The 962500-nt window shown below is 38.8% G+C and overlaps 15 protein-coding genes and 1 pseudogene across 22 annotated transcripts; 4 read left to right on the top strand and 12 right to left on the bottom strand.

The window, feature by feature from the left end:
• Positions 1–31: 31 nt before the first annotated feature.
• On the bottom strand, positions 32–834 carry LOC118534000 (small ribosomal subunit protein eS4, X isoform-like; annotated as a pseudogene).
• A 47649-nt stretch (positions 835–48483) lies between these two features.
• EIF4E (eukaryotic translation initiation factor 4E) lies at positions 48484–91289 on the bottom strand. Its single transcript, XM_036106580.2, has 7 exons — positions 91149–91289; positions 66234–66340; positions 56782–56877; positions 54004–54067; positions 53187–53300; positions 51736–51875; positions 48484–49588 (listed from the first exon to the last, which is right to left on the bottom strand). Exons 1-7 carry the CDS (start codon positions 91164–91166, stop codon positions 49474–49476), a joined length of 654 nt encoding a protein of 217 aa, XP_035962473.1. The 5' UTR covers positions 91167–91289; the 3' UTR covers positions 48484–49473.
• A 52905-nt stretch (positions 91290–144194) lies between these two features.
• METAP1 (methionyl aminopeptidase 1) lies at positions 144195–215622 on the top strand. Its single transcript, XM_036106578.2, has 12 exons — positions 144195–144434; positions 179428–179479; positions 185089–185201; positions 186585–186645; positions 190954–191045; positions 192282–192365; positions 195073–195211; positions 196764–196895; positions 200488–200631; positions 204675–204740; positions 209249–211448; positions 215284–215622. Exons 1-11 carry the CDS (start codon positions 144321–144323, stop codon positions 209410–209412), a joined length of 1161 nt encoding a protein of 386 aa, XP_035962471.1. The 5' UTR covers positions 144195–144320; the 3' UTR covers positions 209413–211448; positions 215284–215622.
• A 3855-nt stretch (positions 215623–219477) lies between these two features.
• Positions 219478–234346, bottom strand: ADH5 (alcohol dehydrogenase 5 (class III), chi polypeptide). Its single transcript, XM_036106579.2, has 9 exons — positions 234245–234346; positions 230719–230820; positions 228812–228953; positions 228200–228287; positions 224223–224442; positions 223811–224071; positions 222812–222947; positions 219950–220088; positions 219478–219813 (listed from the first exon to the last, which is right to left on the bottom strand). Exons 1-9 carry the CDS (start codon positions 234254–234256, stop codon positions 219789–219791), a joined length of 1125 nt encoding a protein of 374 aa, XP_035962472.1. The 5' UTR covers positions 234257–234346; the 3' UTR covers positions 219478–219788.
• Positions 234347–234476: 130 nt separating this feature from the next.
• C3H4orf17 (chromosome 3 C4orf17 homolog) lies at positions 234477–569206 on the top strand. The gene is given in 17 exon segments (XM_078068238.1): positions 234477–234884; positions 241559–241625; positions 343562–343776; positions 369218–369352; positions 377116–377218; positions 383530–383601; positions 463224–463269; positions 481055–481347; positions 486841–486956; positions 545503–545722; positions 552413–552622; positions 555229–555293; positions 560193–560336; positions 564956–565037; positions 566414–566600; positions 567463–567506; positions 569004–569206. Coding segments are annotated over 8 exon segments (1062 nt in total). The 5' UTR covers positions 234477–234884; positions 241559–241625; positions 343562–343776; positions 369218–369352; positions 377116–377218; positions 383530–383601; positions 463224–463269; positions 481055–481347; positions 486841–486956; positions 545503–545595.
• On the bottom strand, positions 250845–268232 carry ADH4 (alcohol dehydrogenase 4 (class II), pi polypeptide). The gene is made up of 9 exons (XM_078068994.1): positions 268134–268232; positions 267281–267382; positions 266086–266227; positions 264344–264431; positions 262193–262424; positions 258267–258527; positions 253924–254059; positions 253317–253455; positions 250845–251284 (listed from the first exon to the last, which is right to left on the bottom strand). Exons 1-9 carry the CDS (start codon positions 268149–268151, stop codon positions 251260–251262), a joined length of 1143 nt encoding a protein of 380 aa, XP_077925120.1. The 5' UTR covers positions 268152–268232; the 3' UTR covers positions 250845–251259.
• On the bottom strand, positions 296040–319456 carry ADH6 (alcohol dehydrogenase 6 (class V)). Its single transcript, XM_036102678.2, is given in 12 exon segments — positions 296040–296064; positions 296725–296863; positions 309346–309441; positions 309444–309477; positions 310711–310971; positions 312092–312308; positions 312410–312470; positions 312473–312496; positions 316190–316333; positions 317769–317868; positions 319005–319097; positions 319346–319456. Coding segments are annotated over 12 exon segments (1305 nt in total).
• LOC144381365 (alcohol dehydrogenase 1-like) lies at positions 359915–377954 on the bottom strand. The gene is made up of 9 exons (XM_078068995.1): positions 377937–377954; positions 375136–375237; positions 371961–372099; positions 369410–369497; positions 369046–369265; positions 368579–368839; positions 367285–367420; positions 366261–366399; positions 359915–359939 (listed from the first exon to the last, which is right to left on the bottom strand). Exons 1-9 carry the CDS (start codon positions 377952–377954, stop codon positions 359915–359917), a joined length of 1128 nt encoding a protein of 375 aa, XP_077925121.1.
• Positions 416957–437925, bottom strand: LOC118542481 (alcohol dehydrogenase E chain). The gene is made up of 9 exons (XM_036102701.2): positions 437065–437925; positions 427855–427956; positions 427226–427364; positions 425845–425932; positions 425529–425748; positions 423294–423554; positions 421332–421467; positions 420341–420479; positions 416957–417163 (listed from the first exon to the last, which is right to left on the bottom strand). The coding sequence occupies exons 1-9, from the start codon at positions 437080–437082 to the stop codon at positions 417139–417141; spliced, it is 1128 nt and encodes a 375-aa protein (XP_035958594.2). The 5' UTR covers positions 437083–437925; the 3' UTR covers positions 416957–417138.
• Positions 552502–651073, top strand: MTTP (microsomal triglyceride transfer protein). Of its 4 annotated transcripts, none has more exons than XM_078068991.1 (20): positions 595916–596046; positions 596530–596595; positions 607557–607714; positions 613003–613190; positions 614487–614630; positions 620337–620444; positions 621643–621759; positions 622183–622322; positions 624113–624263; positions 626385–626542; positions 630146–630314; positions 631130–631237; positions 634556–634768; positions 636512–636723; positions 638949–639046; positions 639174–639295; positions 640679–640906; positions 645375–645499; positions 647936–648106; positions 649820–651073. In XM_078068991.1, exons 3-20 carry the CDS (start codon positions 607654–607656, stop codon positions 649989–649991), a joined length of 2685 nt encoding a protein of 894 aa, XP_077925117.1. In that variant the 5' UTR covers positions 595916–596046; positions 596530–596595; positions 607557–607653; the 3' UTR covers positions 649992–651073. The 4 variants fall into 4 exon arrangements, with proteins under 4 accessions (XP_077925118.1, XP_077925117.1, XP_077925119.1 ...); XM_036102688.2 differs by lacking the exon at positions 595916–596046 and adding an exon at positions 596104–596266; XM_078068992.1 differs by lacking the exons at positions 595916–596046; positions 596530–596595 and adding an exon at positions 552502–552622.
• On the bottom strand, positions 578958–595882 carry TRMT10A (tRNA methyltransferase 10A). 3 transcript variants are annotated; one of them, XM_036102693.2, is made up of 8 exons: positions 595747–595882; positions 589877–590093; positions 588874–589036; positions 587861–587932; positions 586758–586832; positions 584062–584211; positions 581850–581955; positions 578958–580645 (listed from the first exon to the last, which is right to left on the bottom strand). In XM_036102693.2, the coding sequence occupies exons 2-8, from the start codon at positions 590059–590061 to the stop codon at positions 580377–580379; spliced, it is 1020 nt and encodes a 339-aa protein (XP_035958586.2). In that variant the 5' UTR covers positions 590062–590093; positions 595747–595882; the 3' UTR covers positions 578958–580376. The 3 variants fall into 3 exon arrangements, with proteins under 3 accessions (XP_035958586.2, XP_035958585.2, XP_035958589.1); XM_036102692.2 differs by lacking the exon at positions 595747–595882 and adding an exon at positions 595389–595530; XM_036102696.2 differs by lacking the exons at positions 581850–581955; positions 595747–595882 and adding an exon at positions 595389–595530.
• A 13174-nt stretch (positions 651074–664247) lies between the features above and the next one.
• On the bottom strand, positions 664248–683459 carry C3H4orf54 (chromosome 3 C4orf54 homolog). Of its 2 annotated transcripts, none has more exons than XR_013446415.1 (2): positions 683197–683459; positions 664248–668976 (listed from the first exon to the last, which is right to left on the bottom strand). XR_013446415.1 is itself a non-coding variant. In XM_036102687.2 (2 exons), the coding sequence occupies exon 1, from the start codon at positions 682323–682325 to the stop codon at positions 676911–676913; it is 5415 nt and encodes a 1804-aa protein (XP_035958580.1). In that variant the 5' UTR covers positions 682326–682982; the 3' UTR covers positions 664248–668976; positions 676874–676910. The 2 variants fall into 2 exon arrangements, 1 of the variants encoding a protein (XP_035958580.1); XM_036102687.2 differs by lacking the exon at positions 683197–683459 and adding an exon at positions 676874–682982.
• Positions 683460–786361: 102902 nt separating this feature from the next.
• On the top strand, positions 786362–835198 carry DAPP1 (dual adaptor of phosphotyrosine and 3-phosphoinositides 1). Its single transcript, XM_036102681.2, has 9 exons — positions 786362–786620; positions 806575–806697; positions 810297–810430; positions 822069–822199; positions 827119–827166; positions 828432–828494; positions 829702–829787; positions 832161–832248; positions 833513–835198. Exons 1-9 carry the CDS (start codon positions 786520–786522, stop codon positions 833579–833581), a joined length of 843 nt encoding a protein of 280 aa, XP_035958574.1. The 5' UTR covers positions 786362–786519; the 3' UTR covers positions 833582–835198.
• A 5605-nt stretch (positions 835199–840803) lies between these two features.
• Positions 840804–855516, bottom strand: LAMTOR3 (late endosomal/lysosomal adaptor, MAPK and MTOR activator 3). Its single transcript, XM_036102685.2, has 7 exons — positions 855354–855516; positions 854992–855037; positions 852108–852142; positions 847285–847343; positions 844910–845043; positions 843764–843827; positions 840804–841382 (listed from the first exon to the last, which is right to left on the bottom strand). The coding sequence occupies exons 2-7, from the start codon at positions 854998–855000 to the stop codon at positions 841309–841311; spliced, it is 375 nt and encodes a 124-aa protein (XP_035958578.1). The 5' UTR covers positions 855001–855037; positions 855354–855516; the 3' UTR covers positions 840804–841308.
• A 4985-nt stretch (positions 855517–860501) lies between these two features.
• On the bottom strand, positions 860502–910443 carry DNAJB14 (DnaJ heat shock protein family (Hsp40) member B14). 2 transcript variants are annotated; one of them, XM_078068997.1, is made up of 9 exons: positions 910005–910443; positions 893751–893922; positions 886500–886645; positions 874176–874361; positions 871791–871885; positions 870914–871023; positions 869894–870066; positions 865272–865441; positions 860502–864475 (listed from the first exon to the last, which is right to left on the bottom strand). In XM_078068997.1, the coding sequence occupies exons 1-8, from the start codon at positions 910135–910137 to the stop codon at positions 865317–865319; spliced, it is 1140 nt and encodes a 379-aa protein (XP_077925123.1). In that variant the 5' UTR covers positions 910138–910443; the 3' UTR covers positions 860502–864475; positions 865272–865316. The 2 variants fall into 2 exon arrangements, with proteins under 2 accessions (XP_077925123.1, XP_035958572.1); XM_036102679.2 differs by having other exon boundaries at positions 860502–865441.
• A 1312-nt stretch (positions 910444–911755) lies between these two features.
• H2AZ1 (H2A.Z variant histone 1) lies at positions 911756–914017 on the bottom strand. Its single transcript, XM_036102684.2, has 5 exons — positions 913859–914017; positions 913348–913425; positions 912951–913064; positions 912471–912600; positions 911756–912196 (listed from the first exon to the last, which is right to left on the bottom strand). Exons 1-5 carry the CDS (start codon positions 913859–913861, stop codon positions 912135–912137), a joined length of 387 nt encoding a protein of 128 aa, XP_035958577.1. The 5' UTR covers positions 913862–914017; the 3' UTR covers positions 911756–912134.
• Positions 914018–962500: the final 48483 nt, after the last annotated feature.

Consider the following 962500-nt stretch of genomic DNA (forward strand, 5'->3'; position numbering starts at 1 on the left):
AGACCTCCAATCATGTCACCTAGAGACCATTTTACCCACTGCTCTGTTTGGCCACCAGTCTCTTGTCTCTCTCTTCAGCAGTGATGAGGCAGATACCCTTTCCACAGGGAAGAGAAATCCATGGTTAACAAACTATTGCCTTTGCCAATAACAAAAATGTTGGAGAGCCAGGTGGCAAAGCATTGGCGTCTTTCACGTGAACTACATCCAAAGAACCAGGATGTCTCTCTCTGTTGGTGATCACACCAATTCTTCCAGGTTAGTACCTCCAGTTACCATACACAGATTACCAGTATCATACTTGATGAAATCAGCAATCTTCCAGTCTCCAAATCAATCTGAATGGTGTCATTCACTTTGATGAGGCGATCAGGATAGTGGATGGTGCGAACATCATGGGTCGCCAGATGAGGATTTCTTTTGTCCCCACAAAGATCTTTCTCACTTTGCCCAACTTACACTTGGCCTCCTCAGGTGTGATCCGATGAACAGCAAAGCAGCCCTTGGTATCATAGATCAGATGGAAATTCTTCCCAGTCTTGTCAATGCTGATGACATCCATCAGACCAGCAGGGTAGGTTACATCAGTTCAGACCATGCCATCAATCTTAATAAAACACTGCATACAGATCTTCTTTACTTCATCTCCTGTTAGGGCATACTTAAGTCTGTTCCTTAGGAAAATATTGAGAAGGAGACATTCTCTCTGCTTATGGGACCAGTGGGTGGATGAGGGACAAACACACCAGTGAGTTTATCCAGCGTCCAATGCTTTGGAGCTGCTACATGCTTCAGATGCTTCTTGGGACCACGAGCCATGGCTGCGCTAGGCACAAAAAGCCAATGATGCATATACTTTTTTTTTAACCTGGTTTTCATTTTTAGGAGGAAAAGCAGCCTTCAACATCATCAAAATTTGGGCTCTTTTTGCCATAGTGACTAATGTATTTTATAACTACCTCATTAGTATAAAGGTATGTGGGAAAGTTTCTTCCTACACATTCATAGAGGAAGAAAATTTATGCTCATCTGCTTGTACAGACCTGAATCAAGAATCTAGAATCAAGAATCAAGAAAGGCTACTCTCAGGACCAGATCTTAAGGGAGCTAGAGAAGAGACCTAAGATGTGAAGATGTTTTCACCTAAAAGTTTTCAGCTGGTTTTATTTAGGACAGTCTAATCCATTTACTACAGAAAAGAAACATCAGAGTTCAGCTGTGGCAGACATAACCACAAGCTACTCATTCTGTTTCAGAACATGATGCTGTTTCTCCTGCCAGAGACAGAAATGATACTCATATCTTGGATCCAACTTCTAATCATGTGGCCATGAGCAGGAAAACTAAAGTCAGTCTTGATGGGGCTGAGGAATGTCTTTGCCCTCGTGGCTTCCTGGTTTCTCAGGAATATCAGCTGGGCAAGGATATGAATCTCCAGCAAGAAAATCAAGGGGATAGTGAACTGAGCCAGCCAATAATCATAATCATGATTAATTAAATATCTATTTTGTACCAGGTGCTGTTCTGGATACCAGGAGACAGGATGACAAAACATGACTCCTTCTCCTCAGTCTAGTGGGAGCAACGGGTGAGAGAGCTACCTGGAAAGAGTTGACAAACACAAAGGAGTGCATGACTATCTGTGAGGGTCAAGAAGGTTTCACAGAAGAGGTGACTTTTGACCTTCACCTTGGAAGATGCTTTAGAGCTCAGCAGGAGGAGTAACAAGAATCAAAGGATTCCAGAAACTTGCAGTTTATTTTTTATTTACTCTTTTTAGTATTGATTATTGAAGTACTGAATATTCACTTAGAAAATATGCAATGTGCCAAAAAATTATAAAGAAGTAAAAAAAAAACGACTCCAAAACGTGACCCGTAACTCTGATAGCTGGAGGCAACCCTGTAGCAATAATTACTTTGCCATAATGCCTTCTTTCCTTTTTTTAATTTTAATATAAAATTGTGTTTACACTATATTTATAACTCTGTATATTGCTCATTCCCAAAACATATTCTATCACTAAAAACTTGTTAAACCAGTATTTGATAGCTTCTTAAAATCTTACTAGCTTTATCATAATATATGTAAGCATTAATCTATTGTGGATTTTTGTGCTCCCAATTTTCACTCATATAAAGGATGTCTTTGTGTGTAAATTTTGTCATATTTTAGAAGTAGAAATCCTGATTAAAGTATATGAACATTATTAATGCTCTTGATAACTAGCCATATTGTTTTCTAGAAAGTTTACAATAATGTAAATTATCACTAGCAAAGTATAAAATGCCTTTCTTACCAAAGTCCTGTCAACATTGCATAGAATTTTTTTAAATGAATTTCAATAGATTCAGTAAAGTGTACTAATCTCAAATATATAGCTCAATAGAATAGCATAATTTTAAAATATTTGATAATTTAATAGAAAAATTATATTTCTTTTATTTCTAGTAAAATTGAATGTTTTATTATGCTTATTAGACTCTTGAATTTGCTCTTTTGTGAACTGATGGTTCATGCTATTTATCTATTGAGGTCTGAGTGATTTTGAAAAATTTGAATGTTCTATTTATATTTGCTGTTGATATTTTTCTCAGCTTGCTGTTTTTTTCCCATTTTCTCTGTAAGGTTTTTTGACAATCAAAGCTTTTATTGTTTCTATTGTTTGTGTGGTCAACTTTTTCAATCTTTTCCTTTGTGGTTTCTTTCAAGTAGAATTCAAAATATTTTTTAGATTTCTTTGAGACTTTTTCTTTGACTCATGGATTATTTAGAAGTGTATTGTTTAAAATCCAGATATTTGGGGGATTATCCAGCTATCTTTATGTTATTTATTTCTAGTTTAATTTCATTATTATCTGGGCATATTATTTGTATGATTTCTGTACTTCTAAATTTATTAAGGTGTGTTTTATAACTGCAAATGTGGTCTATCTTGGTGAATAATCCATTTAAGATTGAGAAGAATGTGCATTCTGCTGATGTTGGATGAAGTATTCTATACATGTCAGTTAGATCCAGCTGACTGATAGCTCTGCTTAGGTTATCTGTATCCTTACTAATTTACGGCTTACTTGATATATCAGTTACTAACTGAGGGGCGATGGCCTCTCCAACTGTAATAGTGGATTTGTCTATTGCTCTTTTTAGTCTATCAGTCTTTTTTTTTTTTCTGTTAAAGTTTTATTTAGTTGTTAGAGAGAGGAGAGAGAGAGAGAAAGAGAGAGGCAGGCAGAGGGAGAAGCAGGCTCCCCACCGAGCAAGGAGCCCAATGGGGACTCGATCCCAGGGATCATGACCTGAGCTGAGGGCAGATGTTTAACCCACTGAGTCACCCAGGCATCCCTCACTTCTATCAGTATTGACTCCTGTGTTTTAATGCTCATTGTTAGGTGCATATATGTTTAGAGTTGTTATGTCCTCTTGGAGAATTAAATCCTTTATCATATATATAATGCCCCATTTTATTCCCGATAACCTTCCTTGCTCATAAATTGGTTTTGCCTGAAATGAATGTAGATATACTCCAGCTTTCTTTGATTAATGTTAGCATGGTATGTCTTTCTCCATCCTTTACTTGTAATCTATCTGAGTGTTTACATATAAAATAGATTTCTTACAGTTAGGTCTTATTTTTTTAATCCACACTGACAGTCTCTGCCTTTAATTGGTGCATTTAGACCATTCACATTCAGACTTTCAAAGTAAAAACCAGTAGGGTTCCTGGAGATAAAGACCACCAAAATGTGGGGACTCCCCCAGACTGTGGTCCCAGGATTTTCCCACTCATATTAGTCCACAACTCAGGCTCTGGAAATTCATTCAAAATTACCATTTAAATCTTAAAAGTCTGTTAAGTGTCTGACTTCGGCTCAGGTCAAGATCTCAGGGTCCTGGGATTGAGCCCCGTGTTGGACTCCCTGCTCAGTGGGGAGCCTGCTTCTCCCTCTGCCTCTGCCCCTCCCCCTGCTTGTGTGCTCTCTCTCTCTCCCTCTCAAATAAATAAAATCTTAAAAAAAAAAAGATACAATATACCAACTTTAAGAAAAACACAATTTAAAAATGGGCAAAGATCTGAAAAAGACATTTAGCCAAAAGAGATCTCCAAATGATGAATAAGCACATGAAAAGATATCCAATACCATTTGTCTATAGGGAAATGCAAATTAAACCACGGTGAGATACTACATCACACCCACTAGGATGACTATCAAAAAGATAGACAATAACTAGTGCTGAAAAGGAGGCAAAGGAAATGGAACCCTCATACATTGCTGGTAGAAATTAAAATCCTACAGCATATTTGTAAAACAGTTTGGCAGCTCCTCAAAAAGTTAAACATAGAGCAACCATATGACCCAGCAATTCTACTCTTAGTTATATAGCCAAGAGAATTTAAACCGTATGTTCATATAAAAACTAGTATGTGAATGTTCATAGCAGTATTACTCATAGTAGCTGAAAAGTGGAAAAACCCAAATATCCATCAATTGATGAATGGGTAAACAAAATGTTGTATATCAGTATAGTGGAATATTAGTCAGCTATAAAAAGTAAGGAAGTATTTTTTGTAAATTCCAGTGTGGTCAACATAGCGTGTTATATTAGTTTCAGGTGTACAATACAGTGATTCAACAGTTCCATATATTACTAGTGCTTATCATGATAAGTGTACTCTTAATCCCCATCACCTATTTCACCCACCCACCCCCACCTCCCCTCTGGAAACCATCAGTTTGTTCTCTATAGGTTTGAGTCTATACTTTGGCTTGCCTCTTTTTTTTCTTTCTTTTTTTTTTTCTTAAATTCCACATATGAGTGAAATCATGTGGTATTTGTCTTTATCTGACTTATTTCACTTAGCATTATACCATCTGGGTCCATCCATGTTGTTGCAAATGACAAAATTTCATTCTTTTCTATGCTGAATAATATTCAATTTTATACATATGCCATTTTCTTCACTGATCTATGGATGGACACTTGGGCTGCTTCCATAATTTGGCTATTGTAAATAATGCTGCAATAAATATAGGAGTGTATACATCATTTTGAATCAGTGTTTTGTGTTGACCAGTAGTGGAATTACTGGATTATATGGTAATTCTATTTTAATTTTTTGAGGAACCTCCGTACTGTTTTCCCACAGTGGCTGTACCAGTTTGCATTCCCACCAACAGTGCACGAGGGTTCCTTTTCTCCCCCACATCCTTGCCAACACTTGTTGTTTCTTGTGGTTTTGATTTTAGCCATTCTAATAAGTATGAGGTGAAATCTCATTGCGGTTTTGATTTGCATTTAAAAGAATGAAATATTAATATATGCTAATACATGAATGAATCTTGAAAACACTCTGCTAAGTGAAAGAAGCCAGACACAAAAGGCTATCTACCATATGATTCTATTTCTATGAAATGTCCAGAATAGACAAATCCATAGAGACAGAAAGCAGATTAGTGGTTTCCAGAGGCTGGGGGAGTGGGAAATGGGGAATGACAACTAGTGAATACAGAGCTTTTTTGGGGGGCTGATGACATGTTCTGGAATTCAACAGTGGCAAAATTGGGTGAATATACTAAAATATACTAAAATCTAAAGAGTTATACTTTTAAAAATCAACAAATTAAGAAAGATAAGATTCAAGCTGTACTATGGACTGTCCTCACCATTTTCCTCCAAAGAAAGGAGGATGACACATGATACGTATGCTCTTTATAGAGAAACTAAGGCACCAAGTGGACAGCCAAGCTGCCATCATCTTGATCAGAAATTATTGGGCACCAGCTTTAGGTAGGACATGTATGAACCATGTCCTTACAGAAGGTAATGCAGGAAAGAACATTCTCTCCCTTCATCACGTGGGGGTTCCAGGATTAACACAGAGGTCATTTCTATTAAAATAAACCACTAACAGAAGCTCAGTTGACTTTGACCACTTATTTAGAAAACTGCAGGCTTATTGTGATTTCTTGTATCAGAATTGGCTCTTAATGCAGCTGAAAACATTAGATCTACTCTGTGCTCACCATTTGTATAGCTACACAGAGTAGCCCCCATTTCCATGGGCAAATGGAATAAAATTCCAGAAGTCAGACTTGAGCAACAAACACCTACCACAAGTGATGCTTTTTGTTTGTTTGTCCAGGTCAAAGAACCAATGCTTCAGCATGAGGTTTTTTTTTTAAACTGGGAAGGGAAGAGAGGCTACCTCATTTCCCATTCCTGAGGAAAACAATGTTAGAAAAGAAGAGCAAAAGTATGGCTTGAATCTTATTTTTCTTATTTTATTGATTTTTAAGTGTACAACTCAATAGATGTTATGTATTCACAAAGTTGTGCCCCTAATTCCAGAAATTTTCATTGCCCACAAAAGAAACCCTATACCCCCTAACAGTCATTAAAGCACTGAAGAAAATGCACATGGTGTCAGCATGAAGATTCCCTCACAGCACAGTGAGAGACTGTAATATGTCTGACCTGCATTCACAGGTGCTGGAGGGGAGAGAGCCCCACCTGAGCCCCTCCTGAGGGAACAGCCATGTGTAAGTTGTATCAGTGACTCAAAATCAAATCAAGTGCTTGTCTAATTTGCTTTCTCTGTATTTCTTTTTTCTTCTCTCCTGCTCTCTTCCAATCTCTACAATTTCTCCTCCTTTGCCATGATCATCTCTCCCACCATACTCTCTCTCTTTCCTCTCTTTTTCATGCTCAGAAATACCGAGACCTCACTGACTCTTCTCCCCATTTCCATCCCCTTCTCTAGGCTCTTCTTCCTCTGCTCATCTCTCAAAATGTTGATGTTTTATGTTCGTGTGTGAGTGTAAAAAGAAAGGCAGAAGAAAGTGTTAGTCTACATGACTCCCTGGTTGGCCAAGAACAACAGAAGCTACAAATGTCCCTTAAATATTGGTCCTCTCCTCTCAAAATAAAGCGGAGGTGCTTCGGGTGAATGAGGAAATTCAGGTAAGGAGTTACTGAACTATTCAGTATCAGAAAAGGAAAATCTCCTTTGTCTCTTTTATGGTTCAAGGCAGAGTTATTCCCTGTGACTAGAGATTAGTTATTCTATATTTCCCATAACTAAGCTGATTTTTAAGCAGGGGGATGATCTTTTTAAAAAAAGATTCATAGATTGAATCTCTGATTAAAACATAATCTCTGATAAAAACATTTAAAAAACATGAAGAAAAACCAACAAATGAATGTACTATATATGCTCACTTTCAAAAAGAAAAGTCACCTATGCTTTTCCAAAGGTGACAACGTGAACTTGGGCACAGAACATTGCACGTGACCGCGAACCTCTCCTGCTCCGTGTCCTCTCCGTGCCGCCAGCGAGCCAGGCCCTCGAAGGTATGAGTGCCCTGGGCTGCTGAGGACACCACCACACACCTGCCCCTTCAACTGTGGTCAGCATCACAGGCGAAGTGCTTGTGAGGGTTCTCTTCACTCAAAGGTATACTGCGGCGAAAAAAGAGACTAGATTCAGAGGGAAGATTAGAAATGACCAAAGCTGCAAAAACAAGACAGGAGGGCCTTTGAGCTCAGCAGAAACGTGGACCAGTAGTCCGTGAGCTCTCTGGGAGGGAAGGGCTCAGCTTCTAACACTGTGTAACTGTTCAGCTTTAAAATGCCACAAAAATTTAAAACACCCTGTATCTCCAGCATATTCATGTATCTTGTAAGGTTAACAACAACAACAAAAATTTAATTTCAATCCCCATGTCTATCCAGTTTCCTCACCTAAGCTACTTCTGGTAGAAAATCTGGAAGCACTCATCACAAATGCCTTTATAATACCACACTGTCACAATTTTAAAAATAAAGATGAGTGGGGACAATAGACCCCACCCCCAGGGGCAGATGCTCATAGCAAATCCCAGTAGCCCTGAGCCTGTTTCTCCAACTATGATTATTTATTTTAAAAGATTTATTTATTGGGGCGCCTGGATGACTCAGTTGTTAAGCATCTGCCTTCAGCTCAGGTCATGATCCCAGGGTCTTGGGATCGAGCCCCAAATGAGGCTCCCTGCTCAGCAGGAAGCCTGCTTCTCCCTCTCCCACTCCCCCCTGCTTGTGTTCCCTCTCTCGCTGTGTCTCTCTCTGTCAAATAAATAAATAAAATCTTAATAAATAAATAAATAAATAAAAGACTTATTTATTTATTTTAAGGGAGGGGTAGGGGTAGAAAGAAAGGGAGAGAGAAAGCCAAGCAGAATCCGTGCTGAGCATGGAGCCCAATTCGAGACTCAATCTCATGACCCTGAGATCATGACCTGAGCTGAAACCAAGAGTTGGATGCTCAACTGACTGGGCCACCCAGGAGCCCCTCCCAACTATGCTTTAGAAGAACTGGACTGGAGGGACACCTGGGTGGCTCAGTTGGTTAAGCGTCTGCCTTTGGCTCAGGTCATGATCCCAGGGTCCTGGGATTGAGCCCCACATCAGGCTCCCTGCTCAGCAGGAAGCCTGCTTCTCCCTCTGCCTGCCGCTCCCCCTGCTTGTGCTCTCTCTCTCTCTCTCTTCCTCTCTCTGACAAATAAATAAATAAAATCTTTAAAAGAACTGGACTGGAGCATTTCTTTTCCTTTTTTTTTTTTGGAGATTTTACTTATTTATTTGAGACAGAGAGGGAGAGAGAGAACACAATGGGATCCTATACATATATAAGGAAAAATGAGGATCTTCTCTATGTACTATAACAAATGCTTTCCTAGCATTTGTTGTCTATTTAGCACACTACCACTAGTTTTTTTTTAAAGAACAGGAGGGGAGAATTTACATGTGTCTATATCTCTGGAAGAATATGTTGCAGCTGATGGGAAACAAAGAATGGCAACTGGAATTAAAATATTAATTATTATTGATAAAGCTCATATCGAGAACACAACTTAGGTATGTGTCAACAGTAGGCTTTCCAATACTGAATCCAGAAGAAAGCAGTTTTGCCCACCTGAACTGGCCCCCTACAATCTTCCCCATGTGGGAGCCAACCCTGTGCATTTTCCAAGATGGAGTTGTAGAGTAAAAAGTCTGTTGCTGGATTCATCTTTGCTCCCAAAAGGAAGAAGAAGGAAAGGACCGAGCTCCACACACCATTTTTTCTCCCAACTCATTAGTCATGTAACTCACTCCATTCTGAGGGAATGAGAAAGGGATAGGGCCAAGGCCTAGAGACTTAGGGAAAAAAACCTCTTCATGTAAACCCTGTGGGTAAGAAAGAAGTGTTCTTCCCATTTGGGCCCTAACAGGGGAGACAAGAAATGGATAACTCTGGAGGCTTCTAGAAACATGTGCTAGATGATGGCAGGACATGAATTGAAGGAGACCATGAACGGGGTTCCCTACTGCATTTTAAAATTTTAAACTATGGGATTATATTCCCCATTCAAATGTAAATAAAAATAAGGAAAAGTATCTCCATGTGATTCTGTGTAGGTAATTGAGAGCTGCAAAGAAAGGATAGAAGAAACAAGACCAAATTTATGCATCATTTGCTTCACAACTGGTGAAGGGAATGGAATTTTACCTAATTTGATATAGTTAGAAAATTTTTCTCCATAATAGGCTACACAGAAAGGATGACCTCTACAGCCATGTTTTTGGACCTTGTGCATGAAATGAATTGTTGGCCCATCAAGGGTTCACATACAGGGTTCAAGAGGGCAGCTGCAGACTTGTGTGAGGAATCATGGGTCTAGAGAGGGATGCAATATGATGAGGAAACACCTTCCCACCGCCTGAGCCGAAATCAAGAGTGACCAAATAGCCTCGTGAATGCTCTGGGTGAAGAGCTTGTGTTGATCAGTATTACAATGTTAAAGAATGTTTTTTCCCTGCTCTGAGGGGCACTTCTCCTCACCTTATGGGCTGGGATTGGTCCCATGCAGCTGTGTCAGCCCATGCAAACACAAATGGACTTGTGCTGGTCCCCATCATGTGTCCCTTGAGATTGACCTCTTCTTGGTTTCTTGGACACTGACCATATGGTGAAATGGAGATACAGTTCAGTAGCTCTCACCTTGACTCTGCTATTTGGGACCAGAGAGGTATAGATTTTAAAACTACTCCTATATGCTTAAAAAAATATACATTGAGTTTGTTTATTTTTCTGTTACTTTTTATACCCTTTTCTACTTATGTTCCCACATTTCTGATAGACTCCAAAGTGTCAAACCAGACATATTTTTAAAACAGTTACTATAAATAGGTCATGAGAGGCAACCAAGGAAAATGTCACCAACTCTCAGTGGCACTGAAAGTAATGTTTCAAAGAATAATTGACTCAAAATGCTTCCTTGCTGGGCAGGCAAAGGCCGAGGCAACAGTGAAAGAAGCTTAATGTTCCAAATTCAAAAAGGGCATTTAGGACAACCGTCGAACCCTGCCCTGCCTCCTGTCCTCCAACTCCCTCCCATGGAGAAATCAGGCATCTGAATTGCTTTGCTGTATTTGAAGCAGTGTCATGTAATTTTGCTTCTGAGTTTTCCAGTTAGGATAAAGGAAGCAGGGGACTAAACCGTGTGTCAGTGAAGGGGGAAAAAGGAGAAGGAAAGCGGTGGTAAGAGACAGTGTGAAAGCAATAGAGAGAGCTGTTAAGACAAACACACAAAGCCCACTTCCTCTCTCCAACACTGCAGGATGGAAGTGGCTTCTGAAATAGCAACAGCTAAGCACGGACTTGGGCGCATCGTGTACTGACCAGGACCTCGGCCCCTCCAGCAGTTGCTGTTCCCTGGACCAAAGGAATTTTGTAGTAAGGTCTTCCCTTCTCATTGTGATATTACAACCGTTCTAAATTTGTGGTGTTAAAATGTTCTCTCTCTCTCTCTCTTTTTTTTTTTTTACCTTTTGGAGATAGTAGATGCTGGTTGCTTTTTTTGTCTTTTGAGGGTTTTTGCTAGTTTCTTTTAGATTTCCAATTTGGAAATACATGATTTGGGGTTTTCTAAACTTGCCCGACTCTACAACTCTTTTATTGAAAAGCACTTTAATAAAAACTTTTTTCTATTAACTATTTTTTTTCTATTTTTCTATTAACAATGTTTGCTAATTGCTTTTATCTTGCCCCACTTGGCAAAATTAAAAAGTTGGGAAGCTCCCCTGGCCAATTTTAGAAATATGTATCTTACTGACCTATGAAATCCAATAACGTGGGGAACATTTGTCTAAAAATGTCTGCCAAAAGGGTACCACCAGAAGTCAAAGCCGATGTCAATAAAATGTGTTCAAAACAGGTATCACTGTCAACTATACTTCAATTAAAAAAAAAAAATTTAAATGACTACAGTTTCCATGATACAAAGAGAAAAAAAAAAACAGATATCTCAAAAATAACAGTGGAGCAGCTTAGCAGGTATAAAAATAATCCTTTTAAACTGCAAATAATATGCAAACATGTCACTCCTCGAAAAATTAGACAGGAATAGTTCATGAAAAGTCTATTTGAGGGGCACCTGGGTGGCTCAGTCGGTTAAACAACCAACTCTTGATTTCGGCTCAGGTCATGATCTCAGGGTCGTGAGATCCAGCCCCACATGGGGCTCCGTGCTGGGCATGGAGCCTGCTTAAGATTCTCTCTCTCTCTCTTTCAAAAAAAAAAAGAAAGAAAGAAAAGAAAAGCCTATTTGTTATTTAGAAGTCTATTTGCTATTTTTTTAGGCTGAAAATTAATTTTTTTTTATTTTTTCAAGTTTTTATTTAAATTCCAGTTAGTTGGGGACACCTGGATGGCTCAGTCGGTTGGGCATCCAACCCTTGATTTCGGCTCAGGTCATGTTCTCAGGGTCATGAGATGGAGCCCCACTTCAGGCTCCATGCTGTGTGTGGAGCCTGCTTAAGATTCTCTCTCTCTTCTTCTGCCCCTCCCCTTCCCACTCGTGCTCACTCTCTCCTTCTCTCTCAATCTGTCTCTCAAAAAAATAAAAAAATTCCAGTTAATTAACATACAATATAATATTAGTTTCAGGTGTAGAATTTAGTGATTCCTCACTTACATACAAACCCAATGCTCATCACAAGTGCCCTCCTTAATACCCATCACCCATTTAACCCATCCCCTCCTGCCCACCTCCCCTCCAGTAACACTCAGTTTGTTCTCTATTCTTAAGAGTCTGTTTTCTGGTTGCCTCTTTTTTTCCCCCTATGTTCATCTGTTCTGTTTTTTAAATTCCACATATGAGCGAAATCTTATGGTATTTGTCTTTCTCTGACTGACTTATTTCGCTTTGCATAATACATTCTAGCTCCATCTGCATCATTGCAAATGGCAAGATTTCACTCTTTTTTATGGCTGAGAAAAGTCTATTTGTTATTAAAGACTGCTGGCTTCATAAATCTTTTTCTTGCTTTAATACTTGTAATAATCACCTATTAAAAAGCCAAAATAGCAATTTTCTTTTATTTCAACAATTTCAGTAAAAAGTAAGCAAAATATTAATACAGTTTAAAACTTTTCTTTCCTACAGTAAAAAAAAAAAAAAAAAAAAAAAAACCCAAACCTATTTTACCCACAAGTGTGAATAATGTCAGTAATGACATACATCTCGATACTTTGCTTCTAATGTATCTTAGGCTTCAAGTCTTCACTACTAACTGTAAAGCCAATTACCTGCATCTCTTGCTCCCTGGACAAATTTCTAAGAGAACAGACCTAAAGTCTAAGACCAAGATCTGAGTGTAGTCCCTAAAGGGCTAGAACAATGGTCTGGATATCATTATAGAACCAGGGTATTGGACGGTAATTCAGAAATTTCTTGGTTCACCATTTCTCAATGGTGTTTCTATTACATGCTTTTCAATATAAGAGTTGTATAGTCAGGCAAGTTTAAAGATCCTAAATAATGTATCTCCCCCTTGGAAATTTACAACATACATCGGCACACTGAAGGTTCTGTGAAGTCCTGCACTAAAGAAACCTCCTTAATTTGGCTTAATCCGATTTTCCCAAACTTTCTTTAGCACTTAGCATTCATGAATGAAACACACTTTGGGAAACAGTGATCTAATACAACCTATTTTATTGGTTGAAAAACTAGGACCAGAAAAAGGTTAAGAGACTTGTTCAAGATTACCCAAGTAGGCAGTAGCATTCAGTCCCAGAACCCAGACCTCCTGCATCCAATACAGGGCACTTTCTATGATGACATGCTGCCTTTCTTCTACCTCATAAAAACTTTGGAAATTGTTATGGAAAGTCTGTTATGAAAATGAAACCAAGAAAACCCAAGTCGATACAAAGTATGTTCTTATTAATTTCCATGCCTTTCCAATTGATGTTATCAGAACATTTTTTAAAAGCTTGGAGGTGTATAAATAAGGAAGAAGGGAGGCTTGTAATTGATTGACAGTGTGGGGAAGTTGCCTTTTCCTCAGGCTACTGTTATTCAGATTATGTTTATAGGTATGAAAAGTTGAAAAAAAGATGTTAGCTTCTAAGTAACAAACTTACACACTCTGTATCTAAGGTTCAAATGAGAATGGGTTGGACTGCAGTGAACTGGATACTATGTGTCAGAGATTATTTCGGGCATGTGTCTGACAACTGATCCTTAAAATGCAAAATAAACACTAAACAATGGAAGCTCTCACGAAACATGTTCATGCTTACTTAGTAAACCCTAATACCATGAAATGGAATTTTAACATTTAGAAGCTTCTAAACCTTAATTTATTAAACCTTAATTAAAAAAATACTTTTTAAAATGTTTTAAAAATAATTGTCATGTAGCATTAGTGTCCCATATTAGGATAGAATTAGTCACACACTTGCTATCAGTTTGGAATATTGTGAAATGGTTAATAATAGAGTAGCCAAATGACTTCCATTGGTCCCTTGAAAAAGGCTTTAGTGACCCATTTTGTACCAGTGGGTTAAGAAAAAGAAAAACATACTTCCAATTTGATGGTTCTTTTTATTGTATAGAAACCACTTTTGAGAGATACTAAAGAAAGCTTTATAAAAGTTTATGGGATGCCTGGGTGGCTCAGTGGGTTAAGCGTCTGCCTTCGGCTCAGGTCATGATCCCGAGGTCCTGGGATCAAGCTCCACATTGGGCTCCTTGCTCAGCGGGGAGCTTGCCTCTCCCTCTGCCTGCCGCTCTCCCTGCTTGAGCTCTCTCTCTCTCTCTGACAAGTAAATAAATAAAATCTTTTAAAAACAAGTTTAAAAAAAAGAAAGCTTTATAAAAGTTTTTAAGATACACATCTCAAATAATCCCACATAAAAATCTTGTGATGGCAAGAGAATAGAATTTCAGAATAGTCTTCATATAATTCATATTATTATTGATAGAGGTGGTTAGTGACACTTTGTTAAAAAAAAATGTGCAATTTAATATTTGTAACTTATAGACCTCCCCTCTTTTTCCATTCTTTAACTCTTTTTCTTTGTGAGAACAATTTTTTCCCACTCAGACTATTTTTGGATTACAGAGAAAGAATCATGTGTGGTTAATATTTCTCCACAGCTTCATAGTACCTCTCTGCTGACTTGTACATATGCCACCTTCACATCCTGTCCTCGATCCTCTGAAGTTCAGTTGCAGGCAGAATCCTAATGGCCTCTGTGCTCTCTGTCCCATAATGTTTCTCCCATGATTATACTGGTTACATGGCAAAAGGATTTTTTAGATGCAATTAAGTGATCAGTGACCTTAAGAGAGACTATCTGGTTGGACCTAACCTATAAAAAGCATAGAGTTTTCTCTTGCTGGTAGTAGCAGAGCAAGTCAGAGTGATTCCAAGTATGAGGGAGATTTGACATGCCATTTTTGCCTTTGAAGATGAAGTGGGCCGTATGGTGAGGAATATGAACAGCCACTGGGAGCTGAGAGCTACTCCCAACTGACAGCCTGCAAGGAAGTGGGAACCACCATCCTACAACCACAAGGAACTGAATGCTGACAACAACCTGAAGGAGCTTGGAAATGGGTTCTTCCCCCAGGCAAGGTATTTTTTTTTCTTTAAGTCAAGAATATATGTTAAAATTTGTAAAATTCCTATATGCATCTAGAGATACTCTTATTACTTCTTCCCCTTTATCTATTAATCTGTACTTGTATTCCTGGTATAAATCCAATGAGGGTATAAACTATGAGGGTATAAACTATTACTGCATTAATGTGCTACTGGATTCTAACTGTCAATATTCTCTTTAAGGTCTATGCACTGAGGTATGGAATTACCCTGTAGCCTTGTTTTGTGATGCTAGTTTTGTCAGGTATATTAACTGATATTAATATGCCCATTCCAACCTGCTTATGCTTATTGTTTGTATGGTATATCTCCTTCTAGCCATTTGTTTTCAACCTATCTGTGTCTTTATTTTATTTTATTTTATTTTATTTTATTTTAGGAATTGTAAAATCACTTTAAGTCTGTTCTCTCTGCATTACAAGCCATAGTGTGGGCAGTGGAATGTGCTGCGTCCCCATCACAATACTGAGTCTGTGACTGCAGGTTACCAAAATATACATCTGTGTCACCTTTATAAAAAACCATGTTTGCTGCTCCTCGTTTTACAACAGGTATAAAAAAATTATAAATATTTACACCCTTGTTCCACCCCAACACGGAAACTCGAGGGTCCAGGCCCAAGGGAGAGGCTGGCCAGCACAGGGTCTGCTGCAGTGGGAGGCTGTGAGCTGCAGGGTCCAGCCGGCACCCCCAATCCGTTTAATCAAGTGTGTGATTCGCCCCAGCCCCAGCCCCAGGGACCCCGACCTGGGGCAAGACCCCGAGGGCACCATCCCTGTCCTCCTTGAGCTCCGAGCTCCATGTCCACCGTAAGCTGTGTGTTATGCTTTGGTGCAGCTGCAGACACCTGAGCCTAGCAACATTTCCAGTTGACCAAATATTCTAATCTTTTTTCATTTATATGCAAAAGACATAGTTTTAAGTAACTTTTTATATAGCAAGATAAAAATGGTATGAGTGTAATCTCCATTTCCTCCTTGTGGTATGACTTTGCATACTGTACTTTTCTATTTTATTCCTTGTAATGAAGTCGCAGGGCAGGATCTAGTTTCCAGGGCTGGCCGGCTGGCAGCCGGCGCAGCGGAGCCTGGTCCTTCCCGAAGACACCTCCAGATGCCTTACTCACACCTAACCTGTCCACTCTCTGGGGGGGCAAGCGCTCTTAAACCTTTCAGGGTTTCCGCTCTCCTGCAGATTTTGGACCAAAGTTCTGTTTGTTTTTTTGTCTGCCTCTAACTCTGGGGCCCCAGAAAGTGGGACAGCGGCCCCCGAGTCTTAACCGTCTCCCGCACATCGTCCTGCACTCACGGGGCCAAGGGGCTCCCCTGTGAGCAGACTCCGTGCTGGCCAGCCCCTCCCTCTGTGTCTTTATATTTCAAGTTAATCTCTTGGGACGCCTGGGTGGCTCAGTCGATTAAGCGATTAAGCGTCTGCCTTGGGCTCAGGTCATGATCTTCGGGTCCTGGGGTCAAGTCCGGCATCAGGCTCCTTGCTCAAACAAATAAATAAATAAAATCTTTTTAAAAAAAGAAGAAAAAAGAAATCCTTCCTTATTGTCAGAGGCCATGAAGATACTGTCTTCTAAAAGCTTCATTGTTTGGCCTTTCATTTAGGTCTTTATGCCATCTGGAATTATTTTTGTGTGTACATTTTAGTAATGGCCTAAATTTCTCTTCTTCCACAGCAATATCCAGTTTTTCCCTGCACATTTGAAAGACTATCTTTTCCCTGCAGTATCACCTTTGTCATGAATAAAGTGTTCATATATGCATGAGTCTATTCTGGGTTTTCTATTCTATTCTACTAGTTTATTTTCTGCTCCTTGTGCCAAAATACCATATTTTTAAATCCCTAATACTTAAAAATGTCTTGATACTTGGTAGAACAAGTGTTCTCAACAAATTCTTCTTTCCAAGTGTCTCATCTATTCTTAGCCTTTTATTTTCATATCAATTTAAATCACTTTGTCAACTTACACACACAATTTCTTTTACCATTTTGGCTAAGATTTCACTGAATTTATAGATCCATAAGCCAATTCAGATAAATTAACAGCATTACAGTATTGTATCTTCCATTTAATGAATATAATATATCTCTTCACTTATTCAGGTTTGTTAAAATTTCTCTCAGGAGTGTTTTGAGGTTTCTGCATAAAGGCCTTCCACATTTTTTTCATAAGATCTGTTTCATTAGATATTTTCAATGCTACTGCTAATATTTTAAATTTGATTTTCTAACTGCTTGTTAATGATATATGAAAATATAATATGACCTTTATAAACTGCTTATGAACCCAGGAACTTTACCAAACTCTAAGTTCATAATATTAATATCTGTGAATAATGACATTTTTTTTCTACTCCTATGCATTTCTATTTCCACACTTACTGCTCTTTCTAGGCCCTCCAATACAATGTTGAATAGAAGTGGACACCTTTTTCTTTCTCCCATTTGCAAAGGAAAATCTTTTCACTTCTTCTAGTTAAACATAAAACCTATTGTAAATTTTGATAGATTTTGACAGCTTAAAAAGGCAACTCCCCGCTATTCCTAATTTACTAGCAGTATTTTTCAAATCATGGATGTTGAATTTAATCAAATTCTTTTTCCGCATCTTTTGTGACAATCTTATGATTTTTCTCCTTCAATCTACTAAATAGTGAGTTATGTTGATAAATTTTCTGATGTTAAACCAACCTTGAAATCTTCACATAAATCCAATTTGTTGAAGATACATTCTTTTTTACATTTTGCTGAATTTATTTTGAAATTATTTTGTTTAACATATTTGTAACCTTACACTATATGTTGTTTTTGTTGTTGTTGTTTGTTGTTGTTGTTTAGAGGGGGGGTGGGGAGGGGTAAAGGGAGAGGGAGAGAGAGAGAATCTCAAGCAGGCTCCACACCCAGCACAAAGCCCAATTCGGGGCTCAGTCTCACAATGCTGAGATCATGACCCTGAACTGAAATCAAGAGTCAGACCCTTAACCGACTGAGCCACCCAGGTGCCCCCTTACACTATATGTTAACTAACTGGAATTTAAATAAAAACTTTAAAAAGAAGGGGGGAAAAAGGATATTTGCATCCATGTTCATAATTGAAACTGACTTTAATTTTCTTTTCTCATCTTGTCCTTGTTGGATTTTTCTAAATTTTGAATTTTTTAAAAACATTTTATTTATTTATTTATTTGACAGATAAAGATATAGCAAGAGAGGGAACACAAGCAGGGGGAGTGGACGAGGGAGAAGCAGGCTTCCCGCTGAGCAGGGAGCCCGATGTGGGGCTTGATCCCAGGACCCTGGGACCATGAGCTGAGCCAAAGGCAGATGCTTAACAACTGAGCCACTCAGGTGTCCCAAATTTTGAATTTTTTCAAGATTTTGCTAGACTTATAAAATAAGTTGGAAAGTTTTTCCTCATTTTCTATTTTCTGGAAGAGTTTACAAGATTTGGATTGTTTCTACCTAAATGTTTAGCAAAATATATATTTTATAACATCTGGGCCTGGATACTTTTTGTGTGATATTTTTTAGAATTTATTTATTAATTTGAGAGAGAAAGAGAGCAATAGAGAGAGCACGAGTGGGGGGGGAGAGAAAGAGAGAGGGAGAAGCAGACTCACCACTGAGCAGGGAGCCCAACACGGGGCTTGATCCCAGGACCCTAGAATCATGACCTGAGCTGAAGGCAGATGCTTAACTGACTGAGCCACCCAGGTGCCCCTGTGATAGGTTTTTAATGATGAATTCAGTTCTCTAACAGCAATATAACTCTTCAGGTTTCCCTTTTCTTCCATAAGTTTATGAAGTTGCATTTTTATTGGAATTTGTCTATGTCAATCAGATTTTCAATTTTACTGGTATAAAGCTGTCAAAAATATCCACTTACCTTTTTCAGTGTCTGTAAGATCTAAAATGACATCTTCTTTTACATTCCCAATCTTGATTATTTGTGTTTTCTTTTTCAATCAGACTGAGCAAATTAATCAATTTTACTAATATTTATAAAGAACCAATTTTAGCTTTGTCAATCTTGTGTATGTTTGTTTTCTGTTTCATTAATTTCTGCTCTTATATATAGCGCTTCTTTTTACTTCTTTTCTAACTTCTTAAGATTACTTTTTTTTTTTTTAAAGATTTTATTTATTTATTTGAGAGAGAGAGAATGAGAGACAGAGAGCATGAGAGGGAGGAGGGTCAGAGGGAGAAGCAGACTCCCTGCCGAGCAGGGAGCCCGATGCGGGACTCGATCCTGGGACTCCAGGATCATGACCTGAGCCGAAGGCAGTCGCTTAACCAACTGAGCCACCCAGGCGCCCTTAAGATTATTACTTTTATTAGCTTATTACTTTTCAGCCTTTTTCTTTTCTAATATAGTGTTCCCTCTCAGTAGTGTTTTAGCTATATCCCGTAAGTTTAAAAATATAGTATTTCCACAATCAATTTTAAGAACTTTCTAACTTGCATTATGATTTCTTCTTTAGCCCATGAGTTATTTAAAAATATATATCTTGGACCAAAGCTGGGAAGGTAGAGGAGCAAGAGGATCCTAAACTTACCTCATCCCATGGACACACCTAGATAATAGCCACATCAGTGCCCCCAACCTAGAAAACAACCCAAAGAATGGCAGAACAGACTTTCCACAGTCAATAGTAGAGAGGAAGCTACATTGAAAGGGTAGAGGGCTGGAGATGCAGTCAAGAACTGGATTAACCACAAACAGGAAGGACACTGCAAGCATGGAAGAGAGGAGCAGACCCCACACCAGGAATACCAGGCATGGAAGACCTGCATGGGAAGATGAATCCCCATAACATTTGGCTTTGAAAACCACTGGGACTCAACTTTGTATTTACAGTCAGGAAGGCTTAACTCCACGTACTTTAAGAATCAGTGGGCTTAGCTCTAAGAGAGCTGGAGGGTGATAGGAAACTGAGTCCCAGCCCTTAAAGAGCCAACATAACAAATAACCCCACTGAGAGACAGCATAGAAGCAGCAATTTGAAAAGCACCTAGGGTAAACATGAAGATTTATTTGTTAATCTCAGACCATGCACTGGAGGGGCAGGGATCTTTAGGAGACTTCTCTAAGAACAAAAGAGCTGGCAGGTGACACTTCTCTCCCCCTGCCCAAATTAGACAGCCAGACAATTGCAGGAACCTGCACAAATACCCTCCACTTATCTGGATAACACTACACACCCTACCCCTATGTTCTCCTGCAGATCCACCCCATCCAACCCACCCCATCAGCAGGAGTCCCTTCAAAGTGATGCAGGCCCCAAGGGGAAGGGAAGATAACACACACACTTGTTTGACTGCAGCCTTAGCAGTGGACAGGGGGCAGACATCTGGTCTGACTGCCTGCTTGCCCACCAACAAAAGTCTCTCAGGGGACAAAGCAGGGAGAGAACTCTGCAGGTCCAACAGATGGGCTGGGGGCAGGTATCTGGTGTGACTCTGGGCCCCATCCAACTATAAGCCCATGGTGTCCCCAGACTAGCCCCTTAGCAGCTCAGAGAACAAACTCTGTCCAGTATGCCCACCACATGCAAAGTGGGCCATTGCAGCCAACTGGACTGAAAGTAATGCTGCTCAGCCACAACAGTAGGGCACATGCAACCCCCATGGAAGACACCCCTGAAGTGCCTGGTTCTGGTGAACAGGGAACATCACAGGACCTCTTCTTCATAAGGCCACTACTTTCAAGATCAGGAGATGTAACTGATTTTCCTAATACATAGAAACACAGGGAGTTACACAAAATGAGGAGACAGAGGAATATGTCCAAAATGAAAGAACAGGACAAAATCACAGCAAAAGAGCTCAATGAAATGGAGATAAGCAGAATGCCTGATGGAGAAATCAGAGTAATGGTCATAAGGATATTTACTGGAATTGAGAAAAGAGTGGAGGATCTCAGTAGGACCTTTAACAAAGAGATAGAAAATATAAAAAAAGAACCAATCAGAGAAGAAGAACTCAATAACTAAAATTAAAAATATACTAAAGGGAATCAATAACAGAGGAGAGAGAAGAACAGATCGGTGACCTGGGAGAGAGTAATGGAAAGCAACCAAGTTGAACAGCAGGAAAAAAAAAAAAAAGGAATAAAAAATGAAAATAGGTTAAGGAAACTCAGCAACATCATCAAGTGTAATAACATTCACATTGTAGGGATCCCAAAAGAAGAAGAGAGAAAAAAGAGGGTAGAAAATTTATTTGAAGAAATAGTAGTTGAAAAGTTCCCAAATCTGGGGAGAAAAACAGACATCCAAATCCAAGAGGCACAGAAAGCCCCCAACAAAATCAACCCAAGGAGGTCCACGCCAAGACAAATAATAACTAAAATGACAAGATGTAGTGATAAATGCAGCTAGATAAAATATAAGTTACATACAAGGGAAATCCCATAAGGATATTTGCTGATTTGTCCACAGAAGGCCAGAAGGGAGTGGCATGATATATTCAAAGTGCTAAAAGGAGAAAACCTGCAACCAAGAATACTCTAGTGGGCAAGGTTATCATTCCAAATAGAAGGAGAGATAAAGAGTTTCCCAGACAAAAAATGGGTAAAGGAGCTCATCACCAGTAAACCAGCCTTACCAGAAATGTTAAATGGAATTCTTTGAGTGGAAAGAAAAGGCCATAATTAGGAGTAAGAAAATTATGAAAGAAAAAAGTGTCACAGGTAAATGCAAACATAATAAAAGCAGTAAATTAATCACTTATAAAACCAGCATGGAGGTTAAAAAACAAAAGCAGTAAAATTAATTATATTTATAAAAATCAGTCGGGGGTGGGGGTGGGGGTTGCTTGGGTGGCTTAGTAGGTTAAGTGACAGATTCTTGATTTCGGCTCAGGTTGTGACCTCAGGGTTGTGAGATCAAGCCCCATGTCAGGCTCCACATTCAGGGGGGAGTCTGCTTGAGATTCTCTCTCTCTCTGCCCTTCCCCTCCCTCTATCTCAAATAAATAAATAAATCTTTTAAAAAATCAGACAAGGGATTCAAAAATAAAAGGATGTAAAGTATGACATCATATACATAAAACATAGAGGGGTAAAGATTTAGTGCTTTTAGATGGGTTCAAACTTGAAAACCATCAATTTAATATAGACTGCTATGTGCATAAGATGTTATATGTGAACTTAATGGTAATCACAAATCAAAAACCTACAATAGATATGCAAAAAATAAAGAGAAAGGAATCCAAGCATATCACTAAAGAAAGCCATCAAACCACAAAGAAAGAGAACAAAAGAAGAAAGAAACAGAGAATTACAAAAACCATAAAACAAGTTACAAATTGGTAATAAGTACATACCTATCAATAATTACTTTCAATATAAATGGACTAAATGCTCAAACCAAAAGACGTAGGGTGACTAAATGGATAAAAAAGCAAGACTCATTTATATGCTGCCTATAAGAGATTTCAAACCTAAAGAGATGTGCAGACTGAAAGCGAAGGGATGGAAAAACATTTATCATGCAAATGGAGTGAAAAGAAAGCTGGGGTAGCAATACCTATAGCAGACAAAAACACACTTTAAGACAAATACTGTCAACTAAGAAACTGGAAGAAAACTGAGAGTTTGTATTCTAAGAACAGGAACAAGACAAGGATGTCCATGCTTACTTACCACTTTTATTCAACATAGTACTAGAAGTCTTAGCTGTAGCAATCAGACAAGAAAAAGACATAAAAGTCATCCAAATTGGTAAGGAAGAAGTAAAACTTTCACTATTTGCAGATGACACGATGCTATATACAGGAAACCCCAAAGACTCTACCAAAAAAAAAAAAAAAAAACTATTAGAACTGTTAAATTAATTCAGTAAAATTGCAGGATACAAAATAAATTACAGAAATCTGTTGCATTTCTATACACTAATAACAAAGTAGCAGAAAGAGAAATTAAGAAAACAATCTCATTAAGAATTGTACCAAAAAGAATAAAATACCTAGGAATAAATTTAACCAAGGAGATGAAAGACCTATACTCTGAAAACTATAAAACATCGATAAAAGAAATTGAAGATGACACATAGAAATGGAAAGACATTCCATGTTCATGGATTAGAAGAACCAATATTGTTAAAATGTCCTTATTACCCATAACAGTCTATAGGTTTAATGCAATCCCTATCAAAATACCAACAACATTTTTCACAGAACTAGAACAAATAATCCTATGGATTTATATGGAACCACAAAAGATCTCAAATAGCCAAAGCAATCTTGAAAAAGAAGAACACAGCTGGAGGTATCATAATTTTGGATTTCAAGATATACCACAAAGCTGTAGTAATCAAAACAGTCAGTATGGTACTGACACAAAAATAGACACATAGATCAATGGAAGAGAATAGAGAGCCCAGAAATAAACCCATGCTTACATGATTAAGTAGTCTACAACAAAGAAGGCAAGAATATCCAATGGTAAAAGACACTCTCTTCAACAAATGTGCTGGGAAAACTGAGAGTGGGGAGGCCTATCTCCATCCTCTTCCACATGGTAAATGCTACAATTATGTGTCAGGAGAGAATGGTTTCCCACAGAAGAGAGAGAGAATTTGTCAGCCTTTTCTCTCATCTCCATGGGGGAGGTGCTGTTGACCCCCTAGTTCACATTACCACCATTTCCTCCTTCAGTTCTTGATTTTATTCTGTGATAAACTGGATGTGGTTTATCTAACATTTAAATCCTACCTCTCCGCACCCGCCCCCCCATGCCACATTCACTCAACAAGGCACATGCTGGTTGCTCTCTTTATTTTGCAAGTACCATAGCAGAATTAAATGGTGATCTGATGATCTGATCTTTCAATGAGAGAAAAATGTAATCATCTAGATCAGGGTTTCTTAACCTCTGCAGTATGACGTTTGAGGCTGGATAATTCTTTGATTTGGTTGAATGTTGTCTGGTGCATCGTAGGGTGTTGAGCAACATTCTTGGCCTTTACTCACTGGAAGTCAGTAGGACCTTCCTCTTCCTACCACCTCCTGCCCCAGTTGTGACCACCCCCCAAAAAAGTCTCCAGACATTGTATAAAAGTTGCCCCCAGTTGTGAACCACTAGTGAAAATGTAAAATTCCTCAATATATTACTAATATATCCTGGTAGTGTCAGTGATAAAACATAGGATAAAGCTGAGGACTTATTACCTATATATCTTTATCCTGTGCTTTTTAAATAGATATCATTATGAACATTTTGGATCTAGTATAATGCAATAACTTCACCCTTATTTTAAAAACTGGTACCTTTCTGTACGTGATTGGACTGTAGAGAATGAAGGAATGAGAATAGATGGACTATGGAAATTTAAAATACTGTTGGTGAGATTTGCCACCTGAAACTTTTCAAAATATTTACCTTAAGCATCATATATTTTTTCTATCAACTGATTGCTGATAGCCTAAAATTGGTCTTACTACACCATACACAAAAATAAACACACTTTGAGCTGAAGACCAAAATGTGAGACCTAAAACTATAAAACTAAAAGAAAACATAGGCAGCAATCTCTTGGACATCAGCCTTCGCAAAGTATTTATGGATATATCTCCCCAGGCAGGGGAAACAAAAGGAAAAATAAACTATTGGGACTAAGCCAAAATAAAAAGCTTTTGCACACCAAAGGAAACTATCAACAAAATAGAAAGGCAACTTACTGAATGAGAGAAGATATTTGCAAGTGATACGCCTGATAAGGGGTTAATACCTAAAATATATAAAGAATTTATACAACTCAACACCAAAAAAAAAAAAAAAAAATCCGATTAAAAAAATGGGCAGAGGGGTGCTGGGTGGTATTACTAGGAAGGGGCATGAGGAAAACTTCTGGAGCGGTAGAATGTTCTACAAATTTATATGGATGGTGGGTTCATGGATTCAATAGAGAGGACAAGTAACTCTTTTGAGTTTTGCTGCAAAGCAGAGAATTAGGCCAGTAGCTGGCAGAGAAAGCGTAAGTTTCCTAGAGAATAGACAACATATTTATATACTGATAGGAATAATTAAGTAGTGAGACAACGATGATGACAGAGAGAGGGAATGATGGAGCAACGTCCCTGAGCAGGATGGCAGGGCATGAAACGTTCTGCCTATGTGGAAGAGAGGGAGGTTCTATAGTAGCAGATGAGCTAAAATACATGTAATTGTGTAGGTGGGTAGATACAGTGGTAGGAGCCTAAAAAGTTCTTTTCTGATTGTTTCCATTTTCTCAGGGAATTAGGAAGCAAAACCATCGCAGGATAGAGAAAGCGACTTGGAAGTGTGAGAAAAGGGAAGTGTGAAATAATCAGGAGAGTAGCACAGTGAATGGACCGGGTTGCTATGACCACAAATGAGGTAGCATTGAGACCCACTTAAGGTTAGGGTGATGAGTTAAGTTAGTCTGGTTGGGTTTTTCTCCCGTTACCTGAGAGGTGGAGGGTTTTATTTAGCCAGCTTTGCAGTTTTAGAGTGTTAGTGCGGATTTTGTGAGAGAGATCATATATACCTGAGCATCTTATTTTTACCAGTTGGGGCATCATTAGCTCTAGCCTTTTTCCATGGGCAAAACTAGGAAATACTTAAATATTTCTATATGACTTAATATTAATATTTATAATCCATATTTACTATTATAAAGGTATTTCTGAACTTCAGGTTTTACATTTGTATCTCTTTTTCTCTGGAGTGAAAATCTTGGGGCCTGATAATTCGAACAACAATATTACTATCAGCAATAAAATTATCTAGTTTAGTTTTAAGATTTCTTTGCAGTTCTTGGGGCATCTGGGTGGCTCAGTCAGTTAAGCCTCCAACTCTCGATTTTGGCTCATGTTGTGATCTCAGGGTTGTGAGATCAAGCCCTGTGTTTGGCTCTATGCTGGGTGTGAAGCCTGCTTAAGATTCTCTCTCTCCCTCTCCTTCTGCCCCTCCCACTTCCAAAAAAAAGACTCCTTTGCAGTTCTTTTTGTTCTTAGAATACATCCCATTAAGGATGTATAGATGGAGTATTATATTCAACGTTCACTTGGAATAATTATTTTCTCTGTATGGATCCTACCAATATAAAAATAAAAATACGCAATGAATCATGGAACACTACATCAAAAACTAATGATGTAATGTATGGTGATTAACATAACATAATAAAAAAATGAAAAAAATAAAATAAAAATAGGCTTTTTAATTGCTGGAGTTAAATTTGAAGATTTACTTATTTGAGAGAGAGAGTGCACACAAGTGTGAGCGTAGGGAGGGGCAGAGGGGGAGAGAGAGGTGAGAATCTCAAGAAGACTCCCTGCTAAGTGCAGAGCCCAACAAGGGGCTCAATCCCACAACCCTGAGATCAGGACCTGAGCCGAAATCAAGAGTCGGATGCTCAACTGACTGGGCCACCCAGGTGCCCCTTGTTGGAGTTAAATTTGGGTGTTTACATTTTACACTCCATCTAATATTTTTTCAAGTTTATAAAACACACTGGTAAAAGAATATCAAAGTCATATAAAAGTCATGCTTCCATCCTTCTCCTCTCCCCATGCCCTCTTCATCCCTTACAGGTAATCATTTTTTTATTCTGTAAAGGAAAGAATTAAACTTTTGTCCTGCCTTTGGGGAAGAACTAGAATTTATCTCCTGTTGATGAGGGAAATTTCTTCTTTATAGAAAAATGTCAGCTGATAAACATAGAAGGAATTATTTAATTAGAAAACCTTTCTGCAAATCTTAATGAAATAATTAATTCCGACAGGATGTTAAAACCATTGGGTAAAAGGTTGTTGAAGATGATGATATTGGCACAGGACCAAAGTATCTCCTCACAGATAACTTGCTTACTGCAAAGGAGAAACATATCTTGTAACTGAGAGCTCTAGTGTTATCATCTTAGCCAAGTGATCAAACTTGACATTAGGTGCTCACTGATAGGATGTGATATGAAATACACAGCATTACCAGGAAGCATTCTTGCCAAAACGTTTAACATTATTCTAGCCAAACCTCTAGGCTACCTTCCAGTTAATGGGAATATCAAAGATAAAAGAACAAGTTAAACAATCAGACAAATCCAGACTATGGGCCATCCTACAAGATCTGATTTCTTCTAATAGGCAACAAAGGTCAAGGGGGAAAAGTGGCAGAGACTTGGTTAGGTAAAAAGAGACTAAATGAAACTAGATTTTAAAAAGACAGAATGACACAAATAGCCAAGTATTTACATCAGGTGCACAAAGTACAACACTTCATGATAGTAAGCAGTTCATTATTACTCTTACATTTGTGTATAGTTGTAGAGGTAACATGTGTGAAATGTGTTACTGGTTTTCTTTATATTGGCAACAAGATGGACATTGAGCATTAGAATTGCAAAGAGTTTTATTAATATAAACCATTTAATGACATTTCATTAAATTTCAAAAAAATTAAGTTTTTAATTTTTATTTAAAATTGAGACATTATATTTGTATTTTGCCTTTTAGTTTTTATAAATAATTCTGAATATTTTAAGACAACTTTTTGAAAACAAAAATATTTTTTAGTATTTAATTTTCATTTTTGATGAACTATATTTAAATACTATATACTTGGAATACATTTTTTATACTTTTATTACTGCCAACAGAAACTATAAGAGAATTCTTATTATAAGAATGTAATTAATGATTTTGCTAGAACAAAGGCAAGACAAATGAGAAAGCCCTTCAGAATAGATCTGAAAAAGACAAGAAAGGAAAAAAACAATGGAAAAATAGCCAAATATATAGAGAATAGATTCAAAATAAACAGTGTTCCTGAAGGAGACTGAACAAAAGAAACAGAAGCATTAATCAAAGACATAGGTCTTTATCACTCACACAAACATTACTATTGAAAACCCAGACACGTGCAATAATTAAATTCAGTCATCTTTGACATTTTGTTTTTCATCATATAAAAACCATAGTGTTACACATCTTTTTCAATTTTATTGTAATGAAAATTTATTTGCCAAGGTGAGAGAACAGAATATATTAAGTTTGTTAGCTTGATTCAAACATTTTAAATATTTAGATATATTGTATGCGGACCTCCATTTGAACTTTTGCCTGAGGCCCAGTGAACATTAGGGGTTGACCTGACTGCAATTTTAAATGCCAAGAATAATTAAGCAATATCTATAAAGTTTTAAAAAAGAAAACCCTGCAACCCTAAAATGTTAAACCATTTATACCCCTTCAAGCTTCCTTTAAATGTAAAAAGAAATAAAAAGATCATTTCAGATAGACAAAGTCTGAGAAAATACACCATCCACGAATCCTTCTTGCACAAGTTATGTAAAGATGTCTACCAAATGACCCAGAATTAAAAGCTCAACACTGGAAGATTTCTGGGACAACGGCGGTGTGAACGCACTCCTACTGCTTAGCTTTCTCAACTCCAGCCCAAATACCAACTACTTCCCCTGAGAATGCCGACAGCATGTATAAGCTAAACTTCAAGTGGGCCCAGATCTCTTCCAACACAGTGAACTCAGGACCTCCCCTTCCAGGGCAGATGAAACAACAGGATCCTGTAGAAAGAGCAGGAGTCCTGGGATGAAGGTTAAACGTCACTGATATGTGATCATACTAGATCTCATGACTTAGTCCTTTTCACATCTCTGGCCCTGGAGGATAAGTGAGGGGAACTGATAAACTCACTGAATCCTTCCTGCCTCCAAATCTGAGGAGTCAAGGGAGCAGACCACTCTCAGGAGGGGATAAACAACCTTCTGGTGGGAGTACCAGCTAGAGTACCTGCTGGAGTACGAGCAGGTTGCAAGACAGAAAATGCCAGTGTCTCTCAGAACTAGAGGAGACACTGGAGGTACACCAGCAGCAGGACTCGAGCCCTGAGAAAGGGTGGATGGAGCTCTGTGGAGCCAAAGACAAACAGCACAGCCCCTAACCTAGCTGCCAGAGTGCGAAAGAGCACGCAAAACACCCAGAACTGAGATTACCTCCTGAAGGGCAAAGTCACCTTAAATGTACAAAATCAGTGTGTTTAAGGAAATCTGATTACAAATCACAAACCATGGATTAAAAAATTTTTAATTCAGTAGATAAAACAGGGAGTGTACTATTTAGACCTTCAATTAATTAAAGGTCAAGTAAGGAGGCCTATCTCAAAACAGTCAGCAGGCTTGCAAAAGAATGTGACTTGAGAGGAAAGATGACAACTGACCTGGACAGATCCAAAGGCATCTCTCATAAAAAATCATGGGGGCGCCAGGAAAAGTTAACAAAATACAGATGGAGAAAAGATAAGAATAAAACAAATTAATAAAAGAAAACGTAAGTCTGCAGATTGAAGAGGTCAGGAGCCCAGTTGGGATTGTTTGAGAAAATAGACATACCTGATTAGTTTTATATAACTATTTCAAAGATAAAATCATACAGCCTTCTAGACTGAAAGAAAAAAAGAGAAAAAGAATAATTTCCCTTCTCCCTGCTCACTCTTCCCAAAAAAGATCAGTACTGGATTTTGTCTTTTTACCTCTAACAGTTCAAGGTAAAATCCGTTCAGCTTCTTTCTAAATCAAGTTTGAGTTCTTTCTTGAGTATTTTGCTAAGATGGTGTAGGTGGCTGGTACAGTCTCTGAATATTTCCCTATCTGGGAATATTGTCTTCACTCAGCAAGTGAAGGATATCGTGGCTAGGTAACAGAGACTTATATAATATGTAGTGTGCCAGGCACTGTTCTAAGCACTTTAGAAGTATTAACTCCTTTAATCCTCATAACCCCATGAGTTAGATGCTGTTATAATCCCTAGTTTACAGATGAGGAATAAAAGTACAGAGAGATTGAAAAATTTGCCCAAAGCCACAAGCTGATAAGTGGCAAAACCTTTTCTTTCTGCTAATATCAGCCAGTGCTCAATATAATATTAAAAGCCATAGCAGAATAAAGAGGCATTATATAGAAAGTAGCAATTCATGCAGAATAAAATGGTCATAAATCTATAAGCACTAACAGCATTCATAGATAGGTTTGACTTCAAAAAAATTTAATTTGGGGATGAGAAAACATAACTCAGGTCATTAAATGATATACTGGTACAAGTATGTATAATGTGAAACAACTCTTAGAAAACAATAGTAAAGAGCAACTTGACAGAAACATGGACTAAGGATATAAATATGCAGAAGAGTAAAAAGAGGCAGGAGAGTAAATCCAAATACACATATGAAAATATTTTCAGAACATTACCATACAGAGAAAATGAAGTACCAATGACATTATCACTTTACATTCATCAGATTATCAAGAATTAAGAGCCTCAGCACCTTACCAAATTTCTTACTATGGCTGACAAGGCCTTTTGTAATCTAGCCCTAGACCACCCCTTCTGAAGTAATTTCTTTCTTTTCTTCCCCTATTATTCCACCCCAGCTAAATTGTCCAGCTAGTGATCTTCAAATAAAAAACACTGTCCTGTCTGCCTGAAATATTCCCTCCTTAGATATTATCATGGCTTTCTCCTTCACTTAAATCATGTCTTTGCCCAAACACCACCTGCTCAGAAATTTGTCCTCATCTCCCTAAGAGAAAATCCCCTTCCCATAATGCTCTGCCTGCTTATCCTACCTTATTTCCCTTTATAGCACTTAGCAGTTATCTACTATAATGATTGTTTTATTGTATGTGTACAATATTTATTTTATTAGATTGCATTCATTGTTTATTGCCTGTCTTCCTCAATAGACTGTAAACTCCATGATGGCAGAACATTTTCATTCTAGTGCCTGGAATAGTGCCAGACACATGGCTGAAATAATAAGTATTTGTTGACTGAATGAACAAACATACAATGAGCAAACACCTACCACTAATAAAAGTACTAATAAAATGAAACTCTTCTACACTTGTAGAGGATATGTGAATTTATCCTCTTTGTGAATTTGCGTATGACAATATTCCCTTTAACACAGCAATGGATCACCATCCTCATAATCTAAATAAAGCTCCAAAATATAAGTACACACCCATACGAAAGATGTCTATAATAGCAATACTTGTAGAAGAAAAAGCTAGCAACATGAATGAATGTTCACCAATAAGGATATGGTTGAATAAAATGTGGTACGTATACAGCACAGATTATCCAGGCTTTAAAATAACTGAAATTAGGGGCACCTGGGTGGCTCAGTCGTTTAAGCATCCAACTCTTGATTTTGGCTCAGGTCATGATCTCAGGGTCATGAGATCAAGCCCCACATGGAGCCCCACATGGGGCTCCATACTGGGTGTGGAGCCTTGTTTAAGATTCTCTCTCCCCCTGCCCCTCCCCCCACAGCACACACACACTCTCTCTCTCAAAAAAAAAAAAAAAAATTAACTGAAATTAGACCTACGCCTATCAACTTAGGAGTATTTGTACTATACAGTAAGCAAGAAAAGGAAGATTCAGATAAATGCATATAAACCTCCACTTTATACCTGGGTGCATTTATAAGCACAGTGATATGTGAGCTAATAGATTTGTAATAATGGGTATATGGGGTTTGGGTATGGTAAGAAAAAAAAAGAAGTCACTTTCAAGAAATGTCTACACCAAAATAAACACAATATATGGCACCATTGTGTACTATTGCACCGACAACTATAGGCTGTCTAACAGTCATTCCCTACCATTCTTTTTTTTTTTTTTTTTTTAAGATTTTATTTATTTATTTGACACAGAGAGAGAGAGCAAGAGAGGGAACACAAGCAGGGGCAGTGGGAGAAGGAGAAGCAGGCTTCCTGCTGAGCAGGGAGCCCGATGCAGGGCTCAATCCCAGGACCCTGGGATCATGACCTGAGCCGAAGGCAGATGCTTAACGACTGAGCCACCCAGGCGACCCCTACCATTCTTTCTTGCTATCAAAGTCTACCTGTCAATATAGAAGCAGAACATGCCAGAAGCACTCTTTCCCAGCCTCACTTGCAGCTGAGGGATAACTGTGTAACCTGACCAATGGAAAGTAAACACTTGGTAGGGTCTCCAAGAAAGATCTCTTTTTTCCTTAAAAAGAGAGACACAAGGAAAAGTAGCTTATTTCCTTGCTTCCTGCTTTTGAACATAGTTATCTGAGTAAGTTATGGCTGGAACTGTGAGAGCCATCTTGTGACTAAGAAAGGAAAGCCAAGAAAATCAAGAGAAGCCAATCCAAAGCCCTAACTTTGCTAAGCTGCTGTGAACGCTGTTTAACTGTCGACCAGTAGCCTTATTATATGTTAGGTATTTAATTAATAAACCTCTGCTGTTGATATTGCTTTTCGTCAAATATTTGGTCAATTATAGCTCAACATCTAAACTAGCTCTAGGTTTATCTGGAAATTATGAATGCATGAAAATTTGACCACCAAAATATTAACGGTAGTCCTCATACTTTTATAAATTATTTGAATTTTTGATGAGCAAATACCATTTATATAGTCAGACCAAAATAATAAAGCTGATTTCATTATTTTAAAAAATGATGACTTCAGGGTCTGGTAGTAAATAAAAAATAGAGAAAACTTTTAATGCTGTAAATGTGTTCATACTGAGAATTGTAAGAATTGAAGTATTTTCTTAAATAAAAAGGGGCTAAAAATATTACATCACGGAATGGTTAGTACTAACAAAGAACAGAAGTTAAAGAATGCTTTGAAAACTTAAAGTATCCACTACAAGAATCAAAAATAAAATACACATTTTAGGAAGACAAAAGCAAAGAAAATAGTTCAAACCAAGACACTGAAAAAAGTAGCAATCAAGCATTTAAGAAAAACTAAAAAGATGATTATCATCAAACACATTAATTATAAGAATAAATTAATCTTCTGTATTAAAGACAGATGGGGGCACCTGGCTGGCTCTGTCAGTACAGCATGCAACTGTTTATCTTGGGGTTGTAAGTTCGAGCCCCATGTTGTGTATAAAGATTACTTAAAAAAAAAAAAAAATGAAAAAAGACAGATGATATCAGAAAGGGTTAAAAATAACCAAAATCTGGTTTCCAATTGAAAATAATAGACTGAGGATAAATTTACCTCCCTTCCTTCCCATAATCATAATGAAATAACAATGAAGAAGAATAAGGACTTCTTATGCAAAATAGCTAGAAACCAGCATCTTTCCCTTTCTCTTCTTGGAAATTGTACAAAAACAAGAATATAGGGAGGAAGGAAACCCTGTGGCCTCTCCCGATGAAACACAGGAAAAGGATAATCCGCAGACACCTAAACATAGGTAAGTACTGCCAAAAGCGCCCGAGACTGCACAGAAGTGAACACAGACAGCCCAGTGGTGGCAGATCTGAGAGCACCAGAAAAAATACACTTGCACCCTAAAATGCCTGGCCTTCTTTACAACAACCAGCACAAGAACTAAAGTGAGGGCTATCGCAGACAAAGGGGAGTGGAAAGCTTAGACAGTATCAAAAAGGCCCAGCAACAGAAAATGTGAGAAATACCAGTAAATTACAGTTAAATTTTGCAATTCACTAAATAACTTTTTTAAATGGGCACAAAGATACTATCAGAAGTAAAATAGCGGTGTCTGGGTGGCTCAGTCGGTTAAGTGTCTGCCTTTAGCTCAGGTCATGATCCCAGGGTCCTGGAATTGAGAAGCTGCCAAGCTCCGCATCAGGCTCCCCACTCAGTGGGGAACTGCTTCTCCCTCTCCCTCTGCCCCACCCCCATGCTCTCGCTCTCAGATAAATAAAAATCTTTAAAAAAAAGAAAGGGCGCCTGGGTGGCTCAGATGGTTGAGCATCAGCCTTCAGCTCAGGTCATGATCCCAGGGTTCTGGGATCGAGTCCCGCATCGGGCTCCCTGCTTAGTGAGGAGCCTGCTTCTCCCTGTCCCGCTCCTCCTGCTTGTGCGCGTGCGCTTTCTCTCTGTCAAATAAATAAATTCTTAAAATAAAAAATAAAAAATAAAAAAAAGCAAAAAACAACAAAACTGACCAACAGATGAATACTCCTCCAGAGAATATGAAAAATTATTATAAAATAAGAACAAAATGTATTCTAGGCTATTCTGGTAGCAACTGAAATCCAATGAACTTAAGTAAAAGGTAAGGGGATTTATTTGCACACTGATGCAGAAATTATTGAACAAAAAATAGAAAGAGCAGGGAAATATATGGGCTCAGGAACAACTGGAACCAGGAATGCAAACCACCAGTTCCCACACTATCCTTTTTTTTTTTTATTTTTTTTATTTATTTGAGAGACAGAGAAAGAGTACAAGAGCGGGTAGGTCAGAGGGAGAAGCAGATTCCCTGCTGAACAGGGAGACCGATGCGGGACTCGATCCCGGGAGTCCAGGATCATGACCTGAGCCTAAGGCGGTCGCTTAACCAACTGAGCCACCAGGCGCCCACCCACACTATCCTTATTGATTCTAGGGCATGCATGCATGTACACAAACACACACACATACACACACACACATTTTGGGAAAGGAGTATAAATGTGGCCAAAGTAGAGAAGTTTTATAAGAACAGAGCAGGAATTTTCAGTCCTGGCTGCACAGCTGATTACCTGTTGACTACCTGAGGGGCTGTTAAAAGTACCAGAAAAATTATAAATAAAAGAACAATTTTTGAAAACACACAAACTCTGCCCTTAAAATCTATTCAATATCACTCAAAGTAAGAAAACATTAAAACTATACCAAAATACCATTTCTCCATTTTCCACTGGCAAATATTCAAATATTAGCAACATGCTCAGTTGGTGAAGTCATGGGAAAACAGGCACTTTCATATACTGCAGGTGCCAATGTACACTGATGCAAACTTTAAGGGACCAACAAAAACTACATCACTTATCTTTTAATCAAACAATCCTGTTTCTAGGGGTTTAACCTGAAGATATGTGAAAATTTAGCAAAAGAATATTCACTGCAGCATTGTTTGTAATTGCATATATTGGAACACACACAGTCATACATAGGAGAGTGGTTGAATAAACTATGGGACAGACAATGGAGTACTCTGTAGCTATAAATAAGATCTCTATGAATTGATATGAAACAATTTCCAGGATACACTGTCAGGTGAAATAAACAAAGTACAAAAGTATTTGTAGTATATCACCCTTTGTGTAAGAAATAAGAGGAAGTAAAATATGTATGTATCTACTCCTTTGTGCAAAAATAAATAAAGGAAAGATAACGCTGAGACTCATGAATTTAGTTACCCAAAGGAGGTGGGTTGAAATGGGGTAGAAAGGACACAAGGAATGAGGGGGAAGAAGAGGTTATTTTTCTGAGTATAGCTTCATAAACCATTCTGTCTTTTGGAATCATGTTAATGTTTTACACGTTCAAGGAAGATGAAAGGAACGAAGGGAAAGGGGCAAGAGGAGGAAGAAAAAAAGGAGGGAAAGGAAAAGAAAGGGAAGGGACAAGACAGAAACAAGAAGTGATGGGGCAATGGAACCTAAAATGGAATACAAACAGAAACCAATGAACAAAATGGCATTTCAAATGGTAACAGCCACACTGAAGGAAGGGACGGGTAGGAGGGAGAACTGAAGTTTTGAACACAGTATTTGAACTAAATGCCCTACATCAAAAGATCAAATGAACTCTGAACATTTCTTGAATTCTTCGATTTTTTTTGTAAAGACAAAGGCTAGCAATTATGAAACTATTTTCTATTCCAGGATTGAACAAATAAGTAAATATATTGGGGATGATGTCCTGTTTTCTCACTGCACATAGAAAAGAATTACACATGAAAAGAGAAAATACAAAGACCCCTGTGTGATGTTGAGTTGGAATTAGAGATATCAGTGTAAACTCATGGATTTAAGGATATAAAGGATTATAGAAAGACATGTATGTAAATACATACATACTCCTATTTCCTAGCTCTGTCTACTGTGAGAACTTTTAAGCAATGACACCTTGGTAGCAATGAGTATACTAACTGTCCAGATCTCGGTTATAAATTCCAGTCTCCGCTAAAGGAATCAGGGCTCCATAGAGAAATCACCAATTTCAGAGCTACTGAAGTAGAGAAAGTACACGAGTCAAGAAAAGTCTGGAACATTCTTTTGTACCCAAAAGTAAATTCCACTCAAAGAATAATATGAACATGGGGCGCCTGGGTGGCTCAGTCGGTTAAGCGTCTGCCTTCGGCTCAGGTCATGGTCCCAGGGTCCTGGGATCGAGCCCCGCATCGGGCTCCCTGCTCAGCGGGAAGCCTGCTTCTCCCTCTCCCACTCCCCCTGCTTGTGTTCCCTCTCTTGCTGTGTCTCTGTCAAATAAATAAAATTAAAAAAAATTAAAAAAAAAGAATAATATGAACATGTCAAAAAGACAAAGAGCCAGGCTGAAGGAGTTCCCACTTCAATGTGAACATCAAATATGAACATCAAAATAATGATGATAAAGGCTTATCAATTAATAGAAAGCATGAGTCTGCACTTAAATAAGAGAAAGCTCTAACAATAGGAAACCAACTAATAAATATAGAAGGACGATGAAATAGAAAAATCACCATTTGTCAATCATCATAACTGAAGATAATACCATCACCAGGTACTAAAACTTTGTGGGCAAAATTTGTGAAGGAACAGGAAGTTCCACAAGATAACTTATTAACTACAAAGGGAAAATTAGTAAAATTCTCCATTATACCCACAGAAATTATCCTATTCAAGTGATCAAAATTAACATCACCAGTAATGGAACAAATTGGCATCATGTGTTCCTGGTAGGATGCCCTGAGAAAAACACGTAACTTCTGTTGTATACTTGCCGAAAGTTCATAACCTCATTCTAATCATGAGGAAATATTATTCAAACCCAAACTGAGAAATATACTACAGAATAGCTGGCATTTCTTCAAAGATGTTATTATTGTCATTAAGCCAAAGGAGGGCTGAGGACCTATTCCAGATTAAAGGAGACTAAAGGGATAGGATACCTGAATGCAACATATAAACTGGTTTTCAATTGCTATCAAGGAAATTATTGGGACAGATGATAATATCTGAGTAAGATCTATGGATTATACCATTGTATCAGTGCTAATTTCCTGATTTTGATCATTGTATTATGCTTAGGTAAGAAAACGTCCTGGCTTTTAGGAAATATGCAATAAATATCTTAAGAAACACACTGAAGTATTTAGGGCAAAGGAGGATATCAGCTATTCTCAAGAGGTTCAGAAAAAAAAATTTAGAATAAAGTAAATGTGGTAAAATGCTAACATTGATGAATCTGGGTGAAGGCATACAGAAATTCTTTGTATTATCACAATTTTTCTATAACTTTGAAATTATGTCAAAATTAAAAGTTAAAAAATATTTTCTGGAGTTCACACATAGATAACTAATTATTGTTCTGGAATAAACTACCTATTCAAGATCCTAACCTACACTAAAGCCGCAGGGACTTCAGGAAGTAGGGAGTAGAGGAGGGGTGTTCAGGGTAAGTAACATCAATGATTACCTACTGCAATGGAGAAACATTAGCCATTTCTCTGTATGATAAAGCATACAATTAACAGTGAAATGTCATCTGTTAGCATCAAAGAACTTTGCATTGAATTGCTAAGGCAAAAACTTTCACAAATACAAAGGGAAAATGAACACATCTACAAATCTATTAGAATAAGATTTATTAGGTGAGAGATTTTTGTTCTGCTTTGTTGTTAGTATAAACTACCCTGGCATGTAATAACCATTTAATAAGCATATTTTCATTTACATTATGTAAATTTACAGATTATAATCATCATGGTGTGGGGGTGGGGTGGGAACCATGTCTTCTTTTGTTCATCATTGTCTATTCAAGACTTAGCAATGTCTAACATATAATAGGTCCTCAATATTTATTGAATGGCTAAATACTGAGCCTGTTTATTAATACTTGTGGGAGATTGAGTACTAAGAAATATCTTTAATAGATCAGAATTCCAGTGGGATAAAGTGCATATTCCCTGTACCTTCTTTTTAATTTTTAACTTAGTAAGTTGATACCACACTTGGATGATGAATATAGGCTCTTCTGTTATACAAAGTTAAGTATTCAGGTTATTGCAGATGATCCAGGTTTACTACCATGAACTATGACCTTAAATAGGCAAGTAGTGTGCAATATAATTATTGTTCCCCCCAAAAAAACATTCCACAGAGTACCTATCTAAAACCAGCATTATTGGGGCACCTGAGTGGCTCAGCTGGTTAAGCATCCGACACTTTGACTTCAGCTCAGTCATGATCTCAGGGTTGTGAGATCAAGCCCTACTTCAGGCTCTTGCTGGGGGTAGAGACTGCTTGGGATTCTCTCTCCCTCTGCCCTTGCCCCTCACTCCAACCCACTTGCACTCTCTCTCAAGAAAAAATAAAATAACGGGCGCCTGGGTGGCTCAGTTGGTTAAGCGACTGCCTTCGGCTCAGGTCATGGTTCCAGGGTCCTGGGATGGAGCCCCGCATTGGGCTCCCTGCTTGGCAGGAGGCCTGCTTCTCCCTCTCCCACTCCCCCTGCTTGTGTTCCCTTTCTCACTCTATCAATTAAATAAAAATAAATAAATAAATAAATAAATAAATAAATAAAGTAAAATAAAATAAAACCAGCATTATCAGTTCTTACAATGTTGTGACTATTTTAACTGATTAAGACTAGTATTGAGGAGGGCACGTTCTGCATGGAGCACTGGGTGTTATGCACAAACAATGAATCATGGAACACTATATCTAAAACTAATGATGTAATGTATGGGGATTAACATAACAATAAAAAAATTAAAAAAAAAAAAAAGACTTAACAGTGCCCACTCATTTACCTAGGAATATATTTTGTATTTATGTTAGAGTCTAATTAAAAGTTAAAAGAACTCAAACAACTTAATAGCAAAAAAAACCCCAAACAATCCTATTTAAAAAATGGGCAGAGTCTAAATACATATTTTTCCAAAGAAGACATACAGATGGCCAACAGACACATCAAAGATGTTCGACATCATTAATTATCAGGGAAATGCAAAACAAAATCACAATGAGATATCATCTCCCATCAGTCAGAATGCCTAGAATCAAAAAGACAAATAACAAGTGTTGACAAGGATGTAGAGAAAAGGGGTCCCTTGTGGGAATACAAGTTGGTGAGCCACTATGGAAAACAGTATGGAGGTTCCTCAATAAATTAAAAATAGAACTACCACATGATCCACCTATTCCACTTCTGGGTATTTATCCAAACAAAAACACTAATTCAAAAAGATGTATGCACCCCATTATGTTCATTGCAGCATTATTTACAATAGCCAAGACACGAAAACAACCTAAGAGTCCATCAATGGATGAATGAATCAAAATGTGGTATACACACATAATGGAATACTACTGAGGCATTAAAAAAAAAATCTATTTGAGACATGGATGGACCTTAAACATATGCTAAGAAGCCAGAGAAAGACAAATAACATATGATTTCACTTGTATGTGGAATCTAAAAGACAAACTTACACACAAAATTCATAGATATAGAGAACAGACTGATCACTATCAGAGGGGATGAGGATTGGGGGGTGAGTGAAATGAGTGAAGTCAATTGTATGGTGACGGATGGTAACTAGACTTATGGTGGTGATCACCTTGTACTGTATACAAATATTGAATTATGTCATACACTTCAAACTAGTATTATATACTAATTTTACTTCAATTTTAAAAAAGTTAAACTAGGGGCACCTGGCTGGCTCAGTCAGAAGAGCATGCAAGTCTTGATCTCAGGGTTTAAGTTCCAGCCCCAAGATGGGTGTAGAGATTACTTAAATAAATAAAACTTAAAAAAAAAAAAAGTTAAACTAACCGAGTATAAACAAGTAACAAAGGCTTTATAAATACTTTTCCATTGCCGATGTGGCCAAATGGTATAAACTGTTTTATAATTTTAGGGTAGTGCAGTCAGTTAAGCATTGGACTCTTGATTTCAGCTCAGATTATGATCTCAGGGTCATGAGATTGAGCCCTGGGTAGGGCTCTGTGCTTAGCACGGAGTCTACTTGGGACTCTCCCTCTCTCAGATAAATAAATCTTAAAACAAAACAAACCTGCTTTATAATTTTAATAGGTTCACATTACCAGGGATATTTCCTATGGTATTTTTTCAAACTGCAGATGTGACTAACTAGATGAAGATCAAGACCAGCATTAAAAAAACAAAAAACAAAACAAAAACAGATTAGCATAGAAAAATCTCAGAATGGGTCCCTTATGGTAAAGTTGAGTACAGCTTAGTGAAACTTTTGTTTTGGGATATACATATACATATAAATTGAGCCACAATATAAAATGTATTCCTTATTGTAGGTTGTTTTATGCTTCAGAACTCCTTCAGTACAATCTAGATCCATCTCTGCAGATTTGGTGACATTCCATTCAGGTACATGTCTTTATCAAGTTCAACTTTCACAAAAAGAATGGCAATCTTATTCCAAACACTGCTCCTAAAGCATATGATCACAAACATAACTAGTTCTTCAGATAAATGTCAAAAAGTAAAACTCACTGGTATTTGAAACCTATTAAAAGATCACTTGAGAAAGTTATCTGCCACAGCTCCTGAACAGAACTTTTTGCAATGAAAGAAAAATGTACCCTTTTGGACAGTGCAGATATAGAGCATTATGCCTTAAAGTATGGTCCATGGATCACAATAACCACCTGAATCACTTGGAAACTTACTAGAAATGCAGAATTATAGGTTTGATTCCAAGTATAATGAACAGAATGACCAACTGATTCACGTGCAGAATGAAAACAATCTAAAGGACTGTTGTCGACGGGCACAGTACCACTGAGCAGTAACATCAGTGGAAATTTATGGGATACTTTGCTTGTAGCAGTTACAGGCGGAGCGCACAAAACAGATCTACATACCTAAGGACTAGGATCTTGAACAACATTCAAACATCCTGCCAGACATTCACATAACCTTTTAAAAAATCTATTTGTAATAGATTTTGAATTGAAATTTTGAATTTAACTATATTACATAATGTCATCTAACCAATTTTTGCACAATCTTAACATACTTTGAATTTTCTAGAAATACCATATGTAAATTGAAAAAAGATAGTTTCAGTCCAGAACTTTGCTAAGTATTATTCACCATTTCAGAGTAATGTAATAGCTTACATTTAGGATTGTCACATTCCTACTGATACTAGGTAGAAGTTCAATTATCAGACATCATTATGTAGTTATACTTGAGCTAAAATAATTTTACTAAAAACTACTTCCCTCTAATTTTTTTTCTCTTGTTATTCTATTATTCTATTATTCTCTAGTTAGGGTATTTGTTAATTTTTCTTTAAAATGTGGATAAGCAAGTTATGTCACCCATGAATTTCACACTTCAGGGTAAGAAGTGCAATGATACATTTCCTTTTACATATGGGGTGCTATGTCTGACAGATTTATGCACATTACCATCCCCCTAGATTAGGAGCCCTTAATTTGGTGATACAAGGACATTCAGGCTAATTAATCCATGGAGTGGCTTCAGGAGGTCAACAGAATTCCCAAATACTATATACAATCTGATATATATGCATAGCCACCCTGGAGGGGATAACACATAACTTTGTCCCATCAAAACCTGTTAGACTGGGGCGCCTGAGTGGCTCAGTCGGTTAAGCGGCTGCCTTCAGCTCAGGTCATGATCCCAGGGTCCTGGGATCGAGCCCGCATCGGGCTCCCTGCTCGGTGGAGAGCCTGCTTCTCCCTCTCCCTCTGTCTACCGCTCTGCCTACTTGTGCTCTCTCCCTCTGTTAAATAAATAAATAAAAATCTTTAAAAAAAAACAAAAAACTGTTAGATTAAGAACCATTACACTGTACCCTGATGCTCTATATACTGGGCTGGATTATAAACTTGGATCTCAAAAAGTAGTTGAGCCCCATACCCAGTTACATTTATGGAACTACAGTTTGCATCACCTCATTAGCTTACATTGACAAACATTTTTAAAAACCCCATAAAAGAATTACTATAGAGTATCAGTCACTGCATCATGTACACTACAGGTGTTCTAGCACAGTCGTTTTTGATGAAGACCCACGGAAGATGACTAACAGCCATTACACATTCACAACACATCGGGCACTGCACTATACTCTGTACACACAACCTCAATTAAGTCTCACAACTGCCCTCGGATGTATCACTCGTTTCACAGATGAGAAAATTGACTTAGAGAGCTCAGTGAATTTGACTAAGTTTATATATCTAATAGACAGCAGAACTAGAATCTGAACTCAGTCTGTCAGACTCCAAAGCATGTGTGTATGTGCTTTTCTGGAGCAGGTAGCTGTTTTTTCCTTTGATCTTTCTATGGAATATTGACTGGATCCTGTCTTCCTTTGGCATAGCCTGTTAGGTTACTTACGGCAGAAACTGTGGCGACAAATGGCAGTTGCCCAAGCACAATATTAGCATCTCTGAATTACTTGTTTCTCCCTTTTATTTGGCTGCTAGATTGACTTCATGGAATGAATGCATTTTTCACGCTAACCTTACTTCTGGCTTAATCTTTTCTCACATTTACCCCCTTTCTTCATTCTTCTACTCCCTGTAATAAAACAAGGAACAAATAAATGCATACCACATGCTGCTTTAGATAATACAGTAAATATATTAGTAAGAGTCCTACAGAGTACAAGCTTTCCTGGATAATTCAAAAACCACCTTGCAATCATTTTTATAATTAAAACACCAACTATCACTTTGATAACAAGTACATAAGCTCCAGTATTTTCCAGTTTGCAAAAACACTGGTTACTTTGCTTTCAAAAGAGGAGTAAAAGAAGTCTTAACATGCAGATAAAACAAGCATTTGAGGACATGGGCAAAAATGAGGGAGTTCAATTGGGGATGTCTTTTAACATAAAAACCCAGACACTAAAAGGGACAATTAGGAGAAACTGCGGTGGACTCAGAGACACTGTGTTAAGTGGAAGGTGAAAGGAAATAAATAACAATGCACATCATACTTAACTGACTGTATTAATAATAAAGCCATCAAGTGGGGATGGGGTTAGGAGTTTGCTAGAAGTGAAAAGGAAATGGGAAGAGAAGATATTTGGCTTTTGCCAGTAACACCATTGCTACAAAACATTTAGAGTAAGGATCAGACTTAAAAAAAGAAAAGAAAAAAATTTCCACTAAGGGTCAGATAGTAGGTATCTTAGTCTTTGTAGGCCAGTCTCTATCACAACCAGCCAACTCTGCCGCTGTAGCAAAAACAGCCACAGACATATATAAACAAATGGATGTGGCTGTTTTAATAAAACTTTATTTACAAAATGGAATGCAGACCAAATGCAGCCTGTGAGTTGGTAGTTTGCTAACCCCTGACATAAGAGATCCAATAGTCAGGGAGAAACAAATCTGAAGCACAAGACGAACGTCATGGATAAGGACAAATATTTGGAAGTCACTGTCATAAATAAAATGACAGAATGGATAACCTAAGAATAGCAGAAATGGAAAATATAAATATTTAAAGACAGAAACTTTATGAAGAACAGCACTTTCTGAAAAGCATGAGGAGGAGGTAAATAATTAGTGATTTCCTGAAAGTAGAAAAAGCATGTGAAATGAAAACTCATGATTCCCTTAAATGTCATTCTGGCTCAATTAACAAATCCCTTATGTTTGAGGAAGTGCAGGACACTGCAATTATTTAACCATGGTCATTATCTGGAAGACAGAGTCAGAACACAGAAAAGGCCCCAAATGTGTATGTAATACACTTAAGGCCCTGACATAAGACAACACAATGCAGGGTCAAGTTGGAACAAAATCTTGCACCTCACATTATTTTATAGAGTATCCTATACAAACTCCACAGGCATTTCACAGAAACTATTTACACAAAATTGAGTCAAAGGTTGAAAACAAAAATAAAGCAAAAAATTAATACCCTTAAAAACAAAACCAAATGCCAAGGGAAATGGTTTTGACAATATATAGATGTATTTGGGAAAAGCTCTCATTTCAAAAATTATGAAGTTCATTACACTGCTTAAAAATAAAACAGGGTCCATTATCAACGTATTTGATTCAAGCTTTTTCAATGTTTACAGGCCTAAAATATAATAGGTCTTATTGCTTGTCTTTGGGAAAACATACAATCTAGCAAAGAAACTATTTATGACTTGTATTTATAACAATGTTGGCTCATGAGAAAGTAAAGCAATTAAAAACCAATCAAAAAAATATCACAAGGCCCAAAACTGCAAAATTTGCAAAGGAGCACTATAGAACAGTTACAGAACTGATGATGATTCATGTATGTGGATTAGAACAGTCTGGATGGGGAAGGGGTAGAGAATAAGTGCCACTGCTAAAGAACAGAAAACAATTTCCTTTACCCAAACCCAAAAAACTCCAGTATACAAAGGTAAGACTACAATTTACACAGGGGACTATAAAGGCAAAAATGACTAGGAAAGCAGGCCGGCAGTCCTCCAACAGAGCACACATTCATACAATGGATCACTAGACCATGAACAAAAATAATGTTCTATGTGTGCAATGACAGCTAAAAATGTCCAAAATTACTAAATGAGAAAACGCCAGCAAAATGATTTGTGTCCAAAGTTACACACACATGCACACACATATATCTGGTGTGTGCACAGAATATTCAGACATTTACAACAGATGTGAGTGGTACCCTGAAAAAGAAGAGTGGGACTGAACAAGAAAGGAAATTTTTACCTTCTACCTTTCTGTAGTGAAAATAAAATAAGCATGCATTATGTTTGATCAAACATTAAAGGAAAAAACATTATCAGTATTTTGGGAAGGTAGCTATAGGACTGCTGTCTGTAAAACCACACCAATGTAGACACAATCACATTTAAAATGCTTCACCATACTCAGTATGTTAAATGGAAGTTGTAATTTTTAAAAAGTACAATCACATAACCAAAAAAGAACTACCAAATTTCTCTTGGACAATCTTACAGACTTCAGTAATATAGAGTAAAAATTACATCTTGCAAAAGCTGTAATTCGCATGTGAGGGTTTAGTCCAGTCTTCCTATATAGTGTGATCTGTTCATTCAATGTTAAACAGCCTCATTTTATATGTACCTTCAGATTAATTCCTAGTAATAGAGACGCAAGGAGTTCTATTTCAATAACAAAAACTGTAGAACTTTATGGATTTTTAAGACGTCTGCTTTTAAAAGTTTACAGCAGGAGCTTTTTATTCTATTCACTCTATTTTCTGCTGTATGCCCATTACCTAGAACGTAATAAAAAGAAGTATTCAATACATATTTTTTGGGGGGTATGAAAGGTAGGAACAGAACCTCTGTGAAAAACTATGAGGCATTACAAGTTCTGAATTAAAAGAAAATGGGACAAGATTAAAAGGTGAAAATTGGGGGCACCTAGGTGGCTCAGTCGTTAAGCATCTGCCTCCGGCTCAGGTCATGATCCCGGGGTCCTGGGATCGAGCCCCACATAGGGCTCCCTGCTCGGCGGGAAGCCTGCTTCTCCCTCTCCCACTCCCCCTGCTTGTGTTCCCTCTCTCGCTCTGTCAAATAAATAAAATTAAAAAATAAAGTGAAAATTTGTTCCTCTGAATTAAAAAAAACCATAGTACCACATGTGACCACATGACTGCAATTTCATTTCTGGCTTCTAGCAATGGAATACTAACAGCAACATTAAAGTCTAAACTACTCAAAGTACTAGGAAGGCTGCCTGATGTCTACTTTGGAATTCATAGTAAGCAGGATACCACACAGTATTAAAGATGTTACAGTTTAGGACTGAAATTTTGACATCAAGTCCAATAGTTGTGAGGAGATGAGGCATAGAGAAATAACAAACCTAGTTGTTTCAGGGAAGGATGGGCAAAGGAGCTGGTCTTGGCTCCTGAGGAAAACTACCTAAGAGTAGTGTTTCTCAAATTATATGTGAAGGACCAGTTTTAACCCTTAAATTGCACTCTGTCAAAAACATACTTTTGTAAAATGTTTTCAAAAATTACTAGAAAAATTACTGATCATATACTTTAATGCGACAGTAATATCAAACTGCTATAGAATGTAGACATTCTCAATTTCTACACTGGTCCACAGAGATAACAATGACCTAGCATTTTGTTTTCTAATGTCAATCTGACCTAAAATCTTGCATTCGTCTAGAGTCTGACTCTGAGTGAGAAAATTTAGTTGTTCCCCACACCCCCACTAAATAATGAAGACAACCCCTAACAATTAGAGATAAAAAGTAGCATAGAGACTTGACATTAACTCATTTTAATTTTAAAATATAAAACACTGCATTATCATACTACCTTAGAAAATTAAAATTATCCTTTTAAATGCAAGCTACAGAATTTAAGAATGTCGACTCCTATCAACTTGAAAATTTTGCTTTATTTTACCATTTATTTTAGAAGATAACAGGATATAGACACTTAAAAGTTGTATATGAAAATATCTGCTTGACTTATATTTATGTAACTCATGTATCTGTAAACTCCTGTTATCTTTGTTTCCATGTTCTCAAAACTCCCCCAAATGATTAATTTAGTTGATTGCTAACAGGATGAGCCTAGGGGGCCTATTTTAAGTTCCATTACCAAAGGAAGTAAAATGAAAATAAAATGCCTGGCCTATAAAATGACTACAATCTGATGTGATTTACTATAGCCTGTAAGATAGGCTCTACACTATTGAGAGAGTATAATGTGATTTATAGGGTCTCTGGAACCAAATCCATTTTGCAACTTACAAGCTGTAAAGTGACTTACATCCTCACTGCTTCTGTTTCATCTATAAAATGGGGATAATAGCACCTACATCAAAGGATAATTGTGCAAGTTAAAGTGCATGTAAAGTGCCTGGAACACTGCCTGCCACATAATAAGTACTATGTAAGTATTGTAATTATTTAATTCTTACACAGTATGTCTCAAATCCTTCTCTATAACTGGATTAACAATTAAATTGGTTAAATATGTCACGTCCCTATAATTAATTACAATTCTTCTATTAAAAGATTTTAATTCTCTATTATGAAAATATATTTATTTATAATCTCCTATTGGACAGGGAGAAAAAAAGTAAGATAGAAAATCATGTACAGTCTAATCTTATATTTAGAAAAGATGCTAATGAAGTTATGAAAAGTTGCAAGTCACTGTAATACTTATGTGGCATCTGCCAAAAGTGACTCAGTAATTTATCATTCTCTCCACCCACTGGGAAAAGACTTAAAATAAAACTGATTATGATTCTAAAATGGTAATAATAAGGATAATCAAATGCATATTATAAATCAGGTTTTTAAAAAAATTTAGAAATGTGTGCATTTAATTAATTATTCCTCCCTCCACTCCTGAAAGCCGATGCTTCTTAAAATGGACTACATCTTAGAATTAAGGAAATAGAGCACTGATTTCTAATAGATATATTACTCCAATCCCACCCATTGCCAACACACCACCACCACCACCACCACTTCCAAGCAGCTCTTGTAGTGCTCACAACTACACATATCAACAGACAATAAATCACCTTATCCAACCACCCAAGCTTAAAAAGCAGGTATCAGGTACAGTCTATTGAGATTATCAACACAAAAGATTCAGTATTTCTAGAATACTGAACAAGAGGTGTTTGTGGTATTGAGAGTACTCAGATGATAGCCTGTGGCACCCTTTAAACGGTTTTAAAATTCTTCAATGAAATCAATACTATTAATTTCATGTTTACTTTATATAGGATTTTTGTCAAACTTATCAGTCTTTAAATTAATTCATAATCACCATTTAAAGACAAATTTTCCTCTTATCTAATGATTTTCATTCTATCTATAAGTCCAGCTTACCCTTTTGTCTATAATAGCCATATTTCATTTTCTCTCATCTGAAACACACAATTATTATGTACAAAGTTTTTCACATGTGCTTTCAAATGCCTACAAAGAGTAGATCAAGTTTTCAAATTTACATAAAACCATACTATACCAATTTACCAATATAAATATGTCTTCATACCTATTTATTCCATTCTATTTAGACAGTAACACTAACAAATTCTTAATGAATATGCCCCCACCACCTGAACTCTTTCCCTATGCTATCATGTTGACACTTACAAAAGAACATCTCAATTCAGCAACCAAGTTTTACAACTACCATTCCTACCAATCAAATGGTAACGCACCAAGATAACAACTCTCTGGAGTTTTACCACATTAAGAGTACATTATTTACCTAAGACCGAAGGACTGTGCCTTCCTGTATAAAAAACAAAGATAGCCACATCAATTTAATTCCATATATATGGTGCTACCTATTCAATTTATTAAAATTTGTAATAAACATAATAATCAAACTAGTGCTCCAAACTTATGCTGTTCATGTGGAAGACACTACAAGAAGACACAATAGAGACTGCCTGGCAATAAGAGGTACAAATTCCTTCTATAGAGATGGAGAAATAAAAGGACAAATCTAGTTGTCTAAAAGACAATTCACTGTACACATTTTATTTACAGTTTTGTACACTGTCTTATTAATATGAATGGGACCGCTTTTCTACTTGAGCCATTTTTTAACCAAAGCAAAATAACCTAAGTAATACAAAGTGTTAAAATACAGCATAAAGATACAAAAACAGACATACTAATTCTAATTAGGAATGTAATTATGATGTTACATTTTTTATAATCCACAATTATGTTTAGGAAATCACACAAACATAGATCACTGATTTGAATGAAATGCATAAATTTGTAGCAAAGCTTTGTAGTTACAAAAAAACAAAAATATTACCAAAGAATGCACAAAATTAATGTTTATTCCACCTTTGTGTCATATTCCTGGATCCTTCACCAATGTTACATGAGGAAAAAAACAAAAGCAAAACAAATGAAAAACTGAAATCAGAATCACTAATGTTATCAAGTAGGGAAACAAATAAATTAAAATCTAGCAGCCATCAGCAAGAGTACAGCAAAGACAATGCTGTAAAAGGAAACAAAGAAAATTGCTAGAAAACTGTATGCTTCATACTCTTCCAAACCAGCAAAATATGCTCCTGCATACAATGGAACATAAACAGAATTTTTTTCCTGTAAGGTATAGAAATGCAAGTTCTTTTTTGAATATTGTGGATGGGTAAGATGTGTTTGTAATGGTAATTCTACTAAGCTATTACAGAGTGGGCCAGGAACACATTTATGGATTCTGGGGATGATGTGTACTGTAATTCTTTGATTGGGATAGTGGACACTCTAGCCAAAATTAAAAAAAAAAAAAAAAAAAAAAACCATGAACACAGAAGTACAAGACAAAGGCGAATGAGACTTCTCTTATATCTTAGCAACATTTAGATGGAAATCAAATTTAAATGCAGTCCACTCTGCTTTTGAAGAGGCTTTGGTTCAGCTCCCAAATCTCGATTGCTTGACGCAGTCTCCTATGAGAATACTCAGAAGGTGTCTTCTTAAACAACAAACCTATTTTTAGTGGTGGAGCCGCTCTTAGTAGCTGTGTCTGCATGGGACTGATAACCAATCACTATCTTTGGAGGAAGTCCTAACCTTTCCTTGTATACCCTCCTAGAAGAAGAAAAAGAAAAACAGTAGCCATTAATTTTTATTCACACACACCAAATTTGATATTACTTTACATTAAAAACAAAGTCCAGAGAGTGAAACAGGAAATTGTACACCCTTTTCCTTTTAGCAAAATTTACTCTTCATTTTTCACAACAATCTCAGTTAATCACTTAACCAATATTTAGACTCTACTATGCTTTCAGGTACTGTGTAATTACTAATAAATCAATAATAAGCAAAGCATGGACAGTCCCTGGGTGTTTAGAGTATTTGATTATTTATAAACAAATAATCACAAATACATATACTGGAGCTGTATCACATGCATTAACTCATTTATACAAAATTAATTGTCTACATGTCTACTTTAATTTTCTGATACAAAATGCTACAATTATATTTTACATATAAATCATAATAAATATTGTCTATTACTGCAAATTATTTACTGTAATTATTACTTTATATTTTCAGAGTAATTTAGAACATACATGATTTCTGCTTTATATACTAGCTCTGCAACCTAATTTTCAAATAACATTTGACTCTATTTTAAGAACAAACTATGATGACTGCCAAAGTGGGTAAGTACAGGGGCTGTGATATTGTATAACAAGGATGACCTAATCTTGTCTGTGAAATCAGAGAAATCTCCCCTTTAAAAGTCATGAGGTTAAAAGTAAAATGCTGAGAGAAAGAAGCACATCTGAAGGCTGGGGAACAAAATAAGGCTGTGTGGCTACAGCTCATAAGGAAAAGGAGTATGAGCAAAAAGGATGACAAAGTAAAATTGGGGACAGATCATAGCATCACAGGTAAAGTAGGAATCCAGACATTTATTCTCAAGAAAAAATAGCAACACTTCAAAAATAAACACCAAAATAAAGAGATATACATTTATACATATTGGAGCTAAATTCTCCAATATGATACCAGGACAGTTTTATCCATACTCCACCTTCCAGAAGATTCTACTACCTTCCTTCAAATAGTTTCTAAAAATAATTTTATGATAACTAAAACAACTATTATCAGATTTATATTATGATACAATGTATTCCCTTCCATTATACTTAACCATTAAAAATGCCAGAAAGCCAGAGCACTGAGCCATGTAACTTGGAAGGGTTAAAAAAAAAAAGAAAGAAACCCTCCCTTGAAAAACTGAAGTCAAATATTTCACAAAGATTTCAATCATTTTTAATACTGACACAAATACAAGATTTTCAGAGGAAAGAAATTCACACTTATTTTTAAACTGTTTTCAAATATGAAATCCCCACAACTAATAAGTTTTGATGCTGACAGAAAGATTAGAATACGACCACAAATCAACAGTCAACTTTTCTTTTAGAGAAAACCTCTGTAGCATGAAACCTGGAGAATCTCCATACCTTTTAGTCCAGAAAGGACTAAAGGGGAATTCATAATGTTTGAAAAAAATCACAAAGGGCAAACCAAACATTTTGTTACCGATAAGCAATACTTAATTTTAACACAAAATTTAAAGTCAAATTTTACTAATTTAAATGTAATAAAAAGAAAATCCCAGTTAACAATGACCAATGTATGGGGTGGGAGGGGGGCGGGAATGATAGGCAATTTTTGCAAGGAGTAATATTCACACACACAAAAATTTAAAAACATACACATGTGGGTTTTAAAAATATGTACAGAACTAAGACACATGTCACTGAAAATTTTATGTACAGTGTACACACATGTGCACAGAATACATATATACTATTTGCCAACACTCATTGAATTACTAAGAGTATTATAATATTAATGTTATGATTTTAAAGTAGAAAAAAGACCATATTGTCATATGATAAATGAATAAAATGCTACATGCCAAAATAGAGTGCTCTGGTGATTATATACTCCATTGTGAGGAAAAAGAAATTTTTTTTTTTTTTTTTTTTAAGGAAAAAGAAATTTTACAGAAATTAAAAAAAAAAAAGAAAATGAAAACCAACAGAACAGTTAAGGATTATAAGTTTTCATGAAAACATTACAAGGAAAATAATGATCTACAAATCCAAGTATTTTTAAAGCTATAAATAACAGTACTTCTGCTTTTAGTTATCTTAATATTTTATTTTATCTTAATATTTTAAAGGAAGTATACAAACAGCAAAACTTACCCTATATGTGTAACAGCCTCTCTGTTTTCACATTCAGTAGTCCATATTGCTATCTTATCACCTTTAGTTCTAACATTAACAACAGCTCCACATACATCATCACTGTAGTCATCAAAAGATTCTCCAATAAGGCACAGCAGCTTTAAAAAAAAAAAAAATCAATCCCAAATTACATGAAATAAATTATACACTGCTTATCGAACTACAAATGTCTCTTATATTTGTATATATACAAAACTGAAACAGTTTTTAAATCAAAAGTTGACTTTTTGAATGTCTAAATTATATTTATGTATATAGTTCTTTGTCCTGACTTTTTAAAAATTCATTTGTTTCTTTGCTATCAAGAACATTAACAGTTGTTTTAGCTTTTTTAGCAAATGGGGCAATTGATGTCAGGGCAAATATAAAAGGCAAATCATCTTAATATTCATCTGTTCTGCTGCTGCTTCTACTTGCCAGCAAACAAATATTAATGGAATAACTGAATAGTTGCTCATGCTGCCTCTTGTTCTTGCTGTTTTTCATGAACACAATTTTTCTTTATTGTGGCAAATACACATAAATTTTACCCATTTTGACCATTAAAAAAATTATTTTTGAGTATAGACAACACATGCCATTAAATCACTTTAACCATTTTTAAGGGTATGGTTCAGTGGCATTAAGTATATTGACAACATTGTATAACTATCACAACCATCCATCTCCAGAACTTTTGTCATCTTACAAAACTGAAATAACTTTTTAAAGTGGAATTCTAAAATGTATTTACTGATAACCTCCCCCAAAGCAAAATTAAGTCTCTTCGTTTAAAAACAAAAAAACAAAAAAAAACAAAAAAACCCCAAACAACATTCATTCAAATACTAACTGCTTAACTTAGTAAGTGCTAACTATAAATGAGACACTGTGACAAGTGCTAAGAATCCAAAAGAGACTATTATCCCTACTTCTGATAGCTTGGGGTTTAGAACTTCTCACTAGAGAAAATGACAGTTACCTCATATTTAATATAGGTTTTATAAAGCCAAAAGTTCCAGGTTATATCACAATACATAAGGTAAATAATATCAAGCTACAATTTCATTGTTTGCTTCACTGATCTAAAAAATTTAGTATACAAAGTAACACTCTAAGAGGGCTGTAAAAACTTACATCACACAAAACGCGAGGTCCTGTAATTTTTAAGTTAATGAAATGACCGGGATGAGCTCTCTCATGGAAGATGAGAGTCAACTGCCAATCACTTTTTATCTGATTTGTACTATGGTATGGGGTTTCACTGTACCAGTATGTAAAATATAGGGTATTCACATGATAGAACAAAATTGCTGGCTTAGATTTTATAGGGTGGGCATCCTTATCTCTTGAATTAAGTAACCGATGTAGAATGTAATCCAAATTAAGTTTTAGTATTCCAAAACTGCTTTATAATTTTAAAACCTTACTGTCTCTAGCCAAAAGCGATCCAGGTCACTTCGTCTCTGCTGCTTGTTCAATGTAATTAGCCATCGTCCTCCTCGTTTGTTTTTCTCATCTTCCCACATAGGCTCAATACCATCCTACAAGGTTAGTAGATAATAATATTAGACAAAATTGTTACTTTAATTGGGGAGATCACTAGAAAGAGGAAGCAACAACTCTATCAACTTCTTATTTTATTCTCCATAAAGCTGTTATTGATGTAGTGGGGAAAAAAGCAGGCAGGACTTAAAGCCAGAGGCATGGGACTGCAGAATTAGAGTCCTGACAGATATTTATTAGCTATCAAACCTTGGGTTTCCTTTAATTTGAGGTTCTTAAACACTGAGAAACGGATACCCTTGAGAAGCTACATACATTTTGATATCTAGAAAATATATGCAAAAATTATGCAATTTTAGAGTTAATGAATGCCCCACCCCCTACCACTTGACAAACCGATTTATAAATATACATATCCCAAAGACCAATGCATCCCAGGTTAAGAATTCCTGACACACTCTAGACCTCAGTCTACTCAAATGTATAAGAGAGACTGGACTGGATGATCAAAGCTCTCTTCAAAAATCAATCACAGTGTGTGCCCATAGAGTAAGACTCTCAATTTCAATTATTTATACCAATAGGGTAAAATTTGTTTATGCTAAAGCCCAGTAAAACTAATTTAATTATTCTCCAAACCTCAGAGCATTAACTATTCCTAAGTTTCTGACAAGATTTCTTAATGTGTAACTGAACGGTCCAGTCTTATAATAAATATATGAAATCACCAGTTAAGCATACCTTAAAAAGTGAGTAGTCACAGCCCGGCATTAAATTACTAGACAACTGGATGTGGTTGTACAGACTAGGTAAAAGAAAAGGACAATTATAAACATAGAATATGTAATGCAGAGTTTAGGTACTTACATATATATTTAGAGAATATGATAAAAATAAAAAGATAAAAGTTCATGTTTACTTGTTTGTCTACTGAGTCAATTTCTGTAAGAGACCAAACAGGTATCTTAATAATGGTCAGTTCAAGAATCAGCATTTGATAGGATTTTTAAGAAAGTATTTTTAATGATTTTATTCTGACAAAAGTATATTTTGATATATTAGTTAACTCAGTGCATACATATGTATATATAAGAAACTGATAATAGGAGGTATGAGGCGGCTTTAAGTACATGAAAGAATTCATGAGGCTAATGAGCAGTTTTAAACACACAAAAAAACAAATCAAGGGAAAGTCAGGACTGCATGACTAAAAGACAACACTAATATCCTTGAAGGCATCCTAGAACAGACCAATGGGTCTCAAATACTGCAGTCATTACTAGTCAGTCAGCATAGCAATCATTTGGAAAGCCTTGGAAAAAACAAACCAGCAAGCAAACAAAAACCACCCCAGGCCCTACTCCTTGTGATTTCAATCCCTTTATAGATAGGGTGGAACCCTGGAATCTGTATTTCTAAACTTTCCCCCAAATATCAATGTAACAGAATAACACTTGGGATGACTTAGATATTCACTAGCCTGAAGGTAGAAGGCTAAATCATTTGATCTCCTAAAGTTTCTTCTTGCAAAATTATTATAAAATTGGCAACAGAGTAAGAATGCTTTGCCTGTCTCCAATATTAGTTGCAGAAACAGATCTTTACTACATCTGTAGACCATAGCCAATGCTATTATCCTTAGTCAGATTCTCTTGATGCTATTTTAACCCAGTCTAGAAATATTTCAAGTAGAGTTTTAAGAAAGATTCTGGAATCCTCTGGATCACATTCCACAGGATGACATACAAATCCAATTTAGGGGAAGGTAGCCTAAGGCTGAATAAGATCTGTAGAGTTACTCAATGGTCACTCTTTCCAAACTACATTATCACTGGCAGCTTCCACTAGGCAACAAAAGAGGCCTGGATAGTAACAGTAACTATAGAATTAGCACTACCACTTTATGAAATTCACGGACAGGGTGGAAATGCTTTCTTCAATTGCATTCAAGGTAGAAATAACCAATGCTTCTTTATGCTGTCTCCTTTCTCCTTCATGATGCTCTAAGGTCTATTAAGCTTATAGTAATGAGAATTTGTAATGACACATTTAAACAGAATCAGAGCACTACAGACAAGACTGGATAAATCCCAAAGGGCTCAAAAGCTGTTTACTACTAAATCTGCCAGGAAAAAAGAAATTAAGAAATGCTTAGGTATTTAGAGAAAGCTACAGAATTCCTGCATATGTCTAAGTGTAAAAGTCCACTATGCAACGACATTGCTTACACATAACTAAAGTATGGGGCCATGTTCTGATTAGAGGCCCACTTAGAAACCCAATTATGTAAACTGGTGAAAAGCCAAACAAACCAGATAAATGCAGATCTGGTTCAGTGGGGGAAATGGTTCAAGACTCTTGCTCTTCCTCCTCCATAGGAGACTGGAGACTTTTTGGTTTAGAGGACTCAAACAAATACAAAGAAGAAAATCACTTGATGTTTTGATGAAGGGCAAAACAGAGCAACACTAGTCTAACTAGACAAATAAGCCTATGAATTACTGGGGATTTAAATACAGTTACATTACTTTAAAAAAAGATAATGATTTCAGTATAAAGTGACCACTCTTAAAGTGCACAGCTTAAAATTTAAGAGTTTTCTCTAATTATTCTATGCTTTTTTGTTTTCCATGATTCAAATGCATACTAAATGCCTATTACGGACAAAGCACTGCAAAGATACAGAAGAATACTGTTTCTGCCCTGGAAGAAGTATACATATATGAATCTTCTGACAATCTGTTCTTTTGTGTGGGCAAAATAAACTCAGGGGTTATGTTAATACATAAGAGTTGCATCACTGATTCAACATATATAGGATCCAAAAATATACTAGATGTACAAATTAGAATTTTTAGGTAACTGCTAATTAATTTACACCTCTTAAAAATGTTTTAACAAGTTTTATCTTTGAAATGAAAATTATTTTTCAAATAAATTACATATTAACTTTTTTTTTGAGAATCACTACTACAAAACGTCTTGAAAACAGTTTTGACCCCCAAATCTTAACTTTTTGCTAAATCTGAAACAAAATCTCAAAGAGTATCTTTAAGTTGATCAACTACCATCACAGATACTTGGACAAACCTTTCAGCCTTTGAAAAATCTCAGAATCCCTATCACAGGAAATCCCAGGTGTTACACCAAAAAGAATTTGCACAAATGGGAACCTAACAAAGCTCTGGAGTATTAGGCAAATGTATCTAGGCAACCAAGAAAAGGGATAGATTCCAACAAATTGTCAAAAGTTCTAGAAGCAAGAAAGGACTCTCAAGGGAAGGATCTCTTAGGACAAGGAATATAGAATATACACAGGGCTAAAGGATGACAAGACTGAAGCTTTCTAAATGATGAGATATAATCAATTCAAACAGTTGTGAGGAGACGGACAAACAAAAAGGTAGGTCTATAGATGCACATTTATTAGTTGTTCACCTTAGCCTTCATTTTGTGAATGTGACTCAAAATGAAAAATTACACAATTAATAAAACAAACATCCTAAAATGGTTACTTACGCCCAAAAGTCTTCAACAGTATCAAACTTAGAGATCAGCCGAAGGTTTGCTTGCCAAGTTTTGCTTTTATCATTTTTAAAAAACCAGAGTGCCCATCTAAAAGTAAAAAGTCAGTGTCAAACATGGTAGTTTTTAATTTACATTCCTAGCAGCATTCTTCACAATAGCCAAAGGGAGGAAGCAGCCCACCTCCTCACTGACAGATGAATAGATAAATAAAATGTGGTTTAAACATACAGTGGAATATGTGTCAGACTTAAAAAAGAAAGTCTGAGGATGAACCTTAAGGACATTATGTTAAGTGAAATAAGCCAATCAAAAAAGACAGTATGAATCTACTTGTATGAAGTATCTAAAGTAATCAAATTCATAGAGACAGAAAGTAAAATGGCAGGGGCTAGAAGGAAAGGGAATGGACAACTGTTTAATGGATACAGAGTTTCAGTTTTGCAAGATGAAAAGAGTTCTGGAGACTGGTTGCACAACAGTATGGATGTACTTAACACTACTGAACCGTACTTAAAAAATGGCTAAGATGGTGAATTTTATGTTATGGTGTATTTTACCACAATTAAAAATTTATTTTATTTTAAAAATAATTTTAAATGGTAGGTACTATTACAGTGGAAAATAATGAGTAGTTTTCGCTCTTTTATTTAGAAAGTATGTATTTTGTACCTATTTCCTAACAGATTCTCTGCTATACTTTAGAGAGCCATTGAGGCTCATCCCCCAGAGTAATTCACAGATGTAGTAGACAATTACAGTGTGGTAAGTGCTATGATAGAGATAATCAAGCAGTTACTTAAGAAAAACAGCAGAAGCACTTAACCAGAAAAGAAAGCAGGGAGCAAGAAAGCTGAATTTTCAGAGAAATGAAAAGGTATTAGCCAAGAGTGGAAAATGAGAGACTCCTAAAAAAGGGGGAACAACTATGAAATGCAATTCTCTGTTTACTCAAGCACACAAATGGGAAAATAACAAAATAAAGAGATTCACTGGGGAATGCTATCACAGATATGTTCTGAAAAAAAAAAAAGAAAGAAATTATGTATACTAGTTTCTACACATCTATATATAACTGTTAAAAAAAAGTTTTATTCTAATACCTGGAAGATAAACTCATGTCACATCAAAGCTACACTTAAATATCCCAAGATAACATCTTTATTACAATTCTATTATCTGAATTACGATACCAAAGGTAACTCAAAAGGGAAATTTCATTTTCTCATTTAAAATAATGTTGTCTGAAGACAGGTTTCCAAACACATATATACATTTCATAACTCCATGATTAATGCTTGGATAATCTGACATAAAAATAAGATGCATTTCAACATCCACTTGATAATGTGAATTTGCCAAGCCACTATCAAGGACAAAAAAGAAAAAAGCAAAGGCATAGAAATTATTAAACACACATGTAATAAGGTCAAGTACTATACTCTGGTTTTCCAAAATTAATTAAACCTTTCCTCAAAAAGTTAAAAATAGAACTACCATATCATCCAGCAATTCCACTTCTGGGTATTTATCTGAAGAAAATGAAAACACTAACTCAAATACATATATATGCACCACCCTCATGTTCATGCAGCATTATTTACAATAGCCAAGATGTGGAAACAACCTCAGTGCCCATCAATGAATGAATGGATAAAGAAAATGTTGTATGTACACAATGGAATATTATTCACCCACAAAAAAAAGAGGAAGAAATCTGTCATTTGAGACATTGGATGGACCTTGAGGGCATATGCTAACTGACAAAGACAGACAAATACCATATGTTCTCATTTATATGGGGAATCTTAAAACAAAAAACAAACTAAAAAACCAAGGTCATAAACACAGAAAACAGAGTGGTGGCTGCCAGAGGTAGGGGCTGGGTGAAAAGGGGTGAAGAGGGTCAAAAGGTACAAACTTCCAGTTATAAAATAAATAAGTCATTAACTATATACAACATGGTGACTACAGTTAATAACAATGTATTATATATATGAAAGTTGCTAAGAGAGTAAATCTTAAAAGTTCTCATTACAAGGAAAAAAAAACTTTATAACTACATATGGTGACAGATATTAAGTACACTTACTATAGTGATCATTTCACAATATACACAAATACTGAGTCATGATTTACACCTGAAACTAACGTTATATGTCAATTATACCTCCCAATTAAAAATGATAATAAAATTGTTTTTCTTTTTATTTTTTACTGCATCCAGCTACTGAACATATAAAAATTTATCCTAAGAAAATAATTAGATGATTAGGCAAAAATTTTGTACAGGAATGTTCTTAATGTTGGAAAATTTGGAAACATCTTATGTGCTTTCAACAAGGGATCATTTAAATCCAGTTATCAAAATGTGGTTTGCAAATGCTTAGGGGACTCCAGGACCCTTTCAGGAGCTCTGATAAGAACTATTTTCATAATAATCCTAAGACATTATTTTATTTTTCACTGTGTTGACATTTGTACTAATGGTGCAAAAGCAATGGTGGGATAAATCTCCTGGTGTCTTAGCAAGTTCCATACAATGGGACCAAATTGTACTAGCAGTCATTGTACCCTTTACCTTCACCACCTCTCACAGTAACAACATCAGTTGCAGTTAAGAATGCCACTGATGAAGCAATAATTATTGGTTTCATTAAATTTCAATCTATGTACATCTTTTTCATATTCTGCAAAAAATCAAAAACAACAAAGAAAACATTTCTGCATACCAAAGTACAATCAATGCTTAACGAATTGAACTGTGACATGAACTAGCCACTTTTTTCATAGAACTCCATTTTAACCATGACTGATAGATAAACCAGGTTATTGCTTGAAAATAAGGAGAGTAAGCCTGATGCTTGTAATGTGAGCTTTCAGGAGAAAATCAGAATTTTGGAAAGCCTGCATGTGCCACTGAGACAAACTTACTAAAACTTAAAGACATTTCTGATGAGTTTAGTAGTGATATTCATGAATGTTACGGTTTTCATACTGTATCATTAATGAGAAGTATCAATATCCAGAAGATCTGCATAACTCACTGAACCAGTGTTTTCCAAATGACCACTGGTGTGGCAAAATCATGCATGGGTAAAAGATCCATGCCAAATGCAAGACAGGCCAATAGATATTAATGTAACAGAGAAGGAAAGGTTCTTGGATATGGTTGCAGATTCTACATTGCAGCTGACCTATAAAAAACCTATTACCAAAGGAGAGTATCTATAATTAACTTACAAGGCTATTAAAAAATCCTCCTTTTCCAACCATGTACTTGTATGAGGTCATATATTCTTATACTTCCTATGAAACAACTTATCTCCTTCACAGACTGAATGCAAAAGCAGCTATGAAATACATACCACTAACTTCTGTTAAGTCAGGCACTTAAAGAGATTTATAAAAATGCAAAAATGCTATTCTTCCCACTATATTTTTGAATATTTTTTCATAAAAAATATTTATGTTAACATGCAATGGATTTTCTAAAGGAATATATAATTTTACATTTTCTCAGGTTTATATACTAAATGGAAATAGATAAAAATCTACATAACCAAAGCTCTGTGGGGTCCTCAATAAAAAGGTCATGAGACCAAAAATTTGAGAACTGCTGACTTAAATAAAATATACACCAATAAAATAGACCACTATGCAGTTATTAAATAGAATAATTATGTGGATAAAGTTATTCCTAAGATGGACATGAAACCCAGAAGCCATGGAGAAAAGGTGGTACTGGACTACATAAAAATCAAAAACCTGGAAATAAAAAAAAAAATCAAAATCCTGTAGAAAAAAAACCATGTAATTCCACAGACAAAGTTAAAAGACAAATGATTTGGCTAATTCACTTTCAACCTAATGTCATACATGGATAAGTTAGCATCCTTAATTACAATGCTTGGAAATAAAGTTTTTTTTTTTAAAGATTTATTTATTTTAGAAAGATGGGGGCGAAGATCTCAAGCAGACTCCCCACTGAGCACAGACCCAAGGCAGGGCTTGCTCTCACAACCCTGAGATCATGACCCGAGTCAAAATCAGAAGAGGGACACTTAACCAACTGAGCCACCCAGGCACCCTGGAAATAAAAGAATACCTGCCCCCCACCCCTAGACAAAATAACTGAGCGGACTGTCCACAGATAAAAACAAAAATGTTCAATATATATAAAACAGCTTTGCAACATCAATAAAAGAAATACAAATTTAGGGACGCCTGGGTGGCTCAGTTAAGTGCCTGCCTTCGGCTCAGGTCATGATCCCAGGGTCCTGGAATCAAGTCCCACATCAGGTTCCCTGCTCAGCAGGTAGCCTGCTTCTCCCTTCCCCTGCTTGTGCGCTCGCTCACTGTCTCTCTCTCTCGGACAAATAAATAAATAAAATCTTTTAAAAACAAAGCAAATTTAAAATGAGAAGACATTTTTTTTTTTTTAATAAATCAGACTAGGACCAACCAACTGGCAAAAATGTAGAAACCAGGAACTCTCAAACTGCTAAGAGCCTAAGCTGATAAAGGAGGATAATTTAGCAATTAAGGTTGTTAAAGCATAGTCTTTCACCTAAGAAATCTGAAATTTTGGGCCTCCTGGGTGGCTCAGTTAGTTAAGTATCTGCCTTTGGCTTGGGTCATGATCTCAGGGTCCTGGGATCAAGCCCTACATCAGGCTCCCTGCTCAGGGGGGAACCTGCTTCTCCCTCTCCCTCTGCTCCTCCCCATCACTCTCTCTCTCTCAAATAAATAAATAAAATCTTTCTAAAAATGTGAAATTTTATCTTATAAATATATTCACACAAGTGCACAAAAACATACAGGAATGCATACAACACTGTAAAAAGGAAACAAAAAAGTCTATATACCCATTAATACAAGCCTGACAAAATACATGACTATTCATTTAATACAAAGCACCAGTTTAAAACAACGAGGCAAATCTGAACAAACAAAAATGTCAACAGTATTATCACCTGTATTTAAAAAAAAGATAGATATGCACATTGAAAAGCTATGGAATACTACAAACCAAATTTAACACTGACTACTCCAGGGAGCGAAGAAAAGTAAAATGGAGAAGAGAATATGTGAGGAAAACAGAAGTTTTACTTTATATACTTGTACCCTGATGATTTATTCTTTCTTATAATTATTATATATTTTTTAACAATGCATAATTATACATATTTACAAAAAGTAAATAATGAGGAAACTACCAAGATCTGAACATAAAACATCTTAGAATATTTTTCTAAATGATATTATTATTGAAGTAGAATTCACAGAGAAATTGAAATTCTCAGAGACTTCATTTCAGTTTATCTACTAATGACATTTTCCAAGCTCTTCTCAAATTTTATTCAAGCTGTGAGGGATATATGCCTTGATTACTTCTCCCAACAATCAATAACAACAATACCAAAAATTGGGTTCACAGACAAAAGGCACACAGTTAGCTTTTTGTAAGATAACACTAAAAATGTGGGAAAAAAAAAAATAGGGGCACCTGGGTGGCTCAGTTGGTTGAGCTTCCAACTTTTAGTGGGGAGTATGCTTGAGATTCTCTCCCTCTGCCCCTTCCCCTGCTGTGCATGCATGCACAGTCTCTCTCTAAAATCAATAAATCTTAAAAAAAAAAAAAAAAGATTAAAAAATACCTTAAGGGTTTTGGTGCTATTCTTATGTTGAATTATATGAAATTGCCACTGATCAATCGTTCAACTTTGGTACAATGCTTTCCTGAGGAAGGATTTTACCCTTTATGGACTATTTGACCTTTGATGGCTCACTCATTAGCTGACAATCCCCACTGTGTAGAGAATTAATTTCTTCCTCACTACAGGATATGCTGAACCACAGTTCTCTTATGAAAAAACTACATAAAAAATGTTTGGACTTTTATTTCAGTAAGTCTACCATGAAGAAATTATAAAAAATATTCAGGCCATAAAGGGAAAATGTATTTTTTGGGTAAGTGAAACTATAGGTATACCTCAGAGATACTGCAGATGCAGTTCTAAACCACCATACTAAAAGCAAGTTTACAAAAAAGTAAGTCAGACTATTGAAGTTTTTGGTTTCCCAATACACATAAAAGTTATGTTTATACTATACTGTACTTTAGTAAGGGTGCAACATCGTTGTCTAAAAAACTAATATATGTACCTTAATTTAAAAATACATTATTGCTAAAAACCATCATCTAAGCTTTTAGTGAGTCATAATCCTTTTGCTGGTGGAAGGTCCTGTTTTGATGATGCTGGCTGCTAACTGATCAGGGGGTGGTTACTGAAGGATGGGATAGCTGTGGTAAGACAGACAACAGTGAAGTTTGCCACATTAATTGACTCTTCCTTTCACAAACGACTTATCTGCAGCACGTCATGCTGTTTGGATATTTTATCTGCAAAACTTCTTTCAAAATTGGAGTCAATCCTCTCAAACTCTGCTGCTGCTTTATCAACTAAGTTTATGTAATATTCTAAATCCTTTGTTGTTATTTCAACAATCTTCACAGCATCTTCATTTCAAGAAACCATTTTCTTTGCTCATCCACAACAAGCAACTCCTTATCCAATCAACTTTTATGATGAGTTGCAGCAATTCAGTCATATGTTCAGGCTCCACTTCTCATTCTAGTTCTTAGCTATTTTTACCACATCTGCAGTTACTTCCTCCACCAAAGTCTTGAAGCCCTCAAAACCATCCAGGAGGGCTGGAATCAACTTCTTCCAAACACCTATTCATGTTGATACTTTGACCTCTACCCATGGAATCACAAATGTTCTTACTGGCGTCTTAGAATGGTGAATCCTTTCCAGAAGGTTTTCAGTGTACTTTGTCCAGATCAATCAGAGGAATCCCTACCGATGGCAGCTATAGTCTAACAAAATGTATTCTTAAATAGTAAGACTTCAAAGTCAAAATTACTTCTTTATTCAGATGTTGTATAAACTGCAAAATAGATGTATTAGCAGGCATGAAAACAACATGTACCTTGTACATCAGAACTCTTGGGTGACCAAGCACATTGTTCAATGAGCAGTAGTATTTTAAAAGGAATTTTTTGTTCTGAGCAGGTTTGAACAGTGGGCTTAAAATATTCAGTAAACCATTTTGTAAACAAAAGTGCTGTCATTCAGACTTTACTCTTCCATTTATAAAGCATAGGAGAGTAGATTTAGCATAATTCTTTAGGACCCTAGGATTTTCAGGACAGTAAATAAGCATTGGCTTCAACCTAAAGTCACCGGCTATATTAGACCCTAACAGGAGTCAGCCTGTCCTTGGAAGCTAGGCACTGACTTCTCCTCTCTAGCTGTGGAAGTCCATCCAGATGGCATCTTCTTCCACTAGAAGGCTGTTTCATTTACACTGAAAACCTACTGTTTAGTGTAGACAGCTTCATAATATTCTTAGCTAAATCTTCTGGATAACTTGCAGCAGCTTCTACATCAGCACTTGCTGCCTCACCTTGCACTTTGATGTTACAGAGACAGTTTCTTTCCTTAAACCTCATGAACCAAACCATGTTAGCTTTAAACTTTTCTTCTGAAGCTTCCTCACCTCTCTCAGCCTTCATAGAATTGAAGAGAATTAGGTCCTTGCTCTGGATTAGGTTTTAGCTTAAGGGAACGTTGTGGTTGATCTCCTCTCCAGACCACTTAAACTTTCTCCCTATCAGCAATAAGGCTGTTTTCACTTTCTCATTATTCATGTGCTCACTGGAGTAGCACTTTTAATTTCCTTCAAGAACTTTTCCTTTGCCTTCACAAGTTGTCTATTTAGTGCAAGAGGCTTATTTTTTGGCCCATCTCGGCTTTCAACATGCCTTCCTCACTAAGCTTAATCATTTCTAGCTTTTGATTTAAAGTGAGATGTGTATGACTCTTCCTTTCACTTGAATACTTACAGGCCACTATAGGGTTATTAATTGGCCTAATTTCAATATTGTTGTGTCTCAGGGGAGAGGGAGAGAGATGGGGAACAACCAGTGAATAAAGCAATTAGAACAAAACACAGTATTTATTAAGTATGTCATCTTACACGGGCACAGTTCATGGTGCCCCAAAATAATTGTAATAGTTACATCAAAGATCACTGATTGCAGATTACCATAACAAACATAATGAAAAAGTTTTCAGATATTGCAAGAATTGCCAAAATGTGACAAAGAGACACAAAATTAGCAAATGCTGTTGGAAAAAATGGCACCAAAAGACTTGCTCAAAGCAGGGTCACCACAAACCTCCAATTTGTAAAAAATGAAGTATCTGCAAAATGCAATGAAACAAGGGATGCCTGTGAAACTTACACAGGCTTATGGTTTTTTAAAGTAGATAGGGTAAAAAAGTCTTGGGGTAGGGGAATGAAAGGAATTGAAATGCTTAAATATCCTCAAATAATTCTAATTTACTTTCTTCTAGAGTCTTAAAATATTTCTGCATTGCCTTTTTCTTCTATCAGCTCTCAGAGCATTAATGTTAATTTTCATCATATAAACCATAAAAACACAAATATACTGGGAAGGTGTGGGGTGGAATTGGGAAAACTATATAATGAGCTACTACTCACCTACTACACTTAACTATGAAACTTAACTCATCTTTTTTTTTTTTTAAAGTAGGCTCCACCCCAACATGGAGCTTGAACTCACGACCCCTGAGATCAAGAGTTGCACGCTCTACCAACTGAGGCAGCTAGGTGTCTTGAAACTTAATTCATCTTAACCTCTCCTCTTTCCTCTCATAACTTGTCTTAAAAAGAAACCAACCAAGCTCCAGACTCCATATCCCCCAGCCTTTTCTCCTTCACAGCACAACTTCAATTTGCTTATTCTTGCTCTATAATACATTTATATTCACTATACAAACTACTCCAATCTTTTTCCATCATCTACATTCTACTAAACTTTCTCCTACATTAGCAAGGAGTTTATCATTCAATCCAATGGCCATTTTGAGCCTTTTTCAATTGTTTAATCCAATGGATATTTGACCTTTTTGTGGAACATATGCTATTGACCACCTGGCCTTAAACCATTTTCTTTGTTTCCCTGACCACCACTCTATCGTAGTTTATACAGTTTATGTCTAAACCCTTCATAGGCATTATCCCTCCAAAAAAATCCCTTATAAGCTGGTATCCCAAGCCTCTCTGTCTTGAGTCAAGTTCACTTTAAAGAGAATTCATTTACGATTATAGTTTCACTTCCACCAATTACTGATGAATTTCAAACCCAATGTCTCAACCGGTTCTCTTTTCTGAGCTCAAGATTTACACATAAAACTGCTTGCTAGAAACAGGTTATCCAAGTGAAAATGGAATCTTCAACCTGATATAACTAAAACTAGTCTCGCCTTATTGTTCCCCCCCAAACCTGTCCTATTTTACTATTTACCTCAATGCCTGAGTCAGAAGAACCTATGTATCAGAAGGCTTACCTGTTCTGTAAAGGATGTTTAATATAGTGTTCTGGGTTAGCAACCTCCTGATTAGATTCTGTTTTCTCTTCTTCTGTAGGCGGGGGATTAGGAGTAGGGGTGGTTTCCTAATGGAAAATAATAAAACATTATTTTAAATTTCTTAACATAACTATGATAGCAATACTCTAAATCAAATACTGCCACTATTCTTTTTTTAAGAAGAATTATAAAAGCATTTCATAAAACAGACCAAAGACGAAGCGCTAAGAAAAGCACCAGATTCTCCATTCTAGCATCTCTTCACTAAGAGCAAAAGGCTTCTCAATAAAAATACAGTCCATATACAGTTATCTGTGACACATTCTGGTATCAGAAAGATTGTTAGACACCATGCAACAAAGCTAAGAAAATCAGCTGTCTTTCCTAACATACCATTAAAGTACCATGTACAGTTTGGAGGGTGGGGGAAATATGACTAAAGTTTGGAGAGAATAATAACTATATTACAATGACAAAAGAGAGCTTTATAAACTGATCAAGCCAATACTACACAGGTCCTTCCCTCTTGTCACACTATTATATGGTAACTTAGAAGTTCAGCAACTTCTGTCATTTTCAAATGGCCCCAGGCAAAAAAGCTCAATGCTGGCTTGAACTTAAATCTTCTTCTAGGTTAGACATAATTAATATTGTCATCTAAAAATGTCAGGAAAAGGGGCACCTGGGTGGCTCAGTCAGTTAAGCGTCTGCCTTTGGCTCAGGTCATGATCCCAGGGTCCTGGGATGGAGCCCTGCATCAGGCTCCCTGCTCAGTAGAGAGCCTGCTTCTCCCTCTGCCTGCCAGTACCCCTGCTTGTGCTCTTTCCCTGTCAAATAAATAAATAAAATCTTAAAAAAAAAAAAATCCTTTAAAAATGTCAGGAAAAAACAGAGCTTGGGGATAATCTGTGTTCTCCACATTGCTCCATGTAGCTCTTCACCCAATTATAAACTATTTCAACAAAACTGAATGCTAAGGCAAGGCACCAGAAGCTAAAACAAAAGCTGATTTTTTTCAAAAAGGGCACCACAAGTCTGGGGATAAATTGAACCAGCAAAACAACAGAGATGTATGCTCACATTAACAGGATTATGCAAATCAGAGATGTAGGATCTAAAGGTATCCTAGTGGATAGGTAGTATTCATTTTACAAAATACATTTTTCTTAATAACATGACATGTCTAGGAACTAATTTCTACTAGCCTATGAAGTCACTCATAACAGAGGCTATGTCTTGATTTTGCTCACAACTGTAATGCCAATGAGCAAAGTGCTATACTCAATAGGAACTTATTGTCTTGATTTCTTAAGTAATAAATGTAAATGTTTACAAAGCAATTAAGACTCTAAAATTTACAGAGTAGTCAATGCCCTAAATTCACCATTTTTTACCAGCATTTTTTGATCAATTTACATCATCATATAGATAATTACAAAATGCCATTCCTTACCCCACTAGATTAAAATTAATGATAGTTTTCAGACAGAGGCAATCTCAATGGATCAAGAAAATAGGGAACAGTTAGGGACTAAGTGGGCCTAGGGAGACAGGGTACTAGAGAAAAGTGGGCTACAGAGGAGTAAGCCTCAAAAATCTATGTAAAAGTCCCTCAGAGGTCCTTGGCTAGTTGCTAAGCTGTGATGTTCAGAGTACAGCTCTGGGTAGTCTAGCAGAGAACAGCTGAGCCAAGGCTTCAGAGGCTGTATACCATTAGGAAGACTGGGTTCAGACCCAGCTCAGAGTGGGTGGGTGAAAATCCTCAGCTTTCAGATGAAATCCTAGAAAGGCCATGCCCTAGGAATCAGGTGAAATACGTCTAACAAATCCTAAAACCAATCTTCTGACAGGATCAATGTAATCTACCTATAAATTAAGTGCCTCCAAGAACCAAACTCTACATTCTTCAGAAGAGAACATAAGTCTGTCTTTATGAATGTTATTTACTATATCCTACCAAACAATCAAACATTACTAGACATGCAAAGAAATTTTTTTTTTAAGATTTTATTTATTTATGGGGTGCCTGGGTGGCTCAGTTAAGTATCTGCCTTTGGCTCAGGTCACGATCCCAGGGTCCTAGAATCGAGTCCCACATCGGGCTCCTTGCTCAGCAGGGAGCCTGCTTCTCCCTCTCCCTCTGCCTGCCGCTCCCCTTGCTTGTGCTCTCTCTCACTCTGTCAAATAAATAAAAAATCTTAAGATTTTATTTATTCAGAGAGAGCAAGAATGAGAGACTACAAGCAGGGGTTGGGGGGGAAGTAGAGGGAAAGGGAGAAGCAGGCTCCTCGCTAAGCAAGGAGCCCGATGCTGGGCTCAATTCCAGGACCCTGAGATCATGATCCGAGCTGAAGGCGGATGCTTAACCGACTAAGCCATTCAGGCACCCCGGCAAAGAATTTTTTTTAAAGTCACTAATGATCAAGAGATTCACCTGTCCACAGAAAGACATCCAGACATGACCCAGATAATGGAGTTAATAACTATGATTACTATGGTAAAACAGCAGACAAAGACATAATAACCAAGATTACTATAGTAAAATAGAGAAGATAGGGGAAAGGATGAAAAAAAAAATGGGGAGTGTTTGAAAAGAAAACTGAAATCTATTTTTAAAAAGAACCAAATAGACATAATTATGGAACTGCCAAATACAATGTCTGAAATTAAGAGTTCACTGAATGGGGGCACCACGGTGGCACAGTCGGTTAAGCGTCCAACTCTGATTCAGCTCAGGTCATGATCTCATGGTCATGAAATCAAGCCCCACGTGGAGCTCCACACTCAGTGTGGAGTGATGCCTGAGATTCTCTCTCCCTCTGCCCCTCCCCCTGCTTGTTCTCTCTCCCTCTCAAATAAATAAATAAAGCTTAAAGAGTTCACCGAATGATTAACAACAAATTCAACTCTGCAGAGTGTGAGATTGGTGAACTCAAACATAGGTCAACAGCAGATATTCAAATAAATAGAGAGAGAAAAATAGATGGTAAGAAACATTATGGAAGACAGTTAAAAAGTTCAAGGACAAGATGAGAGAATGGGACAGAAGCATACACAATGACCAAAATTTACCAAATCTCATCAGAAACTCAAGTCACAGATTCAAAAAGCTCAAGGAACTCCAAGCAGTAAAATACAAACAAAACTATACCTGGGCATATCAGCTTCGAACTACTGAAAACTTAAAGAAGTCACATTAAAAGCAGTTAGGAAAGGGGACACACACACACACACCATTCACAAGAATAATAAGATTAACAGCTAACTCCCCAACAGAAACTCTGGAAGCCATTAAGACAACAGAATGACATCTCCACACTGAAAGAAAAATGGTCAACCTAGAATTCAGTGCCTAGGAAAAATATCCTTCAGAACTGGATAAATACACAGATGCACAAAAACAGACACAACCCCTTCTCCCCCAACACATACACACAGGTCCAAAACAAAAAGGAACAAACACCAAAGGAAAAGTCTTCAGACTAGAGGGGAAAAAAAAGAGCGCAGGTAGGAACATGAAAATGCAAAAAAGAATGAAAAGCACTGGAAAATGTAAATAGGTGGATCAATTTGTCAAAGACTATGAACAGTTTAAAAGAACAATAATAATGATGTCTTACAGAGTTTAAAATAATAATGATGGTTCTAGCAAAGGATTAGGTATATATAAATTTGTAAGGCTAGGTGTATAGCACATTCTTCCTCCAGAAGTTAAGTACTATAAATTCTCTTATTTATCTAAATTAAAAGACAAGTAAAATTTACTCATAAGTTCCAAATCCTCAATACAAACCATACTTTCACAACATTTATTTAAACAGTTTATGTCAGCAGCGCATAAAAACAATGAATTAATTATAGTATGAATAATTATACATTTCACGAGATCCAAAATATCACCTGCTAACTAACTCAGTATTTTACTTTCTTTTCGATTACTCAACTCTTTTCACAATTAGGGGAATGATGACTTAGATGGTATCAAAAATCTCTGGATACATAGGAACTAAAAGCAGGTAGTAACTCAGTAAAAAGTACATTAAGTTCCTAGAATTTAAAAGTTTCTTTTGAATTAAAAGTCCTACCTTAACTAATGTTTTAGTCTTTACATTAAGAATTTATAATTTTGAATTTTTCTTATAACTAAAATTAAAATAACTACAACTTTAAATAAATGTGTGTGGGGCGCCTGGGTGGCTCAGTTGGTTAAGTGACTGCCTTCGGCTCAGGTCATGATCCTGGAGTCCCTGGATCGAGTCCCGCATGGGGCTCCCTGCTCGGCAGGGAGTCTGCTTCTCCCTCTGACCCTCCCCCCTCTCATGTACTCGCTCTCTCTCATTCTCTCTCTCTCAAATAAATAAATAAAATCTTAAAAAATAAATAAATAAATAAATAAATAAATAAATAAATAAATAAATAAATGTGTGTGGATGTATAAAAATGTAAAACCTTTCAGCCTTCACTTTTAATATTATACAAATATGCTAGATGTTAAGACAAATACTCTAAAACACTCCGAAAAAAATATTAAACAATCATCTTTCAGTATTTAAAACTTTTTTTTACGATTTTATTTATTTGACAGAGACAGAGCAAAAGAGCACAAGCAGGGAAGGCAGCAGAGGGAGAGGGAGAAGCATGCTCCCGGCTGAGCAAGGAGCCTGACTTGGAGCTCAATCCCAGGACCCTGGGATCATGACCTGAGCCAAAGGCAGATGCTTAACCAACTGAGCCACCCAGGCACCCTCCCCGCTTTTTAAAAAGATTTTACAAAACTTTTTTTTTTAAATATAAGCATAGACTGACATTTATTTAGCCTTTTAAGTTACCATCTGCAGTTTTAATAGTCTCATGTTCAAATTTTTTTTAAAGATTTTATTTATTTAGAGAGGGAGCTTACATGCCTGCGTGGAGGGGAGGGGCAGAGGGACAGAGAGCCTTAAACAGGGCTCACTCTCATGATCCTAAGATCACGACCTGAGCCAAAACCAAGAGTCAGACAATCAACCGACTGCGCCACCCAGGTGCCCCTCATGTTCAAATTTTTACCTTAAGAATTTCTCAAACTCTTTTAATAAAGAAACAATGGTTTTAATAGCCATTTCCAAGATAGAATATAAAATACTCAAATACTCTACGAAAATATTCATTAACACGGCACAAACCAAATCTAATAAAAGTTAGAAATCACTTCATGATGGAATTTACTTATGAAAACATTAATATTAAAAACCACATATAAAAGGGCACATTAAAAAAGGAAAAGTCATATTTTCTTATTTAGGCCATATTTTGTTATGATCATCTACTTGTCTCACCAATTCATTCTTAATCAGGAGAAATTTAAACCAAAATCTAAACCAAAAATTTATTAATCATTCACCTTTTAAGTTGCTTGCAACTATATTGTAAATTATTGCAAACAAATAAAAAAAACTTGTTTGAGACTGTTGAGACATGCCTCTCTGTTAATTTCTTTCAACTTATTTAGTTATAAAACCCCTCAACTTTGATTCAAATAATCAAAATGCTTTTTTTAAAAAACTTAGATAAAACAAAAGAAAAAATATTATCAAAATATTTAAGACTTCCAGGCTAATTCTGTAAGGGTAGTCCTCTATGGGGAAAGTCCAATTCCTACACAAACGTTTGAATCTATAGCAACATACACAATGAGAAACGATGTCCAGAATGATGGCCATACTATATTAAATTCTTTGATCAAAAAATGATTTAAAAAAATGATTTATAATTATGAGCATATGCCAAATCAGAAGAAATATAATTTATTTTTTAAAGAACTGGGACAAAACTGATTTCAGTTCACTCATCAGTTAAGCATAAACCTCATATAACAAATCTCCATATTATCCATTTTTTGTTCTAATTTACTAAGTACTTCTAATATAAACTGAATTTGAAAATAAAATTATCTTGGAATTTTATCTCCTCTTAAAATTATTTGGAAAGCTATCTAAGACTTAAGATTACCATGAAATAGGTATAGGAAGGCTATGTGTTATTTGTTAACACCAACTTCACAAAATTCTCCCTGAAAACTCCACAGCAGGTACTTTCACGGTATCTTTAACAACTGATTCAGTTATTTATTTTTAGTAAGATCATCAAAGTAGCAAGTAAAGCAAACAAGATTATTGTATGATCTGTATAAGAACTAAAAAATGTATTTTATAACGTCATTTTATGGTTGCTTTATATATAGAGCAGACAATAAGTTTTAAATTTACATTCAATTTAAAAACAAAATTCTTTACTGCAAAGTTCCACAACATCCCTCTACCTACCCTCTAAGCTCCTCTGTAAACAAATTTCATTGAGAATTACAACTTAAATATCCATATTTGCCAGTGTTTCTAAATTTATTTATTTATTTATTTATTTTTAAGATTTTATTTATTTATTTGACAGAGAGAGACACAGCGAGAGAGGGAACACAAGCAGGGGGAGTGGGAGAGGGAGAAGCAGGCTTCCCGCGGAGCAGGGAGCCCAATGTGGGGCTCGATCCCAGGACTCTGGGATCATGACCTGAGCCGAAGGCAGATGCTTAACGACTGAGCCACCCAGGCGCCCCACCAGTGTTTCTAAATTTAAAAATTATGCAAATAAAACACAAAAGGCTAGTTTAACAGATTATTATACTCTCAAAGTAATCAAATACACTTTTTTCTTTCCAAGTTTTTATTTAAATTCTAGTTAACATACAGTGGAATATTAGTTTCAGGTGTAGAATTTAGTGATTTAACACTCACATACAACACCTGGTGCTCATCACAAGTGCACTCCTTAATCCCTATCACCTATTTAACCCATCCTCCTACCCACCTCCCCTCCAGTAATCCTCAGTTTGTTGTCTATAGTTAACAGTCTATTTCTTGGTTTGCCTTTTATTTAACTCCTGTGTTCATTTGTTTTATTTTGTTTTTAAAGATCTTATTTATTTTTTGACAGAGAGACAGCGAGAGAGGGAACACAAGCAGGCGGAGTGGGGGAGGGAGAAGCAGGCTTCCCGCTGAGCAAGGAGCCCTATGTGGGGCTAGATCCCAGGACTCTGGGATCATGACCTGAGCAGAAGGCAGATGCTTAACAACTGAGCCACCCAGGCACCCGTTTTGTTTCTTAAATTCCCCATATGAGTGAAATCATATGGCATTTGTCTTTCTCTGACTTAGCTTATTTTGTTCCACATATGAGTGAAATCATATAGTATTTGTCCTTCTCTGACTTATTTAGCTTAGCATAATACTCTTTAGCTCCATCCATGTTGTTGCAAATGGCAAGATTTCATTCTTTTTGATGGCTGAGTAATATTTCTGTGTGTGTGTGTGTTTGTGTGTGTGTATACCACATCTTCTTTACCCATTTATCAGTTGACAGACACTTGGGCTCTTTCCATAATTTGGCTATTACTGATAATGCTGCTATAAACATCAGGGTGCATGTATCCCTTTGAATTAGTATTTTTGTATCCTTTGGGTAAATACCTAGTAGTGCAATTGCTGGATCATAGGGCAGTTCTATTTTTAACTTTCTGAGGAACCTCCATACTGTTCTCCAGAGTGGCTGCACCAGCTTGCATTCCCACCAACAGTGCAAGAGGGTTCCCCTTTCTCTGCATCCATACCAACACCTGTTGTTTCCTGTGTTAATTTTAGTCTAAGTGAATTATCAAATACATTTTTTAACCTAAAACACAAACTACACTTGAAAAACTCTTGTATAACCTATTTCAGGTGGGTAGAATGGAGAGTACAAAGCAATGAGATGGTACCAGTTTAACTAGAAGATGGTAAGGAATCAATGAGACTGAAAGAGAGGGCTCATGAAACCAAAGACAGACTAGAACGGTGGGCTGAAGGGAGACTGAAAGGCCTCAAAGGTCAAGCTAAAAGTATACCTTTCATTTTGTGAGCAATGGAAGCCATTCATCGAGAGATCAAATTGATTAAATACTGATGACAAGTAAGGGAATAGAAAAGACAACGAGTTTAAGTGCAAAATATTAAACATAGTTTTGGATTTGCTGAGTTTGAGATTCAAATAAAAATGTAGTCTTATAATTTAGTGGTCCCGTAGCTCAGTAACTGTCATAACAAGAGAAGAAAGTTGGGAAAAAAAAAAAAGTAGAGCAAGGGTGGGGCAAGTTTAACAATCAGCTGCAAAGAATCTCAGGCAGCATTTGAACGTTGCTACATCTCAGAATGCAATAACATTCTGCAAAAACCAGCACATGTATCAAACACAATATTAACTTTGTTGGACAATCCTAGTATTATAAAGCTAAATACTTCCCAGATACAGTATCATTTCTCTAATCTGACTAAAGTTTAGATTCTTACTTCTAGCCATGTTCAAATCTACAGTGCTTCAACTCCAAAACCGTGGTATGCTTTTCCACGGTTGTGAACACCCAAGATTTTTCATTAACTCTCAACTCAAACACACTTACAAACTATCTCTTCTAGAAATAACATTAAACCTTCCCCTCAGGACACTCAATTAGTGTCCTCCATTACTTCACTCAACAAATATTACTACTAAGAACTTCCAGGGCCCCCTCCCCCAACACACATATAGCTTTAGGACATCACCTAAACCTTAATTTGAAGTAAGCAAAAAGCACTAGTTCCCCTGGCACTAATACGGGTTTAAAGCAGTAACACAAAATGCAGTCCACAGATTTCTGCTGGTTATAGCCTACAACCACGGTAGGTATAGAATGGAAAGTAAGGACTTAGAAAACTTTACAACAATCTGACAGTATTTTTGCACCTGTCAAAACTAGTAATAGCAAATGCAGGCTTACATTTTTGTGGGTTTTTTTTCATTTTTATTTCTCCTATTTTTATGATTTACAAAAACATTACATGAGAAATTGTTTAAAAAGAAAATAAAAGGGGTGCCTGGCTGATTCAGTTGGTCTAGCATGTGACTCTTCATCTTGGGGCTGTAAGTTCGAGTCCCAAATTGGATGTAGAGATTACTTAAAAAAAAAATAAAGTCTTTAAAAACAAGTAAGTAAATAAACAACCCACTTCCACCAGAATATGGGAGACACTGGTTTAGATCACATACTCTGGAGCCAGACTACCCAGGTTAGAATCCCAGCTCTGCCATTCACAGTTGTATAATTTCAGCCAAGTTTAACAGAGCACCGAATAATGGATAATAATATCCAATTTTCAATAGCACTTCCTTATATATACCCCCTTCCTTGCTTCACTGTTTTTTCAGGTGAGTTAGAAAAGACCATTTGTGGCCTTAAGAGAAATGTAAATGCTATTATGGCAAAGATAGTTGCAATTATCTCTACAAGTTACTCACCCCCCAACATTTCAGTAAACTGAAGGCACTACACACATTAAATAAAAATATGAAATAATGAGAAGAGTAAGCAAATAAGAACAGAAAAGAATGGTGCTTTATGACTTTTCAAATGGTAACACCCACCCTCACACTTCATCCAAACTATGAGTTTTTACTAGATAGGTAACATTTACCAAGCAGTTACTATCAAATAATATGCTACATATTTTTATATACATTATTTCAATATTTATATAATCTCAATATATTCAATCTTCACAATACTGTGAAACTCTCTGGTCTTTAAATTTAAGGGCTGGAAGTTAACGTGGCCTAGCTGTATTCCACATTTGAATCCAGAACTATCACTATCAGGATTCACAGCTAGGGATACAGTATGTCCTGGTTTTACCTGTTTTATTGTTCCAGTGTATCGGTAGAATCTTCATTCACCCCCAAAAGTGCCCAGAATTGGATAATAAATTATATAACGTTACCGAGGTACTCCTTCCAGGCCTCACAACCCTACAGTGTGTACTATGCCTTGTGCCACAGCCTCAGACTCAATACCTTCACTATCTTGCAAATGTATGCCACTGCCAATAAACTAGAAAAAAAGGCCATGAATGGTACACCTCACTCCCAACACACACACAAAATCCCACTATGAAAAAAAGCAAGCAAATGCCAATGATCAATTATAGTGAGTTTATATTATGTAAGACAGCCTACTAAATGCCTATATGGCCAAATACCTCAGAAATACAGGGAAGTATAAATAAAATCCTCTCTTTATGGATACAAATAACTGGAAAGAGAATTCTATCATTTCATACAAGTAAGATACGTAAACAGACCTCAAGATATATTACTCTTCCCTTTAGTCTCCAAACATTCAGTTCCCAGGTCTCTTTTTAGCAAACAATGCATTTCCCCCAGCACCCTCCATACGTAAATTAGTGTAATTAATTAACTAGTACATAAGAACAAGTAGTCTTACCACTTGCCTTGTAAGGAATAAAAAAAATTGGTGTAAACACTGAAAATTACCACAAATAATTAAATCAATTGTTTTGGTTGTTAAAGTAGTATCAGCTAATCTGGCATCACTCATCACAAAAGTGGGAGGCTGTGGATTTTGCAGGTCTTCTTCCTTGTCTGTAATAAAGAATCAAAATAGTGACCTTCATGCTCTAAACTAAAACACTGAAGTAGAAAAATAACATATGCAGATTTAGCAAAATACAACCCTTTTCTTAAAACACTGCTAAAATGGAGACATTTTTTTCATGTTTTTCATTCCTTTGCATTAGTGACCATTGATTATGGTCACTAATCAATATACCCTGTATGTCAATTCTGATTCAAAAGACAGTAACTTTTTAATATTCTTTTCAAATGATGTAAAATGGCATCTATACAACAAAAAAATACTGGAAGCTGAGGTACAGAAAGGAAGAGCTGTGATTTGTACAAATTGTGTCTTATCTATAAGTACTGCAAAATTTAATAGCTGTTCGATCTATTTAAGGAACAATAACCTAATTACCTGACTAAAATTAATGACTAGCAACCACTACACTTTTCAGTGAACACAGGTGATTAAGTTTGCTGCTCTATAGCTAAAAATGGTTATTTCTGGATAGACAGCAAGATAGACTTAACCACATTTTACTAATATTAAAAAAAAAAAAATCCCTACAGGCCACACTTGAATTTTTGACCTTTTGGAATACAATTTTTAAAACTTGGATGCGTGTATCTTTAACTCTTTACTAGAAAGATCTGTAGGCATCTTGTTTCATTCGAAATCTGTCAACCAAATTACTCTCCACATCTTACATAGCTCAGAGGATCCCAAATTCAGAAAGGAAAATGTGATGATAGACATAAGAAATAAACATGTGTGATCTAGAATGATAACAAGGCTAATGATAAAATTTAAATATCAATGCTACTTAAACCAAAGATTACCAAAATACTCATATTTTATAACAACTAAGGAAATTTATAGAAGTTAAACATTATATACAAAATTAAAAAGTGCTCCAAATAACATTAAAGTGATGTTAGGACAAGCATTTTCACTGCACAAAATTACACTGGTTTCAGTAGCAAAGCAATTTCAATTATTCTTTAAAGCTTCATAATTAGAATTTGAAAGGCAAATATTTTGCCTACTGATTCTTTTTAAGTTTATTCCTTTTAAAATTATAACTAAAATTTAATGACACTGATTGAAATCTTTACAGTCCCAGTTAAACAAGTAAGCAGCTGCTTTTTTTTTACAGCTGAATTTTCTAAATTCTACATGTTTTTTCAAAGTTCTACAACGTTAAAAGTTAAAGATTAAAATTGTGATATAAACTATAGTTTCTTTAAAAGTAATCTCCACACCCAATGTGGGGCTCAAACTCATGACTCCGAGATCAAGAGTTGTATGCTCTACCAACTGAGCCAGCCAGGCACCCCAAAACAATAATTTTAATAAGAAAATTAGAGTTGTCCTTTCATATTTCAAATATTTAAATTATCTTCCGAAAGAAATCAACCTATTTTTTTTTAATATTTTTATTTATTTATTTGAGAGAGAGAATGAGAGATAGAGAGCATGAGAGGGGGGAGGGTCAGAGGGAGAAGCAGACTCCCTGCCGAGCAGGGAGCCCGATGTGGGACTCGATCCCGGGACTCCAGGATCATGACCTGAGCTGAAGGCAGTCGCTTAACCAACTGAGCCACCCAGGCATCCCAACCTATATCTCTTTAAAAAATTAGAAAACTAGGGACAGTCACAGTTTCAAATGTCCCCAGGTTTATAGAGTAGATTATATCCCTCCACTTACTGAGCTTAAGTTAATGAAATACAAGCTTCCAAATATAAAAAGAGCTATGTTCTTTAACTCAGTAATTGTACTTCTAAGAGATTTCTTAAAAAAAAAGTACCAGGACACTAACAGTTTTGTGTATTTTATGTTAGTAAATAAAAAGTACAGTCAACATGTATCAAAAGATACAACCAAAAAATAAAATATATTATGGCATTCACAATATAGGCACTAAATGTGATGCTTAGAAAATTATTTTAAAATGCTAATGTAAATGTGGGAAAAGGCAGATTACAGAACTGTACAAACAAGGAGCACTTTACTTTTCTGGTGGAGGGGAGGCACTTTTTAAGAAGTCCTAAATAAACTATGGTACATCCACACAATGCAATATTGTTCTGCACAAAAAGAAATGAGCTATCAAACCGTGAAAAGACATGGAGGAATGATAAATGTATATCACCAAGTGAAAGAAGTCAATCTGAAAAAACCACATGCTGTACAATTCCAACTATATGACATTCTGGAAAAGGCAGTAAACATGGGGGTAGTAAAAAGATTAGTGGTTGCCGGGGTTAGAAAGGAGGGATAAATAAGCAGAAAACAGAAGATTTTAGGCAGTGAAACTCCTTCTGTATGATACTACAATGTGGTAAATACATGTCATTATTTATTTGTCCAAACCCAAAGACTGTACAACACCAAGAGTGAACCCTAATGTAAACTAGAGACTTGAGATGACGATGAAGTGTCAGTGTAGGTTCATTTGGTATAACAAATGTTCCACTCTGGTATGGGATGTTGACAGTGGGGGGGTGAGGGGGGGCGCGGCGCACCTGTTCATACAGGAACAGGAAGTATACCAGAACCCTCTCTATCTTTCTCTCAATTTTGTAATGAATCTAAAACTGCTCTAAAAAATACTCTTATAAAAGCAGAAGAGGGGGCGCCCGGGTGGCTGAGTCGTTGGGTGTCTGCCTTCGGCTCGGGTCATGGTCCCAGGGTCCTGGGATCGAGCCCCACATCGGGCTCCCTGCTCAGCGGGAAGCCTGCTTCTCCCTCTCCCACTCCCCCTGCTTGTGTTCCCTCTCTCACTGTGTCTCTCTCTGTCAAATAAATAACTAAAATCCGTAAAAATAAATAAATAAATAAAATAATAAAAGCAAAAGAGACGTCTAGGTGGCGCAGTCGGTTAAGCCTCCAACTCTTGGTTTCAGCTCACGTCAGGATCTCAGGGTCCTGAGATGGAGCCCCACATCGGGCTCTGGGCTCAGTGTGGAGTCTGCTTGAAATTCTCTCTCTCCCTCTGCCCTTCCCGTTCATATGCCCACTCTCTCTCTCCCTCCCTCCCTCATATGTAAATAAATAAATGGAGAAGAGGTATGTATAAATAAGTAAGTAAATAAATAAATGGAAAAGAGGTATGTATAAATGAATGAATGAATGAAAAAGAAAAGAGGTACAAAGAAGAGATGAGGTAAGAATAAAAGAGTCCACAAACAAGTAAACCAAAATATTACCAAGGAAAACCTAGTTGTTCGGATTATAGATGACTTTTATTTTCTTCACACAGATCTAATGTTCCAAATTTATTACAACAAAATTATACTGAAACCAAATATACACTTGAGTCTACTGGACTGAGCAGTCTGTTTCAGTGATCTGTCAGTCCCATTTACACCAATACCACACTTTTAAAAATTAACTGTTCAATATTTTTTTTCTCATTGTAAGGCAAATTCTCCATTCCCCTTTTCTTCTTCAAAAATTAACTGCCAATTCTCATTTATTTATTCTTTCAAATAAACTTTACAATCATTTTATAAAACAGGAGCTTGCAAACTTTTTCTATAAGGGGTCAGAGAGTAAATATTTTAGGCTGGTGATCTGTCACTTATTCTCTGCTTTATTTTACAACCCTTTGAAATACAAAACACATTCTTAGCTAGCAGGCCACACAAGAACAGGCCTAAGGCCAGTTTGTGGACCTCAGCATATAGTTCCCCATCCCACTGCAAAGATTTTGGCATTTTGATTCAATACATACTGAATTAATTCAGGAAAAATTAACATCTTCCCAATATCAAATCTTTCCCAAAAGCAAATTATGACTTTGTTTACTAAAGCCCTTCATTGTATTCCTCAGTAGAATTGTAGAGCTTTCATTTATGAATCCTGCAAATTACTTACTAGGTTTGTAATTTCTGGGCACTTGAAGGCTCTGGTACCTGGGTACAGGAAAGCAGCAAATTACTTGCTAGGTTTATTATTCCCGGCACTTTTTGCCTAGTTACAGAAAAACTGTAATACTGTATTCTATGATCAGAATGCAACAATGTTACTTTTTAAATATCATGCTAAGTGTTACTTCTTTACTTTTTTTGCTATTCAGTAATTCAGTAACTTTAAGCTCAAAGGAGAGCCGGGTTAAGCACTCAGAAGTGTCTAGCACATGACAGTACAGTACTCAAATGTTTGAATAAATGAATGATTTTAATTTTGTTCCTTCTCAAAATCCCACTAAAACGGTAATAGAGATTTTTTTCTAAGTCCACAACTATGGGAACAGCAAAGAAAAAAAGAAAAGAGCTGAAACACAGATGGACAAATGGTCACTAATCAATATACACAGCTAGATCCTAAAAGTCTCAAAAACTGGCAGAACCTTTAGAACTGAGAGTGAAAGAAGGAGGTAAATTAAAGAGAATATGGTGACAGCTATTGAAAAATAACTAGATCCCTCAATTTCCTCCCTCTACCTTCACAGGAATGCTGCCATGAGTTCAAAAATAAAAAAGAAAATAAGCAACTTGGAGGGAAGAGGCAGGGAAAAGAAAATGCCCTCAAAAATATGTAGCTATATATATATATCCTCAAAAGGTTAAAATGTGGGGTGCCTGGGTGGCTCAGTTGTTAAGCGTCTGCCTTCGGCTCAGGTCATGATTCCAGGATCTTGGGATTGAGCCGAGCCCCGCATCAGGCTCCCTGCTCCGCGGGAAGCCTGCTTCTCCCTCTCCCACTCCCCCTGCTTGTGTTCCCTCTCTTGCTGTGTCTCTCTCTGTCAAATAAATAAATAAAATCTTAAAAAAAAAGGGGGGGTTAAAATGTTGCATCACAATTATAGGAAGTTATAAAGTGAACACAGGGAAGAGAAGAGAAGTGTCCTGGAAATTAAAATTATGACAGAAAGGCTTGAAAATAAAATTTCCCAGAAAATAAAAGACAGAAAATGAAAGCAAGATTTAAACTTAAAAAAAACAAAACAAAACAAAAATCAGAGACCCATGCTAGGAGATCCAGTATCTCAATAACTGTTTCAAAGAGGGGAAAATCACAAATAAATCTATAAAGTGATGAATAGGAGTTGCCACGTTAAAAAAATGCAATGAGTACCTAGCCCAGTGGAGCATGTCATTGTGAAATGGGGACAAAAAAAATTTCTCGGTTGAAGTAGAACTGGTCACACAAAGAAAAGAAGAGAAAAGAAAAGAAAAAAGAAAAGTAGTCATTAGACTATCTGACTGAACAGCCACAACAGAAGATGACCTGAGATAATGACTTTAAAATTCTGAAGAAAAGAATTCTACACCCAGCCAAACTACAGATATGACATTCTTTAATAGGCAAGGTCTCAAAAATCTTTAACTCTCATGTATCTTTTCTCAAAATATTACTGGAGATGTGATCTACTGAAATGAAACAAGAAACCAAGTAAGACAACAAGGGACACCAAGAAGTCAGATGAGAGGGAATCACGAACATAGTCAAAGACAAGTGTGTACCAGATATAGAGAGCAACATCCAGATTGGACCAATGTGATTCTTCATCTGATGGCTATAATGATCAAGATGCTTATTATTCTACCCTTAAAACAAAACAAAACAAAACACTGATTGCCATGGTTTGTCTGGCCCAGACTTTTATCTTTACTTAACTCAGCTTAACCCTGTGTTAACAAAGCTCCTTTTCTCTCCTTTGTGCCCTTCCCCCTGAAACAGCTACAAATTTCACACCAACTGAGTTCAGCTTTAACCTACACTTAAAACAACACACAAAGACACAAAGCATCTTACTACCACAAACCACTCTCCTAACTAAAAGTTCTTTGCCTGGCCCACAGCATAACCTGCCAGATAACAACTGTGGAGTCCTATGTTTCCCAGAACATGTTCATGATCTTGCCCACTGGTTTCCCCAAGTGGGGCTTTAGTAGAGATTCGAGGAAGATGAAGCCATCATAAAGACACGATGATGTCTTAGGTGATGAGTACAAAGGTCATCAATTTATTACTCTAAAACTTATGCACATGTGTATCTTTTACGTTTTTTACATATAAATTTTTCACAATTAGAAAGAGGTGTAGTTCTAAAAAAAATTATAGCCTGATAGCCAACTATAGTCACAAAGCGTTTTATCTAACCAGTAGTTTCTAAATTTTCAATTTACTGGCAAAACATTTACCTTTCAACTATACTACCTCATGTATGGAATATGAGAAGGCTATTCACCATAAACTGAATTAGCAAATGGTTGGAATAACCCAAATGTATAGAAATACAATATAGAAATAACTATGTTTAAGACCAAACCGTGCAATACATACCAACAACAAAAAAAAAGTGAAAGGTTTATGTGCTAATATGCAATGCTCTAAAACACCTATTATTAAGTGAAAAACATAATGTGCCAGATTAATGTATACAGTTGACTAACATTTTTTAAAAAAAGAATATACATCCTTGTTGCCTATATATATAAATCTCTATGGAAAGATAGAAGTGACAATACTGGTTGTCTCTAGAAGTGATCTACCTGAATGGGATCAGCCTGAGATACAGACTTCACTATATAGTCTTTTGTACAAAATCAGATTTTCAAACAACATAAAGTACTGCCTACTCACAAATTTTTTTTAAACAGCACAAAAAAGGCTATAGGACAATTCTAATTATCCATACAAGAGCAAATAACTGCCTTTGAAATGCATATGTTTACACCAGGTAGGTCTAGATTCTACAGCTACACTGTCCAATTTGGTAGCCACTAGCAACATATGAAATTAAATTTCAATTAATTAAAATGACATTTAAATTAAAGTTAAATGAAGTTTAAAATTCACTTCCTTGGTTCAATCAGTCACAATTCAAGTGCTCAAAAGCCATGTGGGGCTAGTGGCTACTGTACTGAACAGCACAAATGTAGAACATTTCCACCATCACAGAAAGTTCTCTTGTACAGCCCTTATCTAAAAGAATCCTCAAACTGGTTAACAGTATGGATGCATTGGAAAAGGGAACTAGATGGCTGCAAAAGATAGATAGGAAATAGGTTTTTCACAATAAAAAGACAGGACTGGGGCGCCTATGTGGCTTAGTCAGTTGAGCATCCAACTCCTGGTTTCTTGGTTTCAGCTCAGGTCGTGATCTCATGGTCATGGCACTCAGCAGGTAGTCTGCTTGAGATTCTCTCTCCCTCTGCCCCTCTTGCTCATGGGCTCGCTAGCGTGCACTCTCTCTCCCCACAAAATAAATAGATAAATCTTAAAAAAAAAAAAAAAAAAAGACAGGACTGAGACTGTGCCAGGCAGCATCCTTAAGGCAGCATCCTTAATGCTGCATGTTAACTCAGGTAATCCTTACTGTACTTCAATGTAATTAGCTTCTTTTGTAATCCTAAGTATTTTACTTAATGCATTTAAAAACATTATTCTGACAATGGGGCCACAGACTTCACCGCTAAAGGGATCTATTTGAATTTTGGACCATGAGCATGTATTACTAATTCAAGAAAAAAGTAATTAAAAAAAAAATAATAAAAGCTAAATGGTAATTATTTATAAACCAAAATCCAAAAGAGATTTTACAATCCTGAACATTATTAAAAAATACAGCGTACAAGTTCAAATGAATGAATAAGAAAAAAAAAAGAGAAAAACCTGTATTGCTCCACGCCACAGCCTATAAGTCATTTGGTATATCTTTTCAAAGACAGGAATTTTTTTTAAATGTTTATTTGAGAGAGAGTAGAGAGAGAGAGGGCGTGTGCATGCGCGGGGGAAGGGGCAGAGGGAGCAAGAGAAGCAGACCTCCCACTGAGCATGGAGCCTGACCCTGGGCTCAAGCCCAGGACCCTGAGATCACGACCTGAGCCCAAATCAAGAGTCTGCCGCTTAACCAACTGAGCCACCCAGGTGCCCCTTCAAAGACAGGGCTTTATATTTAATTTATTTGTGCATAATGATGATCTATCCAGCAATTTTATGCTTAAGGTAGGAGTTCTACTGAAGATAAGGAGTTAGACTTCTTAGTCTTGAATTTCAGTTTCTTTTTTTGAACAGAATAGTAACAGAGCTTGGGGCCAGGGCCTGGGTTTGAGTTCTAAGCTTGGCAGGAAAAAAAATTACTTGAAATATGAATTTCCCACCTATTATTTATCTCAAAATATTAAGAGAATTAGGGGGGAAAAACTACAAGAAAAATATGTGTTTCATCTTTCCATTAAAATATTACATTTTCTTTCCTTAGTTAATACTTGGAAGTTATCAGACTTTGTAACTGCATAAGCTGTTGCCCTAAGATGACTATGTAAAACCCCATAAAAATTCTTCATAAGAACACTAACATGGGACGCCTGGGTGGGTCAGTCAGTTAAGTGTCCGACTCTTGATTGCAGCTCAGGTCAAGATCTCAGGGTCCTGGGATCAATCCCGCATCAGGCCCCATGCTTAGCACAGAGTCTGCTTGAGATTCTCTCTCCCTCGCCCTCTGCCCCTGCCCCAACTTGCGCTATCTCCCTCTAAATAAATAAAATCTTAAAAGAAAATCCACACTGACATTAGTTCACATAAATATAAAAATCTTATTGACTGTCACTATAATAAACAGAGCACAGATTATAATTTCTGTACAGCATTTTATAGTAACAAGTTTAAAACATATATCTAAAAACATGCAAGTATATGTTTTAGCTCTAACAATTACTGCAAAGCCTTGAGTTGCAGAGAAATGGTCTTACTACTATCTTCCTCAAACAATTGAGCTTTTAAGACTAAGCAACATTAGGGGTGCCTGGGTGCCTCAGTTGGTTAAGCGACTGACTCCTGATTTAGTCTCAGGTCGTGATCTCATGAGATCAAGCCCGGTCTGGCTCCGTGCTCAGTGGGGAGTCGGCTTGAGATTCTCTCTCCCTCTCCTCCCACCCATCCCCCACATGCACTCATGCACCCGAAAAAAAAGAAAAACAAGACTAGCAATATTATACTGAAACTTTTTCAAAACAACTGCTTAACTCTTAGACCTTTCACCAAAATTACTAACAGTACAAAGGTAGTTATGAATAAATTCCATAATCACAAATTTTTAAAAACTTACTGCACTGTTTTTACTCGGAAAATATTTTAATTGGCAAATCATTTGATTTGACAAGGTCCAAAAATCAAATGAGAAGGGGGAGAAGGGAAGTGACCATTTGCTTTCTTCAGAAATCTATCCAAAATGTTCTGGACCAGTTTCTAAAATATAACCTTATGTGTAACAACGTGTTTAGTCCTTGAATTTAGACACCACAGTGCTATTTTCTTACTGTACTTTGGTTATCAGTTATCAAACACTGTAGTAGAAAAGAGCCTAAAATGTCCACACATTTTCTTTTAGAGCTGCAGTAAAATACCTAGTAAGTTTATCAAATTAATCTCCCCAAATCCCATAAGGAAAACACATTACATGGCTACTGGAAAGACGGTGTCATGGTTAAGAACACATCCTCTGGAATTTGGCTGCTTTAGTTTGAACTCCACCCCACCATTTACTAGCTGTGTGATCTTGAGCAAGTTAGTCACACGGTTACTTAATCTCTTTGTGCCTTGGTTTCCTCATCTGAATGAAGGATAATAATACCTACCTCATAGGGCTGCTGTAGGATTAAATGAATTAATATATGTACTTAATGTGGTGCCTGACATACGTACATGCTATATGTTAATTAGTAAGAAATAAAGATCTGCCTACATTAAAAATCACTGTTACAAATAGGTTGTGATTAAAGGTCATTTGTTTTAAAGATTTATTTATTTGACAGAGAAATGGAGCCAGAGAGCACGGGGGGGAGGATGGCAAAGGGAGGAGGAGGACCGGGCAGGGGGCCCCAGGCAGGGCTCGATCCCAGGACCCCGGGACCATGACCTGAGCTGAAGATAGACGCTTAACCACCTGAGCCACCCAGGCGCCCCTTAAAGGTCATTTTCAGGGCAGTTGCTTAGAACTCTAAATCCATATCCCTGGAAATTCAATGCTGGTTAGATTTGTCCTAATGCCACTGAAACTTACTGAATAATGTGACAATATATTACAGCCTCCCATTGTTTCTATGGAATGATGTATCAAAAGTTCCAACTGGAGGGAAAAAAACACTTACTTTCTGACCACATACTTGAAAGTCAAAAGTGATCCTTTCTTTTTTCTCCAGACACAAACAGGAACTTTTGAAGGAACACTAGTGATTTTTATGATAGGGATAGGAGTGGGAAGAGTATCTGAGGATTGTAGAGCATAAGCTTTGCATTTCTTGCCAATGACTAAGGATTGATAATCAAAAAGCAGCTATGTGAATTTCTTATCAAAGAGAGGAAAAGATGAGTACACATGAGTATGCATGAATACACCTGCATGCAACACACTCATGGACTATTAACTTGGTATACCTAGTTTTTCATAACGGACAAACTGTCATCTCTGAATACTGAATTTGAAAATCAAAATCACTGTAAGATATCTTATTCCCATTTTCTCAGCTAGACTTAGAAATTTCAGCCAGGGTGACACAGATATTAAAATTAGACTATACCCCATGCTCTTTTCCACTTCTCTAAGAAGTCTCTATAACATAGATGAAAAAATTCATAGGTACCAGAAGAGCAAGAAAATTTCCAGTAGTAGCAGAGAAGGAAAAGTAATTACCATTGCTAAAATAACCATTTCACAAGTTCCTTGTTACAACCAGGTACTCTACATTTTTAACCTTATATAAATTAAACAACGTATTTTAAGTATTGCCTAGAATTTGCTGTCCAAATTGGATTAAGCTTACCTAATTCATTTAATACTATATTCTCTGCAACTTCAGTGTATAAACTAGGACTGCTTTCTAAATTGGATTTCTGAGGGGCGCCTGGGTGGCTCACTCGTTAAGCGTCTGCCTTTGGCTCAGGTCATGATCCCAGAGTCCTGGGATGGAGCCCCACATCCGGCTCCCTGCTCAGCAGGAAGCCTGCTTCTCCCTCTCTCACTTCCCCTGCTTGTGTTCTCTCTCTTGCTATGTCTCTGGCAAATAAATAAATAAAATCTTAAAATAAATAAATAAATTGGATTTCTGAGTTAAATGATTATGCATAGTATTAATTCAGAGTATAAAATGAAATGAAATTTGAAAATATAAACACCAGAACTAAATTTATTTGGTTTATCAATGAACTCTGATACATGTACTGGGTTCTTTCATTAAGGCAAAAACATAATATTAATCTGCAAGGTCTGCTTGTCAATCAACAGTCTTTGATTAACCAAAAAAACTGAATTATATACAACATATTTGTCCATATATACGTAAGCCTTATTCACTTTTAATAAGCTCTTTGCAGTACAAAACATGTTTCTAAAGGGTAAAAATGGAAACATTAGATCAACTGACTGTCCAAGTTGATTCCAGTTAGCAATTAATGTAGCTTTAAAAATCCAAGAAATACAATGTAAAAACAAATAAAACTGTATACCTTCAGTTTAAACAAACAAAAAAACAAAAAACCTCTTACCTTAAAAAGAACTACAAGTCAAAAAACAGCCCAATAATGAAGAATGCAGAATGAAGATAAAGTTACAAAGAAATGTTTTGCCACTGGAAGCAAGATGGCCTGGGGAAACTGCCTCCCCATCTTCACTACTAATATTAAGTCTAATTTTGATCTAGCCACAAAGGATAATTTTGACCTAGCCACAGTTCAAATGCCAAGAGAATAACAGAAAAGCATTGTTTATCCCAATGTTCAAAATTTGCCATATTACCTATAAAGAGGTAAAATGCTTCCTTTAATTTTCCCTATCAAGCTTCTCAACAAATTTAGTATTTGTAAGCCACATCTTAATGTAACTGATCTCTTACACACACTTGAAAAAATCAAATAATATCGAACTGAAAATGACTGATATTTTATGTAATTTCCATAGATAAAAATTCCCCAAATACCTATGAAAGGTGGGACAATCAGGAAAAGCCATGATTCTTTAAGTGCTTATGATTATGCCCTACAGAAGAGCAATAAGGAAACTCACAAGCTAGCTGAAATAGCAATGAACAAATATAATGGTTTCTGTAGGCTTCAGTAGGAATATCTCAACTACAATCAATACTAATCAGCTGCTGTTTAAAAAATTAAAAAAAAAAACAAAAAAAACCTCCCAGTATTTAAAATCGTCAAAGAATTCTAAAGACTAACCTGTGAAAAGGGTGCACTGAAAGTGCAAAAATTTGCCATTCTCACTAAAAATGAACACGTCAATGTATTTTACATACATCCTCAAACTACTACTGGCCTTCCACTTTCACACACTTTTAGGTTTTTAGGTTCCCTACTACCCAAATTTAAATGCTGTATCCAAGTTTCCCTGCGTCAGCACTGGAATGAACACTATACTGTATCACCCACCACATCACTGGGAATTAAGCTCCTTAAGAGTTTACATTGAACAAGGTACAGAATCACATTTTGTATAACTTTGTATCCGAAAGAACATTTGATATAACCTCCTAAACATAACAGAGGCTATAAATATTTACTGACTCAAAATAGTCCTTCAACACTTTGTAGTTCTGTTCTGTGCGGTTGAAAGAAAACTGCATAGCTTTACAAAATCCAAAGGACCTAAATGTTACTGAAACTTCACAGAATACATCATTATTTCGCAGCTTAGAGGTTTTAGCCTTGCCCCTATTACCCGCTGTAATGCTTTTTAATGATACTGGTACAGTAGGGAGGAGAGCAGATCCAGTAAAAAGTTGACATGGGAACTTGTTAAAAGGGAGTATTTTTATATTCATCCTTTACCTTTTTATTTATGTAACATTAATGTTCTAAAGTCAGTTAACTGTATCAGCAAATTAAGAGACAGTTTTGCAGAACATAAATGAAAACTGATACCAATAAAAAACAAGTAACCAAAGAGAAGAGCTGCCTTAAATTCCGGCAAGGTAGGATAGTTCACACCAATGTAATGAAAAATAAGTCTTTTTGTAGTCTACAAACCGTCCATGACTAATTTTTGAGCTAGCTATAAAAGTCTCTAAAAAGTTAAAACAAATTGGTTAAGTCATTATCAAAATCACAAACTATCATTAAAGATAACACAAAAATATCTGGCAACCAAGGTTTAGAATTGGTTCCAAGGTCTTCAGTTGTTAAAATACTCCATTATGCCTCTAAAACAGTTTCACTTAGATGTGACATTCCTAAAACAGCAACACAGGCCTGTAAGTTTCAGTGAGCCAGTGCCGGCAAAACCAAACTATGACAAAGATATCCTCTCCTTTGGGCGGTAACTACCAAATTACTGTTCTGGGATCGGCTTGCTTCAACTAAGTTTAAGATGGTGCCTAAACTGAAAAGAAAGAGGCAGAACGCGTAAAGGAAAAATAAATAGAAAACTAATTTTAAAAGTTAAGTTCCTATTTCCAGTAAACTGTGTCTTAGAAATCTTTCAGACGATAAACGCGCCGAAGAACAGATGGATCAAGACCCATCCGCATTCTCTTGAGACGTGCGCACTGCGCGGAAAAGGATGAATGAATGGAAGACAGGCGCGTGTGAAATGCAGCAGGTCCGGCCGGCAACCAGACCAGCAGCAGCGATCAGTAGGCCTCGCTCCTCCCCCTTCCCTCCTCCATGACAGCCCAATATCAAGCATGGAGGGGAGAGGACAATGTGATCCCCCTTTCTCACCACCACCACCCGTCATCCTACTCTGAGAGCTCTACCGCGCAACACGAGGTTCTCCTCCCCACCCCAAACCTTTCTCGCCTCCCCTGCCGCCAACCCCGGCAACTCTCGGGCGCGCTGGAGAAACATGCGCTTGCCCCTCTCGGCTCCCCTCGGCGAGGTCGAAGCTTCTCCTCGCGTGCCGCGGCACCACTCTCGCCCAACCCACCCTCCGGCAACGCGCGCCCACCGGCTCCCTGGCCCACCCGTCTAAGGAAGACCCGCGCGCGCCTCGCACACGAACCCCTAGGCTGGAGCTCGGGAGGGAAGTAGGGACGGAAAAGCTACCCCGGGGCTCCCTCCTCCAACTCATTCCAGGCCGGCTCGCCGCCCACCCTCCCTGCGGATCCCGGCGCCCCCTCGGAGCCAGTCCTGCGCCCTTCTATCCCGAAGACACAAACCCCACACACCAAGTCCAGGGCCCCGATCACCCTCCACCCTAGCAGACCACCTCGCGGATACGCAGAAGGCGCCGTGCCGCCCCTCCCCCACCCCCTTCCCCCAGCTCTCGGGCCCCCACCAAAACGTGTGCGCTACACGCCGCCGCGGCCAGCCTCCGGGGCGCCCCCAATTGCCCGCAGAGAGGTCAGGCCCAAGAAGAGGGGGAGGGGGCAGCAAGGGGTAGCGTGCGCGCCGGGAACGCCGTCCCGCGGGGTCCTCCAGTCCGAAGGGAGACGGAGCGCGGGGACCGGTGGGGGTGGGGGCCAAAGGCAATACTCACCGGTTCCACAGTCGCCATCTTAGATCGATCTGATCGCACAACCGCTCCTGAAGGGGGGGTGAGAGGAAAAAAAAGAGATTCAAACCGGATTGGCCGGCTACTGTCCACGTGACGGACGTGTCCGTTTGGCCCCGGCGGCGCCTGCGCAAGACTGCGGCTGCGTGGGTAACAAAAGGCTTCTGGGAAGTGGAGTCTCTCTCGCTCACTGTCCCTCTCCCTCTCTCTTTTTTTAAGGGCAAAGAAGTTAAAAAAAAAAAAAAGGACTGGTCGCGTGGTTGGTGGGTAGGGTGCGCAGTTCTCGGCGGCGGACCCTAGCGTGCCGGACGATGGTTTTTCAGTCCCGTGGTCTTCCGCCTGGTTAGCTGCTGTCGCGTTTACTGCCAGGCATGCCTGCTGCGCCCTTTGTTGCCCTGTCCTCCCATCTTCCCCGGAAAGTTGGGAACTGCAGGCTCAGCACGCACAATGAGGCTTCATTTGCTTAGTTGAGGTCCTAGGACAAGTTGTCTGTTTATTTAAATTTTGTTTGACTTCCCACCATTTTCTCTTGCTTTCAGAAAGAGGCGGCGATGGAGAGTCCTTGTTTAAAGCAATCAACCCTCCCCCGTCCCCCGGCTCTGCTAACGCTGGTGGTCACTCATTGCCATCACTGCGAAAGGGGGTGGCGGAACCGCCTGCAGTACCCACTTGCCACAGGTTGGGGGAGGGGGAGTGCACCCGACAGCTTTTCCTGTCCCAAATCCTGAGATTAAGACCTCAGGGCTAAATCTTGAGTAGAAGTAAAAATTATTTGAAAGTTCTGTCCTCTCGGTTCCCCTACTCTGCTTAACGAGAACGGAAATAGCCTAAGTCCAGGTGCCAGCCAGGGAAGCCACTCCGGGCCCCGCTGACTAAGCCCTGGACTGATCGTCAGAAGTTAGGTCGGTCAACTATGACTCTTGACGTTGACTCATTCTCCTTAGGCGAGTGACTTAATCATTCAGTGCCTCAGCTTTTTCATTTATGAACCACAGATGATAATACACTTACCTCACAAGGGTGTGCTGTGGTAATGATTGTAACCAGCTTTGAAAATGCATCGGACTCTATAAGTGCTTAATAATAAGGCACCTTGTGCCTCCCTAAGGATAAGCTGCTTCCCCTGATGTTTTTTTAAACAATGTTTAAAATTTTTTTTTCTGTTTACTTTGCTACATTATCATGTATACCAAGGAATTTAAATTTTAAAGTTTCAAGGTGACTTTTTTCTTTATTACTGTAGCTACCTTCAACAGAGGCTTTATGTCAGGAATATATTGTAATATTCACAACAATCACTGGCAGTTAGAAATTTATCCCCACACTAGCATCCTACATTTCCTTTTCCTCTGAGATACTCTGCTGTTTTCCTTAAGACCGTGTTATTCTGCAGAGTTTGGTCGTTAATAAAACAAATGGAGATAAACCTAACAGACCACTACTATAAAGTTCTAATGAGGAAGACATATCATTACTATTTTCCATACTTCTTAAGAATGTTAACACTAGAAACATCAGTATAAGCAGGCTGTCTGTGCCTGCCTGCTTTAGTGTTGCTGATGTCCAGAGCTGTGTCATACCTATTATTGAGTACATAATGGTTGCTTGAGTTGACTAACACATAATTGAGGCTGCATATACAAAACCATTGCCTTTGCATATGTTTTGGTTTCCCTGGATGTCAAAGGTGATTAATGAAAGCTTTTTTTCCAGTCAGCTTAGCTCTAATAGGCTTAAAGTAGATGGAATTGTGAATAAATATATAAATGAATTTCTACTTACAGAAACTACTGTTACTTAAACTATCCAAAGTAATTACAGTTGATCTCAGTGATATCTTCTGTAGTACCTGGTTATCTTCTTTGAGGAGATAGCATAGATGTATTTTCATTGTGCTGCTAGATAGTAGCAAAGAATTAAGGAAATTTCCATCCCCATATGAGACTGAAAGCCAGTGATATTCTTAAAACTTTTTTTAATTATAGCTTCCATTTTATTAACTTTTCTCGATGAAAAAGCTCCCCACTTTTGTCCGTCATCCCAGTACTTCTATAAGACTTATATATGCTCCTATTCTTTGTAGCTTAATGTATCTCCATTTTGTATATACTTTGTTGGATGTGTTTATGGCACATTCATGTGTCTTTGCCTAATATCACCATTAGATTCTACCATGTCATAGATTTGGTGATTAGATTTTTATCTATGTGTTTATGTGATTGTATTGTTTTTGTCAGTCTGAATCATGCAGAGTAGAAATGTTATACTTTATTTTTCTACTAATATACAAAAAAATTACATTTGTTATATTACTACCATATTCATGCTTATACTTAAGGAAAAGAAAGGGCAATAAAGAGATATATGAAATGGGATATGGTATTGAAATACTATTCTACTTCATCATGTTAGTTAATACATAACTAATGGCCCAGCATCGTATCATGGTAACTGTTACTTAAAAACCTGGGATGATTGGTTACCATTTAGCACGTATAAATAGTCATGATCTTTTCCCTACGTAATATATTCCTCAAGCTGCTATATTACTAGCCTTTATAGATTTAACTCATGGTAAAAGATTTTAAATAATTCGATAGAATACATCAGTTTTTATCATTTATTTACCTCTTTGTCATTGGAACTTTATTTAGGTTTTCTAGATAACCAGAGTCATTGTTTTGCTGGGCATTGTTCAACTATGGTTCAAACTGATCACATCTGTTACAATCAATCCCTCAAAAATATTATTGCTGTACCCTCTGGGATTTTTTTTTTTAAGGCCTTGGAATTTTATTTTTTTTAAAGATTTTATTTATTTATTTATTTGACAGAGAGAGAGAGAGAGAGAGCACAAGCGGTGGGGGGGGAGCGGCAGGCAGAGGGAGAAGGAGAAGCAGACTCCCCGCCAAGCAGGGAGCCTGATGTGGGGCTCGATCCCAGGACCCTGGGATCATGACCTGAGCCGAAGGCAGACGCTTAATGACTGAGCCACCCAGGCACCCCGGGCCTTGGAATTTTAGACAATCTGTTCTTATTAGATGCCTTTCTTAGTCTTCCTTAATCTCTGATCAGCATTAAGCAACCATTTTTCTTAAAATGAATAGATCTTCAGACAGAAGATATGAAATTACATAATAAAGTAAATGGTCCTTAATATTACAGTGTTGGCTATTAACTTCAGATATAATCTAAAGCAACCTCTAATTAACATTAACATTGAGGTTTGGTTTTTGGGTTTTTTTTTAATTTTATTTACTCTCTTTTTAAACTTGATCATACCTTAAGCTCTATTTTTTTGTTAGTGTCACTTTCTACAGTGATGTTCCTTAAAGAAACACTTAAGGTGATGGCTTCAGACAGGATAAGTAATCTTTTAAGTCATAATTGCTTAGTTTAATATTTAAGAACGAGCTGTGATTTCAAATTATCTGATATGTAATCCCAATCCTACCACTTACTATATGACCGTATGCAGATTATTTAATCTCTCTGTGTCTCATTTTTAAAATTTTTTTTAAGTAGGCTCCACACCCAACATAATTATTTAATCATAATTATCATGATGTGATATTGTAGTAACATAAGTTTCTTATTTCTACTTTTTAGTTTAGTCTAATATGCTTAAGAATTTTTTTATGCAGGGGCGCCTGGGTGGCTCAGTTGTTTAGTGTCTGCCTTTGGCTCAGGTCACGATCCCAGGGTCCTGGGATTGAGCCCCGCATTGGGCGCCCTGCTCCTCGGGAAGCCTGGTTCTCCCTCTTCCACTCCCTGTGCTTGTGTTCGTCTCTCGCTGTGTCTCTCTCTGTCAAATAAATAAATAAAATCTTAAAAAAAAAAAGAATTATTTTATGCAGAGAACCAACCCCAGCCCATTATCTTTAAGGATACTCTAAGCTTTCAAAGTCAAGTAACATTTATTGATTTCCTATAACTTACCAAGTATTTTTATATCGATTACTTTGTTTGACCTTTACAACAATTATGTGAACTAAGCATTATCATCCCCACTTTATAGATAAAGAACAAATGCATTAAAGTTAGGGGACATATGCAAATCCATACAGCCAATGGTGAGCTGGAATTCAAACCCAATTCTCTTGACTCAAGATTCTTTCCTCCATACCATAGCAACTTTCCTCTGATAGGTTCTTCCAAACACCTGTTCTTTTTCAAAGGACTTCTAATACTAAGTTCATTTACAGAACTGACAAACCAGTCAAAAAGTACTAAGTCAGTAATGGGAAATGTGTAATCACTGGCAGATATTTAAAGCACATGGAAAGCCCATGCACTTCCTTCCTGGACTGTAAAATCTGCTTGGCATCCTAAGTCATAGAAATATAAATAGTTCAGTACCCATATAAAGCAGTGTGACTAAGAACCAAAAGGATGCAGCTAACAAACACCATAACAAGCACTCATTCATCTAATGAATGAGACAGTCACATAGTTCCTTCCCTCGTTTCACTCAGGTCTCTGTTCTAATGCCATCCCTGAGGGAAGACTTCCTTGACCACCCTACCTAAGTTAGCATGCTCATTACTCTTTATTGCCTTACTTTGCTTTATTTTTCTTCAGACCACTTCATTACCCTAGCTCTACACCCAAGAGTATATTAAACATTGTTTAATTAATTATAGGTTGTCTCCACTGTTAAAATATTAGCTTCTTGGTGATTTGTAGGTAGATTGCTAACAAATATTTGGGAAAATTCAAATATAATTTTAAAAACTACATAAAATTTCTAGTCTGAAAACTAATAATGTAATAGAAAAATTATTATATGCCAAGCACCATGTTATGCAGTTTACTTGCCATGGTAATAACCTAATTTTATCTTCAAAACAACATTCTGAGATAGATAAGGAAACTGAGGTTAAATAACTTTCCCAAAAACACAGTTTGGTTTTTAGGGCTCTTAACACTATATAATATTGACTGGATTGTGATTGGACTGCCTAGTAAGTGAGATCATTGTCTGAAATAATGAGAAAGAAATAATCTGCAAAGAATACATGAAAAATTCATATAAGTAGTATATTGGGCAGCTCCCAAAATGATTTACCTTAATTTACCTTTAAAACTGAAATTAAGAAAAATGTAAACATATGAGATGAGATCAATAGTATTCAGAAATAACCTGCAAGATTGTAAACACCCAAAATTCAGAGATTTAAGTGGAACTCCCAGGGAGGCATGACTGAATTGCCACATATGTGAATAAATGCCTACATTGAATTTCTCTAAAGACAGAAATGTATTAAGGGGTGGCAGATGGCCTGCTTGCTATCTATAAAGGAGAAATCTAGAATGACAATATTTGATGATCTGTCTCTAGCATTGTTTTGCTGAGAAGGTGCTCTGGTGCAAAAATATAGATCTCAGGTCCATTGTTCCTCATAGGAGATGGTTTCTTGAGGATACTAAGCATACAACTGATTCACCTTGCTTTGATTCCAGGTTCACAATCATACGGTAAACATATCTTCCCATGTTGATTTGTGCAAGTGTCGAGCTGATATGGAAACACTAATATCCAGGTCCATAATAGTTACATCGCTCAGAGTCCATTTAAAAAAAATTTTTTTTAAGTAAGCTCTGTATCCAACATGGGGCTTGAACTCATGACCTCAAGATCAAGAATCACATACTCTACCAACTGAGCCAGGCAGGCACCCCAGAGTCTGCCCCCCTCTTTTTTTTAAAACAGTACAAAGTTTTATAATTACGGTCTCTGAGCTTGGAAAACAGCTACCCCTGCAGACTGGATTTTCTCTGTGTCCTCAGATTGTAATGATTCTGTGAAGAAATGTCAATCTGTAGGAATTGTCTGGATGGCTAATCAGCCTTCTTTAGTACTTGCCACGTGCCTTTTTTTTTTTTTTAAGATTTTATTTATTCATTTGAGACAGAGAGATACAGAGAGAGAGAGAGCATGAGCAGGGGAGAGGCAGAGGGAGAGGGAGAAGCAGGCTCTCAGCCAAGCCAGGAGCCAGACGTGGGGCTCGATCCCAGGATCCTGGGATCATGACCTGAGCCAAAGACAGACGCTTAACCATCTGAGCCACCCAGGCACTCCTTGCCATGCGCCTCTCTATTCCAACTGCATCTTTAGAGACCTGTGAATTAGGAACTTTTGACTTGCCTGCCTCTAAACTCCTTAATTTCAGAGTTTGAGAGATACCAGTCCTCAATCAGGAAGTTGCTTAAAAACAGGAGATGTACTAAAAATTCTGATATGACCCTATGTTTTTCAAGTAGCTAGTGGAAAACCATGATTATTGTTTTATTAATATAAATTATAAAATAATGTTAATAATACTCAAAGAGAGCCATTTGCATCGTGAGAAAAATGAGAAATCGCTATTAAAGGCACGCTATCTGGGGAGATCTTTTGCCAGCTCTACAGATGCATTTAGTACAAATTCACCAACAGCATCAGAGCTCTGAAACGGAAAGTCAGTAAACAAGGGTCTATGCTTTATCATGTCAGTACCTGAGGTTATCAGGTTTTAAGAAGAGGGAAAGGGTTTGATCCAGATATGGGTATTAGCAGACTGGATATATTTAGCGTGTAAAAACTGACTTCTGGGAAATGACAAAATACCATTTTCAGCTGACCTCTGAAGCTGTTAGTTTAATTGCCAGGCAATTTATGGAACTGGCACCTTAAAAAAATAATCCACCTTGTTTAAAATTCTTCCTTACAGCCCTATATGCATCCTCCCACCCAACCCTGCTAAGTCGAGAGAATTTATTCAGATGAAAGTTAAATGTGGTAACTATTTCATGTTACAATAAAGTAAGATGGCAAGGTGAGTAAACACAATCTTATCATTTTATTAGAGCTAAATTTTTACGTTCTGAAAGGGATTTTTGGAAATATATAGGAAAATATCAGCAGCCTTTGTTAAAATTGAAAAGCCAAGGGGAAAATATTTGTGTTTTGTTAATTACAAAAAATTGGCTAAATGTAATATCTGAAAGGCAGAGCAATCAACAGTACTTGACTGAAAATATTTGAGTGAAAGTTTTAAATATTTTAGCTTATTACTTTTGTTAATTTTTGTTCTGAAAAGCAATGTTACACTGTATGTCAACCATACCACAATAAAGCTGTTTGTTTTTTAAGCTGAAAAGAGAATGTTTAATATAGGAAATTCATGCTATTTCCTAAACCTGCCTAGAGGGTAAAGGTATTTAAAGTACTGACAGGGGCGCCTGGGTGGCTCAGTCCTTAAGCGTCTGCCTTCGGCTCAGGTCATGATCTCAGGGTGCTGGGATCGAGCCCCACATCGGGCTCCCTGCTCGGCAGGAAGCCTGCTTCTCCCTCTCCCACTCCCCCTGCTTGTGTTCCCTCTCTCGCTGTGCCTCCCTCTGTCAAATAAATAAATAAAATCTTTAAAAATAAATAAATAAATAAATAAATAAATAAATAAATAAATAAATAAAATAAAGTACTGACAAAGAGGGGCGCCTGGTGGCTCAGTTGGTTAAGCATCTGATTCTTGGTTTCGGCTCAGGTCATGATCTCAGGGTCCTGGGATCGAGTCCCTCATCGGGCTCCCTGCTCAGCAGGGAGTCTGCTTGTCCCTCTCCCTCTGCTCCTCCCCCACTCGCCTCTCTCTCGATCTCTCTCAAATAAGCACATAAATAAAATCTTAAAAAAAAAAAAATAAAGTACTAATTAAGAAACTTGGAATTATGTTGCTAGTTTGGGAAATTAAGTCAGATATATAATAGAAGATAATATTACTTAGAAGTCTTGTGCTTAGCCCATTAAAAAAAATCACACCCACACCCAAAGGTGAATTTGTTTGCTTTTTAACTTATAGCTGGACTTTAGTAGATTTCATTTTGGGGTTGGAACAACAGCTTAAATCAGTTTGAATCTACAAACTTTTGCTTTTCAAAATGATTAAGGAACCTTGGAGCAGAATTAGAACTTTAAAAATTATTTTATTATTCATGTTATTTTTTATTGTTCTTCCCCTTGGTGATTTTTTAAATGCATTTAATCTTATGTTGGTTTCATTTTAAACACAATATAACAAGCAATATTAAAGAAAAAATTTTTTATTATTTTTTTAAGATTTTATTTATTCATGAGAGACAGAGGGAGAGAGGCAGAGGCAGAGGGAGAAGCAGGCTGCCCTCAGAGCAGGGAGCCCGATGCGGGAGTCGATCCCAGGACCCCGGGATCACAACAAAAAAATTTTTTTAAAGATGTTTTTATTTGAGAGAGAGAGAGAGAGCGAGTGGGAGTGGGGGGCAGAGGGAGAAGGAGAATCTCAAGCAGACTCCCTATTGAGTGTGGAGCCCAAGACAGGGCTCAACCCTGGACTTGAACTGGATCCCACAACCCTGAGATCACAACCTGAGCCAAAACCAAGAGTTGGACGGTGACTCAACTGACTGAGTCACCCAGGAACTCCAAGAAAAAAAAATTTTTTTAAGAAAATCTCTTCTACTCCAGTATATCCAACATGCCAACATTTTATACTTTTACAATTGTAGGGCACATGCAATTTTAAACTTGGCATTGTTTCACATGATATTTTATTGAAAATATTGCATATTGAACATTGGTTACAGACTGGATAACATTTTTAAGCATTTTATTTTGAAATATTATCAAACTTACAGAATTGTTTTAACAGTAAACTCTCACAAATGTTTCTAAATTCACTAATCATTAAAATGTTGCCTTGTCTCTCAATCTTTCTCTCATTATTTCTAAGTCATTCAAGAGCAAGTTGCAGACATAATGACCTCTAAATAGTTCAGCATATTCCTAAGTATAAAGACGTTTTCTTATAGAGCCATACAATTAATGAAATCAGGAAATGTAATATTAAGTCATTACTTTTATCTAAAATATATAATCAATATTTGAATTTTGCCAATTGTTCCAATAATTACTTTTATAGAATTGGTTTTTTTTTTTTTTCCAGTCCAGGATCATGCATTGCATTAGTTCTCATGTCCCTTTAGTTTTCTTTAATTTGGAAAAATTTCTCAGTTTTTCTTTGTCCTTTGAGATATTGACACTGAGGAATAAAGGACAGTTGTTTTGAAGACTATCCCTTACTTTGGTTTATCTGATTGTTTCCTTACCACGGTTTGACACTCAGTGCTGATAAGGTTACTGTGATCTTATTATGTTGATACAACATTTTTGGATTGTGCATCTTTGGCAGAAATGCTACATAAGTAATATCGTGTCCCCCCTAGTGCATCACAACATTGGTAAATTAGTGGCTTCAGAATATCCCACTGAGTAGGTATATTACAATTCTCTTACCCAATTCCCCAGTTATATATTCAGGTTATTTCCACTTTCTCCTATTATGAATAAGGCTCCAATACATACATTCATGAAAAAATTTTTTTTCATATTTTAGCTGATTCCTTCAGGATGAATTTTCAACAATGGAATTAAACAATTTATAAGGTATAAACAAAATGTTCACTCTTTATATATATTGGAATTCACACGGCTCTCTAAAAGTGTTATATTGACGTAACAGGTCACACAAACTCATCAGCATTGAGTGTTAAAAAAGAATTAAGAGAATATATTGGGGCACCTGGGTAGCTCAGTTGGTTAAGTGTCTGCCTTCGGCTCAGGTCATGATCCCAGGGTCCTGGCATCGAGTCCCGCGCATCGGGCTCCCTGCTCAGCAGGAAGCCTGGTTCTCCCTCTCCCGCTCCCCCTGTTTGTGTTCCCTCTCTTGCCGTGTCTCTCTCTGTCAAAAAAAAAAAAAAATCTTAAAAAAAAGTATATAAAAGCCAATGGGGCCTGTCCCTCAGAATTATGGAAATAGTTAATAGGACATGAAGTCTCTAGGTGCAAAATAGATGGGCAGCCAACAAGAAAGCTATTTGATTTGTACTATCAAAAAATTATGATGGATGGTAAGAAGGCCAAAGGCAGTCATATCAATAAAACATCATAATTTTTAAAATTCAATTATGATTAACATACAGTATTATATTAGTTTCAGGTGTACAATATAATGATTCAATAATTCCATACATTTCTCTGTGCTCATCAAGATAAATGTACTTATCACAATCTTTTGCCCAATTCCTGGACCTGAGCCAGTTTTCAGACCCATATTCCACTGACTGAAGAAGCTGGGTGCCCCAAAGAAAGGAATCATGGCCAGTAATAGGGAAATGATTTTCCCAGTCCTCTCTCAAATGGATCTAAGGCCATTTATTTGGGTAATTGCACACCTTGGAGAGGGGAATACCTAAATATTTCTAATATCATTGAACTCAGGTCTAACTTTATATTGATACCCAAAGGCCTGAAAAATCATCCTGGCTCCCACTCTTAGAATGAGGGCATATGGAATTCAAGTAATAAATGGAATCCCCATTAGTGCCTAGTACACAGTCAAGCCACTGTATCAAGAAACCCACTGGGTAGTTATTTTACCATTCCCCGAATGTGTAGCTGGAATAGTCATACTTTGTAGTATACCTTGGCCCTTGGGAGAAAAGGTTACATACTGGTAAAGGCCAAGTGAAAACCTCTGAAACTCTTCCTCCTCGCCCACTGACTCCAGTTAAGGTAATAAGCCAGAAGCAGTATATTTCTGGGGACAATGGTAGTACCACTCCTAAAACTCAAAAAGATGCAGGGATGGTAGTCCCCATTATATCTTGATTTAATCCACAAGTCTTACCCATTTAAAAACTAGATGGATCCCAAAATATGACATTAGATCTTTGAAACTCAAATAAGTGGAAGCTCAAATTGCTGCTACTCTACCAGACATAGTATCTTTGCTATAGCAGATTAACATGGCCTCAGTACATCGTATATGTCCATTAGTTCGGTGAATTTTTTTTTTCCATCCTTATCCAAAATGTGAATTAAAAAGACTGCATTTACATAGACAGGACATATACATTTATAATTTTGCCCTCAGGCTATGTTATAATATGGTATATACGATACACTTCTGTCATAATATAGTTCCATGAGGTTCTCAATGTCTGGACATCCTGCAGAACATCACATTTACTTGCTGTATCAGTGACATCATTCTAATCAAACTGGATGAGCATAAGGCTAGCACATTGGAGACTTTGGTAGGACATATATGCATCAGAATGTAGAAGATAAACACTACTAAGATTCAAGAACCTGACATGTCAATACAATTTTTAGGGATCCAATGGTCAGGGGCATGCCAGGATATCCCATCCAAACTAAAGGACTAATTGCATCTCACACCACCTCCAGCGAAAAAAGAAGCATAACATCAGGATATATGCTTCTTCAGGTTCTGGAGGCAGCATATTCTCCTTCTGGGATAAATAAAGTCATAAAGGCTGCTAGCTTTGAATGGAGCCCAGACGAAAAAGGGCTCTAGAGTAGGACCAGATTAAAGTGCAAATAGCTCTGCCCTTTGAACCATATGAACCAGAAGACCTATGATGTTAGAGGTGTCAATGGTGGTGAAAGATGCCATGTGGAATTTTTGGCAAGCCACGGAAGGATAATCACAATGTAAGCCTCTGGGGTTCCAGGGCAAGGCCATGGCAACTGCAGCAGAGAATTTTACTTCTTTTGAAAAATTATTTTCTGGCATGCTGTTAGACCCTGATAGAAGGGAAATACTTGGCCATGGGACATCAAGTGCCCATACGGTTGCAACTACCCATGATGAGCTGGGTTCTGTCAGACCTATTCCACTAAGTCACAAGGCTAGGCAGCCTGCCAACGATTCATTACGAGATGAAAGTTGTACACCTGGAATCTAGCATAAGCAGGACCAGAGGGCACAAGCAGGTTGTAGCAGCACATCTCCTTCACCTTACACTGTGGCCATATGGAGAATTACTCAAGATCACCTGATGGAGGAGGAAAGGTCAAGTTTGAATCATGGCTGGGTCCACTCAATAAGTGGGTGCAAGCTGAAAATAGAAGTTCACTGCAGCTCCACATGGGTGTGGCCTTAAAAAACACTGGTGAGTGCCAAAGACAATGAGATACCTAGGAATAAACCTAACCAAAGAGGTGAAAGACCTGTACTCTGAAAAATACAAAATGCTGATGAGAGAAATCAGAAGATGACACAAAGAAATGGAAAGACATTTCATGCTCATGGATTGGAAGAACAATGTCTATCCTATCCAAAGCATTTTATACATTTAATGCAATTCCTATAAAAATACCAACATCAGGAGTGCCCAGCTGGCTCAGTTGGAAGAGCGTGTGACTCTTGATCTCGGGTCATGAGTTCGAGCCCCATGTTGGGTGTAGAGATTCCTTAAATAAATAAAAAACTTTATAAAAAATACCAACAGCATTTTTCACAGAATTAGAACAAAAAATCCTAAATTCTATATGGAACTATGAAGACCCCGAATAGCCAAAGCAATCTTGAAAAAAGGAAGCAAAGCTGGAGGCATCATAATTCTGGACTTCAAGTTATATTACAAAACTGTAGTAATCAAAACAGTATGTTATTGGTACAAAAAAAAAAAAAGAAATATAGACTGATAGAACAGAATAGAAAATCCAGAAACAAACCCACAATTATATGGTCAATTAATCTTCAACAAAGCAGGAAAAAATGTCCATTGGGAAAAAGACAGTCTCTTCAACAATGGTGTTGGGTTTTCCCAACTGGACAGCAAAATGCAAAAGAATGAAACTGTACCAAACACAAAATAAATTCAAAATGGATTAAAGATCTAAATGTGAGACCTGAAATTATAAAAATCCTAGAAGAGAGCACAGACAGTAATTTCTCTGTCATTAGCTGTAGCAACTTTTTTCTAGATATGTTTCCTGAAGCAAGGGAAACAAAAGCAAAGATGAACTATTGGGACTGCATCAAAATAAAATCTTCTGTACAGCAAAGGAAACAATCAACAAAACTAAAGGGCAACCTATGGAATGGGAGAAGATATTTGCAAATAACAAGTTTGATAAAGGATTAGTATCTAAAATATATAAAGAACTGATGCAGTTCAACACCCAAAAAGCAAATAATTCAATTAATTCAGAAGACATGAACAGACATTTCTTTAGAGAAGACATACAGATGGCCAACAGACACATGAAAAGATGCTCATCATCACTTATCATCAGGTAAATGCATATTAAAACTACAGTGAGATATCACTTCACACCTGTCAGAATGGCTAAAATCAAAAACACAGGAAACAACAGGTGTTGGTGAGGATGCGGAGAAAAAGGAGACTCTTGCACTGTTGGTGGGAATGCAAACTGGTGCAGCAACTGTGGAAGATAGTATGGGTGTCCCTCAAAAAGTTAAAAGTAGAACTATCTTATGATCCAGCAATCACACTACTGGGGTTATTTGCCTAAAGAATATAAAAACACTGGGGTGTCTAGTTGGCTCAGTTGATACAGCATATGAGTCTTGGTCTCAGGGTCATGAGTTCAAGTCCCATGTTGGATGTGGAGCCTACTTAAGAAAAAAAAGGGAAAAAAAGAATACAAAAATATTAATTCAAAGGGATACATGCACCCCTATGTTTATAGCAGCATTATTTACAATAGCTATGATATGGAAGCAGCCCAAGTGTTCATCAATAGATGAATGGATAAAGAAGATGTGGCATATATATATATACACATACATACATTTATATATATATATATATTTTTATATATGGAATATTATTCAGCCAAAAAAAAAGAATGAAATCTTGTCATTTGTAATGACATGGATGGAGCTAGAGCATATAATGCTGAGTGAAATAAATCAATCAAAGCCAAACCACTGGATTTCACTCATATGTGGAACTTAAGGAACAAAACAAACAGGTAAAGGGAAAAAAAAAGAGTGAGAGAAACAAACCAAGAAACAGACTCTTAACTATGGAGAACAAACTGATGGTTACCAGAGGGGAGGGGGTGGGGGGATAGGTGAAATACCTGATGGGGATTAAGGAGTATACTTGACATGATGAGCACCAGGTGATTAAAATAAAAACTTAAAAAAAAAAATCACTGGTTAGTGAAATTCCTCCAAATGAGTACACTGTGCACTGGGTCCTCACTTTGTATGGAAAGATAAGCGGCCTAGGGTTAGAATGTATAAAAATTCATGTCAGTGGTGAATGGCTCGGCCAGCTAGATAGGGGCCTGAAAGAAGAACTATTAGAAGATTAGAGCCAAGTAGATCTGGGGTAGAACATGTGGATAAACATATGTGAATACAAGTATAAGGATCCGTGTGTCACATGTTCATGTCCACCAAAGAGCATCTACCATGGAAGAGACTCTAAACAACCAAGAAAACAAAATGACTTGACCACTCTACATTAGCCAGCCTCTGTCATCAGCCACCTCAGTGCTTGCACAATGGGTGCATGGACAGAATACCCACGGGGACGGTGAATGGAGGCCACACAAGGCCCCCAAAAGACGAACTCACTCACCAAGGCTAATGTAGCTATGGCCGCTGGCAAGCTCCAACTTGGCAGACAAAAGGAGGACCCATCCTTCCGTCAGAAGTCATTGACCCTGCTGATCAGGATGAGGTAGAACTGCTATTAAGCAGTGGGGGCAGGGAGGATACACTTGGTGCCCAGGAGATCCACTTGGGGGCCTCCTGGTACTTCCTTGCCTAATTTTAAAGGCAAATGGACACAGAAGGGCATGGCACCCTGGGAATCTGACTCTTAGGGTAAGCACCTGGGCCAAACCACGGGGCAAACGACTAAGACCAGCACGGATGCTCTCTGAAGCTGAGGAGAAACGTGAGGGGATCATGGAGGAGGGAGATAATGAGGCTTAGCCCCAGCCCTGACATCAGCTGCTGTGGTGGTGTCTGCTCATCTTCCACTTCCAAATTCCCCTTGGAAAACAGGTCCACTGAGATCTGGGAGGAGGTGTTCCAGAATTTATGTGAAGAAGCGGGTTTGGACACCCGAAACGAATGTAACATCGTGTGTCAACTGTACTTCAATTAAAAAAAAAATTACTTAAAAAAACAGGAGTAGGTGTGAGCAGCACAGGGGATAAACTACTGTTAACGCAATGGTGACCCACCAAGACTTGCCTTTAATGAGTGACTTGTTGGCCTAGGCTCTGTGTCAGAGTGTACTGCCCGGAGTGTAGAACCAGCAACAACCAATAGACATAATACTATAAAATTCTGAGCAGGTGAAATTTGATATCTAGGTGTAGAAGAACACTTATGTTTAGTACTTTTTAAATGAAATATTTTTAAAAATATGTACCAATAATTGAATAGGCCTAGAAAAATTCATGATTGAGTCATAATTTATGAATAAATTGGAAAATATATAATGGCATAATTTGTCATAAAACCCTCAGTACATCTATTAAGCTGAATATGTAAATCAGAGTGAAAAGTATTAAATTGTCACGTGACACATCTGGCAACTTAAGTTGTGATATCCAGATTTTTTTCTAAATTGCTATATAAAGAATTCATATGTCCTGACCCAAAGGATTATTATTGCTTTTTAGGGTAATACAGTTTGAGAATGTGGCTGAGTATTATTATACTTAGATGGGTGGCTTACTCACTTCTATATTTGGAAATGCTAAAATCCTGAAACTATACTTTATGTTATTTATAATGTTCCTGCTTATTTATTTATTTATTTATTTATTGGATTGAGAACAGGTAAAAATTCAGCATTTAGACACACTGACCTCATAGTCTCCAATCCCCACAATTAAATTCTAGCTCGGGCTGCTAGGACAAGACCTTCCCACTAAGTGACCTTATGTGACTATATTAGGGTTTTCCAGAGAAACATAACAAAACAGAACAATATCCTGCTATAGGACATTTATATATCTCCTATATACATGACTTATAAGAATTGGCTTATGCAGTTATGGAGGCTAAGAAGACTCACAATCTGTTGTCTGCAGGCTGGAGAACCAGGAAAGCCAGTGGTATGATTCAGTGTGAGTCTGAAGGCCCAAGAACCAGGAGAGCCAATTGTGTAAGCCCTAGTGCAAGTGCAAAGGCTGGAGAACCAGGAACACTGATGTCCAAGGGCAGGAGAAGATAGACGTCCCAGCTCAGGTAGAGAAAAAATTCACCCTTCCCCCACCTTTTTATTCTGGATTGGATGATGCCCACCCACATTGGTGCGGGCAGTATTATTCAGTCTACCATTCAAATGCTAATGTCTTCCAGAAACACCCTCACAGATACCCTCAGAAAAAAATGATTTGCCAGCTATCTGGACATCTCTTAGCCCAGTCAAGTTGACTCATAAAATTAACAAGCACAGTGACACTGGAATAGCTAAAAATACTATCTGGGACTCACCAGCTTAAAGTAGAATTGGACTCTTAATAACCAGCCTCCTCCAATGTTGACCAGATGTTTTATTTTTAAAATAAAATGTTGCAGGGGCGCCTGGGTGGCTCAGTTGGTTAAGCAGCTGACTCTTGATTTTGGCTCAGATCATGATTTCAGGATCATGAGATCAAGCTTGGCGCTGAGCGTGGAGACTGCCTAAGATTCACTCTGCCCCTCCCCTACCCCCCAACCCCACCCTGTTTGCAGGCACGCCCCCCATGCTTTCTCTCTCAGAAAATATTTTTTAAATAAATAAATAAATAAAAATAAATGAAGTGTTGCAGGGGCACCTGGCCGGTTCATTCAGTAGAGGGTGTGACTCTTGATCTTGGGTTTGAGCCCCATGTTGGGCATAGAGATTACTTAATAATAATAATAAAAAATTAGACTGTTGCAGATATTGTTGCAACAACCCCTTTTGTATTCCTCCTACATCACACTTCCTTCAACCCTCCCCAGTAGTCCTAGGGCAACCTTCCTCAAGATTGAACCTCTAAAAATACTTTTATATATTGTTGGTCATATATAACTTATAAGGGTTAGTAATCTTTCCTGATTTAAAATGCTTACTGTTTGTCAGCCTCAAGAAAATTTTCAAGAAATTAATATTAAGGTACTTTGTCAGAACTTGTCAAATGGAATTCCTAGTTTGAATGCTAGTAATTAATATGACATTTAATTCATCAAGAGATTGTGAATAGAATTGATGAAAAATGTGCTTTAAACTATGAAAATTATGGTTGTATAAGATGAGGGAGTATGTTTGTGTGACTTTTACATCAGTCTTGGTGATTTCTTTTTTTTTTTAAGATTTTGTTGTTTTTTTTTTTGTTTGTTTTTTTTAAAAGATTTTATTTATTTTTATTTATTTGACACAGAGACAGAGATAGTGAGAGAGAGAGCATGAGCAGGGGGAGCGGCAGGCAGGCAGAGGGAGAGGGAGAAGCAGGTTCTCTGCTGAGCAAGGAGCCCAATGTGGGGCTCGATCCCAGGACCTTGGGATCATGGCCTGAGCCGAAGGCAGCCGCTTAACCGACTGAGCCACCCAGGCGCCCAAGATTTTGTTTTTAAACAATCTCTACACCCAACATGGGGCTTGAACTCACAACCCCAAGATCAAGAGTGACACACACATTCCACTGACTGAGCCAGCCACATACCCCAGTCTTAGTGACTTCTAACTCAAAGACCATGATTTGATCCTGATTGTATGTTTGCTCACTGCTGTTTTCTTTTCTTTTTAAGATTTTATCTATTTATTTGAGAGAGGGACAGAAATAGTGACAGGGAGCATAAGCCTGGGAGGAAAGGGAGAAGCAGGCTCCCCACTGAGCAGGAAGCCTGATACAGGGCCCAATCCTAGGACCCTGGGATTATGACCTGACTCGAAGGCAGACGCTTAACTGACTGAGCCACCCAGGTGCTCCTCACTACATGTTTTCATCCATGCACTGGTAACAAGGAAAAAGTACCGATAGTCTGATCCAGTTGATTCTACATGAGTGCTCCTTGAAGAAATAGCATCTTATATTTACAACTTTTGAGGATCCTATCAGTGAAAATAAAGTTCAGAATATCCTGTGTAACCTTAATGACATATCTCGAAATGTTTTGTTCTGTTGAAACAAAGTGATGCTTCAGAGATGGTAAGAACAAAATGGGAGTGTCCTTAAAATAAACAGAATATGTTATTTGGGGACCTAGCATAAGCAAAAAGAGGGAGATTACTCAAAATCTCTTTTAAATGGAAGAAGTTAGAGAAGAAAAGAATGAAACTAAGTCTCAGGAACAGGGAATTTGAATGACCTCAAAACCTCCTCTGTCTGTAATTTGCGCTCTTCATGTCTGCTTCATTCTCTTTCACTGCAAACTGTCTCCAAATTGTAGGAAAACATGGCTGCCAAAAACTCTGAACTTCACTGTCATACTATAGGCCTTGCCACCATAATGGTATTGACTCCCATGGTCTTGTGCTAAACTAATCGCAGGGAAGGAAGAGTTCTAAGTCATGGGCCCACATCTAGACCACAAACGATGAAGTCCAGCAAGGGTGGGTTGTTATGATTGGCCTGACTTAGGTTATATACTCCTCTTGGACCAGTCAACTCTGCCCGGGAAAGGGGTAGCATTTGTAATAATGTAGTAACTATCGTGTGAGTCAGAGAGTTGAAGGAGAAGGAAGAGTAGTTTATAGAAAGGTGAAAGGAGTGATGGGATCTCAAGAAAGGAGTGTAAATTTAGCATAGAAAAAAAAAAAAAAACAAGACAAAACCTTCATTAAAATCATACACAGGGGCGCCTGGGTGGCTCAGTCGATTAAGTGTCTACCTTTGGCTCAGGTCATGATCCTGGGCTCTCTCACTCTGAAATAAATAAAAATCTTAAAAAAAAAAAATGGATGGATAATTAACTAGATCAACCAACCTAGATATTATAAGATAAATAAGCTCTAATAGAATAAAAACTGAGCATATTTTGAAAAAACAATAAGATGAAAACATCCAGAGGAATACATATCAATGTATTAGCAATGGTTATTTCTGGGGAATGTGTGGGGGGAAGGGTCGTGCAGATACTTGCATGTTTGACACACCTATAGTGTTTGAAATTTTTATGATCATATGTACTTTTGTAGTGTACCAAAGCTTATGAAGAAATAGCAAACAAAGATAGAAGACCCAAGATTCCTTAAAAGTCTGTTAAGCAACAGTAATAGAGGAATATTATATACTGGGAAACTAAGAGAGGTGTCATGTGTGATGAAAAACACACCAGAACCTATAAAATATAACAGTCATCAATTCTGTGGATTTGAAATGAAGAGCGAGAACAGTTCTCCTGCTCTCTGGGAGAAGAATATCTGCAAAAGAAATAACAGACAAGCTGATGAAATGGGTATGATACTTACATGAGGTCGCAAAGTACGTTCAAGTCTAGATAGATAAAAAAGAAAAATAAGTAATTAGAGGAATCTGAGGCAAGAGAAAGTTAGTTAGGGATAGTTCAAAGATTTCTAAGGCCTAGGTTGTGGAGATAAACCCATAACCAATACTTCCCAAATGAGGTAGAGAGTAAATTTAGTTGGTTCAAGAAGCTAAAAGCATAGTATGACACAAAGTGATGAGTATGCTTCCCCAGTGAGAATGGAACTCAGAAGTGTAATGCATGGTCTGTTTAGGTAGAACTTGTCATTTGTTTTAACAAATTTAAAAATTGCCAGGCACTACTCTCAGCAGAGACAGAATTTCAGTTTAGAGCAGATTATTTTTGGTGGGGGGGTATAGAATCACCCGAGTGGCTGCTTTTGGTTATATAAATGTAAGAACACAGGCACCCCATACCCTTTATTTTGTCTTGACAAAGGCTGCCCTTCCACATGCTTCTTGATATGCAAATTTTCATAGAAAACAAGGAGCCTCCTGGGTGGAAAGGAACCAAGACCCTGACCTCTTCTCTTCTGATATTCCAATATATTACAATCTATTTAGTGGATTGAGATGGTGCCCTCTGGCAGTAAAGGACACCAAAGGCACCAGGAATTAGCCCTGAAGAAAGGGGGCATCTGGCGACAGGGACAAATCCCTATGTCGCATAGCATATGGCTCACAAGCTTTTCTCTTTTCTTTTAATTTTATTTATTTATTTATTTGACAGAGAGAGAGCAAGCGCACAAGCAGGGGGAGTGGCAGGCAGAAGGAGAGGGAGAAGCAGACTGAGCAGGGAGCCCTACGGGGGGCTGGATCCCAGGACCCCAGGATCATGACCCGAGCCGAAGGCAGATGCTCAACCGACTGAGCCACCCACGTGCCCCACTCTTCTCCTTTCTACCTCACAACTTGTCTTGGAGAGTGTGTTCTTAAATGTGTTAAAATGCTATAGCTTTGGGGGCGCAAACCTACAATGACCGGTGCCCCATGTTGACCAGCGAAGTATTATTGTATTAGTAGACAGAATCATAACCCCAAACTAGAGCTGTTGGTGAACTGGTATGCTTCTTCAATTCTTTTTTCTGTAGCTAAGCAGTTTAGGATTAGAACAGGTCTTCTTGGACTGAATAAGTTTCCAGGCTTTTTTAGTAATTCAGGGGGTAATGCCAAAACAGAGCACACTCCTCCAATAATGAGTAGAAAATAACAAATTCAAGAAAGATGTTCTAGGTATAAATTTAGAGAAGCACAATTGGGTTGTGATTTTAACCAAGAAACTGAAATGAAGTGGTTGCAATATATTCTGCCTGAACAACTGTGCTTTAACAAGGGAGAGGGAGTTAGTGGTAGTCTCCCTGTCATATTTAAAAGGAAAGTTGAGAAAGATAATTTGGGCTGTTCCACCTGCATATTCAGAGCCTTGGAACACAAATATGGTAGCTGACCTGTGAGCCAGGAATCTCTTCCTATTCTAGACTAACGAAGTTGGTGACACTTGTTGTTATTAAGTAGGTTATAAAACTTAAAGGTAGCCCTATAAAATTAATCCTAAAAATTACTTCCAGATGAATGCTAATGAAAATAAGTGAATCTCTTTTCTACCTAACCAAACATGATTCTTTTCCTGAATTCTTTGTCCTGGTTAATGATAAAAATCACCTTCTAGCCACTCTTTTTTCTTCAAATCTTGTCATCAGCCCTCCAGTGACTCTTTCTCTCATCCTCCATATCTAAATAATCATCAGGAATAAACAATTCTTTTAACATTCCCAAACATCCCCTCATCTCTTCATTCTCACTTACCTTAGTGTAGTGGACATCTTTAGATCCATAGCTCAGCTTCTCCTTCCTCTGGTAACAGTGATTCTCTTTTTCTGATGACCTACTCCTCTCCCACTCTAACCCTGTGGTCCTACTGGGGTCCCTCTCAGACATCTTCTTACTCTAGCCACAAGTAGAGGCACAGGACCCAGGGGAGGAAATTAAAAGGGGAGACAAACTTGAGAGGATGTACTTCAGAAATTTAACCTTCTGCAAGTCAAGGTTATTGTAGTTGTCTTGGTAGATAACTCCCCAGCAGTGGTCTCTCCCCAGATGGTTAGCCTAAGGCAGTAAGTCCCCATACTATTGACATTTGGGGTCAGATAAATCTTGGTTGTGGGGGCTGTTCGGTGCATTGCAGGATGTTTAGCAGTATTCTTGGTTTCTACTCATCAGATGCCAGTAGCACCCTTTCCTGAAGTTGTGACCAAAAAGCCTCCAGATATTGCCAAATGCCCCCTGGAAGGCAAAATCACTTTAGGTTGAGAACTGGTTTAAGCTATTTATGGTGATTCTCTTACTTTTTCCTGTGGTAGATTTAGGACTGAGTTGAGATCCCCAACCTGGCCAATGTGTTATTAAGGAATTGTCCACTAGAGGGCTTCTAGGAAGAGGTCCTCACTCCTAGGAAAGTGAACCTGAAAAGAGACGTTCTTGCCAGAAGTTGTGTCTGCGTGTAAGTACTTAAACTGCCGCAGCTATCTGGTAATCATAGAATAAGCCCTAGGATGAAGCCAATATGGAGGGAGAAATGGAGAAATGTAGAGAAATGCAAGAAATGGGCATCCTTAAGTACTGAGCTGATGATTTCCTTGCACGTTCATGCAATGTAATAATACATACCCATTAAAATAATAAGATGTGTTTCTAGTTATTGACATAGAAAAATATCTATACTATATTATTGACTAAAACAGTACATTATATAAAGGCATGTATAATATAATACTTTTTTTTTAATTGAAGATGATTGGGAAGGATGTTTACCAAAATGTTAACAGTGGTTTTAGCTGGGTAGTAGGTCTCTGGTCAATTTTACATTCTTTATGCTGTTCTGGAATACTTAAGTGTGTTATAACCAGCTTGTATCGCTTTTAAAATCAGAAAATAAATGTTATTTTCATGTCAAAAGCAAAAACCAATAATGGTAAAGTCACCTTTTTTTTTTTTAAGATTTTATTTATTTATTTGACAGAGAGAGAGCCCAAGCAGGGGGAGTGGCAGGCAGGGGGAGAGGGAGAAATAGGCTCCTAGCTGAGCAAGGAGCCAGACATGGAGCTCGGTCCCAGGACTCTGGGATCATGACCTGAGCCGAAGGCAGACGCTTAACCGACTGGGCCACCCAGGTGCCCCAATGGCAAAGTCACTTTAAAAGAATGGCTTCTAGACCAACTTGACTGGACTGTAAAAGATAGAAAGCATTAACACATCAAAAGAAAGAAAGTGTGAATGTGTCAGCCCCCGAAGGACTGGTCTACTATGGAAGCACTGAATGAGAAGAGAAATTTAGGCAGTACTCATCCAAGTACTATCCAAGAGAGGGAGAATCATGGCCAGTGGAGAGGCTTTACTGACAAGACCATTCTTATTGTGTTGATGAGTTATTTCAGGCACCCTCAGCCTAATGCGTTAAATTATAACAAAAGAGAGAGAAAAACCAAACCTATCATGTTAGGAATGAAAGAGTATTAAAAACCAAAAATTCAGAAAAGATTTTTAAAACTTACATGAACATGTTATATACAACTCTGTTGCAAAAAAAAGTTTTTTAAAGAATTTAGTTAAGGGGGTACCTGGGTGGCTTAGTCGGTTAAGCGTCTGACTTAGGCTCAGCCAAGAAGAGTCATGGCTAAATACACTAGTAAAAACACAAAAAATTGAGAAGATGGTCAAAGTGTTAGCTCTCCCCAAAACAAACGGCCTAAATGGTTTAATTGATAAATTATATCACATTTCAGAGAGCGGATACCATACATTCTATTTAATATTTTGGAGCAAATATAAAAAGATGGGAAACTTCTCAATTAATTTTAAGAGGCTAACATGATTCAGACATCAAAACCAGACAAAGAACGAAACTTAAAATTAAATCTATAGAAACAATCACTTAAAAATAGAGAAAAAAGGAGGGTGGGAGGTGATTGAAATGGGCCAACGGGGTAAAAATACAAACTTTCAGTTATAAAACAAATAAGTCCGGGGATGTAATGTACAACCTGGATACTATAGTTAATAATACTGTATTGCATATTTGGAAGTTGCAAAGGGAGTGTATCTTTAAAGTTCTCATAACAAGAAAAAATGTTTAACTATGTACAGTGATGGATGTTGGCTAGACTTACTGTGGTGATCATTTTTCAATATATACAATTATTGAATCATTATGTTGTATACTTGAAACTAATATAACATTATATATCTATTATACCTTAATAAAATTTAAAAAAAGAGGAAAAAGAATTCCAAATAAAATATTAGACAAATATGCCCATTATGTCTTAAAATGAATCATGGCAAAGTAAGATTTATTCCAGCAATGCAAAATAATGTATTTATTTAAAAGCCTATTATATGTATGCATGTATTATGTATAAAATTGATGGCCTTAAGCCCTTATAGGAAAAAGTTCACAAACTCATCGAGATAAATACTGAAAATATGTTTAATAAAAATTCAGCGGCCATTTCAGATTCAAACTAGAATTGTAATCTACTTCTTTATTATCATAATAATTACTTATCTGAAACAAATAGCCAGTTAGTCATTCTTAACAGTGAAATCTTACAGGCATTCATCTGAAGCCACTCGTGGATATTTTCATTCTTTTTGAAATCTTTACCAAGATAATTGTTGTTAAGGCTTTCTCTACGTATTCACTTAAGCAAAATTTCTGAACATAGCTGAGAAACTTCAATACCTACAAGCCTAGGCAGATGGCATAAATGCATGACACAGACCGGGTATAATAAAGTATTTTTTTGCTGCAAAAAAGAATGCTATCTTCTTTTTTCAAGAAATGTATGACACATGGGTATAAGGACGGTTTCCTGTCCTCTGAACTTTACTATGAGAAACACAGCAATGCAAGTATAATGATAAATGTCAACTGACGACAGCATTAATGTGGGGAAATTCTGTAGAGTGATGATAGCCGTGTGTGTGCTTGCTTGCAGGGAAGCAGAAAAACACACACACAAGGAGAGCTTCAGGTGTGACTCTATCAGTCTGACTCTTACATGTAATTGTGAACAATTAACAAATCAGAGGTGGGCCTCAGGGATGTGATGTGGGTATTATAAGTCTTCTGTTTACACTGTCTATCTATGAAACAGAAGAAATTGTTCCACAGGATAAGAATTCCCCAAAAGATAGTGTTGAAATCTTTTATTGAGACCACATTCATATGGTGACCAGATCCCTGGTGTGTCTTCTGGTAATATTTGGCTTTGGTTTTCCTTAGTCCCTCTGTAATTTGGGATCTCTGACCTCTGCTTGTTGTCTTGCCCCTCAGTACTATCTCCTGCCACCAGGATTTCCCTCAAGCCTCAAAATTTTCTAATTCATGTTCACATCGCCTGGATAGCTTTTTCTCTTCAGTACACGTAACATTTTCTATCTTGAACATGTCTTAATGTTTAGTTTTCAGCGTATGTAAAACAAATTAGTGTAGTTCAAAATTTTTAACTTTTAAAAAAAGATTTTATTTATTTATTTGAGATAGAGCGAGAGCGAGCAAGGGAGAAAGAGAGAGAGAGAGAGAGAGAGCACAAGCTGGGGGGGAGGGGCAAAAGGAGAGGGAGAAGCAGACTTCCCACTGAGCAGGGGGCCTGAGCTGGGGCTCAATCCCAGGACCCTGAGATCATGACCTGAGCCGAAGGCAGCCGCTTAACCGACTGAGCCACTCAGGTGTCCCAACTTTTTTTTTTTTACTTAAAATGAAGAGTATTTGTATACAAGTTAGAGGAATAATAGTAGAAATTACTTCTGCTTTATCATGTGTCAAGCAATGTTCTAAGGACTTTACATGTGAAATCTCATCTAACCGCCCCCCCCCCCACCAACCCTATGAGATAGGTACTGTTATTATCCTTATTTTCAGACGAGGAAATTGAGGCACGGAGATGTAAAGTATATCATACAGGCTCACGCTGCTAACAGGTGCGGCAGCAGACTGTGAACCCACGCTGTGTGGCTCTGGAATGTGGCTCTCTCCCAGCCACTTTGCCGTGTTGCTGTGAGACCACAGACCAAAAAAATGAAGGGAAATAGTCCTTCTTTTACACACGCCAATGCTTCTCATTTATCATACTATTTGGAATGCATACTATGAAAAAAAAGTGGTCTTCTGGGAATGGTACAAATGTTAAAAAGCAAACAAACAAATAACCAGCAAGTGCTACAGAAACCCAAGAAATATATAAACTCAGTAGGAAATAAAACAGATTAACCAATTACATTAGTGATTTATTATAATCAGATTTGCAGTTAACTTTATTTTTATTTTATTTTTTTAGAGAGAGAGAGGGAGGCAGAGGGAGACAGAGAATCTTAAGCAGCCTTCACGTCCAGTGCATGAGCCTGACTCTGGGCTCAATCTCACAACCCTGAGATCATGACCTGAGCCCAAGTCAAGAGTCAGCCGATTAACCGACTGAGCCACCCAGGCGCCCCTTGCAGTTAACTTTAATCCAGTTCATGACAAATTGTTCTTTTTTTTTTTAAGATTTTTTAAAATTTGGGGTACCTTGGTGGCTCAGCTGGTTAAGTGTCTGCCTTCAGCTCAGGTTATGATCCCAGGGTCCTGGGATTGAGCCCCTATGGGGCTCCCTGCTCCGCGAGGAGTCTGCTTCTCCCTCTCCCTCTGCCTGCCACTCCCCCGCTTGTGCTCTCTCTCTGTCAAAGAAATAGATAAAATCTTTTTAAAAATTAAAAAAAAAAGGTTTTTAAAAATTTTTATTTATTTATTGAAGAGAAAGAGAGTGCTCACACAGGGGGGAGGGGCAGAGGGAGAAGCAGATTCCCTGCTGAGCAGGGAGCCCGATTCAGGACTCATCCCAGGAGATCATGACCTGACCTGAAGGCAGAGGCTTAACTGACGGAGCCACCCAGGCACCCAACAAATTGTTCTTGAATCCCTAATAAATGCTTTCGACATTTCTCAACAAAACTAACTGAAAACTTCATTTTATTTTCTCTATTTAATTCTGTTTAATTTGGATAAAAATGTTGCTTTAAGCAAATCTAATTTAGTTACTCTCCTTGAATTATCATGATAGATTCAGTCTTCATTTGTTCTTCAGTCCTATGAGTTACTGACAGCTTTCTAAATTATTCTAAGATTCTGGAGTGCAATGATTTATTATTTGTGCAATAATTTCTGCAAAGCTGCTGAAACCTGGCAAGTCTATAACTAATTACATATATTAGATGAAGCATTTGGCTCTGACATGAAGTGGGTTTTGTTTTTCTCATCTCTACAGTATGTTCTGTTACTGTGTTATCACTTCCCTATCTATAGGAATGCCTTGTTTCTGTTTTAGTGGTGTAGAGAGCATATGTATTTGCGCACATTACTTGAAGTTCTCCTAATTAATCTGGAAGATAGAACTGGGAAAGAACAATATACCCAATAGTACTGAAGTATAGAGCGGAGTCCCCATTTGAAACTAGGATAAGTTTCAGGTATGAGCAGGGATGTCTGGCAAACTGGTAGGATGGGCTCCCCCAGAATCATTAGTACGAAGACAAAGTTGTCTCTTGGGAGAAATCACCTTGAAGAAAGACCAGGTCAGAACCAATGGACTTGAGTCTGTCAGAGAGCCTTATTAGGAAGAGAACGGTGCTTCTGTGGGCCTCCTGGTGGCTGTTATTGAGCTCATTCTCATTTACAAGGGGGTATCTAGGGCGTAGGGAGAGAGAGGGCTCTACGTAAAAGTTGAAAGTGTGTTTCACTGAAGGCCCTAAGACACTGACACTACTGGTTTGGATTGTCCCTCTCGGAACTGAGAGGGGAGAAGCATATTCCTTCAGTGCCGTTATGGTAGTGCTTGGTGACAGACACTGGTGGGCTGAAACGCCATGCCTGTTGGAGCCGCGCAGAAGCTGGGAGGCCCCACAAACACAGCAGTGTCTGCAGGGAACTTGGTACCTGCAGTGCCCATCCAGGGATCTGGAGGCCTCCCTCAACCTCAGTGGAACCCAGTAGAAGTTGCCACGCACAGCTCCGGCTAGGGAAACAATGCTGGCGGAAAAGTTCCAGGTTCCTGTGAGCAAATGTGGTACCTGGTGGGTGGTTGCTGAATCAGGGTGTGTTGGTGAGCATATGTGGGACACCCACTGAAGATGCCTAAAACACCTCAAGACAGTGAGATTTCAAAAAAGGACTGAAGTCCTGCATTATGCAGGTGATGACATAAGCCAGTGACTACTGGGTTATTCCTCTTAACATGACCTTATTTGTACCTACAAGTTAGTGGAAGCTGGACAAATGGATATATAAAATACTCTAGAGGTCAGAAGTCATCATCAGAACTATTGAGGATATCTGAAGGGAACTTGTGTCATAATAATTTAGAGACAAATAGAACGTGTAATCTGATTTTGTAGCCGTAGTCTACCTTGTTGTATAAAGTCTTATTTAAGACTAAATAACCCAGACTTTGGAAAATGTACCAGTTTGGACTCTGGTCATTGCCTCACAGAGGTCATGGAACCAAACCGTGTCTGCATGGGGCAGGATGAGGTTTTATCCCCAAAGGGAAAGGATATGTTTATATTCTGAAAGCAATATTTCCTTTATTTACTCTACCTTTGATAGTAACACTGAGCAAGCTAAGCCTTAGGATATCTGTCTGCCAATAGCCCCTCCTAAGAGGTCCTTGCCTTTAATACTTTTCTAGAGTTTTACTTCTACATAGAATTCTCGTCTTGTATAAAATCACCCTGTCATCTTAACCACAATTGATGTGAACAAAGGCAGTTAGTTATCTGATCCAAGGAAAGCCAATAACCCATTCAGTTAATAGCATACGAGTGGATCTTTCATAGAAACTCAGTTGGGAATAACTGTAGTTAGGCTGATGAGTATCATCTTTCCTTGAGAGGTGTTCAAATGGTAACACAGGCAAAAACTGAAAGACAAAGATTGAGAAAAGGTAATTAGTAGAAGCCTATAAGCAGGAGAAGCCAAGAATGAGGAGAAGCTGAAATTAGCGGATGCCATTATTTTGAGAGAAAGAAGATGGTCAGTTTATTGGTGGCATCTGGAGAAGGACAGTCAGACACAGAGTGATTGAGTCATTGTTATGGTTGCGCATACAACAAAGGTCACTGGAAGGTTAATGAGTCACTAGAACTGCTGAACATCATGACAGACCTTGCAGTTCCCAAGCTATATTCTGTCTCCTTGAGTCCTGGTAACTTGAATATGTCTCTATTTCTGTAACCTCCTAGACCCTAGCTACCTCCTACACTACTACAATGAATTTTGTCAGTTTAAAAAAAAAAATACTGATTTGAATAGTGAACTTCTTTACATGGTATACCTCATAAAGTTAATAATATGAGAATGACAATCTGAAATCAGAATTTAAGAATACTGGATTAGTAAATATCCTCACTTGAAGGGTCTATAATTGTTATGTGTATTGAGCATAAAATTTGAGCCCAAGCTTCTAGGTATCTAAGGCAAGAATTAAAAAAATTAAGAACAAAAATATTTTGAAACATTTAACTTTTATCTCTTTATTTTTCCCTTTCCCTTTCTCTGGGTAGGTGGGCCAGATCTGTGCTTTTTTCACCAAGAAGAAGTATGTACTAAGGATGGATATTGAAGTTGCCAGGAAAACTTTCTGGCTCTTATTTCAAAAAGCTAAGTCTCAGTAGAGGAGAGAAGTTGCAGGTAGAGACAAAATTGCTTGAAGAAAGCTGAAGTAAAAAAACTTCCCTCACTTTAGTACAGAAAGATTCTATATGCTCAATGGGGTCCAGAAGACTTGGGTTTTGGATGCAGGAACCTGGATCATGCTCTTGGGCAGTATTGTTAGGGAGGGAGCAAGATGGACCTCAGAAAGGGATGGCTCAGGGTAATATGAGACCCCAAGCTTGGAATTCTTGGTAAAAATATCCATGCTGCAAACCTGGTGCAGAAGCAGCTAAGAGCTGCTGGACCTGAACAGGACAATGCAGACAGAGCATGGTCTGGGCTGTGAACAGATGACTAACAACCAATGGCTTTTCTTCCACCTGACTGATGCCCTGGCACTGCAGAAGACTCCAGAACTATGAACAGCCCCGGGTAGGTTGGAGTCAGCTCCAAGAATGAACAAGATCAAATTTCCACAGACCTGGTGGAATGATGGTGGTGGGGTTCAGCATCAGGAAGTACCTTGATAGAAAACATTTTTGCACCTCTGGATCTGTGAACTGAGATTCACAAGGCACTATACTTGTATCATTGGAAAAGAGAAAAGTACCAAGATCACTTCTTAGTTTCAAACGAATCATAGTGGCTATGACGACAGGCTCTTTCAAATCACAAGCTGAAATGACATGCTAGGGAAGCTTAAGTGATAGGGCTTTAAAGTAAGGCAGACAAATAACTGTCTTGCAGTCAGGCCCCCCACCCCCACTGGAATGAATCTGGAAGGTCATTTGGGATATTAGCAGTTCATGCCATTGTGTTGTCATGTCACCATGGATCCCTACCGCAGTCCTATACCATTCTGGTGACTCAGCTACTCTTTGTAGCTGCTATTCCTGCTATTCCATTCTCTCCATTGTCTTTCTTAGCTTTTGCCATTCCTGGTTTCTGACTACTCTTGGGTTTTATTGTCTCATGGCTTCTGATTATCGCCTTTTCTCTGGGTGTTTGTTTGGTTGTTCTTTTCATTTTCTGAATTCTGCCCCCATAATAAACTGCTGACCTACTCGGTGTGTTACACACTCAGCCTTTGTGAAAGAGGATACTGGTCCATTCATTCAGTTATACAGCCACCTCTGGTCAACGGAGCACTCACACCTGTATCATCTCTGCTGCCGCCAGCGCTATGTGTTCTTGAACCCTTCTGAGCCTACCTCAACGAGGAGAGTTTTAGGGACGGACTCTTTGAAAATAATAATAGTAATATCTCACACTTACGGAGTGCTGACTGTGGGCTGGACGTTGTTCCAAGTGCTTTACAGTTAGTCTGTTCTAACCTCTGAATAAAATTCCCATTTGACAGATAAGGAAGCTAATATGGTGAGAGGCGAGCAGTATTTCCAAGGTCACATGGCCGGTAAGCAGCAGAGCTAGGATTCTACCCAGGCAGTCTGGCTTTTACCCACTACATTTCCGATCTGACTGAATTTAAAGAAGCCTACGCTGGAGCTACTGCACGCAGCAGAGGGGCTAGCTGACGACTAACGCCTCAAATTCTGGGCTCATAGTGGAGAGTTATAATTGGGAAGCAGCTGCCCGGCCAAGGATTATGTTTTCTGGTCCCCCCCTTTTTTTTAAATAAAATTAGTTTATTTATTTTAAGTAGGCCCCACGCCCAGCTTGGGGCTTGAACTCACGACCCTGAGATTAAGAGCCACATGCTCCACTGACTGAACCAACCAGGCACCCCTGTTTTCTAGTTCCTTTGAATCTAATCAAGAGCCTATGACTGGTTCTTGCCAATGTGAACATAAGTGATGTGTTTCACATTCATGTCAGAGAGGTTAGTGTCTGGTGTGCTTTCCTCATGCTCTATTCCCCTTCCATGGAAACCTTGGAATCCACCTATTTAAGATGGTAGTTCCATAAGATGGAAAGTGCCTGGTTCTCTGACTGACCACTTGGAGAAGAATTGCCTAGGAGAGCTGTCCGATCAGCAACATCTACAAAACTTTGCAAGTGGGAGAAATAAACTTTCATGGACTGAGATTTGGGGGTTGTTATGGCAGTTAGCCTAATTTGACACAACATGTAAGCATGAATTTCTTGACTAAAATTTGTAAATTTGTCTATAAATGCATGGTTGAGATGTTCTAACCATATAAATGTTTTAGACGTTGATGTTATATGACCTAAATAAACAGTTTTAACAAAGGCTCTGGGAAGAAAAGGTTAACTCTTTACTGATCTTTACTAAAGATTAATACCTTCTAGCACTAATTCACTCTTCTCTTCTGCATGTGTGGCTATATATGCAAATATTGTTGTATGCTGGGGCATCTTTCTCTGGACCTCCTAGAATTATCATGTGCATAATCATGGTCATCCATTGGGAAATACTGTGAGCTGCTTCCACATTTCCTGAATCTAGATTCTGATAGATCTGATTGAGATTATATTTCTCAATATTATGGGCTGAACTGTTTCCCCCAAAATTCATATATTGAAGTCCTAACCCCCTGGTACTTCAGAATGTGACTGTGCTTGGAGATAGGGTCTTTAAAGAGGAAATTAAGGTAAAATGAGATTCTGTGGATGGGCCCTAATGTAACAAGACTGGTGTCCTTATAAGAGATGAGGACACAGACAACACAGACCAAGGGGTGACTGTGAGGATTCAACAAGAAGGTGGTCATCTGCAAGCCAAGGAGAGAGTGGTCTCAGAAGAAACCAAACCTGACAACATCTTGATCTTGGACTTCTAATCTCCAGAACTGTGAGAAAATAAACTCTGTGAGTGATATTTTGTTATGGCAGCCCTAGCAAACTAGTACTTTCCAAAAGGCTCTTTGCTCCTCAGAATTAAGATTCTGCTTCTTTTAATCTCCTAAATCATCACAGGTATAATCTTGCACAGTGTGGGTAGGATTTTTATGTGTGAGTCAATCTCTAAATATTGTGAACACAAAGCTTTTTTAAATTTTACCAATTCCATGGCCAAGAGCACTTTTCTAGCATCCTACAAAATCCCTGTGTGTTAGAAGTTGTTCCTTTATTTTCTGAATTCAGACAGATAATCCGACTCTTCAATTAAGTCAGGAATATCCCACCAAGCTGATAGCAGTTCAATCTTTTAATATCACTAAGAGAAAAATTCTTTCAATAATCTCACAAATTCATTAAGCATTTTTTTTCCTAAGTGAAAAAGAAGATAGAGATCTGATTATGGTAAATATTTTTCTTCAATATTCAAAACTATGAGGAGCACAACATGGTTTTGCTGGGGACCTCTATTTTTGTTTATTTTAAGGAAGCCTTAGAAGAGCAGTTTCACTAATATCAGACTTTTCAAAGAGCCCTCTAAAAGCGTTTTATGGTTGGGGCGCCTGGGTGGCTCAGTCGGTTGAGCATCCAATGCTTGATTTTGGCTCAGGTCATGGTCTCAGGGTGTGAGACTGAGTCTCTCATCAGTCTCTGTACTCAGTGGGGAGTCTGTTTCTTTCTCTCTCTCTCTCTCCCTCTGCTCCTCCCCTTGCTTATGCTCTCACGCTCTCAAATAAATAGATGAAATCTTAAAAAAAAGTTTTTGGTTATGTCCTATTCAGTTTTTATAAATTATAGAACCAAGTATTTATAGATAATACCAATGTTTTAAACATGATAAAATGACGTAAGGATTTGGAATCCTATGCTGTTTATCATTGTAAAAAATAACAGAATACATGGCGAAAACAATGATAAAAATATAAACTTACTTAGGAATCCTTAGAGATGCATTACTAATATTCTTGTTGTAAAGACTATTATTTTTTTAAGTTTATTTTTTTAGTAATCTCTACACCCAATGTGGGGCTTGAACTCATGACCCCCAAATCAAGAGTTGCATGCTCTTCCAACTGAACCAGACAGGCACCCCTGTAAAGCCTATTATTGAAAAAAAACTTGCTTAAATGTGCCAAGTGTTTGGGAAGAAATATGGTTTAACTGTAAGACAAGGAAAGAGCACTGTTGCATTATTCAATTACATTATTCATTTTCATGCTGATGAGATTGGACTAAAGCAAAGTAGATAGCTTATGCAATCCCAGGTTGCACATTGACACTTTGAATTATCAGGAGACACTTGATTAAGCACCATCACACTGTCACACTGGCCATTCTCACACAGCAGCTGTACTCACAGCTGGATGAAGTGGCATTCTCACAAAGGCATTCTGACCTTGGTAGCATGTCTGACCTCTCCTTTGAGCCTCCTCTGCTAGCTTCTGTAGATCTCACCTCTCGCACTGCTCTTGGACATGCCCAGAATGGAGCTGAAATGGAGTCCTGCCATAAATCAAGGTCCATGAATGGATACTATAAATTTCCTGATTTATACGCTACGTGGTGTGTGTTCCTTTGAGGGACATAAAGCTTTGCAAATAGAGTAACTAGAAGGCATGATAGAGAAGGACCATTTTGCTTCCTAAGAAAACAGTAGAAATCAGTAAGCTTGTTTCTCGTGAGTATACCACCAAGCAGTGCCAAAGGGCAGCTGTAGAGGGCCTTGGAAGAAGCTTGGCTCAGCTATCAGAGAAGCTGATAAATTTATCAAACAGGGTGCCTGGGTGGCTTAGTTGTTAAGCGTTTGCCTTCAGCTCAGGTCATGATCCCAGGGTCCTGGGATCGAGCCCCGCATCAGGCTCCCTGCTCAGCAGGAAGCCAGCTTCTCCCTCTCCCACTCCCCCTGCTTGTGTTCCCTCTCTCGCTCTGTCTCTCTCTCTGTCAAATAAATAAATAAAATCTTTTAAAAAAATTTATCAATCAAACAGATGCTTGTCTTTCATTTCCAACCTGGTTTGGTGGAGTGTAGTTGTCTTTCCTGTCATCTACTTGGAAGGTATGACAAACCATTCTGGTAATTTGAGCCCAAAGTGAAAGATGTAAAAGAATTGTACTTCCCCTTGCTTCTTTCCTGGGCTTCTGTCTTTGCTAAAAAGGTTGCCATGAACGTAAGTTATTTCCTTGTATATAAATTTTAGATGGGTAATCCAATCTCTACCTTTTAGATCCCGCTAGCCTGTAGATGACATGTTACTTCCACAGTTCAGATAATAAATAAAGTTCAGAATCTGCAATGTGACTTTGGTGTTAATACATATGTCACATATTCCACAATTTATGGATATTTGTCTATTTCTAATCACTCAAAGATTTCACTTTTTAAAAATTTATCACAAGCACTCCAGACAGAACACGAGAATGGTGCTGACTATACACTACATCTCCAAATCCACTTCTTTAAAAAAAAAAAAAATCACTTTTAGTTCAACTTGTATGGGTAATCAATCTTAGACCAGTCTTATAATACTTTGAAGAATATGTCAGCAGAAATAAATTCAAGCAACTCTTCAGTATCTCTTGCTGCCCCAAAGGGTTAGCAGATGATGCCACTTGACATATTAATTTGTTAAACAGTATTGAGGGAAACTAGACTGGAACGTGGAACACATATTTCAAATTAAACTTTGTAGTGCTTGGTTGATATTTATCTGAGGCATTGCATTTTCGAGTTGTATTAGCACAGAATTTGAGTCAATTAATTCTGAGGCTGACTTGTACCTGAAACATGCGTTTTCCATGAAAAGTAGTGAAGATGATCCCAGGAGTTTGCTAGGCTTTTAAGTTCAGTACTCTTTCTTAGACACTATTTTTTAGAAATGCAGGTTGAAAAATTCCCATCTTAAAACTTTTTTTTTTAAGATTTTATTTATTTATTTGACAGAGAGAGACACAGCGAGAGAGGGAACACAAGCGGGGGGAGTGGGAGAGGGAGAAGCAGGATTCCGGCAGAGCAGGGAGCCCGATGTGGGGCTTCATCCCAGAACCCTGGGATCATGACCTGAGCTGAAGGCAGACGTTTAATGACTGAGCCACCCAGGCACCCCGAAAAATTCCCATCTTTATAACTGGACTGAAATCCAGAACTTGTAATTAATTAAAAAGAAATCAGAAAGTTTGGAAAAATAGTGTGGCTATCATATTTATTATAAATAGCATATTGTGTAAGTTAAAGAAATAATATTTCTTCTTTTTAAAATAGCTTTCCCCCTTCGCTTTAAGAACATATTCATTGACAAACCATGAGAAACTCTGGACTCCGGGAAACAAACTGGGGGTTTCAGAGGGGAGGGGGGTGGGAGGATGGGGTAACCAGGTGATGGTATTAAGGAGGGCACGTGATGTGATGAGCACTGGGTGTTATATGCAACTGATGAATCGTTGAACACTACATAAAAAACTAATGATGTACTATATGCTGGCTAATTGAACATAATAATAAAAATAAATAAATAAAAAATAAAATCAAATTTCAGAGACACTAAAAAAAAGAACATATTCATTAAGAATACTGGAAAGTACAGAAATGCATAGAAAAAAAACCCTATTTGTCATTGTTCCACCATGCAAAGATAGGTATTATCTACATTTGAGTACGTTTCCTCTGTGCTTTTTTATGCTTCTGTTTTGAGTTTCTCTTTGTATACAATTATTTTTTTATTCTGCTCTTTTTAGTTAATAGTAATAATACCATTTATCTTTGTTAACACATATCTTTGCAAACAATTTAAAGGGTCATACAATTTTCTATTAAATGTGGGGTCTGTAAATTATTTATCTAGTCCTAGGTCATTAGATATTTAGGTTGATGTAAGTTTTAACTTTCATAAAATATACTACTGTGAACATCTTTGTGCATGGAACAAACTCTTAATTTTGAATTTCAGATTATTTTTGTAGGTTTTATTCTCAGAAGGGAAATCATATTTAAAGACCTTAAGAAAAAGGACGCTACCATAAGAAACTTATGAGAATGCTGTTCAATGGCATTATTGTGCCAGTTATCATTCTATTTTTAAAAAATGATTTTATTTATTTATTTGAGAGAGAGAGAGAGCAAGAGAGCATGAGTGGGGCGGGGGGGGGGGCAGAGGGAGCAGCAATGACCAGTATTATATATATGACTTCCTGTAAAACATGGCACCATGACCATATATATTTATTTTCTCTTTTACTCAAAGCTTCATTAAAGAGGCGGTTAAAAAAAAAATTATTCTAACTCAGAAGATTAAAAAAAATGAGAATGAAAATGAAAATATGAAACCTGGGGGCTCCTGGGTGGCTCAGTCTGTTAAGCGTTTGACTCTTGATTTCAGCTCAGGTCATGATCTCAGGGTTGTGAGTTTGAGCTCCATGTGAGGCTCTGTGCTCAGTGGGGAGTCTGCTTGGTATTCTCTCTCTCTTCCTCCTCCTCTCCCTCTGCCCTTCCCCCTCTAAAAAAATATGAAATCTGGAGCACAGGAAGCAGTTACTCCAGGAGCTGACCAGAATAGAGGGAAAAATATGCAGACTCTTTCCTGGGGGTTGAGGCTGTCAGATATACATAACTTCTTGGCAGGAGATAAGAGAATTATTTTCTTGAATAGCCTAAGATCAGGAGAAAAGACCACCAAATAACATTTTGGGCTCCTAACACAAGGGCTGACTTGTTGTCTGAAGTATTCAGACAGAAACTTAGAGAAGAGAAAGGGCAGAAAATGTAAAAAAGAATGTTAAGAGTCACATTAGACACAGAAAAGAAATTGAATATATGTGTAATTGGAATTTACTTTTAACATATGTGTAATGAGAGATACTAAGAATTTTCAAAATCCACCAAGAGCCAGTAAGCCACAGAGCCAGTAAGCAATAGACTACAAGCAAGATAAATACAAAGAAAATCATGTCTGGGCACATCATAGAAAAACTACTGAAAATCAAAGGAAAAGAGGGAAATCTTTAACGTATTGCGGGGCGGGGGGGTTGGCTATCAGTTTCAAAGGAACAACAACAACAAGGTTAACGCTGGCTTTTAAACAAAAGCCCTAAAGACCAAGAGCTATTAGAATGATAACTTTAGGGGCACCTGGGTGACTCAGTCAGTTTGGCTCTGCTTTCAGCTCAGGTCATGGTCCTGGGGTCCTGGGATCAAGCCCCGCGTTGGGCTCCCTGCTCAGTGGGGAGTCTGCTTCTCTCTCTCCCTCTGCCCTTTCCCACCACATTCATGCTCTCTCTCTCTCTCAAATAAACAAATAAAATTTTAAAAAAAGAATGATAACTTTGAAGTCCTTTTCAGGAGAAGCTCCATGTATCAGTCTTTACATATTTTTCCTTTTTTGTTTCATAGTAACTTTTAAAAATGAGATATAATTCATATATCATAAAATCCACCTTTTCCAAGTATACAGTTGAGTGGTTTTTAGTATATTTACAAGGTTGAACAACCATGGCCAGTATCCAATTTTTGTCATGCAAAAAGAAACCCTCAGTCACTCTCCATTCTCTTTTTGCCCTCATCCCTGGAAACCACTAATTTAATTTCTGTTTCTATGGATTTGCCTATTTTGGACATTTCATATAAATGGAATCATACAATATGTAGCCTTTTGTGTTTGGCTTCTTTCACTTAACATAATGTTTTTGAGATTTCCCCATGTTGTACCACGTGTTAGTCTGCCATTCCTTTTATGGCTGAATAATATTGTTACATGGATATAACACATTTTAAAAAATATTGTTACATGGTTATAACAACATCATCAGTTGATGGACATTTTTTGGAAAATAAATGTATGGATTTACTCCTGGACTCTCAATTCTATTCCATTGATTTATATGTCTGCCTATCAGCCAGTACCACACAGTTGTGTATTTTTTGTGAAAGCAGTTATTTATTTATTTGATTCTTGTCAGAACAAGATACATTCAAGAATACAAAGTCTATGTTGTCTGTTGTATCCTGAGAATCTAGAATAGTGTGTAGGATATGGTAGGTAGCAATAAAACAGGCTAATTCTATTGTATTTCTAGAGTAAAAATTATTATTGGAGATACAATTTACCATATCCATTATCTAACAAACACCTGGATATTGTAGATAAGCACAAGAATATGCTTTGTGTGGTTCATAGATGAAATGTGCATTTGTGTGATCCCATTGTGCTTTGTTACTCTGGGCACATATACACATAAAAACATACACAAATACGTACATTGTTAATATTAATTGTAAAAAAACACTTTCTAGTAGAATTAAAATATGTACATGCAAAAATTAAAGCATATGAATCAGGGTCAAAGTACCACCTCAAAGTAGGTCAGACAATTTTCATAATACCTACAGGCAACTTTTTTAAAAAAAGTTGTAGGCAGAGTTTATTATACAATGCATTAGAAAAATTAATAGCGTACATAAAATATTATTTTTTTAAAGATTTAGAGAGAGAGAGCGAGAGAGAGTGAGCTTGCAAGCGGGGGAGGGGAAGGGAGAGAGGGAGACAAGCAGACTCCTCACTGAGCCCAGAGCCAGACATGAGGCTCGATCCCAGGACCCTGAGATCATGACCTGAGCTGAAACCAAGAGTCAGAGGCTCAACCAACTGAGCCACCCAGGTGCCCCCATAAAATATTATTTTATAAATACTTTGCATAGGATGAAGCTACTTTTCTTGAAACAATCTTAAACTTAGAGAAAAGTTGTAAGTACAATACAAAAATTATTGTTTCTTTAATATTTGAGAGAAAATTGCCTACCTGATGTCCCATCACCTCCCAATAGTTGAGAGTGTATTCTCTACAATGAGGACATTCTTCTCTGTAATCACACTACCATGAAGATCAGAAAATTAAAAAAAAAAAAAAGAAAGAAAATTACCATTGACACATTACTACCATCTGATCAGCAGACCACATTCAAGTTTTACCAGAAGTTCAAATAATGTCCTTTATAGCAAAAGGATCCATTTCAGAATCATGAGTTGTTTTTGATTGTCATGTCTCTTTAGTTTCTTTTGTCCAAAACAGTTTCTTAGTCTTTCCTTTATTTTCATAACTTTAACTTTGGATCATATTAAGGCAGTTGTCTATATAATGTTCCTCAATTTCGGTTTGTCTGATGTCTCTTCATGATTAGATGCAGGTTATGCATCTTTAGAAGAGACATACATTGTCATTGCATCCTATCAGGTAGAACACTATTTCGATTTGTCCCTTTGCTGGTGATGTTTGCTTTGATTACTTGATTAAGGAGGCATCTGCTGGGCTTCAACTCTGAAGTCACTTTTCCTCCTTTATAATTAATAAGAATTTGTGGGGAAATATTTAAAATCATGTAAAGAGGGGTGCCTGGGTGGCTTAGTTGGTTAGGCGTCTGCCTTCAGTTTGGGTCGTGGTCCCAGGGTCCTGGGTTCGAGGCCCATGTCAGGCTCCCTGCTCGGCCAGGAGTCTGCTTCTCCCTCTGCCCTTCCCCCACATCATGCGTGCATTTGCGTGTTCTCTCTCTCAAATAAATAAATAAAATCTTTAAAAAAATAAAATAAAATAAAATCATGTATTCTATTCTTTATCAAACTAGCAATTTATTCATTTATCATTTATAGCAGTCAATGACTTATGAGTAATTATTTCTTATTTTATTTAATGGGCTATAATCTATTACCCTTATTATCATTATTTTTGTTCCTTTTAGCTGATACTTAGAAGCCAAGATCTGGCACTAGGTATGATCTTTGCTATTGGGATGATGCTGGTCTCAGCCTCCCTCAGTGGCTAGAGCTAGGGAATGTGTCTTTATTTACATGCACACATATACTTACAATTAAATGTATATTTGTGTCTATATCCATCTCTGTATATTGAAAACCATAGCTCACACCGATTCCTCCAATTTCATTCACCCTCACAGGGTTTCTTTCAGTGTTCCACCTTTCCATATTTGCAATTACCTTCTTTGACAGAGGGAGAACTGGCTTCGATTATTCTTAACATATTTATTTGTTGGATCCAGCATATACAACCAATCCCCATTGTTGCTCTTGTCCTCCTGTGAACGCATTTTCTTCTTATCATACCTGGGCTCCAATACCCCACATCAGTCTTCTCCTTCACTGGTATGATTTCCTCACCCAACTCAGGCTGGGACACCCCACACCTGCCCCCTTTCCCTGTGGATCTCCTCCTCACGGCAGCTAGGCTCTGACTCCCCATGTTGGCCCACCCCTCTGGAGGGACACCCACCTTACCTCCATTAGGCTCTGACTTTTCATGCTCATGTGCCCTTCTGTGCAGGCACCCTCCCCAACATACTCAAGGGTTGACTCCCTTTGCCAGCCTGTCCCTCTGTGGGCATGTCCTTCTCATCCTGCTCTGGTCATGACACCCCAGGTGGGACCATCGCAGAGATGTCATCATCATTGTGCTGGGGCTCTGACATCCTACCCAAGGCTATCTCCCTTGGGGGGACATCTTCTTTACACCTACTGTCAGAGCTTAAGCAGGATGAAAAGGGAATCTCCAAAGAAAAGGTGCCCAGTGTGGGTGTCAGCCTGAGTGGGGTGCGTGCAGTGTCAGGCTCTGATACTTAGCATCAAGCTGCCCCTCATATGGACTCCCTCCACACACCTGTTTAGGTTCTGACACTCTATTCTGAGCTGCACTGACCACCCACCCCCCACCCCACCGCATGGACTCCTTCCTCACCTCTTTAAGCTCTGACACCCTGTGTCATTTGTTTTTCCCCTCACCTTCCCATGGATACTTTTCTCACACCTCCTGGTGCTAAGTACTGAGAATCTCTGGAAAAAAAGAACTAAGTAGAAGGACTTGCTCCTTCAGATATCAGTACTTATTATAAAGTTATATTAATTAAGGCAGTACAGTATAGAGCCAAGGGATAGCCAAATAGACCAATATCATTTAATAGCATTAAGACACGAATACACTCACATATGGACCCTTGATTTAAGAAAAAGATGGCAAGCAGAGCTGAGGGAAAAGGGTGGATTTCAAAAAATGAAGCTTTTGTGTCCTGTTTAAGAAATTGCTGCCTTCCACAATGTCATGGAGATATTTTCTAATGTTATTATCTAGAATCTGTATTGTTCTATCTTTCACATTTATATCTTTAATCCCCAGAAACTAAATTTTTCTGTGGCTATCCAGAAAAAAAAAAAAAAGAAAGAAAAAAATGTGAGTCCAACAAAGAAGTCTCAAGGAAGTTAGACTTCTTGCATGGTGGTTAGGTACCAACAGGGAGTATTCCAAGAGGAGTTAAAGTTGAAGCTGCAGCTGTCTTAAGGTCTGACCTCAGAAACTTTAGCATTCACTTGATCCAAGGGTGTTCATTTCTGAGGAAGATTGAGGTGGGGATGATGCAAATCCTGAAGTAGAGCCCTTGTTGCTTCAGAATGGAATAGAAAAGGATTAGTTTCTTGGCCAGCAGATTAAAATGACAAGCCTTCCATGTGAGATTTTGGAAGCAAGATTTCAGGAGAAGGAGCTTCTGGCTCTGTTTCCTAAGGAAGGTCAATATTGCCATGATTTTTTTTTTTTTTTTAAGATTTTATCTATTTATTTGACAGAGAGAGACATAGCGAGAGAGGGAACACAAGCAGGGGGAGTGGGAGAAGGAGAAGCAGGCCTCCTGCAGAGCAGGGAGCCCGATGCAGTGCTCGATCCCAGGACCCTGGGATCATGACCCGAGTCGAAGGCAGACGCTCAACTGAGCCACCCAGGTGCCCCTGCCATGATGTTATTAGAGAATGGGTCTAATAAAGGTGCAGCAGCAGCATTTGCTAACCAATCTCCCCAGACTCCACCTCTGGGAAACGAGACTGTTGAGAAACTACTAGGTTCTCAATGGACCTTAACAGCACATAGTGAAAAAGCTGTAGTCACTTTAGCTGACACAAGTTCAATATTAAGGTTTTTAAAAAGCTAAAAAAAAAAAAAAAGTGGATATTAGGTGCATTCATATGTGTATATTTCATTCATTTATTTATTCTACAAATATCTATTAAATGCCATAGCAAAGACTGGATAGATGCTGACCAAACTCATTTTCTCCTATTTTAAGGCTACAGTGACTACATTTTCTAGCATTACTTGGAATATGACGTGGCCAGTGACTGACTTCTGGCCAGTGGAATGGGCTAGAGTGAAGTGTACCACTCCCAGGGTTGGCCTGTTAAATCTCATGCACAAGAACCTCACGTGTCAGCCTATCCTCAAGTGATGATTCCAAGAATCTATGAAGTGGTGGAGATAAAAGATGGGTCTGGAATCTCTGATGACTAAGAGGGCAGGGCTTCCCTGCTTCCCTGGCTGACCTATGGCTGACTCTGACATGAGAGAGACACAAACTTTTTTCTTAAGCCACCGAGTTTTGGGATTGTTATAGTAGTTAGCTTTCCCTGATTAATACTAATGCAATGCCTATTCTGTACCAGCCCTCATTCTGGACACAATAGCAAACGAACAAGAGAGACAAGGTTTCTGCTTTTACAGGCCATGTTATAGACAATAAACAGTAATATTTTACATTCATATGCTTTATAGCTTAAAAAGTATTTTCATTGGCACCAACTCATTTGATTTTCGTAATATTTTACAGATGAAGAAACAAAGCTCAAAGATTTTCCATGCCTTGCACAAGACAAAGTTAGAAACTAGATACATGGAGCTCAGTTTTCTGCCTCCCAACCGATTATTTATAACATGTTTTCCCAATATAAGGATATGACAGAGCAAAGAAAGAGTTTTCAGAAAAATACATTATTCAATCTTATTTTAAAAATGACGTATTATGGAGAAGTGTGAGAATCTTTATGGCTGTACTCATTGTAAGAGCACAATGTGGAAAACAAAGTAAATGTCTATCAGCAGGAGAATGCATAGATTTTGGTATATTCAGAGCATCGAATAATGTATCATAGGGAATATAAACAACCTAGAGCGGTAAGTGCCCACAAAGATGAATCTCACAATCATAATGAAGAATGAAGGTAAGATGAAGACTACAAACAGTATAATGCCACTATAAAATTTGAAGATATTCATGGGAACAATGAACACCAACTTTAGGATAATGACTCCCCTGCAGGAGAGAGGGATGCCATAGGGGAGGGATACACTGAGCACTTCAACTGTATTGGCCATATTCCATTTCTGAAGATGAGTGGTAGGTACAATGTTGTTCTGGATTATCTTCCATTTGCCCCTGTGGATCCATGTTCCACCCTTCTCAATCCAGCCCTCTGCCCTGAGAGGCTAACTTACAGGGTCCACTGTAGATCAATGAGCTCCTTATCCTTTTTAGCTTTTAGAGGATTAGAAGGAGGGAAGAGAATGAGGTCTTAGATTCCTGACTTTAGGGTGGCTTTGGGTTGGCTAGGTCTCTTAGGCAAAGCTCACAGCTCCTGTAGAGGCCCTTTCCTCCCAACTTACTCTAAGTTTTGGTATTCACCCAGTCTCCTTACTCCTTCAAGCCTAGGAATAGAAATGTTGCCCCATTGTTATCTTTGTTCATTGCACTATTTCTGTTGTTTTTCCAAGACACTGACTTGCCTTGGTACATAATGCCTTTAAGAAATCCTTCACTCTTCCCAAATTATCCAGCTTGAGAGTATCATTTACTTCTTGCTAGGATCTAAATGATAACCTAGGTATTCTCTCTTTCTGTCTCTAAACACACACACACACACACACACACACACACACACACACACACACACAATCTTTTTTTTTTTTTGTATATTTGAGATAATTCATGTTTACAAAAACTTAAGGAAAAACATTTATTGAGCACTTATTATATGTCAAGCATTGTGATAGGGTTAAGGATTGGGAATAGAGAGAAAAATAAGATATAAACCTTCATGTCACAAGAAAGTCACAGTAGGAGAGAGAGGTGAAAAATTACAGGCCATGAAGTATAGTGGTTAAGAGCAAGAGATTTATAGTCAGACTTTCAGACTGGAGCCCAAGTCCAGGCTAAGTCACCTACTAGCTATGTGATCTTGGGCTAGTACCTTCCTCACAGGGTCATTGTGAAGATTAAAAGTGAACCCATTAGCATTTATACTTATTATATGCTAAGCATAGATAGATGCTGTGATCTATTTGTGCTTAGCATTAATTAAGTCTTCAATAAATACTACTTAAAATTATTGTTAATTGCAATGACAGCACTTGTGTCTGGTTTAGAGGTAGCACAGAGAAGGTATTGATTAGCTAGAGCTGAGGTCACCAAAGTTTAATGGGTGAAGTAATGTCTGAGCTGGATCTTGAAGGAATAGTAATTTCACCAAGAGATCAAATAGGGAAAGGCAGTTGAGGCAGAGGAAACAGCATGTATATGAACATGGAAAATGAAATAGCATTGTGTGTTTAGAGAAACATGAGTTGTTTGTTATTGCTGGAGGGTCGAGACCAAGGAACGAGGAATAGTGAGAGATGAGGCCAATGAGTTAAGCAAGGGCTTAACACACACAGAACCTGGTTTGGACTTGATCCTGCAGGTCGTGAGCATCTAGAAAGAACTTTCAAAACCTTCTTTTATATTGAAATAATTTCAAACTTAGAGAAAAGTTACAAGAATTGTAAAAAGAATGCTGGTATACCCAGGTTCCCTATTTGTTAAAATTCTACTACAAATGTCTTATCATTCACTTTCTCTGTCTCTCAGAATATATACAAGTATATATATATATATGTATATGAACTACATATTCAATATATAATATGTACATCCAATATATATGAGTATTCATATATATTCTGAACCAATACTGTAACCATGATATAACTGTCAAAATCAGGGAATTCTTAAGGATACAATACTATATTTATATTTCCTTTATGGCAAAACCATTTTTTCTTTTCATCCAGAATCCAACCCAGTTGTCATAACTTTTTAGTCTCTTTTGATCTGGAAGAGTTTCTCAAATCTTTCTGTCTTCGGGATATTGACATTTTGAAGAGTGCAGATCATTTATATTGTATATTGTTTTCCGTTTGGGTTTGACTGATGTTTCCTCATGATTAGAATCAATTATGCATTTCTGCCAAGAATACCACAGAAAATAGATTGTGTTCTCAGTGTTTCATATCAGAAGGTGCACAAAGTCAATTTGTCTCATTACTGATGCTTTTAACTTTGATAACACAGTTAAGAGAGTTATCTGCAAGGTTTCTCACTGGTTTTTGCCTTTTTATTATTTTAAAGATTTATTTATTTATTTGAGAGAGAGAGCGCACACGTGTGCACGTGTGCATGAGTGGGGGGAGAGCCAAAGGGAGAGGGAGAGGGAGAGAGAGAATCTCAAGCAGACCCCCCACTGAGCTCAGAGCCTAATGTGGGGCTCCATCTCATGACCCTGAGATCATGACCTGAGTCAAAATCAAGTCAGAAGCTCAACTGATTGAGCCACCCAGGTGCCCCTATTTTGCCTTGTTAAATGATAAATATTCTGTAGGGAGTTACACTGAGACTATGAAAATATCCTGTTCCTTAAGAACCTTTCACTCAGTGAAAGTGTCCATTTTTTTTTTTTTTTTAGCATCCTTTGATGATTCTGGCCTGGATAAATTACTGCTATAATGATTGCCAAATAATGATTTTCTAACTCTGTCATTCTTTCCATTATTTATTTTTTCTAGTTTTTTAAATTTTATTTAACTAATTTATTTTTTTTAAAGATTTTATTTATTTATTTATTTGAGAGAGTGAGCAAGAGAGAGAGAGAGCATGAGTGGGGGTAAAGGGCAGAGGGAAAGGGAGAAGCAGACTCTCCTGCTGAGCAGAGAGCCTGATGTGGGACTCTGACCCTGGGATCATGGCCTGAGCCAAAGGCAGACAATTAACCAACTGAGCCACCCAGGTGCCCCTTTATTTTATTTTTTTATTTGAAGTATAGTTGACACACAATGTTACATTAGTTTCATGCTATTTTTTTTTCTAATCTTTTTTTTTTTTTTTAAGATTTTATTTATTTATTTGAAGAGAGAGACACAGCGAGAGAGGGAACACAAGCAGGGGGAGTGGCAGAGGGAGAAGCAGGCTTCCCGCCAAGCAGGCAGCCTGATGCGGGGCTCGATCCCAGGACCCTGGGATCATGACCTGAGCTGAAGGCAGACGCTTAACGACTGAGCCACCCAGGCGCCCCAGTTTCATGCTATTTTAATACCTTTGACTATATTCCCTATGCTGTACCTTTCATCCCCATGACTTACTCATTCTATAACTGGAAGCCTGTACTTCCCATTCCTTCACCCATTTTGCCCACCCCCTTGCTGATCTCCCCTCCGGCAGCCATCAGTTTGTTCTCTCTATTCCTGCTTTTTGTTTGTTTGTTCATTGTTGTGTTTTCTGTGTTTCCACATATAAGTGATCATACAGTATTTGTCTTTCTCTGACTTATTTCACTTACCATAATATCTTTCAGGTCCATTTATGTTGTTACAAATGGCACAATCTCATTCTTTTTCATGGCTGAGTTATATTCCATTGTATATACATATACCACCTCTTCTTTATCCATTCATCTATCAGTGGACACTTGGGTTGCTTCCATATTTTGGCTATTGTTAAGTAATGCTGCAATAAACATAGGGGTGCATATATCTTCTCCAATTAGTGTTTTTGTTTTCTTTGGGTAAATACCCAGTAGTGGAATTACTGGTGTGTGTGGTATTTCTATTTTTATCTTGAGGAAACTCCATATAGTTTTCCACAGTGGGCTGTGCCAGTTTGCAGTCCCACCAACAGTGTATGAGGGTTCCTTTTTCTCCATATCCATGCCAACACCTGTTATTTCTTATCTTTTTTATTTTAGCCATTCTGACAGGTGTTAGGTGATATCTCATTGTCGTTTTGATTTGCATTCCCCTGATTAGTGATGTTGAGCTTCTCTTCATGTGTCTGTTGGCCATCTGTATGTCTCTTTGGAAAAACATCTATTCAGATTCTCTGCCCATTTAAAAAAATTTTTTTTTAAAGATTTTATTTATTTATTTGAGAGAGAACATGAGAGAGAGAGAGAGAGAGAGAGAGCATGAGGATGAGCAGGCAGAGGGGGAAGGAGAAGCAGGCTCCCCACTGAGCAGGGAGCCCGATCCAGGGCTCTAGCTCAGGACCCTGAGATCATGATCTGAGCCAAAGGCAGCTGCTCAACCAACTGAGCCACTCAGCGCCCCCTGCCCATATTTTTAATTGGATTTTTTTTTTTTTTTTGGTGTTAAGTTGTATAAATTCTTTATATATTTTAGGTATTAACCCCTTGTCAGGTGTATCACTTGCAAGTATCTTCTCTCATTCAGTAAGTTGCCTTTCTATTTTGTCGATAGTTTCCTTTGGTGTGCAAAAGCTTTTTATTCTGGCTTAGTCCCAATAGTTTATTTTTGCTTTTGTTTCCCCTGCTTGCAGAGATATATCCATAAATACTCTGCGAAGGCTGATGTCCAAGAGATTGCTGCTTATGTTTTCTTTTAGTTTTATAGTTTCGGGTCTCACATTTTGGTCTTTAGTTCATATTGTGTTTTTTTTTGTGTGTATGGTGTAAGAAAGTGGTCCAGTTTCATTTTATTGCATGTGGCTGTCCAGTTTTTCCAACACCATTTGTCGAAGAGACTGTTTTGTATCCACTGTAAAATTCTTGCCTCCTTTGTCATAGATTAATTAACCACTTACATATGGGTTTATTTCTGGACTTTCTATCCTGTTCCCAATGATCTACGTGTCTATTTTTGTGCCAGTACCATATACCTGTTTGATTACTATCACTTTGTTGTGTATCTTGAAATCTGGGATTGTGATACCTCCAGTTCTTTCTCAAAATTGCATTGACTATTCAAGGTCTTTTGTGGTTCTATACAAATTTTAGGATTATTTGTTTTAGTTCTGTGAAAAATGCTACTGGTATTTTGATAGGGATTGCATTGAATTTATAGATTGCTTTGGGTAGTATGAACATTTTAGTGAGTTAATTCTTCCAATCCATGAGCATGGAATATCTTTCAATTTGTTTGTGTTGTCTTCAATTTCTTTCACCAGTGTCTTACAGTTTTCAGAGTATAGGTCTTTAACTTCCTTGGTTAAGTTTATTCCTAGGTATTTTATTCTTTTTGGTGAAATTGTTAATGAGATTGTTTTCTTAATTTCTCTTTCTGCTACTTTGTTATTAGTGTATAAAAATGCAACAGATTTCTGTAACTAATTTTGTATCCTGCAATTTTACTGAATTGATTTATCAGTTCTAATAGTTTTTTGGTAGAGTCTTTGGGGTTTCCTGTATATAGCATCATGTCATCTGCAAATAGTGAAAGTTTTACTTCTTCCTTACCAATTTGGATGCCTTTTATGTCTTTTTCTTGTCTGATTGCTACAGCTAGGACTTCTAGTACTATGTTGAATAAAAGTGGTGAGCACGGACATCCTTGTCTTGTTCCTGATCTTAGAATAAAAGCTCTCAGTTTCCTTCCAGTTTCTTAGATGACAATCTATTGTAAAGAAGTGCTTACTTTTGTCCCTCATTTGCTTATCTATTTATGTATTTTTATCAGTATGGACTCATGGAATACTATTTTTCTTCAGTGGGTTATCATCTGATACTATCATTATTTATTCTGGTGTTCAAATTGTATTCAGTTTGGTTAGTGGGAGATGCTTCAAATTGGCTACTGTGTCCTTTTTATAGTCTCCATAATTTTTGTGCTCTACCTCATGTTCTGGTACAATGAGACTTTCCAGACTTGTACTTTCCCTGCTCTGGTCCGGGAATGAGCCAGCTCTCCTAGGAGATCTGATTCCTTTTAGGGGAGAATAGTATTTAGAAACCAAGATCTGAAAATTAAGTGTGCTCATTGCCTATTAGTCCCGTTAGTGGTCAGAACTTCATATATATACATACACACATGTCCATATTATCTATTAATCAAAACCTTGAGTTTACATCAGTATTTCTAATTCCAGTACAACACCACATGATTCATCCTAGCCTTTATCCTTTTCCTATTTGTAACTCCCTCCTCAGACAGTGATAAACTTGGCTCTCATTATCCTTAATTTAGTTACTTATTTGCTATTTTCCCTTTTAGGTACCAAGCCTCTAATCTCCTTGACTGTGTCCTTAGCTTTGGCCTTGGTGGTTTACAGATCTCCTTAGTCCTGACTGTTTCCTTGCCACCAACTCTGCAGGTTCTGGCCACCTTTTCACCCTGGCTCCAGCTCTCCAAGCCCCATATTAGTGAAGGATTTTAAGTAGGGGAAAGGCATGATCAGATTTATCTCTGAAAACAATCAGCTTGATGGCAGGGTAGATTCAATGGATTAAAGGCAGTTAAGAAGCTATTGTAATAGTCTAAGCAAAGGCCTAAAATGGCCTAAATTAAATCTGCAGCCATAAGAATAGAGAGCACACATTAAAAAATATATTTAGATGATAAAATCTACAGGACTGAGCAATTCATTTGATGTGGGGGTATGAGGAAGAGAAGGGGCCTAATTTTTAACTTGAGAGAAAAGAGTAGGCAGAGGATGTCACTATGCAAGACCGGGAAGTCAGGAGAAAAAGCAGATTTAAAGGGCAAAAGTGGGTAAATACAAGATAATTGTTTCTTTTTGGCCATGCTGGATTTGAAATGGACACTGGAAATATAGTAGCTAGTTGGACAGATGGCTTTGGGCACGTGCTTAGACACAATCTCAGAAGTGCTTCTCTCTGTGCAGAAGTCCCAGGAAACAAGTGCCTTCCAAGGCCAAAGGACTCTTTATCAATGCCAAATTCTCAGAGATTCTGAAGTCTACTCTTTCTCCTAGAAGTGGGTTGGCTGAACTTTGCCCACAGGAATTAAAACAAAAACAGGATGTCCAATGGGGACTTGGAGTTAAAATCTCAGAAGGATGAGAAGAATAAAACAGGGACTGACTGACATAATTTTGTAAAAATCTCCTATTTTGTCACTTTTTTATGCTTAAACAAAAGGGATCTGCACGATTATCTTAAGAATACCCAGAAAGGTGGTCTTAGGAAGTTTATCTCACCCAACAGCTGGTTTTGGGGGCGGGGGGAACCAAGGAAGGAGGAGCTAATGGCAAGGCTAACTAAGTATCACTTAAGGTGTTCCTAAGCACTTCACAAAATCTATCCAATGTAATTATCATAAAACCCTATGGGTAGGTACTCTAGCCGGTATTTTTCAGATATGGAAAATGAGGTTAAACAAGTTGCTCATGTTAACATGACTAAGGAAGGAGAGTTGGAGGCAGAGGTTTCAACCCAGGTCTGCCTATCTTAATGAAACATCTGTGCTCTTAATTGCCCCACAGCATTGCATTCCCAAAGGTGCAAGGACACGGCAGCCTCCAGAGCAGACAGCCAGCAAAAGCAGGAGAGTTTCCAGTCTCTCCTTGCCTGAGAAAAACCCCGAGGACCTTCTGGACTAGAATTTTCAATAATTCCTGTTCCTCTATTTGATTAGCTTAATCTGAACACAACCCATCAGGAGACAACAAACTGGAATTCCTCCAGATTCGATGGAGAAAGATCGCAAGGGGTCTAAACATACCACAAGATATAAGGGGATGTCGTAAGACTGACAACCCATAAGACATGATGGTCTCAAACACATAAAGAGCTGTCATGTAGAAAAGGAATAGAACTTAGTGTTTTTCCTAAATCTAAGATTAATCCATGGCATAATATTATGTGAAAATGTAGAATAAAAAATTTTATCAATAACTGCAAATATGTAAACACTGAATATGCATGTGGATAAGGACTGAAGGTAACAAGGACAAACGAAGCATGATGCGTTTAGGTGATGGTATTGTGGCCAATTTGTCTTGGCTTTTTTTTTTTTTTTTTAAGTATTGTTCTGCAAAAAAGAAAATTTGACAAATAAAAGCAAACACAGGAAAACATACAAATGCTGATAATCAGAGAAAAATGTTCAGCCTCATTATAATATAAAATAAAAAAACAAGATACAATTTTCCATTTATCAAAATGACAAGCATGAAAAATAAATAATAACTAGCACTAGTAAAGTCTCAGGAAATAATATGTCAGAATAGTTCTGACCAGATTGAAAATTTGTATACACTTAAAAAAAAATATTTTATTTATTTATTTGAGAGAGAGAGAGAAAGAGAGCACACAAGCAGGGGGAGCTGCAGAGGCAGAAGCAGGCTCCCTACTGAGCAGGAAGCCCGATGCGGGGCTCTATCCCAGGACCCTGGGATCATGACCTGAGCTGAAGACAGACACCTAACCGACTGAGCCACCCAGGTGCCTCTTATATACACTTTCTAAAGGAAAATCTGACAAATTATATTATAAAAAATAAATAGTGACAACCCTTTGATGTAGTAATTCTACTTTTAAGAACATACCTTCCAGGCACCTGGGTGGCTCAGTCAGTTAAGCATCCCACTCTTGGTTTCAGCTTGGGCCTTGGTCTGGGGTTGTGAGTTTGAGCCCCATGTTGGGCTCCATGCTGGGTGTGGAGCCTACTTTAAGAAAAAAAAAGAATATAGCCTAAGTAAATAAGGATTTACACAAAGTTCTAGCTAAAAGGGTATTCACTGAAGCCTTGCTTATAATATATAATAATTAAAAATAACTTAAATGCCTATTATTAGTAAACTTGTTTCAGTAAACTGTCCATACAATAGAATATTGTGCAGATGTTAAAATTATGTGGTAAATTTTATTTATTATAATTAAGTCAATAATTTAATGATTTAATTATAATTAAATCAATAATAATATATTAAATTATACTATATTTAATGACAATAAAGAAGCTCACAATGTAATAACTGAAGAAAGCAAGTAACTAAAGATTCTGCATACTATGGTCCAGTTTTCATTAAAAAATATTTTATATATACATGTGTATATATATACATATACACATATGTATATATATATACATATGCATCTATACACATATATATTTAGTGGTTGATTTCTTTTTGCTCAGGTCTAACTTTTTAAAGTGTATTTGGGGGCACCTGGGTGGCTCAGTCTGTTAAGTGTCTGTCTTCCACTCAGGTCATGATCCCAGGGTCCTGGGATTGAGCCCCACATCCAGCTCCCTGCTCAGCAGGGAGCCTGCTTCTCCCTCTCCCTCTGTGCCCACCTCCCCACTCTCTCCTTCTCTCAAATAAATAAAATCTTTTAAAAAATCTATTTGATTTTATTATATTATTTGTATTTACACAGCAAAACTTATTAAAAATAAACGTACCATGAGTTTTTCTCCTCTATTAAAAATGTTAAGTTTTAAAAAATATGGGTTAGATAACACGAAGTTCACAACACTTAGTTGATGATCAATAAGTATTAGTTCCTCTCCCTTCCCTAGTGACAGGAGGTATTCAAGCACAAGTTAGAAAATGGCAGATCTGGGAGGTAGTTGAAGAGATTTGGGCAACCAGTTGCATCAGATGACCTCTAAAGCTCCTTTCAACCCTGATGATTCAAGATTAATACAATTCTTCCCTACTCACCTTTTAAATAATCGACTGGAATAGTACAAAATTGTTTTATCGAATATCTAGTAGTTGTAGTGTTACTATTACTAGCCTTGCACATTGTGAATGGGGGGGTTGTGTGAAAAAAAAATCAGGCACGAGGGAAGGCTGATTCAAATCTCAGCCCATCTCCTCCTGACAGCTCTCTGGCTCCCCTTTTTGTGAATGACTGAATGGTGGTCCTTAGGCCTCAGAGCAGACACTATCCGTGAGAAACAGAACTTTAAAAAGGGAATTACTTTCCTTTTCCTAGGAGCTGCCGGGTGACCAACGCAGAGCAGCAGCGCGCCCTTTCCAGCCTCCTGCGAGTGTGAGGGACACTCAAGACCCTGCGATCCAGTAAGGCACGACCAGGGCGCTGTCTCTCCAGGTACAGAAAGCGCAAGACATGAGGGCCCCTCCCTGCCGGCCGCACCTGGCCTTCTCCGCCCGCCGCCAGGAGGTCGTGCTCGCCCGGGACAGACGTGAGAGTGCGCGGAGCTAGTGGAGGTCTCCGCCAGGCTCCCTCGAAGCCCCCACGTGCGCGCCTGGCGCCAGGAGGCGGGGGCCGCGGGCAGGGGCGGGGCGAACGCCGCGGGGCGGGGCGCCAGCTGCGCGCGCGGGGCGGGGGCGGGGCGCGCAGCGTGGTCTGGGCCGGCCCGGCGCTCCTCCTGCTTCCGCGCCCAGGCCCCGCGGGCCGAGCTCCTCCCCCGGCTCGGCCTCTGTCCCCTCCTCTGCCCTCCCTCCCTCCTCCTCCTCCTCCTCCACCACCTCCTCCTCCTCCTCCTCCTCTTCCTCGGTGAGGCGCTCCTCCAGCAGCCAGGCAGCATGGCGGCCGTGGAGACGCGGGTGTGCGAGACGGACGGCTGCAGCAGCGAGGCCAAGCTCCAGTGTCCCACCTGCATCAAGCTGGGCATCCAGGGCTCGTACTTCTGCTCCCAGGTAGACGCCTGCTCCCCCGCGGCGCTGCCGCTGCCAGCGGACTTCCTCCCCTCTCCGCTTGCCCTCGCGGCCGGTCGGGACACGCTCCTCCTCTTCCACTCCCGGGCCGGCCGCGCTTCCTCCTCCCCCTAGCCGCAGCGCCGTCGCCCCCTCCCGCCTCGGGGGATCCTGGGCCCCTCGGACGCGGGCGCGTCTTCCAGCGGCCATGTGGGCTGGGGGCGGAAGCGGACTTGTCCCGGGTGGCCCGGCGGTCCTAGGGCGCCGCGTTTAGGGGCGGGTTCCCGCCGCGCATCCTCTGCCCTTGCTGGGGCTGCCAGGTGTGCGGGCTACTGGAGACAGCTGGGGACGGCCCGGGGAGGGGGCAGCCTCAGCCGTGCGTGTCCGCACAGCCGCAGCTCCCGGCAGGACTCTGGTCGTGGTCGCGGGGGGTTGCGGGGCTGGGTAGTCAGTCACTCTGGTCCCGGCGGGATTGGGGGTCGGAAGAGACCCGCTGGGTTTTTGAGGAGTGGGTTGCCCGGGGTCGCAGAGAGGGGGAATGCTAGCTGCAGCCTCACCTCTCTCCTTGTGTTTTACTACCGCGCTTTGACACTTAAGCAACTTTGGGCTTGGGGATGGGTAGGGATCTGTAATTCATTCTTTTGCTTTGGCATCCAAAATTATTAATTTAGAGAACCGTAAGTTAGCGCTATGAGTCACCGTCTTCATTTACAGAATTTCCCACTGAGTGAAAAAGTCAGTTCCATTAAGGGCCATGCTTTAAGGCCGGGGTGTATTTTAGTAAGTTTTGTGCAGTGGAACAAAACCAGCACTGAATGGAGTCCTGACTGAAACGGGTGCTCGTGTTTTATGTTTACTGAAAAGTACTAGTGTTCCGGTTGCATTTGGACGCTCCGAGTGTTGGCAGGGCAGCAGTGGTAGGGCTCTTAGTTACAGTCCAGGTTTGTTGAAGAGAGAGACACATGAAAGTTCAGGTATTAAATTAGTAGCGTCCTGTGGGGAGAAGAGCATGAACAAAGAATCTGAAGGCCTGGTCAGGGCCCTGCCTTTGCCAAGTACTGTGCAATCTTGAACTAGCCAAAAGTTACCTAACCTTTCTGAGCTCCAGTCCTACCACTGTGCAGAGGGGAAGATGATACTCTTACATATTTCACAAGGTTGTTCTGGAGCTCAAATTATCCAATGAATGTGGAATGCTGGTAAAACGTGAAGCATTTTTTTTAAAAGGCTGTCAGTACAATGCAACACTGCCATACGAAAAATATAAATGAATGGAATGAAAACAAATACATAAGAATAGTATATATAAGTAATATGAATATTTTAAATATAAAGTATGTAAACATAAAGACGTATGTAAAATACAAATAAATCCTTCAGGTCACAGCACTTGTACATAAGGCAGTATAAGAGATCCTAGCTATTTGTATAGGTCTTGTTTTTAGATAGGATATGATCCTTGACCTTGTTAGTATCATTTGGAAAAAGTTGCACATGAGAAGTGTTGCTCTTTCTAAAAATAGCATTGGGACTACTCAGCATGCTAAACCTGGTATGAGTCTTTTTGTTTCTTTGAAGTAATTTTCAAATTTTAATTTGTTGAAGCCTGTGTGGGACCTGGATTTAAAACGAAAAACCCAATAATTTGCTTTTGGAAATTGTGTACCATGAGTGGAATAATGTGGTTTACGTTGAGTTTAAAATTAGGTTGCATTTTGTAATGCTAAATGAGTTAATACGTACAGACACTTACCTGTGGAGATTTTGAAAAGCTACTGTGAAACCATATTCATCAGGCATAGGTGATATTCTCTTCTTAGGCATGGTATTATTCAGTAGAAAGAACATTGTCTCCTTAGGATTTGTGGAAAAATGCCAACACATTCGTGAAAACATGACACTAGGGCTTCTCCTCGCCACTGCTCTGATCATCTTCACTAGGAGTGGTCTGTCTTCTGTCTGCCTGCTTCTCTGGTCCCCAGCCTGGCTCTCTGGCCAGCTTGTGTGGGAACAGTCTGAGAACAAAACTATAAGAGGCCATAACAGAGGTAAGCCTTCCTCAGTTACTTCCTCACAACACCTTCTTGATTTCCTTTAGAATATTTTATACTATCTGTAATTATCTCATTTATTTTCTTATTTGTTTTTAAATCAGAAGGTGAGGTTCATGAATAAGCTATCTTGTTCACTGCCCTCTCATTTCTCAACACAATGCTATGCATGCAGTAGGTGGGCACTGAATGTTTGAATCAGTGATAAATGTATCACAAGGCTGGATAGAGGTATGCGCTGCATTTGAATCATGACTCCATCATTTACTAGCTGTGTGATTTTGGGCAAATAACTTGACTTCTCTGTTTTATGTTACATCCTTTTAAAATGGGGCCATTGATAGTACAGGGTTTTGGTGAATACTAAATACTAAGTGTATGTAAAACACTTTGCACGTTAGTAAAACTAATCAATGTTAGGTCTTTTTTTTTAAGTTTTTTTTTAACATTTAAAAAAAATATTTGAGAGAGAGTGCACATGCTAGTGGGGGGGGTGTTGAAGGAGAGGGAGAGAATCTCAAGCAGACTCCCCACTAAGTGGGGAGCCCGTCGCCTGGCCCAGTCTCAGGACCCTGAAATCACCACCAGAGCCAAAATAAAGAGTTGGATGCCCAACCGACTGAGCCACCCAGGCGCCTCTCAGTGTTAGGTCTTTTTAGTATTATGCTGTGTTTTATGCTTAAGGTAGAAAATATTTTTATCTAAGATGCTTAATTTATTTTTTAAGCTTTTTTTTTTTTTTAGTAATCTCTGCATCTAATGTGGGGCTCAAACTCACAACCCTGAGATCAAGAGTTGCATGCTCTTCTAACTAAGCCAGCCAGGTGCCTCTAAGATGTTTAATTTTAAGTAAAGTTTTGGTTCTTTATATGAGTAAAATCCCTTTTACTTGAAAATTGAAGTTTTCTGATGTTTGATGGTATTTCCTTATAGAAGTGTCCATTCTTATTTAATAGTTTACTAGTTTTAATAGTAGTATAGTAGTTTACACCTAGTTCCTAGGAGTCTGTAAGAGTATTTTGAGGATGGAGGCTGTGCTTTACATATTTTCATTTTCTCTACCTTGTACACTGTAGGCACTCAGTTTCTTAACTTAAGAGGTAAAAGGCCTGAGAAGGAAAGCAAAGAGCATTCAAGCCCTTAGTAAATAGCCCAGGGCAGGTGCTATCTTGTTTGTAGTTAAAGGATCAGCTGAGAAGGACCTGAGTGATTTGTAACCATTTATAAAATATAAGAACTTAAAAGAGTATAGTATGAATGGAAGGAGACTGGGTTTATAGTCTGACCTGGGGTTAAATCTTTGCTACCAGGTCCTTGGCCAAGTTCTCTCTTAAATTTGTAGTAATAAAGTATAGCAGAATCTCAAAAAAAAAAAAATTTGTAGTAGAGGGCTAATGGTGTATCCTCTTCATGGAGTTGAGGGGACGGTGGATAAGAGAGCATGCAAAATACTTAGCACAGTGTTCAGTGGTTTTATTATGCATGTGGTCTCATGTCTAATACTATTACACTTAGTTATAAGAAAGGTTTTTTTTTTTAAGATTTTATTTATTTATTTGTCAGAGAGAGCGCACAAGAGAGCACGCACACCCAAGCAGGGGGAACGGCAGGCAGAGGGAGAAGCAGGTTCCCCGTGGAGCAAGGAGTCTGATGCCGTACTCCATCCCAGGACCCTGGGATCATGACCTGAGCTGAAGGCAGATGCTTAACCGACTGAGCCACCTAGGTGTCCCAGTTATAAGGAAGGTTTAACAATGTTTAGGGAGAAGTATCATTTGTTGATGAAAATTTTGTTTTTGTTTTTATTACAAAAACAATTTTTGTTTGTCCATAGTAGCTATTGAAAAATAAAATTATAAAAGATGTTACTTACAGTAGCACCCAAGGAAATCATTCCAATTTTAGTATATGTGCTGCCGAAGCGAGCACGCACCCAAGGGAATCAAACAACTAGGAAAAATCTAATAAAAGCAAAGAAAGATCTCTACACTAAAAAATACATATCATTGCTGAGAGAAATTAAAGAAAAGCTAGAAATGGATGTATATGTAGGTATACCTATATATGTATATGCACACACACATATATACACCTATTTTATTGTGCTTGCTTTATTGTGCTTTACACATGCTGTGTTTTTTACAGATTGAAGGTTTGTGACAATCCTGTGTCAAGCAAGCCTCATTTTTCTAATAGCATTTGCTTACTTTGTATCTCTGTTACATTTTAGTAATTCTCACAGTATTTAGAACTTTTTCATCATTTTTTTAAGTTTTTTAGTTTGAGTATAGTTGATACACAATGTTACATTAGTTTCAGGTGTACAACAGAGTGATTCACGATCTCTCTACCTTAGGCTATGCTCACCCCAAGTGTAGCTACCATCTGTCACTATACAACACTATTACAATATCATTGACTATATGTCCTATGCTGTGCCTTTTATTCCTGTGACTTACTCATTCCAAAACTGGAAGCCTGTATCTCCCACTCCCCTTCACCCATTTTGCCTATCCCCCCCACACCCATTCTTGCTTCCATCTGTTTATGAAAATTTTGAACAAATTCTTGCAGTAGATTGTTTCAAAGAAGCAGTGGCAAGGTAAGGTGATGAATTGGGTCTCCAGGAAGAAAGTGAGTAGCTGGGCATCTTGGGGGTTGCAGCTGGAAACTGAGGAAGGAATTGCTCTTCCAACATACAGCATCTTTGAAATGTGACCGTGTCCTCTGAAACTCTTTGTCCTTCCATAACAAAGTTCCTGATAATGCAGGGTGTTTCTGGAACTCATCTTCATCACTGATGGAGATATTACCATATTATACTTTGTATTTATAGGGATTATCTTTAAATTCCTTGCATTATCTCACACCATCCCTAGGTACTGCTATAAGTTAGGTGATTGGGTACAACTGTCATAGCTTCTTAGAAAGCTCATTGATCTTATGAAAGACTATTGTTGGTTTGAGGACATTGTGGTGGTCAGCGGAGATACCCTTTTATTGACATGCTTAAATTATTATAAACAGGTATGCCGGGGTTTTGGCATGAGTTATATTTATATTCCAGAAGAACTTGTAAAAAGCAAGCATCGTTTGGTTGGTAGGTAATCAAAAGGTGAACAAGTCTTTAACTCTTTTTTTTTGAGATGGAAGTAAGTGTGATCTTACATTGTTCATACAGTTTGTAGATAGTTTTAGTAATTTTTTTGGGGGGGGTGAATCTTTTTCAGGTTTGGCACACAAAATTTTTTATTTTTTTAAAGATTTTATTTATTTGTCAGAGAGAGCACAAGCAGGGGGAGTGGCAGGGAGAGGGAGAAGCAGGCTCCCCACTGAGCAAGGAGCCTGATGTGGGACTTGATCTAAGGACCCTGGAATCATGACCTGAGCTGAAGGCAGATGCTTAACGACTGAGCCACCCAGGCGTCCCAGCATACAAATTTTTAGTTTCGTCTTGGTAAATTTGGTAGGGGTGACATAACAGACACATAAGCACATAGCTAAGCACATACTTAGCTCTAGATGTTAGAAGAGAGAAGCAATAGTGTGGTAACTCCTGTACTAATGAGGAATTGTCCCTGATATTAATAGCAAACCCATTTAGTAGATGTAATATAGGCAGGCGTACTCTATAGAGCAACCACCATGAATCTCTGCATAGTAAAGTTTAATGTAATGGAGTATAAATATAATTATTACCCTTTCTGCTTGATCCCAAACCTCTCCTGATCTCACTGTTTTAACATGAGGCATTTGCTTACTCATGCTTGGGCAAGTAGTACTCCTAGCTCAACAATTGTGTCTTTTTATTTCGATTTCTTTGATTGGTATCAGCCTTGTGTCTAGCTTTGAATAAAGAGCAATTCAACATACTCTGTAAGCTAGGTCTTCTTTTCTCATTGTGTTTGGCAGCTGTAGTTGAACCTGGTAGAAGAACCCTGTGGAACTTCCCTCGAATTATACATTGCAAATAAGTTCTCTTCTTACAGCACTGTTCACAGTGGCTAAGTTGTGGAAACAACCAGAATGTCCATGGATGGGTGAATGGATAAACAAAATGTGGTATATATACACACAGTGGAATACAACACAGCCTCAAAAAAGAAGGAAATTCTGCAATATGCCACATTATGCTGCCTGGAATAAGCCGGTTACAGAAAGACACTGCATGATTCTACTTACATGAGGTATCTAAAATAGGCAAATTCATAGAATCGAAGAATATAATGGTGGCTGCCACGGCCTGCGAGGGGGGAGAAATGGGGAGCTACTAATCAACAGGCTTAAAGTTTGAGTCCCACAAGATGAATAGGCTCTAGGCATCCACTATTCAACATTGTACCTACAACAAGGGAAATTATATTTGATACTTACATTTGTTAAGAGGGTAGATCTCATAGTAAAATGTTCTTACATTAAAAACAAGTTCTCTCCTGTTTTTGTCTCCAGTGACTTCTCTGTTTTATTGCAAGGTTCAGTAGGGACTTCTTCCTGATACATTAGAGCTGTGCCATGTCTGTCGGAAAGCATTCCTAAAAACCCTGTCCCCTGGGGTCTGCTACTGTGGCATTTATTTGGGTCATAGGCTCAGGCCTCTAGTGGTTAGGGTATAAAAGATAAATGAAATTGTGACATTAACAATTTCCTTACCATCATAAAGTAAGAGGCAACAGAGACTTCTCCATATTATGAACCTCTATTTAATGATTCTACCTTGATAAAAGGTGCAAAAGGGCAACCTTTTGTATCAGATTCTGAAGGCTACTTTGTCTTATTCATCAAGCTTGAGCTTAAATCATTCAGTAAAATAGGTAACTGTAAGTGCCATTAGATATGGCATGGCTTTTGTTTTTTTCCTCAAATGGGGCATGGCTTTTTAGGTGGGGGGATTTATTTTATTCCTCATTATTTTGCAAATTAGTACTACTGATAGGTTTGACTATTTGAATACTGACAACTTTGCATTGTTCACTACTAAATAAATGCAGAGAAATGTAAGTGCAGTTATTATGTGAATAATTTAGTATTGTTTTTGACCTTAAAGTCAGTTATTATCTTTTTTTTACTCAGTTATTAGATTTTGAGTAATAGTAAATCATTAACGGAATCTAAAAAAAATTAGATTTTGAATAATAGTAAATCATTAATAGAATCTAAAAAAAAATGATACAGTAAATGCCTATATACTTAGCACCTAAGTTCTTAAAAAGAACATTAGTAGTAAAACCAGCAGGCTTCAATGTGTTCCTCACACAAGAGGAACTACTTATCCTGAATTTTGTGTTTATCATTCATTTGCTTTTCCATATGTTTGATTCCTTAGATAGTGCATTGTTTACTTTTGATGTTTTTGAAATTTTTATAAATGAAATCACTGCTAGTATTCTTATGCAACTTGCTTTCTTTAACATTATGTTCTTGAGATTCATTCATGTGTGTAGCTCTAGTTCGTTCATTTTCGTTGCTCTGTGGTATTCCAGTGAATGCATATATCATAGTTTATTCATTTCTTTGTTAATGGAAATTTGGGTTGTTCCAGGTTTTTGTTTTTGTAAACAGTGCTGCTTTATTTTTTTATTATTATTTTTTATTTTTTATTTTTTTAAAGATTTTATTTATTTATTTGAGAGAGAGAGAATGAGAGAGAGCACATCCGAGGGGCGAGGGTCAGAGGGAGAAGCAGACTCCCTGCCGAGCAGGGAGCCCGATGCAGGACTCGATCCCGGGACTCCAGGATCATGACCTGAGCCGAAGGCAGTGGCTTAACCAACTGAGCCACCCAGGCGCCCCAACAGTGCTGCTTTAAATATTCTTATACCTAACTCCTGATGCCTATGTGCAAAAGTTTCTCCTGGGTGTGTATATACCCGTCAGAAAAATTCTTGAGTCAGGATATGTATGTGTTAAGCTTTATTTTGATGGTGCCAAATTGTTTTCCAATGTGATTGTACTTATACTCCTATCATCAAAAGCTTTATATTGTTCCATATCCTAGCTAGGACTTGAAATTAACAGACATTTTGGTTTTTATCAAACTGGTCTTTTGTGTTACTTATGAATAACAACATCCATTGAGCTATTTGTATATTTGTAAACCTGTAATAATTTAAGTGTCCTCAAGGGACTTAAGGTTACTTGTACAGACAGGAAGTACTTTAAAAAAAGATAAGTGAAAAAAAATAAAAAAAGATAAGTGATCGAATCAGGATGTTGTGCACCTGAAACTAATATTATATGTGAAGTATGCTTTAATTAAGAAAAAGATAAATTACAAGGAGATGCTAAGTGAAAGTTAGAGACAAGGAATTATTTTTCCCCTTATTTTACAACTTTATTAAATTTCCCTAGCTTTTTATTGTGAAAAATTTCAAACATGGAAAAGTTTAAAGAATATTCATAACTAATTGCAGTATATTCATCACGTAAATTAATATTTTGCCCTGTTTGCTTTATTTGTGTCTGCTTGTGTGTGTATTGCATTTGTGTATTTGTTGAAACATTTGAGAGTAAGTCACAGACAACGTGACACCACCACCCGTTAAATATTCAGCATGCCTCTTTTAATGACAAGGACACTCTTCTTTCTTAATTACAATGCCATGATTACATTTAAGAAAATTGACAAGAATTCCCTAACATCATCTAACAGTCAATCCTATTCAGATTTCTCAGTTATCCCCTAGGCATCTTTAATAGTTGTATTTTTTGCTTTTTGTTGTTTTTTGGAATTAAGATCTTATCAGAGCTCACAAATAGCATTTGGTTGTCATGTCTCTCAGTCTCTTTTAATTTAGAAGAGTCCTCTCATCTTTATTTCCTGATGCTGACTTCTTAAAGAGACTAATCAGTTGTCTTGCAGAACGTCATATATTCTTGATTATCTCATTATTTCCTCATAGTGTCTTTAAGTTCTTTTATCCCCTGTATTTTCCTTCAATCAGATATTAGGTCCAAAGGCATAACTAGGATCTGTCAAGATTCACTTGAAAAGACTCATAGGTGATGCTGTGTACCTTGTAGTGTATCACATTAGGGGACACAGAATGCCTGGTTGTCCCACTCCTAAATTTGATCATTTGGTTAAAGAGGTTGCTGCCAGATCACCATTGTAAACATATATTTTTCACTTTGCAATGACTGTGTAATCTCTGGGGGATACTCTGGCACGGTGAGAATATGCTTTTCTTCAGTGATCTTTCTCCAAGTGGTTTTAGTATCCGTGATGATCCTTGCCTGATGAGGCAAGGGGTTGCAATAGGGGTTGCAAATAGTGATTCCCCTTCTAACCCCATTCTGTCGTTTACTGGCTGATTTTTCTTTTTCCCTCTAAGGAAGTTCTTCCTCATCAACTGGTTAATAAACTATGTTCTACCTAAAAATGGTAATATTCCTACTCAACAGACATGTAGTGGTAATATATTGGTCACGTCCAGTGATCACAAATGTTTGTTTAGTTTCCTCATTTTTCAGTATAGGGACCTTTGGATTTTTTTCCCCTTCATTCCCCTGCCCCAAGAGAGAAAGAGAGTGTGGGAGCGCAGTGGGGAGGGACAGAGGGAGAGGGAGAGAGAATCCCAACCAGAATTCCACGGCCAGCAGGGAGCCAGAAGTGGGGCTCCATCTCATGACTCTGAGATCACAACCCCAGCCAAAATCAAGTCAGGTATTTAACTGACCGAGCCACCCAGGTGCCCCTTCCTTCATTAAACATTAAAATAAGTTACAATCCTTACTCTTTTTGATGTTCAGATTGTCTCAGTTTCAGTCAGTGATACCACTTTCAGGGTGGCTTCTATATCCTTTTGACCCTCCTGCATTAGTCTCTGATTGCATCCTGGCCTTCTGGCGCAAGACAAATCAGATTTACCTTGTAATTTCCCTATCCAGATCTGGAATCAGTCCTATCTCTAAGGAGCTTTTGTTTCTGGTAGGAAAGTCTTTAGAAATCTAGATTTCGGTGCTAAGTATATTTCATGCCCCTGGAGTGTCCTTGCCTGTAGGAGAAGGAGTAGTAACATCTTCAAGGAACTTTGCTGATGGCTCTATGAGGGACACAAATAAAACCTCTATAGGGCAGTTTTTTAGCATATTAAATAGGTGAAAAATGGTATAGGTAAGGACAGGAAGGCCTCCTGAAGGAGGTGAGTTAAGAACTGGGTTTTGATAAATTACAAAAATAAAAGTGAAAAGGTAAATCAGAAGGTGTGCATTAGAGTATAGGAGAGGATATTTCAGGGGAAGGATAGCTTATGGAAGTAGAGAAGAAAGCAGAAAAAGTGTGTTATAGCAAATAGAGTAGCTTTACTGTAGTGGAGAGTCTGAGTCCAGAGATACAAGTAAATAAAGTCATTGTTAGTAGGGATAGAGACCTTGCTGTTACATTAAGTATACTTTTTGAAATGTCAATATCACCTTTTGCTTTTCATTATAAAAAGCAGTACATAATCTTTTCATAAATTTAATAGAAGCGTATGAAGTGAAAACTCCATCACGATCAGAGAGAATCTATAAGAGAATGTTAATAGTTTGGTTTATTATCTTTCCAGACTTTTCTATATGTACTGCATAGAGGTTAAGAGCATGGATAGTGTCTCAAGAGGGCCTGCATTTAAAACCTGGCTTTGGGGGTTGCCTGGGTGGCCCACTTGGTTAAGTAGCCAACTCTGGATTTTGGCTCAGGTCATGATCCCAGGATCCTGGGATCAAGTCCCACAGTGGGCTCTGCGCTCAGTGGGAAGTCTGCTTGAGGATTCTCTCTCTCCCTCATTCTCTGTCTGCCGTCCCCCACCCTGCCCCTGCACTTGTGCATGTGTTCTGTCTCTCAAATAAATCTTTAGGGGCACCTGGGTGGCTCAGACAGTTAAGCATTTGCCTTCTGTTCAGGTCATGATCTCAGGGTCCTGGGATTGAGCCCCACATTGGGCTCCCTGCTCAGTGGGGAGTCTGCTCCCTCTCCCTCTGCTCCTCCCAACCTCCCGTTTGTGCTCTCTCTCTCTCTCAAATAAATAAATAAATAAATAAATCTTAAAAAAAAAAAAACAAACCACACCAAAACAAAAAAACCCTGGCTTTATGTTTTTTGACATGCTCAGTAACCTGTTTCTCAGTTTTCTTATCTGTAAAATGGGATGGTAATAGCATTACTGACCTTTTAGAGTTGTTGTATGATTAACAGCATTAATACATAGTAAGTGGGTAAATCAGAGCTTGGCATATAGTATGCACTCAAATGTTAGCTGTTTTTATTTTTTCAAAACAAAAATGGGGTCATTGCTCTTATATACAGCTATACAGTTTTAAACTTAACTTTTTGTTTTAAGTGTGTCTTTTTTATTGTGGTAAAAGAACATATAAACTTTAGCACTGTAACCATTTTTAAGTGTACAGTTTCAGTATTAAGTATATTTACATTGTTGTGGAACAGATCTCCTGAAATTTTTCATTTTGTAGAACTGAAACCCATTAAACAAGAATTCTCCTTTGCTCCCTTCTCCCAGCCTGATAACCACCATTCTACTTTCTGTATCTATGAGTTTGACTATTTTAGATACCTCATACTTGTGGAATCATATAGTATTTGTCCTTTTGTGGCTGGCTGGCTTTCCTTCCTCCCTTCCTTCCTTCCATTTATTTGACAGAGAGAGAGCACAAGGGGGGGGGGGCGGAAGAGAGAGAAGCAGGCTCCCCGCTGAGCAGGGGATCATGACCTGAGCCCAAGGCAGTCATTCAACTGACTGAGCCACCCAGGGGGCGGGGGTGGGGGGAGCAGCAGGGAGAGGGAGAAGCAGGCTCCTTGCTGAGCAGAGAGCCCAACTCTGGGCTTGATCCCAGGACCCTGGGATCATGACCTGAGCCAAAGGCTTAACTGACTGAGCCACCCAGGCACCCCTGCAACTGGCTTATTTCACTTAACATAATGTCCTCAAGGTTCATCCACGGTGTAGCATGTGACAGGATTTCTTACCATTTTAAGGCTGTAGAGTATTCCACTGTCTGTATCTATGGTACATAGGTTGCCTTTTCACGTCAGTTGTGTCCTTTGATGAACAAAAGTCTTAATGTTTGGGGCACCTGGGTGGCTCAGTTAAGTGTCTCCCTTTGGTTTAGGTCATGATCCCGGGGTCCTGGGATCGAGCCCGGAGTTGGGCTCTGCTCAGCGGGGAGCCTGCTTCTCCCTCTCCCTCTGCCCTTCCCCCTGCTCATACTCTGTCTCTCTCTCAAATAAATAAAAATCCTAAAAAAAAAAAGTCTTAAAGTTTGATGTAGTCTCACTTTATTTTTTACTTTTGTTACCTGTTCTTTTTAGTGTCACATCCAAGAAATCATTTTATCTAATGTCATGAAGTTTTTCCCCTATGTTTTATGGTTTTGGGGCTTATGTTTAGGTCTTTAACCCATTCTGAATTTATTTTTATACATGGTATAAGATAAAGGTCTAACTTCAGTCTTTTGCTTGTGGATATCTAGTTTTCCTAACAGCATTTATTGAAGGGACTGTCCTTTCCTTATTGAGTGGTCTTGGCACTCTACTAAGGTCATTTGACTATATATATGAGGGTTTATTTCTAGACTCCATTCTATTCCAGTAGTCTCTATGTTTATCTTTATGGCAGTACCATACTGTTTTGATTATTGTAGCTTTGTAGTATGTTTGAGATCAAAAAGTGTCAGTCTTCTAAGTTTGTTCTTTTTTTTTTTTTTTTAAAGATTTTATTTATTTATTTGACAGAGAGAGACATAGCGAGAGAGGGAACACAAGCAGGGGGAGTGGGAGAGGGAGAAGCAGGCTTCCCGCGGAGCAGGGAGCCCGATGCGGGGCTCGATCCCAGGACTCTGGGATCATGATCTGAGCCGAAGGCAGACACTTAACGACTGAGCCACCCAGGTGCCCCAGGTTTGTTCTTTTTAAAATAATTGTTTTGGCTGTTTGGGGACCCTTTAGATTCCGTATGAATTTTAGGATGATTTTTTGAATTTCTGCAAAATAAGTCTTTGGGATTTTGATAGTGATTGTGTTGAATCTGTAGTTTGCTTTGGGTAGTACTGACATTTTAACAATGTTAAGTTTTTCAGTCCATAAACATGGGACTGCTTTCCATGTGTAGCTGCTTTTAATTTATTTTAGCAACGTTTTGTAGTTTTTGGGGTATAAGTCCCTCACCTTCTTTATTAGATTTATTTCTAAGTATTCTTTTTGATGCTGTTGTAAATGAAATTGTTTTCTTAATTTCCTTTTCAGATTGCTCATTGTTAGTGTATAGAAACACAATTGTTGCATGTTGATTTTGTATCCTTCAACTTTACTGATTTTGTTTATTAGTTCTAATGGTTTTTCACTTTAGAATCTTTAAGAAGTTTTCTACATGCAAGATCATGTCATTTGTGAACCAAGATATTTTGCTTTTCCTTTCTAGTTGGATGTCTTTTATTTTTCTTGCTTAATTGCTCCAGCTAAGAATTCCAATACTGTGTCGAATAAAAGTGGTGAGAGTGGGCCTCCTTGTATTGTTCCTGGTCTTAGAGGAAAAGTTTTCACTCTCTCACCATTGACTGATGTTAGCTTTCAGCTTTTATTATGTTGAGGTAGTTTCTTCTGTTCCTAACAAGTGTTTTTATCATGAAAGAGTCTTGACTCTTGTCAAATGCTTTTCCTGCATCGATTGAGAAGACTGTGATTTTTGTCCTTCATTCTGTTAATGTAGTGGTGATTTTTAAATGCTAATCAGATGATTTTTTTGTATGTTGAACCATCCTTGAATTCCAGGAACCCATGTCATCATGGTGTATAATTTTTTAAATGTGTTGTTGAATTTGTTGTGCTAGTATTTTGTTGAGGATTTTTGCATCAGTACTTATCAGGGATGTTGGTCTGTAGTTTTGTTGTGGTGTCTTTTGTCTGGCTTTGGTATCAGGGTAGCCCTGGCTTCATAGAATGAATGCACTGGGAATTTACCCTCTCCTTTGTGAATTGAGGCTTCTCTCTTTTTTCTTAATTTAGCTAAGGGTTCATCAATTTTGTTGATCTTTTAAAAAAATTAAACTCTTAGTTGGGTTGATTTCCCCCCCTGCCCCCCCGTCATTGTTTTTCTGTATTATTAATCTCTTGTAATCTTTATCATTTCCTTTTTTCTGTTAGCTTTAGATTTAGTTTGTTCTTTTAGTTCTCTGAGGTGTGAAGTTAGTGTTATTAATTTGAGATCTTTTTTCCTTTTCAATTTTTTATTATTTTTAATTTATTTAATGTTTTTTAAAGATTTATTTTATCATTTTTGAAGGGGAGGAGGGGAAGAGGGAGAGGGAGAGAGAGAATCTCAAGCAGATTCTGCACTGAGCACAGAGCCCAATGGAGGGCTCAATCTCCTGACCCTGAGATCGTGGCCCCAGCCAAAACCAAGAGTCTGTTGCTTAACTGACTAAGCCACCCAGATGCCCCCTTTCTTCCTTTTTAATATATGAATTTATAGCTATAAACTTCATTTTAACTGCATCCCATAATCTTTTTTTGTTTTTTAAAGATTTACTTATTTATTTTAAAGAGAGAGCACAAGTGCGACGGGCAGAGGGAGAGGGGAGAGAATCTAAAGCAGACTCTGAGCTGAGCGTGGAGCCTGACATGAGGCTCAATCTCACCACCCTGAGATCCCAGTCTGAACTGAAACCAAGAGACGGTCCAGGTAGGGAGACCACTGGGAAGCTGTTTTGGTAGTTTGACAGGTCAGTAGAGCCTAAAATAGGGTGGGAGGTGTTGGGATTAACTAGATAAGAAGAATAAAATAGGAAATGACTTGTTCTAGCAGCAAAATGGAAACACAAATCTCTTAACCCTGTTGGTACTTTTTTGCTCTCCAGTGATTCACAATCCTGGAAATAAATAAGAATCACCTTCATAACCTGTCCTCAGAGATTCTGATTAAATTTGAGGTAGGACACAGCATGAATATTTTTAAAGAAAAGCTTTCCAGAGGATTCTAATATGTAGCTGGGACTAAGAACCACACTATCTCCTATCAGCTCCTAAACCTGGCAGACCTTTCTGTTGGCGCTAAACAAAAAATATGTTCTCTTGGGGTGAAAACTCAAGATTTACAACTAGTTATAATAGGGAATCAATAGACAATGCTTTGGTGCTATTAAACAGGTGGAGAATAAAGCAGTGAGACAAAGTGCTCTCACACAAGTACCAAATAAACACATGTGACCTCTTAGGTTTGGGGGTGGGATGAGGTTTGGTGTGGACACTATATGGAGAAGGTAGCATTTGAAATAGACCTGAAGGGGGAGATAAAGCTTTTGAGAACTGAGATGTAAAGGGGAATGTCAGCAGCAGATAGACCAGGTTGTGGCAAGGAAGGGAAAGTGTGTTTGGGGAACTCTAAGTCTAATTTAGTTAGGTCATTAGTGCATTTTGCTGAGATGAGGAGGGAAAGATTGCCCAGTTAAGCATTCAGAGGTCTGAATGGGTAGTCAGTCACTGGTGCTTTGGGGTGGTCCTGGTCTGGTAATGAATGGGAGAAGAAAAAGAGGGAGATTGTGATTTAGGGAAGGAACAGTGTTCAGCCATCAAAAGTTATTCTTGACGCCCTCAGTGATTTTGAAGGTCATGACCAGGTTGCTTCATGGCCTCAGCAAGTAAGAGGAAGGTGGGTGTCCTTATACAGGTGAGAGGTGTTTATTATACTTTAGTTCCTTCATTTACTTGAACCCTCATATATCTTGAAATACAAGTCTTTAGCTAATTATGCTGTTCCATGAGATAGCTCCCCTGTTTATTTAATGAGAATAATCCTATTAGTCAGTCCCCTCTTAAAAAGTTGGGATTTGATGTGTTTCATGAACCAAATATAAAGCACTCTGAAATCCTCTGAGGAAAGTAGAAGGCTAGTTGGATAGCTACTTTTCAATAAATGTGTGAAATTTCAAAATGTTAGTCAATGATAGCTACATTGAAAATACAGTAGGGAGAAAAATTAAGTGGAACAGAGTTGATCCCCAGTGCATTGTAAGCTTCTTTAGAATACCAAGTAGTCTGAAATATGTAAAGTGTGTTGTGTTTTTCCAGGAGTATGTTCATAATCTTGTTCAAAGTGTTCTTTACCGAAGTAAAATCAAGCATGATTATTTTTAAATCTTGGTAATTACTAGATAGCTTATGACTTTTCAGAATAGATATGAAAAAATAATTTTATATGAATACTTAAGAGGTATTTAAATTTGGTCTTTATATATTATTTTGGGTTGTTTTACTCTGCCCACCATGAAGTGAGGATGGAGTAGAAGGGTTTTGAAATACAGTTCCTTTAAAAGATTTATACTGCTTTTAGTTTGTCCGGAGTTTACCTGAGAATCGAATCAACAGTAGAGATCACAATGGAATAGATGAAGTGAATTGTAGAGGCAGTAATTGCTAAAGGGTTTAGAAGTGCCAGTTCCCACAGAGGGACGGATTGTATTTAAAGTCAGTTATTATTATCTTCTGTACTCTTGAAGAAAGGTGAGGTTTGGATGGAGGAGAGGAGGGCATCTTGTTACTTAAACTTAATTGCTTTGAAAGATAGCTATAGAGTTGGGCACAAGTGGGAATGGTATCAGCTCCCTGCTCCTGTCTCAGAGCCGCTCTTTTTTTCTGTTTTAAATACTGAAGACTGCTCTAGATTTCTTTTTAACAAGAGTTCCTTGATCAAGAGGGGTAAAGGGAAAAACGTTTGGAACTTAACTCCGACACGCTCCAGATGGCAAGCATTTGCGATTAGAAGCAAGAAGTCTTTGTTGACTTAAAATTCAGGAAGATTTGATGATTGGGTTCTGGATGTTGTCCTGTCTTGTAAATAACATGACCTTCTGAGTATCATCTCGGAACGATCAAATAATGATGAATGTGTAGACATATTCTCAGTAAGAGGGTAAGTCACTGAATACAACAGGTGTTAGGATGGAGGTAAGATCGATGTGAAAGAAAGGGGCAGTCAGTCTGATTATTGTTCTTGATGCCAGTCTGTCAAGCCTAGTTCACCAGAAGGGTGATGTCCCTCAGGGAAGAAGCTTGAAAAGGTGGGCTATGTGTTTTGCCGCTTGGGATATTCAGTTGTGGGGTGGAGAGTAACTTGTTCAGTCACACTGTTAGCAGAAAGTATAAATATGTTGTCCTAATTCTGTATTAATTGGTGTAATGTCTTAACTCAGAATAAGAAAGCAACTTGTCTTATAGATGGATTCTTCATGGAGCTAGAAAATGGCATTCAACTTAAAATACTGAATGTAGGAGATGAGACTTAGTCTATATGCACCGTGCATTACAGGGAATATGGTTTTGATTCTTGAAAAGACATGATTATAGTCAAATATTCTATTCCTCATACCATGTAATTTATTTCAACATTTTTTTCCAGTTTTACTGAGAAATAATTGACTTAACTTTAAGTTTAAGGCATATCAAGTTTAATGATTTGATATATGTATATATTGCAACGTGATTACCACAGTAAGTTTAGCTAATATCCATTACCTCGCTAGTTACAAATTTTTTTTCCTTGTGATGAAAACTTTTGGATTTATGCTCTTAGCAGCTTTCAAATACACAATAGAGTATTGTCAACTCTAGTCATCATGTTGTACATTACATTCTCAGAACTTATCTTTATTTCAACATTTTAAACAGATTATTTTGGCATTTAATTCCATCTCTAAATAACATGATTGCTGTGTCCTGATGATTTGTCTCAGGCCTCCTCTCTAAGCTTCCTGGAATGTAAGAAGAGGATTTGGTTGTTTTACCCCTTGCCTGCCGTATGCTTATCTTCTGATTTATAAGTGGTTTTGACAATAGACATACAGCCTGCTTGCCACCTAATAGTCGTGTGACCTTGGGCAAGTCATTTATCATCTGTGTGTTTCAGTTTTCTCATCTCTGAAGTGAATATATGAATAGTACCTACCTCATAGGGTTGTTAGGAGTTAACATCTGTAAAGTAATTAGAATAGTGACACATAATAGGCATTACATGTGTTACCTGTTATTATTATATTGTGATTACTTTTTCTTTCACATACAGATCCTTTACTTAGCTCTCTGTGTACTTATTTTTTTTAATTTTATTATGTTGTTTAATCACCATACATTGCATCGTTAGTTTTTGATGTAGTGTTCCATGATTCATTGTTTGCGTATAACACCCAGTGCTCCATTCAATACATGCCCTCCTTAATACCCATCACCAGGCTAACCCATCCTCCCACCCCCTCCCCTGTAGAACCCTCAGTCTGTGTACTTATTTTTAATTTACCCCAACCTTTCCTTTGGTTTCGTAAATCTCTTTTTAGTATATTTAAACATACTTGGTATTCTGTCAGTTGTTTTCATGTTTCTGTAAGAAGTCTCTTTTAGGTCTTCTGACTTTTTCAACCTGGATTAGTAGGTTGTATAGTTTTTTTGGGGGGGGGTGGGTCGGTGGGATCTATTTCACATCATTCTGGGGTTTGCTTTTACTTTCTCTTGTGTAGTATTCCCTGATTGCTGCATCCTGCTAAATATTTGTGGAAGATTTTTTTGAAAAACAACATTTTGAGAAAAGTTTCTTTTCTAAGGTTATAAAGCATTTGTTTCTAATTTAAAACCACATATGGGTGACAGTTTTTTAATGCCCTTTAGTTAGAAGTAATTTTGATATTACTTGATAGTTATAGAAATCAGTAATGGTGAAAGCTATTGAATAGCAATTTTACATGGAATACCACTGTAGTTTGGACTCAAGTACTTTCAAATGCAGTAAACTGTCACTCAGGAATGCTTTTTATATGTTGAACACTCACTTAACAATAATTGATTTTGGCAACTCTTAATCCTTCTATTTGATGAAAGTTTTACAGTAGAAACAACCAAGTCTTAATAGTTACAAAACCACAATATGACAGTAGAGTTGCTGGTTACAGTATTTCTGGAACTTACAAAACAGGCCTGTATCTTCTTTAAAGGACATTTTCCTGAACTTCCTAATGTTACTCTGTTCCTTTGTTTTCCTTGTGTCTAGTAGGTCTTCTAGAGTAAGCAGGCAGTTTTTTCGTTTTTTGTCCTTTTTATTTGAAAACGAAGAAGAAAGCACTTGCTTATAGCCTAACAGGAGGGATTAAGAAACCATATCGTATAACATTCTGGCTGTATTTGCTCATTTTTATTATTTAGAGGTAGCATTTTACCAACATGAAGGATTAATAATCTAGTGGAGTGACTTATTAGCATTTAGTAACTTTTCACTTAGTACAACTTAAAAGTTCTTGAGTTCATTCTGTTCATGTGATGTCCTTTCTGGGAGCTGCTGATGCATCAGGATGGTTAACTTCTATTCACTGTCGTTTAGATGCTGAGTATTTTTCTGTGTATATGTTTTAATTCCACGAAAATCACTGAAATGTTTTATTACCATATCCCTTTTTGTTGTTGTTAAAAAAAAGGTAATATGTGTTAGTTGCAGGGAATTTAAAGTGAGGGTGCCATCTCCCAAATTTATCTCTTATTCCTTAGGAGTAATCACTGTTAACAGGTTGCTGTGTATCCCAAGAAGTTCTCAAGGTACATAATACATCTCTTAATGAGCATCTTTATTCAACAGAATTCAGTAAGAAACATTCTGTTTTCCTGTCTGTGCTTGATAACATGGGTTACTATAGTTTCTAATAAAGAAATATTTTTGGTAAGAGAATTAGCATACTTATAATAATATAAGCTCCGTGGATGAAAACATTTAACATTGTAAAATGTTTGTTAATTGGTAATGTGATTCTGCTTGGGACCAGTCTCATATTTTTCTCTTTGATTTTGTCCTTTTGCCAAGTCTTAGTATATGCTGAGAAATTCCTCATATTTTTCTTATTTATATTTTTAAAAATCTTAAGCTAAAATTTTTTATTTAGCCTTTTCTCTGAAATCTGTCCTCCTTTACCTTGATCTCATCTGCTTCTTCCTCTCTGTCCTCCATGCTGCTAGATTGTTTTTGTTTCTCTTTACATTTACTGATTTATTATACAGAATACAACTCAGGGACAGCCAAATGGAAAAGATGCACAGGGCACGGTATTGTGGGGGGTGGGGGGGGAGGCAGTGGTGCAGACCTATATCTTATCCCCTTTTACCTCCTTAACCAAGCTGTCGCTTCCTCCGAGCCCTGCCCTGTGAGCCTTGTAGCTGTTTAAGAGAGTGGACTTTGGAACCAGAAAGCCCTATATTTATATTCCAGCTCTGCCACTCAATAGCTCTTTGAACTGGCTCAAATTATTTAAACCTTTCCTACAAACTAAAGTAGGAAAGGTTTAAATAACTTCCCGTCTGTAAAATGGGAATATTAATATTCAGTTCCTAGGATTAGTGTGATGTCTAAATGAGATAATGCATCTAAGGTGCCCAACCCAAAAAAAGGCTCTCAACAAATGGTGGTTCCCATTAATAAACGTCGAATGGAGGCTCACTGGGCTTTTATCTATAATGGAAGGTGATGTCCTGCTAACCCAGCTTGATGGGAACCTTCCTCTATAGATATTTGCCACCTGGTCCTTTTTTATTCATTAAGAAGATGGCAGAACTATTTATATTTTTGAGACAAATTATCTGTTGGCCAGTAATAATAAGGGTTGGCAGTAATAGTGAAATGGCAGGTAGACAGGAAAGGGAAGAAAGGGCAGCAAGGAAACCCTGAATTAAAATATCCAGTAGTACCTAGTGAGAGATATAAAATGCCTACAACTTTGCAAAACAAATATTATCAAATTGTATTGCATAATATAAAAAAGAATAACCCACCATAGTCAGCTAGATTATTTCAGGGATGTAGAAATCATGAAATAATAGGAAAAGCTATTAATATAATACATCAAACCATTACATCAAATACAAAAAAAAATTGCTTCTGTAGATGCTTAAGATGCATTTGATGAGATTCGCCATCAGTCCCTAATAAATTATTTTTAGAGTAGAAATAGGAAAAATTATTTCCTTAACATAAGAAAAAGTGTAAGATTCCTCCAATTCTATTCTTCTTTTTCAAAATTGAGCAGTTCTAGTTTTTTGCCTTTTTATATAAATTTTAGAATCATACTTTTTTATATCTTAAAAAAAAATCCCCATTGGAATTGCTTAAAACTTATAAATGAATTTGGAGAGAATTGACATCTTTCTGAAGTTTAGTTTTCCACTCCATTCACTCAAGATGTCTATTTATTTAGACCTTATTTGATTGATCATTGTTTCTTAGTTTTCAGCATATAGCTGCTGTATATGTTGTTAATTTATACTCTTTATTTAGTTTGGGGAGGAGTGACTGTAAATGGTATTGCTTTTGTGTCAAGTTCCAATTATGTATTGCCAGTATAGAGAAATACAGTGGGCTTTTGTGTGTTGACCTCGTATTTGTGACTCTGCTAACCTGATATTTTAGTTCTGGGAGTTTTTTCCTTTGTATTTTTATATAGATACTTATGTCATCTTTGAATGGGGACAGTTTTATTTCTTTTTTTCCTGTCTGTATGTCTTTTATATTTATTTTTCTTGCCTTGTTGAATTCTAAGACTTCCAGTGTGATGTTGAATTAGGAATGTTGGGGGTGGACATCCTTGTTTGGTTCCTGATCTTAGGGAGAAAGTGTTGTGTCTTTCACAATTAAATATGACATCTGTAGACTTCTGGTAGATGATTTTTTTTTTTTAAAGATTTTTCATTTATTTATTTGGGAGAAAGAGAGCAGAGAGAGCAAGAACACGAGTGGGAGGGGGAGAGACAGAGGCAGAGGGAGAAGCAGACTCCCTGCTGAGCAGAGAGCCCGATGCGATGTGGGGCTCAGTCCCAGGACCCTGGTATCATGACCTGAGCCGAAGGCAGACACTTAACCCACTGAGCCACCCAGGCGCCCCTGGTAGATGATCTTTATCAAGTTGAAGAAATGCTCTTCTAATTTATTGGGAGTTTTTATTATGAATGGATGTTAATTTTTGTTTCCAACTGTATTGTGGATTTTTCTCTTCTTTCACTTTTGTCACTTTTTGCTTCATGTATTTTGAAGCTCTGTTGTTAGACATGTACAATTTAGACTGTGAAATATCATCTTAGTTTTGTTATTTTTTTTATCATTATGTAATTTCCCTCTTTACTCTCAGTAATTCGTTATTCTCACATTGGTCCCTGAGGCTCTGTTCATTAAAAATAAATCTTTTCCATGTTCAAATGGGATAATTTCTTTTGATCTTTTAGTTCACTGGATCTTTCCTCTGTCATCTCCATTATGCTCTTGGGTTCACCCAGTTTTTTTTTATTTTGGGTACTGTATTTTTCAGTTTTAAAATTTCTGTGTGGTTTTTCTTTATTTCTGTTTTTCATTGCAAAGATTTTCTCATTTTCCACTAGTATTAAGAATGTCCTCGCTTGTTGGAGCATTTTAATAATACCTGCTTCTAAGTCTTTGTCAGTTAAAGGCAACATTCATGTCATCTTAGTATTGGTGTCTGTTGACTCACTTCCCTTGTGAGTTGAAATTTTTATGGTTCTTTATATGTCAAATTTTAGATTGTATCCTAGAGATTTTGAATATTATGAGATCCTGAGTCTTGTTTAAATCCTATGGAGAGGGGCACCTGGGTGGCTCAGTTGGTTAAGCATTTGCTTTCGGCTCAGGTCATGATCATCACTAGGGTCCTGGGATTGAGCTCTGCATAGGGCTCCCTGCTCAGTGGGGGAGTTTCTGTCTCCCTCTGCCCCTCTCCCGCTTGTGCTTTGCGCATGTGGTCTCTCTCTCAAAGAAATAAATTAAAAAAAAATCTTAAAAAAGAAAATCCTATGGAGAATGTTGATATTTTTGTTTTAGCAGGCTCCTAATCTGGGTTAGATTCAGGCTGCAAGTTCTAACCTGCTTTCTGACCCAGTGCTTGCTCTGAGACCTGGATGATGGATTTTGGATTAGTTCTGTTCTCACAAGCATCTGTGTATTGTGTTATGAACAACTCTACGGGGTCCCTTTCTGGAGCTCCTTCCTGGTATTTTCTGGTTTCTCGGGAATTCTCTTTTTCGGTTCTCTGGCCAGAAAGCTGTGGTTTAGATACCTGCTTTGCTGCACACTTCATGACTGTGCCTGTGTCTGGGGCCAAATGGCAGGAGGGCAGAGAGCAGAAAGTGGGGTTTTGGTCCCACCTTCTGTGGACTACAGCTTCACTGATCAGAGAAGGAAAATGCCTCTTCCTCAGAATTTTGGCTCCTACAGGCTCATATTGTAAGTGGCCACCTCGGGATCTCTTGGGGTCTGGAGTGTGAGAGGGTAGAATAGAGAGGAGAAAGTGGTATCTGTGCTCTTGAGCACTGGGAATTCCCTCTTCTGTTGCTTGAGCCAGAAGTAGAGCATTTCTCCGGGAGCACTATGTGTTTGTGCCAGGTGGTCACTTCTCTGGTGCCCCTGAAGATGTGCGGGGTCGGGTGGGACGGTGAACTCATCACCACCTCAGTGGAACGTCAGAGTTTGGTCTTCCCTAATCTGCCTGCTACTGTTTGCTTTCCAGAGTCCTCAAATAACTGCTCCATGCATTCTGTTCAGGTTTTATAGTGGGACTAAATCTGTGATTTTTGTCTCCTTTGCAGTATGGCTACTGGTGTCACTGATCAATGTTCTATTTTTTTATTTTTTATTTTATTTTTTTTTTAATTTTATTTTATTTATTTGACAGAGAGAGACACAGCGAGAGAAGGAACACAAGCAGGGGGGAGTGAGAGAGGGAGAAGCAGGCTTCCCACTGAGCAGGGAGCCCGATGCAGGGCTCGATCCCAGGACCCCAGGATCATGACCTGAGCCGAAGGCAGACGCTTAATGACTGAGCCACCCAGGCGCCCCTATGTTTTATTTTTTATATATATTTTAAAAAAGGCCTGGCTTTCTAAGGGTTGCCATTGTGTCTGCATAGCTTAGTATTCTGCCGGAGATTGGTCCCTGGTTGTACTCGGACACCGTGAGCCAGGAGGCTTTGTTCTCTCTGATGGTCTGTGTGGTGGGAGCAGATTCGGACTTTAGGTTACATGCCCTTCCCTACTGTGCAGCTTCTGTGGGCAGTAACGATGCTAGTTAGATACAAAGCTCACAGTAATGACTAGCTGCCTCATTGCCATCAGTTTTCATAAGCTGAGACTTTGGGCCAGGGTTGACACATGTTAAAGATAGATATTTAGGTGCATCATCTTTTCAAGTTTAAAATTTAAATTGCTTCAAAAAATAATAAAATTGATGATAGTTAGAATTGAGCGCTTACTGGCCACACATTTTACACAGTTGTTTTCCGCACATAACAGTTGAGGAAAGCAGAACTTGAGAGATACTAAGTGTCGTACAGCTAATAAGTGACCAAGCTAGGATACAAGTCTGTCTGACTTCAGAGTCAATGATTTTTAGCCACTAGCCATTTTTGAAAAGGAATGTTTTAGAAAACCTTGTGGGTTTTGAGTTGTCCCTACTTATAAACCCTTTAGGAATTATGAAGTATCCTTAGTAATACATAGACAATATGTTTTTTTAAAGTATTTTTTTGTTTTGTTTTTTAATATTAAAAAATTAGGTGAATATGCTAAATTTTTGGTAACATTTTAAATGCTTCTTCAAAGAAATGGTTTCTTCCCCCTCCCTTTCTTGTTTAAATTGGTATGTATCCCCTGCCCCACACTTAAATTGGTATGTAAACTTCTGTGTTCTCTAAATGAATCAGTTGGGATAGATTTTTTTAACTTCAGGAAATGTGTGTCAGCTTCTGTGAGGGTAAAAAAAGATGCTGGGTGATGCAGAAGTGTTTTGTTCACATAACCTATTTAGAAGAGTTTTATAAATAGGTTGTATCAGAGTACCAACTATATAAAGGCAGATCTTTTTTTTTTTTTTTAAAGTAAGCTCTATGCCCAACGTGGGGCTTGAACTCATGACCCTGAGATCAAGAGTTGCATGCTCTACTGACTGAGCTAGATAGGTACCCGCTAAAGGCAGATCTTATTTTGCAGTTTTGATATGCATGAATTTAGCTACCATAGTTTAGTTAAGCGAAACCAGTCTCCCAGCAACATGGAGTAATTACATGAAGTACGTACTGCACGGCTAGCTCTTCAGTTCTAGGATCACTGTGTAAATCACAGGTGTGCACCTTGATCAGTGACCAATCACTCCCTTCTTTCAAAACCTGTCAGTGATTGGCCACTGTGAATCTCTCACTCGTTTCTCATCCAGACAGCAAAGTCTATAGTTGTGTTGCTTCTTGTTTTACAATGATGACTTCTGTGATATTTTACAAAAATGGATAATTGAAAGAAGGAGTTGGCCAACGAAGATGAAAGTGCAGCAAAGAAATGGTAAATGATAATGCTGGAAGCAAAATCTAAATCCAATATAAAGGGGGTTGTAGAAGAAATAGCTGACCACGGGAATGTTGACATTGCTCACCATTCTAGAAACTCTAGACGTGCAGTCAGAGCAACTCTGTGAGGCCAACTTGTTGGCATAAATGAGGAAAATGGTTGTGATGAAAAGAATGGCAGTGTCGCAGGGGAAATGATACCAACAAAAACTTTAATGGAACTCTCAGAGGTGTTGAAAGTGCAAAGGATAAAATTTGGAAGCTGTTCCATACCTAGAAAGGAGTAGGACAGTTTACCAAGCATAAAAAAGATGCTCACTTCGTTTCATGAGTTATATAATGGGAAGAAGGCAAATGTTCAAACTGGTCGTGGTAAGTTTTTAAATAAAGAAATAAGATACTCTAATTCTCAGTGGCACAGTGTACTAAACAAATGTTGAGTTTTACTTTCTCCCCCAGTTCTCTGTGTATTTATAACTGACAGTGAAGGAGTTTTTAATGTTTTATCAAAAATTTTAAAGGTCATGGAACAATTGTAATTTCCCCTGTTGATTACGAAGATTGCTTTGTACAGTTACAGCTCGCATGATCATTTTTATGACTCTGCACTACTGTACAAAGCAAGGACTGCCTGTATTAAAAACCAGTTCTTGGGGCCCCTGGGTGGCTCACTTGGTTTAGTGTCTGGCTCTTGGTTTTGGTTCGGGTCATGATCCCGGGGTCCTGGGATCAAGCCCCACATGGGGCTCGGTGCTCAGCGTGGAGTCTGCTTATCTTATCCCTCTCTTTCTCTCTTTCTCTTGAATAAATAAAATCTAAAAAACAAACAAACAAAAAAAACAACCCAGCTCTTCAAGACCATTATTTAGATTATTATTTAGAAAAAGGAGTTTTAATTTTGGGTTTGTAGATGAAGATCAGGGATGCCATGAGCTCAAGTCTTTATCAGGTTTGTTCCTTGGTTTAAAACTCTTTAATGGCTTTCTGTTGTACTAGAGTAGACAGAATTCTTAACCTAATCTTACCCCTGCCTATTCATTCATTCATTCATTCATTCATTTTACTCTGGATATGGAGGCTTAATGACATGAATACTTCATAAATGAAATACAGACTTTAGAGGATAATTTTATCCTGTTATTCTTGAGGCTTTAGCAATCTTTAGAGCAGCAAAATGGGCGCTGTCTCTTTGAAGGGAAATGGAAACATCCAAGACACAATGAGAGAGAATGAAGGTGAAGCCCCTGGGATTTTTCTCTTATTATGAAAGTGATCGGTACCCACCCCAAGCCATCCCCAAATATTTTTCTGCCTTCAAGTCCCTGCCTATATCTTTAGTTCTTGTCCTCTACCTCTTTTCATAGCACTATGTAATTTTTCTTTTTAGCCCTTATGACTTAAACTATGTAATCGTGTAATTAGCCATGTAATATTTGTCTAGAACAGGTATATATTGTTCACTGCTGAATGCCCAGCACCTTGCAAGTGCTTTGGTCATAATGTGCACTCTGTATGAATGAAAGAATTAGTAGAATTGTGTGCACAAGTTTATATGTGCATGGATGTTTTTTTTCTGTGGCAGGGAATGATTGCTTTCCCAAGCGTTTCAAAGGATTTAGTGATCTAAAAAAAAGTCAAGTATCACACTAAAGTAATTGATATAATGAAATGGATACTCAACCTAGATGGTATCATTAAACACTGAAAATGTTTACTTTTCCATTTTTTTAAAGTTTATATTTAAATTCTAGTTAGTTAACATATAGTATAATTTTCAATTTTAAACTATATTTGAATATCTGGTCATATAAGATGTATATGGCAATGAGCAAGCATTTTAAATTATTACATTGTAGCACATAAAATTCATTTTAAAAATGTTATCTAATAGCATTTTAAAAATCTGTCATTTTTTATGTAACATATATGACCACACAGTAGAGGTGCTGTTGAGTGGGAGACTACTTGATTTCATCTTCTGTAAAATTGTAAATTTCTTCTAGCTTTAAAATTTTATTTTCTTTTTAAAATTACTTACTGATTTTTTTTAGATGCTAATTCATATTTTAAACTTCTTTAAAGGTTTTTTTTAGTAGTGGATATATAAATATATAATATATGTTTTAAAATATTTTATATTGAGGGGTGCCTGGGTGGCTCAGTCAGTTAAGCATTTGACTTTGGCTCAGGTCATGATCTGAGGGTCCTGGGTTCAAGTACCGCTTCGGCTCCCCACTGAGTGGAGAGCCTACTTGTCCCTCTGCCCCTCCCCCCACTCATGCTGTCTCTCTCCCTCTCTCCCTCTCTCTATCCTGTCTCTCAAATAAAATCTTTAAAAAATATATTTTATATAGAATCTTAACTCACAATAAAGTAATTTAAATGTTTCTTGATTGGGTTTATGTTTACTGTCTCAACATCATGGAGGCAAAATGTCCATAATTAAAATAAATTTTTGTAACTTTTTAGTTGGTTATTCAAATTATTTTACATACCTAGTCAAATGTTTCTTTTTTTTTTTTTTTTAAGATTTTATTTGTTTATTCGTCAGAAAGAGAGCACGCACAAGCAGGGGGAACGGCAGGGAGAGGGAGAAGCAGGCTCCCCACTGAGCAGGGAGCCCAATGCGGGACTCGATCCCAGAACCCTGGGATCATGACCTGAGCTGAAGGCAGACGCTTAAGTGACTGAGCCACCCAGGTGTCCCCTAGTCAAATGTTTCTAACTTACAAATCCCCTCACCCCTTTCCTATTTCCCATTTTCTTTTCTTTTCCTTTTTTTTTTTTTTCTGAAGTAATTTCTACAGCCAGCATGGGGCTCAAACTCATGACCCCAAGATCAAGAATTACATGCCCTGCCAACTGAGCCAGCCAGGTGTCCCTATTTCCCATTCTTTTAACAGTTTCCTTTGGTCATTTATTGATTCATTCCCAAACTCTTCCACAGTTGCATAGAATTCCTCTCAATACTTTTAAATACATTTGGTATTTAGTCAGTTTTACCTGGGAACACTGACCACCTCCAACCAGAACTTCTTGCTTTCTGGGCTTGCTTCAGAGCAGTCATCCTTACATCCCTCTTCAAGCATCATCCTTTACTTCTCTTTTGTCTGTGTCGCATCTTCCTCTCTCTTGGTTAATTCTCATGTTTTATGTAGTATCTCCTCCAGTAGCTTCCTGAGAAAGATTGCACGGGGGGTAAATTTTTGAGATTCTGAAAATATCTTGCTATACCCTGACACTTGATTTTCAGTTTGGCTGGGTTTGGAATTCTAGTTTGGAAATTGTTTTCTCAGAATTTTTATATTATTGCTCCATTTTCTTTTAGCTTCCAGTGTTGTTGAAAAGTCTGTTGCCATGGGATTCATGATCTTTTACATATTTTTGCCCTCCCCCCTTTCCCTGGAAGCTTATTGGATCTTCTCTTACCCCAGTATTATGAAATTCTGTATTGTATGCCTTGGGTGAGTTGAGTATTATCCTTTGGAGGTCTTTTCAGTCTGGAAACTCCTGTCTTTCAGTTATGGAAAACTTTAATTTATTTCTTTGATCTCCCCTCTCCCTTTTCTTCCTGAAACTTTTATTATTCAGATATTAGACTTGTTGGTTTCTTTTTTTTTTCCTAAGATGTTTTTTTTTTTTTTTTAATAAGTAATCTCTGCACCCAATGTGGGGCTCGAACTTAGAACCCTGAGATCAAGACTGAGCCAGCCAGGTGCCCCAGACTTCACGGGTTTCAAATCCTTTTTTTCAATAATACCATTTCTTTATTTTCAACTTTTTGTCGTTTTGCCCTATTTCGGGGGGAAGATTAACTTTGAGATAATCATTTCTACTGTTACAAGTTCTTGTAATCTCTTCCATAGTTACTTAAAAGATGGAATCCTAGGCCAGTGGAGCTGACGAGTATCTAAAAGTCATCTTTTAATAACCCTGCTCTGTCCAGAAGTCTCTTCTCTATTGTTCTTGGTAGATTTTCTTCTCTTTTTTTGATGGTCTTCTGCCTTTTTATATCCTAATTTTAGTGATGGCAGGAAAAGGAATAGCCAGGTTGAGGGTACAAACTGTGCTGGTGCTTACCTAATGAGTGGGGTGCCTTTGGATTTTGGAGAAGAGGGTGTATGTGACAGGGCAAAAATCTGTCCTTAATTTTTTTCAGGGAAGACTATTTATCGCAGTGCTGCAATATTGGCTGTATCAGTACCTAGGAGACGTGTAAGCCACTTGAGCCATACATCATTCTCATTGGGCAGACGCTCAGTTGATTTATTCTAAGCTGTGCTACTGAAAATGAATTGAAAATTGTACCAAGCATACTTAGTATGCAGATGGTTTGCCTGGTATTAAGGAAACATTGGAGTCAAGGCCTTGAACTGAAGAACAGCACTGGTACACCAAGCATGCAGCCCTGGTGGGATTTTGCCTCTGGGCCTGGCTGACTCTTACTGGAGTTCTAGGACCCACCCTGACTGCCTCTCTCCACTCCCTTCTTGCCCATCCCGGAACTTTTCCTTGCTGACAGCCCTACTGCCGTGAACATCTCTGCTATCATGTAGGCTGGAAGGAGGAAGAACAAGTGAAACTCCAGTCTGCCTTATCACTTCTGCTGGTCTTATCCATGATGATGAGTAGTTTGGAAAGGGGAGGAAGAGAAGAGGTTGAAATTGCTGACTGAAGTTAAGTTTCTTAAAATAAGTCATATGCCTTTGCTGATCCCACTTAAAAACTACTGTGCGTCATTGGGAGTTGACCCCATGAATAAGTACACATAAGCAGAAAAAACTTCAAGAAGACTGTAATGAGTCCTTCACCCTCAGTGCCCTAATTGGATTCATTCTTTCGGTGTGTGCCCTGGTGTCTTGTTGTGTCCTGCGTTAGCTTTCTGTGGCTGCCGTAAGCAGTTACCACAAACAGAGTGGCACAAAACAACAGCCGTGCATTCTGCCACAGCTGCGGACGTCGGAAGTCCCAAATCCGTTTCACGGAGCCTAAATCAAGGCGGTGACAGGGCGGTGCTCCCTCCAGAGGCTCTACCACATGCCTCCAATCTCTACCCTCTGGCCGCATTACCTCCATTTCTGCGTGAGCCTCCCTCTGCCTCCCTGTTACAAGGACACTCATGATGATGGCATTTAGGGCCTTCCAGAATAATCTCCCTATCACAAGACCCTTAATTGAATGACAGATGCAGAAATACCCTTTTTCAAAATAAGGCGACATTTACAGGTTCCAGGGATTAGAACCTGGTATCTTTGGGTGACCATTATTCAACCTGCTGTAGTTGTTATAGCCACCTTCATCCCCCACCCCCACCTCCACCCCCTGCCTTTTAGTCTGTTACTAAACAGGTGAGTGATTGTTCTTCGAGTTTTTGTTTTTCTCATAATCCAATGCAATTTCTAACCAATACGTCTTCCAAAACTAAAGGTGTGGAGTTTTTTAATGATGAGGAGTCTGGAGGTGGATATTTTGAGACTGGACCAGCAGCTCCACGAAGTTGTCAGGGACCCAGGCTCCTTTGGGTGCACTCATTGCTTTGTGGTCACAAGACTGCTGTTTCATCTCAGCCAGCATCTGTGGGTTTGAAGCAGGGAAAGGGCAAAGAGGAGAAAATGGGTGCCTGTTTCCTAAGAAGCTTTCCAGAGGCCCCACCTGACAACTGGGCTCAGATGTTGGCCAGACTAGGTCACGAGGCCACTTGTATCATCGAGGAGGCTGGGAATGTTTTTCGCAAGGTCCATTACAACTCTGCTATCGCAGGGTTCTGTAGGTGTCAGGGAGAGGGGAGAATGGCTGTGGAGTAGGCGGCTTGCAGTTGGTCCTAGAAGGTGATGGAAACAGTTTACATTTCCATCTACAACCAGAAGAAGGCTTTGTGTATATGATCACATTAATTTTCATTCATTCTCTAACGTACACTGAGAAAATCTGTTCGATGCCAGGCATAGTGATAAGCCCTGGGATGTCAGGGACTCCCATATTTTGATACTTGCTATGTGCTAGACACTTTGTTAACTACTTTCCTGTGAGTTATATACATGATCTCCTTTAATCTGCTATATTATCTTTGCCTGGAGATATCAGCCCCACTTTATAGGTGAGGCAATTGAGGATCCATGAAAATGGTTAGTAGTTATCATTTCCTAGATTTAAAATAAAATTGTATTTATTTTTTCAGATTTATTTATTTATTTTGAGAGCAAGAGAGTGAGCACAAGTGGGGGGATAGGCAGAGAGAGAGGGAGAGAGAGAATCTTTAAAAAAATTTTTTATTGTTATGTTAATCACCATACATTACATCATTAGTTTTAGGTGTAGTGTTCCATGATTCATTGTTTGCGTATAACACGCAGTGCTCCATGCAGTACGTGCCCTCTTTAATACCCATCACCGGGCTAACCCATCCCCCCACACCCTCCCCTCTAGAACCCTCAGTTTGTTTTTCAGAGTCCATCATCTCTCATGGTTCATCTCCCCCTCTGATTCCCCCCCTTCATTCTTCCCCTCCTGCTATCTTCTTCTTTTTTTTTTTTTTTTAACATATATTGTATTATTTGTTTCAGAGGTACAGATCTGTGATTCACCAGTCTCGCACAATTCATAGTGCTCACCATAGCACTTACCCTCCCCAATGTCTATCACACAGCCACCCCATCCCTCCCACCCCCCCCACTCCAGCAATCCTCAGTTTGTTTCCTGAGATTAAGAATTCCTCATATCAGTGAGGTCATATGATACATGTCTTTCTCTGATTGACTTATTTCGCTCAGCATAACACCCTCCAGTTCCATCCACGTCGTTGCAAATGGCAAGATTTCATTCCTTTTGATGGCTGCATCATATTCCATTGTATACATATACCACATCTTCTTTATCCATTCATCTGTCGATGGACATCTTGGCTCTTTCCACAGTTTGGCTATTGTGGACATTGCTGCTATAAACATCGGGGTGCACGTACACCTTCGGATCACTACATTTGTATCTTTGGGGTAAATACCCAGTAGTGCAATTGCTGGATCATATGGTAGCTCTATTTTCAACTTTTTGAGGAACCTCCATACTGTTTTCCAGAGTGGCTGCACCAGCTTGCATTCCCACCAACAGTGTAGGAGGGTTCCCCTTGGGAGAGAGAGAATCTTAAGCAGGCTCCACGCCCAGTGTGGAGTCTGATGCGAGGCTCAGTCCCATGACCCTGAGATCATGACCTGAGCGGCAATCAAGAGTTGGATGCTTAACTGACTGAGCCACCCAGGCACCCTTTAAAGATAAAATTTTAGAGCTTATAATGGTAGAGCTTCATTGCACACATGTTTTCTAGTTCTGAGTTTGGTGCTAAATTGATGCTTTGAATTGAGTACAAACTCTCCACACACACCTACACCTACCCATCCACACACTAAAGCAGTGAGAAAACATGACCTTCGTCAGGTAATCCTGGATTTGAGTTCTCATTCTGCCAGGTGTGATTCTGTTATGTGACAGACAAATTATTTAGCTGTCTGTGCTTCATTTTTGTCATGTGTAAAATGGGGATGATGCCATCTGCCTTGCAGGGTTTTTGTGAGGATGAAATGAGATACAGATGTATAGTGCACATATTCAGTACATGGTAACTTATTTATTATGGTTGTCTTCAAATTATAGTTTAACACTGACTTTACCCTTCTTTTCTTAGGCTGAATAGGTATAGTACTGAAGAAATCACTTATTCCCGTTTCAGTTCTTGGGACTTTTCAATTAATTACAATACCTCTTATGGCAGAATCATAGATAAATATTTGTGGTTGTGTGTGTGTGTGTGTGTTTTTTTTTAAACCAGTTTTCTATAACTCCAGGGTGGAGAAGAACTGATCTTTTTGCCAGTTTTGAGTGGTTTTTGCAATTTGACAGCAGATAGGAATAACGATTTTCCCTCCTGTATTAGTTTTCTATAGCTGCCATACCAAATTACCACAAACTTGGTAGCTTAAGAAAACACAAATTTATTTTCTCACAGTTCACTAGGTCAGAAGTCTGACATAGGTCTCAGGGCTGAAGTCAGGTGTTGGCAGGTTGGCATCCTTTCTGGAGGCTTTGGGAACTATTACTTGCCCATTGTAGTTTCTAGAGACTAGTGTCTTGGCTCGCAGCCCCTTCCTCCATTTTCAGTCCCAGTAATGTAACTTCTCTTCTATCCTGCCTCCATCATTCTGTCTTTCTCTGATGACTCCTGCCTCTCTCTTCCACTTTTTAAGGATCCTGTGATTATATCTGGCTCAACTGGATGAAACAGATAATCTCCCCATCTTAAGGTCGGCTGATTAGCAACTTTAATTCCCCTTTACCTTAGTTGTGACCCAGCACATTCACAGGTTCCGAGGATTAGGACATGGCCATCCCTGGGGGTGCCATTATTCTCCCAACCACATCACCCATCCTCCCCAAAAGACTGAGCTGAGTTTTAGCTTCACAATTGAAAAAGTGTTGAATGTTGTGGATACCTTTTTAAATATTTGAAGTCTTGAGGTTTAACATTGCAGTAGGTGATGGGTGTGCCCTGGGTTTTCTTAACCTAACTGTTGGCAGGGGGAAGTCGTGAAGATTCTGGCCCTGGGGGAGGGGAAACTAAGCCCTCAGAGCCCTTGGACAAACCTTGGGGGAGAGTAGCTTTACCATCACTGGTGTAATGTGGTTTGATGACTCCATAGTCCTAGGGGTGCTTTCTATTTTTTTCTTAGCTTTTTTTCTTATCCATTACTTACTCTTTTATATTTGCAAAGTCAAAACATTTGTAGGAGTTTGTGAATTTTATTAGTATTGATAATGATTTGTTTGAATAATTTTAAGTTCTTTGAAGGAAATACCATAAAAATGAAAGCATAAATAAGATCTATGTCTGGTTGAATTCATTTTTTGAATTTATTACTTGCGTTCATTATTTGAATTCAGTTTATTACTTGAGTTCATTTTCCCGATATAGTACTTCCTACTGGCATCTGAAATATGTCACGTGAACTTTTTTCCCTAAGTGAAAAGTTGAGTCTTTCTGGTCATTGATCCATTTTGATCAATCAGCAAGTACTCACTGAAACGCCACTGTGTGCTAGCTCTTGTGGTTGGCTGTGGGGATGTGGGGGTAAACTTGACAGCCCCTTCCCTCACGGAGCTTACCGTGTAGGGCTGTCAGCATGGAGAAAACAAAGAGGGAATAACTAACCAGGAATCAAACTACTATAAATAATGGAAAAATCTGCAAAATTTTCCTTGTTTTTTTTTTCCCCTAGTGTATGATTGATTAATTGGGTCATGGTTCTTTTCAAATACTTCAAAATAATTTGGTGACATAAAATTGAAATATGACGACTATTTATAATATAGGCTAATGTTTCTTACTTATTTGAAGTACTCTCAAGTTTAGGTTGCTTTTTGAAGTGAATTTTTGAGTAGGTATCATCATTTCTTAAGCCTTCCCAAATACTGAATGTAGTGAAGTCACAGATTTTGACTTGTGCAAACAAAGTTTCCAGTGTCTTATTTCTTACATACAGTATTCTTTAAAATGTCTCTGATGAAGGAAGGCCTGACACTAATTTTCATGTTTGCTCTTTTAGGAATGTTTTAAAGGAAGTTGGGCAACTCACAAGTTACTGCATAAGAAAGCAAGTAAGTAAAATCACATATCTGTGTACCATTTGTCTTAGAAATGGCTTTTATGCAGAAGACTAGAAGTCTTCCAGTTCTGAAAATGTGTATTTGAATTTCTGAAAGTGTAATCCCAAGAGCTAGAATTAGCACGTTTTAAAATTTTTTACTCTTTGTGGTTTGTAATCATGGAAATAAAATGTGGCTGAGCAGTTTCTTTGTTAATCTTGTATGTGACATAAAAACATGAGATGATTGTTGGCATAGATGGGTCTTTCTTGAGTAGTAACTGAGAATGTCCTAATTTCCTGGCACCCACTTTCCTTTGCTAGAAGTGTTCTCGTGTTGTTGGCGGGGGCACGTGAGCTGTCTGGCTTCCTCTCTTGTTTTTGTTTCGTTTTCAAAATTTTATTACTTTGTTTTTTTGGTGTTTTAATATTACTATTATTATTTTTATTTTATTTTATTTTGTTATGTTATGTTAATCACCATGCATTACATCATTAGTTTTTGATGTAGTGTTCCATGATTCATTGTTTGCGGTGTTTTAATATTATTATTTGCAGCTGGATGTTTTAAAGTTACTTTCTGAGACACCACAAAGTGAAACTCTTAGCTATTGCTCTCAGCCACATGGATCTATCACCAATTCACATGACTTTTCCTGCTTTGGCCACTCACTCATCCTGTAAATTCATTTCATTAGTAGGCTGCCTTAAGGACTTAAGACAATTCGTTGCAGTTACCTGAAAACTGACAAGGGCTTTCTGGTCTTAAAACATGGCCATTCTGATGGATGAAGGCTTGGCAGACAGCTCATGGTTCTTGGTAAAAAGTTTCTGTTTCAACCTACTGATCTTTGTTTTTTTATTCATCTAATTGTATATTTTTTAGGAATTTGCTGGTTTAATAAACATAGATTATTTCATATATATCTGTCTTAAAATCTCATTGAGGTCAGTTTAACCACCATTTGAAGGAAAGGGAAATAAAAATGTAAAAAGACAATTTCTGTGGTTCTATAAAGTGAACTCTACGTTGAATGGAAATGCTAGGTTATTGTGGGAGGAAATGTGGTTAGAGATGAGGAAGAAGGATCTCAAATAAATAAGAGTTAAACAGAGCATAAATAACAGGATTTGTTACTTCAGATCAAAGTATAGAGGTTGGCTTAAATAAAGCTATTTAACTTTATTCAGTCATACATTAAGTACTGTATTTCTAAGGTGTTAGATATTTTTAGAGCTCTCTGAGCCAGTTATTAACATTTTATATCCAGGAAGTTAAAGCATAGGTAAGTGAAGGGTTGAGATGAAATAGTATGTTAGTAAAACAGCTTAGAATGGGTCTCTACCCCTGGCGTTTGCTAACTCATTGAAGTGTGTGTGTTTTGTTTTGTTTTTTTTATAAGATTTTATTTATTTGAGAGAGAGAGAATGAGAATGAGTGGGGGGAAGGGGCAGAGGGAGAGGGAGAAGCAGGCTCTCCGCTGAGCAGGGAGCCCGACGTGGGGCTGGATCCTAGGACGCTGGGATCATGACTTTAGCCGAAGGCAGATGCTTAACTGACTGAGCCACCCAGGCGCCCCAAGTATGCGTGTTTCTTTAATACTGCATTCCTATGGGAAATTAAGGGCCATTACGACCTACACTCCAAGAGAATTAAACAAGCTGACGTCCCCTAAGTAAAAAGATCATAATTATTACTGCCTTAGACTGAAACTATTTGCATTTTACTCATTGCTCTTAGTGTTTACTATGGTGCCATCTTTTAGATGGTGCCCTCTTGGATCTTTGGGGATGGTTCTCTTAGTGGGTGAGAGCATTGTTCTTGGTCCCTTTGGGCTGTTTTGGATAGAGACAGCCCTCAGCTGGCCAGCCCTGTATCTTTCAGATCCTATTAAATTGACCCTGACTACACCCATTGGGGAGGACCGTCCTAGAGGAGGGAATGGTGTTGGGAAGGTTGGTATCCAGGGGAAAAAAATGTTGGGCTGGCAAGGAACCAGGGCATATTAGAGGATCGCATTTTATTCCAAGAAGCAATAGTGAGATAACATACAGTATGCAGTTCATTTCATGAAGATGACATACCCTGCCTTTTTCTTTTTCTTTTTTTTTTTAAGACCTTATTTATTTGAGAGAGACAGATACAGCAAGAGAGAGCAGGAACGGGGAGGAGAGGGAGAAGCAGGCTCCCCACTGAGTTGGGAGCCTGACGCAGGGCTTGATCCCAGGACCCTGGGATCATGACCTGAGCAGAAGGCAGACACTTAACCGACTGAGCCACCCAGGCGCCCTGTTTTTCTTTCTTTCTTTCTTTCTTTTTTTTTTTTAACTGTAATGTGGACTGATCTCTAATTAAGGAGCCTGATTTATATTTATATTGGTACAGGATATTGATCTGTCATTTGCTTTTAATATTTTTGCCTAGTTTTGGCATGAGAGTAATCCTGGACTCATGAAATGGGAGATGTTCCCTTCTCTTTTCTTTTCTAGAAGAGATTGTGTAGAATTGGTATTATTTCTTCTGTAAATATTTGGTATAATTTACCAGTGAAGCCATCTGGACCTAGAGTTGTTTTGATTGCAGAAGCTAATCAGGCCTTAGGAAAATTTCAAGTGTGAGTTAAAGAAATGACTCAAGGGCAGAATTTACTTTTCATGTATCCTAGTGAAGAAGACCGGTTAGATTGCAAAGCCCTTAGACGCACATCGTGTTGACGCTCGCTCGGTGCATATTTCGAACATGTATCTTCTGTCAGAATGCACACAGTAGCATTGGCTTTTAGTCTGATCTGTAAAAGTTGTCAGTAATAATATAGTATGTTTTAGATTGTCACTTTTTTTAGTTTACCACTGATAAAATCCCTGTGTTTCTTTGTCACCTTTGCCTATAGTTAAAAGGTAGGAGGAGCACTTTATAAGTATTTTTTGAATAGCCAAAAGTATGATATGAAAACTCTATTTAAAAAAAACAACAACAAAACTTTAAATAATCCTTTTTATTCTACTTCTCTACCCCTCCAAACCTAGTATGCTTGATTTTTGGATAGCAGGGAGAAGGTGTTATGTAATCATTCAGAACTGGCTCCACCAAGCTTTGGGAGCATGGGTTACATTAAGCCTCACCTCCAAAATGCTGAAATTATAGGTTTGTTATGAGGATTAAATAAATCCACATAAAGTGCTTAGCATATGTACAATGCCTAGTAAGTGCTCAACAATTGTTTAATAATCATCTCTGGAAGAACTGAGTCAGGATTGTGAGCAGAAAATCCTGTCCCAGGCAAAGCTTAGACGTGTGCAGTTCTTCTGTGTCAGCTGACCAGGAGGAGGCAGCCTGCACAGGACCTTTTTCAGAGTGAGGCCTGGGTGTGCTGTGCTTTGGGTCACACCATGTGCATACCAGATACCCTTTGCCACGCCCTGCAGCGTACCTGGCTGGGCCTTTGGCATTGTCAGGTTTGAAAGACAACTACAGATAATTGTTTACACTGTCCTGTGCTCTCAGTCTTTTGACAAAGACCAATTAGTGAATAATTTTGTTCTAATCCCCAGTACAGTTCATGCTTACTAGTAGGTATCTGTTAATGTGTCTAGCATTTGCGGGTTAGATCAAATTGATCCTGAAATGTAAACTAACTTACTTTTGAAGTGTAAATTTCCCTAAGTAAATTATACCTAGAGATTAGAAATTGCCATAATTCAGTCTTAACTGATTTAGGTAGCTTTGAGTTATTTGTTGGAGGTCTGCTTTTAATTCTCTTTTGAAAATAGATTGTGGAAAGGCCCGAACGCAGATCAGCAGGAAGCTTTGAAAGATTGTACATCTTTCCTTCTCCCTCCACACTCCCCGGGAGTGTGTCAGACCAAAAAGCCTACATCTTGATTGCTATTCTGTCCTAGGTTTCAGGTGAAAATTATTCTGGAAGTTCATATTTCAGACAAAGCACTGATGCACTTGATAGCCGAAGCAGGCGTCCATTGGCCTGCATTTTGAACTGTTTCCTGTAACGTTTGATCCTGGGGGTAATGAATGGAGTCCAATTTTGTCCTGGGATGCGAAACAGTTTTCCTATTGACATTCATGTTCACGGTGGCTTTCTTGAACTCCAGAGGGGAGAAAGATCTAAAATTCAGGAGCATGATAGAGCGTTTCTTTTCCTTTGCTATTCTTATTCTTATTTTCTAGTCTTACTCTTTTCTCTTCTTTACTTTGTATGTAATATTATAATTGCATTCTCTTCCAAAGCAATGTGACTGGACTGGCTGTATTTTTGCAGTCTTGTCAGTTGTGTTTCAACCACCTTTCAATCCCAGGTTGACGAAGGGCTCTGTGGAAAGGGTACTGTACTGGGAACCAGCGTTCCTACACGTCTCTGCTCTTGTGAGCCATACTGCCTCAGCTTCCTCCTCTGTAAAATGAGGAGTCAGTAGTGTAGATTGTCTTTTTGTTTTTGTTAACTTTAGTCACCATGCTGCACTTGACGTGCCTAGGACTTACTGCTCTTATAACTGGAAGTTTATACTTCACTCATTTCACCATTCCTCTCCAGCTTAACATTATGTGAGTCTTTCTGTTCCCCCCCATTTTGGATGTTTAGATTGTTTAAAGGGGGGGAATTTTATTTCCCTTGCAGACCTCAGAAATTTTTATTTGAAGTCTGACTTTTATTTTTTTGTTTTTTAATTTTTTTTAAGTCTGACTTTTAAAAGCTATGATAGCTTACCAGTAAACAGGAGAAGATCAGTGTGCATTGGGAGGTGTACAGGTTGATTTGGTGTAGGAGGGATTTGAATTCTTGCTGTGTAAAAGTCTTAGGTTACTTTTATTTTACTTGGTGGATAAGAGGTGCAGTCAGGGTGCTGACATCAGACACCATTGAGGGTCTATCCATGTGCAAAGAATTCTTAGGTGCATTAACATTATGTATTAATAACTAACCTGGTAAGAGTGAGTGTGTGTGTGATACTTAATTTTTCTACTGAGTTTTCGGTAATTTTCTATTGATTGTTCCCTCCTCTTACCTTTGACTTTCCTACTTCCTTTTGTTACTCCCTTTCTGAAGAAAGGCATAGGATGACTATAAAATTTTCAGAGCATTCTGAAGTACTTGTCTGAAAGCTATTTGCCAGCTAAGTGGGAAATTTTTGTTTTTTACTTTAAATTTGCTGTGGAATTATTTAGAATCTGTTCTTTCAGTAAGAGCACAGAATCCATTTATAACATCTGCTCTCAGTTGGGAAGTTTTGCTTAGGCTTAGATTTTATATTTCAAAAAATGGGCATCCTATAAATTGACATTGTAGAGAGAATACATTTAGCATTTTCTTGGAAAAGGAGTTCTGTGAGCTATTCCTATTTGATATTGTGTAAAATCTTAGAATATGTTTAGCTTGGGTCTTTTCTCCCAAGACACTTAAATCTTTGAGGAATCATAGGGTGGTGAACATAGCAAGAAAGTAGAAGCTTTGGTGATTTAGGTTAGGGTGGAAGTTTGCTAGATTTTTATGCCTGGGCTCTGTGGCTTGGTTTCCAAACAAGTGATAGTTAAAGTATTCTGGTGCTCAGTAGCTTGACAACTGAAGTATTTCTTTCTGTTTTTTTTCTTGTCTGCCCACCTCCTAGAAGATGAAAAGGCCAAGCGAGAAGTGTCTTCCTGGACTGTAGAAGGTGATATTAACACTGATCCGTGGGCAGGCTATCGATATACTGGTAAACTCAGACCACATTATCCACTGGTGAGTAAATAAGGTAATACAGATTTTACATTTTTTTTTTTTTTTTTTTTAAGATTTTATTTATTAGAGAGAGGGGCAAAGGATAAGCCGGGGGAGGGGCAGGATGAGAGGGAGAAGCAGACTCCCCACTGAGCGGGGAGCCCACTGTCGCTGTCTGGCTCCATCCCAGGACCCTGAGATCATGAACCGAGCCAAAGTCAGACACTTAACTGACTGAGCCACCCAGGCGCCCACAAAATTTTACATTCTTTCAAACCAATTTTCAGAATTTTCAGTTTCCTAAAAATGATACATGTGTTTTGTATTCCAATTATTAATCATATAATCAGGATTAAATTTGCATTCTAGCTCTTTAGCTTTTATGATATATTACTTGGAATTTAGGATAATTGAGAATCATGGGCAAAGCAGAAAGAATTTTAGGTGAAAGGATTAAAAATGCTCTAATCTTAAAGAAGAATGAGATAGAATAGGTATTTTCTGGCCAGCACAGTGATAGTGTATATTACTTTTTCCTAGTTTTTTTAAGCAGGATATATTTCCACCTTAATTTAGATATGGCTTTTCTGCCACACCCAGCCCTTCCTATGTTCTTGGCAGGTGGACCTCAGGAATCTTCTTTTTTTTTTTTTTTTTTTTTTAAGATTTTATTTGACAGAGAGAAAGACAGAGAGGGAACACAAGCAGGGGGAGTGGGAGAGGGAGAAGCAGGCTTCCCGCTGAGCAGGGAGCCCGATGCGGGGCTCGATCCCAGGACCCTGGGACCATGACCTGAGCCGAAGGCAGACGCTTAACGACTGAGCCACCCAGGCACCCCGGCAGGTGGACCTCAGGAATCTTAACACAGGAATTGACTTAAGCTGACATCTGTTTGCTATCCTTAAATATTTAAAAACTCTTTACTGATGGTTTTCTTTTTATCAAAGGAGTATATCTTTAAATTTTAAAATTTGGAAAAATATAAAAAACATGAAAAAGTCTCTTTAATTCTACCTCCAGAGATAATGACCAGGAGCATATTAATGTATATTTACTTCGAGACATTATTTTATTACTGTTTTTGGTTTGCTGGTTTGTTTGGAGCAACATGGGCACCTTGCTGTCTGTGTCATCTTAAATCCTAACTTGTCCACTCTCCTTCTTTCGTAAGTATCCTCAGAAAGGGAGTGGCATTAGCCACTAGGAAAGGAAAGCTTAGTCTTCATGAAAGAGATACGATATTTAAGATGTCATTTAAAACTTGTTTTCCATTTATATGATATGAATGAACTTTTATCTTTAGTGTTTTTTCCCCTACATTTTTTTTCTTTGTTAGTAAATTTTAATAATGAAAGTTACTTTCAGATTTGAATTGGTTTTAACTAACCTCTTTGATGTTTTTAGATGCCAACAAGGCCAGTGCCAAGTTATATTCAAAGACCAGATTATGCTGATCACCCTTTAGGTAAATTCTGTGCTGATTCTCCCATTTTTCAATTTGTGGGCTTGGTGACTACTGCAAAGGAAAGGAGTTTTTTTTTTTTTGTAGAAAATTTTCAGTGCTGGATTTCCAATAAATGTAAACATGTTTTTCCGAGACACAGTAGAACATTTGTAAGAATCAAAAATTCTTTCCTCCCTTTAGAAATCTACCCAATTATGAAAACGTTGTTTATGTAGCTGCTAACGGCTACATTTAACATAATGTATTTTGTGTTGTTCTGTCAAATTCTAGATTAAAAATTGTTTTGATTTTAACATGTCCTCCTACCTTAATTATGTAGTATCTATTTAGATTAAAAAAACAGCGTGGGGAGGCCTTGATTGAACGCCTAACTAAAGACTCTGGGCTGTAGCAGTAATAGAAATAATAGGATGATTATGATTCTGTAACTGGTACTTATTTTTTCATGACTATGTGTCAGGCAATGTGCTAAGTTCTTTACATGCGTTCCTTTCTCCATTTAGTATTTTGACCACCCCTGAGTTGGGTTCCGTGGTCTTCTCCATTTTATAGATACTGATAGTGAGACACCCAGAGAAGATAGGTAATTTGCAGCACAGGTTAGTGGAGCAGTCTGATCTTAGGGCCTGCATACATAGCTTCAGTTGGACTATGTGAGATTACTGATTTTGCATGTCTAAAATGTTGAGTATCAGCGTTTTTCTGTGGTTTAATCTAAGCTGAGCTACCTTTGCTTTGTTCTCTAAGAGGTGGGGAGGTGTATTAACTTCTTATGAATATAATTTTTTTTTTTTAAAGATTTATTGATTTAGAGATACAAAGAGAGAGTGTGCATGGGCAGTGAGAGGGGCAGAGGCAGAGGGAGAGGGAGAGGAAGAGAGAATCCACAAGCAGACTCCCCGGCTGAACACAGAGCCCATCACGGGACTCAGTCTCAGGACCCTGACATTATGACCTGAGGCGAAATCAAGAGTTGGCCGCTTAATGAACTGAGCCACCCAGGCGCCCCGTGAATATAATTTTAAAATTTAGTTAAACTCTACAATTTTAGATGAATTGAAGGACAGGACAGTCTGAATGACAGAATATTGTTAAGGATGTATAATTTCATTTCTCTATACTTAATATTCTTGAGTATAGTTTTAATTTGTTTTAAAAAAATACATAGACAAGGTAAATTCTAATAGGATAAAATGTTACACAGTGAAAAGTAAGTCCTACTCCCCAGAGGTAACCACTGTTAACAGTTTCTTGGGGCACTTTCTAGAGATATTTTATGTGTGCACACACAAAAATACCCCACCCCAATTCCACACAAAAGGAACAAACTGTATATACCTTTTCACCTTGTTATATTCTCTTAATATTTCTTGGAAACATTCTATATAAACCCTCTGCTTTCTTTTTAATGACTGAGGTGTATTGCATTGTGTTGGATGCATCAGTTTGTTAAACCAGGCCTCTACTGATGTATGGCTAGTTTATTTCCAGGTTTTTACTTCTTACAATTTGACTGCAGTAACTCTTCTTATATTTACTTCTTTGTGAACGTGTGAGAGTATTTCTGTAGGTTAATTGCGTGAAGTAAATAGGTAGATCAAAGGATGCATGCATTTTTTATTTTGAGAGGTACTACAAATTTCCGAGATTTTGCCATTTGTTACTCTCATTAAAAACATATGGGGGTTTCTTTTCCTATATCTTCCCCAGTATAGAATGTTGCCAAGTTTTATGATTTGTGCTAATTGTTACTGTAATTTATATTTTTAAATTGTAAGGTTGAGCATCTTTTTATATGTTAAAGGTCATTTTTATTTTTTTTCCCTCTTGATCTGTCTGTTCATATCCTTAGCCTCCCCCACAGTTAGATTTGTAGTTTTTTCTATACTGAGTTATAAGCGCTCTTTCTATATTAAGAAAAATAATCCCTTGATATATGTGCTATAAATATTTTTTCCCGACTGAACATTTACATTTTTGTTTTTACAGCATTACATTTATGACAAACTTTCAACATTTTTCTGTAATAAAATTTATCAGTGTTTTCTTTTAAGGTGTCTGTGGCTTTATGACCTAGAAAGACCTTTTTGGTTCAGATATTATAAAAAATATTTTCTCCTCTTTTCTTCCACTGTTTTCATGGTTTCACTCTTTTTGTGTATGATAAGATTTTTGATGCTTTTATCATTTATTATTAGGTGTTAAATAGGGATGCAACTTAATTTTTCTCTCATATCTGGTTATCATATCACTAGTGTTTAGACAAATCAGTTGTCTTTTAATTGATTTTAAAATGCAATCTATGTCCTTACAGTAAATTCTCACACGTCTGGGTCTGTTTTTGGTTTCTCATCTGTTTCATTAACCCATTTGTCTAATCATGTGCCATTGCCAAACTGTTTTATTTATTTATTTGACAGAGAGATAGAGAGAGAACACAAGTAGGCAGAGAAGCAGGCAGAGGGAGAGGGAGAAGCAGGCTCCCCGCAGAGCAGGGAGCCCGATGCGGGACTCGATCCCAGGACCCTGGGATCATGACCTGAGCCGAAGGCAGCCGCTTAACCGACTGAGCCACCCAGGCGCCCCCATTGCCAAACTGTTTTAATTATTATTGCTATATAATGTTTTAATACTTGGTAAGCCTTGTTCCCCCACCTTTCCTCTTTTTCAGAATTTTCCTAGCATTCTTGCATGTTTGTTTTTCCATGTGAAATTTATTTTATTTTATTTTATTACTTTTTCCATGCAAAATTTAGAATCTTTCTGAAAGGTTCCCAAAAATATCCTGTTGCCATTTTTTATTGGGATAGCATTAAATTTATAGACTAATATTGGAAGAATTCACACCTTTACAATATTGAGTATTCCTACCCAAGGAGAGGGTGCTTTTCTCTTTTGTCTCCTTTTATGTCTTTTAGTGGTGTTTTCAATTTTTCTTCATTAGGTTTTCTTTTTGTTGTTAAGTTTATTCCTGGATACTTTTTTAGTTACTCTTATGAATAGCATCTTCTGTATTTTCTAGCAGTGGTTTGTATATGGGAAAGTTAATTGACTCTGATGTATTTATCTGATATTCTGCCACCTTGCTGCACTCTTATTTCTAGTCATTTATCAGGTATTCCCTTGTTCTAGGGACACATAATCATATCTCTAAAATGATGAGGGTTTTGTTCTTTTCTTTCTAGTTTTATACATCTTATTCTTTCTCTTGTTTAATTACAGTTGTTAGTACTGTCAGAACATTGTTAAATAATACTCCTGACAAGTGGACATTCCATGATGATGGTTCTTAACTTGAGATTTGTATTTGTCATGTTAAGGTGGTAGCTGGCCATGTTATCAGAATTATCTTTGAAGATGATCATTTATCTTTCCTCTCTTAATCTGCAGCTCTGATGAATTATATTAATAGATTTGTTAATATTGAACTATTCTTGCCTTTCCAGTATGAATCTCATTTAAGTCATGCTGTATTTTATGTTTTTTGGATTCTGTTTGATAATACTTTATTTGGGATTTTTATATCATTTATAAAAAAGCTTAGTTTATGGTTTATTATATTCTTTTTTGTCAAATTTTGTAATAATTATACTGACTATGACACTTTTCAAATGTATGAATAACTTGAATTAAGCTAATTTTATTAGTGAAGATTCTTAGGGCGGTATTTTTCAAACTTTTTTGACTATGACCTAGAACGAGAAATGGATTTTATAACATGATCTGTGTGTGTGTGTGTGTGTGTGTGTGTGTGTAAATTAACAAACATTCCACAACAGCACTTAGTCCTATTCTATATGATTTAGTCTTAATATTTTCTGTTCCATGTATTTACTTTAAAAAAATGTTAGTCACGGTCCACTAAAGGGTCACAGTTTGAAAAACACCGACTTAGGTTCTTGTTTAAAAAAATCAGTGAGTATAATGATTCATCAGTCGTTGGTGTATAATTGCTTCATTAGTTGATGATCGTTACAGCAATTTGTAAATTGTATGGTACTGTTTAAGTGTGAATCATTTACTGACCTTATCAGCATATTGCCTGTCGTGTAATAAGTACTCCATACTGACTGATTTCTAATAGATCTGGGAGTTTGTTCTTTAGAATTCTTTCTTCAGTTTGTTTAGCAAATTTCCTTTTCATATTGAAAATATTTTTTAAAAATATCTGACCTGGACCCTCCAAAATGATGAGATACTATTGTGTGAAATAATGAGGCTTGACGATTATTGTGTCATTAGGAAGACAATTAGGCTAATAAATACTACATCTTTCCATTCATTTTGGCTTTTCTTACTGATTTTCAGGAATGTCTGAATCTGAACAGGCTCTTAAAGGTACTTCTCAAATTAAATTACTCTCATCTGAAGATATAGAAGGAATGCGACTTGTATGTAGGGTAAGAGTTACTTTTTTCCCCATGGAGTAAGCTACATTTAAGTGGACATGAAGTAGTTAGACATGAAGTCAATGATTTGTTGATTTATAAAGGTAGCAAATGTTACATTATAAGACTTTGGCTAGCCATACTTACTTTTCATTAAAGTATTGTTAGCATATAATTTTATGCAACTGTTGTTTTCTACATCGAAGCTTGGATAGCCTATTTGAGAAATAGTATGGCAGGTAATCTAGTTTAGTTGGCAGTCAATTTTTTGACCCGTTGTATTTTTTTGTTGTTGTTTTAAAGAACCAGGTATATTCATGATATTTTGTCATTTTACTTTCACGAGTCATCATAACATAGGGCAAAGTTTAAGGCTTTATATAACTTTAAGTTAAAGCCTCTGTTAAAGCCATGAAATACAGTAACCCACCCTTATCCGTGGTTTTGCTTTCCATGGTTTCAGTTACCCGTGGTCAACCACGGTCTGGAAGCAGGTGATCTTTTTTCTGATGTATTGTCAGAAGGTCATTAGTAGCCTAATGCTACATCACAATGCCTGTCTCATTCACTTCATTTTATCTCATCATGGAGGCATTTTATCATCTCACATCATTCCCCAGAAGGGTGAGTACAGTATAGTAAGCTATTTTGAGAGAGAGAGAGATCACATTCATATAACTTTTATTAGAGTATATTGTTATATACTTTCTCTATATAATAATTGTTCTGTTATTGTTGTTAATCTCTCACTGTCCTTTACTTATAAATTAAATTTTATCATAGGTTTATATATATAGGAAAAACATAGTGTATGTTGGTTTCAGTACTGTCTGGTTTCAGGCATCCAGAGGGTCTTGGAACAGATCCCCTATAGATAATGGGAGACTACTGTAACTAGGAAGTATAAAAATGTGAGAAGACTTAACTTCCATCAACTGATTATTGTTCAGATTCCTAGGATATGCATTTTCACATAGAAATCAGTCATGCTTACTTATTAAGCTAGTTAGCCCAATTTTATTTATATATTTATACACACATCTATTTATTGATGGACATTAGAAATGCAAATGGTTTTAAAATGAAAATTCACAAATATAATACCATATAATATTTAGATTAAAATCTCTGTAATAATTAGAGATTTGTAAAACAAATCTCTCACAAAATCTAAGATAGTACAAAGGGTACAGATTTCTGTTTCTGTTCCATTTCTTCTTGAATGTATTAAATGTTTCTTTTTTACAGCTTGCTAGAGAAGTGTTGGACATTGCTGCTGGCATGATTAAACCAGGTGTAACTACTGAAGAAATAGATCATGCTGTACACTTAGTAAGAACTTTACTTTTGAAAATGTTTTTCGCATTATTAGATGTTTCAGGCTTCTAAAAATTAAGTAAACTTAAGTTCTGATTGTCTAAAATAATGTCTAAATTAGCATAGCTAATTTGAAAGCAGATTTTTACTTTATTTCAATACAGAAAATATTCAAGTCTTTATTCCCATTTTTAAGTATCTGTGATACTGAGGTCTGAGGTGGCTTGATATATCTTGTTTCTGAAACCTCACATTTTATAATGTTTTAGTTTAGTTTTTATAAAATGGTAATTTTATGAATATGTAGTGCTTTATTTTTTAATACTAGTGCTTTAAATAAATCATGCCACTACATACATTAAATATTTTAAAATAAAGAAGAATACAACTTCTGAAGCTATATTAGTAGAAAAATGTTCCCTTTTATATCTACAATAACAAAGCAGTAACTAGGTGATTGTTTGTGGTAAATATGATATAGGGATTTTTTTTTTTTTAAAGATTTTATTTTATTTATTTGACAGAGTGAGAAGCAGGGGGAGTGGGAGAGGGAGAAGCAGGCTTCCCGCCGAGCAGGGAGCCCGATGTGGGGCTCGATCCCAGGACCCCGGGACTATGACCTGAGCTGAAGGCAGATGCTCAAAGACTGAGCCACCCAGGCGCCCCAGTATAGGGATATTTTTTATAAAGATTGCCTATCCATCATGGAGAGACCTTAGCACATGAGTAGTAATGAATGCACACATTATATGAATAGATTATTCACAAGAGAAGAGCAATAATTAGTTAATATGTCACATGGAAAACTAATTAAACCTGCTATGGTAATCAAACAAATGCAAATCATGAAGACCTACTGAATTAGTTCAGTATTTTAAAGATGTTTATTTCTACTGCCTTTATGGAGAAGATGAAGCTGGAACTCCTTTACATGGTGGTGCTACTATAAATTGGGACAACCTTTTTGAAAGGAAATTGACGATGTGTCTTGAGCCATAAAAATGTTCATAAAATTATTTGTTTATTGAGAGAGAGAAAGTGCACACCTGTGTGTGTGAATGGGGGAGGGACCGATGGAGAGGGAGAGAGAGAATCCCAAGCAGCTCCTCGCCCAGCACGGAGCCCAGCAGTGGGGCTCGATCTCACTGAGATGCTGAGATCACGACGTGAGTTGAAATCAAGAGTCAGTTGTTTAACCGACTGAGCCACCCAGGCGCCCCAGCTTGTAAAATTTATTTAAAAATATTTATAAAATCTGATTTTGGGGGATTGTTCCATATATTATAAAATATATGCAGTAATAGCATTTTGTGCACTTGCTATATAGCCCAGGTGCTCTTTTTCTTTTATAGTTTTTTTTTTTAATAGAGAGCGTGCGCAGAAGCCAGGGGGCAGAGGGAGAGGGAGAAGCAGACTCTTCACTGAGCAGGGAGCCCGATGCGGGGCGTGATCCCAGGATCCTGAGATCATGACCTGAGCTGAAGGCAGACGCCCAACCAACTGAGCCACCCAGGTGCTCCCGGGTGCTCTTTTACATGCTGCTTTTACTAACTCTAATCTCTGCAACAGCTCCATGAAATAGATACCACTGTTGTCTGCCTTGTACAGGAAAGGAAACTGAGGCAGGGGTTAATTAACTTGTCCAATGTTAGACACAACTTGTAAGTGATGGAGTTGGCATTTTTAAAAGTTAAGACAGTTTGCTGTGTAAACTACTATTTATACTGGCTGTGAGAAGTATAGAAGTATATCATTAAATAAGGGAAAAGTGACAGGCATGTAGTTATTGGTTCTAACATTTTTTGTAATTGAGGAAACTTAATTTAAATTTCCAATAATAGTGGAATTGCCAGTAAAATTATGGTGTATTTCACAAATCATATTAATGTGCAACTATTTAAAAATTATTAGTCTGCAGACTGTGTGGCAGTATGGAAAGAGAAATCATGTATGCTATGACTCCCACTGTGTAAAAACATCCAAGTAAAATAAGACTTAAGGAGAACCAGACCATTTTCTTAGAGGTTCCTTTGTTGTTCCATATGAAGTAGTGATTAAAATGTATCTGGAAGTACTTTATCATCTCTTAATTATGTTGGTATTCCTTTTTTGGTCATAGGGATATAGGCTTCTTAGATATAGTTACATTAAAAGTACATTAATATTTACTTTAAATATTATCTTTTCATTTTAAATAATATATTTTTAATAAAAAGTAGTTAATTCTAAACTAGAATCTTCATATACATAACATTTGTGTGTATTTGTAAATATTTGTAATATGTGAATTTACTTTTCTTTTGCAATTATTAGTAAACTGGTTTGCATACAATCTGACTGGTGTATATTAAGATAATATTTACTACTATTTCTAAAATAAAATATTAAGTTCATTAGTGTCTGTGCAACAAATATTTTCACATTTTTCAAATTTTAAAATCTGATTAATTGGGGTGCCTGGATGGCTCAGTCCGTTGAGCATCTGACTGTTGATTTCCGCTCAGGTCATGATCTCAGGGTCGTGAGATCAAGCCCTGCGTTGGGCTCTGTGCTTGTGGAGTCTGCTTGAGATTCTCTTCCTCTCCCTCTGATCCTTCCCCCACTCAGCACACTCTCTCTTCTCTCTCTCTAAATAAATAAATACAATTAAAAAATGTGGTTAATTGCATACTGATTTTTTCTTTTGCACATTCCAAATTATTTTCTCTGTATTTTATTATAGGCATGTATTGCAAGAAATTGTTATCCTTCTCCCCTGAATTATTATAATTTCCCAAAGTCTTGTTGTACTTCAGTGAATGAAGTGATCTGCCATGGGATTCCAGACAGACGGCCCTTGCAAGAAGGTGATATTGTTAATGGTAAGAAATAAGTGTGACTTTTGTCCCCATCAGTGAAGCAACAACAAGGTTTTGGGCATCTGATAGTGACTTGCGTTTTGTTCACTTGGTTCCTATCTTTAACTTATCCTTTTTTTGTATTTAAAATTTAAAAGAAATCTTAAATCTATGGAAACATTTTTTATGATTTTAAGATACTGCTTTTAAGATACTTCTAGTATATGTTTGGTACAGCATGAATTTCTTTAATGCCAATTATCATATGTGATTGATAAATAGGTGCAAGATGTCAGTGAAATGTGGAAGTAATGTTAATTCAAGTGGGATTTTCCCCCCCTTTTCCTTTTCGTCCACTGATGATTTTGAAGAGCTCAGGGCAGGCTTTCTTACAGATGAGAAGTTTTTAGTAATATCTGAGGAGAAGTTTTTAGTAATATCTGAAGTATTTAGTAATATCTGAATATGTGAAGACCCTAAGAAAAAAGCTAAAATCCTACAGAAGTGCCTTCTTTGATATAAGAAGTTCAGAAAGTGGCTTTAAGGACCACTGTGTTAAGCTGTCTTGCAAGTGCAGAGGAAGGAGCTGCCAAGATTTCCCTCTGATTAAAAGAAATATCGACAAAGAAGGCATCCCTGGATGGTATTTTTAATATTGATGAACTCGGTCTCTTTAGTCATCAGATACCTTCAAAGGCTTACATATCAGATGGGGAAGCATGAGCCCAAGTGGTAAAGGCTGCTGGGAGTGCACTGCCCACAGTGCTGGCTGGGAGGGATAGTGGACACAACGGGCGCTTCTTGTTCCGGGTAGAACAGTCAGGGTGTCTGTTTATGAAGTGCCATAGGTGTTGAGTGGTCTGCCCAACCCTGTTTTTCATACAAACCCTGTTATTTTTATTACATGCATAATGCGTGTGGTTTTTCAGGAATGTATGTGTCATGCTAGTCAACACACTATATTGTGATATTGTAGGTTGGTTGAAAATTCATGGTTTAAAAATCCTAATTTAATGTATACATTCAGTGTATTGTATAGTAGTAGTCTGTCCTCTTAAATATGGGGACAACGGGAGGGATGAATATTCACAAATAAGGGGAAGGCAGATGAGTTTTTGAGAAACAAATGTAGAATAGTGTAAGTTTTTCTATTTACGGATGTGCTAGGAGGAGGAAAAAACTCGTCGAAGATGGTAAGTGAAAGCAGTGTTTTCTGTTTAATGTCAAAATGTAGCGTGGTCGTCTGTTTAATGCTATTAATATGGCTTATTGATCCTGCATGAATGTGTCCTCAGTACATGTCTTCTGCCACACGTGATCTGATTACTACTGTATGGATAAAAGCCCACCATCTGGCTTGGGCTGCTCGACCACGCGCTCTTCTCCACAGTGCCTTTAGTTGCATTACAGGCAAGGAGTGTCTTCCAGGAAGTCACTTGATACCCCTTCGTGTCTACTTTGAGAATGCAGAAATTGTCTTGCTCATGAAACTGCTTGACACTGTCATGTTGGAGAAGTGACTTCTATTTTGAAATAAAAACAGATGTGGTCTTTATACTTGTACATTGTTTTGCAGTGGACATCACTCTTTATCGCAATGGTTATCACGGGGACTTGAATGAGACGTTTTTTGTTGGAGAGGTGGATGAGGGAGCGCGGAAACTGGTGCAGACCACGTACGAGTGCCTGATGCAAGCCATCGATGCAGGTCAGTGTCCGTGCTGCGCACCCGCCGCAGCGGCTGTGCGTTCGGGGGCCTCACCCGGCTCTTGATTGCATTCCTTGTCCCACCGGCTCTGCCTCTTCCCTAACCTGACTTAGCTTGGGATTGTAGCAGGAATGGATTGACGGGTGATTTGGGCATCCCTTGATGAGGTGGACCAGATGATTGCTTATCATCCTTTACCTCTTCTGTGATCGATCTGCCTTTTCTTTGGCTGATAAATGAGGAGGAATGTGTATTATATGTATAGCATATGATAAATGTATAGGAATGTATAGTTCTTGAGTGCAGCTTTTTTTCTACTTGTTAATTCTTTCATAAGTATTATGTTCTCATTATAAAAAAACAAGATGCTAGATTATAAGAAAAATGAATGATCTTCCTTTATACTTAGCTCTTTTCCTTTTTATATCTTTTTTCTTTTTCTACTTTTAACATTTAGGCTTTTTCTACTTTTATTTTTTTATTTTTTTTAAAGATTTTATTATTTATTTATTTGACAGAGACACAGTGAGAGAGGGAACACAAGCAGGGGGAGTGGGAGAGGGAGAAGCAGGCTTCCCGAGCAGGGAGCCCGATGCGGGACTCAATCCCAGGACTCTGGGATCATGACCTGAGCCGAAGACAGACGCTTAACGACTGAGCCACCCAGGCGCCCCATAGGCTTTTTCTACTTTTAACACTTAGTTTTTTTCTCCCCTGTGTATTAACAGACAGACAGACACACCACATATACCTATATGTATGTGTTTACTTAGGTTAAATGGCGTTATAGTATTGGTAGTATTATGTAATTTAATACTTTCTCAGTAGAATCTTTATGATTTTTCCAAATGAGCATATGTATCTGCATGCATAGATCTACTCCCTTCTTTTAATGGCTCTATATTATATTCCACAGTATAAAAATTTCTACAATTATTCCCCTACTGGAATTTGGTGTTTTCCAAATGTCTTGCTTATTGTAGTGAATAACAACCTTTTTTGTGTGTGTGTGTGAATAATACCTTTGAGTAGAGAGATATTTCTGTTGGAGTTTACTCAGGCTGTCTTTGTCCCTACAAACAGCTCATACAGATATTTTTTTTGTTGATACTGTCTTAGGAGGAGAGAGAAGGAATGGTTTGTTGCGAATGCTAGCAGACTGTTACTAAAAGGACAGTTTGAGTGCAAACAACATTTTCAGTTGAAACCCACAACATTTTAGCTCTATTGTTTAGTATATTATTTGTACCTGCCGCCCTCTTCCTGCGCAATAAACCTGATATATCATCAACAAAGTATTGGACATGACCAGGTTCTTTGGCAAACACATAGTTATCTCTAATGACATAGATATGTTATTTTTATTGTCTTGAATCTATTTTAACATGCATGGGAGATGATGAAATTTTTACTAATAAAGTTGGAGGAATGAAAAATGAAAACGTGATATTCTCATGTATCAGTGTATGAGAGAGTTCTTTTTACTTATTCATTGTGGATTATTTAAAAACTAATATTCTTTAGTGTTTAATTTCTCATTTGGGGAAGTCATAGTTTAACTTTTAGGGTTTCTGCCAGATAATGTCTTCAATGTTTATGTCCTTTTTGCTTTTCTGTGAGTTGATTGAAATAACCAGATAGCGAAAGTGTTGTTGTACAAAGACACAGGAATAGAACTTGCCAAGAAACTATCAGAAACCAGTCTTCATAACAGTAGCCAGGAAGGAACAAAAGTTGCTTAATCTCTGGAAAGTGCTATTAATACCTTTGTGTGTATCATTCTTGCCCCTTATTTTCTATTAACTTGGCGACTCAGTGTGGTGCAGCACAGTAGAGAGCTTCACTGTTGTTGAAATTCTCCTTCTAGAATAGGGCTTCTCAGCGTCTACATTATTGGCATTTTGAGTCTGGGAATTCTTTGTTGTGGAGCCTGTCCTGTGCATTGTAGGATGCTTATCTATGTTCCTGGTCATTACCCGCTAGATGCCGGTTGCACTCCTACCAGAAACGTCTCCAGATTTTAATGAGGTGCATCCTTGGTATGAGAACTGCCTCGGGTATGAGAATTAGGGAGGAATCTCCTCCTTTCTACTCTCTCATTATTTTTGAATAGGGATTTTCTTTGTTGTATACTGTGCAGACTGGGTTAAAATTTTGCTTTCCTCCCCCACGACTGGGGCTGATGGGAAGTCTGAGATGGGAATGCAAGCAAATCATTATGAAAGTCAGCACGGTTCCTCAAAATTATTAACATCCCACCCCCCAAAAAAGTCAAGCTGGAACATGTAGTTAAGAGCAAGTATATATTAATTGAAATGATTCCTGGAGCTATTTCCCCAGAGATTTGCTTGGCTGGAGGAGATATGTTGTACCTGAACCTCAGGTTGGAAATCAGGTAGGCAGAGTAGGAGACTGTAGGGAGTCTGAGGACCCCAGAACCATGGCTAGGTTCCCCAGGAGTCTGGCAGGGCCCAGCTCCTGGGGTCTCAGTGCGAGGAGAGCCATACCAACCAACAATGAGAACCACTTCGTTTGTTTTAGTTTTTATTGAAACAGTGGTAAAAGTCATAAAAATTAAGCAGGGCAGGAATATATAGTAAGAAGTATCTTTTTTTTTTTTTTTTTAATTAAATTTATTAGAGACCGTGCACACAAGTAAGGGGATGGGGCAGAGGCAGAAGGAGAAGCAGACTCGCCGCTGAGCAGGGAACCCAATGTGGGGCTCGATCCCAGAACCCTGAGACCATGACCTGAGCCAGAGGCAGAAGCTTAACAGACTGAGCCACCCAGGCGCTCAAGAAGTATCTTTCTATACCCTATCTCCAGGACTGTGTTCAGAGGCAACTCTGAATAATTTTAGGAACACTTTTATGGGGATAAAGAAGCCCAGGGGAAATAATTCTTTGAGAAGTTGATCAGATTGAAACCAAGGACAAGTCAAGTTACTTTCTGGACATTCCTTTTTCTCCCGGTGCTCTCTCCTCTCCTCACCTCTTCTGCTCACTTTAAAACACTAGCACACTTGGGGCCCCTGGGTGGCTCAGTCCGTTAAGCGTCCAGCTCTTGATTTCAGCTCAGGTCATGATCTCAGGGTAAATGGGATCGAGCCCCGCATCGGGCTCTGCACTGGGTGTGGAGCCTGCTTTAAGATTCTCTGTCTCCCTTTGTCCTCCTCTCCCCCTCTCCCCCCGCCCGGTGCATGCTCACTCTCTGTCTTTCCCAAAAAAAAGAGTAGCACACTTGACATTAGAGAAGGAGAGGAAGAGATGCATGTTTTCCATTCTTTTGTTTGTTCAGAAAACAAAAGGTGCGTCTCCCCAACCCCTTCGTACTGCACACGTGTCCTTTTCTACACCGAAGGACAGAATACAGGTGCTACTGGTTTGAATCTCAACTTGGCCATTTACTGGCGGTACAGCATCTCTGTCCCTTGGTTTCCTCATCTGAAAGTTTTGTACATATCTCTTTACATGGCAGCATATAATGGAGGCATGTAAAGCATTTAGAAAGGTTCCTGGCACTTAGATAGTAATTGCTCAGTAAATGTTAGTTATTATTACTCTTTGTCATGACTCTTCTTTTTTCCTTTCAGTGAAACCTGGTGTTCGATACAGAGAATTGGGAAACATTATTCAGAAGCATGCCCAAGCGAATGGGTTTTCAGTTGTTCGAAGCTATTGTGGGCATGGAATCCACAAGCTTTTTCATACAGCCCCCAACGTACCCCATTATGCCAGTAAGTACTATCCAAAGATTTGGTTTTTGCTAGCCATTTAGTCAACTAATATTTATTCAAACATTTAACAGGACCTACTATTTTGTACTTACTAATCTATAAGCTCTTATGAATGGACCGTCAAAATGTATATTTGCTAATACACAACACACATTCATATTTTGCTCACGTAACAGTCCAAAACGTGTGTTTGGTGACTGTTGGGGCTGGTGGTAGGGCAGTTACTCTGCGACCCAGGTCCTGTCATCTTCAACCTATACCTTTCAAGGTCACTTTGGGTTACTCTTCTAACCTGTAGATACTGGAGAGGATGGGAAGAAGCATGAAGGGGTATGTTTGGGAGGTTTTAATGAACCAGCCTGGAATTGGCATAAATCACTTACATTTACTTTTCATTGGCAGGAGTGCAGTCACATGGCTACACTAACTGCGGAGGAGGTTGGGAAATACAATCTAGCTGAGTACTCAGAAGAAAAGTAAACGAATTTTGGTGAACAGCTAATAGCCTCTGCCACGGGTCTAGCTATCACTATTCTGATTCCTTAAGTGAAATTGGTTTGGTTTGGTTTGATTTTGTAGTGTATGTCAGATACTGTACTATTTGTTGGTATAAATACAGGGGAATAGAGTACCTTTCCTCAAGTTGAGTGGTGTTTGATAGAATAACGAAGGAAGTGTGGGACAATTAATGTTTTCCAGATACCTTTTCTGTTGGAGAGCTAGGTCGTGCAGGAATAAGTCTGCTATTTAGTGCTAAAAAGGAAAGCTGTCCACACTAAGTGACCTAAGAAGGAATTTAACATGTATGTATGAGTTATTGCTATGTAGACACTTACACATAGCTTCTTGTGCTTCAGTTTTCCCATCTTGAACAGTAGTAGGGGATGGCACCTCTCCAAGAAGTGGTACTAGGAGTGAGAGAGAACACATGGAGGGCACTTAATGTTAACTTTTAGAATGATCGTGATGATGATGATATACATTATTTCATTTGATCTCACCACTCTGAATAATTTCTTAGCCTTATTTATTTATTTGTTTGTTTATTTATTTATTAAGTTGCACTGGCTGTGGAGCCTACTGCGGGCTTGAACTCACCACCCTGAGATCAAGACCTGAGCTGAGATCAAGAGTCAGATGCTTAAGAGCCACCCAGGTGCCCCTTTAGCCCTATTTTAAAGAGCAGATTGTGAAGAAAGAAAGAGAAAAAAAGATAGATAGATAGATAGATAGATAGATAGATAGATAGATAGATAGATTCTGTGCTTAGGGAAGTACTTTATTTAGTCAGGTTCACACAGACTAGTAAATAAATTCTAGGGCTAGGATTGGTACCTGGGTTCTGTCTTTCTAAAGGCAGTCTTTATTTCTGTACTTTGTGCTGCCTAGTGAGGACTGGAGCAGTTGGGTGCAGGTCCAGTGGGAGAAATATGGAATGGTTGAAATTTTGGTTTGGTGGAGAAGATGAGGAAGAACATTCCAGGTAGAAGATATCATGAGTAAATGCTTCAAGTTGAGACTGAATAGAGACATGATAAGCTTGGGCTGAGTATTTTGTGTTAAAAACTAGCAGTAGGCAGTTACAGGACCAAGGATATTTGACTTCATTTGTAGGGATTTGCAGAAACATTTTTGAGCAGAAGAATGACAAGGTGAAGTTGCTATTTCGATAAGACAGGTTTGGCAGTGGTGTCTAGAACGGATTGCAGGTGTGAGGGAGTCAGGCTAGCCAGCCCAATGCACAGTTGCTGCAATTGAGGTGTGAGCTGGAAAATCCTAGGTGTCAGTAATTGTGAAGAAAAGGGAAATGAGTGAGAAGCCTCTCAGTGGGAGAAGCTGGAGAAGTAGTTTAGAGCACAGCATTTGATCTATATCAACAAACATTTATTAGCAGACCACAAAGTTCTTATTTAAGCTGTGAATTGTGCTTGAAATAAAAATTAGGAACAGAAAATAAGTTACTAACTCAGTTCCTTCCTGGTAGGCCCTGTAACCACCCAATGTGCATTCCATTAACAGATTGGAAGTAGCTAGTCCCGTTACAGTGATAAACGTGTATGTTTGTGTATGTGTGTGTAAAAAGAGTGTGTGCAGGGGAGGGGGTGAAAAAAGTCCCTTTACTTACTGAATTGACAACTCAGGTTTAGATGTGGGTTATAAAAAGAGAGACTGAAGAAGATAGAATTTATGGGAGAAGGGGATATGGGTCCATGATGATAGTGTCCATAAAACATAAAACCATTTCATTAGGAATAAAAAATGATTTCTGGAAAAGGAAGCGAGGGCCAGGTATATACTTGTTTCATAAATTTGAGACATTTATGAAAAGTCCAGTGTAAATTGGGTTTATGTAAATTAAAATACGTTGTGATCACTTTAGGGAAGTGTGAAAGGAAACTGCTGAGTCTATGTACAGAGACCTTTTGAAATGTAAATGATCCCAGCTTTGGCTTGTCAACCCATATTCCTAACCCACTAAAGGTGGAACTAGGAAACTGTGTAACTTCCCTCCACCCCTTCTATGTAAGAGAAGTCCTTGTTAGCTTAGAGTGATTGCCTTTTATTTCAGTCAACATGGTTGGGAAGTGATGATAATACCCTATATTTAGAATGTATTTTACAATAATTCTTTGAGGTAGATGATAGAGCAGGTACAAATTTTTTAAAAAGTACTTAGCATGGTATCTGCAGTTGTGTAGTCAATCAGATAAGGTATATTTGCTGAGTGAGGTATGTTGACAAACTGAAACCATGAGTCAGGTTGAGTGGGAGTTGTAACTTTTCTAGAATAATGAGTACTTTGTATCAGCACTGTCCGCTTGTAATGTATTATGAGGCACATATGTAATTTAAAAATTTCTTGTGGTCATATTAAAAAAGTAAAAAGAAAGAGGTGAACTAATTTTAATGGTATATTTTATTTAATGCATTGCATTCACAATGGCAGCATTTCAACATTTAGTCAATGTAAAAATGATCAAGGTGTATTACATACTTTGTCTTTGAGTTTGACTCATTTTTTACACTCGGAGCCGATACCGCTCTGACTGGCTCTTTGCGAGTGCTCAGTGGCTCGGTGCGGCCAGTGCTGCGGTACTGGGACAGCTCGGCTTCACAGTCCTTTAGCCTTTTTTTTTTTTTTTTTTTAAGATTTTATTTATTTATTCATGAGAGACAGAGAGAGAGAGAAGCAGAGGGAGAAGCAGGCTCCCCGCAGAACAGGGAGCCTGATGTGGGACTCGATCCCAGGACCCTGGGATCATGACCTGAGCCGAAGGCAGACGCCTAACGACTGAGCCACCCAGGCGCCCCCTTTATCCTTTTTCTTTCTGTGACACCACACTGACACTCTTGACATTAAGAAATATATATATCCCCAGGGAATATGACCAATTCTTTATATGTAGTAAGTTGCAGGTCATTGGGAAAGAAAGTTCATGGGATTAGCAATAGAAAGTCAAAATTGTGTTTCGCCTTTCAGATTTTATGACAGTTTACAAACTTCAGATTTTAGAATCTGCAGGGAGTGTATTTTGGCAATACTGAAGATAGTGGAGAGCAGCACGATAGCTGTTCACAAGGAAAGATGTGCAGGTAGAAACGTGTGGGTGAGGTGAGACCATACCCAGGAAGAATGGTGTTTAGTAGATGCAACCTCTGGACACGTGTCCTTCTTTACCGAAGTCACCATTGTGAAGAGCAGCCTGAGAGCCGGTCTCTTTGCCATCTGGTGGTCAGGCAGAGCAAATGCACTCACTCATTTACTGATGTTCACATCCGTTCTTGTGTTTTAATTTGAACTTTAACCTGGTTCTCCATTTTTGTCTGAGATTGTCTCCAAAGGTCCATCCCTCTTTTTACCTTTTGGGCTTTTTTGGAGGATGGCGGGTCTAGATACTTGAATTCATAGTTGTGTTTTTCATGATGGTCCTGAAAAATACTCTCATATTCATGAACAATGTGTACTCTTACCAGTGAGCTGTTCAACAGTACACTCTTGATTTTTTGCTGTGTTTTGAGAATTTTATTTTCTTTAATTTCAGAAAATAAAGCAGTTGGAGTGATGAAGGCGGGCCATGTATTTACAATTGAGCCAATGATTTGTGAAGGTGAGAAAAAGGGATGCTGTCCTGTTCTTTAATTGAATTTTTATTTACTTTTGGCTACTTATGATCAGGTTAGTAGTCTGCTCTGTTTATTTTCTTTTTGGTTCATTTCCACTTCCTGTTCCAACTCAAACTCGATTCAGTATCATATAGAGAACTGAGAATCGTATGGGTTGGCAAGAAAGCAATACTTTCTACCTGGTAATTCTGCTGTCAGTAGATGCTCCAGGACTTGAATCCCAGTCCCTTTCCATAAAAGATGCTGTCAAAGGGGGCATTGTTAACAGTCCCGAGCCTCTATCCTGTGTAGCTTGCTTGGCAAGGGCCTGGGAGGGGAAAGAAGATGTAGAGCCACTCACTTTGAGGCAGACATCGGTATATGATTTAATTCTCCACAACTTGGGAGGTGTTGGTGCTGTCCCCATTATATAGAAGAGCAGCCTTATCCTTGAAGAAGTAACTGGACTAAAGTCACTGAGCTAGTTACATAGTGACAGAGTTTGTCAGACTCTAACCTCAGGAGCTGTTCTGCCTCTTCAGGTCGTGTGCTCAGGTTGTCTTGTGAAAGCACAGCCAGACACATTTAGTGCTGGCAGATTTGTGCCCTCACTGTCACTGGTCCCTGTGGCAGGCTTGTGGCAGTGATGAAGACCCGGAGTCATGATTGGGACTTCTCACCCAGATGCTAACGTGTTCTCTTCACCTTTCTTCTCAGCCAGTTCTCTGTTGGGATTAGGGGATGCAGCAAGGCGATGGTAGTGGGGCTGGTGTGTCCTGGGGCCTCACTGAAGGATACCTCCTTTCTGGATCCTTCCAGTCTTTTTTATAATCTGATCTTGGGAGTGACCTCCCATTACTTCTGCCAGATTGCAGTCACTAAATCCAGCCCACAGGCTGCTTTATAACGTGATCCTTTGCTGCCTTTTCTGTAAAATGGAAATGATAGTCTTGAACCTGCCACCTCCCCAGGGCTGCTCTAAGAATCGAGATGATTTATAGTAGCACAGAATACCTTGTGTACTTTATTTTATTTTATTTTTTTAAAGATTTTATTTATTTATTTGACAGAGAGAGAGATAGCTAGAGCAGGAACACAAGCAGGGGGAGTGGGAGAGGGAAAGGCAGGCTTCCTGCCGAGCAGGGAGCCCGATGTGGGACTCGATCCCAGGACCCCGGGATCATGACCTGAGCCGAAGGCAGACGCTTAACGACTGAGCCACCCAGGCGCCCTACCTTGTGTACTTTAGAGGGCTGGACAAGTGTAAGGTATTGTTTTTGTCATACTCCTGGATAAGAATAAAGTTCTGATCATGTGGAACCAATTGCAAGGGCAGTGAATATATTAGCAGAGAAAGGCCAGAAGCTGAGCGGAAAGTGTTTTGATCATATACCTATTTTCATTAATTGGTACCTGGTTGGTGAGACATAATGTGGTATTTCCAGGTATAAGCAAATAACTTTCCAAGGAGCCTGGTCAGATAATCATCAAATTATAATGCATATACTTCAGTGTAGCTCAGCGAGGTTAAATCCTACCTCTGGAGTGGAAAGTTTCAAATCCAAAGAGGAATTTGAATTTTCTCAGAATAATATCCAGGTATGTTTGACTTGACATTAGTAAAGAACCTGTTTTAAGCAGATCACAATAAAGTCAGAGAAGTATTATATCTTAAAATCCAGTTGTGAAATGTTACTCATTACATCGAAAAATATCCAGTCACTCGTCTTTAGATGTTTGACAAAGCATGAGTTAACGTTCTTCAAGCTACCTCACATTTTTCTTTTTAGGCTGGGATTTAGTATTGCAAAAGTAGGTTACTTCACTGCAGAGTTTATGTTCTGGGATTTTTCTGAGTCAGTGAAACCTAATCTTTGATAAAGATTACTTAGAATGTAAAACTAATGATGTAATGTATGGGGATTAACATAACAATAAAAAAAATAAAAAAAAAAATAAAATGTTCAAACTGGAAAAATAAATAAATAAATGAGTGGATAAACAAAAATGCAAAAAAAAAAAAAGATTACTTAGAATGAAGAATGTATTGATTTTTTTGACATCTAATTTGGAGACAAGAAAGTAAGTCTCTAAACACGGTTTTATAGCAGTATCCAGAATTGTAGAACTTTCTCATTTTGCTTCCCTCTCCCCTCCCCCACTCTCCTCCCTCTGTCCCTCTTTCTCTCTCTCTCTCTCTCTCTCTCTCTGCTTCTTTCATTGTCCTAGGGCTGTTTTCACTGTCCCTTTGTTAAATTTCTCTAGTCTCAGCCCCTCCCTAACCTATTTTGCTTATTGTAATTTTTTAACTTCCCTCACCAATCCGTTTCTTTCTCTTAGCCCCTTCTGGTTACAGGCGTGTGTGGTCCACAGAAATTGCACAGTATAATCTGTTCTTACCATTTGTGTGCCTGACATTTAAAAATAATATCAGGAATTAAATGCTGTAATAAAAGTGTAAAAAGATTATTTCCTTCACAATACACATTGGTTGTAGTTTAGTCAGATGCCAAAGTTATACCAGGAAAGAGCTAAATTCATTAATTCAGTTCTTAACTCATAGTTCTGTAATGAGTATTATCAATATGTTTTCTAAAATGAAACCCAGTGCTTTTATTTTGGAAATACCATCTTGATTTGATGTTTGGGAGGTATAAAAAATGTGAAAATATAACACATCCGAGGAAATTTAAAATACCATCATTACTTCGTTGGACTAAAGACCAAAATGAAGTTGGAAAGACTAAAACAGTTGAAGTATAAATAGGAATCTTTTATTGTTACTATTATCGTCATTAATTTTACTGAAGTGTAATTGACATACAATGTTGTATTAGTTTCAGGTGTCCAGTAAACATACTGACTGGACAGGACTGTACCAGTGCTCATCATGATAAGTATAGTCACCATCTGTCAACATACAGCATTACAGTATTATTGATTACATTCCCCAGGCTGTACTTCTTTCATCTCTGTGATTTACTTATTTTATAACTGGAAGTTTGTACCTCTTAATTCTCATTATCTATTTCACACACACACACACACACACACACACACACACACACACACAGCCCGCCATGTACCTCCCCTCTGGTAACCACCAGTTTGTTCTCTGTATTTAAGAGTCTGTTTGATTATTCATTTGTTTTGTTTTTTTAGGTTCCACATATAAGTGAAATCATAGGGTTTTTTTCTTTCTCTGTCTGATTTATTTCACCTACCATAATACCCTCTAGGTCTATCCATGTTGTGGCGTATGGCATGATCTCATTCTTTTTTATGGCTATGTAGCATTCCATTGTGTCTGTGTACCATACCCTCTCATCCATTCATCTATCAGTGGACACTTGGATGGCTTCCATATCTTGGCTGCATGCTGCAATAAATGTAGGGAGGTATATATCTTTTTGAATTAGTGTTTTTGTTTCTTTGGGTAGATACCTAATAGTGGAATTACTCTATTGTGTGGTAATTCTAATTATAATTTTTTGAGGAACCTCCACACTGTTTTTCACAGAGGCTGTGCCAGTTTGTATTCCTACCAACAGTCCATAAGGGTTCCCCTTTCTCTATTTCCTCATCAACACGTGTTGTCTTTTTGATTTTAGCCATTCTGACAGGTGTGAGGTGATATCTCATTGTGGTTTTGATTTGCATTTCCCTAATTATTAGTGATGTTGAGCATCTTTCCATGTGTTTGTTGGCTATTTGTATGTCTTCTTTGGAAAAATAGCTATTCATGTCTTCTGCCCAATTTTAATTGTGTGTGTGGGGGGGTTTGGTGTTGAGGTGTATAAATTCTTTATGTATTTTGGATATCAACCCCTTATTGGATATATCATTTGCAAATATCTTCTCCCATTCATTAGGCTACTTTTCTGTTTTGTTGATGGTGTCTTATGCTGTGCGAAAGCTTTTTATTTTGGTGTAGCCCCAATAGTTTATTTATTTTTTCAAGATTTATCTATTTATTTGAGAAGAGGGGTAGGGGGAGGAGCTGAGGGAGAAAGAAAATCTCAAGCAGACTCCACGCTCAGCGTGGAACCCAAGGCAGGGCCCAGTCGCACCACCCGAGATCGTGACCTGAGCCAAAACCAAGAGTCAGACGCTTATCCGGCTGAGCCACCCAGGGACCCCTAATACTTTATTTTTGCTTTTGTTTCCCTTGCCTGAGGAGACAGATTCATAAATACGTTGATGAGGCTGATGTCCAAGAGATTACTGCCTATGTTTTCTTTAAGGAGTTCCATCGTTTTAGGGCTTGTTTTACATTCAAGTCTTTAATTCATTTTGAGTTTATTTTTGTGTGTGGTGTTAAGAACATGGTCCAGTTTCATTCTTTTGCATGTATCTGTCCACCGTTTGTAAATAGGAGTGTTCATAGTGAATTTTCTAATTGTTTCTGTGATATCCAAGGATATAGGAGTACATGCAAATAGACTTACCTAGAGAGTTTGTTTAGAAAACTGAGCGATAGAATTAAGAAACTGTTCTTGTTTGTTTGTTTAAGGCGGATGGCAGGATGAAACCTGGCCAGATGGTTGGACCGCGGTGACGAGAGACGGAAAGCGGTCTGCTCAGTTCGAGCACACCCTGCTGGTCACGGACACTGGCTGTGAAATCCTGACGCGGCGACTCGACAGCACACGGCCTCACTTCATGTCCCAATTTTAATTTCTCCTGAGATGGCACATCTCGATAATACCTTCTGGCTGTACTATGCATTTTATAGAGAGTACAGAATGGAAGAGGAAATTTTTATTACTTGTTTTGTTTTGACTATAGATAAGGAAGGACTACAGCATTGGATGTGTGTCCTCCAGAACTTGTCCCGGGTCTGAAAAAGCTGAGAAGAATAAAGGAGACATTCTCAACTCTTTTCATTGTTCCCCTCTCCCTCCAGAAATCTCTGCACCCCTGTTTTCTCACTTGGCCTTTGAGCACTTTTTACTTAAACCTGCTTCTAGTTGCTTTTATCACTGCCACAACTGGGCCAGCAAGAGCCGGCTGCTCTCCAGGTGAATGTGGAAGATGAGAATCCTTGAAACTTTAGCAACATACGTTGTTCCAGATTTTTTTTATTATATATGTATGGAAATATATATGTATACATTTTAAATTCCATGTATGTAATTACCGAACACTAAATGACCTGGGTTTGTGTTGATTCTGCTCTGACAGGGTTATATGCTATCCTAAATGGACCCATAGTTTGCAGTGATTTATTTCGCAGTTGGGAATTGGCCTCCCTCCTTCCCCATGCTGATTATTTACCCTTGTAATTGTGTGTAAGGAAGCACTCGGTCAGTGAGACTTTCTCTCCAATGTGGACTCTGTCAGTGAATGGATGTGGCAACAGTCACTTTGGAAAAGGGTTGTCAGGTTTTTAAAAATCTAGTTTATGGCAAAAATAGCCATGCTTCATATGGTAACTGGCTGTCGCAGAACATGAGAATTTTGTAATACGTTGCTATTTCAGACCTCTGTTTGGTCGAAATGGGAGGGAGAAAGCTCCCTTTCTTCCCCTCTGTTGTATTTCAAGGGCACACCTTGGAGATATTCAGAGAAGGACGAAGGTTGCACTGTGGAGGTTGATGGGAAGAGACAGTTCTGAAATCTCTTTAGCAGCGAGCAGAGTAAGTCTGGTGGGCTGTTAGCTTCCGACATTTAGTAAACCTGGTAGTGATGAAAAAGGAACTTCTTTCGAGACTGGACTGTTCCCTTGCGGTAGAGATGCAGCTGTCCATGGTGTGTTGAAAACACACTTTACCTTTACGTAGTTGGGAACCTCATTAGAAATGACCTCAGCTGCCCAGTACCTGTGTTCCTTTCAGTAGTTGAATCCAGATGGGAGTGTATCCAGTGAACACGTATCAGGTCGAAGTTACTGTCATTGGAGTGTACTTGATTACTGGGTATCTGGTAACTTTCTTGTAACATAATTTGATACCACTGACATGTTAATACGAGAACATCTTTCCCAGAGTGCCTCAGACCTTTACTGCTTTAAAAGAATTATGATAATGTTTTCATTACTTTTATTATTTTAATGATTTAGTGAAGTGACTGAATCTGGTATAGACTTTTGGGGGTATGTGTGTGAAGTTTTTTATCAAACTGTAATATTTGTGAATGGAATGCCTTGCAATATGAATGTTAATATAATGTGTAAAGGGAGATTAAAAGTTTGAATGATTATCCTGCGTGTAGTCATTAACTTGGCTGCATTTGTTTGGGATTTCAGAGGGCAGTGGTGGGGAATAGGGTGGCTGACTTCATCATCTCAAATAAACTCATGACCATTGGAGTAAAAAGAGTTGTTTTGAGTTTAATAACTCCGTAAAAATTCCAGTACTGTTTGGTTCAGCAGCGTCCATCAGCAGCATTTGAGAGGCAGCCGTGTTTGTGAGAGCTAATTTTAAGATAGAATGCTGAATATTTAGGAGAGCATTTAATGTACTGATCGTGGAATTAACAGTGAGGGCTTCTTTGATATCTATCATTAGAAAATAAGCTCAAGGGGAAAAAAAGTCTTGATGGGGTAGTTTTTTTGTAAAAAGATAAACCACATTGGTGATGATGCTTTTTTCGGTTTGGGGGATTTCAAAACAATATGGGCTCTAGTCTAATTGTAAATATCTAATTTCAGATGTTTATTAGATTTAGATGAAAACATCAAGTTGTATCATTCTGCCAACTTTTCAAAATAAGTGAGTATATTAAGTTTTCATTTTTTGTATTAACTTTTAAAATAATACATATATTTTTTCCTGCTACTCCATCCCCCTTGGGATTATAATTTAGAAGCATGGAAACATGTTTGCCTTTTATCTTCGTTTTATGTCTTTTGCTGATCAAATGGATTAAGGTGCATTAGAACCCACTCACTGACACTTCTATTTATTTTTTTTCACTGACACTTTTATATCACTTGCCACAGGTCAAAATTAATAGGAGGAGGGTTAGGAATTTGCCATCTTAGCTTGATTCCTTTGTTCTGTGACCACTTCTGGGTCTTCTTTCTGTTTGGTGAAAATTGAAGGCCTAGTGCTTCACTTGGCAAAGGCCCCCCAAATCACCCTCATGGTATCTGTTAGCTGTTTCTTCTTAAAAAGTTATTTTTATTTCCAACTTTTTATTTCGAAAATTTTCAGATTTACAGAAAAGTCCAAATATAGTACAACGAAATAATCCTAAATCCTTTTCCTTTTTTTTTTTTTTTTTAAAGATTTTATTTATTTATTTGACAGAGACAGAGCAAGAGAGGAACACAAGCAGGGGCAGTGGGAGAGGGAGAAGCAGGCTTCCCGCTGAGCAGGGAGCCCAATGTGGGACTCGATCCCAGGACCCCGGGATCATGACCTGAGCCGAAGGCAGATGCTTAATGACTGAGCCACCCAGGCGCCCCCGTAAATCCTTTTCCTGTGTTCAGCGCCTGCTGTTTTGCTGCATCTCTCTCTTGAGGCACTTTCCTTTTGAAAGCGGTGGCGCCACACTTCACTCATTACTATTGAACCCTGTCTGTTACACCATAAGCACCTTTCCTACCTGATCGTGATACAATTACCGCACCCAAGGAATTTAACACTGATACAGAATTATCTAACATATAGTACACATCCGTGAATCTCCATTTGTCCCAAATGTTCTAGGACCCAAACTCATAGCATTTGGTTATCCTGTATCTGTAGTCTTTATTCTAGAACAAGCCTACCTTTTTTAAAATTTTTATTATTTATTTTGAGAGAGAACTCGTGCACGCATGGGGGCGGAGAGGGGCAGAGGGAGAGAAACTCAAGCTCCATGCTGAGCGCAGAGTCTGACTCGGGGCTCCATCGCAGGACCCTGAGATCATGACCTGAGCCGAAATCAAGAGTCGGATGCTTAACCGACTGAGCCACCCAGGCGCCCCAAAAAAGCCTACCTTTTTTGATGTTTTATGAAATTGACACTGAAGAAGCAAGCCAGTTAGCTTGTATAATTCTGTATTTCTCTGTTTCTCATGAGTAGGTTCAGGATAAGTATTTTGGCAGAAGAGTCCATTGATGGTATGCGGTGTGTCTCACTCATGGTGTCACATCACATCAGGAGACAGTGTTATTGTCACATTGCCAATATAAGTTTGGTCACTTGCCTTGTCAGATCTTTCCATTTTAAGAATATCTTTTCTTAAGCAAATAATCTGGGAGGAGATACCTGGAAACGATTTTGGTATCCTGTTCACTCCATGGTTTTGACATTCATCGATAATCCTTGCCAGGGTCCATTATTTTATGACATTCAAGTTGACTTCAAGTTGAGATTTTCTAAGTTTAGCATTTCATCTACATTTATTAGCTGGCACTCTTTTACAAAGAAGCATTTTTTTCCCCATTCTACCCACTGTTTTTGAGTATCCACGTGAGCCCCTCAATTCTTAAAAATTCTACTTAATTACCGTACTTTTTCCAAATTTGGCCAGCAGAAGCACCTTTCAGGGTGCCTGGGTGGGTCAGATGGTTAAGCGACTGCCTTCGGCTCAGGTCATGATCCTGGAGTCCCGGGATCAAGTCCCACATCGGGCTCCCTGCTCAGCAGGGAGTCTGCTTCTCCCTCTGACCCTCCTCCCTCTCATGCTCTCTGTCTCTCATTCTCTCTCTCACAAATAAATAAAATCTTAAAAAAAAAAAAAAAATTTAGAAGCACCTTTCAGCTCATTCATGTGTCATTTTGACCTGTGCCTATCGGTCTTTGTGCACTTTCTTGCTTTTTGCCATAAGCAAGATGTAGGTTTATCATCTAGTTTTCCTGTCCCACAGTGGCACAGGCTGTTTCTCCAAGGAGCCCTAGTTTCTTTTCCTGGGGAATGGTATTTGGAAATCAACATCTGGGTACTACTGGGTGTCATGGTTTCCAGTCACCTTCAGGGAGCAGAGCCAGGAAGCGCATTTTTTATAAATCCTGAGTTCATTCTGATACTTTCAAATCTAACACTAATCTTCCTCACCTTTTCCTGGTTCATATTTGTATCTGCTTTAAACCATGGTGAGAACTTTGGTTTTGAATAACGTTAATATTTATTTATTTGCTTGATTCTACAAGACATGTAAAATTTAGAATTACTATATCAAAATCACTACCAACAGTGAACGTAAGTGCAAAATTTGTGATTTTTATTTTTGGAACACAACTCACTGTGGGAGTCCAGAGTATTGGTTTAAAAATTACATGAAGTAATTTTGTTCCTACTGTATTTGAAATTTCATAAACTGTGAGCTACTTTTTAACAATGGATACAGTGAATGTTGGGGGCAAAACATACAGTAGGAGTGGGGAGGATATTTTAGTGGTCTGGGAGTTAGAAATACGGAATTGTTGGAGAGAGTGTGATAAGATTCCATCTACATTTGGTGTTTGACTTCTACCAAGCTCTGTAGCTACAAGAGGAGCAAATTACACCACTGTGTAATGTGGATGTGTGGCCCATTTTCCAGTAGAGAAGAGCATCTGGACTTTAATGCCTTAGGAACAAATTGTTTCACAACGTAGGCTACATTATGCTAATATCCTAAAGGCTTTTAATGTGTTGTTTCATCTTAAAAATGAACATGCAAGGAAAGTTTAGCTTAGCAGCCCAGGCTCCGTGCATGGGAATTCCCTGGCTCTCCCGTGTTTGAACTCTAAGGAGCAAGCAGCCTTTGGTGGCAGCCTTCCTCTTTACCTCTTCTTCCTTTCGGTGCTAAGTATGAAAAAGAATAGTGGTTTGTATTTGGTGATTTTGAGAAAAAGGAAGCAGGAATAAGGTGGCCTTGGCTACTTGTTACCATCTGCTTTTTATTTTGGGGACTGTGGATGAGCAAAAACAAAACTGTCAGTCCACGGCGATTCTGTGGTTATGTTAAAAAATGTGTTAACACTGGTATATCTTATTCAAATGTGCCAAAAAGTCAGTAAGTGGAACATTTGAGGAAGGGCATCCTGGAAAATTATCAGTAAAACGTTTGTTACAGCTCAAAGTATTTTAATAATTTTTTTATGGATGCTTAATCTTTTTACCATTGTAAAGCTTTTAGGAGAGTAATTGCTTACATCTCCTGGGTGCTTAGCCCTTTTACTGTTACCCCAGCCACCTCATCCCACTCCCAAGAACAAACATGCTAACACTTTCCAAAACCTGTAGGTACATCTGTACTTTGGTGTCACCGAGAAGGGCACAACCCCAGGGCTCTGATTTCTCTAATTTTTTACTTGGTTGCATGACTAGGACAAATCACCATACTTCTGTGTGGAGACCTCCTATTTGTGGAATGATATCATAACTTAGGAACTTTTATTCTATGGATAATGTGACTATAAAACAAATTTGCATTATTTCAGTAGTTGGGTCAGGAGACAACAGAAAACTCAGGCTAGAATTTTTAAAACTTCATTAGTAAATCTGAGCCCTGAGTGATTCTGAGGAAACGAAATAGCCAAGGATAAGAACTTTTAGTATGAAGATGTGTATTAGAGAAAGAGCAGTAGATATTTTAAAGCACATTTTCACTGTTTATCTTGCTTCTATAGCCTCGTTCTGGTAGTCACGAACATCTGAGTCCATTTTAAACTGGAGGTGGTTCTATGGTGGATTAGCACTCCTTTCTTGAAAAGAACATGTGCAGAATTTCTCTCATCACAAGGAATTCTGGTATGATGTCCACTTTGATAAAAACCAGTCTGCTTGAAAGGCATCCCACCTGCTTTGTGCCCATAAAGAAAAATTCCACCAAAGGAACTTGTATAATGGAGGACTTTGTATATCCCTGTTCACTTTGTAATTGTTTCCTTAAAGACACAATTCCCTTAGTTCTATGCATTTATTATCTAAATATCTCTTGAAATACAATAAAATGTTTTCCAAATGTTTGTGGTGTACTTTTTCTAAAGGGTATTTGCTGACAAAGAATCTGATCGTGCATATTAACTGAAACAAAATTGGCTGAATCCAGAGTTGGTTTTTTTTCCTGGGTCACAAAGTGACTCTAGGCCCAAAGAACTGTCAGTTACTTTAGGACTTTGATCACCAGCTTAATTGGCAGATTGGTAGCCAAGCAGAAAATGTTCTGAAGCATTCTGTGCATGGAAAATATGTTCCCTCTATCCCCAAATCAACAAACGTTTTGAGAATTACCAGCTATGTATAATTTTGCACTCAAATGGGATAAATGGAAATAGCATTATGTATGTTTTTTGGAGCATTTTTTGTTTGGTTTAAGTTGTACACACATGAGCTGGTTCCCTGTGACAGAGTTTTGGATATAATACAGTTTTCCCCTGCCTCCATCCCCCACAACCTTATCATTCTATATGTTCATACTTTATAGGTTGGTTCTGTGCATGTAAGAAAGAACTTGTTCCAAGTCAGACAGAGTCCGTATATGGACAATCGTACTCCGGTGAACATCAGTAGGGTTAAACAGAATAGCACAACACGCTGAAAATGGATATGCAAGCAAGATTTGAAAATGTTAGCTAGGAATAGGGAAAATTTTCAGTAAAAAGGATGCTTAAAGTTAGTTTTTTTTTGTTTTTGTTTTATTTTGAGAGAAACAGTGTGAGCATGAGTGGGGGGAGGGGCAGAGGGAGAGAATCTCAAGCAGACTCCCCTCTGAACACAGAGCCCGATGCAGGGCCAGTCCCATGACCCATAAGATCACAACTTGAGCCGAAACCAAGAGTTGGACATTTAACCGACTGAGCACCCAGGAGCTGCTAAAGTTAGTTCTTAATACTATAAAATTTTAGGTACTTAAAAGTACATTTTACTAGCTTTCATGAAATACACAGTGGGTGGGCCATTTCTGTTAAAATTATGTATCTGTCCAAGAAAGCAGTTTAAGATACTTAAAAAAAATTCCCAGCAATACTTCTAAAGTGGTAGACTCCTAATTTCGGACAAGATTTGCTGACATGCACGTAGTGAATGGATTTTAGCCGTGTTTTATCTATACCTTCTTCCAAAACCTATTTTGTCTAGCATTATACATAACATCCTAGATGCCATCTAAGAGGGTGTATTAAAAGGATCTTGAAAAGGCTTTATAGTCCCATGATCCAAGAATCTTTATAATAAGGATCTTACAAACTTGACTGCTTCTACTAGTTCTCTGAAAAGAGACAATTGTGCTTTCAGCCAGGAAATGCTCATACTTGTTAAACCGAATTAGCTGGCTCAAGAGTATGTACTTAACTGTGACAGAAATGAAAAGTAAACTCCCTAATTGGCCAGCTACAAGAAATGGAGTTAATTATTTTATATTTTAAAATAGCTTTACTTTCTCACATTGGTGAACATAAAAATGCCATCTCATTTGTGTATACCTCATTATATGAGAAGAAAAGTAATGGGGATAAAATTTAAAGAATTACTAGCTCTCCATTATTATCCTACATGTCCATTTTCTTAGTGCAATTGCTCAAGGTAATAATATACTTTGTTCCTGGAAGGCTAGGCTAAATCAAACCTGATTAAAAGCCTATTTCTTATAGCTTCGGTACAAGCTAGTTTTAATTTCTTCTTCCAGTTTTCTCAGGGCAATAATTTGGGGCCATTTGGGCCCCTGGTGCAACTCCAGCCCTCTAGGTAAAATGAAAAACTAGGTTGCACTGCCTGGCCCTACACTAAAGATCCAAAAAGGAGGTCCTGACCACAATTGCCACTTTTCTACTTTTCAGTCAACTAAATAGTGCTCAGGAACACCTTTTTATAGGAGCAATTAAGCCACATCGATCAAAAGTATTAAAATAGGGGCACCTGGGTGGCTCAGTCGTTCAGCATCTGCCTTCAGCTCGGGTCATGATCCCAGGGTCCTGGGATGGAGCCCCACATCGGGCTCCCTGCTCTGCGGGAAGCCTGCTTCTCTCTCTCCCACTCCCCCTGCTTGTGTTCCCTCTCTCACTGTGTCTCTGTCAAATAAATAAATAAAATCTTTAAAAAAAGCACATGGCTTCAGTCCAACCAAGAGATCTATGTGCATGGCATATGCAATGTGCTGATCAGTCTGCAGTATGCTTTGTGTAATTTTAAAGGATACGTGTAAGTGGTATTAACATGCATTGAAAATTCTGGGAAGATATATAAACTTAACAGCAGTCAACTATTTTTATTGTGGGAGGGGAGTGTTGCTCTTCTTTCTTATGTAATTTTCTCTCAGATATGTTGTTTTATGTTTTTTTTTCAATGTCAATGGATTACCTGGATGGGAAGACTGAATCATTTTTGCTTCTTTATACTGCTCAGAATAAAAATGTAAACGTTTCTTAAGAGCACCACAAAAAGACTGATTTGACTATATTAAAAATAAGATACATTAAAATAAGATATAAAACTGATGAAGGATTGACATCTATAGTAACTCCTCTAAAAAGTACTCGGAAAAAGATAACTAATCCAATAGAAAAAGGAGCAAAGGATGTGAATGGATACTTCACAAAAAAGGAAATACAAATGTACAATAGTACTTCAGTAACTGAGGGGAATGCCAGCTAAAGTAACGAAGTATCATTTCACGCCCATCTCACTTGCAAAAGTTTTCAACCATTTTGAGGAACAATCCGGCAATTTCTAGTCAAGATGTGCTTATCCTATTGACTCTTGTACAATGAAAGGGTTAGGGCCGCTGACCCTCCAGGTATTTGAAAATCCACGTATTACTTCTGACTCCCCAGAAACTTTACTAACCGCTTACTTTTGACTGGAAGCCTTAAGAGAACAGTTGATTAACACATTTTTTATATATGTATTACAAACAGTATTCTTACAACAAAGTAAGCTAGAGAAAAAATGTTAAGAGAAAATACATTTACAACCATCATGTAAAAAATCCATGTGTAAGTGGATCTGTGCAGTTCAAACCCATGTTGTTCAAGGATCAGCTATATATCCTAACTAACACCATGAACAAGATGTACAATGTTTCACCAGGGTTAGCAAGACAGAAACAGCTCTGGAAGCTGCTTTATGCCATCATTTGGACAGCAGATGTTATTTCATATAACTGAATACTGTTGCACAGTATTAAAATTAGTGTATGAGAGCATCACATGCATTCATCACACAATAATGAGTAAAAAATGAAAGCTGCAGAATGAGACAGTATCAGGTTTTCAATACCAAAGACTAGAGGGTTAAGGGATATGTATAGTAAAAGTGTAACAATATGCATGAGAGTGAAAAACACCAAATTCTGGGTGGTGAGGAAAAGGATGTGGACAGATAATTCATAAAAAACCTCTGGAGAGGAAAGGCAATGTGTCCAGAAGTGGTAAATGTTAAGATTTGAAAAGTGCCTGGGAACTCTGAAATTCAGTGTGTATTTTTTTACATACTTGAAAGAGTTCATAGAAGCTGCCACCAACACACATACACCTTTTTATGCCCAGAAGTAGTTTTGTCAATGAAGTTTAGTGCCCAGTGTGGGCCAGATGCCATACTGGGAATTGGGAGCGTGAGTCTGAACACGGCATGGTATCTGTTCTCAAGAATGTAATCTCACAGGGGCTGAGACTTGGCTTCTGATTAACTTTGCCCCTGACGGTGAGGATATCTGTTTTTAGTAAATGGGCCAGCAACTCCTAAAGCAAAAATTACTGAGGATGGAAGAAGGCAAGGTTCAGATACTCACCACTGCCCCGTTTTCTCTAGCTTTCCTGTAAAGAATGAAAATTATGGGGACAGGAACCATGAGAATGAAGTCAGCATAAAACAGAGATGACAATGTCTACATATACACAGAAATTACTTTTATTATGTTAGGATATTCCTTAATGAGTTGGCAATTATACATGTGAAGGAGAGTTCAGAAAACAGATTTATGACTGTATTAGCCTTGTCCTTGATTAGAGATTTATGAATTATACAAAAAATATTATTGCCTAGAGTAGGTTACTCTAGAAGTAGTAGTAGAGAAGGTCTAGAAGGTCTAGAATGTCTAAGAGCTGTGAACTTGGAAGATCTTCTCCCTGCTTGTCTGGCTGTTCCAGCTGGACCACAAGACTTCGGTACAAGGATGAACAGGTTTTCTCTGCTGAATTTAAAGCTTTACAACAGTTCGAATGCTGTAAGAGAAGGAAGCAATAAACAGGTTTTAACGGATGTCTTTTAAGACCACTAAAACTATCTTTTTTTACCCTTCCTACATAAATCCTAAATCATTACTACATTTTATAATATATAGCCAAAGAGGAAGCTTACCTCTTGCCTGAATGCATCAGTTCAAAGGCTTTGTTAATTTGGTCAAAAGACAGATTATGAGTCACAAATTCATCAACCTTTATCTTTTTGGACATATATTCAGACACCAACTTCGGGACACTTTCCACACTCTTCCATCCTAAAAGAAATCATACATCTATTAATTCTCCCAAAAATCTTTACAGTATGCTTATTACTTAGTGGGTGACAGACATTTAAGAGAATTTTATCATGAATTAAAAAGGAATGAAGAACTTCAAAATCAACAGAGAGGAGGAAGAATTTAATGTATGTCTTTAGTTAAGAAAACAGTAAATGCCTTCTGAGTGTTTTCCTTTTTCTGTATTAAGATTTACTAAAATCTCATTAAGTTTTTAGCAAATTGAGACAAAATTTTAAACTACCTAGCACAGAACTCTGGAAGTCTTACACCAAACTTATTTAGGTCTGTAACAGATTTCTGTAATCATGAAATTCAAGGAAGAATAAAACTGATGTGATACATGACTTTATTCCTTTGGTTTTAAATTTAACAATGAAATTAGGGATAGCATCTCACCCTAGAAAACTGTGAAACTGAAAACAACAGTGGGAAATTTTTAGCTACTTAAGATTTTATTTTATTTTATTTTTAACGATTTTATTTATTTATTTGACAGAGAGAGACAAAGTGAGAGCAGAACACAAGCAGGGGGAGTGGGAGAAGGAGAAGCAGGCTTCCTGCTGAGCAGGGAGCCCGATGTGGGACTCGATCCCAAGACCCTGGGACCATGATCTGAGCTGAAGGCAGACACTTAACAACTGAGCCACCCAGGCGCCCTAGCTACTTAAGATTTTAAACAAAATCAGGTCCTTCAGTCTTTCACTTATATTGAAGGACATAGTAAATCGACAAAGAAGCCTTTCCACCTTTTAAACTAAGGACACTTTGTAGCTCATTTCAAACCTCTTTTGAGCCTTTTCCAAACCTCCCTCCTTATATCTTCTACCAATTATTCTTCCCCTAAAAACTGTGGGGCTTTTTCTTTTTTTCTTTTTTTTTTTTTTAAGATTTTATTTATTTATTTGACAGAAAGAGACAGCGAGAGACGGAACACAAGCGGGGGAGTGGGAGAGGGAGAAGCAGGCTTCCCGCTGAGCAGGGAGCCCAATATGGGGCTTGATCCCAGGACCCTGGGATCATGACGTGAGCCGAAGGCAGACGCTTAACGGATGAGCCACCCAGGCGTCCCTTTTCCTTTTTTTTAAAAAAATTATATTTATAGAATATTGACTGATTGTAGGTTCCATGCCCAACATGGGCCTTGAACACATGACCCCAAGATCAAGTCACATGCTCTACCCACTGAGCCAGCCAGGCACCCTTTCTTTCTCCTTTAAATCTCCTGGTAACCGAGACAAGTACAGCCACCACTATTCTCTAGACCCAAACTTCTATTTCCATCTGTGGGTCATATTTTAACACCACCAATTGGGCCCTAATGCTCCAGCTTATTTCCCAACCAGCATGAGCTAGGAGGATGAGGCTCCAATGAGAGGTTAGGATCAAACCCCTTGGCTCATCTCCCAGGCTTAGAATGCCCTTTCCAATATAGTTAAGGACCTGGGAGGATGTGTGACCTTAAAAGTCTATTCTAAGATACTCAAGTGAAGCATACATCTAGCTGGAAAGGCAAGTTTAGTCAGCTTTACATTTCTTTTTTAATAGAAATTCTTTTTTTTTTTTTTAATTTTATTATTTATTTAAGGGAGAGCGAGCTCGCCTGAGTCAGGAGAGGGGCAGAGGGAGAGAGAAAGAGAATCTGCAAGCTGACTGAGCTGAGCCCGACGCAGGGCTTTATCTCACAACCCTGAGATCATGACCTGACCCGACACCAAGAGTCAGACACTTAACAGACTGCACCACCACGGCGCCCCTTGACATTTTCTTATGGTGAATTCTATAGTACAAAGACAGAAAACTTGGGCTAAACCCCTCATACTTTCCTGATCTTTTCCTCTGGCCTTCAAAAAAGTGGACACAATATGAGGATGGGGATCTTAAGAGACACTTTGTTAAATACAGATTAAAAACTCATGCAATGTGATTTTTCCCCCCTAAAAGGATAGCGAGAATATAAATATATATATACATATAGGAGTGTGTGTGTGTATGTATATATATCTATAGATATATATATTTAAAAACCTATGAAAACACGAGATTTCATTAATTCATAATTGTTGGGATATAAAAGCATGATTTGTGCTTCCCAGCTGAGCAAGCACGGCAAAGATGGAAATGCTTTTTCAGCATTCTACCAGTAGTTAGGCAACCCCAGCCGACCATGTACTTTTTAGGATCACAAAAGGGAAAAATGATCAGTCTGGCAGCTCTTCAATTCTGTTACCAGGTTTGGTCTAATACGGTATTTTCCGTTTAAGACTTTGTACTGGTTACTGCTGAGGTCAGTAGTATGTAGACAGAGGTACAATCACATGCAGCGATAACCACGCTCGGGAACACTGAGGAGAAATGCTGATAATCTAAGTCCACAACACAGCAGTGGGGCTGACACTGTTGTCTGCGTACCCTCGAGCCAACTTCTCACTCCTGCCCTACCCCCAACTATTTCCTCATCAACAGGATACTGATTTTTGTGTGTGTAAAAAGGGATCTCGTGCTTCAGAGGAAGCTGAGCATCTCCCCAGCCCCAGGGGTGAATACTGATTGAATAGGAAACCTTCTTATTAAAATAACTATGCAACAACTTACGATGAGAAGGTAGTCCATGAAAATTCTTGTTAAAACAAATCAGTCTGGGATGAAAATTCTGCCAATGGAAATAACAAAAGAGAAAATGTGCTCACGCACTGAATTACCTCCAAAGGCAGTGCCTTTCCACGTGCGGCCTGTTACCAGCTGAAATGGGCGAGTGGCGATTTCTTCACCTGAGGCAGCGACCCCGACTATGACGCTGACGCCCCAGCCTTTGTGGCAGGCCTCCAGCGCGGCTCTCTGCAGACAGGGGCAGGACCAAATCACACAAGTCAGTGCATTCTGCTGAGAATATCAGCAAAGTAGCTTTGGGAGGAAAGAATGGCGGTACAGAGCTTCTAAAAAAATCACACAAAGTGATCACACTATTTGGTAAATGTAATTTCATTCAACAGTTTTTTCAAAAAAAATTATTAACCTGGCTGAATATTAACACAAAATGAAAGAATTTAAAAGCTTTTATTTGCTGTCTAGCTTTTTTTTTTAAGATTTTATTTATTTATTTGACATAGAGACAGAGCACAAACGGGGGGGGGGAGCAGCAGGCAGACGGAGAGGGAGAAGCAGGCTCCCCATGGAGCATGGAGCCCGACATCAGGGCTTGATCCCAGGACCCCGGGATCATGACCTGAGCCGACGGCAGATGCTTAACTGACTGAGCCACCCAGGTGCCTCTTGCTGTCTAGTTTTTAAAATAAATCCTAGTTCAAAATTCTGAAGACTTTAATAAAGGAAGCAGGTGGAGAACAGTAACACTCCTGCTGAGCATCTACTCTGTGTCAAGGTGGTGTCATTACTGTGCCTGCATTTTACAGAAGAGGAAACTGAGCTTTAGAGAAGTTGTTGCTCGAGGTTAGTGAAGTGGATGTACAGCTAACCCCTGAACAACACACAGGGGTTGGGACGCCCACCCCCCGCGCAGTCGAAAATTCACATATAACTGTTGATTCCCCCAAAATTTAACCAACAGCCTACTGTTGACTGGGAGCCTTACCAATGATATAAACAGTCAATTAATATATATTTTGTGTATGTATTACATGCTCTATTCTTACAATAAAGCTAGAGGGCAAAAAAAAAGGAATGAAGCAAAACATACTTACCATGACTTTCACGTTACCAGTACACTCGAAGGAATAGTCCACTCCCCCGTCAGTCATTTCAATGAGCACTTCCTGGATGGGTTTACTGAAGTCCTGGGGGTTAATACATTCAGAGGCTCCAAACTCCTTGGCCCTTGCAAATTTATCTTTATTGATGTCCACACCAATGATCCGGGATGCACCAGCCACCTTACAGCCCATGATAGCCGCCAGTCCAACTCCTCCTAGGCCAAAGATGGCACAAATAGAGCCAGGCTCCACCTAACAGGAAAGACAGTCTATTAGGTACTCGTTGCACAAGTGTCAAGGAAATCACTAGGTTTTTTACTCACCGGGCCAAGTTCACTATTCTAGCAAAGCTCTGTTGTATCCAATCAGAAGGCAGAAGCTAAAATCCAGGCCCATCTCTTACCTTGGCTGTGTTCACAGCAGCACCATAACCAGTTGAAATGCCACAACCCAGAAGGCAGACTTTATCCAAAGGTGCTAAAGGATCAATTTTAGCAACAGAGATATCAGCCACAACTGTGTATTCAGAAAATGTGCTGGTTCCCATGTAATGGAAAATTGTCTTTCCTTTGCAAGTAAATCTGCTAGTACCATCTGGCATTAATCCTTTTCCCTGAGTAACTCTAAAGAAAATAAAAAAGGAAAAAGGCAGGGTAAAATCAGGTTTCCCAAAATACACAGGAAAAAGAAATCAATTTTAAATATGACAGACAGAAAAGTGTACTAAGACCCAAAGTCTAATTTCTTTTTTTTTTTTTTAAAGATTTATTTTAGGGGGTGCCTGGGTGGCTCAATTGGTTAACGACTGCCTTCAGCTCAGGTCATGATCCCAGAGTCCCAGATCGTGTCCCACATCGGGCTCCCTGCTCAGTGGGGAGTCTACTTCACCCTCTCACCCCCGCCACTCTCATGCTCTCTCTCTCTCAAATAAAATCTTAAAAAAAAAAAAGATTTTAGAGAGAGAGACAGCACGTGCACGTGCCAGAGAGACCATGTGCACACATGAGCAGGAGGGGCAGAGGGAGAGGGAGAACTCAAGCAGACTCCGTGCTTAGCACGGAGCCCAATGTGGGGCTCATCTCACGACCCTGAGATCATGACCTGAGCTGAAAACAAGAGGTGGACACTCTACCAACTGCGTCACCCCAGGCGACCCCCAAAGTCTAATTTCTAATGTATTTATTAATAATTTAGCACCTTTCGGCAATGCCTTATTAGGGAAACTTAAGAAAGACTTATATTCTTATATATCTTTTCCAACATTCAATATCCTTCTGGATCTTACTGTTGGGTATTGAAATAAATTTAACAGATACAACTTATGGATCAGATGAAATAATTTTAAAAATCCGTCATAAAACTGTGAGCAAATATAACTTCTGAAAGCATAGAGCCAAAACCAGAATCTACACAAGCAGAGATTATGAGCAATTATGCAGATCAGGTGATGAAAATAGATAGCCACACTGGCTAATTTAGATCTTTCTGGAGGCTTTTTTCAAAATAGTCCTCAAGGATTCAAGTTTTCTTTCTCTTTGTTTTTTGCCTATGTAGTTGGTAACACTAATGAAGGATGAAGAAAAAAACCTCACAAAGGCAACCAGTATGATAAATGGTATCAAAAATTATTTTTGACATTCTAAATAGATAGGTAACGTAATGTCCTGCTTAGGAGTACAGGCCCTAAAATCAAACACAGTTGGGTTCAAATCCAGTGTGATCTTGGGCCAGTAAATTAACCTTTGTGCCTTAGTTTCCTCACTATAAAATGGAAAGACACAATAATATCTTCCTTATAGACTACTATAAAAATCAAATGTTATATAAGGCATTAACATTGTGCCTGGCACAGGGTGCTTAATATTTGTTATTTTTAGTAAAAACAACGCACTATAATTTGATGTACATTCTTAGGCTAATCTTTTGGAATACACAGAATAAACAAATACACAGATGAAAAGAAAATGGATTGCCTCTAGACTCAAGAGTAAATACATTTCCTTTGAGAGAAAAACATGACCAGAAACAAAAAACTATGTGACAAAGCTCTACCACAAATAACTTAAATCTTTAAGAGAGCAACTTAAGTTTGTTTAGCCTTCCTTAATGTACGAAATCACTTGTCCCAGAGGACTTTCTTGAACAAAAGGTGACATGGGATACATTTTATGCTTTGAAAGGACTTGTCCCTCTAAAACGCTACAGACAGCCACAAAAAGCCCATTACCATTATTATACTTGATAGGTCCCAAGCTTTTAAACAGTGTTTGAAATTACCTTTCAAAACAAAATTTATTTTGGTTCTAGCTTTGCCAAAACTAACTGGACTTATGTTATAAAGTAAATGGAATCTTGTTTCCCAAAAATATAAACTAATTTTGTCAATGGCACTAGAAAACAAATGTAAGAACACATGGATTTTCCATATGTGACTCAATCTTCTAGGTCATGGACCCAATTCCAATGTGGGTGTGGGGGTGTGTTCCCTCACACACAACACGGAACAATTCTTGGACACCAGCAGGGTGTCTGAGAATTCAACCCAATTCTAACACCAGCAACCTGGAGATAGCCATCAGGTTCCACAGGTTAAGGGCTCAGTCCTACAAGACTGCCTCCTACCCTCCACTTCAGAAGCCAGCTGCAAGCTCCAGGCTGTTAATCAGTGCCTTTTTTTTTTTTAAAGATTTTATTTGACAGAGAAAGAGAGTGCGTGCATGTGTGCATACAACTTGGGGGAGGGGTGGAGGGCGAGGCAGAGAATCTCAAGCAGACTTGGCGCTGAGTGCAGATCCTGCCACAGGGCTCGACCTGAGCTGAAACCAAGGGTAGGAAGCTCAACTGACTGAGCCACCCAGGTGCCCCATGTTACCTATGCTTCTGACCCAGAGGCTACAGATCGGAGGTTCCAAAGACTTCCTCCTTAGGTTCTTTTAATTCCCCAGAGCAGCTCATAGAACTCATGGAAACACTTACGTTATTAAAGGATATGATAAAGAATATGAATCAACAGCCAGATGAAGAGAAGCATAGGAGGTATGGGGAAAAGCTGAGGAGCTTCCACATGCTCTACAGGTATGTCACTCTCCCCAATCTCCATGTGTTCAACAGCCCCAAAGCTCTCTGAACTCAGTCCTTTTGGGGTTTTATGGAAGCTTAATTATAGTTATGACTGACTGTCATTGGCCACTGGCTGATTCAACCTCAAGAGCCCCTTTTCCCTTACCAAAGGCCAGGCCATCCACAGGTTTCCTAACGGTTTTCCAAAAGTCACCTTCACTAATATAACAAAGACACCTTTATAGCCCACGTAAAGGAAATTCCAAGGGTTTTAGCAGCTATGAGCCAGAAACCATGGCAGAACACCAAATACATATGAGAAATATAAATTTGGTCATCTAAATGAAATCACAATATTACACTTAGCAATTCCAATCCTAGGAAAATACCCAAGAGAAAGTAGTGCATATATTCACTAAAAGATATGCACAAGAATGTTCACGGCGGAATGAATCACAACAGCCCCAAACATTTAAGGAGCAACTTAAATGTCCATCAACAGGGGAATGGATAAATAGAGATAAAGGAATGAAATGTGGCAGAGCAACAAAAAGAACTGATGCACAGAGCAACGTGGATACATCTCATAGACATTATGAATGAAAGAAACCAGACAAAAGAGCACATAGTATGTGATTCTATTTATATGAAGTCCTGTAGCGAAAGAAATCAGAACAGTGGTTCCCTTTGAGGGAGGCAGGTACTGACGTGGAAGGGATACGAATGACTCTGTAGGGTGCTGGAAAGGTTCTCTATCTAACCATTAGGTGAGTATATACATAACAATTCGTGGAGCGTACACTTAAGATTTCTAGACTAAGTACTTTACTACATCTGTTCTACCTCGATAAGAGTAAAAAAAGGGGAATACAAGGAGATCTTAAATTGCCTGTAGTAAAGTAAGTGCTGCTACCTTACTACAGTAAAATAACCACCTTTTCTGTGTCAAGGGGTTATGTTATCTCTTGTTATCTTCCTAGGAACCTTCTGAGTTTTATTACTTGGATTTCATAGACAATAAAATGGCTCATAAAAATGATTTCATTTGATTTCATAAGCATGTCCCTCCTTAATTTCTATTTTGGCAAATTTAGCCCAGTGTTATGTAAGGAGAATGGGTTCAGAAAATTCTGTTTTATCTGATAGTTATGATATTGGGTAAATCACTTAATTTGAGTCTTAATTTTCTCATCTATGAAAATGGGGATACCAGTGATAATGAGGCTGCCATAAAGCTGAAATGAAATAATTCATGTAGAATATTCTGGATAGACTGCCCCATAATTACTATTTTAAGAATAAAATAACAAAGATACTAACCTTATCTTCTGGCAAAGGTTTGTTTTAGGGTTTAGACAAAATTTGCATTCTCCACACTGTGGGATGTAAAGTGGGACGACAGTATCACCTGGGAGACAAATGCAAAGACATTATCCTGAATAGGGAGCATCTGTTTCTAAATGGATACATCAGCCCCTGCAAACTTCCACTCCTGTCAACTCATGTGGCTTTGCAAAGTTAACAACTTCAACTTAGAACTTTACCTACATAACATGATTCAGACACTGACTATACAATAAATACAAGTTTTCAAAATTTTGATTGAAATGAACTCTTAAAATTGTAACTGGAAAACAAGGTCATGGGCTTCAAAATACTGACTCACTGATGAATCTTTAAAAATTCTTGTTTAATTGGTCAAAACTGGCTTTGGAAATAAATACTTTCAGATGAACAGTAGTCTGCAAAATCCAAAAGGAAAAAACCTCTCAAATATTTGTGCTTCCCAGATAAGGAATAAAATCGTTCTTGACAAATGACTCAGGTGATAACTTGTTCACGAAGAGACAATGTATCACTTAATGGAAATGTAATTTCCTTGCAGAAATAAGTTGAAATTATGAAATTAAGTGGTTCAAATATCCTCCTTACCTGCCTTCAGCTTAGTAACTCCTTCGCCAACACTTTCCACAATTCCAGCACCTTCATGTCCCAGGATCACTGGAAAACTCCCTTCAGGATCAGCCCCACTCAGGGTATAGGCATCGGTGTGGCAAACTGCGGTAGCAATAATCTAGCAGGATATTAAAGGGCGTGTGTGTTTGCATGCAATTCAGAGTGAGATACAGGTCAAAGGCAAGGCATTTTTAATACCCTATTTCATTGATTCTAAGATACGTTTCTTTGATATTTTAACCTCTTTACAATCAACACATGCTTACAATCTGTGGCATCTTAACAATTAGAATTGACAGCATTTTTTAGTGATCCATAAAAGTAATGGTGTGTTTATATGCAAAGGAAATGGTACATCTATCTCCTTTCCAGTGCAGGCTAGCAAGAGCAAGTAAACACGGTGATTTTATGGGCACTGTGCCTCCAGGTGTGGAGAGGAACCACTAAAAGCACAGAAAAGAAATCCTGGAGGGGTGGCTGGGTGGCTCAGTTGGTTAAGTGTCTGCCTTCGGCTCAGGTCATGATCCCAGGGTCTTGGGATCGAGCCCTGCATTGGGCTCCAGCCCTGCATTGGGCTCCCTGCTCAGCGGGGAGTCTGCTTCTCTCTCTCCCTCTGCCACTCCTTCTGCTTGTGCGCTCTCTCAAATAAATAAAATCTTAAAAAAAAAAAATGAAATCATGGAGTGTTTATATTTATGCTTGTTTCTCACCTATATACCTGCTATTTGTTAGTAGTTTCCCATACAGCTCATCTTAGTACATCCCAGGACACATTTTCTTTTTCAGTGGCAAAATCACAATCAGGTTAATTTCTGAACTTAAGAGAAAAATGTATTAACTGTATAAGATTTCAGATTCCTGGGTCCAGGTTGAAAAGGATTTTGAAAAGTTATTTGGTTGTGGGTTCCTCCACTTGTTATTTGATTCCTGGGAGCATGAGTGTTTGGAGGTGGGATGGGGAAAGTATACTCTAATTCACAGCAAAAAAAGCTTACCTTTTCTAGAATGTTAGTTTTATTCAATGGTCACTACTTTAAAGTATTACTTTTACATCAAAACAAGAGAGAATGCTAAAAATACCCAGGGGGCTGCCTTGTGCAATATCCCTCTCTCCACAGGTAACTTCCTTTCTCTGCCACAGCAGAGGTTGAGCAGGACTAGACTGATGGCTCCCCTGAATCAAGGCCTTGCCTGCAAGTTTCAGTACATTTTAAAGCTCTCTAAGCAAGTGGACTTCACTTGCTTGTTGCTCCAGTCAAATCAGGAGCCTCTTTCCAAATCTTATTTGAAACTGCCTCTAATGAGTCTGAAGACCAATTCTACTTTTGTTTCTAATGTGTCATCATTTGTTTTAAGTCATGGGATCAGGAGAAAAGAGAGCATCTTACAAATTCATCTTAAACACAGGCTATGGAAGATAAATTGCAATAATCCAGTGATCCGTGGGGAAGGCTGCTGAGCTCAACATCAAAGCTAAAAAGACGGAGAGAAGTGCTGCAAAAGTGAAGGGGGTAAAATAAGAGAAGGATGGGGGCGCCTGGGTGGCTCAGTCGTTAAGCATCTGCCTTCGGCTCAGGTCATGATCCCAGGGTCCTGGGATCGAGCCCCACATCGGGCTCCCTGCTCCGCAGGAAGCCTGCTTCTCCCTCTCCCACTCCCCCTGCTTGTGTTCCCTCTCTCGCTGTGTCTCTCTCTGTCAAATAAATAAATAAAATCTTAAAAAAAAAAAAAAAAAATAAGAGAAGGATGTTGTGATTCTAAGGTTGGATGACTTTCAATACCTTCTCCTTGGCACTGGCCTTTGGGATTTATCCTCAGAGGGTTCATCTACCCAGAGACCTAATTGTAAGTCTTCTCTTCCAGTGCCTTCGATGTGTCATTACCTTAATTCGAACTTCATGAGACTTTGGGGGTGCCACCTCCACCTCCTCTATAGAGAGAGGCTTTCCTGCCTCCCAGGCAACTGCAGCCTTGCACTTGATAACCTGAAATGGGGACAAAAGAGAGCAAGTTGTTTATCCTCCTGCACTAATAATGAATTCCTTATTAATTTAGATCCTGACGAATGCTAATCTTAGAAAGTAGATCACACAATCACAAAAAACTCTACATCCCGAAGTGATATGGAGAACTGTTTTGCATGTTTTTAGATTTCATATAAATAATGTTCACTAAAAAAATTTAATTGAGATGACCATATGGTCAGATATAAAAGCCTCTTCTGGTTAAGAAGTCTTATTAATCAAGTATTTAATGACCTTCTACAATGCATAAGCAGGAGCATATCAAGAATACAGATTCCAGGAACGCCTGGGTGGCTCAGTCGTTAAGCGTCTGCCTTCGGCTCAGGTCATGATCCCAGGGTCCTGGGATCGAGCCCCGCATTGGGCTCCCTGCTTGGCAGGGAGCCTGCTTCTCCCTCTCCCACTCCCCCTGCTTGTGTTCCCTCTCTCGCTGTGTCTGTCAAATAAATAAATAAAATCTTTAAAAAAAAAAAGAATACAGATTCCAGGGGCACCTGGGTGGTTCAGTGGATTAAGTGTCTGCCTTCGGCATGGGTCATCATCTCAGGGTCCTGGGATTGAGCCCCACGTTGGGCTCCCTGCTCAGCAGGGAGTCTGCTTGTCCCTCTCCCTTTGCCCCTCATCCCCGCTCATGCTCTCTCTCCCTCGCTCTGCTAATAAATAAATAAAATCTTAAAAAAAAAAAATACAGGTTCCAAGACAATCGGATTCAGTAAGGTCTGGCACAGGATCCAAGGAATCTGAATGCTTAACATATACCCTAGAGTATTTCTAAATTAGGCACAGTAAGAGATTAACAATAATAAAATAGAAAAATTATATTATAATAAGTTATGTGAATATGGTCTCTCTCTCAAAATATCTTATTGTACTGCATGCAGTCATCCTTCTAGTGATGATGTGAGATGATGACGTGGAGTGACACAGGCATTGTGATGTAGCGTTAGGCTACTACTGACTTTCTGATAATGGGTAGAAGGAAGATCACCTGCTTCCGGACTGTAGTGGACCTTGGGTAACTGAAACAGCAGATAAGGTGGGGGGGGAGGGGATTACTGTATAATGAATTAAATTTTTATCCAATTTCAATGTGGCAACTAGAAAAAAAATTACATATGGGACTTGTATTATATTTCTATAGCATAGCATTGCCTTAGAAATTCTAGTCAGTACACTCCTCCTTTACCAGAGAATCAGGTGTAATGAGGAGAGTTAAAAATTTTTTTTTAATTGAAGCATAGTTAACACTGAATATTATATTAGCTTCAGGGGTACAACATGGTGATTTGACGTTTATATACATAAGGAAATGATCACCATGGGTAGGTCTAGTTATCATCTGTCACCATACAAAGTTATTACAATATTTTATTGACTTTATTCCCAATGCTATACATTTCCATGACTTCTTTATTTTTATAAGTGGTAGTTTGAACCTCTTATATCCTTCACCTATTTTGCCGCACCCTCCCGCCCCGCCCCCACAGGGAAGTTTTGATTAGTTCACGTAATGCTTATAAAATGTGTTGACAGAATAAAAGTTGCAAACTGCTGGGTTTATAGGAGACAAACTTGAAAGTCAACAATTCCAATAACTGTAAGTTAAAGGGAGAGGCATAAAGTGCTCCTGCACTAAGTGGAGAAAATGCACAAAATGGAGAAAGAGAGTTAACTTTGGTTGGTGGGTTTGAAAAAACTTCACTTTTAACTAGGATAACAAAGGATGAGAAAGAGTTACAAATAGTGATAAAACACCTACAATTACAAAAAGCTATTGAGAAGTAAATGAAAATGAACAAAGTCCCTAATACAGTCCTTGGCATTGTGTAGCTTTGCAAAAACAAATCAATATTAGCAGAACAGAGTGGAGGAAAAGGGGAGTTGAACTATATACAGAGATGAGTGGCTTGTGTAAACTGGTGAGGCTGGAAATTATTGCTTTTAAAATTAAAGTGTAGGGGCGCCTGGGTGGCTCAGTCGTTAAGCGTCTGCCTTCAGCTCGGGTCGTGATCTCAGGGTCCTGGGATCGAGCCCCACATCGGGCTCCTTGCTTGGTGGGAAGCCTGCCTCTCCCTCTCCCACTCTCCCTGCTTGTGTTCCTTCTCTCGCTGTGTCTCCCTCTGTCAAATGGATAAATAAAATCTTTAAAAAAATAAAATTAAATTAAATTAAAGTGTAGATATTAAATCTGATGGTGAAAAAATTCAGACATTGCATTACAATCTGTTTTCAATGAAATGTACCATAAATCTCAAAACAAAGTCCCAAAGGTCAAATTCAGAATAGCCATGGATCCTAGAGAACTTAAGCAACATGAATAAATAATTCATCTATAATCTAAGCTTTTATGCCCCTTCCCCTCATTTCAGGAATGTTTGAAAGATTAACCTTTTCTTTCAGTGACAATTCTAAGCAAAACAAAGCTCTGCCCTAGATCCACAGGCAATGGTCCTACTTCAACACTTGAACTATCACAGGATTATAATTTTTCACCTTCTCTGAATAAAGGCACTTGGTAATAAGGAAAACTTGCCAATTTGTTAAGTCTAAAAGATCGTCTAGAGTTCACCATTTCTTCTCAACCTCAACATTTAAGGTCCTAAATCTTTCTAGAAAATTTCTAAAGTTTGCAAAACATTAAAACACCAAATAACTTTAAACTGATTATTCATATATTTCTGCCTTTCTTTCTTGTCTAATGTATATTTCAGGAACCTGAATAGTTCCTCGCACAGGGACAGACCTGGACAGGAATCCTGGCTATCTTAAAGTGACCACTAAGCACGCCAAACCTCTAAGCCTCAATTTTGGGTCTGAAAAATGGAGACAATACCTCATAGAAGTGTCACGGGAGGATTAAAAGGATATAAACTTCTGGTGCCTTAAATGCTCAAAAATGTTACTACTGAAAGGGACCCACGGGTCTTCCCAAATACATTCTTTGGTGTCCCCATAACTGTTCAATTATGAATTACAATCATGAAACACAGCAACCTTAAGGGTTAGGAGCGCGGGTTCTGCTACCCGCCAAGTATGACCCCAGGCAAGTTAGTTATTTTAGCATACGCAAAGCACTAGCGCTCCTAAACCACTTCTAGCAGGAAACCGACCCCCCGCCCCCCACTTTCCGGTTCTCCCCGCCCCCACCTCGCTCCGCTGCCCCAGAAGCAGCAAAACCTTTTCAAGTAAAGAGCCGAAACAAAGATTCTTTCCCTTCCTTCCCGCAGAGCAGCTCGCCCAAGGCACCGTTTCAAATCCGGCAGCTCATGCCTGTCTACAGGCCGAGCCCCGCGTGCCCCGCGCAGTTAGCGGCCCAGTTCCATCCTACGCTTTCCCTCTGTTCCCTCCTTCTTTGGAGTAGGTCGCGCAGCACCGCCAGGCCTACCTGCGCCGCCATGGTCTCGGACTCGGTCAGCGAACTGCGAACGTCTGGGGTGGAACCCACCGTACTGGGCCCGGGGGCGGGGAGTGCGCCTGGGGCGGGGAGTGCGCCTGGCGCAAGGGGCGTGGCATGGGCGGGGAGTGCTGCTGGCGTGGTCCCGCCTCCGCCTGCACCGGGGGCGGAGCGTGAGCGCGGGGTTTGCTAGGCGGGCTTTGGGCGCGAAGGGCGGGGCCTGAGCTTGGCGCGGCCGGCGCTCTACCGCGCGCCCGGGTGTTTTCGGCTCTGAAGTCGGAGGGGTTTCGGCTAGGCCATCAAGCTAGATGTGAAACGTCTGTGTCCGGAAGGGGTTTTCCCCTTGTAACTTTAGCCCAGGCAGCGTAGATAAGGCTTATGAAGGAGAGCTATGGAAGGTGAGGAACCAGGAATTTAACTGGAAGCACGTGAGAAACAGGACTGCACCATTTTGTACTCTTTCTACAGATTTCGTGTGCGCTGCGTCTTGAAATCGCAACATGAGTAAGATCTAGCCCTTCAAATGACTCTGCAATGAGGGGGAAACTGAGCTGTGAGAAGAGTGGTAAAGGGGACACAAGGAGTACCATTCGGGAAACTTCCCCGGCTCTATTCCCGCTGTTCTTGAAGGGTGAGTAGGAGTTTTGGCGTTCGGTAGAACACGGGGAGAGAACTTCGCGAGGAGCGGCACGAGTGAGTGCCAAGCCTCCGGAACGTGGGCGTGTTTGATGTGCTGTGGTTTAGGAGTGGCCATTGTGGAGAAAGAGGGATGATGGAGTATTTGCTAGTTTACTCTTAAACTCTGATTGTTGTGAACGCTGAATTTTATTAAAAAAGCTCTACCAGACCACTCTCTTCCTCTGCTTCACGGTCTTTTTCATGGCTCTTTTTGCTCAGTATGTATCTTAAGTGCTGATGTTCTAAAAAAATTCTGTCCAACGGCTTTCCCTTCATTCCACTCTCTCATTTATTTTTTATTGTATATATATTTAAAGATTTTTATTTATTTGAGAGAGAAAGAGTGAGAGAGAGAGAGATTACGAGCAGGGGGGAAGGGTCAGGGAGAAGCAGACTCCCTGCTGAGTAGGGAGCCTGAAATGGGACTCAATCGCAGGAACGTGGGATCATGACCCGATTGGAAGGCAGACGCTTAACCGACTGAGCCACCCAGGCGCCCTCCACTCTCTCATTTACACTAAGGCTTTTAACTTCTTTTTATATAGGGACGGCTTCTAGATTATGACTAAGGATGGCTGTGGTGAACTCTAGGCTTGGGCATACAACTGACTACAAGACATCTATGTGTCTCCATTAGGATATCTCTCAGTTATCTCAAAGTCAACTTGTTCAAAACTCACCTTGTAATCTTTTCTCCTTAATCTTCGTCTGTGTGGGGCACCACCATCTATCTATCTATCTATGTATCTATCTATTTTTCTTTCTTTCTTGACTTTATTTATTTATTTTTGGAAGAGAGAAGGAGAGAGAAAGAAAGAGCACAACCAGGGGGAGGGGCAGAGGGAGAAGCAGACTGGCCAATGCCTGACTGGATCCCAGGACTCTGGGATCATGACCTGAGCCAAAGGCACCCCCCACCTTCTTTCCCCAAGTCAGAAACCTGGAAGTCGCAACTTCTCCCTAACCCTCAGCGCCTGCATTCAATGTCACCAAACCCTAAATACCTCTCATATCTTGTGCTTCTTCTCTACCCCTATCCATCCCTCTTCCCCCTTCCTCCCCCTCCCCCTGCCACTGCTGCTGCCTTAGTTTGGGCTGTCATGTCTTACAGGGTTTCTGAAAAAGCCTCCCATCTGATGTCTTTGTTGTCAGGTCCCTGAATCTAATGCACTTCTAACTAATGCCCCCTTAGTGAACTTTCTGAAACATAAATCATTCATGCTATTTTCTTTCACCTTTAATAGTTTTTGAATAAGTGGATTAGAAGGAAATAAATGTCATTCTACTATTTAAAAGTCTTCAAAGGCTGAGAAAGGTATAAAATCCAAACTCTAGCTGGGCCAGTCAGGTTCTGCATAACATGATTCCTCCTTATCTCTACATCCTTATTTTCTGCTATTCCACCACGCAAGTCTCATTCCAATCTTATGGAACATTTGCATTTTCTTAAAGAACTGTTCTCTTTCTTGATTCCAGGCCTTTGTATATAATAGAACTTTTGCTTGGAATGCAGTCAGCAATTTTCTAGTGAAAGAAAGCTTTTAGCAAAGAGTTAATGTTCTTTTCCCTATTGTAGATATATTGTTTATCTTCTGGGAAGAAGCATTTGCATTTTAGTGATACCTTCCTAGTTTGCTAGTTTTCGGTCTCATGTAAGGAGATTGATTGAAAGTTGTCAGTCCATCCTAACAACAAGTAAAAAGCTGAACAAACTGAGAAATCACAAACTCTTCTTAGATCTGTCAGAGAATTGAGATCATGGGGTAAACCAATGACCCTAGAATTGGAGAGTTAGACAAATAATAGAGAATCACAACTTATTGGAGCAAAAACCCACTTCTGGGGAAGCCAGTATTGGTATTGGAAAATGTGAAGTGTAATTGATGAATTGCTGGAGGCTTAGTGTGGATAAGTCTGAGCATTAACTCCAGAGAGATCTAGTCATGGGTGGGGGGAGGGGGGTCCTCACACTTTTGTGACTTCAGGGGGTGTTCGGGGCTTGGCTTGTAAATGGGCTATCAGAATTGGAATAGGGTCTTGGGCAAGCTGCTCAGTGGGAAGGAAGTGAAGTAAGTTTTGTTTTGGCTCCTTACTTGAACCTGATGGAAATGAAAAGACAACAAAATTTGTGGCATGTAGTGAAAGCGGTGCTTATAGGAAAATTTATAGCTTTGAATGTATATATTGGAAAAGAAGAAAGATAAAAATTAATTTCCTAACCTTCTCTATTAGGAAAGTAGTAAAAGAAGAACCTATTAAGTCCAAAGTAAGCAGAAGAAAAGAAATAATAAAATTTAGAGTAGAAATCAATGAAATTGGAAACTGAAATCAGTTGAGAAACTCAGCAAAACCAAGAGCAGGGTCTTTGAATAGATTAATGAAATTGATAAGCCTCTAGCCAGGCTAATTATGAAAAAAGAGAGGAGCACAAATTACATCAGAAATGAAAAAGGGACATCACTACAGATATCATGGACATCCAGAGGATAATAAAGTAATACTGTGAACAACTGTATGCACACAAAATTGATAACCTAGATCAAATGGACAATTCTTTGAAAGACACAATCTGTTTAAAACTCACACAAGAAAAAATAGGTTATTTGAATAGGCTTATATCTATTAAAGAAATTGAATTGGTAATTAATAACATTTCAAAACAGAGAGCACCAAGCTCAGATGGGTTCACTGGTGAATTCTACCAACTGTTTAAGGGAAAAATTATGCAATTATCTACAATCTTTTTCAACAGATAGAAGCAAAGGAAGATAGATATTTACTAATTAATTCTGTGAGGCCAGCATTACCCTAATACCAAATTTAGACAAAGTCATTACAAGAAAAGAAAACTACAGACCAGTATCTCATAAACCTAGTACAAAAATTATCAACAAAATAATATCAGATTGGATCCAACAGCTTATAAGAAGAGATATGGCATGACCAAGTGGGATTTATTTGAGGTATGCAAAGCTGGTTCAACATTGGAAAATCAGTTAACATAATCTGTCATATCAACAGGCTAAAGAAGAAAAATCATGGTCATATCAATAGATGCAGAAAAAAGGATCTGATAAAATCCAACACCCACTCATGATAAAAAAAACTCAGGCAACGGAATAGAAGAGAACTTCCTCAGCTTGATAAAGAACATCTACAACACAACTACAAGTAACAATGTAATTAATGAAGAGAAACTAAAAGTTATCTTGCTAAGATCGGGCACAAGGCAAGGACGTCCTCTCTCATCACTCCTTTTCAGTATCACACTGGAAGTCCTAGCTAATGCAGTAAGACAAGAAAATAAAATAAAATGTATAGTGATTGACAAGGAAGAAATAAAACTATCTTTGTTCACAATTGACATAATTGCCTATGTAGAAAATATGAAAGAATCCACATTAAGCTCCTAGAACTGATGAGTGATTATAGCAAGTTTGTAGCGTACAAAGTAATATGCAAAAGTTAATTACTTTCCTATATACCAGCGATGAACAAATGGAATTTGAAATTAAAAACACAATACCATTTATATTTGCTTGTGAAAAAATGAAATACTTAGGTACAAGCCTAACAAAATATGTACACAATCAATATGGGGAAAACTGCAAAACTCTGTTGAAAGTGATCAAATAAGAACTAAATAAATGAAGAGATATCCCACATTCATGGAAAGAAAGACTTGATATTGTCAATATGTCCATTCTTTCCTACTTGATCTATAGATTCAACACAATCCCAGTCAAAATTCCAGCAAATTATTTTGTAGCTATCAATAGACTGACTTTAAAGTTTATATGGAGAGGCAAAAGAGCCAGAATAAGTCAACACAGTATAGAAGGAGAAGAGCAAAGTTGGAGGACTGACACTATCCAACTTCAACACTTACTATAAAGCTATAATAATTGAGACAGTGGGGTATCAGCAAAAAGTAGACAAATAGATCAATAGAATAGAGTCCACAAATAGACCCACGTGAATATAGTGAATGATCTTTGACAATATAGCAAAGAAAATATGAGATATACAATACAGAAAATACAGTCTCTTAAAAAATGGTGCCAGAACAACTAGATATACACTGCAAAAAAATGAATCTAGATACAGACCTTCATCCTTCTTAGAAATTAACTCAAAATAGATCGTAGACCTGAAAGTAAATGCAAAACTATAAAACTCTTAGAAGATAACATAGGAGAAAATCTAGATCACCTTAGGTATGGCAATGATTTTTAAATATAATACCAAAGGTATGATCCATAAAAGGAATAATTGATAAGCTGGAGTTCATTGAAATAAACTTATGCTCCAAAAGTGTCAAGAGAATGGGAAAAGCCACAGACTGGGAGAAAATACTTGCAAGGCATGTTTGATAAAGGATGGTCTTCCAAAATATACAAAGAACTCTTAAAGCTCACCAATAAAAAAACTAATAACCCAACTTAAAAATGGACAAAAGATTTGAACAAATTCCTTATCAAAGAAGATGTATGTATGGCGAGCAAGTATGAAAAGATATTCAACATCGTATGTCATTAGGGAATTGCAAATTAAGACAATGAGATACTACTACACAACTGGCCAAAATCCAAAACAGAACACCAAATGCAATAGGAACTGTCATTCACTGTGGGTGGGGATGCAAAATGGTATGGCCACTTTGGAAGACAGTTTGACAGTTTCTTATAAAACTGAACATATTCTTACCATACTATCCAGCAATCATGTTCCTTGATATTTATCCAAATGAGTTGAAACCTTATGTTTGCACAAATTTTATAGCAGCTTTATTCATAATTGCTAAAACTTAGAAGCAACTGAATATTCTTTAGTAGGTAAATGGATGAATCATCTAGATAGTATGATATTGTCAAGTGCTGAAGAAGAATGAGCTATCAAGCTCTGAAAAGACTTGGAGGAATCTTTAATGCATATTACTAAATGAAAGAAGCCAATCTGAAAAGGCTACGTACTATATAATTCCAACAATATAACTTTCTGAAACAGACAAAGCTATGGAGAAAGTTAAAAAAAAAAAAATCAGTGGTTGCTGGGGTTGGGGGAGGTGGGGATGAATAGGTGAAATAGAGAAGATTTTTAAGGCAATGAAATTATTCTGTATGATACTATAATGTTAGATACATCATTATACATTTGTCAACACCCATAGAATGTATAACACCAAAAGTGAACCCTAACGTAGAGTCTGGACTTCGGGTGATAATGATGTGTCAGTGTTCATCAATTGTAGCAAACGTACCAGTATTGTGGGACATGTTGATAGTGGGGCAGGTCGTTTCTAATTGTGGATGCAGCAGGTATGTGGGAACTCTGTTCAGTTTTGCTGTGAACCCTAAAACTTCTAAAAGTAAAGTATATTAAAATATAGACAGGAGTTACAAGTAGGTGTGGAAGTCAAATCTACTTTGTATGAGAAGGAAAAATTGATTCAGGGTGAAATCAGAGGCCCTCAGTTTCATTAGGGAATTTGCTAGGGTGGACTAGATTAAAAATAACCTGACCAGGTAGGAGATACAGATGATGTTTTCCAAATAACAGAGCACAAAATGGGGATAGCAAGCAAAAGATAGAAGTAATGGGGAGCATCAACCTGTAGGCATCATTTAGTTAAATTCTTGATCTGTCTACCTTGTGCTCTCTTTCATCTAGCAGAAGAGAGTAAACAATGAGTTATACTGCTAACTTGTACTTAATTCTGATTTTCAAGAAAAAAGTTCATCTTATTTTGAACTGAAGAACTCATTAGGTGAAAATGACCCATCATTTTAGACTTTATAACAAGTAAGTAAGTGTACATAGTCAAACAGATTTCAAAAAATGGAAGCATATTTCATAGAGCTCGCAAGAAAAATAAGTACTGAACAAATTGAAAGAAGAGTTCACGAAGCCATAAATATTTTCTGCATTTTAAGGGGAACTGTTTTTCCCCCCAGTTCTAGTTGACATTGTTGTGTACATACTCCATTTGAGAGGCAGAGACAGCCTGTGCTATAGACCCCATGAATTGGAACAGGAAACTGTCTGAATTGAAGGAAGCCTCAGATGAGTTGACATGAGGGAACCAGAAGTGGCTGGTACTAATTCTGATAAATCGAAGGTTCCAAAGTTACCCAACAAACCCTTTCTCTTGGGAAACACATATACATGTAGCGTACAGAGAAGATGGGTATCTAGTTTGCAGCTACAGATCTGAATTATGTTGTGCAGGTTTTCCTTTTTTTTTTTCTTTTAAGATTTTCTTATTTATTCATTTGAGAGAGAGACAGAGAGAGACAGAGAGAGCACAAGCAGGGGGAAAGGCAGAGAGAGAGGGAGAAGCAAACTTCCCACTGAGCTGGGAGCCTGACATGGGGCTTGATCCCAGGACCTGGAGATCATGATCTGAGCCGTAGGCAGACACTCAACCATCTGAGCCACCCAGGTGCCCTGTTGTGCAATTTTTCTTGTTACTTTTCAAGACCAACACATATCACAGAATCAGGAGGTCAGAGACTTCTTAGGTGGCTCTGTGATCCCAAAGAAGTAAATTTTCTTTATATGTTTTGTAGGTACTCATATATTAGAAATTATTCCTTATTGTAAATAATCTGAGTTTATCTTTTCCAGACAGGAACTCTGGAGACTCTGGAACTCTGGAGATTCTGGAAAACCTGACAGGCTGGAGAAGTATAAGGTATAATTTCATGATTACGTGTAATAGGAAATTAAAATGGCACTTTTCATATTGTCTCAGTTTTGACTAAGAACTCTAAGGCTAAACAATATAGGTACCAAAATTACCCCCACATTGGAAGACAAGGTACTAGCATGTCCTACTTTATGTAGGACATGCTAAGACACGGACAGTTTCTTCTGCCAGCATTAGCTCATCTCTTGTTTCTGAGCTCTGTAAGGGCCGGCAAAGACTTCATGAGGAAGGGCAGAAATAACTGGGAGGGAGGATTTCTTTGGAGAGAGTTGTCAGTGTGCTGTATATTCTGGTGAGGGTGATGGAAGCACTTCCTTCTCATCTGAAGCCAAGAGAAGAAAACCACTCAAAAAGCTTGAAATGTGTTCTCTGGAACCTGAACGACTCAAAGTCTGGCATCTGAAATTAAAAAATGTCAGGCTAGAGGCTGGCTAGAGCAGTCTGTTTGGTGGCGGAACGAAGTAGAGCAGAGTTTAGTGGAGCCAGACACACAGGTGTGTTTTCCCATGGACCAAATGTGGAGCCTGCAAAGGGATACAGTTGTAGATAATCTTAAAAGAAACTTCACCAAAGAAATCCACCTGGAGAGGGTAGGTGACCCTGGTGGAAGTCAGGGGCTGAAGGCAAAGTCTTAGTTGGCTGGTTGTGTAAAGAATCCAGCCTATAAAGGAATTGTAGGTAGGAGGTCCCCAGTGGAGTGGAGGGTTCTTTGTGAAACCCACAGAAATTCCCCACTCAAGAAGGAATCCAGTATCTGAAAGGTGCTACAGCCAAAGAGTACCAATATCAGATTGTAACAGTAGTTACTGGTCATGTAGAATACAGTCTTTTCCTCCAAATTTCCCCTCCCTTCGAGTCTGGACAATGGAGGGGCTTGAGCAGTAGCTAGCAAGTGGTGGGAGCGATGGAGCATGAACAGGAGAAGAAGCAAACCCCTCATTCCTTCCCCATTGCAGATTTAATTTCCTGGGGCAGCAATGGCAACCAAGCCAGTGGTGATGTCCTGTGTCCAAGGGTGGTATTGTGGTTCAGTCTATAGCATCTGGAGCCTATTCAGACCAGTTCTGCTGCATAGGCTTGGATATAAATTTCAAGCTGTGTATCTCTGAAAGTGTTTTCTAGTCCTCTTGATAATATTGTGACCTACCCAGTAGCTTTTAAATAAGTTCCTTATCGTTTTAAATTAGCCAGAATCGATTTCTGTGACTTGCGATGAAATCAGTCAAAAACAGTATTAGGAATTTTGCAAGAAAACAGACCATCAGTGGGTTAATCTGGGATTAATTATCTGACCTGGTTGAGGCTGAAAGCAGTGAAAATTCAGCTGATTCTAAGGAGTAGAGCATCTCTAGGTGTGCAGGGATGGATGAAACAGTTAATTAAAAAGTCAGCTCTGATTTTCTGGAATGAAGTGAGTAAGTATTGGAGGCAAAGCCTTGGGGACTACTCAGTTTTTGCCATAGAAGAGTATTAAAGTGCATGAGTCATTCAAAGCCAGAGGGGGTAGATGGTTGCTTCTAAAAGTGCTGGACAGTTTTTAGAGTACAGGTCCTTTACTTCTTTGGTTAGGTTTATTCCTAGGTATCTTATGGTTTTTGATGCAATTGTAAATGGGATCGATTCTTTAATTTCTCTTTCTTCTGTCTCACTGTTAGTGTATAGAAATGCAACTGATTTCTGTGCATTGATTTTATATCCTGCCACTTTGCTGAATTCCTGAATGAGTTCTAGCATTTTCGGGATGGAGTCTTTTGGGTTTTCCACATAAAGTATCCTGTCATCTGTGAAGAGAGAGTTTGACTTCTTCTTTGCCAATTTGAATGCCTTTTTTTCCTTTTTGTTGTCTGATTGCTGAAGCTAGGACTTCTAGTACTATCATATGGTTTCACTCATATGTGGAATATAAGAAACAACGCAGAGGATCATAGGGGAAGGGAGGGGAGACTGGGAAGAAATCAGGGAGGGAGAAAAACCATGAGAGACTCTTAATTATAGGAAACAAACTGAGGGTTGCTGGAGGGGAGGAGAGTGGGGGGATGGGGTAACTGGGTGATGGGCATTAAGGAGGGCACATGATGTGATGAGTACTGGGTGTTATACACAACTGATGAATTACTCAACTCTACATTTGAAACTAATGATGTACTATATGTTGGCTAATTGATTTTTAAATAAAAAAAGAAAAAATAAAAGTGCTGGACAGTTTAATGAAAGAGAATGGTAAATTCTGGTTGCTCTATGATGTCAGGGCTCTAGTTTAACTGCTCTGCTATTCTCTTGTTTTTCCCACCATGGTTGTAAGATGGCTGCTATAGTTCCAGCCTCTCATGTCCTTACATGACAACATCCAAAGGTAGGAAGGAAAAGATCTTTTTTTTACCCTTCCTTTTTTTTAAAATCAGGGGAGAAATCACTCCCCAAAGCCCTCTAACAGACGTCCCCATATGTCTCACCAGAATAGAGTCATGTGTCTATCCCAAATCAGTCACTAGCAAAGGAGAATGGGATTAGACCATTCATAGCTTAACTCTTGGGGCTGAAGGAGACTCCCACCTTCCCTGAGCTGATTATTGCCTGTTTCTTGAATGAAATTGGGTTTCTTTTTGTAAGGGAGAAGTGAGGAATGGCTAACGAGTCAGCAGCCAGTGTGGGCAACATCATCTTCGGGCAGCTCTCACCTAGGGTGACCTAAAATCTGCCAGCTTTGAGTGGAACGTAGAGTAAGAGAAGTCCAGCTGATCTAGACTGCTGTGAGAACAACCCTGATGCTTTCCTTTTATGGACTCAATGTTTTTGCTTTTTTTAAAATCTTTTATTCATTCGCTTGAGACACAGAGATACAGAGGAGCATGAGCAGGTGGAGAGGCGAAGAGGGAGAAGCAGGCTCCCCGCTGAGCCAGGAGCCTGATATGGGGCTCGATCCCAGGACCCTGGGATCATGACCCGAGCTGAAGGCAGACGCTTAACCATCTGAGCCACCTAGGCACCCTTGGACTCAATATTTTTTAAGTATCTGTGGCAGGATGTTGTATGGAGCCTAGACAAGCTCCAGTAGATCTATGGTGGAGAACTTAGCGTTTTAGAGCAAAGTCTTGCTCTCTTCAGTCCTGCTTATGATTGAAAATGTCAAACTAAGACATGCTAGGTAATCATGCTTTCTGCGTTTCTCACCATGAACTGAGTATTATTGGATCAACAGAATTTTAAGCCTGGACATGCCCCAGGAGGATAGCATTATCAAGTGGAATTGTGTATACAGGACTGGATCCAAGCAGATCCCGAAGGCCCAGTAAATTGCCTGAGCAATTGACTCACACTCCTACTGCACTTCTACACCTATATGATCAGTTTATAGAGGAGGAAGAGAATTTCAGCTTTGTTTACAGTGCTCTGTACAATATTCTGGCAGTTGGTAGAGGTAGATTTGGGAACTCTTACAGGAATACAGAACATCAAGAATTATGTATATCTCTTTGTTTTTTTTTTATTTTTTTAAAAAGATTTATTTATTTGAGAGAGAGCAAGAGAGCATGAGTGGGGGGAGGGGCAGAGGGAGAGGGAGAAGCAGACGCCCCACTGAGCAGGGAGCCCCATGTGGGGCTCGATCCCAGGACCCTGAGATCATGACCTGAGCTGAAGGCAGATGCTTAACTGACTGAGCCACCCAGGCGCCCCTATGTATATCTCTTTGAGTCTTCTTTGACAAGAATGAAATGGCCTGAGGTATGGATCTACATTGATTAATAGGCAGTAATTAGTGATTTGGTCAGATGGCCAGGGACTTTGAAGGAATGAGGTTATAAGATTGGTAATAAGTCTGGAGAAGAGATATGTGGCTGGACCTTTTGTACTGAGCACTGTATGTGAGAAAATATATGTCCCCCAAGTGCTTTCTTAGTGGGCTTATACTGTTGTGCCCATAGATGTGAGCATAGGCTCAACAGCATAAATAATCCTTTCCAAGCGTGTTCTGGCTCTGCCACAGCTGAGTGTTCAGACTGATAGCAACGTCTAACCACCCTGGATCCCCAATATGGTATAATACCTAAGGGGGACTAGGCAACCATTCTGTGACAGATTGGATACATTGGATTCCTTTCACTATGCAGGGGGCAGAAATTTGTTCTCACTGGGATCAACCCTTATTCCAAACCTAGAATTTTTTCCCTATCTATTATTTTTCTACTTGTGTCATCATCCATGGATTTATTAATATAAATGAAACATAGATTCAGACTCTCGGATTAAAAAAAAGTAAATATAGCAAAGGCATACGCTTTCAGTTACTCCATTATTTTGGAATAATTAATAATTCCACCTTGTGCATGCGGAAGAAAAGGAAAGTGCTAAGGATTCTCTTTTAATTTGGCAGAAAAATTTGAAGACTGTTTAGAAATACAGAGGTATCAATTACAATATTATTACCAGGTCAAAATCTTGGCTATAAGATGAGCAGAATTGCAGATTCCTCTTGGAGGTTATTTTCACAGGATAAGGCAACACTTTCTAAAGTCTTTGGAATCATATAATACATTTTGGTTCAAGTAACATTAAATTAACTGAGAATGGATTTCTTTTTAACAAAAAACAGAAGACATTCTAGTAATAGTTGTGAATATTCACACATCTCCATATTGAGGAGAACCAACAGATATTTTTGGAAACCTTTTAAATTTATTAATTTTTTTTCAGAGAAAATTGAGTTTAAAAGAGTTTTAATTTCACTATAGTTAACATATAGTGTTATATCGGTTTCGAGTGTACAATATAGTGATTCAGCAGCTGCATATATTACTCACTGCTCATCAAGGTAAGTGTACTCTTAATCCCCTTCACTTATTTCACCCATCCCCCCCCCCCCCCCCGGTTGGTTTCCCATCTGTTTGTTCTCTATAGTTAAGAGTTGGTTTTTTGGTTTGTCTCTTTTGGAAACCTTTTTAATTTAATACCTTATCAAACCAGGTTTTTAAAAGTAGCTTATGATGCAGAATTTTATTTTATTTTTTATATATCTGCAAGAAGGGATATCTCTTTCATCTCTTTCTCAGACTCCTTTGGTTAATTATAAACATTTTTATTTTTAAGGTCAGGTTCTGAAATTTTATTAGCTACATTGTAAGTCGGCCTATAAAACAGACGTTTATTGGCAGAAAGGATAAAAAATGTTATTTAGTAGCAATAAAATAAAGAGGATATAATTTTTCTATATTATTAAATGCCTATTTACTCATAATTTCCTTCTAAAAAGACCTTGAAACTTCGGAGAAGACAAATGGTCTATCTTTGGGTTAAAGTGATAGAATAAGAGCATTCTGGTTAGTAGTATTCCAGAGAGGAAATATTTAGGAATTTTATACACCTCAATATTTGTCAATGATGGAGCTGGCTGACTAAAGAATATATAAATACAGATTGCATTTACTGGTCTGTTATTCACACTGCACGTGGAGTATTGACTCTAAGTATATTTAGAGAAACTTTGTGATGCTCCAGAGGGCAGAACTAGGGAGGCAGACTTTAGTTTTAACCGTAAGGAAAAAAATTGGCCTGTGAGGGTGCTTAATCTAGGGTTGACTGACCACCTGTCAGGCATATTTTAAAAAGTGATATATTTATTTAATTTGGAATTGGGAAATATCCATCTTTCTTGACCCACCTTTTATTTTGAAAAGTTTTGCAATTTCAGAATTTGAAAAACAGGACAATGGATACCTCTATGTTTTTCACCTAGATTACCAATTAATATTTTTTGGTCAAATTTACTCTCTCTCTCTCTCTCTCTCTCTCTCTCTCTCTCACACACACACACACACACACACACGCACACCTTTTTTTTTTTAAAGATTTTATTTATTTATTTGACAGAGAGAGACACAGTGAGAGAGGGAACACAAGCAGGGGGAGTGGGAGAGGGAGAAGCAGGCTTCTCACGGAGCAGGGAGCCCAACGCGGGGCTCGATCCCAGGACCCTGGGATCATGCCCTTAGCCGAAGGCAGATGCTCAATGACTGAGCCACCCAGACGCTCCCCCCCCCACTTTTTGATGAGCCATTTGAAAGGAAGTTGCAAATCTCATGAAATTTACCCCTAAATTCTTCAGCAAGTATCTCCTAATAGGGACATTCTCCTACGTGTTACCATCATTTTTTTTTTTTTTTTTTTAAGAATTTATTTATTTGACAGAGACAGCGAAAGAGGGAACACAAGCAGGGGGAGTGGGAGAGGGAGAAGCAGGCCTCCCGTCGAGCAGGGAGCCTGATGCGGGGCTTGATCTCAGGACCCTGGGATCATGACCTGAGCCGAAGGCAGATGCTCAATGACTGAGCCACCCAGGTGCCCCAACCATCCATTCTTAAGATCATGTTCAGCTTGAAGTTTCTGTGAACCTTCAAGATTTTTCTTACTTGCTTATGAGAGTCTTCATAAGTCTCTTTTCCCTGTAACATAGGATTTATTCTATGAGGTTAATAAATTCTGCTTTGTCTACCTGAGAGAGCACATTGCTGGAGGGCCTATCTGCAAGGCACTCAAAGAATATGAAAAATGGCCTTGCTCTCAAAATTTATGGTCCATTCAAAATTCTGGAGAATCATATGGAATAATGCACATGAAAGTACTTTTTAAAATGTCAACTATGGTATAAATGAAACTTGTTATTCTCTCCCTGAATCCTTTTTTTTTTTTTCCCCCAAGAAAATAGGATCTGGGTAGATGGGCAAAATGTTTTAAAGAACACCAGAGGGCGCTGTAGTAGCATTTAGAAAACAATGACAAGCTAAGATGTTTGGAGAGACTGGGACTATATCTTAAAACTGCATTTTTCTTGTCAGAAGAATATATCGTGATTGTATTGCCTTCTAAATTCAAGTATTGTTCATCCTATTAACTTACATTCTTAAAGTTTTGTAATAATTTCAGGCTGAAAAAGCACACACACACAAAATAGACCTGAATATCTTACTATGTTAGAGAATCCAAACCTTTAAAATAATTTTCTTTTTCCCTTTGGAGGGAACAAATTCCATTCCAGTTTTGTTTCAGTAACTTGGTACCCTAGAAATACTGTGATTTGTGTGTTGCCCCTAGTATTTTAAAAAGTAACATTTAAAATTGAAGAGTGAATGTGAGAGCCCTTAGGAGAAACATAATTGTCAGTAGCTTGCAGATTTATTTTTATGTCTTTAAAGTGCAATTTTTAGGGGCACCTGGGTGGCGTCCTACTCTTGATTTCAACTCAGGGCATGATCCTCCAGGTCCTGGGATTGAACCCTGCGTCGGGCTCCCCACTCAGTGGGAGTCTGCTTGTCTCCCTCTCCCTCTGCCCCTCTTCCTGCCCGCACTCTCTCTCTGTCTCTGTCTCTCAAATAAATAAATAAATCTTTAAAAAAAATAAAGGGCAATTTTTAAATGGAACTTTTCTGCACATTGCCAAATGCATTACTGGTGCATGATTTTGGTTTCTGGAGTATCATAGATTCAGCATTCATTTCTCATTTTAAGAAAGATGTTTGGGTGACTTAGGCATTAGGTGTACATTTTGAAGAATTATATTGTAATTACATATACTAGGAGTTTCAGCTGGGTGCACGGATAAGAAAAAAGGTCTCTGCTGCCAAAGGAATGATCAAAGTTAAGCTTTAAACCTCATACACATCATTCTGTGTTTTCACTGATTCTATAAGTAATTTTAACAGCATTGTGGAGAATAATGAAGTTTTTTGTTTGTTTGTTTGTTTGTTTCCAAGTCACATAACCAAACTTGGAAAATTAGAAGATGAATAGAGGCAGGGGTCACTGACTTGCAGGAGTGATTGCAGAGATAGAGGGAAAGAGAGAGGGAGAGGGAGAGAAACTACCGCATCACAACTTGGCATAAAAATTAATCCTCATAACGACCATTCTGAGTTATTAGGATTGGGTTTATGAATCTCTATTTAGGAAAAAAAGGGGCATGTAGAAAATGTTTTGGAAAAATATCATTCAAAAGAAATATTCTAAAATAAACCAGATACTTGTGAGGATAAACTTTGTCAAGCATCATGTATTTATTATGTCTAACAGAGGGATATATTCAAAGACTGTTCTGCCTTCAAGAAGTTTACAAACATACTTGAAAAACTAACAATGGAAGGGGCATGTGTTGTTTTCGATAAAGACACTAAGAGCCAAAGATGATCAGGGAAGGGAAACAGCTCTCTGGCTGTCAACAGCTGAAAAGGAGGTGGGTCTCAAGCGAGGCTGGGGAAAGATTGAGGAGTGGAGGCTGAGGGGATGAGGAGACAGAACACACCTGATACAGGGAATAGTGTGGGAAAGGACAGCCCCCTGTTGGGTGCATCCTACTCCCCACAATGCCAACAAAGCAAGCATTTACAGACAGATGAACTGGCTTCCATTTCTAACGAAAGAGAGTCTGCAGTAAGCAGGAATGTAAGTTTCTACTTTGAGATATTATCAACCTCCTCTGCCAAAGCTTCCGAGAGGTTTATCTTCTCTCAGAGTTCAATATGTGGTAAACATTTAAAAATAAAACTAGGGCGGTTTCAGGAATTATGCTAAGCTGATAGCTAGTGTTTGTTACTCTGATCCAAATTATTATCTCTTATCCTTAAACTGTCCATTGTAGCATCTATGAGGATAATTGTTTGAAAACACTCCTTTTGCTTTTCATAAAAATCTTTTTTATTTTTAATTTTTTCCCCTCCTTTCCCACTAAAGCCTATATAAATCTAACTGTCTGTTATGTCTTGTAACTTTTTACTTACTGCGTTTATAATAGGTACTTTGCTCTCTGTCCCTTTTAATTGACTATAAAAAATACTTAGTGCTAATTACGGATTGTTAAACTCTAAAGCTCTAAACATTATATGTTGTCATGATTATCAAAGGTGAAAAGGGCAATTAATAAAGATGGAAATTTGAGAGTATAGGTGTGTTTTTTCTTTTAAAAAATCTTTAATTTTTTATATATCTATACTCATTTATATAGCTTCTGATATCCCACTGCTTGTGATTATAGTTCATAGTGGTAAAACAGGGCTAAGAGAAAAGAAAATACCAGATGTTAAAAAGGAAATTATTTAGCAGCTTATTAAAGAAGATTAGCTTGTAGCTTATTGAAACCCAGAAATTATGTAATAGCATTTTATATATATGACATATTTTAAAGACATATGTATCTTATGTACACATATATAATAGTAATTTTTTTCTAGTAAAAATGATTTTATTATGGAAAATTTTAAGCATAAACAAAAGTAGAGAGAACAGTGTAATGAAACCCCATATATTTATCACCCAACCTAAAAAATTATAAACAAATAGCCAATCTAGCTTTACTTATTATTCTTCATTCCCCGCTCCCACCTTTCCAGAACTAGTTTTAAACAATTCTTATCATGTAATTCTATTCAGTAACACATCAGTTATCATAATTACTAAACAGGAAATATTAAGATATTTAAAAATGCTGTGATGTTTATAACTATTTGATGTTGAGATGTTAACTGTAAATAGTTGTTTAAATTCATGGCAATCCTTGGTTCATTATTACAGGTTATAAATTAACAAGAAGGGTTCAGATTCAGTCAGGTAGTATTCCAGTTTGTTCCTGGTGTCTTCAGAAGGTCAGGACTATTCGAATGCTGTTAATAATAAGACAATAGCATAATTTTTATGGTAAATCTAACCAAAACCCACAAATAATTTTTGTATTTTTCTTTCAGCATTTGGTTTAATCTTTCTTTATAGACATCTGTCAAGAAAAGAAATTAGCACATTATCCCTAATTTCTTTTATCTTGACATTCATGGCATTAATAATACTTTGTATATGATGCTAGGAAGCTGGGAAAAGTTGGGGACCCTCACGTGACCCTGGGTGAGGTCTGTGCTGCTTGATGGTGCTACAGAGTAAACATGCTAAGGTTGTAGTGGGGTTTTCATCTTGGAATAGTAACTGCTTGGTGTGTTGGGATGATGCTTTCTGAGAACCTAAATATTCTTACTCCTGGATAATTCCTTCAACACACAGAAGCAAAGAAGGGGGTAAGCCTCAAGAACAGAGACTTCCATATGTTCCACCTTGCTGCTGGAGCTGTGGAATCCCTGGCATTAGCAGGTTGCCATCCATGATGTTGTCTTCACCCAGAGACTGGAACTACATCTGTCTGCCTGTGGAGAGAGAACCTCTGTGTCCTTTCCTCACCATGAGTTGGGGTCACTGCACCTTAAAAGACCAACTGGGTGTTGTACTCTCTCTCCTTCCTTGCTTCTATACCCATATGCTAAGTCCCATCCTCTGCCTTCTCCACTGTCACCTTTCCATCGGTGTGGGCAGTAATGTGGTCTTCCCAGTGAGCCAGAGGGGAAGTAGGAGGCCTCATTCAGGTATCTAGCCCTCGGCCTTCCATTCTTCCACTGATTATCAGGCCTACTTTAAGAGTATGGGAGACTTGCCCAGCTGTTAGTAAAGTAATTCACCATTTTCCATTTAGCTGCCACTTAGCATTCCTTGTGGATATATTCCATAACTGAGAACTCTAGGGGAAAAGGTGTGGTGGTGGAGGAGATAAGAGTTTTAGGGTCTAAGGCCCCAAACTCCCAACCTAACTCCTGACATAAGGGCTGCTCCTTATGAGGATATTGAGATTGTGCAAGATATTGCAGGGCTTATACACTAAGTTATTTTGTGTAGCTTAAATAATGTTTCTTTTTTCTTTTTCTTTTTATTGAACTTCTTTTTGATATGTTGCACCTACTGTGTTTGAAAATTAGAGAGTTCCTGTCAGTAGAAATAATTTCTCAGGTTTCTTTCCCAGGAAGTAGCCTGGGTCCTCACATCATGGACCCATTTTCTTCTTTTGCCACATTTATTTTCTGCTTCAAACTCATGTCATTTAGCTTTAGGCTCCCCCCCACTCCCTATTTTGTGATATCTTCTCTTTTTGTTGCTTATTTGGTCCTTCATCTCCTCTGTGAAACTGTTCCTGGTGTTTTTCCTTTTGCTTCTATTGACCAAGCTGTGCTTGATCATTTTAACCGAAATCATTGATCCTAGTGTCCCCTGCTCCTCAATTGCTACAGATAACCCAGTTGGGACATTTCTATAAATTAGTTCCCAGGGTCTGTGCCAGAGGAGCACAGTATAGCTAGAACTGTGGATCAGAACGTTATCTTATAGGAGACCTGGGACAAAGCAAGAGAGCGTTGGGTCATCCTTTAGGTTTCTTTAAATGAGCCACTCACTGCTCACATATCCATGGTTTTCACCTGGTTCTGATCATGAAGGGCCTGGAGTGGGCATTCTTTTGTTAATTGCAGAACATAATGATGCAAGACCCAGGGCTATATTGCACCAGAGTGACCTGACATTATACTGTGGAAACCTTTCTTTCTAGGGAGCAGCCTCAACTGAGTTAACAGTTGTTTGTGAAAGGGAAAATATATATCAGTTTATATCACCACTCTATGTTGGGATAGTGTGTGGCAGTGTATATTATGGAAATAGAGTAGGAAGCTTTTCTTTTTTCCAGAGGCCACTATTTAATCTTTTAAGCACATCTAGGATGTGTGATGGTGTGGAAAATGTCAGAAAAGACAAACTGGTTAGTTCTTAACATCAAATAAGGAGTCATCATAAAGGTTTTTCAAACCACTTATTCCTCTGTTAATTTACCTTTTGCCTTGGTTCATCAGGTCAAATGCCTCATTGATTTTGTCAAAAGGCAGGGTATGAGTCACCAGTATGTCCAGATCAAATTTCTTATTCTTGTAGTCAGTAACCAGCTTTGGGATAGAATCGATGCTTTTCCAACCTGTAATTTGACCAAAATGCCAAGTAAAGACATGGTAGGTGACAGTAGTTTAATCAGTTTGTTGAGTGAATGAAATTACTAGGTAAGATTTGGGTTGCTTCAAATGGATTATCCCTCCCATCTTTAATTTTCTACACTTTTATTTATTTAAAAGTTTTTCTTAATAAGAAATGTTAAAATTAGTTCCTATTTCTAGATAAGGAATTATCTCAGTTTGGTCAAAGTTTTACCTTTTGTTCCTCTGTGTTGGTTCATTTTAATGCAAATTGAATTTCAGTTTGCAAATTGTAGTTATCCATATATAGAAACTGTTTACTTTCAAATAATTCCTAGAATAACTTTTGTGCAGTCTCTAGATGTGTTATTAGGCACTCAATATTTAAACAGTTTTCCTTTCCATTCAATAATCTTCTTTATAAGAATTTGTATACCACTATGGAGAAAATGAAAAGAGGAAAAAAAACTGACCACCAAAGCATGTTCCATTTATGGTACGGCCCATTATTAGCTCCACTGGAGATACCATCAATCCTCTCATTTCAGAGTCTACTCCAATGAAAGTACATGATCCCCAGCCTGCTATTGTACTGTCCAGGGCTGCTCTCTGGAAGGTCAAACAGAAAGGATTAGCTGAATAAGTAGAACAAGTAGAACATGAACTCTAGTGTAGGTATGTACAATGCTTTAGGGAAAATTTATACAATTCTGCATATAAGAGTACTCAAGCTAAGGAGGTTATGGTATTGTTGATTGATAACTTGAAGCGCCACTGTTCAGTGTCAGATAGACCATTCATTAAAAATTTGAACTTCATCAAAAAAAGATATTACAAAGAAACAGAACCTATTATTTCCTTCTGTTTAATACCATAGTTATGCTGAACCTGGAGTGTATATCATTGCATACCAAGAAAAAAACACGTGAAGTTAGAAAAGAACTCTAGAAGATAAATATTATACATAATAATCAAGTTCTCTGTGATCTGCCGTGGGTATGTACTAAAAGATTTGCAGTTTCAGAGGCACAAAAACATAATCCTTGAAGTCGTGAAGAGAGGATGAATACGTATTTACTAGAACCTAGGAAATGAGGTACACGCTGTAAACTTGGTATATCTCAATGTAGGATAAATAAAAAAGTGCTATTTTAAAACAGAGCAGCACAGTTAAACAGAATCTGACACAGGCTCCTGCTCATAAAACATTTCATCTGCTTCTCTAGGTCCCTCAGCTCTCGGAGTTTGATAGAGTCACGTAACTACTTCAGGCCCATGGGCTCTGTGACGTGTGGTATTTTGTAGACGAAACAGAACAAGGTGTGGTATTGTGACGTGTGGTATTTTGTAGACGAAACAGAAAAGCCGCTGTGCAACCTGCCGGCTGTGAGCTCTCCTGCTCTAACACCCAAGATCACCTCGTGTTGCCACCGTGAAGCCGAGAAGGTGCACTTGATTGAGCCGTGGTTGCTGCATGGAAGGCGGTGGCCCAGGGGAGTTGCACTGATCTTCCCATGAGAGAGAAAACCATATTATGTTAACCTGCTGCAAGTTTGGGGTTAATACAAAAATGCCCAGGATTGAAAATGTAAAGAAATTTCAGAAAGATACAAACTTGCGGATGGCCATTCCACAAGAAGCTGTATGGTAAATAGATGAACATTTAAATCTGAGATTAATCTTAAAGAATGAAAGTGTAAACTTTGTTTTAGATCCTTTGCCATAGTCAGCGCTCAACTTAATTCTGACTTGTTGGGGCAATTTTTACTTTTACAAGAGTCTCAATAGGAAGTACAGCTTTTTTCATTACTGATCACTATATAAAAGAAGGAATTTCTTTATTTCTTTGTTTATTTGAGAGAGCAAGAGTGAGAGAGCACAAGCGGGGTGAGGGGGGACAGCAGAGGGAGAGGGAGAAGCAGGCTCCCTGCTGAGCAGGGAGCCCAACGCGAGACTCAGTCTCAGGACCCTGAGATCATGGCCTGAGCCGAAGGCAGACGCTTAACTGACTGAGCCACCCAGGCGCCCTTAAAAGAAGAAGCAATTTGGGGGCGCCTGGGTGGCTCAGTCGTTAAGCGTCTGCCTTCAGCTCAGGTCATGATCCCAGGGTCCTGGGATCGAGCCCCACATCGGGCTCCATGCTCCGCAGGAAGCCTGCTTCTCCCTCTCTCACTCCCACTGCTTGTGTTCCCTCTCTCACTGTGTCTGTCTCTGTCAAATAAATAAATAAAATCTTTAAAAAAAAAAAAAAAGCAATTTGAAGTATAGTAAATTCTCCCCCTTTTCTTTGTCTGTCTGTCTTACTAGCGATGGTAGATGCAGTGACCTAGAACTTTTAGAATGTGTTTTGAAATTTTTATTTGAATAAATGTTTATTTATTGTTTTGAGAATTCATAACATTCCTAATAGCAACTCTTCTACATATGCACTTTTTATATGGCAGAAATATTTTTGTTTATGCTGTATAGAGAGATCATGGAGAGGGGAAAATTCATAGATCTTACTTGTTACCTGTAGGTAGCTATTTACATTGACTCCTATTCTCTATTTTAGTTTTAAAATATTTTTCCTGTTTGCCTTTTTTTTTTTTTTTTTTAAAGATTTATCCATCTATTTGAGAGTGAGAGAGAGAGAGCGTATGTGGGGGAGGAGGAGGGTCAGAGGGAGAGAGAATCCTGAGCAGACTGCTTGCTGAATGCAGAGCCCAATGCGGGGCTCGATCCCATGACCCCAAGATCATGACCCAAGCTGAAATCGAGAGTCTGATGCCCAACTGACTAAGCCACTCAGGCGCCCCCCTGTTTGCCTTTTCTGCATTTCTGGAGCTTTGCTTCAAGCAAGCAATTCATCTCCCTAATGATGACTTAGTTAAAAATGGGTATTATATGCAAGTACAGGGTTTTATTTAGAAGCTTCTGATAACTTTTGATGAGAATTACTTTTACTTCTCAAAACTTTATAATAGTTCCGTTATTGTAACTTTCTGATTGTTCTGTTGGATTCTTTGGGCTGCTTTAGAGAGTTAGTGGTCATTGAACTCAAGTTCACATGCATTACTGGAATCTCCTCTACAACTGAGAAATTTAGCTTTCCTTAGTTATGGAAACTTGGATGGGTAGGTAGCTGATCTTTTTGTGATTAAAGAAATCCATCTATTCTTATTTGGATTCTCTGGTATAATTCTATTCCATAATTTAAATAATAATAGAACCTGCCAAGTTTTAGATCAAGTGGTTCTCAGCTTGAGTAACTTGTAAAAAATATTGGTATGTGGGCCCTAGACTCATGAGAATATCCTGGCATATGGTCTATTCATTGGTTCTAAACAATGACAGTGACAACTCCCCAGGCATTTCTGAAGTGTAGCCAGTGTTGAGAATCTCTGTACTGGAAAAATAAGGTCAATAGGCTGAATTTCAATGTTTGAAAAAAATTTGAGCTGTGGAAAGTAGAAGAATGGATGTAGCACATTGTAAGTTGCAGATGCCAAGGATAATTTAAAAAGAGGGTCTGAAGCATTGAACACGGGAGCAGTGCAGGATGAGGAGCCCTTAATGCATGCATTTTCAGCAATAGCTAACATTTATTGAGTGCTTATTACCTGCCAAATTGTCCTTTAAGCAGTTACATTATTCCAATTAAACCATTCTGAGAGGAGAGACGCAGGAAGGGAGACTGATGCTTTCAGCAGCTCCTCCCCAACTTCATTCTCTTCTGCAGAATGCATCAGTTGGGTAAGAACCAAGGGGAAGAACTGTACCAAGCCTGCTGCTGGCAGGTTGAAGTACAGAATTCTATTTTTATAACCTCCCTAGAGGAGGGTTTTGGGAGCCACGTTGAGTGAAGTCGTAAATAAAAGCGCATAATGCGTAGTTACTCCACAGATCTCACTCATGAGATAAGAAGAATCCATAGGCAGATAATTAGTTGATAAATTGGTCATTTCATAAAACAAAACAAAACTCTACCTAGTGTCTTTGAGCAAATACGCATCAAGTGAACATTCACTGGAGAGTGAGGCTGGGCAGTCTGTCAAACTAACTTTTCCATGTGTTGTCTGTGTGGTTGGCTCTTTACCCCACTTTCTCGAGTAAGAATAAACAGGGCTGACTTCGTGGGTCTCCAACTGGTGCAGTTGCTTAGGGCCCTGTTCCTAGAAAGACCTGCAAATTATGTAGCTTGTCCTGAGAGAAGAAATCTGAATGATACCAAATTGTAGTGTTTAGGAAAAAAGATCTACTTTTTAATTTTGCAGTGTGTGTATGTGTGTGTGTGTGTGTGTGTGTGTGTGTGTGTGTTTAATATATTGAATATATTGAAAATTTCAGATTTATGATGTGGACCTAATTTTGCAGCCCGTTTATTGAGATCTGATGGACAGAACTGGATTGTTTGTAGATCGCTAACCATTCGCGTCTCTGCTTTTAGGTGGGAGTGGAATACCTCCAGCTATTAGGGGTGACATATGTCAGCCTGTCTTCTTCCCTCCTCTAAATCCGCCTTTTCTCTTTTTTTCTTTCTTATTTCTCATAGGCACAGTTCTTCTAAATTTTCATTTCTAAGTTTTCTCTTTTTGCTGAATTTCATGTGGAAGGACATACAGAAATATTAATAACCTACTAAGTAAATATTAATATTTATTAAATATTAATACATGCAATCTAATATAAATATTTATATGAATATATAAATTAAATACATATATAAGTATATTAATATTAAATATAAAATAACTATATCAATATAAACATTGCCAATGTTTATTAATGTTACTAAATGTAATTTATTATATACTTTTATAAAAAATAGACATACCATGGTTTCAGGTCCACCTGCACAGTCCAGGGCAAAATCCACACCTCCATTGGTCATTTCAATGATGACCTCCTGGATGGGTTTATCTAGGTTTCGAGGATTGAGGCAGTCAGTGGCTCCAAGGGCTTTGGCCTTTGTAAACTTCTCACTGTTGATGTCAATAGCTATGATTCTGGAAGCTCCTGCTACTTTACAACCCATTATAGCGGAAAGACCAACACCTCCTAGGCCAAAGACGGCACAAGTAGAACCAGGGGTGACCTGCAGGCAGCAAAATTATAAATTAACTTTTAAAGGAAGTGGCCTCACTTTTTTTTTTAAAGAAAGAGAGTAAGGTGGAGGCGGGAACATGTAAATGAAAGACTGCCTGTCATAAAACTAAATGATATAGCTAATGGGGGAAATCTGCCAATATGAAAATGGCTGGGTCACTGGCTAAATATGGAGAATCATTTGAATGCCATTAGAATTATCAGCTCATCAGAAACAAACCCAAGTGAAAATAACCTGCTTGCTTTCCTCTTCCCTTTACTGTTATCAGAACAGAATTTTAAAACACGCACATTTTAAAGGGTTTATTGTTTTCCTTTTCCAATAGATCATAATTAATTTATATTTTTAATAGGCCTTATTTGGTTGTATTAGTATTATATAGTTGGTTTTGAATGAGTGCTGTTTCTCTAAAGGTGAATTAATTCACATCCCAAATCATCAGTTAGCGTTGGTGGTATAGTGGTGAGCATAGCTGCCTTCCAAATCATCAGTTAATTTAAATGGAATGAAATCCAGATTTCTTTGCATCAAATTGAAGGGTTTTTAGAGCTGACCAGCTAACTTCCAGCTTCATCTCTGTGGTAGTCCCATTGCTGTAGTCACTACACTGTCGTGGCTTCCTTTCCTCATCCTCAGTTCATGCTGTTTCCTCAGCCTGATGCACTTCTCACCTTATTTCCTCTAATTAAAATGTGACCTCTACTTCTAGGCCTAACTTAAATGACACTCTCCCCATAAAACTTCTCTTGATTCTTCAATCAGGAATTAGTGCCCACCTTTTTGCTTTTTCTATATTGTGTTTATAATCTGCCTTGGTTGATTGATTTTGTATTTGTGTGTTTCTTCAAAAGACTGTAAGTTCTTTGAAGGCATATTATCTTCTACATTGCTATTAAGAGTATTCTGTAGGTTGGGTCTTTAATAAATGTTTGTTGCATTGAATTAAATAAAAACAATATACAAGATAATAGGGAAAGTTGCTGTAACTGGAATGTGTTATTCTGAGAGTGTATAATGGTAAAAAAATACTACACAGAGAGATGCTTAAGTAATATTTTCTAATGATGATGGGGAACTGTTAGACTTAAAGCATAAACAAAAGGGAAAGAGGAATCTGCCCAAGGGAAGTACTGATACATTCTAAATTGGAAACAAAACTATTAAGGAATAGAGAGAATGTGTATCTCTTACTTTAATTTATGCATGATATCAGGCATGCATACACTGACTTTTGCTACTCAGGGCAAAATAAAACATTTTTTACAAATATTCAGAATATTGTTCTATATACACAATGTGCTATTTAATATTGTGGCATGTGTTCAGTATAGTTCCAAATATATTTCTCTACAGACCGTGTTCAAAAGTTTGCCTGTGTCATTGAGTAGAAAGGCATTTTTCTCATTGAGGCAATGTTGTACACAGTAGTTGTACATAGCTCACAACAGTATAATTGGAACACACTGTATTAATTGTGTTAAAACAACTAGATGGCTATGTGTAAAAGTGCCTTTGATTGCAGTAGTGGGGGGAGGGTCACTATAAAGTACCCCTCTCCCCATTTGAGAATTAGGACTATACATAGTGGATGATTATCTATTTGTAGACAACACTGTTACGGGACATTTTCATGCTTCCAAAGATCTCTGTGAAGTATGATTAATTTGTCAGTAAAGGATACGAGCAGATTAAAAAGAATTAGGAGTCCTGGTGATGCTGGGCGCAGGTCTCCCAATAATTACACAAAGTTGTTTCATTACTTTTCTTCCCAGAAGTAAATTAAACTTTATTAAAGCTCTTGCCTTTTGGCTAGAATTACTGATATTTCTTCTCTTAACTTGTTCCTATCAGATTCATTTCTCTTTTCTTCCCTAAGCATCCTATGAAGTGGTTTAAATGTTCCTCAACAGTGAGAAGAACAGGACCTAGAAATTTACATCAACTTTGAATGGATTTTAAAGAAAACTGTAGCTGAGTCTCTAGTGTTAATATTCCTGAAGAAAGACTAGAGTAGGAGAAGGTGATAGTCTGCCTGGGGTCCAGGAAAGGGGAGAGGGTGGCCTAAAGAGCAATAATTCTTCCAGTGCTATCTAGAGGAGAATATGCCTTGACTGCCCAGGTTACATCTGCTTTTAACTCCACTCAGTTAACAATACCCTTCCTCTAGCAGCCTTCAGATTGTAGTCTGACTTCCCATACAATTTTTAATTTTTAATATACTGATAGCGAAAAGTAGCATTCCTGTCTGCTTGACCAATTCTCAATGGGAAGTCTTATCTTGATATTCTGGCTATCAGATCAGCTTTTTTATTTTGGTTAGGCTGAGTTTATTTCCTTGACACTTGAACAATTCCAGGTAACCTGATAAAAAGGAGTATTTGGATTTTTAAGCTGAGGATCAAGCCTTATCAAGATGTTTTAAGGGTTGCATAGGAGCCTGGCTTCATTCATTCATTCATTGAAAAATTATCCAGTTCCTACTGTGTGCCAGGCACAGGGCTAGGCTCTGGAGATATCACAATGAACAAGGGAGAGTTCTTGCCCTCAAGGAGCAAATAGTCTAAAAGGAGGGAGAAATAAATGGAAAATTTCTCCAGAGTGTGATAAGAAGGAAGACAGGGATAAACACAGATATTTTGGGGGAAACTGGGAGGGACACCGAATGCATGCCTAGGAGGCTGGAGGGTTTCTGATAGGAAGTAACAACAACAACAACAAAAAATGGAGTCAGCCAGAAGAGGTGGGGGAGCATCCCAGGCAGTGTTGGTGGGAGCCGGGCATGGAAAACCCAGGGTCACAGTGATTGGAGCCCGGATACTCAGGGTCAGGCCTTGGGGAACGGTAAGCCCGTGAAGGGAGAGTTAGGGAGAAACACTAGCCTGCTGACAGAAAAGTGGAGTATGAAAGGGGAATGAAATCTTCACATTTGTTGTTTAGAAAGACCACTCTGGTTGCATTTTGCAGTTTGAACTCAAGGGATGAAGACTGATGAGAAAGAGATTTAAATAACGGGGTTGTTTGAGGCATCCAAGTGATACTGACATCTGTCCAGTTCTCATTGAACAGTTTTGTGAAAGCTTCTGAATTCTAACATGGGCTTCCAGGGATGCATCTTGCCACCCTAAGGGCTGCCACCTGACACACACTCCCTTGGAGCCACAAAGGGACAGGATGAGAAGCAGAGATGAATTACCAGTTGGAGGGAGAGAAATCTGCAGGATCAGGGAGAAAGCAAGGGTGACTATATGGAGATGGGGGGTATCTGTAGTTTCTGTTGCCTCTTGACTGGGTCTGCTGTCCCAGGGTGAGCATTCATATTTAGGGGACATATTTAAGCATGTTGTGTTTAAGGTAGGGGTGGTCTGTAATCTAACATATTAGTATAGGAAAAGAAATTAACATGAACCGGGTGCCAATGATATGCCAGCTGTTGGGCCAGATGTCTTACATATGTAATATGATTTAATTAGCCCCATAACTATTTGTAGTAGATGTTTATTGCAGAGAGTAGGAGTGGAGAGGTTAAATAACTTGCCTTACGCCACAGAGGTAATAAATGACAGAGCTAGGGCTTGAAGAGTAACTAGCTGCTTTATGACCCTGTCTCCTAGTAAAATTCTATTTTATGCAACCTGGTGATGAACCACTTTTACCTTGGCATTGTTGATTGCAGCTCCATAGCCAGTTGAAAACCCACATCCAAACAGACAAACTCTCTCTAAATTTGCATCATCATCGATTTTGGCAAGATTTATATCCGACACTACGGTGTACTGAGTGAAGGTACTGATCCCCATGAAATGGTAAATTGGTTTTCCTTTGCAGGTAAACCTACTGGTTTTGTCTTCCATTAGTTCTTGATCAACAAGAAGATTTTTCACTAGACTAGAAAATTAAAAAAAAAAAAAAGGATACAAAAAAGAGAATGTAAATGGGCCACTGATTACACTCCGGAAAAAAAAGGTTAGGTGTTATATTTTTGTTATGACAATTTTCTGAGATAGAAAAATTGAGAAAATTACTTGACACTTTACACCTAAATATATAATCAGAAGTAGTCTAAAGATGATAATAAACTTTTTATTGAATACTTTTTATGTGCCAGAAACTCTCTTAGGGGTTTGTATGTATTAATTCTTAAAAAAAATTTATTATGGAAAACTCAACTGTATATAAAAGTAGAAAGACTGGCGTGTTGAATGTCCATGCAACCATATCCCAGCTTCAGCAGTTACCATCTCGGGGCTGATCTTCTGGCGTCTTTAACCCCCCCAATCCCCACCTCCAGCACCGACCCTCCCCCAGCACCTACCCTCCCTCATGGGATGGTTTTGAAGTAAACCTCACACATTACTATTTTCATTTGTAAATATTTTAGTATGTATCTCAAAAAGATAGATTCTTTTAGGTTGACATATTGCATTTCGTTGATATGTGTGTTGTCTCTTTTAAATGACAGGTTCTCACCTCCCTCCTTGTTTTTTTCCTTTGCAATTTGTATGTTGAAGAAGCAGTCATTTGTTCTGTAGAGTTTTCCTCATTCTGAATTTTTCTGATTACATTCCTGTAATTGGGTTTAATACATTTTTCCATCCCTGTATTTCCTCTAAACTAGTATTTTTAATCTAACTGGTTGATTTAATTTAGGTTTTATGTTTTTGTAGGAATATTTCAAAGATGGTGTTGTGTATCTTCATCTGGAGACACATAATGCCTTATTCTCTCTCTTTTTGTGATGTTAGAAAGAATTGATGGTCATTGCCAAAATCTGTTATTTCATTAAAAGTTTGCAAAAGGGTGTATTAATTCTTTAAATATCTACAACAACCCTGCGAAGTAAGCATTATTATTATTCCCATTTTATAGATGAGGAAATTGAGGCATAGTATTAGATGTAAGAGTAATACAATTTAGCCTCTGAAGTAACTAGCTTCATTTGGCATTAAGGACAAATAGATTTTTCTGTATGTAGTCTCATTAAAGAATAAGGTGATAAAGGTTTTGGAGTCTGGAGTTAGACGGTCTATGTTCAAAATCTAGCTCTAGGACTTTTATCTGTGGGCCTTGGAATAAATTACTGCACCTCATTTCATTCCTCTCTCATTTCCTATAGAAGTAGCTACTATTTTGAGTTTGGCATTTATCATTCCAGTGATGTATTTATACCTTTACTACATACACATGTAACCATAAACTATACTGTATATAGTTTTTTTTTTTTTTTTTAAGATTTATTTATTTATTTGAGAGAGAGAGCAGTGCGAGTGGGGAGAGGGAGAAGGAGAGAAGCAGACTCCCCACTGAGGGCAGAGCCTGATGCGGGGCTTGATCTCACTACTCTGAGATGCGGAGCTGAGCTGAAATCAGGAGTCAGAGGCTTAATGGACTGAGCCACCCCGGTGCCCCTGTATATTGTACTGTTTTGTATATGATATCTTACTAAACGTATTTGTCAGCAGCTTGCTTCATTCCCTTAACATTATGTGTGTGAAATTATTCTATGTTGTTGTATGTAGATCAGGTTTAACCCTTTTCATTGTTGCATAGTTCTCCACTGTGTTACTACATAGCAATTTGTTAATCCATTGTCTTATTGGTGGACATTGGGCTATTTTTACATGCTGTTATAAACAATGTTGCAGTGAACATTTTAGCATATGTTTCTTTGGGTAGTTTTGCAACAATTTCCTGTATACACCTAGGACTAGGATTCGTAGGTAGAAACTTCATCCAGGTATTGCCAGTGTACTTCCCCAAATATTTATACCAGTTTATAGTCTTACTAACCAGTGTATAGAGCTTACCTGAGTTTTTTACAGAAATTTGTGAGTGGACTCAGACAGAACTTGCATTTTCTACATTGAGGCATGTAGAGTGGAATTACTTTGTCACCTGGAAAGAAAGGCCATATGTTGGGTGGTGCCTAAGATACAGCTTGTAAAAAGTTTCTACCAGATCAATCAGTAGAAAACACCATTCTTTATGATACACATTTTATGTTCAGCAGAAAGTATAGATGGCTGTAGTATTTTGTTGCTTTACAAGATCGCTGATTCCCCCAAGTATTGCATATACTGTCTTTTTAACTTTTTCCTTTTTTTTTTTTGGCTGCTGGGCAGTCAAGCAACAAATCTGCATTGATACCACTAGCTACAGAGTCCTGTCTGAGCTCTGTTGTCGTCACAACTCTCTGCATCATGACTATTTTTTTTTTTTTTTTTACATTTCTAAACATCCAGTATTGAACAGAACATCCTTATATAATAGGAGAGGTGGACAACAATGTGCTGGATATGGAGATTAAACTTTATGTCATTGCCATGTGTCACCATTTAGTTCACTCTCACATTTTTTTTAAAGATTTTATTTATTTATTTGACAGAGAGAGACACAGTGAGAGAGGGAACACAAGCAGGGGGAGTGGGAGAGGGAGAAGCAGGCTTCCCGTGGAGCAGGGAGCCCAATGCGGGGCTCGATCCCAGGACTCTGGGATCATGACCTGAGCCGAAGGCAGATGCTTAATGGATGAGCCACCCAGGTGCCCCTCACTCTCACATTCTATATTTTTCTGCCTTTTACTCAATTTCAATTTAATAATGGCTTCTATCCTCTGATGACCATTTAGTATGTGCTAGGCACCCTACTAACTGCTTACCCATACTATCTCATTTAATTCTCAGACAATCCTTTGAGATGCGTACCTTTTCTCCCCACTTTAGGAAACGGAAATCTGAGCTGTGTCACAGAAAAGTGACTTCACTGGTGGAGTACACATCCAGTAAGTGGCAGAGCTAGGACTGCATCGGCCAGACTCATTGATGGATGCAGAACTTATGGGAGTGGTTTGTTTCTCTGATCTTGCTTGGGAATGGAATCTAAAATATTTCTAGGTTTGAAGCATTCTCATTAAAGGAGGAAAGAATGATATGGGTCATCCTACATGACAAGTGAGTATTAGGTAGCCCATATTCCAGTATTTTGCGAATATGTTATAAAATGTGAAGTAAATGATTTCAGCCATTGCCATGCTCCATTTACATACTATTTTTATGTTACAGAGTTTCAAAAAGACACATTAAGCTAACATTGACATATATAATATTTCTCAAGCTAACTCTAAGTCCTCATTCTTTAAATTCTTTATGATATTAAATTATTTTGGTTTTATTTAGAAGAGGTTGTTATAAATTTTCCATTTGTGCCCCACTTTGTGGCTTCGCTTCAAAGATTTTATTTATTTATTTGACAGAGAGAGACACAGTGAGAGAGGGAACTCAATGCTGTATGTAAATAAAGTGACCATATTTTCTCAATGCTGTATGTAAATAAAGTGACCATATTTTCCAGATTTTATTGGTTCTGATTTCACATATTCTGTCCCCTTGTTAGACTGTGATAGATTGTATGTCTCACTTAGTTTGTCTTTGGAACAGATGGGGTTCCCCTGTATAAATAGGGATCAGCTATAGCCTGCAAAGCCAGGACTCTTATCAGTCCTTGAAATATCCTGACATTTCCATTTAATTGGAATCAGGAAAGAACATACCTGGTTTGAAGTTGGTCACTCCTGGCCCAACACTTTCCACAATTCCTGCACCCTCATGGCCAAGGATCACTGGGAGAAGGGCCTCTTTAAATTTAGGATTGATAATATGGGCATCAGTATGGCACAGGGCAGTGGCGATTATCTACAAGGCAACCACAGACTTGAGGCCTGTTTCTGTCATATCATTGTGGTTGTTAGGAGAGTAGTTTTTTAGGCCCAATGTCACCTTGAAACTTTACAACATTCCTAGAGCTCAATAAAAGAATTACATTTTGGAAAAAAAAAAGAATAATTAAAAATATCAGCATATATTCTTTTCTTCTAAGCCTTTGTTTTCTTTCATTGCCACTGGAAAATCATACAAAGAGATGGAATTGGCAGTTAGTGTCTCCAGGAGAGGAGAAATCAAAGGTAATAGGGAAAAGTTGAACAGAATCTTTTAGGAAGAGGGAATGGAGGGAACACAGGTTTCTAGGGCTTGTGCAAATTTTGTTGAAATGATATGAAATGAAATAGAAATAATACAATTTTTATAATTCAAAGAGATATCAGATAAAGGATTGTCTCAGTTACTAACATACCCCTTACTCTTCAGGATTCTGCTTGTGAGGATATCCTATTCATTCTCATGTATAAACCTGTCCTGTAGTGGTCCTAGGAAAAATGTAAGCCAGGCCGGCTGTGGGGAAAATGGAGAAGTTCTGCTGACTTTCGATCTGTGATCGCGGTCTCCTCAGTGTGGTCTCTTTTCCTTGCTCACCCACATTCCTCCTCCCCCCCTCCCCCACCGTGGGCCCCCAGGCCTCTTCTACTGCCCCAGGCAGCCCTTCAGGTCTTTCCTCTCCCTTGTTTTGAAACAAATTTTTTATCTTTTAATAACAATAACTGGCAACTGGAAAACAAAAAGAAAACCTAACTAATTCTCATCTGAAGTGAATTCCTTGGTCTAATTCTTAGGGCTAATGAGTAATATAAAGATAGTAGAAATAAATGTTAAGCCTGTTATCAGTAACAACTGATAATTAGTAATTTACCCCTCCTGGGATAATGCCTTTTTTTAATCTGGGCCTAAAAATGTAGTTCTGCCGTAGGTAAAACTTCAGGTACTCTCAGTTATGCCACGCAGGCGGGACCTGAAGAAGCCAAGTCTGCACTTAGTGTCTCGTGTGTACCGGCTAGGAAAAGTCCCACTTACCTGCACGCGAACTTCATGAGCCTTGGGGGGAGCTACCTCAACCTCTTCTATGCAAAGGGGCTTGCCTGTTTCCCAGGCAATGGCTGCTTTGCATTTAATAACCTGAGAGAGAGGGAGAGGGGAAGATTAATTATATAATTAACAGATAATTATATAAACTAGAATTAATTAAAATTATATTTAAAATTTTAAATTTAAGTAACATTGAAGGAAAGTGGAAAGAAACAAATCTATAATCCTCTATTCTAATGCTACTATTTTTGCTTTTGGTATGGTTTTCCCAGTCTTTGACGCATGAATATATAATTTTTGATAGTTGTTATGCAATTTTGAATTATATTTTTAAATATCATGAGTCTTATTGCAGATGCAATATATATTAATTATGGGAAGTTTCAAAATACAAATAAGAATAAAAGAAACAAAATCCACCTGTAATCTTATCACTCATTTTATGATTTTTGATGTAAATTTTTTCAGTATCCCTATATGGGATCTTTTGTATGTAATACTTTGTAATCTACTTCTTCTACTTATTAATATACTATAAATATTTTCCATATTCTTCTCTAGCTTTATTTCTAACAGATGCAAATTCTAGTTTGTTGTCATAGCATAGGTACTCAAGTCTCTCTTTTTTTGGCCTTTATAAGTAATATTTAATTGAACACTCTTGGTAGTAAGCATTTTGGCAAATCCACAGTAATTTCCTTAAATTCCTAGCATGAGTTCACTCAAATCTTTTTGATCAGCTTTAATAAATTGCTGCTTTCTGAGAGGAAGTTTGTTTTAGTAAATTTATAAAGAGACAAAAAAACCAAGAATCAAATAAAGAAACAGTATATTTGCTTACTTTGCCCTTGGTGCCCATTTTTCTTTGGCAAACTAGCCTTGGAAGTTTCTCTCCGATCTAAGAAGCTCTTCCACATCTGTCCAGGTGCTCTGTGTCCTGTGATAATCTGTCTTTGAATAAATACCATTTCTGCCCTTTATTATCCAATCACTTTCCTGTTTGTTGCTTTCTTACTAGCTCTGCCCGGTTCTCATGTCATTTGTGCTATCATATTTCAGCTGCCGACTGCCACTGCTCCCAGCTCTTATTTGAAGAAGATGTTTACTTTTTTCCCTTTTATTGCAAAATATAAAATAATAGAGAAGAGTTCATTAAACTTACACAGATGAGTTAAAAAGTAAAGGACATTTCTACTGCCCCAGAATCCTTTCTGTACCCAGCCTTCTCCTTCACAAGCCTACTAATCATTTCCTTGCATTTCTTTATGATTTATGGTTCTCTATACAGTATAGTTTAGTTTTACCTATTAAAACCTTTATATGAGGGGTGCCTGGGTGGCTCAGTCATTAAACGTCTGCCTTCGGCTCAGGTCATGATCCCAGGGTCCTGGGATCGAGCCCCGCATCGGGCTCCCTGCTCCGTGGGAAGCCTGCTTCTCCCTCTCCCACTCCCCCCTGCTTGTGTTCCCTCTCTTGCTGTGTCTCTCTGTCAAATAAATAAAATGTTAAAAAAAAAAAAAAAACCTTTATATGAAAGAATCGTAGTGTATGTGTTGTCTTTTTTTTTCCTCTCAACTCCACAATTTGTGAGACTCATCCACATTGGTCTGTTTTCATTATCATCCATTTTCCTTTTTGCTTTTTGTTTTTTTTTTTTTTTTTTTGCTTATGATTAGTCAGTGGTTACTTAAAATTCTTTTAATGTATTCTGTTGTACATGTGCCTAAATTTCCTTGGGGAAAATTTATGATTAATGTGCAACCAGTAAATAATATTAAGGTGATTATTAAGGTGATGCCAACCGTTAAAACATTGCAATTTTTGTTCCAGTTGCTAAAAAACCACTGCCCCAAATTCCTAAATTTCCTTTTAATTCTGTGGCAGCCCTGGGAAGCCGTGTTTAGTCACTGCTGAGGAGCTACTCTCATGCCCCTCCAGATGTGTAAGCCCATCACCCAGCCCCCAAAAGTTCTGGGTCTCTGGCTGTGTATAGTAGGGTAGTCCCTGGACCCCAGTAAGGAAATACCTAGTGCCCATCAGACGTCCTGGGGCTGTGACCTATAGTGCTGTGGGCCAGAGCTCCCTTGGAGTCATACTTGCAGGTTGTGGGAAATGGAATATTGGTTGTTATTTTGACTAGGAGTGGAATTGCTGGGTCTTCAACTTTGATAGACCAGATCAAAGAGTTTTACAAAGTGGCTGCACTTACAAGCAGCAATGTATCAGAGTTCCCATTGCTCCATATCCTTGTCTATGCTTGGAATTGTCAACTTTAAAGCTTGATAATCTGTGGGTATGAATGGTATATAATTGTGTTTTAAATTTGCATTTCATTATTTTTTCTCTTTTTTTTCCAAGATTTTATTTAAATTCATGTTAGTTCACATATTGTGCATTATTAGTTTCAGGAGTAGAATTTACTGATTCACTAGTTGCATATAACACCCAGTGCTCATTACTTCAAGTGCCCTCCTTAATGCCCGTCACCCAGTTACCCCCCCACCCCTCCAGCAACCCTCAGTTTGTTCCCTATATTTAAGAGTCTCTTATGGTTGGCCTCCTCTCTGTCTTTATCTTATTTTATTTTTCCTTCCCTTCTCCTATGTTCATATGCTTTGTTTCTTAAATTCCATATATGAGTGAAATCATATGGTATTTGTCTTTCTCTGACTGACTTATTTCGCATAGCAAAATACACTGTAGTTCCATCCATGTCATTGCAAATGGCAATTTCATTCTTTTTGATGGCTGAGTAATATTCCGTTGTATATATGTGTGTGTGTGTCTATACACACACACATATGTACAATGTGTGTATATATATACATATACATATATAATGTGTACACACACACATATATATACACACATGTATATCATATCTTCTCTATCCATTCATCAGTCGATGGACATCTGGGCTCTTTCCATATTTTGGCTATTGTGGACATTGCTGCTATAAACATTGGGGCGCATGTGCCCTTTCAAATCACTATTTTTGTGTCCTTTGGATAAATACCTATAGTGCAGTTGCTGGGTCGTAGGTAGTTCTATTTTTACCTTTTTGAGAAGCCTCCATACTGTTTTCCAGAGTGGCTGCACCAGTTTGTATTCCCACCAACAGGGTAAGAGGGTTCCCCTTTCTCTGTTTCCTCACCAACATCTGTTGTTTCCGTAAGTTGTTAATTTTAGCCATTCTGACTGCTGTGAGGTGGAATCTTATTGTGGTTTTGATTTGTATTTCCCTGATGCCCAGTTACGTTAAACATTTTTTCATGTGTCTGTCGGCCATTTGTATGTCTTCTTTGGAGAAATGTCTGTTCATGTCGTCTGCCCATTTCTTGACTGGATTATTTGCTTTTTGGGTGTTGAGTTTGACAGGTTCTTTATAGATTTTGGATTCTAGCCCTTTATCTGATATGTCATTTGCAAATATTTTCTCCCATCCCATAGGTTGCCTTTTAGTTTTGTTGATTATTTCCTTTGCCACGCAGAAGCTTTTTATCTTGATGAAGTCCCAGTAGTTCATTTTTGCTTTTGTTTCCTTTGCCTCTGGAGACATGTCTAGTAAGAAGTTGCTGTGGCCGAAGTCTAAGTGGTTGCTGCCTGTGTTTTCCTCTAGGATTTTGATGGATTCCTGTTTCACATTTACATCTTTCATCCATTTTGAATTTATTTTTGTGTATGGTGTAAGAAAATGGTCCAGTTTCATTCTTCTGCATGTGGCTGTCCAATTTTCCCAACACCATTTGTTGAAGAGACTGTTCTTTTTCCATTGGATATTCTTTCCTGTTTTGTTGAAGATTAGTTGACCATAGAGTTGAGGGTCCATTTCTGGCTTTTCTGTTCTGTTCCATTGATCTATGTGTTTTTGTGCGAGTACCATATTGTATTGATTATTACAGCTTTGTAATACAGTGTAAAGTCCGGAATTGTGATGCCACCAGCTTTGGTTTTCTTTTTCAACATTCCTTTGGCTATTCGGGGTCTTTTCTGGTTCCATACAAATTTTAGAATTATTTGTTCCAGGTCTGTGAAAAATGCTGGTGTTATTTCGATAGGGATTGCATTGAGTATGTAGATTGCTTTGGGTAGTATAGACATTTTAACAATATTTGTTTTCTAATCCATGAGCATGGAATGTTTTTCCATTTCTTTGTGTCTTCTTCAATTTCTTTCATAAGTGTTCTATAATTTTCTGAGTACAGATCTTTTACCTCTTTGGTTAGGTTTATTCCTGGGTATCTTATGGTTTTAGGTGCAATTATAAATGGGATTGATGCATTGTTTTCTCTTTCTGCTGCTTCATTGTTAGTGTATAGAGATGCAGCAGACTTCTGTGTGTCAATTTTATATCCTGTGACTTTGCTGAATTCCTGTATCAGTTCTAGCAATTTTTTTGTGGGGTCTTTTGGGTTTTCTACATAGAGTATCATGTCGTTTATGAAGAGTGAAGGTTTGACTTTTTCCTTGCTGATTTGGATGTCATTTATTTATTTAAGATTTTATTTATTTTTAAAAGATTTTATTTATTTATTTGACAGAGAGAGACACAGCGGGAGAGGGAACACAAGCAGGGGGAGTGGGAGAGGGAGAAGCAGACTTCCCGCGGAGCAGGGAGCCCGATGCGGGGCTCGATCCCAGGACCCTGGGACCATGACCTGAGCCAAAGGCAGACGCCTAACGACTGAGCCACCCAGGCGCCCCAAAGATTTTATTTATTTGACACAGAGAGAGACAGCTAGAGAGGGAACACAAGCAGGGGGAGCAGGAGAGGGAGAAGCAGGCTCCTGGCTGAGCAGGGAGCCTGATGCGGGGCTCTATCCCAGGACCCTGGGATCTTGACCTGAGGGAAAGGCAGATGCTTAACGACTGAGCCACCTAGTTGCCCCGGATGCCTTTTATTTCTTTTTGTTGTCTGATTGCTGAGGCTAAGACTTTCAATACTATGTTGAACAACAGTGGTGAGAATGGACATCCTTGTTGTGTTCCTCACCTTTGGGGAAAAGGTCTCATTTTTTCCCCATTGAAGATGATAGTAGCTATGGGTCTTTTGTATATGGTCTCTATGATATTGAGGCATGTTCCTTCCATCCCTCCTTTTTTGTGAGTTTTTTTTTCAAGAAAGTATGCTGTATTTTGTCAAATGCTTTTTCTGCGTCTATTGAGAAGATCATATGACTCTTAACCTTTCTTTTATTAATGTGCTTTATTGATTTGTAGATTTTGAACCACCCCTGCAGCCCAGGAATAAATCCCATTTGGTCATGGTGAATAAATCTTTTAATGTACTGTTGGATCCTATTAGCTAGTATCTTGGTGAGAACTTCTGTATCCATGTTCGTCAGGGGTTTTGGTCTGTAATTCTCCTTTTTAGTGGGGGTCTTTGTCTGGTTTTGGGATCAAGATAATGCTGGCTTCATAGAATGAGTTTGGAAGCTTTATTCTGTTTTTTGAAACAGTTTCAGAAGAATAGGTGTTAACTCTTCTTTAAATGTTTGGTAGAATTCTCCTGGGAAGCCAACAAGGTCTGGACTCTGTTGGGAGATTTTTGATTACTGCTTCAGTTTCTTTGCTGGTTATGAGTCTGTTCAGCTTTTCTATTTCTTCCTCTTTCAGTTTTGGTAGTTTATATGTTTCTTGGAATGTTTTCATTTCTTCTAGATTGCCTAATTTGTTGGCATATAATTGCTCATAATATGTTCTTATAATTGTTTGTATTTCTTCAGTGTTGGTTGTGATCTCTCCTCTTTCATTCATGATTTTATTTATTTGGGTCCTTTCTCTTTTCTTTTTGATAAGTCTGTCTAGGGGTTTATCAATCTTATTAATTCTTTCAAAGAACTAGCTCTTAGTTTCGTTGATCTGTTCTACTGTTTTTTTTTTTATTTCTATATCATTGATTTCTGCTCTAATCTTTATTCTTTCTCTTCTCCTGCTGGCTTTAGGCTTTATTTGCCATTCTCTTTCCAGCTCCTCTAGGTGTAAGGTTAGGTTGTGTATTTGAGACTTTTCTTGTTTCTTGAGGAAGGCCTGTATTGCTTGTATACTTCCCTCTTAGGACTGCCTTTGCTGCATCCCAAAAATTTTGAACAGTTGTGTTTTCATTTTCATCTGTTTCCATGTATTTTTTAATTTAATTTCCTGGTTGACTCATTCACCCTTTAGTGGGATGTTCTTTTACATCCATGTATTTGTGGTCTTTCCAAATTTTTTCTTGTGGTTGATTTCAAGTTTCATAGTGTTGTAGTCAGAAAATGTGCATGGTATGATCTCAGTCTTTTTGAAGTGGTTGAGACCTGATTTGTGACCCAGGTGTGATCTATTCTGGAGAATGTTCCATGTGCACTCGAGAAGAATGTGTATTCTGCTGCTTTGGATAAAATGCTCCAAATATATCTGTGAAGTCCATCTGGTCCAGTGTGTCATTCAAAGCCCTTACTTCCAGGGCTCCTGGGTGGCTCAGTCACTAAGTGTCCGCCTTCAGCACAGGTCATGATCCCAGGGTCCTGGGATCGAGCCCCACGTTGGGCTCCTTGCTCAGCAGGGAGTCTGCTTCTCCCTCTCCCCCCCCCACTAGTGCTCTCTCTCTTGCGCTTTCTCTCTCTCTCTAAAATAAATAATAAATAAAATCTTTTAAAAAATATAAAGCCCTTGTTTCCTTGTTGATCTTCTGCTTAGATGATCTGTCCATTGCTTTGAGTGGGGTGTTAAAGTCCCCTAGTATTATTGTATTATTATCAATGAGTTTCTTTAATTTTGTTATTAATTGGTTTATAGATTTGGCTGCTCCCAAGTTAGGGGCATACATATATATAATTGTTAGATCTTCTAGTTGTATAGACTCCTTTATTATGATAGAGTGTCCTTTTTTATCTCTATTACGGTCTTTCGTTAAAAATCTAGTTTGTCTGATTTAAGTATGGCTACTCCAGCTTTCTTAGTTTTTTTTTTTTTTTAAGATTTTATTTATTTATATGAGAGAAAGAGTGAGAGCATGAGCAGGGGGAGGGGCAGAGGGAGAAGCAGACTCCCCGCTGAGCAGGGAGCCCGATGCGGAGCTGGATCCCAGGACCCCAGGATCATGACCTGAGCCGATGGCAGATGCTTAACCAACTGAGCCACCCAGGCCCCCTTCCTCCAGCTTTCTTTTGATGTCCATTAGCATGATAAATGGTTCTCCACCCCCTCACTTTCTTTCTTTTTTTTTTTTAAAGATTTTATTTATTCATTTGACAGAGATAGATAGAGTGAGAGAGGGAACACAAGCAGGGGGAGTGGGAGAGGGAGAAGCAGGCTTCCTGCGGAGCAGGGAGCCCGATGCGGGGCTCGATCCCACGACCCTGGGATCATGACCTGAGCTGAAGGCAGACGCTTAACGACTGAGCCACCCAGGCGCCCCTCACCCCCTCACTTTCAATCTGGAGGTGTCTTTGGGTCTAAAATGAGTCTCTTGTAAGCAGCATGTCAATGGATCATGTTTTTTTTTTATCCATTCTGATACCCTGTGTCTTTTGGTTGGGGCATTAGTCCATTTACCTTCAGAGTAATTATTGAAAGATATGAATTTAGTGTCATTGTATTACCTATAAAGTCACTGTTCCTGTAGGTTGCCTCTTTTCCTTTCTAGTTTTTGTGACTTTTGGTTTCTCTTTCTTGCTCAAAGGTTCCCCTTTAATATTTCTTGCAGAACTGATTTAGTGTTTATGAATTCCTTTAGCTTTTGTTTGTCTTGGAAACATATCTTTCCTTCTGTTCTGAATGACAGCCTTGCTGGATGAAGTATTCTTGGCCGTGTATTTTTCCCATTTAGCAGCTTGAATATATCATGCCAGTCCTTTCTGGCCTGCCAGGTCTCTGTGGATAGGTCTGCTGCTAACCTTATGGGTCTACCCTTGTAGGTTAAGGATCTTTGGTCTCTAGCTGCTTTCAGAATTCTCTCTTTATTTTTGTATTTTGCAAGTTTCACTATGATATGTTATGGTGTTGACCTGGTTTTTGTTGATTTTGAGGGAGTTCTCTGTGCCTCTTGGACTTAAATGCCTATTTCCTTCCCTAGATTAGGGAAATTCTCAGCTATAATTTGTTCAAATAAACCTTCTGACCTTTTTTCCCGCTCTTTTTCTTCTGGGACTTCTATGATACAGATATTATTTCTCTTTATGGCATCGCTGAGTTCCCTAGGTCTTCTTCGTGATCTAATAGTTTCCTTTCCTTCTTCTTTTCAACTTCATTATTTTCCATAATTTTATCTTTAATATCACCTGTTCTGTCCTCTGCTTCTTCATTCCTTATTGTGCTTACATCCATTTGGTTTTGTGTTTCAGTTATAGCATTTTTTATTTCAGCCTGACTAGTTTTTAGGTCTTTTATTTTTGTAGCCAGGGTTTCTCTGGTGTCTTCTATACTTTTTTCAAGTCCAGTTAGTAGTCTTATGACTGTTGAACATAGAGTCTGCTTGGGACTCTCTCTCCCTCTCCCTTTGCCCCTCCATTCTTCCCCCACCCTCAAATAAATAAATAAATCTTTTTTTAAAGATTTTATTTATTTATTTGACAGAGAGAGACACAGTGAGAGAGGGAACACAAGCAGGGGGAGTGGGAGAGGGAGAAGCAGGCTTCCTGTGGAGCACAGAGCCCGATGTGGGGCTCAGTCCTAGGGCCCTGGGATCATGACCTGAGCTGAAGGCAGATGCTTAATGACTGAGCCATCCAGGCACCCCTAAATAAATAAATCTTAAAAAAAAAAAAAATCCTACTGCTGCATCTCTGCCTACTAAAAACTCTAATACAAATTTTTTAAGGATTTAAAAAAATTTTTTAAGTAAGCTTTACATCCAACACGGGGCTTGAACTTACAACTGTGAGATCAAGAGTTGCATGTTCTACCAACTGAGCCAGCCAGGTGCCCTTAAACTCTAATATATTCTTAAAGTCCATCTCCAGGTACCTATCTTGCCTTTTCCAGTTCTTTTTGGGTACAATCTTTCCTCTCTTTGAATACCCACAATACTCATGTTTATACCTCTTGTAAAGTTGTTCACACATAGACAGCTATATGAAGCAAAAGTTATTCTGTCTTGTGTTCTGTTATTTGTGTCCCTTTTTGACACCTCTCTCTCACCTCCAGCTTCCTTAATTGTAAAGATTTTATTTTACTTACATTTCATATCCTGCAGGGTATAGTTCAGAGACCGAAAAGTTCTCCATGCTTAATAAATGCTGATCAAATTTAATATTTACCTTGGATATACAGTAGTCATTAATGCACTTATTAGCCTTCTTTCTCCCTTTGTTTTTGTGTTGCACTTTGATGAGTTTCTTTGAAGATAGAGACTGTCTTTTATTTTTTGTAAACATCAAAAGAACCTGCTAAAAAGTGTTTTGAGAGGAAGCTGGAAAAGAGATTTCAGAATGGTAAATCCCTGGGCTTTTGGATGTGAGGGCTGTTTCTGATGTTTAAAAACAAGGTCGTGTTCTTTCTGAGAGATTGGCTTTATCTTTTCTGACCATTGATTTTTAGGCTTATAGTTTTTGAAATTCCCAGTGTTGTATACATCTAAAAGTGTAATTTCTCTCCCATTACATTTCTATATATGAATAATTTTAAAATAATAATTCATTAATCTCAACATGAATATCCAAACAGCTTATTTGGGACCCAGGATGGTCCAAACTGAATTCATTGTGTTTCTGCATAAACTCGATCTTTTTCTATTTCTAAACTACATGTTTTCTTTATTTCCTGCATCTAATTGTACATTTCCTTGATTCTAAAGCCCTTTTTTTTACAAGATAAAATTCTGATATCAGTTGCTTCTTACCATCAATGACATATCATTGTTTAATTGGTAGTAGTTTTCTTTCTTAGTGGTATATAAAATTATGGTTCCTCTTAAAATTGATGGCATTTTAGCTCTGATAAAATAGAGTAGTTGCAAAAACATGTGGATTGTAATTCCTTAACTTTTTACCCATTTTGTTTCTATTCACATAACCATTACCGTAGTTAATGGTCTTCCTTCATTTCTTCATTATTTCTTTACTTTTCTTTTTCTTATTGAGATAAAATTCAATTAACATAAAATTCACCATTTAACCATTTGTAAGTGTACAATTTAATGGTTGTTGAATATATTCACAATATTACGCAGCGGTCACTAATACTAATTCCAGAATATTTCTGTCACCCCAAAAGAAACCCCATACTTTCTAATTTCCCCCTCTGCCTATTCTCTGGCAACCACTAATCTACTTTCTGTCTCTATGGATTTGCCTATCCCTGGGTGGCTCAGTCGGTTAAGCGTCTGCCTTCGGCTCAGGTCATGATCCCAGGGTCCTGGGTTGGAGCCCCACATCAGGCTCCCTGCTCAGTGGGGAGTCTGCTTCTCCCTCCACCTCTGCCTGTTGCTTCCCCTGCTCGTGTGCTGTCTCTCCCTCTTCCTCTCTCTGTCAAATAAATAAATAAAATCTTAAAAAAAAAAATGGAATCATACATACATACAAATATACATACATATATGACCTTTGGTGCTTGGCTTCTTTCACTTACCATAACATTTCCAAGGTTCATCTGTGCTGTAGCATGTCCTCTGTCCTCTGCTTCTTCATTCAGCCCTAAAAAGGGCTTCATCCCTTTTTATTGCCAAATAATATTCTATTGTATGGGTAAAGCACAATTTATCATTTTTTAAGTGATGGATATTTAGGTTGTTTCCACTTTTTGGCACTATGAATAATGCTACTATAAGCGTTCCCCTACAGGCTTTTGTGTGGAACATACATTTTTAATTCTCTTGTGTATGTACCTAGAAGTGGAATTGCTAAGTTATGGTAACTCCGTGTTTAATTTTTGAGGAACTGCCGGACTATTTGACACGGTGGCTGCACCATTTTACACTTCTGCCAGCAGTGAATGACGCCTCAGATTTCTCCACTTTTCACCAACACTTGCCTTTTTTCTCTTTTTCCTTTCATTATAGCCATTCTAGATAGTATGAAATGGTATTCTTCACTGTTTCTTAAATGGTGTGCCCCTCATAACTTCCTCATTGACCTTCTGGTTTCTTCTCATTTTAGTTCATCCAAACCCCACTGGCAGAATAGATTTCCAAAGGGAAGTTATATAATTTCCTTTATAACTTTTTTTCAATGGTTCCATAACAAATCTGTCAAATTAGGTATGACTTTGTTATTCTGGAACACAAAGACTTTATATCTCTCTATAAATTTTGCTGCTATTATTTCACTCCTTCACTGGTGGCACTTTGTTTCAACAAATCTGGAAAATTCGCTGTTGCTTGAACATCTCCTATACTGTCTTTTGTTAATTTTGTTTCCTATACCTTCACTTCTCCAGGTAGAATTTCTGTTTTTCATTAAAGGCTCATCTCACAGATCTTCTTCCAAGTGAAACCTCTCCTGATTCTTCCATCCTTACTTCATTTTCCCTCTTCTGAGCATCCAGAGAAATTGGTATGTTTCTTATATTATCCATCTTACTCCACCTTTTAATATGAAAGATTGTGTTCTTTTCTTGATCTTCCCCCTTAGGTACAAAGGCTTACTCATCTTGTGTCTGTAGTTTCTTACAAATGTAAAATATTTAATAATTAACTAATGGGACTTTGAAATCATTCAGTGGTTTCACAGAATTAGGTGAATCTTTCTGAAGTATAGTGTGCTGTGTGGTACTGTGTATTTAAGTTATGTATTAGGGAAAAGAGAAAGAACTTGCTTTAGTCTAATTGGAGAAACAGGGCTGAAAAATATGAAATCTACAGAAATATGTGTCTGTGAGTCTAATAACTTTAAGCTTGCCTTGAAGGGGAGGAATCATGCTGGTGGATCGGTAATGTGGTGGACAGAATAAGAGCAGATTCCTGGAAGTTGAGCTAGAACTTTAATTTAAAGGACAGTATTATTTGGGAAAGCTAGAGCACAATATAGGAAAGACAGTTTCTCCAGTAAATCTGGTAACTCAAATTAAGTTACATGTTCGGTAAACTATCTTGTTAATTGATTTAATTATTATCACCAGTGGTTTTCAGCATCTGTTAAGCGACCTAGAAATTCAGTGACCCATGTTGTTAAATGACCTTTATTTTCCTGGAAGGATTTTACAGAGCGAACAGGCCTGAGGTGATGATTTATAAAGACATTCCAGTTTATGCCAATGAGGAGATACTAAATTCAGATACTTAAGTAATAATAACTAGGTCACTGAGAATTTGCTGGTAGTGAAAGCAGTTCCGTAATGAATAGGTTGCCTTGTCTGAAGGCAGTATATCTGGCTAAGATGTGCCTGATTGACTGGTATTTCCCTCTGATTCTCTTCCCAGGAGGAGATTAGGAGGAACGTGCAGGTGCTCTCCCAGCCCCAGACCACTGTTGCTCTGTACTTCTGTAGTTATTCTTACAATGTTACAATATTAAGGCTATTAATAAAAAGATAGGTACTTCTAGTCTCAAATAGTTTGGGTTAAGACTTTAGAAGAGTTACCCTCTGAGGTCAATGTGTTTTTTAAAAGTATAGTAACTATTGCATATTGTTTCTTGATTTTGGGGAAGAGGGGAGGTAGTGGAATGGAATAATTAGGTGTTAGTATCTATTACTGAGAAAATTGGTGCAGTTTTGTGTATTGTGTATTTGTGTATTGCTGGAGATGATTACTCTTACACTTAAAATAAGTTCATATAATTTACCTTTTTATGATTCATCTTTTTAAAGCATATTTCAGAATACAGACTAATATATTCATATAGCATATTATAAACATCTGGCCCATGATTTTATTGCTAATTTTAAAGTTCCAAAAAACAGGAACTTTTTTTTTTATCCAAGATAAGGTAGTACTGAGAAAAGAAGCATAATAAATTAAACTCATAGATGTCTACACACTATAATGCCAATTAATTAATTTATAATGGGAAATATATGGGGCCTGTCAGAAATCTGTGATCCCTGCAAAGGCCACATCTTTGCTGATCTGTAGGTCCATTTATGAAACTTAAATTAGAATTCAGAGTTCAGACAATTCACTTGGCTATTGGGAGACCAAAAGAAAGTTAGGGATATTTTATTTAGACTAAGGGGGAAGGAACTAAATTATTCAAGACATTTTTGGCAGGAAATGATAGAAATCTCTGACCCCAAATTAGCTTTAAACAAAGTCCTTACGGGTTTAATTAGATTTCCAGAGCTAGGGCTGGCTCTGGAGTTGGTTGATTTACTGGGTCAATGATGTCAGTAAGAACTTAGATTTTATCTTTTTCTCTTCTCTGCTGTCACTGTTGAATTCATCAAGGGCTGCTTCCCCTTGTGATTAGAATCCCTGATTGGTACTACATGCTTCCTCGTTCATTTGAAATTGGGAGAGGGGAGGAGAGGGTTGTTTTGAATTTGATTCCTAGCTTTGAAATTCCAGAAAAAGAAGTGTCATCTCACTGAATTCCAGAAAAAGTGAGAATTCTTCTCTTCTTGAAGTCCCCCAAATATCCTGAGGTTCCTGTACCTGTCAGAAAGTTACATTTTTTTATTTACCTGGTAAGGCTGCTGGGAACTTTGTAAGCAAGATATCAGGCCCAAATTTCCAAAGGGCTCCATTCGATCCATAAAGTTAACCTTAGTTCCTTGAAACTGTCTGGTTTTATCTGAGTCTATGCATGTCTCTTTCAAATATAACATTCCAGTCAAAGTCTTAGTAGAATAACCAATGTTATAAGGAGAACAGATTCTTTTTTTTAAAAGTTTTTATTTAAGTAATCTCTACACCCAACATGAGGCTTGAACTCATGACCCCAAGATCAAGAGTTGCATGCTCTTCTGACTAGGCACCCCAGGAGAACAGATTCTTTTTGAACTTATGCAAAAAATTATAATTGCCATGGAAGAAAGAATACTCACTGAGAGTTTTTTGAATTCTAGAGGGTTCAGGTAAGGAGAAAAGATAAATGTTTTAATTTGTTTACAGAGCATTTTTTTTTAAAGATTTTATTTATTTATTTGACAGAGCAAGAGAGCACAAGCAGGGGGAGCAGGAGAAGGAGAGGGAGAAGCAGGCTCCCCGCTGAGCAGGGAGCCTGATGCGGGGCTTGATCCTAGGACCTTGGAATCATGACCTGAGCTGAAGGCAGATGCTTAACCATCTGAGCCACCCCGGTGCCCCTACAAAGCATTTTTTTAATCAAATTTTTGTAAGTTGTAGAGATCTTAAGAGAAAAAATTTCCATAAAGCTTAAAGAGCAAACATTAGAAAATCAGCAATGTTTCAAACAAGAGTCATAAAAACTATAATCATCCTTTTCAGTTCATTTAGTCCAATGTTATAAATTCTTGTTTTGTTTACAGTTTTTCTATTAGTTCTGGAAATTTTTAGTTTAGTTTTGTGATATTAAAGGTATTGGAAACTGTATTTGTCAGAAGTCCTTTTTTTCTTTTTTAAGGACTTTTATTTAGTTGTCAGAGAGAGAGAGCATACACAGGCAGGGGGAGCGGCAGGCAGAGGGAGAAGCAGGCTCCCCGCTGAGCAAGGAGCCCGATGTGGGGCTTGATCCCAGGACCCTGGGATCACGACCTGAGCCAAAGGCAGATGCTTAACCGACTGAGCCACCCAAGCGTCCCTCAAAAGTCCTTTTCATGAACCTCCTTGAAGCTGAAACACATTTGTGAGAGCATCAGGGTCTAATAATAATCATAAATGACAAAAGACTCAAAATGGCCATTGAGATGGCTTAGGCTTGTAAGCCCCTTGCAACCGAGGTTATTTGAGAACTGCAGTGGGCTTAAGGAAAATCAGGCAGGCCTGGTTTAGGAGGAGAAAATGTTCTCTTCCCCTTTAACTCACGTTGCCAGTTCTGAATGCCCGGTTTTGCAGGGAGCGGCTCTTGCGGATACTCTTTCATAGGGGTGTGTTGTTCCCAGAAGGAGGGTGGCCAGAATCGTTCCGGGTTTAGGCTTGATCAAAACAGGATATAGTTTGTTCTTGTTTCTTCTTGCATGTCTTAGATTGTTCTCGCTGTGCCTCGTGTGCTTTCTTTCAAAGATATTGATGTGATCATTTTTCTTAGCTAAAAGTACATATTGTCATGTTGATTTGATTACTGCAAGTATATAGCTGTGTGGGAAATAAACGGCAGTATGCAGTTGCAAGTGCTGCCTTTGCTCTGCATCCCCTGTGTCCTGGTTCTTTCGCGACCCTTACCCAGGGACCCCAACGCACTAGACGTTGACAGGCCATGGTTAAAAATCTGATGACAGTTCATTTTAATGCAGTCCACAAGAAAATTTGGTTATTTTTGTGACACATAACATTTTAATAATTAGAATTTCAAGTGATAGCATTACACCAGAACATATTAGAACTTTAGGAATTTTATATACTTTCTAGTACAGTTATAGCATTCACTCATACAATATAACCAAGAAGGTTTATCATCCCTTATCTGACAGTGCTTCCCATGTAGTTTCAACTAGCCTAATTAGTCAAGAAGACTTCATTTTAGGATTTGAATATTTGGGAAGTTTGTTACAATCAAAAGATTTTAAAGCACATGCCTAAATAGGATCATAGATCATTATAAAACTTAAAACTTAATTATTTGTATAACTGAGGTGGCCATAAGAGATTCTGAAGACAAATACAGAAGGTTATACAGTTAGAAAAACTTAGGTCTTTTAATATTGAGAAGATTTAACCTTCTTAAGTAATTGAAGACCTGATAAAGGCAAAATATAGAAACTGTTTTTCTGAGTAGATAAAGAAGTGCCTTTGTTCATGATTTTTTTATCAAGAGCAGACCAACAATCCAAGAAAACTTTGTCTTTCTAACAGAGAAAAACTGAATTCTGGTCTTATACTAGTGTACTTTTAAAACTTGTTCATTACTCTAAGTCCTGACCACACTTAAAATTCTTTTCTAAAGATTCCCCTTTACAAACCTGGTACAACTTTCTTTTTTCATTTAGATTTTGTCTTAAATTTTCCCTCTCTAAATAACCAGTCTCATTTCAGGACAAAATTACTTGTTTTCCCTGCAACAAAAATGTATTCTCATTTCTTTTTTTAAAATTTATTTTATTTTATTTTTTTTAAAGATTTTATTTATTTATTTGAGAGAGAGAGAATGAGAGAGAGCACATGAGAGGGGGGAGGGTCAGAGGGAGAAGCAGACTCCCTGCCGAGCAGGGAGCCCGATGCGGGACTCAATCCAGGGACTCCAGGATCATGACCTGAGCCGAAGGCAGTCGCTTAACCAACTGAGCCACCCAGGCGCCCATGTATTCTCATTTCTTATACCTTTTTCTTTTCTTTTCTTTTCTTTTTTTTTACATCTCTCTTACTTTCCTACGTATAGATTTGCTTTCCTTATCATTTCTAGCAGTCTCTATTACATTTATCCAAATTTTGACGTTTAGAAACTTCAGTTTCCAGTGAAAACTAAGTAGTAACCTATTGTGAACTGTTTATCAGTTCAGTTCAGTTCTTTAGATTGACAAATTTGTGAATATATTTCATAACTTCTAGAAACGTGTTTTTTCATAGTATAACTTTCAATAAAGCATAAAACATATTTAGACCCAGGTATCTACAGTTTCTCTGCAATAGGACAAAAGCAGCCAAACCTGTGTTTTGTAATTGTTTTAGTATTTTATCTTATTTGGAAAAGACTTAGATAGTCAATTAATTTAACCCAGTTTATCATTTAACCTAGCAAAACTTCAAGGTCTCAGTTACCAAAGATTTTGAAAACTATTAAAAGTTTACCTATAAACCTTTTTATTTATTTAACCTATTTGCTTTTAACAATTACCCTTTGAAAACTTTATGAGACAGAAAAAATTAATCATTTTAAATCATTTTTGCTGACAAATTGCGACAGATAACATAAGCTTAATTGACCTATAGTAAACCTTGGTAGAATAAACGTTTTATATTTAATGCTGATAACCCTAAGTACATGTCTATTTTAATTAAACCAGCAATCTTGAATTTTAATTTACCGAAGATCATCCCAGATCACATGAACTTGAAAAACATTTGGGTTAGTTCTTTTTGAGTTGCAGAGTGCCCAGTTTTTATAAGCACTTGCCTTTAAACCAATTAGAGCTCCTTTACAAATTAATCTTAGAAACACCATCATCTGGGGGTAGAGAAAATACCTCATATTTATAACACATACGGACACATACACACAAACAAGATGCAAACAAAATCTAGCCTTTGTTTCACTAAGGTTTGTGGAGAGGACATTAAAGGCCCAAATTCCAAATATCTCTCTTTTACAAAACAAATCTAATTGCAAGATAGCATTATAATTTATGGATCCATTAATTAGTCATTTTCCCACTTTCCAATTAGAACACAGCTGGTTTTGTCCAAAGATGCCAAAAGCTGCAGCAACAAACAAACCAAATGAAGCCCCAGGGTACCTCTGTGAGCCTTGGTTCCTCCCAAAAAGTTGGGAGCTTCATCGATGGATTCAAATAGCTTCCTAGTTTCTGGTTACTTAATCTTATAGCCGGCTGTGTCTAATCATGTGCCCAAGAAAACTAATTCAGACATGTCAGAAGAAGTCATAGGAGTTTGGTCTTGTTATAATTCTTGTTTGGTATTTAAATTATTAACTAAAGTAAAACTGTTGTTTGGTTTTATTTAGTGGGAAGAAACTAACCCTTATTGAATGCCTAGTGAATATTAGGTACTTTGTTACTGGTTTCATCCTCTCTTACAGCCCTGGAAGGTAGATAGTATGTTTCCTATTAACAAATAAGGTACATAGCTCTCTGATTCTGAACACTTGCTAGTTAAGAAAGTGAGGATTTGACTTGAAGTCTGTTTGAATCCAAAGTTCATGTTTTTTTCTAGTTAAGCTGGTGCTCTGGAAAGTTTTAGGTTACTCAATACAGTTTGGACTCTCTAGTTTCCCTTCTCTTGCCATGACTTGTAAATAGAATTGTGACTTCGAGGGTAGTATTCATTTTACTTTCATTGTTGTTAAGTTAGTAAACATAATATAGAATTAATAGGTCCTAGTTAGAAAAAAAGGATTATTTTTCCATCTTTAGATGAGTGTCTGTAAGGTAATTCATAACAACATATAATAAATTTAGCATTGGGATATCAGGAAAATATGACTCTTGTTTTTCAGATTTTACAGTAAGCATCCTTTGTTCCAATCCCTCAGATTGAGTCAGGGCCCCTTGTGTTGTACTCTCACAACACCCCCTCCTTTTCCTTCATGGCACTTTTGACTTTCACTTTTAAATTTGGTGTTGTTGAGTTATATCTCTTTTTCACCTAGTGATTAAGATGAATATAGTGTGCAGGATTTAAATGGACTTACAGTAATTCTTTACCATTAGCTTATCACGCAAGCTCTAGGTGATCATAGGTTACGGCAGGGGAACATTTGCGGAATGAACCTGAACTGCTCTGAAGCAGAGTCCGCGTGATGTATTTTTCCTCCAGAGAAAACAAAGGTCAGAGCCTGAAGAGATCACAGAAAGAGATACTGAGTTGTTAAATGTTACATATGTTTTACTGAATATTAATGAAATACAAAATGAGAATTATAGCTCAAGCACTTTCATGTCCTGCTAATGTTAGAAGCAAAGCATGGTTTCCAAACCAAGTAATAAAAACCTAAAAATCAGAGAACATACCACAAAAGACAGTAAATGCTCTATTTTCTAAAAGGCTCAGCACAAATACAAACCTTATATCTAGGCCTATTATATACACACATTGCTGTATTAGTATTCACAGCTCACCTTAGATTCCAATCTAAAATAGATTCATTCTATTCTTTTCATTCTGGTTCCTAGCAGCCAATTATCGTCTTCTTAAAATACTGATCACAGTCTGTAATTATTTTTTTTTTTAAGATTTTATTTATTTATTTGGCAGAGAGAGACACAGCGAGAGAGGGAACACAAGCAGGGGGAGTGGGAGAGGGAGAAGCAGGCTTCCCGCAGAGCAGGGAGCCCGATGTGGGGCTCGATCCCAGGACCCTGGGATCATGACCTGAGCCGAAGGCAGACACTTAACGACTGAGCCACCCAGGCGCCCCTGTAATTATGTATTTATTTGTGTGTTTACACATTTAGTATCTGTCTCCCTTATGAGACTGTAAGCTCGATAAAGGTAAAGGACCGTGTCTGATTTGTTCAAATCATGCACATGGGCTGCCAGCATGCCTGACAAACAGTTCATATACAGACCATTTGTTTCTTGAATGTTGAATGGCTTGGGTTTAGTACTATCTGTAATCTGTGCCATCTTTAAATAGGGAAGGGTCAGATTTGGCCTTTGTACCATGAGTGTTAATATCATTAAAAAACATTTCTTGTTAAAAATTCTTTCCTGTTAAAAACTTTTTTTTTTTTTTAATTTTGTTTATTTACCTGCGAGAGAGAAAGAAAGCAGGAGCTGGCGGCGGGGGGGGGGGGGGGCAGAGAGAGAGAGGGAGAGGGAGACGCCCCACTGAGCAGGGAGCCTGATGCAGGACTTGATCCCAGAACCCCGGGTTTATGACCTGAGCTGAAGGCTTAACCACCTGAGCCACTCAGGCGCCCCTCCTGTTAAAAACTTCTGACCTCAGATCTGTATATAGTCAGTATGCATTTTGCAGATCCATGGCCATTATGGGTTTAAATATAATTTGTCAGACTGCAGAAACTCCCAAAGGCTGGGTCTGTGGATTAGGACAGGTAATTGGAAAGAATGTCTGTTGGGTTGGTGAAGATAAATGCTACTGAAAATATTATATTCAAAGAGAGATGCTGCTGTCCAGAGGATTTGAACCTCGTCTGGAGAACACTTATGAGGTGCCTTAAGACTTGTAGATACTAAGCAAGAGCACATTGTTGTAGAGTCTTAAAGACTTAAATTTTTAATTATTTGTTTTTAAAAATTACATAAATAGTACATGTTTGTTGTAAACATGAGTTGGGGTGGTTTCAATCCTTTGTTCACCAGGTAAGTCACTGTATATAATTTATCTTTTGATTATGGCCTTTACAGTCTTCAAGTCTTCTCTTCCCGATATGTGTGTTATCTTGGTTTATATATGGCACTCTAGGTATCAGAATAAAATGAGAAAAATCTAGGATGCTGGAAAGGACACATTTACAAAAATAAATGTCCCTAGTTTTTAAGATCATCAGGGTGTTCATGGCAAATAATGGCTGAACACTTAAAAATATAAAGTAGCTGCTTGGAAGATTTCCTGATGAAGAGCTGCATGGCGCCATGTTCTGCCAATAGTCATGAGCACTTTGACTTTCCCTCCTTAGTTTCAGCATCTTCTCCTTTTGGCAGACTGCCTGGACAGAGATGCCACCGCTTCCTGGTCCTAGAGGCAGTCCACTGGCCTCAGCTTGTCCAACTACTGTCTCTCCCAGGAGGCTTCCTGGGCCATGATGGACATGAAACACTAGCTGACTATGCCCAGGGGCCAAGCCATGCTAGTTAATGTAGCTTCTATTCAATTTGCAGCAAGTCTCTGGCTTAGGATAGTGTTTCTCAAGTTATCCATAGTGAAGAATGATTTCTGTTTATATTTTCAGTCCATAGTGGGATGGTACTTACTTTGTAAAAAATATAAAAATCAGTTGTTAGAAAAATGAAATGGGAAATATAAAGACAAAGACAAAAATAAGCCTTAATTTTTATTATTAGATTGGTTAGCCCAGTGATGGGTATTAAAGAGGGCACATACCGCATGGAGCACTGGGTGTTACACGAAAACAATGAATTGTGGAACACTACATCAAAAACTAATGATGTATTGTATGGTGACTAACATAACATAATAAAATAAAATTTAAAAAATTAAAATTAAAATAAAAAAAAGATTCAAAAGACATAAAAGTACTCTGTAGCACATCTGCTACAGAAGTTTCTAAATGTTTACTCTCAGTTTTGGTATTTACTTTGTTATGGGCTGATAGCAAAGAGTTCCTCGACCTGTACTGGTCCACTGTCCACACTTTGAGTAGCTGGTTTAGGCTTTTGCTCTGAGACCCTTGCCACGTATTTATGGAAAGTGTTTTGTATTTGGAGACATTACCTGTGTTCCTACTGTATGTATTTGTGTGTGTGTGTGTGTGTGTGTGCGTGCGTGTACATGGGTGGTTGTGATAGTTGTTTTCTTTCCCCACTACCTTCTCTTTAATCTGACTACTACTGCTTAAGTGGAACCTCTAGCAATGTTTTCAAACAGCATGGCACTGCTCCTGCAAATTCTTTGGGAACGTTAAGGGCCTATCACATGCTGCACCTCTAGTTGCTATGCCTGGACATAGCCTTTTCTTTTCTTTTAAAATTTCATTAAGTTTTTAATTTTAATTCCAGTATAGTTATCATACAGTGTTATATTAGTTTCAGGTGTATAATATAGTGATTCGGCAATTCTATACATTATTCAGTGCTCATCACAGTAAGTGTACTTTTTAATCCCCATCACCTGTTTCACCCATGCCCCCACCCCAGCCTCCCCTCTGGTAACCATCAGTTTGTTCTCTATAGTTAAGAGTCTGTTTCTTGGTTTGCCTCTCTCTCTCTTTTTCCCCTTTGTTTTGTTTCTTTAATGCCACATATGAGTGAGATCATATGGTATTTGTCTTTCTCTGACTGACTTATTTCACTTAGCATTATACTCTCTAGTTCCATCCATGTTGTTGCAAATAGCAAGATTTATTATTTTAATGGCTGAGTAATATTTCATTATATTTTTCAATATATATATATATATATTATATATACACATACACACACACCACATCTTCTTTATCCATTCATCATCTATCAGTGGACACTTCGGCTGTTTCCATAATTTGGCTATTGTAAATAATGCTGCAATAAACATAGGGGTGCATATATCCTTTTGAACTAGTGTTTTTTTGAGGGTTCCTGGAGTAAGAGGGTTGAGGGGCTGAGGTAATTGGGTGATGGACATTAAGGAGGGCACGTGTTGTAATGAGCACTGGGTATTACATACAACTAATGTCACTGAACTAATAATACACCAAATGTTAATTAATTGAATTTAAATAAAACAAATTTAAAAAAAGAAGAATTGGTGTTTTTTGTATTCTTTGGGTTAAATACCCGGTAGTGTGATTACTGGACCATAGGGTAGTTCTGTTTTTAACTTTTTGAGGAGCCTCCCTACTGTTTTCCACATGGCTGCACCAGTTTGCATTCCCATGAACATTGCATGAGAGGGTTCCTTTTTCTCCAAATCCTCACCAACACCTGTTGTTTCTTGTGTTTTTGATTTTAGCCATTCTGATAGGTGTGAGGTGATAGCTCACTATAGTTTTGATTTGTATTTCTCTGATGACAGTGATGTTGAGTACATTTTCATGTGTCTGTTGGCCATCTGGATGTCTTTTTTGGAGAAAGTCTGTTCAGGTCTTATGCCACTTTTAATTGGATTATTTGTTTTTTGGTATTAATTTGTATAAGTTCTTTATATATACTTGGACATAACCTTATCCGATAGAACATAGCTTCCTATTTACAAACCCAAAGGGATGTGACTAGAATATCTCTGGATACACACAAAAATGCACAAAGATTACAAGTGCATAACACATGGTGGACAGCATTGTTGGCATCTGTCTTGTTACTGTTCGTTCCCCCAGTGTCCGAGTTACTAAACTCTTTTCTCTCAACTCCACCCCCCCTTGTACACTTGGCTCTGTGATGCTGGGACTCTTATAAACCACTGTTCTGCTTTGCTGGCTGACTCTATTCTCTGCCAACAGGGCGGCACTGGGGTTGTGGAGGAGAGGAGACTGGGAGGGTAGAGAAGGAAGAAGGACTTGCTCTCTCTTGTTTGTGCACAGTGAGTTTCCTGATTTATTCTTTGATGCTTACATTTCCTGTCAATATCACCCCAGCATCATTTCCTCACCCCAGTAGCAGCAGGATCCTCTCATAGCAGCAGCTAAATCCAGTTAGAAGTTTTTCCAGCCCTTGCAAAAGTTGCCCATGATGCATCCTCAGAGACCCCAGCTAGCCAGAGCCCCCTCCTCGAGGTCTGAGTCTCAGGTCGGTGGGGCCCCTCTCTCAACCTTCTGTTTTAATAATTCCAACGTTGTCCTTTTGTTCTCCCAACCCTAAGGAGTGTAGCAGTTTATTGGGATTGCTGCCTTTATTACATGGTAGTCTTTTCTTGCCTTTTTAATCACCTCATAAACCAACTCTATTGCTACCTAACAATTTCTTATATGAACTGGTATGGTTTCTGTCTCTTGACTGAATCCTGACTGAAGCATAGCAAAGGACAAAGGTAAGGACCTTTGTTTAAGTTTGTATGCTTTGAGCATGCTCAATAATGCTTATTTGAACTTGAGCTTGAGCTACGTTTAGCGTCATATAAGGCAATAAATAGAGTGAAACTGGTTTTGGCATTCCTGAACCTGGGAAAGTCAGTACATTTGTTGAGTTGATGGCTATTTTCATAGATTGCACTGTTTCCCTGATCCCCATCTTCTTATTTATTTTTGCCATTCTCCAGAATCTGTCTCAGTTAAACTCAACAATCCTTATTGTATCCAACTAGGACACTTTTTACAAATGCTAAACTAAATCCAGGGCTACCCTCAATTGCACTAGTAGGGAGGTGGAGCCATCTCGTAAACCAGACTTCAAATTGGCCTGCAGTGCTGAGTAGGGCCAACCTGTGTAATTAACAGAATATTGTAGAGATGATGGTATGTGACTTCCAAGCCTAGGTCATAAAAGACATTGTGACTTCTGTCACTCTCTCTGGATCACTGGCTCTGGGAGAGATCAGCTTCTATCTTGTGAGGACACCCGCACAGCGATACGAATAGGTCAAGGTGGTAGAATGAGAGACCTCGTAAGTAGCCAGTGCTCGTTTGCCAACCATCTGAATGAGGCCCTGGAAAGCAGTTCATCCAGCTCTAGGCAAACTTTTTTTTTTTTGAAAGAATGTTTTCTTTTCTTTTCTTTTTTTTTCTTTTACTTTTTAAAAAATTTTATTATATTATGTTAATCACCATACATTACATCATTAGTTTTTGATGTAGTGTTCCAGGATTCATTGCGTATAACACCCAGTGCTCCATTCAATATGTGCCCTCTTTAATACGCATCACTGGGCTAACCCATCCCCCCACCCCACTCCCCTCTAGAACCCTCAGTTTGTTTCTCAGAGTCCACAGTCTCTCATGGTTCGTCTCCTCCTCTGATTCCCGCCCCCCTTCATTTTTCCCTTCCTGCTATCTTCTTCTTCTTCTTCTTTTTTTTTTTTAACATATAATGTATTATTTGTTTCAGAGGTACAGGTCTGTGATTCAACAGTCTTACACAATTCACAGCGCTCACCATAGCACATACCCTCCCCCATGTCTATCACCCAGCCACCCCATCCCCCCCACCCCCAACTCCAGCAACCCTCAGTTTGTTTCCTGAGATTAAGAATTCGTCATATCAGTGAGGTCATATGATACATGTCTTTCTCAGATTGACTTATTTCGTTCAGCATAATACCCTCCAGTTCCATCGACGTCATTGCAAATGGCAAGATTTCATTCCTTTTGATGGCTGCATCAGGCAAGCTTTTGATGACAGCAGTCCCAGTTCCCATCTTCACTGCAACCTTATGATAGACTAGGAACTGGCTCCATTTAGCTAAGCTTTCCTCAAAAAGCTCACCCCCAGAAACTGTCAGGTAATAAATGTGGTTGTTTGGGACATAAGTTCTGAAGTGATTTGTTATGGGCCAAATAGATAAAACACAGACCATTACATTAATCAGTATGTAACTTTGGTCTTGGTGACAAGTATTATGATAGAGGTGGAATGCAAGTTGTGGTACAGACACTGGATGAAGTAGTAGTTCTTCCAAAGACAGGCCGAGCTGTGATGCAAGTTTTCATGTGTTCTGCAAGCCTGGTATAAATTATTACTTGTTAATCACAAAATAATCAGAGAAAGGGAAGTATTTATTTCTTCGTACATGGAGGCAACCAAGCACATTTTCTCGTATGAAGTTCTACAAGTTAAGGACACTTTAGTTTTTCTAGCTGAGTTTACAACTTTAACCAAGGGGCTAGATTCCTGAATTCATGTTTTTATTTTTCAGATTTGGAAAAGCGACCTGCAGTATGTGGGGTCAGAGAAAAAGCTTCCAAACAAGATGTCTTGAAGTCCTTTAAATTATTGATTCCCTTCTTCCCCCAGTAAATTCTTCAATAAACTGGAATGCCTCATCTTTCACAAAACTTTAACAAGGGAACACGCTAGCATTTTGGTTATCCTAGTACTAGTGTCAGCTCAGACTCTGTATCTGACAGTTCTTGAAAGATCTGGGCATTTCTTCTCTCCCTGTGTCAAATTATGCTAGTTTGTCTGCATGGGGGAGGATTAGGAGATTTGATAGTGTATATATTTACTGTATGGTGGGTTCTTTCTGAACCACTGGTGTGTTTCTTACTGCTTTAGTGAAAGGGGTGACCCCCCTGGATTCTACTGAGGAACATGGTCATCTGGTGGATTTTCAGATTTTTATGTCAGATCCATTGTAACATGCCACCTTCTCTGAGCCTCTTGACTTTTGGTACTTTGCCAAAGCAATTCCGGCATCTCTACCTCATTTGTTGTAGGCCATTATTTACCCCCCCCCCCAAACTTTGAGGAACCATCCCAGTAGCCCAGAACTGACTGCAGGTGTTCTTCTCAGGGATTCATTCCTGAGTTACAGATTGTACCCATATCAACGACCTCTCCCTTATATTCTGTTCCCTTGGTCCAGCATGCTCATGATTGATTTTCAACACGTTTTTCCAGTTCTTGCTGATACACGTGAGCCACATACTGTGATTATTTTGGTGAATTATTTTCCTAGTCAGGGTGAGACTTGAACTTATTTATTGGCAGAGAAGTCATGAGGTGAGGGAAGGTAGGTATCCTCTTATGAGGCATTTACCTTAGTAAGGCTCCTGTGGTGTCCAGGCAGGGAGAACCTGCTCTCCCGTGGCACTGGGGAGGGGCCACTTCTTTAACAGCCAGCGGTTACAGCCAGAGTAATCGGAGGAGATAAGGGAAAATTTAAATGCTGTTATACAAGTTTTGTGGTTTTCAGTCGTGCACTTCTTTGGTGGTTGGTTGACTCAACCTTGTTGTTTTGTTTTTCCTTCAACATATTGATGATACTTAACAAAAACCAACTAAACCCACAGTTCTTGTAATTACCATTGCCATTTTCTCTCTCAAGTGCTAATGATATTGCACAAGCCAGTACATATCCTGCAATCTGTATCCCCTCCCAGTTCACCACAGAAGACTCTTAGTCATTGTATTACGAGAGCATGCCAAGGGGGATTATTACCCACTTACACCAATGTGTTAGTTATCTATTGTTTAGCAGCTTAATACACAGACATTTACGCTCTCTAAGTTTTTATTGTTCAGGAATCTGGGAGCAGCTTAGCTGGGTGTTTTGGTTCAGGATCTCCCACAAAGCTGTAATGGAGGTGTTGGCCAGGGCTGTCTCAAAGCTGGACTCAGGAGGAATTCTCGTTTAGTTTTATTCACATGGCTGTTGACAGACCTCAGCAGCCAAACTAACTTGGGCCTTCTCCACAGGGCTGCTTCGTGCTGTGACAGCTGGCCTCTCCCAGAACAGGCAGTCCAAGAGAGAAGATCCAAGAATGGAAGCCATGGTCTTTTTAGAACTCATTTCAGAGTGACATCTCATCATTTCTGCTTTTGAAATGGAGTCAAGTCTAGCCCACATTTAAGGAGAGAGGATTACACAGGGGCATGAATACCAGGAGGCAGGGATCCTGGACGTCCATCTTAACCACAGACCACAGTGCTGTTCTTTTGCCATCTTGTTGGCAAGTGATCCACTTTCAGAATCCCATCCTTAGGATTGGCTTCCTAGGACTACTTCTGGTACCAAATATCTTAGTTTGGGATAGGAGCAGACCTTGAGACAAAAATTAGATTTGCAGTAGTTTGATTAACAAGATGGATGGGACACTAATAGGAAAGTGGGGAAATTCCAATTCAGACTTGGGAAGATAGTGAAGAGTCATCCCAAGGCCCAGAGTGAATAGGTTTGATAGCACCTATCCCCTCTATCTGCAGGGAGCAGGCACCCTGAAGGAAAGACAAGATGTCTACCTCAGGATGCTTGCTGTGTTTGGGAAGCAGAATCTCACAAGAGCCCCTTGACATTACGTGATAGCCATGATATCCTGTTGGAGAGAGAGACTGAGGATGTAGCCCACCTTCCTGACCAATCTTTTTTTTTTTTTTTTTAAGATTTTATTTATTTGAGAGAGAGAGAATGAGAGATAGAGAGCATGAGAGGGAAGAGGGTCAGAGGGAGAAGCAGACTCACCGCTGAGCAGGGAGCCCGATGTGGGACTCGATCCCGGGACTCCAGGATCATGACCTGAGCCGAAGGCAGTCGCTTAACCAACTGAGCCACCCAGGTGCCCGTTGCTGATCAATCTTAAATCATGAAGCTAGTGGGCTTAGGTTTTAAAAAAAAAAAAAAAGACATTTTATATCCTGGTCTCTCAAGGTCTACTGACATGCGGGGCTCCTGTCTGATTCAGTGGCTCCAGATCTAGGGAAGCCCGGGCTGGAGCAGAAGAGACTTGAACTAGGAAGGGAGCTCCTGTTGTGTGTATAGTGGGGAGAGGATTGGGAAAGAGACTCTATGTCTAGGAGATAGGGAAGGAAGTCCTATCCCAAGAGGAATGATAATCTTAATCCTGGATCTAGGAGAATTAAGAAGGGGTTTAGGCAGAGTGGTAGGCAGCCAGGGTGAAGGGATTGGATGCCACAAACTATTAGTGGATCTTGTCTTCCCCTCATCCACTTCTTGGAGGAAAGAATCTGTGGGACACATTAGTTAAAGCACTACACAATTACCCCCTTTCTGTGAAGAGTGAAATAAAAGCTAGTTTTGTTGTTTAATACCACAACTGCCTCCCAGGGAGTGTGGATCCTGATAAATAACAAGACTCTCCCCAGGCCCCCTTCCCCCCATTTTTTTCCTGCTGAATCCCTAGATGGCTTAGTTATAAAGCCAGGTAATATGAACTGCTGAGAGCTAAACTGTCCTGGCCAATTGAAGAAGAACTTGAAATTGCTTTGATAATCCAGGAGAGAAGAGGTAAGTACTATTGACATAAGCAATGGCTTGAGGCTGGCTTATATAAGAAGAAATACCACTAGAAGTTCCTCTCAGGGGAGTTATATTAAGAATGAAATACTTAATGTTCAATGGGGATTTATTTAAGTTGATGTAATGAAGACCCCCCCTCTTGCATCAGCTTGCTTCAGCCTGAATGTTTAATAAACTCATGAATGGTGAGTTTTGTTTCTTTGGTGTGAAATGGGCAGAGCTTCGTGGGGTGGGAGAGAAAATATGTAAGGAAACACGGGCCCAGAGGTAGAGATGAAAATGGGAGTATCTTGGGGTGACTTGTTTAAAGGGTCTGAAATTGGGTGATTCAGATCAAACTTAACTCTAAAAGGGAGGATGTTACTGGGTGACATTGGGTCACATAAGAACAATGTTGGTGAGGGTAGTGAGGGTAGGTAGAATCCAGATATGAGCATACTGCTGAGTGTCTCGGAGGCAAGAAAATAGAAACAGCATTATGTAGATAATTCTTCTAGACCACGAAAATGATACAGAACACAATTTAGTTGGTGAAATAAGCTGCAGATCTTGCATATATCACATTGTACTTAAGGTAGCAGGATACAGCGGATACTGAAAAAAAAAAAAGAGAAAAGTTGCAATGTTTCTAAAACAACATTTGTTTTGGATTTCAGTTTTTTTACTTTGTAGACAAGTAAGTTAGATTCCCCTTCCTCAGGTCAGGTAAAAATAGGCAGATTAAATCAGTTGTGAGATTTTTCAAAATGGCATGAAGCGCCAAGGGTAAAGAATATGTAAGCAGACTTACTCCCTTGTGGGGAATGCCAGTGTCCAATTTATGACTGGTGATTTATTTACACTGGTATCTGGTTTGTGGGCCAAAGATAGACATCAGAATTTGGAGTTCTTAAGATAATTTCCCCTTTGATATGAAACAAAAACAACAGTGGCCTCTTTATAAACTATGAACTTGAACTTCCTAAAATTTTATGAGCTAAACCTCATCAGTTAATGTGCCATGTAAAAAGAAGAAACCCGCCAGATTGTAAATTAAACGCTATTGGCAAGGGTAGGTGAACACTTAAGTATTTTCAGGCTTACATCTTTTATAAACTGGGAATAAAATAAGATATAGAGGGGAAAGAAATGTTTTACAAATTCCTGAAACCTTAAATTCCAGCCATTACTTCCTGTTTACTGCCTCCCCCAGCCCCCACACTCCTTTTTCTTGTTCCCAAACACTCAGACATAAAAATTATGTGAGCAACTTGCCATTTTCCGGTTTTCATTAATTCAATTGCTTCATTGATTTTATCCAGATTCAGAGTATGGATAATTAGTGGATCTAGATTAAACTTCTTTGCCATATAATCAGAAACCAGTTTAGAGGTGCTCTCTCTGCTTTTCCAGCTTGGAAATACACAGATAAACAACAGATTTTATATATGAGACTCACTGTACAAGAAAGGCCATATAAGGTAACTGCTGGAGGTGCTGGCTTTGAGGAAATCAAAGAATTTCCCATTAATTGTCTCAGTTATCCTGAGAGTGACTGTCCCAACCATATACCTTGTATAGAAGGCTTTTCTCTTTAAGGAGACCTCTGATACTACAGAGGAGAATTTACTCAAAGCAAGTAGAACATGGATCTCATCTTAGATGTTCTTGGTGTCAGGTTGTACTGTTTGGGGAGCTGTAAATCCATATCTAATGTATAACAAAGACCAAAGTCTAGGGAACTATGAAAGGAAGCAATTCAGAAGTTGTGTGTGTTTTGATCTGCAGCTTCCTGAAAAAGCCAGATATCTTAAGAGAAAAACTTTCATCATGGCAGTGATTCTAGTCACAGCTTTTAGAAAAAGAATTTGTACAAAGCAAGGTAAAAATGAGGTGTACTTTATGGAAGTAAGAATTACACAGGGAAAGGGGGTCAGCTAAGGTAACGTAAGCTTGGTGTTCTCTTTTCTCTATTCTCATGATTTTCAAGAAATACTATCCTTATATTTAGCATTTATACTATCCTTATATTTAGCATTGTGCTGAGTAACATGCCTGGTGGGTCATGACCCAGAATTTGATGGCCTGCTCGTTCCTGGAAAGGGTGAGTGTAGTGTAATTGTGCAGGGAAGCAGGGGTGTTATAAGCAGCTTATCCTGTGACAGGGTCTTGGCAGTTGCTTACTTTTCTTGGTTCCATCCTGGGCCGGGTTCTCTAACCTTCCTGCTTACTCTCAAAACTACCTAAAACTTTTTTTTCTGTTAAGTTGGCTTCCGTTATATGTAATCAGTTCTAACTACTGCTCTATGTCATGACACGAATGGCTAGTGTATTTTTCTATTTGTTTTTTATCTTTTTAAAAAGTTGAGATATAATTAACATATAACATATTAGTTTTGGGTGTATAACATAATGATTTGATGCCTGTATATACTGTGAAATGATCACTACTAAGCTAGTAAACATCCATCACCATACACAGTTACAAATTCTTTTTTTCTTGTGAAGACAACTTTGAAGATCTATTCTTAGTTATTATCTTTTGCTTGGTGATCTATAAAGCATTTTCATATATATATGAGAAATACTTCCAGTTGTTTTTTAAGAAAGGGTCCAGGACTATACACTAGGTGAGGCAGTGTTTCTCAATAATGGCATGGCATTTTGGATGGGGAAAGTTCTTCATTGTGTACATTGTAGGAAGTTTAGCCTCTTGGCCAACACTGTCACTCCCACTTTCTAAATTTTTTGAGGTAAAATTGACATATGATATTGGTTGCAGTTGTACAACAGTGATTTGACATTTGTATACGTTGTGAAATGGTTATCACAAGTCTAGTTACTATGTGCCACCTTACAAAGTTAATACACTATTATTGACTGTATTCCCCATGCTATGCAATATATCACCGTGACTTATTCATTTTATAACTGGGAGTTTGTACTTCCTAATCCCCTTTACCCATTTTGCACCCCCAACCTCCCTTCCCTCCAACAACCACAGATCTGTTCTCTGTATCTGTGAGTCTGGGTTTTGTTTTGTTTGTTTCATTTGTCATATGGTATTTGTTTTTTTCTCTCTGACTTATTTCACTTAGCAAAATAGCCACAAGGTCTATAAATGATAATGAAAATATCAAAATTTCATTCTTTTTTTTTTTTTTTTTTGGCTGAACAGCGTTTTATTGTATGTATATACCACATCTTTATGCATTCATCCACCGACAGAACCTTACGTTGTTTCCACATCTCAGCTATTGTAAATAATGCTGCAATGAATCTAAGTGTGTCTATATCTTTTTGTATTAGTGTTTTCATTGCTGGAATTGCTGCATCATATGGTAGGTCTATTTTAATTTCTGAGGAACCTCCATACCGTTCTCCACAGTGGCTGTACCAATTTACATTCCCACCAGCAGTGCCACAGGGTTCCCTTTCTTCCACATCCTTGTGAACACTTGTTACTTTTGTCTTTTTGACACTAGCCATTCTGACTGGTATGAGCTAGTATCTCATTGTGGTTTTGATTTGCATTTCTCTGATGATGAGTGATGTTGAGCATCTTTTCATGTGCCTGTTGGCCAGCTGTTTGTCTCCTTTGGAAAAAATGTGTATGTAGATCCTCTGCCCATTTTTTTGAATGGAATTGTTTGATTTTTTTGTTGTTGAGGTGTATAAGTTCTTTATATATTTTGATATTAACCCTTTATCAGATATATGATTTGCAAATATTTTCTCCTATTCAGTAGGTTGCCTTTTCATTTTGTTGATGGTTTCCTTTGCTGTGCAGATACTATTTAGTTTGATGTAGTCCCATGTGTTTATTTTTGCGTTTGTTTCTATTGTCTTTGGAGTCAGATCCAAAAAATAAAATAAAATAAAACAAAACACTATGATGTCAAGTGTCAAGGAGTTTACCGCCTATGTTTTCTTCTAGGAGTTTTGTGGTTTTGGGTCTTATATTCAAGTCTTTAATCCATTTTGAATTTTTTTTATATATGATATAAGATAATGGTCCAGTTTTATTTTTTACATGTAGCTGTCCAGTGTTTCCAACACCATTTATTGAAGACACTGTTCTTTCTCTATTGCATATTCTTGTCTCCTTTGTCCTAAATTAATTGACCATATGAGCATGGGTTTATTTTTTGGACACTCTGTTTTGTTCCATTGATCTATGTGTCTGTTTTTATGCCTATACCATACTTTTTCGATTACTATAGCTTTTTAATATAGCTTGAAATTAAGGAGTGTGATATTTCTGACTTTGTTCTTTCTTAAGATTGTTTTAGCTGGGGTGCCTGCGTGGCTCAGTCATTAAGCGTCTGCTTTTGGCTCAGGTCATGATCCTAGGGTACTGGGATCGAGCCCCGCATCGGGCTCCCTGCTCAGCGGGAAGCCTGCTTCTCCCTCTCCCACTCCCCCTGCTTGTGTTCTCTCTCTCGCTGTGTCTCTCTCTGTCAAATAAATAAAATCTTAAAAAAAAAAAAGATTGTTTTAGCTATTTGGGATCTTTTATGGTTTCATGCAAATTTTAGGATTATTTGTTCTGGTTCTGTGAAAAATACCATTGGAATTTTGATAATGATTGCATTGAATCTATAGATTGCTTTGGGTACTATGGACATTTTAATAATACTACTTTTTTCATCCATCAACATGGATTATCTTACCATTAATTTGTGTCTTCTTCAATTTATTTCATCAGTGTTTTATAGTTTTCAGTGTACAAATCTTTTACCTCTTTGGTTAAATTTACTGCTAGGTATTTTATTCTTTTTGATGTAATTGTAAATGTGATTGTTTCTTGATTTCTCTTTTTGATAGTTCATTATTAGTGTATGGAAACACAGATTTTTGTATGTTAATTTTGTATCCTGTAACTTTACTGAATTAATTATTAGTTCTAACAGTTTTTTGGTGGAATCCTTAGAATTTCCTGTATTTAGCATCATGTCATCTGCAGATAGTGACAGTTTAGCTTCTTCCTTTCCAATTTGGATTGCCAAATTGTGGCTAAGTCTTCCAATACTATATTAAATAAAAGTGGGGATAGTGGGCATCCTGGTCTTGTTCCTGATTTTAGAAGAATAACTTATAACTTTCCATTTTTGAATATGATAGTAGCTCTGGCTTTGTCATATTAGTCTTTATTATGTTGAGATACATTCCCTTTATATTTACTTTGTTGAGAGTTTTTCATCATGCATGGATATTGAATTTTGTAGAATGCTTTCTCTGCATCTATTGAAATGATTATGTAATTTTTATCCTTCATTTTGTTAATAGGGTGTATCATATCAGTTGATTTGCAGATATTGAACTATCCTTGCATTCCTGGAATAAATCCCACTTGATCATGTTGTGTGGTCCTTTTATTGTATCATTGTTTCAGTTTGCTAATATTTTGTAGAGGATTTTCACAGCTGTGGTCATTGGAGATATGGACTTGTAATTTTTTTGTGGTGTCCTGGCCTGGTTTTGGTATGAGAGTAATGCTGGCCTTGTAAAATGAGTTTGGAAGCTTTCTATTGTTTTCATTTTTTTTGAAAGAGTTTGAGAAGCTTAAGTATTAATTCTTCTTTAAATGTTAGAATTCACCAGTGAAGTTATCTGGTCCTGGACTTTTGTTTGTTGGGAGGTTAATTACTGATTCAGTCTCCTTTCTAGTAGTCATTCTATTCAGATTTTCTATTTTTTCATGATTCAGTTTTGGAAGATTGTAAATTTCTAGGAATTTATCCATTTCTTTTAGGTTGTCCAATTTGTGTATAATTGTTCATAGGAGTCTCTTGTGATTCTTTGTATTTCAGTGGTATCACTTCTCCTTTTTCATTTCTGATTTTAGTTATTTGGGCCCTACCTCTTTTTTCTTGGTGAGTTTAGTAAAGGTTTATCAGTTTTGTTTATCTTTTCAAAGAACCAGCTCTTAGTTTCATTGATTTTTTTTTCTTTTTTAAAAAAAGTTTATTTATTTATTTTAGAGAGAGAGCAGGAGCAGGGGCAGGGGCAGAAGGAGAGGGAGAGGGAGAATCTCAAGCAGACTCCCCACTGAGCATGGAGCCTGATGCTGCACTCGATCCCACGACCCTGAGATCATGACCTGAGCTGAAATCAAGAGTTGGATGCCCAACCGATTTTTCCTATATTTTTTGTCTCTATTTCATTTCTTTCCTTTCTTATCTTTATTATTTAACTCCTTTTACTAATTTTGGGCTCTGTTCTTCTTTTTTAGTTCCCTTCGATATAAAGTTAATTGTTTGAGTTTTTTTGTTTCTTGAAGTTGGTCTGTATTGCTATGAACTCTCCTCTTAGAATTTTTGCTGCATATTTTTTAGATTTTAGTATATTGTATTTCTGTTTTCATTTATCTCTAGGTATTTTTGATTTCTCCTTTGATTTCTAATATGACCCAATAATTGTTCAGTAACATACTGTTTCATCTTTACATTTTTGTAGTTTTTCCAGTTTTCTTTTTGTAATTGATTTCCAGTTTCATACCATTGTGGTTGGAAAAATGCTTGATATGATTTCAGTCTTCTTGAGTTGTCTTGTGGCCTAATGTACCATCTATCCTGGAGCATGTTCCACTTGTACTTGAGAAGAATGTGTATTTTGTTGATTTGGATGGAATGTTCTCTATCAACTCCATCGGGCTTAATGTGTTACTTAAGGCCAATGTTTCTTTATTGATTTTCTGTCTGGATAATCAATTGATGTAAGTGGGGTATTAACATCCCCTACTTATTATTGTATTGCTGTCAGTTCTCCCTTTAAGTTTGTCAATATTTGCTTTACATATTTTCTTGCTCCTATGTTAGGTGCATATATATTTATAAATGTTAATATCTCCTTCGTCGATTTACCACTTTATCATTATGTAGTGTCCTTCTTTGTCATTTGATACAGTCTTTGTTTTAAACTCTGTTTTATCTGCTATAAATATAGCTACACCAGCTTTCTTCTTATGCGTGGAATATCTTTTCTATCCCTTTACTTTCTTTTGTATGTTCTTACCTTTGAAGTGAGTCTCTTCTAGGTGGTACATATAGATTTATGTTTTTCTTTTTCTTTTATATCCCTTCAATCACTCCATGTCTTTTGATTGGAGAATTTAATCCATTTATATTTATTTATTTTATTTTATTTATTTATTTTTTAAAGATTTTATTTATTTATTTGACAGAAAGAGAGAGACAGTGAGAGAGGGAACACAAGCAGGAAGAGTGGGAGAGGGAGAAGGAGGCTTCCTGCTGAGCAGGGAGCCTAATGTGGGGCTCGATCCCAGGGCCCTGGGATCATGACCTGAGCCGAAGGCAGACGCTCAATGACTGAGCTACCCAGGTGCCCCTAATCCATTTATATTTAAAGTAGGGATGTACTTCATGCCATTTTAAAAATTGTTTTCTGACTGTTTTTGTATTTGCCCTCTGTTCTTCTCTTTCTCTCTCCCTGTGGTTGATGACTTTTTACAGTGTTATGTTTAGATTCCTTTCTCATTTTCTTTTGTGTATTATAAGTTTTTGCTTTTTGTTTACTGAGGTTCACATATATCATCCTATGTATATAATAGTCTAAGTTGATATCAACTTACATTTGAGCACATTCCAAACTACATTATTACTATCCCCCTCACATTTTATGTTTTTGATGTCACTTTTTACATCTTTTTATTTTATTCATCCCTTAACTAATTATTGTAGTTTTAGTTAATTTTACTCCTTTTCTCTTTTAACTTCCTTAGTAACTTTATAAGTGATTAATCTACTACCTGTACTATATATTTATTTTTTCCAGTGAGGTTTTTACTTATGTATGTTTTCTTGTTATCAATTAGTGCCATTTCATTTCAGCTTAAAGAAGTCCCTTTAATATTTCTTGCATGGCTGGTTTATTTTATTTATTTATTTTTATTAATTAGTGCCATTTCATTTCAACTTAAAGATGTCCCTTTAATATTACTTGCATGGCTGGTTTATTTTATTTATTTATTTTTATTTAAATTCAATTAGCCAACTTAAAGTACATCATTAGTTTCAGGTATAGTGTTCAATAATTTATCAGTTGTGTATAACACCTGGTGCTCATCACATTAACTGCCCTCCTTAATGCCCATCACCCAATTACCCATCCCTTCCCCACCTCCCCTCCAGCAACCCTCCCAGTTTGTTTCCTACAGTTAAGAGTCTCTCATGGTTTTTTTCCTTCTCTGATGACTTCCCATTCAGTTTTCCCTCCCTGTTTCTTACATTCCACATATGAGTGAAACCATATGATAATTGTCTTTCTCTGATTGACTTATTTCCCTCATCATAATACCCTCCAGTTCTATCCACGTCGATGTAAATGGTAAGTATTCATCCTTTCTGATGGCTGAGTAATATTCCATTATATTCTTTATCCATTCTTCTTTATCCATTCATCTGTCAATAGACATCTAGGCTCTTTCCATAGTTTGGCTATTGTGGACATTGCTGCTATGAACATTGGGGTGCATGTGCCCCTTTGGATTACTACATTAGTATCGCTGGGGTAAATACCTAGTAGTGCAATTGCTGGGTCATAGGGGAGCTCTATTTTTAACTTCTTGAGGAATCTCCACACTGTTTTCTTGAGTGGCTGTACCAGCTTGCATTCCCACCAACAGTATAGGAGGGTTCCCCTTTCTCTGCTTCCTTGCCAACATCTGTTGTTTCCTGTCTTGTTAATTTTAGCCATTTTGACTGGTATGAGGTGGTTTCTCATTGTGGTTTTATATTTCCCTGATGCCTAGTGATGTTGAGCACTTTTTCAGGTGTCTGTTGGCCATTTGTATGTCTTCTTTGGAGAAGTGTCTGTTCATGTCTTCTGCCCTTTTCTTGACTGGATTATTTGTTTTTTGGGTGTTGAGTTTGATAAGTTCATTATAAATCTTGGATACTAGCCCTTTATCTGATATGTCATTTGCAAATATCTTCTCCCATTCTGTAGGTTACCTTTTAGTTTTGTTGACTGTTTCCTTGGCTGTTCAGAAGCTTTTTATCTTGATGAAGTCCCAATAGTTAATTTTTGCTTTTGTTTCCCTTGCCTTTGGAGATGTGTCTAGGAAGAAATTGCTGTGGCTGAGGTCAAAGAGGTTGCTGCCTGTGTTTTCCTCTAGGATTTTGATGAATTCCTGTCTCACAATAAGGTCTTTTATCCATTTTGAGTTTATCTTTGTGTACTGTATAAGAAAATGGTCTTCTACATGTGGCTCCAATTTCCTCAGCACCATTTATTGAAGAGACTATCCTTTTTTCATTGGATATTCTTTCCTGCTTTGTCGAAGATTAGTTGACCATAGAGTTGAAGGTCCATTTCTGGGGTCTCTATTCTGTTCCATTGATCTATGTGTCTGTTTTTGTGCCAGTACCATACTGTCTTGTTGATGACAGCTTTTTGTAATAGGGCCTAAAGTCCGAAATGTGATGCCACCAGCTTTGGTTTTCTTTTTCAACATTCCTCTGGTATTTGGGGTCTTTTCTGGTTCCATACAAATTTTAGGCTGGTTTGTTCCAGCTCTGAAAAATGTTGATGGTATTTTGATAGGATTGCATTGAATGTATAGATTGCTGTAGGTAGCATAGACATTTTAATGTTTATTCTTCCAATCCATGAGCATGGAATGTTTTTCCATTTCTTTGTGTCTTCCTCAATTTCTTTCATAAGTGTTCTGTAGTTTTTGGAGTACAGATCCTTTACCTCTTTGGTTAGGTTTATTCCTAGGTATCTTATGGTTTTCGGTGTATTGTAAATGGGATCGATTCCTTAATTTCTCTTTCTTCTGTCTTATTGTTAATGTATAGAAATGCAACAGCATGGCTGGTTTAATAGTGATGAGCTCCTTTAGCTTTTGCTTGTCTGGAAAACTCTTTCTCCATTCTTCACATCTAAATGATATCCTTGCCATGTAGAGTATTCTTGGCTGGAAGCTTTTTCCTTTCAGTACTTTGAATAAGTCATGCTACACCCTTCTGGTTTGCAAGTTTTTGCTGAGAAATCTGCTAATAGACTTACGGGGTTTTTCTCATATATAACAATTTGTTTTTCTCTTGCTGCTTTTAAGTTTCTCTCTTTAACTTTTGACATTTTAATTATAATGTGTCTTAGTGTGGATTTCTCTGAGTTAATCTTATTTAGAATTCTCTGGGCTTCTGGGATCTGGATATCTGTCTCTTTCCCTAGGTTGGAGAAATTTTCAACCATTATTTCTTCAAATAAATTTTCTGCCCTTTCTTTCTCCATATTCTGGGCCCTTATAATGTAAATGTTATCCTAGAGGTCCCTTAAGTTACCTATATTTTGCAAAATTTCCCTTTTCTTTTTGCTGCTCTGTCTGGATGACTTACATTGCTTTATCTTTCAGCTCACTGATCCATTCTTCTAACTCATCCTGTCTGCTGTTGAACCCCTGTAGTTTGTTTTTCAATTCAGTTATTGTATTCTTAAGCTCTGTTTGGTACTTATGTGACTTCTGTTTGGTATTTAGGTTTCTTATTTTTTTGTTGAAGTTCTCATTGCATTTACCCATTCTTCTTTTGAGTTTGGTGATCATCTTCTTGACCATTTCTTTGATTCTTCATTAGGTAGATTACCTATCCTTATTAGGGTCTTTTTCTGAGGTTTGGTCTTGCTCTTTTGTTTGGAACATATTTCTGTGTTCTCCTTTTTCTTGACTCTCTGTGTTCCTGTATATTAGGTGAAACAGCTGCCTCTCTCATTGTTGAAGGAATGGCCTTGTTTAGGTGATGATCCTTCTTGTTCAACCTTTCCCTAGCTCTTTTTTATTTCTCAAACCATTGTGGTTGTCTAAACTACTTGACTTATTCTTTTTTTTTTTTTTTTGATAGTCCAAGTTATTTATAGAACAATTTCAAACGGAATTAAATGCAAAATATACACAGTTCATTTATTCTTGATGTGCCCCCGTTGTTGAGGGTGTACCAAGCCGGTCAGTGACCCAACAGGAGGAATTTCATTAGCACTAATTTCAGGCTGATTGGAAGCCAGACTCTCAGGCAACACCTTTTAAAGTATGCAAATATCTATAGATGAGTGGAGCTGCAATTATAATCTCTGTGGCCTCCAGCCCAAGAGGTCCAGAGGTGTACTGTAGGTGACATTTGCAAGAATCAGGGCTTTAGATGAGTGTATAAGCTCCTTTCTGGGAAATCTTTTTGAGCTGTATCAATGCCAGGGAGGTACAGAAGGATGATATCTTCCTGCTTATATTTCCTGAGAGTGCCTCCTTAGCCTCTAGATGTAAGAGAAACCTGAAGCCTATCCCTCAGGCTAGAGTACCAGGTTAAATAAATAGGCTTTTTTCACAGGAGGACTGGGGTTGTGTTTCAGTCTATTGTCTGTGCAGTGCCCTAGGGGTGGTAGTTTGCCAAGAACTGTATTTCTGATTGTTACATTTTTGTAGAGCTCTGGAATGCTATCCTTCTTGTCCACAAAGACTAGGTGATCAAGGAGAATCCCTTGTTTTTGATTGTTTGTGCTTACTGGTTATAGCCAGGTGGAGTGTAAGGGGCGGGGCATGCTCACTGGTTTCAGAAAAGCAGTGGGAAAATGTCTTGACTCCATGTATCTGTGGGCCTCAGCAGTGCCAGCAGGAGAGTGCCTTGTCTTTCTGCATGCAGCCTTTAGGCTGGAAGCAGGAAAATGCTGGACTGCTTGTGCTTGCCAGCCTCAGTCAGGGGCAGGGGAGTGTCGTAACCGCCCATGCTCACAGACTTTAGCTGGGTACCAGGAGAACTCCATTCATGATTTCCTGCCCCAGCGCAGGAACAGGGAAGCACTACAATCACTTGTGCCCTCTGGCCTCAGTAAGTGCCATGAGAGTGTGTCATATCCAAGCTTGCTCACCTATGCTAGGAGTTTTGTGGAGAGTACAACAATGGCATCGGCCAGTGCCTCCATCACTGGGAAGCTTCTCAACTGGCCCCTGCCCTTCCTGCTGATGAGCCCAGATTAGCAAATGAATCTCCCTCATATATAGTTTAGGCACTTTTCAAACTGTTGATTTTTCACTGGGTCTTGGGGTGAGCAAGATCATACATGAGCCTTCTAAGGAGGGAATCTCAGTTCCCTATAGCACTTAGTGCCCCCCCACCTAATGTCAGCCCTGGTTGGTTTTCCAAGCCAGACATTCTGGGGGCTTATCTCATCCTTGTGCAAATCCCAGGGGCCAGGGTGCCTACTGTGGGGCACCAACCCTTTGTTCTTCAGGGACATGCGCCTGTCTGCTGAGATCCATCCTTATTGTGTATCACTGCACCAGGGGTGGGGTTTTGCAAGACCATGTCTCTGCCTCTTCTCCCCATTGCAATATGATCCTTTTATCCTTTGTTGTATAGAGCATTTCATCTAGTTTTCAGTTTTTAGATCTTTTTCAGAGGGAAGTGATGCGTGTGTGGCTGTAGATTTGGTGTGTCTGTGGGAGGAGATGAGTTTAGGATCTCCCTATACTGCCATCTTGTATCCTGCCTTTCTTAAATATTGTCATTATTTGAAAACTATTGACCCAGAGGATTATACTGTCTGTGGAAGGTAGGATTCATATAATAATTGTTATATGAATGCTTAAGTGGCCAGTGAAATAGTTTATGAGAATTATTTAAAATATTTGTGATCTTATTTTGCAAGAGTTAGCTGAGTATGTGTGTTTGGAATCAATAATTATCATGTATAATAGAGGGGAAAAGCGGTGGTTGTATCCAATTATCCCAAATGGAAGAACTGAAAATTATAAACTGGATTATTTATGTATTTGTTTTTGCTGGCCCTGCCATTTATCTACTCTTCATAAATGAATTGGGTAAGACTCCTAGTGTCTGTAACAATACACTGCTCTGCTATAGCTAATTTGGAGACCACAGATAGCTCACTAGTCAAATAATTCATATAGTTCCTAATCCTTATCTCTTTTGCCCCAAAATTCAGGTTGTTCAAAATCTCTGGATAAATACATTTCTTCTTAAATAGTAGATTACTTACTTATGAGCCCAGAATCCTAAGCAGATTTATTTAGTTTTCTAGTTTCTTAACTTTCTCAATAAACCACTCTTCTAAAGCCTATTAAAATGAAAGTTCTAAGACAGGTTTAAAAAATGGAAAATCAGGGGCGCCTGGGTGGCTCAGTCGTTAAGCGTCTGCCTTCGGCTCAGGTCATGATCCCAGGGTCCTGGGATCGAGCCCCGCATCGGGCTCCCTGCTCAGTGGAAAGCCTGCTTCTCCCTCTCCCACTCCCCCTGCTTGTGTTCTCTCTCTCACTGTGTCTCTCTCTGTCAGATAAATAAATAAAATCTTTAAAAAAAAAAAAATAAATAAAAAATAAAAAATGGAAAATCAAAGGATTCTATGAAAAAAATTTTTTCTGGAAATAATTCTCATTTGCTTTTTATCAGTAGTATTTCTTTTCACTCACGAATCCATTATGTTTCATATCTTTGAGTTGATACAATGAAAACTCAGTTGTCTCAGACAAGACTTAACATTAGTTGAACAGTGATTCAGTATATTCTTCAAAGAATCCACTTGGCAGATATATAACTCAATTGAAGTATAGTTATTGATAACAGTATTGCCTTTTCTTTTCAACTTATAATTTGCATTAAACTTTGGACACCTGTTTCTTTACGAATCAATAAAAAGCTTACCAAGAAGTAACTGTAAATTTAAATAAAATAAAATTTAAAAATAAGTAACTGTATACATCTAATATCCATCTCCTTATCTTGGATATTTATGTGTTGAAACAAAAACTGTAATCTAAAGTTCTTGTTTGATGTTCCTTCTTAAGCATTTATGACACATTTCTCTATTTACCACCTCTAAAACCTCATGCATTTCCACTTTTCCCTGCTTCATCCATACCTCCAAAAACAGTTCCCTTCAAAGAACGTCCTGAGAGGAACAACAAGCCACTGATGTTGAGTTGGACACCTGCCAAGAGCCCAACAATCACACAGACCCATGGCTCTCATTGCAGGAGGCCAGGGCAGCTTGCTGTTGGAAAGCAATGCAAGACAATGCAAGGGTTAAAAGATGTCCTTAAGCGTTGGACCTAATCTCAGATTAGCTGCTAAATGGTCTGTGATCTTTTCTGATGCTCCCTGACCTCATTTGAAAATAACATTTATCTTACAAGGATTAGCTGAAACATAAATAAGACATTGCATGCTGCCTAGTATAATACCTGGCACTTTAGGACTCGATAAATGGAAATTAAAAAAATGAAAATACTAAACACACCCATGGTGGTAATAACAACAACAACAATAGTATTAATTTTTATGAGAGCCATTACTGACATGGATGTGGTTTGTTAGGATTGACTTTTTCTTTTAGACATCGAGGAGTACAGCTTTGTAGTTGTATAACATCTTGTATTAACAGAAGTTTTATAAACAGACATGTTCCCATTAGTTATTTTCAAAGGCTACTTCTCAGACAAGACTGTCTGTGGGAAAGATTGTGAGAAAGGTTTGGTTATACCATTTTACACACGAGGGAGTTCATGTTGTAGGGAGAATGAAAACATTTTGTAAGCTGAGGAAAGCACTCAGGTTAAAAGAGACAGTTACTGGGTTTTCATACAGCTAACTAGAGATAGAGCCATGCAATCCAATAGTACATTATTTCTACAAATCCCCAAAGAAAGCAAGTCTCAGATTGTGAAATAACTCCCTCTCCATTTATATTCTTATATAAACCATGTTCAGCTGGAAAAACAACTACTGCTTGCTTCATTTTTGAAGTTAATCCATCTAATCAAATTGGTTAATATTTTCTTTGGAAGCTTACTTAGGTCTACTGTGAAAGATTGCTCAAAGTGCAAAGCTCATTCCTTTATAGGTTATTGATCAAATACTATCCTTATCTTGCTTAAATCTTTTGGCTTGGAATTTATAGTTACCAGGTTGTTGCTTATGAAATAAGTCAGTGAGAATTCTTTACAAAGCTTTTCTGTACTGTCTGTTGGAGGTTGTCTTCTTATTTGAAGGAATGGCATGATGGAACAGTGGGAGAAGAAATCTCAGTATGGGAGTTCAGTGTTTGGAATGGTGAATAGATTTGTAGGAGTGGACAGAGGATACTAGCTGGGATGTCATGGGGCACAAGGAAGATTAAATCATTTAGAGGAAAAGTGGAGGGAATTTTAGAATTTTCATCCAATTAAAATCTAAGCTTATGACTGACAGAAGCATTGGTTATTTTCCCTCTGGAAAAATCACATACCACAGTTTCTGGATTTCCGATGGCCTCAAAGCAAAATTCCACACCAGTACCTGTCATATCAAATAAAACTTCTTGGATGGGTTTCTTGAAGTCCTGTGGGTTGATGCACTCAGTGGCACCGACTTCTTTGGCCTTCTCAAATTTGTCTTTGTTGATGTCCACCCCAATGATCCTGGCCTCTCCCGCTGCTTTACAGCCTATGATCACAGACAGGCCGACCCCTCCAAGGCCAAACACCGCACAGGTGGAGCCTGGGGTCACCTGAGCACATGAAGGCAGAAAACAAAAGCAAAGGGAAACATGTGCCTTTACTCAGTTGGAAAGACCCAAGTCTGTATATACTTTCTATGAGATATAAGCAAAGGACATTTTCAGATAAAACTCATTGTAACTAGAGAGTTTTGGTTTCTGAGGGTATTTCTAGATGTGGAATACTTTTTGCTAGAGGAGCAAAAAACTACCTGTAAATACAGTTTTAATTTCTGGGAATTAACATTAGTAGAAGCAGTTTAATGAAATTTCATCGAATCTTAAGACTTATTACCATAGTATTTATTTGATTCCAGTTATTTTTGAGTTTTTAAAAACCATCCTCATCTTCCTGCAGCCCTTACTTTCTCTTTTCCTTTGGAAAACTTTGCATCACTTACAAGGTCAATGCCTTATGAAGGCAAAGTCTTATTTTTTGGGGGGGGTTCCAAAATGAGACTAATTCAGATTGAACCCCTTCTGTCCTATTTCTCTATATAGGATTGGGATTAACGGACTTTGGGGGAAAACAAAGTACTGCAATTCAATAGATATTTAAAGAAGGTAGCTGGAGGATGTCTCAGAAACAATAGTTTAACAGTAACCCACTCAATCAGAGTGGGATTACCTGACCAATTGGTCTTATATAGCAACATCTCCTCCATCACCTGGTCTTTTTTACTATCCTTTTATTTTTATGAACACTTGATTATCACCTGATACATTATACAACAGAATAGCAGCTCGGTGAGTTTTGTTAGCTGCTGTCAGCCCCTGGAGCAGTGAATGGCTCCATAAATGTTTGTTGAATAAAAAAAAGAAAATGAACTGGCATGTGGAAGAACACAGTGATTTTGCCAACTGTGTTATGTTTAACTTCCAGGAATTCCTGATATCTCCAGTTGTGACTGGCATCCAGACTTGATTTGCTACTTACTACTGACCAAAAGGGAATGGGAAAGATATTGAAGGGGAGCATGGGATGACTAGACAGTAAAGAACTCAGGGTTGTTTAGAGGCAGGTTTGTGATTCTTCCTGAGGTGGTATGATCAGACATGCCCAGATGCATGAGGATTTTCATCTCCATCGACCCAAGATTTCCATTCATACTGGGTATTAAATGCTCCTCACCTTGGCAGTATGGATTGCAGCACCATACCCAGTGGACAAACCACAGCTAACTAGGCATACTTTCTCCAGAAGTGCAACTGCATCAGTCTTGGAAACCGAGATTTCTTTTATCACTGTGTATTCAGAGAAGGTGCTTGTATTTGCAAAGTGATACACTGGTTTTCCCTTGAAGGTAAACCTACTGGTACCATCAGACATCAGGCTAGATTCCGATTGTCATAGACAAAAAACCCCCCAATTTTTATTTCGAATTAGAAAGCTTAGATTCCTTCTAAGGAAATTGAATGTTTCAAAAAGAAAATATTAGTAAAACCTTACTTGATTTGTATACAAAGATTGTCCCCAGGATTAAGGCAAGAGGCACATTCTCCACATGCAGTAGAAAGAGTGTGATAACTTTATCTCCTAAAGAGCAAAAGTGTTTATTAGGTTATTATTTTTCAAAGTAAAGAGATAGCTGGCTTTCAGGACTTCAACAAGACACCCAAGAAAATATGACAACTGAGAATTATTTCCACATTTAATGGTGCTTGATTTTGTGGAAAATATCAACTACTTATGAAAAGTGAGGATGTCTTCAGCATCTGTGTCTAGCCCTGGGCTCAGCAACTGAATCTCAAGGAGCTTGCCTTCCTGTAAATTCCTCTTGAAGCCAAATGATTTTGTTATATAGCCATTGAGCCAAGTCGCATTTTATATTTCCTACACAACTTCTGCTGTGAGGGATTAGATGTAAAATAGTATGGATACCACATGCTCATAGAATAAGCTTCTTTATCAGGCAGCAAAGAGTGTCTGTTTGCTCTCCTCTGTGTTTTATATCAATCCTTTCTTCTTGGCGATGAGACCAAAGGCAGGCAGGTTTCTCTAGTAATGTGCAAAGTATAAGAAAAAGATTAGAATAACTTGCTTGTGATGGACTTACTGACTGACCCATTGTCTATTATTGTAGAGAAATTTGTTTCATGTTTTTTTTTTTAAAGATTTTATTTATTCTCTCTCAGAGAGAGAGAGAACCTGCATAAGCGGGGGTGGAGGGGTGGCAGGCAAAGGGAGAGGGAGAAGCAGACTCCCCGCTGAGCAGAGAGCCCCGATGTGGGGCTCGATCCCAGGACTGATCCCAGGATCCTGGGATCATGACCTGAGCCGAAGGCAGACGCTTAACCGACTGAGCCACCCAGGCGCCCCTGTTTCATGTTTTTAGTTAAAAACCCTTATAGGATTTGGGATTTTTAAATTTACTTTTAGTTTTTAAAAAGTACACATACATATGGTAAAACATTTAAACTTACGCAAAATTGTAGTTTACATTCTTATCAGTGGTATCTTTCAGAGATATAACCCATTTCAAAATATAAAGGCTAAGATAGTGTTTACTTTCTTTGTAGGTCTTACTTTTTTACTTAACAATAGATCTTGGAGATTTCTCATTTTAGTGATTTTTGTTTAATAGTTTTGTTTAATAGTTGCCCCCGCCCCGCAGTCATGAAAAATAACAATGGAATGAATTTTTTGTGCACACGTGAGCTGTGGTAGGCAGAATTTTAAAAATGTGCCCCCTGCCAAGATGTCCCATTCTAATCCCTAGAAACTGAATGTGTTACCATGCCAGTGAATATGTTACAGGGAAAAGGGGGATTTGCAGTTGTAATTAAGTTTATTGACCATTTGACATGAAAGTAGGGAGATTATTCTGGATTATTTAGGTGGAACAAAGTAATCACATAAGCCCTTGAAAGGAGACAAGAGGAGAATCAGCAGAAGAAGACAAAGTGGTTGCAAGCATGAGAAGGATTTGATATGCCAGTGCTGCCTTGAGACTGAAGGTGGGCAAAAGGGCCACCTGAGAAGGAATGTGAGCAAGCTTCAAGCAGCTGACGGCGGCCCTAACTGACAGCTGGTCGGCTGAGGTTGAGGACCTCATTGTACAACCTCAAGGAATTGGATACTGGCAACAACTTGAATGAGCTTGGAAGTGGATTTTTCTCCAGAATCTCCAGATGAGAACCCAGCTGATCAACACCTTGATTTCAGCCTTGTGAAACCGTAAGCAGAGAACTCCGTCAACCACACCCAGACTTTGGACCCACAGAAACTGTGAGATAATAAAGTTGTTCTGCTTTAAGCTGCTACATTTGTGGTGATTTTTTTTTTTTATATCAGCAATAGAAAGCTAATACATGAGTATAGATCTATGGAATAACTTTCTAGAATTGGGAGTATTGGATCCAAAATGTATGCATTTAAATGATGTTATATATTGCCAAATTCAGAGTTGTACAACTTTACTTTCCATATAATAAGGTTTGAGGTAGCTATTTGCCTGTACTCTGTCAGCCCTATATGTTATCAAACTTTTAAATCTTTGCTTTTCTGTTAGATAAACAGTGTTTTCCCATTGTATTTTATTTTAAAACATTTTTTATTTAAATTCAATTAATTAACATGTAATGTATTATTGGTTTCAGAGGTACAGGCCTGTGATTCATCAGTCTTATATAATACCCAGTGCCCATTGTATTTTATAAATTTTTATACAGTATGTTTGAGGTTAGGCATCTTTTCACGTGTATATATTTTCTCCAAAGGAAATGTGTATTTCCTTTGACCATTTTTCTACTGGGCTGTTTTTATCAAATTGCTTTCAAAGAATTCTTCATATATTAGGGGAGTTTACCCATTGTCATATTTGTTGTTGATTTGGGGGGTATTTTTTATAAACAAAATTTTAAAAACTTTTTATGGTGTTAACTTAATCTGTGTATTATTTCATATCTTCCAGATTTTTGTGTTGATTAAAATTTCCTTCCTTTCCCTGAGGTAATACAATGTTCTCTCATGGTATTTTTTTCTTTTTTTTAAAGACTCCATTTATTTATTTGAGAGAGAGAGCACAGAGGGAGAGGGAGAGGAAGGAGAAGCAGGCTCCCCGCTGAGCAGAGAGCCCGGACCGGGGTTGGGGGGGTTGGGGGGGTGGAGGGCAGGGCTCGATCCCAGGACCCTGGGATCATGACCTGAGCCGAAGGCAGACGCCTAACGACTGAGGCACCCAGGCGCCCAAATTTCTCTATGTATTTGATCTAGTTCTGGACTCCTTCCCTATTTGGTTCCACTAGTATGTTCAGCTGTTTATTATATGCTTCATTTTAATAATTTTCAACAGTTTTCCTCAGTTTCCTTTTTTATAAATTTTTGCCTCATTTGTACTTTCTTTCAGGTTCAGTTTTAGTGCATTCTATTCCTTGTTTTTATTAATATCAAAATAGGAATGCAAAGATACATTTAGTATTTTTGTGTAACTTATAAATAACTATCCCTCCTTTCCTAAGAAATGGGCAGCTTTTTACCTTTTGTTTCATTTGATCTTAACATTTAAGAGATGCTTTTTTTTTGGTATTATTTATTTATTTATTTTTATTATGTTATGTTAATCACCATACATTATATCATTAGTTTTTGATGTAGTGTTCCATGATTCATTGTTTGCGTATAACACCCAGTGCCCCATGCAGTATGTGCCCTCTTTAAATACCCATCACCAGGCTAACCCATCCCCCCACCCCCTCCCCTCTAGAACCCTCAGTTTGTTTTTCAGAGTCCATAGTCTCTCATGGTTCGTCTTCCCCTCCGATTTCCTCCCCTTCATTCTTCCCCTCCTGCTATCTAGTTCTTCTTCTTCTTTTTCTTTCTTTCTTTTTTTTAACATATAGTGTAGTATTTGTTTCAGAGGTACAGGTCTGTGATTCAACAGTCTTGCACAATTCACAGCACTCACCATAGCACATACCCTCCCCAATGTCTATCACCCAGCCACCCCATCCTCCCACCCCCCACCACTCCAGCAACTCTCAGTTTGTTTCCTGAGATTAAGAATTCGTCATATCAGTGAGGTCATATGATACATGTCTTTCTCTGATTGACTTATTTCACTCAGCACAATACCCTCCAGTTCCATCCACATCGTTGCAAATGGCAAGATTTCATTCTTTTTGATGGCTGCATAATATTCCATTGTGTGTGTATATATATACATACCACATCTTCCTGATGTGGATTCCAAGTTGCTGCAATTTCCTAGCTCCAGGTGCTAATTCATACCTGTTTTCAATGTGCTCACTCCTTCTCCCACACTCTCAACTATTCCAGCTGCTTCATGGCCCATAATGATAGGATAATGGTAGTGATAGGTTTTATTCTCCAACGTTTTCATCTCTGAACCACAGAGCCCCATGGCCACAATTTGTATGGAAGGCAAAGAGTAACATGGTTTTCTCTGTCTTAAATAAAGGTGTTTCAGAACTGTTAATCCTTTTTATGTTTTTTTATTTAAATTCAATTAATTAACATAATGTATTATTTGTTTCAGGGGTACAGGTCTGTGATTCATCAATCTTATATAATACCCAGTGCTCATTACAACACATATCCTTCCCAATGTCCATCACCCAGTTACCCCATCCTCCCACTCCCCCTCCCCTCCAAATCAAAATCAGGGAAATAAAAATCAAAACCACAATGAGATACTACCTCGCACCAGTCAGAATGGCTAAAATGAACAAGCCAGGAAACGACAGATGTTGGCGAGGATGTGGAAAAAGGGGAACTCTCTTACACTATTGGTGGGAATGCAGGCTGGTGCAGCCACTCTGGAAAATGGAATGGAGGTTCCTCAAGAAGTTGAAAATAGAGCTACCCTATGACCCAGCAATTGCACTACTGGGTATTTACCCCAAAGATAGAAATGTAGTGATCCGAAGGGGCACGTGCACCCCAATGTTTATAGCAGCAATGTCCACAATAACCAAACTATGGAAAGAGCCTGGATGTCCATTGACAGATGTATGGATAAAGAAGATGTGGTATATATATATACACAATGGAATATTATGCAGCCATCAAAAAATGAAATCTTGCCATTTGCAATGACGTGGATGGAACTAGAGGGTATTACACTAAGTGAAATAAGTCAGTCAGAGAGACAATTATTATATGATCTCACTGATATGTGGAATTTAAGAAACAGGGCAGAGCATCATAGGGGAAGAGAGGAATTGTTAATCTTTTAAAACTTTTTACGAGTTTGATACACTGCATTAATATTAATGCATTTATTTCTTAACTTTAATTGTAGACAGGGACCAATAATAATTTGTTTAAAGCAATTCAGTGGTTTTCATTAGCTAATTTCAGAATCAAAATGATGATTTAAGACTTACATGGGTTCAGAAAAGACAGCTGTAAAACTGTAGTGTGCATCAGAGGTCTCGTCCTTCACTGAAGCTTGTGGGTAAGAGTGTGGAGAAGAAAGACCAATTATAGAAATGAAAGAATTGGAGCACAGAAAAGCAAGGGATGTCTCCTATTATAATTGAAGCCTTAATTTATTTCACAGGGGGGCTTTATAGTTGTATTAGTCATAAAATATTGTTTATGGGTAGAAACTTCTTTTAATTAGTAATTAGTGTTACAGTTGTAAATAAGTATCCTTTGGGCATATAGCCTATGCTATATCTCCTTAATCTTTTGTCTGGCTGGATTAAAAGACTGATGGAAATGAAAAAGAAATAGCAGAGTATGTAATTTTCTTTCTGAGTTGAGCATTGTGAAAAGTATGTATAACTTACAGTGAACAGCTTTGATTTTTGGTCTGGAAATATGAATTTTTTTTTTTTTATCTTTATGCGAACTTCCTTTGCCTTTGGTGGGGCCACTTCTATCTCCTCGATGGAAAATTGTACACCAGGCTTCCAGAGTATGGCTGCTCTGCACCTAATAACCTGGGAAATAGAATATGGGGGCAGAAAGGGAAACTCCTTAGGCCGAGGAGATGGAAAATTCCTATATTAATGATTATTAGAAGGTTTAGTTCAGTTCTACACTCAAGCCAAAAAAAAAAAAAAAATCATTGCTTAAATATATGCTGTATGTAGCTTCTAAATACCAATTCAACTTTTCTTGTGGTATCAGTTTCTATATTCAAGTTATTTTTACAATACTAACTATAATTATATAATGCTATACAACAAGGGGGTAGAGGTCATATTTTTGATATTATCATGAATGCAGTTGTCCGTGGCTGTTTCAGCATGAGGATGGCATTTGCATTGTGGAAGTTGTATGTGATCCTAGGTATGGGAGATAATCAGTTTTAGGGTAGAGGGCTAAGTTATGGAGCAGGGGATAGAGACTATTTTGCGGTAATTCATCAAAGGGTGGGGGTCACTGGCAGACTAAGGTTAGAAAAGTTGTTGGTGGCAAGGTAGTATTTAGGGGTTCTCATTTCAGCCCACCCCTGTACTTACTATAAATCCTCTTCCTATGTTGTCTTACCTTTCTTTTTATAGATTGAACCACTACCTTTTTGGAGATGACTGTCACAATCTGTATCTATGGATAAACTTGTCCCTAAGCTTTAGACTTACTTATTCATCTCCTATTTGAATGTCCTATAGATACCTCACACTCAACATGTAAACATGAACACATTAGGGATGCCTGGGTGGCTCACTTGGTTGAGCGTCCGACTCTTGATTTCAGCTCAGGTCATGATCCCAGGGTCCTGGGATCGAGCCCCGCATTGGGCTCCCTGCTCTGCAGGAAGCCTGCTTCTCCCACTCCCATCCCTCCTGTTTGTGTTCCCTCTCTCGCTGTGTCTCTCTCTCTGTCAAATAAATAAATAAAATCTTAAAAAAAAATAAAATAAAATGAGGATGTTAGTATTTAACTTGTAAAATGATGTTAAGACTAAATGGGATAGAGTATGTAAATATCTTGACACCATGCAAGGCACATAATATGTGCTCAAAAATACTAGTTAAAAACTATAGTAATTTCATGTCTTCATAAAGTTAATTTAATGTATACTCCTATATTGACAGGCAGCTTCCTCTTACTGCGCCCTAAGACCACATACCATAGTACCAGTGATTCCAGTGGCCTCAGAGGCAAAGTATACACCAAAGCCTGTCATTTCCACCACCACCTGCTGGATGGGCTTCTTGAGGTTCTAAGGGTTGAGACAATCAGTGACCCCTAATGGTCTTTCCCAGGGAAATTTCCCCTCATTGATGTCCACCCTTGCGTGGATGACAATGGCTGAGCCAATTCCTCTAAGTCCAAAGATAGTGCAGATGGGACTAAGGGTGACCTTCAAATTCAGAAGATAAACCTCTATTAGTTAAGAAGCACTCTGACAGTATTGCTCCCAGAATGTAGTTGGAGTCATTGAAAAACAACACAAAAGTACATTTGAACCTTTGCAGTGTTAAACATAGCTCCAAAGCCTTTAGGCACCTCACTGCTTATGATACAGCCTTTATTCATGGGAACAGTAGCATCAATTTTCCCCACTGCAATTTCACGCATGACTGTATATTCAGTGAATGTGCTAGTACCATAAAGATGATAAATCTTCCTTCCTCTGCAAGTAAATCTGCTGGTTCCATCTAACATTAATCCAGTGGGAGAAAAACTGCTGTTTCACAGATATGTAAAGTGATAAGCAGAGAAATAAAAGATTTTAGCTCCTGGTCAATACCTGTACCAATGAAAGCAAATTGGGTGAAAAGAGGTCAGAGAAATCAGAACTAACTTTTTCTTCAAGCATAAATTGCCCTTATGGAGCAACCTGGAGCCTCATTCTCTGTACTCTGGAAGAAGGAACATTAAGACTTTATCTTCTAAGAAAAGAAGAACAAGAAAGTGATTACTGGGTTGGGGGAGGCATTGAATGCCATAAACACTGTATTTATTGATAGGAAATTATTATTATTTTTTAAGATTTTATTTATTTATTTGACAGAGAGAGCAAGAGAGGGAACACAAGCAGGGGGAAGTGGGAGAGGGAGAAGCAGGCTTCCCTCGGAGCAGGGAGCCCGATGTGGGGCTCGATCCCAGGACCCTGGGATCATGACCTGAGCCAAAGGCAGACGCTCAACGACTGAGCCACCCAGGCGCCCGATAGGAAATTATTTATAATAAATGTTACCATTTTCTTGTAATGATAGTAATTATTTTTTGAAGTTAATTATCATTTCACTTTGGAATGGAAACAAATCAATGCTAATGCAAATGGACCTTCAGAATACAAAATAAAAATTGAAGATTTGTCTCTAATAATACTGAGGTTCAAATGTAATAGAGAGCTAGCTAAGTCTCAGAATGACACCAGTATCTGTGGTATGAGGCTTGTCTGTTTGGGTTAGTGTTCTATCCCAGGAGTCTAGTAGAGCATTGCTTCTAGTTGTGCTTAATAAATAGTTGTTGAAAGAGTGAATACTCTAGTGTTAATGCTAGAATTAATACTCATTATGAGGTATTATAAAGAGCCCAGAATTTGAGAAAAGGCAGCCTGTATTTTAATACTAGCCATGCCATTAAGTAGCTAAATCAAGTGACCAATGTAATTAATTTGCTGAAGCTTCTATTTTTCTCATACACAAAATGGGAATATCTATGACATATGTTTGTTGTTAGAATAATATGTGATATTGTAAAGCAGCTTGAAAAGTGTTTGAAATATTAATTGTATCCAATGCAGAAGTAACTACAAATTCTGGAGGAAACTTTATTATAGATGATGCTTTAGGCAACTTAAAGAATTATGTGTATGTATGGGTGTGAGTGTGTGGTGTGTGTGGGTGTAGAAAAAAAGCTCTTAATCATACATACTTTTAGTATGTTGTAAATATTTGTAATTTTTAGTTCAATTTGGGACAATTAAACTAGACATAATCTCTATGGAAATGATTGGAGAAAAATTCTTTTCTATGGGCCCTTTTAGTCAAATACAAAGTGAGAAGATCCTGAATATTAGTCTGCTTATTTTTTATATCTAGTGTGTGAATGCATTTAAATTTTTAGTCAATATGTGATGAGTTTGGCTCTTTCTATCGTGGTTTGAGGGAAATGTCAGGGAGTGTTAGGAAGGGAGAACTTACTGGGTTGACACCATATCTTGCCCAGTTGCCTACCTGGTTTCACATTGGTTACACTTCTCCAGTACTCTGTATGACTCCATCTCCCCTATGGCCCAAAATCACAGGAAAAGCTATTATCTTTTCACTTTTCAGGATGTGCATATTAGAACCACAGAACCCAGAAGACAGAATCTGAATGGTGATTAAATGATTGAAGATAAAATGCCTTCATAAAATTGGATCCTTCAGAAAAGTGCAGTATTTCCTGGGCTAGAGGTAGAATATATTCTTTAAAGCCTGGGCTATACATTTGACATGTTATGATTATGTCCATTAGTATAGCTATTTCAGAAAAAGGACCAAAACACTTAGTTTGTCTCTGTCTTTATAATTTTCCCAAGGCCTCTGTAACATCACAAGCACCACTGAGGTATTTTCTAGCTCTTTGCCAAGAACGGCTCTGTGAGTTTCTGGGGAAGATGGTGGAGGACCCTAAGCTCACCTTGACCTACAGATGCCCCTGGATAATACCCACATTAGTGTATATAACCCAGAAAACACCTGAGGACTAGCAGAAGAGTCTCCATAGCTAGTTGAAAGTGGTAGAAAGGGTGGAGACATGGTCAGGAAACAAACCAGTGAGATAAACCACAAAAGGGAGGGACACCACAAGCATGGAGAAGGGAGAGGAGCAGACTCCACCCAGCACCCCAGGTAGGGGGGACCTGCACTTGGAAGAAGAATCCCCATCATTTGGCTTTGAAAACCAGGGGTGCTTAACTTTGTGAGTTTTTACTGTCAGTGGCGGTTAACACTAGGAACTTTAAAAATCAGCTTGCTTGGCTTTGGAAGAGCCAGAGGGTGATAGGAAACTTGAGTCCCTGCCCTTAAAGATGCAGCATAACACTTAATCCTGTTGGGATACAGCATAGAAGCAGAAATATGAAAAATACCTGGGGTATATGGGAAAATTTATTTACTAATCTCAGTTTATGCCCAGGAGGGGCAGGGATCTTTAGGAGACTTTTCCAAGAACAAAAGGTGGCAGGCACCATTTCTCACCCTACCCCCCCAGTCTATATATGCAGACACCTGCGAGAACCAGTGCAAACACTCTCCACCTAGCTTGTTAACACTGTGCACCTGGCACCCCTATTCTGTGGATCCACTCCATCCAACCTACCCCATTCAACTGGAGTCTGTCCAACGCATCACCTAAGTGTGGCAGTGTGCAAGCAGCCCCTGCAGGGGTGAACACTACTCCAAAGTGATTCCTGCCCTGGGGAGAGGGGAAAATAACCAAATACAGCAGTTTGACTGCAGCCCCAGTAGTGGTCTGGGAGCAGACATCTGGTCTGACTGCAAGCCCAGACCGCCAATGAAAGTCAGGGGACAACTCAAGGAGAGTGCCCTATAGTTTGGTGTGACCACAGTTCTGGCAAACATCTGGCCTGACCCAACTCAGGCCCGGGTGGCCCCAGACTAACACCTTAACAACGACAGGGACCAAAATCCTGCACACAATAGGCAATGAGAGCCATTCAAATGACTGGACTGAAAGCAAACATCTCAACCACAACAGTAAGGTGCACACAACACACAGAGACATCCCTGAAGTGTCAGGTTCTGGTTAATAGGGAACATTACACTGCAGAGTACTCTAAGACCTCTTCTTCATAAGGCCACTACTTTCAAGAGCAAGAGACATAGCTGGCTTTTCTAACTTAGAAACATACAGAGAATTAGACAAAATGAGGAGACAGAAGAGTATGTCCTAAATGAAAGAACAGGACAAAATCATAAGAGAGCTAAATGAAATAGAGATAAGTAATATGCCTGATACAGAATTTAAAGTAATGGTCATAAAGATACTCACTGGACTTGAAAAAAGAGTAGAGGATCTCTGTGAAACCCTTAACAAAGAGATAGAAAATAAAGAAAAATTTAAAAAGGGCCAATCAGGGATGAAGAACTCAATAACTGAAAGTAAAAATACACTAGAGGGAATAATAGACTAGAGGAAGCAGAATAAAGGATCAGTGAGCTGAAAAACGGAGTAATGGAAAGCAATCAAGTTGAACAGGAAAAAGAAAAAAAGAATAAAAACAATGAGAATAGGTTAAGGTAATTCAGTGACACCATTAAGTGTAATAACATTTGCATTATAGGGATCCTAGGAGAAGAGAGAAAAAGGGGCAGAAAATTTATTTGAAGAAGTAATAGCTGAAAACTCCCCAAATCTGGGGAAGGAAACAGACATCCAGATTCAGTAGGCATAGAGATCCCCTGACAATATCAACCCAAAGAGGTCCACACCAAGACACATTGTAATTAAAATGGCAAAAAGTAGTGATAACGAAAGAATTTTAAAAGCAGCAAGAGAGAAGAGTTATATGCAAGAGAAAGTCCATAATGCTATCTCCAGATTTTTCAGCAGAAGCTTTGCAGGCCAGAAGGGAGTAGCATGATATATTTATAGTGCTGAAAGGGGGAAAAAAACCTGCAACCAGGAATACTCTATCCAGCAAGGCTATCAATCAGAATAGAAGGAGAGATAAAGAGTTTCCCAGACAAACAAAAGTAAAAGAAATTCATCACCTCTAAACCAGCCTTGCAAGTAATATTAAAAAGGGAGACTCTTTGAGTCAGAAGGAAAGACCATAACCAGGGGTAAGAAAAGTAGGAAAGGAAAAAAATTTTACAGGTATATATAAACATAACAGAAGTAGTATATTAATTACTTATAAAGCAGTATGGAAGGTAAAAGCACAAAGGCTGTAAAATCCCTCGAAATCAGTCAAGGGATTCACAAAATGAAAAGATGTAACATATGACATCATATACCTAAAACATAGGGTTGGCAGTAAAATTTAGTGCTTTCAGAATGGGTTCAAGCTTAACTGACCATCAACTTAAAATAGATTACTATATGCGTAGGATATTGTATATAAACCTGATGTTAACTACAAATAAAAAACTGGCAATAGATATGCAAAAAAATAAAAAGGAATCTAAGCATATCACTAAAGAAAGCCATAAAACCACTGGCAAGGAGACCAAGAGTAGAAAGGACAGAGAAGAACTACAAAAACAACCATATAAAACAAGTAACAAAATGGCAATAAGTCCATACCTATCAATAATGGATATGGGTGAAGGATGGATAAAAAAGCAAGACCCATTTATATGCCACCTACAAGAGACTCATTTTGGACCTGAGGACACATGCAGGTTGAAAGTGAGGGATGGAAAAACATTTATCATGCAAACTGAAGTGAAAAGAAAGCCAGGGAAGCAATACTTGTATCATACAAAATAGACTTTAAAACAAACACTGCAACAAGAGACAAAGAAGGATACTATATAATCCAATCCCAATAAAGGGAACAACCCAAGAAGAAGATGTAACAATTATAAATATTTATGCACCCAACATTGGTGCACCCAAATACATAAAGCAAATATTATTAATAAAGGAAGAAATTTATAGTAAAACAATAATAGAGGGGATTTAAACACCCCACTTAGATCAGTGGATAGATCACCTGAACAGAAAATCAACAAGGAAAGAGTGGCTTTGAATGACGCACTGGACCAAATGGATCCAACACATATATTCAGAATATTCCATCCAGAAACAGTAGAATACACATCCTTTTCAAGTGCTCATGTATTCTCCAGAATAGATCGCATGTTAGGCCATAAAACAAGGCTCAACAAATTCAAAAAGATTGATAGCACATCATGCATCTTTTCTGTCCATAATGCAATGAAACTAGAAATCAACCATGAGAAAAAATCTGGAAAGAGCACAAATATATGAAGGTTAAATAATATGCTACTGAACAATGAATAGGTCAACAAAGCACTCAAAGAGGAAATTAAAAAATACATGGAGACAAATGAAAATGAAACAGAGTGGTTCAAATCTTTGGGAGGCAGCAAAAACTGTTCTAAGAAGGAAGTGTATAGCAATGCAAGCCTACCTCAAGAAGCAGGAAAATTAACCTAACTTTACACCTGAAGGAGCTAGAAAGAGAATAAAGAAAACCCAGAACTAGAAAAGGAAGTAAATAATAAAGATTACAGCAGAAATAAATGAAATAGAAACTTAAAAAACCCAGTAGAACAGATCAGTGAAACCAGGAGCTGGTACTTTGAAGGGATCAACAAAATTGATAAATCATTAGCTAGACTCAAAAAAAAAAAAAAAAAAGGACTCAAGTGGGGTGCCTGGGTGGCTCAGTCATTAAGTGTCTGCCTTCGGCTCAGGTCATGATCCTAGGGTCCTGGGATCGAGCCCCACATTGGGCTCCCTGCTCCGCGGGAAGCCTGCTTCTCCCTCTCCCACTTCCCCTGCTTGTGTTCCCTCTCTCTCTGTGTCTGTCTCTGTCAAATAAATAAATAAAATCTTAGAAAAAAAATGGACTCAAGTAAACAAAACCAGAAATGAAAGAGGAGAAATAACAGCCAACACAACAGAAATAGAAATGATATAGGGGAATATTGTGAAAAATTGCATGCCAACAAATCAGACAGCCTAGAAGAAATGGATATATTCCTAGAAACATATAACCTGCCAAAACTGAATCATGAAGAAATAGAAAATTTGAACAGACCAATTACTAGCAATGAAATTGAATCAGTAATCAAAAAGTGTCCAGTGAACTCCAGCACCAGGTGGTGTTACAGATGAATTCTACCCAACATTTAAAGAAGAGTTAATGCCTATTCTTTTCAAGCCATTCCAAAAAACAGAAGAGGAAGGAAAGCTTCCAATTCATTCTATGAAGCCAGCATTACCTGATACGAAAGCCAGATAAAGACAGTACAAAAAATACAGAACTACAGGCCAGTATCTCTCATGAATATAGATGCAAAAGTCGTCAACAAAATATTAGCAAACTGAATCCAACAATACATTAAAAAAACCATACACCATGATCAAGTGGGACTTATTCCTGGTATGCAAGGATGGTCTTGTATTGGCAAATCGATTGACATGATACATCACAACAACAAGAGAAAGGATAAAAACCATATGATCATTTCAATAAATGCAGAAAAAACATTAACAAAGTACAGCATCCATTCATGATGAAAACCCTCAACAAAGGATAGGAAGGAGCACAACATAATAAAGGCCATCTATGAAAAACCCACAGGTAACATCATACTCAGGGTGAAAAACAGAACCTTTCCTCGGAGATGAGGAACAAAACAAGGATGTCCATTTTCACCACTTTTACTTAACATAATACTGGAAGTTTTAGCCATAGCAGTCAGACAAGGAAAAAAAAAAGGCATCCAAATTGGTAAGGAAGAAGTAAAACTTTTACTATTTGTAAATACAATGAAGTATCATAGAAAACCCGAAAGACTCCACCAAAAACTACTAGAACAAATAAATGAATTCAGTAAAGGCACAGATTACACAATCAATATAAAAAAATCTGTTACATTTCTGTATAGTAATAATTAAGTAGAAGAAAGTGAAATTAAGAAAACAATCCCATTTAGAATTCCACCAAAAGAATAAAATACCTGAGAATAAACTTAACCAAGGAGGTGAAAGATCTGTACTTTGAAAACTATACAGACGGCCAACAGACACATGAAAAGATGCTCAACATCATCATCAGGGAAATGCAAATCAAAACTGCAGTGAGATGTCACCTCACACCTGTAAGAAAGGCTACAATCAAAAACACAAGAAACAAAGTGTTGGTGAAGTTATGGAGAAAAAGTAACCCTTGTGTGCTGTTGTTGGGAAAATACAAAAACACTAAAGGGATACATGCACCCCTATGTTTACTGCAGCATTATTTACAATAGCCAAAGTATGGAATCAGCCCAAGTGTCCATTAGTAAATGAATTGATAAGGAAGGTGTGGTATATATACATACAATGGAATATTATTCAGCCATTAAAAATAATGAAATCTTGCTATTTGTAGCAACGTGGATTGAGCTAGAGAGTATAATGCTAAGTGAAATAAGTCAGTCAGAGAAAGACAAATACCATTTGATTTCATTCATATGTGGAATTTAAGAAACAAAAAAACTGGGGAGAGTCCAAGATGGAGGAGGAGTAGGAGATCTTAATTTTGACCCAAGAATTAGGCTAGATAGCTATCAAATTATTCTGAACACCTGCTAACTCAACTGGAGATAGAAGAAAAGAATAACTCCAACTCTACAGAGAAAAGCGACCATTTTCTGCAAGGTAGAAGGTGCAAAGGAGTGAATCCGAGGTGATATATGGGAAGATACACCGTGGATGCGGGGAGCCTCCATCAGCCAGCTATGGGCAAGTGATATAGCAGCAGAGTGCAAAAAACGGAACTTTCAGAAGTACGCTCCAGTGAGGGAGGTCACTTAGGCTGCTAAGCAGGGACAGAAGCCCAACTGGGACAGTGTGGTCTCAGGATCAATCCTTGGGGTCACAGGAAGCCCAGGGGTGCCTGAGTGTGGCAGAGCCCAGGCATTGGAGTGGGGAAGCCGGCTGCAAAGAGTGAGCCCAGGAGTGGGCTCTCAGCTTGGGGTTACCATAAACCGCAACTGTGGCACAGTTAGGCCATTGCTTTCCCCACAGGGGCCCAATAAGTGGCAGAACTGGTGAGATGCCCCCTCCTCCCCTGGGGAGGAGCTGTGCAGGAGCTTGCCACAGGAATGTGCAGGGTTTGGAGACTAGAAACGGGGTCACATGCCTGAGATAGAAACACTGTCACAGGCCAGGCTTTCTCACCATGATTCTTTAGTTTTTCAACTTTAATTTTTTAAATTTCCTTTATATACTTTTTCTTTATAAAATTTTTTTCTTCTTTTTCAACCAATTTCTTATTTTATCAACCCCTTTTTAAAATCTTTTTTTAATTTTCATTTTTACAGTTACGTTCTATCTTTGTATTTAATTTTATTTTTTGTATTTAATCTTATTTTTGAATATATATGTTTTTCTTTCTTTGAAATTTTGGGATACAGTTTTTTCTAACAGACCAAAATACACCCCAAATCTAATGTATGGCTAGAAAAGAAAATCTAGAAAATCTGTACTATTCATCCGTCTGATCATATTCTCTCTCTCTGTTTTTTTTTGTTTGTTTGTTTGTTTTATTTTGTTAAAGTCTTTTTAAATTTTCATCTTTACAGTTACATTCTATCTTTCACTGTATTTCATTTTATTTCTGTATATATAAGTTTTTCCTTCTTTACAATTTTGAGGTGTAGTTTCATCTAACAAACTGACCAATATACACTCAGGAGATAGTGTATTGCTCTGTTCTTTTCACCTGTCTATTTATACACCTTACTTTTTTTGTTGCTTTTGGGTTTTTTCCTTTCTCTTTTGTTTTTTCTTGTCTTTTAATATCCCATTTTACACTTACATTCTATCCTTTCATTTTGTTTAATTTTATTTTTGTACATATTTAAGGTTTTCTTTCTTTAGTTTTGGGATCTAGTTTTCTTAAAAATAGACCAAAACACACACAGAATTGTATTGTTCTATTCTGCTCACCTGTCTGATTATATACCGTCTCTCTCTTTTTTTTATTCTCCCCAGTTTCAGGTCTCTTCTGATATGTTTAGTGTATATTTATCTGGGGTTGTTATTACCATTTTAGTATTTTGTTCTCTTGTTCATCTATTCTTTGCTGGACAGAATGACAAGATGGAAAAACACCTCAAAAAAGAGAACAAGAGGCAGTACTGACTGCCAGGGTCCTAATCAATATGGACATTAGTAAGATGTTGGAACTAGAGTACAGAATAACGATTATAAAGATATTAGCTGGGCTTGAAAAAAGCATAGAAGACACTAGAGAATCCCTATTTATCCCTGGAGAAATAAAAGAACTAAAATCTAAGTAAGTCAAAATCAAAAAGGCTATTAATGAGATGCAATAAAAAACGGAGGCTCTAACTGCTAGGATAAATGAAACAGAAGAGAGAATTAGTGATATAGAAGACGAAAGATGGGGAATAAAGAAGCTGAGAAAAAGAGATAAACAAGTACTGGATCACGAGGGGAGAATTTGAGAGATGAGTGATGCCATAAAGTGAAACAACATGAGAATAATTGGGATCCCAGAAGAAGAAGAGAGGTGGGGGGAGAAGGTATATTGAAGCAAATTATAGTGGAGAATTTCCCTAATCTGGGGAAGGAAACAGGCATCAAAATCCAGGAGGCACAGAGAATCCTCCTTAAAACCAATAAAAATGTTAACACCCCGACATATAATACAGAGACAAAAAGAAAATTCTGAAAGCAGCTTGGAACAAGACGTCTGTAAACTACAAGGATAGAAACATTAGATTGGCAGCAGACCTATCCACAGAGACCTAACAGGCCAGAAAGGACTGGCATGATATATTTAGGGTGCTAAATGAGAAAAATATGCAGCCAAGACTACTTTATCCAGCTAGGATGTCATTCAAAATAGAAGGAGACATAAAAAGCTTCCAGGACAAACAGAAACTAAAATAATTTGTGATCACCAAACCAGCCCTACAGGAAATATTAAAAGGGGTTCTCTAAGCAAAAGAGCCCAAAAGTAACACAGACCAGAATGGAACAGAGAAAATATACAGTAACAGTCACTTTACAGGTAATACAATGGTACTAAATTCATATCTTTCAATAGTTACTCTGAATGTAAATGGGCTAACTGACCCAATCAAAAGATATAGGGTATCAGATTGGATAAAAAAGCAAGACCTATCAATATCCTATCTGCCAGAGACTCATTTTAGACCCAAAGACACTTCCAGATTGAAAGTGAGGGGGTGGAGAACAATTTATCATGCTAATGGACATCAAAAGAAAGCTGGGGTGGCACTCCTTATATCAGACAAATTAGATTTCTTTTTAAAGATTTTATTTATTTGACAGAGAGAGCGAGAGAACACAAGCAGGGAGAGGAGAAGGAGAGGGAGAAGCAGGCTCTCCGCTGAGCAGGGAGCCTGATGAGGGATTCGATATGTTAGTCACCATACAATACATCATTAGTTTTTGATGTGGTGATTCACGATTCATTGTTTTCGTATAATACCCAGTGCTCCATGCAGTATGTACCCTCCTTAATACCCATCACCAGGCTAACCCATCCTACCAACCCCTCCCCTCTAAAACCCTCAGTTTGTTTCTCAGAGTTCATAGTCTCTCATGGTTCATCTCTCCCTCCGATTTCCCCCCATTCATTTTTCCCTTCCTTCTCCTAATGTCCTCCATGCTATTCCTTATGTTCCACAAATAAATGAAACCATATGATAATTGACTTTCTCTGTTTGACTTATTTCACTTAGCATAATCTCCAGTCCCATCCATGTTGATGTAAAAGTTGGGTATTCATCCTTTCTGATGGCTGAGTAATATTCCATTGTAAATATAGACCACGTCTTCTTTATCCATCATCTTTTGAAGGGCATCTCAGCTCTTTCCACAGTTTGGCTATTGCGGACATTGCTGCTATGAACATTGGGGTGCCTATGGCCCTTCTTTTCACTACATCTGTGTCTTTGGGGTAAATACCCAGGAGTGTAATTGCTGGGTCATAGGGTAGCTCTATATTTAATTTTTTGAGGCACCTCCACACTGTTTTCCAAAGTGGCTGTACCAACTTGCATTCCCACCAACAGTGTTAAGAAGGTTCCCCTTTCTCCACAACCTCTCCAACATTTGTTGTTTCTTTCCCTGTCCATTTTTTGCCATTCTAACTGGTGTAAGGTGGTATCTCAATGTGGTTTTGATTTGAATTTCCCTGGTGGCTAATGATGATGAACATTTTTTCTTTCTTTCTTTCTTTTTTTATTAAAGATTTTTATTTATTTATTGAGAGAGATAGTGATAGAGAGAGAGCATGAGAGGGGGAGAGTCAGAGGGAGAAGCAGACTCCCCGCTGAGCAGGGAGCCCGATGCGGGACTCGATCCTGGGACTCCAGGATCATGACCTGAGCCGAAGGCAGTCGCTTAAACAACTGAGCCACCCAGGCGCCCCGATGAACATTTTTTCACGTGTCTGTTAGCCACTTGTATGTCTTCTTCAGAGAAGTGTCTGTTTGTGTCTTCTGCCCATTTTTTGACTTGATTATTTGGTTTTTGGGTGTTGAGTTTGAGTTCTTTATAGGTCTTGGATACCAGCCCTTTGTCTGTAGTGTCATTTGCACATATCTTCTTCCATTTTGTGGGTTGCTTCTTTGTTTTGTTGACTGCATCCTTTGCTGTGCAGAAGAAGCTTTTTATCTTGATGAAGTCCCAAAAGTTCATTTCCCCTTTTGTTTGCCTTGCCTTTGGAGCTGTGTCTTGAATTAAGTTGCTGTGGCTGATGTTGAAGAGGTTACTGCCTATGTTCTCCTCTAGGACTTTGATGGATTCCTGTCTCACATTGAGGTCTTTCATCCATTTACAGTTTATCTTTTTGTATGGTGTAAGCGAATGGTCGAGTTTCATTCTTCTGTATATAGCTGTCCAATTTTCCCAGCACCATTTATTGAAGAGACTTTCTTTTTTCCATTGGATCTTTGTTCCTGCTTTGTCAAAGATTATTTGACCATAGAGTTGAGGGTCCATATCTGGGCTCTCCATTCTGTTCCATTGGTCTATATGTCTGTTTTTGTGCCAATACCATGCTGTCTTGGTGTTCACTGCTTTGTAATATAGCTTGAAATCGGGCAACATGATGCCCCCAACTTTGTTTTTCTTTTTCAACATTTCCTTGGTGATTCGGGGTCTTTTCTGATTCCATACAAATTTTAGGATTGTTTGTTCCAGCACTTTTTGAAAAATGTCATTGGAATTTTGATCGGGATGGCATTGAAGGTATAGATTGCTCTGGGCAGCATAGATATTTTAACAATGTTTATTCTTCTGATCCATGAGCATGGAATGTTTTTCCATCTTTTTGTGTCTTCTTCAATTTCTTTTTTGAGTATTCTATAGTTCCTAGAGAATAGATCCTTTACCTCTTTGGTTAGGTTTATTCCGAGGTATCTTATGGTTTTTGGTGCTATTGTAAATGGAATTGTTTCTCTAATTTATCTTTCTACTGTTGCATTGTTATTGTATAAGAAAGCAACTGATTTCTATGCATTGATTTTGTATTCTGCCACATTACTGAATTGCTGTATGAGTTCTCGTAATTTGGGGGTGGAGTCTTTTGGGTTTTCCACATAAAGTATCATGTCATCTGTGAAAAGAGAGAGTTTGACTTCTTCTTTGCCAATTTGAATACCTTTTATTTCTTTTTGTTGTCTGATTGCTGTTGCTAGGACTTCTAGTACTATGTTGAACAAGAGTGGCGAGAGTGGGCATCCTTGACATGTTCCTGATCTTACGGGAAATGCTCTCAGCTTTTTCCCATTGAGGATGATATTCGCTGTGGGTTTTTCATAGATGGATTTTATGAACTTGAGGAATGTTCCCCCTATCCCTTTACTCTGGAGAGTTTTAATCAGGAAAGGATGCTGTATTTTGTCAAATGCTTTTTCTGCATCACTTGAGAGGACCATATGGTTCTTCTCTCTCCTCTTATTAATGTGTCCTATCACATTGATTGATTTGCAAATGTTGAACCACCCTTGCATCCCGGGGATAAATCCCACTTGGTCATGGTGGATGATCCTTTTAATGTATTGTTGGATCCTATTAGCTAGGATTTTGTTGAGGATTTTGGAATCCATATTCATCAGGGATATCGGTCTGAAATTCTCCTTTTTGATGGGGTCTTTGCCTGGTTTGGGGATTAAGGTAATGCTGGCCTCATAGAATGAGTCTGGAAGCTTTCCTTCTGTTTCTATTTTTTGAAACAGCTTCAGGTGAATAGGTATTATTTCTTATTTGAATGTTTGGTAGAATTCCCCAGGGAATCCATCAGGCCCTGGACTCTTGTTTTTTGGGAGGTTTTTGATCACTGCTTCAATCTCGTTACTGGTTATTGGCCTATTCAGGTTGTCAATTTCTTCCTGTTTCAGTCTTGGCAGCTTATAGGTTTCCAGAAAGGCCTCCATTTCATGCAGATTGCTCAGTTTATTGGCATATAGTTGTTGATAATAATTTCTAATAATTATTTCTATTTCCTCGGTGTTAGTCGTGATCTCTCCCCTTTCATTCATAATTTTATTAATTTGGGTCCTTTCTCTTTTCTTTTGCATAAGTCTGGCCAATGGTTTATCGATCTTATTAATTCTTTCAAAGAACTAGCTTCTAGTTTCGTTGATCTGATCTACTGTGTTTCTGGTTTCTAATTCGTTGATCTCTGGTATAATCTTAATTATTTCTCTTCTAATGCGTGGCTTAGGCCATTTGTTGCTTTTTCTCTAGTTCTTTAAGGTACAGAGTTAGTTGGTGAATTCGGGATTTTTCTGTTTTTCTGAGTGAGGCTTGGATGGCTATGTATTTCCCCCTTAGGACCGCCTTTGCAGTATCCCATAGGTTTTGGACCAATGTGTTTTCATTCTCATTGGTTTCCATGAATTGTTGAAGTTCTTCTTTGATTTCCTAGTTGACCCAAACATTCTTGAGCAGAGTGGTCTTTAGCTTCCAAGTGTTTGAATTTCTGCCAAAGTTTTTCTTGTGATTGAGTTCCAGTTTTAAAGCATTATGGTCTGAGAATATGCAGGGAATAATCTCAGTCTTTTGGTATCGGTTGCGACCTGATTTGTGACCCAGTATGTGGTCTATTCTGGAGCAAGTTCCATGTGCACTCGAGAAGAATGAGTATTCTGTTGTTTTAGGGTAGAATGTCCTGTATATATCTGTGAGGTCCATCTGGTCCAGTGCATCATTCAAAGCTCTTGTTTCTTTGTTGATTTTCTGCTTAGATGATCTGTCTATTGCTGAGAGTGGAGTATTGAGGTCTCCTACAATTAATGTATTGTTATCAATATGACTATTTTGGTTAACAGTTGGTTTATGTAGATGGCTGCTCCCATGTTGGGGGTGTAGATATTTACAATTGTTAGATCTTGTTGGATAGACCCTTTAAGAATGATACAGTGTCCTTCTGTGTCTCTAACTACAGTCTTTAGTTTAAATTCTAATTTGTTTGATATAAGAATTGCTACCCCAGCTTTCTTTTGAGGTCCGTTGGCATGGAAGATGGATCTCCATCCCTTCACTTTCAGTCTGGATGTATCTTTAGGTTCAAAATGAGTCTCTTGTAGACAGCATATGGATGGGTCCTGTCTTTTTATCCAATCTGCAACCCTGTGCCGTTTTATGGGAGCATTTAGGCCATTCACATTGAGAATGATTATTGAAAGATATGAATTTCTTGTCATCATGTTGCCTGTGAAGACCTTTTTTCCATAGATTGTCTCTGTAAATTTCTGTTCTATATCACTCTTGGGGTCTTTCTCCTCTTATAGAACCCCGCTTAATATTTCTTGCAGAGCTGGCTTAGTGGTCACATATTCTTTCAGTTTCTGCCGGTCTTGGAAGCTCTGCATCTCTCCATCCATTCTAAATGACAGCCTTGCTGGATAAAGTATTCTTGGCTGCATGTTCTTCTCATTTAGTACCCTGAATATGTCTTGCCAGGCCTTTCTGGCTTGCCAGGTCTCTGTGGATAGGTCTGACATTATTCTGATGTTCCTCCCTCTGTATGTCAGGAATCTCTTCCCCCTTACTGGCCTTAGGATTTGCGAGTTTTACTATTACATGCCGGGGTGTTGGCCTGTTTTCCTTGATCTTGGGAGGGGTCCTCTCTGCCTCTAGGACAAGAATGTTTGTTTCATTCCCCAGATTAGGGAAGTTCTCACTAGGATTTGCTCAGATATATCTTCTAGTCTTCTCTCTCTCTCCACCCTCTCAGGGATTCCAATAATTCTGACATTGGAACGTTTCATGGTCACTTATTTCTCTGATTCTATTTTCATGGATTCTGAGTTGTTTTTCCCTGGCCTCCTCTTTTCCCTTTTTATCTATTAAATTGTCTTCCAGGTCACTAATTTATTCTTCTGCCTCACTTACCCTAGCTGTTAGATTACCTAGATTAGATTGGATCTCATTGATAGCATTTTTAAGTTCTGCCAATTCACCTTTCATTTCTGCCCTTAGAGACTCTATGTTGCCATTAATCAATTTCTCTGTTCTAGCTATTGTCTTCACAATTGCTACCCTGAATTTCATTTCCGACATCTTGGTTATATCTGAATCCATTTGTAAATCTGTGGCATTAGTCATAGTCTCTGAGTCTTTCCTATTTTGGGGGTCCTCCTCCTAGTCATTCTGTTGAGGGCTAGTTAAGGGAATCTACAGAGTCCAAATTATTGACCACAACCCAAGCAAGATGCACCTGTTTTCTAGGGACCTTAGGGTTGCTGGCCTCTTGTTCTCCCAGCCTGTCTTCTGGGGGAGGGGCCTGCCGCACTGTTACTCAGGCAACCCCTATGGTGGGGCATGGGCTCAGTTAAAACTGTTTATTTGGGGCTTTTCTTCTTTGGCGGCTTTCCCTGGTGGCTTTCCACCTCTCTTCCGAGAGTCAGAGCAGAAGAGACCATTTCCAACCCTCTACCTCAGAGCAGAGATCACAGTCTGTTCTTCAGGGAGCTGTCCATGCCTCACTATCTCCGTTTCTGTCTGTGCTGCTATAAACTGCAGTCCTGGGTTGTGCACCCCTCAGCAGTACTCCCAGTACTCGCCTCCATGTCGGAGCTCGTCTCTGCCCTTCGTGCTTATAAAACCGCTAGCTGCCTCCAGTTCACACACGCCACCCCGCTGCTCCGATTTCCATCTACAGTCCTTTCCCCGCCGCTACCAGACTGCGAGTCTGTGCTCCATCCCCAGCGTAGGAGGCTATTGCTCACCAGCAGTGTAGGATCCCCACGGTCAGGCTCCCTTCTGCTGCTGTTTATCCTCCAGTATCTGCCCGCGGAATCACGGCTCCCTGCTTCATACCTTGAAACCAACTGCCTGTGATATTCTGTTTATAGAGATCCATATCTTCTTACATCTCAGGCTGATTTCGTGGGTGTTCAGCTGGTAGATATCCAGCTCAATTCCAGGGACTGGCTGAAATAGGGTCCCCTACTCCTCCTCCATCTCCCCCAACAAATTAGATTTTTAAACCAAAGACTGTAATAAGAGATGAGGAAGGACACTGTGTCATAATTAAAAAGGTCTATTCAACAAGGAGATCCAACAATTGTAAATATTTATGCCCCTAAGATGGGAACAGCCAATTATATAAGCCAATTGATAACAAAATCAAAGAAACACATTGATAATAATAGAATGATAGTCGGGGACTTTTATAACCCCCTCACTACAATGGACAGATCATCTAAGCAGAAGATTAACAGGAAGTAAGGGCTTTGAATGACACACCGGACCAGATGGACTTCACAGATATATTCAGAACATTCCATCCTAAAGTAACAGAATACACATTCTTCTTGAGTGCACATGGAACATTCTCCAGAATAGATCACATACTAGGTCACAAATCAGGTCTCAACTGGTAGTAAAAGATTGGGATCATTCCCTGCATATTTTCAGAGCACAAAGCTTTGAAACTGGTACTCAATCACAAGAGGAAAGTTGGAAAGAACTCAAATACATGGAGGCTAAAGAGCATCCTACTATAAAATGAATGGGTCAACCAGGATATTAAAGGAGAATTAAAAAATTCATGGAAACAAATAAAATTGAAAAACACAACAGTTCAAAATCTTTGGGATGCTTCAAAGGTGGTCCTCAGAGGGACGTATTTAGCAATACAAGCCTTTCTCAAGAAATAAGAAAGCTCTCAAGTACACAGTCTAACTCTACACAGAACAGCAAATAAAGCCTAACCTGGTAGGAGAAAAGAAATAAAGATTAGAGAGGGACCAGTGAAATAGAAACCAAAAGAACAGTAGAATAGATCAAAGAAACTAGGAGCTGGTTCTTTGAAAGAATTAATAAGATTAATAAACCCCTAGCCAGACTTATCAAAAAGAAAATAGAAAGGACACAAATAAATAAAATCACGGATGAAAGAGGAGATATCACAACCAGCACCAAAAAATACAAACAAGTAGAAGAGAATTATTATAAGCAATTATATGCCAACAAATTAGGCAATCTGAAAGAAATGGATGCATTCCTAGAGATGTATAAACCACCAAAACTGAACCAGGAAGAAACAGAAAACCTGAACAGACCCATAACCACTAAGGAAATTGAAGCAGTCATCAAAAATCTCCCAACAAGGGCGCCTGGGTGGCTCAGTTGGTTAAGCGACTGCCTTCGGCTCAGGTCATGATCCTGGAGTCCCAGGATTGAGTCCCGCATCGGGCTCCCTGCTCAGCAGGGAGTCTGCTTCTCCCTCTGACCCTCCCCCCTCTCATGCTCTCTCTCTATCTCATTCTCTCTCTCAAATAAATAATAAAATCTTTAAAAAAAAAAAATCTCCCAACAAACAAGGGCCCAGGGCCAGATGGCTTCCCAGGGGAATTCTATCAAACATTTAAAAAAAATTAATACCCATTTTTCTGAAGCTATTTCAAAAAATTGAAATGGAAGGAAAACTTCCAAACTCATTCTATGAGGCCAGCATTACCTTGATCCTAAAACCAAAGACCCCACCAAAAAGGAGAATTACAGACCAATATCCCTTATAAACATGGATGCAAAAATTCTGCCAAAATACTAGCCAATAAGATCCAACATTGCATTAAAAGGATTATGCACCATGACCAAGCAGGATTTATTCCTGGGTTGCAAGGGTGGTTCAACATCCACAAATCAATCAGTTTGATACACTACATAAATAAAAGAAAGGACAAGAACCATATAATCTTCTCAATAGATGCAGAAAAAGCATTTGACAAAATACAGCACCCTTTTTTGATCAAAACTCTTCACAGTGTAGGGAGAAAGGGTACATACCTCAACATCATAAAAACCATCTGTGAGGGCGCCTGGGTTGGTCAGTCGTTAAGTGTCTGCCTTCGGCTCAGGTCATGATCCCAGGGTCCTGGAATCGAGTCCCACATCGGGCTCTCTGCTCGGCGGGAAGCCTGCTTCTCCCTCTCCCACTCCCCCTGCTTGTGTTCCTGCTCTCGCTATCTCTCTCTCTGTCAAATAAATAAATAAAATCTTTAAAAAAAAAAAAAATCTGTGAAAAACCCACAGTGAATATCATTCTCAATGGGGAAAAACTGAGGACTTTTTACCTAAGGTCAGGAACATGGCAGGGATGTCCACCATCACCACTGCTGTTCAACATAGTATAGACGTCCTAGCCTCAGCATTCAGACAACAAAAAGAAATAAAAGGCATCCGGATTGGCAAAGAAGAAGTCAAACTCTCACTCTTTGCAGAGGATATGATAGTCTATGTGGGAAACTCAAAAGACTCCATCCCAAAATTGCTAGAACTGATACAGGAATTCAGTAAGTGGCAGGATATAAAATCAATGCACAGAAATCAGTTACATTTCTATACACCAGCCTTGAGACAGAAGAAAGAGAAATTAAGGAATCAATCTCATTCACAATTGCACTCAAAACCATAAGATACCTGGGAATAAACCTAACCAAAGTGGCAAAAATTCTGTACTCTGAAAACTATAGAATACTTATGAAAGAAATTGAGGAAGACACAAAGAAATGGAAAAACATTCCATGCATGGATTGGAAGAACAAATATTGTTAAAATATCTCTGCTACCTAAAGCAATCTACACATTCAATGCAATCCCTATTAAAATACCATAAGCATTTTTCTCAGAGTTGGAACAAACCATCCTAAAATTTGTATGGAACGAGAAAGACCCCGAATAGCCAAAGGAATGTTGAAAAAGAAAAGCAAAGCTGGTGGCGTCACATTCCAGACTTAATTTTGTTATTTATTGGTTTATAGACTTTGCTCCTCCCAAGTTAGGGACATAAGTATCTATAATTGTTAGATATTCCTGTTGGATAGATCCCTTTATTATGATACAGACTCCTTCTTCATCTTTTATTACAGTCTTTGGTTTAAAATCTAGTTTGTCTGATATAAGGATGGCTACTCCAACTTTCTTTTGATGTCCATTAGCATGATAAATGGTTCTCTACCCCCTTACTTTCAATCTAGAGGTGTTTTTGGGTCTAAAATGAGTCTCTTTTAAGCAGCAAATCAATGGGTCTTATTTTTTTAATCCATTCTGATACCCTATGTCTTTTGATTGGAGCATTTAGTCCATTTACATTCAGAGTAATTATTGAAAGATATGAATTTAGTGCCATTGTGCTACTTGTAAAGTTGCTGTTCCTTTAGATTGTCTCTGTTTCTTTCTGGCCTTTGTTAATTTTGGGCTCTTTCTCTGCTCAAAGGATCATCCTTTAATATTTATTGCAGTGCTGGTTTAGTGTTCACAAATTCCTTTAGTTTTTGTTTGTCTTGGAAACTCTTTATCTCTCCTTCTATTTTGAATGACAGCCTTGCTGGATCAAGTATTCTTGGCTTCATATTTTTCCCATTTAACACCTTGAATATATCATGCCAGTCCTTTCTGGCCTGCCCCGCCTCTGTGGACAGGTCTTATGTGTCTACCCTTGTAGGTTAAGGACCTCTTGTCCAGAGCTGCTTTCAGGATTTTCTCTTTATCATTGTAATATACAAGCTTCACTATAATATGTTGAGGTGTTGACCTATTTTTGTTGATTTTGAGGTGGGGAATCCCTGTGCTTCTTGGACTTGAATCCCTGTTTAGTTCCCCAAATTAGGGAAGTTCTCAGCTATAATTTGTTCAAATAAGCCCTCTGCCCCTTTTTCCTGCTCCTCATCTTTTTGGGACTCCTGAAATAACAGATGTTATTTTGCTTTATAGAATTGCTGAGTTCCCTAAGTCTACCTTCATGATCTAACAGGTTTCTTTCCCCCTCTTTTCAGCTTCCATATTTTGCATAATTTTATCTTCTATACCACTGATTTGCTCTTCTGGTTCATTCATCCTTGTTTTTATGCCTCTACTTGGGACCCCATCTCGGTAATAGTATTTTTAATTTTGGCCTGACTAGGTTTTAGTTCCTTTATCTCTATTGTAAGGGATTCTGTAGTGTCTTCTATGCTTTTTCAAGCCCATCTAGTATCTCTATAATCTTTGTGTTAAATTCTAGTTCAGACATCTTATTAATAAGTGTATTGATTAACTTCCTTCCTGTGAGTACTACCTCCTGTTCTTTCTTTTGGAGTAAATGTCTCTGTCTCATCATTTGGTCCAGAAAAGAAAGGAAGGAAGAAAAAGAAAAACAACAACAACAACAATAATAACAACAACCACCACAACAAAAACTTCAGGAAGTGTTTCTGGTGTATGCTGTGTACACTGTGTTGTTGCATTTTGTCTGCTCTTTCCCCCGGTCCTTCCCCTACAGAGTTCCTCCTTCCTTGTAGTGGGGAGTGTTTTTCACCTTTAACTAGGTGTGCTTTGGTTTGTTTGTTAAGATAAGCTCAGACGAGAAAAACAACAAAAAGTCCTGATCCAATATAAGAGAAAAGTTAAAGGAATAAAAATGCAAACAGACAAACAAAAAACTATAAGCCTGATTCCAAAGAATAAGAAAGAAAGAAGAAAAAAAAAAAAAAAAAGGAAGGAAACAGGGGGAAAAAAAAGCCTGATTTGAAAAATAATAGAAGGAAACAAACCAACAAATGAATGATTATAAGCCTGATACCAAAAAAAAAAAAAAGATAAAGAGGAAGAAAATAAAAGAAAAATAAGAAATAAGAAATAAAAAAATAAAGAAGTTAAAAATTTTAAAAATCAAGGAAAAAAAAGAGAAGCAAGCCTGATCCTATTTCCACCAGAAGCTAATGTTTTTTTGGAGTATTCTTTAATCAGTAGACTTGGTAGATGCAGAGGCCTTTGTTGCTCTTCTGAGGGAGAGGCCTGCTGGGCAGGTTCACAAACAGAGGTGCCTTTGTAAAGATGCCCCTGACAGGTGCAGGGGGGCAGGATCTAGTGTAGTGGACTCCAGCCTCCACTGGAGGTGCTGTATTTCTCTCTGATGTCTGACTGTGCTGGTGGGTGGGAGGAGGGAGAGGTGGTGGAGGAGGAATATGGCATCCCCTCATCCTTTCATCCCCAGGGAGGGGAACTCCTGACCACCGATGTTCAAGAGGCCCTCTTAGAAGGGCAAATGATCTCCTGTGCCCTGGGCTTTTGTCAGTTTCCTGCCCTTAACCTGTCTGTGCCTATGCCATTCGTTGGTTTGGCCAGTGCCATGTGTTTTATCTCTGGCGGGTGGCTGGGATTCAAAACTCCAAGTTTATAGGGCCTGGCAAGGCCCACCTGTTGGCCCATTCCCCTCCCCCAGAGGAGAACCTTGCAGTGTACCCAGCACTGTCGTGTTCCAGAAAAGCAGTCACACAGTTCACACAGAGGCTAGAATTTATTGTGAGGCTCAGTGGAAACTGGAACCAGGTTATCTGCCATCTGTGGGTGACTCAGTCCCCTACCCTGTTCTGTCCCAGAAAAGCAGTCACAGAGGCTTGAGCCTATTGCGGCAGACAGTGAAAAACAGCCAGGTTATCTGCGGTCTGCCTGTGTCTCTGCTCTCTGCTCAGTTCTGTTGCAGAAAAGCAGCTGCTCAGTGTGCACACGGTGGTTTAAGCCTATTGTGGCTCACAGCGAAAAGTTAAGAGGTTTTCTGCCCTCTGCACACACCTCTGACCCTGCTGTTGAGCACCACTCACTGGCTCCTGGCTGGCCTTTTGTCCTTGGAGAGGCAAAATACGCTCTTCCAAATATACTCCGAGAAGGAGGCACAGACAGGTTAAGGGCAGGAAACTGACAAAAGCCCAGGGCACAGGAGATCATTTGCCCTTCTAAGAGGGCCTCTTGAACATCGGTGGTCAGCAGTTCCCCTGACCAGTTCCCCACACAGTACGCTCTGTGTGACCTAGGGGAGCTCCTCACTGGGGTTTATTGTGTAATACCTACCCACTATGCTCACTCTGTTCTGCTCTCTCTCTCTCTCCCTCTCCCTGACTTTGCTCTGTGAAAGGGTTCCCTCCCCTTCCTGGTCCCACTGCTTTCCTCTCCCCCAATTCATGGCTCCAAACCTCACATCTGCCACAATGTCTCCCTCCAACTGTGCAGATTGTTTTCTTAATCCTCAGGTCATATTCCTAGTTGTTCAAAATAGTTGGATGTTGATCTAGCTGTGTTTGAGGGATGAGGCAAGCTCAGGTTCCCCCTACTACTCCATCTCCTACATGAATTCTTGATTGCATAAGCCAGTAACATTTCTGTGACTTTTCAAGCCTGCTTTTAATTTTTCCTTTAATGGGGATGTAGCAGAATTTTGAGATCCATGGTCATCTCCCCATATATTAATCCTCATCTGCAGCCAAATTGTTCTAATCCTCAAAAGAATTTTTCCAGGAGAGATGTTTCCATCTCTAAAGATTTGTCTTCCTTTGCAATAAAAGACTATTTGAAAGAATTTTCTGGAAGTTGTTTTATTTTTATCTCCTTTGGTCTTCGTTCATTCCACACATATTTTCTTTTGCATCTACTCTGTGCCTAATCCTCTGCTAAGGCACTGGTAATCTATGGTGAGCTTGATGAATAAGATCCTTGATAACAAGAAGGATTCATTCTAGTGGAGAGGGAGGGCAGAGGGGGGAGGCACTGAACAAGTTAAACATACATAAATCCATAATTTCTTATAGAGGTAAGTGCTGTGAAACCGGGTATTGAGGTAGGCACTTGAGGGTGAAGTATTTGATAGGGTGTCAGGAAAGCCTTCTTTGAAGAGCTGATAATTAAACTGAGACCTGACTGACCAGAAGGAAGCAGCTTTGCAGAGTTCTGGGAGGAAAACATTCTAGGCAGAAAGTTTTCCCTTGATAATTGGTTACTTTAGTTTTCCATTTCTTGAGTCAACTTTAAATAATTTATGTTTTCTCAGAAAATCATTTATTTATCAAGAATTACAAACATATGTCCATAAAAATCTACTTGGCATTTTCTTGTAATGAAAAGAAAATGTCTGTCTTTGGTTAGTCCTTTTCTTACTCTTAATCCTATGTGTTTGTGTTGTCTCTCTTGATTTGTTTTGCTCAAGGTTGCTGAGGGTGATGTGGGCCCTGGGAAAAATTGCTTTTTAGAGCCTCCAGAGACAATAAACTGGCTTGAAATCTTTGCATGGGATCTGTATTGATATTTTACACAGTCAGGCCTGAGGCTCTGGTAATTTATGCCCACTTCCCTCTGTTTTATCAACCCAGGTATTGCCAGTTACACAATGCAGGCAAGAAGGAGTATGTGTGGAACCCATGTGATCCACTTGGGTATCTCCTAATATTCTATCATACAATTGGAACTGTGACGGACATTGCAGCAACCATCGCTCAGGAATACTGTGATTTCCAAGTGCTCAGATCCCTCATGGAAAATGATGGGTTCCACTACCAAGTAACTCACTAAGACTTGCTAAGGTGAGAGCTAAGGGAGAAGGACATTTAGAATGGATGGAGAAGAGGGAGACAGTGAGTGGCAGTTGCAGCCCTGAGATGAACTGCAGCAGTAGAGCATCTGGTCATCCAATTATCATCTCTTTTCTTAATTTCTCCTCAGGAAAAAGACATGGGAACCATGGAGGAGCTGCTTCTGATCATGCAAGGAGAAATGGATGTGGTGCAAGGGGCAGACTATGGTGGTCATGGAGGTGAATTCTCAGATCTCCTTAAGAAAACCTGCTATGGGGAGCATAGTAGATGGAAGGCCTCCAGTTGCCACCCCAACAAATGCTGACACTACACTCCCCTCTAGACGTTCTGCTTTTAATCCTAGTAAGAGAGTCTGATTCCATTTTTCATGTTTGGCTGCTGACTGCTTAAGCCCTTACCCATCTATTTTCCCTTCTTGCCCCACATATCATCAGAAATGCTGCACACTGTCTCCTTTGGTGATGGGGGAACGTTCAGACCACATGCCCTGGTCTGCCCTTATCTTGACCCACCCCTTAATCCCAGTAAAGAGCAAAATCAGTCATCCCACCCTGTTCTCTCAAGCCATTTTTGATCCTGCTTGAAAGCATGCCTGTTCTCCCCAGGAAGCCTCATTATGTTGTTTTTTAAAAAATATATTTTAGGGGTGCCTGGGTGGCTCAGTTGGTTAAGCGACTGCCTTCGGCTCAGGTCATGATCCTGGAGTCCCAAGATCGAGTCCCGCATCGGGCTCCCTGCTCAGCGGGGAGTCTGCTTCTCCCTCTGACCCTCCCCCCTCTCATGTGCTCTCTCTCTCTCTCTCTCTCATTCTCACTCTCTCAAATAAATAAATAAAATCTTAAATATATATATAGATATATATATTATTTATTTGTGAGAGAGAGAGCGTGAGAGAGAGAGAGTATAAGCAGTGGGGAGGGGCAGAGGGAGAGGGAGAAGCAGACTCCCCACTGAGCAGGGAGCCTGATGCGGGCCTCGATTCCAGGACCCTGGGATCATGACCTGAGCCAAAGGCAGATGCTTAACCCACTGAGCCACCCAGGCACCCCTCATTATGTTAATAATAAATCTTTTCATACCTTCTTGGTATACACATGACATCATTGGTCCACATTTGATTGGATTTTGAGTGACAAGTCCGTCCAATCTCAACAGGGTGTGTGACAACAGCAGTTCCTCACCACCACCACTGGCGTATCTTTTCTTGCTTTGGCTTGCTCATCTGCTCCGCTGCTAGCTGGTGAGTGCGTACTTTGAGCTTCTGCTGGCTGGCTAGCATGCTTTTTGAGCTATGCTGGCAAGCTTATACTTTGAGCTATTGCCTAGTGTTGCATTTGCTGAGTCCTGTGGAGTCTCTGTTACAGATTTAACTGTCCTAAGTCAGAAGCTTTGATAACTTCCATTTGGGGAAAGGATATAGATTTGGAGTCCTCCTTAACTTGGCCCTGAATTGTGCATCTTGGCCCAGACCTACCTGTATACCTCAGATTGCATCATGCATTTCGATTCCAGGGTAAGCTGTGGCTGATGCTAGGATCAGGGAAATGATTCTTATTCTGTGATGATGACTGTGTATCTCAGCCAGGTGTTGGTGCCATTCTATAGAGAACTCAGGAGAAAGACTGATACTCTCTTCAATGTACTGGTTATTTGGGTGGTTGCTTGTGTGGAGGAAGAATAGTCCCCATGTGGTATGTGAGGTCCACACTCCTAAAACAGATTGCTCACTAGGACCCTATGTAATGCTGTGCCGCTGTTGCTGCCTATGCCTCTGGCATCAACAAAGATCCCGTTTCTCAGGTGATAGGGCAGAATACCCATGGCTTGGCCAAGGTGTTAATTCAAACTTAACTTAAGTCAGGGGGTCTTTAAACCCTACAGAGCAGCCATTGTAATGAGCGAGGCCCCTAACCCAAATAATACAGATTTGAGGCTCTGGAGGAAGAAACCTATAAATATAAACAGAGTAGAGAGAACTCCTTCAAAGTATAGTCAATTACCACCAAAAAAAGACATCCACAATTTGACCTGATTAGAAATCCAAAATTAATAAAAAGATTATACAACAGAAAACAACACCAGAAAGTTTTTGTACCCATATAATGTAGATTCTAAATTAACATCTCCTGAGATGCACCAGATGGCAAACTTTTCTGGACTTAATACTAGGGCTCAAAGTATAGTTATACCTGTGGATTCTACTGAATTTAAAGGTTCCCTATTCATGGGCATCTCACTAAATTGAAATAAAGCACACCCTATGCTCTTAGGGAATTTGCCAAATATAAAACAGAGGAAAGTTAAGTATTTTTCACTTTAACAATCAGAACTATTGCCTTGTGTAAATTTCCCATGGTTATAAAGCTCCTTGTTCTAAAATATCTCCTGGGCATGGAGATATTGGGCATGGACACTCTGGCCTAGCAAGTAATAAATTAAATTAAATTAAATTAAATTAAATTAAATCTTTGGTACTTATAATTGCCCTGACAAAATAACCTTTTCCCCCTACTTGAAATACTTAATATGGCACAATATAAATTAGAATAGGGCTTTTAAAGATTGAAACCCATTATAAAAGACCTATGTAGAGAAAGGATGATTATTCCCGCTGTTTCTACATTTAACTGTCCCATTTGGCCTACTCTCAAACCTGGCAAGAATGAATGGCTTTTCATAGTGGATTACCACAGTTTGAATGCTATGGGCATACCCATTAAGGCCTCTGTACCAATATCATTGAAATTAAAGACTACATGCAATTAGTAACTGGAAAATATTTTGGTCTTATAGATTTGACTAATGCATTTTGTTCCCTGCCTATTTCAAAAGGCTTTTAGTTGTGGTTTACCTTCACCTTTGAAGGGACACAGTATCCCTTTATTAACCTGGAGCTATCTATTCATGTGATGCTTTAATAGCCCTGGCCATTGCACACAATCCCTGCAGGCAAATTCTTACCTGCATCCACCCTTCTCTAGGAACATGGGTATGATATTACATTGATGACATTCTTCTCTGAGATTCATTTGAGACACTCATTAAGAATATACAAATAAACGGGGCGCCTGGGTGGCTCAGTCGTTAAGCGTCTGCCTTCGGCTCAGGTCATGGTCCCAGGGTCCTGGGATCGAGTCCCGCATCGGGCTCCCTGCTCGGCGGGAAGCCTGCTTCTCCCTCTCCCACTCCCCCTGCTTGTGTTCCCTCTCTTGCTGTCTCTCTCTCTGTCAAATAAACAAATAAAAATCTTTAAAAAATATTAAAAAAAAAAAAAGAATATACAAATATTCACCAATTTGCACACAAAAAAGAATGGGTCATTGCCCCATGCTTAGTAACAGACTTCACCACTTCAGTAACATTTTGGGGTATTATTTGATCAGTCAAGGGCCTCTCCATCTCTCATACTGTCAAGAAAGAGTTACTGACACTCTCAGCACCCATAATGTTAAAATAAGCTGAACATCTTTTAGGCTGTTTTGGATTTTATTTTATTTTATTTTATTTTATTTTTATTTTTTTATTTTTTTTAAGATTTTATTTATTTATCTGACAGAGACACAGCGAGAGAGGGAACACAAGTGGGGGAGAGGGAGAAGCAGGCTTCCAGCTGAGCAGGGAGCCCGATGCGGGGCTCGATCCCGGGACCCTGGGATCATGACCTGAGCTGAAGGTAGACGCTTAACGAATGAGCCACCCAGGTGCCCCTAGGCTGTTTTGGATTTTAGAGGCAATATATTCCTCAAGTTTTGTTTAGGCCAGTTTATACTGTTACTTGACAAATCAGCCCCCTTTGAATAGGACCCTCTATAGCAAAGCTCTAGAATCTCTTTAAATTGCAGTATAAAAGGCATTTCCATCAATGCCCACCAAGACTCCTTTTGTAGAGGCCTTAACAACCTCCCTTCTTGCCTCCTGGGGTCTCTGGACTGCCTCTGATGGCCATAAATTGTCCACCTCCCTTACCAGCTTCAAGCTTCAGGCCACTCAAAATACCATAATGGTTTACCTAATAGTGTCTTCTGATATAAGAGACTGCCCTCTTAAATCCCACACTATATGCCATTTGAGTGACAACTGCTGGCCACATACTAGGGTCTTTTGGTACAGAAATTTTTTACAGGCCCTGAGTCTTTGACCTTCCATACCCAATTGCCTATTAACCCTGTGTTATGGAAGCAGTACCCTACAAGCATGACATGACCTCTAAATCCTCCTTGCTAAAATGAAAATAAGGATTCTACAGGATAGGGCCAGATCTGGACCTTCTGACATATGCCTCCTGCAAGAGAGGGTGGCCTTCTATCCTTAGTCCCTTGCCAAATGCCATAGTGCTGGAGGAAGTCACCCATTTCCTGGATCCCTTGGCTACATGGGGAGCCTCTTGAGATCAACTGAATGAACAGCAAAAGGAGTTTGTTTATTTTACAGATGGCTGTACCACCATCACACATATGGAGCTCCAAGGAGAGTTGTCAATTTTCATTTCTTACCATAAACATCCCTGGTAAAGGGTGGGACTCAAGGGTCAGCACAATTGGCCAAACTTCAGGTAGTCATCTTTGTAATAGAGGATGTCCTGGGCACAGTTGTCTCCATATGCACTTTCATACAGATTTGCACACTGTTGTCAATGATATGGCCATCTGGCCCAACTAATGGCAGCAACAATTCCATATCCAAGATTGCTCCCTCTGAGGAAAAGAACTGTGAGAATTTCCTGCTTCACAGATGTGCAAAAATATAAATCAAGGCCACAAATGGATATGTACACGTTAAAGCCATAATGAAGGACTTATCCAGACATTGCCTATCACCCAGATTTACAGACATTATTGATAGAAACCAAATCACTGATTTCTCTTCTTAAAATACACAATATTAGGCTCTTGAAGAAGGCAGTCAGTAGAATTTTTACCTCTTTTACCAGGCTCAGGCTTGCTGGCCATGTAGGATTCCATAATGACTTACATTCAAATTCAACTAGATTAAACAAACAGAAGCCCTATGGAACTTTTACCCTAGCCTCACCCTCTAGCCACGATAAAAGCCGAAGATAATCAGCTCAACCTTCTCTCTTGTGTTATTTTTGGACATGGTTGAGAGTCTGCCAGGAAACCTCATTATATGAGTAATAAAAATTTTCAGTTTCTCTTGGTGTGTGTGACATCATTAGTCTCAACATTTTACCTATTAATTAAGATATGGATAAAAGTAACCAATTGCAATTTGGCTACTTTTCTATTTTTAGTCAAAATTTTAATTTTTGTATGGGTTGCTGCTCACCTTGCTAGTTAATATCTGAAGGGAAGAGTAACATTTTGACATATGTATATAACTATATACCTATATTTTGGATACTAACCCTTTATTGGGTATGTCATTTGCAAATATCTTCTCCCATTCTGTAGGTTGCCTTTGAGTTTTTGTTGATTGTTTCCTTCACTGTGCAGAAGCTTTTTATTTTGATATAGTCTCAATAGTTTATTTTTGCTTTTGTTTTCCTTGCCTCAGGAGACTATCTAGAAAGAAGTTGTTATGGCCTATGTCAAAGAATTTACTGCCTGTGTTCTCCTCTAAGATTTTTATGGTTTCAGGTCTCACATTTAGGTCTTTAATCCATATTGGATTTATTTTTGTGTATTTTGTAAGAAAGTGGTCCAGTTTCATTCTTTTGCATGTTGTTGTCCAGTTTTCCAACACCATTTGTTGAAGAGATTTTTCCCATTGGATATTCTTTCCTTCTTTGTCAGAGATCAATTGACCATATAATTGTGGGTTTATTTCTTGATTTTCTATTCTGTTCCATTGATCCATATGTCTGTTTTTGTGCCAGTACCTATACTGTTTTGATCATTGCAACATTGTAATATAGCTTGAAGTCCAGAACTGTGATGGCTCCAGCTTTGCTTCTCTTTTTCAAGATTGCTTTGGCTATTTGGGGTCTTTTGTGGTTCCATACAAATTTTAAGATTGTTTGTTCTAGCTCTGGCCTCTTTTTTATGATATCTTTGTCTGGTTTTGGTACCAGGGTAATACCGGCCTCATAGAATGAAGTTAGAAGTTTTCCTTCCTCTTGTATGTTTTGGAATATTTTCTCCAAAGAAGACATACAGATGGACAACAGACACATGAAAAGATGCTCAGCATCACTCATCATCAGGGAAATACAAATAAAAACTATAATGAAATATCACCTCACACCTGTCAGAATGGCTAAAAACTGTTGTAAAAAAGAATGAAATCTAACCATTTGCACAAAATGGATAGAGCTAGAGAGTATAGTGCTAAGTGAAATACATCAGTCAGAGAAAGATAAAACCATATGATTTCACTAATATGTGGAATTTAAGAAACAAAACAAATTATCAAAGGAAAAAAGAGAGACAAACCCAGAAATAGACTCTTAACTATAGAGAACAAACTGATGGTTACCAGAGGGGAGGTGGGTTGGGGGATGAGTGAAATAGGTGATGGGGATTAAAGAATGTGCTTATCATCATGAAACATAAAATAAGATGATTTAAAAAAGAAAATTAGTCATGTGGTGTTTCAAAACTGTGTGTAATCTACCCTTTTCCAGGCATAAGTGGTTTGACCCTGCTATACTGTTTATTTGTATAGATTTTCGGCGTCAGATTACTTTCAGTGTATTTATTCTGGGCTGTATGTGACAAGTACAGTGCAAATATAAATCAGCTGTATTATTGAAAATTCAAATGGTATATGTAAAATTTACACCCAGCCAAACAAAAACAAAAACAACCCAAAAACAAAAAAATTTGAAATTGGTTTGACTTGCTTCCTTGAAGTATTTAAATACAAATGATTTCAATTGTTTGAGATCGGGCTAGAACTTAGAAAGCATACCAACAATCAGAAATTTAAGATTATCAAAATATTGACCTTGTAACATCCACTGACAGATTTTCTGAAATTTCACTCTGGATCCAGCTGATAACACCACAGAAGGACTTCTATGTTCTGAGCCAATCAAGATGCAAATAGTCTTTAGAATGTGGGGTGGGAAATCATGAGCAATCACTTCAAGTCACTACATCTCTAGAAAATAAAAAGAGTTTGGAAATACAGAAAAAAAGTATTCATATATAAATAAATCTATTCCTTTCAATAACATTCTCATAACCACATACATTTCTTATGTAAACCACCTTGAGATTCCAATGTGTATTTAAGGTGCATTTTAAGCACTCCAACTATCCAAAAAAGCTTCCTTCTCTGCTAGTGAGTAGATGAAAGAGAGAAGCCTGGCCTCAGCCATCTTTCAGTGCTCCGAGACTTCTGAAGGGAAAGATCTTGCTTTTGGTGTCAAGGGGTATCTCATCTTCTTAAGTTCACCATTCTCGGTGAGTATAGATTTGAAACAATTTGTAGAAGTCTCTCCAGTGAACTACCTCTCCTCTCTCAGAGACCTTCCTTGAGATTGGGGATTGTCCCTTCTCTAGCTGGCTTCTCTTGATCTCACACTGTGAAGAACATGGGTAGAGCTAAGCTTCAAATTAGCCATCATATTAGGTAGAATAAACCTCAGAATAACTTCATAGTATTAGAAAATCAATGATATAACAATAATGCCAAATGCCTATCTACAAGCCCTTATTTCTATTTTCTCCCCTTACTATATTGGGAGGTACAAAACCACCTGGTTCTCCTCTGAAGTTAGACTTGGAGCTTTGCAAGAGGTCCCTCCTTGGAGATGGATATTAAAGCAATGCACATACACATGCACACACACATTTACATAGAACTCTGGTCAGCCTTTCTGTCATGAGAAAAGCTAATAGGGAAGCATATCAAACTACACAACAGTAAAGAAAAACATCTACCTATAATCAGCCTAGTCATTCATTCTTGAATCAGAATGCACCAACATAAAATACATAACTAGCAGCATATATATAACAATGGAATATTATGCAGGTATTAAAAAGAATGAAATCTTGCCATTTACAACAATATGCATGGATCTAGAGGGTATTATGCTAATAAAATAAGCCAGTCACAGAAAGACAAATACCATATGATTTAACTCATATGTGGAATTTAAAAAACAAAACAAATGAACAAAGAAAAAAGACAAACCAAGAAACAGATTCTTAACTATAGAAAACAAACTGTTGGTTGCCAAAGGGGAGGTGGGGGGGATGTGAATTAGTTGAAGGGGATTAAGAGTACACTTATCTTGATGAGCACTGAGTAATGTATAGAATTGTTGCATCACTATATTGTACACCTGAAACTAATATAACACTATATGTTAACTATACTGGAATTAAATAAATAAAAATCTTTAAAAAATACACACCTAGGAGCACCAATTATGAGGAACAACAATCCACACACACACACGAAAAGTATAGCAAATAGAAGAAGACTGAGTTTTTAAAAATCTAATGTATGTGCTTAGAGAGGATACAGGTATTAATTTTATGAAAAAAGAGGATGCTGTGAAAAGGGAACAAAGAAGAAAGCATTCTTGTAAAGTTAAAACGTGATTTCTAAAATTATAAAATAATAATGATGATGATGGTGGAAATCCTTGAAAATCATCTAATAAAGGGAAACCCCCCCCCAAAAAACCCAGAAATTATGACAGGAAAAAAATAAAGGGGAGCAACAAGGATGTCAGGCAACTAATTGAAATATTAGAGAAGAAACAAAAAGGAAATTATAAAGAAATAAATAGAATATTTCTCAGATCTGGAGGTATAGAATACTTAAAAAAAAAAAAAAACCCTCATCAAGTATTCAAAACAATTAAGGATTTGTATGTAGAATTAAAGTGGTGATAGTAGTCATCCTTATCTTGTTCCTGACCTTAGGGGAAAAGCTCTCAGTTTTTCCCCATTAAGTATGATGTTAGCTGTGGGCTTTTCATATATGGCCTTTATTATTTTGAGATTTATTCTCTCTAAACCTACTGTGTTGAGGTTTTTTTTTTTTAATCATGAATGGATGTTATACTTTGTCAAATGCTTTTTCTACATCTATTTCTGTGTCTCTTGAAATGATCATGTGGTTTTTATTCTTTCTGTTATTGATGTGATATAGCACATTGATTGATTCGTGAATATTGAACCACCTTCACATCCCAGGAATAAATCCCACTTGATTGTGGTGAATGATTTTTCTAAGGTATTGTTGGATTCTGTTTGATAATATTTTGTTGTGGAATTTTGCACTTATATTCATCAGAGACACTGGCCTATAGTTAGTTCTCTTTTTTGTGTAGTGTCTTTATGTGGTTTTGATATTAGGGTAATGCTGGCCTCATAGAATGAATTAGCAAGTTTTCTTCCTGTTCTATTTTTTGGAAAAGTTTGAGAAGAATAGGTATTACTTCTTCTTTAAATGTTTGGTAGAGGGGTGCCTGGGTGGTGCAGTAATTTGGGCATCTGACTCGGTTTCAACTCAGGTTGTGATCTCAGGGTTGTGGGATCCAGCCCTACATCGGGCTCCGGGCTCCAGGCTCAGCAGGGAATCCGCTTAAGTTTCTCTCTCTCCCTCTCCCTCTCCCCCTGCCCCTCTCCACTGCATGTTGTCTCTCTCAAATAAATAAATAAATCTTAAAAAAAAATGTTTGGTGGAATTCGTCTGTTAAGCCATCTGGTCCTGGACTTTTTTGTTGGCCATTTTTTTGATTACTGATTCAATTTCATTGCTGGCAATGTGTTTCTTCAAATTTTCTATTTCTTCCTGTTTCAGTTTTGGTAGGTTATATGTTTCTAGGAACTTACTCATTTCTTCTAGGTGGTCCAATTTGTTGGCATATGATTTTTCATAATATTCTCTTACAATCTTTTGTATTTCTGTGGTGTCAGTCATTTCTTCTCTTTCATTTCTTGTTTTATTTGAGTTTTCCTTTTCTTTTTGAAGAGTCTGGTAGAGGTTTATCAATTTTGCCAATTTTTTCAAAGAACCAGCTCCTGGTTTCATTGAGCTATTCTATATTTTTTAAAATTTCTTTGTCATTTATTTCTGCTCTAATCTTTATTATTTCCTTCCATCTGCTGGTTTTGAGTTTTGTTTCTTTTTCTAACTCCTTTATGTTTAAGATTAGGGTTTTTTTTTTTTAAATAAAATAAACTTTTTATTGACATGTAAAATACGTACAGAAAAATTCACAAACCCCGATTGTGCAGCTTGATGAATTATCACCAAGTGAACACATTCATGGAATCATCCAGGTCTAGAAGTGAAACACTTCATCAGCATGTCAAGGGCCTGCCTTACACACTTTCTCAATCATTAACTCCTACCTAGAGATAATCAGTATATTGATACCTAATATCATAAATTAGTTTCATCTGTTTTTTAGCTTTATAAAAATACAGTATATATTCTTTTGTGTCTGGCTTCTTTTGTTTAACATCAGTTTGCAAGATTCATCAAAGTAATTGCTCTAGCGTAGTTCACTTATTTTCATTCCTGTATAGTCCTCTGTTCTGTAAATATACCATAATTAATTTGTCCATTCTACAACTGATAGACATCTGGGCTGTTACTAGATTGAAAATATCATGGATAATGCTACTTTGAACATTCTAGTGCATACCTTTCGGCACATATACCTCTTAAATTGTCTGTCATTTCAATGTTTTAATTAATAACATCAAATCCATGAATCACATTAGTACATTAGCAAAGTCAAAATTCAAAAAGCTGTTAATGTGTTGCAATAACTGGCCCAAACTAATGAAGTTAAATGTAACAGGGTAAATGTAAAGTTTTACATTTAACTTTAATGAACGTATAAGATTGTTTGAGATTTTTCTTGCTTCTTGCAGTAGGCCTGTATTGCTACCACCCTCCCTCTTAGAACCACTGTTGCTGCATCCCAAAGATTTTCAACCATTGTGTTTTCATTTTCATTTGTTTCCATGTAATTTTTTATTTCTTCTTTGATTTTCTGGTTGACCCATTCATTGTTTAGTAGCAAGTTATTTAACCTCTATATATTTGTGGTTTTTCCAGATTTTTTCTTGTGATTGATTTCTAGTTTCATAGCACTGTGTCAGAAAAGATGTGTGATATGACTTTGATCTTTTTGTATTTTTGAGACTTGTTTTGTGGCCTAATATGTGACCTGTTCTGGAGAATGATCCATGTGTGCTTGAAACTAATGTGTATTCTGCTATTTTAGGATGGAATATTCTTGATATACCTGTTAAATCCATCTGGCCCAAAGTGTAATTCAAAGCCACTTTTTCCTTGTTGATCTTCTGTTGGGATGATCTGTCCATTGATGTAAGTGTGGTGTTAAAGACCCCTACTCTTATTGTGTTTTTATCATTTAGTTCCTTTATGTTTGTTATTGACAGTTTTATGTATTTGGGTGCTCCCATGTTTGGTGCATACATATTTACAGTTGTTATATCTTCTTGTTGGATTGTCTCCTTTGTGATTATGTGGTGTTCTTCTTTGTCTCTTGTTACAGTCTATTTTATCCTATGTAAGTATTGCTACCCTGGCCTTCTTTTGACATCCATTTGCATGACAAATTTCTCCATTCCCTCACTTTTGGTCTGCATGTGTCTTTAGGTCTGAACTGAGTCTCTTGTTGGCAGCATATAGATGGGTCTTGCTTTTTTATCCATTCTGTCACCCTATATCTTTCGATTGGAGCATTTATTCCATTTATATTGAAGTAATTATTGATAGGTATGTGTTTATTGCCATTTTGTTACTTGCTTTGTGGTTGTTTTTGTAGTTCTCTGATCCTTTCATCTCTTGCTCTCTTCTCATGGCTTGCTGGCTTTCTTTAGTGATATACTTGGATTCCTTTCTCTTTATTTTTTGCATATCTGTTACCAGTTTTTGATTTGTTACCATTATGTTTGTATATAATATCTTCTGCAGTCTATATTGAGTTGATGTTTGCTTACATATGAACCCATTCTTTACTCTCCCCCCACCATGTTTTAGGTATATGGTGTCATACTTACATCCTTTTATTCTGTGATTCCCCTGACTGATTTTTCCAGATATACTTATTTATATTCACTGCTTTTGTGTTTCCTACCTTTTTTTTTACTCTTCCTTGTGGTTTTTCCTTTCCACTCAAAGAGTTCACTTTAACATTTTGTAGGACTGGTTTAGTGGTCATGAACTCCTTTAGTTTTTGTTTGTCGGAGAAGCTCTTTATCTCTCCTATTCTGAATGACAGCCTTGCTGGATAGAGTATTCTTGGTTGCAGGTTTTTGTCTTTCAACACTATGAGTATTTTGTGCCTCTCTCTTCTGTCCTTCCAAGTTTCTGCTGAAAAATCTGATGATAGCCTTCTGGGGTTTCCCTTGTTTGTAACTGTCTTTTCTCTTGCTGATTTTAAAATCCTCTCTTTATCTCTACTTCTTGCCATTTTAATTACTATGTGTCTTGGTGTGGACATCTTTGGGTTGATTTTGTTGGGGGATCTCTATGCCTTCTGCATCTGGATATCTATTTCCTTCCTCAGATTTGGGAAGTTTTCAGCTATTATTTCTTCAAATAAATGTTCTGCCCTGTTTCCCCTCTCTTCTCCTCCTGGGATCCCTGTAATGTAAATGTTTTTATTCTTGAAGGTGTTGTTGAAGTCCCTTAATCTATTCACATTTTTTATTATTCTTTTATCTTTCTCCTGTTCAGCTTGATTGCTTTCCATTACTTTGTTCTCTAGGTCACTGATCTGTTCTTCTGCTTTCTTTAGTGTATTTTAAATTTCGGTTATTGAGTTCTTCATTGCTGATTGGTTCTTTTTTTTAAAGATTTTATTTATTTACGAGTGAGAGATAGAGCGCAAATGGGGAGCAGCAGGCAGAGGGAGAGGGAGAGGCAGGCTCCCTGCTGAGCAAGGAGCCTGATGTGAGACTCAATACCAGGACCCTGGGATCATGAGCTGACCCGAAGGCAGCCACCTAACCGACTGAGCCACCCAGGCGCCCCTGATTGGTTCTTTTTGATATTTTCTATCTCTTTGTTGAGGGTCTCACTGGGGTCCTCCACTCTTCTCAAGTCCAGTGACTATCTTTATGACCATTGCTTTAAATTCTCTAACAGGCTTATTAGTTTTCTCCACTCCGTTTAGCTCTCTTGCTGTGATTTTGTCCTATTCTTTCCTTGGGACATATTCCTCTCTTTCCTCATTTTATTTAATTCTCTGTGTTAACAAAGACAGGTATGTCCCCTGCTCTTGAAAGTAGTGGCCTTATGAAGAAGTCCTGTAGTGTCCTGCAGTGCAATGTCTCCTCTTCACCAGAATCTGGCACATCAAGAGTGTCTCCTATGTGTGTTGCATGCACCCTACTATTGTGGCTGAGTTGTGTTTGCCTTTAGTCCAGTCATCTGCGATGGCTCTTTTTGCCCATTGTGAGCAGGGGTTGGTCCCTGTGTTGTTAGTGGGCCATTCTGGGGTGGCCTTGTGCTTGTGTTGGGTCAGACTAGGCATTTGCTATACCTGCAGTAGCACTGAACTGCAGGGTGCTCTCCCTGCATTGTTCCCTGAGTGACATTCATTGGAGGGTGGGGCCTGCAGTCAGACCAAGATGTCTGTCCCCAGCGCACTGCACAAACTGGTGAGTGTGGTGTTCTTTCCCTCTTCCTGTGGCAGGAGTCACTTTGGGGTGGTGTTGACCCCTGTTGAGGCTGATTTGCACACTGCCATATTTATGATGCCACTTTGACGAACTCTTGCCTAGGGTGGGTTACAGGGGGCAGGTGTGCAGAATTCAGGGGTGGGGCATGTGGTGTTTGCAAAGTTTGGGCTGGTCTGCTGTGGGAGGGGATGTGTAGCTGCTTTGGAAAACTCTTGCTGAGGCTGAGTTGGAGGGGGCTGGTCCACAGAAAAGCACAGGGGCAGGGTGCACTGTTAGCAGGCTAGGTGGAAAGTGTTTGTGCTGTGCTGTTTTCTGCAGGTGTCTATGTATCTAGGCTGGGTGGCAGGTGAGGGGAGGAGTGGGAGGGAATGGCATCTGCCAGCTCCTTATTTCTTGGAGAAGTCTCCCAAAGATCCCTACACTTCCAGCATACTTTCTGAGATTAGTAAACAAATCTCCTTCCTTTATACCCCAGGTGTTTTCCAAACTGCTACCTCTATGCTGTATCTCAGTGGAGTTGTTTGTCGTGCTGACTCTTTAAAGACAGGGACTCAGTTTCCTATTACCTTCCCACTCTCCCAGAGCTGAGCCTGCCAATTTTTAAAGTTCCAGATATTAAGCCCCACTGATTGTAAGAATTCATGAAGTTAATCCCTTTGGTTTTCAAAGCCAAATATTACAGGAATTCATCTTCCTAGTGCAGGTCCCCTGTGCCTGGGATGCCTGGGGTGAGATCTGCTCTTCTCCCCTCTGTGCCCGTGATGTACCTTTCTCCTAGTTCTAGGGGTCAGTGTAGCTTCCAATTGTGTCTGCCCTTCCTACCCTTTTTGGTGTGACCTCTTTATATTTAGGTGTGGAGAGTCTGTTCTGCATCTTTGGATCATTTTCTGGGTTATTTACACTGATGTGGGTGTTATCTAGGTGTATCTGTGGGAGGAGGTGAGTGTAGGGTCCTCATACTCTACCATCTTCCTTGGAAGTCCTGTGTACTCATCTTTTATGTTGCCATCATATATATCATTATATGTGTCATATATTTGTCTGAAAATTAATTTTGAGTGCAGTGTGTAAGGAATCCATCTTCATCCCTCTCACCCTCCCCACCCCCAAATTTAGCCAGTTGGCCTTACCAAAGCATGTGAATATTTATTGACACTCTATCCTTCTTAGACTGAAGTCCACACATGAGCTAGGTAATGTGAGGGCAATTGGGTTAACTTGATGTCTCTCTAGTCATGTCTGGGGACATAAGGCTTTCAGAAGGCGAAGAAAAAACTTTCCATCTAAGTATGTCCTGCTCTTGGCCCTAGTGCGTGTTTCATGTTTCTTGGTTCCCAAGCTTCTTTACAAGTGCAGAGGTCCTCTAGCTTAAGAAACTGTCCTTGATGGCTGGGTACTCCAACCCCAATCTTCTGATAAAGATGCAACAATGCTACCAGCTCTTTTTCTATTTGTGATTTATTAAGAATATGTTCTATTACTGTTTTATTTTCTTTCTCATATTTTCAGTCACCTTGATAGCTTTTATACTTTATTTAAAACAGTTTTCATTGTATTCTTTTGAAATTCAATTCTTCCTAGTCTTACTTGTTGTTTTATTCTATAGGATGTTTTAATTCTACAGTTAGTTTTTATTTATAATTGATTCATTTAAAGTATTCTTTGCTTTATCTTCTTCCTCTTTTAAAAATCCTAATTATTTTATTCTTTAAGCTTTTTAGAGATTTTCCATTTTATTCGTATGTTTATGCACATGATCTCCAGTCTTAAAAATCATCCAACAACATGGCTTTTATTTTCCCCATTTTACAGTGGGGCCTTGTGTTTGTGTTGGGTCAGACTAGGCATTTGCTATACCTGCAGTAGCACTGAACTGCAGGGTGCTCTCTCAACTCAGAGAGGGAAGGGGTTGTGAAGGTGAAAGAACTAGATTGTCAGGCTCATATTTAACATAGTCATCTTTTAAAAACATTTTTTTCATGTGTTTTCTTTAATTCTTGGACTTTCTGCCATTATGTCAACTGGCAATTCTGTACCCAAATATCAGGAAGGGATATTGCAATTAAACAATTATAAAAGGAATTTTCCTCTTGGCTTTTGTGTTTCAAAAGCTGAAGGATTAAGGAGAGTGGAAATGACTCAAGGACAGATGAAAAATATTAGAAAAGAAGCAGGATAAGAAGACCTAAGTTTTTCCTTCTGCTCCCAATCTCCCAACTCCAATGAGGAAATGATTATACTGACTCAAAGACTTGAAAAAGAAGTTAGGAGGTTGTAGACATGGAGGAATTCTTCTGAGAGGGTCCTATACCTGCTACCTAGGGGTGGAGTTAGCAAGATTTCCCAAGTGTGTTTTCGTGTTTGAAAGCAGATGGGAACTGTGGCTTGACATTTCATGGGTAGAGGCATAGGATAGTTAGGATTAGGATAGAAAATGGCTTACTGTGTCCTGAGATAGCCTTCCAAAGATTTATGACACCCCAGCATGTTGAGGAAGTGGCAAAAACCTGCAAACTCTTTTGTGGCATGAAAGATACAGAGAAATCTGTGTATTATGGAGGTACTCTGAGGATGGGAACAAGGGATAACTCAATGATACATTTTATGGACCGGTGACAGAGATCAGTTGGGTTGATGAACATATCAACAATGTCACCACTAAATCCCATCATCTCTCTTCTTAAAGTTATAGAATGAATTATATAACGTCTGTTCTCTAAGAAGTTATTTTATTACAGCTACATTCAAGATGCACTTATTTTATTTTGCACGATTACACTGCATTTCCAACTTTGATACTCTTCCTCTGTACTGGAACAATCAGACAGGTGATACAGGAAAGAATGAAATCCCCAAGCATGCCCTTGCACCTTTTATCATCCGGGATCTCAGAACAGCAGAATACAGCGGATGCTGAAAAATAAAAGTGCAATAATAAAATGATTGATTTGCTTAAGAAACAGTGATTTCAGCAAAGCAATTTTGCACAGTATCATGTGAGGTTACGTTGCCTACCTTCTCCCTTGCTCCCCCTCCTGATTCCACCTTCAACCTAGTTCACCTGTATGAAATACTACCTGATCATCTGATTGGGATCATCATTAATATCACCACCTGGATACGGGGAAAGCAGGATCAACATCAGGATCCAACATCAGAAAGGAAGGCCTCAGCTTTGAGCCCTGCTCCCGCAGGCTGCATGACCACAAAGACATCCAAACCCTCTGCTACAGCTTCGGATCAGCTTCTGTCAATCCCAGAATCTAGCACTGTGTCTGATTAGGAAAGAAAAATGCATTTTTTGGGGGGGTTCCTTTCCTTTTGTTGTGTGTCTGCTGCCTGCTAGATCCCCTCTCTGCATTCTCCAAAATCTGATTATAAAATTTCAGATGAGGTTTCTTGATTCTTCATTCCTGGTGTGTTTGTTTGTTTGTTTGTTTGTTTATTATGTTATGTTAGTCACCATACAGTACATCATTAGTTTTTTGATGTAGTGTTCCATGATTCATTCTTTGCATGTAACACCAGTGCTCCATGCATTACGTGCCTTCCTTAATACCCATCACTGGGCTAACCCATCACTCCACCCTCCCTCCTCTCTAAAACCTTCAGTTTGTTTCCCCGAGTCCATAGTCTTTCATGTTTTGTCTGCCCCTCTGATTCCCCCCCTTCATTTTTCCCTTCCTTCTCCTAATGTCCTCCATGCTATTCCTTATGTTCCACAAATAAGTGAAACCATATGATAATTGACTTTCTCTACTTGACTTATTTCACTTAGCATAATCTCTTCCAGTCCCATCCATGCCAGTGCAAAAGTTGGGTACTCATCCTTTCTGATGGCTGAGTAATATTCCATTGTATATATGGACCACATCTTCTTTATCCATTCATCTGTCGAAGGGTATCTTGGCTCTTTCCACAGTTTGGCTATTGTGGACATTGCTGCTATGAACATTGGGGTGCATATGGCCCTTCTTTTCACTACATCTGTGTCTTTGGGGTAAATACCCAGTAGTGCAATTGCTGGGTCATAGGGTAGCTCTATTTTTTTTTTTTAAGATTTTATTTATTTATTTGACAGAGAGAAACATGGGGAGAGGGAACACAGGCAGGGGGAGTGGGAGATGGAGAAGCAGGCCTCCCGCAGGGCAGGGAACCCAGTGCAGGGCTCGATCCCAGGACCCTGGGATCATGACCTGAGCCAAAGGCAGACGCTTAACGACTGAGCCACCCAGGCGCCCCAGGGTAGCTCTATTTTTAACTTTTTGAGTAACCTCCACACTGTTTTCCAAAGTGGCTGTATCAACTTGCATTCCCACCAACAGTGTAAGAGGGTTCCCCCCCCTTTTTTTTAAAGATTTTATTTATTTATTTGAGAGAGAGAATGAGATAGAGAGATAGAGCATGAGACGGGGAAGGGTCAGAGGGAGAAACAGACTCCCTGCCAAGCAGGGAGCCCGAGGCGGGACTCGATCCTGGGACTCCAGGATCATGACCTGAGCCGAAGGCAGTCACTTAACCAACTGAGCCACCCAGGTGCCCCAGGGTTCCCCTTTCTCCACAACCTCTCCAACATTTGTTGTTTCTTGCCTTGCAATTTTTGCCATTCTAACTGATGTAAGGTGGTATCTCAATGTGGTTTTGATTTGAATTTCCCTGATGGCTAATGATGATGAACATTTTTCATGTGTCTGTTAGCCACTTGTATGTCTTCTTTGGAGAAGTGTCTGTTCATGTCTTCTGCCCATTTTTTGACTTGATTATTTGGTTTTTGGGTGTTGAGTTTGAGAAGTTCTTTATAGGTCTTGGATATCAGCCCCTTATCTGTAGTGTCATTTGCACATATCTTCTCCCATTCCGTGGGTTGCCTCTTAGTTTTGTTGACTGTTTCCTTTGCTGTGCAGAAGTTTTTTTATCTTGATGAAGTCCCAAAAGTTCATTTCCCCTTTTGTTTCCCTTGCCTTTGGAGCTGTGTCTTGAATTAAGTTGCTGTGGCTGATGTCGAAGAGGTTACTGCCTATGTTCTCCTCTAGGACTTTGATGGATTCCTGTCTCACATTGAGGTCTTTCATCCATTTACAGTTTATCTCTTTGTATGGTGTAAGCGAATGGTCGAGTTTCATTCTTCTGTATATAGCTGTCCAATTTTCCCAGCACCATTTATTGAAGAGACTGTCTTTTTTCCATTGGATCTTTGTTCCTGCTTTGTCAAAGATTATTTGACCATAGAGTTGAGGGTCCATATCTGGGTTCTCTATTCTGTTCCATTGGTCTATGTGTCTGTTTTTGTGCCAGTACCATGCTTCTTGGTGATCACAGCTTTGTAATATAGCTTGAAATCAGGCAACGTGATGTCCCCAGCTTTGTTTTTCTTTTTCAACATTTCCTTGGCGATTCGGGGTCTTTTCTGGTTCCATACAAATTTTAGGATTGTTTGTTCCAGCACTTTGAAAAATGCCATTAGTATTTTGATTGGGATGGCGTTGAAAGTATAGACTGCTCTGGGCAGCATAGACATTTTAACAATGTTTATTCTTCTAATCCATGAGCATGGAATGTTTTTCCATCTTTTTGTGTCTTCAACTTCTTTCATAAGTGTTCTGTAGTTTCTAGAGTATAGATCCTTCACCTCTTTGGTTAGGTTTATTCCAGGGTATCTTATGGTTTTAGGTGCTATTGTAAATGGAATCGATTCCCAAATTTCTCTTTTCTACAGTTACATTGTTAGTGTATAGGAAAGCAACTGATTTCTGTGCACTGATTTTGTATCCTGCCACATTACTGAATTGCTGTATGAGTTCTAGTAATTTGGGGGTGGAGTCTTTTGGGTTTTCCATATAAAGTATCATGTCATCTGTGAAGAGAGAGAGTTTGACTTCTTCTTTGCCAATTTGAATACCTTTTACTTCTTTCTGTTGTCTGATTGCTGTTGCTAAGACTTCAAGTACTATGTTGAACTATAGTGGTGAGAGTGGGCATCCTTGTCATGTTCCTGACTTTAAGGGAAAAGCTCTCAGCTTTTCCCCATTGAGAATGATATTCACTGTGGGCTTTTCATAGATGGTTTTTACGATATTGAGGAATGTTCCCTCTATCCCTACACTCTGAAGAGTTTTACTCAGGAAAGGATGCTGTATATTGTCAAATGCTTTTACTGCATCACTTGAGAGGACCATATGGTTCTTCTCTCTCTTCTTATTAATGTGTTCTATCACACTGATTGATTTACAAATGTTGAACTACCCTTGCATCCCAGGGATAAATCCCACCTGGTTTTGATGTATAATCCTTTTAATGTACTGTTGGATCCTATTAGCTAGGATCTTGTTGAGAATTTTGGCATCCATATTCATCTGGGATATTGGTCTGAAATTCTCCTTTTTGATGGGGTCTTTACCTGGTTTTGAGCTCAAGGTAATGCTGGCCTCATAGAATGAGTCTGGAAGCTTTCCTTCTGTTTCTATTTTTTGAAACACCTTCAGGAGAATAGGTATTATTTCTTCTTTGAATGTTTTGTAGAATTCCCCAGGGAATCCATCAGTTCCTGGATTCTTGATTTTTGGGAGGTTTTTGATTACTGCTTCAATCTCGTTACTGGCTCCTGGTCTATTCAGGTTGTCAATTTCTTCCTGTTTCAGTCTTGGTAGTTTATAGGTTTCCAGGAAGGCATCCATTTCTTCCAGGTTGCTTAATTTACTGGCATATAGTTGTTGATGATAATTTCTGATAATTGTATTTGAGCAAATTGTAGCTGAGAACTTCCCTAATCTGGGGAATGAAACAAGCATTTGTGTCCTAGAGGCAGAGAGGACCCCTCCCAAGATCAAGGAGAACAGACCAATGCCCCAGCATGTAATAGTAAAACTTGCAAATCTTAAGACCAAGGAAACCATCTTAAGGGCAGTTAGGGGGAAGAGACTCCTTACATACAGAGGGAGGAACAGCAGAATAACCTCAGAACTGTCCACAGAGACTTGGCAAGCCAGAAAGGGCTGGCAAGACATATTCAGGGTACTAAAGGAGAAGAACTTGCAGCCAAGAATACTTTATCCGGCAAGGCTGTCATTCAGAATGGATGGAGAGATGCAGAGCTTCCAGGACCAGCAGAAACTGAAAGAATATGTGACCACTAAGCTGGCCCTGCAAGAAATATTAAGGGGGGTTCTATAAAAGGAGAAAGACCCCTAGAGTGATATAGAACAGAAATTTAGAGACAATCTATAGAAACAAGGACTTTACAGGCAACATGATGACAATAAAATCATATCTTTCAATAATCACTCTCCATGTGAACAGCCTAAATGCTCCCATAAAACAGCACAGGGTTGCAGATTAGATAAAAAGACAGGACCCATCCATATGCTGTCTACAAGAGACTCATTTTGAACCTAAAGATACATCCAGACTAAAAGTGAAGGGATGGAGAACCATTATTCATGCCAACAGATCTCAAAAGAAAGCTGGGGTAGCAATTCTTATATCAGACAAATTAGATTTTAAGCTAAAGACTGTAGTTAGAGACACAGAAGGACACTATATCATTTTTACAGGGTCTGTTCAACAAGAGGATCTAACAATTGTAAATATCTATGCCCCCAACATGGGAGCAGCCAACTACATAAGCCAACTGTTAACCAAAATAAAGAGACATATTGATAATAATATGTTAATAGTAGGAGACCTCAACACTCCACTCTCAGCAATAGACAGACCATCTAAGCAGAAAATCAACAAAGAAATAAGAGCTTTGAATGACACACTGGACCAGATGGACCTCATAGATATATACAGAACATTCTACCCTAAAACAACAGGATACTCATTCTTCTCAAGCGACATGGAACTTAATCCAGAATAGACCACATACTGGGTCACAAATCAGGTCTCAACCGATACCAAAAGATTGAGATTATTCCCTGCCTATTCTCAGACCACAATGCTTTGAAACTGGAACTCAATCATAAGAGAAAATTTGGAAGAAATTCAAACACTTGGAAGCTAAAGACCACCCTGCTTAAGAATGTTTGGGTCAACCAGGAAATCAAAGAAGAACTTAAACAATTCATGGAAACCAACGAGAACAAAAACACATCGGTCCGAAACCTATTGGATACTGCAAAGGCGGTCCTAAGGGGGAAATACAAAGCCATCCAAGCCTCAGTCAAAAAAGCAGAAAAATCCCGAATTCACTAACTTTACACCTTAAAGAACTGGAAAAAAATCAACAAATGAAGCCTAAGCCACACACGAAGAGAGAAAAATTAAGATTAGAGCAGAGATCAGTGAATTAGAAACCAGAAACACAGTAGATCAGATCAACGAAACTAGAAGCTTGTTCTTTGAAAGAATTAATGAGATTGATAAACCACTGTCTAGACTTATCCAAAAGAAAAGAAAAAGGACCCAAATTAATAAAATTATGAATGAAAGGGGAGAGATCACGGCAACACCAAGGAAATAGAAACAATTATCATTCCTGATTTAGATGGGCTCACATGCTGGGTCAAAACGAAGAAAGTGTTATAGCAGTGTAAAATTTAAAGACCTAGATTAAATTTTTTAAAAAAATCACTTAACAGAAAATGTAGGTAGAGTTGGGGGAGAGAATATGAAAGGGAGATGTGCTTGGAATCAGAATGAGAAAATCAAAGCATTTATCACAGGAGTAATTCCTCTTTACTTATTGTTGCTAGTTCTCTTCTGTGTCTCCAGCACTTAGGACAGTACTGGCAAATATTGCACTACCACTAAATAAACATTGAATGAACAAATGAACACACTGAGTGAACACTCCATCCCTGCTAGCTGAAGCAGAGTGACTATTTGTCAGAAATGATGTAGAAGGATTTGTGCTCTAGGTGGAGTCTAAACCTTGGCCTTTAAGATTCCTTGCAAGATTGTATGACTCCAGTCATGTCAACTTATTCATTCTAGACCATTTCTCTAACCAGAAAAAAAAACAAAACATAATTGACCAATGTAGTGTGGAGTGGTTCTTAGTATTATATTGAATTCTTGAACATTTCTTTAAAATAGATGTGGGTATTTCCTGAAGAGGGGCCTACAGGTAAAAGCTTTTCTTTTCCTGGTGACAGTAGGGAATAGGGTCGAGGATGTGAAAGATATTGAAGATCCAGGTAGCCCTCTCTTTCTCACAAAACCACTTGGAAATGTTTGAAGAGTCATTTTCACAGTGAATTCAGGGTATAGGAGATCATCAAATAAAGCACTCACGTTTTTCCAGCATGGTACAACTCGAAAGCTTTGTGGAGTTGGTCCAAAGACAACTGATGGGTTACTAATGGATCTATATTAATTTTATTTTGCAGGTAGCCAGTTCCTAGTTGGGGAATACAGTCTCTGGTTTTATAATCTGCAAAACAAAAAGGCTATTGTAATAAGATTTGAGAAATGCCAAACCAACCAAAGGGAAAAAAATGATGTCATGGAGATTTTCTTCTGAAAATTTGACACTGAACATGGAAAATAAATCATTTATACATCAGAAACCATTGACTACTGTTACTAGGTGTGCTGCTCCAGAAATTCTGTTACCTAGAATTCCTTTGGAGAAAAACTGGGTCAATATTCACATTTTACTGAATTGAAAAATCGTCCCTTTAAACTAGAAGTCTCTAGCTCAGCTCCTGGGCTTACCATGGCATAAATATTTCCTCCTCTTTGTATTCACACACATGGAGACGGCATTGGGAACTTACTATCAGAGGAATGGGGACAGATGGGATTGTTAATTGACTAAAGCTGTTCGTCAATATTGCTCATAAATAAGGGCTCTTCTGGAAAGATAAGAGCTGGTGCCAAAATACCAGGTTGGTGTTATATATTTATAAATAATTATATATATATCTATATATAGTTTATATATACACATATATAAATATATATATTATTTATATAGTGTTATATAATTAAGAAGTTTTGCTGCTAAAAGAGCACAACAAACCCACTGGCATGGAATTGATGTTGACTGACCTCAATTATTGACTGAATTATTTGAAACATTGAAAAAACCCAAAAACTATTTTGCAGGAGATAAAAATTGTATTTGTGCTTAAAAAACCTATTTAATTAAATTAACTGAAATTGATTTGCAAAATTATCCTACTCATTGGAGAAGTCTTTTCTACCATTATAGCTCTGTTTCCTCAAGGAGAGGAATTTTGAATTCTATGTTTCTAAAAAGTCAAAAGGGATTTCATGAAAGCAACCAACCAGTCCCTCCTATTCATTGACCTACCTCCTAAGCATACACCCTTCAGTGTCCGTCCAGAGAAAATCACTGATGCATCCAGGGAAAGCTTTGAATTTAATGGAGGCAGCCCAACAATCAGACAGACACCATGGCTCAGGTGGCAGGAATCCCAGGCAGCAAGCTGATAATGATAATAATGACCATAAGCACCTTCCCATGAATAACTAACAACTACCACCAGAGGTGGAAGGAATCACGTTCCTAAATCTTGAACCTCTTCCTGGCCAGATGCTACCTCAACCTCAGTTTCAACACTGCCAGTGATAGGATCTTATTAGAAAACCAGTAGAGTTTAGTGGGAAAGAGCACAGACTGCTAGCTGCATGACCTTAGGTAAGTTACTTAACCACCCTATGCCTCAGTTTCTTCATTTGTAAAAAGAAGAATAATACTACCTATGGTTATGAGGATTAAGTGATTTATCATTCTTAAAACATTTAGAACACTATCTGGCATAGAGTGAGATAGACATATTTGTTAAATAAAATTACCCACTGCCTTTGCCAGACCTTCTCACTAGCCGTGGTTCTCTGTCTAGATTGTCTTGATTTGTATTAAAACAGAACAAATATATACATATGGGTGTGTGAGAAGCATTATTATTTTTTTAAATTCACTTTTGTAGGGATGTATAGTGTACTTCTTTACATCTATTTATTTTACTTTCTGGTTATGAACCAGAAAAGGTTGACTGAGCCTTTCTGTCTTTCTCCTTTCCTCTGTTTTGCCTTATTTTCTCTTTCCTGTTACCTATATCACTACCTTTACTTCCTTTGTTTTTCAATCAAGTACATTAGGTACACACTGAAACATATTAAATGTCTACATTCTGTCCTCTAAACTGTAAGATCCAAGAGTATGGTACCTATTTTATTCACCCTTGTATCCCTAGAACATAACACATTGATGCATAAGGAATTCATTTTTCAAATGAATGAATTGTTCTAATACAGGACCCATAATTATCATGTGAATTAAATAATGTTTATACTTAAATATAAAAGCATATATGCAGAGCTAGGAATAAAGAAAAGGGAGTACTGGTATTGTGGCCTTTTGAATGTTTAAACTTTGTGTACTACAATGACATATTTTTAAGTGTCTATTGCTTTTATTTTTAAAATAAATGTTTTAGAGTGAATTTACATTCTGTTTTTACATATGGGGTCCACAGGTCCAAAACCTATGTTCAGGAGAGTTTATACCTATCTACATGAGGATATTTAGCATGTCCCTTCCCCCATTAAGCATCTAATCACTGTGCCCCAAGCCCACGTACCATGACATCACTGAGTCCAATGGCCTCAAAGGCAAAGTCAACACCAACTCCTGTCATTTCCATGACCACCTGCTGGACAGGCTTCTTGAGTTTTCGAGGATTGAGACAATCAGTGACCCCTAATGCTCTGGCCCGGGGAAACTTCTCCTCATTGATGTCAACCCCAATGATTCTAGAAGCACCAGATGCTTTACAGCCCATGACAATGGCTGAACCGATTCCACCAAGTCCATAGACCACGCAGGTGGAACCACGAGTGACCTACAAATTCACAAGGCATGTTTGTATTAGGAATCAAACCTGGGCACATATGTAATTAAGAAAACAAACAAACAAACAAACAAAAACAACCACTGAAACTTTTGGAACTGTATATAACAGTTGAACATTTAGACTGATTGGTGTAATTTTGATGTTTTCCAGGCAAATCACTATGACATATACTAACACACAGGTACCTTCCTCACCTTGGCCGAGTGCACAGCAGCCCCGTAACCTGTGGGCACCTCACAGCTTATGACACTGACTTTATCCATAGGAGCAGCAGCATCAATTTTTGCCACTGCAATCTCAGGTACAACAGAATATTCAGTGAATGTGCTTGTGCGGAAAGAGTGATGAATCTTTTTCCCTTTGCAGGTAAATCTGCTAGTCCTGTCCAGCGTCAGTCCCGGAGGAGTCAGAACACTGTTCCGCGGTGACATGGACACAGGTGCAGGCAGTGGTACCGATGTATGCTGTTGTAAAGACAGAAGGGAGCACCTTCAGTTACAGGTCAGCGCTTGTACAATATCAGCAATTTAATAAAAGAGTAAGGGGTAAATTACTAACTCTTGCTTCTCACAGAAGTTTCCCTTGGGATGCAAGCAGGAACTGCATTCTCTACACTGTGGAATAGCGAGTGTGAGGACTTTATCTCCTATATATATATAAAAAAATAATACAAGCATTAGTTTAAAATATTATTGGAACTGAAATACAATTGGATGGTTTGAAAACTTGCTGCGGGCAGATTATGGCAGCCAGGATATGGCAGCCCATTATTGTTTTTTTTCTTTTTAAGTTTTTATTTAAATTCCAGTTAGTTAACATACAGTGTTATATTAGTTTCAAGTACTGTTCTGATGCAACACTTCCATACAACACCCAGTGCTTTTAACAATAAGTGTACTCCTTAATCCCCATCACCTATTTGACCCATCCTGCTGCCCACCTCCCCTCTGGTAACCATCAGTTTGTTTTCTATGGTTAAGAGTTGGCTTCTTGGTTTGTCTTCCTGTGTTTTTTTTTTTCCCTTTGTTTGTTTATTTTGTTTCTTAAATTCCACATATAGTTTAAATCATATATTTGTCTTTCTCTGATTGGCTTATTTCACTTAGTATAATAACCTCTAGCTCCATCCATGTCATTGCAAATGGCAAGAGTTCATTCTTTTTTATGGCTGAGTAATATTCCATTGTGTGTTCTCTATACCACATCTTCTTTATCCATTCACCAGTTGATGGACACTTGGGCTGTTTCCATAATTTGGCTATTGTTGATAATGCTGCTATAAACATTGGGGTGCATGTATCCCTTTGAATTAGTATTTTTGTACCCTTTGGGTAGATACCTAGTAGTGCACAAAAATGCTCTATCATAGAGTAGTTTTATTTTTAACTTTTTAAGGAACCTCCATACTGTTTCCAGAGTGGCTGTACCAGTTTGCATTCCCCCCAATAGTGCAAGAGGGTTCCCCTTCCTCTGCATCCTCACCAACACCTGTTGTTTCCTGAGTTGCTCATTGCTGTTTTGAATGAGAAACCATATAACCTGGTTTTAGAAATTACATTATTCTTTTGGGCAAATAATGGAAATTTGGGGATATTTCTTATGGGGTGGATAGTTGTAGGTCTGCTTGCCCCTGCTCTGGAAATAGAATAATGAAACTAAGACTAAACCTTACAGATGTTATCTAATTTAACCCTATTGTTTTCCATTTGAAGAATTTAAGCCCCACAGTGTAGTCACCTGCGTAAAGTGGCCTAAATAGGTAATAACAGAGCACTTTTCATTGAGTCTTCTTGCCCCATGATGGCACACTGACCCATAGCAGCCTCTGACATATTTTCTTTAGTGGGGCTAAGTTCCTAGATATGCTAATTCCAGAGAATAAAAGGAATCACTCTCCCTCTGCAGAGAGGGTTCTGGAGAGAATATTGATTATATTTGGATCCAGTCATCAGCTAGCCTTCCTAGGCCTTAGGGTGACAGGCTGGATAGGGTCTGTGAAGAAAATTAATTAACAGTCATCACAGACTTACAAAGACCTGGTCAGAAGTCTACAACATTGTTGCTGATGGCCCTTACAATTTTCTTAACAAAGAACCACCCCCACCCCACCCGTGGTCTCTTGCAGAGTTTAGATGGCATTAAAATCTCTTGTAAGTTTAAATAAGGCACATCTTAACTTCACTGGCCCTTAAAAATTTCAAAGGTCCTGGATCTCAAATTCAGGAGAACTTTTGCTCTCTTATCCTTTCCCTCCAAATGCTCATTGTTTTTCACAAAACTTTCACTGGAATTTTTTTTCTAGCTAAAGAGGATGAGTTAGAGCATATATCTCACATGTTTGCATTATGTTCTTGGAGACATAGAGATCATGCCTTTTACTTTTGTCCCCCTGCTGTGCATAGTATCAGATGCATGGTAGCCACTCCATAATTGTTTGCTAAATGAATTCCCTGGTAAGAGCTTCACAAGTGTCCTGACTATGCACTCTCTTAAATCTCTTTGTGTTCCTGGCTCCAAATTGTGAGGTTTTGTAGTATCTTAATCTGTGTGATTGCTTTTATTCATTCTGTTCATTTCAGACGTACTAAGAATAGCTATGTCAAAATCTTTTTTGATAGTCTGGGGAAGAGCATATACTTGATTTCTTTGATTCTTTGAAATATCTTTATCATCCTGTCAATTACAATTCAAATTCTATATTCCAGTTGATTAGAACATTCATTTGTCAAGCATTCTAATGCATTCTAACCCTGGGACAGGCACTGTGCTAGGCATGTGGGGGGTAAAAATATATATAAGAAACAGTCTCAATAGTTTTCAATCTATTTAGAGGTACAATGGTCCTATCTCAAATCTTATTTAGCTATGGATATACACTTGGCTCATCTGTTGCCCCTCTGGATTGCTAGAGAAGACAGTAGGGAAACTGTGACTCTTGGAGTCCCTGGATACACTTAATATAATGATATGTGATTAGTTAGACGATCTAGAGGCAAACCAATTTTTTTCTCCTGTAAATATATGTTAATGCATTTAAGTTCCTCTTCTGTGCAAGGGTTGCTCTTTGGGAGGCTTTTTGTGGGAAGGGTTTCATGGCCCCACTTCCTACCTGGTTTCACTGAGCTCACTCCTTTGCCAATACTCTCCACAATCCCAGCTCCTTCATGGCCTGGGATAAAAGGAAAGACTGCTGAGATGAATCCTTTTATTGCATGATCATCAGTACCGCAGATCCCTGTAGATGCCATCTGCATAGGAATTAAGTGACCAAGGATCAGTTGGTTTGGAATTTTTCTTTCTTTCTTTCTTTTTTTAATCTGAAACTGATTATTAAAATTTTTTTTACATGAATTATGTCATTTGATCCCTATACCAATGCTCAGAGGAATACAGGGCAGATCTTATCATTTCCAATTTAAAGATGAGGAAAGGGAGATTCAAAGACTGAAAATGACTTGTCCAAAGTCACATGGCACATGTTCAGATCTGGAAATAAATTTAGGTTTTTTGAAATCTACTCTGTACATTTATGTCATCAAATAGTTTTGAAAGATGAGGGACAGTTGCATACGATGAAGGACTTTTTGCCCACATTATCAATAGCACCGCCATTGAGAAAGAATTTTAGGCCCATATTGTGGAATGTTTTAAAACTGTGCTCTGGGAAAATCTGTTTTTAGCATTTCAAACTTGTACGTTGGAAACATTCTTTAAATTAATAATGTAAAAATGAGTTTCAGTTAAAATTAACCATTGCAAAATTTAGTTGACATTGAGAAGTGTGTGTTTTTTTTTTTTAAGATTTTATTTATTTATTTGACAGAGAGAGACACAGCAAGAGAGGGAACACAAGCAGGGGGAGTGGGAGAGGGAGAAGTAGGCTTCCCGCGGAGCAGGGATCCTGATGTGCGACTCGATCCCAGGACCCTGGGATCATGACCTGAGCTGAAGGCAGACGCCTAACGACCTTGCCACCCAGGCGCCCTGACATTGAAAAGTTTTAAAACTTCTTACTTAATGGCCTGAGTTTTCTTGTCTGTTAATAGGCCTGACCCAACTACATTGATCATAAAAATGAAACATTTCATGTACCATAGCCCCTAAGTTAACTGCTCTGCCCGGAAGACAGCCAGGAAAACATATGCCCGAACATACTGACTAGCTTTCCAGTATGTGTAGTGGGAATGGCAGCATTTATAACGGGAACACTGGGAACAACCATGGTGTATGATTGTGGCAAATGTCTGAGAATATATCTCATGAGCAATATGCTGTGCTTTGGGTTGCCACAGTGCTAAAATGGCTTCAAGATGCTATCAAAGGCCAGAAGTGTTGTTTCAGGTAAGCAGCAGGCTGGAATCCCCTTGTTAGGTTTGTCCTATATATCAGATAAGAATATGCAGTTATTTTGGGGAAGTCATCCATGGCATAAGCTGGAGGTGGAACTGTCTGTGCTTATGAACAGATCCAGTCCTTAAGCTTGATTTTGTCTAGGGCTCAGTGCGATATTGCTCAGGTTCTTGCTGCTGCAACGTCTACCTTGGTGGACTGTGGATTTATTATTTAGGGGTTAGCCTTTGTGGTGAAGGAGCATATGTATGTAAGAAGACAATATTGGCTAATTAGGAAACATTTCAGCGGATGGTGACCCAGTATACAGTAAGCACTAATTGGGGCGCCTGGGTGGCTCAGTCGTTAAGCGTCTGCCTTTGGCTCAGGTTATGATCCCAGGGTCCTGGGATCGAGTCCCGCATCAGGCTCCCTGCTCCGCAGGGAGACTGCTTCTCCCTCTCCCACTCCCCCTGCTTGTGTTCCTGCTCTCGCTATCTCTCTCTTGTCAAATAAATAAATAAAATCTTAAAAAAAAAAAACAAACAATAAGCACTAATTAAAAGCTGTTTGGATGGATGATAAATAGAAAAACAGCTTCTGAGAGACTGTGGACTTCGAGAAACAAACTGAGGGTTTTAGAGGGATGGGGGGTGAGGGGATGGGTTAGCCCGGTGATGGGTATTAAAGAGGGCACGTGCTGAATGCAGCACTGGGTGTTACATGCAAACAATGAATCATGGAACACTACATCAAAAACTAATGATGTAATGTATGGTGACTAACATAATAAAATAAAATTTAAAAAGAAGAAAAACATAGCTTCTGATTGGCAGTCATTTACTAAACTCCTTTCTCTGTGTACATTCTTATCACTTTTCATTTTGTTCTTTACCATCTCTCACTGGTGAAATAAAATCTCTAGCGTAACACTAGACATGGAGTTGATATATTTAATGTTAGTTCCCATATTCTCCTGTTTTGTCTTTCATTGCCCATCTGTCTTTTTCTACTTTCCTCCTTCCTTTCATTGCCTTTCCCTCTGTCATCTTTCCAATTCCCTTCATTTCTTTTCTCCTATAACCATCCTCCTATACCTTCTACTTTGATTAGATATAGTATGGACTAGAAGCATGTGGCTTTCAGTATTTGTTGTGTTCATTAAATCAAGTGTTGAATTTCCTGGTCTCAAATTAGAAGATAGGTGAAGTTAATGTTTAATAAGACTTAACACAATAATACTCCAAATATGAGTATTTAATGATTTTGTAAAATTTGAGATGCATTGATTGAGAGGTGGTTTGAGAGTGGTAAGGAGTCTTTGACAGGCCAGTGTTCTCCCATCCCTGGTCTAAGTTCTGTTCAATAATGGTTAACTCTTCCAAGTCGCTTTGGAGACTATCATGGAGTCCTAGCTGCTCATTCCTAGAAACTGAAATTTACCACAGACTGAACTTTTTCAGGCAAACTCTGAGATTATTATAATCTATGAGCCCAAAACAATAGAGATAGAAAATTAGTCTGTTAGTCACTGCATATTCATTTGTTGATATCAATTTTATATCATAGAAGTAGGGGGAAATGCACTTCTTGGCTCCTTTCCCTCAAAAATGAAAAAAAGTTACTACTTAAAGCACGTTCTAGGTCACGTTGTGAAGTATATAGGCCTATGGTATTATATAATTTAAGTAAAAATTTCAATCCTGAAAAAATAATTATGGTGGATGAGTGAACTACTAGTATTTTACAAGTATTAAGAATATCTTAAACATTCATTACCTCTATTCATTTATCTTCATTTTAAAATTTCTTCTTTTACTAAGAAAAGTGGACAAACCCCAAATGCAAATTTTATACATATTATATATATATATATATATGTATATATATATGAAATGAAACAGGATTTCCTTACATTTACCTTCAAAGGTAAAAGTTAAAAGACTTAAGTTTACCTTAATTCGAACTTCCCCAGCCTTTGGTGGTTCAACTTGTACTTCCTTAATTGAAAGAGTAGAATTTGCCGCCCAGGCAATGGCTGCCCGGCATGTAATTGTCTGTTGACACAACGACAATAAAATGACATCATTTAATGAAAAATTTTAACTTTTATTCTGATCATACAAATGACACTTATTTGTTACAATTAGTAAAAATACAAAAATCAAAAAGAAACAGAAGAAAGATCATTGCAATTTCAGATACAACCTGTTGACATTTTAGCATATTCCCTTCCAGTCTCTTAAGACAATTCTGATGTAGTTGAGATTGTATCTATAAGCAGTTTTGTATTCTGCTTTTTTGCTAGTAACAGCCACCATATAGTGAGCATTTATTATTTACTTGTAAGTAAGCATTTTCTCGTGACTCCAAATGCTTTGTAATCAGAAATTTAAATGGCTACTTTGTATTTCATCGTTTGAATGTGTCCAATTTGCTTAATAACTATCTAGATATGTAATTACTTCCATTGTTTTAACTATTCTAAAGTATACTGTGATAAACAACTTTGTTCATAATTTTGACTTGTCTGGTTTCCTAAAGTAACAATTACTTTGGAAAAGATAGAGACATTGTTAGGGCTAAATTGATTTCCAAATTTCTTTACAGAAATGTTGAATAATTTGGCACAATTCCTAGAAGCATAAAAGAATATCTGTATCATCATTTATTCCACCCTTATTAGCATTGACAGTAGTCGTTAAAACCAAAGTATCTAATAGGTACAAAAAGCTAGCTATTTTTTTCCACTAGTATTTTTTGAATGCTAATCATGTTGAATATTTTTTATGTTTATGTTAGTCATATGTATTTTCCTGTTTTGTGGAGTGTTTGGTCATATAGTTAATATAAGTATCTACTGGCATCTTGGAGTTTTTCTTATTAGTCATTTGACCTCTTTACACATTAAAGGAGTGAGTTATTATCTGTCAGCTTGTCATACATGATTTTCCCTGGTTGATATTTGAACCTTAATTTTTATGAAGTTACATGCATGTGCATGCACACACACACACACACACACACACACACACATTTTAAAATTTGGCTAGTTGAAGTATCTTTTCCTTTGTTATTTATTCCATTTTTATACTTTGGAGATTCTCTCCATATAGAGACTAAATATTTATCTTCTTTCTGGATTTTTATAGTTTGATTTTTAAATATTTAACTCTTAAATCCAACTTAAAATTATTTTTTTGTGTGATGTGCCATCATAGACTCTAAATGAATTGTCCTAGCATGAACTCTTGATTGTTTCTCTCATTTCTGCTTAAATTAGCCCCTTTACTACGGAAGTTCTTACCTTTACAGGTTAGGTTGCTCTTTGGAAACTGTTTCTATTGTCCCATTTTTCTTCCTGGCAGTTCCTGCAGCAGCATCTTGATGATTTGAATACTTTAAGTTTTTTATTTATCTTAATATCTGGTGGGGTTAGTACACTTTATAATTTTATGTATGTTCCATTTGCAAGTTTACTGCACTAGTAATTGTAGGTTGTACTGAGCTGACTAAATCTGTTATGTCTTCAAGAAATTTAGATCACCACTAGAGGAGTTAATATATATCTTATAATACAAAGAAAAGGGACAAATGCCAGAAGAGAAATTAAAATAAATGATACCAAAAAACAAAATTACTTCTGGGATGCCTGGATAGCTCAGTCGGTTGTTTCTGCCTCTCAGTTTTGGCTCAGGTCATGATCTCATGGGTTGTGGGATGGAGCCCTGAGTCGGGTTTCTCGCTCAGCTGGGAGTCTGCTTGAAAGATTCTCTCCCTCTGCCCTACCCCTCCTCACCACGTGCTACCCCCAAAATAAATAAATAAATCTTAAACAAAAAAGGAAAAAACATTACTTATTTCAGGATGAAATAATTCTGCTTTTACCTACTGAACTCAAGTAAAAATTTATGAAAAAACTTTTGTAATTTCAGAATGATACACACTCAAGGCAAAAAACTTGGAAAACTCAGACAAAGGTAAAAAGGAAAAACTGCAAGTCTGGCACCCATATATTACTATTTGTAACATTTTAGGGTAAGTGTTTCCAATTGACAGTCTGTGTGTTTGTGTAATCCTACTAAGAATACTGTTTTAGAGTCTGCTCTTGCATTTTGCTTTATAAATGTTTTCCAGGTAATTTAAAATGATCACTTAGGACTTTATTGACTAATGTATCATAATTTATTTAATCAGTTTATTAGTATTTGACACATCTGCTTCCAATGTTATACTCTTTTTTTCTTTTTTGAGAGAGAGAGAGATAGAGAGCGAGCACGAGTGTTGGGAGGATCAGAGGGAGAGGGACAAGCAGGCTCCGTGTGGAGCACAGAGCCCAACGTGGGACTCGATCCCACCACCCCAAGATCACAACCTGAGCCGAAATCGAGTCAGAGGCTTAACTGACTGAGCTATACAGGCGTCCCTCCAGTGTTATATTCTTAAAAACAATGCCACAGTTAACCTATTTATAAAAACAACATAATTATTTCCTTTGAATAAATTTCTGGGTCAAATGATAGGCAAATTTTTAAGACATTTGATACAATATTTTCAAACTATCACCCAAGAAATTTCTAGCAAGTTATTTTCCCACCAGTGATGTTTGAGTTTCCACAGGTGGGAAACATTAGGTATTGTCATTAAAAATCTTTGCTAATCTGATTGGAGAAAATGGTGTCTTAATTTTGTTTCAGTGTATGTTTTTAGATAACTAATGAAAATGATATAGATCTATTTTAAAGGTAGCACTTACTTTGCCTGAAGTGTCCATGATGAATTTTCTTTCCATGGTGCCTTACAGGTATACCCGAGAGAACCGTACTTCTTTGACTCTGCTCCTGGACAACCTAGACAGAGTATTTATAATGTTTGCATACCAAAAGTTATTAAAAATAACTACATAATCACACATCGACATGGGAAAAACCAGACAAGTGAAGTGGTTGGCAAATATGTGAAGGCGGAGGACAGAAAGGAACGTGGGAGTGATTAGGGAGAGAGTGGGTTAAAACAAGGATGCTGAATTAAAGAGAGCTTGAAAGGTAGCAATGCGTGAGAAAGCAATGAAGGGACTATTAAAATGTGAATCAAGGAGTGCCTGGGTGGCTGAGTCCTTAAGCGTCTGCCTTGGGCTCAGGTCATGATCCCAGGGTCCTGGGATTGAGCCCCGCATTGCATTGGGCTCCCTGCTCAGCCGGAAGCCTGCTTCTCTCTCTCCTACTCCCCCTGCTTGTGTTCCCTCTCTCACTGTGTCTCTCTCTGTCAAATAAGTAAATAAAATCTTTTAAAAAAATGTGAATCAAGTGATAGAAACTAAGAGGAACATCAACTACTAATTAGTTAACAATAAGAATTTCTGGAATGTAGTTACATGAAAGGTATTGGTAGATCCAGGCAATGAAAGTATAACACAGGGTCTCTCTGGGAGTCTAAAAAGATAGAAAAGCGCAAATAATGATACAAAGTACTACAAAAAAGCTGAGAACAAAGTAACAAAGATGATAAATGCTAAAGGAAATATGAGGTCATTTTGACTAATCAGAGAGTTTTATTATTTAGGTCAGACTTGAGTTGCATCTGGAAGAAAGAATTTATATAAAATAAAATAATGGGTAGCATATTCACAATGGCGGTTTGAGCTTAATCGAGGAAAAGTGAAACTGCATAATGTGGGCTTCGAGTAATGCTAATAATGATGGTGAGCTGCTGTTCCTGATAATGATAAGGATGACGATGATCATCATGATTATCTTTTAATATTTGCTTACTGCAGTGTTTCTCTACATCAGAATGCAAAGAATCCATTGCAGGAGGTTGTTAAAATTTTGTAATTCTGGTCCCCACCCTTGATATTCTGGCTTCTGCTGGATAAGGATACCAAGGTAAATATTAGACTAGAAAACATCAAGGCACCACTCATTAATTTGCAGAGTAAGAGTATGAGTTCTTTGGTTGGCTACTCAGGCTGCCCCTGATTCACATCTCTTAGACATTATTTGTCCAGAGCTTCCTTGGAGGAGGCCAATGAATCAGTTTCTCTGCTGAGAACGTATTACCTTCACAGCTCACAACTACTGTAAGGTAAGAATAATTTGGTTAGGAATAGATGTGAGAGTAATTTCGGGCAAGCTTCAATAATTAGTAGTTCTCTAGGTATGGAGTTTTTCTGGCAACGGAACTCTCTTAACCCCCTAATTAGTTGTTTAGAAGTTTCATTTGAAGGGTTTTATATCTCCTAATAATTCAGAAATCCTGTCAGGGTCCTGGCCCTAACACTGCTTCTATCTTATCATGCAGTCTAGGGACTTGCCATTCCCCTTAGGATATTTTGAAGCTCTTGCTGTAAGACTTGGACCAGAAACTGGGCTAGGGTGGAGAGGCCCAGCTTCTTTGCTCTGAAACCTGGCCAGGAGAATGCTCTTGTGAGGCATGTCAGGTGACTATGCTTTATATAGGGAGGTATCACCTTTACCAGCAAGATGGTACAAAAATGGAGGTTCTTGGATGGGGTTGAAGGAATTTAGGATTATTCATTCTTCTCTCTCCTTAAATAACCTTGCTCTACAATACCCTGGTCATGAAGCTTTCTGCACCCGTGCACTACTCTTGGAACCTACACATTGTTCCTGTTCAGCAATGCTTGGATGATGTGATGCTCAGTATTGTCTGAGAAGATTGACTGTGACTTGAAGTGAACGAATGTTCTGATGTGAATGATTTTGCTCAGAAGGGCCAGTTTGGGCTTGTCTCTTCCATAGCATCTTGCTAAAGGCTAAAACATTAGGAAATATTTTTTCTTCCAAGTTGCCTAAATTTAGAGCTTTGGTGAGCATGTGGTCTGAATCCTGAGATGACAGGTGATAATTGACCATTTAATTGCTTTTCTACAAAATCTATCTTCCAAATAAAGGATGGTGGGATCTTCATTGCTTCTCAATCCCCTCCACTCAGTGAGTTCCACAGTTCCTGGATATCAATGAACCATTTCCCTTCTGGGACCCAATTTTTGTATTAGGGCTCTTTTCTTTCCAAGTTATGGAAACCCAACATGAACAAACTTAAGGCAAAGGGGGAAAACGTTGACTTAATAGAAATCATGAAAGGAATGAACAACCAAACAAGGTCAAGGGCAGGAATGCAACTGGGAGCAGAAACTTGAATCAATTCAACTTCAGTAGGATTTTCCCTCTTTCTTATATGAGGCAATGCAGCAAAGTGGTTGAAAGCATGGATACTAGCACTAACAGACCTTCATTCAATCTTAGTTCCATCTCTTACATGCTGGGACATAAGGCAAGAAATCCAACATCTCTGTACTTTTGTTTCCCCATTAATAAGGTGAGGATGACTACGGTAGTTGCTACCTCATAGTTTTGTTATAAGCATTAAGTTAACAAATGACAGTTGTTTAGAACCGTGCCAAGCACATAGGATGGCCTATATATAGGTATTATCTATTATTATTATTGTTATTATGGTGTCTCTGAACACATTGATTGCCTCTTTCTTGCTTTTGTCATATAGTGGGAAATATGCCCACAAAAAAAGCCACTTAATTCTTAAATCTAACAATTGCAACAAGACAGTTCAGATCTGTCTGTCATCTTAAGTCCAAAAATGTAAGGAAGTCTCTCCTTGCTCAGTTTGGGTCAGGTGCTCACTCCTGGACCAATGAAACCTAGCCCAAGTTGTGGAGATGTGGAAGAATTTGGTAGTTGTTATCACAGCCATGTTGATGCCCCTGAGCAGCTGAAGGTGGCTGGGGAAAATCATAGGGCAGATTGGCTTCATTATAAATTCTGGATCACCAAGACGAAATGAAGTCTCAAAAGTGCTTGGCAATACATCATTTTCCTAGCCAACTTGCTGTTCAATTTCCTGAAATAAATGTCAGTCTTTCAACACTTGTGTTGAATATCTGACCATCATCTTCCCCATCTTTCTCCATCCCCGTTTCCCCCTAGAGATGAACTTACAGTACACTGAAAATTCACCCAGTTGCTCCAGGCAAAACCCTTTCTGTATCTACTTCATTAACAAGTTCTGCCAGCCCTACCTCCAATGTATTTCCCAAATTTGTTAGTGTTTAATGTCTTACTCCCTATCTAGAATACAATTTCTATGAGAAGAGGGACCTTGAACCTCAATATTTTTCCTCTATTCCAAGTGTCTGGAATGGTACCTGATACATAGGAACTCAGTAAGTATTGATTAAATGAATTAAAGTGAAGTTATCATCAGAAAAGAACTTCCTTGGATGCCTATTATGTAATGTATGTATTATGCGGTCATGAAACTGCATCCCTACTCAACTTGTTCTTCCCTATCACCTGTCTCTGCTTAGGAAAGTCATTGTTACTGATTTCTTCTGTCAGTGTAACTTGTCAACTTTTTTTTTTTTAAGATTTTATTTTTTAAGTAATCTCTACACCCAATGTGGGGCTTGATCTCACAACCCTGAGACCAAGAGTCACACTCCACCGACTGAGCCAGCCAGGCACCCCAACTTGTTAGCTTTTTAACATAGTCATCCCTCTCCCATTAAGAAGAAAAACAGAAACAAACTTTCCATTTTCTCACATCTCTTTCCAACTACTACTGGGAGTCAGGATGGATGTTATATGGCTCTCTGAATTGAGGGTTAAGAGTTATAAGCCAAATACTATTAATCTGGGCTTCTGCTTATTGGCCTTGAGGCATTTTAATTGTCCTGGTTATAATTGGGACTTTGCAATTTGACCAATTTGTAGGTGGATTTTTTTTTTTATTTTTATTTTTTTTATTTTAAGGATTTTATTTATTTATTTGACAGAGAGAGACAGCGAGAGAGGGAACACAAGCAGGGGGAGTGGGAGAGGGAGAAGCAGGCTTCCCGCTGAGCAGGGAGCCCGATGCGGGGCTCGATCCCAAGACCCTGGGATCATGATCTGAGCCGAAGGCAGACGCCCAACAACTGAGCCACCCAGGCGCACCTGGGTGGATTTTTATATTTGAATAATTTTAGTTTGACTTCATAATCTGAGTAAGAGGATGCCAATGTATAATTTGACTTTATAATTTGAGTAATTTGGACTGCATAGCTTCAAGGAGTTTCTACAGTATTTCAGTAGGTGTTTGGCAGTGACTGCAAAGATAGCAATAAGCCAGAGTCGTATCATTTAAGACACAATTTAAGAAAAGACGCTTTACACTCACTTTTTCTTCACTTTCCTCTCACTCCTTCCCACATGCCATCCTGTTTTATACTCCCAGCACTCCACTGAAGCATCCCTATTGGATTTTATTCATGATCTCCATTTCACTAGAGCCATTGGCCATTTTTCAGCAGTCATCCTGACAGTTCAGTGCCAATGGTCACATCTTCCTTGAAACTCCTCTTTCCTTTGATTTATTGGTTCAACCCTCTTCTGTTTTTTTCTATATTTGCTTGTTCCTTTTCTGACTTTTTTAAAAGCTTCATCTTCCTCTTCTTGACCATTAAGTATTCACACCCACGTTCCTGACTTTGGCAGAGCAGACTTGCTGAGCTTGAGAATTCAGCCTCCCCTGTCTCTGCTACCCCTGCAATAATCGTAGTAGACTTGATTCTCAGCTGTGGTTAGCTCTTCAGCCTGAGGAGACTGGAAATGAAATGTTTACTGTAGAACTGTTCTCTTATACTTCGTCTTCTTCCTAAACCATCATCTTCAGTATAGGCGATGTTTAGACAAGATGCTTATCATGTCTCTTTATTAAGGTAATATTTTTTCTTATTATAGGTGATATGTGCTCATTTTAGAAAATTTAGAAAATATACGAAGTGTAAAGGAAAAAAATCAAAATTCTTATAATTATATTACCTATTAATCACTATAAATATTTTAGAACTTTTTTCTACATATATAAATTTTATTTTTTTCGAAGTTAATACTGTATTATATATACACAATTTTGTATATAGGTATATACAATTTTGTATTTTGCACTTAAATAATCTGAAATTATATTGTGACTATTTCCCATGTTGTTAAATATTCTTCTAAAACATAGCTTTTAGTGGCTTTATTGTATTTCATTCATAATTGTATTCCTTTCACAATTTAAATGTACCATTTTTATTGTACTTTTAGGGTATTTCTAATTTTTGATATCATAAGTAACAAATGAACATTCTTACACGAAATATTTGTTTGTATCTGGAATGATTTGCATGAAGTAGAGTCCTAGAAACAAGATTGCTGAGACAAAAGAAAAGAGCTTTTTTTAAAAAAAAAAAACATATATACAATAAAATGCATAAGTCTTAAGTGTATAGCTTGAAGGAATGTTTGCCTATTTTTATATCTATGTAACCCTCTTCCAAATAGAAATATGGAACACTTCCAGTACCTCGGAGGACTCCCTTTCAGTCAATACTCCACTCAGTCAATACGTTCAAAGTAAGTGCTGTTCTGATTTCTATCATCTTGGCATAATTCTACTGTTTTTGAACTTCGATACAGCATAAGTACACAGTTTTTACTCCTAATTACTATCTCTCAACAACATACTAAATCTGTGAAATTCATCTGTGTTGTTGCAAAAAATAGTTGTTCATTATTTTTCGTTTCTGTGTAGTACTCCATTTTATAAATATACTACAACTTATTTATCCATTTTACTATTTTTGGATTTTTATGTTGTTTCTAGCTTTTGTGATTATAATTAAAGTTGTTGTGAACATCCTTGTACATGTCTTTTGGTTGACACTGCACTCTTTACTTTGGGTAATTTTTTAGGAGTGGAATTTCTGGGTCATAAGATAATCTATATAGATATAATAGACATGTGTCTATTAAAGCTAACCATAAGATTATTCAGAAATTCATTTGAAAATGCAAATGCCCTAGAATAGTCAATGCAATTTTGAATATGAATAAAACTGGAGGACTTAACTGCTAGATATCAGAACTTAACTCTAAAGTTGTAGTAATTAGGTCACCATGGTACTAGAGCAAGTATAGATAAATAAGCCAATGGAACAGAATAAAAAGTCCAGAAATAAATCCATATACATGTAGTTATCTCATTTACAATAAGAACATCACAGCAATTCAGTGGGGAAAAGGTGGACTTTTCAATAAATGATGCTGGAGCAATAGGATACCTATCTGAAAGGAAATGGGCAGTTGTATTATATATGTTGTCCAGTTTTTATAGTTACCATCAGTGGGAGGTTCAGCCTCATATAAATGCTCCCTCATGGTAGTATTTGGAAGTTTCACCACAATATAATCTTCATGGAGGTCCTGATAAAGATTTTTGCTTCCAGAAAAGTGGAGCCGTATATATTCCTAGAAACATTAAACAAAAGTATAAATCTTATATAACTTCACTAACATTGAATATTATATCATTTTTATATTGCTCATGTCATAGGGTTTATTGTATTTACTTATGCATCATAAACTTTAGAGTGAGAGTTTAACAGTGCTTCAAAATTTCTTTTGCTGTTCAGTGTTACCATTGAGAACAATCATTCTTCTTGATTGCAGAGTAGTGATGATAATGATAATGATGATTGTAACTATCTAATAGCTTTAAATAATTTACATATATTAGCCTTTGAGAGACAATATGGTATAGTATAAAAGTATTGTCTTTGTGTCAGTAGACCTAAGTCTCAATTCTGGCTGCTCTGCTTATTAGCTTCATTAATTTGGCCAATTCATTATATATCCAAGTCTAGGTTGTCTCTTCTCTAAAATACCAAAGTAGTACCTACCTCTCAGTGTTATGGGGATCACATGAAATGATGTATGTAAGGTATTGTACATAATAATGTTTTTTCTTCTGCTATTTATAGCTATAATTTTTAAATGGTTATTATAAACCACAATCTCTATGAAAAACTTTGAAAATATTTCACTTAATCCTTAATTAAACAAATCTGAAATATTCTCAGCATATTTCAGGATTAGTTTTTTGCTGTTGTAAGCTCCAGGTGGGTTGCCAAAGTTCTAATAGTTACTGAGCCAATCTGGTATTTTGTATTGATTTGGATTATATGGAAATAATAATTTTGGTTACCACTATGAACAGAAGTCGTTGGCTTTTTGAAAACAATATGCTTAGATTTACTATGATGAGTATGCTTTTTTTAAACTTTCTTTTTAAATGTCATATGCAAAGGCAGTAAAAAAGAGAGTAAAGGAAAAAGAATGCAAAAATTTCTATCAAAACCTCCTTTGCTAGGAGTAATTTTTGACCAGCCATTGTGGGATGAAAATTGAATTTCAAAAGTTTTGAAGTAATATAGTAAAGATGTCATTCTCTCCAAATTGATCTACATATTTAACAAAATTCCTATTAAAGTTCCAGTAATTTTTTGTAGATATAGACAAGATTATTCTGAAATTTATATGAAAAGGCAATGAAACTAGAATAAACAATTTTGAAAAAGAAGAATTAAGAAGGGAGTTTTACTCTACCTGATCTTAGTACTTACCATCTAGCTACAGTAATCAGGATGCTGTGGTATTAGTGGACGAATAGACACATAGATGTCAATAGAAAAGAACAGAAAATCCAAAAAGACCAATACAAATGCATCCAATTTGACAAAGTATAAAAGCAATTCAATGGATGAAGAGTAATCTTTTCAACAAATGGTCCTGGATCAATTAGACATTAATAAGCAAAAAAATGAACCTCAACCTCAGCCTCATACTGTATAGAAAACTAACTCAAAATGGACAATGGATATAAACACAAAAACATAAAATTATAAAACTTTTAGAAGAAAACATGGGAGAATATCTTCAGGACTTTGGGTTTGATAAAAAGTTCTTAGACATGACATCAAAATCATAATTCATAAAAGAAAAATAATGTAAATTGGACTTTATAAAAATTAAAAATTTTTTCTTTGTAATAGATCTTATTAAAAGAATGAAAAGATGGGCTACAGATTGGGAGAAAAGGGTTGTAAACCATATCATCAAAACAAAGAAACAAACAAAAATACCATATAATCTACTATAGCCTTAGATCTAGAATACATAAAAAACTCTCAAAACTCAACAGTAGAAAAAAATTCCATGGAACACTACATCAAAAACTAATGATGTACTATATGGTGACTAACATAACATAATAAAAAAATTATTTAAAAATTCCATTATTAAATGAGCAAAATACATAAACAGATATTTCACTAAAGAAGAGTTCAGCATCATTAGCCATTAGGGAAATGCAAGCTAAAACCATAATATATATACCATTAGAACTATACACCTATTAGAACAGCTAAAACTAAAAGTAGTGATAATACTGTGCTGAAAAGGATGTGGAAAAACTGGATCACACGTGCATCACTAGTGGGAACATGAAATGGGACAGCCATAATGGAAAATAGTTTGGCAGTTTCTAACAAAACTAAATATGTACTTACTATATGTACTGGGTTAAATAGCATCCAAACTTTTTGGCAATCCAGAACCTCAGAATGTGACCTTATTTGGAAATAGCATTGCTAGAGATGAATGTTTGAGTCTCCTCAAAATTCGTATGTTGAGACCTAATCTCCAGTATGATGGTATTTGAAGGTAGGGCCTTTAGGGCCTAATTAGGTCATGACAATGGAGCCCTCCTTTAAAAGAAACTCCAGAGAATTTTCTTGCCCTTTCTGCTATGAGGATACATTGAGAAAATGGCCATCTACGAATTAGGAAGCAGGCCTTAACTAGGTACCAAATCGGCCAGCATCCTGATCTTGGACTTCCTAGCCTCCAGACTGTGAGAGATAAATATGTTGTTTAAATTACCTACTTGAGAGAGTCCAAGATGGAGGAGGAGTAAGAGACCTTAGTTTCATCTGGTCCCAGGAATTCATCTAGATAGTTATCAGATCATTCTGAACACCTATGAACTCAACTAAAGATCTAAGAAAAGAATAGCTACAACTCTACAAACAGAAAAGCGACCACTTTCTGTAAGAATGACAAGATGGAAAAACTCACCTCAAAAAAGAGAACAAGAGGCAGTACTAACTGCCAGGGACCTAATCAGTATGGACATAAGTAAGATGCTAGAACTAAAGTTCAGAATAATGATTATAAAGATACCAGCTGGGCTTGAAAAAAAGCATAGAAGACACTAGAGAATCCCTTTCTGGAGAAATAAAAGAACTAAACTCTAACAAAGTTGAAATAAAAAAGGCTATTAATGAGATGCAATAAAAAATGGAGGCTCTAACTGCTAGGATGAATGAGTCAGAAGAATTCGTGATATAGAAGACAAAATGATGGAGAATAAAGAAGCTGAGAAGAAGAGAGATAAACAACTACAAGATCACTAGGGGAGAATTCGAGAGATAAGTGATACCATAAAGCAAAACAATATGAGAATAATTGGGATCCCAGAAGAAGAGGAAAGAGAGAGAGGGGCAGAAGGTATATTGGAGCAAATTATAGCAGAGAACTTCCCTCATCTTGGGAAGGAAACAGACATCCAATCCAGGAGGCACTGAGAACCCCCCTCAAAATCAATAAAAATAGGTCAACACCACGACATATAATAGTGACACTTGCAAATCTCAGAGACAAAGAGAAAATCCTGAAAGCAGCTTGGGGCAAGAGGTCTATAACAAGGGTAAAAACATTACACTGGCATCAGACCTATCCACAGAGACCTGGCAGGCCAGAAAGGACTGGCATGATATATTCAGGATGCTAAATGAGAAAAATATGCAGCCAAGACTACTTTATCCAGCTAGGATGTCATTCAAAATAGAAGGAGTGATAAAAAGCTTCCAGGACAAACAGAAACTAAAATAATTTGTGATCACCAAACCAGCCCTTACAAGAAATATTAAAAGGGGTCCTCCAAGCAAAGAGAGAGCCCAAAAGTAACATAGACCAGAAAGGAACAGAGACAATATACAGTAACAGTCACTTTACAGGTAATACAATGGCACTAAATTCATATCTTTCAATAGTTACTCTGAATGTAAATGGGCTAAATGCCCCAATCAAAAGATACAGGGTATCAGATTGGATAAAAAAGCAAGACCCATTGATATGCTGTCTGAGCGACTCATTTTTGACCCAAAGCCACCTCCAGATTGAAAGTGAGGGGGTGGAGAACCATTTATCATGCTAATGGACATCAAAAGAAAGCTGGGGTGGCACTCCTTATATCAGACAAATTAGATTTTAAACCAAAGACTATAATAAGAGATGAGGAAGGACAACTGTGTCATAATTAAAGGGTCTATCCAACAAGATCTAACAATTGTAAATATTTATGCCCCTAACATGGGAACAGCCAGTTATATAAGCCAATTAATAACAAAATCAAAGAAACACATTGATAATAATACAGTAATAGTTGAGAATGTTAATACCCCCCTCGCTGCAATGGATAGATCATCTAAGCAGAAGATCAACAAGGAAATAAAGGCTTTGAATGACACACTGGGCCAGATGGACTTCACAGATATATTCAGAACATTCTATCCTAAAGCAACAGAATACACATTCTTCTTGAGTGCACGTGGAACATTCTCCAGAATAGATCACATACTGGGTCACAAATCAGGTCTCAACTGGTACCAAAAGATTGAGGTCATTCCCTGCATATTTTCAGAGTACAGTGCTTTGAAATTGGCACTCAATCACAAGAGGAAAGTCAGAAAGAACTCAAATACATGGAAGCTAAAGAGTATCCTACTAAAGGATGAATGGGTCAACCAGAAAATTAAAGAAGAATTAAAAAAATTCATGGAAACAAATAAAATTGAAAACATGACAGTTCAAAATCTTTGGGATGCAACAAAGGTGGTCCTCAGAGGGAAGTATATAGCAATACAAGCCTTTCTCAAGAAATAAGAAAGCTCTCAAATACACAACCTAACTCTACACCTAAAGGAGCTGGAGAAAGAACAGCAAATAAAGCCTAAACCCAGCAGAAGAAGAGAAATAATAAAGATTAGAGCAGAAATCAATGAAATAGAAACCAAAAGAACAGTAGAACAGATCAAAGAAACTAGGAGCTGATTCTTTTTTTTTTTAAGATTTTATTCATTTATTTGACAAGAGAGAGACATAGAGAGAGAGGGGAACGCAAGCAAGGGGAGTGGGAGAGGGAGAAGCAGGCTTCTTGCAGAGTGGGGAGCCCGATGCGGGGCTTGATCCCAGGACCCTGGGATCATGACCTGAGCCGAAGGCAGATGCTTAACGACTGAGCCACCCAGGCACCCTAGGAGCTGATTCTTTGAAAGACTTAATAATGTTGATAATCCCCTGGCCTGAGAAAAAAGAAAAGAGAAAGGACCCAAATGAATAAAATCATGAAAGAGGACATAACACAACCAACACCAAAGAAATACAAACAATTAGAAGAGAATTATTATGAGCAACTATATGCCAACAAATTAGGCAATCTGAAAGAAATGGATGCATTCCTAGAGACATATAAATTACCAAAGCTGAACCAGGAAGAAATAGAAAAGCTGAACAGACACACAACCAGTAAGGAAATTGAAGTAGTAATTAAAAATCTCCTAACAAACAAGAGCCCAGGGCCAGATGGCTTCCCAGGGGAATTCTACCAAACATTTAAAGAAGAATTAATACTTATTCTTCTGAAACTGTTCCAAAAGATAGAAATGGAAGGAAAACTTCCAAACTCATTCTATGAGGCTAGCATTACCTTGATCCTAAAACCAAACAAAGACCCCACTAAAAAAAAGAATTACAGACCAACATCCCTGATGAAATGGATGCAGAAGTTCTCACCAAGATAATAGCTAATAGGATCCAACATTACATTAAAAGGATTATTCACCACGACCAAGTGGGATTTATTCCTGGGCTGCAGGTGTGGTTCAACATCTGTAAATCACTCAATGTGATACACCATGTTAATAAAAGAAAGGACAAGAACCATATGATCTTCTGATTAGATGCAGGAAAAGCATCTGACAAAATACAGCATCCTTTCTTGATCAAAACTCTTCACAGTGTAGGGATAGAGGGAACATACCTCAATATCATAAAAACCATCTATGAAAAACTCACAGCAAATATCATTCTCAATGGGGAAAAACTGAGGGCTTTTTCCCTAAGGTCAGGAACATGACAAGGATGCCCACTGTCACCACTATTGTTCAACATAGTACTAGAAGTACTAGCAACAGCAATCAGACACAAAAAGAAATAAAAGGCATCGAATAAGCAAAGAAGTTAAACTCACTCTTTGCAGAGGACATGATAGTCTATGTGGAAAACCCAAAAGACCCCACCCCCAAATTGCTAGAACTCATACAGCAATTCAGCAAAGTGGCAGGGTATAAAATCAATGCACAGAAATCGGTTGCATTCCTATAAACTAACTGAGACAGAAGAAAAATAAATTAAGGATTCGATCCCATTTACAATTGCACCCCAAACCATAAGATACCTAGGAATAAACATAATCAAAAGGCAAAGTTTCTGTATTCAGAAAACTATAGAGCACTCATGAAAGAAATTGTGGAAGACACAAAGAAATGGAAAAACATTCCATGCTCATGGATTGGAAGAATAAACATTGTTAAAATGTCTATGCTACCTAGAGCAATCTATACATTCAATGCAATCCTATCAAAATAGCATCAACTTTTTTCACAGAGCTGGAACAAATAATCCTAAAATTTGTATGGAACCAGAAAAGACCCTGAATAGCCAGAGGAATGTGGAAAAAGAAAACCAAAGCTGGTGGCATCACAGTTCCGGACTTCAAGCTCTATTACAAAGCTGTCATCATTAAGACAGTATGGTTCTGGCACAAAAACAGACACATAGATCAATGGAACAGAAGAGAGAACCCAGAAATGGACTCTCAACTCTATGGTCAACTAATCTTTGACAAAGCAGGAAAGAATATCTAATGGGAAAAAAAGACAGTCTCTTCAACAATGGCATTGGGAAAATTGGACAGCCACATGCAGAAGAATGAAACTGGACTATTTCCTTACACCATACACAAAGATAAACTCAAAATGGATGAAAGACCTCAATGTGAGACAGGAATCCATCAAAATCCTAGAGGAAAACACAAGCAGCAAACTCTTTAACCTCGACTACAGCAACTTCTTACTAGACACGTTTCCAAAGGCAAGGGAAACAAAGGCAAAAATGAACTACTGGGACTTCATCAAGATAAAAAGCTTCTGCACAGCAAAGGAAACAGTTGACAAAACCAAAAGACAACCAACAGAATGGGAGAAGATATTTGCAAATGATATATTAGATAAAGGGCTAGTATCTAAGATCTATTAAAAACTTATCAAACTCAACACCCAAAGAACAAATAATCCAGTCAAGAAATGCGCAGAAGACATGAACAGCCTTTTCTCCAAAGAAGACATCCAAATGGCCAAAAGACACATGAAAAAGTGCTCAACATCACTCAGCATCAGGGAAATACAAATCAAAACCACGATGAGATACCACCTCACACCAGTCAGAATGACTCAAAGTGACAAGGTAGGAAATGACAGATGTTGGCGAGGATGTGGAGAAAAGGGAACCCTGTTATATTATTGGTGGGAATGAATGCAAGCTGGTGCAGCCACTCTGGAAAACAGTATGGAAGTTCCTCAAGAAATTAAAAATAGAGCTACCCTACGACCCAGCAATTGCACTACTAAGTATTTACCCCAAAGATGCAGATGTAGTGATCCAAAGGGGCACATGCACCCCAATACTTATAGCAGCAATGTCCACAATAGCCAAACTATGGAAAGAACCCAGATGTCCATTGACAGATGAATGGATAAAGAAGATGTGATATATATACACATACACAATGAAATACTACTCAGCCATCAAAATAATGAAATCTTGCCATTTGCAACGACGTGGATGGAACTAGAGGGTATTATGCTAAGCAAAATAAGTTAATCAGAGAAAAAGATTACCACCCGATCTCACTGGTATGTGGCATTTAAGAAACAAAACAGAGGATCATAGGGAAAGAAAAAATAAAACAAGACGAAATCAGAGAGGGAGAGAAACCATAAGAGACTCTTAATCATAGAAAACGAACTAAGGGTTGCCGGAGGGGAGATGGGGGGGATGGGTAACTGGGTGATGGACATTAAGGAGGGCATGTGATGTAATGAACACTGGGTGTTATATAAGACTGATGTATCACTGACCTCTACCTCTGAAACCAATAATACATTTTATGTTAATTAATTGAATTTAAAAAAATGTTTAAAGAAAGATGTCTTTTAAAATAAATCTATCTAGGGCGCCTGGGTGGCTCAGTTGGTTAAGCGACTGCCTTCGGCTCAGGTCATGATCCTGGAGTCCCGGGATCGAGTGCCGCATCAGGCTCCCTGCTCGGCGGGGAGTCTGCTTCTCCCTCTCCCGCTCCCCCCTCTTGTGCTCTCTCTCTCACTCTCTCTCTCAAATAAATAAATAAAATCTTTAAAAAAATAAATAAATAAATAAAATAAAATAAATTTATCTAGGGATGCCTGGGTGGCTCAGCTGGTTAAGCATCTGCCTTCATCGGGGTCATGACCTCAGGGTCCTGGGATTGAGCACCACTTGGGGCTTGCTGCTAAGTGGGGAGTCGCTTCTCCCTGTGTTCACTCTCTCTCAAATAAATGGATAAAATCTTTAAAAAAATAAAATAAAATAAATTTATCTAAGTAAAAATGTAAAAAAAAAATGACCTAGTTGATGGTGTATTTGTTATAGCACCCTGGACACACTAAGACAAGGGTCTTTGTAGATGTATAGTTAAGATGAGGTCATACTGGATTAGGATAAGGACTAAATTCAGTATGAACATCTGTCCTTATAAGAAGAGAAGATAAACAGTGATGTGCCATGCAGGTGAGAAGGCCATGAGAAAATGGAAACAGACCATGACTGGAGTGATCTCACAACAATTCAAGGAATGTGAGGGATTGCTGGGAACCATCAAAATCTAGGAGAGGGGCATGGAACATATTCTCCCTCAGAGCCTGCAGAGGTCACCAACTCTGCTGACCCCTTGATTTTGGACTTCTAGCTCTAGAATTGTGAAAGAATGAATTTTTGTTGCTTTTGTTATCCAGTCTATGGTAATTTGTTACAGTAGCCCAAGGAAACGAATACAGATTTTTGTATGGAGAAGTGGGGTGCTCCTTTAACAGGTACCTAAAAATGAGTAAGTGGCTTTGGATTTGGTAATGAGTAGAGGCTGGAAGAATTTTGTGGCACAAGATAGAAAAAGTCTAGTTTGCTTTGAAGAGGCTTTCGGCAGAAATATAGTTTTTGAAAGGTGATTCTGGTGAGGGCTTGGAAGGAAATGAGAAATCTATTATTGGACACTGGAGGAAAGGCAATCCTTATTATGAGGTGGCAGAAAACTTTTTATTTTAATTATTTTTTTTATTATGTTCAGTTAGCCACTGTATAGTACATCGTTAGTTTTTGATGTAGTGTTCAGTGATTCATTAGTTACGTGTAACACCCAGTGCTCATCACAGCACCAAGTGGTAGAAAACTTATCTGAATTGTATTCTAGTGTTGTGTGGAAAGCAGAACCTGTATGTGATGAACTTGGTTATTTAGCTGAGATTTCTGAGCCAAGTGTGGAAGGTGTGTTCTGGTTTCTCCTTGACACCTAGAGTAAATAGGAGAAGAAAAGACAAATTGAAGAGAGAACTGGTAAACAACAACAACAAAAAAACAGTTGAGGATCTAGATAATGCAGCTCTGAAATAGAGCCAGGATGTGGCTGGACAAACCTTTGCTGAAGAGATCAGGTGTGTTTTCCATGGATCTGGTCAACTACCTTATTAGAAGCCAGGAATAAAAATGAGGTTACCGAAGAAGGATCTGTGGAAAACCCTCTTTTTTTTTTTTTTTTTAAAGATTTTATTTATTTATTTGACAGAGAGAGACACAGTGAAAGAGGGAACACAAGCAGGGGGAGTGGGAGAGGGAGAAGCAGGGTCCCCGCAGAGCAGGGAGCCCGATGTGGCGCTCGATCCCAGGACCCTGGGATCATGACCTGAGCCGAAGGCAGACGCTTAACGACTGAGCCACCCAGGCACCCCATGTGGAAAACCCTCTTATGTAATGGCGTGGATCCCCTGATATACACAAAAGACAAACAAGGTTCTTGAAAACATTATAACAGGAGAAATACTACCAGCTTGAACTGAAGGGGCCAGAAACAGGATGAAGGAAGGCTGTCGGACTTCTGGGAGTCTACAGACAGGAAAACGGCTGACAGAACTATCCAGCTACATACATGTGCTACCCTTTAAGACAAAGGAAAAATGACCCGGAGGTAGGGCTGTGGATGCAGAGTCCAGAGTGACAGGCCCAGAGAGTCGAGCCTCCGTGAACCTACAGGGTGTCTCCACCATAGACAATTGTTCTCAGGCCTTGAAACCCTAATGGAACTGGCCTTGCTGGGTTGATAACTTTCTTTAGACTAGAGACTCCTTTATTTCTTCCATTTTCTCCCTTTTGGAATGGGATTGCCTATCCTATGCCTGTCCCACCATTGTACTTGGGAAGCAGGTAACTCATTTTCCAGGTTCTTAGGTCCACAAATAGGGAGGAACTTTGCCCCAGGATGGATCATACCTAGAGTCTGACCCATACCCAATTTAAATGATGAGATTTGGAACTTTTTGAGTTGAAGATATTTAGACGAGATTTAGAATTTAGAGTTAATGCTGGAATAGGTCAAGCCTTTTGGGGGATATTGGGATGAAGTAACTGCATTTTGCACATTGGATGGAGAATTGATATGAATTTTGGGAGGCCAGAGGAAGGACTATACCGGGTTGAATAGTGTTCCCCCAACATTCATGTCCATCTGGAGTTTCAGATTGTGGCCTTATTTGGAAATAGGGTCTTTGATGATGTAATTAGTTATGTTAAGGTAAAATGAGGTCATACTGGATTAGCATGGGTCCTAAATCCAACACACACAAGTGAAGAAGGCCATGTGATGAGGCACATTTGTAATGGCAGCATTTTGCACAATGCCTGGGAAAATAGTAAGTGCTTCATAGATGTGAACTAAATAATTACTGGTTTATAGAAATAAATTTTTTAATGTGAAAATCAAAAATATATTTTTAAAAAAAGAGAAACAGAGTCGGACCAAGTAAGATACTCAGGTGAAGTTGAATTTTTTTTCTTCCTAGGGTATTAACTTCAAATTAATTCCTATTAACTTCTAATTAATAGGAAAATTAATTCCTATTGTTTCCTAATTAGTTCCTATTAATTTCCTAGTGCAGTTTTATCAGTGGTTATCTAACTACAACTTTGGGTCAGTGCATGAAGTTCTGTATCACCATTATTTGGTGCTAGAAAGATGTTTGTGTTTTTATTATTCCTATTGCCTCCTTATTCAATTGTTTGCTTCAGCCACACCAATTTGTGTTCATTATTCCATGTGTCTTCCTGTATCTTTGCTTCTCTTCTTCTCTCCTGTCTGACTGGGAGGGTTTCTCCTTCACTTTTTTTTTTTTTAATTTTAATTGCACTGTAGTTAACAGCCTCAAAAAGTTAAAAATAGAACTACTCTGTGATCCAATAATTGTGCTACTGGGTATTTACCACCCAAATACAAAAACACTAATTCAAAAGGATACATGCACTCCTATGTTGATAGCAGCATTATTGACAAATAACCAAACTATGGAAGCAGCCCAAGTGTTCTCCTTCACTCTATATGTCTGTTTCACCTTTATTTAACTCTCTCGCCCCATAACTATGGAGGGAATTTTTGTTTGTCTAGTTTATTTGAAACTTAGCGTGCACACCGTCTTTTGTTTTCTGTTTTCTGTGTAAGGACTACTTTCTAGACTGGAGTTGAGTCAAGAAATACAGAAGTCAAAACTACAAAGTAAAACTTTTCTTTTTCTTCTTCTTCCCCTTTTTCTTCCTTTTCTTCCTCTGTTGCATAGGAGACTGGGTTAGAATCTCTACCCGGGACAGTTTAATGATAGTTATTTTTAGAGATTAAATTTGCTTAGATATTTTTAGTCTTAAACTTCAGTTAAATTGATATTGAGCTAAATATTGACTCAATTATTAGATATGACTTGAGTTAAAGTGATATTCATTCATATCAATCTCTTTTTGTTATTATAAAACTACTACCAGTCAAAACATTTTTTTAAAGATTTTATTTAATTTTGAGAGAGAGAGAGAGCACAAGCAGGGGGAGCAGCAGAGGGAGAGGGAGAAGCAGGCTCTCCACTGAGCAGGGAGCCTGAGGTGGGACTTGATCCCAGGACCCTGGGATCATGACCTGAACCGAAGGCAGACACTTAACCGACTGAACCACCCAGGCACCTCAGTCAAACATTTCTGTAGAGAGATTGACATATGTTCCAGCACCCTCCTCCTCTTCATAGCAGGGAAGTCATATACACCAGTCAGTCACAGCAGAGGTGCTCACCATCTCTGGCATTTCTGCTCCATGCAATAGAAATCAGCACTGATTGCACACCTCCCTGTTCCAGGCACTCAGCTGGGCACAGTGGAGTGGCAATGATGGATAAGAGATGGCCTCTGCCTGTGCCAACAGGGAATTTGGAGCAGTGGTTATAGCATGGCCTTGGGTTCAGGCAGATCCTATCCCAACTAGTTGTTTAACTTACACTTATTAACTGTACTTGACCCTAGTTTCCTTATTTCTAAAATGAGGATGAATAATAGTACCTCCTCAAAGGGCGGTTTGATGAACAAATGAGGTAATTCTTTTAAAGGATTTAGGAGGCATTCTGGCAGATAAGACAGCCCTCAATAAATATTAGCTACAATTATTATCCATAAAAACAAGATTACAATCTATGGGAGAAAAGATACACTGACAACCAGGTCTTGTGTCGGCCTATCTGGGAAGTGCCATATCATGGGTATGAGATAGTGTTCTGGGAGCAGAGAGGGAGGCGCTGTTCTGAATGACTCAGAGGAAGCTTTGTAGAGAAGTAGGCATTTGAGGTAGACTTTAAATAATCTTGGGAGACTAGAGAAAAATCCTCACTGGGCCATTTCTGTTGTCTTTATTCAGTATAACTAGTATGTGTATGGTTTCCAGAGAATAGAAGTTTGCTTTTTTTTTTTTTTAATTCACATTTGGCAACCTTATAAAATCCATCGTACAGCCAGCTACCTAATTAAGTGTAGTTTTTCCAGTTGGATAAGTTAACATAAAGAACATCTTTCCCTAGAATTGCCAAGGAAACAATTTCATGACTGGTCCATGGCTGTATCAGCAAGTTTTAATTATGTAGTCATTGAGAAATGACTGGGGGCTAAGAAACATTCACCTACCAGAGGCAAGGGAGGTCCTATGATTTCAAGTTCCTTCCTGTTTGGAAAGGTTTGAAGGAAAGAAGAAAGTGCCAAATCTTGTGTCTGGCATTCAAGGCCCATTATAATCTGACTCTAACCTTCCCATCCACCTTCCCTCTCCATTTTCTCCAGTAGAGGATGTATGTTCTTTAAAATCTTCTGTCCATGTTGTCCCCAGAACAGAAATCCATTCCTCATTCAGCCCTTGTTCATCATGTTCCTTTCTTTTTCTGTCCCCTTGGTTCATTTAGGTCCTACCCAAATGCTGAGACCTAGGTCAAAGTGCCCCACTATGGAAATATATTAGCTCCATCTCATTGTCATTCCTTCACTACCAGCATTCCTCCTGTGGCATTTGGAACCCATTCTCTTCTGTTGCTCTTTTTATTTAGTATAGAGATCAATCTTACAAATCCTACTGGAAATTTCTGGTTAGGACCTTCTTAAATTTCATTTATGTTCTCAGCTGTATTTAGTAGTATATATGCAATAGGTGTTTAATAAATAGTTGATGATTTTTTTTGCTCATTTACCTTAGGGCAGGCATATGCTAACCATGAGGAATCTGTAATGAATATAATCCAGTGCTTCTTCTTTAAGGACTTGCAGATGGCTGTGGGGTCAGCATTCATTAGGTCAACAAGACAGAGAAACCCTCATATGAGGTAGGAAGTTGTCAGTGCCAGTAGAGTTCCAAAGTGGTATCCAGAGGAGGAAGACTCTACCCTCTTTTTTCATTTGTGTATTCTCAACACCTAACTCACTGCCTGGCACATAGTGAGTGCTCAGATATTTGTTCACTAAACTGAAGGAGTGACGTCTACTTACAGAGTCAAGAAAGCCTTGAAGGAAAGTATTTTATTAAGTCTTATCTAGAAAGATGAGTTGGAATTGAGAGGTATAGATGGAATCAACATAGACAGAGAACCTTAAACAAAATCTTTTCTCTTAATATCCTTTTTTATACTTTTTCCTGTTTACTCATCTCCCCACCCTGGAGGCCTGGGGTTTGAGGGAATTATATCCATTACCACCTTGTTTTCAAGTCCAAAGTGATTTTGGAGCTCTGATACCCAATCATGACATTCCAGCACTCCATGAACATATGGTTCCGGGAACAACCAAAAACACACGAGGACAAACTCCATAGAGTCAGACTATCTTCTTTAATACTCTCTGGGAAGTTTTCTGCTTTTACCTGTTGCCCTGCCTTCTAGAAGTTTAGATGGGCAGGTCAGAAGAGTAGGGGACACGTTATCGGGTATCAGTGTTCCAAAATCAAAATGGCCATAACAGACCTGGAACAATGTTTGGAATATTCAAAGGTAATCCTATCAATTTCCAAAGGGTCACAGGTATCCCTCCCCTCTGCTCCTCTCTCTCTCTTTCTCACTGTTTCTCTCTCTGTCCCTTTCCCTCCTTCTCTCTGTAACTGAGCCCAACTCTATGTAACATTGCAATCCAAGCACAATCTTTGAAGTTCAGATTCTCTAGAGAGAGGATATGATTGTTTCAGGTCAGGTCACAGATCCCCCCTCGGGTAGGCAGGATAAATAGCCTTCAGGAATGTCCATTCCTAATCCCCAGAACCTATGAATATAATTGACCCTTGTACAACTCAGGGGTCAGGGGCACTGACACCCCCTTTCTACTGCACAGTTAAAAATTGCATATGACTTTTGACTCTCCCAAAACTTAACTAGCAATAGCCTACTGTTGACTAGAAGTCTTACCAATAACATAAACAGTTGATTAACACGTATTTTGTAGGTTATGTGTATTATATACTGTATTAGTACAAAAAGCAACATAGAGAAAAGAAAATATTATTAAGAAAATCATAAGGGAAAAAAACTAAAAAAAAAAAAAAACACAAATAAGTTTATACTATCGAACTGTATTTATTGAAAAAAACCTGCCTGTACAGTTCAAACCTGTGTTGTTCAAAGACTAACTGCATGTTGCCTTACATGCAAAAAGGATTAAAGATCTTTTAAAAATTACTATTATTTTATTTGTATTATTGAAGTATAGTCGATATACAATGCTATATTAGTTTCAGGTGTACAACATAGTCCATTTGATGATGCCATACATTACATGATGCTCACCATGACATGTAGTTACCATACAACATTATTACCATATTACTGACTATATTCCCTACACTGTACTTTTCATCCCCATGACTTATTTATTTTATAACTGGAAGTTTGTACCTCTTAATCCCCTTCACCTATTTTGCTCATCCTCCCACCCGCATCCCCACACTTGCTCTGGCATCCATCAATTTGCTCTCTGTATTTATGAATCTGTTTCCGGTTTTTTGTTTGCTTGTTTGTTCATTTGTTTTGTTTTTTACATTCCACATATAAGTGAAATCATGTGGTATTTGTCTTTCTCTGTCTCACTTGTTATTAGTATGATACCCTATAGGTCCATCCATGTTGTCATGAATGGCAATATTTCATTCTTTTTCATGGCTGAGTAATGGCTGAGTATATATACCCATATATATGTATATATACACATATACATATATACACAGTGCATACACATACCACATCTTTTTTAGTTACAGAATGAAGGGTGGGGGAGGGAATTTAGTAACAGTAAATAGAACTCTGGACCAAGATTTTAAATTCCTAGAGCAACTTTGAAAAATACCCACCTTCAAAACCATTAGTTACTATACAGTTAGCATTTCATTTTGATTTTAATACTGAAGCCAAAAATGTTGAGGGAATTGCAATACTTGCCAGAAACCTTGCCATGAGTAATATTGTGAGTGACTTGCAACATCCTGTCTGCCTTTCTCCTGAGGGCGTTGGGAAATAATCTAGGAGAAGCCAAAATCCCAAACCACAAAGATGTACACTTCATTTCTCTGTGAGAACCAACTGACAAACAATCTGAATGTCCCACAAATGTTTTGGGGACTTATTTTAAATCATTTTTATGGTATGTTTGGCAGATGCAAAATAAAATTACTGAGATGATGTAGAAACACCAAATATTCATAATACCTTGAAATAATACAAAGTAATACAAATGCCGTGGTTGTGACAATATGAAAATATCCTAAAGCTAAAAATAGTCCTTTAATGGTGGGGGGTTTTCTCCTCAATTTAAGAATATTATTTTTCATGAAAAACAAATTATTACTATCAATGTCTAATATTCATGGGGTGCTTAGTTTGCTAGGTACTTTGCATACATTGTTGCATCTAATTTAATCCTTAAAATTAATGTATGAGGTAGATATCTTTGTGATGCCCATTTTACAGATGAGAGCACTGAGGCTTAAGGAGTTTACATAAATTTTTCAAGGAAAACAAGTGGTGGTAGAGCCAGTATTCCAGGAAGCCCAACTCCAGGTTAAATAACCTGCCTAACAACAACAACAACAACAACACAACAGTGATAGCTAGTATCTTTGTCATTCTCACTATGTTCCAGGTACCATTTTAAATGCTTTACAATTATCAACTCATTTAATCCTCACAATAATTGTGTGGTAGGTTCACTATTATTCCCATTTTAGGATGCATGTTTTTCATCAATGTCTTTGTCATCATTAAAACCACTTTTTGAGTTTTGTAGCACTTTTCTAGAGCATGTCAATTACACTTCCATGTAAGTTGCTTGAGACAGAGTACATTTTCAAGCAAGAGCTGATACAGTACTGGAAATTTTATTGTCAGACATCTTTCCTACCGGAGACTTTGGCATATTCTAGCATGGGCTGGCAGTGCTTTGCATCTGGGCATACCTGCCACCCTGGAGCTTCCCCACCCTTGTCCTGGGGAATCACTTTACTTTCTCTGGGGTGAGAGCATCAGCTTCCTAGATTCCATGTCTTTCTCTCTCTCTTTTTTTTTTCAGAGATTTTTTTCCAGCTTTATTGACATATAATTGGCATATACATTGTGTAAGTCTAAGGGTACAACCTGTTGATTTGATACATTTCTATACTGCAGATAATTTCATCATAGCATTAGCTAACACCTGCATCATGTCACATAGTTATCGTTTCCTTTAATGTGGTGCAAACATTTAAGATCTACACTCTGATTAACACAGAGATTTTATGTTGAGCTGATAACAACTTCCTCAGTCTGCCACCTGGTTGTGCCCCATGGGAAAGGAAAATATATATCTCCTAGCACGTCTTGCATTTTTCTTCCTACAACAACCATTCAAATGTGGATGTAAGACCTCTTCCCACAATAAGCGCTCTCTTCAGTGGCTTCAATGCTTCCTTATCTGGTGGAGCCACAGGATTGCTTGGGTTTTGTTACAAAATACTCAGGCCTCTCCCCAGACCTACCCTTTTAGAATGCTGGATGTGGGTCCAGGAATCACTTAATAAGCCCTACAGGAGAGGCTGAAGCACAGCCATGCGGGAATCCTGCTCTATGTGCTTGCTACTTCAATGTGTGATCTGAAGACTAGCAGCATCAGCACCAACCTTGTTATAAACCCAGAATCTCATGCTCTACTCCAGACTGTCTGATCTTCAGAAGTCCAGGAAATTCTTGTGCACACTAAAGGTTGGGTCTCCCTGGTCTGTATGCCTTCTAGGCACAGAACCAGACTGTGCAGTACGCTCTGGGTGTGCGCTCTGATCAGCTTGCTTATTAGCCTTGAGGAGTCCACAGTTTGGTCCGGTTCCTTTCTTCTCCTCCTCCTCCTTTTCCTCCTCCTTCTTCTTCTGTTTCAGAGGTAGAATGTAGTGTCTTTCTCTTGATTTAGTTTCTCACTTTGGGAGAACTTCGTCAGGTAGCTTCATGAGAAAAGGTACACCGGGGCATAAATTTCTTGAGATCTTTAATGTTTCTATTGGATTTTCATTCCTGCTGTGAAAACTTAATTCTCAAGTCCTTTTTTTCCTCCCTTGCAACCTGTTCTTATTTCATGCATACAGTATCTTTTTGTCTCCCTCAGGTTATTAATAACAGCTTTTGGGGAGATTTTTTAAGTCTTTCTTTTCATGGATTATTTCTTCTAACTTCTTTTTCTTTGTTTGCTTTGTTTTCTCTCACGTTAGAAAGCTAGAATCACCTCCGACGTCTGGTGGGTTTTGGTTGTTTGCTTTTGTTGAAGAATGGGACACTAACAAGCTGCTGGGAAGCTCTGGATACATGGGTGGCATTTGTTGACCATGGGATTTGCTATAGAATTATCTGGTAGTTTTTATGGTTAGGGAATCTGCAATGTCAATATGTTTAAGTCTTTTCTCTTTGGGCTGGTCAGATTTTTCACAGAAGGATTTTCCAATTTTTTGTGTGGAAGATACATGCCCAGCTGCCACTATTTAGGGGTCCAAGAGGGCAGTTGAAGATCTCAGTATAAGCCTCTTGGGAAAAAAAGGCAGAATCCAGGACTATGCAGGCAACTCCACAAAGTTTGTTTATATTAATCTCATATGACCATAAGTCAAAACTCTATTAGACCTTATAATCTCACATTTAGTAGCTCTTAAATGGTTTCTTTTAAGGCCTGTGAAAATTTTTTTATATCAAGCCTTATATATCTGCCTTAGATAATCTTCGGGTTCCTAAATGATCCAGTGAGAAAACATGTCTATGACTCTATGGGTACATGCAAAATGTACGAAGTTCTGAAATCTCAAGGATTTAGACATCTCAGAATAGTTTATATATTTAGACAATTATTTGTCCAGAGGGTTTTTTCTTAAATGAAAACAAAAATCACAGTAACTTCAAGTTATTTCACAATTACATATGAATGTCAGCAGCTGAAAGCTTTATTTCCTCACTGTTTCTTTATAGATAATAAAGCCATAAATCTCACTGTAACAAGTAAAACCAAACAGTTACAGTTAAAAAAAGTAATTTTATTTCTCCACTTTCCTTCAGTCACAGGTATCTGGGGTAAACAGCCAGTTTTGAACATTTCCACACCTTTCTCCTTGCTCATATAAGCCTATGTACTAACAAATGAGAATATTTTTACTTTGTCTTTCACAAAAACTGGATCACACAATACATTACTCTGTACTTTGTTATTTACATGTAGTGATGCATCATATATATCCCTCTTAAAAATATATAATTTTATAAATATCCACTTAACATTCAAAATAGGGGTTTATTATTCCTTATCCTGTTAATTGGACTGTTTAAAGATTTTTTTTTCCTTCTACAATCAGGACCACAATAAATGGCCTCATCTTTATATCCTTACACCCAGATGCCTTTATTTCTATGGAGTTGATTCCCAGGTGTAGTATTCCTAGGGGAAAGGACACGTATGTTTTAAAATTTTCATGAATATTATCAATCGCTTTTCAGAAACCTGTAACAATTCACATTTTTATCAGTTGTATAAACTGGTAAGTGAGTAGTGATATCTCATTTTTAAAAAAGATTTTATTTATTTATTTATTTATTTATTTATTTATTTGAGAGAGAGAGACAGAGATAGCAACAGAGATAGCAGGGAGAGGGAGAAGCAGGGAGGAGAGGGAAAAGCAGACTCCCTGCTGAGCAGGGAGCCCGACGTGGGGCTCAATCCCAGGACCCTGAGATCATGACCTGAGCCGAAGGCAGACACTTAACCCACTGAGCCACACAGGTGCCCCTCTAATTTTATTTTATCTTGTGTTTTGAGGACTACTATCAAGGTTTTGCATCATTTCATATGCTTGTTGGCCATTTGTATTTTCTCTGTTATGAATTTCTATTGTTGCTCATTTTCCTATTGAGCTGTTTGTCTTCATTGTAAAAAAGCTCTTAGATATTAGAGATCCTAATTCTTTGTTAATCATGTGTTGTAAATATTTTTCCTTGTGTATTATTTTCTTTTCGACTTTATTTCTTTATACCAAAATTAAAAATTTTTTACATGCTCAAAATTTGATTTTAAATACTTTCATGAAATTATTGAAGTCAACTTCCAAATTTATTTGAATTAATATATCTCATGAGAAGTCAGAGATTTAAAGTGATTATTATATACCACATACATTTTCTCCTTTATTCTCTATGCCCTATGCTTTAGTTACTCTTATAATCCTGTTTTCAGTATCCATGACATCTGCCTGTGCCTTTTCCCTTTCTGTGGAAATTTTTGATTATAGTCCTAGCCAATAACTTCTGTGCTGGAATATATATTTATATAAAAATATAATCACTTGAACTATTTAATCAATTTCTCCATAGTAAAAGTTGATTTATCCAATATTCTTTTTTTTTTTTTAGAGGGGGGTAGGGGCAAAGGGAGAGAGAGAGAATCCCAAGCAGTTTCCACGCCCAGCATGGAGCCAATGGGGGACTTGATCTCACGACCCTGAGATCATGACCTGAGCTGAAACTAAGAGTTGGATGCTTAACTGACTGAGTCACCCAGGTGCCCTGATCCAATATTCTTAAAAGTCTTAAAAAGAGAACTGGTAATCAAATTGCTGTTAAGCACATTCTTTAGTAATTTAGAAGAACTTGATATTGAGGGTTTCTGGTTCTGAATTCTTTTGTCATGTTGTAGTAGACAGAATTCTAAGATGACTCCCAAGAATCCCTTACCCTGGTATACACCCTTTGCATAATCCCCTACACCTAAGTGTAGATGGCACCTTTGAATATGATGGGCTAGTCATTTGATTAGATTATTTTATATGGTAAATGGTGATGGTATTGTTACTGCCATGATTATGTTGCATTACATAAGACTGGAGGAGGATTGGAAGTCAGGAGATTGTAAACATGAAAGGACAAATGGAAGGAGCCAGGCTGAGATTGTTTCTGGCCTACCACCAGCAAAAGAGTGGAAGCTTTAGTCCTCTAACCACGGGGAACTGAATTTGGCCAACAACCCTGTGAACTTAGAGGAGGACTCCAAGCTCCAGAAAGCAATTCAGCCTAGCTGACACCTTGATCTCAACTTTGAGGGACCCTGAGCACAGAGACCAGTTTAGCTGTGCCTAAACTTTTGCTCTAAAGAAACCATGAGATAATACATGGATATTCTTTCAAGCCACTAATTTTATGGTAATTTGTTACATAGTAGTAGAAAACTGATACACATATAGAGAAATGTTTCATGTCATTATGAATCACCCACAATTATGTTTATTTTTCAAGTACACTTTCTCAAATTTAGAGTAAACTTTTATGTGTAATCAAAGGAGATATTTAGAAAGGGATCACTTTCAGGTAATAAGGACAGGCTTCAGGGAGGACAGGGAATTATGAAACTTTTAGTGATGTGAAGGGTGAAGGAGACAGGTGAGTAGAGATGGGGAAGTCACTTGGGGTAAGATTTTGACTTGCAGAGGGGGGGAAGCATTGAGGAAACTGACAATAGAATACTACTTGCTAGGAAATTTTTGAAAGTGGAAAATTTAGTTTAAAATAAAAAAGTATGATACAAGAATAGAAATAAGGTCTAACATAATTTAAAAAGTCTTATATACTGGCTATATGTTAAAATTATTTATTTCTACTTCTGATATTTATATAAAGGAGTTTATTTAAAGTTTTATTTATTTAAGTAATCTCTACACCAAGTGCAGGGCTCAAACTCAGAACCCCGAGATCAAGAGTCACATGCTCTTCTTTTCTTTTTTTTAATTTAAATGTAATTAGCCAACATATGGTACATCATTAGTTTTGGATGTAGTGTTCAATGATTCATTAGTTGCATATAACACCCAGTGCTCATCAGATCATGTGCCCTCCTTAATGCCCATCACCCTGTTACCCTATCCCTCCAACCCCTCCCTTCCGCAACCCTCAATTTGTTTCCCGAAGTCAAGAGTCTCTCATGGTTTGTCTCCCTCTCTGCTTTCTTCCCATTCAGTTTTCCTTCCCTTCCCCCATGGTCCTCTGTGCTATTCCTTATATTCCACATATGAGTGAAAACACATGATAATTGTCTTTCTCTGATTGACTTATTTCACTTAGCATAATCCCCTCCAGTTCTATTCATGTTGATGTAAATGGTGGTTATTCATCCTTTCTGATGGCTGAGTAATATTCCATTGTATATATGAACCACATCTTCTTTATCCATTCATCTGTTAAAGGACATCTTGGCTCTTTCCACACTTTGGCTACTGTGGACATTGCTGCTATGAAATTGGGGTGCATGTGCCCCTTTTTTTCACTACATCTGTATCTTTGGGTTAAGTACCTACTAGTGCAATTGCTGGGTCATAGGGTAGCTCTATTTTTAACTTATTGAGGAACCTCCATACTGTTTTCCAGAGTGGCTGCACCAGCTTGAATTCCCAACAGTGTAACAGGGTTCTCATTTCTCTACATCCTCGCCAACATTTGTTGCTCCCTGTCTTGTTAATTTTAGCCATTCTAACTGGTGTAAGGTGGTATCTCATTGTGGTTTTCGTTTGTATTTCCCTGATGCTGAGTGACATTGAGCATTTTTTCATGTTTCTGTTTGTCCATTTGTATGTATGAACAGAAGTGTCTGTTCATGTCTTCTGCCCATTTCTTGACTGGATTGTTTGTTTTTTGGATGTTGCATTTGATAAGTTCTTTATAGATCTTGGATACCAGCCTTTTATCTGATATATCATTTGCAAATATCTTCTCCTATTCCATAGGTTGCCTTTTAGTTTTGTTTACTGTTTCCTTTGTTGTGCAGAAGCTTTTTATCTTGATGAAGTCCCAATTTTTGCTTTTGTTTCCCTTGCCTCTGGAAACACGTCTAACAAGAAGTTGCTGAGGCTGAGGTCAAAGTGGTTGTTGTCTGTGTTCTCCTCTAGGATTTTGACAGATTCTAGTCTCACATTGAGGTCTTTCATCCATTTTGAGTTTATCTTTGTGGATAGTGTAAGAGAATGGTTCAGTTTCATTCTTGTGCATATGGCTGTCCAATTTTCCCAGCACCATTTATTGAAGAGACTGTCTTTTTTCCATTGAATATTCTTTCCTACTTTGTTGAAGATTAGTTGACCATAGAGTTGAGGGTCCATTTCTGCGCTTTCTATTCTGTTCCATTGATCTATGTGTCTGTTTTTGTGTCAGTACCATGCTGTCTTGGTGATCACAGCTTTGTAATATAGCTTGACATCAGGCATTGTGATGCCCCAGGTTTGGTTTTCTTTTTCAACATTCCTCTGGTGATTTGGGATCTTTTCTGGTTTCATACAAATTTTAGGATTGTTTGTTCCAGCTCTGTGAAAAATGTCGATGGTATTTTGATAGGGATTGCATTGAATGTGTAGAATGCTCTGGGCAACATAGACATTTTAACAATATTTATTTTTCCAATCCATGAGCAAGAGTCACATGTTCTTTTGACTGAGCCAGCCAAGCAACCCTATATAAAGGAGTTTAAAGTATTCAACCAACAATTTTTATAGTTCTGAAAATATAACAAAGAGACCTTAAGGACTCCAGTAGCAATTTGGGCCAGTGGTTCCTTCTTTCCAAAGATTATTAACGGTTGGCCCTACAATGACTGTCCCTCTCAATTACCCCAGTATATCTAGGAGATTGGTCAGGGGAAGGGAGAGTTGTTAGTCATGAGATTTTGTCCCAATGGGAAGCACTGTAGCTCTTCCCTCCCTTCCTATTTCTTTCCCAGCTGTGGGAAGAGCTGTAAGACATTTGCTCTCTCAGAGAGTTGCAGAGATTTCTACTTCTGAAGCAATGTACATTATGTAATCATGACAGCTAGGTCCCAAGGTGTTATCAATCTTCAAAGTTTTGGTAGTGTATTGTATAAATCTCCCCCTTCCCCAAATGAAAGGAGGTAATTGAACATACTGTGACTTCTTTCAGACTCCTGATGATTTACTTCTCATTTAATGTTTAATTTATGAGTCGCTTTTTCTAGTTTCCCAGTTTCCCAATTGCCCAGACGGTGGACTAGTTTATGCCAAAAGCAAAAGAAAAGAAAGGAAAATCACTTTCAAAATTATCATTTCTTCTTAATGTAATACTCATTTTCCATATATGAACTATCATTCATTAGAATTCTTCACTTTTTCTTCATTTACCAAACTGGAAAGAAATGTAGTTCCTTTTGGGAACTATTTTAGGGGAAATAATAATTTTTGGTTATTTCACAAGAATTATTGTATCTTTAATGATCAGTGGAGGACCACAGAATTGAATGGAAATGTAGACCCAGAGAGGCAACAAGACTCATTCATGAGCTTAAACTTTACCCTCAAGGTAATGCACATGATAAAATTTGATCACTCCACACCAGTGTGGTCTATTGCTGATTGCAAATATCTAAATTGCAAACAATTAAGTTTCAGAACAACATTTACTGCTCCCCTACCATGTATATTGCAGTATGTTAGGCACTGGGGAGATTAGATACATACAAAACAAGGTCTTGGCACCATAAGACCCAGACCTTATAGTGAGAGATTTAAGTGAAAGTTCAACATAATTTAACATAATGTTAAACATAATAAACATATTAAAGGTCAATGTAACCTTGAGGTTAAACAGAATATTAAAGGGTACATGTAAGGCAATACATGAACACTTGACCTCTAAGCTGTAGAAATATCTGTTCAGGAGTCAGAGGAGAAAATTTCTCTTGCTGCCATGTCTTGTGATGTCCATGTTTTCATTGTTGGGTAGCCTTTGTCACAATAAAGGAACTTTGGTGTCTCTCACAGAAATACTTTAGTAGCTCATTTTGTTTTTTCACTTTCTCGTTTCTTTCATCAACATGATGGCATTTGATGTTTGGCAGGCTTCCATGAGGGAGGAGGAACACACCAGGTGGTGGGGCTCAAGTTCAACTTTCAGTGTGGGGATTAAGAAGTCTAAGAAGTGTATTAGTTTGAAATGGATTAAAGGGCAAGTAATTGAACTTAACACCTAGGGGTTATTTTCTTCCCAGATAATCAGAATTTGGAGGTAGACATTTTCCTGCATGTGTTCAGCAGCATGTGACATCAAGGTCAGTGTTTCTGAAAGTACCTTAGCCTTTCCCATGATTGTTACCACTGAGTCCAAGATGGATGTCTCAGCTCCAGGTTTTACAACTATGTTTAAACAGGCAAAGGGGAGAAGGAGGAGAAAAGGGATAGTGCTAATCACATTTGCTTCCTTCATCAAAAAACGGGCAGCTTCATTCTAGAAGGCTTCATCAAAATTTTGTTACATCTCTGTTGGTAAGAAGAATGTCATATGGCAGCTCCTAGATGCAAGAAAGGCTGGGAAAGCAAGTATATAGCTTTCCTAAGCCCTGTGGTAGAGGTGGCAAGGTAGAAGTGGTTTGAGATGTACTGGTTTAGGCAATGGATATTATTGGTCAGGGAACAAAGGACTACTGGAGGTAGGAATATGTGTTTTACATGAAGGGTCTCATTTAGTTATCACAATGATGCTGTAGATAGGTGCTTTTATTATCCCTATTTTACAGATGAGAAAACTGAGGTTAGCTAATTTGTACTAGTTAGTTGCTAAGATTCAAACTAGATAGTTGCAGGGATCCACACTGCTTGTTGACATTCAAACTTTTTTTTTTTTAATGCAGTGTTCATGCTCTTACTTGCTGTTACTGCAGACTTAAAATCAGATGTTACAGACTTCTATGTAAATGCTTAAAAACATATTTTGAGCAATGGCAACATGACTGGCATAAACATATCACCTTCTAAAGGTAATAAAATGAAAGTAACAATAGTCCATTGAATCTGCAAATTTTATTTCTTTTTTAAAAATTTCTTTTTTAAAAAATTCATCTTATTTGTCATACAGTCAGTTTTCATCCTTGGGAGAGAGTCAGTGCAGACCTTTGGCAGCATGCTCCGGGCAACAGCCTATGGAAGATCTGGCATGATAGTGAGAACTCACTGCTGGACTCTGGGCTCCATAATCCTGGCAAAAAACCCTGCCTCAATCTCTCTGTATGGAAACTTGGCAGATGGATGGCCAATAGTCTTGAAAGGCTTGTAATATTCATTGGACAACAAATTGTATAGGGTGAGTCATCTATGATGTTGGGAACAAGTTAGGTTTTCGATTTTTAGGGTGAGGTAAACATACATAATCTGGCTCCATTGTCTTCCAGGAGTTTGACTTGTTATTGTTTTCATTATTTATCTTTGAAACATGGTCATTTCATGATAAATTTAGTTTAAATGCTAATAGTGTGGGAGAAAGGAGGCTACATAAGTTTTTCTGAATTTTCATATTTACTGATGGCCCTCATAGAAAAAGCATCACGAAGGTGATAGGGCCAATGTTGACACAGCGTTTTTCAGAGAACGTTGTTTGTTTAAGCCGTGTGCCTTTAAACCCCAGACTCTTGTTGTTTTTATGTATGTAAAAATCAGAGTTAAAAAGAGCCCTTCCTTGGAAGTTCCTTGGTCTATTTTATGTGAAACATCTCACTCTAATAAAAATTTGTAAGACTCAAGAACTCATAAGGATTGATGCTTAGTTGACAAATGAAAATTGTGCATCTTCACTTAGGGTCTTCATGAGGCTACCTGTGGGACAGGTAGTTACTGAGTTGCATTGTAGTGTTGTAACTGGAATGCCCAAGGGAATGGGTAACCTTTTTTTCCCTCACATCCAAAATCTATATTCAGACTCCCAACATCTTCCTGTCTACCTAGTTATTCACCCACCATCCTGGACTCATGTTTCAAATGTATACCACCCTTAACAACGCTTACAGTGAGGGTGCTGTTGCCTGGGATAGCAGAAAGCATTCCCAGCAACACCAAAATAATCTAAATCTTGTGCTTTTATCCTAGGATGTAAGTATTATTTTCCATATGTATAAACTGCCACACACTGTTACACACACAGAAGGTGGACTGGGTTGGTGACTACTATGATAACCAGCCATCTTATTTATTAATTTTTAATTTGGGTGTTAATATCTCACAGTCCAAAGTTTCAACTTACAGTTATTAACAATCAGCCCATGAACTTGCAAGGTGAATTTACTAAGATGGCTGCTACAAGTAATGTCCAGTTCACACATCATATTTTAGAAGTTCCCTCTTAGATTGTTTGGAATTTGGAAAGCATTTCCCCATACGCATAAATTATGGGGAAGATTAATTCCATATTAGAGATCTTCCTCATTAATCTTCTTCATTGTTCCTTAAAAAGAACTTCCTCTCCCCCCTGTTGCTACTGCTATTATAGTCTACTTGTCCAACCTTTTAAAGTTGATCATACGGGCCTCTTTTCCCTTATAGCTCAACTCTTGAGTTTCTTTGTTTATGCCATTTACTTCTCCTACTCTCCTTTTTACTAGAACTGCCACTTTCAGAGGTAAAAGGGAGCTCTCTCCTCAAATCTCTGGCCTTCATAACCCAGTGTCTCCTCATTGTCTTCCTATCTTTACCGGCTGCTGCTTTTCTCTCCTCTTTGCAGAACTTCCTTTTTTTCACCCTAAAGATGGGGACACATCCCAACACCAGTCCTCGGCTCTCAAAAATTGTTTTTATTTTCATGCTTTTGACTATTACCTCTGCCTGGTCTGACTGGGGAATGAGGCAATGATCACCTCATCTCCTGTGCCATCTTGGACCTCACATCTCACGTCTACTTATTGGACATCTTGTGAATACCTTCTGTCACCTCCATCTACTGTGCGTCCTGCACTCTCGCAGTCTTGCTGCCAAGTCACTTGTACTCCCTAAGAATATCTCATTTATCTGATGCATTCTTTCCCCTTTGACACTGCCCTAGAACAGGTTCCATTCTCTCTTGCCTCTACCTAGTGAGAGCCTCCTTACTCTCCTCACCCCCCAACTCTAATGTCCCCTCCCCAGGGCTGCAAGAAGGAGTTACTAATGTGTTGTGATCCATCACCCCTCTGCTCAGAAAATTTCAATAAAGCTCCCATGGCCCAGAGGATAAAATCTAAAGCTCCTTTGAAGAATTCAGGAATCACTGTTACCTGGCCCCACACATTTCCCATCTTAAAGTTTGTAGGTCAGCAATACTAAATGATTATAATTCCCTGAACACATTCTGCTCTTTCAGGCTGAGCCCTCTGTCTGGGACTCTCCCTCCATTTTCTTTGTCAAACTCCTCTTTACTTTTTATTTATTTATTTTTATTTTTATTTATCTTTAAAATCTTTTTTTAAAGATTTTATTTATTTGTCAGAGAGAGCACAAGCAGGGGGAGCGGCAGGCAGAAGGAGAAGCAGGCTCCCCGCTGAGCAGGGAGCCCGACGTGGGACTCGATCCCAGAACCCTGGGATCATGACCTGAGCCGAAGGCAGACGCTTAACTGACTGAGCCACCCAGGCGTCCCAACTTTGTGAATTATTAAGCAACTTCTGGGTTCTCTTGACTCTGACAGGATTGTGCAGATGGTCTTCTGGACACTGGGTCTCAAGTGAATAAAATGAGCAAACCAAGGCCACATATACAACCGTTTAACCTCATCAAAACTGTGTTTGGCCCCAAGTCTCGTGTTCCCATTCTGCTTTTATTCTTGCCTCACTAATTTTGGTTTCTCTTTTTATTCGGTGACCCATTTCCTGAATATCATTAGGTATTTGACAAATAGAACTTAATGTACTTCAATTAAATTGTTACTTTAACATTTTCAGGGAACACTTAGTAGAGGTCACTTGTGCAATAATCATTTACTAACAATTAAATAGTCAAGTGTCTAAGAAATGTAATTTTCAAATACAGACTTGCTCTCACTCTGCTTCAACTTCTGAGTGATTTTCTAATGGTTCTGTCAAAATGACCTTTCTTTCTAATCCTAAACCAGCTTATGTGATTTGTAAAATGGCAAAGGGTTAATTAAGAGATCAATCCTATTTCTCCTTTTTGCTTATTTACTATTTCAGGAGGAGCTGTGTCATTGTATCAGAGCTATTAGTTACACCATCAACATGTAATTATTTCTCTGCAAACTGAAAATTTTCTTCAGTTTGCTCAGCTTTTTGGGGCTGGCCAAAAGTCAGTGCAAGGTATGTACATTCACAGCTATATTTTTTTAAAGGAGACCAGCAATATGGAAATTTTGGGTTCTAGAGTCAAAATTTTCATTGCTGGAGACCAGCAGGACACCGTGACCATGCGCACCATTATAGGCTTATCAGGATACATTTTCATACTTTGATTTCAAGCTGCCTCATTCCCACCAGTGCCAATCCAGGGCTGGGTGCAGCGGGTACCTACCCCCAACTTCCCCACAGATACCCCATGGAGGACTGTGCCACTCTGTGAGTAGAGTGACATGCCCACCTATGTCCTACTCTCCACTTGCTACCCATAGCCTGGGAGGAAGGAGGGTTGGAGGTGAATACAGGCCTCTGGGCAACCAGTAGGATTTTATGCCCACTCTTGTGATGTGTGCATTTGGGACCATACCTTCATTCTCTGGATCTCTCATCAGAAGCACCAGCATAAAACACTGGTGCACTGAGTAACATGGGACCCATAGTATTCCATGGCGTTTTCTTAGGACCATTATGAAAGCTGCCTTGACCCTGAATATCTCCTTCAGCCTCGTTGACAAAACAGTTAAACTATGCCCTACATGTACATGGCACTCCACAGTTGACAGAGCCCTATCATTAGCATCATATCGTCTAATCTTTATGGAGCTGTATTGGCCTGGTAATTTTTTTTTTTAAAGATTTATTCGTCCATTACTTTAAGTTAATTGAGGTAAAGAAACCTCTTAAAATTTACAATAGTTTATCAAGTAATATAAATTATTTTGTTTACGGCAAAACATTAACACTAGTCTCATAGTAAACAATGGACAGAATTTTTTTATACACAGATATATGAAAAAAAGTGGACAAAAAACCCTCATGCCAGCATCAAAAATACAACAAAACCTTTATTTTTATTTTTACAATCCCTGAATTCCATAACAAAGAGAAAAAGGGTGACTTTTTTTTCCAAGTTTTAATTTAAATTTTAGTTAACTAACATACAGTGTAATATAAGTTCCAGGTATAGAATGAAAAGGTTTGGTAGCTTCATGAAGCAAAGACTTTGATCTGTAAATAAATCACTTTCTCATCTACACACATTATTAAGCACTTTTTTTTTTTTTATGGCTTTTGATTTAATCAGGCTTACTGGCAGCATGGAGAGAAGAGAACACATTTACATGGGGACTTAACCAGTACCTCAGGTTTTTTCTTTGAAAATTTTAAAGGAATGATTTCTAAAAATAAGAAACACAGTCCATAATTTGTGCATGACTTAAACAAAAGTTTTTAATCTCTTTTTCAATAGTTAAAAAGCTAGAAAGTTTGCTGGCAGTTTATTTCATGGGAATATATTGGATATACATCATCTTCCAATGCATTGCCAATGCACAGACATTAGGGGACAGTCAGAAAGAAGTACAATGGTCAGGCTGTCTGCTGGACGGGACCGGAACATCAGGGCTGTCCAGGTGAACGGTGCTGATTGTTAAGAGCTGCTGGTTTGTTGTTCACCGAAAGCCCAGCTGACACGGGCATCATTTTATCACACTGATTCACATTTTGTTTGCAAGCTACTTTCCCCTCCCCATTTCTACACTGGTGAAAAAGTGATCCCCCTTTTCTCCTTCCACTATCACTGTGACTGAAGGGTTGGTCTGAGACTGTGAACCATCTGTCAGATAGGGGTGTCGACAGGTGTTATCTGCTCTGCCCTGGCCTACAGGGAGCCCAGAATCACCTGGTGAGTGTGGCGCTGCCAGGCGAGGTGCATGTGCGATACTCCATCATTGGTTTTAATAGGAAATGCTCTGTGACAATGGACTAAAGTATGTGAGTCAATACAGAGGTGTTAGGTTTTTGGCATTTCAACCTCTGGAGAATCTCTATCTGAAGCACGCTGCTGTAAGGCCCCCACAGTATGTTTTAAAATGCCTGTTCTGCAGAATTGGGATAAACCTTTAATATTGTCATAAGCTAGAGTTCTTTGTATCTGTGTGATCTGTCAGTGCTGATACCATACATCCTCTACAATCAAAAGTCTGTCAAAAGCACTAAATTAATCTTTTATACTTTAAAACAACAGACAAAAAAAAAAAAGGCTTTGTGGGCCTTGTGTTTAGAGTAATTCTTTAAAACAAAGAATGAAACGGGTTCAGAGAGGTTGAGTAACTTACTGAAGGTCACCATTAAGTAGGTGATAGATCACTTGCTCTCAATCCAAAGTCCTTTCCACAATATCAAACAAATTGTAGACACAGAAACAAATAACACTTTTGGAGAGAGACAAAACCCCTTAAAAGAATAAGCTTTTTATGTACATTTGGAGATAAAGCTTAAAATGCAAATCTTCCCTTGAGAGTGGGAAAGCATGAACAAATGAGTACACAGGCTCTTGCATATTCAAAAAATTACATTATCTCCAGGATTATAGATTTAAGACATGGTAGTTAATAGAAAAGTTCTAGATTGAAAATGCACATCTGTATATGCATATATGTTTAGTTAGAAAATATATCGCATTGGATGTTTGTGCATTTCTTGGTTACCCATTTTACATGTTGTGTCCACAGCTGCTTCATTCCAATCCCTACACTTCAAGCCACCATATTACTTTTTAATTACCGTATGAGTAATTTTCAGTTAATTATAATAATTAACTAAGTGTTTAGCCAATAAAGCACCAAAAAACTACAGATTTTTCAATATGGTTCCAGGAATAGTTCAATTTTCACATTTAATATCTGAACCTCATATTTATCACATGTAGCATGAAACTGCTTCTGTTTTAAAGAATAATTGTATATTCACTGTGAACAGTATAAAAAGCAATAAGCATACTTCCCTCTGTCATATAAAAATATGTGACATTTCCCTAGAAAATTCCTTTATTTAGAATATAGTTAATAATATGGTAACAACTTTGTATGGTGCCAAATGGTGGCTAGATTTATCGTGGTGATTACTTCATAATGTACATAAATGTTGAATCACTGTGTCGTACATCTGAAACTAATATAAGATTGTATGTCAGCTATACTTCAATTTAAAAAAAAAAGAAATTCCCTGCATATAGAAGTTCTAGACCTTCTCTACTTGTAAATCTAAGTGTATCCTTTCCCAGACGATAGTGTTTCCCTTAGGGCTTTGGTACATTTCATCAAAAGGAAAATATAGACAGTGGAAATAGAAATAGGAAGAGTTCAAGCACAGTAGCTCATGTGTATGTTGGGAGGAATAATATAAAGTATAATGAAGACCTCCTCCCCTAGGTTTCAGTGACTAAGGGTGGCACAGGTACAAGAAATTCAAGAAGTCAAAGAAATACCTACCTTTCCTCAGTGGGAAAGATGCCATAATTCAACATGAGTAGAATGATTAAGAAGGAAAGTTTATTGGACTCAACTATGCAGCTAATGATTCACCTAGCTCTCACTTGTATTTTAAACATTGGCTTGAAAAAGGATTTCATATGAATTTTTGTTTCTTTTGGATAGCTCTCATGCATGATTTATTGATTGCATCTCTGAAGAACAGAATTAGTGATGATGTTTGGTTGTTCGTTTGGCTTGAAAAAGGATTTCATATGAATTTTTGTTTCTTTTGGATAGCTCTCATGCATGATTTATTGATTGCATCTCTGAAGAACAGAATTAGTGATGTTGTTTGGTTGCTCGTTCCAGAAGGTGCAGGAACCAAAAGACTGCTGCAAGTGAAGGCATTTGTATGGTCTCAGAATGTTAGGATGGTGCGGATGCTACAACAGGAAATAAAAGATATATTAATTGTTTTAATGTTCAGATAACCCACACTCTTCCACGTGAGAGTCCAAGGAACATTCACTGCTGTCTCAGTGAAAAGCTATCTGTGGTTCCACTACTTCATTTGCGTCCCTGTGCATTCATGTCAAGTAAAGTAGTACAGTGGGTCCCCTTTTGCTGGTTCTTTCTTGTGTGTTCTACTGCCTTGAGCTCAGTCATAACATCCTGAATATGACTGCCATTTAGGCTTCATTATATATAAACATCCTCAAAAAATCACTTTTGAGAGCATGCATATCTGGAATAATAATACAAAACAACAATGGGTAATGACATGTAATAAGTGTTTGCTATTTGTCACATAATCTGTAGATGCTTTTTGTGCATTTTATCATTGAAACCTCAACTGAAACAACCATGCTATCAGGCAGGTCCTAATGTTTCCATTTTAGAGATTAAAAATACTGAGAGAGAGGGTTATAACTTGTTCTAGGTCACATATCTAGTGTGGGGTGTGGGAATTTAAACCTCAAAATAAAGTTGCACAAATTACAAGATGATAGATAACTTGCTGGAAGGAACCATAATGTAATAAAGACCATCTTGAAGGCTTCATAGAGCTTTGATAAAGAAATGTTGAAGGATTCTTAGAAATATATAATAAAGTTGATTTGTATTCAGAAACTTCATTCTTATGGAGATCAGAAATTTAGCATTTACACTGGAACCAATGTCCTTCCTAAAAACTATCTTCTGATGGATATAAACTTTTAGAAAAAAATGGTCTTTGTGCCTTAAAAAAAAATATATATATATATACTTATATTTAATAAGGAAAATATATGTAATTTTAGAAACTGAGAGATAGTGTGAAGAAGAAAGTAAAAATTAGGACACCTGGGTGGCTCAGTCGGTTAAGTGTCTGCCTTCAGCTCAGGGCAGGATCCCAGAGTTCTGGGATCGAGTCCCGCATCGGGCTCCCTGCTTGGCAGGGAACCTGCTTCTCCCCCTGCCTGCCACTCCCCCTGCTTGTGTTCTCTCCCTCTCTCTCTCTCTGACAAATAAATAAAAACAAAATCTTAAAAAAAAAAAGTTAAAATTACCTGTAATCCCACACCTAGAGATAGTGTTAATATTTTCTTGCATTTTGATCAATTTTTTTTCTAGACATATGTCAATTTTTTACTGCTCATATTGAAAACTTGGGGTCACATTGTATATATAAGTTTGTATTCTCAATTCTGTAACCTAAAATTACAATATAAGAATTTCCCAATTTAATGAAATAACTTCTTTTAAATGTACATTTCTAGTACATGGTTGGAATTTATTTAACCACTCCCTTAATGTTGGACTTTAGTATGTTTCCAAGTTTTGATACTATAGACAATAGATGGGCGTGCTTAAATAGATGTGTATTTGATTCTCTGATTATTTCTGTAGAATAGCTTCCCAGAAATGGAATTGCTGGGACAAGGGACCTAGGTTTTTTTTTTAAGGGTTTCTGATGCAAATTAACCAAATTGCTTTCCAGAAAAGATGTAATCTGGTGCTCTCGATAAGATTTGTCAGACAGCCCAGTATAATATGTTATGTGTGTGGGTGCTTAAGAACTTCTATTTAAAGTTGAAAACCTCATGAGAAGTGTGAGATAGCAGAAAAAGTGTGGGTGATGCTCCTAGAAGGTGGGAGTTACCTACAACTACCTATTACAAGTTGCACCTCATGTGGAAATGCAGATGACAAAATTCTTTTTAGGTGGTCATTATAGTTAAATGTTAGAGGTAGGAAATGGAATTGGCTTATTTTCCTAATCTTCGAAGAAAATATAAGACTTCAGCATTTAAAAGAGCATTCCCCTTTACAACACAGGCACACCTCACTCTGTTGCTCCTTGCAGATACTGCGTTCTTTGACGAATTGAAGGTTTGTGGCGACCCTGTGTTGAGCAAGTCTGCTGGTACTATTTTTTCCAACAGCATTTGCTCACTTCCTGTCTCTGGGTCACATTGTAGTAATTCTTACAATATTTCAAACTTTTTCATTCCTGTTATATTTGTTATGGGAACCTGTGATCAGTGATCTTTCCATGCTATTATGTAATTGTTTTGGGGCTATCACGAATGTGCCCATAGAAGATGATGAACTTAATCCATAAATATTGTGTGGATTCTGACTGCCACTGGCCATTCCCCTGTCTCCCTGTCTTTCCTGGGCCTATCACCTGAGACACAACAATACTGAAATTAGGCCAATTAATAACACTACAGGAGTCTCTAAGTGTTCTAGTGAAAGGAAGAACCAATCGATGTAACAAACTTTATTGCTGTCTTATTTTAATAAATTGCCACAGTCACCCCAAACTTGAGCAACCCCCAGGCTGATCAGTCAGCAGCCAGCACAACCCTCCACCAGCAAGAAGATTACCACTCACTGAAAGGTCAGATGATGGTTAGCATTTTTTAGCAACACAATATTTTTTAATTAAGGTATGTACATTGTTTTTTAGACATACTGCTCTTGTCCCTTACTAGACTATAACATAGTGTAAAAATAACTTTCATAAGCACTGGGAAAGCAAAAACTTCCTTTGACTCACTTTACTGCATATTCGCTTTATTGCAGTGGTCTGGAACTGAATCCACAATATGTCTAAGGTATGCCTATAATTTTTAGTTGTGAAAAGTTCTTTGTAAACTGAAAAAAATAATAATGGTGTTTTTTAATGAAAAAATTAGTGATATCTGTCTACGAAAAAAAAATCTCAAGGTAGCTCTACCTCCTTCCATAATGAAATAGGTCCTTAATATAAATTTACAGCCATTAATGGTCAACCTTTTTAGGTGGCCAGGCAGAGGCTGCAGTGACTTAGGTTATAATTAAGACTGTGTGACTCTGATTCTTTTTCCTTCCAAGGGTGACTATTCTCTTGTAAATAAAGCTGAGTGGCTCTGATCATTCAGAGTCCCTGTAACGAAAATAATTTGGTTTCAGTAGAACAGGAAGTACAAAGCAACTGTTTTAGTTTCTCACAATACCATCCATCTTAAATGTTCTATATCCAAAGACTGAACTACCAATGGAGAAACAAGGCATTCCAGTATTTTTTTCATTCTTTCACCTTTTTTCTCTATTGACCAATCCCCACCATAAAAAAGAAATTTAATATCTACCTCTTTCCAGAGCGAAGCAGGTCAAATCCTTCATTTATTTTTTCAAAAGGTAAAACATGGGTTATTAATGGATCCAGTGGAAACTTCTTAGCCATAAAATCAGCCACAAGTTTGGGGACAGAATCTTTACTCTTAAAGCCTGAAAAGAAAATGACATCATTGTAAGATTCAGCCATGGGTGAGAGGAGAATTGGAGAAGAGAATTTCCAAGCAGAATTTTTTTTTAAAAAGATTTTATTTATTTATTTGACACAGAGAGAGAGAGAGAGAGAGAGAGAGGCAGAGAGCAAGTACAAGCAGGGGGAGCAGCAGACAGAGGGAGAGGGAGAAGCAGGCTTCCCACTGAGCAAGGAGCCCGATGTGGGGCTCGATCCCAGGACCCTGGGATCATGACCTGAGCTGAAGGCAGACGCTTAACGGACTGAGCCACCCAGGAGCCCCTCCAAGCAGAATTAAGATGAAAGTTTCTAGAAAGTGCTACGTCCCACAGACTACTGTTACTGAGGCTAAGAAGAGATAGTGTTTCAATATCCTTTTGCCATGGTTAGACTTTTTTTTTTTTTAATCCACCTAGATAAACTAGAGTCCTTAATTATTAGCTCTCCCATAGAGAAATTATACTATTGGTGCTTATTCCCAAAGTCAAGGAGCAAATTTAGCAATTGCCTAAATTTAGGCGATGAGAGCATACATGAATGACTGCTGTGGATTTCTTGGGTCCTATGAGGTGTTTCAGTGCCTTGTGCCATCATGGGTATAAAAGAAGGGTACGGAAAGATTCTAGTTAGTTTATGGGAACACCAAAAAGTGTGTCTTGGGACCTTCTGTGTGCATCAGATCCATAAATGTAGTTGATTTAGAGCCTATAGCTACAAAGGGATTTTAATTTACTTTTTAACCATGTTGCTTTTTAAAACCTGGCTTTGTCACTTGTAAAAGGGAAGAACTCCTGAGGTTAATAAGAATTCAGCCATCAAGCCTAACTACATACCACCAAAAATTGCTCCTTTCCAGGTACGTCCGGTCAATAGCAACATGGGGCTCATAGAGAGATCTTGCGAATTAGGAGGTACTCCTACAATGACGCTTACACCATAGGACTCTTGACAGCAGGACAAGGCAGCCACCTGGAATAAAATTAATATTTAGCATCATTAAAGTGAATTTTCTGATAGTCCTCACTCATGATACATAGTATCATGCAATATTGATTTAGCTAGATTGTGAGTGTGTGCAGGGAAGAGATAACATCTTTTGTTTCTTTATTCCCCATTGTGCCTAGAATAGTGCTGTGGTTTTAGGAAATGCCCAGAAAATCTCTTTTTAATGAAACCAGTGGATAAATAAATTTGTGTATGCTTAATTCTTCCTTATAAAATAGTAGAGGCAAACATCATTACAAACATATCTATATAAAGTCTGATTCCTCAAGTAAAAGTAGTGTTTTGTCACCACATCGCTCTCAGTCTATGAATTGATTAAGTCATTTTTCATTTATTTGTCACGTAGATATTTTGAACTCAGTACTTTGAACCATGTGTTTTGATGGCAAACAAGATATAAGGTCAATTACATTACCAAAATTGGTCTCTTATTCACTTGGAACTTCTGGTCTCCTGGAATTTCAAAAGAAAGCCTTCCCCCTCCAGTCAAGTTTTTAAACATGTTCCATAGTAAGAGAATTTTTGAGGACCTCCCCCCACCCAGCAATATATAAGAATTAATCCTTTGATTTTGGAGTATGATGTATAGAAGACCAGGTATCCTCAGAACATGCGGCCGTTGTTCTGAGATATTTGGTATCTTTAAGTGAAGTAACAATCCAATTTCGCAGAAGAAAATAGAGGGAAAACAACAGAAAAAGGGCATAAGGAGAAATGCTACCACCCTGAATAAAGTTGGATTCTCTTGGAACTTCAGTCATCTGAAGTTGGCATATTGTCCCAAGTCAAGGCTACAAAGAGCTTTATTCTTAGGGTGGTGCTCCCTATAACCAACACTGCTGGGATTTACTGGAGAACCTCAAAAGGGGGATTTGTTTGTTTCTGGGGACTGTTTCAGTAGGATTCTAGAGAATTCTGGTTAGGTGGAATATAACTGGAGATGTGTTCCTCATTGCAATTGATGATATTTACAATTATTTGAAAGCAATGTTTTGTGTATTTCAAAGGTGTTGTAAACACTGTAAGGTCAGAAACAGTATTGCATATCAATAGCACTAGCTAACATTTATTGAGCTTACCATCTGACAGGTGGCACTGTGCTCAGTATTTTACATGCATTATCTCATGTAATTTATAAACAGTGCTATGAGATATGTATCTCTTAAATTTTTTTGGTGGAAAAATTTGTTGACTTTCTAAAGTATTCAGCCCAACACAGAGATATTGGGTGCTTCCTATGTGCCAGGCACTGTGCTGTCTACGGTGGCAGGATGGGGCAGTGTGCTGAATGGTAAAATGCAATTATTTTCTGTTAATAAATGATACTGGTCTAAAATGGCCATTATTCCCTCTGGCCATAGTATGATATATGAAAAGAAATGAAAATTTATTAAAATATAAAAAAAGTTAAAGTGTTAAAACCATTTTTGTTAAGAATGGGGGGAAAATCAAACTTGCCAATTTGAAAACAGAATTTATATTATCTATATTTACTTGAGTTTGGATTTTTTTACTAAAAGTTAACAAAGTAAATTTATAATGGCTTAATTAAAAAAAAAAGACCCTCTTTCCTCTCTCTAAGGGGAACTATTACTTGAGACAGATTTGCTTAGCTGATGGAATTAAGGATTTCTCATAGGAATAAACTGAATATCCCAAGTAACAGGAGATGGAAAATCACCATTCATAGTTTTTAAAATATTATTTATATATATTATTTATATTCTGATGCCTAAAACTACACTCTGGAATGTAGAAGCAGATATCTCAGGGTATTTCCTATTACATACCATGGTGTCAAGCCGCCCAATGACTTCAAATGAAAAATCCACACCGCCACCACTCATTTCCTTCAGCACGTCCTGGATGGGTTCCTTGTAGTCCTGAGGGCTGATACACTCAGTGGCACCCACCTCTTTGGCCTTTGCAAATTTGTCTTTGTTGATGTCCACCCCAATGATCCTGGCTGCTCCCGCTGCTTTACAGCCTATGATCACAGACAGGCCGACCCCTCCAAGGCCAAACACCGCACAGGTGGAGCCCTGGGTCACCTGTGTTTACAGAAAATGCAAAAATGGATTAAATAATGATTATTAGAAAGTGCCTAAGCTGCATAAAATGCCATGCCTTGTCCGTTACGGAGATGCTATTCAAACTCTTAGGTCCAACCTTCTGCCAAATCTCTTTTGGCTTTAGTTGCTTCGTGTTTAAATTAGGGGGGTTGAACTAGATGAGTGGTTCTCAAACTCTGCTGGACATTAGACTCACCTGGGGAGGTTTAAAATATCTCAATGCCCAGGTCCCAGCTCGTAACCAATTCCATCAGAATCTCTGTGGGTGGGACCCAGTTCCCAGGTGACTCCAATGGGAAGCCCAGGGTTGGAGCCAGTGGATTGGATGATCTTTAAGCTCTAAATGCCAGTGACTACCATCTTGAAGAGACTCTAATAGCTGAAATCCATTGACACCCAGCTTTATTATATCACACAGAGAAATGCAAGTTTTGGGAAATGAAATAATAAGTGGAAAAGATTATTCTGGGATACTGAAAAATAATCCAATCAAATTCTTAATAATTAGCTCCTTGGTTCATTAACTTTCAGTATCATGACCAGTATCACGAGAGCAGAAATTAGCTGTGAAACATAGAAAAGTTATCCTTAGCTTAGAGGAAAGCCTAAGAACAGGGGAAATTTAACAGATAACTAAGATAATACAGCTTGAGACTGCTGTGATCTTGTGGGTCGTTATCCCTGCTTTTAAGAATATACTAATAAACAATATGCACTGAAAAATTGGTCTGTATTTTATTAATGGCTGAGATTAATTATTACAAGTGCCCTCAGCTTCTGCTCTGTGTAGGCTCAGTTAGACCACCTGCTCAAACAGATGATGTAATTGCACAAGGGACTAAGCGCTAGAGCCACAGAAATTTGGAAAACAAGTGCTCTCGATTATTTAAATTGGCTAGGGACTGTTAGTAAACCTAAACTGCTATAGTCAGCCTTCATCATGGGTAAAATATTTCTCCTGTCCCAAGTAATCATTCTGTGGGATACAATACCACTTTTTACCTTGTTTAGAAAAATTTGAGACTTGTGATTGTGATTTAAAGGTAAAGGTAATTATGTATCATGGTTTAAGATTCAGCCAGAGTTTGGAGAGAAAAGCTAGTTGCAGCTCTCATACTAACCAGCTGTGAGATTTTGGGCAAATAGCTTTATGTCTTTAGGCCTCCATTTCATAAAATGAAGGAATACTGCTACATTTCCAACCTTTTGGGAAGAGGAGCCTTTAAAGAATTTCTCTTTAAAATCTACCACCTCTGACCTCTGTGTGTATGTGTGTGTGTGTGTGTGTGTGTGTGTGTTCATGGCAGGAGGCAAGATGTAAACAGTGAAATCCCCTAATGACTGGAATAAATGCAAAATGCATTATTGAAGCCTCATTACTTCCCTTATAGGGATCCACAGAGTGGGTGGGTTGGTGACTCTTGGTTTGGAGGTGTACCAGATAAGGCTTTGGAATCTACTGTTGATCCTAATTCTGGGAGTAGAGGATCCATGGACTAGATGCTCCTCAGAGGTGACCCCTTCATTTACTTCTGCTGCCTCAAAAGCTAGCAAAACCTACTATACCTGATGCATGTTGGTGCTTACAGTACAATAAATTACTAAATGAGCTCCCAGGTCTAAAACTCAGTAATCACATAAAGAACAAATATAGAAGAATAATTGTTGAAAATTATATCTTTACTTTTTTTAAACTAAGCATTAATAGCTTTTTCATCTGTGACAAACATAAATTTTCTAGGAAATGCTCCTCAATTCCTGCTGGTGCCATTTTCCCCAATCATAACTGATATCCTAAATTTTGTAGAGTATATCAGTGTTATTGTGGTAACAGGGTGGAAAGCTACCAGTAAATCTATGAAAAACGATCTCTGATTACTTTGAGAAATTGCTGTCCTTTTAGTTCCTGATAGTCTGAGTACAACCGGTTTTATCATCCATTGTCATTCCTACCTTGGCAATGTTGATTGCAGACCCATAACCAGTAGAAAATCCACAGCCAATGAGACAGACTTTCTCCAATGGTGAGGCCGCATCAATCTTGGCCACTGCAATCTCATCCACCACCATGTACTGGGAGAAGGTGCTGGTGCCGATGAAATGGTAGATGGGCTTTCCTCTGCAGGTGAACCTGGTAGTACCATCCTGCATGATCCCCCGAGGTGTGCTCAGACTGGCCAATACAACACATAGACACACAGGGCATGAAACAGGAACATAACTGATGCACAAATCCATTGGTTGTGTAAAGAGAGTATCAGAAACTTACTCATTTTTCAAGCAGAAGTTGCCTTGTGGGTGTTTACAAACAATGCATTTTCCACACTGGGGAGTAAAGAGTGGAATGACTTTGTCACCTGGAGGGTATAAAACACATTCTTCTTAAATTTCTACCCCGGAATTCATAGAGCAAGAACTGGAAGCTTATGTGTATGTGTTAGAGGTGTGTGTCTTTGAAAAATCTCCAATAGATAGAATTCATGCACCACCACGTCACCGGTCAGTGCCTGCCAGCACCGTTAATGGTTTGGGTTTGTATGTACCTGAAGATTCCCAAAGAGGAAATACAAATATCGGGAACAACGTGGATTTAAAAGACTGTTGCTCCTGTATTAATAGTTCTCTTTCGTTGTGTGCCTTTTCTCTTGGGGGTTTTATACATATCATCTCATAAATCCTTGACAATTAAACCTTAAATATTCTCACTGTAACTGTAAATATAAATGTTAGCTGTGATCAGGCTGCCATCATTCCACCAGATGCCTGGGGGATCCGGTAGTTTGTAATAGTTTGGGACAAAGTAAAAATGAGTATTGGCTTTTCAAAGTGACTGTGCTTTTAGGGTTTTCATTTTGTTTTGTTTTTTAAGGGAAAACTAACAAAAATGGGACAAAGAAGAATTCAAGAAATCCCTCTGTCAACCTCAACAATGAGTTAGGCACTCTCTTTGAGGATAAAAACTGACTTTCAGATGTTTGTAGCTGGCAACTTAATTGGTAAATTATTTTTTCTGCTTTGGTAGAACGAAAAGTAAGTGTGTCATTTATTATTAATTTATTTCTAACTAAAGGAAATATTAAGAGCTGAAACTCAAACCAGACGATTTATTTTATTATTTTCTGTTCACAGGCCAATTAAGTATATGGTAAGGGAGAGGCCACATTTACTGGTAGAGTTCTTCCCACCTAAGAGGAGATCATGTTGATTTAATCATAGCCTCATGGCTTCCATCCTGTGAAATCAGCAAGGAACAGTTTCCATACACTGATTTGGAGGCTCAGGACATAGACTTATTTTTTCTTATTTTGTATCATTTATAGTTCTCTTTGGACCTGACAGAAGACAGTACTCAGCAACACTAAGATGGAAATTATTTGTTTATGAACTCTAACTTTGGCAGGCACTGCATTTATTTCGATCCTTATGTGTCCCTGGGATCTAACCTGGTGCCTGACATCAATAGGCACTTGCTAAAGGAGAGAATTTATGAGTGCATGAATACACACATGTCTGAGTCAGGCAGGGAGGGAAGAAAGGAGGAGACCTATGTTCCAGTCCCAGCTCTGCCATGACCTTCTGCAAGGTCTTTCCAGGCTGGATGATCTTGGGGTCCTGAACTGAGGTATATTCCCTAAGTGTGAATTCTGTACCTGGTTTTACTGTAGTCACCCCTTCTCCAATGCTTTCCACAATGCCGGCTGCCTCATGGCCCAAGATCATAGGGAGAGGTGTGATGAATGTTCCACTAACCACGTGATCATCGGAGCGACAGATTCCTGAGGCCACCATCTATAGGGTAAAGGGAGGATGATTAGATTTAGAAAAGATTAGGACCCTTTCCTTTTCCTCATCAAACAATTTGGAATAGTCTGTGAAATAATTGTTTCTGAAATATTTAAGTCTTATTTAATATACAAGAATGTATCCATTTTTATAGAAGTAGAAATTGCAGCTTAGCACTAGGAAAATTGTCACTTAAGTTCTACCATCTGATGCTAATTGATTTTGACATCTTGATGTATATCCCTTTGCACTTTTTTTCCTGTACAAACACACAAGTTCTTTTTTATTTTATTAGGATTATACTGTATATACTCTTTGATTCCTTTTTAAAAATTTGACGATTTGTATTTATATCTTTCTTTGACAATAAATGTAATTCCCATGTTTGGATCACCATATAAAAAGTGTCTCTTAATGGATTTTTGCTTATTTCCATTTTTACCATTTTCTGAATTTTTTAAACCTAAAACCAAATAGAAATGGAAAAATGTTTCACCTTAATACGAACTTCATGGGCCTTAGGGGGTGCAACCTCCACCTCCTCAATGGAAAAGGGTTTCTTTATCTCCCATAGCACAGCTGCTTTGCATTTGATTACCTGGAAATTGAATAGAAAGATGATACCAGTTTTTCCCCACTTTTAAAGTCAGGGAGAGTGACTTTCATTTTTTTACGTGCAACATCTAGCCCCATGTCTGGAACCTAACAAGGGTTCCATAGAAATGAAGAACCGCTGATTTACAAAGAGAATAAAAATACCTTTTAAACAATAGGCAAAGCAATAACATAAGGAAAGAGAAACAGAATTAACTATAATGAAACATTGAGACAAAAGGGAATATATTCTTTTAGACCATCTTAATGTTGGTTTTTCTTCTCCAAGGGTTGTTTCTTCCTGATATTTCTTTTTTTTTTTTTTTTTAATTTTATTGTGTTATGTTAGTCACCATACAATACATCATTGGTTTTTGATGTGGTGATCCACGATCCATTGTTTTCGTATAACACCCAGTGCTCCATGCAGTACGTGCCCCCCTTAATACCCATGACCGGGCTAACCAATCCCCCCTCCCCCCTCCCCTCTAAAACCCTGTTTGTTTCTCAGAGTTCATAGTCTCTCATGGTTCATCTCTCCCTCCAATTCCGCCCCCCCATTTTTCCCTTCCTTCTCCTAATGTCCTCCATGCTATTCCTTATGTTCCACAGATAAGTGAAACCATATGATAATTGACTTTCTCTGCTTGACTTATTTCACTTAGCATAATCTCCTCCAGTCCCATCGATGTTGATGTAAAAGTTGGGTATTCATCCTTTCTGATGGCTGAGTAATATTCCATTGTATATATGGACCACATCTTCTTTATCCATTCATCTGTTGAAGGGCATCTCAGCTCTTTCCACAGTTTGGCTATTGCGGACATTGCTGCTATGAACATTGGGGTGCATATGGCCCTTCTTTTCACTACATCTGTGTCTTTGGGGTAAATCCCCAGGAGTGCAATTGCTTGGTCATAGGGTAGCTCTATTTTGAATTTTTTGAGGCACCTCCACACTGTTTTCCAAAGTGGCTATACCAACTTGCATTCCCACCAACAGTGTAAGAGGGTTCCCCTTTCTCCACAACCTCTCCAACATTTGTTGTTTCTTTCCCTGTCCATTTTTGCCATTCTAACTGGTGTAAGGTGGTATCTCAATGTGGTTTTGATTTGGATTTCCCTGATGGCTAATGATGATGAACATTTTTCATGTGTCTGTTAGCCATTTGTATGTCTTACTTCAGAGAAGTGTCTTTTCATATCTTCTGCCCACTTTTTGACTTGATTATTTGTTTTTTGGGTGTTGAGTTTGAGAAGTTCTTTATAGATCTTGGATACCAGCCCTTTATCTGTAATGTCATTTGCAAATATCTTCTCCCATTCTGTGGGTTGCCTCTTTGTTTTGTTGACTGTTTCCTTTGCTGTGCAGAAGCTTTTTATCTTGATGAAGTCCCAAAAGTTCATTTTTGCTTTTGTTTCACTAGCTTTTGGAGATGTATCTTGAAAGAAGTTGCTGTGGCCGATGTCAAAGAGGTTACTGCCTATGTTCTCCTCTAGGATTTTGATGGATTCCTGTCCACATTGAGGTCTTTCATCCACTTTGAGTTTATCTTTGTGAATGGTGTTAGAGAATGATCGAGTTTCATTCTTCTGCATATAGCTGTCCAATTTTCACAGCACCATTTATTGAAGAGACTGTCTTTTCTCCATTGCATGTTTTTTCCTGCTTTGTCAAAGATTATTTGACCATAGAGTTGAAAGTCCATATCTGGGTTCTCTATTCTGTTCCATTGGTCTATATGTCTGTTTTTGTGCCACTACCATGCTGTCTTGGTGATCACAGCTTTGTAATATAGCTTGAAATCGGGCAACGTGATGCCCCCAGCTTTGTTTTTCTTTTTCAACATTTCCTTGGCGATTCGGGGTCTTTTCTGGTTCCATACAAATTTTAGGATTGTTTGTTCCAGCACTTTGAAAAATGTCATTGGAATTTTGATCGGGATGGCATTGAAGGTATAGATTGCTCTGGGTAGCAGAGACATTTTAACAATGTTTATTCTTCCAATCCATGAGCATGGAATATTTTTCCATCTTTTTGTGTCTTCTTCAATTTCTTTCATGAGTGTTTTGTAGTTCCTAGAGTATAGATCCTTTACCTCTTTGGTTAGGTTTATTCTGAGGTATCTTATGGTTTTTGGTGCTATTGTAAATGGAATCGTTTCTCTAATTTCTCTTTCTACAGTTGCGTTGTTAGTGTATAAGAAAGCAACTGATTTCTGTGCATTGATTTTGTATCCTGCAACGTTCCTTAATTGCTGTATGAGTTCTCGTAATTTGGGGGTGGAGTCTTTTGGGTTTTCCACATAAAGTATCATGTCACCTGTGAAAAGAGAGAGTTTGACTTCTTTGCCAATTTGAATGCCTTTTATTTCTTTTTGTTGTCTGATTGCTGTTGCTAGGACTTCTAATACTATGTTGAACAATAGTGGCGAGAGTGGGCATCCTTGACATGTTCCTGATCTTAAGGGAAAGGCTCTCAGCTTTTCCCCATTGAGGATGATATTCCCTGTGGGTTTTTCATAGATGGATTTTATGAACTTGAGGAATGTTCCCTCTATTCCTATACTCTGGAGAGTTTTAATCAGGAAAGGATGCTGTATTTTGTCAAATGCTTTTTCTGCATCAATTGAGAGGACCATATGGTTCTTCTCCCTCCTCTTATTAATGTGTTCTATCACATTGATTGATTTGTGAATGTTGAACCACCCTTGCATCCCGGGGATAAATCCCACTTGATTGTGGTGGAGGATCCTTTTAATGTATTGTTGGATCCTATTAGCTAGGATTTTGTTGAGGATTTTGGAATCCATATTCATCAGGGATATCGGTCTGAAATTCTCCTTTTTGATGGGGTCTTTGCCTGGTTTGGGGATTAAGGTAATGCTGGCCTCATAGAATGAGTCTTGAAGCTTTCCTTCTGTTTCTATTTTTTGAAACAGCTTCAGTAGAATAGGTATTATTTCCTCTTTGAATATTTGGTAGAATTCCCCAGGGAATCCATCAGGCCCTGGACTCTTGTTTTTTGGGAGGTTTTTGATCACTGCTTCAATCTCGTTACTGGTTATTAGCCTATTCAGGTTGTCAATTTCTTCCTGTTTCAGTCTTGGCAGCTTATAGGTTTCCAGGAAGGCCTCCATGTCATCCAGATTGCTCAGTTTATTGGCATATCGTTGTTGATAATAATTTCTAATAATTGTTTCTATTTCCTTGGTGTTAGTCGTGATCTCTCCCCTTTCATTCATAATTTTATTAATTTGGGTCCTTTCTCTTTTCTTTTGGATATCTGGCCAGTGGTTTATCGATCTTATTAATTCTTTCAAGGAACCAACTTCTAGTTTCGTTGATCTGATCTACTGTGTTTCTGGTTTCTAATTCATCGATTTCTGCTCTAATTTTAATTATTTCTCTTCTAATGCGTGGCTTAGGCATCGTTTGTTGCTTTTTCTCTACTTCTTTAAGGTGTAGAGTTAGTTGGTGAATTCGGGATTTTCTATTTTTTTGAGTGAGGCTTGGATGGCTATGTATTTCCCCCTTAGGACCGCCTTTGCAGTATCCCATAGGTTTTGGACCAGTGTGTTTTCATTCTCATTGATTTCCATGAATTGTTTAAGTTCTTCTTTGATTTCCTGGTTGACCCAAACATTCTTGAGCAGAGTGGTCTTTAGCTTCCAAGTGTTTGAATTTCTGCCAAATTTTTTCTTGTGATTGAGTTCCAGTTTTAAAGCATTGTGGTCTGAGAATATGCAGGGAATAATCTCAATCTTTTGGTATTGGTTGAGACCTGATTTGTGACCCAGTATATGGTCTATTCTGGAGAAAGTTCCATGCACGCTCGAGAAGAATGAGTATTCTGTTGTTTCAGGGTGGAATGTTCTGTAAATATCTGTGAGGTCCATCTGGTCCAATGTATCATTCAAAGCTCTTGTTTCCTTGTTGATTTTCTGCTTAGATGATCTGTCCAATGCTGAGAGTGGAGTATTGAGGTCTCCTACAATTAACATATTGTTATCAATATGACTCTTTATTTTGGTTAACAGTTGGCTTATGTAGATGGCTGCTCCCATGTTGGGGGCATAGATATTTACAATTGTTAGATCTTCTTGTTTTATAGACCCTTTAAGAATGATATAGTGTCCTTCTGTGTCTCTAATTACAGACTTTAGTTTAAAATCTAATTTGTCTGATATAAGAATTGCTACCCCAGCTTTCTTTTGAGGTCCGTTGGCATGGAAGATGGATCTCCATCCCTTCACTTTCAGTCTGGATGTATCTTTAGGTTCAAAATGAGTCTCTTATAGACAGCATATGGATGGGTCCTGTCTTTTTATCCAATCTGCAACCCTGTGCCGTTTTATGGGAGCGTTTAGGCCATTCATGTTGAGAGTGATTATTGAAAGATATGAATGAATTGTAATCATGTTGCCTGTGAAGACATTGTTTTTATAGATTGTCCCTGTAAATTTCTGTTCTATATCACTCTTGGGGTCTTTCTCCTCTTATAGAACCCCCCTTAATATTTCTTGCAGGGCCGGCTTAGGGGTCACATATTCTTTCAGTTTCTGCCGGTCATGGAAGTTCTGCATCTCTCCATCCATTCTGAATGACAGCCTTGCCGGATAAAGTATTCTTGGCTGCATGTTCTTCTCATTTAGTACCCTGAATATGTCTTGCCAGCCCTTTCTGCCTTGCCAGGTCTCTGTGGATAGGTCTCACGTTATTCTGATGTTCCTCCCTCTGTACATAAGGAATCTCTTCCCCCTAACTGCCCTTAGGATGGTTTCCTTGGTTCTAAGATTTGCAAGTTTTACTATTACATGCCGGGGTGTTGGCCTGTTTTCCTTGATCTTGGGAGGGGTCCTCTCTGCCTCTAGGACGCGAATGTTTGTTTCATTCCCCAGATTAGGGAAGTTCTCAGCTACGATTTGCTCAAATACATCTTCTAGTCCTCTCTCTCCACTCCCTCCGGGATTCCAATTATTCTGACATTGGAATGCTTCATGGTGTCACTTATTTCTCTGATTCTATTTTCATGGATTCTGAGTTGTTTTTCCCTGGTCTTCTCTTTTCCCTTTTTATCTATTATATCATCTTCCAGGTCGCTTATTTGCTCTTCTGCCTCAGTTACCCTAGCTGTTAGATTATCTAGATTGAATTGGATCTCATTGATAGCATTTTTAAGTTCTGCCAATTCAGCTTTCATTTCTGCCCTTAGAGACTCTATGTTGCCATTAATTGATTTCTCCATTCTAGCCATTGTCTTCACAATTGCTAGCCTGAATTCCATCTCCGACATCTTGGTTATATCTGCATCCATTTGTAAATCTGCAGCATAAGTCATAATCTCTGAGTCTTTTCTATTTTGGGGCTTCCTCCTCCTAGTCATTCTGTTGATGGGTGTTTGAGGGAATGTATAGAGTCCAAATTATTGACTAGAACCCAAGCAAGATGCACCTGTTTTCTTGGGACCTTAGAGTTGCTGGCCTCTTGTTTTCCCAGCCTGTCTTCTGCAGGAAGGGCCTGCCATGCTGTTACTCAGGTAACCCTGTTTGGGCGGTGTTGCCCTGCCCCCCTGTGGCGGGGGATGGGCTCACCAGGAATCAGTCTTTGGGACTTTTGTTCTCTGGCGGCTTTCCCTGGTGGCTTTCCGCGTCTCTTCCGCGAGTCAGAGCAGAAGAGACCGTTTCCAACCCTCTGCCTCAGAGCAGAGAGACCGCAGTCTGTTCTTCAGTGAGCTCTCCAGGCCACACCGTCTCCGTTTCTGTCCATGCTGCTATAAACTGCAGCGTCCTGGGTTGTGCGCCCCTCCGCAGCACCTCCAGTCCTGCCTCCAGGTCGGGGCACGTCTCTGCCCTTTGTGCTTCTAAAACCGCCAGCCACTCCCAGTTCGCGCGCGCGACCCCGCCAATCCGGGTTTCCGTCCCGGGGGCTGCCCTAGAATCCTTTTCCTGCCGCTACCAGTCTGCGAGTCTGTGCCCCGTCCCCAGCGCGCGAGGCTGTCGCTCACCCGCGGTGTAGGATCCCCATGGCCAGGCACCCTCCCACTGCCGTTTATCCTCCGATATCTGCCGGCAGAATCACGGCTCCCCGCTTCGTACCTCGAAACCAACCGCCTAGGATATTCTGTTTGTAGAGATCCAGATCTTCTTACATCTCAGGCTGGTTTCGTGGGTGCTCAGAGTGGTCTGGTAGATATCCAGCCCAATTCCGGGGACCAGTTGAAATAGGGTCCCCTACTCCTCCATCATCTTTCCCTCCTCCCTCTTCCTGATATTTCTTAATGTGGTCCTTAAATCGATTGTTTACCCACAACTGTTGGCTAGTGCATGAAGTTCTAAATCAACATAATTTTGCTGACAGGTATAGTGCTGTTCACATAAAATCTATTGCCCTCTTGCTCAATTCTCTGCTGAAGCCCAAACAATCTAACTTTATGATTTCATTTGCACATTTGCCTCCCTGTCTAGGATGCCTTCTCTTTCTCTATTTGCCTGTTCTCTTCCTTTGACTTTGTTTTCCCTACTGCTTGTGTGTGCTACTTGTTTGCATCACTCATTTGACAGTTAGCTTTGGTAGTGCTGTTTTCATCAAATGTATGTGTAGAAATTCCTTCCAGATTAGATTTGCAACAAAAATTGCAGAAGTTACAGCTGTATACACCCACTCACACATACCCACACATGCACGTATATATTTAAAAATGAGAGAATGGTGTGCTGGAATTTCTAGCTAGCACAGCTTACCCATGAAGGTTCTGAAAAATAAGAAGTTGAAAACATGTTCTTAGTGCTTGGGAATGTAATATAAAACCTGTCTTCTTTGTTGCAAAGCTTATACAGTTAAGGGAGTTTTTCCTAGAAAGAATTGGCATAATTGCAAATATGATAAAAAAAATCTTCAATAGAAATTTATCCTTTTGACAATTCATTTTCATTATTTATATGTCAAATCCTCCCACTTTGCAAGGTTTTTGCTATGATCAATGCCACAAAAATGTGAAAGTTCTTGGAAATAATACACTAATGGTAGATAGATCCTAATTATAGGGTTCTGTTCTGGGCGAGTTACATGCTTGATCTTTAAACCTCACAATGATGGTACCAAGGAAATATTATTGAATTTTTGGTCTTATTTTACAGATAAAAAGATTGAGGCTCAATTGACTCAGTAATTAACTGAGTAATTTTCCCAAAGTCACAAAGCTGGCTGTCCAGAGAATTAAGATCAATCCAACTTAAAAAAAAAAAAATCACCCAACTTTATTTTTTTACTACCCCATGGGTAGTGAAAGATTAACAAAGGTTAAATAATAATAACAGCAACAATAATAATAGCAGTGACTAACATTTATTGAATTATTTCTATGTACCAGGCACTATTCTAAGTGCTTTACAGTATTAATTTATTAAATTCTCACAACCACCTTATAAAATAGGTATCATTATTATCTCTTAGCATCTGAGGAGAATATAATACAGGAAGGGTAAACAAAAATGGTGTTGTCACAAAGCTAAAAGTGATTGATGTGGCATCCGAAGGGGGAGGATTGTGTTCATTTAGTTTACACTTTTGCTCTCTGACCCTTCTTTTAAGCTGAGTTTTGGCATATTTAATTTTCCTTTTTCCTAACTCTTCTTCATTTGAAATGTAATGCTATTGTAAAGGCTAACCAGTAATGAGTGAAAATAAAGAGAGTTGCAAGGAGAAAACCGACGGTTGGCGACCTGTGTGATTTCCTGCCGATCTTACTGATACAGGAGTGTTGTGTCACAGTGTGTGTAGAAACCTCAGAATCTTTAAGTTATCATAGCAAGATAGTATATTGTGTGATCCACTCCTAACATAACACATGTACTGGAAGCAGTTGCACAGGTTTTTGTAATTGAGTGAACAACATTAATTGCTTATGTTGAATAACCACATGCATTTCTCTGTCCCTGCGAGCACATTGAACAAATAAACATGAATCCATGGAAGACTTAGAATCAATTATCTGTGTTCCCAGTGCTAATAAGTGATTCAAACCGTATCACTGTTATTATTTTTTTGTAAAAAAAAAAATGGAAAGATATTCTTCCATAGGATTTCTATGGAAATTTCCTGGATTATGCCACAATAGGACCCTTTTAATTCAGAATTTGCATGTTGATGTTGGCTTGCTTAACCTTGATGATTCTAATGCTTTGAAATCAGCATGCCTTTTTTAAGAGATTTCATAGTAAGCTTCAAAGGATAAAGCCCTCTGAATCAAATTCCTCTCATAGAACTTTTGTGAGATCTAACTTCCCTGTGTTCCTAAAAATATGATTACAAAAAATAACACATTTAAATTATGGTTTCTTAATATAAAGATAACTTTTTGATTAAAAACATAGAATTTTAGGTTTGCAAATTATTCATGATTGGCCATAGCTCATTATTAATATATTGCACATTAATATAGGAAGTAAAGACTTTATTAGATACAGATGCTATTCATTCTTGATAAAGATATTTAGGAATAGCTTTTTTTTTTTTTTTAAGAAGTAGAAATTAAATTTAAAGATCACCCAATTCAACAGGAAAAAAAACTCCATTGGTTTTTACATGAAGCTTTGCCTGAACCAATTATTAAGACAATTTGAAAATTATTTTTTCCTTTTAATTGAACATACAGAGAGACAATGCATAAACAGATATTTTGCATTATTTCATGAAGGCACTTTTGGTTTCTTGCATGACCTCCGCAAGTTACAGCAAATGTTATAGGAAACATTAAATTGCCATTGTATAACCTTTAAAGTTAAATTCAGACAGGAAACTCAGCTGTATGAAGAGCGAATTTTTTTTAGAAAAAGTGTTGTGAAACTCAACTATAAATGTATTTATACTTCAAAATAGTTTATAAGAAATATGTCCCAGTGTTGTCACAGTCTATAAAACACTCTTAACAGAGGAATAGCCTATTTTCATTGTAATTTAGTAGAATTGCATATTGAAGCATATAGTGTAGATTGTATTTCAGTGTATATTGTTTCTAATTTATATGTAAATTTGAAATTATTCATTAATAGTATATTTCTTTGTGTATTATACAATATTTCCCCAAAAGTAAAAAAACTTTTTTTGCTTACTTTTCCTGCTGTGCTCATGATTCCGTTTTGTCTTCAGGGCCAGAGACTGGTGAATTCTTACAGACTCTTTTCTGCTCAAGTACAGAAAGTTGATATATTACACAGATTGTTTGCTTGAGTTAACAACCCATTACACACACGTTATCTGAGGTCTTTAAGCCACACGCCTCAGCTTATTCTCCAGCGAAGTCAAATCAGAAAGAAAAGGTCACTGAGCCAGCGTTCAAACCTTGACTTTGTTTGCAATATGCCAATTTCAATTAATATCTTGATTTCATCAGGTTAAATATTTCCCTACACATAACATTTTAATCTCCCTCTTTTTCCTGGATTCTATATTTCTTATCTCTCAGCCCCACACAGGGTGTTCAGAGTTCTGTTTTCCCGTTGTGTGCACTCATCTCCAACTTCTAATCCACATATTGCATTCAGAGAAGAGAAGTAAGGAAGCAGCACAAATGATGTAGGACAGAGAGTGCTTCGAGCCAGAGGAACATGTTTGATTTAGCATTCTTTTCACAGCGGAGAAGTCACTGCAGTGCAGACAGCTGTCAGTCTCAGCAGAGGTGCTCACCATCTCTGGCATTTCTGCTCCGTGCGACAGAAATCAGCACTGACTGCACACCTCCCCATTCCAGGCACTCAGCTGGGCACAGTGGGGGACAGTGATGTATAAGAGGTGGCCTCTGCCTGTGCCAACAGGGAGTTTGGAGCAGTGGTTATGGCATGGCAGACCCCATCGTTGGATTCAGGCAGACCCTATCCTTACCAGCTGTGTGCACTTAACTGGCTTTGGCTTTAGTTTTCTTATTTATAAAATGAGGATGACTAAGCTCCTCAAGGAGTTGTCTGAGGAAAACTGAGATCATCCTTTTAAAGCGCTTAACAGGGAGCCTGAAACAGGGCAACCTTCGATGAATATTAGCTACTCGCTGAGGTTTCAGTGCTGACAACCTTACCACTTCCCTTTTGTTCTCCAAGCACTCTAGGGACCGAATGTTCTTAATGTTCTGTGTGGCTTCAACATGACTTTTGTGCTCTTTCAGCTTTCCAACAATTGTGCAATCAGTGTTCTCTATTAAATCCACTTTGTTTGAAATATAGTTTTCTATTTCCTTAACTGGAAACCGATATAGTTCTTGTCACCAAGAGTGGTCCCAGAAGCATATTCTCAAGTAAACAAAAGTATTTACACAGACTGAGTCGATGTCTTTGTAATGGTCACAGTTTGCTGAAATAGAAAGCACTGGAATGAGTATGTTTAAGGAGGTTGAGAAGGAAAATATCCATAATCATCAACAGAGGAGAAGTCAATAGAAGACTGACAGGGCCCAGTGGCTCTTTTCTATTATAGATTGAATGTAGGCCTGATCTGCAATGTTTTGCACACCTCCATGTGCCTTCCAGTAGTTTTCCGGAGCACTTGCAAGGTGTTCAAAATATAGTAGCTTTTGAATCCTTATAAAGTCACCAAAATGTTATGCTCAGCCATATACACCTATTTGCACAAGGCTGTGAAATTTGTTTTAGAATTCTCTTTATTTTGTATTCTATGAGTCCTAGAATATAACCAACTCTTTTGTCTCCATCATTTTTCTAGTTTTTGATTTTTTCATTTTCATTTTTACCAAAATTATACATGCCTATACGTATGCAAATTTTTTTTTTTTTTACAAAGCCTCTTAAGAGAAGCAGCAGTATTGACTTTCCTAATTCTTCCTACATTTACTCTTCCCTAGAAGCCACTGCTTTCAACTTTTGAAACTTATTATTTTGTTTTTTATTTCCACATCTCTAAGTTGCATGCCTAGATTCCTAACTTGGTTTTTCTTTGGGCATTTCTATTAACTTCCCATTTTGGAGGATGAAAATTTGGGGCAGTCATTACCACAAAAATACTCTACTTCTCTTCTGCTTCCCGAAGGAGTAACAATAATTTATATTATTAGGACTATGTAAATGCTGCTTACAGGTGAGCTGTGTAGTTTGCAATGTTTTTTTTTTTTTCCTTTACCTAAACAATCCTGTTTTCCCCTAGGGTTAAATATTGGGTTTTTAATTTTTTTAATTTTTTAAAAAGATTTTATTTATTTATTTGACAGAGAGAGAGCACACAAGCAGGGGGAGTGGCAGGCAGAGGGAGAAGCAGGCTCCCGCTGAGCAGGGAGCCCGACTGGGGACTCGATCCCAGAACTCCGGGATCATGACCTGAGCCGAAGGCAGCCGCTCAACCGACTGAGCCACCCAGGCACCCCAAATACTGGGTTTTTAAAAAACTAGCTTGGTTTTGTCTTTATACTTACAACCAATTCAATGCCCATAGCGTCTCCAGCGGTCTAATTCTCCACTTAAGACAAATAGGTGCATCAAGTATCCCACCAATTTTGTCTTGTAGAGAAATCCTGCCTGGAGTCTTGGACTTGCTCCAGAACGGCCTGGGTGTGCTCTGTCTCTGGGGCAACCTGCTGTACTTGATTCCTGGGGCTGCTGTAACAAATGATCACAAACTGAGGGCTTAACACAATGGAGGTTTATTTTCCCCCAGTTCTGGAGGCCCAAGATCTGAAGTCAGTATCACTGGGCTGAAATCAAGCATCAGCAGAGGTTCCAAGAGAGAATCCATTCCATGCTTTTTCCAGTTTCTGGTGGCTGCCGCATTCCCTGGCTTGTGGCCAGACACTCCAACCCTTTCCTTCCCTGCTCCTTCCTTCCTCCTCCTTCACGTTGTCTTTGGGAGCTTGTAGCATGTTCTGTTTATCCCCAGTAGCCTGCAGTTTTGCAATGATCTGTTCTGGGTGGGTGTATTTTTATCCGTTTTACCGGCATACTGTGGCTTTTTAAAAAATAAGGATTAACTTTTCAGTCCTAGAAAATTTACTTAAACTGTTTCATTAATACTCTCTCTTCCTTCCCTCCCCTCCCGCCCTGCCTTGTCTGTTCTTTCATTCGTTCTGGAACTCCTCCGATATTGAATGTGTTGATACACTACTGTCATTTTCTCTCCCCGGCCCCTTTTGCCTTTTTTCCATCTCTGTGTTTGTGCTCCCTCCAGTTTCAAACCTCCTCTTAAAATGAAGGCGGCATAGGCAGGGCTTGCAGAGCATGCACAGTCCTCCTAGGGGTTGGGGGTACCTGCCAGCCTGGCACTGGCTCTTCATCTGCAGTTCCAGGGCTGGGGCGAGAGGTGCGCTGGAATCTAAGCCTGGGGTGATGAGCAGCAGGGCACCGGCTCAGAGCACCCTGAGGCCTCCTGGCAATGAAAAATTTGATTTCTAAGATTAAGAACTTCTACTTTGGCTGGTTTGCCCCCAAATTGTCACCTGTGAATTTACGCATCTTATATTCACGGAAACAGGAGCCCTGATTTTTTTTTTTTTCTTTTTTTTTTTTTGCTTACCATGCCTGTTGGTCTCCCGAGAAACTGTGAATGATATTTCTATGATGACTGATAAGTTCATGGTCCAGCTGAGACCTGTGCTACAGCTTGAATGTGCTAGCTCAATAATAACACATCTCAGTTTGCCAAAGACATTGACTGTTGTCCCAGCGTGATTATTAATAGCTTGCCCCTTGCTTTTAAAAGTGTGCTGGTTCAGATGGTTAATTATGGGATCACCCTACTTACCCTTGCATGTGAGCCGGAACAGAGGCTTGTGGACACCCTGGGTGGGACCCGGATTTAGTCAGCTGCAAAAGGCTTCCTTGGAAGAAAGCAAACTTCAGAGTTTCAAGAGTTAGCACTTGTTAATTGCTTACCCAGTAGTTTTGGTAGTTGTGACCTATTTCAGTGATACTGTGACAATTAACTGTAAAGAGTAGTACAGAATATCACTTAGCTAACCTTTACTACTTTGTGAATAATATAAGCTGGTCTAGGATTAGAAAGAGCAAAGGCTAATGTGATTTTTAAAATTTGACAGGCTCATAAGAAAATTACTCTCAGAAGCTGAATTAGAATGAATCAAAGTCTATATTCAATAACTACCTAATATTTAAATATTTAATTTTGTTAGGAAATGATTATTACAAAACCTTAATTAACTAGTCACTGAAAGATCTGAAAGTGGTAACTGTATTGAAGTTTTATTTGTATAAAACTTGCAATAACCTGGAAATAGGCCACTGCATAAGAACAAATAGAATTATTGGAATGAGAAAGTGAAAAGTGCAATAGTTATACTGTAGCTTTAATCAAATTGGTATTTGTAGAAATTAACGGTCATAAAGGTGGACTTGGGTGTTTTTTTCTTTTCTCTCTCTTTTTCCTTTCCTGACTTACAATCCAGAAGACATTCTGTGTGCTGCTAGCATAAACAACAAAGACAGAACTTGTTTATTGGTCTAAACTGCATGCTAAGTGGAAATTAAAAAGAATCCTGGTTTGCACAGCTGTGTGAAAGGTTGTCCAGGTAAGCTCTTTCAGGCATTTACCATGTCAACAAATACAAGAAATTTTCTTTTCAGTGAAGGCAAATCAGAAAAAAAGCAAGATCATTCTTATGTAAGCCTGATGGTTTACTACTTACCTGGAAATCCAGGAATTGTGGTAATCTTGGCCAACTCTAGTTGTCTTAAGGTAGGTCACTGTAGTTTCAAAACAGAATTAATGTTTGTTTACTTTAATGTTAAAAGTAAGTATCTTTGTGGTATGCCTTGTCTGGAATCTAAGTTGCAGGGAGAGGAAGGGAAGAATGCTAAAAAACAACTTTAGGAATAAGTATTTCTCCTGAGTCTAAATTCAGCCCTTGGAAAAGTAGAATCTAAAAGAAAAGCTGAAGTGCAGTATATTCCTTTATCTATAAAAGAGAGTTCAAAGGCACCACCCCTCCGCGTCCTGCCCTGCTTAAATAAAAATAGCAGGAAGGGTTTAGAGGAGTTCATGAGCTATTTATATGACACATAGTGCCTTCTCCTCCTACAGGGACATTCCAAAGATTATAACTTAAGCAGTAGGTGATTTTCAGGTCTGAGGGTTCTGGGCCCTTTTGAGCAGTTTTTACTTATCTATTTTAAAATTGACTTTATTGATGTCAAAAAAATGCATCCATTCTAAATGTATACTCAATGAGTCTTGACCAATTAATAGACCTCTAAATCCACCATAAACAAGCTATGGAACATTTCCATCACCCCCCCAAAGTTCCTCTTATGTCCCTTTACAGTCAATCCACCTACATATACCCAGCCCAGGCAACCACTGTTGTGCTTTCTGTTAAATAGATTGCTTTGCCTATCCTACAATTTCATATAAATAAAATCATGCCAGTTCACACCCTCTTTTGTGTTTAGCTTCTTCAGTTTTTGAGATGTAAGTATCTTGTGGGTATCAGTAGTTTATTCCTTTTTATTGTTAGACCGTGTCCATTGCATGGATTTACCATAATTTGTTTATCCATTTACCAGGTGATGGACATTTCAGTTGTTGCAGTTTTGGCCAGTATGAAAATAGCCACTGTAAACACTTGGGGACAAGTTCTTTTGCGGACAAACGTTTTCTTTCTTTTGGATAAATATTGAGGAGCAGATTTGCAGGTCATGTAGTAGGTGGATATTGAATTTTATAAAAAATGGCCGCACTGTTTGCCAAAGTAGTTGTACCATTTTACACTCCCACAGGCAATGTATGTAAATTCCAGTTGTTCGGCATCCTCACCAACACTTGATACTGACAGTCTTAAATTTTAACTGGTGTATTGGGTATAGTGTTATTTCAGTGTGGTTTAAATTTGCACTTACTTCAGGGGCGCCTGGGTGGCTCAGTTGGTTAAGCGTCCGACTCTTGGTTTCGGCTCAGGTCACGATCTCAGGGTTGTGGGATCCAGCCTGGTGTTGGGCTCCCTGCTCAGTGGGGAGTCTGCTCAAGATTCTCGCTCTCCTTCCCTCTCTTCCCCTCCCCGCACACATGTACACATGCTTTCTTTCTCTCTCTCTCAAATAAATATATGAATAAATCTTTTAAAAAAATTTGCACCTACTTCAAGACTAATTTTGAGCATTTTCTTCATGTTCATAGCAGCCCTTTATATATTATCTTTTGTGTGAGCTGTTTAAATCTTTTACCTATTTTTATTGGGCTGTCTTCTTACTATTGAATTGTAAGAGTTCTTTATACATTCTAGATACAAGTACTTTGTCAGATACCTGTGTCAAGAATATTTTCTCCCATTCTGTGGCTTGCATTTTCACTTCCTTAATGATGTTATTAGAAAAGCATAGGTTTTTAATTTGGAGACAGTCTTATTTATTCATTTGCTCTTTTATGGTTAGTACTTTTTATGTCCTGTCTAAGAATTATTTGCATTACCCAAATATGCAAAGATTTTTCCTATGTACTCTCCTTGAAATTACATCGTTTTAGCTTTCACATTTGGGTCTGTGATCCAATTCAAGTTACATTTTTTGGTGTATGGTAGGAGTTATGTGTTGAGGTTCATTTGTTTTCATATAGATAGTTACTTGCTGTAGTACTGTTTATTAAAAGCTCTCCTTTCTTCCATATATTACCTTGGCACCTTTGTTTAAAAAAAAATGTGTCAGTCTATTATTTTTGGCCTCTGGAATCTCTACCATGTTCTATTGCTATTTGTCTATCCTATGCCAATACTGCACTATTTTAATTACTAGAGCTCTATAGTAACATTTGAATCATCCAACTTCATCCTTACTTTTCAAAACTGTTTTGGTGATTCTTCCTTTGAATTATCATACAAGTTTTAGATTCACCTTGTCTACAAAAACAAAACAAAAAACCCAAAAAACAAAACTAACCTGCTAGGATTGGAATTGTGTTAAATCTATAAATCAGTTTCAGAGAATTGATATCAACACTATTGAGTCATCTAATCCATAAACATGGTATATCTGTTCACTTAACATCATCCATAATATATGACAATAATGTTTAGTAGATTTCAGTGTTTCATACTTGTTCATATTTTGTTCATTTTATTCTTTTTTTTTAAAGATTTTATTTATTTGACAGAGAGAGCACAAGCAGAGGGAGAGGGAGAAGCAGGCTCCCCACTGAGCAGGGAGCTGGATGCAGGACTCGATCCCAGGACCCTAAGATCATGACCTGAGCCGAAGGCAGCCGCTTAACTGACTGAGCCACCCAGGCGTCCCTTGTTCATTTTATTCTTAAGTATTTCATATACTGAATGATACTGTAAATGATCATTATTTTATTTTCTGATTTTTCATTGCTGCTATATTAAAATATAATTAATTTTTGTCTGTTGACCTAGTATTCACTAACTTTGCTAAATTCACTTCTAACCCTAGAAGCTTTTTGGTACATTTCTTAGGATGTTCTATGTGTATAGTCATGCCATTAGTTAATAAAAGCAGCTTAATACTTCCTCTATGATATTTAGGACTTTTATTTATTTTTCTGGCCTTAATCACTAGTTTGGACCTCCAGTACAATGTTGAATTGGTAAAGGTGCAATTTCTTGCCTTGGTCCCAAACATAAGGATGGGTTTAACAGTAACTATGCTGCTAGATTTAGGTTTTTATAGTTTGCAAAGAGATTTTTAGTCATGCATGGATGTTGGATTTTGTCAAAGTTTTTCTTGTATCTATTGAGATGATTATATGACTTTTCTCTTTTATTCTGTTATGAATTACACTCACTCTGTGGTGAATTACATCACTATTTGAATGTTAAACCAATTTTGCATTCCTGAAATAAATCCCACTTGATCATAATGTATTATCATTTTTATATATTGTTGAGTTTGATCTGCTAGTATTTGGCTTAGATTTTTTGTGCCTTTGTTCATGAAATCTGTAGTTTTCTTGCAAAATATTTGTCTGGCTTAGTTATGAAGGTAATACTAATGATAAACTTAGTTGGGATGTGTCCTTTTTTCTCTATTTTCTAAAGTTCTTTGAGTAAAATTGTTATTATTTCCTCCTTAAGTGCTTTATAGAATTTACCAGTAGAGTCACCTAGAAATTGGGTTTACTTTGTGGGAATATTCTTTATTAAGAAACTAATTTCTAAAAATAGTCATAAGGCTCTTCAGATTTTCTATTTTTTCCTTGAGCAGTTGGTAACTTTTGTCTGTGTCTGTCAAGGACTTTGTCCATTTCATCTAAATTGTCTAATTTAGTGGAATAAAATTGTTTATAATATTCCCTTAATATTCTTTTAATGTCTAGTATATGTACTACTGTCCTCTGTTTTATTCCTCACTTTTGTACTTATGCCTTTTTAAAATTGATTGATTTATTTAGAGGTTTATCAATTATATTGCTCTTTTCTGACTAGCTTTTGATTTCATGAACTTCTCTCCATTTTGTTTGTTTGTTATTTTATTGATCCTCACTTTTATCTCTATATATTTTTTCTACTTACTTTGGGTTTCATTTGCTTTTTATTTTTTAGTTTCATAAGAACACCTGAACTGGCAATTTTAAGCCTTTATTATTTTCTGTTACCATTATTTTAAACTATAAAGTTTCCTTCAAGGTTCTGGTTTAATTGTGTCTCACAACTTTTGATATGCTGTGTTTTTATCATCATTCAGTTCAAAAGATCTTATTATTTCCCTTGGAAATAATTTCCCTATTTTTCTTGACTCATGATGTTCCCACATTTGGGAGTTTTATAGATATATTGCTATTGGTTTCTAACTTAATTTCAGGTAGTCAGAAAACATAGCCTGTATGATTTCAGTCATTTCAAAGTTTTGGGGAATCATATGGTCCAGGATAGTGTCCATCGCAATGAATGTTCCAAGTCATTTGAAAAAAATACATACTATTTTATTGTTGAATGTCAACTAATGTCAGTTAGCTCAAGTTGTTCGGTAGTATTGTGTTGTTCAGATCTGATTTTCTTTCCAATTTTTTCTTTTTCTTAAATTTTTTTAAAATTTAAATTCTATTAATTAATATATTAATTAATATATATTATTGGTTTCAGAGGTAGAGGTCAGCGATTCATCAGTCTTATATAATACCCAGTGCTCATTACATCATGTGCTCTTTATGTCCATCATCCAGGTAACTCATCCCCCACCCACTTCCCCTCCAGCAACCCTCAGTTTGTGTCCTATAGTTAAGAGTCTCTTATGGTTTTTCTCCCTCTCTGGTTTTGTCTTGTTTTATTTTTTCCTCTCTTGCCTTATGATCCTCTGTTTTGTTTCTTAAATTCCACATGTGAGTGAGATCATATGGCAATTGTCTTTCTCTGATTGAGTTCTTTCACTCAGCATAATACCCTCTAGTTCCATCCACGTCATTGCAAATCTACTTTTTTCTATCAAGTATGTATACACAAGTGTTGACATCTTTAGCTTTAATGATTAGATTTACCTATTCTTTCAGTTATAGCAGTTATTGTTTCATGTACTTTGAAGCGTGACTGAGTACATACATATTTAGGATTACTATGCATTTTTGATGAATTATCTCCATCATTGTGCAGTGTTCTTCATTATCGCTTATAGTAGTCTTTTTCTGAAGTACACTTTGCCTTAAAAAAGTAGAATTTATACCAACTTTCTTCTGGTTAATGTTTAGATGATGTGCTTTTTTTCCCTCCATCTTTCAACCTGTCCTTATGATGTAAGAACTTGTGTGAACAGCATATAGTTGGAGTGCATGTGCCCCTTCTTTTCACTACATCTGTATCTTTGGGGTAAATACCTAGAAGTGCAATTGCTAGGTTGTAGGGTCGTTCTATTTTTAACTTCTTGAGGAACCTCCATACTGTTTTCCAGAGTGGCTCCACCAGCTTGCATTCCCACCAACAGTGTAACACAGGGTTCCCCCTTCTCCACATCCACACCAACATTTGTTGTTTCCTGTCTTGTTAATTTTTGCTATCCTAACTGGTATAAGGTAGTATCTCATTATGGTTTTGATTTGTATTTCACTGATCCCGAGTGATGTTGAGCACTTTTTCATGTGTCTGTTGGCCATTTGTATGTCTTCTTTGGAGAAGTGTCTGTTCATGTCTTCTGCCCATTTCTTGACTGGATTATTTGTTTTTTGGTTGTTGAGTTTGATAAGTTCTTTATAGATCTCAGATACCAGCCCTTTATCTGTAATGTCATTTGCAAATATCTTCTCCCATTCCGTGGGTTGCCTCTTAGTTTTGTTGACTGTTTCCTTCACTGTGCAGAAGCTTTTTTATCTTTGTGAATTCCCAAAAGTTCATTTTTGCTTTTGTTTCCTTTGCCTTTGGAGACATATCTTGCTGTGGCTGATGTCAAAGAGGTTACTGCCTATGTTCTCCTCTAGGATTTTGATGGATTCCAGTCTCACATTGAGGTCTTTCATCCATTTTGAGCTTATCTTTGTGGATAGTGTAAGAGAATGGTCCAGTTTCATTCTTCTGCATGTGGCTGTCCAATTTTCCCAGCACCATTTATTGAAGAGATTGTCTTTTTTCCATTGCACATTTTTTCCTGCTTTGTCGAAGATTAGTTGATCTTAAAGTGAGGGTCCATTTCTGGGCTGTCTATTCTGTTCCATTGATCTATGTGTCTGTTTTTGTGCCAATACCATGCTGTCTTGGTGATCACAGCTTTGTAATATAGCTTGAAGTCCAGCATCATGATGCCCCCAGCTTTGGTTTTCTTTTTCAACATTCCCCTGGTGATTCAGCGTCTTTTCTAGTTCCAAATTTTAGGATTGTTTGTTCCAGCTCTGTGAAAAATGTCGATGGTATTTTGATAGGGATTGCACTGAATGTGTATATTGCTCTGGGCAGCATAGACATTTTAACAATGTTCATTCTTCCAATCCATGAGCATGGAATATTTTTCCATCTCTTTGCGTCTTCCTCAATTTCTTTTATAAGTGTTCTGTAGTTTCTAGAGTATAGATCCTTCACCTCTTTGGTTAGGTTTATTCCTGGGTATCTTATGGTTTTTGGCACTATTGTAAATCAAATGGATTCCTTAATTTCTCTTTCTTCAGTCACATTGTTAGTGTATAGGAAAGCAACTGATTTCTGTGCATTGATTTTGTATCCTGTCACATTGCTGAATTGTATCTAGTTCTAGTTCTGTATGGGGGTGGAATCTTTCAGGTTTTCCACAGAAAGTATCATGTCATCTGCGAAGAGAGAGAGTTTGACTTCTTCTTTGCCAATTTGAGTATCTTTTATTTTTGTTGTTGTTGTCTGATTGCTGAGGCTAGGACTTCTAGTACTATGTTGAACAGCCGTGGTGATAGTGGACATCCCTGTCATGTTCCTGACGTTAAGGGAAAAGCTCTCAGTTTTTCCCCATTGAGAATGGTATTTGCTGTGGGCTTTTCATAGATGGATTTTATGAAATTGAGGTATGTTCCCTCTATCCCTCTACTTTGAAGAGTTTTAATCATGAAAGAATGCTGTATTTTGTCAAATGCTTTTTCTGCATCAATTGAGAGAATCATATGGTTTTTGTCTTTTCTTTTATTAACGTGATCTATCATGTTGATTGATTTCTGAATGTTGAACCACCCTTGCATCCCAGGAATAAATCCCACCTGGTCGTGGTGGATAATCCTTTTAATATACTGTTGGATCCTATTGGCTAGGATCTTGTTAAGTATTTTGGCATCCATGTTCATCAGGGATATTGGTCTGTAATTCTCCTTTTTGATGGGATCTTTGTCTGGTTTGGGGATCAGGGTAATGCTGGCCTCATAGAATGAGTTTCGAAGTGTTCCTTCTATTTCTATTTTTTGAAACAGCTTCAGTAGAATAGGTATTATTTCTTCTTTAAATGTTTGGTAGAATTCCCCTGGAAAGCCATCTGGCCCTAGACTCTTATTTTTTGGGAGGTTTTTGATCACTGCTTCAATTTCCTTACTGGTTATTGGCCTATTCAGATTATCTATTTCTTCCTGTTTCAGTCTTGGTAGTTTATAAGTTTCCAGGAATGCATCAATTTGTTGGCATATAGTTGCTGGTAATAATTTATAATAATTGTTTCTATTTCTTTGGTGTTAGTCATGATCTCTCCCCTTTCATTCATGACTTTATTGATTTGGGTCCTTTCCCTTTTCTTTTGGATAAGTCTGGCTAGACGTTTATAGATCTTATTAATTCTTTCAAAGAACCAGCTTCTAGTTTCGTTGATCTGTTCAACTGTTTTTCTGGTTTCTATTTCATTGATTTCTGCTCTAATCTTTATTATTTCTCTTCTCCTGCTTGGTTTAGGCTTTGTTTGCTGTTCTTTCTCTAGGTCCTTTAGGTATAAGTTTAGCTTGTGCATTTGGGATTTTTCTAATTTTTTGAGAGAAGCTTGGATGGCTATGTACTTCCCTCTTAGGACCGCCTTTGCAGTATCCCATAGGTTTTGAGCCAATGTGTTTTCATTGTCATTGGTTTGCATAAATTGTTTAAGTTCTTCCTTAATTTCCTTGTTGAACCAATCATTCTTTAGCAGGGTGGTCTTTAGCTTCCAGGTATTTGAGTTCCTTCCAAATTTCTTCTTGTGGTTGAGGTCCCAGTTTCAAAGTATTGTGGTTGAAAATATGCAGGGAATAATCTCAGTCTTTTGGTATCAGTTGAGACCTGATTTGTGACCCAGTATGTGGTCTATTCTGGAGAAAGTTCCTTGTGCACTTGAGAAGAATGAGTATTCTGTTGTTTTAGGGTAGAATGTTCTGTATATATCTATGAAGTCCATCTGGTTCAATGTGTCATTCAAAGCTCTTGTTTCTTTGTTGATCTTCTGCTTAGATGATCTGTCCATTGCAGAGAGTGGAGTGTTGAGGTCTCCTACTATTTAAGTATTATTATCAATATGATTCTTTATTTTGGTTAACAGTTGGCTTGTGTAGTTAGCTGCTCCCATGTTGGGGGCATAGATATTTACAATTGTTAGATCTTGTTGGATAGACCCTTTAAGTATGATATAGTGTCCCTCTGCATCTCTTACTACAGTCTTCAGCTTAAAATCTAATTTGTCTGATGTGAGAATTGCTACCCCAGCTTTCTTTTGAGATCCATTGGCATGATAAGTGGTTCTCCATCCCCTCACTTTCAATCTGGAGGTTACTTTAGTTTAGGCGCAGGTTCTAGATTTTTTTCAGCCTGCCCAAGAGAAGAGCGATTATCAGCCAGCCCAGCTCCTGGTTTATGGTGATCCGAGCTGAGAGTCACCTCCTGGGCTCACTGACCATAACCTGCTTCCTGGCTCCACTGCTCAGGCACTCTACTGGTTTAAGGACCCTCTTTCACTCTGCGGCTCCTTGTATCCGGAGACCACAATGCCCTATGTAGAATTCTGCCTTTTCATTTCCAGAGCCCCTTTCAAAGAGAGATGTCTCTCCCTAGAGCAGAATTCTAAGGGTTCTGGTTTTGCACTCCGGTGTTATATCACTTTCCAGGAGCCAGCTTATGGAGGCTCCCTCCCCCTCTGTTTATCTTCCAATATCTCCCCACAGATTCATGACTCTGCACATCCATCCTACCTTGCAAAAAGCACTGGTTTTTCTGCTTGTAGAGATCCAGATATATATTCTTACATCTCAGGCTGATTTTGTGGGTGTTCAAAATGGTTTGGTAGATATCCAGCTAAATTCAGGGGACCAGATGAAACGGGGTCCCCTACTTGTCCACCATGTTGCCTCCTCTCACATTAAAAGAGATCTTCTTTATCAGCTTCTTTCATGATTATTGCTCTGTTGAGGTTTTCTAGTTCTTTTGGCATCAAACTGGTAATTTATATTTTCTCAGAAAACTACCAGTTTCAGCTGGTTTCCATTTGAATTTGTGTGTAGTCAAGCATAATATGCTCTAAGAATTTTTTCTCTTTCTCTGAATTAGTGGTTATTTCCCCATTTTAATGTTCAATTTTATATATTTGGCTCATTCCTCCTCCACCCCCCACTAGGATACCTAGGCCTAAAATAATCAAATGACACTTACTTTTAAAACAGTAGCCTAGGGGCGCCTGGGTGGCTCAGTCAGTTAAGTGTCTGCCTTCAGCTCAGGTCATGATTCCAAGGTCCTGGGATCGAGCCCAGCATCAGGCTTCCTGCTCGGTGGGAAGCCTACTTCTTCCTTTCCCACTCCCCCTGCTTGTGTTCCCTCTCTCACTGTGTCTCTCTGTCTAAAAAATAAAATCTTAAAAAAAAAAATTAAGCAGTAGCCTACTTATTGTGTACACAGCCCAGAACAGAGGAGCTGGAATCAGGGATGAGGATGAGGAGGTAGCAGGGGAAGGGCATCTTGATAAACACAAGTCATTCAACACACATTTAAAAAGTACAGAGAGGGGTGCCTGGGTGGCTCAGTCAGTTAAGCCTCTGACTCTTGGTTTTGGCTCAGGTCATGATCTCAGGGTCCTGGGATTGAACCCCTCTGCGCTCAGTGCGGAGTCTGCTTGAATATTCTCTCCCTCTGCTCTACCCCCAATAAATAAATAAATCTTAAAAAAAAAAAAGTGCAGAGAGCCTATGCACATATGCCCTGACCTTGAACACCCTGCATCTCCTTTTCCTAGATCCCCCACACCCAGTAAAACCTGCCAACTCCCACCCTGCCTTCAAAACCCAGCTGTCACCTCCTCTTGGAACCTTTCCAGGCTTCCCTGGGAAGAGTCAGTGCCTCTCCTCTGACAGTCAAGATTTCTTTTTAATTTTGAAAAATTTAAACACAAAAATTAAAAGAATAAATCCAATGGAATTAACCAATGTTAACATTTCGTCATTTAAAAAACAGCAACATTCTGTCACTTTTGTTTCAGATCTTTTTTGTTAAAGAAAGCATTACTGACAAATTAAAAGTCCTTCCTTTTACCCACCAGCACCAGCTCCTTCTTCCTCTCATCAAAGACCACAAGTGTGAATTTGGTAGCTCTTGCAACATGTTTCTATCCATAAATCATAACCAGTATTGTTTGTGTTTTCCATTAATATTAAATATTCATAAAAAAAAGAAATTATTATCTACTTGACAATTTTTTTCAGGCTCATCCCTACTGGAACTAACACTGGGGAAGGAACCATAATCTCAGTGCTAAAGTAGTTGTCTACATTTTAGTATTTCTGTCTCTGGAGAACTTTACTGTTGAAGGTGATAAATTATCTTAAGCTCTAATTTTTTTTCTCCTCTATATTATTTGGTTCATTCATTTACTCATCCATTAATTTATTCAACAAGCATTTGTAATAGGGTCAAAAGTTTATGCAGGATATTTTTTAAAACCATATCTAAAATATGTAGGCAGGATATGTTTTTTAAAACCATATCTAAAATAACCCTATTGTCTTTTCTAACACCCAGTCCTGGCTGAAGCCCAGAGAGAAGTTGGGACACTCAGATCTGACTGTTTCCCACATCTTCTCTCTTTCCCTTTTCCTTCCTACAGCCCCCTAGTAACAGGGACTGACTTCCCTGCCTTCTTCTGTGTCACATCTTCCTCCTATCACCATGCAACAAGGCCTAGCTATCATGGGCAGAGAGGATATAGGTGTTACCATTGTGTGAACAATCTGAGTCCTCTCCAGGTTTAAACAAATGAAAGAAAAGAATTTAGAAAATTCTCTTCCCTACAAAGCTTGGCTTTTAAGTTTATTGTCTTACTTCAAAGTCCTGTTTTAACTGTCAGGAATTGAATAGCAACAATCCTTATCCATAGTTCTTTAGCCACTAGTCAAATTTCTGGTCAATTGAAAAGAAGGTCCTAGAAGGAGATGGTGCCCTAGAGAAGCAAACAGTTATAATTCAGAAGGCCAGCTTTGGAACTGGGTAGAAAATTCCAATGTCTTTCCAATTTCCCTTTTCTGGCCAAAGCTACAGAGCATGGTTGTTGAATAGAAACATCTATTTACCCTCCTTCTAGGAAGATGTTTTCTTTCACTTTTGGAAGGCATCATGCTATCTGAACTTTATTATGTCCTCACTGAATGCTTTGCAGTTCTTTGCAGTGATTTGCAATGCTTTGCAATAACTTTAGGGTTACCACATGAAAAATAAATGAAAATCTACTGGTCCTTAAGAGACAAGCCCTCCCAGACATGCTATACACTAATAAAAACATAACCATCTGTGGCTTCCCATTATGTGTTCACCCTGTTTGTACTGCTGACCAAATAAAAGAAGAAAGTATTTCTTATTTCATGTGGCCATGTTCCAGGTAGAATGAGACTACACATTTCAATCTATGGTGAGTGCTGCGAATTGTGTAAGACTGTTGAATCACAGACCTGTACCTCTGGAACAAATAATATATTATATGTTAAAAAAAAAGAAGAAGAAGAAGAAGAAGATAGCAGGAAGGGAAAAATGAAGGGGGGGAAATTGAAGGGGGAGACGAATCATGAGAGACTATGGACTCTGAGAAACAAACTGAGGGTTCTGAGGGGAAGGGGGTGGGGGGATGGGTTGGCCTGGTGATGGGTATTAAAGAGGGCACATACTGAAGGGGGCGGAGCAAGATGGTGGAGGAGTAGGAGACCTGGATTTCGTCTGGTCCCAGGAATTCAGCTGGATAGGGATCAAACCATTCTGAACACCTACGAACTCAACAGGAGATCAAAGAAAAGAATAGCAACAACTCTCTGAACAGAAAAGCGGCCACCTTCTGGAAGGTAGGATGTGTGGAGAAGTGAATCCGAGGCGATATTTGGGAGGATAGATGGCGGGGGAGGGGGCCTCCGTTGGCTGCTTCTGGCAAGTGATAGAGCTGCGGAGCACAAAATTGGAACTTTCAGAAGTTGGCTCCACTGAGGGACATCGCTCCAGTGGCTAAGTGTGGGGTGGAACCCTCGCTGGGACAGTGTGGTCTCAGGACCCTCGGGGTCACAGAAAGACCGGGGGTGCCTGAGTGTGGCAGAGCTCCCAGGTATCGGAGCAGGGAAGCTGGCTGCAGAGACAGAGCCAAAGAGCGGGCTCTCAGCTCGGGGTTGCCATAAACCTGCTCCTCCAGCAGGGACCCAACAAGCGGCAGATTCAGGGAGACTCCCCTTCCTCCCCCGGGAGGAGTGGCGCGGTAGCACACCACAGGGATCTGCTGGGTGTGGAGACTCCACACGGGGTTGGGTGCCAGAGAGAGAGAGATGCTCGGTCACAGGCCGGGTGAGCACGGAGTGCGGCCGGAGACCAGGGAGATGGGAATGACTGACTGCTTTTCTCTGGGGGCTCACTGCGGAGTGGGGCCCGAGTTCTCGGCTCCTCCGGGGTGAAGATTGGGAGGCCGCCATTTTCACTCTTATTCTCCAAAGCTGTACAGAAAGCTTGCAGGGAACAAAAGCTCCCGAGAGCAAACCTGAGCTGATTACTTAGCCCAGACCAGGCAAGGGTGGGGCAATTCCACCTCCTGCAAAGACTTTCGGGAACCACGGCAACAGGCCCCTCCCCCAGAAGATCAGCAAGAACAGCCAGCCAAGCCCAAGTTTACCGATCAATGAGAACGGCAGAACTCCAGCGCTAGGGGGATACTGCACATAGAATCCATGGCTTTTTTCCCATGATTCTTTAGTCTTTCAAAGTTATTTTTTTTGTCTTTTTTTTTTTAATTTTTATTTTTCGCTTTTTCAACCAACATCTTATCAATCCCTTTTTTAAAAAACATTTTTATTTTTCATTTTTAGAGTCATATTCTATCCCTTCAGGGTAGTTACACTTATTTTTGGCATATATATATAGGTTGTTCTCTCTTTAAAATATTGAGATACAGTTTCTTCTAACAGATCAAAATATACCCTAAATCTCTAGTGTATGGCTTTGTTCTAGTCTCCTGCCTGATCACATTCTCTCCCTTTTTTTTTCTTTTTTTAAAAATCCTCTTCTTTCTTTTTTCAAACAACTTCTTATCTTATCAATTCCTTTTATAAAATTTTTTATAATTTTCATCTTTACAGTCATATTCCATCCCTTCATCGTATCAACCCTTATTTTTGTACATATATAAGTTTTTCTTTCTTTAAAATTTTGGGAGGCAGTTTCTTCTAACAGACCAAAATACACCTAAAATCTAGTGTGTGGCACTGAGCTATGCACCAGCCTGATCATATTTGATCATATTTTGTTTTTTTTTTGTTTTGTTCTGTTTTTGTTTGTTTTTATGTTTTTCTTTTTTCTTTTTCTTTTTTCTTTCTTTCCCTTTCTTTTCCCCCGGCTTCAAGTCTTTTCTGATTTGTTTAGAGTATATTTTCTGGGGATGTTGTTACCCTGTTAGCATTTTTTTCTCTCATTCATCTATTCTCCTCTGGACAAAATAACAAGATGGAAAAAATCACCTCAACAAAAAGAACAAGATGTAGTACCGACTGCCGGGGACCTACTCAATACAGGCATTAGTACGATCTCAGACCTAGAGTTCAGAATCATGATTTTAAAGATACTAGCTGGGCTTGAAAAAAGCATGGAAGTTATTAGAGAAACCCTTTCTGGAGAAATAAAAGAACGAAAATCTAACCAAGTTGAAATCAAAAAGGCTATTAATGAGGTGCAATCAAAAATGGGGGCACTAATTGCTAGGATAAATGAGGCAGAAGAGAGAATCAGTGATATAGAAGACCAAATGATGGAAAATAAAGAAGCTGAGAAAAAGAGAGATAAACAACTACTGGATCACGAGGGCAGAATTTGAGAGAGAAGCGATAGCATAAGACGAAACAACATTAGAATAATTGGGATCCCAGAAGAAGGAGAAAGAGAGAGAGGGGCAGAATGTATATTGGAGCAAATTATAGCAGAGAACTTCCCTAATTTGGGGAAGGAAACAGGTATCAACATCCAGGAGGCACAGAGAACCCCTCTCAAAATCAATAAAAATAGGTCAACACCCCGACATCTAATAGTAAAACTTACAAGTCTCAGAGACAAAGAGAAAATCCTGAAAGCAGCTCGGGAGAAGAGATATGTAACCTACAATGGTAGAAACATTAGATTGGCAACAGACCTATCCACAGAGACCTGGCAGGCCAGAAAGGACTGGCATGATATTCAGAGCACTAAACGAGAAAAATATGCAGCCAAGAATACTATATCCAGCTAGGCTGTCATTGAAAATAGAAGGAGAGATAAAAAGCTTCCAGGACAAACAAAAGCTAAAGGAATTTGCAAACACAAAACCAGCCCTACAAGAAATATTGAAAGGGTTCCTCTAAGCAAAGAGAGAGCCTAAAAGCAACATAGACCAGAATGGAACACAGACAATATACCGTAACAATCACCTTACAGGCAATACAATGGCACTAAATTCATATCTTTCAGTAGTTACACTGAATGTAAATGGGCTAAATGCCCCAATCAAAAGACACAGACTATCAGATTGGATTAAAAAACAAGACCCATCGATATGCTGTCTGCAAGAGACTCATTTTAGACCCAAAGACACCCCCAGATTGAAAGTGAGGGGGTGGAAAACCATTTACCATGCTAATGGACACCAAAAGAAAGCTGGGCTGTCGATCCTTATAGCAGACAAATTAGATTTTAAACCAAAGACTGTAATAAGAGATGAGGAAGGACACTATATCCTACTTAACGGGTCTATCCAACAAGAAGATCTAACAATTGTAAATATCTATGCCCCTAACATGGGAGCGGCCAATTATATAAGGCAATTAATAATAAAAGCAAAGAAATGCATTGACAACAATACAATAATAGTGGGGGACTTTAACACCCCCCCTCACTGAAATGGACAGATCATCTAAGCAAAAGATCAACAAGGAAATAAAGATTTTAAATGACACACTGGAGCAAATGGACTTCACAGACATATTTAGAACATTCCATCCCAAAGCAACAGAATACACATTCTTCTCTAGTGCCCATGGAACATTCTGCAGAAGAGATCACATCCTAGGTCACAAATCAGGTCTCAACCTGTACCAAAAGATTAGGATTATTCCCTGCATATTTTCAGACCACAATGCTTTGAAACTAGAACTCAATCACAAGAGGAAAGTCGGAAAGAACTCAAATACATGGAGGCTAAAGAGCATCCTACTAAAGAATGAATGGGTCAACCAGGAAATTAAAGAAGAATTAAAAAAAACTCATGGAAACCAATGAAAATGAAAACACAACTGTTCAAAATCTTTGGGATGTAACAAAGGCAGTCCTAAGAGGAAAGTGTATAGCAATACAAGCCTTTCTCAAGAAACAAGAAAGATCTCAAATACACAACCTAACCCTACACCTAAAGGAGCTAGAGAAAAAACAGCAAATAAAGCCTAAACCCAGCAGGAGAAGAGAAATAATAAAGATCAGAGCAGAAATCAATGAAATAGAAACCAAAAGAACAGTAGAACAGATCAACGAAACTAGGAGCTGGTTCTTTGAAAGAATTAACAAGATTGATAAACCCCTGGCCAGACTTATCAAAAAGAAAAGAGAAATGACCCAAATCAACAAAATCATGAATGAAAGAGGAGAGATCACAACCAACACCAAAGAAATACAAACAATTATAAGAACATATTATGAGCAATTCTATGTCAGCAAATTAGATAACTTGGAAGAAATGGATGCATTCCTAGAGATGTATCAACTACCAAAACTGAACCAGAAAGAAATAGAAAACCTGAACAGACCTATAACCACTAAGGAAATTGAAGCAGTCATCAAAAATCTCCCAATAAACAAAAGCCCAGGGCCAGATGGCTTCCCAAGGGAATTCTACCAAACATTTAAAGAAGAATTAATACCTATTCTTCTGAAACGGTTCCAAAAATAGAAATGGAAGGAAAACTTCCAAACTCGTTTTATGAGGCCACCATTACCTTGATCCCAAAACCAGACAAAGACCCCATCAAAAAGGAGAATTACCGACCAATATCCTTGATGAACATGGATGCAAAAATTCTCACCAAAATACTAGCCAATAGGATCCAACAGTACATTAAAAGGATTATTCACCACGACCAAGTGGGATTTATCCCTGGGCTGCAAGGTTGGTTCAACATCCACAAATCAATCAATGTGATACAATACATTAACAAAAGAAGGAACAAGAATCATATGATCCTCTCAATAGATGCAGAAAAAGCATTTGACAAAGTACAGCATCCTTTCTTGATCAAAACTCTTCAGACTGTAGGGATAGAGGGTACATACCTCAATATCATAAAAGCCATCTATGAAAAACCTACAGGGAATATCATTCTCAATGGGGAAAAACTGAGAGCTTCCCCCTAAGGTCGGGAACGCGGCAGGGATGTCCACTATCACCACTGCTATTCAATATAGTATTAGAAGTCCTAGCCACAGCAATCAGACAACAAAAAGAAATAAAAGGCATCCAAATTGGCAAAGAAGAAGTCAAACACTCACTCTTTGCAGATGATATGATACTTTATTTGGAAAACCCAAAAGACTCTGCCCCAAAACGGCTAGAACTCATTCAGGAATTCAGCAAAGTGGCAGGATATAAAATCAATGCACAGAAATCAGTGGCATTCCTATACACCAACAACAAGACAGAAGAAAGAGAAATTAAGGAGTCGATCCCATTTACAATTGCACCCAAAACCATAAGATACCTAGGAATAAATCTAACCAAAGAGGCAAAGGATCTGTACTCAGAAAACTATAAAATACTCATGAAAGAAATTGAGGAAGACACAAAGAAATGGAAAAACAGTCCATGCTCATGGATTGGAAGAACAAATACTGTGAAGATGTCAATGCTACCTAGAGCAATCTACACATTCAATGCAATCCCCATCAAAATACCATCCACTTTTTTCAAAGAAATGGAACAAATAATCCTAAAATTTGTATGGAACCAGAAAAGACCCCGAATAGTCAGAGGAATGTTGAAAAAGAAAAGCAAAGCTGGCGGCATCACAATTCCGGACTTCAAGCTCTATTACAAATCTGTCATCATCAAGACAGTATGGTACTGGCACAAAAACAGACACATAGATCAATGGAACAGAATAGAGAGCCCAGAAATGGACCCTCAACTCTATGGTCAACTAATCTTCGACAAAGCAGGAAAGAATGTCCAATGGAAAAAAGACAGTCTCTTCACCAAATGGTGTTGCGAAAATTGGACAGCCACATGCAGAAGAATGACACTGGACCATTTCCTTACACCACCCACAAAAATAGACTCCAAATGGAGTCTAAATGTGACTCTAAATGTGAGACAGGAGTCCATCAACATCCTAAAGGAGAACACAGGCAGCAACCTCTTCGACCTCAGCCGCAGCAACTTCTTCCTAGAAACATCGCCAAAGGCAAGGGAAGCAAGGGCAAAAATGAACTATTGGGACTTCATCAAGATAAAAAGCTTTTGCACAGCAAAAGAAACAGTCAACAAAACCAAAAGACATCCGACAGAATGGGAGAAGATATTTGCAAATGACATATCAGATAAAGGACTAGTATCCAAAATCTATAAAGAACTTTTCAAACTCAACACCCAAAGAACAAAGAATCCAATCAAGAAATGGGCAGAAGACATGAACAGACATTTTTCCAAAGAAGACATCCAAATGGCCAACAGACACATGAAAAAGTGCTCACATCGCTCGGCATCAGGGAAATCCAAATCAAAACCTCAATGAGATACCACCTCACACCAGTCAGAATGGCTAAAATTAACAAGTCAGGAAACGACAGATGTTGGCAGGGATGTGGAGAAAGGGGAACCCTCCTACACTTTTGGTGGGAATGCAAGCTAGTGCAACCACTCTGGAAAACAGTATGGAGGTTCCTCAAAAAGTTGAAAATAGAGCTACCATATGATCCAGCAATTGCACTACTGGGTATTTACCCTAAAGATACAAATGTAGGGATCCGAAGGGGTAGGTGCACCCCGATGTTTATAGCAGCAATGTCCACAATAGCCAAACTGTGGAAAGAGCCAAGATGTCCATCGACAGATGAATGGATAAAAAAGATATGGTATATATATATATACAATGGATTATTATGCAGCCATCAAGAGGAATGAGATCTTGCCATTTGCAACGACGTGGATGGAACTGGAGGGTGTTATGCTGAGCGAAATAAGTCAATCAGAGAAAGACATGTATCATATGACCTCACTGATATGAGGAATTCTTAATCTCAGGAAACAAACTGAGGGTTGCTGGAGTGGAGGGGGTGGGAGGGATGGGGTGGCTGGGTGATGGACACTGGGGAGGGTATGTGCTATGGTGAGTGCTGTGAATTGTGCGGGACTGTTGAGTCACAGATCTGTACCTCTGAAACAAATAATGCAATATATGTTAAGAAAAAAAAAAAAAGAAGATAGCAGAAGGGGAAGAATGAAGGGGGGGAAATCGGAGGGAGAGACGAACCATGAGAGACAATGGACTCTGAAAAACAAACTGAGGGTTCTACAGGGGAGGGGGGTAGGGGGATGGATTAGCCTGGTGATGGGTATTAAAGAGGGCATGTTCTGCATGGAGCAGTGGGTGTTATACAGAAACAATGAATCATGGAACGCTACATCAAAAACTAATGATGTAATGTATGGTGATTAAAATAACAATAAAAAAATTGAAAAAAAAAGAGGGCACATACTGCATGGAACACTGGGTGTTATACGCAAACAATGAATCATGGAACACTACATCAAAAACTAATGATGTAATGTATGGTGATTAAAATAACAATAAAAAAATTGAAAAAAAAAGAGGGCACATACTGCATGGAGCACTGGGTGTTATATGCAAACAATGAATCATGGAACACTACATCAAAAACTAATGATGTAATGAATGGTGATTAAAATAACAATAAAAAAATTGAAAAAAAAAAGAGGGCACATACTGCGTGGAGCACTGGGTGTTATACGCAAACAATGAATCATGGAACACTACATCAAACACTAATGATGTAATGTATGGTGATTAAGATAACATTAAAAAAAAAAAGCCTCTGCCCTGAAAAGAAAAAAAAGAAAGAAAGAAACGTGTAATCTTGCTCTGATGGAATTAAAATTTGTTTGGAACACTACTCAGTGACTGGGAAGAGGAGCAGTATATCTCTTTCAGCAAAGTGTCTGAGCCCTTGAGTCAGAGTTGGCTGGTTTCTTCCTACTCATATTATCACACGATTGAAATAATTAGTTAACAAAGTTTAAAAGCAAGGTGTATTCTGCAACCTCCTATAAAATAATATCTTCAAGAGTCTGAAAGATAGAAGTTCAGTAAAAGTTAATCTTAAGTTTGTAAAACTCTTCTAAAAACAATAGAGGGGAACCTGGATGGTGCAGTCAGTTGAGTGTCCGACTCTTGGTTTTGGCTCAGGTCATGATCTCAGGGTCCTGGGATTGAGCCCTGCATTGAGCTCTGTGCTTAGTGCAGAGTCTGCTTGAGATTCTCTCCCTCTCCCTTTGGTCCTCCCCCTGTGCTCTCTCTCTCTAAGATAAATAAAATCTTAAAAAAAAAAATAGATAATTGAAAAGAGTATGTGTGTAAGTATTTTGTGTAGAGCATGAAAATAACGTTAGGATGTAGAATTAGGCAAAAGAACATAATGTTTTCTCTTTCTGCCATAAACTTTTGACACCTTCTTCCACATGTTTATTCTATTATCTCAGAATTGCATAATTAGTTACTCTGGTTTTAATGTTAACATTACACGATATTCCATCAAGACCATTGTAAATTCTGAATTAACGGGAAACTTATACAACAAGCTATAGGTACACTAGTTTAAAAATCCTCTCAAATTGGAAGTAGTAAATATAATTAACACTAAATAAACAATCTGGAGGACAAACTTGAGATACTCATCAAGAAGCTGTAGAGTGGGTTAAAAAAAAAAGACACTTCTTAAAGGGATAAAGATAAAAATAAAAGAAAAGATGACAATAACTTTATTTATTTATTTATTTAATTTTATTAAGTATCTATTACATTTTAGGCATACACTGGGCAAATTCAAATGAAAACGAAATCAAGATGGTTTCATAAACATCATATAGGGTAGCTGGCAAGGCAAAGAAGCACGAGACCTGACAAAGAGGTATCTATTTTGTATTGATAAAAGGAAAGTTGCATTCTCAAGAAATATCCTAGCATTAAATAATGCGATATTTTACAAGTTAGAATTATGGGGAAAATGAGAGACACAAACACTTAATGGGAACTTGGAAGTGCTGGTCTAGTCTAAAGGAGAGGAATGCATACAGGTTGGGCCACTCAATCCGTGAGGATGCCTATACTCAAGTCACAAAATCTTAGTGAACAATGGCTTAAGCCTTAGCTACTCAAAGTGAGGTCTACAAACTAGCAGCATGGGAGTCATCTGGAGCTGGCTAGAGATGCAGAATCTCAGGCGCAGCCCACATGTACTGAATCAGAATCTGCATTATAACAAAATGCCCAGGTGATTCAAATGCACACTATTCATTCATGCACACTCATATACTTGATATATAAAGACAATTTTAAATAATAAAATAGTAAGGTAAAATTATACATGCTACATACTCTACATATAAAGACTATCCTCTTTTTTTCTTTTTTTTGACTATTCTCTTTTTTAAACATTTATGGAAGACTTACCAAATGCATCACTAGGATATAGCATCCCTCCTATTAACTCCAAAGAGCAGAAGTTGTACAAGTAAAATAGTCTAAAAATTAGATTAAGATTTAATTGCACAGATTTAAACAAAAATCAACAAAAACTACCAGTTATTGTTTCAAATAGGATATTAAAAATAAAATTATGGACATTATAGAAGGCTATATACCAAAGTTTGTAAGACGCTCTCATTTGTATTCATAGGTAAAAGCTTTAATTATTTCATAGGAAAAATTTATAATCTAGATATTTAAGTTAAGGAAGTAGAGAAACTATAACAGCTTGGTGGAAAGGACAGGCCAAGACATACATGTCTGGTGGCAAAACTGATTTGATTTTTTTCTTATAGAGATTATAAATCATATTCTTCAACCACCTGTAGCTTTGTCATTGTTCTCTACACTGGTGTAGCGATTATTACTCAGCTAGTACTGTGTTGTGCCCAGCCCTGTCCTTGAAAATGGAAGTTTTTAATTGCCTCAGAAACTGAGACCCAGAGCTAGAATAGCTCACTTGTTAATTAGAGGACCACAGAAGAGTTTTACTTGCCACTTACAGCTGAGCCCCTGTTGGGACAACCTGATCACTTTCCCAGGAAGGATAGAGGAGAGTGTTCTGTTTCCTTTTATTACTTTATAAGAGCAAATAATATACATTCATAGTGGCATTTAATCACAACATTTTTCTGCTCTGATTTAGGACACAAAGGACAAGCTTCTTGCCAATTTTTATGGACACATAAAAGGTAAATATATTTGATTTTCTAAACAAAGAGAATTTTGAAATGCAAGCTGCACATTACATGTGTACCCCTTTTACTGTAGATATTCAATGTATGCAAGAGTAGAGTCCAGCCCTTGGCATATTTTGCTTAAGAACAATAGAAAACAAAAGCTATTAATCACATCTGTCCCCATGAGGGAAAAAAAAAAACAAACCCAAAACATTATGTAGTTGTGCCAGGAACTTAACCTCCATTTAGGGGATTTTCCTAAGCAATTCTAAGAACAAGGACTTAAGACTTTGTCCATAAGAGTGATAGAGAAACTTTGGATATATATTTTTAGAGAAACTTTGGATACTTTTAAATGGAGAAGAGGGGCTAATAATCATTTGGGCATCTTCATATGATCATTGTATTTGTGTGGTGAAGAACAGATAGGGATGAAGCTGGAAACTGAAAACCAGGTAGGTGCCTATTACAGTAGCACACAGGAGAGAGCATGACAGCCTAGGTGAGGTGGTGAGCTAAATAAATGGGGTGTAATGGTAGGGATCAAGAGACGTTTGGGAAATGAAATGGAAGGAGTTAGTGAATGACTGGATGTTGGAGGTGGAGACAGAGAAATGTATACTGATTCTCTGGTTCTTGTACTTACAGAGGGATCACAGAAGTAAGAAGTTGGTGGAGGAGATGATGGGTTGCACTTTAGAAATGTGGATTTTAAAGTGCCTAATGTCCATCCAAATGGAAGTGCCCAATGGGCATTTGGCATTTATGAATCTGGAGTTCCAGAGAGAGGCCTGGGCTGTTGGTGTAGATTTGGAAGGCATTAGCACATAGCATTTGAAACCAGGGACTGAATAAAAGCACCATCAGGGAGGGATAATGATAAAAAGATATTAATGAACAATATTAAAACAATATTTTTAAATTAAAACAAAGGGAAGAGAGGTCAAGTCTTAGGTCAAACCTAAGATTGACATCTAAGGAGTAGTGAAAATTGCCAGAAAAGCTGTAAAGCAACAGGATATTAGTGGCTCAAGGGTCAGTGACTTCAACTCTAAAGTGAAGTCCATTTTACGTGGCAAAATTGGCAGTTTCCTCCTACAAGACCCTAAAATTTAAAGGCGACCAAAGATAATGCAGGAGCCAAGATGTGATAGAATTTGTGAATTTTAAAGCTTGGAGTCAAAGCACTATTAGCCGACATTGAGATTGCAATCTCTTCCATCTATTGTCCCCCATTCCTCACTTGTGTCCCCCATACTTCTTTGTGATTTCCTTAAAATCTCTGTGGGTTAACAGCTCATGTGCTCTTCCAGTGACATTTCCTTTCACCTTCAGATTGTTGCTAATCAACACACTCCATATTCCATCTGGGATTTTGGGGTGAGACTGGAAGGTAGGAGTGGAGGGAAAAGTTTAAATAGTGCTGGCAAATAAGACAGCCAGAGCTTCTTGGGCTTTGGTGGGGAGCAGTATCTGTGTGGGGTATACTGATCTATATAGGAAATACTATGTTGGGAACTATGGTTCTCTGTCTTTAAGTAAAGCTTGTAAAAAAAGTCCTGAGTAGGTAGGAAAGGATGAAACATAAAGGAAGGTGTCATTTTTTTCTTTTTCTTTCTTTTTTCCTTTTAATTATTATTATTATTATTATTATTGAAAGAGAGAGAGAGAGCACTCTAGTGGGGGCAGGGGAGGGCGGTAGGGGCAGAGGTAGAGGGAAAGAGAATCTTAAGCAGGCTCCACACTCAGCACGGAGTGCTCAGTGGGAGACAGATACAAAAATACCATGATAAATTAGATGCTCTTTCTGTTTTCAAGAAACTTAAACTCCAGAAAATTGTATATGGAAAGTTAGACAAATCCTTTACTAGAAGCATAAAAAGAGTTATCAAATAGGTCAAACCAGTACGACTGGGAAATCTCCATAGAGATGACATTTAAACAGGGTTTTGTATATTTTGACAAGTGAACACATGAGGGGACTATAATTCCAAATGGCGGAATCTCTTGAACAGAATGGGGCAAGGTAGGGCATGTTTTGACTGAGTGTCCACAGTGTAGGGAGGTAATCTTGAAAACTAGGTAAGATCTAAGTATATATTACAGTTGACCCTTGAACAGCATAGTGGTGAGGGATGCCAAATCCTGTGCATCTGAAAATCCACTATAACTTTTGACTCCCCAAAACTTACCTACTAATAGCCTACTGCTGACCAAAAGCTTTACTGATAACATAAACAGCTGTCTAACACACATTTTTATGTTATATATATTATATGCCATATTCTTACAATAAAATAATCTAGAGGAAGGAAAATGTTAAGAAAATCATAAAGAAAGGAAAATACATTTACAGTACTGTATTATATTTGTTGAAAAAAAAAAAAAAACCCATGTATAAGTGGACCTGCTCAGTTCAAACCCATGTTGTTCAAAGGTCAACTGTACTTCAAACACCATTTTAATGGCTTAGCATTTCTTTTTTTCAAAGGAAGGAGGCCACTGAAATTTCCCAGTATTAAAGTGAAAGGATCAAAGTTGTGTTTTATAAAAATCCCCTAGCCTTGTACAAGAATATCGTGAGGTGTGTGTGTGGGGTAGGAGTTCTTGCAGTAGAAATATTACTTTATGTAAGAAGATATAAATATTCAAAATTAGAGCAGCAGAATTAAAATGGGAAAGAAGAGACCATGCTCAAACCCCTAACTACCATCAATGGATCTTATTATTGAGGTACGGGTGGCAGCACGTTTTTATTTCTGGTTAGGTGGGAGAAATGGGTGGCCGTGAAAGGGAACTAGACTTTGTTGAGAATTTACCATGTGCCAATCACATTTAACAAATATGAGAGCTCATAACATCACTTTAAAGTGGTTATGATTTTTTAAATAAAAACCTGAAAAAAGACGCATAAAAAAACCCCAAAATAAAGTAGTTCTGATTTTCTCCGTACTACAGATAAATTGGGGTTCAGATAGATTAAGTAACTTTCATGAAGTCACATAGCTGGAAAAGAAACAAAGCTGAGAGTCAAACCTAAACCTGCCTGACTGAAAGGTTATTACTATAATGCTAAAAATAACAAAGTTCTTTTCAAACGGGAGATTTTGCTTTTTGCAGCGGTTCTAAGAGATAGCCAAAAAGAACATGGAGATGCAAGTGTAATTAATTTGAGGTTTACAATAGTTTCCTGTGGATGTTAGTTTATAGGCAATGCTAATTTCCTCTTCGATAATCAAGTACAGTGTTAGTTTTCTCACCATAAAGAGTATTTATCAAACAGACTATTGTAATATGCTATTTCTTGTGATAGAGCTGTTGAACCAGCCAAACACTTATCTAAGCAAATACTTCACCACTTACCTTAGCTTGGGTTGCGGTAACAAAATACCGCAGATGGGATGGTTTAAATAACAGACATTTCTCACAGTTCTGGAGGCTGCGAAATCCAAGATCAAGATGCTGACTGATTTGACTCCTTGTGAGAGCCCTTTTCCTGGCCAGTAGATGGCTACTCTTTTGTTGTGTCCTCACATGTTGGAGAGAGTGAGTTCTCTGTGTCTTCTCTTATAAGTACAGGAATCCTATTAATCAGGGCCCTGTTCTTGTGACCTCATTTAACTTTACATACTTCCTTACTCCAAATATAGTCACATTAGGGGTTAGGGATTCAACATATGAATGGGGGGCACAATTCAGTTAATAGCATTACCTACAGCAAAATTCAAAGAAAGCATTTATCTACTAAATTTATTTTTCAGCAAAACAGAACTGCCATAGCTTAAGAGAAAATATGCCTAAGGAAAACAAGACTATCATTTGTTTGTGAGAGTTGCCTTATCACAAAGAATGCCAAAGAAACTAAACATCCAAGGTAAATGTGTGCACCACATGTGATTTCCAGTGAAATCAGTGCTGGTGACAGACAACGTTCTCTGTTAATAAACTGTTGTGCTCGCGTTAGCCGCACATATGCTAAAACTGTTGCAGATGAGGGTAATATTTGCAGCAGATAATTTTCTCAGAAATGTTTATCCTTAATAGAGATTACAAACGCAGCATAAAGTTTCCTTTGTTAATGACATTAAATTTATGGGGAAGTAATACAAGTTTATTACAGAAATATAAAATGCTAAGAGTAAAAAGAATAAAATCCAACACCCAGAGATAACCATGAATAACATCTGGGTCTATTTGCTTCCAGAATTCTTTGTACACATAATTTTATATGACTTCTACTCATCAGTACTTTTTAAATTCATGTCAGAATAGTTGTGAAAATATTTTTTCTTTTTTTTTTTAATAGTTTCATGTTGGCAAATGCCCATCTATGATATTTTAAATTGCTGAAGAGTATTTTACTGTATGGATAGGCCATAATTTATGAACAATATGTCAGAATCTCTGATTCCTACCTTCAGCCCAAATTAGTCTTTTCAGTCTTTGAAGTCTTTCTTTGTTTGACTGGTTTAGTTTTAATTTTCTTAATTACTGAGGCTTAATTTTTTATGTACTTACTGACCATTTGTTTTTCTTCCATAGATTATTAATTCATTTCCTCTGCCTATCTTTCTTTGAGGGATTTGTCTTTTTCTTACTGATAGGCAAGAAGTCATTGTAGAAAATATATTAACTATCTATGTTTAATTTAAAAAATTTTCCAAGTTGTCATTGGCAGTTAAAATTTTTCTAGGGCTTTTTTTTCAGCTTTAGCGTGTGTCTTCTACTACTAATGGGGTAAATATGTATAAATCTTAACCTCTCTGGTACTTATTTAGATATATAGAATGAGGTAGGAATATGATCAAGTATCCCAATAGGAATTATTGAATTATCTGTCCTTTTAGCATTTATTAAAATTTCAATTATTATATACTAAATTATTAGGCATTTTTAGGCCTATTTATGGATTTCCTAAATTAGTTTTACTGGATTGTATTTCCATAACTGTGAAACATAGTTTTATTTTTATTTTCATTTTCTGTTTGTCATGGTATAAAGAAATATATTGACTTTGCATCAGTGATCTTTCTAAATTCCCCTATTTTAATAATTTAAAGATTCTTTTAGATTTTCTGCACATATACTATCTAGGAATAATGAAAGCTTTATTTCTGCCTTTCCGATTCTTAAACATTGTATTTCTTCTTTTTGCATTCTTTCACTGGGTAGGGCTTCCACTAAAAGTTGAATAGAAGTTGTATTCATATGAGTATTCTTGCCTCATTGTCAGTCACAATTATTCATTATTAAGTATGATGTTTACTGCAGGTTGATATATAGATGTGCTTTATCAGAATAAGAAAGTTCTCTTTAATTCATATTTTGCTGCATCTATCAAGATCATCATATAACTTTCTCTTTTTTTGTTAATGTGCTGCAATACATTGATTTCCAAATGCTAAACCAATTTTTCATTCCTGAATAAATCTACTTATGCCATGATGTATTATTCTTTTTATATTATGGTGAATTTATTTTGTTTGGAATATTTCCATCTATTTTTTGTAAGATTCATTGGCAATTTTCCTTTTTTCTGTGATGCTCTAGTTGGTATTATTATAGTTATGCTGGAATTATACTGTGAGTTGGAAAATGTTCCTTCTTTTTATATTCTCTGGAGGAGATATGATTAATCATCAGGATTAAAAATGAAAACCACAAAGAGATATCACTTCATATCCATTAGGATGGTTACTATTAAAACAAACAAATAATAAAGGTTGGCAGTGATGTGGAGAAGTTGGAAAGCTTGTGCACTATTAGTGGCATTGTAAAATGGCACAAAAACTGTGAAAAACTGGCAATTCCTAAAAAACTTAAAAATAGAACTACCATATGATCCAGCAACTTCACTTCTGGGTATATATCCAAAAGAATTGCAAGCAGGGTCTCAAATATTTGGACACCCATGTTGATGGAAGCACTAGTCACAATAGCCAAGAGGTGGGGGTAACCCAAGTGTCCATTGACAAATGAATGGATAAACAGAATGTGGTACATACACATAGTGGAATACTATGCAGCCTTAAAAAGGAAGGAAATCCTGTCACATATTACAACATGATTGAGCCTTGGGGATATTATGCTAAGTGAAATAAGCCAGTCACAAAAGGACAATAACTGTATGATTTCACTTATGTGAGGTTTCTAAAGTAGCCAAATACATAGAAATAGAAAGTAGAATGATGGTTACTATGGGGCAAAAGGAGTTGTTTAATGGGCATAGAGTTTTAGATTTGCAAGATGACAAAGTTCTGGAGATCTGTTTTACACAGTGTAAATACACTTAACACTACAGAGCTGTACATTTTTAAATGATTAAGATGGTAAATTTTATATGTGTTTTTTACCAATAAAAAAGATACAAATTGAACTTTTAGTTGTCTGTCATGAAAAATACACTAGATGGGACTAACGGCAGATTGATGTTGCAGAAGAAAAGATTAGTCAATTTTTTAAAAAGATTTTATTTATTTATTTGACAGAGAGAGAGAGAGAGAGAGCATGAGCAGTGGGGAGGTGCAAGGGGAGAGGGAGAAGCAGGCTCCCTGCTGAACACAGAGCCTGATGCAGAACTCAATCCCGGACCCTGGGATCATGACCTGAGCTGAAGGCAGATGCTTAGCTGACTGAACTGCCCAGGTGCTCAGATTAGGAGAGAGAGAGAGAGAAACTATCCAGAATTAAATACAGGGAGAAAAAATGAAAAAAGCATTAGTGAGAAGTGAGTTAGCTTCAAGAGGCCTAATGTATGTGTAATTGTATCCTAGGGGAAAAAAAATGTGGGGGAGATTATATTTGAAGACATAATGGTTGACAATTCTCCATATTTGATAAAAACTATAAACCCACAGATCCAAAAGTTCAATAAACACCAAGCACAAGAAACATGGAGAAAACTATGCCAAGGCATATCATAGTCACATTGCTCAAAACCAGGGATTAAGAGAAAATCTTTAAAATAGCTAGAAAATAAAGATTGGTCATGTTCAGAAGAACAAGAATAAGCAAGACAGCAGATTTCTTGTTGGAAACAACACAAGAAAGAAGTAAGTGGAACAATATCTTTAAATCACTAAGTGAAAAAAAAATCTTTCAATCTAGTATTCTATACCCAGTGAAATTCTTTCCAAATTGAAGGGGAAGTAAAGACTATTTTCAGCACATAAAGGCTGGAAGAATTCACCATAAGACTCACTGTATAAGAAATATTAAAGAAAATCCTTTAAGCAGAAGGAAAATCTATAGTGACAGATACAAGATCACTGGTTGCATTGGCTGGGGGAGGACAGGAGGGAGGTACTAGGGAATTATCAAGAGGTACAAGGGTCTTGTAGGTGTTATGGATATGTTTACTATCTTTGTTGTGAATATGTATAAAAACTTATCAAATTGCACATTCTATATCTGTACAATTTATTTTATGTCAACTATGATTCAAAAAATCTTTTTAAAAGCCTATATACACATTATGAAGTTGACCAGGGAAATCTTTATTACTCCTCTAACAGTCATTGAGTTGGCTTTACCTTCCTGTATTCAGCTGTGATCAAGATCTCATAATGGAGAAAAAAAATCCAAACCAAACCCAAACCAAAATACACACACACACACACACACACACACACACAAATCTTTAGCTGGCAGCAGGAATGTCTTTGATTAAAGGCATGGAATCGTAAAGTATCTTTTAAAACCCCTATAAAACTAAACATAAAAAGGCAATCTCTTTTACTTCCTTTACAAAGGAAATAAAATTATTTATTCTTTTATGTAAATTAATATTTAAAATTTCCCTGGGAGAGAAAACATTTTGATTCATGCAGAGATATAAATAACATATAAAACTTTCCTTTGAACAGGTCTTAAGGGAGGTGGAGAGTGAGAGTGAAAAACCATGTCTTAGTTTTTCTGGGATGCTGTTGGTTTGTGCCTTTTGTCTCAGCATATTTATTAGTAAAACAGCCATTGACTCTTAAAATTAACCTGATTTGGATAATAAATTTTGTGGGCACCTACAAAGGCTGGCTAAGATGCAGGAGAAGGGGAAAAGAGGCGGAAGGAACACATGGGGAACACACATATCAAAGTCTTCTGCTTCTCAGAATTGCCTAAAACCTCTGTTCCCATATCAACCCATTTATCAAGAGGGCATGAATCAGTGGTGGGAATGGTACTAACCCTCACTATGTATGGAGAAATCCAGACTTCAGTGAAGTAAAGAGAAGTTAACTCACATAAATAAACAGATAGGGCTACTTGAGTGGCTCAGTTGGTTAAGTGTCTGCATTTGGCTCAGGTCATAATTCTGGATTCCTGGGATGGAGTCCTTTGTTGGGCTTCCTGGTCAGTGGGGAGTCTGCTTCTCCCTCTTCTGCTGCTGCTCTCTCTCTCAGTCAAATAAATAAATAAAATCTTAAAAAAAAAAAAAAAAGGCATATAAAATGAGAAAGGTGAAGTCTGCACTGAGATCAAGTTCTGTTCCTGGGTTCTGTTGTTGCTGAGGTCCAGGTGCCTTCTATTCATTGTTTGGTTGTTCATCCTTCTTTGAATTCCATGAATTAATACGTTCTCAGTTTATCAGGGACATCTGTTTTATTTAATCTGGAGCACTCCATTATTCCTTCTTTTTAAATTAAATTGCCTTCATTTGGGAATTACTCTTCTCTGACTCTACGTTTGCCCAATGGAGGTGCCTCTGCAACACACTGGCCATGGGATGAGCACAAGACCCATATATGGCCAATCACAGCCTCGCATTCTTCTGGCCAAAGATGTTGGCCCTGGAAGGGACATGTGATCCCAACTACCATTGTTTGAGCTCTTCTTTGGGATTTTTAAGCAAAGATTCTTAGAGAAGTTTTCTTTCTTTTGGGACTGCTATCCTGGAATGGCATGAGTTCTAAGCTGTCTGTATCATAATCACCTGTTGCACGGGGAAAGCATGTAATGGGAGGGAATGACAACCAAAAATAAAGGGTTAGTAAATAGACAATGGGATTGAGTTTCTCTTGCAACTGGAAAGACCTCGCCATCTTGAGAGATCATCATCAAAATGCTATAAGATAATTACTATTATACTCCTCTTTCACACATGAGGGAACTGAAGCTAAGAGAGTTCCAAAGTATAGTCAGTGGCAGAATGGGAATGTGAAATCCAAAACCCACAGTTGTCCCATCATACCACCTTCCCACAAGCTCATTCTAGGTGAACAAATAGAATGTATGATGCATGTTGGGCATTGTTCTAAGAAAAATATCTGTCCCCGTGTGACTTATATTCTTGTGAGGGCTTACAGAGAAGAAGAAAAATAAATCAGTCACATAGTAAGTTAGTGATACATGCTGAGAAGAAAAATAAAGCTGGGAAGTGACTAAGAGTTTCCTGGGAGAGGTGTGTATACAATTTCAAATAGGTGGTTAGGGAAGGTTTCCCTTAGAATATTCCATTTTAGCATAGACTTGACAGAGTTGAGGGAGACAGAGGGAAGACCAGTCTAGACAAAGGGTGCAGAGGTGGGAGTCTGCCTGGAAGCCTTGAGGATTAGTGAGGGAGTCATGGGGATGGGGCACAGTGAGCAAGACTGGTTAGTGAAGGGAAGGAGGTCAGAGAAGCAATGTGGTGGGGAGCAAAGTCATGTGAGTGTTGAGGTCATTTTGAAGGGATTTCAGCTTTTATTCCAATTGAGATAGAAAGCCACAGGAAGGTTTTAAGCAGAGGCCTTCCCTGATCTGACAGCTATTTTGACAGGATCCTTTTGTCTTTTGGTTGAGAACAGACTGTGTGTTTGTTGGGTGGTGGAGGGGGGCAGGAAGCTGAGGATGCAAGAGTGGTACAAGAGATGAGTTAGGAAACTTCAAACATACAGGGGAGTTGGAGTTGGAGATTATGGCAACTCTGATGCCAGCTTAGTGATGGAAACTCAGAGAAAGGAGAGACAAATGTTAGCTGGACTCCTCAGACGGAAGACTGGAGGGCTGTTGAAGAAGCAATGGACTGTGGCCCTGCAAAGAGCACAGGAAGGAAGTGTGAGGAGCCAGCAGAGGGGAAGGGAACACAAGTGATATGTTGACAGGTTGTGATCACCTCTACCATACATGGAGTGTCCACTCAGTGCCAGGCCCTCCGCTTAGCACTTCACAGACATAATTTCTTTCTTTTTTTTTTTTTTTCACAGACATAATTTCTAATAGCCCCACAAAGTCATTATTACCACCATTTTATAAATGAGGGAATTCAGACTCAGTAAGGGTAAATAGTTCCTGAGAAAAATAGAAAGCATAAGGACCTTTCCATTTTCCTTATAGGTAGAAAATCGTTACAATGCTTGATGTAAAATTTTTAAGCCTATCGTAAATCCCATAAATCCAAATGTCTTTTTTCTTTTTAAGATTTTTATTTATTTATTTGAGAGAGAAAGAGAGAGCATGAGGGAGAGGCAGAGGAAGAAGCAAACTCTTTGCTGAGCAGGGAGCCCGACGCAGGGCTCGATCCCAGGACGCTGAGATCATGACCTGAGCTGAAGGCAGCAGCTTGACTGAGCCACCCAGGCGCTCCCCCATAAATTCAAATGTCTTAATATTCTGTTTACTTATAAATGTATTTTTCATTCAAGACAGCAGGAGGCACCACAGGAAACAGTCTTTGCTGAGAGGTTTTGCCATCTCTGCATGCTGCTCAGCCTAGTCACTGATGGAACTGAGACATTTGCTCCATTGTAGAGGAGGAAGCTTGGGATGAAGGTGGGGAAGCCAGCTGACAGCCATCTTCAACCACCTGGAGAGGAGCTGGCATGTGGGAAAAAAGATCAGACCTGTTTTTTCAGGTCTATGAAGCCGGGTCAGGGCAAGGCTTGGAGTTAGAGGCAGATCAGCCTGACATGATGAACAATTTCCCTAGGTTGGCTGTTGAGCAGTAAAATACTTACAGGCAGGCTTGAAGATGTCCTAGCAGATTATGCAACCCTTTAACAGATCACAGTGGGGAGAAGTTGAACACCAGATGGGAGGGGTGGTCCCAGTAGACAACTTACAAAGTTCTTTCAAATTGGAGGTTAGAATCTTCTGGCTGTTGGTGGACACACATCATTCCCTGACCTTTTTAATGCAAGCAGCAGAGAACAGTTTTTTTCTGTTCTAAAGCTTAATAATTAAAAACACAACAGCTGCTGGAATGTAGAGTGTCCCACTGAAAGGAGCAGAAGAAACTACACTAAGATCATGAGTTCCTATCTCTGTTCCTATCTTTGAACCAACCAACTGTGTGACTTTATTTTCCATCTTCCTAACCTATAAAATAAGGGGGTAGAATTTGAGGAAATTTAAGGTCATTTCCAGCTCTCACAGCCTATCCAGTTACCTGCCTTTTTGCTCAATACATATTATCAGTTCAGTTTTCCCTCCCATAAAAATCTGTGCATTCCAGTTTTGCTGGGTTTGGTTTACTTTCAGATTGAGAATTTAGGTACTCTCTTAGTCACCTAAAAGTTGGATAGCTTAATATTTTACATGTAAAAGATGCCACTGAGGAGGCTCAAGGCTATTGGAATATGACTTGGGAGTGTCGGGGGATGTAATGACGAGATGATGAAAGTCACAGATTTTCCTCCAACATAAATGGAGTCTACAAGGAGAGTTGTCACTTGTAAACCCACAGTGAGGGTAGACTCAGTGAAAATAAGCATTCACATCAGCATTGGTTTCCCTTTTCCCTCTCCTCACACAACACTCGTGAAGGCTTGAAGTGGGCTCATAGGATGTGTATGAGAACAATTTGGCCACTTAGCAATTCAACCTAACGTTGAGCCTGTGATCCCATTGAGGCCACAGTTTTACTGTGGAGAGGTTCTGAAATTCACAGGGCTCTGCAGGGGAGGAGCTACAGGAGGAAGCACCCTCCATCCTAAACTCCTGCTCCTCACAGCCTCCTCTTGATGTCTTTGTGGATCAACTTTAGGTTCTTGGTGGAACTACTGTCTGACTGTGACCAAAAGGACTTAGAGACTCGGAGGGTCCACTGATGCAACTTTACTGTATTCCACCATTACACCAGCAGGGAGATGGGCCTTGGGCTCATGCTCATCTTACAGACAGGAAACTAAGTGTGATCCTTAAGGAAGATGATCACTCAGACCTTTTCTCTTTTCTTCTTGGAACCTCCAAACACATCTACTGTCCTTTCCTACATTCTGTGTGTACAGAAGCCTCAGAGTCACTAATGATGGAAGCCCAACTCTGAGCTGATGGGATTAAGCAGAGACATGAACACTCCAGACCATTACCTATGAAGAGATCATAGGAGGTCACAGGCAAGTCCAGAGGGCTCTTACTGGCAGGTGAAATGGGGGCTGCACTGAGCTGTAGCAGCAGCCTCCCACTCTGGTCTTGCCAGACCTTTTGTCAGGGAGCCTCCAAGATCTCAAGTGAGGAGATACTGGGTTACTCTGTGGGACTGGCAGCTGAGGGCAGAATATTATGACATTTCCTAGTGCGAATTTCTCTGCTTTAGAAGCGTCTAAATCCCTCTACCTCATGACTGACTCTGGAGAGAAGAGGTGAGGGGGTGGGAGGAGAAGCCTGCCCTAACTAAAGGCCTTTTCCTGTCCTTATATATTTTCAAGACCATGAAGTTTAAGATGTGTGGAATGGGACTCAGAGTGCCTTACAGTTAGAACTGGGGTAGGGACTCTTTGAACTGTTTATTCACTCAAAAGGTCTCTTTAGGGCTGAGTATGCCCCAAGCTAAATCCCAAGCACATAAATCAATAAGACAGTCATGTGCCTATCATTGTGACCTGTGAGGCAACTAGACATCTGATAAGTGGGGGGTGGGGAGAAATAAGCTGGAGCTGCTTAAGTACTACATCAGGCCTTATGCATGCAAAGTAGTTAGACTCACTCTCAATTTAGCTCACTGGAGACAGAGAGCACCAGCTTCTCCTACTTCCTCTTGCATCAGCTCCCAGGGCTGCATCGATCAGCACTCACGCCATTCACATATGACAAAGAAATACTGAGACCCTCCAGGAAGCAGTCTTTGTCTCCCTCCCCACTGTTACACAGGGGCTCCAAAGTCACAAGCATCCAAAAGATCAAAGGCCAATAGAAATAGTCCTTCACCCTGACAGAGAGTTAAGTACATATCTTTTGCATGTCCCTATTTTCTCAGAAGGGCATTGCCTCCCCCACTCCCAACCTCACCAACCCTAAGAAACTCTTTTTTACTTAGCCAAACCCATGTTCCCAGTCAGGAGAAAGAGGCCACCAATTGTGCTATACACAGTCATACCAAAAAAAAAAAGTCCAATTTAGTTTTCCGTCACAGTCCATTTTTGCCATGTGGTAAGCAGCTGAAGCCAAAAAGGACCTGAGGCACCGTATCCACATGCAATGACCATGTGTCATTCTTCCACTGTGACCAAAGCAAAGGGACCCCTTTGGCTCTCCTGAGACCAGGGCCACATTGAGACAATCGCAGCCATTTATCGAACACTCATTTCATTTGTCCTGAACTTTAACATGACTCCTATTCTATAAAGCTGTAAGGACACTGACCACAAGTTTTTCTTAAATCTCACATGTCCCCTAGGGAGTACCCCAACTACAAGGAAGGCCCTTCTTCCCCTGGATCTCTGATTGTAGGCTTTGAGCCTGTCTTTGGTGTATGGAACATGCTGGATAGCTAGTTCGTGCAAGCATACCCTGAATGCTTCTGTTAAGCACAATCTTGAAAAACATAGAGACCCTCTCCTCCCTCTATATTCCCATCAAGCAGAATGTGCAGCAAAACGTATTATTCAGTGTTCAGGGTCATGTGCTCTGGGGGTGGCCACCCAGAGTGTCTACCTTATAATGAAGAATGTCCAAGCATCAGGCCTAGGTCTCCTTGGAGATGCTGGCAATGTGGAGAGGAGAAGGGCCACTGACAGTTGCTTGGTTAAGTTGCTATGGTGTAAAAACTTGCTGTACATAGATCCCAGCAGTGGCTTCTTTGTCCATTTGGCCACTCCTAGACTCCCTGTACTTCAGTTTCCCTAATAAATCTATCTCGATCTCTGTATCCAAGTCTTTTCTTTGGCCTCACGGGACCATCTCCCACCCTAGGCTTTAGAGTCTGCTGGTGTGAGGCTGCACATTTGGGAATACTTGTTAAAACTAAACAAAGTTTGTTCTGGTGATTTCTGAACTTGGGGTAGATAGAAGCTAAGCTAATCATACACAGGATTAATCATTGAAATTAATGGTTAATGATGAAAATACTTATGTTCAATCTCTCCCTAAAACTGGATTGTGGATACAAAGTTCAAGAGACAAACCAGCCAATACTATATCTGAAACATAGTGCAAACTTAATGTGTTACCTAACTTTGAGCTTGAATATTGAAGAAACTCTGAAAACTGAATGTGGTTTTATATTCCCAGAATCTGAAAAGTGTCTTATATAAAATAGTTATCTTGAAGCTCAAACTCAAAGTAGTGCCATAAAAAATACATAAAATTCCAACCTTGGCTCTGAAAGCGTAATGCTTTTTTCGTTCCCATCTTTTAGACAAAGAAACTGTGTGAAATAAGATGGATCCAGCTACAGGAGTGAGGAGGGTGATTTGAGAAGCTGTGGAACCAGATGCCCTGTTTAGAGATCCACGTGTGTTTCATAGTTTGGTGGGTTCTCTTGGTGGGGAAAATGGATCCTTTGGTCCCAGTACTTTGTTTCTTCATGACACAAATCTTCTCCCTTAAGCAGTGAATTACTCTATAGCTCTGAAAAGTAAAGAGGTTAATAAATAAATACACAATACACTCATATAAAGGGTGAAGCGGTCATCACAAAGTCAATTGCAAATTTCATGTTGGCTTTAATTCTACTACAGAACACCAGTTTATCAAATTTCATTTCTTGATCTTAAAGGGTCTTGAAGCTTTGAGAAGAAAGTAGCAGAAGCAAAGAGCTAGTTCAGATATTAAACAAACATGTCTTTTTCTTAGTAAGACTACAGAGCCTAAAAGGTCAAATCGCTTTTCTTTTGGTTGGGCTAAACTCTGTGGTAACCTTAGTTGTTTTATGCTGATTAGAAGCTGGGTGACAATGTGTGGCTTTGATTAATAACAGTTGCTTTAAAATTATGTTTGATAGACAAATTGTCTTAAAACCTGAAGTCCATGAGAGGGTTATAACAATGAAAGGGGGATTGGTGGTGAATCATTAATGAAACCAGTGATAGAAGACAGGCCTAGGATCAGGTCAACCAGTCTTTGGTTGGTGAATAATTTCAATGGCCATTCTCAGTCACTTTTGGATTAGCCTAGTTTATTGCTTAATATTTTAAGGGAGTCATTTATTTACTAAATATTTATTGGGACCTAGATGACAAGTACAGTGCTAGGTATTGGGGAGAAAATGAGGAATGGGGCCTATGTCCAGTGATTGTGATACTCCGCCTGCCTCTTCAGATCTGTGCTGTGCCCTTCTCTGTGCCCCCAGGAGACTGATCCCCACAGCTGGAACACTGGGCATCCCTGGCCTCTGGATTCTGGCTGGGTTGAGTCAAGGAATTTACCAGCAGATCGGAGGGCAGGAGGAAACTGAGGTTGGGTATTTATTCCCTGTCTTCCTCATTGCCCCCCTGGTTTGCAAGTGACTATTTCCTCTGCCTGTGGCCACTGCTCTGTCTGTGGTTCCAGCACTTGCTAGATTCTGGTAACTCTTCCTTGTTCTTGCCCTTCAGGCCTAGAAGCAATAACAGTTTCCCACTGTAATGAGACCTTGGATACTTCATCACTCCTTGTTGGAGTGACTAATTCTGGCTGCATCTCTGAAAAACAACAACAACAACAACAACCTGTTATTAAACTTTCTTCAATTAAACTCTAATTAGATTTTGTATACTATTTCCTGCTAGGATCCTAACTGATAGACCTCCTGCCCTTGAGTTGTTCACCAGACAAGTCAATAAACAGTGACTCTTCAGCATGAGCACAACTGTGATGAAAATTCTAGTTTCTGGCTTACTAGATTAGAAGCTCACCAATGTAAGGAACAAAGAGAAGAATATAAAATGACAATTATGGCAACCATAAAAGTAAACAACTAGAGATGACTGAACTAAACAATTCTTTCAACCTACATTTATTTGTTTATAACCTATTATCGGGCAAGGAATTATGTGGGGGAATTGAATTTAAAATGGGAGAATGGGATCAATTCAGTGACGTTAAAAACTAATAAATGTAAATACAGTATAAAAAGAAAGACTTGGAGTCATAGTGGGCACATAAGCACACTCTCCCCAAACTTTCAGCCTATGACATCATTTGTAAGCTCGAATGTGATTTCCATACTGATTAACAGACCATTTTTAATACATTTTCTCTTATTCCTAAAGCAGTTCCTAGGTTGTGTAGGACATAAGTGGCAGGATGTGCTTTGTGTAAGTTGCACAGCTGGTCCAGCATTTCAGGGTTTGGTGTCTCCATCAAGCACAAAATTTTTGGCTGTGACTTCGTTGTCCTTAACCCTACTAGAAAAGAGAAACAAACAAGGCAGCTGGAAGAGTGTCCCAAGGCACCTGTGAAAAGGAGCAGTTATGTTTTATCTGTCTTCCTAACTTGATAGTAAACTCACTCATAACTTTTTGGCCTCACTAGATACTGCCACCCTCAACTCCTTTCTAAGACCCAAAGAGGAGACCAGTCCTCACTGGGCTAAGAACCTTCTATTTGTGCATTTTTAAGAAACACTGTCGGGCATCTAATCTTGTTAGCCTTTCTGCTGGCTGCTGGAGAGTGATGAATAGTCATGAGGGAACAAACACATAAACAGAATACTACAGTATGTGCACTCAATGACAGAATCATACCCAGGTTATTATTGAGTGAGCGGAGAGGCACTGAGGTCAGAGGAGACATTCTGGAGGAGTGAAGCCTAACCTGAATCCTGACGGCTGAGCAAGAATTTGCTAAGACAAGGGGGCAGGATGGGAGAATATTCTAGGAGGAGGAAAAGCAAGAGAGAAAGCAAGGAAGAAGAAGAAACCCAAGCATAGTGTGTGCAGGGGAGAACTCAAGCATTTTAATGCTGCCTGAACATGGCGGGTAGTATAGTGGGTGGTGGGGAGGTCAGCTGGTCCATCACGCAGGGTCTTTGATTCATGTTCATATCCTGGAGGCAAAGTTTAGTTTTTGAAGGACTTTTTTTTTTTTTTAATGTTCAATTAGCCACTGTATAGTACATAGTTTTTGATGTAGTGTTCAGTGATTCATTAGTTACGTATAAAACCCAGTGCTCATCAGAGCACGTGCCCTCCTCAATACCCGGTCACCCTGTTACCTCTTCCCCCTGCCCTTCTCCCCTCTGAAACTCCCACATTGTTTCTCAAGGTCCATAGTCTCTCATGGTTCATCTCCCTCTCTGAAGGACTTTTAAGTAAAGAAATGATGTAGTCAGATTTGCCTTTAAGATGCCTCACCTGGGGACTGTGGGGAAAAGCCAGAGGGGAATAAGACAAGAGATAAGGTATATGGAATTTCGTAAAGTTCTCCTTGTAATTACCTTGCAGGAAGGTAATAGCATAACAACATTTCTCTTTAAGTATTGACAATTTCCAAAGATTAGGGATAATTAAGTAGGTCATACAGGCTGTGTTTTTGGTGATTACTAGTAAAGTTAAATTTAAAAACTCAGTAAATTTAACTAGAAGAAAGTCTTGATTCCCAAAGTATTACTGAGTTTGTTTCCAATGAAAGATAAAGCAGTTAAGTCCATGGTTAAGTCCTTGAATTCTCTGTTGCTCTTCAGGGGAAATAAGCCAGTGAAAAATAAAGCTCCTTCCTAAGGGAAAAGAAGCAGTTCCTGCTCTGATGGAAAGAAGAAGGGGACATGAGTGCGGTCTCAGTCCCAGCCATAGAGTGCACCTGTGCTTGGCATTCTATCCATCCTTGTCAGGCAGGGGCCTCGTCCTCTCTTCCACCTGAACAGGAACCAACTGGGGCCCAAGCAGAGCTGGTCCGCAGCGAACAGGGCATGCCCTCTCCACTCTACATCATCCTGTCCATGTCCAGACTGTGAAGCATCCTACTCTGAGGCCTGAGGTGAGAGAATGTGGTACGAGGAGGTTGGTGATGCTTTCTCCTTTGCACTCAGAAAGCCCCTTTGTATCTTAAAGAACAGAAAAAGAGAATACTCAGTTTGGGCATTGCCATGGGTGGGCTTGGAGGCCTTGGATGAGCTAGTCCGAACCCATTCTGCAACAGACCAGGGACATGTGTTTGATGGCTATTGCAGGCCTTTGGGCAAGAGATGAGGAAACCAAGCCAGGAAACGTGCTAGCAGGGAATTGGCTGATTCATATTTAGGAAGTAAAATCAAGAGGCCTTAATGAATCATTAAATGTGGACACTGGTGCAGAGGAGGACTCCAACATGGTGCCCAGCTTCTCAGTTTGAGTGGATGGTGGGGCCACAAACTAAAATGGAAAACCCAGGAGGTAGGTCGACTTTGGTGGGAATAAAGGAGTTAGTTTGGGTCAGATTAGTTTGAATTACCCAGACGATTATTCCCCAGTAGTTGGAGAGTTCATCCAGATGAGTAAGGTCAAAATGCCAAGCTATTCTTAGGGAAAAGTACTGGGCATGGACTGTCAGGTATAATTGTATTGTGTAAGTTGTGAAAAGGAGAAGAATATTCTTGGTTAAAGGTAGAGAGACCTCATATTAGAGGTCTCCTAAGTGAGGTGGGGAGATTTCAGGGAATGATTAGGTGTTTCTCCTTTTAGGGACTCTTACCATTCCTACAAACATTGCCTGATGCACCAACACCAAAGGAACATGTCTGACTGCCTCTATGAAAGTCTGACAGCCAGGGACTAATTGAGCCTTGGAAATAAATAACCAGTGTAGGGAAGTAGGCCACTTTCTTCATTTGACCCTTATTACAATTGGAGGAAAGACTGGATAATGAGATATTCTCCATGGCTTAATTCAAGAAGCAACTGGGGGAAAGGATGAGACTTAATATTCTTCAAACAAGAGAAACCTCAAAATATGAGGAAGCTGACTTTTAAACAATGACCAATGTTATAATAATTTATTTATTTAAGTTTCAAAGTGACAATAGTCCAAATTAGGTGAGATTTGTCTTACCAAGCATTCTAGAAGCAAGTAGGAATGAAATAGGGCCTCTGACAGTGCTAGGGCTGAGGTCCTAGAACCTAGTCCTCTCTCTTTCTGAGTTATTACTCCTTCATCAAGCTCACTTGCTGGAGAGTTTCTTTAGAATTCTGCCAAGTGCTTTCCAGGACCTTTGGTGGCTTCCTGGGGAGAGCCCATTTCTGTGATTCTCCTTTGCCAGAACTAAAGCACTAGTACGGGTCTCCTATTTTGCAAAAGTAAAGTAGAAGTTCTTTAGTACCTTTTATTCCTAGGGAAACACTCCTCAGCATTCTTTTCCAAAGTACAGAGAAAGCAGGAGTCCTCATTCTAGTTAGGTTAGCATATGAAAGTTAGAACAAGATGGAACCCCAAATGTTGAGAGTTGGAACCCAGGCCTCTGACTCAGGTGACCATATCAGGCTTTTGATTAAGTTCTAATCCATAATCGCATATGATATTTGCACTTCATGGTTTTTTCTGTATCCAAGTTTGTTTTACAAAATGCTTTGAGATATGCCGGATAGTTACGTAAATATATGTTTCTTTGCCAAAATTTTGCGTTGAAGTTTATAAAATGCCGGCAAAGTTAAAACACTGTTTTTTTTTTTCCTAAATGTACAATTGCAAGTTTGGGTAAACATTATTTTTAATTAAAATGTTGACTTGATTTTTAAGTGAGAGTCTTGTTCATTCACAGTAGAGAAAAATCCAAATTTGAAATTAAATATTTGACTGCCAGAAAGAGCAGTGGCGAAGAATATGTTTTACTACTTCATTCAATTCTTTGGCTAACATGATGATGTATTTAGTGTGTTGGATGCTTGGTACTGCCAGAAATACATATCCTCTCAATTGGATTGTTGAATCAGTCAAGAATGCATAGTATCCTTTGGGCACGGATATTCTATAGGTACTGTTTAAAGAAAGAACTTGGAGTAGTCCCTGTTTTACAAAACTACATGTATAATGGGTTGAACTCTCAGGGAAAGCATCAGTCACTTCTCTGCAGGTCATGGGATGACTGGCAGTGTCAGCAAGGTAGTGGAAAGAACTACTGGAACCCAAGGCTGATTGTCAGGAGTAACAGGGATTTTTACTTTTCCTTTCATGAAGGGAATTCAACTCTGCGAAGAAGTGAGGAACAAAAAGATGAACAAATATATGTGCATGAGAAAGATAAAGATTACTTTATGAGGCCTAAGCTAATTATTACAGAGGGCTAGAAAACATTTTGGATGTAAAGAGGAGCGAGAAACAAGAAAACATAGGTGGAAGGAATTTTGCAGGGTGGAGTTGAAGTAAGGAGGAAAGCTATACATAGTCTTTTTCTTCCTCTAAGTAAAAATCTTTTTATATCAATCTTGGTGAAAACTAAATCATGTTCTCTTCTGGACAAGTGTATAAGGGAACTGACTATTGAGATAAATAAATACATAAAAATGTCCTTAAGGAATTAGCATTTTTTCAGGTTCATGAACCCAATCTTATTAACATTTTGAGGCAAATACCAGCTGTGCTGGCATTTTTATAATTCCCAGTAGGAGACTGTCAACTTTTCCAAATTACTGGTCTTTGGCCATGTGGTTCCTTCAATAGGAAAATTTTGCCTGTCTCCGGCTCATCCTTCATATATGAGCTTAAAGTGATCTTGTTAGTATGGCTTTCAAAACACCTTATAGAAAGCTGAATGTTGCTTCTTTTCTACCCTTTTTTTTTTTCCTCTAACACAGTACCTTGGTCATTCCCCTATTTAGCACTTATCACAAATTTATGTGATATATTTATATGTTTGTTTACTTTTCTTAGTAAATGGTCTCTTACTACACTACATGATCTATAAGGGCAGAGATCATGTCTGCTTCATTCGCCACTGTGAGCTAGCTGCTTACCTAAGTACTTGGTACATGGTTGAAGTGGGAAAAAAAATTGCCAAATGAATGAATACCCCTCACACATTATTTAAGTGATTAAAATTTTAGATTATTCTTTAAACAAGAAGCTTAATTAAGAAGGATATTTCTTTTAACATCCTCTAGGTATTTCTTGCTTATTTATCCTTTGATTTAACATCCAATAATTCAGTTTGACATTGCTTTATGGCTTCATTGACAAAAAATGAAAAATATACAAAAACTATCAATTTCCTGATCTCACCTTAAAAACCAGTGTTTTCTGATGATTCAAAAAACCATTCATAGGTAGGTTTTCCTGGCAAGATAGTAGAAGGTCTTTCTCTTCACTATTTGGCCATGACAAGTACAGATGTGAAAAATGATTTCATAAAGTTTCATAAAAAATAGTAAATATATGAAATTGTGACATATGCAACATTTGTAAAAATATAATTAATAGGAAACTTTAGTCCAGCCAAAGTAGAATTTATTTCAAAAACTGATCTGATAATATGTTTATTCCTTCTTGGATTTATTTCTTTTGCTGTAACTATACTTGAATATAACTTTAAATGTCCTTATTTAATGATTTTTTTTAAGTTTGAGATGAGACAATTCATTTCCATATTTTTCTGGTTAAAAGTGCTTCTTTGAGTGTACCTGGATGGCTTAGTCATTAAGCGTCTGCCTTCGGCTCAGGTCATGATCCCAGGGCCCTGGGATCGAACCCCACATCGGGCTCCCTGCTTGGCAGGAAGCCTTGCTTCTCTCTCTCCCGCTCCCCCTGCTTGTGTTCCCTCTCTCGCTGTGTCTCTCTCTGTCAAATAAATAAATGAAATATTAAAAAAAAAAATGCTTCTCTGGGGACAGTTTTTACTTCCTTAATTAGGTCATAGGGTTCTAACAGTAGACATTGCTAATGGATGAGGGAAATGTCTCTAAGTGATTCTGAAGTGGAGATTATACATATATATTATGTATATAAATATATGTATTTATATATGTATTATATTTTATATATTTATTATTATTATAATATATAATTATTATTATATATTATATATTTATAAACTGTGACTATGACAAGTGCTTTGAAAATTGCTATAGCCAAACTTAGCTGATGATGAAGGTACTTCACAAAGGAATTTCGTATACTTTTTAGGTATTTTGGCTGTTTGTTTTTTTTAAACCTAGATTAAACTAGATCAGCAAACTAGGAGAAGGGAAGAGAACTTTTACTCCTTGGCTTCAAGCCACTTTTCATTGGGAAATATTCATTGTGTAAAAGTGGAGATTTTGGAGAGTTTACAATCTACCAAGGCAGGTCTGTCTCAACTATGTTATAGCCTTGTCTTAAAACCCCCAATTTCTGCTATACCCCCCTTACTCATTTTTCTTATAAAGCATCTCATATGTTTTTTCAGGTGTTTTAATACTTTATCCACAGCCAATAAAAGCTCAATAACAAAATAAAACTGCCCTCTTCAAACAAAATATATCACCACAAAACATTTTGTAAAATATTCAATTTTTGTTAAGAAATTTTAGTGCATTATACATATAGAGGTAGATAGATGATAGATAGATGATAGATAGATAGAGAGAGAGATAGATAGATAGATGCAGTTGCACCAAACTGAAAACATTTTTTTGTTAAATCAGAGAAATTACTAAGTAAACAGGGACTTGGGGACTTATAATTCTACTTTACTGAGCCCAACATTAAGATATATTTTTTTAAGATTTTATTTATTTATTTGGTAGAGAGAGAGAGCACAGCAGGGGGAGCGGCAGGCAGAGGGAGAGGGAGAAGCAGGCTCCCCACTGAGCAAGGAGCCTGTTGTGGGACTCGATCTTAGGACCCTGGGATCATGACCTGAGCGGAAGGCAGACGCTTAACAACTGAGCCATCCAGGCACCCCATAGGATATTTATTACCATGTGATTCTAGCTGTACTTTTATATTTAAGTAATATTATAAAAAGGCATATTTTCTGAAATATTAATAAATGCTGGTAAAAAGCCTCATGCACTTTATTATGCTTTTCATTTTCACCTAGTTATATAATGATGATTCTTAAAGTTAATCATTAAAAAATGTGCTCTTCCTTTACATGACCCTATTTCTTTCCTAATCTCATCAAGGAACTTGTACCATTCAATGAACAGATTTGAAAACCTAATTCAAGTTAATTTATAACAAGTGTTTTTAAAAAATTTCCATTTGAATCCAAAAAATACGGTTACATTGTGTTAAAGACCATCCATAACATGACTATTACTTTAGGAAATATAAACTGTTATCTTTATATGCCAAATCTACTCTAAGTGGTAGCAGTTAGTTAAATCTCTTTTAAAAACTATTGGAATGTAAAAATCCAAGCATAACTACAGCTTTAGAAAATGTAAATTTAAAATTTTAATATTGTTGATCCCAAGCCCCCTGCTAATTCCCAGGGGCTAACAAGCCTCTAAATATTTATTTTATAAAGATTATATATCTTCACCAAATCTTCTACTTCTGCTTATATTTTTGAAACAGATCCACAATCACAGTGGAAGGAAATGTGAAAAGGGAGTTCTAGGTCACCATTATACAACACAGACTCCTGCCCCTTGGACTCAAAACGTCTAGACAGTTCAGAAGCTGAAAGAAAGGTAAAATGACTGTTTTTAGTAATTTGTTTCCATACCTTCCAAATGACAGTTTAATCGATTGCCCTTCCTATCTGTTATAGGAATCTTTATTATATATATAATATATAATATATATATATATTTATATTATATATATATATATAAATATATATATATAAATTCTGTTATTGGAAATCCTCTGGGCCTGAAGTCCTCACCAATTAATTTCCTTCTTGTAGGTCTTTGATAAGGATATCTGAGCCGATTCTTGAAGCATCAGTACAGGCTGACAAGAGGAAATGGGTTTTTCTGGCTGAAGAGAAAGCACATTTAAGACTAGAGAGGTATGAACAGGAAGGGTAATCCAGTGTGCTTAAACTTCTGAATGTCTAGCAGACTCATAAAAGTAGATGAGACCTCCTCCCTCACTGTATCCCCAGAGCCTAGCACAGACACTGCAGGAGAGTGGATGCTAAGTTCTTAGTTGTTGAAAGACTGGATACATTAGTAAATAAAATAGGTTGTGGTCCAATAGTCAGAACTATGCTAAGGCGTTGGCATTTGGGAAAAAGCTGAGTTTTAGCAGCTTAGCGAAGGCCTATTATGTTAAAATGCAGTAGGCAGGAGACCTGTTATCCCACTGCTTTGTTAACTTGTCCAGATGATGGATGATTAGACTGAGCTAAGGTAATGATCATGAGCAATGAGAGGGAGGCATACCGGAGGGGGCACCATCGGGTCTTAGCATCAGTTTGTATGTGCTAGGCAAGAGTAAAGAAGTCAAATGTGAGGCTGTGGCTTCTAGTCTATAAAAGCAGAAGAAGGGGCATTATTTGCTGAGATAAGATGACTGGTGAAAGAACTGTTTGGGGCAAAACTTATGCAAGTGGGACATTAAGGTGAAACTCCATAGGAAGTAGGTGGAAATTGAAGGGCTTAGGTTTATAAATATCCATTTGGAAGTCACTGCAGAAGGTGGGATATTTGAAGCAAAATTTCTGAAAGCAGAATTTGTTTCTTTGGACAATAATTAGTAATTATTTTTTAAACTGGCCATATTAAGCTATTACTTTTGCTTAACTGAGTAAAGTTGTATGGACGATTCTGACAGTTGGACCCATTGGGTTTTTTTTTTTAATTATTATAAATGGTTTGGATGTTCATGATACAATGATCTGGTAATCTAGACCAGATGTAGAGACTATAGACAACACAGAAAAAGCATGCAGGGGAAAAATTAGTGAGAATCTGATCTCAGATTAAAGTACAGTTCCTTTTGCTAATGAAACGCAAAGCCTTGGCATGTAGTGGATGTTTAGTAAATTTAGACTCAATCTAAAATTTCATCTTGTAGACAGGATCTCTGACCCATGAGATGGATGTCCCAGTTGACGTTTGTGTGAATTCTTTATATCCTACCTCGACCCTTGCCCAGCCCTTAGAAGCAACAAGAATAGTGACAAGAATGCCCATGTTGGCTTGGAGCTTGCCAGCTCTGTCAGAGGAGCTCAGGACTGGTGGGAAGAGCCCAGGCTTTGCACTGAGTCTGCCCCTATGAGGTCTGGCAAGTTATTTATTTGCCGCTCACAATCTTAGTTTCTTCAACCGGAAATGGTAACAACCACCACAATAATAAAAGGACCAGAAGAAACTACATTTGAAAAAGCACTTTGAAAACTGTAAAGTAAGTTTTTGTGGCATTACTTGAAGAAATGAGCATCTTAATGATGAGATAAAAAATAGCCAAGATGAAATCAACTCAAAGACAAAATAAAAAAAGATCCCAGCTTTGTTGAAGAGGATGGTTTTGTAAATAGATGCCCAATAGCAGCCAACTGTTCAAATTAATTGCCGGGCACTACCTGGTGATCACAACTTGAAGAAAGTCATCAACACAATTATTTCATACCAGATCAGTGCAGTGGATCTGTTGAATCCTCTTGCTTGTTGTGAGTGAAGGAAATACTCATTATTCTTGAAATGCCAATGTTGTGTGCTCCCTTTTTTCTATAATAAACAATGACTTCAACAGCAAAAAAAAAAAAAAGTGGTTAATATAGGGCAGTGATATACTAAGTCTATGAAGAAGTAATCAGCGATATCAATCTTGCTAAATTAAATAATCAGAAATAAAATATGAAGGAAAGGGTACATTTATAAATATTAAATTTTAGAAGTAGCCTGTGGGGAGGAATCAAGATCACCAGACAAACAGAGACCTCAAATTCTTTACTGCTTTTATTTTAAAAGGTAAAACATAGGTAATCAACTGGTCCAGGTCAAATTTCTTGGCCAGGAAATCAGTCACTAGTTTTGGAACATTATCTCTACTTTCCCAGCCTATAAATAAGCACACATTTTCTCCTTAGATTTTACCAAATGATCTTTATATTTTATCTTATATTATCCCTTTTCTCTCCTGCATTATTACCTTTTCCCCGTAACGGACTATTCTCAAGAGCACACACATAAGCTGTATTTCCCCTGTCTTAAGAAACAAAGGCAAAAAACCCCAAAAAACGAAAAATAAAACAAACAAACAAAAAAAACCCTTTCTTGATGCCTGCATCTTCTTTTTGTTGCCCTGGGTGTGTTGCTTTTACATAAAACTGTCTTTACAGAAAGAATCGTCTCTAGTTCACTGTTTCGGTTCCACTTCCTTTCTTCCCGTTCTCCTGGGAGCCCACTCAACACTCTGCTTACAGCTTTTGTCAGGGTCACCCATGACCTCGTGGTCGATGTGAGGCCAAAACTTGTTTTCTTTCCACAGTAATTGGGTTACAAGAACGAGGGGCTGGTGGTATGGATGGCATTCTTAAGAGGAGACTTCTTAGAGGAAATAAGACTTGAACTAAGGAACAAACAATAAGAGATAGAAGTTGAGCCTCCTCACTTTGACTGTGTGTGTGATGTGGGGAGATTATGGATTACTCAGGAATATTAGAAGTAAACTTCAGTTATTCTGTAAATATCTATTGAGTATGGACTGAGTTATCAGGCACCATTTCAGGGCTGGGAGTATAGCAGAGGTGAAACATACCAAGTCCCTGCTTTCAGGAAGCATGAGAATCCTCTCGTTTTAGTGCAGAGAATTGACAATAAACAAGTAATCCGTGACAAGCACAAAGGAGAAAAACAGAGTAAAAGCAGTAGGGAGTGCAGGGGAATGAGGGTGGGAGGGAGAGAAAGAATGCTACTTTATAAAGCTCAGGGAAGGGCTGCCTGATAAAGTGACATTTGAGCAAATGTAAAGGAAATGAGCTAGCCAGAAATCTTGGGAAAGAATATTTCAGGGAGAGTAAATGCAAAGGCCAATGAGGTAGAGTGTTGGCCCGTGAAAACAGTGAAGAGTCTAGCACGGCTAGAGCAGCGTGAGGCCAGAAGAATAGTAGCGCCTGGGGTCAGAGGGCCAGATCCTGTGGGGCCTTTTGGCCATTGCATATTTTGGAATTTTATGCTGAGTGAAAAAGGAAGCCATTAGAGGGTTTTGAGAGAGGAATGACCTGATCTGACTTCCATTTTTAACAGTCTCACTCTGGCTGCTCAGGGGAATATTCTATATGGGGGCAGAGGGCAAAAGCAGGGAGGCCATTTAAGAAGTTACTGTAATGCAGGAAGGAGATGATAGTGGCTTGGACAAGTGATGGTGCTGGTGAGAAATAATTAGACCCTGGCTATACTTTGAAGATAGAGCCAATAGGACTTGCCAAAATATTCATTATTTGAAAGAAAGAACATAATCCAAGGTTTGGGGCCCGACCAACAGGAATGATGGAACTATCGCTTCTTGAAGTGGGAAGATTGTGAGGAGTAGGTTGGGGCCTGGGGTAGAGGTGGTAGAATCAGGCATGGTCTAGGACAAGTGAAGTTTGCACGTCTATCAAATATCCAAGTGGGGGTGTCAGGTAGGTAATTGGATATATGAGTCTGTAGCTCAGGTGGAGGTCTAGGCGAAGATATAACCTTAAGTGTTATAAACAGTGTATTTAAAGCCATGAGACCAGAGGAGATCACCTTGGAAGTAAAGGGAAGTAAAGAGGAGGAAGTCTGAGGACTGAGCCCTAGGATACCCCAAAGTTAGATGTCTGAGGGGAGAAAAGATGGTGGAGGAGGGCACCCTATTCCAACTGGTCCCCAGAATTGAGCTGGATATCTACCAGACCACTCTGAGCACCCACGAAATCAGCCTGAGATGTAAGAAGATAGATCTGGATCTCTACAAACAGAATATTGCAGGCGGTTGGTTTTGAGGTACGAAGCAGGGAGCCGTGATTCTGTGGGCAGAAATCAGAGGATAAACAGCAGTGGGAGGGAGACTGGCCAATAGGATCCTGCACCACCAGTGAGCAATAGCATCCTGCACTGGGGGCACAGACTTGCAGACCGGTATTTGCTGGGAAAGGACTTTAGGGCAGACCCCAAGACGGAAACCCGGAGTGGCGGGGTCACATGTACGAACTAGGGGCGGCTGGTGGTTTTAGAAGCACAAAGGGCAGAGACGAGCTCCGACCTGGAGGCGAGGACTGGGAGTGCTGTGGAGGGGTGCACAACCCAGGATGCTGCAGTTTAAAGCAGCACGGACAGAAACAGAGATACTGTGGCCTGGAGAGCTCACTGAAGAACAAACTGTGATCTCTCTGCTCTGAGGCAGAGGGTGGGAAATGGTCTCTCTGCTCTGACTCTTGGAAAAGATGCAGAAAGCCGCCAGAGAACAAAAGCCCCCAAAACCCATTTCCACTGAGCCCATCCCCCACCACAGGGGCAGGGCAACTCTGCCCAAACAGGGTTGCCTGAGTAACAGTATGGCAGGCCCCTCCCCCAGAAGACAGGCTGGGAGAATAAGAGGCCAACAACCCTAAGGTCCCTAGAAAACAGGTGCATCTTGCTTGGGTTGTGGTCAATAATTTGGACTCTGTACATTCCCTCAAACACCCATCAACAGAATGACTAGGAGGAGGAACCCCCAAAACAGGAAAGACTCAGAGACTATAACTTATGCCACAGATTTACAAATGGATTCAGATATAACCAAGATGTCAGAGATGGAATTCAGGCTAGCAATTGTGAAGACAATAGCTAGAATGGAGAAATCGATTAATGGCAACATAGAGTCTCTAAGGGCAGATATGAAAGCTGAATTGGCAGAATTTAAAAATGCTATCAATGAGATCCAATCTAATCTAGATAATCTAACACCTAGGGTAAGCAAGGCAGAAGAATGAATTAGTGACCTATAAGACCAATTAATAGATAAAAAGGGAAAAGAGGTGGCCAGGGAAAAACAACTCAGAATCCATGAAAATAGAATCAGAGAAATAAGTGACACCATGAAACATTCCAATGTCAGAATTATTGGAATCCCTGAGGGGTTGGAGAGAGAGAGAGGACTAGAAGATATATCTGAGCAAATCCTAGCTGAGAACATCCCTAATCTGGGGAATGAAACAAACATTCGCGTCCTAGAGGCAGAGAGGACACCTCCCAAGATCAAGGAAAACAGACCAACACCCTGGCATGTAATACTAAAACTTGAAAATCTTAGAACCAAGGAAACTATCCTAAGGGCAGTTAGTGGGAAGAGATTCCTTCCATACAGAGGGAGGAACATCAGAATAACATCAGACCTATCCACAGAGACCTGGTAAGCCAGAAAGGCCTGGCAAGACACATTCAGGGTACTAAACGAGAAGAACATGCAGCCAAGAATACTTTATCCGGCAAGGCTGTCATTTAGAATGGATGGAGAGATGCAGAGCTTCTAAGACCGGCAGAAACTGAAAGAATATGTGACCACTAAGCCGGCCCTGCGAGAAATATTAAGGGGGGTTCTCTAAAAGGAGAAAGACCCCAAGAGTGATATAGAACAGAAATTTACAAGGACAATCTATAAAAACAAGGTCTTCACAGGCAACATGATGACAATTAATTCATATCTTTCAATAATCACTTTCAACGTGAACGGCCTAAATGTTCCCATAAAATGGCACAGGGTTGCAGATTGGATAAAAAGACAGGACCCATCCATATGCTGTCTATAAGAGATTCATTTTGAACCTAAAGATACATCCAGACTGAAAGTGAAGGGATGGAGATCCATCTTCCATGCCAGCAGACCTCAAAAGAAAGCTGGGGTAGCAATTCTTATATCAGACAAATTAGATTTTAAACTAAAGACTGTGGTTAGAGACACAGACGGACACTATATCATTCTTAAAGGGTCTATCCAACAAGAAGATCTAACAATTGTGAGTATCTACATCCCCAACATGGGAGCAGCCATCTACATAAGCCAACTGTTAACCAAAATAGAGTCACATTGATAATAATACATTAATTGTAGGAGACCTCAATACTCCACCTCAGCAATAGACAGATCATCTAAGCAGAAAATCAACAAGGAAACAAAAGCTTTGAGTGACACACTGGACCAGATGGACTTCATAGATATATACAGAACATTCCACCCTAAAACAAACAGAATACTCATTCTTCTCGAGCGCACATGGAACTTTCTCCAGAATAGACCACATACTGGGTCACAAATCAGGTCTCAACTGATACCAAAAGACTGAGATTATTCCCTGTGTATTCTGAGACCATAATGCTTTAAAACTGGAACTCAATCACAAGAAAAAAGTTGGCAGAAATTCAAACACTTGGAAGCTAACGACCACTCTGCTCAAGAATGTTTGGGTCAACCAGGAAATCAAAGAACTTCAACAATTCATGGAAACCAATGATAACAAAAACACATCAGTCCAAAACCTATGGGATACTGCAAAGGCGGTCGTAAGGGGGAAATACATAGCCATCCAAGCCTCACTCAAAAAAAAAAATAGAAAAATCCGGAATTCACCATCTAACTCTACACCTTAAAGAACTAGAGAAAAAGATGTCTGAGGGATGTGAAGGATCCAGCATAGATTCCTGGAAGGAGTGACCAGGGAGACAGGAGAATAAAAAAAGAGAAGAAGAACAGCAAGAAGAAGAACAACAAAGTAATACCTAGAAGCCAAGGGATCAAAGTGTTTGAGAAAAAGGGAGCCACCAGCTATATCAAATCCTGCTGATAGTTCATATAAGAACAGGACTGAGAATTGACAATTGTCTATGTCACTCATTTCTGTGGGAATCTCAGTTGTTCCTATAAAAATGTAACACACCCTTTTTGTATATTTTGGCTTAGGGTCCAGAATTTTTTTCTGATGCTGTTGTGAATTGGATACTTTCTATTTTTCATACATGTTCTTGTATATATTGAGAACAATCAATTAGAACTTCTTGTCCCATAAAATCATTCCAATAGAGAGAGTGCTGGTGCTTCTAATTCAGGCCTTTGAGGAACCTGAGTTGCAAATGCTAGTATTAAACATGTGTCAACTAAAAGCCTTAAATCAGGGTGAGGGGTGGGTAATTATTTTTTCTTATCATTGTGGTTATGGTCTTGTTTTATACCTGTCCTTAGAAGTTCTTAGACATGATGTGACAATAGGCTTCTCTTACTTGTTGAAGCTCCAAGGTTAAAGACACAACTCTCAGGTCAGAGGCTCTCCTGTCCTTAACCCTAAAAAATCCCATCCATGTTGTGTCCAGTGAGGAGCAGCATAGGGTCATGGGTGAGCATGTTGACTCATGGAGGAGCACCACCACCATGCTGGTTCCATAGCAGGATGCAAGGGCATCAATCTGAGTTTAAAATGAAAGAGATTATTTGTTCCTTCTTTTTCATCTCATGGACCCTGAAATGCCCTACATATTATTGTGGTTCCAGCAGATAGTTCAGTTTCCAAATCATGATGCTGAATTAGGTCCACATGCCTTTTGTTTTCTGCTTGCTTAAAAAAAAAAATCACAATAGAACTCTAGTCTTAATTTAACTTTTTCATACATTTGCTCTTCAAGGCAGAAAGCAGAAATTATTGTGGTTGGTGTTCCCAGCATTTCAGCATACCATGGACCAAAACTCAAGAGAAAATTCATGTGCTATTTTCAGACCAATATCACCACTTTAGATAAGACCTGGAATGTCATTTGAACTCAACTAAATTGAATTAACTATACTAAATCAATTGACCTAATTTTTTTAAAAGGTATGAAAATTAAATAAAACACTAAAATGCGAGACAAAGGAGTTTCTTTTTTTTGGCAGCATCTTGGAGACTAACCCCACGTTTTGTGGCCATTTGCCCAAGTGGTTTTCTATTAATAGTTTTTTGAGTAGTTGCTGGATGGTAGCAATGGATGCGGGCATTTTTCAAAGACCAGTGTTCATCCAAGTATCATCTAGAAATCCACAGACCCTAACAATATACCCCTGGACCTGCTTCTCAAATCTAAATGGGTATCTGGTGCTGCTGGTTGCTGCAGTGGACACACATTTCAGAAAGTTGAAGACTTCTATTCTAAGGGAATTCACATATGGGAAAACAAAACTCAGGTGTAAAGAGCGCGTTTGGATACATCATGGGTTTTGGGGAAGAGACTGCCAAATTTGGAATAGTCCCCTTTCCCCGCAGATCTCCTCATCTGTCCTCAGAGGGTCACTTTGTGATATTTGGCTTGCTAACGTATAAGAGACGGAATCACCTTTGCCAAGAAATCCACAAGATTATACAAGAAAGATAACACAAAAATTTGTCTTGATGTTTGACTACCTTGCACTCTGGTCACATGAGAGTGGTGCAGTGTGATACTTATGGTTAGGAGACCCGCTCATAAGCTTTTGACTTTTTGAATAAAACTGCTTCATGGTTACTAGTTTGGGCATAGCAGGTATTTCCATAGTTGGTTGTTAACAAAGCTATAGAAAGTGAGTTTCGCCTTGTGTGATCAAAGAGCTTGGGTGTTGTTGTTGTATGGCTCCCCTATCTTGGCTCTTATCACCCTTTCAAGATGCCCAATGACTTCAAAACTGTAGGCCACGGTGTCGCCTGTCATTTCTGACAGCATCGCACCAATGGGCTTGAGTCTGGGGTTTGATGCACTTGGCGGCTCCCATAGATATGGCCTTCTCAAATTTGTTTTTGTTCAGGCCAATTCCAAGAAACGTGGGTGCCCCAGCCAGCTTACGGCCCATGATGACTGAAAGGCCATCCTTCCCAGGCCAAAGACTGCACAATTTAAAGCACAGTGTGACCTGTGGAAAGAAAAGTTCCTATAAATGCTAGAAGTAGGATCAAAAAGCTAGACCTGCAAATGTCTCCAGTCTCAAGAACACAAAATTCAGAGGATCTGTATGGTATCAGGATTGGATGACTTGTTCTGATGATAGTACTGCAAAGAGGATTAGAAAGAGCAGAAGGTCTGAGAACAGAAAAGGAACAAAAACAGTATTTGCCAGATAATTGAAAACCCTTTATAAAAGGTTACATTATTCAAGCCTTTGTTGTGGGAGTTCTGTAGCCTTCCTGGCCACCACCCACAATCTCTTCTTACCTCATAGCAGGATGAAATAAGTGGCAAGATCTCTATTATCTCTTCTCCACAGAGCTATTCTAAATCTGTTTTAGGTTTGGTCTGACTAACATTTTTTTAATAACTACGACTCAGAGTCATTTGTAAATAAATTGGTTTTTCATCAAAGTCAAACCTCCATGTTGCAATTAAATGATCCATGTATATGTAGCTCTAGGAAAGAAATGTAGTTAGATCAATTTTGGGATTTTTACTCTGTGCTATATTAAAAAAGGTTATAGCCAGAAGTAATTTTCCTGCTAGAAGAGTCCTAATCCTGTTTTATATCTGGTAGCAGAGAGACCTGAACACAGAGAAACCCCCAGAATGGGTATCACACTTATTGTGATAGTTTCTCCCTATTCCCTTTCTCCGTTCTTTCCTCCCTCCCTCCCTCCCTTCCTTCTTCCTTCTTCCTTCCTTCCTTCCTTCCTTCCTTCCTTCCTTCCTTCCTTCCTTCCTTCCTTCCCTCCTTCCTTCCTTCCTTCCTTCTTTCCTTCCTTCCTTCCTTCCTTCCTTCCTTCCTTCCTTCCTTCCTTCCTTCCTTCCTTCCCTTAATGCAGAGGCTTATGGGTGAGCAGGGCCTATTTTAAGACCTCCTGATTCTCTGGTTTTGTCCTTCCTTGAAGGAATTACCTGAAGGAATACCTTGTGTATATATATGTGTGCATGTGTTTTGAAATGTCTGCACCTATAAGCAGAGATTTACAGAGAACTGCAGACATATTACACCTACTACCCCTGGGTTTTAATTTCAATTATGGCATCCTAATCCCTCAGTTCAGTTCCTGAATTTGAAGCTTTGAAACCAGTACAGTCATTCTCTCAAGTATTACTCATTCATTCATTCAATAAACTTTCTTGATGGATTCCTTAATGGGGAGCATTTTGTACCAGAAACTAAATTGGGTATTCTCTGCCTTTCCTTCCAGTTTATGTACTAGCTCTATTGTCCAGATTTGAGATGGAACCTTTTGTTGGTGGTTGAATTTCAGGTTCTAGATTTAGGTACAAAAGCTTATGATTCTAGCTCAGTCTTCTGAACTTCATTCAGCTTTATCTCCAGTAAGTGTTCGACTTAATAAGGTGGCCCTGAAGTGGGTTCTTTCTAACCACAAAACTGTACCACTCAACACTTCTCCCGAGGTCTCGGTTACCCATCTGTAAAGTGATAGTTTCTTGCCCCTGCTGTTACCTGCCTCTGAGCCTCTAAGTGGATCATGGCCCTAGTCTGCTAACTGTGCCTTCCATCTGAAAACAACAACCACCCCACCAAATAAAAACAAACAAACAACAAACCAATAACCCTTTCCCTTTCCCAACCTTCCTGTTTGAAGGAATGGGAATTAGAGATTAATTTCTATTGTAAATTGTCCATATCGTTATTGCAGAAGAATACCATAGTCTAAAATAAAAATACCAAATATAGGTAATTTAAAAAATATTATTAGGTTCCACTTTTTACCATTGTTTTTCTTCACTGTTCCCATCCCTTTAGTGTTCTTTAGTAAAAATCTGTGTTTCACTATTCCAGAAGTCTTTTTTTTTTTTAAAGATTTTATCCATTTATTTGACAGAGAGAGAGTACAAGCATGGGGAGCGGCAGCTAGAGGGAGAGGGAGAAGCAGACTCCCCGCTGAGCAGGGAGCCCACCGTGGGGCTCAATCCCAGGACCCTGGGATCATGACCTGAGCCGAAGGCAGACACTTAACCGACTGAGCCACCCAGGTGCCCCAGTCTTCAGACTGACCCTTGATCGGCTCCTGGAAGATAACTTTGAGTCCTTAGGTTATCCTGTCTTACATGAGTGTCTTTGTACATCTGATGACCTTAGGATATACTAGGTAGTCTATGCTAATAATGATGTTTAGTGAATGCCTATTTTTGTATAGCTGGGGCTTTGAGCCATCAACTTGACTTCTGGTGGTACTGGGGTCTGAGTAGCTGAGGTTGGTCACAGGGGTGCTGCATGCCTATGTTCCCCAATAGAAACCAAGGACCTCAAGACTTGGGTGAACTTCCCTGGTTGACATGCATTGTTGCTGGGAAAATTAAGCTCTGTCTGTGTGATGTCATTGGGAGAGGACAAACAGAAATTTGTACCTGGTCTTTCCCGGACTCTGCCCTATGTGTCTTTTTCTTGTGCTACTTTTAATCTGTATCCTTTTGCAGTAATAATCTGTAAACATGAGGATAATCACTTTTCCGAGTTTCATAAATCCTTCCAGTGAATTACTGAAACAAAGGGGGATTTGGAGACCTCCCCCCTCCAAATGCATACCCTCATATTGTAGGTGTGACTTATTTTCAAATAGGCAAAGGCAAGAACGTATGTTCATTCAAATGATTTGCCTTAAGATACAGCTTCCAGGAAAAAAAATTATCCCTCAAAGTGGAGATTGTCTTGATTAATAGTATATTAGCCAAGTACTAATATGGTACCAGTACATCTTATACAATAAAAAAAATTATAAATACAAGTTGTAAAAATATATCCAATGTCTCTTTTTTCACCTCTACCTTGGTAGAAAATTCTTAAGGAAAACCTCAAGGAGACCCTTTGGAAGGAATGTTCCATCTCCAAGATTTTCCAAAGAAATCTATATGCAAGCAGTGACTAAATATGCCAATGATACATGCATGCACATTAATGTTATAGACTCATCGACCTCCGACTTGTCATGGGCCCATGTCTAAGATAAATCTACCTCCACACCTGCATGCGTATTTTCCACAAGCCCCTTCACCTTTTTCCACATTTCTTCCACATATTTGGACATCCCCTTCTTTTATTCATTCATACATTCCTTTTTGTCCAATTGCTATTTATTAAGCCATTGCTGTGTCCAGGCTTCTGGCTAAGCACTGTAGTAAATAAAGAAGACTTGGTCCATACCTTCCTGGAGCTTATAGTTTAATGAGGAAGACTAAGCTATAATGAGAGTGTGAGATTTGGAACACACACTTTAATGAAGCAGTCATGTTCCCTTTAATAATGGGAAGAGGTTTCTTAAAAACTCATTCATGTTTTCATGTTATATACCAGCTAATATGGGTCGAATTTTGTCCCCTCTCCAAATTCGCATATTGAAGTCTTAACCCCCAGTACCTCAGAATGTGATCTTATTTGGAGACAGGGTCTTTACAGAGGTAATCACGTTAAAATGAGGTTATTAGGGTAGGCCCTAATCCAATATAACTGGTGCCCTTACACAAAGGGGAAATTGGGATGCAAAGACTGGCGTAAAGAGAAGATGATGTGAAAGGGATGTCAGCAGAAGGCAGCCACAGAGAGCCCTGGGAACAGGTCCTTCCCTCATAGCTCCCAGAAGGAACCAGTGTTGCCAACACCTTGATGTGGGGTTTCTACTCTCCAGAATGTGAGACAATAAATTTCTGTTTAAGCCACCCAGTCTGTGGTACTTTGCTATGACAGCCTTAGCCAACTAACTCACCAGCATTGATATTTATTTTGTGAAAAAAGAAAGATGAATTTTACATCTAAATTTTTGAAGCTAAAATTTAGAAATGAACCTGAAGGAAATGTAGAGGGAATAAAATTAAATGTAGAAATTTCACTTCCAGTTATTTAGAAATAAAATTTCTAATCTGAATTTTTCATTTTTTCTTCTGGTTGATTTGGCAGTGTGTAGAAACAACCTGCCTGTGAAATATGTTTTCAAAAAATTTTTTTATTCAAAAATTTCCAGGATTCCAAGAAAAAAACATTTTAAAAGAATTTTTTTAAAAAGGAAGAAATGCCCATCCTTCTTCTTACCTTGCTCATTTTTTTTTAAAGATTTTATTTATTTATTTGACAGAGAGAGAGAGAGAGTACAAGCAGGGGGAGCGGCAGGCAGAAGGAGAGGGAGAAGCAGGCTCCCCGCTGAGCAGGGAGCCCAACACAGGGCTCGATCCCAGGACCCTGAGATCATGGACCCAAGCCAAAGGCAGACACTTAACTGACTGAGCCACCTGGGTACCCCTACCTTGCTCATTTTAAGGGCAATCCCATACCTAGTGGAAAATCCACATCCAATTAAATAGACTCTTAGGAGTTGCATCATCAGTCTTAGCAATGGAAGATTCATGCACCAGTGTGTACTCAGTAAACACACTGGTGTTCATGTAGTGACAAACTGGTTTGCCCTTGCAGGTACATCTGGTAGAACCATCAGCAGTGCTCCACGACCAGTAGCGTTATCTAATGCATCAAAGACACATATTAGTTAATTCAGTTCAAAAATGAGCACAGGAACAATTTAAATGGCATTAGAATAAAATTGACTGAAACCTGCTCACTCCTAATGCAAAAGTTGCCATCCAGATTGAGAAAGCATTGCATTCTCTGCATGGAGGCAAAAAGAGGGGGATGACTTTGTTACCTTGAGGGAAAGCATCATGATATAAGTTCTCGGTTATTAATGTTAAAATATGAAATAAAAAATATGAAATAAAACAAATGTGAACTGAACCAATGCCACATGCAAGAAATTCTTTTTTTTTTTTTTTTAAAGATTTTATTTATTTACTTGACAGAGAGAGACACAGTGAGAGAGGGAACACAAGCAGGGGGAGTGGGAGAGGGAGAAGCAGGCTTCCCGCCGAGCAGGGAGCCGGATGTGGGGCTCGATCCCAGGACCCTGGGATCATGACCTGAGCCGAAGGCAGGCGCGTAACGACTGAGCCACCCAGGCGCCCCCATGCAAGAAATTCTTAAGATATTCTAAAGTTTATAAGCACCATACAGTTTGCCTGCTGAAGGTTGAGATTTTGCCAAATTAAACTTCACTCGATACAATCCATTCTCCTTGGATCCTTTTATCCTCTTAGATTGTGTTAAGGCTCTTTCTAATAATGTCTGACTGTACGATTTCCTTTGATAGGATAATCAAATCCTATTTTCCTCGACTTTGTGACTTGAAATCCGCATGCCCAGTTTCATTGCAGTGACTCCTCCTCCAGTTCTCTCCAGTTGCTTCATATCCCACGATCCCTGGAAACTTAGACACCATTGCTCATTTTACCACGTGGTCATCTGTGTGACAGATTCCTGTGGCCATATTCTGTGTTCAAAGACAACAACATTGCACCAACTGGCAAACTGGGCATTTTACGGTTGGAAGGATATTTAATTTGCTCTTGAAAAGATTATAATTGTTAAGTATGATTGCCTGATGCTGTTGACTCGTAGAAGAATCTGTGCCTAATATAGAACCATTAGACATGATTCCTCTCATCAAGGGAGTCACATTATTGCTGCCTCTGGCCTTGCTATGAATTTCAGTGCCTTTCTGTAGTAAATTGGTGCTCTTGTGAGAGAACCAGGATACAGATGTCACCATGTGGCCAGCACAAAGTAGGTTTTTACAGTGAGGCCCTCCTAGGACTCTCTTAATCAAAGGTAGAGGAAAGATGTGCAAGAAGGTTAAGTGAGGAGCAAAATTGTACTGTTACTACAATGCTCAGGTTACTATAATGTTCAGGAGAAGGTTAAAGAAAGATTGACAGCAACACCTACGCAACAACCCGATGCTGAAACCATTGGTTAGGCTCTGCCCGAAGGAATGAGGGGTGGAGAACACTCCAGGGAGTTGTCATTTCTCCAGGCACAAATGAGTTCCTCACTGTTTGTGAAAAGTAATCGCAATTGTATCTGATTCTCAAAAGATTTTGAAAGAAGTCATTAGTCATGATTCCTAACCATTTCTTTTTATCAGACACTGTGTCAATAAAAATTCTACAAAGTTTTAATAAAGCAGATTAGTAGTGTTGTTTTTTAAAGGATAAGAGAGAGAGAGGGAGAGATTGAGAGAGAGGGAGAGAGAGAAAGGGAAACTCTTCCTGATTTTTCTCCCCAAATCTGTTTAGGAATCCTATAAAATATTTTAATTAATTTGTTCAGATGCAAAATGAGTTATTCCTCATCTTACTTTTCAACTAATGCAACCCTCCTACAGAGCTCTTTTAGATGGCTACGTGGCTCTTTTGCAAAGAGTTAAATGCTGGAAATTGATGGGTGACTGAAAGCCATCAATGACTCAAATTAATATTCACCCTCTGCCTCTCTAAGAAAAATGTTATGGGTCATACTGTACTGTGGCCCAGTGTGGAAGTTAGAAATCTCACACCACAATCCCACACAAATTCCTGCTGGAATAATAGTTGGGATTTATTTTTTAAATCAAACTATTTTATCAATTAGTAAAAGTATAAATATCAAATATATGGAGAAGAGGGGAAATTATATACTTAAGAATGATAAAAATGGGGCACCTGGGTGGCTCAGTTGGTTAAGCGTCCGACTCTTGATCTCAGCTCAGGTCTCGATCTAAGGAGTCTGTGGAGCCTACTTAAAAAAAAAAAGATAAAAAATGTCTTAAGGCAATGTCTAAGAATGAAAATTTTGTGTTGAGAACAGTGAAAAAATCTTTCAAATGTCAGTAATTGAAGCAAGTAGTCTGAGAGAAAAATGATTAAAGCAAAGATGACAAAAGTTAATTTTTTTTTTTTTAGATTTTATTTATTTATTTGAGAGAGAGAGCAAGAGAGAAAGCACATGAGCAGAGGAAGAGGATGAGGGAGAAGCAGACTTTCCTGCTGAGCAGGGAGCCTGACACGGGGCTTGATCCCAGGACCCTGGGATCATGACCTGAGCTGAAGGCAGACGCTTAACCGACTGAGCCACCCAGGCACCACAAAAGTTAACATTTTTGATATACACAATGCTTAATCAAACTTATAAGAAAAACATCAAGAATTCTACTCCTACCACTCCTGCCCTCCCTCATATACTCACACCTGGAGATACATGTCAAAGATGTAAGGAGGAAAAAACAGGTTAATAAATATGTAGTAAATTGTTTGTTCTCCTCGGTTATAAAAAGCTTTTTTCTAAATAAAAATAATGAGATATAATTTTCTATTAAGTTAACAATGACTTTTTTGAATATGATTGATTGACACAGTGTTACGTTAGTTACACTTAGTGTACAACTTAGTGATTTGACAAGTTGTTTACCACAAGTGTACCTACCATCTGTCCCATTATGGTGCTATTCTAGTATCACTGACTATATTCCTTACACTGTGCCTTTTATTGCTGTGACCTATTCATTCCATAACTGGAGATAATCATTCTGCATCTCCTACTCCCCTTCACTCATTTTGCTAATCTTCCACTCCCCTCACAGCAACCATCAGTTTGTTCTCTCTATTTATCAGTCTGATTCTGCTTTTTGTTTGTTTATTCATTTTTTTTTTTAAGATTCCACTTATGAGTGGAATCATGTGGTGTTTATCTTTCTCAGTCTGATTTATTTTAGTTGACGTAATACCCCCTGGGTCCACCCATGTTGTCTCAATTGGCATGATCTCATCCTTTCTTATGGGAATATAATATTTGTATGTGTGTGTGTGTGTGTGTGTACCACATCTTCCTTATCCAGTCATCTATTGATAGGCCCTTGGGTTGCTTCCATATTGGCTATTATAAATAATGCTGCAGTAAACATAGAGGTGCGTATATCCTTTTGAATTAGTGTCTTCATTTTCTTTGGGTAAATACCCAGTAGTGGAATTATTAGATCATATGGAATTTCTGTTTTTAACTTTTTGAGGAACCTCCATACTGTTTTCCACAGTGGCTGCACCAATTTGCATTCCCACCAACAGTGTATGGGTGTTCCTTTTCTCCACTTTCTCATCAACACTTGTTATCTCTTATCATTTTGATTTTAGCCATCCTAACTGGTCTAAGGTGATATCTCATTGTGGTTTTGATTTGAATTTCCCTGATGACTGGTGATGTTGGGCATCTTTTCATGTGTCTGTTGACCATCTGTATGTCTTCTTTGGAAAAATGTCTATTCAGATCCTCTGCCCATTTTTTAATCAGATTGTTTCTTTTTTTGGGTACTGAGTTTTATAAGTTCTTTACATATTTTGAATAATCCTTTATTGGCTATATCATTTGCAAATATCGTCTCCTATTCTGTAGGTTGTCTTTTTGTTTTATTGATGGTTTTCTTTGCTGTGCAGCTTTTTATGTTGATGAAGTCCCAATAGTTTATTTTTGCTTTTGTTTCCCTTGCCTCAGGAGACATATCTAGAAAAATGTTGCTATGACCAATGTCAGAGAAATTACTGCCTGTGCTTTCTTCTAGGATTTTCATGGTTTCAGGTCTCATCTTTAATCTATTTTGAGCTTATTTTTGTGTATGGTGTTAGAAAGTGGTCCAGTTTCATTCTTTTGCATGAGCTGTCCAGTTTTCCCAGCACTATTTGTGGAAGACACTGTCTTTTTGCCATTGCATATTCTTGCCTCCTTTGTCATAGATTAATTGACCACATAATCATGGTTTTATTTGCAGTCTTTATTCTGTTCCATTGATCTGTGTGTGTATTTTTGTGCCAGTATCATACAGTTTTGATTACTACAGCTTTGTAGTATATTTTGAAATCTGATATTGTGATACTTCCAGCTGTGTCCTCAAGATTGCTTTGGCTATTCGAGGTCTTCTGTCGTTCTATAGAAATTTTAGGATTATTTATTCTAGTCCTGTGAAAAATGCTGTTGGTATTTTCATAAGGATTGCATTGAATCTATAGATTGCTTTGGGTAATATGGGCAATGACTTTTTACTGTATGAGAAAACACAGTATTGTCAAAGGGGTGGTGAAATGGGCAATGTCATTTATATGAACACCTTTGGAAAATAACTTGCGGTATATACATCAGGATACTTAAGAATGTTTTGTTTTTTGTAGATGGTCACATTTTATTTCTTTTAGCAACTTTACTAAGATATCTTTGTCATATATAATTTATATATGTTTAAGAAATATAACTTAATATTTTGATATATGTATACATTATGAAAAGATCATCAAACTAAATAACTTATCCTCCACCTTTACATTGTTACTATTATGTGTGTGTTTGTGTTGAGAAGATATAATTTAAGGTGTAATCTCTTAGCACATTTCATGTATATAATATAGTATTGTTAACTGTCATCACCATATTGTACATTACATCTCCAGAACTCATTCCTCTTACATAACCAAAACTTTGTACCCTACTTAAGAGTATTTTGAAACTTTCACCCTATAATTCCATTTTAAAAATCTACCTTAAGGAAATGCTAAATTCAGAAAAATCTTAATATGTATTAGAGGTCATCACAGCACTGTTTATAAAGGAAAATATATAAACAATATGTATAAACAAATATGTAAACAGTAGAGAGAAATGATGAAATAAATTGTGGTAAATCTAGAAAACAGAGTTAGACATTTAAAAAATGCTTGTAAATTATAATAAATTTGGAAAATACTTATATTAAGTTAGGAAAATAGGGTGAAAATATTTATATATTGTGTTAGTATAACTACATTCATTATGGATGGAAAACTATAAAGAGGGAAATATAAACAAAAATGAAATCAATGGTACTCTTTGGGATATAAGACTATGGTTGATTTTTTCCCCTCATATTTTCTGATTATTCACATTTTATAAAATGATTATGGTTATGTGCTAGATTGCATTCCCCTAAACTGCATATGTTGAAGTCCTAATCCCAAGCCCCTTGGAATGTCTCTGTATTGGAGTTAGTGTTTTAAGAGATACTTAAGTTAAAATGAGGGTGGGCCTTAATCCATTAGGACTGGTGTCTTTATAAGCACAGGAGTTAGGGGATGCCTGGGTGGCTCAGTCGGTTAAGCGTCTGCCTTCAGCTCAGGTCGTGATCCGAGCTGCACGTTAGGCTCCCGGCTCAGTGGGGAGCCTGCTTCTCCCTGCCCCTACCCCCCGACCCCCATGCTTGTGCTCTCTCTCTCAAATAAATAAATTGAATCTTAAAAAAAAAAAAAGCAGAGTAGTTAGTACACAGACATGTACTGAGAGAAGACCATGTGAAAACAGAGAAAAGATGCCATTTACAGCCAAAGAGAGAGGCTTCAGAAGACCTTGATCGTGGATTTCTAGCTGCCAGAACTGTGGGAAAATCTATTTCTGTTGTTTAAGCCATCCAGTCTGTGTACTTTGTTATGGCAGCCCTAGCAAGCTGAACAATCATCTTTCACTTTTTTAATTAAAAAGAAAATGTTTAATCAAAAACTAATGATGTATGGTGATTAACATAACAATAAAAAATTAAAAAATGTTTATTTAAAAAAGGGAAAAAATAATCCCCAATGTAAAGAGAACTCTTCCTTTCATGAGCTACCCTGAAACACTAGAGCAACTTGGGATATATATATATATATAAAACCCTTATGCAAACCACAGTATTGCATGGCTACCTTTATATCAAAATTATATGGCTCTTATGCTGTATCTTAAATTATATACTGTATCATTAATTATAATTGGAAAGCGCTGCCTTGAGTCTGGTGAGTTCATCATTGGAAGTTTTCTTTTAAGATTTTATTTACTTATTTGTCAGAGAGAGAGAGCGAGCACAAGCAGGGGGAGCAGCAGAGGGAGAAGCAGGCTTCCCGCCGAGTAGGGAGCCCGATATGGGGCTCGATCCCAGGACCCTGGGATCATGACCTGAGGGGAAGGCAGACGCTTAACTGACTGAGCCACCCAGGTGCCCCATCACTGGAAATTTTCTAACATTGTGCACCAAGGTGCAAGTGCAGGGCAGAAGGGAAACTGAAATCCAGCCTGTATACTGGCTTTAAAATGTCAAGGGCTTTCATTTACTTGGGCAAATGCTTAGTTTTTCTGAAGTAGCTACTTGGCCACTTCAGGCCACAATTTCTTAATTTAAGATGCAACGATGCTATAATCTTCTGGATCTTGTGACTCTATTGATAGGAGGGTGCCCAAAATAGATTTTACTTTTTACAGTCTTTAGTGGTGACACTGGTGCACTCACCTCCAAGTAAATTCATTCCACAAAAGGGAGATTTTACTCCTGTAGAGTGATTCAGGGTGGCAGGTTTTCTAAGTCTTCAGACAAAGCTGTTAACACTATGAAATATTTTTCAGATAACACATATAAACAACACTGTCTTTGGAAAAACTGGTATGACTTTGCCACGAATCTCTCTTGATGTAATATGTAATATATAATCTCATCAGTCAAATTAAACCCACCAGATAAAAGCATATTTTAGCAGTGAAAACACTAAAGAAAACCAGCATATTTTGCAGGTATTATCGGGCAAAGTTAAGCAGGTATAGACAAACATTCTGAGTCTCAACCTTCAAACCAAAGCAAACAAACTTTATCTCAGCGATGAAAGTTGTTTGCTTATGAACAAAGGCAAAAGAGTACCAACATGGGAGGTGCCAGTATGGATAGAATTGTAAACTCCCTCTTAAGGCCTTGGCAAAATCCTAGAGCATGTTATTCCGAAAAACAAAATTTTACAAAAAAAAAAAAATAGTGCATTGAGTGAAGCTTAATATCTGTATAAATCTTTATGGTCCTAATCCCTTTTCTAGGAGAATTGATTGGATGATAAAATGTCAAAAGCCAACCTGCAGAAGGTGACCTATTTAAAAAAATAAAACAGTTGAGTTAAAAAAAAATGCACCATCACGTTGGATAATATAGCACATCAGTCCCAAATTTGGGTTTGGACAAGTTACCAGCTGGATCTCACTTGTAAACCTCTTTACCATGTTTCTATGAAATTCTGGGGCCAATTCTTACAGGGTACTGAATCTCCTAACTGCTGTGAACCTTGTTCTACTCCAGAAGTTTAAAAGAGCCTCTAAAGAAAGGTGCTAATTTCAAAATACCCAGGCAACTCTGATTTGCTCAGGATAAGATAGAGGGAACCTGGAAGAACTTGGAGAAGTGTGCTGTAGGAAGGAGGAAGGGCTTTGGAGTCACATACACCTGGTTCGGTGTCTGGAACCTTGCTTGAGTGTGTAGGACCTCAGCTGGACATTCGTAAAATGAGAATAGTAATAACTACATTGCATGATGTGCTGAGGATTAGTGGTGAGGATCATAAAGCACTTCCTACATTGCCTGGTTCATAATCAGTAGCAAAAATCGTCATAATTACCTTGCTTCCCATTGGTAACCAAGGGCTTGGATTTTTAAAATATTTAAAATAGTGGGACACTTGGGACAAAATGGACTAGGAGTCCTGGTTCAGCAAAAACTGTTTTGCAGAGATCAGTTGTGGAGTCTCAGAAACCTCCATCATTTCCTAAGAGTTTGAGGCTAAGAATCTTCTGAACCTGGAGGTGCTACCAGAAATTCAGGTGAAGCAGGAGGTGAAATATAATCCACACATGGGATGACGAAACATTCTGGTTTGCCCAGGATTGAAGGAGTTCCCAGCACACAGGATTTTAAGTGCTAAAGCCAGGAGAGTCTCAGGCCAGTGGAGACATACTGGGCACCTCGGCTCACTCCCAATCACTGCAGGGTCCGTGGGTGTGTGTGGCATTCAGGGTCCTATTAGCTTCAGGGTCAGAGCCCCCCCTCTCACAAGCCCCGATCCTTCCTCCTTCAGACCCCAAACAGGACTCTGAACACCCCTGTCCCAAAATGACAGTGGGGAAGTGAAAATAGTCACTAGGGTCAGAAGAACTGGGTTCAAGTATCAGCTCCAGCAGTGACTGGTAAGTGCTTGTAGCAAGACGCTAAATGTTCTGACCTTTGCAGTGAGAGGAAGTTATACCTACTTCACGGCTTGTCGTGAAGTCTCCGTGGAAATGCTTATTAAACTGTCAAACAGTAAGTGAAAATTACTGTAAGTGATAAGAGAGGAAGCAAAGGGCCTCTGGGCACACAGGGAAACGGACCTCAGCCTGTTGCTGGATCGTTCATCATGGCAGACTCCTGCAGTTAGGAGGCTGAGCAGCACACAGCTGCTAGTCCTCACCCAGAATCACAGAGAACACTGCTGACTTCTGCTCTGCTCTAGCGAATGCCAAACCTTCAGGATGGAATTTGTTTCTGGCCTTTTCTCCTAAAAATTTCTCTCTCCGGCACTGCAAAACTCAGATGGTCAGACAGCCAGATGAAAGCTGAAACTCCTCCTTTCATCCTTCCGCTATGCCAGGCCATGTGGGGAGGGGGCCATGCTGGAGAGCCAGGCTGGAGAGCTTTCTGCAGCTCTAACCTGGCAGGGGACGATTCTGCTAATCCTTTCTTCAGGCTTAGGGTGTCAGCTTTCAGAACTGCTGTGTGAGATTGTGCTTGGCAGTGTCAGGAAATTTTCTTCTGCATGCACACCCTGCCCAAAAAAAGAATCCGAAACAGATTTTTCATAATAAGGCAAGAGCTTCATATTTGCTAAGCATAAACTCTCCATTGTGCTCAACTCACCAGCTGAGTGTGCTGCTGATGAGAATTTCCATTTGAGGGGGTCAGGAATTGAGTAAAAAGATAATGCAAGTTGTTTTGTACCCACTCCCCACCCCGCCCAACCCCTCGATCTCCCCCTTTTAGAAAACACAGAAAAATCAGTTTTGCTGTGTATCTGGCTGAGAACAAGTTGAAAATAACTCCAAGGCACCAAAGCCTGACAGTTCTTTATAGATATGAGCCTCGGGGTTGTTTCTTACTGAGAAGGGCAGGCCACAAATCATCATAGCAACTGGAAAGGGAGCATGCCTAAGCACTGGAAGGCAGGAGGTGTGGCCTGGGAAGAAGGCAGCCACGACTCTGGGAGGCATTGGATGTCATTAAGTCAAGCTGGTGATTTGTTCTCTGTTTTCATCTCTTTCCAGAGTTCCCCCCAGAGCCTATCTCAGGAAAACATGGAGTAGGATCCTTTATCATTTTTTGTTTCATTAGGAGGGTCAAGTATAGCATCTTCAAGAATTGGCTTATCTTTGCCAGTTTCCCTCGGAGGACATGCACACCATAGATGCAGCACTCTCTCACGCCCTCTATATAGTGTGCCTGGGGAAAAAAGGAGAGGTACGAGTATAAAGTGTAAATTACCTCGAAATGATAAAAGCAAAAGGAAGAGCTCAATAGCACTTTGAGATGAAGCAGTAGGTACCTGTCTTCTAGCAAACATGAGGCCCCTTAGCCAAACTCACTCCTGGAGGGAAGAGCCCTGGGCCTTGTTGAAGACCTGTGGTCAGGCAGATTCATAGCTCTGCTTTTTTTTTTCTGGCCATAGGAATGAAGTTATGTCACAGGATGGGGCCATATGGCAGTTCTCATTGAGGACAAGACCCGGGATTGTGTCATCATGGAAAAGTCAGTAGCTAAATTGAGGCCTGAGCAACAATCCAAAGGAGAGGACTAAACTGACAAGTCTGTGGCTTGTTCTGGATTATTTCAAAACAAAGACCTTCTAATTTAAAAATAAAAAGATTTAATTATGCTTAAAATGTAGTTATTTTATTTTCCTAAATAAAAATCAATGCATAGTCTAATAAAGGTTTTTTTTTTTTGGCGTCGACATTGTTGGTGTCACTTCCATATTTGAGGCCTACTCTTAGAAATGTGATTTGGATACTCAAATATAGGAACTTTCTGAAACATTTCAGTGCTTTATGGGACAAAATGGAACAGAGTATTTTATATCAGAATATGCTTGAAAAGCAGAAATATGGCCAACTTTCTGCCAATCTGAAAGAAGGAGAGTAGGTGGCCTTTTTTTATCTGAAATTACAGTCTGCAATTTGCTAGAAATTACCTTGGCCAAATCATGCTCTGTATCTTTCTCTCTCTCTCTGTCTCTTTTTTTAAATTTTATTTATTTATTTGACAAAGAGAGAGCATGAGCAGGGAGAGGCAAAGGAAGAGGGAGAAGCAGGCTCCCTGCTGAGTAAGGAGCCCGATGCGGGGCTCCATCCCAGGACCCTGAGATCGTGACTTGAGCCGAAGGCAGATGCTTAACAACTGGGCCACCCAGGAGCCCCTGTATCTTTCTCTCTGTAAGTGAATGTTCCTTCAGTTGATATAACATTAGCTAATGTTTATTAGCTCATTAAATCATTATCTGATTTAATGTTCATAAAACCCCTACAAAGCACATGATACTAAGTCCATTTTATTCTTTTTAAGTTTTTATTTAAATTCCAGTTAGTTAACGTACAGTATAATATTCATTTCAGGTGAACAATATACTGATGCAAAACTTCCATACACCAGTGCTCATCACAAGTGCACTCTTTAATCCCCATCACTTATTTCCCCCATCCCCCCACCTCCCCTCTGGTAATGGTCAGTTTGTTCTCTATAGTTAAGAGTCTGTTTCTTGGGTTGCTTCTCTCTTTCTTTTCTCCCTTTGCTCATTTGTTTTGTTTCGTAAATTCCATATATGAGTGAAATCATATGGTATTTGTCTTTCTCTGACTGACTTATTTCACTGAGCATAATACTCTCTAGCTTCATCCATGTCATTGCAAACGGCAAGATTTCATTCTTTTTTATGGCTGAGTAATATTCTGTTGTATATGTATACTACCTCTTCTTTATCCATTCTTTAGTCAATGGACTGTTTTCATAATTTGGCTATTATAGATAATTCTTCTATAAACATCTGGTACATGTATCCCTTTGAATTAGTGTTTTTGTATTCTTTGGGTAAGTATCTAGTAGTGCAATTGTTGGGTCATGGGGTAATTCTATTTTTGACTTTTTGAGGAACCTCCATACTGTTTTCCAGAGTGGCTGCACCAGTTTGCATTCCCACCAACAGTGCGCAAGTGTTCCTTTTTCTCCACATCCTTGCCAACACTTGTTGTTTCTTGTGTTGTTGATTTTAGCCATTCTGACAGGTGTGAAGTAATCTCATTGTAGTTTTGATTTGCATTTCTCTGTTGATAAGTGATGTTGAGCATCTTTTCATGTTGGCTATCTGTATGTCTTCTTTGGAAAAGTGTTTATTCCGTGTCTTTTGGCCATTTTTTAATTGAATTATTCATTTTTTGGATGCTGAGTTTTATCAGTTCTTTATATATTTTGGAAGCTAACCCTTTCTCAGATAGGTCATTTGCAAATATCTTCTCCCATTCAGTAGGTTGCCTTTTAGTTTTGTTGATTGTTTCCTTCACTGAGCAGAAGCTTTTTTTTTTTTTTTTTTTTTTTAAGTAGGCTCCACACCCAGCATGGAGCCCAACACAGGGCTTGAATGCAGGACTCTGAGTTCAAGACTTAAGCTGAAATCGAGAGCCGGATGCTCTACCAACTGAGCCACCCAGGCACCCCTGTGTAGAAGCTTTTTATTTTGATGAAGTCCCAATAGTTTATTTTTGCTTCTGTTTCCCTTGCCTCTGAGACATGTCTAGAAGGAAGTCGCTACAGCCGGTGTCAGAGAGGTCACTGCCTGTGTTCTCTAGGGTTTTAATGGTTTCAGGTCTCACATTTAGGTCTTTAGTCCATTGAGTTTATTTTTGTGTGTGGTGGAAGAAAGTGGTCCAGTTTCATTCTCTTGCATGTTGCTGTCCAGTTTTCCCAACACCATTTGTTGAAGAGACTGTCTTTTTCCCATTGGACATTCTTTCCTGCTTTGTCAAAGATTAACTAACGATATAGCTGTGGGTTCCTTTCTGGGTTTCCTGTTCTGTTCTATTGATACATGTGTCTATTTTTGTGCCAGTACCACACTGTTTTGATCACTACAGCTTTGTAATACAACTTGAAGTCCAGAATTGTGATGCCTCCAGTTTTGCTTTTCTTTTTCAGGATTGCTTTGGCTATTCAGGGTCTTTTTTTTTTTTTTTTAAAGATTTTATTTATTTATTTGACAGAGAGAGAGATAGAGAGAGCAGGAACACAAGCAGGGGGAGTGGGAGAGGGAGAAGCAGGCTCCCCACTGAGCAGAGAGCCCGATGCGGGACTCGATCCCAGGATGCTGGGATCATGACCTGAGCTGAAGGCAGACACTTAATGATTGAGCCACCCAGACACCCCTATTCAGGGTCTTTTGTGGTTCCATAGGAATTTCAGGATTGTTTGCTCTAGTTCTGTGAAAAATGCTGTTGGTATTTTGATAGGGATTGTATTTGTAGATTGCTCAAGTAGTATAGACGTTTTAACAATATTTGTTCTTCCAATCCATGGGCATGGAATGTTTTTCCATTTTTTGGTGTAATCTTCAATTTCTTTCATCAGTTTTTTATAGTTTTCAGAGTAGAGATCTTTCACTTCTTGGTTAGGTTTATTTCTAGGTATCTTATGGTTTTTGGTGCAATTGTAAATGGGATCAATTCCTTAATTTCTCTTTCTGCTGCATCATTATTGGTATATAAAAATGCAACAGATTTCTGTACATTGATTTGGTATCCCGTGACTTTACTAATTCATCCATCAGTTCTAGGAGCTTTTCAGTGGAGTCATTTGGGTTTTCTATATATAGTATCATGTCATCTGCAAATAGTGAGTTTTACTTCTTGCTGACTTGGATGCCTTTTATTTCTTTTTGTTGTCTGATTGCTCAGGCTAGGACTTCCAGTACTATGTTAAATAACAATGGTGAGAGTGGCCATCCCTGTCTTGTTCCTGACTACAGAGGAAAAGCTCTCTGTTTTCCCCATTGAATATGATATTAGCCTAGGTTTTTCATATAAGGCCTTTATTATGTTGAGGTATGTTCCCTCTAAATTTACTTTGTTGAGCATTTTCATCATGAATAAGTCCATTTTTATAGACGAGGGACTGAGACACAATTTGAAATAAGCCTCAAAGCTAATCTCAAAGGGGAAATGCTACTTGAGTGACAATGAAAACTGTGGGTGGGTTGTGGGTGTGTAAGATAGCCCCCATGGCCGTACATCAAAGTGGCAGAGAGTACTGTGAAACCTTCATTGTCTTGCTCACCCACACACAGAATCAGCTTCAAGAAGGAAGAAAGCTCTCCTGAATACAAACTTCCAGGCACAGCCAAGCCAGCGTGTATTTAACAAAGTCTTGGGCAAACATATCCAGGTCATTATCCATAATTCTACTGCCTTTTTTTTCCTTCCTTTCTTTTTTTCCCTTTCTTTCTTTCTTTCTTTCTTTCTTTCTTTCTTTCTTTCTTTCTTTCTTTCTTTCTTCTTCTTCTTTTTTTTTTTAATCAGCTATATCCTCAAAGATCCAAACTACCCTCTATTCTCTGTTGTCATCATTACCTGGGTCCCTGTAGAGCCCAAAATGTCATTCAGGAGTTATAAGCAGAATTTAGACTGAAGGCAAAATACACTAGGATTTGCATTTCAGATTTACTGGCTAGGAGACTTCAGACAGATGACTTAACTTCTTGTGCCCATTTCTTTCTTATCTGCCAAAGGGAGAAGATAATGTCTTTCTTATGGGGAGACTACATTGAACCGTGTTTAAAAATTCAATCACCTTACTCTGTCATCCATTTGAGAATGTTTTTACCTTCGATAAATTACCTAATTTCAGCAAGTCTTAATTTCTTTATCTGTTAAATGAGGATAAGGCTGATAGCACTTATGTCACAGAATTGTTAAAAAATCGAATGAGATACTATATATGAAGCACTTGACGTATTCCCTGACAAACAGTTAATGATCAGCAAGTATTAGCTTTTATTATTATTACTGAAGATCAGTGGTGAGCCTGGCACAGCATAGCTGGCCTGATGCAAGCTAGCCAGCCTTGTTAGGGTACATGTGGCAAGCTTTGAAAAATTTGTATTTCACATTATTTTCTCTCACCTGCCATTCTTAAGTGTGCATTCCATGATGAAAAGCTAGCTTTCTAGTTCTCTTCTCTCTGGATCAATGAACCTCCATATAGAGATAAAGACTCACGGTGTGGGTAAAACCTCAAGCAAGCCTGAATGCTGCCTCATGCTCTTATAAGATCTAGCTAGGAAGAAAGGAGTGGGTCGACTCTTGTCCCCTCAGAATTCATGTCTACTAGAACCTCAGAATGTGACCTTATCTGAAAATAGGGTCTTGGCAGATGTGATATAAGTAGTTAATATGAGGTTATATTGGAGTAGCGTGGGCCTTAAATTGAATGACTAGTGTCAAGCCAAGGAACACCAGGGATTGCCGGCAACTTCCAGAAGCTTCATGAGAGGCAGGGGACAGACTCTGCTTGAGAGACTCCAGAAAGATCCAACCCTGCCAACATTTTGATTTTGAACTTTTGGCTTCCAGAAACTATCAAGTTTGTATGATTCATTAGGAAACAAACACATGAGGGACCCCTAGCCCAAAGGGGGATGTGTTACAGCATCTCTTCTCTCCAGGCTATTAGCAAGAAGTCATGCAGAAGGTGTACATATGGGGATCCTGAACATATCCAGATAAACACAGGACCTCAGCAAGTGGGTCCCAGAAGACACAGCAAGGGCAGGCGCGTGTTCTGTTACATTAGTGGCCCATTGGGCAACTGAGGGTAGTTCTGTACCATCAGGAGTGGGTGGCAGGGTACGAAAGGACGAGGATGTATAACCACATTGATATGCAGAGATTGGGCTGCGCAAATACTCAAGGGTGACCTACCGGACAGATTCAGGGGCTCGGGCACCCCAGGCAACACTAATCATCAATCCTTTTAAGAATATAGCCAAAGGTGATGACCTTCTTATGCCACAGAGACAACACTGATGTCAGAAGCATCCGGGGAGCCTGGCAAAAATTCTGGAGCTCTGAAATAGAGCCTGCAATTTGTGTTTTAAAAAGCCTTCCCTGGTAAGTTGATTCAGAGCCAGGTTTGAGAAAAACAGCGAGTGCAGTTAATGTTAGGCAGTAATATGCCAGAATAAGAAAAGGATGCCCAGCCCGTCATGAAGGAGCCGCTGAGCTGTCAATGTGCCTTCAATACGGTAACGTTTCAGACCATGTGGAGGCACTGACAGATCAGGCATTGGGTGAGCGCAGGGTGACAAGGGAAGAGGACAGCTGGGTGCTGGAGGAACAGTCAGTGTCCCCTGGCTGTCAAGCAAGTCTTTGCTGGAGGCCTGGCTCTACAGCTCTTTTTCATCCTGGAATAGTAACTTAATAGTCAATGCTAGCCCGTATTTCCCTAGCACTTTTGAGTTTGTAAGGCATTTCTGTAACAATTTTGTTAATTGTTCACTCTGCTTTTCCTGCGATGTAATACTGTAAATATTTATAGCTCAACTTGGATGAAGAGAAAACTGAAGATCATTTGCTGGTAAATGGCTATGCTGAGATGTAGAAAGTTCTACTAGTGGAAGCAATGTATTGCAGATGTTCTAATTTATCAAGAGGATCCTATTGAAGGGGCCGTGCATAAGCCTTTGTTTGTTTGTTTGTTTTTTAACCTCCTAAGGGATTTGTTAGTTGAGGGAACTGAATGGCCATAGCAGATCCTGCCTCCAAGACTGCCCCCTACTCTCGCTGACCTGGGCACAGCCAAGTCTGTGCACAGCGTAGCATGTTGCCGCCACCTAGTGGTGAAGATTGCTTTTAACCCTTGTGACTGGAATAAAAATCTCTTGGAGGGAGGTCAATAAGTAGAACAGGATTCTCAAGGTCGGTTTGAAAACAATCTTGGATTCCCCTCTGGCCCTCCAAGCAACACCTGGATATATCTTTCTGACAAGTTCAGATATTATATAATCAGGCATGTTTTTTAAATTGGCGCACCAAATCTCCCTTTCCCTGTTTCCTCTATTTAAATCCTATAATTTTTCCTTTTTTAAAAAAAAAATTAGAAACAATCGCCTTAACCTCTCAATACTTGTGAAATAGCTAATGCGGCTATGCAAATGACAGAGAATTCTCTTTCAGCCTTTTTTATGAAGACTTAAACATCTAATGTAGAGCACTTGTCCCAGTAAATGCCATCTCTCTTCTCAGAGCCAGAAGAACAATCCAGAAGCACTCTGCTTTGAGTTTTAACATCTCACCCGAAGAGAGATCACTTGATAGGAGTTGATAGTAATTAGATCCACAAGCTGGAAACAATAAATTTATCATCTCCCTTTTTCTGTTTTGTTGATTGATGAGCTGAAATGAGGTTGTCCATCCTAAATTTTCCAAGGAACTCAATAAACATTTCCATTGTCTTTCCCTTTTGTTCAAATGAGGGGACAGAAACAAATAGCTCATTCATATGAGTCTGAATTTTGCAAAGCTAGCAGCATTCTCAGATTGAAGATGCAGCATTTCTTTTAGTTCTACACATGGGACCAGTTCTGCCATTAGCTAGCTCTCTGTGTGACCCTGGGGGACTTGCTCACGTCTGCAGGGTTTCTGTTGAAAACCCTTGAAATAGATGCTACGATTGCTTCTAACTGACACACACACAGAGATATGCACGCGCACACGCACACACAAGCACTGATTCCCTTGCCACAGTATCTTGTTTAAAAGATCCATGGCCCTATATTCACCTTGTACTGGGTTCAGTGGTAGCCCCCCAAACAATGTGTCCTTATCCTAATCCCTGGGAACCTGTGAATGTGACCTTTTTTGGGAAAAGGGTCTTTTTTTTTTTTTTTTAAAGATTTCATTTATTTGTTTGAAAGAGAGAGAGACAGCGAGAGCAGGAACACAAGCAGGGGGAGGGGGAGAGGGAGAAGCAGGCTTCCTGCAGAGCAGGGAGCCCGACGCGGGGCTCGATCCCAGGACCCTGGGATCATGACCTGAGCCGAAGGCAGACGCTTAATGACTGAGCCACCCAGGCGCCCCTGGGAAAAGGATCTTTACAGGTATAAGTTAAGGATCTCATAATTTCATCCTGGATTATTCAGGTAGGTCCTAAATCCAATGACAAATAGTCTCATAAGTACAAGTTAAGGAATACCTGCAGCCACTAAAAGCTGAAAGAGGCAGAGAAAGATTATTCTTTCAGATAATTCTTACGTCCAGAGTGTGTGAATCTGAAGTATCAGTAGGAGAGCCACCGTCTGTCTGGCCCCACAGAAGGCTGGTAGGACCGGGACTGAGGATACGGGAAACACAACACAGCGCCCTCTGCTGTGTGTGTGTGCATATGCGTGCGTGCGTAGGGATGGGGAGATGTGGGTGAGGCGCTGGGACATATCCTGAGGCCATAGAGTAAGCCTGGTGGCTGTGCACTAGGGAATTAGTGAAGACATGCTAGCTTCTTAGATAAGAGCAGAACCTTTGAGCCAGAATACCCAGGTGTGCATTCTGATGTAGATATTTTCTAGTTGTGTGACAAAGTGACATAAACCTTTGCTGCTTCGGTGTTCTCATCTGTAAAACAATGTAAATAACAATACCATCCTCTTAGACTTAGTGAAGAATAAATATAAAGTGCTTAGAAGAGAAGCTGGTCCATAGAAAGTGTGATAGTGATCATGTTTTAGTTAGTACTAGGAGGCTCTGTATTACACTCGGGGCCAGAGAGTACTGGGAGGGCTCCCGGCTGCGATCTGGAGGGGAGCCCTGAGCAGCACTCTGGGGTGAGGGGAAGGGCTAGCTAAAGTGACAAGGAACAATCAGGAACCATTTGTGAAATAGTTTTAGAATTACCTGGTGACCCCCAGATGGAAAGGAAACTGGCAAAATAAATCTAGACTTCTTGACCATCTAATGGAACAGAAATTGCAGCGATTATTATTTTGATTGGTGGCCCTGAAGTTTAGGGAATTTGAGGCAATCTGGGTTGCACAAATATTTTTAAAAAATGAAAAGCTCTCTGCCATTCTCTGTTGTATATGCTCTTTTCATGTAATAATAATTACTATTTTCCATGTTATTGTATATTATTCTATAGCTTTACCTACAAATATTTAATCCATCCTCTTACATTTCAGTTATATAGTTTCCAGGTTTTTCTATAAAAATCAACACTGCTGTGAACATCTGTAGTCTAAATATTGGGTGTTATTTTAGATCTTTATAGCCATTCTGTGATTTATTTGCTTGGATATAACCTTCTATATTGGACACTTTATCTCCTCCTAAATTTCCTGGGGGTCTGGCCAATGCCTGGAATTGTCCTTGAACAATGGTGATCAGCCCAGGCCTGGCTGCAACTTTAGCATCTGTACTCTACACACACCCCCACACACCCCTTTCGGCTTAATCTTCACTCAAGTCAATTGGGGAGCATGCAAGTCCCCCTCTCTTCCCAAGGCAAATAGTGACCCTTTGTGAGTTAGTTTTTGAGAGGTAGGCCAATTTCAATGAAATTTTGTGACATACATCTCAATAGGTTACTTAAAAATGACATGTGTAATTTGTAGCTTAGCATCTTGTTGGAGTGTGGGTGGTGTATGGAGCTGGATTTGTTGAGTGTTGTTTTAATGGAGGTATGGGATGAAGAGATGATTTCTTTCACAGATAATTGTGTTGGGGAGAGATGGAAAGTTCAGAATCCTGGAACAAAGCCACTTGTGAGATCTTTAAGCTATCTGAAATGGGTGGAGGTAGCTGGGACAGGTGGGGGGACAGGTAGGGGGTAGCTGGGACTGCAGAGCTCCAGTCCTGTCCTCCTCCCCAGCCCCTCCCAACAAGTGATAAAAACTACTGCTCAGGCACTTCAGTGATAAAAACGACTCTTACATTTTTATTTTATTTATTTATTTATTTATTTTTAAAGACTCTTACATTTTTAAAAAAAACATTTATAGCATGTTCGCCATGTTCCAGATACTGTGCATTATCACATAGAAGCCTAAAAAATTTCTGAGGCTGGTGGTTTTGTTATCTTCAACTAACAGTAAAGGACACTAAAGCCTCAGCAGTGAAGTAATCAGATTCCAAATCACATAGCTAGTGCTGGAAGCGGGACAAAACCCAAGTTTGCTTGACTCCAAAGCCCATGCTTTTTTTTTTTTTTTTTTTTTTTTTTAAAGATTTTATTTATTTATTTGAGACAGAGAGAATGAGAGAGAGAGAGAGCACATGAGAGGGGGGAGGGGCAGAGGGAGAAGCAGACCCCCTGCCGAGCAGGGAGCCCGATGCGGGACTCAATCCCGGGACTCCAGGATCATGACCTGAGCCGAAGGCAGTCGCTTAACCAACTGAGCCACCCAGGCGCCCAAAGCCCATGCTTTTAATCACTGTGTTTTACCACCTCTCTGCTGCATAAATTAGCACCTAGGAAGCACCTAGGAAATCTTCTGTACAAAACTACCTGCTTTTAATCCAAGGATGTGCTAAGGAATAGGAATGACTCTGTGCAGAGTCGGTACAACAGATGCCCAGTAAGTGTTTGTTGAATTAATGAATAATTATTTTATAATTGTGTATCTTGCAGTGTGGTATACCTGAAAACTTACTGGTTGCATATTAGTAATTATGCATCTCCTGATTTTAGAATTCTCCTTTAATAACTTGAAAGAACTTTATTCTTAAGACATAGATCAGATTGGAAACTACATAGAACATGCTTATTCTGTGAGATGTATTTCTTTTTTCCATCTTTCATCCATTTGCAAATTTTCATTTTTATCAAGTTATTTTCTGGATGCTATAAAGAAATGTATAATTTCATTCCAATATAGGTATCAATAGCATGAAATAATGCAATAGATCCCTTCATTTAGGTAAACTGAATTAAAAGATGCTATTTTTCAGAGGCAAACACCAGTTAGAGCACACAGGGAAAAAGAATCTAGGGGTGGCCAAGTGTGAAGAAACTATACTGGGATCTGAGGCTGCCAGTGGTTAGGAAGAATTTTAGGATGTGGTAAATCTGGCACTGATGGGTATGACTAAACATGGGCTCTGGGTGAGTAGAAAGTTTGTATAATCCGGATGGGGCTAATGATCTAGGAGTGATAGGTTATCTTGAATCCTGTTGAGAATAGTTCAGATTTGGTTTCAATGAGGAGTTAAAAAAATTAATTGTAATTGGCAATGCCATGGCAATTAAAAAATCCAGGATAGTTTTCTTGAAAGACTTCATACTCCTTGTCATTAAGGTTTTGAAAATGGAAATGTAACTTTGCCACTGTGTTATAAAAATGGAGACAATTAGTACATAAGGCTTCCAGAACAACATTTCATTAGCACTGCATTAAGATATGAACAAAGTAAGGCTGTACTATTTTCCAGGACTCTTTGTAGGTGCTTTTTATTTTATTTTATTTATCTTATTTTTATTTGATAGAGAGAGCACAAGCAGGGGGAGTGGCAGGCAGAGGGAGAGGGAGAAGCAGACTCCCCGCTGAGCAGGGAGCCCGATGTGGGGCTCTGGCAGACGCTTAACTGACTGAGTCACCCAGGCACCCTTGTAGATGCCTTTACATAGATTAGTTCTATATCTAATCTCAGATAATGACCCAATGCAGTAAATAGTATTCTTGTTTTACAGATGGGGAAACAGATTCAGGGAGGTTAGGAAAATAGCCCATAAGATAGTAAGTGATGAAGTACTGGGATTTGAACCCAGGAGTTGAATCCAAGTGTCCTGAATCCAGAGAGCTTTTACTTTATCCATTACACAATCCTATCAAGCACCCCCAGATTATGATCATTTTTTAGACACTTATAAATTATAGACCCACTATTTATTATTCTTAATCACCTTACTCTTTTCATTTCTTCACAGTATTTGTAAAATATCGTATTTGTATTTCTATGTGTCATATATACACATGCCATATACATATACATACACCCCCACACCCCAACACACGCAGGTGATCATTATTTGTATGCTGGAGCAAACCAAAGTTTCTTCCTGAGGAAAACTCTGGCTTCACTTGACCATGCTATTCCTAGGAGTCACCTCAATTCCGGGATGGGTGGCCTGTGGCCTGGATGTGAGTACCACATAAATCTTCACATTCCACAGCTAGATCTGTATGCTACCATCTGCTTGTCTGCCCGCATTGCACATGGGCCTGCCCTCAGTCAGTGCAACCAGCAGCAGAGAAAGCAGAAGAATCTCAAGGTAGATGGACTTGTCATGTCTTATTATTACAAAACTTTTTTTTCTTTTGCCAATAAGACTGTTACAATAATTGCAAAATTAGTAGTCCCTACCTTCTAAAGCCTAAAATGGGTACTGACTCCTATTCTTTGGGTCTTCTCTTTCCCCCGCACTTGTCACTCAAAGATTTGTGAAGGCACATCAAATCAACCATGGAAATTTTCAAAACAGGTGTCCTCAAGTGTGAATGCAGTTTAAAAATCCTTGGAGCTATGGTTCAGGAAGATATGCCTGGAAATGAAGACTTTTCTGCCTTCTAGACTTAATTACACCCTTCCCCTTTTTCCTAGATGATAAGAGAAACAATGTAAAGGGAACATCTCAAGGCACTAAAGAAGTGAGTGATTACAGTATTAATTAGAATATCTAATCATTGCTTATATAATTTTATGGGGCAAATGGGAAAATGCAAATATTTTTGCCTGAAGATTTATTAGGCTTGGACCCCCTAATTTGAACATTCTGTATTAGAAAGACATAAATCTAGAGGAAATAGAAAACTACTTTATCCAGGTATAAACTGATAATAAAATAAAAACTAACTATGGTGATAATTTAGGAATAAAGTATCCATAGGTTAGAAATATAGGAATAGAGGTCATGTAAGAAAATAACACTGATATATACTGTTATTTCAATTTCAGTTCAAATGAAGCCCCTTCCTCTTCTTTTTAAAAAATGAAATGTATTGGGGCGTCTGGGTGGCACAGTCGGTGAAGCCTCGGTTTCAGCTCAGGTCCTGATGTCAGGGTCATGAGATCGAGCCCCCTGTTGGGCTCCATGCTCATTGTGGAGTCTGCTTCAGATTCTCTCCCTCTGCCCCTTCTGCTCGTGCTCTCTCTGTTTCTAAAATAAATAAATATAATAAAAATTAAAAAAAAATGTATTAAGGGACACCTGGGTGGCTCAGTCATTTAAGCATCTGACTCTTGGTTTTGGCTCAGGTCATGATCTCATGGGTCATGAGATTGAGCTCTGCATCAGCCTTCCCATTCAGTGGGGAGTCCGCTTGAAGATTTTCTCCCTGTGACCCTCCCCGCACTCACATGCTCTCTCTCTCTCTAAAATAAATAAATCTTTTAAAAAGATAAAATGTATTATATTAACACACACCTCTTTCCTGAATGATGCAAGTCAATTCCTTCCTAAATTTGTTCTGTGTGAAATACCTGAGTTATCAATAGGTCCAGATTAATCTTTTAGGCCATAAAATCAGACACGAGTTTACGGTTACCATCTTTGCTCTTGAAACCTAAAACAAACAAAAAAATCAAAACAAAACGTGTGAAAAGATGGACATGAATCCATTATTAGACATATGATTTGCAAATATATTCTCCCATTCTGTAACTTTTAATTTTTTCTTTTAATTTTTTGATGGTTTCCTTTACTGTGCAGAAGCTTTTTAGCTTAATGTAGTCTCATTTGTCTAGTTTTGCTTTTGTGGCCTTTGTTTTTGTTGTCATATCCAGAAAATCATTGCTAACACCAATGTTGAGGAGTTTCTTCCCTGTATTATCTTCTAGAATTTTATGGTATCAGGTCTTATGTTTAAGTCTTTGATCCATTTCGAGTTAATTTTTGTGAGTGGTGTAAGATAGGGAGCTGTCTCACAACCTTGAGATCATGACCTGAGCCAAAACCAAGAGTCAGATGCTTAACTGACTGAGCCACCCGGGTACCCAGGGATCATCTATTTTTAAAACAGCTTTATTCACAGTAGTCAAGACACGAAAACCACCTCTATGTTCATTGATGGGTATATGGATAAATAAAATGTGATGTGGTATTTACATACAATGGAATATTATTCAGTTTAAGAAAGGATATCCTATTATATATGGAACAATATATATAATATATTATATTGAGTGAAACTGGAGGACATGATACTAAATGAAAGAAGCCAAACACAGAAGGACAAATACTGCATGATTCCACTATATGAGGTCTCTTAAAGAATCAAACTCACAGGGCGCCTGGGTGGCTCAGTCGTTAAGCGTCTGTCTTCGGCTCAGGTCATGATCCCAGGGTCCTGGGATTGAGTCCCGCATCGGGCTCCCTGCTCGGCAGGAAGCCTACTTCTCCCTCTCCCACTCCCCCTGCTTGTGTTCCTGCTCTCGCTATCTCTCTCTCTGTCAAATAAATAAATAAAATCTTAAAAAAAAAGAAAAAGAATCAAGCTCACAGAAACTGAGTGGAATGGTGTTGCCAAGGGCTGCAGGGAAGAATAAGGGGGGAATTGTTAATAGGTATAAAAATTCAGTCGTGAAAGATGAATAAGTTCTAGAGAACTTCTGTACAACATGGTGCCTTTAGTTAACAATACTACTATATTGTTTATAAAAATCTGTTAAAAGTGTAGATCTCATGTTAAATGTTCTTAGCATAACAGGAACAGCAACAACAAAAATGGAATGAAGAAACTTTTGGAGATGATGGGTAAGTGTATTACTTTGATCATGATAGTGGTTTTATGGTTGTTTCCATATGGCCAAACTCATCAGATTATATACATTAAATACGTACAATTTTTTGGTATATCGATCATACTTCAGTAAAGCTGTGTTAAAAATCTGTAATCTCTACCTTGGACAAGTCATATCCCAGCTTGTCCTAAGTGTAATGTGGCATCTTGGATTGAATATTGAAACAGAACAAGAGGATGTTAGTGGGAAAACTGTTGAAATCTGAAGTCTGAAGTTCAGTTGATAGTAATGTACTAATGTTGGTTCCTCAGTTTTAACAAATGTACCAATAGTAATGGAAGATTAGGAGTAACCGGTTAAAGGGTATATAGAAACATTATGTGCTATCTTTGTAATTTTTCTGTATATCTACAATTATTCAAAAATAAAAATGAATAAGAATTATTAAAATAATGAAAACTTTAGAAGCTAACTTTCACTATTTAGTTAATCTCAACGGAAAACTATGGTAAAGTTATGAGAATTACAAGCATGTAAGCTCATAACAAAATAGTAATCTACCATCCCAACTTTGCCAACCAAAAAAGAAGTTTTGAACATAAGTGGCTCCCTAATTTATCCAATAAACAAGAGTGCTAGTTTGTAATTACCTTTAAGAAGATAAAGAAAACTAAGTAAAAATTTACTTTTCCTGCAATATCCAGGCTGTCTCCAAATCACTAGATATCAGCCAATCTAGAGGTATGTTGTGACTTTCCAGCTTTCCTTTCTTCGATGCAGAAACCTAGTGATTTAGGTAATACTGAATTGAACACTTGGCGGCTGGCATGCCTCCTTGATCCTTAGCTCAGCTTCTTTTCCTAGAAAATTGAGAAAGCCTTTAGCAAACCTGCAGCATCATAAAGACCTATTGTAACAGTTACCAAATAATCTCTTTATGCTCCAAAGACCAGCTTGAAGTCTGATATCAGTAAGAAGGACTATCCATGTTCAATTTGGAAATATGATGGGTCAGTACCTGCTAAAGAGAATTCATGTAAGAAGCAGAATGTTTTTGCAACTGAGGCAAGGTGAAAGAGGCACAATGCCTGGTCTTCAGGAGCAATGCTGTCCAATAGAACTGTAGTGTGAACCACACATGTAATTTTAAATTTTCTGGTAGCCATATTAAAAAAAATAAAGAGAAATGGTTGAAATTCATATTTATAGCATTTTATTGAAACTGATATATTCAAAATGTTATCATTTAAAAGCATAATGAATACTAAAAATTATTTTTTTTGGTAGTAAGTCTTCAAGATTCCATATATATTTTATGCTTAGAGCACTAGCTACATTTCAAGTGTTTAAGCCTGGTGCAAAGGGCTTCCGTAAAGATATTACATGTTAAAAACTTTAGAACAGAAGATAGCAGGAAGGGAAAAATGAAGGGGGGGAGGTCGGAGGGGGAGACGAACCATGAGAGACTATGGACTCTGAGAAACAAACTGAGGGTTCTAGAGGGGAAGGTGGTGGGGGGGTGGGTTAGCCCGGTGATGGGTATTAAGGAGGGCACGTACTGAATGGAGAGCACTGGGTGTTATACGCAAACAATGAATCATGGAACACTACATCAAAAACTAATGATGTAATGTATGGCGATTAACATAATAAAAAAATAGAAAAAAACTGAAAAAAAAACTTTAGAACAGAATTAGAATGTTAGAATGCATTTCTAAGTGTCTGTATCACATTTCCCAGTTAATCATAGAGCACAGGGCTTTAAATAGCTTTAGAGGTAATCATTAACTGTGTCAGGCAGGCAGGGGTGGTTACACATAGGTCCTGTCTCAAACAGACTTGGGTTGGACTCTTGACAGCATGACCACATGATCTTGAGAACATTCAAGCCTCAGTTTATATCCTATGAGAATAACAATATATAATAAGAATAATATCTACTTCAAAGAGTTGTAAAAATTAAGATAATCCATATAAAGTACTCAATACAACACTGACTCTGACTTGAAAATAAGCATTTCATACATGCTATTACTATGCTATTATTATTTGGCTGAGTGGGAACCATCTTTTCTGGTGCCTATGAGACATTTAAGTGGAAGTATCCAGTAGACAGTTAAGCATAGGAGGGAAAAACCAAGAGTGGAGTAATCCCCAAAGAAGATGCATTCTAGGCCTTTTATTGTGCTCAAGGATCCAACAATGTAAGATATCACATTGCATTTAGGACAGTTAATATTTGATGGACAAACTTTAAAAAAATTTTTAACTCCACTATAGTTAGCATACAGTGTTATATTAGTTTCAGGTGTACAATATAGTGATTCAACACTTCTATACAACACCCAGTGCTCATCGTGGTAAGTGTGCTCTTAACCCCCTTCACCTAATTCACCCATCCCCCTACCCATCTCCCCTCTGGTAACCACCTGTTTGTGCTCTATAGTTAGTATAGTTAAGAATCCATTTGTCTCTTTTTTTTCTTTCTTCATTTGTTTTGTTTCTTAAATTCCACATATAGTGAAATCATATGGTATTTGACTTTCTATGACTTATTTCACTTAAGATTATAGCCTCTACACTCACCCACGTTGTTGCAGTATATACCACTTACATATACATATATATGGTATATCTACTACTTCTTCTTTATCCATTCATCTATCAATGAACATTGGGCTGCTTCCATAATTTAGCTATTATAAATAATGCTGCAATAAACATAGGGGTGCACATATCTTTTGGAATTAGTGTTTTTGTATTCCTTAGATAAATACCCAGGAGTGGAATTATTGAATCATATGGTATTCTATTTTTAACTTTTTGGAAATATGAGGAAACTCCATACTCTCTTCCAAAGTGGCTGCACCAGCTTGCATTTCCACCAGCAGTGTACAAGCATTCCTTTTTCTCTGCATCCTCACCAACATTTGTTTCTTGTGTTGTTAATTTTAGCCATTCTGACAGGTGGGAGGTGATATCTCATTGTAGTTTTGATTTGTATTTCCCTGATGATGACTGATGTGGAGCATCTTTTCATGTGTCTGATGGCTACCTGTATGTCCTCTTGTCTATTCATGTCTTCTGCCCATTTTTAAATTGTATTATTTGTTTTTTTGTGTGTTGAGTTGTATAAGTTCTTTATATATTTTGGATACTAACCCTTTGTCATATATGTCACTTACAAATATCTTCTCCCTCAGTAGGTTGCCTTTAGTTTTGTTGATGGTGTTTTTTGCTGTGCAGAATCTTTTTATCTTGATAGAGTTTCAATAGTTTATTTTTGCTTTTATTTCCCTTGCCTCAGGAGACATATCCAGAAAAATATTGCTATCACCAGTGTTAGAGAAATTACTTCCTGTGCTCTCTAGGATTTTCATAGTTTCAGGTCTCACATTTAGGTCCTTAATCCATTTGAATTTATTTTTGTGTATGGTCTAAGAAAGTGGTCCAATTTCATTCTTTTGTATCTTACCATCCAGTTTTCCCAACACCATTTGTTTAAGAGACTTTTTTCCATTGGATATTCTTTCCTTCTTCATTGAAGATTAATCATGGGTTCCTTTCTGGGTTTTCTATTCTGTTCTGTCGACCTACGTGTCGTTTTTTGTGCCAGTACCATACTGTTTTCATTACTACAGCTTTGTAGTATATCTTGAAATCTGGAATTTTGATACATCCAGTTTTGTTTTTCCTTCCTCTTGTATTTTTTGGAAGAGTTTAAGAAGAGTAGGTATTAACTCTTCTTTAAATACTTGGTAGAATTCACTTGTGAAGCCATCTGATCCTAGACTTTTGCTTGTTGGAAAATTTTTGATTAATGATTCAATTTCATTGCTAGCAATCAGTCTGTTCAAATTTTCTTTTTCTTCCTGATTTGGTTTTGGTAGTTTATATGTTTCTAGGAATTTATCCATTTCTTTTAGGTTGTCCAATTTGTTGGCATATAATGTTTTATAAAATTTTCTTATGATCCTTTGTATTTCTGTGATGTCAGGTGTTATTTGTCACCTTTCACTTTTAATTTTGTTTATTTGAGTCCTCTCTCTCTCTTTTTTATGAATCTTTCTAAAGTTTTATCAATTTTGTTGATCTTATAAAAGAACCAGCTCCTGGTTTCATTGATTTGTTCTATTGTTTTTTTTAGTTTCTATTTCATTTATTTCTGCTCTAATCTTTACTATTTCCTTCCTTCTACTGGTTTTGGGTTTTGTTTGTTCTTCTTTTTCTAGCTCCTTTGGGTGTAAGGTCAGGTTGTTTATTTGAGATTTTTCTTGCTTCTTGAAGTAGGCCTGTGTTACTATAAACTTCCCTCTTAGAACAGCCTTTGCTGTATCCCATTTTGGACTGTTGGGTTTTCATTTTCATTTGTCTCCATGAATTTTTTATTTCCTCTTTGATTTTTTGGTTGACCCATTCATTGTTTAGTAGCATGTTATTTAACCTCCATATATTTGTGTTCTTTCCAGATTTTTTCTTGTGGTTGATTTCTAGTTTTATAGTGTTGTTGTTGGAAAAGATGCATAGCATGGCTTGTCTTTTTGAATTTGTTGAGACTTGTTTTGTGGCCTAACATGTGATCTAATCTGGAGAATGTTCCATGTGCACTTGAAAAGAATGTGTATTGTGCTGTTTTAGGATGGAATTTTCTGAATATATCTGCTAAATCCATCTGGTCCAATATGTCATTCAAAGCCACTATTTCCTTGTTGATTTTCTGTTTGGATGATCTATCTGTTGATGTAAGTGGGGTGTTAAAGTCCCTTACTCTTATTGTATTACTATTGATTACTTCCTTTATGTTTTCTTTAAATTTATTTTAATTAATTAATTGAGAGAGAGAGGGCAAAAGCAGGGGGAGGGACAGAGGGAGGAAGAATTCCAAGCAGACTCCCTGCTGAGCACAGAGCCGGATGTGGGGCTCGATCTCACAACCTTGAGATCATGACCTAAGTGGAAACCAACTGAGTCACCCAGGAGCCCCTCCTTTGTGTTTGTTATTAGCTACTTTATGTATTTGGGTGCTCCTATGTTGGGTGCTATCCATTACTCTGTCCTCTAGGTCACTAATCCATTCTGCTTCCTCTAGTCTACTATTTATTCCCTCTAATGTATTTTTTTAATGATTTATTTATTATTTTGAGAGAGAGAGAGAGCAGGGGGAGGGAGAGAGAAACTCAAGCAGACTCCACACCGAGCACAGAGCCTGGAGTCTGGCACAGGGTACAGTTTTGCAACCCCAAGAGCATGTCCTGAGCCAAAACCAAGAGTTGGACACTTAACGGACTGCATTGCCCAGGTGCCCTTCCCTCTAGTATATTTTTAATTTCAGTTATTAAGTTTTTCATCATTGATTGGTTCTTTTTTATGTTGTCTATCTCTTTGTTGGGGGTCTGACTGAGTTCCTCCACTCTTTTCTCATGACCATTACTTTAAATTCTTTATCAGGCATATCACTCATCTCCATTTCATTTAGCTTTTTTGCTGTAATTTTGTCCTGTTCTTTCATTTGGGACATGTTTCTCTGTCTCCTCATTTTGTCAAACTCTGTGTGTCTGTTTCTATATTTTAGGAAAGTCGGCAACATCTCCTGCTAAATAGTGGCCTTATGAAGAAATCCTGTAGTGCCCTGCAGTGCAATGTCCTCTGTTACTAGAACGCATCATTTCAGGGGTGTCTCCAATGTATGTTGTGTGCACCCTACTGTTGTGCCTGAGCCACATTTGCCTTTAGTCCATTTGTCTGCAATGGCTTTCTTTGCCTATTGTGGGCAGGGTTTGGTCCTGTTAATGGGCCAATCTGGGGCCACCTTGTGCTTGAATTGGGTCAAACCAGGTGTTTGCTAGAGATGCAGTAACAGCAAAATGCAGGGCTCTTTCCCCTGTGCTGTCCCCTGAGAAGCTTGGAGTCAGACCAGATGTCTGCCCCTAGCCCCCTGCTGGGGTTGCAGTCAGACCTATGTGTGTGGTTTTCCCCTCTCCTGAGGGCAAGAGTTGTTTTGGAGTGGTGTTGGCCCCATCAGGGGCTGCCATGTTTGTGGTGCCACTTTGGATGGACCCCTGCCAAGGGCATGTTGGGGAGTCCATGGGAGAACCCAAAGGCAGGGTGCATGGTGTTAGCAAGGTTTGTGCTGGTCTGATGTGGGAGGAGACTTGTAGACACTCTGGAGAACTTCTACCCACACCAGGTTGGAGGGTTGGGTCTGCAGGAGAATGTGGGAGTGGGGTTGGAGGGGGCACATTGTTAGCAAGTTAGGTAGAGAGTGTTTGCCCTGCACTGGTTTCTGCAGGTGTCTGTGTATCTGGGCTGGTAGGCAGGGCTGAGGGAAATGGTGCTCAGCAGTTCTTTTGTTCTTGGAGAAGTCTCCCAAAGATCCCTACCTTTCCAGCACACTTTCTGAGATTAGTGAAAAATCTCCCTCCCTTATACCCCAGGTATTTTTCAAACTGCTACTTCGATGCTGTATCTCAGCAGGGATGTTTGTTGTGCTGTCCCTTTAAGGGTGCGGACTCAATTTCTTATCAGCCTCTGGCTGAGCCTGATGAATTTTAAAGTTCCAGGTGTTAAGCTCCACTGATTGTAAAAACTTGGGAAGTTAAGCCCCTGTGGTTTCAAAGCCAAATATTATGAGGATTTGTCTTCCCAGTGTGGGTCCCCATGCCTGGGGTGCCTACTGTGAGGCCTGCTCCTCTCTCCCCCCTGCACCCATGGTGTCCCTCCCTCCCACGGACAGTCTCGCTGGTCAGTGTGGCTCCCTGCCATGTCTCTGACCTTCCCACTGTCTTCAATATGGCCTCTTCTCTACATTTAGCTGTGGAGAGTCTCTCCACACCTCAGGTTGTTTTCTGGGTTATTTACACTGATGTGAGTGTTATCTAGGAGTATCTACGTGACAAGGAGAACTTAGGATACTCCTCCACCATCTTTCCCAGAATTGACCTGGATGGACAAATCATCTTTTTTTTTTTTTTTTTTAAGATTTTATTTATTTATTTACCAGAGAGAGTGAGAGAGAGCACGTGAGTACAAGCAGGGGGGAGCATCAGGCAGAGGGAGAAGCAGGCTCCCTGCTGAGCAAGGAGCCTGATGTGGGACTTGATCCCAGGACCCTGGGATCATGATCTAAGCTGAAGGCAGACGCTTAACCGACCGAGCCACCCAGGTGTCCCAAGGATGGACAAATTTTAATTCCTCTATGGACATGCATTTAGGACAGTTAGTATTTGATGGACAAGCTGGGAGATGATATAGGTTTATGTGTTTGAGTCTGTGTTTGAGCTTTCTGAAGAAAGGAGCCATCAGTGTTTGTTTTGTTTTGTTTTGTTTACAACTGTGCACCCAGCACCTTGCACACTGTCTGGCACATAGATTCTCAAAGAAGATTCTGGAAAGAATGAATGATATGCAGCATGTGGAGTGACACATTTATTAAAATAACACTATTAGCTGAAAAGTAAGAGCAAAACTAAAATGTAGCAACACAGAGGGCTCAGCTACAGTGAGACTAAAAGCCGAGAGTGAGGGAGAGGGAGCAATGAGCACGACTGATACTGAGGAGACAGAAGCCTGAGTTCTTCCCATCGTTTCTCTCTGTAAAACTTTTGCATCACACTCACATTCTGCCCAGTGACGTTCTCCAATAAAAATGACTTATTTTCAAAATGTCCTTGAGAGCGAAATAGCACACACAAAATACGTGCAGGGTCACAAGAGCAAAGTGATCATGGCGGACACTTGCCTCTTCTCCCTGCTCATCCACTACGCACGCACACACGCACACTCACATTCGCTCACATTCACATACGGATCTTGGCAAAAACAGTCAAAAGAAAAGGCTGCTTAACCCCTCTTTAGACAGTCACCTCTCACTCTCTCAAGAGTTTAATTCCGTGGGCTGGGCTGGGCTTCCTGCTAAGATTCTCTTCTATCAGACGGGTTTAAGAACACCCAGCCTCCTGCTTGCATTACTAATAGTATCAGTAGTGTGTTAAAACTGACAGGTCCTGGCATTGTGACAGGTTTTGACATGGGTTTTGGGATGCTCATGAACCTCTGAAAGCCCGGTGAAGTGTTGCACAAGCCTAACTCGTGCCCTGTCTTCTCACTATACATCCGTGCTCTCCTGATGAGCTCCCACCTGAGGCATTTCAAATGTCAAGTTTAGGCAATAATCACTTCTCCCTTCAAGGAACTGGCTTGTTTGGGCAATTTTAGAAAATTTCTCAAAGTTGAGAAGACAGAGGTTGTCCTATAATGAGAGATGATATTCAAAATATCCGACAACTAGTGTGGCACCGATACCAACCAACAATCAGTACCCAGTCAGGGCAGGCCAGCTGAATTTCAGCCTGCTTGGCTTGCTGCCCAAGGACACGCACGCACCCCATAACTGTAACATACCCCTGAGAACACATGGATACATTTTATGACCCAATCCTGTGAACCAACTTCACAACCTGCCTCACTTGAAGAGATCAAAATCTGATATGTGAAACAAATATTGTTTTTATATTTGAGTATGAGTATGAATAGTCTTCATAAGTAACATTTTATTGTATTAATTTTCTACTGCCACCTAGTAAATTACTACAAACCTAGCAACTTTTTTTTTTTAAAGATTTTATTTATTTATCTGACAGAGAGAGACACAGTGAGAGAGGGAACACAAGCAGGGGGAGTGGGAGAGGGAGAACAGGCTTCCCGCTGAGCAGGGAGCCTGATGCAGGGCTCGATCCCAGGACCCTGGAATCATGATCTGAGCAGAAGGCAGACGCTTAACAACTGAGCCACCCAGGCGCCCCCAAACCTAGCAACTTAAAACAACACGAAGTTGTTACCTCACAGTTTCCAGGGGTCAGGAGTGTAGGCATGGCTTAACTTTAGCTGGGTCCTCAGAACAGGGTCTCCCAAGGCTGCAGTCAAGGTACCAGCTGAGTTTGGGGTCTTATCTGCGGCTTGAGGTCCTTTCCCAGGCTCTCAGGGTTGTTGGCAGATTCATTTCCTTGCAGCTGTAGAACTCATGATAGCTTGTTTTTTTAAGGCTAGCAGGGAAGCTTGTCTGATCTTAGGGAAGGCCTAAATCTTCCTTTAAAGATTAGGTCACACCCATCCCCAAACAATCTCCTTTTGATGAACTCACAGCAATTCTGATGAAGGATTTTAATTATATCTGCGAAATCTCTTCATCTTTGCCATAGTATGTAACCTAATCACAAGAGTGACATCCATCATATTGACAGGTGTGCCCACAATCAAGGGGCGGGGATTACACAGGCTATATACAGGGAGTAGGGAATGTGCAGGCTAATTTGAATTCTTTCTACTACACATTTGTTATACTCTGGTGATCACAAAGTACTATTTTCTGTGATTGCAGATAATATTAAAAATTGTTGCAAATTTAGGACTGAATCATGTATTTCCAAAATTGACAGAACAAAGTATAGGGTGGGCAAGACACCAGATGAAATAAGCTTTTATTCTTGCATTATTGAAAATTAGCATTTTTGCCTTTCATAGATTATTTACATTACCTTCTTATATGTTAAGCACACACTAGTGGCATTTTTATAGAAAATGCAAAATGAGGATAAAGATGAATAGGTCTAAGCGGTTCACAGCTCCAAGAAGTGGCTACACTGCTTATATATGGAGAAAACAGACCTAACAAAGTGTCCTGCATATTCACACTTGTATTCATCTGCTAGGACCGCCATAACAGAATACCACAGATAGGGTGGTTTAAACAACAGAAGTTCATTTTTTCACAATTCTGGAGGCTGGAAGTCCAAGGTCAAGGTTCTGGAAAAGATGGTTTCTGGTAGAGCCTCTCTTCCTGGCTAGTAGACAGACACCTCTGCTGTGTCCTCACATGGCCTTTCTTCTATGTGTGCACGGAGAGAAAGAGAGAATTCTGGTGTCTCTTCCTCTTCCTATAAGGATACCAGCCCTATCAGATTTGGATTCACCCTCATGACCTCATTTAGTCTTTTTTTTCTTTTTTTTCCTTTTGTGACTGATTTATTTCACTGAGGACAATGTCCTCAGGGTCCATCCGTGTCGTAGCATGTGTCAGAATTCCCTTCTTTTTTTTTTTTGCCATTTTTTTTTTATTATTATGTTGTGTTAATCACCATACATTACATCTTTAGTTTTTGATGTAGTGTTCCATGGACCTCATTTAGTCTTAATTACCTCCTTAAAGGTCCTAGCTCCAAATATAGTCACATTGCAGATTAGGGCTTCAACACTGAATTTAGGGGGACACAATTCGGTCCGTAACAATACTAAAAATATCTGCAGACAATGAATAACCTGGGGGGGGGGGTTGCCTGCTTATGATGACCACAGACAGTGTTGTTGCTGTTGTTTTTAAAGGTTTTATTTACTTATTCATTTGAGAGAGAACGAGATCATGAGTAGGGGGAGGAGCAGAGGGAGGGGGACAGACAGACTCTGTCCTGAGCACAGAGCCCAGTGTGCGGCTTGATCCCACGACCCTGAGATCATGACCTGAACCGAAATCAAGAGTCAGATGCTTAACCGACTGAGCCACCCAGGTGCCCCAGACAGTGTTTTTAAAATCACTAATCACCATTCAAAAATTCATGCACAAATTCCAAGAAATCTCTCCATCTATTTTCTGTCTTTGCTGAAAACAATAGAGTGTCTTAGACTGGTGGTCTGTTTGTTACCACGGCAACAGAGATACATGTGTGCCCCGCGCAGGGCAGCAGAGCAACCTCTTGTCCCTTGGTTCTGACAGAATTACTGCAAACTGTGCCCAAACAAACCAGTTGTATCATTTTTCCCAATAATGAGACAAGAAAGGTCCCAAAGGTCTTCATAAAGGGAATATAATAAACCCAGAGTTCCATAGCCAGGGCTATGTCTCCTTGTGATGGACCCTTGGCTCTCCCTAATGAAAGGTGCAACCACACAGAGCATAGACACTGCTTCCACAGGGGTTAGGTATGAATGTCAGGATCTGTGGTAGAGACTGCTGTTTACAACCCAATATACTTTATCTCCCTCTTTTGTTAATAACTGAGCCCCTATTTTAGAAATCAGTGGCAGTGTGCCCTGTGAAGAAGCCACATTTTCTCTCTTCTCCTTGTAACTGGAAGTGATCAATGTATCTAGATTTTTGTCTGGGACTCATGAGAAGGCTTTTATGGAGGAAGCACATAGCCACCGCGTGTCCTTGTCTACGCTTACCTCCCCGCTTCCTTTTGTTTCTGCCTGAACTATGCATTTGATGTCTGGAAATAGAGCAGCCATTTGGGTGACTGGAACTTTAGGAACCATCTTGGATAAGAGTTAACTTCAAGGAGGTAAGCCACGTTAAGGAAGATGGACCTAAAACGTGAAACAAGCCTAAACCCATAATGATACTATGGAGCTTCCATACCAACCCTGGACTATTGGACTCTCTCATGTGAGGGAGAAATAAGTCTCTGTGACTTGCTGTGTAAAGCAAATGCCTAACTGATACATAGTGTAGAATGAAAATCTCAGAGTGTCAAAATTACCTTAGAAAATCCTTTAAGTCCTCCATCAGTCCTCCACAGTTAAATAGTGTGGCATAAGTCCTGAATGGGTTATAGGCATGAGGAGATTTTCAGCCTTTAATTCTTGGTGCCAGTCAAGAAAACAGACTAAATTAGGCTCTATCCTTGCATTGTTTCAATTAGTATTTGTCCTTTAGAAATTATCTACATTGATTTCAGAGATTGTAATTCAGAAATTAAAAATTATATATGGTCTGAAAAGAAAAATATAGGGAAGTCCCAGTATATCTAATCCTGATAGCTGGAAGCAACATGTGTGTATATGTGTGTGTGTGTGTGTGCAAATATGGAATTACTACATATGATTCCACCTTCACTTTTCACAGGAAATTTTATGATTTTAATTGTATTACTTAATGTTTCTTTATGACTTTTGATTAACATTTCAATTTTATTTCAAGGCTCTTGAACGAGCCATCATCACGGACATCCTGACTACCAAGCAGGATGACTGAGATGTCTTTAAAATCACTCATACTTTCTCCTCATAGGTTTTGGGTGATCTAAGTTTGATTACATTTGATTACATCTGCACGGTATGTTTCTTCGAGCAGAATTATGGGCAAAAGTATCAAATGACTGAAATTGCCCTCTTTTCTCTTTCTTCTTTCTCTTTCTCTTGCATTCAGTTCAACACTGTTATATGTCTGAAACTGAGAAAAACATCACTGCTGCCATGTGGTTTTGTCAAGCTGCGAGTAAGTGAAGCTCTGAGAAGAACGGCAGGTGAAGAAGTTCTGGAATTCAGAATTCCCTAAGGAATGTTACCATGTTGCTAAGCTCTGTAGTGTATCTTAACAACCAGGGAGCCCCGTGGGCTCCTTGGAGCAACAGTGGGAGAAACTGGAGGGAGACAGTGAGATTCTTTTGGAAGCATTAGACATTAGGCTGTCTCTGTCAATTAAAAATTCCCAGCTCAAGTGCAAAGATTTAAGGAAATCAATGACAACTGAGTATAGACCCATTATGAGGCTTGGAGGGTATCATCAACCTTGAGTTCCTGTCAACCAGATTACCTTCTTTGAAAACTGTCCTCAGGTATAATTTTAAATTCATCATTAAAATAATTTTCAAAAAGTTTAAGTATGATTTAGTTAATGGACCTCAGGTTCATCTTCTTTTCAAGACCATGTGAAGGCCAAATAAATCTGTTTTGAGGTAATAGGGTATTATCTTTTAAAGTAAACCACCTGTTGTTGAGGAGATCATACAAATAAAATAAGCTAAGGTTGTGGAATAAAGACATTTATTTTGTGAAAAACATTTAAATTCATATAACAAATACTTACTGAGCATATACTATGTGACAGGTACTGGGAATGCAGAGGTTGGACCAGGCCATTGCCTGTTTGATTATGATATCCTACGGAGAGAAGCAGAAAATAAACACAGAAATATAAAAAAAAAAAGTCAGAGAGTGACATGCGCTATGGAGACAGCTTAAAGAGGGTAAGGGATAGAGAGTGATGGAGGCTGGGAAGATGGTAGGAACTACTTTAGAGAAGGGTGAGGAAGCCTTTTGGAGAAAGCCTCATTTAGGCAGAGCAACAAATGAAGTGAAGATCTGAGTGGTGTACATTTTAGGTTACCTCTAGCAAATGCAAAATGTTTCAGCATTCATCACCTAAATAATAATCTTTACATCTCTAGGAATTCATAGTAACTTTCAGCTCTTCGTTGATCAGATATTGTGTTCTGTTTTAAACATACATTGTACGTAAGTGTTATTTTGGACTAAGATTATTAATATTTAATACAGATTTGCATAGTTTAAAAGTAACAATGATCAGAATTAGGACTACATGATTACTAATGCTTCCAAAATACAGATTTTGAGGATTTTGTGTCATGTAGTCTACATAAAATTCAGTAATTTGCTAATATACAGGTCAATTCAAGAGGCTGTAGGAAAGGAAATATTGCTCTCAGAAGCACTTTCACAATTCCCTGGATGGTGAATGGTAATTTTAATTAGATTTTCCCTCAGTTACCACTATGCAGGTTTTTTTCTTCTTCTTCAGAGTGAAAGCAGAATGCTGGTATCACAAACAAAATAGAATTATAAACGGAACTTGGCTACTTTCACTCAGCAGACCTTTTGGGCATAACCTCTAGGTCAGGAGGGCTCCACCAAGGTTTTGCAACAGAGGCGGTGAGGCGAGACCCAACCTATGTACTAATAATAGCTAAAAATACTCATGTTTGCAACTTGTTTAGCTTTTAGAAGGAATTAATACAAAGAAGGGTAAGTTTTCTAACACTGTCTCTTGGCATTTAGTTGCAGTGTCATGTGCCTACCTGTTTGGAAAGACTGGAGTTAAAAACCTGTTAATACAGCTCTTCTGAGCAACAGTCACTGACACACCAAAGTTGCAGAGATTGCAAAGGTTTTTTACACTTTGCTTCTCCACAACTGTGGAATGCATCCTTTAAAACTGGAACATGCGATGGAGATGTGTCTTTTCCTGTGAACATCACCCGTCACGTGCATCATGGTGGGGAAAGTAGGCTGAGATCTCCTGCTCCATATTATACAGCAAATACCTAACAAGCTAAAATAGTGGAAACAAGTGTGCGTGTGTTTTGTTTTCTTTGTGTTGTTTTTTGTTTGCTTTGGGTTTTAAAAATATATATATATCTATTATTTCACAAAACAGTATTTGGGTATGGTAAATAATCCATGGCACATTTGTAGAAGTTATTGTAACTGGTTTAGTCTGACAGAATCCATCCGTGATATACATGGACCAGTTTTGCATTAATGGGTTTCTCTAACATTGGTTTAGGAAAATTTTTAGTTACTTCATTATAAAATAAATAAGATTTCTGATTCTATAATAAAGATAATCTTTGTTTTCTAACAAGCAAATTATTTTCTGGTTTTCTGTTAATTCCTTATTTTAATAATATGTTCTTTTCATATTTCTCTTGTCTTTGGGGGAAAAAATCTATCCTTACATATGAGAATGAATGATTCATTCATTTCTTTTGAGTTTATAAATCTTAAAAAGTTATACTCTAAAATCAATTCTTATAATAAAGAGAAATCTTAATAGAGAAATATTATTCTAAGCCAATTCATGAGCTTTGGAATGATATCCATTAAAATAAATGAGAAATGAATTATCAGTCAAAGAGTGTTAAAATCAATATAGGCAACAGGTGGGAGAGAAAGATGTGGACCATTATTTATAGTAACTAAAATAGTTTTGCTTTTCTTTAGAAGTAGTTTCTTTTTTTTTTTAATTAATAGACTTTATTTTTTTAGAGTAGTTCTTAAGCTTACAGAAAAATTGAGCAGAAAGCACAGGGAGTTCCATATATCCTGCCTACCTAGTCTCCCCTATTATTCACATCTTGCGTTAGTGTGGTACATTTGTGACAATTGATGAACCAGTATCATACATTATTAGTAACTGAAGCCTATAGTTTACATTAGCATTCACTCTGTGTTGTACAGTTCTGTGGGTTTCAACAAATGCATAATGTCACGGATCCACAGTCACAGTCTAGAGCAGTATACTTCAGGCTAGTGTCACTGCCCTGAAAATCCCTTGCGTTCCACCCATTCATTACTCCTCTACTTCCCCTCTGGAGCTCTTGGCAATCATTGATGTTTTTACTGTCTCCGTGGTTTTGCTTCTTCCAGAATGTCATATAGTTGGAATCATGCAGTATGTCGCCTTTTTTTTTTTTTTTTAAAGATTTGATTTATTTATTTGACATAGAGAGATAGTGACAGAGGGAATACAAGCAGGGGGAGTGGGAGAGGGAGAAGCAGGCTTCTTGCTGAGCAGGGAGCCTGATGCGGGGCTGGATCCCAGGACCCTGGGGTCATGACCTGAGCCGAAGGCAGACGCTTAACGGACTGAGCCACCCAGGCACCCCCGTAGCCTTTTCATATTGGCTTCTTAGCAATATACATTTAATGTTCCTCCATGTTTTTTCATGGCTTGATAGCTCGTTTCTTTTTTTCTTTTTTCTTTTTTCTTATTTTATTATGTTATGTTAGTCACCATACAGTACATCATTAGTTTTTGAAGTAGTGTTCCATGATTCATTGTTTGCGTATAACACCCAGTGCTCCATGCAATACATGCCCTCCTTGATACCCATCACTGGGCTAACCCATCCCCCCACGCCCCTCCCCTCTAGAACCCTCATTTTGTTTCCCGGAGTCCATAGTTTCTCATGGTTCATGTCCCCCTCTGATTTCTCCCCCTTCATTTTTCCCTTCCTTCTCCTGATGTCCTCCATGCTATTCCTTACATTCCACAAATAAGTGAAACCATATGATAATTGACTTTCTCTGCTTGACTTATTTCATGTAGCATAATCTCCTCCAATTCCATCCATGTTGATGCAAAAGTTGGGTATTCACCCTTTCTGATGGCTGAGTAATATTCCATTGTATATATGGACCACATCTTCTTTATCCATTCATTGGTTGAAGGGCATCTTGGCTCTTTCCACAGTTTGGCTATTGTGGACATTGCCACTATGAACATTGGGGTGCATGTGGCCCTTCTTTTCACTACATCTGTGTCTTTGGGGTAAATAGCCAGTAGTGCAATTGCTTAGTCATAGGGTAGCTCTATTTTTAAATTTTTGAGGAACCTCCACACTGTTTTCCAAAGTGGCTGTACCAACTTTCATTCCCACCAACAGTGTAAGAGGGTTCCTTTTCTCCACAATCTCTCCAACATTTGTTGTTTCTTGCTTTGCAATTTTTGCCATTCTAACTGGTGTAAGGTGGTATCTCAATGTGGTTTTGATTTGAATTTCCCTGATGGCTAATGATGGTGAATATTTTTTCATGTGTCTGTTAGCCACTTGTCCGTCTTCTTTGGAGAAGTGTCTGTTCGTGTCTTCTGCCCATTTTTTGACTTGATTATTTGTTTTTTGGGTGTTGAGTTTGAGAAGTTCTTTATAGATCTTAGATATCAGCCCTTTGTAGTGTCATTTGCAAAAATCTTCTCCCATTCTGTGGGTTGCCTCTTTGTTTTGTTGACTGTTTCCTTTGCTGTGCAGAAGCTTTTTATCTTGATTAAGTCCCAAAGTTCAATTTTGCATTTGTTACCTTGTCTTTGGGGACATGTCTTGAAAGAAGTTGCTGTGGCCGATGTCGAAGAGGTTATTGCCTATGTTCTCCTCTAGAATTCTGATGGATTCCTGTCTCACATTGAGGTCTTTCATCCATTTTGAGTTTATCTTTGTGTATGGTGTAAGAGAATGGTCAAGTTTCATTCTTCTGTATATAGCTGTCCAATTTTCCCAGCACCATTTATTGAAGAGACTGTCTTTTTTCCATTGCATAGTTTTTCCTGCTTTGTTGAAGATTAGTTGACCATAGAGTTGAGGGTCCCTATCTAGACTCTCTATTGTGTTCCATTGGTCTATATGTCTGTTTTTGTGCCAGTACCATGCTGTCTTGGTGATCACAGCTTTGTAATATACCTTGAAACCAGGCAACATGATGCCCCCAGCTTTGGTTTTCTTTTTCAACATTTCCTTGGCGATTCGGGGTCTTTTCTGATTCCATACAAATTTTAGGATTGTTTGTTCCAGCACTTTGAAAAATGTCATTGGAATTTTGATCGGGATGGCGTTGAAGGTATAGATTGCTCTTGGCACCATAGATGTTTTAACAATGTTTATTCTTCCGATCCATGAGCATGGAATGTTTTTCCATCTTTTTGTGTCTTCTTCAATTTCTTTCATAAGTGTTCTGTAGTTCCTGGAATATTGATCCTTTACCTCTTTGGTTAGGTTTATTCCAAGGTATCTTATGGTTTTTGTGCTATTGTAAATGGAATCGATTCTCTAATTGCTCTTTTTACAGTTACATTGTTAGTGTATAAGAAAGCAACTGATTTCTGTGCATTGATTTTGTATCCTGCCACATTACTGAATTGCTGTATGAGTTCTAGTAATTTGGGGGTGGAGTCTTTTGGGTTTTCCACATAAAGTACCATGTCATCTGCAAAGAGAGAGTTTGACTTCTTCTTTGCCAATTTGAATGCCTTTTATTCTTTTTGTTGTCTGATTGCTGTTGATAGCTCATTTCTTTTTACTGTTCCATTGTATGGATGTACCACAGTTTATGTATCCATTCACCTATTGAAGACACCTTCGTTGCTTCCATTATTTGGCAATTATGAATAAACATTCTTGTGTAGGTTTCTGTGTCAACATGATTTCAACTCCTTTGGGGAAACATCTCGGAGTGCAATTGCTGGATCATATGGTAAGAGTATGTGTAGCTTTGTAAGAAACTTCCAATCTGTCTTCCAAAGTGGCTGTACCATTTTGCATTCCCACTGGCAATGAATAAGAGTTCCTGTTGCTCCACATTTCTGTCAGCATTTGGCATTGTCAGTATTTTGGATTTTAGCCATTCTGATGGGTGTGTAGCAGTATGTCATTGTTTTAATTTTCAATTCCCTAATGACAAATGATGTTGAGTATCTTTTTATATACATGCTTATTTGCCATCTGATGAGCTTCTTTGATGAGGCGTTTGCTCAGCTTTTTTGCACAGTTATTAATTTGGCTATTTGTTTTCTTAATGTTGAGTTTTAAGTGTTCCTTGTTATTCTGGATACTAGTCCTTTATCAGATATGTGTTTCACAATATTTTCTCCCAGTCTGTGGCCTGACTTTTCATTCTCTTAACAATGTCTTTCATAGGGCGAAATATAGTTTCACTTTTCTTCAGGTTTGAGGTAATTTTGTTTTTTTTCATGATTAAATCACTTGTTAGAACAATTCAAAGCCCACAACTTTGTCTTGAGTTATTCATTTACCTCATTTCTGAAAATTTAAGTTTTTTTTTTAAAGATTTTATTTATTTATTTGAGAGAGAGAGAGGGAGAACGAGCAGGGGGGAGGGGCAGAGGGAGAGGGAGAAGCAGACTCCCCACAGAATAGGGAGCCCTAATGCAGGGGCTCGATCCCAGGACCCTGAGATCATGACCTGGGCAGCCACTTAACCAACTGAGCCACCCAGTCGCCCCTGAAAATTTAAGTTTAAATCAGACTTTAAATAGTCCATAATGTATGTTGGATTTTGTAAAATTTTTAATGATATATGTGGATAAAATATTTACATATTGCCTTTATCCCTTTAACATTATTTTGAAACTTCTAATAGAAACAATAAAAGTCACAACAGAGATAATTAAATTTTCTGTAATCCCGGAGTAAGCACTATAGCACCTTTTTAAATATAAGAGCAAGATGAATTTCAGACTTCTTGGAAGCACTGCAATTTTCATATCAGGAAGAAGAAAAGTTTTCTTCATTGTTTGTTTATTGACCTTTAACACCAGAATTTAAAGGATATCACTACCCTTCAAATTAACCTAAGAGAATGATTGATGTGGGGAAGACACACATAGAACAGCTGAATATTCTAGCTGACATCTCCATCAATCCCATCAGGTTTCAGATGAGCAAATCAAAATCTAGGAAATAAAGGGATTTATCCTTGGTCACTTAGTTTGTTAATGGCAAAGCTAGGACCATACATCTCATTTTTAAATTTCAGTTCAGTGTCCTTCCCACTCTCCAACTTGCCTACTATATCCTTTTTCCTCAATACAGATAAAAATGAATTTACTAACTTAATTGTGTGAAAGATCCCACACAGAAAGAAGAGTGAGTAAGTCTACAGTTTGAGTTACAGAAAGAGGTTAGAACTAATTCCTCATTATTTATGAAGAACAATATGAAAATGTACTTTTTCTTATTAGATAACAGTTCTTTATGAATTCAAAATATTTTAATATATTTTTTTAGCCTAGAATAGGTTTAGAATTTATAAATATTTGCTGTTTTGTGGCAACAGGGCTGGTAATTTATATACCATACACCCTGAATATATACCATGAAAAAATTGAACACAAATTCTTTGGTCTAAAAAGGTAGTCAATGAACTAAAAATGTGTGCCCCAACCTTGAGATCAATTTCTAGAATATGGACATATTTGAATGCTGAAAATTATTCTGACCAGAAAAACTCCCTGCCATGGTTAGAAATAAAATATATATTTCCCAGTACTGCTATGATGAATAAGATTTCCGTGTAAGATAGGAAATACAAACAAACACCAGGGAAAAAAATCCTTCTTTAAATTTCAAGATAGTATGCCATCTTCTTTTTTTTTTTTTTTAAGATTTTATTTATTTATTTGACAGAGAGAGAGTGAGAGAGCACAAGCAGGGGGAACGGCAGAGGGAGAGGGAGAAGCAGGCTCCCCACCGAGCAGGGAGCCCGACATGGGGCTGGACGCAAGGCTCCATTCCAGGACCCTGGGATCATGACCTGAGTCCAAGGCAGATTCTTAACTGACTGAGCCACCCAGGTGCCCCAATAGTATGCCATCTTTAAGAAAGTTTATTTAGGGATGCCTGGGTGGCTCAGTTGGTTAAGCGCCTGCTCTCAGCTCAGGTCATGATCCCGGGTCATGGGATTGAGTCCTGCATCAGTTTCCTTGTTCAGCGGGGAGCCTGCTTCTCCCTCTGCTTCTCCCTCTGCCTACTGCTCGCCCTGCTTGTGCTCTCTCTCTCTGACAAATAAATAAATAAATAAAATCTTTTAAAAAAACGGAAGTTTATTTAACTCTTTCCTATGTTTCTAATCCAGAAATTTTTTCCCACATAATTGTAAATTCCCAAAGAGCCATAACATTATCTTTGATCCCTTAGGCCTATGATACTTTAAGTGTCTAATAAATAATTGCTGAGTGATTGAGAGAAAATCACTAAATATTACTGAAAATTGCAAATAACAACATCCCAAAGTTCTCTACTTTATCGTTTGTAGATGTAATATCATTCTTTTGTTACCAGATTTGTTTTCTCCTTTAGGTTTTACTATCTTCTCAGAAGAAGATACAAATTTAAGAAGCTGGTTGTCTTAAAGCATAATATGAAAGGTCCTCGTTATATGTATCACATCATAATATGGAAGGTGCATTAATGTAAAACACATTTGTGGGTATTATATTTTAAAGCTCTCATTTTCATTTACTATATCAAAATTGATAACCATGTTATGTATTTTTATGTTGGTAAGCTAACAAAGTGACCTTAAATGTGATCAAACACAGAACATATTTTAAGGTTTTGTATTTTCCGGGGAAAAATTCTTCTCTTCCACCCATGCCTGTATTCATTTCAATATTTACAAAAATTTGGTCTAAAGTAAAATAACCTCACATTGTTTTGACAGGAGAAACAATTCAGTGCAAACAGAGAAGTAATGTTTGATGTGTAAGGAAATGTCAAGAACCCCCTCATCAGAATGACTGTCATTCTATGATTTCAGGGTCTAAGCACCTCTGGAAGTGAGGTTAACAAGGTAGAACCCCAGGACCTTTTGCGGCAACAGTGGAGAGGGGCAAACCAATACCACAAGAACATGAGCCTCAAATCTCCGATGTCTGCTCTTCCGTTCGAGAACAAAGGCAGCCATATCATGGCTAGAAATGGAAACTGTTTTCTAGTCCGTCACACCCCTCATCCCAGAAGGGTCTGCCACATCAAAGGTAAGGTAACTCAAGGTCCTAGAATGTCTCTCTCTCTCCCTGCATTTGGGCTACTTGATGATTCTGTGGATAAATACAGGGATACTATTCAAAATATTTAACTAATGGTGAGACACAGGTATTGACCATTGAGACCAGATGCCAGCCTTGGGGATAGAGCAAAGCCTGCAGGCATCCTCTCTGCCAGGCATTAACCCTGGGATTTCTTGACTGTTAGAAAAGGGACTCGGAGAGGTGCCAAACAGCTCACAGCAACAATTGACCAATTGGTATAAAAGTATTCAATATTTTAACAAACTGCATGGCCATGCTAGCATTTACCTGCTAAATATTACCCCTAGAGAAGCATATATTTTACCCTCCAGCCCTTTTTCCCTTTCTCTCACTTTCTCTCCTTTTTTTCTGTTCTTTCTCCCCTTTTTCCCTCCCTCCCTCGATGATGCAAACAAAAGAGGCCTCAGTCAGTCCCATAAGGAGCCATGGACAGCTCTGTAGAGGTGTCTCGGCTTAAAGCAAGGGGGTCAGGCCTTTGTAACCCCCATTAACCACTCACTGGTCAAGTTTCCATCCTACATGAGAGCTGTCTTCAGCTGAGAGCAATGCCCCGGGAGGGACTCGGCACGAGCCACCAGTAGCGGACACATCTGTCAGGTGGACAGATGAGTGTGTTGGTCCTGAAGGCATGGTTTGGGTAGATGCATCCCCACATCTACTACAGCAATTATTGGAGCTTATGACTAAATATTTTTATTTGATTATTATCAAATATCTTCCACTAATTTGTGAGCTCCTTGAAAGCTGAAGATGTGTCTGTTTTGCTCACCACTTATTTTCAGTTTCCTAGAGTGGCTGCGATGTGGGAGGTACTAGATAATTCTTGTGGAAGGAAAGAAGGAAGCTTAAATTGCATTCAGATAAAAATTTAAAGCCTCTGATAGATTTTAAGTAGAGTTAATGTTCTACCTCAGCTATCTAGTTGTGTGTCCTTGAGCAAGTGATTTCATTCTTTAAAAAATTCATTCTAGCTGTATTGTAGAAAGTGGAAGGAAAACAAGGGCCTAAGGAGAAGTTGGGAGATCAGTTAAAAGGCTGACTCAGTCATCCAAGTGAGAGGGATGAAGGATGGGCCAGGGCAGACAGCAGAGCAGAGAAGTGAAGATTGAACTTTGGGGTAGAGCAAGAGAAAAACCCAGATGAGCAGCACAGAGAAAGCCATCAGAGGGTTATGAGATAAAACAAGATTCAGTGAGAATGGCTGGGTGATCATCAAAGACAAATTGCTAAAGAAGACCAGGAAAACAAAGGCCAAGAGATAGGAAACAGATATTACAATAAAGAAGTCATAAATGGCTTGGAATCCGTTGTCTTGGCAAAATTTGATGACAGGATTTTTCAAAATCCCATGAGAAAAGCATTCCATTTAATTAGAACTTTTTTCTCTATGATGGCAAATATTACCAAATTGAGTATATTTTTTTCTGACTTCCAAATACTTGAAAGTACTTGATATATAACTCCTATATATGTAATTCACATTCTGCCTTGAATTATCTTATACCTATAATACAATATAAAACTGTTGGCAGGCAAAGGACTGACTTTAATGTCTTCAAATCCCCTACAATGCCTATCACAAAGCCTTACTGTTAGTAACATATGTCCACATATAAATACATGTTCAATTAAATAGAAAACTTTCTTTGGAGATCTTTCAAGGATATCCATGCTAATGCAAGAAAGCCTAGTAACTTGAACTGCAAGAGGAAGAGAAGAGCAGCAAGCTGCTGTATTTTGACTGATAACAGCTATGTGCTTTGAACCCACACTCAGCACAAGGACACTACAACTAGTTTCGCTAATTTCACCCCAAAGATAATTCTTATAGTCCGTTTTTACTAACATTCAAATGTTTTAGTCTGTGAGATCTAATGTTATTTTCATAGATAAATCCTTAAAAAGTTAAATCATCAGTAAGTTTATTCAGTCTAAGAAATGTCAATTTAAAGTCTCTATTTGTGATACATATATGCACTTTGCTAGCAACACAGCATAAGCCAGTTTCTGCTCACAGTGTACTTGGAGGAGATAGGAATAAAAGGGAATAGTTATAATTGTGTTATGTGCAATTATAGAAGTATGCTGGAAGTTCAGATGTAATATACAGACAGGGCAGCCACTGGAGAAGTGTCAAGAATGCATTTCACAGAGGTTTTTACTGGGAGATACATGATAAACAAGAAGAGACAATTAGCAGGACTTGGGTATTTATTGGATTTAAGGATGGAATAAAAAGTCTAGAATTATTACCAGTTTTTTTTAGCTTGGTTAACTGGCTGGATAGTGGGCCAACTATTAATCTTGGGCATATAGGAGGAAGAACATACGTAAGAGGTAAGATTAACAGCTTCATTTCAGACAAACACGTTGTACTTGATGTGCCAATGGAACATTCAGGAGTAAATGACCAAGTAGAGAAATGGATATAAGGACTTGGAGCCTAAGGATTAGATGAGGATGTAAAGTAGATCTGAAAAGCAGGAAGCATATAGGTTAAATCAGTAATGTTATTGCCCAAGAAAGAAATCCTAACAGAACTCTGAAAAACACAGGGGTGTATAGACACAGAAAATCCAGAGAAAGAGACTGAAAAGAAATAGTAGAGATTCTGAGATACAAAACGTTGTCTCTGAAAATAGAGAGAAATGATTTTAAAGAAAGAGGGAACAGTGGATTGTGAAAGATGAAAATTTTCCATTTAATTTACAAACTAGTGATCTCTACAACCTCTTCTATTACATAGAATAAGGAAAGTCTGAATTTATACACAGGATATATTAAAATCTTACATTTGCTTGGCAGAAGTTTTTAAGCTGTAGTCTGTGGGCAAGAGACAAAGATGGAGTAAAATGTGTTTGAACAAAGGGCACAGTAGCCAAAGAAATTTGAGTATCACTACTTCTTGACAAAAAGCATTATATTTAGTCACGGGATTAAATGAGGCTTTTCGGAACTTTTGCTAAAGCCAAATTTTGAGATCATCTATGCGTGACTTGCTAAGAGGTAATTTAAAAACTGGCCCTACAATGGTAGCCTATCTCCAGGCTCTTTTGCTTTAGAGAAGAGTTCATAGAAAGGACAGAGAGTGAGGATTTCGTTGAAAAAGAGTCACTGGGGTGCTGTGCACTTCCCTTCCCCGCCACGAGGAGCAGTAGTAGCTGCCTTCACCTGTCCCTGCAGGGCTTTCCAGGACCATTTATGGAGAATGTCCAGAGAGGAGACACATCTCACTGGCTAGCTGGCTTCTTGCCTGTGCTCCTCCTGGTCTGCCCTACACTGTTTCCGCAGTGGATCATGGGGAGACTATTCTTGGGGTGAACTTGTTCTGGATCTTCTATGGTATGGAGGACACAGATGATGGTGTCTGAGTCTCTTCTTCTAAAATCTCAAGACAAGAGCTGACTGGAGCTGGCTGGAGCTGGCTGTGTCAGTGGCACAGACTGGGATTAAACTGCTCTCCCACAGAAGACCAGGCCAAGGGTGTTGTTTCCTGTGGGAACACTCAGGAGGAGGTTGGCCGGGAGCTGTCTTGCAAGGACCCAGCCCAAAGGACTAACTAATAGAACAACTCCAGCCAAAAGAGGCTGGTGACATTTCACCTGGGGTGAAGGTGGGAAGGAAGAGAAGTTAGCAATTATCTGATAGATACATCATCCATGACAGTGAACGGTGTCAGAGATTTCCTCAGCCAGGGTTCTCCAAAGAACCCACAGAAATACCTCGTGAGAGAAAGAGCCAGCATTTTTTCTCTGCCTCACAGATCTGTTTTCACAGATGCTTCAACACTAAATTAAAACCATTAAGCAAGGAAGACTTTGTGTCCCCTTCACCATTTCTTCATCCTCCAACCCCAACTCCGGAGGAGCTGAAAGCAGTGAGTGGGGAAGGAAGAGCGGAAGAGTGAGGGAGAAGAAACACAGACCACACCCCCACGCCCCTGCTGGTCTGCAGAGGCTGGGTCATCCTTGGCCTGGAGAGGAGGGTGTGAAATGGAATACTAATATTTCTATAGCACTAGCGATCCTGATAGTAAATATTTGGCATTCTTGATGGAAAGTTTTGTGTATCATAAAGATTAGTGCAGTTACTTGTTATTTTTAAAGTAAACTTTAAAATAACAATTATAAACCTTTTTGTTTTAACATTTAAAATTTAACTTAAAGATTTTATTATTTTACTTATAAATCTAGAAAATTTTAACAATCACTTCAAGGGGGTCTTTGATTAATATTTAGTCCCATTTACAAACTTAGTAAAAAAAATACCTTTAAAAATTTAAATGTCAATTACTCATTAAGTAGATTTGATTTCTTTTAAAATATCTCACATCCTTATCACGTGAATTCTCACCAAGCTATAAATAAATCTTGTAAATTAAATTAAACTTATAATATAGACAAATACATTATTTAAAACATTTCTTTACTGTTTACCAACTAATGATATTCTCATACTTTTCTGCCTAAATATTATATACATTTTAAAAACACATATGCAATGGTTTTTACTAAACTTAACCCATGAATAAGAATAGTATGTATTTTTCTTATTTTATCATTTCCATCTTTTATTTGAAACCTTCCCAATGTTAAAGCACACCATCAACTAAGGAAACAAATACCTTGGACAAAAAAAAAAAAAAAAAAAAATTAGAGTTATTACTATCTCATTAAACTGGGGGTGCATATCAGTCAGAAAATTAGGCAGGAATGTGAGATTTGAATCTTCACCTGGCAGTCTCTGAAAGGTGGGTCCTTCAGAATCATGGCCGGAACAGAAATTTGATGCCCAGTACGGGGAGCTTGTCCTTCCTGAGCCCAAGACTCCATTACCTAATTCTCCTGTATTCAAGGAAGTTAATGAAATTCCCACCAATATTGTGCTAATCTCCTTCACTGCTGGGTTGGGTTTCACGTTTCCCCAACTACCTTTAAATCATTTAATGTTGTCCCATTTGACTCTGAAGCCACTTTAATGCCATTGCACTTTCTACATTTTTATATAGGTCTTTCCTAACTCTTGGATAGATAGAATCTGAATTCTTTCATGTTACTTATTACCATTTTTTAATTAAAGGAGACAGCAGAGAAAATAAGGATTTCTCCATTGATTTATCTTCATGTTAATATTTTATTTCATTTGGTAGGCAATTTTTCACGACGCACCTGGGTCAATCACTATCTCAGGTGTTTAAGATAAAATGGTAAGATGTGATGCTATCTTCAAAAATTTTATTCTCATTTCTATTTGGAACCAGTTACTATCAGTAAAGTTCTAAGTATCAGACTAAATAAAAGCTCTATGTTTGGCTGTGTTATTCATTCATTTGATAAATAATCGTAGAGCATTAACTCATTAACAGACGCTTAACCGGCTGAGCCAGGCACTATTCTAGACACTGGGAATAGAGCAGCAAACAAAACAGACAAAATACATGCTTTCATGAAGCTTACATTCTAGGGCAGCTCAGCCCAGCAATGTGCAAACAGATATGATAGGCGACAAGTGCTATGGGAAGAATAAAAGAGCATAAAGGGACAGAGTGTGATGGGGTACATTTCAGACAAGGTTTTCAGCAAAGACCTTTTTGATGTCATTTGAGCAGATAGATAAGAAGGCAGTGGACTGATAGTCCTAGAAGGAAATTGATAAAAATGGGCAAGTATGAAAAACACTCTCCAGAAGCTTCCTGTGCAACAAAGCAGCCAGCTGTCTCTGACAATTCACTGTTTAACATAGAGCAAAGTCCCGTACACCTTCACTTCCTAAGCTGTTCAATATGTCATGACATGGCATTGATACCAGAAAGAGGATCTTTCTGTAATTCAATATATGAGCCAAAGGCAAATAACTCTTACAGGAGAGTGAAGGAGCCTGGAAAGCTTGGACATGAGGAAGGAGGTTCCTTTGTACCGCGTTTTCCTTCCTTCCCTCCCTCACAATCTACCTCATCCTGCCTCCTATTGCTAGCTCCTGCAGCTGTTAAACCTTCTGCCAGGACAAAAACAGGGCCAGTGTATGTCTTTTCGGAGGTCTTGTACTGAGACATTCTGGATGCTTCCAAACACCTGAATGCGATATTCATGAAGAGGGCTAACATAGTTCCTTAGTCATCCTCAAGACGGGAAATGAGAGGTCTGTCTGGGATAGAAGCAGATCCGTTGCAGTTGACTCTCACACCAAGAAAGATGTGAGCCTGGTTCTCAAGGCTAACAAGATGGCAGAACATTTTAAGGAAGCACGTATTGCAGGGGCACCTGGGTGGCTCAGCTGGTTAAGCGTCTGCCTTCAGCTCAGGTCATGATCCCAAGGTCCTGGGATTGAACCCCGCATCGGGCTCCCTGCCCAGCCAGGAGTCTGCTTCTCTCTCTCCCTCTGCCTCTTTCTCACTCTTTCTATCTCAAATAAATAAGTAAAATCTTAAAAAAAAAAAAAAAAAAAGAAGCATGTATTGCAAACATAATTTGCTACACTGACCTTCAAAGAATATCCACCTAGCACTGGTTCATACAGTTTGTAGTCTGACATTTTGTGTACACTTAACAGTATGAGTTGGGAAATGGCTGATCATTGAAAGAAAATCTGCCCCAAACCTAATGTGGTTGTTCGGTCTGTTTATCCTGACTCACCTAGGTCTGAATAACATTCCCATCTGTACTGTGAATGATGATGAGAACTCACTGGGAGCATTGTGGGGTGTTGACCAGTTCAACTACTTAGAGAAGGATGAGATACCATTTGCCAAATGCAGTTATGCACCCAGCGCTGCAGCCCCGGAGAGCCCTGTCAGAGGAGTCTCACCAGCCCCAAACAATGTCAAGGTGCCCCCGCGGCCTCATTCTGGTGAGTCCTGTGCAACTAATGAAATCTGTCCTGAGGCCTCCTGCAAACTCTCAGGGGTGGCGGGGGTGGCGGGGGTGGGGAGGGCAGGGAGGATGGTCTATGTGATTGTTAATATAGCTGCAACGATTTTTAAATGGTCATGAAATTTTCTCACTATGAAATAGGTTATTCATTATAAAAATTTTTCACTCGTTTAATCTCATATCAGTAGTTCAGTAATGTTAATAAATATTATTATTGTCTTTATTATGTCCAAGACATATTTGGTGTAGCTATAGTCTCTAATCCTGACAAAGTATCTAAGAGGTCCTAAAAATGAATATTTAGCCAGAATTGATGGGGAAACTACTGTGACAAAAAGTGAGTCAGGGAAATGCAGTAGGGATGGAATTGCACGCTTCCATCTTCCCCCACTGGGCGGTCAGCTCCTGAAGCTTGGGGCCCAGTGTCATTGCCTTCTGTGTTTCTGGTATTCTTGGGGTCTCCCCAGGTCCCAGCACAGTGTGTTTGATATTCAGTCATCAATTAATTAATGTTTACTGAATTGAAACAAAAGGGGATTAATCAACAGAACATATAGTTAAAAATATTGTGTGTTTGGAAGTTATAAGAGTAGATTTAAAATTTTTCATCACAAGAAAAAAAGTGGTAATTTTGTGAGGGGATAGTTAACTACACTTAACTGTGATCATCATTTTGCAATATATACATATGTCAAATCATTATGCTGTATGTCTTACACTAATATATTTTAAAAAGTGTAGTATGGCAAAATCTAAAGCGCTAGGTAAAGTAGAAGGAATTCTGGATGGTAAATTATATCCAGTTCTCTTTCTCTTATTTTTTTTTAAGATTTTATTTATTTATTTATTTGACAGAGAGAGACACAGCGAGAGAGGGAACACAAGCAGGGGGAGTGGGAGAGGGAGAAGCAGGCTTCCCGCCAAGCGGGGAGCCCGATGCGGGGAGCCCGATGCGGGGAGCCCGATGCGGGGAGCCCGATGCGGGGAGCCCGATGCGGGGCTCGATCCCAGGACCCTGGGACCATGACCTGAGCCAAAGGCAGACGCTTAACGACTGAGCCACCCAGGCGCCCCTTCTCTTTCTCTTATTACTGAAAGTTTCAGGGCACATGAAAGTTATTTTGGCATAATGTGGTAAAATACACTATCGTTCAAAGGATAACAGTAAGAGGGACCATTAGTAGAGTACTCACCTTGGGATTCCATTCTAAGGTCTTCACACTTGTTAACTCACTTCATCCTTTCAAGAGTTCCTCTTCCTTACCCACTAGCAATAAAGAATCAAAGCCCACATATTCCACCTTCTTTCTGGTGTTCCTTCTTATACCATAAAACCCAGAAACTTAATGGTTACATTTGCAAGAGCCCTTTAATGGGATTTAAGTGTTGCCATCTGGTAAGATTTATATTTCAGATGTGGGGTTCAGCATCTTTTTGGTTGCTGTCTGCTCTCAAGCATGACTGGAGACATGGGCTTTTCCTGCTACAATATCCCAGTGCTCAGATTCTGGATATATGGGTGCCCGATGGCAAAGGCAGCAGATATGGTGACTTTCAGATTGCAGAGGTGACCCTGTGCCTGATCTTTAGCCCCACAGATGTTGTGACAGCAACTGAAGTGTGAATGGCATCCTGACCCCCCTTCCTCCTGATTGTGATAAAGGCTGTGCCCCCTGGGAGGGCCAGGTGCGAGGTGCTGCTCTTGATTTGTGAGGGTCAACACCAGAGTTCACTGCTTCAGCCCTGCCAGTGAAATTGCAAACATCTAATTCCCTGTCTTATTTACAGTTCAGCTTAAAATAGGGTGGTTTCTGTTTCCCAGAAGTGAACATTAACTTAATAGACTCACCATCCATAACTCTGTTCTTCCTCCTTCCTTCCTGCTCTCTTTTGGAGAGAGGTAACTTTACAATATTTTTCTTTCTTCAGCTAGAACTAATGAATTCAGTTACTATTGGGAAATGCACAAAATCTCTTCATCTTTTAAGAAATTGTGTTAACTGTGGCTTCAGTAAAAAAGATAGCATTGCTTACAGAGAATATATCTTTAAATTAATACAAAAGGGAATTAAGCAAATATTTAAATGGTTTTAGAGTGATTTCATTAGATGAATCTATGAAATGTGTATGGTTGAGAGACTGATGAAATAAGAAATAAAATAAAAAAATGTAATTATAACCTAGCACACATCTCCTTCTGGCCACAGGTCAAACAGCAAACATATAACCTCTTTAATTAGGGAAAGTGTCAGTTATATGGGTAGGAAACACAGAAAAACATGTCTTATACTGAAATATGTACTTTTAAAAATTAGTTTACCCAGATCAAGAAAGCTCTTCCAGTCTTTCTTTATATCATCTTCCTGGGCATTGAATTAGTTTTGTAAATATAAATATCCTTTTATTATGTTATTGTAGTATAACTTTACCTGCAAGGTTTCCAATATTTATAAACATATCCCTGAGTTGACCTTATTTGAAATCCAGATATACTCTCATTTATTTCAGCAACTGACATATGTGTCATGTGGTAGAAATTTTTTCAGTTTGATCTAAATATATTTTCCTGAAATATCATTTCAGAGCCCTGTAGAAAAATCAAGGAGTGCTTCAAAACTTCCAGTGAGAATCCCTTAGCAATTAAGAAGGTAAAGAAGCAACTCTTTGCAGTTACCTATTTAGTTCAACTTCTGTCATTTCTTCTCTTTTTCTTCACGTACCTTTCTGAAAAGGCACATTTCACAATATTTTTACAGCTTTTAAAAAAATTTTTAAGTTTAAATTAAATTTAGTTAACATATATTGTATTATTAGCTTCCAGGGTAGATTTCAGTGATTCATCAGTTGCATATAACACCCAGTGCTCATTACATCACCCTCCTTAATGCCCATCGCCCAGTTACCCCATTCCCCCATGCCCACCCCTCCAGCAACCCTCACTTTGTTTCCTAGAGCTACAAGTCTCTTATGATTTGCCTCCTTCTCTGTTTTCATTTTTTTATTTTTCCTTCCCTTCCCCTATGTTCATCTATTTTGTTTCTTAAATTTTCCACATATGAGTGAACTCATATGGCATTTCTCTTTCTCTGACTTATTTTGCTTAGCATAATACCCTCTAGTTCTATCCACATCATTGCAAATTGACATAACATAAAAATGTATGTTAACTAACTGGAATTTAAATAGAAACATTAAAAATGGTTTATTTAACTTAGCATCATTATTTTAAAATTTATTCACATTGTTATGTTCACCAATAATTCATTCCTTTTTATGGCTAAGTAGTATTCAGCTGTATGGGTATCCCACAATTTGTGTACATGTTCACCTGTTGATGGACATTTAGCTTGTTTCCAATTTTTGCCAAAGCTGATATGAACATTTGTGTACAAGTCTTTGTATGGATATATATTTTCTTTTCTCTTGGGTAAATACATAGATGTGGAATGACTGGGTCTTACTGTAGGTGTGGGTTTAAATTATTAAGAAATTGCCAAAGTTTTTTTCAAAGTGGTTATGATTTTATATTCCCACCAGCAGTGTATCAGTTTCCTTTCTCTCACATCCTGCCAAAACTTAGGATGGTCAGTATTTTTAACTTTAGCCAATTTAGTGGGTGTGGTGGTATCTCATTGTGGTTTTAATTTGCATTTCCCTGATGACTAGTGAGGTTGACATCTTGTCATGTTCTTACTTGCCATCCATATATCTTCTTATGAGAAATGTGTGTTCAAAGCTTTGCCCACTTTGTAAATTGGGTTGCTGGTCTTTTTACTATGAAGTTTTAAAGATTCTTTATATATTCTAGATAAAAATTATTTTGTCACATACACATTTTGCAAATATTTTCTTCCAGTCTGAGGCTTACCTTTTAGAACCAAAATTTATAACTTTGATGAAGCCAAAATTTAAAATTTTTCTATCATAGTTTCAAGTCCACACAATGTTTACCTCTCTATTGTGCCTCTTTGTAAGGGCTGACCTCTAGTACAGTATCGAATAGAAGTGATGAGAGCAGACGCTGTTGCCTCGTGCCTAATTATAGGCGAAAAGTTTATACTTTCATCATTGAATGTGATTTCAGTTGTTTTTTCGTAGCTGCCCTTCATATGGCTGATTCCTCAGTGTTCCATTCCTAGTGTTCTGAAAGCTTTTATCAGAAATAGGGATTGGTTTTTGCCAAATGCTTTTTCTGCATCAATTTGAAATGATCATATTTTTCTTCTTTAATCTGCTAATATGATCTTTTTTAATCTGCTAAAATGATCATATTTTTCTTTTTTAATTGTATTGGTTAACTTCTAAATGTTCAACTACCCTTGCATTGCTGGGAAAAACCCCAGTTGGTCATGTTGTGTTATCCTTTTTATGTATTTAATTTCAAAAAATATTGTTTAACATTCTAGTGTCTATGTTCATAATGAATATGAGTTTGCAGTCTAATTGTAATGTCTTTTGTGGTTTTAGTACTAGCATAACACTGGCTTCATAGAATAAGTTGGGAACTTCTCTTTGAAATTCTGGGAGATTTTATGTAGAATTGGTATTATTTCTTCCTTAAAAGTTTTGTAGAATTCTTCAGTGAAGCCATCTGGGCCTGGAGGTTTCCTTGAGTCAGGGTTTTTAACTACAAATTCAGTTTCTTATTTTCCATTAGATATAGACCATTCAGGTTATCTGTTTCTTCTTTAGTGAGCTTTGGTAGTTTCTATTGTTCAAAGAATTTGTCCATTTAATCTAAGTTGTTGAATTTACTGATATAAAGTCATTCAGAACATATCCTGTTAATGATTATATGATCTGTAGAGATGTTCTGCCTCTCATTCCTGACATTGGGAATTTGTGTCTTTTTTTTCTTGATGAGTCTAACTGGAGGTTTGGTAGTTTTATTGATCTTCTCAAAGAATAAATTTTCCTTTCATTGGTGATATCTGTTGTTCTGATTTTCTCTTTCTATTTCATTGATTTTGGTTCATGTCGTTATAGAAGATGGAAGCTTAGGTCATTGAGTTGAGACATTTTTCCTTTCTAATATAATCATGTATTATTATAATTTTTTAAATAAACACTGCTTTGGCTGCATGCTTCAAATTTTACAATGTTGAGTTTTCATTTTAATTCTGTTCAAAATACTTCCTAATTAACTGTTTAATTTCTTCTCCATGGGTTACTTAAAATTGTGTTATTTAATTTCCAAATATTTGGGTGTCTTAAAGACATCAATTTAATTCCATTGCAGTCAGAGAAGATACTTTGTATACTTTGAAACTTTGTAAATGTATTGAAACTTGTTATATGGCCCCAGAACAGGTCAACCTTGATACATTTTCCAAGTGCCATGAAAAGAATGCTCACTCTGCTGTTGTTGGGTAGAATGTAATATAAATGCCAGTTCAGTTGGTTGATACTGTCCTTCAGGTCTTCTGTAGCCTTACTGATTTGCTCTCCACTTTTTTTATCAATTATTGAGAAAGAGGTGTTGAAATTTCTGACTATAGTTGTGGGTTTCTATATTTCTCTTTTAATTTATATTAGGTTTTTTTTTTTTTTCAGAGCTCCAGTGGCGTAATCAGTTAGTACATGGTACTTATATCAGTTTTTAATCATGTGTTTTGAAGCTCTCTTATTAGGAGTATTACTATTTAGGTTTATGTTCTTTTGATGAAATGACCCTTTTATCATTATAAAATTACTCTCTTCAATCCTGATAACATTCTTCGATTTGAAATCTGTTTCATTATAGAACTATTCAGATTTTCTATTTCTTCTCAAAATGATTTTGGTTATGAAATTATTCATTTCATTGAAACATTCAAATTTATTAATAATGTTATACATAATAACCTCATGTTCTTTTTTAAACATATGCAGTATCTGTAAGATGTACCCTTTTACCTATCAGTTTTGTTAAATTATGTCTTTGTTTTTCTTGATCGGTTTCCATAGTAGTTTATCAGTTAGTATAACAAAGAACTAATTTTTGTGGGGTTTTTTGATTCTCTGTTATATATTTCTTTTCTATTTTGTTGATTTATGTTATCTTTTCCCTCTTTCTATGCACATACTTTATTTTATTTTTCTTAACTTCTTTTATCTTTCTAATGTATATATTTAGCTGTAAATTCTTCTTTGAGGATTGTTTTAATTGCTTTCATAATTTTTGTTATCAGCATTAAGTTAAAACTTTTTCTAATTTGCACTATAATTTCTTTTTGCGTCATGACTTAGTGACTGGATATTATGTATGAAAAGTTATTTGTAGGAATCTGAAGCTCATGATAAAAACACTTTTTTTCCAAAGAGAACTTTGTGCTTACTTCTGTAGGAACCCAGAGGCCCTAACAGCTTTGACTAACTTAAACCAAGTTCGAACCTTGACCTTAGGTTATATTTCCTCAAGGACCATTGCACTTCTAGGTCACCTTCATCTTCCGGGTGTAGCCCTTTGTTGGCCCTTATTTGGGTCCTAGGCTTTGAGTCCTGTCTTTCAGGACCTTTTAAGCTGTCACAAGAAAAGTTTTCACTCTCCAGGATCTTACAGTGACTTCAGGCAAAAATGGCTACTGTACTCCCTACAACTGAGGCTTCTCACTTCCCCTTTACTTTGGCCTATTAACTCCTACTTTATTCACTCCTCGACAGTTTTAATCTTTTTAAATTTTAATCTGCCTTTTTAGTTGTGTCTAGTGGGAGGGTTGAACCAAAAAATGTATATTGCTATTCCCTAAAACAGGAAGTCTTATTATATAATAAACTTTGACAGAAGAATGCATCTATCTACAATATAGCTTTATTATCACTAAATGTCAGCAGTTCAGTATTTTTCTATCAATTCCAATCATCACAGTCCCCAGCTGTTAACCTTTTCAGCCACTGGCTTCTGCATGTGTTAAATAGCCCTCACTTCTGAAGGTTAAAAGCCTTCCTTGGAATAAGCACATAGATCTAAGGCTTCTATAACTCTTCTTGGACTTAAAGCTCTTATAGCCTTTTTTTATTTTTGAATTACAGAGTATATTGCCTCCCAGAACAAGAGCATAGCCTTCCTCTTTCCCCTTCCAGTTAAGCAAGGGAAGTAATTTAGCTGACCTCTCCAGTTCTCCGGCTCTCAGCTGCCATCCCCAGGGCAGGGAAAGCAGCATGTAGTGTCTACGCAGACATTGCATAAAATCTTTTGACTGTCTTCTTCCCGTCGTAAGTCTTCCTAATTTAACAGAAAAATCTCATGTGTGATGAGTTGGTTGTTATCTGGAGCAGCAAGATAAATAAAGGCTAGACGGCATTCAAAAATTATTATCTTGGTGTGTGACCGAGGGCTTATTCAAAATGGCTTCACAAAATGTAAATTATATCTCACTCTGTGTTCTGTCTCCAAATGCAAATATTTGATAATTAGATTTTTATGGGAAGATTAAAACTAACCTCTCTTTACTTTCATGTACATCTCTTATTTAGCTACAATATTTCTCATTCATTTTATATTCAACTTTCATAGAAAATATAAGTGGATGCAAATGCGTATTGATTATGTTATATCTTTGATTTAGGAAGAAATTAAGGTAAAAAAGCCACTGTCACCTCCAAAAGCATGCTCTGCTGCTGACTCTTGTTCTTCAGAGGTGATGAGTACCGAGACTGACGTCAAAGAGAACACTGTTTGCATACCAAACTATCTGGATCAGGAAATCAAAGTAAGAGGCAGGTTTATTAAATCCATAACTTGGAAACAGCATGAACGTACAAAAAACCACATTACTAGCAACCTTAAGACTCTTTAGCGGTTCCCCTTTAACAATGGAATTGATCTAAAGCCACTTAGCCTGAAATCCAAGGCCTACTTCTATTATTTCCAGTCACTGTTACAGAAACACAACCTTTGGTTTAGACATAATGAAGAACTTGGCATTTGCCGAACCAACTCGGCCCTTTCTTCCCATGTTTTTCTTTATCATCTTCCTAATGCTTGAGAGGCACTACTTCTTGCTGTTACCTATACATTTCCTTTGCCTATATTAAGGCAGAGATTCCTCCAATCAGCATTCATCTCTCCCTCTTATCTGTGGAAAACTGTTTCCTCAAACCTACTCTGCCTGGGGTTACAAACTTAGTTTTATTTATAGTAATGTGTCATATCAGACTACTGGAAGGTTCTCTCCAGCCACAGTTATTTCTGAGAATGACATATAACGAAGAACAAATTAATCAGCTGATGTTTGTTTTCCTCCTTTGTTTTCCTTCTTTAGATCCTTTTGGTAGCCTCCACATTGCCTCCCTGTAAGACCCAGTGCAATGAATTAAGGGTGAAAGCATTGTAATGATGACTCTGATAGCAGTTTTAAGTGAGTTATCTGTCATAGCAATTATAAATAGGAGAGCATATTATAAAGATTGTTATTGAATAGTCCTGATAAGGAACTATTTTAAAAGTAAAGCATAACAGTGGCATTGGGTATAATTATGCTGATGATTAAAATTAGGAAGGAAAATAAAAGGAAAAGAGAAGAGGGGAGAGTATCTGCAGGCAAGAGTTGTGGTTATACATGATTTCCTGATGATTCTGGTGAAAGACTCCCAATTATATAAGTCTTCAGAATCACTGTGCATCTTACCTGCTACACTCTGGCACCACTGATGCTCTAGAATTTGCTCATTCCCACCTTTAGGAACTTTCCCTACTGAGAAATCTCTTCTCCTTGATCCTCTCAGTGGTCACCTTCTTCTCACTAAGGTCTCAGTTATAATATCACTCAGAAATACTTTCCCTGACCACCCAATCTAAAGTAGCTACCTCCTCACTCTCTATCCTATTACCCTTTGTTATTTTTTGCATAGCACATGCCCTATCTGATATGTTTGTATTTATTTGTTTCAACAGTGTCTCTGCCTCTCACCCAACTCACACTAAAATTTAAGTATTATAGGATCTCATACTCCTCTGTCTTGGTTCCTGCTTTATCTTCCATGCCTAGATAAGTGCTAGGCATCTAGTAATTATTAAATAAGTATTTATTGAATGTTGAATACAAAAATTAAAAAGAAAATTTTACCAAGATCAAAGTAGAACTGTAGAAAATCAGCTAACTGATATGTCATCTGATATGCTCACATCTGATATATGCAACCAAACCATAAACTGAGTGCAGTTTTAGTCAGGCTGTCTTCCTTCCTTAGGCACATCAACAATAGACCAGCAACACGATGCTATAGAACTGGACTTTTGGGCATCTATTAAAGAGCCTTCCTCTCAAAAGCATCTTTTACCTCACAGATATTGACTTAACTGGACACCAATACAAAATCCACTAAAATGTAAGCTCTTTGAAGGAAGGGATCCTTTCTATCTCATTCACAACTGATTCGTCAGCACTCATCACTTTGCTTGAAAACTATTAACTGGTGCATACACAGCATGGCATTTTATCAAATAGTTGGTGGCTATTTGTGAAATAAAACAGAGGGGGTAAAGTGATAAAATGGGCCTTACCAAAATTTTTTGGCTTGTATAAATGAGTCCTAAAAATAGATCTCATTTTGGTGGTATTCTAACCTTCCATACCTTCTACAAAAAAATCTGAAATATCTTCCAATTTCCTACTATCCAGGCTGGTAACTCTGAGTGGCTGTGAAGGCAAGACATGTTTGTGCAGGGGTGTGTATGAAAGAGTATACAGTTTCACAATTATTACTTTAAAGGAAAAGAAAAACAGAATTCTGTGTCTCTTAGTATCTTATCTTTAGACTTCCTCTCAAAAATCTTGAATTTGCAGAAATAATAGTCTCTTTACTATTGACATGAAATTCTGACAAACACCTTCATTTATTTTGTAAATATCTAATATCAATGACAAAATACTAGAGTGGGAATACAATTCATTGCTTCATTTCACATAGCTTATGAGAGGGATTGTACAGGCATTAGAAGAACATTTAGGAGGAGATTTTGGGGCTGAGAGAGTCTTCAATGGGAAAGAAACCTAAAGAATATTTAAGATATAATTAAAAGATGAGAGAAGTATGGAAAAGATACTTCCCAGACAAGAGACCTTCCTATCTAAAGGCTAAGAGGCGAGAGCACGATTTATTCAAGGAAGTAAAAACAATATGGCTGATTCAGAGAGTACAGGGAGAAGGCTGCAAGAGATGAGGCTGGAGACTTAAGCAGAGACCAGAAATAAAGGACTTGTTAAGCTGTATTGAAGTGTTCAGATTCATCTGAAGTGCTGTGGGAAGCTAATGAAGAATTTTAAATGCTGAGTTATACTGAAATTACTTCGTAAGTATAATAATTACATGGTCAGATTTGTAGTTCAGAAAAATTGCTCTAGATACAATATGCAGAATTAATTTGGAAGGTGCAGGCAAAATTGCAGGGAAAGTACTCTGCTTCCAAATGTTAGATTAGGTCCAAGACTTAGCTTCCTGCTGTAAACAACTATATAACTGGGAAGAACACATGAAGAGACTGTTTTCAGGCATTACACAACAGACAGTATAGATTTATGACAGTTGAGAGAAGGAACACAACTGGGATGATTTCCACATTCAACCTAGATTTCAGCCTAGGGCACATTCCTAATCATGGCACAGAGAAGTGGAGCCCAAACGGAGAGTAACAGCTTCACTAGGGAGAGAAAACAAAGTTTAGAGTTTGGGGATTCTGAGGTGGCTGGAATTTACAAATAAGATACTGAAGAAGGGGAATCTGTGGAGAGAATGAGCTCCAGAAATCTGTAGAGGGTGCGATGAGTCTTTAGTTCAGCATAAATTGCACATGCACAGGATGAGAGTCTGAGACCTGGCAGAAGAGAGCTAATGGGAGGCACATTGCTTAGAGATGCTGGTGTTCTGATGTGCCAGAGTGGAGAGACCTTGCTGAACACACTAGGAATGCAACTGAAACCCTAAAAAGAGAATAGGGTACTCTAGCCTACAGGAGGGGCTACTCTAGATCTATAATCTCAAATCCTAAAATCAAGTTTCAGCAGATCAAATTCACCTGCCAATATATTAAGTACCTTCCAGAAAAAACAAAAACAAAAACAAAAACAAAAACAAAACTCAATGGAAAGAATGCAGGAGAGTTCCTTAAAGGACATATTCTATTTCCTCTCACTAAAGGGATAACTAGAGTCTCTCAAAGCTGATCACTGAGTGATCTGTAAGTCAGAAGAAGCTGGGAGCAATGTGTAATCACCATATTGATGAAAAACCCATGAGAGGCAAAGTAACCTAGGGAATCTTTTAAAAAAAAGAAAACATTTCAGGCAGATGAGGGAAAAAGATGTTGCAGAGTAGCTCAAGCAAGAATTGATGCTAGTTTAGCCTGGGTCAAGGCTATGGGGATAAAAAGGAATGGAGAGGTTTGAGAAATATTTAGAAGGAAGAATTTACTTCTTGTAGTTGCATTTACATCTTGTAGATGCGAGGGAGTTGGCCAGGATGAGTCTCTGGGTCTGGCTTGGACATCTATTCAGTGTATGCAAGTGTTGTCCACTGAGATAGGGGAGTGATGAGGAACCAAGCTTGGAGCAGGTTCTAGGAAGAGAAAGATGGGTTTAGTTTTAGATAATCTGGGTTCAAAGTCCCTATAGTGTATCTGAGAGGATACATTTGGTAGGCAGATGGATGTATAGGACTGAATTTCAGATAGGTCTAAATTCTAAGAATAGACACAATTTAGGGTCAAATTGGAAACATCATTACTTGTGCTTAATGTTTTATACATTAATGTTTATTATAGTCCAATTTTCTTACATTTATTTCATATATTTATCTCCTCTATCATCCACACATCAGCCCTTAGTGCCAGATAATAAAAAAAGTCAAGGAAGGATTCTGATTGACAAAAGGGAATTATATTCCCCATTCCATTGGGCCAACCACTGCGTTCAGAGAACTGAGGAAAAATGACTCCAGCTAGATTCACCCACTAAGAGAGGAGCAGGGCAGACAGGGACAGTTCTGTGACTGGAGAATCCCAGTTAGAACCCCTGGCACAGCGGGGAAGGATCCATTCCCCCAGACAGAAGAAAAGAGAATCTGTCCTCCAGAAAATGTGGGTACTGAGCAGAAAAAACAAGAGAAACACTGTATCACCTACCCCCAAATTGTTACTTGTATTGGAGATGTTTTAAGATTCCCCTGCATACTATTTGAAATCGGGTTCCCAGGCTAACATCCCAGTTGACTTAATTGAGTGTCACGTGCAGAGTGACATTTGGGAAGATGAGATCGATGGGGAAGTGAAGGAAATCTTATAGCCCGTGTGCCGTTTATTTGCTCACTGTGTGACTCTAATACTCTCTGTCAGATTCTGGCAAAGCTCTGTAACATTTTACGCACTGATTCTCTGGCCGAAGTTCTACAGTGGCTACTTCATGCAAACTCAAAAGGTGAGATTAAAAGAAGCATTTGCAAACGCTGAGCTCAGTTTCTTGTCAGAAAGTAGGAATGTGCCAATATCTGAAATTTTCTACCTTGGCTTTGCAAACATACTGCTGCGATATTACTTCCCTAGTGATTCAGTATCCAAGTCTCTGCGGTTCTCTCTGACTGACTGCATGCAACTGGTCATTCAGTGACCCCAAATTTGGCATGCCCCAATTTAAACTTCTTGGGGTGATGTGAAGCACTGCGTCCAGGGCTGGTTTGTGCTTCTTCTCCAGGTCCACACACCCAGGGGTACCCCTGAGCCTATTTCCTGGCCTGCTGTGAGCCCTGAGCACAGAGCCTGTTTCCTTTCTCTGGCATGGATGGCAGTAGCATAGCCTTCCAAGTTCTCGATTCTAACAGCCTTGCCAATTGCCCCACCAAAACCATCAATTCAGTCCTCTCCCAGCCTCCTTTGGGGCCTTTGTGGCCTGTTCCATGAAAGCATATGCCGGTCCCAGTTGGGACAACCATAAATAGCAAAGAGTAGCTGTCCCGAAACCTAGCTGGTCATCAGACTGACTGAGGCAAAACTTTGGAGGTGGGTGGAGCCTGAGGATTTGAATTTCTAACAAGTTCCCAGGTGATGCTGATAAAGCTAGTCTGGGGGCCACTCTTTGAGAATCTGCACTAATGAAGGTTAGGAAATATCAATGTGTTAGGGATAGACTAATATTTTTGAATAGGGAGTATTTTGGAAATAGTCCTTTACTCAGGAATTCAAGACTACTTGGCAAGCAATTAAATATTTGGGGGTAAGGAGTCTTTAGTTCTGATCTTTTTTTTTTCCTTTTTAAGAATGTAACTTTAAAAAATATATACAAATAATAAGTGCTTATTGTTGGGGGGGGAACCCAGATGAACCAGAAAAAATACAAGAAAAGAAGAACAATAATCAATCAAATCATCACAGACATCATTTCAGTGACGACTTTGGTATATATCTTTAGAGATATGCTTGTAACTATTTATTATTTATTAGTCTGTATTTTAATGAGATCATATGATTTTGAATAGGTATGCTTTCTTTTTTTATTTGGCAGCAGCCTGAACGGTGGGTTTTGTACTGAATATTTAAAAGTTATTCTACTGCCATTTGGGGACAAGTCCCTCAGTGAGTTAACGACTCGGGGTGCTCTATAGTACCACAGGTGCACAGATATCAGGGTGATGGGAACCAACTTGTCCACAGAAACCTTGACTCACAAATAAATGCCTACTCAGAAAACATATTACCAGCCTTTCACACTAGAGTGCTGGATAAAAGAACTAATCTCATGTTTCTAGCCGACATGATAATTATAACCTTCATGCCTACCCCCCTTTTTTTTTAAATCAGAAAAAGAGTGGGTCTCAGCTTTGATTCATGCTGAACTGGCTGAAATAAACTTGTTGGCCCAACAAAGAAACATCACAGCAAATCTAGCTGCAGAGACTAGGAAGCCATCCAAAGTTAAATCACCCCCGAATTCACCTGCAAAATTGAAAGTGCTGACCAGAACAAGGCAAGGACATCAACCCACTAGGTAATTAGATATAATGGCTACCTACAGGGCATATGGTACAGAAAGACTTTTAATTTTCTTTTTGTTATCTTTCAAAACACTGAACATGCTGATGTTTTCAGTCTCTTCTTTATTCAGTAAATGACCACAATGTGTATTTGTTTTCTTTCATTTTCATAAATGTAATATGAGAATCATTCTAAATCCTATTATAGCCACCCAGACATCTAAGAAAATGTAGTTTTTTTATTTGATCTAAAAATGGAAGCAATAAAGGCAGTAATTGTATTATTATATATTTATTGTTAAAGGCATATCACACAAGTATCACTTTTTTGTGTAGAGCAATGCTAGATTCAAATAAATTGCTTCACTTAATTTTCTCTGGCACACTCCTGCAGGCTGCTAGAGGGAAAAATAACAATTATAGGAGTTGGAAATTATTTTAGTGTAAATTTTTCTTAAACCTTATTTAAATGACAGAAGAAAATACATATTTATGTATAATATGGTGAAAGAATGTGATGTTATTTAAGTCAGGAGAAAAAATCTTATTGCTTTGAAATTAAAAGTTTCAAGAGAAAATAAATATTCAAAACCCAAGTCACTTTAAAAATCACTGAGATAGAGAATTTTGTATTGCAATTTGTCTCCACCTTAAAGTTTCCATAAAATTGGAAACTGGGAAATAGGGTCAGTCTTTCTACTGACAGAAGAATTTTTCATTGGAAAGTACACTTAATGCTGTCTGCATCGAAAAATAAAGAATTAGGATAGAATATTTAAGATATATATGTACCTAGCTTATTGATGATAGTGCAATCTATAGAAAATAACTTGTTTGTATCTGTGAATTTCATTTTCTCTTTCTCCAATTACTTAGAGTGTCAAGTCAAGGATCTGAAGGAAATAAGGAAGTACCAAAAGGTTAAGTACAGTTTGTGATAATTACTGGGTTGGTATAGGGAAACCAGTAAGTATTTAACTCTTTAGGGACACAGACAAGGTTCTATGGTTTTAAAGGCAGTAAAATTCAGTAATGATTTCTAATTACTTTTAAGAGACAGTGTCTGCTGAATTTCTCATCAAGACAAATTTGACATAAACTTAACTTTGTTTTGAAAGGCAAAGTGCCTCATCAGAGACAGATAGATACTCTTTGAGAAGTAAGATAGCAGGATAGCAGGAAATATAGGTTTAGTCATGCCAATCCAGTGACAGGAGAAGCCCTGCACTGACCTAACAAAAAGACAATGATTTCAGAGTTTGGTTCTTCATAGCTTAACTGTCAAGCTAAATTATTTTAACTAGAAACCAAGTCGATCATAGAAAACAGTAAAATGGCAATCGGCCGCAAGCAGATGCTCTGTGAAACAGGTGAAGTACAAGAGAGAGGAGCAGTTTTGTGTCCCTACCAGAAGCCCAGCCACACCCTACATTAGGACCAAGAAGAATAAAGAATTGTAGATTGTCCTACTTTGGTCCAGAATAGACCAACTGAAACATCCCTGTGGGTTTAGCAGCTTCTAACTTTAAAACAAGTGTAGCAACAATGACTATAGAGCAAACAACTAAGAAGTATGTCTTTAAGCCTCAAATAAAAGTCTATCCTGTTGTTTCTACAAGTTTCTCTTATACCAGGAATCGTATGGTAACCAATTAGAGTTCTTTGAGGTCACGCTAAACCCCAGCAGCTTTTGTTGGTGTTAACCAAACCCAAAAGAGGTTATATGAGCTAACAGGCAATAAGAAATATAGTAGAGAAGTTAGAAAATACTCCTTTACTCTGACACACCAAGGATAGTCTATCGTATCTGACTTCTACCAAACTCCTCACCCTAACACTACAAAATCACAACAGGGATGGTTTTTTTTACTCAACTTTATGTCTTACCTGTTGGCCCCTGTCTAGATATTTGAAGAAGTTTCGTATAAGAAGCCCCAATCATACTTCTTTGTCTCCAGTGGTGATAGTCAGCACCTCTCCAAATCCGTATTCCTGCTTGGGTCTGACCTATAGGTCTTGGGAAACTCTTATGAATATAATTCACTTGTTTTAATCTGTTTGTCCATTTTCTTTTTTGTCTATCAGGACTATAGATCCTTTTCCTTTCTCTCACTGGTCCCATCCTTGCCTATCACCTTTACAGATCACCAGTTCTAATTCATTCCTTCCACAATAATGTTTGATTTTAAGAGGATAGAACATATCCTGCATGTTATAGAACAAATAACTCATGAAAAATGAGCGGGTGGTAAGAAAGATAAGAATAGATTCTTTTATGAATTTGGGGTATATTTGATTCATCTAAACTTCTTGTAGTTTTTTTTTTTTTTTTTGTATGTCATTTGCTACGAAAACATGTGGCAGAAGCTATATTTGATGGCTCAATTTTGGTCTTATTTAGTTTTTTTCTATTTCAGAGGCTGAGCACAGGCCTCCATTGTTTATAAGAAGAAATAATATGAAAATGCCCATTGCAGAATATTTCAGCAAACCAAAATCTCCTCCCAGGCCTAAAATTCAAGAAAGCTTATCAACAAAACCAATGTCTGCAAGGAGTATGCAACAAGGATGCAATCTCTCTCCCCAGAGAGCATTTTATCCTTAAACATTCCAAAGGTAGAAATTCTAGATTGAGCAATTTCTTTCACAGACATGAGCTTCACTCCATAACAATATCAAATTATTTTTAAAAAATATTTTGGTATCAGAGAATCAATAGCTGGTGGCATATGTAAATCTCAAAGCACCTGTATATAATGCTACTAAATAAATAATAATGGAGACAGTATTTCTATTTGTAGTTAATTTAGCACCATGTGTGAAAGAAGTATGTTTATTTATATACTACATTTCTAGTCTTGCACTGATTGTATTTGTACATTAAGCATAGGGTCCTGATACTAGGAAAACCATCCGTACCAGAATCAGGCAGCTGTAGTTTGACACATGCCCCAAACTCTTGATAGAGAAAAAACAAAAACAAACACAGAATTTTAACATCTGAGCTAATTTTCACAATCTACAATGTTTCAGTGCTGTTGGAACACTGAGTGGATTCCGTAGTGATAATAGAAAAATACTGGCCTCCTCCCAAAAAAAGATATAAAAATTATCATTAATTTATGAGCCAGAAAGGAAAGAGTTTTCTACTCTTTGCTAATTGTGAGTGATATTAACAAATTTCCTAATATTTAGCTTTTTTGTATTTTTAAAATAAACCACTCTTGGGCCATGGCTATTATTCTTTCAGTGTATTGCTGGATTCTATCTACCAATTAGCCAATCTTTTAGAATGTTTGCGACAATATGCAAGAGATACTACAAATTTTGTGTATGTGTGCATGGGTGTGTGCAATGCTTTTTTTCTTTTTTTTAGAGAGGGAGTGGGGGGGCAGGCAGAGGGAGAGAGAGAATCCTTAAGCAGACTCCCTGCTGAGCATGGAGCCTGATGCGGGGCTGTACTTACAACCCTGAGATCATGACCTGAGCTGAAATCAAGCATTGGACGCTTAACCGACCTAGCTACCCAGGCGCCTCGTGTCTGTGCAATGTTAATGACAACATTTATATCATACTTGTGTGTCAGGAATCATTCTAAACACTTTGGATATAGTAACATTTAATTTTCACAATAACTATTTGAGATAGCTACTATTGCTATTCTCTCTTTTTTTTTAAATAAGAAAACTGAGGTGCCGAGAGTTGTGCTCATTGGGATAGGATAAACAGTTGTAATAAATGCCTTCTTTCAAATACAGTAGAGGATTACTTCTCACGTAGGAGTTCAAAGTGTGTGTTTTGATGGAGTGTTCAACAATTCGTTAGTTGCATATAACACCCAGTGCTCATCACCACACATGCCCTCCTTTATACCCATCACCTGGTTAAAACTAATGATGTACTATATGTTGGCTAACTGAACATAATAAAAAAAAATAAAAAAAAACCCAGCAAAGTGTGTGTGTTTTTAGTCAGCAGGTGATTTTGCTTTACTTGGTGATTCAGGGGCCCAGGATCCTTCCATCTTGTGACTTAACCATCCCCTGGGGTTTCATTGACAACTGCCTCCTGCTGGCAAAAGAGGGAAAGGGAAGTGGAAGAAAGTTTTGATTTCCTATGGGGTCCGTAATAAATTACCACAAACTTAGTGGCTTAAATCAACCCAGATTTAATCTCTTACATATCTGGGGCAGGGGTCTGAAATGGGTCTCTTGGGCTAAAAGCAACGTGTTGGCAGGGCTGTATTCCTTTTGGAGGCTTTAAGTGAGACTCTGTTTCTTTGCTTATTGCAACTTCTAGAAGTTACCCACACTCCTTGACTCATGGCTCCCTTCTATCTTCAGAGCGAGCAATGGCCAGTGGAGTCTTTCTCACAACATATCCCTCAGACACTGACTTTTCTGCCCCCCTATTCCCTGTTAAGGACCTTGTGATTGCACCGGGCCTGCCTGGTATCCAGTTTATCCAAGATAATCTCAAGGTCAAATGATTAGCAATTTGATTTTCCCTGACTGTCTAACCTCACAGGTTCCAGGGATTAGGATCTTGACGGGACATTATTCTGCTTTCCCTAGGGAGGGTACAGTCTGCTTAAAATCTTGGCCTTGAAATGGCAAACATTACTTCTAGTCACATTCCATGGTTGAAAAATTGTCTAGCTCGAAGGGGGCTGATAAAATTCTTAAGTAGGAATCATATTCCAGGTACAACTATATTTTATGGAAAGGAAAACTGAATTCTGATGGACAGTGAGCTCTCTGACACAAAGGTTTAGTGGCTGGAACCTATGTGCTTAACCACTAGCTGCTACTGATATGTACCAAAACCAGGCTCACTTCATAAAGTTAATGTCAAAGCTTTTTCTCTTTTTCTTTTTTTTCTGTTACAGAGAGGTTACAATAGCACTGCACATTCCCTTTCCTTGAAAACTTAGTAAAATTCACCTATCTGACAGACCATGTAGGTTTGGTGTTTGTGGGGTGGTAGCCCTTTGACAATTTTATTCCTTCTACGATAACTGGCCTGTTTATATTTTCTGTATTTTGGAGGACTGATTTTGAAATTTAATTTTCTTAGAAAATTAAGCCTTTCATCCACATTTCCAAACTTACCTTCATAGAACTGAGACAGATTTGTCATAATTCTAAATTCCTTGCTATATTTATTCTGCAATCTCATTTTTATGTATTTGTAATTTTTTTGATTCAGCTAGCTAGTGGCTTTTTACATTTTATTATCACTTTCAAAAAAATCAGATGGATTTAGTGTTATGTTCCAAAATGTTCCTATATTTTATTTCATTAATATCTCCTTTCATTACTTTAGTTTCTTTAGATTCATTAGTATTCTAATGTGTTGAGTTGGATTTATTACTACAGTTATATTCATTCATTCTCAGGTATTAGCATAAGTTTTTAAGATGACAGAACTCAATACCCTTCATAATTAAAATACTCAGCAAACCAGGAATAGAAGGAAACCACTTCAACCTAATAAAAGCCATATATTAAAAGCTCACAGCTAACACCATATTCAGTAGGGGGAACCACTGAAAGATTTTGCTCTATGATCAGGAACAAGGCAAGTATGCCCTCTCTCACCATACTTCTAGTCAATACAGTACTGGAACAGAATTCTAGACAGAGCAATCAGACAAGGAGAAGAAATAAAAGGCAAAAAAAAAAAAAATTGGAAAAAAAGCAAATTAAAATGATCTATTTGCACATGATATGCTATTATTTGTAGAAAACTCTAAAGATTATATGCACACACACACCCCCACACACAAACCTGTTAGAATTAATAAGCAAATTCAGCAAAGTTGATGATACAAAAATCAATTGCATTCCTAAACACTAACAATGACCAATTCAAAAAGGAAATTAAGAAAAAATCCCATTTACTATAGCATCATAAAGGATAAAATACTTAGGGATACACTTAACCAAGGAGGTAAAAGACTTTTACACTAAAAACTACAAAACACTGCTAACAGAAATTAAAGAAGAAACAAACAAATAGAAAGACATCCTATACTTAAGGATTGAAAAACAATATTGCTAAAATGTCCACTCTACCCAAAAAGATCTATAGATTCAGTGTAATCCCTATCAAAATCTCAATGCAGATTGAGATTCTTGCATAAATAGGAAAAAAAATCCTAAAATTCATATGGAATCTCAAGGGACCCCAAAAAACTAAAAAAAATCTTGAAAAAGAACAAAGTTGGAAGCCTCACACTCCCTGATTTCAAAACATACTATAAAGCAACAGTAATTAAGATAGTGTTGTACTGACATAAAGACACCCAACACAGGTGTCAAGACTACACAACAAATGGTGTTAGGAAAACTGTATTCCACATGCAAAAGAATGAAGTTACCATATGCCATATACAAAATTAACTCAAATTTGATTAAAGACATAAATGTAAGACCTAAAACTTTTAAACTCTTAGAAGAAAACACAGGGGAAAACCTTAACATTGGATTGGGCAATGATTTCTTGGATATAACACCAAAAATACAAGCAACAAAATAAAAAATAGATGGACTCCATTAAACTTTAAAACTTGGTGTCATAAGAAACAATATAGTGAAAAGACAACCTATGGAATGGGGAAAAATATTTGCAAATCATATATTTGGTAAGGGGTTAATATCTAAAATATATAAGGAACTTCTATAACTCAATGATAGAAGACATTGCTATTTAAAAATGGGCAAGGGACTTGAATAGGCATTTCTCTAAAGAAGATATGCCAATTGCCAGGAAGCACATGAAAACATGCTCAACATCATTAATCATTAGGGAAATGTAATCAAATCCAGATATCACCTCACAGCCATCAGGGCCACTATCAAGAGAACAGAAAATAAATGTTGGCAAGGATGAGGAGAAGTTGGACCCTTATGCAGTTGGTGGGAATGTAAAATAATACAGCCATTATGGAAAACACTAGAGACTACTCAAAAAATTAAAATAGAATTATCATATGACCCAGCAATCCCATTTCAGTCTACATATGGAAAAGAATTGAAAGCAGGATCTCAAAGAGATATTTTCATACCGCATTCATAGCATTATTCAAAATAGCCCAGAGGTTGAAGCCGATGAATGGATAAAGAAAATATGGTACATACTTACAGTGGAATATTATGCAGCCTTAAAAAGGAGTTCCTTTCACATGCTACAACATAGACGAACCTTGAAGACATTATGCTAAGTAAAAGGACTTTAGTCACAAAAGGACAAAATACTGTATGATTCCACCATATGAAGTATCTAAAGTAGTCAAAATCACAAGCAAAGTAGAAAGGTGGTTACCAAGGGCTGGTGGGAGAGGGGAGGTGAAATTGAGTGTTTAGTGGACATAGAATTTCAGTGCTTCATGATGAATAAGTTCTACACATCTGTTGCACAACAATGTGAAAATACTTAACACTACTAAACTGTACACTTAAAAATGGTTAAGATGGTAAATTTAATGTTGTGTTTTACCATAATTAAAGCTATATATAAGTGGGAAAATATATAAGACTTTAACAGCACAGTTAATAAGCTTCATAAAATGAGTGTTCCCTCATTTTTAATTATCTACAAAGAGTCTCTGTAAGTTGACTTATTTACATTTGGTATGTCTCACAGATACGCCTATAAAACATAATGGGCCTATATTTTAAAACACTACACCAGTTTACTTTGAGTTAAAAAATTCTTTGGGGTTTTAAATTTTAAGTTGGAAATGTTAATTTATAACTTAGTTATTTCATATAAACTTTCAAATGTATTGACATGAAGTATTTTATAACATTCATGTTTCCAATGTCTCCATTATTAATTTCCATATTTATATGTCTTCTCTCTCCCTCTTAAATTTTAATTTTGCCAGAGTTTAGTCTATTAGTCTTTTCAAAGAGTCAACTTTTGCCTTGAGCCTCATATTTATGCTGTTTAATTATTACTGCTATCTTTATTATTTCCCTCTTTCAACTTTGAATTTATTCTGCAGTCCTTCTTTTAACTTGTTAAATGCATAGCTCAATAACACTAGTCTTTTTTTTCTAACTTAAGCAATTTAGGCTATATATTTTCCTTTAAATGTTGCTTTAGCTACATTCCACAAGTTTTTAATTCATGGTTTCATTAAATTTACTTTTAAATGTATTCTAATTTTTACTTTCTTCTGTGACCAAGTTGTTTAGAAGTTTTTTTTTTTTTTTTTTTTTTACTTCCCATAGAGTGTTTTTCAAACTTGTTATATTTTTAAATGATTTAATTGCATTGTGGTCAGATAATGTGATCTGTAAAAATGACCAATCCTTTTATTTTCTTGAGGGTAGTTTTGAGGTTTAGCATATGGTCAATTTTATAAATGTCCCATATGACTTGAAAAGAATGAGAATTTTAAAATTGTTGGACACAAAGTTGCAGATCTATCCATTAGAACAAAAGTGTTATTTGTAAAAAAAAAAAAAAAAGTGTTATTTGTGCTTTTCAAATTTTATATATCCTAATTTTTCTTTGTGTTCGATTTATCAATTAGAAAGACGTGTAATAAAATTTTCCAACTATTAGGGTACATGTTGTAGTTCTGTGGTCTTTGTAATTTTGTCCATTTTGATTCATACATTTTGAAGTGATGTGTAAACACATTTTAAAATTTTATAATGAAGTCATGACCATCTTTATCTCTAACACTAATTTTTACCATAAGGACCATCTAACACTGAAGAAAAAAGTTCTAGGTGGTAAGGCGTTCCTCCCATTCACAAGTTTATTTCCTACTTTAATGTATTATCAGAGAAGCTGCCTATTTCTTATGTTTGGAACTTATTTTCTTTTGTGGCCTAATATATAGATACTTTTATGAACATTACATGGGCGCTGAAAAACTACTTTCAGCCTAGAGGACTTGATACATATCGATTATTAATTATAGCATTTACATCTCCCATATATTTATCTTTTGTCCATTTGAGCTATCATGGGTTGGGAAGCATGTGTTAAAGTCTCCTTATACTAATGCATTTCTTAGTATTTCATGGAATTCCCAAAGTTTTTTCTCAATGAATTTGAATACTATGCTACTTTGTACATTGATATTCACAACTGTCAAATCATTAAGAATTGCATTCTTTTTATTTTTTAAAAAAGATTTGAGAGGTAGAGCATGCATGTGTGCGTGCACAGCAGGGGTGGGGTGGGTAGAGGGAGAGGGAGAAGTAGGCTCTCTGCTGAACAGGACCCTGAGATCATGACCTGAGCCAAAGGCAGACACCTGACTGAGCCACCCAGGCACCCATAAAGATTGCATTCTTGAACATTATAACATGCCCTTCTGTTCCTTGTTTAATCATAATGATCTCTACCCAATGTTAAACTTGTGACTTCTTTTTCTTTTATTATTAGCCCAATATGCCTTTCTCTATTCTTTTATTTTCAACACTTCTAAATAACATTATTTAAGTACAACATATATTTATTTAGGTTTGGGTTTTTTTTAAATCCAACTTGGGTGATTTTAGACATTTAGACTTGCTCATAGGAGAGATTTGGTTTTGTGTGGTTATTGTGTTTTATGTTAGCATTCTGTTTTCATTGCCTTTTAAAATATTTCACTAAATGATCTGTGATATCTATATTTTGTTTCATGAGTGTTCATTCTGGTAATTTAGAAAGTTCACATTTTTTTTTTTTTAACGATTTTTTATTTATTTGACAGAGAAAGACACAGCGAGAGGGAACACAAGCAGGGCGAGAGGGAGAAGCAGGCTCCCCGCAGAGCAGGGAGCCCGATGTGGGGCTTGATCCCAGGACCCTGGGATCATGACCTGAGCCGAAGGCAGACGCTTAACGACTGAGCCACCCAGGTACCCCACATTTTTAAAAATCTTATCTACATCTGGGTTCCTCAGAAAGCAGAGTCTGAAACAAAGGCTTATATATTATTTATTTTTTGGGGGGGGCAGATAATGTCAAAGAAGAATGAGAAACAAGGGAAACAAGGCAAGCTATGAAGAAATGTTAATGAGGAAGTATTGTGAAGTTAGCTGCTCTTGGTTTCAAATCAATTGATTGCTCAACCCTAAGAGATAGGATAAATGGGTAACATTCTTATTTCACAAGCGAGGATACAAAGACTGACAGAGGTTCATTAAGTTCCCCAAATTCATAACAGGTGACTGTGCCCAAATTTAAGCCTACTCTTCCTACTAACTTTATTGTCTCTTCATTCTGACACTGCTTCTCTCCTTCACATTTATGAAGTGCCTCCTCTATTGTGTCTGGCTAGGAGCTAGAAACACATAAACATCTCTATGCCAATTGAGATCAAAGTTTAATGAGCACCATAGGCCACTGCTGTCATTAATTCTAATCTCTGCCATTTTTTCCCCTTTTTAAATTTTCTTTTTACAACTGCTGTCTGTACATGTTCTCAGTGCTCTATGGACAATTCTTGCATTTTACCTATATCATCTGTGACTCTCTCCATCTAAAAAGTGAAATGATCTATCACTTTACTTTGTAATTGGCAGTAATTGATGGGTTTCATAACTGTTCATTCACCTTAACATTCTTTCAGAATTGCTTGCTTTTTTTTTTCTTTTCCAATCTCAAGTGTTTTCAAATGCTCCAAGATCGCAACACACTGATTTCTGGAGAATCAGTCCGAAGAAGGCTCCTTCCTTTATGAATGAACTTGATTTATTAAGACTGCAAAGAGAAAATTTTATTATTTCAGGAGACATATCTCCTTTTGATGTATTTATTTAAATACTAGCTGAGGGGCGCCTGGGTGGCTCAGTTGTTAAGCGTCTGCCTTCGGCTCAGGTCATGCTCCCGGGGTCCTGGGATTGAGCCCCGGAACCGGGCTCCCTGCTCAGCGGGAAGCCTGCTTCTCCCTCTCCCACTCCCCCTGCTTGTGTTCCCTCTCTCGCTGTGTCTCTCTCTCTGTCAAATAAATAAATAAAATCTTAAAAAAAAAAATACTAGCCGAATTCCCTACCTTTATTATGTTCCAATACAGGTGACTTCAATATTAGTGAAGTCTTAAATAAGGCACCTCAATAAGCCAAAACAATGTTGAGAGAAAATGATACATTAAAATAAGAGATTAGTATTATTTAAAAACCATTTTTAAATACCTCAGCAATTACTTACCTTTTTTTTTTTTTAGATTTTATTTGAGAGAGAGAGAGAGATAGTGAGAGAGCACAAGTGCGGAGGAGAGGGAGAAGCAGGCTCCCCACAGAGCAGGGAGCCCGATGCGGGGCTCGATCCCAGGACCCTGGGATCATGACCTGAGCCGAAGGCAGACGCTTAACAGACTGAGCCACCCAGGCGCCCCATCAATTACTTATTTCTAATTGTAAACTTACCTTTTCTGAGGCGAAGGTTGTGTCTCCTTCTCATCATCAACAGCCTAAGATATGGACTTGTATGGATAGAATTGTGCCTACTCAAATGTAAGTTCAAGTCCTAATATCTTGTACCTTTGGATATGACCTTATTTGGAAACAGGATCTTTGCAAATGTGATCAGGTTAAGATGAGGTCATACTGAATTATGCTGGACACTAATCCAATGATTGGTATGCCTATAAGAGGGACACAGGCAAGGAAGACTGAGGGCAGAAGCCATTTGATGACAAAGCAGATACTGGAGTGATGCAGCTGTAAGTCAAGAAACAGCAAGGATTGCTGGGACCACCAAAAACCAAGAAGAGGTACAAAGGATTCTTCCCTATAGCCTTCAGAGGGAACACGATCCACCTTGACTCTGAGCTTTTAGCCTCCAGAACTATAAGAGAAAAAACGTCTGTTGTTTTAAGCTATGCAGTGGTAATTTGTTATGGCAGCCCTAGGAAATAATACAGGGCTTTCATAATTAGTGACAATTAAACTACACAGTGCCTGTAATGACTTTTCCCTGCCTTTCGAAATTAACTTGTGCCTCATTCCATATCAAGTAATTTAAGTAAAAGGCATAATACAGTTGACCCCCGAACAACACACGTTTGAAATGCATGGGTCCACTTATATGTGAATTTTTTTCAATACAGTATAGTATTATAAATGTATTTTCTCTTACGATTTTCTTAACATTTTCTCTAGTTTAAGAATACAGTATATAATACATATACAAAATATGTGTTAATACACTGACTGTGTTATCCGTAAGATTTCTGGTCAATGGTAGGCTATTAGTTAAGTTTTGGGACAAAGTTATACACGGATTTTCAACTGTGTGTGGGGGGGTCGGTGCCCCTAACCCCCACACTTTTCAAGGGTCAACTGGGTTTCATGGTACTAAACCATATTTACTCAGGAAAACCTGAACCTTTGAAAAATACAACTTAAGACATAAGCTTTGCTCTTCTAGAATTGTAGGGGCTTTTATTTATATACCTTGCTCACAGACCTTATTTTAAATGGATAACTATAATAGATTACTAAGAATAAAGCACAAAAATTAAGAGACAGTAATATCAATACTAAATCTAATGAACTTTCTACCAAATGTGTACATAATTCGAGATGCCAATGAGTAAAAAGAACAGAAACTTAATTTATCCAAACTCAGTGAAGGCTTCTAAAATCTTACTTTAGCTGTGACAAAGAACAATCACTACTTTAAACATAACTGCTCTACACTTACCAGGAGAAAATAAAAACATCTCCTTTTAGCCCCATCTTCCCTTGCCAATGTCCTCATACAAATATTTAGTTAAGGATTTTTGCACTTACTGAAATTCAAATTCTTAGTGTTGTTCCACACAATCATTGATGCAAATAATACAGCTATTTGGCAACTCAGTCCTGTTATCATTAATGATACATGATTATGGACAGATACATCTACAATTATATATATTTTTTCATACATGCTTATTTACAGAAACATACAGTTATATAAGCTTGCATATTATATGCTAGTAGACAGATGCACATATAAAGTTAACTTTATTCACTTTAAGAACCAAGAAATATTTTATTTAATAAAAGTTCATATAGAAGGAAAGGATAGCTAAGAGCTGTTTCCTTTTAAATTTAAGACAAAATTGATACTCAACGGCCTTTTAAAATAATCTAGTCTGAAAAATTACATTTGTAATTGAAATAATTTACCACCATTATTGAAATTAAGAAAATACATTAAAGAGAGTCTTTACTCTGCAGTGATTGCTTTAGAACACGAAAAGGCATCACAGAGAAGGAACAGAGATGGGCTCCATAGTCCAAAAGAAATAAATTGTTGAGCTTATCAATCTAATACTTCTTCCTAAAATAACTGCATTCTTTTGAAGTAACTGAGTTGAATAAAAAAGCTGCAAATAGGAGGTAGCCTCCCATACAGAACATTTTGGTAGACTTACAGGAGATTTATGAATATCTATCTCCACAACTAAGTAGGCAATAAATCAGAAAGACACTTGATATAAACATAAAAAAGTAAAACTGAAAGGTCAGAAGGCACATTCTAAAAAATATAATCCAGTAAATAAAAGAGAATGAAGGTTTACCAATAAAGTAAAATTCTCAAGAAACTGTTGAGACTTAGAAAATTATTTTAAAAATTAAACATTTAAATTTTATGCAAAAACAAAAATACTTTCTTATCAGGGCTTTTTATCACTTAGCTCTAAAAAAAGTTTTAAAAATTCACAACAGAAATAAGAGGAAATAAAATTTTCTCCCAATTAGAATATTCTATAAAGTACCTCATTTTCTCCTAAGTTTTCCTTAAGCTAAAAAAACAAAAAACAAAACAAAAAACAACAGATGACATTAGTGTGGTATAGAGTTCACTGTAGATTCACTGCTATTTTCTTTATCCTGCTTTTCTTCTTCATGTGGTGATTCTAGTTCATTTCTGTTATTTTCTTCCTCACTGGAATCACTGTCCAATCCATCTTCAACCCTGGCAGATTTCTTGTCATGCGAAGAACCTTCATAGGCTTTGTCTGTGGGAACAGCTCCTTTCCGTTGGGGTAAAATAGTAAAAAATGCTTCTTGCCAGTCTCTGGTTTCCAGATATTCCAGAATAATCTCAAACACTGCAACAAAGACAAACTCCATACATTTCTTAGCCAGGTTCATCACAATGTTGCATTCTGTATTTTAAAAAACACTGCCTTGGTATGAAGAGTGCTAATATGTCCTAGTAACTACTTTGTTCGTATCACTTCCTTCTCCTATGCATTGTCAGAGCCAATCCGCCCCAAGGCCCTCCAGGCCTGTTAACCTCTTCTCTAGTTTTTTCTCAATTCAGTTCATGAGCACTCAAAGATTTACCATTATCTTCTGTCAATTATAATCAATAGGCAGGGGACCTTTTTAATTTCCTTCCTATTCTTCTTTATTCTTTATATGGTAACATAAACTAGAAACAAAACAAAAGGTTAGCATTAATCTAAATTTCTTCTGTCTTTCCTATAGAGAGTCACTCACTCTGGGGAGCATCTTGCCTGCCCTTTTTTTTTTTTTACATCAGAGGTAAAGAATATAAATACTGTCTGCAAGGTACTCTCACTCTAATATATTGCTGAAGGGCTTAATTTGCATTACTCTATGGAAAAGTAATTTCCACTATCAAAGGTCTTAGAAGAAGTTCATTCCTTGAATCAGTAAGTTCATTTCTATAGTTCCCTAGAGCACGCTGTAGAGAAAGTGTTTAGCACATAAAAAGAGCCCAATAAATAGTTGTATACTAACAAAAATTTCTACTAAAAAAAATCTTAAAAGCAAAACTCCAGGCAAAGACTCAGGTCCAAGAATACCACAATGTTATTTACAATAGTAAAAAAGAAAAAAAAATCAACAACAGAACAGTTACATTATTGTATATTCAGATGATGGAATATTATGGAGCCATTAATAATGATTCAATGACAGAAAACATAATTATAAATGGGGGAAAACACCCAAATTTATAACATTTTATGCAACAGAGTAAAAATCCAATTATGTAACAAATAATATTATATATGTATAGGAAAAGAACTGGAAGGAAACACACCAAAAAGTTAATACCAAGTATCTCTGGGTAGTGAAATTATAGCTTTTTTTTCTTTATACTTTTCTGTATTTCCAATTTTTTCTAAAATACGCATGTATTATTTCTATATTCAAACAAATTATAAATGATTACATTTTATAATTTTTTCTCCAGCAAGATGTATATTTTCTACTTGTCCAAAGGTAATGTTATTCTTCACATTGTTCACTCAGGCATATTTTCATAATCCCCTTATAGCTTACCATGATTAATTGCCAAAACTTTTCTACTATTCATCTTCACAAAATTTCCAAGGGGTAGCTGTGCATGGTCAATTCCATGATCTGATGCTTGTTTATATGTGAGTCCCTAAAACAAAGATACTATAACTTGGACTAGAACATTAGATTATTTTAACTTAAAGTCTACAACAGAATAAGTACTTTTAAGAAAAACTATAGTTCAGAGAACATTATCTGACAAAGTGTGTGAGTGTGTGTGTGTGTGTGTAATTGCTAATCTGGAAGTGTTCTTCTGACAATAAGTATCGTCAGAATGTTTAGGGCATTTGTTTCAACAGCTTTACAAATGAGGAAACCCCATCACAAAGCTCCTCAGTGGAAGAACCACAAGAAAAACCCGGCTCATGCCTTTTGACTCAGATAGCTCTTCACATTCCACACTGCCTTTCTCTCAGTTTGAAATACTCAAACTGGGAGCGCCTGGGTAGCTCAGATGGTTAAGCGTCTGCCTTCGGCTCAGGTCATGATCCCAGGGTCCTGGGATGAAGCCCCACATCGGGCTCCCAGCTCAGCAGGGAGCCTGCTTCTCTCTCTCCCTCTGCCTCTCCCCTTGCTTGTGCTCTGTCTCTCTTTCTCTAATGAATAAATAAAATCTCTAAAATAAATAAATAAATAAATAAAATACTCAAACTGAATTCCTAGAGAAGCACCATCACTCTTCCTGTGAATGTAAATACATATAAAGATAAAACTATATATATATTTTTTAAAGATTTTATTTATTTGAGAGAGAGAGAATGAGAGAGAGAGAGAGAGAGAGAGCACATGGGGGGGGGGCAGAGGGAGAAGCAGACTCCCCGCCGAGCAGGGAGCCTGATGCGGGACTCGATCCCAGGACTCCAGGATCACGACCTGAGCCAAAGGCAGTCACTTAACCAACTGAGCCATCCAGGCGACCCTAAAACTATGTTTCAATTACATAACATTAAGAGGCACAAATGGCAAAGACAGAGTAAATGAAAACCTGATTTGAAAAACATTTTAAATTGCCTATAAATTTTATTTTCCCTATCAATTAAAAGATTGTTGGATACAAATTTTCTCCTCAAAATTAAAATCCTTAGAGCCTGTTCTAAACAGAATTGAAGTAGCCAAAAGACAAAGTACAGGAGAAAGAAGAGCTAAATTTCTTAACCAGTAGTTTGCAAATTTTAGGGATAAATAATAGATTGAGACAGGTGCTTCTGAAAACAAAACTAATGTAGTTCAGAAAAAAAAATTAGAGAAAAAAATTTGATTCTACACAAATAACAAAATAGAATTTTTCCACTAAGAAAAAAATTTAAAAAGCTAAAGATCATTCTGATAAAAATTCCCTGTGATGCTACAGAGCTGCACTGTCCAGTTATGGCCACAATTGTGACTACTTAAGTTTAAATTGATTAGTTTCTCAACCATACTATGTACATGATACGTGCTCAACAGCCACATGGCTACCATAATGGACAAGATGATATAAACTATCCCAATGTCACAGAGAGTTCTACCTCAGAGTGATGTTATACAAGAATAATGGATTACTTCATATTACTGCTGATAGCATTTCCTCAGACACTTGGTAAACATGGTTTTTCTTGAGTTGGGTTGCATTTAGCATATTGCAAAGTAGTTGGCAAAGTACAAAATAATGTTTTCTTTTAGAAAGTAAATTTCTGTAATTTTTCATTCAAATGAGGGTAAGGAGGGTAAGGAAGAGAGAAAAGTACAAAATATAAGAGAAAAGAAAACACACCCCATGAAAATAACATATTTAAAAACTCGTATAAATTTACCATTTGGTATTAATTTTGGTATAAACTGCTATAAATTTTACCATCAGCAGCATCTACTATCAATACAGCATATCATTTGGGCATGTGGACTCTGGAACAATCTGCTGGTTTCAAATCTCTGCTTTATCACCTACTACTATTGATTTTAGACTTAGTTTCTCTGTGACTCCAGTTCCTCATCTGTAAAATATAGATAATAACAGCACTGACCTCACTGTGTTGTAGGGAGGATTAAGCAAACTAGTAATATATGTGAAATGCTTTCTTAGCTAGAAAGGTAGTTCAGAATATAGTAGGCACTCAATAATGATCAGCTATCATTAGTATTATTGCTACTATCAAGAAAATTGTTATATCCATTTTAAGTATGAGCAAAAACAAAAATAAAAACTTAATAATACCTTGTGATGGTTGTGATCTACTAACCCTCCAATCACATAGGCCTTTGATTCATCTAATTCCTTCAATACATTAGGTGAGTCTGATGTTAGATAAATCAGGTCTTCTTTCTTTATGAATTCACTATAATGCTCTGGTTTGATGTAGATATCCTTTAAGACATAAGGAGAAAGATGTTATTAATTAATAGGATTTTGTGAAAATTGGCTAAAAACGATTATTTTCTCTTCCTTAGACAAAGCCACCCAACAGCATATGAAGGGAACTATGAAAGAATATTTTACAATGTATTACTGAGAACCTATTATTTCAATTCCTCATCACCTTACACCTGATTATTTAAGTAGCCTCCTACTGTTATTTCCCTGTCTCTAGCCCCAGATCCCTCCAATTTACTTCCACACATCAATGGCAGACTCACTTTCTAAAAAACCTACTTTCAATGTTTTATCTTTACCTGTAGGATAAAACTTAAATCCCTTTACTTAATAACTCTTTCTTGAATATGGCACTAACCTAGTTTTCTAACTTTATCTCTGTTCCAATAAAACAAATGCATTTTTTTTGGCCACATATCTGCTCACACTGTTCTCCAACCAAAGAATGCCTTTTCCAATCCTTCCCCTCCATCTGCATGAATCATCACAAAAGGAAATGGCTTATAGATTTAATAAATTCCATGCACTTGTTTCTACAAAGATACACATTTGAAGTCTTCATCAAAATTACCAGGTTAGAGGTCCAAAACTGAACAACAGCTGTCAGTCAGAATTTTGCAAACTACATTGACAGAATAAAGGATGATGCATCACCAGACTCAGATGGCATTTATCTAGTAATTTTTAAAGAAATAAAAAAAAGGAGACTTCTCACCTAAAATGTATAACCTACTAGGTAATATATAGCCACTTTTCTGGAAAACGGTATTATTAATTTGATACCTATGCTTAATAGGGGCCCCTAGAGGGACCTGAGTAAAGACCAGTGAACTCGTGAGTCTCTGGAAAACTGGTGGTATAAATAACAAATTTTAACAAGCCACAAAATAACTGAAAGTATGCCTATATTAATTACATTATTTCTTAGGAAAATAGGCATGAATATAAAACTTGGTAAATATATTATACTTTAAAACCCAGGAAAGCTTTTTTTTTTTTTAATTTTATTTATTTATTTGACAGAGAGAGAAAGAGAGAGACAGCGAGAGAGGGAATACAAGCGGGGGAGGGGGGGCGGGAGAGGGAGAAGCTGGCTCCTGGAGGAGCGGGGAGCCCAATGCAGAGCTCGATCCTAGGACCCTGGGACCATCACCTGAGCCGAAGGCAGCCGTTTAACGACTGAGCCACCCAGGTGCCCCTAAAACCCAGGAAAGCTTTTGAAAATGTTTCACACCATAGGCTATGACTAAAATAAATGCAGGGGTGCCTGGGTGGCTCAGTCGGTTAAGCGTCTGACTCTTGATTTCGACTCAAGTCATGATCTCAGGGTCATGAGATCAAGCCCACGTCGGGCTCTATGCTGGGCATGGAGCCTGCTTAGGATCCTCTCCCACTGCCCCCACCTCTCTCTAAAAAAAATAAAATAAAATAAAATAAATGCAGTCATTATGGGATTAGTGAGCGTGAGAGGGAAAGTTTGTCACGTAAAAACTGGCTTTGAGAAAGAAAAAAAATAGGACTAACCCAGTACTTCGCTGAATAGGGCAAGGTTCCTCAGGCATTAGTACTAAAGCCAATCTATTCGTCATCTTTTTTTTTTTTTTTTTATTCGTCATCTTTGCAAATGAGAACAGTTTAGTCCAATAGAAAAAAAAAAATGTGAGCCACATATGTAATTTTAAATCTTTCAGTAGACACATTAAAAAAAGCAAAATTGGTGAAATTAATTTTAATATATTGTACCCAATACAATATACCCAATATGTTATCATTTTAACATATAGTAAATTTTTTTTAAAAAAATTTCAAGCAGGTATTTTACATTCTCTTCCTTTTTTTGTACTGTCTTTGAAATCCAATGTATATTTCACATTTAAAGCACATCTCCATTCAGACCAGTCACATTTCAGTAGTTCAATATCCACATGTGGATGGATAGTGGACACCATATGGGATGGCACAGATTTAGTAGAAACAGAATGCAAGTATATTTCCAAATTTTAAAGTGACTTCACTCTTACAAATAATTTATCACCAGTTTGCTAGGTAGCGATTGTACACATAGACCTTTAAAATTTTTCCTGTTTTAAAAAATTGTTTTAAAGTTGGCAGTAAAGAACAAACTGAGGGTTGCAGCAGGAGAGGTGGGCAGGGGATAGGCTGGACAGGTGATGGGAATTAAGGAGGGCACTTGCTGTGATGAGCACTGGGTATTGCAAGTAAGTGATGAATCACTAAATTCTACACCTGAAACCAATTTTACCATATATGTTATCTAACTAGGATTTAAATAAAAAATAGAAATAAAAAAATTAAAAAATAAAGTTGGTGGTAAAATAAATGAGATTAATGAGAACAGATGTGAACAGGCATTTCAGTTTCTTTAGCTTCTCCCATTAGTAACATCAGACTTAGGTACAGTGATATACAGGGTTTAGAGACTGTGGACTCCTATATTTATTGGCATTATGTGAATTTAGGTAAAAAATTTAAGCGTAAAAATACCTGGAATTATGTGAGAGTTCAACTACTTTAATTACCTTCCAGTTGACCCATCCTTTGTCGTTTTCATCCATGTTCTTTTTCAACTGGCCTCCATGGCTTGTCAAGTAAAACTGGTAAAGAGATTGGTGGACACAGAGAGAGCAAATGACTATTAGAGTCCAATATTATATTTCTCTTCTATACTCATCTGATCATCAATGAACCATAACATATAGTCATTTTAGAAAAAAAATAAATTTGTGACATGCTTTAAACATACAAGAATAAATGTGCAGTAGAAGTGACATGTTTCATGTATCTCATAACCCACTACCTTGAGTATTCCATCCACATTTTTCTCCCATTTTACAAGCAGCTACAATCTGACTCTCCCTTAATGACAGCCCTTCTACAAACTCCCTACTTCCTGTCAAGTCTTCATTAAATTTCTTTTGCCGCCACTGTTTTTAACGAGTCCATAGTCTTCATAATTCTCCTTTGATTCTAAACCCTGACACCTATTGCAAGTCTAATCGAGGGTGAGAAGAATATAAAACGTAAAAATATAAAAATACTATCACTTGATAAAAGAAAATAAATATCTAACCAGAAATATATTAAGAGTTTCAGGTTCTTAACATCAGTGAGCCAGTGTTAATTTTTAGGTCACCTAGAATTCAAACAAATAGAAAAAAGACCCTAACTACTCTTAACAGCCACCAATTAGTCTAAGGAAATACCTTTCAAAATGGTCACAGACTCAAAATCCTTTAGGTAGAAGTAACCTAACCACAGGTAGGATGGCACACATCAAGCTGGGGGCAGTTCCCTCACTTCCTGCGAGGGAAGGAATTGAGAGCTGAGAAACTGGTATGAAAATATGTATATATCCTTTAGTGAAGATGTTCAACTACACAGGAATGAGATCAGTGTGTACAAAACATGATGACCGTGCAACGTGTGACTAAGACTGACATGGGAAAAAATGTTGAAAACATTTTATTTTTGTAGCAAATGAAAACATTTTTCAAATAGGCATTTTGTTCTCTAAGGAAAAGCATCTGTAAGATTCTTGTACAGGCAATTGGGAATATCTCTGCCTTTTCCTGAGGAACTTATAAAAGGAACCTGGAATCTGTTTTAAATTCCCCAAACATACCTGCACAGGATGCAGTGCTCGTCGATTTTCTGCATAACATCGTTGAATCTGCTTATGAAGTTTCTTAATGTCCTATAAAAGAGTGCAATTTTTAAAGCAGCATTTTGAAAATCATCTATGACCATTCCACAATCTTAGTAGAATAGAATAAGCAGAAGAGAGGGACTAGACAGGTACATTTTTTCCTCTGGAAATACAGGCCCTTTCCGACATTTTCCATTCAACTTCAGTACATACTAACATAATAATTACTATAAGTAAAGTCAATACCCTGACCAATAATTTCAATTTTGTATCCACTTAAAATGCTAATTCATGAAAATATTTACTCCTCTTAAGAGAGAACAAAAGAAGAAAAACTCTCTTAGAGCCATACTACTGCTATTTTCGTAACTTACTAACGGTTTGGAAAGTAAGTAAAGCATGTTTTCTTCAATAACATTGTTCAGACAGCCAATTTTCTCAAATTAGTAAATAAGAAATAATTCTATTAAACCAATCACATTTCTTACTTTCTTCTCCTGATTAGGACAAATAACAAAAACACTCCTGGATCTTTACGATTAATATAGTTACTGAGTCTTGTAATCTAATTACGGTGTCTGTGTCTCTCTCTTCTACGCATATAAATAAGAGCAATTTATTAGCTAGTTTAACTTAGGGGGCATGATCTTGGAAAACTTTGAGATGCATTTTAGTATATAAATTTATATCAAAGTGATATTACCTATTAAAGCAAGAATTATTCAACCTACTTTATTTTGTCGTTTTTAAAGATTTTATTTATTTATTTGAGAGAGAGAAAGAGTGCGCGAGAGAGAGCACAAGCAGTGGGAGAGGGAGAGGGAGAAGCAGGCTCCCCACTGAGCAGGGAGCCCAACGCGGGGCTCAATCCCAGGACCCGAGGCGGGATCATGACCTGAGCTGAAGGCAGACGCTTAACCGACTGAGCCATCCAGGTGCCCCTCACCCTACTTTACCTACAGGATTTTTCTGAGAATGATTCATGATACCTTTAATACCATCAAGCTGTCAAAACTGCAGTCAATGATAAGGCGGAGTGTACTGTGAACAACATCTCTTCGAATACGTTTTCTGTCATTTCCATCTGAGTTTGATTCCAGTTGACATTGTCGCTCTAATTGTTTTCTCTTGCGTTTTTCCTTCCGCTTTTGTCTAAAATTAGGAATTGAAACTTTTTGTTGTTATTTACATATTGAGATATTTACAAGACTCTTCTAAACAGAAAAAAAGCCAATAATTTTTTTAAATTAACAGGCTGAACCACATGAAACTGCTACTTCTATGGATCAAATGTCAGCAATTTTATACCGTCCACCAAAAAGCTTTAGACAGAAAATAATTTTGCAAAAACAATATAATACCTTCTACACAAACCCTTACTACTCCTAATTTCATTTATTATTGGTAATATACTATACTAAGACTTCATAAAATACTGAATTTTCGACTTAAGGACGAATTTTTACTTTTATCATTCTTCTCCTACATGATTTTCAAACAACATTAATACAGAATACAGCAAAGTAGAAGTGTTTTTTAAAAAAAACCTACTTTTTCTATCATCCAAATCAACTATAGTTTATTTTCCCTCAATAAATGTTGGCATTATATAATAACAGCTTCAGCTTAACTGCTCTCACCAAAACCTACAATGGTTTTTCTAGCAAAATCAATGTTAGGCCTAAATTTGATCTTTCTGAGGTGGTTATTTTTGTTCTATATCTAGGACATGGATGCTAACTATATCCCTTATCTAAGTCAGTTATTTCAGAAACTGTGCTGCTACTCATAACAGGTTCTGGGTGAGAAAAAGTGTAGTGTAAATCCACCAAGGCAGAAACAAATACAGTTTTAACAGCCAATCGACAGTGCTGGCTGACAACATACAGAGCCCCAGGTTTAATTATCACAATTACTTCTGATGTGTCGAAGGGCTATGCAAAGTTCAGCACTCCTGAATGGGGTAGCATATATATGCATTTTGAAACATACTTGCGGAGTTCTCGTTGTTCTTCCCATTGTTTCTGTTTAATTAGCTTCTTCATCTGTCGTTTAGATATTGGTTCAAACCCTTCACCTAATCTTGGCTTCTGGCTCTTCTCTTGATCTTCACTTAAGCTTTGCTTTCTTTCAACATTAGAAGACTCAATAAATGCTGGCAACATTTCAGAGGTCATTATTTGATGCCTCTGAAAATACTGAAAGGCAACTTTTGACGTGAACAGGTAAGTTACAAACACATACAAAAAGTAAAAAAAAGATCAAAAGATGTGATTAAAATTAAATCCTATCAATAACGAATAAAAATATAAATTTAGACAATTAAATGCCATTTACTGGCAAAGACCATTTGATGAAATGGGTGTTTGCATATACTAGTAGCAGTCTTGGACAATTTTTGCAGAAGGTTACACAGATCCGTTTCAAGAGCTTTAAAATGTCATGATACCCTTTGACCCAGTAACTTATTTCCTTAGAATAAATTCCTGTAAATGGATCAGAAATATACACAAAATTAATGCAAAAGGGTATATGTCCTGCAGCATAATTTTTTACAATGAAAAATTAGAAACTACTTGAATGTCAGCAAGAGGTAGCTGTAAATAAATTCATCTGTAACATGGACTGGGGATACTAAACATCCAGTAAAAATCATGTTTCCCAAAATTATTCAGTGATAAAAGGAAATGGTTATGCTAAGTAGAGAAAAAAAAAAAAAAACATATATATTATATCCAATTTGTTTTAAAAAGAATATGTACACATAAACATGTTTAATTTTTATCCATGGTTTTTTGCATTTTCTATATTTATATAATGAAAATATATTGCTTTATGAAAGAAAAAATACTTTTAAAAAAGTGATGGGAAGAATCTTTTTTTAGTTGTCATTAATGCTACAGTACAAGGGAAATGTTACTTTCATTATCTGGGTGTACACTCAGAAATGATTTCTGACAAAAGATAAGCTATAGATTTACCTATTTTGGACAGTGAAGAATACAAATTTGGTTTCCTCTCAGTATATTTCATTGTAAATATGTAATTATAAATATCCATGTTAGCCATGGCTGAAAAACAAAATATATAAGCTGATCTTATAATCAGTCATGGGATGTGTAGGACCATCTCAAACATATTTAATTGGATTAACCACGCACATCTTTATATCTATTGTCTAGAACTGAACTTACCTTCAGATTAGGAAAGAGTTAAAAATACTAAGATTTCTTTTCTCTTTAACAGATTACTAACACTACAACTTAAAAATTTATTTATGCCTAGCAAAGACTAAGCATGACTTGCAAATGTTCTATTCGCATTAAAGAAAATTCTATGATTCTTTCTTCTTAAAAGAGATGGCTAACAAGTCTATGCAGAGAAGCTAATATCTAAGAGAAAAATCCCAACAATTCAGATAATGGAAAGGACAAAACCATGCAGAAGATAATTTAAGCAGCTTTATTATATGGTTCTTGCTTTCTTTAAAAGTGTAATGTTTTAACAGGACACATGGGGATAACTAAGAAAACACAAAGTTTACCAAACTTTGACTGACAGATGAATTTTAGATGTGTGTTTTGGGGGCTACAGCAAAAACCCTGGCATTTTGCTAAGTCACAAATTACTGAAGGGGAAAGAACCATCTAGTAATCCAAGTAAGAGTTCACAAGTTTTCCTTATGGCACTAACCAAACAGTACCCTTAGTTTGGGGAAAATATCTCCTAGAAATGACAACCCAAATTTGATTTTATACTGGAAACTGCCTATAGGCACGGATGGTCTGCTTTTGCCTAATATTATATCGCCACATTACATTACTAACACAGTGCCTGGCAGTTAGTAGATGCTTATTATATATTTGTGGAATAAACAAATGAGTGAATATATTACAAAGGATTTTAAAAAGTAATGAAAGTGGTTATAATGAACATTTATTAATTCTTATTGTGCTAAATAATGTATTATCTAAATTAATCCTTAAAACAACCCTACAAGGTAGACAGCATCATGCCTACTTTAGAAAGAAGGCACCGTGAGATAAAGTAACTTGCCCCAAATTACAAAAGTACTAATTAATTCCTAAGAAACAAGGCACCTAGAACAAATCTAGGACAAAGTCCTCAAAATACTTGCGGAATGAATAGACAAATGAAGTGATGGAGCTAAGATTCAAACCCAGATCTAACTCTACTTTCTCCCAGAAATCCAAAATCTTATTTAGAAAATGAGGGTTTCCAAAGAATATAAAAGAGCTGTGTGGCTTCACCCCAGCTGTTGGAGGGCTCTGAGAACATTGTGTAACTGAAAGAGGAGAAAAAAATAGCTCCAGTTCAATTCCTTTCCACTGAATACAAAAATGGGACAGACTTCCTAGAGATAGTTGCCAAAAGTTCACGTTTTGAGGCATCCTGTCTCTCAATCTTGAAATACATGACAACAGTAGATAAAATACAAGGGGAAACAAAAAAGGTATAGCTTCTCTCAAAACCAAAAACAAGAACTAAAATAGATATTGTTTCTGCTGGGTCTGCTATTAAAGGCAACTGGGAGTTTTCTTAGCTTTAAAGAGGATGGGAAAGAGAATAGCATTATTATTGTTTTTAAAAAAATATTTATTTACTTATTTTAGAGAAAGAGCACATGCACTGGGGGGGGGGGGGGCAGGGACAAGGACAGAGGGAGGAGAAACAGGTTCCCTGCTGAGCGTGGAGCCCTATGCAGGGCTTAATTTCACAACCCTGAGATCACGACCTGAGCTAAAATCAAGAATCAGATGCTTAACTGACTCAGCCCCCAGGCGCCCCTAACAAAGTTTAAGATGAACCCTTAAACTAGTGTTGGGGGTGGGGCTCCTTTTTCCATGAAAAAAGGCTGAAAACAGGTGAAATTTAGACTAATGGCTTATACCACGCTGGTTACCTGGGGAAACCCAAAGTGTGAAACAGACAGCTTCTCAGCTACAACCAGGGCCAAACCATGAGATGACATGAACTTAGAACACTACAGGATTAGAATTCTGTATCACCTATGCAAGCTGTGCTGTGGAATGAAGCATTTAACAGGGCCAGGGGTAGGAGCAACCACAAAATCAGCTGCAGATAGACAGATGGTTTGGAGAGGGGAAGTGATAATTCCATGAGAGGACTATGCAAAGCAAACTTACAAAAAGACAGAAATGGATGGGAAAAACCCAACAAAATCAACAATCAGGAGATAAATTCACTCTTCACAAATTGAAAATAATAGGACAATGTGAAAAAGACTAAAATAAGTTTGATTGGAATCTTTCAAGAGATCATAGGAATAGAACCATAAAAACAAAACAAGAAATCGGGCACAAAAGCAGGCATAAAAAAAGCAAAAAGAAAAATCTATGAAAAAGAACCTATTTGGAAACCAGGAAATTAAGATATAAAAATTTCAAGAGATGAGACAAACTCCAGATTATCTGGAGTCCAAGAGGTAATGGATGAATTAGAAGACATCCTGACAATCTCAGAATTCAGAGAAACAGAATGACAAAATATGTCAGAACAACTGAAAGACTTAATAGCAGGATGAGAGAGATACAAGCAAAAAGTTAACTGGAGATAAATGTATAACCTTAAGTTCATTCATTAAAGAGTGTTCTTAAAAAGCTGGAAAAAACATAAGCATTCAACTTAAGAAACAGGAGACAGGGAAACTCAGTAAGCCTGAAAAAATTAGAAGGAAGAAAATTTTAAAATATATATTGTGATCCCCAGAATCACTTTTATTTTACTGCCTCTCTATACACAGTACATTAAATAAAAGCAATGCATGTATGCAAAACAGTACATGGTAGAAAACAAGCTAAACCTGCTCACCAAGCTAAATGTGCAAACTTAAAAGCACAATTCAAATTCACAGGAAACGAATTGCTCTCTTCATAAAACAATGACTAATATTCCAAAAGAGGACATTTCTGTTCGTCAGTGGCACTGTGTTTTGCTAGTTCTTTATTCTGTTAAAAAAACTGCAAGTATTGACTGGCTCTATAATGTGAAAATTTTTTAAAAAAGCAATATATTGCAGTGTTTTATAGCTCATGTACACCAGGGGGAGCTTTTGTCTTTCCTACCTGAGAAGTCTAAATTAAATTTAACCTGGCCTATCATTGCATACTAATGTTTTTAAACAGCCTATCAAATACAAGGAAAGGTCATGAGCTAGTCGACATTTTCATTATCTTTAAAGCTATTCCGAATTAAGAAAATGCACTGCAGCGAGTGAATATTTTTAAAGCTTTGATAAGCTAGATACATTGAGGCACAAAATAAAAAAGAAATGCTAGCTTGAGATCCAATATATTACTGCTTACATCACACTCTACAAAGATGTGTACCAACTCTCACTTCCTATACCATACAATAAGCATTTCACCATGTACTAGCTTGTTCAGATGACCTGAAGCAAAATGTGGCATTTTTTTACTCGGTATACTTGCTTTCTAAAGTTTTTGCCACAGTTTATAAGCTCCATAGCAGAAGTTTTGTGTTCCTCCCTCACACGCAGTGACACAGTACATTTTCATTTATTCAACCACGTTCAACAAGTATTTAAGAGCAATATTTTGTAGCAATTATAGAAATATCTGTGTGAAATTTAGTTTAATATAGAATTTTTACAAGGTTGGTTTATTTAGTCACAGAAATTGGTTATCAGGTGGTCTGATAAAACCAAGAACTGGATAAAAGTGACTAAGGCCATTTGGTGTGAGACAAATAAGTAGTGTTAAAAAAAGGGGGGGGGGGGGCATCTCAATCTTCCTTGTATTTCCAGTTCTTAGCACAGCTTCCAGCAGGGAACACACACATACATCAGTGAATAGCCAAAATAAAAATTAAAAAAACAAAACAAAACAAACCCAACTTCCATGGATTTTGATTGGGCTAAATAGTCTTCATAATTTATGACAGAGTCTCCCTTTCTGAAAGATCCAAAAGAATGTTGGAATACCTGCAAAATGGAATTAAATGACCTGACAGTGACAGGGAAAGAAAGAAAACCCTTTTTAAAACGCGCCGGCCAGATCTGCAGTATCGAAAGCGCATGATTCAGCGGTCAGGCCCCTTGGGAGGATTGGGCTGGGATAGGGAGAGGAGAAGGAATTAAAAACCAACCAAAACAAAAAGTGAGAAAGTCATCTGTTGCTATCCTCTTTATAGCTCTAGAAAAATTCCCGAATTTTAACACTTAACATATTTCACTCAAATCAAGTAGCGCCTCAGTCCTCTTAAGAACCATCCTCGGCTCACCACCAAGGGGCTAACAGCACCTGCACAACTTTCCCCTGAGCTCTCAACATTTCAGAGCGCTCAGCTACGTCAGCCCCTCGTTGGAGAAACGAGGTAAGGCCGATTTAAAGAGGTAAAGCGACTGCTCCCGGTCTCTAGCCACCAAGTGGCAGAACCACAACTCGTTTTCCAGCCCTTCAGAGTCCAGATTTCCCTCTCCCTTCATTATTTGGAAACTCACACTCTTCAAACACTAGGGACCGGATCCCGACCCCCATACAAACGTCGACCGTAGGCGCCCCCACAGCAGGTGGGTTGAGCCTCGCCCCACACTCCCCTCTAGGCGACCTGTCTGCGGACGCACTTGAGGAGGGATTAAACTACAGCCAGCGAATCAGGGAGCTACTTGGCGCCGGGGACGCTCTGTATCTGACATCACTTCCTTCGGGAACTGGGTCGCGGCGCCACTTCTACAGCCCCACTCCCCTCTCCCCCGGAAGCCGTGTTGCTAGTTGAGAATGGCACTCGCAAAAGCCCCTTTTGCGCCCAAAGAAGACCAGAGAGTAGGCAAGCGCCAGCGGCAGTGCCAGGAGACTTACCGAGCTGAGGAGTTGTCAGGGAACTGAGAGCACCAACACAGAGCCTTCTCGTAACGGTCTTGATACAGCTCACGAATCTTCCCTAGGAAACTTCAACTCCCAGAGGCAGGGACGGAAGCTATGCGTAGGAGGCTACGGCGCTTACGCCTTTACGTCATCGAACTGCGCCACGTTTGGACATGCAGTGAAAGAAAGCGGAGGGAGTTCATGTTGGGCGGGGTCTGGAGTTAGGGTTTTTGGAGGGGGAGGTAGTTAGAATGATGTCTGTTTTTCCACCCCGAAGCAAGTGTATACTTGCAGGCATGTATTCGTTTATATATTCCTATGGGGATGGAGGAGGGGTGTAAGGCATACCTACTTTTATAAATTTTAAATGCGAAAGAGTGATGGAGAGCTCTTTAATTCTCTACTGGAGTTGATAGGAAAGCGTATAGCTGCGCCTAAACTATAATGTATACGGAAGAAGGTTGTCAGTATCACATGATTTCACACAACTCAAATGGAAAATCAAATTTAAAGAGTGAGTCAAATTCCCAATAAGATGCATTTAAATCTAGAATGTTTAAAAATTTTTTCTTCATTATAGTCATAAGTCTTACTCTCCATTCCTTGAACTATTTTTCTTATGCTGTTTTGCAAAACATCATGTGACATTTCATTGTTTATAATACATGACCTTATATGATCTTTTTGCTATATATAGACCAAGTCAACTGAGGGAGAACTGAAACATAATCTAGTAGACTGTCATTTTTAGCTTTTGTTTTATCCTACTTCTAATAGGTGATTATTGCAGAATTTGAAGATAAGAATGAGATTTCAATGGATGAATAGAAGACTGCCATATTGGTACGGAAAGAATTGTGAAGTAAATTATTCTTGATATTTGAACATTTTTAAACGCTTTAATGAATAGAAAATTAAATTCAGAATTTGAGTTCTCTAGTCACAAAACTGAAGTAATTCTTGCTTTAAATCCTCAAATTTTACTTGAAAAACTATGTCAGCTATAACACTGTTGTGGATCACTCCTTGTTTCTTCCTCATCTTAAGTCTAAAAGATCTCTTAACTGAACATTGACAACAAAGTGTGGATCCATTTCTGATGTTAGTAGGGCATCTTTTTTTCAGCTGCCTCTATATGGGCAAAGAGTAGCTGAGTGAGGATTAGTAATTGGATATGTAGTCCTTCACATGTAGGTCATTAAACTCAGGCTGGCATAGTGACGGGCCAAATTTTTCAACAGCTGTTCAGTGCCTCTCAGGATTCTGTTTATGAGTAATAATATATTTTTTCAGTGTTAATATTTGGCATCCTTATATATTTAAAGCAGAATTTTTAAAGTTACCTTAAAAACCCTCATATTGTCATGGTGGAGTCAATAAGTTTTCTTTTGACATAGCCATTTTAACTTTACAGTCATGTGGTGCAAAAATTTAAGTGATTCTACTATGAATACAAAGCAGGCACCGAAAAAGTGCCAGCAAAAACGGGGAGGGGGGGGGATTTAATCAGAAATTGAAGCATAATATAGAAAGTACAGGAAGTAAATTCATGATATGAAATAATCTTCATTGATTTGTAAAATTCATGTATTTGTTTATGTGACACATTGAGTTCATGTTTTTGTCTTAGTACTGTTCATACAGAGATAACTAAATCATAATCTGGCCTTGTAAGGAATCCATAGACTAGTGGGAAAGCCAGTGGTAAATAAAGACCTATACAACATACAATGTGCTTGAGATGCCTATGCATGAAAAGGAGCAACTAAATGCTCTTGGAGACAGGGGATATAGTTTTAGAAATTGAATAATTTTGCTCCATCTTGGAAAGTAAGTGGTTTTCCAGATATCAAGAGAGAAAGGTATTCAAAATATTGGGAGCTATAAAAGCAAAGACATGTCATAATTTGGCACATGATTGAAAAGCTGTGGGTAGGATGAAGAAAAAGGAGGAAAGAATAACCTTAAGGGTTTTTTAATTTGGACAACTATAGGAATGCAATTATGTTAACTGGGTCATTTAGGGAATAGTGGGAGAAAATTAGGTTTTGAAAAAAATAGTTTGATATTGAATATGTGGGTTCTGGGGAGTATGTAGGATAACTAAGTAGAAACAGATTTAGAAATCATCAGCACATATTTAGTGGTTTAAGCCAAAATAAGAGTCTGAAATCAAAATAAGACTCTGAAATCAAAGAGATACTAGTTTATGGGTTGCAAACCTATAATGTCTATGAGGACTAGAAGGTAACAAATGAGAGAAACTATCTGGGAGAAAAGTATCACAAACCTGAGAGACTATTCTCTGTTTAGTCAGGGCACAGGTTCCAAGGAGGAATATGGGCTTCATTACACAAGATCTCAATTTTTAAAGAGCAGCCAGGAAACGGGATTTTTATGTGAAATCTGGTTTTTAAGTGTTGGCAACTATTTTGTTCATTTTTTTAAATAGTGAGCAGGCTAAACAAAACATGTGGACCACAATCAGATAATTGGCAGCCAGTTTGTTAAGTTGGACTATTTGTAGGGTGGGAAAGGGGCTCAGATAGAACCAGAATTTTGTAACAACAACAAAAAAATGGTAATAAATACAATTATGAGCTCCTCCAAATGTTTGGTCTGAGAACATTGGGCAGTCATCACAAATTGCATTATTTTAAGCCTAGTTCTGTTATTTCATTAAGTCTAAGAGTGTCCTTCAGCAAGCTGGGAGTGGGAAGGTGTGGGAATAGACTAGTGATTGTGAGTACATTAATTTCAGGCCAAGAAAGCAAAACAAGTTAGTTTTTAAATTAGTTGAAAGTTATCTAAAAGGCAGAATCAACATATTATAATCATTTCAACTTGTATTTTGATTGATTTAAAAAATACAGGAAAAGCTTAAAACTTGAAAAAATATAACTTACCCCCCTCCCCAATTAATACATGAATATTGAAGCTCTATGAAGATAATTATGGAGGCATTGTAGTCTGAATCTCCTCATAAAAACAGGTAGAACATCTTGGATAGCAAAACAATAATAATAACAAATATAGACCATGGGTATAACATAACTAAGTGAAAAAGAATCCTCATAAAGCTCATAATATGAGCAGGTGGGAACAAACTGTCAACTTAGTACCAGTATCTGGGTAGGAGGTAACAGTGGGAAGACAACAGAGCATCTGAAGGCCATGAGAATGGGAGGACCCCCAAACTGCCAACAGGTATTCACTGAAAAGCAAGGGAGATGAATATGAGATCAGGAGCAAAACTGGCTGACTGTAATATCAGGGTGAGTACAAAGGGAGGAGCAGGAAGGTCTGAAAGTGCTGGAGAGATATGGAGCTTATGAACTCATAAAACTTAATAAACCTGAGCTCCCTTCCTGGACAAAGCCCAACACTAAGGAGAAACTTCTGGGAGTAGAATCCAAATTGAACAGGACAGGGACAATAGAAGCAAAGAAAAATGCAGGTCCAAATAAAAGTGGGAGAGAAGAGACAGAGCTCAGAAATGACAATGATACATAGGTGTCATTGTATGAAAACATGAGAAAAGGAAGCTTTAGAATCATGAGGCTAGAAAGTTATTATACCCACCCCTCCCTCTTAAAGGTAAAGAATAACTTATTTAGCTTAAAAATACACCACAAGAAGGATTACAGTTGAATCCTTTTTAAGTTGTTATAGTAAAATATGAAATAGAGAAAAAAGCATATGAAAACTATAACCCAGTATTTCAAACCAAGAGAAAAATTTTTTTTAATGATAGAAGATAGAACAACATAAAACAACAACAAAGAACTAAAAACCTCAGAAATAAAGTGGAGAAAAGAAGATTTGAAGAGGAGTGACAGAACTCAGAAAAGAATACAAAATATAAAAAGTACACATATATATTCGACCGTCTTACTGGGAGTCTTAGTGCAATAAGATAAGAAAAGGAAATAGCTTTCTTAGAGACTACTAGAATAATATATACCAACAAATTGGAAAACCTAGAAGAAATTGATAAATTCATAGAAGCACACAACCTTGTAAGACTGAATCATGAAGAAATAGAAAATCTGAATAGACCAATTATAAGTAATGAAATTGAAGCAGTAATTTAAAGTCTCCAAAAAATAAAAGTCTAGGACCAGAAAACTTCACAGGTGAATTCCACCAAACATTTAAAGAAGAGTTAGCACCTATCCTTCTCAAGTTACTCCATAAAAAAATTGAAGAGGGAGGAACACTTCCAAACTCATTTTACAAGGCCAGCATTATCTTGATACCAAAACCAAAGACACCATCAATATTCCTGATGAACACAGATGCAAAAATTCTCAACAAATTATTAGTAAACTGAATTCAACAATACATTAAAAGAATCATAAGTCATGATCAAGTGGGATTTATTCTAGGGATGCAAGGATAATTCAACATCTACAAATAAATGAACGTGATACACCACATTAACAAAACAAAAGATGAATTATATGATCATCTCAATAGCTGCAGAGATTGACAAAATGCAACATCAGTTTATGATAAAAAAAAATTCTTAACAAAGTGGGTATAGAAGGAAATGCCTCAATATAAAAAAGGCCACATATGACAAAGTCACAGCTAACATCATACTTAATGTGAAAAACTGAAAACTTTCCCTCTAAGATCAGGAACAAGATAAGGATGTCCACTGTCACCACTTTTATTCAACATAGTACTGGAAGTCCTAACCACAGTAATCAGACAAGAAAAAGAAATAAAAAGCATCTGGATTGGTAAGGAAGAAGAAAACTGTCACAACTTGCAGATATCATGATACTATATATAGAAAACCCTAAAGGCTTTATTTACCAAAAAAACCATTAGAACTATTAAATGACTTCAGTAAAGTTGCAGGATAATATACAGAAACCTGTTGCATTTTGTAACTAATAACTATCTGAGAAATTAAGACAATCCCATTTATTATTGCATCAAAAATAAGATATCTAGGAATAAATTTAACCAATGAGGTGAAAGACCTGTATGTGAAACACTGTAAGACATTGATGAAAGAAATTGAAGATGAAGTATATATACCATGCTCCTGGATTGGAAGAATTAATATCATTAAAATGCCCATACTACCAAAAGCAATTTACAGATTCATTGCAATCCCCACCGAAATACCAAGGGCATTTTGCACAGAACTAGAACAAGTAATCCTTACGTTTGTATGGAACCCCAAAAGATCCTGAATAGCCAAAGCAATCTTGAGAAGGAGAACAAAGCCAGAGGTATCACACTATCTGATACTATACTACAAACTACAGTATTCAAAACAGTATGGTAGTGGCATGAAAACAGACATATAGATCAATGGAACTGACTATATAGTCCAGATGGGTTATATATAACCCATGCATATATAGTCAATTAATTTATAACAAAGGAGGCAAAAATATTCAATGGTGAAAAAACAGTCTCTTCCATAAATGGTGTTGGGAAAACTGGACCACTATCTTACACTATATACAAAATAAATTCAAAATAGACTAAAGGTTTGGATATAAGTCCTGAAACCATAAAACTCCTGAAAGAAAACATAGGCAATAAGCTTTTGGACATCAATCTTAACTACTTTTTTGGGACCAGTGTCCTAGTCCAAGGGCAACAGAAGCTAAAAAAAACCAAACAAACCAAATGGGATTATATTGAACTAAAAAGATTTTGCACAGTAAAGGAAACCATCAACAAAATAAAAAGGCAACCCACTGAATGGGAGAAAATATTTGCAAATCATACATCCAATAAGGGGTAAATATCCAAAATATAAAAGAACATACACAAATTAATATCAAACACCCAAACAACCAGATTAAAAAATGAGCAAAGGACCTGTGTAGACATTTTTCCCCAAGAGAACATTCAGATCGCCAACAGTCACATGAGAAGATGCTCAACAACACTAATCATCAGGGAAAGGCAAATCCAAACCACGAGTTATTACTTCACACCTCACACATAACAATGCTGTTTGATAGCATTTTACCCACAGTAGCGCTTCTTTCAAAATTGGAGTCAATCATCTCAAACCCTGCTGCTATTGCTTCATCAAAAGTTAATGTAATATTCTAAATCTTTTGTTGTCGTCTCAATGATCTTCACAGCATCTTCACCAGGAGTAAATTCCATCTCAAGAAACCACTTTCTTCACTCATCCATAAGATGCAACTTTTCACCTGTTAAGTTTTTTTTTTTTTTCATGAGATTGCAACAATCCTGTCACATCTTCAGGCTTTGCTTCTAATGCTAGTTCTCTTGCTGTTTCCACCATATCTGTAGTTACTTCCTCCACCGAAGTCTTAAGCCCTTCAGAGTACTCCCTAAGGGTTGGGATTGACTTCTTCCAAACTCCTGTTGATGTTGATATTTTGATCTCTTCCCATGAATCACAAATGTTCTTCTTGGCGTCTAGATTGGTGAATCCTTTCCAGAAGGTTTTTCATTGACTTTGCTCAGATTCACCAGAGGAATCACTTATCTATGGCAACTATAGCCTGATGAAATGTATTTCGTAAATAATAAGACTTGGAAGTTGAAATTAGTCCTTGATCCATAGGCTGCAGAATGGATATTGTGTTAATGGGCATGAAAAAAACATGAATCTCATTGTATGTCCCCATCAGAGCTCTTGGGTGACCAGGTGCATTGTCAATGAGCAATAATATTTTGAAAGGAAGTCTTTTCCGAGCAGTAGGTCTCAACAGTGGACTTAAAATATTTAGTGGACCATGTTATAAACAGATAAACAGATGTGCTATCATCCAGGCTTTGTTGTTTCACTGATAGAGCACAGGCAGAGTAGATTTAGCATGATTCTTAGGGGCCCTAAGATTTTCTGAATGGCAAATGAGCATTGGCTTCAACCTAAAGTCACAAGCTGTATTAGAACCTAACAAGACAGTCGGCCTGTCCTTTGAAGATTTGAAGCCAGGCATTGACTTCTCTTTAGCTATAAAATTCCTATATGGCATCTTCTTCTGTTTCTTCCACATTGAAAATCTATTATTTAGTGTAGCCACCTTCATGAATTACTTAGCTAGATCTTCGGGATAACTTGCTGCAGCTTCTACATCAGCACTTGCTGCTTCACCTTGCACTTTTTTGTTATGGAGATGACTCTTTTCTTTAAACTTCATGAACCAACCTCTACTAGCTTCAAACATTTCTTCAAACTTTTATGCTAGCTTCAACTTTATAGCTTCCTCACCTCTCTCACCCTTCAGAGAATTGAGGAGAGTTAGGACCTTGCCCTAGATTAAGCTTTAGCTTGAGGGAATGTTGTGGCTGATTTGATCTCTCCAGACCTCTCAACCTTTCTTCATACTTGCAAGAAGTCTGATTCACCTTCTTACCACTCTTGTATTCAGTGGACTATCACTATTAATTTCCTTCAAGAACTTTGCATTCACAAGTTGGCTAATTGTTTGGCACCAGAGGCCTAGCTTTTGGCCTATCTTGGCTTTCAACATGCTTTCCTTACTAAACTTAATCATTTCTAGTTTTTATTTAAAGTGAGGGACATGTGATTCTTCCTTTCACTTGAACACTTAGAGGCCATTGTAGGGTTATCAATTGGCCTAATTTCAATATTGTGTCTCAGGGAATAAGGAGACCCAAGGAGATGGAGAGAGATGGGGGAATAGCTGGTCAGTGGAGCACTCAGAACACACGCATTTATTTATTAAACTCTCCATCTTATATAGATGTGATTTGTGGTGCCCTAAAACAGTTACAATAGTAACATCAAATATCACTAATCACAGATCACTATAAAAAATATATTAATAAGGGAAAAGTTTGAAATAGTGCAAGAATTACCAAAATGTGACACAGAGTCATAGAGTGAGCAAATGCTGTTGGAAAAATGGCACCAATTTGATCTTCAAAGCACAATAAAGTGAAGTGCAGTAAAATAAGGTATGCAAGTATCTTAGTTAATAATAATGTATCAATATTGGTTTGTTAATTTAAAAAACCCAAAATAAATCTTACAAATAATGTAAGATAATAATAGGAATAACTGGGTGCAGGCTATATGGGAAATCTCTGGACTGCCTTAGTAATTAAAATCAATCTGATCCAAATTTAAATTTTGTTTTCTTTACAGTAGTCTACTGAAAGAGAGTCATCATTTCTCTCCTTAAATGCTAGAAATTCAGTTTTTTTTTTTTTTTGTAGCCAAAGATAATGTAAAGTTAGACTACTCTTAGGGAACTGTCAGGTTATTATTGAATCATAAGGATTTGTTGTTGTTGTTGTCAAATATGTGTATGTGTGGAGGTGGGGGTGAGGGTAAAGTTTGTTTAATAACTTCATTTTGGGAGAATTACTATCCTTTTCGGAAAGCCTTAGATTTCAAATGTTTCAAACCTAAGTCTCAAGTTTATTCTTGTTAAGGAAAGACACTTAGTGTTAGGCACTTAGGTTTTTATTTTTTCAAAGAGAATTCTTAAGGTATACCTTTTAAAATAGTTTATGTATTCTCCTATAATTTTGCCTTGGTATAAAGAGATCCTCACATCATAAGAATATTCTCAACCTAACAGAATTATTTTTTGCAAGACCTCTTGAAAATTCTAACTCCCTCACTGAATTGAAAATGCTATTAGACTTTATTATGACCACTTAGGGGTAACTTGAAGTGTCCTTCTAAATTTTTTTTTCCTATTAATGTCATGTTTTTTCCCCCTAAGAACAGAGTAAAGTGTTCTAATGTTATAAAGACTTTTTTTTCTCTATAGCTATCTTATAGCCTGACTTACTATATCTGGTAGGATAATACATTTCCTTCCAACCTCTAGTGGGTGAAGTTCATTATCTTCCAATCTATGAAAATGAGTTAACTCCTAATAACCTCTGATACTCAACAGAAACACAACTGCACTTTGGAATTAGTCATTCATCTTTATGTCATAGTCTCTTATTTGTCACCGCAAAATAGTTGTATAGCAGATATGCCACAGTGTCATGTACGGCCAATAGAATTTCTTTGCAATAGAATTGTTTTAAAATCTATTATTTTATTTTGACCTGGTTAGCACAGATCAGTTTTTCCCCCTCTATGTTCAGCCTGGAACATCTAAACACAACAGTCAAGTGCTCTGTTAGCCACTGTACAAAATTGTGATGGACTTACTAAAGTTAGTGACAGTCCCAATTAATATTTCTCTGTCATCATTAAGAAATCAATTTTTCCACTTCCTATCTGTAATATTTTTTGAGTAAAGGAGAATAATGATTAGGTTTTAAGGTTTATTTTTCTATATTTCTTATTTTCACTAAATTAATCCAAGCCTCATTTTTCTAATATGTAAATTGATTGTCAGGATATAGTACAAAAAATCTAAAGTGCTTAGCATAGTGTATTATACATAGTAATTGTTTCATAGATGGCAGCTCTTGTTATTTTTATACTGTGCAGTGCTTCTGTCCTGCTTCACATGCCATGTAAAATAGGTGATGAGTTTGGGGAGATATCTTCCACATATATTATACCACATTTGCTCTACTTGATCAACTGAGCAAGAGAGGAGAATGCCTCTTCTTTGGCACACAAAATTCACTGAATATGGAAGAGTTTGGCATTCTTATTTTGTTTCTTGTGAAACAGTCTTAAGTCTTTCAAATGTCTTTGTACAAAGTAAAAGTTATAAGCAAAATATAAAAGGATGATGTTATTTATTACTAACAGAAACAGGGTTCTTTGAACATCCTATGCTGAAATGACTGTTTAATACTGTGATTCATAGAAGCTTTCTAGTCCAAAGCAAATGCTCAAATGAAACAGCATGTATTTTATTAGGCAATACTGATACATCTTTTATTGGTTGGACTCTGGTAAACACTTGACAACAAATGGTACTTTACCCAAAGAGACACGTATCATGCATGCATAGCATAGTCTAACCACAAGTTCTATGTAACTGTGAGCCTCAAATGGAAGTACAAAAGACAGTTTTCATAGAATCACATATGAATCAAACCAGTCTTTAATTTAAATATATAAGAATGTAAAGTTTATGTGTCAATAATGGCTTTATATAACTATGTATGTAACGCAGATATTGTGGAGCACATAGAAATCCATTCAAATGTAAAGCAGCAAAGCACTTTCATATTACCTTGTATTTATATTTCCTGTTATTCATAAAAACTTATATTTCTTCAACAAACATTTTTTTTAAGAATGGCCTTTTCTGTTTACCCCAGGAAAACTTATTATTTATACTTTTAAGGTGGTAGTCACAGCCAAACATTTTATTTTTGTATAGGTACTTTAGCCATGATTTGTATATGAAACTTAGGATAGCAAATAAAGTTTTAATCTCAATAGATGATAAAGACAAACAATTTTCATCCTTCAGTTCTTTATACAAAAATGTATTTCAAGAGGTAATATGCTTAACTTGGGAGGTTTAAAAATTTTATATTTCATTTTATGACCCTATTAAGTTGGCTGTTTTTTATCTGGGTTATCTAAAGGATATAAGTTTAGGGTTAGGATTCTAGAAAAGGGTTTTGAGAAAGTGGAGGGAGGATTTAAGAACCCATTTTATACTTAAACGTGGCTGTAAGTATTTTCAAGTTCATTCAAATAGCCCTTCACTAGTACTTTATTCCCTGACAAAACATCCCCACAGGCACCCCCGAACCACGCCAACCAGCTCATTTTAGTAGGTTTTGCTCATAGCAGGTTTCTCTAGCAGGAGTTTTCAAGGACAAGAGTTGGTTCAGTTAGCATAGTCTTAGCCATACTAGGATATTCACTTTAATTCTAGAGAAATTTCCTAATTAATCTTCTATAGCAAAAGTGCTAAGGGCTAGAACTCCCCCTCTAATTCTCTTCCTAGAAATGGGATTCAGAAAGCATAGGGGACACCATCTAGACAGTCCAAGGACTCAGACAAGTGTTTCCTGTCAGAAATAGCTCGAGGTCTACTATAATCTCCTCAATTGGCCTGCTAGGATGTTAATGATAGACAGTGCTGATATGCTACAACCCCATTAATTTCACACATAAAGAGAACCATCTAGTTTTCAAAATGGAAAGCTCTAGCTACTATAACATTATTTTGAAGTGGTTGGTGGTGATACAACTTAAAAATTTAAAAATAGGGGCGCCTGGGTGGCTCAGTCGTTGGGCGTCTGCCTTCGGCTCAGGTCATGATCCCAGGGTCCTGGGATCGAGCCCCGCATCAGGCTCCCTGCTCCGCGGGAAGCCTGCTTCTCTCTCTCCCACTCCCCCTGCTTGTGTTCCCTCTCTCGCTGTGTCTCTCTCTGTCAAATAAATAAATAAAATCTTTAAAAAAAAAAAATTTAAAAATAAATCCTAAAATTCAGAGTGATTTTTAAATAACAGCATACACATAGTATAAAAAAATTCCAAGGTGACCATAAAAGACATAATAAAATTCAAATAAGTTTAGCTTAGTTTGAAAATCCTCACCACCCTCCCACATAAAGTGGCAAAATGTACAGATAAGCACTTAATATAGAATGATGATGACTGTGTATTGAGCAGAAAAGTATCATCACCAGTTTTTCTCAAATGTCCTTCAACACTTCTGAATTTATAAGAAGGCAGACCGGTTTAGCTCTCAAAAGTGAAAATTTTCTTGATTTTCCTTCTTAAGTAAAAAAAATAATAATAATTAAATAGAGTGAGAGACCGAAAACTACAGCCCACCTAAGTTTAATCATTAATAGTGAGTTCTTTGGTGAACTTTGGTCCTCATTTTGGAGTTTGGAATCTGACCTTTCCCCAAAGATAAACATGCTTGTTGCAGGTTCTGAGGAGGGTCACTGCCTCACTGCCATCAGAAGAGTCCACTTCTCAGTGACTCCTAGCTGGGAACTGGATGCATTAGACGGTGGCTAGGCAATATGATTCTCCTCGCCGTGCTTTTTCTCTGCTTCATTTCCTCATATTCAGCTTCTGTTAAAGGTAAGTTTGTGTTTTTGTTAAACTTCAATGTTAATCATTGAGTGAAAAATTGTGTGTGTGTGTGAATAGTGAAAGAGCTCCTAACTAAACCATCTTCAAAACTACATAACTTTGGAATATTCGTGAAGGCATGCCTGGGTTGGAATGGAAACCAATTCAAATTCCTACATACATTAAGAAAACAGAGGTTCCTTTTAGTTTCAGCCCCTTAGACTAATGTGCTCCTTGCTTCAATTTCTCATTCGTGGTCTATTTTTAAAAGGGAGAAAAGAAATGCCTGCTATTGTTACCTGCTGTGGTTGGTCACTCACTGAATGCAGCTCCTTCATTTAAATTGTAAAAGAGGATTTTAAAAAAAACAGTCTTTAAATTTCCTTCTAGTTGCTTAGCAATGTGACATCAAGAAGAATTAGACCCAATGAAAAAGGCATTTGATTTGCCAAAGAATTATGAATGAAATGGTAAAGCATGCATTTAATTGCATTACCATTCAAAAGTGAGAATTATCATAATTGGTGAATTAAAGAAAATAAAACTACATGGTATAGATTTAAGAAATAAGACTTATTATCTTTGGATTAATAGTGTTGCTAGTTATAGTTTCTACTTTAAGACACATGGATTTTAAAAAACACGTATGAATTGATACCTTTCAGAACAAACATATTTTATAAGGGATGGTTTCTAAAAGCTGAATGAAATGTATTAATATGGAATCTTGTTTTAAATCAACTAGAATATAAACAAACTCCTTGGATTTCTAAATATTGCACCTGATGTAAAATAATCACTTTTAGAGTCTCTTAAGAGGACACACTGTAAAAACCAATTGATCTAACACATAACTTAGCATGATAGGGTCCAGTTTTAATAACTATGTACTCTAAGTGATATAAAACAATTCACTTATAAACTTCTGAAACACTTTTGGGATAACTAGCTTTTGATCATAAAATTTGTCTCAAGATTTCTCTTGAGAGACAATCTTTGTTATTGAAGCAATAAATGCAAGGCTAAATTTAAATTATTTCACATAAGCAAATCACACTTTAGGTTCTTGAACTAAAGATAGTATTTTTCACCATTTTCTAAAGTGTTTATTATTTAAAAATAGAGTCCTTACTTGGTATTATCTGCCAAATAAATTGTTGAGTGTTTAAAATATGAGGGATTTATACATCATAATATCAAATCTAATACCCTTATATAATTTTGAGAAAAATTATTGAACTATAGTAGTTATTGTACACTTCTATTTTTTCCCACTCTATAAAGGAGAAAATTGGATAACTTGATGTTTTCCAATACATGCACTTCTGAAGATTCTAAAACACACACACACACACACACACAACAATGACATACAGGAAATACAGTTTAGAACATGACAGATAGCTACAGTTTGTTGTGTACAAGCTCAGTGGCAACTCCAGAGTTTTAGAACCTGAAGCTTACGCAATTTAGGGGCCATTTTTGAGAAAAGATCGCAAAAATATCTTACTTTTGCAAATGTTACTGTAAAAAAAGATATGGCATGTGTACACATTGCTAGGGTACCCTTCCAAGACCTTGGAAAGAGCTTAGGGGTGTGAGGGCCCCAAAGCTTAAGCATCATTAGCTTCATGCTACAAGCTACTTATGCCAAATGTCATAAATAAAAAGTAGAGGACTTGACAGCTCTCTCTACCTGGATGTGATAACTTTTTGTATTGTGGTACCATGATTTCATTATAGATTCCTTGCCCTCTGTAATGATTGACATTTAAGAAACAAACTACTTGTAAAAGTCTATTTTAAAATCAGGCCATTATAAATTTGGGGATCTCATGTATCACCTCAAAACCCATCTCAAACCTAATTATAAATGCAACTGTTTAGCAAATCCCCAGATCTGGGTGGATTCCGAGTGCAGGTTGGACTGAAGAGAAGTAAGGGTAGGATTAGTATGGACTAGGGTCTACTTAGAAGAGATAGACTGAGTATGAATGTCCTAAAGACTCAAATTTTCCCTACTTTTTTTCAATTGTATTTTATCATGGTGGATCTATTCTCAGTGCTTTCCTCAGGTTTTCTTTATAGTACTTTTACTTTTCCTAACCCAGGCATGAGTGTTCTATTTAATCTTCTTACCTCTAAACCCGAACTGTCCCTTCGCTTCCAGTCTTTCTCTCAGTCCCTAGCCTGACCTGTACATTTCAGTCCATTCACATTAATCATCTTCCAATCTTTTTCCCTTATCCTTCATCCTACTCTTTTACTTTTTGCCTTATAGTTTTCTCTTGGAATCCTAAATCCCATTACCTATCCTTATCACTATTGCATGTGTCTTTAAATCTCATCTTGAATTTATCTAATTTTGATAAATGCATATTTTAAGATATTTCTTAACAGGTTCAAAACTGAGAGTTTTGTTGCTTTTAAGTCACTTAAAATTTTTAAATGCATTTGAAGGGGCACATTGAAGAGGTTTTATCTAACCTCAGTTTCAAAAAAATGTCGTTTTGCATACTCTATAGAGCAATATCCTAAGAAAGAAGTAAGTCAACAGTATAAATAGAATATGCTCCCATTGTGCAGTGTTGCCAGATCTCTGAATAACATAAACAGAGAAATACTTATCAAAGAGGAAAGGATAACAGGGACAATATTACAGCAGTCCACTTATTTGAATCCTTTTAGGTTTTATCTCCTGTTAAAAGAGGTAGGAAAGGGGCACATGGGTGGTTCAGTTGGTTAAGCATCTGTTGACTCTTGGTTTTGGCTTAGGTTATGATCTCAGGGTCGTGAGCTCAAGCTCCATGTTGGGCTCTGCACTGGGTGTGGAGCCTGCTTAAGATGCTCTCTCTCTCTCTTCCTCTGCCTTTCCCCACTCCCTCTCTCTCTATGTCTAAAAAAAAAAAAAAAGGTAGGAAAAAGATCTAGAATGAGGCCTATTTTTTCCGATGCTTTATCACTTCCAAATCACAGTCAAGAACTGATCTATAATATATTGTCTGTTTTCACATTCTTTTGACTGGTAAAGTAAAAGTAAGGAAAAAATGATCAACATGATACTTTGGAAATCTTTGGAATTCAAGAGAGGCTACCTTCCTACAAACTTTTTGTAGTTATTTTAACCAGAAGACATCTTTGTGTAGTCCACAAAACTTGGATCTCAGTAATTTAAACATCAAATTCTGCATTCTATCTGCTATGTTGGGTTGAAAGCAGAGTCAGCTTTTCTCAGCTTGTCATATAATGCTTACCTTTCAGAATTGCTGTGAGGATTAGATAAGACATGTATTTCCTTTATGCCCTCTGTGGAATTCGATAGGCATCATAAAAAGAAGGCCTCTCTGGCCAAAATGTCTGTCCTGGCCAGAAAACCAATGTTTGAATTTGTAGCCATGTCCCCAGTTAAAATGTAGAAGAGGTGGAGGTAGGGGAAGCAAGAGATAGTCACAGACTTTATCTCCTTCAAGGCTTTTTCTGACTTTTTCTGTCTTCTGTATCTTATACCTGAGGTTCTGCCTGATTTGGTGCTTGGACACCGTCTGTTTTTTGTATGTATACTCTTAGATACCCGCCTCCCACACTTCCTTCTCCTGGCTTTTCTAGATTCCTATTTCTTGTCTCCTTATCTCCTTTCTTTGAAGGTTTGTCAGAACATATAACTTCACCATCCAAAACTTTCCAGGGGCTTCCCATCTCACTCAAATTCTAAGTCATGTCCCTGCAAATCTCCCTGTCACCCATAGGTACCTATCTGACCTCATCTTTTGTAGTGTCTTTCACTTAATTCCTGCCTCTTTGGCCTTCCTGCTCTTCCTCCATTACACCTACACTGAGCTCTCCCCAGGGCCTTTAAACTTGCTATTACCTCTATGTGTGTGTGTGTGTCGGGGGGGGGGGGTGCGGTTGGAGGGGAAGGTAAAAGTGTGGGGATGGAGGGGAGAGGAATGCTCCTCCCACAGATATCCATGTGGATAGCCTAAATAGCTTTTGCCCAGAATATTACCTTCTCAGGAAGGTTTTCCCTCAGCACTCCCATTCCCTTTCTTGTTTCATTTTTCTTCATTAGCATTTCTAACACTTTGTATGTGCTTATATATTTTTTATTGCCCATCTCCTCCTCATTCAAGTGTAAACGTCACAAAGGCAGATATTTTGTCTGCTTATTAACTACTATAACCTCAGAGCCTAGAAAAGTGCCTACCACCCAGTAGGAGGTGCTGAGTATATCCTTGCTGAATGTATGAGTGAATCCCTAGCTCTCTCCCTAGGAATGGAAAAGAGTTCAACCTAAAGGTTTAGGTGTGTATAGTAAAGGAAGAGCATGGTCTCTAGAGCCAGACAGCTTGGGTTCAAGTCCTGGTTCTATCGCTAACTGTCTGGGTAACCTTGGGTAAAATGTATAATCTCTATGCCCTTCCCTTTCCTTATCTTTAAAAGGAGACTAATAATGGTACCTACCCCATTAGGTTTGAAAGATTTGATCCTACTCCTTCACATTTCTTTGGGTTAAGTTAAGCTGAATTAGAGAGTGTGTGAACTGCTCCATATATTAATTATTTTGGCTCACTATACTATTTGACATTAAACTGGCCCTGCCATATTAAAGCCTGTACTAAGATTTTATGTAGTAAAACATTATTTTATTCAGGAACAGCTAATTTAAATTTACATATGTGTAGCCTTGAAATGTACCTTTGTGCTAAAAGTTTACTATTGTTAAATAAACTGTAATATATTTACTATAATTAATAGAGTAAATTACAGGGGATAGTCTTTAAATATCCAATTTAAGGAATTGCCCTCTAACCCCTAAAATTACCTTGGCATTGATCTGTTGTACTGAAATGATATCTTAATTACAAATGGTTTGTATTAATTTTGTAAAACAATTCCTGGCTAACCCTTACTTGAAATCATATTCATTATACCTCAATAAAGCTGGGGGGAGAAGAGAAATCATATTCATATAATTAAAAGCAATATGATGACATTTCCTTAAAATATGTTCCATGGTTCAACCAGGGCAATATTTAGATACTCTGATTATTGATTAGGGATACAAACAAAAGTTTTCTGAAATGGAAGCTTATTTGTTTGTTAGTTCTTATTGCTGTTCAAGTCTATAATTTCAGCAGATGGAGAATAGAACCATCTTTCATTTAGCAAATATTACCAAGCTCCCACTAGGCACCACTGTGCTAGATGAAGAATGCTTTGATAGCAAGAAAGCACAGTCCCTGGCCTGACAGGTACCTTACAACTGAGACTTGATTTGTGTCACAATCTTTATGCAGGTCACACAACTGGTCTCTCATTAAACAATGACCGGCTGTACAAACTCACATATTCCACTGAAGTTTTTCTTGATCGGGGCAAAGGAAAACAACAAGACAGTGTAGGCTACCGAATTTCATCAAATGTGGACGTCATCTTACTCTGGAGGAACCCTGATGGCGATGATGACCAACTGATCCAAATCACAGTAGGTATCTTCTACCAGAAGTGCAAAGATTGGATGTCAGCAAAGTCTTTGTGAAGTGTATCATTCAACGCTTTTGTGCTCTTGGTTATATATCCATTTAGTTTGTTATCTATCACTAAAATATGTAGATCTACAGTTTTGAAGTTTTTGCTAATCAAAAGTGATCTGGTCTTTCCGAGTTGTTGAAACAAGCGAAAGAAGGCATATGCTGGTAAGTAACTATAGCATGATATCCAGTTCTATGTTTTGGATTAATGGGCACATTAAACTAGAATTCATTTGAGATGTTCTAGGTGTGAGAAGTCTAGAATCCATGTCATTTGAAAAACAATTAAGACGACTTTAGATGAAAGAAGAGATAAATTGGGAGGTCTCAATTTTTCTGAGTTCTTCCATATAACAAATAGAATTACCCATGAAGGAGTGAACCTATTCTGTGTTCTTCCTGAGGTAAGAACCAGGTGCTGTCCTGAATGGCAGTGTTTGGTCAGTTATGATAATTTAGATTTATGTGTTGAGAAAGGAGGTCAAATTAGTTGGCCTTTGAGGCCTTGAACTTTCAGTTTTAATATATGGTGATTCCATATTTGCTTTCAAGGGCCTAAAGGCAATAGATTTCTCTAGTAAAGTCAGTTATTCTTCCACATGTTAGTGTGAAACAGGTACACCGGACCAAGATCTATCTGTTCCCTTATAACTGATAAGAGTTGTTGATAAACTTTATAATGAGGTGTCACTGTAATACGTGTACCAAGTGATCTTTGCTTCTTTGGATGTCTCTTGTGTCTTCCAAGTTGGGTCAAAACTTCATCATCCACCTCTCTGAGCCATTTCCCAATAGAACAGTAAAGTACTCTATGGAAACCATTAGGTACTTCCTTGTTCAGTAACCAGACTGTTCATTTTTAATTTTGTGTGTGTAAGTGAAGTACAGTGGGTTAGGATTCCTTTCAAAAAATGGTAAAGAAAGTGAAGAGACCAGGCAGACAGCAACAGTCAACATGAACAAGGAGAGTGACTAACAAAAAAGAGCCACCTTCCAGTCATTATTGTAAACCTGAATTCACAGATTTCTTTAAGAATCAGTATTTTTTTACCTAATTCAAAAACCCAATTTTTGGATACCTTCTCCATTCTTTTAAAGTTAATGGCGAAGTCCTATGAATCATGAATTGAAAAACAACAGAATACATTATGGACAACCCTGTTTATTGCTTTACCATTTTATTTTCTAAGAGACTGTGATGGAAATAGATATAGCAAGTTTTTCTAACAGGTTTCTTTCCATGATTCCAGATGAAAGATGTAAATGTTGAAAATGTGAATGAGCACAGAGGAGAGAAGAGCATTTTCAAAGGAAAAAACCCACCCAAAATCATAAGAAAAGAAAACTTGGAAGCTTTACAAAGACCTGTGCTCCTTCATCTAGTCCATGGAAAGGTAAAAGTGATTTTGGGGGTCCTACATCTTTTTTCTCCTACTTCAAATTTTTCTTCCCTTCAGTAGTTATTATTTTGAGGTAATCATGATATCATTAGTTTCATAGTACATGGAACTTTTTCAAGAACTAATAAGTAGAGATTGCAAACTAAATACTTCAGAAGTAAATCAAGGCATTGAATTCACATATTTTTTAGCCATTTGTTTCTCATTTTTATGAAAATCTTTATAGTAGAATCAAGTATTTGTTTATTGAGAAGCATTCTTAAAAGGTATATTATTAAATTAGGAAGGATTAGAAAGATATTGTAACACACTAGGTCATCACAGGTGATTGTGTACATCATTCAGGAAAGTAGACAAATTATGAGATTAAAATGATCTAACTTAGATTAATGATATTAACTCATGAGAATATCAGTATCTGGCTAATGTACAAAAACTGAAGCTTTTGAAAGGACATAGCATTCCTAAGGTAGAGTTGATTTTTTAAAAAAGCACTTACAGCTTATTTAAAAACTATGAGTTTCAAAAGCATTTTATATACCAAAGTGATGAATGAACACTATAATATCCATTTGGAAGTTTGCTCAGAGAATTCTATAAGTGTGCATTACTTACGATTTTATTATCGTCTATTAAAATGGTCTAAATATGTTTGGAATTGAGACACAATTGTGATCAGTGAATTACTAGACATTACATATGTGGGCTTATAAAAAGCATAGATATTATATTGACATACATAAAAATGTATCTGTAAAGATGCTCAATTTTAGGTACCAAAGTAGAAAAACAGTAAGAGATCATTAGAGTTAAAATGCTACACATCTCCAAAATGTCTCTAGATTAAAATTTTCTAGATTCAAAATAAAGGTGAAAGCAAATACTTTAAATTATAAATTTCAGACATGTGATGTATTGCTAATAATGATGTGCATTTTTATAGAAAGTACTAAAAAGCGATTCTTGTGTTGTTACTTCTACAATCAAATATGAATCCCCATCTCAAGAATGCCTCTCTTCTCCTTGTCAAAATACTTAGCATGCCTCAGGCTTTGCTCACAGGCCCTTTCTTTTATAAAGTTTGTATCCTCCCAACCAGTTAGAAATAACCACCCCTCTTTAAAACTCTCTTAGCACCTTGTAGCTCACTCATGGACCCTTATCACTATCCTTTTGGTCATTTGCGTTCATTACTAGATTATGGGTTTCGGTAGAGAAAATTCCCATTCCTCTTTATATTCCAGGCCCTCCCTCTCTCCTTCATGCCCTTCCACTCCCTTCCTCCCCAAAGTACCCAGAACCATGCCTTGTACCGACTGACTTGGTGTTCCAGAAGACTTTCCCAGCATTCTCCCAAACCCCATGTTCTCCTAGGCTTGTTTCTATTTGGTGTTTATCACAGTATGTTGAAATTCTCTCCTTGTCTGCAGTCAGTATTCAGAGTAAGCTCATGAGCAGCAATTGTGTCTTTAACTCTGTATATTCAGTGCCTTGCTCATAGTGGGAACTCAATGAATGTTTGTAAACTAAAGGAATGAGCATATAAGGATACCTGGGGCTAAAATGAGTTGAACTTTGAAAATGGCTTTGGTTATTGTTTGCTTAATAATAGCTAAATCAGACTGAGCACTTATTGTGCACCAGAGGCTGAAGGTATTACATGAATTATCTCTTCTATCCTCAGGACAGCTCTGGGAAGCATCTTGTAATAGATGAGGAAACCAAAGTTAAGAGCAGTAAAGAAATTTGCCTAGGGTCACACAACTGGCAAGTGGTGGAGGTGGTATTAAAATAGAAGCTCTAATAAAATGCAAAGTTCTGACTTATTTCAGAGGCTAGGTTGGAAACCTCTACATTATACTGTCTTCCAGCTGTAATGATTTGGGGAAGCATCATCTCTTTGGTTGACTTGTAATATTCCTATTTCACCCTTCAATGTATCTATTAACTCACTTGATTTTCATATGGCACAACAACATGAAATACTGTCTTTTTCCTCTCTGGCCTTCCAATGTGGAAAGACACTTGAACCCATAAAATATTAGTTGCATTTATAATCTTAATGACAACCTACCATTTTATAGCCTTGGGTAGCAGTTGAGTACAAAGTCTTTTGTTACACACACAAAAGGACTCGGTGCCCTCACTGTTCAAAGGCTGGGATGGAGCTGCCACATCATTATTTCGGTGACTCCAACATGCCAATTCTATACGAGCTGTGATTGTAATGATTTACGATAGCCTCAGGTTAAAGTGCACTGTGGTATCTATCAATGATATGATAAAGTACTCGTTGGAAAAAAAAATATGACCCTGGAGACTAAGAAGCCATGTGGAATTTTCAGCCACATCACTGTCAGAAAGATCATTATTTAAATGATCACTTCAGTTTACTATGAGAGGAATTATGAAAGGAAAGGCTGAACTGCTGATTGGCAGTTTTTTTTAAAAAGTATGTTCTACCCCAGGCTCAAATTAAGTTTTACCCCCTGAAATTTCTGTGATTTCAAGGATGCTCAGCAGCGTGTGTTTTTTTGTCCTTCCAGAGCCCCTGTTTGAAGCTCCTATATTTATTTTATAAAAGAGAGCCCATTAAAACACTCAGATGAATATTTATTGCACATCCTCTTTTTTCCATGCCCACTCATCTTCCCTACATAGGTGTTTGGGCATGGCTCTAGTTTTGTCTACAAATCATAAGTGAAGTTGGAAACATGACAGTTTCCTGGTTAAGTTGATTAACACTGACAAGCAAAAGATGCGTGGATTCTTTTTTGGGCCTGAAATGCTAATCCAATTAATTGGGTAATTACCAGATTTCCATTTCTGGTTTTCACTGTCAGTATTGATTAAATTAACCACATGGCTGCTGAGTTGGCGCTTTATTTTGTGTTGTTTCTAGGCATTGATTTGTTCTCTGAATCTGGCAGTGTGGCTCCTTTACACACGCTGAACCTCCATAAGAAATATGACACCTTGAAAACCTTCAATTCTTCATATGTTATCTTCTCTTGTCTGTTTTCCAATGTGTCATTGCCTAGCTATACTCTGTTAGATATATGTATCAAAGATATATTTAGAGATATAGCTCCAGCTAAGTAGATTAAATAAAATGATTAGTCTGTTTGCTGGGATTCTTTTTATTTTTGCTGTTTGGGCCAGTTAATGGAATTTTGCTTTCTCTTATTCTTAAAGAATGTATAAATTAAGGGGATGTATAGATGCATTTTTTTTTTCCTAAGGAAGAAATATGAATCCCTACTGATTCCAAGGCAAAATTGGCCCTCAAAATTTGACAGAAAGAGGCACTGCATCGCCTTCTCCACAACTCACCCATCTTCCTCTATGTTTGGTTTCCTTGGGTTTAAGACTTAGTTTGTAACTGGCTGGTGTCCCTGTTGCTTTCCAGAAGCTGTCGGCACTGTGAATTTAGATAAGAGTCCTGTGCTCTCAGATATTCAGAGCTCATTTCAGAACTGAATGAAGTAAATCAGCTTTATGGCCTAAATGTAATAAAACTTACTTGGTTCCTGTTGCAAAATAATGAATTTAAGATTATTGCTGTGACAGCCACATGGATTGAACTGCAAAGTTCTGACTTATTTTTTTAATTATTGAGAACCTACTCAATTCTAACAGTTTTGACATTTAGCTAATATGGATACCAGAGCTGTCTTTACTTTGAATCTCATTGGTCTGCGCTAAAAGAACAGTATTTAGGCCCCAAAGATAGCAGTCATACACGTGAGGAAAGACAGATTTGTCCACTTTTCTAGTTTTAGGGAAACAATAAAAATTAATAGAAGAATGAAAAAAAATCTCTTTTGTCTTCCAGGTTTACATTGTTCAATCTATTAGGGGAAAAAAGTTGCTAACACCATTTTCTTAGAGATCTAGCAGTCAAGATCAAAGCTTGATCCGTAGGCATGGGCCATTGATAAAAGAGCATTTAATCTTTTCTGTAGTCCAAAGATTAAATCAGAGAACTAGGTTTCCTGAAATTTTAAGTAAAACTTTATATAAATACTTCAGGCACAATTTATAGCCTGGCAGGAAAGTGAGGATACTGATGACTGTACAAATATTTTCACCATTTAATGGCTCCTCTTTGCTTTCTGAAGTACTTAAGGCTCAGGCCGTAGGCTATGCATATTGCCACTAAGTGAGTCCTTCTGGCTGTGTCTGGGTTTAAGCGATCCACTTGTGAACCTTTAGTAATCATGATATCTGGAGATATACTCCCAGAAATTTGAAAAGGAAGTTACACTGTAATTCTGAAAAGGAAAGAAGACCCAGTTTACAAAATAGAACATCAGAAACTCAACCTTGGATCTGAGAAATTGCCAGTGATTTGTTTGAGAATATGATACCATGGATTTTCAGATGCTGAGGTCACCATTCCAGTTCCTTTTTAACCTGGACAAACACAATTCCAACTTTTATAGGTTCGTTCAGTATAATGACTAAAATTGATTGCTGGATAAAGTACCTAGTAAATTTGTCACTAGGCAGAGTATACGTAGAAAATACAGATAGAGATTTGAGGCACTTGTTTGGCTAATTCAGGCAAAATATTCTCTTCTAAGGTATGAGAGAATTTTCATATAGGTTGAATTGTTCAGATTGGTATTAACTGAATTCATTGCATAATTACTGAGCTTTCTGTTTTGCTTGAGAAATCATGGTTGGTTTCAAAGTTTACTAGAATAAAGGCATTCAGGATATTTCCAGTAGGAATGCTCAGCTATAATTACCATAGATCTTGGGGATTTTTACAAGGAAGCCATATCCATCCTCTACTTCTAAATTGTGTGAGGTGTTTGGAGTTAATACAGGGTGAAAAGTAACAGACCTTCCAGAAAATTCTCTTTGTATTTTTATTCTTGTTTCTTAAACATGACCTAAATTATCAAAATGGTATGAGACATTGTTATCACCCCTGGGCCTATAAATATCAAGGATAAAACAAAGCTAAGCCATTGACTATTACAGACAAGTCACAGTCATCCTCCTCATTTCAACCTCATTTCCTGCCTTCTGAAGGGCCTCAAAGCAGTGCCTGTGGCAGGCCATGCAATGGTAGCAATCTCAACCTCAAATCCTCCAACCATCTCTATCTCCTTATATCCAGGGTCAACATGAATGCTCTGGAGGGCCAGAGAAAGTCACCCCTGTGGAATTTTGTCCGTGGGCATTATGACCATGTGTAGGTGCTGGTCATAGCCCTTAGAGGTTGTGCTAAGCTCATGAGTGTCAAGTATGGTAATTGCCATTCTCTTCCAATAACTGATTTCTTTGTTATTTTAAACATTGGTTCATTTTTGTTTCAGGCAGAGTTACAGGTAGGGAACATATTGATACGTTCAAAGAAAATATTCCTGATCTCTCTTCCTTGGGCAATCCTTCTTGCTTTCACAGAAATCCCAGTCTAAATCGGTGTACTTTTTCCTTCCCTAGGCTATGTCCATCATGTTCAGAGCCTTAATTGTCTGTCTCCCAGAATTTTATATTTTCATGGTCTAGCTTCTTAGGAACTTAAATAACATCTTTTCATAAAAAAAGAAATCCCAGCTTTGGAGTAACAGATCTCTGTGTCCCAGATTGATAGGGGTGAAAATCTGATCTTTCCTGCTAATTATTTAACCAAATTGATAAATGATGCATTTTTGCTTCATATATGTTTGTCTTTTTTTCCCCCAGGTCAAAGAGTTCTACTCATATCCAAATGAGCCAGTGGCCATAGAAAATCTCAAGAGAGGCCTGGCTAGCCTATTTCAGATGCAGTTAAGCTCTGGAACCACCAACGAGGTACTTATTAATATTAAGGATCCAGAATATTATTTGTCAATAGTTACCAAAATTGCTCATATGGAGCAATATGAATAGAAATTTGTAGAAATTCAGTAAAAAAGTTACTACTATGGTAATGCTCAGAAAAGGTGAGTAGCATGGTTAAGTCTCACTTACATGTGAAACAAATTGCCATTTACCCCAATTTATACTCAAATACAGGGTGAAAGAAATTAGAATCCATTATATTAAGGAGACTTATGGAATGACTAAACGATAGAGATGTAGAAAACATTGGGGAGCATTTCAGTGGCGTCACTGTACATCACTATCCCATGGGGACCTTATTTAAGATACAGATTCCCTGCAGAGATTCTGATTCAATAGATCAGGGAGGACCTGAACATCTGTATTGTAAGTTTTCTCAGATAGTTTGGACGCACTGTCAGTTTGGGGAACCAGTGGTCTCTACCAACCCCCTTCATTTTACAGATGAAGAAACTGAGGTTAAACTAGAGAGGTTAAGGGCTCCCCCAGTATCACACTTTGAGCCAAAGGCAGAGCTGAGTCTGAGTTACCTGTTCTGAATTCAGCCAACCCATGAGTGGGTGAGAAAATCTAATTGGCAGGGCTGGGCCAAGGAAGTATTGGGTAGTTTACTAGAATAAAGGCTACGTGTGGTGCTGGTCGAGACCCAAGGGAAGGCTCAGAGAAGCTAAGCAATCTGTACTGATATACATTTGCCCACACTCAAATTGTTAATGTGACTTATAATGAGTTGAATTAATCCCACAAGTTTTTAAGGATTTCTAATTATATTCAGCTAGTCAAAAGAGCGCATGCACACACATACTCACATCTAGATACAGCATTAAAAGTCAAATCCCCTTTCCACATAATTATCCACTTACCAGAGGTTTTGATTATGACCACGCCATTTGTCCAATTCTTACTAGATGTTAGAGAGAAGTAGGAAATCCTTTATTTTTACTGGGGCAATAGAAGGTGCTGATAAGACTCAACAAAAGAGGATGGAAAAGAATCCACATGCTTCAGGAGACACTGAATTCTTCCTATCCTTCTGTCTTGTCAGCCTGGACAAAAAAGCAGTCTCCCATGGCAATATCAGGAACCCCAGTTTTCAGGCTGCTTCCCACTAGAATTTAAACGGTCCATGTGACAATCCCAAAAGTTGTATTTTTACTTTTCTTTTTAGGTAGATATCTCTGGGGATTGTAAGGTGACATACCAGGCTCATCAGGACAAAGTGACCAAAATTAAGGCCTTGGATTCATGCAAAATAGAGAGGTCTGGATTTACAACCTCAAATCAGGTATGATTGATATCATCCTCTTTAAGGCATCCAAGTAATTACATTTTGTAGAGATTAATTTAAAATAATAGAAGAATAAGGTAACAATATAATTTGGGAACATTTATAATTTTTAGTTTAGGGTATTGTTTCACACAATACCAAATGAAAAAGGTTTATTTTCATATGTTATAAGTTTGGGTGGTGAAGGGAAGGTGTTAAGAGGAAGCTCTTGAGCACTGGGTGTTATACGCAAACAATGAATCATGGAACACTACATCAAGAACTAATGATGTAATGTACGGTGCTTAACATAACAAAATAAAATTTAAAAAGAGGAAGCTCTTTTGAAGATTAGAAGAGAGTTTGCTATTTGACTTGATTCAAAGATAAAAAGCTGATTGTTACAACTCCAAATATTTATTTATTTATGTATTTATTTAGGTCTTGGGCGTCACTTCAAAAGCCACATCTGTCACTACCTATAAGATAGAAGACAGCTTTGTTATAGCTGTGTTCGCAGAAGAGACACATGCTTTTCGGATGAATTTCCTACAAACCATTGCAGGCAATATAGTATCAAAGTAAGATAATGATGAAATTTAAATTTTCTTTCCTGTTCTTTGATATATTATTATATTTGGTTTTTAAATATACATGTTAGAAATGTTAAATGTATGTATGTTTTATATATATATTACATATATATATAGTGCTTCCTTAGTTTGACTGTTAGTTTCTTGGAAACTGTGATTATATCTTGTTCACCTTTAGTTTTCACATCATCTACAATAATATATGGCATATATTAAATACTGTTTTTAATACAACTTCATTTAAAATTATATCAATCATTTACTGAATAGATTTACATTTTAAAAAAGCAAACTACTTGATTCATTCTAGTTTATTTTCTAATTTCTCTGTCAGATCTTTCCAATGGTAAGGTTAAAAAGTGGTAGCATTTGCATGTTTTCTCCTTGAGATATCTGTTGTTGTTGTTGTTGTTTATGTTGTTGTTAAGAAACACATAAAAAGTTGTTATTATTGTAAGAAACACATAAAAAGTTCCATAGTAAAGTGATACAACAGAATTTTTGTATTTTTGATTTATAATACCATATTCAAGCCCGTTATTTCAGTGTGTGAAAATTTCTCTGGTCAGAAGTTCTCAGGGGCTTGAGAACTAGAACTTTCAAATCTAAGAGTATATGTTATTTTCAGATTTTAATTTAGAAGATTTCCTAGCATTAAATGTATTCTACCTTATGCCATCGCTTGTCAAATGCTTTCTCTCAAGTAGCTCTAATATCAGAGGGCAGTGGATGCAAAGGCTTGGGAGAAGTGCCTCAAACTATAAATGCTTGAAATTTTTTTTGAAGTCTCATCTGGATAGAATTTTGCATTTTACTTTGCACCATATTGTTTTCATGTATTTTCATATAAAATAAATATTTTAAATTACTTATCAGGTCTATCAGGTTTCCACTGCCCTACAGCAAACCACTCCCAATTTAGTAGTGCAAAAAGCAGCAGTCATTTTATTATTCTGTCAGAATTCTGGGTCTTGCCTTGGCTCAGCGAGGCACTCCTTGTTTGGTGTCTGTTCTGCAGTGGCAGTCACTGACCAGAGCTGGTTCAAAGGTTGCTCCCTCACCTATTTGTTATCTGGACTGGGAAGACTCAAACTACTGAGGCTCCCCAAGCATTTCTCTTTGTCAACATGTGGCCTTTCAGAATGGTGGCTTCAGGGAGCCAGGCTTTGTACATGGCAGCTCAAGTCTCCAAAGGGACATGTGCTGCTGACATTCCGGATGAAAGCTGAATTTCCTTTTAAGATTTAGCCTTAGAAGTCAAATAGTTTCCTTCCATTCTCCCTCTCTTAGTTGGGGAAAATCACAGAGTCCTGCCCAGGATCAAGGATAGGGATGCAGACTCTACCTCTTGATGGGAGAGAGACAAGGTTCTGAAAGAGCATTTCAGGCAAAAATATCGTGGAAGCCATTTTCAGTAAATAAGATTTTTCTTAATTGTCTTAGTTAATAAGTGGTTGTATGGATGATATTTTCAGAAAGCAGGGCTAAATTTAAAAGAAGTGACATCACATAATCTTCTTCAGCATCCAGGCAAGTTTTCTTCCCTGTATTCTCTTAAATCCAGACTTTTATTTTCAAACCTTTGAGTAAAATTGTTGTTCCAGAAAGATTTCATAATTATCTTGAGGTTTCTGCTACTGAGATATTGCAGTTTGAAAGACATGGACTTACATAGTGTGAATAAATTAGTATCTGGTTTGCCAAAAGAATGGCAATCAGTAGCTTGTTCACTCAAAATAAAGCTGCTAATGTGATATTTCTCTTCCTTGGTTGTGCAGGCAGAAATTAGAGCTGAAGACCACTGAAGCAGGCCCAAGACTGATACCTGGAAAGCAGGTTGCAGCCATAATTAAAGCAGTTGATTCGGAGTACAGGGCCCTTCCCATTGTGGGACAGGAGTTCCAGAGCGAGTGTAAAGGATGCCCTTCTGTAAGTGTGAACAGCTGCGTTGTGTGGTCAGATAGGGGAATTATCATGGCTTAAAATTCGATTTTCCTTTTGTCTCCAATGGAAGCTTCAGTTAATTCTTTGAAGAAAGTTTATAAAGAGCTACCAGTCACCACTGAATTCTAATGGCCCTAGTAACAATATGCACACAAGGTGAGGTGTAATCCAACAATAATTAACAAATAATTACCATCCACTCATTTCAAATTACAAATGTTATGACTTAAGGGCAACTTCTGAATAGTAGTACCTAGAATGCAGTGGGGGATAAAGGGTCTAATGAAGTTCGGGGAAAGCATATAGTGTCAAGAGCATGGACAGGGATCTGAATCCTGAAAGTTCTACTACTGAGTAGCAGTATGTCCTCAGGTGAAATATTTAACTGAGCTCAGTGTTCTGAGTACTGCTGTCAGGACCAAAAAAGGATACCAAGCTCCCTGCTAAATTAGGAAACACTTCTTTACCACACCCCAACTCCCCTACAATTACGGACAGAAATGAGATAGCACACCTTCAAGGCAAAATGTAGATCATCATAACATTTTAAGTCCAACAAAGAGAAATTTCATTTATCTCATGAGTCAGTTGTGATGATGACCATAGATAGGACCTTTGGGTCTAGCATTTCCTAATACTTAGCCTCTTGTCAGGAGAGCAAACCCCTGGCTTCATGCTCTGTTGGTAGCTACCAGAAGATGCTGTTCCCTTGGTGTTCAGAGAAGTAGAATTATCAAGAACTAATATCATAATTTGCTTAAAGTACAAGACATTAAGTCCTTGCTAATTTCTCAAATTTATCAAATTGAACTAAGGGAAAAACAAAAAGAAAGAGAGAATCATCATTCTCAAATCTTATTTTTTATTTGTTTTTCTTCCATATAACAGTTAATGTTCCAGTGTAATTTTCTAATGTGTCATACAAAGGTGGAAATTATTTAGGAAAGTGACTGATGAAACCAATCATCTTTTTTAATGCTGTGAACTATTAATTTCTCTCCCCCATGTTTATTAAAAATTATAAGCCATTTTAGATGTTTGATAATTACTTCTTCATTATTGTAGGAAGGGTTTATGTCTTTGAGGAATTGCTTTTGCAATTTCAGTACACTGTCACCATTGCAACCCTTTAAAGAAAAAAAATCTGAATTCACACTGGTGTGCTCTCTGCCCTCAGAAATGACCCAGTAGATTTTTAGCTAAGAATAGCTGGAATTTTGCCCTGGAATATCCTCTTAAGATTAGATAACCAAAAGAGATTTGAAAAAGAAAAAATATGTGTCTGTTGCTTATTAGAAGGAGTGAATAATTTAAATATTTGTAGCATACTGATTACCCCAGACCTCTTAGACTGCTGGAGGTCACTAATGGGATAAACACATTATTTACAACTAGGGGGAAAAGTGGTAAACTAGGAAAAATCAGTTATTTAATATATTTCAAGGCCAGAACATGTCACTAATTAGAATTATTTACTATTGTTAAAATCATAATAGAATAACAATAGTATAAGAATTACCTTTATCTAAATACTACTCTACTTAACGTGTAAGTAATGAACAATGCAGACCTCAGCATAGTTAAACATTGCATGTCATAAAAACAATAAAATAAAGAGATAGAACAGGGAGCTCAAGTTATTACAAAGACTGATTTTCAGTGAGGTCCCAGTACGTAAGAAACCTGACACAATAATTCAGCAGTTTTATTTTTTTTCCCCTTCCAACATCTCCTGCTGTCAGCGAAAATCCTGCACAGTTGCAGGATGGTAGTCAAAGCCTGGCCTTAGGTGTAATTCCTTTGGTGTAACAATTGACCTTATAGGCCCAGAAGCCTCGGTTCTTTGGAGGTAAGTACTAACAGACAAAAATGGTCCTCCTGCAGAGGAATCGCACACAGGGTCAGCAGGCCTCTAGATTTGTCTCTGAGAGTCACAGGAATGTGAGAGGGGCAGGAGGCAATCAGGGATATGGAGGTAAGATGCAACAAGCTTCTTTTGCTTGTCAGTTACAAGGCAAGATTTCTTTCCGGGGAGAACATCCCTTGACAATGCGGATGTCCAGAATCCCGAATGGGGTGTGAGCTTGCAGCCGTGTTTCTTTGCAGCTCGCAGAGCACTGGCAGTCAACCAGAAAACACCTGCAGCCTGACCAGCTCTCCAAGGCTGAGGCTGTCAGAAGCTTCCTGGCCTTCATTCAGCGCCTCCGGACAGCAAAGAGAGAAGAGATCCTCCAAATCCTCAAGGCTGAAAACAAGGAAGTGTTGTAAGTTCCCCAGTCTGGTGTGGGGTTGTCTGTAGAAAAGCATTTCTGGGTTATTGGTTTCTTATTAAGAAAGACCCCTTTTAACCAAATACCCAACTTCCAAATCAATTATTGTGCTGTTTTTATATTTTCATCAAAGAGTTATGCCACAATACAGTAATTTAACAATTACTTGACCAGAAATGTGCTAAAACAAAGTTTTAGCAGTGACTCAGAATGAACATTTTTTGAGTGTTTATGAGTTTAAATCAGGTCTAAATTGGTACATAGATAAGGGAGGGTAGGGCTTCATCTTGACACCAGGATGCATGTGCTGCCCCCCTGTGTGTGGACCTATTAATTTACATTTGAAAAGATTCTAGAGTTGGATTATAAAAACAAAAAAAAAGAGTATGACTTTTCAATTGAAAAATGTAATTTTATTAAAGATCCAGTGATCATACCCATCAAAGCCATTTTTTTTATATAGAAAATTGAGAACTAAGGTAGTCAAAAGAAATCTGTGTGTTATTTGAACGTTTGCTGAAAGTGTGATTCATTGACATGCATAATAAAGAGAGTTGACTTAATTCTCAGATTTACTTTGTAAATACAAGTGGTTTTTGTCTGTAATATAGAATTTGTAAATACAAATTCAACTGTATAATATTAATTGCCCTAATGATACAGAAAGTGGTTCAATTAATCTGACAGTCAAAACTAGCCATTAACATAATAAAAAATGGAAATTGGCCAACACACACACACACACACACACACACACACACACAGTACCAGTAGCCATAGTCCCTGAGTTCAAAGGACTCAATTCTCCAAGAAGAGAATTGAGCTTTTTTTCAAGAAGTCTATTTATTCTTGATTATATTTATTTACTTGCCTTGAGGACATTTTTAAAATTGATAGGAATTCCATATGACTAACCAGAATTGGTTGCTCTCTTCAAAAAATAAATATTTAAACCAGAAGTTGAAAGATACACAAAGTTAGAGATTCTCAGACTCCTGTTTTAATCATCGAACTTTAAGATATATTTGTAGGGTGATTTGTCTTTATAGGAAAAGCAAAGATACTGACAAGAAAAGTTTAAAAATTGGCTATTAGTTTAGAATGGAGATTGAATTAAACTTTAACCTTATTTTTCTCCTAAAAGTCTTAAGGTAGCAATTATTTGGATAATTTCATGATGTATTTTCTAAATCAGATTACAGGTTTCTCCTGCTACCCAAAAGTAGAGCCTCCTATGAAACCTTTTGTAACCCGAAATGGTGTAAAGCAAAGAATTACCATTAATTTACATGGAAAATTTTTAAGCATTTCCAAACCGAAAAAAATAACCTCTCTTAGGTTTTACTAATACCTTAGGACACATCTTGCAAATGGATACACAAAATAAATCAAGATAAAGCCCAGATGCTCATAGACACAGTTCTAAGCTATGGTGGCCTGATGCTGAGATGCTGAGTGTAGTTCCCTGGGAAGGGGCTTGGTGGGGCCACACTCGCTGCTCAGGGTGCACACTGCCTCTGTAACGGGCTTGCTGCAAAACATGTTGAATGCTATTTTGCTTTTAACCTTTTTTTTTGGTAAAAGCAAAAATCCTCTTCAGATTTCTTTTGGTTACTAAAAACAGGTACTAATGTAGGTCTTTTGTGAAAGCACAGTAGCCTAACACAAACTTTGGAAAAGCAGGGGATACTTATATTTACGTAATATTATACCATATAATGTGTAACCCACATATAGTGTAGTGTAATAGAAAGGATACTAGGATGAATTAAAATCAGAAGACCTAGTTTTTTTTAAAGATTTATTTATTAGAGAGAGAGAGAGAGAGAGAGAGAGAGAGCGGGGGAGGGGCAGAGGGAGAGAGTCTCAAGCAGACACCCCGCTGGGCACGGGGCTCGTTCCCAGGACCCTGAGATCATGACCTGAACCGAAATCAAGAGTCAACACCTAACCAGTTGAGCCACCCAGGCGCCCCTGGAAGACCTGGTTTTTAATTTTGACCTCCAACAGTGTACAACCTTTGAGCAAATTGTTTACGTTTAGCCTCTCCAAGCCTCACTTTCAACATCTATAAAATACGGAGAATAATTCCTTCTATTTGTTATAGCATAGTGGAAGACATGGTGGTGGAATGTAACATTTCCCAAAGTGTCCATTGTGTGTATCCTGTAATTTGCAGAATACTAACAAGTATGCCAAGAGGAAAGAATTCTGTGAGCAACTGAGTTGGAAAAATGCTGGGTGAAATCAAATCAAATAGTTTTCTTGGCTGTAGAAATTTTCAACATCTTCAGTCGTAAATTATTACATATAAGTTTCCTTAAACATTTTCTAAACTTAAAATAATCTTGAAGATCCCTTTCCTTACATCATTTCATAGGACTAGAATCACGTGGAAAAAAACACTTTGAGAAATACTAATGTATTTAAAATATCATGGATACCAGAGTCAGAAAAACCTGAGTTCCAACCCCAGCTATACACTTAACGGCTGTGGGGCCTTGAACATCTCTGAGTCTGTTTCCTCATACGAAAGGGGGAATATTAGCATTTAACTGACAGAGATGTTTCATGGATTAAATGAAGTAATTGTATTAATAACATCCTATTATTGAGTGTTCTAAGTGCTCTACATAGATTATGTAATCTAATCCTCCCAACAATTCTAAGTAACCACTGTTTTTAGCCCCGTCTTACAGACAAAGAAATGAAAGCAAAAGAGAAGTTGCACACCTAAAATTTCTGGTGCAGTACTTGCGTAATAGGCACCTAATAAGTATTCTCTCTCAGTCTCTGCTTCATTTACTACTAGGTTTTTGTTAGGAACAAAATGATAGAGTGCAAGTGTATCTTTTTTTTAAAGTATAAAGCACTAAACACATGTATGGTGTGTTTATACAATGTGGAATAAACTTACATACATAATATATTCATTAGTATGACAACTAATTTCAGAAATTTTACCATCCCAGACTCAACCAGATTCCTGATGACTGCTGTACATAATTAGAATTAGGAGTTCTGCTCTGTCCACACATAGCCATTATGGTTGAACATTGAACATGAACATGGTAACTATACCATGGTACTTTTGATTTTTAGAAAAAATGAACAACATCTTCTCCCTCAGATATAAATTAAAGTTAAAAGGATTTCCCATCTTTTCTTTAAATAATACTGCCTGAGTTAAATTAGGCATTTGAGAAATGTGTACATTTGCAAAGCTAATTAGATAAAAGAGAATCAGTATTTGAGACCATAACTGTGATGTTTGACTCATAGAGAAAAGACTTTGAACCTAATTTATAATTTTGCCTGTATAATTTTGACATACAAATTTCCAAATTATGTTTGACTTAGGCTATTACAGTAAAATTAGTTTGTATATTCTGAGTATACATTGAATTAGAGAGAGAGGCATTAAAGGAGAGGTTTAAAATAAAATGGGGGGTCTTTTTGAGGAAGTCATTCATTTGTTGTTTGTTTATATGAAAAAATTTCACTTCTTTAGGAAACTCAAATCAATGGAGAGTCTGTGAATGGTAGAGATTTAAATAATTCCTTAAACTGATATCCATGACTCTCCCTTTTTTGTAGACCTCAACTGGTGGATGCTGTCACCTCTGCTCAGACTTCAGACTCATTAGACGCCATTTTGGACTTTCTGGATTTCAAAAGCGACAGTAGCATTATCCTCCAGGAGAGGTTTCTTTATGCCTGTGGATTTGCCTCCCATCCGGATGAAGAACTCCTAAGAGCCCTCATTGTAAGTCAAATGAACACTGGGAAAATAAAGGCTCTCAGCTACTAAAAAAGCTCATTAAGAATCTAGGCAGTAATTGGATTATTTTCTATCCATTAATCCATTACTTGTAGTAAACTGTTTCACATAGTGTCTTCTTTGCACTTCCTCTAAAGTGACATAAACTGTATGGTAAGGAAATTTAAAGATTATATTCACCTATCATACAATTAGACATAGAACAAAATTTCAGAGATGAATCTTGGTTATGCTTCAGAAATTGATTTTAAAAGATTTGTTTTGACTTCAAAAGTCTTCCTGGCATCTAATATACAATACATTGAAGAGATACAATTCCTCCAATATTAAAAAATTTACATTGGAAACAAAAGTTAGACTTCTCTTGGATCCAAGATTTAAAAACAAAATGTGTACTTATCCACTTATGATCTAGTGGAATAACTCATAATCTTTTTGGAAAATGAGACCATTTGAGGACCTGATAAATCAGTGAAGCTCCTCTTCACCCATATGCAAAATTTTACAGACTATTTTTTTGGTTCACTGACGCAGTGAACCCAATCCATAAACCCCTCAGGAGTTCATAGACCCATGTTAAGAAGACCTGGAGAGGAGAGATTCTATTAATTCTTCAATTTAAAGTAGAAAGTGAATTTGTAAGTGTCCCCAAATCAAAATTTTCAATTTGCTATCTAGGAACATAAAAACATTTTCCTTAGACATAGGTTATGTTGCATCTTAAAAAAACATTTCTAAAAATGTCCCTTGGAAATGTTTAAATGTTTTGATAACCTATTTTATCTCTGTTTGGTTAATAGAGTAAGTTCAAAGGTTCCTTTGGGAGCAATGACATCAGAGAAACTGTTATGATCATCATTGGGGCCCTCGTCAGGAAGCTGTGTCAGAATGAAGGCTGCAAGCTCAAAGTAAGTGCAAATCCAATCTCATGTATTATATAGTTCTGGATCATTCTGTGTATACTCACTGAGCTGCCTATCACTGGCACTCCTAATCTCCCTTACCCTACTCCACTTTCCCTATTTCATAGCAATTATTATCATCTAACATATTTTAGAATTCAGTTATTCATGACATTTATGCTTATTTCTGTCTCCCACTGAAATGTAAGCTCCATGCAGAAATGGATCTTTGTCTTGTTAACACCAATTGCTTAAAATAATTGCTGATGCATAGATAACATTCAACAAATACTTGCTAAAGAGTGAATAGTCTATTAATCCTTCACCGATATATATTTATTGAATGCCCACTACATATGTGGCTTTCAATGGCATGTATGATATAGTTCTTTTTCTTAGAAAAATATTAGACTCCAGGGCTATCTCCTAGAGGAGAACTTTTTTAAAAAGGTTTATTTATTTATTTTAGAGAGAGACAAGGAGAGAAAGAGAGTATGAGTGGGAATGGCAAAGGGAGAGGGGGAGAGAATCCTAAGCAGACTCCGCACCAAGCATGGAGCCCTACACAGGGCTCGGTCTCACAACCCTGAGATCATGACCTGAGCGGAAACCAAGAGTCAGATGCTTAACTGACTGAAGTGCCCTGGGGAATATAATAAGTGTGGTTTGCAGTTTTGAGTTTTGATGGAGGGAATTTTGTTACTTCTGATTACCCAGAGCTTTACATTTTGTTTTTAATTTCATTTGCTCAAAGCTTCTCCATTTGTCTGAGTGGACTATTAATTTTAACATCTTTCTCATAAAAAAACCAAAACCTCACTTTGTAAGCTTAACTAGTTATAGAAAATCCAAATGGATTAATATCCAACACAGCCTATCTTTCTATAATGCAAATAGATTAAAGATGCTGAATATATAAAAAGTCTTTTTTTGGTCCACATTCATTATACAGTCAGCTTCTAGTCAGCATTTTTCTTCTCTCTCAAAAAAGACATCACTATATTATTTTGCTTGCTGAGTGCTTGCTCTTAAAAATAATAGGGAGAACATTCTTGAAATAGTGCCAAAAGAGACAACCCAAACTAGAAAGTAACCTAAGTAGGAAAAAGATTACTAAAAAAAAAAAATGGCTTTGAAAGTGTTTGAACATCAGCCTAGTGAGTTCTGGCAGAGATCAAATTTGTATTATTTCTATGACGTCAAAGAACTATGACTTCTTATATTTTTTCAATTTCCATAATTATTTGAATAGCCGATTTACTTCAGTAACCATATATCAAATATCTTGACTAAAGACAAAATTCACATATGAAAACATCCATTCAGCAGAATTTAATAAGTATCTACTCTGTTCTAGGGGTGATGTTAATCCCTTAATATAAAGATGCATAAAATATTCTACCATCCTCAAAGAACTCCCAGTCCATTTATCAAATACAAACAAAAAATAATATTGAAATATAAACAAAGTGCTTTGAGAATACAGAATATATAGCAGACTATTCTGTTTGGGGGTGCTGGAGAAGGTTTCACCAAAATAGTAATATTTAAGCTTTGTCTAGAAGAGCTTTTTAGGTGAAGAGATGATAGTATGGAATGAAGGACATTCTAGGAAAAATACAACAATGCATGAAAAGGCCCAAAGTCAAAATGGGTCTGGTATGCCTGAGAACAGTGAGAAATTCTGTGGAGCTGGAGCACAAAGTATTCATATTTGTGGGGCAGATGGGTGAGAGTAGAGCACAGGAAAAAATGGAAGAGAGAAAAGAAGTTGGATCTTTATTTTTTTTTTTTTAATTTTTTTATTGTTATGTTAATCCCCATACATTACATCATTAGTTTTAGATATAGTGTTCCATGATTCATTGTTTGTGCATAACACCCAGTGCTCCATGCAGAACGTGCCCTCCTCAATACCCATCACCAGGCTAACCCATCCTCCCAACCCCCTCCCCTCTAGAACCCTCAGTTTGTTTTTCAGAGTCCATCGTCTCTCATGGTTCTTCTCCCCCTCCAATTTCCCCCCCTTCATTCTTCCCCTCCTGCTATATTCTTCTTCTTCTTTTTTTCTTTCTTAACATATATTGCATTATTTGTTTCAGAGGTACAGATCTGAGATTCAACAGTCTTGCACAATTCACAGCGCTTACCAGAACACATACCCTCCCCAGTGTCCATCACCCAGTCACCCCATCCCTCCCACCCCACCCCCCACTCCAGCAACCCTCAGTTTGTTTCCTGAGATTAAGAATTCCTCATATCAGTGAGGTCATATGATACATGTCTTTCTCTGTTTGACTTATTTCGCTCAGCATAACACCCTCCAGTTCCATCCACATCATTGATATTCGGGAGGATAGATGGCAGGGCAGGGGGCCTCCATCAAACTTTTTAATGTTTTAATCAATCTGATAGTTGAAAAATAGCATTTCTCTGAGTACACATGAAATTTAGTATCTTTCCTTCTATTTGGGGACCTTTTATATCTTCCCCCACCCCCATCTCCCTCTCTCTCTCTCTCCCCTACTATATGTGTGTATGTGTGTCCGTGTACCTGCTGCCTAATTTCAGAATTTGCAAATCCTATAGTTGAATTAGACCTTAGGAATCTTTAAAGATGAAACTGAAGCCCCTAAAACATATGTAGTGGCAAAGACCAAAATCTAGGCATCCCTATTTGTAATTTGCTTTTCCATTAAACTATTAACTTATAGTCAATTCTTTTTTTTTTAGGCCAGAAAAAGGGGCCTTTTTGATTAAAGAACATATTTGAAAAATACCTAGCAAAGTGTTTGCCACATAGAAGGCATTCAAGAAATATTTTTTGAACTGTATGGTAGCATTAATCAAATTGGATTCAAGTGGAAACAAGCACTTTTTAAACATTTAGAACAAGACCTTATGGTCAAGTTCTAAGTACTTTCACCAAACTGTTACTTAAGAAAAAGCGTGTGGCATCACTTAGGTGCCATCTAATTGTTCCTTTAGAAATTCAATGAACAGGCAGTTTTATGAATAATCAATCACAAAGGGATTTTAAAAATGACTTTATACATTCAGAATGTGTTCAAAAGTAGATATGTCAATTATTAATTGTACTCATTCCTTCTTAAGAATATGTTAATGTATGCATTTTAAAAAAAACACAACACCTTTATCAAGTATACTTGTTCATTTTCATTGTGTGTCTCAGTCAGGCAACCAGTACAAAACTTTCTAAAACTTTGGGTTGTTTTCTTGGACCCAAGAGTGAAGCCAGTCTTGTCCAAGCCTTATTTAATATATGATTGTACATATGTCTGAGGTAGTACATCAATTTTTTAGGCAGTGGTGGAAGCCAAGAAGTTAATCCTGGGAGGACTTGAAAGACCAGAGAAAAAAGAGGACACCATGATGTACCTCCTGGCTCTGAAGAATGCACTGCTTCCCGAAGGCATCCCACTCCTTCTGAAGTACACAGAGGCAGGGGAAGGGCCTGTCAGCCATCTTGCTACCACCACGCTCCAGAGATACGATGTCCGTTTCATAACTGATGAGGTAAATTCCCCAAGAGTATTTGCAACATTCACAGAAGGAAAAGAAGCGTGTCTAAACTTGAGTCAAATGCAAAGTTCTCTGAAGTCAGCCTTTTTTTTTTCCCCCCAAACTATCTCTCTTTCCTGTTTAGAAATAACTCTTAAATTGGATTTAAGGCTATTCTGAAGCAGCCTTACATTTTGAATAGATAATGTCCTGTATCCTGAAGCATAAATATTGAAGCACATCCTCTTATTTTAAGAAACAAATTCTTTCCAGAAATACCTTTACTTCCATAAGTTTTAAAATACTGTTAAATGTTTCCACACTGAAATATCCTGGCTTAAGAATTTCTGTGTTGGTTCTTATAGCTGCATTTTCAGGAAGCCATCTAAATTAAACTTTGGTTAGAACAGAAAAGTTTTTAAACTTCAAGATAAGCTGCCTGCTGAGAATGATATTCCCAGTTCGCAGCTGAGCACCTTCCCACTACTTTTTTTGTGTGTGTGTCAAAGTTGGTAGACTGCAAAGCATGATGGCTAGAGTCATGGGCTTTTGAGACAGACACCTACCTATAAATTCTGGCTATTTTTTCCCAGTTGTTTGTCTCAGGTGAGTTGTTTAACTCCTCTACACTTGAGAACAAGGCCAGCATTTGGGGGAAATAAAAAAAGCAGAGGGAAATGGAATTGAAAGAACTGTTTATAAATGCCTAGTACAGAAACCCCACCCCCATACCACATATTTTTTTTTTTTTTTTTTTAAAGATTTTATTTATTTATTTGAGAGAGAGAATGAGAGAGAGAGAGAACACATGAGAGGGGATAGGGTCAGAGGACGAAGCAGACTCCCTGCCAAGCAGTGAGCCCGATGCGGGACTCGATCCAGGGACTCCAGGATCATGACCTGAGCTGAAGGCAGTCGCTTAACCAACTGAGCCACCCAGGCGCCCCCATACCACATATTTTTAGGCAATGCTAGTAACCAACAAAATTATTTGTTGCCAATATTTGTTGCCACAGAAGCCATTATTTTAGCAGATTTTCTTTGGTGTTAATGTTTTGTTAAGAAAAGAGTTCCCTAATGTAACTTGTGGACTTTGGGTGACAATGGTGTGTCAGTATAGGTTTGTCAAATGTAACAAATGTACCACTGTGGTGCAGGATGCTGATGGGGGGGGTGTTACATGTGTGTTGGGCAGGGGGGACACTAGAGGCAAGGGGTATATAGGAACCCTCTGTACTTCCAGCTTAGTTTTGCTGTGAGCCTAAAAGTGCCCTGAAAAATGAAGTTTATTAATTTTTTAAAAAAGGATAAGGGAGGATCCTGAGGGACTTCATTCTAAGGAAATATCAGTTAATATAGCCATAGCTCCCCAGTAGTATCTTTAAAAATCGGTATTAGTTAGGTGACACCATGATATGCTGCAATAACAAATGAACTTCAAAATCTCAGCTTATCAAAAGTTTGTTTCTCATTCATGCCATGCCTAATGAAGGTAAGGGAAAATGTGGCCCTAAGTTTACTACAGTAGTAGTAAAAAGAGAGGGAGAAGGCACACCAGCTCTTAACTGTCCAAGTCCAGAAGTCACCCACAGCAATTCTATTCATGGTCTGTTGGCTAGGACTGTGGCCCCAACCTAACTGCAAAGAACCCTGGGAAATGTAAGAGCACATGCATATTTTTAAGAGCACTAACTATTCCTATCACAATATCAACTTAAAAAATCTAGATGTGTCCTAAGTTTGAACATCTTTGAACAGGTGAAGAAGACTTTGAACAGGATATACCACCAGAATCGTAAAGTTCATGAAAAGACTGTACGCACTACTGCAGCCACCATCATTTTAAATAACAATCCGTCCTACATGGAAGTAAAAAACATTCTGCTCTCTATTGGGGATCTTCCCAAAGAAATGAATAAATACATGCTCGCTGTTGTTCAAGACATCCTACGTTTTGAAATGCCTGCAAGGTATGATGGAGTGCACCTGTCTCTCTGTTTATCTAAGAAAACTTACTTGTTCAAGCTTATTTGTACATTGGTGTAGTACACATGTGGCTAATAATAATGGTGCAGTCATTATGCTAGGTTATGTTACATAAAACCAGAGTTGGCCAAGTTTCCTCGAAGAACTATTTAGCAGTCCAAATAAGACAACTTTACTTTGGCACTATGATTTGAAACCCGGGGTTCAGTGCTAATGCTGGCACTCCAGCTGGATTTTTACTTAGGTCTCCTGATCAGTCTGGTAAGTATATATTGCCAAACGTTTGTGATGTTTTAAAACACAACTACATTTTTAATAGGACTATTTTTATCAATAGCACAACAATGTGATATAAGTTCTCACCAAATGGTCTTTCATGTTAACTTTCCAAAGGTTAGTGATCTAACATTGAAGCCTCATCTATCACAGATCAAATGAATCTACCATTTAAGTTAAAAACCTCAGGCATGGCTCTCATTTTGGGACTATGCAACGTATGGGGAGTGGGATCAGCAGACTTCATCCCTTTTAGTAACTCTTACTGGATTCCTCTTCCTTCCAGTACCCAGGTCTCTTCTTCCAAATTCACTGATGTCTCCCTTCAAAGTGGTGCTTCTGCAGAGCTCTCTGCACTTCCTCATTGAAATGAGAGAGCTGGAAAAGAAATTTCCATTTCCCCTGAGTTACTTGCACAGCAGGATCCCTAGGAAAGATCAAATTTGAGCATTTTCAGTTGAAAAGGAAAACAGACATGGGGGAGGTTGGAAAATAGATAAAGACAAAGGAAAAAATTTTTAAAGGCAATAAAAGAAAGGGGTGTGGGAGGAGTAGGTAGAAGGGAGAAAAGAGCAGGACAGATAAGGAGGAAGAAGGAGCAGATGAGTGAGGGAGGAAGAAGCAAAATCTGTCTGTAGCCATGTATTCCAAGTGGAATGGATTTGACTTCGATTTCTTTGTTTGCTTTTACGGGACTGTGGAGGAGATCCTGGGTGGGTCTACTGCCCTTGTCTTGTGAACCTAGTGATGCAGGGGACAGTAAAAGAGGACACAATGGGGTAGAGAGCAGCCAGGGAAAGGGGAGGAAGCCGTCGCAACACTGCCAGGCAGATTCTCAGGACCAAAACGGTTAGAGTTGGAAAGGACATTACAGGCCACTTCGCTTGGTATCTCTCTCCAGTGTGGAATCTACTCTCCTAGCAGGTGGTGTCCAGTCTTTGCTTGCACCTGTCCAGTGGCAGGGGGCTTGCCTCCTCTGAGGGAACTTGTGTCATTATTCAGAGACTATCACCAGTACTTCTTAATGTAACTGAAAGTTTCTTATTGGCCCTATTTGCCCCAATCCCTGGAGCAAAGCAGAGCAGGTCTAATCATTCATCCAAATGCAGGCCCTTTGATTATTTGAAGACAGCCATCATGATCTCCTCACCCCTTCTTCTCCAGGCTAATATCTTATAATATTGGGGGACCTATAGGGTTACTATTCCCTTCCTCAATAATTTTCTACCTCAGATCTAGATCCAGATTTCTTTAGTTGATTATTTTGATATTTTTTGTGATAGTACCATAATTTTGTTATTACTGATATGATTAGTGTTAAGTAGTCGGGATCAGAAAGATCTCAGCACTCCTTAGATAGTAGACAAGATAGTGGCATAGGGTAAGGTTTAAGACTTACTTTAGAGGAGATAATCATTCATTTGTGGGTTTTACTGAGATGTCTCTTTAATTGAAAACTCCGTAAGTAGAAAAAATTCCTGGAAATGAACTGTGACATGTCATCAGCCACTGATAAGGTTAGAGAGCATAGGAAAATGTTTAAAGAAATATTGAGCAAACCAACCCCCCCATCCAGTTTGGTACAGCTTTCCTTGAAAGTATATACTATTTAACAATAGAACCATGATGATTCATAGAACATGTATTTTCCACTCCTGAGGTGTGTCCATCAGTTGGTTTAAGCCATTCATAGCTGGGCGTCCTTGCCTTGCTGTCATTTTGAGACCAACCTGAATTTCAAATATCTGAGGAATGAAGGGGAAAGCCCTAATGCTAATGCTGGCACTCCAGCTGGCACCTCCCCGGTCTTGGAGTGGCATGAGGAAAATTTGGCCCCCTCTTTTTTCCACTGAGGATTTGTTTTTTTTCCAAATCTGACTTAGGAAGCCACCATTACAATGAATGTGCAGCTTTTTCCTTTTCTGTGTTGCAGCAAAATGGTCCGTCGAGTTCTGAAGGAAATGGTTGCTCATAATTATGACCGTTTCTCCAAGAGTGGATCCTCTTCTGCCTATACTGGCTACGTAGAACGTACGTCACCCAAAAAGGGGTTCTCCCTCTCTGCCCTTCTCCAAGTTGGTATTGCTGGAACTGTTACTAAATTACAGGGGTTTGGGTGTTTTACTGTTTTTTTTTTTGTTGTTGTTGTTGTGATTAGGTTCTCCCCACTCAGCATCTACTTACAGCCTGGACATTCTTTACTCTGGTTCTGGCATTCTAAGGAGAAGTAACCTGAACATCTTTCAGTACATTGGGAAAGCTCATCTTCACAGTAGCCAGGTAACTCATTTTCCATTAGTTTTGCTTAATAAAGTATGTAAAAAATTAGTCCAAAGTAGAATAATAGATATTCTGGTGGTAACACTATAGAATGCATAAGTTATTGGTGGCTCCTGTTTTAAGTAGCTTGTGATTCCATCATCTGCGGGAGGCTGTATGGTTTATAATTCCAGAGAGAGTTTCAAGTATGAACTTGAAACCTAAGTAATTTGATTTACTAGACTTGCCAAATATCTGTTTGTCATTTCAAAGGCAAACCTATTCACAAAATTGAAATTGTGCTAATATTTTTCACTTATGTTTTAAAAAATATTATATTTTTATTCATAGATATATTCCTTAAAGTTCCACGTATCTAACTCTGGAATGTATTTTCCTTCTCTGGGTGTTTCTATGAAGAAGTTGATTCCCCATAATAAAAACATTGACTCTCTAAAGAGTCTATGTTTTTCAGTACCACCAAGAGGAAAAAGAATAAAGTGTAGGCATCTGACAACTGGCTGAATTCCATCTCTTTAGTTTTATTCAAAATTTGGTTACAATCTATAAAGGCTTCCTAATTATAAACTATACTTTCTTTTTAGTTTTTATGCATATCAAATTATAACCTTCTCAATAAGCTCATTTAAGCATTAAAATTGATCCAGTACTACACAAACTTGAGTTCTTATCCATATTATATTACTATACCCTTCAATGAGACTCTAGTTAGAATACTATGTCCTTCTGTCCTGAGGAATCACCATCTGTTTGCTGATAGGCACTTGGAAATGCCAAACATCCAGTGGTTATGGGGCTGGGTATGGGGGACAGAGAATATATAGGATTCTTATGTATGGGAGAGATCTTGATGTGAGCCTCTATCATCTTTTCTTTCAGCTCGAGAGAGAAGTTTGGCAGGAAAGGTGTGAGTCATGGCTTAGAGTGCTCCACACCCCCTCGTAGGAGCAGCCTTACCGCTACTGTCCCAACATTTCTCCATCTCCTGTTAGGAGCTCTGCAGGACAGCTGGTCTATTGTATATGACAGTCCTGGAGGGACTAAGAGTCTTGAGGATGACACCATAAAATGGAAAGCCCATGGCCTTGGTAGACAGAAGGGGTTTGAGTTCTGTCTTTGCCATTTGAGATTTTTGGTTTTTGGTTATCTACATCTACAAAAGGGATAAAAGGTTGCAAGGATTAAATGAAGAAAACGAATTCACCTTATGCTCAGGCATAGAGTTGGTTTTTTGTTTTTGTTTTGTTTTTGTTTGCCTAGCTGCTGCAGCTGCCTGAATTTCTGACCCTTAGGAAAGTTCTAGCCACAGCTCAGAAGCCTCCCCATCACTTACAGAACAGGCAGGGAGCTGATGTCAGCACTGTTATTTCCATTTTTCCCCAGGTGGTCATTGAAGCCCAAGGACTGGAGGCCTTGATTGCAGCTACTCCCGATGAGGGAGAGGAGAACCTTGACTCCTACGCTGGCATGTCAGCCATCCTCTTTGATGTTCAGCTCAGACCTGTCACTTTTTTCAACGGATACAGTGATTTGATGTCCAAAATGCTGTCAGCATCTGGTGACCCTGTCAGTGTGGTGAAGGGACTCATTCTGCTGATAGATCATTCCCAGGTAACCCGTTTCTTCTGCAACTATTTATTTAATCCCTAATGTGTTCCAGGCACATTTGAAATGGGTGGAACCTCAGAGGACAAGGTTCCACCCATCTAGGAGTTCACATTCTAAGCACTCACCCTCTTGGTATTGCTGCCCTTCCTCCTTTTCCCCTTTGTTATTAGGAAGCAGCCTTTTCTTTCACCTTTGTTAGCTGATGAAAACACATCCTCAGTGTTGAGGCAAAAAAGAAAATAGTCAATATAATATGAATACAGTAATGTCATATATATTTCAATAGAACCGAAAGAAAAAAAGAGAAAATACTAATGCTAACAGAAACAAGAAATTATGGAGAAAATAACCTAAGCCCTTTTGTTTTTGATCAAAACTGTGTCTTATGGATATCCCTAGCTGCAAGGAAAACTGGTAAGTGTAGTTTTTCAAAGGGCACCTTGTCACTCTGAACCAGCCTATGTTGTAGTTAAAATGAATGAAGAGAAGGACAAGCAGCAGTACCTGTCATATCCCTTAATCCTCAAGGTCACATATGAAAAAACAGTTCTCAAATTATATCAGAATTTTGCATTGCACGTATCCATTACAGTATTAACTCTGAGGAGATGAATTCTTTTTTTGAGAGAGGGAGAGCATGTACATGCATGTGGCATGGGGGAGGGCCAAAGGGAGAGGGAGAGAATCCTAAGCAGGCTCCAGCACACACAGCATGGAGCCCGACACGGGGCTTGATCTCACGACCATGAGATCATGACCTGAGCTGAAATCAAGAGTTGGGCGCTTAACCGACTGAGCCATCCAGGCACCCCGAAGGGGAGATGAATTCTTAATGAAAAAATCTCTGAAGAAGGCATAAGAGTGCCGAGGAAGTGATCTACATTTTAAGACACAGGAATCATGACGGTTCCAACCCCATCTGTGTGTGCTCAGCTACCTATCAACAATCTCTGATGGTCAGAATTAGGCTGTAAACTTGATGAAAACACAGTAATCTAGATCAGGCTCAGCAGACTTTTTATGTAAAGGGCAGAAAGCAAATATTTTAGACTTTGTGGACCATATGGTCTCTATTGCAATTACTCAGCTCTGCCACTATAGGGTGAAAACAGCCCTCAGCAATATATTAACAAATGAGTGTGGCAGTGCTCCAACAAAACTGTATTTACAAAAACAGCAAGTGGGCCAGATCAGCCTGCAGGCCATAGTTTGCCAACTCCTGATCTAGATGATCTTGTAAAGTTCTTCTGTTCATTAAGAGAAGTCACCTAAGGTGTATTCTAAGGCAAAGATCATCCCGTGGCTATTAAAACATAACCCAATGTCTGTGTATTTCCTATTGGAGTACTTGGCAGATTAGGGGTTACTATACAAATAAGCTGTTTGACGCTCCCTGGTTCTGCAGAGCAATCCAGTAATGCCGTCCCGGCTTCAGAGGCACATACCACTCTAGGTCAAGTGCTGACATTGAAGGAAATTTTGGCAGTGGATAGGCTGTCACAGCCACCAGGGCAGATGGAATTACTCTGTGCTTACTCTCCCTCTCTCTTTTCGGCTAACTGGATTACTCTTCAGAGAAGGATGTCTGGTAAAGTCAGCTTAATAGGGAGATCCTCTTTATCCAGCAAAGAACATATTTTCCTGAATGGAAGCAATGGGATAATTTGTCAAAATATCAGTGTTTGAACTAAGAGACACCTTTGAGACCAAAGGTCCAAGATCAAGGGGTCACACTAGCTACAAATGTAAAGTATCTTGTTCCTGTAGCTCATAGGCAATAATTTAAATAAATATGCATTCTGGGTCAAACAAGGACATAAGCCTATGATCTTTATTATAATATTTCTCAGAACACTAGGAGACAAAATAGAGTTATGATTTTGTAATAGCCATGTGTGGTAATAGAAAAGTATCCTCCCTAGAGATAGTCTGGGTATTCATTCTGTCTCCATGTATGGCTAGCAGGCCTGGGTTCCTTTTAAATCTTCAGATATAATGCTTACCATGGAAGATTAGTAGGGGAATTAAATGAGATACCAAATGTAGAGCTTTGGGGCCACAGTAGGTCCTCAGAACTGTTAGTTCCACTTACTTTGTACCTTAAAAATGAGAACCACTGCACTATGTGGTTTAGTCCCTTTCACAAAGAAAGAGTGGTGTGTCCCTCTACAGGGTTCAGTGCTCTGTCCTTCAATGGGAGCTCAGGAAAATTCCTCTGTGACTACACCTAAGAGTTCTTCCATGGTCCCTTTGCATGAGAAAAATGCAATCTTCCCAGAGAGCCAAGGCACTCCTTAAAACCCAGACTGCAATGGAAATGCTCTCTCCCCACAAAAGGCACATTGTCTAAAATCTGTGAAATATTCTTTTCCATGGCACTTGGTGTGTTTTGATCTACCTAACGTATGGCCAGTGGGAAAGCCAAAGTCCACATCAAAGACTTTTTTTGATTGGGTGGACTAACAAGATTATAGTTTTCAAACTGGGGAGAGAGGAGAAGATCCAAAGAAAGAAATACTTTTTTTGTTATTTTTTTAGAGAGGGAGAGAGAGAGAGAGAGTGCATGTGCACGTATGAGTGAGCACATGGGTGGGGGTAGAGGGGCAGAGGAAGAGGGAGAGAAAGAATCTTAAGCAGGCTCCATGCTCAGCATGGAGCTCAATCTCATGACCCTGAGATCATGATCTGAGCTGAAATCAAGAGTCAGATGCTTGGGGGTGCCTGAGTGGCTCTGTCAGATGGGCATCTGCCTTCAGCTCGGGTCATGTCCCAGGGTCCTGGGATCGAGCCCCACGTCGGGCTCCCTGCTCGGCGGGGAGTCTGCTTTTCCCTCTCCCTCTACCTGCCACTCCCCCTGCTTGTACACTCACTCTCTCTGTCAAATAAATAAATTTTTTTTAAATAAAAATCTTAAAAAAAAAAGAGTTGGTGAGCACTGTGAAGTGTGCAAGACTGTTGAATTACAGACCTGTATCTCTGAAACAAATAATACATTATATGTTTAAAAAAAAAGAAGAAGAAGAAGATAGCAGGAGGGGAAGAATGAAGGGGGGGAAATCGGAGGGGAAGACGAACCATGAGAGACTCTGGACTCTGAGAAACAAACTGAGGGTTCTAGAGGGGAGGGGGTGGGGGAATGGGTTGGCCTGGTGATGGGTATTAAGGAGGGCACGTTCTGCATGGAGCACTGGGTGTTATACGCAAACAATGAATCATGGAACACTACATCAAAAACCAATGATGTAATGTATGGTGATTAACATAACATAATAAAAAAATAAAATAAAAAAATAAAAATAAAAAGAGTGAGAATCAAAAAAAAAAAAAAAAAGAAACCTATGTCATCTCTACCATCTCTCCCTCCACAAAACTTAAAATATATAATCAGCCACCCCCCACACCTGTAGCTGCAGCTCTTTCTACCAACGGGTCCTGTCCCTGCGCTATAATAAAGTCACCCTTTTGCACCAAAAAAAAAAAAAAAAAAAGAGCTGGGCACTTAATTGACTGAGCCACCCAGGCTACCAGAAGGAAATACTTCTAAGACAGGGCACACAGTAGGGTTCATTTGGGAACAATCACGATTACAGTGCAAATGGAGAACTCAAATCTTGGTTCTGTAGTTCATAGGCATTGGTTAAAATTTGGGCATAATTATTCTGGCTTTCTCAGGATAATTTGTGTTCCTTAAATATTAGTTATGATGCATGAGACAACCTTGCATCCGACCACAACCACATTTAGTTCTAGAGTAAATGTAGCTGTACGTATTCTTAAGGTTTTCTCCTAATGTGTCCTGAGTTCTATGTTAAGAACCTCACACTTTCATCCAAGTGTCTTTAGACTAAAAGTAGCTTCATGCCACAATGAGACTTTTTTGGTATACCTGGTTGTAAATCAAGGCCTTTAGCTGAGATTTCTTGCCATGTTTTTCAGAAAGTGGAGAGAATTCAGAGAGATCAATATGATCCTTTCTAGAAAGCAAAATCGTGGCATTTATAGTTGGGGAAAGCATGGCTTGTTTGGTCTGAGTAGGGCAGTTACATAAGGAAGTTAGTCATGCTGCCAGTTACCACGAACCTAAGATCTTTGGAGGGATATCAAAATTAAGGATACTGAGCCTTTTTTTCTCCAGAGCCATTATCTTTTCCAACACTGTTCCCAGACAATGTGATTGCAATCCAGCTGAAGAACTTTTCAGCCAACATCACCCCAGCTAATGTCCTCAGAAAATGCAAGACTTAAAGGCTAACTACTGACAAACCCATTGACTAAATACTTTAGCGAATCAACAGTCTACTTCCAGTGATCAAGATTAGGACAATGTGTTTCCAAGTCTAGAGAAAGACTCCAACATTAGCACAACTCAAGTGTTATTATCTATAGCAGGAGGCTGAACGTGCCTTTGGAAAGGGGTTGACTAAATTTGCTTATTGTTATTATTACTATTATTAAATATTTTTGCTTCTAGGAGCTTCAGTTGCAATCTGGACTAAAGGCGAATATGGATGTCCAGGGTGGTCTAGCTATTGACATTTCAGGTGCAATGGAGTTTAGCCTGTGGTATCGTGAGTCTAAAACCCGGGTGAAAAATCGGTAAGCATATGTATAATATTCTATGCAATGAACTGCAGAGATATGCTTCTGGAATTGTTTAGCTCTCTGACTTTTCAAAATCTATGTTTTCTATTTGTAATTATTAAATCATAGAGTCGGAAGAAACCATGGGAAGTCATTCTCTCCATAGCTTCTCATGAGCAGGCCAGTTATCTGATCAACTCAGCCAAGAATCATCATGCTTTTAAAGACATCTATCCACAGCCAGCTGGTCCCGTGGATGAGAAGTTCATCTTCTCTTGGTATTCCACTTCAGTAATTGACAATGTTGTCAGAAAATATGACTCCAAAGCAAACTTTTTAGTTTATCCCTCTTGTTGGGATTTTTTTTTTTTTTTAAAGATTTTATCTGTCAGAGAAAAAGAGAGAGCAGAAGCAGGGGAAGCTGCAGGGAGAGGGTGAAGCAGGCTCCCCGCTGAGCAAGGAGCCCAATGCAGGCCTCAATCCCAGGACCCTAGGATCATGACCTGAGCGGAAGGCAGCCACTTAACCAAGTGAGCCACCCAGGCATCCCTCTTGTTGGGATTTTAAATCTTTACTCCTTTGCTATCTTCAATGGAGAAAAATAAAAAGATGGTCACTTTTGTGCAGAATCAAAGTCTTAAATATTGAAAGTCCTTAAGTTTTTTCATTAGCATTCTTTTTTCTAAACAAAATGTTCTCAGCTCCTTTAGTTTTTCTAATGTACGTGTCGAATCAAATGGATGTGTTTTATTTTGAGTATAAGACAATGTTTCTGAACCAGTGTGATAATCAGAAGAATTATTCTTCCGTTTGTTGTGGAATTGAAGAAAAGGAAATGGAAGTGCAATTGATTTTTACCTTTTTTTGATATTTAAAGATATGGTGGGGCAGAAGTGAGATAGGAGTGATAAAATTAAAGTTTTGATTTCTATGAAACTGTGGCTAAAGGAATTGAGAAATCAAAAGGCAGCACATTTTAATGTGAAAGGTGACCCACAGTGTTACTAAAAGGAACCAAAGAAGAGAAATGGAACAGGCCATCAGAGGGATCAGCAGTGTAATTTAGGGCTTCCGGGTGAATCTGTCTTCTTCTTTTTTGAAGTATTTTCTAGATAGAAGTTCCCCCAAATTAAATGGAATTGAATTCTTTGCAGAAAGAAATCAACAAGAGCCACACCCAAAATTATCTGGATTTTTATTTTTATTTATTTTTATTATTTTTTTTATTAACATATAATGTATTATTTGTTTCAGGGGTACAGGTCTGTGATTCATCAGTCTTACACAATTCACAGCGCTGACCATAGCACATACCCTCCCCAGTGTCCATCACCCTGCCACCCCATCCCTCCCACCCCCCTCCACTCCAGCAACTCTCAGTTTTTTCCTGAGATTAAGAGTCTCTAATTATCTGGATTTTAAAAAAGGACACAGTATCCCTAAGAATCTACCAGTATCCATACTGTAGCCAATCTATCTTTAATTTTTCATTTGTTCATTTAAAAAATATCTCTTAAGCCTTTGTTGAGTGTAAGATATTAGAAGGTATGGTAAGGGATTCAGGGACTTACATGAAACCACCTCTGACCTACTTTTACACCGACAACAACAACAGCGGGGACTTTAATTTGCACAGCCAACTTTGATAGTATCCTTCTATCAGAAAAGCCTGGGCACAGAAATCTGTTTTAATTGGGGAAGTAATTTCCCACAGTTTCATTTAAAGTCTACAATTAAATTAGAGTGATCCTAGAGGTAAGCCTTCTACTGGGATTGTTTATCCTCCTCATCATCATCCAAGCCACGTTCCCTCATCAACGCAATCTGCCTACCCAATTCTCTAGGCAACTATTGGGGAACCCACCATATTTGTCCTTCCTGGGGCAATGCATTGTACACGCCCCACTGTAGGAATAGTTTTTGGTGACACAATATTTTTTCAAATATCTTGGCAACCATAGACTTATGTCTCTGGGGACCCTTTGGAGAAAGTAATGAAATGGAATAGAAAAAGCTCCAAAGAAGCCCACAGAGAGATAGTTACTAAGAAAATTGTTATGAACGTCAGCTGTCTTTGTGAGTTTAGGCTTTGTTTTAAGCTAGCTCAGGTATTTCTGACTTCCTGAAAGGATCAGGTTCCAGGCACGTTTTCCCCTTGGCCCTTGGTATGCCCATATCACATAGTAGTACCTGCTAGACACTTCATTCCCACATCTGGAATTGAAGGCCATGGGTGGGCGCAGGGGAAGGGCAGGCTTCACTGCCTCATCACAGGGGCTAATCAGGCCCTGATTCCCAGCAGAACTCTGAGCACGTTTAGGTCACATAGTAGTCTTTTACATGGTTCCTTCCAGTTGTGAGTTCAGACCCTGTGAAATTAGAGCTATTGGTCTAGATCAGTTAAATGTGATATTAACAAGGTTTTTTTTTTTTTTTGGCCTAAATCTTTAGGGTGGCTCTGGCAATAATTGGCAGCATCACCGTGGACTCTTCTTTTGTGAAAGCTGGCCTGGAAATCAGTGCAGAAACAGAAGCAGGCCTGGAGTTTATCTCCACGGTGCAATTTTCTCAGTACCCATTCTTGGTTTGCATGCAGATGGACAAGGATGGAGTTCCGTTCAGGTAAGACGCAGTGCTCATGGAATGTTCCTGGGCAGTCCCCAGTTCACCAGAAACTTACGCCCAGTTTTGAGCATTTAGTTTTCAAAATGGTAAAAATACAGTGAAACATAAATTTCCTTTAAATAAATAAAAGAATAAATGATAAGGCTTAAAAAAAAGTCAGTTTCTAGGATACCAAGAAAATATGAGGACTAGTTCATTTGATTCTGGGGATAATACTGAATTCTAGTCCAGAAATAATTTATGAAGGTAACAAAGGGATTTGATTTACCCTAAGAGTTGCCATGTAGTTTCAGCAAAAATAGTGGACATATACTATCAGCTAACTTCACAACTGTCTCCTAGACCGAAGATTCAAAACAAAACACCTGGCAATCAATTACCATGGTTTAAGAGCCCATATTAATTCATAATTTTTAGGTAATCATACAACAGCAACTTGATCTTGTTTAAGTTTTGGCTTAAGCTTGAGAGTTTGAGATTTTGAATTGAAAGAAAACATTTTCAGTAGAATTCTTAGTGTCTCAAATATCAAATATATGATCGTTCATGTAAGCTACCTATCACTTCTTCTACCCTACAGCTTCTCATTTACACTGTGTCCTTTGAATCTTATAATGGTTATTTATAACAATACTATCACATGGAAGTAGAATGCTTTGGTTAGCATTGACTCTTCTGTTAGTTGTAGAGGTCTCCCTGACACATTAACCACGAAGGCAATTGGTATATTTAAAACAGCAAGCATATCTTACATCATCTCCTTTGATAAGTAGACCAGAGTTAAGCACCTTCTTTATTGTACTGACATTTCATGATTCATATGAGGAATGTATAAATGATATCAGTACAAATAGGAGTAGGTTATATATTTTTTTTTTTTTTTAAGATTTTATTTATTTATTTGACAGAGAGAGACAGCGAGAGAGGGAACACAAGCAGGGGGAGTGGGAGAGGGAGAAGCAGGCTTCCCGCCGAGCAGGGAGCCCGATGCGGGGCTCGATCCCAGGACCCTGGGATCATGACCTGAGCTGAAGGCAGACGCCCAACGACTGAGCCACCCAGGCGCCCCAGGAGTAGGTTATATTTTTACAGAATGAAAGATAGTGGATTATAATCAGAATATTAAGCTGTTGTTAACTTATATTAACTTATGTTTAGAATAAACCTCCATTAATGAATTAAAAAAAAAAAAAAAATCAACCTCCCAGTGGGCAAAATGCAGTGACCACCAAGCCAGGCTCACGGCTAACTGGTTTCTTTCCACATTCCACTTGGCCCAGAGCTCTAGGAATGTTTGCCTGTCAGCCTTCTCAGCCTAAATCCAGTTGGACTTGCTAATTACTCAAAAGGGGAGTGCTCCCAAGGTGGGGCTCCTGGAATGAGGGGTGGGAGACATAGCAAGGCCTGCAAAGCTTAACAGCATCTCCAAAAAGCTGAGAGGAGTTTCGTCCTTCATTCTAGAAAAATGCGTGGCAGGACTCCTATATTCTAGGCATTCAAAGTATATCTGTTGCTGTAGAAATAAATGGGAAGAAAACAATGACCCCATTCATGGGAATGGAAACTGGTAGTCTTTGGCACTCCCATCCTTTCTCAAATTGCTTTGAAACAGAAGCTTCAAGCGTACATGCAGTCAGTAGCTTGGCTCTGAGGGCTGTGGGGTCCCTTTAATATGTGTGTAATTTTGTTATTGTTGCTGTCATTATGCAGGCAATTTGAGACCAAGTATGAAAGGCTGTCCACAGGCAGAGGTTACGTCTCTCGGAGAAGAAAAGAAAGCCTCATAGCGGGATCTGAATTTCCGCTCCACCAAGAGAACTCTGACATGTGCAAGGTGGTGTTTGCCCCTGAGCCCGCGAGTAGTTCTGGCGGTTGGTTTTGAAACTGATTGGTGAGGTTTCACTTGGATCTGTCTTCCGAGAAGGGATACAATGTGACATGCCTGTATACTTGCTCTCTGAGAGCACAGTGTTTACATATTTGTCTGTATTTAAGATTTTTGTAAAGAGCTCTGAAAAACCTCAAATGATTAAATTTGGGCCAATTCCGTATGCTACCGATAGTGTCATCTTGGGCCAACATATGTGACACTTCCAGCAACATGCTTGGTTTGGGGACCTCTGTCAAATCCCATTTGGTACAGTGAGAAGAGTGTTGTTCTGAGAAGAAATAATTATCTGTAAAACACAAAACAAAACACACGTACCCTCAGGAGAACCCAATTTTGTTTCAACGATTTTCAATCAGTGTGTAGGAAGTCCCCCATAGGACCTTACGCATGGCTTGTTTCTACCAAATATGTTGCCCAATCAGGGGGAAAAAAAAGACCTCTTGGGGGGAAGGGATAAGACTTTTTAAAGACTTTTGTCACAGCTTCAAGAGTGGATATTTATCTCTTTTATCATGAGTTTTACTAAGCATTGAGTTAGGAGGCACACAGAATTAAAACACAGCATCATCTTTCCGCTGACCGCAGGGTCAGGTTGCTAGAAGAAAGCCATTTTGCCCTCTGCCTTCTGCCCTGCGAGAATATTGGACTTAGCACATAAGAGTTAGAAATACGACACTCTCTTTCATAAGGGACATTTCATATGTTCATTATTTTTTCTTTCATTCAAGTGTTTTGTGGTGGATGTTCTAGTCTGTTTGACTACAGTCTGTTCAAAAACCAGAATGGCCAAGAGAATTTAATACTGCTTTTAGAAACTGATGGATTTGGATTTCTAAAATACGAAATCAAGAAAAGATCGTCTTTATTTGTACAAATTAAAAGAGCCATGTTAAATGTTTTCAAATGCCTATTAATAAACCAGATGTATGTGTTGATGGTGATAAACTCAAAACAGATAACAGGTGCTCCTTTGTCCATTAAGTACACACACACACGCAATGGAAGTTTAGCTAGCCCACCACTGGTTGTAAATTTTAAATGATGTGTGATGAAATAAATATATGGACATCCTATTGAGTTGTCTTTGTCTTCCATTACTTTGAACACCACATTTCTCTGTTTCTGCCACTTTCTGAGCTCAGCCACATACATGATTAGGCCTCTGCCACTCTATAGGACAGGCTGGATTCTCTAATAGGAGGTCAGAGCCCTGTGGAATATGAGCCACAGATTACCAGCAGTCAGAACCTCTACAGTACCTGTAAACTTGAAAACGAGCTCTAATTCCAGTTTTCATAAGGCTCTGGGCTGGTACCTTTATTGTGATGTTACTGAGAAGAGAGGAATCAAAAACTGAAGGGGGGTGGATTGTAATGGGTGGTGGCATTGGCCTTGGAAGAAGCACTCTGTAAAGCTACTCATGCTACAGCAAAAGCAAGTTGACCTCGGGCACTAAGCCAAAGATGTCATGGGCCAAGGAACCTCAGCCGTGTGATGCTTAACACATCACAACTGCTTCTGTAAAATGCAAAATAGTAATTTACTCAAGAGCGATGAATGTGACATCCTGGACATTAGTATTATGCCACTTCCCAGCAGCTTGTGTGCCTGGCCCAGTCAAACACGGCTGCCCATTTGGAGGATGGATAGCACTTAGCAACTCTAACTTGCTCCAGAGAAACAAGAAACCTGAAGCACAGGACAAACACTGATTCCTTTCTGGATGAACAAGGTAGAAATCTAAGAGGGCTGGAGTGATTGTCCACGTTTTGAAATGACATCCTGGAGCCAGAAATATCACTATAAGCCTCTCTTGCCGTCTCTAATTCTGACCACTTCACTGTTTCAAACATCAGTGTCCAGACAGCTTTGTCCTCTGCAAAGGTGTCTGCCGGAGAAATGCACTGCCCTCGGACGTGAGTCCTCTGCTCTGTCAGCTTCCTCCTGCAAACCTGAAGGATTTAGCCTGGCTGCATTTCTTCTGTGAAGTGCCTACTACCATTCCCTGTATCTGTTAGATCTCTGCCCACGACAGTTTGCTCCCTGCCTCTCTGAACCTGACCGCCTTCAGAAATACCTTTATTTACACTTACACTTATTTAGTGCTTGTTATGTGGCAGGTATTTTAAACATCATATATATATTAAATTATTTAATTCTCACCGTAACTATATTGAATAGGTAGCATTATTATTTCCATGTTATAGATCAGCTCTGTCCAATAGAACTATAAGGTGAGCCACAGAAGCAATTTTAAATTTCTAGTAGTGACTTTAAAAAAATAAGCAGAAACCAGTGGAATGAATTTTAATAATATATTTCTAATCCAATACATGCAAAGTATTATATCAACATGTAATAAATATAAAAAGTATTAATGGGATATTTTGGGGGGAGGATTGGATCTTTGAGTGGTGGTATATAATTTGCATACACTGTAATAACACATCTCAATTTAGATTAGCCACATTTCAAGTGTTCAATAGCCCTATATGGCCAGTGGTTACTGAATTGGATGGTACAATTATAGATGGAGAAACCGGGGCATAGAAGACATTTAATTTACCCCACAGAAGACATTTTCTCAGCTAGAAAATGGTAAAACCAGGATTCAAATATAAGTGGTCTTTCCCAGGACCTGCTCTGTGAATTCACTATACTATATTTTCCAGATCATTTTGGTTTTTAAAAATTTGCTGCTAGAAGAATCCAGACAGTAGTTATGAAAATGGCCAACGTGGGACAGTAGTGATAAGGCTTTAAGCTGTATTACAAAATTCTAGAGCCAGTGCCCTTTCTCTGTGGGTCTTGTGTCTCCTTCTCTGATAGTACCAGGAGTCCTTGTCCACTTAGAGACCTCTATTTTTATTCTTTACCAAGTAACCCTTCCTCCATGAAGAGTATTACAGTTTTAGCTTTAAATTTAGGTATTTGATCCATTTTGAGTTAATTTGTGTATATTGTGCTTAGTAGGGGGTCCAAATTTGTTTCTTTGTATTTGGATATCCAATTGTCCCAGCAGCATTTGTTGGAAGATAATTCTTTCCCATTGAATTGTTTTAGCAGTTTAGCACTGCTTAAAATCGATCGACTATAAACAATCATTTCCGGATGTCAGTTTTATTCCATTAAACCATATGTCTGTCTTTATGCCAGTAGCACACTGTCTTGATTACTGTTGCTTTGTGGTAAGTTTTGAAATTGGGAAGTGTGAGTTCACCTACTTTGTTCTTTTTCAAGATTGTTTTGGCTTTTGTGAGTCCCTTGAGTTTCCATATGGATTTTAAGATCAGCTGGTCAATTTCTACAAAGCTAGCTAGGAATCTGATAGGGACTGTGTTGAACTTGTGTATCAGTTTTAGGAATATTGCCACTTTAATGTTAAATGCATGAACATGGGGCATCTTTCTACTTACTTAAATCTTCTTTAATTTCTTTCAATGGTGTTTTATAACTTTCAGGGTATAAGTTTTACACTTTTTTGTTAAATTTATCCCACACGTTTTATTCTTTTTGATGCCATTATAAATGAAATTGTTTTCAAATTTCAAATTACTCTCAGATCTGGGTTGTTCATTGCAAGTGTACATACATACAGTTGATTTTTATATATTGATTATGAATCCTGCAACCTTGCTGAACTTACTAGTTTTGGTAGGTGCTTCGGACTTCTTACGTAAAAGATCATGCCATCTGTAAACAGAGATTGTTTTACTTCTGCCTTTCCAATCTGAATTTCTTTAATTTCGTTTTATGGCTAGATTGTCCTGGCTAGAATCTCCAGGACACTGCTGAATAGGAGTGGTGAGAGTAGTCATAGCCAGGATGACAGTGCTCATGAAGACGGTGATGGGGAGTAATAGCAATGATCGATAGTCATGATCACAGAACATAAAAAGGAAGGCTCACATCATTTGGGAATGGCTCTGGTTCTGTTTTCACTAAGTAATATAGTTGAAAATTCATAATATCGTATTTGAAAGCTTAAAACATTTCAATAGTCTAAATGCCCTCCCTAAATACAGGGTGGGGGAGCAGAACTTGAGGTGTCTATCCTGGCATTAAGAATCTTCCAGATTCAGATCAACTGAAGCTTCACTACTCTTCATCGGTTTAGTAGTTAACTAAAAATCAGTGGGGGTGTCAGGGAGTGAGACAGGGAGGCCTGGTTTGGAATTCTAGTTCCACCACCTGCTGGCTGAATGATCTTGGGCATGTGACTCCATTGTCATCTCTAGCATGGGTATGATAATCTCCGTTTCACTGGGTTAAGTTGAGATAATGCATGTAAAGTACAGTGCCAAGCATAGAGTAGCATTTGATAAATGTTTTCTACTATCATTAATGCTATTTTTAATATTAGAGATGTAGTGAGCAGTGTTCTTACTTATCAACAATCAGCTTTGATCTTATTTATTAGCAAAGAGGTTCATTGGCACTTTATTCTACCTTTACCTTGCAACTAGTTGGAGAGCACAGTGGTCCTCTAACTCTTGGGGCTTAGTGCAGTATGGCTTGGATATCTAAACCTCTTGTATGCAGCGTGCAGGAAGGCGGGAAGCAGGGCAGTACAGCAGTGAGGGCGATATGGGGTAAGATACTCCTGCATACCTGCAATCTCACCTTTTCCACATGCTCCTGCTATATAAACCTCCCAGCCTCTCAGCTTCTTCATCTGTAAAATGAGCAGCCACTCATAGGTTGTTGTAAGGATGATGTAAGGTAATGGGCTAGTGCCTGGCATGTAGCATGCACTTAGTAAGTATTCCTTAATATTAACTTTTAATACGTGGTCCTATAGAACTCCTGAATAAAGCAACATTTTGTATTCTGACTCTATGGAGTGAATCTATTTTCTGAGCATCATGGATTTTAGGGAGATTACCAGGTTTGCTTATTTGCTTATCATGAAATCACTAGTTTCACCTTATAAAAACTATTTTCATATTTTGTAACAATGTGACTTTCACCCACTTCTCCACATGCCCAAGTTGACTTCAGATTTCACTGATTCTTTCCTTACCAAATTGCTTTGCTTTTGTTCTCTGTGGCTGTGATAATTACCAAGAGGAAAGAGTAAGTATTTTCATGAGAAAGCATAGAATGAATCTAAAATTCAGCCATAAAATAAACAAGTTCCAGTAGAGTTCTTGGAGAAAATAGTAAGAGGACTCCACATCATAAATGAAATGGACAGCATTTTGAGAGGGAAGAAAACACTGGGAAGAAGACTGAATCTCAGCTCAGTCCTCATCCTCCTTCAGGAACTTGAACACAATGTCCTGTGTCTAAACTTCTACCTATTCTTACTCACCACCCCCCTCACTATCAGGTTCTCTTTCTTTGTCAGGGACCCTGCAGGCACAGAGTCGCTGTGTGAAACGGATGGCACAATCAACCTGGGTAATTTGAGAAGAGCTCAATAAATGTTATAAAGATAGAAGCAGGATGAAGGGAGGCCACAACGGATGGTGCAGAACGCTGAGGCTCGTAACAATAGGGAGCATGAAAAGTCAAGGGAGAGAGTAATCACTGGAACCCAGAGAACATGAACTATATGGAGCTATGGCTTTGAATTAAGGAACACAAGCAGCCCTCCCCCACATCCCCCAGAGGTAACCAGACACAAACACTGTGACCTCAGTTTCTTTTCTCCCTCTGATCTCCTGTCTGTGGTACCCCCTGGCTGAAACCAACCAGAAGCCAGAGGTAAGATTGCCTATTGATCCAGACTAACTGGAATGGTGTTAAGGGTAGAGAGGGGTTTGGAAGGGAAGAGGGAAAAAAATCCAGCCCAAGTTTACATGATAAGTCCTTCCATATAATTTATTAATCAATTTAATCAGCCATCTTATACAACATGGTGGGTCTATCAGGATCAAGAAATGTACTAGGTTTTAAAAAAAAAAAGTAAAACAGGTTGCCTCACCTCAAGAAAATTGGTGAGGTGAGGGAATTAATACAGCTAAAAATAATTTTAGCACAATGCTATAAATGTTGTTGAAAGAAATGTGTTCAATATCTTCAGAGAACATAAAGGAGAGAAAGATAAGGAGGTCAAGAAAGATCAAGGAGGTAAAATTTGAGCTGGGCCACGTGATTTCTTTTCCTCTATCCCAGCCACTAGTCAACCAGAATTGGCCTCTTCCTCTGGCTGTGTATCAGATTCCTTTACTATCCATGATATCTGAAACCCCAAAGTGAAGTGTGTCCTGTATACCTTCAGCTTGAGTGTGCAGATAAACAATTCTCACTCTCAGAGAACCTACTGTGTAACTGCATATTCTATTTGATGACGTTATAAAGGAATACAAAAATTTAGATCAATAAAAAGTCCATCATTGGTGGTACATTAGTTCATCATTTACCTTCCATCATGGGATTACAGCTAATCTAGAATGAATTTGTAATCATTTGCTACCCTCCTATTAATAAAAGTTTAATTTATTCACAGTTGACTTGGAACATCACATAAAACCTGTAGGCTATTTTCATCCTTCTATTTTTACTAGAAAGATTCCTGCCATAATCTTCTAGGATTACATGTAAAAGTTTTTCTCTGTTGGCCATGTGTTTGGTCTTCTTTGGAAAGATGTCTCTTCAGGTCCTCTGCCCATTTTTAAATTGGATTATTTGGGTTTTTTTGGTGTTGAGTTGTATAAGTTCTTTATATATTTTGGGTATTAACCCCTTTTTGGATATGTCATTTGCAAATATCTTCTCCCATTGAGTAGGTTGCCTTGTCATCTTGTTTATGGTTTCCTTCACCATGCAAATGAAAAGATGCTTAACATCACTAATCATCAGGGAAATGCAAATCAAAACCACAATGAGATATCACTTTACACCTATCAGAATGGTTTGAATAAAAGAGAAATAAGAAGTGTTGGTGAGGATGTGGAGAAAAAGGAACCCTCCTGCACTGTTGGTGGGAATGCAAATTGGTGCAGCCACTGTGGAAAACAGTATGGAGGTTCCTCAAAAAAATAAAAATAGAATTACCATATGATCCAGTAATTCCACTACTGGGTATCTACCCAAAGAAAATGAAAACACTAACTTAAAAAAATTCATACACCTCTATGTTTACTGTAGCATTATTTACAATAACCAAGGTATGGAAGCAACCCAAGTGTCCATGGATAGATGAATGGATAAAGGAGATGTGAGATATATATATATATATAATGGAGTATTACTTGGCCATAAAAAAGAATCTTGCCATTTGCAACAACATGAGGGGACCAAGAGAGTATAATGCTAAGTGAAATAAGTCAGAGAAAGACAAATACCATGTGATTTCACCCATATGTGAAATTTAAGAAACAAAACAAATGAACAAAGGAGAAAGAGACAAGCAAAAAAACAGATTTTAAATATAGAGAACAAACTGGCCGTTACCAGAGGGGTGATGGGTAAGGGGATGGGTGAAATAGATGAAGGGGATTAAGAGTACACTTGTTGTGCTGAGCACTGAGTGATGTATAGAATTGTTGAATCACTATATTGTACATCTGAAACTATTATGACACTGTACATTAACTATACTTCAATAAAAATAGTTTGGATGTGTTCTCTCCAGATAGGTTCTAGATTTAAATTACCTGATTCCGAACAGTAATTTCTTTGACATCAGCCATAGCAACTTCTTTCTAGATATGTCTCCTGAGGCAAAGGAAACAAAAAGAAAAGCAAAAATAAATATTAGGACTACCTCAAAATAAAAATCTTCTGGACAGTGAAGGAAACAATCAACAAAAGTAAAAGGCAACCTATGGAATAGGAGAAGATATTTGCAAATGAGCTATCTGATAAAGGGTTAGTATCCAAAATATATAAAAAATTAATTAAGTCTAACACCCCAAAAATGAATAATACAATTAAAAATGGGCAAAACACATGTATAGACATTTTTCCAAAGAGGACATACAGATGGCTAACAGACACATGAAAAGATGCTCAACATCACTTATCATCAGGGAAATGCAAATCAAAACTACAATGATATATTACCTCACACCTGTCAAAATGGATAAAATCAACAACACAAGAAACAACAGGTGTTGGCAAGGATGTGGAGAATGAGGAACTCTCTTGCACTGTTGGTGGGAATGGAAACTGGTGCAGCCACTCTGGAGAACAGTGTCAAGTTTCTTAAAAAAAGTTAAAAACAGAACTACCCTACCATCCAGCAATCACACTACTAGGTATTTACCCAAAGGATACAAAAATACCAATTCAAAGGGATACATGCACCCTGATGTTTATAGCAACATTATCTACAATAGCCAAATTATGGAAATAGCCCAAGTGTCCATTGATTGGTGAATGGATAAAGAAGAAGTGGTACACACACACACACACACACACACACACACACACACACACACAGGAATATTACTCATGGCCATAAAAAAGAATGAAATCTTGCCATTTGCAATGACATGGATGTGCTAGAGAGTGTTCTGCTAAGCGAAATAAGTCAGTCAGAGAAAGAAATATACCATATGATTTCATTCATATGTGGAATTTAAGAAACAAAACAAACAAGCAAAGGGGGAAGAAAAAGAGAGAGCCAAACTAAGAAACACTCTTAACTATGGAGAACAAACTGACGTTTACCAGAAAGGAGGTGGGTGGGGATGGGGGAAATAGGTGATGGGAATTAAGGAGGACATTTGCTCTGATGAGCACTGGGTGATGTGTGGAAGTGCTGAATCATTTTATTGTATACCTGAAACTAATATTACACTGTATGTTAACTAACTAGAATTTAAATGAAATCTTAAAAGAATAAATTATCCAATTCCTTTTGTTAGTGGAAGTGAGTCACCATTCTATTTTGGGGTACCTAGCCCCACTGTTTTTTATACTTCTCCCACTCAGCTTGCCTGAAGATTAACCATGTAACCACAGTCATGGAGTAAGATGTGTGAGATGAATCTTTCAAATTATTGAGATATGAAGAGATGCCTAGCAATGATGTTCTAATATATTTCTCAGAAGACGTTAGCCCTTTAATGAAATCCGAGGGGGACATGAATACAAAACATTTATTGGAAGAGTAGACAATTTCTAAAAATTCAAATTATTAATGCCTTACCAAAGTCTCCCTCTCTTTTTATGACTTATCAAACATTTTAGATTAGGTGCACTTGTTAGGTGCCATGGACAGTTCTAGGTACTCATAGGTATCCGATCATTTCATTTTTTTTTTTTTAAAGATTTTATTTATTTATTTGACAGAGAGAGAGATAGCGAGAGCAGGAACACAAGCAGGGGGAGTGGGAGAGGGAGAAGCAGGCTTCCCGCCGAACAGGGAGCCCGATGTGGGACTCGATCCCAGGACCCTGGGATCATGACCTGAGCCGAAGGCAGACGCTTAACGACTGAGCCACCCAGGTGCCCTGATCATTTCATTCTTATAACAACCCTATAAGGTGGGAACTATTATTATACACTCTTTGTGCAGGGAGCACAGAGAGATTCAGTGACTTGTCTAAGACCTCACAGCTGGTAAAGAGCAGAGCCAGGATTTAACCCAGAAGTCTTCCTCTAGAGTTCAAGTGGTATCTACTCTACTCTACTTCCTACCCGGGGTCTAGTCTGAATCCCTAAGCCTAGAAATCCATTCCCCCTCCACACTCAGGTCAACATTTCATTGCAGCCTCATATGCACTACTCTTCATGAACAATACCCCTTCTGTTCCTGTACTGGGCACACTCTGAACACACCAACATTCAACTATTTCAGTTCCTCTGTTCTCATTTTCCCCTCTGCCTCTGCCCAAAAGAGTCTTAGCAAGCCCAGCTCCCACCACATTTCCTGCACATGGAGGCGGCCAGCTGCTGAGACACCTGCTTCCCAGGTATGCTTATTACCAATACCACCCACTTGGGAATTAACCGTACCAACTTGAGTGACTGCCCTTCTCCATTGTCTCATGTTATTAAGAAATTACTTCCATTATGTAAATATCTTATTTTCCCAAATAAAGTGTGAGCTTCTCAAGCTCAGGACTATGTATATAGTCCTTAGTATCCTTCACACAGTGTGAGATGTTCGGTAACTACTGAATTGTTCCCTATGGATGTCAGTGCATTTGTAACTTTCAGGATGTTCAGACTGCTTTCAGGATGGCCAAAGAGCCATTTGACATAGATAGATTTTAGTCAGATCCTCTGGAACAAATCAATTTACTCCCCTTTTATGGCCCAGTGCTCTTACACGCCCCTCAAAAGCAACAACAACAACAACAAAAACAAAAAACAAAGGAGCAAAAAATAAAGGCTGGATTAACTTTGCCGAAAAAGAAGGAAAGCAATATTTCTTAAGCACTATCTTTTTGAAATGTTCACAAAAACTCTGAAGCAGATGTCCATTGGCTCTGTTAGAAAAAAAAAAAAAAATCACTGAGGAAAATGAGGATCTCAAAGGGAATATTTTACTGGGGGCTGGTATGCTAACTTCACGACTCAAGAGCAGAGCTCTCTACTCAGCAGCATTAACCTTCTTGCTTCCTTCCAAGTGGTCAGCCTGTGCTTGTCAGTGAACTGGAGTCCAGAGAAGACGTTCCCAAAATTGTGTGCATGAGAATCACCTGGAGGGCTTGTTAAAACACAGATGCTGCCTGCCCCTGCCGATTTCAGATATACCTGGCCTGAGGTAGGCAGAGGATTTGCGTTGAAAACAGGTGAAGTCTGCCAGCTGAAGCCCACGCTGTTGGTATGGGGGCTACCCTTTGAGATCCTGCTCGAGAGAAAGTGGAAGAGACTTAAAATCAAGTAAACACTGATCTCTCCTAATGTTTGTAAACTGTGTGTATATGTGTGTGTGTGTAAGAGTTTGTAGTTTCTACAGTGAAAATGTATTTCAGCAAATCATTAGGAGCCTCTCACCCCTCCAGCTTTAGGATAATTGTAAACAAATACTAAAATATGAAGTTTCTAGATGGCATGTGTACATGTTTGGGGGTGGCAGAGTTGGGATATAGGAGGTAGGAAAATATCCCCAAATCCCATGTGTCACAAGTTTTAACAATATTCATGGCCTTTTATTTAGTAATTCCACTTAGAGGGCTTGGACTTTATCTCAAGGAAATAATCAGAGATGCTTGGGAAAATTTGTGTTCAACGATGTTCATTGACATATCATTTTCATAGCCCAAAACTAAAAGCTAAGTACTGAAAAATATGAGCTTGATTAAACATATTATGATGCAGCCATATGAGGAAGTAAGATAGAGCTGTTAAACATTAGTCCTCTAAGAATATAGGAAGATAAGGAGGTAGGCTTATAATTTCATGAAACAAAAAAGAAGACTACAAAATAGCATGTAAAGTATCAAGTATACTTACAAGTATTTATTTCTAGAGGGCAATTTGTGTAGTGGGTACCTCTGGGTGATTACAAATTTTCCCAACTAGTCAGTTTCTAGAATATTCTAACATTTTCTAAATTTCCTTCAAAGCACATGATTTATTTTTATAAATAGAACATGTCCCAATAAATGGTTTGAGTATTTTTAAGCAACCTGTATAGCAGTGAATTTGAATTTTTCAGAAGCAGAAATGCTGCAATGGAGATGCATATTGTAGTAGTTAATATTTCTTGAATGCTAACCTCAGGCTAGAGGTAATACGTAGATTCTCTTTATAATTCTCACATTATAATAATATGTATAATCCAATAATGTTATTCTGCAATACTATATTTCTAGTGTGGGTTTGTGCATGCATATACATACGTATATAATAAAACCTGTTCTTATTCTGTATCTGGTAGTACTGAAGTACATAAGCGTTCAGAGGAGACTACACTCAAGGGACAATCTGTTGATCAAGGTTGTAACTTCAAGGGGCAGAAAGAAATATTAGTTTTGGCTATGTCTTTGATGACTACCTTTTCTCACCACTTCTGTCGGATAAGCTTCCTATCGAAGGGCTTTGGCCAGGCTGCTTCTCCCTATGCCCTTTAGTATAGGTGTACTATCCCTTCCGTCGCTCCCTGCCCTCTGGGCAACTATGCTTTTGGTCTCCTGCTATTGCTCTGGTTTTCCTGACTCTCTTCACACCTAGGCCTCTGCTCCCTGCCCGCCCCATGCTGGGTCATTGGCATGGATCTCTTCTTTGTGGCTGTTAGCCAGTTTCCTCTTTCATTCTCCATGCCTTTGACAAGGCTTAGACTAGATAGCTTCATCAGCATGTCAGGCATTCTCCCCATATTTAAAGGCTTCCTGAAATCCTAACCTCTTCATGAATCATAGCACCTGGCATACAGTGGGCATTCATTCATTCCTAAAGGACTCCGATTCCCTCCACACTAGAAATGCAACAGTGATTTCTGCCCTATGAGGCTCCGACTCAACACACACAACAAAGCATGCCTACTAAACCTTGTACAGGCTACTCTCACTCTAGATTTTTTCTAAAATCTTTGAGCCTATATTAACCTGAGAACCAACTTTAGAATTCCTTTAAAAGAAAGTATCTGTTTAAAAACACATCTTAATGAGGATGCTGGTCTTAAAACATGCCCCCAAAGTATTTGACACTCTTCCTGTCAAGAAAGGTGGGATCTGTGTTCCAGCCCATTGAATCTGGATTCTGTGTTTGCCTGTCAAAGAGAGTATGGAGAAAGTGATGCCACATCACTATATAAATTTAGGCCTTGAGAACTGGCATCATCTGCCACTGTCTGTTGAGCTACTCACTGTTGGAACTCAGCCACCATGTTTTGAGGAAGCCCAAGCAGCCCATGGAGAGGGCACTCTAAAGAGGAACTGAGGCCCCAGCTGAACGCCCAGCTGATAGCATCAGCCTTCCGGTCATGTGCATAAGCCATCTGGGAAGTAGATTCTCCGGTCCCTAGTCGAGCTGCTGGGTAAGGCAGACCCAGACCTTCTATGCTAAGCCCTGCCCAAATTACAGGTTCATGAGCTAAACAAATGTTTGTTGTGGTTTTTAAGCCACTGTTTGGGGGTGGGTTGTTACTCAGCAATATACAACTGGAACAATGGGCCTACTTGGTTATGAGGATGAGGTCTTCTGCACATATTGTAGTGGGTCTGCATTAGCGGGGCTCCGGTAGGTGGCTAAATGGCTCTGTGTAAGAAATAAGAGGATATTGGACAGTTCATCGTTGAACACAAATTTTCCCAAGCATCTCTGACATCTTAGCAAGCTAAGGAGCAGAGGAAGCAGAGGATGAAGGGAGGGAGAGGGCTGTAGCAATAGGGAGAGTGGCTGAAGCAGAAATGAACTCAACAGTCTGTGGAATTATCTAGCCCAGAGATGAAAGAGATGATCTAGAACAGGGATATCCATGGCTCAGGTTTAAGGTGTTTGCTAAGGCAGCTGGCTGCCATGTGATGATGCACCTGTTAATCTCTGTCCCACGCACCCTAAACCTTCCCCCAAATCCTGCTGTACATCTAGTTTCGAGTCTGGAATACTCAGGATTTGATGAGTGTGTGGCCTTAAAGTCTGCGGGGCAATGCAGTGCAGAGTAACGTAGTGAACACTTGAAGCAAAATGGAGAATGCAATTTGAGAATTCACTGGAAACAAGAGCTGGAAACCAGAGGTGACTCAGGAAAACATAAGGTTTATAACTGTCCTCCCCTCTTTCTCGCCCCATAACCCCCATCCCCTGGACATAAGCGAGGGATCCTGGATGTCTCTCTTTGTGGAACGTGGGCTCAAATCTTTGGGGGGCTTTGATCTTAAGGTTTATAGTGGCTTCAGTTGACTAGCGGTTGACTTATGGGACACGTTACAGCATTGATTCTCACCATGCACTGGGTCTCCAAAATGCGTGCCTGTAATATTTGTGCTTTGAGGGGATAAACACAATTAGTTTCCTGGGCCTCCATGTGGGCCCTCAGGGACACTTGTCTAGGTTGGTCTCTGGTGTCACTGGAGCATCACACACCTTGGTAGGTGCTCCTCACAATGCTGCTTAATGATGCAAGCAGTTAGATTCCTCCAGTTGGTCGGTCAGGTGAAATACTCTGGTACAGGGAAAGACCCATGCCAGACTTCTGATCAACCAACTGTAAGATAACAACTTGGTCTTGTCTGAAGCCACGAAGCTTGTGGTTACCGCAGCAATGGAAAACCAGTACAACCTGGATGTGAACCATTACAACAGAGAATCTTAGTTAAGTGAAGGATTTAAATTAGAATACAGAAGAAAGTCAAAATGTCCACAGCTTGCTTTTTGAGTCAAAACAGAGACAAACAGTGCATGTTTTCTTCAAAGTTACTTTTACTGGAAAAACAACAACAACAAAACATTTTGTTTTTCAAAAGAGTCAAAATAAAAGACTATTACACAAGATTGCACAATCACTTACGAATGCCGCAGTTAAAGGTAAGTAGGCCAGTCTCACAGAGTCCTTGTCTAAGTAGTTTTCTCCGTCTGCAACATACCGAGAATGTAATTCTCACAGCTGCTCGGCTGATTTCACAGTCCCATTGACCAAGCTCGCTGTGTCTTATAATTGAATCAGACCTTAGGTAGGAACTTTTCCACCAAGACTACTGTCTTGAGAGCAGTTTTAATGTTCACATTCTTTCCATTTACCTCTGGCTTTTTTCATAGGCAGGGGTACAATTCGGCATTACCCAATGTCTTTCTCCATTTACCACCCGATTTCCTCTCCTCTGCTTGGGACATAACTTCCACAGTCTTCACATTCTTTTCCACCACCACTGTCTTTACTCTACAATAATATGACTTACATGTAAATATAGAAACCTACATCCTCAAAGAGGAAGAAAAAGAAAGGACCACCTGCTAGAACACAGCTCCAGGTAGGATAGGTAATTCCAGGGAGCCCCGGCAAGGACTCTGCCATTAACACTAGCTTGTAAAAAGCAATTGTGAACTTAAAAAAAGAAATCAAATTAGATATGGTGTGTGTGTGTGTGTGTGTGTGTTGTTCTGCACCATTTTGAATTAAATAGGAATAAATCTAATAATACGCTCTAGTTGCAACACGAAACGAGAATGTTAACAGCTTACAAACACTGCTGGGAACGCTCAGTTCTCTTCTGAGACATGGGGCATACAAATGAGTCCAATTTGCAGAATCTTCCTCTGGGCCTTGTAGTCACACGTGCCACAGATGGATGTGCTTTCTTTCCAGAGAACCAGAGGCTGCAATTCTGATTAGATTCAAGCTCAAGGTACAATTTAGCAAATGCTACATGCTTTATTAATGATTTTATGCACCTGTGAGGTCTCTACTTAGGACCCAGAAGTTAGGTAAGAATATAGAAACAGTCTCTTGAAAATATAAATCATAGCTATCTGTATATCTTCTTAGAAATTATGAAAAAGCCTAACGAAGTGTACGAATTTGATTTTTATAAATAGCTTTCTAAAACAAGCCTACACATAATTTTTCCCCTCAACAGTACTGATAAAATACAGGGCACCTTCTTCTTTCAAGTATTTGGGTAAAATAGTATACCCTGAGAATTTGGGGTGCAAACCTACACCTTGTAAACTGTAGAATGAAACTCCTCAAGCACCACGTAGGAAAATGTCTACCATGATAGTTTTTAAACACAGAGACTATTACTGAATGTGTTTTCTCGTGCACATATATATATACTTATCATGAGATTATAGTCAATCTACTTAAGAATCAATACTGTCCTGCAGTCCAAAGTATTATTTCAGGTAGCATGAGCATTCAATTTGTAGCAAACACAGACTTTCATTTCTATGAAGTATGAAAATAATTAAAATGCATGAAATCTCTTTAAGAGGCAAGAATGATAAAGTCAAATCTGAAATTAAGAAATTTGTATCACTAGATAGTTCCTAGTGTTATAGGGATGAATTTGAAAGGTGTGCTAACATTTGAGATTTGTCATAAAGCTGTCAAAGTGTAATTTGGTTTAGCTTATTTACTCAGTGGTACATAGAGAGCCACATACATGCAAACATATAAAGACGTATACAGACATCCAGAGAGCCTATATATTAAGGCACGAACTGCATATTTGGGCTTCATTTAATCCTGAGGGCAATTTCAGTGAGTGCTCTTAAGAAAATATATTCTACTGGATTAAAGTTTTCATACTGGTTACAGATGGTTTCAGTTTTCCAGAAACAACTCAAATGGAGCCTATTTCAACCTGACCATTTAACCAACAGGGAGAAAGAGGAAATGGGTCAAGGTTTCTACAATGCCCCTTGGTTCTTCTGGAAAACTGAGTCCCACACGTTAACCTTGAGAGGAAATGGCAAAAACCAGACTCTACAATTCTAGTTCGACTCCAGTTTGAAGCACTATTTCGGAAATGCCACATGCTTTATCAGTGGTTTTGTGTACATAAAACATAAAAGGGTAGTGCAGCAGCTAAAGGGACAGTGTCAGGGTAATAGTTTTATGGATAAGAAGGCTTCATAGCCTCTTATTTTATTCCACTTAACTTTGGTTGGAACAGGAAGGGCACAACCACTTTATTCAAATAGCAAGGCAACCTCAAGAAATAATAAAACACCGAAAATAAGGATTTAGATTTACCGGGTGTCTTTAAAAATGTTCCTCCCGATCACTTGAGGTAGTAAATGGCCAGCAGCATTGGTTTGGTTTTTGTGGTTTGATGAAATAGGGAACCATAAAATTATCAATAAACAATGTGGCATTCATAGAATATTATTTTTAAAGTTACAGTTTTAACCACTTGGACATTTACTACGTCCTTGACAGCTTCTAAGAGGATGTGGCCTGATAGAGCTGACAAGTGAAAAGTTCTCTTTTCTTTCCTAGTTTCTGTACTAGTTTACCTCAATGTGAGAATTTAAGGCTCAGATCTGCTGGTGATAAATAATGATAAATAGCTTATGGGGTCCCCAGGCCCTTGGTAGGTGAGAACTCTACCGCATTGGCCAGGGAAGGAAATGTCTCTCTTTTTGAAGACCTGGCAAGCAGCTGACTACTCAATATGATCACTGATGATCATCACTCAATATGATCACGATTAGCCTTTTTTGTAAAAGCCACGCATGGTTTTAAAACAGTCTTGTCAACTCTGGTACTATCTCCACCCAAATCCTAGATCTGTTTGGCCAGATGTGTTCAAACACTTGAGAGTTCATGGTGCTGCTTTGAGTACTGCAGGTTGGAGATCTTTGAAATTGATTGTACCTCCTTCATTTAATATTAAGTGACCTTAAACCCAGCCAATCTCTGCAGAAAAGGAGGAACGGCTGATGCTGTAAGAGCCCTCCAGTGGTGAAAGATTAAGTCCGTTCTGGGGCGAAGCTGCTGCTGTACCTGGGTGGGAAGACCTCCGTGGCCAAGGACGAAGGCGTTCCTCAATACGGGACAAGGGCATCTCGTCTATGCGCAGAGGCTGTTTTATATTTTGTGCTTCATTTCATCGCTCATCAGTGCATTGACTGAATTGTGACCAGAGCTGACTATTTCTGCCTCAACCCTTTTCTTCTACCCAATAGTATTTCTTTTTAGAGCAAAATCCCTTTAAGAAAGGCCCTAAAGGTGAAATCGAGTTATTTTTCCTAAAGGAGTCTGATATGGGAAGCCTAACTACAAAGTAATGGGATTATGTAAATCATACAAAAATCAGTCCCGGGTTTTTACTCCCATCTTCAGGCGTGAATAGCATAAAATGCTGTGGCTTCGAGAAAACATTCCAAGCAGAAACCAAAGACTGATGATCATTAAAATCAAAACAAGGGTCTAAAAGAAATTTACCAGGATGCCTTGTCTTCGAATAAATAAATAGATAAGATTCCTTAAAGAAAGTCTGGGAGAACCTTCAAGTTATTCTCTCTCTTTAAAAGTAAGAAATATTCCAATGTGTCCTTTGTTGAATATATGTTGACATACTTATTAATGATGACAATCTAAATATTTATCTGTTCAATCAAGTCTTCAAGACTCACCATGAACACTCACTAAAATAACCTTCAGAATTGAGTTACAACTGAGGCAGTACAAAAAGTCGCTGAAAGGTTCTGTGATTTGGATTCTCGACATCTCGTAAGCCCATAAGGAGCAAATGATGCAATCCTAGGTCCTTGCTCTCGGTGTGGCTGGGGCTGGAGAGAATCAGAACCACTGAATCAGTTTACATTCCACTCTACCGCCCCCAAACAGGCCACTCCTCAGACTCCAAGCAATCCGTGAGAGAGGAGCATGCCACTACGAAGGGAGGGAATCACTGAAGAGGACCAAAACAAGGCTATCCACTCATAACAAAGGTTGGATTCCTAGAGGAAAAATTTTATACATTTCTGAGACTAAGAACTTAATTTTAAACACAATCACTGGCTCTTCAGGACTTCAAACCATTCTATTTTAAGGCAGCAGATAGCGTCATGGTGTTGTACCAATGGGAAAATGAAAACAAAGCCCAAGAGTTAAAACCACTAGTTTTCACAATCACATTTGAAATCATGCTAAACCCAATAAAAAGAACGTGTAGAACATAACCAAGGGAATGACTAGGCTTGACTGGTATATGATTCAAAATGCAGACCCATTGTATTTAAAATGGAACATGTGATCCAACTCTGCCATCTAATCTGAGAACCTCTAAGGAGATCTGTGATCCAAATTATTGATCTGCCGGCGTGCTTTACAACAGAACCAATCTCATTGTGTCGTATGTTTTGATTGAACTATGAGAACACTGAAGGGATGGTTATGCCTAGTCACAAGTACGGGAGGGAAAGATGAAGCGAAAGCTTATCTTCTGCTATTGAAGTATAAAAAGAAATCATTTTGCAATCATTCACTCAGCTTAGTAACACTAAAATAACACAAACTGTCTTAACAGGGTTGTTCAGGAAAATATAGAAACTTACACACTTGGTTTATAAGGAGCAAAAACTAAGAATAACACATGTAGAGGAAGTTTTTCAGCTGAATTCTTAGTGCTGTTACAACGCAACCTTCCGATTACAGAATCGTCCATCTTCTGTCTTGCTCCTATAAATAAACATAGTCAAAGAGAAGATCATCAGTTCTAAAAGTAAATCTCACTTTTCAAGAAGCAAGAAAAATGTCAAGATATATTTTATTTAACTATTTGGCTAATTTCAACATTACTAAATATGTTTGGCAATGTGTTTCTGACCTTACTTAGACATTATACTGACTTCAAGAAAGTGCCCAGAGTGGAACCTCTCTTTGAAACTTGAATTAAATCCAATCAACTGTTTGAAATGATTTTAGAGTTAAATGTTTAGTTTCACTGAAATCATCCTTAGCAGAGATAAAACAGTGTAATAGATATGTTCCTAAAACATCATGCAGAAATGATATTTAAGCTAAAGAGAAATATTTGAAATTTACCATTAGTTAGTAATATAGTTAAGGGAGTAAATTCTACACTGAGAATTCTTATAAGTGAACGATCACTGCTTAAATTACGTAGAATTTCATACAGTGCATTTTGATTAAACTGAGATACACCGTTTAGAGCCTGTAACTTAGTTAAATCCATTCTACACATTGACAAGTTCAAAATCCTACTGAAAATGAGCCCTTTCTGTCGATCTCTCTCTATATATAGTATATCTACTAACACTTTGCCTAAAAAAAACCATTTTTTTTTAACATTTGAGAGTTGATATTTGAATACAATATTATGAAGACAGAAATAGGCGTCCTACAGGTAATATTTGTTGGGGATTAAGAAGACTCTATCGTGTGAAAAATAACCTCTGAGAAGTATCAAATAAAAGCCATCTAATCAATTATATACAGTCAGAGTAGCTCAGCTAGGGATTTTTTAATCCTGTCATCTAAAAATTGACCTGTGTTAAATACGTAAGAAAAAAAGTCTATAAGAATAATTATGATTATTGGGACACCTGGGTGGCTCAGTTGGTTAAATGTCTGCCTTCGGCTCAGGTCGTGATCCCGGGGTGGTGGGATTGAGTCCCGAGCCCCGTGTGGGGCTCCCTGCTCAGCGGGGACCGTGCTTCTCTCTCTCCCTCTGCCCCTCCCCACCATGATGTCTTTCGGGCAGGTGCTCTCTCTCTCAAATAAATAAATAAAATCTTAAAAAAAAAAGAATATTTATGATCTCATGTTTGTTTATCTTATTCTTCTGTATTTTATATTGAGGAATGACCTTCAAGATGAAATGGGCTGTGGTAGGCTTGGAGACTTCTCATTTGCTAAATTTAAATTTTTGAACCTTAGGACATATAAAGCAGCAACAGGAAAAGAAACTATAATTACAAGGGGAGGAGAAGAAAATAGAAGACTAAGAAGAAGAATTTCAGATTCAAGGACCCAAGGATCTGACAACAAGTCAGGCTGAGTCCCTCATGAGGCAAGATTTTGTGAAGATTCCCTGGGAAGAGTGAGAAGGACACAGGGTGGTCGTAGGGGCAGGGGAGGGGAGGGGACTTGCGGACAGTGGTGGAGTGGGGGTGGGAGGCGAACTACGGGATGGTGAGAACAGTCTGAGAAAGGAAGGAGATATCTATTTATACAATCTACTGGGATCATTTTTTGGGATCCACAGCCCAGATATTGCCTTTCTATTCATTCACAAGACACTGGTTCTGCTTACATTAACTTCCCAGGAATTTTCCTTGAAATTTTGAAAATAATAAAGTTGCTCCAACACCTATTAAGGATAAAATAACAAAACCCACCAGTTTAACCTCTCAGAGGATCATGAAGAAGTCAGTAAAGATGAGAGGGGTGATGACACTGTGTCACCAGGCATTTGGCCTCGATGACTTCCCATGATTATAGGACCAGAACACATGACAGAGTTCGGCAGGGATGCTGGGTTAGATTTTCCCTTGTTCCTCACAGACCTGTGCCCAGACAGAGAGGAAAATCTCTACATGCAGCTGACAAGCGATATCCAGAGTTGTATAACATTCTGGAAGGCCTTGGTCCTAAGGTACCCTGACCCACAGCCAACTGGCCTGCCCCAAGAGATAAGCCAGCTCAAAGGGGACTGCAGGGCTGTGGGCACTGCCTTCAGTTGGGGGAAATATAAAGCAATCCTGGAAGCAGGCCCCTAATGCTGGGTACCCTGGAAATCTGCCTGGATAAGGGCCAATTTGCTGCTCTGGTGAGGGCCCCTCAAGGATGACGGGGTTCTGAGGCATTTAGGAGGTTCATAGCTGTTTGCTATGTCCTTTGTAATAGCGTTAGAACTCAATCTTCACAACACTCCTGCAAGGTATTTTCCTTTTACAGTTGAAGAGACCAAGGCCCAGAAAGGAAAAGTCACTTGTCCGAAGTAATACGAGCACTAGAATTTGAGCCAGAGCTGCCTGACATCAAGGGGCCTACACTTGGCCTTTAGTCAAAGCCCCACAGTTCTCCTTCAACTATAATGCATGAACCCATGCTACTCACGGGGACACCCCCTACCCACTCCTCCCCACGTCCCACAACCACCTCCCTATCCCCGCCCACTGGGAGTCACAGCCACCTCTAGAAGTTCTGAACCTGCCTTGAATTCTCTTTGAGGCATAAGATGTTCGAATACCTAAGGACGGCTAACATGGAGACTCAGTATCTGCTAGACCTTGCCAGATTCGGGGTCAATTTGTTACCTGATTCTGCTAGACCTTGCCAGATTCGGAGTCAATTTGTTACCTGATTCTCTTCCCCCTTTTCCCAGGGAAGGGAAGAGGGACAGTTCGCCACAAGAAACTGAGGCCTGGAGGCCAGAGAGCAAAAGAAGCGGGCATACAGGGTTCACCCGGGAGGGTGTGGGCCACAGAGCTCGAAGGGCCTGGGCTGCCGCTGATCTGTTCAGCTGGGACAAGTTATTTTTTCACCAGTCAAGCAGGAATTAGAAATAGTACGTTTTACTTTAAGAATCAAATGGCATGATATTAAGTCTTGATACATAATAAATGATTAATACCCAGTAGCTATTACTTTTCATTTATTATTAATTTTATAGGCAGTAGAGAAGAAAATATAAAGGCAATCCAATTGCGGAGAAAGGCACAAAAGCATAAGCCAGAAGGAAGCTACAATCCAAGGAAGGAAAAAGGGAGAAAAGGCGAAAAAGACATTAGGAAGATAATAAAAGAGCAGCTATAGATAATAACTGAGAGAGAAAGCCACAGCTAAGTGAGGGGAAAAACAGAAATAAACTGATTCAGGAATGTAATTCTAGAATGCACTACAGAGGAAGCGTCACGCTTGCACCTGCAGCCCTTCCCTCCACCTGGCCTGCACGAAGCCACGGGGAGTCCAGTGAAGCAGCCAGGCAAGGGGCACCTGTCCCTTGGGCCGTCCAGTGGGTGATGAAAACAAACGCACGCAGGTAAAGGCGAGCAGAGGGGAAGAAGCAAGGCGGAGCCTCACACTAAAGCAACCGAAAGCGAATGGGAAAACAGAGATCGTAAAAGAGAATGAAATCACCAAACAAAAAAGCAAAAAAACAGTAAAAATTAAATTCTCAAACCAATGGTCAGGGAAGACAGGGATGGGGAGTGAACGGGTGGGACAGACAACCAGGAAGGAGGGCCACCAAAGCAGAGCGGCCTTAGAGAGAAAAAGAGGAGGTGAAATGAAGAGCAGGAAAGAAGCCAGCTGGGAAGAGACTCTGGCAGAGGATAATTCGGGTTTCGAGTCCCAACTCTGTCCTCAGGGAAAAACTGTGACCTAAAAAGCGTCACTTAACCTCTCTGAGCCCCAAGTTCCTCCTGCAATTTTATTTTATGTTTTATTTTTTTTATTTAAATTCAATTAGCCAGCATATAGTACATCATTACTTTTTGATGTAGTGTTCAATGATTCATCAGTTGCCTATAATACCCAGTGCTCATGGCGTCACTAATGCCCATCCCCCGGTTACCCTATCCCCCCACCCCCTCCCTTCCTGCAATTTTGAACGCAAGGGACAGGGTTTGATGATCCGAGGAGCCCTGGAGGGCTGCCCCTGCTCCCAGCCCCACTCTCTTTCCACTTCAGCTGCTGCTGGGTGGGCTCTGTTGAGGGGGTGGAAAGAACCTGGAGGAAGCGATGAGGAAAGAGAGACCAACGTGTAGGAGCAACATAAAGCACACTCAGAAATGGAAAGACAAATGGATCAAGTCTTACAGGGAAAAAGACCAGACATTCAATGAAACAAAACAATCGCGTGACCTGCCATGGTGCAGGCGTGGTGCCCATTAAAGTTTTCTTTTGGGGCGCCTGGGTGGCTCAGTCGGTTGGGCGGCTGACTTTGGCTTGGGTCAGTGGGAGCCTCTTCCTCCCTCTCCCTCTGCCCCTCCCCCTGCTAGTGTGCTCTCTCTCTCAAATAAATAAATAAAATAAAATAAAAATAGTTTTCTTTTGTTATTATTACATATTTATTTTATCTTTATGTCCCTGCAAATGGCATTTGTGATCAAGTCTCAGTGAACGTTTTAAAACAAAAATACGGAATTGAAGTGGGAGGGCCGGAAAAAGCATGTTGGGGAAGGAAAAATACAGCTACGTGTGTCGAATGACAAAAAACTCAACCAAAAATAATCCCATCAGAAAAGGCATCAAAGACCCTGCGGAAAAGGGACTTTCAACCCAAAAGTCAACAAACGATAAACTGGTGTGCCTGGCACACTGGCATGTCACGCCCGGGGTCCCATTGTGACTACCAGTCGCTGGGTCACCGCCTGTGAACTGCCCTATCCATTGACCGCAATGTGTGACATCGTTACTAAGGAAGGATAAAGCAAATAATATCGCTAATTATCTTCTTAGCTGGGCTGTGACCTGGCAAAGTTTGGGGAGTGCCACCACCTGGACCACAGGAAGGCGAGAAGCAGCAAGACCCACCTGTGAAAGCTGAACCAAAGGAAATTCATAACCTAATCATCAGAGAGAGAGCACGGCAGCTGGTTATGCTCAGATATACACGAGAAAGCAAAGCTCCCTGTTACAATGTGCAGCTAAAAATAGACGATGAAATACTTATTATTTGAGCTGGAAGGAATATTAAAGGTTGAGACAGGACTTGAATCTTGGTCTCGCAGTTCTGCATGTAGGGGTCTGTGTCCTCCTGCTGGCGTGTGGGCTCTTGGCCTGGGGACCATACCGGGTCACCCGTGGGTTAGCAGCCCCACTGCAGAGTACACCGTGGCTGGTGGAGTGTAAACATGTAATCCATGTTCTTTGGATGAATGAGGGAATGAGCGCATTTCGTTCAAACATTCATTCATACAAATGTGCGGAGAGGCACAGAGGAGAGCCCCAGTGTGTTGGCTGTCAGTACAGAGCTCATTATGCTCTCTGCCATCCTTCCTTTGCTCCAGGCCTCCTACCAAGGAGTGCACAGTGTGGCTGGGGAGGCAAGAGCCCCTTCTGCAGGTCCTGGCTTATCTCATTCCCTGGGGATTGTGGCAAAGCCATTCCAGTCTAAGCCCTAGTTTTCTTCTCTGTGAAATGTTGTGATTGGATCAAATCACTGGTGTGACTTCTTAGTTGAAAGGGGCACCTAAACTCCTACCCTACCTCAAGGGAGATCTCTGAAGTCAGTCTGGTTTTCAAAGGAAATCTTCAACAGAAACCAGTTTCCAAGACTTCTCACCCTGACCATCCATACGAGCATCCGTTGATCATGAGTGTGTACGGTGTAATTTTTTTTACATATCTGAACAATGTTTACAATATTTTGCACACAAGAGAAAGAACTGCACACTTTTTTTTTTATGTATCTGACTTTCTTTGGAAAGCGGCATAGAACTCTCAGGAAGGTGAGTTTTGAAGGATTTTGGTTAGTTATCTGAGTTTGGATAGTAGATTTTTGCCTGTATATAAAATGCTAATCGTTAGTTCCTGACTAGTCTTCTTCAATTGAGAAGCCAGCTTTTGTACTTCTATCTTTAGAGCTGCGGACTAAAATAAAAGACTGTGCTTTCAAAGGGGAAAACTTTAAAAAAATTACTGTTCAAATCTCGAACACTCAAAATCCGGATTTATATTTGTGTTTGATGGCAACAACGCCATGCCTAATCTCTCCAGACTCAGCAGACAGGAGAAAAGCCAAAAGCAGTGGTTAGCGGGACAGCATACAAGTGTGTGCCCGGTTGCTCCCTCCCCTGTGCCCTGTCCTCTCTTCCCCTTGCTTCTGCACCTCCATGGCTCACACAAAGGCCTCCCGGGATTAGCTGCCCCAAAATAGCTTTAGGTAAACATACCACCTGTCCGATGATTACAATATTTTTGTCTAGAGGCTACTCTTTTCTCTCTGCAAAACTAAGTGTCTAATTCTGAGGCTCTTCCATATGCATATTGGTTTTTTTACATTGAATAAAAGATGCATTGTTTACCTTTAATCCCCACACCCCCTCTTGGTAATTGTCATACACCGCAGGTTGCAAACTCTTAGAGAGGAAGAATTCAAATTATCTATTTCTAGAGTGCAAGGAAAATGAGGCTTGGGCTCTCATCTGAATTTTTAGAGCAAGACCCAAGGATTTTTGAACGGTGGCCTAATGTCTAGAAGTCTAACAAACATAATGCATAGTAACAGTTCCTGAATTTGGAAAAGGTTTTATACCTTGCAATATACTCTGATGTCATCTGACATTCAGATAAATTTTGAGGAGTAGATATTATTGACACGAGTGTCACGAGTGCTAGAGAGTTTGCATGCCCAAGAACACACAGCTGGTAAGAAGACCAAGCTGTGACTCTAATTCACTGATCCCACTTCTTAATTTAAGGCTCTTTCATTGCACAAAGAAACAATATTCTTCTGTTCCTTTTAGTTCAGAAAGGAACTCCATCTCCCTTCTTGATTCAGTACGATCTTACAGAAAAGTGAAAGTCCTAGAAGCATATATGATGCCAACACATCCTCATCTGAAAAGAACAGGAAAATGAGGGGGCAGATTTGTCCCCACACTGCTGACACCTTTGTGCTCCTATCTGAAGGCTGCCCATGTCCCAATTTGCCAAGCCAAATTCACTTCTCCTGTCATGTTCCATGGATGTATTTACAGCAAGGATTCCAGTCTGTGAATGTGGATTAATTCGGGTGTTAGGAATCTACTTTATCTGATTTCTTTTAAAGGGGGCCAAGTGGAGGTTGATTATTTTCTGAAGGGAGAGAATGCAGAGATGAAAAGGAGCGTCTTACAGGGATTAGCAGCCCAGCATAGTGGATTCAGTCTGATCAGACTGGATCAAACCCAGCAGCCCATCCAAGGAATCACTGCAGCTGGAGGATCTCCCCCTTCTCATGGAGGTCAAGTGTGTGTGTGTGTGTGTGAGAGAGATATATTAAAGACCTTGAACTCGCCCTAGGAGAGAGTACTCTAAGTGTCTGGAAACAAAAATGAGAGCTTAAAATATACAGTCCCTTCGTAGAAGAAATGTCAAGAGAAAGAAGATGTGGTGGAGGAAGAGAAGCCTTTCTACAGACTTTAGAAAACCTCCGAACAAGAAAATGTCAGTGTGATTTTCCCTCCTTGTGAGGAGCAACTAGATTAACGGTGTTCCCTGTGATCTCTCAGAATATTCGTGCCTTCTGTCACTGGGGCTGCTGGGAATAGAGTGAAGCTCACTCCGCAAAATCCAGACCAGGTTTTCCTTTCTTTTCCCGGCCAACCTTCACCAAAGGCTAACCTGACAGATCTAAGGTTCACTTCCTTCCTACTCACCGGTGGGAAAAATACTCGGGCAGTTTGAAAAGGTCAATGGGGGAAAGGCTGGCTGCGGGGATTGAGGAGTGGGAAGAAGAGGAAACTTGGTAAGAAAACTAGCTCCTTAATCATTTGGATGGGGTTTTGTTCTGTTCTCCCAACATGCCCCTTTTGACAGACAGCCTCCCCTGCCACTTCAAACACAAAACAATAGGATTGCTCTTAATCCCTGAAAACTGATTATCAAAGTAACATTCACTCACCAGCAGCTACTCCGTTCTGCTTTCTGGGGACTGCTCATCATCTGTGTTCTACCACAAAGCTCATGGTGGTGCCATCAAAGGAAGGGGGGGCAATGATCCTCGGCCCCAGCGGTTGCGAAGTGATGCTGATGACAGGCTTGCCGTGCAGCTGGGCAAAGCCTTTAGCCCCCATGAGCTGGGATGTGGCTGCTGGGGCCGAGGAGGAAGAGGAAGCAGGAGACTGACCAGAGGCCATGAAGTACGGGGCCTCACTGAATGTGGCAGCTGCCTCTTTGCTGGGGGGCTCTGCTGCCACGGAGGAGAGCTCGCTACCCCCTGGAGTGTGAGCAATTGGCGTGGGCTGCAGGGCATTGGTGGGCAGCACCGTGGGCAGAAACCCAGGGTAGATCATGTAGGTGGGTCCATAGGCCCCAGGACTCAGGGCCAAGGGAGGCACAGGGAGGGACATGGGAGCCACAGCCTGCTGCTGGGAGGTCATGGGCACATCCACATACTGCCCCGTCTCAGGGTCGAACAGTCTTCGGGTCATGGGCTGTACTGGTGTGTCCACCAGATAGTACTGGCCAGTCGTCACATCCAGGAGCATCTTGCGCTGGGTCTGCTGGGGCTGTGGCTGCTGGAACGGGTCTGCGGGGACTGAAGCTGGGCCTGCAGGTGCTGGGGCAGGCATGCTGGGTGGGGAGAAGCACAGGACCTGGGGCTGGGCTCCTTGCAGGGTGAAGGGCAGCGGCGGCTGGTGGTAGATGGCAGTGGGGAGATGCTCTGGGCTCTGTGGCCCTGTGGGGGCGGCTACTGTCTCCCTGGGGTTCTCGGGTTTGGTACGCCAAGCTGGCCGGCTGGTTCCACTGACCTGAGAGCCTTTGGGACTACTGGGGACCTGGCTGCGGGCGCTCAGGGGGGGCAAGCTGCAGAGAGTGGCCGCTGAGGAGGCTGGGGGCCCCTCCCTCCCGGCCCCCGGCCTGCCTGTTAGCTCTCCGGCCATAGAGCTTCCTTTGAGGGGGATGGACAGGTAATTCTCACAGTCACTATGGTTCTTTTCCAAACTGCTGCCATTTTTCCTATTGGTCACCTCATCAGGAGGTGCCCGCGCGGCCGGAGAGATCTTGAGGGACCGGAGTCCCTGGGATTTGATGCCCTTTGCTGCTGAAGGACTCTCTGGAGAAGGCCCTTGGGGGAACTTGCCAGCGACACCCCCAGTTTTCTGGGTGCTGCTGGCACTCACCGTGAACACGTTTCGGTTGCTGGGGAGTGGTGGGAGGGGCTGCAGGGCCTGGGTTCTCTCCACATCCTTGTGGGCCGGGGGGATGTAGAGGGATCGCGGCCTTTCCCTGGCCAGGTTCTCGAAGGCGGCTGCCCGGGCAGAGACACTCTCAGTGCCAGGGTTGGAGTTTCTCCGCTGCAGACGCTCCGCAGGGCCCCCACGCAGCACCACGCCGCCTTTGTTTCCGGTGCCCCGCTCCGCCGGCTCACCCAGTCGTTTGGCCAGCTTGTCTGGATCCCCCTCTGCGCCCGCAGCCCCTTCCCTCTCCTCGCTGGCAATGAGCGACAGGACATGGCTGTCCATCATCACGGGCAAAGGGTCGCTTTTGCGCTTCCACTCCTTCCTGTTGAAGCTGTACAGCTCCTCCATGGACCTCACGGCGGCCGTCAGCTTCTCCAGGGCATTCCGAGAGGGCTTTGGGGCTTTCCCTTCCTCCTTGACCTCCTCCTCCTTGGCCTTCTCTGGGGTCTTCTGAGCAGAAGCCTTAGAGACGATCTTGAGCACAGGCAGGTAAGAGCCCTGCTCGGGCTTATTGGGGGCAATGGTGGCCACGGGCAGCCTGCCAGATGCCCTATGAACCAAGACGGTCCCATCTGGAGAGGACGAATTCAAGAACCGGCCGCCGCCGCCTTTGCCTACGTTCTCCCTCGGCTCCCGGTCCATGCTACCTTCCCTTGGGTTCACCACCGCCTGGCATGTAATCACTATGGGGGAAAGGGATCTGGATCCGCCCCCTGCAGCAGCCAGCTGCCTGGGCTTGGGCCCGGTCAGCCCCTGCTCTGGGGTAACACTGCCCTTGTCACTGCTGTCCCCTGACCCTTTGATTAGTTTCCTGACATCTCTCACCTGGTGGAGGGGGCCTTGGGCCTTGGACTTGTCTCTGACGTCTCTCACCTGGAACTGGGGCACTTTTTCCAGGTTGTCTCCCCGGAAGAGCTTCTGCTGCGCCCTGCCGTTGTCCTCAACGGTCTTGAAGAGGTTAGGGGCGCTGCCGCTGGCCAATTGGGGCGTGAGCAATTTGGCAATATTGAAGTCCGAGCTTGGCTGTTGCACGCTCCCCAGCCGGATCTTGATTTCGGGAGCCTTGGGCCGGATCACTGCCGTGGAGGTGGCTTGGGCGGCAGGGTACTTGGTGGCCTGCTTCCCCGGCTGCTTGTCCTTGGGCGTCTGCTGGATGTTGGGGACAAAGAGGCGCGACATGATGGTGGACTTGCTGGCAGAGATCTCTCCAAGATCAGCTCTCCAGTCGCCCCCTTTGGGAAGCTTCAGCTTCCCAATGGGGGCCTTTTCTTCCCGCTTCTCGGCCTCCTTCTCCTTCCAGGAGCGGAATGCACTGTTCTGACTCCGCAGGAAGATGCCTTTGACAGTCTCCGATGCGCTCTTTTTAATTTCACAGACTTCTTCAGTGTGTCCGTCCGCGAAATTTCGGCCGGAGACTGCATTGCTCTCCCGAGGAGCACTGGCTTTGAAAATTGGCGATTTGGACTCGGCCGCCGAGCCCTCCGCACCTGCATCGGACACGCTGACCACCGTGTACTCAGAGCCGGCCTCGGAGTGGCGAGAACTCTGCCTCTGCAGGCCCCTCTCCCGTTGCTTGTCCCCCCTGGCGGGACCCTCTGTCTCCTTGGAGGTGCTGGAGAGGTTACGGTGGGATGTGTCAGTGACTTCTCCCCTCTCCATTTTGAACTCATGTTCCCGCTGCATCTTCTTGGAGATGACATTTTTGAGCAGACTGGAAGCAAACTTGGACTTCTTCTGGGGGCCGTCGGCGCGGGAGGCAGGCTTGCTGCTCTCAGAGGCCTCCGAGCCGTCGTCCGTGTACACCGACCCGGGGCCCTTGCTGGAGCCTTTGGTGGTTCTGCAGGGCCCAGTGGCTGAGCTGGCTTTGCTCTCGCTGCGAAAATTCAGGGGCTCGAGAAGGGTGACCACGCGGGAGTCCGTCTGGACCTGCTTCTGGAAACACAGAGGTGTCTCCACGTGTTTGATTTCCCCCTCGACTTTGCTGACCACGAACTCCAAGGCTTTGGTCTGGGACTTCTTGGCCTGGATGTAGAGCTGGTCTGCGGTCGTCCTGGCCCCACGGCCCTTCCTCAGACCTGCGGCCACAGAGGCCGCACTGCTCCTGAGGAGGCTCTGCTCCACCCTGGCTCCAACACCTCCACATTTTAAATCCAGGAAGGTCGACCACCGCCCAAAGCCGACTTCGGAGAGTGTGGAGGACTCCCGGGAGCTGATGTTCAGGGCCTCGAAGTAGGGGTAGGCCAGGCTCCGGAAGGCCCGGGAGGTGAGGTTGCGCACCTCCTTGTCCGCATCGTCCAGTTCACTCACGGCACTGGAGGCTCCGCTGGAGTAGTCCGCCAGCTCCTTCGCCCGGATGGCCCCGCACCGGGTTTGCAGGCGAGCAGGGACAGCAATGAATTTCTTTGCATGGTCCTGAGCCACGGCTGCAGCCGGGTCTTGCTTCAGTGAACTTGAATTGTGTTCAGCAGCTGTAGAGACGCGGAGGCTCATGTCGCCTTCATGCTTGGCAGCATAAATAATGTTTTGCTTTTCACGCACGTTGCTAGGCTCATTTATAGCCCGGGAAGTCGGTTTGATTGATAGGAGGATCTGGCTTGCTGCACTCCCACAGCTGCTGGCCGCATCGGCTGCTGCCCCTGAAGCTGCGTCCGGGGGCTCGGGCAAGGGCTCACTCAGGGTGGCAGTGCCAGGCCCAGTGGGTGGGGGAGTGGGGTCACTGTCAGAGGGGCCGCTGCCCACTTCCGTGCTGCTGGTGTGGCGACCCCCGCTGTCTGCGCCAGGGCGCGCCGGGTCACTGCTGGTGGGGCTTGGAGTCTGGGTGGCGTGGGTGCTGGGAGTGGTGCTGAGGTAGCAGCTGTTGTCGTCGTCCTCTTCGGTCGGGGTGGTGACGTCCCCCGGGGTCTCGTCGCTGCCACCAAAGGAAGCGTAGTCCACGAATGAGTAGATCACGTTGTTGTCCTCGAAATCCCAGCGGGAGGCCAGTCCCACATCAAAATCCATGTCCTGCTCCACCTCACTCAGCTGGATCTCGTGGGTGGTGATGTAGTGAGCCTCCTCATTTTTGGGGGGGTCCCTGCTGCACAGAGACTTGGCAATAATGTCCCTGCACTCAGTTCCATCTCCCCCTCCTCCTCCTTCCCCTCCTCCTGCCCCTCCTCCTCCTGCTCTTCCCCCAACCCCCCCTCCTCCTTCTCCCCCCTTGGGCTGGCGGCTCACTGCGCTCTGGCCACTGTCACTCTCAAAGCCTAAAGACGAAGACGAGGTGGCCAGAGCCCCTGCTGATGTGGTGGTATCATCCATCTTGGAAAGGCCACCTTCTTCTGCTTTGTCCACTGGGGAGGAGGTCGAGGAGGAGGAAGATGAGAAGTTGCTGCCCTCATCAGTGCGGGAGAGCTGGGATCTGGAGAGTTCCGAGGCAGCAAGATTCTTCCGGGCGGTCGGAGCCTCGCTCTCTTGACCTCTGGGCTTCTCTTGGGCTTCCTCCTTGGGACTCCTGGGGGCCCTCTGCTCCCCCGGGCGGTGCTGCGGGGCGAGTCTCCTGGTGCGGGGACTCTCCCCCGGGGCTGCAGCCGAAGCACACATCTCCACATATTTCGCCTCTCGCTGGGAGGAGGCCGGTGGCCCCGGCAGCCGCCGCAGCTGCCGCTTCAGCTCCTGGTTATCTTGAGCTCCGCTCCCCGGGTCGCCCACCTCCCGCAGTCTGGCCTGCAGACTCAGCTCCCGGGGGGCGGCTTCCATCCTGAGCCCGAGCCCAAGTTGCAGCGACAGGAGGAGACAGTGGTGAGCGGCGCCGCGGCTGGCCCGGCTCCCTCCCTGGCCCTGGAGGGGCTGCAGAGTGGCCCTAAGCAGGGCCCCACGTGCCTGGCCCGGGCCCAAGGCTGGAGGCACCACTGCGGTTGCTGCCACCCCCTCCCGGTTCTTCAGCCCCTGTGGCGGGGCCGGGACAAGCCCGAGGGAGGAGGGAAGGCTCCCGGCAGGGGTGGCAGGGGTGGTCTGGGGCCCGAGGGCTGCTGCTCCGGCCGAGACTGTGGCCACCTTCCCGTGGCTGAGCTGTTCTGTCCAGTTGTTTGCCTGCCACCGCCTGCGGCCACGAGTCTGAATGCCATCGGCCACGGAAGGAGCAGCATCTGTAGGTCGACCCAGGGACTTCCAGAAATGAAAGGAAAGCATGTGCTGTTTCTTGTGAAGCCTTGTCCCTTTCCTGGATGGGGCGAGAGTGGGTCACGTCATTCCAGAAATATTTTTAGTGTCTATTCCCTAGTCATACCGAAACCACACTTGAGGGCAGAGAGAAGAGGCGCTGAGATGACAAGAGAAGGTTGAGGGTGGAGGGAGCCATGTGGGTTCTCACTGGAACCAGCCACATGCTCTATGTAATCTAGTACAGAGATGTCTAGCAGGCATGAAAGGATTCTTTACCCACTGCCATCTTTCACTCCCCAGTCTGATTAAATGGGTTCTTCCCCTTGTTCTTACATAAAATCCAAATTCTGCGTTGCATTCCAAACAAATTCAGGACGATCCAGAAAGATTTCAAACTCTTCTAGACATATGGTAGGCTTTCTGCTTGCCTCAAAATCTATGCATTTTCTTTTTCTTTCATCTCAAATCAGATGAGTTCTGGTAATAAAACTTTTCATAGGAATAAAATATTCCATCCCTCTTTCTCCAAAGTTACACTCTATAAAACATAATCTGTTTGTTTCAAAATCGAAACCCTTCTAGAATCCTTACCGTGTTGACATGAAGTATTAAAAGGGCAATTTTCAAAGACTTAAGACATAACACTTTAAATATACTTTGACATATAGTCACTAAAAAGGAGCACATGGGGTCAAAAATGAACACTACTTCAAATCCCTACAGTAGCCAGTAGATCTCAAAAAAAAAAATTCCTTAAACTTCTAAAACCGTGGCAAGACAATAAACCTTCCATTAAATATAGCCTGGGCTGCAGCCTCATGATTCGTTTTCGCTGGCTGAATTCCAGACCTGCAGGGCGTGGAGTCAAAAGGCACAAAAGAACAACGAATACACTTACCCTTCATGAGTACAGTGTGGCTTGGAGGGAGGTTCAGAGAGGAAATGTGACCCGCTGGCATGCCCCACGGACATGAAGCCAAAGTCCTAGTTCACTGGCTCTGAGTTACATCCATTTCAGATAATTCAGTAGTTGTGCAAGGGAATTTGCCAGGCACCCCAATGATGGAGGTTCTCTGCTGGCCACCCTCAGAACAGATCCTTGGGTGCTATCAGTGGAGAACCACGACTCTTGGTTTTGGTGAGATCTGGCCCTCATCACCTGCCAGGCCTAATTTCACCACTATACATAGTCTATGTGTCACTTATGCCGATTGAATAAAGCGCTATTTTAAACATCCACATTTGTGGGGAACAAAAATAACATCATCACCCATCCCCTTCCAACATGAATGCCACCCCCGCACAGAAAAATGTTCCTTCCTCTGGATAGGCGTGGGGGTAGGTATGGAGTGGGAGCCCCTACCAACCGAAGCATTCACCTTCCCATACTCGAAATACGGAGACCACAGCTCTGCCAGTCTCCCCATGACAATTTGCTTCTGCCCACATCATTGCCATTATAAACACGACATAAGGAAAGACTGGAAATACCAAGTACCATAGTGTGGCTATAAGCCAGAGCGCGAGGTAGAGAATAAAAGAGAAAAGGAAACAGAAAGAAACAGATAGAGGGAGAGGAAGGGAATGAAAGAACAAGAGAAGAGAGAATTTGCTAAATTTGCAACCAACTTTTTTGATTATGGGGAACCAGACCTAATTGCACAAAGTCCTCGATTTTTAATGATAATAAAAATTTAAAAGTGATATTCACAGCTAAGAGTTATATAGCGCTTCCTGTGTGTGAGGCACAATTTGAAGCACTTTTAGATGTGAATGTATTAATTTATGTAATCCTCATAACAACCTGATGGGTGAGGTATACTTTTTATAGATAGGAAAGCTGAGGCACAGAGATGCTAAGAAATTATGGAGCAGGCAGTCTGGCTCCCGAGCTTGAACCTGAACCATGATGCTACAGAACAGAAGCTTGCTGGCTTCTCTGCTCAAATGCTCTCCGTGGCACCAAAAACACAATTAGAAGGGAATGATGCATCCGTTAGGCAATTCCATCCACATGACCACAAACAAACCATGTAACTGTTTCTGGGTTTGTTTTTTTTTTTAATATTACAACCTGTGTACACATTATGTACTCAGGGATTAAGGAACATGACCCTACAAATAAAATGAAATGAAATATAATTGGTTGCTTCAGGCAAGCAGAGTTAATTTCAATGCCCCATTTTAATCTTGCTTTGAGGCCTTGGACAATAAATCCTGAACACCGCCTCAAGCACTGTGGGCCATACACAGTCCAAAGAGGAATAGAAGGCAGGATTTCTGCCTATCAAGGCAATTATAGTCTAAGGGGGAGTTTTCCAGCACTTTCCATATGGCCCTGTCTGTTATGATAACTCGATGTATTTCAGCAGTTTCTCCTTGCAGTTGGCAAAGTACAAAATTGGAAGGTCAGATGCCCTGGGTGCAGGTTAAAGTATAATTGCTTAATGCCTGAAGTTATGAAAACCTGCTTCCAGAGTCTTGCTTCCCCCAGAGAGCACAGCCCTAGAAGAGCTCCCCAAGAGACAAAGAGAGAGGGTTATCCTAAAAGAGGTACTTACCTCCAAATTCTCTGTGCAGCTTTTTCTCTTTTCTAACTAAACGAAAGCCATTGTAGAAAAAACTCGTAAGAAAATCTTTTTCAAATAAAGTCCATTTCCAAAAAGTAAGGTTTCATTCAAATCACCAATTCTATTTAAAATTCAGACAAGCAGAGAATTTGGAATAGGACAGACTGTATTAAAAGATTGAAAAAAAAGAGAAGAAGAAGAAACTCATAAATGGAAAACAATAACCAATTGTAAGGTAAAGTCAACACAATTAAGAACTCCAAACTGCCTGCCCCCTGCATTTTCAGAGTTCTCTGTCAGTATATGTTACTATGAAATACTCATTTGGTAGCCATCAAGCCTTTTATTCCTTAATATGACTATAGTCATTTTTTTTTTTACAGATGAACTCAGTGATTGCCAACCTGATCTCAACTCTTGAGCAATTAACAGTGACTAATGTCACCAGCATTAACCCCTGTTAAGCAAGCATTCTTGCTTAGACCAGGCAAGGTATACTTAGTAGATATCTTTATATGGGATTTCAAAGAGCAACAAAGGAAATGACTCAGTGTCATTATTTTTATCTCTGTAGAGAAAGTTCTTAGCATTCCCTGAAAGTCTTGTGAAATGTATCATAGTATGAGAAACTTTAACATGATTCAAGAAATTGAGAATGAAGGCCAGGCTATCTACCAGTTGGAAAAAGGATATGGTTGTATTTCAGGTCCCTGACAGTGGCCTAATATAATAGACCAATATATCATTCAAAAGGAAGAAAACTTACCAGATATAGACCACTAGCCGAGAAACAAAGAGATAGGTTTCAACTTGGACTCAAACTAGAAGTCAGACAAAAGATTTACTAAACACAGACATTCTCAGGATTCTCTGGGAATGCAACAGGAGAGAGATATTTTCTGATTACTTCAAATTCTGTGTAAGGCTTCCCATAAACACCTGCACACCTCTTCACACACACTGATGTGAAGGAGGCTTTCTGTTGGCCACAGCTTAATGCCGGAGTGCGGCCAGCTGTTTCCCCTTCCTGGCCCAGGTGGGCACGCCTGAGAATTACATCTGAAGGAAAGGCATCACGTTATTTTTTATTTTTATTTATTTATTTGTTTTTGCCAGGGGTGCCAGGAAGTGTTTATTTATGTGGCTACTGAGGCAAATATGTGCTTTGGCTTGTTTAATCCTCTCAAAAACACCACGAGAGAGCAATGATTATTCCCATTTTATGGATAAAAAATTGAGGGCAGTGAAGACCTGTAGGAGCATGACTTTTCACAACTAATCGTGCTAGTGCCCTGACTGCCCAGTTCCGAGTGGCTCAAGCCCACCACGACGCTCAGCTGATGATGGAGCCCTCGGGCTGCGGAGGTCACAGGCTTATTGCCACTGCTGGCCAATTAGCTGTCCCACCAGCTGCCTGCACATGGGACCAGCTGGTCACCACAGAGTCCAAGGAAACGGAGTGGCAGGATTAGTGTAAAACTATCCCTGTGAATAAAGAAAACAGCATGTACCCTGAGGATGAATAAGTAGCACTATCTACTTGTGCAAAGAGCACGTTGTTGTAGGAGCATGCCATGCACATTGTAGATGCAACCCCTTAGCTATGCCCTTAAAACTTGGAAGGACAGGAAGAAACAGTTCACCACCAGAAATAAAACTTTGACGCTCAAGCCCGCTCACAGAGGGCGGAGGTGGTGCGAAAAGATTCTTTACTTTTTCCCCTCCAGTCAGGATGGGTGTCAAGGAGTTGCTTCTTTCTGGTCTCCCACCCTCCTCCCCCTCTCCTCTCTCAATGGTCTCCTAGATGTTGCCCTCCCTTTCCCATCTCCATTTCCCCCTGGCCCCTGACAGAGCTTCCATCTGGTTCTCTCTTGAAGGAATAGTGGAGGTTTTGGTGTTTCAGTTCTTACTGGATAAGGGAAAATTATCCTTTCCAGACCCGTCTCAAAGTGAAACGCTGACAGGACAAATAAATATTTCTCTGTGTAATACTGGCCATTTCAAATAGCCTAACTCTGTCCATTTCTCCAGACTCGGCTCTTGGCTATCAATTACCCCAGGCTTCAGGAGGCAGGGTCCCTGAGCGGGGAGTTGCTAAGGGTCCAGGACAGTGGGTCAGGGAAGATGCGTCATTAGGCTTTAAAAGTTGCTGGAAGTTTTTCCAGGTTGGAGTTGAAACAGACTTTAAATAACCAATCAACTCAGCTGGCTGTCTACAGAATAACACAAATGACATTTCTGTGATTTTAGACAGGAATTTTTTTTTTGTCTTTTAATTCTTCATATGGCATTTTGGGGCTAAAAATCATCTTTCTGTTTTCTGTTCCTTTGGGAAATATTTCCCTTTCCCTCATTTCTGATTTCAGACTTTAGCGATTTCAAACATGAGCCTTTAAAGATACACTTAATATTTTATTTTTCAGCTTTCTATTTTCTATGACTATTTGGAATATTATGAAAATTGTTTAAGATCTCATTTCTTTTCTCGCTTCAAATCTCACATTTCAATCTGCTCCAAACTCAAGTTTCGAGATGTAAATTAAGCAACTTTTTAGAAAACATTCTGACGGTTTCTATCTATCAAACAGAATAGGAATATTAGGGTTTAGTAATATATGTGCAGGGATGTTTATTGCAACATGTTGTGATAGCAAAAAATTGGAAATCACCTAAATATCAATCAGTAGAGGCATGGTTGATTGATTACAGTGCATGCATGCTATGGCACGTTGTGCAGACATTAATTCTGCAGACATTAAATGAACAGGAACATATGTTCCGGTCTTGAAAGAATTTCCACAAAAAGAAAATTACAGACGAAAATGTATTAGCATGATTCCATTTCAAAGACAACAATAATAAAACTCATTAAGGGAATATATAGTTGTATCAACAGGAGATGTATAGATGCATAAACACCAAACTAAAATTGTTTTTGTGGGGCGCCTGGGTGGCTCAGTCATTAAGCGTCTGCCTTCAGCTCAGGTCATGATCCCAGGGTCCTGGGATCGAGTCCCTCATCGGGCTCCCTGCTCGGCAGGAAGCCTGCTTCTCCCTCTCCCGCTCGCCCTGCTTGTGTTCCCTCTCTCTCTGTGTCTCTCTCGGTCAAATAAATAAAATCTTAAAAAAAAAATTGTTTTTGTGTACTGGGAAGGTAAGATTGAATGATTACTATAAAATTTTCCTTTACACAGCTTGCTGTTTGAATGATTACAACAAATATGCTTTTCTTTTGTAATAGAAAAAAAGAATTTTATTTTAGAAAAAAATTTATTTCCTCTATAAACTTTCCTTAAGTTAAGCCCATTCAGCTTAGAACTGAAGCAAAGACAACTCATACAGGGGTAGACCAAGACATGGTTACTGCCCTCTGCCCTCCCCCTCTCCTCTCTCAATGGTCTCCTACACATTGCCCCCCCCCCTTTTGCCACCCCCACTTCCTTATTTTATTAATGTAGGGGAAGAAGTTCAGAGAATTTAAGTGACTTGCCCAAGGTCACACAGTGATGAGTAGTGGACGAAGACTAGAATCCTTTCTCCTGATGCCAAATGTAGTGCTTTCTCCTGTATTGCTCAAACCTGGTCACCAAAATGATCAAATGGAAGAGGAGGCTCAACTTCGTTCTCCAAAAAATAGGGGCATATTCCCTAAACAAGCAAATAACTTCATTGTGGCATCAAGTTTTATCCTAAAAACTAATATCAGTTATATCAACTACTGCTTCATGCAAAAATATAGATGCATCTTACAAACGCAAGGTTAGGAAAAGAAGCCAGCTGCAGAGGAAATATACTAAGTGATGGCTACTGCTGGGGATGGCGTCAGAGAAGGGGCAGACGGGGGCTCTGGAAGAACTCCGTTTCTTCGTCTGGGTGCTGGTTGCCTGGATGCATCCACTGTGTGAAAGTATAGCAAACTGTACGCTTACGATTGTTCACTTTTCCCGTATGCATGTTAGGCACTATGTTCATTAAAAATTAATGTGATTTTTACACACAGAATATTCTCGTATCTGTTGTCATACATATTTCTTCAAGTCTTGAGATAAAGTTGATTGTTTATAGAAATATGCAGTATTCATTTTGCCACTTCACATAGCACTCGGCAAATTCTGGGAGTCTCTAGAAGTGTCAATACCCTGGTATTGATGAGAGGCATGGGGTCATGGCCATCTCTGGCCGCAGCAATAGGTCAGGATATTCTGGGACAGTCAATAGAGTGTTCCAGAGCTTGGGCAGTGGAGTCGCACTGCTTGAATTTGAATAATGACTCCACCTTTCCTGGCCATATAACTGAGGACAAGTAATGTAACTTCCTTTTACCCCAGTAGGGTACACCTCAATAGGGATGTGAGGATTAAATAGGATAATCCATTTAAAGCACTTTGTACAGGGACTGGCCCATAGTAAGCACGGGGATAAATGTTAATAATTGCTAACTATTGCTAGGCTGTGAGCAAATTTTAACCCTTCTCCCTTACACATGTCTCTCCCATCCTCACCCCCAAAACTAGGACACCACACATTGATTTGTACGTATCAGATGCTCAATATTTTTTTCAGTTGAATTGGGTCCAGTGATTCCCCGTGGTCTGTAGGAGAAAGTCCAATCTCCTTCAGTTTCATTTAAGGTTGCCCTTCATTTCTGTTCCTAACTATTTTCCAGGTTCAGTTTCTTCACTGTTCTATATTAATCCCCTGTTCCAATCACACAAGTCTAAAACCATTTCCAGTATGCCTTGCGCTTTTCTCTCTGAGTGTCTCTTTGCTTGTCTTGCATTCTTCCTACTTCCTGAGATAGCCTTCCTCCTCTGTACCTTCCGTAACTTCACGAATCTTTTAAGACTGATTAAATTGATCTCCTATGGCAATGCTTCTAATCTTTTTTAATTCACAAAACCCTTTGAGAATCTGACAACTTCAATTTGATGATTCTCCTGGAAATAAATATGTACTTATATATAAACCATCCCGTTTTGGAGGTTTCACAATCCCCCTAAACCTCGGTCCAGCCCCCCATCTCCGGTCTTTCGGCAACCATCACCATCACAAAGTGACTCTTACTCTCAGTGTCCACAGTAATTCCTCTCTGGATGAATACATTGTTTCTTCTTTGGCTGTTTATTCCCACTTTTATGTGTTTTTGTTTTTTTTTCCTCACACGGAAAATGTAAGATGTCTGGAGACTGGCCCATTATATCATGCAAGAGACTCCTGGGTCAAGTGAGATCTCTGAATACATAATCTTTAAAAGGTCAGGGGTCATCAATCAAGAAAGACTGTTTGCTGTAAGCTCAGAAAGCTGACCATTTTCTGCCAGCAGCAGGGGTGATCAAGGGTGCGAGGAGATCTGACTTTCACCCCTGAGCATGTAGGCTTAGTGGAATTACAAGGAAGGAGAAATCAGCCAGATACGTTTCAAGCCTGTGGACCCTTCTTGTATTTATAACAACATGTTTTCCTAGTAACAGTTTATTTTGCTGAAAACATTTAAATAAAAACTTCCAGAGCCTCTCTGAGAAGATGGTTTTGCATTCCCCAAACACCTGCCTGATTTTAATGTGCTACTATTTTAGTCCCTGTAAACATATACTCCCTTCCATATGACTGGAGTTGGTCTCTGTATAATTATCACACACACGGCCTCTAAGAATAGAAATAGGTGCAGAGGATTTTTTTTTTTTTTTTTTTGGCTAACTCTGGTGAACTGTGCTCTCTGTATGCCTTTAGTAGCTAAAGAAGCAAACTTACGGGCAAGAAAAGCATTTCTAACTCAACACAACACACTTTTAATACGGCAGTTCACAAAACATTCTCTGACTTTGGGATATGATCTGGATAAAACCTAACAGACTATTCAAAAATAGTCCTGAATCGCTCGAACCTCATTTCCTTCTCTATTCCTCATGAATTCCAAGATCTGACAGATAGAAACCCCACCTTAGTAACAATCAGATTTGGATTCGTTCTTGGGCCCAGGAGACATCCATCCCGTGGGCCTTCTTGCCCTCTGAAGGCCCATTTAATTCAGAGGAGTCACAGACTGGTTGGGCTTCTAGGACCGTGCTCAAGGTAAACAGCAAGTAAGACCAAAGTTATCCTTGGAAATCCCGTAAGTTGCTCGTAAAGTGTGATTTCATGGTTTTGAGTATACAACTTATATAATATAATATGTGAATCTGCATAATTATGTAAAATATGTAACATATAAGTGCACGTTTATTCAATATATAATAATTACAAAATAACATTTGGTAACATTTTATTTCCAAGTCTCCCACCCCCACAGAGTGGTTGAATTTGCATAAATCAAATGCACTTGAATTCAAGAATGCTATTTCAGACATTAGAGATACCTTTTGGCCTCTGAGTTCTGTCCTAAAGCCTTGCTTCCTGTTCTGGGCTCAAAACAAGCCCATTTGGGACCAGTTGTATACCTTAGATACTGTTTCCATGCAAAAAGTTTAATGAATACCAACAATCTTAATCGGCCAAATCAAATAGTCACACGAAACCTGTGTCTGGGCACCACCAGACCCATCTGATTATCTAGAAAGACTGGCAGGTTTTTCTTTCCCAGACACAGCCCCGTTCTTTTCAAATTCCTATTTGTTATTTGTTGCCTTTCTTCTATGAAATGATTCGCTCACCTGGTTGACTTTTGGAGCAGTACTTGAGGTTTTTTTTTTTAAGCCATTGAATTTAAAATATGTTCCATTTCTAATACTGTAGCATGCAGTACAACATAAACTATTTGAAATGGCTGAAGTGAATGCTTCACGTAGGTGTATTTGTATGTGCAGTGGGAGTGGGGGTGGGGAGGACTGGAGTTCACAACTTCTAAGCAAAGTGTTTTGCCTCTCAGAATGGACTTCTAGACCACACAGTTACCCTTTTGCTGGGGACGGGTGTGTCGTCCTCAGTTCTCACTTTGCAGAGCTGCACTTTTTAAAGTTCAGCTCTGACAGCTGCTGGTACAAAGAGGACCATATGAAGACTCCGTGGAGAGAGTAAGAATGTTCTCCCCTGTGTCTGGTGAGTAGAGAATGTAGAACACTCTTAATGAGACACCAGGCAGCTCTGTAACTGTGGTAATAATAGCTAATAGGGTCAGAGTGAGGGTTAAGGGAGGTAAGACATGCGAAGTGCTTAAAATGTCGTCCAGAGTACAGGGAGGCTTCCACTGGTGTTGGTGCTGCGCACAAGGGTGGCCTCATGACTCCAGACACCCTGGGAATGAGTTTCGATCATTTTGGATCTTTTTGGAACCATCTTGTGAAGTTTCCATAGCTTACTGGCCCAAGATACATCCAAGGTATATACAAAAAGCAAGCAGAGATCATCTTTAATACTCGATATTCATTTAGAAACAAAGATTCAGCCAAGCCTTTCCTCTTTGATAGCCTCAGGGGGAAAAGGAGTGGGCTCGTGATTTCCCTGTTGGAGGATGAGTAGAGATCTGTAGGAAGAATGAGTATGTAGGTCATTTAGTTCAACCTGCTTACTGTAAGGCCAATAAAATGGAGAACAGGGAATACACCAAGATAACGAATACTTGTCACCATCAGTAGGTCTATCCTACACTAGGTCTTCTCCCCTCATTTGTCAATTTCCATGGAGAAAGGAAAACCAAAATCACGTTTAACCATGAAATTGAAACACAACCCAATCTCCTTTAAAGAAAGCAAACTCTATGTAGATTTTTAAATTAATCCTGCTACGGAGATATAACTAAGCCCACAAAGTTTTCAGATACTCGACCAAAGCTATATTTGAGCGGAAGCTCCTACACCTTTAGATGATCTTTGAAAGAAAGATTTCCAAAGTAGCTTCAAAGAAATTCAGAGGAAGACAGGCTACGAGGGAAGTAGAACTCTCCGGAAGCCACAATGGCCACTAAGAGAAACTAGGCCTTGCGGTCATCTCAAGACATGTGGTCAGCCCAAGACAGCTCAAGACATGAAGGCCTTCCCAGCCTTACAGAAGAGGAGAGCCAACTGTTACATCCAGGCCTCAGGAGAAGTGAAAGACTGGATTGCAGGGAAGAAGAAGCGTGGTAAGGTCTGTGCACCAAGAAAGTTTTGCCAACAACCCCATCTGTGGTAAGCTCTTTGACACTTGTGTCTATCGAACCTAAACCTAGGACAAATCCAGTAGCAATCAACTATGAGGGTGATGTCAGAGTAGAAAGGGTCTGGGTCTGAAAGAGCTGGGAGGGATTTATATTTGGGGCATCTGGAGGCATTGTGGCTGGGACATAGTCATTATTTAAAGGACTTGAAGTTATAACCATGGAAAAGGGGTAAGCACCAAATCCAAACCAGATATGAAGACAGAGATGAGAAAACAGCAAGGTAAAGAGAAGGCTAAGATGCAGGGCAGACAGAAATAGGTTGGGGAACGTGGTTCTGAAGCAGAAACTGGGAATGATTTACCCCAATCACACTTTATACTCAGCACTCCATCAAAACTGCTCTTGTAAGAGTTACAGATGAGTCCTTGGATTGAACAATGGTTTACACTGTTTAATACAAAGGTCTACTTTTTTCAGCAGCATTGGACACAGTTGATCATTCCTTCTTCCTTGATTATAAGTTTCTTCATTTGGTTTCCGGGAAACTACGTTGCTTGGAGCTCATTCTTCCTCATTGATTGCTCCTTCTGTCTTTCATGTTTGTTCCTTTTTTCTCAGTACACGGTCTTCTTTTTTTCTCCACATATACACTTTCACTTTGTGATTTCACCCAGTAACATTCTGTACTTTCAGTATAATTTACATAGCAATGATTCCCAAATGAATATCTCTATCCTAACCTATCTCATGAACTCCAATTCAGGTCTCTGCTGAGGTGTTTAATGGACACCTCAAACTTCATATGTCCAAAATTGAACCCCTTGTTTTATCCCCACATCTCTTTTACTTGTAGCTATTCCCATTTCAGCTGATGGAAACTCCATCCTTCTAGACGCTGAGGCCAAAATCCTTGGTGTCATCCTTGAACCGTCCCATTCTCTCACATCCTGGCCAATCCATCAGCAAATCCTATTGGCTCTGTCCTCCAAATATATCCAGAGCCCTCCCTCTTCTCCCCACTTCCTCCTCTTCCTCCCCTGCTCTCAGCTCCTAGCTTCTCTGTCCCGATTACTAAAGCCGGATCCCAAGCCTTCCTGCTGTTTTAACCTCTCCCCTACAGCCTAACTCCAGCAGAGCAGCCAGATTGTTTCCTTCTGGAAGTGTAAGTCAGAGCATGTCATTCTCCTGCTCAAAACCCATTTCCCACAGAGTTAAAGCCAGATTCCTTATAATATTCAAAAGACCCTACATGAGATCAACCCCTCCCCGCAACTTCTCTGACTTCATCCTTATTTCTCTCCCTCTTGCTTGCTGGTCCAGCCATAATGGCCTCTTCACAGTTTTGGAAAACAGGAGGCACTGTTCTACTTTTGCTGTTTACACTGGCTATCCCCTCTGCCTGTAACACTCTTCCCCAGTTACCCACATGACGACCTCCCTCTGCCATTCTTTAAGTTCCTGCTTAAGGTCAATTTCTCCATGAGGTCTACCCTGGCCACCCTATTTAAAATTCCAAACTGCTCCCAACGCCACTACTCTGATGTCCTTTCACTGCTCAAAATTTTAAATCGTACTTACTATCTTCTCATATATTATAAAACATAATCCTTTACACTCACCTATTATGTTTTCACATGTGACTATCTGCACTGTTAGAATAAAAGCTCGACGAGGGCAGGGTTTCTGTCTGTTTTGTTGACTTACATGTTCCAAGGGTCTAGCAGAGGGCCTGCTATGAAGTAGGTGCTCTATAAATACGTGTTAAAGAAATACATGACGTAGAGAGTAAGGGGGTGAGTCTTGAGGCTCTGGGGAGAGAAGACTTCTAAAGAAGCGTGAGAGGTGAAGCAAGAAGACCAGCAAGCAGCCTAGCATTCCAGCTCAGGTGAGATCTGATGGCACTTGGACAGGTGGTAGCAGCTGAGTAATCCCGTTTCTGGCCCATCCTCCTTATCTGAACAGAGCTAGCCTCACTGTTAGCAAGTGCTGTACAATATGTCCCCATCTGGTCCTGGCCTGACTTCTAAGTTTTGTTAGATAGCATCTCTTTAAAGCCCAGCTCCAATGTTTATATCCATGTGAAGCCAAAACAGACTTGTGCCCCACCCAGCTGAATTCATTGCTACCTTTCCTTGTCTCCACAGTATCTTGCCCATACCTTTTCTGTAATGCTCATTGCACTGTATGAAAATTAGAACGTATATCTTTACATAGCCATAAATTTGTGCTTCCCCTGGTAGATTGTGAGCCCCTGTGAACAGCAAATATGTTTCGTTGCTACTTATCTTTGTAACAAAACCAAGATTAATGCCTGCCCATGGTAAATGGTCAGCAAATAAATAACAATTATTTTAGATCCAGCTCCATTCATTTCATTTTAAAGAGGGATATCTTTTTGCCTTGAACAGTTCGCATGTAATCATACGGTCACAACAGATGCAAAATGATTCTTTCTCAGAGAAGTCATGCATTTTTACAATTTTTTAAAAAAATTTTTTTAAGGAGAGGGACCGCCATTTCTACAATTAAAAAAAATTTTTAATGCAGGATCGTTCAAGCATCATATCCTGTTTTCTGGCTTTGTTGTTGTTTTTTTACCAGAAAAAAATTCAGAATTTCAGGCGAGCACTCATTAAGTCCCAAGTTTGTGGCCTTGAAAGCGAAGCATGTCTTCAGCTCTAAAGAAACAGATTAAACCACTTGTGCTGTCAGCTTGAAGCATTTGGAAGCTGGCCAGAACTGCCTAAGAATTTTTTTTTCTTTCTTATTCTCTTCCTTTCTGCCAGGCTCTCACAGTGAGTTCATTTGCAGAATCAAATGAAAACCAATCCCTTTTATGCAAACCTTCCTGAGGCAGCAGGGCTATGTTTGGTCACAAGAGCAGTGGTTCGTGCGGTGGAAGGCCGGGTGGTGATTTCTCCCCCGCCAGGCCTCGCCAAGGTCCTCCCCACCACGCAGTGATGAAAGGAAGGATCAAACGGCCCTCTCAAAGCCAAGCTCCATCAGACTTGCCTTTGCTAAATATAGTGCACTCCAATAAACACCATTGTGAATTTGCAGTTTGCTTGCTGGCGAATGTATTGCCTCCTCCATCAAAATTTGATGCATTCATGGACGTATTTAGATCTTCCTGGACCCTCTTTGATCGACTACAATCCGAAGCAAATTTTCTTTTTTATTTTAAAAATACGTTCAATCGTTTCCATTCGGCACTTTAGATAAATTAAAAAAAAAAAAGAGTTCTGAATCAGGGAAGGCTGAATGAATAAAGTTTAACCACAGACAAGGTTGCGATCTCGGCAATTCTTAAAAATACCACCTTAGGTCAGGCTGCCAAGATCTATGTCCTGTGTCCATGAAGTGGCTCTTCCGCCAGTCAGATAAGGACTGGGTAGATCAAATTAAGATAATCATTGCTTTAGACAAATTCTCCTGAGCAGTGTCTGCTGATATAATTGTCAGAATATGCTCTGTGTTCTTGTCTGGAAGGCTCTGATGGTCAAGGTGCTGTACTTATTTTTGGTTGACGTTCACCTCTGATCCTGATGGAAAGTAAACATCTTTGTTCTGTAGCCAGCACCTGATCCTTGGGCTTCTGTTCACTCTTAACCTAAAAAAAGATCAGGAGACAAAGCACACCCGGCACGCAAAGTTCAACAGCAGTTGGGGACAGGGACAAAGAACACTGTCTTCGGCAGGAGGATTAGGGGTCACCACCAGAGGACGGGAAGTTTTGAGCTGACTTTGGCCCCCAGGGCCCTAAGCAGGTGGGAGAGGCATGGGGATCTGAATAACCACCCCCGGGCAGAGCCCACTCGCTGTGGTGCGTGTGAGAGGTGACACTTTCTTCAAGACGAGCTTCCCGCCCCATGGGGTTCGACTGCTTCCACATTTACAAAAGAAGAAAGCTCCTGACTTCATCCGTCTATGGTTTTTAGCATCTGTGATTTGGGGAAGTAGGTTTTCACTCCTCCACAGACCAATTTCTTCTTCATTAGTTTATCCAGTCAACCCAACAAATTAGCGTCCCAATTTTAAGAAAACAAATATTTCAGCCTTGAATCAGACAGAAAAAAGAAATAAAACATAATGTTATGTTAGCCGAATAGGAGAGAAGTAGATTCTAATAGGACAAAAGAAAGGAAGAGTCTATTTTTTTTTTCTGCTTTTTTTCCTTTTTCTTTCTGCGGTTAGCAGCCATTTGTGTATCCTTTATGTGCTCAGTTACTCAATCTTCAAAATGAGTGTAAACTAGGGATTTATGCATTTGCAAGATGGAGCATCCCACTCTGGGAAAATCCAAAATAATACCCCAGAAATGATTTACAACATATGCATTAGGCATGGTTTTCTTCTTCACCAGAGGATTGCTCAAGAGGTTCCTTTAAATCAGAACTGGGCAGACTGAAGCTTTTACAAACAGCTGTCGAGTGGTGGGAAGAATCAAAAGATCTCAATTAATGTCCCAGCCCCAGCATTCAGTAGCTGTGTGACCTGGAGCACGTAAGTCAGTGAACCTTTCAGAGCTTCCATTTCCTCTTCTATAAAACAAAGAGAACAACACCTACTTCACAGACTTGTTAGGATCAAATGAGGTAATTTGTGTGGAAGGGCTTAGTTAACATAACCCATTTATTTGTGAATTCAGAGAACATTCAGGGAGCATCTGCTATCTATGTGCCAGGCACTGTTCGGTGCTGGCCGTGTGATCTACACAGCATGGGGCACTTTCATTTGCGATTTTCATCTGTTAGAGACTTCCAGCTTGTGTGGAAATTCGGTCTGTATGCGGTACACCCACAACTTGTTAGAAATCCAGCAAGTGGGTAAACTGAAGGGCAGCGACACATATCCATTTACCTCTCCACAGAGTTCAGATGCACCAGGAATGGTGAACAAGTCCAGAAGACTTACCATCCTTACTGCCTCATGTGCAGCAAAGGGAGGTGCCCAAACCCCAGCCTTTCCCAAACACAGGAGGGAAAGAAAATGCCTCTTGGTGTGTGGGTGCAGACACTGCTGAGGGCCTTGCCATTGTGAAGACTCTCACAAGTTCCCCTGCAGCCCATTCTCTGAGCCCTTGCATGGGTCACCATGGCAGGGTGTCCGTGATGAGGCTGGTTTCTATGTTCCAGAGCCACGTCGTGTCGGTGGATGTCAAGTGCTCCGAGCCACCTCCTCGTGTCCTGCCCCAACGCCTGCGGCCATTCACACTCCTCTCCTCTCCCAGCGCCCTTGTGGAGCAAGGACTGTTTCCGTCTTGCATTGGATCCTGAAAGCTACCATTAGCCATCTAGCCTTACCCTTACCGGGACGCCTGGGTGGCTTAGTCGTTAGCCTTACCCTTACCTCTTCTGTTTAGTTGGGCTTATATACCTCACATGACATTTCTCGAGAAGCTATGTAGACTTCTCTGGAAAGTCTTGTTTGCACAACCGTAGGAAGCAAGATGGTAGCACTGCACGACCTGAAGGGGTGCAAGCTGAATACACTGCAGCGTGGGTCAGTAGGGTCTTCTCTAGTGTATGGTAGTATACAGCCAGTCTGGCCGTCTGTGGGGTAGCCCCAAAAGGAACACTAGAAACTCTGGAATATTCCTCACAACTGAGTCAGAAGTTGATCACATACACACTCTCTCCCATGCTCCCGCAAATTGTTTTGGTCACTTTAACCTAACTTTCTAGTCAGCACTGGAGAATGTTCCAAGTACAGGCGTTCTTAATGCCTTGGAAACTGCCTCCTCCCCTCCATCCACATTGTCAGAGCCTTAGTGCGGGACTGTATCATCTTTCCCCTGAATTACTGTAGCCATCCATCTCCTATCTCGTCTCCCTGCTCTCAGTCCCACCTCCCACCACCACCCATTTTCTCGTGTTGACAGGGTGACCCATCTAAATCACAGACCTGGCCAGGCAACCCTTTAATGACTTTCTGTGGCCTTCAGGACAAACTCCACACTTCTGAGCATGGATACAGTACCCTTCATGATTCTGGCCCCTGCTCTCACCTTCTGTTTCTGAAATAGTGTACTGGCTCACATCAGGTCAAGGCTTTTGCGTTTGATATTCATTTTGCCTAGACTGCTCTTCCGCTCTTCTGCCCCATTCTCCTGAACGAGCCCGGCTCAGATGTCACCTCCCCTGGGTGCAATTTGAAGGCAAAAGTGGGACCAGGTATTTAGCAATGAGAACACTTCTTCAGCCCCCAGAGTGCTGAAAAGTAACAGTCTTGCAGAAAGGTCAGAAAGAAAGTCATGCCTCTCCCACCACACACTTATTCATAGGGATTAGATGCTAGTGGCAAGAAGTTCAGAGAGCTATCCACAGAGTAAGGGCCATGCTGAGCCTATCCCACTCTGTTCCTTCCTGGCCTCTGGGCCGCCACACAGAGATGATCAGATGGCAGAGAGGTCCCAGGAGGGTCAGCCTCAAGTTGCATGGGAAATAAAAATCAGAAAATGTAGCAGGAAAAGTTGAAGCTCCGGAACCTGAAAAACCAAATTCTGACTTAACAAATCAAGAACTTAATGCCTTAAACCAAATTCTGGCCCATTAGATCTGGAGATCTAATATCTTTAGATCTCCGTTGATCATTCCCTTGTGAAAGGATTGGACTCTGTCCAAGGTTTGCATATTTTGCTTCACCCAGCCCTAGGTGTTCCAGAGGCTTTTCAAGGGCCACGTCAGGAGAATAGAAGGAGCAGAGAGGGGGATGAACACAATTCCTCAAGATCACCTCCATTGCTGTCAGATATTCTGTTCTTCTGTGTAAGATTCCATGAATGCTGCTTCAAAAGCATTACAAGACGCTAAAAGAAACTAATAAACAGTAGATATGTCATGACCCAACCTGTGCTTCACTTTCTCCCAGAGTTAAGTAAGACTTGTTGGCTGATGCTTCAGGGGTAATGGGGCACTGTTTCCGGCTGCTTCTGCTGTCCCCTACCTGCTGGGCTGCTGACTGTCCAAGGATCAGTTGGACTTTGTCCCCAAACCACTCAGTGTCAGTTGCACTTGTTGATGATATTCTTTTAATCACATATTATATAAGCCAGTGAACCGAGAGTCCTTTTTCCTATGAATACTAAGGAGAATGCTTTGGGAAGACTTAATAAAAAACAAGTGACTAAAAATATTGCTGTGGAATTATGTATGGGGAAGTCAACTCTGTAGGGGAAGATTGTAAAAATCTAGATGGAATCTACTCTCAGACTGTTTCACGAGTATCTTGGAATTCTAATTCCACCGTAAAGAAATCAACCTGGAAATTGTACATGGTGTATCAGAAAGTGGGGTTCACTGAAAAGGGGCAGCAAGCTAACTCCAAACAGTGTGTCCATACTCAGATGAAGCCTTGGCCCTACATTAGTCACTGGAAAATAGACATCTATGTTTTAAGATAAAATAAAATGTTTAGATAGATAGATAGATATACATATTATTTTTATGATTCCCCACTTTGAGACAGACCAGAAAATATTCCTTCTGTAAAAACAAGCAAGAGAAGAAGCAAGCAAACAAACCCACAGCAACAGTCCAGGCTCTGAGTTTCTGTTGGCACTTTTTTTTTCCAAACAGAGAAGTCACTTCTATTGAAGGGGACCCTGGCTGGCCTTGCATTCGTGCAGCTGTCAGGCTCAATGGCCACTATAACACAGACAACATGGTCATTTCCAACTACAACAGGTGTCCCTGATTTTAAGTCTTTCTTAAATTTCAGCAGAGACTGCAGTATGATCATGAAAAAAAAAAGTTGGACCAGAAGAAGAAAGATAGTCGGGGGTGCAGAGTGAATGGTGTGACCTGGAGGATCTCTCTCTAATTGGTCAGTACATTTGGAGTGCCAGAGAGCTCTGCTTGGCAAACCCACCATTACAGAGATTTACCGATTCTGCTTTCAACTGAGATCAGTTGCTAAATGACTTGTCTCATTTTTGTTGGGTAGGGACAGCATGCTGATCATACAAATCTATGTATGCCCAGTGATCATTGTAACTGCGTACAGCAAAATTAGCATGGCTAGGGGCCAACAGAAATGTGCCGACTAGGTAGGCGTTGACCTAAAAAGTGTAATACGTTAGTGCAAGGAAGATGCGTTACATTCTTTGGTAGAAGGTATAGCCATTCTGAAATCAGAGTGTGGATCCCTGGGGTGCAAAGCAGTTTGTGAAAGACGAAATGTTTTATCAGGAGTCTCTATGATCTGTAATTAAGTACAACCTTTAGTAAACAAACCAAGAACTTAATGCCTTAAATGGCAGATAAGGCATGAGCCTTCAAAATGGCATCTTGTCCTCCATAGAGTTCTACTGGGGAAAGTGGACTAGGTCTTAACATCTTTGCAAAGCAAACATCTACTACGTCCTACCACTGTCTGACGTCCTCAGCCCCTCTTCCCTGTGATAGTCATTGTCTTAGTCTAGACGTATTTGTACATATTAAAATATATTTTCTCTTTATAATACAGTTGAAATCACATCTTATATACTGTTCTGCAACTTTCTTTATGCATCTTATTTTTAAAGCTCTACCATAAGGTATAGTTCTATGTATTTCCTAAAGATTATTTAGCTAGCTAGTTCATGTCTTACTTTATAGTGGGGATATGGGCATAATAGTAAAAAAAATGATTAAAACAATACAGAAGGATATAAATAAAAAAAACTGTTGACAATCTGGGAGATACAAGAGATAGTCTAAGAGGTGAGGAAGGGGTGACATCTGAGAATAAGTAATTTCTATCAAGAGCAGGAATAGGCCCGCTCTGATGAGTCTTTCCATCTTCTGCAAAGTTCAAGGTTCTATGAGAATCTGCTTAATTTCCCAGGGAGCAATCTGTAGAATAAAACTGGAGTAATGTCAGGAAATGTCCCCCAACTTTGTCATTATCCCTAACTGATTTCTGCTAGTTTATAGCACCTCAACTAAGGTACTAATTAGGTGGGAGTAAGAGTTTTTGAAGGTCAGACTTTCTAGTAGAATGGGAGTCAAGCCACTATGAGGTCTGTTTATTCCTTTGGTGAATAATTTTCCTTTCATCCAGGACTGTGCTTACTTTTTTTGTAGGGAGGCTGAATGAGCTTAACAAAGTCCTCTAAATTAAGAGAGCCAACTGGAGGATAGTTTTTAATAGGATAAAAAGGTGTGGCCCCCAGTCTTAATCAATAGGAAGGAGTCATGGAGTTCCACAAGAGGGGCATTGGCTTTAGGGTCAGACCAAATGCTTGGGTTCAAATCCAGAGTCTACTACATACTAACTATGTGATCTAGGCATGATTCGACTCTCAAAGCCTCTATCTCCTCATATGTAAGCTGAGGTATATTAATCCCCCTATTATAGGGCTATTGGGAGAAGTAAATAAGATAATGTCCATTCTCATTGGCCAGGTCCCTGCATGCACTGGGCCAGGCACTGTGCTGGATTTCCAGAGAAGGACACATGCTAAGTATATGGTAGGCAATCATTAAAGACTTGTTGACTTGACTCGATCTCATGAAGTAACAGGGATACTCAAAAAATAAACAAAACAAATAGGAGACCATCACTGATAGAGCTTTGGGATGGTGCTATAAGGGAGTAGATTAAGCAACTCTTTTCACATAATGCTCCCCTGGACTTCTTATCCAGAAACAGACATAGACGGAAGGAACAGGGAGGAGGAAAATCAGATACTTCTTGAGACTAAAAGAAAAATTATACAAATAATGAATACAATATATCCCCTGCAGGGTGATTATTAATGAAAAATTCTGTTGCAAAGGGCCATGGCTTAAACTCTGGCCCTATTCACTTCCAGGATACAGATATCTGGTGCAGTATTTCTCGATCTCAGCACTACTGACATTTTAGGAGAGATGCTGCTCTGTTGTGGGGGGCTGTCCCATGCATTTTAGTGTGTTTGGCAGCATCCCTGACTTTCACACACTAAATGCCAGTAGGACTCTCCACCAAGAGGTGACAACCAAAAAATGTCTCCAGACGTTGCCAAATGTCCTATATCCCACAAAATTGTTCCTAGTTGAGAATCACTGCCCTAGGGTCTATTTGACCAAAGAATGTAAGAAAAAAATATATTCCCAAGGAAGAGACCCAGCACTCAGGCTTAGCTCAGTAGTGGCTGGGACATATTGGAGGATATGTAATTTATATCAAGAGTAATTGGAAGATAAGTTGCTGGGACACTTCTGAGTGCAGATGTTTCTGCCAGCCAGATTAGACTTCCAGTCCAACTGTGTGTTTGTGCCCAAAGGAGAAAAGGATTACAAAAACTGGAAAGACCTATTTTCACTGAAGTCTCTCAGAAACACTGAGAAATGTCATCCTTCCTCATCATCTGTCCCTCTTGCTAATTCTGGCCACTCTTCCACTTGATGTTCCTCCAATGTACTGATTAATCCTGTCTTTTCCTCTGTCCTTTGGATCTTTTGACATCTCGGGGCTTGCTGACTCTGGAGGGACTCCCATCCCAGGGCTAGCCAGTTACTAGAGATAGCAAACAACCTGCTGGTGAGCGTGAGTTTCATATGCAAACCAGCCAATCCAGAGCCCACACCACCACCCACCTCCTCTATGGGCTCTCACACTCAGGGCCACTATTTCCCTGTCTCAGTCACCCCCAGAACCAGGTACCAGACAACTCGGGGCAGCCCCTTTACCTCAGAGCCTGATGAAATTATTCAAACTTGCAAATCCTAAACTGTGTACCCTGTCTTGCCCATTCCTTCCCACAAAAACCACAATAAAGGCTCTTGCCCACATTTCTTCCTCACTCCCTCAGCCTCTTGACTGACCCTGGTGCTCCCTCGTGTGCCCCTTCCTCCTGGGATTTGTGGGTATAACAATTATCTTTTCAATGGCAACTGTCTCCTGATCAGTTGGCCCCTCCATACCTGACCAATCATAAACCCCACATTTTAAAATACACGCTTGCTATGCGGCCACCACAGATCCTATACGATGTTCCCAGCATGGGTTCACTCACGCCCCGGGTGCCTTCCCCAAGCACACCGTGCCCCCTCCTGCCACAGAGCTCATCCCTTGCCGTTCCTTCTGCCAGAGAGGGCCCTCTTACTTCAGAACCCCTTCACCCAGACCCCAGGAGCTTCTCCACACTCCAAATCTCATCTCAGTCAGGAACTTCTTCAGAGACCTTCCCTGAACCCCAGCCAAGGTCAAGTCCCTTTGCCATTGTTCTCATAAGATCTCTACTGGTTCTTCTTACCACTTAATGTAGCTTGCATTTGATTCCCTGAGTGATTATTTGATTAAGGTCTGGTGTCCCCCTTAGATTGGAAACGCCCAGAGAGCAGCAGCTGGGTCCCTTTTTTCTCACTATCACACCCTCAGTGCACTGCCTGGCACAAGGTAGGTGCTCAATATTTGTTGGTTAAATGAATAGATGAATCTCTTGGGGACTCCTAGAAATGACAGGAGGAGTCTTTGAAGACTTCAAAGAGAAGGAGTCTTTTCCAGTCTCTTCTTTCCAAGAAAGTTGGAAGAGAGTCAGAGAAATATGTTTTATTACTGTTAACATGGCTTCACTGTCCCCAGGCAGCTGGATTGTAACAGACAACACAGTGTTAATAGATTACGGCACATACACATGACGGCATATTATGCAACCACTGGAAATCATGTTCGCAGCCTAATGTTTCATACATGGTCCTAGAAAGGAACACCACATAGGTATTCAAATTATATTGCAGATTTAGGTTTGTTGTTAACATGTAAAAATGATCCCGATATATTATTCAGTTAAAAAAAAAAAAAGCAGGCTGTAGAACAATTTGTAGAGGTTGATATTGATTTGTTTAAAATTAGAATAAAATTATAAATATGTGCTGATGATATGCCAGGCACTGTGAGAAATATTTTACATTTGTATGGAATATCTTACAATAGACCTATAAGGAAGATACTTGTTATCTCCATCTTAAAGATAAGGAAAATGAGGCTTTTCTAGGTAGAACACTTGCCCATGGCTCTATATTAGTATCATGACTACATTAACAACTATGGTAATAGCGATTTTCTCAAGTTAGGACTATTTCTCTATTTTCTAAATTTTCTGCAATGAATATGGGTTAATTTTGTAACATATCATAATTAACTTAAAAATACATGTAATTGTTTTTAATGACAAAAATGTTATTTAAGCAATGTTAATTGTCAGATAAGATAACAAGATAAATTTTACATACAGTATCATTTCAGTGATGTTTTGTAAAAAGCAGAAATTATATATTGAAAGGAAATGGGTACCCGAGTTAGAAAATGAACGGTGTTTTTCTCTTTACTTGAGCACTGTGTCATTTCCCAAATTCCTTACAATGATCTTGCTTTCCTTATTAAGCAGTTTGCCAAAGTTGCCCACCGAATAGCAGTGAGCACTGGGATACTTTAATTGCAGACTAAATCCCCCCAAAGTTTCTGAGACATTTTGAACTCCGACCCCACCATGTCAAGCATGCAGGGGATTTAATTTTTTTCCCTATAGCAAAACTAATTTTTATTTCAAATCTAAGAATGGAAAATGTCTCAAGGCCAATGCATTTCACTCCCCTTTCTTCCCCAGCCCACCCCTACCTTCACCTCTGCCTGCACCCCCTGCCTAGGGATCAGCCACTGTGTGCTACTGCAACTCAAAATATCAGGGAAGAAAAACCTATTATGATCCTTCCTTGACCTCAAACCAGACCAAACCCTATTCACCCCTCTGAGGGACTGACCCACGGGCCTTTTCGAGGTAGGACTACATTGTAAAAATCCCACCGTCCCGTGACATAAAGTCATCGAGGCTGACATGACCGCTCTTTCCTCAGGTTGAGGGTTTATTGTCAAATGGAGATAGAATCCTCTTTACCTAGAAGGGTGGTCACCTCAGGTCATCCTGGAGGGAACTGAAAGAGTACATTGAAGCCTAGGCTGTCAGCTGCCTTTGGCTATAAGTAGTCTTTCTGCTCTAGAGCAGATGGGGCTGGCAGGGCATTGACGGCACCCTGGAAAGACACAAACACATGGAAAAGTTGTCTTTGACTTTACACCTTAAGTATCTTTGGAGTGTATATATATACATATACATTTATACATATATGGTTGAATTTGATAAATATGTATTTTCTATATATAATACATATTTTATATATAATATATTTTTTAATACTATATACATATATATATATACCACTAGCATTTTTATGATGTTTATTTTGCAGGCTGGTCTGTCAGTGTACTTTCAATGCCTACCTAAGCCAGTGCTTGGCACACGCTGGGCACTCAATATGAATTTGTTGTATTTATGATAAACAAACAAACAGTAAATGAATTCTAAGGGGTGAATATCGGGGTGCCGGGGGGCTCAGGCTGTTAAGCATCTGTCTTCGGCTCAAGTCATGATCCCAGGGTCCTGGGATCGAGCCCCGCGTTGGGCCCCCTGCTCAGCGAGCAGCCTGCCTCTCTCTCTCCCTCTGCAGCTCCCCCTGTTTGTGCTCTGTCTCTGTGTGTCAAATAAATAAATAAATAAATAAATAAATAAATAAATAAATAGTAAATATCCACAGATAACATGCACACAGCTAGGACACAATTCAAATGTATTCTTTCCATAAAAAGCCACATGGGGAGTCTGAAGGGATAAGAGGGTAAACTCACTGCTTTTCCTGGCGCTCCACAGTTGGAGCAAGGATCCGTCTGGAGAAGGAAATGCTGAGTTGTGCCATGCTCTATGTGGAGAGGAGGGGGTTCCTTGCGTTGTCCGTGGGGTACCAGGTTCATTCCAGAGTGGCACTTCTGGCTGGAGGCATGCCAGGGGACGCAGAGCCACTGCAGAGAGTCAGCCGCCAGCTCCGTGTGTCTCCCGACTCAGGAGAGCCTGGGGTAGACCTGCGTTGCCCACAGGTGCACAAGCAGTAAGTCCTTATGGTGGCTCCAGAGCGTGAGGGGTCTTCTGAACCTGGTTTTGGAGTCAGCCCAGAATCCAGTCACGAACATAGATCTCATAATGACTTTGGGAATTTGGAACTCAGTGCCGGGTGATACCCTCTGTTTCCATTATTATCGTTATGATCATTAACTTTGCAATTACATTTATTTGAACACCTACACACCAGGCACTGTGCCAAGTACTTTGTTTCTAATTGTTGCAACCTCTCTAGCAGGTATTATTATCTCCATGTTACAAAAGAGAAAATGAGCCCCAGAGAGGCTAAATAACTTTCTTAAGGCTCACAGCTAGGAAAAGGCTTGCTTTCTGAGCTCAAAAATCCATTAATGACTCCTCATTACCTAAAGTCGCTGTTTGTATCCGTATTTCAAAGAACACGGCGGGGGGTGGGGGGCACTGAGGGACCTCAGGAGCCGTCTCAAGGGCAAGATCTTGTGGAAGGTTCCAAGGTTCCTCCCTGCAGAGCACATTTTGATGCAGCTTCTCTGATTTCATCTATTTTCAATACCAGTCATCCATGTAAGATTTCATTTCATTTCTTCAGGGCTCTGCTCTGATATTTGAAAAAAAAAAATAACAGAAAGAGAGGAAGGGATTGAAGTAGGAAGGGAGGGAGGGAGAAAAAGATTTTTTTAAAAAGCCATTGGCCTAAAGAAGAAAATCTAAACTTCTTAATTTTGGCATTTCTGGACCTTCAGAAACTTTCCCCGAGACATCATCCCTACTGTAGCCACGATCCTTGTTCTTGAACATTTTTGCTCCCATCACACTGGCCAAATTGTTGTTTCTGGAGCTCTCCAATTGTCTGTTTGACTCTGTGTCTTTCTTCAGTCTCCCAAGTTCAAGCTGTTTCTTTCTGCCCCGCTTCCTGCTGTTGCACAGCTGTGCCCCCTGAAGACTCCGCCAGTCTCCCCTGCCTGGAAGTTATTCAGAAGGGCGGAGGGGTGGAGGGCGGGAGTGGGTGGGAGGTCCCACTGGCATCTGGTGGGTAACGGATGCTGCTAAACATTCTATAATGTATAGGACAGGCTCAAACTGTCAGTGGTGCCTGGGAGAGAGGAAACCCTCCAACAAGGCATGGAAACTAACAAAAATTGAAAAGGAAAAAGTAAAACAATTTTTATTCTCAGATGGCATGATTATTAATGTAGAAATTCCTAAGGAATTTATAAAACACTATGAAGATTACTAAGTTAATTTATAAGATCATAGGATACAAAGTCAAGATACCAAAAATTTTATTTTTGTGTACTTGCAGAAAACACTTAGGAAATATTTTTTTAATCGTAGCAACAAATACATAAAATATTTCAGAATAAATTTAATAAAAGACATACAAGACCTCTACACTGAAAAATATAAACATTGCTGAAACAGATAAAAAAAATCTAAATAAATGGAGAGACTTAGAATTTTCCTGGATCAACAGACACAATATTGTTACCAAGTCTCCCTAAATTAATCTGTACATTAAATACAACCTCAACTAAAACATTAAGACTCTTTTTGTAGAAATTGACTCCAATATGAATCCAACATGCTTCCACAAACATTTGTAGGACTCACCAATTTTTAAGGTGATTTTAAGACCTATTATAAAGTTACAATAACCAAGATAACATGGAATTATCATAAGTATAGAAAAATAAATTGATGGAACAGATTAGAAAGTTGGGAAATAGACTCATATTGATTTTTTTTTTTTTTTAACAAAGGTTTCAAGACAATTCAGTAGGAAAGAAAAGTCTTTTAAACAAGTGGAGCCGGAAAAACTAGAATAAATATATGGGGAAAAAAATGAACCTCAACCTGTACCTCACACTTTACATAAAAATTAATTCAAGCGGCACCTGGGTGGCTCAGTCGTTAAGCGTCTGCCTTCGGCTCAGGTCATTGTCCCAGGGTCCTGGGATCAAGCCCTGCATTGGGCTCCCTACTCTGTGGGAAGCCTGCTTCTCCCTCTCCCACTCCTTCTGCTTGTGTTCCCTCTCTCGCTGTATCTCTCTCTGTCAAATAAATAAATAAAATCTTTAAAAAAAATTAATTCAAGATGGGTCATATACCTAAATGTAAAATCTAAAGTTATAAAGCTTCTAGAAGAAAATGTCAGAGAATATCTTTGGAAATTTGGAAGGTGGAGATTTCTTTGAGGTGATCCAAAAAGCACTAATTGCATAAGAAAAAGAGATAGAGTTGAATTTCATCAAAATTGAAAACTTCTACTCATTTGAAGACACTATTAAGAAGATGAACAGACAAACCATAGACTAGGAGAAAATATTCATTCATATATATATATATATATATATATATATATATATATATATATATCTGACAAAGGATTTGTATCCAGACTATATATGCCCCCCAAAAAAGCAACCCAACTAAAAAATGGGCAAATCATTTGAATAGACAATTCACACCCCAAAATGAGCATTAATCCAAGGGGAAATTAGCACTCATAAAAATGACTGTTTATACTCCTTACCTCTGTTACTGCCTACCACAAGCAAGAAGTCTCACAACTTCACTGTCAAAGGACGATGGGCTATAATACTTAAACTATGGGGGAAATCAAAGATATGACTCCTCTAGGCTTGGATGTTGTTGATCCAAGTGAAGAGAAAGACAAATTTGAAAATTCTATTCTACATGCAGTAGTCTTCCCTTCTGGTAAACCATGACAATTGCGCACAAATATTTATCTCTACACCCTCCCTCCCAAATCCATTACAACAACAATAATGGAATAAAAATATCCTAAAACCACAATATGAGAAAAGAGAATAGATGACAGGAGATGAGGAACGTCAACAAGTTTTTGGAAGCTAAAAAGATGGTGGATAGGTGGTAACTGACTCCGGCAGAGCAGAGTAAGCTGAAATGTAAGCGTCTGAGACACACAGGGAGATGTTGAAAGGAAGCAAACCATTTCATTTAGCAGAACCGTGGAGAGTCTCAGGAACTGGATTCAAACAGTTACTTTGGAAGGTGAAGCTGAGAAATGAGAAGAGAAATAAGAAAACTATGTATCAGGAGCATATGAACTCCCAGGTATCTGCCATGTTCCTTCCTAGCCTGGTGAGTACCGCTGTCCACCCCAGCAGGGGCAGGAGGTATGTCCTCCAAGGAAGTTGCAGCAGAGAGTTTATGGGATCAAGTAGACCAGGTACTGCTTGGATGGAAGACGGTGTAGGGGACACCCGCATCAGAATCAACTGGGGTATAAATTTAAGGTGTGTCAGAAGGGTAAGGGGATAATGTTTTTTCAAGTTGAATGTCTTTTTGTCTTTCTCTTTACTGAATAGAACCTTTGCCTTCTTGTGTACCAGGCATTTATTGCCAATGGTAAAATTCAATTTCAAGCTTTTAAGCAAAATTTAGAATCCTAGAAAACTTGTATCTGCACAGTAAGAGGCAGTTTCCAAATACTTAAAGACTTTTCTGATCAGACTGGTAAAACCAATGTGTTTGTTTAATATTGTATCATGAGAAAATGCCAACATTTGGAAGATCCATGTATCTCACTGAACCAACCTTTTCCCAATGACCAATACACCATGTTATAAAATTATGAACGGGTAAAAGATCCACTGAAAATCCAAAATAGAAAAAGGCTTTTAATGTAATAAAGTAAGAAGACTTCATTGACATAATTTCAGTTTCCACATTGCAACTAATCTTTAGAAAACTGCCGCTTATCAAGTTTGGGTACAGTATCAAGAATATCACAATTATATGAAAAGGCTATTAAAGTACTCTTTCCTTTCCAACTACATATTTTTGTCAGGCCAGACTTTGTGTGTATACTCGCACCAAAATAACATAAAGCAATTGTTTGAATGAAGAAGTAGATACGACAATCTAACTGTCTTCTAGTAAGCCAGACATTTAAAAAAATTTCCAGAAGTGAAAAATAATGCCGCTCATTTTTTTGGTTTAGAAAACAATTATTTTTCATTAAATATGTTATTTATGTTAACATAATGGGTTTATTATTGTTGCTATAAATAAATTAAGTTTTTCAAAATTTCCCAGTTTGGATTTTTCATACTACAAATATCAATAGATAAAATCCACAAAATCAAAAGCTCTTTGAGGTCCTCAATAATTTTGAAGATATAAGGGATCCTGAAACCAAAAAGTTTGAGAAATGCTTCTCTAGAAGATCTCTTATATTACCTAGAAGTGATCTAGGCTCTAATCATGTGCCAGCTAATAGAATGCAGTGAGTAGAGCATAGCATCAATTCAAGGATATATACATCCTAGAATATATATATTATAGAATTATAATATAATTATATATTCTAATTATATATATAGTATAAATTTATATATCCTATAATTTATACTTTATTATATATACTATATTATATATAATTATACATTATATATTGTATTATAATTATATTACAAATTATAAATGTATATTATGTTATATATATAGTTTTTACCCAGAATATATAATTAGAATATATGTAATATATAACTAGAATATATATACAATTTTATCTATAATATGTATATTCTAAGATGTATATATCCTTGAATTGATGCTATGTTCTCCTCACTGCATCCTATTAGCTGGTACATGATTCTGATTTGTCCATTCCTAGTTATGCCAGCTTTGATCATTTGATTAAGGTAATGCCTACCAGCTGTCAATTTTCTCCACTATAAATTTACTCTTTTCCCCTTGTATCTTTGAGGCTATGGAAAAAACCTTCTTTTCATCAAACTTTTCCTTCCATTAAAATGTTAACCTCCATTAAAATTTCTTGCCCAAATAATTACTGTGATGTTTGCCAAAAAGTAATATTTTAATTGCATCCTTTCTTCTACATGAATTACCTGCCATGTTATTGTTAGAAGCATTGTAAGAAGTTTTCTCTTCATTTATCCACCCATTTATTTATTTATATTAAGTATGGACTCGGGGATTCCTATTTAAGTCAGTAGATTATAACTTGTTACTATCATTATTTATTTTGATGCTTGAATTGTCTTAGATTGAGCTAGCTACTGTGTCCTTTTTATGTGACTTTATCATTCTTCGAGTTCTTCCTTACTTTCTGGCACCATATGACAAACAGTGTAATTTCTCTGACCCAGCGCTAGAAATCAGGCACTTCTCCAAGGATCCCAAGTGCTTCTTCATGGTAAGTGTCATTTACAAATCAAGCTCTGGGTGCAGGCATACCTATTGCTACTGGGGTATTGCTGCTTCCAGGACTTCTCAGTGGCCAGAACTAGGAAATACATGAATGTTTGCAGAGAGAGAGACACATGCGCACATAACATACAGTTACATATACACCTATACCTATGTTTATGGCCTTTCTATATTGAAAACTACAAGATTTATTTTAGCTTTCCCACTTTTAATAATTGTAACTTCTTTCTCTAACTTCAAGAAATCTGGTTTCCATTATCCTCCGTATACTTACTTCTATGGTCAGTCCTCATATGAAAGCAATCGACTGCCCTTGCCAAGCTGCCCTACAACTGGGTACACTTTCCTCACAAGAGCCCCGACATACCTCGGAGATGCTGCACCTTTACCAGATAAGCCTTCCTATCTCAGGCTCTCACCCAACAGGTTTGGGGATGGAGGGAAAATGGCAGGAAGGAAGGGAAGGAGGGAAGGGGGGAGGAGTTCTTCCATTTAATGTAATTGAATTTACCAATATTTTCCTTCATGGTTTGGATTTCATTTGCCTAAGAAATCCCTCCCTACTCTAATACACGTCTAACACAGCCTAATACATGTTCTCCTGAAAGTTTTGTAGTTTCGTCTTCCTTGCTGAAATCTTTACTTGGGATTGATTTTTACTATAGCGTGTGGTGAGGGTCCAACTTCTTTCTTCTTTTTCTTTCCTCCTCTTTTTCTTTTTATGATTATGATTACTATTATTTTATAACATGGAAAATATTTGTCCCAATACCATATATTGAGGTGTATTTCTTCTTCACAAAATATAATTTTTACAACTGTAAAGTGAAAGCAATTTAGTTGGAAAAAGAGCAGAAGAGAAAATTCAGACTATATCATGTCTGAGCCTCAACAGATCACATGCCTTGATCTTCCATTGCAATCATTTTGGGTCATACCATAATGTTTCCTGAGAGCAAAATTCAAATGCTAAACCAAGGTAGGCAATCACATTTCCAACAGAACTGAAGGATTATTCTGATTGTATTGCCAAGGAGCTATTACATATTGAAGCAGAAATAATAGGACCACTTGTAGAATTTGTCATTAGAAGACATCCGTTAACCGTTTGCATGCTACACATTTCCTTTGATTAATATGGTGCTGCACACATGCTGATGGCTGCCCTTTGACATGAACGTTTGTCACAGCTGACTCTGATGGACACAGAATCATTTCTGACTGGCCAAACTGGCTATGTTGACTCACCAGCATGTAGATCCCCTAATCTTTTTAAAGAAGATAATGCAGCAATACAGAATGTGCTTTGATTAAAACAGTTGCAAAAACATGAGAAACCATCGAAATAAATTTTCCAGTAGAAAATAAGTCTTAGAACTAGAGAGTATGCTTATGGGTGAATTAAAGCCCTGGACACTTAATGAGGTATAACGTCTAAACGACACCAGTAAAGTGTGCCAGAGATCTAACCTATTATAAAATAACTTCTTACTTTTCCTGCATCGTGGTATGATAATTATTTAAATTCTTGGAACTACATTTTACCCTATGGAGGCCGTACTCATGTGTTTTGTGAGCAAGAAAGCCACTTTTAAACTAGAGACTGTGGGCTTTTTCCAATATTAATCTTAGAGGTAATTGATACTTTAGATTTGTCAGTTACTAACTCTTCTTTTCCCTTGACAGAAACCATATCTGTTACATTTATAGCCAGTGTAAAATAGTTTTGCTGTTGTAAAACAGTGACAGACATAGGATTCCAGAAAATGACACCTAAGAGTTTCCTCAGAGGTGAGTCACCCAGCAGAACCTGGGCAAGGAGTGGAGCTGTCTCCATGAGTTTGGTTACTCATGAAAAACTTCTCTGTTCTGAAGATGAGCTGAGAACTTAGTGAGAGACCCAGATGAGAATGGATACTTTCCAAAAGAAAAGACAAAGATTCTGTTTCTCATGGTTAGAAGTAACTGATAGAGATCTGAAACGGGGATAGGTGGGATCTGTCATCAAAGACAGATAAATAATAACAAGATTAGGACCCAACGCTAACTTGGAATAGTAGGTGAAAAAGCTAAGCTTATTTTGAGGTTCAAATGAACATTAGCAACTCGCTAGCTAGTGAATTTGTGTCAAGTACATCATAAAAGTTGTAGAGAAATGGATGAGGGCTTAGGCTGGATATCTAGGGCCCCAATGTCATGGAGCACATCCTGAATAGAGTTAATAAAATGATGATACCCCAAGACAGAAAGCCTGAGGACGCACAGACACACTGAGAAATGTCTTCCTCCCCAGGGACCAGTGTTAAGGGCAGAACTAAGGACACAGTGACTGGGCATCCCAGGAGCAAGCCCCAGAGATAATATTTAGAATCTACTTTTGGCGAGACTGTTACCATATTTTTAACAGGGCTCATCTAAGTCTATTTAATTTAGTCTAGCATACACAGAGTAGGATCCACAACAAGGAGCTCAGGTAGGGTGGCTAGTTAAGATATATGTAATTAGGTTTCGTAAAATTAGGTCAAGAAATCTATGCTTTCTGTGTCAGCCAATTCTATGCTAGAGTCAAACACTAACCCTGCCTCAGGTGAACTCAGAGATGAAGTCATTTTCCTAACTTGGTGACAGTGAAGATGGGGTGAAGGTTGCAACACATGGAGAAGGATGTTGTGCGTGGATGCCAGGGGCCATCTTAGCTCAGGATGCTGGGAAAAGACAGTGGTAGAGCAAAATGAAAAGTGCAGTTGAGGAGGGAAAGAATCAGGACAGCTGGAGAATGTTTAATCTCATGCAATCTGAAATCTTCTCTTGTAGATGTGTTAATGCGTTTGATATGGTCATTCAGCAGCTGGTAGGAAGTTAAAGGTCTCAGGTTGTCAGTGGATACTTCATCACTTAGCAGTGATAAAGGGAATTTATGTAAGTGATTGCTTTGTGAACACAGCAGTGGTCCACAATAATACTCTGCTTCTTAGCCCCACGGCTCAGTAAAGATGTTAAATGTGGATAATGAATTTATGATAGAAATCTTGAAACAGAGTGGGAACGGCAAGCCCTTCTTAACTGCCCAGACATGCTAGGGCCTCCTTCTCAGCCCTTGAGAGTGAAGAAATAGTGTCTCCTGGGCTGGTCTTCTGAACCCGATCTCTGGGTTTTGACTTTTGAAAATGAAACCCCCTTTTCCCAACTCCCAGTCATTCCCCACCCCCTTCTTACTTTCTGCGCCCGCACAACACGTCTCCGACGCACGCGTGCTCTTTCCCTGCCCCACGCTTCTCGCTGAGTGTTTGACTCAACTTGATTCTCGTAGCAAACCGCCTCAGCCCAGTCTTGGTTCGCTGACCTGCTTCATCTGGGTCAGTCTTGAAAACACTCACAATACCAATTGCTTTCAGAAATGAGCTGCCGATGACTGTAGTTCGTGGTGACTACACGCCCCAGCGTGTGTATTCAGCACCACAGAAAGACACGAAGAGGGTGTCTACCCCACACACTGGAGAGTCGCGTCTCTGGTCACAGAGGAGCTCTACGCTGATAAAATCACTTTCCGTCAAGTTTGAGTAGCACTTGGAACAAGCAAACTGCATCCAAGGAATATGAATTTGTGGCGAGATTGTCAGTTGCCATCTCACTGTGAGAAACACGACCGACAAGAAGACTGAAGGCTCATGTCAACTGGTTGGCAAGCTGCATTTCCTGCTGGAAAAACGATCGGAAAACATGACCAGTGATTTGTTTGGTATATAGAGCCCAAATTTAAGAGAACTGGATGGCTTGTAAGGGATATTCTGTGAGCGTAAGACAAAACCTAGTGACTTTTCTTTGCTTCTAGAACTCATCTTTCTAGTAATCTGGATGAATCCAATAGCCCAAACTAGCAGTTCTTATCTCCAAAGACAATGAAGATCAGATCCTAAAATGGCTGCTTTCAAGCCTAGTGACTTTCTCTTTGAGCCTGGTGATCTTTGGTATTGAAATTATGTTTCTCTGAGCATTTGTCTATTGGCATATCTACAATAAAGTAATTGGGGATTTAGACATATCAATTTTGCTTTGGAAATCAGACTATCTATACAAGGTAGATAATCCTGCAATGCCTGAAAGGTACACAGTGCTTAGTAAATATGAAAAATCCAATGATAAATAAATGAGTACAAATAATTCAAAATTAACTAAAAACCTTTGAAGAACTTTATGAAAAATGGATTTAAAAGTGGCTATTCTCTGTTTCCAATTCTTTTGAGAAGAAAGTAGTTTTATAGAACTAGTAATGAATAACAATGTATAAATCATTTATTGAAATGCTTCACATGCAAGGGACCAATCATCAAGGTAGGAGAATATCACATTGTTCACTTGGAATCTAATTTGTAAGACTTTCTGTTCAGTAGTAACATGGTAGGAATAAAAATCTGCCAAATCAAATTGAGCACTTACTCAAAGCTTCTCTTTCTTCCAGTTATAAAGGGAAAACGAGCTCTTGGAAAGAAGAAAAATTAGGAAGAATATGTGGGATGTTTTGCCGTGTGTGCTTTACATGTTCAAATATAAGTCTATCTTTTCAGTAAGGACCAAATGTCTTTTTCAGACATAACCCTTGGCCAGTTTTGTTAATGTACACTCTACATGAAGCCATAATCACAGACCCTTTTAGAATGAAATGATCTTTTATACATAAGTTACCATGCTTTGTACCACATGATGGTGTTACCATGAGCAAAGCTGTCCTTTGGCCAAGGACAAGCCCTTGAGCCAAAGGCAGTCACTTATAGTCTGGCCGGCAGCTTTATGAGTTGGCTGGAGCCATAACAGTGCATAATAAGGACGTTCCCTGGGCACCCAATGCATACTGCAGTCAGATGCTCTCTCTCAGGGAGTTCAACTCCAAGATAGACGAAGCTAGTGGCAAAGAAGGGGACCTGAAGCGCAGAAATAAGGCAGGAAATAAAAGCCGGAGACCACAAGGGTACAGAGGCAGTTTTCAGTGGTAGCAGCAGGTGAGAGCAGTCGAGGCAAAGTGCTGAGTCACCAAAATGGTGGAACACTAGAGCAGAGGACCGATGGTGTGTCCTGTTGACGGAATGTGAAAATAAAAGCCAGTCAAATGACAGCAAGCAAAGGCTATTTATTCTGAGCTTGCTATAGCAAGGGAATCTGCCACTGTTACTTGCATTTTGACAGAGACTCAAAGGCAGGCAGAGGAGTGGGGAAACTTTACAGTAGAAGAAAGAGAAGGCTTCTGGTGTGCCCTAACTGAGACCGCTGACAGGGGAAGCTACTGGTGGGCTAACTGGAAGGAGGATATCCTGTGTGATTGGTTAGGGATGCCTATTTGGCTTTCTCTGGCCCTAAGTTGGAAGCAGGGATAAAAATTAGGGCAGCCATCGGTTATTAATCAAGCCCTGGACATTTTGGGCCGATTGTTGCAGAAGTTATTATTTAGCTTCCTGGGTTGCCATCAGAAATCGCAATCTGGCTTCCTGCAAGTGAGACGTGGCAGGTTGTTCATTGCAGACAAGGGGTTGGCTTCCTGGGCAGGTTGCTGCAGGTTGCCGGTCAAAGGTCTATTTTTATATATGGTCTAGCCATTATCCATTTGTATGTTCAGTCCCTAAGGAGTCTAGCCGTTGTGTCTGAGCTGGTAGTCCAGTTCTCCATAGGGCCTGCCTCTGCGGTTGGTGAAATTGTTTCCTATATTTTCTGCTTTAAAACTATTTCTGGGGGCACCTGGGTGGCTCACTTGGTTAAGCACCCCACTCTTAATTTTGGCTTGGGTCATGATCTCGGGGTCGTGAGATCGAGCCCCCAGTTGGGCTCCATGCTCCGTGTGGAGTCTGCTTGAGATGCTTTCCCCCTCTTTCTCCCTCTGCTCCTCCTCACTGCTCAAGCACTCTTTTTCTCTCAAGTAAATAAATACAATCTTTAAAAAAAACAAAAAACAAAACAAAACTGGGATTTCTGTTTTTAAAAGTAGGATTGTCTGAGGTTTAACACAAAACTCCCATATCCTGGGAAAGCCTTCAGGCAAACCAGGATGGTAGGTGGCCCTACCAATTAATATCCTTATAATAGTCCTAATTAACTGAGTTAACAAGCAAAGCACTGACGGTTTTTAACATCTCATCCTCTTCAGTGCTCTCTATCCCTTGAAATATAAAACAGCCTAACTAACACAAGGCAGAATGACATCCTCATTTTTAACCAGCGGAGTAGTGAAAACTACATTTCTCTCAGATCATTTGCACATGAGTGCAATACAATGCTGCCCTGGGAATTAGGAGGCCTGCCTTTGCTGCCAGCCAGCTCTGTGACCTAGCATAAATCTCAGAAGAACATCCTGCTCACTTTCTGGAAACAGTATGCAGACTTGGTTTCAACAACTCGTTCTCTATAGCTTTGGGAAAGTTACTTTATTTTGGAGCCCAAATTTTCTCATTTGTAAAATAAAGATTCTAATAATCTGGTTTTAAGGATCATCGTAAGGAGTATATGAAATAACATATGTAAAGCAGTTATCTCATTGCCTGGTGTGTAATATGCTTCAATAAATCTATACGCTTGGCAAATGTATTTTTCTTGCTAATACCTCCTCTCATGGCCTGAGCTGTGCCCCCCTCAACCAATTCATATGTTGAAGTCCTGACCCCCCCCATACCTCAGAATAAGATTGTATTTGAAGATAGGGCCTTTGAAGAGGCGGTTCAAGTTAAAATGAGGGAATAAGGGTGGGGCCTCATGCAGTAAGACTGGTGTCCTTGTAAGAAGCGGAGATTAAGACACATGCAAGTACAGAGGCAAGATGAAGTGAAGGCACAGGAGGAAGGCAGCCATCTACAAACCAAGGAAAGTGGCCTCAGAAGAAGCGAACCCTGCTGACACCTTGATCCTGGACTTCTAGCCTCCAGAATCATGGGCAAACGCCTGTTGTTTAAGCCCCCTGGTCTGTGGTACTTTGTTATGGCAGTCCTAGCCATCTACTATATCTCTAAAGAGGACATCCTAATTTAAATAAACAACTTGAGATAGAATAGCAACATACTACAGTCTGCTAGCTGGGTGATTATTGCTTGATTTCATCTATACCTGAGTCTCAGACATAGCCAGAAAATATGCAAAATGTTTCCATCTAAGAGGTCTCCACAGCAAGCAAATATTTGAATGTCTCAGAATTAGTGGGTTTCTGAAGAGGTTGACTGAAATCACAGTATCTCTGAGTTATATAAAACTTAAAATTACCTGTTGGGAAGCAGATTTCTATTTTTTCTAAATACCCGATTCTTAATCTCAACAAATAAGACAATGAGGGTTTCGGAGAGCTGTATACACACTCCACAACAAAACAGACTGCTCTCATAGCCAGATGAGCAGGAAGAGGACCCTGCGACGAAATGGCTGTTGTCAGGAAGGGTTCCCTTTTTCACCCTCAGTTCCGGGATTACATCCTGGCCTCTGGGTACTATTGTGAATCTTCGGGTTCTTCTGAGCTCTAGCGAATTAACGACCACACAGTGGGGAACTTCACCCGGGAAACGGCTGCAGAACTCCAGGGGAGGCCGTTGTCTTCAATCTGCCATGACTGCGATAGCTTAGCTTTCGATGAAAATACCCAGTAAGGGAGGGCAGGATATTTCAGTGATTGTGGTGAAAAGGTCAAGGCTGCCACTTCAAGTCATTAGACTGTGAGGTCCTTTTTTCTCTTGTTTGATAACCGGCACAGGTTACCTGCAAATGCCTGATTGGCTCTGAGAGAGACTAAAGTTGCCCCATTTCCTACATTCCCAGGGGAGAGTGGGAGCTACGCTCACTGAAGAACCAACTATCAGCATGGTTTGGGTATAAATTTTCTCCAAAAAGACAGGAACAGTGCAAGGGAAAAAAATAAATAATAAAATAGGCAATCTTGGCATGCTGAGTGGCAACCACAACTAACACAAAGTAACACCACGGCAAATATGCTATAAAATAGTAAGCATATTCCCTCCAGAAAGCAACATGATCATTTCCGATGCTCTCATGTGAAGCACACAAAAGAGCATTGGGGAAAACAACAACAACAACAACAACAACAACAAAAACCACACACACGCACAGCCTGAGATATCCAAGCTAACAGAGGTTTAAATGGAGTATCTAACAAAGAAGAAAATATCTAGGATACTCAGAGTGCCAAGTACCTGATCAATGTCATCATTTTAAGGCCCAATTTAGTCAGTCATCTGCAAGCATACCACATGCTTGGACTGACTGCAGTTTGGATATTTGGGTTTCCTGTAATATCAACCTCTGCGTGACATCTGAGCTCAATTGTCTTCTGCCCCCTGAAGGCAGCCGGGGTGTGGGTTTGGGGGGGCAAGGACAGAGTGGAGGTTGGAGGGGCATGAATTGCTTCTCAGGCTGTCAGAGAAGCAGCTGTTCCCTCCTAACAGGGACTGAATTTCCATCTGAAGATTTTTGTCACAGTGCTTTTTACCACTTTCCAACTTTCCAAATTTGAATTCTATAAACATCTGTATGCATTTTGCATCACTCTAGAAAATAGCTACAACTTTGATTTAATTTTTAAGTATCTTTTCAAATATTTTGAGATCATTTAGACAGTGCTATGATCTGCGAATCCTTAGTTTAGGGGAGCCAAATGGCAGTTTCCAGACAACAATTTTAAAGTTGTGGGAAGCTTACCAGTGACTCTGAACTCCCACCTTTCCTTTCTATCAAATGAAAAGGATGGTCGGGAGAAAAGAGACATTATCTCTTTTGTCTTTGCAAAGTTTGATCAGTCTACAAAATCCCATTTCCAAGGACTGTGACTGTGAGCTGCTTAATGACCAGAAGTCAAACAGGTTTCATAACTTTCTGCAAAGGTATAATTTCTTTCTTTTTTTTTTTTAAGATTTTATTTATTTATTTGACAGAGAGAGAGAGAGACACAGTGAGAGAGGGAACACAAGGAGGGGGAGTGGGAGAGGGAGAAGCAGGCTCCCGCAGAGCAGGGAGCCCGATGCGGGGCTTGATCCCAGGACCCTGGGACCATGACCTGAGCCAAAGGCAGATGCTTAACAACTGAGCCACCAAGGTGCCCCTGATTTCAATTCAACTTCAAGCTTCTACCTTCCTAAATGATGACTTCTTTCATGCCTGCTTAATTTTTTTCTTGCCTTGTGCCACTGTAATTAATATAAATCAAATGCAAAAGGATAGGATTTTCAACCACATCCTTCTACTTGATAAAGTCCTACTCTCCCCCAAGGTCCAACTCAGATCCTTCTAACAACCTTGAAGAATCTTCTCCAGATAGATGGATCTCATCCCGCCCTTCCTAAGTATCCTAGAGCATCATGTATGCCCATCTAGAATAGCACTCACTGTATCAGAAATGTCTCTCAACACTGGATTATACACTCTTTGAGGAGAGAAGCAGTACATGATTCTTCTCCGTATTCTCAGGGCCTGTGTTCTCCCTCATATAATCCCTGGAATACTGTCAGTGCTCCGTTAATCCTTGTTGAATCCACTTAAGGCTCTACTGAAATCAAAGACACCATTGGATACCTCTGTTTTATGAAAACTCACCCCTGATCAGGGTGCTAAAAAGTAAAGACCACCCCACAACAATGTTTATACATGATATTCCGTCTTTGGGATGGTTTTCTATATAGTTACCAAAACAGTCTCAGATCTGTAACATGATGTTTATTAGGGCCTTTGACCTTGTAATTCATTAAAAAAAACTATTGCAGAAGGAACTGATGTCAAGATCCTTGCAACTCTGAGAGCTACAACGGTTATAAAGATGGCTAGGGCATGTGAAGGACCTTCTGAGTTCTATCTTTTTCTCTCTCTATTTCATCAAGAAAGTTAAGAATCAAAAGAATCAAATCAATCTTTGCTTGGTACGCTTATCTCTGCGACCATGAAATTTTCTTGAGGGTGTTTGCCTAGTCACATATATGAGGGTCTCCTGAAAGGGGCTTAGCATTTTAAGATGTGACCATGCTTTATCTTAATGTTTTAGGGCCTCATTTAACAAATACATATAATTTACTATTTGCCAGGCACAGTGTTAGACGCTGGGATTGTAGCAGTCACTACTGGTTCCTACCCCAAATCCAGTTCCTGCCCCGCCTCCACTTCCTTATTAATTTCAGTCATCGTAACAATGTGCCTGGCTAACAATCTCCAGCTTCCTGGACTGTCAGAATTGGGTGTGGCAAATCTTATTGCAGACAATAAGATCTAAACTGATGGTTTCCAGGAAATCAACCTTATAAATTTATTTTGGGGGACGGTTCTCTGTTACTTACCGCTGAATAAATTTCTGACACTACAGCAAGGCAAACCCAAGTACTGTTGAAGTGTGACACTTCTCTGCTAGAGGAATGATAGGGCTTAAATGTTGACATCTCATATCCTGAGCCTTTTGCTTCTAGACTAATCTGAAATCTTAGTGGGTGGGTGAATGAGAAGAATTGAGGAAACACACCTTCCCCTGTTTTAGGGAAGGAAGTGGATTTGGGGCCCATAGTATTACCATTAGGCCTGAGATACAGTGTGGGTGTGGCTGCCACGCAGCATCACGCTAAGGAATCCAGTTGGGGTTTGTGTTCTGTGGACAGGTAAAGAAGTAAAGTCATCAGTGAAGGATCAGTTCCCACAGTGATATGAAACTCTCCTGGGCAACAATCTAGCCCTTCCAGGGGAGGGAACATGATCATTATAGGAGGACTCAGAGGCATTTTCTAGTCTTCTAAATCCAGATTTCCTTACCGACACTGCCACTTTACGCCCTTGAAGAGAAAGCAGTCCAGGACAAGAATTTCCTTATTAGCAAACAAATTATGGCTAGAAGCCAAAACAACCAGCCGAGAACTGAGTATCTGGTTTGGGGAGAGGGGGCGATGCTAAATGAATTGAAATAGAGATATATTATTGCATTTCCTGCCTCTCTTTTGAGGTCACCTTGGTCCTTAGGTCATCTTTTGTAATAATCATTCACCTCCGACTGGAAAAGCAAAGTCACTCCCACTGGCCGCGGGTAAATATAGTAAGACCCTTGCAATGCAATGCCTCCGAGGAGCCTGCATCCTCTATCGGGAGCAACCTCATCTCAATAACAAAGAGATAGTGAGGGACCTCCGGCGGGCCTGCTGGGTGTTCTGGGACTCCGACAGCTGCTTCCGGATGTGTCATTCCCACCTTTCACAGCCTTTCGGCGGAAATATTTACTGGCTCACTCACAGAATAGAAAAATCTTTCCAATTAAGCGAGCTGGTGCAAAGGCTCAAGATGGGAGCTGGCAGAGTTCCTGGAGGAACCCACCTCGAACGGCAGTCTGAGTCCAAGCGGAGGGCCAGGGGGGTCCAGGCGTGTCAGACGCCTTTGGTCACAGACATGGGGCCGGGTGACTAGGATGGAGTCCTTCTCATTTTTCTTTATTATTTCATTGCTGCTGTTGACGTTTTTAATTTTTCCAAGTCGTCATCACACATACAGCCCCCCTCCCGCAGCTGTGTGTGTGTGTGCGCGAGTGTGCGCACGCGAGTGTGTGTGTAACGCCCATATGTTCGTAGAGAAGGGCAAGTGGGTGAGAAGAAAAAGCCTCCTGCTCCCTGAGGACCGATGTATGTGCACTTACTAAGACATTTGTAAATAACTATACTGACAGTACTCTCTGAGGAGCTGAAATATACCAAACATAGAAAAGAAGTGAATGGACTAAAATAAAAAGTGAGTCTTAGGCAAGGGCCTTGCTGCTTGGTTTAAAGAGCAGTTTTTTCCTCCCTCTGTCACCTGCCTACCAGGTCCCGGCCAGCTTGTCTTGCCAAGGCCGGTGACTCAGCAGAGCGTGGCTCTAGCAGCTACTGAATGACACCCTGGGAGCAGTTACTGTGGGTCTCTCTACTCAGGAGCAGCATAACGACCGATGAGGCATTGTATCTTTGTTCCTGCAGTTTTCACCTCCAAATGCATGCCCACCACTGTGAGCATTTTCTGCCCGTCTCTACATTGCCTCAGTGCCATGAAGTAATGCAGTGAGGGGGCCACGAGGGAGGCTTCCCGCAGTCTTCAGCCTCAAGCCTGTGATTTTCTTATCTGACTTGGCATTTAGAACAGCTGGATGGCTCCAACCCTTGCCAAATGTTGCTTGGAGCTGTGCAGCGGGGGCATCTTGCTTTGTGACATGATTAAGTGAAAGCATACGCTTTCTCTTTCGTTGACTTTCTCTGTGCCCAGACCTGAAATCAATCCCGTCAGTAAAATCCTGATGCAGCAAATGATAAACCTCAAGGCTTACTACTGTTACTGGGAAAAGGCCAAACTCAGCTCCCTGGGCTACAGCCGGGGGAGTTTTGCCTTTACCTGGAGACCATGCCTTTCCCTCCCTGTTGAAAAGCATGAAATTGCCATTAGATGGAGCTCAATGAAAGAAAAAAATAGAGGATGGGCTTTTCCTGGGTTAGAAAGAGGTTTTTGTTTTCCCCGGGAAATCTACTGGAACTGTTTAAGGAGCAAGTTTCATTCTGGTATGTGATTTTACAGAGTAAAACTCCAGATAAACTCAGCAGACATCTCTCTGAAGTTAATGGTCCCAGTGCAAACCCATCGGCCTGAAGGTCAGAGAGGAAACTGACAAATGGGAAATAACTCGGGCCCAGGAAATGACATCAAAATCACCACCAACAATCTAGTTTATATCATGTGGGAGGTTAGAGTACCAGCAAACTCAGATCTCCTTACAATTTGTAAAATGAGCTCTAATCTGGTTTGTTCCCATCTCTCTGCTTCTCAGTCATCCAGGCCACCAGGAGACTTTTGGGGTTCATACATGGAGCGAACTAAAGTCAAAGAGATGTACGGTCTGGGAAGAGAAAGGCAACTAGTGTGTAGGGTCAGAAGGAAGTTTCCAGTCTGGCTTCTTGTGGTGGTGTGCATGATGACAGAGCCAAATTCCACAGCCCGGCAAGATTGTTCTCCCTTGCTTTATGGGTGGGGTCAACTCAGAATGTGCATGATCCTGTGTAATAGGGAAAACCTATGTCACGGGAAAACATAACCTTTCTGAGTATCACAGAAGAAAAAAAAAAAACCTGTAGTTTTTTATTAATAGCCAGCTAGTAATATTATTTAACTGAATCATAATCATGGCTATTCCACTGAGCGACGTCGGAAATTTGTGAAGGATGTTTTATTTCAGAACTTCTGCATGCTGAGGTCCCATGCCATCATAGAGCTCAAAACAGCAAGAGTAAGAAAATAAAAATAAATCATTTCACCGAGTTTCTTTATGAAATCGTAGTATGAGATTTGTATGCTATAAGCGGTGAAGAATTTATGGATTTAAAAAGGGAATTTGGTTCTATGGACTGATCTGGGCCAATCAATTCTTGAAAGAATTGTTTCTGTTTTCTAATTGTACCTATACAATTCTTCCATCAATGCAGAGACTGTCCATTTGTCCTTTCCTTTCCACCCCATATACATCACTCGACATGTCAGAAGAGATGTGCTTCTAAAGCATTTGTTTGTAAATCAAAATGTTTTAATTTTTTTTAAACTGGTGATTGCCAGGGGGGAGGTAGGCGGGGGCATGGGTAAAATAGATAAAGGGGATTAAGAGGTACAAACTTCCAGTTATAAACTAAATAAGTCACAGAGATGAAAAGTGTAGCATAGGGAATATAGTCAATAATATTGTAATAACGTTGTGTGGTGACAGATGGTGACTATATCATGGTGAGCAGTGAGTAATGTATAGAATGGTTGAATCACTATGCTGTACACCTGAAACTAATATACTATTGTATGTTAATTATACTTCAATTAAAAAATATGTTTTAATCACACTGGGAGAGTCTTTATTACACTATTAGGAATAATTTCACAGATAAAACATCTTTTAGAGAGTGAATAATTAAACTGTAGTAGATCTTTTACATAAATAGGAGCTCATATACTAAGTGTGCATAGTACAAAATACTCCACACAAAGTAGTAGATTGTGGTACCCTTTACCCGTATGGTAGGTATTATCAGTTTGGTCAGTTAGCTCATACCTGCCAAAAAGATGTCCCAGAGATCCTCAAAGATTCCAAAGCTCTGAGCTCCTTCACTAGACCTCAAATGATGTTCTCCCACGCCTTCACTTGCGTCCTGATTTTCACCCTGAACACAACTATCCACCTGGTCTTAAGTCTACTCACACTCAAAAACAAAGGTAGCAATAAGGAACAATAGCCCTGTCACTGAGTCTTCAGGAAGATATTTTCTCCCAAAGAATAAGGAAAGAAATTTCAAGGGATAGGAAGGCAAGACCGAAGAAGAGGAAGAGGGCAACATAGCTTAACTCAATAGTGCTGAACCATTAGTCTGTGATTCAATGTTAATTTCATCAATAAATGCCTGGGTGGAATATTAATTTGGATTTCTATTCTTGCATTTACCCCCTTTAACAAAGAAAAAAAAAACGTAGATTCCCCAGGACTCACTGACTGATTGGAGTGAGAAAAGAAAAGGATCTAGGAGGATGTGGGGTTCCTGACTTGGACCACCAGGAGATATTGGACACCTCTACAACACGTCTATCTGTATTTGGTAAAAGACGGTGTTGTAAAGAATTGTGGCACTATCGTTTTATAGAACTTTACAGTTCTCAAAGGTTTTTCGAAAACACTATCTCTTTTGCTGTAACAGCCCAATAAAATATGTAGGTGAGTTATCAATAGCCTTGTTTTAGAGATAAATCTGAGGCCCCAAATGCTTAAATGATTGTCCAAAGATCACAGGGAAAAGAAATGACAAGGTGGGGCTTGAACTTCGGTCTTCTGTTTCTGAATCTTTAGAGCACTGAGTTTAGTATTTATTTATGCTTTGTACCTTCATGAATGTTAGTTAAGTTCCTGTTTCGAAATTAGTGTATAGAGTCTCTGAAAAATTGAATAATGGTATATGTTTAGTCCCTGGTTTTCTCGATCTTAACACTATTGACCTTTTGGACCAGGGGTTGTCCTGTGCGTTGAAGGGTTTCTATAGCAATCCTGCCCTCTGCCTATTAAATGCCAGTAGCACATTCCAAGTTGTGACAAGTAAATATGCTTTCAGTCATTGCCAAATATTCCCCGAAGGGCAAATCGCCCTTGATTGAAAATCACTGATTTAGCATGTTGCAATCCTGGACACATAAAAGAAGCCCAGTAAATCCCTGGTGATCGAAAGCTAATATGCGTTCTGGCATGTTTTTAATAGAAACTGATCAGACAATGAAGTTAAATTGGAGTATAAAGTCAAGGACTTGGCCTTTTTAGCATTTGGAATGGTGCCTACCAAACTGGGGAGGGTTGTGACGGTGTCTGTCCTTGTGCCGGTTAGCAGAATCAGCACAATTCTATAGGGATCAATTTAGGAAGAGAAAAGGGACATGGTTTCTTTCAAAAGTAGGCATGTGCACAGTGTCGGTCTCCCTCCGCACTGCAGCAGCGGGTCTGGAGTAGAGAGCACGCTCCTATGTATTTCCCTTGTTTAGAAATCCCAGACGCCGGGGCAATAGCTCACTGAAGGGCAGTGAGTGGAAGGAGCCCGCGACTTGGGCACCTGGGGAGTGGAGTCTATTTCTATCTCTGCTACTAACCGAGTAGTAAGACCTTTGGCAGGTCACTGCACTTCTCTGGACTCGGCGTCCTCATTCATAAAATTAGGGGGTTGGAATATATTATCTCCTAGGTACCTTCCAACTTGAACATTTATTTATGATTCCGTGATCCGGGTTCCCAGTGCCCTGGGTGAAAACCTGGAGATTGCATATGTTACTGAATTCAAAGTTTTCACATTCTTTCAAAGAGAATAAAGTGCCTACACTCTTTTTTAAATAACGTTTCCAGTGCGGGCTGAGGCAACACCCCCTGATCAAATACATTAATATTTCTGTTTTAAAATGTATGGCTGTTCGCACTCAGTGAAATACATAAAGGTAACGAACAGTAAAGCATCAGTTCTGGTTCGATTTTTTTTTGCCACAAAAGCAAACAAACAGAAACCCTTCTTGGTTCTCAGACCACTTTAGACTTCAGAATTGTGGATATGCAATCCTCAATGTGTACTTAATTTTGATTATTGATAATTCATTAATAGATCTTGTTATAAGGAAGTAAAGTCTGCTAGATAAGCCTAGGGTACACTCTTTAAAAACATTTTGGGATATAAGGCTTTTATTTATAAAAAGTAAGAGACCTTTTCTCAATATTTATTCTCCTGGTTTCCAATTTCAAAGCTAATGCAATAGGCAATGCCTCAGGCCTTGATTTTTATTCTACTGTTTTGTTATCGTGCCAAAAAATGATTATCCCAGGTAATACATGTGATGGGAAAAATATGAACGAAAATGAAAATTAAATGAAGTCCTTCTGTATCTTAGTGTAAAAGCATATAGTCAATTTCATGACAATGATAATAACCAAATGAAAACTTACCAAAGTATGTGTAAAAAACACCAAAAATTTAACAAATACAATACTATTGTTTATTTTCTGTTACATTATTTAGGGTCTTGTTAACAGGCAGGATGACAAAAATGAAAAAGGAAGACATTTCAGTAAATGCTGTTTCCGGGGCGATGGTCCCGGAAAGCTCTGCTACTTCCTAGCTGGCACAAACGTTAAGTTCTATGGTTGGACGTGAGGCTGACTCTCCTGCAGGTGTCCGTTTTCCAGATTGCTATTAATAGTGCTACCTCGCATGGCACTTTCCTTCACTCACTCAACACTTTCTGCCACACGTTAGGATTACGCCTCAACAGAAAAACACCACTGAGCTAAATATGTTCAAAAGTCTTTCCCCAAACAGGAAACGCATGTTCCCTCTACTGTTAGACAAACTCAGGCAGGTAGGGAGCCCCCAGTTCAGGTCATGCAATCTTTTAGTCAGAAGCTAAAAGCAGAGTATAGTTGCTTTGCACTTTTCGGGAGCAGCAAAGTAGAAAGCTGAGACTTTTTACCTCTTGCAAGCCACAGAGACATGGAAAGAGCAGGTGGAAGGTTGGGGGAAGGACAGAGGGAGGAGGGAAAAGAAAGAGAGAAGAGTGTGTGAAATGGTGTTGATTATGGAAATTTGCCCTGAAATAGCCAGCTGTTCACTTGTCTATTTTGCCTCATTCACTGTTCTAATAAGGAGGAGGAGGATGACAAATGTCAATCACAGTGCTAGGTGTTGGGAGTACAAGGGTGAGCAAGACATTTGAAACTTAGGGCATAGTGATATGAACAGACAATAAACAGGCAAGAAAAAAAATTATTTTCTGATAATGATAAATGCTACAAAGGAAAGCAACCACGTGCTCAAAGGGATTGTCGGGAAAAGCCTTTCTGGGATGTGGGAGTTAGACTCAAAACCCGAATGAGGACAGTACGTCAGCCATGGGACATGCTGCAGCTGCCAAAGCCCGAGATAGGAAGGGGCTGGGGTATTGCAGAAGAGAAAGGAGGCAGGGGGTGACCAGGGCTGCGGAGCCTGAGCAGTCACCGTGAGGAGGCTGTACTGCCCCACAAGGACAGTGAGAGGACACTGAAGGGCATAGCGGAGAGATGATGGGTTTTATATTTGAAAATGAGCATGCCGGCCGCCTTGTGGAGAATGGATTGGGAAGGGCGTGAGAGAAGGTGAGAGCGCTCGTTAGATGGCTGATTTGGATGAGGGGACTGCAAGACCTTTCGAACGCTCAGACACACCAACCCTGGGGCTCGTTAAGGTGAGGAGGGGCTATTACCTTTACAGGCCAGCTTCCCCAAAGCCTGTGCTGTTTATAAGCTTTACATGCAGCTTCTGTACGATTAAAAAAATATGTTTAGTTTCTGGTGTGGATAATTTTTTTTATAATCCAAATATAGACGAGACTGCCACAAAGGCCATATTGCTAAAGACCTAAGCATTCACCCTGACATCAGATGAACAATTCCTCTTTAGCTTTTCCATGTCCTGTAGGATATTGAAGACTGATACTATATTTCCTCTCAACCTTTATCTTCCTAGGCTGAAAAACATCTGTCTCAAGAAAGCTGCCCCTTTATTAGTATATCTATTTTACATCCTCCTACCACTCTTTTTTCTACATTGACCAGTGGATTTTCTTGGGATGTAGAATTAGCACTCCACCCAAAAAGCCAAACATGGATACTGTGTTTTATTTAGTTTCCTTTAGAGCAAAATTTTACCTTGTTCCTTTTTTCTTAAGATTTTATTTATTCATTTCAGAGAGAGTTTGAGCAACCATGAGGGGGGGCGGCGGGGAGGGAGCAGAGGGAGAAGCAGACTCCCTGCTGAGCCCAAAGCAGGCCTCATGCGGGTGTCCATGTGGGCCTCCATCCCAGGACTCTGGGATCATGACCTGAGCTGAAGTCAGATGCATAACTGACTGAACCACGTAGGTCCCCCTTACCTTTTTTTTTTCTTCTCATCTGTATGATGCTTAAATGGGTCAGCGGTTTGTTTCAGCTAGGAACCATGGGAAATGAGGGAGACACTTGTTGTTTTGTGTGTGTGTGCACACACATGTGCACATGCTGGCCTTAATTACCATATTTTCACACTTTTAGTCAGGTTTTCATATGTATTTTCAACTTTTGTCATCCTGTTAAGACGGGGCTTTCATGGTTGGTTGAGTGGTCTCACTGGTGAAATAAGGAATTTAATTAGTTACATATTGCTGTGTAACAAATTTTCAAACCTAGAAACTTAAAATAAGAAATGTGTATTATCTCACAGCTTCTATAGAGTAGGAATTCAGGGGAAGCTTGACTGGTTCTGCCTCAAGGTCTCTTATGAAGTTGTAACCAAGATGTTTGCCAGATCTGCAGTCATCTGAACGCTTGAATGGAGAAAAGATCTTCCAAAATGGTTCACTCACATGTTGAAAACTGAAGCTGGCTCTTGGCAGGAGGCCTCGGCTCCTTCCTAGGGATGCTTGAGTGTCCTCATTACATGGCAGCTGGCTTCTCTCAGAGCTAAGAACCCAAGAGACAATGAGGCAGAAACCACGTATCTTTTATGACCTGTCCTCCAAAGTCATGATCCATCCTTTCTGCGACATCCTCTTGGTTACACGGTTCAACTCTACTCAGTGTATACACAAGCATGAACGCCAGGAGGTGAGAATCATTGGGGGCCATCTTGGAAGCTGCCTACTTCAGGATGTAAACTAGAGGAGGGAGGGACAGATTGGGAAGAAGTAGACACACACCATTGCAGGATCAACTGTTTTCCCTTGAGGAGGTCCCACTGGCCAGATGCAGTGTCTGGAAGGCACAGCAACAAACACCGCTGTTGGAATGTAGGGGGCCAAGCAGAGTGTTGCAAGGGTGTGGATCAGGCATCAGAACATGACATTGATTCCTGTCAGGGCAAGAGATATTCTGATTCAGATAAGCACTTAGCTAGCATCTGGAAAAACATTTGTTATTCACAGTAATTCATTAATTATTATATTATAATAAGAAATAATATTACTGTTATTCATTATTCAACAACTGTGCACAAGAATACAGTGGGAAGATGGACTCCCTGTCATCATGAAGCTTAGAATCTAGAAGGGACTATGTGTAAATAAAAAGGAAATGTCACTATCATGTGATGAGCTCTGTGATGGGAGAGGTACAGGATGGTGGAGATTTCACAGGAGGAGCAGGAGGATCGAGAATTGAGATAAAGGAGGGAGTGACATTGGAACCAAAGCTTAAAAAGGAGTTAGGAGGTGAAAGACAGGGAGACAGAGAACATTCTAGACCAAGAGAATAGCAAGTGGAACAAGAATAACCCTGTAGCAAGAAAGAATAAGTCCCTCTATAGCAACTAAAAGTGTTTCTGGATCTAAACATGCAACCCTGAGGATAGCAGGAAGTGAGAATGAAGTGGTAACCCAGTGGCAGGATTTCAGTTGGGGTGAAGGGGTAGGACCACAACGCTGGAATGGAGGGGGGCTCAAAGGGAGGCAAGCAAATCCCAGTCCTGGCAACACAGGGATTCTGGGGAGTTCCCCAGATAGGAAATTCGAGGCTGGGACAGACATCTGGTGGGAGGTTTTGCCAACTCAGGTGATATCTAAAGTGGGAGGTCTCTTGTGATGATTCATATCAAAAGTGGTCATCTTCACGCAAGTGCCGGGACAGGGAGGTGTGGGGGTGTACCAGGGAGGAGAGCTGAGATGCCACATAGCACATGAACTCAAGGGGGGGCCAGCAGATGCACAGAGGAGTCCTCAGATAAGAATGTCAAGAGAATACTGTGGACGTGGAGGTAGGGGGTGAATGAGGTTTAGGAACTAAACCCACAAACTCTGGACATAAGTCCCTTCATGCAAAGCCTGAGCTTCTAGCCAGGAGCAGAGTCGTTCCTTAGAAAGCCGCCCCAGACCAGACCCCATGTATAAAGGGAACACATCTGCTAGAAATTAATGTTTCAAGAACAAAGCAGAAAAGTGGATAGCCCTGGAGTCTAAAGACAGAGCTGTCCTGGGTAGTCAGACTGGATGCTGTTGCCTCAATTAAATCCGAAATCTTCAGGTTTGGATTTGGAGAGTACGTGGGCTGAGCTTTCAAAAAGGGCTCATTGGTGGGCCTGATAATGGGAGAAAATAAGCAACAGTAGACGCAATGACATGGCCTTGACCCCTGAGTTGCTACAGGGAAGACAAGCATGATGGCAATCTCTGTAATCATGGGCCATTGCCTCTGGAGGGCTGTAAGGCAGGTCATACTGTCCCCCATTTTTATGAATGAGGAAGCTGGAACCCCAAAAGTTTACATGGCTAAAAAGAAAATCAGGATTCAAACCCAGGTCTTCAAATGTAGTCTAGTTTTTTGTTTTTGTTTTTGTTTTGTTTTGTTTTAACCTACTATACTGTCTTCTTACCCAATAAAAGGAGAGGCTATTAAAAATGACATTCTAGCTGGACATTGGAGTAGGCCTCAGAGAAAGAGAGAGAGAGAAGGAAAGCAACACACTAATTTTATGCACATAAGGAATGCTAGTGACATCCAAGTTTAAATGTTTGGGTATCCACATTTGGGGGATATTTGTGTGACACGATTGAGACATATACATAAAAAACCTACACATATAAAATGATTTGGAGCCATACAGGTATATAGAAGTAAACCTCATGACAGTTGTTGAAGTTAACAAAGTAACATGATATAAATGGGGTTATCTGATGGCTGTAAGGAGACACTGATGAAGGATATTTTCATATCTACTTTTGAGAACATGGAGGATACCATACTCAGTGCTATTTACTGAGCACCTACTCTGTACTAGGATTTTTAAAGAGTTTATCTCATATAGCTCTAAAAGCAACCCGGAGAGGTAGGCATTGACTTGAGCATTAACAGAAGAGAAACTGAGAATCAGTGTAGTTTGTCCAGTGGCACAGGACTTGAAAGTGATGGGGAGAGTCGCTATTTGAACCCGGGTCTAACTCCAGCCCATATGGTCTTGGTCCTACACCAGCTGCTGCAAGTCAATGGAACCAAAAGAATTCTCGGTTCTTTCTCTCCTAATCCCTTAATGCCGAGTTTCCTAAAATCTATTCTTGTTAACTGACGTTTCTCCCAAATCTGCCTCTCCTCATATGTTTTCTCTCTGTGACTCCCTTGGCAATCATCCCAATCAGCTGGGCTTGACGCCTTTTTTCCATTCATCCTACCCATCCAATCTGTTAGCAAGTCCTGGCAATTCTAATTCTATCTTCATTTTCACACCATTCCCCTATCTCGGCCTAACAGGAACCACCTACTGCAATGCCTCATGACTTGTAGCTTACTAGGTTGAAATAACCTCTAAAATGGCCCCCAGTGAATCTCACCTACTGATATTTACACCCTTGAGTAATCCCCTCCCCTTGCGTGTCGACTGGGTTTGACAACTTGCTTTGAATGAACAGAATAAGGCACAGTGAATAGAATATGGCACATGTAATGGGATACCACTCCTGAGATTAGGTTACAAAGAGACTCTGGTTTCCATCTTGCTTGCCCTTTCTTTTTCTCCCTTCCCTTCCCTTCCCTTCCCTCTCTGCTTTCCGCTTTAGAACAAAGAAATGTATTGCCTCGCTGTTCTAGAGGTCAGAAGTCCAAAATCAAGGTATCAGCAGGGCCATGGTCTCTCTGAGGCACTAGGGAAGGCTCTGTTGTACATTCTTCTCTTCCAGCTTGTAGATGCATTACTACGATCCTGAGTTCATCTTCACATAGCCATCTTCACATCTTCTATGCATATCTCTGCTTTCTCTTTCTTGCTCTCTCACTTGCTGACTCTGATGGAAGCTGGCTGCCATGTAATGAACTACCCTATGAAAAGGGTCACTTGGCAAAGAATTGAGGGAGGTCTCTGGCCAATGACCTTGGAGGAACTGGGGTTCCCAGTCTAGTAGCCAGTGAAGAGTTGAATCTTGCAATGACTATGCCCAGATTTCTGATCTAAGAAACTAAGATAATGAATGCTTGTTGTTTTAAGCAGTAAATTTGGGGATAATTTATTTTGCAGCAATAGGTAACCAATATACTTTTAAAGGGTATTCCCAAATCTAGGAATAGCATTGTTAATTTTGGGGCTGCCAAATTAAACTTCTAGTAATATAATTCTGATTATGTCATTCCCCTGTTAAAAACCTTCAATGACTCCTCCTTTGCCTTTAGAAAATATCTAAGCTTCTCAGCTTAGCAATGAGATGTGTTATCACCAAGTTCCAGCATAACAGTTAATAATTAACTAAGGATTATTTCATAGTTGAAGGCAATAATGTATAATTCATGTATCAACTGAATCCACTCTGTCCTTTAAAGCCTAAATAAGATAGGCTCCAACCACCACTACACATTCTGTGGAAAACCCAACACCCTTCCCAAGATTTCTATCAATTCTTTGTGAGTTTATGTTCTCACAAACACGTTTGGCTTCAATTTTCTCCTGCTGAATTAATCGGTGTATGGCTTCTCTCTGCATTCTACACACTACTTACTGTTCCACATCATGTCAACCCAGATATGGAAATCAGTCCTGTTCCTTGACACAATCACAACCACACATATAAACAAGACTGTTGTGGGGCGTCTAGGTGGCTCCTTCGGTTAAGTGTCTGACTCTTGATTTCAGCTCTAGGTATGCTCTCATCAGTCAGGAGGTTGAGCCCCCTTCAGGTTCCACACTCGGTGGGGAGTCTGCTTGATGATTCTCTCCCTCTGCACCTCCCCCTACTCATGCTCACTCACTCTCTCTCTCTAAAATAAATTAAAAAAAAAAAAAAAGACGTGTGAAGCAGATTTTGCTAAATTTCGAAGATTTGCCTCACATCTCAAATAACTTGAAGTGAATATTAGACATTGCTATTAAAATATTTTTAGAAGTTAGAAAATTAAAGCATAAATTAATGTTGGTTTGTATTTGCATAAACACTGGAAAGATACCCTAGAAACTAAAAAAGAAATTACCTGGGAGTGGGAGAGGGTGGAATGGGGTAGATGGGGACAAAAGTTGGACTAAGACATTTCATTGAATATATTTTGATTTATAAACCATATAAATGTTTTTTCCAGAAGACCAAAAATTTTTTAAAGATTTTATTTATTTATTTGAGAGAGAGAGAGAGAGCATGAGCAGGGGGAATGGTAGAGGGAGAAGCAGACTCCCCGCTGAGCAGGGAGCCCAATGCAGGGCTCCATCCTGGGACTGGGATCATGACCTGAGCCGAAGGCAAATGTTTAACTGACTGAGCCAACCAGATGCCCCCAGAAGACTAAAATTTTAAAAATTTAATTTAACTTACAAAATCATTTAAACTCCCTCCACTGGGAATTTCTCAGTGACCACATCATCCTACTGGATTCGGAATCCCCCTCTCATTTCTCCTCTTTAAACATTCCTTCAAGGGCTGAGTCCTTTCCTGCTCCAGTTTGGATTTTTCTCACTCCCAATTCAATTTTGTCCCTACTCTCAAACTCAGCTCTTTTCAGGGCTACTTTTGCACATTAAAAACTCACAAAAGTATTGATATGCACAAAGTACAAAGGGAGACCTGAGAGGGGTACTTTCCAATGTACCTTCCCATCCAGGATACAGAATAAGATGGGGGTAATGGGGAGGAGTTGTCAGTGGGGCTGTGTTATCACAAAGAAGTTGGAAAGGTGAAAACCAAATAGGTGAGGTGAAAGGATAGCAAAGGCAAATTGTGTTTATTAAACAACTTTGCTTGGGACCAAGTGGACCACACTCTCTAGCTTCTCAATCCATCTTTGTTGGGTGTGTGTGTCCCAGATAAGCTAATAAAACTTAAATTGCCTCTAATGACATACATTGTTGAGGTGACTTCCAATTCTGTAGTGTAACTTTAAAGCATCATATTTTTTAAAATTTTTTTAAAGATTTTATTTATTTATTTGAGAAAGTGAGAGAGAGCATGAGAGAGGAGAGGGTCAGAGGGAGAAGCAGACTCCCCACTGAGCAGGGAGCCTGATGCGGGACATGATCCCAGGACTCCAGGATCATGACCTGAGCTGAAGGAAGTTGCTTAACCAACTGAGCCACCCAGGCACCCTCAGGCATCATACTTTTTTTAATTGAGCAAAAATTTGAACTGGCATTTCACACAAGAGGATATACAAATGGCTAATAAATATATGAAAAGGTGCTCAATCTCGTGAGTCATCGGGGAGCTGCAAACCAAATACATACACGCTTATCAGAAAGGCTAAAATGTAACAGACAATCCAAAGTGTTGACAAGATTATAGAGAACTGCTGGTGGAAGTGTAAATTGGTACAACCACCTTGGAAAACTGGCAGGATCTACTAAAGGTCAACTTCTGCATCATATGAATATCCTCTGACTCAGCCATTTCACTCTTAGGTATATTCCAAACAGGTATGTGTACATACATCATGGTGATGATATTTAAAAATTTTATCTTATGTTAAATTTAACTATATTTTTAAATATAGTCTGAGACATTTAAAACTCACAATTCTGCTACTTATTTTATTCTGCTTCTTAGCTATGTATGTGACATTGGGCAGGTCACTTCACCTCTATGGGCCTCATTCTCCTCAGATATTGAATGAGGAAGTTGTTAATGAGCAATCCCAGATTGAAGGTCCTTGTAATGTTGATATTCTATGTATCCATGATTTGGCTTCTATACCCTCCTGACTGCATCTCCCCCACATCCCCCATACTCCTTCACACAGCCCATCTGTTAATCAAAAACGACAGTTAGCAGTTCCCAGAACAACTTCGCCCATTCTCCCCCACCTGCCTGCCTTTGCCTTTATCTCAGCAGGTCCATACCTACTTGGAATACCTCATCCTTCAGCAAACTCTTCTTGATTTCTCTCTATCGAATATCATCTGCCTTTCCCCTGAAATACAATACTACTTAATTTATGCATTTCTTGTGTCAACGTCATTCTCTACCTTGAATTTTAGTTATTTGTTTATATTTTATCTCTCATTTCAGACTCTGAGATCCTTTGAAAGAAAGATACTTGCACTGTTTTGCCCATCATAGATGTTTATCAAGAATGTGTTGACCAAGACGGTGACATAGGTTGTTCCTGCCTTTGTTCTCCATCACAAGAAGAACAACTAACAACTATTCAAGAATAAGACACTACTGAGAGAAAGCCTAGAAACCTAGGCTGAAGCATTCCCTGCACCACAGAGACCAAGACAGACTGTATTAGAAAGGTAAGAGATGTGTCTACACATTGACTGCATTGCCTCTACCCTAGGCCAGTGCAGCACCACACAGAGTGATCGCCCCTGAACTTCTCGTTCCTCCCGTGGGAAAAGAGAACCCAGTGGGGACAACCAGCCCCACTCCAGCATTGTGGGTCACTTTGCAGGAGCCCTATTCTGATCTCACACCACAGGGATTACAGGGGAATCTGCAGGGTTCAACAACTGAGTATCTGACTGTGGTGAAGAAGGGGAGAAGGACTTGCAACAACTACCATATGGGTCTTGGCAGACTGAGTTCATACCTGCAGTGCCCGAGTAGTAATCCCAATCAGTGTTTTTGCCCACCTACAGAACCAAGTCTGGGGGGCACTCCCACCTGGAACTTGATAGGGTACAGATCTGCCTGATTGGGATCCTCAAATGAGGAGTTTTGCCAGCCCTAGAGCCTGGTGTCCCCACGCACTGACAAGGAGCTGAATCACAGTCCCACCCACTGTGGAGAGTGTCTTTCAGCCCCATATGACCAGAAGGACTGTTGAAAACTCCTGCAAGCTGTGTGGCACAGTCCTGCTCAAGCTGAGCGGTGGTGGGCAAAGCTGATTGCTTCCAGAGCAAAGCCAATACCAGGAGTGGGGTGTTCTGTGGTATGCACAGGCAGGGGGATTAATTCATATCCAAGGGTGAAGGTAGTTCCTGGCCCCTCCCAACTGGAGAACCTGCTTGAGAAATTGAGAATACCCAGAGTGTGTTCTCCTCCCTCAGGCAAAGGAGATGAGACATAGCTCCAACCTCTGTGGAGAGGGTCTTAGGCCCCCTCCCCCCACCTCCCAATCAGAAGGGTTGGAGACAGCTCCTGGAAGCAGTGCAGCCCAGCAGCACTGGAACTAAGAGGTGGGTAAGCAAAGCTGATACATTGCAGAGCAAAGCCAGGACCCTCTTCAGTCAGCACTTGGAATGTGAGTTGGCTTGAATTAAGGCAACAACAATGAACTTTACCCGCTTTACTTCTCCTGCTGCACCTGGACAGAAAATCTAATTCATATCCCCATTCATCACTGAATACAGCCTTCAGCCTATCCAATCAAGGAATCTAACCATAGCACACAGGAAGCTGTATAGCCCATTCAACAGCCCTATGTATAGTGGCGATTGAACAGAGAGCACAGCCCATGGCTTCCCCATCTGCAGAGCAAAGCTAGTGATCTCAACTGACAAGGGAATTCAGGACACACTCTGGCCTGATTTAGGCCCCCAAACAATGAGCTGTACAGGTCCTGAACTCTGTCTAGCTGCCCTCCCAAGACAAGAAAGCTAATTTATAACCCATCTATAACTGAATATAGTGCCCAACCATCTAAGCCTGATCAAGAATCCAGGCAACTGCCGAGTCCACCCTACAGACTTACATGGGCAGGTAATCGAGCCAGCAGTCCTGTCCAACTGATCTCAGCCAGTGGCACATCCCCCATCCCCATCCTCAGAGCTCAATAGTTGTCTCACCCCAAAATAGGCCCTAATAGCAGCTCCCACAAACCCAAGGACATTACCAGCAGATACACCCAGAAACACAAACTGTGCTGACTGAGGAAGAACTTTCTCTGCCAAAGTAGTCTGGAAGAGAGGCCCACTTACCCCAAAACACTGATACCAACATAAAGAATCAAGGATCACAAAAAATCAGGTAAATATGACACCACCAAGGGAGACTTATAAAGCTCCAATAACTCACCCTAAAAAATGGAGATCTATAAACCGTCAGACACAGAATTCAGAATAGCCCTCTTAAGGAATTTTAGTGAACTACAAGAAAACACAGACAACTAAACAAAATTAGGAAAACAATGCATGAACAAAATGAGAAGTTTGACAAGGAAATAGCAACCATCAAAAACAAACAAACAAAACCACAGAAATCCTGGGGTTGAATAATTCAACAACTGAACTAAAGAATTCAATAGAGAATTTCAAAAGTAGAATCAGTGACCTGGAGTATAGGACATTGGAAATTATCCAGAGGAGCAAAAAGAAAAAGAAATTTTTAAAAAGTAAAGAAAAAAAATAAAAATAAAAAGTAAAGAAAGCCTATGAGAATTTTAAGACAAAATGAAAAGAAACAATATTTGCACTATGGGAATTTCAGAAGGAGAAGAGAAATAAAAAGGAACAGAAAATATATTTAAAGCAGTAATGGCTGAAACCTTCCTCAGCTTGGGTGGGGGGGGGGAGAAATGAACATCCAGATTCATTATACACATTATAAGTAAATTGTCAAAAGTCAAAGAGTTTCAAGAGCAGCAAGAGAAGAGAGAGAAGTTACATACAAGGGAATCCCCATAGCTACAATTTTTTCAACAGACACTTTCCAGGGCAGGAGAGAAAAGGATGACATATTTAAAATATTGAAAGAAAATAACTGTCAACCAAGAAGTTTATACTTGGCAAAGTTGTCCTTCACAAATGATGGAGGGATAAAAATTTTCCCAAACAAACATACGCTGAGGGAATTCATTACTGCCAAAGCTGCCTTGCAAGAAGTACTAAAGGAAGTTCTCTGAGTGGAAGTAATAGAATGCTAATTAACACCATAAAAACATAAAGAGATAGTGTAAATATTAGTGGTAATGGTAAATATACGGTCATGTTAGATTCAGCAACATAACATAGTGATGCATAATTCACTTACAACTCTAGTTTAAAAGTTAAAAAAAAAATGAATGTAGTATCAATAACCATAACTACAATAATCTCTTATTAGTAACAATATAAAAAACATGTGAATTATGACAGCAATCATCTAAAATGTGAGGGGAAGAAGTAATAATGTAAAGTTTACTAATTCTATTGAAGTTAATTGCAATCAGGTTAAAATAGGGTGTTATAAGTTTAAGGTATTTTATTTAAGACTCATGGTGACCACAAAGGAAAATTCTGTAGTAATTACACAAAAGACCATGATAAAGAAGTCAAAGCACACTCATACCAGAAGACATCAAAACACACAGGAAAAGACAGCAGGATAAGAAACGGAACAATGGATCTACAAAACAACCAGAAAACAATTAATAAAATGGCAATAGTAAGTCCTTACCTATGGATAATTACTTTAAACATAAAAGGATTAAATTCTCCAATTAAAAGACTTAGAATGGCTGAGTGGATTTAAAAAAACAAGATGCAATATGCTTCTTATAAAATACTCACTTTAGCCTTAATAACACATATAGACTGAGAGTGAAGGGATGGAAAAAGACACTTCAAGCAAATGGCAACCCCCAAGAAGCTATACATATTTCAGACAAAGAAGACTTTAAACTGAAAATGGTAAAAGGAGACAAAGAAAATCAGTATGTAATGATAAAGGGATCAAGAGGATATAATTATAAATATTTATGCACCCAATATTGGAACACCTACACACATAAAACAATAACTAACAGAACTAAAAGGAGAAATAAATAGCAATACAATAATAGCTGAGGATTTTTCTACTTAACTTTCAACAATGGGTAGATCATCCAGACAGAGAATCAATAAGGAAACGGCAAATTTAAACAGCACTATAGACCAAATGGATCTAACAGACCTATATAGAATATTCTATCCAACAACTGCAGAATATACATTCTTCCCTAATGCACATGAAACATTTTCTAGGATAGACCATATGTTAGGCCACAAAACAAGTCAGCAAATTCAAGAAGATGGAAATCATACCAAGTATCTTCTCTGACCACAATGGCATAAAACTAGAAATCAATAACAAGAGGAAACCTGAAAAATTCATGAACACATGGAAATTAAACAGCAGTCTTCTGAACAACCAATGGAGCAAAGAAGAAGAATTCAAGGGGAAATAAAAACGTTTCTTGAGATAAGTGAAAATGGAAACAAAACATATCAGAATTTGTGGTATGCAACAAAAGCAGGTTTAAGTGGGAAGTTCATAGCAATAAACACCTACATTAAGAAGCAAGAAGGATCCCAAATAAAGAGTGTAACTCTATACCTTAAGGAACTAGAAAAACAAAACAAAGCCCGAAGTTAGAAGAAATAATAAAAATTAAAGCAGAAGTAAATGAAATACAGAACAGAAAACAAAAAACAGAAAAGATTAACCAAATGATGAGCTGTTTCTTTGAAAATATAAAGAAAAAAATTGACAACCTTTAGTTAGACTAACCAAGGGAAAAAGAGAAAGAACCCAAATAAACAAAACAAATGAGAAAGGAAACATTACATCTGATGACACAGAAATTCAAAGGACCATAAGAGGCTATAGTGAACAACTATTTGTGAGCAAACTAAACAACTTAGAAGAAGTTGAAAAATTCTTAGAAACACACAACTTACAAAAACCAAATCAGGAAAAAATAGAAATTTGAATAGCCCATTTACCAGTTGGGAGATCGAATCAGTAATCAAAAAATCTCCCAATGAAGAAAAGCTCAGGACCAGACAGCTTCTTGGGGAATTTTAGCAAACACTTAAAGAAGAATTAACACCAATTCTCAAATGCTTATAATAAATCAAAGAGGAGGAAGCACTCCCAAATTTATTTAACAAAATCAGCATTATTCTGATATCAAAATCAGAAAAGGACATTACTAGAAAATAAAACTACAGGACAATATCCCTGATGAATATAGTTGCAAAAATTCTCAATACAATACCAACAAACTGAATTCAATAGCACATTTAAAGGATTATATAACATGATCAAGTGAGATTTATCCCTGGGATGCAAGAATGGTTCAGCATATGCAAATCAATTATGGTAATACATCACATTAATAAATTGAAAGAAAAAAATCATATAATCATCTCAATAAATGCAGAAAAACCATTTGACAAAATTCAACATCCATTCATGATAAAAATTCTTAACAAATTAGGCATGGAAAAAATGTATCTCCACATAATAAAGGCCATATTTGATAAGCCCACGGTTAACATCATACTCAATGGTGAAACATTGAAAGCTTTTCCTCTAAGATCAGGGACCAGACAAGGGTGCTGACTCTCACCACTCCTATTCAACAGAGTACTAGAAGTTCTAGCTAGAGCAATCAGGTAAGATAGAGAAATAAAAGACATCAGAATTGGAAAGGAAGAAGTAAAATTGTCTCTATTTGCAGATGACATGATTTTATAGAGAGAAAATCTTAGAGACTCCACCAGAAAACTGTTACATCTAATCAGTAAATTCAGTGAAGTTGCAGGATACAAAATTAACATACAAAAATCAGCAGTGTTTCTAAACACTAACAACAAATTTTCTGAAAAAGAAATAAAGAAGTTAATCCCATTTACAGTATCATTAAAAACAATAAAATACTTAGGAATAAATTTAACTAAGGAAGTGAAAGATTTCTACTCTGAAAATTACAACACATTGATAAAATAAATTGAAGAAGACACAAATAAAGGGAGAAGTATCCTGTGTTCATGGATTGAAAGAATCAATATTGTTAAAACATCAACACTACCAAAGCTCTCTGTAGATTCAGAGTAATTTCTAGTAAGATTTCAATGGCATTTTTTACAGAAGTAGACAAACAATTCTAAAATGTATATAAAACCACAAAAGACCCTGAATAGACAAAGCAATCCCAAGAGGGAAGACCAAAGCAGGCGCGCCTGGGTGGCTCAGTTGGTTAAGTGTCTGCCTTCAGCTCAGGTCATTATCTCAGGGTCCTGGGATCAAGCCCCACATCAGGCTCCCCGTTCAGTGGGGAGTCTGCTTCTCCCTCTGCCCCTCCCCACCTCTTGTGCTCTCTCTCTCTCTCTCAAATAAATAAATAAAAGGGAACCCTTGTGCACTGTTGGTAGGACTGTAAATTGGTGCAGCCACTATGGAAACAGTATGAAGTTTCCTAAAAAAATTAAAAATGGAACTACCATATGATCCAGCAATTTCACTTCTGGGAATATATCCAAAGAAAATGAGAAAACTAACTTGAAAAGCTATCTGCACCCCCATGTTCATAGCAGCACTATTTACAAGAGCCAAGACATGGAAAGAAACTAATTGTCCATCAGTGGATTAATGGATGAAGAAGTTGTGGTTTATTTATGCAGTGGAATATTACTCAGCCATAAAAAAAAAACAAGTAAATCCTACCACTTGCAACAACCTTGAAGGCATTATGCTTAAGGGAAATAAATCAGACAGAGAAAAAACAAATACTGTATGATCTCATATACATATGGAATTAAAAAAAAAAAAAAAAACTTGTAGAAAAAGAGATTAGACTTGTGGTTGATCACCGGAGGTGGGGAGTGGGGAGTGGAGAAGGTAGTCAAAAGGTACAAACTTCCATGGTAAGATGAGTAAGTGCTAGGGACGCAATGTACCATGTGTGACTGCAACGACCACTGCTGCAGGATATATAGGAAAGTTGTTGAAAGAGTAAATCCTATGAGTTCCCATCACGAAGAGAATTGTTTTTCCTTTTTTCTTTCTTTTCTTTTTATTGTATCTATATGAAAGATGGATGTTAGCTGAACCTACAGTGGTAATCATTTCACAATATCTGTAAATCAAACTATCATGCTGTGCACCTTAAACTTCTACAGTGAAGTGTGTCAATTAGTTCTCACAAAAACTAGAAAGAAAAAGAACTTGTTGAAGTGATTCATTCATTTAAGAATGTTAACACTATCAAGCCACTCCTTCTACTGCAAAAGAAATCGAATATAGAAATTTCTTTAAAACATCTGAATTAAATGACCAAGATACCATCGTCATTTTATAGCTCAGAATCTTTCCACATTAGGGTTTGTCCTAAGACAACCAAAGCAATTGAATCTGGTAATTACTGTACCATGGGGCTCTAATCTAGAGAAAATGACCATGAACAGCTGAGAAAATGTGTGTTAGTTTCTGAGACTGAACTGAACTCCTTTCCTAAGTAGGGCAGCAGGAATAAGGCAGAAGAGCTGACTCTATTTGTCTCATGTTGGTCTTCTTTCCCTCTCCGGCCTCCTGGGTGTAACAGATGGAGAAAAAAGGCTTTGCACAGTTATATCTAAGCCAGGAGAACCATCCCCAGGGAGGGTTCAGTTAACCTTCATTAGTTGCTAACTATCTTTTGCAGGTTATTTCTAAATTAAGTTCTGTAGATTAGTGGTTTTCAGTCTTTCCATGCACGAAGCAGACTGTTCTTGCTCTTGTGAGTAATCCCTAAGGAAGTCATAGCCATGATGATCCATGCGGGGGTGAAAACTAAACTCAAGACCGGAGGGGTTTTTAGGGTAATAGGGTTTTTTTTTTTTAATGTCATTTTCAGATAGGAAGGTAACATAATGATGTAGAATGCTAGCTAATTAAAATGCAGTTATCTTTCAAACAAGAGCCTTTACAAAATGATTTACAAAGAAAAGACAGGTGTGTCTGTTGCGTCTGACATTTGGCTATCAGCCACAAAGACTATGGGGGTAAACTGAGAACCTCCTCCCCTGCTTCTCTCAGATTTCACTCTATCTGGAAGTGTAAATATTAGACCTGTTGTTCCAGGTGGAGTTTCTTTACCTCACAGCAGAATTTTATCTTGCTGTGAATTGTAGCTACATTGTCGGGATGAAGAAGGATATGTAGTTGGACATGTTCTTGCTAAATTTGTTAAAAGACACCTTAATTTTGAGTTCAACCTTATTGGAAAGCTATCTGGAAATATGTATTCAAAGTTTTAAAATTTGCCTGTCCTTTAACCAAGAAATTGCACTTCTGGAAATTTAATCTAAAGAAACATTAAAGGATTTGTTCCAGATATGTACCTCTAAGAATATTTATATGAGAACTATTTATGTGTAATGAGAAATCAGAAATAACCTAAATGCCCAACAATAGAGGGCTTGGTTAAATCAACTTTGGCCCAGTCATATCTTTTTTTTTTAAAGATTTTATTTATTTATTTGAGAGAGAGAGAGAGAGAGAAAAAGAGTGCATAAGCTGGGGGTGGGGCAAGGAGCAGATGGAGAAGCAGACTCCCCGTTGAGCAAGGACCCTGAGATCAAGACCTGAGCTGAAGGCAGATGCTTAACCGACTGAGCCACCCAGGCGCCCCTGGCCCAGTCATATCTTTGAGTACTATTCAACTCTTTAGAGTGATGTTATAGAAAAATTATGTGTTGATATAAAAAGATATTCAGTATATATTCGTACTTTTAAAAATGTATCATGCCTGTTTAAAAAAAAACAACTAAACAGCTAAAATCTGTTGAATATTTACTATGCACTGACATTCATATACATCTTCATATTTAATCCTAAAGCAGTTCTATTAAGTAGATATTACTATTACTATTACCTTCACTTTACAAATGATGAATGTTCTCAAGGTCAGAGGAGTAGTAAATGGCAGAACCACGAGAAAGAGGGAGATATAGAGAGAAAGAGGACAGAGAGATTCGGAGGTATTGATTAATAAATTACATTGTAAAGGATCTGCTGCAAGATGTTAAAAGCTGTTATCTATGATTTTATGGGATTGTGAGTATTGTTTCCTTCTTTTGGTGCACATTTTTTTTTTTTCTATAATGAGACTGAGTTGGTTTCATCATTAGAATTGCTTAGTCTCTCAAACATCTTTTTTTTCTCCTTGATCCTTTTCAGGATGGCCTCATATACGTGGGAGAGAGCCCTGGCTCATGTGATCTCTTGCTTACGGGGCTGGTGGGAAAGGCATGAGTTCATGCAGAGTCCTTTAGATCTTGCCAAGCTCTGTTGCAGAGTGGCTGGTCTCAGCTGCTCCTTGTACTGATGAGTACAGATAAATACCTCCACCAGTAATGACCACATGGTCTTTGGTTATTGGGCTCCCCACTCTCAGAGGCCTCCTTTTCCCAACACCAGGCTCGACAGACCAGTGATGCTCTAAGAAACACTGTGCTCCTCTCAGTCAGCACCTGGGCACATTTGTACCCCATGAATACTCTGTGTAAACTGAGGCATTACCTCTTTTTCTTATTGTGTTAAGAATGATAACATGAGATTTATCCTCTTAGCAAATTTTTAAATGTACAATACAGTATTGTTAACTATAAACACAATTCTATACAGCAGATCTCTAGAACTTACTCATCTTGCATAACTGTAACTTTATACCCCTCGAACAACAACTCCCCATTCCCCCTCTCCCTAAGCCCTGACAACAGTCACTTTACTTTGTGCTTCTATGAGTTTGACCATTTTAGATAAAAGGTACAATCTCTTAAGCTCACTCCTGCTAATACCCCTCTACCATCTCTCTGAATCTTACTGGAAGTGGTCACAAGTCTGGCTTCTCTTAGCACCTTCTACCCTTTCTCTAGCATGCTCAGGCAAGTAGGATTCCTCTGGGTGGTTCCTCCCCTGTCACCATCTGCATCACCCTCCTTCTCTCACAGCCCATCCCCAGTAGAAGGAAGTCTTTCCTCTCTTCTTATTTCTGCCAGAGCAGGACCCTCCTTAAACAGATTTTTATGAATAGGTTCACTGGGCCTGATTTTTGATATACTAAAGGTGAGGACAGAGGAATTTTATAATTTTCTCTCTCCAGAATGACTACCTTTCAGAATTGTTATTGAAAATTATGTTTTAGATGCCAAAAGAGGAATATTAACACTTTATTTCTCTTGATATTCCTGCAGCAACAATTTGAAAACTTCCCTAACAAGTCATTTAGAGGTATCAAATGAGCTTCTTCAGAAGATATAGGGGAAGTCAGTTCAAGAAAATTCAAAGACATGGGGTGCTAGGATGGCTCAGTAGGTTAAGGGTTCGACTCCTGGTTGCCTCAGGTCCTGATCTCAGGGTCGTGGGATGGAGATCCACGTTAGACTCTGTGCTCCGTGCAGAGTCTGTTGGAGATTCTCTCCCTCTGCCCCTCCTCTTGCACTCACACTCTCTCTCTCTCTCAAATAAATAAATAAAATCTTAAAAAAAAGAAAGCAGCAATGTCTGCAATAGCCAAACTGTGGAAAGAGCCGAAATGCCCTTCAACAGACGAATGGATAAAGAAGATGTGGTATATATATACAATGGAATATTATGCAGCCATCAAAAGGAATGAGATCTTGCCATTTGCAACGATGTGGATGGAACTGGAGGGTATTATGCTGAGCGAAATAAGTCAAACAGAGAAAGACATGTATCATATGACCTCACTGATATGAGGAATTCTTAATCTCAGGAAACAAACTGAGGGTTGCTGGAGTGGGGGGTGGGGTGGGAGGGATGGGGTGACTGGGTGATGGACACTGGGGAGGGTATGTGCTCTGGTAAGCGCTGTGAATTGTGCAAGACTGTTGAATCTCAGATCTGTACCGCTGAAACAAATAATGCAATATATGTTAAGAAAGAAAAAAAGAAGAAGAAGAATGTAGCAGGAGGGGAAGAATGAAGGGGGGGAAATCGGAGGGGGAGAAGAACCATGAGAGACGATGGACTCTGAAAAACAAACTGAGGGTTCTAGAGGGGAGGGGGGTGGGAGGATGGGTTAGCCTGGTGATGGGTATTAAGGAGGGCACGTTCTGCATGGAGCACTGGGTGTTATGCACAAACAATGAATCATGGAACACTATATCTAAAACTAATGATGTAATGTATGGGGATTAACATAACAATAAAAAAATGAAAAAAATATATAATCTAATATTGAATAAATTTTATATCTAAATATAAAAAAAAAAAAAAAGAAGATGTGGTCCATATATACAATGGAATATTACTCAGCCATCAGAAAGGATGAATACCCAACTTTTATATCAACATGGATGGGACTGGAGGAGGTTATGCTAAGTGAAATAAGTCAAGCAGAGAAAGTCAATTATCATATGGTTTCACTTATTTGTGGAACGTAAGGAATAGCATGGAGGACCTTAGGAGAAGAAAGGGAAGAACGAAGGGGTGGGGGGAATGGAGGGCGAGATGAACCATGAGAGACTATGGACTCCAAGAAACAAATTGAGGGTTTTAGAGGGGAGGGGGGTGGATGGATGGGTTAACCCAGTGATGGGTATTAAGGAGGGCACCTATTGCATAGAGTACTGGGTGTTATACGGAAACGATGAATCATGGAACACTACATCAAAAATTAATGATGTACTGTATGGTAACTAACATAACATAATAAAATAAAATAAAATTTAAAAAAAAGTTCAAAGACATAATAATATTTATATTTCCCTAGTACATTGTTACAGAAAAGATTGAAATTTGGCATAACAATTATATAATTAGAGAACAGGACAAATTATCTGGGCTTTCAGAAATATGAAAAACATCTCAATTAGTGAAGGTTTGAGAAAAATGATCAGATGCTTTGTTTTTCTATAAAGCTCTGGAAAATATATTCTGAGAACATTTTCTGAGAATGCTAAGTAGTGGTGTGCTGTGAATGAGAGTTGGAATCGAAAGGCAAATTTGGAAATAGCCATACAAAAGTACTAAATGAAATATGTAGGATACTTTGAAAGAAAAGTCAAGAAAGCCAACTCAGGAGTAAGAGGAACTAAAAGAGATGACAGTGGAGAACCAACCGCATGCAACCACTTGCAGCAAAAGGTGTCAAGCAGATGGAGCTTGATCTTTGAGGTCAAACAGAATGCAAATGAAATGCAATTTTGCTAGTTACTGACTATCTGACAACCGGAAGTGACCAAACCTTTCTCTCACCAACCATTTATTCATTTAAAAGATGGAGATGATAAAACCTAACACAGTGACTTATACAAACAATAAAAATCAGATAATGAGTAGATGAGAGTAAATGATGTATGTAAATTCCTCAAAGTACTTGTGGGGCATATAATAGATGTTCAGTAGACAGTGGCTAAACACATGTCATCATCACTGTGCTCATCATCATCATCATCATCACTACCACTATCTTTAGAAAAAGCACAGGACATATGAAACTCTAAGTGAAGGCAAAGAACAAATGGGGATATATAAGAGTTCCTTATGGATATGGAACCAGATGTGGTAGTAAATTCAGACTCTATCCAATGGAGCTTAGAAAGGTCATCTTGCTTCCTCTGCTGAGCCACACAACTCTGAAACAAGAGGGGAAGAAGAGGAAGAAGCGGAGAAAACCAGCATGCACTATATTTAGATTTTACACTGATCACGATAAGAGCCATGAAATCTCTACACATCCCCCACACATGGAACTTCCATATCCAGAGCATGAAGCCCTCTCTGAGCACAGGATATGTTGCAACCTGGATGTTCTCCTGGAGTTTCTGCACCAGGGCCTCTTTCTCCCTTCCTGGCCTTCATTTCCCTGTCTTCCTATGCAAGAGAGTTCTAACTATTGAAAAACCTCTACTAATTGCTATGCCTGGTGCTGTGCTAGGGACATAGCTCTTGACATTTATGGGAGCGAGATGGCTTAATGCTTGGGATCAGTATTTCAAGAAAAGGGAAAGATGCCACAGTGAGGCTTTATCTGTGAGAGCCCCCATCAGGCACAGTATCTAGGAGAGGTGTTCAATATTTGCCCCCTGGTTAAGCCTGCTAGTTTTTGTTGTTTCACTACAGTTCTTCAAATCTGTGGAGCTGTCACTTGCTTCTAGCCACAGGGTGACAGGCCATGGCCCTCAAAATGAACATGCTGATGAATTACTGCCTTCTTCCTTGGGCTCTCTTCTCTAGGAGCCCCGCACAACTATGTGACCAATTAGATGTGTCTGCTGGCTGGTTTGTTGCCTATTTCTCCACCAGACAGGGGGGCTTTATTTGGGAGCATTCTATCCTGGCATGAATAAGTTTGCTTACCTCTGCCAACAGCCCAATATATATGTCTGTTCCCACACTGCATATAGTTCCACAGCTGAGTTGCTATAATTATGATTGAGAGTTATTTTTGATCTAAACTAATATTACTATTTGCCTACAATATTCTCGGTATGTTTTTTTAAGGAGAGGGCGACTGAAATATCTCATCTTCATCAGTGCAAACCTGTATGTAAAGAGGAGATTCAGGAAGAAGCAATTTGCACATTCGGGGACCTTGGAAATGAAAGTTTGCATTATTTATACTATAAAATGCTTTTCTCCCACCACAGAACTCCAGAAGTCCTTTACTCAAATCATTTAGTGGGATATAAGTATTGTGGCTGAAAGTACTGGCCTTCGGTTTATTCTATCTTCCAATTCTCAAAGCTACCAGTTCATTTAATTAACGCTTCATGCCTCAAATCACATTTATTAGCATACGAAAACACTAGTCAGGCTCAAATCCCCAAAGTCAGTTTAATTTATTAGTGATCAGTATTTGCTAAGAACTTGCTAGTTTTGTTCCATGCCATTCAGATGAACAAACGGAATGTGTCATGCCAGGCAGAGAGGAGACAAAGATGCTCTCAAAGACCTGAAGGTCTCCTGGGGAAGACTGGAGCACGAACAGATCATTTCAACCCAGTGCCTAAATGCTCTCGCTGGCCTTTGCAAAGGTTGCTATGGGAACACAGAGAGGGAACCATTTACAGGTTGGCAGTTTGGAGAAGATCTGGAAGAAATGTCTACCAGAACTAAGATGTGAGAGTTGTGTATGAATTGATCAGGCCAGTGAGGAAGATGGGCATGTGCATTCCAGCAAAGGAATTTACCCTTACGTGTGAAGTGTGAGTGAGAAAATGACAGTAGGTCAGAGTTTTAGGTGAATCATAACACATTGCTATCGTCAACCATTTTGTGCCACAAAATGGTGGTTTCATGTGGTTCCACCTAATCAGTGGGGGTCAGTTACAGACAACTTTGGATTAATTCCAGGTTGAACATGTGCTTTCTCTTACATAGGGTAGAAACTAATGAAGAATTTTAACTAGGTGAGTTTCTAACTCAGATCTGTACTTTAGACAGACCGTTGTCACAGGTGAAGAGGGTGGCCAAAACCAGTTGGCTCCCCATCTCGTTTCTCCCTCTCATTTTCTCTCATTGGATGATAGCCCAGATGAGAGCTAGTGGAGGTCTGAACTAAGACCCAGGTACTAAAGCAGTTGGAACAGGTAATCACAAGATAAAATCTGTCAGATCGGTTACTGATTTTTCAGTGGAGAAGAAGAGAGAGAAGAAAGTCTCAGGTTTCTGGTTTGTGTCACCAGAGGGAATTTGGAGCCATTAATTCAAATGAAAAAAGAGAAAAGGAGCTGGTTTGGGGTGAAAACAGTGAGCTATATCTTGAATGTGTTGATTATGAGGTGCCTGTGGAACATTCCAACAGAGATAATTATCCAGAAGGAAAGTGAATATAGGAGTCTAATCCAGGGAGGACTCTGAACTAGAATGGGAAATCTGGGGACCATCAGATCGTCGGGGGCAGGGGTTTGGGGCGCAGATAGGCGGTCCAAAACACAAGAGTGGTTGACACTACTGGGAAGCACACAATTTTCAAGGGAACTTTACAGAGCTGATGTTTTCTTTACATGCTTTTCAACTGAAGATGCTTTAAAAATAATCTTATTTGTAAATATGAAAAAGAGTTGCTCTGGTTGAAATGGACATGAGAACCACAGAACCCACTTGCTCAGGCTCCTTAATCCTTCTTCTTCCCTCAGGGCAGCCCCAGAAATCTCTGAGGAACACTTGGGAAGTGAGTGATCTGGAAAAACTAAGACCCAGGGGCCATATCTGGCCCACTGCCTGTTTTTGTAAATAAAGTTATATTGGAACATAGCTACATGCATTCTTCTTACTGCCTTTCTGCGTTCATGCTACAGGAGCAAAGTTGAGCTGTGGACTGTGTGGGCCACAGAACCGAAAATATTTTCTATCTGGCCCTTTATAGAAAAAAAGTTTGCTCACCCCTGGTCTAGACTAAACCCTCAATTTCACGAATTAGAAAGCTGAGGTCCAGAGAATTTAAATAACATCTGAAAAGCTGCTCAGGCTCGAACCGTTCTTGAGATCCAGTTCCCACTGTCCTTCTTAAAAAAAAAATAAAAATAAAAAGCATAATTGGCGATTACTTTGGCTAAGAATGAACTGGATGCATTGCCCACCCACAGTAATTCTCATAAGAACAGCAAATAAAAAACTTTCACTGAACTTCCTTTCACTGTGGAGCAAAATACAGTTTTTAGTATTTCGTTGTTGCTATTATCTTAGAAATAAACTCCCTTTATCTATATTACTAATTATCCTATGACTAATGATTCTTGCCTAATTCAATGAACTCAATTCTTCCCTAATTTAACATTTTATGTGAAAATGTGAAGTCTCTTTCCTTTTTTTTAAAGATTTTATTTATTTGTCAGAGAGAACGCGAGAGAGCGCGCACACACAAGCAGCGGGAGCAGCCGGGCAGAGGGAGAAGCAGGCTCCCCGCTGAGCATGAAGCGTCATGCAGGGCTGGATTCCAGGACTCTGGGATCATGACCTGAGCGGAAGGCAGATGCTTCACCGACTGAGCCACCAGGCATCCCAGTATCTGCTTTCCTTCGCTAACTAACCCGGATTGAAGTATTAGTTCTCCAAGGTGGAGTCAGTATGGGGTGGTTCGCAGAGGTGTAACAGGGGCCGCTCCAAGTGACGTGGCACACAACCTCATTACACACCACCCGCTCCCGTGTGTGGCTCCTCCCCCTTCCCTAATTCGCTCCTTTCACGCATCGCTCCTGTCTGCAGACACCGCGTAGGAACTAGGGCCAGAAACAAGCTAGGGCAGAAGGGGGCCGCAGCTGCACAGGTGGAGAGGTGGACGTGATGATCGAGGGGCCCGAGGGAAGCACAGGGACCAGCCGTTCCAGCAGGTGCAGCCACGGTAGTCCTGCCTCTGGGTCCTCCCCCTCGCTTCAGTCCACCTCCCGCGTTTGGGCCGAGAGAAGAAACACAAGGCCGGAGGCACACATTGCTAAGTTCTAAATGTAGTTCAAACAGCACCAACTGGGAAGGGAAAAATTTCCCACGGCTCACCAGCAGGGTTTTAATGTAGTCAGAGGTCTGGCGATGAAGAGACATGAATTCGGTCTTGGTTCATCTGCTGATGACAAGGCAATATTGAACAGCCTCCATTTTCTTCAGTCTGTATCCTGTTTTCTAGAGCGATAAAATGAATATAGAGACATGAATAATAAACTCTTATTTGTCCTGTTTCTTTTAAGAATGGCAAGGGAGAAGTGATCAGCCACTAATGAAAAGGAAGAGGTTATTTTTATAGATAAATAGGAGCTTCAGTGTTTAAAAATATCAGAATAAAATTCCCATTGTGTTTAGTTAAGATTTCTGGATGAGAAGTATGAAGGAGGAGCATAGAATAAAGAAGGTCTTTATAAGAAAATGAGACAGTTAACTCTTTTTCTTATAAGCTTACCAACCCCCTTAACATACTTTTCTCCACTGGTTTTGTAAATCATCAGTTCCATTTCATACAGTTAACCATGTTATTTCAAGTATAATGAAGAAAAGCATATAAAGGGCTAAATTCGTATCTCAAGGGTGAATATTTTCGTATTATGCATTTATTTATCAAATATTTATATAGCTGCTTACTATTGCCAAGAACTATTGTAAGAGCTTCATCAATATTAACTCTTCCTTGAATAATTACAGAATACATCAGGGAAAGAACTGAACACAGAAAAAAAAAAGGAAAATATTATTAGAAGCAAAATTAGGAGGAAAAATGCAAACAATATGTTGACAACTGGTATTTCATTTTACTCTATCTTGCTTCTACAGAACATCTCCTGTACTGAACATTTTGTTGCTTCACTTAGAGTATTTCTGTGAGAAAAAGAATCCCATGCCTAATGGCTCAACTGACAAGGGTGCCTCATCTCCCCCAAGGGACTCTCACATCAATGATCAATTTTCCTCACTGCTGGGATTTAAAAGAAAAAAACTGCTTACATTTATATAATGCTTTTGAAGTTATTCTAGGTATACCATTTTACATATTTGTATTTAAATATGAAAATTGTAATACCAAAAAATTTATTTAACTACAATATCTGTACACTTCCAACTACCAAGAACTTTCCATAAATATCTGACAGCCATTTTCTGTAACTGCAGTTTCCTCAAGTTTTCACTATTTTCCTTTCAACTTTTAGAATCTTCTCTTCAAAGAATGTGTCCTATCTTTCCAGTTGCCTCTTCTGGATCTTTACATGTCTCTGACTCACACATTTCCACTGGATCAATAACCTCATCGACACAAATGTGATTTTGTGTGTTTCCTTTCCTCCTACAATTCGCCAACTTTTATTCAAAGAATTCAGAGACCCCGTATAATTGTCTTTCCTCCAGCCTCCTCCATCTTTGGTCAGAAGTTTGCTCTTGGCCCTGAGTGCTTCACCGCCTATGGCCAGCAGGGGGCTATGTGAGTTTGCCTTGTGTTACGGCTGTCCGAGCCCATCTACTCTCTGAGCTCGTGCTTCATCCTCAAGTCCACTCCTTTCTAAAGATCTTCTTTATTTCTTTATATTATATAGAACAGGTGTGTCGATTTCCTTTCATCCATTCATCTGACAAATACTGTGTGTGTTGAACTTCTAGTATGCGCCAGGCACAGGTGTGTTACCTCTACACGTCCACTGATGAACAAAACAGACATCATCCCAGTTCTTATGGAGCAAAAGGGAAGTAAACAAATATTATTTCGATTGTGCTAAATGCCAAGAAGCAAATAAACAAGAATCACTGAGGAGAATAAAAGAGCTAGGACCTGTTTAGAGTGGTAAAGAAAGGCTTCTTTAGTGAAATGTCATTATAGCTGTGATCCTAAAGACTTTTTTACGATACATTTCCCCGATTTTCTCTTCTGAAACTTTTACCCTTGTCTTTCAGCCATCCCCTAGCATCCTTTTTCAGAGGTTCTTTTCTCTGTTAGCAAAACTAGACTAACACACACTTTCTGCACCTTTTTTGAGAATTGGGAAAACTTGCTTTCTTTGTTGTCATCTCTTGCCTTAGAAATAAAAGAGCTCTATACCCTGGTGGCTTATATGTGGGAACATATACTTTAATATTCCCTACTACAAGGTCAAAATAAGATCCCCTCCATAGATTGCTATCCTGGTGGCCCAGCCAAACTTGGCCATTGGGAGAGAGACTTGGCATCAGGGACCACAGGACGAATTTTACTGTTTTTTGAGGACTTTCTGATCCAGGCTTCCCCCTCCCCAAGATATTTCACATTTTAATTTTTATTTCTGTATTTCTTCCGTTGCCTTCATCCCCTGTGAATGACAAATCAAGATTCTCTAAGCCATCCTCCACTCTTACATCTTTAGCAGATTGAAGCATCTTTATTTCCTGAACTCCTAGCTTTGGGTAGTCAGTAGAGCACAACAGGTAAACACATAGCAACGCAGGAGACACACTGCACTTGAACACCCACCTTACCAATTTCCAGTAGTGAGACCTTGAGCAAGTGATGGAACTTCTAGATTTCACTTTCCTCGTGTGTAGTGTAAGGACAATGTATCTATATTAACTTTCCATTTCCAGTAACAAATTACCACAAACTTAATGGCTTAAAACAACACACACTATTGTCCATAGTTTCTATGGGTCAGGAGTCTAGGCACAGCTTAGCCAGGTCCTCTGCTCAGGGTCTCACCAGGCTGCAGTCAAGGCATCAGTTACACTGTGTTTTCATCTGGAGGCTCGACTGGAGAAGAATCTGCTTCCAAGCTCCCCTAGTTCGTTGGAAGAATTAATTTTCTTGCAGCAGCAGGACTGAGGATCCCAGCTTCTTCCTGGCTGTTGGCTGGGGGCTGCCCTCAGGTGTAAGAGGTCATCTGAAGTTCCTTGACACATGGCTTCTCCAACGTGGCCACTTATTTCTTTAAGCCAGAAAGGAGACTTCCTAGCTCCAGTCTGCCAAATGGGAGTCTTAAATAATGTAACATAATCACATGGCATTTGTCACATAGTGTAACCTAGTCAGGGGATTAATGAGTGTCATACTATCACTTGTGCCGTATTCTATGGTTAGAACTCTGTCTACCACAGTTTCCTTCAGAGGGCTACTTAAGTAGGTATATTATATTAAATTGCAGATGTAAAGCCCTTAACACAGTACCTGGCAGGTCTTAAACACTCATCAATTAGCTATTGTTCCTCTGCTTCTTTGTTGTTCTTTTTAAAATCTACTGCCAGAAGGGTATCAGCTTTTTAAGTTATAACTGAGCACTGGCCACATCTTCTCATCACCATTTTACCTTCACAAGCTTGTCTTTTAAATATCTTTTCCGAGGCCCTGATCTCTCCTCTCTTTGCTGGTCACTGGATTAGCTTCCCCACTAGCTGAGCATGGGGATGAACGAAGGTCATATTATCAGCATCTTCTCCAGCAAATCATGCCGTGATGATCTTAAGGAGAGAATTCCATTTGTCTGATCAACTTTTTTTCTATAGTTCTGAATCTAATAAATATTTTCCCACTCCCCTCCTTTGGCACATTTATTATTTCTCTGCTGCTTTCTTGTACCTCTACGCCATCAGTGACAAGCCCTGTGCTGTTCTTGGCAGCTTTGCAGCATGTTTACTTCCAAACCTTTCAGAACAGTGTTTAAAATATTAGTAGCTTCCAATGTCTAATTTCCTTTTGCTTAAGTGAAATTGACTGCCCTGTCCTTGTATCATTGAGCGTGTCCGTACCCAAGGTTCTTGGCATCCCATGGTATCCTGTGCCCTGTGTAAAAGGGACCTAAAAAGTTCATTGCCCAAAAGACAAATAAAATCTAGGGCTGAAAGAGATGTTGTAGTTACCGTTTGGATCTGTCAGAAGCTGGTATTAAAAATGGTACAGTACCGAAAAGGAAGGTCCAGACTTAAGGAGAGATAAAAAGAGAGAGAGAGAGAGAGAGACCCTAAGGAGGGACCATGTTGTCTACATAGTAGCCAGACTGAGATCAGAGATGGAAACCTACAGTCTGGTGCTCATGCTAAAGTCAAGTGGACTGAGACCCAAAAGGGAATTGAAGCAAAACAAGGAAGCACTCCACTGTGCTTAAACATTGGTGCACATCGACCCAGGGGTAGAAATGGTGGCTGGTTAGGCAGATGGGCCAAAAGGACAGTGAACTGGAGGGAGAAAGTGTCATACCATATGAGATGATTTTTAGCCTCAGCTGTATCCAATCACTTTTAAGTTTATTAGCAATTGATTCTGGCAAGTGTGGTTCTGAAGTCTAGGGTTACCCCAGCGGGCCCTGTTTCCTGGCCTGTGGGTACCATTTACAGTGTTTTCCTATGTGGACCGTGGCTGAGTCAGGCCATCTTCGGGTGTCAACTATTAGGACACTGGCGGCTTCATTTTTGACTGGTAATTCAACTCCAACCTGCATTATTTCCCTTCTCTCTTTACTTTTCCTGCTTCCAAAGTAGTCCCTTAAAGAACTCCACTTTCAAAAATCCAGCTGTGTAAAACACTATGTACACACAAAAACATGAATGAACTCATGTTAACACATACTGGTGGTTATCCCTGGAGAGTACGTGTAGTGGTTTTCCGTGGTTGTTGTAAGAAATTACCACCCACACAGTGACTTAAAGCAACACCAACCCATCATGTCACAGTTCTGTAACTCAGAAGTCCAAAATGAGTCTCATTGGGCTAGAATCAAGATGTCAGAAGGGCTGTGTTCCTTTCTGGAGGCTTCAGAGGAGGATCTATTTCCTTGCCCTTCCCAGCTTCTAGAGACTGCCTGTGGCCCTTGGCTTCCGGCCCCTTCCTCCATCTTCATGTGAGGCCAGGTTCTCCTCCTCCTGCTGCCATCTCTGGTTTTGTCTTTGGACTTCCTCTTCTACTTTTAAGGAATTTTGTGATCACCTGGGGCCTACCAGAATAGAAGACAAGAATTTTCCTACCTCAAGGCCAGTTGATTAACAAACATAATTCCATCTGCACCTTCAATTCTTCTTTGCCATGTAACCTAACATCGTCCCAGGTTCTGGGACTGGGATGAAGACAGCTGTGGGGGCCATTATTCTGCCTACCACAGTGGGATTATGGGTGATTTTGTTATTGTTATCGTTTATTTCACCTTATGTATATTTTAAAATTTCTATATAATAAACATGGATTACTTATATACATTTTTAAAAATCAATTCACAAAACGATATAACTTTCTTATCCAAAATTTCCCCATCACTGTCCCTCCCCTAACATTACCATCACCACTACCACTATTTATCTTAAAGGGCAAAATACATCACCAAAATTTTCCATAGGAGACTACTCTTTCTTAGTTGCTTCTTTTAACAGCTCTATTATGTTTCCATCTTTGGATGCTTTGATTTACTATTTAAATTTTACTCTTTTTTTTTTTTTTTTTACTTCTGTAGTTGGGAATGGGGAAAATATTTGTCTTTAGAACTTTCTCCATCAGAGTCGCCATCGACTCTTTCACTTGAGAGAATTTTGACATATTTATAACATATACTCCTAGTCTCTGTCTGATATTTAGAAATAAAATCCATTGATCTTGCCTCTTATAATAAAAGCTTACATTTATGTAGTACTTATAATGTTCCAGGCACTGTTCTGAGCACTTTACATATATTAGGCTAACTCATTTACTCTACATAGTCGTTTAATGAGACAGCTGGTATCCTTTTAACCATTTTAAAGACAGAAATAAGGCACAGAGGGGGTGCCTGGGTGGCTCAGTCGTTAAGCGTCTGCCTTCGGCTCAGGTCATGATCCCGGGGTCCTGGGATCGAGCCCCGCATCGGGCTCCTGGCTCTGCGGGAAGCCTGCTTCTCCCTCTCCCACTCCCCCTGCTTGTGTTCCCTCTCTCGCTGTGTCTTTCTCTGTCAAATAAATAAATAAAATCTTTAAAAAAAAAAAAGAAATAAGGCACAGAGGAAGGAAGAAACTGAGACTCGGTAGAGTTAGGTAACTTGCCTAAGGCCACACAGCTAATAAGAGATGGAGCTGAAATTCAAACTCCAGAACCCAGAATCCATCCTCTGGTATATTGTTATATTGCCACTCATGTTTTTCTATCTTCTTATTCCAACATTTTTTCTTAATTTACCATAATTTTTTTCATCTCTTATTCCTTTTGCCCAAATTACCTTTTTTTTTGAGAATCTAATTTCTTCTATTAGCATAGCAGGATCAGGAAAGGAAGTACAGCATCTCTCATAATCTCTATTCTTCTAGGCACATAAGTGCCAGGAATTCTACTGGTGATTACTCTTTTTTGGAATATTACTGACTGTTCACTGCTGTATTCTTCAATCCTCTATTCGTACAAGTTGATTCTAAGTATTTGGTTTCCTTTCACTTTTTTTATTATTTCTGATCATGTTTGAATGCTTTCTGCAACATAGTTAGATCCTGTTCTATCATAATCAAAACAAATATTATACTCCAAAATCAAATTCTCTGTTACATTTGTTTTAGAAAAGAAGAAGAGAAACTGATGTATATCTATTGACTTTTAAGCCAGGAAAGAGGAGATGCTTTTTCAAAGTTTATTTAACCTTGGTACCAACCAGCATGTGGTATCACCCCTATTTTACAACTAAGAAATGAAACCTTAGAGAATAATTGTATCTACAATTTACTGATGGCTTGCTTTGATCCACCATCTGTTTTCATGCAGGATCTTATTCAATCCTCAGAACCATACGAGGTAGTATTTCTTATCCCCAGGAAACTGAGGCTTAAAGGGGTTAAATAAATTCCCCCCAAATCATCTAGTAAACATGGTTTATCTGACTTTAAGGACTATTGTCTTTTCCCATTACCACACGCGGATCTTGGCTCCAGCTTCTGTTGGAGAATCTGTTATTCTTATGTTTTTCAATCTTACTCTTCAGGAATTTCTATAAATTGGGGTAAATTCACATGCCTACAGAACCCAAACAGGTGATAAGAGGGAGCAAGACAAACTATGTATCAGGGATGCAATGATGTGAGCTAAGTGGAAGTGGCAACTGATCCTAGACCCTAATACCTCCAGGGGCACGCACACGGATAGAACTGATTGTGAGACTGCATCCATGCACAAAATAAAGGCTGGGAAGGCCCACATCCAATAGTGACTGACACCAGCTGGCTGAGGGCTCAGGAGCTTGGAGCCCTAGTGTAACATTTTCATGTGGGAATGCCATCCCATGTTCCAAACCTTCAGATTTTTCAAGACAAGGCAGAAAGTTACACTTTTAAATTATAGCTCCTAATTTTTCAATGATGGCAATTAATTTGGCTCTTTGTTCTTGGGCCTTCAGTTCTTGGGCCTCTGTTCTGAGTACTTGCTTGTGTCCTCTTGTCCACTTTACTTTCCTCCCTTTTCCATAATGTCATGAAATTTCTTTTCCTTATGGCCTATGTCACTTTTTAAAGAAGTATTTCATTTCTAAGTTTTTTTTATTGAAATATAGTTGACATACAATCTTATATTAGTTTCAGGTGTACACCATAGTGGTCTGACATTTATATATACATTATGTAATGATCACCATAAGTCTAGTTACCATCTGTCACTGTACTAACTTATTACAATATTATTGACTATATTCCTTATGCTATGCTATATCCCCATGACTTCTTTATTTCATCACTGTAAGTTTGTACCTCTTAATTCTCTTTACCTATTTTACCCATCCCTCTACCCCCTGTCCTCCGGCAACTACCTGTTTGTCCTCTGTATTTATGAGTCTGTTTCTGTTTTGTTTTGTTTTGTTTGTTTGTTTGGGTTTTTTTATTTTTTAAATTCCACATATAAGTGAAATCATACTGTATTTGTCTCTTTCTTTCTTATTTATTTCACTTAATGATAGCCTTTGGGTCCATCCATGTTGTTGCAAATGGCAAGATTTTTTGTTGTTGTTGTTGTTTTGGTTGAGTACTTCTCCATTGTGTGTGTGTATACATATATACATAACATCCTCTTTATTCATTCATCTATCAATGGAAACTTAGGTTGTTTCCATATCTTGGCTATTGCAAATAGTGCAACAAACATAGGGGTGCATTTATCTTCATGAAGGAATGTTTTTAATTTCTTCAGATAAATACTCATAATTGGAATTGTGGATCATATGGTGTTTCTATTTTTAATTTTTTTGAGGAAACTCCATACTGTTCTTCACAGTGGCTGCACCAACTTACATTCCCACCAACAGTGCACAAGAGTTTCTTTTTTTCCACATTCTCACCAACACTTTTTATTTCTTGTCTTTTTGATACTAGCCATTCTGACTGGGGTGAAGCGATAGCTTGTTGTGGGTTTGATTCTCATTCCCTTGATGATTACTGATGTTGATCATCTTTCCATGTGTCTGTCAGCCATCCATGTGTCTTCTTTGGAAAAATGTCTGTTCAGGTCCTCTCCCCATTTTGTAGTTGGATGTTTGCTTTTTGGTGTTGAGTTGCATGCATTCTTTATGTATTTTGGATATTAATCCCAATCCCTCAAGTAGAATCTCTTCAGTGAGGCCTTTCCTGGCCATTTAATCTAAAATCGCAGCCCCCCCTTCACAAACACTCCACTATCCCCTTGCCTGAAATCTTACTCTCCTTAGTCCCTGTTACTATCTAACATAGGGTGTATTTTATTTATCTTTAATATTGTCTACCACCCTACTTAAATGCAAATTCCATGGGGAGCAAGGATTTTTGACTGTTTTATTTACTCCTTTATTTACTGTGCCTGACACATAATTGATGGTCAATAAGTAGTTCTTGAATGAATAAAGGAATTAGTGAATGAAGAAATTCTTTATACCAGTTAGAAGTCTTCCTTCTTCCTAAATGAAAAGCCCTGGTGATATTACGAACTTCATCCTTCCCTTTTACAACACACTGTAATGCAAAACTTTGATGGCTTTGCTGGGGCTATTAACTTACCCCACTACATTTAGCCGTGGCATAATATCATTTAAAACCCCTCATCAGTTTTGAAAGAGAATGAGAAGTCTTTTTTCTTCATAACTGCCAATGACTCTTTTCATCATCCTTTTTCCCTGATAAAGTACATCTAATAAATCTAAAATAAATCTAATTTCTTTGCTGTTCCAAAGTTCCTCTCACACCCATTCACAAGGTTTCGTCTCTATTATTCCATACATCTATTCTTACTTCATAGAATTTGAAGTGCTACAATCATATCCCTTCATTTTCTATCTATGGAATTAATAATCAAAATTCTCAGTACCTTTTTGCAGCAAATGTACAATGTATGCTTTTCTAGTAAAGCTATGGATTCCTGCTTTCTACATGAAAAAGAGATTCTGAGCAATATTAAAACCATTACAGGCTTCATAGGATGCTAAAGATAAACAGTAATAGATTTCTTAATTTTCAAAGATTGAGCCGTATTCTAAACCTGACAAAAGAGAGATTATAAACCCTGTATTTTTCAAAATATGGCCTGGAAAAGTCTTGTAGTGATTTTAAGCATCCAATGGGGCAAACTGTAGCTTCTAACCTCTTCTGTCCCCAGTAAGCCCCTGAGCTAATCCTGTCCTTTTGAACAGGACTGCTGCTTTCCTGCCCACCTTGTGACTCACAAGATTAGAGACCATGCCTTCCTTAAAGTCCCTTCCATCAAGAGTCTATGAATGTTGCTCATGCTGGGTCAGGAACTGACCACAAAATACTTAAGCTGTCATTGGTGTAAGATTCCTTGTTGGAATATTTTTGGAGTTCAAGGAGATGTATTTTCAAGCAGCAATTCAGTCTGCTTTTTAGTTTCTAAAGGATTTCTAGGAATCAAGGTTATCAAGAGACTGCCCTAACAGTTGAAGCTTCAATTACATTTTATTCTTCAACTTGATTTCAATGGCTTCCAAAAAGTATTCGCCAAGTGAGGCCGTGGTGGGAAGCAAAAGAGATGCATAATGTCAGCCCTAAAAATGCTTGCCTTCTGGTAGAGAAGATCAAATTAACATCTTTAAAACAGCGAGAAGCCAAAAAATGCAAATTGGGTGGTACTGATCAGAAGTGCAGGAGTGGTTCAGAGAAAGGAGAGCAGAGTGGTCTGTAGGAATCACAAAAAGCCTCAGGAAAGAGGCAGTGTGTCAGACTGAAATTTAGGGGAGACTAGGATTAGGGTTGTCAGAGGAGGAAGGGGGTGCTGTGTAGTCAAGAGAAATAGCATAAGCTCAAGCACGGACATCTTTCCTGAGGAATTCTAGGTGGAGGATAAAAATCTTCAACCTCCAGCCTTTTCCTCCCTTCCTCCAAAATGCATGATTGCCTGGCGCTCATGGGGTTTTAAAAGCACCCCAAGACCAAAGCCCATGTGCATCAGGTGAGAAGGCATGTAGAAGTCTATTCCTAGAATAAGAAGTGAGTAGTCTCTTGGTTTCTCCACTACATTTTGAAGACTATAAATGAGCAAATGTCAGATTCAAATAGATCCCTCAAGAAGGATCATTTTAGTTGACTGTTTGGGACTGGAAGCCTGTCTGGGCACGTACAAGCACACAGATATCAGTTACCTTTGGTTACCGAGGAGAGGAGGAGCAGGTGTCTAAACAAAGCTGCTGCTAGCCAAACTGATTTAAAATGATACTGTGCTCCTCCACAGCCCCGGGGATTAGTGAGCGTGCAGCAGGCCCAAGATCACCTTCCTTTATGGATGGCTTTTGAGGACACCTGTACTTAATTAACTGTCACAGTCAATGGCTACATCTGAAGCTGCCATTTTGTCCTGAAAGGATCACAAAGTTATAATAGCATAACACTGTTGAGCTTAGAACCTGGAGAGAGTGACTCCAGGTTGTTGGCCCCAGGCTCAGTGACTTCTGGAATGTTCCTGAGTCTCTCTGAGATCCAATTTAACTCTAAGTAAGTTAGGCAAAGATGCAACTTACTATTATTCTTTCTTATTTCTGCGCTATTACTTTTCCTATTTGCCAGAACACATTTCCTGAGCACTTACTCCGTGCAAGGCTCTCTGCCAAATGTTTGAGAAAAGAAGGGAAACACAGAGATGAGTGAGGCAATTGATGTCCTCAAACAGTGTGAAATCTCCTTTGGTAGCTCAGTGCGGTAGAGTAAGGCTGAAATCGTAAGAGGGTACAGAATATACCAAGGGGAGGCAGGGCAGGGAGCGATTAATTTGGAGGGAAAGTTTCTGTGATGACTCCTCAGAGGTATTTTTTGACTTGTGTTTTGCAGAATAGACAATACATACCCTAATTGGGAAAAGAAACATTGCATGATAACGGGAGTGTAAACAAAGGCACAAAATATGAAAATGCATGATGTATTTGGAAAATGATCAGGAGCCCAGTGTGGATGGAGGGGATATAATGAAAAATATGTTTTGTTTTGTTTTATTTTTATTTTTGTTTTATTTTATTTAATTAGTTTATTTATTGAGAGGGAGAGAGAGAGAGAGAGAGCATAAGGAGGCGTTGGGCAGAGGCAGAGGGAAAGAGAGAGAATTTTAAGCAGGTTCCATGCCCAGCGTGGAGCCTGATGCAGGGCTTGATCTCATGACGCTGAAATCATGACCTGAGACAAAATCAGGAGTCAGACTCTCAATTGACTGAGCCATCAGACACCCTGAAAAATATGTTTTAAAAGGTAGGTTGAAGCCAGATGATGGAGAAGTTGAGTGCCAGGCTAAGAAGATATAATTTTATTTTCTAGATACAATAATACAGAGTTACTGAAAGTTTTGAGCAGAAGGATATAGCATGACCATATGTAAGTATTAGTATGTGAAGGGTGGCAGACTATGCCACTCCAAAATATACTATTTTGGCATAAGGATTATTTTGAGTGGAAAGCAATTGAGAAGAAGCAGATATAAGAATAGCTCCCTACATCCCCCTGTTTGCCTAAAAGCGGGACATAAATTTGTAAAGGTGTCCCCTTCCTTCTCTACCAGAAATAACAGAAGTTAAACACTGGAGACAACTCTAGCCTTTACCTGCCCAAAGAAATCTACAAAGAGGAATCTACATAACAAAACTTGCTGAAACTAGCCCTTAGGTACTATTACTTTCCCCGTATATTTACCTTCCCACAATTTGCCACTCCTAGAGGCTCAAAGTCTTTTTCTTCTGTCTTGTCATTTCTCTAAAAAATTGTTCTTTGTTAAGCTTTATAAGCCCAAGTTCTAACCACTCTTTTGAGTTATTCACCACTGGATGCTCCCATGTGTGTGCACAATGCATTTGTTATTAAAATTCTGTTTGTTTTTCTATTATTGATCTGTCTTTGTCAGTCCAATTTATGGGGCCCCAGCCAACAAAGCTAAGATGGGTAGAAAGAAAATAATTTTTCCCTTCCCTACCTGTGCTACGAGGGTCATGATGGATGGATTCAAGATAAAAAAGGCCAGTGAGGACCAGCAATCACCATATTTCTAGAATGAGATGACAGAGGCCTGAGAGAGAGTGAGAGAGAGTGAGAATGGCCACAAGGGGCAGATTCAGTATGCAGGCCGAGGTACAGGGAAGAATAGAGGCTGGCTCCAAATTTAGCTTCAGTTGGTATTTGCATGTCATCTTCTACCACACTTTCTATGAACATCCATCTCATGGACTAGGACTTGGACCTATTTCTATTCACAAAGAAACTTAAGTTTACAGACCTTCTAGATCTTCCCAGACCACAATTAGCTCTGAATGGACTAAGACTGGCAAAGGATCTGATTTCAAATCCGGTAGCTGGACGGTAGAGATACTTTCAAATGAGAAAGAGGAAACAAGAACCAATTTGTGAAGAAAGAGATGATGTTCAGCTGCCTGGTGTAGAGATGGCCCCACAGTAATTAAGAATGTTCATAGCATTTGACAGAGATGACGACTGCTGTTTCAGATATTTGTGAACATTTAGGGTAATCTTTGGTTGTTTTTCTTCATTTGTTTCTTTGGAAATTAACCTTTGAGGAAACATAAGTTTCAGTTCTAATGAATCTTCCACATTGAAGACAAGATAGAAAATACTCTCAGAGACTGAATCTCTTCTAGAAAACTTCATCAGCATCAAGATAAACATTACAGGAAATCTTGTAACAGACCTATGAAGGTCACAACCTTGTCTTTTAAGGGGGAGACCAGGCCTTTGATATGATAGTGCAGGATGAAGATCATTTATTTTACTTTCATCTATTAAGGCCCTTATTTACATAAGCTATTGCTTTTGGCCTATTACAACAGCTTACGCTTTCCTGAATCCAACCCCAGAACATCCTCTTTTCCAAAGATTCTGAGGAGGGGGGACTTCACTTGAGATCTTGGATGCTCCAAAGAGGCAGCACCCCAAGAGCACACCTCTGCCCTGGGCAACCTGCATGCCTTGCCTCAGGAACAGAAGGGACAGCCAGCATTTTCTCCAAAAAGCTTATTCAGGAGTCTGGAAGTGAAACAGTTCAATGGAAAATGTGTTGCAGAGCTTCCAATTCCTCTGAAAGTAAACCTAATGCCCTCATGTACCTCCAGAGTAATTATTAAAGTCTTTATCTGTTGAAAACTTTAAAGAGATTCTGAAAATTAAGAATTAATACATTTAAATGCTCTTGATCTCTTCTTGAACATCTTGATCATCTTGAACAATTTAGGTTATAACACTTGCTTTTAGTGCCTCTAAAACACTTGTGAAACATAATTTTTAAAAAGATTTTATTTACTTATTTCAGAGAGAGAGAGGGCACAAGTGGGAGGGGCAGAGAGAGAAGGAGAGAAAGTCCCAAGCAGACTGAGCATGAATCCTGACGCAGGGCTCAATCTCAGGACCCTGATATCATGACCTGAGCCTAAACCAAGAGTTGGACGCTTAACTGACTCTGCCACCCAGGTGCCCTTGAAACATAATTTTGAATACATTGTTGAATGACAAAAATAAAAATATAAAGCAAATTTGGTTCCACGGATGTGGGAATTTTGATGGGTTCATTCATAGTTATACTTTAGCAGTGTGTTGACCCAAATTAACATTTTATGATACTTGTTACCGGCCAAAAAGTATTCACAGCCTAGGATTCTTGAGCAATCGTGAGTGAATTCTTGAACAAAGTGGTTCTTGTTGTTTCCTCTTTCTCATTTGAAAGTATCTCTACTGTCCAGCTACTGGATTTGAAATCAGATCCTTTGCCAGTCGTGTCCATTCATAGCTAATTGTGGTCTGGGAAGATCTAGAAGGTCTGTAAATTTAAGTTTCTTTGTGAATAGAAATAGGTCTAAGTCCTAGTCCATGAGATGGATGTGTGTGCTTGAGGTTTGCCTCTACTTACAAAAGAAAACTTGCATAAATTTGCCATTAGGGAGACAATTCTATTTTTTATCCAAAAATAGAACTTGAGTCCTGTGCTACGCTATCACCTTACACTTTGTGGAAGAAGAAAACATCATCTGGAAGGGGAAATATGCGTAGGAAATTCACTATGACTCTCTTTGATTTGGAGGCGGTTTCCACAAAGCTGATATGTTTGTGTGTGTGTGTGTGGCTGTTTCTCTCACAAAAGAAATGAACAAATATATAACAAAGAAGATGTTCTAACAAGACTGAGTTTTATCCCTGTGCTTGGATAAAAACTTTCCAAGCTAGGGGAAACAATCGGATTCTTTGTAAAAATGCCTTCTGGCCACTAACGAGAATGATGTTAGGTAATTATAGCTGGCTGTGATGCAAATTCTCATGATGCAGGCTCAATATGGCACTAGGAATGGAAAGTCCAGACTCTTTCTCAGAGCCATGGACTCCATCTCCGGTTAAATCCTCTCTGCCGCAGGCCTCCTTCTGGCTCATTCTCTACCCATGGCCTCTCATGCTAAACCTTTGTCTACGTCTGACAGCTCCACCAGGCCCTACATTCAGTGGAAAAATACCATCTGCACATGTTATTTCCCATCCTCCATGGCTGGAAGACACTGATGACATGTAGTCCTCCAGGCCTCCAGAGTTGTTTTCAGGAATGAACGATTTTTCATGGCAGGTGTCCATGAGTCACTCCACCCTGTAGATGGTTGGCTGAGTCTCCAGGATTGAGTGATTCGCTCTCTGAAAATCCCTATAGAGCAATGATGGAGCCAGGTTCATAAGGTAGGGAGGGCCTCCAAAAAAATGGATCACTCCACATGCAAACTCAGGAAATGAAAATGTGGCCTCAGGCTCAGTTGCAGGGGAGAACTCTTAGGAGGACTAAGTATAGTCACCCCAACTGGAAGACAGCCAGTGCTAGGGGGCCAGCTCCAGGGGTTGACACAAGACCGCTCCAGGAGCCTTAATTGCCACAGGTGGATGGCATAGTTCTTTTAAATCTCTCCTAAAAATAAGTCTTTCATGAATCTAACGCCAAGTGTTGACTGTATTATCATTTTTATTTTTATTTAAGATTTTATTTATTTATTAGAGAGAGAGAGAGAAAGCTAGAGATAGAGCACGAGCAGATGGGGAGGGGCAGAGGGAGAAGCAGGCTCCCCGCTGAGCAGGGAGCCCGACATGGGGCTCGATCCTAGGACCCTGGGTCATGACCTGAGCTGAAGGCAGACACTTAATGGACTGAGCCACCAGGCACCCCTATCATTTTTAAATTAAGGATGAAAAGAGGTAGTGGTAAGGAGAAAGAAGAGGTGTTCATTCTTGAGAAACCAGAGGTACCGTCCATGAGTTGCTCAGGAGTGATTTTTGAAAGTTGATTTTCTTTCTTCTTTAAAAAAAAATTTCTTACAGATGCTTATTTAATTTCTCCTTTACAGTATTCTTTTTGTTTTGTGAAAGCCTAAGAAGTGTATCCTAAGAAAAGGAGTCAAAGTGTGACTCCTCGCTGCCCAGGTGCAGGGATAAGGCTCCTGTTCTGTCCGCCACACCTTCAGAGTTGTCGGAACGCCGCCCTGAAGTGCTAGCCCCACGGTGGGTGAGGTGAACCCAACACATGGGCCAGCAAAGTCCCTTCTTCACCCTCCCGGGAACCCCAACCTCCCTGGGTGCAGGGGGCTGGTGGAACAGACTGGGTATGAGCAAGGGTTTTGGAGTCAGATAGACCTAGGAGTTGAGCCAAGGTTTCACTTCTTACTGCCATGTCCATGCACAGACCCCAGGTAATATTATTTCTACCTCAGAAATAATAATATCACGCCCTCAAACAGAGGCTATGAGGAAAGATGATGGAATGGCACACAGTAGTCCTCAAAGGACCTGGCCCGTGGTATCATCAGTACATCTTTAGGGGATCTTGCTTAGCATGGAAATAATAATCTTGAACAATTTAGGGAATCATAGTTGCTTTTACTACATCTAAAACACTTCTGTAGGGGCGCCTGGCTGACTCAATCGGTAGAGCATGTGACTCTTGATCTCGGGGATGTAAGTTCGAGTCCCACATCGGGTGTAGAGATTACTTAAAAATAAAACCTTCAGAAAATGAATAAATAAAACACTTTTGTAAAACATGTTTTGGTTTTGGATATAGAGTACGGGGACAGGGTTAGTTAGCAAATGACAGCGGTTCCATGGGATAACTCACGGAGAATAGTTTATTGTATCACTGCCAGAAATACAGAGGGAAAACTCTTCTTAAATGGCATTTCAAATGTCTCCTATTTTTTTTTCCTTGACTCTCAATTTAAAGTCATATGTATTTGCTTCCTTGCTAGAAGTTAAGGTGTCATTCCGCTAATGGGAGCCCAGCTACGCCAAAATTGCTGCTTGTTTATGCGTTTGCCATTAGGGGGTCTTCCATATTTTCCCATGCGTTCTTCCCCTTCCTCAAAAGCAGGGGCCACACGGGCACGCCTCTCATTGCTTGCTCCCCCAGCCCCGTAACTAGCTAGTGTTCAGTGAACTCTTAGTCAATGAACTGTTGGATGCATGTGAAACCATTTACTGCCGGGAGGTTTCTCCAAAGACACAACCTACAAGCTGAGTTCCTCAGCTCGTCAAAGCCACTCTCTCCATCCAAATTTCTGTATTTAACTATAATCCTCAATAAAAAAGCAGGTGTTCAGGTTGTTTTGAGTTTGTGTGGGGTTTTTTTGTTTTTGTTTTTTAGATTTTGTTTTTTGTTTTGTTTTGGTTTTTGTCTTTTGTTTTTTTGCCACTATTTAGCTTCTTTTCTGTTGCACTGTTTTGTTTCGATCCAAGTCTACTCTTTTGTGTTTTCTTCCTACAAACTTTTTTTTTTTTCAAAAAAAGGTTTTTCTCTGAGACTTTTTGCTTCCCTGAGGCTGGGCGGGTGGACTTATGTGGCTTGAATTTTGTTTATGTGCTTTGAAAATTCTAATTATAACTCTTTGGGGAGTTGCTGTGCAAAGTTCTGTATAAAAGCAGAGCTGGATGGTGGACTGACAGGCTGGTGGGGATTAAACGTGCGTGTCACTCTGGGGCTGGGTGCAGCTGCCGCAGCTAATGCCACAACACATAAGCCCGGGACAAAGGCTTGCTGAGACACATTGTTGTATTTTCCTGGGCTCTTAGAAGGGGGCCTGGTTAAAGGAGGGGAATGTAGCACTGTTAAATATGGTGACGTTGACTGCCTCCCTAAGCTGATTTAGGGGCACCAAGGGGTCCTCCCAAAACGGTGCAGGCCTTTCGTTCTCTAGCTGAAAGGTCAAGCGTGGAATCTAAAAATCACTGCTAAAGTCATAGCGTGCCACTTCCTAAGAGAGGGTCACTGGCTGGTCAGCGAGGGGCAATGAGGAGACAACATGGGGTCAGTCAATCCCCTTAGAAGGAAAGGCTTTGGAGTAGGGAGCTAGTTTATATGTTTTGTTCCTGGGCTTGTGCAACAAGGATAAAATAAATTTTCTTGTTAAGGACATCCACTGAGTCATCTCAGGATAGCTGCTTCATCCTCCTCCCATCTTCTCGCTTTACCGTACAGCTTACAGTCCATCGTGAACACCAAGCCTTGTGGGCTAAGAATTGTCTCCCCACCCCCAAGTGTCTATTTTCTGTCATTATTTGCAAATGCTAGGCCCAGGCGAAGGTCAGTGGAAACATCAGGTTGCTGACACCTCAGCTTCTCAAAGTGCGGCCCATGGGCCAGCGGCAGCTACGTCACCTACGAACACCTTACTTGTTATACATGAAGACTCCAGCCCCCACCCCAGACCTCCTGGATCAGAATCGGTATTTTAACAAGGTCCCCAGATGATGTGTGTGCACATTAAAGTTTAAGAAGCACTGGCTCAGGGCGCCTGGGTGGCTCAGTTGGTTAGGCAACTGCCTTCGGCTCAGGTCATGATCCTGGAGTCCCGGGATCGAGTCCCACATCAGGCTCCCTGCTCGGCAGGGAGTCTGCTTCTCCCTCTGACCCTTCCCCCTCTCATGCTCTCTCTCTCTATCTCATTCTCTCTCTCAAATAAATAAATAAAAAATCTTTAAAAAAAAAAAAGAAGCACTGGCTCAGATCTTCATGTAGATTTATTCAATTTTGGTTTGCACATTAGAAAGACAATGGATCATTTCTGGATGTTGAAAGAGGATATGAGGCCACAAGAAGCAGTACCCCATGCTGTTCCTTGAGAGATTCACTTGCGTGTCTCAGGGGCCCCTCATCCTCTCAGGCCTCAGCAGGGGTACTTTACTAGTTTGTCCCTGTGCTTCCTGGATCGATATGCTCCACCTGCCAGTGACCAGGTCTCCACCATCCCCCTTCTGGAGCCCGTCTAGGGGTTCCCGGAAGGGGGATGGAGCCGTGCTGCTTCCCCTCTGCTCCAGCTGCCACAGACGGTCTCCAACCACCCACAGAAAAAGAGGGTGTATTCCAGACCTCCGAAGCTCGGAGCAGCCCCACTCTGGTCTACTGTTTGTTACCTGGAGCTCTTGACTATCTGCTTCCTGGGCTCTAATAGTCACCTCTCTTTCAAGTAAGAACATTTCCTTTCAAGTGGCCACCTCTTTTCTGGAGAGGGGGCCAGGAAGTGACATGGTTGGGAGAAGAAAGGGGCCCCATGCAAGATGGCGGGAAGTGGTGGCCAGAGGGCAAAGTTGATCCCCAGAGGATGCTCTGTGGAGATGGGGAAGAAGAAATTCAGCACAGAGTCTGCTATTCCATGTGAAGTTTATTTCTGTGCTATAATAAGAGCCTCCCTCCATTTCTCAAGCAAGGCTTTTAGCAAAGTCTGCTGTCTCCATCTCCTTGGCAGGAGAGCTGAGGTTTGGGGACCATGTCTGGCCTTCGGTCGGGTGGTGTGGTGAGAGGAGATATTCCCTCACCCTAGAAGGCACACCAGCTGCCTAAGTGACCTAGATTTCAGGGGAAGCAAGAAGTTGAGACCTATAACTATGAAAGTGTAAGCCACCCAAATTCATAGAAATCTTGGGGGAAAACACTGTATTTGCCACAGAATATGGAATGGGGGAGCCTGGACCAATTACTCTTTTTTAATTAAATGAATGAGTGCCCCTAGAAGGGACTTGGATCACCTAGAAAACAGTTACACTACTGAACAGTTATACTTCCTGCCAGGACACAAAGGTTCTGGAGTGGAAGAGAGATTAGGTTGAATTGAGATCAGGAAAAGCCACCGCAGCCTGCCTGCATCTAGCCCTGGGGACTACCACTGTCACTCTCTGAAAACCCGCTTCCACCCTTTTCCCCTCTGCCCCTTATCTGTCAGACACGTGTCTGTCTAAACCCGAAGTTCTAGTTCCCTCCCATGGGACCCCAGGATCCCAGAATCATCAGTGATATTGAGTAACCCGTAACCCCTAAGTAGATTTTGTCTGTGGAACACACTTGGAGGATCTCCACAGGAACCACCACGTCCTGACACCTGCCTAGCTGAGACTCAGCTCAGCTGTAGAGACACAGGGACAAGAGAGCTTGAGTTTACTTAGCTGCCACCTTGCAAGCATGGAAAGATCCCTGCCTTTCCTGTTTCTGGAAGATCTCCTCGCTCTACCTACCCAGCCCATTGCCTGCCAGCACACAGCAGATGCTTCAAAGGAATGACTGAGCCTTCTTTGGTGCGGGAGTGTTGACTGGTGTAAACAGGTACAGCTGGTTAGGTCATGAGATGCTTGGTTTTCTTCATTCAGGCTTACAGCACTCATTTACCTAGAAGCCTGAAAAATCTATCACCACACCACTCATGGTCTGCAGCCTCTTCCGCCATCTCCAGTGGTCCTCAACCTTTGGAGACCATGAAAATCAACTGGGGTGACTGTCAGAGATGCAGATTCCTGGGCCCTGAGCCCAGTTGGGATGTGGAGGTTGGTGGTCCATGGACCCACTGGGAGGAGCCCTGCTCCTGCACTTGGCCTTTGGTTTTCCAGGGTGCTAACTCCAAGCCCCCACCTTCCAGAGTCATTAATTTCTGCTCCTACAGGGACTTTGGATGCTTAAACTCCCCTCAGGGCTAGGCTCATCCTTTTTGCTTCTGGAATATTCCTGCTTTAAGAGCCACCTATTTCCCCAGCGTACTCGGGTTCCTCTTTTTCAGTTTCTCTGACTCCTTCTCAATGTTTCCCCCTAAAACCCCTCTCCTAGTTCCTTATAATTCTGTCCTTCCTTCTGCTTCCTCTCTCCACTTAACCTTCTGGAAATAATTCACCTTGGTAATAGTCCCTTTTATACAGACCACAGAACAGAACGAAACACATTTACATTTTAAGCAAAACTTCTCTTTACTCTCATTAACATATTTGAAATGCCAAAGACTCCATCTTTATATGATTCCAGACCTATGGGCGTGGAAGGAATAGTGACAAACTTAACCTACCTCAAAATCGTTGCTGTGGCCAAATGACGTTCCCTGTAAACAGGGGGCCGCTCTCCGGCTGCTTTCACCGTGAGACCGTGAGACCGTGAGACCGTGAGACCGAGCACCCAAAGAGGGAGGTCTCACTGTTCCCAGTCACCATTACAATGAAAGGATGCTACTTTAGCAGTTTAATAGTACCTAGGTTCCTTATTTTAAATGAAAAATAAAATGCTTTGAAGATTTAGATTTACTGAGTGGAAAAAGTGCTTAAAATGTTATAATTGCAGGAACAAAGAAATCATTTTTTAGGTTTAAAATTGAAGTTGTAGATTCAAATCACTTTTTATTCATTCAGATCCTTCTGGGAAGCTTTAAGCTTTAAAGGAGAGGACAGCTAGCTGAATTAAGAATTGAACTGTTTAAAACTTGATGAGACAGATAAGGAATTACATCTAAATCATTTAAAAATTTGGTTTTTAATGTATCTTCTATAAATGTGGTGTTGAGTAATACTCCGCTTTTTTAATCAAGAGCTAAACTTCTGTAGATAGGAGGAAGAAAAAGCAATGGCGCTAATCTCCACTCCAGATAAAACAGTCAGAGCGCCCAAACCAGTGCGGTATGACTGCCACCTAGTGGCAGAATATCCTCATCACAGAAGCCCTGCCTCGTGGAAGCAGAGGAGAGGGCTACCTCAGGTGCCTGGACTGCGAGGCTAATTTACAAACGAAAACCACCAGGTGACTACAGTAAAGTTTTATTTTCCATCATGTCAACACTTAGAGCTTCTAGGACTACTTTAAGAAATATATATGTGTTGATACAGTTTCAAAGAAAGTTATATAGGGACATGTAAATCATGGTCTTCACTCTCACAAGTTTATCTTATTTCACTCAGGCTCCAAATAGACAGCAGATATCTGAGGTTCAAATTTCCTCTCAATTTCATTCTAGCCCAGAAAGCACTCAATGATTTAAAAATTAAAAAAGCAGCAAGGTTTGCTGATTTTTGTAGCATTGGAATCAGTAAGGAAAGGACAGTGGGCTAAGTCAGATTCACTCAGCTCCACCGGGAACCCGCTGTGGGACCTTAGGCGAGTATTTTATTACTTGTCAACCCATTTGCCCAACCTGTTAAGCAGAGGAGTTGAAATAGATTCTAAGATGCTCTCCGTGAAAAGTTCCAAGACTTCTCCTGTTTCTTAATTTCTACCCTACGGTGGACCAAAACATTTTGAAACTTCAGCTTAGCTGCTCCATTCGCCCTGCACCAGCTCCCACCCCACCCCCTCCACACACACTATTGTGGGTGATTTCAAGGCTGACCCATTTTCATAAACTGACTCTATCCCTTCTGGGAAATGGAGTGTCACAGAAATATCTTAGCTGGCCAGTTGGTCAAATCATCTTTGCTCTTTGTCATTTGCACCTATGGTCTTTTCGAATGAAGTTGACCAAGAAGACAAAAAGGCTTTGAATAAAGCCCACATGATTCAAAAGTGTGTAACCTGACATAGTTTCATTTTGTTGAGTTAGCAGCTACCTTTGCAAACTTAAAAACAAACGCTGGTGTGTTTGAGGTTTCATTTCATTCCGCGCTCTCAGTATTCAGAAATCAGTTCCAAGACGATTAAGCGTGACCTTTCCATACGGACGGTGCCTGCCTTCGCCGGCGCAAACGGCACCTGTCACACCAACCCTCAAATGCAGATGTTTGCATATTTGTAAGACATAGTGTCTTAAAATGGTAAAATGAGTGCTGGAGTCAAGGCTTCGCGGAAGGGAGCATCATATCACGTAATCTGTTCCAATGACTTGATAAGAAAGCCACGCTGCAGTTCTAGGAAATTAGGAGACACGTGAAACGAAGCACTCTTCTTAAACCACACACATGTGTGCTCTCTTAAAATTATTGGAATCACATACAAACCCTGCTGCATCTGAACGCATGCTGATTCACTGTGGTAAGAAGTGTTTTGTGAAATGTAGGTGATCCCCAGCTTCAACACAAAGTAGAACGCATACTCAGCATGTGTGGGAGAGCTTCCACAGCCCTGCATCTTGTCCCCAAAGTCCTAATATCTCACAGTTAAAAGGGATCTTAAAAGCTATTTCCTCCAAATATAAGAATCCTTCACTAGTAGCTACAAGGGCAGGGGAAAGGAAGGTCTGGGAGCGATCTAACCCCGAGGATAGCCAAGAAGATTGAGAAACAAGAATAAACCTGTCGAGAAGTCCATCTGTTTTTATTTATCACCAGCAACCCTCAATTCCAAACAATGTCAATGCTAAGATACTCATCCAGGCAGGGGCAGACCAACTTCACTCGCCCACCCTGCCCCCGCCCTGTTGACTCCCAAGCTTTCTACGCTCTCTGGCCTCTGACTTAATATTACATAACTAAGAGTATACTGCTTTCCGGGTTTTTTAAAAATAGATTTTCTACTTTATATCTCCTAATTATCAAAATGATATTTTATAACTTAGAAGATATAAAAACAACATAAACAAGCATTTAAAAATTTGTCCATAATTCCACTATCCAGAGATGCTTCCAACCTATGAAAGGCATATTTCCTGCATGTCCTCCTCCTACCAATTTTTCTTCACATGTTTGAGGTCATTTGTATATCTATACTAAAGACTAAATGTGATAAATCACATTTTTAAAGGCTGCATAATAATCCACTCTATTGGGCTGTGCTAAACATTTTTTAACTATTCTGTTAATGTTATACATTTAAGCTGTTTCTAACCTGTCACTCTTACAAGATAACGTAATGAAGAAGATGACTGTAATATTATTGTATTTGTCTCTAAGTATTTCAGTTAAAATTCCTAGAAATGGAATTACTGGATCAAAGATTAAGCACTTATTACAAAAACCTTAGCAATTATACTGCTAAATGGCTAGTTTGCATATGTACAGCAGTGCATGAAAATGATGATCACACCAGACCTCCCTGACATTGAGCATTATCAGGCCATCAGGTAAGAGGGAGAGAGGGTGGTTTGTTTGTTTTCGTTTTTGCTAATTTGATAAGCAAAAAAAGTATCTTTTACTAATACAATTTATACTTCTTTGATTACCAGTGGAATTTTGCATTTTCTCATTTATGAATTTCTCTTCAAGTCCTTTTCTCATATAGATAGCCACCCTTTGGAACTTATTTATTTACTTAAAAAAATGCATAAAGAAGCACAATTTTTTATCCGTTTGCCTGCCTCATACTGAATGCTTTCAGTAACTCTCATACTGAAATGCTTTCTCTGCTGCCATGTAACCTTGACCCCAACGACCAAGTCCTGCCTCCCAGGGACACACATACTAAGAAGCCATCCTTTCTTTCCCATGGCGCTTGCAGATAACCATCACAGTCCCCTCTGTGCTTTTCTTCCCTGACTGATCAACTGTTCCATCATCCTACTCGGTCACATTTTAGTGTGTTGGAGTCCACTAGAGTGGTGGACAGAGAAGGATACAAAAATCAAGCTATGGTTTCACCAGGATGATGGGGCAGGACTTTGACCTCCACTGGCTTTGACACTGTTTGTTTTTGTTAATACTGCCTAAGTCCTTAACCCTTTCTCTCTCTCTCTCTCTCTCTCTCTCTCTCTCTATCTGTCTGCTGCACTATCTCATGGATGTTTCACAACAAGTAAGAAATTTATCAAAACTCCCATTTTTCAAATGACTTTTCTCAAGCCAGGTCTCTTTATTCTGTGCTCAAAGGATTGATTTGAAGACTCTAAAAGCAGATCTTTACATTCATGGGAGGTAGGCAGACACTACTAGCAATGTAAAAAAAAAAAAAAAAAATCCGTTCTCCTCTTATTTTGGCACACAGCTAGATTTCATTTCTAGGCTCTGTTGCATTTGGGTAGAGCCACGGGGTAAGTTGTGTTCAGTGGAATTGGGGAGGTTATATGTATCTCTTATTGGTCCAGCCCATCCAAACCTCCCTCAACTGCTCCTCCATGCTGACTGGCTTTATGAAACTGAGAGCAACTTTGAAATCCATGTGTTAAAGACAGCATGACCACTGATGGCCTGGTTTGTAAATGACTATGAGGTAGAGGCTGTCCCCACTGACTTGAATACACTCACCAGACAATTACATGAATAAGAATTAAATTTCTTATGTGTTGAAGTATTAAATGTTGAGTCTACCTGAAGCAGTAATTTAGCATACCCTAACTAATGCAGGAGAAAGTGAGGTACAGTGGAAAGAGTCTACAGTGAAAACATTATGTGGCATGTCCATTCCTGACTTCTGCTTTCCTTGTATCACAGGGGGCTGGAAGCCCACCAACTACATTTTGTTGATTCCCTTGCCAACCGTCTTCCAGAAAGAATCTGTCAATTGGGAGACTACAGAAAGGAAGAAATCTTTTTTTTTTTTTTTTTTGCCTTTTCCTTTCTGCTTTAGGCAGTACATCCAGCACCAATGGAACATCTGCAAGCTCGAGAAGTATTAGTGCCCGTTTTCAGCTGCATCAACAAAGGTGTGTCCTCCTCGGTCCCCCAGACCAGCAGGGGCAGTGTCTCCCTCAGTTCATCAGCAATGCGGACTTGGGTGCCTGGATCTGAGGAAGTCCCAGCTTCACGATCTCCCTCTTACTGCCTTGCTCTTTTGACATCTTTGTAGCCAATTCCCTGTGTTATATTCCTCCCTGGATGAAGTATCTAGATTGGTTTCTTTTTTCTAACCTGGACACTGACTGACAATAACACAAGTTCTATTCCTGGAGCTGCTAATTACTAACATATCCCTTATAATTTCTGAGCCCCAATTTTCTCACCTATTAAAAAATAACAAGAGAGGCACCTGGGTGGCTCGGTCGGTTAAACAGCTGACTCTTGATCTCAACTCAGGTCTTGATCTCAGGGTCATGAGTTCAAGCCCTGTCTTGGGGACCATGCTGGTTGGGGAGCCAACTTTAAAAAAAAAATAACGAGAATAATGAAAACCGCTCTGCCCAATTAACATAATATTCATGATATCCAAAGGAAAGTGGCATGAAACTCATTGTAATTTATACATACATTACTTTTTTTTATGGAACCTGGTTAAGTTTCCTCTTGTTGGTCACATCTCCCTCTTTCTAGAATTTTAGGAGCCTCTTGAATATTTCTAAATCTTGATCCAGTTAAATATATTAATTATTTCCTCCTCTGAAAAAAGCTAATATAACCCGCTGCCAACAGGGAGAACTGTTCTTCTATAACCACTGAGGGCAAAGCTTCAGTCCTTTCCTACCACCTGTTGGCAAATGTCACCAGTGAACCAATGAGCCTGGCTTGCTATAACTATGCCGAACTGATTGAATGCCAAAGATGGGCTTGGGTGCAGGATACATGGTAGACACAAAGGAAGACAGACCTCAGATCCCAGGTGAACGTTCCTTGACTTTACTTACATACACTTAAACCCCTCTTAGAAGAAGCAGGACCTCAGCCCATTATCCCTCATATCCTCCCCAGTTATTTCTGGGAGTTCCCTGAAACATCACCTCACATGGGCTGAAGACCACGTCCCCTCCTGTTCTTTGCTCTAACCTTTGTGCCAAGAGTCCTATGTCCTCCATGTCCTCCATGAGGCTGTTCTCTGCAGGGTACAGAGCTCCACCCTGCTCCCCCAGCTCTGTGGACACAGTTCAGGTAAAGTGGACAGAAGCAGGAAAGGGCTGGCTTTTGATCCCACTACAGTTCACTCCTCAGGTAGGTGACTTTCTATAGCTGCCTTTAGTGGATTTATGATATCATCATTTTTATGATGTTCTAGGGGTGAGAAAAAATTGTGCTTGAGGTAGACTGGCCCTTTTGATGTTTGGGGGCTAGACAATACTTTGGGGTGAAGTGTTATGTGCACTTTAGGATGTTTGGTAGCATGACACACCACATGCCAGTAGGCGCCTCACATTGTGAAACCAAGAATGTCTCCAGACACTACCAAATGTCCCCTGGAGGACAAAATTGTTCCCAATTGAGAACTACTGTCTTAGGGTCTATGGAGTATATACTGTATTAGGATTCCCCAGAGAGGGGTGCCTGGTTGGCTCAGTCGGTGGAGCGTGCAACTCTTGATCTCGGGGTTGTGAGTTTGAGCCCCACGTTGGGTGTAGAGATTACTTAAAAATAATAAAAACTTGGGTGCCTGGGTGGCTCAGTTGGTTAAGCGACTGCCTTCAGCTCAGGTCATGATCCTGGAGTCCCGGGATCAAGTCCCGCATCGGGCTCCCTGCTCAGTAGGGAGTCAGCTTCTCCCTCTGACCCTCCTCCCTCTCATGCTCTCTGTCTCTCATGCTCTCTCTCTCTCAAATAAATAAAATCTTTAAAATAATAATAATAATAATAATAATAAAATCTTAAAAGAAAAAAAGGATTCCCCAGAGAAACAGAACCAAAAGGATATGTATGTAGAGAAATGAGATTTGTTATAAGGAATTGGCTCACGTGATTATGGAGGCTGACAAGTACAAAATCTGCAGGGTGGGCTGGTGGGCTAGAGACCCAGGAGACTTGATGTTCTTTTGAGGCCACAGGCTGTCTGCTGTAGAATCAGGAAGATGGATGTTGCAGATGAAGTCTGAAGGCATTCTGCTGGAGAATTCTCTTGCTCAGGGGAGGCTGGTCTTTTTGTTCTATTCGGGCTTCAACCGATTAGAGGAGGCCCCCTCAATTATGAAGAGCAATTTGCTTTACTCAGAATCCATCAATTTAGATGTGAATCTCATTCAAAAACACCCTCGCTAAAACACCCAGAATAACGTTTGACCAAATAGCTGGGCACCCTGTGGCCCAGTCAAGTTGATACATAAAATTAGCCATTATAGATACCTAGCCATCAAGGTCACTGCTTCCTGAAGCTCACAGTTGAGGCAGTGACCCAAATGATAAACAAGTGTTTCAGTTGTCTAGCACTGGGTAACAGACCATCCCAAACTTTGTGGCACAGAACAGCGACCATTTTATTATGTGCATGTGTTTTTTTAGATCCAAAATTCACACAGGGCACAGAGGGGATGGCTTGTCTCTGCTCTGCAGAGTCTGAGACCTCAGTTGATAAGACTCAAACTACTAGGAGTTATTTAAGTGGCTGGAGGCTGGAATCATCTGGAGGCTTCTTCAATCGTGTGTCTGGAACCTGGACTTCGATGACTCGAGCTGGACTCATCTGGAACTGTCACCCAGAGCACACACATGAAACCTTCCATATGACTTGGGCTTCTCTTGACATCACAGCTGGCTTCCAAAAGGGAACACCCTGGACGGAATGTCTGGAGAGTGAGTGTTCCAAGACATCAGGCAGAAGCAGCAAGGCTTCTTGCAACCTAGCCCTGAAAGTCATGCAGTGTCACCTCCACTATGTTCTGTTGGTCACAGGTGATCACCAAGGACAGGCCAAACTCAAAGGAGGGGAATTAGGTACCACCTCTCGATGGGGGAGTGACAAGGTCACATTGCAGAAGACCATTTTGGGTGAGAGATAAAGACAGATATAGAATATATAGAATATATAACTTTATATATTATATAATTTATTTGCTGCAACAAGTAAGCAAAAATCCTATATAATTAATTTAAGTAGAACTAAACAGTAGTGGTACTGAAAATATTTAGATTGCAAATGGATGCAAGGAATCTTTTGGGGTGATGCAAACATTCTAAAATTGAATTGTGATGATGGGCGCACGATTCTGTAAATTCACTAAAAATCATTGACTGTATACTTACAGGAATTGGACACCTGTCATATATAACGTTAGCGTGCCACAAGCATTGAAGAATCAGAAGAGCCATGGGTGCTGACCCTAGTGCTAGAACAGAGCCCCAGAGATCCCCTTCATGTACTGGGTAGTGGGAAGGTCTCAGGTGTCTGGGAACAGGGTGGCCAAGATAACTGGGGGACACTCAGGGTTGCAGGGCAGTGGCTATTTACAGACTTGGATAGAAGTATTGTAGTATTTTTTTTTTAAGATTTTATTTATTTATTTGAGAGAGAGAGAATGAGAGACAGAGAGCACGTGAGGGAAGACGGTCAGAGGGAGAAGCAGACCCCCCGCTGAGCAGGGAGCCCGATGCGGGACTCGATCCCAGGACTCCAGGATCATGACCTGAGCCGAAGGCAGTTGCTTAACCAACTGAGCCACCCAGGCGTCCCGAAGTATTGTAGTATTTTAACAACCAACACTGAGTGCTTTGATAAGCATAAGGCAGAGTAAAGGAACTGTAAGGACAGGCCAGGGGCAGAGGAGAAGCATTTTAATATGGTAGCAAGGGACGCTCCTTCTGAGAAGGTGACTTTTGAACAAAACACCTGAGTGAAGTGAAAGAGGAAACCCCATGAGATCTAGAGGGAGAGAAAACCAGGAAAAAGGAAAAGCAATTATAAGGCCCTGAGGCAAAAATGAGCCAAGTTCAAGGAGGAGCAAGGAGGACAGCAAAACTAGGTTGAAAAGAGTGAGGAGACTGCCAAATGTCTATGTCCTATAATCTAGGAGATACCTATCTCTGCTTCAATAACACAGCAGCTGAAAATACTGGTAGGAATAGAGATAAAGTCCACAGCACCCATGAACTTGATCCTTGGCACGCCCTTCCTGTGACCCTGATGGAGCCTGGGACTTAGCTGTACTATGGATTACAGTGGATGCGGGCACACGTATGGCCCTCAAAATAGAAGTTCTGAAAGAATGGAGCTTTCCTGGGTGACGTACCACAGCGTGAGTCCTAGGGAGCCTCAGTGCAAGGCAAGGATTTCCCACCACTGCAGGGGACTCTTGATTCTCCACCTTCCCTGCTGGGTTTTGGGAAGTGCGCTGCTATATTCCTTCTGTAGAACTTTCAAACACTGGTAGATGATATGAGGGAATTCAACCACATCACCGGCTTAGCGAAAGGAACCAATATTTCACATTAGATAAAGAAGGCAGAGAACGGAATTCAAGATTGACTACTGAAAATGAAAAGTGGGAAAGCAGTAGAGAAAAGGGGAAATAAGAAAGAGGGAAGTGGAAGGGTTGGGAAGGCTGGAGTAAATTTTACACCCTGACGTTGGTGAGTTATAGCCATATCCAGACAGCCTATTCAACAAAGGAGCTAGGACTGCTTAGAGGGGCGAGAAGAAAATAAAATAGGGTCTCAATTAATTCAAGATGACACAATTGCCTTAGCCTTTGATACTGGATTAAATGATCACATAATTGTGACAGAGAACACAGACGCGGTAGTTTCAAGCAAAACTAAATTGGCGTATTTTTAAAAGCAATATGGCAGCTCTGAGCCTGCCACAGAATTAAAAGGAGAGATGCAAGCCCTCCTGTTGGAGAGCTGGCCTACAGCTGAAAAACATGGTCAGTTCTTTCTTTTTCTTTCTCTGCTGTCTCTGTGCTCTAATTTAGCATGAAATGGTGATTTTTTTTTCATGAGATGGAAGAGCAGACAGTGGGAAACAGAGTAAGGCTCCCTCAACCCCAAGCTATGGTTAACTCAGTAAGCCCATTCTTCTAATAAAGAAATTCAAATCTAGACACAATAGGTCTCCCCAGATTCTCTTTATGAGACAATTGATGGTTTGGATGGGATAGCCATTCCAATAAAGGCCCAAGATTTCTTGACAAATAAAAATTTTTCCAATGAAGCATAAGATGTTCCAGAATTGTTAAAACAGCTTGATTGTTTGTATCCATTTCTACGTTCAAAACCCATATGGAAAGAATTCAGTGCTAGGAACCAGTACCAAATTTGTTTGGAAGCAAAAGTTGCAGTTTCTTTAATAATATATATGTATATGTATATATATGTGTGTGTGTGTGTGTGTGTGCGTGTATATATATAATATCCAAACAATCTAATGTAAAATATATTACCAAATATTTTTATGAATACCCAGCATTTTGTTGAAACTGTCTTTTAATCCTGCAGCGACTGGTACCACTCCAATACTGAATGTGTCGTTAGTGGAGCAAGGGGGGCAGTAGGGAAGGGAGGGAGCCTAGTGGAAATGGAGTAAATGACAGAAAGAATGACCTCAGAGGAGAGGGAGAGCAAAATGTGGGAGGGAGACCTCACAGACGGGAGAGCAAAATGAGAAAAGGAGAAGGGCCGGAAGACTGAAAATGGGAAGAGGGTGATCTTAGTAAGTTTTGCATCTTTCCCGAAAAAAAGGGGGAGGAGAGGTTAAGTAAAAGAAAAACCAGAATTTGCTAAAATGGCAACAAAATAGATACTGAAACACTGAACAAAACGCTCTAGAAGGAGAACAGGAAATCTCTGCCCAGCTGCTCCTAATCTCTGCCGCGGGTACACTCAGCCCCCCTCCCAGGCCGGGGCTGGCATCTGTTTGCAAGTGGACCCTGTGCTCCTCTCCTGCAAGCTGTAGCAGAAGGAGTTTTAAATGTTCCTGTACAATCAGTTACCGGCTTGTTATCAGAACTCAGTCTCCCCCAGGCTGTCTGTAGACAGCAGGGATTTCTCGCAGGCAATCAGAGTAATGCAGCGTCTCACAAGCCCCTGACCAACAGAGATGCTAGGGAAGAACCTTAAGGAAAGGTAAACCGGTGCCCGCGACAGGTGCTCTCCTTTAGCAACAGCTCCTCAGCCTCCGTATGCTGTAAGGCGGTCTCCTCAGACCTTAACGGGCTCGGGAGTCACCTTGGCGGTCTTGTTTAAATGCGGGTGCCCGTCAGACGGGCTGGGACAGAAATTGTGCATTGTAACAAGCCCCTGGTCACGCCAGTGCTGCTGGTGTTCAGTTCCAGAGCACACCCCGGTGACCCCTGAGTGAGTCAGGGTGTGTGTGTGTGTGTGTGCGTGTGTGAGAGAGAAAGAGAGAGAGAGAAGGGAAAGAATCCAGAAGCACATTCTCTCCTGCAGGTGAGTCAGGGTGTGTGTGTGTGTGTGTGTGTGAGAGAGAGAGAGAGAGAGACAGAGAGACAGAGAGAGAGACAGAGAAAGAAAGAAGGGAAAGAATCCAGAAGCACATTCTCTCCTGCAGGTGAGTCAGGAAGTGTGTGTGTGTGTGTGTGTGTGTGTGTGTGTGTGTGTGTGTGTGAGAGAGAGAGAGAGAGAGAGAGAGAGAGAGAGAGAAAGAGAAGGGAAAGAATCCAGAAGCACATTTTCTCCTGCAGGTGAGTCAGGAGGTGTGTGTGTGTGTGTGTGTGTGTGTGTGTGTGTGAGGGAGAGAGACAGAGAGACAGAGAGACAGAGACAGAGAGAGACAGAGACAGAGAAAGAAAGAAGGGAAAGAATCCAGAAGCACATTCTCTCCTGCAGGTACACAGAGAAAAGGCAGGAAGCCGCACAGGTCCTTTGTCCCTTTATTGCTACACTTTGCCGGACTCCCCATCACCCGGAGGGACCACAGATTCCCGTGAGCACTCGCAGGCAGGTGGGCTTCTCGCCTGAGCGGGGCCCCGAAGCAAAGCCCACAGTGAGTCCACAGGGAAGGACGCCGAGCTCAGAGACTCTGGGCACCAAGGCTGGCCCCTCCGACTTTTCCTGCCTTCTCACCCAATCCTACCCCCTCAGAGAAGACAGTAACTGTCTCTGAATCGTGCCGATCTGAACGCCCCGGGCGTGGTGGAAAGCTTGGGTAATCGAGGCAGAAATACTGAGAGGGTGCGAAAAACCAGACTTCAGTCTCGAGGCTAGGGGTTTGACCGATTTCTCCACCCACCGTAAAGATGATCCTGACACAGAAGCTTCCTCGGAGCCCCTTGAGTTTGTGTGGGAGACAGAAGGTGGGGGTGCTCATAGCCTCTGCTCCAAGGCGAATTAGCCCCTAGAAGGAACTCTGGATGGCCTCGCGGGAAGAGTTTGAATGGGTAGTCCAGTCCCGGCTGGTGTGACTTCATCTTTATCTCCTTTGACAGAAACTGCGTGTTGCGTGAGGCAGTGTGGCTGTCCTCAGAGGTAGCTACCTAAGTTTGCCTACTTCCTGGCTGACAGGGCGCTCCTGCCCGTGCCTCGGGGCCAGGGTGGTGAGGGGCAGTGGGAGGAGTAACCAAGTTTCACTTCCTTGCTGGTTGGAGACTCACAGCCACAGCAGGCTTCTCTCTCAGAGGAGGAGAGAGTGAGGAGCGGTAGGACCCATCTCTCTCTCTCTCTCTTTCTCTCTCTCTCTCTCTCTCTCACTGCCTCTTCCCGTCGTAGCACCTGGCAGGGGCTCAGCGGACGTGAGGCGCGCGAATGGGCAGAGCAGAATCCCTAGAAGGGAAGATGAGCGCCCAGGATCCTTCAGATCTGTGGAGCACATCAGACGGAGAAGCTGAGCTGCTCCAGGACTTGGGGTAAGAAAGCAGGTCTTCTTTTCACAGTACTGCTCTGGTGAGCGTTGACTCCCAACCGCCACCCAAATGCTCGCTTGGTTGATTTTCTTTAGCACCCTGCCATCTCGGGCTTCGCTGCCTTCCACTTCACTCATCTGTGAAGGCATCCTCCTGCTTGGGGCCAATGGCATTTTAAAAGCATACAGTGTTTTCCCAGGTGTGAAAACATGTTAAGTGGAGAAAAGGGGATGAAAATCAAATGTTGGGCATTCTTCGAGACTAGGGACAGAATCGAGATGTGTGAGTTGATGTTGCTTGGTTTCCTGGATATGGATCTGGTTGATGAATACAAGCGCTGTTCAAACGGCTGGGGCTCTAAGCTATTGACAGTAAGAGGGCTGTCTTGCCAGTAAGATAAGCAGAAAGCCTAGCCTGCTGCACGGGAGAGGGACTTTTTCAAAACGAAAGAATGAGGAAGTGTCTGCACTGTCCCATCTGGGTTTCTCTCTCCTGACACCGTGTTTGCGAGCTCTCTCGTTTGTTCGGTAGGCAGCACTTGGAGCCTTTTAAATACTAACGAGTCAGGAGGAGGATTACATTTCTGCCTCAAGCAGGTTTTAAGGTGAGGTAGGTGGAGTCATCGTAGTCCTGTCTTTAAGAAGGGACCAGATGAGACAACCCATCGGGGTATTTAACAAAAGAAGCAAGTATTACACAAGATAGGTGTAGGGGGTTTCCTAGAGAAACTGGACCTTTACCCTGAAGCACCAGAAATATCCAAACGAGGCTGGCTTTGACACCTGTGCTTCACAAGCTACAAGACCAGCGCCTCTTCATAAACAGGACCATCTCCACAGCAACCCACTGACATAGAAACTGTCATCTCCACCTTACAAAGGAAGAAAATGGCACCAAAGGGGTTGAAAAACTTGCCTGTGTCACACATCAACAAATGGCAAAGCTGGGATTTCAACCTGCAAAAGCCTATGTTCTTTGCCAGAGAAAAACTAAAACAGGGATGAAATCTCTGCATTAAGACGGCAGAGATTGTAGCTTTCGGTGTCGTATTACTGTAAAAGTTCTCAATAAAGTCCTGTCCTCAGATTTTAAAATGGAGGTGTCAGAATTGAACTCCACTTTCACAAGGTAAACCAGAAATGACAGCTAGAATTTTCTATAAAGTCAACTCCCCTTACTGGGAATTCAGAGTTCTAGGATACCACCGTTCTTCTAGGTTGAATCTCCAAAGAGAGAGGGTAAAATGCCCCTGAGCATCCAAATGGGTGTCACGGAGTCCAGGCTAGACCCTTGGGCTCTCACTTATAGCCTTATTAAATTATTAAAGTATAATTCTTTACATGCTTCATTATCAATATTCCCAGCCCATGATCAGTAGGAAGCTCCAAAGGAGAAGAGAAACAAAGGAGGTATTCAATTCTGGTTCTTTAATTAAACCATCCTGAGCCCACATTCTATGCTTGAGTGACGTTGTCACCTCCTTGGATGACAAGGATGAGCTAGATGATGTCTCTTCTCTCCACCATATGCCTGTAACAGGAAGCAACTATGGGTAAAACCCACAAGGAAAACAGAATTGTGCTTTCCCTCCGTGGTCAAAGAATGGACGTCCAGTACAACCCAGAAACACCCAAAACAGGTGCATTTATGTCCAGACTTCTGTATTTCAGAAGGCTGGGAAATTTACTAAACATTTGGGGATGGTTTCCATAACAACAGACAAGCTACAGTGATCTGGAAAAATTGCTCTACGATGCAGGTTCTCAACCTTAGCTGTACACTGGTGTCACACAGAGTTTTAAAAAATTCCTGTCCAGGCCACATGCCAGACAAATGACATTAGTATCTTGGGAGTGAGTGTTTTCTTGTTACACTCCCCAAGTGATTCTGGGGAGAGACCAAGGTTGGGAGTCACTGCATAGAATATAAATCCATCAGAAGTGCTGAGAAAAATGTGGCTTTGTTTTTCATTTATTCGGTATGTCCCTGAATCTTAAAGCCATTAATAAATGTTGACATTTTGTTTGTTGGTTTGGAGGCAGTTTACTTAACAATTTTATTGAGGTGTACTTTATAGATAAAACTCACTCATTTCAAGTGTACAAATCCACAATTTCTAGTGACTTTAAAGAGTGGTTCAGACATCACCGTAAATCAATTTTAGAACATTTTCATCCCCCCGATAAGAACCTTCAGTTCAGCATAGTTTTTTTAAGGATACTCAATGGGGTGCTGATAAACCACTTGGACGAGGGGTGATTTCTAGAGTCTGCTTATTCCCTTGGTATAAATACTTCTACCATGGGCAATTTCAAGCTGCGAAAGGTTTAACAACCTACCTGTAAAATTCCTGAAATTTAATAATGGACTTGAGCAAGTATTAGTTGCCCCGTCAGGACATTGCTGACATACCTTTTGCAGGTGATAATATCTGAGAGAACTTGAAAATGGCCAGTTGCCCCTGGCAGAATTCTGAACATAAATGAAACTTTTTCTTTGAAAATTTGTCACTGGTTAGGTACTATTGGTACCAAAACTTCAGCTTAATTCAGTTTTTAAAAAGCACCATAAAGGGCGCCTGGGTGGCTCAGTTGGTTAAGCGACTGCCTTTGGCTCAGGTCGTGATCCCAGGGTCCTGGGATCGAGTTCCGCATCGGGCTCCCTGCTCGGCGGGGAGTCTGCTTCTCCCTGTGCCCCTCCCCCCTCTCATGCTCTCTCTCTCATTCTCTCTCTCAAATAAATAAATAAAATCTTTAAAAAAAAAAAAAATAAAATAAAAAGCGCCATAAAAACAAAATGATTTCATGTAATTGATAAATAATAGGTGGCTGGTTTTAATGACTTAATTTTAAAATTATTTTAAATATATTACTTGAGTTGTTAGGTAGATTCTGATGTTTGTATTTTGGGTAGATATAAACAGATAATGTGGTGGTTAGAGAGATATCATACATCCTTGTTCTTTGGTCCCTATTTTTATTCTGGCTCGGGAATATGTAAGGTTTTGAAAATTAAAACCTGAGCTGTAGCAAATTAATCCATCACTTGCTTTTCTAGGACACACATGGCTTACTCAGAGCATCAGTTTATCCTTTTCTAAAGTACCTAAATCAAGCAACTCAGATGCATTTCTGAGTCTCATTTATAAAGCCTCAATCTTAAAACACTTATTTTCTGGGGTGCCTGGGTGGCTCAGTAGGTTAAGCATCTGCCTTTGGCTGAGGTCATGATCCCAGGGTCCTGGGATCGAGCCCCACCTTGGGCTCCCTGCTCAGCAGAGAGTCTGCCTCTCTCTCCCCCTCTGTCCCTCCCCATACTCACGCTGGGGGGGGGGGGGATGCACGAGCACTCTCTCTCTCTCTCTCTCTTAAGTAAATAAATAAAAATCTTTTTTAAAAATTAAAAAAAAATAAAAACATTTATTTTCTTTAATCCTAAATGTATTAATGTGTCCAAAGCAAAGGAGAACTAAAACCATCTGTGATTGTTGCTCAGCTTCACTTAAACTTTGGTGGGATGGGACTGGGGGTGGAGGTGGACTGTGGGGAAGAACGGAGGGGCAAAGCCTGTGGAGACCGGTCAGTGATAAGGAAGAGGTGGGCTGGGAACAGTCAGGCTGTTTGTTGCTTTCAAAATGAAGCAATGGGGAAATGAAACAAGTAGTGAATGCTAGACAGGTCACCTAAATAAAAAACTAGTTCTAAAACTGCTAGTTAGTTGATAATTTAAAGTTCCAGCCATTCTTTGATTATAACAAAGGTTCCTACAAGACAGTGTAATAACTAACTAACTAACTAACTAACTAGTGAGTTGATAATTTAAAGTTCCAGCCATTCTTTGATTATAACAAAAGTTCCTACAAGACAGTGTAATAACTAAATAACTAACTAACTAAATAAATAAAGTCTCTAATTTCTCTATCCTGTACATATAAGAGAAGGTTAGAATAGATCAGGGGTCAGCAAGCTTTTTTTGTAATATACCAGATAATAAATTTTCCAGGCTTTGCAGGCTTTATGATTTCGGCCACAAGTACTCACATCTGCCACTGACATGCAAAAACAGCCATAGATAACACAGAAGTAAATGACCATGACAGTGGGTTCAGACAAAATGTTATTTGTGGACACTGAAATTTGAATTTCGTATTATTTTCATGAGTCACAAAATATTCTATTTGTTTCCCTAGCCATTTAAAAATATAAAACCATTCTTGTTTCTTAGTCTATACAAAAACTTGTACCCTGGACGGAAATACAAAGACTTGTACCCTGGCAGGAGCTGGCCCTCAGGTGGTGGTTTGCTGACTCAGGGAACAGATGATCATAAGCAAAATGAGTCCTCATTATGAGAGTCTTCAGCAGCTCCGGTCTTCGGAAGGTACCGGCATTCCAACTTCATACACAAGGAGACTCACTAGCAGAAAAATCAGGTTGCCTGAAGTCCCAGAGAATCTGTTGTGATAATTCACTATTTACTAACCACATACTATGTGCTAGCACCATGCCATTTACGCCCATTATGTCACGAAGCTTTCCCAGTACTTTCAATGTGGTATGATTACACCCATTTCATAGAGACAGAGAGTGAGTTCAGATAAGTTCGGTGAACCGTGCAGCTCACTCATAGTGGTGCAGCTGAGGGACACGCCTACCAGCCTACCCCAAAGCTGATGCTCTTCCCACTGACTGAAGAAGCTATATGTTCTAATAATGGCAACTAGTAATTATTGGATGTCACTATGTGCCAGGCACTATTTTAAGCCCTTTGCATGTATCATTTATTAAATTCACACATCACTGTGAGATAGATACTATTAGTGAATCATCTCCATTTATAAATGAGAAAAGTGGGCGCCTGGGTGGCTCAGTCGGTTAAGCGTCTGCCTTCGGCTCAGGTCATGATCCCAGGATCCTGGGATCGAGTCCCACATCAGGCTTCTTGATCAGCGGGGAGCCTGCTTCTCCCTCTCCCTCTCTGCCTGCCGCTCCCCCTGCTGTGCTCTCTTTCTCTGGGGCCCACATGCCTATCCACTAATGCAACGTGCTAATTCTCATCACACTTGTCTTTTATTATATTAGCACTATTTGTTAGTACTAGTATGAACTTAGAGACAAAAAGAAAGTTTTGTGATTACTACAACCAAGAAATGTTATTTTAAAGACATTATTCTTTCATGTTCTTCGCATAATATGCATGCTCATGCACACAAAGCCAGGCCAATACCCTAATTAATCAAAACTTTATTGAATTTTTTGTAGATTCCATTTTTCAGAGCTAGACAAACAGAATAGGCTAAGAAAAGTGTAGTAAGGTCAAAGTTTTGCTTTTGTTTTGTTTGTTTGTTTGTTTGTAGAGAGAAAGAGTGAGCGGGTGGGGAGGGGCAGAGGGAGAGGGAGAGGGAGAATCCTAAGCAGGCTCCACGCCCAGCACGGAGCCTGATGGGGGCTCCATCTCACAACCGTGAGATCACGAACTGAGCTGAAATCAAGAGTTGGAGGCTCAAACGACTGAGCCACCCAGGTGCCCCTAAAGTCAACGTTTTAAAGGAATCTGTTTACAGAGCTATGATACCAAGTAGAGCAATAAAGCTTGTTCCTCTTCTTTGCACAACTCTATAATCTTGGATTCTAAAAATGGAAGGTGATTCTCCTGTGGCTGTATGAGAGTATGTAACTGGTGTACAGTTCAATCTCTCCTTGACTCAAATGAATTTCCTCTTCGGTTGTTGTGTTTTCTGTTCCTCTATGGGTGATGGTGACTTCCTTCTACTTACATGTGGAAATCTGTCCACAAACGTTCTCCACGTAGAATGGGGTCACTTTGTTTCATTCATTCACTCTTCCATCCATTCACAGATCCAGCCATTGAATGATGACAAGGCAGTGTGGGGACACTGAAATGAAGAAGAAATGGCTATCCCCTCAAAGAGTTTATGGCGCAGAGGACAGAGAATGCACACACACACGTGTAGTTAGAATGCAGGGTGGAGGGGCTGAGGGCCATGAGTATGTCTAGACAAAGCGCACAGCATAGGGCAGCAAGGAAGGAGATCACTGGTTGTGGACGATATGGCTTTGGAACTGATAGGTATTTGTCAGTTGACGTCAGAAAAGATGACATTTGCTAAAGAGAAAATGGCATGAGTAAAGGGGTAAAAGTGGCAAAACACAGGAGCATTCAGAAAATCAAAGAAGCCCATATGACTCAGAGCCTCTCATCCCAGGGACCCAGTGGTTGGTTCTGGGCTCTACCTCTCAGAGATCCCACCGACAGCCTCATTGTCTGAGAAACATCCACCTGCCTTTCCTTTTCTAGTTTCTAGTGTCCTAGCCATAGCCTTAGCCTTTAAAAAAAAAGCCTGCATTAATTTCTTGTTTCTTCCAACTCCCCAGAGGATAAATTCCTATTCTGAGCCCACAGGCTTCTGGCTCCTTCTCCCTGATAGGGACCTGTCTAAAAGCAGCACAATCCACCTGGTGGACTCCTTAACTGTGTTGCTTCCTCACCTCCCGAGTCTCCGTAGTCATATGTTCTCCCTGACCACCTGCCCACTAGAGCCTGCCCCCATTATCTGTTTTCAGACCTTTTTGTTTAAAAATATTGATAACTTCAGGGGCGCCTGGGTGGCTCAGTTGGTTAAGCATCAGACTCTTGATTTCGGCTCAGGTCATGATCTCAGGGTCGTGGGATCAAGCCCCACGTCAGGCTCTGCACTCAGTGAGGAGTCTGCTTGTCCCTTTTCCTCTGCCTTCCACCCCCCTACCACCCCGCTCTCGTGCTCTCAAATAAATAAATAAAATCTTTTTAAAAAATTTATAACTTTAAAAACATAAGAGCAATAAGTTAATTTGTTTTGACAGAAATATGGTTAAGTAAGAGAATGTCACTTTTTTGAGACACATGCTAAACTACTTAAAGTGTCATGATATCTATAATTAACTTTTAAAATGTTCCTGTAAAAATATATAAAGAATATATGGCAAAAGTTTGAAAATTATTCTACCTAAAATATGGGTATTATTTAAATATGCATATTACTTTTTCTATTATTTATGCTTTCTGAAGTTATTCACAGTAAACAGTTAAAAATAATAATCATATGTATTAATTATTGAAAATTTGGGAAATAAAAGCACCCAAAAAGTCAACCATGTACAACCACCCAGAATGACATATTGTTCAACTTGTCTCCAGTCTTTTATTTTTTATTTATTTTTAAAGATTTTATTTATTTATTTGAGAGAGAGAGAGCATGAGAGGGGGGAGGATCAGAGGGAGAAGCAGACTCCCTGCTGAGCAGGGAGCCCAATGCGGGACTCGATCCTGGGACCCCAGGATCATGACCTGAGCCAAAGGTAGTTGCTTAACCAACTGAGCCACCCAGGCACCCGTCTCCAGTCTTTTAAAAATATTTTTCTGTAAACACACACACACACACACACACACACACACACACACTCAGAATGAATTGTGGCCATACCATGTATATAATTTTTCTCTTGTTTTCTGGTAGGATATTTTTCCATCATCTACTTTTTAGTCTGTGTCAAAGCATGTTCTGGGTCTGTGTTTTCCCCAGGTCAGCCTGTTTCCCTCTATTAAAGTTTAGATATTTAGGTTGGTCCAAATTCCAGAAGGCTTTACATAGATTAAGAGTTTGGACCTTGGTCAAACTCCATTTGATGATATGGACTTATTGAATGCTTATAGGAATGTGGAATTACATGGTCATCATGTTTTGTTTTTAGATTAATCTTGTAGATTAATCTGGTAGTTGAGCATGATAGGTAGCAACGGGACCAGAGCCAAGAAAGCTAATTAGTCAGGGACTTTACAGATTGGAGAATAAGGAACTCGAGTGATGACCTGGGAGTAGGAAGAAAGGCACAGAGGTGGAAACCAGTCATTCCACTTTGCGAAGCACAGTTAGCGATTCACATCCAAATAAGAAGGAGTTCTGCTTTTGTATGGTTTTTCAAAATAACGGTCAAAGGAATTTTGGAGACCTTAATGTCGCAAGGGTCTTTTAATTCATCCTTTGTTTACTTTACCACTATACATTTCTAGAGTTGTCCAGGGTTCATCGTTTTGCTTGTGGGGTTTTGACTCACCACCAGTAGAGTCTATGTTTTGGGTTTGATTCTCCAGATAATAGAACCATTTTGCAAATGTCAACCCTAAAGCATGAAGAGGTTTGTCCACTTGCTCTAAGTTGAGCATAGTAAACTCCTTTTCATGGCGAGCTCCTTAAGGGCAGGAATGTAGCTTCTTCATCTTTGTCTGCTCTACCCCAGCCCATCACTTGGCAAAGAGCAGCTGTCTGAAGGTTTGAATTGCCCCAAGTTGAGTCAAAGGCAAGACCAGAATTTAAGGTTCTTGACTTCAGCCCTCTACCACACCAACCCTGATGACATATTTGCATTTATTACCCTCAGACTCACTCTGTCCCCTTATGCCCAAAAGTTTTTACTGGTGGGATAAATCAACACTGGTGAGAGGCCTCATCTGAACCACGCAACCCAGAGGAGATAACTAATAAAAGGATCTGTCTGTATTTTTTTCATCCTCCAAAGTTTGGGGCTCTTTCCCCTAGCTGCAGCTTGCTGAAGGTGGCCCTCTCTGTCTCCTGTAGCAGCCTGAAATGGTAGCTGGCCAGCAGTGACTACAGCCCAAGGAAAATGACCTGGGAGCAGCATTTTATGCAGTATAGATGACAAGAGTAATGAGAACAAGTGCAGAGTCAAGCTTGATTCCACTCGGGGATAAGCCCTCCTGAGAAAATCTCTGGTGTAGGTCTCTGCCCAGCCATTCCAGGCCCCTGCAAGTTCTTATCCATGAAACAGTTTCACCAGTCTGTCTCTGAGCTTTGGCTCCTGGTCCAAATCCAACAGTCACTAAGCCCCAACCCCTGGGGGACCAATAATGCTCTTGTAGTCTTGAGACCATTCCTGCCCCATGGTGGCTGACCTGGGGGCGGGACTGAAGGACCTGTGCTGGAATGATATGCAAGTTGCCCCTCTTCCCCCCATCCCAGTCCATGGCATGGCCCCTCTGGTCTCTGCAAGTCCTTGTCTGCATGTTCTGGTGTGTCAACCCACCTACGAGTCAGGCTCTGCAGGTCTCTATGTGTCTGTGTCCTTCTCTCTTTGGTTTCTCTGCTTCAGTCTCCTCTATACCCTGGGTCCCTCTGTTTCGTGTGCCCTAAGCCACTGCCCTGTGTGCTTCTGCTATCTGGGTGAGCCACTGTCCCTTTCTAACTGGCTCTGAGTTTTGCAGCTCTGTCTTCTGTCTCTCTGTCCACAGCTCTTCCTTTTTGTGTCTCTGACTCTTTGTGCCCATGTATGTCTCTGAAGATCTGAGTCTCTGCCTCTGTCTCTGTGTGTCTTCCATCTCTCAGAATTGCTTGCCTCGTTCCTCGGACTCCTTCGAGAACAGGTTTGCCCTGATCTCCAACTCCCACAGAATTCTCTGCGGTTCCTTTCCACCCTGTTTTCCTTTAGCTGAGCCTTGACTCCCCCCCAAAAAAACCAACAAACCTTGGGGCCCACCCTCAGTTCCTCGTTTGACCAGCTAGCCAGAACCCTGCCTCTGTCATCACTCAGGTATGTTTCCTAATGCCTGGGGCAGCTGGCCTCACCATTTAGCTCTGCTGTTACCACATGTAAATGTGGGCATTCAGAATGGCAATATGAAAAGCCACAGACCAGTGGGTTCCATGACAGAAACCTCCTTATTGGAAGGACTGTGATGAGCTGATCTTCTGCCTAACCTCAGCAACACACTTAACGCCTTTCTTAGGCCTCATTTGAATGTTCAAAAACTTTGCAAGACCTGTTTGGTTCGCCCCGCTTGGACAGGGTCCATTGCTATGATCAATGCAAAAATAAGCTCACATCTGTGAATAGGAGACTTCATGTATTTATGTGGACAACACTGTCTTAGCCTAGATATTGTCATGACTTTAGTATAATATAAATTGCAGCACTGATAGCTCTTGAGCTGACAAGGTTTTTCCTTATCCTAAACCCATGATTTCTGATGGCATAGAGGGCCAAGAGCTTTATTTTTCACAAAAAATCATTTAGCACCAACCATATGACCAAATGAATGTGAAGGAAATCAGCAGCCAAACAAGCCTGCAGAACGAGTCAAGTGCTAAGGACAGATTAACCCAAGTTAAGATTGCTTGGAGTAAGCCTGCCCTATCATTTCATCTTATGTTCTGTCACCATTGTGTTCAGAAGGATTCTGAGGCCAAGTATATAGCCTTGGCAAGAAAGAAAACAGATCAATTAGTGATATTATCCATGGCCTTTAAAAAGAGGAGTGGCGTCATCTGTTAGCATTTGCTATCTTTGGTCTAGAGGGTAGAGAGAGTGTGTCCGTGTCATTCAAAAGTGAGAACAATTTTGAAAATGAAGAAAAAAGAGAAAATTCTCTAAAGAGGGTTTTTATTGGCTGTTCAACTCCAAGGACTTTTAGCTACTGTCACACAATCAGGAGTCTCTGTTCTTGCTTTAGATTGAAATCTGTGTTTTCTTTATAACCCTGATGGGACCGAATGTAGGTTCTGTGTCACTTCTCTTTGCCAGGAAGGGGAAGAAAAAGTCATTAAATATATGCATAATCTGTAGATGTGGGTTACTAAGAAATTTTTCACCAAGAAATATATAGTCTAAATGGGTGCGTGGCTCATGTTTTAACGTGCAAGATCACTTCCTGTGTCCACTTGTTCTTCCAGTGTTATTTTGCGTTACTCCTCAGTTTAAAGCCTCTGTTTCAACTAAGCATTCTGTTCCCTATATAAGCCATGCATGTGTTAACCACAGTGCCTTTGCTTATGCCGTTTCTCCCATTGAAATGACCTTTTCTCTCACTACTTAATGAAACCTATATTTATTCTTGAAGCTCCAATTCATGATCTTCCTCCTCCATGCTTTCGCTGATATGCTAGCCCCCTGGAAGCTCCCCGTCCTATACCATTTACTGTCCATATTACTAACATTGCAGCTATTGGGGAAATTTCTGACCATGTTAGCCTGCAAATCCTTCTCTTTTCCTCCCCATTGGTACTTTAAAGCCACTTAGTACTTTCTTTGTCCTCTGTGTACTCTTCTTTAGATGAGACACACTGTGAATTCAAACCATCAAAGTTACTGAAACAAATTAAAGTTTTTAGGTCCAACAGTCCTTGACCTCTGTGCTTCTGAAACTCTAAACTGCATTAGCAATCGTATGGGACTCTTAATAAATACAAATTACAGTTCAACAGGTGTAGGCAGCCTGAGAATGTACATTTCTAACAAGATTGCCGGGCACTGAGTTGCATTGTTTTTCAAACATCAGGTGCATCTCATTAGTGTCCATAAAGTCAGTTTAGAGAGTCACAATCAATGTTTGTCAAAAATAAGTGGAGAAAAGAAAATAGTAAATAGTAAGTATCCCGTGGAAGAGTAGTGTTGTTGTTTCCTATAATACTCTGGGGTGTGTGTGTGTGTGTGTGTGTGTGTGTATGCCTATAATATATGTGTGTGTGTGTTTGTGTAGAGAGAGAGAGATAAAAATGTATTTTATACTGTGAGCTGATTGAAAAAGTTTGAAAGCCTCTCCTTTAAAGGATAGAGCAAAATGAAATATCAATTTATATCAGTGGATTAAGTTAAGACAATAAAACCCAATGGGATAAAAACTTGAAGACTCCAATATGCTGGAGCAATTTCCCAGAAGGTTCTAGCACAAAGGGGCACTGCACTGGAATGGGAGAAGGGGCTGACTTGAGGACCAGCCTGCTGGATCTAGCTGGTCTGCCTTTCTCTGTGGTTGAGCTGGCTTCCTGTACCTAACTGAGAGGCAACGATGAAAATTCTTTAGTGTGTGGGTGTTTCCTAATTTGTTACTATATAATGGAAGGGATAATACCACTGTTTCCTTCAAGGTCAACTGCTGGTTTTGGTAATCTCATAAACCCAGTGCAAATATTCTTTTGAAGCTTGATGAGTCTTTGCTCTGTTACCTCCATTAGCCTTGAGACATATTTATAGCAATGTGTGGGCCCTAGGGAAAAAGAAGAATATAACATTGCTTGAATGTATGTTATAAATAGTAGTTTCTTGCTCTTTTTCATTTCTTCAGAAACTTTGAGACCAAAAGAATTTTTTTTTTAATTTTTTGTTTCAGGAAGATGAACCTTATTCCAAACTATTCCCATACCTAGCACAATGCCTAGCATATCTTATCTAGCATAAGATATAAGATTTGCTATTTATAATATGTTTTATATTTAGCAAATCTTGTATCTTGTTCTCTTCTGCAAAAGTTAAAGAATCATAAAAATAGTTTGTAAAAGGGCACCTGGGTGGCTCAGTCAGTTAAGTGTCTGCCTTCAGCTGGGGTCATGATCCTGAGATCCTGGGATCAAGCCCTCGAGGAGGTTCCCTGCTAAGCAGGGAGTCTGCTTCTCCCTCACCCTCTGCCCCTCCCCCTGCTTGTGCTCTCTCTGTCTCTGTCTCTCTCAAATGAATAAATAAAATCTAAAAAAAAAAAAGTTTGTAAAAGAAGACAGTGTTCCAATATATGAAAACAACAGGGTTTTCTTACCGTAGCATTGTTATTAGTCACCTTGACTGCTGAGAAAACTAAAGTTGCTATTTGTGTATGGTGACATAGCTAACAAGTAGGAAGTTGGAGCAAACAGACGAGCTAAGGAAATGACCAGAGCCAAAGGCATGGTCTCTCCTCAACAGAACTCTCACTGATGCTCCATGCTACATAGACGTTTGTGATATAAGTTAGCTGCTTATTTGCATTTCTTTTCAGTTGGCATTTCCCTGTTGTAAAAAGGCTTCTTACTGCACTTAATTCTAAAAGCATCAGCCTCCTGGGGCGCCTGGGTGGCTCAGTCGGTTAAGCGTCTGCCTTCGGCTCAGGTCATGATCTCAGGGTCCTGCGATCGAGCCCTGCATCAGGCTCTCTGCTCTGCGGAGAGCCTATTTCTCCCTCTCCCCCTGCCCTTCTCTCTCTCTCTCTGTCAAATAAATAAAATCTTTATAAATAAATAAATAAATAAATAAATAAATAAATAAATAAAAGCATCAGCCTCCTAATGCAGGGGAAGACGTGACAGGACAGCAGAGGAAAATGACTGACTTGGGAGTTTTAATCAACAAACAGTAGGTGCAGTGTGAATTCCCAGCATGATGCAATTGTCAAGAAACTAATGCAATCTTGGGTTGCTTTACTGCATACCTAGCAGCTAGAATAAGGGGCATCCTTTGAGGCTTAGTTTTCCACATCAGCTCTTACCTTTAAGAGAGGTTTTAAAAATTTGGAGGGTATGCAGAGAAGATAAAGTCTCTGGGTGATAAAGGGACTGAAAGCCTGTCATAAAAAGAGAAGTTGAAGTTGATGGAAAGAGAAAAAATACAATCTAAATGCTTTAACTGTTTGTTTAAATATCATGTATAGAACACCAAGAAGTAGCTATGGGACCATCTGTGGAAAGCTAGACAGCAAGAAACAGCAATTCAACGTAGGCAAGAGTTTGCTGGCCATCATGAACCATGGCAGTATAGAAAGAGTTTGCCTTGCCTATAAAGTAGTGAGGTCCCATCATTATCAATATGTAGCAAAGATTGGATATGAGTCTTATTAGGGTTGAGGCTTTATTCACCCACTGCACAAAAGAATTTTTAAAAAGAATTATAAACTAATCTGATTGGGGGGGCAGGTGATTATACGTGGATTTTATTTACTAAGCTAAACATTTTTGTAAAGATCTATTTATTTATTTGAGAGAGAGAGAGAGAGAATGCATGTGTATGCGGGAGTGGGAGGAGGAGGCAGAGGGAGAGGGAGAGAAAGAGAATCTTAAGCAGACTCCCCGCTGAGCATGTAGCCCAATGTGGGGCTTGATGTCATGACCCTGAGATCATGACCTGAGATCATGACCTGAGCTGAAAACAAGAGGCAGGCGTTGAACCGACCGAGCTACCCAGGCACCCCTAAGCTAAACATTTTTAATTGTTTAATTTTTTAGAGCTTAGAAGCATATATGATTTTTATAGTCAACAGAAATAAGTTTACTGTGAAGCCAATGAGGCCTCAGCTTCAGGGCCCCTCCCTGGTACAGACCCTAGCCATATAGTTAATAAATGTCATCCATTCAAGGAGTATTTAAGATTACTTCCTGTGCATGAAAATGTAAAATACCCTGGAATCTTAGAGCTCATATTTGAGAGAAATTTGATAGAGGTCCCAGAATTTGCCAACAATTTAAAAAACTTCACCAATAAGCCTATGCTGTCAATAATTTTTAAAAATAGTCTAGATGAAAGACTGAATTATTGTTCTAGTCTCTCTCTAGAAAACTATATTATAAAATTTTTGTCATATGAAGAAATAATCAAAGATAATCGAACCAAAAATACAGAGGAAAAAAGTATAAGAGTATGTGAGACAGTTAATGAAAATAAGTTATTTTTCTGGGTTTTGTGATGTTTGTGATATTTGTCACAATGTGTAATTTTTTTTGTGATTTCTCATTCTAAATAATTAATTTTTTGTAATTTTATATCAATTTTCTTCAAGAGAATTCCAAATTTTACAAGCTCCAAGCTCTCTAAAATCATGACTCTTCCCCCTAATAATCGGAGTAATAAAAAAATTGTTTTAAACAGTTCCAATGATAGGAACTTAGTTGGAACATAGTTCCATGCAGTCAGGACTCTATGTAATGAGCAGTCAGATGTGCATATTAAGCCATAAAAATCCCTGTAGCCGTCAGCCAAGGACCTGTCAATATCCAGTGCCCTTTGTTACATGGCCAACCTCGCAGCTTCATCTCACCATGGCTGCCCGCGGGCGCTCACCCCGAGTTACTCACACCACCAAGCAGCACTCTGATGCTAGACACACTTAACCATTCTCTTGTTCCAACGCCTGCACTCCTGTTATTCCCGCCCCTGAACAACTGTCACTCCAAATGTCACCAGGCTTTAAATGGAGAAGTTTCTCTCTCTCTCCGTCCCCTTCTTCCTCCCTCCCACCCCCCTCAAGTGCTAGGTCAGTTCCGATGTTCAATAAACACTAGTGGAATGAATGAAAGGATAAAACAAATCATTAACAGGGCTATCTCTGGAGGTTGGATTAAAGAAGAAATTAACTGTTTTCTTTTTTTTCAAATTTTAGTTTCCCAGTTGATAGATGAATCTATTTTATTAGTGTTTTTTATATTAGATCAAACCAAATTAGGAAAATCTGATGGAGCTAAAGTCTCCCTTAACAACACCCTTCATCTTGGTTCCTTCCAGGATTTGAGTTTGGTGTGTATTTTTTTCAGACTTCTATTTTATGCTTTTACATATCTTTATATGTAAATGTGTATGTGTTGTATTATTTGCGTGGAGGGGAAAGATTTTTTAAAAAGAAGTGGTGTCATACCTGCCACTAGTTCCTGTAACTTGATAACATGTTTGAGATCTGTCAACCTTGATGTGTGTGCGTACACAAACATCTTCAGTGGCGGTGCACTTGGCTTCTGAGCAGGACAGTTTTCAGGTGGTCAGGACTGCATTGTTCTTTGTTGGAAGTTAAGCATTCCGGACACCCTCCCACCCTCCCCACCCCCCCCACCGTTCCCCTCCCCCCCCCCCCACCGTTCCCCTCCCCTCTCCCCCCCACCCCCCCCACACAAATGCTGGTAGCACTTGACCCCTTGCCCTCATCACTTGCCCTCATCAACAAAATGCTCTCAATGCCTTCTCACCTTCAGTTAACTTCTTACATAATCTTTTTCTATGAGCTCTCAACTTTGTTGATGGTAGATATTTAGGATGGCTCCAAATATTTACTCTCACCAACAGCTCTGCAGTAAACACCTTTGTTCCTATTTCCTTCAGCTTACTTTTGAGTGTTTCACCAGGCAGACTCTAGAACAGGAATAGCTGGTCACATGCACATGTTCAGCCCACATGTGCTAGATTCCCCTCCAACCCTCTACCCTTACCAATAGTGGATGGCAATACCCATAGCCCTGTATTATTCAGTACTTAATACTGTCTAATTCTTCAAGGTTAGCCACTCTGGCAAGTGAAGAAAATATCACATTGTTGTCTTAATTTGCATTTCTTTGATTAGTATTGAGACTATTTGAAATTCATATTTCCTCTTTTATGAAAGACTTTCACTTTCTCTTCTGTATGTGTACATATTTTAATTTTTACTACATATGATTTATAATCAGAAAAAATAATACACACTTTACCAAATAACTTATGTGTCCTTCAAGGCCTACTCAGATTGGCTCATTCAAACAACAGTCTTGATCTTTCTTCCTGGAACCATTCTCTTGGGCGTAGTTTGCAAAGTACTTGTCTTACCCTCCTGACTAAATTAGTGGAGACTAGACTGGGGCTTTTCCATGTTTATTCCCTTTGACCTGCCTAGTATAATGCCTTGTGTAATGTCTGCAACAGATTTGAAGCTTAATAAATAAAGATTGGAATGATAAAAAGTAGAGAAAGTTGATTATGAGAAAACTATCAACTTTATTCTATTTTCAGCCTTTAGCTCTTTGTGGACGTGGTCTTGAATGATCCTTACCGAAAGTGGATATAGTCCTATAAAGGACATGTAATGTTATTTGGATCTAGAGTCACTTTCCCGGAAGATATGTTCATCAAAATTTCTAGGAAAGGAATACTTAGCTCAACCGAAAGAGGAAGGTCAGATGTTTGTGGAAGAGAACTTTGGGGAATGAGGATCCCATTGCCCCAGAGACATCATGAAATGTAAGAGGCTGCCTGGCAGTCTCTGTCTTAGATTGGCCCAGGCCCAGGACTCCATAAAACCCAAGGGCATGGCAGTAGTGACTCAACCAAGCTGCCATCCAGAAATTAACCTGTGCTGAGATGTTCCACATTCGAGCACAGTGTGATTCTCCCTGCTTTATGCTCAAGTATTTCTTGTGTGTTTATGATACATAGTTATTATTTAAAAGATGACCATAAAAAAATTCTTAGTAAAAACTGCCATCAAGTTGTAATTATCAGAAGAATTCTGTACATGTTTTCAACACAGACTTCAGGTCTCACTGAAAAGAATCCAAGAAAATGTCCAAACCCTTTATGTTTTAGAATTTCGTTAATCAAGTTTTATCACTTCAATTAAGTGATTTATTGGCTCAAACTGAATCTTATGCCAAAGTGTTCATCTAAAAATTAATTATTGGCATAATGTATTTAAGGACTTGTGACCTTGTGGAGATTTCACCTATCAAAAAGAATTAGAATTTTGGCTGTAACCGAACCTGAAGTTTTTTGTAGCTTCACTTTTTTTTTAAAAGATTTTATTTATTTGACAGAGAGACAGTGAGAGAGGGAACACAAGCAGGGGGAGTGGGAGAGGGAGAAGAAGACTTCCCGCCGAGCAGGGAGCCCGACTCGGGGCTCGATCCCAGGACCCTGAGATCATGACCTGAGCCAAAGGCAGATGCTTAACGACTGAGCCACCCAGGCGCCCCTGTAGCTTCATTTTTAATTCCTCCAACTGTCCTTGTTTTTATTGGGCATAACTGACATACAACATTGTATTAGTTTCAGGTTCCAATTGTCCTTTGAAAGCATTTTGTAATGAGAAGATTTGAACTTGTCTGAATCAGTTCAATGAAGGGGGCTGCTTTGCACGTAAACAACTTAGTCGGTGTTCTTATAAAAATGTTTCTCCTTGCCATTGCTTCCAGCCAGCAAATACATTTCTAATACAGGATGGGGGCTGCTGTGCCTCAAAGAGGAAATATGCTAAAGAAACACGTATTGGGAAATGCAGATTTAGAAAACAGATAGCTTGGAGACCTATGTAGAAAACTTCCTTCCACAGATGGTCTTACGTGTACTGTTTATTATCAGGCTAAAGATTTATGCCACAGGGATGTTCCAGTAGACGCCAGGGTGGTTCATGACAGCAGGAGCCCTCACCCTCAGAGTAGGGCTCTTCCTTGAAGTTCTTTTTTTTTTTTTTAAGATTTTATTTATTTATTTGAGAGAGAGAGAGAGCGAGTGAGCACAAGTGGGGGGCGTGCGGAGGGAGAGGGAGAAGCGGGCTCCCTGCTCAGAGGGAGAAGCGAGCTCCCGATTCGGGGCTTGATCCCAGGACCCTGAGATCATGACCTGAGCCAAAGGCAGACGCTTAACAACTGAGCCACCCAGGTGCCCCTCTTCCTTGAAGTTCTCGTACACTATCCATACCTCTTCATTGGCTCTTTGATCACTGGCATAGTGTAGTTGCCTGTGTCCCCTTCTCGGCTGCCGTGAGCTGGGGGTCCCTTGCAGCAGTAACTGTCCGCAGGACCTAGCTTCCTGTTATCCCAAATAAATTCAAGGTAATAAAAAATTATATTTGAGCCACAAGAAAATCACACCGCTGAGGGTGTTTCACAAGTGATGGCTTTGTGGGTCTCAGTGGTTTTATGTAACAACTACCATGTCCTGAGTTCTGCTGTTTGCCAGGCCTGTTTTGGCCATTTCATGTGTGTTAATGTGTGCAGTACTTACAACTGGCCTGTGGGATATGGCTAGTGTGAATCCTGTTTTGGAAGTAAGAAAGCTGAGGCTCTGACTGGTTATGTAACTTGCCCAAGGTTGTGCAGCTGGTAGAGGGGTCTATCACCTGGATAGGACTCAGGCAAGCCAACTCCAGGGGCCGCAATCCCAGCCCACCACACCGGACCGCCTCTGGCGAGTCCTTAAAAAGACGTGTAAGATCTGTAATTAGGGGAAAGGAGCTAGGTGCAGATCAGTGTGCCTAGAATGCTCTTATTTCCGCAGAATTAGGAGGTGGGGGGACGTACTAGAATGCCTTTAGATGCATGGATGTCTCTGAGGAGGAAACACAGGAAAATGGTTGACTTTGGTATCCTCTGGGGAAGGAAGCAGGGGGACTGGGGATTCAGGGTGAGAATAAGGCTTTATTTTTACTGAGTCTTCTTTTTGAACTACTTGGGTTTTTTTTTTTTCTTCTACCCTGGATCCGTGTTACCTTTTCTAAAACAAACTTTTTTCTAAACATATAGATCAATTTGAATCTCCTTGGGACTTCTCTGGCTCCTCAGATATTTGTCGGTTTGAAACACTATCTGATGGGGTTTACATGTCAGTATAAAACATCTGAATTCCTTGTGTTCAACTTCATCTCACTCATGACCGTGGACTCCGGTGTAGTAGCTCAGTGCTTTGCCAACACTGCAAAAGGTAGTACCGCACGTGCAAAAGAGGGCGTGAGCGAGAGAGCAAAAGAAAGAGAGAAAATTGGCCAAACCTTATTCTTACGGTTATTTTTGACTTGGACTTTGAAAAAAAAATTGTTTACACAGTAACCTTGTATGTCTGTTTGCTAGGGCTGCCGTGACAAAGTGCCACAAAATGGGTGGTTTCAACAGCAGAAAGGTATTGTCTCAAAGTTCTGGAGGATAGGAGCCAGAAATCCAGGTGTCTGTTCCTTCCAAGGGTTGTAATGGAGGGATCTGTTCCAGCCCTTTCTTCTTGACTTGTAGATGGCCATCTTCACGTTCCCAGGGCATTTTCCCTGTTGGCAAGTCTGTCTCCAAATATGCCCTTTTTATAAGAAGACTGGGCTAGGGCCCACCCTAAATGACCTCATTATAACTTGCTAAAGGCAACCCTATCTCCAAATAAGGTCTCATGCTGAGGTACTGGGAATATTCAACGTACGGATTTTCAGGACACAATTCAACCCATAACCCTCCTATTCGCCAATTCTCTCTACTCTCCCCTCAGCCTGGCCCAGAGAGCTCCTTGTCCTGATGTTTGGGCTGAGAGTTTGGTCTCTGGGCTACCTATGGTGGAGAATATTGCTGAGGTCATCTTGGAGAGGAAAACCAAGTGAAGGAAGAGTCACCTGCGGTGAGTCCCGAGTGAAAGTGTGGTTCTCTCCTTCCTAGGTGGTATCACGGCAACCTCACACGCCACGCGGCCGAGGCTCTTCTCCTCTCAAACGGATGTGACGGAAGCTACCTTCTGAGGGACAGCAATGAAAGGACCGGGCTGTATTCTCTTTCTGTGAGGTAGGTTGCTTACGAACTCTATGAATTCAACTTCATCCCATCTCTTCCTTACACGGCCGTTGACTTTATCATCACACTCACGTTGCCAGATAACAACATTCTTACATTGCCAGAAAAAGATTCTCTTGACTCCTGGTAGACCTGCAGCTCTAAGGATTCCAAGCTCCGAATGGCGGACTGTAAGAAACATTCTTCCTCCTTCCCTCAGCAGGGAAGAAAATGTGAGAGCTGAAGGACACTTTATGAATTGTTTAATGTCTCGCTTGCCTGATGGAGAAACTGAAACCCAAAGTGCTAAAGTGTCTTTGTACCCCATAAATCAGCGATAGAAACAGCGCCGGAATCCAAATCCCTGAAACCTGGCCCAGTGCCCTTTTAATATTCCTCGCTTCCCCTGGAAAATCAGAATGATTTGTGACTGTGCAGCGTTCATAATCGCAAACTCAAGCAGGCAGTAAGGCAAATTTTAAGTTTTTTTTCCCTATGAATGGCCTGACCTTTCTCCAAGCTCCACTTCCTCTGAATGTTAATGAAATTAATCCAGTCCCTGCGCAGCCCCAACCTGTGATGGCCCAGTCCTTCCGGGATCTCTCTCCTCCCCTGCTTCCTCCTGGCTGGCCTCCTGATCAGGAAAGCTGACCTCGCCAGGTGATAACCAGGGGGAGGCGTTGGTTCTCGGTCAGCATCTGTCACCTTGGCTTCTGCGGGCATGTGGCAAGTCTTTCTGGGTTTATGGGACGTTGCCCTCTGCTTAGACTAGGGATGTGAGGACCCCGTGAAATTGCCCTCAGGCACCCACTCGTTAACGTCATTAACCTCAAACCGTTACTGTTTTGCTGCTGTTCTGATGGCGCCTCCATATTCCCCTGAAAAGAGTCCCTTGATGTTGCACCCCTCACGCTGATCCTGCATAAGGAGGTTTTCTCTATTCCTTTCTGCCCCACATGGTCTAGGCCTCCTGGTCACTAACTCAGTAGCAACATCTACACTCCTTTCTCTATGCATCCTCTTTTTCATCCAGTTTAGAGACCGTTTTTGTTCTGCTTTGTTTTTTTAAGTCTCTCACTCCGAGAGGGGGAAAAACTGGCTCCAAAATATTTCCCTACATAATTGATGGCAGGTGTCTATGAGCTCAAAACCCAAGAATTAATTTTTTTTATCTTCTCTTTGTGCCTCTGGACTTCCGTATTTTCTATGCCACTTAACAAATTACCCCAAACCTTGTGGCTTTAAACAACTACATTGATTATCTCACAGTTTCTGTTTGTCAGAAGCCCAGGCGGGCTCTCCAGTTTCTCTGCTCAGGCTCCTACCAGGCTGAAACTAAGATGCTGGCTGAGGCTGTGGTTCAGCTGGGACTCCATGTCCTCTTCCTTCATTCTCTTCTTTTTTGCTTCATTCCTTTTCATTCATTTCCTTGCTGCTGTAGGACTGAGCTCCCCATTTTCCATCTAGCTATTGGCCAGGGACCAGGGTCAGCTTCTGGAATCCACCCACAGCCCCCTGCCAAGTAGCTTCCACAGGCAGTTCACAGCATAGATGTTAGCTTCCTTCTAGACCAGCAAGAGCGTGTCTCTCTCATCTCCTCTCTTGTGACCAGCCAGAAAGAACTCTTTGCTTTTACCAAGACTCTCATGTGATTAAGTTGGGCCCACCCGGACAATCTCCCTATTGTCAGGTCAGCTAATGTGGAACCTGAGTTATCTGCAAAATCCCTTCATAGCAGCATCTATACTAGCATTTTATTGAATAAATGGGAAAACATGGATGTAGTCCAGGGACTGAGAATCGGGGTCATGATAGATGGCTGCCTGCCACACCTTCACTCCTGGGAGCAGAAGTGTAGAGGCCGACTCTAAGGGCAGTGGGAGAAATCGGTGGGAGGGTGATGGGGTAAATAAAAGGGTCGTTGAGAAAACACACACATGCAGGAGCATACATTCATTAACATTTTTCATGTTACTCTGCTACATTTTGCTTAAGATTTTTCTAAATAACATTTAGGGAAAAGTATTAATCAGACATGAAATTCTGCTTGGGTGGAAGCAGGAATGGTGCTTTCTCTGATGGATAGCAAAGGTGAAAATCTCATCAGGTGGTTAGGCTGGAAATCCTTTAATGCATAGATCTCCCCAAAATCACAAACAAACGTGTGGAAGTATTAGATCAAAGAATGTTAACTTTTCACCTGTAGATGTCTCATCTGAACAATTAGATCAGAAGCTTCTTACAATTAGGTGGCATATATATATCACATCTGTACAAAAATGCAAAATATAACTCACTAATTTCCAAGACAAGCACTTGGAAATGCTGTTAGAAGAAAAAAAATAAATATCCACCAGCAGAGGTGACAGGAACCACAGCCTGGATCGAAAGAATGGCTGATTTTACTCATTCATTGGTTCACTTCCTTAACACTAAGTATTAGAGAGCCTCCGGTCTATGCCGACTAAGTTGATGAATGTTGTAGAAGATCCAGACTTTGCTCTGAGGAAGTATCTCCCAGGGGCCATGGGACGCTGCACAGGAAGCTCTCTACAAGGTAGAGTGCAGTAACCCATGGGAAAGAAAGCAAGATCAGTGCTTGGATGGCTGAGGAGAGCGAAGCAGGTAACTCAGGATGGAAGTATCATTCGGTGATTGTCAGAGTAGGTGGTATTTGAACTGACGCTTGATCAGAAACAAAAGGGATGATGTTGCAGGTGAAGGGAACTGTAAGAGCTGAGGGACAACGGTAGAAACTTCTAGAACTGTAGGTCCACTTGGATTAGAGCAGCAGTTCTCAGGGTCCCCAGACCAGCAGCATCACCTGAGAACGTGTTAAGGGTGCAAATTCCAGGGCCCCATACTTTGGAAGTACTGAATCAGGAATTCAGGGGGTAGGGTCTAGAAATCTGGGTGTTAACAAGCCCTCCAGGTGATTCTGATTTCTGATGTGTGCTAAAGTTGGAGCAGGCCATTCATAGAGAAGAGAGGAATAGTGGGAGTCAAATAATATATATCTATGTATGTATATAATATATATAATTTATATATAACTATATATACTTATAATTTATAATTTATTTAATGCTCTGCCTCATTCCAAAAGTGAGGTGGAAAATGACATTGTAGGAAATTGAGTATTTTATTCAGTAGGCAGTGGAACCAGCAAGGCAAGAAAAGGGTGGGGCTCACACAACTAATTAAGTGACAGAAGCAGAATTCAGACTGGCTCCCAAACAAGTAAGATTGAGAGAGAGAAGAGCCAAAAAGAAGCTGGGGAGATTTCTATCATCCCTATTCTCTGCCGGTCTTAAACATGTGCCCTTGAAGGGGATTACCATTCAAGGACCCTCTTGGTAAGTCAGAGAGTGCACAGGGAGAATCGTCTCTTGTCTTCCATTACAGTGAAAAATTGAGAAGAGCTCTGCCAAGAAAAAAAACCACCAAAAAACTAGTGCTTTAAAAATGCCAGTGGTTTCAATAATTGTGTTGTAATTCTCAGTTTTTAGAAAGGTTTAATGGTGATGCTAGTACCTAAGGTTATATTTCCCTTCTTCAAAAAAAGATATTCATTTGTTAAATAACCTTAAGCATTTCTTTTTCCCTTTCAGGGCCAAAGACTCTGTCAAACACTTTCATGTTGAATATACCGGATATTCATTTAAATTTGGCTTTAATGAATTCTCATCTTTGAAGGATTTTGTCAAGCATTTTGCAAATCAGCCTTTGATTGGAAGTGAGACAGGTAAGCAATGAACAGATAGATACTTCACCTAGGAGACATTGTTTCAGGATGGAGGAGGGACAGGGAGGATTTCATTAAGTAGCTGTCACTTCTGTTGAATTATGTGCTTATGATACATAATGATATATGTTTAGAAACAATTTTTTTCCAATTATCGTGCCATATGCTACATTAATAAATTATATATATAGATATATGCATATATATATGAGAATACTGAGATAGATATATATATATATCTATCTCAGTATTATCATTAGGAGAAAACAATGTGCTTTGTACAAAGTAGATAGTTTTCTTAGAATGTGTTATTTAATGGACTGGTTTAAAGTACCAATTTTTTAAAAATAGTCTATTCATTTTATAACAATAATCAACAAAGAAAGAAGAAAGGTTAGAACAACTTTTTGATTCCTCATAATTTTAGGTATGGGCAGTTTGCATATTGGGGAAACCCATAACATAATTTTGAGCATTTTAAAAATGAAATTCTTACTTAAATTTCCACAAAGATCACTGAATATTGCAAATATTGACTAGAAATTGCTCTCTTGAGCGAGGCCTTTATTTTACCATAAGATTCTGTTTCTATTGTCATGGTTTTTGTAAGTTTTTACACTGGACTTGAAGATGGATGGAAAATTTTGAATTTCCCTGTTTGAGTGGTTAAAGTCAAACTAGAATATTCAAGTTCAAAAAAAAACCCAAAAAACACGCTAGCTTGGTATTTGAATTATCTAACTTGATTTTCTGTACCAGTTCAATAAAGTAAGCAGATCAGCCCTATATTTGTGATACAGAATCACAATTTTATGTGACCTAAGTGATGATAACTCTCAGTTAATCAAAAGTTGGGCAATTCCAGAACTTGTGGCAGAAGAGGAACTCAAGACTTAGCAGCACCACTGTTTTACTGTGAATTTGTACATACTTGTTTTCTTGGGAAACATTGCCAGTGGGCTCTTTGTTAACTTCACTGTGGGGAGAGATGCCACCACTGGTTTTTCCTTCTCTGCTGTTTCTGTGGCCTGGATAGACCCTGATATGAATCATACAGTATCAAGTGTAGATGAAAAGCACAGTGGAAACCACAAAATAGTTGCCTTGCTTTATACTGACCGCACAAGGCGTATAATAGAAGATTGCAGACTACGAAATTGAAGCTCTAATTTTTTTTTTTTTCTGTTGGAACTTCTTCCAGTCAGCCCTGAAAGTTACTTCACCATTTAACCAGCAGTGGTTCTCGTAAACACATGGCAGGTGGGGATGTATTATTTAATTTCCATCGCTCCTTTGGCATTGGCAAGCTTTTCAATTTCTCAAATCCCTTCACTGCAGACTTACTTCCTACTTGTTTCCAACCCTACGCTCAATTTTATTCACTTCTCAGTCACTAGAAATTGAGAAGAGATTTTTGAAGCTAAAGACTTCGTTTTATCTGCCTCTGCTGGTGTCCTCCTCCACATCCCCCAAGTCCTGATATGGTGCATGACACTTTGGGTGAACGAGTGGATGAGTGGATGGATAACTCTGAGAGGGAACTCTGTGTAGCCTCAAAGCCATGATAAGTGTTATCTTGCAGCCTTCTTTCTTCGTCCAAGCAATGTCAACTTCCTCCTTTTAAACTCTCCTCCTAGACTCTATTTTTAACCCCTTGGATCATTCTCTGTGTTTCTTCCTGAAGTTTCTCCAAGTTAGGGAAAAGGTGCACACTCTATCTATCGACACGTTTCAAAAAACTTTAAGACCAAAGTGAAGGTAGTGGTTTCTGGTTGAACTTTTCTGGCACAGGCCCAATCTCCAGGCAAGAAGATCACCTAAGACTTTGCCAAAGTCAAGGCTCCTTGACATTGAATTCAGGACAATGAAATTTCCTGTAAATATGTTCAGTTTCCCTGTAAATACATTAATCTAACTAAAGAAGGTTTACCATTAATCCATTAGTGATTGTAAAAAAAAAAAAAAAAATGTATAATCCTGACTCTATGGTAGTTTTATCCAAAGCTAAAGTTTGCTGTATCATTAACATTAACCATAACTACTTTATGTATTGCACTAAAACTCAGGAAACTAAGATTTTTATCCTCTCTGCTGCATCTTCTCTGTTCCATCATTATCCAACAGGGAATTTGCCATTATTTGAACCCCTGCCACAGGTTCCTGATGCTTATGGGTATGTACTTGGCTTACTAACTGCCAGCCCTTGAGTTAGATTCCACTGCCCCTGAAATAGTCCTCTTTTTTTTTTTTTTTTTACACAAAGACAATTATCTGTCCCAGCCAGATGAAGGCAAAGCCACTGAGGCTGGGGACAAGGGGAAAAACCCATGACAAGTGAGTGTTCTAGTTTTGCCCCTCTGGGAGTAATAGGCCTTAGGAAACAAGATAAGGTGCTGAAGTCATGATGACTCGTAAGCCCAGCAGATTTTCAGAAGCCACAGTCAGCACTGTGACCTGTGAATAACAGTGAATGGAAACCAGGATGCCACCTTCTAAAAATAGGTCTCTTCTTACTCAGGTAAGTATTGGCTCCTGGTGTTGACCCCCCAGTGATCAGGAAACCTCCAGGCTGATGATTTCTTGTTCACCATCAGATGAAGTGCAAATTCCTAAAGTTTTCATTCGATTAAAGATTACCAGGGGAAGTATTTGCCTGCACGATGGATGAGGCCTGCCAGGGTTCTCACCTTCAGATCCTAGGAATGGAAAGGACTCGAACTGCGTATGTCAGCCCACTCCTTTTAGCCCAGACCCCCATCAGGCCAGCATCCCCCTGCAGTGCCTGGGGAGTGAGTTTTTTTAAGAGAGATTTCCCCACACTTATCCACTGGCCAGGATGGCCTTACCTTCTAGGGCAACGAGGCCGGGGGGGGGGGGGAACCTCCAAATAACCAATAGCCTTTCACTTCGCCTTACAGTTATACATAATATAGAGGGAAACCCAAGTTTCCCTTAGGCTCTAGGTCCTAAGAAAATCTTTGTACTCAGGAGACATAAAAGTGTTAACCTCAAGGGAAGAATACTATTTTAAGATATCTTTTTTCCTATTCTATTCCTATTGTCTACTCTTTAAACTCTCAGGATTTCTGTTTCCTAATCAGAAGAGTGAAGATTTCCTAAGCAAGATCTAAGCCTCCTGACAGCCTCAATATTCTATTATTATAATTTCCCTTGCTATAATCTGCATTTAACCTTTCCAGTCTCCATGAAAGTTTCTGTTCCCTCTAATTTCTCTCTATTGACACCCATAAACACTCAAGATATTTCTGTCAAATTCCAATCATTTCCCAAATATATCATAGAGACATCTAATATGTTCTCTTCCTGTACTTTCCTCAGTGGCTCTTTTATCTTCTAACATATTGCATAATTCACTTTTTAAAAAATCTTTGCAAAAAAAATTAAAAATAAAAAAAAATCTTTGCTCTAGTATGTAAATCCCATGAAAAGAGGGATTTTTGTCAGTTTCATACCCTGATCCTACATCCCAGTACGTAAAAGAATAAATGCTACTGATTATCCACAACATTTCATCATGTCATGTTGGTTTCCCATTCATCCCATTGCCAAAGCCTGTATTGCAATGCACATGGCAACACTGCAACCAGCGAACTTCTGGCAATTAATTTTTGCTTCCAAAGTTTATACAGAGCATCGTTTGAAATGATGCTAGGTGTTGTATGTATGTTCGGTAATGATTAAGTTCAGAATTTGACTTTCACTTGTAATCATAGGCTGCTATGTAAAACTTCCTTCATATGTGTACATGGCTTCTAAGTTCAACTCAAATAGACTTGGAAATTTGAGACTTTTTTATTAGCATGGATATGTTTGGTCCATTATCCATTTTTACTGAATCCTCTTGTAATTAGCTAAGTTTCATATATATAATCTTGAAAATTTAGACAGCATTTAATTTTTATTTTATTTTATTTTATTTATTGGAGAGAGAGAGCACGCACGCACAAAGGAGCAGGGGAGGGAGAGGGGGAGGGGGAAAGAGAGAGGGAGAGAGAAGGGGAGGGAGAAGAAGAAACAGATTCCTTGCTGAGTGTGGAGTGCACAGCCCGATGCGGGACTCTGTCCCAGAACCCTGAGGTCATAACCTGAGCCCAAGTCAGACGCTTAATGGCCTGAGCCACCCAGGCGGCCCTAGACAGCATTTATCTTTATCTTAAGTGTCCAAATATTATTAGAACAAAACTCACCTTTCCTATTACCTTTTGTTTCGATTAGAATACTTCTGTATATGAAATAGTTATATACAATGTATTATAGGAATTACTGTGCTGTGACTTTAATCACCTACCCAGCATGAAAACGAACGATACAAGTTGAGTGCTTTGTTTGTGCTTACCCTTTATAATAATTGGTTCTCAGTTTTGAAGATCCTATCTGGTTCTCTCTTAAATGTCAAATTTCCACTTCTCTTTTTGTCTTGATGTGGGGATTCCCAACCTCTTGATAACTGTTATAGTTATTATTATTTTATTTTGTAACAGCAGCCTTTTTACCCAGGTGGCATTTAAGAATAATTAAGTTGAAATTAATTGTAGTTTGAGACTTGTGTGACATTTCTGAAAATAATTGGTGACAGCTCAGAATTCTGCCAAACCACAACCAAGAATCACTTCTTTAGTTTATGTTCGCCAAAAAAGGAAATTTTCTTGTTCTGTAATGAGGCGTGATCGAAAAGGAAAAAGCAGACAGGGAAGGGAAGCGACATCCGTGGAGTGCTCACTGCATTCTTAGCGTTCTATCAGATGTTTTCACATATATCAAATTCTTGAATCTTCTGAACCACCCGCCATCATGTGAAAGTGGTCCCATTTTCAGAGGAGGCAATCAGAACTTAGACATTCTGAGTTATTTGGCCAAGGGGGCCCAGCTGGCAAGCATCAGAGCTGCGAGCGGGATCCAGGCCAACCTTGCTCTGAAGCGTAGGGGCTTTCCATTCACCCTACGTCTCCTGGTCTACCCGTGACACGGCAGCACGCGGTCACCAAGGCACAGTGTGACCTCGAGTGGGTTTGGATAGGAAGATCCCGGCCACCGTGACCTAAGAGAATGTTTGTAGGACATGGCGGGGCTCTCCCCCAGGCTCTTCCTTAAGGTCTGTAATGATATTTTTGGTATGTGATGTAAAGCTATCGTTCCAAAGAATGTGACTCAGTTTGAGCGTCTGTCTTTGTATTTACTGCTGTTCTTATTTTATTTACATGAATGGCCTTTTGAGAAATTACACTGGAGGAAATCTTAGAAAAAGGTCAACTAGAAAACATACGTAGGCCCGTCTTATTTATGTCCCTCCAGAAAGGATACAAAACAGCCTCTGTAAATACAATCAGGTAAAATAAAATGTAAAGTTTGAATGGGACGGTGGAAGAAAGGGAAACTGAGGCACAAAGATACAGTGACCCAGGAGGAAAGTACTTCAAATGGATAGTGTACTTTTACAGGAAACAGGCCACACCTCTGGTTACCAAACGTCCTGGTATTTCTTGCTCCTGCCTTGGGCCTGGGTGTTCAACTAGATTTATAGGCTATTAGAATGGGAAGGGAGCCCATAGACCATCTCATTTTTCCTCTACAAATGAAGAAACTGAGGCCTGGTGAGAAATGTTGAGGCAAAAACTCACATCTCCATTCCTCAAGCTGCCTCCTAAAGAACCCATTTCTTTGAATTTTGATTCCTATATATGCTCTCTTGCCCACAATGGAGTATATTTCACAGGCCATAGAGAGTTTCCATGGTGTGGGCACTGTGGCTGAGAATAATATGGTAGAATGAGTAAACACATGAACTCCCCGTTCAACACCAGTGTCTACCACTCCCCAGCTGGATGTCCTTGGGCAAATTATGTAACCTCTCTGAGATTCAGTTTCATCATCTTATAAAGTAGAGCCGATGATCTAATAGTTCATGTCTTAATAGGTCATGACTTGCTGGTGAAGATTGAATAAGATTAGGTATGTAAGACTATAAAAATAATTTTTAGCATGGCATAAATAATCATTATTATTGTCTTTTAATGAAGCATTTTTATGGTAATTCACTCCATCATATTATATGCAAGAGCTGTACCTTCTTTGGTAGATCATGAAGAGTTAGTGAGAGACAACTGAATGTGAGTTTATCAAATGTTTATGTCATCTCCCAATTTTAAGCCAGTTCCACAGTGGATTCAGATGAAAGGTCAGATCAAGTGACCACTCCAAAAAGAGTGAGCTGACTTGACTTGGGTATTTTAACAGAATCTTCTGACCTGGGTGACTGACCTGCTTCTCATTCCTCTGTGTTGTTCTCCCTGGGAGACTGGAAATGGAAACTTAAAAGCCCCTGTATAAGTAAATGAACATAGTTTCACCAGCACCATTTTATGATGGGTTCAAGTTCCTTTGCAGAGCAGGTTGCAAAGAAGAAAGGACAAAGATCTTGAATATTCCTGTCATTCCCTCTAGAAAGCCACTTCCCACTGGCAGGAGGTGACCGAGGAACCTGCCATGGACATGCCAGTTGCCAAGCTTGTTTTCTGAACCCGAGGGCAATAACAAAACATGGATGGATGTGGTCTTATTTTAATTTAATTCAACAAATATGTATGGAGTGCCAACTATGAGCTGCACACTATTAGTACTGACAACAGAGCGATGAATCAGATATCATCCTCACCCTCAAAAACCTTACCATCTGGCTGAGAAACCTGATGGGTAAGCAGGTGCTTTAGTGCATAAAAGTTTCCCTTTTAAGAGCTATGTGTGCTCTTGAACTACTCTCTATTGCAGATATCACCCCAGTGCCTGAGGTTTGAGGCTGTTCTTACTGTGTTGCTGAGGTCCTGCAGGGATACAAGCCAGGGAGTGCTTCCATGCAATGTCACAATGTCGCATACAGAGTGGGTGTCCTGTAAGTTAACAGTGCAGCCAAAGCAAACTGAAAAGCCTGCCTTGGTCCTGCTCTGATCACCTCAAAAAGGTACCTCCACGGAGCGCTTCTGAAACCAGGTTTCATGTCAAAGGCAGGAAACAACAATCTCCTTCATGTAGCTCAGAAACTGAAGTGAAACTTGCAGCCAGGTTTCCTCTCTCCTCCCTCTACCAGCCCCTGCCTCCTGTGGCTTTGTATCTGAATTTTCCAACCAAATCCTGGAGTTAATTTGGCCTGAGTACCACTCACCCCGAGTTCCTCCCTTAGGGAGCCAAGGCGCTACCTTGGACCTTAGGTGGAAATATAATGAGTCTGTGGTGGCTACGTTTTCTAAGTTTCTTTTGATTGCAAATGACAGAAACTAACCTTGGCTAGTTGAATTTAAAAAAACAAAAACGAAAAAACGGGAGGAGAGTAGTACAGGGAGAGAAGTGGAATATATATATATATATATATATATATATTTTTTTTTTTTTTTTTTTTTTTTTTTTTTTTTTTGGTAAGGATATTAGTATTCTGTCCCAGAATGAACACCAAGAGACAATAAAGAATCAGCCTCATGACCACGGCAATTCTGAAGCTTTCAGCGAACTGAAAAGCTTCCCTTCGTCCTGCTCTGATCACCTCAAAAATGTACCTCCACCGAGAGTTTCTGAGATCACGTTTTATGTCAAAGGCAGGAAAAAACAGTCTCCTTCATGTAGCTCAGAAACTGAAGTTAGTGGGTCTTCTCTCCAGAGAAGTAACTAAGTAGATCCCCAGGAAGTGAGTCCCGTGAGTGCACCCAGGTGAGGTGTTTGTGGGGGGACGCCCAGGGTCTGTGGGGATCTACCCTGGTGTACAAGGATGCGGCAGTCTCTATAGAAGGGGAAATCATCGTAAGCCCAGCAGCCATGCCAAGAAGTCCATGTATTGTTTTCTCCTTGCGCAAAACCGTCAGGTAAGAAGACCGGTCTTTAGGAGGCGGGACTATCGGTGGGAGCTATCATTTTATAAGTAGACTGCCATTTTCTTCGTTCCACCATTCAATCTAGCCTCATTCATGGTCTTACTAGTTAAAATCGATCTATACTCAATTCTGCTTTCCTGTTGACTCATTATCGTTTCCCTCAGTTTAGCTTTTGTAGGTTAAACTTTAGAAGAAGTTTTCGAAATAGAATATGGTTCCCCCCAGTGGAGATTTGGACAGCTGTACTTGATGTTGTGGTCCTGTCCTCATCCCGGGGCAGGGTGATTGTGGCCCTGGGAGGCTGCCTCCTCCCAGGCTCTTCTCTGAATTACTGCGGCATTCATTTATCCACTCACTGATCAAGTTATGTCAGCATCTCTGTCAGGAGGTGGGGATAAAAAGGTAAACTTGGTACCATACCTGCTCTGAAGAGACTCTCAGGGGTGGGAAGTGCACCTGTTGAAAAGGCAATGGCTTTATGATACCAAGCGGGTCCAGCATTGTGGCTCAGGTAGCACCCCTGCCCAGAGATCCTTACACTGAACACAACTGGCCCCCAAGGCTATGCTTATCTCCCAGGCACTGATACATGGTAGTCAAGACAATGCCTCCCCCCTCAAAAAGATGCCCATGTCTCTCCCTGCACCTGTGAATATGTTATGTTACATGGCAAGAGGGAATTAAGTTTGTAGATGGAATTAAGACTACTAGTCAGCTGACTTCGGATGGGGAGGTGATCCTGGGTTTTCCAGGTGGTCCCACTGTAATCATAAGGGTCCTTATAAGTGAAAGACGGGGGCAGTAGGGGGAGACCCAGACACATGGCAGTGTGGGCAGGCCTCACACACACCATTGCTGGCTTTGAAGTTGGAGGAATGGTGCCACCAGGGAAGGAATGGCGGCAGCCTCTAGAAGCTAGAAAAGACAGGCAGTGGATTCTCCCCTAGAGCCTTTCCAGAAGGAAAGAAGCCCTGCCAATACCTTGATTTTAGATTAGTGAGACCCATTTCAGACTTCTGACCTCCAGAACTGTGAGGTAATAAATTCAAGTTGTTTTAAGTCCCTACGGCGGTGGTGATTTGTTACAGAAGCAATGGGAAGCCACTACGGGTAGTTTGCTCGGTTACGTGCAAAACCAGGATCGACTAGGTACATCTTTCCGAAGCATCATTTAAAAAATTATTTTCATGTTAAACATATGGAAAAGGATGAACATTTTTGCATCATCTTTGAAGAGAAAGCATGAGAGTTCACATTTTTTCTAACTTGAAAACTGCTTTGAGCCCTGGGCTCCAGGCCCCTCTCCTCCATCGTCGGACGGAAGGGTTTAGGAGGCGCCCATGCGTCGTAAGAGCTGCCGTCCGTGGCTACGAGACTGCCATTTTCATTCTTGGCAGAATGTCACACACAGGTCTTTTTTAACTCGACATTTAAAAATGCATGTTCCAGAGATGCAATCATTGGGTTTTCATATAAGAAGTTAAAAATACTTTATATCAAAGCATAATAACATCTCACATTTTCATAATCCTTTCACAAACACTTTTTATCCGGTGCTTCAAACAGCCTTGTGAAGAAAGCGTAATCATTCTCAGGTGTCCGAGGAGGAAACAGAAGCTAGAATGACTGTCCAGGGTCAACAGGTACCGAGTGGCAGTGGTGGCTTTTTCTGTGAGGCCATGGTGACTGCCGGGCACATCGCGGCGACGGGGAGGGGATCTCTGGGGCGGGGGCACCTTGGAGCCAGACCCACGTGCACGAGCATCTGGCACGTTATGATGGTGTCGCACAGTCCCTGAGCCCGTACAACGGGTGCTCTTGATTTAGGCGTCTCTGCTTTCATTATGACTCTAACACTAAACCTGTCGCTGGCCCCTTGTCCTGATATGACTGGAACTGTTCTCATGAAAGGATCACATTGACAAGAGAGCGCTGACAATGTACAAGCGCAGGACCGAGGTTTCAGATACCTGTGAAAGCCATTCTTCATTGTGATCCCAATCATACGGTGTGAACTGGATGCAGAAGGAGGCCAGAGTCTCCAAGGTCAGAGACCCTCTCCTGGCTTTTCTCAGTGCTCCTTTTCAGGTGACAGTGGGGCGTCCCGTGGGCCCACTATCAGAGGCCACCATTGGGTTTTTGCAGTCAGTACGTCATGCATACTCGAGCACCGAGCACCGAGCACCGTAGAATCGTTTGGCTTTGTTTGTAGGTGTATTATTATTATCATGTGCTTTTTAACTGCAGAGGTGGTCGCTCTCTGTCCTCATTGTCCCTCTTACTCCAGTTCAAGGTCTATACTTTTTTTTTTTAAGATTTTATTTATTTATTTGAGAGAGAGAGACAGCATGAGCAGGGGGGAGAGGCAGAGGGAGAAGCAGGCTCCCCACTGAGCAGGGAGCCCGATGCGGGGCTCTGTCCCAGGACCCTGAGATCATGACTTGTACCGAAGGCAGACAGTTAACTGACTGAGCCACCCAGGCGCTCAGGGTCCACACTTTCTATAATCTTTCGAAGTATCTTTTCAAAGAAGCCTTCCTGACCACCCCTGTGAAATATCACCCTCTCCCCGACGCCACCCTCATCACCTGCTATGCCTTTATCTTGCTCTGTTAGGGTTTCCGTAACACTGCTGTCACCTGACATATTATGTTTCTTTTCATTTTTTTTCCTGGCTCCCCTCCCAGAGGAGTAGGTGCTATACCTTCTTTGTTTGCTGTTGTTTTCCCACTGCCTGGACAAGTGTCTGGCACATAGTAAAGCCCAATAAGTCTTTGTTCAGTGTATTACTAAATTCTTTACATCTCCCCGAATGCCTGGCACAATCTCAGGCCTGCCTTTACAAGACCCCAGTGAAATAAAAAGCAAAAAACCATAGCAAGGGGGAAGAAACCCTTAACTTACTTTTTTTGTAAAGGATCTAGTCCTGATCAGCCGGTCGACTGGGGAAAAGGAAGAATGTAGAGGGGGGAAGATCAGAAGTGTTGAGTCAGAAGTGCTCTCAGCCTTGGAGGGACGCGCCCAAGCCCCCAAAGACTGGCCCCTGTTGAAACCCTTTTTCTGCCTGATCTTCTACTCCAGATGGAAGTGAAGGCAATCACGCATAAGCCAGTTCAGGTCACGTTCACTTGAGCAAAGCAAATTTTCATGTAGCTTATTTTGTTAATTAGGTGGTAGGAGACAGTAAGGATAATGCAACGAGTCCACTGTTTCTGAGACCCACTGATTTGTTACGAGTTTGTTCTGAAACCAGTGAGAAGTAAGGACTATGGACTAAATCCTCTCATACCCCAGTGCATTTGTTGGGTTTTACTTTCATGGCTTTTATAAAGCCTACCTGGAAAACTTCCAGTTACAGCTTAAGGTCTGGATCCATGTGGCCTCCTCCATGAAAGCTTTTCCGAAGTGTTCCATAGAAGGGGTCTTCGGGGGGCCCCGGGCACCCCCAGCAAGTGTTGCCCGTATCTCTGACCCTGGTCTCATCACCCTGATGTTCATTTAAATGGCGACCCGTTAAGTGATATCCGTTGCTAGTTCTGTCTGAGCCCTAGGAGGACAGAAATCAGCTCATCGTGCTTTATATCTCCAGTGTCCACCTTAAGTGCCTGGCACATAGCTGGAACTTGAGAAACATCGAGAAAATGAACAAGTGAAAAGATGGGAACACAAGAGGCTAAAATCTAGCCACAGTCTCTGGTCGTTAGCACATGGGCCTTCTTTCTGGGGCTGCTCTCTGATGATGTTCTTTTGTCTTCACTCAGGCACTCTGATTGTCCTGAAACATCCCTACCCAAGAAAAGTGGAAGAACCTTCCATTTACGAGTCTGTCCGGGTTCACACAGCAATGCAGACGGGCAGAACGGAAAGTGACCTTGTGCCTACCGCACCTTCTGTAAGTGGCTGACCCGTAAGTCATTGCCTACCATGCAAGGAAGAGTAGATACTTTTACAAGTACTTTTGTTCACACGAAAATTCTACCTTGGGATATAAAACCTGGAAAGGAACATCCAGTGTGAAGCCCATGACTCAGTTCCTCTGATCCAGGGTAAATCATCAAAAACTACAGCGCCGTAGCCATAGGATTCTAAATACTTCGAAAGTGGCGCTTACATTCCTGTCCTTCCTTAGGATGGGCGAGAGTGTTGATGTTCACATAGTTGGCGACACTGTTATTCTTTCACGAGTTTCTTCTATTAAGAAATTTTTTTTTTTTAACATTTCAATTGTCTGTGGAGGAAAAATATTCCCCACTTTGACTGTAAAACCTCAGGATGTTATTTTTTCCTATTTTTTCTGTCCTTCACTGAAGGAAGGGAACAGACAGAAAACATTTGCACTTCTTTGTAGCACGGACCATTGTTCAGTTTCAGCGCAGCCCGAGCACTCATTGCTCCTCAAGAGCCCATTTCTGTTTGTTCTGTGAGCTGTGACCTGCAAACATTCCTCCCGGCACCGCTTCCCCCACCCCTGCACTGTGCTCACGGCTCTCCTGTTCTTTCTCTCTTCCTTGTTTGCCGAATACTCCTGGTGCAAGATACCAGGATTCGTGCGCATAATAAAGAAGACAACACACAAACGAAGTACAAAGAACCAATTCTAGACAGCAACCATTACACTTGGAAAAAAATCATCCCTTGAAGATATTCAGCTACAAGTGACATTTATAAATGTGTGGCCTTCCTGTCTCTGCAGGACAGTTTCTACCCTGCCACCATAGAGATCTTTCTTAAAAAGCAGATGGGTCACATGGCCTCCCTGCTTAACCTTCGGCGGTGCCCGCTGTCGTCCTGGCCCATCCGGCCTGCTCGTCCCTTGGTCTCACCTGTGCTACTCCCACGCTCACACCAGTGTGCATTCTCCTGACCGTGCTCCTTCTCCCCTCCCCGCCTCTGACATGCTGCCAACACCGCTGCAGTCCCCTCATCATCCTTCAAGATGGGCATCAGAGACCAGTGTCTCTCAGGAAGCCTTCCTGGGCCCCTCCTAGCTTTCTTTAAAACGGCCCTCTTTTGTGCTCCGAGCACCTTCTGCTTGCCTTTATCCTGCAATCATGGGGCGGGGGGGTTGCTAACTACCTGTGCATGTGTCCGCCCAACACCGCCCCCCGGGGGGGGCTGACAGTTCTGGGGACAAGAATCATAACTTGTCTTTGTGGCTTTGGAGCGTCGCCTGGTTCACGGTGCACGTTACATTTTTGTTTCTGTGCTCCATCGACTCAAAAATAAAAATCCTGGAAATGGTTGAAAGAGGTATTTTAGCTTTGTTAGAGTTAGGGGAGGAAGCATCAAACCCCAGAACTAGCAAAATTGAGGAAAGCAAGACCATAAATAGTCCCAAGTCAAAACGGACCAAAGAACAAATCAAGACGTACTTCCTAATCAATTCTTTGATTTCCAGCCAACCCACCCCTCCCTGACTTTCCTCTTTATCCATCCTCGTGCCACCAGTCACCTCAACGTCTCTTTCTTTCTTTCTTCTTTTTTTTTTTTTTTAAGGTTTTATTATTTGACAGAGAGATAGCGAGAGAGGGAACACAAGCAGGGGGAGTGGCAGAGGGAGAAGCAGGCTTCCCGCTGAGCAGGGAGCCCGATGCGGGGCTCGATCCCAGGACCCTGAGATCATGACCTGAGCCAAAGGCAGTCGCTTTAACCGACTGAGCCACCCAGGTGCCCCTCAACGTCTCTTTCATCTGTCCTTTCCATGTAACTTCACACTCTCCTCAGCTACACTCCCCCTAAAGATCTCCATCCAGGGTCAGTTGTACCATATACCCTACTACGTGTGCTCTTTATCAACACTAAAATGTAGGACCTAATCTGTAGAGCTGGTGTAAGCAGGAGAGCTAGCATCCTTAGGTAGAAATAGGCCTCTTTAAACCAAAATCTGCAAGCCTTACTGCCTACCTTCTTTGCTCACTCCAAGGATCGGACGGATTCTCCTGCCCAAGTATCTCAATATGCCTATGCACAGAAGGTTCTGTATAATGGACTTTTTAAAACAGTGGTGAGGGATTGGTGGGGCCTGGCTGCACCCACACTATATAATGACAAATTCACGGAGTTTATTGTGCATTAATACAGACAGAAAACGATCAACGTTTTCTAGTGTTGCAGGCAGAGAGAACAGGACAAGCGCCCTGAGGTAGGAACTAAATTGAGGTGTTTTGAAGACTAGCAAGAAGATCCTAATGATTGGCATGAAGTGAGCGAGAGGCAATGTGGTAGGAGATGAGATTCCTGAGGGAAGGAGGGGTCGATCATGTAAGGCGGTGGGGTTCTCAAAGTGCCACTGCCCAGCTGAGTGCTGGGAAATTCGCAGTGCTTTGGGGGTGCTCCTAGCATTAGTGGGCATCAGGAACTGTGAAGAGCCTGACACCTTACCCTGCTTGTAGACTAACAAAGCTGCATGGCTTCATGGCAGACTGCTGGTCGGCTGCCTTTTCCTGTGGAGGGAGACATGATCTCCATCTTCTAAGATTGTTTGCTCTACAAACATGCTTAAAAATGGGTCTGAGGGGCGGCTGGGTGGCTCAGTCGGTTAAACGTCTGCCTTCAGCTCAGGTCATGATCTCAGGGTGCTGGGAGTTGGGCTCCCTGCTCAGCGGGGAGTCTGCTTCTCTCTCTCCCTCTGCCTCTCCCCCCATCCCCCCACTTAACCCCCCCCCCCCCGCTCATGCGCACTCTCCCTCTCTTTCTCTCTCAAATAAATAAGTAAATAATCTTTAAAAAAAATACATACGGGTCTGGAACAAAGGGCTGTTGGTGCCTTGCTCCTAAGACATACAGAAACATGAGAGCCCCTGGAGAATTGTTTCCCAGCAATGGGCAGGGGCCATGGAGGCTAAATATGCTGCCACACATGGGGAAGAATTCTCCTGTCCAAAATGTCAGCTGTGTCTCCTTTAAACAACATGAAAGGCCTTGTAGGACAAGATAAAGGATTGATTTTTGTTCTAAGTGTCCAGAAGAAATTATGAAGAGTTTTGAGCAACATAATTTAAGTCTTAAAATTTTTAAAAAGCCCATTGTCCCCACTAAGTGAAAAACGGAATGTGGCCAAAGTTGGAGCAAGGAGACCGGTGAGGGGGCTGTTGCAGCGGTCCAGTGAGAGATGGTGGTAGTTGAAACTGGGGAGTGGGGATAAGAACTGGTAAACTTCAGGGTGTGCTGTGAGGTAGAAGAGATGAGACTTACAACAGATTGAGTGTGGGACGTGTAAGAGAGTCACACGGTGGTCCTCCTGACGTTTAGCAAGATGGCCAAGGTGGCAGGAGGGGTGGGTTTGGGGGATGGGAATGAGCAGTTCTGTTCTGGACCTGGGGAACGTGAAAGACCAATTGGTTGTGTTGGCGGAGATTAAGTGAGATAATCTATTTCACAAGCCTGACGTAGAATAGGTCCCAGTCTAAAATGTCTGTTTCCTGGAGCGCCTGGGTGGCTCAGTCGTTAAGCGTCTGCCTTCGGCTCAGGTCATGATCCCAGGGTCCTGGGATCGAGTCCCACATCGGGCTCCCTGCTCAGTGGGGAGCCTGCTTCTCCCTCTCCCATTCCCCCTGCTCGTGTTCCCCCTTTCGCTGTGTCTCTCTCTGTCAAATAAATAAATAAAGATCTTTAAAAAAAAATAAAAAAATAAAAAAAATAAAATGTCAGTTTCCTTAGCTTCCCTGTTGTGAGATTTCTGTTCCCTTTGCTTCTGCAACATTTTTCTCTTTGTTCTGTTATCTTACCAATGTAACATCATTCTAGAACAAAATATCCTACAAGGAATTCAGTTTCTTTTTTTTAAGATTTATTTATTTGACAGAGAGAGATAGTGAAAGAGGAAACACAAGCGGGGCAGTGGGAGAGGGAGAAGCAGGCTTCCCGCTGAGCAGGGAGCCCGATGTGGGGCTCGATCCCAGGACCCTGGGATCATGACCTGAGCCGAAGGCAGACGCTTAACAACTGAGCCACCTAGACGTCCCAGGAATTCAGTTTCTTTGGGACTGTATGAAGTTCTACATTTCTTCATCTTAGGGTTCTTGTTTTATGCATTATTTCTATTTGCCCAGTTCCCCACCATTCCTTACATTTTATAGGCACTAACTACGTGTGTGATATTGTTACCCTTGAATTAATGCTATGTGAGTTAAGAAATGACTCATTGTCACTTCAAATCCCTTTTAGATAAATCAAGTGTAAATAAATCTGTGTTCCTGAAAGTCTTTTCCACAGAACAGAGGTCTCAAAAGATGGTCTCTGAAAAAAGGGGGGGGAACCTGGAATGGGGGAGGATCATGTGATAAAATAAATATTGGAAATGCTATTTCTCATGTTCCTTCTTAAAATTCCCAGGGCATACTGGCATAATACATTCTCTGGGAAGTAAAGAAATCCCTCTACTTCATCCAGTGTTTCCCAAATGTATTGACCCAACGTCAATGCGTGTGTGTATGTGCACGCGCGCACACCCACGTGCACATATTTGTGCGTAATACCCCTGCAACAATTTAAGCAGCTGGGTTTCACACGACACACTCTGCCAAACACTGACTTTTACAAGTGATGGGATGTGGCTTATTGCTTGCAAATTGCTAACTCAGGTTAGAAGAGAGTCTTTCAGTTGTTGCCTCTTGCTACAGAATTCCCCCCAATGACCCAGTCTGAAAACAGTCTCCCACAACGTAGGGAGGATTTTCAAGTGCCAGGTGAAGAATGTAAATTTAAAGATCAAAGGCAAATCAGTGTTTCATTTTAAAATAGGACAGAAATAGAAAGACAAAAATCATGTTGCAGTAGTTCTGGGCTTCACTTGGTGCTTTTCTTTTTCAGCTGGGCACCAAAGAAGGTTACCTCACCAAACAGGGGGGCCTGGTCAAGGTAAGAAAACATGTTTCTGCTAGCCCCGGCCACAGAGACATCTCATGTAGACTCAATTCTTGCTTTGACACTTTTTAAAAATGCATATTTGCCTACTTATTTTGACCCGCTATAATATTTTTCTGTTTCAAGAGTTGATCTTTACGACTGATATTAGTCAAAATTCTGGAAAATCACTTGACTTTTCTTTGGCAAAGTCAAATGTGTGAGAGTAGCCTCCCGTTAAGACCTCCCAAAACGTACAGTCCTTTTAATGGAACAAGCAGGATGAAAAGTAGCAAGTTAACTCTAGAATATTTTTCTTTTTTTTTAAACCAAGAAGAAGTCAAAATTGCATAAAATGTTTACTAAAAGTAAGCCAAAACATCACTGGCATTAATGTATCTGTTATCAAATCCCAAAGAAAACACAATTTAAAACTTTACTAGTCTGGGGTATCCGACTGTCCCTCCATGGATGTAATTGTACTTTTCAAGTTATGCTGCTTCATTTTAATATTCCAGAAGGCCTTCATGGAATATGTCCACTCCTCCCTATTTTAAGAGTCAGGGCACTTAACCTCTCTCATGGGTACCGGCCCACTTGAATTCAACCTAAATATTTGGTTATTTTGTGTCCCTACTAGACAGGATGCTCCCTAAGGATAAGAAGTATTTATACTCATAGCATATTTATTTTCGAGTTCTCTGTTACTTCTTTTAACTGGGCACATTGCTGCCCAACATAAGACCGAGTTAGTATGTAAGAGGGAGAAGGTGGGCAACAATAGTCCCCACCACCAATACCATGGCATTCTTAGGCAAGTCTTAGAAAATCCTGTGGTTTGAGGTTCCTAAACTTCAATTTGCATATTTGTGAAATGAGAATATTTGGCATTGTGTAAAGATTGGCTATCATACACATAAACCTCCAAGGATGGTATCTAGCCCATAGTAGGTGCTCACAAAATGGTATCTATTCTTATTAGAGAGTTAATAAGACAGACATCTAGTAGTTTGTTATAAATCAACTTGGATATTTATGATAGACTATTTCTTCTTATTTGTTTAAATATGTCAAAATCACTGCCTTCATTATGAACTTTATGCATGGAATCATTTGTTTTTGTAGATATTTTGAAGCTTTTCTTCAGAAATGACTTACCGCAACAATATTTTATTGTACCTAATCTTTTAGATAGTTTTCAAATGAAAGGAAATTGTCCAGTTCAAATATTACCTTCCTCGATCCAAAACCTACACGTTTTAATTATTTTTTTTTCTCAGACCTGGAAAACAAGATGGTTCACGTTGCACAGGAATGAACTGAAATACTTCAAAGACCAGATGGTGAGAAACATGATAATACATTTTCCTTTTAAAAATCAGCTCTAACTGAACATAATAAAAAATCAGCTCTCTAGATGGAAGGAACATCTGCCTTTGAAATCTCTGAAATTTTCCTTATGAGCACCTGAAACACCAATAAATTATAGGAAATGTGAATTCTTGATTCCTGATAGGGGCAGAGTTTTTTTTTCTTTTTAGGTAAGCTTTACACCCAACATGGGGCTCGAACTCATGACCCCAAGATCAAGAGCTGCATGCTCTGCCTACTGAGCCAGCCAGGAGCCTTGAGCAGAGTGCTTTTGCAAGGATGAGATGTGTGTCCCAGAAACTGGCTAAGCTAGCTCCCCAGGGCACATCATCCCCTTATTTAGGGCAATGGGATTGTTCTCTTGTCATGATGTATGAGCTCTCTCTGCAGCAGTTTCTCCCTTTATTAAAAATATGTCCATGGGAAGCCTGGGTGGCTCAGTCAGTTAACTATCTGCCTTCAGCTCAGGTCATGGTCCCAGGGTCCTGGGATCAAGCCCCACATCGGGCTCCTTGCTCAGAGGGGAGCCTGCTTTTCCCTCTCCCACTCCCCCTGCTTGTGTTCCCTCTCGCTGTGTCTCTCTCTGTCAAATAAATAAATAAAATCTTTTAAAAGATTTTAAAAAAATACGTCCATTTCTGGGGTGCCTGGGTGGCTCAGTCGGTTAAGCATCCCACTGTTGATCTCAGCTCAGGTCTTGATCTCAGGGTTGTGAGTTCAAGCCCCGCATTGGGCTCCATGCTGGGGATGGAGCCTACTTAAAAAACAAAACAAAACAAAAACAAAAAACAAAACAAAAAACCGTGTCCATTTCCCGTGCCCATTTCATTAAGCCAATTTGAAATTATTTTATTTCTTCTCAATTTCCCTATACCAAATTTCTGAGAAAGTAGAAGTTTAAAAATACGGAAGAAAAAATATGACTCCCTTCCATGTTTAAAATACCTCTACTAAATTTAAATTGATAAAGACAATCTTCCTAACATCCAATCTCATGAGTAGCCAATCCCCAAACTGGGGGTTATGACTTCCCTGATTAAGCTTCTCTGTGATCAGTACCCTTAGTGAAAGTAAAATTGACAGGTGCATGCAGTGGAAGATTTTTAGGGGACTAAGTGATGAACAAATTTGTGTGTTTTTTTGTGATGACATAGGTTGCCTTTTTTTTTTTTTTTAAAGTCACCAGAACCAATTCGGATCCTAGATTTGACAGAATGTTCGGCTGTGCAATTTGATTATTCACAGGAAAGAGTAAATTGTTTTTGGTAAGTTGTTTTGTAAAGAAAATGATTTTAAAAGTCTTCTTGCCAATTATTTTAGCTGGGGAATTAAAAAAAAAAAAAAACAAAAAAGACCTGTATGTCTTAATGTGTACGAGTGTCTTGATCTGAGGGGCATGAATTTAACTAACACACAGGGCATGTATGTCAGCAGTGCTTCCAGCTGAGTGTGACATAATACCTCATTTAAAGTGACTTCAACCGGGGGATGCCTGGGTGGCTCAGTTGTTAAGTGTCTGCCTTCGGCTCATTTCATGATCTCAGGGTCCTGGGATCGAGTCCCACATAGGGCTCCCTGCTCAGTGGGGAGTCTGCTTCTCCCTCTCCCACTCCCCTGCCCCCCTGCTCATGCGCTCTCTCTCAAATATATAATAAAATCCTTAAAAATAAATAAGGTGACTTAAACAAATAGGCAGGTCCAGTGGCTACAATTGTTTATGTTGTATGCTGCGTAAGTATATACATAACAGGATTCCATTCATGTCTTATTCCTTTGAAGCTTTTTACTCAATTTTAATTTTGACTCCAACAACGGGTCATTTGTATTATTATGACAATTTCTGGCAGATGGCACAAAAGTGTTTTTGTTCTAACCTCATGAGTATATCATAGCAATTTTCTAACTAGGAGAAGTAGTGTCTTGAAAAAGGAGTGTCTTACTTCCCACAAAGTTTTAATGTTTTTCAAACATACAAATGTTGAAAGACTTATATACCCGTATACCTTTCAGCTATATGCATCATTAATATTTTGTCATATCTGCTTTATCTCTATTCACTTTTCTCCTGAACCAGTTGAAAGTAAGTTGGAGACATCGTGGCACTTTACCCCTATATACATATACTGAGTACGCACTTCCTAAAAATAAAAATGTCACCATTACATACCCCCCCAAATTAACATTAATTAATTAACATTAACAGTAACCAATAATGGATATCTTTTTAAAATTCACTTAAATGTACCATACGAGCCAGCAGGGGGAGGTAATTTCTTATATAACAAAATATCAGGAGGCAGGTAGCTAGCTTGGCAAGATCGGCACCAGCGTCTCTACAATCCTCTTGGCCTTCAGCAGTTCACTTGCTACTTTGGTGTCCAAGAGCTACTCTAGCTTTAGGCCTCACATTTTCGTGTCAGTCATAAAGAAGGATGTAGGGATGGTATCAGCCATGTCTGTCCCTTTTTATCAGGAAGGCAGACATTTTCTCAGAAATCTTCTATCAGATTTCCCCTCCTCTTTCATTGGCCAAGGTTGGGTCCCATGGCCGTCACTAGCAGCAGAGGAAGCTAGAAAACTAGTTAAGATCATGATTGGCTCCAGCTAATTATCATTTATTGCCTGGGGTTCTGTTAGCAAGGAGAAAGGAAACACTATCTGCATTAATAGGCAATTAACAATGTCTCTCACAGGGAGTACCAAACAATGACAATTCCAGAAAGCAGTTTTGTACAGTGTGAACACGGTAACCCCACCCCTGCTCCACTGTCCCCTCACTGCCCAATAGGTCCTCACATCAAGGTTTACCTTCTATACACAGGGAATTACGTCTTGTCTATTCAACATTAATTACTGATACGAACATGATATGCTGCTTTGGCTCTAGGGATATAGAAACCCTCCTGAATTTCAGGTCAAGGCTTTTTTTTTTTTTTTTTTTTTTTTTCATGAGAGAGGGGAAAAAAGGATTTGTAGTGTTTTGCACGTCAACTGTAAGGACAGGAAGTATGGGCACGATGTGCTGACCTCATTAGTCAAAAGATTTGACTATATAGCCAAAGATACAGTCAACGAAGAGTTGTTCATGCCAGTGGAAAAGTTTGTCTTCTTCCAGCAGAGCATAATTCATGACAGAGCGGGTAAAATGAATAGTTGAGGAGATTTATTATCTTATTTTTCCTGTCCCAAATAGTTAAAACTGCCTGCATCCACAGAGGGTAACTTGTTTCTCATTGAATCAAGCCAACACAAATGAGTTTCTTCAGCAAATTCTTATCTGTCTTGCTTATTCTTTGACTCACGGCACAGGTTCTGAGTCATTTAACACATCAGCTGAATAAACACACAAGTGTTGTATTCAGTCTAAGACATAAGCGACAAAGGGATCTGGGGGTCCTGGACATGTTTTTTTCTTTTTTGAATTCTCATTAGAAAATATAAATCTGGCCGGTGATAATATGAATCTCCAGCTTCCTCAACATTTCTGCTGTTTGCTGGCAGGAATCGCTGTGTATCTGACAAGTCTTCAAGTTGCTCTTTGTTGAGTCTTTTTTCCTGTTGAATATTCTAATTACTGTTCAACTAATATATTCAACCAACCACCTGGAATATCTTAAGTTTTTCTTTTGTCTTCTCAGCTTAGTGTTTCCATTCAGGACATTTTATCTCTGTGCAAAGACAGGAGTAGAAGCTGATGAGTGGATCAAGATATTACGCTGGAAACTGGTGAGTTAATACTAAGTCCTCTGGATGCCTAGTCCTCAAAAATAACATGTTGACAAATTCAAACATATTTCTATTGAAAGTGTCGGACTATTCCCAAGAGTCAATGGGATGTCCACTGACAGGCTCATGGAATAGTCTGTTCATTCTTGTGAGACACAGAAGGCACGCAGGTGGGGGTAAAAGAGAAAGGACAGAGCTACCCTGGGATCTCAGCCCCAGAGCCTTAGCCTCAGGCCCTCAAGTACATTAGTCTTCGTTGAGTGTGCAGCCTGGTCAGTCCAGTCTTGCCTGGAGGAGGACATGTGGGATCAGAAGGTCAGACAGAGGAAAGTTAACGTATTTCCATAGTAGAAAATCCTTTTAAATAGTCAGAGAAGGAAGCTTGCCGGAGGAACTTAACTTAGCTTGCAGTGTGTTACTTTGTGAAGATCAAGGACAAAATGTAGTTTATTTGATCTGCTTCCTATATACCTCCCAGGGGTGGAGGGGGGAGAGAAAAAGTGCTTATAAAAATTTACCAGTCTCATACATTTTTTTTGTGTATGTGTTTGCAACTTAGTGAGTTGTTAATCAAGAACTTGTCCTTAAAGCTTCTAAAATTTTCCATAAATACCATCTTGAAACCCTTGATGTTTTCGAACGTAAACAATTTTTCCTGTTTTTATGTAATTAGCTGATATGTAGAAACTTCTTGAGTATTCTTTTCCAGATGCTGGGACTTTTGGTTATCTTCTCAGTTTGAAATCCAAATAAATATACCACTCATTTTGAGATAGCCCCAATGTATTTGATATTCAATGGGGAAATATTTTGCCACGTGAAACATTTGCTCAGATATGAGTCAACTTTTTATTCTTCGTATTTTGTAATTATGCAAGTGACACATCATTATTAGAGGAAAAGTTAAGGCAAAAATATATCAAATTCACACACTTGCAGACTTCTCCCTGTGCAAATAAATATTCAAAAACAAAAAATTAATCATTCTTTCGTGTTCTTTACCTGTGCACTCCACTGACGATGTATTATAAACATTTTTCCCTATCAATAAATTTAGATTCCCAACTTGCACATGTTTTAGCAACGACCTCACAATATTTATCCTGAGAAAAATACAGAAAACCATACTGAAAATTGTCACATGTTGATTAATTTATAGTTGCATGGTGTCCTTAGTAACAGCAGGTCTTATTTAATATCTACTAAGTTCATTATCTTAAAATTGCTCAATAGTCAATACCCATGTGCGTTTGCTTTATTACAGTCTCAAATAAGAAAGCAGCTCGATCAAAGGGAAGGCACAATCCGGTCTCGGTCATTCATCTTTAAGTAGACCTTTCCTGACCCAGGAGGCCCTGACCCAGGAGCAGGGTGGCATGGTCCCTGACGCTGTGACCCGGAGGAAAGCTGAGGATTTTTCTTTCGAAACAAATAAAAGCAGATGCGGATTTGGACCTTTCAGAACCCACCACATTTGCAGACTCACGGGTCACTGCTTGCCCTTCAAGATATTGTCGTCTCCTGGAGAAGACCAAAGTGTCACCGATCTGATGGAAACCGATGAGACCACCAGCCCAGGCGTGCTCGCTCTTAGAGTGCGCCAGAGAAGATCAAGGGTTTTTGTTTTCCCTCACTGCGGTCCCCAAGCTAGCTGACATTACTTGCCTGGAGTCCCATTCTGCATCCTGGTCAGCCCATCAACATCCGGGTCTTGCTGTCCACCGGGAAGGGGACAGCTGTGTCCTCTGACTGCTTCTACAGAAAGCATATGGAAATAGCAAACACCAAAGACTGGGGGTGGGGGTGCATTGTTTTTGCTTTTTTTTTTTAATACAGAAGACAAAACAATTTCCAAAACTAAAATGGGAAATGTTCGCGGTTATTTATTTTCCCTTCGTTAAAGGCTCAGAAATCTAGTGGATCCTGCCTTCCCTTCTAATAATAAGCCTGTGAGAACTAAATGTCCTGTAGGACATCAGGTAGGATGATAAAGATAAAGAAAGGTAAAACCTAAAAAACATCTCTTAATCATTTTGGGGAGGGGGAAACATTTTAAAGAGTAAGAAAACAAAGTGAGGGAAGGGAATAAAATAGTAGATAACTTGGAGTTTAATAATAATAATTGGCATGATTATTATCACTATAACAATAATAGAGCACTTGGAAGCACCAAGTTGTCTGCATCCAACATTTCTGCACACAGACGGAGAGACTTCTCAAGCAGAGAAGAATGCGCTATGCCAATCTCGCCCCCAGGGTGAGCTGTCCCTGTTGGCCCAGGGGAAGTAAGATTCCCCTTGCACTGAGATCGCCGAGCACCCTGAGCCCTTCTTCAGGAGCAACTTCTGTTGCCAGTTGAAGGAGCAACACTAAATCCACCTGAAATATATGATGATGTGTTACACCATATTTTCAAGCTAGAATAAGGGGGTTGAAATCGGGAAACAAGATGCTAGCATCCAGAGCTCATAGATTCTAACCCCTTCCCTTATCTTTATTAATACTGCTTTTTTAGGTAAGACGTTTGAAGGGAGATAAAAGTGGAGACCCCAAAATAAAAAAGAGTATGGTGCAAAGCTCTGATACAACACTGCTTTTGCAGTCCAAGTGCATACCTTGATAAGTAAGCTTCTTCTGTTATTTAAACAGCCAGGACTCAGAAGTTATATTACATTTTTGTGTATTTCATCAAGGCTTTTAATGTATTTTGTTATGTGTGTATCATATGAGATAAAGCAAATGTCAAGTTAAAATGTATTCTGTCAGGTTCACCAAGTAAGGAGTTGCAAATGAATCCTCACTGAGATGTGAGGCTTAGGTTTTGTTTTCTTAGAACCAAGAGTTTTTCTTTGTGTAGGTAATACCATTCTTAACCTTTTGTAAAATATGTCATGTTTATTTATATTCTTCGGTTAAGTTTATTAAAAAGAGCATTTTGCTGTGCCTGTAATATTTTGCTATTAAAATACATTTTTAATATCTGTAATTTAAAAAGAAATACGACTGATTAATGTCATAAATGGCCATGAAGAACCCACTTCCGTTAGAGATAGTGCCGGTCCTGAGGGAGTTCTTAGTTAAATAAGGAAAAGATAACAAATACATACATACATGATAACGTATGGAAGTAAGACAAATTCTGCCCGTGAGGCACACAAAGCTCTATGATGGAGAGTACACCTCAGCAGGGATAGAGTCATTTTTGGAGGGGTTCTGACATGAAGAGGTCAAGCTAACCTATAAGACAACATATATACTACGTAAGTCACTGGAACTGCCTCTGCCTAGGAAGAGAGTAAGCCGGAAGCAATACCACACTTCTGGAAGGGTCTCGGAGCTTAGTGTCACCATCAAGGACTTGAAGGATATAGGGCTGGTGACTCCCACCATATCCTCATGCAGCCCACCTATTTGGCCTGTGTAGAAAACAGATGGATCTTAGAGAACTGACTGTGGATTATCAATCAGGTGGTGACTACACTGCAGCTACGGTTCTAGATGTGGTTCCGTTGCTTGAGGAGGTTAACATAGCCCCTGGTCCCTGACATGCAGCTGTTGATCTGGCAAATGTTTTTTGCTGTTAGTAAAGACTACCAGAAGCAGCTGGCTTTATCTGGCAAGGCCAGCGATCCACCTTTCGCTGTCCTACCTCGGAGGTTTATCCTACTTCAGTTCGGCCCTATGCCATAATTTCGTCCCCACCGCCCTTGACCTTGATCGCATTTCTCCTAAGACATTGCATGGGTCCACTGCATTGATGACATTATGCGGATCAGGCCTAAGGAGCAAGAAGTAGCAACTGTTCTAGACTTAGTGGTGAGACATTTGTCTGAGGGTGGGAAATAAATTCAGCAAAAACTCGGGAGCTTTCCACCTCACTGGAATTCTAGGGCTCCGGTGGTATGGGACAGCTCAAGAGCGCTCTTCTGAGGTGAAGGCCAACTTGCTGCATCGGGCCCCTTTCACAGCCAAAAAAGAGGCACAACACCTAAAGGGCCTCTTTGAATTTTGGAGGCAATAGATTTCTCATATTGCTCATGGAATTTGTTGGTTTTACCATGTTCCCCATCATCCTGAAGCAGCAGGCCCGACAGAATGGTGGAACGGACTTTTTAAGACTCAGTTACAACACTCCCTGGGGTGGGGGGCAGTACCTAGCTGGGCTGGGGTGGTGTCCCCAAGTTCTTAGGCTGTGCTAGTCTAGAGGTTCTTGTTCCAAAGGGAGGAATGCTCCCACCAGGAGACACACCAATGATCTATTCAACAGGACATTAAGACTGCTACCAGCTACTTTGGGCTCCTGTCTCTGATACAACAGGTAAGGAAGGGAATGGCTGTACGGGCCGGGGTGACCGATCCGGATTACCAGGGGGGAACGGGGCTGCGACTGCACCACGGAGGGAAGAGTACGTTCACAACACAGCACGACCTCTAGGGGATCTCATTGCCACCGAGTCCTGTGACTAAAGTCAATGGAAAACTACAGTTCAGTTAAGGCAGGACAACCAATGGCTTGGATTCTTCAGGAATAAAGGTTTGGGTCACCCCACAGGCAGAGCCGTGACCAGCTGACGTGCTCGCTGAGGGCAGAGGGAGTATGGAATGGGTAATGGAAGGCAGTTATAAACATCAGCTACAGCTACATACTCAGTTGAGAAACAAGGCCTGTGATTATTACACTTCTTCCTTGTTTTGTGTGTACATAACAAGTATGTATTATAAATACACACATACTAAGAAAATTTTTTTCTTCCCTCTTGTATCCTCTTATCATCTAACATAAGATGTATTAAATGTGGTTAACCTTACATCACAGCATTTAAACTGTAATATACGAAGGAGAAAATTGAACATCACCCAAGGACTTTGCATCCTCTTCTGGGGAGAGTAAACATGTTCTCTATATGTGGGTTAGTTGTTTGATGTTTGATCACAGAAATACAACTTGGTTACTGACTTTATTTGGAGGCTAAGTGTGCTTTAGGAAGATGTCTTATGATGCCAAGCTGACAAGGGCAGACTGTGAAGGTTAGTTCTAGGTGTCAACTTAGCAAGGCTGTAGTCCCCCATTATTCAATAGACCACGAATCTACATGTTGCTTTGTATTCTGTAGGTGTGCTTAACGTCCATCTACAATCCACTGAATCTAAGTAAGAGATTATCCTCTGTAATATGAGCAGGCCTCATCCAGTCAGTTGAAAGGCCGGCCTTAAGAGCAAAACTGAGGTTTCCAGGAGGAAATCGGGTCTTCTGCCTGAAGACTGCAGCTCAGCTCCCGCCTGAGGTTGCCCAGCCTTCTGGCCCAGCCTCCTGGCCGGGGTGACTGATAACCCCGGCCTTCACAATCACATAACCCAGTGAAATACATTTCATACACATCTATCCTCCTGCTTGTGTTTCTTTGGCAGTCCCTGACTGATACGATTTCCCTCTCCAAATACCCCATCACCATACGATTTTGTTTGCCGGAATATTTTATGACTTTTGAAGTGAAAAATTCAAAAACCACCAATGCAGTTTACAGTGAAAAGGCTCATTTCTGGGATCCCTGTGCCCCAGGTACCTAGCTCCACTCCTTGGAGGTTACCAGTGTTACCAGATCCTTCTCTACTATATACAATCAAACATGAATGTACACGTGTATTTTTTCTTATATATAAATTGCAGCACACCATGCAATTTCACACCATGCTTTTCTCATCGAACATCATGTCTTGGATTTCTATGTCAGTAACTAAAGCATTTCTCCATTCTTTTTCCCATTGGGCAAACGCAGTAATTTATTTAACCAGTCCTTTATGATTAGGGTGACTAAGTAATTCCTTATCTAAAGTGGGACACTTGAGAGTTGAAAGGAGCATTCATAGGGGCGCCTGGGTGGCTCAGTCAGCTGAGTGACCCACTCTCGGTTTTGGCTCAGGTCACGGTTGTGGAGCCCACCGTGGGCTTGGCAGAGAGTCGGTTTGGGATTCTTTCCCCTCCTACTCCTTCCCCCTCTAGTTCTCCCCTCTCTAAAATACATAAAAATCTTAAAAAAAAAAAAAAAAGGAGCATTAATAATTACACAAAAAATAGCAGGTATAACCTGGTACTGTTAGGAAGCACAGAACATAAGGCTCACCCTATCCATGATGGGATATTTAGGTTGTTTCCACTCCTTTGATATCACCAAGTTGCAATGAATACAGACCTACAAATATATAATTTTGCACATGTCCATTTGTATCAGTAGAAATTTCTAGAAGTGGAATTGCTGGGTGTGATAACTAATTTTTCATCAACATGACTGGCCACAGGGTGCCCAAATAAACATTATTTCGTGTCTGTGAGGATGTTCTCCTATCATTCGACCTGTGGACTAAGTGGATTGCCCTCTGCAGTGGGGGTGGGCATCATCCAATCTACTGAAAGCCCAAATAAAACAAAAGCTGGGGCAAGAAGTAATCTGCCGCTTTTGTTTGCCTTGAGTTGGGACATCTTATCTCATCTGCCCTGTGGGATTCACACCATTGGCTCCCCTGGTTCTCTGACTTGCAGATGGCAGCCCATGGCAGTTCTCGGCTTCCAGCAATTATGAGAGCCAATTCCTCACAGTAAGGCTTTTATATTTGTGTAACATTTATATTTACACGTGATAAAAAATGTGTATCCTCCTGGTTCTGTTTCCCTGGGGAATCCGAATACCCTAGGCCAAAGTTATGTGCATTTGGAAGTTTCACAGAGATTGCCAAACAGTCCTATATAAAGGGTATATAACAATATGCACTTCTACCAGCAAGGCTAAAAAATGCCTGTCCTACTTACTGAATAATCCTTTTTCCACTGACTTATGTCCTCCTCAAAATGTTTTAAGTCCTCATGTATGTACTAAAGTCTGTTTCTGGGTTAGTCTGTTCCACTGATCTGTCTACTAATTGTACACCTATCAAGTTTATACTACCTTTTAAAAGTAGTTCATCAGGATGCCTGGGTGGCTCAGTCGGTTAAGCATCTGCCTTCGGCTCAGGTCAGGATCCCAGAGTCCTGGGATTGAGTCCCGCATCGGGCTCCATGCTCAGCTGGAAGCCTGCTTCTCCCTCTCCCGCTCCCCCTGCTTGTGTTCCTGCTCTCGCTATCTCTCTGACAAATAAAATCTTTAAAAAAAAAATAATAGTTCATCTAGTTTTACATTAGCTTTGAAAACAGTTCTTAGTGATTTTCATCTACTTACTTTTCCAGATAGACTGTTGAGCAATTTATCTATCTTCTTCAAACAGAAATTTCAATAGCAGCAGTATTCACCATGCAAAGGTAGTGTTCACCATGCAAAGGTTAAACGTATCTCCATTTATGATAGTTTCCTTTCCTGGGATTTTTTAGGCATACGATTATTTTTACCTGAAATTAAAGTTCTACATTGCACATTAGCAACAATCTCCTGGATACTGTTCAGTAATAATCCAGACAATAGGAATTCTAGATTTGATTTTATTTTGGGGATAATTCTAGGTTGTAACGGGCGCAGCTTGTGCATTATTAGGTTTTACGAACTATTTCTAGCTCCCTGCGGGTCAAACATGCCCTCTTGCCTCTATGTCCACATAAAGGCTGTTGCTCTTGCCCAATTTCAATGCCCCCCCTTTCTGGGTTTCTAGAGCTTTTATCACAGCACTTCCTATACCTGTTTTTATTTGCCGAGCTCTAAATTCTTTAAAGGAAGGTATCACAATTTAGTTTCATATTTGTATAGAAAGAGGAAGTGGGCAGAGGGGAAGAGGAGGAGGGAGGGAAGGAGAAGCAAACAAGTGGGCACCCGTGCTGGCTGACTCCTCACTGCACAGATCCAGGGAGAGCACTCACATGCTGCACATGAAAGGCTCCCCTGGAGCACAGAAATAGGATGTGAACTGTCCTCCTTAGAGTTCCGCAGTGTGGCAGCTCTGGCACATGGCACACACCAGGTGTTCAACGCACGTGCACTGAACTCCACCAGTGACAAACTCTGATTGTCAGAGAACGTGGGAGGAAACCAACAACTCTGAATGATGGACTGCCTTCCTAAATATAAAGGGCATATTCTAGAACCGAGATACTTCTTTTGTAGAGATTAAATGAGGCTCATGGATGAGGTTTGCATTCCAACTGACATAGGTAAAACAGTCTCCAAACTAGTATCTATAAGCAACACTCACTGCTTATTCATGTAGTTGAAAGAGTGACTTCACTTAATTATATTCTTTAAACTTTCGAAAGAAGCCGGAAAAGAAACCTATTTAGTGCTCAAACTATACTTTAAAAAATACTATTTTATTTATACTCATGTATGAAAAAAAAATGGCTGTACGACCATGTTTACATACATACCGATATTGGAAGCAGAATCCAATCAAAAATCACATCTAAATTTTATAAAGAACACACAAACATTAAAACACTGATTGGTTATAGAAAGCAGAGTGGAGAAAAAAAACCATTAGCTATCATTTCAATTTCATTAAAGAGCAGCACCCTCTGAGAATAATCAAGTCAATTAGTAATATCATCTATATTGCAAAATAATATATACATAGAAAAGTTAGTGATTGTACTGATTTTATTACTTTTACTAAGCCATTTTATCTTCCTCACACTCAATGCAAAGAAATAAAATATAAAGAAAAATATGTCCTCATTATTATTCACAATAAAAAGGGTCTGCTTAATTCTGCAGGCCTGGGCATACTATATAATAGGGAGCACTTAATGGCTCAAGTGGATCAAAGTACCATTTTGGTTCTGACCCACTGAATAGTATCTCATGCATATCTGTGACTGGACTAACTCCATGGGAGCTGTGATGTACTGAACCATCTCTGTGGTATCCCCAGATCTCACTACATCAAGAAAAGACCCTAAACAAGAAAAGATAACAATCAATCTGTCCATAAATTATATCTATGGGCTCCTTCTTTAGTGTCAGGTGGGAAAAGGGGCCCTTTCTTGAGTACATGGATACAAGGACTGTTGTGGTCTAAAGATTGCTGGACTGATATTTTGTCTGTTATAATGGAAACAAAGTGTACATCAAAACCACTGCCAGATTAAGAAACTTCCACAACTTGTCTCAATTCTTCAAATAATGGAGCAAGTTCCTTTTCCAGGCTGACAATGAGTCCTAAAACAGAGATTAAGAAAATTAGAACATCAGAAAAATGTTCCTGAAAAAGTCTCTTAGACCTCCTCCTGTCAAAATTTAGTTACTAAAAAGTAAACAAGATCTTTATTCCCCCAAAATAAAGCAAAATACTGTAATTCTAACTAATTAAAAGCTCTTTTCATTATGAAGTTTTTTTTCATCATCTACTATTAAAGTAAGTGAAAAATATTTATATGTATTAGAAGATATAAAATGAATTATATGCACTGTAATTTTGTTAGTTTTGAAAGGAAAACTTTAATTTATACTTTATTGTTTCAAAATCTGTACTGAGGGCGCCTGGGTGGCTCAGCTGGTGAAGTGACTGCCTTCGGCTCAGGTCATGATCCTGGGGTCCTGGGACTGAGCCCTGCATTGGGCTCCCTGCTCAGCAGGGAGTCTGCTTCTCCCTCTCCCTCTGCCTGCCACTCCCCCTGCTTGTGCTCTCTGTCAAATAAATAAATAAAATCTTAAAAAAAAAAAAAACCCACAAAAAAAACAAAAACAAAATCTGTACTGATTCAGAAATGATACAAGATTTTTACTTAAAAAGGTACATTTTTCCTGAACAAATTTTAATGGACTTTATCAAAATAGAGGTAGACCACCTGCTTCAACCTTGAGCAAAGAAATATTATAAATTTATTTTATAAATTCGGTGAAGCGAAAGCATAAATGGGTATTTCAAGTGAAAAAATTAATTTTAAAGATGAATGGGAGGAGTATAAAACATACACTTCCATGTTTAAAATTCAGTGCTGACGTACTGCATGGAGCACTGGGTGTTATACGCAAACAATGAATCATGGAACACTACATCAAAAACTAATGATGTAATGTACGGTGATTAACATAACAAAACAAAATAAAATAAAAAAGAAATTAAAAAAAATAAAATAAAATTTAGTGCTGAATCTGGGAGACAAAGTGGTCTAGAAATGAGCATATCTAGCTTCTCCTTAGTTTACCAGAGTGAAAAGCTTATATATCTTATATAATATATAATAAGATATAATCTTATATATCTTAGTTTGTTTTATGCTCAAAGATCTTCCTCTATTTCACAGTATATTAAAAGCATCTGGGATCCTCAAAAAAAATGTTCTAGATACTAAAATATAATTCTGTACATTATCAAAATTTATAACAACTGATGATTTAGTACATGATGGTGATTTATCACAATTGAGGTTTAATATACTTTAAATATCAACACCACTGCCATCCTATATAATTTACACAGTGTTTTCATATAGAGCATTTTACAGCTTCAAAACATTAACGGAAGAAACCTTCTAGATCATCAAATCTAAACCCCTCATTTTAAAGATGAGGAATCTAAAGACAGGTTTCAGTGACATAACTGGAAACTGACTTGCTCAAACAACTTGGAAAGAAAAAAACAGAAAAAGAATGCATAACAGTTCTAAATGGCAGCCAAATCTAAAGAAGACAAGACTTAAAAAAAAAATCCCACTTTATCCAAAAGGGAGTATATAAATTACAGAATACAGTCATTGATTTAAACATAAATATCCAGTGGAGGCTACTGGATAAAATGGGATCTTACGATCTGCTACAGAAAGTACAGCATCCTGACATTTGTTCTCAAATTCTTCGACCCTCAGGAAGAACACATCTAAGTTCATCCTAAGTCCCGCTCTTAGAATTTTCAATCACATTAATCTTGCCCACTATCACTGAAGATTTTACAAACTCTTAACAGATGGGTCTACATAGAATTGAACTCATCCTGGGCGCCTGGGTGGCTAAGTTGTTAAGCGTCCGCCTTCGGCTCAGGTCACGATCCCAGGGTCCTGGGATCGAGCCCCGCATCGGCCTCCCTGCTCCACGGGGAGCCTGCTTCTCCCTCTCCCACTTGCCCTGCTTGTGTTCCTGCTCTCGCTCTCTCTCTCTCTCTGTCAAATAAATAAATAAAATCTTTAAAAAAATTAAAAAAAAAAAAAAGAATTGAACTCATCCTTGACCATTTCATGTGTTTGGTTACCTTCTCTACTCTTTTTGTGTTTTCTTAAGCTGTTTTAATGTGAACAAGATGTAGCATTCAAGGGGTGAAGATAATTTAGATTTTCCTTTCTACCTTCAAGGGTCACTTACCCACAAAATGCCTCCTTTGAACTAGAAAATAACGCCACGAGCCAGAGAAAGCAGACACGGCTCCACTGTGCAGCTAGGGAACACAGACTGCACAGACGTTACTCTTCTGGAGACCAGGGCCTAGATGGTGGAGCTGGGCCACGAAGTCAGCTTTTCGGACTCTAAATCTACTGTCCCTAGCATATTAGACTGTATGGGGTTACAAGAAATTAAAAGCTGTATCTAAGGTAGTTAAAACACACCTGTATTGGCACTGCTGCTGGCTATGAAACTCACCACCAAAGGCAAACGATTGAATTGAACCACCTAAAAAGAAAGTACGATTTAAATAATATGTTATTCAAATGAAATACCTCAATCTTTCCAAAACTTTTATGTAAATGGCCAATGTGTGTAAGATAGTACCTACCATCATGTAATATGAAAGAGCTAAAAATAAGTATTTCCGTACAAGAGACTTACTGAGTATCTCTTAGAGACATGATCATCACTCAGCCTGCACAGCTCAAGGCGGGGCTATGTTATCTTCACCTCTTTAGCTCCCAGAGCCCAGCGGTGTGTCAATTATTACATGGTAGGCGCTCCAGAAACACTTGTTAATTAAATTAAATGGCTGAAGTCAGTATGTCTCATTCCAGTAGTTATACCTTCATGACTTTCCTGCTTCCTGTGTACCACTATTAATTTAAATTTAAGTTAACTTCAAATCAACTATCGTTTTAAAGAACTTAGCTTCAAACTAATCCCTATCGATGAAATTAAAGGTCAAAAGCGTTGGTTATCTTTTGCCCAATACACATGAAAGTTTGAACTTTTAAAATAAAAACATCACTTGTGTAACATCAGCAGTACAGGACTCAAACTCTGGGAAACACTGCTCTAAAGCAGAGGCCAGTAATTTATTCTAGACAAGAAAATGCAGCCAGAGATTGAGAGGTATGTAGCAATGAAATTCTTTCATAATAACTCACTCATGATATATATCTTCCAAACCAAATGAAGGAATTAGCAGCAATAACAAATTTCAATAACTTATCATTTAACCATCAAGGGAAATTTTTTATCTGTCACAACAAAAAAAGTGTGTTATTTGAGAAATCACATTCGTTAAGCTAAGGGCACCATCTACTGGAGGTAATAGTGACCTGACTTCCCTTTTTAGGATAATGTATTTTATTAATAAATCTTTTAATTAGCTTTCCACATTAATTAACTCCTGGTATAAAATGTGAAGACAATTACTACAATTCAACACAACCAATTTGAAGGCTAAGATTTTAAAATGCCATCCACACTTTAAAACTAAAATTTAGAATAACAACATAAGCTATTTTATATAGAAGACATATTAATAGGTGAAAGTAACCATTCAATAATTATGAACCTACCTGGTAGGTGTTATAGTAACAGATGATACTTTTATTTTTTGAAAGTCCAAGTTTGCTCCCTTGGTCTGTTGCAAGGGCAAAAGTAGATAAGAAACCAGGTCTCAAAGCATGTTCTGGGGCGTTATCATTGGCCACTGGAAATACAAATGACTTAAATAAAAATCATGCAGTGGATATGATAAAGTTTAACTGCACTTTTTTTTTTTAACATAAATCAGTAAAAATATTGAGCACAAGGGTTATTATGCTTCACAATACTGAAAGTCGTATCACTAATTGGGTCTTGTCAATTTAGATGAGAAAAACTGCTCAATCAGAAACTGAGTGATCATAACTAAGGGAAAAAATACTGATTCTCACAACTTTTTTTATTTTTATTTTTTTAAAGATTTTATTTATTTATTTGAGAGAGAGAGAATGAGAGAGAGCACATGAGAGTGGGGAGGGTCAGAGGGAGAAGCAGACTCCCCGCCGAGCAGGGAGTCTGATGCGGGACTCGATCCAGGGACTCCAGGATCATGACCTGAGCCGAAGGCAGTCGCTTAACCAACTGAGCCACCCAGGCGCCCTCTCACAACTTTTTTTAAAGAATACTAAACATTTATATTTTCTTAATATCTACTTTAAAACAAATTAATCAGTATGTTTAATAAACTGAATATTCTGGTTAACTGAGAGCCAAGCTAGAATAAAATCATGAAAAAAACTTCCAGAAATCGTTTGCTCTCATAAAACCTATAGCAGTATCACTTATAGATGTTAATAATTTTGCAGCTGGCTGTCTGTTTTAAGTCTCTTTCACTCATTAGAAGGCCTGAATGGAGTTAGTTGTACCGACAGCTTTAACACAGAGATCCTAAGAAAGAACATTAGAGCTGGAGATTATTTTAATTTTGTTCAAAGCCCTCATTACAGAACTGAGTAAATGCAAAAAGGCAGGCGACTTACTTGCCCATGGCCACCTATGTTTTATGGTGGGTGAGAATGTACACTGAACCTCACAGATAATGGGTTCTATTATTATCTTGTCACTGACTCATGTGCAACTTTGCACTAACAATGTATTCTTTGCACTTGACCATCTTTGTTTACAAAATGAAAGAATTAAATTAGGTCATTTCTTTTTTTTTTTTTAAAGATTTTATTTATTTGAGAGAGCGAGAATGAGAGAGAGAGAGAGAGAGCACATGAGAAGGGGGAGGGTCAGAGGGAGAAGCAGACTCCCCGCTGAGCAGGGAGCCCGATGCGGGACTCGATCCAGGGACTCCAGGATCATGACCTGAGCCGAAGGCAGTCGCTTAACCAACTGAGCCACCCAGGCGTCCCTAAATTAGGTCATTTCTAAACTTCCTTTCAATTCTAAGGTCTAAAATTATCTGACATATATGATAACCTGAGGTGGAAAATAAACTGTAAACAAAATGTAAAGAAAATCATTTAATCTTTCTTTGGTAAAGCTATTACAGCGTCCCTATAGAACTACGAACATCCACGTGATGATATCTTAAGACACAAGCAGTAAAAATGGTCTTAATACACACTGACTCAGTGACATCATATATACTTAAAAAAGACAAAAGCTGAGGGGCACCTGGGCGGTTCAGTCGGCTAAGCGACCAACTCTTGATTTTGGCTCACATCATGACCTCAGGGCCCTGAGACAGAGCCCCACATTGGGACTGGGCTCTGGCTCTATCCAGAGTCGGCTTGTCCCTCGCCCTCCCCCTGCTGGCCTGCACACATATACATGCACTCTCTCTCTCAAATAAATAACTAAATTCTTAAAAAAAAAAAAAAAAAAAAAAGCTGAAAACCAGGCAAAAATTTTTTTCTTTTTTTAGGTTAACAAGCTCTTCTTTAGGTAAAAAAAGTCTTGTTAGAGTCTGGTTAACTAAAGTAATTGTGAAGTTAAAAGTTTAAAAACTATCTTATTTCCAGTAAAGAAGGAGAAAATCAATAAAGATTCAACAAAACAATCAATAGATGTTAATTCAAATGTATGGAAGTTTATCCCCAAACCACTAGCAGTACTGATTAAAAAATAGACATCGGGGGAAGTCTGTGTGTATAATATACGTAGCTGCATACAGGCCCAGGCTCAGCACTGACACTTACTAATGTCTTTCATGAAACACTGGGCTTGTGATAAATCAGGCTTAAACTCTCGACGGTCACACAATCCATTTAACATGTAGTAAGTTATAAGCTCCAATCCAGTCTTCAACATACAAAAGCAAACATCTCCCCCCAAACTAAGACCGTCTCCTGGACTTATTAAAACAGCTTTTATACGCTTGCGTTCTGCACTACTCAGACCTAAACACGTTTTTATTCAAAAGCAAACATGACACTGGCATACAGGCACTCAGTTTTACCTTTAATAACGGGGACTCCATCTCTGTCTGACACAACAATAGCATGGAGCCCTTCAACACTAGAAAGGAAAAAGTTAAAATATTATGAAACATTTCATTTTCTCAAAATATGCACCTCAAAGTCATTCTGGGGATTTTCATATATATTTCCGAAAAACTATGTCAACTCAGTTACTGACCTCATAAGTCCCTAGATGTCTGCCAAAACTTCCAGAAATTGAATAAATGTGTGTATTACTGACATGCTTATAATCTTTGCAAATTTATACAATTTACTGGTAAAGATCTAAAACACAGATAATTCTCCATTATAGTTGCTAATTGTTTTTCCATTATTTATGAAAGTATGACAGGTTAACAGCAAAAGCTATAGTGACTGGTATCAAGTGCCATCAAGATATCTGTGGGTTATGAGCGCCTATAAAAGAGGGGTTGACTTAGACAAGTGGGTCAGGGAAGGCTCGTGACAGCTAAGCTGAGATGTTATGGCACTGGTCAAGAGAAGAGGGGCAGAAAGATTGTTCTAGCCTGAAGGAACACAATGGAAAGAATGAAGGTCATGTAGCAATCTTCTCAGCTATGCCTACCTAAGAAGCAGTAAGGGGAACGGTCAAGACTATAACCATCTAGTCCAGTCTAGGCTCTCCTACATTTACTATTTACACTACCCTGGGCCAGTTATGAAACCCCTGTTAGCCTCCGTTAACAATATGAAAATGGGAATAATTGTACTTATGTAACTATTGTAAAATTTAATAAAATAATGCATGTAAAGGCGAGGCTGGTACATAGCTAAAATTCAAAAATATTAATCATTACTAATTAGCATCAGAGTGTCATCTGCGCACACTGACAATTTATTAGTGCAGTTTAAATATTAACTCATTAGAGAATTCCTAGAGCACAAAACTAAAGTGCTAAAAATTAGAATGGGAAAACATTCTCAAATTTTCAGCCCCATAATCTTGTAATATCCAAGACTGCTACTCAGAAATATGTTCAACGTTCCTACTATAACCCAGATTATCCATTCCTTATTATCTTAACCTTAACGTTTTAAGTTAGAAATGAGGAACAGTCATATTAAGATATTGAAATTAAATTTTAAAATCCCAGTGGCAAAAACTTTTAAGTTAGAGAAGTATTATTAAATTTTGAGAAAATGTTATAAAAACTACATTTATGAACCTCACATTAAAAGTAAGAATGATGAAATAACCTGTATAAACATTTACTGGTATTATTTTCTATTATCATTCAATCCTGGAATTATCTATAAATTAAAATGTGCTCTGTAAGGTTAATGTATAAAACAAATTCTTCTTAGTTAAAAACTAGGTTATATAAAAGTATATCCTACCGGTACTTGCACACACAATACTCTGTACAGTTATCAACAGGAAGAAAGGGCTTAGGATCATGTGTTTTGTTTTAGTTTGGTCTTTTCCCCCATAATGACCAAGGCCAGTTTGATTCAGACTCATTCATGACTTTTTCTTGAAAGTAGGCATTTTGTATCCCAAAAGCTAAAGGAATGAAGAAATAATATTGAACACTCACAAAGAAAAGTAGTAAAATGAATATTTTGATTTGTTGCTAGATGTTTGTAAAATGAAGGGATTTGGACGAAGGCAGCTTGGCTTCAGAACTATACCTCTCAATACCCGAGTCAGTTAATGGAATATGTTTTTGTTCATTTTTAAATTCCCTGCTAAATACAGTTCTTGAATTTGTATTTTTAAGTCTAGTTGTGACCCAAAGCAGGCTCAGGCTTTAATAATCACAACTTTTTGTGTTTTAAAATAACCAAATGTTTCATTATTATATGTATAAAATGAAGTATGATCTCTGATTACAAATGCAACATTTGCTTTTTTGGAATAAAAGTGTTTGTTTTATTAAGCTTAAGGTTTAGATGTCTGCAGAATATTTCATAACATTAACTTCCTTCTAGAAGTGCAGTGTACCTATTAATGCATCATGCTTATTTTCAACTGTTAGTAAAATCTACTCATGTTATTTTTTGTTCACTCTGTGTAGAATTGGAAACACCTTTTATATTTGTGACCTAATTTCTTTAAGTGGGTATTTTAAGTATGTGAGTAATTTTTCTTTGTTGGGCATTTATCTCTGTGAATCCATTAAAAAGAAAGTCTTTATTTCTGCCTCCTCTTTTGGTGCATTAGTTGGCACTTAAGTTAACTATCTAATGCACCAAAAGAGGAGGCAGAAATAAAGACTTTCTTCCACCACAGAAAGATTTTCATCACACTTTTACAAATACCCTTTTTACAAATATCAACTATGCTTCTGCTCCTCTACTTTGTTGCTAGTGTGGTATTTCCCTCCAATCCTACTGGTCAATTTTACCGTCCTTTCAATATGCTAAACCTCCAACAAGGCAGATACAGAGAAACACAGAAAGCCTTCACTTTGTACAGTTCCAATACGGACACATTTTAGTTCTCACAGTTGAATTAAATAACACCACTCCTGGGCGCCTGGGTGGCTCAGTTGGTTAAGCGACTGCCTTCGGCTCAGGTCATGATCCTGGAGTCTCTGGATCGAGTCCCGCATCGGGCTCCCTGCTCGGCAGGGAGTCTGCTTCTCCCTCTGACCCTCCCCCCTCTCATGTACTCGCTCTCTCTCTCATTCTCTCTCTCTCAAATAAATAAATAAAATCTTTAAAAAAAAAAAAAAAAAAAAATAACACCACTCCTCCTGACAGCATGGCTCAAATTTCAGGAAGTATGGTATATTAAGTGAGTAACTGCATACAGTACAAACCTCACTAACTCTTCACACAAATCACCATGTGAGTAACTTCGTAAATGACAGATCGCACTGTGTCAGGAACCAGCCACATCACTTCTTTCAAAGTGTGTTGGTGACTGATCACCGAGCATCTGTTCCTCAGGGTATGCAGGGACAGTCAAGTACACAGTGTTATCTCCTTGTCTTCCAATGATAAATAAAGCATATGACATTAAAAAGAAAAACAGAACTGAAATAGGGAACTGGCTAATCAAGATGAAATAGAGCAAAGGAAGGAAAGGTGACAATGCTGGAAGTGAAATTCAAATAGAAAGTAAACACTTAGAGAAGAAATAACTGGCCGAAAGCACGTGGACACTTTTGCTGTTGTGCACAAGACGTGCAGCCAGAGGAAGTTTGTGCAAGTGCACTCACTGACAGAAATTAGGCAAGTGGTTGGGATGAAGAGGATGAAGATATCCCACGGGAAGTGACGTGGGCAAAAAACCTCACACGACTCGACAGTACAAAGGACAAAATGGCGGAAGCTGATCCAAACTTAGAAAGGAGTGTGTGCCAATTTGAAGGCACAGAAAAGATGCCTGCTCCTTAGCTTAAGGTTATACCTTTGGTATTATTTCACCGTATCTGCAAACAAGTAGGCACTGTTCCAACTACACTCGAGAAGTTTTCTACAAAGAAAGAAACACTAGTACTCAGTATTTCCACTGTTTTTAAATTGCAGTGTATTAAACAAATACTGCTTTTAGCATCTGTTTCCATTCCCTCAAATAGAACCAACAAAAGAGGTTTTAAGGTTTTGACAAAATTTTCTAAAGATCACAAAACTGTCATTTTTCCCGGGGATTACTAAAATTGCTTTGGATGGTTTCAGCGTGTACAGTCATTTTTACGGCCCTGCACTACTGTGCAAAGCTAGGACTGCCTGCTCATCACTAGGCTGAGAACAGAATCAGTGTTCTAGTTTGCACTAGAAGGAAGAGAGTAAAAATGAATTTAAGTATTACATTAACATGAAAACAAAGGTAACAATTACTTAATGCTTCAATATCTTCCTCCTGAATATAACAGTATTTTCTTCCTGAATTACAGACAAATATACATATATCAAACCAAGGAGATAATACCATTAATTTCTACTGGTTTGTAGTCAGGGTAAAGGTACAAGTCAATAGGCAAACCACATCAAACAATTCAGGCAAAAATCCAAACAAGAGAATTTTTTTTCTTTTTCTTCTTTTTACCTACCTACAGAAATAAACTGACACCCAAAACCTTTTTAAATTCACACATTTGGATAATAAAAAAGAAGTAAAAAAAAAAGGATCTCACCATACATCCTGCTACATTACACCTCAAAGGTTATTCAATTATGCTGGAATGTGAAAATGGATGTCTCAAGTTGTATTCCTCTCTCTCCTGTCCTTAACTCTAAGGTATTAGCTTTACACTAAACTAAATGTGAATTTTAATACAACTAAAGTGACAAAGTCCTTTGAACCACAAAAATATCTAAAAGGAAGTTTGCTGTCCTTCACACAGAGCCTAATTGATAATGAAGCATCAAATGGACTGGGTGCAGGCAAAAGAAGCCTTGCGATTTTTCCAAGTATGGATTGCTGTCTACATACAGCATTTTTGGGTTATGCAGACTCAGCAATTAGGTCTTAAAAGTAATACTAAAGGAAAGGAAAGTTCTAGGGTTTTTCCCCTTAAAATTGCTCTAACTTCTTCGAAGTATAATCCAGTAAAAACTGCTATGTTAGTATACTTGAAAAAACTCTAAAGTGCCAAGAAATACGGGTTCTAACCCTCTGGCATTCACGAGCTGTTTAACCTCAGACAACAAGTCATATACAATTTCTCTAGGCCTGATATTATTTATCTGCAAATTCAAAGGACATTTCTTGTGCTGCCTAGTGTTATTTGAAAATGCTAAATAACAATATACACATACTATTAGTCTAAAATAAACAGAAACAAAATGCTACATAAAATCAACGTATATAATGCAGAATTTATTTAATAATAAATTAGTAATTTTTTACCTTGGTAATTTTTTATACAGGAATCGCTTTAGGTCCTGAAAGAGAATATAAAAAAAATCATATTATAACAATATGCCTTGTACTGGTTATCTAGATAGTCCTATCCACATTTCAGGTACTTTAAATCATCACTCATAATCTTTCTTGCTCGTCTTTTTTTTCTTCTTGATACTAGTTGTGTGACTTGGAACAAGTTATTTAACCTTTTTCTCTAAGCCCCAGTTTCGTTATTTGTTGAGAAGGGATAACCACAAAACCTATGTCATAAGACTATTGTTAAAATTTATTGAGATGTATGTAAACTGATTAGCATATCTGGACAAATACACAGCAAATACATATTAGCTGTAAAATTAGATCATATTTTTCATACTATTTTACATCCTGTTGCTATTGTCCTATTCACTGGAGAGTATATTATAAACATCTTTCCTTGTCTATAGATAAAATTTCTCACATCACTTTAACAATCCTGGGTAAATTAACTTCTCTGAAACTCCGTTTCTTTTCATAACTAAAGATAAATGACAACATGTATCAAGTGTTAAGCATGGAACATAATTAGGACTAAAGAAATAAAAGACTATTTTACTTCCTCTCTTACACTCTCTCACCTAGGGAATTTCATTGACAATCCAGGTATCAATTATAAGGCCTACAGAGGTACATCAGGAATCTGTTGTTTTGAACCTCTAATCCCTACTATTCTCCAGACCTGAATGTTCATTTTATTTCATGTTAGGACCACCATCTTACCTGTGCAAGAAACACATACATTAAAACTCAACTCATCATGTTTCATGTGAAATCCAGATTTCCTCAATCTCTTCGTCTCCACTAATGGCACTACCAATCCCATTACTGAGGTCTGAAACACAGAGTAACATTTAACCCTAACCTCACTTTCTAAATGATTTGTGAAGTCAAATGTTTTTAAAATGATCTCTTCCTCTCCTTTTCTTTTTTTAAAAGATTTTATTTATTTATTTGACAGAGAGAGAGAGAGCACAATCAGGGGGAGCAGCAGGCAGAGGGAGAGGGGGAAGCAGGCTCCCCACCGAGCAAGCAGCCCGATGTGGGGCTCGATCCCAGGACCCTCGGATCGTGACCTAAGCTGAAGGCAGACGTTTAACAGACTGAGCCATGCAGGCACCCCTCTTCCTTTCCTTTTCAACTGACATTATTACAATTTAGGTTCACTTTAATAATTATTTATGACTTGTGCTGGCCTCCCAACTGGTAATCTGGCCTCCCACTTCTAGCCCATACAGTTCTACACAATGCCAATAACCATATTATTCTCCTTCTCTACCTGGGTTTGAGGTGCTTCCCAGATGATTCCCTATGCAGTCAGGGTTGAGAACCAATGTCCAAATGGCTCTCCACTGTTTAATAAATTCTCTACAAATTCTTTTAATATTTGAGCTTCTCTACAATATGGTCTACACCTAATTTTACAGTCCTGCTTCCTACCACTCCCTCATACATAACTCAGCCCCAGCAAGAGTGGACTACTCACAGCTCCTCCACACACATCTTTCCCTTTCCCATCTCTCAAACTTTGCTTACACTACTCATTTTAATAGTAATTCTCTATCAATCTTACTTTGAGAAAAACTGCCACTCATTATTTAGAGCTACTCTCAACCACCAAATACTCCAAATAAGCTTTCCTGATAAACACAAACCAGATGTGACCCCTCTCTTTTGAATTTTCACACAATTATATATATACACTTATGATCACCTGCCTATTATACTTAAAAAAAATTTTTTTAAACCCTTATGGAGGGATGCCGGAGTGGCTGAGTCAGTTAAGTGTCTGCCCTCTGCCTGCCGCTCCCCCGTTCGTGTGCTTGCACACACGCGCTCACTCTCTCTGACAAATAAATAAATAAAATCTTTAAAAAAAACAAAAACAAAAAACCTTATGGAGAGGAATTATACCTTAATCATCTTTATTTCACCCACAGCCCTTATTACAACAACTTTCGCAAGGTGATGCTCAATAGATATATAGTGATTTGACTGTGCCTGGAGAATAAGTTCTCAAGAACGTAATGGCAGACACTCAAAAATGGAGTGATAAAGGCATACAAAGTTCCTAAACCTAAAAAGAAAAATCACGTTCATATTAATGTTGAATGATCATTCAGCCTAGTGGTTAAGAGCATAAACTCTGGAGTCAGACTGCCTGGGTTGGTATCTTGACTCTACAACTTACCAGCTGTGTAACCTGAGGCAAAACCTGATCTTTCTATGCCTTAGCCTCCTCAGCTAGAACACAAGGACAGTAACAGTGCCTACTTCATAAAAGTTGTAAGAATTAAATGTTCAATGTTTACAAGAATGCCCAGCATGTAGGTAAAAGAACAACAGGATGTAAAATATAGACACATAAACATTAGTAGTATCAATTCCCTGTTTCTAGTAACTAGTACAATTAAGTTTCCTAAACTTACAATTTGGGTTTTATTGCTGTGCTAAAGAGGTATCAGTCAGAAATCATCTCAATTTGCTCCAATCAATCTAGAGAGACATCATGACCACTTACTGGAAAAAAGTGGATTCACAGCAGCAAAACATTTAGAAATTCAAATGGTATTCCGAGCCTCTCTTATGCCCGCCGGATTGGGGAGTGGGAAGAATACAATTTTCTCAACCTCAGACACCTTAGCGTCCTCCACCCCCACTGTGGGCAGAAAGTACCCCGCAAATCTCTTGGTATTAGTCACTCACTCCAGAGTCTACAGAAATTACGTGGGGGTGGGCGGGCTAAAAAGGAAACAAATTTCTCCTTGGGAAGCTTTACCTCTCCCGGCCCAGTAGGCCTCCACCGAACTCCCCACCCTCCCCTTCCTCTTGTGTGGGTGTGTTAACTCACATCCGCCATGACGAACCCCTTTCTCCCGCAGGATCAATCTCCACTCCTGAAAGAGAAACTCCTGGTGATTCTCCCCTCAAGACTTCTTCCCACCTCCAACCTAACAAGCGGGGTCAGCTCTCATCAAGGACAGGCAAGAATCCGCGGCTCTAGGACTCGCACCAGGGAAGCCGAAGTGAGGCAGGAGTTCCCAAATACCCAGACGGTAGCTGGGATGCCCTACCTCAGTCCACTCCACCCTGCACCCGCGAAGACCTAGGCCCAAAGGAGAGGGGAAGGGGAGTCCTCTCCCTCCCTTGCGTCTCACCGCCCGCGCCACCTGCGGGCCCGGGCTGAATACCGAGCAAAGCGGCTCGAGTTACCTTGCTTTCTGGGCTGCGGTGTTCCTTCAGCTGCAGATCCAGGGACAGCCTGACAGACAGCCTCCTTGGAAAGCCGTCGTCACATGATTTGTGACCTCTTCCGTGTTCCAGGAAGCACTTTCTACGCCTCCGAGGCCCGATGATAGGAGATTTCCGGGGAGGCGCGGAGGCCTTTTTGCGTCGGGCGCGCCCCGCCCCGCCCCTCTGCGGGCGTCCTCCTGCGCCTGCGCAGACGTAGGGACGTGGGGACACAGGCCAGTGAAAAGAGGGTTCCTTGGATGACGTCCGGCACTAAAAGACCTGCCGGAAATGTATGCAAGGAGAAGTTGTTGTGTAGGGAGGGTGCATAAATTTCATGAGTTTTTCAAGGCCTGTTATCTTAAGACCTTTTCTTGTAGATGAAAAAGTTTGAAGGGGTGTTGTTTACGAGCTGAACTGCAAGCGGGATTGCCTGTGCCTAGAAGTCCCAGGTTCATGGGACGCCTGGCTGGCTGAGTCAGTGGAGCTTATGACTTGATCTCGGGATGGTGAGTTCCAGTCCCGCTGGGTGAAGAGATTACTTAAAAATAAAATCTAAAAAAAAAAAAGTCCCAGTTTCATAGTTTTCTGACCCCGACGTCCCCCACTGCCTTGGCTTTTCCAAGGGTGCCACCCATGTGCTCTTACTCGAGGTCTTGTCTAGATTGTATAGAGGAGCCATGAGCTTTCTGGAGTTTTCAAAGTTAGTTGCGCAACTCAACATACGCAGATACTGGATAACCTTCTTTTGTTGACTCATGATTTAGAAGGCTATGCCTTCTAAGTTGCAACCATATTATTTTTTGTTTGGTGTCTTGCTTGTTTGCACATGTAACAAAAACCTACAGTAGGTGCTAAGAAAACGAAGACTACGGGAACTTGTTAACGACTCATCATCAACTCCCAATCCCTAAAAGTAGGAGAGCAAAAGGAATTAACTCTAGTTCAAGACATGGTGAAGAGTTGGATACTAATTTCCTAGTTATCCTTGAGAAGACGAAACGGTAAACTACAGCTCTCCCAACTGTTAGAAATGATCTCCTGATTATTACAAGTGAACTTGACGGTTCCATAGCAACTCACATCATTGAAGTTCGCTTCCTTTTCCTTATTTAAACCCTTTGATTTCTTAGCTTCTGGGATACCGCATTACTTACTTTAGGTCCTCACCCATTCTAGTTTCCTAATTCTTTAGATCATGGCATTTAAAGCTTGTCTTTGGTTTTGTTTTTCTCTTTCCACATTTTCCTGAGAATGTGAGTCCTAAGTCTGCACCTCTCCTCAGAGTTCTAGGTTCACATTTTCCGCTGCTTGTCGGTTGTTGGATACATCTACATACATGTCTTGAAGTCAGCTCTGACTCAAAAGCTCCAAAAACTTCTCCAATAAACCTTTTTACTAATGTGTCTGTTGTTTCCATGATTCTACTAGTCATGTGTCATGTTTGACTACTATCTTTTGTTCCTCGTGTCCACTTTTCTAACCTAACAATGATTTTTTTCATCTATATATTTTTTTCAATTCTTCATTCAAACCATTATTTAGCAAGATGATATCAATAGCCACTTACTAATGGCCAGATAAACCTCCCCAAAACAATGCACATTACTGCTGCTCAAAAAAATCTTTAGTGATGTACCATTGCAGACTGATAAAGTTGAGTCTTTAATCTGGCACAAACATATTCTATTTTACTTCTGAACACATTCTAATGTGAATCCTATACTCCAGCCAAGTTGATTACTTCACCCTTCCATCACTGGTTATTATTTCTCCACACTGGTTCTGGGGGGTCCTTTAAACTGAAGTGCTTATTTGTCTTGTAGGTGAGGAAAAACATACTTCTACCCTTCTACCCTCTTAGGTTCTATGGCTGGGCCCAAGAATTAATTGACAGATTATCCAGTGAAAAGCCATACACATTTATTTAATATTTTTATGTGTATATGGGAGTATTCAGAAGGAAATAAGGTCCAAAGAAGTCATTAGGCCCAAAAGTTACATGTCTTTTATACAAAGAACAACAAATTGTGGGGATGTGACGAGAAAAGGGGCTTGGGTAATGGACAGTAAATTGTGGGACAGTGATTATGAAACATATGGGTGAAACAAATGGAAGATAGGATTATTTTAGTAGGCTTATTTGTGCAGGTCTATTTTGGCGTCAGTCTCGCCTCTCGTGATAAGAATGTTCTCTTCCTGGTAGAGGGAGGGCACCTTTCTCACAGGAAATTTCATGACCTGTTTTTTGGTAAAAGGGGAGGTCAAAGAATCCTTCCTGCATCTGTTTTCTTAGTGCCTTCAGCTCAAAATAATCAATATGCCTAAGTGGTGGGCGGCTGGGTGGCTCCATCAGTTAAGTGTCTGCCTTTGGCTCAAGTCATGACCTCAGGGTCCTGGGATTGAGCTCTGCATCGGGCTCCCTGCTCAGTGGGGGGGGGGGGGGGTCTGCTTCTCCTTCTCCACTTCCATTTTAACACGTTCCATCCTAAAAACTATCCATAAATGATAGTTGACCTGGAAAATACTGATTTTCATTCTTCTTGAGTGGCAAAAAAGGGAGAGCATAGCTTTCCAAGCTCTCCAAATACCACTATGTCCTCAAGTTGAAAGAACTAAGATTTCTAGTTTCCAAGTGTGGTGGTTTCTCAATTAAGGCAGTCAATGGGAGACTGATCTGTTTGAATTTACTCACTGCCGCTGGTATAGGACTAGGGGAAATATTTACTGGCCTAAAAGATTATCAACATTATGTACCAGTTCTTCAAAGTGGGGTGTACCAGATGGTCCCTGAGGTTCAGGAAGAAACTAGTAGAAATTGTATACATATACACACAAAGTTTTCATCTCACCCATTCAAATTTTCTAGTACACAGCATACCAGAGAAATAGTATACTAGTATATATAATACATGAGACAGTTAAAACATGTACATGTTGTTAAAGTTCTAACTTTATTGGTTGTATCAAAAGCCTTTGTTTCTGCTTATTTTTAGCTTAAGTTTCTCTTAGCTTTTGTATATGCCAGAGATGTCTCAATTTTTTAATTCTTCTTTTCCATGAAAAACTACCAATCATCTCAGTTTAGGTTGGCTCCACTATTTGTGTGAAAATTCTAATTGGTATCCAAACTCATGGGGAGGAGAGTCTTGCTGATTTTCCAACATACAAATATGAAAATTTTATCACTTAGATTGGCCAAGTTGGAAAATGTCTTGCTAATATTGATTCTGGCTATAGTTTGGGATTTGGCCCATTGAGAATACAAGTATAAGGTCATATGCAATAACTTTCTCTTTTATACTACCACTCATTGTCATCACACCCTGGATTTAGGCAGTGACCTGAGAAATGACTAATTCCTCTGGTCTCTGGCTTGCATACAATAGATAATCAATGAATCACTCACATGTCAGCAACTTAAACTCCCCTACCTTCTTTCCTGCCTGACAGAACCCCAACTTTGGATGAGTTCAATCAGTTGTATTCCACTGCCTATGCCTAGGCTGATGGGTTAGGCTGGAGAAAACACACACAACTAAACAGATTGTAAACTCTGTCACAATCTGGGACTTGTAAAAATCCTACTTTTTCACTCGTCAGCTGACTCAGTGGAAAAAAAAAATTCCTTCAAACTCTCCTCTTTCTAAGCCTGTTTCTTTTTCTTTTCCCCTCCCCCACTTTATACAGATAAACTGCCTATTCATCAAGCCAATGAAAGCCATGACATCTTACCACCAACACTACAAATCTACCTGCCTTTGCACTCATCCTCCATGCATTCCTTTCTGAAAGAATGCTGGTGGTCGTTTAGCTAAAGTAATTCTTCCATCTGTCCAATGACATAATATCCTCCTAGACGTATCAGGCACTTACTGCTATTATCCCTCTTTTTCTCTGTCTTTACTCTTTCACTTTCTACCTGCCCCTTTACATCAGAATGAAAAACAGAATAAAACAGATCTCTCATGCAATAAATATGATCTCACGTAATTAATAATTGAAAAAATAAAAGCCTTCTTTAGAAACCACATCCTCTTTCAGCTAACATCCTTCTCTACTCCCTTTCACAACCAAATTTTTGGAAAAGTTTTTAATTGCTGCCTCTGTTTATCCCAAATCCAATCAATCAAATAATTCTCTTGACTCTACTTCCTGAATATCTCTCAAAATCATTCATTTATCTGTATTCCTACTCTAGTCCAAGCCATGATCATCTCTCCTTTGCCAATAACTTCTTATCCTTCCTATATTCATGTTTGCCCTCCAGTCTTCTCTGCACAATAACTAAAATGATACTTTAAAAACTCAAATCTCATTATGTAACTCCCTCCTCAAAAATCTCAAAGGTTTTCTACTGGCGTAGGATAAAGTCCAATTATCATCATCATAATTTATATATGGTCTTATGGAACTTGGCCCATATCTTATTTTAATTCTCTAACTTACCCTGCCTTTCCTACGCTATAATCATATGAGTTTGTTCTCATGCGAGTTTGTTTTCACTTCCACAAAGTTTCTATGGCTTTATCAACTTAGCACACTTTGCCTGAAATATATCTCTAGCATTCACCTCACTCCTACTTATCTTGTCTTTTGAGTTTCAACTTAAGCTCACTTTCTCAGAGAAACTTTCCCTGATCCTCCCATAGTAGGTTAAGTCTTCTAGATATGTGCTCTCATTGTACCTTGTAATTTTCTTTGTAGCATTCACCACAATTATAATTGGTTATTTACTTTACATTTATTTTCCTGGCTAGATGTAAACTCCATAAGAATTTCTGTCTTGTTCAGTGATTAATCCCCAGCACTCAGCTCATTGCCTGGGATAAAGCAGGCATTCATACATTTGTTGAATGGTTGAATGAATGAAAGAAAGTGCATATTAAGAATATAAAACATGGTAAAAACACATCCTTTAGGGGCGCCTGGGTGGCTCAGTCATTGGGCGTCTGTCTGCCTTCGGCTCAGGTAATGATCCCAGGGTCCTGGGATGGAGCCCTGCATCGGGCTCCCTGCTCAGCGGGGAGCCTGCTTCTCCCTCTCCCACTCCCCCTGCTTGTGTTCCCTCTCTTTCTGTGTCTCTCTCTGTCAAATTAAATAAAATGTTAAAAATAAACCACCACATCCTTTACAGTGAGAACAGACCTTCTTTTTATTCATATATTGAGATAAATTGCAGAGACTGAAAGACAAAAATTCATCACAAATCATTCAGCAGAACATTCATTAAAAATCAAATGCATTTTCTTTAACAGAATTCTCACACAGAAAATTTTATTTTATAAGTCTGATATCACATTAAGTATTTTACAAATCAGACGTTTTTAAATCTAATTGTATAATCTTGAATGCACTATAGACAAATAAAGTAAGATCTCCTTTACCAGTTTCACTTCATTTAACTTACACAAGGCTTCCATTAAAATTCCATCACACCTTGAAAATTACCTGCAGCTTTTAAAACACACATGATTTAAACCTTAAATGGAAGAAGGTCTTATGTAGCCATCCGAAAAATGAAAACAAAACAAAAATAGGTAAGAAGCATTTCTTAATATAATTACAAAATATCATTTATATGTGAGTTTCTTTCTTCTCATTGGTATAGTCAGCCAACTCAAAAACAATTCATTTTGAAACTGATGCTTAAAATACTCCAGTGTCATCGGAAAACTTCTATTATTTTAGTGGTACTCTTAAATGGCAAAGTAGAATCAGACTGGAATGTCCCGACTCCTGCGCCAAAGTGAGTAAGAACTGCTCAAACTCATGCCGGGTGTCATCGCTGGGCAGTTACGAGATAGCTCGGCAGCCAGTAACCCCAAGAGTTCATAAGAACTTACTCAACTAGACACTTTTGAGAAACACTTCTTACCCCTACATAGTTCCATTGCTAGAGACAGAAAGATACAATTATATTTGAAGTGTGGGCCTTCTAATAGGAATCTGTTTTAAAATTTGAAAAGGATCCATGGAAAAAATTCACACCAATGAAATTCTGTGGAATGATTTTCAAAGTTAGAAATAAGAATATCCACTGCTAATGGAAGCCCTGCTCTGTGCAAACATAGTGTGGTATATATTGAACAATCACACATTTGAGGTATTAGCTGGAAAAATATATATATGTACACCTATACATGGACACAGCCACAGAATATTCACAAGTCCATTGGCCCCAAAACCAGCAGATAAATTAAATGAGAATGAATCACGTACCAACAGGAAAAAGTTACACACAGGGAACTTACAAAAAATGTGGTTATATAATCCTTAATATAAGGAGTATGTTTTGAATTAATGTTTTGAGGGAAAATGTTTCCATTTATATCAAAGTGTTTATTTAACAGTAATGGAAACCAAAACGGAAGCCTGAATTCTAGGACTGTGTTGCCTGTCAGATTATTAAGGGGACGTGCAAGAACTCCTTGAAGATCCTCATTCTACTCACTTTTTCTTTATAATTACAAATTAGAATTTTAAAAGATTTAAAAAGTTTTGTGAGTTATTGTTATACTACTTTCCTTTTTCATTATTTATAGAGAATTTTATGGATTTTAACTAGGCAATAGTCCAATGTGGCCAATGGACATGGTTTTTTAGCTACTTAGTAAAGATTAAAATTCAGATTTAGTGTTCATTTTCAGAAGTTTTCCTGTTCAGATAAGAAAAAGGATTATGAATGCCCTTTCAGTCTGCTTCACTCAGGATGAAGACAGATGGTAATATGAACCTATGCTTCATGTGGGGAAGCTGAATAAATGCACAAATTCTCCTTTTGAACCATATGGTCCTTTGACATAACACTTACTTAACTGGAAAGATGGCTCATTTGGTTCTCAGGTCAACATCAAAAAATATTTCACTGCCTTAACACAGGTCGGAGATTTATTTTTTTTAAGGAAATATATGGGAATACATTATTAATAATATGTCACAGTTATTAAATAACAGCTGCATTTAAAACTATTACAGATCAACAAAGAAAAATTGAAGAGGGTAATCATTTCTCTCACTATACACTATTTTACATACTAGTGGAACTGAAGATTTAACAGGAAGAAAACTAAAGCATAAAAGTGCAATCACAGTTAAGGGCTGGAACTCCACATTCCTGTTCCTGTGAACACCTGAGCTGACACGAAAGCAGAGTCGCTTAATGCACTGGCATATTTATGCCTTAAGGATTTACTCTTCTCTACCAAATCTCTGTAAATTATAAAAAAAACTGTAGTGATTATGAAACAAATTCTTATTTAAGCATTCAAATGCAATCTGTTCCCAAAATATATTGTTTTTATTTATTAGATGGATTAAAACTTGAATTTTCTCATTGAGAATGAAATTCTCAGATTTGGTCAAAATAAATTCTGAAGCTTATAAGCGACTAGCACCAGTCTACTTCGGAACTAAGGAATCAAAAAAGGAGGAGAAAAGGTACTATTTACTTTCCCCCAAATCCTCACAAGGACAACGTTTATATGTATGTGTAAAAAGAGATAAAAATGTAAAGCATTAATAAATATAGTTGCTGCCAAACTTCTAAAATACCAGTTAGAAAAGCTAGTAAAGCAGTATTCAAAGATTCAAAGCTTTCAGGCAATGGTTAAAATGAACAGTACAAGTTATCAAATGAAATTGCAAAGCTTGTGTAGTAAAAATAAGATGGCAAAATATTGGGATTTTTATTGTAAGAGTAGCAAACGTGAAAATCTGACATCTCAAGACAGTTCAAATCTTCTTACTTTGTAGAACTAACCCAAAATTCTAAGACACTTGATTGGGCCTTTATACCAAAATATAGATGACATTAAGGACTTAATCTTTTCTTGCATACTTTATATGTGGCTTAAATTATCAGGCACTCGATCAGTTATTTCGTACAGTTGTTTGAAAATTTTATTTTATTGAACACATTTCCCCCGAACATTTTACGAAATGTGATGGAATGTAGCAATGCAACTGAAATATAATACTGTCCAAAAGCCATATATGACTTCATAATATATAACTTCACTTAACTTGATAACTTCATCTATCCCCATAAAGCCAAGATTAAGGGAAAAAGAATCACTCAACAAGAGTTCAATTCACATTCGCTCAATCACAATAGTGTAAATTTCCCATTAAAACTGGAAAAATAAATGGACGAAATTTTTTCATTTAAAGTTTTGTAAGTTTTCGGATGTATATGAACTTTCAAAGTTAATTAGAATGCTATGACCTTATTTTCTAAAAATTCATTCTGCAGGCTCAAGAATATATTTAAATTTGTATTTTCTTTTAAGCACTGCTATTTTGTTTAATTTAAAAGTTGCATTTCTAAAAGAAAACTGGTGAAGATGTCCAGTTTTCCTAGGGCAGTATGTTGTTTAGTTTAACTCACTAATTCATTCGGATATTTCTACTGATTCACCTGGAAAAGGGGATACAAGAGAACATTTTAAAAAGATTGGTCATTTTAGCAGTTTTATTCAACAGATGCTATAAAATCAACCACAGGCAGAAAAAAAAAAATCCTTAAACAAAAGAACACTGCCAATAGAACTAGCATGCTCTCACACACACAAAAAACTACCAAAGATGCATTCGTGTTCCATTAACTGAGTATGAAGCAAAATCATTAAAATATTACAACTGTTAAACATAGAAGACTAGAAATCAAATAGTTTTCATACTCAATATACAGGCACCAAAAACTTCAATTTCCAGCTTATTTTTCCAATTTATATTATGGATTGAATTACAGAGAGCTTATTCCTATAAGATAATTGAATTACTCAATGGTGAATAGTTTTTAGCTCAGAATTTTGTAAGGATAACTTGCTACAAATCACTATTCTACCTGCTGCTCACTGTTGCATGTGGCCAAATAGATCATGCTCTGATCAAGTAAGTGTGCTGTAATCTACTTATATGTTTAAGAGTTGGCAATCAGGTTAAAAGGCACAAAGCTTCATTTTTGTAGTATTTTTCTCTTATTACTCATTTGTAGAAGAACCCATTTACTTTGGATCCTGCTCAAATGATCACTAAGAAGAAACTAAAATTTCCATGGGGGGCAAAACAGGTGGGTCCTCTTCTTCATAAATGTTAGCAGCCTTCAAAGACAGATATATAAACATGTGGGGGCCTTTGAATTACTGGAATTGCAAATGACATAACTGCAATTTACTGTTGAAGACCCTTTTTGTTTAATATCTACATAGCCATTTCCTCATATTTTCTTTAAAATCTATCAGTATAGCATTTCATTTCTATGCATGGCTTAGCAATTCATAAAACTAAATAGCAAACTGATACTCTACACCAGTTCATTTATCTCAATATATATTCTGGAATATAATGGCAATATTAAAAATATCAATTCCCTCTAAGCTGATAATGCTACAAGATTTACACAGTTAAACAGCTTTTTGTTTTTTCTTTTCTTTTTGAAAAAGTTTCATTGCTTAAACTCCACATTCGACATCTGACAAGAAAAACGTAATTTTGTCACAGAACATGTATTCTATCAGTTTAAACTAAAGTGTCTCATGGAGTTAAATGCTAAAAGAATTTAAATAAAAATGCAGTAACCCATATGTACACAAAATGATCATTCCATAAATATTTACATGACCAAAGGAAACATGGAGAATCACTAAAACTGGAAACTGCTACAGGTGTGATAATCCTTTCTCAAGACATTTTTAGTTAGGAATAATAGAAGCTTTTAAAGTAAAAATAATTGCCAGAAGCATAAGTAAAATATTAATTTTAGTTTTCAGTTCCCTACTATTTAAAGGAGCCAGTTAGGTCATAAACAGTCCAAGATTTCAGGGACCAACTATTCAGTTTAGTTTTTAACATCCAATCTTTTTCTTTAGCTCTCATGATGAAACTAAACTTACTTACAGAAAAAATAAAGAGTACGCTAAAAGGTATAAATACAATCCCAGTTCATCCTCCTTTATAAATACTGGTCAGCCGCTCCAATTCTTTACAGTTGTCCATGCTCAAGGCGTCTGCCTTTCTTCGGAGCCGATCATCACGGTATACTTTCGCTGCATACTGCATATCTGTTTCTGTTAACAAACAAAAATATTTTGCTAAGTAGATAATAATTTAGGTCACCTAGTTATTTAAGCTGAAATGATATTCAATAGAAGCCCTTCAATATTATTTCTATTAACTGACCTTTTTTTTAAAAAAGAAAGGAATCCAAGTCTTACTCCTAAAAGCCTTTGGAAGCCTAGCATGTAAAACAAACACAGAGCTATTCTGGGAAACAAATGAAAATAAAATCCTATCCCTTTCCCTCACTCCTGTCCCCAATGGTTTAAAAACTACTGCTCTAAAGCATCATCTTGTCCTTTCATACTAAAGATAAATTATATGCTATTCAATCCTGCTAGTGGTTGTTTTATCTGTGACCTCTTGTTAAGGTTTCAGATTAATTAATTACGCCAAGACTGGAGTAGAAAAATTTGAAATCTTGTCCTGAGTTTGCTTAAATTAAAAAAGAAAATTTTACTGAAGGAACACAAAAGGGAAGAAAGCTTGCTATAGAATCATAGTAGTGTTATTTAGCAAATAAGTACTTCTGAGATTTCCTTCAGTATGTGGGTAGCACTACTAAAGAAAAATAAATGGACTATGAATCTTTAGGTAACTGTTCCTTGTTACCTTCCTGTTACTCTCAGTCATTTCACTGTTTATTAACACTTCCAAAGGGTGGGGGCACTTAGAAAAGATGTAACAAGACCCAGAAAAAAGTCAGTTACTTTCTGAAAAACAATGGCCCAAGTAAAGGATATCCAGTCAGGACCACATTCAAAACATACTCACAGCAAAAGTATATCCTCTTTTTAAAGATCTTCAGAAATGACCTTTTATTCAGTCAATCCAGCTAGAATTTAACAACTCAATCAAAACTGCTCCATCCCCTTTATTTACAAATGAGGCACTTGTAAAATCCTTTTACAGGTATGTCTTCCCAGATGAGGTAGATAAACAAACCCAAGTTCACAGAGCTTGTCAATGACAATCTAGATTCTAAGCCAAACTTCCAACTCTTAGCCTAATATTCTTTCCATTACTTCAAATTACTGCTTGTAGTTTATAAAAACCTATTGTATCAATCTAGACATTATAGTGTTAGAAATGACTGCAAAACAGAAAAACCCTGGTTAAAAAAAATCTATTGGCCAACAACCTTTTCGATGACATTATTTTATAAAACAAGAGGAGTTATCCTAATCAACAAGTAAAACATTCAATCAGTGGATTAATTAATGTTATACTGAGCTCCTCTCACTTCCATCTTCATTTAAAACCCCAAACCTCTAGGGACGCCTGGGTGGCTCAGTTGGTTAAGCGTCTGCCTTTGGCTCAGGTCATGATCCCAGGGTCCTGAGATTGGGCTCCCTGTTCAGCATTGGGCTCCCTGCTGAGCGGGGAGCCTGCTTCTCCCTCTCCTCCCCGCTTGTGCTCTCTGCCGCTATCTCTGTCTCTCTCTCTCTCAAATAAATAAATAAAATCTTAAAAAATAAATAAATAATAAACCCCCTAACCTCTAGATGAATTTGTTAAGTTTTATTTTGAAAATTTCAAGGGGCGCCTGGGTGGCTCAGTTGGTTAAGTGTCTCACTTCAGCTCATGTCATGATCCCAGGGTCGTGGGATGGGGCCTGGGAGGAGCACTGTGCTCAGCAGGGAGTCAGCTTGTCCCTCAGCCCCTCCCCTCATTTGTGTTCCATCTCTCTTGCTCTCAAATAAATAAATAAAATCTTAAAAAAAATTTTCCAAACCTACACAAAGTTAGGAGTGCTACAATGAACACTCTAAAACTTTTTACATCTTGATTGATCAATTCTTCACATTTTGTCAAATTTGCTTTACCTGTCTCTAGAATAAAAACTGTTATTGTTGTGATGGTTATTATTATTTTGCAAAACCTTTTGAGAATAAGGTGCAGACATCATGACCTTTCATTCCTAATTACTTCGCCATGTTTCTCATAAGAACAAGGGCATTGTCTTACATAACCACAATACAACTTTCAAATTCAGAAATTTAACAATACTATAATCCTATTATCTAATATATAGTTCATATTCACATTTCGCCAGCGGCCCCAGTGATGTCCTTTATAGCCATTTCCTCCCCTCCCCATCCAGGATCCAATTCAGGATCATACGTTGTACTTAGTTGTCATTTCTTTTTAGTCTTTAAGAGTTTTGTCTCGTTCCACTGACATTGTTGAACATGAGCACATTGTTTTATAAATAATGACTTATTAAATTCAGATTTAGTTAAGACTTCTGATAGTAACTTTATTTTCTTTTTTTTAAAAATTTTATTATGTTATGTTAGTCACCATATAGTAACTTTAAAAGACACACATATAACTGTGTAAATATAGCTGTAGACAACTTGGTATAGTAAACAGAACACAGACTAAAAGTCTGTAAAATATTAACACCAATCTTGCCAGATGATTAAAAGGTTAAAGTATACCAAGCAAAAACACTTGGCTTATAGTATGAATAGAAAAAAAATAATTATAGTAAGTTATAATATTGAACACTTACTGATGCAAGATATTATGCTTGTGTTAACTAACTTGGCCTAGGTAACATGTTGATCGAGCCAGGGTCTTATCTTGCAAGGCAGCCTCAGAGCCTGTACTTTAGCTATAACATACTATCTTCCATAAATATGAATATCTTTTCCTTCCTTCTTTCTATTTATACAATTTCCCAATTATTTAAGGTAATAGAATTTAAGTATGCATAATCCAAAACTCACCCCTATTTGGCTGAAGATTAGAATTTGTATTTGAAAGGTGATATATCTAATGTGTTAGTCATTCTTTTAACACAAAATATGCAGGTCTTTCATACGTTCATTCTTATAAATTCATTAATCCTTCACCCAATTATTCATATATCCATCAAAAGTTTACCATATGCCTATGATAGGCCAAGGATTGTGTAAGGCACTAGACATCAAAAAGTGAAATGAAATGAAATAAGTAAAATTTGGTATTCACTGCCCTTAAGACCTGCTAACGCAGTTTCTCAGCCTCAGCAATGTCGGCATTTGGGGCCAGACAAATCTTGTTGTGGGGGCTATCCTGTGCATTGTGGGATGTTTAGCAGCACCCTGGCCTCAATCCCTTTCCCTTCCACATTACCAGACGTAATGTGAAGCAGAGGCAAATCATTCCCAGTTGAAAACCACTAGTCTAATGTAACCTTCTCCACACTGAGAACAGACTGATTTCACAGACTCAGAGACTGAGACACCAAGGAGGTTGTATCTCTTCTAACTGCCACCATATAGAATATAGATGAGGAAACCGAGGCCAGAGATAAGAACTTTCTTGGAAGTATACAAAAATTATGTTTTATCGGATTTTCCCTAGTGGATGAGAGATGATGATAACGGCTACCATTTTCTGGGCATTTTACTACCTGTGAAACACTTTATTGTCTGATTTAGTTTTCACAACAAACTCGCAAAGTTGGGTATTATTGAGAAGACTGTGGAGCACAGTGCCTGGATTCTGGAGACAAATGGACTGTTTGAATCATGGACTACCGCTATGGCCCTGGGCAAGTTACTAAATTCTCTTTGCCTCAGTTTCCTTGTATATAAAATGGGTATAACTTCAGTGTTGTTGTGGAGATTAAATGAGTTAATATATGTAAAGTGCTTGGGACAGTGACTGAAATCAGAGGTATTATATAAATGACAGTTATCTCCTCCTCCCACTCATCATCATCATCCATTTTATACCTGAGGGAGTAAACGCAAACAGGTTACAATATTTGGCCCTAATCACTCAGCTAAAAATTTCAGAGCTAGGATTCAACATTAGTTTAATTCCAAAGTCTACACTATATTGTCTACATTATTATTTGTAACAGTCAGAAAAACAATAACTATAACAACACTAGCTTCACATGCAGCATCCCTGTAGATTCTTATGGTCAAGCTTTTATAGGTGGAACTGCTTCTTAAGTTACAGAAGTTGAGGCTGGAAAAGGCTAAACAAATTCACTAAGTGTTCCCAGTTATGTACAGAATAAAGGAAAATGGAATGTCAACAGAACTCATTATACATTAAGTGTTAAATGTTTAAGCTAAATTAATGAAGAGTTTCAAACTTCACTCTGAAACAGGATGCATATTAAAATTGATGACATAGCTAATTGGCCAGAATTTTTTTTCTTAGTGGTACATAAAATAATGATGCATGTTACAATTGACAACATCTTAAATAAAATGGAATTTGGTATTATTCACTTATTCAACCAAATATTTATTGATAACACCACAAATACCAATGACTAAGTGCTTGCTATGTGCTGAATACTGTTTTAAGGCCACATAAAACATACTGCCTTAAGTATTGAGCTCCAATTATGTGCCAGGCAATTCTAGAACATTTCTTGGATAGAGAAATCTACAAATAATCAATTCTGAAGACTCTGCATAAGTTTTTAAATGTTAAACATTTCATAAACTTACTTTGTTGTCTTTCTTTCCAGCAATTATTTCGAATATTAGTCACATAATCTTCTTCCACACTCTTCTCCACTTTTTGTAATAACATTCCTTTATATTCATTTTTAAAGTCCTTGTTGACATAATAAACGACACCCAAGTTTTCTGTTTGCATTTTAATAGTTTGCCCTGATCCACTGTAAAAGAAATGCTTGATCATTATTTTTAAATTAAAATTGTACATTTTGATCCTGCTACTACAAACCAAGCTAGCTAAATTAAAAATAATTAAAAAGTTAATATTGATAATCATTTATTTACATTATTTCAAATTGCCTAAAACCACCATCCATGTCATAAAAAGTAATCATATTTTAATATAGTATGTTCTTATAAGTTCTTTCAATTTTTATTTAATAAAAATCTTATTTAGAAATAAAAAGTTATTTCTTATTTTTAGACCAATCTGTTTTTAATACTGTAAAATCACTGGCAATATGATTTTACCAAGTTTCCTTTATGTTCACTGTATTCACTTAAGTTTTCTAGAATGCATATTGTGTTAAATTTCCTTTTTGTCCTGGTCTCTTCTTATATATAAATATATTGTAGAAAAATACTTCATATAACAAAAAAGTAATATTTGCTTTTCTTTAACCAATATTTTACAGAGAATGAAGTCATTTACTCCTCAATGATATAAATCTATATAACATCAATTACAATTCTACTTTTGTCTTTGAAGTATTTTTGTCTTTTAAACTATTTTTTGCCTTTGATTTGATAGGTAATGTAATTACCTATCATATTAAATTGCTATCAGGTTCAAAAATAGTACTTCTGTCTTTATCCACAATGGAACAGAAATGTAACTAACAAGATAATACAAATTTATCACTTGAGTAATTATTTTTTAAATTAGAAATTTAAAAATCTGATACACTTACAGAAGATTACTTAAAAGTTGAAGAGAGCACATGGCCCTTTAAAGGAAGCTAGATAAGAAACAACAGTTTTTTTTTTAAACTTCACTTAGCTACTTACGATCTGGGATATAGGGAATAAGGAGGATTAGAGACCATCAATTGGCTTAATAATGACACGAGGATCAATACAATAATGGGCATCAGCTGGATAAACACAGAAAAACCTCCCTACAAAAAATCATCAAAAAATAATAAATTGTAATATAATTGTAGTTGTTAATAATCCAACAGTTGTCATATATTTTTAGAGACAGAAAGGACATTTGAGATCATTTGGTTCAGTGCTTTCAAATCTGCCTGATCATATCAACTTCCTGGAGTGATTCTTAAAATTACCACTTTCCAGGTGCTTTATGTAGAGATCCTGATTTGGAAAACACTGATATAAACTGATCTCATGTTACAGATGAGGAAGTTCTCCGTCTCTCTTGCAAAACTATCTTTCCCTTGACTTTGAGGATGATACGCGGGAGCAGATGAGTGGCAGAGCTGGGACTCAGGCCTTCCATTTTTTGGTCCAGTGTTCTTTCCATTTACCTTCTTTCTACTCCATGTCATTTAAGTGCTATATGCAATTGGGTATAACTGCATTAGAACAAGGAAAGTAACTTCCAACTTAAGTTCTTCAGTATTAGTTCTAAATGTTTTAGGGACCAACAATGAGAACTTCAAAGCATGCATACTGCAAGGGTATCTTCATCAGAATCATAGAACACCAAACTCAGAGGTATCATTTTGCCCACCACCCTCCACCTTGACTTCTACCCCTGCTCCCTTAATATCCCTAAAAACTGTCTAGTCTCTATTGAATACATCTAGTATGAGAACTCATTATTTCCTTTTAAAACAACTTGCCCTATTTTCAGACAACTCTAATTGCTTTTCCTAAGCTGAAATTTGCCATTTTGAGGTTTCTAATCATATCATAAACATACATCTCCTCTTTCTTCTTCTCTTTCATGTCCACTATGTCGATGCTGATGTTGATGGCTATAACCAGCTCGTCCATTTGAAAATGAATGTACACTACCTAAAAAATTAAAAGCAAGGTTAAATTAAGGAGAGCAACTGTGATCAGAAAAATCATATTTTCTTTTACTTTTTTTTAAAGATTTTATATATTTATTTGAGAGAGGGTGAGCAAGAGAGAGAACACAAGCAGGGGTAGGGGCAGAGGGAGAAGCAAGACTCTCTGCTGAGCAGGGAGCTCAGTGCAGCTCAATCCCAGAACCCTGGGATCATGACCTGAGTCGAAGGCAGATGCTTAACCAACTGAGCCACCCAGGTACCCCTTCTTTTACATTTTTATGAATTTTTTTAAACTACTAAAATAATGCATGTTTTGTGAATTAGAGTAGTGAATGCTTATTGCCCTTTCCTCCTGTGAGTAAAGGGTGGATGGAAACAGAAATGATTCTTCCCAGACTTTGCTTCCTTTAAAGTAGAAGTTCTCATATGTGGAATTTAAGAAACAAAATAGAGGAACATATGGGAAGTGGGGGAAGGAGAGAGGGAAACAAACTACAAGACATTCTTAATGACAGAGAACAAACTAAGGGTTGATGGAGGGAGGTGAGGGGGTGATGGGTATTAAGGAGGGCACTTGTGATGAGCACTGGGTGTTGTGTGTAAGTGATGAATCACTGACTTCTACTCCTAAAACCATTATTGCACTGTATGTTAACAAACTAGGATTTCAATAAAAATTTTTAAAAAGTAGAAGTTTTGGGACACCTGGGTGGCTCAGTCAGTTAAGGGTTTGCCTCTGGCTCAGGTCATGATCCCAGGGGATGGATTCCCATATCAGGCTCCTTGCTCAGTGGGGAGTGCTTCTCCCTCTGCCTGCTGCTCCCCCTGCTTGCGTGTGCTCTCTCTCTCTCTGACAAATAAGTAAGTTAAGTAAGTAAGTAAGTAAATAAATAAATAAATAAAATCTTAAAAAAAAATTAAAAAATTAAAAAACAGAAGTTCTTTCTTTACGAAAACTTGAATAAGAGTTCCTACCTAATATTGCATCCATAAAGGACTTTAGTTGTGGTTGGTTGTTTTTACAAATCTTGGGTCATCACTCTGAAACTCTGCTTTCCTCATTTATCAATGAATCACAAATACCTCTAGAAATCAAGACAGTGCTCTAACTCATTTTTTAAAAAAAAATGAGTACAAAATACTCGTATAATATACTATGGTAGAGATGGACAATTTATACAAACATTCTGCTGCTGATAGACTTTTAGGTTGTTTTCAAAGAAGGTGAGCAATCAGAAATATTGACACAAAGTAAATTATGTTATAATAAGCAAAAGAACTGTAACTCAAAATTCACTACTACCTGAAAGATTTATGATTGTTCCTAGCATATTTTCCGTCAAAACTACTAGTCTGAATAATTTTTCTGTGAGAAGTAATTATATATCTTAGTATGTCAAAATATATGCTATATTTTCAGTCATTAATTTGTATTTACACATTCTTTTTCCTTCAAGGATGCTTTACAAAACGTACTATCAATGACCATAATCTTTCTCAATAATATTCTGATAGGGCCATCAGGCCAAAGTATATTGCCACATTCATAAAGATTCTCTTAATTTTGAATCGAATGTTTAACTTAGCATTTAAATAAATGTTGTAAACATGACTGGAGCGATAATTTCAACTATCTTATAGGAGCTATTCTTAAAGAAAATTAATTTTCACAGAACTCATAGTAAATATAAGTAGAGTTCAATACAACTTATGCTGGTACTATAAAATCAGTTCATTTAGTAGTACCTCCACAGTATTTTACTTTGATAGCCTAGTTCAACTAATTATTTCTGTCTTAATATAATTTTAAAAACCCATTTACTTTATATATAACCTATGAATCAGACATTTTAATATTTCAATGGAAAGTACCTCCATATACATCCATATTAGCAATTATAATGTTATGAATGAAATACCTACACAGATCTTCAGAGAACCAATGTCAAATTGTCTTCTAGGGTATGGGATACCTCCTGTGATTGTAATAGTACTTAACTAAGACATTGCTACTGGATTTCCTACTTATACATCCTTTCTTCAGCTTTATATAAAATAGAGAATATCCGTACTCATTTCTTTTTTTAAAAAATTAAAACATGTTCTAGAAAAAAGGCAAACTTACAGTAAAGGTAATAAGTCTAACACTTTTTTCCACCTTCATGAAAAATCATCGAGGATCATAATACTGTAAGAAATGTAGTGGAGTAGATAAATCTCTAAATAGCCTAACTGGAGGTGAGAATCTCTAGCTTCATAAAATATAATATTTACAACTAACATTAAAATACCTGAAGGAAATCCACCACCAAAGAATATATTAAATAAGTCTTCTGGAGTTATATCAGCTTCACAACCTCTATGGAAATTAAATCTACCATTGTTTTGGTGATTACATGCTTGTTCTTCATTGCCTGTGAGGTCATATTGTTTTCGTTTTTCTGGATTGCTTAAAACAGCGTAAGCATTTCCAATCTCTGAAAAGGTAAAGAGTAAAAATTGGTAAGCAAAGTTTTTATATTATAAAAAGATTTCCCCATATAAAAGCTACTGTCATATTAACCAAAAAAAAAAAAAAAAGCCCAAAAAACAAAATAAAACAAAACAAATCCTACTTCAGGCTAATCAAGAAAATAGTAAAACAGTAACAATTTCTTTTAAAGGTTTATACATTAATGGCACCTGGATGACTCAGCTGGTTAAGCGTCAGACTCTTGATTTTGGCTCAGGTCATGATCTCAGAGTCATGAGATCGAGCCTGTGGAGGCCTCCATGCTGGGTGTGGAGCCTGCTTAAGATTCTCTCTCTCCCTCTCCCTCTGCCTCTTCCCCCTTAAAAAAGGTTTATACATTAAATTTATACATTGCTTGCAATTATACATATTATCTCCCAATACAAATTTTTATATGAGACTGCTAAGTCTCCCTACTATCTTGAACATAAAGGAATGTCCATCTTGCTTTCTTACTATTGTGCTCCATCCTTTAATATCCTGCTTCTTTTGAATATCCTAATCTAGTCATTCATTAGTGCAACTCAAACCAATAATAATAGCAGTAGCTACCAACTGCCAGGCTCTGAACCCAGTATGTTATTACATTATTCATTATTATTCCTACTTTACAGATGAGCCTCCTGAGGTTCAAAAAGGTTAGGATACTTGTTCAAGGTCAAAAATTTTTTAGCATAGTAAGTATACGCTATTCAACAGACATTGTAAAACTGTTTTTGTACACTCCAGCCCAGAATGAGCTATTTTTCATTTTATTCATTAACAATTAATCCTCTTAAAACTGTAAACTCCATGAGGGTAGGGAGGGTATCTATGTCTTCATTGAAATATCCCCATGGTCCAGTATAAAGTCTGAATTTGCTTGTGAATGGATCTAGATAGTCTCTAATATTCCTATCTCACTTTGTTAGTTTTGTGATATTTACTTATAAAGAATTCTATTTCCCATCTCATACTCCCGTGTCCAAAAGAGGCCGTGGTATATTGGTTACCAAAATGTCTTCTTGAGGCAATTAACAAAAGTTGTAATGTTTGGATCTAAAAGTAGGAATTACCCTATTCTCATTCTGACACTTCTAATAATCATTTCATTTCATAAATATAGCTTACTTCTTAAAGTAGATTGTAAGCCTTTTGTAATATGGGATATTTTAAAAATACTTTTTGGATCCCATGTGGTAGCTGCCATAGGTACTGTACAAGCAAACAGATGCTCATTAGGTAGTTGTTTTTGGATGATTATGTATCACACTGAAATTAATTATACCCATATACTCTGGAACTTTTCTTCTGATGGAGATTCTAAACCCTGGGATTCAGAGATAGCTTTCAGATGGTCTGTGAACCCCAAGGTATGAAAAATTAGTTGGATGGTCCATTTATCTGAAGAGATGGTCCAAAACTTTCTTTAGATTCTCAAGCAGATCTATGACTCAGAAATATAGCAATCATTTATAATGTTGCTCTAACCGGAAAGCATGACCAGAGATCCAAACAATGTACTTACAAACAAAACCAAGGTATTAACCAATACCTAAAAAAGAAGCGTATCTATCAATATCTGCCAGAGTTGTACTTCCAATAATATCAGGATTTACCTCTATATCCTAAATAGAGTATTCCAGGTAATTTCACAATGCTGTTACTTTTTAAACTATTGATATATTGGTTTTAAGGTTTTGCCATTTAAAAAAATAACTTCCAAACATTAAGATATTTTAGAAGATCTATGTGAAATATTGTTATAATCCATAATTGTATATGCAAGAGAATTTATTTTATCTACTGTGACTAGAGTAATTTTCTATTCATTTACTTTGTGCTACACCCATAATCAAAATTTTTTTCAGTTCCTTATTACCTAAAAAATTAAATCCAAAATTTATTTTGGTATTCAAAAGCTTTACTAAATACATTTCTACCTCAGTCTCACTTATTTCACCAAAAGTACCTTCCACCATATTCTTTTTTCTTTAATTAAACTTTTATTTTGAGGTAACTTTAAATTTACATGAAGTTGTAAGAAATAATACGGAGAGATCCTCTGTACCTGTTACCTAATTTCTCCAATGGCAATTTCTTGTAAAATTAAAGTACTCTCACAAATAGGATATTGACATTGATATAATCAGGATATGGGACATTTCCATTACCATCCTCTTGTTGCTCTTATATAACTACACCCACTTCCTTCCCTTTCATCCCCTCTCTAACCCCTGACAACCACTAATCTAATCTCTATTTCTATATTTTTGGCATTTCAAGAATATTATATAAATAAAATAATAAAATATATAAATGGAATGAAGCTCTTTGGGATTGGGTTTTTTCAATCAGCATAATTCTTTGGTGATCAATCCAGGTTGTTATGTAAGCCAGAACAGTAGTCCCCACCTTCAACCCCAATTCATGGTTTCAGTTACCCTCAATCAACCATGGTCTGGAAGCAGATGATCCTCCTTCTAACCTATCATCCATAGGTCAATAGTAGCCTAAAGCTATGTCACAGTGCCTACATCATTCACCTCACTTCATCTCATCATGTAGGCATTTTATCATCTCACATCACCACAAGGGTGAATGAAGTACAAGGTATCTTGAGAGACAGACAGACCTTTTACATAACTTTTATTATAGTATATTGTTATAATTGTCGTATTTTATTGTTAGTTATTATTGTTAATATCTTACTGTGTCTAATTTAAAAATTACCCTTTATCATAGGCATGTATGTATAGGAAAAAAACACGGTATATATACGGTTCAGTACTATCTGTGGTTTCAGGAAGCCACTGCGGGTTTTGGAACATTTCCTCTGCAAATAAGGGGGGGGGGGGCGCTACTGTAGTTCATTCCTTTTTATTGCTGAGTAGTATTCCATGGTATGGATTTTACCACTGTTTGTTTCACCATTCACCCAATGAACAACATCTGTGTTGTTTCTAGTTTTTGGTATTATGAATAAAACTGCTATTTACATTCATGTGCAGGTGTACAAACATCAACTTTTACCTCTAAGATAAATGCTCAGGAATGTAACTAAGTTGTATGGTAGCTGAATATTTAGTTTTTTGAGAAACTTCAAACTGTTTTACAGAGTGACTGTGTCATTTTACATCTCATTAACAATGTATGAGTGATCCAGTTTCTCTGCATCCATACAGGCTATTTGGTGTTGTTGCTATTTTTTATTTTAGCTATTTAATAGGTACGTAGTGGTATCTCATTGGGTTTTACTTTACATTATCTCTAATGGCTAATGAATGATGTTAAAAATCTTTCCATGGCTTATTTTCCATTTGTATGTCATCTTCAGTGGAATGTCTTTTACTCATTTTCTAACTGAATTGTCTGTTTTTTTAAATTTTCAGTTTGGGGAGTTCTTTATATATTCTAGATACTAGTCCATTTCAGATATGTGTTTGGCAAATATTCTCTCCCACTCTGTTACTTGTCTTTTCATCCTCTTCATAAGGTCTCTGCAGAGCAAACCAAAAAAATTTTGATGAAATCGAACTTATCAACTTTCCCTTTTATGAATTGTGCTTTTAGTGTTAAGTATAAGAAATTATTGTCTAGCTCAAGATCCTAAAGATTTCCTCCTAAAGATTTGCTCCCATGATTTTTGCTAAGAGTTAAAAAGTGTTTTATATTTCATGATTCATTTCAAGGTCATTCTTGTAAAAAGCATAAGATTTAGGTCAAGGTTAACTTTTTTCGCCTATGAATATCTTAACTGTTCTAAAACCATTTGCTGAAAAGTCTATCCTTCCTCTATTAAATTGCTTTTGCACCTATGTCAAAAATCAGTTGGGTATATTTGTATGGGTCCATATCTGGGTTCCCTATCCTGTTTCATTGATCTATTTGTCTATCCCTCTGCCAATACTATACTGTTTTGATAACTGTAGCTATAAAGTCAGTCCTGAAATCAGGTGAACTGATGACTCCTACTCCATTCTTTTAATAAACTGTTTTTATTTATTCAGGTTCTTTATCTTTCCTTATGAGTTCTAGAATAAACTTGCTTTTATCTACAAAAAAGTCTTCCTAGGATTTTGACAGGAATTATGTTAAATATGTAGATCAATTTGAGGACACTTGAGGACATGCATCTTTACTATGCTGTCCAATCCATGAACATGATATATTGTTCCATTTATTTAGATCTTCTCTGATTTCTTTCACTAGTATTCTACAGCATTCAGCATAAAAATCCTGTACAAGGTTTGTTAAATTTACAACTAAGTATTTCTTGTGTGTATATGTGTGATTATAAATGGTAATGCTTTTTTAGTTTGTGTCTATATATTCACTGCTATTATAGAGAAATGTACTAAATATTTCTAAATATAAAAATTAATTTTTGTACATTTATCTTGTATCCTAAAATATTACAGAATATATTTATTGATTCCAAAAATTTAGGGGGGAAGATGCATTCCTTGGGATTTTATACATTATTATATCATTTGTAAATAGGGACAGTTTTATCTCTTCCTTTCTGTGTCTTTTCCTTTTCTCACCTTAATGCACTGACTAGAATTGCCAACACTATACTGAATAAATGTGATGAAAGGAAACATTCTTACTTTGTTCTCAATCTTAGGGGGATAGCGTTTAGTCTCTTACCATTAAGTATAGTATTTTCTATAGTTGCTCTTTTATCAATTTGAGGCAATGCCTTTCTATTCTTATTTATCCGTCAGGGTTTTTTTTTTTTTTCCTGTTAGTTTTATCATGAATGAATGGTGACATTTTTCAAATGCTTTTACTGCATTGATGGATACAATCATGAGATTTTTCTTCTTTAGCCTATTAATATAGTGGATCATACTGACTGATATTCAAATAGTGAACCAGCTTCGCATCCTTGGAATAAACTCTACTTGGTCAGGGTGTATAACTTATATATATATATAAGTTATATATAAGGGTATAACTTATATAATATATATATATTACTGAATTCTAATTATCCTGTTAAGGATATTTGGGTTTATTTCATGAAAGACTGGTCTATAGTTTTCCTTTTTTGTAGTGTCTTTGACTGGTTTTGAGAGCAGGGTAACAGTTATTTTATAATATGGATTGGGGAATATTTCCTTTTATTTTCAAGAAGAGACTATAGGAGTAGTTTTAATTTTTCTTTAAAAGTTTAGTAGGATTTTTTAGCAGAGACATCTGAGCCTGGAGACTTCTTTTTTTGGGAGTTTCTTGATTACTAATTTAATTTACTTAACAGTTATAGGGCTGTAAACTCTTGCTTTGAGTCTATTTTGCTCTTCTTTTTCTAGGCTTATAAGGTAGATGCCTAGATGACTGACTTAAGCCCATTCCTCTTTTCTAATATATGCATTTAGTGTTATATGATTCCTCTCAACATTGCTTTTGCTGCTCCCGTCAAATTTTGATATGTTGCATTTTTATTCAGATTAGTGAATTATTTTAAACATTTCTTGAGACTTCTTTGACCCATAAATTTCTTAGAAGTGTGTTGTCCAGTTTCCAAGTGATAAGACATATTCCAATTATTTTTCTGTCATTAATTTTTACTTTGATTTCATTGTGGTCAGAGAACACACTTTTCATGACTTCAGTCTTTTAACTTAGTGGAGGTTTACTTTATGACCCAGGATATGATCTATCTTGGTGTATGTTCTGTGAGTACTTGAAAATAATTTATAGTCTCCTGTTGTTGGACAGAGTGTTCTATAAATGTTGATTAGATCTTGTTGGGTGATGATGTTTAATTCTTCCATATTCTTGCTGATTTTCTGTCAAGCTCTTCTATCAGTTGTTGACAGAGAGGTGTTGAAGTTTCTAACTATAATTATGAATTTGTCTATTTCTTCTTCAGTTCTATCAGTTTTTGATTTACATATTTTGCATCTGTTTTTTGATGTGAACACATGTATATTGTTACGTCTTCTTGAAGGATTGACCCTTTCATCATAATATAATTCCTTCCCTGGTAACATTTTTAGTCTAAGTCTACTTTATCTAATATTAATATAGCCACTCTTGCTTTCTTTTGATTAACGTTTTCATGATACATCTTTTTCCATCTCTTTACCTTCAGCCTGTCTATATTGTTATAAATGAAGTGAGTTTCTTATAGATAACACACAGCCATGTTTTTTTAATTCACTCTGCCAATCTGTCTTTTAATTGGCATATTTAGATCATTTACATTTAATGTAGTTACTGATAAGTCAGGGTTTATGTCTGCCATTTTATTTTTTGTTTTCTGTTTTTTCCTGACTTCCTGTGAGTTACTTAAACATATTTTTTAGAATTCCATTTTGGTTTATCTAGTGTTTTCTGGTGTATTTGTACAACTTTTTAGTGGTTGCTCTAGGTATTTTATTATACATACACAACTTATCACAGGCTACAGCTGTCATCATTTTACTAGTCAAGTGTACTGTGAAACCCTTACTTTTTTACTTTCTTTTATCCTTCATTTATAACATAATTGTCTTATATATTTTCTTGGCATACATTTAGAACCATATCAGACAATGTTAAAATTTTTGCTTCAAATGTCAAACAACTTAGAAATTCAAGAGGAGAAGCAAAGTATATTGCATTTACCCATATTTTTGCTTACCATGTTCTTTCTTCCTTTTTCATATTTCAAGATTTCTTCTTTTATTGTTTTATTTTGGTTAGAAAACTTTCTTTAGCTATTCTTTTAGGGTATGTGTGCAAATAACAAATTCTCTTTTTTCCTTCATCTGAAAATGTCTGGATTTCCCCTTCATTCCCAAAGGATGTTTTTGCTGGGTATACAATTCTGGGCAAAAGTTCTTTTCTTTCAAAAGGTATTTGAAAAATGGGCCACTGTCTCCTGGCCTGCATGGTCTCTAATGTGAAATTCACTGTCATTTGAATTGTTTTTCCCCAGTAGGTAAGGTGTCATTTCTGTTTTGCTTCTTTCAAAATTTTCTTTTTGTCTTTAGTTTTCAGAAGTTTGACTATGATGTGTCTTGGTGTGGATTTTTTGGGGTTTATCTATTTGGGGTTCATTCAACTTCTTGAATTATGTAAGCTCATTTCTTTTACCAAGTATAGGAAGTATTCAATCTTTATTTACTTATTTATTTTTGCATACTTTTTCAGCTATGCTCTCTTCTTCCTCTCCTTCTAAGACCTTAATGATATAAACATTAAATCTTGTCATAGTCCCACTTGTCCCTGGAGCTGTTCAGATTAGATGTCTATTTTTCTATTTTCCAGCACACTGATTCTTTCATCTGTCATTTTCCTGTTTATTCCATTCATTGCTAGATTTTATTTTGGTTTTTGTATTTTTAAGTTGTAAAATTTCCATTTGATTCTTTATACCTTTTATTTGCTCAGATTTTCTATTTCATTACTGAGACTCTTCTTTTTCTTTTTTTTAAAGATTTTATTTATTTATTTGTCAGAGAGAGAGAGAGAAAGAGCATAAGCAGGGGAAGCGGCAGGCAGAGGGAGAAGCAAACTCCCCACTGAGCAGGGAGCCCGATGTGGGACTTGATCCCAGGACCCTGGGATCATGACCTGAGCCGAAGGCAGCTGCCTAACTGACTGAGCCACCCAGGTGTCCCCTGAGACTCTTATTTTTCAAAATTTACTTAAAGCATACTTGTAATTGCTCATTGAAGCATTTTTATGATGGATGCTTTAAAATCTTTGTTAGACACTTCTAACTTCTCTGTCATCTCCATGTAGACATCTATGACTTTTTATATTTAGTTTGAGGTTTTCCTCGTTCTCAGTATGCAAGTGATTTTCTACTGAAATGTGGTCATTTGAGCTATTATCTTATGAGACTCTGGACCTATCTAAAACTCCTGTTTTTAATTGTCCTCCTCTGACATTATTCTGGTACAGGAAGAGGAAATACCACCTTGTTACTTCCAGATGGGAATAAAAGTTCAGGTTTCCCCCTTGGCCTCTGATGACATCTGAAAGGAGGAGCTCCTCGTTACTGCTGAGCAGGGATGAGATTCCTAGTCTCCCATCAAGTCTCCAATGACATCTCTGTGGCTGGAAAGAGTAGGTAGGGGTGCTGCATTACTGCCCCCCAGGAAGCTTCACTGACACCACAAGGATATGGCTTTGTTTACCTCTAAATGGTGGTAAAAGTCCTAATTCTCCACTAGGCTACTTATGACACTTCCCCAGTGGGGAGAGAAAGGGACACCTTGTTACTGTCAAGCAGAAGTACCCACTCCCTACTTGATCATCTCTGTTACAGCCCCAGTAAAGAGGGTAGGCATGTCAAAGCATGTTATTGCAGCCCATAGAGGGTGACAGGCTATGTTCTTTATTCAGCCTTTGCTGATGTGGGGGTGGGTAGGATGGGACCACAGTTTTTTCTTTGATATTTGGCTATATTGGATGGTTATTGCTTAAAAATTTTCTTACTATGTTGCCCCCTTCCTGGGTGTTTAGCTAGAGCAAGTAGGCTTTTCTTGGGGATTGTTTATCAGTGCTTATTGGTATTTCTGGGTTGTCTGCTTCTCCAGCACCTAGTCTAAGACTTAAAAAGCAAAATGAAAACCCAAGCAACTTACTGCCATGTAGTTCTTTGGGTCCCAAGGTCCCTAGCTCATCTACCTTCTTCTTTCCACCTTTCAAAGTTTTTTTTTTTTAATGTTTGTTTTGTTTTATACATAATATTCAATTATATTTTATGCAAGGAATAGGGAAAAGTACATCTATTCCATCTTCCTGAAAGTGGAAGTCCTCATTGATTCTTAAATCACTTGCCTCATTCTCATACCCAAATTTCTGCCATTTTCTCTTTTCTCTAATCATACTCATGTCCAGAAAACTCTTAATTCTCACCAATTATATGAAGGCTTCTCTAATTACTCTGATTATAATGTACTTTATCTTTCTGACTTTTCTTCCAACATCTTTATTCAATGTTTTGGTATTTAATTATATTCAGTCTTCTGGGAGATCTTGGGTAAATCAGTTAATCTCTCTGAGCCTCAATTTTCTTACTGGGTAAAGGCGGATGACACTAGTCCCCTGACTACTTCATAAGATTTTTAATAAGCATTAAATGAAAAAATAGGAATGAAAAACTATAAAATGCTTGTCAAATGTTACGTATTACTATTATTCCAAATATTCTGTGTGATACTTTCTTCTCCTTAATGAATTACAAATTCTTTGAGTAAGAGGATATCTCATATGCTCTTGTTGTATTTCTCTACAAAAACTAGCCCAGATGTTAAGAATATTGAACTACCAGACCTAACACAGGTAATAGCATCTGATCCATTATTATTTATCAAGTAAACACATAACAATCTAAACCACACCCCTTATTACTCTCATGTGTATGTCAATAGGCACACGTACTCTTCAAAGGGTCTCTGAAATACTTTGAAGTATTTGTCTTTGAAGATAAAGGAGACCAGGTATATTTTGAAGACATCCATGTCAGATGGAAGGAAAGGGATCCATTTCATTCAAATATTTTTTAAAAGCATGTTCATATATACTGTGCAAGTCACTCTCTAGATGTAAATAAAATATTCCCTGCTTTGAGAAACTTGAGTTACAACCTTAACTTTAAAGAACAAGCAGCCACATGAACTTAAGAGTTCATTTAGTCTATCCTCCTTGATAGCAAACTCTTAATTTTTAAATCTTTACAAAACACATAAATGAAAGGACACCTGGCTGGCTCAGCAATTTTTTTGTTTTCATATGACTCTTGATTGTGAGTTCAAGCTCCACTTTGGGCACTGAGCTTATTTAAAGAACAAAACAAAACAAACACACACACAAATGAAAATATCTCTTCTATCTAATTTAATTCCTTAAACCAATTACCCCTCTTTTTCTATTCTTGGGGGAAATAAAAAGCAAATGGTTTCCATCTTCTGTAAAAAGTGTTTTGGTAGTTACAGAGCAATCAATCTATACTTAATTTTCATACAAAAGAAAAGAACTATAGTATTTGCTTAAAATAAACAGCTTGGTATCCCAAAAACAGATGTTAGGATCAACTAGTTAAAAATAAAATGATTCAAAAGATAAAGAAAAGACCCTGTGTGCTGAATAAATGAAACCTGCCATTTCTGAATGATGACACTAACTGTAATATTTTCTAATTAACTACCTTTGCTCACCGAGCATCTGTGGATTACAATCTAGTTTCTATGTAGTTTCCACTCAATGAAAAATGGGCTCATCAACCAACTCCCTATTCTGATCCTCTTTGGGATTAATAAATTGGCATTCTGATTTACAGATAACCTCCTGTGTATTGAATAATGTGAGCCTCTTCTCTAGAGATGAACCACCTCCCAGCATGTTGATAAATATTAAGTTTCTAGTGTGCAAAGTAGAGCATTACACTCTGAAATGTACCACATCAAAGTGTAATCACCTTTGTAAAGCCCCGTCTGAATGTCTAGCTGGGCTGACATTTATGCTGCTCCCCTCTTCAAAATACATAGGATGTAAAAATATTGGGAAGTCCATTACTGTTATTCCAAGACTAATAATGCTAAATGACTTCAATACAGAAGTCAGAGAAAGCAGTTTAACATTTTTAACATTAATGGAGAATTAATACCAAAATCACTTAGCAAATCACAAATACGCAAAAACTCACTGCCGAAATGTTTTTCACTATTTAAAAACACCAACAATTTTAAATTAAATGATTTTAATTCATAATGTAAAAAAATTTTTTTTAACTTTTGGGGGAATGTGCTAAAATTAGTGTTTTTGAGTAAAGAAACATTTTTTGTACTTTCACCATGCCGCTTTTAACTTAAGGAAACAAACAGAGAAGGCTCTCACTGTCACAGTGACATTTTACTTTCACCAGCACCACTTTGGCAGTTGCTTTTATTGAAACATATTAATAATTGCCTGAATATATTTTAGTTGGCAACTTCCTTCAAGATATAAAACTGTTTTGAAAACAATTTAAACAGTATTTTGTGAAAGACCAATGAAATCATCTACCTTTTAGGAGCATTTTATTTTTTTTAGAGAAAAAGAGTGCGTGAGGTGTGGGGAGGGGCAGAGGAAGAGGGAGGGAGAGAGAATCTTAAGCACGTTTCACACCCAGTGCAGAGCCAGATGCGGGGCTACATCTCAGGACCCTGAATCATGAGCTGAGCTGAAGTCAAAAGTCAGATGCCTAACTGACTGAGCCACCCGGGCGCCCCAGGAGCATTTTAAAAATTAGTATTTCCTTCCTGTTATTCCAAGACCCCAACATTTCACTGCAAACATCGTATGTTGGCTCTATAAGTGCCAAATTCAAAAGAAGGAACAATCACAAATATAAGCATTTTCCTACGAATTAGAAATTAACTATTATGAATAAATTGTATGTAATAAGATACAAAATTATAAAAAATCAACTCTCTGACATGTATTTACTAAATTGGCAAAAACAAAACAAAACAAAACAAAAAAAACCCCGCCCAATCCTGAAATAATATTAAGAAAGAAAATGAAGAAAAATGAATATAGGCAAAAGGAAAAAAACGAATTTTTTTTTTTTTTTTAAAGTAAGCTCTATACCCAATGTGGGGCTCGAACTCATGACCCTGAGATCAAGAGCTGCATGCTCCACTGACTAAGCCAGCCAGGTGCCCAAAGAAACTAATTCTTAAAAAGAAAGTCATATTAGTTAGAACCACATATAAGAAAATGCAAAAGTTGGCCAGTTAACAGAAATATAAGAACACAAGCAGAAAATTCCAAGCAATTTCCCAATTCTAGACAGTCTCTATTACCCTAAAAACTTGCAAAAGCTATATTTTGTTTTAGTTTAGGAGCTCGTGTATAATCACCACACTACTAGTGTGTGGTAAACTAGAAAGCATGCATGATTATCTAGAAAAGCTACTTAGGACTTTGCCAAAACTGGCATTTTGCTTTTGTGAAGCCACAGTGCATTTGTTTGGCTCTTGGCATAATTAATAGTAAAGTTTTAAAGGATTTTGAGGACCTTACTTATGCTGGCTTCTAAATGTACCAGTCTAAAGGCAGAATTTAATATCCTAAAACACTGTAAAGTGGATTCTAAAAAGAGCTTAGTACAATTGCTTTAAAAGGTTTACTTTACTTTTAAAAGCATCTGTTGCTCCAGGTGCATGGTTTTTGTCTGGATGAAACTTCAAAGCAAGCTTTCTATAAGCTTTTTTCAAATCTTCATCACCAGCATCTTTGGTAACTCCAAGTACTTCATAGTAATTTTTACATTTGTTTATGCTGTGAACAAAAGAGTGTGTTATAATGTAAATTTCAAGGAAGAACTTCATGTAATATCTCTCATTTTTTATTTATTAGAATAGTAGAAAGAACTGTCTGTGGATTGTTTTCTCAGTGTCAAATGATAGCTTATCCCATTAAAGGTTATTGCTTCATTCTCTTTTTTGACCACAGACCATTTTTTAACCTCTTTCCAGTCTAAGGAGAGTTGACCATGAGAATGTCCTTGGTGCTTTTTATCACAACTAGAGAAGTAAAGCAAAGCCCATAATAATCATGGATGAAGGACAGAGCACACACTGAAACTAAAATGAGGACAAGAACAATTTTACAGTACTCTTAAGTGCACAAAGAAATTCCAGAACTCTTCACAAGTATGTTGTAGTATGTCGTAGCTAAAGATTAATTAATATGCATTGCATTCCAAGATTTTTGTTGTCACATAACGTAGACCTACCAAATATCAAAGCAACAGTTTAGTGAATGTAAAACAATTACAAGTACCTTAAATGCCAAGGCAAGTTAACTCAGCTCCGCTATACTAACGAGAACTTGTCTGTCAGTCTAAGAAAAAGAAAATCTCATAATAATATATATCACAGGACTCAAAAATGCTTGTTATACCCAATTTTCATTATGATTAGCATGCTCTTAAAGATTACTTACATAGCTAATTAAAGATGTTAATGGATTTAAGCCCAGAGTCTTTGAAGTATATTAAGAAAAAAAAAATACTCTGAATGGAGCAGAGAACATTAATACTTCTAAATGCTAATATTCTCCTAAAACCTAATACTTTTCCTTCACTAAAATACAGTAACATTTTAAACATTTTCTGTAGAGTACTTTATGACCTTAGATGTGTTCCATGGGTGAGTGGCTTAAGGTAGTAACAGGAGAAAAGATCTAAGGCATAATTGTTCACCGGCAGCTGAAGAATTGCAGTGACTCAAAGTTCTCAAAGGAAAGAGACAAGATTGATCTTATTTTACTACTGAAACTATAAGCCATGATAGTGCTTGGTACAGGATAGGTTCTCAGTAAATATTTCTGGAATAAATGAGCCTTAGCTCTCTTTTTATAATGAAAACGTTCAACATTTGTTAAATGAACAAAGTTAAAAAAAAAAAAAAAGGTTTAAGATTATAGAATTTTTTTTATAATCACATATCAACAAAAATCTGTTATGCAGTCTTCTTTATGGTAATAATAATTAAAATTGGGGGGCTCCTGGGTGGCTCAGTCATTGGGCGTCTGCCTTTGGCTCAGGTAATGATCCCAGGGTCCCGGGATCGAGCCCTGCATCAGGCTCCCTGCTCCATGGGAAGCCTGCTTCTCCCTCTCCCACTCCCCCTGCTTGTGGTCCGTCTCTCACTATCTCTCTCTCTCTCTCTGTCAAGTAAATAAATAAAATCTTAAAAAAATAATAATAATTAAAATTGGATTTTTCTACTTTAGATACTTAATAAATATTAACTGTCAACAGTCAATTAATCATAAATGTGATACTTCCTTTATTTAATCAACAATATTTATGGAGCATCAATTATGTCACAGACCGTGCTCTGGGTACTTGAGATATATTAGTGAATAAAATAGAATGATTCCTGCCTTTGTAGAGACCCATTCTCCCAGATATGTTTAGAAACTATGTGATAAAGGGAAAGGGGACATTTATAGAACACCTACTGTGTGTCAGGCAAGGTCCACAATCACATATCCATGTTCCAATATCCATAAAGCTCTGAAAAATGGAAGTTATTCTATAATTTGACTGCAAAAACCTGACTTGAACTCTTTTAGAGGCAAAATTTGACCTGAATGGGTGTGAAGCTGCTAGAGTTTTCATTTATCCCATTTAAGTGTGAATATTTCTGCATGTTGCTGCAGAAATGTTACTATTAAGTAATGGGCTGCTCTCCAGATGTTAAGTGTTATTATGTTATGTATAATATATGTTCCTTATTACCTTTCTAAAATACGAACAATTCTGAATTCCAAACTACATCTGGTCTACAAAGATTTCACAACAGAGAGTTGCAGAATCTTATTATGTTGGTTATTTTATACAAATTGTCTCATTTACTCCTCATCTAACCAATGAGAAAATTGAGGCTGGAAATGGTTAGGTCCTATAACCAAGTAATAGATGGGAACTGAAATTTATTTCTTCAACAAAAATTTACAGATCATCTACTTTCTGCTAGACACTGTTTCAGATGGTAATGGTGAATAAAACAGTCAAAAAAAAAAAAAAAAACCCTGTTCACACTAAATTTACAATTGGGAGAGGGATGAGCAATGAACAAATTATACAAGTAAAATAAAAAGTACATCATACGGTGATAAATATGTAGAGAAAACTAAAAGTGACAAAGGAGACAAGAGAATGGCCAGGGAGGCCAGCTTTCTAAATAGGATGATTAGGAAAGGTCTCACAAGTAAGGATTCAAACCTCAGTCTGTCTGACTTGAAATTCCTGTTATCTCAGAATCAGAACAAGGAAAAGGAGTCCTTCAGACACCAGAGTAACCCAGCTCTTCCTTTCTGTTTGCTTTTCCAGTGTTTAAACAGACTCTTCTCTTGTAGGTATTTTCAAATGTTGGTTTTGGTGCCCCAGACATGCTTTCTCTGCCTCCTTTCTTGCTTAGTTAGTTTCTACAATTTCTTCAGACCTCAACTTAGCTTTTCCTTTTCTCAAGAAATCAAATTCCTCAAGACTAGGTTTGGTGTTCCTCTTATATCCCCCACAAAGCCCCCTGGACGTCAGCCCTCTCCCAGCAATTACCAAAGTGTACTGCAGCTACCTGGTCTGACTACTCTTCTAGACTACAAGCCTCTTGAAGGCAAGGATTATGTCTTGTTCACCATATCTGCTGAATGGATGGATGATGAATGGACAGAGGGATGACTAGGTCCAGTGTAAGGGCAGAAATGGTTAGGATCTAAAAGTCAAAGGTGGTAAGTGCTATAATAAAAATGTAGTTGGCACCAAAAGTCAGTTTGGAATAGAGGAGAATAGACTGTAGGACAAGGACTAGAGCTATGAATATGATAGATAGTACCTGAATGCAGAAAACAAAAGGAAGTGATAAACAAAACACTAAACAATCCTAAAGTCATTATTACTTGGTTTGTATGCATAAGATGATTAATTATATACCAGATTAACCCTCCAAAATTGTTTTGTTAAGATTTCCTGAGCATAAAAGGCTAGGCAATAGAAAAAGGCAGCCCAAGAGAAGACTGTTGGATAGTGTAGGGAAATTAGAGGTTGGAATTCACAATCCTCTAGAGATGGGTCATAAAGCTAAGAATTGTCACAAAGACGGGGAAGCCAGCAGAGAGGTATAAAGTTGACATCACCAATGCACCAGCTGAAGACCACTATATATTTCAAGTAATGCTCCAAATATACTCATTTACCTAATTTTTCACACCTGAATCAAAAATTACCATTCATATATTTATTTTAATTCATATTTTTATTCATCATTCCTTCACCAATTAAATGCATTTGTCATAGTTTCTACAGTTCACTCCTTACTGAAAGATTCAAACCTTCTTCTCCATCTTCACCAAAGAATTATTTTAAAAGAGATAAAAAAGAAAATAAATTAAAAAGAGGTAACCTATTACCTACCCCGGAAGGAAATATCATACAACCAGTCCAGAAAGACTGACTTCAAGCTCAACAATGGAGAAGTACATCAGTTCAGCCCCTATGTCTTCCTTTACGTGAACGAAAGCATAGCGGACAGGGCAGGAAGGTCCTCTTTCAATTCTTCTTTGCATGTTTTTTTTTTTTTTTTTAAAGATTTTATTTATTTATTTGTCAGAGAGAGAGAAAGAGAACACAAACAGGGAGAGGGGCAGAGGCAGAGGGAGAAACAGACTCCCTGCCAAGCAAGGAGCCCGATGAAGCACTCGATCCCAGAACCCTGGGATCATGACATTGGCCGAAAGCAGACGCTTAACCAGCTAAGCCACCCAGGCGTCCCATCTTTTTTGCATGTTATAGCCGATCATTTAAATAGACTCCAGATTTAATTGGTGTTTAGGGAAATATTTATTCCTTAGACAAAGGATTATTTATTTTATAAGTTTAGCAAAATGATTTCATTTCAAGAACAGCTTAAATCAAATCCTAATCAAATCCCCATAATTCAAATGACTTATACTTGTACAGAAGTGTTCCTAACTGATAAATAGAATGATGACCCAGTTAATGCTTTTACAATGATCTTGTAAGTTTTTAAAATAAAAGATGGGCTCTTTTTTCAATGAGAAATTAAAAACTTCAAATTAGATCCAGGACACTTCTCAATAATTTTTCAATATATTTCAATTCAAAAACAGTGTTTAGTTACACAGAATATTAGCTTTACAAAGTTATACACATTTTCTTCAGTCTTATTGTAAGCTAGCTCTTACTTATGCAATGGATGCAGTATTATTGCATGGCTTCTCCCATTGAGCCAAATTGTCACTGAGCAACTTGTTTGCATAACCCTGCTAACATAAGATAACATGGCTTTCTTCAGAAAAAATCCCCTGTGTATAGGTAAAACAAAAAACAAAAACATACAGCATCTAAGTGTTTGCTGGTGATCTGTTACCTCACTAAAGCAACACTTACGAAGTTTAATATAATGAGTAAATGTTACAAATTTCAGCTAAGCAACTCATAAAAGTTATCAACTTAAGTACTCTGAATAACTTAGGGATTCTATTAAAGAACATTCCAATCACATTTAGTCCTCAGAGGAAAAAAACTGCATTTAATAAAAAAGGGATAAGAAAATTATTGACCAGAGAAACAATTTCTAATACAGCTGTACTACTAAGCTAATACTTATACCCAATAAGAATTCATGGTCTGAAATTTGGCTGGGTCCTCAACGCTAACCAGCAATCCTTCCATTCCCTTTGCCTTTCCGCTCTGTAAATTTTCCATACTTTTACAACTCTCCTCAAGTTTCCAATCTCATCTCTTTTCTTCTAACTCTCAGAGGATAACCTCCTCTCCAATTTCCCAGCGAATATAGAAGCCAACAGACAGAAACTCCCTCAATCTCCTGTTTCCACCTTTCCAAATCTGGCCATACACAAAGTGTATCTGTACCCACCACCATCTTTCATTCTTCCATTCTCAAGATATCCTGCCTAAATACTCCAAGAGATAGTAAAACAAAGCACTGCTCTTCCTTCCTTATTTCTACCATACCTTGAGCTACTCCTCTTTTCCTTTTAAGGTGAGGATAGAGCAAACGAAGAAAAAAAGATTTTTAAAAAATAGCACCAGATTTAGGGCATACCTATTCTCCAAAACTTTCAACTCTATTCTTTGGTGATATTTCAAAATATATAAGTAGTTCTATAGTCTTTTTTTTAATCACAAAATGCTTCTAAACAGAAATCACATATAATACAATTAACTTTATTTAGGTCTTTCATTAAGGACATACTCTCCCAATAGAAAGTCAATTCTACAAGAAAATACAATTTGTTTTCAAATAGATGTGGTTTCCTGGAACACATTTCAGCACACCATTTAATTAAAGCTTTTTCTTGAAGAAATTCAAAAGGAAGTCTCTCATTTATTCATTCACCTATCTCACATAGTCAACCAACTCTCAATCACACAATACTAGTTATAAAAGTAGTTAGCAAAATTACTTATATCCCAAAAGTGCTTCACTACCATTCATGCTAATCAAATACCCTTTAGCATGGCTTCACCATGATTAGGGAGTCTTTTTTCTTTTCTTTTTTTCTACCAAACACCAACATCTGTGGCCACACTCAGATAAAATGTTACAATCAAGCTTTAGCATCTAAATATGTAGGGAAAAAAGAAAAATGTAAATACATTGATATTTTATTTAAAATGACTTCAATTCTAGGGGGCGCCTGGGTGGCTCAGTCATTAAGCGTCTGCCTTCGGCTCAGGTCATGATCCCGGGGTTCTGGGATCGAGCCCCGCATCAGGCTCCCTGCTCAGCAGGAAGCCTGCTTCTCCCTCTCCCACTCCCCCTGCTTGTGTTCCTGCTCTCTCTGTGTCTCTCTCTGTCAAATAAATAAATAAAATCTTTAAAAAAATTAAAAAATAAAATGACTTCAATTCTAAATTATGGTAAGAAAAAAAAGAATGAACTAAAAAGCAATGGAGAAAAAAGGATGAGGAAAAAAAGGAAATAAGATCAGAAGAAAAGCAGATAAGAAAACGTTAAGAGAAAGACAATCTAGTTTTATCTGCTCTTCACTTGAGCTAGTTCACTGTACTATAATTCATTCTCCATGTGAATTATCCAATTAATCACTGTTTAGAGTCTTTCAACCTTGCTAGAGAGCAACATCAGTACAGTATCAATAAAGCTTCCCTAAGCTGTAGCAGAAAACAAAACAGCATTTTCTGTAGTGTTTCATACTCAAAGGTTCATTTTATTTCCAGAAAAGCTTTTCCTAATCATAAAATCAGTTACATCAGATCCCCAAAACCTAGTTCACAATTTTCCAACTCTACCTAATTCTTTTACTTTAAGTAGAAGTATAACATGAGGTAAAACTAAAAACACAGAGGCAGAATAATTAGAGTACGAAAAATATTAAAAGAAGAGGACATTATTATATGTTTGCATATGTATATATAAAGATGGCCTTAAAGAAATAGAAAAAAATTGTGCTACATTAATACAAATGAATTTGAAAATGCTGCTGCTATTGCCCTCAATTTTCCTCTCATATGAAATTCTCCTACTTTCCTGTATACAAAGACAAAACAATTCTTTCTCCTCTTTTATCCTCTTTTAATACAGTTATCTAAATATTATACTGTGTCAAAAAATTGAAATAATATTCCCCAAGAAAAAATATCTGGAACCAACTTTTGCCTTATAGTTACTTTAAAAGATGGAACCTTCCATAGAGTTGGTACTTTACAGACTGATCTGATAAATAACATAAAGCATAAGACACCCAGAGTTCAATTCTTCTGTTTGTTCTTCCACCAAATTATAGTTCACACATTTTTTTAGGCGTTATAACATTAAAAAATTATGTTAGTATCAATTCTAGTTGAGATATAAGTCATATTTATCCCTACCTGAGAACCCCATCTACTTGGTCTTTGGTGTAGCCCTTTCCACTTTCACCGCTACCAGATGTGCTGTCCTTTGTACAATTAGGCTTGTTTTGATCACCACAACCTGATGGTTTTCGGCAATGAGGGCTATTTCCAGCGGTGCTTCCATTTTTCATAATTATTTCCAACAGTGCTGTAGAAAGATACAGAAAGCATACTATGCCATGTTACATCATGTATATACACACGATCTTGAGAAGAAAGTTATAAAGCTGAAAAATTAAGAATCATGTATTCCAAAAGTATTCACCATATGGCTTTTTAAAATAAAATATATTCCCTTATATACCTGTTTAAGATCACATCACTTAGAATATTAAGAAATTAAACCTAATAACTCAAAAGTACTATCATTTAATTCCTTATGACACACCTTCATTTGTCATATCATGGTGAAACTACAGAATACCAAAGAAAAAGAGAGAGTCATTAAAGAAGCCAATGAGATTATCTACAAAGAAAAAGAAATTAGACTTTCTATTTATTTCTCAACAACAACAATGGCAGCTAAAAGGCATGGAAATAATACCTTCAAAATGCTCAGAAAGAATAACTGTCAACTTGAATTCTGCACTTATTTTCTAGAAAATGCTCAAGATTAAAAACATTTCAAAGAAACAAAAATGGATAAAATTTACCACTAAGATTTTACTAAAGGATACTGTAATATATAGGTTTTGGGCAGAAGGAAAATGCTTCCAGATAGGTGAAAATGTAAAAAGGAATGGCGAGCAAATACTGTGGTAAATGTATGAGTAAATCTAAACATTGAGTCTATAAAACAATAATATAGTTATGTCTAGGATTTGCTTTAAAATACTGGAGGAGCATAAAAGAACGGGTAGAGAAAATATATATAAAGTAAGATTGGCCATATATATTCATAAAGGTTAAAGATGAGAGGGCAATAGGAATTAATTATACTATAGTTTCTTTTGTGTATGCTTGAAACTTTCCATAAGTAAAACTAAACATAAGGGGGGACTGGGTGGCTCAGTCAGTTAAGCATCTGCCTTCAGCTCAGGTCATGATCTCAGGGTCCCTGCTCAGCGGGGAGTCTGCTTCTCCCTCTCCCTCTATCTCTCTCCCTCCACTTGCACATGCTTGCTCTCTCTCGCTCGCTCTCAAATAAATAAAATCTTTTAATACATGTTTAAGAAAAACTAAACATAGAAAAAAGAACTAAAAGGAAGAAACAGAAATTCGCCATGGTGGTAGAAAATTTTAACACGTTTCAATTTAACACAATGCAATGTCATTTATTAACTAACATTGGGTAGATGAAAAAATCACCAGGATACAAATGATATAAATGTCTAATTTATCAAGCTTGATCTAAGAGATACAACATTATGCCCAACAACTGGTGAATATTCATCCTTTCAGGCACACAAGGAATAAAAACACTGACTACATTATAGCTAGAACATAATGTTATTCTCTTTGAATTTCTAAGAAGTAGTCATATATTCTACAATCAAATGAGCACAATGCATTTAAGTAAGAAATCAATTTAAAAATTTAAGTAGAAAGATCACAAATGGGTTAGGAAAAAAAATTGAGACAACTCGTATATCAAAGAAATAATCATAATAGAAATGAAAAAATAGAATTGAAGAAAAATGAACGTACTACATATCAGAACATGTGGGTCAACAAATGGTGCTGGGACAAGTGAATATCCACGTGCAAAAAAATGAATTTGAACCCCTTTGTTACACCATATACAAAAATTAGCTTAAAACAGATCATACAACTAAATGTGTGTGTGAATATAGAAGTAAAGAAAAATTTCTTCCTAGAAGAAAAGATAGGAATACATCTTTGTGACCATGAGTCAGGCAAAACATTTTTAGATAAAAGTACAGGTGACAAAGAAAAATAGAGAAACTAGACTTCATCAAAATTAAAAACTTTGTCCCTTCAAAGAATATTATCAATAAAGTAAGAAGGCAATCCACAGAAAGGGAGAACATATTTAGGAAACCATACATCTGAAAAAGACATATACCCAAGAGAAATAAAAACACACATCTACACAAAAACTGGTTCACAAATGTTCATAATAGCATTGTTCATAATTGAAAAACATTGGAAACAATCCAAATGTTCATCAGTTGATGAATGGATAAAATGTGATATGTCCATACAATGGAAAAATGAAGTACTACGTAAACAATCAACAAAACTAAAAGGCAAAAAACTAAAACTATGGAATGGGAGAAGATAATTGCAAATGACATATCTGATAAAGGGTTAGTATCCAAAATCTATAAAGAACTTAACAAACTCAACACCCAAAAGACAGATAATCCAGTTAAGAAATGGGCAGAAGACATGAACAGGCATTTATCCAAAGAAGTCTTCTAAAGAAGACATTTTTTCCAAAGAAGATATACAAATGGCTAACAGACATATGAAAAGATGCTCAACATCACTCATCATCAGGGAAATACAAATCAAAACTATGATGGTTACACCTGTCAGAAGGCTAAAATTAACAACACAAGAAACAACAGGTGTCGGTGAGGATTCAGAGAAAGGGGAACCCTCTTGCACTCTTGATAGGAATGCAAACTGGTGCAGCCATTCTGGAAAACAGTACAGAACTTCCTCAGAAAGTTAAAAATAGAACTACTCTACTATCCAGCAATTGCACTATTAGGTGTTTACCCAAAGGATACAAAAATACAGATTCAAAGGGGTACATGCACCCCGATGTTTACAGCAGCATTATTAACAATAGCCAAAGTATGGGAAGAGCCCAAATGTCCATTGACTGATGAAGGATAAAGAAGATGTGGTCTGTCTGTCCATCTGTCTATCTATCTATCTATCTATCTATCTATCTATCTATCTATCTATAATGGAATATTACTCAGCCATCAAAAAGAATGAAATCTTGCCATTTGCAACAACATGGTGCAACATGGAGCTAGAGTGTATTATGCTCAGTGAAAGAAGTCAGTCAGAGAAAGACAAATACCATATGATTTCACTTATATGTAGAATTTAAGAAACAAAACAGGAGAACATATGGGAGGGGGAGGAAAAAAAAGAGAGAGGGAAACAAACCACAAGAGACTCTTAATGATAGAGAACAAACTGAGGGTTGATGGAGGCAGGTGGGTGGGGGATGGGCTAGATGGGTAATGGGTATTAAGGAGGCCACTTGTTATGATGAGCACTGGGTGTTATATGTAAGTGATGAACCACTGAATTCCATTCTTAAAACCAATATTGCACTGTATATTAACTAACTAGAATTTAAACAAAGGTTTGGGGAAAAGGGCCACCCAGTTTGCACCACCTGGGTGGCTCAGTCAGTTAAGCATCTGCCTTCAGCTCATGTCATGATTCCAAGGTCCTGGGATTGAGCCTCACATTGGGCTCCCCGCTCAGCGGGGAGTCTGCTTCTCCCTCTGCCCCTCCCCCTACTTGTGTGCACACAGGCGCGCGCTCTCTCTCTCTGAAATAAATAAATAAAATCTTTTTTTAAAAATTTGGGGAAAAAATGAAGCTGATATATGCTACAACATAGATGAATTTGAAAACATGCTTAGTTAAAAAAATCAGAAATATTGTATGATTCTATTTATATGAAATGTATAAAATAGGCAAATGTACACAGAATAAGGTATATTAGTCACTGCCAAGGGCTAGTGGGGAGGAAAGGGTGGAATTGGGGACAAATGAGGATTAACTGCTAATGAGTATAGGGTTTCTTTCTGAGGTGAAGAAAATGTTGTAAACTTGTTTGCTGCAATGGTTGCACAACTATGAATGTACTAAAACCCACTGAATGGTATACTTTAAAAGAATCAATTATACATATGCGAATTATATCTCAGTAAGGCTGTTGTATATATTTTTTAAAGATCCTAGCAGTGTTGGCAAATTTGCAAACATATAGTTGTTTATTATTTATATCATATATGCACTTATATAAGTATATATATGTATCTATGTATATAAGTATATAAGTGTGTGTGTATATATATACACACACACTTCTTTCTACCATATCTTTTCCCTAGTTAATGCATTCAAGAGGTCACCAAAGACATAAGAAATTGTTTTTATAATATCTAGTTGTAGATGATGCAGAAAGGCTCTTAGACAGCAACCTATTAGTTATTAACAAGGTAAGTATGATATATGTTATATAGTTAATTTTCAAATATAGTTTAGTTTGTATTTAATGCAATCATAATGTTAACCTTTAGAGCAGAAGCCAGCATGGTCTAGAGGTTAGTGGTTCACAAAAATTCTCAAAAATTTTGTAAGAATTCTGGGAAGAAGGATGTGACAACAGCTAAAATTTTAAATCTCTGCCAATTCCCTTATAAAATCTGAGCAATTAGATAGCAAAATCAAAACCTCATGCACAAAATCCCAAAGTACCAGAAGGTGGGGATGAACCACCAATAAAGCTACAAGATCTATGTGGGTTTTACCATCTGTGTGGGAAGAAGTAGAGCACAGTAACAGGGCATTTGCCAGTCCACAGAACAAAAGAACTCCAAAATAACCAACAGGGACTTTCTATATTACAACACAGCAGGCAAAACTGAGAAAAATATGTAAAAAAAGAATGAGTTCTGCTCCTATTGTAGCATGTGAGTGAGAGGGTCCACAATAAACTCTTAAGGGCATAGAAACTCCAGGCACTAAAATGCTCAAAACTAATCAGTCAAAACTCCCAACCAGAACAAAAGCCACACCAAGAACCTGCTGAGAACAGGACCCAAACTGAAGAGGACAGGGGCAGTAGAAGAAATAAGAAACTCCAGATGAAGTGAGGAAGGAGAAAAGAGAGAGAACTTATAAAGCAAGGTGATATATTTTCAAACATTACCCAAAAACTGGAGAAGGATCTCTGTGTATTTAGAAAGGCTAATTAACTTCACATAAAAATGAGTATAAAAAATTAGTAAAAGAAAATGGTAGAACTGATATCTGATACAAAGTTATTGTGAGAAAAAAAGTGAATAGGAATAAAATAAATCTCTGAAGACAATGAAAACATACCACAAAGACTTGCCAACAAAACAGGTAAATGCTATAAACCACTACTTCAAAACAAGCTGAAAAGACTTTAAAAAGTTATACACAATACAAAAGTACACCATAAATTAGAATTAGAACAACCCCTAGAATTATTCATTCAGAGCTTAGATGATAAAACTCAGGAAACAATAAGAAATAAAAGAAAAAAAACAATTCAAAAAAGAAGACTAAACTAGAAGAAATAAGGAATTAATAAACTACAGATAACTTTGTGTAAGCAAAAGAGAATATTAAAAAGAGGAAAAAATTTTAAATTAAAAAATGAAAAAGACAAAAAATTAGAAAAAAATGGCAAATACTGAAAATAGTTAAAGAACATCCAACATACATATAATAGGAGTCCCAAAAAGGAAAAATAAAGCAAGGGACTAAAACCAATAAAACAATAATTGGGGAAAACTTCTCTGATAAAAACATCTAAAGTCATATAATGAAAGGGCAAATCACATAACTAAGAATATTGACCCAAAATAACCAACCCCAAAATATATTCTAGTAAAATTAACCAAGCATCTAGGCAAAAAGATAAAACAACTTATAAATGAAAGAAAATTAGATTGTCATCAAACTTTGCTTATCAGTAGTATTTGCAGAAAACAATGGAATAACATATTTAGATATCCAAAGAAAGAAAATTTCAGTCAAGTATTTTGTATGCACCAACTAACTTCAAGCACTAAGTCCCCAGATGAACGGTTTTCAACATTCCAGAACTTAGGAGCATAGTTCCCACAAGCCCTTCCTAGAAATCTACTAGAGAACAAGCTTCAGGAATACAAAATAATTATAAATACATTGATATAAGGACTGATGGTGAGAACTAAATGTATAGTGACCTACAGAGATAAGACTAAATAACGATTACAAGAAAGTGCATATATATAGTATATAATAATAATATGCTCCGACACTGTAGACAGATTCAAATATTTTTAAAATGGTGGGCTTCTTCTGGCTTGTCTTTTACTTGAAAAAAACAAATTATTGGTCTTCTCTTCCCTTTCCTTTTCTACCTTTTGGCAGCTGACACTTGAATGAAGGAAGCTTATTGGAACCAAGAGGGTAGCTATAGCCAAAAACAGACCTGAGAATGGCATTACAAATATGGAAACAGAGGCTAGAATGAACTCTGTTGGACTGAAAGGGAGGTTTGTGGATGTTGCACAGATATGAAAATTAATAAAGATTAAATTACTATAAATGTGCATATGTCCATATACAAACACATATAACACACAGATATACACACACATACATATACACACATACATTCACACATACCTATATTTCTTAGCTCTGTCGACTGAGAGGACCCAAAGGCAATGACAACCCTGTAGCAAGAAGCCTATCTAGTGTGTATATCTGACTTTCCGAGTACCATTGTCCACTGAAAAGAGGAAGAGCTCCTTGGAGAAATAGCTGATTCCCAGGACAATAAAATAAAAAGTGAACCCGAAAATTGTTTTGTGCCAGAAAGTAAGAAAGCTCAAAGAGTGATGGAGACATGTCAAAAAATTAAAGTCAAAAAGACGCAGGAGTCAGTTTGAAGGGACTCCTGACTAAATCTGAGGCAATCTGAGCATCAAAATTAAAAATGATAGCAATGGGGGTGCGTGGGTGGCTCAGGTGGTTGAGTGTCTGACTCTTGGTTTTGGCTCAGGTCACGATCTCATGGGTCATGAGATTGAGCCCACATCATCCCCATGCTCAGTGGGGAGTCTACTTGAGATTCTCTCCCTCTCCCTCTCCCCTCACTCACCCACATGCTCACTCTCTCTCAAATAAATAAATCTTTTAAAAACATGATAGTAGAAGAACCATGACAGACGATGGACTCTGAAAAACAAACTGAGGGTTCTAGAGGGGAGGGGGGTGGGAGGATGGGTTAGCCTGGTGATGGGTATTGAGGAGGGCACGTTCTGCATGGAGCACTGGGAGTTATGCACAAACAATGAATCATGGAACACTATATCTAAAACTAATGATGTAATGTATGGGGATTAACATAACAATAAAAAATAAAAAAAAAAATAAAAAAATAAATAAAAACATGATAGTAATGGATTAAATAGGAATCCATGAATCCAAACTAATAAATAAAGTTGAATGCCAACTAATAAATTGTAGAAGGAATGACAGAATTAGAAAACCACCATTGACAACCATTAGAAATTTATTCAGGAAAGAATCATCGATGGACGCTTAAAGGAGTTGGGGAAGTTTGTTGGGGAACAGGACATTTACACAGTTTTAAGTATTTTCCCACAAAATATTTATTAATTACAAAGGGGAAACAAAGTAATTTAGAATGGAGAACCTGACAATCAGCAACTCAAACAAGTGATGAAAATTAGCATCAATCAATAAAGACCAGATCACTCCTGATATGTTATATTAAGAAAACAACATCACTTCTATGTATTCCTGCCAAAAATTCACATGAGGAAATGTCAAACCCAAATTGAGGGAAATTCTATAAAATAACTGGCCTGTACTCATCAAAAATGCCAAGGTCAAGAGAGAAAAAAGAAAAGATAATCTGGAGAATAAAACATGTCAAATAAATGCAACATGTGTCTTTTTTGTTATCAAAGACATAATTGGGAAGATGGGTAGAATCTGAAAGAGGCACATGCATTAATTTCATTAATTTAATGGTTGTACTGTGGTTATATAAGAGTGTCCCTGTCTTAGAAAATATACACTGAATTATTGAGGGGTAATGGGACATCATGTCTATAACTTACTCTTAACTGGTTCAGGAAAAAATATAGTAAGAACAAATTGTGCATGTATGCATGGGACGGGGGAGACAGCAGGGTAGGACAGAGGAAGGGCATGATAAAGCAAATGTAGTAAAATTTTATGAAATTGGAAGCCTGAGTGAAATACACAAGGGAAGTCTATACTATTCTTGTGACTTTTCTAGAAATTTTAAATTATTTCAGAATGTTAAAAAAACTTGAAATGGGGAGGGAAAATGGGAGAGTATAAGCTAAAAATTTTAACTTTTCAATAACTGTATTAGAGGAGTAGTATTGGTAATACTACTCTGAAACTATTATGTAAGTATATGATGTGGCAGAAAGCAAAAAAATAATTATGACATATTCTATCATTTACCATGGCCTTGAGAACCAGCATTACTACTGTGGGAGGAAGGAAATAGAAATATAAGCTAGAAAAAAAAAAGAAATATAAACTAGAGAAATTTAACACCCCAAAGTGCTTAATTTGAATGAAAAGTAAAAGTATATACTCAAGCTGTTTTAGCTTCAGAAAAAAAAAGTTCTTTCCTAGTCTGTACACTGAAAAAGCCCAGAAATAATGAACAATCCAGTAGCTACAGCATCCTTAGTGCCAGATTGTAATGTTGAAACACCATTTTCCACTAAAAGAAACTTATTGGAGATATTTACAGATCTCTCACAGAAAATGTACAAGAGGAACCTGAAACATTCTGTTACACCAAACAGCAAGCCAACTATTAAAGACTATTGGGAATCTGTCTGTACTCAGGAAGTAAATGTGAAGGGGCTCCCTACTGGCCAAAGACCTAAAAAATAATACAGTTGACCCTGAACAACCCAGCAGTTAGGGGCACCAATCCATATGCAGTTAAAAATACCCATGTAACTTTTGGCTCGCTAAAAGCCTAACTACTAATAGCCTACTACTGACTGGAAGGAAGCCTTACCAATGACATAAATACTTGATTAACACATATGTTGTATGTTATATGTATTATATACTGTATTCTTACAATAAAATAAGCTAGAGAAAAAAAAAGTTACTAAGAAAATTATAAGGAAGAGAAAATACATTTATAGTACTGTATTGTAATTAGCAAAAAAAAAAAAAAAATCTGATTAGTGGATCCACACAGTTCAAACCCATGTTATTCAAGGGTCAACTATACTAATTAGCTGCTTTTGGGGAAAAAAAGGGAACCAACTCCTTTTCTTGAAAACTGATAAAAGCAATCAAGCACTTGTCTTTCCTGTATGAACTGTACCACTATGTAACCCCAAGACAGGAAAGGGGAAATACCTCTTTATAGAAGTAGTTCAGCTAATAAATGAAGAATTTTTTAAAACTTGTGGAGCCAGATATGAAAATGATTTTATGTGTTTAGCATTTATAGGTGGACACCAAGTCCCTATGCATGCTAGTCAGAAGTTATCTGTACATTCCCTTTCATTCTTAGCATAAAATTATCTTCCAGTGTTTTTCTGGACATCATCCAGGTTAATAGCTAGATGCTGAATATTGCTGAAGCAGGATCATACTGTTGTTTTATATTTTCAACATCTTTATGATACTGAAAATTCTTCTACAATTTCATGCATAGGGGCTCTGCTTAACAATGGCTACGTGTGTACATGCACTCATACCAAACACTCTTTGCCTCCAAAGAGTGAAAATTTGGACAAGTTCCATTACCTCTGGGTCTCAATATCCAGTTTTGTCATCTTAAAAATGGACTCAGCAAAGCTTTCTGTATTAATTTCTGGAACCAATGCCTGAGAAGGTAATATGATTCAGTTCAAATAGTGCCAGAATTTAGAACACATTGGATTTTTCTGTCTTAGCTATCACATGAGATCTCATTAGCAATAATGTGCAGTATTACAAACATTAGTTGGGCAAATATAGTACTTACAAACCAAATACAGTACTTATAAACTTATAAAACAGACTACATTTACTTTTGGTTTTCAAAATTATACAGTATCATTTTATGCCTTCACTTTCCACACATATTGCTTTACTTTCAGGGTTTTGACAGACTCTGCATTTAAGAATACTCCGTATTTAGGACTGGTAAAAAAGTAAATACAGTATTAAAAATGTTTATGTGAATCATCCAAGATCTGAGAACCAAGATCTGTTTTTATTTCATAAGTTTCTACTGCACACCTGTTATATAGAATGTCCACTATTAGCTAAATCTAAAATAAGGATAAATAATTTGAAAAACAAATGGATGTTTTCCTCCTCTTCACAAACCAGAAACAGCTTTTATTTGTGTGATTATAAAAGTAATGTTTCTCAGCTCATTAAAAAAGACATAACAAAGTAAAAATCACTTATAAATCCCACACAAGAAAATCACTCAACCATTTTGGTATATTTGACTCTAGTTACTCTAGTTAGCTGTCGAGTTTTTTATGTATGCTTAAACAAAATTAGAATAATCTAAATATTTGATAGCTTACCTTTATTTAGTTCATAAGATATCATGTATTTCATTTTTTATCAATAAATATCAGTCCACATCATTTATTTATTTATGTATTTATTTATTTATTTACATCTTATTCAGGACTACTGCAGTAGGGGAGTAATCAGGCTTAACTCCGAATTCAGCAAAGACAGCTGGGGATTTATGGCCAATGAGCAGGGTGAGGGGATAAGCAGATAGAAAATTATTGAGGCACATTATCATTTTTAATAGATGCATAGTATCTGAATGCAATGTAATTTATTTAATCGATTCCCACTGATGAACATTTACACTCTTTCCAAATTTTGCTAGTGACAATTTTTATATATACATTTTGCATACTTATCTGATTATTGAAAAGCTTCATTTGTGAGTAGCATGTTAAGCTATAAGATTTTCATTTAATTATTTAGCAAATCATCCTTATTGAAGGGAATAAAGTTATATAAACAGGTATCATTCCAGAAAATACAGGCTTATACATGCCAAAGCAAATACTGTCAGGTACCAGGGGAGTAAAAAGGATAATAAGATTAAAATGGTTCCTGATGGCAAAAGACTTTTTAATCTAGGAGAGGGACGGCTATATACACAGACAGCATAGCACGAGGAATGAATGCAGCAAAATAGGGAGAACCACATGTTAACTAAGCATGGAATGAGTAGTTGAATCTAAATGGAGAGCAATCCTAACTTAAAGCAATTATTTTCTGCTCAAACAAGTAACTAAAAATGACAGAAAAGAGACAAATATTATACTGTTGACGCCAAGGCAGTATCCAAATACTTTTGGCTTAGTAATAATACACGACATTCTTACAGCACTTAATAAAATATCTTTATAATAATCCCGTGAAAATTACAGATGAGATAACTAAGTTTCAAGAAAGGAAAGGAGAATCACAGGAACTGAGCCATTATTATGTCCAGCAGATACATCATATTTCATTCCTGTAGAATGTAAGCTCTAAGAGGACAAGGACTTATTACTCACTCCGTAGCCACAAGGAAGTGTGGATTCAGCAAATGTGTGTTGAATAAATGTATCCCCATTTTAGAGATGAGAAAATTGAGGGCCCAAAAAATAGTTACATATGCAAGGTCACACAACTATAAAATTAAGGTTCAAAACTAAATTCAGTATTCCTTCTTTAACTATAAAACACTTTGGCTATTAGCTGAAATTTGGAGATCATTTTATAACCCTTAATTCAATGTTATGGAATATTTGTTCTGAACGTATAATTTGTACTCGTCACTAAAATTTAATTAAGTCAGAAATAGAAAGAAAATGGAATTGCCTTAAAAGGAACAGGTTGGCTAATACTCCAGATGTGTAATGACAGTTTGAAAAGCTTTATTTTACTATTTTAAGTGAGGCAAAAGAGGGACAGAACTTTGAATTTTTTATTAGATTTAAATTTTAAAATAATGTATAAAAAAAGGAAAATTCTATACATATATCTTTCACATGAGGGGAAAAAACAGAGTACTATTTTAATTGTTATTGTGCAGATAGATGCTGCAAATTACACATGAGTTATCCATTCATTAAAGCACACAGGATGGCCTTTTTTGAAGTTGTAGGCCACAATTTAGTTCAAGTTACTAAGAAATTCTTGAAAACAATCAAAATGCTTTTCTTCGAAAAAAACCAATCTATACTAATTGCCCCCCAATTAGTATGAAACACTGAAGTTAATACTAAGTAAATAGCAATGTAAAACATTAAAACAGTGAGATTGTATCCCTCTGTGAAAGTCCAAAACATATCAATAATTCAATAAATATACAGTTTAACTAAAAAGTAATTTACTTTTCTGCCTGCTGACATTATTTTTCCAGAATATGTAGTAGCTAGTCATACATATCAATCCTTTTGAACATAAACCAAACTCATAAAATGAAAATATTTGAATATTTGTAAAATTCAATTCACTTAGAAGTCCACTGAAATAAATGATCCATAAAATAATATCCTCAACTAAAAACATAGAAAGCAACAATGTCCTAGATCCATTTGAAGATCAAGCTTTTCCTCAAGGAAAACTCTTGCCAACTTTTTTAAGTGTTTTATCAATCAAACTGCTCACCTGGCAAAAATAAAATGTAAAGAGGATAAAAATTCTGGAGTTTAGTTAGAATTTACTCTCACATTTTCCCATTCACTGTATAAGAATAATGAAAATCAATATGCAATGTTTTCTTTTGCCTATGTTAGTATGAAAACACATCCAGAGGAACCTTCAGTCAAAACCCTGAGGCATAAGAATTTATTAGTAATCTAGAATAGGAGAAATTCAGGGATAAAATTTTAAAATTTCATTTTAACCACTAGCTTCACTTTCTTTCTACACCAATTATTTTCTCAGGACTTACACAAATGTTCTAGACCTTTTCCTCCCCTCCCTCCTACCATTAAACATCTTCTGAGAACATTCTATGTAAAACACACTCTGCTAAGTATTTGAGCATAACTTTATTTCAGCAAAGCTCACCTCAACCCTGGGATGAAATCTTAATTTCACAACTAAAGAACACTTAGAGATGCTAAGTAACTTGTGCCTGGTTACAAAACTGTCAGAGGTAAAGTATGCATCTGAACTAAGATTTTCTGACCACACCACAACTGTAAACTATCACTTTCCTTGGTAATCACAGACTGCCTTTACAAGACATTGTACTATTAATTTTCACTGTTATCTTTCTTAATGTTTTCTATGTTCATGTCTTTAAGAGCAACAACTGTGTTGTGCTTTTATATCTTACAGTATCCTTTAGCAGACTGATTCAAATTGCTTATATGATAGGGGTGCCTGGCTGGTTCAGTCCGTAGAGCACGTGACTCTTGATCTCAGGGTTGTGAGTTCAAGCTATGTTGGGCATAGAGCTTAGTTAAGAAAAAAAACACTGAAAGAATAAAGTTTCTCAATGAAGCATTAAACAAACAACAAAAACAACAAATTGTTTATATAAGAATGACAAGCTACAAGTTTAAAGCTTCTCAGAGCTTCACACTTGTTAAATAGAAATGATACCAAAAAATTGAGTGCTTACTGTTAAATGCATTCCATATATTAATTCCTTTAATCCTCACAAGAGCCCCATGAAATTGGTACATTATTGTCCCATTTTGCAGATGAAAGAGCAAAGGCTAGAGAGGTTTATGCTACTTGCCCAAGATTAAGATTACAGCCAGTAGGTGGAGAAGATAGGCTTCAAAAGCCAAGGCATTCTGTCTTGAGTGGTTACTTGCTTAATGTTAAAACTGTCCCTCTAGTACTAGATAATGGTTAAAATGAAATCATGTATTCATACAGTATGCAAATTTTAATTGTGGGCAATGATTTCTTGAATATGACACCAAAAGCACAGGCTTAAAAGCAAAAACAGACAAATGAGACTACATGAAGCTTAACAACTTCTCTACATCAAAGGACACAACCAGCAGAATGAAAGACTTCTTACAGAATGGGCGAAAAAATGTGTAAATCATATGATAAGGGGTTTATATCTAAAATATATAAAGGACTTCTACAACTCAACCACAAAACAAATAATCCAATTAAAAAATGGGCAAGGGTGCCTGGGTGGCTCAGTCCGTTAAGCATCCAACTCTTGATTTCAGCTCAGGTCATGATCTAAGGGTCATGGGATAGAGCCCCACTCAGGCTCTGTGGTCAGCATGGAGTCTGCTGGAGTGTCTACGTCTCCCTCTCTCCCTCTGCCCTTCCCCCCACTTACACACACACCCCCCCCAATAAGTAAATAAAATCTTTAAAAAAAAAACTACTTTCTGTCAATCACCTGAGTTCTACTCTCAACTCAGCACCTTAATAATAATAATTAAGTTATTTTTAAAAAATGGGCAAAGGACTTGAATAGACATTTCTCAAAGGTGATATAAATAAGTCAACAAGCATATAAAAATATGCTCAACATCACTTATCATTAAAGAAATTGCAAATCAAAACCACAATGGGATATCACCTCACACTTTTCAAAATGGCTACTATCAAAAACAAACAAAAAAGTTTTGGTGAGGATGTGGAAAAACTGGAACTCTTGCACACTGTTGGGAATGTAAAATGGTACAACTGCTTTGGAAAACAGTATAGTAGTTCCTCCAAAAATTAAAAATAGAACTGCCAATATGATCCAGCAATCCCATTTCTTGGTATGTATCTGAAAGAATTGAAAGCAGGAGAAACTTGCAATGTGATACTTGCACACCCACGTTCATAGGAGCATTATTCACAATAGCCAAGATATAAAAACAACCTAAATGTCTACTGGCAGACGAATGAATAATGAAAATGTGGGGGGGGGGGGTGTAAAATGAAATATTATATAGCCTTAAAAAAGAAAATCATATCACATGCTACAACATGTACTTAAAGGAATTATGCTAAGTGAAATAAGCCAGTCAAAAAGACAAATACTGTATGATTTCACTTACATAAGGTATCTAAAGTAGTACAATTTTAGAAAAATAAAGAATGGTGTTGCCAAGGGCTGGCAGGCAGGGAAAATGGGGAGTTGTTTTGTTGGTATAGAATTTCAGTTCTGTAAGATGAAAAATTCCAGAGATCTATTACACAACAGTATGAAAATGGTTAATACTACTGACCCATATGCTTAAAAATGATTAAGTAAATTTTGTTACCTATTTGTGCCACATTTTTAAAAAATATTAACTCTTTTCTTTCACTTCCTTTTCCTGTCCTCTCTGGTAAAGTATTCAACAGCAGTGTAATAAAAATGATAAAGCAAAGAATACAACAATATAAAAAAATTGAGAAAATAAAACAGCCTCACGTTCTTATTAACTTATCATTAATTTTCTTAACCTAGAAATACCTTAAACCTCCAGTGAAACAGTATTCTATTGGCAAGACAATAGAGCATAGTGGTTAAAGGCTTTTTGGAGCTGAAAAGCTCAAGTGCTATTCTGACTTTGCTACTAATTACTCTGTGACCTTCGGTAAAATATTTTCATTCATTCGCTCATTCATTCATTCATTCATCAAAAAATGTTTACACATGGGTAAACCCGGCTAAACGAATTCCATCTCTACACAGGACTGCTCTGAGGAGTAAATGAAATAATTCATATAAAACACTAGGCACAAGGCCTGGCACTTTAAGTGTTCAGTAAATGTTGGCTATTATTATTACTTTAAAGCCTCCAGAGCAGGACCTGAACAGAGCGAATTCAACTCAAGTCAGTCCAGTACACCATTCCTTAGTGATTTGCCTAATTAATCGATAATTATGGTGTTATCAAATCCGATACTATTTAGGAAATCATTGCTGACTCTATCATTCTTGCCAAATTTGTGCTCTTCTCTTCTAAAAAAAACTCTCTACCAGGGAAAAGCAATGTCATCTCAGGTATTCGAAATGTTTGCTTTGGGAATAGTGTTCCACCCCAAAGGTGGTGGAATGGAGACCTGTACATGAGCCATTTGAGTTCCCCATTCCTCTCACTTCATTAGGGGCCTAGGCCTTATTTGAGGGTGAAGATGCGGTGGGAGGGGGCCACATAACCAAACAGCCATATATATAAAGCCCCACTCAGGTAAGACGGGGCCAGAGAAATCTCCTGGCAGAATGACAGCTAAACCTTTACAAAAAGGACCGGAGAACCGGCAACACTCGTCTGTCAGCTGAGAGGCGGCATCTCCAAGGCAAGCTAGTGCAGAGGGAATCTCGGGCAGCCCATCCCAGGCCCGGCCCGGGACAGTCGGGGCCGGGGCGGGGGTGTGTCGGGATGCTCCTCCCGGGGCCCTGCGGCGGGATCTGGCAGGCCGGGGGTCCCGCCGGTTCCCGGAGGGGCGATGGTGGGGGCAGGGGCGGGCTACGCGGCGGTCTGGGGACCCGGCAGGTAGGGAAGGAAAGGACAGTGAGGGCCTCACCGCGGGCCGAGGGCAGCGGGTAGAGTTTCTCCGCCTTCTGCAGGAAGCGCTGGGCCTTCTCACGGTTGCCGGCGTTGAGGGCCTCCCGGGCGATCTCGACACATTTCTCCGCCTCATCCCGGTTCCCCTCCATGGCTTGCGCTTTCTTCCGTTTCCTCCGGTAGCGCAGCTACGGGGGGACGGACGCCGCGGCCGCGGCGGAGGCGAGCCGGCCCGGGGTGGGGGCGTGCGGTGGCGAGCGGGGAGGAGAGCAGGGGACCGTGGCGGCGGCGGCGGCCCGGGCGGACGGGCAGGCTCACAGCTCCGCCTCCTCGCGGCGGCCTCCCCGCCCCCCGCGGGCCCCTACGGCGCGAGCCGCATCCCTCCGGGCCCCAGGACCGAGCTCCCGGGCCTGGGAGTCGCAGCCGACTCGGCTGTCCGTGCGCGGCACCGACACGCTCGGAGCCGACCAACGTGTTGGGGGGGGGGGGAGTAGGCGGGCGATACCAGCCCTGCTGCCCGCCGGGGTATTCCGTCGTGGTAGGGACCCCGCCTCCTGCCTTAGCAGCGCCGTGCCCCCTGACCCCCCAGCGCGGCCAGCGCAGCCGGGAGCCCGCCTTCCGGGCGGCCGGGGCGACAGTTGGGGCCTGGGGACGCTCGTTTACAGGAAAAATCCCAGGGATCGAAGGGCCCGCCTCTCGGCCCCCTCAGCCTTGGGAGATTTCGGTCAGGTGAGCACCGCGCTGTCAGTCTCTATGAAGCGCTTCCGGCACAGGTGTTCAGAAGCACATTAGAGCGTCGTTTGACCCTAACCACGGTACTGTTTTATTTCCTTATTTCAGCTACACACCATTTTCCTGACCCACATTCCATTAAATTGTCTCTCGGTACATCCAGAAGGTACGAACACTTTATTTGCAGTTTGCAAATTATTCTGGTGAAAAGCCCTAGTCCTAATCCTTTGTGATCAAAACAAGGCAAGAACCACCTTTTCTTAATGTATTAGCATCACAGAAATGACTTGTTGGATTTTCTCCCTTCTCCCATTTTCATGGCACTTCCTCGTGAAATGCTGAACCATGTCATGTTGGGTCTCCTTGGTGGGGGGGGGAAGGGACCACTTACTGCTTGGTAAGGACATCCAAATTTTAAAAAATTAGGACAGGAACTTCCCGCAAAGCAAGTGTCAAAATGGTCCACTCAACCCAACCAAAAAATACTCGTTTTTTTCACAATGTTCAAGCAAGCTATTGTTAGCATGCAAATATGTAACTCAGGACTTGCAAAGAAATAGACACTCTTCTGGAAAATGGGAATTGCACGCAGCTCCCCGCCCCCAATGTTAACTACTGAAAAATTTAATTCAAGTAGACTTCAAAACACTGTAGTGCATGAAAAAACCATTATCTCCAAAGTCTAAACTGAAAGTTCCCTCTGTGGAGGTAGCTATAATGCCCTCTCCCCCTCCCCAAATCCACCACAGCAATAGCCCACCAGTGTGATGCCATCACACAGAATAAGCACAGCCAACAAATTGAGATGGTCAGCTTAGCCTAAGAAACAGCAACTTGCCCCACTGCAGCTCCTGCCAACGTTTTAAAATTTTTAATACCTCATTACATAATATTAAAAAAAAAATTACACTTGGGTCAGCTGACTTCATCTACCAAGTTCAATTTCAAGAGAAGAAATATGCTTATGTGACTGCTGTATCAGATACCTACTCAAAAGAAAGGAATTCCCATTACAATCAAGCAAATTTAAAACACAACTAAGTTTGGGATATGACCTTTATTGAGCTTATCCACTGGAGTGGAAATAATGTCTGTACAAAACCAAATGTTTGTTACTATAACTTCTGCATCACAATTAAAATCCAAACAGTTTTTTAAAAACAGTCAACTCAATCAAAACCCACTACTTCAGAATCAATAGCTTCTTTGAAGCCACAGTAACACTTAAATATGGTTAAGACTCGAATGCAGAAATTTGGTTGGTTGGAAAGCTAATTAAACTTCCAACTTGCTCAAATAGAATTACAAAAAGGCAAAATTGTGTTTTTCACAGAGATACAGTCCACTGGAATCACCAACACTGGACAGCTGTTAAGAGTATTTAGAGTCCTGAGATAATAAGGAATCCAGGCATCCTTTAAACAGTCTTCTGTTGTCCTTTCTTCCCAATCAGAGATTTGTGGATGTGTGGAATGACACCTAGGAGAGGAAGAGGGATTAATTCTACTTTTCAATATACATATTTTAAAAATCACACAACACTTAAAACCAAGACAGTTTAATGTTCAACTTGGAAAATGTCTTTAAATGCAAAGCTCAAGTATGTAAAAATTCATTAAGTTATATACATGAATCAAATATAATAATGCAACCACACTGAATATCAGTGAAAATAGGCCTTCTGCACTAAAAATTAATAACGAGAACTACACAATTTTTTCTACAAAGGAATAAAATTTTAGTATTTACATACCACCACCGGCAATTGTAGCCTTGATGAGAGAGTCCAATTCTTCATCTCCACGAATAGCAAGTTGCAAGTGACGAGGGGTAATACGCTTTACCTTCAAGTCTTTTGATGCATTTCCTGCCAATTCAAGTACCTACAAGGCAGATTCTAATCAATCTCCTTCCAACTTTCCTTAAAGCCAAAGCCCAGAGAGTAGAATCAAATCTTCATGCAGGTAAATCTACCAAATGACGTCTTCCCCTACTAACTGAATGGCAACACATGCAAAAGGGGGCACGCAATTTTATTTCCAAGAGCAGCAAACTCAACGAAGCTCAGTAAGATTCCTTAATGAACACCAGCCCCCTCTAGCGTTCTCAGAAGCTTCTAGCCGCGTTTAGGGCCTGGGAGTTTTTCTTGCATCACTTTCCTCCTTCCCTCTCGCTGCCTACCCCCCCCCAACCCCCCAAACCTTTCCCAGATTATAGGCGTACACCCATTTACCTCTGCGGTGAGGTACTCCAGGATGGCTGCGCTGTACACAGCGGCAGTCGCGCCCACACGTCCATGACTGGTCGTCCTAGATTTCAGGTGTCGATGAATACGGCCCACCGGGAACTTAATTTTAAGCACACAAACATAAATGCACAAAGGTGTTAGAGTCAAAGACGGTAATATTACACGCGCGCCAAACCAAGGGGCATGGACGCTGGTGCAGCAACGCACCCCAGCATCGACACACGTGATCGCCCCCCCTTCGATATTTATCGTATCGGCTAACCAAGTCGCGACACCGCATCACCCACGCAAAGACGAAACGCCCATCCAGAGCGATGATAAACAAGAAAAAAGGTGGAAAGAAAAACGCCACAATTCCCAGACTGCACGAACAACCACTGACCTGCAAGCCGGCTCTCTGTGAGCGGGAAACCGCCTTTGTCTTGGCCTTTCCGGAGTCCTTCCCAGCCTTACCGCCAGCCTGCGGCGCGCACACGCCCGCGAGCGAAGGAGGAACGGGGAATATAGGATTACCAGGGCGGTGTGCCCCTCCCCCACCGCGGCGCGGCCCAGGCGCGAGCGCGGCCCCGTGCCCAGCCGGGGTCTCCGGCCAGCCGCGCGCCGCAAGGGCGACCCCGCCCGCCGGCCCCCCGCTGCGCGCCCGCCGCGGCCGCGCGCCTCCGTCCGCCCGCCGGCCCCCAGCGGCGCTGCGCGCGCCACCCAACCGTCGCCGCCCGCCGCGAGATCGGAGGCTGCTCCGCTCGCCGCCGACAAAACACCTCCCCCCGCTCTTCCAAATCCTGTCTCCGCGCGTTCCCAACCGTCGCCACTTCACCCCCATCTCCCGTGTGTAACGGGTTTTTCTCCCATCGGCAAAAACCCGCGAAGTCTTCGAGCGCCTCCGCGAAGTTTACCATTTCGAATTCTGCTGAAGCTCAAACAAGCAAGGCAGAGAAAGGACTAATCAGACAGCCAGCGAGATCCCACCGCCTACTCCTTCGTCGCACCGCGATTCAAACTGCGCTGTCTCCCGCCTTCCCCGCTCCCTTTATACTGCTGAATGTTCCCTCATCCGGGAACTCGGATTGCTCATCCCACCAATGGCTGCCACCCGCCCTCGGGACGCGTCCTTGAGGCCTCAGCCAATGAACAAGCGAAGAATAGGGTGGAGGGGCGGGCACTCCGCAGCTCGAGCCGCTATTGGGGCGTGGGGAAGGAGGTGGGGGGAGGGCGGAGGGATGGGAACTGAGGAGAAGAAGGGCACGGCGGCGGGAGGGAAGAAACAGAGCGAGCTACGCTGCGGGAGCGAGGAGACCCGCCGGCTGTGGTCACGTGCCTGGGAGGAGGAGCTGAGAGGCTGGCTCAGGGGAGGGGCACGCGGTGGCGCCCCCGGTCTCCCAGCCTGATCCCGGAGGCTTCGTGTTGTGGCCTCCGGATCTAGCTCACCCCCCTTCCCCCCCACCCCACCGCGCTAGCACCCCGACCAGAGCGCTTCGAAAGGCGAGACCCGCTGGCTCACAGCCTTTTTTCCGGGCCCCGGGGCACCCTCTTCCCCGCCCCCCTCCATCCCCAGCGTCTCCTCTGGTCTGACAGGTGGCGCGTACGCGTCGAGTGAGACTAGCCCCCACTCCTCCGTGAACCACACACAGGCTTAACAGAGATTTCGTGTTTCTTCCCCATAGGCAAATCCCCAGCCTCCGACTGATCACGACCCGCTGCTCCCATGTCATCTTTAGCTGTATCTCCCAAATTTTCTTTCCTCACCACTTTTGAAGCCACCCGAGAGATAGTTCCACGGGAACAAACGGTGGAGCAAAGTCACCTCGCTGGTCACAAAAGACCTTTTGGTCTACGCACGGAGGGCTTGGGGTGAGGCCGTATTCTTGAATCAAATCATAAACCGTATTTTTCTGGAGACTACATATCAATGGGTTGTACTTATAGCCTGGTATCTAAAGTTGATTTAGTGAAACCTGAAAGCCATTATGTGTCAACTTTTCTATACAAAACATTTTGCTACATGACAAATGTTCGATAAATGTCAGTGGGGTAACTCCTAAAATGATTCACAGTTACAGATGGTCCATGTAATCAATTGCAAATGGTGGGCTTAGAAAATAGTCCTGTACACAGAGTACTATCATAATGCCAGCTACTTAGTCTTCCAACTAGTAGATTAATAACACCTGTGTGCATCTCCAGATGCTTGTGGTGATGTAAATCTTTTATAATTATAGTTATTACACTTTAACAGTATTTCCGACATGAAGTAATTTTGAAATATGTATTAGGTACTTTAGATTGGGTTTCAGTTTGAAAGATGTTATCAAATTAGAGGACTTCTCTATTTCTGGGAGATAAGTTCTAGAGAAGAGATCCCCAATAATTTTGATACTAAGGTTTATTATTTCCTCCCCTTGAAACTGAGGAATTATTCATGATGTCATCAATAGAAGAACTAATCAGTTCCCCCACCGAATTGATATAATGACAGTAAAAAGCTGTGAAGCCTGATGTAATAGTTAACCTAGGCTCCACTGGGCCTTTCTGATAAACAACTCACAAGCCAACATTAATACCTTTTCCGGTTTAGAGACTATGTTCTCTTTGTTATGAGGCCCATCTTAAGGAATTCATTGTTGCCTCGCTGAATAGAGTTTAATAGAATGAGCTCAGGAACGGTAGAAATAGATTCTGCTCTTCTTTCTTGCTATCATCATAGTCACTAACCTTTTGGAACTTCCAGTTCTTCTATGAAAAGGGTATAGTACCACCTATTTTCTTTTCTTTTTTTTTTTTAAAGATTTTATTTATTTATTTGACAGAGAGATAGGGAGAGCAGAAACACAAGCAGGGGGAGGAAGAGAGGGAGAAGCAGGCTTCCCGGCTGAGCAGGGAGCCCGATGTGGGGCTCGATCCAAGGACCCTGGGATCATGACCTGAGCCGAGCTGAAGGCAGCCACTTAACGGCCGAGCCACCCAGGGGCCCCAGTACCACCTATTTTCACGTGGTTGTTGAAAGATTAAAGGAGAGGGTATTCGATGTACCCTTTAGCATGTGTTTGTCACACAGTAAGCATTCAATCATAACTATGATTATCTTTTACCCTGGACCCTGGGGAAGGGTGAAATAAAGTATCTTTGATTCCTAAGCATTTTTTCCTGTCTAGTACATTGTCTTCCTTTGACATGAAAGTGGCAAGCCTGAAACCTGCCCAAGTATGCACAACCAAGGCATCCATCCTCTAAACTAAAATCCTAAATTGGTTTAATACATTCCATGGTTTTCCTCTTCCTCATCCTCCCCAAATTCATCATATAAAGATGATTACATTAAGAGAAACCTATGTTTGTTTACAGTGGTGATTAAACCAAGGCCATAGTTTTAAATTCCCAATTGCCCAGTTATATACTTCCCATGACCACAGATTTCATACACTTAATTCATAAATACAGGGTGTAGGTTACAAAGAAGATCAGCTGAGTCTACTCTACCCCAGTCCACGGCCATTTCAGGAAAAACAATCAAAGGTCATGGGGCCCAATATATCTTTTAATACAGTACTAAATTTATTTTTTCTATACCTAACAGTCCTCAGAATGTTTGGAAACTTGCTTTTTTAAAATAAAAAATCGAGGGTCTTTTTTTTTCTCATATCCTTCCATTACCTATTGTTGGTCTTTAAGATTTACTGAGTAGAGAGAGGGAGTCTATGTGTTGATATGTTTTCCCAAATAAGATTTCACCTATATTAGTATTTTATAACTTATCCCACCAGCTAAACTGTAAATACTGTGCATCATAACGCATGATGCATAATCCCTCCCTAATAAAGGAATAGAAGTGATATATGCCACGTTGGTGCTGCCAGCCTGTTAGGTAAACTAGAACATAGTCATTAAGTTGTACTATGTGCCAGGCAACATGCCAAGCAATCGCAGTTGGGAGACAGGATATGTAGAGTTTAGGTTCTTCCCTTGGTCTAGCTGAAAGGATTAGACAAGGAGGAAAATTTAAACAATGCTCTAATCATTAAGACCCTATTAATAAGGCTGTTACAAAATAAGTTCCTGATTGGCTGCCAAATCAACAGTTTCTCTAAAGGACAGAGACAACGGTGGGCTGGAGTGTTTTGAAGAGTTTATGTTTAAATGGACACAGGGAGAGTTTAACTAGACTGGCAGGCTGGTGTAAGGAAGCAGCAGCTAGAAGGTAGGTGTGGAAGAGATTCCTGGTCATATCTCTTTATCTATTTTCCCAACTTCTTGAGGAATAGCACTTTCAATTTTTAGTGGGATACTTGCTCATCAGAATATAAATACATTTGGCCAGAAAAATAAGTTTTCACCAAAGGGTATAAGCAGCAGTGGGCACAACATCCAGGATATTTCCTTAAAAAAGACAAGCCTTTTTCTTCTTCTTGAGGACTGGAATGAAAACAGAGTTGGAAAGCCATTTTGGACCATGAAATGAACTTGGGAATATAGGTCACACATGAAGGAATAATGAGATAGAACAAGCAAGTGATACTATGGAGTATCAAATCTGCCCTGGATCTCTCTGAACTTTTACATCTATTTTGTTTGAGTCACTTTTATTTTGGATTGTCTGTCACTTGCAGCTGAACCTGATCTTAACCATTACAGTAAGTCAACATCCTAAATCTTGGAAAAAGATAGCCGACTTTACCCTGAGGAACTGAGAAACCAATTAATACTTCCGAGAAGGGAAAATACAGTGTTCATTGATTTTAGGATACTAATCTAGCATGAGGTATAAGGCAAATCATAAAAGGGAAAATTTTTGTTAGAAGCCTGGCAAAGATGATGTATGTCACTTAGGGATAAAGCCTAAAGCCAGTCTAACACTGTAACCAGGAGAAGGATGTAAAACATCCTGAAAGAAGAATCAATAAGATTCAGTAACTGACTGGGTATGACATTTGGGAAGGCATGGGAGGTGGACACAAATAAATGAAAGGGCATAAAAGAAGATACCTAGATTTTTAGATTGGTGGTCTGGGATATAAAGTAGCATCTAAAGAAATGGGGAGGGGTGCCTGGCTGGCTCAGTTGCTGGAGCCTGCAACTGTTGGTCTTATGGCCATGGATTTGAGTCCCGCCATTGGGTGTGGAGCCTACTTAAAATAAAAAATTAAAAAAAAAAAAAAAAAAGAAATAGGGAAGCCAAGAGGGTGGATGTGAATGGACAGAGAAGAGAAGAACTAAGTTAGGAAAGTTATGAAATATTTAAGTTGACATTAGAGGAATTCAAGTGGAATTTTCAAGTAGGTACGTTGGAAATAAGGGCAGGAGCTTGTGAAAAGAAAAGGTTTCAAAGATATATCCCACAGAGCATACCTAACAAAAAATTTAGATAGTGATGTCAGAACCGTTAAAAGATAAACTGAGGCATATTAAAAAGTGTAAGAGTTTATTGGATCAAAAATTGATTGGAATTGGGCAACGCCAAACCAGAAATAGCTAGGGGCCCTCCACTGACAGGAGCTGGGGAAAAAGACTTACGTAGAGAAGGTGTGGAAGCAAAGAAAGGAAGTGATTTGATTGGCTATAGCTTAAAGCTTAGTTGACTATTTGTTCTTAGTTGTGTTACGTTTCTAGTTCATAACTTGGAGGCATTTATAGGCTTAGGTTTTGTTGGCTGAGGTGACATTAGAGCCACCTCACTGTAATGGTCTCCTTGTTTATTTAATTGAACACACCGGATGACAACATCAAGGAAAACCGTGAACACAATTGAGAGCTAAAGAGCAACCAAAGGAAAGGACCCAAAGAAGTGAAGTGTGTGTGGTGTCTCACTGGGCATAATGATTCCATACTACACTAGAAAATTTCCCATAGTTACAATATCTAACAAGATGATGTTCAAAACATTTCCACAAGTGTATTGCTAGCTCTGGGAAATGAACATTAATCAGTTTTTGATCCTTACTATTCTGTTTACCAAAGATGATGATGTTGCCAGAGATTCTGAGACTAAATCTGGTTTTATCTAAACTCTTGGTTGTTACATAAATTTCTTATGCCCAATGTTACAAGGCATGGGTAACTAAGACAAGCTCATTGGCTAACTTCTCTAAGTGTGAAATTCCACATAGTTATCTTAGTATGAGAGGGAATCCAAATGCCATCTTCATCCTGAGGAGGAAAGGGAAACACTACAAAAAAAAAAAAAAAAAAAAGACAAGAGTCTAAGGCCATGAAATTTATACTTCATACCCCTCCACAAACTCAACCCCAGGGCAAAAACCATATGAAAGGGGTGGCCATCACATCCATTGTTAAAACTTTGTAGAGATAAGTGTGACCCCACAGTCCTCTCAATTGGACAGAAATGGTTCAAGAGAAACATCTAAAGGCTTTTCCAGACCCTTACATTTTCCCAGCTTTGTTTTGTGTGGTGTGTGTGGAGTGGGGGAGCAGTTTGAAACTGTTTATTAGCACAGAACAACCCAGGTAAAGCTAACATACAGCTAACTATCTGAGAATCATCTTGTTAGCTATTGCAATTGCTTAAAGGAGATTTCTGAATGAAAATCCTCTCAGGAGAGAATTTAATTAGTGCCTTTGACCATACATACCTGTGACTGTCTCTGTCTTAAACAAAATATGTAAACTCTCTAACTAAACAACAGTATTTAAGACATCAGTGTTATTCTTTCTGGATGAATACTGTTTTCATTGTCTTCTAGTGTCCTGATGTTTCATGAAATAGTCATTTATGTCTTCAATAAGCCTTCTCTACTGCTCAGCATCTCAGCAGGAAACAGTCTGAGACAATCTCTTCCTCCATTAATAGATTAATCCAACAACTCTAGGCAAGAGCTGTCCAGGTCATTTATCATATTTCACCACAGGATATGGAAATTTACATGCTGGCTCTTTGTTTAGATTTTTATTTCCTGTTTTAAAATTAAAACAGTGTACTCATGTTAAATCTCAAAAATGAAACAAGTCACTTTTTCTGCAAAATAAGCTGACAATTCAGGAATTTTACAAAATATGTAAGGAGAGGGAAAAGTCTGACAAATCAGTGTTATTATATATATATATTATAATGTAGAAGTACTTGTGTCACATCACTGATTTTGTAATGTTGTAAAACTTTTAATCTGCAGAAAGGGTTTTTTCCAATTAATGAATATTACGAATTACAGAGCACTTGAAGATAAACACAGTATCTTGAAGATAAATACTTATATGATATAGATAAATATAAATATATAACAAATTTATAATATTTTCACATATGAATATCTATAACACTCCAAGTGGTTGCTAAACATATTGCCTAGGAAAAATACCAGTAGATTTGCTTTAAAAAAAATTTCTATAATTACATTAATGATTTGTAAATGTATCAAAGCTCAAGAACTTTTAAAATATGTATTTGAAAATTTCTGTATATTATGTTCTCTGTTAAGTTGGTTTATGAACATTCTTTATGGATAAGTCAAACTGTAATTCAATTTCCAATGACCTATCAAAAATTTCAGATGAACAGGATCTGAAATATTGAGGCTCTACTCTGGGTTGGTTGCCTGTGGTAGTCTGATTGGCCTGAAAAACTGGGGGGCATGACTTGAAACCGCTTCTACAAAGCAACACATTTTTATTCAGACTGCCTATTTTGGAGGTGGCCAAATCTTTCCATGTCACCTCTAGGTACCAAAATTTTACCTTGAATGATAGCTTATGTAAAAATAGAGACATTTGTAAGATTGCACCTGTCATAAGCTCCCTCGTTCCATCTGCTGCACACACTTCATAAGGCTGTCTTGAAAGGACACAGTGCCTTTTCACTGACGTGATCTTTATATGGGTTTTAGATTTGTATATAGACATTTGAGTAAATACACTGAAGAATATGAGGTAGGTAATCAGAGCCCAGAATGGCAGAGACTGGCTCATTGTTCACCAAACTCATTTCTTCTTCCTGAGCATTCCACTAGAACTCCTGCTCCCTTGCCAGGAGGGTTGGCCATGTGATGGATTCGTGTCAAGGTGGTGGAAGTGGAATGTGTCATTTCTACATCAAGTCTTCTAAAAAGTGAGTGTGCCTTCTCCACTCTCCTTTTCTGTATGTGAGGGTTGTACACAAAGCAGGAGACTCCAAAGAAAGAGAGGATTTTAGATTCTCAAGATTGATCATTACAAAAGACCACCTGCCAACTCAAAACACCAGACCAACACTTTTATTGTGTTGTCACCACAATTTTGTTTGTTTCTTACAGCAGTTAGCCTTCTTTATACACCTAGCTTACAGCCACAAAACAATCAATTGTAAACAAACGTGTTTTTGAGAGATCTATACCTCTGTGGCCCATTGTTATTAGACTCCTCTCATTTGCTAAAACTATACAATAGAAAGAGTTTTGGCAAACATTCCCTACTAAAGAATTCTTGTTTCCATTATTCCCTACTTTTAAAAAAGACCGTACATTGAAAAATACAAAATAACTTATGCACAGGTTATTTATTGTGGCAGTGTTTGTAATAGCAAAAGACTGGAAATAACCCAGATTATCATTAACAGAGAACATATCAATAAACTGATACATCGACATAATGAAGTAAGATGGAGCTGTAAAAAGGAATAAGGAAAGGGATGCCTGGATGGCTCAGTCAGTTAAGTGTCTGCCTTCAGCTCAGGTCATGATCCCAGGGTCCTGGGATCGAGTCCCACATCAGGCTCCTTGCTTGGTGGGGAGTTGCTTCTCCCTCTGCCTGCCACTCCTCCTGCTTGTACTCTCACACTCTCTCTCTCTGGCAAATAAATAAATAAAATCTTAAAAAAAAAAAGGAATAAGGAAAATCTCTATACACTGAAATATAGTGATCTTCCAAATATATTATTAAGGGAAAGAAAGTGCAGAATACGGTATCTAGTATGTTATGTTTTGTGGAAAAATTTGCATATTTGCTCATATGTGCAAAAAAGAAACAATAGTGGATGAATAGACCAAAAATTAATAAAAATTATTATAGTGAGAAGGAGGGAAGAAAAGACGGGGATGGAAGCAAAACTTGTTTCACAATTTTTACCTTGGGGCGTTATAAATATTTTTATATAATTAAAAAACTCTAATAAGCAATCTGTAAATATTGAAATGAACTGAATTAAATAAACCTAACTGGATATTAAGTTGATGCCATATTCTTTTTTTTTTTTTAAAGATTTTCTTTATTTATGAGGGAGCGAGAAAGAGAGAGGAGGATCAGAGGGACAGAGACTCCAGGCTGAGTGTGGAGCCCAATGAGGGGCTCAATCCCAGGACCCCGAGATCATGACTTGAGCCGAAACCAAGAGTTGGCTCTTCAAGAAAAAGACTTAGAAGCAATGACAAGCCAATAGCAGTAAATATCCCTAGTGGCAAGATCCTGGTTTCTAAATACCATTTTCCACCTAAAGGAATCTTTGGAGAAATGGCTGACTGCATAGCTGGGGCAGAAAATGTACATGATGAACTTATGACATTATATTGTCCCAGAAAGTAAGGACACCATCAAAGACTATAGATCCCTGCAAAAATAACACTGAAAAAAGTTAGAAAAATCTCCCATTGGCCAAAATGGGGTAATTTGAATGTCAAAAGAATAATGGCCATAAGTTTAAGTCTAACATATTAAATTTAGAAAAAGAAATGAGTTCAAATTAAAGAGAAAAAAAGAGTGAGGAGAGAGGATAGATAGAGGAGAAGGTGAAAGAGAAAGGAAGGGTAGGAGGAGGAAAGGAGAGAGAAAGAGAAAAGAAAATTCACTGGATGCCACTGGAAGTGTCTACAGCATCAACTCATTACTCTAATTTGATAATTAAAGGTGAAGAAGAGAACATTTATCTTGTTGCTATTCTATGAATTACATTTCAGTTTATACTGAACTAGTTGATGAGGACAAAATTCTTTTTTTAAAGGATTTTATTTATTTATTTGAGAGAGAGAGAGAGAGAGAGCAAGTGAGAGAGAGCACAAGCAAGGTGAGGGGCAGAGGGAGAAGCAGACTCCCCGCTGAGCAAGGAGCCCGATGCGGGACTCCATCCCAGGACTCCAGGATCATGACCTGAGCCGAAGGCAGACGCTTAACCCACTGAGCCACCCAGGTGCCCCTGGGGACAAAATTCTTCTAAACAGAAGAGTTCAAGCTGATAAACACAGAAGAAATAATAGAATTAGAAATAAAATCCCATTTGCAACCTCCGCATCAATTCTTCAAAGTTCATCAATCTATGGTAAAACCACCTTGTCTTTATAGTATATTCCACTGAAGATTGAGAGTCATACTATTTCTAAGTTTATGTGGAATATTCTTTTAAAAGAATACTTTATAGACAGGGCTGTGTAATTCACTTCATATCTATTCAGGTGCTTAGGCTATTGGAAATCAAAGAAGGACAATAGACAGGCAATGCAAGGGAGCGTTAGCCAAATGTAGGATGTGGGAAATTGACTTGGTTTCCTCAGTAAGAAAATAGTATTGATCAGAGAGGAAGGAGAAGAGAGAGGTTGAGAGAGAGACAAGACAGCTGCTTTAGACTAACAGATTTTCAATTCTTTAAAAAGAATTTTTAGGGTCACCTGGGTGGCTTAGTCAGTTAAGCATCTTCTTTCAGCTCAGGTCATGATCCCAGGGTCCTGGGATCGAGTCCCGTGTCAGGCTTCCTGTTCAGTGGGGAGCCTGCTTCTCCTTCTACCTGCCGCTCCCCCTGCTTGTGCTCTTTCACTCTCTGTCTGACAAATAAATAAAATCTTAAAAAAAAAAAAAAGGAATGTTTAAATTCTTTTAAAAAGAATTAAGAGACAGAATAAACCAATAAAATGTATCGAACCTTGTTTGGGAGCTGATGTCTTTTAATTTTTTTCCTAAAGTGTTTAGCTAATGGAAATTTGAATATGAACTTATCATTAAGTAATATTCAGGAATTACTGTTAATGTTATTAGATAAAATAATAGCATTTGGTTATGTAAGAAAATGCCCCCTATGTTATTATTTTAAAAGATGCACACAAATACTGAGGAGACAGATGAAATGATTTCTGGAATTTATTTTCAAATGTTCCAACCAAAAAATGATTTTTAAAATGTAGGAGAGAGAAGCAATGCAGCAAAGTATTGATGATTGTTAAAACTGGGTCTGTTTTGAAAATTTCAGGAGAAGTTCAAAAAATTTCTTTAAAAGGTGATGAAACTGCTACAAATGCTATCTTTGTGTGGAAGAGGAAAAAAATAGTAAGCCTTGCTTTGCAGTCACGCAGTTTGCTCCTTGCTTCAGGCCCTAACTATGTTTTGCATCATAGCTTTGCCCTTTAAAAAAATTTTTTTTAATAAAGGCCAACCCCAATATCTGATTTGAACAAACCAGGCTGGCTTCTCAGCCACTCTGGTTTTACCATGTAAAGGATATTTTCTTGTTTGAGGTTGCGCTTAGCCATATTTAACAGATAAGCTCATCTATATGAAAGTTTTTGTTGTTAATTTTGTTTTGCTCTGGCTATGCTCAAATAACACACAGGGAACTTGTGCAAGAGGTCACAGGGTACCAATATAGGCCACATAAAGGAAGGAGCAATGAGGCAGTAGTGGGGGAAAAAAAGAGGAAAATTGAATTCAGACAACGTGGAGTTGACACTGGTACTTCCTGGCTAAGAGACGTTTTGTCAAATCACCCTCTGAGTACTGGCACTTCTCTTGGGCAAAATGAGAACGGTAACAGGGCTATTGTAAAGATTTCTTGCGCTACGCGAGGTACTTTTTCAACTCTAGAGCATCATACCAAGATAAAACATTACTAGCACGGAGAATGGATCCAGCAATATTTCACATGACCATTGTCAGTTTACAAAAGTGAAACATTATATGGATTTTTAGAAAAATTTTTTAAAGATTTATTATTTATTTATTTTTTAAAAGATTTTATTTATTTATTTGACAGAAAGAGAGACAGCGAGAGGGAACACAAGCAGGGGGAGTGGGAGAGGGAGAAGCAGGCCTCCTGCTGAGCAGGGAACCCGATGCGGGGCTCGATCCCAGGACCCTGAGATCATGACCCAAGCCGAAGGCAGTCGCTTAACCGACTGAGCCACCCAGGTGCCCCTTATTATTTATTTTAGAGAGAGAGAGCTATAGAACACGAGCGGGAGGGGCAGAGGGAGAGGGAGAGAGAATCTCAAGCAGACTCCACACTGAGCGTGGAGCCCAATTCCGGGCTGAATCTCACCCACCCTGAGATCATGACCTGAGCCAAAACCAAAAGTCAGAGACTTAACTGACTGTTCCACAGAGGTGCCCCAAAACATTATATCGATTTTTAAAAATAAATCAAATAAACAAACTGAAAATTTCCATTAAAAATACCAGGGTAAAGAAATTAATTTCACAATGCAGATCATTACCTCAGTTTTACTGTTTCAGGCCTTATCTTTGATCAAGTTTTTTGTGTGTGTTTTATTTCAGCACCTAATACAGTTGTAACTCTTAAAAAACTTATAGGTAAATTTAGTACCATACAGAGGAACAACAGGAGGCATTAAGTGTGACTTAGATTGTTTTCAGTAATTTATAATTTCAATATGCTGTCAATACTCAGTGTTGCTAACCCTAGAACGCAGCTTTTCTCTAAACTGTTGAAGGCACGTAAACAACCTGCATTAATGAAAAGTTGTTCTTACGATATAATTTTGGGTCCTGAAAAGAGAACTGAAGAAAACGTGCTTTTCCCCTACCCTCTCTTCAGAAAAAGAGGCCACATGAAAGAACACGCATATCTCTTTAAGTAATTAATGGCTTAAGGGCTACAGAGTACTTCAAAAACAAATAACAAAAGTGATCTTTTTCCTAATACACAGCAATGAGAAACACATTTCATCGGACTCTAGGGATCCTCTCAGTAGAGGGATTAGGTCAGCCTAACAAACACAGAGTTCCACATTGGCTTTTTACTTTGTGCCTGCTGGGCCTCATTTCATTATAGTGATGTTAGACCTTCTTTGGTTAAGCTGTTATTCCATTTCTTCTGGTGAAATGATAGAGAAAACACATATTCCTGTGGATACTGTTAGCACTTCCAGTACCTTTAACAACTCGCGCTTCCACATTTCCTCACCCTCACTTCTCCCTACTCTTAACTGTCTTTCAACCCAGATCAACCGCTTTCCATTAAAATATTTATTTACTTACTTATTTTTGAAAAAGCTAAATGTTTACATGTTTCAACATTTGAAAGGTAAAAAAAAATAAGTTATGTAGTGAAAATTCTCTCTCCCACCCCTGTCCCTCAATTACCCAGAAATATGTTTTCTCCAAATTTCCTTGATTGCCTGCTTTTATTCACATTGCTTCCTCTATCTGAAATGTCCTTCAAACATCTTTCAATTTTTGTTCTTCACTTCTTCAAAGTGTAGTTCAATACTCTCCTTTAATGAGTTTTGCCTGAACCATCGCCTCTAAAATTGATCCCTTATTTTCCTGATTCTGCACAATTGAATATGGTTTTTACCTTAATTCTTTTTTTATTCGTTTTTTAAATTGTTATGTTTTACCTTAATTCTTGAAAATATGCTTAAAAATTAAAAAATGCTTAAAATTGCTACTGTTCCTAAATTATTTTCATATTTCCTGAACAGATTCCTTCCTTCCTTCCTTCCTTCCTTCCTTCCTTCCTTCCTCCCTCCCTCCCTCCCTCCCTCCCTCCCTTCCTTCCTTCCTCCCTCCCTCCCTCCCTCCCTCCCTTCCTTCCTTCCTTCCTTCCTTCCTTCCTTCCTTCCTTCCTTCCTTCCTTCCTTCCTTCCTTCCTAACAAGCGGTGGGGAGGGGCCAGAGGGAGAGAGAAAAAGCAAACTCCCTGCTGAGCAGGAAGCCCGATTCGGGACTCGATCCCAGGACCTGGAGATCATGACCTGTGCCAAAGGCAGCTGCTTAACCGACTGAGCCACCCAGGTGCCCCAGATTTGAGATTTCTGAACAGCTTACAGATTGATAGTGTCCTTAAAAGCAAAAAATGACTCCTATTTCTTTTGTTTTCTATATAGCAGGTAGTCTGGACTCATGCAAATAATTGATGCTGAATACCCTCTCTAGCCTCAAAAACCTTATCAGGTAATTCTTAAAATTTGCTGCTATGAGAATCACCTGGGGAGGTTTGGAAACTCATAATGTCCTGGCTTCACCCTATACCAATTAAATCAGAATCTCTGGGGGTGGGATCTAAGCATAAGCACTATTTAAAACTCACCAGATGACTCCAACTTGCAGCTAAATTTAAGAATCAGTAACCTAACCCACCTCCATGCCCTCGATCTCGGACTATGACCTCATTTCATAAAAACATGCCTTTGCTACCATCGTCAAACGTGCCCCCTTCCTGCATTCATACCCATTTCTGCTTTGCTTCTCTTGAGTATAGAGTTCCTCTTCCTCCCACAGGCTTCCTTCCAGCAGCCATATTTTCTTTGCTCTCCTTCACTGAAAACCTTCTCATAAGGCTTTGCTATGCAGATGGTTGTCATTTTTTTTTTTTTTTTTTACCTCCAAGTCACTCTTCAACTTACTTATATCTGGCTTTCATTCCCATCAGGCGTGCAAAAATGGTCTTGTTGGTATTACTTGTCATGTTGCTAAATCCAAGGGTCAGTTTTCTGCCTTCTCATTTCTTAGCAGCAGGATCCCTTTGTTGGAAATCCTGTCTTTTCTTGATTTCCAGGACACCACATGTTTGCTCTCCTTTCCTTCTATTGCCTCTTATCTTAGTGACTTCAGGATGGCGGTTTCCCAGTGCTTGATCCTAAGCCCTCTTTGTCGCCACACATTTCCATGTACCACTTGTGCTTAGAGATGATTTCAGATAGTAAATTGTTGAAATGTTTTTTTTTACCTTAACAGATAAGTATTTCTTTTTAATGCTATTAGAAAAGACTACAACCTACAAATCAAACTCACTTTAACACTATAAACTGAAGGAGGATGAGTTTAAATAGCAAATCATATGACAAACTTCATAAAACATTCTTTACACATCTCTTTTCTTTTTTTTACCCCTGAGCGTCTTCTCCAGATTACAGATGCCTTTGCTCTCTCCAAAATCCTCCATCCACTGCTAGGTCTCCTTTTTCCTATATAGCCTTTTCCCTAAGCGTACGCTCCAGCTTCTGGTCTCCATTTTCCCCCTCCCCACTGGTCTTCAGCAGAAACACATCCTGCTGATGAGCTTCTGTATACTGGGGATCGAACCTGCTAGTTTTATGAGAAGTTAGGGTTCACCTAAAAGGGAAGTCTTCAAAATAGAGAATATGTACATTACAAAAGCCATGGGAAATTTGCTTGATATGGAAGAGATATTCTGGGAAGAAAGAGATTATTGAATAGAGTCTGTCTCACGTATGTTTTTACTACCTAAGTAGTAGTTCACATTTAGGAATGTTGGTACACTTTAGGAACAGGGGAGTCTCAAAAGCACCTGCATCAGGATCAAAGCTGTCATATTTGTCACCAATTTATTTATTTAATGGGATGAAGCATTGTCAATATGTAACTCTAATTATTAAATCTGCATCTCTAAGATTTTAATTGAGTAGTGCTGATATAATAAATCTATTTTCTAATAGTTTTGTTAAAGTCTTTTAAACTCGTAGTAAAGGTCTGACATGATATATTTAATAATTCTAGTATCTATAGGTTATATTTATCAGATTGTAATAAAGCTCCAACAAATACACTGTTTCTTTATTCATTTATATAATGACTTTTTAATACATCAGCCCTAGCATTTGTGGAGGCTCATATACTACATCCCTGAATATTTACATGTCAAAAATTAAGCCAGCATTGTTAAATAAAATGTTTTATCTGCCTACATGACAAAATTACATTTATAGTGACAAAAATTTTTAAATGTGAAGAGTTATGTTATTTTTATGTAACTCCAAGTTAGAAAATGTAAAGGTTGACTGATTGTAATTATGGTTGTCATGTGTGACCTTCTGTTGATGGCCCAGGGATGTTTGGAGAGTATAAAGTAAAGGTAAATGGAATTAATAAATTATATATTTATTCTGTAAGAATTGTTTTTCTTGCTTTCATTTTAGAAAAATCACTAGGTTATGATATTCTCATTTACTAGGTATTGACATTATGCTAAATTAGACATTTTTGATTCATTAAAACTTTTCAATGGTTTTTAGAATTAATTTTAACTGGGCAAAGCTTCACTCAGCTGAGGCAAAAACATCTGGATTTTTAAGACAATTCTTAAAGCAATACGTGGATTTGGTAATGAATTATGAATTCTACATATCATCTTCAATCATTATAATGGGTTCACATGTGGTTAATTATTGTTACCCTGTAAGATTTTACAAAATATTTAAGATTTCATTGCCGTAATCTATATTGCAATTTATATGGTCTCTTAAAGCAATATCTAAATCTGTATAGTGATATGAAGAATTGCTAGCATACTTGACTGATGCTATATTCAATTGTAATATGAATTATATAGTGTTGAATAAAGTTCTTCAGCTACCATGTGCAATTGAGATTATCATGCTAGTTTATGAGTATTTCTGGAACCACAACTGGGACACACACACAAAAGCAAAAGGAGCGGACACTAAGCATTCCCAGGAAACATATTTTGTTATTCAAGAAACTATTATTGCATTGGCCTGGTTTCAGAATTGCTTTGTAGATATGCGGTGTTATCTATAAGTAGCCCTATTTCTGAACAAAAAAGGATATTTCTATGGCATAAGAAACAAAGCCAAACCTTTAGTTTAAGTTATGTGGTAGGGGAGAAATGAGGATGTTTCAAAATATCACAGATATTTGAGATAGTGAATTAAAAATACATATCTATTCACCAATAAGGTTTTAAGTTGCCATAAATTATTGATGTTAATTTGTAATTAAGTGACATATTTTGGAACTTTACTTTAAATATGTAAAATGGTGCCAAATTTCTATGACTCAATAATATATTCAACAGCTATTTTCAATACAAGTGAAATTCATAAATATTAGGCAAAATATTAACTTAACAAAGAGTGGTCTGTGGAATATTAAGAAATAATTAATATCCAGGAATTAATATATATGGACAATTATGTGGCAAAATCTGAACATAAGCAAGATTTTTTTTTTAAATTTTTTAAGTTTTATTTTGTTGTGGTAAGAACTCAAGATCTACCCTCTTAACTGATTTTAAGAGTCCAATACAATAAGCACAATGTTGTACACCAGATCTCTAGACCTTAATTCATCTTGTTTATCTGAAACTTTATACCTGTTGATTTCCAACTCTTCATTTTCTCTTGCCCTCTTCCCCTGACCATCACTGCTCTTCTGCTTCTATGAGGTTGACTATTTTAGATACTCCATGTAAGTGGAATTGTGCAGTATTTGTCCGGTGACTGGCTTGTTTCACTTACCATAATGATCCCCAGGTTCAACCTTGTTGTTGCAAATGGTAGGATTACCTTCTTTTTTAAGGCTACTTGAGTAATATTCTATTGTATGTATATACCACATTTTCTTTATGCATTTATTCATCCATGTGCAAGATATGAATGATTTTAAATGAACCACAAGTTAATATGTGAGATATTTTATTACACACTTGTGAGATCTATTTTATTGCTTTATTGATATGTATTCATGTTTACTTTTGGAGTTTCTTTTTAAATTAGAAGTTGGGATGAGGGAATTAATTGAGTTTTAAGGATCCTTAACCCATTACCTTATTGAACATAGTTAGACCTAAACTTAATGGAACAAAATGCCTGTGGGGGTTTTGATGACCAAAGAGCCATCAATATATAGAGTAAAAATAGAACCTGTCTCTGAACAACCAACTACATTCAGTAACTTAATGAATATTTATCGAATACCCAACATAACAGTCACTGTTCTAGACATTGGCTTGCAACAGTGAACAAAAACAGAGTCCTGCCTTCAGGGAACTCACATCTAATAATGGGATGGAGCGGGGGTGCGGACACGGATGGAGAACAAACAAATTATATCGATGTTTAAGGAATAGGTACAGTGAAGAAAAATCGGAATAGGGGAATAAGGAGTGCTGGTTGGAGGTTGCAGTTTTAAAAAGGATTGTCGGGGAAGGCCTCCCTGAGAAGATGACATTTAGGTCATTAAAGAGGCATGAAAATACACACACACACACACATTTAAAAAATATAAACTCAAACTTACAGAAAAGTTAAAAGTACAATACGAAGAATTCTTTTTTTCCCTAAACCATTGGACAGTAAGTAGCTGACCTGATATCCATTACCTCCAAATACTTTGGGGCATATTCTTTATGAACAAGGACATTTTCCTGCATAACCACAATATAACCATCAAAATCAAGAAATCACCATTCTTACATTACTACCATCAAATCCACATCAAGTACATAGACCCCATTCAAGCTTCTCCATTTGTCCCAATTATGTCCTTTATTGTAAAAGGATCCAGTTCAGAATCATGGATTGCATTGAGTTGCCTTATCTTTTTCATCTTGGGTCTAGAATAAGCCATCAACCTTTTTTGAAATTTCATGACTCTGACAGTTTTTAATATTATAGATCACTTACTTTGTAAAATGCCTCTCAGTTTGAATTTGCCTGATCTTTCCTCATGAGTACGTTCAGATTTTGCATCTCTGGTAAGAATATCATAGAAATAATGCTCTTTTCTTCTCATTGCATTCTATCTAGTGGCTCATGATTTTAATTTGTCCCATTATTGATGCTATTAACTTGAATAACTTAAGGTATAATCTGCCATGTTTCTCCTCTGTGAAGTTATTCCTTTTCTTTTTGTAATTAATACATGTTTTGTGGAGAGGTACTTCAAAATGGTTTCTCATCCTATTTGTCATTAAACTTTTTATTTATTCATTTATTTGTCTGGCTGTATCTATCTATCTATCTGTCTATCTATCTATCTAATCATTGATTGAATCCATGATTTCCTATTTAATCAGTGCATTATAATTTTTACTACCATTATTTACTGCTGTTCTCAATGGTCCCAGATTTGGCTGGTAGGAGCCTTTTCAAGCTGATGCTGGTGTGTTTTCGACATGCCCCTATCATTCTGGAACATTCTCTTGTTTTGGGACACAAGATACCCAGCCTCATTTTTAAAAAATTTTTTAATTTGAGTATAGTTAACACACAATGTTGCATTAATTTCAGGGATACAACATAGTGATTAAACTTCTCAATATGTTAGGCTGTGCTCACCACAAATGTAGGTAGCAGCTGTCACCGTACAATGCTATTACATTATTACTAACTATATTCCTTATGCTGTGCCTTTAGTCCCATGACTTAACTCATTCCATAACTGGAACCCATGCTCATCTTGTGCTTTGTTGATCTTTTCCCTGAAATCAGTCATTTCTTCAAGGAGCCTTTGTTCCTTTTAGTGGAGACTAATGGATAAGCCGTGATCTAGGTGTTTGATGAGCTCAATGCCATTGGGGGCACAGATGAAGATGGGGGTGATTACTGCTCCAAGGCCTTATTAGTGGTAAGAGGTAAGGAATATATATGTGTGTACACACATATGCGTGCACACACATAGATACATTTACAACTGCTCTAATTTCCACATCCATCTATAAGTATTGAAAATGATGAGTTTAATCAATACCTTTGATTCTAATCAAACAACACAGATTTCATTTTAGTTTTCTGCCTTCTTTTTTTTCAATGAATTAAGCATATGTTTATTCCCATATGCTTCTACCCATAAGTTTACAAACCTTAATGAATGAAGATGTTACTTGAAAGACACATTATACAGAGGGTAGGTTCAATAAGTTAATAGTTTTCTCCCTTTTTATGTTTATTTGATCTGCATGCTGCAAACCCTCCCCAGTGTGGAAGCTTCCCTATCCCACCTGCATGCTTAGGCTTTGATTTCCTGAACTGGGCTATACATATGCACCTTCCTCACTCAGGTTCTTATGTACCATTCCAGGTCACCCTGCTTGCATACATGATCTACCCTCACCCCCCCGCCCTTGTGCTCTAACACTGCACTGGGCCTTTCCTTGAATGATGACCTCTTTGTTCTGCTTGACACCTCAAGCTGGGCTTTCTCCCATGTGGACTCTCTTAATCTACTCCATCTCTGAATCCCCCATTCCAAGATGTCCCCATGGATGGACACCCTCCTCAGGCTCTGAGGCATGCATGAGGCGGCATGGGCTGCCTCCCCAGGTTGATGTCCTCCTCACTCTGCTCAGGCTCTGACTCTCCACTGCACACATGGCCTCTGTGTAACACCTTCCTTACCCTGCTCAGGCTCTAATATCCTCCCTCCATCCCACCCCATTTGAAAGCCCTCCTTATCCAGCTCTGGATCTGACATCTGATGCCATGTTGCTCTCACTCAAGCATGTCATGTTCACTCTTTTGGGCTCTAAGTCCCCACACCAGGGTCCCATCTCTATATGGAGGCCTTCCTTACTCCACTTGGGAGCTAACTTCTCCTTCCAGGCCCTTTTTGCTGAATGGGTACCCTCCTCAGCCTTCTCACACTCTGATACCATGCACTGGACAATCTCCTTCCCAATGTGGATGCCCTTCTCATTCCTTGTGGGCTCTGACGCCTCACGCAATCCAGCCCATTTGTGTGGATTTCTGCCTCGATCTGTTCACCTAATGTCTTTAAGATTGAGTTGTTCAGAAAGACAAAGGGGAATAGAAGGGAAAGAGCCAGTGAAGAGAAGAGGATGGAGAAAAGAAATTTGAGTAATCGTTTTTTAATAAACAAAAAATAATACATGTACATTATGGCTCCATGCTGTCTTAGTTCATTTGCTACAACAAAATACCACAGACTAGACGGTTCATAAAAAAACCAAACATTTATTTCTCCCAGTTCTGGGGGCTGGAAGTCTGAGATCAGGGTACCCACATGGTCAGGCCCTCTTGAGGGCTATGGACTGCCAATTTCTCACTGTGTTCTCCTCACATGGTAGAAAGGAATGAAGGATCTCTCTGGAGCCTCTTTTAAAAGGACACTGATCCCACTCACCAGGGCTCTGCCTTCATGACCTAATCATCTCCCAAAGTCTCCACTTCCTAATAGCATTTATCTTAGGGATTAGGATTTCAACATATGAATTTGGGAGGAACACAAACATTCAAAACATAGCACACGCCAATCTGGAATTAGCCTTCAATTTGAACCAGACTTCAACTTTTGTTTTTAAGTCCCTGAGGAAAATAGTTGCTATAAACCCCAATCTTCTGCTCTAAAAAGGAGGATTGAAGTTACCCTAAGGCCACAGGACTAACATTTTCATGTAAAATTAAGCTGGTGATTTAGGAAGCCTTAGACTACAAGTCTAATGAAATAGGGGTATGAGGGAGGATGAGGTAAACCTGAATCACTGAAAAGTCATGTTTACTAACAAGTAAAGAATATGAGACAACAGTGTAGAAGCAATCCACTAACAAATATTTATGGAGTTTCTACTAAGACATAGAGAATCACTATTGATCAATCTTTTTGTATTTCAACAGTCTCGTAGGATTTCCTTATGTAATAACACAGCAATTAATGTTAATAAAGCTGAATGAGTCATCTATAAAAGGCAAAGTGAAGGTCCATTTACTTTGTTTTTAAAGGCAGAAAAGTACATTAGGACATTTCAAATTAGGACACACTAGGACATTTCAAAAAATGGCTGACAATTAAATTTTAGTTATCTGGAAAATTTACATGTGGAAAAACTCCATTTCACTTATCATTGGAAAGTAAAGTGCTACTGTTTGTATCAGAGCCAATCCAAACTCAAGGTCCTACACTGTCATTGCCTCCAGCCAGCTGTTAGACTTTGGAGTAGTCACTGTAGATCTTAGGACCTTCCGTTCCCTCATCTATGACACAAGGGAGCTGGTCTAAATTTACTCAAAGACGATGGTCAACTCTAACATTCTATATCTTAGGGCAGATTAAGATAGGGTGTTTTTATCTCCTAAAAAGAACCTCAAGTTTATATAAGGCATTAAAGAATAAAGTACTTTGTGTTGGGAATTGCCCAATGGAGCAAAAGTGACTGATTAGAAATGAAATATTCATTCGCTAGACACCCACACAAGTCTAAGAATAAGGTGTGGTTTTCTCTCAACTGGTAGAAAATTTGAATAATGGAGTATGAAGTCCATAAGTAACTAATTTACCATTTGAGATTTACATTAGAAATCAGCTGCTGGAATTTCCCGGAAGGTAATTTCCCACTACAGCTTATTTTGCTCAATGTGTGGACCATTAGAAGGCACCCTAGCTGATGAATCAGACCAATAACACAATATATTTCATTTGTATAGTGCTCCCACTGTAAGTACAGGTATCCCCCGCTTTTTGAAAGTTTGCTTTACCCACTTTGCTTTTGACACAAGACCTGTATTTGTCCCTGTTTCCACTAACCAAAAGATAATTGAAGAGGATTTTCTCTCTCTCTCTCTTTTTTAAAGATTTTATTTATTTATTTGAGAGAGAGAGTGTGTGAGCACAGAGGGAGAGGGGCAAGCAGACTCCCCACTGGACAGAGAGTCCCACGAGTGGCTCGATCCCAGGACTCTGAGATCAGGACCTGAGCTGAAGGCAGACGCTTAACCGACTGAGCCACCCAGGTGCCCCCTATGGATTTTCTCTTTTAAGAAAAAAGGCAAAACACGAAAATAGCATTCAGTGTTTGTTTTGCAGGGTTGTTTTGCAGCCATTATAGAGGAGTGAAAGTGAGCCCCCTGAGCAGTGAGAGGGGTCTGGGCAAGCTCCTTCTCTGGGAAGTATACTCAGCATCTCAGCAGCAAGCCACCCCAACTTTGAGCTGTGTCTGTGAGCATCTGTGCTTTATCTCAATTTTACTTGTGCATCTGTTGGCAAGACGTGTCCTAAGGTTCAGAAAAGCCTAAGAAAGGTTATTTTTGGGGTCTGGGGACACTCAAAAAATTTTCCATATAAATTAATGGTAATTGCTTCTTCACTTTACACCATTTTGGCCTATGAAAGTTTTCATAGGAATGCTCTACTTTCAGAAAGCAGGGGAAACCTGTACTTCTGACCACAATTTCCCCCTTGTTTTCTTTCTTTTTTAAAATTAATTAATTTGGGGGGGGAGGGATAGGGGGAGAGGGAGAGAAAGTCCTTGGCAGTCTCCACGCTGAACATGGAGCCCCATGCAGGGCTCCATCTCACCACTCCCGAAATCACCACCTGAGTGGAAACCAAGTCTAACAACCCAACCAACTGTCTCACCCAAGCGCCCCTCCTCCTTGTTTTCTTAGAGTTCATTTCCTCAGTCTGGTTGCTCAAGGACACAGCTTTGAGGTCTTTGGGTGTATTTTCCCCTGATTTAGATCAATAGTATTTCCTCACTTGGGATGTTGAATTTAAGAATATCGAAGCTGATTTAGATATAAGTGGACATTGAAAAAGAAAGACTACACCAGGAGATCCCAAGAGATAGCACTAGAAAGTGACCACATTCCTGCTCCAATTATTGGGGTACAAATAAGTTGAAAAGGTTAAGAAGGGAGGAGAAAGGAAATGAGCCTGGAAGAACTAACACACATACATTATCTTAATTTACTTTCCCAGCTACTGTGAGGTAGTGTCATATCATTACCACCAACCGCAACTTGTAAATTAAAAGAATACTATTGAGAAGGATAAGTGACTTATTTTCCAAAGATCACATGGCTAGTTATTTTTGCACCTCACTCTTGACTTGACTCTTGACTTACCACATTCATGTAGACACGCTCCAGGTTCGCTGCTGCACCGTCCTGCCCGTCCTGGCTCTGCGTTGGCCCCGTGACCTTGGAAAACACAGTCTCTCTGAGTCTCAGCTTCCAGGTCTGTAAAGTGGACTTACAACACAGCCTCCCTTATTTAATAGGGTTGCTTTAATACTATAGACCTAAATATCTTCCTTATTATGTTGTATAGTTTGTAAAGGGGGCACTGATGCCTGATTTTATACAGTTAATTCTTACGAAGGGCTGTACACATCAAATGAGAATGTAGGTGAAATCAGCGGTACTGTCATGATCACGTGCTTCTTCTTCCATCTGCTACTTCCCATCTCTGAAGCTGTTGATGTTCTTGAGATTTTGGTTATGATTTAAAAGTTGTCCAGGGAGACATTTCAAAGCGATGCCATAGCCTTTGCTAATGCTTAAGACGAAATGAAGGCGTAAGTGAGAATTTTATAGCCTGTAATGTCCAAATTCTTCAAACAGACATTCAGGGCCATTGACACTCTGTTCACCCTGACTTAATAACATTCATGTAATCGGCCTTCAACTTCGCTGTCCCCAGACCTAAATGAATTCTTCCTCTGTGTCCACCTGTTTGGGGGTTCTCCTAATGGTTAGTTCTATGCCTGTGTCTTGCCCCACATTTGGTTTCTCCTGCCTAGAATACACTTTATCTATTGTCTCTCCTCCCGGGTATAGTCTACATATGTGGGTTTTGTTCTCCAATTGCTATTGGTTCTTATTGTCTACAGCAGGGTCGGCAAATTATGCCCAACAATCTGTTTTTGTAAATGAAGTTGTTTTGGAACTCAGCCTATGACAGGCTACAAAGGCAGAGCTGAGTAGTTATAACAGAGACCATATGGCACATAAAGCCTTAAATATTTACTTTCTATCTATACTACCTATTTACTATCTAGCTAGTACTAAAGGGTACTATCTGGCTCTTTATAGAAAAGGTTTACCAACACTTGGTCCATAGCAAATTTCACTTAACCATTGAAGAACCTGGATCTGGCATGATGGAAACAGCCCTTTTCCCACCCTGAAATTATTTATTATTTATAGTAAGTTTTAAGGGCATCAAAATTACAATAGTATGCTGAGTGCATATTTTATTGTTATATCAGTAAAGCACAATTTAGAAATTCCATTATAAAATGAAAGTAATAAATATCCTTTAGTGCCACGGCAATAGTGAGCACCAAAGCCAAAGGATATTACAGACATGCTGTGAGATATAATGACAACAGGTGGCTAAGGTAATAGGGGAAAGGTAGGTAGCAAAAGATAATCCTTAGCAGGAAGCTTAGGCTGGGAGGGACACATCAAAGATAACTTCTGGACAAAGAAGGCTAAGGATCTTGGCAACAGCCTAGTGTCTGTCCATTGTTACTGCAAAGCCAGCCACAAAGTCGTGGGTGGAGAGTAGACGGCTGGCTGGCAGAGTCTGTAGAAAATGCACGAGTCATTTGCGGTGAACGTGGATGTTAAGAGGAGCAGTTTGTGATTAATTGTTAACAAAGCACTGTATTGTGTAGAGAGCACCTGTGCACGCCTTTCAGTGGCACCAACTGGGAAGCACTGCTCTCTGCACTGTTCTATGTAATGTTCCTCTGCTGGTCATATTTTCCTAACTATACCAATCTATTTAAGACTACGAACAATGCCCCATACGTCTACCATCCACAACTGTTATTAAGTACAGTGTTACCTTAGTGTGTGTGAAAGCTAACCCCAACACTTGGTCCTGCCTTTCTAAATAGCTCTCTTCTCTTCAGAAGTCAGAAGGATAGATTATTTCCCAGGAACCAAATATAGCCCATGTCTATTAGAGAGAAAGTCTTCAAAGGTTACTAAATAACAATTTGGCAAAGTGAAATCTCTTCATAAGTTCTGGTAAATAGCTTTTACTTTCTCATCCATAAATATATATTAAAATATGGGCACCTGGGTGGTTAAGTTGGTTAAGCGTCTGCCTTTGGCTCAGGTCACGATCCCAGGACCCTGGGAGCGTGTCCCACGTCGGGCTCCCCGTTCAGCGCGAAATCTGCTTCTTGCTCTGCCCCTCCTCCCAGTTGTTCTCTCAATCTCTTTCAAATAAATAAATAAAACCTTTTAAAATATATATATTAAAATGTAACCTCCATAATTATAAAGATGTTAAATGAATTAAGCATTTATTCTTATTGAGAATTTGATTTTAGTTATGGAAAAAGATACTCCTTTCCTTTATGCTTGCTAACCAGATTGTTCTACTCCTTATCTTAGTAATAAGTTATTTCAAATTCAATGGATTTTTTTAAATAGACTTATTTTTTTTTAAAGAATTCTAGGTTCACAGCAAAATTGAGAGGAAGGCACAGAGATTTCCCGTATACCCCTCTGCCCACACATATGCACAGCCTCCCCCATTATCAACATCCCCCACCATAACATCACATTTGTTACAACTGATGAACCTACACTGACACATCATTGTCACCCAAAGACCATAGTTTACATTAGGGTTCATTCTTGATATTGTGCATATTATGGATATGGACAGTGTATAATGTGTCCGCACATACAGTATCATACAGATTAGTTTCACTGCTCTAAAAACCCTCTGTGCTCCACCTTTTCATCCCTCCCTCCCTTCCACTCATATTGCATGTAGCCTTTTCAGATTGGCTTCTTTCACTTAGTATTGTACATCTGAGTTTCCTCCATCTCTTTTCATGGTTGATAGCTTATTTCTTTTTAGTACTGAATAATATACTATTGTCTGAATATACCACAGTTTATTTATCCATTCACCTACTGAAGGACATCTTAGTTGCTTCCAAGTTCTGGCAATTATGAATAAAGCTGCTATGAACCTCTGTGCAGACTTTTGCATGGATATAAGGTTTCAAGCTTTGGGTAAATATCAAGAAGTGCAATTGCTGAATCACATGGTGAGTTTGTTTAGTTTTGTAAGAAAATGACAACTGTCTTCCAAAATGGCTGTTCTATTTTGCATTCCTACCAGGGATGAATGATAGTTCCGGTTTCTCCACATCCTTGTCAGCATTTAGATATTTGTCAGGGTTTTAGATTTTTGGACATTTTAATACATGTGTAATGGTATCTTATAGTTTGTTTGTTTTAATACTATTTATTTATTTATTTATTTATTTATTTATTTATTTATTAAGTAAACTCTACCCTCAATGTGGGGCTCGAACTCATGATCAAGATGCAAGCTCTATGGACTGAGCCAGCCAAGCTCCCCTCATTGTTGTTTTAATTTACATTTCCCTGATGACATATGATGTGGAACATCTTTTCCTATGCTTATTTGTGTTCTGTATATCTTCTTTGGTGAGTTGTCTGTTAAGATCTTTGCCCTGCTTTTAATTGGCTGTTTGTTTTCTTACTGTTGAGTTTTAAGAGTTCTTTGTATATTTTGGATAATAGGCCTTTATCAGATACGTCTTTTGCAAATTATTTCTCCCAGTCTGTGGCTTGTCTTTTCATTCTCTTGACAGTTTATTTCACAAAGCAGAAAAAGTTAATTTTAGTGAAGTCCACCTTATCAATTTATTCTTTAATGGGTTAGGTCTTTAGTGTTGTGTCTAAGATATCTATTTTTTTTCTGTCTTTTGTAGTTTAAATTGAGTATTTTAAATGATTCCATTTTCTCTCCTTTCTTAGCATAGAAGCTGTACTTCTTTTCTAAACTTTTTAGAACTTTTTTAACGGTTATCCTCAAGTTTGCAGCATATATTTACAACTAATCCAAGTTCACTTTTGAATAACACTATACTACTTATAATAGAAAATAATCCTAATTTCTCCCTCCCATCTCTTGTATCATTACTGCCATTCATTTCACTTATATACACATGCAAGTTTACATAATTAAATATTTTGTTATTATTATTTTGGACAAACTGTTATCTGTTAGGTCACATAAGAATAAGAAAAATAAAGGCTTTTATTTTAACTTCCCTTATTCCTTCTCTGATGCTTTTCCTTTCTTACTATGGATAACAGCTTCTGACTTGTATCATTTTTTTTCTCCCTAAATAATTTCTTTTTTTTTTTTATAGATTTTATTTATTTATTTGACAGAGAGAGAGAGAGCACAAGCGGGGGGAGTGGCAGGCAGAGGCAGAGGGAGAAACAGGCTCTCTGCTGAGCAGGGAACCCATTGTGGGGCTCGATCCCAGGACCCTGGGATTATGACCTGAGCTGAAGGCAGATGCTTAACTGACTGAGCCACCCAGGCACCTCTCTAAATAATTTCATTTAACATTTCTTGCAAAGTAGGTTTATTGGCAATAAGTTCCCTCAATTTTTGTTTGTGTGTGAGAGTCTTTATTTCTTCTTCACTTTGAAAAATAATTTTGCAGGGTACAAAATTTTAAGTTGGTGGAATTTTTTTCTCTGTACTTCAAATAATTCATTCCACTCTCTTCTTGCTTGCCTGGTTTCTGAGGAGAAGTCAGATGTAATTTCTATCTTTGCTCCTCTATAAGTAAGTGGTTTTTATTTTTTCTGACTTCTTTTAGGATTTTCTCTTTATCTTTCTTTTTTTGTAGTTTGAAGATGATATGCCTAAATGCCATTTTTTGGGGGGACATTTATTCTTTTTTTTTAAAAGATTTTATTTATTTATTTGACAGAGACACAGCAAGAGAGGGAACACAATCAGGGGGAGTGGAAGAGAGAGAAGCAGGCTTCCCGCCGAGCAGGGAGCCCGATGTGGGGCTTGATCCCAGGACCCTGGGACCATGACCTGAGCCGAAGGCAGACGCTTAATGACTGAGCCACCCAGGCGCCCTGGGGGGACATTTATTCTGTTTGGTGTTCTCTGAGATTCCTGGATCTGTGGTTTGGTATATGACATTAATTTAGGAAAATTCTCAGTCCTTGCTGTTTCCTTTCTCTTTTTCTCCTCCTTCTGGTATTCCTATTACATATATGTTACACATTTTGTAGTTGTTTCACAGTTCTTGGATATTCTGTTCTTTTATTTTCTAGTCTTTTTTCTTTTTGCTTTTCAGTTTTGGAGTTTTCTTTCTTTTTTTTAAAGATTTATTTATTTATTTATTTCAGTGAGAGAGAGAGTGCACAGAGGGGAGGGGCAAAGAGGGAGGGAGAAAGAAACTCAAGCGGACTCCACGCTGAACGTGGAGTCTGATGCAGGGCTTAATCTCATGATGCTGAGATCAAACCTGAGCGGAAACCAAGAGTCGGACGCTTGACTGACTGCGCCACCCAGGTGCCCCATCAGTTTTGGAGTTTTCTATTGAGACATCTGCAAGCTCAGATATTTTTTCAACCTTGTCCAGTCTACTAATATGCCCATTTGAAGCATTCTTCATTTCTATTTGTGTTTTTGCTTTCTAGTATTTCTTTTTAGTTTTTTCTTTGAATTCCCATTTATTTGCTTACATTGCCTATCTGTTTTTGCATGCTGTCCACTTTATCCATTAGCATACTTAGTATATTAATCATAGTTGTTTTTAACTCCCCGTCTGATAATTCCAACATCTTTGCCATATCTTTGTGTGGTTCTGATGTTTGCTCTGTCTCTTCAAATTGTGTTTTTGCCAGTTAGTATGCCTTGTAATTTTTTCTTTATCACTGAACATAATGTACTGGGTAAAAGAAAATGCCATAAATAGGTCTTTAATAATATGGTAGCAAAGTGTTGGGATAAGCAAAGTGTTGTATTGTCCTATGACTGAATCTTAGTCTTTTTAGTGAGCCTGTGTCTGTACTGTAAACTTTACAAGTGATTTTCAGGTTTTTTAAATCCCTTTTTAGGTAGGGCAGGATGAATAGAATGGGCTGGGGTTGGGTACTCCCTTCCCTCAGTTTGGTTAAGTGCTGATAAAACCCTGACAGGTAAGGCTCTGGTTAAATAGTTTCTCCTGAAGGCAGATTACATTAAGAAGAACAAAGTGCTCTGGTGTATTTCAAAATGGTTTCTTTCCTCCTCCTCCTATTAGAAACTCAAGGGGACTTTTCTCTCATAGTCACTGTGAGAACCAGATCAAGTTCCTGGAGGGAAATCTTACAAAAGTGTATGGGTGGGGGGTCCCTATGACTGGGTCCCCCTGGAGTTTTTAACTCTCAGAATTGTCCACACTGAACCTCCAGCAATTAGTCAATTATGGTTCAGATTCTCCTACCCCAGCACTGGTTCCCACAAAAGTTTCTGCTCTGGTAAATTGGGATTCTCTATATTTGTCTGTCTCTCTCTCCAGTTCTGAGAACAGAGGTTTGCCCTGTGATCTCATTTGTTTTTAATAGATCTAAGAAGAGATGTTGATCTTTTCAGTTTGTTCAGCTTTGTACTTGTCATTAGGACATAGTGATGACTTCTAAGTTTCTTACATGCTGAACTGGCAACCTGAGTCCAAATGATTTTTTTTTTTTAAAGAAAATATTATTTAAAAATCTAAGTTGCAGTAAATCTCAAAGATGTCAGCGTAGAGTTGGAGTATAACTTCTAATTAGGTAATACTGAAGTAAATAATCAATGTTTTTTAACTTTAAAAATTGTGGTAGAGTATATATAACATAAAATTTACTATTTTAACCATTTTTTGGTGTATAGTTCAGTGGCATTAAGTATATTCACACTGCTGTGCAACCATCACTGCCATCCATCTCTGGAACTTTCCTCATCTTCCTAAACTGAAACGCTATACTTGTTAAACAATATCTCTCCATTCCTCCCTGCCACTGGCCCCTCCCAACCACTATTCTACTTTCTTTATGACTTTGACTACCCCAGGACCTCATATGAGTAGAATCATACAATACTTGTCCTTTGGTGTTTGGCTTATTTCGCTTAGCATGATGTCTTCAAGGTTCATTCATGTCGTAATATGTGTCAGAATTTCACTCGTTTTTAAGGTTGAATAATATTTCATTATACGTATATTCCGTTTTGTTTATCCATTCATCTGTTGATAGATATTTCTACCTTTTGGTTGTTTTGAATAATGCTGCTATGAATATTGGACTACAGAACCTGTGCAAGTCTGATTTTTTTTCTTAGAAAGAGCCCTTTTACTAAATGAATACTTATAAAGTGACTAATATGTGCTAGGCATTGTGCTAGGGGCTAGGTACACCCTAGTCACCTTAGAGCCCATCATTATGCCTCTTTATTTTTTGGACGTGTAGGTCCCATATTCTTGGAACCCAGGTTATTAAAAAACGAATTAACACTTGGTGATGACATTGCTATCCAGCAGTCCAAACGTATAGTGCCAATATTAATGTATTTGGGGATGAAAGGTAAAATAGACAGGAAATATTTTCTCATAAAATACTGAAAAGAATCACAATACTACAGAGATTTTGTTTAATGTGTTGAGTATGCACTTTTTTAAAAGCAGAGCTTTCTTTTTTACTTATATAAAATATATTTCATTTATTTCAATAAATATACTCCCATTTGAAAATTCTCTGGGGAATGGAAAAACAAGCACATCTAGCTTGAAATGGAGTGGTTGGTTCTTATTCAGTTTTATACTAAGCAGTGATTAAAAAAAAAAAAAGTCTCCAGGGTAACCATCTTGATCATTACAGTTTGCATTGAAAGGAAAAACTAAGTATTGCTTGAGCATTACCCTCATTTGCCAGGATCTTTGACAAGTCGTTTTGTCTCTCTGCACTTGTTTCCTGGGGATAGTAATACTTATTTTGTAGAGGCGTTTCAAAAATGAAATGAGAGGATTCATGTGAAAGCATTTTGTAAACTCAAGCACTATACCAATATAAGAAGTTTAAAAAGTTGCTATTTGCAAACATGTCCATATATTAACATTTTAATGGCTACAAAGAAGTGCCAAAATGTCCCCACATTCTGCTGTTTGTTAAAGAATGTAACCTAAGTTGTGAAACCTTTTCCCTAATGGAATTCAAGAAAGCCACTTGGAATTGAAGAAAAAAAAAATGGGTTCTACAATTTTTTCTTTTTCTGAATTGGGCCATGTGCTAAAAGGACTCAACCAAGCATACAACTATCCACCCCAGCTTGCTTACACATGACCCTTCTGTCTCACCGAATGCCACCCACCACAGACCATTTCATTTCCGCAACTCCCACTAACCCGTCCTAGTTCCCCGCAGCCACACAGAATATCCCTAACTAAACGCTCTTCAAACATTTATTTATTTACATTTATTTTTCTTTTTAATTCTAATTCCAGGATAATTAACCTACAGTGTTATATTAGTTTCAGGTGTACAAAATAGTGATAACCCATTTTATTTATTTTATTTTTTGAAGTTTTAATTCCAGTATAGTTAACATACCTTGTTATATTAGTTTCAGGTAATGCTCCTCAAACACTTAAAGAGAGCAACCAATTCCTTTTGCTGTGGTCTTTCCTCTAGGCTAGCTTTCCAGAATTTTTACCAGTCTGACTACTGCTCATTGGATATTTTTTGTTCTTCTATTTCTCTTATGGTGCCTAGAAAGGAGCACAATAGTCCAGATACTCTATGAGTAATACAGAAAAAAAAAAGACTTTTCCTATTCTAGGCCCTGTACTTCTAGTAATATGTCTTAAGTTCATATTAAAGTTTTAGCTAAAGTCTGGACTCATTTTTTATTTGTTTTTACAATAGGTGCTGGTTGAGCCATATTTTACCCATTCTATTTTCCTATAGTGGTTTTTAAAAATTCATCTGGGGTCACCTGGGTGGCTCAGTTGGTTAAGCGACTGACTCTTGGTGGTTAGCTCAGGTCATGATCTCAGGGTGGTAAGATCGAGCCCGGCGCTCAGCCTGAAGTCTGCTTGGGATTCTCTCTCTCTCTCTCCCTCCCTCTCTGCCCCTCCCCTTGCTCTCTCTCTCTTTCTCAAATAAATAGATAAGTAAAATCTTTTAAAAAAAAGATTCTCAATCTTTCCCTATGTGTCTCCTCCTGCTTGTGTGTGCTCTCTTCCTTAAAAAAAAAATCAGCTGTAGAACTGAGTCTATTTTTGTAAATTTTGTCCTGTCAGATGTGAAAATAAAAGAGTATAGAAAACATTTTTGTTTCTAAATTTTCTATTTCATATGAAACCCACCTTAACTTCTTTCCTGTCCTTGGACTGTGTAAAATCCAAGAACAGTGCTCCTATACCCCCATTATTGGCTCTCCTTGTACTTGAACTAATTCGAATGGATTTCTGGATCTTTGCACTCAAAAAACAGCCTCGACCAGAACACAGCATTAGCCCAACTAGGGCTCATTTTACTCATCCTTAGAGTGTAGGACTGGAGACCAGCCTAACAAGTAGTCCCAAACTAAAGACCAAGAATTCTAGCAGCCTTGACTACACAATTGCCCGAACAAAAAGAAAATACTCCTCCATATTGTATCTTTCTCATACTGAAAATGGAAGAAACAACATTGCAAAAGGATCATTTATGTGGAGGAAAGCAATGAATGTGTAGATACAAAACACGCATGGGACTTGGAGTTAGGAGACACTGATTATTATCCGAATCCTGCTACGTTCAGGTTGTGGGACTTTTGGCTGGTCCCATCTTTCCTAGGCTTCAGTTTCTTTATATGTAATAGTTAGAGAGTTGGGTGGATTCTGTATAATATCTAAGGTCCCTTTCAGCTTGAAATGCCAGGTTCAGTGTGCCCCTGGGGCTGCATGCATGGCACCACTTGGCTGTCTCATGTGACAGTCCCCTCCAGCCTTGCTTTGCCTGCTGTGTCTGGAAGATACTTCTTCCAAAGTCCTGCAGACAGCCAGGACTGCCGCAGCTGTGTAACCGTGGTCTGTGGATTCAAGACCCTTCCTCCCTGCTCTGACCTGTATCCTTTTCTTTTCCCTGGATACGCAGAGCCTTCTCTGTCTTTGTCCTTCTAGTTTAGACAAGTCCATTTCTGCTTTGTCAAATCCTCCCAGCCTATGGTGACATCTAGGGTTAATGTAAGATAGCATTTCCCCCCACTTACCAGTAAGTTGGGCTCTGATTGCCACAGCGGCATTTGGAGAGCTTCCTGGTTTAATGTAACAGCTTCATAGTATTCCAGTGTTTGGATGTATCAGAATTGACCTAAGTCAGTTCTGAATTTCCCTCCAAAAAAGTGCTTCTCCCAACTTGTATTTCCACAAGCAATATGAAAGGGCCTGTTCTCAACACTTATTCCAACACAGTGTATGATCAAACTTTTTGGGCTTTCCAGTTTGACAGGCAAAAGACAGTATCTCACTGTTGTTTTAAATTGCATTCTTTTATTGGGAGTGAGGTTGAGCATCTTTTCACGTGTTTAAGGGCTATTTGTCTTTCCATTTTTTTGTTATCTGTTAATATCATTTGCTAATGCTGCTATTTAGGTATCTTAAAGATAAATTTGACACAGGCTTTTAAATTATGTAAAATAAGGGTCAGGTAATGCTCAAAAGTCAGGACAGAAGGTTTTAAATCTTAAAATAATTAAAAAGAAAAATTCAGAGGAATTTTTTCTTTTCTTAAAAGTTTATTCATTTATTTAAGTAATCTCCACAGCCACTGTTGGGCTCAAACTCAAGACCCTGAGGTCAAGAGTAGAGTCCCAGGCTTCTCTGACTGAGCCAGCCAGGCACCCCTGGAGGAATTCTTAATCATCATGTTTCCTTTTGCATTTCATTCTCTTTCTTCTCTTTCCTATTTACCTTTGTCTCTTCTCCCTCAACTATTCATAAAAAACTTAAATATACATTTAGTATTTCCATTTAGTGAGTAAAGTTTTGTGATCCCTTTCTCTATTGTATAAAAACAAAAAATAGAGAATTCTATATTCATTAAAAGATAAATTAAAAGTGCACTTTTTTTTTTAAAGATTTTATTTATTTATTTGACCGAGAGAGACACAGCGAGAGAGGGAACACAAGCAGAGGGAGTGGGAGAGAGAGAAGCAGGCTTCCCGCCGAGCAGGGAGCCCGATGTGGGGCTCGATCCCAGGACCCCGGGATCATGACCTGAGCCGAAGGCAGACGCTTAACGACTGAGCCACCCAGGCGCCCCAAAAGTGCACATGTTTTTATGCCTTTTATATTCTTCATGTCTTCTTAGTTGGAAGCAACAGAAACTACGGATGTTTTAAACAGACATGGGGTAGCTCCAGCAGGCAGGTAACCGGGTTACTCATCCATGAGTAGTGGGTAGAGTGGTGTTGCAGAATCATGAGTCCATCAGAGTTGTTGGGCACTGTGCTCAGTGGCTCGATCACTACTCTAATGGATCCAGGGGTTGCTGTTGCAACTGGATGTGGCTGCCATTGGCTTCTCCCCCGTGGGTTCAGAACAATCCCTGCTTCTATGGACCCATCACATGTGATGCAGTTTGTCTAGACCGTGTCTGGTCTGTGGCCTGGGTGAGGTGTCCGGACTCTACCTGCAGGAATGCTATGGAAACCAGTCGCAGGCATCCCCATCTTCAGCGGTGGGAGGCAGGCTCTGCATCGTAAGATGGGGGAGGTTCCATCACTGGAAGGCTGTTTAGATTCAGGATGTTCAAAAAGATTGACAATTGTCATCAGTAGTTCTCAACTGATCTTCTCCTTGTCTAGGTAGTTATCCTTAAAAGACTGCCACTTGAGAATCAAGATTAATTGTCTATTTCTTCTCTTACCCTAAAATGTTGAGGGTCAAGGAGGAAAATAATTGGTCCTCCCTTCACATAGCCTGATCAGAGTTTGGCTGGGATGGGAAATAGGAGAATGCAGTTGGAGAAAACCTGCTAAAGCCAGCATGGAATTACCAATTTTTAACCCTTTATTCTGATTATTTAATCATATGCTCTCTTTCCATCTGCTTACTTTTTCTGAAAAATGAGTTCACACTAACATGTTCTGGATAAAAATAACAACTTACTGTCTTTGTATTTTCTAGAATTACAACAGTTAAGTTAGGGCTAGCCACAGAGATACACATGGCCTCCAAAAAAAAAAAAATTTTTTTTTAATCCCTTTTCCCTAGGCTAATTGTGTCATTGTGTAACAAAGTACCCCAGACTGGATGGCTTAAACAACAGAAGTCTAACGTCCCACAGTTCAGGAGACTCTAAGTCCAGGATCACAGGCCAGCAGGGTTGGTTCCTTCCAAGGTCAGCGAGGGAAGGGTCTGTTTCAGGCTTCCCTCCTTGACTTGCGGATGGCTGTCTTCTCTGTGTGTTTACAAATTGTCTTCCCTCTATACATGTCTCTGCGCCCAAATTTATCATTTTTATAAGGATACGGGTCGTGTTGGATGAGAGCCCATCCAAATGATCTCATTTTAACTTGCTTACCTCTATTTCCAAATAAGGTCATGTTCTGACGTACTACAGATTAGGGCTTCAACATATGAATTTCGAAGGGGCTGTAATCAACATGAAGCTAATGTTGCTAATGTTAATAACATTTGTGTTTGGGAGAGGAGGATAAAAGACCTTAAAAGACTCTAGTAGCTGTAGTACTTTCTAATTTGGGGGGAAGGTAGTGCTGAGGGTCAGGAGTCTGAGATAATGGCATTTCCAAATCTGGAGAGGCTCCAGAAGACCTTTCAGTACACAATCTCTGTTTATAATATTTTAGAATAATAATTTGCAGACATGATCTAGGCAATTAAATCTAAGTAGAATTTGGTATCTACATGTCCTATACACAGCCCTAAAAGCCATTTTTTTTTTTTAAGATTTTATTTATATGACAGAGAGAGGTAGAGATAGCGAGAAAGAGAGCACAAGCAGGGGGAAGTGGCAGGCAGAGGGAGAGGGAGAAGCAGACTCCCCACCGAGCAAGGAGCCCGATGTGGGGCTCGATCCCAGGACCCCGAGATCATGACCTGAGCCGAAGGCAGACGCTTAACTGACTGAGCCACCCAGGCGCCCCGCCATTTATTTTTAATTTAAAAAAGCATAACTTTGGGGTGCCTGGCTGGCTCAGTCTGTAGAGCATGCGGCTCTTGATCTCGGGGTCGTACGTTCAAGCTCCACAATGGGTGTAGCGTTACTCCATAAAAATTCTAATTCTACTCCAATTCTAAGGTGCTAAACTTATTTCTCTTCTCTAGTTCTGAGGTGTTAAACTTATTTTGGAAACAATCTGACAATTAATATTGCAACAGAACTTAGTCCTACTAATTTCACTGAATTTTTCTTTGATTACAGAAAATCACATAAGAAATCTCAAAACTTGGGATGCCTGGATGGCTCAGTAGGTTAAGCGTCTGCCTTCGGTTAGGAAGTGATTCCAGGTCCTGGGATCGAGTCCTGCATTGGGCTCCTTGCTCTGAGGGGAGACTGCTTCTCCCTCTGCCTGCAGCTCTCCCCTGCTTGTGCTCTCTCTCTCTCAAATAAAAAAATAAAATCTTAAAAAAAAAAAAGAAATCTCAAAACTCATGAGTTTTCATATGGATTTTTCCAATCAATTGAAACCACATTTTTTGAGCAACTATATAAAAAACAGAATGTAGTAAAAAAAAAAAAAAAAATGTGCTAGAGTCAGAAAATTGTGATGAATCTTCTCTAATCCATCTGCCTTATCTACCTCACAGGAATCAAAAACAATAAACTGTATAAAGCCCTACGAGTCCAAGCTACTTTTATAACAAACTATGAACAAAGAGTCTTACTTTGCTTTTAGGTTACTGAAACATACGGCAAATTCTCTATTAGTTTCAAGCACCTTAGAATTAAAATGGAGAGGATTGATGAGATGTTACAAGGAATTAATAGCATAAGCAAATACTGCCAACTTTTATTGAATAGCCTTATTAGAATTACAGCCTTAATATTTAAAAAATAGGCTTCAGTCTAAGACAGTTGACTCTCCCTTCTGAGTCTCCTTTGCACTTAGTTTGAGCCTATTTAAGTTCCTACACATTCCGTTTTGCATTTGGACAAATTGCATTTTGGCAAATTTCCTAACTTTGGCAAATCATACATATTTCCTATCGTACTCTGCAGGAAGCTTATAGGCAGAATGTATTCTATTCGCTTTCAGTTCCTTGGGGCTTCCTCCTTTGCACCTTGCTGAGAAAGGGGTCACTATAAACATTGTAATTTTTGAAACTTTTGAATGCGAATGAGCAAAGCATCCACATGATGGCAGCATGTTAAAAGAATAAAGATTGTCCACTTGAGGCCATCCTTTTCATCTTTAAAAATCTGTATGGACAAAGAGGAAAACTTCAACTGTACCAACTTAGTGAACCCCTTATACTCATTGATTCTTACAGAGGCAGGAGCTGAGCGTAAGAGATGGTTTCCAGATCTCAAAAACAATAAGGAGCAAGAAAACAGAGAGCTCTGAGTACTGAGATTTTAAGCTAGAACCAGACAATCAGGATGTGACTCATCCTTCAAGCTGAATGGTTTTTGGTTACAAGCAAAGGAATTGTTTGGCAAATTGTACAAAGAAAAATGCTAATTTATGGATAGCGCCTAATTCTCATGTCTGGTAGCTATACAGATGTTTTTGGTTGCTCTGCTGGTTAAATCTTTGTCATATACATGTATGTGTTACGTATTTTTAAATGGATTGCCAAAACATTGCAATGATGAATTTGAACAACCTCTTTGCCTTGTCATCTGTGACTAAGGATTTTTATCTCATTAGGAAACCAATTAGCCAACATTTGTTGGAAACCTCCCGCTGCATGATAATTGCCTAGGTAGGAGAGAGTGAAAGGGTCTTCTTGCGCCGGCAAGTCTAGGTGTAATTAATTCGGGCCGGGCTGTAGACAATGGCATCGTCTTTCTTATTTAAACTGTTGGTGCTGTTTTGTTTTGCATTGACATTGTTTTCAGCCGGGCTTTCTTTGGTGATGGCAAACAAGACCCTAGATCATGTTTAGCTGGAGGTTTAGCTACTTCAAAAAGACAGTTCTTTCTCCCAAAAGCTTCAGCCGAAGTTCTGGAGCTGGCTCCCATTGGCTGGGTTCGGGTCACTTACAAATTCCTGAGCCAATCCAAGTGGCTAGGAGGAATGGAGTGTTGTGATTTGTGAGGCCAGGCACGGCAGATGGCTGAACGCATATCCTCCCCACTAACAACATGAGAAAAGAGAAACAGGCATTAAATTGTTTGCTTAACTGCTGCTTATCATGTCCAACATAGAGCTCATATCACAGTTGAAACTCATATCCGTATTTCCCAAATGACAGTGCTTTGACCTATGTACAACAGTATGGAGTGCTTGTGAGTATTTGTGAGTAAAAAATATTTTGATATTATATGATCTAATATGCAATAATGAAACTGTGTTTGGCCATAAGAAAAATCACCTAGCCAAAACTTTCTCAAACTGTAGTCTGCCCATGTCATAATTTCCTGGGGTGTTTGCCATAAATACAAATTCCAGAGCTTCATCCTTTCCGAATTCCTGAATCAGAATCTCAAGAGATGGGGTCCTAAGAAGTAGTATTTTTGAACAAGAGGCTTACATGATTTTTATGCACTGTGATTTTAAGAATTTCTGGCTTGACATATTTAACTGTATGCAGGCCTAGAGATTGCATATTTGTAGAAAAGAAATCAGAGGAGCTCCTGGGTAGCTCAGTCTGTTAAGAGTCTGCCTTCAGCTCAGGCCCTGATCCCAGGGTCCTGGGATCAAGACCTCGGGTCTGTGTCTGGGCTCCCTGCTCAGCAGGGAACCTGCTTCTCCCTCTCTCTGCTATTCCCTGCTTGTGTTCTCTGGCTCTCTCTATCTCTGTCAAATAAATAAAATCTTTTAAAAAAAGAAAAGAAAAGAAATCAGAGATCCACAAGATTCCTTTCAGTTCCTTCTTCAGGAAGTTACTGAAGAAGTTACTTTGGTCAACTTTTTTTTTGTTCTTTTCTCTCCCCTCAAAGTTGAAATCCTCATAAGTTAGAAAGGCTGAGAATTAAACTAACATTACATCTAATTTGTAGCAATCCAAATTAATCACTGATAAGGCTATTAGCCTTCATAGCAAATCCTTTAAAATAAAAATATAGGATTAGAAAGGACCTTAGCTAAACTAACTTCTCTTATACTCAGATAAGGAAACTGATTTCCAGAAAAGTAAAGTGGCTTGCTTAGCTAGGCAATTAATGTGGATGGCCCTTTTGAAACCACTCATTTTTAAATGACTATTTCATTTGGGGAAATGGTCATAAAAGTCAGTTAGCATTTAGAGTGAAAACCCAGCTTTAGTTACATTTACATTTTTTCACACTAAAGCATAGAATTCAATTTCAGAACCCTGAGCCATATTTTATGATATGTCTTTATTAATGGTTATTATACATTTGCTATCCCTCTACATGTATTCCTTATTCCTTGCAATGTTAAGAGTAAGTGCTAGCATGCCCATTTTTTAAATGAAGAATTTGGGACACGCATAGATTAGGTAACTCACCCTAGATCAGTAGTTCTCAAACTTCTATGTGCAAACGAGTGACCTGGGAGTCTGGTTAGTATGCACATTCTGATTCAGTAGGTCTGTGGTGGGACTTGAGATTCTGCATCGTTAAGCCAACATTGTTGGCTTGCTGATCATACACTGAGTGACAAGGTCTTAGATCATGAAATAGTACATGGTAGTCAGGCAGTGTCTTAACCCTGGCTATCCGACACTCAAGCAGAGTATGCGTTGACCTTTCTCTTTATTACGTTATAATTTATATACTACAGATAGAGGAGTGAGGCCACTTCTTGCTGAATGTTCATTTGTGATGTAACTTTATCCTTGAGGAATATCCAGGGAAATGAAGCCTATCGGGACCATCCTCACCCCAGAGGCTATTTCTTCTACACCTGCCTGTTTTGGGGTGGCTGCTACATAATCATGAAGGTAAACATCTGATACACCTAAAATTGTTTTGTATCCATATAACCATTCTCTTTCTCACTTTCAGTGCAGTTTCAATAAATTACATGAGCTAGTTACACTTTATTACAAAATAGGCTTTGTGTTAGATGATTTTGCCCCACTGTCAGCTAATGTAAGTGTTCTGAACGTGTTCAAGGCAGGCTAGGCTAAGCTTGGGTGCTCCATAGGTTAGGTGTATTAAATGCATTTTCGACTTACAATATTATCAACTTACAATGGGTTTATTGGACATAGCCCCATTATAAGTTGAGGAAGATCTGTATTGTCAAATGGCAAAACTAAAACCTCTTAGTAATGAGTTTGATGCCCTTTATTCAAGGGCAACAATCCATGGACTTGGGGAATACAGTCCCTCACAAGCAGAGGAACACTGTTCCAGAGGGATTTGGGGGAAGAGCCAGTTTTACATAGCATTAGAAGCCACAAGGCAGAGAGGTGCCTGACTGGCTCAGTCGGTTAAGTGTCTGACCCTTGATTTCAGCTCAGGTTATAATCTCAGGGTCCTGAGATCCAGCTCTGAGTCAGCTCTGCTCAGCATGGAGCCTGCTTGGGACTCTCTCTCTCCCTCTGCCCCTCCCAATCCCCCCCTTCTCTAAAAAAAAAAAAAAAAAAGGAAAAAAGAAAAGGCAGCAAGGCAGAAACAGGGCATGATTGGCTAGGAGGTTGGGATTTCCTTGTAAGGCTAGCAGATCCTGTTTTCTAGGGTAAAATAAGCTAGCTAAAGTTAAGTTGTGGATTGTGATTGGTGTATGCTAGGTTTCCCTGACAGTAAGGTATTTCCCCTAAGTGCAGGCTGACTTAGGTTTGGATTTGTGATGTGGGCCAGGCCACTGGGGTGGCCTCTCTTTTGTGGGTTCTGATGTATGAATTAACTTTATCAATAGAATCTGTGTATTTCATTTGCTTCTAGCCTGATTTCTAGCTCACCATTCTTTTCTTCCCATTTTCCTTCATTTTCATAGTTCATTTTCTTCTGATTCATCTTTTTGTCCTATACTTTCTTTTTGTCCAAGAAACCCTTCTTTTTTATTATACTCTAATTTTAACAGTTACTAAAAATAAAGAAGATTCAAATTTGCCACCTTTATATTGTATTCCTTTGGTAAAAATAGCCTGGAGTCAAGGATTTCCTCTGTACCGCTTTGTTTTTCTTCAGGTGAGGTAGTTTGACTGACTTGGTCTGTGCAAACGGAGGGACAGGGGAAATAAATCTGGATGTTCAGCATAAAAAGGGCTAATGACAAAGCTATTTTTAGGGAAAGGGGCTTTTTGTCTTTTCCTATGTTATTCTTTATGTCTGTTTGATATCTCTGTTCTCCTGTTCTTATCTTTAAAAGACAGCTGCTTTACCACAGGCATAAATCAGAAAAGGAAAAGCAGCTACCCAGTGGAGCCCAGGCTTGGAGGGAGGATGAAAGGGGACAGAAGTTGAGAGAGAGGAAGGGAAGAATAAAGGACCCCTGGAGAGTCCGCGCCAGGCCAAGCACAATAAACGAAGTCTTCTACCCTTCCGGTGAGCACAGACAGAACAGAGAAGCCAACTTGAGAAGAAAAAGATGAAGCCGTTGATGCCTCAGAGGGGAAAAAGAAGATCTCAGGCGAGTGACACGTATGCCTTGGAAGCGAATCTGCTCTGGAAATACAAGCATGCTCTGCGTTCATGGAATAAATGGGAGGTAGGTGCTCAATTCCAGGACACAAGATGGAACTGGGAAAGAGGACGCAATGCGATTGTCAGTCATAGTTGTGTAAAATAGGAACCACACTGCGTTTTCCCATAATGCTCCAGAGTTCAGAGTTTATAGATGAAGTATTTAAGTTTTCTTGGAAAATATATTGAAGGTCAATTTGCTCAGAACTATACACATCAAAAAATTCCCCAAAATTTACATGGACATCCAAATTTGGGCTTCCTCAATTAACGTGAATTTATTTAAAAACGAACAGTGGTAAAAGAAAAAAAAACCCTCATTAAAATTTAGCGAGAATACTTATTTGACACCAGAGAGCTAGCTTTGCATTTTTCTTTTTCTTTTTCTTTTTTAGCCAGCTGCTAGGAATTATATAAACACACCTTAATTTATACAAACTTAGCTGGAAAATTGGAGGACTAATATCAATTTCAGTTAAGGTTTCTATCCTTTGAAAATTAGCTTAGTACTAAAAATTTGGGGCTTTTAAAAAATAGAAATTCTGTATGAGAAGAATAAAAATCTGCCTCCAGATTGGTTTGCTATCAGGATTTTCAGCTCACTCACATTTTAACATGCTCTTACCCTAAGTTCTTAGAGAATAGATTAATCAAATATAGGTAAAGCTGATGGGCGCTACCAAGGTGGTGGAAGGGAGAATGGCAAATCAACAGATGAAGAAATATAAATTAATTCTTCTTTTAGACATCTATGATAGCCAGAAACACAGCTTAGGCCCTTTAAGGATGCCAGTCTTAATTTACATTTCTCCTTCCAGCTGCATTTAAATATACACTCCATCTCTCTGCATTTTTTTTCTCTCAGCTGATGGCTAATGGCCATTGCACACCTGACAGCCCCCAAAGACAGGAAGCTAGAAGCACTTTCAGGGAGCATAACAATTCAGCTCCCAGCTATAAACACACACACACGCACACACACACGCACGCACGCACGCACGCAAACACCAGAGACCAAAGGAAGTTAGGACGCAGTCGTGATGTACTTGTAAGAGAAAAAACTATGGGATATATTAACGTAGAGTTCAGTTTTACAGAATATTCTTGAACAGAAACTATTGTAATTACTGTGCTAACAAGCAATGCTGATGCCTTAGGGACAGAAATCGTATGCAGATTACAAGACTGTAGATACACCCTCACACATATCGTTTTTAAAAATTAGGTTTTTTTCAATGGTAATGTATGTATATGGTACAGAATTCAAGAATTATGTATAAGGAGAAAGGCTCCTAATCTCCTGTCACTAGTTTCCTATGGGTCCCTCCTAACCTCCACCCACCAATCGTGCTCCTTAGAGGCAACCGCTAATGACAGTACCTTGTGTATTCTTCCAGAGATGTAAGGTGGAAGATTTTAAACTCTCTCTTCTGTCCCTTAGTTGAAACTTAAGAGGTTCAGTTTCCGTTGACTTAAAACAACAAAATGGAACTCTAGTCTTGGATGCTGACCTGAAAACAACTACCGTTTATCAGTCCTAATAACTGAGAACTTGCTCGATATACCAAGAATGGTCCTGATCCTGCTTTAGGAGCAAGATCTTTCCTCCAGCAGCAAGATAAATAGCCAACTCCCTTCATGGGCCCTGTTCCATTCGTCATTGCCGCGTAATTACAGCTGAGTCCAAATGAAAGCGTAAGATGAATGTGATGGACTTGTATAGGTTGAATGATACGGGTGACCGTGGGCTGTGAAAGGAAACACATTGCTCTTTGTTTTTCTGTTGTTATATCCAAGGTTTCCTATGTACTTTGGGTGAATTATCACCAGCCACATGAAAATACACTGATTAAAAAAAGACAGGGAGAAGCTGCACGTCTCCCTCTTGTGTGGAGTGCTGATAAATTTATATAGCTATTTTGCCTGCATAAAATGTCAATTATTAATAATTCAGCAATAGATCTTTTGAGTTCTAAGCGCTTTAAAATCGATAATGTCTCCCAAAATATCCATAATTGGCAACCATTTAAGACTTAACAGGCGGGTACAGCAGAAAGTCCTTATCAACATACCGCAAATAGCCACTTTGGTTCTTAGAATGCCAAAGCTTTCTTTTGTTTTGGCATTTATACTAGAGTTAACTAAATGCTGGCGCTGTGTTCCTTCTTGGTGCTATAAATGTGAGATTAAATTGGAGCCATTGTGACAAGGAATAATGAAATCACTGTTTTTATTCCCTGTTCACACCTAGATTGGTTCACAAAGCAGCCCCAGAGGTCCCCGCCCCCCCACCCCCATCCCATGGGGGTGCGGAAGGAACTCTGCAGCCAGCAGTACTGTTGAGTTTTGGCAGAAGAGTTATCCATTGACAGGGTTCAAGATGGGGATGCCACGTCTCCAGAAGCATTCTAATAGTATTGCTAGCTAGGAATTACTACGCTCTCAGCAGGAAGTCACAAGGGTGTATGCCTGCTCAATATTTCTCTTCCTAGCTCACCCATCTAAAAGATGCTATTTGTCATTATTTATAAGTTACCTTTGGATGTCTGATGATAAAGCCGTCATATTTTTTTCTCCTTTCTAAACTAAATTTTAATTTTTAAAGCTGTACACAGACATAGTTTAAAAAGTCCAGTTTTTCATAAGGCTTATAATTTAAAATTGATGCTCTTCTCCCCTTTCCTTCTCCTGATTGTTGCTCCTCAGAGAAAACCACTTTCAAGTTTTAGACCTTTCTCCTGGTGTTCACTGTCATATTTCCAAATAACATTCATGTAATGCTATTTTGTTCAATTTATGTACTATTGATCAATTCCCTATTTCTAACTCCTGCTCTCTAGCCCCTCAAACACAGTTATCCTCTTTTCTTTCTAGTATAACTACAGGTTCATTTTTGCTGAAATCAATATTCGGTTTTCATTATTATGACAATTTAAATAGTAGTCTAATGTAGGGGAGGAAAAAGTTTTCCTTGGCCTTCCTAGAGTCCTTGGTTGTGTCTGAAAAATTAAACTAATGAAGAGAGGTGCCTGGGTGGCTCAGTCAGATAAGTGTCCGACTCCTGGTTTTGGCTCAGGTCATGATCACGGGGTGCTGGAATTGAGCCCTGTGTGGTGAGATCAAGCCCCGAGTTGGCTCCTCGCTGAGATTCTCTCCCTCGCCCTCTGCCCCTCCCCCCAACACGCTCTCTTGCAATCTTTCTCTCTCTCTCTCAAATAAATAAATAAAATCTTTAATAAGAAATAAACTAATGGAGACAGGAGAAAAGCATACAAATGTACTTAATATAAGTTTTACATGACACTCGAGTCTTCATAAGGAAATGAAGACCTTTTGAAGAAATATCCAATCTGAGTGTTTCTATGTGGGGTTTGGTGAAGAGTGGAATGTCACAGAGAAACAGGACAACACGTATGAGCTAAGTGTAGCAACCTGTGAAAAACTCAGCAAGGCCTCTTCATTTAGATATGGGTCTCAGAGATAAGGAGGTAGGTATAGTGAGGGCGCCTCTCAAATGAAAGTCTTATGATCAGCTTCAGGGAAAAGGGCAGAGGAAGGTCAGAGAAATCTTCCTGCATCTGCTGTTTCCTCAAACTCAGCTTAAAATATTCAATATGCTAAGGTGCTATGTTTTAGGGTATCCTGTTTTGAACCCCATCAGTATCATGATTATAATTACTTTCTTTTTTTTTTTTTTTAAAGATTTTTACTTATTTATTTGAGAGAGAGAGAGAGAGAGAAAGAGTGAGCACAAGCAGGCAGAGGGGCAGAGGAAGAGGGAGAAACAGACTCACTGCTGAGCAGGGAGCCCGATGCGGGGCTCGATCCCAGGACCCTGGAATCATGACCTGAGCCGAAGGCAGACACTTAACTGACTAGCCACGCAGGTGCCCCTATAATTACTTTCTTCTATAACTTTGTTTTCTAGGTAGTTATAATTCCTTTTTTTCCTCCATGTAACGTAACCATATCTAATTCATCCTGTGTTGCTTCACAAAGTATTGACTTTCTCTTAATATATTCTAGCACTTTGGGTAATCTCTCAGTTTCCCCATTTTCTTGAAGACACATGTTCCACTCTGCTTCTCCAGTCTGGGCTCTTTGTCCTCTCCACCTGCTTCCCAGCTGCCTTCCTGGGATTTCTCATCACATCGTCTTGGAAATTCCCTTCCCCTTCCTCTTGTACCAGATCCTTCTTCTTGGATCCTGAGGCTCCCTTCTTCTTGGTTCACTACCCTGTTCTGCTGGAGCGCTCCAACTTGGAGACCTTTGTGTATCTGAAGATGAAAATGTTCTAAGTCTATCATACTTATTTTATAGTTAGACTAGGTATAGAATTCTAGATTGAAATACTTTATTCTTCAGATCTGAAGATTGTTCTACTATGTTCCAGGTATTAATATAGCTTTGATACTGAGACATCTGGTATATTCTGATTCATGCTTCTTGGTATGTGACTGCTTTTTCCTTCTCTTTTCATTCCCCCACTCCCCTGGAAGCTTTTAGAATCTTATTTTCTATAACTAATGTTTTGAAATTTCTCAGTGATATGTGTTTATATGATTCTCCCACCTCCCCTCTCATTGTTCTGGACACCTTCTTTCATCATGGTGTGACCTTTTAGTCTGAAAACTGTTTTTCAGTTCTGGGAGATTTTCTTGAATCTCCCTTTCATGTTCTCTGATTTCTTCATGGACTTCTTATTATTTGGAAGTCAGATTTCCTGGAAAGATGCTTTAATTCTCTTTTATCTTTTTGTTTTCTTGTGCCAATTCTCCCTCCCTCTCTCTCTCTCTCTCTCATTGGTTTCCTGCCAATTTAGTGAGGTTTCAGGAGAAAGCACACATAAACATTTGTTTATTGCTCCATATTTAACCACAGTCTGACAATTATGAAGAGCCAAAGTTTTGTAGGAAACAAACTGCTCCCTAAGAACTAGTTGCTAACCAGATCATAGAAGGCCAGTGACTAAATAGGCCACTGTTGTGGGATTATCCTTTTTTAAATTCAAATATGAAATTATCTCACATGAAAATTTCCGTGAGGCTGCCTGGCTAAATGCTTATTAAATAGTCTAGAAAGGCATCCACAAAGTTTAGGATAAGGAAATGATTTCAATTCCCAAGGAAGAGAAAGAAAAACAAAATCGATCCCTTGTGTGAAATCTCTACCTTTTCCCTAAGATTAAATTGGCCTCAAATATCAGTGGCGCTGTCTTGGCCATAAAATACCCAACAAACAGAATACAGACATATCCTTTTTATGCCTGACCTGATTTAAAAAAATGCTACAGTCATTAGAATTTACTTTTTAGTTCATTGATAAGAGAAGAAAAGTCAATTCTCATTCAAGTTTGGACTTAATTTTTTTTAAACTTCTGTCCATATAACTATGATTCAAGGGCCACTCAAGAATTAATGCTCCTATAACTAATGATTGTAGCTCTCTTTTAGCTAACAGTAGTTTGCAACATTCCTAGTACGTTCGCTCAAGCTTTTGCTCTGCACCCTCCCTCCCTGTGCCCCCATGTTAACCAGGACCAGTATTATCTACCACAGGGGTGCACACATGGATTACAGGCACTGGGGGGAGCCTTCTTTTCCAATGTGAAGACCAAGTCTGTCCTTGAGGAAGTTTTTGCAGAATACCTCTGATTACTACTGGCTAAGCACTCTCACGAAGAATAAACATGCAGGACATTTTAGGAGACACGGTGGCAGCCACAGAGAGAATGAGACACACACTTAATTGGAGAAGCCGTAGGTCCTCTTTATCTTGTAATTTAACTCAAGATTGTCTTTTCCCTCCCAATGTACCTGCTTGCTGATCAGTTATTTATTAGCACTGAGGACATGAAAAAATAGTAGACTGTGAATAAAGGGTTAACACCAGGCTTGGGCTGGTGGAAGAGAAGTGACCTCTTCCTCTGTCTTCTCACGGTAAGATTTCCTTGGCCACTACAGAGGGAAGATAAACTGTGGAATGTTGTGTCTAATTTGCTTTATTTACCCTTGCTCTGTGCAAACTGCACGTGGGCGGGGAGTCCTGGGGTTGGTATGCAGGCCTCAGGCCAACACGACTGGAACAGTTTAAAAGATAGTGGGGAATTCGAGGGCAGCTTCACTGTGGCCGGTGACCACACGCATGCTCTGTGGCCGCCCCACCAGCTGTGGGTGACGGGTGGCTTCTGGGCCTCCGGGGGACATGCAGAGATGGCACTTACTGTAGATCCTGTCCCGTTTCCCTCTACAAAGCTTGGCCAACATAGTGTTAGAGCCTGTTTGTGGCTCATGAGTCTGATTGTCAGTGTGGACCAGTAAAGACCATTGCAGCACCTCCAAGGCAAATTCAAAACTGTTATCTCAGGTGATTTTTTTTTTTTTAGTAATTTCAGCTATTTCGATTTTATAAATTACCAATGTATTTTTTTTTAAAGATTTTATTCACTTATTTGACAGAGAGAGAGAGGGGTAGAGTACAAGCAGGGGGAGTAGCAGAGGGAGAGGGAGAAGCAGACTCCCCGCTGAGCAGGGAGCCCAATGTGGGGTTCGATCCCAGGACTCCAGGATCACAACCTGAGCCAAAGGCAGACGCTTAACCGCCTGAACCACCCAGGCACCCCTGTGTTATGTTTTTATATTTCTCAATAAATACTTGAAGGTCCTAAAGTGTTTCTTCTTTTTTTCCTAAATTTTATTTATTTATTTGAGAGAGCGAGCGAGAGAGAGCACGAGCAGGGGGGAGATGCAGAGGGAGAGGGAGAAGCAGACTCCCCGCTGAGCAGGGAGCCGGATGATGCGGATGATGCGGGGCTTAATCCCAGGACTCTGGGATCATGATCTGAGCCGAAGGCAGATGCTTAACTGACTGAGCCACCCAGGCGCCCCTAAACTGGTTCTTCTTAAGAATTGAAGCTAAGAATGAAGAAAGATAACCAGTAAATTCTGTAAATTAAGTCCAAGTTGTATTCCACTCAGACTCATTCATTCAAATATTAAATGAGCCACAGTGTATGAGGCAGTGAGCCAGGCAATGAACATACACAAAACATACACAATGATAAAGGATCATACACGAAACATCATTTCCTTTGTGGAACTTGTAAAATGTGGGGGTGTTTTCTTTAACTGCTGTGCGGACAGCATTCATTCATTGAAATTAACATGCTTATGAACACATAATGGAAAAATGCTCCTCGCAATAGGAAAGTGAATGTGGCCCATCAGTAGGGCAAAGCTGTCTTCAAAAGACAGAGATGTGGGAAATTGTTTCACAGTTGGGTGCAGCTGCTTTC

The sequence above is a fragment of the Halichoerus grypus genome, chromosome 3 (genome assembly GCF_964656455.1).
Source record: "Halichoerus grypus chromosome 3, mHalGry1.hap1.1, whole genome shotgun sequence".
Classification (NCBI taxonomy): Eukaryota; Metazoa; Chordata; class Mammalia; order Carnivora; family Phocidae; genus Halichoerus; species Halichoerus grypus.

Coding starts and splice junctions, on each gene's coding strand:
- EIF4E (XM_036106580.2), bottom strand. Junction 53,301..54,003: donor GTGACTACTCACTTTTTAAG/GTATGCTTAACT, acceptor CTAACCTTGTAG/GATGGTATTGAGCCTATGTG. Junction 51,876..53,186: donor ATCGCTTTTGGCTAGAGACA/GTAAGGTTTTAA, acceptor TTTTTTTTAAAG/CTGCTGTGCCTTATTGGAGA.
- METAP1 (XM_036106578.2), top strand. CDS start 144,321: ATGGCGGCCGTGGAGACGCGGGTGTGCGAGACGGACGGCTGCAGCAGC. Junction 192,366..195,072: donor TAGATCATGCTGTACACTTA/GTAAGAACTTTA, acceptor ATTTTATTATAG/GCATGTATTGCAAGAAATTG. Junction 204,741..209,248: donor TGAGCCAATGATTTGTGAAG/GTGAGAAAAAGG, acceptor TGTTTGTTTAAG/GCGGATGGCAGGATGAAACC.
- ADH5 (XM_036106579.2), bottom strand. Junction 228,288..228,811: donor AGTTACTAAGCTGAAGGCAG/GTAAGGAGGATA, acceptor TTTGTCTCCCAG/GTGATACTGTCGTCCCACTT. Junction 224,072..224,222: donor CTGCTGTGAACACAGCCAAG/GTAAGAGATGGG, acceptor CTTTCCTGTTAG/GTGGAGCCTGGCTCTATTTG.
- ADH4 (XM_078068994.1), bottom strand. Junction 262,425..264,343: donor AATTTCTGTAAAAAACTCAG/GTAAGCTCTATA, acceptor TTAATTTTCTAG/TCTAGTGAAAAATCTTCTTG. Junction 258,528..262,192: donor CTGCAATCAACAATGCCAAG/GTAAAAGTGGTT, acceptor TGCTGCCTGCAG/GTCACCCCTGGTTCTACTTG.
- LOC144381365 (XM_078068995.1), bottom strand. Junction 369,498..371,960: donor AGTGAGCTCAGTGAAACCAG/GTAGGAAGTGGG, acceptor ATATATATATAG/GAGATAAAGTCCTCACACTC. Junction 368,840..369,045: donor CTGCTGTGCACTCGGCCAAG/GTGAGGAAGGTA, acceptor GTGAATTTGTAG/GTCACTCGTGGTTCCACCTG.
- LOC118542481 (XM_036102701.2), bottom strand. Junction 425,749..425,844: donor AACTTCTGCTTGAAAAATGA/GTAAGTTTCTGA, acceptor TGTATTGGCCAG/TCTGAGCACACCTCGGGGGA. Junction 417,164..420,340: donor CTGCTTCGCTCTGGAAAGAG/GTAGATATTAAA, acceptor TTCCTGTTGTAG/CATCCGCACCATCCTAACAT.
- TRMT10A (XM_036102692.2), bottom strand. CDS start 595,425: ATGGGGGTCGGGATCCGGTCCCTAGTGTTTGAAGAGT. Junction 587,933..588,873: donor ACAGCTTGATGGTATTAAAG/GTATCATGAATC, acceptor ACTCTTTTATAG/GACATTAAGAAACTTCATAA. Junction 580,646..581,849: donor AGTTTTGGCAATTAATCATG/GTAAGCTATAAG, acceptor TCTTTGTTGCAG/TGTTTGAGATTATTCTGGAA.
- MTTP (XM_078068992.1), top strand. CDS start 607,654: ATGATTCTCCTCGCCGTGCTTTTTCTCTGCTTCATTTCCTCATATTCA. Junction 626,543..630,145: donor GCTGAAAACAAGGAAGTGTT/GTAAGTTCCCCA, acceptor CCTTTTTTGTAG/ACCTCAACTGGTGGATGCTG. Junction 645,500..647,935: donor AAAACCCGGGTGAAAAATCG/GTAAGCATATGT, acceptor CTAAATCTTTAG/GGTGGCTCTGGCAATAATTG.
- C3H4orf54 (XM_036102687.2), bottom strand. CDS start 682,325: ATGCTTTCCTTTCATTTCTGGAAGTCCCTGGGTCGACCTACAGATGCT.
- DAPP1 (XM_036102681.2), top strand. CDS start 786,520: ATGGGCAGAGCAGAATCCCTAGAAGGGAAGATGAGCGCCCAGGATCCT. Junction 806,698..810,296: donor CTGTATTCTCTTTCTGTGAG/GTAGGTTGCTTA, acceptor TTTCCCTTTCAG/GGCCAAAGACTCTGTCAAAC. Junction 827,167..828,431: donor AACAGGGGGGCCTGGTCAAG/GTAAGAAAACAT, acceptor TTTTTTTCTCAG/ACCTGGAAAACAAGATGGTT.
- LAMTOR3 (XM_036102685.2), bottom strand. Junction 847,344..852,107: donor CTGTATAAAAAATTACCAAG/GTAAAAAATTAC, acceptor TTTCCTTTCTAG/TGTTGAAGGGCTCCATGCTA. Junction 843,828..844,909: donor GTTACTATAACACCTACCAG/GTAGGTTCATAA, acceptor CTTTCTTTTTAG/GTGGTTCAATTCAATCGTTT.
- DNAJB14 (XM_078068997.1), bottom strand. CDS start 910,137: ATGGAGGGGAACCGGGATGAGGCGGAGAAATGTGTCGAGATCGCCCGG. Junction 874,362..886,499: donor AGCAACAGATGCTTTTAAAA/GTAAAGTAAACC, acceptor TTACCTTTTCAG/AGATTGGAAATGCTTACGCT. Junction 871,886..874,175: donor TGGTGGTGGATTTCCTTCAG/GTATTTTAATGT, acceptor TTAATTTTTTAG/GTAGTGTACATTCATTTTCA.
- H2AZ1 (XM_036102684.2), bottom strand. Junction 913,065..913,347: donor CACAGAGAGCCGGCTTGCAG/GTCAGTGGTTGT, acceptor CTTAAAATTAAG/TTCCCGGTGGGCCGTATTCA. Junction 912,197..912,470: donor GGCTACAATTGCCGGTGGTG/GTATGTAAATAC, acceptor TTCCTCTCCTAG/GTGTCATTCCACACATCCAC.